At 48.2% G+C, this 1101960-nt stretch overlaps 16 protein-coding genes, 10 long non-coding RNA genes and 2 pseudogenes across 73 annotated transcripts; 16 read left to right on the top strand and 12 right to left on the bottom strand.

Annotated features, from left to right (window-relative positions):
* Window positions 1–873: 873 nt before the first annotated feature.
* On the bottom strand, window positions 874–26457 carry USP40 (ubiquitin specific peptidase 40). Of its 2 annotated transcripts, none has more exons than XM_069021662.1 (32): window positions 26377–26457; window positions 24501–24717; window positions 24201–24268; window positions 23320–23433; window positions 22371–22535; window positions 21793–21939; window positions 20261–20404; window positions 19102–19230; window positions 18744–18845; window positions 18064–18171; window positions 17096–17417; window positions 16576–16657; window positions 15565–15736; window positions 15001–15085; window positions 14167–14237; window positions 12976–13295; window positions 12402–12528; window positions 12022–12079; window positions 11709–11762; window positions 10870–10958; window positions 10357–10443; window positions 9834–9870; window positions 9290–9354; window positions 9100–9174; window positions 8550–8676; window positions 7345–7439; window positions 6064–6182; window positions 5512–5577; window positions 5078–5288; window positions 4859–4954; window positions 4000–4094; window positions 874–2854 (listed from the first exon to the last, which is right to left on the bottom strand). In XM_069021662.1, exons 2-32 carry the CDS (start codon window positions 24697–24699, stop codon window positions 2749–2751), a joined length of 3735 nt encoding a protein of 1244 aa, XP_068877763.1. In that variant the 5' UTR covers window positions 24700–24717; window positions 26377–26457; the 3' UTR covers window positions 874–2748. The 2 variants fall into 2 exon arrangements, with proteins under 2 accessions (XP_068877763.1, XP_068877764.1); XM_069021663.1 differs by lacking the exon at window positions 26377–26457 and adding an exon at window positions 25170–25176.
* A 3355-nt stretch (window positions 26458–29812) lies between these two features.
* LOC138113454 (UDP-glucuronosyltransferase 1-6-like) lies at window positions 29813–34300 on the top strand. The gene has a single exon (XM_069021673.1). It carries the CDS (start codon window positions 29912–29914, stop codon window positions 30860–30862), a length of 951 nt encoding a protein of 316 aa, XP_068877774.1. The 5' UTR covers window positions 29813–29911; the 3' UTR covers window positions 30863–34300.
* Window positions 34301–37717: 3417 nt separating this feature from the next.
* LOC138113452 (UDP-glucuronosyltransferase 1A1-like) lies at window positions 37718–73021 on the top strand. Of its 8 annotated transcripts, XM_069021671.1 has the most exons (7): window positions 58870–59500; window positions 64652–64928; window positions 67088–67234; window positions 69602–69733; window positions 69840–69927; window positions 70652–70871; window positions 72006–73021. In XM_069021671.1, exons 1-7 carry the CDS (start codon window positions 58923–58925, stop codon window positions 72301–72303), a joined length of 1740 nt encoding a protein of 579 aa, XP_068877772.1. In that variant the 5' UTR covers window positions 58870–58922; the 3' UTR covers window positions 72304–73021. The 8 variants fall into 8 exon arrangements, with proteins under 8 accessions (XP_068877771.1, XP_068877766.1, XP_068877769.1 ...); XM_069021670.1 differs by lacking the exons at window positions 58870–59500; window positions 64652–64928; window positions 67088–67234 and adding an exon at window positions 37718–38664; XM_069021665.1 differs by lacking the exons at window positions 58870–59500; window positions 64652–64928; window positions 67088–67234 and adding an exon at window positions 43893–44793.
* LOC138113453 (UDP-glucuronosyltransferase 1A1 pseudogene) lies at window positions 44817–48154 on the top strand (annotated as a pseudogene).
* LOC138113455 (UDP-glucuronosyltransferase 1A1 pseudogene) lies at window positions 50086–51800 on the top strand (annotated as a pseudogene).
* On the top strand, window positions 52804–53808 carry LOC138113456 (UDP-glucuronosyltransferase 1A1-like). The gene has a single exon (XM_069021674.1). It carries the CDS (start codon window positions 52864–52866, stop codon window positions 53791–53793), a length of 930 nt encoding a protein of 309 aa, XP_068877775.1. The 5' UTR covers window positions 52804–52863; the 3' UTR covers window positions 53794–53808.
* Window positions 73022–79676: 6655 nt separating the features above from the next.
* SH3BP4 (SH3 domain binding protein 4) lies at window positions 79677–112579 on the bottom strand. 2 transcript variants are annotated; one of them, XM_069021676.1, is made up of 6 exons: window positions 112491–112579; window positions 92254–92335; window positions 90244–90422; window positions 86099–88461; window positions 80597–80785; window positions 79677–80243 (listed from the first exon to the last, which is right to left on the bottom strand). In XM_069021676.1, the coding sequence occupies exons 3-6, from the start codon at window positions 90359–90361 to the stop codon at window positions 80019–80021; spliced, it is 2895 nt and encodes a 964-aa protein (XP_068877777.1). In that variant the 5' UTR covers window positions 90362–90422; window positions 92254–92335; window positions 112491–112579; the 3' UTR covers window positions 79677–80018. The 2 variants fall into 2 exon arrangements, with proteins under 2 accessions (XP_068877777.1, XP_068877778.1); XM_069021677.1 differs by having other exon boundaries at window positions 92254–92332; window positions 112491–112573.
* A 44841-nt stretch (window positions 112580–157420) lies between these two features.
* Window positions 157421–158670, top strand: ARL4C (ARF like GTPase 4C). The gene is made up of 2 exons (XM_069021678.1): window positions 157421–158203; window positions 158357–158670. The coding sequence occupies exons 1-2, from the start codon at window positions 157629–157631 to the stop codon at window positions 158484–158486; spliced, it is 705 nt and encodes a 234-aa protein (XP_068877779.1). The 5' UTR covers window positions 157421–157628; the 3' UTR covers window positions 158487–158670.
* A 14355-nt stretch (window positions 158671–173025) lies between these two features.
* On the bottom strand, window positions 173026–252111 carry LOC138113459 (uncharacterized). 8 transcript variants are annotated; one of them, XR_011152177.1, is made up of 11 exons: window positions 251950–252111; window positions 209610–209745; window positions 209195–209395; window positions 208699–208853; window positions 208035–208146; window positions 194064–194195; window positions 193856–193935; window positions 193632–193775; window positions 179754–179886; window positions 173713–174096; window positions 173026–173626 (listed from the first exon to the last, which is right to left on the bottom strand). It is a non-coding gene; the product is annotated as an uncharacterized lncRNA (long non-coding RNA). The 8 variants fall into 8 exon arrangements; XR_011152178.1 differs by adding an exon at window positions 211485–211522 and having other exon boundaries at window positions 173026–174096; XR_011152173.1 differs by having other exon boundaries at window positions 173026–174096; window positions 208699–208813.
* A 7020-nt stretch (window positions 252112–259131) lies between these two features.
* LOC138113289 (uncharacterized) lies at window positions 259132–268516 on the bottom strand. The gene is made up of 3 exons (XR_011152089.1): window positions 268440–268516; window positions 260712–260973; window positions 259132–259376 (listed from the first exon to the last, which is right to left on the bottom strand). It is a non-coding gene; the product is annotated as an uncharacterized lncRNA (long non-coding RNA).
* Window positions 268517–271210: 2694 nt separating this feature from the next.
* On the bottom strand, window positions 271211–282226 carry SPP2 (secreted phosphoprotein 2). 2 transcript variants are annotated; one of them, XM_069021680.1, is made up of 7 exons: window positions 282087–282226; window positions 281866–281990; window positions 280766–280888; window positions 279537–279647; window positions 277810–277864; window positions 277191–277301; window positions 271211–271503 (listed from the first exon to the last, which is right to left on the bottom strand). In XM_069021680.1, exons 1-6 carry the CDS (start codon window positions 282133–282135, stop codon window positions 277201–277203), a joined length of 564 nt encoding a protein of 187 aa, XP_068877781.1. In that variant the 5' UTR covers window positions 282136–282226; the 3' UTR covers window positions 271211–271503; window positions 277191–277200. The 2 variants fall into 2 exon arrangements, with proteins under 2 accessions (XP_068877781.1, XP_068877780.1); XM_069021679.1 differs by having other exon boundaries at window positions 271211–271500; window positions 282087–282225.
* A 6064-nt stretch (window positions 282227–288290) lies between these two features.
* LOC138113290 (uncharacterized) lies at window positions 288291–292703 on the bottom strand. Its single transcript, XM_069021449.1, has 5 exons — window positions 292666–292703; window positions 291700–291754; window positions 289440–289869; window positions 289269–289325; window positions 288291–288985 (listed from the first exon to the last, which is right to left on the bottom strand). The coding sequence occupies exons 1-5, from the start codon at window positions 292701–292703 to the stop codon at window positions 288543–288545; spliced, it is 1023 nt and encodes a 340-aa protein (XP_068877550.1). The 3' UTR covers window positions 288291–288542.
* On the bottom strand, window positions 290917–328181 carry TRPM8 (transient receptor potential cation channel subfamily M member 8). Of its 11 annotated transcripts, none has more exons than XM_069021683.1 (26): window positions 327929–328180; window positions 324105–324209; window positions 322986–323059; window positions 320395–320551; window positions 317270–317447; window positions 316753–316925; window positions 315975–316149; window positions 314957–315024; window positions 311491–311688; window positions 310592–310694; window positions 309927–310045; window positions 308962–309252; window positions 308531–308626; window positions 307965–308094; window positions 306358–306503; window positions 305733–305845; window positions 304963–305170; window positions 302407–302498; window positions 301564–301702; window positions 300636–300807; window positions 300309–300486; window positions 297737–297927; window positions 295926–296025; window positions 294696–294729; window positions 293340–293426; window positions 290917–291754 (listed from the first exon to the last, which is right to left on the bottom strand). In XM_069021683.1, exons 1-25 carry the CDS (start codon window positions 327968–327970, stop codon window positions 293376–293378), a joined length of 3333 nt encoding a protein of 1110 aa, XP_068877784.1. In that variant the 5' UTR covers window positions 327971–328180; the 3' UTR covers window positions 290917–291754; window positions 293340–293375. The 11 variants fall into 11 exon arrangements, with proteins under 11 accessions (XP_068877784.1, XP_068877783.1, XP_068877786.1 ...); XM_069021682.1 differs by having other exon boundaries at window positions 304954–305170; XM_069021685.1 differs by lacking the exon at window positions 301564–301702 and having other exon boundaries at window positions 305151–305170.
* Window positions 328182–328825: 644 nt separating this feature from the next.
* LOC138113463 (uncharacterized) lies at window positions 328826–331762 on the bottom strand. Its single transcript, XR_011152181.1, has 3 exons — window positions 331612–331762; window positions 331267–331418; window positions 328826–328956 (listed from the first exon to the last, which is right to left on the bottom strand). It is a non-coding gene; the product is annotated as an uncharacterized lncRNA (long non-coding RNA).
* A 22666-nt stretch (window positions 331763–354428) lies between these two features.
* LOC138113462 (uncharacterized) lies at window positions 354429–378338 on the bottom strand. Its single transcript, XR_011152180.1, has 3 exons — window positions 377830–378338; window positions 371888–372009; window positions 354429–356275 (listed from the first exon to the last, which is right to left on the bottom strand). It is a non-coding gene; the product is annotated as an uncharacterized lncRNA (long non-coding RNA).
* A 35268-nt stretch (window positions 378339–413606) lies between these two features.
* On the top strand, window positions 413607–723192 carry AGAP1 (ArfGAP with GTPase domain, ankyrin repeat and PH domain 1). Of its 17 annotated transcripts, none has more exons than XM_069021702.1 (20): window positions 413607–414065; window positions 509401–509459; window positions 513999–514086; window positions 527898–527983; window positions 530888–530923; window positions 531659–531800; window positions 535669–535803; window positions 553065–553192; window positions 559794–559949; window positions 564817–564909; window positions 603317–603421; window positions 614797–614965; window positions 628013–628174; window positions 645508–645669; window positions 673203–673280; window positions 681781–681935; window positions 683835–683925; window positions 689330–689552; window positions 721126–721381; window positions 721837–723192. In XM_069021702.1, exons 1-20 carry the CDS (start codon window positions 413903–413905, stop codon window positions 722038–722040), a joined length of 2691 nt encoding a protein of 896 aa, XP_068877803.1. In that variant the 5' UTR covers window positions 413607–413902; the 3' UTR covers window positions 722041–723192. The 17 variants fall into 17 exon arrangements, with proteins under 17 accessions (XP_068877803.1, XP_068877804.1, XP_068877806.1 ...); XM_069021694.1 differs by lacking the exon at window positions 413607–414065 and adding an exon at window positions 479306–480320; XM_069021707.1 differs by lacking the exon at window positions 413607–414065 and adding an exon at window positions 494990–495073.
* Window positions 426064–440932, top strand: LOC138113466 (uncharacterized). Its single transcript, XR_011152182.1, has 3 exons — window positions 426064–426134; window positions 426307–426571; window positions 440613–440932. It is a non-coding gene; the product is annotated as an uncharacterized lncRNA (long non-coding RNA).
* A 19406-nt stretch (window positions 723193–742598) lies between the features above and the next one.
* Window positions 742599–743991, bottom strand: GBX2 (gastrulation brain homeobox 2). The gene is made up of 2 exons (XM_069021499.1): window positions 743481–743991; window positions 742599–743136 (listed from the first exon to the last, which is right to left on the bottom strand). Exons 1-2 carry the CDS (start codon window positions 743989–743991, stop codon window positions 742613–742615), a joined length of 1035 nt encoding a protein of 344 aa, XP_068877600.1. The 3' UTR covers window positions 742599–742612.
* An 8017-nt stretch (window positions 743992–752008) lies between these two features.
* On the bottom strand, window positions 752009–762244 carry ASB18 (ankyrin repeat and SOCS box containing 18). The gene is made up of 5 exons (XM_069021590.1): window positions 761779–762244; window positions 760637–760904; window positions 753834–754332; window positions 753146–753259; window positions 752009–752194 (listed from the first exon to the last, which is right to left on the bottom strand). The coding sequence occupies exons 1-5, from the start codon at window positions 762086–762088 to the stop codon at window positions 752009–752011; spliced, it is 1377 nt and encodes a 458-aa protein (XP_068877691.1). The 5' UTR covers window positions 762089–762244.
* Window positions 762245–773122: 10878 nt separating this feature from the next.
* Window positions 773123–875369, bottom strand: IQCA1 (IQ motif containing with AAA domain 1). Its single transcript, XM_069021450.1, is given in 23 exon segments — window positions 773123–773618; window positions 777772–778010; window positions 780715–780892; window positions 783186–783272; window positions 791751–791950; window positions 794870–794977; window positions 797361–797443; window positions 800373–800434; window positions 806750–806845; window positions 807060–807166; window positions 812476–812551; window positions 816291–816404; window positions 822402–822486; window positions 844423–844607; window positions 856423–856494; window positions 857184–857369; window positions 859277–859390; window positions 863569–863893; window positions 874564–874578; window positions 874702–874805; window positions 874807–875001; window positions 875004–875102; window positions 875364–875369. Coding segments are annotated over 23 exon segments (2832 nt in total). The 3' UTR covers window positions 773123–773522.
* LOC138113472 (uncharacterized) lies at window positions 848008–855487 on the top strand. The gene is made up of 3 exons (XR_011152189.1): window positions 848008–848888; window positions 849543–849609; window positions 855025–855487. It is a non-coding gene; the product is annotated as an uncharacterized lncRNA (long non-coding RNA).
* A 1198-nt stretch (window positions 875370–876567) lies between the features above and the next one.
* LOC138113469 (uncharacterized) lies at window positions 876568–894340 on the top strand. Of its 2 annotated transcripts, XR_011152185.1 has the most exons (6): window positions 876568–876610; window positions 876745–876895; window positions 877865–877994; window positions 887379–887459; window positions 892263–892322; window positions 892827–894340. It is a non-coding gene; the product is annotated as an uncharacterized lncRNA (long non-coding RNA). The 2 variants fall into 2 exon arrangements; XR_011152186.1 differs by lacking the exons at window positions 876568–876610; window positions 876745–876895; window positions 877865–877994; window positions 887379–887459 and adding an exon at window positions 888587–890832.
* Window positions 894341–897365: 3025 nt separating this feature from the next.
* On the top strand, window positions 897366–919568 carry ACKR3 (atypical chemokine receptor 3). Of its 2 annotated transcripts, XM_069021715.1 has the most exons (4): window positions 897366–897429; window positions 897777–898040; window positions 899494–899608; window positions 917613–919568. In XM_069021715.1, the coding sequence occupies exon 4, from the start codon at window positions 917640–917642 to the stop codon at window positions 918732–918734; it is 1095 nt and encodes a 364-aa protein (XP_068877816.1). In that variant the 5' UTR covers window positions 897366–897429; window positions 897777–898040; window positions 899494–899608; window positions 917613–917639; the 3' UTR covers window positions 918735–919568. The 2 variants fall into 2 exon arrangements, with proteins under 2 accessions (XP_068877816.1, XP_068877815.1); XM_069021714.1 differs by lacking the exons at window positions 897366–897429; window positions 897777–898040; window positions 899494–899608 and adding an exon at window positions 913727–913778.
* A 236-nt stretch (window positions 919569–919804) lies between these two features.
* Window positions 919805–922112, top strand: LOC138113470 (uncharacterized). Its single transcript, XR_011152187.1, has 3 exons — window positions 919805–920154; window positions 920851–920974; window positions 921429–922112. It is a non-coding gene; the product is annotated as an uncharacterized lncRNA (long non-coding RNA).
* Window positions 922113–937525: 15413 nt separating this feature from the next.
* LOC138113471 (uncharacterized) lies at window positions 937526–946801 on the top strand. The gene is made up of 3 exons (XR_011152188.1): window positions 937526–938109; window positions 940132–940271; window positions 943953–946801. It is a non-coding gene; the product is annotated as an uncharacterized lncRNA (long non-coding RNA).
* A 12280-nt stretch (window positions 946802–959081) lies between these two features.
* On the top strand, window positions 959082–998011 carry LOC138113473 (uncharacterized). Of its 3 annotated transcripts, XR_011152192.1 has the most exons (6): window positions 959082–959170; window positions 959356–959445; window positions 970112–970353; window positions 975441–975551; window positions 976326–976453; window positions 977673–979784. It is a non-coding gene; the product is annotated as an uncharacterized lncRNA (long non-coding RNA). The 3 variants fall into 3 exon arrangements; XR_011152191.1 differs by lacking the exons at window positions 970112–970353; window positions 977673–979784 and adding an exon at window positions 996841–998011; XR_011152190.1 differs by lacking the exon at window positions 970112–970353 and having other exon boundaries at window positions 977673–979781.
* A 30384-nt stretch (window positions 998012–1028395) lies between these two features.
* On the top strand, window positions 1028396–1035398 carry COPS8 (COP9 signalosome subunit 8). Its single transcript, XM_069021717.1, has 8 exons — window positions 1028396–1028534; window positions 1029605–1029675; window positions 1030415–1030463; window positions 1030620–1030752; window positions 1031574–1031681; window positions 1031919–1031981; window positions 1033149–1033190; window positions 1033830–1035398. Exons 1-8 carry the CDS (start codon window positions 1028457–1028459, stop codon window positions 1033907–1033909), a joined length of 624 nt encoding a protein of 207 aa, XP_068877818.1. The 5' UTR covers window positions 1028396–1028456; the 3' UTR covers window positions 1033910–1035398.
* A 4442-nt stretch (window positions 1035399–1039840) lies between these two features.
* Window positions 1039841–1045353, top strand: LOC138113292 (maestro heat-like repeat-containing protein family member 7). Its single transcript, XM_069021451.1, has 14 exons — window positions 1039841–1039961; window positions 1040225–1040553; window positions 1040743–1040891; window positions 1041211–1041358; window positions 1041603–1041790; window positions 1041880–1042014; window positions 1042291–1042405; window positions 1042553–1042690; window positions 1042898–1043074; window positions 1043208–1043351; window positions 1043511–1043612; window positions 1044018–1044120; window positions 1044235–1044291; window positions 1044575–1045353. Exons 1-14 carry the CDS (start codon window positions 1039841–1039843, stop codon window positions 1044805–1044807), a joined length of 2139 nt encoding a protein of 712 aa, XP_068877552.1. The 3' UTR covers window positions 1044808–1045353.
* Window positions 1045354–1101960: the final 56607 nt, after the last annotated feature.

Here is a 1101960-nt window from a genome sequence, read left to right on the forward strand (position 1 = left end):
AAAGGGAACTTTCATGAGGGCTGGATCTCTACAAAGAGCAGCTTACACCCCAGATTTTGCCCTTGCCAGGGCTTCACCACCCTCTCAGGGAAGAATTCCTTCCCAATATCCCATCTAATCCCTAAGGAAGCTGCATAAACCCCGGACAGATTGCTTCATAAATCAATATACCTTCTTTAAACCAAGGTTTAAACACCTGTAGTCCATGAGAACGGGGATAATTCCTAAGGGCTACTGGCTCTCCACTCCCCTCTCCTGGCTGCCCACTTTTATAACATTTAGAGGACTGCAAGGTCCTCTAAAATTTTTTTTTCCAAGGTCTGAGCAAGCTGGGATGAGCCAGATGACCAAGAGAAAGGAGAAAAAAAAAAAAACAAAACAACCACACCCTAAAAATAATTAATTTCCCAGAAAGTGGCTTAGTATTTTCTAGAAGCTAATTGCCAGTTTCACTCAAAATCTGTTGCTCAGAATAACCAGTCAAAATTACTCATTAAAACTGGGATAAAAAAAATTCCCAAGACTTTTTATGAGTCTGGGGCTCCAGACTGGCTTTAATTTGATTAATTTAATTTGATTCTTCCCGATGGGGGAATCTTCCCAGCCATCCTCAGTGTCTCCCAGTGCTTTCTCCACAGTGACTGGAAACATGAGACAAAGCAAAGCTGCTCCTGCACTCAGAGCCCTGAGCCAGGATGAAGCCAGGAGCCTCAGGAAAAGACAAGAGCCACAAGGGATGGGGAAACCTCACCCAGAGATGGGAATGTTGGTTCAGGAACACTGGAAAATTAAAGCTAATTAATAATGATGTCAGAAACCAGTTTGTGCCATGTCCAACCAGTGAGACATCCACAGACAAACCAACTAGGCAGATAGAAATGACATTTTATTTTGTGAAGAACACTTGAAAAATAAAGATGAAAGCTTTTCCACGCTTTGCAAGTAACCATCAGAACCCATGGAGTCACAACAACTCCGTTTTCCAAAGGTGTTTCCTCCCCCCAGCCCCGTTTTCCATGAAGTCTTTCACTGTGGAATGGCCCACACGAGTTTTAAGGAAAAAAAAAATGCATTTTGAGCCAACATTAGAAATAATCCAAGATTGGTTCAGTGCAGGTGCTGCTACATTACACTTGAACAAAGGCACAAAATTCCCACTTGGAATTTGCATTTCAGTTTCTCCAAACTTGGTGTTCTCAGGGAGAAACCAGAGGGAAGGCTGAGCTCAGTCCGGCTCTCCAGCAAGAACCAGAGGAACTGAAGTGACAGCAAATAAATCCACTGGGTTGGAACCATCCAGTGACACAAACCTTTGGAACCAGCACCTCTGATCCCTGCTGTAAACCCAGGCAACACAAATGGAGAAGGGAAAACATCAGCTGCCCTCCCACGGGGCAGAAAATGTGTCCATGAAACTGGGATTTTTCAGGATTCAAGTGAGTGAGGACATGGAACAGCCCCTTCAGCAGAGAATCAGCTCCAAAAAGCACAGGAGCACCTGCTGAATATTAAAGATATGCACAGAAATAAATAATAATCGTGTGTTTCGTGGTGCTTTTCACCTTCTTGCTGATAGCTGAGTGTCAGTTTTGACCTTTCTGTTGTCTGAAACACCAGAATATTGTTAACCTACAAAAGGTACATGAAAAATCTCACCTTTGCCAAAATTTGAGGAATCTGCTGAAGTGGCAGCTCCTACTACAAAATCTACACCAAATAGGTCAAATATCTCCTGCAGCCCCCAAAAGCAGCTTGTGTTTTGTCCTCTCATTATCACAGATTTAATTAAGGATAATCAGGCTCACTTAGGAGTTAATACTTCAGAACCTTTGAGCTGCTCACACCCCCTGCTCCCACAGAGGCTGGAGATCAGCTCAGGACACCAAGAGAAACCTGTTCTCCAATGTAACAGAGTATCAGAACAGCTGGAAAGAGGAGAAATGAGGGAAATTCCTCTGAAGAGGAGCACTGACAGTAAATACAGGCCTTCTTCCTGAGTACAGTAAAACCTACTGAAGATCAAACATCAGATCTGTCCATTTTTCCAACCGTTTTTGTCTGTTAATGAAGTTTAGGGCCAACAAAAATGCCCTAGAAATTGCAAAATGAAGTTTATGGGCAACAAAACCAGCCCTGGAAACTTCAAAAATGTAAGATTATCTCCCTGTTGTTCCATATCACAAAAGGTCTCCAGGTTCTACATCTTGACAGATCCTGGATTTGCTCTTTCTTGAGCCAATTTCCTTCACTTTGTTCAGAGATTTCCACATTTCCCTCATTCTCAGGTCTCACCAGCTCCTACAGACTTAGGTTTGTAGGTGAAGAGAGAAAAGCAAATTCTGGTATCAGCAGTAACTTCAGTGATCAGAGCTGGGAGAAAACTCTAAAAAGAGATGATTAGGACTGCATTAACTCTCAGTAGTGATGGTGCAAGGGGTCAGACCTGACCCAACAAAGCATTTAGGGTGATGACAAAAGAGTCACCGAGGGGTTATACGATGTATTAATCCTTTTCCTCCTACGTAAAGTGCATTTACTCAGCCTGAGAGTAAGTACCACACTGAGAAAGGGACCTTAAAGCACTTCCCCAAGAGAGAGCAGAAGAAAATCAGAGTTATCCCGAATCCTACACCCAGTTTTTCCTCAGGGATTCTTGAAGACACTTTGGGAAAGCCCCTCTTGCTGCTGGAGCTGAGGTCCTGCAGGCCAGGTTAGTACAGGGTGGTGTGGGCACAGCAGCTCCTGGTGCTATCTGAACACACCCACGTTGATGGAAAGAGCCACTTCTGGTTTCCGGGGCTTCGTGGGGAGCCTCTCCTCGGGGAAAAAGGGATCCTGGACACGCTCCTGGCGGCTGGAAAACAGAAATGATGGGGTTAATGTTTAGTGCTGAGCCTCAGCTGGTGAGCCTGGCCTGAACCCTGAGTTCCAGGGAGCTGTAAAACAACCTGTGCCAAGGAGTTCATTTTCATCTCCATGGTGTGCTCCAGGAGAAAAAACCACGAGGCTCAGTGTAGGAACACTGAGAGCCAGGAGTGTGAATTATCCAAGTGCTCCCTTCAGGATTACTGAAATTGTGTGCTCTGACAGCACCCAGCTACCACTGGCCTCAAAAATTATCCAATTAGTCTGAGCCATGGCATGGTTTGGGTTGGAAGGGACCTTAAGGACCATCCCATTCCACTCCCCACCATGGGCAGGGACACCTTCCACCATCCCAGGCTGCTCCAAGCCCTGTCCAACCTGGCCTTGGACACTGCCAGGGATCCAGGGGCAGCCCCAGCTGCTCTGAAAAGCAGCAAACACTTTGCATGTTTCTAAAGTGTAGGAACCCAGAGTGCCGAGAATATTTCTCCGGCTGTTTTTAAGGGTTCTTACCCCCCTGAACAACATTGTTTTGGCTTCAAACCTTGGAAAAAATTACCAACAGTCAGACAAGAACTAGAAAATACAGTGGTGGGAATTAGGTGATAGACTACGATGTAAGATTGTCACAGGGTTTTAGAGGTTTTGGGCTTCTCTTTGTAGTAAGTAGATAAGAGTAAAAAATATCAAAATGGAGGATTGTTGTTGTTCTCTAAACCTTCTTCTCCTTCTTCTACTACTCCATGTTCTCCAGTAAAAGTAGTTTGGAATGATTGGACAGAGAATTCCACAGTTCCTGCCCGTGCTACTGAACAATTGGTAGGAAAGTGAAAATAATGCACGTTATTAGTAACCATTGGTTAAATTATCTTTAAAAGGCTGTGTAAATCTTGATAGAGAGGCCTCACTCCTGCTTTTCTGTGCTCTATGCTGTACCTGGGTCACGCTGGTGGCTCTGTTCCTCTGATAAGACTTAATAAACAACTATCTGGAAGCATTGAAACTCCAGGAAAAGTCTCTGTTTCTCTTTGAAACTCCTTGCAAGGACTTTTAGAAAATTCTCTCCCATCCAGAGGGACTTGATTTACGGCACAGTTCAGTTTCACTAAAGAAAATGAACTAAAAACTCACTACCTTTTCTTCTTTTCCAGCGCCAGCTGCCTTTGTTTCTCTTTCCCAATGTCGTCCCTCACGGTGCTGAAGTCCTTGGTGTCATCAAGGAGAAGGTTCTGTTGTGAAAAAGGATTTGAGAGATCAAAGTCAGGAGGTCAGACTATTTCCTAGCTGTTCCTCAACGGACACAATACATTTTCAGATTGTTTCTTTTGACTAGTTTTGCACCAATTAATTTCAAGTTAATTAGAATTGCAATGGTTTGAGTTGGAAGGGATATTAAAGATGATCCAGTGCCACCCCTGCCATGGGCAGGGAACCCTTCCACTATCCCAGCTTTCTCCAAGCCCTATCCAGCCTGGCCTTGGACACTGCCAGGGATGGATTTTTTTCCCACAGGTTAAGCAGCAGGACAGGACATCACATTTTTCTCCTACTGCTCTAAAACCAGCCAGAATAGTCTTTCCTTCTAACTAAGCCTTACTGCTAGCTCAGAGCTCAGTGCTGGGTGATTCCTTTTTACACCATAAACCAGAACTGTCATAGTTCAGTAATCCATCATATGTAACAGGTTTGTATCTATAATGGGATTTTTAAAGGGCATTTCCTTGGGTTTTACTCAGAACTTCAAAGAAGAAACAAACAAACAAAAAAAAACAAGTCAACAAAATGAAGTCAAGAAAAAAGATCCAGGAGAAAAACAAAAAGCAGCAAGAGCAGCAAGAAACATCCTATCAACACAATGCAATGTCCAAAGCCACATCCCAGTACCCTCAGAAATGCAGCAGCATGAGAGAAAACCAGGAAGAAATGAAGATACTGCAAGGGGGACAGTGTCTGAACCTAATCCTCGTGAACAATTAAATCCAAGGTAATTTACCTTCACCCCAATGATGTCTCCATCCTTCAGGTGATAAGGTGCTGACTGCAAACTCTCCTGCTTTCTCCTCCTTTTCCTCTTGGAGATTTGCTGTGTCTGAATAAAACCAAAGCAGAAGAGTTTGGAATTCTCCTTCAATACAATCCCTAAGGAACTGCAGCCCAAACCAACATGTGCTCCTCTCCAACAACTGTTGGGTTCTGTCATTCCAGATCTTACCCAGCTAGATATTGGCAGCCACTCAAATCTCTCAGGGAAGTATTTGGCTATTTCAATTTTATCTACAGGGAGACAATAGTGAGAAGCCACTCTTTGCCTCAGAGCCCAGGTCGTGCATTCCTTGGAGATATCCCACACCAAATCCCGGGAGTCGGAGTAGTCCCTCTCTCCTGGTATTCCCATCTGGACTCGCAGCAGCAGCTCGTGGGGGCTGGCAGCAGGATGAGAGAACAGACATTCTTTGAGCCATGCTTTCAGAATTCCCAGCTTTCACTCCCTCCTGCCCTCCCCTCACTTTGTTTGTGGAAAACAATAAACAATTTCCAAGGTTTTCCCACATCCTGAGAGCCCTGAAGTTCAAAGCTGCTCAGTCAAGGCTCCCCTCAAATGCAGAGCTGAAAGAAATAAGAGAAACAAGGATCTTGAGCTCTTACCCCAAATTCTCTTCTTCTTGCAAGGGTTCTATGCAGATTTCCACTCTGGCACCCAGCCTGTAGTCACTGCCAACAGAACAGAGATCGTCTATGTGGCTCTGGAAATGGGCTGGGAGAGCTGGGGGTGCTCACCTGGAGAGGAGAAGGCTCCAGGGAGAGCTCAGAGCCCCTTGCAGGGCCTAAAGGGGCTCCAGGAGAGCTGCAGAGGGACTGGGGACAAGGCATGGAGGGACAGGACACAGGGAATGGCTTCCCAGTGCCAGAGAGCAGGGCTGGATGGGATATTGGGAAGGAATTCCTCCCTGTGAGGGTGGGCAGGCCCTGGCACAGGGTGCCCAGAGCAGCTGTGGCTGCCCCTGGATCCCTGGCAGTGCCCAAGGCCAGGCTGGACATTGGGGCTTGGAGCAGCCTGGGACAGTGGGAGGTGTCCCTGCCCATGGCAGGGGTGGGATGGGATGGACTTTGAGGTCCCTTCCAACCCAAACTGAGCTAATGAATCTCCCCACAATGCATCCCACATCCAGCCTGCTGCACATTCCCCAGGAATCCCACCTGAGTCTCTGCTTGTTGTCCCGGAGGAGCTTCCCGGGGCGTCTGCTGTCCACTGTCCAAGCTCTGAGGAACGAGGGCAGGGGCACAACCTGCTCCTGGCAGCAGGGTAAGGTCAGAGCCTGAAAACCAGAAATACTTTGTCAATGATTTTAGCAGCCAAGTCTCCTTGGGAAAACAGAAAACCACTGGACTAACTCTCAAAAAAGAGGGCAAGGTATTGAGATTTATTCCACACCAGCTGTTGCTTGTGGCTGTGACCAAAATATTCACTTTTCAACCTCAGAGGGAGTTGGATTTCCCTCCCTCTCAACAATTCTCAACACAACTTCCATTTCCAAAGTACCCAATTTCTTTTTTTTAACCAAAATTTGAACAACTGGGAGGGAATGAGGCTGTTGGAATCGTTGCCCCAGTCTCTGGCCAAGTGCTGAGCTCCTCTAAGCCCTTCCCAAGACACAACACTTCCCATGCTCAGCCAGTTCTCCTTGCTCAAGCTGCAAACAGTTTTCCACAGCAGTAGCCTGGCAGAGCGCCCAAAACTGAAGTCCCACCCAAAAAATGAGTGTTGGTATGGAGCAGAACCAGGTGAGAGATCCTTCCCCATGCAGTTCAAGTAGAACAATCAACTGGTTAAACCATACAGAGCCCTTTGACAGGACTGGGTTATGTATTTTTGCAGGTTTGGGGTGGTTTTGGGGTTTAGTTTTTTCATTTGGGGTGTTTTGTTGGGTGTTTGTTTGTTTGTTTCGGTTTGGTTTTTAGTGTATTAAAACCATACAAAGATGTTTTTGTTTCTGGCTAAAGAAACTTGAGCCAGACCTTCCTGGCAGACAAACCTGTGCACCCCAAAGCAATTCTTTATTCATCAGCTTCCACATACAGAAATAAAAATTTAAAAAAAAAAAGATGCAGAAAACTGATACAGGAACAATGTGGAAATGGCAAAGTGGCTTTTGAGGAGGTGCTTGTTATGTGTGTGCTTCCCATGGAGAGCTCTGACACTGTGAAAGAAAGAGAAAGGCTGCAAGGCAGAGTTTCAGCTGAGTGCAACGAGGCTCCCGCAGGCCAGGACACAGGACAGGGAGGATGGGGACTGCAGGGACACTAAGGAAGTGTCTGAGCTACATGCTCCAGCTGCTCTTGGTACTTACCAGTGGCCATGGCATAAGTGCCATGGCACAACAGACTGGAGACAAGGGAAAAGGAAATAAAGAATAGCTGTTAATAGAGCTCAAGTGATCACAGCGCTGCTGCACAGTCCAACACAGGAGAGCATCTAACCTGCATCTTCAGATCTTCCAGAGAGGCTTCTCCTGCTATCTCTATCCTGCCAGCATAACAAAGATCCAGGCCTGGGTGGGTGGGTTCTGGTGAAGCTTTGAAGGGGGGAGGGGGAGAGGGAGGAGGAAGAAACAAATAACAGAAGAATGAACACGATTTGTATAGTCCTGAGAGGTAACAGTCACTTCATGCTCACATTTCACTTAGAGAAGGGGCCTGACCCCCAACTTGGAATCCACTTAAAAAACCACAATATCAAGGAATCCCACACTGTTTTGGGTTGTAAAGGACCTTAAAGGTCACCTCATTCCAACCTCCTGCCATGGGCATACACAGCAGGTGAAACACACCCTGACAGTTTCCAAACAGTTCCTATAGAGATCCTATACTGCAAATTTCAGAGCTAGGAGCAGCTACTCCCGTTGATAAATCCTGTTAGTTATTGGTTAAAACTGCTGCAAGCAAAGTTAAACTGCTCTTAGCTCCACTACTGAAATCATCAGGGGAGAAAGTGAAACTCAGTAAAGCTTTGAGACAGAAGGTGAAAAATGCAAAGAAAACTTCTGCAAGGAGAGGGGTCCTGCCCTGCAGCACAACTCAGCACCAGAGGAATATTACTTGTAATACAAAATGAAAAATCAATTTGTTCTCCATTTTCCAATTCTGTTATTTCCACTTCATTTTCTTCTACCTTCTCAACCCTCACTTGATTTTCCTGCCCTGCCTGGTTTTTGATTTGGATTTGACCTTTAGGAGAGCAAACAGTTAAAACACCGCATTTAAGGTCTTTTATTCTATGCAGGCCTTACCCATCCCTCCTTTTACAGCTTCCCAAAAAGCAGCACAGCCTGAAGGGAATTAAATGTGCCCTCAGCAATCTGGCACTTGAAGCCAATCACCTCTGTGCTCATGAAGGAAATGCTTTCCAATGCTGCCACTGCCTTCACTACAGAGACTGACAAATAAAGAGCCCCTGCTACCAAATTTAGTGGGGTTTTGAGCAAATCCAGCTGAGGAACATCCCTACAACAGGATTATCCAGCATTTATGTCCAAAACTGCATCTGGCTCCTTTCACCGTAACCTTGATGCAACTCATGCAGCTCCTCCTAGGTTTCAGAAGGATTTGAAGGCTTTGGATTAAAATTTGGGTTTGACTCCAAGAGCAACCACAGATGATTCCTTTCAAAGCCTGGCCGAGCTCACCTGCTGCAGCAGACACCTGCAAAGCATCCATCTTCCAGGTCACCCCATTCACCTGGTCCTGTGCATTCTCTCCATGCTTCTTATGGCTTGAAGGCCTCAGCCACCAGATGGGGATCTTCAGGAAACCCTGCAACAGAAAATACAGAGGTGGCTCAAGTGTTCTGTGCAGACAAGGAGAAGTTGCACCTTCAGCACAGGAAGAGAGGAAAGATTTGTTTAAACCTAAGCTTTGGGAACAGGCTGCCTGTTTTAGAAATGCCCAGGGAAGTGGAGGAGTCACCGTCCCTGGAAGTGTCCAAAGAATGTGTGGATGTGGCACCTGGGGATGGGATTTAGTGGGGAGCACGGTGGTGGTGCAAAAATAACGATGCTACAATTCTGCAAGGGAGAAGCTGTCCCAGGCCAGGTTGGACAGGGCTTGGAGCAGCCTGGGACAGTGGAAGGTGTTCCTGCCCATGGCAGGGGTGGCACTGGATGGGCTTTGAGGTCCCTCCCAAGCCAAATCAGTCTGGGATCCCAAGTATCCAGCCACTGCCCGCTCTTCTTTTACCTTTTCTGGAAGCTTTCCTTCAGTTACAACCAAAGTGTCTCCTCTGCAAACGTTGAGCTCCTTCAGGGTGGCATTCTGCAGGAAGACAAAGCACAGGGTCTGTGTCAGTCCACACCTGCCTTTCTCCTCAGGGAAAGTCTCCACAGGACATGGAGCAAAGAACCTATGGACTGAAACAGGATCCTCTTACTTCCTGACTTAATGCTTCCCCTGCTTCGTAGCACCAGTCAAGCCTTCTCAAATGCCAATTGTCACCTACCAAAACCCAAAAAGACACACACAGAAAATTAATTAGTCACTAATGCCAGTTTGGGAAAATATTACAGAACTCTTATGAAGTGTCAAGGGTCCTTTTTCTTTTTTTTTAATCTGCTTTTTAAACACAGCTCTGACTAAATGAATTATCACTTTCACCTCTTTCCCCAGATCTTTTGCTATATGAAAATGATCTTGTATTTGCATCGATTTTTCTTCCTCACCTACCTAATTATTTTCCCTGGTTTCAGAGGAAAAAGAAGCGATTCTCATGTGTCAAATTATCATTTGAATTTACAACAAGCTCTTTAAAGTAAAAACTATATTATGAAGATCTCATGTTTAGAATTCTTTCCCCTCCTCACATTACAACAACACACAGACCATTGAAAAACTTACAAAGGTCTAGAGGTAGGAAGAGCTGTCCTAAAAATGATAAAATTTCTTTGTAAAAATATGTAAATAACAACACAACCAACCTGATAATCCAGATTTCTCCAGCATTAAATTGAGACACTGAAAAAATAAACACGGAGGAGAGTTGTGTCAACGCTGAGGCTGGGAAATAAATTTTTTAGCAAATCTATGTTAGGATTTTCTGACATAAAGAGAAATGGTCAATTCTTAAAACAATGAGATAGACAAGATGTATTTGGGCCATATATTAAACCCTTCATGGAAGAGATGGTTTTCAGGCAAGAAATTCACCACATCAGCTGAGGCAGCTTTCCCAAACTGGTAAAAAATTAAACCTGTGCTGTCAAGTTTGTTCCTTTACCTGAACAAATTCTGCCCCAGAGTTTGCAGATGCACCTTTTAAAAAAAACCAAAGCTGCAAATTCAACATTTTCCAGCCATTATTGGCCACCACTGCTGGGCTGGCTGCAGCCAGAGCTTCCTTCACTCCGTGCATGGCTCTTCCCAACTCCTCTGCCTCCAGTTCTGTGCAAGGCAAAGGGTGTAAGGAATGTTGTCCAGGTGCTTGGGAGCAGCCAGCCTCACCTCTCTGACAGAGGCAGTCTCCTCCACAACTATCTCCATCTCAGGGCTGCAGTTTTGGTCACTCCCAACCATGAAGTACAGGAAGAGCTGAAAATCCAAATGCAAACTGTCAGAATAAATATGGGAGTGTAGAAGTACAGTGCAAAAACAATTCCTGTGGCAAGAATGTCATTAAGCAGCATTAAACTGGCACAAAAAGCCAAGAGAGTTGAGTTATGGCCATCAGCAGATCCTCATTAGCCACCCCTGGTCTCTAGAAATGCACAACTACTCCTTCTCCTGCACATCAAGGCCAGGCTGGACGGGGCTTGGAGCAGCCTGGGATAGCAGAAGGTGTCCCTGCCCGTGGCAGGGGTGGGATGAATGAGCTTTAAGGTCCCTTCCCACCCAAACCATTCTGGGATTCTGGGGTATTTACAACTTGCACATTCCAAGAGCAATATCCCCCTTTTTCCCCTTATTCTCTTTAGGGAAACCCCTGCACCAGGCTCCTCCCATCCCACACTGCTGTACCTGAGTGGAAGCTGGAGCTTTCCCACGGCACAGCCCGAGCAAGCTTCCCATCTTCAGCTCTGCCTCCTTGACTGTGTAATCCTCAGGCACTTCGGGGAGGACAAAAACAGGGAGAACATCAGCAGCTGCTGCTTATAAAAACATCCATTTTATCATCTTTAGAACAAGCTGAAACCCTTCGGTGCCCTTTGGAGAGCTTCACTTGCACAACTCTGAGAGCACATCAGTGAGTGTCCTAGGAGGAGAGCAAAGACATGGACATCTCTCCAGGGCTCCCTGTCCATGGTTTCACCATTCCCACCATGAATCCCCTTCCCCACCACAAGACCAGCTGGAATGTCCCTCGCTGGAACTCATGTCTGATCCTTTCCTCTGGGAAGAATCTGTCCCTGCCTTCTCTATGCTTGCATGCTAAGGAGTTCAAGATGGTAATCACCCCTCCTCCCTCCAAGCCTTTTCCTCTTCAGGAAGCTGGAAGAACCCAGCTTCCCTCCTCTTTCACACATTCCAGCTCCCAAACTATCCTGGGTGCTCTCCTCTGGAGACAAAGGAACAAAGCTGGGGGTCCTTTCCCACTGAGCTCTGCCCATCAGGAGCACAGGTGGATTAGGGATGTAAGGAATAAAACCAAGCTCAACATTTAAGTTTAATCTCTACCTTTGTATTGGCAATGTTAATTAACCTTAAAACTGGAAAACTCCCCCACACAACTGGTTCAGTTAAGACTAGAAATCAGCGGAGTTAAGTGTGGGTACTTCTCTCCCAGGAAAGGACAAACAGAGGCTTAAAATCTCCCCAGTGAGTTTCTTACAGAACAGCGATGAGATAAATCAATTTACCTGGAGACAGAAGTTTCCCATTGCCACTAACAGGTCTAAGACAGCTCTCGTTTGCTGCAGCAAAAAGGGCAGGAAAGAGAGAAGTATTAAGAAATTCAAATAGGAAAAAATTTGGCTCAGAATTTCAGACAGGTAACACCTTTAAGATTAATTACAGCAGGTTTATCTCAGAGGCCACTGTGACGTCTCCTAGAGCCTCCATCAACAGTCTCAGCTTTTATTCTTTCACTGAAAGGAAAACCCTACCACTAAACCCACTAAAAAGCCAGTACATTGTAGCATTACCAGAGTGATAAAGCAGCTGAACACTCACCCAGCTCCTCCTCCAGCTGAAGCTCCCGGATCGCTTTCATTTTGATATCCAACATCACCTAGACAGGGACATTAAAAGGGACATTAACACCTCCAGCCAGGAATGCCACCAACACTCCTGCCTGTCCTAGCGCCAGTGCACAAAGAGCACCAAACCATCCTTCCCTCCTCTTTTAGCTTTGGATAGTGACACCACCTCAAACTTCCACTTACAGGGTGGTCCAAAGATCATTCCGTGTTCTAGTGTTTGACACTAGAACACTGCACTGGTTCAAGCTACCTGCACACAGCCCAGGGACTGTAGCTCTGAGCTGAGCACTATTTTCAGCAGGGAAAAACTTAACCCCTGGGCCAAGCTGCCCAGGAAAGCAGAGTCCTTACTGTTTCAATAGTGGCAGTGATTTTAACGAGTTTCTCCTCCTCTTCCACCCCACAGAAGTTTTTCACTTGGAGCCAGCTGATGTCATAGGTGAAGGCAGTCAAATTCCCACTTGCCACGTTGACAAAGCTGTGGGAATCAGCGGTGCAAGGACAGTCAGAGACAGGGAAACTGCACACTGGCAGGGCTGCACCACTCACCAGCACAGCTCCCACATAAGTGCATGATGTTAAAGTTGATGGCATCACACAGAGCAGAGGCTTCAGGGAGCACAGAGTGTCATGAGACCACAAATTTGCCTCTGGCAGCTTTGGATTCACTGAGTGTGAGTTGTTGTCACGGTGTTTTTCCCCTTTACAAGTGTAAATCAAAGGATGTGACTGTTGCTGCACTTTGAGGGCAAGAAAAATCCACTAGCTGATAAATACCTGGTCTCCAAATCTTAAGATGAAAATACTCGTATTTGTAAGCTCCAAGGGATAATTAGTTACAAGGATCTATCCTGTTAGCATGATTTGAACTAAAAGGTTTTGTCAAAATTGCTTTTTTTGTTGAATTACAATCAGAAAAGGTTACCTCTGGTCATGGCTGTCTAAGATCAGCACTGAGCACCCATCCCTGAGGCCAACACTTCGGACTGTTTCCTTCATGTCTTCCTCACGGAAAACTTCCCAGTTCTTGGCTTCTCCCTCTGCTCCCGAGCCATTCTTGAGGATGATGCCTCCGGCTGGAGCCAAGGCTGAGTGCAGCTGGCCCAGGCTGGTGCTGCAGGAGAACACGTGCTGGGCCTCGCTGAAGTGCTGCCCCTTCCCGCCCTCGTTGTGCTCGGCCAAGCGAAGGACGTTGAGCACCACGGGCTCGTGGTCAGGGCCCGTCAGCACCTTTGTGCCCCCAACCTGAGGGAGGGAAGGAAAGAAGGAAGGAAGGAATGCCAGCTTTGTGTGGGGCTGGCCCATAAAATACAGGGGAGACTGGGCAGCGAGAAAACTGGGGCAAAAAATGGACGCTCTCCCCTCACAAACAAACCACCTCTGACCAAAGCCTTACTGAACAACCAACCAGAGGAATCCACAGGCGCTGGGAAGAGAAAGCACAAAGTTATCCAGAGCAGCTGGGGCTGCCCCTGGATCCCTGGCAGTGTCCAAGGCCAGGCTGGACAGGGCTTGGAGCAGCCTGGGACAGTGGAAGGGGTCCCTGCCCATGGCAGGGGGTGAAACGAGATCCTTAAGTCCCTTCCCAAACCACTCCATGGTGACAGCAGCTGGAAAACCAGTGGACACTTGGCAAACCATAAGAATTTAGCCCCTCAGGACATTAAAGAATTACCCAAATGTGACTGAACATTGTGACTTTACATTTTAAAACTTGGTCTTCCTGATATTCAACCCAAGCAGTAAATACAGTTCCTTGCTGAAAGAAATTTAATGACACCAAAGCTGGAATAGAAAAAACTGTATCAAAAACCAAACCAAGACAAAAACAACTGATACTACATGTTTGGCTGGTTTTGTTTGGTTTGGGGTCTTTTTGTTTTTGAGAAAGCTGAAACAAAATGGATATTTTTACAGTAAAAAATGTTTAAATGTAGCATTTTATTCCATTACAGAGACAGAATAAAATGCTGTTTCATAACCACTTCCAGGTTAAGCAAAAAAACTTAATATTAAAACAAAGATGGAAAACTACAAGAGGAGCACAGGATTTCAAGACCACACACAGTCCTTTCTCTTCAGAGCTGACAAGGAAGGAGTTGTTTGGTTCCTTTACCTCTTTGCCATTCCACACGAAGATGTCTGCTCCATCAGCCAGCCCAATGCCATCCAGGGTCAGCTCATCTCCTAAAGAATAGGAGCAAATCCTCAAGTTCTTGCACCCCACAAAACACACAGACAGGGTCAGCAAGTTTTCAAAAGTCACTACACTTAAAGAACTGCACAAGCATGGGGAGGAATGTTTAGAGCAGCTCTGAGTGTCTCTGTATTTTGACGTCAGCTTCCTGGAGAGTTGGGTTATGTTCTGGTTCAACACTCATTTTCTGAAGCTGACCACAGAGAACATAAAATTTTAAAGTTACTGAACAGGTTTTTAAAGACTGACACTTAGAATTGCCTAACAAAGCAAAGCTGGAGACAAAAATGATGATTTAAAAATCTGATGTACCCTTAATAAATTAATGAACTCTTTATGCAAGCATTTCCCTTTACTAAATTCCTACTTCACTAAAGTCTAACCTACATTTTCCTTTGATGTCACCCGTGCTCCTCTCTTCTATCCTCTCCTCCAATCCTATGAAAGCAAGCATCCACAAGCCAATCAAGGGCAAAATACAGACTGAAATGTTCTTGTCAGCAAATGTGCTTAACTTGCTTAAGATCTGCAGTCTTACTGCATTTCACACCAAAGATTCCACAGCAAAGTCTCCAAATCATTCATTTCCACTAATAAGAGTGAAATCAATAATTTAAATAACTCAACATGAGTCTGATCTAGAAGAGTGTTCAGTACTACACATCTCCAAGATGGTTTACAGATGAGATCCTTGATGTCTGCAGGAATTAAAATACAGCAATAGCATGGAAGCCTTGCATGCAGTGCTCTTACCATCAAGCACCTGGTACAGATGTAATCCTGCTGGCAAAGGCTTGGCCATACTGAGAACCATGTCCCCTTCCCAAGATTCCAACATCTAGTTGGGAAAAGTAACCAGAAAGATTATATAAAATAACAGTGAGCAGTAATTCAGCATTCCAAATGACAATCTGCTGAAAGCTGTCACAGCCTGCCTCCCAAGCTCACTTGGTGACAACTTAATTGGTGACTCCTTGAAAAGACAAAGACAAATCTGCCACAAAATGAAATATCAAGAGTAAGCCTGGAGTTCTGCAGAGTGTCAATCCATGGCCATGCACATGCTGCCCAAATTAATTCACTAGCTTGTGTGAATTTTGAAGTCTCCGTAGTCAAAATTCCAGCAATTTCATGGCTTCAAAACCAGATCCCACACCACTCTTTCCTCCTGGGTAAACCCACATTAAATATTTAGCCTCCTAAACCCCATTTACTGTTGAAAATACCTCCTTGACACAAAGATTGCAGCATAAATGCACTTGTAAATGTTGCAATGGCTCAATTAAAATGACGCCTGAGTTGATGTAGTGCAGGTACCTGGAACACTGCCTGTCGAAGGTCTCCCAGTGTTCTCCTCCTGTCAATAGTCAAATCCACCACGCTCTCTTTCCAAGAAAGTGAAGGATGCAAAGCCCCGTTGTGGAATTTATAGCAGGAGCTCAGGTGGAGATGTAAATCAATGCCATTGCTTGCTGAGTCACATTCAGCTCTTTGGGAGAACAACAGGACAAACTGGTGAACTTAACACCAAACAGATGTTTCTGTGTAGCTGTCCTGGAGCTGATCCCCCCAGGGCTAAATTCCCTGTCACATCCCCTCCCCTCCTTTATACCCACACCTGGTTCTACCAGCTCAGTGTAGCAGCAAACATTTAAAAAAATAAAGCAGTGGAGTTCACTCAGACAGAATCCCCAGATGGTTTGAGTTGGAAGGGCTTGAAAGCTCATCCAGTTCCCCCCTGCCATGACCAGGGACACCATCCACTAGCCCAGGTTGCTCCAAGCCCTGTGCAGCCTGGCCTGGGACACTGTCAGGGATGGGACAGCTACAATCTCGTGTGAAATTCTCCATAAAACCTGTCACTCTTGTGTCTGTAGTTTGGTATCTTAACTGTGATTCAGGAGTTATCAGCACTCGTGTCCCTCAGCACAAGGGACAGTTTTATCCAACCTGAATACCACAAGCTCTTCCCTCCACTTTTCTGGCAAAGAACAAAATTCATCTGTTCATTCACAGTAAACCAAGTCCTTCCCCCTTCTCCCAGTGGAGAACTCCCTCTGTAAACACAAGTAAGATAATGCATTCCACTCTCTCCCCAGAACTGCAGGGATTTGCACCAGAAAATGGTACAATTTGAAACTCTAAGTATGTTTCCCTTGAAATTCTGTGGGATGCTTGCTAACAGGGAAACCAGCAGAAGGTGGATATAGAAATTCTGTTCTTCAATTAACCCCTACGACTCTGCTCAATGAGTTTCTTTCCTTTTGAATCCCTTGGGAGTCCTGCAGATGAAAGCTGCTTCAGATGGGTACAGTGACACCAAAATACCTCTTTTTTTGCAGCTCTGTGTTAGCAGCATTCATTTCATTCAGCAGGTGCTCAGGAATTTGGTACCTTGGATTTCCTCGTGCTGCAACAAAAAAAATACAGGCTCAAAATGTGATTTGGCAAACAAGAAAAGTGATCAAGATGAGACATTACAGTACAATAATCACTGGAAACCCAGAGAAATTATGTTCATAATAGAGGAAACTCAACTGCAAGGTGATATAAAGAACAAACAAATGCTTTTACTCCTTCCAATCAATCTTTCTTTAAGGGAAATTAACACATAAATGCCATTAACAGCAACTTGTATTTGTTTCAGCTGATGCTCTGCTGTTATTTGTGGAGCATGCTAAAATAAATTAGTCAACTGAAGCCAATTAACAGGTCACCACCTCCTTGTATCTTCATTTAAATCTTTTTTCAAATGATCATGACAAGGAAAACTGGTGGAAAAAAGCTCGGAAAGGACAAAAAAGCCCAAGAGCCCCCCCCCCAGAATGTCCAGATGAGCTTTGTGTACCTTCAGGAGGCCTTTTCAGCTGAGCTTTTCTGTAGAACAGCATGTAGGCACTCTCTTTACCCTGGAATTGTTTCTCAAGATCCTTCTCCTTGATGGGCTGGACTTTGGAATCATTCAGGTCAAACCAGTGGCACCCAGCAGAAGTGGCCCTTGGCCTCGGGGGGGTTTTCTCACAGTTCCACTGCACATCATTCTTCTGGGGAGGGCTCTGGAGATCTCGTCCACCAGAATCCAGCTTGAACAGGAGCTTGTGGGTTTCCTTCAGGCCTACCTTATTTCCATCAGGGCTCAGCTGGAATATCTGAGGATGATTCTGCAAATACTGAAAGGAAATAAAGGACAGGATGAAGAAGATGCCAAGTTTTGAATGCAGCAGCCTGCATTAGGCTGCTTCACCTGATTCTCCTCAAAGTGAAACACACACCCCAGTATTACTTCAACCCTCATTTTATGGTGCTTCCTCGTGTATTTTCTCAGTTTATCTCTGCAAAAGCCTCACATCCACACTTCACACCTACATTTAAACAGTTGTTGTGGAAACTGCAGGTAGCTCCCTTCAAAAAACAGGCAAACATCAGTTTTCCACCTACCTACACCACAAATGCTGAAGTATTTTTCTTAAAACATCATAAAATACAGTTGGAAAACAAGGTTTTACTGGAGTATTAATTTCATGGACATGCTCTAACCAAACAAAAAGTGGGATACATTTTCAAAACCTCATTTCTGTAGCTCAGGTTAATTTTTCATAGGCAAATCATGGAGTTGGAAAAAAAATACAAACTCTCAGGCAGACAATTCCTTGGGAATCTTGTGTTTCCCAGCCTGCTAGTTCACCTTACAGACCTCTCCCTGCACATGCTAATCCAAGGGTCCATATTCTCAATTGTCATCCTACTGACTATTCAACAGGAATAGAAATGATTATAAAAGTTACCTAAAACCAAAACCAACAAACCTGTGATTACCTTTCGTAATGCTCCATATTGTTTTCTGTATTTCTTATTCCAGGACACCCCTTTCTTCTCCAGTAATTTCTGCCCTAACTGATCCACGGGGATTTGTTTAGCTTCTTCCTACAGAGAAATGAAAACCTGAGGTAGCAAAGGCTACAGAAGTCAAGGGATCAACACAAAGAAGCCAGTTTTGAAGTGCTTTAATCATTCCTGGTTTTTAATAAGCTGCTGTAGCATCATCTGGAGCTGTGTCAGGGCAGGGTTAGGTTGGATCTCAGGGAAAGGCTCTGCCCCCAGAGGGTGCTGGGCACTGCCCAGGCTCCCCAGGGAATGGGCAAAGCCCCGAGGCTGCCAGAGCTCCAGGAATTCCGGGACAACATTCTCAGGAAAGCACAGGGTGGGATTGTTGGGGTGTCTGTGCAGGGCCAGGGGTTGGATCAGTGATCCTTGTGGGTCCCTTCCTGCTCAGGATATTCTGGGATTCCTTTTGCAACAGCTTTGGCGAGCAACTTTAGAAATATTCCAAGGAGCTTTTTCTCTATGAATAGCCACTATTAAAGTCAGGTTTTAAATGTTTCACAGCAGGTTCAGAAGAGCTCTGGACACTTAAACCTGCCCACTCTCACCAACACCAACCCCTCGAAGGTTCCCTAGTTCCACAGCCAAAGCAATGAACTCCTTACATACCATACCTCTGATAAAATCCCTTTTAAGACTGCCAATGGATTTTCTGTTTCTTTGCTGTTCTCAGTGTCTCTTAAAGCCTTATCTTCAATCAGCCCATCCTCTTCTTCCTGGGGAAGAAAGACACTCACAAATATTGTTGTTTCACACACCATTAGAGGGTTGGATTATTCCGTGCTGACATCATCATGCACAACTGAGGAGTGTGAAGGGCATTCTGATAAACTGCCCTTCTCCATGAGGCAAGACACACAAAGCCTCATTAAGATATTAATTAAGTTTGGATGCACATTCATCCACTAGCTCTTAACACTTTTCTGCAAAATACAACCTCTAAAGCAAGGAAGAAAATCCTTCAGGACTTACTTGGAGTTGCCAGTTTCCTAATTGATCCACATCTCTGATATAAACATGATAGTGTCCTCCATAGCAGCCACCTTTGTGTATAATAACAGAGAAGAGCTCATACATGTACTCTGAATCATCCATTTCAGTCTTTAAAAAGAAAAACAATAATTGTCACAATAGCAGAGGTCAGTCTCTCACTCAAGGACAGCTTTACACCTTCAGCATCACTTCAGACATTTCTCAGTGTGTGTTTTGCACGTGCAGAGATTGAAGAGGCTTCTCAGGGCTGGGGACACAAGGAAGGACTGACACAGGCCATGGAGCAGGCACAGGCTGACAAATCATAAAATCATGGAATGGTTTGGGTTGCAAGGGACCTTAAAACTCATCTGGTTCCCTGCCCTGGGCAAGGACAACTTCCACTGGACCAGGGTGCTCCAAGCCCCGTCCAAGCTGGCCTTGGACACTGCCAGGGATGAGGCAGCCACAGCTGCTCTGGGCAGCCTGTGTTATTAAACAAGCAGGATGCTGAACAACACTGGAAATCCAAAATATTTTCAATTTCAATGTTTGCTCACAACCAGGCTTGTTTTGCTTAAAAGAGAAGAGCAAAAAGAAGCAACACTTAGAAACACAAAAACTGAGGGGGAAAAAAAAGCTTCATCAAATGCAAACACTGAGAAATTTCCAAGCTTGCATTGCAACACTTCAAGAAGAAAAATGTCTGTTCCATAACAGTGCCTCTATTATGTTGTTTAAGGGCCAAAATTTGTCATCAAGCAATGGCACAGCTCAGTTTATAACCAGAATCATACTTAGGAATGCAAACAGAGATTCCTGAGAAAAATGGAATAACCACAGGCACGTAAAGCACATATAGCTCAATTTATACAGGATGTTATCAGAGAATAACAGCACAAAAATACATTTCAATTTCCATTTCCAGATAATACTCTCCCTGTCAAGGAAAGGTTAGATAACTTCTGGATATTTATTATACCCTCCCCCCCTGTAGCTATAAGGTACTTCCCACTCAGCTCAAAAGTGGAGGAGGACACCACAAAGTTCCACAAACACCTTGCCCTGACAAAATGCAAAATAAAAGACAACCTCTCCTTGAGATGTGGGCTCTCTGCTGAGCATACAGCAACTTTTAGCCAATGTAAACAGTACCCACCTGCTCACAGAAAGGCCTCAGGTTGATCTGGATGGGGAATGTGTAGCAGCTCGTTTCCTTGTACCTCTCACACTTCTCAAAGTCAAAGTTGAACCTCAGCAGGGAAATGGTGAGGAAGGGAGGCAGCTTGCGTAGCTTAGCAGACTGGGAAGGCATTTAAAGGACATTTGAAGCACAGGGTTAGAACAAAACTGTGCTTCCACACTGCTGTGGGCAAATCCTTTTCCAAAAAGCTTTGTAATCACCAGGCAGACCAGATCGGTGCCCTCATCTTTAAAATGTCTTCATTAATTTTCAATTTCTCTTCCAACCACACAACCTAAAAGCAACCCAGATCTTTCCCCCTGCTAAGCCCCACATCCTCCTTGATTGGTGATCACCAGCCCCATACTTGGTCCTGCCACAGCAAATAAAGGACATTGGTGACATTCTAGTCAGTTATGACATTTCCATAGCCCACATTTCTACTCAGGCAGTCACAGAACAACCAGGAGCTGAAGTCTCCCTCATTGGTACAGGGGAGCACCTTTGAGGCAGGAGAGCCAGGATAATCCATTTCAGTGAGGAAGGATATCAATCCAGGTCCAACCACTTGATGTGTGAGCACAGCAAGAACCCTTGTGAGAAGTAAAACCAGCCATGCTGTAGCACCTCTGACTGCAGGTGTGGATTCCATGGCCACGTTTCTGAGCCTTTCCAATGTCTCCACCCTCTCCTTCACCAGCAGAGCCTTAACAGGGAGGCCCCAGGAACCCACACAGGGTTTAAAGAAACCTCCTGAATCAAAGATTCCATTTGCACCCACAGCCTGGCAACCCCCAGCTACGTGATTTCCTACCAAAATTCAGAGTTCCCACTCTCCTCCTGCATGGATGAGCACTTCTGATACACAACTTACCCTGGCCTGTCCTTGGCTTCCCTTTGGACTACTCCCTGCACACCCAGAGGGCTGCAGGGTTTGGCCTTCACTCCTCCTGCAGGAGGCCAAGGAGCTCTGGTGCTGGGACGAGGGCAGAGTGCACCAACAGCCTGAGTCTGCTTCCCTCCCCCAAAAACAAAGCAACAGCTGCTCATTGTTTTTTCTCTCTCATTTGGGTTCTCCAGAAGTCAGTTCCCATGATTTTTCTCTCATTGCATGGATCTGTTTGTTTTTATTTTATGCTCTAACTTATCTTTTAGCCAATCCTCCACAATGCCCAGAGCCGGGGTGCAGCAGACATAAAAACCTGCAGCAATAGCTGGAAAATAAGCCACAGGAGCTTTTCCTGACATCTCTGCTGAGGTTTCACAGAATCCCAACAGGGTTTGGGCTGGAAGGGACCTTAAAGCCCATCCCATTCCACTCCCTGCCATGGGCAGGGACACCTCCCACTATCCCAGGTTGCTCCAAGCCAGCTTTGGACACTGCCAGGGATCCAGGGGCAGCCACAGCTTCTCTGGGCACGCTGTGCCAGGGCCTGCCCACCCTCCCAGGGAGGAATTTTTTCCTAATATCCCATCTAACCCTGCATCATCACACCCCAAGGTGTTACCTTTGAAGCTTCAACAAGTTTATCACAGGCTCCACATCGATACAAGTTGTCATTCTCAAAGTATTCTTCTTCCACGTACATGTTCCACAGGGCCTCCTCCAAGCCAGCCACACCTTTCACTGCCACGGTGAGGTCTAAGAAATCTTCCTGTGCAGAAAGGACAACAAGAAATGAGGTTCTGAGGGCTGTAAGTTTGTGGTGATTAGAAAGATACTCATCCTATTCATCACAGCTGAGGGGGAAAACCCCTCACACATTCACAGAAGAGAAATTGATTTTAAAAACTGGGGGTTTTTTAACTACAAAGAGCATTAAAGAGCAAAGATATGTTTTGCTGTTGTTACCTCAGCTCCCTGCTAACTACAACCACCAAAGGCACTGCTTGTGAACTCAGAAGATGCAAAACATTTGGGTTTTTACCCCAGATGGAGATGGTTTAGAAAATGCAGACAAAACTTAAAGTCCAACACTCACTACCTGCATCCAACAAAGATGACATTATTTCTGGACTTTGAAAACAAGAACGTTTGAAGCCAACAGAGTGAAGAGAAGCCACCATGGAAGATCCCTGGCTCTACCTGTCTCTCACTGACGTTCTTGCACTCCTTACAGACAATCTGGTTGACAACAATGCCATGGTACAGGCGGTTGATGAGGTCGTGGCCCGACGTCCCCACGAGGGAAGTCTCCAAAGCACTGAACAGGATCCTGTTCAGCTCCTGCACATCGTGCTGCCTCATCTCCTGCAGGAGGAAAACCCAACAGGAAGGAATCAAACAGTGCTGCGCTTGGTTTATGGCTTAAAACCAACATATACGGAGTGTCACAGAGTCTCACTGACTGCTCACACATTTCCTCCTTGAGTAATGAACTACTGCCTTTATTATTGTTATTTTTAATCTGGTTATGCTACAACCCACCTAAGACACTTTCACTTGGGTAGAACCACAGAATTCCAGAGTGGTTAGGTTGGAAGGGACTTTAAAGCTCATTTTGCTTCATCCCTGCCATGGGCAGGGACACCTCCCACTGTCCCAGGCTGCTCCAAGCCCCAATGTCCAGCCTGGCCTTGGACACTGCCAGGGATCCAGGGGCAGCCACAGCTGCTCTGGGCACCCTGTGCCAGGGCCTGCCCACCCTCACAGGGAGGAATTCCTTCCAAAAACTCCATTTAAACCAACTTGCTCTCCATTTGAAGCCATTCCCTAGGTTTAGATTAATCTCTGACTAACACAGTTAACTTGGGTCAGAATCTAAGTATCTAAGGACAAGAAGCCTGTTGGAAAAACACTCCTGCAAAAACGAAGGAAAAGGAACTGGGATTGTATCTAAGAGAACAATCATCTTCTGCTCCTTCCTGTGAACAAATGCCACGGACCCCATGTGGAAATCCAACAGGATACAGCAAGAGCTGACCCTATCCAAGTCATCTCCACAGCTTGAGGGATTTTAAGGTATTTCCTAAATGTCAGACTTCCAAAACCCATCTCCATTCAGGGAGAAGTGTGTTGGGACAGAGATTGGCACCTCATGGCTGCTCCAGCCGAAGCTCTCGGTGAGGTCTGTGGTGGATGCAGCCTGCTGGTCCAGGAGCAGGAGCTGAGCAAACAAGCGCTGCAGCTGCAGCGGGATTATCCGAACCTGGAAACAGCAACGGGAGGACACAGCCAGCACATCAGACACAGCCTTCCAACCAGGCATTTCAACAAAACCAGAAGCAATTTACTACAAAGTTGGTGATAACCTACCCTTGTCTATCACTTGCAGACCACAGGCTAGTCAACTCACACCAAGTCAGACTTTGTTCCCAAAAACCTGCAGTGTCTCACCTTACACAGCCAAGCAGAATCTTGGGATGGCTTGGGTTGGGAGGGACCTTAAAGCCCAGCCCATTCCAACCCCTGCCATGGCAGGGACACCTCCCACTGTCCCAGGCTGCTCCAAGCCCCAATGTCCAGCCTGGCCTTGGGCACTGCCAGGGATCCAGGGGCAGCTCCAGCTGCTCTGGGCACCCTGTGCCAGGGCCTGCCCACCCTCCCAGGGAAGGATTCCTTCCCAATCTCCCATCCAGCCCTGCCCTCTGGCAGTGGGAAGCCATTCCCTGTGTCCTGTCCCTCCAGCCCCTGTCCCAAGTCCCTCTGCAGCTCTCCTGAAGGGCTTAGTGGTGGGGTGGAATGAGACAGGAGGGAGAACATCTCAGCAGCAACAGATTCAATATCTGATTGCTGAAGCAAAACCTCCTGGCAATGAAAGCTTAGAACTGTGTGAAAAGTCCAGCATCAGCCAGCCCAAACTGCCTCTCAGTATCAAATTTAGCTTTTCACCCATTTTCATAACTTTCACACCAATTGGAACCATATTCCTCCACATCAACATCGGACAGGGGCAGACAAGGAAATTCCCAACACCTTTGCATCTGGTTTCCTGCTGTCATCCAGAGTCCCGAGTTCTTCAGGTCCCAGGGAGAACAGAGCCTCTACAATTGGAAAAAAAATAAATCATTATTTAAAAGACCACATCCCCTCTTTAAAAATTTAATGTATTTTAACGTGAGGCATTACGATGTTGTTCTGCAATAATTTATTTGAAGTGAAATGTACCCCAAAATTACCTCAGTTCATTCTGTTTCTTTAACAAGTCACCAGAAATGCGACTCTCACTAAAATATCAACCCCAGCATTATCTTATGAAGGTTTTGAGCCCCTCACCTCGAAATTCAGGTGTGAAAAGCAGAGTTTGCAGAAGGGAATTGAGGTAGCAGGTCCCACCCTGGTTTTTGATGCCACTGAGGTTGGTGGAATCCCTGGGAGCTGGAGGCTCAGACTCTCTGGGCTTTGATTTCTTCCCTTTCCCACAATGATTGTTCGAAATAAAGGAAAAATCCTCTTCAAATAAGTCCCCAAACATCGTGAAGGCAGAAGAGTCCTTTAAAAAGATAAAACAAGCACCAAAAAAATGCAGCTGAACCCGCCCACCTCAAATCCTCCAAGGTGAACCTGGGAGCCCTGACTGAAGAAATTGTTTATTTTTTTTCCCCCTCTTTTCCTGGTTATTTTAAAAAATTAGTGCCAGCTCCACGTAGAAGTGTAAATTAATGTAACAAAAAAGCCTGATTTAAAAGCATTTCTGCTACCACAGGTCTGAACAAACCAGAACCAAACCCACCACAGTTCCATTTTGCACAAAGTTCTTATTTATTCCTACACGTGAACTGGCCCCTTCCTTGGATTATCCTTATCCACCTCCTCCAAACCCCTTGAACTTCTTCACCTGAGACATTAAAGCAGAAAGACTTTAAAGTTTCGCTTTCCCAATGAACATAAATAGAAAATAAATCACTTTGCATCGGCTTTTCCTCCTCTGAATGCAGCTCTTACCCCTCGACTGCCTTAAAAACTCTGTACAGGCCCCTCCTCCCAAGCTGCTGGATGTAATTCCTGGCCTTGGCACTCATTCCTAGCTGTCTCCCAGCCTTCATTCCTGGTTCCAGTCAGGCCTGTTGCACTTCAGCATGCAGATTATTCTCCTCCCTGAATGCCCAGCAGCTCCTGAGTGGATTGTTTATCCCAAAAAAGGGCCGTATATCCAGGAGACACCACCCACCCACCGCTCCAGAGAGGCACTCGAGTGCCAAATCCTCCCTCGCTCCTTATTTCTGGATCCTCCGAGCGCTGCTTCCCTTAAAAACCACACAGGAATGTCGCCTGCAAGGAATTCTGGATGGCCCGGTGCTTTCACAGAGCAGGGACACCTCAGAGCACAGGGCCTCCTCCGCCTGCCAAGGCTGCAATAAATCCACGGCAGGACATCCCCAAATCTCTCCAATAAACCCACAGCCAGAGATCCCAACCCCCCCTCTAACAAAGCCATGGCAGGAGAAGCCAAAACCCTCTACTAAACACATGGCAAGAGATCCCAAATCCCGCAGCAAATCCACGGCAAGAGATGCAAAATCCTGTAGTAAATCCGTGACAGGAGACCCCAAAACCCATCCAGTAAATCCAGGCAGAAATCTCCAAACCCCTCTAATAAACCCATGGAAGAGGCCCCAACGGGGTCTAGTAAAGCCAGAGAATTCCCAAACCCCTCTAGTAAATCCATGGCAAGAGATCCCAACCCCCTCTAAGAAATCCATGACAGGAGACCCAAAAATCCTCTAAGAAATCCATGGCAAGAAACCCAAAAATCCTCTAAGAAATCCATGGCAGGAGACCCAAAAATCCTCTAAGAAATCCATGGCAGGAGACCCAAAAATCCTCTAAGAAATCCATGGCAGGAGATCCCCAGACCCCTTTAAGTTATCAATGACAAACGATCCCAAAACCCCTCTCATAAACCCATGACAGGAGACCCAAAACCCCTCTCATAAACCCACGGCAGGAGATCTCCAAACCCCTCTACGAAATACATGCCGAGAGACCCCAGAACCCGCTAATAAAGCCAGGCAGAGACCTCCAAACCTCTCTAGCAAACCCATGACAGGAGGCTCCCAAGCCCCTCTAATGAACCTATGCCAGGAGCCCCCCAAGCCCGGCAGTCTCCCCCGGGCCGGCGATCCCCAGCCCCTCCGAGCCCCTCACTCACCGGGCCCGGCCCGGCCCTACGGCCACGGCCCCGCGGCCGCCGCCATGTTTGTTGTGTGGCGCCGCGCAAAGCACGCCGGGACGGGCGGCCCGCGGGGAGGGCGGGAGGCGCGCGGGGCATGCTGGGAGTTGTAGTTTCCCCTGCGTGAGGGCAGGGGGCGTCCTGGGAAGCTGTGGGACCTCCAGCCCTGGGAGTGCCCCAGGACACGCTGGATGAGGGCTTGGAGCGATCTGGGATAGTGGAAAGTGTCCCTGCCCATGGCACGGGGTGGAACAGGATGAGCTTTAGGGTCCCTTCCAGCCCAAATCATCCTGGGATTCTGTAAAGACCAGCTCCTTCTTTCAAACAAACAGTCGTTTTGTGGCGTGGATTTATTACAGTCATTTGGGATCTCCTCTCATGAATTTATTACAGGGGTTTTGGGACGTCCTGCCACGGGTTTATTAAAGCATTTTGGGATCTCCTCTTGTGGATTCATTAGAGGGGCTTGGGGATCGCCTTTCATGGATTTACCAGAGGAGCTTGGGGATTCTATTGTCATAGATTTATTAGAGGGGTTTGAGGACCTCCTGCCATGGATTTACTAGAGGGATTTGAGGCTCTCTTTTCATGGATTTATTAGAGGGGTTTGGGACCTCACGCCATGGGTTTATTAGAGAGGTTTGGGATCTCCTGCCATGGGTTTATTAGAGGGGTTTGGGGATCTCCTGCCATGGGTTTATTAGAGGGGTTTGGGATCTCCTGCCATGGATTTATTAGAGAGGTTTGGGATCTCCTGCCATGTGCTTATTAGAGGAGTTTGGGGATCTCCTGCCATGAATTTATTAGAGTGGTTTGAGGCTTTCTTTTCATGGATTTATTAGAGAGGTTTGGGACCTCCCACCATGGGTTTTTTAGAGGGATTTGGGATCTCCTGCCATGGGTTTATTAGAGAGGTTTGGGATCTCCTGCCATGGGTTTATTAGAGGGATTTGGGGATCTCCTGCCATGGATTTATTTGAGAGGTTTGGCATCTCCTGCCATGGGTTTATTAGAGAGGTCTGAGGCTTTCTTTCCATGGATTTATTAGAGGGATTTGAGGCTCTCTTTTCATGGATTTATTAGAGGGGTTTGGGACCTCCCACCATGGGTTTATTAGAGGAATTTGGGATCTCCTGCCATGGGTTTATTAGAGGAATTTGGGATCTCCTGCCATGGTTTTATTAGAGAGGTTTGGGATCTCCTGCCATGGATTTATTAGAGAGGTTTGGGATCTCCTGCCATGGGTCTACTAGAGGGATTTGGGGATCTCCTGCCATGGATTTATTAGAGGGGTTTGGGATCTACTGCCATGGATTTATTGGAGGGGTTTGAGGCTTTCTTTTCATGGATTTATTAGAGGGATTTGGGGATCTCCTGCCATGGGTTTATTAGAGGGGTTTGAGGCTTTCTTTTAATGGATTTATTGGAGGGGTTTGGGACCTCCTGTCATGGATTTATTCCAGCCTTGGCCAGTGTGTTGTAGCTACCCTAACAACTCCCTCCTGAGCCTGGAATGGCCCAGCCTGCACCTGACAGGATCATCAAGCTTGGAAAAGACCTCCAGGATGACCCTGTCCCACCCTCACCCCAGCACTGCCATCATCACCCCTGAACCACGTCCCCAAGTGCCACATCCAGGCTCCTCATGGACACTTCCAGAGACGGTGACTCCGCCATCACCCTGAGCAAATTCTTCCAGTGCTTAACCACTCTTCCAGGGAATTCTTTTTTCTAATACCCACTCCGGGGCACCTTGAGGCCATTTCCTCTCGTCCTTTCCCTTGGGACATGGCAGAAGAGCCCAATCCCAACCCACCTCCTGTCAAGAGAATTGTAGAGAGCGACAGGGTCCCCCCGAGCCTCCTTTTCTCCATAAACACCCCCAGTTCCCTCAGCTCAGGAGATTTTTTAGCCCCTTCCCCAGCTCTGTTGCACCTCTCTGGACAGGGCTGCCTCCAAATTTGTGACTTTTGCCCCAAATCCAGCATTCCCACTGTCCCCTTGCTCACGTGTAAGCAGGGAGTGACTTTTACCTCGCCCTGCCTTGAACCCAGCAAAGTCCAGCTACTCCAAAATTCCTGGCTGAGATAACCTGGGATAACCAGGCCCACTGAGGGAGCCTTTGGCAAGTTCACAAACAAACTGAGGTACTGATTAACTTCACCCATCCCGGGATTGCCTTTGCACCCACTCCTCAGGCTGAAGCTTTGGATGGAAAATTCATCCTGCAGCAGGAGGGAGGGGAGGGCAGGACATTTCCCCACCAGCCCTCTCCTCACCCCACTTCAGCAAACAGCTGGGGTGCCATCACAGAATACATCAATTAACCTATTTCTGTGAGAAATGCTGCTTGCTAAACTGGTCTGCTCCCCAACAACCAGCTCTAAGTGTGCTTTATAAAAATCTCAACATATTTAGTAGTTATTATTATTATTATTATTATTATTACTATTATTATTATTCTTTTTCTTTACAGTTTATAATGAAAGGTTCAGAGAGAATTTTAGTCACTTTTACCTCAGAGCTTCTCCCCCCTACTCTAAAGCTCAAATATTTTATTTTCTGAAAGAAAACTGCTCTCTGCCACTTTTCCAGTAGTTTCTCCACGTGAAGAAATAATTAAAGACATTGGTAAAAGGGAAAAAATAAAAAAGGCTGATATGAGGAAAACAATGCAGTTCATTTTGGTGCACGGACTGTGGCACGAAGGGAGATGAGAGAAGTCGTGTGCCTGAGGGATGGAAGCTGCATGGCTCTGAATATCCTGGGGTGCATTATTTTTAGTTTTGGCATCAATGGCAATGCTGTGAGGCTGATGGATCTTGGGAAATCTCACCTGTGCTGGACCTGCTCCTTTGCTGAGCCAGGTCTCAAATCTGGGGCTCCGCTGGTTGCTAAAACACATTTAGTGCTTGTCTTAGTCCTGTGGGGAGGAGTTTTCAGCTACCTGAGGGCCACCTCCCAGGCTGGGAAACAGCTCTGGAAAGGGAGAACCTGGGCTTCAGCTGCCAGGCCAGCCTCTCTCAGCACCTCTTCCTGCTGTCCCTGGCACCGAGGAGATTCCTGCCGGCTCACAAGAGCCTTAAGGGTCTCCTGCTCCATCCCTGGAGGAATCATCTGAGGATCTGTGTCTCCAGCACAGAGAGGCTGTTTTCATTTGTTACTGCTGTGCTGGGAGTTGCTCACACCCAGTTTGCCTCCCTGGCTCCTGGCCAAGGTGAAACATGAGATACAACAAAGACAAGGAGTCCTGAGGGATCCAAGTAGCAGGTCCAGGAGCTCATCGAACACCAGTGACTCAGCACTGAGAGGGTCACCCAATCTGGCTTTCCAAGGAAGGAGGGAAAAGGCAAAACAGCAAACCACCCACAATTCAAAGCAGTGAATCATTAACTACAGGATTATCACAAAGCACAACGCAACGAATCCACCCATCAGTTGCTTTCCAAAGCATCTTCAGGCTACAACCTGCAGGAGAACTCTCTTCCACAGCCCCTACTGCGGCCGCAGCAACATGGCTTTGAGGCTTTGCTGTGCCTGGATTTCCATCCTCCTCCTCCTGCCCGGCCTCTCGGACGGAGGGAAGCTCCTGGTGGTGCCCATGGTGGGAAGCCACTGGCTGAGCATGCAGGAAGTGGTGGAGAAGCTGAGCGAGAGAGGACACGAGGTGGTGGTGCTGGTTCCCGAGGTGAGCTGGCAGATGGAGACGACGCAGGCCTACAAGGTGGTCACGTTCCCAGTGACACAGACCCTGGAAGAGCTGGATAACTCCTTTCAGGAATACGTGGCCATGCACCTGACAGAGAAGCCTTTCCCCCTGAACGCCCTGGCACTGTACAAGGCCTCGGTGCACGTTTTCAGCACCTTCTTTGGGCAGTGCAAGGACATGTTCCGCAGCCAGGAGACCCTGAGGTTCCTCAACCAAAGCGGCTTTGACGCCCTCCTGACAGACCCGGCCTTCATGTGCGGGCCCATCCTGGCCCATCATCTCTCCCTGCCCTTCGTGTTCTTCATGAGGGGATTCCCGTGCAACCTGCACTTTGCAGCCCCGCAGTGCCCGAGCCCTCTGCCCTACATCCCGAGACTGTTCACCTTCAACTCAGACCGCATGACTTTTTTCCAGAGGGTGGAAAACGCCCTGGTTTCCCTCCTGGAGCTTGAGTACTGCAACGGTTTCTATGGAGAAGTACTCAAGCTTTCCTCGGAAGTTCTTCAGAGGGACATGTCCCTCATGGACATCGTGAGCTCCGCTGCCATTTGGATCCTGAGGTTTGACTTTGTGTTCGAGTACGTCAGGCCAGTGATGCCCAACATGGTCTTCGTTGGGGGGATCAACTGTGCCAAGAAGAAACCACTGCCTAAGGTAATGTTCCTTCTCCTCCAAACTGTACATTTTCCAGTGAAAAGTCACTGTGTTGTTTCAGGAAGTTTATCGCTATTGATTTGTTTTATAAATTTCTGGTAATGATTTAATTCAGACAGGTTTGGGCAGTTGTTTTCCACAGGCCGAAATCAAAGTACCTCGAGACTTATTTGAATTGATGAGGGTTTTCTAACAAAACCAACAAAAAGGGATTTCATCTACGTCACGGGTTCAGTTTGTAACCGGGCAGAAACACCAATTTAGTGTAGTGGTTTGGTCTAAAATACTCATTCCTGTTTATCTTCTGTGAGATAAGAATTAGGAGAAATGCAAAGCAGGCACCAAACTTGAGAGAATATAAAGAAGTTTATTTAACAGACCTAAAAGAAGGAAAAAAAATTATACCACACCTTCAGAACTCTCCTCCTCCCCCCACCTTCCTCCCCTCTCCCACTGACAATGTAAAAAGACAACCCTTGAGATGTTCAGTCTGTTTACCACTTCCATAATAACCTTGTTCAGTCCATTTAGAAAGAGAAGTCTCTTTTTGCTCGTGCTATGAAAACAGTATCACACCGAGACAGCCACCCACTTCCAAATATTGTTCAGTCCATTTAGGAAGAGGAGTCTCTCTGCTCGCAATGTGAGTCCCTTCCCCCGACCTGCAGCTTTTCCTGCAACTGCTTTCGAGGGTCCACTCTTGAAAGTTTTCTGGGGTACAATTTTAAGGTTGAGCCATTCAGAAACAAAAAAACAGAGGCCCTTCTCCTTCCCTGGGAGCAAAGGGTCTTCCTCATCTTCATCTTTAAGACTATCTCTGGGAGCATCTCTAGGAACTGAGGTTTTCTCCTTTCCCGTTTGGAGCAAAAGTCCTCATCTGGTTCATCTCTCCCTGTCCAAACTTGTCATGAAATTACAGCTGCGTCAGCATCTGCCTATTGCTTACGAGTTGAACACTCCACCCCCCATATCTTCATGAAATTACAACGGGATACTCTGACATATCATAGCTTCACAACAGAATTTCAGCTTTAAGCACCTCCTCTCTCTCTTCCCGCAGGTTTTCAGCTCTTCACAGCAATAAAAGGGTTAATCTCACCTCGGCCTTGCAGCTTTGCAGCTGGAATGTTGAATTTTTATCGCAGTGGAGAGAGGGGGAGAGCCAAGCTGCTCTGGCTGCCCACGGCAAGGCAGTGGGGGGGGTTCCACGGCTGGAACAGGCCCATGGCTCCAGAATGGCCGTGGCCCACTGGCCCCTGCACGGGGCCTGCAGCCACCTGTCCCAGCACCGGAAACGAGAGAGAGCTTGGGGGGGAGTTTGTCTATTCTTAAGTGTGGATCACAGAGGCAGTCACAACTTTAAGTGGCTTAAAGAATTGTCCATATTCAAACTGGCCAGCTGATAGGTTCTGTCAGGTCCCAGAGGAAGCTGTAAGCACCCCTTAGCAAGGATATCCCTTCCGGGACTATGCTTGCTAACCTATGACAATCTACCGGATGGAAATTACTGTCCTCAGTGAGTGTGTGTTATCCACCAACCAGATCCAGTTTTGATTTCATTTTAATGGAACCTGACATCTATTTCTTTCATCTGACCAAAAACCCAAGAGTCACCTTTTGTTTTTAACTCCAGGCTCATCAGCGTCAGTTTATTCACTTTAGTTGTATTTTCATGACAGATTCTTTCCAAACAGGCTGTCTGTGCTAAGTTACTCCTGTTTGTGGGGGTGAAACATAAATGTCACGCTGACATCGCAACAAATAACCTTACAGTCGTGGATTTGGTGAAAGACACGTGAATGCAGAACTCAGATAAATTTTCATAACTATTCCTTGACATTTGCTTTTACCAGAATTCTTTTGCAGGGTTTTTAAAGCTAATCTAGAAATCTCAATCTATTTGGATAGTCACCGTGTAATCTCTACAATGGTAACACCGGGCATTTCTCTCCAGGCACAAAGCAGGACACAAATCTCTTTCCTAGGAAATTGCTCCCTCGCTTCTGAATTGTGGCCACGCAATATCTCTGCACTATATCTTTGAGCTGAAGGGGTGGGCTTTTTCTTTCTTGTTTCAGATTTCTTTTGTGCTCTTTGACAGCCATCTGAACCTGATAAATAAGGCAAAGAATAATATTATAAAGTAGAATATTAGAATGATATTATATCTAAGGCATCCTCTCACGTCAGGCTCCTACACATGAACTGGCCCCTTCCTTTGATTATCCTTATCCACCTCCTCCAAACCCCTGGAACTTCTTCACCTGAGACATTAAAGTAGAAAGACTTTAAAGTTTCACTTTCCCAATGAACATAAATAGAAAATAAATCACTTTGCATCGGCTTTTCCTCCTCTGAATGCAGCTCTTACCCCTCGACTGCCTTAAAAACTCTGTACAGGCCCCTCCTCCCAAGCTGCTGGATGTAATTCCTGGCCTTGGCACTCATTCCTAGCTGTCTCCCAGCCTTCATTCCTGGTTCCAGCCAGGCCTGTTGCACTTCAGCATGCAGATTATTCTCCTCCCTGAATGCCCAGCAGCTCCTGAGTGGATTGTTTATCCCAAAAAAGGGCCGTATATCCAGGAGACACCACCCACCCACCGCTCCAGAGAGGCACTCGAGTGCCAAATCCTCCCTCGCTCCTTATTTCTGGATCCTCCGAGCGCTGCTTCCCTTAAAAACCACACAGGAATGTCGCCTGCAAGGAATTCTGGATGGCCCGGTGCTTTCACAGAGCAGGGACACCTCAGAGCACAGGGCCTCCTCCGCCTGCCAAGGCTGCAATAAATCCACGGCAGGACATCCCCAAATCTCTCCAATAAACCCACAGCCAGAGATCCCAACCCCCCCTCTAACAAAGCCATGGCAGGAGAAGCCAAAACCCTCTACTAAACACATGGCAAGAGATCCCAAATCCCGCAGCAAATCCACGGCAAGAGATGCAAAATCCTGTAGTAAATCCGTGACAGGAGACCCCAAAACCCATCCAGTAAATCCAGGCAGAAATCTCCAAACCCCTCTAATAAACCCATGGAAGAGGTCCCAAAGTGGTCTAGTAAAGCCAGAGGATTCCCAAACCCCTCTAGTAAATCCATGGCAAGAGATCCCAACCCCCTCTAAGAAATCCATGACAGGAGACCCAAAAATCCTCTAAGAAATCCATGGCAAGAAACCCAAAAATCCTCTAAGAAATCCATGGCAGGAGACCCAAAAATCCTCTAAGAAATCCATGGCAGGAGATCCCCAGACCCCTTTAAGTTATCAATGACAAACGATCCCAAAACCCCTCTAATAACGCCATGACAGGAGACCCAAAACCCCTCTCATAAACCCATGACAGGAGACCCAAAACCCCTCTCATAAACCCACGGCAGGAGATCTCAAAACCCCTCTAAGAAACACATGCCAAGAGACCCCAGAACCCGCTAATAAACCCAGGCAGAGACCTCCAAACCTCTCTAGCAAACCCATGACAGGAGGCTCCCAAGCCCCTCTAATGAACCTATGCCAGGAGCCCCCCAAGCCCGGCAGTCTCCCCCGGGCCGGCGATCCCCAGCCCCTCCGAGCCCCTCACTCACCGGGCCCGGCCCGGCCCTACGGCCACGGCCCCGCGGCCGCCGCCATGTTTGTTGTGTGGCGCCGCGCAAAGCACGCCGGGACCGGCGGCCCGCGGGGAGGGCGGGAGGCGCGCGGGGCATGCTGGGAGTTGTAGTTTCCCCTGCGTGAGGGCAGGGGGCGTCCTGGGAAGCTGTGGGACCTCCAGCCCTGGGAGTGCCCCAGGACACGCTGGATGAGGGCTTGGAGCGATCTGGGATAGTGGAAAGTGTCCCTGCCCATGGCACGGGGTGGAACAGGATGAGCTTTAGGGTCCCTTCCAGCCCAAATCATCCTGGGATTCTGTAAAGACCAGCTCCTTCTTTCAAACAAACAGTCGTTTTGTGGCGTGGATTTATTACAGTCATTTGGGATCTCCTCTCATGAATTTATTACAGGGGTTTTGGGACGTCCTGCCACGGGTTTATTAAAGCATTTTGGGATCTCCTCTTGTGGATTTATTAGAGGGGCTTGGGGATCACCTTTCATGGATTTACCAGAGGAGCTTGGGGATTCTATTGTCATAGATTTATTAGAGGGGTTTGAGGACCTCCTGCCATGGATTTACTAGAGGGATTTGAGGCTCTCTTTTCATGGATTTATTAGAGGGGTTTGAGGCTTTCTTTTCATGGATTTATTAGAGAGGTTTGGGACCTCCCACCATGGGTTTTTTAGAGGGATTTGGGATCTCCTGCCATGGGTTTATTAGAGAGGTTTGGCATCTCCTGCCATGGGTTTATTAGAGGGGTTTGGGATCTCCTGCCATGGATTTATTAGAGAGGTTTGGGATCTCCTGCCATGTGTTTATTAGAGGAGTTTGGGGATCTCCTGCCATGAATTTATTAGAGGGGTTTGAGGCTTTCTTTTCATGGATTTATTAGAGAGGTTTGGGACCTCCCACCATGGGTTTTTTAGAGGGATTTGGGATCTCCTGCCATGGGTTTATTAGAGAGGTTTGGCATCTCCTGCCATGGGTTTATTAGAGGGATTTGGGGATCTCCTGCCATGGATTTATTTGAGAGGTTTGGCATCTCCTGCCATGGGTTTATTAGAGAGGTCTGAGGCTTTCTTTCCATGGATTTATTAGAGGGATTTGAGGCTCTCTTTTCATGGATTTATTAGAGGGGTTTGGGACCTCCCACCATGGGTTTATTAGAGGAATTTGGGATCTCCTGCCATGGGTTTATTAGAGGAATTTGGGATCTCCTGCCATGGTTTTATTAGAGAGGTTTGGGATCTCCTGCCATGGATTTATTAGAGAGGTTTGGGATCTCCTGCCATGGGTCTACTAGAGGGATTTGGGGATCTCCTGTTATGAATTTATTAGAGGGGTTTGAGGCTTTCTTTTAATGGATTTATTGGAGGGGTTTGGGACCTCCTGTCATGGATTTATTCCAGCCTTGGCCAGTGTGTTGTAGCTACCCTAACAACTCCCTCCTGAGCCTGGAATGGCCCAGCCTGCACCCGACAGGATCATCAAGCTTGGAAAAGACCTCCAGGATGACCCTGTCCCACCCTCACCCCAGCACTGCCATCATCACCCCTGAACCACGTCCCCAAGTGCCACATCCAGGCTCCTCATGGACACTTCCAGAGACGGCGACTCCGCCACCACCACCCTGAGCAAATTCTTCCAGTGCTTAACCACTCTTCCAGGGAATTCTTTTTTCTAATACCCACTCCGGGGCACCTTGAGGCCATTTCCTCTTGTCCATTCCCTTGGGACATGGCAGAAGAGCCCAATCCCAACCCACCTCCTGTCAAGAGAATTGTAGAGAGCGACAGGGTCCCCCCAAGCCTCCTTTTCTCCATAAACACCCCCAGTTCCCTCAGCTCAGGAGATTTTTTAGCCCCTTCCCCAGCTCTGTTGCACCTCTCTGGACAGGGCTGCCTCCAAATTTGTGACTTTTGCCCCAAATCCAGCGTTCCCAGTGTCCCCTTGCTCACGTGTAAGCAGGGAGTGACTTTTACCTCGCCCTGCCTTGAACCCAGCAAAGTCCAGCTCCTCCAAAATTCCTGGCTGAGATAACCTGGGATAACCAGGCCCACTGAGGGAGCCTTTGGCAAGTTCACAAACAAACTGAGGTACTGATTAACTTCACCCATCCCGGGATTGCCTTTGCACCCACTCCTCAGGCTGAAGCTTTGGATGGAAAATTCATCCTGCAGCAGGAGAGAGGGGAGGGCAGGACATTTCCCCACCAGCCCTCTCCTCACCCCACTTCAGCAAACAGCTGGGGTGCCATCACAGAATACATCAATTAACCTATTTCTGTGAGAAATGCTGCTTGCTAAACTGGTCTGCTCCCCAACAACCAGCTCTAAGTGTGCTTTATAAAAATCTCAACATATTTAGTAGTTATTATTATTATTATTATTATTATTATTATTATTATTATTATTATTATTCTTTTTCTTTACAGTTTATAATGAAAGGTTCAGAGAGAATTTTAGTCACTTTTACCTCAGAGCTTCTCCCCCCTACTCTAAAGCTCAAATATTTTATTTTCTGAAAGAAAACTGCTCTCTGCCACTTTTCCAGTAGTTTCTCCACGTGAAGAAATAATTAAAGACATTGGTAAAAGGGAAAAAATAAAAAAGGCTGATATGAGGAAAACAATGCAGTTCATTTTGGTGCACGGACTGTGGCACGAAGGGAGATGAGAGAAGTCGTGTGCCTGAGGGATGGAAGCTGCATGGCTCTGAATATCCAGGGGTGCATTATTTTTAGTTTTGGCATCAATGGCAATGCTGTGAGGCTGATGGATCTTGGGAAATCTCACCTGTGCTGGACCTGCTCCTTTGCTGAGTCAGGTCTCAAATCTGGGGCTCCGCTGGTTGCTAAAACACATTTAGTGCTTGTCTTAGTCCTGTGGCGAGGAGTTTTCAGCTACCTGAGGGCCACCTCCCAGGCTGGGAAACAGCTCTGGAAAGGGAGAACCTGGGCTTCAGCTGCCAGGCCAGCCTCTCTCAGCACCTCTTCCTGCTGTCCCTGGCACCGAGGAGATTCCTGCCGGCTCACAAGAGCCTTAAGGGTCTCCTGCTCCATCCCTGGAGGAATCATCTGAGGATCTGTGTCTCCAGCACAGAGAGGCTGTTTTCATTTGTTACTGCTGTGCTGGGAGTTGCTCACACCCAGTTTGCCTCCCTGGCTCCTGGCCAAGGTGAAACATGAGATACAACAAAGACAAGGAGTCCTGAGGGATCCAAGTAGCAGGTCCAGGAGCTCATCGAACACCAGTGACTCAGCACTGAGAGGGTCACCCAATCTGGCTTTCCAAGGAAGGAGGGAAAAGGCAAAACAGCAAACCACCCACAATTCAAAGCAGTGAATCATTAACTACAGGATTATCATAAAGCACAACGCAACAAATCCACCCATCAGTTGCTTTCCAAAGCATCTTCGGGCTACAACCTGCAGGAGAACTCTCTTCCACAGCCCCTACTGCGGCCGCAGCAACATGGCTTTGAGGCTTTGCTGTGCCTGGATTTCCATCCTCCTCCTCCTGCCCGGCCTCTCGGACGGAGGGAAGCTCCTGGTGGTGCCCATGGTGGGAAGCCACTGGCTGAGCATGCAGGAAGTGGTGGAGAAGCTGAGCGAGAGAGGACACGAGGTGGTGGTGCTGGTTCCCGAGGTGAGCTGGCAGATGGAGACGACGCAGGCCTACAAGGTGGTCACGTTCCCAGTGACACAGACCCTGGAAGAGCTGGATAACTCCTTTAAGGAATACGTGGCCATGCACCTGACAGAGAAGCCTTTCCCCCTGAACGCCCTGGCACTGCACAAGGCCTCGGAGCACCTTTTCAGCACCTTCTTTGGGCAGTGCAAGGACATGTTCCGCAGCCAGGAGACCCTGAGGTTCCTCAACCAAAGCGGCTTTGACGCCCTCCTGACAGACCCGTTCTTCATGTGCGGGCCCATCCTGGCCCATCATCTCTCCCTGCCCTTCGTGTTCTTCATGAGGGGATTCCCGTGCAACCTGCACTTTGCAGCCCCGCAGTGCCCGAGCCCTCTGCCCTACATCCCGAGACTGTTCACCTTCAACTCAGACCGCATGACTTTTTTCCAGAGGGTGGAAAACGCCCTGGTTTCCCTCCTGGAGCTTGAGTACTGCAACAGTTTGTATGGAGAAGCACTCAAGTTTTCCTCTGAAGTTCTTCAGAGGGACATGTCCCTCACAGACATTGTGAGCTCCGCTGCCATTTGGATCCTGAGGTTTGACTTTGTGTTCGAGTACGTCAGGCCAGTGATGCCCAACATGGTCTTCGTTGGGGGGATCAACTGTGCCAAGAAGAAACCACTGCCTAAGGTAATGTTCCTTCTCCTCCAAACTGTACATTTTCCAGTGAAAAGTCACTGTGTTGTTTCAGGAAGTTTATCGCTATTGATTTGTTTTATAAATTTCTGGTAATGATTTAATTCAGACAGGTTTGGGCAGTTGTTTTCCACAGGCCGAAATCAAAGTACCTTGAGACTTATTTGAATTGATGAGGGTTTTCTAACAAAACCAACAAAAAGGGATTTCATCTACCAGATGGAAATTACTGTCCTCAGTGAGTGTGTGTTATCCACCAACCAGATCCAGTTTTGATTTCATTTTAATGGAACCTGACATCTATTTCTTTCATCTGACCAAAAACCCAAGAGTCACCTTTTGTTTTTAACTCCAGGCTCATCAGCGTCAATTTATTCACTTTAGTTGTATTTTCATGACAGATTCTTTCCAAACAGGCTGTCTGTGCTAAGTTACTCCTGTTTGTGGGGGTGAAACATAAATGTCACGCTGAAATCGCAACAAATAACCTTACAGTCGTGGATTTGGTGAAAGACACGTGAATGCAGAACTCAGATAAATTTTCATATCTATTCCTTGACATTTGCTTTTACCAGAATTCTTTTGCAGGGTTTTTAAAGCTAATCTAGAAATCTCAATCTATTTGGATAGTCACCGTGTAATCTCTACAATGGTAACACCGGGCATTTCTCTCCAGGCACAAAGCAGGACACAAATCTCTTTCCTAGGAAATTGCTCCCTCGCTTCTGAATTGTGGCCACGCAATATCTCTGCACTATATCTTTGAGCTGAAGGGGTGGGCTTTTTCTTTCTTGTTTCAGATTTCTTTTGTGCTCTTTGACAGCCATCTGAACCTGATAAATAAGGCAAAGTATAATATTATAAAGTAGAATATTAGAATGATATTATATCTAAGGCACCCTCTCACGTCAGGCTGTTGAGAGTGGCACTTGTTTGAGATTTAAGATGCAAATCCCTGCTGGTTGCACAACGTAGCTCTTTGCTTTTATATCCTGAAGATCTCAGAGCTGCAAAGAGTTTGTAACTTTGCCACAAGGGCAGAGACATCTCGCCCTCGTTTTATCCCTGCCGGATCCTGTCTTCACACTCCCATTAGGTGAAAATCACATGTTCCACACCTGGAAAAATCTTCTGCATTTCTCCTTTCTTCGGTCTCCTTTCCTAGCTACACTTTCTACAGACAGCAGAGGAGTTTCCCCTATTTCACTTTGAATAGTGCCCAGCAGCAGAGTGCAAACAGGAGTAAAAGTGAGTCACAGGGAGAAATGAAATCTGCCTATTCACACACACTGGTAAAGCCCTGGGTTGCTCATTACTGTTCAGAAACATAATTCTAGGAGAACAAATAGTTCCCCAAAGCCTATTGAACCGTTGCTCAACTGGTAAGAAAAGAAAAAGGATTACTGGGAGAGGGAGAGAGAAGAAGAGATTCAAAATGCAGATTCTTTCTCAGACAAGGAAGCCACACTCCTTTCTGTTACACCACTTCCAGAGTTTTCCACAGGCAGGGGAATGGGGCACTGTGGTCTCATTCCAGGTAAGAGCTCCTCTCCACTGTATCAGCGTGCTCCTGTGGAGGAGCTGCTCTGAGCTGAAGGAGCTCAGGCTTGTGCAGAACTGGCCCTACGTGTCTTATCCAGCTGGGAATTCAATCCTAAATTCTCTAAGGATCATCGCAGAGGTTGTGGGGGAACAGGAGACCACAGGGCTGGGCCTGGGGGAACACAAACTGCATTTACACCTTGGCTAAGCTGCCTCAGGCTGATTTCCTCCTGTCCTGCACTTTGCATGGGTGTCTGTCTGGGCAGCAATTACACCTTCATTAACAGGCAGAGAAATCCCAAGTTGCCAACTCTTCAAGTGAACGGAAGTTTACTACAAGGTTGGCAGGAATCAGAGCCAGTAAAATGACTCCAGAAGTACCTGAAGGCTGGTGGTGACATTGCAAATAAACTCAAACTGTGAGCTCTGAGACACGCTGGTGACAACCTCATCTTTAGCCAGGGTCAATGCAAAGTTGCTTTCTTGGCCAGTTCAGCAAAGCAAAGTTAGCATGATTCGATCAAAGCAAAGTTCAGTTCGGGAATTTAAGCTGCAGCCACCTTCCAAAGTTCTCCCTGGTTCTTCTAACCCAAACCTCCCAGTACTTACTGAAACAACTGCTGAACTGAAAACATTGAACTAACCCCGGGTTTAAATAGGTAGCTCCTCAAGTAATGAAAAGTGCTACTGAATAAACAACTTTTTCCCTCCAGCACAAGGCTTAAGAGTACAGGTCCTGTTTTAAAACCCTCCAGCCAGAGCCAGCAGCACCTGGGAAGCTCTGATAAGGAGACATTTCTACCTGGTCCTTCCAAAGATGCAATTAAACTGAATCAGCCTGAAAGTGCTGCTCTAGCCAAGCAGCTCATCCCACTGTCGCCTCCAGTTTCCTCTCGTTCCCTGAATCTCCCATGTTTTACAGAAGAGATGTTGAAGGAAGCTGTAAAACACAGTTCATTCAACAAAAATCCCCTCCTATCAGAGGGAGCTGCTGCCTCAGTTTCCCTTTCTGCAAGAACTGTCTTCTGGTTGAATTAGAACACCTTCTCCAAAGTGTGTACAATATTTGAGAGAGCTCTGTGCACAAAAACCTAGAAAGGCTGTCAGAGTATCAGATTTACAAATATCAAATAAATTGGTATTTTCCCTACAGAAGTCAGGGCTAGGAAATGTTCCAATGAAAGTTACCCGAGCAGCCTTCAGTGTCACCCTTCCGTGAGGATGCAGCCATTAATTTCAGGATCACATCCTCTCTTTTTGGAAGAGGAAACAGCTTTTTGGCCTAGGAAACAGCTGCCCTGGAAATGATCTGTGTTCTGTGATTTGCTTATTGCTCTCACAAAAATTTCGATTCCTTTCCGACTCCTAGAATTGCTTTTACGGTTTGCTTTTCCCCTGAAGTTAGTGCATCTCCACACTGCAAAAAACCTGAGGGGGGATCAGGCAGGTTCCCGTCAGCAGCCACCAACCTGCATTTGCCACACACTGCTTAGCACCAAGAAAAGGGTCTGGGTTCAATTACACGAGGATTCCTCCATGGATGAGCCTGGAGAGGCTGCTCCATCCCTCCCTGCCAGCTCCAAGAGGCTCCCTAGAATAACCCTCACAAGCTTTATCACTTCTGAGAGGAAAGCAAACCTGCAGTCCCGGCCCACCCAAGCCTTGGTGTCCTTTAGTATCCAGTGGGGAAAGCTTTCCTCCATGCAGACACCTGGCCTTCACCTTCAGAGTCCTCAGTTCCTCACCTCCTTGTTTACACATAAACCGGGAGCTCTTAATGAGCTCCACACCCTTCCGAGCTGAGAGGGGTCCAGGTGTCCTTTGCTACTCATAATGAAAAACAAACACGTATAAACTTACCTGTTGCCTTGAAAAATGAGCCTGGCTGTTAATTTTCTCAATAATAATTACCCAGCTTAGATCTGCCCTCGGGTATAAGAACTTCCTCCTTTCTTTGTCTGTCCTCCCTTTATCTCTAATTTCTCCTGCCCTTTCTTTTGCTGCCTCACTTTTCCCACGGTTTTTGCTCTGATGGTCTGGTGCAAAAAGTAGGGAATCTGTGGAGTCCATAAGAAAGTGTGGCCATCCTATCACGAGACTGTTTCTGTTATAGTCAAGAGGAATGAACTTGTTTCGGCTGTTTTCAGCCAACTGGTTTTGCTACCGAAAATCAGATTGAGTCCAGAGTAAAAAATGCACCAAGCAGCAGCTTCCAAGTTCATTTGGTCAGCTCTTGTCACAGCAGTTGCAATAAACCCTTTGCATCCAGATTTCCTGCATTTATTGAGAAATTTTTGTAAATCTCTTCAGTCTCCTGCTTTCATTCTGTGCCCTCTCCCACCTCTCCTGTGTTGGGCCTCTCCAGAAATTGGTTTTCCCTGTCCAGTATGACAGAGAAGCTACTCAGGGCAGTCCCAGCACCCTCTGGGTGTCATGAGAAAAATCCCTTTGCCTAAGGCTGTAAGGATTTGTTTCTCCAGACTGAGGATGCTGGGAATTCCACCACCACTTACAAAAAGAACAGGAAAAACTTTGTGCTGATGATAGTTTTTCATCACAAGGACTTCTTCCTTGATACCCCCCAAAAGACTTTGCTCTGGCATTGCTTTTACTCGCTCAAAGACAAAATATTCCTGCAGCAAAGCCCTGAGGGCCTCGGTTCACTGCAGGGTTCCAGGGAATTGCAGCGAATGGCAGCAAACAAGGGGTCACACCACCCTAATCAAACCCAAGCAGGGCTGTTAGCACCTAATTTTATTCTTAACTCCTCAGCAATCAGTTTCTCCCTCAGGAAATGTGAACTTTAGGGACTGTTTGTGCCTCCTTGTGAGTGGATTCAAAACCACAGGTCCAACAGACTTGCTGGCTAATTTAATCTGGAAAGGATCTCTCCTCATCTAAGTTGGGCTGCTCAGAAGGGAATGTGGGAGAGGGAAGGAGCTCATGGCTGAAGAGGTCCCGGAGGATGTGGTTGTTTGCTTCACCTGTGTCTTCGAGAGGAGGAGAGCTCAGCAGCCTGGTTTGCTTGTGGGGGATTTCCGTGTGTGTGCTATCAGTGGGATTAGTATAAAGTATCACACCTCCTCCTAGATTTTGTCTTGCTCACAATACATGAAAAGGGTTTTCAAAAGACCAAGACTACTTCTTTTGTGTCCCTGTGCCAGCCTCCTTTCCCTTTGTTCGCCCTGAATCCATCAATTGGTTCATTGTTTTGGTGTGGTACCAGGAGGAAGAAAGCCAATCAGGAATGTTCTCCTCAGATTTGGGATTGCGTGGTGCATCCTGGTGGCTGTGACATATTCGTAAGAGGTGCAGGTTTGGCTGCTTCCAGTGGGTGGGAGTTTAACATCAGCCTCGTGTCCTCAGGAATGGAGTTGCAGCCATTCTGCTGGGTGTGTTTTTATTATTTTCTCGCCCACTATTTACCAGATCAATGGTTTTAACCACAATTGTTTTTACAACATGACACTCCTGCTCTTAGTGTCATGTACTAACAGACTTCCAAGCTTACACACTAACAGAAAGTACAAATGTTTTACAAAGGACGTGGCTTCCTTTCCCTTCCACAAACATCTGCAATGTCACAGGCTAACCACAACTGTACTGGGAAGTTAAATATTAATTTCTGTAGCAAATAAATTCCCTGCTTAGTTGCATGGACTGTCATATAAAGGACTGTGTGGATCTGTCCGGAGCAGAGCTCTCTGATTCACTGCCACCGAAATGGCTCTTTGTTACCGTGGTACATGGATATTTCTCCTCCTGACATCGTCTTTAATCCTGGCTGAAGGTGGAAAGATCCTGGTGGTACCTCAGGATGGGAGTCACTGGCTCAGCATGCGCCCAGTAGTGGAGAAACTGCAGCAAAAGGGGCACGAAGTTGTTGTGCTTGTACCCTCAACCAGTCTGTACATGAAGTCAAAGGAGCCTCAGAACTACACAGTGAAAGTGTATCCAATACCTTACACAGACGAGTACTTGGATGAAGTGCTCAAGACCTATGTTAATGCTCATTTTATTGAGCAATCTGTTCTGAATGTTGTTCTCACCTCGTATCAAAGCACGATAGAAATCTCCTCGATCTTTTTCACCAACTGTAAGAGCCTTCTGCAGAACGAGGAGCTGATGCAGTACTTGAAAGAGAGCAAATTTGACGTGATTTTCACGGATCCCATCCTGATGTGTGGGCCCCTGGTGGCTGAGTATCTTTCCATTCCTTCAGTCTACTTCCTGCGGGGCTTTCCCTGTGGGATGGATTCTGTTGCTACGCAGTGTCCAAGCCCTCCTTCCTATGTCCCCAGATTATTCCTGGATAATTCAGACAGCATGACGTTTTCCCAAAGGGTGAAGAACATGCTGGTCCATCTGCTGGAGCTCTTTTACTGTAAGCCTATCTATGATAACTTTGAAGAACTTGCATATGAGGTTTTCAAAAAGAAAGTGACAGCGACAGAACTCCTGAGCCGTGGATCTTTCTGGCTGATGAGATACGATTTTGTGTTTGAGTTCCCGAGACCAGTGATGCCAAACATGGCATTTATCGGAGGCATTAACTGTGCTCAGAAGAAAAAACTGTCTCAGGTACAAACTTTAATTCCGTTTTTATACTGAAAAGGCAAAGATGTAAATGTATCATAGAATGGCAGAACGGTTTGGGTTGGAAGGGACCTTCAGGATTATCTCGTTCTAACCCCCTGCCATCCTGGGCAGGGGATGTCACTCACATCCTTACATCAAATCCTGACTGACAACAGCTTAGTGCTTAAAGAGAGAAATCCTGCATGATGCAGAAATGTTATTTCCTAGTATCCAGCATCCAGATTATATCACATCCTGGCAAACCTAAAGCCTTTTCAGGCTTAATTAGGACAATTTAGGTGATGTGTAGCTTTTATGGAAATGATAAGATCCTTTGTTGAACCGAAGAATTTTGGCGTCCTCCTTTCCCAGCTGCCTCATGGACTGTCTGTCCATACTTCCATATATCCCTTCTCCTTTCATCCACAGTGGAGGTTATAGGACTGAAGACTTTACCCATTTCCTATCACAGCCATCAACCAGATCGATTCCTTTCCATCTGCCTTTTTCGTCAAGGTGTCAATATCTAATCCCAAAAAGAAACTATCTTCAGTTCCATCCTCCCCTACTTTTGTAGGCTATTGAATTAGGTTTTAAGCTTTTCTGGGTATGGATATCTTCTCTAAATTTCTCTTGGGGCTTTTGTGTACCAACATTCCAGTGTTCATTTGGCAGCTTTGTCTGAGGTCATGGCCGATCTTCTGTGCATCTCCTTCCTCTGAGCTGCTTGAAAATTCCCATTAAGTTAATCCATGTTGGGATCAGTGTGGGTGATGGAGCTGCTGTTCCTTTTGGAGGGCAGCTTCTCAGCAAAGTCCAAGGTTTCCCACTAGGCTTGGGAAGGAACATGCAGAAACTGCATGGGAAAGAAAGCTCCAGCAAGAATGAAGAGCCTGGAATACCCTGGAGAAGGAAATTGTTTCCCATATTGACCTGCTTATAAACTTTTATGAGCAGTAATGACCAGCATTAAACCCCCAGCAATTTATAACCAAGAAGGATCTGGACACACAGGGTTGGGATCATGAACTGACCCCAGCACTGGTCATGAACTGACCCTTCATTGGCCATGAACGACTCATGACTTTGTGGAAGGTGGTGTTGGTTTTTGTTATCTGGGGTACAAGGGTGAACTGCTCTTTTGCAACTTCATTTTATACTTGATAGGATAAGGGGTTAGGTGAAAGGTATATAGAGAGATGAGGAAAGATTTTCTGTTGGCTGCTTATCTTTGAAAAAATGCACGTTTGCATAAAGAAAAACTGATTTCTCTCAAGGGTGCCAGCTGGTTTTGGCTACTGAAAAAAACCCCAAACAAAACCAAAATCCAGGTATTGCAACACTGATTTCTCTTATCTTTACTATAAGTTATGCTTCACTGTACAACTTTCATCAGTTTCATTAGAAAAGAAAATGCCTTCAAAAATGCTAAATTACCTCAGTCTGTGACAACTCTGTCAGCCTTCAGTGGCACTGATGGAAAAGGGTCATTTCAGGGCTCTCTTTATAGGCCCAATCCTCCCATGTGTGGTCAGCAGTGTTTCTGCCCACCCACTCCGTGGGTGCATTTTTTTCCATGGATTTTCCCTGCATTTTGTCATCAGACCTTGGGGGTGATGGGCTGGTGGTGATGCCTTGAGAGAAACAGAGACTAGACAGGAGTAAGGGAATAAAAGAGGTATTTATTGGAAAGGCCTTCAAAGGTACCCCTGGGGGCCAGAGGCTACTGCCAAGAGGGACCCCAAGATGGACCCCAGGTCACGAGCTTTTCACACTTTTTAAGTTTGGTTCATTTGCATAGCAGGGTTAATTCTCCAATTAAAGCTTCAGTTAATGATGTAATTTTCCCTCCGCTGGCCCCCCTTTAGAAGATTTTGATTTATGCTTTTTGGGCCTAGGACAGTCTGGGTGTCCTTGGAGAGCAGGCCTGGAGAGGCTTTGTTATGTCTGCCTGGCATGAGAGAGCAGAAGTGAACAGGCTACAGGAAACTTCAGTGTCACACACCAGGCAGTACAGGATTTGAAAAATAGAAAAGTTAAAACCTAAGGCATCAGTGGCAAGAAGTGCCCCAAACCTTCTTCCCTTCCTGCTGAGGGAAGAAGGTGGCATTGACCCAATAACCTTAGCCTGGCGTGTGTGAAGGTGACACACCTTTCCTGGCTCACGCAAAGCCACCTTTGAAGTCCAGACCTGCTCTGAACCTTTCATAATCATTTATTACTTACCGCGACCTTGTTGCGTGCAAAGGTGTGCGGACCTGAAATGGGAGGTGAGTCAAAAGGGCAGAGGTGGAGGACGGCTACAAAAGCTGGCAAAGCACCCCGGCCTCTCCCGTGCCAAGGTTCCTCTCTGCACAGCCCACACCATGCTGGTGGCACTGCTTCTCCCCTTCCTGTGCCTCCTGAGCCCGGCCAGCACCAGGAAGCTGCTGGTGATCCCCATGGAGGGCAGCCACTGGCTCAGCATGAGGAAAGTGCTGGTCGAGCTGAGCAAGAGAGGGCATGAAATCGTGGTTGTCGCACCGGACAGCACGCTCCTGATTGATTCCTCGGATTTCTACAAGACAAAAACCTACCCTGTGCCGTTCAAGAAGGAGGATATGGAAGAACACATACATTCCACTGCTGCAAGATGTTTCAGCCAAGAGCCTTTCCTGGTGAGATTCTGGAAGGTTTTGGGAGATTACCGGAAGAGCGGGGCCATGTTTCAAGCTTCCTGCAAGTCCTTGCTGTACAACCAGGAGCTGATGAAGTACATTGGGGACAGTCACTTCGATGTCATATTCACAGATCCTGTGTCACCTTGTGGGCAGATCATTGCCCTGCACTTCTCCATCCCCAGTGTTTTCTTCCTGCGGATGGTTCCGTGTGCCATAGACGTTCATGCTGCTCAGAGCCCGGACCCGCCATCCTACATCCCACGCATGTTCTCGGTCTACACAGACCACATGACGTTCTCCGAGAGGGTGAAGAACTTCCTGATTGCCCTTTCCGAGTCTTTCAGCTGCAGTATTGCCTATGCTCCGTTCGAAGAGCTGGCCTCGGAGTTCCTCCAAAAGCCGGTGACAATGATGGAGCTTTTAAGTCATGGATCCGTCTGGCTGAAGAGAATCGACTTTGTCTTTGAGTATCCCATGCCTGTCATGCCCAACATGGTTTTCATTGGAGGCATCCACTGTGGACAGAAGAAGCCCTTATCTCAGGTCAGTGGCTGGCTGGGAAGGGTTGTGGCAGTCACACACCTGCATGATCCAATGAGGTATTTGATAGGGATGTATCTCATCTCTCTCTTGGAGAGAGACTATTTACAAGAGCCTGGAGTGATGGGACAAGGGGAATAGATTCCCACTGCCAGAGGACAGGATTGAATGGGATATTGGGAAAAAATTCTTCCCTGTAAGGGCAGCGAGGCCCTGGCACAGGGTGCCCAGAGCAGCTGTGGCTGCCCCTGGATCCCTGGCAGTGTCCAAGGCCAGGTTGGACATTGGGGCTTGGAGCAGCCTGGGATAGTGGAAGGTGTCCCTGCCCACGGCAGGGGGTGGAATGGGATGGTTTTTAAGGTCTCTTCCAACCCAAACCATTCCAAGAGTCTACCTAAGGATATAATTTAGCTTAAGACTTTCTGTACAGCCAATCCACATAAAAACCAGGCCAGCAGCACAAGATGTCATTCCACCTCCTTTCTTTGGGTTTGCTCAACATGAGGATTTTGTTTGGTGAGGCCATCATGTGCTGTGTTGTGTTTAATTCCCGCTGAAATCAGGCACACAAATCCTCAGGCAAGAAAAAAGGGCTGGTGAGTTATAACAGCTCTTCCAATAATTCTTTGCCTCACGTAAAAGGCAGGAGAATATTTCTTCAAGACCATTACCTGCTTATCTAGTCAGAAAAGTAACTCACTGGTTGAGCATCACGTTCTCTTTTATGCACCAGCAGCTTTGGAGTCAAAGGCTCATATTTTGTGTGAAGGTTTTGGTCTAACAGCTTCCATGACAAACAGCTGAAGTCTCAGCTGCAATTTTAAGAGGCGTCCAGTTTGGATGGGGAAACGTTGATGGGTGGTTGCTGGGGAATCTGTGGTATGAAAAGCCCCTGAGTAGCTCAGTGGTGCTCAGGATGTACATTAGCTGCCTGCGATGAGTGTTTGTGCTTGCTTGTGCTGTCAGTAGAAATCTCACGTGAAGCCAGGGATTAGGTGGAAGAGGAGATAAAGGAGTAAGGAACTCTCCTCAGCAATGATGGATCTGTAGTTAGTGTCATCCTGCTGTCTCAGCAATAAATCACTTGGTTTCCTAAAAAGGATGAAGTTTTATCTTTGTGAACATTACTTGAAAATCAACAAACTCTCCTCTCATCTTCCCTCGAACATTTTTCCCTTGCCAGCCTTCCCAGAGCCCTCGGGAATGGATTCCTCCTGCTATCACCACTCTTCTCTTACTCTTCCCTCAAATTCTTAGGCTTTTGTGAACATGAATGAGCGAAGCTTCACAAGAAAAGAGATTTGCTTTCTCCACCCTCCCCAGAGCCAACCTGCCCCACCCTCGGGCTTTGCTTCACTCCTGCACTTCCCTGATGCCAGCACTGAGTTGTTTGTTTCTGTTGCTCTGCTTTCTCACAGAAGTCTCTTTCAAGTTGTTCCCGAGCCCCGCTTATCAGGGCAGTGCTTTTCCCAGTCTGTTCTGGCCATCAGAGCTGCTTAACAGCTCCTCAGGGACAATGCCAGGCAGATCCTCTGGGAAAGCAGCAGGACGTCCTGCCTGTGGGCAAAGCCATGGAGCAGCTCCAGCTTGGAACCAAACTCTTCTCCGCAGGCAAGGCTCTATTTTTTTTTTTTTTTTTTTTTCCCCAGGGGGTAAAGATCATAGTCCAGCAGCAATATTTATTGCGGAAATACTGATTGTTCACTCCTGATTTCTTCCTTTTGCTCCTGGAAGGAGAAAATTCTGGAGAGAGAGAGGTCAGGGTGAGAACAAGGAGTGTTGTGCGTGACAGCATCAGCTCAGTGGTTTTCCTTCACTGATGCAAGCCCGTCTGCTCCTCCAGTGGATTCAGTTCATGCCTGGTGGTGTTCCTGGCTCCAGTGCTGAGCCGTGTGTAAATCCCAGAGCCTCCTCCTGAGGGTTTACACAGATACTGTGCTGTAGAGTGGCACAATTGTATAATTTTAAACATAAACTCGCCAAGCATTTCAGAGCAGTAAAATGCTTCTCAAAAAGAAGGAAAGAAAGCATTTTATACCTATTTTCAGCAAGCCTGGTTACTTTCAAGTGCCAGCATCATTCTTGGGGTTTTATTTTGGCAAAGCCAAAATTTTATTTTACTTTCAATCTAACATCAATCAGCACAGATTGAAGCGGAAGGGAGCCTCACATACTCAGCCCAGTTCTGCCCAACCCAAATTCACTTATCACTTCAATGGTTCATCAATGCCTTGAATGGTTACCAGTGAATGGTTCTGCTGGAGCAGCCGGGTCGTTAAGGGGGAATGTGGGAATCTGGCAGGGAGCTGTGGCTGTATTTAAAAGCTGCTAGGTCGGGGCGGATGCGCAGTTTGGATTCCTAGGAACATGGCTCCTGTGGGTAAATACAGCTCCTCAGCCTCCGTTCTGCTTTTCCTGTCCCTGTTGTGCTCGGCCGGCGGTGGGAAGCTGCTGGTGGTGCCCATGGATGAGAGTCACTGGCTCAGCCTGCGCTCGCTGCTGGTGGCCCTCAGCCAGAAAGGCCACCAAATTGTCACCGTGGCACCAGAAGTGAACTCAAGCGTGGAGGCATCCGAATATCACACCCTCAAAAGGTACCCAGTGCCCTTAGGTAGGGAAGAGATGAGAGCACGCGTGCACTCCCTCGGGAATGATCTGTTTGAGAGAAAACCTTTTTGTGAAAGAATTACTGCTCTCCTTGAGAAAGTCCCGCTCATCTCCAATCTCTACACCTCGTCCTGCGGCAGTTTGCTGCACAGCAGGGATCTGATGCAGCATCTCCAAAGCAGTGAATTCGACGCTGTTCTCACGGATCCTCTTGTACCATGCGGACAAATCCTGGCTCTGCAGCTCTCTGTCCCGTCTGTTTTCTCTCTGCAGGGATTTCCATGCAGTTCAGATTTGCAGGTTGCTCAGTGCCCAGACCTGCCTTCCTACGTCCCAAGAACGTTTACGGACAGCTCAGACCACATGACGTTTATCCAGCATGTGGAAAACTCAGTGCTCAAGTCCATAGATTCCTTTCTTTGCAGTTTTGCCTATTTGCCATTTGAACTTCTGGCCTCCAGTGTTCTTCACAAACGAGTAACACTGAAGGAGGTCTTATGCCATGGATCCATTTGGCTTGGAAGAATGGATTTTGTGTTTGAGTATCCCATGCCATTGATGCCCAGCATAGTTTTTACTGAAGGTCTAAACTGTGGAAAGAAAGAGCCATTATCTCAGGTCAGTGATTGCCGTGGTAAACTACAGGAATGTTTAATGCTTTGTGCGTCTGTAATTCTGCACATGAATTGGTTTTGCTTTCACAATTGATTTTTAAAAGCAAGGAATCTCTTTGCTTAATAGACCCACCCGTTCATAATTTAGAAATGAAGCACCATAATGTACCAAGTGGTAGATAATGCACTGGTTGCTCTGGCAGCAGCTGCATCTGCAACAGCTTTATGCTGCCTTCCCAAATGTTTCCCTACAAAGGGTGTGCCTAGAGCTGCAGTAGTTTGATAAATGTCCTTAAAAATATTCTGGTGTAGGCTATTGATCTCCATATTAAATGATTCTATTGTCAAAATTGCTTCTGTGCAATAATTTCCATTATTAGGGCTTGTCTGCAAATCCTGCCTGTTCATTAATGTTGTTTGCTTTCATGGCTCAGGGGCAAACTCTTCCCAGACTGATCTAAAATGGTATTTCTGAGTTGCTAATTCAGTTTTAGCAACAGCTGGCCAAAGCCATGCCCATGTCCTTCCTCCTTCCAGCCCCTACTTCATCCTTCCAAAATGAGGCCTTGCAGGGAAATGAACTTTGATAGCCAATTTTTCATTTTCCTCAGTGTCATGATATAAAACTGATGAAGAATCCAGACTGTTTCCCATGTGAAGCTTTAATATTTTTTCTAATCTTTTGTAAATAGAAAATTATATGGACTGGCAGGAGGGGAGGGGTTATCTTATACTGAAAATTCTTGTTTGGAAAATCTGTTAATTAGCTGTTTTGAGCAGACAATTTGTTGAAGGATCTCTCATTTCCTTAGAAGCTTTTAGGAGGGTCTGTTCCATGATCTTCCCAGGTACAAAGTTGAGGCTGACAGGTTGGTAGTTCCCAGGGGATTCCTTTCTGTCCTTTTTAAAGGTGGGTGCAATGTTTCCCTTTTCCCGGTTACCCAGGACTTCACCTGACTGCCAGGACTTCTCAAATATCATGGAGAGTGCCTTGCAATTCCATCAACCCATTCCCTCAGGACTCTGGGATGCATCTCATGGGGTCCCATGTGTTTGGGTCATCAGGTGCCCTTATGTTTGGGTTCCTCAAGTCGTCACCAACGTGATCTTCTCTTACAGTGGGGGAATTTTGCTCCCCCAGCCCCATCTTGCTGTCTATCTACTTGAGAGGTGTGGGAAGAGAGGTTGCCAGTGAAAATAGAGGCAAGAAAGTTTTTGAGTCCCTCTGCCTTCACCTTGTCCATTGTTACCAGTTTCCCAGTCTTACTTTTCAGGGGGGATACACTTCTTTTGACCTTCCTGTTCTGGCTGACAGACCCGTAGCAGCCCTTCTTGTTGTTTTCACCCCTTGCCATGTTCAGCTGCAGCTGCACCTTGGACTTCCTGACCTCCTCCCGATGTAACCAGGCAGTGTTCCTCCTAACCTGGTATTCCTCCAATACAAAGAGGAGGGTGTTTCCCAGGGCACATCCTGCCCTGATTTGTGTCTGAACTTTAAAAGATTTTCTGCCATCTTTGCCATGTCCATGATTATACATTTACCAAATGCAAATAAGTCTAAAGATCATCCATAAAAACCAGCGACCAGATCGCTTAAAATCACTAAGCTGGGAATCTTCCTCTGTGGTAGCACTTGCCCAATCCCTGCAGGAATGGCCCCGGGGCTCAGAGCTTCTCCAGGAGCTGTGGTTCTGCTCCTGTCCCTGCTGGGTCTGGCTGCTGCTGGGAAGCTCCTGGTGGTGCCAGTGGATGGGAGCCACTGGCTCAGCATGCGGGAAGTGGTGGAAATGATCCAGCAGAAGGGACACGAGGTGGTGGTGGTGGCACCTGAAGTCTCCTTGCACATCAAACCATCGGAGAACTTTGTGATGAAAAGGTACTCGGTCCCCTACACACAGGAAGACATGAAGCAAGAATTCCAGGCTTTTTTTCATTTTTCGTTTGAACAAGGATCTTTTCTGGAAAGATTTGTTAAAGCGTACAAAGGTATTAAAAGAATCACTAACTTTGGGGTCACCAGCTGTGGACATCTCCTGCAAAACAAAGAACTCATCAGGTACCTTGAGGAGAGCAAGTTTGATGCCCTCCTTACAGACCCTGTCGTACTCTGTGGGGCGATCCTGGCGCAGCATCTTTCACTTCCTTCTGTGTATTTCCTCCGAGGAATCCCGTGTGGTTTGGATTTTGAAGCCACTCAGTGTCCCAGACCCCCTTCCTATGTCCCCAGGGGATTTACACAACTTACAGACCACATGAGCTTTCTCCAGCGGGTGAAGAATCTGCTCCATGACATCCCAGATCTTTTTCTCTGTGATTTTGCCTTTGAACCCTACTCAAAACTGGCTTCGGAGTTCCTGCAGCGGGAGGTGACTGTGCAGGATCTCTTACGCCAGGCTTCAGTTTGGCTCCTGAGGTCAGAATTTGTCTTAGAGTATCCAAGGCCTTTGATGCCCAACATCATTCCAATTGGAGGAGTAAACTGTGCTCACAAGGAGCTGCCTCAGGTGGGTGTGTTTTTCATTTGTGCCTTGATTGGTTTCTGTGTTCAGGAGGGTGGAATTTTTGGATGCAATAGGAAGTGAGTTCCCATTTTAGATTAGTGGGGTGAATCCTCATGAAAGGAACAGTTTTTCTCCCACTTGCTTCCTGACTTTCCACCTCCTTTGTAGGCAGCTGTTCCTTCTGGCTTTAAAGGGCGCTCAGTTGAAGGGAATCACCAGGGTCAGCTGGTGAAAGTCTGTGGTAGGACGTTGATTCCACCAGCAGTGTGACCAGCTCCTGCCCGGAGCAGGACGGATTTGACACATTCAGCACAGCCTGACTGGCACTGAGGGTTTGGGTGCAGCCTTGGTGATGATGCCAAGCTTTGTGTCCCTCCCATGCTGGCAGGAGCCCTGTGCAGTGTTTGTCCTGGAGAGCCTCCTCTGCTGCTTCGGGTGTGAGCCCAGAGAGCTGTGTGAGTTCTTTTGTTGCCATGGTTTTCTCTTCACTCCTGTTCTTTAGGATCAGTGTGGTGTAGGCTGGATCATGAAGCCATGTGGCTATTCCACCAATCCCCAAGTGCAGAGGTGCCTGTGACATCTGACAGACATCCTCCTCTACACTCTGGCATTGGCCACCTGAGCTTTCCCACAACTCCAGCACTGCTGGACACCACTGGCGCTTCGTCAGTGACAAAAACAAAGCCAGAATTAGGCCCTGAATTGTTGTGTGGAAAGTCCCCCTCAAAGAGTGCTCATAAACCTCTGCTCAGAAACCTGGCACCATCCTCCAATCTCTTCTGTCTTCCCAGTCTAGAAACCATCCTAAAGAGCTGTCCCACAGCTGCCGTGGGGTCTGGGTCTCCTGGACTTGAGTTTTCCAAGGGACAGGGAGAGGGGACAGGCCTTGCCTGGGGTGATGGAGAAGTCTCTGCTGGGCTGAATGGTGATGTCCATGTGTCATCTCCTGCATGTGACACGTGCAGAAGGTCCAGCCAGGGGGAAGGAATCTGAAGTGCAGTCCCAGAGCTACCTCTGCCTCCTTTTTAGGGCACTCTGGACTGACCCTCTGATAGAGAGATATGGGAGTTACCTGGTGATTCTGTGGACTTGGCAGGAGTTCCATGCTTGTTCTGCAGCCTTTTATCATATCAGGGATTACACATTAACCACCCAGCACATTAAATAAGGATCCACAGCTGGGCTGTGGCACAGATTGCTTGAAAGTGCCGAGTGGGCAGAGGAGCTTTGGTCCTGCTGGGGTTTCCTTGCTTGGAGACACTCACCTGATCCCTGCAGGAATGGCCCCGAGGCTCAGAGCTTCTCCAGGAGCTGTGGTTCTGCTCCTGTCCCTGCTGGGTCTGGCTGCTGCTGGGAAGCTCCTGGTGGTGCCAGTGGATGGGAGCCACTGGCTCAGCATGCAGGAAGTGCTGGACCTCCTGAGGCAGAAAGGACACGAGGTGGTGGTGGTGGCACCTGAAGTCTCCTTGCACATCAAGCCATCGAAGAACTTTGTGATGAAAATGTACTCGGTCCCCTACACACAGGAAGAGATGGAGAAGGATTTCAAGGTGTTTTTACAGACTTCATTTGAAGAAGGATCTTTTCTGGAAAGATTTCTTAAAGTGTATGAAGGTATGAAAAGGCTCAGTAATATGGCAGCTGCCAGCTGTGAACATCTCCTACAAAACAAGGAGCTCATGAGGTTCCTTGAGGAGAGCAAGTTTGATGCCCTCCTTACAGACCCTGTAATACCTTGTGGGTTGATCCTGGCAGAGCATCTTTCACTTCCTTCCGTGTATTTCCTCCGAGGAGTCCCGTGTGGTTTGGATTTTGAAGCCACTCAGTGTCCCAATCCGCCGTCCTATGTGCCCAGGGCATTTTCACAACTTACAGACCGCATGAGCTTTCTCCAGCGGGTGAAGAATCTGCTCTTTGACACCCTAAACATTTTTCTCTGTGATTTTGCCGTTGAGCCCTACTCAAAACTGGCTTCGGAGTTCCTGCAGCGGGAGGTGACTATGCTGGATCTCTTACGGAAGGGCTCTGTTTGGCTCCTGAGGTTGGAATTTGTGTTAGACTATCCTAGACCCTTGATGCCCAACATCATTCCAATTGGAGGAGTAAACTGTGCTCACAAGGAGCTGCCTCAGGTGGGTCTGTTTTTAATATGTGCCTTGATTGGTTTCTGTGTTCAGGAGGCTCGAATTTATCTTGCAATAGGAATGGGGTTCCTGTTTGGGTGCATGAGGTGAATCCTCATGAAAGGAACTGTTGTTCACTCTCTTTCTTCCTGACTTTCCCCTTCCTGTGTAGGCAGCTGTTCCTTCTGGCTTTTAAAGGGTGTTCAGTTGAAGGGAAACACCAGGGTCTTCTGGTAGGGTCTGTGATGGGACATTGATTCCACCAGGAAAAGGGATCCTCTGAATTTGTGGACAGTAGGACAAAGTTTTGGATTGATGTAATGAGCAGTTCCAATGGGAAGTCCCTGAAAAACATTTTGCTGGCCCCAAAGCCCAGCCCTGATGCCTGGAGCAGGTCTGGTATGGTACATCCAGCTCTGCTTGTGTGGCACTGAGGGTTTGGGTGCAGCCTTGGTGATGATGCCGAGCTTTGGGTCCCACTGATGCTGAAACAATCATTTGCACAGTTGCTCCTGGAGAGCCTCCTCTGCTGCTCCAGTGGTGATCCTGGAGAGCTGTGTGAGTTCTTTTGTTGCCATGGTTTTCTCTTCACTCGTGTTCCTTAGGATTGGTGTGCTGCAGGGTGGGATCACAAGGCTGCTGTGCCAATTCCACCAATCCCCGAGTGTGGAGGCAGCTGTGACATCTGACAGACATCCTCCTCTACACTCTGGCATTGGCCACCTGAGCTTTCCCACAACTCCAGCACTGCTGGACACCACTGGCGCTTCGTCAGTGACAAAAACAAAGCCAGAATTAGGCCCTGAATTGTTGTGTGGAAAGTCCCCCTCAAAGAGTGCTCATAAACCTCTGCTCAGAAACCTGGCACCATCCTCCAATCTCCTCTGTCTTCCCAGTCTAGAAACCATCCTAAAGAGCTGTCCCACAGCTGCCGTGGGGTCTGGGTCTCCTGGACTTGAGTTTTCCAAGGGACAGGGAGAGGGGACAGGCCTTGCCTGGGGTGATGGAGAAGTCTCTGCTGGGCTAAATGGTGATGTCCATGTGTCATCTCCTGCATGTGACATGTGCAGAAGGTCCAGCCAGGGGGAAGGAATCTGAAGTGCTGTCCCAGAGCCACCTCTGCCTCCTTTTTAGGGCACTCTGGACTGACCCTCTGATAGAGAGATATGGGAGTTACCTGGTGATTCTGTGGACTTGGCAGGAGTTCCATGCTTGTTCTGCGGCCTTTTATCATATCAGGGATTACACATTTACCACCCAGCACATTAAATAAGGATCCACAGCTGGGCTGTGGCACAGATTGCTTGAAAGTGCCGAGTGGGCAGAGGAGCTTTGGTCCTGCTGGGGTTTCCTTGCTTGGAGACACTCACCTGATCCCTGCAGGAATGGCCCCGGGGCTCAGAGCTTCTCCAGGAGCTGTGGTTCTGCTCCTGTCCCTGCTGGGTCTGGCTGCTGCTGGGAAGCTCCTGGTGGTGCCAGTGGATGGGAGCCCCTGGCTCAGCATGCGGGAAGTGGTGGAAATGATCCAGCAGAAGGGACACGAGGTGGTGGTGGTGGCACCTGAAGTCTCCTTGCACATCAAACCGTCAAAGAACTTAGTGATGAAAATGTACTCGGTCCCCTACACAAAAAAAGAGATGGAAAAAGATTTCAAGGTGTTTTTACAGACTTCATTTGAAGAAGGATCTTTTTTGGAAAGATTTCTTAAAGTGTATGAAGGTATGAAAAGGGTCAGTAATATGGTAGCTGCCAGCTGTGAACATCTCCTACAAAACAAGGAGCTCATGAGGTTCCTTGAGGAGAGCAAGTTCGATGCCCTCCTTACAGACCCTGTAATACCTTGTGGGTTGATCCTGGCAGAGCATCTTTCACTTCCTTCCGTGTATTTCCTCCGAGGAGTCCCGTGTGGTTTGGATTTTGAAGCCACTCAGTGTCCCAATCCGCCGTCCTATGTGCCCAGGGCACTTTCACAACTTACAGACCGCATGAGCTTTCTCCAGCGGGTGAAGAATCTGCTCTTTGACACCCTAAACATTTTTCTCTGTGATTTTGCCTTTGAACCCTACTCAAAACTGGCTTCGGAGTTCCTGCAGCGGGAGGTGACTGTGCTGGATCTCTTACGGAAGGGCTCTGTTTGGCTCCTGAGGTTGGAATTTGTGTTAGACTATCCTAGACCCTTGATGCCCAACATCATTCCAGTTGGAGGAGTAAACTGTGCTCACAAGGAGCTGCCTCAGGTGGGTCTGTTTTTAATAGGTGCCTTGATTGGTTTCTGTGTTCAGGAGGCTCGAATTTATCTTGCAATAGGAATGGGGTTCCTGTTTCAGGTGGGTTGAGTGAATGCTCATGAATTTTTCTCTCCCTTTCTATTTGCAGGCAGCTGTGCTGCACCTCTTCATCTCTAAATAGGGCTCTGTTTATGCTGCTTTCACTACACATATAAAGAGCCATTTTGTGTAAGTTTGCATAACTTGGTACTCTCTTAGTGAGTGAAGAACGAGTCTGTGGGGCTGTCAAAGCCTTGCAGTCAGGTGTAATCCCTAATTAGCAAATTGTTGTAGTCAGCTCTGGTGTTCACTGAGAAATGCACCTCAGGCTCGCCACTTCTTTGTTTGCCAGTGGCTGTTTCCGCTTCCTCACAGGAGTATTTCCAAAGCTGGAATCCTGAGGAATGTGGCAGGTTGGGGGCTCTCAGGCTGAGAAGCAGTGTCTCTGTTTGCAGGCAAGTCTAGGAAAATTTTGGCTTGGTGATGGCTGAGTGAGGACTAACAGCAAATTCCAGGAGTCTCAAGGGGCTAAGTTGGCTTGACAAGTCCTGCTCAAAGGTGACAGAAGTGCCAAAGGTTTTATTAGAGAAACACCAGGTGTATCTGGTGCATCCCCCACATTTATCAGCAGCCTGAACTCTGCTGCTTGTTCTGTAGCCTTTTATCATACCACTGATTACACATTCACCACACAGCAAATAAAGCAAGGATCAGAAGTTAATCGGTAGCAGAGATTCCTTAAAAGCGCGGAGCGGTCTCGGGTGCTCCAGTGCTGCCGCAGATTTCCTTGCTTGGAGGCACTCACCCGATCCCTGCAGGAATGGCCCCGGGGCTCAGAGCTTCTCCGCAAGCTGTGGTTCTGCTCCTGTCCCTGCTGGGTCTGGCTGCTGCTGGGAAGCTCCTGGTGGTGCCAGTGGATGGGAGCCACTGGCTCAGCATGCGGGAAGTGCTGGACATTCTCGGGCAGAAGGGACACGAGGTGGTGGTGGTGGCACCTGAAGTCTCCTTGCACATCAAGCCATCGAAGAACTTTGTGATGAAAACGTACCCAGTGCCTTTCACACAGGAAGAGTTGGACGAAGTTCCCCAAGGATTAATAAAGGAGGTATTTGAAGGAGGATCTTTTCTGGAAAGAGTTATTAGACTTTATCAGCAGGCAAAAAAAAACTCTGTTATGTTCCTGGCCATGTGCTCGCACTTACTCCACAACAAGGAGCTCATCAGATACCTTGAGGAGAGCAAGTTTGATGCTGTCTTCACAGATCCCTTTCTCCCCTGTGGGCAGATAGTGGCGGAGCACCTTTCCCTGCCATCCGTGTATTTCCTGCATCAAATTCCATGCGGTTTGGAATATCCGGCCACCCAGTGCCCCAACCCCCCTTCCTATATCCCCAGAATATTTACAGGCCTTACAGACCACATGACCTTCCTCCAGCGCGTGAAGAATCTGCTCTACGACATCCCAAACCTTTTCCTCTGCGATGTTGTCTTCCAACCTTACGCAGAACTGGCTTCGGAATTCCTCAAGCGGGAGGTGACCGTGCTGGATCTCCTCCGCCAGGGTTCCATTTGGCTCATGAAGCTGGACTTTGTCTTTCACTTCCCAAAACCCTTGATGCCCAACATGGTTTTGATTAGTGGAGTAAATTGTGCTTACAAGAAGCTGAATCAGGTGGGTCACGCTCTGTTTTTTCCTGTTGCTCTTGCAGGCTTTGAAATCCTCTGGGAAGCTGAAGCACAGATTTTGTTAGGAAGGTGGATTTCAAACTGCTCTTGCTTTGCACAGAGGGGCTGGTTCTGGTATCCGTGAAGGATTATCAGAGTCTAAAGGTGGAGAAAGTGTTGTATACGGAATTAGCTCTGGGAGACTCCCCATTGGTCCTGTGCCTCTGCTCCAAGCCAGTTTTGGATTGGAGTAGGCTGTCAGTGACACACTTTGATTTGAGGAGGTCTTCCTTTACCCTCTGGCTGATTTCCTCTACCATTCTTTTTTTTTTTTTTCTTTTTTCTTTTTTTTCCTTAAAGAATGATTCTCTGTGCTTTGAATTGTCATAGACTCATCACACATTGTCATCTGGAAGGTCATTAGAGGTCTCTCTGAGAACCTCCCGTCAGAACATGTCCAGGTCAGGTTGTTCCTTTCTCTGTCTTGTCAAATTTTAAGTATCTCCCATAGTGAACACACCTTATTATATCCAAAAATCCCTGCATTCAGTCCAAATTTTCCATGTTGCAGCTTGTGTTTGTTGTCTCTTGTCCTGCCACTGTCAATCTCATATTTTTGTTCAACTTTTCATCATCTCCTGCAGTCCAGCTGTAGTGCAGCCTGTCCTGTGGCACGGGATTATCCCACTTCAGAGGCAGAACTTTGCCTTTGCTGGCCTTCATGATGCTGCCATTGGCTCATTTTTCCAGCTTGTATATCCCAGGCTAGTGATGCTCCTGAGTTCAAGTTTCATCCAGCACTGAAAAACAAAGTGCAAGTTACTTTATTCTTCTAAAATGAATGCTGGATTCATGTCAGCCTTTTTTTAATGTGTTTTCAAATAGATTTTTGCAGAGTATCATCATAGATTCTACTTTTAATAATAACTATTCCTGTTGGGTTTTTCAGCTATTTGCTTTGCAAAGTGGTGAGATAAGGCTGATTTCTCAGAAAAAGCTCAATCTCACACAGTAAAAACAGAGCGTTTCTAAGAGGATTCAAACTTGGCACTCAGGCTGGAAAAGCAGAGATGGAATAAAGTGCAGCTAAACCTATGAAAAGAATTATGACAGAGGTCTATAAAATCTGGAAAATCAGAGCTAAAGGTGCAAGGGGAACTGATATTTTCTCCCAATATTTGTCCTGTGACTAGCACTGAAATGCAGCAAGCTTAGAGCAAACAAAGGGGAATATTTTTTCACACCATGCCCAAAAAAACCCCAAATCAGCCTCTCAAGAGCCGCAGATTTTCTTTTTTGTAGACAAACCCTTGGAATTCAGAAGGGATTTAGGGGGTCAATAAGAGGTACAGGCTGCCTGCCAGGATTTGTAGGCTTAGAGGAGAGATAATCATGGATTCCCTTAGCTCGGATATTTGCTGTACCGTTTCCAGCTTACAACTTTGGCACTCAGCTCTGTACTTTAGCTTGACTTTCTCCTGCAATCTCACCTTTGGAATGGGCTGGACTTGTGGACTTCAGTCTCTGCACTCGTAAACACATGCAAAGGGTGTTTGTGTGCTGCTCAAAATCCAGTGGCACAACTTTTATGAACTTCTGCTGAACTTTCCTGAACTTTGTTTTTTTAAAAAAACCTTTCTGAACTTGGCCTCGAGGGTTTGGCTTGAGGGGTTTTTTTTACCTCTTTAGTGTCGTTTTATAAGGTTTTGTCGTAGTGTCTCACACATGATACACGTTTGGCTGAAATGTTAGCAGAACTTAACTAGGTGGGAGTGATTATGTATCAAATAGGAGATTTGAGAGGCCTTTATGCAGGGTAAGAGTGTGTTTGCAACTCTGACTTTGCTACCTGAGCGTGTACTGCCACCTTACGGCTTGTTTAATGCTGCTTCACCTTCCCTCTCACTACCTGAGATCTTTTTACCACACGAATGTGGAAATGGAGTCCTGGCAGGTAAGAATCCCTTCCCTCCACCTCCTGTAGTTTTTGGTCTTTCAATGCTACCCCACTGCCAGCTACAGGCAGAGTTTTGCTTCACCAGCTGCAGAATGGGACTGCATCAAATCATGGAATTGTTAAGGTTGGAAAAGCCCTCTAAGATCAGCATCCAACCATTCCTCCAGCACTGCCAGGTCCACCACTAAACCGTGTCCCCAAGTGCCACATCCACACGGTTTTTGAACGCTTCCAGGGATGGTGACTCCAGCACTACCCTGGACAGCCCCTTCCAGTGCTTGACAACCTTTTCCATGAAGAAATTTTTCCTAATATCCAATCTAAACCTCCCCACTGATGTCTGAAATTCCTTCCTTTTTAGTGCATTTTCTGTAAACATTACAGTCCTTCTTGCTGGCTTATAAGAATCCCTTTTCTTTCATAGGCCCCGTGGAGAACCTCCTCTCCAAATAAACATTTTAGGACACATTTAGTCTTAATCTTGGAATAACACTTAGGATTAGGATTGGAGTATCCTTACCACACTCAGGTGCCTTTGGCAAAGGTAGCCATTTCATGGATCAGCTCTCCCATCATTCCTACCCGCTCCAAGAGAAGTCTTCCAAGCCTGGAGAAACTGCTCAGAGTTCACTCTGTTAAGGCATGCTTGCTTGGGGGGTCTAAAAGAATCTCTCTTCTCCAGCCAGCTCCTGTTCAGGTTCCGTTCCTGTGTCTTGTATTGCTTTTGTAAACTTGCAAACATTTGGCATCTGGTTTTTCCATGTCCATGTGGAATATGCCTTCATATCAGGTGAGATCTGCTTGGCCAGGCCCTTCTCTTAGGCACAAACTGCAGATATCAGCTTTTCTGGGTTTATCTTGAAAGTTGTCCCGTGCCTTTGCATGTGCTCCCTATCCAAGAACTTCATGCTGTTACAGGGACCCTTTGCCTAAACCTTGGGTTCCCATCGCATCCCTTGCTGCAGCTTCAACCCAGGCTCTCAGGAATACTTGGGCACTTAAATGCCATTCCAATCAACCTGACTGGGATATCTAAAGAAGTCCTTGGAGTGGGACTGTCTTCCACATCAGATCGACCGTGTCAGACAGGCAAACCTGCAAAACTTCAGGGGTAAAAGGCTTTTTCCAAATTTTCAGTCCAGGTCTCTCAAACTGCTGTTTGTTGCCCTGATTTATTTAGTGCTACCCAGAAGAGCTTGGCTCAGTCATCTGGAGGAATTTCCTCACGGAAAGGGTTGTGAGGCCTTGGAAGGGGCTGCCCAGGGCAGTTTGGAGTCCCCATCCCTGGAGATGTCCAAAGGACGTGGACGTGGCACTCAGTGCTCTGGGCTGGGTGATAAGGTGGGGGTTGGTCCCAAGTTGGACTTGATGGTCTTGGAGGGCTTTTCCAGCCTCAATGTTCTGTGGTTCTGTGATCAAGTAGCTGTAGCCTGTGGTCAAGGTCAAGACTCTAATGTGGGTTTGGTGGGTTTTTGTCTTAAAAATCTCATAGCACTGGCAGAAGCACCTCAGGAACTGTTTCCCCTTCTTCTGGTGAGCACAGGAGAGGAGCTTGGACTTTCCTTGGCTCATACCACAGCCAAACCTTCCGAACTTTGGGAAAGGGACTGTAATTAAGAACTTTGAAACCCATTTCAGTCCTGTAGCCTCTCACCCCTGAACTCCCATGGCCCCTCTTGAGCAAGAACCACATCCTCTGCCGCACCATTGCTTTTCAGAAAGATGTTTGGCCTCGAGCCACTCACCTTTGAAGTCTGATGGCCCCTCTTGAGCACAAACTGTTTTCTGCTGTATCACTATTTTGCTAAAAAAGGTGAAAGGTGGTTGGTTAATGTGTTACCCAAACTTTGGTGACTCCGCTGCTCCACGTGCCAGCTCCTGCTTGCTGTGGAGAGCATTCTCTGTGAACCTTCCTGAGCAAAGGTTGGAGGTTTAGGTCTTCCATGTCAACAGTGCAACACAATTCTTGTAGCATAAGCTCTGTGGAGAAGTTCAGTGGCCATAAATTTTGATTCCGGACTTTAATCTTGCCCGGGACAATCAAGTGCACAGTGAGCCACTTGAAGCAACCCTGACACAGCAAAACCCCTCCACAAACAGCTGCTACCTCTGCTAATCAATGGCCCTGCTGGTTGTTCTGACTCATTCGAGATAAATGCATGGAAAAGCTTCTTTAGGTGCCTTGATAGCACTTTGATCAAGTCTTTTATCAGCAACGTGGTTTTCGAACTCCAATAACCTGTCTCAGTAAACATTTTGTAGAGATAAAGTCCAGCACGATATAAGTGAGGTGCAAGGAGACTTTGCTTCATATGCTTCTGAATAAAGCAAGGAGGAACAGCTCCTTTCTCTTCCTGCCCCATGACAGTTATGTGGAGGCACCAGGTACACGCTGGGCTTGTGCTCTTCCTTGCTTTCTGGAGTCTGGCCAATGGTGGGAAGGTCTTGGTGGTGCCTCAGGATGGAAGTCACTGGCTGAGCATGCGCATGGTCCTGGAGAAACTCTGGGAGAAGGGGCATGAAATCGTGGCCGTGGTTCCTGATGCCGCCTTGCTGTTGAAAAGCCCCCAATCCTTCACCATCAAAACATACTCGGTGCCTTACACCCAGGAGTTTGTGGACCAACAGTACCAGGAGCTGGGAGCAAAGAGCTTTGAGTTAACATTCTCAGTTTTACTCAGCAACATCTCAAAGATGACCGACATGTTCTCTTCCGCTTGTCGGCATCTCTTGTACAACAAAGAACTCATGAGCTACCTCCAGGACAGCAAATTCGATGCCATCATGATGGACCCTGTGCTTCCCTGTGGGCCAATTCTGGCTGAGTATCTCTCTCTCCCCTCCGTGTACTTCATGCGTGGCCTTCCGTGTACCTTAGACTACAAAGCCACACAGTGTCCCAGCCCTGTATCCTACGTGCCCAGGACTTTCTCATCCAGTTCTGACCACATGACGTTCCCGGAGCGCGTGAAGAACTTCCTGATCGGGCTCTCAGAGCCTTTGCTTTGCCACCTGTTCTATCTGAACTACGAGAGCTTGGCCTCCGAGTTCCTGCAGAGGGAGGTAACAGTGCAGGAGCTGTTCAGCCGAGCATCGGTTTGGCTAATGAGATACGACTTTGTTTTTGAATATCCACGCCCCATCATGCCCAACATGGTCTATATTGGAGGCATCAACTGTCTGCAAAAGAAGCCCCTCTCAAAGGTTTGTTGTTGCTTACCCTGAGGGTGGTGTTGGTGCTTGTCCAAGATGGGCTTTTCTTAAGTGCTTCCTGCAGGGATATTCGTGCTTGAGTGTGATCGAATCCCAGGATGGCACGGGAGTGGGAATCTTAGGCTTTGAGAGATGAGCACAAGGATTGCTGAAGGGTTTCTCTCCAGGACAGCTTAGGTCGAGTTGTCCCCATCATGTTAGACACACGTGGCATGCTCTGTGTCCAGGTAAATGACAAAATACTTCCAGGTCACAGGATTTAATATTCCTAAGGGATGTGGAATGCCAGTTAATCGCAGGAGACTTGACTGGGCAAAAATTGGGAATGTGGAATTAACTCTGTGAATATACCTGGGCACTTCTGCTGTGCCACAGAACATGAAGCTAGGGGAAGCACAGAACATCAGGGCGGGGTTAGGTTGGATCTCAGGGAAAGGTTCTGCCCCCAGAGGGTGCTGGGCACTGCCCAGGCTCCCCAGGGAATGGGCACGGCCCCGAGGCTGCCAGAGCTGCAGGAGCGTTTGGACAGCGCTGCCAGGGATGCCCAGGGTGGGATTGGTGGGGTGTCTGTGCAGGGACAGGGGTTGGACAGGATGATCCTTGAGGGCCAGGATATTCCAAGTGAGGATATTCCATGATTCCATGTGCGCCAACAACCCTAAACTAGGGGTGTGCAAAGACGGCAGAGGGAGCTCTGTTGCCTCTGGATTTGCACAAGCAGCGGTGCAAGATAGCAGATAAGAGGATGGTTGGGAAAGGAAGCCTTCAGGACTGTAACTACTCTGCCTCCTTCAGATCTGCCTCGTGCTGTGCAAACAATGCAGATGTTCCTGGTTCGTTCTGCTTTCAAACCATTGTGGTGTGGAACAGCAGGAGTTATTGCTGAGTTTACAGCATATTTACTACTGTAAACTCAGGGCTTTCACTTGGATAACTGCCGTGATAGAGCAACAAATCTGGAGATAAACCTTTCCAACCCAGTCTATATCAAACTTCTGCCAATCTTTGCTTCTTGGTCACGCTCCAGGGGCACAGAGCAATCCAAAGGTCCGATTTGTGCCGAGTTCCGTGCCCAATCAGTGCAGTGGACTCAAGGCAGGGGGTTGAGCATTAACTAGATGCCAATGATGTAGTGATTGCTGGCTCAGTCCCATTCATGGCTCTCATTCAGCCTCTCAGCCCCACCGGCTGTTGGTCACTCCTCCCTCCTGGCTCAGTCCAAACGTTCAGCTTCACCTCACAGCACCCACTCACTGAGAGCCTTCCCTGTGCACAGATGATAAACCCAGTATTTACCCACAGTTAAAAATTACCCCAATTTCTGCCTGTTAAAAATTAAACCCCTACCTTAGTTAAAATTCAAGTGGGAAGCTCCCTGCAATTCATTCCTCATGCCCGGCCGCGGTTTCACCGCCGTTTAAACCTTCGCTGGTGGCACCAGGGAAATGGTTTCTCCAAAGCCAGCATTTCTTTCTCCTGCCCCTTGGGCTGTGGTTTTCCTGCTGCTGTGGACCTCTTGTGAAGGTGGGAAGCTCTTGGTCATACCCATCGATGGCAGCCACTGGCTCAGCATGCGCCCGGTCGTGGAGAAGCTCAGGGACAAGGGACACGAAATCGTGGTGGTTGCGCCGGAGATAAATTTGCGGATCCATTCATCCCCTCTTTACACCTTGAAAACCTACCCCGTGTCCTACACCAGGGAGTTTGTGGAGGCAGAGTTTAAGCAGATGGGCCACAGGAGTTTCACACCTCAGCCCTTCTTGGAAAAACTCTCCAAAATAGCCAATTTTACAAGCATGTTCTTGGATTCCTGCAAACGCCTCCTGTCCGACAAAGAGCTGATCCGGTACCTCGAGGGAAGCAAATTTGATGCCATCTTCATGGATCCCTTCTTCCCCTGTGGGCAGATACTGGCGGAACATCTGTCCCTGCCCTCCGTGTACTTCCTGCGGGGGCTGCCATGCAGCCTGGAATTCCAGGCCACTCTGTGTCCCAGCCCTCCTTCCTACGTCCCGCGGTTCTTCACACGCTCCACGGACCGCATGTCCTTCCTGCGGCGCCTGGCCAACCTCCTGGCCACCCTGGGCAGCTCCCTGGCCTGCTCTGTCCTTTATTCCCCCTACGATCCCTTGATCCGGGAATTCCTGCAGCGGGAGGCGACCGTGCCCGAGCTGTTCGGCCACGCCGCTGTTTGGCTCATGAAATACGACTTTGTCTTTGAGTACCCCAGGCCCCTCATGCCCAACATGATCTTGGTCGGAGGCATAGGCTGCACTCGGGAAAACAAATTATCCCAGGTCAGTTCCCGTTTTTTTCCCCCGGCCCGAGTTTAGCTGTGGGTGCGCTGTGAGCTCTGTCCAGGAGATGGAGCTCCCAGGCGGGAATAAATAATGCCGGGTGAAAGTGGCTGGGAATGCGTTTTGCTCCTCTGCATCCCTTGAGCAATGAGGAAAAGTTACTTTGTGCTACACCTCTGCATTCCCAGACAAACCTGCGCCAAAAAAAAAAAAAAAAAAAAAAAAAAAGGGCTTTTTCTCTTCCATTCTTTCCTGTCTGTTTCCATTCCCTTTTCCTTTTTCCTATCTACAGCTTCCTTAAGAGGGACAGTGGAGGGACAGCTCCCATCTCTGCTCTCTGAGGCCAGAGACAGCACCCAGGGAACAGCTGGAGCTGTGCCAGGGCAGGGTTAGGTTGGATCTCAGGGAAAGGCTCTGCCCCCAGAGGGTGCTGGGCACTGCCCAGGCTCCCCAGGGAATGGGCACGGCCCCGAGGCTGCCAGAGCTCCAGGAGCGTTTGGACAGCGCTGCCAGGGATGCCCAGGGTGGGAGTGGTGGGGGGTCTGTGCAGGGACAGGGGTTGGACAGGATGATCCTTGTGGGTCCCTCCCAGCTCAGGATATTCCATGGACTTCAGAGAGTTCAGGCAGGCCCGAATGAAATCCCCACCACCCGCAGAGCAGCACTTCTACTTTTGTGGAAAATACTGTGCACTGCAACTGTATTTTGCTTCAGCTGTGCCAGACTTCCTCATATTAAGGGATGTCTCCCTCTTTCCATTAAGAAATCCTCCTAATTCTCTTATCTTTTCATGAGTGTCCACTGCAGATATTTCCTAAAGGTATGAGCAGGTGCTGATTAAAACCACTGCTAAAATAACCTGCATATCCCCAAAGCAGGGCTGCAAAAAGTTTCCTCATAGGAGGAGTGCTTCTGAGCAGAAAGTCAGACCTTGGAACTCAAAAACATCTTAAAAAACAAAGCAAAACTTCTGTGACTAGTCCCACAGAATATAAATAGGGCTAAATATGCCTCTAGACAGCCACAGAAATATGGAAAAGAGCATACACTGACAGAGTCAGTCTCTGTTGTCCCTGCCCATGGCAGGGGGTTGGAATGAGAGGATCTTTAAAGTCCCTTCCAACCCAAAGCATTCCATGGTTCTCTGGTTATCCCCTCAGATCCCAGAGATAACACAGCGATTGCCAGACTTACAGGGACATTTAGTTCATTGTATTGCACTTATTTAACTCTGATGCCTGCAACAGTTTCCTCCAGTTTTGCCTTTCCTTCCTTGGCTTGACCAAACATTTTTCTATTTCAAAGAATTTTTGCTCCAGCCTTGGGCTGTTTTTTCTGCTTCATCGGAATCCTTTTGTTCCTGGCTTCCAGTGCTACATCTCCTTCTATTATTTAAATCACTCAAACAAAATAGAGACAAAACTGGCAGCAGTTCAGTGTTATCACACCCAAAGCAGATACAATCACTCCAGATATTAGAAATGTGAGTTACCTGCCATCAGAAGCCTTCACCAGGATTTTAATTCTCTCTTGTAGATGTGAGGCCTGAAAAGAAGAACATCAAGGGAAAAAAAAAAAAAGAAAACAAGCTCTAAATCCAGACTTGGGTTAAATGTGCCCATTTTTATTTCCCCAGGACTTATTCTTCTGTAGGATCATAGAATGGGTTAGGTTGGAAAGGATCTTAAAGCCCATCCAGTTCCACCCCATGCCATGGGTAGGGACACCTTCCACTGTCCCAGGATGCTCCAACCTGGCCTTGGGCACTGCCAGGGATCCAGGGGCAGCCCCAGCTGCTCTGGGCACCCTGTGCCAGGGCCTGCCCACCCTCCCAGGGAACAATTCCTTCCCAATATCTAATGCAAATTTCCCCACTTTAAGTTTGAACCCATTACTCCCTGTCCCATCACTGCAGTTCCTCATGAAGAGTCCTTCTCCAGCTTCCTTCTGGGCCTCTTCAGGCACTGGAAAGGGGCTCTGAGGTCTCCACACAACCTTCTCTGCTCCAGGCTGAACAGCCCCAATGTCCCAGCCTGTCCCCACAGGGGAGGTGCTCCTGTCTCCGTGTCGACTCCATGGTTCTCCTCTGGACTTGCTCCAACAGTTCCATGTCCTTCCCACGTTGACAACCTCGGAGCTGGATGCAGGATTGCAGGTGTGGTCTCACAAGAGGGGGAGAATCCCCTCCCTGGACCTGCTGGCTGTGCTGCTTTGGATGCAGATCTGTCACTAACAACTCATTTTCCTGATCCTCATTTTGTTGTGCTCACTGCTTCTTTTGTTGCCTTTCCAGAGAGTTTTGCAGCAGCAATTCCAGTCTCTGACAAGAGAAGGGACTTTGACTAAAGGCTTGCTTTGCCTCGGCAGGAATTTGAAGCCATGGTGAACGCCTCTGGAGAACACGGCGTCGTCGTCTTCTCGCTGGGCTCCATGGTCTCCGAGATTCCCATGAAGAAAGCCATGGAAATCGCCGAGGCCTTGGGAACAGTCCCTCAGACGGTACCATCTCCCTCTTCCCCTTCCAGCAGAGCGGCTCCCCGCTGTTCTCAGGTCTGCCCTCCCTTCTCCTGCTGGTGTCTGACGTGGGCTGTGCTCCCCTTGCCAGGTCCTGTGGCGGTACACGGGCAAGGCCCCCCCCAACCTGCCCAAGAACGTGAAGCTCGTCAAGTGGCTGCCTCAGAACGACCTCCTGGGTAGGTCTGGCACACCTGGGCTGTGTGGTGCTGGTACTCCAGGGCTGCTGCTGTGAGGCCCCAAGGGCATCGTCTGTGGGTCAGGTGTGAGTTACCACCCCCCGACCCATCACTGTGGGTCACAAACCTTCCTTGCAGCCTTTGCTGTTGGGGCCAGGGCTTGTCCTTTAGGAACTGAGCTGGAAAGTGCTGAATTATGAGACAGCTCTGTTTGGAAAGGTTTTCCAACACTTGAGTACCAGTCAGAAATGGGAGTCTTATGTTTGACTAAGCAGTCTCAACACCTGGCTGTGTTTTTGTCCTGTCTTCTGGCCTGAAAAGGAAATTTATGGTCCTCAAGTGAGCACTTCCAGACAGGTCTTTGGGCTTTTAAAGTGGTGGAATTGGTGCCAGGAGAGCACTTGTTGGTTAGAGACCAGGCTGGGCTGTGAGAGAGATTCACAGCCGTGGAAGAGATGGTAAAAAAATAATCGATGGTAACGTCCTTTTTAGCCTCTCCTGGCTCTGGTTTAATCCTAAAGTCAGAGAAGCCTTGGAGGATTACCCAAAACCGAGACAGAGGTCTACAACCTTCCAATCCCTACCTCTGGCCACACTCACAACAGCCCCAAATCCTTGACTGACCCCAGCCACGGCCCTCTTTTGTGCAGGTTTTTCCCCCGGGGATGTGTTGCTGGGAGCCACTAATTCCAGGAGCTAAGCAAGCCTGCGTTTCCCTCCACAGCCCACCCCAAGACTCGTGCCTTTATCACCCACGGAGGCTCCCACGGGGTCTATGAGGGCATTTGCAACGCGGTGCCCATGGTGCTGATGCCTCTGTTCGGGGACCAGATGGACAACGCCAAGCGAGTGGAGTCCCGCGGCGCAGGGCTGACCCTCAACATCCTGGAGATGACTTCCAGCGACATTTCCACCGCCCTGAAAGCTGTGATCAACGACAAAAAGTCAGTACCAGAGGCACAGCCTTCCTCCCTCTTGCTGTGTGGCCCCAGCACATTCACTCCCAGCTTACCACGAGGTTTCTCTGTTCCTAAATGGCTTCTTTTATCAAAATTAGGGATTTGATAGCAGCTTCTTCCATGGAGGAGCTGATGCTCGCCCTGGGTTAACTTCAGGCTGTCCCCTTTAGGGGACAAGGAGTGGCTGAGAGGGGAGGATGCAGGGATCAGGGGGAGATGGGCTACGAATGCCATGAAAGAAATCAGTTTGCCAAAAAACCGTGCCACCTTCTTGAAGCCAAGGCAGTGACACACAGGGCTTTGACACAAGTGGCAAACAGCTTTTGTTCCCAAACCTGTGCTGGCACAGGTCAGTGGGGAGCCTGAAAGGGCTTATCAAATGTATTCATCACTCATTTATCTCACAGGTGAGTTTTCTTAGGCATCCCTCCCCCCAGTGCTCATAAGGAGTTCTGTGAGCACAGGGAGCAAGGCTGGACAATCCCAGCACAGAGCAGGAGGAACGTGCAGGGATAAACTGAGGAGGAATTTCAGGGAACATCACAGCGCTGCAGTCAGCACACCCAAGGGCTTTAAAGGCAGCACAGAGATTTCCTTCAGACATAAGGAGCTCTTCCCTGCTCCCTTTCCAGGATGCCAAGGACTAAGAAACTCCATCACATTCCTGAGAAACAGCAGCTTATTGACATTGTTTCCTAAGCAGTTTTTATGGCAATAATAGCACTAATAGCAGTAATACTACTACAATTACTACTAAAAGCACTAATAATAATGCAGCTGGAAAAGCTGGCCAGCCTTTCTACCCCCAGTCTCCCATTTCAGCCAGAGACCTTCACCCCAGAGGTTTTGCTGAGAGCTCAAACTAAGCTTTCCCTCTTTTTTTTTTTTCTGTCACTGGAAACAGCACTTCCTGGGCCTGTAACTTTGTCATTGTCCTTCCCAAGGGACTCAGTAGCACAAGAGCCCAGAGAAGCTGCTGGAAGTGTCCTGCATGGGGTTTGGAGCAACCTGGTCTGGTGGAAGGAGTCCCTGCCCATGAGGGATGAGCTTTAAGGTCCTTCCACCCCACCCCACCCCGTGATTCCGTGTTTGACCCCCCCCACCCCCTTCTCTCGGCAGGTACAAAGAGAACATCCAGCGCCTCTCCGACCTGCACCTGGACAGGCCCATCCACCCCCTGGACCTGGCTGTGCACTGGGTGGAGTTTGTGATGAGGCACAAGGGGGCCCCTCACCTGCGCCCCGCTGCCCACGACCTCAACTGGGTGCAGTACCACTCGCTGGACGTCATCGCCTTCCTGGCGGCCGTGGTGCTCCTCGCCCTCTTCATCTCCTTCAAGTGCTGCCTCTGCTGCTGCCGCAGGTGCTTCTGCAAGAAGGGCAGGACGAGGAAGGCGGCCAAAGCCAAGTCCCACTAACACCTGGAAGCAGCAGTAGGTGCCAAAGCTCCTGCTCCCGAGCAGCAGCGGGCTCGGAGAACAGCTCAAATTTCACTGCGATAAATGAAACACTACGATTGTCAGGCGAGGAACGATAGGGATCCTTTGAAACAGCACCACGAGAAGGGTTGTTCCACTGATCTAATTTTGGCCTTTTAATTAAGAATGGGTTGTTAAAAATGCCTTGGCTAGGAGTGCTGCAGTCACTTGGGAAGGTCTGAGTGTGAAATCCAAGGCTCCTGGCTTCCACCTCTCAGTGTGCAGAGGACTCTCAGTGACTTTTCCTTTTAACCTTGACATGTAGCAGAGACACAGAAGGATTCTGGATGACTTTAGGAGAACCATCTGGTGAGATTTCTGTTTGAAATCTCTGTGTGGCTGCTGTTGTAGGAGAGTCAAACATAGCACACTCACAGTTGCTGTCAGGCAAACCAAGCTCGATGCACTTCTTTGTGTGCGTTTACAAGACCCTGAACAAAACCAAGGTTTCTGGCTGGGAAGCTGCTGGAAAACCACTGATGTTTCCCCCAAATTCCCCATCAGGCAGATGTGCCATACCTGGAGCTCACCTGCTGGTGAGGAGACCTTTGTAGGCATTGCTTATAAACCCCAACTGATTTGCTCTTTGGAAGTGATTCTCAGGGAAAGGCCCCAAACCCCCCAGCCCTATAAATAAACCCCAAATGCTGAAAATAAAGGCTCCTGTGTTGTTTATCTTAAGAGAAATGGGGGAAATGCTTGTTTGTTCATGGAAAAAGAGCTGGAAAAGGGACAGGTTCAATCTCCCATGGTGTGAAAGCCACCTTGAGACACAAAACCCCTTCCCAGTGTTCCTGCCCCGCTGCCTGGTGCCTTGGTCCATGCTGAGAGGTGACATCCTGAGGCTGCCAGAGCTCCCAGTGAATATTCTGGGCTCAGAACTGGGGTATCCCAGTAGCTCAGAGCAGCACAGGTGTCCTGCTGAGTCCCTGCTGCTGCTGCTCTTTTCTCTGGTTGTTTGGAAAAGCAGGAATTTCAGAGGAAGCTGTGAAGTTCGAGGCGGTCTCTGTCCTCAGCCTGTCCCCAGATCTCCTGGACACCCACCCCACCCAGCACTGTGGCTTTGCTGCCCCTGCTCCTGCCCACCACAAACAGAAGGAGACCTTTCTTTGGGGTGTGCAGGCCCCCCATGGTGTGTGAGGGCTGCCCTGCTTTGAAAACGCAGCTCCTGCAGCTCCACGTGTTCCTGAGGTGACAGCTCTGGCTGTGCCCGTGGTTCTGGTGACAGCAGTGCAGCTGGAAAGGAGACCCTGCCAGACCTCTCAGTGCTGTCACAGCACAGCCACGGTGCCTTCAGTCCCCTCTGAGCATCCCTGGCTCCCAGCAGCATCCAGTGCCCAAACAAAAACCACTTTAAAATGCTCTTGAGGAGAAGTTCTCTGAGTGCCCTGCTGCAAACTGGCTCTGCATCAACCCAGTGACTTTCTCTGCGTGGGCAAGGAGAAAACTCTTTGATTTCAGACCAGAGCAGCACAAATAAGAAAACAAAAATCCATTAAAATACCCCAATTGCAGCTCCAACCCCCTTGTGCAGGGCAAGTAAAACTAAAAGGAAGCAAGTAGCAAAATGCCCATCCCACGACTTACTTCGTTTTTTAACACAGCCGAAGGAAATCAAGCAGAAACCAGGTGTCCTCCTCTCCCTCCCTTCGCTCTCCTCACCCTCGCTGCTTTATCCTGCTCTTTATTTTCCCTGGGAGAAAGGACGTGCGGGGCCAGGGCTGGAGAAGCACCGCTGTGCCCAGCAGAGGACACTCTGGGATCATCCACAGGCAGGAGCAGGGAAAAGGCCACACTTCCCTCCAAGCCAGCCCAGGAGGGTGGCTGGAACTCCCCAGGAGCTCGTTTATCCCCCTGTGCTCCCGGAATATGGACGCTGCTGCCAGGAGAGGATTTCCAGAGCCAGTTGGGAGCCAAAGCACTTGAGACAAGTGGCTCTGGTGGAGAGGAGGGAGCTGGATCATCAGCACAGCTCGGTGCCCCCATTCCCAGGGGAAGGGTTAATCAGGGGATGATGTCCCCTCTTATTGCCCCTTAATTGGGGCCATACAGAGCCAAAAACCAGGGCAAGAGCCTCCAGCCCAGCTTCCCTTGCTGGGAGTTGGAGAAATCCACATCCGCCCATCTGAGACTGGGGCACCTCCCCAAAAGGGGAAACTGAGGCAGGGCCAACCACTGCTCCTCTCCCCAAGCTTCCCAGAGCCCCAGCACTGCAGGCTGAGCTTTTCCAGCAAATCCTTCTAATCTCTGGGAAAAGGCAGCAGCAGCCAAAGGCCCTCGCTGCCCTTGGAGAACAGGGGTACAAACACCTCCCACCTCAGCACCACCGAGCTCTCAGGTAAACCCTCCCTGGAGCTTGGTGATTTCTGCTCCCACCCAGGCACCTTTTGAGTGTTTATCCTTTTTTTCCCTGGATTTTAACATCCTGTAAGTCTGGGAAAGAGACAGTGCTGCTTCCCAGCTCTTCTGGACTGCTCAGACCCACCCCAGCTGCAAAACACGGCCACGAGGCTCTTTGGGTTTGGGATGGGGCACAGCAGCCCTGGCTCCAGCGGGAGGATGCAGCCGGCATCTCTCCCTGCTTCCCACCAGCCACACCACGGGAAATGACAGGAATTGCTGGCATTTTTCTGCAGCCACAGCGTTCCTCAGCCTCACCCCAGCCCTCAAGGGCCACAGCGAGGTTTTTCCACTGCCATGGGAGCTCTGGGCAGATCTCCTCCACCTCACCACTCGTGAGGTGCTCGGCTGAACCCGGAGAGGAGCGAAGTGCTCCGGCTCCAGGAGTGCAGCTCCGTGAGCCAGGGAATGCTTCAGCTTGGAAAAGAGCTCCAAGGGCATCGAGTCCAACCCTTAACCCAGCTAAACCACGTGTGTCCCCACAGCCACATCCCCGTGTTCCTGGGACACCTCCAGGGATGGGGACTCCACACCACCCTGGGCAGTTCCAAGGCCTGACCACCCTTTCCATGCAGAAATTCCTGCTGATGTCCATCCTGCCCCTCCCCTGGCCCAGCCTGAGGCCGTTCCCTCTCCTCCTGTCCCTGTTCCTGGGAGCAGAGCCCGATTTCCCCCCCGGCTGCCCCCTCCTGTCAGGGAGCTGTGCAGAGCCAGGAGGTCACAGCTCACACACAAAGCCACTGTCACACAACTCTGCTGTGACACACCGAGGGCTCCCAGCACCAATTCCCTTTCTTTTAAGGAAGGGTGAAAGGTCTCAGATCTGATTGCTTAGGATGATAAAAGCGAGTCATCAAGCAAATCCCAAATCCCCCCAGCCAGCTCCTGCCTGGATTACTTAATATCCTCAAAAACCAGCCTGAATAAAAGGAGCAGATTTCTTCCCAGGAATGCCACCAGCCTGGATTATCTCAGGGGAGGGGGAGGCATAGTCCCTGCTTCCCTGGGGCAGATCCAAGCGTCCCTCTGTGGTTCATTGTCCTGGTGAGGTACTGAGGAGCATCCCAGTGACTCGATTTGTGCTGGAGGATGCCACAGAGCTGGAAGCTTTAATTAATGTTCAGTGGGGGGGGGGGGGGGGGGGATCAAAGCAGGGCAGGAACCCACAGTTATATTCCAGAGGCTGCTGAAGGGGGCCTGGGTTGATCCCAACCCCTTTGGAGATGATTTCAGCAGAGCAGGAGGGAGGCAGCCGGGTGATTCGGGGAGGGGCAGGGGGAGGAAGGGGAAACCACAACCAGCGTGTCACTCCCACCATCCCAACACCGAGTGAGGCTGTGAAACGGGGGAAAAAATAATCACACCTTCCTTCCCCCAGCCAGAGAGAGCCCTGTTCCTTTCCACTCGGACATCAGGGTCCTTCCACCCCAAGCCCAGCAAGCAGCCACCCCTTGGGAAAAACACCCCTTTACATCCTTCTTCCCCCTCCCCATTATAACAAAACTAAAAAGCCCAAAGGTGCCATTTGTTGCTCAGAAGCCCCTGGATTCCCCCAGTGGATGAAACCTGCTGAGCTGTGAAGAGGGGAGCCCCAGGGGATGCTTGAACGCGGAATGGGAGCTGCATTTCCTGGGATGATCATCATCTCCCTTTGTTTCCAGCCTTGCTTTGGGAGGGGTCAGGCCGGATGAAGTCACCCCGGGCTATTAAGGTAAAAAAAACGAAGGATCCAGCAAACAAGGAAACCCAAACCTGCAACAGGACTGCTGAACTTGGGAGTACCAGCAAATCCCAGGGCAGGATTCCAAGGGATCCATTGTGATCCTGGAGGTGCTCCTACCACGGTTTTCCACAAAACCGTCCATCAAGCCTCCAGCTGGCACGGGGATATGGCCCTCAGAGGAGGTTGGGTGCAGGGGACGGCCCTGGGAAAGGGGGGATTTGGTGGCCAAAGAAACCTGAGGAAGAGTTGGGAGCAACCCTTGGAGCAACCCTGCTCCTCCAGGCACTCACAAGCAGCTCCTCACGTGGTGTCCTGATAATCCACCAGAGGCTTTCCACGAAGAGCTGGGAAGGCAGCAAATCCATTGATTTGTAGCAGGGATTTCCAGGGATGAAAACGAACACCCGGAGACTGCCAGGGTTCTTCATCCCCGGCTCCCGATCTCCCTGCAAGCCACGCTTTGTGTGGAGACCCTGATAACCCAGGGGCCACTTTCCTCTCCCTTCCCCTCCTGACACCTCTCCCTGAACCTTTTGGCGCTGGATGAGCCCACAGAAGATGATCCCTCACTTGTGAGGGCTGAAGCAGAGGAGAAAATGCTGTGAGGATGCACTTGCAGGGTGACCCCTGCTGAAGCGCTTGGCTCCCTCAGGAATAAAAAGCCGAATCCTTCCCTTGAAGTGGAAATATTCCAGGGAGCCAGGCAGCAGGGAAGCAGCCAAGGGGGAACTCCCCAAATCACCTGGCTGGTGTCCCTATTTCCCAGAGCAGGGAAAGGAGGCACAAGGCAGGGTGTCCATGGTGGGGCATCACCTGTGTCCATCCCACAGAGCTGGGGCTGGCCAGGGCTGAGAACCCCAGGGAAAACCAGACTTCTGTGCAAATAATTCAGGAGTAATTCAGAGAAAGCTCCAGGGAGCCTCATCTGGGATCCCAGATCCATCCTGTCACTCCTCCACCCTTGAGAGCCCTGAAGCCACAGCCAGACACCTGAATATTTCCTTTTCCTGGCTTGGCATCTGACCTCCACTGGGACTGGGAGCACCACAACGGCCTTGGCTAAACGCAGGGATGTTTTCTCCGGCCAGAAAACAACCAGGGAAACTCCCCCGTGCCAAAACAAACCCTGCAACCCCACCTTCAGGAAGTCCCTTAGCTGCAGCTTGAGCCTAAGCAGCAGTTTGGGCAGCGAGACTATTCCCAGCCACTTCTCCCTGGAGAAAGTGGGATGGGAAGACTGAGGGGAGGAAATGGGATTGAGGACCACTGGCTCTGGGTGCTGGCACAGTGGAAACCCCACTAAATGAATCCCACTCGTCCAAGCTGCTTTGGGGATGGAGAGACAACAGCAGATGAGATCTAACCGGGAGCACTGGAGAGTTAATAGCTTTAACTGGATTTTTTGGGGCTTTCCCCTGAAAAACTCCTTTTTCTTTAAAAAAAAGGCCCATCCCCAATAACAAAACCCAGTTCCTGCACAAGGGTGGCAATGCAGAGGCCCAGACAGATTTTTAGGAGAAGGCCTTGACATTTAGTCCAGAAGGCATCTGGGGGACACATTCCCAGTCCCAGCACAGGAGGAAGAACTGGATTTGGGACCAAATTACCACAGCCTCACCCCGCGTGGTGCTGGCCGTGGTCCCAGGGGGCTGGGGAGGGCACAGGGTGCTGAGGAGCCGAGCCCAGCGGGTCTGAGGCAGCTGCTGGAATGCCAGGGCAGGTATTCAGAGTACCTGAGGGAGATAAAAAAACCAAGGGGGAGCAGGGGGGGTTAAAAATAAAAGCTGGGATTATTCATGGCTCACGGGAAGCTCGGACTCCTGCCCTCACTGCTGCTGCCACTCTCCCAGCACAGCCTTCTGCAGAGCTCTGGAGCCTGCCAGGCAAAGGGGGAGAGCCCAGGGTAAAACCCCAGGGAAAAGGCATCCTGCTGCCTGCACGTGGAGGTCACCCTCACTGCAGCAGGGATTTCAGCTCCTGCATGGAAAAATGGGCTCCTGAGGTGCCTCAGGGAGAGGGAAAGGGGCTGGGTGCTCACAGACCCTCTGTGCTACGGGGAGTTGCACAGGAAAGCCCCGAGGAGAAATTTAAGGTGCTGTTGTGGGGTCTGTGGAGAGCGATCACTTCTAGGGATGGGATTTTGGGAAGAGGGAAATACACCATTCCCTCCACAGGATGCCCTTTCTACTCTTTTTCTTCCATTTTTTTTTCCCCTTCCATTATTTTTTTTAATTAACCTGAAAAGAAAAAAAACCCCATCCCTTAACAACCCTTACACATTCTCACTACAAAGAGCCTCTGCATTTAAAATAACCTTTCTGTGCAAAAATATTCCCCTCCCAGGTGAAATACCTGAACGCTGGGGAGCAGAAGGAAGAAAGGAAGTTGTTCCAAAAACTCGGATTTAAAAGGAACAGGGGGGGAAAAACATACGGGCACAGGGTGCTACAAATATTGAGGCTGTTGGCAGCAGTTTTATAGCAAAGATTATTGGCAGGTTAAACTGGATTTGGGGAGCCCTGAAGAATTAGAAATCAATGGCAAAGAGCACCTGGAACATCCCCAATGAGCTCGGATTTCAAACTAGGAGGAAGAGTCTCTCTTTTCCCTCTTCTTCCTTTTTTTTTTTTGGCCTGTAGAGGGATTCTGTGGATGGCAACAATTCCCTCTCATCATCCTCCTGATCCATCTCCTGAGGTCTCTGGCAAGCCCCAAACCTCCAGCTTCTTCCAGAGATGTCCTGCACCACATCTGGGGGGGGGATGAAGCTCCTCCTGGTTAAAGAAACAGGAACAGGCAACAAGCATCTCCCCGCCCACAAACAAGAAAATCCACGTCTGCAGAGACATGAAAACAACCCCAAAAACAACCCAAAGGCTCACAGGGCCTGTGAATAAAATAAAACAATTTTTTAAAAAAAAGTATTTTTTGGTGCAAGGTGCTGCTTGGGCTGAGCACACCCCAAATTTGGGGACATCCCAAGTTCTTACGGTGCTCCAGTCACATCTGGTAGCCAAGATCCTGCCCACGGTAGGGGGAAAGGGCATTTCCTGTGCTTCCTCTTAAAATATGTGTTTACAGGACCCATATTTGTCTCAAACCCCATCATTTAAAAGCAGTTTCTACGACCTAAAACCAGCCACAGCTTCACCCACCCCTCCCCCAAAGCCGTTACAACTTTTACTGCTCGTTACAAAAATTAGACTTTTATTTGTAAATGCCTAAAAAACCACGTGATCTCTTTTGGGACCTCTCCCCACCCCTTCTTCCTACCCTCTTGAAAGTCTGGGGTTTCTTTAGTAAGAAAGAGTTTAACTGGATGAAAAGCCATCCCCTTCCCAATGAATTCCCATCGAGGTGGGATGTCTCCCGCTGCCTTCCAGTCCTGGTGGAGAACTTGCAAACTTTGGCCTCTTCCAACCCACGCAGAGCAACCTCCACTTCTTCTCTTTAAAGTCAGCTCAAGAAAGAGGAGAGGGGGGAAAAAGCACAGGACAAACTTCCCAGCCAGGGAGAAGTGGACAGACGCGGGCTAGATGGCAAAATCCTCGTGGTCCTGGGGGCTGAAGGCAGCTGCCCGCAGCATGTCCAAGGAGTTGACGAGGATCAGGGTGCCCGTGAGGTGCTTCCAGCGCTTGGTGATGGGGTTCTTCATCTTGTCCAGCCCCGTGTGCAGCTCCTGGATGACGTCCCGGTAGCTGTCCCCCATCTGGCTGCTCCACGTGAGCAGGAAGTCGTACGCCGGCTTCCACATGGCCTGGGGCAGAGGGGGGACAGGTGGGAGGGGATCAGAGCTCAGCCAGCAGCCCAGAGCAAGCACCTTCCCAGGAGAACACCCCCCAGCTCCCTCTGATCCTCCAAGAAGAGTGTGCTCCGGAGGAATCTCCAGAGAAACGTGGAATCGTTTGCGTTGGAAAGGCCTTTAAGAGCGCTGGGCCCACACTGGTGGGGCTTGGCAGTGCTGGGTGAGCTCCAACACCTTGAAGGTCTTTTCCAGCCAAAAGAATTCCAAGATCTGCAACCCACAGGGCCCCAGGGAGACCCAGATCTCCACAGAGGGCCTGTGCAGGCCCAGATCTCCATGGAGGGCCCATGGAGGCTCACTCTCACCTCGCTGTCCACCGTGCCCGTCTTGTCGCGGTGCGGGGCCTCGTAGGCGTCCATCTGCTGCTTGGACACCTTGGCCAGCTTCTCGGCCAGCTCCCGCCAGCGCTGGGCCACCTCCACGGCTGTGGTCAGCAGCACAAAGTCCTGGATCAGCCGCACCACCAGCCCCTGGCAGTCCATCTTCAGCAGGGCCTGGAGGACAGGGGGCAAAAGCAGCAGGGAGTCAAGGCCGGGGGCGGGTGGCAGGGGAATTCCCTCCGGGAGCATCCCAAAAATCCTCCTGCCTCCTTGCTAGTGACAGCTGGGGAAATCAGGCCACCAGGCCTGGGCAGGAGAGTAATCCCATCAATTGAACAAAGCACTTGACCCCTCGGGGATGGGCTTTGCAGCCTGGGCTGGCCAAGGCAGCCTCATTCTCCAGGCAACCCCTCCCGGGATGTCCAGGCCCCACCTTAAGCAGTTTAAAGCATCCTGGGGGCTGAGGACAACAGATGCTTTTAATCAAGAGAACTAATCCAGACTCCATCCCAGAGCTGCACTATCCTTCAGAGCAGCGGGTAAGGCACAACCAGAACATTTTGGGATGGCACCTGGACATCAGCCCTGTGAGGGGATGGGCTGGGGTGAGACCCAGGTGAAGACTCCGACAGTACAAGCATTACTCAGCTCGGGATGTTCTTCCTCCTCTCCTCCTCCTTCTGCATCATTTATTGTCCTAAAAGCCAAGATTTTCCACAAATGGTTTTGAAGTGGAAAGAGCAACTGCATCAGTCTGGGTTTTCTAGGTAGAAGTGACTTAGCCAGGAAAAAAAGGATGGAGTAGGGTTAGCTCCTGCCTTGAAGCATCAAATCCCATTAAAATCCCCTCACAGTGGGATGAAGCTGCAGTTAAGGGAAAACCCCCCAGTGCAGCCCAGGAAGGGAAGGGTTTAATGGCAGTGTTCAGTCTCAGAGGATGGGATCTGACTGCCAGGATTGTCACCCCACTCCCCAGGGCTCCCCCAGCCTCTGCCAGAGCCTCTGGATCACAAGAGTCCCAGCAGCAGCAACCCCAGTCCTTGGGCAAATCCCACCCTGGGCCTCAGGAAGGGGTTTGATGTTATTAAACACGGAAATCAAGTAAACAGACCCCACCCACTCCTTCACAGCAGCACGGGGATGGTTCTCCTGGAAATGTGGCCAGAATCCACCTTTCTGCCTCCGTGGGCCCTGACACCCTCTCCCAACACAGGGGGCTGGGCAAATCCAGGTCTGGCTGTGGGGCAAAGAAGGGTTAAATCTGCCCAGTGGAGGTTTCACTTGGAGGAGGGAAGATGGGAACATCTGAAACCACTCCAGCGATTTGCAAAGCAAAAGCAAAAGCACCGTGGATTTTCCCCCCTTATCTGCTCCCAGCTTAGAGCTGAGCTGGGTTCTAATCACAGCTGCAGCCCAGCACGTGGCTGCTCCTCCAAAGTGCTGACAGCGGCTTCCTGTGGGAGCCAGGGCGGCCATAAACCCCCTCGTTAAACAAGCAAGGAAAATCCATGGGAAAGAGCCCTCATTTGGTGGTGCAGAAGACATGAGGAAGCATTTAGATGTCACACACCTGTGCCAGAACCGCCTCCTCTGCTAGAGCCCCACGGATCCACCACCCTCTCTGCAGGGGAAGGATCTGGAGGGTCCTAAGGAAGGGGGCAGATTGAACATCCCCAAACCTGCCTTTCCAGGCAGCTGGATCCCAATCCCGGGCAGAACCTGGCATTTAGGAAAGCAGGCTGAAGGAGCTGCTCTCACCTCCCGCCCGAGGTCAGAGGCAGCGGAAGAGGCCGCCCGGAGCCAGGAGCGCTGCAGGGTTAAGAGGGATGGAGCTGCAGGAGATGGATTCTCCTGCTCCTCCTGCTGCTCCAGGTGAACAACAAAACAGCAGCAAAGGAAAGCAGCCGGGAGGCCACCTCAGCAAGAGCCGTAAAATCACCCAAAACGACGAGTCCGGGAGAGACTGGGAGCGCCGCGCGTTAGCTCCCAAACCTACTGCTGGCCACGGCACCACCAGCTGTGCCCTGGCAGCTCCAAGCACACGGGCAGAGGTGACAGGAGACAGGGACAGCACCAGAGCCACGTGGGGAAGGGGTGTGAGGCATCCCAGACACCGAGGTGGCAGCCAGAGGGGGAATATTACTGGGAATGGTGACACACTGGGATTAGCTCAGCAGACTTAATCCTCCAGTGGGATTATGCCCCAATTTTTTCCATCCTCCTCCCTTGCCCTGGACAAGCGTCCTGGGATAGCTGGGTGCACCCACTGCGTCTCCATCCCTCGGCACCCAGGTGTGACCTGGGCTGTGCTTTGCCAGAGCCCTCCAAAATATTTATTATTTATTATTTACTCCCCTGGTAGCAGCTGGGAACCGGCTCCGCCAGCCCAGCAAAGAGCAGAGAGGGTGTTTGATATTCAAATCCCGGTTCAAAGCAGAAACACCTCCACTTAAAAGGCATCCAGGGGAGGCTGAATTTACATCCCAGCTTTGAAATGCAGAATCCCATTTCCTAACGAAGGAAAGCAGCTAGTGGAGGACAACAGCTCCCACCTGGGACTTCCTCAAACATATAAACATGGGATAAAGGCCCAAGGAGACCGTGAGACCCACAGGGTGAGAGGATCCTCGTGCACAGGCTCCTGTCTCGTCTTCCTCTTTGGGATATAGGTCAGGTTTTGACCCAAAAAAGTTGCCTCTGTACAAGTGTTCCCCAAAACAACCCTTATTTAGGCATCAAACGTCTCTTCCACTCGTTTTTTGTCTGTCACCACCTCCAAAATCATCTCACACATTTAAAATACACACTGTCAGCCTTAAATACTGATTTTTTTTTTTTTTTTTTTTTTGCCTCATACTGGCTCCATGGGGTAATTTCCTTGGACATGACGCCCAGCTGGATCTCAGCATGCTGAGGTTGGGCAGGCCCTGGCACAGGGTGCCCAGAGAAGCTGGGGCTGCCCCTGGATCCCTGGCAGTGTCCCAGGCCAGGCTGGACATTGGGGCTTGGAGCAGCCTGGGACAGTGGAAGGTGTCCCTGCCATGGCAAGGGGTGGAAAGGGATGGGCTTTAAGGTCCCTTCCAACCAAAAGCCATGAACACACTGACCTCCAGGACTTTAGGACAGCTCCAGCCCCCCCAGCAGCTCTTTGAGGCCTGCACACACCAGGGACAAGGAAAAACTCTTGGCAGGAGACAGGCAGCACATGGATACCTGGATACCGGGAGTCAGAGCAAACAAAACAATGGGAGGGGAAAAAAAAAACCACCATCCTAACCTCATCTCGTGTGTGACCTTTACAAGCAGCCTGGAGAAGAACAAGCTCAGAGTTTCCTTTGCATGGCTCCCTGCTGCCATGCCAGGAGCATTCCCAGCAGAGCCGTGCTTTTCCCAACAGCAGTGTGTGTTGGAGGGATGACAAACCAGAGTGTCTCTAACAGCCAGAGAGGGAGAAATGTTGTGTCTCAGGGCATGTCCATCCCCACGGGCCAGGCACCAGGGGCAACGAAATCTGCTCGAATCCACACCCAGTTTTTTTACTTTTTTATCCATGTGCTGCCTGCCTCTGATGGACAGAGAGGAGGGAGGGAGAGCTTTCCCTCCCTCTCTGCTGTGCTGAGTAACTCCTGAGCCACATCCCCCTCCCCCCGAGTTACCGTCACACTCCAATGCTAGTGCCTGATTAGAAAAATAGTAATTAGAGGCAGATTACTGATTAACCAGTCATCATGGCCAGGCTTTGCCTTGCTTGGCTGCTGGTGCACGACTCTGCCACTGGCATTTTGTGTGCTCGACGCTGACCTCTGATAAACCTGCTTCTGCTTCTCCCTTCCCAGCGCTTCTGAGGGGAGACAACCAATTTTCAGATGAAATGGCCACACTGGAGCTTAGTGCACCTGGTTCCCCTCGCCAGAAAGCCAGTCCATTTGTTACAAATAAAATCAGATTTAAACACAATAAAACCCATTACTGCTCCATTGCCATGCCCTGAAACATCATTATTTCCTTCTTTCAACAGGCTCAATCTAATTTCTCCATAGGCTAAGGAGGATTTGACGGCAGCGAGGGGTTTGGAAGCGGCATCGTGTTCCACCAAGAAGGGAGCTCATCCTTTATCCACGGGCTCAGCCTCCCAGAGAGCAGGATTAGAGAGACAAGGAGAATAAAACCTGCCCTGGGACTCTGCTCTCCAGGCAGCCACAGGGGAGCAGGATGTTTTCCTGCAGCTCCTTGAGCCTTATCTTTCCCTTTGTCTCCCCACTGAGGGTTCTCCATGACCTACAGACCGCCTGGGATCCCTGAAAACAATGGGAATAGATAAAAGCAACACCTACGGGGTTTGCAAACAGGGAAAGCAAACAGTGCAAAGCTCCTGGAAAGATGCAGCAAGAGCAGCATGGATTTCATCCCAATGTTCACTGAGCCTGATGACTGAAGGGGCAAACCCTCCCTCAGGGGGGGAAAGGGCAGATTTTCCAGTCCTGGATGAGGAAATGGGCCACTGATGGCCAGGAGAACCCTGCAACAGAAGCAGCGTTGGCAGCACGACCTGAAAGCTGAAAGGCAAAGCTAAACCATGGCCCCCCAGGCCCCAAAGTGGCACCCGGGCACAGGGAACTCTTCGGACAACACTTCCATAAATAACAACGGATTCCATACTCTTCCTGACACCTTCTACTCAGTCCTTACATTTCCCTTTCTCCCTAAAAGGAGTGTGGGAACTGAACTCTTTCGTTCAGCTCCAGTCCCCTTTGCCATAATTTCATTTTGCCAAGCTATTCCTTAATCCAATTGCCATTTTAAACCACGCTGTTCCCCCTAACTCAGTTATCCTGCTCCTGTGGGAGGGCAGGGAACAGGAGAGAGCTGCAAATCTCTTCCAGACCTTTTGCCCTGTGTTTTCTTTGGCTCGCTTCCTGAGAAATGCTAGAAACGATCACGGAGATGATGTTTCGTACGGGATTGACTTGCTAATGGCATCCTAGAAGTACCGGCAGGCAGCGCTCTCCCAAATTCCTTTCAGGACAAGGAGCAAGCCACCCATTTCCATTTGCAATGTATAAAACGTCCCAGCTCAGAGGTGTCCTTGGTTTAGCTGCCACTCAGAAAAAAAAGAATCCCCATCCCTGGCAGAGTTCCAGGCCAGGCTGGACGGGGCTTGGAGCAGCCTGGGCTAGTGGAAGGTGTCCCTGCCCGTGGCACGGGGTGGGACGGGATGAGCTGTGAGGTTTCTTTCAACCCAAACCATTGCATGACTGCGGAATTCCGAGTGCCTCAGCGCCTCCCTCATTATTGCCGTGATCCCCCTAAAGCCCCCACCAACCCCAGGGCTGGACTCCCACCTGGCTGTGCCCAGCAGTCTTCACAGACCTGAAAGATGGACTTCACTCTCTACAGACCAAATTCAGAAACCTGCAACTCCCGTTCATCCTGATCCCTCTGCAGAGCCAGGAACGGAGCCCCCCTTTCACCAGGCCTCAGACTCACCGTCATCAGCTCCTTCTGGAAGGATTTCCTCTCCTTGTTCTCCATACTGTTACAGTCTTCCTTCAGCTTCTCCAGGACGGAGGCCACTCGCTCGGGTTCGCTGTCCAGCTCCGCCCGGCAGAAAAACGTGAGCGGCAAGTTCAGGTAGCCCAGGGCGTCGGCGAAGGAGCGCCAGCTGCTGAGGTTCTCCATCAGCAGAGTCCTCACCGAGGCGTAGATGTAGGTCAGGAACTTGCAGGGCCTCAGGATCTGCTCCAGCAGCAGGCTGGTGGTGAGATCTGGCCCAGAGAAGTAGCTGGGTTTGACCTTCCCGACCACCAGCACGTTTTTGGTGTGCACGAGGCCGATCTTCCCCTGATAGTAGCCAATATACCACTCCTTGGTCCACAGCTGGCCTTTCAACCTGATCTTCTCCTCACTGAGGAGGGCTATGACGTCTCCCTTCTTGTACTCCAGCAAATAGTGGTTCTTGCTCTGCCTCACCACCGTCTTCAGCAGCTTCCCGTACTTCAGGCTCAGCACCGGCCGGTCCTGAAAAACAGGATACTTGGCGGTAGCAGCCAGAGGGGAGAGGATGATCTTCCCCACCTCGTTCTTCTTGAGGAACCGCCTCTGCCCCGTCGGTTTGATGGCACTTTTCGGAGGCGGCTGCGGCGTCTGGACGCAGAACTGGGTCAGAATGGCATCCTGGTCATCCTTGACTTGTATCCTCAGCGTGAAGTCCGAGAGCTCGTTGGGGTCGTGGGACGCGATCGGGAAGATGAGGCGGCTGACCTTGCCCAGCTTCATCTGGAAGCCCCGGACGATCTTGGCTTGCTCACTGGCCTTCACCTCGTAGTTGGTCATGTTGGAGAACATGCAGAGCTTGAGGTCCTGGGGCCGGGACAGGGCAAACTGGTGCTTCCCCCAGAGCTGGAGGGCGACGGGAGCCGGGCTGTGGGACTGCCTGGTGACCTCGTTGACCAGCAGGGTCTTGGGCGCGCACTCGTGGCCGAACATGGCCACCACGGTCTTGAAGGAAGGGTGGATGTGCTTGGGGCCGTAGACGCCCACCGTGATCCTCTTGCTGATGTAATCCCACACGGTGTACGGGTAGAGGATGTTCTGGCCCTGCGCCACGGCCGCGATGTACATGCAGGGCTCCAGGTTCTCCAGCTGCACCTGGATGGTGTCCCCGTAGGAATAGCTCAGCTGCATCGGCGTGTAGGGCCCCTCCTTCATGTCACTGCGCAGGCACTGCAGCCCCACCAGGCTCTTGCTCATGATGTCGTTCTTGACCTCCGCTGACACCTTCATCTCCAGGATGATGAAGGTCTTCACCTCCATGTTGCTGAGTTTGATCTGCAGGACGGGGCTGATGGTGCTGCACTTGTCGCTGTTCAGCTCCAGCGGCGGGTCCAGCATGGCCTTCATGGAGATCTGCTGCGTCTCCCCAGGGCACACGTGGCCCTCGGGCACGTGGATGCTGATGTTGGTGTCCGGCAGCTGGACGGCCCCACCGGAGCTGTCCAGCTTGCACACAATGTTGGTCTCCACCGGCTGCGTCTGACCCCAGCCAGGATTTTGGCCAAGCAAATCCAAGTCATGGCAAGACCGAGCCAGCTTCCTGTGGTTCAGCCACGCTGTCCTAAAATCCTCCCGGCTCTGGAACTGCTCAGGGGTGGGAGACTTCAAACTGCTGAAGAAACCCGACGATGCCGGTGCGTCCGACTTGGCCTGGAGGACGGACAGCTCGGACAAGCTGTAGGAGCGCTTACTTCGGAAGAAGGGGTTGTCCCTTCTCACGGGCTGTTCCACATCCAGCCTGTTCGTGGAGGGAAACTCATCAAAAAGGTTCCCCAGGCTGCTGTTGGCGGCCGAGCTGGGAAGAGCCGACGTGGGAGCCCCGGTGTCGAAGAGCAACAAATCCACGGCGACGCTGGAGTCAGATTCTTTATCCGAGCCGGGCGCTGCTTGCAAGTTCCCATTCAGGAACGGGTTGGTCTGCACTCCATTCAGGAAGGGGTTGTTCTGGTAGGATTTGGCAGAGTTCCTCTTCACATCAGCCCACTCCCCGAGCAGGTCCAACTCCTTGACGCCCTCGTCGGGACTCTCCAGCAGATTGTCGATCATGCCGCTGTCCGTGAGGGCGGAGTTGCGGTAGTTGACGGGCTGCACGTAGGAGGATGGGATGTATCCCATCTCCGTGGTGTTGTGGGCGTACCACCACTCCCCTCCCGACGTGTCCAGCACGTACAGGTGGTCCCCCTTGGAGAACTTCAAGGTGGTGAAATTCGTGGGACAGTAATCCTTGATTGCTACGACTTCCTTCGCGTTCCCGAAGGACGTGGGATTGTTCACCAGCAAGGCACTGGGAGAAGGCACTGCAGAGGCAAGGAGGAGACAGCACTGTGAGAGATGCACAGCAGAGCCACCACAGATGTGCAATCATTTATTCCTGGTCACCATTCCACGCTGTTTTAAGTGATGAAGGTAAGTTTTGGAATCACTGAATCACTAAAGCTGGAAAAACCCTCTGACATCATCAAGTCCAACCATTAACCCAGCACTGACACGTCCACCACTAAGCCATGTCCCCAAGTGCCACATCTCTGTGTTTTCTGGACACTTCCAGGTCCACTAATTCCCTGGGCAACCTCTCAAGGAAGAAGGTTTTAAAGAAATCTCCACCATTTCTGCTACATTCACACCTTTCTTCCTTAAAGGGTTCATCAAGGGAAGAGAGATAACTCTTCCTACAGGTGACAAACCCTCTTGTCCTGCTGTAACCCCTCTCCTGCACAGATCAAACATGGCCAGAGAAGCTGTGGCTGCCCCTGGATCCCTGGAAGTGTTCCAGGCCAGGTTGGATGGGGCTTGGAGCAACCTGGGATAGTGGAACGTGTCCCTGCTTTCAGGTCCCTCCCAAATCAAACCATTCTGTGTTTCTAAAGGTCACCCAGTTTGAACCCTTACAGAATCCCAGCACCTCCCTCCCACAGTGCTGCCGTGGTCCTGGCAGCATCTCCAACCTCCCTTGCAACAGTGCCAGCAGAAAGTTGTTTTGCCAGGGGACCCCAATTTACATCCAGGCAGGGTTTAGCCTACACTGTCACCCTATTTATTGGCTTTGCTCTCATTTTCTGGACGTGTTTCTGTAAAAAGCACCAAATCCGAGCTGCAGATGACATTCCATCAATGGTTAATTGTGTGCTGTCTCCCTCGGCAGACTGAAGAAAACAAGGAAAGCTGGATTTTCACCAACAGGGAGCTGCAAGGGAACTGGGACAGCACCTGCTTCAACGGGCTCGAGAGCTCTCTGGGAGGAAAAGGGAGTTTAGAAAACACAGGAAGCCCTTAAAATCCCAGAGACAAAGGGAGCTCAGACTGCACATCCCTGCAGCCACTACTTCTCACCATGGAAATAACAAGGCGAGGAAAGATACAGCTGAGCAAAGAGAAGCCTTTAAATATAGCCTGGGGATCAAATATTCAGAGGAGAAGAGTTTTGTACACATCCCGAACGACTCATCCGCCAGCAGGCAAAGGCATGGGGACATTTATCCAGTGGAAAACTACACAGAACCTCCAAATTGGAATTATTTTGGCAGCCTGGCAGGTTGGAAGCCACTGCTAACTCGGTCATCCTGCAGGACGGAGCATTTTTGGTGTCAGATCAGACAAGTGGCTGCTCCCGTGTCCCTCCAGCTGGGCACGCGGAGGGTTAACAGGGATGTGCTGAAACCCCTTGGAGAAGAGGAGACATTCCTATTTCTGCATTAAAACCCATCCAATTTGCAGCAAGCGTTTGATGTTCAGGTGCTACACCTGCAAAAACAATCACGTTTGCGCGTGTTTTGTTTGTTTCGAGGCCCTCGGCGCGCTCCAGCTTCCACCTGGAGTTTTTCCTTGGGATGCTCTCCTGCCAGGGGAGCAGCAATTCCCCTCCCACCTGACCACAGCTTTTATGCTGGGTAAGGAAAACACAGCAGGGGGAAAAAAAAAGCAACAAAAGGTGGGGGAAAAAAAAGGGATGATTGGAGCAACCTGCAGGATCCCAGCGCTGGGGAGAGGGAACACCTTTGTCACCGCCTTGTTGGTGTCACCGAGCCCTCCCAGGAGGGGAGGATGGGCCTGAAATGAGGAGAAGGATCAGCCCCACGCACCTTTGACGTCGCAGAGCGCGGTTTCAGCAAAGCCCTCGCCCAGGTCGATGAGCGTCCCCTCGGACTTGCACCGCGGGAGCCCTCCCGAGTTGGCCGCCCGGATCCTCTGCGCTGCCATCTCCACTCCCAGCAGGCACTACATGGCCATGGGGACCCCACTGTCACCTCGGGGAACCAGCCTGGGGGACAGAGACAAAGGCCAGGGTGTTAGAAAGGCTCTGGGCTCCCCCATGCCACCCGCACGCTGATCCCGTGGTGCCGATACAGGAGAGCGTCCTCCTGTTCTCCTTAAACCATCACGGAATATAACCTGGATGCTCCCAGGAACCACCAATCCCTGGAGGGCAAGGACAGCTTGGCCTTGCACGATGCTGAGCACACCCCCACATGAAGCAGCCCTCTGGCCTTACAGAGTTTTTTTGGGAATACGCTGCTCCCAGGATCATAAATTGCTCCTTCTCCCCGTTTCCCAAGCATTTGCTCGGTGCTGTCACACAATTATGAAACCACCGAGCACTGGGCTGCTGTGGGAGCATGGAAGACCCACGGGACTGGGCTTTTTTCCGTGTTCAAATGGGTCATCCCTGTCTCCCAGCCGCAGCACTGGGATCTCCCGGGAAGGAGCCTGGCTCCTCCCGCTTGCTCCCCGCATCTCTCTCCACACCCAGCCAACCAGGCAGGGCAACATCCCTTCCTGCACTGAACAGGATAAAAATAAAGGGGTTTTTCCTCCTTTTTTTTTTCCAGCAGTGCTTGCAAAAACACTCCCAGAACCCCTGTGGAAGAGCAGCTGCATCAGCGTGCTGGAGCCGAGAGGGAAAGGAGCCCGTTCCCACAGGACACTCCGACCACCAACGTCGCGGCTGATGCAAGCGTGGGCAAGAGCTGCCCTGACATCACCCGTGTCCTCTGCAGCTGGGACAGTGGCCAGATGGGCCAGGACAAGCAGGGAAGGCTGAAGCACGGCTGGAGCACAGCCTGAGCCGTGAGTTGCTACGCCAGGTTTGCACCAGGGAGCAGGAACGCTGTCGGGCGTACCCGGGATCATGCTGGGAATTCTGGATCCATCCCCTGCCTCCTGCTCCCTCAGACCTGCCACAAAACTCCAGCCTGGCTGCAAAACACCAACAGGTCTTAAACATCCAAGTTTTAATTAGAAGTTATGTCCGAATCCCTTGTTTTACAAAGGGATTTTCATCCACTCCTCATGCTGTTCTTCCTTTCTCCCTCTCCCATGCAATCTTTTTTCTTTTCCTCCCTCAGCTGGAAAATGAAATCAAGCAGAAAATAACAGCCAGACCCAAATTCCTGAGGTGGGAATACAGAGCTGATGCCTCCTCCGGCACTGTGAGGGGGAACAGCAAGTCCTGAAGGATTTGGTGCCCTTTTCTGGAATGCAGCAAGAGGAAATGTGCAGGGGAGAGCCTGAGCAGGAGATACTCCAGCCTGCTTGAAATGCTTCCCAAGCTATCCCCGGGGCTGGTATGCCGGGAATGTGGCTGGCTGGAAGGGATGCACCAGGCTCCAGCCAGAAAAGGGAAGGGAGAACTTGTGTGCAAACATTTCCCCTTCCAGGAGAGCCTCCTGCCGAGAGCAATCCAAAGGGAGAGGGTTTGGCAGGGAATAAACACAGGGCAACCGGGCTTTGAGTCAAGGCTGAGCTTATCAGGGCTGGGACAGGTAAGACAGGAGACCTGGAGCTGCTGCCAGAGGGCAAGACAGAGGAAAAATCAGTGGGAAGCTCCAGCAGGAAGCAAGGAAGGGAGGAAGGATGGATGCTCCCCTCGGCTGGCACCATTCACCATCCACCCAGCTCCAAGCCCCGCTGTGGTGTTTCCCATTAATGCCATTTGGGATTGCAGATTTTCCAGGTGGCATGGAAACACCCCAAACACACGGTGCCTCCCCTCCAGAGACCCCACAGACACTTTGTGAGCTTTTATAGGGTTCTTTCTTCCCTGGCTGGGAAGACAACTCCCCCCCCCACCTTCACAGAGGCAAAAAACAAACCTCCACAATGGCATCACCAGCACAGAAAGAGCTCAAGTGGCAAAGTTTTCACCAATTCTGGCAATTCTTGCACACGATCCTGCTGGGAAAAATAAATAAATAAATAAAATCAAACCACTGTGGCATCCCAAAACTCCCCCCTGCACAAAGTAGGAGAAAACCGAGTGTAAGCCACAGATATGTTTTGAAACACCGGCCTGCTGGTCCAGCATGGCATGAATTTTACATGAATCATGGCAGCTACAGCCCTGACAGCTCTCACTGACATATCCTCAAGCCTGGAATTCGCAGGGATGCTCCCCCTTCCTTTATTTATGTAAAGAGATGGGAAGCCTGGTGCTAAAGGTCTCTGACAGACGTGGCTGTGTGGAGAAACAGCTGGAAAAACCCCCCTCTGCATCCAGCCCTGAGGCCTCAAAAGGCAGCAAGAATCTACACACAAAGGAGAGATAATGGAAAGGGATTTCCTCTCCTGGCAGGAGCATCCTGGATCTGTCTGTCTGTCCCTCCTGGATCTAGGGATGCACACACACATTTTAAAGGATGGAGATCCAGGCCTCCCACGGCTGGATTCGGGATGGGAGCCCTGTTTTGGAGCTGGGGACGGACCCAAAATGTTCCTGAGCGCAGAGATAACCAGCAAACCCCCAAATTCAGGCTGTGCGAGGATAAAAGGGATAATGGGAGCGGCGTGGGGGGAAACAAAGGGTGGAAGGGGCAAGATTTGTTTAGAAACCACTGAGACAATGGTCTGCAAACTCCTCTGAAAGCGCTTTAAATTTAGCCTGGGGTTAAATATAGCCCAGGGAAAAACCCGGCCCCAAAGCCACAAACAGCATCCGAAATGAACGGCGGGGGGGGGGGAAGGAAACCAGTGGGTGACCAGAGCTCGCCCTGACAGCGCCAGCAGCTCGTCCTGCAGCCTCTCAAAGGCACCCACACCTGCTTTTCACAGCGGTTTTCCTGCTCCCATTAGGAAAAGGGAATGCTGCAGGGTCAAATCCAAGCCTGCGAGCCAGGGGGACCTGCTGCCTGCTCCCCCCGTCCCAACAGAGAGCGGCTGCCTGCATCAGGGCCCCACGGTGGTTGCACTATTCTGGCCAAAATCCTAAGCAGGCTTTGCTGGGAGTTGGAGAAAGCTCTAGGGAGGCCCTGGTGAGCACATTTCCATGGGTGCATCCTCACAGCTTCCTGGGATGGACGGGGCTGCCCTCGGATTTAAGGATAAGGGGTTGGGGATGGGATTGCGGGCTGAGGACACTGTGGAGAGCCTGGCTGCTTCTCAAGGGGTAGAGAGGAGACAGCAGGGAGCATCTCCAGGCTCTTGAATCAGTGCTCCTGGATCTCCTCTTATAGAAGTCATGGAATATCCTGAGCTGGGAGGGACCCACAAGGATCGTCAATCCAAATCCTGTCCCTGCACAGACCCCCCACCACTCCCACCCTGGGCATCCCTGGCAGTGCTGTCCAAACGCTCCTGGAGCTCTGGCACCCTCGGGGCCGTGCCCATTCCATGGGGAGCCTGGGCAGTGCCCAGCACCCTCTGGAGGAACCACCTTTTCCTAAAATCCATCCTAACTCTGCCCTGGCACAGCTCCAGCTGCTCCCTCAGGTCCCACCAGCAGGTCTGGGGCTGGTGGCAGGGTCACATCTATTAAAAAACTACCTATTAAAACATACTAAAAACAAAACCCAAAGGTCACTTTTCCTGCAGCACTCGAACACACAGCATTCAGCATCCCAGCTGCAGCATTTCCCGGCATGGAAAAGGTTAAAAATAACTTCTGCAAACTGTCTGCTGCAACTTATCCCAGAAATCCAACTGCAAGCCCAGGGGAGCCACCTAAAACCTCCTGGCACAGGCAGAGCCCTGTCCTCGCCAGCGCTCCCAGCTCCACCCATCGTTCCAAGCTCATCCTGATGGGATTACGGGATGGACACACCTCTGTCCGGACACTGAGCTATCAATCAAAGACACACCACGGGCACCCAGCCATGCTGGACAGGGCTGGCAGGGAAAAGCAATCCTGGGAAAAATCCCAAACCCACATCCTGGAGCAAAGAAATGCAATCAAAACCATGGGAACACCCCAAAGTGTGCAGCCCCAAGGCGGGAAGCAGGATCTGCTGCTGGCCAAGGGAAGGTCTCTCCAACAAGCCCAGCGTAGGTGGGAGAGGACCCCTCCAGGAGCCTCAGTGCTGGAAAATCCCAGAATGCCAAGAATTTGGGCTGATAAGACCCAGGAGGGCTGGCAGGTACCAAGCACCATCAGGGCTGGAGATGGAGCCAGGTCCTTCCAGGTGCAGCCACGGACCTGCCACCAGCAAAGGGAGCAATCCCTGCCCATCCCATGCTTCCCAGCCCTCCCTGGAGCTCCAGGGTCCATCCCATCACAGCACGTCCATGGGAAGCACAAGGAACAGGAGCCACCGTGACACAAGACTGGTCAACTCTGCCGTGACTACCACCCCACAACCTTGTTTTCCCTGGAAAATCCATAAAAAGCCTCTCAAGACCATGGTGCAAGCTCAGGGGAAATCTCCCACCCTGCCCCTGGCCACAAACTGAAAATTGGGAAGAAAGGAAAGAGATTCCAATCAATCACTCATCATCCTCTCCCCATGCCAGAGCCAAGATCAACTCCAGGCACTCGTTGCTTATGGCTTTTAATTTGCTTTTTCGTTCCCCAAAGTCGAGCTCCTCCGGCTCTCCTACAAACATGGAAGTGTTTTCGGAGGTTTCTTCTAAAAACAGTTGCTTGGATATGAGCAAATTTAAACATTTTCTAGGTAGGAACTCATGTCCCAGGGCCACAGTGCTCTTGTGCCACAACACTTGTCCCATACAATGAATTTACTGAAAATGTTACTTTCATCAGTCACAAAACCTCAGGTAACTCAAATCCATGGAAGCAGATGCAGAAAAAGCCCCTCCAAACCCCAGGGACACCCCAGCCCTGAGGGAGCTGCTCAGGGAGTGCCTGGTGACACCAACACACTGCAGTCTGCAATGGCCTTCAAAAGAAGCTGAGAAAAGGCCCAAAGTGGCCAAAACTGCCAAATTTTAGCAAGCAATCTGATTTAGGAACTTGATTTTGCCCCATGAATTCTCCACCTTCAAGATCTCCTGCGTGGCTATGACACAACACAACGCTGGCCCTTGCTCAACACGCTTCCCCCCAGTGGAAGATGATCCCACTACCTCGAGAATTCCCTCCTTTCTCCGTGCTCTTACTGACAGATCTTCAGGCACACCTTCAAAACTGGCAACACCAGCACAGCCCCACCCAGCTCCTCGGCAGCCCCCTACAAGGCTGGGATGGCTTTGGAAGCTGCTGGTGGCAAGGAACAGACTCAGATGACCTTGTAGCTTATCTCCCAGTGATCCAGGTCTCTTCCATGCTGGTGGGGATGGGTGGGGGAGAGCTGGCTGCTGTTGAGTTTTTCCCCTCAGAAGCCTGGCCCGAGCATTCTCCAAGTCTGACACCAGCCGTGCTGCGGATCCCGGTGATTCCTGACCCCGTTGCCTCTCTCTTATCTCCTCCTCCTCTTCCTTCACCGCCTGCGCTTGCCAAGCCAACGCTTTCATCTTCCAAAAAAAAAAAAAAAAAAAGAAAACCCACCCAAGCCAAGCAAAGATAAACCACCCCTTAAGACAACACCAAACACCAGCTCTTTGTGCCAGAGAGAACAGCCTGGTGTGAACTCACACGTCCGTCCCAGCACGAGCCTCGCGGGAGCTGCCAGGAGCACAACACACGGCGCTTCAGTCCCTTTCCCAGCAAACAAGAAGGGACTTGTGGAAGTATCGGGACCTCCCATCCCTCCTGCAGCGCCCTCACGTCCCAGGGGTTTGCTTTGGAGCCCATTCCCACCATGTGATGTGGGAATGACTGCACCCAGCACGGCGGCAGCGGAGCCCGGCCCCGCGCTGTGCCCTCTGCTCTCTGCCAAGCCCCAAGGAAAAACCCTGCCCTCGAGCTCCAGCTTGGCTCAGCTCCTGCTGCCAGGCAAGGGCAAGCCAAGCACGGCCAGGGTGATGGAGAAGGGAAGGGAATGAAGGCAATTTTGGCCGAGTGCGTGCTGCCAGTGTCTGCCGGTGCCTGGAGTCCGTCACAGCCTCCCTGCTGGGGATGTCATCCTTCACAGGCAGAGCGGGAAGGACGGGAAAGCTTCCTTTTATAGCACGAGTCCCGCTGGATATCCATCACCAGCTGCTCAGAGACTCAAATATAGATCAGTCTTGAAGGTGGGAAAAGGGAGTTTTCCCTGCAGGACCTCCTGCTGCTGCCCAGCACTGATGCCATGGCAGAGGAGCGTCCTGGAGATGCAGGCACCGCCCTCGAGCACCCACAGCAACCCCAAAACCCACCCCAAATCCCTGAAAGCGGTGCTGGTGTGGCAGAGGTTTAAAAAACCTGGATGTGCAGGAAAGTGCTGGAGGTGCTGCACGGGGCAGGAACCTTTGTGAGGTTTAGAGGGCCACAGGAAAGGTTTTCCTGGGACAACAGCCCAGGTCCTCCCACTCCACAGCAACAAAACCATGACATGCACGCCCGTCCTGATAACACAGGGAAGGAAATAAAGCCGGACTTGCTTCCATGGTTTCAAGACTGCAAGACCAGCCACTCGCCCTGGCATCCCCCAAAAAAGCAAGGCAGAGGGATGTCTCCAGTGGGATGGTCCTTGGTGCAAGGGATGCTGCTGGAATGCCAGCACGGAGAGCGAGGCACTCCCCAAGAACAGATTCCTCCACTCCACAGAGCCAATTAAAAATTGGTGGTGATTGGTGTCTTTGGTGACACCAATTGGTGTCTTAATTGACACCAATTAAGAGGCGGTGTCTGCCCAAACGTCTCTTGGTGAGGCAGTGGGATCAAAGCAGACCTCAACAGGGACCATTGTGGACCTCTTGCCCAGGGGAGGGCTTGGTTCCCTGAACCCACAGACATTTTTGCCTCCAGAAAGTCCTGCAGCAAGGAACTCCACGGATGGGCTGGAAGGCAATGGAAAACTCATCTCCTCCAAGAACAGGCTCTCATCTGATGTCCACTAGCCCTTGGATCAGAAGAGGCAGACTTCAGTCCTGGTCCACTGTGCCCCTGATGTCTGCTCAATGTTCTTCCAAGGGAAAAAAACACTTCCTAATCCAGGTAGGACACTCCCAAAGGTGTCCTGGCTTTTCAACAGGGACCTGTGGATGGATGCTCCTCTGGCAGGGCAAGGAGTTTGATCCAGACAAGTCCCATGGGGACCAAAACCCCACTAAAACCCCAAGTCATATCTACTGCTGCAGGCCCAGAGGAGTTAAACATAAAAGCCACGAACTCAAGCTTTAAAACCCTTGGATGGAGCAGGAGTCCAGGAGAGAACCATCTTCCTCCAAGCCCTCACAGCTCCTCCAAAGTCCTTCAGAAGCCCAAGAGTTCGGTCAACAGCCAAAGCAAGACTGTTCCTGAAGGATGTTTAGGGCCAAAAGCATGGACCAAACATCTCTCAAACTGGGGAAACTCAGATTTCAGCTGGATCAGGCAACAGCTCAAGCTCACACAGGCAGTCGGAGATGGAGGAGCAATGAAACCCAAATTTCCATAGCCACAATAAGACACTTTTAAAGAAAAAGTGGTCTTGATCCTGCCAGAATCACCAGGAAAATGCATACAGACACCATGGTCACCCAGGAGATGTCGGGCCAACACCCACAAAGAGCAGAGTAAGGGAAACCGTGGAAGTCAAACGGAGGAGAAACAATTTCCCACCTCGGTGGGTGCTGCAAGAACCATCTCATAATCACCCAAGGGGGGGCCACTCAACCCCTCCTCCCCATCTCAAATCAACCAGATCCATGGAAGCTTGAAGGCTAAAGGCACCAACTGAGAAAATCCTGGAGCAACTCGCTATCTTTCCACTCTCCAGCCGCAATCCCTGCAGCGTCTCCTTCCTCAGATAATTTGGATGCTAATTTGGCCTTCAAGAGCTGTCAAAACCCGAAGTCCCTGAGCTGCTGAGCTTCCCCCAAGAGGAGATGATGACAGAGCTTTAACTGCATCAACACTTCAGAGCCCTGTCCCCATCACCCTTCAGCGATTCCGCCCTTGTCTGACAGAGGAGCTGCTGCAATGCCACGTGTTCTCCTTGTTGCTGGCTGGAAAACCAGTCCCACCAGCGTGTCCAGAGAAGGGCAGGCACAAGAAACTCACTCCTGCTGCTGGCTGGACAGGCTGCCACCACAACTGGTGCAGAGAGGACAACACAAAGCTCCAGAGATGAGCTGCAGACCACCAGAGACGAGGCAGCTCCAAGCAGATCATCACACAGACAACTCCATGCAGCTCTCCCAGCCCAAGTACTCCACCAAGACTGATCTGTCTCCAGGTATCCTCAGTCAGGAGGCCCATTTTTGGGAAAAACAAGGGGTTTTGTCCCCAGCTCACCGCCTGAGCAAGCCCATGGACACCAAGCAATGACGGATGAAATCTCTCTGGATTCCAAGAACTCATTCGAGCTGGGACAAAACCACTCCCTCAGTTCAATGTTCTTGCACACCTTCCTGATTGGTCCAGCACTGATCTGCTGCTGGACTACAGGACACCCTCCTCTATGCTGAAAATGCTGACGGGAGCCAAAAACCTCCTTTCCTCTCTCTCTTTAGGTAGAAACAAACAAGAATCAGCACATTGCAAAGAATTCCCTCAAAACAGCAGGGGTTTTTTAAGCTCCTCTTTGGTAAACATTCCCAAAGCAGATTGCCCAGGACACCTGGGTGTGAGCAGCTTAACCCTTTGCTGGAGTTGATGGTCTTTCATAGGAAGGCAAGATGGGGGTCGGTCACATCATGGGATGCTCCATGTTTGACCCCATCCCACAAACCAGGGATTTCCATGGTAGAAAGAGGGCAAGTTTGTCGGGAGCAGATGCCTGGAGAGCAAACTCCCAGGTGATGATGCAAGTAGGAAGTGGATGTGAGGGCAGATCAGAGAATCATGGAATGGTTTGTGTTGGAAAGGACCTCAAAGCTTGTCTCATGGGCAGGGACACCTTCCACTGTCCCAGGCTGCTCCAAGCCCTGTCCAGCCTGGCCTGGGACACTTCCAGGGATGCAGGGACAGCCACAGCTGCTCTGGGCACCCTGTGCCAGAGCCTCAGCACCCTCACAGAGAACAATTTCTTCTTAATATCTGACCGAAACTACCCCAAACAGAGCCGGGAATAGGACGTGGGGCTTGATCCCACCTGCAAATCCAGCCAGCTGCAGACCCATCCCAGAAAGTGTTCCTGCTCCAATCCAGAGCATGCTTTGAACACCACACTCACTACACAGACACAAAAGACCACATGCCTCATTCCAGGTGGTTTTCAGCAGCACAAGTCCTCGCCTTAATTTCGCTTAGAGCTTTTCCAGCGGTGGGAATGAGTTTTCCAGGTGCAGACACCTACCCCTGCCAGCCAGGAGGGTGCCTGAGATACACCAAAACCGGCTGCTGTTTATGCAACACAAGAGCAAACACCACGCCTGCTTGTTTAATTAATTACCCTGAAATTAAAGCCCATCAGACTGCACAGAGACTCCGCACAACCTGCAAATTAACTCAACCTGGGGGTGAGGGAGGTCAGACATCATCCAAGCAGTGGCTCCAAGCGTTTTCCACAGCATCAGGAGTGCCATGAAGGGGAAAAACCCCCAATAAAATAACACCACCCACCTCCATCTGTCACAGCTTCAGGGTTTTGTTGTTTCGGTCTCGGAGCTGCTTCGGGGTTTTGTTGTTTCGGTCTCGCCAGGTTAAAAGCTGCTCAGTCCCATCACCGTGGGTCAGATGGCTGATAAGGAACCAATTTCATCACTTTAAGCCCCAAATGTTTATGGGAAGGCTCAATCTGCAAGCAAAGCCACGCACTTTGAACTGCAGCTTTAGGTCAGTTTGAGAACACACGAGGTCCGTGACGGGATTTAGGGGGTGTGAGGCGAGAGCCAAAGTCCTCTCTCTGCAGCCTCCACCGTGTGTGATGGCAAAGCTGCTGCTCTGGGCCAAGGACATAACCCTCAGCAAAAACTTTAGCCCTTTTGGGGGAAAATGCCCCTTATTTAGCAGGATTTTTGGGCACAGAAATAGTAATTTATGCAAATTCGGCAAAATCTTTGCTCAGTCTTGTTGGACAGAGCGGGGTTGAATCTCAAACACATTTTTTGCAGCTTTAGTCACCAGGGGAAATTAAAATGACACCTGAAAGTCATCCTAAAGCCACAGCAGGTTGCTCCCTGCTCAAGGCAGAGCTTTATTGGTTGAGTGGAGTCATTTCTACAACTCTCTGCACTTCACTTGTAAGCACAAAACACCCTCCCACGCGGGCACCACACACAGAGCATTCCCTAAAAAAGGGACAACTCCGAGCCACCACACAGGGAACATTTCCAAAGGACAAGTTATTCCCTCTCTGCTGGCTCCAAGAAGCCGGCCCCAGGCAAGGCTGGAAGGAGACAGACCTGCCCTGGCTTCTCATGCCCGACAGGAGCCTCAGAGCCTCCCCGTTAGAGCCCCAGAGCCACGTGCTCCGCTCATTCCCGCTGAGATTTCACAGAACCCCGGAAGGGTTTGGGTTGGAAGGGACCTGAAAGCCTTTGCCCATCCATGGGCAAACCTTCCACTAGACCAGGTTGCTCAGCTCCCATCTGTAAGACACCACAGAGCCAAATTCTGGATTTCTGCAGCTTCAATTAGGGGTGAAGCGTTATCAGCTGTGACAAGGGGCGGTTTTGGGCCTACACACAAGTGCCCAAATTAGAGGAAACAAGACAAAGCCACTGAGAGCCACACAGGGGGGACAGAAGAGCCCAAAGCCTGTCCTCTGTCTCTACAAGAACACCTCTTTTCAGAAAGTAAGGACCAAACTGAGGTTAAAAAGCCCCACACGCTCAGGGACAGATTCCCTACGCCAGCAGGCCGCGAGCAGCACAGAACCTGCTGTTTCTGGATTTCTGTGGGAAAACCACCTCAACCCCACCACCAGCTCTGCTTGGAGGCTGCTTTGACAACCACAGGGATGTCTTTTAATTTCCAGACCCAAAACACGGGGCTGCAAGCAGCAGGCTCTCAGCTAGAGAAGACAAATCCATGGCACTTTCACTGACCTGCCCAGACAACACCTCCTGTTCTCAGCATCTTCCACAGCCTGATCCCAGATTTTTTTCCCCCCCTGTTAGGATCGAGCTCTTCCATACCTCAGTGTTGGTCACATCCAGCAGATGTTGGTGCCAGTGATGGGACAGCTCTGCCAGGAGAAGCAGCCCTGAGGAAAAGACCTGGACCTCAAGGGGATGGGAGATGTTTTACAAGGGCCTGGAGGGACAGGACAAGGGGGAATGGCTTTAAACTGACAGAGATGGGATATTGGGAAGAAATTCCTGGCTGGGAGGGTGGGGAGGCCCTGGAACAGGGTGCCCAGAGCAGCTGTGGCTGCCCCCGGATTCCTGGAAGTGTCCAAGGCCAGGTTGGACGGGGCTTGGAGCAACCTGGGACAGTGGAAGGTGTCCCTGCCCTGGAATGAGATGAACTTCAAGGTCCTTTCCAACCCAGACCATTCCATGATTCCAAGCAGGACATGGCAAGAACTTTCCAGGAGCTGAGGACGCTCTCCAGCCCAACCAGCTGACGGCCACATGCAGCCTTCAGGACTTTGAGGGGTCAGGCTGGAATTAGACACGCTCTTGATGAGGAGAAAAAAAAACCCTAAATATCAAACCAATGCAGATGGAACTTTCTTTTTTTTAATTAAAACTTGCTTGAAGTGCCACATAAAAGAAGTGAAATCCCAGGCACAGCTGACGCATCAGGAGAGATTTATATTTAGAAGAACGACTTAAAGTACTCGATCAACAGGGGGGAAAAAAAATGGGAACTTTTTCAGCAGGGTCCAGAAGGGGGAAAGAAAACCAAAAGGGAGACAGATACCACCACCCATTATTCCTTAGGGCAACATCCCCTGGCATTTTAGCCTCCCAACAATCCACTTTTACAGTGAATTCAGCTTTTTTTTTTTTTTGCATGATCCCAGCAAACAACATTTACAGCAGGAACACATGATGTGCATCACAAGACAACTGGCACCAGTATTATTTTTAAATACCATCAGCTTCTGCTTTTAACAGGACAACGGGAAATGTGTTATTGCTTGAGCATAAAACAAATATACTGAGGTGATTAAAAAAAAAAAAAAAAGAAGCCATTCCTAAGCTTTGCAGGGTGAAGATTTAAAGAGAAATAAAGCAGAGCACCACCAGAAAAATAGAATCCTTCGAAATCTGCCATTCCTCCTGCTGCATTATTCATTTGGGAGCTCTCAGTCCAGAAGTCAGAGCCCTGCTTAGCCGGATATCCGATTGCTCGCTGGGCCTCATCCCAAATTTCTCCAGCATTACTCACACTTTTTTTGTGCGGGAAGGGGGATGATGATTTTCTGGTGAAAGGCAAAAGGGAGGCAGAAGTGTCTGCAGCACTGTGGAGTGTGGGATTTCCATGGACAGGCTCAGACCTCTGCTTCCAAATGGTTCCCATCCCCAGAAGGAGAAAGAAATCGGGGAGACTCTCGGACTCTGTGCTGCTTTGGAGCTGAGGATGAGCTGGGAGCTCTCCAGGCAGGAAGGAGCACTGGGGAAGGGATGCTCATCCCAAAGGAAGATGCTCTGCATCCCGGTGGTGCCCAGCAGCCTCACCTTCCCTGCCAGCATTCCCACTGGGAATTACCTTCTGTCCCCCTTTCACGAGCTCTATTGCCTCAAAGCAGCCATAAACCAGGAATCACCTCCCCTTTCCCAAAGCAAAACACCTCCCCTTCCCTCTCCGAGGCAGGGGAGCATGTGATGCAGCATCACCACTTTTAAGGGTCACGATCCCTTAAAAATTAGGCCCAACAGCAAACATTCCCATGCCATTTATCCTGCCCGACCACAGGGCAACCTGGACACACTGATTTCTCTTCCCACCTCCAACAAAAGCCCTTCTGGAGTGATTTCAGAGCCCATTTTTGGAGACACGGGCACCACGACTGCAGAGACCACGGTTTAACCTTCCAACACTGACGCTCCGTGCCTCAGTTTCCCCGCGGTATCCAAACCCTTCAGGACACGCGTTCCTCCCTTGTGCCTAAAGGACACATCTCCACCTGCCTGTGCTCAGGTTCCCCGTCACAGCCAGGAGAACCAGCTTCCCTTGGAATGTCTGTAAGGCCAGGCTTTAAAACAGAGCCCAACACATGGAGCTAAAGCTGGGATGGAATGGTCACAGTGCAGACAGGGGGTTAAACACTCACCCTTCCCAAATCCCTGCTCCAGGGCCCTGCATTCCTCTGCTCAGACAGCATGCAGGGCTTTTTCCTGCTCACTCTTTCCATGCCTGGCCGTGTCCTGCACCCTGGATGTGGTGGATGTTCTAAGAGCTCCTGTTCATGGGCAGAGCAGGGCCGGGAGAGGCACCAGCTGCTCTGACCAGTCCCACCTGGAGGAGCCTCAGGGATGTCCAGTGCAAGGTGCACAATCATGGAATTCCTTGGGTTGGAAACACCTTAAAGCTCATCTCATTCCCATGGGCAGGGGACACCTCCCACTATCCCAGGCTGCTCCAAGCCCCAATGTCCAACCTGGCCTGGGAGAATTCCAGGGATCCAGGGGCAGCCCCAGCTGTGCCAGGGAGCCTGCCCACCCTCACAGCCAGGAATTCCTTCCCAATATCCCATCCAACCCTGCCCTCCAAACCTGGGAGTTTAAAGCCCTTCCCCCTTGTCCTGTGACTCCGTGCCCTCGTCAAACATCTCCCACAGCAGGTCCAGGAGCAGGGATGCTCTGGAGAGCACAGCACATCCCGTGGGGATTCGGATGAGTCCCCGTGTCCTCCCCGTCACCGGGCTGGAGCTGCGACCTCATTCCAGGGATCTCATCGGGCTCTGCAGGAGCCCAGATGGACCGTCTGGCTAATTGAGTTAATTAAAGCATTTTTCAGCAGCGATTAACTTTCAGGCAGCCTCTCCCTGGGGAGCAGGGGCCACAGCTCGGGAAAGACGGGAAAAATTACTTGGAAGCACCGACAGCACTGAGCTGTTCCTCTGCAGCGTTTGCTGACTCCAACAACTCGCAGTGAAAAAACCAACCCTGAGTCCCCAAAACTTCACCTGTTTTCCAGGCTGAGCAGGATGTGAAGAGCCAGGCAGCGGAGGGGAGCTGCCACACTGGTGTCCCGATCCCAGAGCATCCTTCCCAACCTTGGAATGATGAGCTGGTCAAGGCCAGTGGCTCTGTTTTGCTGACAAGGTAACTGCCACCCCCCCAGGGACAGCAAATGTCCATGGCCCATTCCCAGAAAACCAAGGAAAACTTTTCCAAAGACCCCAGCAAAGCCTTGTTTTGCAGTCTCACTCCCCGACAAGGTTGGCTGCTGGAAAGGAGACGCTTCCTGGGAAGTTGGTATCAAAAAAAAGGCACAAAACACCCCCAAAATAACCCACCCCGGTGCTGGGGATGCCAACTTTTCCTCCCCTTTCCCCAAAAATCCCACCTGTCCCATCCCAGCAATCATGGGATGCATCCCTGCAGAGCTACCATTTGTGGGGAGGTTGCTCCAGGAAACCTGGAGCCAACAGCATGCACAGGGAAGGAGGAGCTGGAGCTCGGGAAGACAAGCTGTGGGATGCATTCCTCCCTTCTCCTCCTCCCTTTTTGTGGAATGCATCCCCCATCTCCTGCTGTCTTTTTTGTGGGATGCACTTGGGCATCTCCTCTTTCTTTTTCTGGGATGCACCCCCATCTCCTCCTCCTTTCTCTCTTGTGGGATTTCCTCACATCTCCTCCTTTTGAGGGATACCCCCACCTCCTCATCCTTTTTCTTTTTTTTTACAGGATACACTCGGCCAACTCCTCTTTTTTCCAGGAGGCACCCACGCATCCCCTTCTCCTTTTGTGGGATGCACTTGCACATCTCTTTTTATCCAGGATCTCCCCACGCATCCGCTCCTCCTGCTTTCTCTTTTTTTCTGGGATGCACTCACACATCTCCTCCTTTTCTGCAGGATGTATTCCCCACCTCCTCCTTTTTCTGGGATGCACCCCTACCTCCTCCTCCTTTTCTTGCAGGATACACTCAAAAGCATCTCCTGCTTTTGTGGGATGAACCCACGGATCTCCTCTTCTTTTTCACGATGCACTCAAGCACCTCCTCTTTTTCCCACCCCAAACCTTATCCATTGCAAGGACCAGTTGCTCCCAGGCCCATTGGGAACTATTCCTTGCGCCTCCTTACGGATCCCAACAGCTCCACCTGCCCCAAAGGCGCAGCCACACGCACCTGAAAAAACCCACTGAGGGTGTTTTTGGCAAAAGAAGCACGGAGGGGACTTGGGGGAGGGAGCAGAGCGATTCCCAAGGCTGCCTTTCCATGCAGCCTTCCCAGAGCAACCCCACCCTGGGAGCCCTAATCTGATGGCAGCTTTTCTATGGAGCAGCCAGGATAGGGAGGGAGAGAGGCTGGAGAAGGGGGGGGAAAGAAAGCAAGGAAATGCCTCAGAGGTGAGGAGGTTTTTTTCTGGCCGGGGCCGCCTTGTTTTGTTCGCCTGCCTCCAGCGCGCTGCCATTTTCCGGAAGCTGGAGCGCTCACCAAAAAAAAAATGGGAAGTTTCTCTTTGTTTAATTTTAGCCATGGCAGCCTCTGCAGAGAGGGACCCAGCAGCCCCCCACCCTGGGCTGCTCTGGGAACGGATGTGAGCCAAGAGGACGGAGCTGCAGCAGGGAATGAGGCAGGAATTAAGGGTTTCACATCTCCCACAGCCACACGAGCCGGGTTGAAATGCTCTCAGTCCCAGAGGTGGGTGAGACTTGGGAGACTTTGCTCTGAACTCCCTGCGTGACCACCACATCCGTTATTCCAATTCCTGCTCCTTTTTGGCTCCCTCTCTCCACCCTTTACCTGTGGAGGTGTTTTTAGATGGATAACTTCAGCATCTTCCCCCGCCACACCAAGCAAAACGATGGATGCTGCGCCCAGCCCCGGACACACCGAGAATCCAACCAAACCCACTCTCGGACTTATCCCAGAGTCACAATTTAGGGTGTAAAAGACCTTTAGGATCACTGCTTCCAGCAGCAGTGCCCATTAAAACACCTCCTGCCCCGCTCCTCTGCGCTGACCCGGCCGGCACCACACCGTTGATTGTTCCATTCCCAAAACGCCTTTTCTCCCTGTTCCTAAGGAAACAGCCGGCGGCTGTTCAAACAAGGCCACACACCACGCCAACCCTGCCCCCCAAAAACGACCTGAAACGCTTTGTAGGGATGACCTAAAGCACTTTACCCGGGTGGAGTGGCCAGGCACGGCAGGAGAAGGGCGGCAGCTGGATTTAGCCCCGGAGAGAGGGAAGCACGGAGCCGTGCCCGGAGCTCGTGCAGCACAGGATGAGCAGGGCAGCCTCCCAACCCCACACCACAGCCAGGAGTCCTTGCTGGGTCAAAATTTTCTGGAGTCAGCTGGAAAACATCTGGTTTGGCTCCGTGGCAGCGATTTCCCTCTTGGAAATGATGGGATGGTCCCCAGGGCAACCCTCCCGTGGGGCAGGAGAGGAAGCAACACCAGAGAACACAGAGAACAGTGAGAAGGAAAGGCTTTCACAATATTATTATTATTTATTATATTAATATTATTGTTGTTATTGTTATTATTAAAGCTTTCCCCATATTTAACAAGACTGCAAACCAGATGTGCATCACCATCCCTCCAACTTACACAAACAGCACCCAGATGATGCAAAAATCACCCAATCCCAACATGGTTTGGGTTGGAAGAGACCTCAAAGCTCATCCCATTCCACCCCCTGCCATGGGCAGGGACACCTTCCACTATCCCAGGATGCTCCAAGCCCCATCCAACCTGGCCTTGGGCACTGCCAGGGATCCAGGGACAGCCACAGCTGCTCTGGGCACCCTGTGCCAGGGCCTGCCCACCCTCCCAGGGGAGAATTCCTTCCCAATATCCCATCTAAACCAACTCTCTTTCTTTTTGAAGCCATTTCACTTGGAAGAAACACAGGAGTGATTACAAAATAAGTGGCTGGGCCACCTTCCACCTTTGTACTTTAATATTCAGAGGTTTGAGGCTACAAAGCTTTTCTCCCAAACTGAAAGAAACTGGATATTGGGAAGGAATTGTTCCCTGGGAGGGTGGGCAGGCCCTGGCACAGGGTGCCCAGAGCAGCTGGGGCTGCCCCTGGATCCCTGGCAGTGCCCAAGGCCAGGCTGGACATTGGGGCTTGGAGCAGCCTGGGACAGTGGGAGGTGTCCCTGCCTATGGCAGGGGCTGAGATGGGATGGGATGGGCTTTAAGGTCCCTCCAGCCCAAACCAATCTGGGATTCTGTGATAGTCCTATAAAGAGAATTTGGGATGTGACACTACCTCTCTCCAGGGCAGAGCGGGAACACCCACTTATGTAGGGAAAAGCAGGAACACTTCTTTAGCCCCAGGAGCTGGGGAATGAGAGCACTGCTCTCTCACTGCTATGCCAGCTGGGAATGGGAATGGTGCCTCCCAGCACTGAAAATAACCCCTCACACAAATCCACACAGAATCAGTGGGTTAAAAATAGAAACATCCCATGGGACTGGGGGCACCGTTCAAGGGGTTCCCACTGGAGGGGCAGCAGCTTGGCCACCAAAAAAAATGGGATTAAAGCTAGGGAATGCTGCTTGTGGCACACCGAGTGATCCCTCCCAAAAACGTGTGACCCACCCAAAATGCCACCTTCCCCAGCAGAGGGGGAAAAAAGAGAATCCAGGGCCAGGAGGAAAGAGTTGGAAGTTTTACAGCCCGCTCTCTGATCCGTGAAAAGCTGCCTTCACCCTGGGAAACACCTGGACCCACAGGCCCCCCCCCCGAGGCAGCAGAGGGGTTCCATGTGCTCCTGCATTCCCTGGCGCTGGGAGCCATCCACACACATCCCTGTCCACACTCCCACGCTTTTCCTTAGGAGCCCACGGGAGCAGAAATACACGGAAATCACTCCCAGCACCACCGGGAGAAATTAAGGCCCCCGGGCTGCAAGGAGGACCACGGGAGGGGGGAGATGCCATAGGTATCCTGAGAAATGATCCTTCAGCGCGGTGTTAATGGAACTGGGACATCACTTGGGCACTAAAAACCAGCTCTGAGCCGCTGGGAGCGAGTCCTTCCGCCTTGTCTGGGAAGCAGAGGGACTTGTCAGGGCACGCGCGTGCCAAAGCTGCAGGTCCTGCAAGAGCCTTCTCCCTTCTCCCCTTCCTAAAATCCCAGACATTATTGATGTGTGCTCACAAAGCCAGCTGGGGCTGCAAATCCTTCTGAATTTACAAAAACCCTGCAGCCCCGTAAGCACTGCCCTGGTGTCCCCACAGCTCGGTGATGCCAACCCTTCAGCTCCTTTAGGGACAGGACTCAGCCCCACTGCCTCCACCAGGAGCAGCCCAGGCTTTCTCCTGCCCCTTTCCAAGTCCAAGAGGGATTTTCCCCGTGCCAGCGCCGGCGGAGCCACGTGCTCCCTGCCCCAGCCAAGGCTGGCACGGCGCTGCCGAGGCCCCTGGACAATGCCAGCCCTGTGCCCAAGGACCGGCCCATCCAGGGATTGTTTGCCCAGAGGGAGCCACGGGAAGGGAAGCATCCCCCACTCAGCTCCAGGACACACTCTGTGCTTTTAAATCTCACCCTGCAAATTTTGGGAGCAGCTTGGAAGGGTCCTGAGCTGGTGCTGACACTGGAGATGCCTCCCCCATCCCAGAGGGCAGGGAACCCCAGCAGCACCCACACCTTGCTCTCCATGAACACCTCACTGCAGCCACCAGGGAATCCCAGATGGGTTTGGGTTGGAAGGACCTTAAAGCCCATCCCTTTCCACCCCTTCCACAGGCAGGGATACCCTCCACTATCCCAGGCTGCTCCAAGCCCCAGTGTCCAGCCTGGCCTTGGACACTGCCAGGGATCCAGGGGCAGCCACAGCTGCTCTGGGCACCCTGTGCCAGGGCCTGCCCACCCTCCCAGGGAACAATTCCTTCCCAATATCCCATCCAACCCTGCCCTCTGGCAGTGGGAAGCCATTCCCTGTGTCCTGTCCCTCCATGCCTTGTCCCCAGTCCCTCTGCAGCTCTCCTGGAGCCCCTTTAGGCCCTGCAAGGGGCTCTGAGCTCTCCCTGGAGCCTTCTCTCCTCCAGGTGAGCACCCCCAGCTCTCCCAGCGGGTTCCCATTAAGATATCCCAGTTAAGAAGCAGAAATCAATTTTCCAGAGGCTTGATCCCCTCATTTTGAAGCTGCCTCATCCCTGGTCACTGGGGAAGTCAACATTTGGCTACAAAACCTTCCTGGGTGTTGCCACCCCCTCTCTGTGACAGGGACAGGACCCCAGGAACGGCTGGAGCTGTGCCAGGAGAGGTTTAGGTTGGAGATCAGGGAAAGGTCCTTCCCCCAGAGGGTGCTGGGCACTGCCCAGGCTCCCCAGGGAATGGGCACGGCCCCGAGGCTGCCAGAGCTCCAGGAGCGTTTGGACAGCGCTGCCAGGGATGCCCAGGGTGGGATTGGTGGGGGGTCTGTGCGGGGACAGGGGTTGGACAGGATGATCCTTGGGGTCCCTTCCAACTCAGGAGATTCCATGATTCTATGAAAACCCATCCCAGCTCCTCACCAGCTCCTGGGCAGCCTCTGGGCAGTCTGCAAAGCTCAGGTGCTTTCAGGATGAATTTTGGGCAGGAACGAAAAGGCAGGTGCCAAACCCGAGGCCGAGAGGCTCCGAGGTGAGGTTATTTGCATTCGCTCCTGTGCCAGCTGCCGTCCGAAATCCACCCACGGAGCCAGGAGGCGACGCAGCTCCCAAACCACTTGGAAATGAGAAGACTGAGGAGGATGCAAATTCCCCTGCACGTCCCGACCTCTCCAGCTGCCAGCTCCCTCCTCACACACAACCCCGGCCATGAAAACGCCTCTTGCCATATTTAAATGATTTTCCCATTAAAAAAAACAAAAACAAACCAAAACCAACAAAACCCCACACAGCGTCTAAACCACCTCCTTACCATCCACACAAGCTCTTGAGAGAGCAACCCCACCAGGCTAAAAGGAATATTTTAGCTTGGCAAATAGTTCTCCTCTCATTAAAAGGAGAACGTAACGAGGATGCCGAGCAGCGGCTGCAATCGCTCCACGCTGCTCCGGCTTTAGTTGATTAAAAGTAACGAAGCTGCTATTTTTGAAAAGCACATTCCCTTCCATGGCCTGGACGGGGTTATTTTGGAAATACAAATCCATGGAAAGCTGGCATCTCTGCTTGCGAAATTCCCCAGCCAGGACGGGATGCGCTCAGAGGAGGCTGCGGGTCCGTGGGATGGGGGGGTCACGAGAAAAGTGGGAATTCTCTGGCTGTGAGCAACCAGCGGGGGTAAAGCTCACTGTGGGAAGAACATGGAGACCCTGGAAAGGCGAGGGAATCCTCATGGCATCGTGGGAGGTTTGGGCTGGAAAGGACCTTAAAGTTCACCTCATGGATAGGGACACCTTCCAGCAGACCAGGGTTGCTCCAAGCCCCATCCAAAACTTCCAGGGATGGGGCTTGGAGCAACCAAGCTTGTCAGGGCAAGAAAAAAGGAGGAAAGAAGGGAAAAGCAGAACAGGAGGGAAGAGCTGCCACCAGAGATGCTGTCCCCTCGGCAGGGTCTGCCGGGAGCAAGAGCCAGGAGGAGACACGACCGTTCCGAGGATCCCAGAATTACTCAGGTTGGAAAAGCTCTCTGAAGTCATCAAATCCAAGCATTAACCCAAGTGCCAAACCCACCTCTAACCCCTGTCCCCATCCCAGGAGGACTTCGCTCTCATTATCAAGGAATTTCTTACTTTAAGGCAAATGTAAGCATCCGCTGCTGCAGTCAGGCACGAGGAAATCAAGGATGAATCCTTATTCCAGAGTCTCGGCATCCAGACACAGCTGTCAACACAACACACCCCCCTCTCCCATCTCCTGCCCGAGCTGCTGCTCCGTTCAGCATAACTCAATTATCAACTTGTAATGTATATATTAATTAACAGCCAAAACTTAATCATTGCAAATCTCAGGGAAGGACAGGCTCGGGGAGGGGGAAGGCAGTGATGGGCATTCCAGAGCAGGGATGCTTCGCTAGGAATTTGCATCCGCCTGATCCCACATCCCACAGCTCCTCTGGGTTTTGGGGGCTCCGATGCAACGTGGTTTAATTTGGGCGGAGACACAAAATGACTCACGGTCACTGCTGTCCCCTCCTCGGCACCAAAGTTATGCTGAGCCTAAGTAACTCCTGAACAGCCAGGGATCCCAAAAAATGGGTATTCCTGGGAGCCCGAGGCTGCAGCACATCACACACCCGCACAACACTGTCCCGGGAGCAACAGCTGGGAAACCAAGCCCTGCGCAGCATCCCTCGCTTCCACAGCATCGCCCGCGGGCAGCCAGCAAGGAGCAACGGGGTCAGCGACCCCTCGGCGAGCCCCAGCTGGGAAAACCCTCCTGGAAAATGAACGCCAGGCACAGCCGCTGGAATGCTGCTCAAAACAGCCGCGAACTCCCTGCAGCGCCCCAGAAGAGGAGCCACCCCGGTCCCTCTGCAGGACACCGAGAAGCGCCCGGCGACACCGGCAGGCTGGCAGCGCTGCGAGCCGGTGCCCAGGGTCCCCATCCCCGGTGGCAGTGCCAGCGGGGGACGCGGGGCAGGAGCGCACCCGCACGGAGGGCACTGCACAGCCCCGGAGCGGGGGCTGGCACGGCCCCGGGGAACGGGGACACGGAGCCACGCGTGACACGGTCACGTCTGCAGCCTCACACAGCGGGGACAGCGGGACACGGACACCGAGGACAAGGCAGAGTCACGCACACGGGGGACACAACACACACACACACACGGGGGAGATGCGACACGCACAGCCACACGCGACACCCAGCCTGGCGCGCGCAGAGGACACACGACACAGCCACACTGACTGACACACACGCGCGGGACACTTACACGGAGCCCCACGCACACAAACACCCACGCTCTCCCTCTCCCCAGCCGCCTCCCCGCGCTCCGCCGCTGCCTCAGCCCCGACCCTCCACCACCGCCCGCCCGCCCGCCCGGCGCCGCCGCCGCTCCAAACTTTTCCCCGGCGGCCCCGGGAGCCCGCGGGGAGCCGCTGCCGCCCTCGGTAGCCCCGGGGTTCGCCCGCTCCCGCCTCTCACCTGCGCCCGCTCCGGCACCGGGACCACCGGGACCACCGGGACCCAGCCCCGCCGCGCTCCCGCGCGCGCCTCCGCCGGCACGGGCCGCGCGCGCCCGCCCGCGCTGACGTCACTGCGGGGCGTGGCCGGGGGGCGTGGCCCAGCGGAGGGGCGGGAGCGGGGGGTGCGGGGAGGGGAAGGGCAGGGAAGGGGAGGGAGGGGGAAGGGAAGGGAGATGGTGGTGTAAAACACGCGTGGAAGGGTGGGAGTGTGCTCGTGCAAGGGGCACCGAGCGGGCGTGCACCGGGGGAAGCTGTGCAAGGCGCGCGGGGTGTGGCTGTCCCCGCGCGAGGGGCAGCGCGGGTGCGGAGCGAGTGTCCGCGGAATGGGTGTCCTTGTGCAAAATACCGCGGGCGGAACGACCCTTCTGCGCCAAGGCACGGTGCTTGCGCGAAATGAATTGTCACGGAGCGGTGTCCTTGTGCAAAACATGGGAGGGGGTGTGGCTGCCCCCGTGCAAGGGGCAGTGCTTGTGGAAATCACGCCCGCCCAGCCCGGCGGTGGTGGTGGGCGAACTCAAACCCTTCCTTCCCTTGGACGCTGGGCAGCTGAGGGTTTATGTGCCCCCCATCCCCTTTTTTTTTTTTTTTTTTTTTTGGCCTTTTTTGTCACGGAAGCGAAGCCGTGAAATCCTGGTAAAGCAGAAATCCCACCCCTGTTCCTCTCCCAGGATGGGAAAGGCAGGAGAAACACGAGGGAAAACGCTGAAGTCTGATTTCTTGAGGTAACCAGAGTCAGAGAGCGGCTCCCAACGCCAGAAAAAGCTCCCAACGCCAGAAAAAGCTCCCAACGCCAGAAAAAGGAGGTTGTGTTCCCTAAAATCCCATGGATTGAGGCAGCATCCCACCCTGGGGTTGTGCTGCCTGGCTGGGATGCAGGGTTAGGAAAGTGGGGTACCAGGAGCAACATCACAACAGGACAGGGATGGACACGCAGAGCACCCAGAGATGGTGGCCACCAACACCACCACAGTGGCCATGTCCCGTTGGAACACCCCTTGGAAAAGCGGCTGAGTGAGAAATATCGGAGCAGATGGGTCCGGGCTACACGAGCTGCCACTCTTCCCACCCCCTCCTTGTTTTTTCCTGGGTTTAATCGGGATCTGATGATTAAATTTCCTCTTCCTGGTGCTGGCTCCTCCTGCGCCCAGCGCAGCAGAAGGAGACGGAGTTTTGACCGGGCTGTGACAAAAGTGGGGTGGCAACGGGGTGGCTGCGAATCCTTGAGTGGTGAGACCCCATCCTGGGGGGTCAGCTGGGACTTCCCGGCCTCATCCAACCTTTTTCCTGGCTTCCCAAAACGAGCCCCACAGAGCTGCTTCAAAGCACCCTTGGGAGCTCTTTTCTGCGGCGTTATTTTGGGAGCTTTGGGGTTCCTCTGAGGCGAGCTCCCTGCAGCTGGATAACTCGGTTCTCTGACTGCAGTGGGGCATTTCTATCCTCTTTTGCCAGTGGAAAACATTGGGATGGCACCTGGGATGCAGCTGGGCTGGGTGCTTCCCCCATCCACACCTTGGCACCAAGCCTGGGGTGCTCCTGTCCCTCTGCTCCTGCAAAACTCTCATTAAAATCAGTATTTGAGTTGCTGGTTTATTCCTCTTTTCTATCCCTGCTGTGATTCCCCGTCTTTTGGACACTGAAAAGTCCAAAATGACTCCTGCCTTGGGCTGGTTCATCCCAGGCTGGTGCCTCGAGCGGCTGTGGGGACAAAAATGTCTTTTCCGATGGGCTGGAGGAGGTGTACGAGAATCTGCAGTTCCAGCTCAGCATCCTCATGATCCCTTGGGAAAAACCACATCTCCAGGTGGGAAAACTCTGCTTGAACTCCATCAGTTTGTGCTCCGATCCCGGGAGCAGCTTTCACAGTACTCAGGGTACGCCTTGGGGACGGAGGGATGAGCATTCCATCCGCATCCATCCCTCTCTGTTTTCCCAGCAGTTTGCAAACGCCCAGGAGCAGCTCAGAGCGAGGAAGGGGATTTTGGTCGCAGGCTGGACCAAAATCCACGTCATGGAGCAGAATCCACGGCTAGAGGATGCTCCACCAGTGCCCTTCCAATGGGTGCTGGATTTCCCATGGCTCCTGCCTCCCATCCTCCCTGCCCTGCTCCCTCCTCCTGCTGCCACATTCCCTTTGCTCCTGCTGGGAAGGAGCCAGGCACAGCGGCGAAGGCGTCTATCCCACCTTTGGAATGGTGCCACTCCCGTTTCCCCTGCCAGGAAGCGATCCCAGGGAGCAATTAGACCTGGACAGAATGCCCTAACAAAGCCAGACTTTTCTGTGGTGCAGGAATTCCGTGGAAAGGTTCATTTCTCCGTGCATTCCCCCACGGTGTTTCTCAAGCACAAATCCAGGTAGAAATTGTTGGCCTGGGCAGTTCGGGATGCCGTTTCCGTGGCTCAGGTATGGGTGTAGCCAGATTTTTTTGGGAAGAGAAAAGCTCCTTTTTGCTCTGATGCTCCTTTGGAAGTTGCAGACAGGAGCTGGACCTCCGGACCGGGGTCTGTTGAGCCCCAAACCCACTGGCACTAATCCCCCTCACCAGGGCCGGAGCGTGGACCCTCCTCACCAGGAGCATCATGGAATCACAGAACCATGGAATGGCTGAGGTTGGAAGGCACCTTCAAGCCCACCTCATTCCAACCCCCGCCGGGGCAGGCATGCTCTTGCAGTGGCTCAACCATGAACCCCGAGCTCCTGGAACCTTCCAAAGGGAATGTTCCCAAACCTGAGCCTGACAGAACCCGCTTCCACGCGGAGGATCAGAACACCCCGGCCCTCGGCGGGCGCGCCCGAGCTCCGTGTTTGTTGCTACGCGCCGCAGGGAGCGCTTTTCCCGTGCTCCTGCAGCTCTGCCAGGAATGCAGCGAGTCCCCGTGGCCGGATCGTGCTGTGGATGGCTCTCCGGAGCCGGGGGAGCGCGAGCTCGGCTGCCAAGGTGCGTTTAACGACGCTTGGTTAGCGCAGCGCTCCCAGCAAACTCCCCGGGGCGAGCTCTTCCCGGGCCAATCCTCCCCTTGCCGCGAATTAATTGCAGCCCTGATGGTTAATGACGACAGATGGGGATAACCGGCGGGGTTTGATGTCCCTCTCCTCCTATGGAAGCTGAGTTATTGACTCCATCCGGGGAAGCAGCAGCTCTTTGTTTGCACCCCGAGGCAGGGATGGAGGCTCTGGAGCACTGCTGCCACGGGCAGCGCTTCCAGGTGTTTGAGCTCTGCTCGCTCAGAGGTGCTCAGGGCTTAGGAGCTGGAGAAAGCCAATAAATTCCAACAAGATTCATGTTGTAGGTACAACATTCCCACCTCTTGCCTCGTAAATGAGGCTCGCTGCCTTCAGAGCTGGCAAACAGAGCACCGCCGTCCCTCTGCCAAGCTCCCCACGTGGGTTGTTTCTGCTCCGTTTTTGGAATTCCGTTGCGCCGGGCTGGGATTAAAGCAGGGTGGATTTGCTCCTCCGACACCCATCTCCACAGGCATCCACCTGATTTCCTCCTGGAGCTGGAGTCTGGGGGATTTTTTCCCGTTCCGTCCGTTCCAATGGCTGAAGGCAGCAATTCCCTACGTGATATTGGCAAGCCTGGCCTGTGCTTCTGCTTTTCCTCAGAGTCCAGCAGAGCACTGCCAGCCATGCCCACCCACAGCAGGAATATCCCTGGGATGAGACAATTGGGATTGCTCAGCCTGGAGAAGAGAAGGCTCTGGGGTGACCTAATTGTGGCCTTCCAGGGGAAGGGGACTTGTAAGAAAGATGGAGAGAGGTTGTTTCCAAGGGATGGAGGAACAGGATAAGGGGGAATGGCTTCCCACTGCCAGAGGGCAGGGATGGGTGGGATATTGGGCAGGAATTGTTCCCTGTGAGGGTGGGCAGGCCCTGGCACAGGGTGCCCAGAGCAGCTGGGGCTGCCCCTGGATCCCTGGCAGTGTCCAAGGCCAGGCTGGACACTGGGGCTTGGAGCAGCCTGGGATAGTGGAAGGTCTCCCTGCCCATGGCTTTTTAAGCTTTAAGGTCCTTCCCAACCCAAACCATCCCATGATTCATAAAACTGTGGTCCTGCTGGTGCCACAGGGGAGGGAAAACTGTGGGAAGGGGGGCTGATATCACCTGTGATCACCCCTGGATGGGATTTGTAAGGTGACAGGAACACCCAGCCAGGCAGCAACCACTTCCCACTAATAACAGGGATTAGGTTTTTAAGCCTGAGGAGGAAGTGCACAGAGCAAAGAATGGAGCTTCCGGAGAGGCTTTTGATATCTTTGGCTGCCTGACATCAACTGAGAGACTGAATGAACAAAGGACAGCAGAGAGGTGCAGGGGAGAGCTGGGAGAGCCACAGGGACAGGTCCTGCACCTTCTCTGCTCCTCAGGGCAGATCCTACAGCGCCCTTCCACCGCTGCCCTCAGCTGTGCCCACAGATCCTGCCCCCAGCACACCCCTCATCCCTGCCAGGCTGCAAATCCCACCTGCTGCTCACTCTGTGCTGTGGCAAGGGGTGGATTTTGGAGAGCTTTGCACCAACCTCCCTCCTCCTGGGAGACTGCTCCATATGGCAAAGTCCTTTATTTATGGCCTAAATCCTAGGATTCTAGAATGGTTTGGGTGGGAAGGGACTTCAAAGCTCATCCCATTCCACCCCTGCCATGGGCAGAGACACCTCCCACAGTCCCAGGCTGCTCCAAGCCCCAGTGTCCAGCCTGGCCTTGGGCACTGCCAGGGATCCAGGGGCAGCCACAGCTGCTCTGGGCACCCTGTGCCAGGGCCTGCCCACCCTCCCAGGGAACAATTCCTGCCCAATATCCCATCCATCCCTGCTCTCTGGCAGTGGGAAGCCCTTCCCTGTGTCCTGTCACTCCAGGCCCTTGTTCAAAGCCCCTCTCCAGCTCTCCTTGGAGCCCCTTCAGGTGTTATTTTTCTGTAACCAAAATCCTTTCTTTTAAGCCACCGTTCCCTGTAAATTGCCTGCTTCATTTTTCCTCATCACCCTTTAGAAGCCAAGGAATCCCTGTCCTCACCTCCCACCCTGCCTGGCCGCTCACAGCAGCAAGACTCCACAACCCACGAGTTACTGCTGCCCTTCCCCTTTCCCCCTTCCCTCCCTGAGTCCCATCCCACAAAATAAACCAGCTTTTGTTCCCGCTGGAGATTCTCCTGGCAACAGAACCACGGAAGCTGCAGGAGGAAAAAAAAAACTAAAAATCCCCAGACTCAATGACAGCTCTATCTAAAACCAAGCACCAGGATGAGGCTGCTTCGCCATCCTTGTCAGGGCAGAGAGCGCCAGGGTAATGGGAGCAGGAGTGGGAATTGCTGGTTAGGATGGCTTCCCGGATGGATAAACATCCCTGCTGAGCAGAGGGGGGGATGCAAAGGGGGATGCAGCTGTTGGTGCATCCTTGTGAACCTTGACACGAGAGTGAGACGGCTCCGGCCTCCACCCTGCGTGTACCAAGAGATTCCAGACTGTGGGATTTCTGCGGTCGGTGAAGAGGCTCCAGCAGAGCTCTGTGGGTCTGGAAAAGGCCCAGGAGCACAAAGTCCTGTTTTTTTCAGCCAAGAATACTTTTGTCTTCAGCTGAACATCCTCCTGGGCTGCCTTTCCGTGCCCCTCAGAGGCTCAGAGCAGCCCTTTCCCCACCTCTTTCGGGCTGCTGACTCCCAAATTTCCCCTACACATCTAAAGACTCTCCGGGGCAAAGGTGTGGGCAGCGAGAGCCATTTCACGGTGCTGCCAAGGGATGCACCTTTATTTATTAGCATCATTTATTCCCTTCCCTCAGATCCCTGCCAGAGCCCTTCCAGCTTCCAGACAGCTCCGTGATAAAACGGGGGAGAGTTTCCTTCTTTCGGCAGTGTAAGGCACAATAATTCCCCGTGGCCAGTGACAAACAGCCTCGTTTGTGGCCACTGCTGAGCTCCTGCATTAATCAGTGGGGTTAATTGAACTGATGAGTGTGCTGGCTTGTGCTCAGAGCAGCTGCCTCACATCATTAGCCCCGTTTTAACGAGAGGATCTGCCCCTGCTCATTTCCACCTGTTGGACATCCTGGGTGTCCTCACTAGGCACCAGCATGGCTTGGGACAGGGACAGGCATTTGGAAGATCCCGGTACAAATCCAGGGCAAGCCCAAAACAAGCAGCATTTTCTGCAAGTTTATCCCAGGAATGCTGGGTGGAAGCTTCCCGGGATAAAAGCAGAGGATTAAAGTATCAGCACCCTCGGCTACGTGCTATCCACCTTGTAAGAGGGCTCAGGACTCGAAAGATAAAGGAGAAAATAAGAATTCCCTGGCTTTTAGAGGCAGAGGAAAGTGGGAGAGAGGAATTAGACCAGGTTGGGCAGGGATTGAGACAACCTGGTCTAGTGGAAGGTATCCCTGCCCCTGGCAGAGGGGGTGGAACAAGATGGGCTTTAAGATCCCTTCCCAAACCATCCTGGGATTCTCTGGTAAGCCCCATGTAGCACAGCAAGAGCACGGTGCTAAAACTTGCCAGCATGCCCATAATTCAGGGTATTTCCAGTGATTTCAGGCAATCTCAAGCCCAGCTTGAAGGGCTGACACCTCTTTCACCCCAAAACCATGCTGAGGTAAAAATGGGGACACTGATTGCCAGGACAAGGAGGGCAAAGCAGGGATGCTGATGCTCACATTCCCCTCGTTTCCCTGGCAGGGTTTGATATCCATAACCCCACAAACCTTTCCCTACTTCACCAGCAATCCTGGAGCAGCCCCCAAGGATGAGGCTGAGGATGTGGTTGGTGGCTGTTTTGCCACACAGGTGCCTGTCCTGAGGGGTTTCTCCACCCTGCCAAGGGCAGAGAGCATCCCAAGTGAGTTTTATCATTCTAAAACGATGTTAAACGTCAGCTGCCAGGTACAGCCCCACACGCTGTGGCTCTCCCAACAAAGCCTGGCTTGTCCGAAGCTCTGCCTGGCTGAGATTTAAGCCGTCAGAGATAACCACTTGGCTGTTCCTTCCCCCAGTGCCTCCTCTGGCCTGGTGGAACACGCTTCCTTTCTGTGCCGCCGGATTTGCTTTTCAATGGCCCATTATGTCCCAAGGTCACGGCGGATCGAGGAGCTCGCTCGGCTGCCCCGCGAAGAAACCGAGTCACGGGAATTTATTTCTCTTTTCCCCATTTAATGACTGCGTGTGCTGAGCCTGAATTGCCTTCTTGAAGGAGAGCAGCCAGCGCTCGGCTCCGCGTTTTTCTTGGCACTGCCTCTTTTCTAAGCCCATTATTCGCCCTCCTTTTCTCCGGCGAAGAAATGCCCAGTTCTCCTCTTTTCCAGCTGGCGAGTGCCGGGGCCTCATTTAGTTCCCAGGGCCATGGGATTATTAGCATGGATGTTGAGACCCTCCCTGCAAGAACAGTGACCACCAAGCCATAAGCTGAGCTTGCCACCAGCATGAATGGCACGATTCCCATTTTAAAAGTGAGAAAATTGGAACGAGGCCGTGTTTATCAGGCTGGTTCTCTTGTGGTGGACATCCTGTGGAAAAGATCTGGGATTGGTGTGGTCCATCCGTGCCAGGGACGGAGCAGCAGATGGGAGCAGCAGGGTTTTGGGGCGAAATGTTGGTCTCTTTGAAGGCAGCAGTGAAATTCCCGCTGGCTTTGCCCAGCAGCCATGGCACGGCCAGGGCTCTCTGCAGACCTGCTGACGGTCAGAGCCAGAGCTGGAGCCTGTCTGGTGACATCCCCTTGCCAGCTCCTTTGTACTATTAATTATGGCCATGAGTCTGCAGGGTTTCCAAGCTCTGTGGCTCCAGTTTGCCGGGCGGGAAGGAGCTGGGATGAGAACTGAATTCCCCCTGCAATGCTTCCGAACAGGTCCCATGTTATTTATGCCCCTGACAACGCTCACATCCATCCGGGGTGATGCTGGGTCTCTCACAAAGCATCCTCAGAGCAGCTTTTTTGTGGGACAGAGTGTTTCACGGGGTGCAGAAACCTTCTTCCCCCTGGACATGGCATTCCTATTCCTGCCAAGGCTTCGGCTGCAAAGCCAAGCAGCTGGGCTGCCCGGTTTTCCACCTGCGGATTTTTGGCAGATCTCCTGCCACAAAGCCGAGAGCGAGCAGTTCTTGGGCACTGGCAGCCCCCAGATATCCCTGGAAACCTCTCTGCAATCTCCCAAAGGTGAGGTTTGTGCAATGCCTTCTCCGTTACAAATCTCAGCTCCCTGGTTGTGAGTTTTCATCGCTTCTCTGTGCTGATGGTTGCACAAGGTCCAAGCCACCACAGTTTCTGAGGAGCCTTCAAGGTTGAACTTGAAGATCTTGGAGGCCTTGTGCAGCCTTCATGATCCTATGGTTCTATTTACAACCAAATCTGACACAAGGATAAATCCATCCTGGCAAAATTTTATGTGGAAAAACATCTGCAAACGCCTCGTCGAGGGAAAAAAACTGCACGAGGTGCTCATAACTTATTAAACACTCAAAAACGCACATCGAGGGAGATGTAAAAGTTACAAACATCCCCAAATCCGTTGCTGGATGAGTTTTTTGGAGACTTTGAGAAATGGAAGGAGCAAGTAAACACGCTGGGATTTTCCCCTGTGCATGCGGGAACGTCTCCAGCGCAGCGGAAAGCGCGATCAATAATTGAGTGAGAAGCCACGCTGCTCAGAGCTCTCACAAAGCACAGCCCGAGCATCCAATATTTATTTTCAGGCCTTAAATAATGCATTTGTGAATGCTCCTAACTGGATATTTTAAGGCAAACAAATTTATGTCATGAAAAGTTAATTGGCGAGAGCTTCTCCGAAGGAAAATCACCGGCAACCACGGGAAACACCCCTCAGCTCCTCATCACGTCAGTCCTGTTCTTCCTCGTAAATTAGGGGGCAGTTCTATAATTTCTAATTAAGGAACCATTTGCTATCAATTAGCCCATGTAAGTGGATTTCACTCGTTCCCCAAGCTAAATCACTTAAGCCCTGGCATTTCCTCCTCGCTGCTGCAGCGCCGGCCGCCAGCAGAGCGGTGCGGGAATGGGAGGCAAGGGGTGTTCTGACACCCCATTCCCATGGGAGCTGGGTGGGAGGGGTCCATCCCCATGGGTTAATTCACTCAGCAGACGTGTGGCAGCTGCTGTGGGTAAATAGGGGAAAAACCACCCATTGTCCAGGGAGGTGGAATGGGCTGGACTGTGGTGATCCAAGTGGTTCACTTCCAGCTCGGAATATTCTGCGGTTTTGTGGTGGGAGGTGGCGGGAGTTGCAAGGCGTGGAGGGGAGGAATATGTCCAGGCCAGTGGTCACAGGTGGCCCTCAGAGGGGTCCTGGGGCTTGGACAGGCAGAGGTATCACCATTAAGGACAGCTTGAGCTGGAGGTGAGGGCAATGAAGCTTCTGTACTGCCGGCTCCCAGGCACTGCTGCATCCCAAAACACCAGCGTGGGCAAAAGCTCTGGAGGAGCGACCTTGGCTGGGGCTGGCACCTTCCCACAGGTGTTTGCTTCCCCCTTGGCAGCAGATGAAGGGTTTGCTGTGAAAGCCACCATGGCTCTAACGCTGACATGTTCCCTCCCCACCTTGTCCTTTGCCCCCTCCGCTCCAGGGAATGAGTAAACACAGCCAGGGACACAAGGATTTTTCCAGTTTTCCTGCCCCATCCTCATCCCACATTACAAACGTGAGGAGCAGAGCTGGCTGTCCCCCTGCAGCACCCCCAGCCACGCCAGGCCCCAGCTGCCACGTCAGGCTTCTCCTCACAAAACCCGAAGAGATAAGGTGAGATAAGATAAGAAAGGTTCGTAACCTCTCATCACAGGACAAGATTTCTCATCTCCAGCCGGGCTCTCCTGCCTCTGATGTTTATTTGCCATTCGAGCCAGCATCCAGCAGGAGATGAATTGCCTCCACTGGGATTTCAGCTCAGTCTGATCAGAGGAAATTGGTTTTGACAGCTTTGTGATAGAAACACCTTGGGCCAAACTCACCCCTGGTTGAAGCTCCCTGGGGTCCCTGGGGCTGGATTTGGCTCTGTCTGGCTGGGAAAATTAAAACCAGGAATGAAAAGCCTGGAAGCAGAGTAACCTGGATCCAAAAACAAGTAACAAGGAATGGCTTAGCCCACACCAGCCTCGGGAGCTTAGAGGGTAATGGGGGGGAGAGCCAGAGGGGGGAGAGGCTGGCTGCAGCTGCATGGGCTGTGTGACGTTGGTGTTATCTCCTCCAGGGCTTAGGCTGGCACAAACACAGCCTGAAAAATCATAAACTAATCCCAAATGCTCCCGTGCAAACCGAGCTGACCTGGGAGAACCAGTGCTACCACTTCTCCAGGAGTTATTTCTTCCTGGGCCTTAGAGAGAACTGAGGTCATGCTGACACAGAGCCCTGGACATCCAAGTGTTGGCTCCTCGATTCCTTTCTCGTGGCAAAACGTTTGGGCTGAGGGAGGTTTCCCCACCCTGCAAGATTTGCAGGAGGTGGGAGGAGTGGGGAAGCACAAATGTGCTTTTCATGCCTCGCTGCCCTCAGTTCAAAAGGCTTTCGCCTCCCCGGGAGCACGTTCACCGCTCCTATCTAGTCCCAGCAGCTCTCGTGCTCGTCAGGAGCTGGGACAAACAGGAAAGCATGGAATTACTTTGATCCCAGCCTTCAATACCTCAAGGCTTCGTGTTACTCTTGGATTGTGGGAGCTGGATGCTGTCAACCCAAGCTCAAGGATTTTTCCTTGGAGCCTGGTTGAGGTATCAGGCCCCTTTGGATGCAGCTCCACCAACCCTCTTGATTTGGGTCCAAATCCCTTCTTTTATTCCTTGGAGGGTGGGGAATGGGTGACAGGTAAACGCTTCTATGACAAAAGTGCTCAGTTTTGCTTCATGGCTTTATCTTCAAGTAGGCCCACACAAGTGGCAGTAGAATCCTGTATCCCTGTATCCATCCCACATGGAGAACGGGGCTGTGGGAGTGGCAAAAGCAGCCTGGATGCTGGAGCAGCTGGAACAAGATAGGGTTGTCACAGATATTTGCAAACAACGCATCCATCCCAAATTTGGGATGGAAACACCACTTTTTAAAGGCCATCGGGAATTACGCCCGAGCATCGTAAAACTCGAGAAAAGCATAAATCTGGCAGGAATTTAAAGGTTACAAAAATACCCTCATCGTACTCTCCTTTTCATCCCTGTTTTTCTGACCATAATTCAGCCACTCAGGCTTCATTAAAGACTCCAGTAAATCATTCCCAGGATCGGAAGCTCGCCAGTTTGCCTACAGCTTAATGGCACCTCTCACTTGACTCTTGTTTTCCTCATTTGCTTCACACTGAGTGAAAATGATCAAGTCTGACTCACTCAAAATCAGTGGCAGGAGCATGGATAATGGGAACGGGAAGTTTAGCCCTGGTCCATTTTGTAATTACCACACTGAGGGCTCATGGACTTTTAGGATATGCTTATTAAAACATATATAAACTTATTTTTATATAGATATATATATATATTTGTATATATATTATGCCCAGAGAAGCTGTGGATGCTCCATGTGTGGAATTGTTCCAGGACAAGTTGGACAGGGTTTGGAGCAATGTGGTCAAGTGGAAGGTGTCCCTGCCCATGGCAGGGGGGTGGAACTGGATGAGCTTTGGGGTCCCTCCCAACCCAGACCACTCTGAGATGATTTTTATACACACTCACTTCAAAGCACGTTAAACCCTCCCTGTCCCCCACCAAACCCAACAACAGAGAACAGGACTTTTGCTCTTTGGGGTCACTGGTCACTCTCCAGATCTCAAACGACACCTTGGGGATCTCCTGGAGCACCAGTTCATCAAATACACGTCTCCTGGTGGATTTTCCCAGCCGTGGAAAGGAGCTGTGACCCTCATGGACAGGAGAGAATGAGACATCCCTTTGAGACCTGGCGAAGATCATGGTGGGCTTCCAGGTGCCTGGATCAGTCACTTTAAGGGTCTCCACTTTCACTGGGCCCTGAAAAAGCAATTCATCTCCCTGTTTCATGTCCCTACACACCACATCTTGCTCGAGTGGGATTTTCATTATCTCAGGGCTTTTTCGTGTCTCAGGAGAGACCCATCAGAGCTGTCAAACCCTTAGCGCTGCTCAGCCTCCCTCCCTCTGCAGGCTCCGCTGCAGCAGCCCCCGGGAGCACCAAATTCGGGTGATTCAGGGGCAGTCACAGACTTTGAGCAGAGTGTGATCACCTCTCCTGATTAGTGTCATGCTCCACTGGCCTCTCTGATTAATTCACCATTAGCATTCCCCGTCATTATCCCGAAAACTCCTGGCTCTTTGGTAAGGCAGAGCTGGTGTATCATTTACCGAGTGCATAAAACTCTCCAGGGTTTTTCCCACAAGTTTTTGGGACTGGGAGAAGGGCTGACTGTGCAACCATAAAGGAGATCGTGGTATCCTGTGATGGAGCAAGGGCTCACACAGAAACCAGGAACAGGAATGGCATCTCCACAGGATTAAAGGTGCCTTGGTGCAAAGGAGCAGCGGAGTGCTCTTCCTCCACTAGTTTAGGAGAATCTCCCAAGAAAATCAGGATTGCTCCCCTTCCCTCCATGGCAACGTGGCTCCAAAACTTTGTGGCCCAAAGGGGAGAAGTTGTGGCTGCACCTGGAGGCTGCTTCCTCTCTGCCCTTGTTCCAGGAGCCTGTGTAGCTCCTTATCCATGGATGAGGGCTGCCAGCCTTCATTTCTGCTCCCTCCGTTGCTTTGCAATGGCTCAAAGGGCAATTTCCAGTTTACAAACACTCACTCACCTCCCGATGGACCCTGAAATGGGGCACATTCATTGTTCCACGCACGTGGGCGGCCAGAGGAATGCAGAAGAAATCACAGCGTGGACCCAGGATCGTGAAAACTCATTAATTCTTGGCTCCTTTACAGTGCACAGTCCGGACGCTTTTTGGTTGGGTTTAATCTAATCTGGATTGGAAGAGCTGCCCCCAAGGAGGGGAGGATCATGAGCAACACATCATTTGGATCGTGATGTGATTTCCCACAGCAGTGGGGGGTGGGACGAGAAGCCTTCTCCAAAGTGCTGTTAAGAATGATCCAGGGCAGGTGTGAATTTGTGCCCAGCACCTCTGAGCCCTGAGGTGCTCAGGCGAATCTGCTCTGATGACAGTAAAATTCCTTTTCCCAGAAGGGGCAGGTACAAATGTTGCTTGACAAGCAGTAAAGTTTTACAACTTGCTGTAAAAGAAGGCACAGAGATTGGTGGTTTTTTTCCCCCAAAAAATCCCCATCCAGTAGTCAGAGTCCAAACTTTCTACAGGGGGAGATATCCCCCTGGGCTCTATCCACATTTGTGCCTTAAAAATTCCTGTCCTTGAGGTATAGATTCTCTATCCCTCCCTGAGTGTCCTGGACAATGGTCATGGGCTCATTAGGCTTAAATTCCTAGTGTGGATCAGAGCCAGGAGAGACACAAAGACTCATTTGGGATCCCTTCATCACGCCAGGAGAGGAAAGAAAGCATCAATCTGTTGTTTTGCCCTTGCCAGGAGCCCCTTTCCTGCAGGCTCCGGGTTGCACTCTGCCTGCAGAGAAAGGCCAAGGAGTTTTGGGATGCTGAATGGGATGTTATCCTGCCAGCTGTCCTCCTCAGGTGGTTTTGGGGTGCTCTGGATGTGAAAAGTGAGTAGGAATCAAATGATCCTCAGACGGTACGAACTGGAAAAGGGCAGAGCAGACCAAGACCCCCAGAGAGGGTGAACCGAGCCAGCAACAGCCGTATCTGAACCATCCCTGCTCAGCGACTCCCTTTCTAATGCTAATATCCTGCGGGGAAATCCTGCCAAGGAATTGCTCGCATTCCTCCCTGCAGCAACAAACCCACAAGAGCCAAAGCCCCGGCCCCCCACATTCACCCTGGGCCTGTGCTTGCTTCGGGCTCCGCGTTCTGCTGGCAGTGTTCCCTTTCCCTCCCAAAGTCACAGCCTGGCAGCCCAGCTCCTGGGGCAGTTTTTCCATGGAATTCAGGGCAGGCACTCCATGTGCGCACCCATCCTCCCTTCCCACCACGAATCCCAGCTCCCCTCCCACCTCCCCTCAGCCTCCCTTCCCCTCCACCTCGCCCGCAAAGCCTCAAGCTGATATTGCCTGGAATTCCCGAGAGGAAAAAGGATCTGAGGGGGTTTCAGAGGTCTGAAGCAGGAGGAGGTCTGTGCCCTCCATTCCCAACGAGGCTGGGCTGATCAGCAAGGGATGGGGAGCAGCCAAAGAGCAGCCTGGGAGCAGAGCAGACCCAGGCAAGCCAGAGCAGTGCAGGGTTGGAATCACAGAATATCCCACAGGGATCATCCAGTCCAACCCCTGGCCCTGCACAGACACCCCAACAATCCCACCCTGGGCATCCCTGAGAGCGGTGTCCAAACGCTCCTGGAGCTCTGGCAGGATTGGGGCTGTGGCCATTGGGTTCATCCAGGTGGCCAGAGGAGGAAGGTGCCAACATCACCCTCCACAGAGGACCTGCCTTGTGGGGCTCCTCCTTCAGCTATCACTGCTTTCCACAATCAGCTAGGAAGGCCTGGGTTCCCTCCTGGTGAGCAATTAAGTGTAATTAACACACAATTAGAGGGCTTCTATTCCATTATAGCCAACCAGTGGGATTGGAGCCACTAATCATGGCAAACCCCAGGAGATTGCAAGCCTGGGGTGAAGCTCTTTTTCGAGCCCTACCAAATTCCAGCTCCTGATCCACAATTCCCTTCTCTAATTAGGGTCCAGACACACAAAGAGACCAAACATTGAGTGGCTGCAGTGAAAGCTCCCTTTAAATATGCCTGCTTTTCCAAGGGGAGCCATTCCTTGGTGGGCTGGAGCGTGCTCTGGATTCAGATGAGCAAATTCCCACACGAGGGACAATTACAAGACGAGCCCATGAGGACAATGCCGTGGGCTGGGAGTGAGACACTGCACGTGGGCTTTCCATTGTAGCTTGATGGAAAAGCAGGAACAAAACCCAAGTCCTACTGAGCCCGTGTTCCTGTACAACTCCGAAAATAATTGTTCAGGAGGCAGATGAGAACATAAAGCAGAATGAAAACACTTTTATGTTGTTCAGGCACTTAATTCCAAGGAAGAGTCCTTTGACAGAGCATGGCAGGGTGCACGGTGCTTATCAGCCCCTTGATTTTCTTTGGCATCGGGGCCATAAACAAGAACAGAGCAGCACTGAGCCTCTGAAGTCCAGAAGAAGTCTCCTGGCTTTGGGAGGACTCTGTAAACATCAGGGCAGACGCTATCTTAAAAGGCTCGATGCCTTTGATTATGTTCCTGCGTTGAGTTTCCTCCATTTATTTTTGTCTCATCGTCTCTAATGTTGGACTGTGCTGCCTGTAGAGAAGGTTGTGAACCGAAACACCACTGCAAGTTTCTTCTGATGGAGCCTGAGCTCCAGCAGAGAAATTGGCACTTGTTTTGGATTTTGTCAGTATTCCCAGCCACAGGCTCAAAAGATGATTTTTTTCCTAATGGTAGAGCTGTTGTGGCTCTGATAGTCCAAGGTCATGGGTAAGGCAAGATCTGTGGGCAGAGCTAATATATTTTTTAACCCAGCAAAACCCTCAAGCCCCCAGAAATAAGTAAAAAGTTTAGACAGGCTGGGCTTTCACAGGATCTGTCTTACTGCGAGGGAGTAAAGTGTTCCCAGTACATGACAGCAATTTCCCAAAAAGACTTCTAGACTTTAAAAAATGAGAGTGGAGATTGTTCCCTGTTCACATGACTTCACAATCTGGGGCTTCCACTGAACTTCAGGTCGTGTTGGGCGCACAGCAAAGCCGTGTGAGGTGACAACACCTGCGTGACTCTGATGATGGCTGTGGAGCTTGTGGGCTGCATGGAGAAGGACCTGTAGGGTCGGATGGTGTTGGACGTGTGGGCTGCATGGAGAAGGACCTGTAGGCTGGGATGGTGTTGGACTTCTGGGTTGGATGGAGAAGGACCTGTAGGCTGGGATGGTGTTGGACTTCTGGGTTGGATGGAGGAGGACCTGTAGGTTGGGATGGTGTCGGACCTGTGGGTTGGATGGAGAAGGACCTGTAGGCTGGGATGGTGTTGGACCTGTGGGTTGGATGGAGAAGGACCTGTAGGCTGGGATGGTGTTGGACTTCTGGGTTGGATGGAGAAGGACCTGTAGGCTGGGATGGTGTCAGACCTGTGGGCTGCATGGAGGATCTGTAGGTTAGTAAGGTATAGGGTGTGTAGGTTGAGTGGTGTAGGACATGTGGGTTGGATGGAGAAGAACCTGTAGGTTGGGAGAGTGGTGGACCTGTGGGTTGGATGGAGGAGGATCTCTAGGTTGGGATGGCGTTGGACCTATAGGTTAGGAAGGTGTAGGACCTGTAGGCTGGAAGGTGTAGGATCTGTGGGTTGGATGGAGGAGGATCTCTAGGTTGGGATGGTGTAGGGTGTGTGGGTTGGGTGGTGTGGGATGTGTAGGTTGGATGGAGAAGAACCTGTAGGTTGGGACAACCTTGTTGCTGCAGCTCTGGCTCTGACCGGCTCGTTGACACCGGTCTGGGAGCTCCTGTGCTTTGCTGTGACCTCTCTGGGCCAGGTGACCTCTCTTGCACAGGCCACCACAGGGAGGCTGGGTTTGGCCGTGTGGCCCCAAGAGGAAATGCGTCCCCCACCCCAAGACTAAGAGGACTGTCGCAGGGCCCTGCTGGTCCGATCACGTTCTCTCCAAACCGTGGCAGAGTTCCCACTGCCTTCAGGGAGAATGGGGACCCAGCCATTGTCTGACACCTTTGATATTTTCTGTGACTGAGAGGAACTATTTTTGGGTCAGGAAGGTCAAAGTCAGAGCAGACCCAGGGGAGGAGGGTGGACAACTTCAAAGCCCAGCTCTGAAGTCTCTGTGGGCAGGAACCCACGTGGAGACATCCAAAGCACCGCTGAGCAGCCTCACTTTGAAGGATCCTGAGCTCTGTTTTTATGGTGGAAAGATCTTTCCAGAAGAAGATTTCATAACCCCCCAGAAGGCCTCAGCCACTTGGCTTGGTCCTTGTCTGCTGTAAATTCAGCCCCATCTCCTCACTCCAGGCTGAGCGTTGTCCCCTGCCTGCTCTGAGGGTATTTGGGATATCAAAGCCATTAAACTCTGAGGGTATTTGGGATATCAAAGCCATTAAACTCTTTCCCAAAGGAAGTCACAGCCTGTCCCGCTGCCTCAACCCTGGCACTCTCGATCTCTGGCGCTAATTGATGTTTGCCATTAACCACACACTCGATAAATTAATGGAGAGAGGAAAACGTCCCTCGCAGCCATCAGCTCCTCAGTTGGGATGTCTGCTTGGCAGAGCCCTCTTTACTCCATCCAAGGAACGAGTAGTAGGAACATAAATTTGCCTGGACCATCAAAAGCCACCCCTCACTCCCGTTTGCTATTGGCACCTGGATGAGTCTCGCCGACAGTGGGAGATTTCCAAAGGAGCCGGCAAGGAGGCAGGGAAGGGGGAAGGGAAGCTGCTGCTTTCCCGAATTTTTTTGTGCAAGGGAGATGTCAAAGAAAAGTTGTTTCACTGAGGAGCGTCTGTCAGCTGTGAAGTGTTGATGTTCGGGGCAGACGTGCCAAATACCTGCTAAAACACCAGGGCTCTGTTTTCGAGGGCTGATCTTGGTGGAAATGGAAAGAAAACAGGGAGGAGACTGAGCGTGTTTCTTGGGTGGCAAAATTCCATGAACCTGTCTGAGATTTACCAGCAGCAGACGACCTTTCTGCCTGGAAGATAAGTAGAAAGATGAGTAAGAGGTCCCGTTAAAAACTTACCAGTCACTTTAGAGCTGATGTGTTGAAGGTTTGGGCTCAAGAGCCAGGACATTTTTCACTTTGGGGCAGTGGCAAGTTGCTGGTTTGGCTCCCTTTCCCCTTCCATTAACACTTGTGCCACTTGCTAGGAGAACAAAAACCTCCCAGCTCAGTTTCAGCTCGGTTTAGCCGAGAGTTTTCCATATAAAATAAAACTTCCAAGCTCCTGATGGCCTCTGTAGGGGAGGAATTAAACCCTGCCTGGCTCCTGGCTGCTGGGAGAAGTATCCCAGGGCACATGCAGCAGTGGGGAGATGTCTGTGGGTGAGAACACCCAGAACACCACCCCTGCCCATCCTTTCTGTTGTTTCCACAGCTGACACACCCCTGTGCCTCTTCTCCCTCCAAAAATGTCCCTGTCCCTTTGGCATTACCGAAATAAATTCACACATTGCCACATGTATTTGCCCCTCCTTGACCAGTTACTGAGGCACAGCTCTGGGAAATACTAATTGCCAGAACTTTTCCCTTGGGAACTTAATTCCTAGGAAAATTAATTCTCCTGAAGCGGCTTTAAGCGCACCATTACCCTCACGAAGGCAGGTGCCAGCAAAGTCAAGGCAAAGACCACGCAGAGCTTCCTGCAGCTCTCCAGATCCCACCCGGAGCACCCAGCACCTGCATCTGCCCAGGGAATGCTGGCAGCAGTGTGCCAGGAGGAGTCTCTTGGACCCTGCCCCAGCAGTGAGCGTGGGGTGGGAAGCACATGTGGCCATTGAACAGGATGTGGGAGTGGGGTGAACAAGAGCTGGATTATCTGGAAGGAATGAATTCTATTAGAATGGAATAATAGAAACTTTGAATCATGGAATGGTCTGGGTTGGAAGGGAGCTTAAAGCTCATGTCGCTCCAGGGCAGGGACACCTCCCACTGTCCCAGGCTGCTCCAAGCCCCAATGTCCAGCCTGGCCTTGGGCACTGCCAGGGATCCAGGGGCAGCCCCAGCTGCTCTGGGCACCCTGTGCCAGGGCCTGCCCACCCTCCCAGCCAGGAATTCCTTCCCAATATCCCATCAAACTTTACCCTCCCTCAGTGGGAAGCCATTCCCCCTTGTCCTGTCACTCCACGCCCATGTCCAAAGTCCCTCTCCAGCTCTCTTGGAATACCTTTAGATGCTTATTTCAGTTTTTACCCTGGGGAAGACCGTCTGTCTCTCCTCACATCCATAAATCCTGTGAGCACAGCCTTGTCTGAAGGCAAGGCCCTCTTCCAAAACCTCTCTGAGATGCCTGGGGATGGGGAAGGTGAAACTCTCTCCAGCTTCAGTAAGACCGGGGCTGAACTTGGCCTGGTTTTGACCGCGCTCGTTCCTGCTGCTCAGTCGTCACTTCAAGAGGGTTTTTGCCTTGGTCTGGACACAGACATGAAGCCTTCCCTGAAAGATCTCTCCTGGGAGGCGTAAATTGGGATGTGGATGGTGAGTTAATGGTTGGACTGGATGATTTGAGAGGGCTTTTCCAACTGAAATGATTCCATGATTCTCTGGCTAGCGCTGAGGTTACTGCAGCCCGGGCCGCAGCATGGTTGGACCTCCAGGGACCAATCCACCCTTCGTGGGCATCCTGACTTTGTCCTGGCTTTGAAGCAAGCAAACAAAGAGCTTTTGGCCTCTATAAAATGAAAATTTGATAGGCACAACTTTTATTAGAAGATATGGAAAACTACTCAGTGCAGAAGTGGTAAAATGGGGTTCCCCACCCCGTATCTCAGCAGCCTTCCTGAGGGCTCTTTAATCCCATGGGACAACCCGCATTCCTCAGTGATTTGCTGTGGATTGGTTTCCTGAAGGATTCACATGCTTGGCAAGGGAGGTTTGGGAGCAGTTTCTTCTTTTATTGCATTTTTTCGCTTATTGTTCTTTACCCGGCTAATAAATAAGTGCATTCCAGGGGTTTGACATCACGTCAGGGAGAAGGAATGAAGGTAGGAAATGAAAACACAAAGGGGAGCAGAACCACAGCCAGAGGCTTTGCTCCCTGGCTTATTTCATGGCCAATTTCCCAAATTCCAGGCTCTTTCGGGATTATCTGTACCATGATTCATCTTTTCATTGTGTGGGTCTTGAGAAGGTAAAATATCTCGAGGTGGCAGCAAGCAAAGGTGAAAATATAATTGAATAAAATATTATTTCTATGATAAAAGGAATTAAATTGTCAAATATTTAATAACAAACAATGGAATTCCTTAGGAGACATCAGTGCTCCATTTCTGGCTTTGGTAAGAAGGGATGGAGAGCTGGCATCAGCTCTCAGTTCTAGCATCTCTGAGGTACAAACCTGGGTTTGGTTGTAACCCAAAAAAGGGGAAACTTTTAGAAGTCAAGGCTTTGAAATCCTAACGGGCTGTGGAATCGAGGGCAGGTGTATTCGAGCTTAAATTCAAAATTATTCTACGGCTTTTATCCACGGAAAAGTCCTTTACTAGCGTGAGGAGAAGAGAACCACCACCTTCCTAGAGGTTGGAGATTAAGCTCTAAATGAGTTTTTAAAACAAAGTAAACTCCCTTGCTCCAGGGCATGAACCAGTGAAGACCTGGAAGGAACCTCAGCACAGTCATTCCCTGCCTGTTTCCAAGATTTTTATCCCTTTTTTTTGCAGGCTGCCGATGCCAACAAGCTCCGGGGATTGAAGAGGTATCAAAACTATGGATTATTGTGTGTCTAATTTCGAAAGATTCCTCGGAAAGGCTCACGGAAAAGCACACTTCAGGGAGTTTTTTGTCTGCTGCTCCTCTCATGTGTCAGCTAATGAGCTGCCACAGCCCCAGAACAGGGCCAGGCACTGCTTTATCTCAGTTAAATGGGACGTGAGAGCAGCGTTCTGGCACCTCCACCTCCAAACCGACAGCAAGGCATTGATTACTGAAGGAAATCAATTACCTTTAGGCCTGCAATTGGCGGTGCATCTAAACCTGCAAGAGCAGCAGGGTTATTCCTAAACTGAAAAGGAGGTGAAGGCTTAATTACGTGGCTGAATCCGGGGCTGCCAGCGTGGAGAACTCGGGTGTTAAATGTCAGCGTGGAGGCAGATTCCTATGGGCGCTTACAAATCACTGGGATTTATGCTCACTTTATGTTCTAGGAATGCTGACAGCTTTAAATATAGCGCCGTGCCTGTGATAAATTGCTGGCATTTTTTTCTCGTTAGCCCTTTGTGACTAAATTTAAGGTATCCATTTCAGCGTGATCCAATTATGGAAGCGTAATCGGGAACGGCTCCCCATGCAAGAGGCCGCATCTATTTTTGTCTGCGGAGCTTAAGTCTGCATTTCTGAGCTCGTGATTTATGGCAGGCTTTAAATTAATAACGAGGCATCCATCCACTGGCAAATATTTGTATTTGGAGAGCCAGTCAGGCCCCAGCCAAGGCTTCCCGAGCAGCCGAGGATCAGTTACAACAATGCCCTCACAGATCCTATTTCAACCATCACCTGGCCTTGCACAATTAGCATCGCCTCCTCCTGGCTAGCGAGAGCCTGAAATTAATGGCGTGTCAGCCAAAACTGTGGAACCCCCAAAGATTCCTTCCTGAGACCAAGAAAAAGACCGCGTTCCAGCTGAATTTCTGCCGGGCCGCACCCTCGCCTCCGTTGCTGATGGATAAATTTCCATCGGTGTTTCCAGGCACACAACGCAGGTGTCCTGCAGGCCTGCAGGCACAGATGTGACCACACAGACAGAGCCCAGGGGGCTGCAAAGCTGAGAGGGAGAGGGATAAACCCTCCCCAGGCTGTTACCTAGCAAAGACACGAGTTTGGGGACGTTTTGAGCCGTCACTTCTCCTGCATTAATCCATGGAAAATACACTGATTGCCTCCGGAAAGTGCCTGGAGACCTGCTGGTGGCAGAAGCCCAGAGCCAAGTGCTGCTGCCATGGTCAGAGATCAAGAAACCTCCTGCAATTAGTCCTGACGAGAGCAGCTTGTCCTGGAGACAAGGATTTATTTATTTTTCAGCAGCTGGGGCTGTCGCAGCTTCAGGTTTCCTGTGGAAATTGCAGCTCCATTTTCTTTCTCTCCAGTCACCGTGGAATGGTTCGGGTTGGAAGGGACCTTCAAAGGAGTTGGAAGATGCCATGAGGAGTCACAGCAATATCCATGGATAACCTTCCCTGGTTGGCTTTATGAGTAGAGGGTTGTGTTGCCTACTCGGTGGTGAGATGTTAGGAAAAATTTCTTCCTGGGAAGAGTTGGCAATCTGGTGGAGTCATGATCCCTGGAGGGATTTGAAACACGCGTGGATGTGGCACTTGGGGACACAGGTTAGTGGTGGCCTTGGCAGTGCTGAGGGAATGGTTGGGCTTGATCTCCTCCAGCTGAGATGTCTGGAGCTGTCTGAGCTGGGCTCCCCCTATAGCTGAGGACAGGACAGGAGGCCTGAAGGTGCTCCCTGATCCATCTGTCCCAGAGGAGACACAGGACAAGTGCTTGCTGAGTGTCCCCGCCATGCTCAGTGGCAGCACAGGGTGTCCCACGCTGATCCCTGAGCCAACCTTCCTCTCAAAAAGTCCATTTACTCCATCTGGAGTAAAGCTCCTGCTGCTCACAGCACCCTGGGCAGCAGCTCTTATTATCCCTGCAATTAAGTTCAGCTTATTCCTCCTTAATCCAGGCCTCTAAATCCCAACGAATCCCAACCAAAGCGCAGAGCTCTTTGTGGACAGGGAAGGAGGGAGACATTGGACACAGCCCGAGCTGTGTTTGGAGTTGAGATGGGAAATTTCACCTGCCTGGGAGGTAATTGCTGCTTCCCAGCCTGGAATGTGTGCACAGATGGGCCCGGTGGGCTTGGCTGTGCCGCTGGCTGGGACCGTGGCATGGAGCCATGGCAGCCCCACGGCTCAGGCTGCGGGTCCAGCCCCATTCCGTGCCAGTCTGACCTCCAAACGCCTCATCAGCACCTCAGCTGTCAGTGCCCCCACGAGGAGTCACCTCACACAGCCCCGAAGCTCCTCCTGCAGCATCCCCAACCAGCCCTCAGAGGTTTGACCCCCTCTTTTTGCTGTCAGTGTCGCGCCCAGAATAAGGCTGGATGTGCCCAGAGCCACTGAAATGCCAGATTTAATTGCTGGGGACCCACTTGGGATGGGCACAGCTCTGTGTCAGTGCTGCTAGCCCCATCCCCCCCCTCACCGGTGGACATTCTTATTGGTAATTAATTTCATGATGCTTTGAATCACATCTGTGTGTTCCTCTCCATTGATTTGGGACCGTGGACGAGTTCATCCGCTTTATTCCTGGTTTTTCTCTGGGAATGACCAGCTTCCTTTAGGGATATTTTTCCATGTCTGCGTGGCAGGAGGTTCTTTGGGAAAAATGATGCAATCCATGGAGGGCCTGCCTTGTTTGCCTGGCAGCCCAGCAGGAATCTGAGCACCACACAGCCTCAGCTGCACCTCTCCAGGCTCTCTAGGCTGCAGCAGAGATTCATTAAGCTGAGCTTAGCAGAGAAGGACAGCGAGCTTGTGAGTGATTGGGATCATAGGGAATCACAGAATCCCACACTGGGTTGGGTTGGAAGGGACCTCAAAGCTCATCTCGTTCCACGCCCTGCCGTGGGCAGGGACACCTTCCACCCTCCCAGGTTGCTCCAAGCCCCGTCCAGCCTGGTCTAGATTGGATATTATGGAAAATTTCTTCTCTAAAAGGGCGATCAAGCACTGGCACAGCTGCCCAGGGCGGTGGTGGAGTCTCCATTCCTGCTGGGATTCAAAAGCCATGTGGATGTGGCACTTGGGGACAGGTTTGGCAGTGCTGGGGGAATGGTTGGACTCTGATCTCGGAGAGCTTCTGCAGCCTTAATGATCCTGTGATTCAATGGTTAAAGGTCCCTGCCCTGAGCTCATGACCCTCAGCACCCACCAGGGTGAGACAACAGCAGTGTTGAAAGCCCCCAGGAAGCTCCATGAGGAAGGGATTTCCAGCAGATCCCAGCCTGGTTGGTGACTGTGTCCCATCCTCTGTGGAGGAGCACATCCTTGGGGAACCAAGAAGCACAGTCCTGCCCTCCAGTGCTCAGCTCCTTCGCCTTACATCGCTCAAAGCCTGCTCTGAGGTGTCCTTGCACCTGGAAAACTCAGGAGAGCATTGTATTCCCAGAGATCCTGGGGCCAGCCCCTCTGGAGAGTGCTGCATTTCCTTCTCCCTGTGTTTCACCCTTGCAGGGAAGGGTAACAGCCACTTCAGCCTGGCAAGGAGTTTATCCAGAGTCTGGGAAAGACCTCCCTGCTCCAAAATGCAGCTGGGTGGTGAATTTGCCTAGAATTCCATTCCTGGGGTGTCCCCAGCTGACCCAAACCCGTTGGATATAATTCATTAATCACTCCTCACTGCTTATTAACATCATTAATGCAGCAGAGCCCGCTGGTCTTCACCACCTCACCCTCCATCTGCTCACGGATTGCTCCCTGCTTTTCACACTGCCTCATTCCCACAGCGCTGAACCGAATGTTCTTCCCTCCCCTCCTTCCTTGCCCTGTCTGGTGACAGCCTCAAAGCCCCAGTCTGGTCTGCATCAAGGTCAAAATTATCTGGCAGACTCGAAAAGATGGGTGAGCCTTTGCTACAAGACAGCCTGGCACTGCCGGGGGGGACAGATGACAGCAGCAATTCATTTCTTTCACGTAGAAAAACTGAAATATAGGAGTTTTTCCTAATTTTTTTTTTCCCTGAGATGTTCCAGAGGTGATGCCTTCCCTCCCCAGCTTGTTTGAGGGCTCAACCAGAAGCTCGTTTGGTGGCACTGTGCTGATTTCTAATGGACGAATCCCTAGTGAAAAGTCACATTAAACAAAGTGTGATGCTTTTCCTTCCCCTTAAGGATGATCCGAGGGCTTCTCACCTCTGCCCAGAGCCTAAACTCAGCAGCGCTGAAAGAACACGCCCAGACAAGCTGCAAACTTTGCAGGGCTGCTATTCAAGAGGAAAAAAAACCAAAGGCACCCGAAGGCAGGAGGGATCCCAGAGCTCCCTGACCCCGGGGCACAGGCAGCGGCTTGGAGCCGCAGTGCTGAGCCCCGCTGTGATTTTCAAATAGCTCATTTATTCTGTCCTCACCGACTGCTCGGCTCTGCAATTATTTGTCCTTGCTGCTGCCAGCTCAGGACACGCAGCCTGAGCGTTTCCCCTCTCGCAAATCTTGCTGTGCAAGGGGCAGAACGAGCCCTGGCAGCAGGGACGGCTGTTGCAAGAAATCCAAGGCTTCAGGGGGCATTTACAGAACTCTGCTTGCTTTCCAAATGGTCTTTTCCCTGACCCTTTGTGGCTCCTGGGTGGACAAACCACCCCATAAAAGCCAGGCAGTGGTCCAAGGCAGCACAGACCCAGACTGGGCTTAATTTTCAACTGGCCAAGCAAGGAAGGGGGAAAAAAAATCATGGAACCCGTTCCTTTGGGCAGGAGATTTCCCACAGACACGGCTCAGGCTCCTGCTGGAGCCCAAGTGAAGCCCTGCTAGGAGCATCCCAGCACAGGCAAGCAGGTTTGCAAGGACTGGGGAAGAGCAGGGATCCATCAGCGTTGCGTCTTCCCAGCCCAGGGATGCAAATCCTTCCCCGCTGTGCACTCGGAGCGTTGGATTTGGCCTGAGGAGTGTTTATGAGGCAGCCCCAGCTCTGTGATGAGATGATGCATGAATGGTGGTAACCCAGGCCAGCTCCAAGGAATGGGGCCAAAGGAGCCCTTCCAGGGGCTGCAGGAGAAGCTTGACCTTGAATATGGGCTGAGACAATGCCATGAGAGCTCACACTGCCCTCTCCTCATGATAAAAACACCTTTTCCCGATAAACAGCAGCTTCAAGGCAGAAAAAAACCCCACAGAACAATTTCTACCCCATAGTTCAGTAATTTCAGCATCAAGGAGGATTCGAGTGACATCTAATTTTGGAATAACATCTGGCCCTGGGGACCAAACCCTTTCAAACTACTACAGCAACTGCAGTAGTCCAGCAAACCTAACCCCGACAAAATCCCAGCTTCCCTGGCATCTGGACAGTTGGGATGGGGAGAAAAAAAGCCCAGCAGATGCAGAAAGCAAGCAATTGGAGCAGAGTTTATTTTAATAAACTCTTGTGACTGCAATAATCTCAGCTCTGATTAGCACTGGAGATTAAAAAATGTAAATATTTACCAGAACATCTTCAATATCCTCGTGGAGTCAAAAGGGCAGTTTCTGCGTGCAGCCTGTCAGAACTACTTGCTCTGGCAAACTCTCTCAGACAACTGTGGAATTATGCAAAGAGCTTCGACATAATTAATTATATTCATTACAAAGCCAAAATATTGGAGTTTTATTTGCTTTCTGTTCCAGCTCAGAGTTCTCCCTGCTTTCTGCCTCTTGTGTGAGACTCCGACGGCTCCTTGAACAAAAGCTGTGATTCCCACTTGGCTCGGGGAGCTGCATTTAATGAAAACTAACAAGTGGCGTGATGCCTGCAGTAAATTTGGGCTGCCAGACCTCCTCTGAGTCCCTTCAGGAGGGATGTCTTTGCTTCTCCTTCATTTCAGCAGCCCAGAGAAGCTGGGGCTGCCCCTGGATCCCTGGAAGTGTCCAAGGCCAGGTTGGACAGGTCTAGGGGAAGGTGTCCCTGCCCATGGCAGGGGTTTGGAACGGGATGAACTTTAAGGTCCCTTCCAACTGAAACCATTCCATGATTTCATGGTTTTGTAAGCCTTCATTCCCCCAGCACACAGCGTGGCTTGCTCTGCCATGGGGGAACATCTGCCCTGGGTTGCTGGTGACACTGGTTCCCAGTGAGCTCTGGATGCAGCACATCAAAAGCAAACCAGTGGCCTGGCTCCTTCCCCAGCTTGCCAAGCACCTTGTTTGAAGAGGCTTAGAGCTGGTCTTAATTACCAGAGGCGCTGTGAATGGGCTGGAGCCTGTCCTGCCCTCAGTAACAGGATTACATCCCAATGAACTCACGCCGGGCACGGAGCCTGCTGTCTGCCTTTGGGGTAGGCTGGGAATTTGAGGTGAGGCACAAGGAGCAGTGTCTCCCTGCTGGCACATTCCCATCCTCTGCTGTCTCCCCACCTTTGTGCTCTGTTCCCACCTTCCTTCTGTGATCCCAGCTTTCTGCTCCATTCCCATCTTTCTGCCAGGATCCCCCCTGTCTCTCCCTGCACAATTCCCAGCGTTGGTACTGAGCACAAGCAGGAGATAAAGATGCCACAGGTGCCAGCTGCCCTTTGGTGCAGGTCTCCAAACCCACCTTCCAGGGCTATTCACCCCCACCCAGGATGGAGGGCTCGGAGCTGCTGCCTTTGCTGCTGGGGTTGGGTCACTCTGGAGCCTGGATCCAGCCTGGGCACGCAGCACCTGTGGAACAAAAATCATCATCCCTCTGCCCTTAAACCTGAATTTTCTCTTCCTTGTCCCCCTTGTGCTCCCCTTGTGCTCAGTCCCACAATGCCAGGTTTAAAATCTCTGTGGGATTGGGTCTGTTGCTGATGGAGAAACCCCACTGCCGGACTAAGGAGGAATGGCAGCTGTACACTGAGGGAGTGACACGCAACAATAAATCCAAAGAGGCTTCTTATTACTTCAAAAAACCTGTCAGATGCCATGGGCCTGGGTGAGGGGAAGGAGAGAAACTTCCTTCCCTTCCAGAGGGTGAGAAATGCCAGCAAGGGCCTTTCCTGGATGCAGGGTCAATCCAACCTTGTAATTGTGGTTGTTAAATCATGCAGTGAGCAAAGATGTGGTGGTGAGTTTGGGCAGGAGAGGCCTCTTTGTTTTGCATGCCTCCAACAAAGGGAAAAAGGGCAGCAAAGTTGCAAAGGGGGCTCAGCAAGGTGCAGGTCTCGTGCCATGGCCTTGCTTTTAAAGACTGGGAGCAAAAACCAAGTCAGATGGGACACAATTCTCATTAAGGGAGGAAAAGCCACCAGCTTGCTGGGTTTAAGAGGCAGAAACCACAGCTGAGGGGCAGCCCCACAAAATCTTCCTGGCTGAAGATCCCACCACCTGCGAAGAGCGGGGTTGGCAGAGTTTCAGAGAAAGAGGAGGGAATCACCACCTCTTCCTGACACCCTTAATGCTTCAAAAAAGATCCTTGGAAAGAGAATTTTTCCAGGATACATAAAAATCTGGTTTGAGTTGAGCTCGTTTCAAGGCGAGCCGGACACGCGGCCCTCTCCAAAGAGGACGAGCACGATGAGTTCACAGAGTCACTGCTCAAAACAGGGGGTTTGCTGTCAGAAACCATGAAGCAAGAAGCCAAGTGGGATTTTTTTGACCTGCTGCGTCCCTGGATCTCTTCCCACTCCAAGCCTCGGGCCCAGCCTCACAGCAAGCCAACCATTTGCTTTGGCAGACGTGCTCGGGCCGGGCCTGCCTTTTAAGTAGTGCTGAGCTGCTACAAAGAAAATCCACAGCTCCACGAGAGGCGAGCAGCAGCTGCTCTTGAACAGCAGTCATGAGGGACAATGAGTCTCGTCCCGCCGGGAGGAACGAGCCAGCCTTTCCTTCCCACCCAGCCAGCCCAAGGAAGGGACAGGCCCGCCACAGGCCCTCCGAGTAAACAGAGGTGAGCTGCAAAGTCGTCTCAAACAATGGGGCCCAGAGGGAAATGGAAAAGCAAATATTGATGTTTGGCCGTTGCATGGGCCCGGAGAAAAGAGAACAATGCCTTCGGTCGGACACCACCTCGATGTCTTCCTCCTCCTCCTCCCCTCGTGCTCTAAAATGTCATCTCAGGAGCTGGGATTTCTTTGGATGGAGCAAGGGAGAGCTGAGGGCTGCCTGCATTTCCCGTGCCAGAGGGAAGGACTGCTTAATTATAAACCTATTTCCGTGCCCTCTCCCCAAAGCCAGGCTCCTCCTCATGAAGCAAAAACCAGCAGCACACGAGGACACCTCTGACCTTGGCTGCAGCACTGAATCCCGGCAGCTGGGTGAGAGCACCAGGAAATACAGACACCCAATTTCTCCTAAACCTGGCAGAAAGGGTGAGCAAAATCCCAGGGACCAACAAACAACAGGGAACATCTCCCCAGGGAGAGGCACAGAGGAGGGCCTGGATTGTTATCTACTCTCCTTATCTCTCCTGTAGGGACAAGCTGGGAAAGCTTGGGGTGTCTGGGAAGGCGCTGGGAAGACCTCAGAGCCCCTTCCAGGGCCTAAAGGGGCTCCAGGAGAGCTGCAGAGGGACTGGGGACAAGGGATGGAGGGACAGGACACAGGGAATGGCTTCCCCCTGCCAGAGGACAGGGATGGATGGGAGATTGGGAAGGAATTCCTCCCTGGGAGGGTGGGAGGCCCTGGCACAGGGTGCCCAGAGCAGCTGGGGCTGCCCCTGGATCCCTGGCAGTATCCAAGGCCAGGCTGGACATTGGGGCTTGGAGCAGCCTGGGACAGTGGGAGGTGTCCCTGCCCGTGGCACGGGTGCAACAAGATAAGCTTTAAGGTCCCTTCCAACCCAAACCATTCCAGGATTCCATGAGGAAAATGCCTCTCCTGGCTTCACCAAGAGCCCCTGGAAGGATCTCTGGGGCAGGCAGGTGACCAGAAATCTCAATGGAAATAGAGACCAGGCTCCTTGGGCCCTGGGGGAGGAAGGCTCCTGCTTTTCTGGGCCTGCCCAGAGCTGGGCAAGCCGCACCGAAACACAGCTGGGCTCTCATCCTGGCCTAATTGTTCCAGAGTCAAACGAGAGCAAGGAGAAGAGCAGAGAGCCCTTGTGCTCGGCCATTTGATAGGGGAGGTTGCCATGGAAACCTCTGCGTAATTAAAGCCTCCCTCTTCGCTCTTGGAGGCTTTGGCTGTGCAGGAGCTGGGCTGCAGCATTTGGGGCTTTTCAGCTCCTGCTGGTCCCAAAGCGAGGTGTCCCCTTGGAATGAGGCTGTTCCAGCAGCGTGGCCTCGCCTCGGGAGAGATGTGCCACAGATAAATGGTTGTTGTCTTCAAATAGGAGCAGTTTTTGTGGCTGAGCAGCGGCCGTGGGCTGTCCTGCCCTGTCCTTTAGTGCCTCTCCTCCAGAGCAGCAGGGACAGTGGCTGGTGGCCTCCCAGGACACATTATTCCATGGAATAATGGGATGGTTAATGCTGGGAAAGCCTCACAGATCATCAAGTCCAGCCTTTAACCAATGCCCTTAATCACGTGGCCATATCTGTTAATTTTTTGAACACTGCAGGGATGGGGACTCCACCACCGCCCCAAAGCCTGGCCGCTCCTTCAGTGAAGCAATTCTTCCTAATACAACCTGACCCTCCCCTGGTGCAGCTTGAGGCCATTTCCCCTCGTCCTGTTGGTAGTTTTTCTCGGGAGAAGAGGCCAAGGACATCAGGTGGAGAGGGGAGGGATGTGCACAGGTATCTCTGCTTCCTCACACCACGCTGGGTTTGAGCCTGGCAGGGAAGGAATCTCTTAAGACAGAATTGTTTTCTCCTTCCTTTTCCCAGACGTAGCCGAAAGCTCAGGGTTTTGCTGGGTTTTTTTTCTTAATAAACCTCCCAGCGTGGGATGAATCACTGTTTTATCATCCCGTCTCTCCCATTCTTCCCCCAAACGGCACAAGATAAGTTGTAACTTATTAAAATCAGAGGAATAGACTGAAAAGCCTCGCCAGCAGTGAGGCTTTTTGTTTTTTTTTCTCCCTGCATAGCAGCCAGTAAATTATGCTCTACACTGTAACGGAGCAGGTTCATTAAATTGGACCACTTTGATGTTATCTCTTGGGCTGAGCTTGGGGGGGAAGTCTGGGGAAACACGTGACACTTCTGGGGGAAAACACTTGTTTTGTTCATTAGTATGCATTAAAGCCTGGCTGCCTGGGAGCCAGGCATCGCCGAGTCAATAAAGCAGCTCTGATTTCAGGTGAAAGGCAATACCCACCCTAACGAGGCAGCTGTGAGCCACTCTCAAGCTCAGGGCTTTTTTTGCAGAGACCTCCAGCAATAACCCTCGTGGCCAAGTGCTGCAGCCCAGGGGCAAAAATTCATCCCACCAGCTCCTGACAGGGCTTTGTAGGACACAAAGAGCTGCTCAGGGAAGCCCTGGAGGGAGGAGGCTGCGGTGGGAATAATGTGGTGGCACACCAAGGGGAAGGGACTGGCCACCTCCTGAAAGGTCAGGCCAAGGCTGGATTGAGAAATGATGTCTTTGATGCAAAGACTTTGGAGGGAAACGCTGCAAACCAACTCCTTCCACTCCTTCGTGAGCTGTGGAAAGGAGCTCTCCCTCCTCTGGGGCAGGCAGGCACTAAAGAATCCTGTTTTCATCTGGGTGGGAGTGTTAGCATTTAAAAACCCAGCCTAAATCCCACAGTGGAGAAGTCTGATCTCACCTTGAAATAATGGAACTTGTCTCTTGATATCTCAATTCCAGAGCAGGGTGGGGAGAAAAGCTGGAGCTGTCTGTGATGAGCAGCTCCAGCCTTCCCTGCTCCTGAAAAACCCGAGGAGGGTTCCTTTTTAATGACACCGTGAAGGTAGACAAGATAATTTAGCTCAAACAGGGAAGCTGGTGAGGAAAGGAGAATGGAGGATCAGTATCTTGGATGAAATTCTCACCTGGGAAAGGTGAAGGGACAGGGGAAGGTCCTGTGGGAGAAACCAAGGAGGCACAACCAGCAGGAGAGGCAAATGGGGAATGATGAGACTCTGTCCCACTGCACATCCGGGCTGCGGGGTGAGGATGGGGCTGATATTCTCCTCCCCCCAAACACTGTGCTCAGCCTGCTGTGTCCCCAGAAAATGCAGATGTGCCTGTTCTCTGATGGATATCTCTCATCCCTGCAAAACACTGCAGACTGACTGCTTCAGTAACAAACATGGCAAAAAAAGGCAGCTGCATTCCCTTTCCCATTGTCCTCTCTTTAGATAATTTCTTTTGCAGCCTGATTGCCAGCAGCAGAGGCAATTTTGCCATCGGCTTTGCAGAGTTTCCTTGCTGGAAAAAATAATAAAAACAACGCCAAAAAACAACAGCAAAAAGAACATGACGGGGCTGCACGATCAAGTGCTCCGATATCAAATTGTGCTGAGGCAGAGCTCGCCTCCAGCAGCAGAATTCTGGGAGCTGTGCGTGGATCCTCAGCATCATTCCACAGGAGCAGAGACAGGAAGGTGGTGGCATCACTCCCAGCACACCCATCCCTCCCCAGGCTCCTTCCCAAGAGGGCTTTGCCCGTGCCCTGCCCAGCTCCTGATTCCTGCAGGACCCCAGAGGGTCGCTGCACCTTTGGGGCACGAGCCCTTCACACATCCCATGCAAAACGTGGGAAAGGCCCGTATCCGGAGCTGGAAAACTGCTGAAGCCTGGAAGGTTTGGAATCGATGTGGAGAGCAGCAGGTGGAGGCGATGTGGCTGATCCTCGTGGGACAAAGGTGATGGCTGCCCTCGGGCTGTACTCACTTCCCCAGGAAAAGCTGGGATGCAGGCACAGCTTCTCTTACTCTCCAAGTGTGCTATCCCAAAGGAATACAGCTCGTTTGATCAGGCTGTGCTGCTCCTCAGCAAAGCCACCCACAGCTCCTCTGGGGGCAGGTGATGGGGGAAGCCTGTCCCAGATTATCTCCTCCCATCCCACATCTTCCCCAAACCTCCAGCAAAGCCAGCTCTCCGTCTCCAAAGGGTTAAAATCAACAGACCTCAGAGCCCCTTCCAGGGCCTAAAGGGGCTCCAGGAGAGCTGCAGAGGGACTGGGGACAAGGGATGGAGGGACAGGACACAGGGAATGGCTTCCCAGTGCCAGAGGGCAGGGATGGATGGGATATTGGGAAGGAATTGTTCCCTGGGAGGGTGGGCAGGCCCTGGCACAGGGTGCCCAGAGCAGCTGTGGCTGCCCCTGGATCCCTGGCAGTGCCCAAGGCCAGGCTGGACATTGGGGCTTGGAGCAGCCTGGGACAGTGGGAGGTGTCCCTGCCCGTGATGGTTTTGAAGGTCCCTTCCAACCTAAACTCTTCTGGGATTCTGTGAGTCCCTTTCGGTGCAAAGACACCAGAGATCCACGCTTTTGGAAAGCTCCGCAGATTCCCAAATCCCAGCCAGAACAGCTGACAAGGTAATTTTTGTTTGAATGCTCTGGGAGCGAGGGAATGCAGCCCAGAGAGCTTGGCTGGGTAACAGACACTGGTGCAGGTCACAGCAAAAGTGTTTTTAAAGAGAAAAGCGATCCTTTGGGTATTTCCCCGCGGGTGTTCCTGCCATTCCCGGTTATTTCCGGATTGCAGCAGCTGAGTCACTGCTGGCTCTGCAGGGCTGACAAAGTTCAGGAGGAAAACGAACAGGTCCTGGTGTCCCTGGTGACCTCTGCAGAAAGTCAGAGCTGGAGTTGTGCACCTGGGACGAGCAGAGCGAATTTGCCAAAGACCTGAAAATGGTCCGAGATCGATGGGAATTCACAGCAGAAAGGCTCAGAGTGGGGTGGGAAGTGAAGGTGGAGTCAGGGAAAAGGGTGGAGTGTTTCCCTCTTGATAAAAAAGGTGTAAAAAATGAGGATTTTTGTGTTTTGCACAAAAACTTGAGGTGTCTGTCCTTATTTTTGCCTAGGCTTTAAAAATGGTGGGTGAATTCTGTGGGGAGAAGCAACAAGCTCAAAGCTCCAAGCCCTAAAGTCAAACCCTCAGGAAAGGTGGAGTTGCTCGGGTGGAGCAGCTTTGGGGTGAAGGGTGAAGCAGCAGTGCCTGACCCTGTTACCCGAACGGGAGCCAAAGGCAAATTCCAAAAAGCAAATTTTAAACCCAACAATCCCCCAAGTCATGGTTTTCCGTGACTTTTCCCACGGTTTTCCACCAGCTTGAGGTGGTGGAAGAGGTGAGACTGATGGGGGCATCTCAGGAAGAGGGAGCTGCCCCAAATCCTGCCGTGGCTCCACGCCCCAGACCCAGCCAACCCTTTCCCGTGTTATCCCATAAATCCTGTGCAATCCCAATCTGCCCAGCAGGCAGGGAGTCCCCAGGATCACCGACTCATTTGATGGGTGGCACATGAAAAGCTCTGGGAGGGTCCCAGGCGGGGCTTTGCTCACAAAACCTGAGGCAGATCCGTGTCTCCTTCAGAGGGAGGGCAGGGAAAGCAGCAGGAAGTGCAGGACGTCTCCGTATTATTTTCCTCCCCAGCCCAGGCTCGGTGCCAGCAGTGCTGCCGGTATAAATAACGGAGCGTGATGACAGGGACATTTTTAAAGGAGAACAAATCACCCGACTCCCTTTTCCCAGCTTCTTTGCTCCAGTCTCAAGCGATGTTAACGAGGGAGGTCAGGCCGTTTCCATCTCTCCCTGCTGCACAAAAGCTGCGACATTTATCTCTGCTGACAAACTAAAAAGAAAACCGAGCCCAAACTCCTCGAGCAGGCTTTGCATTTTTCAGTTTGCACGGCTGGCGTGTCCCTTTCCAGGGAGGAAAACTCCTCCAGGAGCCGGATTGACCCGGGGGGATGCCCCAATCTTCCCCCAGCCTGCAGGGGTCAGCTGGAATGTTGGATCCCGTGAGGTGCTGCCTCCGAGGTCACCTCGGGGGGTGCTGGGGACATCCCCGAGCTGGTGACAGGGCCAGCTGCCCTCAGGGAGGGCTTGGAGCTCAGCAGGACACGGAGGGGGAATGCTGGCAGTGCCTTCCTGCAGGGATAACTCGTTGTCAGAGAGGACGGCTTGGAGTGACAGCACCTTTCCAACCCTGACCTCACATCCCAGACATCCCGTTTTGCCGTGATCCACGCGGGAAACGCTCCCATTTCCAGAGCAGCAGATGCCAGACCACACACGCACCGGGCCCTGCTGAGTGTTTGGGTAAAAAAAAATGTATATTCACGTCCCTGGAATTTGGGAGACAACCCAAATTCCTGGGAGAGCGCAGCCTTTCCTGCCTGCTGTGGTAGCTGGAGGTGGCTCAGGAGAGTTCCCAGCTTCACGGGAGCAACCCTGGGCTCCCAGCTCCTCCTCTCCAGGCAATCGGGATGTGTCCAAAGGGCTGGGATTTGGGGTCTGTCCCTCAGGGGAAGGTGCTGCCTCCTCCAGACAGACTGGATGTTCTCAGGGAGGATTCCAGCAGAGCTGGCAGGGGCAAAGCATGGCTCAGGCAAGAGGAGGTGACTCCTCCAGGGTGCAGCTCCTCAGGGAAGTAGTTGGTGGATGTTGAGATGTTCCCTGGGCTCCAGGGGAGCTGAAAATGGTTGGAGAAGCAATTCTTGGGAGATCATAAATCCCAGAATGGTTTGGGTGGGAAGGGACCTGAAAGAACATCTGGTTCCACCCCTGCCATGGGCAGGGACACCTTCCCATGGTTACAGCCATGACCCACACTGGAATTTTTGCCTTATTTAACAGGAGACTGGTGATTTCGTTCCAGTCTAACAAAAAAAAAAAATCCCCGTGGACTGGTTTATATCCTCCTCCAGCACAAATTCCTCACCAAACCACCCTGAAAATGCCATCCTCCACCCTCTTACAGGGCCAGCAACCTCAAATAACCCCAGACCCCAGCTCAGTTCCTTAAAAATCATGGAGGATTATTCCCTATTTGTGCTTCTTACCTCTCAAATCTGCGAGTAGCTCTACCACCTTAATTTTTTTTATTTTTACGAGGAAAGCCAAAACGAACAATATAACCACCTCCCCCAGGGCTTCAACAGAATAATTTAAAATATCCCAAGGAATTCAGACAGAAATAGTGGTGGCACTGCCTGTCTCTCAGAAGACCTGGCTGCTCGCTTTATTCCTGCAGATTTCTGGCTGATAACAAACCTCTGAGAAATATTCATCTTTTCAAAGAGAGAGGCAGAAAAAAAAAAAAGCCTGAGACAAGTCTAAATTCCCCCGAGCCTTCCCATTTGGTGAATGGGCTCCGTGTGCTTGACACTAATTAATTAATTTCCTCAAATTAAATCGCTTCTGCTGCATCCCCAGTCTGCAGGAAAACTTCCACCACAGCTGAATGCATAAGAGGGGAAGCAGAGTTTATTTAAGGTATCCTTTAATAGCAGTGATTTTTTTTTTTCATCTTTGGGGTTTTTTTCTGTGTTTTGTCTCCCAGGTTGGGTTTGGTGTCTGGGGACGGAGCAGCCTGGGGAATGGTTCAGCTATTTTTGACTCACCTGGAGTCAGGGATGTGCTGGGGAATGGGTCTGGAGCTGTGGGAAGAGCCTGGGACACGGGGGTGCTGCTCCCTCTCCTGAACCCACGCTTGGGAATCACCGAATTCCAGCCCGGCTGAGGCGGGAAAGGACCTTAAAATCCATCCAGTTCACGGGCAGGGACGCCTTCCACTATCCCAGGGTGTTCCAAACCCTGTCCAGCCTGGCCTTGGACACTTCCAGGGATCATGGGGCAGCCAAATTCTGATATTTATACAGGTTTCGAAAGGGATCTGATCCAGCACTGACCCCTAAAACGAGCCTGGGAAGTGTATTTAGGGACTTTAGGGGCTGGCCATGCCCTGCGTGTCCCGGCCAGCCGGGGATGCCACCACCCGGGCGGGGACAGCGGGGACACTGCAGGCTCAGCTCCGTCCAACAGTGCAACGCTTCCCTCTAGCGACCACAGAACACGAGTCCCTCCGAGGCGGAATTCCAGCAGATGTAGGGAATCCCGTGCTTGCACACGGCACGGGAGTTTTTGCCCTCATCCTTTAAGAACCGGGCTCTGTAGATGGAAACTCCCCCCCGCACCTTGTGCCCCCCACAGCTGTGGGACACCCCGGTGCCTCCCTGCTCCACTTCCGAGGAGGATAATGTTGGGATTTCATCCCTTCCCCTTGCTGGGTTGATGTCTGCTCCCAGAGGGACAGCCAGCCCAAGGGACAGTGTCCTGCACATGGCACAGACCCCACAAAACGGGCTCAAAACCAGATTGCCCAGAGGAGCTGCGGCTGCTCCATCCCTGGAAGTGTCCAAGGCCAGGTTGGATGGGGCTCAGAGCAGCCTGGGACAGGGGAAGGTGTCTCCCCCTGCCCGTGGATGGGCTTTAAGGTCCTTTCCATCCCAAACCACTCTGATTCCAGGAAATCCTTCCTGATTTACACCCTGGTTGTGGCTACCAGGGAGCCCCACTGGCTATCCGGGTGAGCAAGCTGCTGCCTTTCTCAGCAGCCCAAAAAAACTCCCCGTGGGCCACCTCACCTCGCTCTCTGTTATTTATTCTATTTTTTCTGCACACCAGCTTTCTACTGACTAAAAATAGGAATAAAGGCACCCAGAACCCAAACTCCACATTAAATGGGAAGAGCATGGAAACACCCGGGGGTCCCATGCAATGATGTAAACTCGGATCAGGCTCTAATTTCAACGGGAAGAGAAGGGAACAGCGGGCAGTGCTCTGCCAGAGCTCAGAGCTGCCAGGTGTGAGGGGCTTTTCTGGGTGCCCGAAATCCCAAAGCAAGGCTTGTCCCTGGGCCATCACCAGGTGGCCCTAGAAAACAGCTTTTGCCTGCCTTGCTGAGCCTGCCGTGGCTGACTAAACCTGATTGCTCTCAGGTTTTTTGGCTCTGGTGTCCTGAAAAGCAGGAGCGAGGCCACCGTCATCCGCCAACACCTCTGCGAGCAAATTTCAGCCCTGACCCTCCCCCGCTTTGGGCTGCCAAGCACAGGGGGAGGTTTCTGTGCCACGGGGAATTGGTTTGGTATCGAAGTTCCCGATTTGTGGGCACGGGAGACACCCCTGGATGGGACAGCAGAATGCCAGCACCGCGACTGTCACACACGTGGCCACCGCTGCTGTCTGCCTGGCACGTGGGGAACATCCCAACGGAGAATTCCTTCGGGGCAGACACGGATTGCAAGGAGGGCAGGGGTGTGTTTCAAGCCTTTCCCTCGCCGGGAAGCACAAGCAGGGCCTGTCCCCTCCTTGGGAACATCCCAGGGGATAAACAACCTGCAGCTGTGCCCCTGGAGGAGTTTGCCCCCTTTTGGGGTGGGTTATCCATGGATTTCAGCTGACCTCGGGAAGGGACGGGCAGATAACCAGTGCCAGCCCGGGGACAGCGGGGGTTTGGGGTGATCCTGGTTAATCCCTGCCCCAAACACCTCCTGGCTGACGCATTGCACCCGTGGAGCTCAGGGAGGGGCAGAGGGTTTCCTTGCCCACCCGAGGGCAGCTCCTGTGCCTGTCCCTCGCCTGGCACGCCGGCTGGTGCAGGGTGCTTTAAGGAATTCCTGCCCCTGCTCTTCATCCGCTTCTCCAGCCTGCCAGAGAAACTTCCTGAGAACACAAAAGGCCGAAAGAGGGCAGCTTTTAGCTCCGATTCCTTCCCCTGGGCATCTTTTAGCTCCGATTCCTTCCCCTGGCCAGCAGACAGGGATGTGCAGCCAGGAGCAGCACCGGGACAAGGACATCCACACTCCTGCCTTCCTCCCCTTTGGGAGCATCCCCTTTGGGATCGATAAGCATCCTTCGGGCTGTAATTCCAACCTGCTGAGGTGAACACGCGGCTCCAGCCCCGGTTCTGCACGTAATCCCGTCACCTGGACCCCACTTGATTGAGTTACAGCTTCCCTGCATCCAGCTGCCTCTGGGATTGGCAGGCAGGATGCCAAATCCCATCGGTGGGGTGTCGGTGTCCCCACGCTGCTGTGCCTGGGAGATGCAAAGCAGAGCAGTGATTCCACAGATCCCAGAGGCTTGGGCACATTTGTACAGAATAAAAACAATCCCAGAATGGTTTGGGGTGGAAAGTACCTTAAGACTCATCCCATCCCACCCCCTGCCACGGGCAGGGACACCTCCCACTGTCCCAGGCTGCTCCAAGCCCCAATGTCCAGCCTGGCCTTGGGCACTGCCAGGGATCCAGGGGCAGCCACAGCTGCTCTGGACACCCTGTGCCAGGGCCTGCCCACCCTCACAGGGGAGAATTTCTTCCCTTCCCCCTTACCCTCGCACTCCCGACCCTTCTCACAAACCCAAGGTCCCTCTCCAGCTCTCCTGGAGCCTCTTTAGGCACTGGAATGTGCTCTGAGGTCTCTCTGTGCTGGAGCCAAAATTCGATGCTGCACTCACAGCTCTGCCTCTCCGAGGAAAGCAGGGATCAGGCAGCGCTTCCCTCCCACCTGGATGAGCCAGGATACCACATTCCCTCCGCCTGGACGGGAATAACCCTTCCCCTCTCCAGCTGGGTAAATAACTGCTCTGAAGAGCTTGAAACCGGGCTGTCCCCTCCCCCTCACTGCCCACAGCCCCCGGGGGACAGCAGGGATTCTCCCTGTCCCCAGCCAGCCCTGGACCAGCCTCATCCTTCCAGCTTCGAGGCTGTTGCTGCAGAGAGAATTTGGGCATGCCTCGGGGGTCAGGTGTGCGTTAGGAGCTGAGATCCGACCTTCTCCTTGATCCTGGGGCGCTTTTTTTCCCTAAATCAGGCTCCAGCTGAGTAGGTGCAAACAGCCCTGCACCTGCTGAAGAGCACAGAGCCGGATTTCCCCCTCCTGGCCACAGAGCAGCTCCTTTAAGGCAGAAAAAAAACCCCAACCCAGCAGCCAGGAAATAAAAAAAAAAAGGCCAGGCAGCAAATAAAGTGCTCTGACATTTTTCGGGGGCTAAGCAGAAATTTGTGGTGCAAATCACCTGAGGAGGCAATTTGAGATGCTGGCGAGCCCCGGGTGATTCATGAGCCCTAAATCTCCCCCAGCCCCGCGCTTTCCCTCTCTCCACGGCGCTTGCAGCTCGGAAGGCTCCAAGATTTACTGCCCTGGGAATGGGTGCTGGGAAATGGAGGGTTTTTCTAAGCCTCCTCTGCTTATCACTGGCAGCAGGGCTAATCCACTTTCATTTTTTCTTTGTTACTCTTTTTTTTTTTTTTTTTGGCTCGGGACAGAGTGTCACCGAAAAATTATAGGGTGAAATCTGCATGGCTGACTCCTTCCCCAGGCAAGGCCACTTCGGTCAGGAGTTTTGCCACAGGGGGAAGGGGCGATTATTATCCAGGATTATTCAGGACAGGAATGAAGGAGGCCAGATTGGACAGGACTTGGGAGCAACCTGGGACAATGGAAGGTTGTCCCTGCCCAGGGCAGGGGGTGGAACGAGATGATTTTAACAGGGACACCTTCCACTGTCCCAGGCTGCTCCAAGACCCATCCAGCCTCAGCTTGGACACTTTCAAGGATGGAGCAGCCACCGCTTCTCTGGGCACCCTGTGCCAGGGCCTGCCCACCCTCCCAGGGAAGAATTTCAGCCTGTCGTGGTTGAACTCAATGATTTTACAAACCTTTTCCAGCCTAAATGACTCTGTAATTCCTTGGTACCCTTCTGAGGGCAGCAGGGAATTTGGGGCCGTGGAGTCCCAGATGCAGCAGATAAACCCTAAAAGCTGCTGAAACCTCAACTCCTAAACCGATCACAGGAGGAAATCCTCCTTCCCTCGCTCTCCACACGACAGGATTTCGTTCCGAGCATCCAAGAAGCCACTTAGGACATCCAGACCTGAGCACGGATGTTTAGGGGAGAAAAACAGAACTAGAAATGCCATTCGGCTGGACCCGGAGCGTGAGGCAGCCCCGTGTCCCCTCCCGGTGCCCTCATCTCGGCAAATCCCGGGAACAAAGGCAGGGAGCTCGCCGCTTTTGTCCCTGCCTGCTCCAGTCACGCACATGGTTCGTTCCTCCTGCCCAATTTCATGGCTTGGCAGGGAAGAAGTGAGCAGAGCTCGGGCTGCAGTGAAAGCAAAGCACAAGAGGAGAGATTTTTGCTGAAAATCCTGGTGACAGTTTAACCGCGAGGCTGTGCTTGGGCTGCGGGAGTTTGCAGAGGACATTTCCAGGCAGTTTTCACACCTCTTTATCCAGAAAAGAATCCGTGAGCCACGGCATTCTGCCCCAGGATGCCGAGAAGGATAAAAGCTTGTGAAGCTTCGTCATGGGTGTGAATTCATGGAGTTAAAAAAAAAAAAAAAAACAAAACCAAATCCACAACACCACAAATTCTAATACACACCTGCCCTGGTCCTGTGCTCCTCCAGCTGCCTCCGCTCCCGGAGGATTTGGGGCTGCCTTGGAAGGGCTTTTTTGGCACCACTTCTTTTGGAGGAAGAGTTTGTTCCTCCCCGGTGTGTGGCTGTTTCGGTGTTTCCTGGGGCCGGGGCTGTAAAAGTCAGCTTTAAGCTGGTCCTTGGAGGACTTTGCTTGGCCTGAGGAGGCATCTGAGGTCATGAAAAGGAGCTGAGCCGCTGCCGTGCTGCAGATGAACGGATTATTCCTCACTCCTGCATTAGGAGCTCTGTGGATTTAGTCATTTCTCCTCTATGCTGCCGCTTTTATCACCCCTCCAGCCCTGCCTCCGCACATCCTTCCACCCTCCATCCACCCCTGGAGACACCTCTGAGCCACCAGAGCTTGGTGGTTGTCCCGGGAGCTCTGGGAAGGAGCGGGAGGGGATGGAGGGACCTGCTCCCAGAGCAGGGTTGAGGGCAGGAGGGTGAGACAAAGCCCAGGAAAATACCCACGGGAGGCCAGCTCCAGAAACCACTGGAGAAACTGCTGTGAATGGAGCATTCGGAGGGATAATCTGGTGTTAAATGTGCCGTGTCCGTCTGTCGGTCTCTCCTGAGTCACCCCGTGCCCGGCTGCCAGCCAGCCCCGCGGAGCCCAGCGCTGCCTTTCCCGGCAGGAAGGAGTCCCGTTAACCCCGCGGTGCTCTCTTCCCTCGGAGTTACCATCCCAAAGGGACTCGCGGGCCCCTCGGCCCTTCGTGATCCTGCAGCACCCGGCCTGGTTATCCAGCGAGTGGGCCGGGAAGTCCTTGGAAAGGAAGAGAGTGGATGAAGGGAAGAAGGAGAGGAAGCTGACCACGACAGGCGCTGGCCCCCAAAAGCCTCCCCAGGGTCTTTCCCTCTCCGTCAGGGCTCACAAACTGGGATGAGAGCTCCCAGCGAGGTGTTAGACATTGCTGCCTATCCCGGGAAAGAGCTGCTTGGACAGAGCCCATCCCCAAAACGCTGGGAGAAGAGGGGAGCAGCCCCCCTAAACCAGCTGGAGCCCCCATTCCCGTGCCTTGTCCCACCACCGGCTGCTCCAGAGGTGCCGCCGCAGCTCAGCGCTGCTCACGGGCATGCCATGAATTATCCCCGCGATCCCCAGGAATGGGGACAGCCCTAATTACAGCCCCGGCCCGTTCGCTTTGTTCGGGCTGCTGTCTCTGCCCTGAACGCAGAAACAAAAGGCGGCAGGCTGGGACATGAGCGATGCGACAAAGAAGGAAGGAGCAAGGCAGGGAGAGAGGATCCTGCGTGCTCCAAGAGTTGGGATGCTCCCTGCAGACCGATTTTCCCCCCTCTGCGGGTCACGAGATTTGGCAGAGCTGCTGCTCCAAGGTTTCGCTTTGCCCGGGTGATGAAGGGGCTAATTGGATGCGGATTAAAAGTCGCTATCAGGGATAATCCCTGCGCGGCCGCCGAAGCTCTGGATGTGTGTGGACTCCAGGGCCCTTTGTATTTGCCCCCCTAAAAAAAAAAAAAAAAAGATAAAGAATGAAAAAAAAAACAACCAATAAACAAAAAACACCAAAACAGATAGTTGGAAGCGCAAGACGAGCTGGGGGAAGGGAGGTGGGATGGGGGAAAGCTGGGAAGAAATAATTGCCATGTCTGAAAACAGTTACTATGGCAGCAACAGTCTTGGCGCTGCCTGAGCGAAGTGTTGGGGACCAGCCGCGGTCCCTTTGTCACATCCTCAGCCGCACATTTAGATGCTAATGCTGCCTTTAACCTTGGCTGCTTAACCTTGATGGGAGGGGAAGGGCGGGGATGGGGGAGGAAAAGCAGGGAGAGGCGGGGGGTTTGTGGAAAAGGTGGGTTTCCTCTCCCTAAATTTGCCACCGAATGGGCTTGGCAGACTCCTCTCGGCTGCGATTAACGCTGTTATTCCTGCGCTTAATATTCCGCGGAGCTCTTAGCAGCTTATTTATGGATAGCTGGCATTAGCTGCAGCAGAATTCACCGCTGCGACGCTCCCGTTTGTCTCCATCCCCTTGGGATTGTCTCACCTCAGGCCGGCTTGGAGAACATCCCCAGGTTTGATCAGCCCGGCTATCTAATCTCGCCTTTATTTAGAGCCGGCGTGAAAAAACGAGGGCTGCGCAGGAGGGAAGTCTCCCCTTTAGACTTTGGCTGGCGGGGAAAGGAATTTTGGTGGCCCGCGTGGCTTTTCTTGAGGCTCAAAGGTGTTTCCAGCAGCGGAATGAAGGAGGAGGGAGGGAAGGAGAGCGGCAATTCCCTGGGGAGCGCTACCTGGCACAACAGCGAGAGCTGAAACAGCGTCTCCTGCGCTCCCGGCCCCGAGCATGGGCTCCCAGCCCGAAGGTAAATTCCTAAATCCCAGCGCTACTGCACACAGATCAGCCACTAATTCTGGGAGCAGCTCGGGATGCCCTTGCTTTGGGATTATCCCCCACAGCAGCCTTTAAGGAAGCTTTGGCTGGAGCGATTCAGGCAGAGGAGATGAGAGCGGTGCCAGTGGCGGATCTGCCGCTCACAGATATGACCCTATTCTTCTATTTCTGGCATTTTTTTTTATTCTCCTTTAATGCTCCAAGTCCTGGAGTCAGGTGATCACTTACAGCTTTCTCCACGTGCTCTCGGAACCTCATTTCTTTGGCGTGGTGGCAGAGTAAAGCCTGAGCTCACCCCAGCTCAAGGATCAGCCTGGTGCACAAAATATTTCCATTTTCCAGCCCGTCCAGTGCCTGTGCCTCGATTTTGGATTGGCAATGCCACCTCACACGTGCCAAGGAGTATTTAAGGAGCATTTAAGGAGTATTTAAGGAGTATTTCTCCCACCTGCATGATGCCGGGCACGGAGTTCCCTGCGCTTTTCCCGCTGTCACCACATGGCGATTCCCACAAAACTGTGCCCGGCGTCACCTCTGAGGGCTGCAAAAGCAAGCTGCCTGTATTTTTAATGATGGCATGTGTTAATAGGTAGCCTTATCTCCACGCGAAGCCTCCACACGCATCCTCGGGATGAAATATGAATGTGAGAAGTGATCCCACTCCAGCCCAACAAATCCTCAGCGCACGCTGAGGGGTGAAAGCATCTTAAATTAAAAGCAGTATCTGTCTTCTGCAGTGCACTTCTTTCTCTAGGGCTTTCTGGCTTAGCTGTCACATAGAGTCGATATTTATTTCACAGACGCTGTGAAAGAGGGAATGGGTGATATTGTAGCAACCACCCTGGCTCGGGAGCAAGAGCAGAAATAAAAGCAACAGCTCTGACACAGGGTGCCCAGAGAAGCTGTGGCTGCCTGGAAGTACCCAAGGTCAGGTTGGACGGGGCTTGGAGCAGAGCCTGGGACAGTGGAAGGTGTCCCTGCCCATGGCAGCGGGGTGGAATTGGATCTTTAATTGGAAATGGGTCTTTAAGGTCCTTTCTATGAGTAACTGGGACAGAAGTTCCATGGCTCAGGGCCCTGGGGGGCTGTCCAGCCGTGGAGACCTCAGGAGCTTTAACAGGGGTCGAGGGCACTCCCAACCTTTACAAAACATGAGAAGCAAAAGGCATTCAGAGCGGCGATGAACACCAGTGCCAGCCCAGCCCGGGATCCAGCACAGGCGAGGTTTTCCCCTGGTGCCGTCTCTCCGCTTTGGGACACTGTGCCAGCTGCAGGGGACGCAGATGCTCCGCATTGCTCCCTGCTTGCCGGCTCGGATCGTCGCTGGTGCCAGGTGTCCCTGGAGAGCTGTGCCTGAGCAGCTTCTGGTGCAGTGGGAAGCCCCTCCTGGTGTCTCACGTGCAATGAATAATCCCAGAGAATGGTTTGGGTTGGAAAGGGCTTTAAAGCTCATCTCATTCCACCCCCTCCACGGGCAGGGACACCTTCCACTAGCCCAGGTTGCTCCAAGCCCCGTTCAGTCTGGCCTTGGGCGCTTCCAGGCATGGGCCAGCCACATCTTGGCTTGGTTACTATTTTTAAGGGGTTTTTTACTGCTTTCTTTGGTCGGTCACGATGACAAACGTGAGGCTAACCAAGCTTCCAGCACGGGGGGGGTCCCCGAGGAGCAGCAGCGCAGGCAGGGGCAGGTGAAGCTCAGACAGGAGCAGGTGAAGCTCAGAGCTCAGGCAGGGGCGGTGCAGGGTCGGGCGATGCGGGCAGGACGCGGGGCGGAGCGGGAGGAAGGCGGCGGCGCGGCCCCTCCTCCTCCTCCTCCTCTCCTCCTCTTTCTCTTCCTCCTCCTCCTTTCCCTCCTCCTCCTCCTGCCGGGCGGGGCGGGGGTCGGCAGTCCCGCCGCGTGGAGCCGAGCTGCGTGTTCCCGATCCCTTATCCCCGCTCCCCGACCCCTGTTCCCGGCTCCCTCCGCCGCCCCGAGCCGTGCCCCCGCTGCGGGCCGGCGGCGCGGGGATGGGCGCGGGGCTGTGAGCGCGGCCGTGAGCCGTGGCCATGGGGAACATCTCGTCCAACATCTCCGCTTTCCAGTCCCTGCACATCGTCATGCTGGGCCTGGATTCGGCGGGCAAGACCACGGTGCTCTACCGCCTCAAGTTCAACGAGTTCGTCAACACCGTGCCCACCATCGGCTTCAACACGGAGAAGATCCGGCTCAGCAACGGGACGGCCAAGGGCATCAGCTGCCACTTCTGGGACGTGGGCGGCCAGGAGAAGCTGCGCCCGCTCTGGAAGTCCTACAGCCGCTGCACCGATGGCATCATCTACGTGGTGGACTCAGTGGACGTGGACCGGCTGGAGGAAGCCAAAACGGAGCTGCACAAGGTGACCAAGTTCGCGGAGAACCAGGGCACCCCGCTGCTGGTCATCGCCAACAAGCAGGACCTGCCCAAATCGCTGCCGGTGGCCGAGATCGAGAAGCAGCTGGCCCTCCACGAGCTGACCCCTTCCACCACCTACCACATCCAGCCCGCCTGCGCCATCATCGGCGAGGGGCTGACGGAGGGCATGGACAAGCTCTACGAGATGATCCTCAAGCGCAGGAAGTCCCTCAAGCAGAAGAAGAAGCGGTAGAAGCCCCGCCGAGGCGGGGAGGGATGGGGGAGCAGACAAAGGAACCGAGGGGGAGACGGAACCAAAGCGATTCTTTTGGGTTTCATCGTTCTTTTTCTGTTTCTGTTTTGTTTTTCCCTCTTCATTTTTTCCCCCCTCCTTCCCCAAAGGACAGACAATAGTGGTGATAACAAAGCGGCTCCCGCCAGCCGAGCCCGGATCCCGGAGCTCCCCTCTCCCACCGCTCCTGAGGGTCTGATGCGGACTCCCTTGGGCTGGAAACATGGAAAAACGGGGTGAATCCCCCCCTCTGCATCCTCCGGGACCACCGAGCCTTTGTGTGCCGGGGAACCAACAGGGCAGGACCCTGTTGAAGTGCGTTCGAGCGGAGCCCAGCGTGCTTTTGGATCTCTAACGTGGGCATTTTGGGGCGGGGGGGTGTCGATGCCAGCCCCCCCCATACATTTTGGGGCGGGGGGTTGATGCTGCCGGGGGGGTGCGGATGCACCGTGGCTCGGCAAGGTCAGCGGGGAGGGGGCTCGCAGCCCGCATCCCTGGATCCCTCCCCCGCGGGTGGCGGTGGGAAGGGGCGTCGAAAGCTTGGAGGGGGGGGCTGGACCAGCAGGAAACGTCTTGGGGGGGCTGCGTGTGATGGGTAAGGGGACACCCTCCCACCCTGGCTGGTGTTTTAGGGTGCGGAGCAAGGACGGGCAGCCTTTGGGGTGGGAGTGGGTGGGGGGGATGCGACACCGGGGTGCTGAGCGGCTGCTGAATGGTGCAGAGATCGGAGCTCTTTGCTTCAAAAAAAGGGTGGAAAAAGGGAGAAAAAAAAACCCACCCAAGGGTTTGGAGTGAACGCTGCTGGAAGCGCTGGGGGGGTTGTGCAGGACCCCCATCTCTCAAAGGAAGGCTCGCTGGTGTCACCTCCTGCAGCAAAGCCCCCCGCAGGTGAGCGTTGTCCCCGCGCACAGGCTGCTCCCAGGTGCGGCTTTGGAGGCCATCCAAACCAGGGCTTACTCAGTAAAACCCCCCCCCAAAAAAAGCAGAGTTTGGGGTTCTGGCCACTGCGCTGCTCTGCAGTGGGGCAGGAGGCCAAGTCGGGGGGAGGGGGGGGGTCACGGCAGGGCAGGACGGACGGACGGATGGACGGACAGACAGAGATGGTGAGAGCCTGCAAAAAATCTCTGCTGGAAAGGGAAGCTGGCGGGGGTGAAGAGACAAGGGGGGGGCTGTGGTAGGTTTTTAATAAAGATTTAAACCCGATTAAAAGCCCCTCGCTTCGCCCAGTAGCCACATGGGCAAGCTCTGCCTGCAGAGCAGCCCGGGCAGGGTCAGGCCTGGCCGCCTCCTCCTGCGGGTGAACATTTTAGTACCTGCATGGGGCTGGGCACCAAAATCCACTTGCTGTCTGTGTTTCAGCCTGGGATCCAGCTCTCCGGGGTCCTGGCTTCCCACAGGGCTGAAGCAGGCAGCCCTCAGGGGCCAAATATGTTGAATTTGGAGCCAGGCAGGATTTTCTGGTGATTTTACACCAGCAAACCCCTTCCCGGAGCAGCCAAGGGGAAAGCACCGAGCAGACAAAAGCAAAATGCCCTTGGGGTTTCGGGGAGTTGATCCTCCCCTTGCAGCGACGAGCACCTTCCAAACAGCGGGGTTTGGGTTTTTTTGGGGGGGGGGCGGGGGGTGGGGAGGGGTTTGTTAGGAAACAAACGCTGCAGCCGAGTTGTGTTTCTTCTCCTCCTCTTGCGGGGTTTGAGCTCCCGGCGCGAGTCCCGACTTGTGTGGGCTGGTCCCACCCGTTCAGGTGGCTCTCTTCCCGCCTCCTCGGGTTTCCCTGCTTTGTCTTCACCTCCAACACTTTGGTACTTGCTGTCAAGTGAGAGAGAGAGAGAGAAAAGAATTATTTATTTTTGATGCCACAGAAGCCACATGTATGAACCCTGTTTTGGGAGAGCGCTGTGTTGAGCTCCAGAGGGGTCAGCTTTTAGGAATGACACGTGCAGGCTGTTCCTGGTGGGTTTTACCTCCTGGCTGGCCTTGGTTTAGCGAATGCTGGCATGGAAAGGCTGTTTTGATGGAGCTGGGTCCTTCCTGGGAGTCTGTCCCATCCCCTTGGAGAGATGGCCGAGCCCTGGAAGGTTCAGCTGAGCCGGGTGGGACGCGCTGCCCGCGCCCTCGCCGGCCACTCTGCTTTCTGCAATAATTAAAGAGACTTTTCCAACGAGTAGCTCCTGGCTCCCGTGGTATTTCCGTGACGTTCCAGCACCCGCTTTCCCCCCGCCTCCCCCGTGTGAAGACGAGCGTCGCCCTCGGTGGGCTGCAAGAAGAGGGGCCTCAGCAGAGCAGCTCCTGTCTGGGCTCTTTGCAAGGTTGAGCATCTTCCCAAGTGATGAACGGCCTGGGGGTTTTTTGGCGGGTCTCATTCCCTCAGGTCCCTTTGCCGTGTCCCCATCCGCGATATCCTGCTGCCCGTGTCCTGCCCTCGCCGTTGTCCGTCGGTCTCTGTTCCTCCTGTCTCCTTTTTTCCTTTGCTTTTTCTTTCTTTTTTTTTTTTTTTTTTTTTTTTAAGATGCAGACATAATGCTGTGAACTGAAATAAATTATTTATACAATGAAAGGGCCTGATAAAAAAAAAAAAAGAAAAAAAAAACCAAACGAAAAACCAAACAAAAACCAAAACCCCAGTGTTCTGCTTATTTCTCAACATCAGTGCTGCGTTTTGGGTGGTTGGAAGGAGGTTCCTGCTGGAAGAGAGGAGCCAAGGGGACAGAGGAGTGACCTGCCGAGGATCCAGTGTCACGGCTCTGTCACGTAGCAGCCCGCTAGGGCATGGGGGACATCCATAATTTGCTGCTTCATGAAATCGGAGCCCTTTTGCAGGTCACTTGACGTCTCAGCATCTCTGCTGCCGTCTGTGAGAGGAAGACGCTTTTTGGGGGGAGACGGGGTTTGTTCCACCACCTCCTCTGATTTCCAATCCACGTTCCGGGGGCGATCACGCAGGGAGAAAGTTCCCATTTTTGCTCAGCGTGGCTTTTTTTTTTTTTTTTTTTTTTTTTTAAACGGGCGGCCTCGGGCGAGCGGCAGCGGCGGCAGAGAGCCAGGTCTGCAGGGGTTAAAGCACCACCGGGGAACGAACGGGATGCTGCAGACAGAGCTCGAGGCTGCCTCTGCTCCTGGGTGGCTGCTGACACAGGAAACCCAGGGTGACATTTCGGAGGGGAGCGGTGGAGCTGGGTGGTAAACGACTTTTTCTCTCTGGTTTGTTTTGTTTTTTTAATGATGACAAGGCAGCCAGAGGGGAAATGATGGGCCCGACTTGCGAAAGTGAGACTTGGAAGGGCTCGGGGAGTTCTCACCCTGCCCGAGGTTTGTGGGGTGTGCAGTGTCTGGGTGAGGGGATGTGGTGTGGGATCTGCCGCGTGGGATCAGGGTTTGGGGGCTCTGAAGGGTGACAGGACCCAGGGAATGGCTGGAGCTGTGCCAGGGCAGGGTTAGGTTGGATCTCAGGGAAAGGTTCTTCCCCCAGAGGGTGCTGGGCACTGCCCAGGCTCCCCAGGGAATGGGCACGGCCCCGAGGCTGCCAGAGCTCCAGGAGTGTTTGGACAGCGCTGCCAGGGATGCCCAGGGTGGGAGTGGTGGGCTGTCTGTGCAGGGACAGGGGCTGGACTGGATCTGTGTGGATCCTTCCAACTCAGGAGATTCCATGATTCTCTGAACCTCAAGGCTTACCCAGCGCTGCAGCTGCTGCGCTGCCATCAAGGCTCACAACTCCCTGCACCGCGGCATTCCGGGACTGAGTTGTGGATTGCTCAGCTGCCCCCTGGCCCTGCGGGGAGCCTCTGGAAGGTGCAGCTCCTTCCTCACATAGAGCATCACCGACGGGCTCCTGTCCCTCTGCCACACGCTCCGGTGCTCCTGAAGATGCTCCTGACCATGCTCTGGCCCCATTTTCCATGGGACACCGCGAGCTCCTCCTGCTTCCATGGATCTGAAAGCCCAGCAGTGGATGCTGCAGTGCCCGCGCCTTCCTCAGCCCGAAGGCACTTGTCCTCACCGACCCCAGCCGGCAGCAGCTGATTTTTGGGGATTTTCTGGCATGGAGGTGTGCACGCTGACATCGTGTCCCTGGGCTTATCTGGGCGCCAGGGCAGCTGGACTTTGGGCACCACATGGAGCTGGGGGGGGGTTCCTCCTGGTTGAAAGGGGGAACCATCCCTTTCCCCGCGGTGGGGGAACAGAAACAGCTGCCAGGGTTTGGGCTGCGCGTTTGAGAGGCTGCGAGCGGGTGTGTGTGTGACCCTGCAGCTGGATCTACCCGCTCCCACAGAGCCGTGGAGCTGGGATTTCTCCCAAGGTGCGGGGAAGGGGCGGGAAGGGCCGTGCCCTGTGGCCAGCGAAGCTCCCAGCGGCAAGGACGGGCATCCTCCTGGGAGCAGCCTGTGCTGCTGGCCGGAGAGCGCTTCTGTCAGCGGGGAGGAGGCGGCGTTTGGGCCGGTTGTCATGAGAACGTCGCGCAAGGGGCTGCTGCTGACCTTGCGGCGGCCCGAGGCAGCGCTGGCCCTGATGGATGGGGCTGTGCCACCTCCCCGGGCGGGCAGAGAGGCCAAACAGTCCCCAGCAAGACGTTTGGGGGACCCTGGTGGCACCTGGGGCCGCCGGGCAGTGCCCAGGGATGCTGCCCCTGCACGGGAGGAAGAGCAGTGAGGGAGCAGTTGGGGGGCTGCATCAGCTGAGAAGGAGCTGGAACATTCCAAAGGGCAGGAGAGGATGGATCAGGGCTGGGAGCAGCGGGAGACGGGGTCAGGACAGGAATAAGCAGAGATGTGCCACCAGTGTGTGTGTGTGCCCTGTTGCTCCTCTGCTGGTCCCTGGCAGACCCCCCCATCTCCGAAGGCCACCAAGGAGGGCTGCTGAGTGATCTCCAAGTGATCCCATGGACAAGGCAGCCTCGCCAGCTTGGTGTATCCTGCTTTTCCATGCACACAGCTTCCCGACGTCTCCTCCAGCCTGGGAGCCGCTCAGCTGCAGGTTCTGCCTCGCCTCGTGCTGCGTCAGCCACACAGCTCCTTCTCCCTCTCTTCCCTGGCTTTGCCTCGTTAAGCTAAATCCCTCTGCTTTATTTCAAACGGGATTTGCTTCCCCAGCAAGGATCTTTAAAAGGATCATCCCGGTTAATGCAATCCGCAGGGTGCTGGTTCCTTGGAGCATGGCGGCTCCTGCACGGCACCAGGTGCTTCTGGCCCAATTTTGGGTGGCCTGAGGATGACCATCACCAAGAAACAGCCTAGAAACCACTGCCAGAAGAAGGAAAAAAAAACCTCCCCAGTGGTTCAAACGTTGTTTGCTTTGCTTCAGGCAGCTCCATCCTGGAGCTTCTTCTTGGGGGGAATTACCCCAAGTCATTTGTGTGAGCAGCACAAGGCCACTGCTGGGAGGCACTTTCAGCACTTTGCACACACTCCGTGCCAAAAAAAATCAAAAAAGGCTCGTGCTGGACTGGCAGAGCAAAATTGAGACATTTCAGCATGAGGATGGTGGGATATGGAGAGCTCAGCCTGGGAATATTTGCTCGAATAAACCATTCTGTTTATTTCAGCTTAGCCTGTGTTTGCTTCCCTCAGACGCTGGTGTGAGATTCCAGGGAGGAAAGCTCACCAAGCCCATCAGACTCTCCAGCAGTGACATTAAACCACTGCTGGAAGGTGAGCTCTGGTGCCTGGACACCCCCTAGGTGACCAGAATGACCCCCTGTCCTCCCTCCCTGACTGATGGCATCCCACAGCTTCTCGAAATGCTGGAAGCACGGCGGGAATTTGTGAGGAGGGCAGAGAGTGTCTCAGCCAGCTCTTCATCGGCCCTCAGATTAGATTCCTCTCATTTATTATTAGTCATCCTTATTGATTGTTGGGAATAATACAATAGATGGGAATTCGGATTAGTATCCATATTAACAATCTTATAATATGTGTCTTTATTAATAAATAGTGATAAAATCTGTAAATAAATAATAAAAGCATGGGGAGGCACAGCGTGCCCAGAGAAGCTGGGGCTGCCCCTGGATCCCTGGAAATGTTCCTGGCCAGGTTGGACAGGGCTTGGAGCAACCTGGGATAGTGGGAGGTGTCCCTGCCCATGGCAGGGGTGGGATGGGATGGGCTTTAAGGTCTTTTCCAACCTGAACCTTTCTGGGATTCTGGGATTATTTTTATTGCTCAGCCCATCCGTACCCAGATTTTGCAGCTGCTCGCAGCTGACAGAGGTTCTCGTGATCCCATGGTGCTGGAGCATTCCCAAAAGATGGGGGACTGGGGAAACAAGCTCCTGATCCCACCTGGCCTTGCATCCAAATCTGTATTTTGCTGCCAGGAAGAGAGCAGGACGCAAAGCTGGGCCTAAATGCAGGATTTTTAGACTCCTGCCTAACCTTGGTCACATCACCCAACTTGCCCCAGACTTCTTTTCCACAGGGATATCAGGAAATTGCCAGCATTCTTCTTACTCCCTCAGCTTCAAAAATCACTTGGGACTGGTGTGATTCTCAGGTCCCCTTGGTAAAGATGCTAAACCTGCAGGACTGTCCCTGAAAAAAAAAAAAAGGCCTTTGGGGAAAGGTGGGGAAAAGGGGTTGGAGGTTGAGGGTTGTGGGGAGATTCCTGCAGATCCAGGTCCTCCTGCTGTGCCATGGTTGCATCAGGGCTGCCTGAGAGCCTCGCTTCAGCTCCCAGCAGCTCCAGGCTTCATTTCTGAGCTCTCTGAACCCCTCCAGCCATGTCCTCTGAGTTATGGCTGCAAGAGGGAAGTTAACAACCCGTCCCAACCCCCTGACCCCACACCTGTGGGCTGCCTGCGGGCAGAGGGCTGGCACAGAGGCTCCTGTGGCCACCAGAACGCTGTGCCAGGCCACGTCTCCAGGGCTGGGAGCAGCTCAGGACTCTGCAATGCCCACACACACAGAGGTGGGGGCCCAGCGTGGCAGTGGGAACTGGGAACACAGGGCGAGTGTTGTGCTGGTTAATGGTTAAATAGCCCCTAACAAAGGCCCTCCCTAACAAAGGGGGCCCTCTCAGCTCCTTGGCAGCTTCCCCACCCTTCTGCTGCCTGCTGGAAATGTCCAGAGGCTGGGGAGGGGATGGCAGTGCTGCAGGTTTCCATCCTCTTCCCAGTAATCCTTGGAAAACACCTGGTCACTTAGGAAGAGGACAATGGGTGCTGGGGAGAAATAATCCCCAAAAGTAACAACCCACGATCCACACACCATTCCTCACAGAATTCCAAAATAGTTTGGGTTGGAAGGGCCTTATAGCTCATCCCATTGCCATGGGCAGGGACACCTCCCACTATCCCAGGGTGCTCCAACCTTGCCTTGGACCCTGCCAGGGATCCAGGGGCAGCCCCAGCTGCTCTGGGCACCCTGTGCCAGGGCCTGCCCACCCTCACAGCCAAGAGTTTCTTCCTAAATTCCTCCTTGGAGCCTGTGCTTGGCTGTTCCCCATCCACCGCCACATTTCCAGAAGAAATGGCCTTCGTCCTTCCTTGTGTGTCTGGACAGGCCCTTCTCTCCCAGGAATGGCCTCTCTGGCAGTCCCAGAGAGGTGGGGAGACTTCTGCTGCCTCAGCCCAGCCCTGGGACCTGCTGCAGTCCTTCTGGCACTTCCAGCAGCTCCAGAGGGGCTCAGACTGGGAATGAGGTGGCAAGCACGGCTTAAAATCATCCCCTGCCAGCTTTCCCTGCAGATCCTGGCACCAAACATCTTCCCAGCCAGCCAGCCCAGCCTCTCTGGAGGTGCTGCCCGTTCTTCATCACGGGGCTGTGATGCAAAGAGTCCAAAGAGCTGAGAATTTGTCCCTCATCAGCTGCAGAACCTCCTGCAGGAACAAAGAACCCCGTCCTTCTTCCCCCTGTGGGAGCAGAGCAGGTGTGGAGGCCTAGAACTATTTATCACACCTGAGCATCAGCATTTTCCGTGTCCCAGGGAGCTGCTGGGGGGCAGTGGGGGAAATCCAAGCATTACTGCTGGCGAGGAAGTCCTGCTGTGACCATGGGGAGAATTTGGGGGCCATAAACCCATCGGGAGGTTGGGGGGCAGGGGGAAGAAATGAGTCCTGCTGGAGTTTTCTCACTGTGGCCTGAGGGTTTTTAACCTCTGAGGACTGGCTTAGCTCTGGACAAGGGGAAGCCCAGGAGAGGAGGATTTGGGGTCCGTAGGCAACGCCCTCATCCCGTGGATGCCTCTGGATGCAGAGGGACACAGGCTGGTGCTCCCAGCCCTGGGGATGGGTCACTGACACCAAGGCTTGATATTTATCATCCAGTGGCCCAAGGGAGACTGGGGTGCCCAAGCCTCCTTTATTTTTAGCTGGATAAGGGAGAGAGGGAGGAGGGAGGAGGGGAGGGAGAAGGTGGGGCTGTGTCTGCTGAGACCACGGAGATGTTTGGGTTCTTTATCTGGAATTACTCCCAAAGGAGTTGTGGATGTGTGGGGGTTTTATAAAGATATGTGAATTTTATATATGTATATAAAATTATAATTATATTATATTTCTATATAATAAATATAACACATAACATTTTATATTAAATATATAATCTATAATCTATATAATTATAATGTTATGTTACTACTATATATAATATATAATTATATATATTATATATTAAACATTACATATTATATATTATTATATATTATATATAATATTATATATTAAATTATATAATACATAATATATAATATATAATATATTATATATTATATATTATATATAATAAATAATAATATATATAATATATAATATTATATATTAATATATATAATATTAATATTATGTTTTATATATTATATATTATATATTATATATCACATATCATATATCATATTATATCTTATATCTTATATCTTATATATTATATCTTATAAATTAATATCTTATATATTAATATATGTTGTACATTCGTTATATATTCATTATATATTAATTATATATTAAGTATCTATTAATTATATATTAATATATAATTAACATCTTATATAACATATATAAGATGTATAATATATAATCTATAAAATAGATCTATTTCTGTGTATTTATATATGTGTGCTTACATGCCATCCATGTTCTGGTTTATAGATATAAAATACGTATAAACCAGACATAAATTATCATTAGAAAATAGAATTATAAACGATGTTTTATCATTTCTAAAATGATAATCATAAAATGATACCATTTTACTATTATAAAATGTTACCACATCATCCTAAAATGATAACATTTATATAATTATATTTATCTATCGTTTTATGCAGGTATAAAATTGCAGACAGGGAAGGATATATTGGAAATATTCCCTTTGCTCCTCCTGCCCCTCTTGAAGAGGAGCTTTAAGGTGTGGATGTGGCACTTGGGGACACGGTTTAGCAGTGACCTTGGCAGTTCTGGGGGGAGCCTTTGGACTCTGTGATTTCAGAGGCCTTTTCCAACTCTACAGTTCTGTGTTTCTCCTGGTGTGATTGGCATTTCCAGCCCACAGCTTTCCCCATCCTAGGTTATCCATTAACTCCAGCAGCTTTCCCCCACTCCCCATGGATGTGTTCATGGAGGCAATCACAGATCTCTGTGACTTATCCATGCCCCCATTAAATTATCCCGTTTCTGCTCTGGGATAAGAAACTCAGACTCTCAGCTGGAGGTGGCAGGGATGCTTTTTTGGGGGGGGTTAGAATGAAGTGTTTTGAGGGGTCTGTTTGCCTGGGCACCCCAAATTCCCAGCAAGCCCTGAAGTGGGAATGTTGCCCGTGGAGTGGGTGTTTATCCAGCCCCTGTTCCCAGCAGACTCAGCCAGGTCATGTCTTGGTGATCCATTAACCAGGGCATGGGGGGAGAGAGGCCCCTGTGCAAACCTTGGAGCTGCTTGGAAAGCAGCCAGTGCTGCTCTTCCCTGGCCATCCCAAAAAACAAAAAACCACCCGAGGATTCATCAAAAAAGGAGCCATTCCATGGGAATGCTGGTGGCAAAGTGCCACGGCGAGGGGGTGGAAAGAAGGAGCTGCAGTGACCTTGAGTGTTTGGGTAATGCTGAGGCAATGTTGCTGAAATGGAGCACGTTCCCTCTTTACTGGGAATTTTTAGAGGAATTCTGCGTTATTAAAGGTGTGTCATGAAATCTGCCTCGAAATGTGGCCAAGGCACAGGGGGTATTCTCCATGCTGGGGCTGTTGTCTCACTGGGCATCCAGAAATTCCAGCAGTGACAGCCCAGGAATCCCAGGAAACTCTCAGAAAGGGCAGCAGGAGATACCCTATCCCATTCCCCCCCTGCTCCCAACCTCCTGCCTGCTTGGAGCTTCTTTGATCAGGAAACGTGCAGGAAAACTGTTGTATTTGTGATGATCTGAGCTCCTTGAGTGGAGGCAAGACCCGGCTTGCAAAGAATGTGAGGGATTTCTGTGTGGAAAATAAGGAGAGGGAGAGCAGCAGGCAAAAGGAGTTTGTCTTTCATTCCCCTCAGCCTTGCTCCTGAGGCTTTGCCCTACCCAGCAGAGCTATTCCTGATTATCCCAGGTGGATTAATCCACGTGGGGACCTTCCCGAGTCCTCCCTTGTGCTTTATGGATGCAACTGCTGAACAGGGAAAAAAAAAAAAAAATTTACTTTTCCCCCCAAATCCCCCCTAAACCTGGATTCCTTTGCAGATTCTAGCCCGGCTTTTCCCTGCAGGCTGGTCCTTGGGAGCACAGCAGAAATCCAGCTCCAACTTCCAGTAGTGACTCCTCTCCAAAACCCTCCTGGTGCTGGCACAAACCAGAAGCCCTGACACATTTATTTGGGTTTGTTTTTTTTTTCCACAGAAAAGCCCTAGCAAGGGCAAACACAGAACTTGTGAGAGGTGTCATGGCAGAAGAAAAGCTCCAATACACAGATTTATTACCTGAAACACCAGGGGATCTCTGACTGCAGGAAAAGGCCTGGGAGCTTTGTGCTGTGTGGCACAACTCTGACAAGGAAAACCCTTAAAAATTTGCCCTTTTTGGGTGAGAGGAACCTTGGCAGCTTCAGGTGTGGTTGGGGAAATATCGCAGGGGAATTTCTACAAGGCTCAGATATTTTCTTCTCCCCCCTCTCTCCATCTCAAAAGGGACTGATTTGTGTCTTTTCAAAGCAGGGAGAGCTTAAGCCTAGCCCTGAATTCCTCACTCCATCCCCAACAACACATCCACGGATAACGTGCCTTTAATTACTATTAATTACTCTGCTGAAGACACTGCCTTAATTGCTCCCAAACAAGCTCTGGACATGCACAAGCTGTAGTGGAGACAGCAAGTCCCTCAAATCCCATTCCCTGCAGGTTTGGCCCCTCCTTTCCCAGAAAATCTAATTCCCAGTGGTTTGCTTCAGGTTTTCCATGTCAGTTTTCCAGGTGATTTTCAGGCTGCCCTGATGACACGGGGCCTTGCTTCAGGGTGCTCTCACCTCCCTGGGGATTAGCAAGGCATGGGAGATCTTTTCTAGCAGCTCCAGGGGGACATCCCAAGCAGGAGGGATGGGAGAGTCCCTTTTCCTGCAGCAGGAGAAACGGGAAGGAAGAAGAGGGAATGAACCCCCAGCCCTGGCCGGGCTGGATGCAGCGAGTTCTGTGAGCCAGGACAGCGTGAAAAATTCAGTTTTAAGCCCAGACTGCTCAGGCCAAGCCTAATGTCTTAGAGGGAAAGCTCTTGCTCACTGTGGAAGAATTACAAGGAGATCGACTTCTAAAACAAAACAGTGGCAGAATCTCCAACCAGCAGCGGCTGCAGGCAACAAAATCAATCCCAATCCCATTTTCCCAGCCAGGCTGCTTGTCAGACACGATCTTAGCGCAGCCTGGGAGGAGGAGGGAGAAACACAAACTCGGATTCCTGAGGGCAGGACTGAGGAAATCCATGGATACAGCAACAAGCACCACATCAGCCAAAACACAGGGAAGCCCCATGGCAACCATTCCCAGGAGGAGAATATCAGAATCACAAAATCATGGAAAGATTTGGGTTGGAAGGACCTTAGAGCCCATCCCACCCCTGCCATGGGCAGGGACACCTCCCACTGTCCCAGGCTGCTCCAAGCCCCAATGTCCAGCCTGGCCTTGGACACTGCCAGGGATCCAGGGGCAGCCCCAGCTGCTCTGGGCACCCTGTGCCAGGGCCTCAGCACCCTCCCAGGGAACAATTCCTGCCCAATGTCCCATCCATCCCTGCCCTCTGGCAGTGGGAAGCCATTCCCTGTGTCCTGTCCCTCCATGCCTTGTCCCCAGTCCCTCTGCAGCTCTCCTGGAGCCCCTTTAGGCCCTGCAAGGGGCTCTGAGCTCTCCATGGATTGTTCTCTTCTCCAGGTGAGCACCCCCAGCTCTCCCAGCCTGGCTCCAGAGGGGCTCCATCCCTTGGAGCATCATTTCCCCAGACACCTGTGCCCCCCTGCTGCAGGTGTGCTTACACCCCCTCAGCTCCTCTCCCTGCTGCTGGAGGCTGTGCCAGGACCTGTTGTCCATCTTGGGGTCCCTCTTGGCAGTAGCCTCTGGCCCCCAGGGGGTACCTTTGAAGGCCTTTCAAATAAATACCTCTTTTATTCCCTTACTCCTGTCCAGTCTCTGTGTCTAGGAGGCCCCTCAAGGCATCACAGGTTGCTATCACTCATCACCACGAACCACTCACGTAGGCCAGGGCACCTCCTAGCCTGGCCATGGTTCCAAATGCTCGTGTTCCAGGTGAAATCCAAACCCTCCGAGCTCGGCTCCAGCATTCCAAGTGTTCCAGGTCACATTCCTGTGCCAAACACCTCTGACAAGATCCCCTCCTGCCCAGCTGCACAGGGGATTAATGCAGGGACAATCATGAGGGCTCTGCCTCTTGCCTTCCCTTAAGTGCCAGCTCCTCCATGTGATGCCAGCTGCCAGGAATTTTATCCAAAGTTTTGTGGTATTTTGTGGTTTAGCACGAGTTCCACGTCCTGGGGGGTGACTTTTCATGCCCACCTTCCTTCTCAGATGTCAGAAGGGGAACTTTGCAGCCTCCTGGTGATGCAGCAGATTTGAAAGAAGCCAGGACTTAGCATTTTAAAAAAACAAAAACAAAAACCAAGCAGACTAAAAATGAACTCCTGAGTTTTATTCCTGTTTTGGGATTTTGCAACAGCTTGCTGGAAGTTGTTTTGCCCCTTCTAACAGCAGAAGTTGCATCAAAAGTTGTCCTAACAAGTAATGCAGGGCAGTCAGAGGAAACAGAGGGTGACTGCAGTGACCAAGCCCCAGCAGGCTGAGGTTTCCCACCCACGAGGCCCCATCAGAGCTGGAGACAAAACCCCATTCTCCCAGAAGTTTCAGCCTGTCCCTGCCCTGAAGCTCCCCACTTGGGAAGCTGCACCCCACCACCGTGTCTATAATGAGTAACTCCAATCACTGTCCTGAGAGCCTCGAAATTCCCAAAGTGCTGAGTGAAAAATCACACATTCTCCTGCTCCTTTCCCGAGGAAAAATGGAGGCTTTAAACACCAGCAAGTGTGGGAAACCCCTGTTGGCAGAGGGTGTGGTGAGACCCATCCTAAATAACCCAAACACTGCCTTGCTCTCATTCTTGGCACCAGAGACATCCAGTGCAGATCCAGCCCTAAACCTTTGTCCTGGTGACAAAGCCGAGGTGCATTTCCCAGATGGAAAAAGCCTCGGATCCCTGCACCCTCATGTCATGTCCCTGGTTGCAGTGGGGGTGTTCTTGCCACTGTTTGCAGACTAAATAAATTAAACTCCATTTCGCTCTCTTCTGGGAGACTTTAACTCCCGGGGAAGCGCGATTCCCACAGACCAGAGGGATGAGCTTCCCCACTCTTGCTCACCCTCGGGCTCGTCGGAGGGAAGGGCAATCAGGGATGGAGGGTGATGATTAATTAATTAATCTGTGTCCCAACGTCAGCCTGAGCCCTGGCTGATCCATCCCCAGGAGCCGGACAGAGAGACGCCAGGAGGGACAATCCCGGCTGCTGCCCAAGTCCCCAGGGAAGAGGAGCATTCCCCAAGGGAGCTGCAGCTGCTGCACCTCCAAAATGGTTCTTTTTGTAACATGGGGGGTGACTTGAAGCTGAAGGGAATGTGGCAGAGTGGGGCTCGTTCATCCTGACCCCTTGGGCAGGGTGGAGGATGGATCCTGCCCACGGGAAAGCTGCCAGCACGGACAAGCAGGAGCACCCTCAGGAATTTGGGGTATTCTCCAGCCCTCATTGTCTGAGTAGCCCTGGCTCTACCAGGCGTGTCCCCATGTACCTGAGAGATCCTGCACAGGGGCTGGGAAGGGAAAAGGAAGAACTGGAAAACCAAGATCCCTATCCCAGTGTCACTGACCTCTCCCTGACCCCATCACACCCTATGCCAGGGGAAGTCCAGCACATCTCCCCAGCTCCAGAAAGGGAGACAGACGAGATTTGGGGGTGGGCTGGGGGGAGCAGCACATTCCCAGGGCAGGGGAAGACCCCATTGTTGCTTTCTCTGCCACGAGCTCAAGGACAGGGAGACCCCCCCTCATTCCCCAGCCACATGGGCAGAGGATGGAGGTGGCTGAAGGGACCCCTTGGTGGCATCCAGGGTGACCCAGGGAAGGAGAAAGCCCTTCCCGGTGGCCCACACCCCTCCCTGAGGAATCCAAGCTATGCAGGGAGCAGAGGTCACGGCAATCAGGTGCGGTGTAAAAGGGGAAGATAAACCCCATAAATCAGGCTGTGGGAAGAGGAGGAGGGCACAAGTGCACAGAGATGCAGGAGGATGGTACCAGGAACCCCCCCCCCACCGCGGGCAGAGGGAGGGGGGAGCTGAGGGATAACCTGGGCTCTGGAGCAGCCTGGAGAGGGGGGATGGCCAGGGAAAGGGGAGCTGAAAGTATCCTCAGTGGGGGGAGTCACTTGCTTTTCCTCTGTGTAAAAAAACCCCAACAAAGCAACAACAAAAAAGGAAAATGTGGGGGAAAAAACCAGAAGCAGTGGGTTAGGTATAGAAAAAAAGCCCTCAAAATACCATTTTGCTCCAGTTTTAGTCTATTTTGTTTTAATATTGTTCCTTCGTGGAAGATGGAGGAGATGCAAAACTCTCCTTGCAAAGGAAGGATTTTAAAACCTGTCATCATTTTTCTGCTTCGACAGGAGACCCCCTCCCTAAGGCTGGAAGCTCCGTTGTGCAAGCGTTCATCCCTGTGGCTCCAGCTTTCCACATGACCCTGCATGTCCATCTGTCCTGCTCCTGGCTCAGGGAGATGATGGATGGATGGATGGATGGATGGATGGATGGATGGATGGATGGATGGATGGATGGATGGACGGACATCCTGGCGACAGAGCTGGTGACCTGCTCCTCTTTCCTGAGCCCTCCAGGTGAAAACAAGTATCCAGACACATTTTTTGGGACACGGGAGTAGGAATAAGCTCCTGGTGAAAATCCATATTAATCCACGTCATGTGGGACCATGAGGGTGGTAACAAACCCACACCAGACGCTCTGGATCTCATCTCACCTGGTCTGGTCAGAGCTGGTGCACCCTGGGAGAGATGATCCCAATAGAGGTGATCCCAATCAAGGTGATCCCAATAGAATCCCAGTGAATCCACAACAGGATACCAAGAGCCAGCTCCCGTGCAAAGTGAGGAGGAAAACGTGAGCCTGCCCCGTCTGGGGAGGAGAAGATGGGAAACGTGACCCTTGGAGCCACGGAAAATAAAGAGGGAACTGCGGGGTCTCGTGGCTTTCAGCTTGATTTCACACACAGGGGGATCTTAAAATGCACCTTCCCAGTCCTGAGAAGCTCAGGAGCCTCTGGCCAGTCTCACCCAGCCTTGGTGAGGAGCGGGAGCCTCGCTGACACGGAACACCCACGAGCCGTGCGAAAATAGGTGACTCGCTGGAGGAGCAAGAGAAAAAGCTATAAATATCCTGAGTGAGGGAAGAATTCATCACTCACTCAGCACTTATTTTACATCCCAGAGAGCTGTTACACAAACCCCTGCCACGGAGAAAGGCCCAGGCATGAATCACTCCCCGTGAGATATCCAAGAATCCAGCCACAGAGGCAAAACCCAAAGGGACCCGGGCAGCCTTGGAGCCTCTGTTCCGACCACGTGCTCCTGTTCATATTCATCCAGGAGACACCCTTGTCCTTTTGGGAAAGATATCCAGGGGTAGAGAGGAAAGAACATCTCCTTTTGAAGGGCTTCTAATTTGAAAAGGCTGAAAGGGAGCAGTGACCAGAGCCCAGGTACCATCCCCAGCCTAAAGGATCAGAGGAAAGGTATTTTTAGGAGAAAATAGAAGAGAGAGGGATCAGCATCACAAGACCATCTCCCTTCCTCCATGGGCTCCCACTGTGCCTTGCCTGACTTTTCCAGCCTGCAGGGATAACTTCAACTCCCTGTTCAAAGCCCAATTAGTGGGTTCGGGGAATCACAGAATGGTTTGGGGTGGAAGGAACCTTAGAGATCATCTCGTTCCACCCCCCCTGCCATGGACAGGGACATCTTACTTCCCCTTCTTACCTCCATGATGGAGAAGAGAAAAGGAGCAGCTAAAAGTTAAAGTGTGAAGGCTGTGGGGATGAAACCTGTTCTCCCCAATCCAGGATCCCAGATAAGGTAGATGCCTGGAATAACCCAAATAGCTGAGATAACCTCTGGGCTGGGGCCTGGCATGTGCATCCATCACTGACCCGGGGCCAGGAGCCTGCTCTGACCTGACCCAAGCCCCCACACACCGCAGCCACTCCGCCTTGCAGATCCCAGCGTTGCTCCAGGCAGGGTCAAGGTCTCAGAATCCTGAATCCGTGTAGGGGAGGGTCATGGGGGCTGAGCCTGGTGACTCTGAGCTGTGCTGGAGAGCTCTGCTGGAGCAGCCAAGCCCACCCTGAAGGCGGTGGGGTGAGATGGGTTCTGACCAGCCTGGCACACAGGGGAAGGGTTGGCAGTGCCCAAGGTGGGACACCAGCTGTGCTGTGGAGATTCTCCAGTGTCTTTGCTTATGGGACACCCCTGAGCTGGTGGAATGCTGCTCTCCAAAAGGTCAGGAATGGGCTGTGGAGGGGGCTCTGGATGAATTTTTTCCCCCTGGTGAGCTCATGTCTTGGCAGGACAAAGCTGCAGATGAAGCTGAGCGGTTTCTCATCGGTCTCATCCATGCCTCAAGCAATGCTGCCTGCTCCTTTGCTCCAGGTGGAGATAGTGAGGGTCTGTTTTCCAGCTCCTCCTCATTTTCTTATCTCTTTTCCCACTTCCCCAAAGCCTACGAGGGCTGCAGCCAAGTCACCTCTGAAGTATGAGCCCGTGTTCACCACCAGGTCAAACTATTCCCCAGAATAATCGTGGTTAAAGCCAAAGCTGAAGCCCCACAGCTTCCCTCCCCTGGAATTCCAAGGGGGGAGAGCCCTGGGAAGGGAGGGCAGCTCTGCTGACACCACGGAGGGGATGGATGGGATGGGAAAAATGGATCAGAGGTGTATTTGCTCATTGTGGGCTCTTCGGTGCCTCTTGCAAGGAGAGGCTCAGAGCGCAGGGCAGGCGCCCACAGGAGGCTGCAGGAGCCAGCAAGCTCTGCTCCTGTCATCATTCCTCCCGGGAAAAACAGCTTCCAGCAGCCTTAATTGGGCTTCCCTCATAAATCACCTTGATGTCACCCAGGTGCAAGCACTTCCCAGGTTGGCAGGTAAAGGCATTCCCTGTTTTCATCCCGCTCCATTCTTCACCTGACCCCTCAGAGGCCCTGTCCCCAAAGTCCCTGGGAGATCCCAGGAGCCCTGCTCCTCCAGGAATGTCGACTATCCTGGGATGTTGTGCCCTGCCCTACACCCATATTGATGCTTTGAGAGGCGCTTGCCGTGCTAGCAGCCAGCCACAGCACCTAGTTTCCTCTCCTAGCTTAGTCATTCTTCCCAAATTTCCTTCTTTTGTGTAGGGATTCCCTCTGTTTCCTGCTACAGGCTTCATTTTCCCTGTGCTAGAAGCACTCGGCATTATTTGTGCTGCCAGGGAGGCCGGTTCGTGTGTTCAGCTATTTTTATTCCTCCTGCCGTAGCATCTAAAGAATTGTTTTTCCAGAATAATCTCTGCGGGTCAGGAAGGGAAAAAAATCATCTTGGATACAGCTGAATGGATTGAAAGTGGTTTCCTACACAACAGGACCCCATCATCCTGCTGAGGTCTTTAATATTGATGCTCCATGACTCGATAATCCTTGTGGGTCCCCTTCCAGCTGAGGATATTCCATGGGTTCACTGGCAGAAATTCAAAGCACAGCCATGTTCTTTAAGACTTCAGGTCCAGGTGTCAGAGGTGCCAATCCTGGGGGAACTGTGGGGGATCCACTGCACCTCTGAGGACTGAAGGGTTTTGGTTTCTTTCCAGACCTATTAAACCTCAACTGAGCATCCCACAAAATTGCTCTCACTCTCAGCATGTCCAGGCCTGGCACCAGGAAACAAGCCCTGCCCCTGGCAGGGAAGTTGGAATGAGGCGATCTCTAAAATCCCTCCCAGCCCAAACCATCTTGTGATTCTGTGATCATGCCTCTGCAAACATGGATTCCTTTGGGAAAGGATAATCAAAATATTTCTGGGCTCAGCTCATTCTCCGTGGCTGCATCAGCGTTTGGGGAGTCAGGCTCCCTTTTGCTGCTCCTTGGAGGCAGCATGGCCGTGCTGCAGCAAACCCAGCCTTGCCCACCAGCGTGGGATGTGTGGAGCATCCCTCATGCTCTACCTGCAGGGACACGCCTGGAATTCCTGCTCCAAGCCAGGGACTGGCTGCTTCTGGCAAAGCTGTGTCAAGGAGATGAAGCTTTGCCAGGTCCTGTTCCCTGGCTCCTTCCTCTGGGGTCGTTCTGGTCCCATTGAGCCCCAATACCTCCCCTGTGCCAGCCATCCCTGCTCCAGGAGGGATCCCTACCCAGCTCCACAGGGATCAGCCTCCAGCTGGTGGGTAATGACACAGGGGGTGAGTCAAAACTGCAGCACCCTTCTCAGTTGCCCCTGTGGGTGCTCGTAAGGCCAGGCTGTGCTAAGCCCAAGTGCCAAAACGCATTCTCCTCACTGCATTCAACCAAAAAATCCCCACGCTTGTTCCTGAGGGAGGACATTCCCCTTAGCCTTGAAGTGCACATCTGGATCAGGAGGAGAAGCAGCAAATGTGTGGAGTTTTTCTGGAGAAGAACAGCCTTTTCTGGGTATTGATGCTGTCTCATTTGTGGGACACATCTGAAGGTCTGAGTGTGCCTTAAACACTCCAAGCTTTCAAAACGCTTTTTCCTCATAGTAGCTTTCAAAACACTGTCTTTTTCCTCCTAGTTGGTGTTTGGAAGATGGCACATTCCAAAGCTTCTTTCAGCACCAGACAGGTTTAAAACTGAGCCTTTTGCCCTCAAGAGTGTGAGCAGCCTGGAGCTGTTGGTTGAGAGGAATCCCTCCAGCAGTCCCTGGTCGGTGACCCTTGGTGTTCCCCTCAGTCTGGCAGTGCTGGGGAAGTGCTGTTTTCCAGCTGCAGCTCCTTCTTGGATCACATCCTCACTCCCCAGCTGCTCCCTGGCCAAGGGTCTGGTCAGCTTTGAAGGCGACCCTGACTCTCCCTCCTCATGCCCACAGTCAGATCTAGCCTTGGACCAGCCTCGGTTTTGCCCTTTCCCTCCTGTTGTCACCATGAGGGCTCCCTGCTGGACATCTTATTCCCATCAGGATTCATCCCAAACCTTCTGGGCCCATGGCCCAGCTCAGCTCTGGGCCCGGGGTGTGTGGCAAACCCAAACGAGCTGTCTGGCCACAGTTCTCTCTCTTAATCCTCCTCTGGCCTCTTCTTCCCTGTCCAGGCATCATCTAAACCCTGACCCAGCCCTGCTTTGATCATTTATTCACAGGCTGGACAGATTCTCTCCGTTAGGAGCTACAGGCCTCTAATTGGATTGAGGGCCGAGCCTGCACCTTCCCCTGTAATTTAGCTTTAATTAATGCCCATTTATTATTAACTGTTTTCAGCTGGGCTTAGGCTTAATATCAGCTGGTTATTACCCAGAGGCCAGCACGGATTGTTTTCATCTCCTTTATTACCCATTTCAGTAATTTTCCCCCCTCCCCTGCTGACAGATGCCCACAGAATGTGCACGATCAGCATAAAGGATCCCTGTGAAGGAACAACGGGGCTTTCAAAGCCACCAGAGCCCGAGGAAATCCTCCCCACGTCCCCAAGTCAGTGCCCAAGGCACGTGGACAAAGGAAAATCCCCCTGTGTTCCACAGGAGATACACAGTTTATATTTTTTTTACTGGTGCACCAAATCTGTAAATGAGGGTGGAAATTACCCGGGAGCAATCTTGAAAGAATTGGGGCATTTTTGTGTTCTTTTATATTTTCCCTTTTCTCATTTCTGGCTTTAAGAAAAAAAAAAAATTTAAAAAAAAAAAGGAAGAACAGAAAAAGAAACCTTTCCTTCTACTTCCTTTTATCACATTTCCCTCCCCACCCCTCAAAAAAAACCAAACCAGCAGCAGTGAAAGTACTGCACCACAAATCCAAAAAAGCAGCAATATTTAGGAGAGGCCTTCAGAGCATGGATTAAAAAATAGGGAGCTGAAGAAGGGAGAGGAAAGGTTGAAAAAGCCCTCTAGCTCCAACCATGAACCTAAACACTGCCAGCTCCACCAAAGCCATGTCCCCACGTGCCACAAGCCACACTCCGAACACTTCCAGGGATGGGCATTCCGCCATTGCCCTGGCCACGCTATCCAGGAGGAAATTTTTCCTGATACCCCATCTAAACTGTCCCTCCTCCAGCTTGGCCAGGAGCATCGAGTGTGCAGGGCACTGATAAAACTCCTCAGAGCTCGTGGTGGGCTCTGGTGCCAACACCAGGCACCAGATCAAGCAGAAGTCTCTACCACAAATGGTGACAGCGACAATTTTTGAGGGAAAGCAGCAGTGGCGAAGGTGAGACGAAGAATTGAGGCATGGGGAGGCCCCTTGCTCCCCTGTTGGGGGTCGAAGGACATTTTGAGAAAGGTCAGGAAGCGTTAGAGGAGCAGAAACATCCCCAACAGGGGATGCAATGTGTGGCTTGCAGGTAAAAAACCAGTGACAACTGCTTGGGCTTGACATTTCCCCCACCCTCAGGGGATATTTCAGTTCAAGGGGATGTTTCAGTTCACTGTTTCTCGACAATTGTTGGGAAATTGGCAGTTCTTGCCCCATTTAGTGTTCTCTTCTCCCTGCTTTGCGCTGAGGTTGCAAAATTGGCCTCTGGTTCTTGGTGGGGAAAGAAATCGACACTCCAGAATTTCCAGGACTCCAAATCCCACCTTGCTCCCAACCTCCCTTTGCCCCAGGGGCCTGGGGGACACTGAATCTCCTTAAAACCTTGGCAGCAGCGGGGTGAGAGCAGGCAGAAGTCACTTCAAGCGGGTCAGGATGCCAGGGGACACCCCAGGCACGTGGCCTCGTGGAAGTGGGAAAACGGGAAGGAGGGAGAAGTCTGTGGAGTGTTAAACCATCCCATCCCCACCGCAGCGTGAGAGCTGCCCTGGGACAATTACCTTGAGCCGAGAGCATCATCCAGCCGGGAGCTCTCTTCCCTGCGAAGGCCTCATTTGCTTTAATTACTCTCATTTGGAAGTCAATGCACAGCGGCTTTCCTGGAGACGCCTGCCTGGAGCAGCCCTGGAGGAACTGGAAAACAACGGGAAATGTTTTCAGTTGCTTATCAGCCCCCTCAGGCTCGACGAAAAAACTGGGGAAATGCATCAACAAAACACTCGGAAAGATGTTTTCTAAAGATGTTTCGCTCTTACCCAGGCTTTCAGCACAGTCAACTTCCCAGCCCTCAAGGCTGGAAAAAATCAGAGACCCATCATCATCATCATCATCATCATCAAAGGATTTGGGTTGGGAGGCACCTTCAGAACCATCCAGTCCCTCCCCCTGCCATGGGCAGGGACACCTTCCACTACCCCAGGGTGCTCCAAGCCTGGCCTTGGGCACTGCCAGGGATCCAGGGGCAGCCACAGCTGCTCTGGGCACCCTGTGCCAGGGCCTCACCTCCCTCCCAGGGAACAATTCTTTCCCAAAATCCCATCCATCCCTGCCCTCTGGCAATGGGAAGCCATTCCCTGTGTCCCGTCACTCCAGGCCAGGACAGAAACCATAAATACTGGACGCTGCCAGTCCCGAGGGCTTTTTGGTAGCCAGGAGCAGCCTGGCTGATGGTCCAGCGTGTTTGCATCCACAGCAGCTTGGGCTACCAAAGCAGTGGCTGCCTGTGGCCACAGCAGTTTATTTTGGGAGATCTGGAAGGCACGAGATTTGGAAAGGAACAGCACACTGGCAAGGAAGGATTTCTGAAATATTTTCTAGCCCTCTAAAAACAAATTAAAACTATTAAAACAAAAAGCTGATGTTGCAGCAAAATGTCACTACACGGGGAAAGAAAAATCAAGAGCAAGCCAGACCTGTCCCCTCTCTGTTGTCCACTTTGTCCTCCCTGAATTCCTTCAGAGCTGGAGCAGTGACTGCCACGATCTCTGGCTCTCCTGGGTATGAATTCACCAGGTTTCAGCCACTTCCAAGCCAGACTCTGAAAATAAGCTCTGCGTGGCCTTGCAGGTGACCCAGAACAAGCAGCAGAGCAGGGTTTGGATCACAGCTTTTAAATCCTGGCTCTGCAGCTGCCAGCAGCCCTTGTCACCAGCTGATAACCAGAAGGGCTCGATGTGGCACTGTTTGCCAGTGCCCTGGAACGATGCCCTGTCCTGCGGGGAGCAGATGGCCAGCGCAGATCTGGGCATCCCCTCGGCTTGTTCGAAGCACTCTGCATCCAAGGCCTCTCCTGGCATGACCCGACACATCCCGACAGTCCTCCTGCACGGCAGGAGCTCTGCAGCAGCTTCCCGTGGTCCCTTTTCCCCGTTTAGGCCAAACCTGGGAGCGGTGGAGCTGCGGTGTGCGTTTCCTGACGCCTCGTGCCACAGGCACACGCGGCCCCGCGCTCCCTGCGACGGCAAGGATGGAGCCTGGAGAGCGGCGTCGCTGGGAAGCGGATTTTGGGGAGCTGGAAACGTGCCTGGGGGCACAGCCTTGCTGTCTGCAAGCCTTCTCCCACGCTGCTCCTCCTCGGGGAAACAGCCTGCCCGAGGCACATTTCTCACCTCGCCAGCCCTGGGAGGGGAGAGGCACAGACGGCAGCCAGGGATGGAGGAGAGGAGCTCCGAGGTTGCTGCGGTGCCCGCTCCGTGCTGGGCCAGCGGCTCCATCCCGTTCCCTGCCAGGACCTGCTGCTCCTGGCAGCCAGGCGGCTCTGGCGCCTGGCACCGCGCCCGTCTCAGAGCAGAGAAATGGTCCAGTGGCTCCTCCTCACTCCAGTCTCTGCCAGGGTTAACAAGGAAAGCTGAAGCTGCTTGGAAAACTGGGCATGCTGGCATCTTGCAGGGCTGCAGGGCAGCCCAGGCACCTGATAAAGCCAGTGCCGGTCCTCCAGTGCTGGGAGCATCCTCCCGTGAGGCTGGAATTCCTGCTGGCCTTTTGTCCCCGCTTCATTTGCCATTAATTGCTCCTGGCGACCAGCAGGAAGATTTTCAAAGCCTTGGCAGGTGGCTGGGAGAGCCTGGAGTGGGCACAGGCAGCTTGGAACCCACCCTTGCTCTGCAAACAGAGGTGTTTCCCTTTCTCAGAGCTCCCAGCCCTTCCCAGAGTAATTTCCAGGGTCAGAGTGGCTGGGTTTGGGATCTGGGGACAGCACACTGTCCCTGTCAGAGACAGGGCAAAAAAAGCAAGAAAAGCAACAAATGAAAAGGGTGGTGAGCCCTGGCACAGGGTGCCCAAGGAAGGTGTGGCAGCCCCTGGATCCCTGGAAGTGTCCAAGGCCAGGCTGGACATTGGGGCTTGGAGCAGCCTGGGACACAGGAAGGGGGTGGAACATGATGGGCTTTAAGGTCCATTCCAACCCAAGCCATTGTGGGATTCCATGGAAAACAAAGCCTGGTCATTCTGACACAAAGGCAAGCAGGCATGGAAACGTGCCCTCCAACCTTCTGGATCACTTCTCCTCTCCAAGGCGGGTGTCGTTCTGTATTCTGCTCCCTCCACCTCCCCACTCCTGCCCCAGCACAGGGAGAGCTCCCAAAATAGCTGCTCCTGAGCAGCTTTAGTTTGGATGCCAATCACTGGTATTCTACAAGAAGAGCTCTCGCTTGGAGAGCTATCCTGCCAGACCTGTTCCAGCTCATTTCCTCACAGAGCTGAAGCCCTTCCCACAAAAACCTCCGGCTGCAAACCAGGGTTCGCCTCCTTTCTTTCTCCATCGCTCCAAACCCATGCCCCTCCTCATTTGCCTCCTTTTATTTCCCTTCCCTCACATCAGCACTTACTGAGGAGTGCTGTTAATAAGATTTATGGCTGAATATCCTCTGGCATTCAGGTCATTCCGTAGGCACTTGCTGGTCCGGTTTGAAAAGCAAACAGCTCCCCTCACCATTCCCCTTCTGGCCCTGCTACCTGAATTCCCTAAGACAAACCCTGTGGAAGGTAAATATTTGGTCCTGGCTCCGAAGCTTTCAGGCTCCCCTCTCCATGGGGGGGATCTGGACAAGGTTAGGGATGCCTTTTTTCCCATGCCAGGGGTTCACTGGGGCACTGCTGAGGACCATCAGAGCAGGGCAAGAGGGAGAAATGGGAGCACCGTGGCTCTGCAGGAGCCTGGAATCACCAAACCAGAGTAATTCTGTCTGAAAGGATCCCTCCTCTAAACTCCTACCCAAAGGTAGGGCCAGCTGGATCCAGTTGCTGCGTCCAGCTGCACTCGGACCATCTCCAGGGAGAAACTGGATTTGTAGGAAGATGTTGCTTCTCGGGGAGGATTTTCTCAGGGTCTCACACTCTGCACGAGCAGGAGACATTGAGAGCTTGTCCAGGAGTAAATTAAAATAAGACATCCCCTGCCTGCAGCCAGGAAAGCAGAAAATGGGGGGGAAATAGCTTCTCCAAGAGTAATTACGCAGCAAAGTGACGGAATGGGGGAGACAGGCGAGGTTAAATCCATGCCAGGGATCCTGTGGCAGCAGCGCCGCCAGGAAAAACCTTCATGGGCTTTCACACCGAACAGCAAGCAGGGGAAATCCGAGTTTCATCTGCTCCAGTGACTGGGGAGTGGGAATTTGCAGATAGCAGAGCAGGGGTGTTTCAAAGAGCCATGTTCGTGGAATGGTGGAATGGTGTGGGTCGGGAGGGACCTTAAATCTCAGCCAGTGCCACCCCCTGCCATGGGCAGGGACACCTCCCACTGTCCCAGGCTGCTCCAAGCCCTGTCTCCAGCCTGGCCTTGGACATTTCCAGGGATCCAGGGGCAGCCCCAGCTTCTCTGGGCAACCTGTGCCAGGGCCTGCCCACCCTCCCAGGGAAGGATTCCTTCCCAATATCCCATCCAACCTTCATCCTTCTCTGGCAGTGGGAAGCCCTTCCCCCTCGTCCTGTCATTCCAGGCCCTTATCCAAAGTCCCTCTGCAGCTCTCTCACGGTGTTTTTCTGCACATGGGCCACATCAAAGGGACCTTTTATCACTAAACCAGGGTACCCAGCTCCCCAAAGAGTGGTGATAACTCACAGGACCACGATGGAAGGACGGGGGCCTTTCCCTCAGCTCCAGGTCTTCCTGGAAACTTCTCTGTGAAGCAACAGAAGGAAAACCAGTGCCAAAATGTAAGCTGAGAAAGCACCCAAATCTCTCCCTAATCCATGGGCACAGCCCAGGGCACAGCCATGGGATGGGAAAATTGTATCATCTGCCAGCAAAAAGCAAATTGAAGGGAACCCCGTTTTGCACCTTGCAGAATGTCCTGCTGGCTGCTGGGATATATTTTTGTTTTAAGGTTTGTTAAAGTGTTTCCTAGAGGGTGAAGCCCTCGTTCCCTGCTCCCCTGTCCAGGGATTCCCATGCACTTTCCCCTCCTTTTCTTTCAGTGGCAGGCTTTGTGATCCTTTCAGGGCACCTTGGGGACATGGTTTAATGGTTGGACTCGAGCTTCGAGGGCTTTTCCAGCCTTAGTGATGATTCCATGATCTTGGTCCTCTTAGAAAATCCTGTGGATTTTATGCTCTGCCCCTTTGCAGGGCTCGCCCAGAGCAGCAAGCAGGGGGATCCTCCATCCTGGAATCATCCTGCCAGGCCTGTGGGGCCGGGGATCAGAGGCAGGCAGAGGAGGCCAGCGGGAATGGCACGCTCCAGACGCCCATCCGCAATGCAGAGCAATCAGGGAGTGACTCCGTGGCTCTGCTGATGAGCACTCCACGGGCAGTTTTCCCTTTCACCGAGGGCACTCCCTTGGAACGAGCACTTGGCAGCGGATGAGGGAGGAATGAGATGGCTCTAATCCCGTAATTTAATTAGAGCTGTGTGGAACTGCCTAACGAAAAGCCCATTTCCTGAGCAGGCTACAGGGCTGGCAGCCGGGACCCTCCTGCTCCTGCTCCTGCTCTTCCACCCTGCAGTGCTTTCCCACCCCTGCCCTATCTCCTGCTTTCCCTTCCCATGGGTTTTAGCGTGGGCTGGGACCCCCTCAGCTGTTCACCCTCACTGGACTAACTGGAGCAGTCTGGTGGGCAAGGGAAGGGCAGGAGCTCTGGGTTCATCCCACAGAGGCGGGAGGTGGCAGTGGAAATCTAAGCTCCAGGTCTCCTTCTGTGTGGGAGAAGTTCCAGGTCTCCTATTTTGCAACCGAGCAAAAAATGTTGGCCAAGATAAGACAAAGATCTACTGAAGGAGGGTGCTGGGGGGGGGTCAGATCCCATCCTTCCCTGACTGAGGGGTCCTGGCAACCCCTCTCAAACCATCCCAGGAGCAAGAATCTCCTTCAGGATCTCTGAATAGCCCTCCCTGACTATCACATGGAGTAGCTCCCATATAAACCACAGAACAAGCTGGGATGGCATGGTCTGGGCATCACTTTGGAGCACAGTCAGACCTTCTTCCAGCTGGCATCAGTGCCCAGCTTCACCTTCGTGGCCTGTGCATGTCCATGAGGGTGGGGAGGCCCTGGAAAAGGTTGGCCAAAGAAGCTGCCCCATCCCTAGAAGTGTCCAAGGCCAAGTTAGAAGGAGCTTGGAGCAACCTGGGATAGTGGAAGGTGTCCCTGCCCATGGCAGGGGGTGGAACATGATGAGCTTTAAGGTTCCTTCCAACCCAAACAATGGTAAGGGCAGGAATGCATAATCCCATCCCTCCAAAGATGGGAGCAGCCTGTTGATTCCTCCTCCCTGTCTCAGGGAAAAGCTCATCCTGACCTAAAATCCGCAGTTCAGCAGGAGGTTTTGGTTGGATTCTGGCTTGACCCTGCCCCACACATTCCTGGGCCACGGCTCCCAGCAGCCTCCCGGGGGCTCATCCAGACACAAAGCCCCCCTGGTGCAAACAAATTCCTGCACAGCAGCAAAATCCCAGCAGCAATATGCCTGATTAACAATCACTGGCTCCTCTCCACCCATCCACCAGGCCCGAGCTTGCAGCGGTAATTGCTGCCCCATTATGTTTTCCGGATGCTCCAAGGTGAAAGGGAGCTTTGTCCCAGAGCCCTGGGCCAGCCAGGGATGCCTCAAGCTGGCAAGCAGCTCCTCCTGCACAAAGTCCTGATGCTGGGACAAAGGCAGGGCTGGGCATCCCATCCTGCTCCTCAAAGCCTTGGCAAGAGCTCCCAGCTCCAAGGGGAAGGGGGGAATTCTGGTGTCTCGCTAAATGTCCTGAGCAGCATCCCTGGAGATGCACTGGAGACACCCTCTGGAAACACACCCAGGGGATAACGTTATCCCAGTGCCACAGAAATGCCCTTGGGAGATGTCACCATCCCAGTGCCACAGAAGCATCCCAGGAAATGTCACCAATCCCAGTCCCACAGAAGCGTCCTCAGGCAACGTCTCTCTCCCAGTCCTACAGAAACACCCCTGCAAGATGACACTCTCCCAGTCTCCCAGAGGTATCTTCAGGAGATGTCACCACCCCAGTGCCACAGAAATGCCCCCAGGAGGTGTCACTATGCCAGTGACACCAACAAATGCAGGTGCAACCCCCCTCCCCTGGCCAGGGAAGAGCCCCAGGAGGGCAGTGAAGGTGTTCCACAGCTGTGGCTCGGGGCCAGGCTGCTGGAGGTCCCCCAGCTGGTTGTTACCCCAGCTCTGGGGAAGGTCCTCTGCAGGCAGCTTCCGACAGAAGCCAAAGGAAATCCCCAGCACTACCTCTCCTTCCAAGCTGAAGGCTGCTAGGAAGCTGCACCAAGACCAAAGACTTTGCTGCTGGACTCCCAAGCTTTTCCTGATGCTGTTGCCTGGTGAGATCTGTGGCCCCAGCCTGGAGGGAGCGTCTCTTTGTGGCTCCCTGAGGAATCGCACACACAGCGCTGCCTGGATGTGGTTGAACAGGGATTCCCCTGCTGCAGAGCCCACCTTTGGCTCACCTGCAGCTGCGGGAGGGATCGGAGCCACTGCAGCATCTGAGATCTTCAGAGGAAGCAGAACAGGCAGGAAAAGATGCTGAAGGCCAGAGGGAGTTGGGAAAACTTGGCTGTGAGAACTGCTCCTGGTTTGCAACCAAAAACAGGAATGAAGGTCCATGAATCCTTTGGCTCAGGTGGGGTGATGCTCTTGGGCTGTACATGAACCACCCTGTCTCCCACAGCCCAGCCCTGCCCCAGCCTGTCCCCACAGCTCCAGGCGGGGGAAAATCAGCAGCAGGCACAGCCAGGCCCCGCTCTTCCAGGGAAAAACCTGGGAAAGAGCTGCTCTCATGCCATCTCCCTGAATTTCTGGGTCCTCCTGAAGGACCATTATTGCTTGTAATGCATTTTCCCGAAGGATTGCCTTCCTTCCTTTCTCAAATTATTTAGGCAAAGAGTAAAGCATGGTTTGCTAACCCAGGCAGGAGGAAATTGCTCTTCTTTAGCTGAGGCTCTGAACCTCAATGAATTCAGTGTTGTGATCTCAGCCAGCGCAGCTGTAGGAAACAACCTCGACATGTTTTGATCCCACTGCTGGTTCCCAAGAGACTCCTGGGTGAGGAGAGGCTCTAAGGATGCACCAGCTGCTCCAGCCAAACCCAAACCTCACCCAGCTGCTCTGCAAAGCACCAGGCAGGGCTCTTCCCACCAGCTTCCTCTTCTACAGAGAACTTGCGTGTGCAGCTACGCCCAGCAGACACAGAGCAGCTCCAAGTTCCCTGTTCCAAAATCACCCCCCCCCCAATTTGCTCTGCAAGCAAGTTTCAGTCCCATAAAATCACAGAATGGTGTGGGTTGGAAAGGACCTTAAAGATCATCCAGTGCCTCCCCCTGCCACAGGCAGGGACACCTCCCACTGTCCCAGGCTGTTCCAAGCCCCAATGTCCAGCCTGGCCTTGGGCACTGCCAGGGATCCAGGGGCAGCCACAGCTGCTCTGGGCACCCTGTGCCAGGGCCTTACTTCCCTCCCAGGGAACAATTCTTTCCCAAAATCCCATCCATCCCTGCCCTCTGGCAGTGGGAAGCCATTCCCTGTGTCCTGGCCCTCCATGCCTTGTCCCCAAGTTCCTCTCCTGGAGCCCTTTAGGCCCTGCAAGGGGCTCTGAGCTCTCCCTGGATTGTTCTCTTCTCTTTTCCAGGTGAACACCCCCAGCTCTCCCAGCCTGGCTCCAGAGGGGCTCCAGCCCTTGGAGCATCTCTGTGGCCTCCTCTAGACTCTCTCCAGCTGCTCCACATCCTTCTGCTTTGACCTCAGGGCTGGACACAGCTCTGCAGGTGGGGTCCCACCTGAGCAGGGCAGAGGGGTAGAATTCCCCCCTTTCCCTGCTGCCCATGCTGTGGGATCAGCCCAGCACACGGGGGTTTTCTGGGCTGCCAATGCCCGTGGCTGGGTCCTGCTGAGCTTCTCACCAAGTCCTTCTCCTCAGGGCTGCTCTCCATCCATTCCCAGCCCAGCCTGTATTTCTGCTTCTCACTGAGCCGTGCAGCACCAGGCTGTAAATTCCTTCTTCCTGCCACGAAACAAGCAGCAGGAGTGAGAGATGCAGGATTCCCAGCCAAATCCCCTGCATTCTGTCCCTTCTTTTCGGTCAAAATGCCAGCCAGGTGGAGAAGCACTGGTGGTGTTGGGATGGCCCTTTCCTGGAGACATCTCAGTGTGGAGCATTCCTCCACGTGCATTCCTCTCTCCAGGGAATGCAAGGTGAGGAGGGGTTCAGGAGAGGTCACAGCACCAGCTGGGGATGGAGAAGATGAGATTTATTCCCCTGCTCTGCTTCAGGCTTTGGATGAATCACGAGTGACTCAGCTGCTTTGAAACCGAGGGCAGTTGGGTCTCCGAACTGCTGAGGTGACTTTGGCACTTTGTGGCCCTCAGTGTTCCCTCCTGAGCGTTGTCCCCTGATAGTAACGGGGATGGAGCTGGGGTGGGAATTCAGGTGCATTTCCCAAGGGAAGAAATCCCTCTGGGAACCCACAGCAGCCATGAGATGGGCTTGAGCTCATGGTCATCCCAGAATCCATGCCTGGGAAAGGCAATCCTGTGAGCAAGCAATGCCTTTGGAGCCTGCAGCACCTAATTAGAAGGGAAGCTGAGGAGAACGAGGGGGGAAGAAAAAAAAAAACCCACCAGGAAAACAAAGGACATTTCTGAGCAATGATTGGTTTACCACAACTGCATTGCCATCCAGCCTCCGAAAATCCCAGCACAATCCCACTCCTATGTCATCTTGTGTAGTTTCTGGAGCTAAACAGCTGCTTTTGGGAGGGATACTGCAGTGTCCTGCTCCATCAGGAAACCAAAACAGTGGATTTATCCTGTCCTCTCCTGCAGGAGGGACAGTCCAGTGGGCTCTGGCAGCAACGAGGAGGTGTTTATGCACATCTGCAAAGCCCTTGCAGGCCCAGGGAGCAGCCAAAGCCACAGGCTGGCAGGGAGGCCGGCCAGGAAAGGAACTCACAATCCTCTGGGATGCAGTAGGGGGTTGAAAAGGGAAAATGGGAGATCCAAGGAGAGAGAGATGCAGCTGTGGGTGGACTAGAAAAACATGGAGAAGGAGGAGGAAGGGAGCATGTCAGAACGAAGTAAATGAGGCAGTGACGTGGTAATTAGCCTGTCCTTCCCAATGGAAAGGTGTTTCCATCAGGAAGGTTTCCTTCTGGCATCAGTCAGGGACAGGACAACGTGTCCATCCAGGCCCAGTGCTCCTAACCGGTGCTCCCAGTACAAGATGGGCCACTGAGGAAGGTGCTTGGGCAACTGAGCTCCAGCTCTCTGCCCTGCCAGAGCTTTCCTGCAGGAAGCTTTGTGCCCCTGAGGGAGGGGACAAGGGTGGGCAGCCAGGTGCCAGGGGGAGAAACAACAATCCTGCTGGAACAGGAACCATCCGAGGCCTTCCAAGCTTGCCTGAAAGATTTGGGAGGGTGGGCAGGGATGTTATCACATTCCAGACTGCAGCAGCACGGCTAACCCGATATCCATCTTCCTCCTTCACTGGCTCTGACCTCGGGAGAGGCTGTGCTGCTCACTTGGGATGACTAAAGCAAGCTTTGATCCAGCTTTTCCCAGCTCAGGATTGTACACACACCACGCTCCTTCTCCAAAGAAAGGCTGGGGGGGTTGGATTTTGCTGGCTCCTCTTTCCCCAAATCAAGGGCAGTGATACCCATGTGAAAAATCACCTTGTTTTGTAGCTATACAGAGAGGCTGATGTTTCCATCCAGAGTTTGGCCATCCCATGGCAGGAAATTACACCACAGGCCTTCAAATAAAGACTGGGAAGATGAAACTGCATCAACATTTAATGGGGTAGAGAGGGACAGGGATAGCCTGAAATTGGGTGCAAGGAAAGAGAGCCCTTGATTTTCAATGTTCCTCTCATCTAAAAGTCCCTCCTTGAGCAACTGAAAATGCTCTTTTTGTGGGATAACACCAGAAAGTCACTTCCTGCAGCAATGGGATGCTCGGAAGATGGGAAAGGTTTTTGAGCGCTGGGTTTTCACAGCTGCCACCTTCACAAGTCACATCTTAAATACAAACCAGCCAAGGCTAGGGAGCACTGCGCTGTTGGGTGACCTCCAGTACCTCTGAGCTGGACTGGTCCCTGTGGGGAACTGCTGGAGATGACTAAGGGAGGAAAAGGGTCTGGGTACATCTGGTCTGGGCAGTGTGGTAACAGGCAGTAAATTCCCATTCCTGAGCCCGCTTGGGAAAAGGAACTCGGGATGAGCTTACATCAGACTGGGCCAGAAGAGTCTCCATGCGTGACCAAAGGAAGAGCTCCTGGCTTGTGACAGGAGGCCGAGTGACTCAGCTGTGGTGGGTGGGGGCAAGGAGAGAAGGGGATGTGGTCAGGGAGCAGGGCGTGAGTCACCAAGGAAGGGCATCTGCTGATAAGGAGCTGGATAAACGAGCGGCAGAGACATCAGGTCTGCTCAGGACAACATCCCAGCTGGAACCCAAAAGCTTTAAACAGCAATCCTCACAGCCAGACCAACAGTGAGCTGTGAGAGCCTGGCACGGGCTTTTCCTGCCTGGCAGCTCGGCAAAGATTCAGGATGAACATTTTCCAACAGGTGACACCACGGCCTTGTGCCTCACGTTCCATAATTTCACCATTCATCTGGGTTAGGAGGCAGCCTTGTTCCCTGTTATATTCCTGCAGCCTCACATCACCACGAGGGACAGACAATTCCCTCCCTTCCCACAGGGCCCAGCCCTGCAGACTCCTCTTTGGAGCAGTTTCCTACAGGAATGCTCTTGGGCAAGAGGCAGGAGCACAGCTGAGACGTGGGACAGCACAAATCAGTTTTGCACCCTGATACTGCCTCCTCTCCTCCATCACCCCCAAAACCCCAGCTTTGAGATCCCACTGGAGAAAATGAGGGAAAAGGGAAGGCACAAAGGAACCGCCCTCACCTGGTGTGAATGGCACAGAGGGTGCAACCTACAGGGCTCAAAAACTCCCGTGGCCTCCATCCTGCAGCAGGTGAGGAACCTCAGGCCAACGTGTCCACCAAGGCACCCTGGATGAGAATTCCTTGCCAAGGCCCTGGGACATCAAGGGCATTGTGGTGCTTTGTGGTGCCCACAAGCCTGGCAGGCCATGGAGAAGCACACACTGGGGGCAGGATTCCTGCTGGATCCTTAGTCAGCACCGTGGAGAACACGTGGGATCACGTCTCCAGCTCCTAATCCCTGCTTCCCACCGGCATCCAGCTCCCAGCTGCCCCTGCCCATGGCTAAAATCCTCCGGCAAACCTATCCTCCCCTCCCTGGGAGCTGACTAACGAGATGTGTCATGGTCACAAGGCTCCTCTGCATCGTCACTGCTGTGGCACTTCCCCTTCGGCTGGGAAATCGGAGAAGCAGTGTCCACGTGGCACAGCAGCAGGGGGGAAGAGGTGCCTGACTGCAGACAGCAGCTCTGTCCCTCCGTGTCCTTGGGGACTCATCCAGATGATCCTGGAGCTGTCCCACAGCTCTGCCATGTGCTGGACCCTTCACTGAGAGGGCAGCTTATCCAAGGGAGGTGCTCTTCTCTGTTGCTCACAGTGCCAGGGAGAGGGATCTTCACGGGAAAGGGTGAGGATGAGGCCGTGGAGACCATCTTTGGCACAGGAATTGGGGGAGACCAAAATTCCTGAGTGTGGGGAAGTCACAAACCCCCCCAGCTCAGGCAGCAATGCATGGGGACATGGGTCAGCTTCCCTGCAGGGAAATGTTATCCCCCCACGAGGAGAAAGGTATCCATTGCCAGGAGATGGGCTTAAAAGCAAGCATGGTCTAGGAAGACCTCAGGAAACTCAGCTTTCCCCTAATTCCCGTGCCTTGGCGTGCAGTCTGACCACGTCTGTGCAGCTGTGGCATCCCAAGCACAGAACCCAGACGCTTCCTTTACCAGGAGGTTTCTTTCCCCTCCTGTGTCTCTGGAGGCCGGGACCTGAAGGGATAAGCATGAGAGCTCCTAAAACTCATGACCTGCTGACTGTACAGGCGCTTTATCCATCCAGGGCACATTCCAACTCTTTTTTTCTACCTGGATGTGTCCACTGGCCACACAGCTACATCCTCATCCTTCCATCTCCAACTGAATCATGGAATCACAGCACGGTTTGGGCTGGAAGGAACCTTAAAAATCACCCACTTCCACCCCCTGCCATGGGCAGGGACACCTTCCATTGTCCCAGGCTACTCCAAGCCCTGTCCAGCCTGGCCTTGGGCACTGCCAGGGATCCAGGGGCAGCCACACCAATCAGGGCAAAGGAGGCTCAGTTACTCGGAAGAGTAATCCCATTAAACACTACACGCCAGGGGTGAATTCCTTTATGTCAAGCCTGTATTTGCCAGCATGAGCTGTAAATAAATATTTGATTAAGGTAATAACCCTGGTGCAAAGAAAAAAAAAAGAGCTTTACATTCCCACCTTTGAGCTGCACACAATATCTGGTGCCTGCACAGTGCAAAAATGAGACCCTCCCTCCAACCACTCAGAAGCAACAGGAATCACCATCACGCTTTGTGGGAAAGCCCACGGGGCAGAGGGAACTGCCAAGCACGGGTACACCATTCCCAAGCACTGCTGAGGGTGCACTTCTCACCCCAAAGGCAAAGGGTGAGCGGTCCTGATCCTAAACCTCCTGCAGAGAGCAATCCCACCAGTGCAGGGATGCTCCAGCGTTACTCCTGGCACTGGGAGCACTGAGTTACACAAATTAATTACTCCAGTACCACCCCAACCCCACAAAAACCAGTAGGACAGCTTCAATGATGCTCCTGTGTGGCAGGCTGGGAAGGGAGCAAGAAGGGAGATTCCAGGTTTGGAGAGGCTGGAGACGGAGCCAGCTGAGATGGTTGGAGGGGATGCCTGTGCACGCAGGCACAGGTGTCAGGATGGCAAAGTGAAACCAGCAGGGCGCAATCACCTCCTCCTTGCCAGCCTCCAGCCTGCCCCAGGCATGCCCTTACACCGAGGCAGTGGTTTTCCTGGCTGGGAATGGCAGTGCTTCCACGGCATCGCCGATGGAATGATGGATTCCCATCCTGCTCCACGCCCAGCCCACGTTCCCATCCTGTGGCACACGCTGACCTCTGCAAGGCGGGGCACAGCTGTACCCACAGGCAGCTTTCTAACCCTGCATCCCACTGTTTGGCACCTCTCTGTGCTCCTCCACACCTCTTCCACTGGCAGCTCGCTCTCCCCGAGCTATTTGCTGGACGAGCTCTAACCAAACCCTCGGAGGGAGGCAGCAGAACTTCCCTCTCTGCTAAATCCATCTCCCAGGACTGCACTAGCAACATCCCCCCGTGCCTACAGCCATCCTGCGATTCGTTTCTACCCCACTTCCCCTTCCTGTGGCAGTTCACGTGGATAAGAGTCCAGAGAACGGGCCAAGTTAGATTAAAGAGATGTTGTTAACAGATAAAAGACACAGGTGCACTACCTGCATTCCATCATCTCACACTGCCTCTTCCAACGGGCCCCAAGGTCGCTCCATCCTCCCTGGGGGACGTCCAGGTCCTCTCCCCCATGCTCTCCACCGTCTCAGCTGCAGCAGTGATCCATACGCTCCTCCATGAGAGCCCAGCTGGTTAGGAAAGGTATTAATGGAGTCAGTTCCATGAGTGAAGTCCATCCCAAAAGGAATCCCTGAGCACTTCTGTTCACCTCTGGACACATCCTGTTGTTCATCCTGTTTCCCACCCACTCGAAATTTCGGTAGCAACGCTCAGGTTTGCTCCCTTCCTCTGAAACAAAAAAAAAAAAAAAAATCCCTTACCAATAAAAGGCATTTTGGCTGCACCTATTCAAGCTTGTGATATCAATTAGATGTTTCTCGAGCTTTTCACTCACTCAGAACAGTGTCATAACTCACCTTGACTAAAATTGTGTCTAAGGAAGAGGTCAGAGGAGCGAAATCCGAGGGGTAGAGGCTCAAGCTGGACATCAGGCCATGGTTTAGGCTGTGGGTGGCAGCACCTCTGTGTAGGAGTCAGCGTAGCTGCTGCTGCATTTGGGCAAGAAAATTCCCTGTTAATGAGCCTTTTGCTTTTTAAAGATGAGCATGAAACTGGGTCTGTAAATGGAAAATAAATTAACGGGCCCCATTCAGGCAGAAGGGCCTGAAGATGCGTTCTTGTGTGAAGATCATCTCTGGCAGAGCCAACGTCACCCCATCCAAATTAGAACAGGTCCAAAACTCAGCCAAAAGTCAAACCAAACCTGCCTCGGGCTGCTGGTGATGAGCAATAACATGGATTTCTGTTCCCAAGAGAAAACTAGCCCTGTCCTGCAGGGAGAGGAGAATCACGTGTTTCAGGGAGCAAAAAGCAGGATCTTGGACTGTCTGGAAGTCAGCAGCTTTGCTGATTGGGGTCCAAAAAGTGTGTGGGTGTGGCACTTGGGGACATGGTTGAGTGGTGGGTTGGGCAGTGCTGGGTTAAGGGTGGGACTTTGTGGTCCTAGAGAGCTTTTCCAACCTTAATGATTCCCACAGAACAAGAATTCCTCACCCCGAACCCTCCAAGACCAAACAGCAACATCAAATTGGGTGTATTTAACCACGGGTACATTGATTAAAGCCCACAGGCATCATCCAGAGCACAGCCAAGGAAGCTGCCAGGGACAAATCCGTGTGAGCCCACTGCAGCCATCCCTCGGGAAAGGGCAGGGATAGAAGCGTGGCTGGGCATCACAGGGCTGGAGGTTTCACTCAAGAGCAAGCAGATACAGGACATCCTGCGAGAGAATTTCCCAGGAATGCATGGCGGGAAAGGGACGCTGCCACCCCAACAGCGTCTCAGAGGGGTCACGGCCGGGTCCTTCCTCAGGCACCGCTTCCTGACCGCCCACAGCTCTCAGCAGGAACCCCCACTGGATGGAGGGACGCTAACTCAGCACCTCGGAGGCCAAAGAGAGCTGATGACCCTTTAAAAAACGCCTTGCAGGAGCTGCCCGGGGTGCGAGCGGCTGCCGTGCTCCTCGTGAGGCGCCGCAGATGAAGGACCAGGAGCGCTCGGTGCCTCGCACATCCCACGGACAAACAGCACATCCCACTGCTGTGATTCACTCACACTCGCCAACCTGGGAAGGTGCGAGCGCTTGGGTGGCTTCCAACTCTGCCTATCTGTGCCTCGGCATCAGACCAGACTGGAAATAATTCCTGGAGACGGGGAAGGAGTTGCTCCGGGCAAGTTCTGGTGCATTAAATGGCAGGTGAAGCCTCATGAGAGACAGAAGCTGAATCAATTAGAAGTCGAGGCTTGATGCCCTTCTTTAGCTTTGTGGGAATTTCCACCAACCTGCACTAGGAAAAGACCCTGTCTTCTTAGGAGGGGATACAAGAGTTGGGATGGAGGAGAGAAGCCCTGAATATTTGAGGTGCCTCAGCGAGGAAGCAGCTTGTCCTGCTTTGTTTGATGGTTTTGAAGATGAGCAGAGATCACTCCAGCCTAAAGCAACGCCCAGAGCAGGAGACACCATGTTGGGGTTTTCAAACCAAGACACACCATCCTGTAAAGATAAGACCCAGGAGGGCAATTCCAGCAGCACAACGCCAACCTTGGCAGCCTTTCCTGGGGTTTGATCCAGAGGCCATTTGAGTTCAGCACACAGAGACTGCAGGGCTGATGTATTACAAAGCACCCATCTCGTTTGGGTAAGTGCTGAAACACTCATCCCTTTGAAACACTGATCCCTTCTAGCACAAAATTCCAGCACGGAAGGGAACCCACAGGCTCGGCCTCTTTGACTGCCAAAGGCCAACATCCGAAAGGCACAACCCAACTTTCCCTACATATTTCCATGTGAGCAGTCTCCACAGACTGCTTGGGATTGATCCAGCCATCTCAACCATCTGCCAGCTGCAGGCTCTGGAAGCAGGTGAGGCTTGCAGCAGCCTGGGTCTGCTGCCAGCACTTTGCTGCGTTCCCGCTTGACTCTGCAGCTTCAGGAGGTTGGACAGGTTCCCCCTGCCGTGATGGGAATGCTGAACAAGGGAACTGCAGTGTCTCATCCCAAGCACAGTGTGGAGGGTGGGAATCCCTTCACCAGCACTCTGCCCCTGCATGCAGAGAACTGGAAACTGGGGGATCTGGTCCCTGCAAGCGACCAAGGGACAGGTGACAGCAGCGAGGATGCAGCCCCACACTCCGTGTGCCACGAGAAAATTCGGTCTTGGTTGCCCATCTGGAGAGCTCCTTTGGCTGCAGATTGGGCTGACATGAAACCCCAGCCCAGGACAGCAGGAGCCTGAGGGATCTCGGAGTTCCAGAATAGTTTGGGTTGGGAGGGACCTTAAAGCCTCATTCCAGCCCCTGCCATGGGCAGGGACACCTTCCACTAGGCCAGGCTGCTCAGAGCCAGAGAGAAATATCCCAAGCTGTTCCCCTTGGGAATCACCGAGGCCTGGCAGCAGGATTCCAGCAGCCAGGGACATGGGACAGCTGATGCCTTAGGTTTTAACTTTTCTATTTTTCAAATCCTGTACTGCCTGGTGTGTAACTCTGAAGTTCCTTGTAGCCTGTTCACTTCTGCTCTCTCATGCCAGGCAGACATAACAAAGCCTCTCCAGGCCTGCTCTCCAAGGACACCCAGATTGTCCTAGGCCCAAAGTATAAACCAAAAGCTTCTAAAGGGGGGGCAAGTGGAGGGGAAAACTGAAACTTTAATTAGAGAATTAACCCTGCTATGCAAATGAACCAAACCTATAAAAGTGTGAAGAACTCGTGACCTGTTGTCCATCTTGGGGTCCCTCTTGGCAGTAGCCTCTGGCCCCCAGGGGGTGCCTTTGAAGGCCTTTCAAATAAATACCTCTTTTATTACCTTACTCCTGTCTAGTCTGTGTCTAGGAAGCCTCTCAAGGCATCCCAGCACCCACCACCTCTCAGAAAGAACATCTCTGACCTCCCAGGAGCCACATTTTATCCCCATTTCCAGAAGAGCGGTTGCTACGGCAACAAAAATGGTTTGCATTTTTAAATGCTCAAGGACATCCATTAAGGAGGCCGAGGATTGGGAGAGAGGAGGGATGGACTCAGCACGTGGTCCCAGCCTTGGATGAGCAGGTTTGGAGCAAGCCCAGGTTTCCATCCATGTAATAATGCATGGATATTCTGGAATGCAAGAGCCTCCTCTTCACACTCCCCCCTGCATGATAGAAGAGAAAATCCAGGCAGGAAAACTGCTACTGGCAGCTGGACACAAACAGGGAAAAACAAAAGCCTCACAAAAAAAAGGAGGGGGAAAAAAAAGAAGAAAAAAAGACATTTTCTCCAGAAGGTACTAAAATTGACTCCGCTGTTCTCATTGAAATGGACAAGGACGTTCAGGCAGCACTCGCCAAGTTTCCTTCTCAAAAAAGACTTATAGAGAAAGTCCTCTGAGGGATAATTAGCTGGCTGACAGACAGGAAACGAGGATAAAAATAAGCTGAATATTTCCGCCGTGGAAGGAGATTATCTGCGGGATCTCCTCCCGTGATGGCACAGCGGCTCGCAGATCCCAGAGCTGCTCCCAGCCAGCCACTGGAGCACGGGTTTGGATGCCACCACTGCGGAAGGGAGAGCTCCCAAGTCATGGAATCATCACTGAATGTTTGGGTTGGAAGGCACCTTAAAGGCCATCCACTTCCACCCCCTGAAACCTTCCACTCTCCCAGGTTGCTCCAAGCCCTGTCCAGCCTCCAAGGTGGAGCATCCCCTCTTGGAGCAGAGGCTGGGAGCAGGAGAGCGCTTTGGGAAGCAGCTGTGGGATGGGATGAGGGGAAGCACTGGCTGCCAGCAGCCAGGCAGAGAGCAGGGAGCCAGCCTGGGGGTGACAAGGACCACAATTCATGTGTGGGCAGAGCCCTTGCGAGATCCCAGCTTCAGGCCAGGATGAAAGACTTTTCAAAAATTACTAACGGGACCCTGTGATGGATGGGGGGGAGAAAAAAAAGTAACAAGCAGCAGATTTAAACCCAACATTTACGCTGCTGATTGCTTTTAAATTCCCACAGCGTCCTGAGCATGTTTTGCTCGGGTGAGAATCACTTCCACATGCACAGGATGAACCCAAACAGTGCAGATTTGTCCGTGTGCCCATCCACGTAAATTCCAGCTGGAGTTCCGGCCTGCATCCCACCTGCCTGCCTCCCTCCAGTGTTCACGGGTGCTTCCTGCCCTGGCAGCTTTGGAATTTTCTCCCGGCTCTCAAACCAAGCTGAGCTGGTGCAGAGTGGAACCACACCCTGCCCATGTGGAGACCATGCAGTCCTGCCAAGGGCTCGGTGGCTTTGTGTGCCGCTGGCTGAGCCAGTGCTGGCTACCATAATTACAGGGGAGTCCGGGAACCTCGGGGGAGGCAGAGGGAAAAGACAGACTCGGTGGAAGAGGAGCTACGTGGTGTGGGAACTAATAATGCAAGGAAAGGCACGTGGGACAGCTGGACATGCAGCAGCAAAAGCACAGCTCAGACACCAGGATTTGCTTGGAGGGAGCACAAGTCCAACATAGGAAGGACATGGAGAGAGTCCAGAGGGAGCCATGGAGATGCTCCAAGGGCTGGAGCCCCTCTGGAGCCAGGCTGGGAGAGCTGGGGGTGTTCACCTGGAAAAAAGAAGCTCCAGGGAGAGCTCAGAACCCCTTGCAGGGCCTAAAGGGGCTCCAGGAGAGCTGGAGAGGGACTGGGGACAAGGCATGGAGGGACAGGACACGGGGAATAGCTTCCCAGTGCCAGAGAGCAGGGATGGATGGGATATTGGGAAGGAATTGTTCCCTGGGAGGGTGGGCAGGCCCAGAGCTGTGGCTGCCCCTGGATCCCTGGCAGTGTCCAAGGCCAGGCTGGACATTGGGGCTTGGAGCAGCCTGGGACAGTGGAAGGTGTCCCTGCCCATGGCAGGGAGTGGGATGGGATGGGCTTTGAGGTCCCTTCTGACCCCAAACTGTTCTGGGACTCTGTGATCCCTGAGCCCGACTGTGGAAGAGACTGTGGTGGGAGCTGTGGTTGGGAGTTTTGATCCTGCCAGCCACGTGCATTGAAGCGTTGGGAATGTCCCCAAAAAACTGGTGGCTTGCTGGAGATGTTTTAATTGTTCACAGTTATTTGTTTCCTTCTGTTTTCTGGGCTTCCATGGTTTGAAAGCTTCCTGCTCAACCAGCAGCCCTGGTGACAAACCTTTTCCAGAAAAGACCCTTTTGAAAGGGCTAAAGCAGATATTCTCTGCACCAATGTGATTTCAGAGCTGAGATTTAAAAGCCAGGCATACAATGAGCTCTTGCTACGGACTGGGAGCTCTGGGCTTCGGTTCTGGAATGGGGGAGAAGAAATCTTCCTCTACCAGTGAAACCTCGGGTGCTGCAAGTAAGCAAATCCCATCCCCAAGATCCCCAGCCCCCAAACACACGTGTTCCTTGCTGCCCTGCTGCAAAGCTCCACATCTTCCCTCCTCCCACCCACCGGCTGTCTCTGCTACAGCTCCCAGCCTTTCCCCAGAGCCTGCTCAGCAAAGGATGCTCTTCCCCAAAAGAGCTTCCCACAAACGTTCTCCTCTCTGCTGAGGAATGCTCTGACACCAAAGCTGCTGTTTTCCCAACCTCTTCAAATCACAAAAGTTGGAAAAGCCCTCTAAGATCATCGAGTCCAGCCTTGCACTGCCAAATCCATGACTAAGCCTTGCTACCCAGGCTCTGATTTTTGCCCATTTTTTGCTTTTCACTCTCCATCTGCAGAGAAGCACTGAAGCAAAAATTCTGCCAGCAGATCAGTTTTCCACCTGTACTGGTAACCCCACACCAGAGATGTTAGTGGAGGTGAAAGGGTTAAGGCAGACTAGGGACAAAAGCAATGGATTTACTAAATGAAGCAGAAAATCCTACTGTTTTCTTGCTGGAAAACATTTGCCTACTCCCCTCCCGACTTCTATCAAGAGCCCTGCAGGAAATCAAACTGTTCAAATCTGCTTTTCTGGTTCCAATGGTTCCTAACAGGTCAAGGCACTCTTTGGCCAGCAGCAACCTCTTCTTCTCCCTCCCTCCCCATCTGGCACAGCAGGGGTTTACCACCCATCCTTGATAAAGATCTTTTCCTCCCCGATGTTCTCCACCCTTAGAAACGCCCTCGAGTGCAGTTGGGGCAGAGCAAAGGAGCAGAGAACATCCACGAGGAATTCCTGCATTCCCCACGGCGCTCTGAAATCGCCGACTCCTGAGACCACCGAGCTTTTCCAGCGCTGGCAGGAGAAGGGGGAAGCTCATTTTCAAGGAGAAGCAGTGGGATGCCTCGCTCCCTGCGCGCTTCCTCCTCTGCAGAAGGAGCCGTATGGCAGCGCTTAACTGTACTCACTGTGCTGGAATGACTCGGCCTTCTGCCTCTCTCCTCCAAGGCTGCCCAACTGTGCAATTGCCACCAAGCTGCCACCTGCCTGCCTGGCACACGCTGTCCGCCTCCCCGAGGCTCCAAACTTCTGCAGGCAGTCCTTTCCAACCTCGGATTTAGGGTGGTCTAGCTTGGTGTGGCCACCCACGGCACCGTGGTGTAGGCAGGGGTGTTCCTGCTGGCTCTCTCCAGGTCACTGCCCCCCCCAGCACGCTCTGTAAACCAGCATTTGGAGCCAGCTCATCCTCCTCTTCCTCCTTTCCAGATCCCATCATGTGAATTCTTGTTGTCTCCTTTGGGTCAGGAGGCTCGGGAATGATTTTCCCCCTGCGTGGCATCTACCGCCTCCAAACTGAGTGAAATCCCAGGCAGGAAAATCCAAAAAAACCTGATAATGAGTTTAGGGGAACGTCAACGTCCAGCAGGTCCGTGTCATGTTGTGTCACACCTGATCCCACATCCCAGCTCAAACCATGGGAGGCACACCCTGCTCTCCTCTGCACATCAAAGTGGCCACAGGGTTCCTGGCAGCCCTGGGTAGCAGCTGCTGAATCAGAAGCTGCTCCTCTCCTTTGGGTCACCTCCTGGAGTCGGGTGTGTCGAGAGGAGAGTGGTGGAGGACCAGCTTTGGCACCTCTCACAACGGGATCCTTGGGGTGTCCTGTGCAGGATCAGGAACTGGACTTGATGATCCTTGTGGGTCCCTTCCAGCTCTGGATATCCTGTGATCCTATTCCCACCATGTGTGGAGCAGATAGATCCAACAGGGATGGTCATAGACCTCAGTAGCTGGAAACAGTGGGAAAAGGGAGCCTGAAGTGCTCTGAAAATAAATTCAACTCCAGGAAACACTGTAAGGGAAGCCAGGCAGGTGTTAAATCACAGCAGCAGGTATCTGCCTTAAGATCTTGTACACAACAGTGTCAACGATAAAATCCAGGTTTCTGCTTTCCTATGAGAGAAAATAAATATTGGAGCCACTCATCATTACAACCCAAGCAGGACCTGGGTGGGCTGCCAGGTGAAAGCTAAGATTTTACATGGGTGAGTTAAAAACCAGTAAGATCTCATATTAAAGAAAAAGCCCTGTTTGGTGTTAAACTCGGTGCGGTTGGATGGCGAGGCTCGCTTCGCTCTCCGGAAAGCAGATCCCCAGTGGGTTTATCTGCAGCTTAAGCAGATCCCTTTACAAGTTAATCCAGTTCCACTCTCCTGGGGTACCTGGGATTGCTGCTCAGCAGCTGTGTCAGTCCAGGCTCTGCCTTGGTGTCTGGCACATCCTCCCTGACTTAGGGGAGCTCAGATCGATCCAGCTCCACGCAGGGACCAGAAATGTGCCCTAGGCAGCTCCAGCACAACCAACCCCCTTTTCCCTGGGCTCAGCTTGCCCAGCTGCAGCATCAGAGTTAATCACTGCTGCCCCAAACCTGCAGAGTTTGTGGGCACACGATCGGACCACCCAAAGGGAACGGAGGAACCTCTCCCACGCGGGTGAGAGCCACGCTCATCCCTCCGGAGAGGTGGAGGCTCAGCAGAGCTCTGCAGGATCCCTACCAAGCGCTGAGTGTGCCACAGGGTCAGGGGCTGCTGCACAGACAATGCAAGGAGAGCGCCCATTAATTCGGCTCGCTTTGCACAAAGTCTTATTTTTAGTGCTCGCGAGCGGTGCCAGATTGGCAGCGTTATAAATAGAAGGCTTCTATTTATCCTACAGTCTCGGCACCGCCGTGCTAAGTCAGTCTGACGACCTCAATAAATCCAGATTAGGTGCTCTCGAGGCTGTGCCACCACAGGAAGAACATCTCCTCTGTGCTCAGGCACGGCTGGGCGGGCTGCTGCCCCCGTGCACCAGCCCGGGGCCTTCTGGTGTGTCTTCATGTGACACCAGCTGCCGTTCAAGGGAGACAGGGGATCCCCCCTCAGTCCTGTTGAAAAGGTGATTATGTACCTTATATTTTGGGGGTTTGAGGTTTTGGTTTGCCTCCCAGGACAGGGAGCATCCCACTCCACACCCTGTCCCTGAATGATGGCCAGGTGCTGCTCCAGGCAGGGTTCAGCCAGCTGAGGAAACCATGGTGTCCTTGACACCACATCAGCTGCACCCACGAGGACAAAACACCAGGGCTGGGAGAGAGAGCAGCTTGCTGTTCTGGAAAGGTGGGGGGAAAAAGGGGTAGAGCAGCAAAAACAGTGTGGTTTGAATGAATAACTCCCAGCCAATAGTAAGATGTTGTTTTTCTAACAAGCTGACTGTCAGTAACAATTAAAACACCAAATCAGAATCCCAGAATGGTTTGGGGTTGGAAGGGACCATAAAGATCATCTCATTCCACTGTCCCAGGCTGCTCCAAGCCCCAGTGTCCAGCCTGGCCTTGGGCACTGCCAGGGATCCAGGGGCAGCCCCAGCTGCTCTGGGCACCCTGTGCCAGGGCCTGCCCACCCTCCCAGGGAACAATTCCTTCCCAATATCCCATCCAGCCCTGTCCTCTGGCAGTGGGAAGCCATTCCCTGTGTCCTGTCACTCCAGAACCTTGTCCAAAGTCCCTTTTCAGCTCTCTTAGAATCTCTTTGGGCACTGGAGAGGGCTCTAAGATCCCCGGACTCCTAACAATTCTTCCCCTCTTAAAACCCCACCCTCTCCAATTCCTTTCCACTTGTTTTCTTTCCTTTCAGTGAGTGGTTGGTTCATTCAATCTGTGGCATCATGACAATTCCCAGCACAACAAGCATCTCCTAGTGGTCACACACCTCCCTTTGAACTGGTCGTGCTGGTCCCAGAGGCAGGGCATGCTCCTACTGCAATGCCCGGCTTTTCAGGATGCCTGCTCCCAAAAATGCCACCTAATTCCTTATGCATCCACCCAAGCCCATGCCCTCCTCCAAACCCCAGGCACACTGCATGCCTGGAGACTGACTGGTCTTCCTCTAGGCTCTCAGCCAGGGAAGGGCAAGAGGAAAAGGTTTGGAAGCTCCAGTTACCTCCCACTATCCCAGGCTGCTCCAAGCCCCAATGTCCAGCCTGGCCTTGGACACTGCCACGATCCAGGGGCAGCCACAGCTTCTCTGGGCACCCTGTGCCAGGGCCTGCCCACCCTCCCAGGGAACAATTCCTTTCAAATATCCCACCTAAACCTACCCTCTGTCAATTGGAAGCCATTCCCCCCTCAATCATTCCCCTGGATCTGGAACAGCTGCTGGAGAGTCTGGAAGTTTGGACTGTATTTTGTAGGCAGGGAAATGGAAGCAAAATGTAAAGTGAGACAGGTTGGCAAGGAGAAGGAAATAAAAATAAATAAAAAATAAAAAGTAATGTGTAATAAAATAGGTAAAAGATGTAATAAAAGAAATAAAATCTATAATAAAATTTGAAATAAATAAATAAATAAAAAGTTTAAAAAATGAGAAAAAGCGAGCCAGGCCTTGTGGTTATTTGCCAGGCATTGCTGCCTGGGCTTAGAGTCACAACCCTGAGCCCTGAAAACCATCACAGAGCTGCCTGTGCTGCTAAACAGGGATTTCAGCCGACTTCCCAGTGTTCAGGAGTGGCACTGCATCATCATCCCGTGCCAGGATGGGATGAGAATCTGGGATTCTGGGATGAGGGCTGCTGGAAGGCACACGGGCACCGGAGCTCCCCGGCGGGCGACGCTCCCGTTTCACGGCAGCTCCGGAGGTTTCGGGATGAGTTCCCTGTGCCTGAAATGAAAGCAGCAGCTCTCAAAAGCTTTCAAAAAATTAGAAAAAAAAAAAAAAAAGTGATTTTGTTGAAATGCCTATTTTGGGATTAAAATCTCCAGTCTCTTCAGGACAGAGGCGATATTGTGCTGCATAGGGCAGTGGCTGGGAGGGTGAGGCTCCCATCCAAGCCACCCCAGCTCTCATCCTCCCCTTCCTGGAGGCATGGAAGCACTTTGGTACCCCAGCCACCGAGCCAGAGAGACAGCACAGGCTGTGACCCGTAGCTCCTCCGTGCTTCCCGCTTGGAAAAGGGAAGCGGAATAAAGAGCTGAAGGCACCCAAACAAAGCTGTTAATGCCTTGGCAGGAGGGTGGGGTGTCCTGTGGCTTGTTAGCACCCCCACCTGGTCTGTCAGCACCGGCTGCCCTTCCAACACACATCCAGCTCCCGGGACACGCTGGCTCCTGCCAGGACAACAGCTTGTGCCTTGGACATCGCAGCCCTGGCACGCTCTGCCTGCAGACAGGTCTCCTCCTCTTTGCTCCCCATGTGAGGAACCTCTCACCAGAGCACGTGGAGGTGACACTTTAGCTCGTTTTCCACTAATTTCCGCCTGAGTGGAAGCGACTTGAGCCTGGAGAGATCTCCTGGCTCCCAGCTCCTGATGGCACACCCCACTCTGCGGGGGTCTGGTCCATATTGTGCCCATCCAAGGCCAAGCAGGGCACTCGGCAGCAGTGCCTGTCCCTCTGGTTCCTGCCACAGAGCCGAGCTCCCAGACGCATGCCAGGGTGCTCCAGAGGAGGAGCAAAGAGGTTGGAAAGCTGACAGTGAGGTTGGCTTCCCTTGGATCCATTCCTGAGCTGCCAGCTCAGCCAGACAGAAGGCTGCTTCCTTCTTTATTTCATAATTAAAGTGAAAGGCATCTTCTGGGAAGCCCATTCTCCTCATTTACCAAACCATTATTTACAATAATCACTGGTTTGCCCAAAGATTTATGCCTTCGGGACCCTTGAGAGGGTTTTCTGCTCCACCAGTCCTTCATCACTGGGGCCGAGGATGGCAATCCTGAGGGATGGAGCACACAAGCCCTGGCAGCAGCTGGAAAACACACTTTTTCTTTGCTGGAACTCATTTCCAGCCCAGCTGTCCCACTGCAGTGACCATAAACGAGCTGCAAAGCAATTCCTCCTGCTCTGAGTTGTCATACTCCAAAAAAAAAAAAATCCATGGAGCAAATCCTACTCTCAACCAGAGCCAAAGGAGACCTGCTCCAGCACCAGCCCAGCTGGGGTAAGTCAGTGTTCCATCAATATGAAGCAATTTAATCTATTTATGCCTTGTTCAGTGGGAAGACAATCCCCTCCCAGACCTCTGTTTCCTGCACGACCACCAGGCACGGGCAGAAAAGATTGGAAGAGGATCTTGTCCCACCTCATCCCACAGAGCCCTGATGGCAATCCCAGGACTGTCCCCCACTCCAGAGCTGAGGCAAGTCCTGCCAACCGTGAGGTGCAACACGACAGCGCTGAGTTCAGTGCAGAAGGAACACGGGATCTAACTTGGCTTTCTCGTTTCAAATCCTTGGAGATGGGCTCAAGCGATCCCTCAAGCTGAGCACAGGGTATTTTCTTCCTCGTGCCTCAGCTTCCTGCCACAATTAGGGGAAGAAATCCTTCCCTGGGAGGGTGGGCAGGCCCTGGCACAGGGTGCCCAGAGAAGCTGGGGCTGCCCCTGGATCCCTGGCAGTGTCCCAGGCCAGGCTGGACATTGGGGCTTGGAGCAGCCTGGGATAGGGGAAGGTGTTTCATGGCACCGGGGGGGGGGAATGGGATGAGCTTCAAGGTCCCTTCCAACCCAAACAACTCCAGGATTCCATCCTGACTGTGCCCAGAGGAAAGCGTTATCTGGATGGGCTGCCTTTGACCCCCCAGCTCCATTCTGGTCTCTGTCAGGAGCAACAATTTGGTGTCACTAAATCAAAGCGGCCCCTGAGCGTGCAGTTTATGTATTTCTAGATCATTAAGCCTTCTCCTAGTGACAGTGTTTAAAAGCCATGATGACGTTTCATTCCTTTCCCCCCCCCGCCGCTGTTTGGCTCTTGAAAATTAAAAGATGAGCTTTGTAAATCTCACCGAGAAGAGGGAACTGTCACTTCAGCTTTAGGAAAAAAGCCAGCGAAGAAACAAAATTCCTCTTTTGGCAGAGGAGGAAAAAAATTCCATTATTAAAGGCTTAGAGACAAAGGCTCTCAACACAATTAAAGGCAAACCTAAGCCTTTGAAAGCAGAGGGCATGACACTGGAATACACACAAGAGGTGGAGATGAAAGCCTCCATTGTGGGGCTGCTGCAAAAGTTAAAAAGAAAAGGAGAGGAGAGTTTCAATGGATGCATTTGCCTAAACCAAACTGGATGAGAAGCTTCCTAGAGAAGGGCTGGAGCCTTCCCATGTGTTTACACAATGCCAAGAGCCGCTGGGCTCGGTCTTAATTAGGATCCTGGGGCATTACTGGAATAACTTGGGGAGCGAGGGTCACAAGGTTCATTAAGCGGAAAGAAAACAGGGCTCCGATGTTTTCTGTGGGAAATTTTCCACCTGGGAAACCTAATCTTCCTTTCCAGCCTGCTAAGCTGAAGCAGAGAATGTTTTTGGTTTGGCATTGTCGAGGCGTTTGTCGCTCAGGAGAGATGGCTGGGGACACGGTGCTGCTCTCCAGGCACACGGGTGACTCTCAGCCCAGCAGCGCTGGCAAGATGTGGCCACCTCTGGAAAACACTGAGTTATCCTGGCCTCTTGCAGCCTCTAAATTAAGAGCACCAGATCCAAGGAAAACCCATGTCCAGGGTGACAACGTTGTTGCTTTGCTCCAAAACCCGCCCCTTGCTCTCGACCCCTCCACATCCAACCAGCAGCACCACGAGCCAAACGCTCACCGTGAGATGCTCCCAACCACCATGGAAAGGTCCAAGACCCCTCACTGCCAGCTGTCAAACCCTGTGCTGTAAGAGACCACCAGCAGCACCCCATAAAATCATGGATTTGCCATCCACCCTCTGCTGGCGCTGCCCGAAGCCAGGCGTGGCCTGGCCCTACGTGGCTGCACCACGCTGGGGAGAGGACGTTTCTGCTGTCCTAAACTCTGACTCCTCCCTGAGAGGCTCAGATGGCTTTAAAGGAGAGCAGCTGCCTCTTTGCTGTGGATCACATGGGCTACAGCAGCTCGTGTGTCTCTGGAAGGGGATTCTCCAGTGGTGGCTGGTTTTCCCCACCTTTGTGTTAATACAGGCAGTTTAACTTTTGTTAATGCTGGGTTTAATCCAGCCCTCTGCAGGAAGGGCAAGAGTTACTTTATACCCAAGCTCAGCACCATTACTGGGAGGTTGGAGGGGGAGACTGTGTGGTAAGGACAGTGCACAGGGCCCCCAGGAAGGTCTATCATTACAGACACCTGGCTTTTTAATCCTAATTCTCCTCTCCACAGAAGCTCTTGGATAGCTGAGCCTGTTTTGGGATGGCTTGGGTGAAGGCCAGAGCCATGCCAGGCACGCTCACATCCTGCTCGTAGCCACAGGACAGGCTAATTTGCTCTCCTCCGCTCTGAAAATAAAGCAAGGCCCAAGGACGGGTTTAGATTCCTCTTTTTTGTGTGTTTTCCATTGGTTGGTTTCGTCACCAAGGAGACCGAATTCCTACACTTGCTGTTTTAGACATTTCCCCGGAACATAAATCCCGGCTCCTGTGCCAATGGCCGTCACAGCACCATTACATAAGGAGCGTGGTGTGTGCTGAGCTGCAGCTTTGCTCACTCTACCTGTGATCTGCTGGGTTTTTATGGCCAGCCAAAGGGGAAAATGACATCCTCTGGGTCTGCTCCCAGCCCAGCATCGCCTTGAATCACTCGCCTCATATCCACGTAGAAAACCCTGCAGAAAACACAACAGGGCAAGGAAAATAATTCCTGGTGTGCTCCTGCAACAGCAGCTGAGGCACGAATTCAGAAAATACCACAGTTACCAGGCCCTTTCCTGACCCCAGTGAGCAGCAATGCCTCTCTCTGTGCCCTAATCCTGACTGGTCTTTGTCCCTCCCCCCTATCAACCCCACTCCTAAGTGGGAGATCAGTTTTCAAAGCACCACACAGCAGCACCATGGGATGGTGTTGATGGGAATTCTGTGCCCGGGATGCCTTTCAGAGCACAGGCCTTGCCAAGTTTATCCGAGAGTCCCGCAGGACACAGACTGTCTCATGTTGTTTGCCTGATGCCTGTCACACTGGCCTCCATCTCCATGGCAATCCCGAAAATCGAGCATCTGACCAAAAAACGGGAGGCAAAGCTCCTGCGAGGGGAGCAAGGCGATGCCCGCTGCAGGATGTCGGACCAGGAGACAAGCGGGATGTTTGCCACGGGTCAGGGATGCCATCAGGGCTCTCAGAGCTGTGAAACCTCACCAGGAGCCCACAGTGGGTCACTTACATAAATGGTTACCTAATGCCGTGTCTTCCCGGATCTGCGTCCCAGGGAACTGATCTGCCGGAGAGGCCGCTCTGGGAACGCATCGGGGAAGATGTGTCGGGAGGAATTTGCCATCCTGAGTGCCGGAGGTTTCAGAGGTGAAGGGCGTTGCCTCTCTGAGCCCCACCAAGCACCCCAAAAAGAGAAAGCCAGCGAGCTGTCGTGCTGTGCAGCGGAGAGATCCCCCCCCTACACCGCTCAGTGTCTCTGCATTTGACCTCCTAACCTCCCAAAATGCAGCCCAGCCACACCTCAGGGCTGGCTTTTTACATCAGCCCCTATTCCACCCTTTTCTAGAATCAGCAGCAGAACCCTTTCTCGAAGCAACAGCTGGTTTCCATGATCTTATTTTCAAGCCAGCTCCTTAACAGATATTCCCTCCCCCTCCTCCCCCCACCCAGTTTTAGCTGTGTTTCTCCCCCATCTGGTCCCTCCGTGCTTGGAGGAATGCCAGTACCTCCTAGGACAGAAAAAAAAGCTCCTCTTCAGTTTGGGATTGCTGGGAAAACGTGAGCAGGCAGCTGCAGTGTCTGTGGCCGTTCTCAACTCCAACCTTGGACCATGCCAGGAGGCTTCCAGCAGCTCTGAGCCTGTGCCTGCTGCTGGGTGAAGGTGATCTCCAGCCTCCTGGGCATCTCCATGTACCCCTTGGGCCAGTCTGAGGTACAGAAAGAGAAGCTGAGTAGGTGACACTGCATGGAAAACCATCCCAGGGGCGGTTTAACCTGTTTGCTGACCTCAGGCATTCCTTTCCTTCTTCTCTTCTCCCCCCCAAAAATGAAACACAGCAACTTCTAAAGATGCTGGTGAGGGTAGAGGAAAGTCCTGAAAGATTTCTCCATAATTCACGAGGTTGTGGCACCATTTCTCACCTGTTGAACACTGCACCAGCTCTGCTTGCCTGCTCCATCCTGCTCCTGAGCCAAGCAGCAGCACCACTTCTTTTAGGATTGGTGAAAGGGAATACGTAGTTTGCCGTTTCTGGCTGAACCAGACCAGACAAGCATCCTGGAAAACATCAGGAAACCCAGTCCAGGATGAAGTAAAGGCTCTGGGGCACTTCCCATTGTTGCTGCTGCATGTGAGGAAAAGTTCCTTTGTTTTTAGGACAATAGCTTCCTTGCCTCCAGGGATCCTGGTTGGAGCTCCCCTTTCTTGCCTGTGTTACAGCTCAGGAATGAAAAACAAAGAAGGAATTGAGGAAGGCCAGTCCAAGCAACCCCAGGAAAGGGCGGGTTTGTGCTCCCCTGAGCACAGGCTTTGTTAGGGCAGCCAGGGAGGTGTGAGATTATGGCAAAGGGGATTCTCCCTGTTGGTAGCAGCCACCCCTTCCCCTGTCAGGCAGGAAGCCCGTGGCAAACCCCTCTGGGTCCCTTACGGTGGCCACGGCTGGGTTTGTCACAGGCTCTAGGCTAACGAGACCCGCAAGGGACAGCGATATAAAATCTCCAGGGCTCGGGGCCATCCCGGGAAGCCGCAGGCTCAAAAAGCAGGGTGAGCCAGCTCAGGCTGCCTCTCTGCCAGCGGGCTGTCTGCATCCAGCTCCTGTCCTCGGCTGCCTAATCCGAGGAGACAGCAAAGACACTCACACTGACAGGCACACACCCTCCTGGGAGCGTGGCCGTGCCTGCCAGGGAAGTGTCTCCACAGCGGCTGAGCATTCCGAGCTGGGAAGGGGGGGATGCCCAGGCAGGTGAGGAGGCAGCTGGTTCATGCCACGCTGACTTGGCAGGAGAGCGAGTTGCCCATTGAAATCAGCACAGCCCAGAGAGGTCTCAGGTGGACAAGGGAGCCCAGGTTACTTCCCAGGAGCAGCAGAAAGGATTATCCTGTGCTTAGAAACACGTTGTGACACGAGTTATGCTCTTCTTTCAAACCAAGAAAGAACCACGGAATTGTTAAGGTTGGAGAAGGCCTCCAAGGCCAAATCCAACCATTCCCCCAGCACTGCCAAGGCCACCACAAAACCATGTCCCCATGGGAACTTTTAAACACCTCCAGGGATGGAGACTCCACTACCTCGGGCAGTCCCTCACAAGGCCTGACCACCCTTTCCATGGAGAAATTCCTCCTGCTGCCCAGCCTAAACTTCCCCTGGCACAACTTGAGACTGTTTCCTCTCAACCTGTCCCTTGTTCCCTGGGAGCAGAGCCCAACCACTCCACTCCTGTCAGGGAGTTGTGCAGAGCCACAAGGTCCCCCCTGAGCCTCCTTTTCTCTAGGCTGAGCCCCTTTCCCAGCTCCCTCAGCCACTCCACAACCTCCTAACCCTGCCCCATAACGCACGCAGGCACATTTTTAGATCCAGTTTAAAGGGATTCTGGATCAATCCCAGCCACCAGTAGGGCCTCACACCCCTAGTGCCTCCCCACCCTGGCAGTGAGGAGATTCCCAGAACTCCAGGTCTGGCTTTGCTCTTTCAGCCTCTGGACACAAAACCAAGTTTTAGAAGGAGATTCAAAACCTTTCTCCTATTAGGAAAGATTAACAGTCCAGAAAAAGCTTTTTTAGGGTGACATCCATCCCAGTTTTGTAAAGTGAGGGGGACAAATCCTTAAACAGAGCCAACAGTAAGGAAGCCATGGCTTGGAAAGGACCTAGCAGGCTCCTTGGATCCACTCTGCACTACAAACTGCCCCCAGACCCCCAGCCTTTGCTCACCTCCCGTGTGTCCACGCAAACAGGAAAGTGAAAGATGCCTCTCTGCTCCCTCATGCATGCCCAGCATCCCCAGGAACAGGATTTACCTGGATTTTCAGGAGCTGGACAAAACCCCCTCAATTTTCTGAAAAAAAAATCCCCAACAATTAATTGAGGTTTTTTCCTCACTGTCTGAAGCTGGGCTGCAGGGAAGGTTTTAGTGCAGGGACATAAGAGAAGGATTTCAGACCTGCAGTGAGTCTCGCTACGAGGGGCAGATGAAAGCAAACTCCCAGCATGGAGGGATAGAACTCCTGATGCAACCAAACAGAGGGATAATCTATTCCTTTTTGAAGCACCTCTGGAAGCAGGAATGGGGAGAGCAGCAGGGTGAACCACGACAGAGTGAGGTGAACAGGTGTATTTTGAAAACCGAGTTGCGTGGTGAGGAGATCCATGGCTCCAGATGCTAAATCCATGCTCCACTCCTGATGTCCTGCTGAAAGGAGCAGAGAGGCTCCTACTCATTGCTTATTCCCTGCTCCAAGGCTTAACAGCCCTCTGCACCACCGATAATTATTTGTGGGGAAGCAGTGATAATTAATTAGATGTTAGGAAGCTTCAGTTAGGCTGCTTTTCTCCAAGGAAGAGGAAAAATTTAGGACTCCCACTTCCTTCAGTGGCACCAGCCCAGCTTCGCTGAGCTGAAGGCAGAATTAAGCCTGACCAACCACAGCAATCCTGACCTGGAAGGGACCAACAAGGATCGAGACCAGCCCAACAATCCCACCCTGTGCATCCCTGAGAGCATTGTCCAAATGCCCCTGGAGCTCTGGCAGCCTCGGGACTGGGACCATTCCCCAGGGAGCCTGTTCTAGGTGCAGAAAAGCAGCCCCAGGCCTTGCTTTCAAGAATTCCAAGCAGCAACCTCAGCCAGGGAAAGCCTTGCTGTGCCTTCTGCCACTCAGCTGTGCAAGGCAGAGCCTCCCTTCCCCTCTGAACCACCTCTGAGCATCCCTCTGCTCCACAGACAGATGGATTGGCCTGGATGTGTCACAGAGCAAGGCAAGAGGCAGACCCCAGCAAGTGGAGCAGGGAAGGAATCCTTCCTCTCCAGAAGAGCTGCACCTGGATTTCATTGAGCTCGTAGCAGGCCATTCCCAGAAAGGCTGGGAGTGGAGCAAGCTCCGAGCAGATTAACAACCAGGGTCTTGAGGGATTGATTTTCATGGGGGGATTCATGGGGTTCAACCAGCCTTGCTCAGCCAAGTCATGATTAAAGGAGATAACAGCCTGGAAATACCAGGGGGGAGAAGGGGGGCTAAAAAAATCCAATGGCACATCACTGTGGGGCTGCCCAGAGGCCAACCTGCAAGTCTGGAGATGAGGCAATGGAGACAAAAAGCACGAGGCTTGGCCTCACTGAGGCTGTTGCAGCAGCAGAGGGTGACACAGGGGGATGGCCAAGAAGGAGGACCCACCGTACAGTCCCAGAGCGGCTCCATAAAGCCATCAGGAAGGCTTGCAAAGGTTGCCTTTCCCACAGGAGAGCAAGAAAGGGCTGTCCACCCAGCTGCGGGTCAGACCCCAGGCCGGGGGCTTTCCTCCCAGCGTGGTGGCCCCAGAACAGCTGGCCAGCTGCAGATGGGCACGGCCAGCAGCTGCACGGGGCTGCCTCTCCCCGGCAGCCGATGCCATTTGCGGGGTGAGGCAGCAGGGCATCGATTCAGCTCTCGCCACACAAACGACCTCTCTCTGGGCCGCGCTCTTTAGCACAGGGCTTCGATCTTCTGTGTTAGTATTTTAACAGATTTACAGCGGAGTCGCTCAGCAGGGAGGTGAGGGCAGGGATGCAGAGAAGCAGGAGGGAGAGCACAGGCTGGGAGGTTCGGGGTTTCTGCAAGCAGGCCGTGGAATGAAGGTTTTCAATATGAAGAGGTTCCCACTGCTCTTAGTTCCCGTTAGTGCTGCACCAAGAGCAACACGCTGGGCTGGACTCTCCGGCCTGCAGCTCAAAGGAGGGATCAATCATGGCATCATTTAGGATGAGGGATCAATCATGGCATCATTTAGGATGAGGGATCAATCATGGCATCATTTAGGTTGGAAAAGCCCTCCAAAGTCATCGAGTCCAACCGTTCCGCCAGCACTGCCAAGCCCACCACTAATCCACATCCCCAAGTGCCACATCCACATGGCTTTTAAATCCCAGCAGGGATGGGGACTCCACCATTGCCCTGGAAAGCTGTGCCAGGGCCAGATAACTTCTTTCCACGAATAAATTTTTCCTAAAATCCAATCTAAACCTAAACCAAGATGAGCTGGGCTGTGTGGGAAGCACAGCCACCAGCATCCTATGGCTTGGGTGAGGCGTGCACCTCACCCAAAAGTCCTCTGCTCTCATTCAGCAGCACAAAAAATCCTGGCACAGAGGTTTCTCCATGGTTGCAGAGCACATTCTCCCTCCAAAGTTTTTTTTTCCCGTTTTTCCCTGTACAAAGCAAGCAGCACACAAACCACAAGCCAGGAGCTAAGCTGTTCTCAGCCATCAGGGCCTTGGAGGAATCCAGGCTGATTTACCCCAGCTGGGAGAAGGCATCTCCATACTGGAGACATTTCATCACCACGTGGCTGCTGTAACAGCTTGAATGGGAATCCTGCAGCACAAGGGATCATCTGTACTCCAAATCCCAACATCCTGTGCTGTCCCCTGCATCAGAAACCAAGTGCTTTTGGTGAGTTCATTCTCAAGACAAAAAGTTTGGGGTTTCCAGTTTGTTCTTGAGCAGCCTTTATCTCCTCTGCACGGTGGAAGGAAATGCACGCTGCTCCTTTTTCCCACAAAATGGGAATCTGCTACCGAATCCAATATAATAAACCTTGTTTTTCAACACAGCTGCTGCAAATCCTCTGCAGACCTGGCCATCAAGTGAGTGAGCTTTGATGGAAAAGTCAGGCAGGAATTCCACAGCTGCAGAGGCTCCAGTCACCTTTGAAGGATGTTCTTCCATTGAACTGAAAATATTTTCTTGCATCCAGGACAAAACTACAGCGTCCCACCTCTATCCCACTCTCCTAAACAAACCTCAGAGGCCATCAGAGAGCTTTGATAACGAATAAAAAAACCAAACCTACCCCAAAACCCAAAGGGAGAGTTACAAACAGCACCTATTTCTCCTTGGAATGACCCAGACAGATTTGAGCACCAGCATTTTCAACCCCTTTGTCAAGGCTGGTAATGAAGAACATCTCCTACCCCACCAAATGCAGGTAAAACACAACTCCACCACACAACAGTCCCGAACCCACAGCGCCAGGAAGGCTGCAGTTACTCCTGAGATTTCCAGGAAATGACTCAATCAGCAGAGGAGAAACACTGTATTGAAAAAAGGGAATGGGAATTTAAAGGGATCCTTTTCAAGTTAACCAACAGAGCCGTCTGAGATGCAGAAGCCGCTGAATTTGCCCTTGGGCTGTGGGGAATGAGTCATTTTCTTTTCTCTCTCAGTATAAATGTCATCCCTTAGTGACTTCACCTTTTTCCCTGCATTGCTGGGAGAAGGGTGTCGGGCACTGCTTAAGGGTTTTTAATTCAGGGAGAGGGCTGGTTGCCCAGCTGGGTGTTTATGATGGGATTTTTCTCTCCTGTGCCTGGGGCTGGAAGCAGAGGGCCACCGAGGAGGGTCTTCTCTGCTGCTTTGGCTGGCTCAGGCAGGGACGGGAGGAATGTGGGGGGACCTTGGAATGTGGTCTGCAGGGCAGATGGCTCCAGCTCTCCACTGAAGTGCTGCCTGTATCTAAGCACAACTTAATCCCTGCCCACAACTCCATGCTTTTGAGAAATGAGTAACAGAAGGGCACGTTTTCTACCCAAAGATCTCAAAGGGAGCCTGAAACCCTCGGAAATGAATCAGCCAGGAAAGGGAGCTGAGCCACAGCAGCACAGGAGACCCTAACCCTGACACATCCACGTCCCACACAACAACCCAGGACTCAGCAAGCCCCAAGATGGTTTAGATCTCTACATGTCCCATTTAGCCCAAGGACTGACGCAGTAACCTAGGAGGCTTTTTCCAGCCAAGCTCAAGGGTCTGAGTGGAGCCTGCCTCCAGCAGGAAGATGAGAGATGCTCCAAGGGCTGAAGGCCCTCTGCTCTGGAGCCAGGCTGAGACTGGATGTGTTCACCTGAAGAAGGGATGGCTCCAGGGAGACCTCAGAGCCCCTTTCCAGTGCCTAAAGGGGCTCCAGGAGAGCTGGAGAGGGATTTTGGGCAATGGCCTGAAGTGACAGGACACAGGGAATGGCTTCCCACTGCTAGAGGGCAGAGAGAGATAGGATATTGGGAAGAAATTCTTCCCTGTGAGGGTGCTGAGGCCCTGGCACAGGGTGCCCAGAGAAGCCATGAATTCCTCACCCCTGGAAGTGTCCCAGGCCAGGCTAGTGGAAGGTGTCCCTACCCATGGAATGAGATGGTGTTTTGGGTTCCTTCCAACCCAAGTGTCTCACTCGTGGAAGGAAAGCACAGCACAAACCAGTGCAGGATGGCACCTCTGCTCTCAACTCTGCTGCTGGAGCTGGAATAAAGAATGGGGACATAAAACTTAACAGGAATCTAAAGAGGTAGAGAAAATTGGTCCATGAGATCTCCTGCCAGCCTGTGTCACCAATCTCCTGCTGCTGAATGTGCACATCCCAGCAGGAGAGTGGAAGAGAAGGTTTTGCAGCAATGAGTGAAACAAGAACTCCCCTCTCTATTTGAAGCCTGCCTTGCTTGATCTGCACTGATGGCAGCCTTTGCATTCAGGCCACTATCTGAAGCTTTGTCCTGCTGTCTTCCCACTGTGGCACCACAGGAACAAGACACAGTGGCACAGGGAGGCAACCCTGCCCTCCCCGCCTCCCTCATGCCCAGGAGCACAGGCCTCACCCCTTTCCTGGAAACCATTTTTAGGGAAGCTGTTAAACCAGGCTTCTTGCTGGCTCCTGCCCTTCCACCATCCCAAATAATTTCTAATGAGGGTCAAGGATGGAGTTGATCAGCCTCCAAGGAGCTCTGAGGTGTGCACAGAGACGCAGAACCCAGCTCTGGATACCTTCACAGGATCATCTCTTCCTTCCGTGGCTGAAGGAAATCTTTGCCTGTGCTTTGGCTTCCAGCAGGCTGAGCAACACAAGAAGCTGCTCTGCAAAATGTGTGCCTAATCCTGGAGAGCTTTTTTTCCAGCTGACTTTTAATGAGATGTGGTCTCCCTCCCCACCAAGCTCCCCTTTAGATCAACTTTGTTCCCTGCCTGGCGGGTTGAATCCCCACCAAAACACATCTCAGAAGCTGCAAAGGAAAGCATAAAACACACTTTCCCCTCTGGAGCAGCAGCACAGCAGAAAGGCAGCTGCACCCTGTGCTGCAGGGACGTGCTGGGCACCTAATTGCACACACACATCCCCACTAATTCATCCCCTAATTCATCCCACGTGCGCCCGACTGCAGAGCCGGCCCAGCCCGGGCTTCGAAGCAGAGCAGATGTGTCCCAGCACTGGGAAGTTATCAGCTCCACGAGGCCTCCAGGCAGCCAGGGGACACAGTTGCCTTTGGCTGAGGATGAAGGCACCTTTTCTGCTTTGGACAAGGGCAGCTGGACTCAGCTCCTGCTCCCTGAAAACCCCCTGGGCCATCGGTGCTCTCTGTACTCAGCAGGGTCGGACCTGCATTGCAGCCACAGGCCCTCAGATTGCCCCCTCAGCAGCCAGGGCTTCCAAAATTGTTGGTTTCTGTGTGTCTCCATACACAGCTGCACTCCCAGATTTCCACCTGGCACACTCAGTCCCTTCTCAGAAGGTGCCTCAGGGTGGTCACGAGCCCCTGGCCTGCTCCAGGCTCCGCGTGTGCAGTGTTACCGATGGAGAGCAGAACACAGAGTGACATTTTTTGGACACTCCCAGGGATGCTGACTCCATGCTGGGCAGCCTGTTCCAAGGCCTGGCCACCTTTTCAGCAAAGACATTTTTCCAGTTATCCAGTCTAAACCTGCCCTGGAGCAGATGAAAGAAACACTTTCACTGCCTAAGCTACGGCAAACTCTGCCCCTCCCCATCAGGGAGGGCTCTTCCATGACATGCAGAGGGTGGGATGCTCCCAAATCTGGCAGAAAGGGTAAATACAGGACTGACATGCTCAGGTGAGGAATCAATTATGGCTGCAATGGTGCAGAAATGTTTTCAGCATCAATGAATCCCAGAATGGTTTGGGTGGGAAGGGATCTTAAAACCCATCAGATCCCATGGGCAGGGACACCTTCCACTATCCCAGGTTGCTCCAAGCCCCATCCAACCCGGCCTGGAACACTTCCAGGGGTGGGGCAAGACTGCTCCTGTCCCATGGGAATACTCTGAGAATAAAGGGCTGGAAGGAAAGCAGGAAAAAGATACAAAGCTCCCCATAAAGATATGACTTAATTGCAGCCTGCCTCTCTTTGAGGTGCAAAATTCACAGCTGTCCTTCACACATAAACGTGGTGGACACCTCTAAAAGCATCTTTTGTCCTGTCTTTTGAAAGAGAAGCTTTAGTTACAGCAGAAACTTCACCAGAGTTTTCAGGGGGGTGGAGAAAGTGCCTTGGTAACCTCCAGAGTAATTACAGTGTTCAGTTTACCCTGAAGCTCCTGAAGGCCGAGGAAATTGCTATGGGCAATAAATAGAAATGGGTGGTCTGGGAGCCTGGCCTCCAGCACAAAGTCCATAATTTCAGACTGGCAAGGAGATGTTAATCTGTCTTTCTCTCTCTTTTTCTTTTTTACGCACCATTTGAAGTGGTTTTACCTAAAAAAAGCCCACGTCAAACCTAGCCCACTCTTTACTCCAGCACAAGATTTTTTTTGGCTTGATGTGTCCTGGAGCTGCTGTTCCAGCCCAGGAGGATGGTGGCTCACTGGCTGCCTCAAGATAAAAAAAAGAAATGTCTAAGTCTGAGCTCTCCTTGGACCACCTAAAATTCACACTACCATAATAATTTCATTAGATTTGCATTACCACAATAATACCATAAAATTCCCACTAACCATACATGTGCAGGAGCATCCATGGACAGGACATGGACACAGGAGCACAGGACAGCAGCCCAGAAAACCTCACAGCTCCAAAGCCCAGTCACCTGTAAGTTCCCAGATGCTGCTGATCATGAACCACCTCAGTGCAGAGGTGGATCCCAATTTCACAAAGGCTGGGAAGAGCCAAGGGGAGTTTCTCAAACTTTATCCCACTCCTCCAGCTTCCAGCAGCAAATCTATCCACGACATGACACTGGCTCCTCAGGGAGAGCTAGGAAGCATCAGAGCAGAGATTTTGCCAGCCATAAAATGCTCTTTTTCCCCTCCTCTATTATGTCCTGGGGTTCCCAAGCAGGGAGATGTGGAAGAGCTGAGGAGCCCACATGGGGTTTTTCCCAGAACCAGCCTAAATTTCAGGCTCTTTCCCCAAGACACACAAACTTGCAGCTGGGTCAGAGAGCCCAGGCAGCCCTTCCAGTCGATACCTTTCAGGATGGAAATGCCTCTTCTGCTTTCATCAAGCAGGAGCCACTTGTCTTCTCTTCACATGGCAACTCCTCCCTGCCAATGGGGATGACCTGGGACAACGTGCCTGGAGTTGGGAAGGATTATCCATCCACCTGAAGGAAGCAGAGCAGCTCCACAATTACTGAGCAGGTTGTGCTGCCTGGCACAGGAGAAATAAAAGGGATTAGTGAAGGCATTGGCAGCACAAAGAAAGCACAGACAAGTGCCAAGCCAAAATACAGGATCCCAGGGATTTAACTTCCCTTCTGAAGCACCCCTTGCCTTTCACCAGGCTGCTCTGCCACCTTTAGCTTCTCCTGCTTGAAGATGTGGTGGGCCACTCAGCCTGGTTGTGCCTCCAGCCACCTGCTGAACTTTTTCCAACCTCACTCGCCCAGTCCTGATCCCACTGAACTCCACAGGCATCTTCCCCTCTTTGTTAGATCAGGCTGACAACACTTTTCTTTCTTACAGTGCATTCCCCCCCTCCCTCTATTCCTGACTTTTCCTCCTCTATTGATCCAATTCCAGCATCCCTCACTGATGCCAGAGCCCACAAATATGGGATGTAACAGCACTTTACGGCTCAATATTTGATGTAAAAGTTTAAATGAGCTGCTGTTACATCAGATCACCCACATTTCATCTTCCTTGGGAGGTTTATCCCAGGAAACACCTAGGAGCGAATCACCTAATCCTACTGAAGCACTGACAGGAGATCGAAACCCACAAGGAAAAAGCCTAAAACATCCTCTGGTCCAGGCTGGTTCCAGGTGTTTTGAAAGCAGGTCCATGCAGAAAATCCTGGTGACATGGTTTAATGCTGGGCTTGCCAGTGCTGGGTCAGTGGTCGGACTCTGTGATCTCAGAGGGTTTTTCCAGCCTTAATGGTTCTGTGATTTTACCTTCAAGCTTCCCCAAAGGCAGCTGCACTGTGACTCTGCCTGGCTTTAAAAACCAGCTCAGCTGAATTGATTTTCAGCCAGACAAAAAGCCTCACAAAAGTAAACATGATTTTTAGTGTGAAAAATATGACCCTGTTACTCGTCATCTGAGGATTTCGCTGTCTCCGAGCACCTCAGAAGCCACAAAACTTCCAAGTCCACTCAGCTTTTGCTCCAATTTCCTAGGAATTCTTGCTGATGCTCAGCTAGGAGTTGGCTTACCAGGGTCACTCTTAATAAGAACGGGCTTGATTAGACCATGCACCACGCCCGTGAGGGCAATCAGACCCGATCATTAATCTCAAGCAGCAGCACAGAGAAAAAGCCCTGCCGAGGGAGGCACAGCCCCGTCTCATTAGCAAGAGCCACGTTTAGGCCCAGCAGTGCCACTGCTGCGAGCACTTAAGGCTTGTGAGCACTACTGGGAATGCTTCCTGTCCCCTCAGCTGACTCCCTGGACCTGCAGGAGGGGAAGCCTCCTCCAGAGATGCTCTCTGGCACGTTAAGCATTTACCAGCCTCGGTTTATTTATTGCACTCCAACATGGTGCGGGAGGGACGGCCTGGCCCATTTGCTCTTCTTGTGCTCGTTCTTCCCTCCTCCCCTGACTGCAGCAGGGGCAAAGCAGGCTTTTGGTAAAAATAAGACATGAGACAAACACAGAGGGCTTTTTGTCAGAAGCTGCTGGAGCAGAAAGGCAGCGAGGGTCTTCCCCCGCTGGGCAGCACCACTGCGGCAGAGGGCCTGGCTGGTGAGAGCTGCGGGCACAGCGGGAAGAAAGAGGGATTTGGGCTTGGCCAAGAGATGCCCAGCCTGGCTTAGTCCCACAGAAGTCAGCCAGCAGTCAGGGAGAAGAGGAGATGCTCTCAAGGTACCCCACTGCAGCAGGTTGCTCTCAGTTTGGGTCCCTCACAGCACCTGTGTGAAGAGCTGAGGACCTGTACCCAAGACCAGCCCTCTGCCAGCAGACAACAATTATACAGATGTTCAATTAAGAAGTGCACATCTTTACCTTCAAAAAAGCTGCATTTTACACAGTGCTGCTTACAGGTGCGGCCCACAGCGTCTCCTGACAAAAACACACAGAAAAACCCACGCAGCAAGGTGCAACACTCCCTGGAATTGTACCCAAATGAACTCATGGAAGCCAAACTCAGGCACAGAAAGTAAACCAGGGCTGAGGTTGGCCAGGACAACCCAAAATGTTGGCTGGAGCTGCAGCTCTGTCGTTTCCTTGGCCGAGGAGGTGGCAGTGAGGGGTGCTGGTGCCCAGCTCTTCCGTCCACCAGCAGGGTCAGGAATTGCACACACAGATGTTCACGTCTTCCTCCCAGTTTTCCACATCAGCTCCACCACCTGCATTCATCCACCTTTCCCCTCAAGAACCACACCTGCTTCTACACCAGGCAGTCTTAGAACCCACTCACCTCCATGATTCCTCCTCTTGACTTAAAACCCAGAAATAAAACTCCTGATACCTTAAGGCTGCCCTGCCTGTGGGTCAGAGTTCACTTTTGCTATATTTGGCTATAAAAATGACCCTTTTTTTTTTTCCACTGGAGAAACAATTCAGCTGTCAGATATGATGACCAAAGACAAGTACTGGTTTTTGTAAACACAAAAGCTTTTAAAACCTGGCCTGTGGTTTAGGCTCCTGAGTCAGTGTTAACTCCTGGGACAATGGGGGAATTGCAAATATTTCATGAACTTTAGTGAACTCACACTGCACATTCCTTATTCATTCCTCTCTACAAAGTACTGCTCAAAACTTCTGAAAAGGTACATTTGGCTTACCTGAAACTCCCAACTCTTACAAAGAAACAAGAATGGGGCAGATTTCAAGAGCTCAGCTTGGAGGACGTTGACTCTGATGAGCAGTCAAAAGGCCTGCTGGCCAATCTGGACCTTGAGCAAGGAGAGTGGCAGTGCCAGAGGACAGGGATGGATGGGAGATTGGGAAGGAATTCCTGGCTGGGAGGGTGGGCAGGCCCTGGCACAGGGTGCCCAGAGCAGCTGGGGCTGCCCCTGGATCCCTGGCAGTGCCCAAGGCCAGGCTGGACATTGGGGCTTGGAGCAACCTGGGACAGTGGAAGGTGTCCCTGCCCATGGCAGGGGGTGGAATGGGATGGGCTTTAAGGTCCCTTCCAACCCAAAATATCCTAGGATTCCATGCACTGAGACCCACAGACCACCAGAAATTCAGCCCTTGGTGCTCCTTCTGTCGAGGCCACGTCAGTTTATGGGCAAATTGTCATCAATGCCCTTGGAGAGCCTCGGTGCTGAAATATGATCCAGTCCCTGAGGAAAACACTGCTCTGCAGAACGAGAGGGAAGGGACACTTGCCCCTGGCCGGTGGCAAAGGGAACACAGAGCCAGTGTCACTCAGTCCTGCAATAACCACAGCCCAGCCACCACGCTGGCACGGAATCCTCATGCACAAAAGGCAACTCCTTCATGCCAATTCCATTTAGGATTAGATTTTTTTCTCCTCCTCTCTATTTTTCTTTTCTCCCCAATCTCTTGAGGCTTCAAAGGCACCTTCTGCATCACACCAGGATGTTTCCTCATTACAGGGAGCAAGCTTATCAAACAAGTGCTGCTTAATCCCACCCTTCAGCCCAGGAGCAGTGACCCAGATTCCCGATCTCCATCAGGAGAAGTTGGCCCCTGAGAATTTCAGGCTGGACAGCCAGACAGGGAGACTGCCAAAACAAGGACATGATGCAAGGAGAGGCAGAATGAGCCAAAGGAGTCTGGGAGTTTGGCCTCCACAGTGGTCACAGCCAGGTCAGGTGCTCAGGGATGGGCTCATTCCCTGAACTCCAAGCCCAAGGAAGGGATATCCCACCCTCATAGGCTGCTGCAAGCTCAGACCTGGCTGAAGGGCTGCAGTAGAAGTGTAGCAGAATATTCAAAATGACCCAGGAATGGCACCAATCGACTCTGGTTGGTCAAGCCCTCTCAGAGTCTTGTTTCCAGACTGCCAGGCTCGACAGGGGAAGGTGGAATGTGAAATAAAACATGGAGAAGTTACAGAGAAACCCAGGAGATGAGTACATACAGAGGCAGCCAAATGCTGCAGTCACACTGGGCTGTGCAGCTTCATCATAAATCACAAGTCCTCTTCCAAATGTGTACAAAGCTTGGTGCAAGGATAGGCAAGGCACATCAAAGCTTTGTTGGTGGTGGTTTTTGGGCTTTTTTATAAGCCCAGTCAGCTGCCTAATGCCTCAATATCCCTCCTGAGGCACAGGCAGGAAAACCCACCTCTCCAGGGCCAGCAGGTACAATCCTCTCCATCCCACAGCCCTGTCAACTCCTTGCACTTGTAGGCACAATCAGGAGAGAAAAATCATGTTCCTTTCTAAGATCAGGCCAAAATTTGGGGTAGGAAGTTGGAACAGCATGGAAAACAGAGAGGCAGCTCTCCACTTGGCATCAGCAGCTCCAACTGGATGCATCCAGGTGCATTTCTACCAAAAAAGCCTTGGAGCCCTGCTTCAAGGAGAGCTTCCAACGTACCCCCAGCCACTTCAGAAAGGCACAAATGCCAGCTTTGGACACCTCATGGCTGATTTTATAGGAAAACTTGATTTCCCTGTGGAAGAGGCTACATGGGATCAGGAATTGCGGGGCTGGTCCCTTCACAACTATCTGAGCCCCAGAGTATTTCATCTGCTTCCCTAATGGCTTGTCTACAGCGACATTTTCTTTGAAGACTGCTCACTGAAAGAAGATAATTGCCTTAGAGCAGCCGGAATTATTCATTTTGAACACTCCAGTGCATAAACAGCCTGTAAAATTCAGAAGAAAAACCACCACCCTGCTTGTGACTGGCTGGCAGAACGCACACGGCAGCGAGCGATCACCTCGAGAGCTGCAATCCCTGGGGATCTAAAACATGGATGGCTGGAAATCTGTTATCCCAGGAGAACACAGAGCTGCTTCTGGGGGAGGAACAGACCAGCTCTGGAGGACCTGGCTAAGGATCCATGCCTTGGTTGATGCCTGTCCCACTGCTCTTCTCCAGACTGCAGGGACACCATCGTCCTCCCTGCCAAGTCCTGTAGCCAAGATTCCCTTTGGTGTCTTCTCAATAAGGCCCTCGAGAAGCAGCAAGTCGGACACAACTCAGAGCAGCAACTAAATTGAGCAATTCCCACAATTCCCAGTGGTGCAAGACAAGTTTCTCGAGGAATCCATAGAAATTCCAGCATGGGTTGGGTTGGAAGGGACCTTAAAGTCCATCTAGTCCCAACTCCCTGGAATTACACAAAGGCAGGGTCACCTTCCACTATCCCAGGTTGCCTCAAGCCCCATCTAATTCAACCCTGAATATTTCCAGGGGTGGGGCAGCCACAGCTTCTCTGGGAAACCTGTGCCACACCGTGCCCGCCAGAAACAAAACAGCCATGCCAGGTCCATGGAGTTGTCCTTCCAGGTAAGTGTCCCAGAGCAGGGCAGGGTTTGGAGCAAGAAGGATACATCCTTGATGGAAGGGGATCAGATCAAGGAACACTTAAACCAGATGCACAGTTGTCCATTGCCACCAACAGAGAGACTAAATATTCAAAGCAGAGGTGACATTCCGTGCCTGAAGTCAGCCAGGACATCAGAATTCTCCTCAGCAGCTGATTTCCCACATTTCCAATGGTTGTGCTAAATCATTAACAGAGGTCAGTGCTGAGCTCATCCCAGGAATGCTGAGCTGAGTCAGTGCTGTTCTCCCACTCCAGTTTATCCTTGCAAATCAACTCGGGACGAACGGCTCCCCCTGATTCTGCACCCAAAAATAAAACACGTGTCAAGGCTCATTCCGGGAGCTTGTGGAGCAGCTGCTGATCTGTGGGATCGAGCCCATTCAAATTGATCTGATGCCTTCAGCCCTTCTCAGGCAAAACACTCACCAGAACCAAGGCTTCCCAAGCAGCAGGGGAGACTTCTCGCTGGGAATCTATTCCAGCCTCCAGGATTGGCCTAGTGAGTCATGCAGCTCCCTCCCATCCCACTGGTGTCCAGGAAAGAATGAGTCCTTCTTCAAGGGACTCTCCAGAGAGTTTGGCATTACCCATCTACACTTCATGGGTGATGAAGGGGCCCCCTTCTAAGGCAAATCCACTCCAGAGCATGAAAAAACGGGATGTGTCCCATCAGCCATTATTGGTGGTCACGTTAAGCATGTGTGTGGGGACAGGAAAGCTGACCTGGAGAAATCAGCCTGAGATAGGAAAGGAGATACCAGCTGAGGCACTATAAAGCCAAAAACTGCTGCTGCACAGGCTCTGCCTCCCATTTACACCTCTCTCCCTGCCCCAAAGTGACAATGCAACACCCCAAAAGAAAAAAAAATTATAGTAACTTGCCCAGTGATGACTTTACAGTCCTGTCCAAGGGCAGTGGATTTCTTTGGAAACAAATGCAACTTCTTGGTTCTGCAGCTGGAAAAGGTGTCTCACCGTAGATTAAAGATTAGGAAGAAATTCTCCCCTGGGAGGGTGGGCAGGCCCTGGCACAGGGTGCCCAGAGCAGCTGGGGCTGCCCCTGGATCCCTGGCAGTGCCCAAGGCCAGGCTGGACACTGGGGCTTGGAGCAGCCTGGGACAGTGGGAGGTGTCCCTGCCCATGGCAGGAGGTGGCCCTGGATGAGCTTTAAGGTCCTTCCCAACCCATTCCGTGATTCCACAATTTGCCCCAGAAATAAATATGGTTACACGGATCATGTTACAACAGCATCATTTTCATGGAGCCTTTAGGAGAAAAAAAAAAAAAAAAAAAAAGTCTTAATAGCCCCCAGAAGGATATCTGCTGTGAAATCATTCCCTGTGAGGATGATATTATAGGATAAGTGATCATCAGCCAAAATTACTGCATGGAAATCATCGATTACAGAAATACCCTGACATTCTCAGCAGTCGCTGCACAGACTTTACACCAGAGCTGCTCCACAGGCTCCTCTCCGAAGGAAAGCTCTGCGGGTGTCATGGTTGCTTGGGGTGACTATTGGAGCAAAAGTCACAAGATGTGACTTCTAAACGCTTGTAAGAGCAGGAGAGAGCCCAGCACTGGGGCAGATTCGGGTGGCTGATAAGCAAACAATGCTGCAGATTGCTCACACTGCCAGGCTGACTCACGCTTCTGTGTAAGCACGGCTTATTTTTCACTCCTCTAACAAAAAAAACCCAAAAAAACAACCAAACCAAACAAAACACAACAAAACAAACCCAAACAAGCGAGCTCCAAGTAATTTCTTCCCCCAGGCAAAGTGTCTTGGGACACAGAAGGAGTTGCCAGGACAGAGCTGGTGGCTCTGTGAGAGATTCCTGCACCTGGAAGGACGCGCAGAGGACCATCCCCCGAAGAGATGGAGCTCAACTCCAGCCCCATCACTACACTCCAGGCAAAGAGGCAGTGCTGGAGGGACAGGACAAAGGGGTTTCCTGCCTCTCCACATCCCGGTTAGTGCATGTTCAGCACCATCTGCTGGCATTCTCTCCAGGAGCCAGCTCCTCACAGAGTGGGCAGCTGTCACCCAGAGTCAGGGAGTTGGGCTGGGGACAACCCACTGTGACACGCAGCCCTGGTGCAGCACAGCTCCAGGATTTCCCAGGAAAAAGCTCATTCCAAAGCAGCTGAGCTGCTTTCCAGAAGTTGAGGCTCACCTGCTGTGGGTCCAAGTCCAGATGTCCAGCCAGATCTTTGTAGGAGCCCATGGGGCTGGGACAGCCCCATGGCACAGAGCATCCAACAGCAGACAGGAGCAGGGCCACAGGGAAATCCCAGCAGGTTAACAACATCCCATGTAGGCATCCCAAATCCCTGTGACTTTGGCTCAGCTTGTTCACCAGGCTCTGTGAGACACCAATTTCCTTCATTTGGGAACCAGCCCATCATTAATTGGAAAGAGGAAGAGCAGCAGGATGTAATGGCTGCTTTGGAAGGCACGAGTCTGATCCCTCCAGAGAATCCCAGAATGGTTTGGGTTGGGAGAGACCTTAAATCCCATCTCATTCCACCCCCTGCCATGGGCAGGGACACCTTCCACTATCCCAGGTTGCTCCAAGCCCAACCTGGCCTTGAACACTTTCAGGAATGGGACATCCAGCACCTCTCTAGTGGCTGCTGGATGGTTGCAGGAGCAAAGGACAGAAAAAAAAAAATCTCCCTGTGCTCAGCCAGAAGCAGCCTGAGAGTGAAGTGGAATTATTATTGATCCAGTGCTCTGCACAGGGAGGGAGTTAAATCACGACCTGGCACTTCCCTGTGCAGCCAAAGCTGCTTTCCACCCAATGTAACTGCATTTATTTGTATTTTATTTGGGAGCGACACTCAGAATTTAGTGCAGAGTCCAGATAAAGAACCTTCTACACCATTACATGGGAGGGTCTCAACCAGCCAGAAATCCTGGGATAGCCATCCTCTGCACTTAACCAAAACAGCCTGGAAGAACACCAAAAAACACACACATTCCCTTTGGGAACAAGTGTTTCAGGAACAAAACACCTTTGAAATGTTGCACTGAAAGGAAGAGGAGGAAAAAACTCTTTCCTGGTTATCCTGAATATTTTAACTGTGATCCCACAGAGATAATTCCAAACATCCAAATTAGGATATTCCAGGACTGTGACTTGCACAAGGGCTGGGGTTTTTAGTGACTTTTTGGATGGGACTGGTTGATGGCTGCCCTTAGTGGTGGTCACTCTCCACATCCAGCCTCTTCCTTTTACACACCCACCACACAAGGTTTTTGTTGGAAGAGGAGAAGAGAAGCTCACAGCCTGCAGGATTCCCTCTGTGGGGATTATTTTGGAACAAGCCAAGCATCGCTGATGAGCTTTTAGGTCCCTCCTAATCCAAAATACTCTACATATTGAAAAGAAAGACAAATGTGCTATCTTGAGGAAGAACCACAACAAATCCCAGATCCTGTATTTTTTCCTGCCATTATTCTAATTCTCCAGGCATTTACTATGCTATCCATGGCCAACATGGTTTTGCATTCCAGTTCTTGTCAACTCTTGGCGTTGACTGAAGGCAAACCCACGTGTGAATGGATGTAAACTGAAATTCACTGCTCTCCCTGGCAAGGATTTCCATCAGACACCTCTGAACTCCCATAAAAAAATGATAAACGAGTTTAAAATTGCAGCCATTCAAATGGAAAATCCTGCCGAAGGCCTGGTACACATCACAGGAATAAAGACAGCAGAATTACAGCTGCAGAGCAGAAAACCCTGCAAAAGAGAGCTCTGGAGGCATTAAAGCAACCCTAGAAACAAAAATAAAATAAAAATTGTGGTGCAAATGGTTACACCGATCAAACCTGAGCCACATTTACTGGGTGCTTGTCCTTCTGCTGAGCCAAAACCACGTGGGAAAACCACATCCAGCTGTCAGGGAGTGACAAAGCTGGGAAGGGACCCTGGGAAGAGCTCCCTGATTAAACAGCGGCCCTGAGCAAAGAGCCCTGGCCTCTCCTGCTCAGTGATACATCTTGTTCTCCAAATGGGAAGAGGACAGGAGAGAAAATACTGCTTCCAGCTCCTTATTTCCAGGTTCTTTTGGCCATCAAAACACTGTATGAGATCCCTGTCACCTGAGAAGGGCTGGAGAGTTCAGGTCCAAGGGCCAGGTCGCTGTAACCACGCAGAGCTGGAGCCCAGGATATTGGGATATCCCATCTCCTGTGCCTCCATAGTTAACAGGGATGGGCATTCCCACATCCACTGAAGCTCTGGGAATGCTTCTTCAGTGGGATGCCTGATTTCCTGCCCCTGAGGTCACCGCTCCAACATCTCCCAGGCTCTCAGCAGAAACAATTCCCAACAAGGAAAAAAAAAAAAAAGCCAGCACAAAAAAACCTGAGATAAAAAGACATGAAAAGATGCTTCACCAACACAGGATTTTCCACAGATCCTCCAGGCTATTTTTAGTCTCTCTTTTGTGGGGAGAACACAACACCCAGTTTCACTGCCCCGTGTCCTCCACCTCCTCTGGGAACAGACCTGCAACGGGGCAAGGTAAGGGCACGTAAAAGTTCTGTGAACTGAGAGCTAAAAATGAAATTTGGGCTCTGATAGATGGGTTTTCATGGATGATTACAGCTCCACGGGGAGGGGGTGCTCCTGACCTCTTCTCTGCATGGACTTGCAGGGAAAGTGGAGTCAGTAGGAAGTCAGAGAAAGGTTTATTCAAGTGTGGCTAAGATGAGCAGCACATTTAGAGTGAGCTGGTTTATTCTAACTCTTTTAGGTTTGAAATGCTCTGGACTGGTGTTCAGGAATCAGGATAGGCACAGGATGAGGCCCGCAGCCTTCCCAGTCCTGCAGGCACACTGTGGGAATTCTTGGGGGTGTCCTGGGCAGGGCCTGGAGCTGGATTTCAATCCTTCTAACTCAGGATATTCCATGTGGTGCTGTCCCTGGAGCAGCTCCCTGCCTTGGGCAGGAGCTTCTCCATCCTCCCCTGCAGCAAAACACCAAGGTGGGCATGAACCTGACTCAAGGGCAGATGCTCTTCCCAATTCCCAGCACTCCTGGAAAACACCTGGAGCCCCACGTGGATCTGCTCTGCTTCTCCTGCTTCCTGGTGGATGGCACATCCTCTGGGATCAACACCGAGCACATCTCTTCCCAAAAAGCTGCAGGTGTGAATCATCTCTCCATTATCATGGTCTGAGGGAAGTAAATGTGCCCGTCTGGCATTCACGTCCCCAGATCCCTGTGCCAGAAAGGCTCCGGCTGCCAGAGCACAAGCTGGGAGAAAACAGACTTTAAAGCTACAGAAGGGGTTGTGTCAGACCAGTTGGCTCTTCTCCAGTGGCAGCAAGGTTGGGAAAGGACCAGGGATATCTCTAGGGAAGCTGCAATGCAGCAGGATGCTGACTCCAGCCTCCTGATGGACACGAGGCCACAAAAGAAGAAATTGCAGACACTGACTTTTTCCCACTGGTGAAAAGGACAACCAAAGGTGGAATATCTGGAGAGAGACATTTGAAATTCGTGTTTCTAGCTCAGAAGAAACCAGTTCAGGAGGTATCTAGACTTATTCACTGTCTGTGCCTGACATTTACACCCAGATGTTGAAACCCCAGGGCAGCTGACAAGCCTTGTATTAACTTAAGACTAATCTGCACCATCTGTCAAAGTCTGAGGGGAAAAGAGCAATTTTCCACTTTGGGGTTGGACTGTCTTACTGCTGCTCTGGCTGGATTAATTTGCAGAAGAGAAAAATCTTGGTTTTTATCAAGTCTTCCATCAAAAAGTATTCCTGATGCTTACACTGAAGGAGCCACTCCGCACTTTGAGCGGCCTTCAAAGGCTCCATCTCTTGCATGTGGCTACTTTAGAAGGAAAGAACAGAGCACAAATCCCCTTGACACAGCAGCATTTGCAGATTCCCAGTCTCAGGTTCTTGGGAGGGACAGGAGCAGCTTTACCGGCCTTTCTATGGTGTAAAAGGACAGCTCTGCCCACTGAGGTGGAGGACCAGAATTCCAAACTCAAGGGTGCAAGCTCTTCACCTGCATCTTAAGGATGCCTAAAAGGACTTTTTTTTTAGGGCTGGACAGAAGTTTGTTCAGCCCACAGGACCTACATGACCATCCCAGGCTCACCTCATTTGGTTTTCTGCCAGAGACACTGAACTCTCTAAGTCTTCCATCTCCCAGAGAGGAAAACAAGCAGCAGAAAAGGTCAGGTATCAGCAAAATATGGTCCTTCTCTCCTGACAAGCATTCTTGGCACGGGAAAAACGGCAAAACTGATTTGTCCCCTCTGGATCCTGAGATATTCTCCCCTTCCTGAGGGCTCTGGACCCAGGATCTCCTTATCTGTCAGTGTTTTTCATCTCCTCCAGGCAGTACCCAGACACATCCATGCATTAAAAGGAGCTATTTTGGGCTCTTTCACCTTGGATTCAAATGCTTCCACCTCCCTTCTCTCACAAATCTGTCCTTCCCTGAACAGGGAACACTTCAGGTCGTCATCCTGAAATGGAAACCACCAGACCAAGGCATCTGCATCCCCCTGCCCATCACTGATCTGCACTCACCACGGGGGACCAGAAACGTCCTTCAGGCATCACTCAGCAGGTTTCTCATCTCTGCACTCACACCTGCCCAGCATCCAAAGCAAGGCAGCATCCAACTGGGCTCTGCATTCCCTGGCTGGAGCCAAAGCTCCTATTTCCATGCCTGCCCTAGTTTCTGGTCATAATTCGGTGGTGCATTAAGATCAAGGCTGCTCTGACTACCTGTGTGCATTTAGAGAGAGAGAGGGAGAGAGGATTTCTCCACGGGGAGCTTTTAAAAGCAGAAATTCACCTGGGTCAGGAGCCAGCTCAGGTATTAGAATTTTAAAACAAAAAAACCTCCACTGTTAAGTTACAAAGAGCAAAATAAAAATTAAAAAAAAAAAAAAATCAGAGGAAGTTGTAAAGAGCAACAAGCAACAGTGAGAATTCTAATATTGGTTGAGTGGAAGGTGTCCCTGCTCATGGATGGGTTGGATATAGGATCCTTAAATGTCCCTTGCATCCCAAACCATTCCATGGTTCCATGATAATCACCACGGGCTACCACATCCCACGTGGAGCATCCCGGAAAGCGAAAAAAAAAAAAAAAGGAGGAAGTTTCAGGCAGGCAACCTGCTACAGAAAGGGGCTGTGGGGGACAGGCTGGGTTTGTGGGCTCCTCTGGGAGCCTGTGAGAGGGAAAAGGGAAGATTTTCAGCAGGAGAAGCAAAAATGAAAGGAGAAAGAGGGGAGGGGAAGGAAGAGGAAGGGAAGAGACAACAAATGACTATTCATTTAGCACAAAGAAACCAAGATGTCAAGAACAACATTAATCAAGTCACGGAGGGACGAGACAAAATTCTGTAATTGCCTCTACCCTGATGCGAGAAACCTGGGTAATAAACAAGAGAAATGGGAATTGCTCATTTACAGAGCATAAATTTGACCTAGTTGGTATGGCTGAAACCTTCTGGGAGGCATTTGCATGATTGGAATCTATAAGCAAGAGTCAGTGCTCATAACCTGTGTGGGAAGGGGGGGTGCCCAGCGTGCCTTGATCCCGCAGTCACGGGTGGGCTGGAAGGGGAATATCTCCAGCCAGTCCTTCTGCTCCTGGAGCTTTGGGACAGTCATTAAGCTCCTTCCCCACTAAACCCTCACCAGGGGAGCAGTGCCAGACATCCATCCTGATATTTTCAAAGCTTCCCCAGCAAAGTCTTATCTAATTTTTTTTTTTCTATTTTTGGGCAGAATTTACCAAAAATGGCTCTAAAGCTGCTTCTTCCCTCTTCCCCGTGCGTGGACCTTTGTCTGGGCAGAGAAATCGGGAGCGACAGCTGAACTGGAAGGCAGCCTTTGCTTCAGAGCAAGCAATCCCACTAATCTTTTAATGCACAGACAAAGCAAATGCCAAACTAATGAAATACCGGCTTATGCCTTCAAAGGGGAAAAATTTCAGACCCGGCAGAGCCAAGGGAACAAAGTTATGAGAAGTTAACAAAAGTCAAAGCGAGGATATTTCCCCTCAAAAAAAAAAAATAATAAGTGCTAGACAACCACAAATACCACGATTCAAGGGAGGCTCTTTGGAAAGGCCTGGGGATGAAAGCCCAGAGTGAGTGATGTGAGACACGTAATCTTCATGGAGGGGAGAAGGAAAAGCAAGGAGGGATTTGATGCAAAGCAGTTCTATCATTCCTAGCTTATATTCATTGGGAAAGGGGGAGGGCTCCAATAATTCAACATCCAGACAACTTTGCGAGAGCTTAAGGAATATCTTTGCAATAGCGAGGCTATTTCTGGTATGCCAAGAATAAGCCAGAGATTAATTATTTCTCCTGGGTTTAGGCAGGCACAGGCACTGCCTTCTACCTCACCTCCTCGGGGCTGGCGTCCCTGGGAATAACCTCGGTGTTCCTTTGCACCTCCAAAGAAACAGTCATGGGATTTTCCACTTGTTTTGGGGCCGTTCATTTCAAATAACACGCAGGATTCCTCTTGGCAATCGAACTGTTTCAGCAGCAGGTACATCACATAAACCCTTCCCAGTTCTTGCACCCCCAGCAGCCATTTCAATGAATTCCACAGGGAAACACCCCACTGTTGACAGGGCTGTGTCTCAAGCCTCTATCAAAGTCCTATTTCCCAACATTTTGTTGCTCTCTCCATCACAAGCTCCCAAAGGTGACTTTCCCGGCCACAGCAGCTCCAGTTTCTTTGAATTTATTTTTCCCCCCCTCATCTATTTCATGAGGAAAAAAAAACAGCTGGAAGGGTCTCCCAACAATATCTTATCTCAGTCTACATTGTGGCTTAGGAACCATTAAGGTAAAAACTATAAAAATCATGTTATTTCTGAGTTGGGTTGAGAGATCTTGCATTGTTCTGAGCACCAGAGCTCTGGGAAGAAACAGAGTCAGGTACCAACCATTTCAGCTGATATTACATTATAATCACATTAACATAAGCCATAAAACAAACTCAAATTGGTTAATTAGCAGGTCTCAAAGTTTAATTATCAACAGGAAATCAGCATTTGAAGGGGATATGTCCAGGGAATCACAGAATCATGGAAGGGTTTGGGTTGGAAGGGACCTTAAAGCTCATCTCGTTCCACTATCCCAGGTTGCTCCAAGCCCCCTCCAACCCAGCCTTGAACACTTCCAGGGATGGGGACACCTGGGGGTTATTTATCCCAATTGTACACCCCAATATTTTGGGATTAACCTGTTTCATGATAACCACAACTAAGCTACGATTAAATGTGCAGATAACAGAAACTACTGGGAAAAGCTAAGTAGGGAAAATTTTAAGGAGATCGGGGTGCTAGACAGAGGCATATCCAAATAGAGCCAAATAAGGTCACATCCAGGAATTAGGAAAGCAGGTCATTCCCCCAAAATGAGACTGTCCAAGCCACTCTAACAAAGGAACAAAGATATAAATTGTCAGCTAAAAGCACGTTCTAGCTAAGAAAATTTGTCAGTCGTTTCATGCATAACCTCAGGACAATAAGGGGACAGCCATCTTTTTTTAATCCTGACTCGTGACTTGTCCCAAAAGCGGGGGGAGATCCACCAAAAACCCAGTTCACTGAAGGAAGGACTCGTGCATTCACCACTCGAATGTGAAGCTTCCCAGCCTTTCACTAAATCCAGGGTGACAGATGGGGGAAACCCATCACAGTCAGGGGGTTCAGCCTTTGAGCTCGTCACGTGCAGCATCAACTTTTCAACTACCACTCTGAAGCTTCCCTCTGAAGTTTGAGAGCAATCCCAGCAAGATAACACAGTGCCATGCTTCAATAATCCCAGCGATCAGGAATCCTTTGATGCTTAACGCTCAAGTAGGAATATTTTTAGAAAAATGCTGGCTCTAGCTAAAAAAAAGAGCCCACTCCACACACTATCAGTCAACTGATCAGCAGATAGTATCTAATCTCTAAATAATGCTGATCTGGAGAGAGGCTCCAGCTTTATGAAAAGACACTTGCCAGCTGATTTAAAGGTGCAGAAGTGAGCACAAGCAGCAGGAGCTTAAGGATAGATGACTACAGCAGCTCAAAGAATCGACATCTTGAAAAGAAAGCAAAAGTCCTGGATGGCAGAGAATTAAAAGTTCAAAAAAGAAATATTAAGCCTCATAAATGCACCAAGCTTGTGTAGTGCAGTAGAGAAGGTTAAGGTTTTACAGTGGTGTCTGTGGCTCCCTCAGGGTTTATAGTCCCTGCCTTGCAGGTGAGTTTTGAAGGCCAGGTAGCCACAGGTTCCCAAAAGAAGCCACGGGAAAGAGCATCCCCATGAAAACTGAGCCCAGGTGTTGGTAAGGATCCCATAGCTGCAAAGGAGTAATTGAATTCTAGAATGGTTTGGGGTAGAAGGGACCTTTAAAGATCACTGAGTCCAACCACACTGCAATGAGCAGGGACTTCTTCAACGCCAGGCTCTGGAGAAGCACCGGGAATGACAAAGGAATGCTTAAAAACATTCACCCCATGCACAGCACAACTGAGATCAAGCCTGCAGCAGCTGGAATCAGATGTTGTCCTGGGTTGCAGTGTATTCTATTACCATCCTCATGAGCTGTTGAAATCAGGTGGGGCAGTGTTTCCTTGCCTCCTCCCCCCAGACTATCTTGCTGTTAATGGCCCATCATTGTTCTGCCGCATGACTCAGAGATAACTCCCTCCGGACTATCTTCTGTTAATGAGCCTAATCAACACTTGGCCTCATGACTCATTACCCCATTGTGAGATGCTCCGCCCAGGGGGAGGAACCGAGCATCCATCGTGGATATAACTGGGACTCTGAACACCAGAGACAACCCTTTCCACTGGATTTCCAGAGGACAGGAGCTACACAGCCACCACTGGACTTTCTGAGGAAGAGCAGCCCCTTTTTTTCTACATGATCACCACTTCAGAGGACTGCAGCCACCATTCCACCAGACTGCTACCACCACCCTGCCTAACAGGAACTCAGGCTGTATCTTGACTCTGTCAGTTTGAACCAGTGTTTTCTTTTAGTTTTTTCCCTTTTCTTTAATTTCCCCATTAAATTGTTATTCTGACTTGGTGCCTCCCACTGGTTTGTTTTCAAACTAGTACAGATGTCCAGCTGATCAGCAGGATGACACCCACAGGGACATTTGGGTGATCTCTCTGGAAGACACTGGTTCCCAAAGTTTGTCCACTTGTTTGTTCCTGTGAACTGTGCACGAAGGCCATTCCTAAAAAGCATGCCCTGAGCTGGTCACACTGGTCTCTCTTGCTTTGGAAGCCTATTGGAATGCTGCCCAGCCACTGACTTGTTGCAAAAACATGAACTCTAAGCCCTCTCCATATGGGAAAGTGCCACAGAACATCAATCATCCCCAAATCTCCTGTCTCACAACCAAGCACTTCCAGCAGGCATGTCCATATTATCCATGCCATCCTGGAATAGGGTTTGCCAGAGGAGCAGAGGAAAACTTATTTGCCCTCCAAGAACAGCAGATTTTGGAGGCTTCTTGAAGTCTCTCTCAGCCTCAACACTCCTGAGGATCCCTCACTGTGTCCCAAGCTCACTGCAGACTTTGCTCGGTGACAGCAGTTCTGCTCCTCCTGTTGTCTAGGGGATCCCACCAGGTAACTCCCCACCTTCAGAGCTGCACCCTAAACATCCTCCTGACCTGGGAATAACTTTAAAGAAAAAGGAGAAGACAGAAGAGTCTCTCTTTTAAAATCAGTTGTCCCTCACGATCCCATGAACACAGCTCCAGGGCTCAGTGCTGCATTGTTCACCTCCAGAAACGCTACCTGCTGTCTCTTCACATAAAGAGCTGGTGACAGGAGGAGGCTTATTACCCTAATCACTTGCAGAAAATGTTACTGCACACGCACTTGACTGCTCAATTTGCTTTATGCAAGTCGGCCACGAACGTGATCATTTCTTTCAGCTGTAAGATTGTTTAAAGTGCTCTTATCTCTTCCTCTCAATTTTTTAAAATTCTGTTTCAGTAACATTGAGAAGCTGGGGCTGCCCCACCCCTGGAAGGCAGCGTCCAAGGCCAGGCTGGACAAGGCTTGGAGCCACATGGGATAGTGGAAGGTGTCCCAGCCCAGGGTAGGGGGTGACAACTGGATGATCTTTAAGGTCCCTTCCCACCCAAACCATCCTGGGATTCTGTGATCAGCCCTGGGCAGGAGGCTGCAGGGCAGCCAGAGGATGACACAGGATTTCAAGTGGAAACACGGAGTCACTGGGAGCTGACTTGTGGCATGGAAACCCCGAAGCTTGAGGCAGCTGATTCAGTGCACTGAGCTTGTCAAGGCTGTAACAGCTCTGATTAAAGATGTCAGCAATGCCAGATCATGAGCAAGTGCCTCATGAGCAGCAGCAACAGGGCAGCCAGGAGAAAATAATAAATATGTGCTGCTCATGAAGTGCAATTAAGGCTACCACTGACTAACTAAATGTTCAAAAAAACCGCCAAAACCAACCAAAACAAAAAGCAAACCATGGCAGGGAGGTGAAGAGAGGGGACAGAAAAACAAAAAAACACTCGAGGTACAGAGTAGCTTTAGGTGGAAGGCCCAGAGAACCATAAAAGGATGAGCATGGATATCTGTACAGCTGTATTCACTGCAATCCTCCCAGGGAAAGGCCTGCTCCTTCATAATGGCTTTAAGGTGAAGGAGGGTAGATTTCCACTGGATATTGGGAAGGAATTCCTCCCTGGGAGGGTGGGCAGGCCCTGGCACAGGGTGCCCAGAGCAGCTGGGGCTGCCCCTGGATCCCTGGCAGTGCCCAAGGCCAGGCTGGACATTGGGGCTTGGCACAGCCTGGGACAGTGGGAGGTGTCCCTGCCCGTGGCAGGGGGTGGAACAGGATGAGCTTTAAGGTTCCCACCAACCCAGATAATTTCAGGATTCTTGTGATTCCCTAAAGAATTGTTTTCAGGAGTGCTTTGCAAAGACAAAGCTCAAGCACCTCTGGCAGGAGGAACACAAACATGCTCACCCCAAGCTTGACTTTTATTTAGACACAAGTCCAGCTGTAAGGAAACAGCAGAGCAGGGTTTCCTCTGACCACTGCTTGGAGCCAGCACCTAATCTTATCTCTGGGAGGCAGGTTCCAGCTGTCCTGGAGCCGGCAGCACATCCCACATGCCTCAGGAAGGGGCACCTGTCAGGAAGGATTCAGCCAATGGCTTTGAGGGCCTTGCTGTAATTATCTCATCACAGTGACGCTCACCACGAGATGCAATCGGCTTCCAGCTAATTGCACAACATCCCCAGTGCACTCAGTAACAACACAGGAGCCACATCAGCCCAAGGAACTCCATAAAACCCCCGGGAAGCACAGGCCCACCCACCGGAGGGAAGGGAGGGAAGGGAGGGAAGGGAGGGAAGGGAGGGAAGGGAGGGGCAGAGGTCGGAAAGGTCCCAGTGGGAAGGACAGAGCCTTGGGAAAGCCCAACAGGTGTTTCAAGAGGGAGGTTTTGAGGCATGCACACTCCCTCAGTGGGGTTTTTTTTGGGGATGGGGGAGCACCAGCTCTTCCCATCCTTGCTCCCAGTCAACTCCATCCTTTGTTATGGCAGCACCCTCAAGACAAAGAGCGGCAATTCCAAGACAGCAGCAGCTTTGTATGGAGACTTTACCAGAAAGACAGCAAAGAGAATGAAAGCTGAACAACTGTCCCTGCTGCCCTGCTCATCCTGGGAGTGCTTTACAATCCCAGCAGACAGATCCCGGAGCCTTGCAGTTTATCATCAGCATCCTGGCTGCTCAGGCCCTGACAGGTAAAAACACAGCTCCACTGATGCCTCCTGCCAGGAACACAGAAAAGCCACGGGGACAAGGCAAGTTTTTATTACAGTCTTTAGACAGCAAGTCAAATTCATTCCCTGAGAGCCCTGAACCCTCCTCCCCTCCACAAAATGTGTATTCCCATCTCCATCGAGGCATCTTTAAACATCACTATCCCATGCTGTATTGAAGGTGTGTTAAAGTTCCTCTCTGAAATTCACTGCTCTCCATTCCCCACCACTGTGGGGCACTTGCTTTGAGATACAGCAGCATAGAACCCCCAGAAGTTTCCCAAGCACAGCAAAGGTTTAGAAAGAATTAAAAAATAAAAAGTCTCAACAAGAAAGCTCCTTAGAGGAATGCAATTGATTTTCCAAGTCTTTCAGACCACATATTTTAATTAATATTTATCCTACTGACTTAAACGCCATAATCTGTGCCGTGCTAGAACTGCAGCATTCAACAATTGACGCTATTAATTCTGCCCACCACGGCATCTCCCTCTTCCAGATGCAAAGGGAAGCACTCAGCAGAGAGCAGAAGGATCCTTGCAGCTTTCCACGTGTGCTGGAAAAGCAACAGCAGCTGCAATAATGTGCTCAAGCAGATAAACATTCCCACAACGGGGAAGCTTCCCACATACAACAAGGCTTCTTAAAGCATCAATTTTGTCTTCCCCTCGTTTGCAAGAAGTGCCTGTTGTCAGCTTAACTCGACAGCTATTTCCAAGTAGCAAACAGCTAATGGGCCACTGAGAAAAGCTCTTAAAAATTCAGCTTGTGCTGCTCCAGAGCTGAGCTGAAGCTGTAGAAACCCCTGGAAATAAGGGGCTGGAATGATGGGCCACACCAGGTGTCGGAGCACTGGCACAGGAAAAAAAAAATACAGAAAAAAAGAAATTCTTCTGCCACAGGAGAAGCTTCAGTGGAGAATCAGCTCATCTGGGAGCTGTTAAAGACCAAAAACACTGACTCTGCTTTTGGGGAAGGAGGCAGCTTTCCACACAGACAGGCAGATGTGGGAGGCAGGAGAGCATCCCTACACTTAGTGCATCCAGGGAAACCTGTGAGAGCTGACAGGAGACATCAGAACTGCCATTCCTGGCAGAAACCCTCATCCCTGAGCTCAGAGCACCGGAGGACAACCCTTAAATCTGATATGAAATGGAAACCAGCCTTAATTCCTTTCAATTCCTTGGGGAAGGAGGAGAGAAGCTGCAGAGGGCAGAGCCCTTTGGAGCAGACTCCCAGGACACGAGCACTGGCTCCAGGAGCTCCTACCTCCTCACATGCCACAAACTCCAAGGATACAGCTCTGGGATGCAGCACCTTGGGGGCTGCTGGTTAAGGACAGGAGGAATTTTGCTCCTCCATAACATTTCATACAGCCTTCCACCTCAGCCAGCTCACCAAACTAGGCACAGCTCAGACCCACAGCATCTCCACCACTGGTTCCTCTCTGGTACAGATCTGAGGAGAATGAAGGGTGAAACTCCTCCAGTGCTGCACAGCTTTCAATATCACCACAATTTGTACAGCAAACCCATCTTGAAGAAAGCCCAGTTTGTCTCAAATTCAATTGCCCTACACCAAAATGTAGTCACAGCACTTTGGTGAGGGGGGGAAATTAAAATAAACCCCAAAACCCAAACACCTTCGAGTTTCAAACTACGGAGCATCAGAAGTGGAAGATTCCTGATACGTATCAGGGGGTCCTGTTAAGATCATAATTTGCTGTCAGAGTCTTTAAGCAGCGTGCAGCCTGCTCTAAATATAGACCCATTTAAAGCTTTTCTAGAGGGGGGAAAAAAAAAACTTAGTAAAACCTGAGTGACTTAGAATCAAGAGTGACACCAAGACAGAGCCACAGCAGTGCAGACAGACCGCTCCAAGGTGAGTTTTAAAGGCAAACCCATGCACCTGCTCTCCCCGGGGAGATTTCCCATGGAGAGCTGCATCTTCAATGCTCTGCTGCATCCATTCCTCCTCCTCCTCTCCATTCTGGGAGTTACCTGTCAAATCCATTCCCAGGAGGGAAGCTGCCTTTGTTAGGGGTTTTACAGGTGATGTACACCTTGGCCAAAAGCTGTTTGCCCCTCCCAAGACCCCAGATCAAAAGCACGAGCAGTTAAAGCTGGCAGAGCCCCAGACAAGAAGGTTTATCTCCTTTCCAAAACTCCACTTCACTTTTATGTACTCCAGGGAATGCCATCGTTTGTGCACATAATCCCCTTGGGAATCCCGAAGCCTTAGTGATAAATCCCTGGAGCTGTTTTAAAACACAGAAGTGCTTTTGATCACAGGGCAAGTGCCAGCGTGAGGTGGTGTTTTGTTCCCTCCTTGTTCTCCTGGCAGAAGGGAACACAACCACAGGGTTCTCTTTCCCTTCTCCCTGGTGGGGCTGTAGCCTTTTCCCTCACTCTTCCAACCTCTCCTGTGGGGTGCTGGGAACAACTCCCGCACTCTCAATAACCAGCTGCAGGGCAAGGTGTGACCCACACCTCTCACCTCCTAGAGCATCCTGGCTGAGGGCCAGCCTGTGGGGCAGTTCTCTCCACTTCCACGGCATAATATGGCCAACAGAACTGCCCCATTCCCAGGAAAAACCCAAAGCACAGAGGGAAGGGCTTGCTGGGAGCACACGCTTCCACAGACAGCGTGGGTACGAGCATCCTTCAGAGAGCTCTTCATAAGCCAATTAAACCAAATCGAACACAAAGGCTCCCCAGATTCCGAGGGAGCGACTTTAATCGTGTTTATTCTCTTTTTTAATCCAGATTAAGTTCTGCTGCATACATAAAATACAGTATTCTTACGTCAGTGCACTGCCCCAGCTGAGGATCTTTATTACCGTGGCATTCTTTTTCCTGCAGCCACGTCACTTTTAAACCTTTCCTGCCTTGCAGACAGCCTGTAAGGTGACTCCAACCCCTTCCCTGCCAGCCACCCACCCAGTTTCCCAAGCAGACCAAGCAGCAGGAGAGACTCGCAGCAGGATTAGGATGCTCCATAGGGATGCAGGAAAACAGCTCCTGTTTCTTCTGAGAGAAACAAACAATTCTAATTTGGAAGCTGCTTTCTAATGCAGTTGGGGTCGGGTTGTTTTTCTTTCTCCTCCTGCTTTTTAGAAGGCTGTTTTGAGCATAAATGGGAGGCTTGAAGCAGCACTGAATCTTAATGGGCCTCTCACGTGCACAGGCAGCTGCTCGCTGCCAGACTGGAGCTGCTTTGGGGAGCTGCTCAGAAGCATGTACCAACCCTCCTCGACAAAAGAAAGGGGAAGCAGCCTTAAATGCTTCTCTTTTTTTGTTGTATCTGAAACAACTGACTCCACCAGTCAAAGAACACCCCCTCCACCGCAGTCCATCTCCCTAAAGGGGAATAAAAGCACGGGATGAAAGGGACAGGCCAGTGACGCTGGCAGAGGAAACGCAGGAGGCTTTGTGGCAGAGACAAAAGCAGTGGTACAAAAGCTTAGCCCTGTTCCCTCCCTCCAGAAGAGTCATAACCAACGGGATCTCTTCACCAGAGAAATGTTAAAGCTGTGTCCTGAACCCAGAGCCAAGGAACAGCCTCTCTTAGATGGGAGTCACTGTGAAGGGAAGAACATGCAGGTAGCAAAGCCCCTGGTCTGGATCTGCCAGCAGCAGCAGGGGAGAGGTGGAGCAAAGCTCCCAGGAGAGCAATCAAAGCTTCCAAGCAAATCATGAAACTTATTTCCTCCTCATGAGCTGCTCCATTCCCAGGAGCTGTCACACTTTCCCCTGCACGAGCTGCGCTGACTAAAAATCAGCTCCCAGGGGGAACCGGGGTTTTTCCAGAGCACAGGCATGGCAGAGGAGCTTGGATGGGTCACCACACCTGCAAAGGTCACCTTGTCTCCATCCCATCCTGCATGAGCTCAGCCTCCTGAATTCACACAATCCTAGAATGGTTTGTGTTGGAAAGGACCTTAAAGCCCATCCAGTGCCACCCCTGCCATGGGCAGGGACACCTTCCACTGTCCCAGGCTGCTCCAAGCCCCAGTATCCAGCCTGGCCTTGGGCACTGCCAGGGATCCAGGGGCAGCCCCAGCTGCTCTGGGCACCCTGTGCCAGGGCCTGCCCACCCTCCCAGGGAACAATTCCTTCCCAATATCCCATCCATCCCTGTCCTCTGGCAGTGGGAAGCCATTCCCTGTGTCCTGTCTCCCCATCCCTTGTCCCCAGTCCCTCTCCACCTCCCCCTGGAGCCTTCTCTTCCCCAGGCTGAATTAATATGTTAAAAGTTAACATACCAAAGCCTTCCACACACCTTTCTGGGCACTCAGTGGCAGTAAGGGACCCTCCCAGCACACCCCTTCCTCCCCAGACCCCCTTTCCTCCAAACAACCCTGGGAAATCAAGTTTGCTGAGATGAAGGATTTGCCTCCTTTGGGAGCAATATCCTGAGTTTCGTGCTGACAGTTCACAAGAGGGAAATGTGTTGACACAGAGGCTGTGACACTGCACGTGCTCTTCTGCACAGCAGCCGTTCAAGGGCAGCACTCAGAGTGCAGGGATCGCCCCAGAGCTCCACAGAGGATGAAAACACCGAGGGAGATGATGCCATGAAGATTTTTTGCCTTTTCTTTTATACCCCTGTTATACCTTTCTACAACTTCTGTATTCTCAGTGCTTTTTGCCTACATTCTTGCACTTGCTTGTTCAGCCAGGAGATTGAACATTCTAGAAGCTTCATAGCGTGGGATCAGTGTGCCCCAGGCCCCAAGGTCCTCTCCAGAACACATTCTGTAAACCAAGATAGAACCATCCAGGAGAAGGCTCCTTGGGGAGGGGGCTCACTTGAGCCTCTCATTGGGGAATCTTTGATAGATGTGCTAATTAGTAACACCTATAATGTTATACCCAATCTTTCGGGGGGTGCACTGCCGTGTGCATTTCGGTGCATTAGACCTGGATGTGTGCACCTAAGGATCCTTAAATACCAAGGTAAAATCCCTTTTTCCCTTCTAACTGTGTTTGACTCTTGATTTTAAGACCAGGAAAAGGCATCAGAGAGTCCTTGAACAGCCCCAAGAAACAGAGAACATCAGCAGGAAGACTGCTGGGACACTTGATGCTACTCTGTGCCTGTCAGAGACCACTGGCTCCTTCCACTTTACAAAAAAAAAAAAAAATAGACATTTCAGTCTCAAGCAGAGATATTTGATGAAAGAGCAGATATGGGTTAGCAGCTATCAGCTGGAGTGGAGGAAGGGAGCCAAGCCAGGGCTCTGAGCCCAAACAGACTGCAAAGGGAAGAGAAACTGCTCTGACACACAGCCCAGGACAGAGAGGATTTCTCCTCACAGCTGTGAGAAAGCCCAGCCCGCAGTCCTCTGCCTTTCCCTTTCCTCCTGCTAAGCACATCCCACTGCTCACCCAGCCAAAGCACTTCCAGGAAGGCTCTGGAGAGTCAGCATTCCCGGTAGCCCAGCGTCGCCACGGAGGTGAGTGAAGGGATGGCACCGCAGGCTTGGGGCTCTGCAGGAGAGAGCAGAGCAGCTTCAGCAGTGCCCAGAGGGATGGAAAAGGAAGGTCTGCCCTCTCTGCACCTCAGCCAAGCCCGGCAGCTTTAAAGCAAAGAAGGAAAGCACATTTGTGTTTTTGGCTCATGACATCAAGGTCTGGAAAGGACCACGAGGTGCTGCCCAGCCCCTCCCTGCCCCACAGCAGGATATTTTAGGCCAGTGTTTTAATGTGAGCAGAGCCCCTCTGCCCTGGAGCCAGGCTGGGACAGCTGGGGGTGCTCACCTGGAGAAGGGAAGGCTCCAGGAAGACCTCAGAGCCCCTTGCAGGGCCTAAAGGGGCTCCAGGAGAGCTGCAGAGGGACTGGGGACAAGGCATGGAGGGACAGGACACAGGGAATGGCTTCCCACTGCCAGAGGGCAGGGATGGATGGGATATTGGGAAGGAATTCCTCCCTGGGAGGGTGATGAGGCCCTGGCACAGGGTGCCCAGAGCAGCTGGGGCTGCCCCTGGATCCCTGGCAGTGCCCAAGGCCAGGCTGGACATTGGGGCTTGGAGCAGCCTGGGACAGTGGGAGGTGTCCCTGCCCATGGAATGAAATGATCTTTAAGGTCCCTTCCCACCCAAGCCATTCTGGGATGCTTTATCAAGGCCATCATACAGGTCCATGGGACACACACGGACCAGCCCCTTTCCACTGGGATATCCTGAACTGAACAAGCTCACAGACACATAAAGCAGTTCAAGGTACGTCTTGGTTTCATGCAAAATGCTCTCTAAGAGGAGAGGCAGAGGTCCAAGAAGCCATTAAGCAAACTCCTCGTGCTGAACACGAGTGTCAAGGTTTTGAGGAGCTCAAGTTCAAAGCCCCCTGCGACTCAAGCGTAAACCATACCAAGCCAAGTCCCAGAGCTGGCACTGATGGCATCCAATCCACCCATAGATCAAGAGTTTAACACCACACTTTAAACCCCCCAAAACATGAGAGGAGCTGAGCATTTCCTTGTACTCATACACAATGGAATTTATGAAACAGATAGCAAAAGCCATCCATCTTCATTTATAAGTCATGGCTTTTGCCTTTGTTAAATTTAATTGCTTCCCCTGTGGCTTCAAATCAAGGGCAGATTCTATTAAAAGTAATTACTTTGCTGTGCAGCTGGCATAGCAAAGTTGCTTGATAAAGGTTAATCTACTAAGTGATGGCAGCTCCTAAATGAGGGTGATGATTTTCATTAATAACTTCGCGGGGAGGATGATGCTGGAATTCACGCGTGCATCGACATGATAGCCACAACAGCTCCAGAGGGTCCTGTGTCCCCACCCAGGAACCAGGAGCCAGGACAAACATGACACTGGGACCTTGGGGTCTTGGCTGCCTGCTGGGGACACGGGCCAAGCACTGGCAGCTTGCTCCATGTTGTCACCCACAGGGTTTCCATTCACACTGATCCTCAGGGATGTGCAGACAGGGGTCTGCCCCATCCCTGGCAGTGTCCAAGGCCAGGCTGGACAGGGCTTGGAGCAACCTGGGATAGTGGAAGGTGTCCCTGCCCATGGCAGGGGCTGGCACTGCATGGTTCTGAAGGTCCTTCCCAACCCAAACCCTTCAGGGCCAGTGCAGAGGCAGCACTCCCAGGTGATGAGCTCACACCAAGCCATTTGCTTTGGGGGATTCCTTTTGTTTTCCATACTTTCAGCAGAAGGGAAAGCAGGGGCAGGAGGCTCTTAATGATCATCAGACAAAATGGAACCAAACTCAGGAGGAAGACTTCAGACAAACCCCTCGTTTTTGTTTCTTTCCTTCCTCCCTGGAGAGCAGCACCCCCAAAGTGCTTCCAAATGGGCTGCAGGATTCTGTGCAAAAGGCCACTTGTGTCACACAAATAACAGGAGAAATACTAGAAGACATTAAAAAAAAAAATCTCCACTTTTCCCTCCCCACTGATGCCATCTTTCAGCTGCACTGGAGGATTTTACTTCTCCCACTCACAACCAGAACGTTCAGTTCCACAGTAACAGCACTGCTGCTCACTCCAGACTAACTAAAGCTGGACTCAATGATCCTTGTGGATCCCTTCCAACTCAAGATGTTCTATGAATCCTGTGGGTTTAGGCACCAGGACACGGCAATCCAGTGCCTACTGTGGCAGATTGACAAAAAAAAAAAAAACCACCCAAGCATTTTCATGTTTTTAACCATCAGAACCCAGTTTTATGAGCAAGTTGTAGATATTTCATGGAAAATTAAACCAGCTCTCTCAACCACAGGGAAGTTTTACAGCATAAATCACAAATGCCTCTGAAATCAGGAGCTTGAGCAAAAAAAAAAGGTTAAGAATTAGAAGCTTAGCACCAGCTATTTTTAACATAATACTGAGAGTAACACCCTGCGAGCAACACGCACACACGCTCTATGAATAAAGCAAAAATTCAGCCTTCTGCACATGCCTGCCCCTCCGTGAAGGGAGCTGCCATCTGCATGTTGAAAGGATTATTTTCCACGTGGGAGGCCAGAGAAAGGGGGGGGGTGGAAAAAAAATTCCCAGAAAACTGCTAGGAAGTGCAGTCAAAAGGGCAGGTTGTCTCCTGTTTCAGCAAGCGGAGGCGGTCCACATGGAATGGCTCAGGCAGAGGGGATTGCTGCCTTTCCAGCCTTACACCATTAATTGCCCTCCAGGGAATTAATTAGGGAATTTGGTGCCTTCAGGGAAAGGGATGGGGCTGCACAGACTGGAAGTTCTGAAAGGGGTGACTTGCTGGATCCCCAACTCTTGAGCATTTAAACTTTGAACCATCTTCCTGCAGGACGGAAACACATTTTGGCACCTCTCTTCCAACCCAACTGCTCTGTTTTTTACCTCATTAACCACAGTCACATAAAGTTCCAGCTACCAGGGCCCAGCCCCTGTCTCAGGCAAGTCCCAGACAGGACATCCAAGCTCCAGTTTCTCTCCCATTGATGAACAGCCCCCATGAGCACATCTGTTCCTGCTCCTCCAGCACGACAAAGCCCTTTGAGAGCAGCAGGTTGCTGCTCCTTCCTTGCCTGCTGTACTTCATAAAGCCACTCGTGGCCATTCCCATCTCCCAAATCCTCGGTTTCCCTGTGGAAGCCAAGCTCTGCCTTGCATCCATGGCACTGAGGGTTTCAATTTCCCCTCGGTAGTTATCACTCCAGAGCAATAAAAATCTCCTCGGGTCAGATGCAAGCAACACGTGGCTCCAACTCCCTCTAAATCAACTTTTACTGGAAAGTCACGGGAAGCTCAACTATTCCCAAGACTAGAAAGAGAAAGGAGCTATTTATTCTTCCAGTTACACCAAGCGAGAGCTGAAAAGGTGTTACATTGCTGCCAGCTTAGCTACACATTCAAAAATAAATGTGCTTTCTTGGTGATGGTGAGAGTGCAAATCTCCAGGGAAAGCAAAATCAGAATGGAAAGGCGGAGAGACAAAGTTCTTTATTCAGACTACGGCTGTCAGAAGGGCCTGTTCTGATCAAAGGCTGCCCAGGGGGAAAGGTGAGCAGCCCAACCTGCACCTGGCAGGTGAGAAAAGCAAAGAATTCCTCACCATGAGCAGGTGAAGCAGCCCAGCAGGGACATGTGGGACAGCCAAGGGATGAGCACCAAGTACCACTTGTGTGACCCAGCAAGGCAGGGCAGCAGCTGTGGCAAGGCCAGGGCTGTGTCAGGCTCTCCACGAGCAGTTTTTGCTTGCAATTATGTGAGGGAACAGGCAGCAATTTCACCAGAGCCCTCTCGAGTTTAATCAAGCCTTCAGGAGATAAATGGAGCAGTCACAACAGTCCTGCCGTGGTGTCAGTGCTCTCATGCTGCTGGCTCCAGAGGAGAGGATGAATCCCTCAGAGACATGAGCAATCCCTCAGGGACAGGACAGGAGGGTGATTCGAGGGGGAAAGGATCAGGCCTCATGGCACTGGTCAGCAACTGCAGCAACCTAGGTTAATACAAGTCAAGATGGATTTTCATTCTGCATCAAACTGCACTCTCAAAAAGAAAAAAAGATTTTAGGCCAGTGGTTTAACATGAGCAGAGCCCCTCTGCTCTGGAGCCAGGCTGGGACAGCTGGGGGTGCTCACCTGGAGGAGAGAAGCTCCAGGAAGAGCTCAGAGCCCCTTGCAGGGCCTAAAGGGGCTCCAGGAGAGCTGCAGAGGGACTGGGGACAAAGCATGGAGGGAGAGGACACAGGGAATGGCTTCCCACTGCCAGAGGGCAGGGATGGATGGGAGATTGGGCAGGAATTGTTCCCTGGGAGGGTGGGAGGCCCTGGCACAGGGTGCCCAGAGCAGCTGGGGCTGCCCCTGGATCCCTGGCAGTGCCCAAGGCCAGGCTGGACATTGGGGCTTGGAGCAGCCTGGCACAGTGGGAGGTGTCCCTGCCCATGGAATGAAATGAGCTTTAAGGTCCTTCCAAACCATCCAGGTGTGAGCTGGAATTACTTGGAAATAGGATGCGTGCTCCCAAATGATGCCAGCTCAGCCCCACAGCTCCAAGTACTTTTGGCTGGCACGTGGCAGAAATGTAAAATGCAGCCCTAGGCCTTGGGTATGGCTCAGTAAAACCCAGCCATGAACACGCTGAGGAGCATGTGACCCTCTCTGGGTATTTTTGGTAATTTTGGGGTAACAATATGTACATTACACTGCAAGTCACACGGGTGGAGTGCTGCCAAATCCAAGGCAGGAACTATTCCTAGTGCCTCAAAGCTGAGGAGATATTACATTTCCAGAGCAATCTGATATTAAGAGCTTTAACATAAAAGGAGAAAAGAGGAGCTAAAAGTGAATTATATTCTTTCAGTATTTACCACGGAGGGGGGGGGGGGAAAGAAGGAAGAAAAAAAAGCACACCAACACCCTAAAAACACTACCACCCTTCAGATTTTCAGCTAAAAATAGGCTATTGGATGCCACAGAGCTCCCTCTTCATCATTCTCTGTATAAATCAGACTGAGAAAGAGCACAGTCACCTGCAGAGTGGGATGCTCGTGCACACAAAGCCAAGATTTAGAGCTAACCCAAAGGCAGAGCCTCTAATTCATTGCAGTTTTAATTGGTTTCAGTCCCAAAAGAAATACTTTGGTAGACGTGAACTGAACCTGGCAGCCACGCAGGGATGGGAAAGAGGCACACAGCAATTCTAGAGAGAGATCTTTAAACCACAAGACCGAGCCTCGGACACTCAAATTGGTTTCTGTGGAAAAGCTGTAATGAAATTTTATGGCTGCTTCAGAGCCACAATAGAACTGGCTGAGTTTGAGCCACCTCCAGTGAGAAACATACATAAAACAAACCTTTTCTTCCCCCCTTTTTAAAAGGAAAAAACCTTTCTGCTTTAAAAAATGAGGCAGGAAGGAGAAGCTAAAGAGAAACTGGATAAAAAATGCCCCCTTTCCCCCCCCTTTAAAATCAAAGGTATTTTACCTCCCCTAAGGCACCTGAAAGTAAAGATAATCATGAAAAAGCTGAATGAAGCAAAAGTTTTGTGGAGGTTCATGTGTGGATTTGACCTAGATACAGTGAACATTCTTGTGATTAATACAGAGGTTATAATTTTATACCAGAGTGCTCCAACTCCAGCTCTAAAACAAATTGGACAGAGTGTCTCATTACTCCCTCATTCCCCTTGATAGATCACTAAATATCTGCGTGCTTTAATTATTTGAAACAGACCACGATTTGTTATTCCCCCTTTGAATTCTGCTACAGAGCTGGATTTTCTTTCATGCCCTGCAAGCTGCATTAGGCTATAAAGGGACTGGGATACTAAAGGAAATATTAAACCCTTTGCCCACAAGCCAAAAAAATCTGTGGGAGGTACTGAGTGCTCATACCCACGCTGCACACTCCACCTGAGAGACTGCTTAAAGCTCTTGCAGTTAAAAAAAAAAAAAAACCACAAACAAAAAAAAACCAGGTGAAAAGGAAAATTTGAAAAGCAAAATAAAAGCAGGTGAATTTAAAGAAAAAAAAAAACAAAACCCAAAAGCATCTTTCTTCTTAGGTTTCAGAGCAATGAGGTTTGTTTGCCATCCCAAAGCAGGATGTTATGGAATGGTTTAGGCTGCAAGCAACCTTAAAGATAACCTAGTTCCAGCACCTAGAAGTTTAAAAAGTCTTTAAAAACTCCAAACCAGCATCACTTTTCCACTTCTGCTCCCACATAGAGCTGGGTTTCTTACTGCCAACAGGGCTTGTAGCCAGCCACCCCTTCCCTGTTCCACATGGGATGCCCCAGGACCTCCCAGCCATGAGAACACAGCTGCCTGGCCTGGCCTGACCCCACTTTGGCTCAGTTACAGCAATTAAGTGACCGTGGATGCCTTCACAGCATCAGCTGATACCTGCACCCACCCAGCACCCGGATTTAGGGGCAGCTACACAAAATTCACAGCCAGCTTCTCTTAAACCAACAGCAGGTCAAGCATTTGCAGGAAACACAGTAGGGGGAAAAACTGAGGGGGGGTTTATTAGAAAAGTTAAGCCTCCTTAGACATGTATTAAATTTCCTACGAGACAGTGTCCTGGGTCTGGGAAGAGGGAAAACACTCTGGCCTCCCTGACAGGACACATCCCCGGGGGATGCATTCTCACCCCATCTCACTCAATTAGGTGAAAAATCATAAATTACAGCCTCTCTGCCCGGGCAGAGCTAATCTAAGGCTGGCTTGATGATTATAACCCCTGGCTCTGGCTTGTCAGGTGTGAGCATCAAATCACACCTCCATTCTTAACCTACTTCAGCTGGCTGCTGAGGCTTCCTTCTTTTTCACCAATTAAGCTTCCCCAAATCACCTTTTCTCAGCTTTAATTGTTTCGTGAGCATTCTCCTGGTTACCTGAGTAGCCAGGGCTGATTAATAATGCTCTGCAGGTAATTAATCCACGGATGCCAGCCTGAACAATCACAGAACACGCCGGGCTGGAAGAGACCAACACATTAAACACTGTATCTCATTCCAACTCCCTCTATCCCAGCCCAGCTTTCTCCATTTGTGGGGACAAATGGAGACAAATTGTGGGGACAAAAAGAAGAATAAAGGTTGCTTTGGGGAGAAAGAGGCAACACGGGTACATTGATATCTCCATAAATATCTATAATAGCTGCCAGGAGCTTTGCAGCACCGGCTTGAAGAAGCACAACCACCACCCCCAATGGCTCCTTTCTCACCCTCCAAGCCCATCACTTGCACTGTAATCTGGCCAAGAGATGTCCCCAGGCAAGCCACGGAACAAGTCTTGGGATGTTTCCTCCAGGGGAAGAGGAGAACAACGAGGGGGAAGCAGGGATATCAGAGAGCACAGCCAGCTCACTCAGCCATCTCCATCCATTTCACACTCCCAGCGTTCATCCCATACAAATTCATCTTCCCTACAGACAGCGTTCTGAAGAGAACGGAGGAGAAAGTTTTTCTGTCTTCCTACTTTTCACCCAGAAGGCCAAAATCAACACACCCCTGCAAACAGACTGGGACAGGTACTAAACAGCTGAGGAATGTACTGCCTCCCCTAGGCTACACACGTCTGAATGACATTTGATTCCACTAGCGGCAGATGCATTTGGAAAAGCAAGCATGGAATGCGAGCTTATTTTTGAACGGAATCAGCGTTGTGGTAGCCAAAGCTCATTAATTATGAATTTTATCAACTGTTCACTGAAATTTGTTCTGCTAGCACAGTGTAATTGCCTGCAAAAGCAGCGCTTTCAAACGAGAAAACGCCGTGCTATTAAATAACCCACATCCTTTTCCAGGAGCTATCCCTCCCCTGCTCCGGAACAATTACAAAGCTGGGAGAATCCTTAAGGTTCTCCAAGCATCTTAGCAGAGCATTCACCGCACCAAGAAGTGCTGAAGGGCATAATCGGGTGAAACATGAATCTGGAGCACAGGAAGGAGCTCTGCTGGGGTCCTGGCAGGGTACTGGGCTTGTTACACAGCGCTCCACTAAGAAATTTGTCACTGAATTTCCCCATCTTTTAAGCAGGAGGGATATTTTCTGCTGCTCAGCCGGACTGTGAAACAAGGACTAAAAGCAACACCGCGCCACAGCCCCAGGGTTCAGACAGTGAGTCAGCCCCGCTCAAGCACAGGGTTACACTCGCCCCCAAGAACCCCATTAAGTGCTGAACTCAGGGAAAACATCACCCGGCAGCTCCGCAGGGCACAGGCAGCATTTAACACCGCAATTATTGAGAGACACTGATTTTAATCAGCAAGCAGAGCCTCTCGACTTAATTTCATTTCGCATGCACACAGACCTACCTCGGCAAAGGCAGAGCAGCACTTTGGAGGTGATGAAGAGGATCATCCTCCACAGAACAGCGCTCCCAATCACCCCTGCTCCTGGAGGAACTGGCTTTAAACCGAGCCTTCCAGCCCAACCAGCACCCACAAACTCTTTCACCGACAGCAGCTTTTTCTCCAGCAGCCCCTACTGCTGCCTTTGCCCTTCCTTAAATACCATTTCTGCAGAGCTGCCCCACCTGTGGCTGATGGGCCCAGCTGTGCCTCGTGGAGAATCCATTGGAAACACCTGGGACCTTCACCGGGACCTTCAGGAGAGCCCCTGCACGGGCACACCTGCCCCAGTATCCATCACTTAGCACACAGGCATCAGCAAGTTATTTGTCTGCGTTCGTCGGAGCTAGATGCTCTCTAAGGTCCCTTCCAAGCCAAACCGGCCTGGGATTCCACGCTTCTGCGTGTTCAAAGAGCAGCCTTTGGGCTAAAACCACGCTGCTTCCACCTGGGAAGCGATAAAGGACAGGAGATGTTCTCTCCCAACAGCTGAAATAAACCTGGGGACCAAAGGTGTGGGAGTTCTGCGGGAACTGAGGTCTTCACAGTCCGCTTTGGGTCCCAGCAGCAGGGGGGCTCTAAGTGAGAGCAACATCCCCACAGCTGCGGGGTGACCTTCAGGGCTGCATTTCTGTCACCGGAGCGGCTGGAAATGAGGTCTGACTTGTCCCCCTTGTCACCCCGATGGAAATGAGGTCTGACTTGTCCCCCTTGTCACCCCGATGGAAGCATTAACTCGGCTGATAATTAGCGAGGCCTCAGCCAGGTATGTTAATGACCGTGTAAAGAGTTTCTGTTAATCAGCTGTCGGTGAACAATGGCGTTTCCCGGATGGTTTCCAGATGCAAAGCTCTTACAGGGTATTTTCATCAATGATCTGCATCACATTTCCTCCTAATCAAGTTCCCAGTGATCTTCTGATTGGGATGAAAGGAGATACAGAAGTACTACTCAAGCCTAGAGTGATCTGTTTCTCTTGTTAACCCCTTCAGGTGAAAGCCGTTTAAACAGCAGGAGATGCTGGCCACCAGCTGAACCAAATTTTTGGTGACACCAAGAAACAAATCCTGGCCCAGCATGGCAGGAAGTGCAGTGGGGGACTCAAACCTGAGCAGCCAGCTCGGTGTCACCGCAGAGGAAAACTCCAGCAGCCTTGCCTGGTGCGAGCACAAGCCACGAAATGTGCTAAGACGAGATAGATTCACAAAATACCAGCGAGCTACAACGGCTTGAAGGCAGCGGGTGCAGAACAGGGAGCCATCTGTGCCTGGCTCCCAACAGCCAGCCTGCCAGAGACTGTGATTAGCACTGTCCAGACAGATCTTCTCCTGCCTGCTGTCAGCAGCACTGTCTGTTCCAGAGCCTGCCCATGGCACTAACAGATGTCCCGAGCAGTTCAAACGCTTGCACAGAGCTCTGAGTTTTGCATTTCAATTCCCAACCCCCCCCACCCCACGGTGTGAGCTCTGGTGCTGGAAGACACGGGAAAGGTGCAAATAAAAATACAAATGGAAAAAATAAATAAAGAAAGAAATCCTCTTCCTAGGGGGTTCAGTGAATAAGCTAAAACCGCCCATTTGGCATCTTCTTGACGCTCGAGGGAAGCTCAGCAGAGGTACCAGCACAGAACGACAGGCAGGGCCAGAGCTGAGCTGACAACCTGAAGCAAGGATCTGCCGTGCGTTGGACCCTCCCTCCTTGACAACCCTCAGCAAACACTCCCAGCTGCTATTTTGGTAACATAACAAAGCTTTTACCTCTTATTTTCAGTCTAGGGTGTCTTGCAGTTATTCCTACAAGGTGCATTGCTGTTAAAATACAGGAAAAGATCCTGAAAAGTCTCCCAGGGTATGTTTTTCTAACTACAGAGGTCTCAATTAGTGCTTTTCAATCTGTTGACACAGCCTCGAGCCCAGCCAGGTTAGATCACCCAAGCCAGAATTGAAATTCAGCTCCGCTCTCCACTTGCACTTTCCCAATGAGAATTTCTCTCCGAATGAAACAAAAACCCTCCAAATAAATTTTAAAAAATAAAGAGAACAAAGGAAAAAAAAAAATCCATCACAAACCAGACAGCCAAGTAGGAAATAAATAGTCCAGAAGCACAGCAACAGCTTATGCATATTTGAAACACCCCACAGCTACGGGGTGTGAGCTGCGTGAAAAGGTCTGAGCAAAGCCTTTGGGGAGTGCTCTGAGTCGTGGTAGCTCGGAGGAGCAACTCCTGGGAGCAGTGTGACAGCAACCCTTCCCAGGAAAAGCCTCTCCGAAGCCACCCAGGGCTGTCAGCTTTGAAAGGAAGCAGCAGGAAAGCCAGGGGCAAGCTCGAGCCACTGGAAAAAGCGGACACTTCCTGGCAAGTGTTTTGTTATTAGGCAAAATAATTCGTTTACAAGGCAGTGGTTATTGTTGCTAATTAAAAAGCAGTGTGCTTAATATAAAGCTCTAATTCGAGTAGCAAGGCAGAGCATTAAAGAGGGATTTGGCAAGTGGAAAAGCACCTCCAGCTCCATGGGTTAGAGGGGGTCACTCTCTAGGGTGGTGGCCACATCAGTCTCATCCCAAGTCATGGAATCATATCCCAGAACCCCAGAATGGTTTGGGTTGGAAAGGACCTTAAAGCTCTTCTTGTTCCACGGGCAGGGACACCTTCCACTAGACCAGGCTGCTCCAAACCTTGTCCAACCTGGCCTTGAGGTCCCCAGGAGACAACAAAATTTTGGTGCTAAATCATTTAAAAGGACACCACGAGTGCCAGTGTCACTGAAATTCAGGAGGAAAATCAAAACCCTCTGACACTATATTTGAAATGATAGAGAATCAGGTTTTCTGCAGATTTATACACCAAAAAAAACCAAACCTCAAAGCAGTTCCTGCTTCATTGGTCCCAAATTACACAGTTTTTCTAATATTTGGTTTCTTACTGGCCACGGATTCCTTCGCTAATTCGGTCCTCACTCCTTGATCTCCTTATCAGTCTTTTTGGAACCAGGTGTCTCCAGTCACGCCAGGGGGCAACACCTGGGGGTGATGTGGGGTGATGTTGGTTGATGGCTGTTATCTTTTGTCTATCTTTTGGTGTCCCCTGAAAAAAACTCAAAATTCCTCTCCCCAGGGCAAAGGCGAACCAAGCCTGACTAGGGAAATAAAACCAAAACCTTTAAAAGTTACGTTATTTCCAACACCAGGGATGCTCGGTTTTGCTCCTTCCTTCACGACATCCCTCAGAAACCTGCTGCAAACCACAGCAAACGTGATTTCCAGACTCATTTCAGGCTGCTCAGAATCTGCAGAATCCAGGTTCCCTCAATTACCGCTGCAAAGAAAGCTTTTGAAATCCTCCTCGTCCGAGGGCATTTTATCACCTTGGCTGAGAAGTGACAGGCAGCAAAGCTGGCCCTGAATTGGGAACTCCTAGTCAAGTTTAACATGTAAAATTTCAGGGTAGTTTTGTCCCACTTTTTTTTGTTGTGAGTTACTGGAAAACCAGCAGGGATGACACCACCCAAAACAGAGAGTTTACATGTGACAACAAGCTGTCTGCCCATGGGAGCTAACATCAAACACTCCCTGGTTGGAACCAGATGGTCTTTAAGGTCCCTTCCAACCCAAACCACTCTGGGACTCGATCTCTACCACCACAACAGCATCACTGACTTGTATTTCAAAGTCATAGCATTTCTTGCGTGGTGCCAAGGATGGACTCAATGATCTTGGAGGTCTTTTCCAACCTAAACTATCCTGTGATTCTGTGCCATACAGGGAACCAAGTCTGGGGATTGCAGAGGTCCATTTTAACTGGTGCAATAACTGGGTGGCAAAAACACTCCTGGAAACCAAGCTCATTAAAGGGTGAAATGGGAATTGCCAGCAGCTTATGTATGCATGGACACGCTCTAAATGATCTCAACACCTCACAGAAAACGCTCCTGCCAGGAAGGCAGGAAGCCCTGGCTAGGGGCAGTATCCCCTCCTTCCCAGCTGGAGTGTAAAGAGGGACTGGTAGATCCAAGCAATGTTTTGCCCCAAACTTGTGTTGGCCTTACCAGGATTTGCCTGAAGGCAAAGAGCAATGACTCGGATTTTGTGGCTTTGTTTGCTTTTTTTAAGGACACAGCTGATTCACGCTACAAGATAAAAATTAATCTGGGGGCAGAAGAAATAACCCTGAAGGTTGCTGAGGACAGACAACCTGACTACTTGATAGCTCCAGTGGCATCCTTGCATCGAGCCCTACTCTGTCCCAGCTCTTTACTGAAGTCACACCATTTACAGGTGGGCTTCCCCATGTTAAAGGTCTTTTCCAAGCTGAACAATTCTGTGATCTACAGCAGCATCACCATCCGCCCCCAAAAATCTGAGGCACAAACACCATTTAAACCGACTGTGGATGCTATGAAGGATCAGCTGCTGCAGGAAACTGCCCCAAGATCACCCACTGCTGCCCACGCTTGGCATGAGAGGGACAGGAATAGGAAGAGCTGTCACCGTGAGGCTGGAGAGCAGCAACCGATGCTCCGTGCCATCTGCCACTCTCACCACGTGGCACTTTTCCAACCACAGGACTTCCAGAGCTTCTCTGGAGCCACATCCCACCCCCACGTGCGACCAAGGCCGGCCGCTCCCGCTGGAGGGTAGAGACCCCCTCCCTCCGCATGGCCCAGCTCCTCCTGCCAGCACAGCACAGCCTTTCTCCTCTCACATGTCACACAAGAACTAAATGCTGGAAAATGTGGCTCCCAGCAGCCCTGGTGGAAGATGCCAACATTCACACTGTGACACTTACAGTCTGTCATTGACGGCTGCAGAAGGGTGAGGGGGAGAGAGGTTCTTCTCCTCCACTTCTGACTCCAGCAATCAACAAAATTTCCGCTCCCATGCAGAGAACGTTCGGCTTTTCACCCTGATGAGCGCAGGGAAGGTTAAAATACACACGTTTAAGCTCACTCACTTCTCAAGTTTCTGAGCCGTGGGGTGAATTTTAGTGTCTGCTTAAGTCATTCTCAGGGTGAGGAGACAGGAGCCCTTTCTGGACATGCAGCGGGGTTGTTCCTGCTGTGGAAGAGCAAAGACGTGGCCAGACTTGGAGTTCCACCTTTCCACCCTGTCTTCACATCAAGGTTAGGAACAAAGCTAATTTGAGGAGTACCCACAGCTCCACCAGCCCTCTCCCTCTGCCTCTTCCACGCACAGATCCCACTCTCTAACAGGCTCCTTGTTCAACAAGCTGCTATCCGGTTCCTCCTGAATAATTTAAAATCCAGGAACACAAGCAGCAGCAAACAGGTTCATGCAGGACAGGACACACACCCCAAGCCCCTCGAATCCAGCAATGGCTTTGTGCCCGTGCTCAAAAGCTTAGGGAGGAGATGCTTCTGGAATGCCACCTCACTTCAGCTTCCCAGCCCTGCTCAGGGAGCCGCCCAGCATCCACGGCATTCCTGCAGGCCGCACTAATTCCAGCATCTCATTAGCTCACTCCGTCCCGCTCTTTAGCTGGATGCCAGTGACACGGAGTGCTCACATTCTCCTTTGGCACAGCTGAAGGCCATGACTGAAGGGTGTTCTGAGCTTGATCCCCGTTCTCCACCAGCTGCTGGCTTCACCTTCTCTTGTCTCGCTCTGCCCTTGCTCTCTGAACTCCGGGAGCCTCCAGGGGCACTGCCAATTGGCAGCAGCTGTTCCCACCCTCCTAACACATTAGCAGGGAGCATTTTCCTTCAGGAGTCGTAAGAAATCTCCTTCCTCACAGCTCCTGCGAAGTGGAAGCATCAGCTTTCCTCGTGGCAAGGAACGATCCCCCGCCCGAAACTTGTCGAGTATTGGAGCTGGTATGGGCTCAACAGTCGGATATTTCGAGGTCAATACCCGACCAAAGGGTCTCCAAAAATAAAAGGAGCCATTTCAAAAGAGCTCTCAGAAAGATTTTTACAAAGGTGGGGGAATTTTCAGAGGACAAGACTGCAGCTGGGCTCTACCAATGATGGACGTCTTCTGCTTCCTAGAAATAAGCCAGGAACTGGAAGAGTTGGAGGACTCTCCCTTACAGAAGGAAAATACCTATATATATTCACATTGCTAGACCAAATAAAAGTGTTTAATGTGGGTCTTAGAACAACCTAGATGAGGCCTGATACATCACTAGCAATGCAGGCTAGGAAGAGAGAACAGGGACAAGGGGAAACAGAGCATTATTTACACTTGTAAAGATCACAGCCAGTTAGTCAGGGGCTCGGGGAAGAAGTTCTCCTCTAAGATTCAGAAGCTGGATTACAGAGCCCATTTCAGGGCAGTTCCAGGTGATAAAATCCATACACACAGGAGCTCAACACCCATTTCGTCATCTTTCAGCTGGCAGAAAGCACCTGGAGCTCTGTGAGCTACTCCTGCCGCACCATTTGGAGTTCAGCTGCTTCTGGAGCCCAGCTACACCACTGTGGTTACCCTGCTTATTTACAGGTCTCTTGGAAAAGGAGCCTCATCCAGTTCTGAGTGGTGCAGCCAAAAACACTCCTTCTGAACAAAAAGCTGGGTCCACATCCGACGCATCGCAGGCTGGGTACTCAAAACACATTTTCCTGAGAAAAAGTGGTGGCTCACAGGGGAAAGCAAAGCCAGGAGAAGGGTAGGAAGGTTCTTTACTCCAGATATCCTGCTGGAGTCCTGGCAGCTTCCAGGGATTTGGGGGTTTTGCTCAGCTCGGCGCCCAGCTCGGCTTGCCGTGCCGTGAAATGGGGGCATTTAACAGGGATGGTGGCTTGGGCCCAGGTTGCTCTGCTCTGGAAGAAGAGCTCAGCTGCCTGGGCTGAAGAAGCAGCTGTTGCTGCTGGAGTAGCTGCCAGAGAAGAAGAGAAGTGGGAGGACCACAGACTTCAGATGCTCTAGCCTGGCTCAACTGGGAGCTGCCTATTTTTGCCCGAACTTTCCTGCCCACCCCACAGGAAACCCAACCCTTGTGGATCTACCCCCAGCCCCGCTTCCTGTTGCTGGGCGAGCCAAGGAGCTCGGACTTCTGTGGTGGCTTGGAGTGCCAAAACCATGAATGCACTCATGCAAATGCTGCAGTAACACAAACCTGAAGTGACAAGCCATTAAGCAGCCTTTAATTCTCAGCGTTGTAAAGCATTTATTAAACTGCTACGCTTGCAAGGCCAGGACAAACAGGGAAGTGGGAATTTGAAATAACTTGGCCATCTCATGACACCCTCAAGTAGCAAGGTCATCAACTGAACCCCAAATATTTCTCAAGGCAAGGTCAGCGTTGTGTCCTGCACTGGACTTGGAAAGGGAAGCCCTAAGGATAAATCCATTTGCCCGCAGCCCACATTTCGGATGTCTCGGCCCACGTCCTCCACTGCTGGAGCTGCTCTGCTGCCTCTGCCCGGTACTTCCTGGGGAAAAGTGGGAAGAGGGAGGAATGGCAGAGGAGAGATGTTATGGGCTGTCTGCAAGTGTTCCCAGTCCCTCAGGAGACAGGGATAGAAGAGCTGGGAATGAAGGAGCGAAGATGAGCTTGGGCAAAGAGGGTTGGAGAGGAAGTGTTGTTTTAATTTTTGTCTTTGTTTTTCGCTATCCACATCTATTTTACTCATAAAATCATGGGGCTTGGAAGGGACCCACCAGGATCATGGATCCAACCCCTGGCCCTGCACAGACACCCCACCAATCCCACCCTGGGCATCCCTGGCAGTGCTGTCCAAATGCTCCTGGAGCTCTGGCAGCCTCGGGGCTGTGCCCATTCCGTGGGGAGCCTGGGCAGTGCCTCTGGGGCAAGAACCTTTCCTAAAATCCAGCCTAACCCTCCCCTGGTCACAGAGAGCAGAGATTGGAGATGCCCCTCAGGAGGAAGCTGCATTCTGCTCTCAGGTCTCCCTTCAGCCTCCTCTTCTCCAGGCTGCACAAATTTTAGCAATAAATTAAATTAATTCCTCCCTAAGGCAAGTCAGTTTTGCCCATGACAGTAACTGATGAATGATCTCCCTGCCTTTATCCTGATCCAGGAGATTTTCCACCTTATTTTTTCCCTCTGTCCTGCCAAGGAGGAGTAGTGAGAGAGCAGCCAGGAGGGCACCTGGCAGCTGCCCAAGGCCAGCTCACCCCATGTGGAGAGAAAGGGACCTCTGGAACAGAAAACTGCTCTCAGAGGCAGGCCTAATTTGGCTTGGAGTTCGGTTTTTTGGCTGTCCTATCCTCTCCCCACCCCTGGGATCTCATTTCAGGTTAAGGTGAAAGCAATGACAGCTGATTTTTCAAGGCTGGAGACACTCCCTTGACATTTGCACAATGCTTTCACCTGGGAAAGTGCCGGCAGCAAACTGGCTGCCACTTGCAGAGGAGCATCCAGCACTGCCTTCCGCTCACACCACGAGCAGAGAGGGTGCAGCATGAAGACACTTGCTCATAAAAGTGTCTTTTTTTTTTTGGATAAAAAATGAGATGCTGTGAGAGCCAGCAGCTGCTGAAACCACCCTGTCAATCTCTTTCAGCCTTCCATTTTGTTCTGCCCTGTTTTCTTCTTATAGCCCATCTTTTTTATAAAAAAAACGATTTGGTTTTTTTCTCCCCCACTTTACTCAAAGAAACCTCAAATCACAAGTACAGCCTGGCTTCTGGAACAGACTCCAGCAACTGTCAGGATTCCCAACACCCTGAGAAGCATGTGTCACACCCAGCAGAAGGGAAGGAGGACAGGTGGGAAGAGAGCATGACAAGCAGCTGAGCATTACCCTCTGTGTTCCCAGCATCCCAGGGAGCCTGCAAGAGGTGCCCTCACAGGTTGCAGAGGAGTCTGGGAGCAAGGAATGGGGCTGTGACGTTTCTCCTGAGGCTTCTCAGCTCCCAAGACCTTACAGGAAAGCGGTGAGACCTCACCTCGAGTGTTGCCTCCAGCTCTGGGGTTCCCAGCATGTTGGAGTGAGTCCAGAGCGTGATCTGAGGGATGGAGCAGCTCTGCCCTGGAGCCAGGCTGGGACAGCTGGGGGTGCTCACCTGGAGAAGGGAAGAGAACAATCCAGGGAGAGCTCAGAGCCCCTTGCAGGGCCTAAAGGGGCTCCAGGAGAGCTGGAGAGGGACTGGGGATAAGGCATGGAGGGACAGAACACAGGGAATGGCTTCCCACTGTCAGAGGGCAGCATCAGATGGGATATTGGGAAGGAATTCTCCCCTGGGAGGGTGGGCAGGCCCTGGCACAGGATGCCCAGAGCAGCTGTGGCTGCCCCTGGATCCCTGGCAGTGTCCAAGGCCAGGCTGGACACTGGGGCCTGGAGCAGCCTGGGACAATGGAAGGTGTCCCTGCCATGGCAGGCGGTGGAACAGGAGCAGCTTTAAGGTCCCTCTCAACCCAAGCCATTCTATGACCTTATGACAACAAGAAAAATTAATTCCTTGTGCCACAAAATCTTAACCAGTACCATCCCAGAAGTGACCAGCGCACTTGGCTCTTGTACAGCTCTTTTTTCTCCATCTCATGAGGATGAGATCTTAGAGATCTTTGGTTTCAAAGGCTTCCCATCCAACTCAGCTGCAGTCCAGTATTAGGGGCTGGTCTTGCCAACATGACCCTTGATAGTGTTCCATGCCCTGGAGGCTTCAGCTGGAGGCAAATCTTTGGTTATTTCAGCAAGAGACACCTTTGCAGCAAAGGAAAGGCTGCAAGGTCTGGTTTTCCTGGGGTCCCACAACTCTGCAGCCTCAAGGAGAGCACAGATCACACGCAGATCTCGGTTCTGCCTCCTTGTTTTAATCCCCTCCATTTAGAAAAGATTTAGATGGCATAGAAAGGAAGAAAAAAAACCCCAAACCCTGACATTTGGATGCCTGCCTCTTGATGTTCAGCCAAAAAGAGGCACAGCTCCAGTGCCACGCTGGCATTTAACCCTCACAGAGCCCAGGCACGCGGAAAAGCCAAATTACGATGGGTGATGGTTCACAGGAGTCCCAAGGAGGAGCCACCCAACAGCAGGAGTGAGGCAAAGGATGGCTCCTGTGCTTTCCTAAGAGCTCCTTATCTCCTGATGTCAAGGCCTCCTTGCAGGAGGCTGGCCAAACCCACTGGCTCATGGCTTTGTGCTCACCGAACTGCCAAGCACCTGAAAGCCACCTCAGCGTGTCAAGGGTGGTGGCACCCAGCCCAAGGGTGCCACCCAAGCCTTCCAGAGAGCACAGGCTCCCCAAAGCACGGTTTTAGTGCTGCTAAGAAGAAGAAAAGAATGAGAAAAAGGACAGACACGCTGAAATACATCGGGTTTTTTTCCCCTCGACCTTTCTCCAAGTCATTCCAGAGCTTGCATCCAGCCCAGCGAGTAACCAGCAGAGTTACAGGGCTAAATTCAGGCCGGCTTCAAAACCCAGCTTTCAGTCCTCTGACAATCAGTTTTGTGGAAGTTTATTGCCCTTGGGGAAATGAACGACCTTGATACAGAGCTGGTTTTCCCTGTGCAGCTCCCTGCAAAGCCAGCTGACTCTATTTAGCAGGAAAAGCAGGAACAGAGCCCGGACTGGTGTTACTCAGAATATCAGCTCGCCTTCCCGGATTCTCGGAGCAGTCACTTGGGGAAAGGGAGAGGTGAAGAAATATGGCATTTCTGTATTGTATGGCTTCTATACATCAATGTCCTCCTAATCAACAACAGCTGAAGGACTGCAGAGAGCAGGGGGAGAAGAAAATCCTGTAGCTGTTAAAGAAATTTTTAGATCTCTGTATACGCACGCATGGATCCGTGCACATCCATACTTAGTCTCCAGCCACCCCAGCCAGCTGGCATTAAGTAACCAGGAGATGCTGTAAATCCTGGGAGAGACAGCATCTCCTGGGTGCAGCTTTTGTTCTAATCTTGGTGTTTTATTTCGGAGGGCGTAGCCACGCCAAAAAGGCGTTAGGTGGCCACGCCAGCCACGGGAAGCCAACACCTGTGTCTGCACTCTGGAGAGAAGAAAGTTCACCTGATGGCTCCAAAGAGGCAGGTTCTTCAAGCTACCTCCCGATGGACAGGCTGGATTGGCACTGTTGTGTGCTGCAAACATTTGGGTCTGAGCAGCAGGGGTCTGGCGGAATCACAGAACGATGCGTTTGTCTTTTAAACTGGCAAAGAACCCCCAGCCCTCGAGGGCACGGTTATGTCATTCTAAAGGCTGACTCTATTAATCTAACAGCAGATGCAACCAGTTCCCACAAGCACTCCTCTCATTCCAAAACCTTCCAAGGAGTTGGGGTGGGGGGGGTGTAAACACAGATCGAGCTCTTATTTAGACTCCGCTGACACAACTATCAGCATGACAGATTAGCTGTTATTTGAACATCCTGCTTTCCTGAAAGAAGTAGCTGCCAGGAAAAAGCAGAATGAGACCTGAACACCCCCCACAACTCCCCCAGGTCACTACTGTCCCCATACAAACAGCCCCTGGAAGCCCAGGAGACCCAAAATTCCTGATCCGCCAAAAAAACGTGGGCACAGCCCAGGTGTTCAGTGGATGGCAGCAAAGGTAAGAGCAAAACCGGTGTGTAAAATGAGATTCAAATTAAATTCTTTCTATTTGAGCTGCCTGAACAGAGAGAGAGAGCTGTGCAGATGGCAAATCCTGTACCAAATGATGAGTCAACCCTCCAAACAGGGGGGCATATTTTAGACCCTGGGCTGGGGTGGGGGGACAAGAAAGCCGACGTGAGCTTGACTTGAGTGATCTCCTTGCCTCGTGGGAGATGCTGCCCTTGCCCTTGTTCCTCTGCATCACTCACACCCACCCAGCTCCTCTGGGTTTGTGTCTTTGGGATCCAAACGGGAACGCAGCCCCGCGCGGGGCTAATCACACCATTTCATTAATCATTTATCTCATCAATCATTTCGAGCCGTTTCCCTTGGGCCACCCAGCCTTGCCTGCAGCTGCCAAATTTCAGGCTCGTTTCATCTCTAACCTAGTTTCAGAGCTGCCTTGTCTCCCTGCCTTTCATGTCCTCAGCTCGTGTTTCCCTTGCACACTTGAACTGGCTGTCCCTGATCAGCGAAGAGCAGGACGGGGGCTGGGGGGAGAGGGAAACGAGGGGAAGACAGACTTTTTGTGATGCTTGTTTGCTAAAATCAGTGTCTTGGAACCCAGATGGTGGCTGGCTGGTTTAATTCTCCGCTAGAAGTGGACTCAAAAGAGCAAGTAACCTCCAAGTGGGCAGCACTCCACGCTAGCAAGTACCTACAGGTCCCTTAACCATGGCAAAACCTTTGTGCTCTGTGCCCCCGTGCAGCAGCGTGTCCTGTGGTTACGTTAATTGGGATTAGTGCAAGGGAACCTGGCGTGCAGTTCTGGCCCACGCTGGGCTCAGCCATTCAGAACATCCTTTACCAGCTCTAGAACAAAGCTGTTGCCATATCTGTTAACACCTTAGGGGCTGGGGAGGTGTGTTGTCAGGACAGCAGTGCCATCCCTGTCTGCTCTCCCAGCAGGGAAGTGGTGAGATGTCCGAGGAAGGCAAAGGCAAAGTGCTCACAAGACTTTCAGCTGAGCCTCTCCTGAGCTCTGCCCACATGTCCTGGGCTGCTAAGGAGTGGATTTACCACTCTTGGGAAATTGCACATATGGGCAAAAATGCATCCCCTTGGGTGAGAGCTGAAAAGCATCTCTTCCATGTCAACACAGATCTCTTCTGTTTCTCCTTCTCTCTAGGAGCAAAGGGGAGGCACAAGCACGAGAAGCCTTTGGCCAGCTGGCCCTTGGCTCTGGCAGCTTTGAGGTGAAACCAGCCCCGTTCCTTCCACCACTGCACACACCGAGGCTGTGCAAAGGGTGGCAGGTCTGGGAATGCTTAGGGTTGGAAGGAAAAACCACTCCCACCAGGTCCCATGGAAGCCTCATCCCTAAATGAACAGCCCTGGCATCAAGTAAAGAAAAAGAGACAGTTTTAAACCCCAGACTGCATCCTTGCAGTTCCTCTGGTTGCTCAGAGGGGCAGATTCCAAAGATCCCGCTCAGCTCCTGGTTCCTGGGCTTTGGAATCCCTCGCGAGGCCAAGGGCCCTGCAGTATCAGAGCACGGCTGGGAATACAAAACACGGGGAGTCTCCTGCACCAGCAGCATTCACATTCAACCCGTGGCAGGCTCCAGCCTCCCAGCACATCCCCGTGGAATTCCAGCCCTCTGCTCTGAGCTGCTCGTCTCCAGCAGAGCCAACACCGCAAATGTCAATCGATGGCAGGCACGAGCACCACGCTGAGGATCTCTGCTCTTGCTCACCGTGGGAGCGGGCAGTGTTTGCAAGAAATAGTAAGTTCTCTTAAAAAACAGGGTTTTTTAAGGGAGCTGGATTGCTGACAACTTTCTGCAGGGTTGTTTCAGCCAGGGAGGGACGAGAAATGCAGAAGTGTCAGGAGACGGCCTGTTGCCCAAGAGCAGATAGCAACCAAAGAGTCATTTCATGATGAAATAGTCATAATGAGCAGTCATTTTAAAGACAGATACACAGTCATAGGATGGTGGCAGAAAACCAAGGCCTGTTATTTCAGCTCCAGGCTTTGGTTCCATCAGATTTCAGTGAAGGAACTGAAATCTGTGCCACTCTCCAAAGAGCACCCAACCACTCCCGTTTGGTCTTTCCTCAGACACCTCCACTTCAACAGGTGTATTTTCAAACTTTGGCACATAAGCTTTTAGGACAAAAAGCTGTGTTTTGGTTCACTGAACACATTGCAGATGCACAGACCCACTGCTCCAACCCTTTAAAAGGGTGGGTGTGTCTTTCTTGATGCATAAACCTCACGTGTTTGAGTCCCTTTCTCTCTGCTAGGAAAGGTGGTGTGGGGTCTGTTCCAGAAAATTCACCAGCAGGACCAGTGAATGCTTTAAAAGAGCTCAAGAAGCCAGAAAAAAATTTGCATGGACATGTGATTTTTTTTCCAAGAGGATAAGAAGTTGGAAATTAATAAAACACCAGCTTAGAAAACCAAACGACTCAAAGGCTTTTGCAATCAGTTCTAGCATTACCTGTAGTCAATGCTTCTTCCCCTCAAAACACCCTGGAAGACCATTCCACTAAGCAGGAAAGGTATAAAAACATGCCTTAGCAGCCCCTGCATCAGAGACCATCCCAGGGTTTTCTGGTTTGTCTTTTTTATCCACTCTACCTGCTCCCAAAGCCCCTGGCAAGCCTGCCTAATGGAGAGTTCTCACTGTTGAACAAGGCTGCCTCCAGCATTCAAACACAAAAGGAAATGAAAGACCTTGAAAGCATGCACAGAAAAAGTTATTGGGGTTTTGCCCCATCTTTAGGCTGGCAGTTGGACTCGATGATTTCAAAGGCCTTTTCCAACCTGAAAGATTCAACAAGTCTATCCCAGTAACCCACAGGTGTCATGGAGCCCTAGGTGTAAATGTTTCTGATCCCCATTCTTCTGCACAGGACCTCTTCTTGACGAGATTATGGGGTTTCATTTTCTCTTTAAATCCACAGCCTTCCATTTGGGATGCTGGGGTTTTTTTTTCCCCTCTCCATTATTTATTCCACATCAGGAGGTTCAGCCAGCAGCATCACCTTCCCACTGCTCAGAAAAAAATATTCCTTCTCCAAAAGCACATAAGATTCTTTTTAAACTCTCGTTAATCAAGGCCTGTAATCCCTGGGATCCTGCCAGGCTTTGTGGTTTTCCTGGTGGTCTCCTCCTTCAAGGCTCACAGATAAATAATACCCTAAACCAGTTTGGTCTCTGGAGGCCAACATGAAATCCCAATTTCCTTCTTGGGCTACATTTCTCCCAGCTTAATCTCCCCCTGATTTAATCTCCAACGAACATCTAGATCACTTCCAGGAGCTTTACTTCCTTGGAAGAGTTAAGACTCATGTTTTAAGCTCCCCTTGCCAGGTTTAACACTGGTTTTCCAGCCCGGCCAGGATCCTTGTTTGTCACAGAGGACAAGCAGTGCCCACAGACACGTCACCAGCACCCTCTCAGAAGCCTTCACCACGGGATGATTGCCAAGTGCTGGCACTCCATTTCCTTCAGAGAATCCCCACTGTGCCATGAGACAGAGGCAACAATTTGTCCTGGGAGAAAGAGCGGGGGGAGAAAACATCGGGATTTTAAAGCCAGCGGGAGGTTTGAAAGGAGCAAACACTGTGGCAGCTGGGAATGTCAGACAGCAGCGAATTTCCTCCTGGTTGTGAAAGCATTAATTAGCACACCTAATCTTTAGAGCCATCAGGATGCTCTTGCTAAAGTTAAGCAGCTGCAGTGAATGAGCTGAGCTCCTGAGGAAGAGGAGAGGTGGGAGCTGGGAGCAGGTAGAAGACTTCAACTCTAAAATCAAGCCCTCTCCACAAGCAGCATTTATTTCCTTTAGCTTTCCTCTTACCAAAGGCACTGCACAGCCAAGGCAAGGGGTGGCTGGGAATTTTGATTTAAAGCCGTTTTATCAGAAAGGATAAGTCTGTCATGCAGGAGAAAGAAAATTCCACTGTCCCACGGAGTAAAAAGCAAAACCGTCTTTGTGCCTGGAGCAGAATTTAAGCTCTGGGCTGCCACAGGCAAAACAAGCACTCTAACCCAGCCAGGATTTTTTGTCTCAGTCACTTCTCCTCTACATCCCCTGTTCTCTTCACCATTTAAACACACCGAGCCTCCTTGCACAAAGGTCGTTTTATCACGCAGCTGGCCAGAAATCAGAAGGGGAAAAAGAAAAAAAGGGGAATAATTTGAGACCAGAGATGCTGCCTCCCCTTGCATTTATTCAATTCTGACATCTAGTGGGCATCAGCACCACTGGGAAGCAGGAGCAGGAGCGGCCAGCCACGCTCACTGACAGCCCTGGAATGAGCTACTGACCTTTTGTGCCACAGAGGATGTTCTCCACCCTCAGCACGGCTGTGTCGCCCCAGAACCCTCCCAAGGGTCCCTGCTGAACTCGCAGAGGCGCTGCCAACCCCGCGCTCCACGGCAGAGCCGATGGGAAAACGCTCAGCTCCCGCTCCCAGCAGCTCCCCACTCCGAATCAGGACACGGCTTTGGCAAGAAAGGCCTCTCCTTCATTTCAGGGAGATCATCCAGGGGTCAGTCTGGATGAGCAACCCGAGCTGAGGTTGCTGACAGCAGACCGTATGCCCGGAAATCTCCACATTCCTCCAGGATGAGCAACAGCCTTCTCTCTAACATGGGCTAGGCTCCGTCCAGCTGATCATCTCTGCTCCTTGGGAACTCTTTTAGGCTAGTTCCAGGCAGGACTGAACCCCTCCTGACTGCTGGTAGCTCCACCCACTCCCAGCTAGTCCATGTGAACAGAATTTGCCGTAGGGCTACCAACGCACCAGTACCAGTCCCATGGTGGCACAAACCACACCAGTGCCTGGTGATGATCACAGAATCACAAACTGGGCTGGAAGGGATTGTAAAGACCACCTCAGGGCACCTTCCACTAGCCCAGGTTGCTCCAAGCGCTGTCCAACCTGGCCTGGAACGCTTTGAGGGGTGGGGTATTACCGCAGGCCTGGCTCCTACGGTACAGCACCGTGTCCCGCAGCCATAGGGAGGAGGAGGAGAGAAGATCCAGCAGGCAGGAGTTGTGCAGCAAGACTGATTGATTTAATTATTTTACAAACTCTTTTATAGACTTTTTTCTTCATAGCCTAATTGGACAAAGGGCCAGCCACCCCTTGGGGGTGATTGGCTAAAATCCTAAAACATCCATTGTCAAAATATTTTTCTACTATACCATAAACAAGACTTTTCAAGGTTGCAGGTGTTTGGTTGTTTACATTCCCTGCTACATCTTCTGTGAGAGAGAAAAGTCTCTCACGGACTTAGAAAATAACAAGAAAATCCTCGCTAGCAGCATTTTTGTATCTACAATGGGGTGTCCATCACTGAGCATCTGTGCCATGATGCCAAAAAGAGGGTCTGGGAAATGAGATGCTGTGGCACCCTGGAGCCCAAATTCCACAAGTGCTGACTGAAGGCAGAGAAGGGAACTGAGCCCAGTTTTTCCGCATCGTCACTGTGTGGTGGTGTCCTTCATCCATCCCACACCACGGGAATTCCTGCCCAGACACTGTCAGCATAAAAAGTGTTGGGGCGTACAAAAAAACCCGGAGAAAATGAATGTGAAAGGAGTGATTCTGCCATGGATGCAGGTTTTACTGCTTTTCTCCAAGAGCAAGAAGTCAGCAGTTTCCACCCTTCCCTGGGGACAGACTGCAGTGCTGGAGGTCAGTGCTGGGGCCGGGTGTCCCGACACTGCCCCCACCGCTGCGGGCAGCTGCAGTTGCTGCTGCTCATTCCCCAAATTACCACACAAATCCAAACCCTCCCTTCTTGCCTCATCCTACGACTGCTTTGCATTGGAAGAGTGACAACGTTTCACCTTCTGGTGAGGCAACAATGCTCGAACAAAATCCCTGCATGCAGCAAGCCCCGGTCTCATCCGTGATGGCTTTGCTGTCTCCCTTCCTTTTTTTGCTGCCTCAGAGTTTCTGAAGAGCCTCAAAGTCTGCAAGAGGAGAATTTCTACTCTGCACATTCTTTCCAGGGCAAGTAGTGTCTCTAAGGGTGTGGGGAAAGCTCCCTCCCTGTCCCTGCTGCTGCATAAATCTTCACTCCCCAAGCAAAATCCACCAACAAAACTCATGGTTTGCTTACACAGACCAAACTCTCAGCCAGGGGAGTTGGAAGGGAGCATCCCTAGCAAGGATCATTGGTATGTTGGAGCATCAAGTGCTTGAGTCAGCGATTTGAGACCGGGAAAAGCTCAGGGAAGTAATGTGGACAAAGGAAATATTGCTCCCTGCTGCCAGATAAACATCTGCACAGCAGATGCCACATCAGCTCCTAGGTGTGAAGGCATTTGCATGCGTGCAGCAAGGAGCTTAAAGCAATCGTTTTGGCTGAGGGGGGGACCAAAAAAAGTGGTTTTTTTTCCTTTGTGTGTGTGTGTGTGTGTGTGTAGAGAAGAGCACATTTAATTATCACATATCAGCAAAATACAGAGTCATAGAATATCGTGAGTTGGAGGGGCCCACAAGGATTGTTGAGTCCAACTCCTGGCCCTGAGAACTGTCTGTTGGGAACTGGGAAAAGCAAGAGTGAAACAGGGAAGGGCACAAGCCCAGCTGAAGCTGGTTCCTGTGTCAATCCACCTCATCCCTTCCAGGAAACAAAGCCAGGTCTGGGAGGAACAGGCCAGGAAGGTCTTTGCTCACCTGGGCCAGTAAGACCTACATGAGAAGGCCTAAGCCACCATCACTTGAGCTCAGGGGTTTCAGAAAGCACCTGAGTTGTTCCTGTCTGATGAAGAGTCATGGTTCTACCTAAAACCAGCACAGAGATGTGAAATCAGCCCTACTGGGAAAGAAGATGCTCAGCAAAAATTGCTCAGCTGCAGCAGAGAGACGGATGATGAAGGACTCCGGCACTGTGCATTCAGAGCAAAGGAATTGTGGAATCCCAGACTGGTTTGGGTTAGAAAGGACCTTAAAGCCCAGCCCATCCCACCCCCTGCCATGGGCAGGGACACCTTCCACTGTCCCAGGTTGCTCCAAGCTCTGTCCAACCTGGCCTTGAAGGGATGATGTTCCCAGTCCTGTTCATCCAAGCAAAGCAAAACCAGCATGGAAAACATCCCTTTCTCCCTTAGACCTCCAAACCTTATCAGCACCTTCTGCTCCCTGCTACCGGTGAGCATCGAGGGCTCTGACTACATTTTCTCAAGCTCTTGAGATGGAAATTCCTACAAATCAGGCTACCTCGCTGCAATCAGGAGGGAAAATAAAGTGAGAGTCAAACTGGGTGGGAGAGTGGCTTTAGAGAGAAAAATCAGTTGATTTTGACTGACAAAGCCAAAAAAAAAAAAACCCAACAAGAACCCCCCAAGCTGCACAGTAATCTTTCATTTCCCAAAGAGCCAAAGGGTGGGTTCTGTGCAGGGAGTGGAGAGAACAGGACAACACTGCTAAGACCTTCTTTCCCAGGTGAGGAACACATCAGAGCTCTGCTCTAACCCAGCCTTCTCCCAGAAGCCACCAGTACCTGACAAGCACGGTCATTAGCAGCCCTCAGCTCTCCACATTAGCACCCAAGTACCCATTAAAGCCACATTCCTGGTGGGCTACAACTCTGGATTTGGAGCAGCAGGCTTCTCTGTCCGCAGCCCGGAGAGAAAGGAATTAAGTGTGGGTGGATCACTCTGAATAATGAGTAATTAGCCACGAGCATCACAGAAAATTACCAGCAAGCAGGGAGCAACCAGAACAAACAGATGGAATAACGAGCTTTTAATAGCATCATTATGGGATGGTGGAAATATCCTGGACACAGATAAATTCCAGTCCTCCCGAGGAGACCTAACACATCAGAAGGGCTATGGATGGACAAGGGTGTATTTAGCATCTCATGAGCTCCTCCGATTGCCATCAGAGCAGAAAGTGAGTTTGGGGGAAGACTCTCGCTCCACTGCAGAACAGTTTTTCACCAAAAAGGAAAGGCCAAGGCACCAGGTTCTTTCTTCCCATGCTGGATCTTTGAATCTTGATTCTTCTCATTCTCCAATCTGCTTTAAAAACAGGGAGGAAGGAGGAATGTCAGAGCTGGGAGTTTGTCTCATACATCACAGAACCAACCAAACATCCTGGGGAAAAGTGTATTCAGCTCCAACAAGCTGCTTATTAATTTGCTTCCCACCATGTGGAATCTGCAAAAAGAAACCTGCGTATGCAAAACATTTCATATGTGCTCAAATGTCATGGCAATGGCTAATTAGGGTTAAAAAAAAAGGGAATGAAAAGAAGCAGACTGTTAGAAAAATTAACAAGAGTGAAATAAGTCCCACGGGACACAAATCACCACACATGGTCACGTCTCAGAAGCAGAGGTGGTTGAGGCTAGAAGCTGATGTATGGTCTGCTCTGAAATGGATCTGAATTGAGAGTACACTACTCAGAAGAAGTCGGGGATGTGTTTTTCGGAGGGAGCGTGTGACAGTTTCCCCAGCACTCCGTAGCCTACACTGTGTCTTCAGCAAGTTGGTCACCATGGCAACCTGAAATTTTTCCGTGAGACAATTTTGTTAGTAAAATTTTAGACACAGATTTGGGCAAGAAAGGAGAGTCCACACACGTGTGGAAGGGATTCCATGTAGTGACTCTCTAAGAACAGCTTGTCCAGGAGCCCCTGAATCCTGCCCAGCCCTGGAGAAGGGGGATGCCAGGCCCAGCCCCTGCAGTCGTTGCTGGGGACCAAGGGGCAAGAGAAGAAACGGGGAACCAGTGAGAACACAGGAAATTCCATCTCAGTTTAAGGAGAAAGTCTTCCCCCAGGAGGGTTCCTGTCTGGAGCCCAAAGAGGATGAGGGATCTCTATCCCATGGCATTCCAACCTCAGCCACAGAGCCCTGCTTTGAGAGGTCCTTCCCAACTGCCCGCTTCTTTGACAAGCTCATTTCCAAAATCCAGCACTGAGCAATAGGCTGAGGGCAGTGGAGAGCCCTTTCCATTCCTCCAGTGGAGGAAGCCCTGTTGGTTTTACCCTGGAATTAGATGAAGGGGCTTGTGCAGTGTAAGGGATCATCCAAGCTCTGCATCCTCCTTAAGCAGGAACAATTTCCTCCATGCAGCTGTGGGTCTGATCCTTCAAAACAGATGGAGAAGAGGGCGACAAAGGCCAAGGAAAAATAAAATTGCTGCTGTTTCACAGCACCAGGAGCCTGTCACAGGGATTCTCCTCTCTGCTGCAACACCTCTGCCCCTTCCCTGTGCCACGCTCTGACCTCAGCAGCGGGAAAGGTCCTGCCTGGCTCTGCTTCACTCCCAGCCCTTTGCCTCTGAGCAGATGAAAGCGTGCTGTCCCCTGCCACAGCACATGCCAGCTGCCAGGTGACACCAAGGACTCGGCCCTCCCAGCCAGCCTCGGTGGCAGGAGCGATCAAACAGCAGCCTGTCATTTCCCCAAGGCACGAGCTGCTCCAGCTCTCGCTCCCAAAGCCCATCCGACACGGAGCTCACGCACTCTGCAACAGATCCCACTCTGCAGGGATTTTCCTTCCCTCTGGTGCTTCACTTGGGGTTTTTTTTCTCCACAGAAAGCAATAAGCTGCTTTACAAGCGCTGTAGAAAGTGGGAGGGTGAACGGGAGAGGCAAAAACAAAGACATGAGGATATAAAACCACAACTAAAATCCAGCAGCTCCTTAATGAGGACTCTGGGGATTAAAGCTCGTTTTTCCATGCCCCAGGAGAGCCATGAACCCTGCTCTGTTATTATAGTTACAGGAGACAGATGAATAGGCTTCCATGCCACTCTGAAGGTCTGATCCTGGATTTCTTAGGTATGAAAAGAGGCCCAATACTGCCTGTTACTCTTCCACTGAAAGAAGAAACCCCACCCTAAGATTTAAGGATGCCAGTCTATCCACTTCTGCACGTGCAGTGCTGCTCATCAGCTCCTCAGAACTGCCACTGCCACCCTCCTGCCAGCAGCAAGCTGTGCCAGGTGACAGAGACCTCAGTCAGAGAGCAATTGTGAGGAAAATACGGAAAACTCGAGGAGGAAATCACAGCTCCTTGGCTTGATGCTGAAGGAGGTTGATTTCCTGTTTAAAAACACTTCCCTTGCGTGATTAATGAGCAAGAGACAATCAGCATTCACCATCTACACGTATTTTGCAAAGGCAGGAACTTGCTCCTTGATCTTCCTGTTCAAGGACATGAAGCATTGCTGGGGAGACTCCAGATATAATTCACGGGTCAGGCTTCACCCTGCACAAGAAAAAACTGCCTTAGGCAGGTGATTGTGGAAGAGCAAAGCATCAGGGCCCTTTTGCTTCCTGAGGATCAAGGTGGTTGGGAAGTTCGAGCCATTTTTTGGCTCCTCGTTGCAATTCAGAGCCATGAGCACCATTAAGCAGATTCCAGCTCGTTGAGGGCTCGGGTTGTTAACAGGTGATCAGCTCTTGTACAGCAGCTTTCCCCCTTCCTGGCACTCCTCAAGGGCCCTGAGCTGTTCCTGGGAAAGACCCGGCCCCAGAGCATGCCTCGGGAATTTCACAATCTCCCCAGTTCTGGAGATGGACTAGGAAATAATCCAGAAAATCTGATTAGGACTTGTCACTGAAGTAAGCTCATTAATCATTGATGGGGTTTTTCATATGCAATTTCTAATTCCTGCAGGCACCAGCAGACTGGTGGGTCTGAAGACTGCCGACTTGAAAATGTTCTTTATATAACAATGGCACTGATTTTTTTCCCTCTTGAATATTCTAATAAACAAAAAGAGCTACAGAGCACCAGCGAGTTGGTTTAGCCTGCTTCTTGCACAAAGTCAGGCACAGAATTCTCCTGAAATAATTCCTGTAGCCAAAAAGATAAGAAGGCCTCGCTCAGAAAAATGTAAAATCCAGCATGAAAAACTGTCAGCCACTTGCCTGAGCAATTTTTGCAGCAGTCAGTTACCCATTCTGGTGTGTAAAAGAAAAAAAAAAAATCACATTTCATTTCTTACCTGAACCTGCCTAGCTTTGCCTGTCAGCACCAGGTTCTTTCAGGAAGAGATGAAAGCCTTCTGTTATTAAATTGCTACTTCCCCAGCCTCCCCCGAAATATTCTCAGCTAAGCCAGTTGAGCTATTGCCATTTCAAAACTCAGCACTCGCTCCCCATGCCCCACCAAACACTGCATGGCTTGCAATAATGCCAGCCAGGATCACACACATGCCAAAACCCAGGGAAAACAGCCGGGAATAACTTTTCCTGGCCTCAGACCCATGAAATCTGTTTAATTTTTGGCTTCAAATGAAACCCTCTAATTCTGGATACAAGTGAAATCAGGAAGATTCCTCTCCAGACTTTGCAACTGATAAGTCAAATTGATAAAAGCAAGAGAAACACGGGGCTTTGGGGGTGGGGTTGATATTCTCTTTAAATCTCCTGATGTATCTGCCTCTGAGATGTCCAAATCCCAGGAAACTGGTAGGAAACACAGCTCTATAAATGACACTTACATGAAATACAGCTCCATAAAATGACACTTGCAACCCAGCTTCAAGAGCAAGCAGAAAGTATTAAAGTTTGAACTGCTCTGGGTTTCGAGAACCATAAATTTCTCCCCGTTTGTTTCACGGGGTTTTGGGGTTTTTTCAGGAATATTTTCAGTCTTGCTTCTGGTTTGGAGATTTGTTGGATGTTAGATACAAGAACACAAAGAGTTTCTGAGCGCTGCCTGAAGGGGATAGCTCTTCTTGAGAGCCGGAAAATGAAAGATACCTGGCACTTCCCAAATGCAAGGAAAAGTTAGGGATTCCTCTAAGAAGACAGGCAGGGATTAAAAAGGCCTGTTAAAAAGGCTTTAGTGGCTCGGGGATAAACTAAAACAGCATATGGATTTAATGAAATAACTCTTACTAACAGAGCAGGGTGCCTGGGTTTTCCTTTGATATCTCCTTTCCAGGAGAGCAGGAGGCTTGTCTCCTTCAGCACATCGAGGTTTACCACGGCTGTGCTTATGAGTAACATGTGTTAGCTTTTGGTGAGTCACCGGTGCTAAATTCCATCTAAAACTGTCTCGTTTCCAACGCAGCAGGCTGGAGCTGAGCTCCTCACACAGGGAGCACTCAGTTCTGGCACTCCACAGGGACAGAGACCTGCTAATGATATGTACCCAAGAGCTCGAAGCCTTTTTAATCACAAAGACAGAGCACTAAGTAATTTCCCCTTCCTTTCCCAACTACTTTAAACCTGTTCAGCATGCCAAAGAATGAGCTCATTCCGTGTTGCTGAAACTCTTTCTAACCACTTCCCTTTAGATTAACTCCTTAAGATGGCTGGTAAAGCAGCAGCAGCAATTAGAGCTGCTCCCACACAGAGCCGCAGAGGCAGGTCAGCAAAGGTGCTTCGTGTAGGATAGGCCCTGCCAGCTCCAATAAATCACGGGTGTCTTTCATTATCATTCCCATTAATTGGGCTCTGAATATCTCCTTCACAGATTCCCCAAGTGCTTTTCCAGGGAAAACTACACCGTGGCTCTCCCAGATCCCTTCAGTTTTTTGTTGGAGGAGCTACGTGGCCCTGGGGCATCTGATTGGGCACAAAGACACGGCCATTCCTCCAAGAATCTGCAGGATACACACACCAAGCCACGGGTGGGAGGGTGCTCACCCACCAGCACAGGGATGGTGGGTGACTTCCTGAAGCACTGGGACACCCAACAACTCATCTGTCTCTGCCAGAGCGTGCTCCAGATCCCACAGCCTAGCAATACACCTCTGCTGAGGGAAACTGCTTTGGAGGAGGCCCAGAGAATCCACAGAGCATCAGACAGAAACATGGCTCTGCTGGCCAAGAGAGAAAGAATCACAGAGTTGCTAAGGTTGGAAGAGACCTTTAAGATCACCAAGTCCGGCCATCAAGCCAGCACCACTAAACCAAGTCCTCAGGTGCCACATCCACATCGTTTTTGAAAGCTTCTGGGGATGGTGACTCCATCACCTCCCTGGGCAGCCTGTTCCAAAGCTTTAGAATCATTTCTGTGGAAAAAAAATTCCTAATATCTGATCTAAACCTCCCCTGGCCCAGCCTGAGGCCGTTCCCTCTCCTCCTGTCCCTGATCCCTGGCAGCAGAGCCCGATTTCCCCCCCGGCTGCCCCCTCCTGTCAGGGACTTGTGCAGAGCCACAAGGTCCCCCCTGAGCCTCCTTTGCTCCAGGCTGAGCCCCTTTCCCAGCTCCCTCAGCCACTCCTGGGGCTCCAGCCCCTCCCCAGCTCCGTTCCCTGCCCTGGACACGCTCCAGCCTCTCAGTCCCTCTTGTCATGACGAAAATTGAGGCCAAAAGGCTAGAACCCTACACCAAACTCAAACTCTGAGTCTACAGATGGGTTTTTCTTGCACACTTTTCACACTACCTGTACCCCAGGACACTGGTGTACATTGGAGGATAGGCATGGACCACTCAAAAGTCAGTGACAGCCACGAGCTCTGTGGCTGGGGATGTCTTCTGAGGAGTGAAGAAGCTTGAAGTTTTTCATCCTGAGCAGTCACTTCCCCACCCTGCCACAAAACCTGCAGGCCCAGGGTGTATAAAAGCTAACCCTAAGCCTACCCTAACCCAAACCCCATCACTATGGGTGGTCCAGATCAGGAAGATGGAGGAGCAGCAAAGACGTAGGCCCTGCTGGGATGGCCTTTTCCAGGCCCCATGTTCCTGGAGCTGTAGGCTCTTTGATTCTCTCAACCCTAACCCTAACCCATACTCACCCAAACCAGGTTATTCCATCTTGTCAGTGCCCAAGTAGCTGGGTTTGTTCCAGTCTCCAGGGCTGCTGCCTCTTCCCCTTGAAGGGAGGGCTTCAGGAGCAAAGGCATCATCTAAAAAAAGAACACAGAGACATCTATGAGCACGAGGTGCTTTCAAGCATGTGTTGACTGCTGCCCAGAGAAGCTGTGGCTGCCCCTGGATCCCTGGAAGTGTCCAGGTCCAGGTGGACAGGGCCTGGAACAACCTGGGATAGTGGCAGGTGTCCCTGCCCACAGCAGGGAGGTGGAACAAGATGATCTTTCACATCCCTTCCAACACAAACCACTCTGTGATTCCAGAATAGAAAATATTCAGCGTTCTGCACACAAGTATGGGTTATGAGAGCACAAATCTGGCAACCCAGAAAATGCATAAACCTCAGCATGGCCTGGCTTGGCAGGACAGTGCCCTCCCTGCACCCTCAACTGGACACCCCTCTGCAAGGGAAAAGCCACTTGTCCAGTGCAAGGAGCAAACAGCTGATTTTTCACGTTGTCTTCTCCCTCAGACAGATGACCTTGAGATGTCCCAAAAGGAAAGCACAGGTCAGGGCATTCCAGCATGGCAGAACTGACTTACCTACTCTGCGAGCGCCGCCTCGCCTGTTAGGGCTCGTTATCCGCACATGAATCATCTGGAAATTAAAGACATTTCTTTAAAAACCTCGCCTGGCAAGAAGTCCCACCTCTCCATTTCCTCTGGCACTAGGTGATCACTAAAGTAATTCCAAACCTCATTCTTAATTTTGCTGAAAACAAGGTTCTGGCTGATACTCCTGCAGTCCAGGGCTTGGACTCCATGATCCCGTCAGACTCAGGATATTCTGTGATGCCAGCCTCAGCCAATCACACTTCCTTCTCCCATCCAAATACCACCACAGGTACACCAACACCACCTCAGCCAAGCTGAGCTGCCCTGAGCCGAGTCACAGCTCCACAGCAAGAGCTAACAGTGCACTTGCTGCAGCCCTCTGCAGAGGGCAACGCTTCCCTTTCCAAGTGCAGTAATTCCCTTTGGCATTTAGTCCTTATTAACATTGCAGGAAATATATTCCCCACCAGGAATATTGGCAGCAGTGCTGAATTTTAAGTGATGGTTAAGGAAGGCTTGGGGGAAGATGTCTGCTTGTAAAAGCAAGTGTTGGTGCTGAGTGCCCTGTTAAACAACAGTTATGTCAACCCACAGAGGACTGACGGAGCATCCCAGACTGTGTTACACATCCCAGTGCTTCACACACGCTCTGCGAAGCCAGGCTTCCTGGGGTGCCCTCACTAGCTAGTTCTGAATGGAGATTTTGAGGAGAAAAAAAGAAAAACAAAGAATAAATGAAGAGCTAATTTGGCAATTCAAGGCAAGGGAAAGTAACAAAGAATCCTATTTGCTTACAAGGTGGCTGGAGAGGGACTTTTCACAAGGGCTTGTAGTGACTGGACAAGAAGAATGGCCTTAAGCTGAAGGAGAGCAGGGTTAGGTGGGATAGTGGGAAGAAATTCACCCCTGTGAGGGTGGGCAGGCCCTGGCACAGGGTGCCCAGAGAAGCTGTGGTCGCCCCTGGATCCCTGGAAGCGTCCAAGGCCAGGTTGGAGCCACCTGGGATAGTGGAAAGTGTCCCTGCCCATGGCAAGGGGTGGAACAAGATGGGCTTTAAGGACCCTTCCAACCCAAACCATTCAGTGATTCTACAATTCAACTTCTTCATTTAGTTCCCAGAATTTTCCAAAAACAAAAGCTGTCCATATCTCTGCTCGTGAAACTTTGCTCCCTCAAGCACAACACCCACTGTAGAGCTGTGTTCTGAGTGCAGACACACAAGTTCAAGAGTCAGTTCACGGATAAAGCGGACACTGGCACGATTTGGAAACAGCCAGCAGGAATTTCCAGGTTAGGTCAGCATTGAATAACACCCTAAAAACCAAGAAAGAGCTCAGCAAGGGAGCACAGATCTCTAGCAGACCAAATGTCCTTGGGCTGCGCTGTGAGGACACGCTCAGCTGAGAGCTGGGTTTGGTGACAGAGCCAGAGCCACAGGGATCTGTGTGTGTCCAAGAAGTGTCAATCACTGTTCTCCAGGCACACCCTCAGCGAAGGAAGTGTTGGAGCTGATGGATGTGCCAGACTGCCACAGAGAGTCACACTCTCCCAGGCAAGGTCAGAGCCCTCAGGTGGATTTCAAACTGAAGCCACTTTCCTGATCCAGACCTCCAGCTACAACAGGAGCACACACAGACACCTGACTTCTCTTTAAAAGAGGATAAGCAGAATTTTCCCTCCTCCAGGCAGCAAAAATCAGCTTTGCCCTTCCTTACCTCCTCGCTGCTCATCGATTCAGAGCTGAATGTGCTGTGATGGCACCGCACGGTGATGCTGGAAATCAGCTCCCCGGAGACTTCCACAACACTCCTGCAGGAAGCAGTGGGCTGCAACAGAACAAAATAGAGCCAATCTCACAGAGCAAACACCCAATACAAACCCTCTTGTGGGCGTTTCATTGGGGCTGAGAACCTGCAGAAGGATTTAAAAAACAAATTCCGAGGGAAAGAAACCCAAGGAAGATTATACACGACTACACACAGGCTCTTGCTCCACAACTCCGTGTTTGTTGTACAAACCTCTGAGCCTGCTCGAAGTAGGAGCAAACCTCTACATCCTTTTCACAGCTCTGGCATCACCAAGCACAAAGAGAAGGACTGTGCAGGGCTATGCCAATGGCAGCTCCATGTCTGGAAGTTTAAACTACCCTTAAAGATGTTGTCTCTGCAATTTGACAAAAAACTGCAGCAAAACCTGCACTCAGGTTTGAAAAACACATCCTCCCACTACCCTATTGCCCAGAGAAGAAGAGAGGGATGGTGTCAGTTTAGGATACAAAGGATAACACCAACATTTGTGTTTTTAAAGAAAAATAGCAAAGCAATAACCAACAATTCTGTGTGGTGCCATCTACACACACACGTGAGCTGCTCAGCTCCAGAGCAGAGATGTCATTTGGCCCAAGTAACTCCGCACAGAGAAGTCCAGACTCAAAGACAATGTGTTTCCACCAAAGCTGGTGATTTAAGACTCAGAGCAGGGCAAGAGCTGTATCAAGAGCCTTTTTATTTCAGGCTGGGAGTTAAAAATCTGAAAGAGATCAGCACTGTCAGCACAGAGGGGGGGGTCTGCACTACACAGGAAGATAATGCTTCATATGGCACCCAGATAGGCAAAAGCAAGAGAAACATCAGCTCTTCTACCCTCTTATCCTACAGAACAAGCCACTCCTTCTAGGATTTGGCCCCAAAAGCACATGTGCCTTCACTACACACTGCTCCAAGACACAAATCCTCTTTCCAGCTCCCGGCCCTCCCCGCTGACCAGGCAGAAGAGTTTCCCACCACTGACCCTTCCCACCTAACACCCCCTCCATGCTGCAGGTTGCTCCAGAAAGCCAGCCAGCCAGCCATTCCTCATTTTTCAGCACCAGCAGCATTCCAACCCATCCTGAGAAGATCCTGCATGGGCAGGGAGGGTTCCCATTCCCACCAGGGGCACCTACCACGAAAGGCCCAGTTTTGAAGTCACAGGTGAAGGGGTCTCTCCCCGAAGCTTTGGTGCAGACGGTCTCACGGATGCTGAACTGCAGATCTAACCTGTAGGCATCGCTGTCCCACATGTCCACCTGGTGAAAGGAGGGTCAACACAACACATCATCAGTCCTTGTCACTCTTCTGTTGCCCTCACTCCCTGGCAATCTCGCTCCTTTGTCAGGCAGAAGATGGCACAAGGGCATTAGGGGTCAGTGCCCAGTTTAGAGCAGACTGATGTGTGTGAGAAAAGCTGCCTCGATGGGCTTTGCCCCAAGTTTAGACAGTTTTGTTGCTTTTTGATTATTATTCTCTCTTTCTCGTAGTCTAGTCAATGCTTTAGCTCGAGATGGGAGACTCAAGAAAGAAGAAAAAAAAACAATGCCCCCAAAAAACCCCAACAAGCAACAAATTCCCACTACTTTCAAATATTTTGGGGGTTTTAATCCAAACTATATAAATCCATACATCATCTTGACATTCATCCTTGCAGAAGACTTGATACAGGCCACCTATAGAAACAGAAAGGTTCTGAGGGTGTTCAGGAGCACGGGCATGATAATTTTGGATTAAGAAGCTTTAACTCCTTAGCAGCACAAATTAAAACAGATAGGGGTTTGCTTGCACTTAGACTCTAGCAGATCTAAACCAGAATTGGTGCGTAGAGACAGATGACATAAATAAAGATCAGAGAAAAATCCTTAATTGTGGGAGCATTTAATCAGCAAAGAGCATCAGATGAACCATGTTGCTCAATGCCCAAAGCAAAGCAGTTAGCTGGAGGTATTCAAAAACATCACTTTTGAAAGAAATCCTGCGAGACAACCCTCAAGGACTTCTGCTCTAGGCTTGAAAAATCTGAATTCCTAAAGTATTTTAATTAGAAACTTACATACAAAAGATATTTAGGTTCCTAAAGCCACAACTTCAGACGATGGCTCAAACCCACCCTCTTCCAAGCAGCATCAGCAAACTCCAACTACATCTGGGTTCCCAGGACTGGGTGGAAAAGAGTTTTCCATCCTAGCAAAGCACATTTCAGGTAAAGGATCTCCCTTCTCTGTGCACTTACTCCCATGACTCTGCTCCTGACAACACTGTACAGGTTTCTGCTCCACGACTGGGAATTGATCCGTGCAATGGAAGCATTGAGAGCCTCTTCTGTGACTGGGAGTTCATAGTCATACGCTGGAAACCCTGAGAGGGAGGCACAGTTCCATCACAAGTTCATCATAGGCTCGTACTTTTCACCCCCAAAACCACCCTAAGAAGGGGGACGTGGCTCCAACTCACCTGAACAGGAGAAAATGCTCAGTGTGAGGACAAAAATTAAGATCTTCATAGCGTGTCTTTCAAAATCCTCCAGTCTTTTCCCTTTCCAAGCAAGGATTCCCAGAGCATATCCCTCTGTCTTTATATAAATGCAGCCTTGATCCTACACCTGACCTCCCCACGTCCAAGCCCTGCTCCAAACATTGCACTTTAAACAGAATTGATCCCAGGGTAAATATTTGTTGTCTGCTTTTCTCCATCTAGCAGTAGCTCTCTGATAAGCAATGGGCTGCAGTGCCTTTTTCCCAGGACTGAATTCCCCACTGGAGAGTTCAGGGAGCACTGGATTCCTGGTATCTCCATAGCCAAAGGCAGAATCTAGTTATTTTGCTCACTTTTAGCCACTTATTTTCCATGGGGTGAGTCAACTCTTCCCTTAGCACTGGACCCAGGACCTTCACATCTTGGCAGCAACTGGAAGCACTTACAAGCTGGCATTCCCTGAGGATTCCCCAGCACCAGAGGGGAATTCACCCATGTGGAACTGCCACCGTTACCCTGCAGACCAAAGCACCCATGAGGAGCCTCCTAGACTTGAGACACATGGCAGATCACCAGGACTCCCAGTTTCAGCCCAAAAGTTAATGGGATTTTTGGAAAACGATGTTGGAAACTGCTGCCTTCAAGCAAGCTCACCTGTTGCTACCTGTTCACAAGGCAGAGATGGGTGTAACCATGTCCGTTCTGAAGATCCCATGAGTGACGTTCCTCCATTAGCCTTCAAATTGCAGCTCCACTTGAATTCCGTGGCACGGGCTCATTTTAAGAACTTCCCAAATCACAAGAACTTGGGGGAGGCTCAAATTTAATAAGAAAAAGCATAAAGTTCCCCCTGCTTGTAAGCTGTCGGATTGCAGCATGGCAGCCGGTCACAAGGCTGGACACCGGGAGAATCCAACTCCTCGAGCGACAGAAGGAATTGGGTGCCACTCAACACTACAGGTGTTCTAGGGCAAAGACCCCTAAAGGCCAACAGACTTGATGGTCACTGGATTCGTGCCCTGTTGTTGCTGTGGGATCCTGGAAAAGGAACATGGGCATGGTAGCTGGTAGAGCTACGAGCATGGAAACTGTGCTAGGAACCACGGGGGGACAAGCAGAGGCGGTGCCAAACAGGAACCTCACCACATGTGTGCCATCCCGCCCAGGCACTGCCTTGGGAGAGGTGGCTGCAGGTCCATAAGCCAAAAAAGAGAAAGGGGTGGGCACTTTTTAGCAGCCAGCCTGGATTTCAGCATTGGGAACGGGGTCCAGTCCGCTGATTGAAATTCTTCCCAATCAAAAGACAGAGCCTCTCTCTACATCCATTCTCCTTGCTCCATGCAGCTGCAGGTGCTCTCTCCCAGCTCTTGGACAGCCTCACCTGTAGCCAGGAATGTTCTGCTGTGGTTGCAGCCATGCCAGAGCACCACAATGCAAAGGATTTAAACAGAGCTGGAGGCTCTCAGGAGTCATGCCCAGCTTCCCTGCTGCCAGAGCCAAGACCAGGCTGCCTCAGATCAAGGCAAAACCTTCAGGTGAGCTCTTTGACCAGCTTCTGCCGTGGTTTCTCTGCAGTCAGTCAGAGAGAGGTGGTGATGAAACACGTGGAATGAGACCGCTCAGACCATTTGAACAGGAAGAACTTGGCATTCAGAGTCCCAAGATCTTTGCTGTTTTTCACCTTGCTGCAGTGGTCTGGACAACATTTAGCCTTCCACTTCATCCCTAAAAAGGGAACCATTTGCCTCTTGTATGCTGGGACCAGTTAATATTCCACTGGAAGCTGAATATATAAAATTCCTTCCCAACCACAGTGTTGTAGCCAGTCCAAGAGTAATTTTAAATATTGAGCCAACTGCAGAGTTTAAAGACCATCCTCTTCAAGTAGCTCCTAGGAAATGCTGCCAGCAGGATTGTAGTAATGCTGAGTGGGACTTGGGAATTGTTTAATGAAACCAACGTTCCTCTGCAGAGCCCTGGCTTTACAGCATCTGGACAACGGCAATGTTTGCTATTCCAGCTCCCTGAATCTCTGCCTTCAGTAGACTTAAGCAGTGGAACCAATTTTACATTTTCAGACTCAGAGTGCCCCAAGTTCTGGGTTTACAGCGAGGTCTGAGATTTTCACCACGTTCTCTTTGTGCCCAGCTTCCAGCATGTGCTGATCAGGACTCTGCTAAGAAGCACCAGGTGGTGAGTGGTGCCATGGCACACGGAGAAGCAATGAAGGGTGAGATGGAGAATTGACAGTTTAAGGACTTAACTTGGAGCCTACCACCAGGAAGATCCAGATGCCAAGGCAGCTTGGGGCAGAGGGAGGGAGCTGTATCCGATTTAATCTACACAGCAAACAGGTGTTAATTAAGAAATGAAGAAATTAAAGCACCTCTCTTAGATGACTATTTTCAGACCACTTTCACTCCCAGCAGTCAAGTCAGCTCTGTTCCCAGACAACTGGAACAATAATTCCTCTTTGTGAGTGAAATTTTGGTAATTACAGGACGCATTTTCCTTTAAAATGTAAACCATCCAGCATCACCACGTGCCAGTATGCTGAAGACAGTTTCAACAGCATTCCAGGCACTGAGGAGCTATTCCTGATCCCTTGTTTCCTGGACACTCAGATGACAGATGAAAGTTAATGATGTCCCTTCTGACAAAAGAAAAGTAAATTCACAGCAGTACATTCCTCTGTTTTCCCATAGCTTTTGTGGTGTGCCATTAGCAAAATCAAAAGCTTCCTGACAAGTTCTTTACCATGGGCACGATGTGACAGAACAAGGGGGAATGGCTTCCCACTGCCAGAGGGCAGCATTAGATGGGATATTGGGAAGAAATCCTTCCCTGTGAGGGTGGGCAGGCCCTGGCACAGGCTGCCCAGAGAAGCTGGGGCTGCCCCTGGATCCCTGGAAGAGTTCCAGGCCAGGTTGGACAGAGCTTGGAGCAACCTGGGCTAGTGGAAGGTGTCCCTGCCCATGGAAGGGGGGATCAGAATGAGATGGGCTTTCAGATCCCTTCCAACCCAAAGTGGTCTAGGATTCTCTGAGTAACTTTACCACACCTGTGGAAGGCTTACATTGACATCAGCTGACAGAGGAAGGAAAAAGGCTTCTAAATTTTGCTCAGATTAACAGAGGGTTTGAAACCTGATCCGTAATTCACAGACACAACAGACTCAGCTTTGATTCTCTTCATAACTCATCTGCTGTGTCCCTTGAGATAGGGGCAGAAAATCATACAGCCCATGCCTGTGGGCTGCTGAATGTTCTCCAGCCATTGATGCCCTGGGAAGGAGAAGAAGCTTTTGAGATTCCAATTTCTCTAATTGCTCACGCACTGTCCTAAGCTGGTACCCTCTGCCACACATTTAAGTCTTATAAGGAGAGGCTAAGGGAGCTGGGAGGGCTCAGCCTGGAGAACAGGAGGCTCAGAGGGGACCTTCTCACTTCTACAACTCCCTGGCAGGAGGGTGCAGCCGGGGGGGGGTCAAGCTCTGCTCCCAGGGAACAGGGAGAAGATGACGGGAAATGGCCTCAGGCTGTGCCAGGGAAGGGTCAGGCTGGACATCAGGAAGAATTTCTTCAGTGAAACGGTGGTCAGGCCTTGGAACTGCCCAGGGTGGAGTGGAGTCCCCATCCCTGGAGGTGTTCCAGGAACACCTGGAGGTGGCACTCAATGCTCTGGGCTGGTGACAAGGCGGGGATCAGTCACAGGTTGGACTCGATGGTCCTGGAGATCTTCTCCAGCCAAAATGATTCTGTGATTCTGTGCAGTGTCTGATCCCTTTGGCACTGCGGGTCCGATGGACACAACCTCACCCTCTGCAGCTCCTACGGGTGCTGCTGGAAGTGGACTTTTGCAGTGAAGCAACAAAAAGCACAGGTTACAGCAACCAAAACCACAGTAACACAGACCAGACGGGTGCTGCGAAACATCACAGCCTGCAGCAGAATCTCAGAGGCCTCACTTCATTACTTTGACCCTTTGAAACTCCAAATATTTGAAGTTTCAGAGGCCTTCCTGTGCCTGCCGGGTAAGCAGGAACAGTTCTTACAGGGTCATTGCACAACTTTGTAGCTGATGCAAAGCAAACATTACCTCCAGACCCAAAGAGTCATGCCTGAAAAGTCACAGAGCTAGATCTATTTTAATTTTCTTTTTTTATTTTTAAGTTTTCCAGACCCTGCTGATCATTCTCAAAGTTTTCTCCCTATCCCTAGGGCACATTCTCCAAAAGTTCTGCTGCTACATCCTTTTGCATTTAGTGGAAGTTACCTGCAGTGACCAGTCAAACAAAGCCCTAGGAAAACATGAACTCCTGGATGAAACCGGGCAAAACATTAACCTCCCACATCTGAAGCCATTAACTGCCAAGTACTGTCTGTCCCCAGTGTCATACCCTGTCCCCTGTAAGTTTACTGATGCCATTTAAAAGGCATTGCCCATGAAAACAAGTTTTAATATTTTTGTCATTTCCGCATTGGCGTTAAAATCCTTGAGCAGAAAATTCAGATGTGAAAATTTCTAGGATTCTTAAATACCAAAGCTATCATTTTCACCTCTGCATTTTAGAGTCTCTGAACAGTCACACAAGGTTTTAGACACTACATAAAAAGTCACTGGTTCTCAGCTGGACCTTTACATCAGCATATACGCTTGATCATGACTTTAGTCAGGAGCAGCAAACCCAAGAATGAGCCAAACAGGCTGTTCCAAGCACTGTGTTCTCATGTCCTGCACAGCAGTAACTGGGAATTCAAGAATGGATTCACAAGTCTCGGGGTGCACAGGAAGCACAAAGACTTGGGGATGCTGAAAGGGACCAACCTGGAGCCTGTGCCTGGCTCCAACCGTGTGATATCACAACGGTTGAAGGGACATACCAGGTCCCATTGGAGACTCCTGTTCCTAGTTCCATCAGCTCCAAAATTCAGCTTTAAGCAGCTGATCTTTCCATCTTAGCTTGAAATCCAGGATGGGGAAAGGTAAACATGGATAAGTGTTCTTCCAGTTCTAGTGACAGGTGTGCCTGCACCCCACCCATGCCCATGGCAGGGTGGTTAGAACTGGATGATAAGATACTTTCCAACACAAAGGATTCTGTGATTACCCAAGTGGAGAGCAAAACTGAGCCACAGAAGTCCCTGCTTTTCTTCAGCACCTGCTGCTTCTTCCTTTGTTGCAAGCAAGTCCAGGATTTAGTTTGGAAGCTCATGCACGTGTGTTTAAGAGGCCTGTATGGAGGAGAGGGACAGCAGCTACAGCACAGGGCTTGTGTCCCATTAGAGTGTCTCTCTCATGATGGCATCGATGCCGCTGCCTCGGGACGCCTGACTGTGGAAGGCGATTCTGCCCTCAAGCACGGCCACTGAAGTCAGTAGGGGCACAGGCTGCAGCTGAAGCTGCCAAGCGTCGCTGTGAGGCTGGCAAGGCAAGAGGAAGCCATTGTGGCCAATTCTGCTGGAGCCTTTTGCCCAGCCACGTGCAGCTGTGCCCACAGTACCCCCCCGTTTGGCGTCCCGGCTGGTGCGGATGCCTTGTTGAGCTGGTGCCGGCATTGGGGCTCCTGCTGTTCCTGTGCACGCTCTGCTGCCGTTTCTGTGGTGTCCAGAGCCACTTTGGCAGCACTGACTCGGCAGCCCTGCTCGAGGAGACATCGCCGCCCTCCCCACGGTGGCAGCAGCTGTGCGGGCCCAGAGCTCTGTGTTGAGGGGCCTCGGTCACAGCCCCGTGGCCTGGGCAGCCGCGGGGGCCCGGGCTGGCCGCCAGCCCTGCCTCTGCCCACTGCCCCTTCCTGGCAGCAGCCAGGGGCCGTGCCCCAGCAGAGCCCCCCCGCCCTCCTTGTCCCCAGCCAGCCCAGCCTCGGCACCTCGGGGCTGCCCCCACCCTCCTGCCGAGGCCCGGCCTCCAGGGCTTCTGCCACAGGCAGCGTGGGAGACGCTGCGGGAAAGCGCCAGAGCAGCCGGGCGGCAGGAACGAGGCGGCTGCCTGGGGGCCTCTGACCCCCAATTCCTCAGGCCTTCCCACCACCCCGGCCTCCTGTCCCCTCGGAGCCTCCTGCCACCCACTCCCTCAACATCCCCCTCGTGCCTTCCCACGGCCTTGTCCCGTCAGGGACTCCGCAGCACCTCATCCCTTCACGGCCTCCCACCGCCCTGGCCCCTCAGGCTCTCCCCCAGCCCGGCCAAGCTGCCCGGCAGCGGCGCAGCCCCGACGGAGCTCCAGAGGAGCCGGATCAAGAGGCACCTCGGAGCCCTCAGCAATCCAGGCAGCAACACACGGGCAGGAGGACACAGATGGCGGCTCCTGCCCGGGACAGGGCTTGGGGCCCTCTCCAGGCACCAGCCTCGCAGGGATCCCCGCAGCTCCGGCCCCTGCCCACCCGCTCTGTCGGCAGCGTTAAGGCTTCAGCACAACCACCAAAGGCCAAGGGGCTTATGGCCATTTTCCCTTCTGCGCTGCACTCCCGGGGGACGTGCTGAGCACAAGCACCCTTCTTCCCCTCTTCCCCTGTGCCCTGCAGACACTGGGCACCAAAAGAAAGCTCCTGGGAGTCTGTGTATCATAACACATCCTATATTTACATACTAAAGAAAAATGAAAAGAAAAGAGCAGTCCTAAAGTAAAGGAAAATCCTTGCTGGCTCAGGTGGCCCCAGCAGACAAAGCCCCCCAGATCACCTCCACACAGAGCTCCAGAAGTGCAGGCAACCAAGGCCCGGCAGACAAGGCCATGTCTCTCCCATGCCCTGCGGAGCTGATCCTGCAGCCTCTGGACTACGGGGTATGGACTGGTGTCCTCTGTACCAAGGGCAAACAGTGCTTGCAGAGCCAGGCTTCTGATGGCAGGGCTCACGTCCCTCCTCATATGTTCGAGGGCTGGGACAGAGAGGAACAGAGCCACAGTCAGATCCCGGATCTGCAGGGACCCGAGGAGAGCCCCCTGCCAGGGCCATCCCAGCCCGCTCTTGCCATGGCCAGGAGGGACCAAAGGGATCAGCCCGAAGGTGCTGGCCACGAATCCCGCACGTGGCCCTGAAAGCTCTCTGTGCTCTGTGCACACCGCCCCTCGCCTGCACAGGGAGCAGAGCCCTCCGCAGCCGGGGCAGGGATTGCGGCTCCTCCCGCCAGCCCCCGCTGACAGCCCGCTGCCCTCACTCACCTTGACAGATGAGCCCGAACGCTCCCTGCTGTCTTGTCAAGCTCTGCCCGGCGATCACTGGGAACACAGAGGTGGTCACGGCCCCGGGCCCGGATCCCGCAGCCGGGCCAGCAGCCGGGGCCGGGGCCGAGCTGCGGCGGGGCGGGGAGGGGCCCCGGGCTCGTGGCTCACCCATGAACCTGGCGGCCGCCTCTCGCAGCGACTCCTGCGGGCTGTACAGGTACGGCAGGGCCCGGCGCACGCACTCGGCCGCTCGGCTCCTGTCCTCTGCCAGCTGCAGAGAGCGCCAGGAGGGAAGGGTTGGCGCGGGCTCAGCCCCTTGGCCGGGCGCTCCCTGCGCCCAGCCCTGGCCTCCCCTGCCCGCACGGCCCCGAGGCCCGGCCAGCAGCCGCTGGCGCCGGGCTCTGGAGGGGGCCGAGGGCCGGCTGCTGCCCGGGGAGCCGCGGTGCCGCCCCGCGCCACGGCCCAGCGGGGCCGGGGCTCCATGGGCACCCGGCTCGGGGCCAGAGGAGCCTGGAGAAGAGCCTGTGCGGCCCCGGGAAGGGAGCAGCGTGTGGGGCGCAGGCTGGCAGCCCTGGGTGCAGCAGTGGACACGGACTGACTCCAGAATTTAGTCCTTACAGAACATTGTTGCACAGTTACATTCACACATTTACAAGAGAACAGATCTCTAGAGCTATGGGCAATCACACAGCAGGTTTTATATAGGGAAGGAGTGAACTAAAAGCACAATTTTCACATCCAAGACGTATGCGTAATATGGGAAAATAACTTCTGTAAAGGAAACTTATCTCAAGAATTTATGATGCAAGGTAACTGCCATGTGAATCAATGAAAGCCCAGCTCCTTTCCTTCAACTTTTCAGCAGGAAAACACAAATACTTCCACCTGTAAACTATTACCACTGCTATTGGTAGTGCTGGATCCCCCAGGATCATGTCATGCACAGCATACAGTACAGTTGGGTCATGACATGCAGTGAGAAAAGAGCAGCAACCTCTCTGATATTATCATAAGGATTTAAAGCTAGCAGAGAGTATCCAAAGAAGAGCATGAAAATGACAAGGGACAAGAGGGGAAGCTGTATGAGGAACAGCTGAGGTCAGTGTGCTTGTTCAGCTTGGAGAGGAGGAGGAGGATTAGACAGAGAGGAGACCTGATCATGGCCTGCATTTTCCTCCCGAGGGACAGCTCCGATCTCTGCTCTCTGAGGCCAGGGAGCAGGACCCAGGGAACGGCTGGAGCTGTGCCAGGGCAGGGTTAGGTTGGATCTCAGGGAAAGGCTCTGCCCCCAGAGGGTGCTGGGCACTGCCCAGGCTCCCCAGGGAATGGGCACGGCCCCGAGGCTGCCAGAGCTGCAGGAGCGTTTGGACAGAGCTGCCAGGGATGCCCAGGGTGGGATTGGTGGGGTGTCTGGGCAGGGACAGGGGTTGGATTCCATGATCCTTGTGTGGGTCCTTTCAGCTCTGGAGAGTATTGATTCCATGATTCCTAGACACTGGGAACAAAGACTGATACAATGCTTTACCATGTAAATAAATGACATCTGTAGTGCCTTCAGTTGGCTGTGCCCTCAAGTTATACCACACACAAAGTGTGACAAAATTCAGCTGCTACCTTAGATAGCACAAAGAGTCACCTCACCATATCAAGCACTGTACTATTTAAAGCTTCCAGCAATATCTTCTCCATTTCCAAATGCAAACACATCAGCAGACACATGTTGGGAAAGTCAAATGAATTTCAGCATTCCCAGGATACAAATTATCACTAAAGAAACCAGCAAGGATTGCACACGAGACCTTTGGCAACACTTCCTAGATGAATTCAAGTCTCTCCCATGCAGGGCTGTTAATAGTTGAGCTGCTGCAAGGTTCCAGGTAGAGTGGCAACAAGTCCACAGTGGTCATGTAGAGTCTGAAATAAGGATGCAGGGTTGGACCAAGGGCTTTCCTTGGAGGGATGATTCCGAAATCCACGGCATTCTGGCACGGCAGCATTCCAGACCTCAGCAGGTCTGACAGACAGCCTGCGCAAGGAACAAGCGAGATCTGGCTACTACAGGACGGAATGGGAAGGGAGATGGATTCACTCAGACAAGCAATTAGTGCCTGAAGGAAACCCATGCACGGGCCCCTTTGAGTGAAATGGAAAAGCAAAGGGATTTTGGCAACAGCAGCAGAACTCTTGGAAATAGGAGTGCTTTGCAACAGCAGCTTACAGGGACTAATTGCTGCCACCGGACATTAGGGCAGATGAAAAGAAGAAGAGTTTGGGTAACGTGGGAATCCTGCTGGAGATAAGCAGTCATCTCCTGTTTCACCACCACCTTGCAACAAGCAGAAAGGGCTGTTTGATCAACAAAAATCAAAGTAGCAAGAAAATCCTGCTGATTCCTGCTGAGACACTGACACACTGGTGCCTCCGTTACCGTCTGCTTGGGGATTACTGCCAGCTCCAAGCAATTATTCTTCATGAACTGGTACCTGTGTGAGCAACAGAAAGAATTGGAGAGTAGAGAGCTCCCAGCCCACCTCAAGGCTTTGCTTTCATCCTCACAACATCAGCTCAGGTGACTGGATGCCTTGTTGCAACTCTTGGGCTCCAGGAGCTCTTTGCAGCACTGGTCCAGCACACAGTGTTTTGCTGGAGGAGCAGAGACACCGTCAGAAGCGAAAGCCAAAGAAACACCTGCATGAAAAGCACCTCTAAGGGCCATATTCCCTGAGAGGGTGCTGAGGCCCTGGCACAGGCTGCCCAGAGCAGCTGTGGCTGCCCCTGGATCCCTGGAAGTGTCCAGGGGCAGACTGGATGGGGCTTGGAGCAACCTGGTCCAGTGGAAGGTGGAACTAGGTGAGCTTTAAGGTCCCTTCCAACCCAAACCATTCAGGGATTTTAGGATTCTTTTGATGGCACTATTATCTATATATAATGAGAGGTCTTTTCCACAAGCTCCATCATAAACCACTGTCCCCTTTCCCAGGCTACCCCACTGTATCTAACTAATTACAACCACTCCCAGCCCCACTGCAGCTCCCTTTGACCTGAGCTGGCACTCTTAGAGCAGCATTGGACTAAATGGCCTCCAGAATTCCACTATTCTACAGTCTACTCTTTAGGCAACTTGGAGTGCAGGGCATCCTAGAACCAGCCCAGGAAATGGTGATCCTTGTAGATTTTATTAGGTGGTTGCAAGTCATTCATGACTAAATGGAACTCAGGTCAAGTGAATACTCAATTCTCCCAGGGAAATGGTGAGACAGCTGACTGGGGAATGCTTGGCACACGTTTAAGTTCTGTTGGACAAAACCTCTTTGTGGAAGAAGGAGCCAGGCCCTAATGTCCAGGCTGACCAAGCTGTTCCAGGTTATCTTGTTCAACAGTTACACTTCTTAACCTGCTGTCTCTAAGGGTGACTGTGTTCTCTGCATCCATCTGTATTCTGTTTGCCTTTCACATCCCACCGGTACCTTTGGCTCCAAGCCAATTCTTCCACACAACTGGAGGCAAAAGGACACAAAGCTCATGACCAGACACTCAACTGGACCAGAAACTTTGGATCAGCTCTTCACACTGCAGCTTATTGTACAGGACATGGGAAGGCTACAGCAATCCAGCCTAATGCCCCACTTGGATAGTGGGAAAATAAACCTTATTCTTGCCCTCGCTTCTGTCTTTTCTATTTGGGTTGCCTGTTCTTTAGTGCTAAAAAGGTACCAAGGGCAAAAGATCCAGCACAGCAGTTCCTCATTTTGTAGAGGGCCTCCAGCACAAAGACAACTAAAATAACCTTGGGTTAGTCACAGTTTTTGAAAGGCAAAGGAGCAAAACAAGGTATTTTAAACCATGCCAAAAACTGATAGAAACCCCAAATGGAAAGTGGTATTTTTCAGGAAGAGAAAAAACACAAACGAGGAATAGACTTTGGGTCTCCTTGTTTCCCAATATCAGACAATACAAATACAAGCATCAACAATTAATACTAACTCTTCCTCCAAAGCCACACCAATTTAACACCACAAATGCTGGTAACTTTTTTCAGGGCTGAGAAGGGATTTAAAGAGGGCTTACCCTGCTCTGGTAGCTGCTCTTGGATTTCAGCTGCACTCATTTAATTTTACTGGAAATCTCTTTCAGAAGGCCTTTCAAATCAGAGAGCTTAAAAAAAAGAAGAAGGAGGTTATTATTTTTGTGAAGTCCATCTAGCTAAAGGAAAGCAATGCTAATGAGTAATGTAAGTAAAGAGTAATTGCCTCTCCAAATATCACACCAAATACAAGAGTGCTCAAAAGGACACTCCCAATTAGCATGTTCATCAGGGTAATTAATGCAGCAAGCCCTGATGCCTCTGTATTTTAGTGAGTTAACCAGCAGTTACCAGAAGAGAGAAGCAAGAGATGGGTATTTATTTTCAGGAGAGAAGCAAGGTTAGCAGATCTCCTTTCAGTTTCAAGAGCCACAGACTCACTCGCCATTTCCCTTTCAGTCTGGGAAGCAAGCTGTATTTTGCAATCTAAATTATTTGACAGCAATCAAAATACTTGGAAGTATGTGTGGGTCTTTTCACCTGTGAGCTTCTCAAAAGTCTGTTCTTCATATCAAAGCCTCTCCCCACTTCAGAGGCCAAATATGTATGATCCAATCAAGCCTCAGGAAACACCCATTGTGAGTGTCTTTTCTGCATCACAGTCATAAAAAGAGTATTTGTATGACAATTCTGATAACATACTCTGGTAGATTGGTAGCTTTATATTGCCTAATTACCCCATGCCCACAGCACCAGAAGCTAAACTTGACAGACACCTTTGGGAAGGGGACCTTTCCAGTGTGTGACACCTCTTCTTCCCATCGGTGTTTTCATGGGCCTGTTACACAGCCGAATGATGCAGTTTACCTCCAAGATGGAAACTGCTTTTATTCTGTTCCATTCCACAACCAATACTGAGAAACACTCCTCCAGTGCTAAGCAAGTGTCTTTCTGCTTCATTTTCCAACACAGCGTGAAGCTCTCATGGCTTGGAAGGGATCTTACAGCTCACTGTGTCCCACTCCTGCTGTGGGCAGGCTGCTCCAAGCCCTGTCCAGCCTGGCCTTGGACACTTCCAAGAATCCAAGGGCAGCCACAGCTTTCCCTGGGCAACCTGTGCCAGGGCCTCACCACCCTCAAAGCCAAGAATTTCTTCCCAATATCCCATCTAAACCTACTCTCAAAATTCAAAACCATTCCCTCTTGTCCTAATCACCACACGCCCTACACATTCCTACCACGGAATCGAAGCAGCACGATAAAAAATCCCAATTAAATTGGGTCCTCGTGACAGTAACAAAGACTGCACATGGCTCTGGGAGGCTCATTTTCCTTGCCATGGCACACCCCCTGCTTTAGCAGAGAATCACATTCCCCAAAGCAATCTGAGACAGAAGTACCTTTGCATCCAGTTGTCTAAATCGATGCACCATCCTAAAAGCAGAAGGAGAACATGGAGCAAAGGGATCAGTCTGGATACCAAGGAAAACTTGGCTAACTACCGTGCCCCAACTCCCCCCACTGTCCCATCCTCCCCGAGAGGCAGGGCTGCACGTGACTGGCATCATTTTTATTACAAGTAAGTGAAATAACACATTAATTACTAATAGTAGGATGCTCTTCCATTTTTCTTCTCAAGATACTTTTGCTTCCAGTACCAAAGAGACATTTTTGGTATTTGTTTGGCTTCTTAGCCAATGCTACATGTCTCTGGATAGTCTTAACCTCAGCACTTATTTGTGGACAGCAATGTTCATGCCCACAGACATGGAAGGGCCTGGTTTTTCTTGCCCATTCCTATCAGCTCTCTCTCTTTGATTAAGGGAAATACTCAAGGTGCTGGAAGTTAGCAAACTTAAGGAATCATATAGAGCAGGTTCTGTAGCAGTGTTCTGTTTTCTTTCTTTCTATTTCTTTTTTCTCTTCTATTATTACTCTGAAAACACTGAGACAGATCCCAAAGATACTGTTTTCATGAGCTGGCAGTCGAAGAAACATCAAAGTCTAAGTCTCCCAGCTTCAAATACCAAGATTCCAAAGAGCCTTCTCCCCTCCTCAGAGGTTTTCCCTACTCATGCTACTAAGTTCAGATCTCCATCTGGATTACTGCTGTGGGAATGTCTGATATTCCAGGCCTAATGGCAAACATTCTCTGCTAGCTGTAAAATCACAGAATTCTTTTAGGCTGGAAAAGATTGGGTCCAACCATTCCCCCAGCACTGCCAATTCCACCACTAACTTGTGTCCCCAGGTGTCACATCCACACAGCTTTTAAACCCCCACCCCGAGATGGGGGTTCCACCACTGCCTTGGGCAGCCTATTCCAGGGCTGGACAACCCTTTCCATAAAGAACTTTTTCCTGATATCCAGCCTTAACTAATGCTACAGAAGAGTCAGCTGTAGCAGTGCTTCCCAGGATGAGATCTCAAAACACCACGGGAAGACATTTTCTTCTCTGCAGCAGACATAAAAGCACCATCGTGTTGCTTCAGAACTAAAAAGCATATTTCTGCTGAGTTTATTTACTTACTCCTTAGTTTGTAAACACTTAGAGCTGCTGAAAACTCGCCTTCACTAGAAGTGTTCATGAGAAAATGAAGAAGATGAAGACAAAGAAGGGCAGACTTACTCTTCTGATGAATCATTTGCTTTTGTATTGATTTTGACAAGGTAATTTTCCTTCATGACAGCTTCCCATGCCAGGATTTCATTGTCCTCATTTCTTGAGCCTGGGAAATATATTTGAAGAAAAAAATAGTTAATTTGTCTTTCCAAAGCCAAGATGCAAAAAGGCTGGGTCATTGTGTGCATTCAGAGGTTAATGATTCCCTTCTCCACACCCTGAGCACTCGCAGCCCCACTGCCCACCCAGGACACAGCTCTGACAGAGGTGACACCAATGCCTTTCACCGAATACTCCTGGCAACCAGAGGCACTTAAAAATACAAACTATGAGCAAACATAAAACCCAAAAACCCCCAAACAAACAAACAAACAACCACCTTAAAAACCCCCAACCTTACAAGCTCCCAGAATCTTTCTGGATTTTTCTGAGTCTTGGTTAACACAGGTGCCTCTGCTTCAACAAGTACAGGATATTCCAGCAACTTCCCATCTGGTTTTGAGCTTTCCATTTGTTTCTACATTATCCCCTACTGGACCATTAAGAGTAACACATGTTAAGAACCATGATTTTTCATTGAATTGAAACACTCCAGAATGATGAAGAATTGTCTTCTCTAAAAAGCATTTTGTAGTGATGCTGTAAATTCAGGAGTGATACAGAGCAGCCCACTCTGAGGCATGAAAGTCCTCCAGGGTAATACTTCAGCATTTTATCCTGTTCCAAGAGGACAGCATACATCACACGGGTTTAAATAAAAAAATAACTGAGACAAAAGAAGCCCAGAGCTGGCAAATGGCAGAGGATCTGTTTCTTCCACCCAGAGCTCCTCTGACCTCTCACAGCCCCTCAACTGTTCTCCCACATTCCATTTAAGCACCCAAATCCCAACCATTTCCAGAGGAGTTAAATGGGGAAGGCAGGATTTTACAACAGTTAATACAAGTGTGCTTCCTCCATGCAGTTCTCAGTTCCTATCATCAGCAAAACCACAATCATTTTCTGGCTCTAATTAATTTTCCCGTTCTTTCAGAGCTGCAACATCAACTCTGCATCATTTGAGCAGGAATATCTGCCATCAAACAGCTTCCCCAGCAAGGAATCCACATGGCCAGATCTGGACAGCCAAAATGATTTAGTGCTAAGCAATTTTATACCTCAAAGCAGGCTCTTCCTCCTAAACTAGTACCAAATCCAGCCTGTGCTGCAGGGCAACAGGCAGGTTGCTGATGGATGGGAACGAGCCTGTCAATTAACTCAACTTATCCTCTCCCAGCTGAGAAAACACTACATTTGTTGGGGGACAAAGCTTGTTAAAACAATTCCTATCTGTGTCCTCTGACAGAGAAATCAAAGGAGAAACAGCTAGAGAACTGACTTGCCACGTTTTTGAGGTGGTTTGCTCATTTAGCTGCATCCAGAGGGCCAGGAAACTGTTTATTCTCTTTCAGTCTCTCCCTAGCAAGCAGAATGAATTACAAAGAAGCAAAACCACAACCTTGCAAAGCTGGGAAACAGCACAGGCAGCCCTTAAGAGTTAGGATTAATTTGAAGTCTTAATTGATTTACATACACGAGGCAATTCTACCTGGAAATGGCTCGGACAAGAAAGCGTTGCATAAATCTCACTTGAAAACTTGAATCTTACTGAAGAGATTTCCAGCAGCACAGAGAATTTGAATGACAGAGGTCTACACTGCCCTTGGAAGTGCAGGCACAAAATGCTTGGAATGAGCACAGGGTGCCAGGGAGGAACTGCAATGCACCTGCTGCAGAGCTGACTTTGGGGCACCAAGGAAAAAAAACATCCAACTCACAACAGATCGATGGCTCTTTGCTCTCCTTATTACAGCAGCACTTGAAGCATTTCCTCAGCACCATGAAGATATAGGCAAAGATGACAAAGGGGAAGGGGATGGTCAAGCGGCTGCAGTACTCCTGGACCAGGAAGTAACGCTGGAACTTCCACACCTGGTCATTGTTCTCCTGCACAGATCCAACAGTGTAACTAGGGGGAGGAGAGAACACACCCAGGGTTAGCTGTTCACCCAAGAGCTGCACCAGAGCCAAGGAACAGAGAGAGCATTCCCCCACTGTACCAGGGCATGGTTGTATAGTCACAGGATCCCACAGCGGTTTGGGTTGGGAGCGACCTTAAAGCCCATCCCATCCCACTCCTTCCATGGGCAGGGACCTAGCCCAGGTTGCTCCAAGCCCCATCCAGCCTGGCCTTGGACACTGCCAGGGATCCAGGGGCAGCCACAGCTGCTCTGGGCACCCTGTGCCAGGGCCTCCCACCCTCCCAGGGAACAATTCCTTCCCAATATCCCATCCAGCCCTGCCCTCTGGTAGTGGGAAGCCATTCCCTGTGTCCTGTCCCTCCATGCCTTGTCCCCAGTCCCTCTGCAGCTCTCCTGGAGCCCCTTTAGGCCCTGCAAGGGGCTCTGAGATCTCCCTGGAGCCTTCTCTCCTCCAGGTGAGCACCCCCAGCTCTCCCAGCCTGGCTCCAAAGGGGCTCCAGCCCTTGGAGCATCCCTGCTGGACTCGCTCCAGCAGCTCCACAGCCTTCTGATGTTAGGGGCCCCAGTCATTCTGAAGGTGGTAATTTTTATTGAGTAGGAGGTTATTTGGTTTGTTCTCCTTCTTAGAGGGTAATGTGCAAACGGGAGGAACTAAGCAGGAAAAAAAACCCCGTGAAGTTACAAATAAACCAGAAAAAAATCTGAATAGGGAGAAAATACTCCGTGTACTTTTACTACCTCAGTCCTAGGCAATCTTCTTCTAGCCTAGACACACGAAAACAGGATGCCTCTTCACAAGATACTGTATCTTTTTAATTCACCAAATAACTTCTTTCTTAGGAAAAAAACCCAAACCTAAAACTAAAACACAACTTGAAAAGCTCCTGAGATTTTCAGTAGAGGTATTTAGGACACTCCAGGCACGGATCAAACCCACAGGCCCTAAGCAGTGTATGAACCCAGCAAAGCAACAACCCACAGGAGTGAACAGTGAAAGGCTGCCTGGCCTTTAAATGGCAGATGGATGCTCCCAAAATGCCTCTGCTGGGAGCCTAATGGGCCTTTACATGAGAAATGAAAACCTTCACCTGGTGGAAACTGTCTTTTTGTTTAAAAGATTAAATACAACTGGTTAAAACTAGGGCTTTTTTTACTGGCAAAACAGCATAAATTAGAGCATTTACCATTAGGTGCTGTATAAGTGAGTGTTCTAGCAAATATTAAAGGCTTTCAGGGTAGATCTGGCTTATTGCTACACCTTCCTTCATTATTGTGAGGTACTCGCACCCTTCCTAGGGAGTATGAGCATGGTTGTCTGTCCCCAGGTCCTTGCAGGTCAGGAAAACACAGATGTGCTGTACCAGTCCTGGCTGCCTTGCCAAAAATCACATTTCTGATTGTCTTTAGAGTCCAGGTCAGCCTGGGGACAGAGGTTCAGAGCTGAGGGGAGAGCAGATCCTATATCTGAGGCATTCTCAACCTATCACATGCAAACATCTCAGGCCAGGAAACACTGGCAGTGTCCTTCAGATGGGAGATCCTCTTGAGGAACACCAAGAGTCCTGTCAATACTCCTGTTGCCAAAGCAAACACCTGCCAAGGTACCATCAAAACACAAAAATAAACCTAGTGTTCCTCAGGAAGGGTGGCCAGAGGTTTTGAGTACTCTTGTTATGTTCTGAGGGAGTGTAAAGCAGAAAAGGAGCAGGGCTAGGAATGGGAACAGAGCCACAGCACTGATGCAACTGCATTCCCAAGTGAGACAGGAGGGCAACACCCCAAAGTCTGGTATGAAGGACTTCCCATGATTAACTCAACTCTCTGCCAGAGCCTGCAGTGGAAACAACAAAGATTTCTGAAAGAAGCTGAGGAAGATTTTCCCTGCTCTTGCTGGTCTAGAGATGATGGGACTTTGCAAGACAAAGTCCTTTTCTGTGTCCCAAGGGGATGTGGCCCATTGCCCGTGGTGCAAGACAGAACAATAAATGGCAGGTCCATCAAAGCAGTAACAGACCCATCCTCAGCACAGGGCAGTTCAGGTTAATAAAACCACAACGCCCTGAAGAGATATTGATAATAACTCATTTATTCACTCCAGCAAGGTCACTTGGGCAGCAACTCACACTTGGAAAGGCCCTGACCCAGTGTGACCCATGGGGGGTCACACCAAGCCCACCGTGCAGAGGATGCTTAGAGATGGAGTCAAAGGACAGGCAGCAATCCCTCCCCAGGACCCTGCAGCAGCTTCCACCAAGCTGCTGCCAGAGATGCAGAGGCAAGGGCTGGATTCCTGCTGTTTCCCAGGACTCTGCTCCCTTTCCCAGAGAGGTGTCAGTAGAGAGATGGCCAGGCAGCCACCGTTACGTACCCGAACATGGCCACGAGCAGGTTGACAAGGAGGATGTTGGTGGAGAGCATGTAAATGCACACGAGGGGAATGGTGATCCACTCCGGGAAGCGGGGCTGGTTGTTGGCATCCAGCTCCACGCACAAGGGCTTGGACTCGTTCCCAGAAAAAGTGCAGTGGTCAAAGTTGTAGGTGGTACCTCAGAGGGCGAGAGGGGAGAGCAAACAGTGAACTCCTCATTCTCCTGGTCCTGCCCTCATCCCTGTGGCCTCCCCATCAGACCTGGAGGCACAGGGCTGGACAACCTCTAGAAGGACAGAGCCTTCCACCCTCCCAGAAGATAAATACCATCAATATCATCAGGGTACTGGCCAAACATGGCCAGGTAGGGCTCGTAGATGACCGACCGGAAGATCCACTCCCAGCGGTGCTCGTTCTTCCTCAGGATGCCTTGCCTGGCCACACCAAAGGCCACCATCCACACAGCAAAGAGGAAGAGGAAGAAGAAGACATCTATCATCTGAAAAAGGACAACAGGCATCAGTGCCCCCCTGCAGGTCTATTGTGAGCCACGTGTGGCTTTTTGCTCCCGCTTTCACCAACGCACACGGTGGTAACTGATCGCTCCCATGTGGGGAACTTCAGCAGTGTTTATGCAACCATAAAAGCCAGGCATGCTCTGGAACACAGGATACCCCCCCTGGCATCAGACAGGCTCCACAAAAGCCAGAACCACGTACAAGGACTGTGGCTGCAGCCCCTGCAGCCAGCTATGAGGTGAAAGCTTCTGGAAATGCCACTCTGGATGGCTTCCAACCAGCATTTACAGCCCAGACACTCTAGCCAAGAGTTTCATGAATTTCTAGCACTGTATGAGAGGCTCCTCAGCACCCTCCTCCTCAGGTACTTGTGTGAGGGATGCAGTGGAGGACCAAAATCCTTCTCTTGTACCATCTATCATCACTGTCTTGTTAGGGGAACACTCATGTGAGCAACAGAAATACCACTGAAACGTTTGAGACATGGAAGACAAAAGCTACGAGGAAGCAATTTTCCTCTTCTGTTCTTCAGCCTGACCCTTATCCTTTCCCTTGGCACAGAAAAATGCCCTGCTCTTAATCAGCTCCCATTTAAATCTTAATTCATCCTGTTTAGCAGATTTAACTTGCTGCCATCATCAGAATGTGCTGATTTCACTCTTAAGGAAAGAGGGGAAAAAAAAAAAAAGTGTCACATCATTTATTTAGACACTCTTGAATAGCTGCCAGAATCTTACCATCCTCTGCAGCATAATAATTTTGGGTCCTAGATTCCTGCTAACTGTGAAAATATGGATGAGCCTCAGGGTAAAAACTATGTAGTCCAAACAGAAAATGACTCTCCCAGAATACCAAGAGCTTTCATCAGAGTGAAGCCTGATGGAGACAGTAAAAGAAAACAAAGAGAAGCCTTGGGTGAATCATGCAGAAATCAGAAGAAAACACACTGAAACATTGAAATGGGGAGGGGAAAGTGAGTAACTGGAAAGCAGAGCACAGCTATCCCGGGCCCCCTGCCCTCCCCCATCTAATGACAGGTGACAGAAATGGTTAACGCACACCTTGCTTACACCCTTTCCTCCTTACATGCATCATCCCTGCATTTTCTCTCACCCTTAAAGCTATTAACAGCAAAGGAATTTGTACCTGGAGCTACTGCCATGGTCCCCCACAAGCACCACACTGCACTGAGGCAACAAGGACCAAGTTACAGCTGACTGAACAACTGCTTCGGACAATGTGTTTCCATCATTTCACTGCCATGGTTTTAACTCACCCCATCATGTAAGACAGCTTCTGGGAGATAATGACACTGTTAGGCTGCTGCAGGGGCAATCACAATCCCCTTAAATACAACACAGAGCCCAGATGGTCGTACTAAATAGTAACAGGAGCCAGAGAAAATCCTAAAAGATCTCCTGACCTTTTCATAAGTCAACACTTGGCAATACTTGGGGCCTTCAGAAAGAACAGGGAATTTCATGAACACATTGCTTCCCCAAAATTTCATTACAGGTTGTAGTCCAAACCCAGCAAGGAAGCAAAGCCATACCATGGACACAAGAAAAGGCATGACTCACCTGAACACAATCCCTGCTATGAAGTAGAAGATTGCAAGGGTATCCATAACATTCCACAGGTCTGAGAAATACTTGCTGCCGTTCATGTACCACTGGGAAGGAAAGAGAACAGAAAGTAACCCCCATACAGCACAGTTTCCTTGCCCAATTCACTTTTTGTCACACAACAGGCACACCAGAGCTCAGATGGCTTTCAATTTCCCCACAAAGAGGGGTTTAATGTATCCAGCAATGGCACAAGTTACTGGTAACCTCTCTTCTGGGGTCTTGGTGTGACCCATGAAGCACTGTGGGGAAATAGGGGTCATGGTCTAAGGGTAGCTGATGTATCCTGGTTTCTCTTCCTTCACACAGCTCATTCCCTAACCTGCCCCCAGCTACAGGCACATGCTTTGGATCCAAGATGCAGATTTAATTTATTCTTTTAATTATGCAGCTCCCCATTTCTGAATTGCAAGCCTAGTGAGAATCTCTGCTCATTCCCAGATTGACTGGCACAGAAGCCTGGATCCAAAGCCTGTGCAAGAACCAACTTCTGGAGTCAATTCAGAGGTGACTCGTAAGAACAAGAAGCTTAATCAGGAGAAACCTCTGCCAGGCCTGGAGAAGTAAACTGTGTCCCCAGTCATTATTGTTTTTAATTTCAATTTTCATTGGAATAATCAAAGCTGCAGGGAGTACTGCCCAGTGAATCTCTTAACTGGCACATCTAAGGAAGGCAATTCTGCCCTTAGTATTTCTACAGGAAACAGAAATCAAGGGGAGTTTTCTCCTAGGTGCTGTCTCTACCCAGTAGCTCCCTAAATCAAACACTCAGGGTTAAAGTGCACAGAGGTTGTGCCCAGATTCCTTCTCCACTGGAGAGAACAGGGCTTTCCTTCACACCCCACCAGTCTACCCACTCACCTGGCTGGAGGCTACCTCCATGTGGCTAAGGAGACAGCAGGGAAAAGGCCTCTCCGATTTCACTATGGCCACGACAGCTCTAAATGAGACTGAGAGCAGCTCCAGCTACTTACAACTCCCTGGGACCATCAGAGCTGATATCAGGGCTGAGCCCATGGCTTACAGGTCAGAGATTGCCCCAGACCAAGGGCTGCTTTCTCCCCAAAACTGGTTATTCAACTGCAGCAGCTACAGTGGGACCCCAGGCAAGCTACTCTTACTTGGCCTTGGATGGGAAAAGAAAACCTGAGATACCCCTCTCTTTTTTTTTCCTTTAAATATAAAGGACACAGATACAATTTTGATGCAGAGTTAGACCAATGCATATATGGTCTATCTCAGGGGATGCCAGGGAGGAAATTCCCTGAGAAGTTTAGAGGATTGGGATGCTGCTCTGCATTCTGCTCCGCTTCTCCTCCCCAGGACAACAGCTTTGCAGCCAGAACACTGGCTACAGAACTTTAAATCTTCAATGAAGTCTCTGTTTTAGCTGCCTCCACTGTCAAACTGGTAGAGTCTGGCTACCAGTTACTAATGGGAATTGCAGCAGCTCTATCTGCTCAGGGTAGTGAGAGAAAGGGACACTGTGAGCAAAATAAGGTTTCTATCCCTAAGGCTTTCCCCCAGGACTTTTGCTGAGTATACACAGGATGTGCAAGGACAGGTCCAGAGACACCAGAACCTAAATCAGCAGAAACAAACACTCCATTAGTGTTTTCATTGCAAAGAAATCTTTTACTTTCCCCCCATTTTCTTAGCAAGTAAAGTTGCCATAAACAGGGTTCCACCTTGACTATTAGAAGGGGAAAAGACCACAGGAACATCAACATCACAAACGTCATCTGAGCTCACGTAAAAAACATTACTGCAGGGTGGGATGATCCCACAGATCACCCACAAACACTTGTGAGGCAACTCAGGCCTTACAGGAGAGCCAGAAAGCAGCACTGCACCAAACCCACACACCCACTGCTCTTCTGACTCCCCCAGCATCCTCCCACTGCTCTGACCACAGCCTGGCAGAGACCAGCTTGCCCAAAACCCAACAGATTCCACGTGAAGTGAGGAGAAGATACCAGCTACATGGCTGGCCATAAAGGCACTCCCACATGCTGTTCCCACACCACAAGTAATCCAAAGCTGGTCCCTGAGTCCACGCTAAACCAGCGGAAACTGTACAGATGATTAAAAGCTAACAGAAATGCATAAAGACATGTGGCTTATCAGCAAAATAAAAAAATAAAGGGGGTGGGATGTAGAGAAGAGAAGCAGGAATGACCTAATCTGAAGGTATGCACCCAGACAAATGTGCTAAATCTGACCCTTTATTATCAACTGCTTTGGCAAGCCCAGCCTTCCTGGGAAATAGCTGCACTGGCATCAGCTTATCCTCTTGGTGCACAGACACTGCAGCTACAGGGCCACAAGCAGGAATTAAACATCAGAGGAAAAAATCCCTCGTTGAGCCCTGAGCTGCCTGAACATCTCTCCCAGGAAGTGGTTCCCCTGTCCCTGAGCACCACCCTGCACTGCCTTAGAAGGGAAAACCCACCAGGCTTTGGCTCTAACACTAAACTTTTTGGGGTTGCAAGCGCTGCCTACTTGTCTCACTTCATCACAAAGCAGAATGAAGACCAGCACGTAAAGGATGATCTCCAGGGCCGTGGGTTCCTTCTGGAAATCCATAAGCAACACGTAGGCGAAGAGCAACAGGAAAGCAATGTAGAAGATGACGTTCCAGGAGAAGACCACAAAGGGAGAAGTGAAGAAAGAGACATAATACAAGAAGAGTTTCTTACTCTTCTCCACAGGCTTTTTCCTGAGGAATTAAAAGAGGGAAAAAGTCTCAAAGCATAGCTTTTATGCCTGGAAACATTTGTGTTCTTCAAGGTCAAAGTGAAAGGTGCAAAGTCTAGCTCAGGGTGTTAATTCAGAGGTAAGGACATCCTGCCTCCACTGCCCTCAGGCACTCTCCAGTGAACTGGTACATCCTCAGGCTTGGAGAGACCTGGACTAGTGGAAGGTGTCCCTGCTCATGGCAGGGGCTGAAACAAGATAAGCTTCAAGGTCCCTTCCAACCCAAACCATCCTGTGATTCTATGATCTCAAATCCAAGATCAGAGTGAAACACTGTCAGAAGCTCGTTCAGCTTTTTACTACCTTTATTTAAGACTGACTGAACACTAGGACAGGTCCCCCAGAGTGGCTGTGGAGTCTCCACCCTTGGAGATATCCAAAACTGGACACAGTCATGGGCAACCTGCTCCAGCTGATCCTGTTAGCTGGATGATCACCCAGCCCGACTTACCCTAAGATTCTACAACTAACTGACTTCCTTTCCCTCTGAAAAAATTTCCCACTAATGAAAAACCAGTTATTACCTGAAGGAGATGAAACCACAGCCTATTAAAGGGAAAAAGAACAGGCACAGTATGATCTTCCAGTTCTTAGTGTCTCTTGAAATCTCTCCATACCACTGCTTAGAAAGGAAATTCTGCAAGGAAGAAGGAAACACCCTCATTTGTTCTAACAGCAACAAAACAACCTAGGAATGCTATTAGAGAACGTTTGATTTGGGAAAAATAAACCCTAAAGTTTCAGATTTCAATCAAAATACTTGAGACTCCTGTTTCAACAACACAGAAAGCTTTCTGCATCAGTAACAGCATGCTGGCTCCTTAGTGCAGCCATCCTCCATCTACATGATGAGGCTGAGCAGGACCTGACCTGATTGATGAAACATTTATAAACCATTGCAATATATGCAATGCTCATCCATGCCAGCTGTTACACCCACACTGTGCACATCCAGAGCTGTGCCAGAGCAGAAATCACTTCAGGCAGCCTTTATTACCCAGTTCATTACGATTAATAGCCTGAAGTAAAGGTTTTTCCCTCCTGATTTACATCTGTGGGTAAATCAGCCACCCCCTGTTTCCAGAGGAGGAGCCACACCCCCTGTTAGATCACAAGAGGTACAGTACACCTTTTCTACACTGCCATTACCTGCACACCTGGCTGGGCAATAAACTGCTGGTCTTTGGCTTCCACGGCTAGCTCCAGACAGTTGCTCACTCCCCAGGCTTCACAGGAGTAAGTCAGCAGCTGCTCAGCCAGGTCTTCATCGTTGCTGTAGCACTCAGTGAACAGCTCTGGAAGAAAGAAGCAGCTCCACACTGAGCTCCAACTTCAATTTCCCACCAGCTCGGGTGCAAACATCTTCAGGGTAATATTTGTAACATCAAAGCATCGTGTTCTCAGCACTGCAGAACGACTGTGCATCGCTTTACAACCCCACTGCACATCTTAAACTTCCATACAGAACTCATGTCTGGATGGAAACCAGAACACTAAATGGACACAGACAGCACTTAGCTCTGCACGAAAAGATTGAGTAAAAACCATTAATTTCTCCTTAAATGACTCAGTAAATCTACTTATTTTGCCCTCTTTTCTTAAATTCCACCTGGCACTGACCTAATCAATTACAGTCAGTCCCATATTAACAGCTGGGTTGGAAAAGTCCGAATCTGATGCCTTTTCACTGGGAAATGCACTGTTCACTCCTTTGTGACTTGCTAAATCATCAGGCCTGAGGGATGTAGATACCTTTTAAAAAGTCTATCTAAGCAGTTTTTGCTTTGTGGAGTAGGAGATACTCTCTGGAAACAAGCAAGGTATTTCCAGCATGGCCTTGTATTGCTCCTTATAAAGTCACAGAATCATTTAGGTTGGAAAAGACCCCTAAGGTCAAGTCCAACCATCAAGTCAGCACTGTCAGGTCCACCACCAAAAGCATTCCCCAAGTGCCAAAAACCAAGGCCTATCCATGGGGATTTTCCAGACATGGCTAAATGAGGCCAGGACAGAACTGGTTTGGTCCTGTGGTGACATCACCTCAGTGTGAAGATTGGGCTGGAGACTTCCAGAAGCCCTTTCCAGCAGCACTCCTGTGGTTTCCTATTCAGCTGTTTCCAATTACCCTTTACCTGTCACCTGCTCTGACTTGGGGAGGTTTTCTGCACAGGGAAGACATAACCCCTGAAAAAGTCCCCAAGGTACCACTGTGTTGCATCTCCCTCCAAATTAAGAAGCCATGATCCTGCACCACAGGATCTTGTCATCTTATTGTAAGTAAGGCCTATGATTTTGCTGTTCAAAACTCAAGAATTCAATCTACTTTTTACCTGCAACTTGTTCTCAATTCCCCAAAAGTACACCCACAAATCTGAAGGGTGGCTTTTCCCAACCTGTATATTACAAGTACTCAATATGGAAAATTTCCCTTTTTCCATATTCTCCTTCCTGTTTGCTGGCACGCTTCTTCAGCCCTGTCAGTAGAGCTTTTCTTCAGCAGCTTTTCTTCCCCATGAAAGAAATTCTCTACCCCAAAATAAACACCTCAGAACACCCATCTTTTGAAGCCAAGCTTTTAAGACAGGACACAAAATTACTACTGGGAACAAATGGTGTGGAAGAAATTTCCAAGCAGTAAAAATGCATGCTGGCATTAAAGAAAATTTTATTTCATGTTACATATCTATAGTTTTTAATTCCCTGGTCTCTGGCCCTTCCTACTGAATTCCTAAAGGACTCACAGAACAGGCACTTACCTACTGCTCTTGTCTCGTACTCGTTAGCGAGTTCCTCAGACTCACCAGCAGCATTTATATCGTTCTTCACCTTGGCCATGCTTTTCAGGAGCTTACTGGCCCCCAGGGCTGCCAAAGTGCAGCCTCTGGTCTGTGGGGAGAGAGTGAAGTCATGCAAATCCCTCTGTGAAGGGAACATGATCAGAGAATCCTAAAATCACAATGATTTGGGTTGGAAAGGACTTTAAAGACCATCTCATCCCAACCCCCTGCCATGCAGGGACACCTTCCACTATGCCAGGTGGAATCCTTTAAAAATTATTCTCCATTTTGCAGCTTCTTGGTTCCCGGTCCAGAATCATCTATTTGATTCTACAATCATTAAATGACTGTCTAATCCAAATTAGAAATTGGATTTCAGTCAAACACTTGGAACCAGAACCATCCAACCAGAGACATCCAGCAATCACCTCCTCTTGTGGGGCTGTGTTTGAAGTTGGCTGTGGAGCCTTCAAACACCTACGAACCAAAGACACAGAACCCCACTGCACTGCCTGCAAGGAGGAATAAAGGAGAACTCAACTTACTTGCTCCCAAATGACTTTGGACAGCTCTTTCTTGTTCTGAAGAACTGACCAAATAAACAGAGCTTGCAACGGGTGCCTCGTGATAGGACACTCCTCCTGAAAAAGAGAGCAGGAACTCAGACCTAAGCTCACCAAATGTTTTCCAACTGGAACAAATCTGAGCCTGGACTCTCCTGCTTTTGAATTTTCTTCCTTTCACAGCCACCCCACCAATCCCTTCTCTCAGCTCTCTGCCAGTTGTCACACAGTACCATGAGTGAAGTTGTATTTGATATTGATATGAAAACTTTGTATCTGACAAGGAAGAATCAGCCTCCCTGTTTCTCCTGAAGCTGGCATTAAAGGATATTTGGGTCAAAGGCATTTCCTGCTTTAACCACTGCAGTCCACATCACCTCCCTGACAGCAGGATCAAACTGCTCAGCACTCACAGAAAGCTCTATCTCCATCTCATCCTTGCTGTTTTTGTAGTCTCTCTTGAGACCTCTCCGGAAGTCCTCCACCATCTTCCACACGAAGGTGAGGAGGGCGTCGTTGTAGGAGTTCTTGGCAATCTGCAGGTTCTTGAACACCAGGCTGCTGAAGTTGTTGGTGTACAGCTCCCTCAGGACCTCTGTGGTGAGGAACTTCCGCAGATTCAAGCCGTTTTCCAGGAAGAGTCGGACAAATTTGGGCCTGTCTTTCACCAAGGCTGTGAACATCACGTCCTGTAGGTCAGCAGACTAGAAGAAAGAAATGGAAAAGCAAGTGTTAGGAAGCACCTAATTTTACCTAAGGCCTGACACATGGTACCTGTCACACTTTCATCAGAATCAGGTTTTTTCTGCAAGCAATTGCCTTTGCTGGATGGCCCAGAGCATTTCTGGCATGGGCAGATCAGCTTTGCCACCAGTGATCCTAGAATAGATCATCATGGAACGACGAATCATGGCTTCATGGAATAACCTGAGCTGGAAGGGATCCCACAGGGATCACAGAGTCCAGCTCCTGGCCCTGCACAGACACCCCAGCAATCCCACCCTGGGCATCCCTGAGAGAGTTGTCCCAGTGCTCCTTGGACTCTGGCAGCCTCGGGGCCGTGCCCATTCCCTGGGGAGCCTGGGCAGTGCCCAGCACCCTCTGGGGGCAGAGCCTTTCCCTGAGATCCAACCTAACCCCGCCCTGACAGAGCTCCAGCAGGTCCCTGGGGTGCTGTCCCTGGCCACAGCAGAGACGAGAAGAGGAAGCAGCAGCTCCCAAAGAGGAATGACCTGCTCTTCTCCAGGTTGAATGGAATGTGACAGCGCAGGAGGAACAGACACTCTCTCTTACAGAGCCTGAGGTGCTGAGACAGTGGTTCCTGCTGGGATGTGTCCCTCCCCACAGCTCCCTGCACTCACACAGACGGGGGCTGTACCTCCCAGTTTCGGTCATTGGTGAAGATCTCATCGCTGGCCAGGTCCAGCTGGTTCCACTCCAGCAGCAGCTTCAGCTGCCCATTCCAGTTATCCCTGTCATGCTCATTGGTGCTGAAAGCTGCAGAGGAGGAACAACCTCTGGTAAAGACCAGACACATTTATCATCTCTGCCTCTCACACTACCAGGACAAGACTCCTTCTAAGTGTCTTTCCCCAAACTCATGCATATCCTCCTGACTGGGGGTTGGAGGATGCTGGAGGCTCAGGGACATATTTATGGTCCAAGACAGGCCACAAAGGAGCTGCTAGGAGCACCTCATAACCAAGATCAGCACAGTGCTTCCTCCAGGCTCCTCAGTGTCCTGCACCCTCTACACTGAAGAGATTCTGCAGGATTCCCATTGGGGCCCTACCAGCATCCCCAAGGCTCTCCAAAATGCCTTCCCAATCACGTGGTTTGGTTCTTGCCCACACTGAGGGATCCCATACTGCTGCTGCAGCCTGCCCACACCCCTTCAGAGAAAGACAAGCTCCACACTGTGGCAGGAGCTTAGCTCTAGAGAGATGGCACTACTCTAAGGAAAGCTGTTCTAGAAAACAAACAGCCATCCTTTTTCTACTTACTCTTAAATCCCCAAACGAACCCAGAAAAACAATTACTTGCCTTTGTACAGGGCAAAGGAAATGGCATTGCTCACAATTTCATCTCCTGCTTCTTCTATTTTGATCACTGTCAGTAAATGAGGGCTCTCAAGGACTTCTTTGATCTACAAAAAGGAAAAGTTCCATTTCAAAGCAATCAAGGCTGTTTAGCAGCACTTCTCCTAGAGCCTTTTAAAAAGAAGTTTGCCACCACATCGTAGCAAAGCTGCTTCTCATCAGTCCTGGTTTTTAACAAATTTAAACAAGTCCAAATAGAAGCAGATAATGAGCTTGATTTTAAAGTCACCAAAGGACAATATTAATTATCCTCTGAACATACAGCAAATAACTGTGATTCCCCTATGTAGATCATCATTAACAAAAAGATATAATCTCAGTAATTAGAAGCTACTCCTAAAGTAGAAAAGATTGTGACAGCACAAGTCTCAACTTATGCCAAGCAGTTTGTTAGAGAACAGTCTCTGTCTCCTTGTGCTTTATCAAAAATAGAGCTAATTCCTCACATTATGAAGTTTGATAAAGTTAGTTTCATTGTAGCACATAGAAGACAAATAATCTTAGCCATTTCTGATGCAGGAGGGAGGTACAGTCCAAAGCATGGCCAGACAGGGAACACTGCCTTCAGCAGCTCCACACAGAAAAGATCTTTCTGGAACCTTGTTTGCTTTCCTGTGACCAGCCATGGGCTGACTTGATTGCAGCCTCCCCCACTGCTTTTGTTCCAATCCCTGTAGATTCAGAACTTCCCTTCTTTCAATCTGCACAGGTCTAACATGGCAAGGAGCCCTGCACACCCCGCAGGTATCACCAGATAGCAGCAACAGCCCTGACTTGGAAGTCACCAGCTGCTCCCTCCCCACCCCCCTCCCACTTTCAGCTCCCACAGCACCCCACACTCACCCACTTGATCCAGCTCTCAGTCTCCTCTTCTGAGAGCCTGGAAATGGTGCGAGGCAGGAACCTGAGGAGGCTCTCCTTGACACAGGATGAGGCAAGAGTGCCTTCTGCCTCCATCAGGCTTGCAATGACATCAGCAATGCGGCCAGAGCCTTCCACCACCACACAGGGAATCTTGCTCTTGATGGCCACGTTGATGGACTAGGGAGGCAGAGAGGGAGAGGAGATCACTTGAAGCATGACTCTTATTAGAGCCTGTTATTGAGTAAGGAAGCCTAGAGAACAACAGAAACCCACGGTCCTATTATCCACTGATCCATTACCAGTGACAACCCTTTAAAGCATCATCCACCTAGTGAGAGAGGGCTGTGGAGAGCCCCACAGAGACTGAGGGTCAGAAATCACCATCTGCCAAATTTGCATGGAATCACACAACAGCTTGTGTCGGGAGGGACCTTGAAGCTCATCCTGTCCCACCCCCTGCCACAGGCAGGGACACCTTCCACCAGACCAGGCTGCTCAGTGTTAGAGTGGATCAGCAGATCAGGACAACTGCCAAGTGGAAATGGCATTCGGGTCACACAGCAGTGCTACAGTCACTGCTGGTTTATGGCACAGCACTGCTCAGCCGAGACCAAGGGCTCTGGATTTATTTGCTGGAGGCAGAAGCAGCAGTGTTTTACAGAGAGATCACTGCTGTAGCATCACAAGAACATCAAACTCGAAGGTTACTGAAAGCCTCCAAGTAGCCACTTACATGATTTCTCACACAGCAACATCAGTACACCGATTAACAGCAAGACAAAAAGCCGCTGAAATCATGCTGGAAGGACCATCAGCCCTCCTGGTGCAAAGACCACAACAGGAAACAGTGATTTCATTTGCATCACTATACTGAGAACAGAGTCACAGGAACATCAACTGCCAGCAAATTGTACAAAGGGAGTCGATGCAAGTTATCATCAAGCACTGGAAAGACAGAACATCTCTTAGTTAAGAGAGTTTCTGGAGAACAAACAAACAAAAAAAAATCAACTTGGAGTCATCAAAACCGTGTGCAGATTCCTTCTGTCAGCTGGAGAGCAGGTCTGTGACAAAAGCAAGGAGGTTTTTCTTATCAGCTAGATGAAAGTGGTCTTCTAAAGAAGGGTTCAGCTAAAGTGCATGTTTTACACCACAGGGAATTTAAAACAGAAGCTTGGAACAGTTTTACTTCTCCTCTGCTAAAGCTGATTCTTGTCATCACACACCACTCACAGAGGCTGAGAAAGAGGGAGCCTTTCTGGCCAGCACTGCTACGACCAAGGCATGGCTAGGACAGACATGCACAACATGGAGTCTGCTGTGTCATTTGGGCTGGTCAGGGACTCAATTTACTCCTTGCAAAAACGGCTTCATCTACAAAGGAGCAAGAGGGCAGGCACAAGTATCTCAGTGCACTTATAACACTGAGAAATAAAAACTCAGCACAAGAGGAAACAGCCTCAAGTTGCACCAGGGGAGGTTTAGGCTGGAGATCACTGAAAATTCTCCACAGAAAGGGTTGCCAAGGACTGGAACAAGATGCTTAAGGAAGTCACCATCCCTGAAGTGTTCAAAAAAATGTGTGGACGTAGCACCTGAGGACATGGCTCAGCGGTGACATGATGATGGTGCTACACTGACTATGGGACCTTGTGATCTTAGAGGTCTTTTCCAACCTCAGTGTTAACTGTGATGCTACAAAACAGCCAAGAGAGCAGCATGAACCCTTAATTGAACCATCATCCAGGTACTTCCCAGAGGAACCTCTTGCCAGCAATTAGGCATTTGATTTAACAAGGCTTTTACTCATTCTGATTAGGCGGCCACTAAATCTGTGTTATGTATCACTGCTTAACAGTGGGTTTGAGGTCTCTCCAAAAAATGTGTAATCCTAAGTCTGCCCAGCTACAGCACTTGGCAGAAGTCAGCTCCTTCGTGCTGGCCAAATCCTTTCTCAAACGTCAGCAATTTGGAGCTAAAAGGAGATGGACATAGTCAATACAACCCTCTGAGCACAGCTTTACCCCAAAAGCTGAATGGATGCTTCATTTCATCTCAGGATCTCTGGTTAACACTGCACCTGTATTCACCTACAATTTACCTACAGGCAAAGATAAAATGGAACATAAATGGAACAAAACTCCCAGGAAACTCCCAGGGAGGCTGGGACTGTGATCTGGAATTTCACACAGTGGTTCAGACCCATGGATTAACACTAGCAATGAAGTGGTAGCAGTGACCCTGCTTTGAATTCACATTGTTCATCCTCCTGACAAGCAAAACAGTTTGATTAACCTTGACAGGAACAGCACAGCTCCGGTCAGAACAGGAAGTACCAAGGTAACAGCCACAAACAAAATAACCATGAATATCACGCTGTTTTCAACTTTATTTTTGCTGCATCCTACTCTCTTGCAAAATCCAGCCCTTTCCCCAAGCCTTTAGTACCGGCTAAAATAAATCAGCTCTTCCTTGAGCTGGTCAGAGCTCATCCTCACTGTTACTGTTCCCTCCCCACCACAGCCTGACTCCACATCCCCTCAACTTTGAAATCCCTGGAGTGAGGTCCCTTTGCTCCCTCAGGCCACTCATCTTCACTCTGGCAAGGTGGATAGAGAAGTAGCAACCCTGGTTTTTAACACTGAGACAGATTTAGAAGCCATCTCCCTTTCCCCCTTCCCTAAGTGTCCCTTAGACATCCTGTTTCAAGAAACCTCTTTATTCTGCTCATCCTCCTCCTACCTGTCATCTGTTTGAAGATGATGCCTGCTCCTTCCCCAAATAGGCTTGGAAGGGTCAGAGTCAGCAGAGCCCTCCTGCCCTGCTCAGCTGCCAACATTTCAACTAAGTCCACATCTAAACTAGATTTAAAATGGGGCCTTTCAGTACCTAAAAGATTGGGAGAGCAGCCTTTCACATGGGCAGACAGTGATGGGCAAAGAGGGGAGGGTTTTAAATCACAAGAGGAGAGATCTGTATTCACATTAGGAAGAAATGATTGACTATGAGGGTGGGCAGGCCCTGGCACAGGGTGCCCAGAGCAGCTGGGGCTGCCCCTGGATCCCTGGCAGTGCCCAAGTGGATGGAGCTTGGAGCAGCCTGGGACAGTGGAAGGTGTCCCTGCCCATGGCAGGGGTGGAACTGGGTGGTCTTCAAGGTCCCTTCACGTTCTGGGATGTGCAAGAACTGAGACAGCTGAACTGTCCTAGCCAACCGTTTTCCAGGATGTCAGCCCAAGGCAGAAACTCTGCACAGTAATTTTAACTGAAACAAACTTCATCAGCTTAAACTGCAAATAAGGTCCTTCTGTACCAAGTGCTGGTCAAGTTTCAGCAAATAATAGCACTGTCAACTTCATTAAGTTTCTTGCTGAGTAATCAGCCTTCAGTATTAGAGCAATGTCCCTACAATCATTCCTGGAAATAAATAAGAGAAATAAACTTACTTTCAAAGTCTCTTTCCCTCCACCTTGGGCAAAACACACAATTGGGATCTTCCCACCATAATTAGATTCTGTGAAATATGCAAAAAAAAAAAAAAAAACAAACCCAGAAGGAAGAAGATTAAATCAATTAATGCAGTTTGAACAACTTATTTTTCCTGAGTACAATGAAGGAATTTCCAAGCCATTCATGCAGATACTAGTTTGCTGGGTTTTTTGCCAGTTACTAATAGCTGTTTTTAATGAAAACTCAGTTTTGCTCAACATTTTGCACAGCTGACTTCAGACAGCCTTCTCCAACAGAAGCTTTTCCCCCCTAGAAATCCTAATTTTTGCTATCTCTAAAGTCCTTACAGTGTAATTCTATTGCATTTATCCACTGCTGTGACCATTTGAAGTCTCAGTAAAAAGTTCTTACCACAATTTCAAGATACAGAACCTCTGAGCTCACACCTTCAATTGTAAAAGAAAGGTAAGAATTCTGTAATTCTAGGAACTAGTGTTTCAGAGACATTCCAAAAAAAACCCCTAGCACAAACAACACCACCCCCTAAAGCTTTTTAAGAATTTCCTGCTAAGGCCTTTAAATTTGGTTTGTTTGGGGTTTTTTTCCCACTTTGGTAAATAAGTAGGTGAAAGAGAAATTATTTAGCAGCAGGTTGGCAGATTGCTCAATGACCCTCACAAATACTTTGGGAAAAGCCTAATTTCAGCTCCTGCATAGCTGTGCTTCAGCTACCTGGAATTCAGGGCCAGGCAGGATGTATATAGAGGGTCAGCTTCCAAGAGGAAGGGAGGGAAGGGCTGTGTGGCTGAAGTGAAGCATTTGCTGGGACACAAAGGATGTACAGAAAGGAAGACGAGGGGAGGTGCTGCTCCTGAAAGAGCTCCAGCTGCAATGCAGTAAACACACAGACCCCCTCCAGCTCAGCAGCCACGGGATGCTGCATCTACTTTTTTATTCCAAGAAAATCCGTGTGGATCAGCCCCAAAGCAGGCAGAGACAGGAGGAGGAGGATACCTGGGATAACCCGCTCCGAGATGTACTTCTCCAGCTGGGTCCGCACTTTGGCCTCTATCGTGGGGTGCCCGTGGGTGCCGTTATCAACCAGCAGGAGATGGGTGTGGTTGTTATCCAGGCAGTACAGGGGGTCTCTCTTCAGGTCATCCATGATGTAGTGGGCCAAGTAGTTCCCCTAGGAGCACGAGCACAGCCTTTGACAGAGATTCAAGGACACACCCACATCATTTACGTGGTGGGACCATTTTTTAGACATATTCTATCATGTTTAGGGGACAAGAGACAAGGGGAGCTACCCCAGTGTATCTGACAGGTAGGATGGCAGGATCAGTGCTCCACAGCATGTCTTAGCTCATGGGAATCCCTACTGTGGGGAAGCGCGTGGGGATTTCAGAGCTAGAACAACCATGGGAGCAGTGGTTATTCCCTAAAGTAATGCCAGACACGGGTTTAGGGCAGCTGAACTCCCACAAAGACACCCCAAAGTCTGTCACAGCTGAAATCCTCCTCACCAGGCCTGATGTGTGACTACCTTGGGCGTGAGAACATTTTACTTTCCTCCTGTTCTGGGAAGAGCTCCTGATGTTTTGAAGCCGAGCCTCCTCTTCCTTTCCCCACCAACCCATCCACGTGGCACTTGAAGACATGGTTTAATGGTGAATGTGCTGGTAGTGCTGGGCTGACAGCTGGACTTGATGATCCCAGAGGTCCAAGTTTTTCAGCCTTACCGTTAACCTCATTAACGTTCTCCCAACCCTAACGATCCCATGATCCTTACGTCGCTGTCGGCCGTGCGGACGAGCGTTTCCCGGTTGGAGATCATGCCCCAGGCCGCGATGCCAATGGCCACCACGTTCTCCTCGGAGCTGCGACTGATGGTGTTGTCTCTGACCACCTCCCCAATGTACTTCATCAGCCCGTAGTGCGTGCCCCCGGTGAAAATCCAGGCTCCTGGAACAACACCCAATCACCTGGGGGAACACAGCCAAACACCCACCCTCCCAAGGCTCTGAACACATAAGCCACACCCCTTCTGTGACCTTGGAAGAGGAGTTTATTCTTCAATTAAACACAAAAGAGATGCTACACAACTCACCTTATGTTACACCACGTGCATCCCTGACTAACTCTCAATCCCGTTACCTCCAAACCATTCATGCCACACGCGTCCTAAGCACGGCAGTCAAGCAGAAGCAAACTGACCACTCTGCTTCCTCACTGACCCTTTGAGCTGCTACCTCTGCACCCCTGTTCTGCAGCAGTAAAGAAAGAGAGGCACAGAAGCAGCTGGTTACCCTTGGATTGGGCGATGTAGATCAGCCTACTGAATATCTTGCGCATGCGGGGCTTGAGCGCGAAGTTCTTGGCGCCGCCGGTGACGGAGATGACGAGGTTTGGGGTTTTCAGGTGCCAGTGCTGGGTCATGAGATCGTAGAGCGTTTCTGAGTCTGTGTCACACGACAGGCGGATGTACTTGGGGGAGAGAAAACGGGAGAACAAATACAGCAGGAGATAAATGGAGGTGGCTGGGAACAACGCAGGGATTGCATTTTCTTCTCTGCTGCACACACTCCTTTCAAGAGCCAGCAGGTGAAAGGCAAGGTGATGATGAAATTCTTGTCTCTTCCTCTGAAGCACCTTCATCCTTCCCCTACACCAGGTACCCAACCCACCTTCCTCTAAAGAAGGCAAGAGCAGTGACCTTGGGCTTCAGAGGAACTCTGCGAGGATGAACACACCACCACTGTAACAACTTAAACTCTAACAGTGCTACTTAAAGCTTAGATTATGAATCAGTGGCAGCATCATTGCAGTGAACTACTAATAATGACAGCTGTATTTTGATTATACTATTCAAACAAACCGTAGGCTCCACGTGCGTGGTGTCCCCGTTTCACAACACACATCCACTCCAGGGCTTCATCCACTCCAGGGCTTCAAGTGTAACACAAAACAAATACATCAAATATGTAGTAAAGCTTACTCATGTGCCAGAAAGCACATGAGAGAGATAATCTGGCTTCAGGTGGACCCAATGGGTCTCCATTTACATGAAAGACTCTCTGGCCTTGTCTTGCTTTGCCATTCAAAAACCTCTTCGCAGTTTCGTCACTGGCGTGAGGTACTTTAGGATGGCTGCACAACCCAAATGAGGGGATGAAAAGGAGTAGCTTGAACCTGAGTCACAGAGGATTTTGTTGTCCAGTATTTGCAGGAGAGCAAAATCAAAGGATTGGTTTAAAGAACAATCATCCCCATCTTGAGAGACACAGAACTTGAATGAAAACCTTCGCTGTGTTCCAGGACAGGCTCCCAGGAGGAGCTAAGGCATTTAGGGCATCACAGAGGATGCTGAGCAGGCTCCAGCAGCTATGCAGAAGAGCTAAGGGACTCCCACAGCTTCTGCCCTAAGAAGCTTCCGTTTTTCAGGAAAGGATCCCATATGAGAAGGAGGCTACCAGGAAAATTACCTGGTGAGCCCTGCCCACAGCAAACCGCGCCAGCTCCACTCCAGCGGGTGAACGCCTCGGCTCAGCCGCCTCCCTCCTCCGAAGTACAACGGTGCCATCTCCTGGTGCAGCTGGATGCTGCTCCCACACCATGGCTGTGATTCAGAGACGCCCTTTTGGGGTTTGGGCTCACAGAACATAAAACACAGCGACTGTGATGCTCGTGGGTGTTACAGGGTCTGAGCAGCATAGCAGAAACACAGAGCTCCAAAGCTGGACTTACAGAGGGTGAGATTTTATAGAATCCCAGAGCAGTTCGGGTTGGAAGGGACCCTGAAGCTCATCCCATTCCAACCCTGCCGTGGGCAGGGACACCTTCCACTGTCCCAGGCTGCTCCAAGCCCCATCCAGCCTGGCCTGGGACACTGCCAGGGGCAGCCCCAGCTGCTCTGGGCACCCTGTGCCAGGGCCTGCCCACCCTCCCAGGGAGCAATTCCTTCCCAATATCCCATCCAGCCCTGCCCTCTGGCACTGGGAAGCCACTTCCCCTTGTCCTGTCACTCCAGACCCTGGCCCCAAATCCCTCTGCAGCTCTCCTGGAGTCCTTTCAGGCCCTGCAAGGGGCTCTGAGCTCTCCCTGGAGCCATCTCTTCTCCAGGCTTAAGCACCACCAGCTCTCCCTGCCAGTCCCTCAAACCTCTTTATGGGTCTGTTCACATCTCATTTCTGCTCAGAACTTTTTAAAACTCATCTGTCCTAAAAAGCACAAGGTATAAAACTTCCCATCCCTCACTGGTAATTGACAGCAATTCTTAGGTCACCCTGAGTTTGAAGCCCTCCATGCTGCACATGAATCAACAGAAAACACTTGGCAATCTTCAAGGAGCAGCAGGTGCCTTGCTGTGTAGGGAATGAGAACAGGGAATAGAGGTGTGATTCCAGCCAATGTGCTCATGGGATGGACGGGGAGACCTCTATGCAGGGTTTGAACAAGCATATATGCTCTGAAATATGCACAGTGGCCTTGAGAGTCCTCATGAAACAACTGTGGGCACGTGAACTGATTTCCAAAGCTGGAAGTGGGGAAGACACAGCCTAAGGAAAGAACACTGAACCTTTGAGAAGTCTGAAATATTACAACAGAGCAAAGCACTTCTCGTTCCCGTGAAGTCACACAGCAGCTTACAACAAAGGAGTACAAAGCTAAACTGGGCATATCAAGAAATATGTGAAGTACGTGGATCTGTTTAAGAGTGATTTGAAACTTTCAGTCTCATTTCCCACTGAAATGCCTTGTTTCTGCTACTTTGCATAAAACAAACCAAATTAATTTACATAGCAGGCTCTGATTTTCCTCATTTATTTTGCTTGTCTCAAGCAACCTGCACTGGTGTTAAATATCAGCCATTTAGAGGAGGCAGATGAGCTCAGCCACATGTGACTCCTCACAAGCATCAGTATACATCATCAAAAACACCAACAGCAGCTATTTTCTTATTCCCACACCTCCGCTGTCCCCACTCCAAGCAAAAGCACGAGGAAAAAAAAACCCAACAAATGGACCAAAACTTTGGAAGTTCCACAGCTATCTCACATCCCTCCAGAACTTGTCATTGTCTCATCTGCACCCTGGGAAATACTCAATATTCAACTGGTTATAGGCCTGAGCAAGCTGGTCCATGTGGATCTAAAATACTACTTGAATATCACCCTCATTCACCCATTCTCCTGCCATGCCTGGAAACACAACAACCTCTTCTCACTCCCATCACCAGCCTAACCAGCAAATAACACAAGAAGAAATTAACCTTTGTTACCCATCTTCAGAGCTTGAGAAACAAGCTCATGTCCCTTGTAGCTCAGCTCAGGCCTGCCATTAGAATAAAATACCTTTTGCCTTCCTTGCTTTTGAGGAGTTCCCACTGGTACCCAACAGGGGCCTCATGAATTTCCTTAATATATCCACTTACCTTTCCTCTTTTTCCCAGGTTTTCAAACTGAATGTCCCCAAAGGCATCGGTAGGAAGCTCCCTCGTGTGCTTCTTGTAGTTCCATTTTTCAGTGGTGTTAACCTGAGTGCCCTCTATGTGCTGATTTTCAGGGTATCCACATTTACATAAGTTGCCCCTGAAAGAAGAGTGAATAGACATGAGACCCCTGAGGAATCCTGAGCATGGGAAAGTGAGCTCTGACAGCAAGGAAAGCAGCAGGTGGAGCTGTAGAAGCAGTTGTGCCTGGGACTCTACTGGGATTTGCCACCTGACAAAGCAGAGCAGCACCTAATCCTGCTTCCTCCCCCATAACCTGCTTCTGCCCAGCAGTGGGAAGTGGAATGCAGCTCGGGAAGCAGGCTGTACTGAGGGATGAGCTGGCACTGCTGGATGGGCCTTACCTAAGTGCCAAACCAAGGGTTGTAGATACAAAAATGCTGCTAGCAAGGATTTTCTTGTTATTTTCTAAGTCCGTGAGAGACTTTTCTCTCTCACAGAAGAGGTAGCAGGGAATGTGAACAACCAAACACCTGCAACCTTGAAAAGTCTTGTTTATGGTATAGTAGAAAAATATTTTGACAATGGATGTTTTAGGATTTTAGCCAATCATCCCCAAGGAGTGGCTGATCCTTTGTCCAATTAGACTATGAAGAAAAAAGTCTATGAAAGAGTTTGTAAAATAATTAAATCAATCAATCTTGCTGCACAACTCCTGCCTGCTGGATCTTCTCTCCTCCTCCTCCTCCCTATGGCTGCGGGACACGGTGCTGTACCGTAGGAACCAGGCCTGCGGTAATAAAGGGTCACCAGCGGTGTAATGCTACTCTCTACAACTCAGCACTGAAATGAAGAAATCAAACCAGAACGTGGCACCAGGGACCTCACCTGCTGCTAACCCGAGGTGCATGAGGGGTTTCTTTCCCTTTCTGTGCTCTTAACCACACAGGATGAGTTCACTGCATCTCCTCTCCCAGGTAAGAAGTGACAGGACAAGAGGAAAAGGCCTCAAGTTGTGGGTGGGGAGGTTCAGATTGGATAGCAGGAAAAAAGAAAATTTCATGGAAAGGGTTGTCAGGTATTGGTACAGCCTGCCCAGGGTTGTGGTGGAGTCACCATCCCAGGAAATGTTCCAAAATCACGTGGATGTGGTACTTGAGGACAGGGTTTAGTGACGGTGCTGGGCTGACTTGATTTCAAATGTCCTCTCCAACATTAACAAATCTCTGATCCTCTAATTGCTAAGTGCAATTGTTTTCCCTCAAACTCGGGGGATGGCTGGTGTCTAAGCACACCCAGGACACTCATCCACATCAAGAAGGAAGGGGCCTCATGTCTCTGAGGAGGTTTTCCAGGCAGTTTGCTCTGTTTCCAGCACTCTTCCCAGCCCAGCACACACTGGTGCATGGCAAGGTGTGCAGGCACTGCCAGTGCTCTCCTCACCAACACAAACTGCAGCAGGGCAGGAACAATCTGCACTTGGGTTGTGCAGCACGAGTAGTTGGGAAGGTTAGGAGAATTCTTTCCCTAGGAAAAGCTGCAGCACCATCCATGAAGTGTTTTCCATAGTTCATGTTCCTGCTTCCTCCAAGGAACAAGGAGGAGGGGTAATTGCTTGTCTCCTTTACAGAGGTTTTTCCTACTCTGCTGTAACTTGTAAATCAAGCCAGCTCACCTTAAAAATATCTAGACAAAAATAACCCAGCAAGTTCTGCAATCCTTTCCCAGTGGGCCTGCAGGAAGAGAAGCTGATGAGAACCAGCTGCTCCATCCTTTGTTGGTGCTTTGCCAGACATCCCATTTTTGGTGGCAGAGGAGGACCCTAAGGGAGACTTTCTGAAATGAGACTAATTTCCCTCCCTCTCTCTGAGGCATTTTTCCTCCCAGCTTCAGAGAAGAGTGGGGTCAGAGAGCTCAATATTAGGATTTCTGCAGCTCTGTTAGTTTGATCACTTTTCTCCTGAGACCAAAAAAAAAAAAAAAAAAACCCAAAAACCCAAAGCAATGTTATGGTCTTCAAACAAGCACTGTACAGGTACCCGTGCCTGAAAATGGATTTTCCTCCTTTACTTTGACTGCCTCAAGCAACCTGCAGTGGTGTTAAGTATCAGCCATTTAGAGGAGGCAGATGAGCACCCTCAGGAAGCTGCATCCTTCTGAGACCATCAGCCTGAGCTAAACCTAGTGTCTGTGTAAAGGCTTGTACATGAAGTTTGTGATTTGGGTTTAAAAGGAAAATTTAAATCATGCAAACCTCTGATACTTACACACCTTGTCGTACACCAACACCAAAGCTGCATCCTTTAAAGCACCTATCTATTGCAACAGTTATGCTTCAAATAGGGGAACTGGTATTAAACCCTGTGACAAGAGCTGCTGCAAGATCAGATCCCTTGTTTTGCATCAAGTTACTTGTGGAGTAACTCAAACAAGGGGACCGAGGTGAGATTGCACTGCTAGATCCAGGCTCTGAACAAAAAACCCCAGAACTTTACTCCTTGCCTTTGCAGACAGAAAGAGCCTTATCTTCCAGCCCCCCAATCTTGAGAAACAAGAGAAAAGTATCTCCTTACATTGACTTGGTGTCCTTTGTGAAAAAAACACATTCTCTCTTCTTAAAGTTTTCTTGGATGAAGTTGACCAAATCCTGGAAAATAATTTTTTTAAGTTTATTTCTGATAAGTCACAAAACAGAAGAGACCTCAGTAACAGCACAGTCAGTTTGAACACAAAGACACTGCTTAAAACACAGTCTTCCCAATGGTAAAAAAAAAAAATAAAGATGAAACAAGAGAAGACAGCAACGTGCTTCAGGGTAGGGGCTGTTTTAATTCAACACACAAAGACCCCAGAACAACTTCAAGTCCTCCTTTATGGGAGCTCAGTGGAACGGGAAGTCTCTCCAGCTTGTTTAACCATTAACTCTCAAATTAACCTTGAAACTCCCCGGAGAAGCTTTCACACCGGGGGAATGCAAATTCATCCCTAATCTGCCTCTTGGAGCTAAGAAAGCAAAGAGAAATTCTCACTTGCTGATAAAGGGTTGGGAAGTTTTTTGTTTGCTTTTGAGCACAGCTTGGATTTGCAGGGCTTCACTCAGGACACAAAGGGAAGACAAGTAGCTACAGTTTAGCTTACCCTTTGGTAGAAGAAGTTATTCCAAGTAGGAAAAACATAACAAGCATTATATCCAAAACAAGGAAAATTGAAAGGAACGCATTCAAAAAAAAAAAAAAATAAAAGGAGGTTGAAGCACTTGCTGAAGCCCTAAAATCAGCCATCAGGCCTTCTGCAAGCCCATGAGGAGCAGGGAATCTGCCAGGCAATTGCTGGGATCAGCAAATCCTTCAGGCATGGAAGGATGTTTAACACAACTATATGCTGTCTGCCTTGGCCATCAAGCTGCGAGAAGAGCTTGGGGTGGTTCTTTATGCAGACAAATCTGTCTCTTGACACGAAAAAGGATTTAAAACCAGAAGTGACAAAGAAAGCACAATAAAGAGCTACAGGGTGCAAAATGAACGCAACACACCCCTGAAGTTTCACCATGTCAGCTGCTGCTTGAGGGTCACTGGCTATGAAAACTTCTCCATCAAGGGAAAAGTGACAAACCCATCATCCTGCTCCCGATTTGACCGAATTCGCCACCACTGCGGCACCTCCCGAGGCACCAGCATGTACCAGGTACTCACAGCATCGCTGCAAGCCACGTCTATGCTGCGAGACATGCTGGAATACAGGAGCCTGGAACTCTCAAAATTGCCATTTCTTCGGTGTCTCATGCTGCCCATGGAAACCTGGAAAAGCATGGCAGAGGGAGAGATGGAGGAGCACTAGGAAACAGCAAGGACACACTGCGTCCTAGGAAGGCAAGGAAGAGGTTATTTGAATCCAACATAAAGAATTAGGAAGGGTATTAGTCCTAAAATGTGAAACAAAAATTCAGAAAAAAAAACAAAACACTTTTCTGTTATTTCATACCACAAAGAGACTTTTCTTTTTTTTTTCCCCTCTCCAAAAGAACTCCAAGTCAACATGCTTTGAGAAAGGAGCAGACCTTTTATGCCATCCCATCCCATTCAATTCATTCCTGTATCTTAACTCTTTTGTCTCTGATGAGCAAGCTCAGGATGTGACTATTCTGTGCTTATATACATGAACAGTCCTTAATCCAATGTATTTACAAATTAAAGGGGATACTAAGAAGAAACATTTCGGGCACAGAGGAAAAACTGCAGTGCTAAAGCAGTTGACCCAGCAGGACCCCAGGAGCCTAGAGGAACAGCACCCATCACTGATTCCACTCCTGGAACAAGCACAGCCAACATGGGCAAGCTGAACAGTGAGTGGATTTAAAGGATATTGGATACAAAAGCTAGGAAGTGACCTGTGGAAGCAAACACATTTCAACCACCCTCTAAAGCAGATCCCAGTGTTGAAATCACTGTCTTTGAAGGAGCATTACTGCACTTGCAGCAAAGCACAGAACAAAATCATATTTATTCCAATAAAAATACTCCAACTCCCTTCGTGTTACTCTGTAAATACTGGAAAAGGCCTTTTCCTGAAAGAAAAGCTGTCAGCCAGCTAAGACGGGGAGCTCAGAGCCTACTTGTGTTTCCACCACTGTTTTCTCTCCTGCCTCTTCCCTGGCTGTGTGTTCTGGGTTTGCCTGCGGGGTGACACTGCCACTGCATGGCACACAGAACATCCCTCCTGGGCACAGCAACACTGAAGCATCACCCTGTAAACACAGAACTCCTGAGAGCCAAGAACCAGCAAGTGTGAACATTTCCTTGGGGCACTCAACACAGTAGGAATGGCACAAGCAGTGGGAAGCAGCAGCTGTAAACAGAATGATGGAATGTGATGTGAGCAAGCCCCCAAAGCAGTATGAAAAGCCAAGTCTCCACAAAATAATGTGTATTTATGTGTTATCGTTATTGCAAAAATCCTTCTTAAAACATTTTGTGTTGAGGGGATGCATGATTGACTCGGTGTTGTCTACTGTGCATGGCAGAAGCCCTCAGCTACTTCCCCCAAATTCTGCAGCATGCCCAGGATCTGTGTCACTCTATCACTGCTAAGTGATGGAAGAGCACAGGAAAAGCCCTCTTCCTCCTTCCCAGCTTCTGCACAGAACAAGAGTAATTTCAACCTAAGGAAAGACAAAAATACCAGGTTGGAATGTAAACGGCTAGAAGGCTGGGCCCAGAGAAGGGGGAACAGAATTAAATCCAGAATTAAATCCAGACACCAGTGCCATTCCCCAGGGCCCAGTACTGGACCTAGTCCTGTTTTGTATTATCTTTATCAGTGATGTGGGTGAGGGGATCGAGGGCACCCTGGGGAAGCTGCAGACCCCAGGCTGCTGGGCTGTGGATCTGCTGCAGGGATCTGCGCAGCCGGGATCCGTGGGCTGAGGCTCAGCGAGGCCAAGGGCCCGCTCCTGTCCTTGGCTCACAACAGCCCCGTGGAACGCTCCAGGCTGGGGCAAGAGCAGCTGGAAAAGGCCCTGGGAGTGCTGGGGACAGGGCTGAACACGAGCCCAGATGGCCAAGAAGGCCGATGGCCCCTGGGCTGTGCCAGCCACGGTGTGGCCACAGCCCCAGGGCAGGGCCCATCCCCTGCGCCGGCCCTGCTGAGGCCCCTCGGGGCCGTGTCCAGCTCTGGGCACTCACAGCCAGAGGGACCCTGAGGGGCTGGAGCGTGGCCAGGGCAGGGAACGGAGCTGGGGAGGGGCTGGAGCCCCAGGAGCGGCTGAGGGAGCTGGGAAAGGGGCTCAGCCTGGAGCAAAGGAGGCTCAGGGGGGACCTTGTGGCTCTGCACAAGTCCCTGACAGGAGGGGGCAGCCGGGGGGGAAATCGGGCTCTGCTCCCAGGGAACAGGGACAGGAGAGGGAACAGCTTCAAGTTATGCTAGGGAAGGCTTAAATAGGTTATTAGGGAAAATTTAATCACTGAAAGGGTTGTCAGGCATCAGAATGAAGGGGCTCCCCAGGGCAGTGGTGGAGTCACCTTCCACAGAGCCCCACCACAGGTACTCGGAATTCTCAGCCCAGAGGAACAACAACCACCACCCCCCCTTTCCTCTGAACCCCTCTGTTGTGTGATCTCTTCAGCAGTGATCCAAAAGTGACTGAGGAGGAAAACCTGACTGACAGAGAATAAGGGACCCAAACCTGGTCAGTGCCAGTAATTGATAAGGGTACAAGGAATGCAGGAATGCTTATTCCAAAAAGGTTGTCTCTGACAGGGCAGGCTTGTCAAATAGGATTCTAAGGAAAAGAGGGAAGCTGTACACAAAATAACAGAGAAGCTCAAAACTGGCAAACATCACAGAGACATGAAAAAACACCTTGACAGTCACAGGCAGCAAGAAACTCCATGAAACTGGAACTTGGCAGTTGTTACAGGTGGAAACCTGAGGTTTAAGGACACTGGCAACTCTGCACTGGGAGATTTCCTAATAGATAAGATTATAGATTTCCACTGAGATAATTTCCTAATAACCCAGAAAGCAATTCTTAATGTTTCATATAATAATTTTCAGTATAAAGATGGTTTTAGAGCTGTAATTCAAGATAAAAGCCCCATGGAGGGAAATTATGTTTAGGTCTGGATCGACGCAACTTATTTATCGACCGTTTTACTTGCATTGTTGATTTGTTTAATAAAGTTTAACACCAGAAAAGTGACTATGGACATAACTGTACAGAGAGAAGATTAAAAGGAAACAAGGGCATTAAATTATTAATTCCAAACACTACAGGATTTCAAGTTTGCCTTGCTGCCTTTGTAAATAATTGATAAGAGCAAACATGCAGCAAACAAACTAAAACAGTTAGTAAGAGTGCAAAGAAACCCCCTGAAAACCTGGGATTTTAATTTCAAATTCTGAAAAGCCTCATTGATAGCAGTGTTTAGCTGATACCAGTGAGTGACGCCGTGAGTGTTGGAGATAACACAGCAATTATACAGATTTTAAAAGATGTGACACAGCTGCAGTCCAAGAAACAGGCAAACAGTTCTTTTTCTATCACATTTCCAACCCATTAAATTAAATAAAGAAGATCTTTAAGGCACTGAAGCATAACTTTCTTAAAACAGCACAAACTGGGGAAAATAACCATTAGATAAACTTCAAAATAACCCTCTAAAGTGTAAGACTATAACTTCCACGGCAATTCAAGGAGCATATGCCAAGGAAAACTTCGGCTTGAGATGACTTTAAAAAAAAAATTAAAATCTAGTTCTAAAGAGACAAATGAAGAGGCTTTTAAAAACTTGCCTGCAACTGGAAAAGCAACACCAGCTTAATTCTCAGGAGATTTCCAGATAAACATAACCACTATTTGCATTAACAATTCCCAAAATTGGCTTTATAAGAAACCTCTCCAACAGCAGAGGATGTCGCCGAACTTCAGCTGCAGCCGCTGCCACAATTTCAGCAAAACCAAAGTATTTTCTCTTAAGGACAGAAAAAAATCAACATTAGATCAGTAGCACAGACTTACCAAAGTCTCCAGAATATGCCCCAGGACTCCTTCTGCAATCATGACTCCAAGAGGAAGGCTTTGAAATACTCGAGCTGGCAAAGCCCCACCTTTATCTGTGTCATGCCTTCCTTTTAAGGGAGGGAGGGATCACGGCCAGGAGCAAGGAACAGCGCAGTTATTCACCAGTTACTAATGAAGGCTTAATTGCAGCAGGGTGCAGGGAATAGCAGCTGCAGGTTATTTGTGGGAGATGCTGTCCCACCTGCTGCCCACGGACTGCAGGAACAGATAACACCGCAGCTCGTGTGTGTCACCAACAGCACCAGTAAAAAGCCAGAAGTAAAAGAAAACAATTGTGGGAATAAATAATTAGATTTTAATGTAGCAGAAGATAATGAGACGAAGTTGTAAAATCAACACCTATTAATCTAATTTGCTACAAGGTTGTTGAAGCACTGTTGAGTGCAATAGAGGATTTTACAAGTGTTTTTACTCAATAAAAATCAGACTGTTCCTTAATTTTTTGTTTTCCTATTTTTCTCCAGCCTTTAACTTAAAGCTTCTCGCTCGGGTAAAAGCAATTTCTATTGCTGTGATGTTCAGTGACTCCTTGGAGAGATGGATTGTCCCCAGGCCACCTTCCTTGCAGAAAGCAGTGCTATCCCCATTTGCTGCTGGAGAACCTTCTGCAGCCTCTTCATCACCCAATTTAGGCCCACTTTAGGCCAGGCTGGATGGGGCTTGGAGCAACCTAGTCTAGTGGAAGGGTCCCTGCCCATGGAAGCCATGGAAGGGGGTGGAAAAGTTGAGCTTTGAGGTCACTTCAAATCGAAATCATTCTAGGATTTTAAGTCTCAGATTCATCTTTCCTTCTGTGATGGAAGGCAGGTTTATTGTTTTAAATCTCTCATTACCTTGGCATATACACATCTGCATTTTCATGAACCATCACTTGGGGGCTTCACCCCACTGGCAGCATCTAACAGCTCCCTGAAACACGTGTGGGCTCAGCACAAAGGCAGAACACATCCAGTGATCCGCTGCTCCTAAGGAACACAAAGAAAACAGGTCTCAAGGACGTGCAGCTAAACCTGAGAAGGAGCTAAAGGGCTCCTGAGCATTTTCTGTCACCCCATTTCCCTAAACCACAGTTTTCATGGACAGCAGCACTACGGTCATGCAGCAACAACATTCCTGAAGTACTGAACATGAATCTTCAGTGTGGTTTAGACCTGCAGATAGTCCCTTAACCACTGCCCTGTGAAACGTGCCTGGCTGGTAACTCTCAAGGAAAATAACTACTCAGTACATAAATGGGGAGCTCAACTATTCCTTTTAAAAATTCAGCTGCAGAGTTGGGGAACAAACCCTTCTGCCTGATCCTCTTAAGTAGAGCAAACTTGGAAAAGAGACAGATTTTTGGAGCCACTTCATGGTTCTCAAGAAAGAAATTTGGCATCACAAATGTAAGTCAAAGATGCTCTCTGAAAGTTTTTAGGGTAAGGATGATCAGTATTTTCCAAAGACAAGAGCACCTCCACGGGCAATAATTCACACTTCCCAGCATTCCTGCATTCTTGGTCTGAGAATACACATACAGGTATTCTAAATCTACAGGAATATGTTAATATTTACTGTATTCCAGCAAAATCAGGGCTGACTCCAGCAGAGAGATTTCACTAAACACTTGCCAAACTGCACAGCATGTCCTGTCTCTCCTAATTCACAGAAGGTATGTAACTCTGCTTTTGGACTAGACAGAGCTATTTGTGAACAATCAAAAAGGTGTTGTTATGGATCCTGGCCAAAGAGCTCCTCCCTGTCTTTCTGGTAAATGAAGTAAAAGCTGACATCCTCGGGATCCAAATCTTTCTTATCTATGCAGGAATCAAAATGCAGCAAGCACCTGTATTGCTAAGAAGCAGAATTTCACATAGATACAAAAATATTTTCCTTTGTATTGAGAGCAGTGGAGAGACTGTAAAGAAAAAAGATTCTTTGGCATCTGAAAAAGCCTTATGATTGTTTTAAAAGAAGCATAAAGCCAGAGAGCAGATGATTTAAGGAAAGTGGTGCCTTTTAAGGCACCTTTTAAGGAAAGAGCTACAGGGATTTGAGCCCTGCAGCCCCCACTGTGCAAAAGAACAGGTACAATGGGATTTAATGCAGTGGCTGGCAGAAAATCACTTTCTATCCCAGAACCTGTGAAAGCTTGAGAGGGGCTTCTTAAGGGTGAAGGAGAATTGACAATGCACCTGTGACATCAAGCAGTATCACAGAATTCCAGAATGGTTTGGGTTCAGAAGGGAACTAAAAGCCCATCTCATTCCACCCCCTGCCAAGGGCAGGAACACCTCCCACTGTCCCAGGCTGCTCCAAGCCCCAATGTCCAGCCTGGCCTTGGGCGCTGCCAGGGATCCAGGGGCAGCCACAGCTGCTCTGGGCACCCTGTGCCAGGGCCTGCCCACCCTCCCAGGGAATAATTCCTTCCCAATATCCCATCTAAATTTTTCTTGTTTCAGTTTAAAACCACTCCACCTTGTCCTATCACTATCTCCCTGTGTAATATATATTAACTTTCCTGTAGAGTTTATTTTGTGGGGGGTGGTTTGTGTGCCTTTTTAAAACTAAGCTAGTCTCAGCTCACCACACCAAGCAACATTTTTAATGCCAAGGAGACTGTCATGGGCTGGCAGCATTGAGATCACCATTACAAGGGATGAAACCCTTTTCAGGAGCAAGGTTACTTTGCTAAGCTTTGAGCAAACATTGGAACAACCTGGGATAGTGGAAGGTGTCCCTGCCCATGGCAGAGGGTGGAACAAGATGAACTCTAAGGTCCCTTCCAACTCAAACCATTCTGGGATTCTATCATTATTATCCCACTGTTTCAAGGCAATGTCTTGCTGGAGATTTGAACGTGGGGTTTCAAAGCTTAGGCTTCACTGAATCCCATAGTTAAAAGTATGATGGATCAAATAGGCAAAAAACCTTAAATACTTACCCTGTTGAGTGCTAATCACCACCATTCCCTCCTGTCAACTCTCCCCATGGATTGCCAGAGAGAACAAAATGTCAAACACTGTCGCAGAACAGACAGGGCACTTACTAATTACAGCAGCTCCAGCAGAGAGTTACATGGAGATTCAAGAACATTTCTGTCCCCAAAATCCCTCTGGATTTCTCTTGCTTTGGCTGCAAGCTGTTAACACTGCTCCTGTTTCTGAGCAGGAAACAGGCACTGATGCAGTTGCACACCGAATTTCATCTGCTGTGCATGAGCTGCCTTCTGTACCCCTTTACTGCCTGTATAAAAGCCCACTTCTCCCCTTTTTATCCAAGCTGCAGAAACCCACCTTGAACAGGGGTAACAGCTTCTGTGTGGCTCCTCACCCTTTCTGTGCTGGGATTTTGGATTCAAAACCTCAACAGGAGCTGCAAGGTAACGCTTGAGCACTTCTCATCCTCAGAAGCACCTCGAACATAAACGAGCACGAGCACAACAAACCTGGGGAGGAACACAGAGAATTATCTGCCATAGTAATACAGGCAACTTGTTGGCTTAATTTTGGGTTGTATCAAGGCACAGTAAAATGAGGAGCCACAGGTGCTCTTCTTCAGTGCGAGAAGGGTCAATGGAACTACTCCAATTACACCCGAGCCCTCCCTGAAGCACGGGTGGGGTAAGTCCTGTTACATACAAGTTTGGCAACAAAAGCACAGACAGCACAACTTCTTTGGGGTTTGGGTCTTCAGAAATCTTGGGAAAGCCTGAAGAGCACTTTTCTGGGGTGACAACTGCTCAGGTTCTGTGTGCAGGCAACACTTTCTGGTTCCTTGTTTCTTCCTGCATTCAGCAAGGCCTGCTGGAGACAAACAAAGTTTCATAGAAGCTCCAGCGATTCTTACTCATTTTGAATGGAAGATGTTGTAGAATGGCAGATTTCCACCTGGCTGCACGAGTCCCAGGGATTTTTAATTTAATATTAATTACTGAAAGCAGTTTTTAGCCATTTACCTAAGGATGTAAGAGACTATTCCATCAAGCCTACAATGATGCACTAAAGGACACACCGAAGAGAAGACAACCTGGTGCAAAATGGCAATATTTTGGCAATTACTGGTGTTGGAACTGTCCAAAAAGGGAATTTTTTAATGGAATTTAAATCTGTTAGAAGCACTTCTGACTAGTCTGAGTGTCAAACTAGCCTCACTGAAAGAGAAAAGTCTGGAAAATTTAAGTGTGACCCTGCAGAGACAAAGACCTAATGCTTGAAAAGCTGGGATACAGCAAAGCAGGGAGCTGTGGTCCTACCCTCCCTCATCACCCATCCTGCTGTCCACAAGCATTTAAAACCCTTTTTAACAATTTACATTCCTAAATGCAGACACTTGTATTTCCTTTCAGTGTGAGAGTGCATCGCATTTGAAGAACAATGAAATCATTCCGATGTGCATGTCAGCCCAGAAAGCTTTAAAAGTGCATTTTGGTGTGAAATATTAATAGGTAGGAACAGAACACTGGCAGATTCTTTCTGTAAAAGCCCTAAAAATTAAAAAAAAAAACCAAAAAATTATGTAATTTTCAGTTTATCAGCGTTGAGTGACTAGAAAACTGCACCTCAGGTTTTTATGCACTTAATTTGATGGAAATGTTCTGAGAAAGTGTTCATCAAGCTTTAAAAATGAGGAGAGGTGAGGAGATGAATGCTTGAGATTAGCTAAAAAAAACCCCCAAACCCAAACAAAAAGGAACAAGAAGGCTGTAATCAACACAGTAGTCAACTGGAGACTCACTCCCACCCGTTTCAATGCAGTGGGCTCACATCTTAGCTACAGCTCCATGGATTTCTTGGAATTTAGCTAGGATCAAAATAAAAATGTGCATTAATCCAGACTAACCCAACTGAGGACAATCACAGGGCAGGCTACAACATTAACACTTGTTCAAGATATGGGTTTGGTAATCAAAACTTTCAAAACTAAAAAAATCCCTTAGCATTTAAGGTAATGAATAAATTCTTTTCGCTTTTCCATCAGAACCTCATGAAAAGCACCTTCAGGAAAAGGAAGGACACGTTTCAATAATCAAGTATATCTGAATATAGCTGGAACATTTAAGGAAAATATCAACTTCATTACTTTTTGAAGGCTCATGGTAATACTGTTACAAGATGCAGAGTATTATCCTTAGTGATAACTGGTACACTCACTGTTGTGAAGTTCAGCACTCAGCCAAACAATGTCATTTTTCTGTTTGAAGCATTTATGCATAATTTCCTGTGCCTATCTTGCACGAACTGAGATCATAAACACAAATCAAAGCCATACAGCACCAAGACAAGTGGCAACACCAAAGGAAAAGCTCTCAAATGTTCATTTAATCCAAAGAAACTCCTCCAGTGAGGAAGTACATCTGTTTCCACAGAGCCATATGACTAAAACACGCTCTCATATTCATCTAATATTCAGTGAAAATTAACATATGCTTGGGACTATTTTCGTCTCCATTCTCTGGGAGCTGGGTGTAACATGCAGACCTTGCACATCTATTCCAATCTCACACCACTCTCTGGATAATGGTGTGTGTCAGCAGCAGGCAGTTGATTATCCCCCCCAAAAAGCTACATTTAATCAGAGATCCAAATATATCTCGGATAAAAAGCCTTTAATCCACGGAAACCAGAGTCATGTAAGCAGCAAGGTACCTCTAGAGGTCCAAGTAAGTCAGAACTAAACTACACATGACTCAAGAGCTCAAAGAACATAATGAACAGTCTCAGGTGCATTTTTTCCCCCACTGTCAGAAAATCCCAGAATGGTTTGGGTTGGGAGAGACCCCAAAGCCCATCTCAGCCCATAGGCAGCAACACCACCTTCCACTAGACCAGGCTGCTCTCCTACTCACTCCTTTGTTCCAGCTGGTGTCCAGTGCCCCGTTCCTGCACACCTCTGACAAGCCTGGATCCATTTTCTCTCCACGTTCCCACGTCAGGAAGTCGCAGATACCGCAAAGATCCCACAGCACATTTCCATCTCAAGCTCTCCTTGTGCACTGGGGTTGGAACTAGATGATATTTAAGGTTCTTTTCCAACAAGGAAGATCCCAGGACATTTTTACTAACCTAGGACAGGATTTATCTGGGAGGGGACCAAAAACATGCAGTCAGGCAATTACGAACTGCTAGCTAAGGTATGGAAAAACCCACCAGCTTTTAGGAATATGCTGCCTATTCCCAGTCCCTGACCAGGCTGACAGATAACTGATCCAAGTCCTGTTGCTTTCTGCTTTCCTGCTGCCACAGAAGAAATAGGGACAGAAAACATGAATCATCAATCCCATGGAGATAATATTAAGACAGTGCCAGGAGAAATGTTCAGCTGAAAAGTGTGGTTGGGAATCAAATGAGCTGTGACATTTACCCCAGATCACTCTGAACAATTTGCTTTCTAAAAACAACACAGTGATGGGAGGCCAAGGACACCTTGGAGTTTTGAAATGAAAAAGCTGGATTCAGTTGAACTTGCTGCAATAGGAAGCAACAAAAAAGTAACTGTCAGGGAATTCAGAGATGACAAACAGAACACAAGAACCCTTGCCAAATGCACAAGGCAAAAAATAAAACAGCCACGCTCCAGAGTTTGAGGTAGGAAAACCCAGCTGAATTACCCATTTTGAATGGTGCTCACACAGAAGACCCAACTCCTTGAAGGTTCTAAAATGCTTTGCATTACTTAATAATTTGTTCTCAGCACTGCTGCTGCTGGAAAATCAGTTTGAGAAAAGTAGGAGGATGGGAGGAAACCACTTCCAAGAAACTTACCTCGGGTCAGAGTCAGCAAGAACTGGCTGTCATCCCACCCCCACCCCAAGATGGGAATGTTCAGAAAAAGTTTTGGCTAAAAAGAGTCTCAAAAATGGAAGCACTAAAGGCAACAGAGTTAGCAGCTCTGACAAGAATTTCAGCACACAGGGAGAGGCGAGGAGGAAGAGGTAGAGTCAATGGAAAAAAATCCCCTGGAGGCTGAGGTCAGACTGATTAAGATACTGTTTCAGTCAATATCCGCTGAAAACCATAACTGAAAGCAAACAAACACTAAATATACTTTTTCAGAGCCTTACAAGGAAAAGACTCTCATGGAAAATGTATGAAGAAGCTTCCAAGTAATTATAGATTGGCAAAGGTATATTTCTTCCCCTGACCATTATTTTAATTAATTATTAATCAGCTGCTGCTGTCAAGCCTATGTGCTGAAAAACACCGAGCAGTGCGTTCTTTCTAAGGGGTAGTTTATCAGCTTGATTTTATGTCCATCACACAGCAGTATAATGAAAGAGAAGTGATTTAGAGTAAACCATGAATTTGATCCACTCACTTATACATTTCATTGCTTTGCCGAGCCCACGAGGAGCTTGGTGTCTGGGGAGGTGGGTGGCTTTGAGAGTAAGGACAGCACAAGCCCAAGGTCAGGCACGAAGGGGAAGTGCCTGATTTGTCTGGAGTTTCACTTCTGGAGAGCTTCTGCTGCTTCTGAGACATCCCCCAGGCTCCAGATGCAGAAGTGGAGGATACAGAGCATCGCTTTCACCCAAACCAGAGAGTCTCTCCCTGGAGTCACAGCCAGCTGCACAAAGGGGACCACAAACACCTGCCTCACTCTCCCTGCCCAAACAGGTACCAGTGGCTCAGTTAATGAATGTCTCTAGAACCTTTAGTACTGCTTCCAGAATATCCATTTCTGTAAGGCTTGGACTTTCTCCAGAGAAAGTCTGTCATGTTTTGATCCTCTGCTTGCCTTTTTCCCAGAACATTCTTAGCACAGGAGCAATGCAAAGCATACACTCATTCTTTCCCCAAGATATTTTGTTCACAAAGTTAAAGACCACTCGAAATCCCAGGAGCAGAAGTTTCCTCCTAAGGACAGCAAGGATGTTGGAGTGTACTTTATTTATTCTGTGCTCTAGCTGGTCCATCCTGGTCCATCAGTGGAACAGCTCCCTGGGTTCTGTGCTGCCACCAGCCTTGGTCCCAGCTGGAAGCACAGCCTGAAAAAAGCAGTGGCAAAAGGTATCAGCTGGGAAATGTGACCAAGATGGGGGCTGAAAAAAATGCAAATATCTTCATCCCCACAGTCACATCAATTGATAAGAGCAGGTTAGAGTGTGAGAGCATTTACTCCAGCAACGTTATCTGATTGGGGACTCTGTCAGTTGGGAATTCCGAGGGAAAAAAGGGAGAAACCAGGAAAAAATATAGTCACAGACCTGACAAAACCACCATGGAGACACTGACAGGGAACAAACCTCGCCAGTCCCACTAATGGATGGGCTGCTCAGAAACCACAGGCACCACTTCCAGCAGCATCAGCATGAGGCAGGAATGGTATGTGTCCCAAAAAAACAGCTACTGGGGGAGACTAATGGGAATGAGGAGCCTTGGAAAAGTGGTGGAGAGGAACAGACTATAAATAAACCCTACAAAACCGGCAGAATTTTGCCAGGATTAACTTCCCTACTTGAAATACCAAGCATTAAGGCCTTTAGGCTTGGCCTAGATCTGCCCGATGGCAGACTTGGCCTATCCATAAATAAAGATTTAAAGTTACCTTCCAGGATGTCAAACCCTACATCAAGTTTGTGAACTCAAAAACGCTTTAAAATGTAGATAAGGCAAGGCTGAAGCTGTCTGGGCTTTTTAAGCCAGAGAGAGATTTTAAATGGGGTTTAAATGGTGTTTGCTGAGATTGAAAAAACCCTCTAAAAATACCAAGTCCAACCATTAACCCAGCACTAAACGGTGCCTTTAAGCACCAAGACTCCACTGTTTTGAACAATGCTGCTGGGGATGGTGACTCCACCACTTCCCTAAGCAGCCTGTTCCAATGCTTGACCATCCTTTCAGGAAGAAATCTTTGCTAATATCCAACCTGAACCTTCCCTGGGGCAACCTGAGGCCATTTTCTCTGGTCCTGCCACTTGTCACCTGGGAGAGGAGAGACAATTACCAGTTCTAGACTCATTTTAGACAACTATGTCTGAATTAGAGTAATGGTAACACAACGAGCCTTTCTTTACAACAGCAAATCTTTCAAAGATGGCCAAATTTTCCAAGGTTTCTCCCTTGCTTCCCTGTGGACATCTGAAGCCAAACCTCCTCTTTGATGTTTCGCTGCACTTCCCCCCGAACACCCAGATTTGGGATTCTCACCATCACTACACAGGTTTGGTACATCCAGTTCTATGTTGATTAGAGTTTGAGGACCTCAAAGAGGTTGTGGGATCTTTAGTTTATGGCAAGAGCTATGTGCTGAGAAGACTTTAAAGAAAATAATTGCTTATAGATTATTTGGGAAAGCCTAGATCAGGCAGCCATTCCAGGCAGATCCTACAGCAAGCAAAGCTTCATAGCCACTCTCCACAAAATGCTGAATTAAGGACAAAGCACCATGATACACTGCAGGAAATCCTGCCCAGTCTCAGAAAGAGCCTCCAAAGGAGTGAAGAACCACCCCCAGCTGCAGCAGCAGATGTCTGGGACCTCTTTATATCCTCCATTTATCTCCCTGCTTGCCACTGAAGCTGTGGGCTCCACAGGGAGTGGAGTAATTGTGCCAGCTCCTTGTTCCTCCCCGTTGCAGAGTGGAAGGTGCAGTAGATGTCGAGATGAAGAGAAGTCAAACATGCCCCTGAACCGAAGTCTTGTACCTCTCAGGGCAGGGCTCAGTCTTGGAGAGAGCAACAGCAGCAATAACTCCCCAAAGATTTCCAAGCCTGCAAGTTATGGATGGCACTGGGAATGTTTTTTGGTCTCAGGCTCTCACCAGAACACACACCCCACAAAGACATGGCCCTGAACTTGATGAATGACTGCAATTATTGCTAATTAACAGGCCTTCAAGAGCCAAAACAAGAAAGGCTGTGAGTACACTGACAGAGGAGGACCAGAGACATTCCACACAGAGCTGTAGAAGGAAACAGGAAGGGTATGGAATACTGCTAAAATATGAGAAGGATATTAAAGCCAGCTTCAATTACCTAGATTATAAATGCATATGCCATCTGCTAGCAATCTTTTGCATCTCAAAAGGAGTCTCAATCGAGTCAGCACCATTCAGCTTTTCACACTCCAAGTGGCAGTATTAGAAAGATCCGTTCTGAACTTCCCCATCATCCCCAACTCCCCAGCTTCTCCAGCCCACCAGATGGCTGAAACCACAAAAGTAAAGAATGTGTTTGAAACCGCCGCTCCCTAATTTAGGAGGGAACACATTCTTGATCAATTGAAAAAATAATGAAAACATTTATGACTTCCAGCTTCTCTGAAGCTGCAGAGAAAGGTTTTCACTCTGACAACTTGTATTAGCTGGCCTGGAATCTGCAGGCAGCAACATTTAAGAAGTAATTTGAAACTAGAAGAGTACTTTTGGGGAAAGTGTCTCAAATGTCAGACAGATCTATTAAGACAGCTCTTGACAGACTAATCTATAAGCCTTTCTTTTTTAGTGTGAGATTTGTATCGATTTTTAAAATAGCAATCCCATTACTACACATTAACAGCATGGATAAACATCTCTCCAAATATTTAGGATTACAACAGGACAAAGAGAGAATGTGAGGGCAGTAATTTTCCATCACACAGGAGGTGAGTTTAACTCGGTATCTGCAAATCAAGTCCATCTCTAAAGCGAATTTTCGGCACAGCAGGAGCTCTGAGGACCTTTTGTTACCCAAATCCACACTGTACTTGTGACTCTGCTCCCTTCCCAGCAGTCAGCTGAACATCCTCTTACTCACCTTACTGCCCTACCCACTGCCAGACCTGGAAATTCCCTTTCTGATGTGTCCCATTGTCACAACTTTTGGGGTAACGAAAGAAAACCAGGAGCGGGTGTACCTATGCATGTGGCTCAATCGGCAGGAATGCAGGAAATGGACTCCATCTCTTCTCCAGCCTCAATGATTCTGTGGAAAGAAACACCCCAAGCAGAAGAAAAATGGGAGAGGCAGGCATTTCACTTCACAGCAGTTTGGATTTCCAGGGCCAGAAAGAGCAGACCCTCCCCTCCCTGAGCCCAAAGGCTGCTCATGACTTGTGCCATCATCAGACCTGTAAGACTGACCAGACTCCCAGCAGCAGCAGTGCCACACCAAAACAAACAAATGCTGTTGCAGTAAATCCTGCCATTCCCTATCCCAGAGATTCCTTGTGCCCAGCAGGCTGGTGCATGCATCAGCCTCAGAGTCGATCACAGAATCCCAGAGTGGTTTGGGTTGGAAGGGAGCTAAAAGCTCATCTCATTCCCACCCCCTGCCATGGGCAGGGACACCTTCCACTATCCCAGGCTGCTCCAAGCCCCATCCAGCCTGGCTTTGGACACTGCCAGGGATCCAGGGGGAGCCCCAGCTTCTCTGGGCACCCTGTGCCAGGGCATCACATCCCCTCACAATGAGGAATTTCTTCCCAATATCCCATCTAACCTGTCCTGTGGCAGTGGGAAGCCATTCCCCCCTGTCCTGTCACTCCAGCCCCTTGTCTCTCGTCTCTCTCCATCTTTCCTGTAGGCTCCCTTCAGGACCTGGATGGGTCAGTTTTGTCACCCTGGAGCCTTCTCTTCTCCAGGTTGAACAATCCCAATTCTCTCAGCCTTTCCTTTTGTCTCCACCAGCTGCCAGAGTTGTGTAAAAACAACGTACCTTATTCACCACCCTTGATTCCAGGTATGGAATAAGCTACTGGAATTCCAAGATTTCTCTCAAAATTCAGTGTTTATGCCACACACAGGCTGGAGCCCAAGAATGCTCGGCTGTGTAAAACGTGTGACAGCGTGGCTGAACCTGGGTCAGGTCAGGGGCCCTAACCTTGGATGTGAAAGAATTAAGCTAGAGATCCATGCTGGCACTCCCTGCACTGTTCTTTGGTTTAAAAATGGAATTAATCCAAAACATCCGAAGAGATTTTCAGAGAGAAAACTTAGATCTTATCCAAGTGTGATCTCCAAGTGCTACCTGATCAATGAGGGAGGCAGGGAAAATGGGAATAGAGTTTGCAGAGAAGTCTCTCCTGACTCGCAGTGGAGGGTCCCACCTCTCCAACTGTGGCATTCCTAGTGATAACAGATTCCACAGAGTTCTGAGTCTCTCCAAAATGTCTTGTAGTGTTGGAGGCCTAGATGGGTGCCTTTAAAGCCACCGGACTTCACTCCTGAAGCCTTCCTGCCCCGTGTATGCCTGCTCTGGGAGCTCCTCGGGTGACGCTATCCCGGAGAGCCACACCCCTCTCCAGGGGCTGGGAGAGGACAGCCTGCTCCCTGGGGTCCCAAGGCAGCACAGGACACAGCCACCAACCATGCAGGAAACATGCAAACACACTCGGTGACTCCATCACAGATGGAGAGCTGGGAATACACCCTGGAGGCAGCAGGAGATGAGCTGGGAAGGGAAACACCAGCTCACACACCCACACACTTAAGCAACCCGAAGCAACTGCATCCAAGACGAGTTGCCTGGCTCTTTAGTATGTACCACCAAAAATGCAGGACACCAGGAAAGCCCAGAGCTGCTAAATGAAACAATTCCTATCAGCAGGAAACATACCTTGGTTCCACTTTCACATGACAAATACGATTTGGAGTCCAGCTGTTCTGGGAGGGGACTGCAAAGGTTCAAAACAACACCCCAAAAAATCCCCTGCTCCTTCACCTCTCAAGGGTGGTCTGTAGGACCTCAGACCCTGTGGAAATAACAGCAGCTGATTCCTAGGATGCACCACCATAGTTTGGAGCTTCTATTTCAACCTCCCAGCAGCCAGGCTGGGAGCAAACAGTTCTGCTGCACCAGAGGCAAAAATGTCACAGCCACACCTTCCCACCACCACCACTCACAGCGACTGCAAGGCAACGTTTTCCCACCACGATGAAAAAAGCTGCCATTCCTGATGTACTTTCCCAGCTGAGCACAGAGCAAACTCTGCAGGCACCAGGGAGACACCTGAGGAGGTGGTGGCACCCACTCCTGCTCCTCCAAGCCTGCTGCCTGCAGGCACATCTCTTTTCCAAGTGCCATTCCCTCTCTTCCACCTCAGACAACTTCTGCTCATGTCCTGCAATTGCTTTTTCAGCATCCCCTCTTACAGAACTGGAAAAGAGTCACAAGAATTGACTTAATTGTTGCTCCAGCTTCTTTTGGGAGGCAAATAGCCTGGAATATCAGTGGAGACGGCTCCACACACAGACAGCCCGCCTGGCACAGCTCCACCTTGTTCCTGCATACTTTAGCAACCAGTGCAAGTAGTGGGCCTTGGATCACCTCCACCTGGAGTGGCTGGATCACCTCAGAACCAGTACAGCTGACCAAAGGGATAGCCCACACCATGTAGCACCCGTGCTCAGCCAAGAAAAAGAAAGGGAAACTTTGGGTCTTTATTTTGTTCCCCATTCTGCTGAGGGGGACAGGGAGCAAGTGTGGGGCTGTGCCATGAGAGAGCATCACTGGGCTCCCAGGTGTTCCACCCCTCTCTGAAGACTTCACCCAACCTCCAAAAGCTCAGATGTTACCTGGCTGACTGCAAAGGGCAGAGCCATCATCTTCTTCAGACTGTCAAGTGCAGAAATGTACTGACAGAGCTCAGAAAGTTTGGCTAATACTTCCATTAGGGCCCTGCTACACACACTCCCAAAAGCAAGGGTCAGAGGAGTTATCAATTTGCTTTCTGAGTGGATTCTGTGCCCTTAATGCTACAGATAGTAATGGGAAAAAAACCAAAAAACCCTCAAACAGGTCAAGTACTAGAAAGGTGATAAACCCCACACCATTAAAGCAGAGATTTAAAGGCAGGTACATATTCTACCTGATCTGATTCTGCTATGAAATGTCCAAGGCTGTTACAGAAGTTCACAATAGTTCTTCCAGCTCCATCCAGAAAGAATGTTTGCATGGGCTTTGCCAAGAAGAGTGGAAAGTTCAAAGAAAAAATAAAAGAGAAAAAGGAAGAACACTCCACTGTTTCCACAATTATTCTTGCAGAGCCAGTGGAGTGGGACAGCAGAACAATGCCCAGGAAACCTCCTGCTGTGCAAGCTCACTGCCACCCTGAGCCCAGGGCTGCTGCCTGTTAGAAAACTCCTCTTGCATCCATTATTTGGACTGTGCTGCACCTCTCCCTGGCCTAGAAAGAGGAACACAGAAGGGGAAAAGGGAGTTGTCCCATCCCAGGCCATACCCATTAAAAGCCTGAGCATCTTTCTGCAAAATATTTCTAGCAGAATACATTGAATAGCAAGGTTTGAGCACGACACTTTTATTTTCCTGCCACCCATCTCACTACTCACCTGTTCTTTACAAATTCCCACAGCCTGGCTGAGCCCTGCTCCATCTGCTGAGGAACCCCACACCTGGCCTGAGAAGCTCAGGGCCAACAGTAGGATATACCAGACAGAGAAACCATCAAGGGGAAATAAAATGTAAACAGCCTGTCAAAGGAGCAGTTGGGTGTCATAAATGACACTCAGGGAGGCTGGAACAGCCATCAGTCTTGACCAGGGAAAACTTCTCTTGTAGCTATTTCTCAACAGAGCAGCACTAAGAAAAGCAAGTTGCAGTTTGTCCCTGCTGCTCCCACACAAACTGCTTTTGTTGACTAAAAGCCAAAGCTGTTTTCAAATATCGATATTAAAAACCCACACAATTCTTTCAGCCTCCAGCCATCACGAAGAAAAAGGTTTCAGTGTCCTTTTCGAAAGGAAGAATCCCATTTTTAAATACCATCTTATCTCCCAAGATCCAGTCTCCTTTCTGCCACTAGATGTCCCACAAGTAAGAGGAGAATCCAGATGGGAGCACTGTGAGGTAATTGTAATTTGGATTTTCATGTGAGCTGCTTTGAACTCAGCCTATTACTCAACTCAGCAAAAGCTTTCTCAAATGTGTAAATACAACTAAAGACTCTTGCTGGATTGAGATATTCATTAAACAGTCATTTTGATGGTATAATATTAGATGTTAATCCCATATTCAGGTTGTTTCTATGCCTTAGTTCTCTAAGTTTTAAATATAAAGCAATTCTAGCAGGGAAGCATTGCAGTGAAGGCACCACCCCATGGGAACAGGTTTTTTTGATGTTTATTTCAGCATTAAAATAAACATCAGAGCAAAAAAATATCATTGAAAAAACTACATATTAGAGCTAACACTCTTAGGAGAAAATAGTATAGATAATTTGATGTCCCTTCAGATGCTGGGAACTGCAGGTGGTGGAGCATCAAACCAAGCCATGTGCTCAATGCTGAGTAGACCCCATCCATACAAGATACTGTTCCATTCGAGTCATTTGAGGTAAAGTAAGATTTTCTTATAAGGAAACAACTATTCCTTGTTTCTACAGTCAGCCAGAAGAAAATAGTCATGAGAACTTCTTGCTGCACTGTGAATGGGAAGGAGAAACCCTGCAAAGGGCAACCCTGCACTGCTGCTTATCCTGCACCTCATTCCCTGCAAGGTACCAGCCCCTTTTCACTTTCCTCAAAAATCTGGGGAGAAGGAAGAGACATTTTGAATGTTTTATCTTTTAAAACACTGCCTGCATCAGGGTTGCTTCTGACCATATGAGATGGTTCTGTGCCTAATTTTGTCACTCCGAAGGAGGTGGAGCCTCCTTCTCCCAGTAACACTTTAGGTGTTACACTCATCAAATACATGAAAGAGCAAAAGGAACAAGAAAATCGAGATCAGAGCACTGGGAACCCCTCCTGTACAGTTAGTAGGAGGTTTGTGGAGAGACACAAAGGGTCCATGCAGTTGTAGAATTACAGAATCATTACAGTTTGAAAAGACCTCCCAGGCCATCGAGTCCAAGCTGTGCCTGATCCCCACCCTGTCACCAGCCCAGAGCACTGAGTGCCACCTCCAGGTGTTCCTGGGACACCTCCAGGGATGGGGACTCCACTCCAATGCCTGACCACCCTTTCCATGCAGAAATTCCTGCTGATGTCCACCCTGCCCCTCCCCTGGCCCAGCCTGAGGCCGTTCCCTCTCCTCCTGTCCCTGTTCCCTGGGAGCAGAGCCCGATTTCCCCCCCGGCTGCCCCCTCCTGTCAGGGACTTGTGCAGAGCCACAAGGTCCCCCCTGAGCCTCCTTTGCTCCAGGCTGAGCCCCTTTCCCAGCTCCTTTACCCTCCTCATGCCTTACTCTAACTCTTCATCAGTCCTTCACTTTTGTTGCCTTTGTTGCCCCTCCAAGTCCCAGCTCCACCCATCAGCCCCAGCCACAGCGAGCTCTCATGTACCCCAGACCCCTCCATGTGCCTTTGAGTGCTTCCTAACAACCCCATCACCCCTGGGCTCCCTCAGTGCCTCCCCAGTTCTGGTGTGCAGCACAGAGGGTCTGGGTCACTTTAAGGGCAGCTGAGGGATCCCCAATTCCCCTTGCCCTGAGGTGCTGGCAACACCACCAAGGGCAACCCCATCCTTGGGTGTGTGCAGGGCCAGGTTGGATGAGGCTCTGAACAATCTGGTCTGGTGGAAGGTGTCCCTGCCCATGGCAGGGGGTGGGAAGAGATGGGCTTTCAGGTCCCTTCCAACCCAAACCAGTCTGTGACCCTAGGGGGACAATATGCTGTGTGCCATCAGCCAGGTAATTAATGACAATTGATATAATCAATCCTCAGGGCACCTTAACAGCAACTACTCTGCAGCTGGGCTTTGTGCCACTGTTCAGCACCCTCTGGTCGTTTGGCCAGCATTCAGTATGCCCCACTGGCCACTTCCTTGACCTGCCCTTTATCAGCCCCTGTGTAAGGATGTGTGGGAGACAGTATCAAAGGCTTTCCTAAAAGCTGAGGTGGACACTCCCCACTGCTCCTCCCCCATACCCCACGCAGCCATGGCATCATGGAAAACTGCCAAGTTGGTTGAACACAATTCTGCCTCCCTAAACACAGGCAGACTGTCATTAATCACTCTGCTGTTCTTCTCGTGCCTGGAAATGGTTTGCAGAATTCATTTCATCACCTTCCCAATGACTGAAGTGAAGCTGATCAGCCTGTAGTGATCCAGATCCTCCTCCCTGAAGCCAGGACTGATGATTATCCTCTTCCAGTCCTTGGGAACCCCTCCAAGTCACCACGACCTCCCAAAAGGTGGCCTTGCAATGACACCAGCCAGCTCCCACAGCACTCCTGGCTGCATCCCATCCCATCAAGTCACAAAGATCTATGTATTCCCAGTTTAAGTGCTCCCTAACCCAATTCCCCTCCAGTGAGGGTGGTTTCCTTAGGGGGGAGTGGTGATGTCCCTATCCATGCAAGAATCTTCTCACCCCTGCCTGGCTGTAATATCCCAGGGGCTTCTGTGTGTTTTCCTGGAGGCAAGAAAGGACAGAAAAGACAACTCCAGTGGCAGCAGAAAACTCAAGCCCAGTGAGACTGGAAACCTCTGAAGCTTGACTTGTACTGGTCAAGATATAAGGCAACAGGATTTCATCCCACAGCTGGCAGAGCCCCGTGTGCAACAGAGATTTTCTGCTACAAGGGGTGCATCGTTTCAGCCCAGCGTGGATACCAAACATCTGACAGCCACATAAATAAACCCTATTTTTATTTCACCTAACAGCTTCCTGATTTTTTGTCACCACTCATGTGTCAGCACACAAAACCCCTAAGTAACCCAAGGAGGGAGATATTTTATTCATGAGCACAAAGCCCAGCTGAGTTCTGAGAAAGCTTACGGCTGCTTTTGAGGTGTCTCATCTCCAGGCATGGAGCTGTGCAGTGCAGCACAGGGAGAAGTGTCCCGAGTCCCCAGCCTAACAAAGCTGGCAGAAGATGCACAGGGAATGACCAGTGTGTGAGAAGAGGCTCCTGTGATCCATCATCAGGCTGGAATCTGGTCCCAGCTCTATTTTGTGTATTCTAGCTGCTTAATCCAGTTACGAGACCAGCTAAGGATGTGAGAAGGAAGCCAAGGAAGTGACTTTGGCCCAGGACTCAGCTGACAGATGCCAAGTTCCACAGTACAATTCCCTTGGTAAACCTGGATTTATTTCTGTAACAGTTCTCTTCAGCAGATAAACAACTCGGCAGCGTCTTCAGCTCAGGAGTTTTGCCCTCAAGACTGTCAAAACACAGCTCATCTCAGACTCATCTCCTGCTTCATTAAACTGGGGTGCTGACTTACGTAAGCCACAGAAAAAGCTGCTGCTGTGTTTGTCCTTGCTTTTCCCAGTGATACTGGGAACACTGCTTGAATGTGGGAAGCCAGAAATGCGGATTCACTGCCTGTTCAATATCTATCTGTGAAAACACTCCCCCATTCTTACAAGCACGGGGGGAGCAGCAAACATTCCAGTAGTATCAGCACATGGAAAAGTCAGTGAAGATGGAGCTGGAAGCAGGAGGCTGGCTGAGTGCAGAGCCACAAGAACCAGCACCCCGATGGCACCTGCCTGTCCTGAGCAGTCTCTATCTGCAGTCCTGTCCAGAGGGTCCCTTCCAGCTCCATGCCTGGCACCCAGTCCTGGCCTGGCCTAGAAAGAGGTGACCCCTTGGACCCATCTGCAACCTTGCCTACAGCCCCAATTCCTGCTGCTCCTGTCTGGAGCCCTGGGTGGATCCTGGTCCCTCCCCTCACAGGGGCTGGGACTTTCCCTAGCCCCTTTTACCTGCACCCAGCTCTGTTGCTGCATTCCCACGGGCCTGAGGGAAAAGTTTCAAATGGCAAAGCCCAGCCCTGGCAGTGGTTCTGGTGGTGTTGGTGGAGGCATTTTGTGGCTGTCCCAGTGGACTGCAGGGGACTCTGGCAGCTGTGTTTACCAGCCTGAAGTGCCCTGAACTGCTCAGAAGCTTCACAGACACAGCTCACAGGCACACCACCAGTGGAGACAACCCTCAAGGAAGTCAGGCTTCCAAAAGACAGGAAAGAGGTTTCACTTTGCTATCAGCACTAGGAAGCCCCTGTTAAGCACTTCTGAGCCCCTCAAGCTTTAATTTATTGTACAATCCCTCTATCAGCTTTTGGTGCCCCACTACCTCCTTTTCATGATCCTCCTGGCTCTTTGGAGAGCCACAACATTCCTCTCACTGGGATTCAGCTGGATGCAGGATTTGGCCACATTTCACACACACCCACCCCTGCCAGCTCCCACAGGCACCATGCAGGTGAGTGCAGCAGCTTCCTGCCGAGATGCAAACCTGTTCCCAGCCCAGCAGCCAAACATCCCTGCAGAGGGCCTGCACAGGTGTCACCAGCCACTGCCCCTGCAAACACCCTGGCTCCTGGTCTCAAAGGCCACTGGGTATCTGCTATCCCAAAGCCCATGGACCTGGGGCAGCTACACACAAACCCAACCCTGGGAACAGCCTGTGGATCCAAGTTTCCCTTGTGACCGTGGCAGAGCAAGTGACAGGGGACTGGCCAACACCTGGAGCTGCAACAGCAGGCTGCAGGAGAGCTCCTTGGAAACTGGGTTTGTCTGAACTGCACTGGAACTGTTTGTAAGTACTAGACCAATGCCCCGCAGGCAGAATAAACCCACTGTGCTTGGGAATGAGGAGACTACGTATTTCAGTCTCTTGCCGAGATAGATGCCACCTCTGCAAGCTGGAAGGAGAAGCAGGCAGTGAGTATTTTGAATTTTAAAGGTTGTACCAACACAAGCTGATGGAACACACAAATGGGAAGAACCCCACACACTTTGCATTATTACTTCCTTATCAATTAGTCCAAGAGGCCCACGGATTGCTAGCTGAACTCTTCTTTGGAAGAGTGTTACTTAAATTAAGTGCTCTAGTCCCAGTTCTGGTTTACATATTTACATTACATTTTTAACTCTCCCTTCCCACACAAGCTCTCTTTTTAACAAATAACTCATTTCTTCAGTGGGTTATTCTGCCTTTAAGGATAGCACTGTCGGGGAAGGTCACTGGGTTTGGCAATCTTTAAGCTTAATTCCATTTAACCCACCAGCCCCCAACCTTATTTTTCTGATTTGGCTGAAGGTGGAGCTGTCTGGGTGCCTGTGCTGACTCGCCTGAGAAAGCAGATGGCATATTCCTTCCCCAGCTGAGACAAAGGCATTCCCAGAGCAATTCAAACCCTTCCACACTGCCATCCTCTGGCAAGATATGCATTTACAATATTAATGACAGTTATTTTTGTCCTGTGGCACGTTCAGTCCTAGAAGAACAGCAGGAATCTTTTCCTAGTTACTGAAGAATCCTTACTGGAAAAGATCCTGTAAGTCTGATCAAAACAGAAAGTAGAAGGGTGTTTCCCCACCCCCCCATCCAAATGCATCTTTCTTGTATTACTTCTGTGAAGATGAATATATAGTTATCCATAAAGGTATCACATTTATAACAGGATAACTAAGGGCAGTATTATTAGAGTGCATGTTTTTCAAGCTCAGAAGCTGCAGGATAAAAAAAAAAGTCCAAGCAGACTTAATACAGAAAGGAGTTTGCTTTTGAGATGTCTGACCTGAGCCAGATCCTGGATGACTGATCCTGTCTGGGGGCCTGTCCTGTACAAGGATGACAAACAACCCAGTCAGGACCTGGCTGAATTTGCAATAAACTTTGTGTGGTTACCTAAAGTACCTGGACTCAAATAAGATCCTGGCATTGCTGCCTGAAGTTCCACCTCTAATCCAGGTTGCCAGCAGGAAAACTACCAGGCATCACCTGTGGCAAACAAGGAGAACAATTCCTCAATCACAGACAACACAGTACCAGGGTTTTCTGTCCATCCAGCTACAGCAAACTTACTTGAACTCTTCCAGGGATGGGATAGCCACAGCTTCTCTGGGCAACCTGTGCCAGGGCCTCACCACCCTCACAGTCAATAATTTTTCCCTAATACAAATCTAAACCTGATGTAAATATCACTGCAGAGCTCTCATGTTAAGAAATCCCAGAAGGCTCTTCTGTAATGAAGATGCATTTATCCCAGGACTATGTCCAGGCAATTCTCTCTGCTGTGGACCTCAGCAATAAAATGAAAACAGAGCCTACAACAGCAAAGAAAATAAAACTGACCAGTGCCACGACTGCGTGCAGGGAGAATTGCAGAAGTGGCTCCCTTAGTGCCATTAGGCAAATAATCCTTGACAGAAAACAGCAAGCACTGAGACATCACCTAGAATTAAAAGCTGCAACACCTGCTGGGCTTTAAGTATCACACAGAAGGTGCCAACCCAGGTGTTAGAGAACAACAGTGCCTGAACTGGAGAGGATGTGGCCCAGAAGGCTGCTGCAGAGGCGCTGTGCAGTGATGGCTTTCTCCTTAACTCCGGGCTTTGAGTGCCAGAATTCAGGAGCAGACTGACACCTCCAGGCTGTGAGGCTCAGTAAGCTGCACCCACAGGCTGACAAAGAGCTACCCCAGGAGCCTGGAGCAGGCTGAAGCCACGAGATGGGTAATTTACAACACCAGAGTCACAGTGACAGCAGTGTCACCCACTTCTGTGCAGGAGGAGCCATTCACCTTCCTCAGAAGGGTTCCACCAGATCTCAGGGCACACCCTGGTGATTCCCCCGGCTTCCAGCTCACATGTGAACCCACTTGCAAACACGGTTCCAATCCTGGGATGCATGCACTGGATAAAGCCTGGGAACCACTCAGGGAAGCACGGACCCCCACACTTACAGTGTACAGCATCCACTTGCAAATTTAGCTGCATTCATTTAGCTGAGACCTTAATTTGGCATTTCAGACTGCTGCATTTGCTTTGGTAGTTTTCCTATTACTGTTGTGAATAGTGTCTGGGCTCCTACATAATTAACAGCAGCATAATGCCTACCAAGTGCTTCTAATTTGCTAGGCTGCCTTTTCATGCAAGGGAAAAAAATTTAAGCAGACATTAGCAAGCAAGAGGCAGAACCCCAAACATGCTGCTGGTGGAGGAATCTTGAGTTCCTGCTCAGAGTAGAAACCTGAAACGATGAAACTATCCACCAAAAAATCTGAACAGAAAAACCCAACAGATACCAGGTGATTCCTTTGCACTGAAAGGGGGAGTCCATCCTACTACGGGGTATGAGACCATGAGTGTGCTCCAGCCTTCAGTTTTGAGACTGAGAAACAGAGATGTGTCATTTCTAACAGATGTCCTGTCATTTTCTGCCCCACACAGGTCTCCCTGGTACTCTCCAGCGTCTAATATTGATCCAGGCACTGCAGCAATTCCTGTTTCCCCAAATTCAAGAAAAAGCCTAAGAGATTCAACCTCCCAGCCCTGGAGCAGCTCTCTCCCTCAAGTACTCCATACAAAATCTCCCATGAGACAATCTCTCCTTACTCTCCTTCCTCCTGAATCTCTTTAATAAGCCATTCACTTTTATCAGAATCCTTTCTATCTTCGCTTTTTTTGGACCATCTCTTCTCCCTCCCCCCCTCCCCTTTTTTTTTTTTTTACTGCCAGAAAAAGAAGTTCTCACAGAGTGCAGCTGCATTTAACTAAGGATTTGGAATTCTGCAAGATGCCCTGGGTTGCTGTGGACAGCATACCAACCAAGCCTTTAAAAGGCTAGAGGAAGAACCACACACAGCCCCTACATCTCAAGTGATTCCCACGTTCCTGTCAACGTAGCTGATGTTTTGGTGCTGCAGTGATTTTCCCTGAGCCTCGGAATGGGAAGCAGGCACGGCTGGGTGTTTATCTTTTGGCAAGTGCTCGTTCCCTTCGGTATCCAACAAGCCTCTTCTTAACTTCTCTGATGACAAGTACACTGTTTACAGCAAACATTCTCACAGAAGAATGTAGCCTGTACCCGAGGTCAGACTCGGGGAGATGTTTATTAGCACAGCTGAAAGGATGTGCAGCAGGTAATTCTGCCTCTGTTTTTCTCTAGTATCAAAGAAGCTATGTGGAACTATGTAGATTTACAGATGCAAAGTTTCCTGTTGTTCCCTATGAAATGAAGTTTTACCTGAACACCCCTCCCCTCCTATTTTCCATTAGCTCCTAATGCCAAGGACAACACAGAATCCCAGAATGGTTTGGGCTGGAAGGGACCTAAAAGCTCATCTCATTCCACCCCTGCCATGGGCAGGGACACCTTCCACTATCCCAGGGTGCTCCAACCTGGCCTTTGACACTGCCAGGGATCCAGGGGCAGCCACAGCTGCTCTGGGCAATGTGTCCTCATGCAGCATGGAATATCCCTGTGGTTGGTTCAGGTCAGGTATCCTGGTTTTGTTCTCTCCCTGTTCCTCACTCAACCCCAGCACAGCTCAGCAGCAACAGCCAAAACATCCCAGTCTTATCAATCACAAATCCAAAACTGCACCCTACAGGCTGCTGTCAAGAAAATTGACTCCATCCCATCCATACTAGAACAGCAAGACAGGCATCATTACCTTCCTGTTACATCCCTTGAAGACACACTGGCTGGTCCCACTATTGTTTTCATATTTAAACCCTGAGCTTTCTGAATGAATATTGGTACAACAATCTGAAAAAAATTCCAGTTCAGAATAATTTTTTTTTTTAAATCACTAATATATTTTTGCATTGATTTTTCAAGCTTGTTGCAGCTGCAACAGGGATTCAATCCCTGCATGTCAGTGTTCTGTGCTGCCCCTTTGGGAATGAGACTGTTCCTGAAGAACTGACACAGCAGCAGGGACCAGTGACAGCCCCTTCCCAACCTGTGGGAGGTCAGTAACCAGAAAGAACGAGCATGTAGCTCCCAGAGCAGCTCCACCTGGGACCTGCATCCGCAGACCAGGATCTCCACTCCAACCAGGCCAGTTCTGGCCTGAGTCACAGCAAAGGAGTGTGCCAGGAGTGTCTCCAGCACATTTCTTGCATGGACCTCCCGGACTCACGTTGCCTTTTCACCTCCAGCCCTATCTCTGACCCCATCTTGTGACTGGGAGGTCAGTGTAGAGGAATTCCCTTGGACCATCCCTGAATGAAGCCCTTCCATTTGCCAAAGGCACTGATGCCTGGACGACAGCACCATTTCCATCCAGTAAACACTGCCACCCATCTCCACCCATTGTTCAGAGGCTGATGGGGCCAAAAGCTCAGGATTGCTCCTTAAGGGTTGTAAAAGCACTGAAACAGGCTGCCCAGGGCAGTGGCAGAGTCACCATCCCCTGGAAGTGTTCAAATAATGTGGCACTTGATGACAAGATCAGTGCTCAACATGCTGGTGCTGCTGGGTTGACTGCTGCACTTGATGATCTTAGAGGGGTTTTCCAACCTTAAGGATTCCAAGATACTCTTCTGGGAAGTGTTTTAGCTCCTGAAGGGAACAGAGAGAGGCTGTATTCACCTGCCTTCAGGGGATGATCTCGCTGATGAACTGCTGAACTCCCCAGCTAAGTGATGGATGTCCCCTGACACTCCCGTGCAGCAAGCCAACTAAATCCCTAGAGCAGTGCTCCTTCTGCCTGGGATCAGCTGGCAGGCGACCTGCCAGCCTAGCAGCAACTTTTACCTCAGTGTCTTCCCATCCCACTAATGGAAGGGCTGTGAAGTGAAAGGGGCTGTGCCAGGAATGCCCCCAACAGGTTCAGCACGAAGCTTCTCAAAGGACTCTGGCAGCAGGCAACAAAGGAAGGGCTTTCAATCACTACAGGGACGCAGAGCCCACTTCAATGGGACTCCTTCACCTCCTAGTCTAGTCATACGACCTCTTTAACTGTACACCCTTCCTTCTGCAGCAGGTTGGATACTCCTCTGCACTACAGACCAAACCTAACCCAAATTAAATTCTGTTACACGTGGCCACAAACCTATCCTCCTTCAAACAGCATCACTATTCAGCGTGTTCATCCATGCTCCTCAGCAGCTTTGAGTGAATACCCATTTCTGTGTTCCTCTTGGCTTTAACATAGGAGACTGTGCACGTTTGAAGCAAGGCCACTGCTCAGCACTCGCTCCTGGGAAGAGGATGAAAGGACGAACAGCACGTGTCAGATATTCTCAGTCACCTCACACACTGCCGGGATGGTGCTGGGATACTGCAGCAGCAGCAGCACAGCCCAGGAATGCATGGAACAAGCAGCTTTGCTGCTCGTTTCCTTTCCAAGCTGCAGAACAGACTTTGGGATCTCCAAGACGTCAATATGTCCCCGCAGCAAAACCTGTGGCACGAAGGACAAGCAATTACAGTGAGCCCCCAAAAGTGAGGATGTATCTTCAGCCACTGCATTCATCGTGCACAACATCAAATGCTCAAGCAGATAATTAGGTCAGAATCTTGGACATTACAGGGAAAACAATCCCCCTCCCCAGCCAAGTTTACAGGCTTCATCAGCCAAACGCTCCAGAACTCTTAATTACAGTTTCAAAGTGCTGAGGGCACAGGTTTAGCTACTCCCCCCCAGGCTGGGAAGTGCTGGCATACCTTTTTTCACCATTAAGCGTCTACATTTGCAAACAAATCCCGGGCAGAGCTCCGGCGCCTGCTGTTTGATGGCTTTCACCAGAGCCAGGCAGATGAACCGAAGGGAATTAGCGGCTGGGTTTAACAAAGCCCAGCTACAGCGCCTGGGTTCAACAAAGCCCAGCTATAAAGCAGCTGAGCGGGGCTGTCAGCACGCTCGTCAGACTTCAGAGGGAGGAAGCAAGGTTGTTCCTGCACAATAGAGAAACGTGCTACGGACAGACTGGAGCGAGGACTGAAGATAAAAAGAGGATTACAGCTTAAGGGAAGCTGGCACTCCAGCTATGGAGCAGCCTGGGCCTTCCAGCCATGCTTCATCACAACAGCACAGCTCAGCATCTCAGAGCTGCTAGATTCGTGTGTGTCCATGGTCTTGTGCCTGTAGAATCCCAGAATGGTTTGAGTTGGACGGGACTTTAAAGCTCATCTTGTTCCAGCCCCTGCCATGGGAAGGGACACTTTCTATGAGAGCAGGTTGCTCGAAACCCTGTTCTGTCCAGACTGCCCATGTACATTCCCAGGGATGGGGCAGCCACAGTTTCTCTGGGCAACCCGTGCCAGGGCCACCCCTCCCTCACAGGGAAGAATTTCTTCCTAACATCTGATCTAACCCTGCCCTCTATCAGTTCTAAAACCATTGCCCCTTGTGCTGTCATTGTCTGCCCACCTCCTTTGCAAACACTAAGAAGTTGAAACCTCTTGTTTACATTCCAAGCTTGCAAAGCAGATGATGTTTCATGCCCAGATTCAGTGCCTTTGTGCATCTGTAGAAATGGGAATTTAAAACCCGTACTGTTCTGCCATCCATCCAGAGAGCTTCCTCCTCAGAGCAGGACACTGCCCACTGATGTGTCCTCCAAGCCCCTCCAGGTGCAACAGATGTGCTCTTTCCTTTTCTGCCACTCGAGTCTGTGCTCACTTTCTACTACCTGACAGGTCCCTGGCAACCTAGAAGGGCCTAAGACTGTCAACTACTTGTGAGCATCAAGCTTCCAATGTCATTTACCCCACCCAAGCTGAGAAGCAGAGGACATTCCCAGACAAAGGGGGTGTCTCAGTCTGCAAAGAAGAGCTCTCTCTCTCTCTGGCTGTAAGAGAGCCCAGCACATTCTGGGCAGTTGTTTGCTCACACACCATCCCATCCCAGAGCCAGCCTGAATTCCTTGTCCAGATCAGTCTGTGCTTGTTCTTTCCTTGTTTGCTTCACGGTTGCCATTGTTTGTTCTCCTTCTCTGAGTCCCTGCTGTTTCAGCCAGTCTTTTCAAGGCTTTCCCTAAATGCTGTCACAGAATCTTTTAATCACTAAGGCTGGAAAAGAGCCCCAAGATTATCGAGTCCATGCCTTGAGGAGCTGCAAGTCATCAACCTAAGCCAAGGTGCTTACTGCTTGAATTCAGAAGCATTGCCAGAAGCCACTTTACCAAGTTCTTCACTTGACAAAGATATTTTCTTCTCCACTGAGATCAGCCTAAGTTTTCTGACCCAGAACATAACACCCACCTAGAAGGAGGTTTACTTTCCAGGTACCAAATCCCAAGTCAGGGCTGTCTAGCCCTGAAAGAGAACCAACCCATTTGTGTCTCCAGCTGCCTGCCTCCAGTGCCCCCCCTTGTAACACCACAGTAGATTCTCCCCAGCAGGCCTCCTTCACTTCCCTCATCCTCTGCCTTCCCTGGAAACCCAACTGCATTTTTCTTTGCACATCCCAGGAACCCCAAACGAAAGCCACAACAAATCTGTATGAGCAGCCCTCTGGATTTCTTTCTAGTCCTTTGTTTTGTTCTCAGCCTTTCAGAGGACACGCCCATAGATGTGCCACCAGATTCGTACCACTGGCCAAACAGCTTATCCAGCTGGCTTATACAGCTCCCCAAGAGCAGGAGGGAAGGGCAAAAACATTTCAAATTCCTTCCACTACAGCACTAACTGCTCTGCTAAGCTTTTACACCCAGTAAGAGATGGGAATCCTCCTCAAATGCAGAGCAGGGAGCTCCCCAGCACTTCACCTGTGAGCTCAAGCAGCAGTTCACATGGAGGAGCAAGAGGCAGAGCCTGAACTGGAGGCAAATTGTCACTTTGTTGTTGTCATAGCCACTAAAAACTAAACCTGGTGGAGGACAGCACAGCAGAGCAGTGCCCCAGCTCCTCCAGAATGCCACTGACTCGAGTTACTCCATCAAAAGCACTTACTTGTGCTTAGCTACACTTAGGCACGTTACTAGAGAGTGCCAAAACACACAAAAATTTTGGTCGAGTTGTTATATCCACATGCTCTGTAGAAACTCAGTGCGTTTTTCTACAGGACAAGAGACTGACAGTTCCTTCCTACTTACAGAAAAGGGATCCAGCTTAAATCCTAGGAGCTGAGTTAACTGACAGAGGTTACAAGAGATCCAGCTATTGCCTCTGCTGAAGCACAAACTCCACTGGGTCTGATCACTGCTGAGCACAGGATGGCCAGGCAGTGCTAAACAGAGCTCGGTTTCCCCTTCCCCCTTTCTACCTTTTTGTTTTCCTTTAGCCACATTTCAGAGCCCCACTGAACACTCATCTGCAGGCTGAGGGATTGTGCCAGGGAAAGGCCTTCATGTCTTAAGAGCAGGTCTCTTCTCTCTGGTTCAGGCACAGCACTGCTCAGAGCTCCCTCTCCCTGCCTCCTTTATTGCCCATTAGTGAATGTAAAACAAATGTCCACTTTGGCCACCATTATTTGTAACAGTCTGGGCCCATAAAAGTCAAAAAAGAGGATTTATGCTTGCCTGGGTACAGAGGTTAAGTGATACAGTACTGAGCCCCACTCAAAATACATCTGACACAAGGGTTTAAATTATTTTAGTAATGAACTCCAAATCTGAGCTGTGCCAGTGCTGTCCAAATCCTCCTAAGCCAGTTAGAAGTCAGTTTCTGTGTTTAGTAATGGGTTGGGATGGGTTCACAAAATAGTGGCTGTAAGTTCGACAGAACAACACATACGGACCTAAAAAAAAATAGGGGGCACAAAATCAGGTAATTACATCCCAACAGGGAGAGCTGATAGAGTTTAATACTGTTCGTGCTGTTAAAAAGTGAAAGCCTCATCCTTTTTTGTTGATCTGATGGTTCTGATTTAAAACCCACTTAACGAACACAACAAATGAGACTGCTGGGCAGACTGGACATGGTTTGGTCAATACTTGCAAACTTGTATTTCAATGAAGTGCTCCCAGCGAGTTCTACAAACAGCTTGTTTGAGCCCACTGGAGGTCACACCTGTTAGCACACTGTCAGCTTAGGAAAGACAGTCAGCATTTAAACAAAAAACCTATGAGCTGGCAGTAGGCTGGGGTGTAATGCAGTGGAGCAGCTTCTCTTGCTGGGTTCATCTGCTCAGAGCCCAAGGAACCACACCCATGAAGTGTGTCTGCTTCAGGAGGGCTCTCCTCAAATCCCTGGGCCAGAACCTGGTCCAACACCACAGACCACGAGAGCTGGGGGTGTCCACCTGGAGAACAATCCAGGGAGAGCTCAGAGCCCCTTGCAGGGCCTAAAGGGGCTCCAGGAGAGCTGCAGAGGGACTGGGGACAAGGCATGGAGGGACAGGACACAGGGAATGGCTTCCCACTGCCAGAGGGCAGGGCTGGATGGGAGATTGGGAAGGAATTGTTCCCTGGGAGGGTGGGCAGGCCCTGGCACAGGGTGCCCAGAGCAGCTGGGGCTGCCCCTGGATCCCTGGCAGGGTCCAAGGCCAGGCTGGACATTGGGGCTTGGAGCAGCCTGGGACAGTGGAAAGTGTGGAAATGCTCATGGCAGGGGGTGGAATGGGATGAGCTTTAAGGTCCCTTTCAACCCAAACCACTCTGGGATTCTGTATGCATGGCACATAGTTACTGTACTATCTGCTTGAAGTGCAGCTACTTTTGCTGACAAATCCTGTACACCAGCTCATAAATTCTGTGTATTTCTTATTTTTATAAATCTCTTGTCTATATATATAGCTTAAGGATAATGCTTTTTGTGAAGGGATTTATTTTGAGCTCATCTTTCCCATTCTCAGTTAAAGAAACAGTATTTCCATAATTCTAATTGAGCTGTATTAACCCAAATTTTAAACAGCTTCAGATCACTATTCTTCCACAGGCATCTCATTGACACAGTTATCATCAGACTTCTCTGCAGGATCACAGAATGGTTTGGATTGGAAGGGACCTTATAAACCATTTAGTTCCAACCCCTGCATGGGAGGGACACCTTCCCCTTTTGTTTTCTGCCAGCCTGAAAAAAAATCCCTCCTTAGTTAAAATTATACTGTTAATGTTTCCCCAAAAGGTTTTAACTAATTATTTTCAAGGGCAAGAGGAAACAAATAACAAAACTACTCCATTTTAGTGTCAAATACACACACACCTCCTGCTTGGAAACCAACTCACCTCCAGGGAGCAAATCCCTGGGAATGGAATGAGACCTAGTTTTCAAATTCATTCCATCAGCAGCTTGTGTTCTGAGCTCATGAAACAGAAACGGTTTGGGGGCAAAACAGATACTCAAGCTCTTTTTTAATGTTTCAATGATTTCCAAGTAACACTTGCAGACTCATCACCCGGGTGCCACATGAATTGCAAATGACTGGAGGAAGGTGAGGGGGGAGTATATAAATCCTAACTGTTTCAAAGGTGCTCAGCCTCAATTCCTGCTGAAGGGTTATAAGAATCTTTTGCTTCAGCTGCACATGACCTGTTTAGCATATTTTGATATTTGGGAGCAGAATGGAGGCGGCAGCACAGCCTGAAGAGGCACCTTTATCCCAATTATGAAAGGGGTCAAGCACTACAGATATAAACAGGCCTGGGATGTGCAGAAGAATCAGGCCACACAGGTTCTCTCCCTGCTGATAAAAGCCCATTTGGAATCTTCTCTTCCCAATTATTCCACTGTAAAGAAGCAATCACACTTGGTTTCCAAGGTTTAGATAGTTAAGTCGTGCCAACACAGATTATACTGGACCACCAACACCTGAAAGAACACTGCGGGAACTTTGAGATACTAAGCAAGCAATCAAGCCAAGCACTGTAACTCTGGGGAGATACAAGTGCATCACTCCCATGTGGAAGGCATCCAGGAATGATTTCCCAAGGTCAGAGAGGCGCAAACCTGCAGCTGCACACTGTCACACTGACATAAACTACTGCAACGTACAATTAAGAGGAGTAGAGGTTAAAAAAAAGCTCTTAGTGGGTTTACACCAGCATTATTTACAAACTAAGTGGAAGGTTTCTAGACATAACCTGTCTAAGAGAACTTGGGAAGGTTTGATCCTTGCACTGGAGGCAGGAGGTGGAACCAAACAGCACGATGCAAGGATCAGAATGAGCAGGACTGCAAAGCCAACAGCTGTTTCTTGCTTGCTCCTCTCCTCTTTTTCTTCCCAGGGCCGAAGACTGAGCTCACACTGTAAACAGAAGATGCTGACTGCCAACAAGGAGCACTGCAGGCTGAAGCCTTGTTCAAGGACAGCTGATCAGAACAGCCAGGTGCCTGCAATCACTCCAGCACTCCCCAGCCTCTCTGAAGGCGCTGCTTGCCATAGTGCAGCACTTACTACAGCAAATATGTAGTGGGAGGGCTGCTGTTGAAATGAAGCCTTCGGTTTCTAGAGAGAACAGACAAACGATTGTTTGGGAAAAGCTATCTACCCCCCTTCCTCCCACCAGTTTCATCCCTGGGTGAAAACTCCCTTTTTCCACCAGCTTGAGCCCACCCCTAAGACTTCTTGACACCGCAGCTGAACTGGTTAAATAGAAAAATCTGTTAAATAGATGCTGGTTTTTGCCACTCCTACACAAACTGACATAATCACAGCACAGAAACCAGTCAGTGGAGGATCAGTGACCATCCCGCCACTGGCAGAACATCCAGTCCACAAAGAGATGAACAGGGATGAGATGATCCTTTCTCAGATAAAAGGACATAGAGCTACAGGTGCAAGGGGCTCCTGCGGGCTCAAAGTGCTCTTCACCTGAAAAATGCCATTTTAAAGTCACTTCTGGTAACAGCTCTAATTAATTGTTGCCGATACAACCCCAGTGAGTGTAAATGAGCCCTCTTTAGCAGCATTTCACACTTCTCATTTCTAGCTTAGCAACAGGAGTAGAAGAGGAGTGAAAGATTGAAGATTATTGGTTTATTCAGGTGTTGGAGAAGAGGCTCATGTGTCCTGGTTGTTACTAAGGAAAAAACAGAAAGGCAATAAACCTTACCCCCATAGCTTCTGAATGGGGAGTAGGGGCAAAAATTTACTTCTAGTTTGTTACTAGGCTGCTCTATTTTACTTAGCAATAAATTAATCTTCCCCAAGTCAAGCCTGTTTTGTCCATGACTGACTGGTGAGGGATCTCCCTGCCCTCATCTGAGGGCACAAGATTTTTCACCTCGTTTTCTCCCCTGTCCTGCTGAGGAAGGGGGACTGAGTGGCTTGGTGGTCACCTGGTGACTCTCCAAGGTTCATCCCTGCCAAGTAAAAAGGAAGCTCGAGCAGATCAGTATCAGAAATCAGGTACTTTGCTTGATGACGAACTTGGAGAAAGCTGGCTGGCCACTGGCTTATCAGTGAAGATCCTACATCTGTAAGGGATTAACCTGCTCATCCTCAGAGGGCAGCACATTGCAAAAGAGAAGAGTTTGGCTCAATATAAAAAAGCAGCTGCTCCCCCAGCCTTGGGGGAAGTCCTTGGCTGTGCTGGCAGCTCAGCATCCTATAAGGATCAGCTCATGTCTCCTGCAAGCCTTGTACCAGAGATGCTGGGTTAGCAAACTGCAGGGGCTGTGCCAATGGCAACAGACCAGGCCTGTGTGTGTGTATGCTGGGGCAGCATCCCACAGACCAGGAAACACACAAGCCTGGAGGGGGAAAAAAGGATTAAAAGGAAAGGATAGAATTACTTAAGCACTGCTGACATTTCCAGCAAATTCAGGGCGGAGGGGAAGATGCAAAACAACGAGTAACCAGCCTGCCAAGGGTAAGGGGCAGGAAAATAGTGACCCTGGTTGTCATCTACCCTGCTCCAAACACGACTCTGTGCAGCCACCAGGACACCGAGCATGGGACTTGCACAGCATTCTCTGCCCCGTGCCTGAGCTGGGGCTACAAACATACTGAGCCTGCTCCTGCAGGTCTGCAGCAAAGCCAGCCTCAGCAAAGCCAGGCTGCAGCGTGTCGGAGCAATTCCGTGTGCTCGTGATGAGCTCTTTGTCCTCTTCACAGCCAGTTTCACCCTTTGTGCAGAGCAGTGAGCCAAAGCCCACAGACAAATTTAATTCAGGATAAAAATGCGTTTGCCAGCACGGTTTAGTCACACTTCACTGCCTCATGCTCAGTTCCACTGCGAACAGACAGATGCAGCTGAGTTCTGTCCAGTCACTTTGGTTTTGCTTAATTTGGGAATATAACACAAGAGTAGCATTTGTGCTTTAGCACAAGCACAAAACTGGAGATTTATTTTCCTGACACAACTTTCATTTGTACGATATGTGCCACAGAAATCCAGGGTGAAAATGTTAATTCCAGGAACCACAGTGTGCTCAGAAAGCCTTTCCCAGGCAACTTACAACCACCCATCATAAAGTTCTTGCTGTACAAGGTCTTGCCAAGTGGGTGCCTCTGCACTTTTTTTTTCCACCAGCCAGGAATCTCTGGGACTGTTTTCCTCTGCTATCACCAGGACAGCAAGGGTTTCACTACTGTTTCAGGGACTAGCACTTAAACATAGCCTACAGTTTTTGTTGTCCCTTCAGCGCAGCCCAAAACTTCTGAAAACACCTTAAAAAGAAATGCAAATCCTGTGATAAACCAGAAGTTCCATCACAAAGCACACTGCAGCAGGGGAGTCATGTAGGAAGTTATGAATAAAGAGCCTGGGACAAAAAAAAAAACACAAAACCAACCAACCACAAGCACCTTTAAATTGTGAATGAAGGTTAATGATACACGAATTACTGTGCTCCCAAATTTCCATCTGCAAGCAACTGGATGCTACAGTGCTCAGCACATTCAGCCATCAATAACTTCATTCACATCAGCTCTGGGCTCAGGTTTCCAGTGCTACAGCCCCTCGTGGAGTTTTTTTGGAGTAAAGGATTCAAAACCTCTTCTGTCACCTCTCTGGGGTCATGACCTGTTTATGAAAGTAATTAATACAAAGGTAAACTCCAGAGATCCTGTGTCCTTTCAGAGCAAATCTGATCTTCAGAGGTGCCCTGGCAAAGCTGTCAGGTAAGTTAGCAGAAGGAGAGGATTGCAAAGTCACTGCTCCTGTGTGCACAGGTGAGGTGCTAACACCGAACTCAACCTCCATCCTTTTAACAACGGGATTAAAACCAGCCCTTTGTTCAACCAGCACACACTGGGCACCTTGAAGCACATACTGGTACCAAAACACTCCCTGTAGCATCACAGAACCATGGAATGGTTCGGGTTGGAAAGGACCTTCAAGCTCACCTCATTCCACCCCCTGCCATGGGCAGGGACACCTCCCACTAGCCCAGGCTGCTCCAAGCCCCATCCAACCTGGCCTTGGACACTTCCAGGGATCCAGGGGCAGCCACAGCTGCTCTGGGCACCTTGTGCCAGGGCCTGCCCACCCTCACAGGGAAGAGCTTCTTCCCAATATCCCATCTAAATCTACTCTTTCAACTTAAAGCCATTCCCCCTTGCCCTATCACGATGCCCAATTTATTTCTGCACTAGCAAATTTTGCAATCATGATGAGGATTATTAAATACCTCACCACAAGCAACCAATGTAATTCCCAAAGTATTGACTGGATGATGAAGTAGCATTATTACAGGAGACCTTAAACACTGGGAAATTAAAACACTGGATGGCTGTGAGTGACTCCTGTCATTAAAGGGCTTAGCAATCCTGTGTGGAGAACATCTGTAACACTTTTAAAATATGCTTACATGCCATAAATCACTGCCCCACAATAATACATGCACTTTATATTTGTAACAGCATAATTACATGACAATTACCATACAGCAGTAATTAAAGGCAAACCCTGTGTGCCATCCAAGGCAGCTTCTTTGAAACAGACTAAGTATACAAGGAAAATATAATTAAGCAACAGAAGGTGAGCTGTTTCCTGATGATAATTACATTACTGGCTGTATTTTCAATTAGGTCACTTCTAAAACATCAGACTAGTTCAGGGGAGGCTGAACTCGTTCAGGATTTTGATGTCCACAGGAATCCTGCTGCACAGGAGCCCAGGTGGTCATGGACTTACCTACCAATCTCATTTGTTAAAAGCTTTCATGGCAAGTAGGTTTTGCCCCTTGGCAGACTTTTGGGCAGCTGCCTAATTTCTATAATGGCCTGACACAGACTTCAGCCAAAAGCAGAGCCACTCCATGTTGCTGAAGAAAACATTCAGCTCGGGAAAGCTGAATAAATGGGATTTTTTTCAGCTGAAGAAAGACCTTGCAGAGGTGAGAAGGAGCTCCATGTCTATGCATTTTAGTAAAGCTCTGCCCAATGAAAGTGCCTGAGGAGTAAGCCAGATGAGAGGGGAAGGCACAGGAAAGAATGTGCAGTGCTCACAGTGGGGTTTACACAGAGCTCAGGCTGTGAGGGTCTGCTCGCAGGGGACACACAACCGGCCCGGGGAGCACAGCTGAGCTCTCCCCACTGGCATCAGAGGCACTGAAGAATTTAAGGACTCCATTTGGACAACCCATTTAAATGCCTCAGACTCCAAGCAGCAGCCTAGAGGTGGGGGAATGCAATAATGAATGCCAGTGCTCAGGTCACTTCCATTACAGAGGCATTTTAACCTCTTTGGAGAAGCTGCAGCAACTGGTGAACTTCAAAGCTGAGCCTACAGACATGTGCTCTGTGGCTAGAGAGGGCTGACTGCTATTTTTATATGTGCTTTCCTGGGAAAAGCCAGCATTTCACAAACAAGTTCAGCTAGAGAAATCATTGTATATTCATTCCTTGCTCCCTCAAAGGATACCACTTCCAGGATCCTCCCCAAGAGCAGCTCCAGCAAAGCACAGATGGATGACTCTGGATTTACCCTTCCCCAGGTTGTCTGAGGCACTGAGTTATTAAACTCTAGTTGTTCTCATCATTATCATAATCTAATAGGTCACAGATGGCACAAAACATTATGGCATCCTGAATTTCATGCCCATTCATGCTGTTGTTTGTTCAAAAAAAATTAATCTCAAAAGCTGCCAACCCTGGTCCTGCTCAGAATCACCTTTTTACCTTCTCACCATCTGCTCTGAGACCTTGGGGGCAAACCAGTGTGAGTCCAGTCTCAGCTACAGCTCATTTGGTTGCATCAAATTTGAAATCCTCCAGCACAAAATGTACCCAACTGCTACTGATCCCCTCCAGGAGAGGCAGCACTTCACTGCCCTATCCAGCATGACCAGGACCACTGCAGAGAAAACACATTTTGGAGGTGTGTACCCTCAGTCTGAGTCCACCTACAGCACAGCCTCAACCATCAAAACCCTTCTTTAAAATCAGCCAAGCCTGACAATGGGTAACACCCAAATCCAGACTCACCTGGTCCACTGTCTCCTGAAACCTCATCAGACATGAATTATTCCCCATTTCTCATCTGGTACCTCTTTGCTAGCATGGATACTCTTGTCTTAAAAAAAATCCACCTCATTGATTTTAGGCCTTTGCTACTTGAAGAGTCACTTCAAGTTCTCCTCTGGCCTCCAATACTTATTTCCATGCCAGTTAGGCCAAAAGGAGATGTTTTTTGCAGGCTAAATAAACAGAGAAAAGGATGAAAGAGGAGGTCACAGTCCAGATTTCAGCACTGAACATGTCATACACGGCCTTTTCTGTACAAAAAGCCTAGATAAACCCCAAAATCTGATTATGTAGATTATTCTCTCACGTCACACTTTGATACTCTTATGCATTTTAAGGCTTCTAACATGCCTTTCAGAGAGAAGGGCTTGCATGAGTCCCTCAACAGAGAGCTAGGAAGGAGGGGGAGGGAAAAAGTGGATTTATCCTATCATTCAGCAAGCCACCACAACCCCAGCAGGAAGGTGGGGGAGCCTGGCATTCTGCCACAAGAGAAAGGCCAAAGCAAGCTGTTCTCTTTTAAGGCAGCCGTATGGAAATGCAGCTTTCAGCTGCAGCCTGGTGAAAGCTGCTCCTACAGCAGTGCTGCTCTGCTCATAGAGCAGACCTGCTACACACAGGCAAGACGAGAGTGGAGTGGTGGGCTCACCAAGCCTGCAGAGAAACCAGGATCAACAGCAAGTTCCTCTGAAAATAGAGCTGGTGATCCAAGGAAAGATATAAAGCTGCAGATAAACCATGCAAGAGCATCAGCTCCTCTGGAGCGTGCAGAGCTCACCCAGAGGAGTGGCAGTGACACCCCTGAAGGATGGGCTCAGCCAGAGGGACCCGGACAAGCTCGAGCACTGGGCCCCTGGGAATCTCATGAGGCTTAACAAGACCAGGTGCTGCTGCTGCACCGGGGTCTGGGCAACCCCCAGAATTAATCCAGGCTGGGGATAAGCAGATGGAGCAGCCCTGGGAGAAGGACTTGGGAGTGCTGGTGGGTGAGAGCTAGACCTGTCCCAGCCCTGAACCCCGCTGTGCCCTGGGCTGATCCCACAGTGTGGGCAGCAGGAGGGGGGAATTCCGCCCCTCTGCCCTGCTCAGGTGAGACCCCACCTGCAGAGCTGCTGCCAGCCCTGGGGCCAACAGCAGAAGATGTGGAGCTGCTGGAGAGAGTCCAGAGGAGGCCACAGAAATTATCAGAGGTCTGGAGCACCTCTGCTATAGGGAAAGGCTGGGAAAATTGGGATAGTTCAGTCTGGAAAAGGCTTTGGGGTAACCTTATTGTGGCCTTCCAGTAGCTGAAGGGAGCCTACAAGGAAGATTTAGCATTCTAGCAGTACTCAGCCAGCAGAATGAAGTTCAGAGTCAAATTAAATTCTGAAAATCTTTGGAAGAAAGTTTTGTGTCTTTTCTAGTGAGTCACTGGTCTGTTACCATTGCCAAAGGAAAGAAAGGGTAAGCAAAGCACTGCTGTTACCCAGGACTACCTAAATAGTTGTGGGTTTGGTAACCAAGGGGAGATACAGCTGTACTGGGGAGGGGGGGGGGCTGCACTGCAGCACAGCAAAAAACCAGCCCTGTCCCACTGGCCACCCTGTTTGCACAACCACTCAAGCCCAACCCTACTGCCAGCCTCATAAATCTCAGATAAGAGAGATGTCTCTGTGGTCAGATGCTGGCTGGGGCACAGGGCCCCACACTGAGGGGCCTGCTTCAAGCCCCATGGAAAAGCTGAGCCAGCCACTTCTGAGCTCCACCTCCTTCTAGTTCAAAGGAAGCAAGAAATGCACCCTCAGTGAAAGGTGAGAGCCATTAGCAACCGCAGGGACTAATTGCACCCACAGTGGTCTGACAAAATGGGACTGCAGAGTAGGTACTGCACTACTCTAAAAGATACCAGCAAGTATTACCCCAAAATTTGTTTCCTTTTGCACATACTTTCAACTCCTTCCAAGCCTTCAAAGTTGCAGTCAAGTCATTTTTAACAGTTCAAAGTGAGCCGAGCCTGATACTTTTACTCAGTGCATTTAAAACTGATTTAGTTACCAAAAGCTGCCTAAAATATGTGGAGTTCAACTTGAATGTGTTAGACTTGGCTAAAAGCCACCCTATTCTCTACTGAAGGCAGGAGTGCTGTAGAAGGTAAATACCATCCTACTGTCTCCAGGTTTCTGTTAATCTCTTAGAAAAAAAAAATAGTTAAATTAAAAAAAAAAAAAGTATTTGACAGTTACTTTCAAACCATGGAATACAGTAACACTTGAGCTGCACTAAGGATTAAAACATGTATTGCCAGGGCCAGCTTAGAGCAGTTACACAACCAAAGTAAGAATATAATGAAATAGGAGTATCATGCCTACAGCATTCTCACAACCCTGTTTAGTATTCTTTGCTTCCTGCATTACACCAAAGACATTTCCAAGTGTCCTGCAGCTTTCATAGCCCCTTGTTTATTAAAGGCTCGTATTTTAAGCTGAATTTGGCACCGATTTCACTTGCTTCCTCCTTGTCCCCCTTACCTTTTTCCTTTGATTGTTACTCCAGAAAGAACCAGGAGTACAATCCCTGCCTTTCCACTGAGTGTGCTCACTCTTTAAACTCCTTGGTCCTCCCCTCTATTCAGCCCTTGCTCCGCAGAGCTCCCCCGCACAGAGCTTGAACCATCAGTGCCTTTGCTGCTGCTTTCTCATCTTCCCACGCTGCGGGCTGCTATTGCATTTCCCCGGCTGACTCCACCTCTCCTCTTCCCACTCTCTTTCCTCTTTAGATTCACTTCAAGGCCAACTTCCCTTCCTTGCTGCTGGGCTCACACAGCTGGGAGTGTAGTAAAGCAGGGGGAGGGGAGCAGAGCAGGGAGCTTTTATTCAGCAATGCTTCCTTAAGCAAGCAGCTGCTTTGAAGCCCCAAGGTCCAATTTCAACTGCTGAAGTTGCCAGTAATAAAAAAAAACAGCTAAATATAACACTGCTTTCAAAAGGCAGGTTGGAGATGGGGGACTCCACTGTTAAAGCTCTCCAGCTGAAACACGATCAGAATCTGTAAATACACAGCTTAGATGTAATAGCCAATAAACACTTGCTGGAATGAGTATTTGAAAGAGGAATGCCAGACCCACAGGGTCTCACCACACCTCTCCTGCTCTACTCCAAGCCCTGTGCCAGGTGCTCCTGCTCAGACCTGCTACCCACACACAGCTCCTCACTCACGGATGGAGCACAGGTGAGAGCAGGGAGAGGGACACGGCAGGGAGCACCCACAGCTCCGCTCCCAAATCTGTGCTGGGTGTTCTGCAGGCACACCCCCCCTCGTCAAGGCAAACGTGATTCATGGAATCACAGAAGGGGGCTGGGAGGGACCTTCAAGCTCATCTTGTCCCACCCCCTGCCATGGGGTTGCTCCAAGCCCCAGCCAACCTGGAGAGCTTCTTTATATTCTTTGCATATAAAAGGAATATTCCATTGATCCTGGCAGTCTGTTTGGACACCTGCAGCAAAGCCTGAAAGGTGCTGGTAAGAAAGCTGCTAAGGAATAGGCTGAGTGGCACAGAAAAATCACACCAGCAGTACTGTCACTGCAAAGACCAGACTCCGCAAAGAAAGTTTGACTGCCATGTCTTAGACATCTACAAAAATCACACCTCCAGGTCACTAGAGCCAAAATAACCCACTGAGGAAAAAAAACCAAACAGGAATAACAAGTCTAAAAATAGCAGTATTTGAGTTTACAGTTTTGGACAATGGTATTTTCCACCCAATTCATTTAGCCAGTACAAATTCTCACCTTCTCCATTGTCTGAATTTGAAATTCCTGGTGGCCATTTATTCCTGCAGCACTCCTCTTCCCCTGCTGCCCTTTCCCTAGCTATTTCCTCATAAAACAAATGCATTTTGCCCCCATACAGCCCATCACTGCAATGCACACCACTCACAAAACCTATATTCAGTAGTTTCCACTCTCTCCCTCTCTTGACATGTATTTTTCTGATATAAGAAGTCTATGCATGAAAATATTCTTAAAATTATATCCAAGCTGCATTGGAAATAATACTTTTTACACAACTGGGTTTGGGATTTTGTTGTTGCCATTCCTAATGATGACTGTGGTTGTAAATGAAAGGCACAATTTCCTTCCCTTTCTGAAGAGACTGAAGGATGGGGAGGGAGGTGATCAGTGAGGCTACACCTGGAGGAGTGTTGTTACATTTGGGCTCCCCTGTACAAGATATGGATTTACAGGAGAAAATCCAGCAAAGGACCATAAGAGGATGAAGGGGCTGGAGCATTTCATGCAAGAATAGGTTGAGAGAGCTCTGACTGCTCAGGGATGATCATATCAATGTGCCCAAGTACCTGATGGGCAGGAACCAGGCACAAACACACCCATGAAAATTCCATCTGAGCACAAGAAAACCCTTTCTGACCATGAGAGTGGTCACACACTGGAACGGGTTGCCCAGAGAGGTTGTGCCATCTCCAGCCATGGGGATATTCAGACCCCAATTGGACAGTCCTGGACAGGCTGCTCTCAGTGACCCCACTGCAGCAGGAGGTTTGGGCTGATCCCTTTCAGCTTAAACATGAGTTCAAAGTGAGGATGTCTGGGAAATTAGGCAAAACCCTATCATGACACTGCCCCACCAGTTACCACCACAGCTCTGAAATCAAGCTCATGCAGGAAACAGTTCTGCAACCTCCTTCCTTCCCTGACCAAGGAACAGCTGGCAAACCTCACCCAGCCCTCTCTGGGACTGGAAATGCCAATAACATGGAGTTTATCTTCTCCTCACTGGAGGGGAATGGTTGATTATCTGCAGCTTTTGATGTGTGTTTCTCAGAGCTCAAACACATCCCTCCCCAAAGAAATTGGTAAGTCAGCTTGCCTTGAGCAGCAGCTGGATCAGCTTTGGACACGTGTGTGGGCAAGAGATGATGTTGCACACTGGCTCAATTCATAAAAAACGTGATTAAATGCCCAGAAAAGCTGCTGGCCACTTACACACCCTTGTTTGAAGAGTGAAGATTTGATGCATCTGGAGGACAAATCCTTTTTCATCCCTATTTGTTTCCAAAAGCTGCCTGTGGCTGGCTCAGTTCTCCAGCTAAGCAACCATGGATCTATGCCAGGTGTCACAGCAAGTAAGATCAGCACCTGATTTAACTGCAGCTTCCTTAATGCAGGGGATGCCTTCTGATACTTCCAGAGGGTCTATTTTTATTTCACAAGTCTTATCTTAGATGTCCTGACCAGTAGCTTTGACCACAGCTGCATTCTCACGCCAGTCACTGCACACCTTGAGTCAGGAGAGCTCACTTAGCTCCTTTTTTAAAGCTGAACAGAGACAGCACAAAAATCATTCCCTTTTAGTCAGAGTTGAAATTAAGGCCTTTGTATGCAGTCGACTGACTCACAGCTGAGTGAAAAAATAAAACCAATTTGGTTTTAAAGCACACTTTAAACCCACTTTTTCCCTAGGAAGGGTTTAAGAACAAAAACTGGATTAATAATACATCAGAAAACCTCAAGGTAAACAGGAGCTTAATTGCAAAGAACAGAACAAAAGTGGGGTTTGCTGCTGCCAGATGCCTCCTCTCCTAGAGTGTGACTAAGCCAAAGGCCTGGCAACACTGAACTGCCAACAAAGATACCTCCTCTTGACAGCTCTTACGTAAGCATCATAAATCCAAACTATTCATTGCATCCAGAAGATAACACCGAGGTTTGTAAAGCCCTGGAACGGGCTGCCCAGGGCAGGGATGGAGTCACCATCCCTGGAAGTGCTCAAAAACCACGTGGATGTGGCACTTGAAGACGTGGTTTAGGGGTGAGCACGGTGCTGGGTTAGTGATCTTAAAGGTCTTTTCCAACCTTCAGAATTCTGTGATTCTGTGCCCATCGGGCAGAGCAGAGGAACCTGCAGAGAAGCGCTCGTGCTTCTCATCTCTTCACAATCTTCAATGCACCGGCCAAGAGCCCACAAGCACAGACACCTTTGGGCTCAAAGCCCTTGAAGATGTGATTGCATAAAAACACAGCCCTTTTTAGGGAGGGGATGATGAGTGGTTGTGGAGCAACCCCAGCCAGAGGCTTGGCTTTGTATAAAGCTTCTGCAGGAAACCCTGGCAAGAGGGAAAGTAAAGGGAGTTCTATTACAGAGAATCATGGGATCCCAGACTGGGTTGGGTTGGAAGGAACCTAAAACTCATCTCATTCCACCCCCTACCATGGGCAGGGACACCTTCCACTAGACCAGAGTGCTCCAAGCCCTGTCCAACCTTGACCACTTCAAGGGATGGCGAGTCCACAACCTCTCTGGGCAACAGCGAAATGGGTTAAGTGTCAAGTGAATGCCCCAAGAAAGAGGTATTATTCAGCAAAAACCAAGTTAAACCTCAAGTCACAGACTCCCACTCAAATACTTTAGAGCTACAGCAGTCCCCCTTAGGGACAGGACAATGTCACCTTGCTGGGAAAGGCTGGAAGGAGCACCTTTCCCCACACTGCAAGCAGCAGCAGCCAGTCTTAATGCCTTGATCTGTTGCTGAGCCTAGAAATTGGAGAGTGAGCTTGTCTTCTGTTCTGCCCATTTCTGTGCAGGGCTTGGAAGATTTATTCTGTGCAATAATGAGCACAACTACAGCCCTTACTTCTTTCTTGGCAGCTTTATTAAAACATTGCATTGCTTGATTAGGTTAAACCATTTCATGTCAAGATTTACACCAACCCTAAAATAAGTAATTTTGCCATGTATGACTTTTTCTTTACTAAGCTCGGGGGAAACATTCCCTAAGCTCTAAACAAAACTGCAGTTAAGAGCTCAGTGCTCACAGGCTCTGAAAAACAGAAGCTTGGCATCCCCAAGAGATGGCTCTATCTAGAGGTCTGGAAGAGCCACGTCGTAACAGATTTATTTCTGAAACGATTATCTGACAAACACTGACAGCTTCTCAACTTGGCTGTCCAGCTGAGCCCTGTTTCCCTGCTCAGTCCTGCTCACCTCTACTACAGGCAGCAGGAAGAGCAGGGCAGTACCACAGTTCCACTCCACAGTCTTGCCTCCAACGTGCCCATTCTTAGTCACAGAAATCCAAATCCAACCAAGTTTTTGGCCTCAGCATGATCCTGGAATTCTTGGCTAGACAAACTTAAGCCTAGTTCCCGAGGCAGGTGCTAATGGGACATTCCAGGTGCCCGAAAGTCCAGCGTTGCCAGCTGGCACTTGCCTCTTCTCTGCATCAAAGGGACCAGCAAAGTAAAACCCTGATGGCCAAGGCAAAGACAACTTGTCATTGGAACTTGTTGGATTATTGCACTGCCAATCCCTTGAGTTCCCATGTGATTATTTTACAAGCTAAAACACCCAGGCAGCAGTAATTCTCCAAAAACAAACAGAGGCCTAGACTCAGCATGAGGAAGTAAGTGACTTGTTTTCTTGGGCAGTTTTTAAAGATACAGCCTACCTCTTGCAGGGATCTTTTCTCCACCCCCCTCATCGTGTACAACTCCCTGCAGTTCAGAAGCTCAAGCTGTACTTGGGGTTATCTCTACTCAAGACTTTACAGGATACTTTACACTGGCAAGACTTTGCTCCTGCCACAGCCAAAGAAACAAAGCTTTGAAGTCACAGCTGAAAGATCCAGTTTAAAGACACACCGAAAGTTGTACTGAGCAAAGAAACCTCCAATAAGGAAAGGAATAACCACAAATATTGGTCAATCATTAACTTAGTCAAAAGACAAAGGAACCTTGTTTGTGTGTGGAGTGTCCTCCAGAGCAAGAAACGTAATGAGATCATGTTGGTCCATTCTCACTGCAGAATTCACACAATTGAGGCCAAAGCACCTCTCACCATCACTTCTAAATTACAAAGCCATGGATAATTATTTAACTCACTTTCAGAAATAGGAAGTCCACTATAGCACCTATATCCAACTCTTTCCCCTAGTGCACTGATTAAATAGATGAGAGTTGTTTGCATCAGGTGTTTTATCATTCCAGCAATGCCATACTCACGGCACACGGAGAGGTGGAACAGCTGGAGGATCACTGGAGAAGGAAATCAACAGCTCCTGGTGGCCAATTTCCTCAGGTTCCAACGCTGCAGGAGGTGCAGTGCCTCTCCCAGGAGTGCATTCCTGAGGAAAGCAGGCAAAAACAAACCACAGACTTCAATAAAACAGCCTAAACCCCTACAAGGTATTTTGTAATCTTACAGCACTCAGGCTTAGAGCAGGCTGTGTACCTGCCTTCCTGTCTGCACATTAAAGGCAGAATCAGAAACATTAAAGCATCTTCCAGCAGGCTCAGTGGATCATGACAAAACCCTGCAGCACAGAACCACAGGGAGAGCCTGGCACGTGGCCGGGGGGGCCTCCAGCAGCATCCAAGGACAGCAGGCACACAAAGCCCATCCTCATATTTTTGTGTAGCACTGGAGATAACTCAAGACTCTGGAAAGGCAGAGCAAGATTTGAGGACTTACAGCTTCCCTCTCTTCTTATCCCTACCCCAGTTACAGCCCCACACTGCATTTCAGCCTCGTGAGGGACGAGGCACAGCAGGGGCAGAGCCTGTGCCCTCACAGCTGCCTTCACCCAACCAGCTGCACCTGGAGGATCTCTCCAGTAGCACAAAGAGCCATCCTGCTCGCTGTGGCTCCAGCAGGGAAGTGCCAAGAGATAATGGGAGAGTGATAAACACAGCACCCACCACAACCACGGCAAGGGGACCTAGGGCAACCTTGGGGGGGTTATTTTGTTGGAGCCTCTACTCCACTGCTGTAGAACATCCTAGCAGCAGTCTAGGACCTGAGGGAGCGGCTGGAGCTGTGCCAGGGCAGGGTCAGGCTGGATATCAGGGAAAGGCTCTTCCCCCAGAGGGTGCTGGGCACTGCCCAGGCTCCCCAGGGAATGGGCACAGCCCCGAGGCTGCCAGAGCTCCAGGAGCGTTTGGACAGCGCTGCCAGGGATGCCCAGGGTGGGAGTGGTGGGGGGTCTGTGCAGGGACAGGGGTTGGACTCGATGATGCTTGTCCCTCCCAGCTCAGGATATTCTGGGATTCTATGATTTGTTGACATAGGAGGCTTGTGAGCACAAAACTGATGAGTGCTCAGCACCCAAACTCCACCACATAAAAAGAGAATTCGGCCTTGCAGACCTACTCTGCTCTTGACAACCACCTTCTATCTTAAGGTTTTGATAGCTTGGATTCCATGAAGAGCTCTCCTTGGGATTACACTGAGCTATGATATTAACTTTTATTTATTAAATTCCCAACGAGCAGCCCTACTGCAAGTTTCTTTTTACAGCTGCTCAAATTAAACACGTATGACCTGTCACCCCACAGTCAGTCTCAGTGTTATCTCTTTCCTGGGAAACACAACAGAGAACAACAACATTCTCTCTTCCACAGCCAAATAATTTTTAATCACCTTAGCCACAGGATCCCTATTGGTAATGAGTCCTCTGGGCCCTCCTCATTCTCAAAGCAGAAGCTGACAGAGAATTCAATTAACGTGTCCCCTAAGGATAACAGGTTCAATCACACTAAGAGAGGAAAAGCATGCTCAGATGGAAAAGGAACTCCAGCTCCAAACTTCCAGTGGCACGTCTGTGTCCCAGCAGGCAGAGTACCATCAGTCTCATGAAGCAAGGAAAGGCTTTGGGTTTTCACCTTGGCAACAAAAAGCTTTGTTGCTGCTGAATTTTCCCCCTTTTAGGATGATCTGCCACCTTAATCCAGGGAAGCCCAAAGGAGTTCTCGGGGTCAAACCTTCAGAAGATCAGTGGTGGGTCTGTTGCGCTGATTTGGTTTTCCCCATCTGTTGAAGAGTATGTAAATCCTATATGCCACCACTTCCACTGCTCAGGTCCCTAAAACATTATCCAGTTAGCAGAGAAAAAAGCATGAATTAAATTCCAACCCTTTTTGAAGGGCAAAACTCTCAAAGGAAAACTGCAGTCTGTCTAAGGCTTTGCCTAGTTGGAATTTCCTGCTGTAGTAAGGTATTTATCATTGAGTCACATAATCACAGAACATCCTGAGCTGGAAGGGACCCACAAGGATCACTGAATCCAACTTCTGGCCCTGTACAGGACACCCCACAACCCCACCCTGTTGCCTGAGAGCGTTGTCCAAATGCTCCTTGGGCTCTGACACACTTGGGACCATGACCACTGCCTAACCATCAGGCCAGAACATCATCTGGGGAAAGAACCTTTTCCTAATATCCTGCCTAAACCTGCCCTGACACAGCTCCAGCCATTTAGCTCAGCTTCATCCCATCATCTTCAAACAGAATACTGTGTCCCAGTCCCACAGACCTTGAACAAAACCAACCACTGGCTTGCTCAAGCAGAGTAAAGTGTGAAGAATTTCAAGCTTACCACACACGGTAAAAATGGTCAAAACCAACTCAACCACAGAACAAACCTGCAGTTCTTAATGGACTTGCTCTCTGTGTCACATGTTACCATGGGTCCGAACTAGATGATCTTTAAGGTCCCTTCCAGCCCAAACCACTCCATGATTCTACGATCATTTCCATTGGACCTGAAGGCATTCTTCAACTCCAGAGGAGTAAAGCTTAAAAACACACATTTAAAATAAATTTTCCACACATCCTGTCACACCAACCTAAAATATGCAGGTGCTGGGTAGAAACCCAGCTTCCCAAAGCATCCTGTGGTCAGCAGCTTCAATGCTGCATAAACATACCCAGGGACAACTGCTGAGTCACAGCAGCAGCACGAGATTATCCAAGGTTTGAAAAGTCTGGATTTCAGAACAGAAACCGCTGTGTTGCTGTCAGTTAGCGGCGAAACAAAACACAGCATGGGGGGCAGGGGGAGGGGAAGAGAAAACAAAGCCAAACTGTTGGCTATGTTGGGTAACTTTTCCAGTCTTCCCAGCTTGTGATAGTGGCAGATGGCCCAGTCTGTAAATTAGCAGTTACCAGATGGGCCCCCTAAGTAGCTTTACTGCAGTAAATTGATTTGTTCGTGGATTTGGTATTAAAATGTCCTTCACTGTCTGGGTAGTGTTTGGCCACAGAGCTGAAAATTCCACTTGATTGCAGGGAAGACCAAAACCCCAAACATTCCTACTGGGAAGCTACCCCTACATGTGGTGGTTACTGGTGAGTCCCAGTCACCAGTCAGGTAGGGACACTGGAGGTACCTGGCTCTGCCAGAGGCCAGAGCAGACTCAGGAGTTGAATGATCCTCGTGAACCCCTTCCAACTCAGGATGTTCTAGGACTCCATCATTTAATTCTGGCCATGGATGACAAATACAGACAACACTGCAGTGAGGAGCTGGGAAAGGACACCCTGACCCGGTCTAATTGGGTCGACAAAACCATTTCAGGACAAAATTCTCATCATTGTGGCTGAAAATGGGGAAGGAATTCAGTTTATCAGATAACTTCAGTGCCACCTGTCTCTCTCCTTCTTCCCTCTATACCCTCTGCCCCTCCTCCAACCATTTTCACAGAATCACAAAACTCCTCTGGAAATCATCCAGCCCAACCCCCTGGGTCACCTAGAGCAGGTGACACAGGAGTGCACCCAGGTGGGTTTGGAATGCCTCCAGAGAGGGAGGCTCCACGCCCTCCCTCGGCAGCCTGTTCCAGCACTCTGCCACCCTCCATGGGCAGAAGTTCTCTCTCACGTTGAGGTGGAACTTCTTGTGGTTTTGTTTATGGCCATTGCTCCTTGTCCTGTCGCTAGGCACCGCTGAGAGGAGTCTGGCACCACCCTCTCGTTATCCAGGGGGAACTCTGGGTGCTGAAAGGCACCTTTATTTTGTACTACTAACCAGGATTTCTACTCCTGTGTCAGCATCTCGAAGAGAATGGAATTAGGGGAAAGAAAAGAAGGTCAATATGTTATTTTCCTTCATTTCATGGCAGAGGCTGATAGCCAACATTCTCTAGCTTGGTTGTTATCCTTCCAGACCTCTGCTCAAATAAGAGGAAATTGTCTCAGCAGCAGTGAGCCGGAAGCCAGAGATTGACATTTATTGAAGTGAAATACTCCACATTCCTTAGATTTCTTAATAAACCCGCAAGTGTTTCCATCTTCCTAGAGCTCCTCTGGCATGTCCTGGTATGATATCCCATAAGACTCGGTCCCAAAAGCCTTTGCCTACATTTTAGTTCATGTCAAAGGCTGGCAAACCATGACTTAATCCTCCCAGTGGTCCTCTGCAGCTGCAAGGGCTATAAAGTCACCAGGGAAGAGTGACAAACAAAAAGAAATTACTCAAATTTCTCCAAGAGTACTGTCACATGATGGTTTATAGTACTAATATCTGGATATTAGATATATCCAAACAAAACAAACCAGTTTTCCCCCTCAAGCCTGGAGAATTAAATCATTTGTCAGCCTGAAAGCTCATATTTCCTCAAGTTATGTTGCTGACAACAAACAAATGGGCAGTGGAGGATTCTTCCATCTCCCTTTTTTCCTCTATCTCCATGTCTCCCATTGTTTCAAAAGAGCTTCGAGTTAGATCTCCTACCACAGGTGCAAGTACACATTATTGTTCCTAATTATTACTAACTTCACTCAAACATCTTCACAGGCCGACTTGGTCCTTAGTCCAACACGTAATGATCAAAACTGAACCCTGAAAACACATGGAAGGAGCACCAATGGCTGGACATCAGTGGCTACGACTAAGGTACTTTCTGCTTCAGTACTTAGTGCATGTATCCAGCACTGAGACAGGCAGCATGCAAAGCCAAACTGCCGTGCTACAAATCATTACTGCTGAATTTTGTGATTTTTGGCTGGAAGAGAGGCAACAAGGCCATTTTCTAAACCAACTTTTTACAGGGGAATGTGCGGTTTCAAGGGCTTCACGCTCCAGCTGATGAGACTGTTCAAATTCAGTGAGCTGTAACTATTACACACAAGCTAACACACAACTATTATTCTCCAAAAAAGCCTGGTTTACAACAGTGTCAGTCCAAGGAAACCATGGGGTGCAAAGCCTGCTGCAGCAAGAGCTGGAGGAAGTAAACCCTGGGCTCAAGGGAGTGCTGGGAATGACAAGCAGCTCTCTCCCTCTTCTCCTCCAGCACTTCACCCAGTGTCTGGATATCTGGCACGTCACATTTTCCCCAGAGAACTACTTGTTTTCTTTACTATCCCACCAAGCAGCATCCTACCCTGAGAACCAAGGCACATATTCCTACTGGAATGCAAAACAATCTGGCATTTTTCAGGATAAGGTTTACTGTTGGAGCTTCATTTCCTGTTGGTCATTCTTCCTTCTCCAACTCTCCTCTGCTAAACCTCAGTTTGTCTTCAGATTTTACCCATGACCTGGGCTGACCTGCCTTTTAACCTCTGTCTCTCGAGCTGCTTGGTAAGCCCATGTTCACAAAAAACCTCAGGTCTCTGGGCAGTGAAGCACAGGGATTTGCATTTAACAATTTAAATAGCAGGAACGGAAGTCCATGTTCCAGGAAATCGGTCTCTGATGCTTGGGGCTCTGTCCCCATCCTCACACAGAAAAGACTCTGCCTGCACTCCTCCTCCAGCTACACCTCAGCTTTCTGCTGCCTTCCAGACCGTCAGCGTCTTTTCCATGGAAGCCTGAGCTTATTCTTCTAGATTCTTTTGCCAGTCAAGTGGCTTATTTGTGGACTTTTATCAACCTGCCCTGGAGCTAGGGAAGGCAAGCAGCAAGGGGACACGTTCCAGTCCCTGCTCATTGAAACCAAGCCCTGTTTCTCAATAAACAACTGATATGCAATGAAAACATCCAATTATCGTTCAAAAAGGAAAGGCCACCCTTTAGAACTCATTTACTGCAGGTTTATCCCACCCCACTTTTCCTTCCTCCCTCTTCCCAGACACCAAACCCAGTACGCCCCTTCCAGCTGTTTGCAGTCACCAATCCCTCCCAGTTCGAACCCTTCCTGAGGGGACTGAAGCAAAAACTCACCGGTAGGTTCGCAGCCGGGATTCCTCGTCGGGGAATCGCTCGCCCCGTTTTCGCAGCCGGGATTCCTCGTCGGGGAATCGCTCGCCCCGTTTTCGCAGCCGGGATTCCTCGTCGGGGAATCGCTCGCCCCGTTTTCGCAGCCGGGATTCCTCGTCGGGGAATCGCTCGCCACGTTTTCGCAGCCGGGATTCCTCGTCGGGGAATCGCTCGCCCCGTTTTCGCAGCCGGGATTCCTCGTCGGGAAATCGCTCGCCACGTTTTCGCAGCCGGGATTCCTCGTCGGGGAATCACTCGCCACGTTTTCGCCACCAGCCACGTGGCTCCCGCCGCCGGGGCGCGGGCGGAGCCGGCTCCATCGAGCGCCGCTCTTCGTGAGGGCCACGGCAAGGAGAAGCCACCGCCGCCCTTCTGCTCGCGGCACGGCTGGCTAAAAGCGGCCAGGCGGGCGAAGGTCACTGCGAGCCCTGCCGAGACGGCTCGCAAAGCCGGGACGGCCCTAGCCCCAGCACCACATCACCCCCGGGAAGAAAATGTACACGCCTTTTTTTTCTTCTTCTTAAATAAGTCATCACAGGGGCGTTACCAACTTCTCTAATTGGGCCAGCAGCGTGTCCGTCTTCAGAGCACTCAGAGATTGGCTCTGCCGGACGTACTAGAAACTTCCAGCAGCTTCTCACAGGAGCCATCGCTGTGGCTTCCCCCGCCGCCCCCCAAAACCAGGCTGTGTTAACCTCCGGGTGTGGGGACTCCACGCTGCCCTGGGCAGCCACTTCCAAGGCCTGACCACCCTTCCTTGTGAAGAAGTCTTCTGGTGTCCACCCTGAGCCTCCCCTGGCACAGCTCGAGGCCATTTCCCTTCATCCTGTCCCTGTTCCCTGGGAGCAGAGCCCGATTTCCCCCCCCGGCTGCCCCCTCCTGTCAGGGACTTGTGCAGAGCCACAAGGTCCCCCCTGAGCCTCCTTTGCTCCAGCCTGAGCCTCCTTTGCTCCAGGCTTCCTGTCCCCCTGGCTGAAGCCAGCAATGCCTGCGAGGCTGGAAGCTCTCCAGCCACAGGCAGTCACACTGCACACCATGTCCCGACCTTTGGCACAGCTTTGTCTTGCATGGCATCAGTGTCACTTGCACTAGTGACAACGCTGGAGCTTATGCAAATTACCCACAAGCTAATGGAGAGTTGATGCCATTTAAATATTCATCGACTCATAGTATTTAGGAGTACCGAAAAAAAAAGAAGTAAAACAACTTACTCTTCTCCTGCACAGCCTACAAAGGGCTTGATTCTTTTCTGTTAATGACAAAAAAAAAAAGAGGAAATGTAAATCAGTGCATTTCATCTCTGTGGAGGGAAGGGACAAAACATGAGTTATGAAAGTTTTTATGAAGTCTGTAGTGTACTAAGAACTCCAGCTAAATAGCTCAACTGTTCAGAGTTGCATTTCAGCCCATTTAAGTGCACTTTTTTCCCTTTTTTTTTTTTTTTTTTTTTTTTTTTTTTTTTTTTTTTTTTTTTTTTAAGAATGAAGCAATAATAGCCAGAATAAGGCCTGGTCCAGTGCTGAACTGATTCCCAGAGCCAAAGGATTGACTTCACTCTTAGGTCAGGCATCGATTTGGCTCTGTGCTGTGATATGGCAGTGGGAGCTGTGTCTCAGCCCCCAGATGCAGATGTTTAAGCACTCTCCACCAGTGGTATACTCACACCAGTGCAGAAAGAGGTCTTTCCAGGGAAAAGAAAAGGAAGCTGCTGAGGAAGAACAAGGAAAGAGCAAGGACAAGCCCACACAGAGAGGTGGTGGTCATGAATCATCATATAAGCAGAACAAAATGTGGTTCTGTCGTGTTGGAAAACTGATTCTCGTTACATTTTCCAGCTGCAGATCACTTGGAGACCTTTGAGTACAGAAGCCTTAGTCATTCAGCTTTGCACTTCAAAGCTTACTACTGATAACTGAGAAACACTTACTTAAAACTCTTATTCTATTCACCAAAGTGACATTTGCATGTCAGCTTTCCCTTTGGAGAATGAAGTTTTCCACACTGACCTTCCCTCAGACTGCAAATCTGCGGCTAAGAGTTGAAATGTTGAGTTGAGTGGAGCAAGTGCTAATCCTTAGCCATGAACACACGGCAAGTCCTGTTCAAGGAAAAGGGTTCACATCATATTTATTTACAAGTTTCCCATTTTTTCAAGGAACCCCACCAACTCAGCCACATAGGGCAAAGCTGCACAGCCAGGATTACACAGAGCCACTAAAAGTTTGCTCTGCTAAGTCCAAGTGGGGTAAGCTTGCTGCACCAGCTCACGTGTTCTGGGAAAAGTGCTGCAAAACTCCCACTGGCTTCAACCAGCAACCTCTGCCACAGAGGCGGAGGAAAGGTCTTGACTCTGATGTTTTGGCTGGAATCAAACAAGGAGACTTTAGTTAGTGACTAGTTTTGTTGGCAGGCATTAAGCAGCTTTTATTCTTATTCTTTATCCAGTGTAACTTCTGTGCATACTTAAACAAAAGCTTAGATTGGAACCCTGATCCCGTCCCCTTCTAGTAAAAAAATATTCTTTCCATATTGTTTTCTTACAGCCTACAAATAGTTAAGAGCCTATTTTATTAGGTTGCCCTTATCACCTGAAGTGCTGCTTTGGCTTCTGGAGAGCCCAGCTCCATTGTCAGCAAAGCAAACAATTACCTCTCTCCCTCAGACTACTGGGGCAGGCTTCAGGCAGTGCTCTGCTGCAGTGCACACCATCTTTTTCCATAGCATTTAAAAGCTGAACAACTTCTGCAGGGAAAAAAAAGTATAAACATCTGACTAAACTTCCAGTTCCAACTAAAAAAAGGAGCCAGAGCACATACAAATGTGGAATTGTAGAGAAGAATCAAAAAGAAGCATCAAAAGCAGCATGGGCAGCAGGGGAGGGGGGATTCTGTCCCTCTGCCCCTGTGCTCAGGTGAGACCCCACCTGCAGAGCTGCCTCCAGCCCTGGGGCCTAGCACAGGAAGGACCTGGAAGCTGCTGGAGAGAGTCCAGAGGAGACACAGAGATGAAGAGAGGGATGGAGCAGCTCTGCTGGGAGGAAAGATTGAGACAATTGGAATTGTTGAGCCTGGAGAAGAGAAGGCTTCAGGGTGACCTAACTGTGGCCTTGCAGTGCCACAGAAGGGAACCTGCAGGAAAGACAGAGGGAGACTTTTCACCAGGGCATGGAGTGACAGGACACAGGGAATGGCTTCCCAGTGCCAGAGGGCAGGGTTAGGTGGGATATTGGAAAGGAATTGCTCCCTGTGAGGGTGGGCAGGCCCTGGCACAGGGTGCCCACAGCAGCTGTGGCTGCCCCTGGATCCCTGGAAGTGTCCAAGGCCAGGTTGGACATTGGGGCTTGGAGCAGCCTGGGACAGTGGGAGGTGTCCCTGCCCATGCTGGGGTTCAGAATGAGATGGGCTTGAAGGTCCCTTCCAACCCAAACCAGTCTAGGATTCTAGGATTTCTGGAGGCACAGGATTGTCTGTAATATCAAACATGACTCAGTATCATATAAAGCCAACAAGTTACTTAAGCTCCCAGGCTTTTTTCCCCAGATTTTTCATCCCTGCTGGGTACTGGTTACAAACCATCAGCTGTCACTACAAGCCCGCTCCTTCGATTGACTGATAACCGAGCAGTTGCCCTTCAGCCATCTCGATATTCCTCTGCTGACAAGTTGCAGCAGGCAAGAGAGGAGCACTTGACGTTTGTGCCCTGACTCTTCCTGCTTTGCATGAAGCTGTGCATCACACAGATGAGAGGGGCAGCACCCCAGGAGCTCTGACAGGACAGATCTCGGAACATGCTGTACATCCACATCCACATCCACTTAAAGCTTCAACTTCTCAGGGCAAATAATGGTAACTCTGGAGGTTACACTGAGATGTTTCTCCCCTGCAGAAGACAGCTAAAGTATGGATTTATATTTAGTCACACTCTGTTTTTCATTAAAACTCAAATGAGTCTTAGTTTTCTTCTGTCAGATTGAGTAAGAAATACTCCCTGCTTCTTCCAGGCAAAGTAGTCATGCTGCCAGATTTAAGCTTTTCTTAATCTTCTCTGAGAATGAATTATACTGAGGAACCACTTGAACTCCTCTGAAACTACAATTTCCTTGAGTGGCAAGCAGCCCAATTCTATAAAAAGTATCAATATGAAGACAAATGTATTTGATGAAGGCTCCTGCTGATGTCAACACGAGACACCAGCAAGGATGACGGGTAAAAACCTGCCTGTGCAAAAGAAATAAACCCAGTTCTGTGTGGGATGAGTGTAAAAAACCATGAAATACTGCCAGCTCCCAAGTGCTGTTTGCATCAGTTTAGTTTTCCACATAAGGCATTGACATGCTTCATTTCAAAGTGATTTATAGCAGCGTTAAAAACTCTTTCACTGCTTTGTTTTGTTTGGAGCTTTTCTGTATCAGGGTTGGCAGAACATGCTTTTTGGGGGCTGATAGACATCTCCCTGCATTTAGGAGCTGGAGATGTTTGGGAACACCTGGTAGCAAGTTTCCTCAAGTCTTGGAAGAAAAGAAGGATCATTGGGAGTGATACTAAGCAGATAAATGAAGCTTTGGAGTGTTATTTCTCAGGCTGACCATCAGAGCATGTTCTGTGTGGAGCTGGGGAGCCATCAGCGCAGGAATCACATCAGGGTCTGCCTGTGACAAGGGTTGGTGGTGGCAGTCTGTGCTTCCAGCTGCCCTTTCAGCTGGAAAAGCATCTGCAACTCCAGCTCTTCCTCTCTGTAACACAAGACTGATGCTCTGTTCATGCTCACACACACTGGAGGTAGCACATAGTCTCCAGTCTGCATCAAAACCAAAATAAATCTGTTAAAAATGAATGCTTTACAGCCCAGAAATCTGGGGTTTCAGACTTTGGTCAACATTCCAGCGAGTCCCATTGCAAATGGATATATCTCAGGTTCCTGAACCACATTTTGAGAGGTTTGCTGGCTTAAAACTCAGGCACTGCAGGGCAGGGTTTAGCTGAACTGCTGTGGTTTCATGAATCACGGTGCTGCCTCATCAACCAAGAGCTCAAGCCAACCTCAGCTTCCCAAAAGGTTGCTAAAATGCTGTTTAGCATATTTAATAAAGGAAAAACACACCCTCAAGGGTCCTGAGCAACCATTAGTAACAGCCAGTGACAATAAATGAGTAGCATTAGAGAGTTTTTGGTAAAGGAACTCAACTAATGGCTTTAACCACAGTAGAGAGAGCCTGCTGGGAGCTGGATTTGATGGGAGCCTGGTATTGGAATCTTCAGTGATTCTGCAAGTGCTAAGGCAGCCTAAGCACTGAGTGATAAACTCTGTGAACTGAGTCAGCATTTATAGCTCCCTGTATGAGAGGAAAAAGGACACACAGTAAGTGTGTTTTTAAGTTCAGTGTGTTTCTTCACTTCAGCTTCAGGCAGGAGAGGTTTGGTACCTGAGGGTACCAGTACATTTAAAATCACTCTCCTTTGAAACCCTCTTGGCCATGACCTCCAGTGACCATCCAGCAACAAATGGTGATGTTGCACCTCGTGAAAAGAGGAAATAACTTGTTCCATTCAATAAAACAACAATTAATATTACTCAAAATGAAAGCTCAACTTTTTTCATATACTGGCACTGAAAGCTGCTCTAGAAGGGCAGCATGTCACAGAGGCAGTGCTTGATCTTGAGGCCTTTCTCAAAGTCACACCTCACTGAGAAACCTAAAAACAGCCTGCAGGAGGCACAGACACATATACACACGTACAAGCAGAGTGCTGAAACCAGAATTCACGTGAAAGAGTCGAGTTTTGCTTATTCACAAACACTGCCCAGGCTCGATCCTCCCTTTTCCTCATTTCTCACTGTCTCTCCTCTCTCTCCCTTTGCCATTCCCTGAAGGGCATTATCAGCCTCAGAATAGCAGGAACCATCACATCATCCGAGCTGCAGCTGCCGCTCAGGGCTGCGTGGGAGCATTCCAGCAGCAGCAACGCGGCCGCATCCACGCCAAGGGCTCCAACTGCGGGAGAGGATTCCAGCTTCTTGGCACACAACTCTCTGCAGAGAGATCCTTGCTACGACAGCCTGAAGATTCCCATCCCAGCCCCGTGGCAGTGGCAGAGAGCAGGGAGACTCTGCTTGGCCATAAACCAAATAAAATCCATCTGGGCATAAGTTCATATTTATTAGCATTTCCAGTGCACAGTGCTGCTTTAATTCCCCGATGGCTCGCAGGCTGCTGCATCTCACCGATGCATAAGCAGGCTTTCTGCTGCTATTATAAAACAAATTACCTCATGCATGAGTGGCCTTAATATCAGTTCATGCTCCAAGCTGTTCTTCTGTGCTGACATATGTACCCCCCGTTCACCCTGTGCTGCTGAAGGCAGATTGGCTTCCGAAACCGCCCATCAGATAGAGCAGGAAATGGATGATAAAACAGTGTGTACAGCATTAGCTCCGATGCATTCCCCATACTCTGCTCCCTTTGCCATCGTTTGCTGCTCAGTGAAAAAGGGGTTACTGGGTGAGCAATAGGGCTCCAACCCGTCTCTTTCTCCTTTGCCATCCCCGCCTCACATGGCACGTGTTCCTCTGCCTGTCATGGCTGCAGAGCTCTCTCCACTAAGACAGTGGTGTCTGTCGAGATAAATTTTGACCTGAGCAGCACTGGACACCTCAATGAGTAAATAACCATGTCATGGAAGCACCAGTCACTGAAATGAGAATATTATAAATAGAAATATTCCCTATAAGCGGCTTGTGACTAAGCTCACTTTTGAGCTAATAACTTCCCATGGAGATGAACTCTGCAGGAAAGCTCACAGAGCTATAAATACTCAGAATTCATTAACAGATCTTTTTTGTTGCAAACATTCTTTTCCGGCTGTGCATCATGACACTGGTGCTCCCAACCCATTCTCCTTTCAAAAGCTGCAATTGTTTAACCCCCAGATCCGGCTACTCTCAGAAATCCACAGGAAGAAAACATTGGGACAGTTTTGAATATTAAGACCTTATTCCAGTGCCAAAGAAATAAAATAAAAAAGAAAAAGAAAAATCTTACAAGGAACAGATGCTATGCTATGTCATGAGCAAGTCTAGATTTTCATACTCTTGATAAGTTTTAACATTTTGCTAATCTGTGAAGGAAAAAATTATATTTTAAGGGCCTATGATTGTATTCTATGGGTTCTGAGGTAATGAGAATCGTGGATTTGTACTCAGTGCCTATACTGACTGCCTGCCCGGATCCATTTCCCAGCCCTGCTCTCATGAGGAGTATGAATGCTGACGCCCGGGATCACTGGAGCGGCAGATCCTACACGGAGATATTTTTGTTTCCGTGTGGTTACCCAGCATCAGGGCTGCACATCGGCATTGGACTTTAGAAAAGGCACTGGTGAATTGCAGCATTATTTGCATCAAAATAGGCTCTCAGTTGCAGATGTTCTCTTGCAACCACGAAGTGATGCTCCCTTGAGCAAGAGTTTAGTTTATGCTAGGCTGGCTTAAATCCTTTTAATTTCATTGCATAGGCACAACCCAAAAGAGCCTAAGATTTATTTTCTTATGTTGCAAGCTAAAAGCAGAGCAGGCCAGTGTCTTTTCACCTGGCTGTCTAACCACTGTTCAAAGCCACAGAGCAGTACTTTTTATCTCCTGCTTATTTCTTTAATTCACTTACTGCAGGCTGGCACTGAGACTCAGCCCTGCTGCTCCTGTTGCCACGTAGGTGTTTGGCAACAGCCTCCACGCAGGGATTGTGCTATAATATTAATGAGCTCTTTATCACTGAACTATTAAATCAGGAGATTCATGGTTGCTTGACAGCAGGGCAAATTCAGAGAATCATAGAATCCCAGAATGGTTTGGGAAAGGGTCTTAAAGCCCATCTCATTCCCCCTGCCATGGGCAGGGACACCTTCCGCTGGACCAGGTTGCTCCAAGTCCCAGATCCTGCTCTTGCTTCAGCCCCTAAGAATAATTCTGGGACAAAGGGAGGGCAGGAGTTCAGCTATGCAGGCCAAACTGTACATGAGTCTCATGGCATCCTAATATTGGCCCTTTTGCTGCACAGCAGAATGTTTTCTACAGCTGTCTGCTCCAGACAAGACCAGCAGCTGTGGCTTAGCCATTTTCTCAGCTCAGGGAAACAACCTCGACTCTGTCTTGTCCCGGACTCTGTTTCTAGTCAGCTGGGCTTTTCCCAGCCAGCTCCATTTCTGGCTTCTAAGTTTTAGCTCAGAAAGGCCAGTGCCACAGAATTTTAATTTGCTCACTTCAGTTTGATCAGGCAGCGTGCTGGCGCCTAAAGATAAGGACAAACTTCCAGAGATCAGGCTGATTTTCAGGCATCTGCACTCCAATTAAACAGGACACGTGCTGTAAAAGGATCTTTAAGACCCGAATTCCCGGGATGTAAATGCATCAGCCAGTCCCAAGGCTGACAACCAGGAGCATCTTGGTCTGCTGCAGGAGGGTAAATCACAGCGAGGAGAGAGAGCAGCACGCTCCAAGCTGCTGCTTTGTTGAGCTATCACTCACCAAGGAAAGAGCATAGTTATTTTTTCATGCTTTCATGAAGCAAAGAAGGGATTCTTCAGCCTTATCTAATGGCTCATGCCTACAGTGAGCTCAAACACAGGGACTGCCAGGCCTCTGTTCCCTGTAAGACCTCTCCCTTTCATACAGGCAAGTTATTTCAGGCTTGTAGGTGTTGAGTGCTGCCCATGTTTGCTTGTCACTGTGTTTGTGAGCACAGCAGGGAACTCACCAGGTAGCACTTGTCCTGTACTCTCACTTTGCTTTGCAGAGGACTATCTACTCATTTAATATCCAATTTAATTTAATTTCAAACTCCTGGCATTGTTTGCACTCTCATGCCACTGCCCAAGCTTGCAGCACTTGGGCACAGGGCAGGTACCTTGGCAGATGTGTCGCTGCAATTGGCCACAGCTTCTCCTCCAGCCTCTAACTTGCCCTGTCATTCATCTTTGAATTCAACCAGTTTTTCCTCCTCCTGGAAAGAAAAAAAAAAAGGTCTGTGCAAACAATCTGCTGTTGGAACAGATAATTTTCAACACTAGTCCAGATAGGCTCTACAAAATTACCTCAGGCTCATGTGCCTCTTTGTGCCATCTACAATTATGTTGATACTTCTTTTATATCCTCCCCTCACCAGCAGCTGATGGGTGGTACAACACACGTGATTATCCTGATGTTTTCTGGTGATTCTTTCAGCAAATGCGTCTAAAGTAAACTCTGTGAGTTTGGAGGTGCTGTGATTTGATTTGGACTGCACAATCACTCCTTACATGAGGTAGTGTTTTGTTTGCATTATCCTACCTGCTCAGCACACAAACTGCAGTTCAAAACCACTTGGGGATGAAAAAGAGTTGATTGTTTCAGCTTCTAAAGATGGGGTTTTTCCCTAAAATTTGACTGCTGTTGGCTTTGGTTAAAGCTCCTGGCTAAATTCCTGCTCAGTGGTTCAGAGCTCCAAGGGTGGTGAGTTAGGCCAGCTCACTTGTACTTAACTTACATCAACCCACTTTTATTCCCTATTCTTTTTGGCCCTTGGCTGAAGTTATTAAAGTGTCATTACCTGAATACTGGTTTTACTAAAAATTACTCCCAGTTTCAATAGCTCTTCAGCTCGCAGCCAGCGCCTCACTGCAGCTATTGGCAACCTCTCTGTGCTAAATTCAATTTGTCTATGCCTTTCAGATGCTCAAGATTTCATTTCTTAAATTCCTGCTCGGCACCAAGGAGAAGAGGATGCTACAGACATTTCTCACTGAAGGTTTAGCTTCAACAAAAGCCCCAATTCTGTGCGTCCCTAATCAGGTTTTTGGAAACTATCTCTCAGAAGCGAGGAGCAGCTCTTTGAATTCTCTCTTTTTTACAGTGTGGAGTTAATGAAAGTCCAAAATGTTCCCGCTCATTTCATTAGAGGAGCCTTCATTTACATTCCATTGAGCTGGATCATAACTAAGCCTTACCCCTACACCGGGCATGCAGTCTGCATAGTTTACTTGTGTGTTGGTAAAAGGTGAAAAAAGCTTTGCCAGACAAATTTCCCAACCCATTTCTCATAGTGTCCAGCTTGTACTGTGCCAGGCTAAAGGTAAAGGCTAATTTAGAACTACAGCTCACAGAGACTTAGGTTCAATGCAGTCAAACCTGGCTTTTAAAATTATTATTAGGTTTTTATGGGAAAATAAGCATAATTACCCACTACAATTTTTCAACTAAGTGTGGAAACACTTTGCAAAAGTGGATGTCTAACTCTGCATGATTTATAAATTTAATTTTCCTCCAGTAACAATCACAGAATTCTAGTCACAGACTGGTTTGGGTTGGACGGGACCTTAAATCCCATCTTGTCCATGGGCAGGGACACCTTCCACTAGCCCAGGCTGCTCCAAGCCCCATCCAACCTGGCCTGGAATGCTTCCAGGGATCCAGGGGCAGCCACAGCTTCTCTGGGCACCCTGTGTCAGGGCCTGCCCACCCTCCCAGGGAAGAATTTCTTCCCAATATCCCATCTAAACCTGCCCCGCTTCATCTTAAGCCTATTCCCACAGGGCAAGGATTGCTCAGCTCCAGGTCTCCTATCCAATGTGAGGACCTGAAATGGTTTGCTGGGATTCCCAGCTCTGCACAAAATGTCTCAGCCTCAATACTAAAGAGACAATCATTGTCCCCAAATCCTCTGCCTCGTGTAAATATCCATGGAGAGCAGCCAACTGGATTGTTACATGAACAGACAGTAATCAAGGTGAGGCAGTTTTGAGATGTACCAGTCCCTGTAGAGTCCAAGAGAAATCTTTAAGGATCCCTCTGGAGCTGTTACTCGTATTGATGCATCACAGAAATAGCAATTCCAATTTGTACAGCTGGAGCATCCCCTACTTGGTTTGGAAAATGACACTTCTCGAAAATATGTATCAGGGAAGGACTTCAATCTTTCGATTTTGAGCTCAGCCAAGCAAAGTAGGCATATGGAGAAATTTTTCAGGAAACAAGATGGATTTGTATGGACTCTCAAGGATGTATGGATCTGGATCAGAAACAGGTGCTTGTTACACCCAATACTTAAATCTCAACAGGTCAAAGCTCCCTCCTTCCTTACAAGTTTAACAATGTTCCCCAAGGAAACAGAAGCATGGCCCACACACCAAGGGCAGGATATCTCTGTGTCACACCAAATGAGAAAATGAAGCAACCTATGCTTTATGGCTCCTGGAAGTATTCCCTATCATCCCAAGTTAACCACCACTGCACTAAATGGCTGCAAGAGTCAGCTCTCAACTATGGTTTAAAACTGAAAAAGAATTTCTCTTCTGTGGTGGCTTTCACTCTTTATTGTTAATTATCAGCCTTTTTTATCCTTTTCCCCCCCCAGTAATAACATCTTCCCCCTCAGCCATGCACAAGGCTTCCCACACCCAGGTCTGGAGAGCCCTTCCAGTCAGGGCTGGCTCCCTGGACCACTTATTATTTACAAGCTGCCGATGCCTTGTGGAGAGGTTACTAAAGGCCATCTGCCTAAAGAATTCCTGTTTATATTCCTCTTGCTTCATCCTTAGGAAAAACAGTTGCATACAGGCAGAGGTATTTAAAGCTTGACCCATCCTCCCTCGTCCTGCTGGGAGCTATAATCTGTCTGTGCTATCTCGACTGATACTTGTGTAGCTGATTATGTCGTCCAAACAAGGGATTAGGATCCTGATTTGGGGAGGGAGCAGCACGAACAGAGGGTGTCTGAAGGGACAAGCTTTTTTTTGTTCCCAGTCAGATTCCCTGAACAAAAGGGAGAGAGAAGAAATGCATCTTGTATAAAGGGCAATTGTTTCCCAATGGAACATTTAATGTTTTTCCATTAAGCATGAGCTGCTCTGGTTGTTATGGAATATTTTATGAACAGGTCCGCTAATGCGATGCCCAGCTCCAGCACTGTCTGCACCAGGAAAACAAAGCCAGCACAGGCCATCCTTTTGTGTTTTGATTTTCTCCTTTCATACACACAGGGGATGAATCAGAATATTATCTTTGAGTTTTTATGGCTGCTGGATGAATATTCCCATGTCTCTTGCCTAAACAACAATTCCTCATATTAAACTTCTTCATGCAGATAAAGGCTGGGATGTGCCAGGCTTGGCTTCCTGGGCACTGACCCAAGGAATACACTTTGGTCTAGGACACAACCTTTGTCACACAACTTTAAATTAGTCTTTGGAAGACCAGACAGATTCAGGGAAACAATTATCTGCCCCTATGGAGTAGGAAGAACAGGGAACATCTACAAAATCCCATGTGACATTTATTTTGTTTTACAGCACGGGAGGCAGAAGGCACCCCAGGAAACAAGCAGCTTCTATGAAAACTGAAGGTGGCAGCTGGCAGCACAGACAAGCTGCAGAACATTTTGCTCCAAAATGGTGGGTAGCAGGAGTTTTTATGTTTAAAGAAACCCATGGACGAATTCATAGAAGGGAATTAAGACCTGAAGGGCTACTGAATACAGCCCTGTACATCTTGTTCAGGAAGCCCCACCTGCCACTGGGAACTGGAGGTTCGGAATGGGACAGGTTCCTGTAGGGCAGGAGGGACCTTTGGAGGTCCCTCACTCCCTCCCAAGTCTAATTTCAATGGTTGATAGGATTGCTCAGGACTTTATCTGGTTTGAATTCTGAGCATCTCCAAGGATGGAAATGTCACAGCCTCTCTCAGAAACCTCTTTGAGGCTTTCATTGCTCTCTCTAGGGAGAACTTGTTTCTTCTTCCTATCCTGATGCTCTTTATAATCTGCAGCTGGCCCATGTCCTATGGAACTGTACCTCTCTTGATTTAGCCAGCAGGACATCCTAATGTCCCTAACTATGGGAATTTCTAAGGAATGCCACCATTTTAGTCAGGCAGGTCTGTTTCCTCCAAGGATGGAGATCGTATGGGATGTGGTTAATTCAGACTTGTCTTATGTAATAATGCCAGAAGATTTCAGGCTGGAGTCCTTTAATAACCTGTATATACCAGCAAATTATCCCAAATACTTGCTACAGGAATCAGTGAGACAAGAGATTTTTGACTCTAAATGTGTTTGGTAAGTTCAGTGGTGCAAGTCTGCCTGACAAGTTGAAGTGGAATTCTTACTTACAAAGCATTTCTCTCGAGGTTCACATTACATGATAGCTGATACCAGAAGTATTAGAGAATAAAAGCTGGGCTTCAGAAGTAATGATTTTTCGCCTTGAATGCTAATTAGTGCTATTGTAGACACTGTAGCTCCAAGCTAGCAGCAGTCTGTCTCCAACAGAATCCAATGCAAATTCAGAATTCCTCTCTGGAGTCAGCTGCTGGAATTGCTACCCCAGTGCTTGGGGCACTATCACAACCCCCAAAGTATCAGCTATGACTACAAAACTTATTTTTCATGGCTTTTCAATTTATCACTCTGGGTCAGAAGGGAGAGAAGCCAAGAAGACCATTTCTCAGCCCTGCAAATGGACTAATTTAGGTCTATTTAAAAGCCTTCTCTGATTTTAAGAGGGACCAAACCCACTTTGTGTTTAACTTTACTGAAGGTAAAGTACTTTTGGTCCAGAGTAGAGCTACTAAGGGGGATTATGCCTCATTTCTCTGAGAACTCAGACTAGCACATATCATGGGACATCGTGCTGGTGACTGATTCTGTCCATGCATGACCTGAGGGGTTCACAGACTGCAGGACAGAAGTGCCCATTTGGCTTATCCCATGTGAGAGGGAAAGAAACTTTGCAATGAGGGACATTTTGAAGTGTGAAAGAAGCATAACCACTACAGGAAACTAATCAAACTGCCCTGCTGAAGAGATAAGAAGGAAAATTAACAAAGATCTTTGGTTAGATATATTTTAATCCCTTCCTAGTCCAAAGCTACACAGCAGAAATGCAAGAAAATCATTTGAAAGAATGAAAAATTCAAGGCTAGGCTGGATGAGGCTTGGAGCAGCCTGGTCTAGTGGGAAGTGTCCCTGCCCATGGCAGGGGGGTGGAATTGGATGGGCTTTAAGGTCCCTTCTAACCCAAACCATTCTCTGATCCTATGGTTCTAATGTTTGATCTCAGCTTTAGATGGCAACAGCCTGCTGAGAGAGGTTGGATTCCTTCTATTTTTTCTGGCATGAGGATCCCATACTCTTTTGCTCAGGATGGAGGTGTTATTTAACAGGCCCATGCCCTGCTGCTCTTACCAAGGACAAAAGCAGAACACGAGTAATGCAGCACAAGGCGAGTGAGGTGTTATCAACGGAGTAAATCTTTATACAGTCTGCAGATATTAAAACATCTACTTTCCACCAAGGAATTATAAAGTTCTTTTTTACAATACTGGGCTGCAACCAATGTAAGGCTCACCATAACAAGGTTGAATAATTAATTTCTTGTATGCATTGCTAATAGGATGTTTCTAGTCTCAGACACACTGCATTACATCCCAGTTAGAAGGACAAACCATGAAAGTCATGGCAGGCTCTTGCCCAAATCTGTTGCATTAGTCACTCCTGATACCTAAATTTATGTAATCGGAGTGGAACCAGTGATGCCGGTACCGTCAGCCCCCTCTGGCTTGATCTGCTCTTGTGTTTTTTTCCTGGTTTTTAATCAATCAGTAGCAGAACAATCTCAAAGAAGCTGCACAATTTTGTGTTGCCTTGAGCTGGATACTCAATTCATGAGCTGTGTATCCTCAGAGCTGAGCTGACAGTGTCTCTGCTTCTGAGAAACCACTTGCAATCCTGAGCTTCCTGTGCTAATGCAGCAGGCATAGTCCTGTAATTAAAAGGACATGCTGTCCCCAAACCAAATTACAGTATGTTTGAACTATTAGAAAACCGAGCAAGTCATTTGCACTGGAGATTAAAAACACTGCAGCTGTGGGGGAAAAAAAATCATCCCAGAGTGTATATTTGCCTGGAGATCTGAGATTCTGCCTCGTGCAGAATACCCAGCATCAGCATAATCCACATAAACACAGTTAAGTGGTTGAGCTCACCGCTGGAAGTATCAACTCTCCACCACATGGTATTAACCCAGTGCCTGAAAATCTTATCAAATGAATTGCGAATCCACTGCTCCACCACTGCATTTCCTCTTTCCTTAGACTTTCCTATGTTCTTGATTTCACAGGATTTGTCTAATACTCTTGTGTCGTGCTTCAGTCTCACAGAATTGCAACAGAATGAATTCCTTCTCAGCCAGAGCCAACCTTCCAGCTACAGTCAATGCCAAGGAAACATAAAGGTTTCTTTAGCAAACAGTTTCTGGTGAAGGGTCTTGGCTCAAATCAAGGCTCAGATCATTTGTCCTTGCTTTTTAAGAGCAAATTCACTTCAGTCTAGAACAAATGCTTCCTTCTTCACCTTTGAGCTCCAACAGCCACATGACAGAGAGGAACCTGAGGAGCAGAGAGCAGTGCTAGCACTTGTGAAGATAATTCGTCCAGCACAGTTGATCGTATTATTAAAAACACAGTAATAGGTTCAACAAAGTGCAGTGAAATGAAAGGCATCCACCCATTTAATGCAGGCATTAAGCTGCCCCCGTGGCTGCTGGGCCATGACTTCCGAGCACGTTTGCTGAAGCCCATTTCATAGGGAAAAGCAATGCCTTAACATCTAATTAGCTGGGAAAGAGGCATGCAAAACTTTTTCCTGCCAAGGTGGGAGAGAAGACTGCAGGGAACATTGAGAGACAGGCTGGCAAAGCACAGGCAGAGACTTGTTTGGCCTTGTGCTGCACCATATGCTCATCCTCCCAGAATAACAAAAAATCAGCTGCTCCTTTTTAGCCAGCAGTGTTCCCTCAGGTCACATTTCAGACGTCACCTCAACCACCTTTCCTACAGGAAAAAAGAGGCTGTCATGTAACTGCAGATACCAGGCTCTGTGCAGCAGCCTGGCATTGTGCAACTTTATTAGAAATCTCAAGGGCTGGCTACAATAAATCAAGCACTTAAGTTATCACAAGATTCAATTTAGCAGTTACATGAGATGCAGCTGAAAAGATGTGAGCAAGTGTGATTGCTCTTTTTAACTCCCAATATCACAGTCAGGAATGCAGGGGAAGCCTTTAGTGAATGCTCAGCACCGAAGAGTTCTAGTTCTGTTCCCAAGGCAAACCTGCTCCAGCTCCATGGGCTTGAAATTGGAATATGAAGCTACGACTAAATTTTCAGAAGCATAATCATCCCAAATAGCAGAAAATTAGAAAACAAGTTGTTTATACTGATTAGCAGAATGTAACAACAGACATCTTATAAAAATGAGCAGCCTTTTCAGCAACAGAAATAGTCACTAATTTGTTGCTGAGCTGGCCTTGATGCATCACTAACACATATGTGCCAGCTATATATTTAACAGCTACTATAGAAGGGATAGGAAAAGAGTTATGGCTTTCTTGCAGTCTAGTGAAAGCTTTACTCACTAAAGAGATGCCAAACTCGTACTGAAGCGATTCTTGTCCTTCAAACACATTTCAGTCAAAGTTAGACATTAAAGCCTCTTTTTTTATTTCATTGCAATTCCATCCCATCTGCCCTTAGCTTTATCAGCTTATTTACCTTCATTACTCTAAGGCCACAGAGGGTTCAAACTCCTTGGTTACATGAAAGTCGTGGTACAGACTTGTCAGGCATAAAAAGTTTGCAGTCTGCACAGCCACAGCAGGACAGCAGGAGAGAGAGAAGCATCCTGCCTGTGTCCCAGCCAGGGCTGAGGCTCAGCCCCATGGCTGGTGAAGTCACTCCCTTTTGCACCAAGCTGCCTCCCTCACTTCCCCAGTCCTCACATGTTCTGCTCTGGATGCTTTATTCTATATTAAATCATGTTTTCTCCCTCACTTAATTCTCCTGCTTGTTGCTCCCTTAATTTTGACACACATAATTCCTGCATCTTTACAATGCACACTTGGGCCTTCTTGAAGGTTGCCCAGAGAAGCTGTGGCTCCCCCATCCCTGGAAGTGTCCAAGGCCAGGTTGGATGGGGCTTGGAGCAACCTGGGCTAGTGGAAGGTGTCCCTGCCCATGGCAGGGGGTTCAGAAACAAGATGGGATTTAAGTCTCTCCCAACCCAACTCAAACCATTCTATGATTCTATAAGTCCCAAGTTTTAAGAAGGATCTCTGTGCAGACAGCATGCTGCATCCTGGCACCACTTCCATGATTGGGTAGTCCTGAGGATCAAGGGAAGAGGGATGGCAAAGCTCACATCCTCCTTCCTAAGACAAGCTTTGCAAAGACAGCAGCATCTTCACCTTGGAGGGAAATTTCCACCTGGGCCACAACTTTGTTATTTTGCTTGGTGCCATGATGTGTGTTTGTGATTGTACCATAGCAGGAGCACAGGGGGAGGGGGAAACCTCAGCGCTGCCATGAGGAGCTCACAGCAGCATCCCACAAACTCACAGGATCATCTCCCATCCAGAAGGCAACGGGAAGGAGTGGGCAGAGGAATTTCTTTGGGATGACTGAACTTGTTTCAGGTATGTTGTCTTTGCCAGCCTGCACACCAAGGCTGCAGCTTCCAGGGCCAGAATGCTGGCATTCAGGAGCTACCAGAAAGCAGCAGTATTTATGATAATCAGTCAGATTACATAAAAATATGGCACCTGGGTCCATCTGCTCTTTAAGCACCAGTCACTAAGATCAAAGCGAACGGATGTTTCTAGAATGCCAGTATTTCCATATGGAGATGGACAGTGTATTCCTTTTAATTAAGCCTCAGGAGAAGAGCTGGTAGGCAGCTCTAAGCACAGCTGAAGAGCAGCACTGCTATTTCGCTTCTAAAAATCATCATCCATCACACTGCTACTCCCTGTAAAAGCATTATGCATAGCCATAGCTAAACTCATAAAATCCTTAATGGAATCAGCACAAAATGCCTTGTGCCTCTGAGAGAATTCCTTTTCCAGGCTGGTTTGCTTATCCTTTCATTCAAATTTCACCAGCACATTTATGCTATTTTGCTTTATGTGTTTGAATCTAGCTGCTAAATGTCACGCTCAGAAGTTTGTGAGGCTCAATGGCATCAAGCAGTGAGTAAACCTTATTATACAGAAACAAATTAGTGTTGCTTTTCCCTTAGCAATGCCAGCTTGGGGGGAGTAGCTGCTGGTAACAGTTCAGTCCCCTATTTACAGAGCTCGACGAAGACATTGAAGGTACAACACACCTACTATGAAATGTATTCTTAGAAACCTCCTGCTGCCACCCCAGCTACCACTCTGTGAAAATATTCCTTTCATGTACATGCAGCACATAACACTGACAGTCTGAGCCTGACCTGAAAACTTGCACACAAAGATGAACATTAAGGGGAGTTGGCGTGAAGCACTAAATGGAAATATGGGCTGAGTCAACTTAAAAAATTCACTGAGCTTTGGCATAATGGCACTTCCCTTCCCCACATCAGCTCTAAACTCATCAGTCAAGGTGGGATAATGCAAATTTGGAAGAAGGGCTCTCCCAGTCTAAGGGTCTCGTAACAAGCATATGCCTGATGAGATAAAAATATTAAGTGACTTATCTCTGCCTCAAGCCTCTGAGAGGATGGCTACAGAGCCCAGAGCAGTGTTATGGTACAGCCTTTTAAAAATGAGATGCAGCCAGAAGAAACTAAGCAGCAATGGACCCAGGGAACTATGATGCATTTCACTTCCTACATTTGGACCTTCATTACCAAAATTATGTGGTAGTTACCACAGACAGGAATCTCCCTGGTTGTGCCAGGGGCTCATTTCAGCTTTCTTCTTCCTCATGTTCTATCCTTTCAGTCACTGGATTTCTCAGAAAGGAGCTGGCATCTTTTCTGATGGTGTTATAAATCCGTGTTGGTTGTACTTTCGGGGAAAGCACAGGGCAGCTTCTCAGCTGCTTGTGGAAGTGAAAGCCCCTCTGAGAATAGAGGTTAAATCCTCATGACAACCATATGGTTGTGGGAAATGACTTACAAGTATCTGAAGAGCAGGGAAGAGATTTCACAGGCAGGTCTGTCAGCTGTGACCATCCCATTCACAGAGGAGTCACTGATTCCCAGACAATTAAAAAGACAGCACTCAGGATTTCAGGGGAAAATGGACCAAAAAGACACAATTTTGTGCTTCAATTCCTCACTCCACCAAAACTCAGTCCATTTCATTCAAGAGGTGTCTTCTTACTGTGTTCAAAAGTGTCTGAGGTAAGTTGTGACTACATAACTGACTGCTAAGAATGGTTGTGCTGGTGCACAGCTAGACTGAAGCTGGCAGGCCCCCTCCCAGCTAAGTTTGTTAGAAATGGGTATGGCCAACATCCAGAATGAAAAGGCAACTGCAGTCGGAAAGACAGGCTCATCAATGTGGATAACAGATGTGCTCTGGAAACAGGATCATTTCTCAGAAAGTTGAGAGCCTTTGAATACAGTCTGAGTAGTTTTACTTGCTAATCTGTTATAAAAAGGGAAAGAAAGTAGTTCTGGTTAGGACAGGCCTGCCAGCCAGGTTTAAGCTACACTGACCACCACCACAGCATTCCCATACAGTAGATCAGACTCTCTGCTCACACCTCTCCAGTATCTTTACAGAAGATAACACTTTTTTCTGACTCCCAAGAGCAAATATTCCTTCACTTAAAGGAATAAATTCCTGGCTCCTGTTGAAGCCAGGGCAGGCTTCTACTTGGGACATTTCCTATTGAGCATTGATTGCTCAGAAATTAATTTCTGGGGTCCCCCCAAGTCTCTCTTGATGAAAAAGCCCAGCTGCACTACACGTCAGCTCTTCCAGGGAACACAACAGCACTCAAAACTCAAGCTAAAATCCAAATTTGGAAGAGAATGGAAGCAAGGAACAGGGTCAGAGGCTGAAGGAAAAGGTTTTCTTCTCGTGTAAGGACAGTGGAATGGTTTTGCTTGAACAGTGAAAACAAATTTCAAGTGCAGCATGAAAGCCCATCAGCTAATTACTTTTAGCTCCCAGTATCCTGTCCTGTCTTCCAATCTGATGCTTTAACAAACCATAACTGCTGCTCTCTCTCGTACCAAACCTGGCTGCTCTTTGTCTGAGCCTGACATTTCTGCTTCTAAATGTGTAGAGGTTTGTGCTCTACTGCATCCCTACATTGATGATCCACGCAAGGGGACAATCTTCTGGTGCCAGTCAGAAATCTAATGTTTAAGATGCAGGAATGCAGCAGGCCTGGGTTTTCCTCATGAATTCTGCAAAGGGCACAGGCACAGAACGGTTTGGGGCACATGGGAGCATCCCTGCCCATGGCAGGGGATTGGAGCAAGATGATCTTTAGGGTCCCTTCACATCCAAACCATTCTCTGATGATTCCATGACCTTTCCTGCATCTGCAGTAGGCCGTGAAGCAGTTTCAGCTGTGACACCCCAAGCTGGGCACAACAAACCCCTGGCAGAGCACATTTAAATTTTCCTTTGTGGACTCAGTGGGGGTAACAATCCCAGCTACATCAAAGGAATGTCACACCCAGGTTTCCACCGGCTGCCCTGCAGGCCATGCCCTATGTTAGGGATCAGGATGCAGCTCCATTGTGCTCCCTCAGTGTGGCAGATTGCTTCTTATGAAGGGCTGGGCAGCAAGTTCTCTGTGAGAGCCATCATTACAGACCATTATCAGCTTTCCTTCCCTCTTTGTGAACAGCTTTTTGAGATTCTGCTTCATAGCAAGTGTTAAATCACACGCTATGAATTTCCATAGGTCTGATGTGAGCAACTGCTCTGAGCCACAAGCTTGTTATCCATCATATGTCTGCAGTGCCACTGCCTCCTGCTCCATCATCTTGTGCCAAATGCCAGTGCTCAGTCCAAACACAACACTTTTCAAGCAGAACAGTGTGAATTACACTGGGTTTTTGTCCTGGAAAGGCTTTCCCCAGAAGCTACCTTTTGAATTTCGAATACTACGACTCCAGTCGGGGCTTGGTGGAGTCTGTCAGAAGCAGAAACTAAGCCCCGAGCAAGACTGCAACAGACACACGGCACAGAGAAACATATTGGGGAAGTCTGGTGTTTGCTCTCACACCTAAAAAACACTTCTTCATGCACCAGATTGGCGAAGATTGACATCGACAGCAGGAGTGGGGGGGAGAAGGGTGATAAAGAGAGCTGCACAGCTCTGAGGATATTCCCATTTCTCCATACTCTCATTTCCAGTGCAGTATGAGCACTGAGTAAAGGTGAGCCTTACATTTTTCTGAACTCTCCGTCTGTTTTGCTTCCAAGTCCAAGAGCTTGTCTATCAGTACAAGGAGACCTGGGCTTACAGCTGGCATTCACACTAATCTGTTCCAGTGTTTCATCGCTCCAATACTATTTTCACAACCTCAGCCACCTTTATATTTCGTTCATCAACTTAGAAACACACCAAACTCACTATCATTGTGGACAGGGGTACTTTTTACTTTTTTCAAGGGATTGACAAACCGCCAAGTCTGTTGGCTATACGATCAATAGCTACCAGACAATCTGGGCAGATTGCACTCAAGATAAAGGATGAGATGTTAAAATATCTTCCAGTCAGGGTCTTGAGAAATGAACCTGGCATTTGTCTAGCTGTCTAGACAGCTGGGACAAAAAGAAAAAAAAAAGGCAAAGATTATCCCTCTGCATACGGTAAATCCTCTGGCTCCTTCTTTTGCATTTAACGGTTCTATGTGAGCTGATAATGGCCAAAGTGCTGGATAAATTGTACTTTATTACTGCCCTCTTTCTCACTTTGGGGGTTCAGCTTTCATAGCTGTGAGCATAATGAGGCCTCTCACACCACTGGAGTGCAGTTAAAGTTGCTGAGAGGCTGCACTAAGGGCTCAGAGGCTCAATCCGGGCTGCGTATCCGAGACAGTGCGGTGACAGGGACATGCAACTGTATCTATCAACTACTGATTAGGTTTCTGCTCACTTGATGTCATACTCATTTAGAAATCACTTACAGCTTCAGCTGGACCATGGAGGACCTATATCCTCTTCCAAGGTAGAGCTGACTCGATTAATTTCCAGGCAAACTTGTGCAAACATTTTACAGTTTATATTCCCATTTCTCTCTTGCAAGGCTCAGTTATTACATTATCATACCTTTTGTCAGAGCAATGGGTGGCTGATTGCCTTTAAGAACATCACTGCATTCATCCACCCAGCCTGCATCATAATTATTTAGCTGTCCCAGTCAAAAGAACAAGATAATTAGGAACCAGAGGCCCGGTTCTAAAAGTCTTGAGGAAAAAAGTGCATTTCTCAAAGGACAGCACCTAATTAAACTCCTGTGGAGATCTTCATGTACAGTGCACCGTTTCCTCAGGGACCTGTTTTTAGAAGCAGGTTACTAAGCTGAGGCACCTCTCAGTGAGGCAGGGAGAGCTGAGTGCTGCTTCTTCTCAGAGTTTGCTGGTACCTGGGCAGCACCAGCCCCGTGCTGAGCCCGCTGCCTTCTTCAAGCCAGGCAGTCTCGTTAAATGACGTGCAGGGTTTGGTTCAGCACAAAAACCACAGGGGGCTTGCCATGCTCAGGGCAGTGGTACTTGGATCAGGAGCAAGTTAGGGAAGAACCTTCTAGGAGCAGCTCCTTGATCTGGATGGCAGGATCCAGGCTGGTGCCCTCTGAAGCTGCAGTGGCCCACAGCATGTTAAGGAATGCAGTCAGCCCTTGGCCTCGTGGCATGGGGGAATCCTGGCTTCAATACTGACACTAAATCACATTTAGAGGGGTGGCAGCATTACAGAACCTGGGTATCAGTTTGGAAAAGGCACTTGTGGAGGATTCAAGTACCACGAAGCATTAACATCTCTGGAAAGGATTCGACAGAAGCACAGATTTTTCTCTGCAAATCCCAGGCCATGCAGCAAATGGAAAGGATGAGTCATACTGACCTCCTACCCAGCATATTAAATATGTTCAGCCAGAGACTGAAAGCTCATTTCTTTTATCCATTCACCCCTCCAGCTGACAAGGTCAGTCAAATGTCACTGTATGCTTCATCAGACAGAATTAGTTTAGCAGAGTGCTGGAGTCTAAGTGTATACTTTTCAAACAGTATGCTTTTCTCTTTGGATGTGGTTAGAGTTGTGTTTCCAGCAAATTAACACATCCTCCTAATTAGTGATGGCAAGCTGCACGTTGTGAAGTTTTAAACAGGCATGGCTGTCCGTTCCCTTGACCAACCCAAGTTAATCAGCCCCCAGCTTAACACTGTGACTGAGATACTGTCGTTGTGTTATAACCCCTTAGAAGTGCTCAGCGGTATTTCACTGCAGCACGAACCACCCGGCCAGTTCACAGAACAGGTAAGTTCAGTCTGGCAGCCCAGTTTGGCATGGCCAAAAGAAGCTGTCTAGCTAAGGACACAGAAAGACTCGCACCATGACACCCCCCGGCACAACCAGCTTCAGCTTACCTACAGTTTGTGGTATTTAGTAACTTACCTAAAAAATCTCTGCTCGAAACAACAACAAAAATAGAAGCAGGTCTCCAGCTTTGCTTATCCTTCTGAGCTCTTCCCCTTCCTGCCATTGGATAGGCACACAATATTCAAATGCACATGGACTATTGACTTAGGAAAAGCAGCATAATGTTCTGATCAATTCCCTGCTTGTGTTTGGTTGTTAAAGAGTTCATGTCTCCACAGAACTACCCAACAGCTCATTTCAGAATGCAAAATTGTCTGAAGAGAGCTTGTTACATGTGAAAATTAAGAGCAGGTAAACACAGGAGGTGACCACACTGGCAGATTGATCATCACTAGTGTAGGTTCCTATTTCCTCAGCCTAGTGCCCACATGAACCAACTGCACCTTGTAATTTCTAACAAAAAAAAAAAAAAATTGGGGTTTCTTCAGTTGCTTTGCTGGGCTGCAGCGGTGGGGCTGCCAGTGCTAAGCAGAGGAAATGTGACACCTGGTTAAAACCAACAAGAGCTTTCACTAAATTTAGGTGTATTCACAGAAAACTTTCTCCGGCAAAGTTTCAGCAGTCTCCAAATTGATTGCTTTCAGGCTTAAAATTGTGTTCTCCTGACAGACTTCCTTGCAAGAAAATCTACCCGTAAAAAAGCACCTAAGAATGCCAAACTCTCAAATAGCTTCTCCTGTTATTTTATTTCCCTTTTTTATTTTTGCAAGGATATTGTACAACCTGCAAGCAATTTTCATGAGATGAGAAACTATTTGTCCCAGAGCAAGACCTCATGAAATACTGGGATGTTTTCTTCCTTTCAGCTGAGAGAGTTGAAGTCTAAAGTCTAATTCGCAGAGAAAAGTATTTGCTTGTAAGAGTTCATCATTAGCTTGGTTAGACCTGATCCAGTCAACTTTTAACATGTTTTTATTGTTTATTCTGAGCAGACAAATGGTGAATATCACCCCCAGGACTCTTCAGAAGGCAGCCTGATGAAAGACACTGGACTGGGCATATCCACTGCCACTAAGAATTCCAGTCTTCTTACTTCAAACAGCAGGTTAAAATGATGGAAAGAGGCTGGCAGGACACAAAAGCTGCTCTTCCATCATAGCCATTATGCCAGGTTATTACAATGGATCAGATGATTAATAAAGCCTGAGATCCAGGACAAACTCATAATTCTGCTACATCTTATTGCATCATGGATAAAACCAGGACTAAAAGTGGACCATTGCTTTATGCCAGTGTCAGTCACAAACCCCCACAATATCTCTGTTAACCTCAGATGCCAAATGACCTCTTCTTGGAGAATTAAGCTCTTTGGGGCAAAAAGTCCCATTGAACCACGTGCATAGTGAATTATTCTCCACCTTGTACCTCTTTGGCACCTTCTTTTATGTTAAACTTCTTGCAGAGCACACTTTGCCCATTGCTGGGATGATTTTTTTGTAGCAATGCCCTGTTTCTGTCACTGTTACCCAGGTACTTCGGGGCAGCTCAGGGAAGCTTAGAGCACTTTTAGCAGGTTCAGCACAGTTCAGCAACAAGACAGATGCACTTCTATCTGATAGACATCTCAAATTGGGCTCTGCTTACATGTTTGGAACACTTTACAGTGTTTGCCCTTTTTGCACAGAAAGAACCCTGGTGTCACCCAGCTGTCCAGCAAAAGAAGGCAACTCCTCTCCCAACAGCAAATGCTTGCCCAGTGCTCTGTGCCAGTGGCCACAACAGGCCAGACTCCTTTCCCAGTGCATTCGTGTGCCAGGTGATCCATGAGGTGTGCAGCGTAGGATCAGAACTATCGGAACGCTGCAAGTATGCCGTGGTTTGTCCTTACAAGCTCCAAACTGACCAATTTATGGCATAGCTTTCACACCTGTTTTGCTCTGAACACTTCCTAGAAATATCTGAAATCCCTTTGAAAGGTTTCTATGCACATTGTTTAGAGGAACCAACAACTTTACTACATGTTAGTTTCGGTTACCTCAATAAGGGAAGCTCCAAGTCACTCTAGGAATACTCACTCTTTCCATAGTAAAAGAATTGACTGTTTCAGAGGGAAATTTTTCTGGGAAGTGACTCTTCACTTCTCTGTATTTCTTTGCAATGCTGTAATGCTGTCTTGGTTATGGAGTTACTTCACTCAGTCTGTCCACGTTTTTTCCCCATTTTCACTTAGAGGCTCACTTCCTCTTGGCATTGTTTTCCCAAGATTCAAGATGCAGAGTTACCACATGACACCTTCTGTTTCAGAAGAACCTAAAAAAGAACAGGCTGCCATGAGAACTGTAACATCCAAGGGACCCCAGCCACAATCCTAGAGGAAAGATTGGATTCTTCCCTCTGCTTGGAACAGCCAGTTTACTCCCAGAATGCAGAACTCAATGCAACTGTTACCTACTGAGGCCACTGATCCTGATACGTGCACCCAGCCCAGGTAGAACTTTGACCCCTGTCCCCCAAAGATGGGGTCTGGGGCCATGAAATCAATTCCTTCCATCCATGTAAGCTATTCAGAATGGCATCAGATAGCCAAGTTTCCAGGCAGGACTGGTACATCCTTGGAGTACGTTCTTAACTGAACTCACAAGTTTATTGGGACGTGAGAGCCATGAAGCAAAGTTCTTATTATGTGCAATTTAGCTTGGCATTGATAACCAGCATCCTGAAGCCCTTTTGCTTGAGATTTTTACCTCTGTTAATTCCAACTGACCATGGCCTGCACCCACAGGATTTATACCATTCCTAAAAACCAGTAATATTTATATCCTAAAACCAGTAATATTTATATCCTCTAGAGTATGAGACTTCTAACAAAAGTACTAGCTTCCAATTAAATCTGTTTCCCTTAAAGAACAAAGCATAAAGATGAAATTAGCTCTTGAGACTTGTGCCAAGTATTTCATGTTAGATAACTATTCGCCATCCAGGTTTCATGTTCTGCAAGGCAACAGCAATTCCAGGTCTGTTTGGCATGCATAGCTCCAGCAGATGTGCACATGTGCTTGTCAGCTGTACAAGGAATGATATTTCTTTCCTGTTTTCCAGGCTGAGACACAGAACCACTGCTGCAATAGTTTATCTCAGCTTTCAGAGCACTCTACCCCAGGCTGCAGGTATCCCTCCCCCCAAATTCTTCAGGGACTATTTAAAAGTCTGCTACACCTTTTTTAAATCAAGTAGTGAAGAGATAAAACACAAATAAACATTTATAGTTCTCAAGACAGTACACCTGCAGTGCTGCTACCGGAGACCACAGCAGAATTTTTTCCAGTGGCTTTATTAAATTTTACGATGGTTGATTTGACTTGAAACATTGCTGGTGCAACCAAGACTCTGCAGCCTTGTCTGGAGCACTGAGGAGACTGCAGTGGTAGCTCTAAACACTTCCCACACAGGTCATCAAAATTCAGCTGAGGGCCCAAGGATAGTGAGGCAGTCGAACTTGTGACAGCTCAGGTGATTGAACAGGAGCAAGTAGGAATCCATGCCATACTTTCATCTTCCTTCATCCAGCCTACTCTTGGGAAAACTAGAGCCAAACTCCCCTGTTTTTTGACCCTTGAGACCTGGGTCAGTAGCAGGCTCTTGCATTCTGTATTGAACTGAGGCCAAAGGGCAGGGACATGCCTCCATCCCAGTTCCCTGCCTGCAAAATGCAGCTCCATCATGCCTGTACTTTCCTCAAGTCGGTGGAGTTCAAGGAGACCTAAGTCTACATTTTATCTTGCATTTCAAAGTAGTGACACAAGTTGAAGCTGTAGACAAAGCTGAGGCTAAGCTTTGAGGCGTTTCAGCTTCGCAGGCTTTGAAAGCAAAGCATTCCGCACTGCAGATCCGAGGCGCTTCCGCTGCCTCAGGAACGCTTTCAGGGACACTGGAGCTGTCCTAAAAGTAAGAACTTCGCTTTCTTTGAAGAGTGTTGCAACTCGGTCTTTTGACTTTAAATGAAGTGTTGTGCTTAAAATACCCAAGGCCTCTTTTGAAAGCTACTGAACCACACTTGACCTCTCTTTTCAACACTGTCCACCTTCAGATGTGGGCCAAGGGACCAGCTTGTCCCGCTCCAGGTGTCAGGAAAGCTATAACAAATAACTCAAGGGCAGCAGAAGGGATGTGAGCAGCCTCTACAAAGCAGAGGAAATGTTTTTCCATCAGACAAAATACATCTGAGCCCATACATCTCCGTCCTGGCACCGGTCTGCAGCTGATTATTTTGGGGGAAAAAAAAATCTGTATTAATCTTTGGTAACAGAAGGCTTGAAAATCTCATCCTCCAGCTTGCTTCAATATTGCACATGAGCTAATGAGCCTTAAGAATGCTGCTGGGGGGCTAGAACTGGATGTAAAAGAAATTATGTGATGAGTATTGAAGAGGGGGATATAAATGATGCAGGGGAGGATTCACTGTAACTTCCAGTCACTTCCAGACATGTGAAGAAGAGCTCTTCACACAGGATTCCTGGCCTTTTCTGGAAATTATGTGGATTGAATTGGTCTGCAGTGATGTCAGGTTTATACCTCAGGCTGAGCACCTTGAGTAGGAGCAAGTACTCTCCCCAAACTGCAGCATTTCAGAAAACTCTTCCCCACTGACCAGGGCAGGTAGCCAGCAGCTCCCAGGCTGAGCCCTGTACCAGCTCCTGGCCTTAGCTCCACATTTCTCAGGGAGCTGGAAGCAAGTGCAGCTGACACAGTTCAGGTCCAGGAAATCCCAAAGGAATCATCACAGGAACTGCAATGCCAAAACGAGGTTCCTCTACAATTCACACAGCCAGTAGCTAAGCACATGAATATTTGTTCAAACCTCTTTTTTTTTAATAAAGCAGTGACATCAATAGGTTTTACAGCAGTCTCCTGCTCTCTCTGCTGAAGATGTCTGATTTAGATACCCTTAGTTCCACCAAAAGTTGTCTCTTTGTCAGGCAGTTAGTGCTAAAAACTCTCCCTGTCTCTAATAATTGCTGAACACTCTCCAGGAGCCTCATGGTGTTCAAATTATCATTGGGCATCAAGTTTCAATTCATTATACTTGTTCTCAAATTCTTTTTTTTTTCTTATTTTTTGCAAGTGGATGGAAAGTTACACCGCAATGAAATATCACACCCAGCTTAATAAAAACAATCCCAAGCCTCATTTTGTACTGTGATAACGGGTCTGCAAGTACACAGGAAAGAGATTTTCCAGTTCAGTCTGTACTTAGAAGCAAGCAATTGATGAGCAGGGTCCCATGGTGCTCTGGTGCTATGGAATATAAGTCTGGGCACCATAAGAAGATTGTTCAAAGCTTAGAATCCCAGAGAACATGTTTTTTTATGTTAATGTTATGATACATAGCTGGTGAAGGGCTTTTGAACTGCAATTAATTACTGCAGAGGGAATAGCCTGGCTTTAGCAGCTGGGAACGTTTCCAGACTTCACCATTAAGCCCAGTTTATGAACAGAACTAGGTCAGACAAACCTGGTCAAACCATAAGCAAAATGGGATGGTGGAAGTGTGCCAGGAGCCCTTCCTTGTCTCCAGACAAAGAGCCCATGGGGTTTTATTACATTTTTATGAGGAAGCTGCAGCTACAGGAAGGGGGCATACAAGGTGATGCATACAAGCAGCGAGTAGGAGAGCCTTTCCAGGGAATTCTTGCCGGGATCTGTGCACAGCCCGCCCTGCAGCGCAGCCCCGTCTCTGCCACGCTCCTTGAGCTGTGTGAGTGTGAGTTGTTATCAGCGAGCTGTTAAGCAGCTCAAAGGACTGACACGGACACAGAGTAAATCCCCCCAGTTTCTATGGTGACCGTGTCCTAGATGCCAGCTCTTTGGAGACCCCCTTCTGACAGCACTGCTCAGGAATACTGTGCACTGGGGCAAGGGGCTGGCTGGGCTGCAAGTCAGCCTTGGGGGGAATTCCTTACATGGGAAAGCTGAAAGGCTGGAGTTACTACACCAGGTAAATCTCACTGATTTTGAAGTTAGAAGCTGCAAAGAAAGGCAAATTCAGGTGATGCTGGTGTCAAATACACACTCAAATAAACACACTCAGTAGAAAACTCAGACCTGTGTGTAACAAGCAGCAGGGCTGTACTCCAGGTGTTGCCGCAGGGAGCCCATAACCATCCTGAGAGGCACTGAAGTGAACAATTCTACACAGCCACCATATCTTCCCACAGAATCTGGTGTTGGTGACAGCACTCTTCTTCTTGGGCAAGGCGACCTGTTGCACAGCTGTAGCAGAGTGCTTGTTATTCTCTTCCCCGTGCTCAGCAGGAGCAGGGCAGGGCCCGTCCCCTGCGCCGGCCCTGCTGAGGCCCCTCGGGGCCGTGTCCAGCTCTGGGCACTCACAGCCAGAGGGACCCTGAGGGGCTGGAGCGTGGCCAGGGCAGGGAACGGAGCTGGGGAGGGGCTGGAGCTCCAGGAGCGGCTGAGGGAGCTGGGAAAGGGGCTCAGCCTGGAGCAAAGGAGGCTCAGGGGGGACCTTGTGGCTCTGCACAAGTCCCTGACAGGAGGGGGCAGCCGGGGGGGAAATCGGGCTCTGCTCCCAGGGAACAGGGACAGGAGGAGAGGGAACGGCCTCAGGCTGGGCCAGGGGAGGGGCAGGGTGGACATCAGTGGGAATTTCTGCATGGAAAGGGTGGTCAGGCATTGGAAGAAGCTGCCCAGGGAGGTTTGGAGTCCCCATCACTGGATGTGGCACTCAGTGCTCTGGGCTGGGTGACAGTCAAAGGTTGGACTCCATGATCTTGGAGGTCTTTTCCAGCCTCAATGATTCTGTGATTCTAAGAAGCTACAGTCTACTGCTGGCTGTTTTTGTAATGTCTGCACTCATATGCACAAGTGTCAAGGGCAAAAAAAATAGGATTTCTCATCTAAAATGTAGGGAAGTACCACGACCATCCTCAGCTTTGTTTTCATGCTCTTTTGCATCCCTGCACTCATCAGTGACGGCTCACACTCCTCTTAACACCGAAGAAGATGTTTTGTTTTCTTACCAGACAAATGATTTCAAGTTGCTATTTAAACTGTGCGATCTGTCACCACAAATCCACCAGTTGCACAATGTCTTGCTCTTAAAATAAGTCACGTGGGACATTCACCAGCAAGACCTCGTTGTTTTGACTTCATTGTATCAATTTCTCATCCTGTTTCTTCATTCCTTATCGCTGGATGCCACAGCATTATGCACAGAACATGTTATTAAACCTTAAGGTAATTGCTCTAAAAGATGAGTTCGAACTAATCTAGAGTGACCTCTCCCATGGTTTTCCTGCATTAAATCAATAGCCTGTGTCTGAAAGTTCCAAGGTATCAACTGAGCCCACAGTATTCCATAACTTTTCAAGCCCTGTCAGCATGCCACAGCTGAAGTGAGACCTAAGCTTAACATGGAATTATGTGGTGAATGAAATATTGATTCTCCGTCAAGAAAGTGACAACAGCAACAAGCTTAGAGACACTTTCAGTGTAATCATATTTAGCCATGATAAGAGCTCAATAAAGTGCTGAGCATCTTGGACCTGGCATATGAAGCTGTCACTGGATTTGCTCTGCTATAAAATTCAGGATGTGAGCTGAACCCTGACTCAGGGGTACCAACTGAACAATTTTTTAATGCTGTGTATGATTTGAGTCTTTGCTGCAATGAAGCTGTCTAAGCTTTGGGTAGCTCAGGTAGAATTTAGGACCTAAAACCTGCTTTGTGTGAAGAAGCCATTTCTTTTCACTGAAAACGCTTTAAAGCTAGAGCACAGACAATCATCGGCCTTATCAAAGCCACAGCACAACTCCAGATCTGAACGACGACTCTGGTTTTATGAAGATAGTAGTTCTGCAAATCTGAAAATGTTGTAAGTGGTTTTACAGTGAAACTTAGATCAACAAGGAGCCAAAACTCGGGCAGTTTAAAAGATGGCTCATTTTAACATTTCAGAAAGTTTCAGGTTAGTGGAAATCCAAGTCCCCGGGGCTAGAGTTGAGAAGTGACTCTCAGATTCCTTTCCCCATATGGTGAACACACAGAGTTATTGCTGGCTCATTGTTCTGCAGCTCCATGCTGGTATGCAGCTCACTTCTGATCAGAAGACCCTTTCAGCAGGATAATTTGACCTTGCAGCAGAGATTTAATCTGTGCTCCCACCTCCAGAAAAGCGGGTTGCTTTTGCCATCCCACCTTTTTTCAGGCAGGTTGGGGACAGAACAGCATTTTCCCAGTGATGACAGGAGCACTGGGGAATGAGCTGCAGCTCCGACAGCCGCTTGTTGTTGCTACTCCATAATTAGTATTGTTTGAACTAGTTGGCATTTCTCCTGGAACAGATTTCACACTCGCTGAATGAGGTTAATTCATTAGTTACATTTGTTTCAAAGCCTCTTGAGCAATCTAATCACTCTGTAATAGTAACTGACTGACCCAAATATTTACCCAGTAAAATAACAGAATTTCATCCCAATTTGAAGCTTAACCTATTTAAGGTTTTATATTCACTGAAAAGTACGGTGAAGATAATTCAGGAAAACTTGATGTTTCCATATCTGTTTTTCATATGGGCTTGATTTCAGTCTTTATAGCAATATCAGTATTAGTAGGGACAAAGAGGCATCTCTAACACTCCATCCCCTGTGTTTTTCCAGACACTCCCTGCCTATTAAACAAAACACTGCTCACACCAACAGTAATCCCAGGAACAGCCAGGCTTTAAGATTGTGAACAGACACAGAAACAGTCCCAGTTAAGAGAAATGTTGCTGACAAGCATCAGCTAGGATTTCTCTCATGACTTCTCCTGGATGATGCAGGAGTCCTCATGTTCTCAGTTTTCTTAGCTAATCCCTTTCCTGTTAGGTCCACAAATGAGTCTGTGTCAAGCTGTCTGTGATGCTTAATTTATGTTAAATTCAGGCACAGGTCAGGATACGATGCTTGAATACTTTTAAAACATTTTTTTCCCCTCCAATCAACATTTCAGCTACTGGATTAGCAACTAAAAGCTAGTGCTGCCTAATTCCCATTTCAGCAGCCAGGAAAGCTCCTCCACATCTCAACAAAGCATTAGGGGAAGGTGCAGTCAGCATTTAAATGAAATTCCACGAGAGTTCTCCATTTCTGAGATCTCTGCTTAAACATCACCTTAATGGCTCGTGAACTCTGCCTGCAACATCTGTGTGGAACTTTGGTACGGTGGTATTTCCACTAAGGTGGACACGTCCAGGCTCAGTTCCAAAAGCAAAATGTCATTGTCCCTATGCCTCAGGTCCAAGTGCATCAGTTGTGACTCCTCAAAATTCGTTCCTACACTTTCTGTAGGGTTTGGTGGACAGACTGGGAGCAGCACAAAGTGGATAAGCCCTGTCATGTGACAGGAGATAGAACTGTTGGAGATGTTGAGTCAGTGCTGCTTTCCAGCTACTGATACCTCCAGGAACAAGGCACCAAAAGCAGAAGGAAACCATCCAGACTGGCTTTCTGTAGGCAGGGGAATGAGTGGATTTGCCAGATGGGGAGGAGGAGGAGGAAGCCAGCACAGATGGAACTTTGTTAGAGACCTAAGCACGGAACCAGCTGCGTGGGAGAGCGGTGGGAAGCTTCACCCCTGGCAAGCTTTCACCCTCAGAAAGGAAAACCAGTTCCAGAAGGCTGGAACCCACACTGGGACCACTCTGCCTGCTTTACTTACAGCCCATCAGCCCCTCCATACTTGTAAAATTGTCTGGGACTCATGACCTCCCCAGATGAGCATGTTCATCTTGCCTTCGACAAAACCAGACCCAAAAAAGCTGTGAAGTGCCCGAGTTACCCCTGCTCCCAGACCAAAGAAAAACAAACCGAAATTCCTTACTGCTCGCAGCAGCCGTGCCCAAGTCATTCCCTGCCAGTTCACTTTAAAGGTTTGGTGGAATGCTTCAGGTGCCAGACCCTCCAGAACAGAGCTGGAGAGCAAAGAGAGGTATCCAGTATCTCTCTGTGCACTAGCAGCATTTCAGGCTAATCTCAGCTGCAAGCACAAGCAAAATACCAGTTATTGTTAAGGACTTCTTACAAGAGGAATCTACATAAGCTGCAACAGTAGCTGATATTTTGCTGTTATTTTACAAAGCTTACACGAAAGGTATTATGTAGTAAAAAAATCAGGGCAGCAAAAGCTTCACAGGAGGACTATAGATGAAAATATTACGAAAAGGCTTTATATTAACACAGGGTTTTAATGCTTCAGCTATTTGTGTGCAGTAGTTGCATTCATTTACAGCTGAGACTACTCTGGGAGTTGTTTTCCATGAATTTTAGGGCTGGGAGAACACAAAGCATATGGCAGCAGTGGAAACAATCAGCCCCACATACAGCAGAGGCTGTTGCCTGACTCTTGGCTCTGCTGCTTGTTTTGGCATTTTCTGAAAGACAAGAAATGTGAGGTAGTGCCTCTGCTCCAGATCAGGACACAGGGAGGAAAAGGGGAGAATTACAGCTTGCATCCCGATTTCTACACACATGTAGCTTATTCAAACAGTTTAAGGTAAATGAAAGCAAAAATCCTCTTATGTTTCACAAATTCTTATCAGCATCATTAATACCCTGAGTGGCAATCACTAGTGGAAACAGGGACTATATTTTTCCTGGCTTCTTTAATTTTTTCTTTATCCACTCAAGACTCTCCTACTAGGATTAGAAAATAAAAACAAGAAAGCTGACAAAAATGATACCAATATCTGTTGAGAAGGAAGAGGGGAGAAGACACAGGTATCTATGACCGTATGCCCCTGAACTATTCAAATGAGCAGAAGACAACTCTTGCAGCAGACAGCAACCAATCCAAAAACTCAATCTCATATCACAGCTTGATTTGTCACCTCTATAGTTCTTTTTTTTTTTGGGGGGGGTGGGGGGGTATGAACCATCACATCAAGAGTGGTTTGGGTTGGAAGGGACCTTAAAGCTCATCCCATCCCACCCCCTGCCACGGGCAGGGACATCTTCCACTGTCCCAGGTTGCTCCAAGCCCCATCCAGCCTGGCCTTGGGCACTGCCAGGGATCCAGGGGCAGCCCCAGCTGCTCTGGGCACCCTGTGCCAGGGCCTGCCCACCCTCCCAGGGAAGAATTCCTCCCCAGTATCCCATCTAAATCTACCCTTTTTCAGCTTAACACCATTTCCCCTTGTCCTATCCCAATGCCCAAATGCATTAAGTTCTTGAAAACCTTTACCTCTTCTGTGCTTCCCATCATTCCAAGTAGCCAACACTCAAGGAAAAGATTACCCCAGATGATAAAATATTTTTAAAACACAAAAATGCAGTTGCAGGTAAGATGAAATAAACAACTGCACAGGGAAAGGAGCATGGCTGCTTCTCAGCCCTGCCAGGCCAGAGCTCTATACCCAAATAAAGACATTTTGGGGGGGGGGAATTATCGAAATTACTCTCTTCCTTGCCGTGGTATATGTCAGTAGAATGAATGGATACGGTTTTCCTGAGGATACCCTATACCAAGTTGTCCTTATGCTGTTTCGTGTGTCAAAGTTTGCTCCACAGTTTCACAGCTTTGGAGCTTAAATCCATAGAATATCGATCCTAAAAATGGATTAATCGAGGTCAATGCCTGACAGTGCACAGCTGGCTTGCAAACGGGGTTGCTAATAACCCTTGTTTATGCAGTGACAACAGTGCTTCATTACTCCCTGAGATAAATGGTTCTGACAAGTCATTGAATTATAGGATGGTTTGAGCTAGAAGGAACCTTAAGGATCAGCCAATTCCACCCTCTCCCATGGGCAGGGACACCTTTCACTGGACCAGGGCGCTCCAAGCGACACTTCCAGGGATGGGGCTGCCATTCCAGGCGTGAACGGCGCACTTTGGGCACAGATCTCCTACTTTCATCACTTTCAGGGCTCCAGCGGCTGCGAGGACCGGATTTACGGCGAGGGGCTCCATCCTTCCCTGCGGGGGGAGCGCTGTAGGGTGCTCATGGAGGCGGGCCCCGCGTCCCCGGTGCGGGGCAGGGTCCGGGGCGGCTCCGGGGAGGCCCCGGTGTCCCTGAGGGGACGCGGAGCGGCCCGACCCCGACTCTCCCTCAGCGCCTCCCTCCAGGACTACATTTCCCAGCGTGCCCCGGGGGGAGGGCGGGGGGCAGCGCGGGGCCTGCGCGGTGACCTCACCCGGGGGGCGTGGCCTGCGCCAGCGTGAAGCGGGGCAAGCGGAGAAGGACGCGGGGCGAGCGCGCGGGAGGGCGCGAGGCCGCGGCGGGGCCCGACCATTGGCTGCCGCGGGGGCGCGCGCGTGCGGGGGGGGGGGCCGGCCATTGGCTGGGGGGCGTGCGCGCGCCGGGGGGGGTGGGGAGGGACGGGACGGGACGGCAGGAGCGGGACCGGGAGCCGTGAGCGGCTGAGGAGGCGGCGGGAGTGGGACCGGGAGCAGGACCGCGACCAGGAGCGGGTCCTTCCTCCCGCCCTCCATGGGGCCGGGGGCGGCCCTGCCCCGCCCCGCCGCCGCCGTTGTGAAGTGACAGCGCGCTGCGAGGCCAAGGCGCTGTTGCCGGCCCGGCACGGGGCGGGGGGGTGTCCGGTGAGTGAGGCGGCGGCGGCGGCCCGGGCTCGCCCCCGCCGCCGCCCGGGGGTCTCTGCGTGAAGGGGTCGGAGCGGAGCGGCTGCGCCATGAACTACCAGCAGCAGCTGGCGAACTCGGCAGCCATCCGGGCCGAGATCCAGCGCTTCGAGTCGGTGCACCCCAACATCTACTCCATCTACGAGCTGCTGGAGCGGGTGGAAGAGCCCGTGCTGCAGAACCAGATCCGCGAGCATGTCATCGCCATCGAAGGTGAGACGGCGGCCCCGGCACGGCGGGGACAGGGAGCGAGCGGCGGGGGGGTGCCCCAAAACCTCCTCCAGCCCATGGCCCTGCGCCCCCCAAAACCTCCTCCAGCCTGTGGCCCCCTCCAAAGCTTCCCCACCCCATTGCCTTGCGCCCCCCAGACCTCCTCCAAGCCTCGGCTGTGCTCCCCCGCACCTATGTCCGACAGCCCTGTTCCCCGTCTCAAGCCTCCCCCAGCCCATGGCTCTGTTTATTTTCCCTCCTCCCAAACCTCCCCCAGCCCATGGCTCTGTTTATTTCCCCCCTCCCAAACCTCCCCCAGCCCATGGCTCTGTTTCCTACCCCTCCCTCCCTGGTCCCCTGCTTTCCCCCACCCCGTAAATAGCCCTGTCCCCGCCGCCCCCCCCTCCTTCATGGCCCTACTCGCCCTCATCTCCCCCAGCCCACGGTCCTGCTCCCCCCCGGCCCCTTCTCTCCGTCTCCCCCTTGCACTGCACCCCTCGTTCCCCCCAGCCCATGGCCCGCGGGTCCTCGGGAGCAGCCGTCTCCCTACTCCGGGCTGCCTGCCCTTCCTCCACCCCTCGTGGCAGGCGTTTTCAGGGAGCGGGGGGTGTTTCGGCTTGGTCCCCGTCGTTTCCTCTGTTGGGATTTGTGGGGTTTAGAAGTGGTTTTGCTACTCGTCCGCTGCTGCTGCTGTGCGGGAGAGCAGCGGGCTCCTTCGGACTGGGGTACGGTGGGGAGGATGATGCTCGTTTTTGCCTGCAGAAGGGTTCGGGAAAATGAAATTTTCCTCGGTGCTCCCTGCAGTATGTGATGGAGACGGTGTGGGTTGTGGTTTAGCGGTGTGAAGTGGGTAAACAAGACGTGCAGCTGGGTTATGGAGCGGTATCGGTCTGTGCAGTAGTGTAAAAACAGGTCGGGAGGCAAGATGGAGATAACAGCCCTCTAAGCTTAGATTTATGTGTATCTATCCCCGCAGGAGCACTTCAGAGACTTGAACTGCTTAGGATTCACAAAATAAGGAAAGAAATCATCAGCGTAGGGAAGTCTGCAGATATTTTTTCTTAACTGTTGGTGGAGTTAAAAAGAGCAAACAGTATTGGCTTAGAATATGTTATTTTGTGGAGAAATGTATTACTTATTTTGCATGATAACTTGCTAAGCTTCACGTTGTGTGCTTTTTCAGCTGGAGTATCCTGTTGCTGTTTTGGAAGGGATTTAGGGTAGTAGAGTGTGGTGTACAGCAGCTGAAATAGAGCTGCCTAAAACCATCTTGTGTTGGTGGCCTAGCTGGTCTTCAAATGATATGTAGTCAAAAAGTCCCGATGGAAAAGCTGCTATTGAGATTGTTGTCTGAAAGATTTATTTGTGTGCCTCTTGAGCAGTGAAGCTTGAATAGACAGACAGCATAGATCATGGTTCTCGCTGTTAACATTTTGGGGTTAGTGTGGCGAGTCAGGGAGGCTGGCAGTGCCTGTCACTTATTACAGAGCAGTCCCTAACTAAGTATCTACATCTAACCAAGTGTGTGGTAGAGATTTGTGCATGTTCTCTGTTTTACTAGTCACTACTGAGATGATGGTGTGGGGCTGTCCCCTCCTGAGAGTCCATAGCCTTCTCTTTCCCCTTCTGAGGAGTTGAAAATTTATTAATACATCTGGTGGGAAGACTACAGCACAAGCTTGGTACCTTTCTTTGTGCTGCTGGTGTTTGGGTTTCTGCAGGATAGATGATGCCTTCAGCAGAACATTTTTTCAAGTGGTAATTAATACATGTTTACGTGGTATAAATATGCTTCTTGAATAAGATGCTTGGGCTATAGTGATGTGCCAAGCTTGTGTGGAAGTGGGAGGAGGATGTGAAGCACTGTATGTAGTTACCTCCTTAGCATGTGACTTGTGTTAGTCTTTTCCTGTATTAATGATTTCTGTTACCTAACTGTGGCTCTGCTCATTTGTCAATCACAAAGACTTGAAAACCAAAATAGCAGCCTAAAAAATCATGTTTCAAGAGCTGAGAGGATGAGTAGAACCTTCACAGATAATTTGCTGTCTAACTTTTATTGGACATGAGAGCAGTAGCTCTGATTGATGGGAACAATTTATCTAGAAAAGGAGTGTATTTTATGTCTTCTGAGGGCTCTTCAACCAGCTCTTAAATATTTAAAAATCGAATAGTGAAAGAGCTAGAGGTAAAACAAACAACTCCTCACTCCTTTAGATTACAACTCCACCAGGCTGTATTTTTGGTAAACCTCCTTTAGCTAACTCTTTCTCACTGATAGCAGCTTTTAAATCCGTGTGGTAGTGCCATGTGTTGCATTTAGGAAAAACAGACATTTGAGTTGTGGCGGTTGCCTTCCAATTTTGCTGCAAATAGTTTAGTGTTGTTCTGATACTCCCCAAATCACAAAATCTTTAAACTTCAGGTTTAAAGAATGTGAACCTTGAGGTTCACTGACAGGAATCGTGGTGTGGTTGGCGTGTGGCTGCTGTGAGAAGATGTGAAGTAACTTTCTGCTGAAGGAGTTCTTCCAGTGCAAGGAGAACTGTACCCCATAAAGAGAAGAGTATAGACTTGTTAGTTCAGGCTGCTTTAAACTGAAACTCCAACCAAAGTGTGCTCCTTGAACAGCTCGTTTAATACTCTTCTGCTCAAGAGAGGCTTGACAGCTCTGGTGAAGAACATGCTTGGAATCTTAAGCAATTTGGGACTTCCAGTGAAGTAGAGATGCTGTTACTGATTCCCAGAATGTTCTTTTCTACATAGAGTGGCACTGTCTTTCCAGCACCCTCTTTCTTTTTACATTTGGAGTTCTACTATAGGAATGTCTAGACACACTTGCTGGACCAAAGACTGTTGAAATAATCTGAAATGAAAACTCCCCTTTCAGCAGCAGTTGTTTATATTCAAGTACAAGAGTTCTATCTAATATGAAGAGAGCAGCTGCTAAACTGGGTCCTGAATTCACTTGTGCATACTTCTTGCACAGAGATTTCTTGCCTTGTATTATTCTGAGTTACATGTGATACTGGATAAAACAGTTCTAGGTGATAGTACTTCATTAGTTTTCCTAAGTGGATAAAGGTGCTAAAAAAGAAGTGGGCTACTCCCAGTTTCTTGCGTGTCTCAGAGTTGAAAAGTCAGTAGTTTAAAAGCATACACTTCTGTTCTGTATCTTTTGTAGGAAGTTCATGCTAAGTAGCCAATCAGTTTTAGATGCTGTTACTTAGACTGTTATATTAGTTTAATAACAGTGTAATTAATATTATTAGTCTATTACACAGACTTTACTGTAGTAAAATCTGCCTTCCCATCTGCAGTTCACAGCATCACTGCTCGATCAACATTAAATGTTTCTTGTATCAGGTATGTTGTGTGCTTATAAGTGGGGAGAGGAAAATGTCAATTGCCTTCAGTGGTCTTTAAGTTGCTGAAAATATCTTGAGGTTTCACGGTGTGATGTTCTGCAAGGGTAGGTAATAGCTGAATGTGTCAGTTCCAGTTTCTCATCATCCAGGCTGAGACTAGCACTACATGGTTATAAACTTGAGCATGATGGAAAACCAAGGAAAGATGGTGAAAAACTTAATTTTTAATCCTTCATGGAAAGACTTTAAAACACTTTAGCCAAGATGGTGTAGACATTATTAATAGTCTATAAAAAACCTCACTAATATACTTAGTGCTAACATGCTGATGCAGCAGGTGTTGAGCATCTGAACTAGTTTTTCTTTATTCATTTAAGGGGAAATTGTTGCGTTAATTGGTAAGAATGCCATACCAGACATTACATAGTTATGAATTGCTGTGTTCCAGAGCACTCTGTGATTTTTTTCTAGTTTTTCTGTTAAAAATAAATTTTAAAAAGGCATGTTGTAGATGCTAGTTTGAATTTTGAAATGATGATGATTAAGTGATTATCAAGAAATAATCTAAGTCTTAGGGAAAATATGAGATTGTATATTTGGAAATAACTTGCTCAGAGTGGTGCAAAGATGCACTGGGAAGTGTGTGGGTGGGAGAAAATGGGAGAAGGTACAAACCTTGCTTTATTTTTTTTCTTCTGGTCACTTTTGAAAGTACTGTTTCTTGTGAATAAAGTAATTTAGGGTGGAGCTAGAACTCTTGAAGTACACGTGCCCTAGCTCTCCAACTTTGCAACCCCTTGAATGCTGGTATTGAGTACCATATATGAACATTGAGAACAATGTTACAGTAGTTTTACTCACTTCTGCAGTTGAGGCAGCAATACTATCTTAACGCTTCTGTTGCTATTTATCTGAAACAAATTACTTGAAAAATGCATGTGCTGCAAAAGTATTGTTTTCTCTAGGGAAATACAAGACTACAGCTGTTCAAGGCCATCTTAGACAGGGCTTGGAGCAACCTGGTCTAGTGGAAGTTGTCCCTGCCTCTGGCAGGGGCTGGAATGGGATGGGCTTTAAGGTCCCTTCTGACCCAGACCATTCTGGGATTCTCTGACTTTGGGTACTTGTTATGTTATTTCAATACATCAAAAGAATGATGACATAGAATGATGATCAGATATTTAGGCATCACTGACCAAAAGTGAAACCCCATCCCCCAGGGATCACATGAGACAGTTGCATCTTGAATCTTGAAACCATGATAGCAATTGGTCTCTTGAAGCTTTTGTTATGGTTATGCCTGTTGGAACTGTGGCTCAAACTATGTGATTTGACATGATCAAACTGATTCTCCAAACAGCCATCTCGTTTGAGATTTCTGGGTGAGCACAATAGAGCATGGGAATGTGCTATTTTTGTTGGTTTGCTGTGGGATTAAATTGGGGTGATTCAGGCGTAGGGAATCTGAGCACATAGCTGGTGAGTAAGTGTATCCAGGTAAGCTCTGAGCTTGCAGACACACAGTAAGCATTGGCTTGGGTGAGGACTGTTTCCCGTAACAGCCAGGGCAACGTGTTCGGGACACGTCTCTTAAAGTCTTAAAGCCCTTTTCTGCTGATTGTGCACATGCAACTTTGTGCCCTGAGCTGTTAACCTGGCTCAAAGGTAACCTTCAGAGGGTGCTTTGCACTGAGGGTGCAAAGCACAGGGTGCCCAGAGCAGCTGTGGCTGCCCCTGGATCCCTGCAAGTGTCCCAGGCCAGGTTGGAGGGGGCTTGGAGCAACCTGGGACAGTGGGAGGTGTCCCTGCCCATGACAGAAGGTGGGACTAGATGAGCTTTAAGGTCCCTTCCAACCCAAATCATTCAGTGATCCAGGCTTGCTGTTTGTAGACCTCCAACGTGAACAGGTTGGTGAAATGCAGTGCATGTTCTGCTGTTTGTGTGGCTCATGTGCAAAAGGAAGCATATTTCTTTTTAATGTGGAAGATGGCAGACTCCAGCATATGGGTAAACAGGAAGATTCAAATGCTTTATATTAGCTGTGTTTGCACGGTAAACTGAAAACTAGGTTTGATAGTTGTGCCCGAAGTTCCTGGAATGTCTTATTCTGGCTTTAAATTATATGCTTCGTTGCTGTTCTCTGCAAAATCTGCATGATTAAATATCAGAGGCTTTTGAGCAAGCGCAGAAGAGTTACAGATCAAGAGGAAAGCCTTAAACCATTGACTTGTGAGGATAACTTCTTTGCCCGGGGCACAAAAGGAGACCTGCTGTGGATCAGCTGATGTTGATGGAACAAATGTGTTGTGAGGCTTTAGGGTTTTCAGGGAGTGTGCCGGCCTTCCCCTACCGTTTGCTTTGGGGGATTAGTTGAAAGCAGCAGGCAATAATGCTGATACAAGAGTTCATGCTGCTGTGTATACATACCACTGTTTTTATTTCTATTTAAATTGGCAAATGAGTCTTACTCCCTAAGAGGGGGCAGTGCCACAGATAGGACATTGGATTTGCTTTTGCTCAGCTCAGGCACTTGGGAAAAGGAAACACTTTGGAAGCTGGGTTGTTGTGTTTGCTTTTTGCATTGTACTGAGTAGTAACAAAATGGCAATTGTGGTTTCCGAAAGGTGACATCAGTGCTCAAAGCTAAGTGTCTTCACAAGACTTATTTTCCCACTAGGAAAAGTGCTTATTTTCCAGCACTTGAAGTAGCCGTGGTCTTAGCCTTAACTTGGCCACTTGAAGGAATAGGTTTGTATCTTTGATCGTGCTGTGAAAACTGAGGTGGAAATATGAGGTATGTCATTAATTGCTAATATTTAAGGGATAGGCTTATAACTGTCAGGCTGCAGTATGTTTGTAAGTGAAATTAAAAAATCCAGCACTGTTTTTGGCTAATGAAGGAGGCTTGGAGTAATGCCAGGCATTTGAACAACTTCTCCCCAGACTTCAGGAATACTCTGTTCTCTACTGCGTCACCACTGGGATTGGTTTTGTCCTTACCAATAAGCAAGGTGAATGGTAGTGTTGGTATTTTTGGCAAATCTTTGAAGAAAAGGTAATGGAAGCTCCAAAAAAATCTCAGGACTCGGTTGTATCTCAGCTGTGTGACCTTTTGCTGACAGTGCATTTCAAACATCCCTTTCTGCAATTGTTAGTTTTTATGTGAAGGGTTTTCTGTGTGACCTTCATACAGCAGTTGTGGAACAAATCCAAAATGATTGCTTAGTAATCTACAGTGGATAAAGTTTTCTGTTCTGAGAAAGCAAGTAGTGTATTCAATAGTTTTGATAATCCTAATGTCTGTGGGAGAAAGGGATTTGTCTTGTTTTATTAGTTTTTGTCCTTGACTGCCTTCAAGCAGTTTGTACTTTGTGTCACCTGTACTGAGGGAGAGCTGTGGCTCAGCTTCTCTTTTGTGTTCTTACCTGTCCTCACACCATGAAATAGAGCAAGGACAGTGCCAGATGTGGACAAGTTGAGATGCTGCTGATTTTTGAGGTGAAAACTTTTTTGATTTCTGTACCAATGGAGACTGAAAAGGAGGGTGATTTTAACTTAGGATTTCCCTGTAAGGAAAGACTTTTCAACTACTTAGCAGTTTTTGATCTGAAGTTGCTTGCAGTTAATTTGTGCTTCTGTTGTAATTGTGCTAAGGTTTATAAATGCAGCATAAATCTTGTGACCCGTGTTAGAAATAAGGTAGCATCTCAGATGTGTTTTGGCTACCAGGAATCTACAATTTCTTAGAAAGTTTGTTTTAAATTTTGATTCCAAGGTGGAAACAGAGAGGTTGTCAGGTTTCCTTGGTGGTGGTGAGTCCATTGTGGGCAGCTGGCAATTCCAAAGCCCTCTGGAAGTCTTTAATATATTTTTTTTAAGTGGATGGAAGCAGATGTGTTACTGATTAGTATGTGCACATTCAGCCTCATTAATGCAATTTCAGGATTCTGACTAATGTATTTGGAGCCTGCACAGTGGTACAGATGAAAGGGTGTTAAGATAGTGGTACATTTCTAACCCAGTGAATGACTTGTTCTTTCACTTTTCTTTCTTACTGCTTAAATAAGCTTCACTTAACCACTTCAGGAAACCAGTATTAAAACCACAGGGTTGATCTGTGTGAAAGATGTAATTTCAGTGTCTCCTTTGTAGCTTTACTAGTTTACATAGCTGGATAATGAATGTAAACCTAATGATGAGACAGTTACTTTGTTTGGTAATTTTCCCTTTTATAGTGAAGAAAGATACAGGCAAGCAAAGGCACTCTGAGGAACACTGGAATTGAGTCTATAGCTTTAGCTTTACTGCTTTGTATTTGTGTTTGTCTGTGAGAAGCTTAAATTTTTCAATTTTTTTTCATTATTTTTAAAGGGATTGAGGAACTGTTTATAGCCTAGACCAAATGAGTGCTTAACACGACTTAACTCAAAACCTTGACTTGAGCTTGGTAGTGCTTACATTTTATTTAAAACTGCCGATGTTGTTCCTTTTAGGAAATTTTCTATTAATTTTACCACTGTCTCTATAATTTGCAACTGCCTTTTTCAGTACCATAACCAGAAGGAGGACTGACACAGCAAGTCAGTCACTGTTGCAGGATTTTGTAGCATCAGTACTGGGTTATACAGATACAGTAGGTTTGAATGTGAGAGATCCATTATCTTTATTTGAGCTTCTCATGCTCAGGAGAGCAGCCAGGAAGCCTGTCTTTTAGGTATCACAGCAACTGTGCTCTCCAGAGGAAATATGCTAAAAGCATGGCACTGGGATGCCCAGACAGCAATCAGTTAAATGGATCCCATTTAACCTGGCAAACGCTGGTGTGTCTGAGTTAACGCCTTGTGTGCCAGGAGCTTTTTGCATCACTTGGGCAACATCACAACTCAGATGCCTGGCATGTGAATTTGGAGATGGCCAGTGTGTGCACAAATGAGGCATTTTGTGCCTGGTTAGAATAATCTTGGACTTGAAAGTTTTAGTGTATGTGTTAAAGACATGTTACTTCTATTTTTATTTTTTTTTCTAAATTTCCCCCTAGTATCTGTGGGACCCTTTGTTATAGCATCTCTAAGATGCTATACACAAAGCTGTGTTGGGGATGTTTAGGTTGGATATTAAGAAAAGGTTCTTGCCCCAGAAGGTGCTGGGCACTGCCCAGGCTCCCCAGGGAATGGGCACAGTCCCAAGGGTGCCACAGCCCAAGAAGAGTTTGGACAACGCTCTCAGGGATGCACAGGGTGGGACTGGGGGGGTGTCAGGGATGCACAGGGCCAGGGGTTGGACTTGATGATCCTTGTGGACCAGGATCCTTCCAGCTCAGGAGATTTAGTGGTTCAGGAGGGTGACCTTGCTGTGCAAGATCAGACAGTGTTTTGATAGCTGCTGTTTTTTGTCCAGCAGTAAATTTCCTCAAAGATACACCAGCCAAACTCAGGAAAACCCTCTGTAACTAGGGAAGCGGGGAAGGAGATTGAAATGTCCAAGCCTGTGAATGGATTGTTAAACATGAAGTTGAAATACATGTCCAGGTCCAGGAAACAAATCTTAAGTAGGCTTGCCCAGAAACTCAGGGAGGGTAGTTTTAGGGCTATGTAAATGCATTATAGAAAGGATCTAGGAGTGTTCTCAAAGCATAAAAACGATTGTGGCTTTGCAGCTTAAATCTGTTGCTTTGAGCTAGGTTAGCAGGTGCAAATTGATGGAATGGTCCTTTTTCCGCCTGCTTTTTACACTGCTATAGCCAGAATTACTCATTCAGTGAAATTCCTTGAGGTGGCTTGAAGCTTGCTAGTAATTTTCATGTCTCAAAGGCAAGAATCAGGTCATCCTTCAGCCTTCCTGTGGCAGCTATAGCACACTAATGCAGCCAAGAAAACCATAAAGCCAACTTATAGCAGCAGGAACCGATGGCACTTCTTGTTGTAGACTTGGCCTAGCAAATTAGCTGTGCTGCTTTCAAAAAGTTGAGCTGACTGCAGAATGCAAAGGATCTCTTGGAAACTTATTTCATTCATTTAGTAATGCTGGAATAGTAAGAAGGAGTAATTGAGCTGCCGTTGGATTCTTAGGTTTGAATACTGATGTCTTTTCTTTTGTAAACTTTATGTCATGGTAGGAGTTAGACTTCAGTGACTGAGTTCTTCCTGATGTAGAAAGATATTAACTAATATTAGGTCATAGTAAACTGTTACAGCCATTGTACAGCTCATGGATAGCCGTGGTAGGTGTTTATATTTAGGTAAGGTGGCATGACATGACAAATTTGGCCTGATAAGAAATAAAAAAAAGTCAGAGATAGGAGCTTACTATCACTGAAGTGACATACAGCTTAATATCTGCTGCTGTAGCTGCTGTGGGAGGCAGGTTGTGAAGCAGGTATGGAGAGACTGAAAGATGGGCTGTATATCTCTGATATACACTTTTTAACACTAAAACTAGAATGATAGCTTGGAAAGTCTTAACGAATGTGGGTATTTGATTGAGAGGATTCTGATAATAAAAATCACTCTGTTATGAATTGCACCATCTCTGTTTCTGGCCAGAAGGTGTTATTGGTTATACTGCCAAGGGTACAATTGTCAACTATCAACGCTAATAAATAATGACAATGAAGGAAAATAATGCTCCATTGCTGTCATGAACATAAAATCAATGATGTAACAGAGTTTAAGAGTGCTTTTGTAGTAAAGCTTTGTTCGTATTTTCAATACATGCTAAAGAATTAATAGGATTATTTTCTTTCTACTGTGAATAAAGCCGAATAATAGTTTTCCTTCATAAAATTAGTTTTGGATTGCTGCTGAGGCTTGGGGTTGAAAGATATCTGTGGGTCCCTGGGCCAGCTTCTGAGCCCCTGCACAGGGTGGTGACATGAATGATGGATGATGAAACTGTAAGAATTGACAATTCTACTGGTATGTTCTGAATCCAACAGAAATCTATAGCTGCAGCCTGAGTGCAGGTGGGACCTTGCTGTAGTGGTTTATCACTTTTCTATGGCAGTTCTGCTACTTGAATGGCAATCTGTAGTTCCACCCTTGGAGACGAGTAAATGAAAGCAGGGAGGAGCAGAAACAAGCTGGGGAAAACGATTCCTATACCCTGAGGCAACTCATCCATTTAGTCCCATTTCATTATTTTTCTCATGCAAAATAAGAGTCTAATTTTAGCCTGCATTAATTAAGCTTCAAAAATGCCTCGATGCTATGAGGTTGTGGCATTTAATAGCGTTTGGATGTACAACAATGCATGAGTTTGTGGGTGGAAGGATCTGGCTATTGATTTATCTTGAAAAAGAAATTGAAGTAGGGTGGGGCACAACTTGCTGGAGGCGAAAGCTGGGCTGAATACCCAGCTGTGTGACCTGTGAGCCGGAGGGAGGGTTGTGTGCTGGTATCTGGGTACCAGGTGATCAATATTTACAGCAGACACCTGCCTTGAGAGCTGCTTAGTACCTGTTAAAAGTAGTATTCTAGCTGAGGTCGGGAGCCCTCCGTGACTTCCAGATAGACATTACTTTTCCGGGAATATTTTCCTTGCTGGAACATCTTGCTTCCCGCATAATGGGATTCAGTCAGAGGGTTGCTGGTTTGATTTATGATGCTAATTGGTGTGATAGTTGATGTGAACTGCACGTACTAATCGCTCATTTGCTAATCCTCTCCAAATTATCTGACAAAAGGTTTTAAGATGGAGCATTACATGTGTTTTAAAATTGGTCTGCAGACAAACAAACAATTGGGGGCCCCTGTTTTGTTCTAAATGCCGAATTCAAGTGCTGGTCCATTTTAGTCACTGTAATGTTAAAGGAGAAATTCAGTGGCTTTCATTGTTGTTCTTTGTGGGATTTAAACAACAGCTGAAAAAATATTCCAGAGCATGCTTCCACCCCCCATACCCCCGTTAAGGTGGAAAATTACCATCATCTATATGGTAATAATTTTTTACGTTGTTATCTATGTGGTGAAGGTAGAATATGTATGGTAGTTGTCTGTGCAGTTTTAGGTAATGGAAAACACGCTGTGCCGTTTGAATTGGTGGTGATGTCAGTGCAGCAGAAACTGCAGTGGGAAAACAAGGAAAATAAAATAGGGATATTCGTGCGGTGGTGGGATAATGAAGGTATTTTGGCTGTGATTCTGGTAGGGGATATGCATTTTGAGTATTTTACTGTGCAAACCAATGAACTTTAATGTAAGCCAGAGAGCTTTTGTATTTCTAGGCTGATAGGGAAAATCCTAATGTTAGATTATGGAATGCAGTAGTCTAAAGAGGTGACTTTCCCCTTTCCTTAAATAAGGCAAGAGCTGTTTTGGGAGGGACCTGATTCTTAAGTATTAAAAGTGGTGTACAGACTGCTCTCTGTGTTAATGGGGAGGATTGCTTTGCTTCTGTAACATATTGGATTAAAGTGGGTGTTTGACAAAATGAATATTAATCTATCTCAAACTTAATATTTCAAGGTGATTTAGACACTTTAATCATATCAGGTTTTCTAATTTGAGTCTGACTGGCTTGCTCTCACAGCAAGCACTGAAATGAGATTATAGACAGCTGAAAGAAATTAGTCAATTTGGAAGCAAAAAGCATTTAAATACAGGTGTTTGGCTGTGATTTGAATATAGCCTGTCAACAGCAAGAGGCAAAATACCTCAGTGACCTAAAAAGCGCAAATATCTCCCTTTAGGGATTACTTGTTGTTAGGTAATGACATGTTATTAAAATTAAAGCTCACATTTATATCCCTTGATTTGCTAAGTAGGCCAATAGCTTTTTAAAAACTCGGTTGATAAATGGGGAAAATTAATTTTGTCAGAATTTGTAGGGACTCAGGTAGTTACTGGTGGTGTTTCAGATGATTATTTTTTTCAATTAGTATGTAAATAAGGTGGTGTACTCGGGCTGAACCAGCTACCTGCTAGAAGCTTGAATACAAATACCATCATCTTGGAAGAAAGCAACACTGGAGTGTTTTAGAAGTTGTCTGGTATTCCTGAATTCCAGTGAAAGGTGCTGTCAGAGGAACCTGTGTTACCATGCAACGTGGAGACACTTGTCCTCCTTGTCTGACATTCTGCAGCTGGTTTTCTATAGTTCTCATACTGTTTCTCTACTCAGCAGATGGAAATATTGCCTACTGGGTAAGTGGTGATGTTTGATAAAAGCTGGTGAGTGATGCCACATTAGGGAAATGAAATATGGATAAATACATCTAATTACAAATGGGATTAGATCTTTTTCAAACAAGATCATTGAAGCTGTAATTAAAAAAAACAATCCAGAACAACAACCTGCTACGAACAGGGATGAACACAGTTGTATAAATCTATGTTCTTCCTGGATATGAACTGTGTCTGTTGTCTCCAGCATCTGTCTCATTTACCTCTGTGAACTTGATGACATCAATAAAAAGGCTGTTCCTAGCGAGGTATGTCAGCAGAGACAGGACATTTATTGTCCTCAGGGTAATATATTCCCTGGATAGTGATTAAGATACAGGTTTCACTGGGAATAGTGTGTGTGGAGAACACTACAGGGTGCTGGAAAAACCCTCTGCTGCCCTGTGACTCTTTGTCTGTTTGGGTTGGCTTCTTCTAGTCACCCTCGGGTCCTTGGGCTGTGTGATGGGTCTGCTGTGAGGATCACATCTGGAGAGAGGAAAACTGTGTTCTGTGGGCATGAACAGGCACTTCTTACATGTTAAAGTGTTAACAACTAAAATCAAGTATGAGTGCAGTGGGCTTGAACTTGAAGATACCTGGCTGAAATTTTCATAAAGCTCTAGAAAAGCAGCAGTGATGGCAACAGGATAATACTGACTATAAACTGTCTTCCAGATTTTGTATTCCCAAATTATTGTTGTATTACCATCCCACAGAGACTCAAATAAAAAAGCAAAAAATTAGGCAAGTCTAATTTTAGTCCAGTTTTTAAAGCAGAACATAAAACCCGAGTCCTAGGAGATGGTACAGTAAGCATCTTGAAAATGTTGCCTCTGTAATAGCGACAGTAGCTCATCTGTTGGCATCCGTAGTGTGTTTTGTGTTTTGGATGCTATGGCCAAACTACTGCAGGAGCAGTTCCACATCCACCAGAGGGAACTGAAAGCCCCTGTGGCTGTTTCTGGTCCTGCAGCTTGAATCTGTTGCTAAAAATTTCCATCCAGATGTGTCTGTCTGCAACCCAAAAAACCTGAGTGAAAACAAATGGACTTAGAAAACCCAGGAGCTGTGTATGAGAGAAGAATATTAGGTTTGATTTCCTTGGCAATGTGGACAAGTAGAAGCTTTGATGATGATGAGGGATGTGACATGGAAAATCACCACTTGGGGAGACAGCATGGGTTTTGTTTTCTAGCCATAATAGCTTGTAAGTAATTCCTATGGAGCTGTAAAAATGGATTTTAATGGCCAAGATAGCTATATACACTTGAGGTATGGGATAGTGAGTGGTTTCCTTACTTGCAAGAAGCATTTTTTGATTGGTGTTTGCCTCCAAGCAGGACAAACAGGCCATTGAAACATAGGTGATGGCTGGAATGCAGCAGCTTTGGTGTACATTGCTTTTACTCTCCCAAACTTCTTGAGTGGTTGCAGGCTGTTGGCTTTTGGAAATAAAAAGAAGCCAAATTCTTGTAATACTCAAGGACAAGCAGCTGTTCTGGGAGGCTTTGAGATAGGAATGAAAATGACATAACTTGAGAGAATTTTGAAGGCTTCTAGATTATGACTTTCATCTGCTTGGATGTTGTGAAGGGATTTGCTGGATCTGCTTCTGGTCTCTGTGGTTGCCAACTTGCAGAGTAATTTCTGTATTTAGACATTTATATGTGCTATGTAATAATAAGCAGCTGATGTAAAAGCAAATATTTTTAACTGCTTGGCACTTGTTTAATTTGCATCTTCCATCCCCTTGTCAGGAAATGTATGAATTTGCAGTTAACTTTTACCTGTTTAAAATAAACCTCATGTATTAATTCTCTGAAAAGAACAGTAAATTGAGGTACTTGTATTTATGTTGCATTCATGTGAGAGGTGACAAGGGAGTACTCATAAGAAGGAATAGATAAAGGCCCCTACTAATGACAAATTGTGATATAAGGTAGAAATAACTGAGATTGAAAATCAAATCTGTTTTCTGTAACATGGTGTTTTTCATCCAGGGGCTGACTTGCATAAAGACAACAAACTATTTTAGCTTCTGCTCTTTGTTTACTCTTGAGGAGGTGGAAGCTTCATGTTGAGAAAAGGACACAGGATTTGTTGCCTTCTCGTAACATGTGGCTGATTGCTAATCTTATGGAAATGATGTATTGAGCAGATGAGACCTGATTAATAATAAATAAAGATGCTGAGAGTGATTTGGGGGGAAAAAAATTAAGCTTTTATTTTAGTTATTTTTAAACCCCCACAGAGTAAAGCATCTTTAAGCTTGTCAGGTAAGCAAAGTCTGTAACCTGAGGATTATATTACTCTGCTCCTTTGTGCCTCAGAATTACTACAGCCTCCATTCAACTTGAATGCAAAATGAGGTGATGTGCTGCTTGATTCCCAGGTTGGATTTAGCTGAAAATAATAGTAGAAACGTGAAAGACTTGTGGTAAAGTTGAGCAGCAGAATATAAACTTGCTAAGAACAGATGTGGATCTTCACGCTCTTCTGAGAGCGTAGTTTGAGAGTGGGTGAGCCTGTGATATTTAATTTGCTGTTGCAAAGCTGATAGGTGTTGGAGGGCTCTTGGCTCTGTTGAGTGAATTGCTGTCTTACACCTAAACTTCCTCAAGGAACAGGAGCAGGGTAGGATGCTGCACAGAACTCTTGCTGCTGAATGGCTCAGTAGGCTGTAAAATAACTTCCAGCCCCTAACAAACTTGAACCTGTTTCTCTGGGAGAACAGGTCCTTCCGACCCAAACCATACTAAGGAAAGGAAATCTAGTCTTCCTTCTAACTTTTGATTGACCTTGATTGACTATCCAGAGTTGTTCTTTTTTGGAGGATGGTCAGGTTGTCTGTTAGAGACTTGTGAGTGAAAGAGACTGTTTATTACAATCTCGACACCCACTGTAGGGGAGAACAAAGGATTTCTGTAACTTGGAAAATCTGCACTGTGTCCTAGGCTTAAGTGAAATCAGCAGCATGTTCCTGAAGTCAAGTTGTTGTCTTATGCTAATGATGCTCGGTGTTGGCTACTTTGTATGGTATAATCTAAGTAATTTTGTAATTAAGGGGTGACTGTGGTAATCCCTTAATGTTGAGATAATTGCAGCACTCGAAGCAACTGTTGGCCAAAACACACGATTAAGATTTGCATTGGGCAACCTGCATTTCGTGGAAAATGATTATTTATCCCTAAGCTCGAGTGCTTGAGTCCTGAGTACATTTGACTGGGTCTCCTTCACTCAATCCCTCTTCCCCTGTCTGTCTGCACTACAAAACCAGAGGGCTCTGTAGCTGATCCCTTCTGTCAGTGAGTCTGGAAAACCACAGTGTGCTGTAGAGATGAGAATTCTGCCAACCTAAACTTTCCATGGAAACATTTATCAGGAAATTTCATTGAATGAAACAATAAGCTAACAGGCCAGCATAGATCAGCCTTCTCATGTTGTCTTAATACTTCCTTTTCCCTAGCTAACCTGATACTGAGGTGTTTGAGTAGTCTGATAAGGGCTGACTGCAGATACAGCCCAGTTAGAGCAGTAACCCTGCTCAGAACATACATCTTCAGCTTTTCAGAAATGTGACCTTGTATTTCAGTGAAAAACACAGGGTTTATGTTTTCACGTTTTTAGTACAAGTTAAATTTGCATCACAAGCTGCAAAGCTTTGGTGAAAGATTCTCAGCATTGCTGAACAATCACCCATGTAATTTTCATCTTTTATTTTTAAGATGTGATACCAGGTGTTAGGAACCTGAAGCATTAAGTGCTTGTGAGCAAAATACACAGTTCACAGGATTTTAGGATAAATCAGTGAGTTTTCTTTGCTGTTGTACTTGCAGTAAAACTAGGAGTGCTGGAAGTTTCATTTACCTTATTTTCTAAATATTCAGGGTTCAGATCATGTGTTGAGAATTTTTTTTTTAATTGTAGAAGTGCTCAGTGGAGATAAATGATGTAACAAATACTGGGCTGCATTTCTGTGAAGTTTCTTTCTATCTGCTTGTTCTGGCTGTAGCCTTCCTAAAACCTGTGGTTCTCATGTCGATGCTCTCAAATTCTAAAAATCTAAATTTGCAGAAAAATGTTGCAATAATGGAAGAGTTGCAAATTTTGGACAGTGTTGCCAAATCCGAGGCAATCTGATCTCTAACGTGATACTGTTGAATATTTGGAGTATGCAAACTGGAGGAAGTTTTCTCTTACAAAATTGGTGTCCTTTGGGGAGTGAGAGACATCTGAGACAAATCTGTTGATATAATGTTACTGAATTTCTTCCAGATAGCTATTAATTAAGCTGTATAATTTTTTTTATGAAGACCACTCTGGTTTAAAAACAGATTTCAAGTTGTTCATTCAGGTTTTTTTACCTTATACTGTTTTTTTTTGCCTGGAGGTGGAAAAATTTCTTGGAGGTGTGAGTAAAACACCGCATCTGCTGCTTTGACAGTGTCAGGGAGATCTCACTGAAGGAGTAACTTTGTCAGTCAGTGTGAATCTACTGATGAGCATTTGTTAGACACCAGTATCACTCCTCAGCAGTTCAGTAAAAAGTGCTCATCCCTATTAAATTCAAGCACCTTCCAGATAACTTGGATCTTAGTTTCTAGGCGAGGTTTAATGAAAACATTCTGGCTTACTGCTAGGAGCGTTGGCCTTTTTAAAATGCGTGCTGCTAGCAGCTTCTGCTAATTTTAGATGGTGTGTTCTTGAAATGCCAGTAGTAGCTACATACTTAATAAAACTCAAAATAAAGGGGCTTTTCACCCCCTGGAAGATAAAAAAACCATGCTGGTATGCAGAAGTTTTGTGTTGAATTCCATCATGGTTGAGGCTCAGGAGTTCTTGACTGGCTTGCCCTCAGGTTTCTGTTCAGTTTCAAGTAATTGCCCAGGCTGTGCAAACTTCAAGCAGTGTAGCTATGTCTGAATGTGTATGAAATGCAAGTCCTAATCCTGTGGGACAAGGGTCAGCATGTTGGAAGTGACCTCTGTGTTGGCATCCAGATGAAAATGTAGTGGGAATTAATCTAACAAGTGCATATGTCCTGGAAGCTGAAACACTTCACTGAAAGATTATTTCAGTTTGCAATAATTCACTGTTTGCCTAAAAGAATTAGGGCTTTCATTTGTCATGAACCAGAGTGAAGAATTATATAGCCAGTTGCTACTGGATTATGTCTGAAAATAATTTTGAATAATTTGTGTTTGGGTTCTGGCACTGTTAGTGTGAAACCTGGCTGAAATAACCATTGCCTGTGTTACTGCAGTTGCAGAACTTCACAGCTTTGTGGGGGGAGCATTTACAAACACCTGGTGATAATCCTTCCTTGTCCTAGACTGAGAGGAATAAAAGCTTTGGAAATGACGTCCTTTTCCTAATGGCAAGAGCTGAAGTGGCAATGTTTCTCCTGGTTTAAATGTGATCTGGGTGAGGAGAGGGCTGGGTGCTGCTCCTCAGAGCCAGGGCTGCAGCTGGGACCAGGGCCTTTGATAACATCAATTATTTGTTGTGTAATTGAAGGTATCTTTTCCCTCAAGTTGCCTAGAAGCACTCACTGTTCAGAACTGGTTTTTATTCCTCTCTGTCTAGGATTATCACCAGGTGTTTGTAAATAGACAGACAGTGTGTATTGAATGCTTAAATCTGATCAAGTGCTTGATCCTGTAATCGCTTGCAGTGATTATCGTTACAAAAAAAATAAAATCTGCAAAATACAAATACTATTTTATTTCCTAGAAATACATAGCAAGCAAGGCTGATGCTTGTTTGTCAACAGGAAGTGTTTTCTGGTGGAAATATTTCATTTGGCACTGGAAGTGTGGCTCGGTTTGGTTTGTGTGAGCGTAGCCCGATGGACAGGGCAGAGCATTGAGCAGTAAGAGTTGTTTATTTTCTGGCTGAGCCCTGACACTGCAGAAGTCCCCAGTCTTTGTCGTTTCAGGCCATAACCGAGTTGGACACCTTCATTTTGCTCAGAAAGCAGAGCTGTGATCTGTGTGCTGATCAGGGGCAACAATCGATTTTCCTTGGCTGCTGGCTGCTACTCAGAGCTAATTTTTATTTCCCCAGGTTTTGTGGATCTGCAAAATTCCTGCACTCTTGAGTCATGTCTCAGATCGATTGTGACTGAGGTATTTGGAGAAGGTTTTAAGCAAAACAGTGGTACTTTTTAGGACTTGGTCAGATGCTTACTTGGCTGTAACTGTTGCAAGATGATAACTGCAATAATAAATATTGCAAAGAAATTGGATCTTACTGTGTTCTCTGAGCAGTTATGAGAAGGACTTAATTAGATTTCTGGGAAAGAGATGAAGATCAGTCTATTGTGGCCGAACTGGGAGAAAAGCATTTTGACTTTGGCCTAGTAACTGTGCAGTGAAAAGAATTTATATTGACTTTGAGCAACTGAAGTGAAATACAGAAATTCACAATACCAGGAGAGTCCTGTACTACTGTAACTAACTGGGGCTTGGCTGGGTTTATTTGGTTGGTTGGTTTTTTTCAGAAATGACAGAATCAGGCTAATAATTATTAAACCTTTGCCTAGGAGCAGTGGCAATTGCTATGGGAGGATCTCAGATGCTTCTTTTTAAACAGTGGTAAATACAATATAAGAAGCAAGCCAAGGGGCTGATACTCAACTCTGAATTAGTTTTTTCAGCTTATGCTTATAATTGAAGAAAGAGTACACCAGCATGTTAAAAGGTCATTTTAACATTAAAAGGTAAGAATTTGATTTCTTTGCATGCTTTAAGACTTAGCTGTAAGAACTTTTTACCTTTTGCTTTGTTGCAAATATTAAGTTGTTGATGTTGGAGACAGTTGCATGAAAAATAACTTTGCTTATTGGTTTACAGTTCAGCTGTGCTTGATTTTTGATCTGAAATTCAGGCAGTGGCTGAGATGAAAACATGTGAAGGGTCCCCAGCTTGCTGCCCATGTGATAGAGCAGGGAGAATCCCAGACAGGAAAGGAAAGAGACTGTAAGTGTTAAATAACTTGAGTGCCACTGCCTTAATGATGACCCTCTTCTTCTTGGAAGAACCTTCTAAGGAGTATCCCTGTAAGATGCCTCCTTTGCACTAAAGCCCATGATGGAGATGGGCTGTGGTTCTCCACGAGATCTTGAGGTGGTTTCAGGCTTTTATGAGTGTTTATTTGCATGGAGAGGCAGATGATAAGCAGAGAACTGAAAAGGGAGGTGGGCAGCTGTCCAAGCTAATAAACACACTCAGAAAAGTAATTAGGGTTTGTATGGAAGGGGAAAAGTGAGGTGCATCTGCAGCCACTGTCTCAGGAGTTTATTAGTGTGAGAGATGAATTATTGAAGGCAGATGTTCTCAGAGCATTCTCTAGCTCTGTGCTAATGGAAAAGGTGATGATTGGCACGAGTTGGTTGATGGCTGAGGAGAAAATGCAAAAACCATCTTCAACTAACAGGAATTGCTGCTCTTTAGAGTAGATTCCAGTGAGGGGTGACTTCAGTTCAACCTTAGCTTAGCTTAAACTGAACAACCTGGCTGAATTCAGGCTTTGCTTGAATTCTTGTCCCTTTCATGTTTTTGGGGTTTTTTTACTGGTGAATTTGTCATTCCAAATTAAAGCTGCCATGAAATTAATCTGATGTCCCCTCCATAAATGAATTCTGTTACAGGGGAATTCCCCACTTCGGGATAAAGTAAGGATTATGGGGCATGGGCTGGGAGTTGGCTGTGCCAAATGTAATATGGACCAATTAATAATTTAATTAATTTCAGTACAATTTTTCTGGAAAATTCCCAAATTTTGGATTTCAGTAGGCTTTGGAAATAGCATCATTTATTATGGTTTGTAACAATCTAGATCTGTCTCACTGACTTGTTCTCATATTTAAAAAGAAATAAAATGACATCAACTACTTTTTCAGTACCTCTTTGTTCATGTTGGGGGTGAATTTCTTTGACAGGCTGCTTTGAGTGAGACGTGCTCTGGCAGACAACTTCAAAAATAGAGCTCTGCTAACACCTAGGTTTTAGCATAACAATGGCTGATGGATGAAAACTGTTGAAATATTGATGTGAAGTGTAAGCCAGGATGGTGAGAAAAGGATCTATAGTATGCATAGATACAAACCAAACGTATGTAAAATGTAAAGCAAAATCATACCGTTTTGGAATAACACACAGGGAAATATCTTCTTGCCACTCCTGTTAAGTAGAATATCAGAAGCTTTTAAAAGGTCAGATTGGAGCTTTGTAATAAAAAGATAAATACATAGAATGGATGGTGCTGACCATTTGCCCAAGAGTTGTTGCTCCTAGGGGCTTATTTTTGCCCATGTAGTTGATTTAGGTCACTGTGAAAGCCTGCAGTATTTTGAGGAAAAGCTGCTCAGTTCATGACTGCCTGTTTTGTGGTTTGCCTCACATCCAAGGCATCTGTGGGAAGTGAGGGTTGGATATGGTGGCTACAAATGCACTTGGAAAGCAGATCTCCAAACAAACCCGTGGTTTAATTCCAGCTGACCTTTGGGGCTAAAGCAGCCAAGTGCATCTGCCTGTTCTCTGGAAACGTGTGTTGAGTAGCAGGAGCACAGCTGATGTGTAGAAGCAAGATAATTTAAAACTTGAAATAGCTGGTCCAAAATTGTTCCCTGTCAGGGTGCTGAGGCCCTGGCACAGGGTGCCCAGAGAAGCTGTGGTTGCCCCTGAATCCCTGGCAGTGTCCCAGGCCAGGTTGGAGGGGGCTTGGAGCAACATGGGCTAGTGGGAGGTGTCCCTGGCCATGGCAGGGGTGGAACAAGGTGGACTCAAATGTCCCTTCCAGCCCAAACCATTCCATGATAAATTGTTTCTCATGCCTTGTGTATGGAAAACAGAAAAGAAAGCTTTGCTGTGAGGATGGGAGCGTGTGCAAGAGCTGATGTTGTTGCTCAATGATTAGCCCTGCAGGTGTTTTCCTGTAGCTTAAACCAAGCCTCTGCTGCATTAACAAACACCAGCAAAGAGCCAAAGCAGTGAATAAACCATGCTGAGTAATAGCTGAATTCCAGTTACCAGATTATAATAACGGGAAAGCCTTTTAAAGAACGATGGGGACTTACTTAATTCCGTTGGGTTGGCTAATGCCGCAATGTTCTAACGATCAGCTATAAAATAATTCCAGCAAGTAGGAATCAACTTCCTTAACTGATAACTCACAACTACTGCTAGAGGAAATCACTACTTTCTACTTGGAAATATTTACAAATGGTTTACTGAAGTAACAGATGTAACTGAAAGAAATGTGTCGAGTTTAGACCTAGATAATTAGAGATAATTATAAAACTGAATAAAATCTTCCGTGGTTGATCCTGACTGCTTTAAAGGCAACACTCCCATGATGTAACACTTGCTAAAGGGTTCAAAATTAACCAAATGGTGATAATTAAAGAGTGAAAAGGCAGCATTTTGAACACATTTTCAGCTAGAAATAAGTGGTAGCTCTGAGTCAATAAACCTCCTGACATGGCTCCTATACTACAGAAACTAAAAAGCCAGACTTGAACCATTAACACCTGGATAAGTAAAAACTGAACAGAGGAACAAGACTGAAGAACTGATTGAAGTCACTTTTCTCTGTAAGTTGGTGTATTAAATTTCATCTAATTTAATTTAACAAATGTAAAGCTATTACAGGTGTTTTGTACAAAGGATGGAGGATAACGAGTATTTGTTGGCATGTATATTTTTAAATAATACTGTAAATGCAGATTGCAATCACACATAGAGTGCTATTGAATGTTACTTTGGAAAGAACCTGTGGGGCGTTTGTAATCTGAGGAGTGAACAGGCAGAAGGCAAAGTTCTGTGGGATCTTTGTATTCATTTTTCTGACTGAAACAGGTAGATAACTTACTGCCTATGGGCTATTATAAGTAACTGAGGTCCAATTTTACTTTCTTGCTATGTACTACAGAGCTAGTTCTTAAGGTACAATGCATACACTTTAAAATTGAGCTGAAATTTGCATGAGCATCGTTCTGAGAATAGAGGGAGAAGGGAATAAAAGAAGGGACCTACACAGGGGATTTTTGTAAGAAATAAGAGAATATGGTTTCTGCTTTAGGTTATGTTGTGCCTCTCCAATGTGTTCCAGTTTGTGTTTCTGATCCCCTCTGCTCTGCTTTAAACCACCTGAGGTGTGCATTGGTTAAAACCAGAAAAGATGGAAGTTGTGATCTTTCAAGGAAAGACAAAGTACGGGGTGGTACAAGTGGAGAAACTTGTGACTCATGACAAGACTTAGTTTGGTCTGCATTTTATAGCCATGCCAATTAGTGGTGAATGTTAATGAAATATCCCTGTTGCAGTTAGTATGGACTGGCTGATCCATAGCAGGCCTCAGTGATCCTGACTCCACATCCCTGCTTCAATTTGCTGTTCATAAAACTGGAAGTCCCAGGCTTGGCTTGCCCTTCAGTGCTTAGGAAATTTGAGACTTTGCAAATAGCAGTAGCTGTTTCCTGTAAGAAAGAGGCTGTAATTACTTGAACGAAACTTGACTGACATATGAACAAGACGTATCTGTAGAGGGCTTACTGCCAAGCCTGGATTTGTACTTAAGCAGATGTAATTGCATGGACTTTGTACTGGATTGTTTGACAGATTAAATTTCTGTGATAGTGTGAGATAACAGGAGGTCACAGTCCAAGAATAAGGTTCTGAAGAGTATGTATTCACAGCTGGGGTGCTAATCTGATTAATTGAAAGCTGATTCAATTCATAATAAATTCATGTTGTTGGATCCAAGAGTGTCAGTGCCAATTGTCAATGCCAGTTATGTGTGAGGTCTGTGCACTGAGAATGGTCTTTTGCACTGGTACTGGGAAAATCTGAGTAGGGTCTCCACTTTGTAGCTGCTTCTCAAAGCCTGAAGCAGCCTCCTTCCTTCTAAAGCCTGAAGTAACCACGGCTGGCACGCAAGGTTATGCTAAAAAAAGGTTTGTTTGGGTTTTTTTTTACCTTGGTTATCAGGCTAAGAACTAAATTGATATCAGGCAGCCTTTCACTGTCAGATACTGAGTGCAATATAAATCTGTCTGTCTGTGGCATTAAGGAAATAGGAGGTCTTAGCTGTGGCACTTGGTCAGTGGTGCTGGGTATCAGCACATGGACTCTGATAGCAGCTGGTGTTCTATTTTTAGAAGCCCTGAGGAGCAATGATCCCAAAGTGTTGATCTGCTGCCTCTTGGGTCAGCGCATGGGAGAGCCCAGCGTGAGCACGGGACAACTGCAGCCTCTTCCTGCACTGCCAGCACCGTGCTGGAAACGGGGGCACCTGGGAGTTCTGCCTCTTATGTAAGAGGAGGAAAGTATTGCCTGGGATCATGTAAAAGGAGCTGCATAGCTCTGGGTGGCTGAAGTTGGCACCTCAGGGAGCTCCGTTCTTCTCTGACCGAAGCCTTGATGGTGTGTTCGAATTGGCACAGGTGCATATGAGCAGTGCCCAAGCTGATTCCTGCACCTTGCTTCTTTGGAAAGGATGTTATTTGCTGCAAAGGAGCTGGAAGAAGATGGCATTTCAAATATAGGTATGATGTTTTTCAGCTTTCAGTTCAGTTTCTGTTCTGGAATAATGTCTTTCAGCAGGTTTCCTATTTAGAAACAGGCGTCTTATGACTGGTTTTTGAGTAAGCACTAATGAAGGATTGGTTGGAGCACAAACAAGTTGATCTTGTCAGAATTATTCAGGCAGGTACCTTGCAGCTGTATCTGATTCAGTCCTCTCTGTAGGTATTCAGCTCGTGTCATGTGACAGGGCGATGTGTTTGGTGGAGAGAAATTTAATTTAAGAAACCCCATTAAGTGTATTGTGGGGTAGATGCAGTAATTCAGTAAGCTGGAGTGATTCATATGCATTCCTGATAATTTTCAAGAGGCTCTTTTTGCAGTGCAGGTAATTTCATATTTGTACTTAAGGTTTTTGCTTGTGCAAGTGATAACCTGGAGATGTGGCTGATGTTAGAGGCTTTCTGAAAATCACTGAGATGTAACTATTGCTTCAGATTGTGCAGAAAGCAATAAGGTTCTGTGAGGTCTTCTGAAAGCCTGGATAAACAAACATTGTTACAGTTAGAGAGCAGCTCTGGAATGAAAACCCTGGAGGAAGAGACTAATTTTCTATTAAAAACATCTGAAGAAAGGTAATGATCTGTAGAAGTGGAATGTTTGGAAGCAGTTAATTTAATTAATTAATGTGTCCTCCTTGCTCGTCTGAAAAAAAGCTTTTAGAAAGGACTGCAGACATCTGCAGTGCTTTTTAATATTTGATGGGCTTCTACAATTCTCCTTACAGAAAATTCATGACCTGCTCTATTTCTGTGAGGCTGCTTCGGTGAGAGCATGATGGAGATAAGTCAGATGGATTCCTTATCTTCCTATTGAGACACCAAATCTCCTGCTGCCAACTTAGTGTTTTCTTCTCATGTTTGTGAGCTCTGCACCGATAGGTAATTATTTAGGGATCTGAAACTGAATGGCTTGCCCAGGATGCTGCTTCTGCTGGTGTCTGGAGTGAATGCACCAGTCAGGCAGAGCTTCACTGCCTGCTGCTGTTAGGATTCTTATTGCAAAGAAGATATTGGGAAGCTTCAGCAAAAACCTGAGTAGCAGCTCAGCACAACTTGTGTGTACAGAAAATGCAATGCAAGTAGCTGCAACAAAATGGATGCTGAATGTAACAGGCTTGAAAACATGATGCTTTCAGTTTGAGAAAGTCATGGAGACCTGAACTCCTGTCAGTCTGTGGGTCCTGTACTCCTCCTCGTTGATGTGCTTCCCTTGCCTTTCCTTACCCTCTGGCAAAGGAAACTTCATTGACATTTCATTTTTCTTCCTCCCATTGAAAACTTCTACAGAAGCCCCCAAAGGCATTTTTTGTGATAATGTTTGGTAAAAGGAAAAGATACACTACTTTTGAAATGTTTGAAAAGAACTGCTTATTCATAGAATTTTTTTTTTTCTGAGTGAAATAGGAAGTTTACATAGTAAAACCCCCACTTCTCAAAGCTGTTTACTTTTGTTGCAACCCTACTTAGGGGTGTCTTGTGTATACTGTAGTGACAAGATGCAATCAAGTTTTAGTTGTGGGGAATGTGAATTTTTGGCATTTCACATGACCGTGATATTCACAATTTAGACTACCCAAAATCTTGCTAGCCTTAATTCTGTAGCTGATGAAGTCACTTTTCCAATGTTTAATTATAATCTGTTATGGAGAAGATTGAAAATCAGTTGTTTCTCATCAGGCTAAGGTTTGGAAATGTCAGTTGAGTGTTACTGGAGTGGTTCAGGTAAAGGTAGTTGTGGGATCCTTGCAGAATCCTCGACTGGTTTGGGATAGAAGGGGCCTTTGAACGTCGTCATCTGGTTCCACCCTGTGCCACAGGCAGGGACACCTTCCACTATCCCAGGCTGCTCCAAGCTCCATCCAGCCTGGCCTTGGGCACTGCCAGGGATCCAGGGGCAGCCACAGCTGCTCTGGTCACCCTGTGCCGGGGCCTGCCCACCTTCATAGGGAACAATTCCTTCCCAATCTCCCATCCATCCCTGCCCTCTGGCAGTGGGAAGCCCTTCCCTGTGTCCTGTCACTCCAGGCCCTTTGTCTCCAGTCCTTCTGCAGCTCTCTTAGAGCCCCTTTAGGCCCTGGGAGGAGCTCTAAGTTCTCCCTGGATTGTTCTCTTCCCCAGGCTTAAGACACCCATTCTGCAAGAAATCCTTGGAACCTACATGTATGGATTCATGGCACAGCTGTAATGGTAGCAGCTTCTTCCCCTGGTAGAGCCAAAATGAACACATGGAGTATATCACAATCTGGGAAATGTTACTTTTTTTTAGGGGGGGTGAGGGTTTAGCAGGTTAAATAATTGTTAAATAAAAATTGTTAAATAATTGTTTATAGCAGAGTCTCAGTATTTGCAGTGAAGGAGTTCCAGTGCCTGATGTTACTTGTGTGCTGTAAGCAACTCTTGAGTTACTTTAATATCCTTATATTTTGTCTTCAGGTAGTTAAAAGATAGCAAAATGAAACATTTGGCTGGCAGAGCTCTGAGTGCTGTGGTTTCACTGTTCCCTCATCATGGAGTCATTAAGGTTGGAAAAGGCCTCCAAGATCCTCGGGTCCAGCCTTTGACCAGTCCCCACCTTGTCAAGCAGACCAGAGCACTGAGTGCCCCATCCAGAGACAATCCTGCAGTGATGTTAGGTGGAGCTTCTTTTCAGAAGTATTTTATGTGGAGAAAATCTGAAAATACAGTGGCAATAATTTAAACTCAGTTAATGTCTGAAGATGTGTCTGAATGTTAAATTGGGATAACAATGAAGATGTGATGTGACAGAAAGCTTGTCATTAATGATGAATAAACTTCATATGTATAAAATGAAAATTGATTTTCTTTTAAGGATCTTAAGTTCATTTTTTTTTTCCTTTAGGGAGTATCCAGATTAAGACATGCCTTATTTTAGGAGTTCAGATGTGTTGTAAGCCTCAGGCATATTGTTATCCCAGGAGCAACAGGTACAAGTAAATGCAAAGGTAGTGATAATGAACTGAGGGAGCTGATTATACACAGAATTCATGACTTTGCTTCAAGCACTCTCTTTGTGAAGACAAAAATGTGGATACCTCTTAAAAAACCCCAATATAGTAGCAGCAACAGCAACAAAAACCCACCCTACATAAATCCCACCCCCAAACTGTTCCATTTTCTGCTTTTGGAATTAAGCACTAATTAACTCCTGCCCAATATGAACTCATCTGAGCTTGGTACCAGTCAAAACAACATGTTAGTTGTGTAATGTTAACAACACAAGAAAAAAAATTGGGCTCTTGGTAAATATAAATACATGCTGGTAGTATTTACTGCAATTTGGAATTGCAACTAATTGATCCAGTGTCAGCTTTTATTAAAATATGAGATATGGGCTTGTAGGATTTTCCTCATGCTCATCAGCTTCTTGTCAACTGAACTCTTGGCAGCATCAGTGCCTGCTTGGATCTTGCATCCTGGAGATCCTGATGGTGACCAAGTGCAACCACGTGGTTTGAAAGATGAATAGCAAGGAATTTTCTAACTTTTAGGATTTTAGATGCCAGGAACTGAAATAACAGTTGTTTAGAGTGGGTTTGTTTTAAATTTGTTCTCTCATATGTAGGTGATAAATCCTTTTCAAGCCAGGATCTAACAGAGGCAGCCTTAACATGAGGTCAGAAAGTGTGGCTGCCCCATCCTTGGAAGTGTTCCAGGCCAGGTTGGATGGAGCTCGGAGCAACCTGGGATAGTGGAAGGAGGTGGAACTGGATGAACTTTATGGTCCCTTCCAACCCAAACCAGTCTGAGATTCTGTAAGTAGCAGTTACAAATGAATTGAGGTTCTTACGAAGTCTTCTGTACCAAAGTAACATTGTCAAGCTGCTAAAAGCATCCTGGCTCTGGAAATGGAAAAGAGAAATTTGGGTAAGTTTCTGAAGGCCCAGGCTATTTGGAATAAATGGAGCATTTCAGTTTTGCAGGGACTTCAGTGATTAATTGAAAGGTTCTGGGAAGTGTGCAGTGAGCCAAAGAAAGAGGAGGGGCTCTGTAATCAGGGAAAGAACCTTCCAGTTCATCAAGGTGTTTTTAATAAGTGTGCTTAATCTCTAAAAAGAAAGAAATTCTCATTGTTTGTGTGACTATAGATGAAACTTGGCACTTAGGGACAGAGCAGGATTGTTTGTACTGTGATTAGCAATATTCATAACATTCTTAAGAGATTGGCAAGTGAATGATGGATTGATGGCTACTTTTCTTTAACCAGACAATATTTATGTGAGCACTGTCTATTGGCAGAGCAGAGTAGCAAGATAAATACTGTGCTGCAGGCAGACCATTCTTGATTAGCTGGTTGTACCTGGGCAGAGGAGAAGATGCAGATGTTGCTCGTGATCTCTGAAAGTGAAATATTGATTCCCATTGTGAATCATCTCTTACATGAGGGAGAACTGTGTTAGTTTGAGTAGCTTTGCCTAAATGGTATTTTCTACTGCCTCTATCAGGATCTGTTCTAATAACCTGGTAAAAAAGGGAACACTTGGGCTTCTTCTGTGGGTTTTTTCAGTTGATTTTGTGGAGTTTTACCCTTCCAGTATCTTCAGCTACGACCTTCTATAAACAGGGATATGGCAAATTAGTTCACATTCATAATTGGTATATTAATAAAAGCAGAACTGGTTGGTACATGAGGAACTCTGATACCAATAATTCTGGTGGCTTTTGGAAGCAGAAGGATGTAGAGGTGAGAGTTTGCTGTGGTGTCCGTGCAGTGAAATTCCAAAAATTATTGGCAAGTGAGGCTAAAATCTTCTTCCAGGAACCTGGTATTGAAGACTCTCATTTGCTAATGAGTATCCAGGAGGTTGGAATCCCATCAACCTTTAATACTGGCTCTAGGCCTTGAAGGTCTTAGTTTGATGGGAAATACAATAGTGTATTTTAAATGTAGTCAGTTTTCTCTAGTTGGAAGAGGGGGTATAATATACCAAAAGGAAACAGTGTAAAAAAGGTATGTGCTATGTATATGGGAAGAAACAAAAATCTGAATTATGATCATGAGCTTACAGCATGTTAAGAGTGCTTTTTTGGGGGAAAATGGCAATGTTGGTACTTCAGTAGATGGATAAATAAATAACAACATGCAATCCTGGCAGAGGAGTAAGAATACAAAACGATTTTCAACTTAATAAAAGCCTCTATCAATATTGGTATCTGACTCAGTATTTCTAGAACTGGTTATTTGATTATTGACAGGGATGAGTGCAGGAGAAGCCTGAAGGAGGCTCAGGATGGTGTATGCTCTGTTTTCATTAAATATATGATTGTAGAACTAATTACATATTTAATCTTTTCAGAATAAGATAAATTAAAAGCTTTTTTATTAATAAACACTTGTCCCACCTTCTCAGTTTTAAGTCTGTGTGAATGTTTTGCTTAAAGCAGCTTCTGCACAGGAAGTACAGTTCTGGGAAAACATCTGAGTAGGATCATACACAAAACTGAGCTGTTTGATCTTGGCTTGGGAGCTTTTTGGTTCATGATCTTTCATTCCCTAAAAAAGCTGCCTAATTAGTCAGCCTTAAGGGCTGGTTTATCTGGACATACTGGAAAAAATGTGACACTTCTTGTCCCGAACTCTTGGTGATCAGGAGTTGGTACAAAAGGGCAGTTTGGGTTCAGTTTCCTACTAGATTAGTGGGGAAAGATCAGCCTGGGACTGACTATTTAAACCAGTATTAGTAAATCAGTGTGGCCTTTCCACTTCCTCTGTGACTTTAATTTGTACTCCTTTTTTTTTTTGCTTCCTTTCCCATTATAAAATTTTCACTTTTTGTTTTTAATTGAGTGAAGCTTAGTTATGAAGTGAAATTTGATTTTTAAAAAATTTCTTTATGTCATACCTTAAATATTTTATTGTATTTTAAACCTCAACCCATCTATAAAACCGTGGGGAATTTTAAATACATCCGCCTGACTTACACAGTAAGGACTTAGTTCTCATGGAAACTGGGCTAAAATCTTCCAGGTTTCTGATACAGAGTGCCAAGCATCTTCATCCTCACCCCCCAAATCAATCCAAGTTGGAAATATTCTATTATCAGGCAAGGATTAGTCCTGGATGCCTTCAGATGCTAGTTCCTCGTGTGGTTCCTCAGAGGCAGCACCACCCTGGACCAGGTAAAGTTAGAGCAGGTTTGAACAAACTGACAGGAACAGGTTTGTTCTCAGGTATGAACAGTGCCAGGCAGTGAGGAACAGCTAAAAATCAGATTTAACAGCAATATGCTTTGTAAAGATTAAATTAATGCAGCCTGTTGGCATCCATGTAAGGAAAAACAAACCTCTGTGGTGAATCCCAGATTTACCTTTGATCCAGGGCATTCACATTCTTCCTTGAAACTATTTTTCCATGGTGACATCTCCCCAAATTGAAATTTACTGTTTAAAACCCAAAGGAGTTTTTTGCCGTGTTTGTGCACGGCGTTTCTGTGGATGTTGCTCGCTCTTGAAGAAGCATCACCATAGCAGCAGTCTCTTAGAGAATTTTGTGGCTCTGCTTGTGGATCAGTGAGCAGCTCTGTCTTGGATGGATCAGAGCATGTTTTGCTTGCTGAGTTTCAAAGAGCAACTGAATCTGTGCTATTTATCATGAGATGGAAAGGTTTTGCATTTCCCTTAAGTGGATCGTCATTTTGACTTTAATGTGAAAGTTATGTATGTTGCATGAAAAAGTGAGCTTATTCTGGGGCAGCTGTGCAAACTGAGGCTATTTCAGGAACTCAGCATGGTAAATAAAGAGCCTGAAATGCTTCAGAAAAGGTCTTATTTTTTAAATTCAGTGCATGAAATAATGCAAGTTAACAGTAGTGTATCTACAGAACTGTTGTGTTTGGACCGAAGCATCATGACACTGCACTGCTGATGGGAAAATACTTAATTCACTGCTCACAAAATTTTTCTGATCAAATAATTCAGAGATCTTGGATCTGTAGAAAAAGGAAATGGAAATTCTCCTTGTTACATGATAGGAGCTTTGAGACAACCTGGTGATTTTTGGTAAGACTAAGCCTGTCCCAGTGCTCTGCAGCTGATGACATTGGTGGTGGTTTTACATACTATTTAAAATGTTGCCCTCTTCTGGTTGCTGACAACTCTGAGAGTTGGGGATGGGGAGCAGTACAATAAACAACATAAGAAGATCTGGGAAAACGGAAAGCATGCATTTTATTTTGCATTAGAACAAATAGTTTTGATGTCCTAAAATAATCTAATACCTTACAAAGAGCCGCTGAATATAAGGAAAGTTTCCAGGCACATCTGAAGATCCCATCTAATCAGAATTAATGTAGGGGAAGCATAATGTCAGAGAACACCAGCCTTTAGTATTAAAAATGTTTTGATGTGCCTGACTTGTAGTGGGTTATTTATTTTGTTGTTCACTTGTTTTAAAGAATTGGTTTGCAGCAGAGCTATGGCTGTGTGCAGGAATAGAGGCTGAGTGTGATTGCCTTGGGATGTTTGTGCTAGTCCAGGAATTGTTTTAAATAATAGCTGTTGTTGCTTCTATTACTCTTCTGCCTCACCCCTGGAAGTGTTCAAGGCTGGGTTGGACAGGGCTTGGAGCAGCCTGGGATGGTGGAAGGTGTCCCTGCCCATGGCAGGGAGTGGAATGAGTTGGGCTTTAAGGTCCCTCCCAACCCAAACCATTCCAGGATTTTCTGATTTTATGTGTAATATGTTACCAATAAAGGCTGTGAAGCTTAATGGGAAATCAAATTAATATTTTAAATTGACTCTTAGTTTCCTGCTGTTGATTTTTCAATCCAAAGATAAATTTCATTCACTGGTAGGGAGGAATAAATTCTAGACATAGAAGAATAGTGGTGTGAGGCCTCTAACTTGGCTTGTACCTTCAGGTGTTTTGGAGTTGGATTGTTTGTGTTCTTCTCTCTCACTTAATTATCAAGATTTCTGAAATTAGCTTTTTTTTTTTTTTTTTTTTTTTTAATGATAAAGTATGAAATGGGTCTGGAGGGGGTTTATAAACCAGGAGGAGCTCTTGCCAGTAGGTGGAGGTAATGAGATACAGAAGTCAAACTGGATTCTCTAGTCCTTTGAAGATGGGATAAAAGCCAAGTGATATGAAGGAAAAAGGAGAACTTGGACTTGCAGAAGAAATTTAGAAAGCCTGTTTATAACAGGACTCAGACTCAAAAAGCTGCTGTACAAGTATTCCTGCATCGGGGATTTTCCTGGTTTTTTCTCCATTTTCTGCATGGTTTATGCACGTAATTAGTATTCTTTCTGTAAGTGTTCTGGGGCTTTGCTAACAGTATGAGTCACAATGAGAATTGATTCTCTCACAGCAGCTTTCTAGTTTGCCTTTTGGTTTATAACATTTCATCCTGGTTTTTAAAATTAGATAAAGGAAGGAAGCTGGTTTAGCTGAATCCTGGCTCTGAGGGTGCATGTCTGAGTTTTGTGAGGGTTGATCTTGTGCAGCAAGACTTGTTTGCAGTATGAAATCCTCCTGTTAAGCTCAGAACCTACGAATTAAATCCCTTTGGTGATAGTTACACATTAGTAATCTAGCAAATGATGGTAGTTGCAGCAATGTAGTGCTGCTTTTGCCTAAAGAGAAGCAAGACAGTTTTTAAAGTCATTTTTGAGGATGCTCCTATAAATGAAGTTTGCACGTTGCCATTCCCACCTGCTTTATATCTACAGAAATACTTGCAGTCAGTCCTCTAAGTGAAGAATTTTAAGTTGCATCATTTTGAGAGGGCCTTCAGAGGTCAGTACAACAATTTGATGCACAGTAACTCTTCCATGTGCTGCCTTTGGGTTGGAAACCCTGAGATTATTCCACACTCACTTTATCCTTACTTCGCAGGATGAAACTGAAGAGTCTGAGCCTCTCAGCTACTCACTTTAATTAGAAAATTACCCAGAGGTGTCAGGAGTAATGGTATTAAATAAGTACCTGTTGTGGGACTTGTGCCTCATGCTCAGCTCTCACTGTGGAGAGAGAGTTCAGATCCCTGTGCTCCAACTTCTAAATCTCTTTCCACGGGAAGAGTTATGGGAGGTGTGGCTGACACTTAGAGCTTACAGGCCAAGGTTAAACAAAACCAAAACAGAAACCCAGAGCTGAGAGATTTCAGACAGCATGAGAGCAGTTTGAACATTCCCAGCATGTTTTTACTTAGTGAGATATGTATGAGTGTGAGTTCAGAGATTTTTTTTTTTTAAAGGAAAAGTGCCTAAGGAAACGTCATTTTTCTTAGCACTGTCACAAATTTCATAGATGTTGGCACTAACTCTTTTTTCCTCATATGCAAAAGTAGAACTTGCCATAAATTGAGTGTCACAGCTTTGTGGAAAGTTACTGCTCATGGTAAACTGTTTTATGACAATTATGCACTGTCCATGGAATAAATGAGCTTAATATAAGCAGTTATGGGTGTGTATTTCTCCTTTCCTCCTGTTTTACAGCAGTGAAAATAACTGTGAGCTTTCTAGAAGCTTGTTTGTGCAGGACCATGTGGAAAACAGTGCCCTGGAAGGAGTGCTTGCTGATATGGAAATAGCGTCTGGAGTCATTAGTTTGTGTGAGTAACCTTCACAAAAGAGGTAACTCTGACTTTAGGATGCTGCACTTCCGTGTGTGTCAGGGTGCTGGTAATGCACGTGTGCCCTGGGTGTCTGGGGATGCTGTACCAAAGATTTTTACAGCAAGTAAATGTGCTGGGAGTTGAGAATGAGAATGTCTTCTGGGCTGGGTTAATGTGAAAGGAGCATGAGAATGTCCAGGGCTCCCACCTAGGGATAGCAGAGAAAGAATGTCAAAGAAGGGATTAAGGACTGGGTATGTGGAATTTTGATTGTGGCTGTCTCAAGAATCTTCCCTGCTTAAAGGTTTGTGAGTTGGCATTAAGGAAGCTGAACAACACAAGGCTGAAGGGTGCTGGGCACTGCCCAGGCTCCCCAGGGAATGGGCACGGCCCCGAGGCTGCCAGAGCTCCAGGAGCGTTTGGACAGCGCTGCCAGGGATGCCCAGGGTGGGAGTGGTGGGGGGTCTGTGCAGGGCCAGGGGTTGAATTGATGATCCCTTGGGGTCCCTTCCCTCGTACGATATTCTGTGATTCTGTGAAATAACAGAACTAAATTCACAAAACACAGTGCCAACTTTCTCCTCTTTTAGTGTTATATCAGCCTGTGCACACAGGAACAGAGCTCAGTCCACAGAAGTTCCCTAAATCCCCATATTCAGTGTTAGTGTGTAAGGCATGGCATAAAAATTCTGATTGCAAGCTACCAGTGTTTTGATTAGGGCAGCTTTTTCTGTGTTTTGTCAGTTCAGGTCTTACGTGTAGGAAGGTGGGTTTACTGCTGCTAGGAAAAAAAGTGGTTCCTATCTATGGCAAAGGGAGACCTTGGATTTTGGGTAACTCTAATAACTGACATTTTGGGGTACCTTTAGTGACCATACCTATTTCTGAGGCTCCTGCTGCCAGCTCAGCTCGAGGGGTGTGAATTACTGTCCAGCTTGCCTCTTTCCTGAGGTGGCTGAAATCTATGATCAAAATAACATCAGCTTTTATATTTTGTGCTTGCTCCAGGTTAAAATGGGCTAAGACCAGTAATTTATCTATTGCACTTCAGTGTTTATAGTACTTACTGAATTTACTTGTAAATTTGCAGTGATAAATTAGAAATGTGGGATGTGTTGGCCATTAATCTGAGGCCGACTGGGCTTGGTAGCAAATTGTATTTCTCAGTGCTGCTAAATAATGCTGAGGAGCACATTGAAATGGTCACTTGAATTTTAAAACCCCACTCTTTGATTCAGACAAGGCCAGCAGTGAACTGTAAAGATGCAGCTCTGTACAGATGCAGGAGCTGAGCTCAATAGTCCCCTTCTCCTGCCTGCGGAGCTGGGAGAGGGACAGGCAGTGTGTGACATGGGAACAGTTGTGCCAATGAACCTTCCAAATCCGGGCATTCCAAAGCCTGGTGTATGCAAGGATTGTTCATTGGATGTGCAGGGTCCTTTCTCCTTTGATTTGGGAGAGGAAGCTTGGGGAAGACAACTGGGGACTGTTGCAAGAGAGGATGTAATATGAAAATCTCAAGGGAAAGGTCTTTGGCACTGTGCTGTCGGAGGAAAGCTGGGTTTGGGGAGGGGCTGGAGGATGTCAGTGGTGGGAATGAGAAGATCTGGAAGGCAGAATCAAAAGGAGGAAAGATTTGGGTCACTAGCATTGGTCTCGAGTGCACTACTGGTTTTAGATGTATTTTGGCAGCAGAGCAGGGACCTCAGCTTATTTTGCCTTTGTGCCAACAGATATAAAATGTTAATTTTCTTATGTTTGCAAACTCATGTTCTTTGTATTTCTCTGGCATGTGAACGTAGATTTGTGTGGTTTAGGGGAAAAGAAATCTTTAACCCTGAAAATGTAGGAAGCGATGTGGCAGGGGTCAGTGCTGGTTTGCTTTCAGGTGCTAATGCTGTTCCCCTGCCCTCCTCACAGCCAGGAGGTGTTATTCCCTGGCTATATCCTTTTTCTTCCTGGCTGATACTCTCAGCCTGTGGGTAGCTTTTCAGAAGGGCTTGTGGACATCAAATCTCACTGCTTTTAAATGTTCTCCTTTGAGATGTCTGGTTTGGTGGTTAAAATTAACAATGTAGGATGCTTACAGATCCCTTGAGGACGCGTTCTGTGCCTTGTTGGCTTGGTAATTGCTCTGTGCTGTGTTCTGGTTGTCAATATCTCCATGTTGATAAGGGAGGGATGCTGTAAACAGATGTTCCTCCTTAACCAGGGTTAAACTGCAGCAAGACCACTCCCCTTTTCTCTCTTAAAAAAGTCCATGTATTTGCTGTAAAGAGCAGTGGGAACAAATTTAAATGAATACTGAATATATCTAAACCTTCATGGGGTGGAGTTGTGCTTTACAATAGGTGTTGGGAGCTGAGTGGTGCCATGAAGATTTTTTGCCTTTTCTTTTATACCCCTGTTATACCTTTCTACAACTTCTGTATTCTCAGTGCTTTTTGCCTACATTCTTGCACTTGCTTGTTCAGCCAGGAGATTGAACATTCTAGAAGCTTCATAGCGTGGGATCAGTGTGCCCCAGGCCCCAAGGTCCTCTCCAGAACACATTCTGTAAACCAAGATAGAACCATCCAGGGGAAGGCTCCTTGGGGAGGGGGCTCACTTGAGCCTCTCATTGGGGAATCTTTGATAGATGTGCTAATTAGTAACACCTAGAATGTTATACCCAATCTTTTGGGGGGTGCACTGCCGTGTGCATTTCGGTGCATTAGACCTGGATGTGTGCACCTAAGGATCCTTAAATACCAAGGTAAAGTCCCTTTTTCCCTTCTAACCGTGTTTGACTCTTGATTTTAAGGCCAGTAAAAGGCATCATGAGTTGTTCTTTATATATACTACACCTGTAGGTGATTTCTGCCTTCAGGTCAGTGCCTTCTTGATTAAACAAGAGGAATAAGGACTTGGAGCACAAGGAAGAAGAGCTCCCTGTATAGGAGCAAGGGGTTAATGTTCTACATATGAAAGCTGTCTTAAATCAGCCTAATGAAGTGCTGGGAATGAGCACCCCAATATTGATGTGATAATTGCTGTCTGTTTTTCATCAGGAATGCCTGTTATATTCATACACACTTGGGGTTTTTTTCAGACTAGTGTTACAAATATTCTAAATTCTGTTACATGAAAATAATGACCTATATAAAGGCCAGACTGCATTTAATACTAAAATGGAAGATACCATCTTCCTGCTCTGCAGGCACCTTCGTGGCTGTCAGAGGCATCAGTGTGAAAACACCTGTTGAGTTTGATGTTAGTGAAATGGAAGTATGAAATTAATGTGTTATGGTGTGGTCCTAAAAAAGAAGCAAGTGAGGCTTCACTTGGTTTTGATGAAACTGTGGTCAGACAGCCCACTTAGGGCTGCTTTCTGAGAGGCAAAGAAGGAGAAGAGACGGGAAGAACCCCATGGTCAGGGTTTGGATGCTGCAATCCACAAGCTGTTGGTTTCTGGGCTGAGTAATAGATTTCCTTCTGAAATTGCACTGTAGAGGATAGAAGCAGGCTTAAAACAGATGAGGGAGATGGGAAGGAGTGTGTTCTGATGTGTCTGTGTCTCCCTGTGTGCTGTCACTCAGATAACTGAAATGGATTACCTTGTGCTTTGGGTACAGGTGATTAAGACCAAGAATCTTCTTTTCTGTCAGGGTGTCAGAAAGAAAAGGAAGGAAAATGCCTGTATTCTCCAGGTGCTTATCATTTACCTTTGGGTTGTATTGCAAACATCTGTGTACTATCACGTGTGATGGGTAAACTTAACAGCCAAGAGCATCATCTTGTGCTGTGGAATCAATGTTAGATTTTAGCTCCGTTTCTGGCCTTGTCTCCACACAGTGGTTTTAAAACTGGGGCACAGATGCACCTTCAGCATATAATGCATATGCATCATCAAAAGCATTGGTTTGCAGTAAATAATTCATGTCATCTGGGGCACTTGGTTCTGATAATGAGATCTCAGGGGCTTGGCTCTTTCCAGATGATGTATGAAATATTTGCTGTTAGTCATTCACACTGACAACTACTTAGTTGCTAATAGGATTTGTGTGTTGAGGGGAAGGAAATTCCTGAAGTTTTTTGGTTGTTTCTATACATTCTTGATATCTCTTTTCCCTGTCTGCCTGGGCTTTGAGCAGCTCTGACTGATAAGATTTGGAAGGACAAATGACTACCACCCCTGAGTGAAAACCTCTAGGAATTCACATAGGTAGGGATATAAATCTGTATTATGCTGTTATTGACAAGCTGCTCCGTACAAAATCCATATGGAAATTGTCTTTGAAAGGGTGGAAAGTTGATAGGCAGAGAGGTGTTGGTATTTTGATACTTTGAGGGTCAGGAAAATGTTGATGGGAAAAAAAAAGCATCTATTTCCATTCCCATTAAACTTTTTGGGAACATGCAGATGCGGTTTGCTTTGTCCCTCCTTTTAGGCAAACATTACCAGGATGAAGTCATTTGTGTTCTGTCCCACACCTGATGGGATGCTGAAGTAAGAAATTGAGAAGTAAGCTTTTGTTTTCAGCTGCTGGCATTTTTCTTACCAGCTTGTGTGCGAGAGAAGTGGTGAGTGACAGCGTTTGCTCAAAACCTGGTGATGCTCTTGAGCTTTCAAGTCAGCAGTTCAAAACTTGGGTAAAGTGACTGTTATAGGGAACAATTATTTAGGAGCAGGATGCAGTAAATGTCCCCCCATGGCAATGGGGGATGGAATGAGATGTTCTTTGAGGTCCCTTCCAACCCAAACTAGTCTGGGATTCTGCCCTAAACCAGTAAGGACTGGGTTTAGCACTGGTGCTGCTGCCTTGCACATGGAATGTCATAGTAGCAAACACAATGACTGTAGGTTCCTCAACCTTTGGTCACTAAAAATGCTATATTTTTATCAGAAACTTTATTAGTCAAAAATCTTCCTTAATGGCTGTGTTTTCTGGTGCCCTTCCTTAGTGCACAGCACTGCAGTAATCCTGACAGCTTCTGTAATTAATAGCAAATTAGCATATGACGGTGGTTCCTGCTAAACCTTCGACCATCTGCTCATGGCACTTGGCTTGTCAGTCTTCTGTGCAGGGATCTGGTGAGGGTATCAAAGATGAGTTCTGTGCTTTTTCCAGATTATTTAAAATCCACACCTTCTACCTGGGCAAAGAAGAGGTGGGGTTTTTTTAACTCTTAAATGATTATCACCTGCTTTGTGCACTTATTTTTTGATAACAGAAAGGGGAAAAGGGATCTGCTTGGAAATCTTGTGCTTCTCCTCTGCTATTAGTCCTGCTGATGTCTGTCAGCCTTTTGTTTAATGCCATCATACCCATCCCTGTTGGAACAGAGAACTGGAGCGTATGTGGAAGTCCAGTCACCAGGTTGGAAGAGACCTCCAAGATCACCGAGTCCAACCCATGCCCTAACCCCACCTCTACTAAACCATGGCACCGAGTGCCACACCCAGCCTTTTTTTAAACACAACCAGGGGGTGCCACTGGATGAGCTTTAAGTTCCCTTCCAACCCAAACCATTCTATTTGAGGGCACTCTTCTCAGTGTCTGTAACTTGAAGGAGAAAAATAAAAAATATACTTGTTATGACCAATTCACCTGTGCTGTAAAAAGATTCATTGCTCTTTTTGAATCTGGAAATAGTTTTTGAGCAACTCTGCTTGTATGCAGGTATCTGTTGGGTATTGCTCTTATAATGCTGAAAAATCAGCTGGAAGATGGGTTGCTTTAAGAATAAAGACAAAGCTGGATGTGAAGGGATAGCTCAATATATGTAAATAACTCGCCTTTATTCTCGTAATTCTGTTATCCTGATGAGCTTCCGTAGTCTCCAAAGCCATTATCAGTGTTCCATATGTATGCTGATGATTATTCACTGTAAGTGTTGCTTTTGCAGCAGAGTAAGCCTGGTGGGAATGGTACAGGCACTGCTGCTATGGTGAGGATTTTATCTAAGCTTCTTGCTTGAAAAACTCCTGTTTTCAATTTTTTTTAAAAATTCCACTTCCTTCCAGTAAGACTGTGCTTTCGTACCTGTTTGAAAATTATAATACTTTAAAAGAAATGTAATTTTTTTTTTTTCCCAGGGTGAACTCTGGTGAGTGTGTATGGCAAGTGAAGCGAGTTAAAAATCCCTTTGGTTCAGCTGTTTTCTGCAGAGAATAAATTAACAGAACAGGAGCGTGTTCTGTGCTCATGTGAGCTTAACACAGAGTGGTCATATGGGTTCCTGCAGAAGTGGGTCAAAGCTATTTTTGCTCTTTGCCTCCAGCCATTAAGAGGAAAAATTGGACACCTGGCTCTCCACTACGCCAGGCATTTTATGTCTATTTTACCATGCCTTCACCACAAGCAAATAAAAGCCCTTTCAGCTACTGCTCTCTCCCTTGGAAGAACTGTAGCTTTAAAAATGGATGGACACGTGCTCGGCTAATGATGAAAATAAGTTTTGCTCCTAAGAGATAAGTGATAATTGAATACATGAGTATTTTAGCTAAGGCTAGAAAGGCGTTCTAGGGATTTGGAAGTGGTATTTAAATGTCACATACAGCTGTGCTTACAGAGCAGGCACCCTATGGAATATACACACAACCCGAAAGCAGAACTAGGCAAAATCATATCAAGACTGAGATAAGGGCTGGCTTGAATTTTGCTAAGGTGACTTAAAATACAGCACAAGATGTTTGACTTCTGGCCATTCAGACTGATTGAAGATAAATTCATCACCACTGTGGTCAGCCTGTGGCATGAGGGGTAACAGCACTTCAGAAGAAAAGGAAAATGAATGAATATCCTAAAAGAATCAACTAGATTTTATTCTGTTTCCCTCTGCTTTTGGAATGATCTCACAGCTTTGTATGGTTACATAGTTCATGTGCTGCAGCAATGTAGACTCATGGAATCATTAATGCTGGAAAAGACCTCTAAGATTGAGTCCAAGGATTCCCCAGCACTGCCAAGCCCAGCTCTGACCTTGGGCTCTGGCAGCCTCGCGGCCGTGCCCATTCCCTGGGGAGCCTGGGCAGTGCCCAGCACCCTCTGGGGGAAGAACCTTTCCCTGAGATCCAACGTAACCCTGCCCTGACACAGCTCCAGCTGTTCCCTGGGTGCTGTCCCTGGGCACAGGGAGCAGAGATGGGAGCTGTCCTTCGGGAGGTAGCTGCAGACCCCAATGAGGTCTGACCTCAATTTCCTTTTCTCCAGGAGAACAAGCCAATTGACCTCAGCTGTTCCTCATTTAGCATCCTCTCTGGGCCCTTCAGCATCTTTGTGTCCCTCCTTTGGATGTTCTCCAGCAGCTTTAGATCCTTCTGATACTGTGGTGCCCAAAACTGTCCCCAGTGCAGAGCAGAGAGGGACAATCTCCTCCCTGGCCTGGCTGCAGCCTCAATGAATCTGCTACTCTGCCTTCATAGGAAAAGGACTTGGATTTGCCAGGTCTGGTTTATCAGTTGATGTTTATCTCCCTTGAAAGTCTTTTTCCTTTTGATAAGGTCATATACAGGGGATAATTGCAAAGAAAAAGTATTTCTGTGGTGGTTCAGGTCTCCTGTTCTATTTGTGAGGTACTTGTAGTTGGCCTCACTGACCTTCCAGACCACAAGGTACTTTTGACTTCTTTTCTGTGTCAAGTAGTAAGACCTGTAGCAAACAGACTGGGAGTTCTTGGCTTTGAGAGAAAGCTTTTGACCTTTGCAAGGTTGTGGTGATTTTTATTCAACTGAACAGACAGGACTGCAGTTCTGGAAGGTCCCTGAAGTCTCCCTGGTTTGCAGCTGGTGAGAGCCAACTGCTCAGACCAAGCCAGGCAAAGTTCCTCTGTGTTCAGATCCCCTGCATGCCTGTGGGGAGATGCTCATTTTAAATAACAAGTGTGTTGGTGCTACCTGTGCAGTTTTGATTCCACATTTTATCACTGTTTGTATCATGATGGGATTTTTGTTTTCGCTGTTTTTCATGGAGCGACTCTATCATATGTTGTTTTCTGCATGACCATTTCAAATCATTTCCGGAAGGAATTGGTCTGAACCACATTTCCTTTGTTGTGTAGCAGGTACTAATTCCTGCATTTTCCACAGCGGGAAATGCTTTAGTAGTATTAGGATGGGGGGAATGTGTATTTAAATCCCATCTGGTGCTGAGCTGAGCGTGGTGAGGAAGGTCATCCTAGGTAACCCAACACATACATCCTATGTAGGATAAATGGTGCTGGTGACATGTTTTTTCCCTGTTGATGTTTCAGTATCCTGGAAAGATGAGGGTCATTTTTATCTGGAAAGTGAAAGCACGTAAATGGCTGAGCTCCAAGGACAATTACAACTGCAGAGACATCTTGGTTTGCCAGCAGAGTGAAATATTAGGAAGTCACTTTTCTTTTGTGATTTGACCTCAGTTTGTTGGTTTTTAAGGAGTCTCTGCTCCAAGTGTGCTCTGGCGTGAAGGCTGGGAGGGGGAGTGGGACTCCAAGCCGAGCCGTGTCGCACTGCGGAATTATTGCAGGTATAAAGATAAGGTTTGACGGGCTGGCTTTTATAATTTATGGGGTTTTAGCTCTTCAGGGTAGGATGGCTGGCTGTAAACAGTGATTTGCCACAGTGCTGGGAGAAAATTGAGAGCAATGTGTGAAGGCTGGGTCCTTCACATGCTGTTGGTGTCCCAGAAGAGTTAGTGGGTATCATCTGAAGCTAATGAGGGGCTGGCAAAATGTCTTGGGCCACTACAAAGCAGAGGTTTGGAAGTAATTGGCTTTTTCTTGCCTAGAAAACAGTGAAAAGTATCAAATACAACCTTTTCATGAGGTGAAATATACGCTTTCCAAAGCAGGAGGCCAAATTCTTGTGGAACACACGTGGATGTTTTGTGTCACACCCTTTGGACAGTCATACCTCACTGAACCAAGGCTTTGCCTAAACTTCAGATGAACTGCTGTTGTTCTAGTGCAAGGCAAGTGGCTTTTTGGAGTCATTGCCTATTGTTTGAGGTAATAATAATATTTGAGAGTATCTATTATTTGACAGTGCCTGCTGAAGTGCAGCAGTGTTTGATTTCCCCTCTCTGAGTGCACGTGCTTGGTTTGCCCATAATGCCGCCGACGTTAATGCTGGCTGTGTTTACAATGGGTTGTTTGGGGATTGTAAATAATTTTGAAGCAGCAGGAGTGACCTACTTCTTAGAAGCATTTGCCTTCTGGCTGTTTTGCGGGTTCTGTGGATTCCTGGATCCCTTCCATGGAAGGGCAGTCTTCTTTCAGGTTTAGTGCTGTACAAATGTAAAGAGAAAAGCATAATTTTGAATATTATGCAACTAGGATACTGCTTGTTTGTACAGTTATTGTTGTATTTCCTGAAAGGTGCTCAGCATTCGGCATAGAAGCAAGTGTAGCATAGGTAACAACTGTGTGAATGCTTTTTGGAGTACAGGGAATAATCACAAGCAAAGTATTTGTTTATTAAGATTTTTTTTTTACTGATGTTTTAGGTGACTCCCTGTTTAAGAATAGTGGGCTTCTGTTTTTTGCTTATTTGATTTTAATTTTGCCAGCACCAAATTTCATAAGGCAGATTTATGACTTACCTGGGCTGGGTTGTCATAAAATACAGTTTTGAGTGGAGGTAATGTGTGATTCCCAGTTCTGTCCTAGTTCTGTTCCTCTCCCCCTCCATTGGCTCTTCCTTGCTTATCACTTCTTCCTGAGTTCATGCCATTATTTCTGGGGACACTTTGCTCTGCGTCATGTTTTAATTTGAATTTAGATGCATTGTTCCTAGTGGATTTAAGGGTGTAGCAAATTCCTGGCAGGGTCACCTTCTCTTCCACAACATTTTTGTCTGATAATGTGGATATTTGTTGAGTTGGAGAAGCTTGCATTTTAAGAAGAACAACATTTTTTGCTAAGAATGTCATTTACCAGGTTAAACTAAAGTAAGGAATGGAATGGGGACAGAGTGAAGTGTGTTGTCAAATGTAAAGCAGTGGGGTTGAGGTAGAAATTCGTGGCATACTAGAGGTTTAATTATATAGTAAGGAAATGGAAAATGTTCAGTAGCCCTCAGGGTACTGAGGTACATGCTGAAATTGTGAAGTTACCCTAAAGAGGTCTCAAAGGGATGATTGTTTTTACTTAAGGATTGCTGCAAAATGTTGGATTAAACCTCAAACCATCAACTGAAAGCAGAAGATAAGGGAAGAGACCTGGCTTTGTTATCAAAACAGCTAAATCAGGAGCAAGTCTGTGGCTTGGTTGTGGTTAGAATGATTTTCCAAACTGTTGGGCGTTAGAAAACACCAACTTCCAGAATGTAATGGGAACGATGCCTTTGTTCCAATGTCTTGGAAGAGCTGTGGATGTCTTTAGGAGAGGGAAGGCCCTTATTCTGTGTTTGCTGCAGCCATCATGCCATCTCCTTGGTTTGCTGGCACTGCTGGCCTTGCTGTTTTGCACAGCCCTGTGACACTCCCACTGCTCCAGCGAGGGATGGGCTCCTCTCCCAGGTCATTAGAGGAGCAGTAGCAGCTCTCCATGCAGGAGTCATATCCTTTTACTACATCTCCCAGGAGGATGAAATCCTTTGAGACAGGGAAGCTCCCTGGATTACGATGATGGTTTTGATTTTTGAAATCTTGTGTTGCTGTACTTCTCAATAACTTCAATTGGTTTGAAGTGGGTTTATTTACTCAGATTGCTTCTGAAAAATGACTCCTAATCGTACCTTGTCCCCCTTGGCAGGGGAATAAGCACATGAATTTCCACTCCTTTCAGGAGTGGAGTTTGAGGCTGGTTTTGTAGTGTGGCCTCTGGGCTCGCCCTCTCCCTGCGCTTGGGCTCTCTCTGTAGATTGTCCAGTCTTGGTTTTAAAGATGTTCTTTATTAGGCTGAGAGCTGGAGTCACTTCAGATTCGTGGGGGCAGGAGGCTGATCTTATCAGGCCTGTTTTGCTTCCTTCCCTCCCGGCCCTCCCTCCCATCCCGCCTCGCCCCCCCCGGGGCCGGCTGACCCAAGGCCTTCCAGCAGCAGCTCCTCCTTGTTTTCCCAGACTGGTGTGTTTGTAATTAAATGTCTGGGGCAGAACTTTGTGCTGCTCTGCTTTGCAATTGCTCCAGTATCATCTTCCTCTTGTCCCTCACCAGGGTGGCATTTTCTCCAGTCAACAGGATGAAAATCCCCTTTTCCAGTTTCTGGTGGTAGCTGTCAGCTGCTGGCTCAAAACTGCCCTTGGAACTGAGCTGGTTTGTGTTTTGTCACGTAATTTTAACACTGTGATCTTTGCTATGCAGAACATCTCGAATCCTGGAATGTAACCTGACCTAAGAAAAGGTTCCCTCACTGGTGTAGGAGTATCTGGGGCTCCTTTCCATTGTTCAGCACCTGATCTTGGCGTGTGTGTGGCCATGGGCACGTGCTAATCTTTATTTTGGCCTACAGATCCTCAGATTTGCCTTCCAGCAAGTGCATGGCTCCTGCAAGCTTTTTATTCCTGTTCAGTGTTTATCAACAGACATCAAATTCAATTGTGTTGCCTGTAGACAATGGAAATGTCACTTTTGTCCCTTGTGACTGGAAGAAGAGCCTTTTATGGGGTACTGGAGTAAATAAAAAAAACCCACACAATATTTTTGGTTTTGGTTTTTTTTTCTGTTGGAACATTTTGAGGTTTTTCTGTCTCTAAAAAGGAATGATTGAGAAAGGTATTTTTCCTGCACTTTGTTTTCTTCCTCTGAAAATACTTTGGAAAAGTTGGGAAAGCACGGATGTAGGCCTTGGAAAAAACCTAATGGTTGTGTTAGGTGACCATTTCTCTCCTGTCAGGGTATTGTGAACAAAATGGGAAGCCATTCCATTGAGCTTCACTAAGATAGTTGAATTAATTTAGTTATAAGGAGGGGAATGTTCCCTGCAGAAATTCACTGTAGCAGAAGAGGCTTCTGAAGAGCTGGCAGGAAGGACAGCAAAAAAAAAAACCAAACAAAAGTGAATTTATCAGAAAATTCTTAAAATACCTGAAAATGAAATGAATGCTCCTGGATGTGGAAGCAGATGAGGAAGTGAGGAATTGGTTTCTGTTTGAACGATGGACATGAAACCGAGAAAGTAATTTTAGGTAGCTGATACATCCACCTGAACTGTGGAATAATCACAAAATAGACAGGTAAAGTACCTTTAGATGGGAAGGTCACACCACTCCTTGGTATTCCAGCAGGCACGTCAGGGCCATCTTTCCTGTCCCTCTTGTTGGAACTGAAGGAGAATCTCAATTACCTGCAGTGTTCTTGTATTGCTGAAACCTGCCTTGAAGGGCTGATGGTAAAAAAATAAAATAGAAATCACTTTTCCTGCCTGGTTTTAAAAAAAAATCATGTAAGAGTGGAAATATTCCAGGGTACGTGGAATAAAGTGTATGCACTTGAACAGAGTCCTCAGCATGCTGGGTAAAATCATGTAACATTGCAAAAGAAATGAGGGTCAGGTGGCAGCACGTGGCTGTAACAACCTTAGGAGAAGTGGCTGAAGTGGGGTAATACCGTGGTGAACAGAGGAAAATACAGGTGTGGGTGTTGCTGTGATGAGGCAGGTTGAGAGTCAGCTGGGAAATGGACTTTGCTTTAACCAAATGGTCATATTTTGTCCTAGAGAATGCCTGGGAAAGCAGGCAAGCAGTCATTGTACCACTCAGATCAATTGCTCCCAGTGATAACAATCCTTGCTGCTATGGAGCTCCTGATGTCTACTTTGGAAAATAGAAAATAGAGGAATTTTTGCCTTGGCAGGTGTACCTCCAATTGGAAGGAAATTGATGCTTGGGTTGAAGCAGATTCTTACTAAGAGGCTTTTCTGTCTGTATCAAATACTGGAAACAGATTTCCTGCAATGGATTTGCTGGTAGATGAGCACAGTTTGATGTTGCTGTGCTTGTAGTACCTGCAGTATTTGTAGATACTCAGATCTGCAGTGGTGCTGGGTTAATGGTTGGACTCAGTCTTGGAGCTCTTTTCCAGTCATAACGATTCACTAAGTATCTCATGTACAGCTTGGAAAGGGCTGTGGATTCTCACCTTTTCCACAGAAGTATAAAATACATTCTTGTGCTTTTCCAAATGAAATATTTGTCAGTTTTATTTCGCTGTGGTTGGAGCATTTCAGAAAGGTCAAGGCATAAGATTTATATTCCAAATTGTGGCTTGGTTGGTATGCTTTCCTGTCTTAATCAATAATTGTATTATTAGCAACCTTAAACTACTCACTAGGTTATTGAAACATGAAAGAAAGGTGTTACAAAAGCCTGATACCATTTGTCAGGTGAGTAAGGCCCTAACTCCCTAGCATGATCATACAGCTTCCCAATATCTTATTTATTAGGTGTTTGTTGAAATGTTCAAGCCAAGACATGTCCTGCCCTGGTGGATTTATACAGCTGAAAACAGTTCAGAAAAAACCAAAATGCAGCTGAAGCTTTTGGGTAGATTTCTCCTGATGATCATAATGCCATTGGCAGTGTTAATAATGTGTGTTCAAAGCCTCTGTAAGGCTGGTGGTTGTCCCCGAAATGCAGTGTGTGAGCAGAAAAGTCTTATCAAGATTTGGTCAAATAAAGCTGTCATGGGAGTAATGTGGGACCCAGGGTTGGTTTCTTTAGCCACTAAAATGATATTTTCTTCCTATGAGATGTTAGGGTGTGTTTTCTGTTTCCTTGACCTATCATTTTTATGTTTAATGCTGCAGCCTCAGTTATGAATCCTTTAATATCCAAAGTCAGTATCTTTTTAACAAACGATATCAGGCTTTTTGACACCTTTATTTTCTATTTTAAATTAATCTGCAAATAATTTCTGCTTTTAAGGAACTTTGCAATGGGATCCTGGCTAGTGGAAGGGCAGGAGTTAAGCACAGATAGTGTAATTAGCCCTAAACTTTGCTTTGTGCTGTTTGTGTTTTGCCCTCTTCACTCACAGTGGCTTGGGGAAGGGCTTTTCTGCCCTGCTGGCTCACAGAAGAGCTTAAAGATATCTTAGACAGGACATGTTGGGGCCACAGGGGGATTTAGGATTGGTTTAGAGGGCATCCCATCGTTAGCGGGATCTGGATTTAATATGAAAACCCCTAAATGAATATCTAATCCTCTTCTTTCTGGGGATAGATGTTTTATCCTCATTTTGAAGCATGGCCTTCCACTGTTGCAAGGAACTGAAAATCAGTTTGCATCTGCAGCTGGCTGCTTGCCAGGCGAGGTACACGGATATACATTTCATTTTGGCCATTGGGAAACGCTGAGCTGGAGCCAGAGGGAACTTTGTGGTGTTTGTGAGTGAGCAGTGTGTGCTGTGATAATGGGCTGTTTTTGTGGCTTTACCTAAGTGGGGCTTTTATTTTATTTCTCGTGCTGAGGGAAACAAGATCTGCCAAGTACAAGAGGTTAAATTCAGCATACACTAAAATTCTCCTGGATACAAGAATTGTATGTGGGAGCCCATGCTAAGCCTGTCCTTAGCCTCACCTCAGCCTTAGGTTGCTTATTCCTAGTGATTCCCATGGCTTTAAGAAGTGAAAGGCACAATTTTGTTGCTGTCTGAGGACAGGGCTGGATGGGATATTGGGAAGGAATTGTTCCCTGGGAGGGTGGGCAGGCCCTGGCACAGGGTGCCCAGAGCAGCTGTGGCTGCCCCTGGATCCCTGGCAGTGCCCAAGGCCAGGCTGGACATTGGGACAGTGGGAGGTGTCCCTGCCCATGGCAGGGCTGGAATGGGATGGGCTGTAAGGTCCCTTTCAACGCAAACCAGTCTGTGATATGATTCCTTTTCTGAAGGAAGACTGGAGGAGGCAGAGGGAGCTGATTCCTTCCTCTCCACTCATTACCAGTGGAGCCCCATCTGGACTCCTACTGCTGATTATGGGCTGCTTTGTAAAAGAAAGATACGGATTTAGTGGAGCAAATGTGGTGCAGGACCAAAAGATGATGAAGGGACTGGAGCATCTTTCAAGTGAGGAGAGGCTGAGAGAGCTGGGACTGCTCATCCTGGAGAAGAGAAGGCTTAGCAAGCTTATCCACGTACCTGTGAAATGTTCTGCTGGTTAGAATCAGAGTGAGTGCTCTGTTTATCATTTAGGCTGAAACAACTCAGTGGCTTAGATGTGAAAAAGTTAAAAGGTCATTCTGAGGCTTGTAACAAGAACCACGTTGTTGACAGGAGCTGTGTGTGCTTGGTGGGATGCTCACCTGAGTGCTTTAGAATGTTATGAGTGCTCCACGTGCTTTTCAGTGTTCTGTACTGAAGCCCTCAGAGTTGGTATTTCTGCTCCCTACATGGTTAAGTTTGGAAGCTGATTCAGAGTTTTTCCCAGTTGGATAAGTGTGGTGGGAAATTCCGTGGGCTGGAGCAGATTGGAAAGACAGACTTCCTGGGTATCTCCTCTTGAGAAAAATTTCCTTCTGACTGAACATCTGGTCCCAGTCTCAAGATTAACCTTTAGCATTAGATTTGCTGAACAGTTCAATCATGAATACATGCAAAACTGCATGATTTTTTTTTCCCTTTCCATTGTGAATATAAATACTTAAAGCAGTGAAAGAGCAAGGTTATAATTTGCTGTAAAGTAGGAATATACATATTCAATAACATTTGGAGCCCAAACTGTATGTATTGGAAAAGACAGGAGCTCTTGAAATGAGTAATGAACACTTCATTAGGTGCTTTTAAGCACCTGCATAAAATCCTTCATGAATGAAGCTTTTCATATGCATGAATCAGCATTTTCAATACCTGAAAACACGAGTTGTGAGCAGCCCCTTTTACTCTGTCAGTGGCTCACTGAGGCCTGTGTGAAGAACAAACTCTTTGTGTTAAACAGAAAATTAAATTTTTAGGAGTAACTCTGAGTTTCTCCTAGAAGTTCTCTTTGAGTCTTGTTCTGATTGGACCAAGTGCTAGAAAATCCTTACCTCACCTGTTTCTTTAAAATGAAAATGTCTTGTGGCATCCTTACAAAATAATGGTGTACAGGGGGAAGTGCTGGTGGTTGTATGAAGATGATTTTTATTCTATCACTCTGACTGAACTGTGATTCACAATTTGTGTTTTACTTGGGAAGTACTTGAAATTTCAGCTCTTATGGGGAAGCTGTTACAGAACTTGTTGCAGAGATAAAAACTTGGCAGTCCCTGAAGTGGGAGTTTTGGTGATCCATACGTTAAGCTTACTAATTTTGCTGATGGATGAGTTCTGCCTTGGAATTTCATCTTGTGTGATACAACTGAAACTGCTTTTTAGGGAAGGATGAATCTTTTACGTGGTCCTGTTACCTGGTGTTCAAACAAGCCAGGACATCATGTGGGAGTGTTCAAAAGTTTTCACAGAAAATGGTGCAGCTCAGTAATTAGGCTTTTTTATAGGCAAATAAAAAGGAGGGATTAGAAGAGGGAGGCTGCTTTGAAGCATGAAGGGATGGATACCTGTGTTCCATGTTAAATCAAACCCAGGCATTGGTGTCCCTGCTCCAGAGCTGCTGGTTTAACACTTGTGGATGGAAAAGGAGAGAGATCAGTGCCTGAAGTGATAGGAAGAGAGAAGTACTGGAAGCTGCAAAGGTTTTTGGGGTGAAGTGTTCCCTACAGCCAAAGCACTCAGCGCTTTTTCCAAAGGTGAGGACACACAAGTTCTCCCTTCCTCAGCACTTCTCTCACTGGGAGGTACTGGGAACTCAACCCAGGAGCCTTTCACATGGGGAGCACATGATGGAGTGACCTCTGCTTCCACACACTAATATCTGGTGTTTGATGTAAAGCCCTCTTCGTTCTGCTACCCAGCAGTTGTTTGTTTTTGCTTTTAAAATATTTAAATAAGACAGTTCAGTATCTTTAAAGAATGTTATTTTGGACACGATCCTTCTCTTCTGTAAGTGATATTCCAGTATAAAATATGATCTAGGCTTATTAATATATGATTACTTGTATCAGGAGGCATTGTTGCAATATCACTATGGCTTTAATGAGATTTTTTTTTTCATGTAACATTAATATGTTATGATTAGGGGTTCTTTTTTGTTGTTGTTTTCTTAAGCTTGAACCTTCATCAGTTGTGTGTGCTTGTTATGAGGGGGAAAATTCCTCCAATTGCTTTATTCTCTCACTTTGTTATACCCCACAGAATGTTAAGAAGGGGGTAGATACGAGTTTGCTTTCCTTAGAGAAATACTCAGTTTTTTGAGGTGTTTTCATTTGATATGAAACTTAATATAGCAAAATCATATTTGAGCAGCTTTAAAACCTTTACCTGTACAGGAAAATTCAGGCTGGGGAGACCACAGGAGGTCATCTAGTCTAGGCTCCTGCACGAGGCAAGGTCAGGCCAAAACCTGTGTAAAACCTGTCTGGTTTGTGACCTACAGCTGGAAAAAACCACCCAAACCCATTACTCAGGTTTGACACAACTTTCTGGAAGTATTTTCCATTCTCTGCCTCTCCTCTGCTCTCCCCCCAGCCCAGGTGTTTTGCAAGTCTGTTTCAGGTAGGTTTCCTGTCCTATGTAGACAAGGATATCCATGAAAACTGAGGCTGCAGGAGGAATGAAACCCACATTAGGTGCAGCTGGCCCAGGAAGGAAGTTCCTGGGAACTGAGCTGCAGGCTTGACACTAAAGGATTGCCAAGGTACCTGTCTCTGTGTGTTTCCCTGACTCCTTTGAATGTGATCCTAATCCCCTGTGAGAGGAGCTGGAGGCAAGCAAAGAAAGACTGCTGGTGGTTGCCCAGCCTTTTCTGCTACAGTGACCAGGTGCTGCTGCCCAGTTGCTCCAGGTTCCCAGTTGCTCCAGGTTCCCAGTTGCTCCAGGTTCCCAGCTGCTCCAGGAAAAGCTGTGTCTGCCTGCTGGTGGTGAAGGGTGGCAGCTACAGGGTGACAGCAGAGCCTCAGTGCTCCACCTGTGGCTCTAACCCAGCACATCTATTGAGATTGTTCACAACTGAGACCTGCCAAATTCAGTGAAATACTGTGTAGAAGCTGCAGCCTGTTTTCCCAGTATTCCCTAGCACTGGCTGGCTGAAGGGCCAGACATTTGTTCCTGTCTGATTTCTGAGGGCCAGTCTTTTCCAACCTGATATTTTGGCCTCTGCCTGACAGATGATTATTGTTGCTGAGCAGAAAATCTGCCTTGCAGCACAGAGTTGCTTTTGTTCTGCTGGTCCTGTGGCAGTGAATTATCTGGCCTTAGTTACTGTAGACCCTACACTCCACATCCCTGCCACCTCACCTGCTCCAGGTGACTTTGTGCCTTAAGTGTCATCTCCATCCTCAGCTTTCAACCAAATTCCTGGTGGAGGTGGCAGATGCACTGTGTGCTTTGGCTAATCTCAGCAGTAGTTTACTGAATCCTGATTAATCAGTCCCAGGTTTTGTGTCCTTTAGTCCTTTGAGGCCCTTTAGAGGTTCAGGTGGTCTCCAGTCAGAAGAACTGCAGTCACCAACCTGGGGGTAAAATCCAAATTTCAGATAAGCCAGTTCCTCTTGGCGTTTTCACCCTCCTGTGATCACGTAATGATTTATTTTTATATTAATTGCAAAGACAGGTTTGCTTCACTTTCTGGATGTTGAGCACATTGTGCCTGGTGAAGAAATACCAGGGAAAGGATAAGGTGGGTGAAGAATTCTGCACTAAAGTGCTTCTTAGCAAGGTGCAGTTGGCAGCCATCTGTATTCTCACTCCTTCCTTTTGGACAGAAGGACATCATTCAGTTAGGTTTCTTATTACTGCATAAAACCTGAATTGTTTTCACTTGTGAAAAATCCCAGCTACAGTTGGAACTCCTCACCTGGCAGTTTTCTCCTTGAGGTGCTTGTTTGGTGGGATAACAATTGCAGTCTTTCTCTCCTGAGAATGTTCCTCGTGTTATGAGCATCCCAATTTCGGTGAACGAGGAAAAGGGATGGGTCAGAATTATTTCTGCTAATTGTTCAGCAAGCTGTATGTTCTGGAATTCAGTATTTCTTCAGAAGATCTGTGCCTTCTACTTTAATAATGATTCCCCCAGTTCACTGAATTTCAAATAACTTCACAGCTTGAATCAAGATGAGCTTTTCCCAGGTAAAGCATGGTTTTAAATACACCTCTGATAACCTTTGTTATGACATTTGGGTTTTAATTAAACATTATTCAAGCATGTTCTGATTGTACAATTCATAACTTTGCAAATTAATTGAAATTAACAAACACCTTAAAAGTGCCCAAATGTAAGAAACTGATAAATCTTCAAATGAATTTACTCAATTAATCTACTTTCTTTTTTAATGAAGTAAGGTTTAATTCTGGGAACTTGAGCTATATAATAAAAAATGGGAATCATGGTGCAAGCAATCGTGTGTGATTTAGCATTTCTACAAAATTGCTGTTAGAATCAATTGGTGTGAATCATCCAATTGAGAATTTCCTTTTACAGTCAATAGCTGTCAGTATTTAGTTTCACATATGCCAAGAGCAAACTGTTTGACTTGGACATAAAAGCCACAATAAAAGTTGAAGGAGCATACTTGAAAATCCTTTCCTGATAAGAAGGGAAGGGAAAATAAAGCCATTCATTGTTCTTCAAGGTGGACAAGACTTGAATTTTTGAATGAAATTTTGACACAGCGCATTCTCTCTGCTCAGGAAGGCAAATACATTATCTGCTCAGCTTTCATCTGTTATAACTAATCTTAATTTTAAAGCAGCCTTTAAATCTCCAGCTTCAAAACCTGTGTTCTCTTGATTTTCCTGTGTTTGCCAGGATCTTCAGGACTCTTGTTCACAAAGCTTGTTCCACGCTGAGGTCATTAATTCGAGAGACTTTAAGACAAAACTTAATTTCTGCTAAGTAATCCAGGCCATTAGCAAATGCTGTGGCTTCAGACTGAAAGAACAGTTCAAATTAGGAGCAGCAGAGGGCTTAAGTTTTCTTTAATTATTTGCTTGTATAAGAAATTCACTCAACCCCCCTGTCTGGGGTATAAATGGAAGGATTCAAAGCATCATCCTCATGCAACAATTTCTATGAGCCAGGCTTCAAATATGCATTGGGGGCAGTGTTTTGGGATGCCAGAAATGGATAACAGTGGTCATTAACGTGTTTTTCTATTCATGGTGGAATTATGAAGGTTGTATCTTCTTTGTATCTTCTGGATGTTGGGGTGAGGAGGGAAAAGAGGAGGTGCTTGAGGGTATTTTTCTGTTTTATATACACTGTACCCTCAGGGTTAGTTGTTCATTTTCCATGATTTTTTTCATGATTTTTCATTTTCTTTTTCCTGTTGAGGTACAGAGTTTTTGAATGAAGTGGCCCCTTTTCTGGGAGCATTTCACTAACTAAAGGCATGTGACAGCAGATATTAAAGGAATGAAAAACTTCAGATACTGTCAAATGGAATTATCCAGAGCTAAATTCCATGAGGAGATAATGCATTATGATCAACACAGTTGAGAGAAAAAGAAGAAACAAAAAACCCATCAAAAATTGGTTATTTCAGCTCAGGAATATAGAATTTGCAAGAACAACCTCAGTTCGCAGCATCCTCCTCTGTGCTGCAAGATCAGATCATGGAGGCCACCAAAAGGTCTGTTAGGGGAAATAAGTAAGAATCCAAATGATTTGCTTGGAAAAGGAGCTGAAGAGGCAGTTACATTCCATCTGTTGATGCAAGGAAGAACAGACTTGCTACAGATAATTTACTTCAGAGTGGCACAGCATTATGAAAATGCAGGAAAACCATAAACAAACCAATCTGTTGCATCAGGACACGTGAAACCTGCTGTAAAATCCCAGAATGGTTTGGGTTAGAAGGGACTTTAAAGCTCATCCACTTGCACTCCTTGCCATGAGCAGGGACACCTTCCACTATCCCAGGTTGCTCCAAGGCCTGAAATTTCCTCATCATGGCTGTAGAAGAGCCCTGAGCAACTCTGGAATGGTCAAATTGTTCATCACTGTCAGCTGACTAAGAGAAACCTCTGTGGTGTTCAAGTATTTACAGCAAAATAGGCTGAAGTTGCCCTTTAAAACAGCCAGTGTCCTTTGTGTGTTGTCAGCAAATGTGTCAGTAAAAAGAATCCAGGATGAAATCAGTCACAAAATGAGTAGGCTTTGCTATTTGGAAAGAAGTGATCTTTAGCTACAGCTTTTTTTTTTTCACCCCCCTCTTCATTTGGTCTGGAATAAATGCAACACCTAGAGAACAGTCATGTTATGTCAGGTGTTAATAACAAAAAATAGCTCCTGGCTTCCTAGTGAAATTACTCTAATTCAGTTCTTTTCTCTGTGATTTTTTTTTTTCTTTTCTTTTTATTTTTTTTTTGAAGTAATTTTGATCATGTGCCCGAGTTTTGAAAGATGAAGTTGTTCAACATGGCTGAGGAGAAGTATTTCGTAAGAGCCCTTTGATTGCTGGCCTGCTTGCAGCATGTGAAATTTTTGACAGCAATCTCGATTGATTCTTCCATGTTCAATAATGTGTTCATTCCAATGGTATTTCCTGAGCAGCTGGGCTTGCTTAGCTTTGGAGCTAAAACAGCAAAAGCAAGGAAGCGAATTTTCCAGCCCCCTCCCCACCCCCCCCACCTTTGTTTTTTTTTTTTTTTTTGGGCATGTTAGAAAATTATGTGTAATTTTTTTTTTATCCTGTTAATGAAATGGCATGGAAACCATTGGAATAATAAGGGGGGGGAGAGCAGGAGCAGAAGTGGAGGACCGGGAGGAAATGGCACATTTTATAGTCCTGTGCATGGTGAAAGGGCTGGCTTCAGGAATTGGCTTCTCCTTTCAGAGCCAGCCTAATCAAAATTCATATAGAGCTGTGTTTCCTGCTGGTGTCTGAGTTAATGAGTGCTTCTGTTTCAGGCACATCTTCTGAAGTGGTAAAGGATGAGTTTTCTGCATTAAAACTAATGGTAGGTCTTCAGATAACAGACAGATTGTCCATTGAACTGCTGCTTTACAGGGATAGGGTGTAAAAAGTGGGATGTGAGATGGTGAGGGGAGAATTTGAGTGCTGTCTTAGTGCATTGAGACAAATCTGTATATTGTAAAAGTTACTGTTAAGAAATGTCTTCCCTCAATGGAAAATGCTGCTGTTCAGATTTTAATCTTTTGTTCAGGCAGGATCTTTGTCTATTGATTAGAGACAGGCTGAACATACAGAAATTTGGGATACAGATGGAATTGTTCCCTGTGAGGGTGGTGAGGCCCTGGCACAGGGTACCCAGAGCAGCTGTGGCTGCCCCTGGATCCCTGGGAGTGTCCCAGGCCAGGTGGGATGGAGCTTGGAACAGCCTGGGACAGTGGGAGGTGTCCCTGCCCATGGCAGGGTTCAGAAAGGGATGAGCTTTCAGGTCCCTTCCAGCCCAAAGCAGTCTGTGATTTTATGATTCTAAATCTGTTGAAAGCACTGCAGTGCTGGTGTTTAACAGCATTTCCCAGCTGATCCAAACTGGTGTTTTGGATCTCTGCCCCCTGCCACTGTTTAACATTCCTGCAAATCTGGAGGGAAACAGCCGAGCCCCTTCAGCTTCCCTGACTGTTCTCTCACGCTGCACTTTGTTAGTTTGCTTGTACATCCCAACAACTGTAATCCTTCACTGGGTGGGTTTCTTAGGGATAATTTCTGGTCTAAATGGAGACTCCCCTTCTCTTTCCTTCTTCCAACATTCCCAAGGTGTGATGCAGGTGTGGCTGCTGGGTTAGGACAGGCTTGAGCCAGCTGTATAGGAACTGAACCTGTTTGGGTTTGCTGCTTTGCCTGGTTTGTTTTACCACCCTGTTTATGTCCTTCAATGCCCCTTGGGTCAGTAGATGGCTTGCAGAAAAGTGCCTACCCAAAGCCATTCTCTTTGTGTCTGTTAAAACCTTTTTGGCTTCTTAGCTCGAGGATGACTTGAAAACTCTGCTACTCAAACTGATTTCATGTCACATTTTCTTTACTACTGTACTTCATTTTTAAAGAGGGAAGCTTTTAAAAAAGTTTGGGTGATTGTTAAAAGCCTTCACAGACATCATGGTTTGTTCAGTCGCAGGAAGGCATCGAGCACGAGCAGACTTTTAATGCAAGGCTTGCATAACACAGGGGTGGCTTATTGAGTGCAGCACCTGGAGGGTCAGAGCTGGGAGCAGTTCCCATCTGCTTTGTCCTCGATCAGGGGGCACGCTTGTGTAATCCCATGCAAAGCCTGGCATGCAGATGACCTTGATGTATACCCACAAAATACCCTATAGAGGTGGGTTATGCAGCTGGAGAGACAGACAGAAGTAGTGCTGTAGAACCACAGAGGGGTTTGGGTTGGAAGGGACTTTAAAGGCCATGGGCAGGGACACCTTCCACTAGCCCAGGGTGCTCCAAGCCCCAATGTCCAACCTGGCCTGGGACACTGCCAGGGATCCAGGGGCAGCTCCAGCTTCTCTGGGCACCCTGTGCCAGGGCCTGCCCACCCTCATAGGGAACAATTCCTTCCCAATATCCCATCTCACCCTGTCCTCCTTTTGTTTAAAGCCGTTCCCCCTTGTCCTGTCCCCTGCAAGCCCTTGTGAAATGTCCCTCTCCAGCCTTCTTTTCAGCCCCCTTTAGGTGCTGGCAGGCTGCCATAATGTCTCCCTGAAGCCTTCTCTTTTTACATTTGAGTGAAAAGCAACACTCGGAAGTTTCTGAAGTTGTAAGAGGGAGTGTAAAGTTGTAACTGCACCCCAAGCCTCTGCTCCCTGAGGCAGGTCCAGTCTGAGCCTCTGGAATGGCTGTGTCCAGAATGGAACACCAGAGCTGAGAGTCCTTCTGTCATCTCTGTGGAGATGAGACCAGACTATCCTCCCCATTCCATTCCTGTTCCATGCTTCCTTCATTTTCCTGTCTCCAGTCAAAAAAATCCAGAGTCGAGCCTGTGATAGGTGTTGTGACACTTGACTTTGCAGGGAAATGCAGAGCAGTGGCAGCAGTTTACTCAGGTTCCCAGCAGAGTAATGCTGCTCAGCTCATAGATGGCTGTGGCAGGACCAGGTGTCATGGCACATCCTCCCTCTTTCTTACCCTGATGGATCCGAGTCCATGCTTTTAGAGCAGCCCTTTTCCATCAGCACACAACCCTCGGGATTCATGGCCCTTCAGAGCCTGCCTAGGCTTCATGCAGGTCATACTGTTACACTGAGTACTCATCTAGATCCTTGTTAATGACAAATTCATGTGCTTCCAATATTTGTGAGCTGGAAGTTTAGCCAAAAGTGCTTTCTTGAGTTCTCTTTGCCTCGCTGCAGTGCAGTCTCTTTGAGTGTTTAGGTGATTTGAGGTGAAAAACAACCTGCCTGAAAATGAGGAGCACTGGATAGCTGGCAGGCATCTGGAAATCTTCCTGCTTGTGAGGTACTGAAACACCACAAGTAATAAGCAAGAGGTGCAGTCCTGAGTTAGAATTGATGCTGCCTGTCAGAATATTTTACTGTGCCAAAAAGGGGATTAAAGGAAATGCATGATAGCCTGAGTTAAAAAGCATTTAGCTTCCAAAAAAAAGGCCATAGTATCCAAAATGAGGTAAGGATTTATTGAAATTTGTACTGTTTCTTATTGAAACAAACATATATATTTATTTTAATGTATTATCTATTAATAAATACCTGTATTTGAAATGAGATTCTGAAGCAGCATCGTGTACAAACTCGGATAGTTAACAGCCCCCTCAGGGAACGCTGGGTGTGTAGGAAGACGAGTTTTCTTGTAGTTTATTCTTGGAAGCTTTGCCTGCCAGCAGCTGAGAGGGCAGGCAGGTGACAGGAGCAGCCTTTTGGAGCTGGTGCTTTTCTGAGCATCCCTCAGATGGCCGAGGTGCCCTGCTGCTGGTTGTCGGTGTCTGGGGTGTTCTGTCTCGGGAGATGAAAAGAACAGCAAGCAGGGCTCCAAGGTTACACAGGCAGCCTGCTTAGAAGCAAATTAAAGTCACAGAATTCACATTTCTACAGTGATCCTGGTGAATAAATGCAATATGTGGACAGATCTATGTTGGCAGCTTGGACTGGAGTGGAAGCAGAGACCTGGGATCACCTGGTGAGTTGTCTGTGGGAATGGCTTTAGCATTGACTGTTCCATCCCCAGGACCCTGGGAGAATGGCAGAATGATAAACCGAGTTTATAGAAGTACAAACCAAGTTTTATATCTATAATTCATCAGTGTAGCTCTCAGGACAACAAGCTTTAATGTCTTAGCTTAAAGTGTTAATATGTAGTTTCTGTGATCTATTTTCTTTTTCCCATGTTTTATTTTATTTTTGCCTGTTCTGTTGCTTCAACTAATTTCTGTAGCAGCAGCAGCAGGATACAACTCCTCTGTCAGATGATGTGATGTAAAAAATCCTTTACCTAAAATGGGAAGATGAATCTCACACTTAATTCTCTGGATGCCTCTTTGTTTAGTGAGAAGATAACTGAGGACCACCCTGGTTTATTCAGTAGAAATCCAGCTGCAGTCAGGTGTGTTGTTATGTTTTTAAGCTGAGGAGAAAAGCACAAGGATGGACACAATATATTAATTTTAACGGCTCCATCAGCTTGGGGGCAGAAATCAAAAGGATGATCTTAGTCATGCAGAAGAATTCAAGAGGTTTTGTGCCCTTTCCCTTTAAAAAGGGGTTTTGTTCTGTTCTTTTAAGTAAAATGCAGGGATCAAACCTGCTACGCCTGGACATCAGAGATTTTATGGAATTTGGAATTTGCTTGAAGGTAATTTAAAAAAAATAATACCACTAGCATGTGTCACAGTTTAAAAAAAAATCATAACTGATCAAACTTAGTTTTTTTCCATTTCACATAAAGATGGGTGATCCCTTTACTCATCTTTAACGAGTGGATATGAGTCAAAGGTATTTCATTATGCTGTTTATAAAATAAGGCAGTCTTACGAAGCAAGAGCCTTTTAGGCTTTGAAGTACATAACAGGCATAACTGATGTGAAGGAAGTACCATAATCCATGCTTAGAAATGAAAATGATGGTGACTTTTATTATCCCATGTGGTAGAATATCCCTGGCAATAGGACATGGCCTTCCTGGAGAAGCAGTGCCAGCCTTTGGGAGCTTGAAAGCACCTGGAATGTTCGTGAGGCTGCACTGTTGCCTAAGGACAGCTGGGGCTTCCCAGGATGTGCTGCTGGAACACCCTTGCCCTCTGTATTGCCTCTTCTTGAAGTGGATTAGCAGGAGAAGCAGCTTCCTGGTATCCCGTGACCCTCCTTGGAGGTATCCCAAATGGATGGGAGGCACAGAGGAGCTCTGGCTGCCCTTGGATCCCTGGATCTGTTCCAGGCCAGGTTGGACATTGGGGCTTGGAGCAACCTGGGACAGTGGAAGGTGTCCCTGCCCATGGCAGGGGGTGGGACTGGATGAGCTCTCAGGTCCCTTCCAACCCAAACCATTTTGTGGTTCTGTGATGATACTTCAGTGTTGGGGGCTTTAAATGGCTTTGCTGCACCCTCATTTTCCCCTGAATACAGGCATACAAGCCTTCTGCCTCTCTCCTGGTGAGAGAAAGACAAATGATTGAGTTGCATCTTTACTGTGCATCCCATCACCCTTACTCCCTTCCTGCTCAGCATCCAGTGTTTTTAGGACAGGAGTGTGGTTTCCTTGTGCTGACAGCAAGATCATTATTGCTGCCAAACGCTGACTTCTTGCTGGTAGCCCCCATTCTCTGCTTCGTTGTGAGATGTCTCTGTTCGTCATCTGAGTAAAGAATTGCCTACAGTGAATTCAGGCCTGTTTAATGGACAAGTGCAGAGTGACAGGAGAACACAGATCAGTGCCTTAATGCAAACCCTGTGGCTCGAGAGAGCCCTTGAGTTTGGGCTCTGTGTTGCTGGTCCCCTGCAGCACAATGTTGTTCTGGTCCAGATGCCTTCTCTTGTTTGCTGGCTGAACACTGATCTGTGATGACAAACAGCGGATGGAGCGCGGCCTCTCCAGGAGACAAAAGTTGAAATCACATCCAAATTACTCCAAGAATTGCTCAGGTGACCTAATTTTGCCTTCCACAATCAATTTGTCAAAGGAACCACTACTTGGAGTGATACTGTGTGTCTAGAGTTTAACCTGCAGTCTGCAAAAATGGTAATATTTAGGTCTGCTTTTCTCACCAAAAAAAAAAAAAAGAAAAAAAAAGACAATGAGGGCGGTGAAGTGTCCAATAAAATCCAAAACACGGGCATGTAAACAAGCAGCAGCACAGGAATTGTGTACCTGAAAGGTTTTGGCAAACCTCTTCAGGCTGTCTCAGCATGGAAATGTTAATTCTGAGATGCTGCTGATGTACAGGAGGCATTTCATAGAATCCTAGAATTGTTCAGGTTGGGAAATACCCGTGAGATCATCCAAGTCCAACTGTTCTTTCTCCTTGTCTGGGCTTTTACATTTGAGTGGTGATTGTGTTGGATCTGCTGGCAGAATATGAAACACCTGTAAGGAATTAAGAACAAGGAAGTAAAGAATTATGATTATAATTATTTTTGCGAAGAGTTCTTGGGAAGAGAGAAAATGCAGCGCCTATTTTACATCTCTTGGAATGACACAAGGAGTCTTTGCTTTGTAAAGTCAGTACCAGTAGTACTTGCTGCTCACAGCGACCTTGCTTTGCAGCTGTTGGAGAGCAGGAATGCTTCTCCTGCCAGCAGGGTCATCTCTGCAGTTGTTCATGGTGAGCAGTGAGTGCTGTGTGCTGGGGATGTGTCAGCAGCGGTGTGAAACTCCGCTCCAGAACATCAGCCAGGGTGGGCACCAATGAATGTTGTGTTCAGAGAGCTCCCTCTGCACTTACTCTGATCACACGAGTTTTGCTTGCAGCTTTTTAAAGATGTCTTTGAGAAACCTGTGTTTCACTGACTGAAATAAATTACTGAGGTCATTGCTGAGAATTGTGAAACTCTAAATTTTAGCAGAGACCTTCTCCTACGTGGGAAATGGCAAATGTGACCTTTTACTCGCTACATGGGATGGAGGATTTCCATGGTTCTACTTTCCAGTGTGACTGCATTGGAGGGACAGCAGGACTTTGTCAAGCAAAATCCTTTTGAGGGGTGTTTCGTGCTCTTGGCAGGAGGTCACAGAGCAGTTGGCAGTGTTGGAATGAGGTGGGATGAATGGAGGGTGTAACCCCCTGTGTCACCAGCCCCTGGAGTGGGGCCGACACCTTTCAGAGCCCGGTATTTATGGTGCCTGCGCGTCCTGCTCTGCTTCCAAGTGCCTGTGGAATGAAAGGTGAGCGAGAGCCGCTGCCGAGGGCCCTTCAGGACACGCGGCGTAGGCTGGGAGCCAAATGACTTGTTTGGGTTGGCTGCCGTGGCTTCTGGCTGCTCTTGTCCCGGGGCCTGAGGGACTTCTGCTGCTCTGGGAGCGGAGCTGTGCTAATTGCGGGCCAGGAGGAGCGGCAGGAGCCGGGCTGCGCTCGCTGCTTGGCTCGCAGCCCGGCCGGGATAGGCACAGGCAGCCGAGCGATGCTGCCCCGGGCTCCGGGCAGGATCCCCGCAGTTTAGGTATTGCCTCCGCGGGCATTTTGGAGCTCTTCCGGAATATTAAACATGACATGCCTTGCGCTGTGAATTAGGTCCCTGCTCTGAGATAACCCGGTGTTAGATGAGCAATTAAGGCAGATTTCTGTAGTTCCTCCGGCCGGGAGTGAAGGGGGATTGCAGGACCACCAGATGATGGGCTTTGCACCACCAGCACAGGCGGCTGCAAAACAACCTGTCCTATTTACAGGAAGCCTTACAAGAAGTTGCGGGGTGGTAGGGTGTGATGAGTAGCAGCAGAGCAACCTCCGAGTACCACTTACTCCCCGCAGAAGAGCTGCTGCAGCATCCCGAACCGATGATGGATGTCCGCGTTTCCACCCCGGTGCGAGCGGAGCACAGCCCCGAGCGGGGCGGGATGCGGGGAGAGAGGGGCGTGTGGGATGCTCCGGAGAGGGCTGCAGGAATGTGCCGGCTATTTGTCTGCGCTTAAAAGTGGTTCCTCTGGAGGGGTCTGTCATCCCGGGAGGATGAAAAATGGTTGATCCCGCTCCGGGTGAGGAGGCTGCGCTCCCCGCGCGGCGCGCTGGAAAGCGCGGCCTGGATCGCGTGGCGGGATGCGGGCGGGATGAATCCTGGCAGCCCCGCGCACTCGGAGTCTGGTGGATTTACAGATTTGGATCTTGAGAAAAACATATGCAATCGTTTTTTACTCTTAGACTCCTATTTAATAACAGGTCTTTTCTCCCCCTCCTTCTCCACGTTCAGGCTTTTTTCTTTGGAAATACATACTGGAAATGGCCTTTTGGGTGTCAGAGAAATGGAAAAATGTGCCATCGTTCTATGGCAGCAAACAAGCATTTAGAAGGAACTGGAAATTGTTTTCAGGCTGGTCCAGGGAGACCCCTTAGAATCCCAGGGACGTTAAATATCATCTTGTTCCAGCTCTCTGCCACGGGCAGGGACACCTTCCACTAGACCAGGTTGCTCCAAGCCCCTGGTCTTGACCAGGTGTGTGCTGAAGATACACGTGCAGATCTATTCCACGGTGAATAGAGCCGAGAAGAATAATCAGTGTTAATTAGTGCTAAGGACAATGTATTCTGTGAGTTAAATATAAGTGAGTTAAACCAGGAATTCTCTGTGGTGATGGAACAGCCGCGTGTGTTGTGGGGTTGCAGTGTCACCAAGGGACTGATCTGTGTAGAGGCTGGGACCCAGAGCATCCCTTGTTCCTGGTGTGAGAGCCCAGCCTCCCACCTGGAACTGCTCCTGGGGGTGTGCCCTACCCAGCTCACTCCAGGAGCTGCTCCTCGCTGAAAGCGAGACCCGGCCCTGGCACAGCTGCCCGGGGCAGTGGTGGAGTCCCCATCCCTGGAGGGATTTAAAACACCTGTACATGTGGCACTTGGGGACGTGGCTTAGTGGTGGAAGTGGCAGTGCTTTCCTTCCTTTTTACACCTGGTTTTTTATTGCTTTTGTCCCTCACTGGCATTGGTGAGGGATGTTTTGACTGTTGACGTGGGAGGGAGGTGCAAGGCAGCTGGAGGTGGTTTTTCAAGCTTGACTTTTTACGGGATGTGAGGCACGGAGCCTAGAAACCTCATTTCTAATATTGCTTAACTTCGTTTTCTCTGCCATCCTGGTTTGTGAGTGACTAATAGTGGGCATTTATTGGTGCTTAATTACCTCAGCATCCCTGCAAAAGCATTGGCAAGCTGGGTGTGAAAGGAGGTGTGTGTCACGCCCTCTTCCAGCTGTGTACAAGAGCCAGGTTCTGATGAAACCGCTGCTTGTGAAGGGTTTTTACATGACTAACCAATCTAGTAATGAGGCTTGTTAATTGTGCACAGTGTTGCAGTGAACAAATATTTATTAAGGAGAGTCACAGATAAAAAAATAAATCGGTTCTGGGTAATTGTGACTATTTTTAAGGAGGAAGCGTTGCTTCAGTTCATTCTGCATCCGAGATCTGAGCCCAGGTCGTGGTCCAAGCTGATGGGCACCGCATGCCTTGTGCTTTCGTGGGCCTGGATCAATCCTGGCTCCCGTTAATACATATCGTTACCTCAAAGGCAGGTGCCAGGAGGGTGATGCCAGACTCTTCAGTGGCGTCCAGTACCAGGATGAGGAGCAATGGCCATAACCTAAACCACAAGAAGCTTCACTTCAACACGAGAAAGAACTTCTGTACGTTGAGGGTGGGAACAGGCTGCTCAGGGAGCCTGTGGAGTCCCCCTCCCTGGAGCCCTTCCACCCCCACCTCGATGTGTTCCTGTGTCACCTGCTCTAGGTAGTGCTGCCTGGGCACGGGCTTGGACTGGGTGATCTCCAGAGGGCAATCCCGTGCTTCTGGACTGCTGATGCCGCTGGCAGGGAAGCGTGAGGTGTATCCCTTTCCCGGGCAGAGGTGGCAGAGGGAAATCCGGGAGGCGCTCTGCTGCCGCTCCCGGGCGGGCGGGACTCCAGTCCGGCGCTTGTGCGCTGCCGGCTGGCGCGGCCGGGCCCCGCCGCTCCGCTCCGCGCTGCCCGCCCCGGGGCGTGCGCCGGGCGCTCCGGCACCGCCGGCACCGCTCCCGCGCGGACCTTCCCGCGCCCGCCGCTCCGCCGGGCCCGCCGCGGATGCTAATCGGATTTACCCGGTGGAGAGGGCAGGAAGAAACCCGGCCAGATCCGCAGCCGTGCGGCCGCGCTGTAAACAATGAGCTTGGAGGCGGCTGCTGCAGCTCCCATGCCGTGAAGACCGGACCCGGGCTCCGCGGGAGGAGGATGCGTGCCTGGATGTGAGCCGTCCCTCGGCGCCTCTCCGGGATGGCGCTGCCATGGACGCCGGCCGCCGGCGAGGAGCGCAGCCGGAGCCCAGCCTGACCCCGCCGCAGAGCGGGGTGTGACACCGGAGCTTTTTTAAAAAATTATTATTTATTTATTTCATTATTTTTTAACCGGGTTGCAGTGGTTTGTGACTCTGCGTTTCCAGCCACCCCTCGTCTCTCCATCCATCCGTTCATCCATCCATCCATCCATCCATCTCGGCGCCGATGCCCGCGGTGGCCGCCGCTGCCTGAAGGGCAGAGCCATCATGTACCTCCTGGACAGCAGCGAGCCGCCGGCCGCCGCCGCCTCCTCCCCCGAGAGGATGCAGCGGGGGACCCCGCAGAGGAAGACCGTGTACCGCATCTCCGTGACCATGGTGAAGAAGGAGCTGCTGGGGCCGGAGAGCGGCCGCGCCGGCCCCGAGCTGCCCCGGCGCGGGCGGAGCCGCCCGCCGGGCTCCTCCAGCCTCACCAGGGCCGGGCTGCTGCTGCTGGAGGAGGAGGAGGGCGAGGAGGAAGGCGAGGAGCGGGACAGGGTCCCCAGCCCCTGCGGCTTCCGCACCTTCAGGACGCTGAGCACGGGGCAGCTGGAGCTGGGCCGCCTCAAGGTGCCGAGGAGAGCGGGGCCGCCCATGCCCGGGGCGCCGCGGGGCAGCGCCGGACCCGGAGAAGCCGCGGCGGCCGCTGCCGCATCCCCGCCCGGGGAGGAGGGCGACAAGGACGGGGGGCCCGGGGAGCAGGCCCCGGGGGAGCGGGGCCACAGCCCGTGGCGGCAGCCGGGGCTGCTGCGGAGGAGCTTCAGCTTCAGGCACTGGAGCGGCGGCGGCGGGGAGCCGGCCCGGGTGCGGCGGCACAGCAGCTCCGGCTGCCTGCCCGGGCCGCCGCCGCCCTCGCCGCCCGCCGCGCTCCCCGCAGAGCCCCCCGAGAAGCGCAACACGCTGGACGTGGGCGAGGTGCTGAGCCAGGCGGACCCGCTGTCCCGGCTGGAGCGCTGGGAGCGCAGCAAGAGCAAGAACCGGACCCTGGATAACAGCGACCTGCAGCGGCTCTCAGAGCGGCTGGGCCGGGAGGGCCCCGCCGCCGGCACCGAGCACCGGCTCCTGCGCTTCTTCAGCGGCATCTTCGCCCGCAGGGACGGCCCCGCCGCCCTCTTCGGCAGCCCCCACGGACGCTCCCCCCGCAGCAGCTTCTCCAGGTCCAGGGCTTATTTTAGCAGCCTCAGGAGAGCCGCCGTGGACATGCAGTCCAGCTCCGAGAGCATCAACGGGTCCCCCCATAAAGGTGCCCGTCCTCGTTTCATCTGGGCGGCTCGGCATCGGTGCTGGGGGATGGATGGTGGGGTCAAGGGGCTGTTCGGTGTGAGGAGAGGGAGATGATACTCTGGGGTACATCAGAGTGGAGAAGCTCTGGCACAGGTTGCCCAGAGAAGCTGTGGCTGCCCCTGGATCCCTGGAAGTGTCCAAAGCCAGGTTGGATGGGGCTTGGGGCAAGCTGGGCTAGTGGAAGGTGTCCCTGCCCAAGGCAGGGGGTGGAACGAGATGGTGTTTAAGGTCCCTTCCAACCCAAACCATTCCATGATTCTGTGGGTACAGTGTGTTTTGAAAAGCACATGGTAGCACAGCTCTGCAGAGCGCAGGTCAGGCTGTGTGTCCTCCTGAACCAAAACTCCCTCTCTGGAGTAATTGATTGTGCATTCTAGGACAGCTGAGAGAGGCAAGTGTAGCTCATTTAATTATGGAATAGAAGCTGAACTCGAGTGCTGCTGTATATAGGTCACTGGGTGGCCCAGTGCTGCACAGCACTGGGACTTTCTCCTTTTGGAAAGGCTTCTGTAATCCAAAAGATGGGTTATATTGGTCAGAAATGTACACTGCTGGAGAAGTGAGTGAATACTGGTGTAAATGTGTGGTAAATCCTAAACCTTCACTGTAATAAAAGAGTTTGGACTGAGTTAGATATTTTTGAAAAACACTGCACAGACTCAGAAGCCCTGTTCTGTGAATTATTTTATTATTTTAGTTATTTTATATAGCTGTGTACAAATTAGCCAGAGCATTTCTAGTCCAGGTGGAAATCACATAGGGAATTCTGGGGCTTGTGAATCCCTCAAATACAAGAAAAACTTGAACAAGAACCTTCCTGTGGGATGGAGGTACCTTACTGTGGGATGGCAGGGAAGAGCTGACGAGCTGCTTTCTGTGAGGCTCTGGAAGGATCCCGGTATCGTTGGCTGGGACGTGTCAAACCAGAAATGCTGGTTGTGGAGCTTCATTGTGAGACGCTGCTTTCTTCTGGCTGTGCTTTCAGATCTTTAATAAGTATCCGTGATGAAACATTTAGCTAGCAATTAGAGTCGCCTTTGAGCACTAAGTGCTTATCAGGTGGCAAATGATCTCTAAGTTGCTGCTTTTCTAAAAATACAATTCTCAATTAGATTCAGCTTTCATAAAGGCCCAGGTACAGCAGGGAATGGTGTGGAGTTGGGCCCAGGTGGTTTATTGGGGAAAGCAACCAGCTGCCAGCTCCTTTCGGATCCAGAGCTCCTGCTGCGAGTGGAGTGTGCCCAGAGTTTGAGGCACGAGGAGGAGAGCCAAATATTTAGACCTAGTTACTGAGGACTGTAAGGTTTTATTGATGTAGAGGCATTCATGTGGGCTTATAATAATCTTGACGGAAATTGTGGTCTGACCTTGGTTAAAGTTCAAGGTAACCACAACAGAGAATTACTTCATGGGACTCTTTCTGCCTGTCCTGTGCCAGCACACTCAAACTCTTGCTCTCTTCTAACTGCACACGGTCATATACTGGGAGCACAGTCCTCCCAGCCTGGGAGGAGGCTTCAGTTAATCAATAACTGTTGGTACACAGCACTAAGATGTTCCAGAGAGGTTCCTCCTGTGCGTGCCACTACTAAATTTATCTGGTGCAATTAAGCCTTGAGGCTTGTTCTCCAGAAAACGTGTCCTGGGACCAGCGATGTGGCTGCAGTAGGTAGCAGTGTTGCAGGCTCGTGTTATGGGTTAGCAGGCCTGGTGTGCTCTGCTTCCTTCCTTTTCTCCATAAAACTGCAGCTTGGGAGAAAAGCTGGTGCACAGGTCCAGCTGTTGCTCGTTGGTGACTGTTAGAAAGCTGAACTTGAAACGAATTTGTCTTTAATTTCTCCTACTGTATGTTAAGAAAAATGTTTAATTAGATATCACGATTAGCCTGCCAAATGTATTTTATTATTTTAAGGTTGGAACAAGCTGCTGTTCAGCCAGAACTTGTCTTTTGCTTCTTTGAGTTGATGTGGAGTTGGTGTGCTCAGATTCTGGAGTAATTGCAGACACACAGATGGAGCCTTAATTTCAATGTGGGTTTTATTCCCTGGAAACTTGAAGAAATTCTTGGCTGTGAGTGTGGGCAGGCCCTGGCATGGGGTGCCCAGAGAAGCTGTGGCTGCTCCTGGATCCCTCCTGATTCCAGGCCAGGTTGGACGGGGCTTGGAGCAGCCTGGGATAGTGGAAGGGTGTCCCTGCCCATGGCAGGGGGTGGAATGAGATGGGCTTGAGGGTCCCTTCCAACCCACACCATTCCATGATTCTGCACTTGTTTCCCTCATGCCCTTGGTATTCTCTGTGTTTGGTGCTGTGCATGAGTTATTTGATTTTGTACTTGCAGCATAAAGCCTGCACAAGGTCTGCAGAGAAAGGAGAAGTTTTAAAAAATATAGCTTGTTGGCATTTCAGCTTGAAATACCTACCCAGGTACTGCAATATCTGCTTGGATGATATTTCCTGAAAAGAAATACCTTACTTTACCTACCATAGTCAGGTGCAATATAGTTTTGTACAAGTTTTTCAGCAGAAGAGTCAAGACTTTTTTAAATCTACGTGGTTTTGATGTTGTTGAGTTTGACTTAGGCAGTGCAGTGGGTAAAGGTTGATTTCTGGCTGGGATCAGTCTATAAACTCTCCGTAGTTATTCACACTGTCACTAAGCAGTCCTTGAGCATCAAGCCTTTTCCTTTTCTACCCGCAAGTCCCATTTGCTGTGATATTGTTGGCCTTAAATCCAATGCAAGCAACAATTCCCAAAACGTTGGCAAGGGGAAAGAAATTCATTTATTTGAAGGAAAAAAGTTTTTCTGTGTGCATGACCACTATCCCCAAAGGCAAAAAGAGGAACTTCCATAAACTTCAACCCAGAGAAGTTATTTTTGCCTGAAACTATTTAGAAGAAGTCTTTAAGGGAAATGTCATTCCTCATCTAAACTTTTTTCTCCTTGAAGTCTTCATGATTCATTCCTGATGAGAGGAACTCTTGCTGCTCTGGAGGAAGAGGAGGAGGATGGCTCTGAGGCTGAGGGCGCGGGGGGTGGTGTTAAAATAATTTCTTTTTCAGTGGTTCTCACTTGTTCCTTTCGTTTTGAGATAAGTTTGTTTGAATAACCCCTCTGTAGGATATATTAAGCAGCTTTGGGTATCAGAATTGTTGACTATCAAAAAGAGTATCATTATAATATGATAAACTGCTCTTTTGAGGTTTTTTCCCCCCGAGGTTTTAGAGGAGTTAGTTTTAAGCTCTTATCTCAAATTCTCTGCAGCTTAGAGTCGTGGGAAGCAGGGGGAAGCTGCTGAGTGATCTCTGTTGGAGGCCTCCAGCCTTTCCTTGCAAAGCTTCACTTGAGATAATTCTTGTTAGTTCTGTGTCATCTCCTTGCTGCCCCGGTCTCTGCTCTGCTGTGCTGCTGGCATTCCCGGTGCAGCCCAGTACGCCTGATGTGCGCTCTTATGGATGAGCGGGCAGAGATTTGGAGCACATGGAGTTTGAGCAGTAAGATGGAAATGCCCTGGAACTGATCCTGTGTGGCTCCCTGGTTCGTAGCTGCAGGTTTTTGGTGCTGTGCTGGCCCAAGCACAATCTTTTTCAATGCTGGAGAGCCCCCGTTTTCATGAGCTAAAAACCTTCTAGGACTCTTTCAGCCGTTTCAGTTATTGTGGGTGTTGTCTAGAGGTTGTTATGAAAATAAAACCCAGCAGATAAATAGATTGCAGTTGGGGTCAAGCATTTTCAAGCATTGTCTAAGAGGGTTTTTTATTATTATTTATTGGGTAGGTCTTCTTGTGTCAAGCAAAATGAATGCCAGCTGCACTGATAGAGCGAGATGATTAAGAACTGAACTGGTATTAAGGTCACTGGCTGAATTAGAGAATGAGATGGATTAATGTTTGCACAATATTGAAGTGTGTGCCAGCTGCGAGCAGCCGTGGTCTTTGTTTTTCTCTTAAAATTGAAAAGAAATGTAGAATTTTAGTGCCTCTCTGCTATAGACTTGACAGTTAAATGCCTCATGGCAGTAAAGGGTAGCTTTGTTGGGACAGATCTCTGAATACTTCTGTGAAGTGTTGTGCAGGCATTAATCTCCATTCCCTTTCAGACCAAGCTCTGTAAATTGAATTAGCGTTCTGTTGTTTTACCAGACGTCTGCCTGTTGCTTGGTTTACTTGGTTTATTCCAGGTAACGTCGTGTTCATCTAATGGAGCTCATGCAGGTGACCAAAGCACCATTTGCACAAGGAAAAGAAACATTCAGAACATGATATTCCTTTTCCTTTCCTTCTAATTCCTCAACTTGAATTTGAGGTTGCTCGGTGTGATGGGAAGCCAAGTGCCAGCTCCTGCCCTTGGGTCACAACAGCAGCACTACAGGCTGAGGGAAGAGTGGCTGGAAAGGATCCATAAGGAGAGGACCTGGAGGTGCTGGTCAACAGCAGCTGAAAATGGGCCCAGATGTGCCCAGATGGCCAAGGAGGCCGATGGCCCCTGGGCTGTGCCAGCCACGGTGTGGCCACAGCCCCAGGGCAGGGCCCGTCCCCTGCGCCGGCCCTGCTGAGGCCCCTCGGGGCCGTGTCCAGCTCGGGGCCCTCCCGGCCAGAGGGACCCTGAGGGGCTGGAGCGTGGCCAGGGCAGGGAACGGAGCTGGGGAGGGGCTGGAGCCCCAGGAGCGGCTGAGGGAGCTGGGAAAGGGGCTCAGCCTGGAGCAAAGGAGGCTCAGGGGGGACCTTGTGGCTCTGCACAAGTCCCTGACAGGAGGGGGCAGCCGGGGGGGGAAATCGGGCTCTGCTCCCAGGGAACAGGGACAGGAGGAGAGGGAACGGCCTCAGGCTGGGCCAGGGGAGGGGCAGAGTGGACATCAGCAGGAACTCCTTCATGGAAAGGGTGGTCAGGCCTTGGAGTGGAGTCCCCATCCCTGGAGGTGTCCCAGGAAGGCCTGGAGGTGGCACTCAGTGCTCTGGTGGGGATCAGGCACAGCTTGGACTTGATGGCCTGGGAGGTCTTTTCCAGCCTCAGTGATTCTGCCATTCTGAGGAGCATAGGGTTCCTCTGGAGCTCTTTGCTCATCCTGGTGAGTCTACAGTTACTGGTGGAGCATCTGGTTTTTCAGAGGTGGAGTCTGTATGTGAGGTGGCAGATGAGCTTTTTCCTGAGACCAGAGGAGGGTTTTAAGTTGCTCATAGTTGCTGCATGACTTTACTGCAGTTCTTTGCTGGACATAATGGTCATTTTGCCCTGCAGAATGAAATCACTGGTACCAGATGCTGAACCCTTACTCTCGCTAGTGAAGCAGCCAGAACCTGCCATCACTCCTATTTCACACAATACAATTTCAAAGCAGCCTAAGTTCATTAGCAGGGCTGCATCCAGGTCTTGGATTCCTAGATGACCACTGAAGAACCGCTTGGGTGTATTTGAATGAACAGTTTGGCTCTCTGCTGCAGAGCAGAGCTAATTTTGATACTACAGAGCTGATGGCCAGCAGTAGTTGAGCACTGATTGCCCAACTACAACTCTCCAGTTACCAAATAATGAGTGTAAAATGATGGCGTGTACTGGGGTTTTCTTTGGCATGGCCATAACCTCATTTGGAAAGCAGAGAGCAAATGCTTTAAATGCCTGAATATTCCTTTTCACTTCGGGCTGCATAGGATTTAACAAGGAATCATTAATGCAGACTGTTAATGTGCTGGTGTTACTTTTGATAAGTGGTGTTGGGATTTCCCCATGGCAACTGCAGTAAACACACAGCGAAAGGCACTTTCTGCCAAAAACCACAGAATGGCTTTTTTCATGTGCGAGGAAAACGAAATGTCAGTATATTGAACCCGTGAAACTATCATCTATTTTGTTCATGAAAAGCATCCAGCATAAAGCTATAATCTTGATGGGAGTTGAAAACGGGGCGTTTGATGATTTTGATGGTTCAGGCTGGTACATAATGACAGTGTGTGACAAATACTTGTGCTTTATTGACAAAATAGTACCAAATGTTTCCTTAAAGCAAAGCAGGCGGCAAATGCCAGCAAGAGAATAAGCAAACAGTGCATTGCAGCTTTCTACAATCTTTTTTTGATCATCACAGATGACATTAATGGTGGGCCTTGTTATTTATTGAGGTTTCCTTTGGGAATAAGAAGGGAAGCAAGGCAGAGAGACCTGCAGTGCAGCTGTCGGGCTGCAGGAACAGCTGTAAGGGTTCGGAACAGGCAGGGACTCAAGGGCAGCGTGTTTGTCATGAGGGTCACTTGGTCAACAGGTCTCACTTGGAGGGATATTTGTGGAGTGGGTTCACTTAAGTCATCATTTAACCCCATGGTCGGTTGTTGTTCTCCTGTTTTGGGTTCCATTGAGGCTGCCCAGATGAAGATGTAAAGAAAGGTCACTTGTCTGCAGTGATAACCCAGAGTAAATCTCCCCATGCATTGAGATGTTACAGCAAGGGCTTTACGAGGAGCCCTGTAGGATCTGGCTGTAATGTCAGTACAGTCCCTGGGATTTACGAGGTAGGCACGTCTGTATTTCCCAGCTGTAAATGTTCCATGTGGGTGGTACTCAAAGTCTGTCTCCTTGCTTTGAGAAATGTTCCCTCTATATTGCCTGACACCCATCATGTGTACCTTTATTTTCTCTAGCTTAGAGAGAGCTATTGAATTAAAGATTGAGCAATGTCAGTTCTGGTTATATGAAGCAACTTTGATTTTTAGATGAATTGATGATGTCTCTCAACTCCTGAGCTTGGGGAAGTTCATTTCAGCCTTGAAGGAACTTAATAAGAAATAAACTCAGAGTTTCTTGGGAAGATCTCAGTGTTAGTAAAGGGTTCTTATTCTTCACAGCTCCCATTTTGTGAATGAAACCTCCCAGCAGATCTTTCCTACTTGGAAGGATTAGATGCTGGTGTTCTGCTACTTAGATATGAAGGGGAGCTCAAACACTGTGCTGAGTGCTGCCAGCTCCTGGTGCTTCCAAAGTGATTTATAATCCCTCTTTGTTTGCATGTATTTGTCAGTCAGCTTGTCTGGCTCCTTTGACAGAGAATCTGGATTCCTAAAAATGCTGGTTTAGGACTTGGTGTGTATATACATATACATATACATGTGTGGGGTTTGAGAAGAGGGTTCTGCATCACTGATGCAAGTTTTTTCCCTCTTTATTCCCATGCAAACAGTTGTTTAACAGCAGTGCCAATGTATTAAACATAAGGGAAAACTCTTCTAAAAAGTGGGTGCTGAACCACTCAGTGCAGCTGGATTTGATTTGATTTGATTTGTAGGGATATGTAAGGCATTTATTGAGCTGCTTCCCTCCTTAGTTTCTCTGCCGCTTCTGTGGGTGCAGATGTTGTTTGGGTGTTAAGAGCACAGTATTTCCCCTTAACGAGGTACTGTTTATTCTCACTACTAAGTGGCACTTGTTGTTTTTAGGTTGAACCCTGAAAAATCAGTAAGTGGCCCTTAACCCTACTGGCGTTGTTGTGAGGAGCATTCCTGCAGAGGTGATGCTCTCCCTCCTCCCAAAACCAAGGGCTCCCAAACCCCAAAGCTTTTTTGGGATGAGTGTCAGAATGACAGAGTGCCTGAGACCTCTCCTGCTCTTCCAGGGCTCGTGTTGCGTTCTTATCCGGGGTAGACTGCCTGGGAAACTGGGATGTTGACCCAACTGTTCCTTATGCAACATCCTAGTTCAGAAGCTCCTCTGTTTGGCGATACAGAAATATTTATGTTGGCAAGGCAACAGCTTTTATGCCTCAACCTCAGTGTCCTGCGGGGAAAAATCCGATTTTGTGCTCATGGAGGATACAAGATTTAACTTTTCTCCAGTTTTAATTATTAAAGCTGTTAAAATTGATCATGCATTGCTCTTCACAGCTTTCAGGGGATTGTGCTCAGGCCTTGGAGAGAAATTAAAATTTTGTCTTCTCTAAACCTGACTTGAATTGAAAAATCACCTGTTTTGCCACATCCTTGGCTGCAGATTGTTGGTTTCCTTGCTCAGGTTGCTCTTCCTCACAGTCCACGGTGGCAGATCCTCACTGGCTGTCACTGGTACCCCTCTCACTGTGTGTGTCCTCTTGTCCCCTCCTTATCAGAGGCCATGGGCAGGGACACCTCCCACTATCCCAGGGTGCTCCAAGCCCCGTCCAGCCTGGCCTTGGACACTTCCAGGGATCCAGGGACAGCCCCAGCTTCTCTGGGCACCCTGTGCCAGGGCCTGCCCACCCTCTGAGTAAAGAATTTCTTCCTGATATCTAATCTAAATCTCTCTTGTTTTACTTTAATACAGTTCCCCCTTATCCTGTCACTATCTGCCCGTGTAAAAAGCCCCTTTAGGTACTGAAAGTCCATAGTGAGACTCTCCAGAGCCTTCTTACATCCTCACTTGTTAAATTTGTCAATGAAGAGTTTGTTTTAATAAAAAGAGGCTAATTTCTGCCCTCAGGAGAAGGTGTTATCTTTGATTTTGTGCTGTTGGCCAGCAATTCCCTCAGGTTTCCAGCATGGCGTTGGGCAGGCTTGTGCTATTCAAGAGTTAACTAGAGATGTTTTCAATTCCATGTAGAGCTGTGCATGGCAGGATTGTTTCCCAAGGGTCAGAGGAAGAAGAAGGCAACACTAAAGGACTCTTGCTGAAGAAGATGTTTTAAAAGCACTGTTTGAAAGTCCCTGGGAGTGAAGGGCCTCTTTCAGCTCCTGTTGGCAGTGCACTGTCTCTGTGGGGTGACCTGGGTGTTGGTGAAATGCCTTTGAATGCAAGCAGTTCTGGCCAAAATATGCTATTTTTGTATCTGATTTTAATCTCTCAGAAATATCTTAGCATGTTTTAAGTCTTCAAAATTCCTGGCTATTTCTGAGTTAGCTGAGAAGTCACTGCTTAGGGCAGATGATGGTATTTGAGATTAGAACATTGCTGTGAACGGAGAGCTGAACTGCATCTTCTGGGTGAGGTGGGGATGGGGCCTTCAAGGAGGGGAACTGAAGTTCTCAGAAAAAAATTCTTTATTTTCAGTTTGGGTATCTGCAGAGCTTCCAGGGTGACTCAGGGTGAGGTTATTTGAGAATGACAGACTCTGAAAAGAGCAGGTTGAGATCAGATAAGGGAGATGTATGTTCGACTGTGTATAAAGATGTGTAAACAGCTTGATTATTTCTGTATGTATGCACCAGAGGCATGGAAATGCTGCGAGTCTGTTTAGCTGCCTTGAAAACTTGTGGGAATCCTTCCCTTTTGCCCCTTCTTATCTCTTGGTCTTGTGAACATAAAGGGTGGGGAGTGAAAAGCAAAATCGAGCACTTGGTTTGCCTTAGTTCAGACTTAAACATTCCTGAGATTATTGCCACATTTTACTACTGCCACCTGCTTTACCTCCTCACTCCCGGGTTTGGGGAGGCCCTGCAGAGCCTCAGGTGTGTCTTCTGACTGCTGTCTGCCAGTGAATCACCTGCTAATGCAGTTGACCTCCAGCCCTTTGAACTGACTCTATTTTTAACCTAAGGCAGGGAGGAGAATTCATGCTAAGCAGAGGCTGATCAGACAGCGCTGCAGTCATCTAAAGACTTGTTGTTGCTCCAACTGCCCTCTTCCTTCAGGAAACAGAGCTGATAGCATGGAAGAACTTGTTCTGAAAAGCACTTGGAGAGATTCCTAAATTTAAACAAATAAATATGCATATGCAATGTGTGTATATATATATATGTATATGTATAGCTGTGGAATCTGAAAGTTTTTCAGTTCAGTTGTGCCTGTAAAGTAGAAACACAATAGCTGCTGTTTCATAACAAGGCTGTAAAACTTTGTTTTCTAGTTTGGCAGGTGGTTTCATTCATTTAAACTCCAATTAAGATGCCACAGTCCTGGACAGATGTGCTGTTTCTGTCCTGAGGTGGTCGTGCAGTGTTGCCTTGCCCTCAGTCTCTGTATTTCTGCCACAATGGCCAAGTTGTGCTTCAGCGGTGAAGCTCAAAATCGGGAGGAGACCTTTCCATGAGTTCTCCCAGTCTGTGTCAGACCAGTTCATAACCACAGATGCCCTCCCCAGTCTCGCAGCTTACTGGCAGAAACAAATAATCTTCCCTTGAAGGACGGTGGGGATTAAAGTGCAGGTCAGTGTTTGTCCTTTGGCCATAGCACATCTCTCAGCACCGGTCACCCACATGGTGCTTGATGATCAGTCAGGCTCCTTGCACTTGCAGCATTCCTGATCCAGCTCCTCCTGGGTAGATGAGCAGGATGTCAGTACCACTAATCACTTTTCCCCAGATTCTCCTACCTAAATCTGAGCCGGAGTAGCACCAGGATTTGTATTATCCCTTGTTCAAGGAGGGTGCCTTTCTCCTGGGTGGCTTTTACTGGCAGTTTCCATCTGATCCATTTGGAACCCATCCTCACCTGGGGTGGTGAAATAGCAGTGCTTGATTTTGAGGAGCCTTTGTGTCCCTTCTGAATCAAATCTGAGGGTCTGCAAGGAAGCATCTTGGAAGCAGGACTTTCTTGAGATTACTTTGGTGGGGGGAATGGAAAACTGCATTTAAAATAAGAGATTCCAGAACAAAGTGGGATTTAGTTGCTGTGGTAATTACAGTTTTGTTCTAGATAACTGTGAAGTGATGCTGTATTAACTCCCTCCTGTGACTAGATGCCTTTTCCCATGGAAATGGAAGCTCTGATTTCCTTGTAGGTTATGAACTGCAGTCCCAGATGTCGTATTTCATACTGTACCATTGAAACTGTGGTATGAAATCCCTGCAGGCCCTCAGTGTGCGTGTGGGCACCTTGTGGGCTTTCACCGGGGAATCCTTTGATGCAGGTGGCTTGGAAAAGAAACGAGCCCACTGAAGGAAATTGTTCCTGGAGTCCCTCCTGGAGGTTTCTTTGGCAGGAGCACAGGCCACGCCTGTCGAGGTTGGAAGAGGTGTTAAGGTGAAGCTCCTCTTCTTTATACTTACAGGGCATGTTCCTGTCACAGCTTGCCTTAACCTCTACCCTCACAAAGTATGTCAGGAATTGACTGATAACAAATCCCTTTCCATCCCCAAATAAAGAAGAAATCGAGTGTGATCCGAGCGTGCCTGCACTGGTTTGTATTTTTAGGGGCCCCAGGCTGTGAATCAGCAGTATCAGTGTGATGTTGCCCATAAATAGTGTGGATAAAGTATGGACACAGGTTGTTCTTGTGTGGAGGAACTGGTGGAAAACCAGTTCAATGTTGGGGGTTTGACAGCATTTTGTGGGTGATGGAGCTGGTTATTATGGAGTAATGATTTATAAAATGTGTGTGACCCTGGTTCCACAAGCACAAGACTTTAGACAGCTTTCCTTTAGTCGTAGTTGGCTTCCCAGGTCAGTGTCCTGTCCCCAGATACCCCACTGCAGGTGTCTGCTGGTGGTTTCTGGGGTGGCTCTGAGTGCCTCTCAGTCCACGTTGGCTTTTCCAGCTCTATCTGTGTCCAGCCTCCTTCCCCAGCCCACTCACAGCTGCCACCGCTGCCCTTGGGGAATAAACAAGAGGAATTTAACTGTTCCTTCCCTCCTGCAGGAGGGAGCTGTGTTACCCAGCCAAGCTCCAGTGAGCTCTGCAAATTTGGGACAGAGAATTCCCGCTCCTGCTCTTTCTGTGCATTTCCCTGTTACAGCAGGGTTACATGGTTCAAACCCTAAGGAAGAAGCTAATTTCTTTCTGGACCCGGTCTGAGCTCCTTTCCTGCAGAATAATCCGAGGAAAGTGTCACTGCAGTCATCACAAACGCTGCTGGCCTTTGCTGTTTACATGTGCTGTCCCCTGTCCCCCAGTGCTGGCAGTGCCATCGGTCCTCAGGGGAGGAGGGTGGAAGGGTTTTGTGCAGTAAAAGTGGAACAAAAGTCACAGCAAAAACATAAAGCATTTTTTTCCCTGCTAAGATTAATAAAAATGGATTCCTGTGTGTTTTTTCAGCCATTCAGAGGATGAGCTTTGATAAATACTTGACCAACAAGCAGTGGGTGCTGGATGAGAGCTCAAGGAACCTCATGTAACCTGCACAAAGGGCTTCCCAGATAAACCAAGGCTAAATTTGGGCTCACACCACTGCAGTTTAGCTTATCTTGTCAGCTCTTGTACCCTTTTCAGCCAATCTCAGAGGATTTATTTTTTTTTTCTTAATTCCCTCTTTTCAATGAATTCCCTTTTTTCAATGGTGTGGGATTTTGGGGGGATTTCATGTGATTTATTTACATATATATTAGGACATAATTTTTATATAGTGGATAAATACATGTCAAATGAAGTCTGCTTGCAGTGCCTTTATTTGAGAACACATTCCTATGCATATTTAATGATTTTATGGCTGTGGTGAGCTGTGTGATAGGAGTCAGGCTGTGTCCTCGCTCTCTGGGCTGGGAATTTTTGAGTAATAAAGGCAGTTGTGTTTAACTCCAACTCATGAAATCACTTAAAGTGAATTTTACCACCTTTATTTCTTCGTGTTTGTTTAGTGGAATATGCACCCAGCAGGCCAGACCTAGGAAAAAGTGATTGCAGAACCAATAAAATCAGCTGGGTGTTGAAATAAGCACTCTCGCAGCATTCTTGCATGTATTTTTTTCCTTCATTTCAATGTCTTGTTTTTTCCAGTGGATGACTTGTGCTTCAAACCTTGGGCCTCAAAGCGGTTGTAAGGCTTTTTGTTGTTTTCTTGGGGGTTTTAAGGGCATTTTTAATGTTTGTGTCACAGATTTTGGCAGCATTTTTGAGGCGCATTTCCAGGACGCTGTAATTGGTACATGAGGTGGGAGCCAGTTTGTGTAAATGCAGCTTGAATTACAGCACAGCTTTTGAAGTCTCGAGTCTTTGAGGTTCTGGTCACCTGAATTTTCAGGAAGGAGTGTGGCATTTAATTCCTGTAGCAGATTTTTGAGCTGGAAACTCTGTGGCTGTTTCTATTAAAGTGAGATTTAAGTATAGGATTTTCTTGGAAAATACCAATAAAGGCTGGGGGATCAATGCAAAACCCCAAAGGTCAAGTTTTCGGTAGACTCTTGTGCTGTTCGTAGCTTTTGTCCCTGGGCATGTTATAAATCACTTCTGGAAATAATTTGGGAGTTATTGAGAAGAACTTCAACAGCCTTGAAATCGCTGTAAGGAGAAAACATCCTGTGCTGAAGCAGCCTTGAAAGAATGGCATCACATTTCTCCTTTATTGTTGTTGGGGGCAGGCAGGGGATTTCTGTGGTTTGGGGCTCCTCAGCTCAGGTTTAGGTATTGCTCTCTTGATAAAGGATCTGCTTTTAACTCCAGGGGCTCTCCCTCCCCAGCATTTTTTTTTTTTTTTTGGCCTGGGTAGTGAGACTTATTTACTGCAGTGTTGTGGTGTGTTTAATGTGGATGTTTGTCCATAATGCCAGTGGATGTTCATGTTTTGGGATAGATCGTTGACTTTCTGAGGGTTTAGTTGACAAATGCTTCATTATAACTTCAAAATGCTTAATGCTTACTGTATGTCTGTGTTGGGGAGACACTGAGGCTGTCAAATACAGTGTCTGTATCAAAGTATTGGAAATTTAAGTGCTTATTCTTTGGTTTATGCAGAAAAATCTCATCATTCCTCATCTGATTCATCTTGGACATTTTATTCCCCACGTATCGGTTGGGTAGTGTCAGCTTTCCATTTCTTGCACTGTGATTTCCAGCAGTTCCTGTTCAAAATTCAGCGTGTTTCCCTTCTTTCTTTAAAACAATAAGGATTGTGGTGACATTTCTGTTTAATGTAAAAGATAAATGCCTGACTCTGGGGAGTTTAGCTGTCTGAAAGCACCTTTAAAGTTACATGAGGGTTTTTTTTTCCTCCAGCTGAAAACGCTCCCTTCCTTTGTTGAAAGTGGGAATGAGTGAGGTAGGTGGTGAATTCTTGGGAAGGATGGCTTTGTGATCCAGGGTATCTGCAGGGGTGGGCACACCTGGGATCACTCGAGTGGCAGAGCAATACCTTGTGAACAGGCAGCTCATGGGTATTTTAAGGTGCAGTGGTGCAGCACTTGAGAGCGGCCAGAGGTTTTCGGTTCTCGGTGTCAGATGCAATCCCGAGCAAGGATTTAATTCAGAGGAACAATTTTCAGCCTGAAATCCATAGTGGGTTCTTTACTGTATTTATTTCAGGCTTTCCCTTCCTATGGAGACTGGTCTGGAGAGAGATTTCCTCATGCAGTAATTCTTTGGGAGCCCTCTGTGACTGCCTGCCAGCTTTCTTAATGGGGAAAAACTCATGTAATGCTTCCCTAGATAATTTTGTTCATTCTGCTTGTGTGTTACAGTGCCTAAAGCCATTTAATAGGTAACATAGTTTGAGATTTTTTTTCTTTTCTGCTCTAGCCTTGGTATAATTAGCCATGATAATTGCTTTAGAGGGTTACAGATGACAAACAGGAATGGTTGTAAGTACACACCTGGCATAGTTACTTCGAATAAGGTTGGACTTGATCTTGGAGGTCTTTTCCATCCTGAATTTTCTGTGATTTTAACGGGGGTGCAAACATTTTCTGATGTGTATCCACGGTTCTTGGGTAGAGCAGGGTACGTTGATCATGCTCAGCTGTAATGCTGGGCAGGGTTAATGAAAATCAACTCACAAGAAGCACCTGGGCAGCATTTCCTCCAATGAGGCAGCATTTAAGAGGCCTGGAGGCAGCTCTGGAAGCAGGAGTGCAAGGGTTTCATGGAGGAGGGCAGTTTGATCCCATGCAAGGTAATGGTTTCAGTTTGTATTGTCTGCTGTCCAGCTTTTTTGTGTAAACAGTTGTTTTCTTCTGCAAAAGCAGCAGCCTTGTGTTCAGCCTTTAATTTTGTGATGCAGTCTGGCAAGGTGATCCTGCTTAAAACTGCTGGGAGCCTTTTTGTAGCCTCCTATGGATCCTGTAGGTACTGCCAGAGGGAAGGGCAGCAGGATGTGATTCGCCTACTCCTTGAGGCTCCTGATAAACTGTGGTCCCAGTCAAGTGGCCAGTCCCAAATGATATGTAAATATTCTGCCTTTGCCCCAGAGGCTGGCACCGAGGCAGATAAGGGGAGCAAATTGTCCTGAGATATTCATCTTATGGTCTGAATGGGAGGAAAGTGAGTTGGACAATAGGAATTATCTGAAATCTGTATTCTGGACCTTTTTCTTTGAAGCACAGGATGAGTGGAGCTCAGAGCAAGCTGGCCTGGTGTCCCTGCCCATGGCAGGGGTTTGGCAATGGATGATCTTTTCAGGTTCTTTCCAACCCAGACTATTCTATGGTTTTAATAACTGGAAGTTACCCAACTGGAACTGTGTTTTTACATAAATAAGCAGGAGCTGCTAGAACTGTTCATCTTTTATTTAATGGTGGATATTGTATATCCAGGTGTATCTTGTCAGATCCCTAACTGTGGTCTCCTCGTCTCCCCGAGTTGGTTGTAATTTGCATAACGTGGTGGAGCAGCACCTTTTAAAGGCTGATTAATATTTGTGTGAGTCGGCAGGGACATGAGTGGTGGGTGGCTCTCAGCCCACGAGGAAGTACTTCCACAGCTGATAAAGGTGAGGTGTGAATTGGAGCCAGCTGGTACAGATAGCATTACCTTTGCCTTAAATTAAATAGTCTGGAGACCTGGATTTCAGGTGTTGGGGATCACCCAAACCACCTGTTATAAAATGAGTTGGCTTTTCTTGACTGCCTCTTGTTGGTATTTAGGATAAAAGCTGTTTTATTTACCCATGAACATGGGAAAACCTTAGAGTTTTGTGGAATGGAGAGATTTCACTGCTGGGACTATTTTACCACCATACAGAAAGGTCTGTCCCCTTATTCTGTTGCACATATCTGCTTAATCTGAAGAATTCTCTATTAAACCAGCTTTGGATTTCCCTAAACAGAACAGATTTATTAAAATACCTATTGAAATTGCCCCATTCCTTGAAGTATTCCAGGCCAGGTTGGACAGGGCTTGGAGCACCCTGGGCTGGTGGAAGATGTCCCTGCCCATGGCAGGGGGTGAAATGAGATGGTTTTGCAGGTCCCTTCCAACCCAAACCAGTCTGGGATTCTGTGGTGGCTGTCAAAATTCACTGGCTCCTCAAATGAAAACCTTGGTGCTGGAGAAGAGCTTCCAGTATTGTTGGGATTTATCTTATGCAAATCTCCTGTGGCATTTCAAATAAATTTAAGGAAAAAAGCCCCTTCCCTAGACAGAGGTTTTGATGATGCTACAGGGGTAGTCAAGCTCTGGTTTTCTTGCAGAGCCTCTGTAAAAATGCTGGAAGGACTTGAGTGCTAAAAATGCATCCTTAACCCCACAGCAGTGGTTTGTGTTGGCCTTCCTGGAGGAACGAATCCCTTTAATTAGTAAGACAGCGAAGTTTATTTTGGGGTTTGCTTTGTTTTCATTCTGGGATGTGAACTCTTATGCACTGCAGCTTAAAAAAATACAAAATGCTGTAGCTGTGCCGAGGTCTGCTCCAGCTGCTGGCAGCAGCTGCAGCCTGCACTGCGCTCGTCCCGCTGCCCGCCTTTGCCTGGGAAAAAATAAATCCATTTAAACGGGGAGGAGGAGCCAGGAATTGTTTTGATCTGCCCCAGTAGCTGCCTTGATGTGCTAACCACATGTTGTCTGTGTGTATGTGATCCTGAGGACAGCTCCCCTGGCTTCGTCAGGGAGCAGCTTGTGGGAGCAGCGTGGAAGGGGCAGAGCTGGTCCCTCTGGGTTCTGGAAGGGTGCATTCAGTGTCACACGTTCTGCTGCTGCTTTTGCGGTGGTTTTTTGAGATTTGGAGGCCGTGGCTTTTTGCTTTCCCCATTGTACTGCTTCCAAGTGGCTGTGTTTTATTAGGGATTTAAGGCTGCACTTGATTGTGTTAATTATTTTCTTAAGAGCGTGTGCTGGTGGTGTTGCTCGAGTAGAGGCTCTGACACCCTTCTTGTTGGCTTTGAACTGCATTTTAGATCTTGATGTGGGTTTTTTGGCATTCTTTTTGTTTTCTAAACATGAAAAGAATTTTTTATAATCAATTTCAGTGGCTGATGGGGTCGAGTTTACCTGAGGAAGTGGCACAGGGGTGACAAAGAATATAAAGTGGCCCCCAGCTTTCTTTTCTCAGCTCATATAAAGGCAGTAGGAGGTTATAGGATTAGTAGGGAACAGAATTTGAAGGGAGGCTAATTCTTTAAGTGTTTGGGTGTAGGGGTTTAGCAAGGACTCAGTTTACAGCATGGTTTGCTAGAGCACATTATAGGTCAAGATGCAGCAAGAGGGCTTGTGCAAAACCAGCTCATTTTTCCCAAAATATCCTTTAATAGGGCTCATTTGCATGTTGTAAAATAGCAAGTGTGAAGATCATCAGAGGCCAGGACTGTAAGGACAGAAGCGTTTGGTCTCTTAGATGAACAAAATTGGTTTTTGGTTACTGAGCTCTGCATGGGCTCTTTTAAAGATAGCACTTCTAGTTCTTTGAGTTTAAAGTACGTGCCTGAGGTGATGGGAGCCTGCTGAAGCTTGGAAAACACACTGGAGTTTCTTGGCTTCACCCAGGAAACACAAATAAGAATGTAGCCAGAGGGCAGGATTTTTGCAAAGACCCACAACAGCCTGATTCCTGGATGAGTGGGTTTTTTAAAAAAATGCCATATTACAAGTTCTAGCAAAGTAAAGATTCAGCTTTGTAAGCCTCGACTGGAGAAGGATTAGTAAATGGATATTTGCAGTGGTTCTGTGTTGATGGAGATCTCAGGCCCTGCAGTAGTTCTTCAGGTGCTGAGGATGGAGGGTGAGGTGCGAGGGGAGGAGAAGCCAAAGGAGTGATAGGGAACGGACCTTGGCATTCCGGTGGTTTTCCCTTACTTCTGGCTTCCTCCAAACCTGCAGCTTTATCTGCGAGGGAGAGCTGAAAGAGGCTTTGTGTTACAGTCATCAAGTCTAAAGTTCATGTGAGCAATGTTTTGAGTTTCCAAAATAAATACTTTGTACTTGCTCGGGTCCTGTATTTTCCGAAATGCCTGCTGGTAGCAGGTGCTTTTTAAATAGGAAGCTGTGGAAGGAAACGCTTTCCTCGTGAAGCATTTGGTCACACATTATCTTTTCTAGCTGTTTTTAAGCAGTTTACAGGCAAAAAGTGCTGGCAGACCTGAGCCCTCCCCTACTTGCTTGGCTTTCTGTTGGCTTCAAGATGCGTCCCTGGCTCAGCTGTGCCGTGCTAAGTTCCAGGTTTTTAGTGCTGCTCTGACAGCCCTGTGCTGGTTTAGTGTTTTGGTGGCTTTACAGGCTCTTAGGCAGCAGGGTAATGAAAGGGAGTAAGTGGTATTGGCCTTATTGCAGAAAGATAAAAACTAATTGGGCAGCTGAAGCACCTGAGGTGAGTCTGTGCTGCCAGAGCAGAGTTCCCAAGGGGAGCGAGACAGGACAGGGAGAGCATCCAAGGCACCTGCCCATCCTGGGGAGCTTTATGGGACCATGTCCTTGCCCCATGAGGTCAGGGAGATGCTCTCATCCACACAGACCACGTGCTCCCTACCCCAGGTTCCTGCTTCAGGTTCTCTGTGTCGGCTCTTAGGAAATCAGCCTTTTTCTCCTAGTGGATCTCTGTGCAACTGAAAGAAAATGGGCCCCTTCTGCACTGTTTCCTTGTTGCTGTAACCAGGGCTTTTGCACTGGTTCCAGCTCAGCATTAATTCCCTTTGAGACCGTGCCTTGGATTGCATTAACTTTTTTTTTTTTGACATTTGACAAAAGCTTTGTTTAAACAAGTTAGATGTGCATCAGGCTAATAAATATAAGCCCCATCAGATTATTCCTGCTGTGCCGTTCTCTGGAGAACAGTGTCTCATTTGTGTATTTTCCACTAATCATCTCCAAATCTTGCATGGGTGATATCAAGTGAGGGAAAGTGGATTTAGGATTACATATGGTACAGTCAGGGAAAAAGAGGCTCTGTTTTGACAACCAGCATAGCAATCTGGGAGACATGACTCCAGCTCTAAAAAATGTTTTCAGAAATGTGTTGCATAAACAAGTCATCATTTCCCTGGTGGAGAGGGGAAATGTTTTTCTAGATGTACTTCTGTGCAAACCCGCTGGACCCGTTTTCCGTAGCCTCAGTTAAAAGCGCTGAAAAAGGTCAATCTGAATGGTCAGATGATGTCAGAGCACAGATTTGGGTTGACAAGCAAGGAAATTGGGCCATGAGCTGATTCATAAGTGATTGAACTTGTGTACTGCAGGTTTTGGCACGGGGGTGCTGTGACTGCCCCAGGTAGTGCAGGGCAGCAGCAGAAGAAAGAATCCTCCATGGCACCATCGCTCCTTTGCAGGTTCCTCGAGAGGGGAGGAGCCTTTTGGGGGTGGGAAGAGAGTGTAGGTTGGGCTGAGTTATAGGATCACACCCATTAAACCACGTTGACTTCATCGTGGCTGCCTGGGTGTGACGAGGGGTAGAGTTTGCCTCTGCCTGTGTTAATCACACTCAGTGTGCAGCCACCGAGCTGGAGCTGAGAGTAAGGTCTGTAGGTGGATGGATAAATGAGGTATTGGGGAAGGGCAGACTTGGCTTCTGTGGGGAAAATCACAGCTCACATTTACTCGAGTTCTGTAGGGGAGGACAAAGGAAATCTTTTCATCTTGAGAGCTCTCGCTAAAGACCTGAGCTGAGCTGCCATCAGATGAGAGGGAGGATCCTCTTGTGCAAAAAACTTTTTTTAAAAGTAGGAAATCATGTCTAGGAATAAATAATTTATTCCCCCCCCTCCTCTTGAAAAGACCCAGCAGCAAATCCTGGAGGAATCTGCTGCAGCCTCTTCAGGTTAAGATCCTGATGAATGCTCAGGGAAAGCAAAAACCAGGAGCTGGTTGTGCAGAGCTACGGAAAAACTTTGTGGTGGTTAGTGGTGGACATCATCCTGGTGGGTTGAACTTGCTGTGGGTCAGCGTGGAGGGTGGTGTGGGGAGAGTAAAAGGGTTCAGGCAAGGGCAACCCCCCCGAGCAGTGGGGCAGCCAAGAGAGATCAGCTTGAGAGAGGAGGGGGAGGCAAAGATGGAGTCACTCTTGTTTATCCCTTCTTACTTAAGGATTAAGAAGCATGTTGTGAAACTGGTAAGAGGCAGATTAAAACTCAGCCCAATAGTTTTCCCTTTTGTTATAATCCCAAAGACAATTGAGCTGTGAGTCCCTGTAGGACCTTGGCAGTGTCCTTAGCAGAGATGCACAACTCTGAGTACAACACTTCAGTGGTTTTGTTTATGGGGAGTGGCTGCTTCTGTCTGAACTGCTTGTTCACAGAATTCCAGGATGGTTTGTGTTGGAAGGGAGCTTAAAGCCCATCTTGTCCCACCCCCTGCCATGGGCAGGGACACCTTCCACTATCCCAGGTTACTCCAAGCCCCAATGTCCAACCTGGCCTTGGGCACTGCCAGGGATCCAGGGGCAGCCACAGCTGCTCTGGGCACCCTGTGCCAGGGCCTGCCCACCCTCCCAGGGAACAATTCCTGCCCAATATCCCATCCAGCCCTGCCCTCTGACAGTGGGAAGCCATTCCCTGTGTCCTGGCACTCCATGCCCCTGAATATTTTTAGTCTGGGATTTGGTGTCTGCCGCTCTCATGTGCTTGTACTTTTGTCACCAATTTTAAAGCATGACTTTATACTCCTTTTGTCTATCTTTCCCCCTGAGGTTGCTGTGGTTGGCTCATTTACTGCCCTCTGCTTCATGTTCTGCTGCTTAAATTTTGGTGATGCTCAGGTGTTACCCCAGAACAGTCTCCTCTGTGGTGGGAATCCTGCACAGGCTGACTTACTGTGTACTTGGCTTTTATTTAGTGCTGCTTCTAGAGGTGTGTCAGAGGTGTTTAGGCTGGACATCAGGGAAAGGTTCTTCCCCCAGAGGGTGCTTGGGCACTGCCCAGGCTCCCCAGGGAATGGGCACGGCCCCGAGGCTACCAGAGTTTGGACAACACTCTCAGGAAAGCACAGGGTGGGATTGCTGGGCTGTCTGTGCAGGGCCAGGGGTTGGATTTGATGATCCTTGTGGGTCCCTTCCAACTTAGAACATTCCATGATTCTCTTTTCTTCTCTACCAAGCAGTCACCAAGTTCCCTTTGCTTATTTTTTGTCATCTTTTTGAGTTGCAGCCATTCTTACCTATCTGAAAAGCTAAAAGTCTTTTCAGCCTGCCCAGCAAAGCCTCTCAGTCGTCTTCTTTTTTTTTTTTTTTTTTTTTTTTGCATCTCTGTTGTGACTTTCTTCTTGCCAGATAAATCTGTTCCTATATTCTTTCAAAATGCTCTTTTCCCCCCACTTCATATTTTTTAATTTATCCTTTGACGTTGATTCTTCTTGTGCCAACTGGAGAAGCTGTCCCTTTTCATCTTTGATGCTTCTCAGGGAGGTTCCTCATTAATATTCAGATTAGAATAAGAAAGGCTAATTCCTCGTTTGTGTCTGTAGGCAGGAAAGGCAGCCCAGACTATGATTTTTGAAGTGCCTCATTTTGGGTACTTTGGACATCCTTGCTGGGACCTGGGTTTAGTTGTGGATTTTCCCTTCTGCTGTCTCGAGTGTGACTTGAACAGCTCCAGATTTTCACAGAGTTCCGTGTGGGATCATCTTTCGTGTGCTGCACTGCCCTTGCCTTGAGACAGGAAACTGGAGAAAACAGACCTCACCCCTGACCCTGACCTGCTTTTAGACAGACCCAACAAAAAAAGGCATTTACCAACCATTGCATCTCCAATGCCTTCTTTTTCTTCCTGGAGTCCGCTGCTGCTGTGGTTCTGCGTTTAGCTGAATTTCTATGGGGATTTGGCACTTAGGAAATATCGTTTATTGCCTGAACAAAAAGATGTTACTCCACTGCACTGCAGAGATGATCATTTCCTTTCCCTGTTTTATTGGAGTAGGGAGCAGTTTTATTACAGTGATGCTTTCATTTTCTCTTTGTCTGCTTTTTATATTCCTTTTATCCTTTCGGTGGGGTTGTCATTGCCCTGTTGGAGAAGGGGCTGGCCCAGACTTCCATTCCTCTGAGGGATGTGTTAGGAAATGTGCATTTGATTGGAATGGAGTTGTATTCCTGACAGTCCTCACTCAGAACATCCCTTGTTGACGTGCTCTGTGCTTCTCCCACGGCAGAGTTGTTTCAGGAGAAAACTGTGGTTTCATCTGTGGGATTTTAATTTCCCTTACACTAACTGTGTGTGCCGGCTCCAGAACCCAACCCACTGGGAAAATACAGGGAATGGGAAGTTTTCCTTGTTAAGTATGTAATTTATTTTTCCTTATAAACAGCTTAGAGCCAAAATATCTGCTCAGTTTGGTTTTAGGATTTTGTTTTGTGGGGTGGGGAGGGCTAGGATGAGTAGTCAGGGCTGGAGCTACATTATATTTAAGGGCAGAATGAATTATTTGGTGATGTTGGATGTAAAACTTTGAGCGTGAGACTGGGTTTGGGAATATACTCGGATACATTATCCATGGTTCCTTTTGTAGGAAGCACAGGGTTATCCCTAAGGAGGTAACATCTCTGCACCCACCTGAAAGCTGTGTTGAGTGGCTGCAGGTGGGGGAGAGAGGGGGAAATATTAACAGCAGCAAAAAAATCTTTGGATTTCAACAATTTGAAAATCGAAGACAAAACCCCAACACTGAGGTGAGAGCCAAATGCTCTCAAATTCCCAGGTCCAGGAGCATATTTTGGGGAAAGCTGGCTGGCTGGGGAGCTTGTGTAGCTCTCTGCATCCCTGGTCCTCCTTTTGTTTCCATGGCAGCACAAAGGATAATGCTGCTGCTGCAGCTGCCAGATGCTGCTGGAAGAGAGATTACAGCTTTGACCTAAATATCTCTTTAATACAGTTCTCAGTTACAGGGAGAGGTTTTTCAGATGTTGGAGATACAGGAGGCTCTGATGAGCGTGGGCTCAGATTCCTGGTGCTTTAACTGCTCGAAGCTCAGCCTCTTTTTTTCCTGTTTATCATTAGGAATTGGGTATGGCCAGCGATAAATCTGTCCAATATCAAACATTTACGTTGGAACTGGAAGAGCTTGTGGGATTTTTATCTGTCCTGACAGCACTGGCAGGGATGGGTGGAGTCTTAAACTGACAGCTCGTGAAATCCCTCTGGTTTTAGGGCTGTAATTGAACTGCTCTGTGGCAGTTTGGTGGCTTCTTCTGCAGCGTGTGTATTAATGCTGTTAGTGAAGTGTAAATACAGCGTTGTGCAGGGAGGGCATGTGATTCCCAGAGCCTGGCTGGAGTTCCCACCCGGAGGAGGACAGGGATTGCAGGAGCTGCAATGCTGCTTTTTGCTTAAACTGCCTGAGAATCATAAATCTCACATCTGCAGTTCAGGAAGGAAGGCAGGCACTATTTGGAGCTGGGTGGCTGCAGCAGTAATTCCTAAGTGGCATACAGTGGAAAGCTGTAGAAGCCATGATTCTATCACACTGAGTAGGGAGGAAATAAAGCTTTAAATCATTCTGGTACTGCTGTGGGTGGTTTCCTAAAGATTTTACTTGTTATTGCTTTGTAGTTATTGTTTGGTGTAATGAAACAGAGTGAATAAGCAGAGAGGACCCATATAAAAAAACCTGCTTTTTAAAAAACCAAGCACAACAGGTATAAAAATTCATAGAATTTCAGGGTTATTTGTGTTGGAAGGGGCCTTAAACCCGAGCAGTTCCACCCCCTGCCATGGGCAGGGACACCTTCCACTAGACCAGGTTGCTCAGAGCCCCATAAAATATGTAAGAAGAGCCTTTTGAACCATGACACGATCTTCCAGATAATATTTAATGCAAACCTTAGAAATCAACATGTCAGGATGGTTTTCTGCTATTTTCTGTTGGAACTGAGTCAATGCTTTGACTTAAAGGGCTGAGGGCTGGGTTGGAGAGGATGTTCTGTGAGATTACCCCTCTTGAAAAATGCGTGTTTTAGGAGAATTACAAGTCTCAACCCAAAAAGCTGCACGTTTCCCTCTTTGCTAAGAAAACCAGCACGCGAGCTTCGGGAAATACATCCTGAGAGCGCTGCTTTGATACAGCTCCAAGAGAGAGATGTGTGGCCTTATCTGCATCCTTGTGGGCAAGTGGGAGCTTGTAGGAATATTTTCTGTACCTGTTCACTCTGAGGTTTTTATTTCAAAGCGGAAGAAACTCTAAATATTGCTTGTAATGCAGAAATTCTTGAAGGGGAGAGCAGGGTGTGATGTGGCTGTTGGTACTTTTAACTTCATTCCCCTGTTTCTGAGGGCTCCTGTTCTTAGCAAAAAGGATCTTTAGCTGAGAGTTTCCAGAGAAATCCCTCGGCTTTTCAATAGTTTATTTATTTACAGCTTTTCCTCATTTAAAAGGACAGCAAAGTAACGTTGGGATTGCCTGAGGGAAGCTCTTGCTAAGAAGCTTTCCAAGAATCGTGAAAGATTTAAGTCTTTTCATGTCATCCTGGAGAGATACGTGCTCACCCTTCCCTCACCATTCCTTTTGCTCAGGTTGCCATTGAGTTTCCATGTGGATCAGGAGAAGAGGAAGCTCTGAGCTTCTCAGCTTTTTGTAGTCAAGGGTGAGAGATTTGGGTGAAAAAAAAAAAAAGGGGCAAAACAAGGTTAGTGGATCAAGGGCTGGTGATGGGGAGGCTGCTGTGCTGGCAGCCCAGGGCTGCTCAGCCCCTCCTAAAATATTAATGGACAGACAGACTGTATTGGCTGGTGGGAGTTTTTTCCTCAGGATGGACCCAAAGGATGGGAGAGGGTGGTGTAAATCTAAGTGGCCCCAGTTAGAGCCATTTCCTCAGAGGTCCTGTTAGCTGCCTTGCTGCTGTTGCCCATGGCAGGAAATGAGTTGGTTTAGGGGAGAGGGTCTCCAATGTAAAAACTCAAGGATGGGAGGAGCCAGACTGCTGGACACTGAACACACAGGCCCTTGCTGTGGTTCTTGCTGTCAGGGCTGTGAAACATCTCTGGTTTGCATGACTTCCCTCCCCTCCTCTGAATCATGGGTGGTGGGCTTGGCCTCAGCCCTGTGTTCTCTCATTAACGTTATTCTGCTAATATTTATTTAGATTTTAGTGGTCATTCCTGGATTTGAGGAAGTAGATTTTTCTGTTGGAAAGTTTTAAGCAGGGCTTTTATATACAGGGTGTTGAAACAATCAGAGCTCCTTGGAATCAGCTGCTGTCCTGTGCCATGGACTGCATAGACCTGGGCAAGAATGGCCATCAAAGCCCAGGATTTCACCTCAACGCGTGTTGCCCCTGGATCCCTGGAACTGTTCCAGGCCAGGTTGGACAGGGCTTGAAGGAGCCTGGGATAGTGGAAGGTGTCCCTGCCCATGGCATTGGGGTGGAATGAGATGAGCTTTAATGCCTTTCCAAACCATTCTGGGATTCATGTGGTGGAACTGAAGTCTACATCTCATTCCTAATACTGGAACTAAGACAGAAAGTTCCTCTGGGTGGGGCTGAGTTTACTAAACTGAGGCTTTAAAATAGCCAAGGGTCCTTGTTGGAGTGTGTGCTTTAGTGTAGTGGTAGAAATAAAACCAGAAGAAAGGAGAAAAATAAATGGAGACTTCTGTTGTGGCCAAGCAAACTTTGTGAAGGAAATGATGCAGCTTAGGGGATCTTCTTGGTGCACATCTTAAGAAGACACGAGTGACACCGTGAATATTTGCAGCTTTTGATCAGTGCTGCAGAAACGAAGCGAGCAGCACGTACAACTGTGATTAATTACTGACAAAAGTCGTTCCTTGCATGTGTGGAGCCTGTAGTGGGACGTGAAGGTTGAGTTCACTGGAATTCCAGAGCCGGGCAGTAATGCAAACAAGACCCCAGTTGATCAACTTCATACATGTGGTTTTATTTATTATGCAAATCTCTTCCAGTGTGTTTAAATCACCATGTGGTGCTGGGGGGGTTGCAGCTTCAGCAGAGGATTTGTGTGCACTGCACAATTTGGGTTCTGCATGCTCCAGTCTGACGGATCCAAAGTTTCATGCTTTAGCTGTGAGTTTTCTCTACTTAGGAAAATAAGGCAAATCCCCAAACCTGTTTGTGATGTTCTGTCTGCAAGTATTTGACCTTCTCACCTTAACTTCTGTGGATCTTGGGATTAACTTGGAATAAATAACTCCTTCCTGAGGCATTCCTAGAAAACGAAATTGGGTAGGAGGTGCTTCCACGTCCATCCCAGTGATGGCACACACAGCTCATGTTGCTGCAGCCACCAGGTGCTGTTTCATGCCATGTTCTGTGTTTAGCTGTTGCTATTCCTTGTAAATGTGCCAGTGTAAGGGATGCTGAGGAGGAATCTCCTTGATCTCCTACGTGCAATTTGTTGGCTTTATTTTTTTTAAAGGGCACTGGAAGACTTTATGTAAATTCATTGCAAATTTAGGATAATAGAAGTGGGAAATTTGACTTTAAATTAGTTGGGTTAAGGTCAAGCTTTTTTTTTTTTTAATTTTTTCATTTTAACAGGTGTATTTTGGCAATAAAACAGAATTTCAACTGTTCTCAACTATTTTGGGCACTCAAAACCTGTGTGTGGGGCAGGAACCAAGGGCTTAGCAAAAAGGGGAAGGTAGCTTTGTCAAGAAATCTAGCACCTTTTCAGGTCAATTTTATTTTATTTCTTACGTTGTTAATCAGGATTAAAATGCATATATTGCCCACATTGAGGGTCCTTGAGATGTGAGGCAGTTTTGGAAGGTCCTGGTGTGGGATGTCAGTGCATTTTGAGGGATAAATCCATATCCTTGGGCTGGATCACTCTTCCTCTCTGCAGCTGCCCTCCTTCAGCTTTGTCTTTTGGCCTCTGTGCTTTCTGCAATTTTAGCTTTCATTGCCTCCTTGATTTATCCTTTCAGGATGCACAGGTCTTCCAAAAATAATATTTTAAGGGATTTATTGTAAAGAAAAGGAACAGGATTTGTGATGTTCCTGGTACCCACGTGCAGCTACCCTGTGGCTTGGCAGATTTTTTTGCAGTTCTCTGAGTCAGTAGCAGTGATTTGCTCACTCATCTTTTTTTTTAAATCTCCCATGGTGATAAAATCCAGTGCTTCTCTTTTATGGAAGCTTGTTGACATTAATAGGGAGCCCTCCCAATTTGCTACCCACACATAAACCTCCACGAGTCAGGGATAATACCTGCCTGAGACTGATGGTTTTCCTTGACTCCTGAGAGTCTGCAGATGAGCTGAAACCTCCTTGTGTTGTTCAACCTTGGCTGCTCCTTCCCAAATCCACAGCAGCTCAAAGCAAACCATGAGAATCGGCAGTTTCCTGTTAGGGCAGTGAAATTTTTCCTAATACTCAATCTAAAGCTCCCCATTCCCTTGCTGCCTGTCTGGGAGAATATTCCTTCCCACAGGAAGGTAGGAGAACATCCTAGACTGAGCTGTGGTCCCTTTGGAATGCCTTAATCATGAGCAAGTCTCGCATGCAGTGTTCCCAAATGGAAATTTGCTGCTTGTTTTGTCTGCAGCTCAAGGTGGTGTCACTTGGGTGTGGTACAGAAAGGTTTTCCTGGGGGTTTTGATCCAGTGGGACTTCAGGTCATGGAAAACAGGGGCTGAGTGACTACAGTGTCTTCTTTTTCACCTGGAATGCCAAAGGTTAAGCCAAGTCTTCAGAGCATTTCACTCTGAGCCTTTGGTTTCCCTGCTGCCAGTGAGTGTGCACAGCTCAAATCTGTACCAAAATACTGATTATTTGCCATGTGTTTTCGTGTAGATACACACAGGATTTATTCCCAGCTGAACTACAAAGCAATGCATTAAATAAAGCTGGAGAAGGTTTCCAAATTCACAGCTAATAGGTCGTTTTGTGCTTTTGAGGCAAAAGCAATATATTTACTAGAGATACGCTGGGCAATACAAGTTTGCTCTGTGATTGTTTTTAGGTGGGTGCTGGGAAAGTTTGGATGGTTTCTGAAGTTAGTGAGGGTTGCATCTGGAGTAGGAAATTGCCTCCAATTTCTTTGCAGATCAAAAGATCAAATGAGACGGCTTTTTCCTCCTGCTGCTGAGTGTATTGGAGGGGAGGCAGTGGCTTGCAGGACCTTGGCTTGTTTAAAAACAGCGTGGTCAGGTGTAACCTTCCACCTGTTAGTTCCTCTGTGGCATCAGGAGCTGATTGGAATACTGGGAATCTTGGTGCTGCTTCATTTCTGTGGAGCTGGAGTTGATCTGCTTGGTAGGAGCATCCTGTGCAGTGCAGGTTTGCACAGTCCTGGAGGGGTTAAATCAGGAGCCACACTGGATTTGTAACAGAAACATTCACTGTGTGTTTGCTTACAGCTGACTAGACCTTTATGGAAGGAGCAAAACAATAAATGTTTTTAAAGAGAGAAAAACAGAGCTTTATTTCTGTGCTTTAGTGTGGAATTGTCAGTGAGCCTGGAGCCAGGTGTAGCCCAAAGGACTTAATCTGTTGGGAGCAGTGATGAACTTGCCTTTCTTCCAGAAATCAACCCTTGCCCCCAGTAGTTTTTATTTGATTTTATAATGGTTTCTTGCTGCCTAGATTATGCTACTGAAAAATGGCATGTTGGAGGAATAAAGAGATTTTCCCCTACCCGGGCAGGGATGCTCCCACTGGCTCTGGCTGCTGCAGTTGCTGACATTAGGTGTAGTAGGAAATAACATGTTTCAGAAGCAGCAAATTTTCTTATTTACCTGGGTGGAGAAGTAACTGCAGATAGTGGCAGCTGCAGTTGGTGACATTTAACGTGACAAATCCAAGGCTCTTCCTGCAAAGAAGGAGCATGGTGGTGTGGCTGGGAAATGGTTTAACCAGGTACATACTGGAAGAGCCTTTGCATGACCCCAAGGGCCGGGAGTTAGTTTGAGCTTGCTGGTGACCCAGGTGCACTTGCTGCTGAGAGCAGATCCGTGCAGAATGGGAATTTCTGGAATTGCTTTGTATCGTTTCCCCAAAGCCCTGGTCTCTGTCACGTTGGACTGTCGGCCCCCCAGGACCAGGTGTGACCTTTGGTGTGGTGTGGGATGGCGTGTGGCAGAGCCTTAAATGTCATCATCTGACATTGTCAATGTGTTCCTCTTCCACAGATGCCTTTGTAAATAGCCAGGAATGGACGCTGAGCCGATCCGTGCCAGAGCTGAAAGTGGTGAGTTCGTGTTCACTCCTGTCCTGGGAAACATCCTGGCACTGTCCCCCACGAGTGTGGATCTTCCATGCTTCATTCAAGCTGCTCTTGGGGGGAAAAATATAGAAAGGAATTTTAATAAGTAAAGAATTTCTCCTCTACTTACCTATTACAGACTCACAGAATGGTTTGGGTTGGGAGGGACCTTAAAGCCCATCCAGTGCCACCCCTGCTATGGGCAGGGACACCTTCCATGCTATGCCAGGTTGCTCCAAGCCCCATCCAACCTGAACACTTCTAGGCTTGAGGCTATCTTTATGAAGATGATATATATTCAATATTTATAATCATACTTCAAAGATCTCTCAGTATTTGATTGCTGTTTAAATTTGTTCTGCTCCAAGAACCAGCTTCCAAGGGGGATCTTCTCAGCAGGGAAGTCTTATGAGGGCAGTGGAAGTTAGCAGCTGACATGTAAAGCTCATTTTATCTCCCCATATTAAGTTTTAATGATTTCTTCAAGGACCAAATGTCTTTTCTCCCTCTCTTTAAAGAATTCAACTGAATTGATACTGAATTAAAAAAAAGTATATTTTTAAAGTTCATTTAGTGAATCAAACCTGCATTTTACTGTAACAGTGAACTGTGATTTAATAGCTGCTTACAGCAGCTTTTCCTTTGGCTGAGTTTTTTTCCATACAGCTGGAAGAAAAAGCAAAAATAAGAGGTAAGTCAGGAGAATTTCCCAGATTTTCCCTTTTAAGAGGTGAGAACAGGGAGGCTGAGATGAGGAAGGAAACCTCTGGGTAGTGGGTACCAAACCAGCAGCACAGAGCTCCTGAGAACAGATCACTGCAGAGTTTGGAAATCCAGATTTAGTTGTGCACATTGAACTCCTCAAACCCTGCAGAAGGACAGAGGTGCAGAATTCAGAAGTTCCTGTGGCAGGTGGCTCTGCTCCCATTTTCCAGCTGGAACAGGACCACTGCTCCAATCCTGGCTCCCTTTGCCACTCAGAACTGGGCAAATCCATCTCTACTGAAGAGCAGTCAGCTGGGCCAGGCTTTACCAGCCCTTCTCAGGTGGCAAACAACTTTTCCCAGATCTGAGTTGATAATAGTGGGTTATGGAAGTGAGAGAATCAGCAAGGTCACACTTAATAGGATAAATGCACTTGGACAGGCATTTTAGTGGGAGCAGCATTCTCACAACTGCAGTTCTGTGGCTGCTTTGATTTTAGCAGTGCTTAAGGTGAGTACAAGAAAAATCTGGCAGTCAGTGGATGTAACTGTCTAACACAGGAAGGGTCACCAGGTTTTGTTAAACAGGTGGTGTCATTTGGAAGAGCCCAAAACCTCACACAGTGAAACACCAGGAATTCAGGACTGGAAGGTGTTGGTTGCACAGGAGTCCAACACTCTTAGCTGCCTTATCCTGGGTTTCCTTGCACCTCCCTTCCCCTTCTCTGAGCCCTGCCAATTCACAGCACCCACCAAGAAAACTGGGAATTGCAGGTACTACATGTAATTCAGAACAGAAGTGATTCACAAGCACCAGGTGATGGGCTCAGGGTACATTTCTTGTTGTCTTGTGATAGCCTGGCTGCATCGTGTGAGCTTCTTTTGGGTATCTTGCCCCTGTGTTGTGTGAACCAGGGGTAGGAAAACAAATCTCAGCTGCGTGGCTGCTGCAGAGAATTGATTTGCAGTGGTCAGTGTGCCACGAGACAGCTGTCCAAGGGTAAAAGCAGAACTTCTGCTGTTACAAAAATAATAATTGGATTATAGCACTGCAAATGGTGGAAGCCAGCAGCACCAGCTGTGCCTGTGAACTTGTGCTCCAGCAGCAAGGGCAATTCAGGAAGCCCAGCTGAAATCTCTGCCTTCCCTGCACATCTGCCTGTGAGTCGCCTCTCTGTCCTTCCCTCACTCCCGGCTTCATCCTCAGGGCTCCTCATGGCTGAGGAACATAAGGGCCATAATGAAGGGAGAGGTTGTTCTCCTGTACAGGCTTGGGAGGTCCTTACATCGAGGTGGTTGCTGGATATTCTGATTTATTTCTAGAGCAGCTGCTGTTGTACCCTTTGGGCTCTGCAGGATTGTAAAGGGAACAGAAACTGGCTCTGGGAGAGCAGAGAAAGCCCTCAGGGCTGCAATAAAGGAAGGAGGTGTTTTTTGGTTTTTTTTTTCCCCAGTGTGCCTTTGAGGAAAGAACACGAGTCTTTGCCTCCTTTTTTTAGCAACGTGAGGCTTGGTTTCTCTCCAGTGTTCAGAAGGATATTCAAGGCCACCTTGGAGGGGGTTTGGAGCAACCTGAGATAGTGGAAGGTGTCCCTGCCCATGGCAGAAGGTGGGACTAGATGAGCTTTAAGGTCCCTTCCAACCCAAACCAGGCTGGGATTCTATGATTGGTTCCTGCTGATGCAGTATTTCAGTTTTACTTATGGATTTTGATGCTTTTATTGTGGTCAGGAGTGTGGTGAGACCAGCACCTTCGGTATTCCTGGCTCCTGTTTCTTCTAATGTTGAATAAGGATGTGTTAGGCAGAATAAACATGAGATATTGCTGGATAAAATCACTGAATTTCTTGCAGAAAATACGCAAAGTGCAGTTAGGCTCCTGTCCTGGATGGCTTTAAAATGCCAAGTGCCATCAATACTGGTTCTGATTATTCCCAGCAGGCTTTAGGAGGAGTGGGCAAAGTGGCTTGGGTTTGTTTTACAGCATGTCTGGCACATGCAAATAAATGATTCAGTGTTGCACAAGTCATAACTGAAAAGAGCAGTGAGTTGTAGCTGAATTTTCTCCTTCCTGAACTGGGTTAGGGTGGTATTTTTGTTCCCTAACATGCTTGTCATAACTTGGTGTATTTCAGACATATCCATAAATAAATGGAGATGACTCGGATTGTTTGTGTATAAAACAGGGGAGAGAGGAATATGACTGCTGTGAAAACAGGCTGGCATTTTTGCCATACTGTGGGGGATCAGCCTTAAAGCAAATATTAATGCTGATGAAGAGAGAAATTGTATCAGAAGCCAGATTTTTTTTTTTCCAGTGCAGAATTTATTGCTCCTAGTTTGTAGGAATGTATCAGAGAACCTGAAGTGCTGTCAAATGGTGTATCCTGATCTGACCTTTGGGATATTTTAAAAAAAAAAACCAAACAAAACCACAACTCTATCCTGGAATCATTTGATGTCTTTCAAATATTGGGGGTCTCTAGAATAAGACATCCCAGCCATGGGATGTTGCCTCACACTGGACCCCCAAGCTGATGCTTTTCTGTTGTCCCTGGCAGTTAGTTTTGGCACAAGTGTAATAAAAAAGAACATTAATTTCCATGCACATGGGGCTAACCACTTGTAAGTGAAGGTTTCACTGGAAAACTGTGTCTTGGCCAAAGGCACTGACCATTAAAAACACAGTTCAGCTTTCACACACTGAATTAACCTTTTCTGAGTGGTGGTGAATCCTGGACAGGGAGGAATTTGTACATTGTTGTGGGCAAAGGAAAAAAAAAAAGTGGGAAGGAACTTCTCATTGGGAAGCTTTGTATGGAAAGGGAGATGGTGCCAGTTTGGGGACAAGAAGAGGTGCAAAGGCCAAGCTGTTTCCTCACAGGGTTCCCATAGGTATTAATGGCTTTGTGGTGTGAGTAGGAGCAGACAAATTTACTGCAGTTCATGGGTATCTAATGGAGGGAAAAGTCATTAGTTGGAGAGGTTGCTTCATGTTCTGGGGGTAGGGGACACATGTTTAGAGATGATGTTTTCTTCCTGTGCCTCACCCCAGAATCCCTCCCTCCCCTGCTGCCCACGCTGTGGGATCAGCCCAAGGCCCAGGGAAATTTGGGCTGTTTGGGGTGCCAGCACGCATGGCTGGCTCCTATCAAGCCATTTTTGATAAGGAGGGTGGTTTCTTGCTGATTAGGATTAAGAAGATGGGGTAGAGAATGTGCAGTGATGTGCAGCTCGTTTGGCAATCTCGGGCAGATGAGCAGAGTTCCTCTTGTCCCCAGGGACCTTCTGTTCTGAACCTCTGGTGAGGGTCAAGTAAACAGGAGAGAACAGAGCAGGCTGGGCTGGTTTGAAAGGGGAAAAGAAGTTTCCATGGCCTCCCCCAAGAAAGGGAGCACGATGTCCTCAGCTCGGCGTGCCCCTGTAAAGCCACAAACCCCAAATATCCTCAAGTCTTTGGTATTTGAGCACCTCCAGGAAGAAAACTCCTGTGGTGTTGGGCTGAAATTCCTCCCTGTGAGGGTTGGCAGGCCCTGGCACAGGGTGCCCAGAGCAGCTGTGGCTGCCCCTGGATCCCTGGAAGTGTCCAAGGCCAGGTTGGACGGGGCTTGGAGCAGCCTGGGACAGTGGGAGGTGGTGGAACAAGATGATCTTTAATGTCCTTCTCACCCCAAACCACTCTGCTGTTCGCTTTATCTCTTGGCACATTTTGCACCATGTCTCGTTGTTTGGGATGGTCCTTCTGTGTGAAGCTTTTGCTTGAATCCACTGCTCTTTCCAGTTGAATTCTTTGTTCCTTTTGTTTTATTCTGAATTCCAGGGCATCGTGGGTAACCTGGCGAGCGGGAAGTCTGCGCTGGTGCACCGGTACCTGACCGGCACCTATGTCCAGGAGGAGTCACCTGAAGGTATGTGCACACACAAATCCCACTCTTTTCATTTTTTCCCCCCACAAACTACATCCTTACTCATTTTTGATCATGCAGAAATGAATTAGCAAAAAAAAACAACGACAAAACAAACCCATTTGCTGCTTCAAAATTCATGGAGATTTTTTGCTTTAGCGTTCTCCAGGCTGAGCTAAGTACATACAACGAGTAGAATTGTAGATTTTCCATAACTGCTTTAAATATTTTGGCCCCCAGTGTGTGTCCATATGGGAATTAGTCCTGATGGAGAGGATTTGACTGCTCTCAGTAGTGCTTAGCTGTTGAAAGCCACAATTACTGTCTGTAGGGGTGGATTTCTGTACAATCAGGATGTTGGGAGAATAAAAAAATCTTCACCAGCCTAAACTTAAAGGTGTAACTTGTCTATTGTTTAATATATTTAATATTTGGTCTTTTTTTAAATGTTCTTATGGCATAGAAAATTAATTTGTACGTTGTAGTGTTTAACATTAATCCAAATTAATAGCTTGAAATCAAAAATATCACAGTACCATATCAAGGTGTATCTTACAGTAACTACTTTTTTGATTATTTTTCTTTATCTGTTCTCCATATGAACTTTTAAATTCAACTCTGAGACACTGAATTTCTGGTTCCTTCTTTTCCTTACTGGCTGTTCCCTTCTTTGCAGATATGGATGCAGGTAACTATACATTGTCTTCATGGCAGCTCTTGTTTTGAAGGGACAGATGGTGGTTCCTGTACTAGAGTGTATTTCCCCCCCTTGTTCTGTGTATCATTTTGAGTTGTTTCCTTTTGATTTCAAGTCTTTAGTGCATCTCACTGTTTTTTGTCTCTTGCTGTAGTTGTCTCTCCAGCAGTAGTTTGTAGTTTCATGCATCTCTGATAACATTTGTTTCTAATTAACTCTTACCAAAGGAAGCTGTTTTAGTTCAGTAGTTGACATTTTAACAGCCTGGAATTGTAGTTAAAATGGGAGGAGGGAGGGAGGGAGGATCAGACAAGGCTTTTTCTGTGGGATTGCACTAACACTGAGGTGTTGCTGTTGGTAAGTTTGCCTGAAATGTTTTTGCTGCTTTGTAGCTAGAACTGACAATAATAACTGGTGATAGTAATTGAGCCTGTGCACAGCAGTGTGTGTGGATGTAGCTTCTGGATGCTGATGCTGAGAAATGCTGATGGAGGGTGTAGTGTCACTGAGTACAGCAAACCTTCAGCAAAAATCACTGTCTTGACAGATCTCTCCCCTCACTTCAGGAACAGAAGATACTTGTGTGGTTTTGTTGGTTTTTTTTTTTTCCCCTTGGAAGATGAAAATCTGTTGACAGGGCTAACCCTCCTCTCCTCCTAAAGGGTGCATATTTTAGGTGGTATTCCTTGGGAGTGTTGCCATCTGTCCTCTTTGTCTTGAAGGATTTTTATTTACTTTTTATTTTGCTTGAGTGACGTTGTGACTGTTTTTCCTGAAAGGATTAGATGACAAAAGCAGTGTCAAATCATTTCCCTGCACATAAGTGTGGCTGACAAGCCTCACTAATGGCACTTGCATTTCATTAACAGGAGGAAAACTGGAATAATTAAGAGCTCTAATTGGCCTTGTAAGGAATAAGGTCAAGGTTTCCAATCAAGTCAGCATTAGAGGAAGTTCAACCCATATAAACTACCCTCAGTAAACATTTCTAGTGGTGATTTGGTAGTGTTTCAGTTCTTTGTCAGAGAATCACAGAACCACAGGATGGTTTGGGGTGGAAGGGCCTTTAAAGCTCACCCTGTTCCACCCCTGCCATGGGCAGGGGCATCTTCCAGTAGCCCAGGTTGCTCCAAGCCCCTGTCCAAGGTGACCTTGAGCACTTTTAGGTCCTTCAAACAACATCCCTAGAAAAGACAGTGTAATCCTTCATGTGTGAGACCCTCGTTGATCCTCCCCTCTTCCTTTTCTGAGGGAGTGTAAACGTGCCAGATTGTTAAATTGGATAAAGAGGAGGATGTATATCGGATGTTAAGGTGTCAGCTGCTCGATCAGCTAAGAAAAAGCTGAGTTTACTGGCTTGGAATGGCTCCCTAACAGCTAAATTTATCAGGCATCATAAAATCAGTGCCTAATGGGTGAAGTGATGGATATTTGCTTCACGTGAAAGTGGTGATTAGGGCCAGGGACTGCTATTTCTACTCTCCTTTGCCTTCTAAAGTGCTATATTACCACGAAACCTGCCCTGCATCAGACAAGAGTCACATCTCCTGGAGGCCTTGAAGGCTTCAGCATTGCAGTAAATGAATTTGAGCTGTGTAAAGATGGCTTCATGTTTCCTTCAGCTCTCCAAGTGAGAGATTTCTCTTGCTGCCTGTCACCACCTCCCCACCGTGAGGAGGAATCCTACACTTCACAGTGTAAAGGAGTTTTCTCTCACTGCCTGCCCCAGTTTTTATTCCTGTTCAGAACTTTTCGGTCCCTAGTGTGTTTGTAACTTGGCAAACCTTTGTTTTCTCAAAGAATAAGTTTTTATTAGGAAGGAAAATGGCCTTGAGACTCTTCCTTTGCATATTTAATGTACGCTCAGCTGTGCTCCTGAGTGACACATTTTAAATCAGGTGTGAGAAAAGCACCAATGTGTTACCCTGTAGTAAGTGGGAATTTCAGTAGTCTGAGACCTCCAGTTTTTTTCTGTGATGGTACAACAAGGAAATGATGGGAAATAAGGAATCCTAGGGATTTGTGATCTTCTAAGGACTTTCTAAGTGATTGGAAGAAAAAGTACTATTGCTGGATGCTTTACCTGCTGAAACAAGCAAGATGTGGGAAACCTGGTATCTTTATTTCCCCCTCATCTAAAATTTAATTCTGCCTGTAGGAGCAAAGTGAAATGTGTGGGGTGTGTGGAATTTGAGACTGAGTTCTTTGCAGACCAAGGTGAACTGAAGTTTACAGGAGTAGTGAGTGTCAGGAGGATTCTGTTACTGTTTGGGTTTTGTTTCCAAAAAGCCACGGCGGTGTGAAACTTGACTTAAAGGTTTTTCCACATCTCTGGCCATGTCTGTGAATATTTTAAGTCATGTCATGATTATTTCAGTACTTTTTTTTTTTTTTCTTCCTCCAATGAGTCTAATAAAACAAAAAACCAAAAGAGAAATTGTGGTCCGGGTGTCTCAGCTGGGATGACAAAAAAGGAGGTTTTTTTCTCTACATACTCTGGGATACATTTAAGAGTTATTTATTCATTTCATGAGGAGTAATTATTTTTAGTGTTTTTAAAAAAGCATAAAAGCCATCCAGCATCGTGACTTGAGGCAGCATGTTGTTGTTGCAGTCAGTGGAGGTTTCATCTCTCTTTGTGGAGGAACTTAGAACAAAAATGAAATTTTCCCCCAGTAAAAGGTACAGAATAAAGCCTTTAATGTGTTTTTCAGAAAGCTGTGATCATTTGCTCTCTTTCCAAACTCGACCTAAAAATAATTTTACACTATTGCAGCGTTTACCACAGAACTTTTTTCAGTACCACAGTGAGCAGTGTATCCCTTGAATGGCAGGAATGGTCATGTTTATTATTAAAATACTAAATGAAGTGTCACCCTCAGCCTTCCCTTTGAAGCATGTCGTGAAAATAAGCTGTCAGCCTGTAACAAAAACATCCATTGATGATCTTCAAGCTCTTTCCAACCTAAAGGATTCTGGTTCTGTGTAGAAATTACATCTTGAGGGATGGATATCTGTGGTTTTCAGTTTATCTCGAGGAACTATTTCTGTCTGATGCTTCCTCAGCAAAGGGTAATTATGCAAGGAGGATTGAGGAAGAGTGCTTTAAAATTTCAGCTGCTTTTCTTCACATCCTCTTAAGAGATTTTCTCCTGGTCACAGACCCTTACACAATGTGTATGCAGAAAGTTCATGCATAATCTATTAACTGGGATGACCTTCCAGGTGTCTTCATTCAGGTCTGATCCTAGGCTGAATCCAAGAGTCTGAGCCTGATTCAGTTGGGAGAAAAAAGCAAAGGGATGAGCAAAGACTCCCTGTCCCTGGAAGTGTTCAGGGCCAGGCTTGGAGCAACCTGGTGGCGTGGAAGGTAGCTCTTCCCCTGACAAGGGGTGGAATGGGATGGGCTTTAAAGTCCCTTCCAACCCAAACCACTCTGGGATTCTTCTTTGCTTGTATCTGGTTGTGCTGAGAGATTTAACATGGGGTGGGGTCACAGTTTGGTGGTGTGGGCTGATCAGAACATGGAAGCTGCAGCAGAATTGGACAATTTCTCCCCTCTGCAGCACTGATATCCTTGTCCCCTTCTCCACATGGTTCCTGTAACTCTGCCTGCTGTGAACAATTAGGTTCCTGAGGCTGCCACTCTCTTCACAGAAGCCACTTGCTATTTTTACCCAGTTAATATTTCTCAAATACGTAGGAAGGCCATATTTACTAAACAGCCAAATTTGATCTTTGATGCATAAAAGGAGGATGTGTCCCAGACTAATCTGTGTGCTCTGTCCTCGGCGAGCAGCTGGCTGAAATGTAAATGAAGAGCAGAGCAGTGTGTCCTGTGAGGATGTACTCGGGTGCTCTCCTTGGAAACATCCCTGCCTTTTAGGTCAGGATTTTTGGAATTCCAGAAAATTATCATCATACATGTAAAGATTTACACAGAGCTTACACAAGGAGGTTTGGCAAGGATCCCAATATGGGTTCAAAAAAACCACATTAACCTTAAAGTAGCATTTTGTGGTTCTTGGGCTACAAAATGTGAGGAGCTGAAATTCTCTGTGTGGGTTTCAAATCCTTGGTGCAGTTCTCACAAGCCCCTGCAGCACTTTGGGGCAGCTGAAGGTTTTTTTGCTGTGTAAACCCACAGGCAGATGCTGTCTCATGTTCAGAAGACAGCGATGACTTGGGACATGTGTTTCAAAATTACCTCTTTTCAGTTCTTTGTCTGCCTTTTTGCTATAATAGTACCAAGTGATTATTTTTATTTGGCATTTCATGCTGACACCCAGATATAAAACAACACTTGTCTCTTTTTGATCCTTTTAAAGCGCTGCTGCAGTGGGTTCTCTTGGGCTTTTGGAGCCTTTCAGGCTCAGCATAAAAGAGTGTGTTTATGTATTCTGCCCTCTCCCCTCTGGAGCCCTTCCCTCTCCTCACCCTCCCGGGACTGCCTGTGTGGGTTAGAGAATCCTTTGAAAACCTCCCTGCTCCAGCTGTCGGGTTGGGGGCTGTTTAAAGTGTCACACAAATAAGGAGCTCTGTTAATTAAAGGAAAAACTGAAGTATTTGCTCTTCAGAAGGTGCCGAGGAAGCAGATTGCCAGAAAGGGCTTCCCTTGTAGGTTGTGTGCCTAAAAGGTACTTAAGGTGTTCTCCTGAACACCTTGAATGCCCAAAGAATTTTTTGGGAAATAATGTCTGTAGCATTTGTGTCCTTCTCCTAAGGGGCTCCTCTGAAGGTTGTGTCTCAGGTAAAAACTGTAAAGCAGCAGGTTTATGACTTCTGTTCCAACTTTAGGCTCTTAACAGGAATAAAAGTGGCTTCTCCCAAGTAACAAGTGGTGCTGCAAGAAGAAATGGCCTCGAGTTGTGCCAGGAGAGGTTCAGGTTGGATATTAAGGGAAATTTTTTCACCAGAAGGGTGGAACGGGGCTGTTCAGGGCAGTGGTGGAATCACTGTCCTTGGAAGTGTTCAAAACACCACATGGATGTGGCACTTGGGGATGTGGGTTAGTGGTGGCCTTGGCAGTGCTGGGTTGGTGATGTAAGAGGGCTTTTCCAGCCTGAACAGTTCTGTGATTCCATGATTTTAAGTCACCAGGACTCCCTGCTTGCTGCTGCTGCTGCTCTCGAAGCCAGTTTGGAGTGGCTCCTGCTGGACCTGCCTTCTGCTTTGTTTCTCAAATACTACTTCTGGATGTATTTTGAAATCAGAGCCCACTCTCTTACTCCTGATCTCAAAGCCAGATTTTCGTATTTTTCTTTGAATGTGTTCCTTGTTCAGCTTGTATTTGATTTCCTATTGTGAGCTTTTTTTGTTTTCCCCCCTCCCCTTCCACTGAGTCTGTTGCTGTTTTGGGAACTCGTATCAGAAAGCAGGGGCGTAGTAGGTACCTGATTTTATTCAGTGTGTTGAATTCTCACCAGTCCTCTCAATTTGCTGCTACAGCAGGCTGTCACCAGGTGTCTGTACCCATTTTAGGGAGGGCAGATTACGGTGTAATCACTGCTAAGTCCAGTTTTAGCTTCAGGGTTGCTATTTGTGATGTGAAACTGTAATGAAAGGACAGCTATTACAGGAGCTGGCTAGGTATAAAAAGCAAAGGGATGCTTAAAAAGGCAAGAGGGGTAAGAAAAGGCCTGAGATCTGCGTCAGTGCTTAGAGGAGGTAATTTTTGGGCTTATCTTTGTGAGCTGTTGAGGGTTTGTTAGTACATGTTAAGATTTTGCAATTACGTTGGAAGCTTGTGAAGTCGAGCAGAAATTTTGAGCAGATGAATTTTGGGTTAGATTGAAAGCTGGGATGGGTTTGTCTGGAAGATGAAATGCCTGAGAAGCCAACTTAGAAGGAGCTGCAGCAAAAAAAAGAGCAATGATATTTTAAGTCACGGGGCTGACTTTATAAGGAACTTTATTTGGAAAGTGGTGTTTTGGGCTGTAAATGTTTAAAACTGGAAAAGACTGGAGATGGAAAAAGGTAGGAGGGTGCTAAAGTGCTATCACATCCTGCCTGAAGAAACTGACTCACTGGGGTTTTGTCTCCTGCTGCTTTGATAAAAATAAGCTTTTAAAATTAGATTTGTGTATATACAGTTAGTGGGTGTGAGGTGTAAGCAACTCTCTGCACCTGCTGTCAGTAAAAAAAAAAAAAACCAAAACAAAAAAACAACAAGAAAAGACAAAAAAAAAAGATGAAAAAGTGAGCTATTAGTAGAAATGGGAGCAGTGATTGAATTGTAGGTCCTTGGCAGCTTGTGTGGCTGCAAGAGGCTCCTGAGCCTCGGGAGGCTGGGTGGGTGTGAGGGCTCTGGGTGAGTGTCAGAGGAGGGGGTTCCCCATGGGTTCCTGGGGGTTGTTTTTCCTCCCTTTTCACCTGTCAGAAACGCTTCTGAACTGTGAGGACACGCAGCGTGTTCGGCTCTTATTTGCTCAGTGCCACAGCTTTTGTGTGTTGATGTGAGGTGGGTGTCTGATAAAGCTGTGTTACTACTTCATGGTGGACTGAGGGGTGTCTGAACCTAAGGTTTATCCCTGGAATTGGGGTGTAGAGCTTTGTATGTCTGCTCCTACTTGATATTCTGGCCTGTTTACCTGGAACCATAATAATTAATAACTGGGAAAATGGGAAAAGTATTACTCTTGCCCTAAAAAGGGATCAGCAGTTTATTTCTTAGTAAGATCCTGCACCTCTTCTCTCTTCCTCATCTTAACTAACCATAGTTCATGTGCTTATTTTTCTGACTGGGTATTTGCTAGGCAGATTTAGGTCCTTATCTTCCATGGGATGCCCTGTCCAGATCCATACAGGCTGAGGCTGGCATGGTGACACAGGCTAGGACAAGCTGTCCCCTTGTCTGCACTCTGCAGGAATTCCCAGCTGCTCTCCTCTGTTGTGCCAGAGGTTTTTGCCATCCTGCCCCATCTTCCCACAGATGGTTTGTCCCTACTTTTGTCCTCGTGATGCTGCTTTTGTTTTTCCCCTCTATTTCTCCAACTCGTTAACGGTCACGTTGAAGTACAATCCAATTTCCTACCATAATTGCAGTCCCTCCTGCTTCATTATCTAGAAACTAAATAGCCTGTTACTTCCATCTTCTGGGTTATTAATAAACTGGGTGCATGAGAGTTGAAACTGCTGCAGAAGCTTGGATTAGTGTCGTTGTGGCTCTTTCAGATGAGCCATTTGATGGGGACAGAGTGTGCTTTACCTCTCGCTCTGCACTCACGTTACAGTGATTTATTTATTTTTTTTTTTAAGACTGGCCCTCTCTAATTGGCTTAGCACAGTCTGCACTGGCTGTCAGGAGCTTTGCAGTGAAAGTAGAGCATGCACTGCTCTGCTCCTGAGTCCTGTCTCTGGGTAATGAGGGGAACTTAATTGCTCAGAGGCCGGCTCTGGTGTGTTCCCATTTATCTTGGTGGTTAATCAATCACCTTCCTCCCCTTCTGCCTGAGATAAAACACTGGATCTAGCTCAGCCTGTTTATCATGGAATTCCTAGCATGGTTTGGCTTGGGAGGGACCTTAAAGCTCATCCCATCCCACCCCCTGCTATAGGCAGGGACACCTCCCACTGTCCCAGGTTGCTCCAAGCCCCATCCAACCTGGCCTGGGACACTTCCAGGGATCCAGGGGCAGCCACAGCTGCTCTGGGCACCCTGTGCCAGGGCCTCAGCACCCTGCCAGGGAGGAATTCCTTCCCAATATCCCATCCAACCCTGGAGAGTCTATGCAGCTTGAGGTAATTTTTATATATATTTTAAAGTGTAATATGTTTTCCTGACTGCTGAAAAACTTAAAATTCCACTGATTTCCCTTCAAATCACTGCCAGGTTTTGGGGACCCATCACATCTGTCCTTCTGGACAGACACTGCAAATACATCAGTGGATGCATCTCAGAATTAAGTTATTAAGTGTCATTGCAGCTGCTGCTAAAATTCCAGCAGTAAACCCTCTTTCCATGGAGTTGCAAGATCATATATTAGTGCTTCCTTGCCAGTTTTTAAGTAAAGATCAGATTATATGATGCAATATTGCATTTATATATGGTGCCTGTGGCAGGGTACCTTGCTTTAATTGGACTTCCAGAAGACCTCTCCACGTATTTCCTAAACTATGTCCTAAACCTATTGAGAGAAGCAGATGGTGGGGGTTGAAAAGCTCAGTCTAGGCTGCTTTTGTTGGCTTTTGGGGTTTGTTTTACCCAGGTACTTTGTTGGGAAGGTGGTCCAGGGATCCCTTTGCAGCTTTAGTCTTTTGTGGTCTTTGATCCTCAGCCCAGCTCAGCCACTCACAGTTCCTGAATTATTGTTTAGCACAACAGTGGTTGTGTTAAGGAAATACCCAAAATCAGAGAATCATGGAATATCCTGAGTCAGAAGGATCATTGATCCAACACAGACACCCCACCAGTCCCACCCTGGGCATCCCTGGGAGCGCTGTCCAAACGCTCCTGGGGCTCTGGCAGCCTCGGGGCCGTGCCCATTCCCTGGGGAGCCTGGGCAGTGCCCAGCACCCTCTGGGGGAAGAACCTTTTCCTTTTTTAAATTTTTTTTTTTGTGGAAATGCTGCAAAAACCATTTTAAAATCAGTTTGTTTAAATAAAAAATGTGAGTAGGAAACCAGAAGACCGATATCTGACCATCTGTTTGAACGGAGAATTTTTGAACGTGTTTCCCTGAAGAGGAGCCAGGTTCTTGGCACTATTTTCTATCTTCTGAGGGGGGGGTAAAAAAAAAAAAAAGAGAGAACGTGCATGTGTGAGACAACTGGCTGCTGTTGTCAAAATGCACATGTCACTGGGAATATAAAATCCAGGCTTTTAGAGCTGCCTCAGTCCTACCTTCTGTCTCGCCCTGCCACAGTAGGCGTTCAGCTGCTGCCTGCGCTTGTCGTGTGGCCAGCCCCCCGAATTTATCTTTCTCATATGGCTAAATAACTTCATCCCCGTGGCGATTTGCTTGAATAAAGAGCCTGGTGAGTGCAGTGGAGCCCGGGGATACAGTAGGAAAATCAGCGGCTGCTCCGGTGAGCAATTACGCGGTGGAACAGCTCTCGGCGAGAGGAGGGGGTGGCCGGGCTGTGAGAGCCCGGATTAAAGCCTTCATCCCCGGAATTCCCTGTGTAACATCCACCTTCTGTAACAGAGAGCACCTCTGATTACAAACGTGTGCAGTGTTTGTAATTAATACCGATTTTCGCTGGATGGTTCCTGCGCCGCCGCTGGTTCTGCGCGCTCACCTCTGGAGCATCGTGCATGAAAACGAGATCAGGAAGCTGTTGTTGATTCCCCCCCATCCCGATTTGTGCCGGCTCTTTAGCCAGGGTTTGTAAATCGCTGGTGCACAGAATTTATTTGGCTTTATATTGATCAAAGCTGGGTATTTACGTGGGCATTTTGCAGCAGGAGCGTGGCCAGATCACACCTGAGGGAGCGGGGTGCTTTATGGGCTGCTTAGCAAGTCCTGCTCTATGGCAGGTGGGTTTGGGCACAGGAGCAATGTTTGTCACCTGTAACAATTCTGTGCACATCTGTGGGAATGGATAGTGTCCTAGCCCTGGAAAACTGGGAATAGCTGCCTTCAAGTGCCTGTGCTGCCCTGTCCTTCAGCTGCCAGTCCTCCTCTCCCCGTGGCCTCCTGGGGCAGGTACATCTGGGAGCTGAGGAACTCCCTCATTAAAAAGCTGCGTGTGTCATAATCCTGATGGGACCAGAGCAAAGGCAGCCACCTCCCCTGGGAGCGGTGCTGTGGGTTTTGAGCTCGTTCTTTACATTCAGAAGGTCATTTCTTTGTTCTCAGTGCCATTGGTTCAGACAGCAATTCCTGGCTCCGTCACCTACGCAGATATTTAGGAAAATGTGGGGTATTTTGTAGCCCTGGGAGACTGTTTGGCTTCCTCATGGGTTGCTGTAGTCCAGTATTTGAACTGGCTGATCTCTCTAATTCCTCTTTGCCTGTGGTACTGTACAAACTCCAAGATGTATTTAAAAAAAAAAAATTAATGTAGTGCTGTCCAAGCTGAACCATCCCAAAATCACTGCCCTTGCCCTGCTTTTGCTTGCCCAAACTGCTCATGGCTCTCATCAAGGCTCATCAAATCAAAGGCAGAAGCAGTTTATTGTTTGCCTTAATCCTACAGCCACAGATACCTGCAGGGTACAGCCTTGGACTGTATATTCTGCACTGTTTATGCTTTTGTTTGTGGAAATTCTTGATATTGAGGTAGGTTTTCTTAATCTGTCCTGTGCAGCACCTAATTTTGTGGTGTGCTCGTGATGAGGGCTTCTTAATGGTGTAGGAACACAAGTTATTAGGGATGAGTCCTGCTGTGAGCTGAGATTTGCATGGAATAATTCTTACTCGAGGGATGAGTGGGGAGTTTGCTGATCTGTTTCTGAGCCTTCAGATTTGTTTTGAAATATTTAGTGCAGCTTGGAAACGCAGGGCATTCTTTGCAATGGTTTGGTTGGAGGAGTATGAAATTTAAACTATTTGTCATGAAATACTTAAATCCAAACAAAACTCAAGGAATGTGTGAGGATGTGCCTATTCCAGCTAATGAGCACATCCTGCTTTTAAGGGTGAAGAAGCCCCCTGAGCAGATGGGAGCTGACTGTGCCTGTTGGCTGCAGCAGGGTGTGGCAGCCCTTGGTGAAGTGGGACAGCATGTCAGGATCTGAATTTAATACTGGAAATAACAATGATTGCACTGAGCTCCAGGCACTGTGTTTTTGGGGAAGGCAAGGAGCACGCCCCCAAGCTGATCATGTAGTGTGGATTCACCTAGGAAAAGAGCTGCTGGATAACTTATACTGCATTTATTGCATTTAGTATCCTTTTCCAAGCTGCTCTCAGCAGCCAAATCATGAAGAGTAAACCTCTTAGTGCTCACATTTGTGAGCTGGGTATGTACACTCAAATACTTTTTTATTTTTCGATTCTCTGCTTATTTTATTCCACCCTGTCTGTACCTTCTTTGTGCTTCTGAGGACTGTTTGAAGGTACAGTGAGCCTGGCAAGGCGTCCTGTTGACCAGAGGAATAATGAGTTGGCTCTTAAACGCATTCGGTGTGTGGTATTTTATAATTAGCTGGGGGAACTTCCAGTGTTTAGAAAAAAAAGGAAATAGGAAATGGCAATTAGGCAGAACTTTCCCTCTCTGATCATGCATGCACTGCATTTCCATTGTTACTTACAGCTTTAAAACCCCTCTCTGGAGGGCTCTGTATTAAGTAATTCATCTTCGTTAACGCTTCATTGGGAAGCGCGTGCAATTAATCGGCAACGTATAGAAATAATGGCCTGATTAATAGAAATCCAGTTCCTGAGAGCTGAGACTGGTTTTCTTTACAAGTTTTACACTTGCTTGTGATTGTTCTCTTCAGGTTCAGTAATGATATATATATTTATCTGCCTCTTGATCTGTGAAGGCAGGGTTGAAATCTGCTTTGTGAGCGAGATAATGAAAATCCATACGTAGCTCTTCTGCTCCTTCTGTGCCCTTAAATAACCAGAAATGTGATAGTCTTAATTGTTGCATGTTTAATACTGCTTATAGGGTAAGTTCATAAAGAAAAGATTTTAAAAACCCCAAACAAAAATCCCCCCAGCACAAACCCACAAAACCTCATGTTCTCACATCTTTTATTAAACACAAAATGTGTTTAAACACGTTTAAATATCGCACAGAGCTGAGCTGTGGAGTGATCTTGGTCTGAAAGCTGCTGCTGTGGTTGGGCTGGGGGGAGTGGTTGGGTCTAAGCCAGTGTGGGGTTCCCCTAAGGCAGCAATTTTTGTGCAGATTGTTGTGTTTTGAGGATCAGCATTAGCTTGGGTGTGCTGATTTATTTGCTTGGAGAGCAACTTGGAGGTGTTGGCTCTCAGCACGTGTTTCAATGCATTGGTTTTGGTACAATGGCAATTCTTGAAGCTGGGAAACAGGGATTAAATTGGAACTAATTCCAGTTTGAAAAAATAGGGGTGAAGAGAGAAGTTTAGGGTGTGTTAAAGGATGTGTTTTATCTCAGTGTTGTAAGCTCAGCTGTGAGGTGTGTGATGCTAAGCTGGAAGCCTTGGGGGCTTTGGGGCTTAGGTGGGGAGATAAGAGTTGGTTTGCTCCAGGAGAGGAGCCCAAATGCCTCCCCAGTGCTTAGGCCAAGCTCGCTAATCCTGGCTTAGGCTCCGTCACACCCGGGGCCCTAAATGGGATTTGTCATTTTCGAGAGAGGTAGCAGAGTGCCCAAAACATGCTTTTAGCCCCAAAAGAAGCAATCCCAACCCTGCCCTGGGGTTGTGGCTGAGTCTCTGTGAGCCAGTGGACAGGAGGGGACAGAGCAGCTGCTCCAGCTGCTGGGGTTGGAGCCTCCTTGGTTGTTCACAGGCAGCCCTTGTTCCGCATTCCTTGGAAAGACAGGATCAGGAATAGGACGTGGCTGGAGGCTACAACTCCTCTCGTTTTATCCAGGTGTCCAAAGCAGGTGTGGGGTTCATCCCAAGTCAGCAGCACAGCGTTCCCTGTTAGTTTAGCCCATCTCTGCAGAGGCCCCACCATTGTAGCTGTTTTGTCTAACATGTGTCTGGTATCTTCCCCTAACTGTGGTGTGTGAGTACAGAACTCTCCTTCCCCTAACATCCCACGTGTGCTCTGAGAACTGGGCTTCCCTTGAGGAAATGCTGATTGACACAAGAAACCGATTTTTGGGACGGGACACGACCTTGTTTGCATGCAGCTGTCCCACTTTGCCTTTCTTAGGGACAGTTTTCTCACCATTATTTAAAATAAAGGTGGTACATACGGGGTTTTAACTGTGTGTATCAACCCCAGGATGCCTCACGTGGGAGTTAGTGTTTGTAATGCAATTGCTGGCTTTTTCCCACAATATCCTTACTCTTTATATATATATGTAAAATATATATATATAAAAATAAGGCAAGTACATGCCTTAACTTTAAGTAATTCCTATGTGTCTGCATATAAACTTCAGTTTATTCCAGTCGTTGGTTAATTTGCAAAAGACCTTAAGGACACGTTTGGGTTTTTTTCCACAAGCGAAGCCTTTTTCTGTTTTGCATTTTGTACCTTTGCTGCCTGTAATGAGCTGCTTTGTGTGTGGCAGGTGGGAGATTCAAGAAGGAGATAGTAGTTGATGGACAAAGCTACCTGCTGCTGATAAGAGATGAAGGAGGCCCTCCGGAGGCACAGGTGAGCCCAAAGCCTCGCTTTCCTTGCTTTTTAAAACTTCCTTTGAAAGAAGTGGCTCTGCTTTGTTCTGTCCTGGGTCCTTCTCATGCTCCTGCTGGGAGAACTCCAGCATCACCCTCAGGTGAAAAAGATTTTGTCCAGCAAATGGGTGGGATTTCAGTCACAATGCATGGGTGAGTGTGGGTAGCAAATATTTGGGATTCTGACAGAGACCATGCAAGTAAGGATATAGAGTTCATTTATACTGAATTCCCAAGCAGTGTGCTTCCCCTGGTGACACATCAGGATTTCATGGAAGCACAGAGTGGTTTGGGGTTAGAAGGGAGCTTAAAGCTCATCCCATCCTACCCCCTGCCATGGGCAGGGACACCTTCCACTGTCCCAGGCTGCTCCAAGCCCCATCCAGCCTGGCTTTGGGCATTTGCAGGGATCCAGGGCACATCCAGCTGTCACCACAGCTGCTCTGGGCACCCTGTGCCAGGGCCTGCCCACCATCACAGCCAGGAATTCCTTCCCAATATCCCATCCAACCCTGCCCTCTGGCAGTGGGAAGCCATTCCATTCCCCCTTGTCCTGTCACTCCAGGCCCTTGTCCCCAGTCCCTCTCCAGGAGCTCTCTCTGGAGCCTTCTGTTTTCCAGGTGAGCACCCCCAGCTCTCCCAGCCTGTCCAAGCCATCAGCCTTGGAGAAGACGCTTGTGGGTTTGTGTGCCTTGACCCTTAACTCTGTTTTGAGTAAGAGTTTACTCATGTGCTGCTTAAATCACCTCAGACCCAGCCACCCTTTCTGCAGGCTTGGGCATCCTCCTCCTCTTCTACCTCTCCTCACCTGGCCGCTGGCAGGATTTCCTGAGTGTTGGCTGCTGCTGGCCTTGCTAAGCTCGGCTTTTCCAGGAGGGATCAGCTCCCAAACAAGCAATAATTTAGCATCAGGAACTGCGCTGTTGCCAAACAGCTGAGGGGGAGCGGTGCCAGCAGCAGCAGCTTGGGTTTCAATGCACCACCACAGCTCCAGGAGGGTGAGAGCGTGAGGGGAAGGTGCCAGGACAAAGGGGAAGAGAAAGGACGTGGAGGAAATGGAGGCTGAGAGAGACATCCTGGAAGGAAGTTCCAGGACAAAATGAAACGAGTGTCGCTGGCACATCTGCAGCCATGTCAGCAGCAGCAACAAGGAAAGCTCTGTCTGGGGCTGGCAGGGATTTGGCTGAAGCACCCCCTAGTTTCCAGCCTGTGATGCTCAGAGAACGTTCACTCATCTGAAAATGTAAATAGTGGAGGTGTAAAGGTACATGGAGCAACCTGAGATGGTTTGGTGCCTGAAGAACTGGGTTTGCAGAGCTCACAGGAGCTGGCTGCAGACTGATGAACAACAGCATGGGCTGTGCTTCTGGTACATGCCAGGAAAATTTGGGGCCTTAATTGCTCTTGTCCAGTGGAAGCTGTCCCTATCCACGGCAGGGGGTTGGAATTGAGATGAGCTTTAAGGTCCCTTCCAACCCAAACCATTCTGGGATTCTGTGGTGGCTGAGATTTGTTCTCCCTCCACATGATTTGCTGAAGAGGTTTGAGGTGTCAGTGCTGTCTCACCTTTCAGTACGAGGGTTTCCTGTAAATTCCCTTTGGAGTTTTTGGGTGTAATTTCAAGTTACATGTCTATGAAAAATCTTTAACCTGTTCATTAATTCCTGCAATGAAAAGTTTGCTTGTGGGTTCAGGAATAACTGGGATTGAATTCCAACTGCAGTAAGGAAGGAGCTCACATGTGGAGTTCCTGGCACTGGGTCGTGGGTGTTCCCCAGGTTACTGTCCCCTTCTTTTTGGCAGGAAGGGACAAAAACCAAACTTCCCTGAAGACTCTTTTTGTAGGTCTCTGATCTCTCCTTTCTTTGCCTAAGATAAAATGGTTCAGAGATGAAAATAACTCAATTTCCTTTTGTAAAACCAAATTAACCTAGTGACTGACCTACAATGAGCTGCTGCATGCAATTTTTTTAAATTTAAAACTTTTTTTTTTATAATTTGGTTTTGGGCTTGCCTTGATTTAACAGCTCTGCTCATTCCCAGTAATAAGTCTGAGAATGGATTTTTATACCAGCAGCTGATTTATCCTTGTTTCAAGCCATTCCCTGCACAGCACTGTGGGTAAGATATCCAGGGTTTCCAGACCTTGTGTGTGTTTCCCGAAATTCCTTTGGTTTTCCATACCACAGGTCTGATACCCACAAAGATTAAGCTGCATTTCAATATGAAAAGAGAAGTAAGAAATTACTGGAAATGTTTTTTGTCTGGAGGAACTGTGTTGTATAAACCTGTGGAGTGCTTTAAAATGATCTTTATTAGAAGGCTGCTGTACACACTGCTCAGACACTGAGGGTTTAGAGAGACTGTTGCCTTCCAAATGGATGCCTTAAGGATATTGCAGTTGTTGGGAAGAGTCCTTGGCATGATGCTGCTGAATCTAGTCAACAAAAACCATTTTATAATGAGATCCAAGCCCACATTACCCAATTAATGAAGCTGTCTCCAGTTCCTCTGGCTGCATATTCTGGTTTGAACATTTAACAGTGTTGAACATTTAACAGTTCACATTTAACAGTGTGGTGGTTGACCTTATTCTGGCAGAGACTCTGCTGTGTGTAACCAGTCCTGTCCTTCCCCTCTGGAAGATTGTTCTCCTGTCTGTCTTGAAAACCTCAAAACATTTTTATCTATTTTTACTCCAAAACAGCCCAGGCAGTGTTTGGTTTCAATACAATCTTCATGAATATGCAGAGCCTTTCCCCAGTGAACCTCCCTGCAGCCCTCTCTGTTCAGTGTGTCCCCTGGCACGTTGTAGTAATAACATAACAAAGAGCATGAAAATCCCCTGGCTGAAGCTTGTTTCCATTGCTCTAAATTTGGGTAGGAATGGAGTCACTTAGGGAAAAATAAAGGCAACGAGGTAAGCTGGAGGTCTTTTTTCTTGACACTCTGTTTATGTTTAGTGTCTTTAAACAGTCTTACTTCACTTGTGAGCTAAAAGCTTCTCACTTGCATGGTGACTGGGGAGCACCTTGGCTTGGCCTGTGCACCTGCATGTCTCGTGGCAGGTTCCTGATGCCGAGAGGGAGCAGTTTGCTCTTACACTGAAAGCAGAACGAGGCACTTGGTGCTGTTGGCTCAATTGAGAGTGTCTGTATGGTGAAGAATCGGGAGTCTCAAATGAACAAACATGGATTAAGATGTGAGAATTCCTAGCAATGCCTGTCCTGGCCTTACCAGCAGCATCACCATGCATCCATGCACGCAAATCCCAGCATGGGGACTCAGTCAGCACTGGAGATGAGCGTTGCTCATTTCAGATGCACAGACCCAGCAATCTCGGCCTGCCTGCTGTGTTTTCTGTGAACCAAACTCGGTGTGCGCTGGCAGTTTGGTGACACACCCCAGTGAAGAGGAGATGCTCTTGTGGGGGAAGGAAATCCCTTGTGTATCCCAGATGCCCATGGCTTGCAGGGTGATGAGATTCATCATTTTAGCAGCTTATCCCCCTTTTGAGGCCTTGGTTGTTGTCTGTGAGTTTTTCTGACGTGCTTCTCCCTCACAGGAAGGTAAGAACGTTTCTCTCGTGGTTTTTCTTCTTTCCCCCTCCTTGCTGCTCTTCTCACAGTTGGCCTTTTCCTTTTTTATCCTGCAGTTTGCCATGTGGGTGGATGCTGTTATCTTTGTGTTCAGCTTGGAGGATGAAGTCAGCTTCCAGACTGTTTACCACTACTACAGCCGCATGGCCAACTATCGCAACACTAGTGAAATCCCCATGGTACTGGTGGGCACCCAGGGTAAGTGCAGCCCTCATTTCCAGCTGGGTTTTTGAGACCATACTGACTCTTCCAAGCTGGCAAAGTCATGTCCTGTCCTCTCCCCTTTGCTACAGGGCCATGGCATTGCAAGGACTGGTTTGAGGTGGGAGACAAGTGTCCTGGCAGTGCTCTTGGAGGAGGAGTGTAGGACTTCAGCAGTGAAGAAAGAGGGGGATTTTAGGTTAGATATGTACAAGAAATTCTCTCCTGTGAGGGTGCTGAGGCCCTGGCACAGGTTGCCCAGAGAAGCAGTGTCCCTGGCAGTGTCCAGGGCCAGGTTGGACAGGGCTTGGAGCAACCTGGGCTAGTGGAAGGTGTCCCTTCCCATGGCAGCACAATGCGTTTTAAAGTCCCTTCCAATCAAAGGCTATTCCAGGATTCTGTGACTTGCAAGGAAATTTTAAATACTATTTTCAGTGCTTGCTGGTTGTGGTGGTTTTCTTGCTCAGCAGGGAGATGCCCTTGTTGAATTTGGGCAGGTGAATCAGTTGTGTAGGGAATTTCTGAAGTCAGACCAGTTTCTATGTTCTTGGCAGTCTGGAAGGGTTCAACATCCTGGCATTGCTGAGAGGCAAAAGGATGAGAGGTGGAAAACCTCCAGCAGCACGGTAGGAAGCAGAACTGAACCCTGGCCTCAGGCTGTGCCTCTGGGAGACCTCTGTAAATCAAGCAGAAATGCAGCTTTTTGCCACCTGAGCCAACCTCTTCCCCCCTTGTCTGAAATAGCAGCTGTCCTACAGGGAAATATGGCAAGGGAAAAGTACCCGAAATACTTCAGCTTCTTTGGCATTTGAGTGGTCTCTTGAATATTCTCTGCCCCGTTGTGCCAGTGTATCCCGTTAGTATTTCACCACTTTCCCATACTGTGGTTGGTTTGGAATGGACTTGGAATAGAACACAAGAGTTGGAGCTGTTCTGTTCCTGACCACATAAATCACAGAACTATGGAATCATTAAGGTAAAAAAAAAAAACCTTTAAAATCATCAAATCCAACTCTTTCCTCAGCACTGCCAATGCCACCAACTAAACCACGTCCCCAAGTGCCACATCCACACGACTTTTAGATCTTTCCAGGGATGGTGACTCCAGCACTGCCCTGGGCAGCCTGTGCCAGGGTTGGGCAACCCTTTTGGCACTATTGGCTGTTTCTTCTCATCCTGTCCCTTGTTCCTTGGGTGCAGAGTCCCCCCGGCTGCCCCCTCCTGTCAGGGACTTGTGCAGAGCCACAAGGTCCCCCCTGAGCCTCCTTTGCTCCAGGCTGAGCCCCTTTCCCAGCTCCCTCAGCTGCTCCTTGCTCCTTTTAAGTTCCTTCCCACTGGAATGTCTTTTTGAGTGTATCACCAGGTCACTGTTCCGTGTTAGAGGCAGAACACAGGTGGTGTGAGTTGTTCTGTCATTTCAGTTTTGGCCCTCCTCTCCTCCTTTGTAGTGTGTCCCAGTGGTTTTGGTGGTGTTGAAGCTTTTTGCTGTTTCTTCAGCCATGTGGTCAGGGAGCAGTTGGCCTTCCCCTGCCTCCTGCCAAGGGGTGACAGCGCAGAGGGGCTGTGTGGGCATGTGGGCAGCAGGGAAGGAGGAATCACAGCCCAGCTGGGGGGAGGAAACAGATGATAAGAAGGAAAAAGGGAAGTAGGAACAGAAAAAGTCTTAGGACAGCAGAAGCTCCACCAAAAAGCAGAAGGGAGCTGCTTTGAAGGGGCCACGTTTTGGGCTTGAAGCTGGATTTGAAAAAGTGAACGGGAAATATTTCTCCAACTTCTTTTTTTTTTTTTTTTTTTTTCCTTTGTGCCCTTCTGATGCTGGGTATGGTTTTGGGATATGGTTTTTCATCTCCTTCCTGTTCTTTCCAGGAAAAGAAAAGTTCCTTTTCTGTCACAGCACTGATGCAAAGGGGATTTTTTGAAAAGATGGAAATAATGCTAGTTCTAGAAATAAGCATCAGGAAAAAACACAGCTTTTTGTCTGTGTTTGACAGCGAAATAAAATATATGAAATACATAAAGACACTTGTTAAAATGCATATTTGAAATATACCTTTTTGATATCAGAGAATCCCAGAATGGTTTGGGATGGAGGGCACCTTAAAGCTCATCCAATTCCAGCCCTGTGCCATGGGCAGGGACACCTTCCACTAAGGCCATGTTGCTCCAAGCCCTGTCCAACCTGGACTTGGTTTTATCAGGTATTTTTGAAATGAGGTGTGAAATGAAGTCTTTCCCAAAATATTAACGCTGGCCCAATGCTTCCTGGTGTTCTCCCCTGACTTGCAAAGCCAACTCAGTGCCCCGGCCTGACCCACCTCGGAACAAGGAGGCAAATTTCAGGAAGCTGTGGTGTTCTGGAACTGAACCCTTATCAGTTCCTTTCTGGTTAAATGTTACCAGCGCCCTCTGCTGATTAAAAACATCAGGCTCCTACTTTTCCCAATTCCCCCTTTATTTTTGTTAATTGGATCTGGTGAGAAGGTAATGGCAGCGTCAGGTTGAGGTCTGGTCCTGTCATGCCCAGGGCAGAGCTTCAAATACGGCTTTGCAAGAGCCATTGACTCCATATTTAGGTTGAGGTGATGCTTTTTTCCCAAACAACAAAGATAATTTTGCTGCTGTGGGCAGTTTTGCAGATTTTAGGGAAGACTTGCTGGGCAGCTGTAAATGCTGAAATTGGTGCCTGTTGTAAGATCTCAATGATCTGGGTTGGATAGGGCCTTGAAAATCACCCAGTGCCACCCCCCTGCCATGGGCAGGGACACCTTCCACTATCCCAGGTGGTCCAAGCCCCATCCAACCTGGCCTGGGACACTTGCAGGGATTCAGGGGCAGAAGAGTAGCATGGTAATCCTGGGGGGAATAAACCCAAAGATTTGTTCATAAGATTACCACTTCAAATAGTATCACCTTTGTATACAGAGTTCATCACTGTGAGGGAGTAGCAAGGAAGAAGCTTCTTCATCTGTTCTGGTGTAAGGTTTTTTCAGCTCCTCTGGATAAGCTCTAGAAAATGAAATTTCTAATCTTCAGCTTTCATGGAAAGAAGATCTTGGAGAGAATTACCAAGCATGACTGTTTAGAAATTTAGAGATTGTTTATATAATTTTGAGCAGCTTTGCAGTATGTTCCCACAAAATCTCATGGTTTGCCTTTACCACAGGGTTTGAGAAAGTAATTTACAATAAATTCTGTTTCTTAAAAATAGTCGTGTTTTGTACTTCACACTCCAGTTACTTGTAAGTCACTGATATTTAGAGGCCTAAAAATCATTTGGCATGTTTGTAGTGCTCACCCACTTGTTTCCCTAAATATGATTTACATCAGAACTTGTGTTCTTTCGTGTGATTGTGGGTTTTTTCTTTTTTTTTGTTTGTTTTTTGGTTTTTTTTGGTTTTTTTTGCAACAACTGAGCTAAATGTGTATATTTAAGGAAAGCAAAAAGCATTTGGAGGGTTTTTCCCCTGAATTTTAGAATCAGTGTACTGGTAATTTTAGTAAGGAAATGTAGAATTAGTGATGTGCACCCTGTTTCATGGTTTGTGTTTAAACTCCCTTCTCTTGGCTATTGGTCATTAGAAAAGGAGGTGGCCTCAGGTTGCACCAGGGGACGTTCAGGTTGGATAATTGGGAAAATTCCTTCACAGAAAGGGGTTGTGAGGCATTGGAACCATCCCTAGAAATGCTCAAAATCCACGTGGATGTGGCACTGACACGGGTTGGTGGTGACTGTGGGTTGATATTACACTCAGTGGTGATCTCAGGGCTCTTTTCCAACCTCCACGACCCTCCTGTGACTCTGTGAATCCCAAGGTGGTGTTCCCAGGTGACCTTTAACGAGTGTTTTCCCCCTGTCCTTGCGCAGATGCCATCAGCTCCACCAACCCCCGCGTCATCGACGATGCCAGAGCCAGGAAGTTGTCGAATGACCTCAAGAGATGCACTTACTACGAGACCTGTGCGACCTACGGCCTCAACGTGGAGAGAGTCTTCCATGACGGTACAGCTGCCTTTCTTCATCCAGCACATCACTCCATGCTCTAGCTGTTCCTTCCCAATAATGGCCCATCTGGGATAGCTCAGATATTTGCCTGCTTAGTTGAAGACAATGCTGATTTTTAGGCTTTTTTTGTTGTACCTTCTTAACTTGAACACACTGTGCTGATGTGTTCTCCACCAGCACCTTCAGTCTTAACCTTATCTTTAGCTGGTTTTAGTCCTTATTTAATTTTCAGTTTTCTTTGGCGTTTGCTTTATTTTAGCAAAGTTTTCTTTGGTTTGGTTTAGTGCTCGTGGAGAGGCCGAGGGGCTGTTCGTGCAGAGTAGCTGAAAATGGCGTGTTCAAGTACCATGGTGTTCACGGGGTGTTAGGAATTGAGAGAGGGGTTGGATATTGGGAAGAAATCTTTCCCTGTGAGGGTGGGCAGGCCCTGGCACAGGGTGCCCAGAGCAGCTGTGGCTGCCCCTGGATCCCTGACAGTGTCCCAGGCCAGGCTGGACATTGGGGCTTGGAGCAGCCTGGGATAGTGGGAGGTGTCCCTGGCCATGGCAGGGGGTGGAATGAGATGAGCTTTAAGGTCCTTCCCAACCCAAACCTTTCTGGGACTCTGTAAGAGTGTTGTGTTGTAGGGTTTTGATCCTTGTGGGTCCCTCCCAGCTCGGGATAGTCTATGATTCCATGATCCTGGAGTTCTGTGTGAGATGGACTCTGTGCCCCCTCTAGTGGAATTTCAACCAAGTGTCCCGGGGCTTGGCTGGCTTCTCACCAGTCTCCTTTCATGGCTGAACGTGTGTCAGCCCCTCAAAACAGCAGTTTTCTGTGTCTAAAAAACTTCTTGATTAAGTTTTAGTACTTCTCAGAGCTCCTCAGTTCTGGGGGTTTTTGTTGCCAGCTTCTCATTGCAAAGGTCCTGCTCTGTCTGTGCCTATGTGAGGCAGTGTCACATCAGCACCTTGCAATGGGGTGTAAAAAGACACTTAAAATTAAAAAAAAAAAAAGGCAAAAATTTCAAAATTTTACACGGAATAAAACGACAAAACATTATAATGTTTACATGGAGGAAAAAGAAAACCATTGTAAATTTTACGTGGAAAAAAAAGAGGCCAAACATTTTAAGTTTTACATGGAAAATCTTGATGTGCACCCTTTTTTTTACCCATGCTGTTGGTCAGATTTCAGAGAAAAGCATTTGAAGCTGCATCTTCTTGCTTTGCTCCCTGTTTTCTCTTGAATTAGTTGCAAAAATTACTGTTTTGACTGCTTAGATTTTCTATATTGATTAGGAGTTTCAAAGAGCCATTAGGGGGTTTTGTTAGCACATTTATCTTTGAGTGCTAGCTACAGTTAGACTGTTGATTATATATTCCAAGTCGTGGCATTTGTGCCTCTGTCTACAGTCTCCTTCTTGGTTTGTTGGGTTTTTTTTTGGTTTTTTTTTCCTTTCTCAGAGCTTTTGAGAGAAGTTTCTTGGCACAAAGCTAGTGTGAGAAACTTGCAGGCTTTCAGGAGGCTCATTTGTCTCTCTGCTCCATTTTGGTCATAAGAAAGAATTGACAAGGATCATGTGTTTTAAGAAATATTAGGGTGTGTTGGTTTACCCCTGTGGCAGCCAACCAACTCTTTAATATTTGCCAGCTAATAGGATTAGAAATGCTTCTGTGTGAATGGGTTACACTTGCCAGACACGTCTGGGAGCGAATCCAATTCCTGATAGTTTTTGCTGTTTATTTCAGCAGGAAACAAAGCAACTTCTTAACCCCATTAAGTGAGGGGGTGTGAATGAGCAGTGCAAGCTGTTAATAGGGAGCACTTGATTGAATGTCCCTTGGTTTGTGCTGCTCTGGGGCGTTCAGGTTCAGTGTAGCTTTAATGATTTTTAGTGGCTTCTTCAGAGGGTTCACATTAGTTGGGCAACCTGGGATAGTGGAAGGTGTTCTTGCCCTGTCAGGGGGTGGAATGAGATGAGCTTTAAGGTCCCTTCCAATCCAAACCAGTTCTGGGATTCTCTGATAAGTAGGTGGGGGGCAGAAAAAAAATCCATCTGAGGATGTTCCAGCCCACAGACTTTTCTTTAGCACACAGTTAGTGGGTTTTGACACCAATTCCTAGTTTGGGCTGCTTTGTCTGCAAGCTTTTCTAAAATCTATTTCCTTGTTTCTGTGTTGTGCCTTGCTGTGATGTAGACCTACCTTTTGGAGGAGGAAATTGGAAATGGCATTGAAGAGCCTTTTACTCCTTCGTTGCACACACATTAGAAATTAAATTTCTAATTTGTCCCCTGCAAGCAGCTACTGAACTTAGTGGTCATCTGTTACGATTCTTCTGTGATAACTCATTTCCCATTTTCTCCGCAGCTGAGTGGTAAAATAATTTAACTTGCATGATTATTGTTATTGTGAAAATACTACTTTATTCTTGAGTTAAATCCAAATACCTCATTTCCACCGCTTCATTACAGCTGATAAGCTCACTATTGATTATAACAGAGATGGAATCAGAATCACTTGGGCTGGAAAAGAGCCCTTAAGATCATCAAGTCTGTTGGTTCATATTTTGCAAGAGGAATGCTGAGTGAAGTCAAAGCTCAAATCCTTCTTCACATTCTGCTGGTTTAGAGGCTTTTTTTAAACTTTCAGCCATGTCCCACTGAGGTGTAATCTCAGATACTGTTGGGAGTTAAAACCTGAATTTCAGGCTGAAATAAAAAAGAAAAGTTCCATGTTTCAGGGGCTTAGCTTAATAATGTGCCCCACAGTGGAGGATTACAAATCCTTTCTTAGTTTTTGGTATTCTGAATAGTTGAACAGGGGAATTGCATTTTAAAGATGAGATAAATGTTAATAAGATCCATTTTGCTTCATATTTCCCAATTAGGAATTAGAGATTTTTTTTTCCCCTGCTTATCAGAACAGATTCTATCAATGACACTGGAAATGATTATTTTAATATTTCTTGTCAGCACAGTATTGTAATGACTGTGTACTGCCCCAGGATGCCTTTTTAATGATTTTAGCCTTCTTGAATTAGCTTGATGTACCATTAATGCATGAGAATTGCTTTTATTTCTGTTCACAGTGTATTCATAACTGCACATCTTGCCCTGCTTTACGTTCAGGTTTTCTCTGACCCATTTAACTGTGGGCCAGGCACTTCTCTGACATCACAAAGGAGAAAATGTTCAAATATTTAGAGGATAAAATTCTACCATCAGCATCACGGGGTGTGAAACAAAAGGGTTTGAGTCTAACTTGGATTCAGAGTTGAATATTTCTCTGTAGCTTAACAGTTCAACCAAGGAGGTTTTACCTCATCTGTATGGCTGTAACACCCAGATTTTGAGCAAAACTCGCCCAAAATAGTAGTAAACCTGTGAATATTGAGGCAGGAGTTGCAGTATGTGATGGCAGAGACCACTGCTGCCTCACAATTTGCACTTTGCTCTGGTGCCGTGCTGCTGCCATTATTTTTGGTTGCTTTATTTGCAAATTAACTAGGCTTTTATTAAAGATTGTGTAAAAAAATTTACCAGAAGTATTCTATTTCCAGATACAAATAATATTTCCGATGTGGTGTTGAAAAAAGGTGTCTGAACTTCAAAGCACCATTTCTCTATTAAGGGATGGAAGATGACAAATTAATCCTGGTGACGCCAGCTTGAGGGGAAGGGCTGTCACTTGCCATCAGCATTATCAAGTCAGCTTTTATAGATGTGTTTTCATTAGGAAATGTTAATCAGCCTAATGGGAAGTAAATAAAGTCTCGGTGCCATCCCGACAGCTGTTTTGGGAAGAGCCGACGTTCACTCGGGCACTGGATGTGGCCTGAGGGAGTCTGTGCTTGGGGAGCAGGGGGCTGGGCTAGGGGGGACCCCAGTGCGGGGCAGAACGAGGCAGCAGCAGTTCCTTTGGCTCCGGGAATTCCCAGTGCGGGGCAGAACGAGGCAGCAGCAGTTCCTTTGGCTCTGGGAATTCCCAGTGCGGGGCAGAACGAGGCAGCAGCAGTTCCTTTGGCTCTGGGAATTCCCAGTGCGGGGCAGAGCGAGGCAGCAGCAGTTCCTTTGGCTCTGGGAATTCCCAGTGCGGGGCAGAACCAGGCAGCAGCAGTTCCTTTGGCTCTGGGAATTCCCAGTGCGGGGCAGAACGAGGCAGCAGCAGTTCCTTTGGCTCTGGGAATTCCCAGTGCGGGGCAGAACGAGGCAGCAGCAGTTCCTTTGGCTCCGGGAATTCCCAGTGCGGGGCAGAACGAGGCAGCAGCAGTTCCTTTGGCTCTGGGAATTCCTTGGATGGCGGCTGGGACCTCCAGGAATGGGGCGTCTGCAGGGATGAGCTGCTCTGAGCGCTCAGGCTGATCACAGTGGGGCTGGATCAGCCTGCAAACTCTTTGGCAGGCCCCCCTAGGCTTCAAAACCTCTGGGAAATCAATATTTTTGCTGGTTTGGTCCAGATAGTTGTATTTTCCTCGTTTGTTTTGTTGGTTTTGTTTTTTAAATGAGGAAGAGTCATGAGGTAGTCAATTTCTTTTCCTCGATATTATGGCTTCGTCTGGAGCAACAAATGCTCGAGTCGCGTTTGTTTTAAGCCCCCGTGTTCATTTAAAGTCGTTTCAATTTTAAGTTCGTTTTAAGGCGTTGATTTTAAGGTAAATTTAACGTTTTGATCTTTAATCCACGTCCCGTTTCCCTGGGAATAACGGAGCGCGGCGGGAGCGGCCGCCAGGGGGCGCCGGAGCCGCGGCGTGAGGGGCCCGCGATGGCGGCGGCCCCGGGGAGCCGCTCGGGGCTTTGTGTCCCCGCGCCGGGACGTTCAAACGCTTCGGCCGCCAAAGTCGGCTGGAAATAAAAGATATATAAATACACAAGTCTGGTCACCCTTGTCTTGTGAAGTCTTTCTCTGTGTGTTTTGTTCTGAACTTACTTCAGCTTTGCCCTTGCTCATGCTTTGCCCTTAGATTTACTTTACCCTTCTTGCCTGCCTGCCTGTAACTCTTATGGGCCATTAATAAATTACAAGGTTTCGTTTGGAAATAAACATTCCACGCCACCATTCTTTTCTGGTGGCCCTTTTTGTTTGCACAGTCGTTTCTTCTGGTTTCCAGGTAATCTCTCGGCCCCATTCCCATAGATGGCAAGTTCTGGTGTCATAAATCAGACTTCACACTGTTGTAGGAAGGGCCCCGTGTTAATTAGTAGGAGAAAAATAATCCAATATCTGACGTCTGTATAACGTAGAAAGGCTTGAAATGAGCTGTATGACTTGGTGAAAGAGGGTATGAAGAAGGCTTCATCCTGGGAAGCAGTTGGCATCAGTAGGATTGGGCTGGAAATGGATCCAAATACTTGGATTTATGTTTTCAGACTGATTAATTGAATTTCACACTTTACATGTTACAGTTCAAGATTTTTTTTTTTCCGGTGTCCCTGAGGACTTACGAGGTCTTTGTGCAGTTCCCCTCATGCTTGGTGCTGTCCAGTGTCACTGCCACGCTGTTTGGTGGGCACACACCTCACCAGTTTTTTGTGAAAAGCACACCAGTTTTGTGGACTTTGGGGACTTTGAGACTGGTGTTGCTCCATCAGGTTTCTTCAACCTGGATTGACAAATGTGTGAAGAAAACCGATTTTCCAGTGACTTGTCTGCATCCATTTTTCCTCATTCTTGGAATCAAATGATGGGATGTGGAGCTGTAGTCCAGGGTACGGCATTTGAGAAGCGCTGTCATTAGCGCAGAGGAGTCCAATGATGTAATGCCAGTAAAAGTTCCAGGGAGGTTTTGATTTTAGCTGTGGTGTGTCATTCAGTAGGTGACTTGTAGAAAACCATAATCTCTTGCAGAACTTTTTGTGTGACTTTTAATTTTATAGCGGTTATTTTATGGCACTTCCTCTAAGTCTTCATTTGAAGTGTATGCAGTAAGGCAGGTTACTTAAAACCTAGAGCAGAACTGCTGATTTTATGCAATAGGTGACAGCTGTTAAATTTTTTGGAGAGTACAATAAATGCAAGACCAAGTTCAATATAGAGAAATTCTTCATCACATGGCAACAGGAACATTGATACATCTCATCAAAACGTAAAAGAATTCAGGTTTTCAGTACTGATGATTCAGAATTAGTCCAGTAATGTAATATTCTTTAATTCAAACTCTGATTGAAATCCTGGTGCAGGAAACAAGCTGGTGGTTTGGGGGTAAATTGTTTTTTTTTTTGCAGTAGAACTGCGAGTAAGAGGCAGAATTGGTCTGTTTGATAGACTTGTGTGTGTTGTGCTTGGGAGACAAAGTGTTATAAACACATTTGTGGAGTGTCTAGCAAGCAAGTAGGAATTGTTTTCCCTTAAAAACAGAAACAGAAGTGAAAAATTCTGGAAGGAGAAAGCTTTGAAAATTCCTTATTTTTCAAATCTCTGCCCTTCTCAGTAGAGATACCAGGAAAAGCAGAACAGAAATAAGTCATAAAGAAATGTTGTTGTGCTGCAGCTCCTGGCGGAGCTGGTGGCAGAAGCTGAAAAGAGCAGTGACAATTTCTGTGATTCTTTTTGAGCCAAGCGACCTGAACAGCAGACTGACAGCTGCTAGCAGGGCTCAGTCACGGGCTGTGTCCAGAGGGGGAGGGTTTAACAACGAATAAAGTGAAATACTGCTTGGTGATACCTGTTAGAGTGAGGATTCTTTAGCAGCTGCAAAATGATGCTGCAGAGGAGCTGGCCACAAGGTTAGGCAAGGGCCAGGAGGGGCTTCAGCAGAGCATGGCCTCCACAAAGTGGCAGTTTATATTTGCTTTATTGCAGCAACACCCTTGCTTCCTTGTGTCTGTTTTGTTTCTGAGTGTTCTGTCTAAAGTGTGCCTCGTTTGCTGCGTTTTGGGGGATGCTCTGCCTTGCCCCATGTATCTTTGTCTCTCTTCCTACTGCTATGCTTTTTGTTATGCTTCTGTGATTACGGTTTGGTCATTTACTCTCTGTTTTTCTTCTTAATTTTTTATTAACAAATCTCAAAGCCCTCGTCTTCTGCTTTATGCCATGTTCTGTACAGCTTCTCCAGCAAGCCCTCACATACAGAGGGCAACATGAAATGTCTAAAGCTCAATTTAATTTTTTTTTTTTTCAGTTATCCTCAATACGTCTTCCCTTGGTCATTGGTTTTAACAGTCCTTTGTGGATTTCTCTTAAAATTTGCTAGCAAAAAAATGGCTTTGCTGGCTTAATATTGATGAATGGGAGATTAAGAGCTAGCCCAGGAGATGTGTTGTCTGAAGTCAGAAAGGGAAGGGAAAATGCCCTTTCTGTAACTTCATTCTGTTCTGGGTGTGTTTAGGAACATTTATTAAAGCGAAGAGCCGGCTTTGCTCCCCTATAATGAAGAGATGCTTTTGTCTGAGCTATCAAACGTTTAAAACTGGTGTAATAAACATAATCCTTTTGTAACCTTCTCTGTTGTGTAACAAACACGTTTTCAACATCAAAGTTGATTATTAGCATAGCTGGTTCTTCAAAAGCTATTTCCGAAATGCATTGCAAATCGTTGCCTTTCAGCTAATCCGTATGCATATGCAAATCCCATTGAGCTGTTTGCTTCGCTGGGATTAGCATTGTGTATTCAGCCTTTAAAAGCCTCCCTGGATGCTGTGGGGGTGGTGTGTGGAGTGAGGCACAGTGGTGGCATTCGCCTCGGAATTCCTACACCAGCAAACTTCCAGTGCTGCTGTAGAGTTTATAAAGATGTGTTTTTTCTTTGTCATTCTCTATAAAGTAGAGAGTCTTTAATTGTATATAATTAATTTTGCAATTGAGGTTTGGTCTGATGAGGTGGTGAGTGCCCACAAGGCAACTTGTGCCCACCAAAGCTGTAACTTCTGCCTCTTCCCTCCTAGAAGAAAAGTGTTTGCACCGATCATGTTGTGTGTTTTTCATCAAACGTCAGTGCAAAGTGAATTTTATCTGTAAACTCCTCATTTCATTTCATTTTCAGAGAGGATGGTGTTGGGCTGGTTGTTGGCCAGGCTCAAACATCGAGTTGCCTCTGTGAGCACCTTTATTTGTTGTCAGTCATTGAGGCTGCTGGTGGCTGAGTAGCCCCAAGTCAGGGTATTGGGCCAGTATAGCTGTGGGCATCAGGGCATCCCAAGTCCTTTGCCAAGGATAAAAGTATCCCTTGAAGCTTGTTGTCCTGTTTATATGGTTACATTGTTGATGCCTCAATTCCTGGGGTAGTGTGGTCTTTAGTACAGACTGTTGTTCTCTGCATCAAACTTCCCTTTGTTTTCCTTAGTTGGTGGAGTTGTGTGTGAGCCAGAAGCAGCAAGGCCAGGTCCTGCCTGCTGCAGGATCTGGCCAATATTTTGTGGAAAAGGGCAAATCCAGCACAACGAGATGAGTCTGTAGAACATACAGCCACTTCTTGAATAGCTTCTCTTTGTATATTCTTGTGTATTTCTTTAGTTTGGTCTTTCCAGGGGTTACCAGTCTGGGATCCACGTGGACTTGTTTCAGCAATGCATCCTGCATTTTGGTTAGGAAATAAGCTAAAATCAGGAAGGAAAATTAGCTGGCAGATGGATGGAACTGCATGGGCTGCCTCAGTTACCAAAATTATCCCGAATGTTAAATGTGACTCTTGCACACAGGGGCTCAACAGGTTTTGTTAAGGGGTTTGGGAGACTGGGGGACTCTTCCACTTCTAGATGTGGCACCTGGGGACGTGGTTTGTGGTGGCCTTGGCAGTGCTGGGGTGATGGTTGGATGTGATGATTTTAGAGGGCTTTTCCAACCTAAATGATTCCTGATGGGTCCCCTAACAGTCTCCATGTGTGACTTCACTTCATTATCTGCTGATAATTGCTCACAGTTTGCTGTTTTTTGGCTTTGATTTTTCTCCTCATTTTTGTTTTGGTTGCTGATTTATAGCCCTTGACTGAAAGTTTCCTGCAACTTCCAAAACTTCAAATTAAATTTTTGAATAAATTGTAACTCTGATAGAAGACATTTTTTGGAGCATTATTTGGAACATACATCATCTGTGACAAGTGCATTCCCTCAGGAACCTCTTTGGAGTGCTGGCTTATCACCTTTAGTTCAGGAATTATTCTAAAGCTGGTACATGACTAAAAATTGAATGGTTTTGTTAATAAATGTTGTGAATGCGTGTTCCTTGTGGTTTCAGCACAAGATCCTGCTGTGTCAGGCACCTTCTGCAGTGTCTCACCTTTGAAAAGGCTGAAGGTGGCTTTCAGAGTCACAAAACCAATTTTAAATTAAGGCAGAGGTTTGTTTTTCTTCAAGCTCTATCTGCACTTAATGAAGGAACGTTATTGGCAGATGCTGAAGAAATAATTTTTTCCATAGAAAATTGGATTTCGGGCATAAAACTTGTTAATGTTAATAAAGACAGGTCATTACTGGTCTCAAGTCAGATATGCAAACTCCAGGAGATGGAGTGCTGCTGGTGGCACTTCTGCTGGTGCTACTTTTGTGTGACAAAAGCCCTCGTGGGGAGTAAATCAGCCGGAGTTGAGCGCACGTACAATCGTCTCGCTCCCATCATTTATGCCCCTCCTGATGGCTGATGCACTCGCTTGTGTCTTAGGGCTGGTAATTTACAGTCTCCCAGAAAGGTATGTTTAGATTTAAGCTGTGCAATAGTGTAACTAATGAGAAACAGAGGGAATTTATAGCACTTGGTGACTGATTGGCCGAGTACCTCGACATTAATTGAAATCTGAGGACTCCCAGCTGTCCTTCAGTTAAAAAAAAAAAAATTAAAAAGAAAAAAACACCTCTTTTTGGACAAGTGTAACTATTGCTTTGTAGCATTTTGGCAGTAGTTTTTGTGTTTGTGGAGAACGTGGTTGGGGTGAAGAGGTGGGATCCCTCAATGAATGCAAGGTGTATTCCCTAACCCCCTGCAGGCACTGGTTGATCTGCACCCATGGCAGTATCACTCAGCTCCTGCTTTGACAGTCTCAGTGTGACTTCAGTTGTCTTTCCCTAGGATTTTGGCTCCAGTTCCATGTGGAAGCTCGGCTGTAGAGTCAGCACTTTGTGCTGCTCTCCACTGTTTGGCTGAGAGGCACTCAGGCCTAACTGTTGTGTGACAAATTATCTGGATAAATACTTGGCATTAATCTCTCGCTTAATAACGCTGTTTAACCGGTCATCTCCACGGAGAGCACGCAGCTTTCTCCTCTGCTGTCATCCTGTAAATGCACCATTCTTGCTGGAGCTTAGTCTTGTGAAAATGTCTAAATTTTCCCATTAAGTGCTTAAAAAGTAATAAAACTAAAGCCATTAGCCTTCACTCGTCAGATCCGTATCAAGAGAAATATTCTTGGGCGCCATAAATCTGATCAAGTGTTCGACATTTATATCATTCGACTTCATTCTCTGGAAATGGACCTTTGAAGGTAAATTGCATTAAGTAGGGCAGTTTAAATTTTTAATACAATCTTATTGTAACTGTTAGCAAATGATTAAAGTGCAAAGGGGGGGCTTATATGTTTTGGGAGATTTATGTGAAATGCTCTATGATGCTTCTGCTCGGGCAGGGAACTGCTTTTGTGACAGCTGAATGTGCATAAACCCACAAACCCAAAGGAATTTTAGCCTGTAGTGGTGGAGGAGAAGACTTCCTATCTGCTGCTGGATTTGAGGAGGATGTTTTGGGAGCAGGAGTTATTCCACCTGCACTGAAGCAGTGATGTTGGTAACACAAAGTTTAACTCTTTTTCCAACAGGCATCTGTGTGCCTGAGAGGTGGATTTTGATGGCTCAGTGGACAATGGAGCTCATGGGCTGAGGTGGTTTATTTAATTTAGATCCTTGGTGCTTTGTTTTGAGGGAGGTTTTTCTTTAAAGTACAAGAACATTCTCTGGCTTGATTTTGGTGAGCAGCATAGATAAGTAGTGATGTGTTTGTGCACTTTGTGTGTTGCTGTAATAAACCTGATGTCTCTCTGGGTTTTTTTCTGAGGAGAATACTCACATATTGAGGAATAATACCCGTATTTAACGTGGAAAAAGTGCCATTTGTTCAAAGTATTAGGTGGATATAACCTTTTTCTTAGACATCCCAAGAATCATGGCCCTTGTTTTGGAACCAGCTGTGCCCTGTCTGGATGTAGCTGTGTCATCTCAAGGTGTGGTTGCTGCTCTGACTTCAGACTTTGAGTTGTTAGGTAACAATTTTAAGTCGTTTTGACAGCTTAAAAAAGAAAACCATTGATTATTGTGGCTTTTTGGTGAGCTTTTTCTTCAAGTTGAGTTAATAGAACCATCTGGATGAGGCACGAGTTGAATTTGATTCACTAAATGTGCATAAGTTTCTTTCTTTCTAGAGGGATGGATGCGTCTGAGATGCACTAACATAACCAGCAGCTTTCTAGCACTTTGTGTCCTTTTTTGTGCTCCTTTAGTGAGCTCATTGGATGTGCATGAATCTTCAGAAAGCAGAAGTGTTCTCATTTGATGCCCCAGAATGGGCTTTCCATGGAGCTGCTTCAAAATGGGAGTGTGAAATTTGTCGCTAAGGTGGTAAAATCCTTAAGTATCATATCATTTTCTGTTATTTAATCTGTCTTGATATGGTTAAAAGGTGATTCTGTGTTGTGACACAGAATTAAATATATACAATTATGTTATCCTTAAGAATGTTATTCTTAAAGGGTAATTAACAACTCAGTTACTTCCTTGATGGACATTTTACAAAGCACATCAATTTGACTACGTTCTCTTTGAATCTTTTCAGTTTGACTTCTTTTCTTGTTTGAACATTTTTTAACCTTTGCATCTAAAATCATACCTCTGTGTGGGATGTAACAGGATTTATTACTTGATTCTGTCCTTATGGAGAGATCAGCAGAGTTCCACGAAGTACTGGTGAGGTAAATCCATGTGCAGAAGACTTTACCTGTGTGTCTGGCACAATGTTTGCCTTAAATCCTCAAGCCACCTGCTTCTACTTGCAACACAGTTCAAGTAGTGAAGAAAACACAGGTTTATTTTTTAAATTCCTTCAGATGCCAGATTGTTTCCAGTGGATTTATTGGTATATTTGCTTGCCTAGTCTTGGAAGGCAGTGATTTGCATGGAAGTTGGGAATAAGTGATGTGCAGTGTTAATTATAGTTACCTGTGGAGGAAAAAAATATATGTTGGCATTGATTAAAGATATTTAATGCTGAGCCTGATTTGCAGCTGTATTTTCATATCTTGTAAGACAAGGTGTAAGAAGCAAAGATTTGTTAACCAAGCACTTTGTCCTGTAAAACTTCCTAATGCTTTTGGTCCCTTGCAGTACAGATTTATACTTTTTTGGTCGGTTTGACTTTTGTTTTTTGGTCATGCTGAGAGTGAAATTGAAGTTTCTCCCAGCAAGTTCCACCACAGGCTGTCAGAGCATGGAGTGGGTTTGTGCTCAGTGCAGAGCAAGAACTCCTCTCTGCAGGTGAGGCTTTACAGTGGCACTGCTTCTTCAGGGTAAAGTAACTTAAGACATTTCTGGCTGCGTGTGGCCAGGAATTAGCTGGATAAATTGCCATTTCCAAGCCCCAGCATTACAGTTGTCCAGCACTCGTTTCTCTATTACACCTGACACATGCGATGCCGAGCTCTCCTTTTAAACAGAGCAGTGTAAAGGTTGTTAAGCCTAGAAAATGGATTGAATTTAAAATAACAGGCACAATGGCCTTAATAGTGGCTACTTACATTAATGTTTCCCATTTGGAAGCGTTTGTGGTTAGGGCTTGCTCTGATAGTTATTACTGCCTCTCCTGCAATATGTAATTGTGGAATAAATTTACTTTTATTGAACTCTTACTTATACTGTAAACATGGAATATTAAGCTAAAAGGCAGCTGCTGTAAAAATGGGAGCTGCTGTATATCTTAACTTCTTCCACTTGTATTCTTTAAGGTAAAAGCAAATACTGTGTAACTCCCAGTTTTGCATTTCTTTTTCCCCCCCAGTAGCTAAAACAGGTATTCACAAGTGTTTATCCCTGCTGTTGTTTTTCACCCAGCCATGAGCGTTCCAGCTTCAACTGAAAGCCATTTTCTGTCAGTCCATAAGTGGAGGGAAATTTCCTGCGCTCCCATCTTCTGCACAAAGCAGCAGGTTTTAACTGAACCCGGCGCTTACTCGTACTCGGACACACAGTGGGGATAAATGCTCTTGAACAGGTTTTTATGAGAAACCAGTTGTGATTGAAATTAGTGGTAATTGGAGAAGAGAGTTGGCATCTCCTAAATATGCAGCACTCCTGTACTGTGATCACTGAGAAGAGAAATAGCACCAGATGTTAAGGATCTTGTATGCTTGGAGTCTTCCCTTTTAATAATCCAGGCTTTCCTTGGTTGAAGCAAAGAGCACAGGAAAATCTTCTGGGATTCTTTTGGGAATGAAAAGCGATCAGATTGTTGATACCTTTGGATGTTTTCCAGGATCCATCTTAGGACCAGGGAGAGATCAGGTCTCAGCATAGATGAGATTTGCCTCAACTCATCTCTTGGGCGCTGCAGGGTGTTTCCAGTTTTCCAAGATGCGGAGCAGATAAGACTCTCACCTTGTGCCTTGAACTTCTCCTAGGAAGTATTTTCCCCCCAGGACTCTGCCTTTCTTGTCCTTGTCCTTGGATGGAGCTGTGCTAATGAGGTCGAGGAGGAGCTGACATGTGAACAGCCCTTTGAACCAGGGCAAGACAACTCTGTCAGTGCAGTTCCTCTGGCAACAGCATTCCTAATGGGGACGAGCTCCCAAACGGAGCACAAAGAGGAGGGGGTTCATTATGGAGGCACAGCTCTGGGTGTCGGGGAGAGGAGGTGCCCTGCTCGTCCTCTCATGAGGGAATTCAGTCCTCTGCTCGTCAGCCCCGAGAGCAGAACGGGAGGGCTTTGCTCGGGGAAAATGAGCGCGGGGTCCCTTTTTCCATGTGCAGATGGAAAACGCGGTGGTTTGCGCGGAGATCCGCAGAGCTGGAGCCTGGAAACATCGATGTGCAGCTCCGAGGCTGCCGGAGCGCCGAGCTCTCCTGCTCAGGGCTCCCTGCAAGCCATCCGGGCAGGGAGGGAGCGGGAGATGCTGAGGAATGAGTGGGTTTTGACTAACAAAAAGTAGCGTTGGAGATGAAAGTGGCAGGGGGTGGGAAGGTTAATTTTGTTGTGGTGCGCTAGGTCAGGCATGGAAGAAGAGGCATTCAAGCCAAGAGCTTTCCCTCCCAACTTGGAGCGGGAATTTCACATGCTTTTAATTATCAATGCCTTAAAGCAAAACACAACTCCCAGTCATTCTGGCTCGTGGAATTAAATTTAAATGTATAAAAAATGAGCGTCAGTCTCCCCCCAAGACCAAATATTTGCTAAATATCAGTTCTCCTTCTTTACAGCTCTAAATATCCATGGCATATCCCTGTTTATTTGCAGAAGAGGTCTTGACTTTGCACATAAATTTTGTTTAGCTTTTCATACTACTGATACATTGCAATAAAAATCTGTCCCAAATTGATAGCTTAATGGAATCTGTAAAAGTACAGACAATTCAATTGATTTTTAAAAATAGTTGAAATGCTTCTCACTCTCTGGATTATTTTTGATATCTGCTATAGATTAAGTCAGTGTTCATCTGTTTTAGAAATATTTTTCAGCAAGTATTAAATTCAAATATCACGTTCAGAAGCAGCTTTGGAATGAGACAGAACCTGAAGGCTTGGGGCAGAAATATTTCTGCTTTCTTGAAATTTTTATTCTCTTTATAGAATGTCATTGTTCTGATGGAGTGAGGAGCTAAGACATTTGAGGTGAAGAATGGTCTATTTTGACCCTACCTGTGTCCAGTTTGGGACCCCCCTCCCCCAGCATAAGAAGGATGTGGAGTTGCTGGAATGAGTCCAGAGGAGGTCATGGAGATGTTTCTGAGACTGGAGCCCCTCTGCTCTGGAGCCAGGCTGGGAGAGCTGGGGGTGTTCACTTGGAGAGGAGAAGGCTCCAGGGAGAGCTCAGAGCCCCTTGCAGGGCCTAAAGGGGCTCCAGGAGAGCTGGAGAGGGACTGGGGACAAGGCATGGAGGGACAGGACACAGGGAATGGCTTCCCAGTGCCAGAGGGCAGGGCTGGATGGGATATTGGGCAGGAATTGTTCCCTGGGAGGGTGAGCAGGCCCTGGCACAGGGTGCCCAGAGCAGCTGGGGCTGCCCCTGGATCCCTGGCAGTGCCCAAGGCCAGGTTGGACATTGGGGCTTGGAGCAGCCTGGTTCTTTGCTCGTGTTCAGGTTGTGCATTTGAGTCGGTGAGTTCAGACTGTCTTGAGTTTCTTTCCCCTGTTCCTTCCCATTCCTTGCCCAGCCTGTGCTGTGAGTGTTGATGTGATGCTACCAACACCCCTGTGTTCACACTGAAGGGAAGAGGTAAATATTTTCCTTGGCTAATTATCTCTCCCGTGTGAGAGCAGGAGCCTTTGCAGACGAGGTAGTTTTCATTCATGTGTGGTTTTTGTTCAGTTTTGGTCTTAATTTAGGTCTTTTCCACATACGATGAAGACAAATCCATGTGCATATGTTAAAATCTGACCTTTGGTTTGCTCTCTTCACTCACTAATGTGTTTTAAAATATTTTAATATATGGCTTCCCAGGCTCCAGATCAATAACCCAATGGGTCTGAAATGACAGAGTGCTACGATATTCCCCTTTAATTTAAACATGATTAGCTGATGAAGGTTATGATCAATATGCTAGGGGAAGATAAATTAATTGATACCATCCTTTCAGGATGATAAGAGGCCTATTGGAGGTGGGATGTAACTAATGAAGCTGCTTCTTCATATATATGAGCTATTCTTTATACAATGTATTCTCACTAAATCATGGTTATGCCATCATTCATTTGCATGAAAAACATAAGCCACAGACCAGTTTGTTATTAAAATTGCATTCATCTGAGAAGAAACTATGCTTACACCATCCCTGCCTGTGCTATAAGGTGGTGAGGGAAAATAATCTTGGAATTTACATAATTATCTTTTTACGTTTTCTGAGCAAGACAGCCTGGATTCTGTTGGCTGAATTCCATCAAGTTTCTGGGGTACTTCTTAAGGAGATGCCAGTAATTGTCACTGGTTTTGGTGGAGGCTTTGCAGGTGACTGCAGGCTCCTTGGCACAAGTTTCATGAGGTGCTTCCCTTCAGGAAGAAAACTGCATGCAAGACAGCTAAATTTAGTTAGTGGTATTTTTGATTAGCACTACGCAGATAATCTGTTTCTAAAGACTGAAATTTTGATTAGTTTTTAATTTGTGACTCAAAAGGTAGCAACAAATTTTATTTTTGTGTATTTATGACATATAAAAAGAGCACTTTCCAAAGGCTTTAGCTGAATTAGCAGCAGGAACTCAATTTCCAGTGTGTGATGGGATGAATTCCTGAAATAGTTTGACTTGTTTAAATTGAAAAATTGTAGAAGAGGTTTGGAAGTTGCTGCATTTCACATCAGTTCTGTTTGATTTTTTTTTTCTATTATGGGTCTGCCAAGCTGTGTCTGGAGATGTTAATGACTCTGATCCCTGTATCCATTTGATAAATGCTGCTTTTCCTTCTATGCTGAAGAAAATGTCTTAATAAATTGCAAAACAAATAAGGCATTTTTCCAGCTGTGCTGCTGCTGCTAAGGAATAAAAGCTGAAACTAGAAATCATGATACAGCTTTTTTCCATAAATAATTTCTCTGGGATGTGGTGTGTGGCACCACCAATCCAGGTATTCATTCTATGTCGGGAACCCTTTATCAGTTCCAATATTCCAATTATCTTTGGTTTGGGTTCCAAAATGGATATCCCTGGTGCGATGGCTGGTAATTAAGGCCAGTCCATCTTATTCCTTGGCAGCAGAGACTGGGTGTCTTCTGCCTGCCAGGAGAACATCCCAAAGAAGAACGGAAAATGTTTCCTACCATGAGCTTTGTTAGTGTGGTGTTGTAAGCACAGAGGGGACTTGGTGCAGAATTCCTGCTATTGCTTTTTGTAACTTTTTCCCCGAGTCCTCTGGTGCTCACCTGGTGGAGTGAGAGTTCTGGAGTCACATCCTCCATGTGGAGAACCGAGCTGGAGTCTCACATGGAGCATCATGGAAAACCAGCATCATTTGTCTTCCGTGTAATACACTCAACTTTTGGAGCAGGCTTTGGTGGTGGAGCTCTCTGTTTGTGTCTTGTTCATTCTGTGTTTTCCTGCCATGCCCTGCTTTCCACATGTGCTCTGCCTTACCTGCCTGGATGTTTTGTTTCCCTTTAGTTGCCCAGAAGATCGTTTCCACCAAGAAGAAACAGCAGCTCTCAATTGGACCCTGCAAATCTCTGCCCAACTCTCCGAGCCACTCCTCCGTGTGTTCTGCCCAGGTTTCTGCAGTACATATCAGCCAGGTACAGATGAAATAAATGCTTGAAAGAGGAACTGATAAGCTGTTTTTCATCTGATGTATTTCATGCCATTTCAAGTGCTCTCTTTGCTGCTTGAGAGGTAGTTGCCATTTTCTTAATGCTGTCGGTGATCTGTCGTTTGAAGCAATATCTGAATTTTTGTTTTTCTAGATTGGCTTGACTTCATTTCAGGAAACAAAATAGTAAAGCAGAATAATTTGGCTTTAAAGCCTGCTTGGATTGATAAGCCTGCTTTGATCATTCTCACTGATACCCAGCAGCCTGCAGGTCTGAGTAGCCCAGTCATGAGAGTTGCAGGGTTTGCTGTGCTGTGGTTTAACATCCCCTTGCTGTGTTTCTGGTGGTTACTGTCCCTCAGCTGTGCTGAGCTGGTGTATCCCAGTGGTTAGAGTGCTGGAATTTTCACTTGATGGTATTTTTAGAAGCATATGGTGTCCATCAACTCAGGTTCAACCCACTACACATGATTAATACCAAAATTTTCTGACTAGCACAAGTTTTACCTGCGTGTGTTGCACGCTCCCCTGTGTCTCCCTTGCGATGCCCTTCCTCAGTGTCTTTGTTTTCTAGTGTCAAGTGATAATCTGTGGGCATACCCCCACTTGGGATGGATGTAAACTAAATGATACCAAATACCCACAGCCACTCTGGTGTGATTTTCACTCTAAACTCAATAATGTGCCAGTGTCTTCTGAGGTTATTTTGCAGTCTTGAGCCACCCACGCAAGGATCTGTTTTAACTCTGGACCTCTATCCCACACCGAGTGCCTGGTTTTTGGCAGAAAGGAGTAACTTCTACCACTGGGTTACAACCCTAGAGATGCAGGTGCCAGTTCAGTCTTAAAAGTTCTTTGCTGTGAGTTACTCTGCTTCAAGCTGAGTCCCAATACATCCTCAGACTGTGGCTGTGGTTTTTGCTGATGAGCCTAAAGAGAATGCTGGAGCTCAGACCCCCCTTTCTAAAGCAGGTGCTGAGTGAGGTGCATTGCTCTTCAGAAGAACCCTGGCACCTTCTGGTGAAGTACAAGTTCTCACATGGGAGAGGTTCTCCTCTTTCTTGCCATGTGACATTGGCCACTTTTCCTCAGCTGCTCTGTCTCTGACCAGTTCGTGCCCATTACACCTTGGAACTTGCCCTCTCTGAGGGCATTTCTTGTTAATGAAGCTTCTTTTGATGAAGGACAACAAATATCTGGGGGCTCACTGGTTTCCCACCCAAGCCTAGTTGGAAGGTCAACAGCAAACACCAAATTGTAGACCAGTACATCACCTATGTGGCAAACTTCTTGCCAGTGATAAGAACTGTTTGGGAAAATCAAGGCAGGGTAGCTTTTGTGATAAGGCTCCCTAGATTCTGTTTCAATAAAAGTGAAATAATGTTCTTTACTGCCTTTGCCAGGTGTCATAATTACCTAAAAGGGCAGTTGCATCACCAGGCAAAGATGTCTCTCTTCTGAGACTGATGTCATGCCTAAAAGTAGAGGCCAGAAATCTGTTTCATGTCGTATCTCCTTTGTGCTGCACTTGAAGGCAGTATGACCTTGTTTAAGGGAAGGAAGCTGAATCCTTATCCCAGACTTAAAAGAACTTTGTAACTGCAATTCCAAGTTTAAGATGATCTGGGGCAAGATTTGCCATCTCTGATCTTGGCTGGAAGACTGGCTGGTGTCTTGCCCTTTGGAACATCTCTCTTGGCGTAATGATGTTTCTCTGAAGATTTCCTCCATGAATTGAACCCGTTATCGGTGCAGTGCCCTGCCACTTGCATTCTCCACAGGAGCAGAGGCCTTCAGAGGCAGTGGTTACACACAGCACTTCAGATGAAGCTGGATATTGTTCCATCTCTGGTTGGATCATCCTGGGGATCGAACTCCTGCAAACTCTCCAGATGACTCTGCAGTCGAAAGCTTAGGCTTTAGAGAAAGGAAAAAAAGAAGTATCAAGTGTCACCTTACCCATCCTAGTCCTTAGCATACCTTAGGGGGAATTCTAAGGCTTAGCACCATCCAGGGCTTCTGTGGTTTCAGTTTGCCAGGTTGGACAGAGCTTGGAGCAGTCTGGTCTAGTGGAAGGTGCCCATGGCAGGGAGTTGGAATGAGATCAGCCTTAAGGTCTTTTCCAATCCAAACCATTTTGGGATTCTGTGAAAGACTGGTCTGTGTGTTTGGGTGCTTCTCTACCCTCATGTCCAGGAGTCTGAGGTGGTAAATGCCTCAGTAAGATTCTCTTCCAGAAAACGCTCTCAGGAGTATCTATAGTTACGTATTTCCAGAGAGCTGTTCCACACAATAAGAAAAGCTTCCTATTCCAAAGACAAAATCCACTTGTCTTTGTAGTAGATGCTGCTTAGTTTTCCTACTTAGTTTTTAATGTGTATGTCAGTCAAGGTGAGGGTTTTCCTTGAAAACCCTTGGTACCCAGAGTCAACAACCCTTGCAACTACTTCAGGTACCTCTGTTGGTGTTCAGGGCAGCACAGAAGGCATGGAAAGAATTTTATTCTCAAATCCAAGGATTATCATTCATGACCATGATGGACAGAACTGTTGTGTGCTCTGTCAACAGGAGGGATGGTGCAACATCACTTACATTCTGTCTGATGCATTCAGGTATTCCAGTCACAGCTCACTGGCTTTTTTGAACACTTCAAGAGGTAGACTGAGTTGTTTAGAGGAGAAGAAGTGTTGTTCAGTGGATTGAAGGCCTCTTATTGGCCACAGGGCATCTTGGAATAGTCTTTACCTTTTACAAGTACAAGAGCAGTCACTTCTGTATCTGTGTGCTCTGCATGTCTATCCCACCTTTCATTCCCCCCTTCCCCCATCCCTTGACAGTTTTCCTTGGCATGATATGCTTGTAGACCATGCTAAGTCTTATTTCAAAGTAGCGTGAGTTCCTTTTTCCCCTCACAAAACCCCATAGGCATTGCTTTTCCCTAAATCCATCCCTGTGCTAGAGGAGTTGCTTGTCCTTCACACCTGATATATCAGGAAGGCATTTTTAAGATACTATCTCAGAAGAATAGTGCCAATAAAAAGAGTTCCAAAGGGCTCTTTCCTCTGCCCAGCCCCTGAAAGTGGAGATCATCTGGTTCCAAAACCCACGAGGCTGCTCAGGTGGGCCCCACCTTTGGTCCTCAGTGCCTTCTGTGTGGGGGCTGCATTACCTACGGAGTGGTAACCTGCAGCTGGGCCTGGGTGTGAGTTTGCACTGTTGTAAAAACAGCTGGAAAAGCCCTTGGCACAACAGAACAGCTGTCATTGCTGTCTGTGTGGAAGACTCCAGGCCCCTCTCCAGACAAACTGATGATGTGGAAATTCCAGCCAGGAATCCCCAGCAGTATGAGCTTGCTGGTGAACTCCAGTTTTGAAGGTAAAGATGGAAAGAATTGTTTTACCAGTGACTGTAATTCCTTGCAATCTGTGTGTTTTCACACTAGCTGGCTTTCCTGGAATTCAGCTGTGAGAGGAGATTGAAATGGTGCCATGTTTCCATGTCTGCGTGGTCTACATGAATTCCACTGGGACAGAGGGACCTTAGACACCCTTTCAGTGAAGAAATTTTCCTTCATATCCAATCTAAACCTCCCCTGGCCCAGCCTGAGGCCGTTCCCTCTCCTCCTGTCCCTGTTCCCTGGGAGCAGAGCCCGATTTCCCCCCCGGCTGCCCCCTCCTGTCAGGGACTTGTGCAGAGCCACAAGGTCCCCCCTGAGCCTCCTTTGCTCCAGGCTGAGCCCCTTTCCCAGCTCCCTCAGCCGCTCCTGGGGCTCCAGCCCCTCCCCAGCTCCGTTCCCTGCCCTGGCCACGCTCCAGCCCCTCAGGGTCCATCCATGTGGACAGAATTGTGTTTCCTGGTCAGCAGTGTCATTCTCCGAGGAGATTTGCATTATTCTTTGGAAAGGTGTGGAGCTGAACACCCACTACGAAGCTGCAGCTCAGCTGTGGCTACCACACAAGCTCACTCCTTACTACTTGTTGCAAATCAGTAGTGATGCACTATTTATGTTTGCACAGTGCCTCCAAGCAGTTTTTACTACGACATGATTGTCTAAACACGTAAATTGAACTGCCAAAAGCAAAGGGCATTCGACTTAGTCATCCATTATTTAATTGTATGTGAGACCTGATTCTGGATAAGCACTAAATAGTAGGATACAATGATCTTATTTATCACTGGGGCTATTTGGGGTATGACAATCTATTGTGATATTTTGGACACTTGACTAGAGAAGAGACTACATTGCTTAACTAGCTGCTCCTTCTGCTTTTTGGGGATTTTCTAGAATGCCAGAACTAAAAGAGAAATGATACAACATTTGCCACATGTATCACAATCCTTTTGGATTTACAGGGTTGTTTCTAAGCAATCTAATATTTATCTAAAACAAGCATTGTAGATGCCTCCCTGTGAGGGTGGGCAGGCCCTGGCACAGGGTGCCTAGAGCAGCTGTGGCTGCCCCTGGATCCCTGCAAGTGTCCAAGGCCAGGCTGGACAGGGCTTGGAGCAGCCTGGGATAGTGGAAGGTGTCCCTGCTCATGGTAAGGAGTTGGAATTTGATGATCCTTGGGGTCTCTTCCAACCCAAACCAGTCTGTGATTCTATGAATATGGTTTCCAAGTGTTTCTCTGGTTGTGTTTTTCATTGTTCCAGCCAGTGGCTTATTTTGAAATCACCTCAGAGTTTTATTTACAAAGTTGGAAATCCACTGGGCTTGGTGTGTGAGAAGATAAATGTTGCCTGCAGGACTTTTTTTACAGAAACTCTCTGTGTGTCTTTGGAGAGCAGAATATCCAACAGGTTTGTGTTTTTCTTCAGGAGTTACTCACTCCTGGAAAATAAATCATTTAGAAATCCAGGAGACGGCTGCAAAAAGTGTAAAATGCTGCTATAAAATGATGAAGGATTTAAAAGGTAAAATTTTAGGGAATCCTTCATGTTCTCCATCTGGGAAGTAGGCTCTTAGGGTATAAATCTGTTCATTTCAGTTTAAAATAGGATTTCCATGCCACCCTTCTCATCTCCAACACATCCAGTGGTTTGGGAACAAGGTGCCACAGAGACAGGGAAAGCCCAGTGTGGTGTACTGAGGCCATTTCTTCCCAGGTTGTCCTGCTCTGCTCTCCAGTGTTACCATTCTCCCTTAGGACACTCAAAATGATCGTTTCAATTATGTTATTTCATCTCTTTTGTTTACATCTCCCAGTCCTGCTGCTGCTTCTTCTGGCACTTGAGAACATTGTAGGAAATCTCTCTCCAGCCCCTCTGTTGCTTTCCATGCCTTCACCTCTGCTCCCTGGTTCGGAAAAGCTGCAAGAATCAGAAGAGAACTTGGAACACCGAGAGACTTCAGCTGGGGGGTGTAAGGGATTGTCTCCTGCTTTTTCGTCCTGACTGGTTGCAGCTTGAGATCTTGATCCCCAAGGAGCGTGGGGGAAGTCCCATCGGGCATCTTTCTCCTCAGGAATTCTGGAAATGCCCTCTTATCACCTTTCCTCACTTCCTCTAGGAAACTCGACTGCTTTAAAGATGGACTTTTCCCCTTCTCTGTGCATCCCACATGGGGTTTTTGCCCCAAAAGCTACGTGTGAGTTGTTGCCCGGCTCCTTCATCCACTGCTGCTCCTCTGCTGAGTTTTCCATCTCCAACAGGCAGAATTTTCCCTGTTGTCCTTCCCCGGTCCCCCATCAGCACATAGAGCATCTCCTCCTTTAATGATGTTTTTAGTACTCATTTATGTCATGTGTAAGAAGTCCTTCTAAAGGAAAAATAAGACTTTTTTCTTAATCACCTTTTGGTCCTTTCCTTTGTGTCCAGTTTCCTCACCTTTCTGCTTTTAGGAATTTGTTCCTTCTGTTCATGTATTGTTCTATAGGCTCAATGCTTTAATTCTTTCAGGACTAGGATGTAACATCGCAGTTTTGGTTGCCTTGAGTAAATTGGCATATCTTACTTACAAGTTTTGTATCTTTGTACCAGTGGCTTCAGCAAATCCTGTGCAGGGCCAGGAGTTGGACTCGATTATCCTTGTGGGTCCCTTGCAGCTCAGGAGATTCTGTGATTCTTGGAAAATGTTGGGATTTATCCAACCCCACAGTAGCCATTTTACAATGCTGAATTATTTTCATTTTCTTGATCAGCTCTCAGTGATCTGGTGTCTCCAGACTAGGCGTAGCTCCAGCTCCATGGCACGGGTTATATTCTCTTAGGTTAGAATTTAGTTCAGTAGTTTTGAAGTAGAAATCCAGATTTGAAAGGTTTTCCCCAATGTTTTGCTTGTTCTTACACTAGAAAACAAATGAAACTGTCGCTATCCAGTTAAGGTTATGCTGCGTAGAATGAAAATGTGCCTGCTGTATGAACAGAGCTATCTAAGTGTTCAAAAAGTAATGGCAGGGGAGATGTTTAAAGGCTTGGAATAGAAATGTGTGGAAAAGTGGCAGTAGGACAGCCCTGCTGAGTCCCTGAGCCCTGGCTGCTCTTTTGCATAAATATGGAGTAAATCAGGAGTAAATAAGATACAGCTGTGGATTGTCATTTCTTGAAAGCAGTGTACCACTGTTTAAAACTCACTTTAATCCTTGCAGACCAGTAATGGAGGAGGGAGTTTAAGTGATTATTCCTCCTCTGTCCCATCAACTCCAAGCACCAGCCAGAAGGAGCTGCGGATTGATGTTCCTCCCACTGCCAACACACCAACTCCTGTCCGTAAACAGTCCAAGCGCCGATCCAACCTCTTCACGGTGAGTGAGCCAGGGGACCCTCTGCTGCTGTGGTGTGCGTGGTGCTGGGGGGTCAGCCTGAGCTTCAGCCCTCTGCAGCTGGGCTGCTCTGACCCACACAGGAGTGGTGGCACGGAGCTGTGGACTCGAAAACGAGAACATCTTGGAATTATCAGTGGGTGGTTCTGTTGGAGACTTAAACAGGAGCACTTTTCCTAGGAAGACAGGCTGAGAGACTTGAGGTTGTTCAGCCTGGAGATGAGAAGGCTCCAGGGAGACCTTAGAGCCCTTTTCAGTGCCTAAAGGGCCTCCAGGAGAGCTGGAGAGGGACTTGGGACAAGGGCCTGGAGTGATGGGACTTCCACTGACAGGGCAGGGTTAGATGGGATACCGGGAAGGAATTGTTCCCTGGGAGGGTGGGCAGGCTCTGGCACAGGGTGCCCAGAGCAGCTGTGGCTGCCCCTGGATCCCTGGAAGTGTCCCAGGCCAGGTTGGACAGGGCTTCGAGGAAGCTGGAATAGTGGAAGGTGTCCCTGCCCATGGCAGGGGGTGGAGTGGGATGAGCTTTAAGCTCCTTCCCAAACCCAGCTATTCTATAGCTACCCCATGCTACTTTCGTTACTATTTAGAATCACATCACTTTTTTCTTCTCCATGGTTAAAGATGATGGAGTTTAAAATAACTTTTTTTTCTTCCCAAACCACCTGGTTTTTGCTTCATTGAGGGGCCAAAAAGCCCCAAACCAACCAACCAACCAACCAAAAACAGCAAATAGAAGGCTGCTTGGTGCAATATGTCTCATCTTTGTTATGGAAAAGGAGTCTGGGGAATGCTAGTGAAGACTTGAGTGAAGATTGCCTTGGTTTATCCCTCTTGCTGAAAGCTCTGGGATGGTGTTGCAGGTGTAATTGTGGTTTGTAAGCAGGTTTTTGACAGTTCACACAGATCATAGCAAACTCAGAATCCCTGTGGGCTCTTGCATAACTCCCTTGGGGGTTGTAGCTACATGTTAGTGGTGTTGAGCCCACAGCTTCCCTGTCAGCATGGGAATGTATATATTTTATTCTAAAGGTGATGTCACGCTTGCTTGCCACATACAAACCCTATAAAACCATTTCCTCATGCTCTGAGGGAAATCTGAGCCCTCCACCTTCCACAAGTGGAAAGTTTTGTCACTGTTTTGGAGTGCTGAGTGTGACAGCACAGAGCCCCAGGGATCCTGTGTCCATCCCAACAGGGGTATTTTGATTAAACCCGGGTTTCCCACTCCTGCAAAGGAAAGGAAGTGACACATTTGTGTTTGGGTGCAAATGTGGAGGTGGAAAACAATAAAATGAGTGGCCTGGCAAGAAGCGTCCCCACTTTGACGCTGATATTAGATAACAGTTGTGCAGATTTCTTCCCAGTGGTGGGAACACTCTGGAGTTTGGTGGGAAAATTCCAGAGTTCCCAGCCCCACTAGATGTCAGTGTCAGCCCAGAAACAGCCAGCAATCAGAGCTCTGGAAGCAGAGCTGGGATGCCACTGCATCCCTGGAAACATCGCCGACCATCCACGTCCGGGCTGAAGGATGCGTGAGGTGCTGCAAGGGCTCTGTTGGGTGGTGTTGGCATTTGGGGAATTGGGGGTGTTTCAGTTTGGAGCAACTATAAACCTGAGAAAGGGAGGAGAGGAAAATAGGCCCATCTGCAGTCACAGAGAAGGTTTGAGAAGAATGTTAAGTCAGCTATAAACAAATAGACTCAAGCTCTGGTTTGGGATAATTAGTGAGAGCCATATTTACTAATATGTGAGGCTGTTGATACTTGTCTTAATGTCTGGTAGCTGGGAAAAATAATAATAATTTGGCTTTGCAGAATTAGTTGTGTCTTTTAAAGTGGGTGTAGTGAGATTGTTTAATGAGTTGCCCTGCAATCCATGTGCTGAAGTACTTAACACCTACTCTGCTGTAGCCCAGGTTTTGTGCCATATCAGCCAAATTAAATAGATGACCAGTATTTTCTGTGTAGCTACGAACAGAGTGTGTAATTTAAATATTTTACTGTTTAGCTCTGGGTTTCTTGCTGTGCTTCTCTTCCCAGTCATTTATGCATTTATCTCTTACAGAATCAGATATGTTTCTGTTTAATAATTGCAAGTTACGTCTCGTTATCTAGCACAGGTTATCTGTTTAGTGATCTTTAGGCCTTCTGTTGTTGGAAGAAAACCGGGCTAAGTAGAAAACATTTGATTCTTTACTTAATTAGAGCTTTCGAGTTGGAATAGGGTTGAGAATTTTAAACATGTTCATGTTTAGTGCATTAAATGCAGCATCTGATCTTTTTGACTTGGAGTATTAATGTTTGTTGTGACACTATCGTTGCAGCAGCTCATTTTCCAGTTAGGTGATAAAACAGATGAAATGTTAGTAGAAGGGTTAAAATCTTTTGTTTTGGGCAGTGTGATAACAGGGACCACCAAATAATAATGTATAGGGCAGGTGAGGATTTAAAATGCATATAAAATGTGAGGTCCACTGGGCAAGGAGCTGATTCTAACCATATCTGATCCCACACAGGGTGAGGGAATTTCTAGCATAGAAAGGCACATCTCCTTTCCCACATTTAGTAATTACCTGTCTTATATATTTACAGAGCTCCAAGAGAGTTTTTCAAACTTAAAATGAGCTCTCTCTGTCTCAGTATCTCCTGTTAGAGATGAGTACTTTTACTTTTGGGGTGCTCTGCAATGCAGGTATGGGTCTGGTTGTGCCCAAACTCAGATGTGACAGCTTGGGGCAAGTTTTACATGGATTAAGTCTGTGAGTGACTTCCAGTGCAAAGGGGAAATCACTCAAATTGTATTTGTGCAGGTGTTTTAAATAGTTCTGGATGGAACCATTGAATGTGTGGATGTGCCATCAGAAAAAGTCCTGTGAAGTGTTACTCTTCCACTGGTTTGGAGTGGGGGGTTTTTTTTCTGCTGTAGGGATGTAAGATACATTGTGTGTGTCCTAGGTACGAAAGCATAGAAGATCAGATCTCTGTTTCACTGCACAATTTATCTTTATAAATAGCAGAGCGTGCTAAGATTCTCCCCTGGAAAACGTTAGGGATTCTGTGATTACGAGCAGCTGGAAGGGAATTTGCCTACCAGAAATCCCTACATTTCTGTACTTTTGGCACTTAGCAATGTTTTGCACGTAGATATTTCCCTTCCACGTGCAGCGTGTGATTTCCAGCTGCGATTACTTTTAGGGAATGGTGATGATGTGAAACTAGAAATGAAAAGCAGCACGCAGATATTCAGCCTGCATTTCAGAGGCAGGGTCCTTTCTCTAAAAAAAGTCAGATAAAAAAGAAACATTCAAGTTGACAACTCCCCTCCCAAGGATTTGGGCACCTTCACTGAGTTTCTTTACAATGTCACTTACGGGCGCTTTGCGCCATTGAAGCTTTGTTTTGCCTTGTATTCTTGGGAAGTGGCACTTTCAGAGGCAGAAATCTGTCTTGAAGGACGAGGAACAATAGTTATCCTGCACACTGGATTTCATCCCTCCCACTTGTTTTGCTTGCTTTCATTTGTTCTTTGTTTAATTCCCCGGCACGTCATTCCATTGCCCCGAACCATAGTAACTGGTGATAGGAGCCCGTTCCCGGCGGAGCGGGGCCGGCAGCACGGGATCCCCGCTGGGTGAATGTGTTGCTTAGAATGCTGTTACTTGAAGTCTTCCTCGCTGGCTTCCCTCCCTCCCCTTCCCTCCTCTCATACCCGAGGGCAGCTGCTCCGGGGGTTTATTCTTCCTTCCGCCCCTTTGTGGAATGGGGGAAGCGGGCATTAGCGATCCACAGTCCTGACTGTCCTCCGGATTTCGGTGTTCCGAACGTCTCTTCCCGCTGGAAACGCGGAGCGGGCTCTGACGTCGCCCCGGGTTTCGTTAGCTCCCCATCGTGGTGCCGGACACCACAAATGGGCTCCTTTCATACATCAGCGCCGAGTTGAAAAGCACGTGAAAATGTTTTCCCATTTCCCATATTGTGTGAGTAATGTTCCCATTGGAAAGTAATGGAGTGAAGTTGTCACTTGTCAGTGCAGTTATTAAGGAGGATGACTCTCAGGTCTTCTTTTTGTAATAAAATAAATCTGTCAAAACCATTGCGCTCGTGCGTTCTGTCGCAGGAAAGGGCTGCGGCCTGAATAACTTCTTCCAATTCCCATATAACTTGCTAAAGTCAAGAAGTGAGCGCTGTGACCTTACTCCTGCAGCAGTTCCAGCCTTAGAGAAAGCCAGGATAAAGCAATTCAGGCTTTAGACATCGGTTAAATTCTCCTCATGCTAATTTTTCCACATTGTGTTGAGATAACTTTTTCCAGCATCAGTCACCAGCTATTCTTGCAGTTCCAACTTTCTAACCATCCCGAAGCAGAAAAAAATAATAAGTTAAAGTCCATCTGGTCAAAACCAGCATTATAAAATCGTATTTCTAAATAGTTGCTGACGTTTCTAAGAACCACACAGGTGTGAATTAAATGTATGCATGGGTATATTAAACTTTTTAATGAGGAGATGGCACCTTCATTCCGCTTTGGAGCTACTGTTGGAAACTTCAGAAACGTGTCCTCTGATGTTCTGGATCTTCAGACTCTGTAGCTGTAACTCTTTAAACCCAAATGCATTTCAAACTAGTGGATGGTTTAAATTGATGGGTGGTGGATGGGAAATTTATTCGGATTTTAGGATGGTTGCATACTTGTGTAGATCCAACCCGCAGCTTTTGAGCCTAGATTTACCTGCCAAATTATTTTTTAATTGCCTACCCCCTCCCCCCCCCCCCCAAAAAAAAAGGGCAACTAAAAGCATCCTCCGTGTGCATTTAATGGAGCACAAACTTTTCTTTTCGCTCTGCAGTCTCGGAAAGGGAGCGACCCAGACAAAGAGAAGAAGGTCCTGGAGAGCAGAACAGACAGCATTGGAAGCGGCCGAGCAATCCCAATTAAACAGGTAATGCTGAAATAGTTGCATTTTTTTTCCTCCCCTGCTTTCCATAGTTGGGAGACACACCTCGGGTCCGCGGCACTGCGGTGGCGGGGCCGAGCGCCGAGCGGCGTTTGATGTGCGCCGGTGATGAATGTGGAAGTCACTCACTTGACATCAATTAGGAGAGGTTCCTATGTGTATTAAAATAGGATCATTAGAATAAGAAGAGGGAAAATGTGACAACAGGCCTAATGAAGTGCAGTCTGCCGGCCTGCATATGGAGCGGGTTTCTAGGCTGTGCTGGCTTCAAAGCTGCCTTTGTAGAGGGGGCTTTGATTGGGCCGAGTGCTGCCAGGCGCAGGGTAAATCAGATCGCTCGACAAGAGCCCCTTGTGATCGCAGGAATAGCCTGATGTGGCCCTAATTTGCTACCACAGACGGACATCTGAACACAGTTTCAGGCTGCTCCGTAACAACGAGGCAATTAGTTGTGATAATCATGGCCGGTGTGTCAGCTGCGCGCTCTTGTTTGTAATTTGCTAATGAAGGAATTGTAACTTTGATTAGGTTCAGTTTCATTTAGACCTTATTATATAAGAGAACGTTTACAGCTGTAATGTGTGGCCTTAATTAAACTTTCTCATTACACAACAGGACTTGAAGCCGAGGATTTGTTTTGGTCTGTTTTACTGGCCTAGATGCGCTTTCATTAGCCTGGAAACTCGATGCTAAATTGTAGCTGGGAACACTCCTCTGCAAGGCAAAAGCAAGTGCCAGTGTTGGATGGAAAGTATTTGGGGAATGAGATGATTGACTTTCTCAAATGAAATGGCACTGACTCCATGTGGTTGAGATCTCCACGTTCCCATGGAATGCTTCTCACACAGTTTCTGTACTAGTGTTTGCACGTGTTTACTCATGTGTGAGTCGCCTTGCTAGAGATAAGCTCCCATTCTTTTCTGCTTATTTTCTTCCCACACATTTCTTTCCAGTTGTTTTGGTACCTTTCCTGCCCTCCAGAGGCTTACTTGCCTCTCCTAATCTTCCCTCAGTCCATGCCTTACCTTGCCAGGTAGCCCTGGATGTCCCATGTGGAGCTGGGTTTACATATTTTGGGGTGTTTTGTGTTTTTTCCTCTATTTCTGGATGTGAGGAGGAGCTGATTTTGTACCCTTAACTATCAGCTGTGATTTTTCTTCTTAAAGTCATTCTAAAAGACCTTTTGGGACCATCAAGCAGCAAAAATGCTGTCGTGTGTGAATCTCTAGTAGGCAAATTTTAATCAAGCACACTGCAATCCAGAAGAGCAGTTTGAAAGCACAGGAGCTCAGTATTTGGCTCTGCATTCAGGGGAGGAGATTCCAGGCATTTGAAGCAAGCTACAATTTTATTTTCCTCCAGCTTTTGTATGGTACAGGATGGGTTAGACCGGCTGCAATCCTTCTGGGTAATGCTAATTAAACAAAAGTGCAGCTGAGAATGTAAAACTGAGGAGTGGATGTGCCAATATTTATTCCAGGCATACGTACTGTTCTTTCCTAAAATGCTGTGGTACGGAATTAATTTGATTAAAAATGCGCTCGTAGGGAGAGTATTGTAAGATAAATATCGTAAGTGTGATTGTGCCACAACGTGTTGTACCAAAATATCCCCTACAATAGCTGGAATTTTTGGGTGGAAGAATTCTCCTTGCAACCCTGCTCGTGTACCAAATGTGAGCAATCTTTTGGGAACGTGTCCTTCTTGTTACTAATCCCAATTATGGTAATTTCATTTTGTCACGTACAAGCCATTACCTACAAATCCTTGATGTGTGTCCTCAGCAGATCCAACCTGTTCATTGGGGTTTGGGGATGGGAGGTTGGGAGGTGTGCAGTGCTGTAGGGTGGCTGCTCCCAGTGGGATTTCACATCACACTGAGATGTCAAGAGGAGGGATTTTGGAGGTCTGGTCAGTAGAGGTGGCTCCAGGATCAGCTGTTGATACAGCCACATTCTCAGGGGGCTCGACAGGTGCCTTGGACCTGTCTCTGAGGCAGCAGAAATTCCTGCTAGGAAAATTGATGTCTTATTTCATACCTTAATTGGGAGTAAGACAGAGGGATGTGAAAGGGAACTTCTCAACCTAAAAGTCTTAGTGCTGCTGTTCTTCTTAAGATGAGAAGCCTCTTCCATCACGATGTTTTCTGTGGCAAATGGAATCAGAGAGTCAGGTTGGAAAAGCCCTCTGAGATCACCAAGTCCAATGTTTAAACAAGCACTGTCAAGGCCACCACTAACCCATATCCCCAGGTGCCACATCCTCATGGATTTTAAATCCCTCCAGGGATGGAGACTCCACCACTGCCCTGGGCAGCTGTGCCAGGGACTGACCACCTTTTCAGTGAAGAAATTTTTTCTGATATCCAGCCTGAACCTTCCCTGGTGCAACTTGAGCCTTGTTTCTTCTTGTTTTGTCTCTTATTGCTTGGGATGCTTGGGAATAGAAAGAGAAATCTGGTTTCAGGCTGGAGCATTCCCAGGATTGCTGTGGGAGAATAAAGCTAAACAACAACGACAACAACAAGAGCTCCACCAAAAAAAACCCCAAACAAGCAAGAAAATCAAACCCAACAACGCCCCACAAACAAATGATAAAACTTCCAGCCAAAACAAGTTCTTTGGAGGCTGGAAATGTTGTGGTTTTGAGGAAAAATGGAATCTCTCCCAGCACTATGAAAGAGTTGCTGATCATTCTGGATCCAGGTACGGACCTGCACAGCTGCCAGTGGGTTTTAATCAAAAGAAGCCAGGAGTTGAAACCTGCTCCTGCATTCCTGGTCTTGGTCCCTGAATCCCTGTGAGTTTAAAGGAAATCCCTGGGAGTTTGGGAGAGTTTGGATGGAGCCCTGAGCAACCTGGTCTTGGGGAAGGTGTCCCTGCCCATGGCAGGGTGCTGGATTGAGATGGAATATAAGGTCCCTTCCAACCCAAACCATTCCAGGATTCCATGGAAGAGGTAAAATTATGAGTAGCCTCTTTCCTTCCAAGGAAACACCTCATTCCTTCAGGGCTTTATCCTTAACTCAGAGCAGCCTGGTCAAAAAGAGTTAATGTTCATATTCTCTGTGTCCTTTCTACATGGTAAAGCTGATTTTTCACTGCAGTGCTAAATGTGATTTTATTGGGCTAAGCCATATAAAGCTGTCCTGACAACCCTTCCTGCTCCCAGCAGAAACCCCAAATGCAGGCAATGAAAAGCAGGCTTGTTTTTAAAGGGTGGCTGCTCACTCCTGCCAAAATACTCTTAAGGTGAGTGAAATTTTGGGAAGGCCCATTTCCTGGGGAGGTACCAATACCTTGTGCATGCACAGCCATATCAGCATGCCTTAAATCCCAGACTTTTAGCACCTGCTGAGAACTGGGAATGGCAGAATTTTTAAAAAAGGATACAAAATTTCACTTGTGTGCTATTTAAATATCTTGTGCAACTCAAATGGAGTCCGAAAAAGTCTTGAACAATATTGGCTCCAAGTTAAAATCCGTAGAAAGTTCTGGACTTCTGGGAAAGAGGTGCTTAAACTAAGAATATTTAAGCTATTTTCTGTAGCACTGCTAATAATACTCTTACAGCAAGTGGCTTCCTCTGGTTGGAGAATCCTCCCTTCAAACCCATTTATTCTGGAAAAGAAGACTTGTTCCTGGTAAGCCTGAGTGAATATTTTGAAGCACACGTTGGGCTGTACAGTTTTGGGGACTTGGCTTTCTAGGATGGGAGGTTTCGTAGCGTTTTGGGAAAATTACTTCGGTTTTCGTGGGTTTGGGAAATCTTTATCAGTAGGGCATATTCAAATTTGAAAAAAAAACTGCACACAACAAGAAAAATAAAAGCAAGAAGCTCAGCTCAGCGGTGAGGGGGCTTGTCATGTATTAATTTTTCATTGCTGTGGAGAATTGTACATACATAATCACTTGATTGCAGTGGGAGTTAGCGAGCTCCTATGGTGTCATTTGCATAAATCTTGTTAAGTCAATGGCAGTTAATGAAGTACAAATGAGCCTGGAGAAGGTGACATGCAAATCGTGGGTGGCAGATGGGAGGTCTGTTTTTGGGATGGCAGCTGTGTGCTCTTTCTTTTTTTTTTTTTATTTTTACTATTTTTTTTCCTCTGTCCTGCCCCCATCCCCCCCCAGCCTGGAGTATAAATAAATACGTAAGGGCTGGCCTTGACTTTCTGCTCCCAGCCCTTCTTTTCTTTGCCCTTTGCACTTAATCACAGATGCTCACATCATTATAGACTCCAGCTATATAACCTTGACTGTTCTTTTACCAAAAACTGGCCAAAACTGATGTTGGACAGGTTGTCTCCACCCTTGGCTTACCCTGGGAGGTGCTGCACCTCTCCTGCTGCCCAAATTCCTGCATCACTCGGGGATGACAAACTTGAAGCCTGGATTGGAAATAAATGTTCTAATGGTTAATGCTGTATTGATGACACAGTGAAAAATTTGCCATCCATGACTTGGAAAGGTGAACTTCAGAATCCATTCCCTTCCCACAGTTTGCAAATGGCTGGATTAATGGAGAAAGTGGAATATCTTATTCAGGCTTTACTTTTAGGTGATATTTCAAATGACCTTCTTTGCCTGCCAGCTTGGCACATTTAAGTACATTAAAGTAATCTTAATGAAATTAGGTATTTTGTCTTTTTTCTTTTCCCTTTACTCTGACCTAAAAATGGCAAATATTTTTTATGTCGAGGCAGTGGGGTGGCATCACTGATCTGCTGTTCATGAAGAAGGGTTTGGCTCCTGGATGCACAAGTTGCAGTTTTTCCTTAAGATGGGTATAAACTAAACTGGCACTTCCCAATGTACATCTGAATTTTATAAAAAATCATTAAACTCAGCAGAGGTAACTTTGAAGAGGCTCTCATCAAATGTCTAACTTGGATTAAAAAACCTGTCACCACTTCTCAGCTCCCCACAGGTGTAGGTCAGTCTTGCCTCTGCTTCACTAGAGATTTCCTACTCCCTAAACTTGGTTTTGTTCATTTCTAACCCTAGTTGGGACGTTTAAGCACCAGTTACACAGTTACAGTTCTTGCATGGAATAACACACAACGCTGGTACCTTGGTGCTTCCATTGGAGCTGTGAGATCATCCTGCTTGAAATGTGTTTTCCCTTAAAATACCCGTAGCTGTCTGTCCAGCTGCTGGAGCATTTCAGCAGGCACGGCAGTGTCATGGCAATAGGTTTGGAAAAGGGATCATCTGCCATGTCTGGTCAGTCAAAGTGATGTCCTTAGTCATCCTCACTCCCACAAGAGCACTGCAGTGCTCCGGGCAAGTGTCACATCCGAGACTCGCCGTCCTCACAAACAGTAAATGCTCTTTGCAGCAGCTTTCCTGGCTGCAGATGTTTACTTGGAGTCTACCAGAAGAGAGAACAAATAAGCAGTGATCTTAGCAGCTCTTCCTGCTTAATTCATTGGACTTGACAGGGTGAAAAAAACAATCTAGAGGAGCACGACAGACAGATGATGCTACAGCCAGGAGTGCCCGGGCTTATCTGATGGCTTCTCTCTTCTGCCTGAGTTCAACATCAGGTTGTGTTTTGAAATGAAAGTGGCTAATGCAGGTAGGGGCCAAAAGCAGTTCAGAAGGATGGCAGCAAACATGTGGAGGGTGCACAGAACCCGGGATTTACTTCCCTTCCTTACAGCTGTGTGTTTCTGCACTGAAGCCCCTGTTTCACCAACACACAGACCCAGCCCACTGTGCTGCTGCTTCTGCTCCTAAACAGAGAATCCCAGAGTGGTTTGGGTTGGGAAGGACCTTAAAGTTCATCTTGTTCCAGCCCCTGCCATGGGCAGGGACACCTTCCACTGTCCCAGGCTGCTCCAAGCCCCATCCAAGCCTTGGACACTTCCAGGGATGGGGAAGCTTCTCTGGGCACCCTGTGCCAGGGCCTGCCCACCCTCACAGGGAGGAATTTCTTCTCCTTATCCCATCCAACCCTGCCCTCTTTGAAGCCATATCCCCTTGTCCTGACACTCCAGGCTCTTGTGAAAAGTCTCTCTCCTTCTTCCTCTTAGGCTCCCCTCAGGTCCTGGAAGGAGCATTGACCAAAACTCCCTCTGCTTTGTATTTTTCCTTACCGATGCTCAGGTAGGTTTGTAGACTGTTGTTTGCAAGGCAGCGCTGGGTGTCTCCAAGGAGCAGCTTTCCCAAAGTCAGGACTGACGTGATTTACAAGGAACTGGCAGATGACATGGTTTGATTTATTTATCTCCAGCGTGAGGTGTAATTTCCTCTGTCACACGTCTGTCTAATCACAGTAATCAGTCTCCAGATCAGCTTGTACAAACACCAGGGTATGGTTTGGAGCCAAATACTCTTAGTGCTGAAATCTTCTGTGTAATTCCTCCGCAATTGTTTATAATCAGAACATACACATTTTGCTGGGGTTTTTTTTAATTAGCTGATTACCAGTTATAAAATGTTTTGTGCTCGCTGTGGTTCTGTAAATTGTTAACTGGTCGCTACCAGTATAATTAAATATTTCAGAGCACTTGGCTATGGTTGCATTGAACTGTGAAGAAATAATGTTATATAGCCAATCAAAAAGAGATACTTGTAAACTCATTTAAAGCGTCAGAGTGTGTTAGGACTATCATGGTGATGCTTATTGCAGGAGAAATTAAAGATACAGTTTTGTGCTAAGAGGCAATACAGAAATTAGTTCCTGAATTAGTTGTTAATTGATTTGGTAATTCCCTGGGGTCTGCATGCTCTTTTTTCCTTTTTCGTTGTTGCATTCAGTTAACAGTGACTATTCCCAGTGCACTTGAAATATTTTTTCCAATTAGATCAAATGTGCCCTTACATCAGAAGAATGGCTTCAGCTCCATGTACCTGCCTGGAATAATGTTTAATTTGACTGTGGAAGCCTGGTTTGTGGGTTTTTCCACTTGATGAGTTTCAGATGCCATCCCAAGAAAAGCTGTAGTCCTTAGAATTTGAAATAAAGTAGCATTGAAAAAGCTTTCTTGGATATCTAGAGCTGGGAGCTCCGGGTGTTAAACCCTTCCCTTGCCCAGGGATCAGGCTTCACTCCAAGGGCACGGCCTCTTCTGCCTCTTGGCCACAGCCTGCAGAGCTGGGCACGAGCCTCAGCCTCTCTGATGGAGACAATTCCTCTTTTTCCTCATGCATCCATCAGTTTGTCCCACTGGGTCCTCCCATCTGCTTCCTCCTGCTTTCTGGAGTCTGCTGGATTCCCTTCCTGGGATGTCTGAGGGTTGCAGGAAGAAGGTGGAAATTTGGGTCTTTGGCTTATAAAGATTAAATGTCTAATATGTTTCTTTTAATTAGTCTCTTTTCATAGTCCCTAAAATACGAGTTTTCTGTTTCACATCTTATAAAATGTTGTTATTTCACCTCTAAATACTTTGAATACCCAGGCCTGTCATACAGTGATAATGCCAAGCATTCTTAGACCAAGGTGAGCTCCCTACAGCTGTTCCACAGGTGCACTTAAGGATCCATAAATGAAATATTATCAATACACTTTTCAGAGAAATTGACTTTCCATTTCTTTTTTTTGACTTCCCATGGCTGTGACTTGGAGCTAAGGGTGTATTTAATAGTTTATTAGTGTTGATTTGGGCAGGGGGCACACAATTTCAAACATAATATTCCATTTATTCATGTGGCCTAGCCTTCAGAGTGAGCAAAGGAGACCAGTGCCTTGTAGGGTAATGATAGAGAGTAGCAGGATCACCAGCTTTAAAAACATAGGGAAATTTTATGTTTCCTGAATGTTTTATAAATGTGTTTCCTAAATGTTTTATGTGTTAATGCCATAAGAGGTTGTAGATTGCTTATGACTGCCAGTAAGAAGTGTTCAACTCCATCTTCCTTATCTATTTATTCATTTATTTTAAATCCCATCCAAATGTAGTTCTCTTGATGTTTCTTGAAAGAGACAGGGACAAACTTGTGGGTTGGAGTAGCAGCTGATGATTTCCTAGCTGACACATCAGGTGTGATTGTAGCTCTTGCTCATCCTTAAGATTCAAAAGGAGAAGATTCAAGAGGAGACATTCCAGCTTTTGTTTGGAAGAGTGTTGATCAGGTTAAGCATCCTTGGAGAGACTGTGGAAAGAGAATGGAAGCAGGGAGGAGCAGAGTGCCAGGAGATTATCAGCCTCTGCAGAAATAATAGGGAAAGAGCTTTTCTTATCTAAAATCCCAATTTTGCAAAAAAGTTGGGGAAAAAATGCCTATTGTATAAAAGGAGCCAGGTGCTGCTCGTTAGGATAAACCAGTCAAGTTGGTAAGAGAAGGCACAGAGCATTTGTATTTACCTGAGGCTCCTCTTGTGCCTGGTGCTGAGAACAGGCTCCCCCAACTTCCAGGATTTTGGGTCCAGTAACAATGGAGTGAGTAGGGCTGGAGCCTACAGGAAGCAAGCCAAGCAGTCCCTCTGGTGAGACTATGGAGGATTTAATACACTTGGGATGTTCTCATCCTGTTCTGTGTGCTGGATATTGCAAATGCTGGAGTGTCCACAGGACAGAACGTGGAGAAGAACTGTCAGAGTGCTTTGGTGGAGAGGAGGAGGCAATGAGCAAAAGCAATGGAGGTGTAAAAGGGAACATCAATAAAGCAAGCCATAATACGACTTTAAAAAATTTATTAGAATTTTCCATTGCTGGAATGGTGTAATATATCAGGGTGGCATGTCAGTGTGACATGCAGAGAGTGACAGCAGCGAGGGCACTGTGGGATCTTCACTGTTGCCCTAAGGCTCTGAGCTGGCCCCTGGCCAAAAGCCTCTGACTCGAGGTGATGCTTCAATAGTTGCATCTAGAAAATGCTTTACAAGATGCAGTCTCTTTATCTGAGCCACCTTCATCTGTCCAGGTAATCAAAACACCCCCACAAAACGATGGTATCAGTCAGTGGCTGAGTGCATGAGTTTATAGCCACAGAGTCAGAATATCCTGAGTTGCAAAGGACCCACAAGGATCACTGATCCAACCCCTGGCCCTGCACAGACCCCCCACCACTCCCACCCTGGGCATCCCTGGCAGCGCTGTCCAAACCCTCCTGGAGCTCTGGCAGCCTCGGGGCTGTGCCCATTCCCTGGGGAGCCTGGGCAGTGCCCAGCACCCTCTGGGGGAAGGACCTTTCCTGATATCCAACCTAAACCCCTTCTGAGCTCACAAAACTCCCTGCAATCCCTTGTGTCGGCAGCTGCTCAGCGCTGGCTTGGGGGGACACCTCCAAATCAGCCAGCAGAGCAGGCAGAATTGGCCTTTACTTCTTTTCAGTAGACGAGATCTGGAATCAGAATGATTTGGGTTAGAAAGGACCTACAAGGGATCAGCTAGACCAAATCCCCAGATGAACAGGGACATCTTCTACTGGGCCAGGTTGCATCCAGCATGATGGGGACGCTTGCTCAGGGAAGCAGTGGGAAAGTGCCTTTGTTCCGAGGAGCCGCCGTGTGTCGGAGGTGAATCCATGCGCATCTGGGCTGCCTTTGGTGGCTGCAGCTCTTCTCCCAGGGCATGAGGAATTAGTCTGGAGAAGTGACATAAGAAGATTAAGTAGGAAGCTTGTGACAGTTAGCAAGTGAGGCTGCCTGGTAGACTTGGGTTGACACAATGATTATTAATATGTTGTAAAGATGTTTTGGGGATTCCACCATATTTGTGTGGTTGCCAGCAAAACGTTGACAGTTGCATTGTGGTTAATAAATTCATTTAGATTTATAAGCATTGTTTACAGAACCTGTTCGCCTGCTGAAACTCTAACAGCATCTGTTCCTTCGTACTAATTAACTGCTAATTACGAATGAGCTTTGTGTGTTTGTCAGTATAACTGGCTCATGCATTTTGTAAGGAACATTAACAAATTGATTTACATAGTGGCAAAGCAATCAAAAGAGTAAACTGAACAGCACGCAGTTAAAGCCCTTTAGCCTAATATTTTGAACAAAGCAAACTTTGGGCATTCTGAATGTTTTCATCATTCTTTTGCTCCCATTTAATTGTGTGGTAATTGTGTGTGAATCTGGATCGGGGGTGTTGGCCCAGCATCCCTCGTTTCCTGTCTTATTTTGTGTGGGTTTGTGTTTTGTTGTTTTATTTTAAAGCCTTGGCGCTTCAGTGTATAACACGTGAGGAGGTATTTTCCCAGAGTATAGCTAACAATGGCAAATTAAAAACAATAAATGGCATGAAAAAGGAATATTGCTTTGGGGGGGAAGCAGGGGGTGTTTGAAGCATTGGTGCTCTGACTATAACTGGTTTGGATATTTGAAATATGTGCTATGGAAGTCCTTACTCTTTGGTTTAAATACTGTTTTCTCTAATCTTGCTTTTACTCCAAAAGTCCTCTGACTGCAGTAATTATCAGCACATCTTTAGAGCAGTCTTCGCAGCCAGGCCAGATGTTGGTACTTAAATATTTTGAATTTAAAGGGAATAATAGGCACAGGTTGCCCAGAGAAGCTGTGGCTGCCCCATCTCTGGAAGTGTTCCAAGGCCAGGTTGGACGGGGCTTGGAGCAACCTGGGCTAGTGGAAGGTGTCCCTGCCCATGGCAGGAAGGTGGAATTGTATGGTCTTTACAGTCCTTTCCAACCCAAACCACTCGAGTATTCTATAATTAAAGTGCAATTCTTACAAATGAAATCTCAGTTTCTTTTGTATGAGTTAAAACAGGGAGAAAAGTCGTATAGCTGAGCGTTTTGTTTATTGTAAAGGATCCTTCACGTTGTGATGAGTGTCATGATCAGATGACCTGGATGCATTTCACTTACAGATGTCCTAAAGCTGTAAAGCTTGAAATGAACTTTGTAACTGCTGCTAGGGAGAAGACAAAAGCAATGTGAACACACACTTGGGGGTTTAGTTTTCCCGAGCAGAAACTATTCCAGTGAGGAGCAGACAGAGTGGTTTATACAGACTAAAACCTGCCAGGAGAACTCAATTGCTTTTTTGATAGAATTTCCAACTAAATGCATGAAGCGAACGTAACAGATGTAAAGTATTTTGATACAGCCCCGCTCCATCTTAACTGAGAGTTTATCCAAATGTGTTTGGCTAAAAACTGCCATGTGGATTGGATCTGGTCTGTGGGGGTGTAAAGAGGCCCTAAAGCCAGAGCGTGGTCTGAGCTGGCTGGAAGGGGACTGAGCTTTGTTCAGCTCTGGGGACAGTGCCATGTGTCTGCTTGAAATGTGTACCTTCATCCTTGTGTGAAAGAACCAGCAAAACAAGGGCAGTGTGGGAGAATGAACTGGAATGGGACTAAAACCCACCCACTCCAACTTCTGCTGCTTTAACCCAAGTTTGGAAGGCCTTTTGCTTTTATGTGCTTCTGGTACCTCACCAAGACACTTCTCCAACGACCCCCAGGGACAGGCTCCTGTGCCTGGAATCAAAGCCAGGATCTGACATGAGGCCTCAAACACGTTGTGGCTGCCCCTGGATCTCTGGAAGTGTCCAAGGCCAGGTTGGACAGGGCTTGGAGCAACCTGGGCTAGTGGAAGATGTCCCTGGCCATGGCAGGGGGTGGGACTGGATGGGCTTTAAGGTCCCTTCCAATCCAGACCACTCTGGGATTCTGTGATTTCAGGATTAATACTGTAGGAGAAAGCTGCTGGACTCTGGGGGCTGTCAGACCACAGAATGTTCTCTCTCAGGAAAAATAAAAGCTTAGCAGTTTTGGCTTTCTTTGAAGAAGAGGGGGTGGATTTCCTTTTAAAAAAGGGGGGAGACTGTTGAGCAGTGAGATTCTGTAGGAAGGTCTGAGCACTGAGTCCATTTCTTTCCCCTTTAGAACTAATCTGAGTCTTTGTCACAAAAGAAAAATACCAAGACGTACCATTTGCGAAAGGGTTTATAGTACAGTATATCACCCTATTATGAATGACAGTGTTTAAATGGTTGGGTAGAGAACTGCAGAACTGCTACAAATCAAGGAGCTAGATTAACATCTAATGCTCCCTTCTCTGTGAATATTTCAGGGGGGGAATTAAGAAATCTTCAAGTGCAGGAGGTATTAGAAAGAAAAATCAATTGAAATTACCTAAGTGGTTGAATTGTTTAGGAATTCTGGTGTCTGAAGTGAGCAATACATTGGTAGGGAGGAGAATTGAAGAGCAGGGATTGTTTAAGGTGGCAGGTATCATCACTTTAGGAATCAGAATTGTACAGGCTATTTCATGGCCAAATTAAAAACAAAGCAACTTTTTCAATGGGGGGAGAGATGCGCTGGAAGTCCTTGACTGAAAGCTGAGCTCTGAGCAAACTGGGTGAAAACTCTTGTTTAGGATGCAAACTGAGTAAACAGGGATACGTATGGCTGGAGTGCTTCATGTTAAGTAATACCCAAGTCTGATTCTGAAAATCTGGAATTATATGTGTATATTGACTTTTTGTGTGAGCTACATCTCCTGAACGATACAGATTTTCAGGTTTGCAGAGCTGTGTCAGGCAGGTGGGCTGCACAACCCCTTCCTGCTGTGGAGAGAGTGCTGAAGTGTGCCCAGTGTTCTGAGAATTGGCATTTTGTGTTCATTTAAGCTCATGCAAGGCAAGGAACTCCTTGGGAACGTTTTCTCAATTTGCCCTTTGCACAGCAAACGTTGCTGTGAGTTGGGAGTTGGTGGCAATACCGTGTTTGTAGCTGAGAAATAGCAGGTGCACGATCAGTGTTGTTGGTGCTTTAATCTTGCAGCATGGTGATTGCTCTAAGTAGTTCCCATACAGGTTAAGTCACACTAAGTTCCAGTTAAGTGACACTTGTTAATGTTGGTGGGGTGTTCTGAAGCAGGAGGTTTCTCGCGTGTTTATGCAGCACAAGGAGTCCAAGCTCCCTGTTTCTGCAGCAGGTGAAGGCAGACAAAAGCAAGGGGCTTTGAAGGTAAGAGAAGAGGGGAAAGAATTGCCAATGTGATGGAAAAGAGAACTGGAGGGACAGAGCTCCAATGCAGAGTTGTGCTGCTACAGTAAGACAGGGGAGAAGCAAAATCTGTTTTAAATAGGTGAGAGGAAGGAGGGCAAATACTGAGCAAAGACTCTGAAGGAGATGGAAAGTGAGATTAAAAACAGGTGATAATAACATCAGGAATCTTGACAATCTCTCAGAAAGTGGCCCAGCAGTCCCCAGAGGTGTTGGTTCTGGAGGTGCTGGTGTCTCCAAGCAGGAAGCACCATGATTGATTCCTGGCTGGAAGCAACTCTTTGGTGCCTCTGGAGCTCCTTGTCAGTGCCTGGAGCTGGTTCCAGCTGAATACTCCCGGAGCCCTGGGTCTGTAGAGCTCAGGAACACCACTGGAGCTGATGCATGAATGCTGTCAGATTCTGAGCTTCCCACTGCTGGGGGCAAGGTATCAGTGTTGGTCCAGAGTAGGTCTGGGGGTCTTAAAATGTTTGCCTGAAATGCGATGGGAATTGAAGCCACGGAGAGTAAAGAAAGAGGAAATTAGGAGAGGCAACATCTCTCTGCATGGAGTGTGGAAGACCTTCATGGGCTGGAGATGACTTCAGGGCAAATCAGCTCCCAGACACACTTAGAGAAGGGGTTTGGTGAGAAACCTCATTCCGAACTCACAGCATGGATTGGAACTTCTAAAATCAGGTTTGGTTTAAGGTTTGCTCTTTTGCCAAAAATGCTTTTTTTGCACAGGTGATTTCTCCTCCAGCCTCTCCAAACAGGGCTGCTGTCCTGGTCCCAAAGAGCTCTGGAGTGGCATCAGCAGTGATGGCACAGGAGTTCCTCTCTTCTGAACACAGCAGTGTTCAGGTGCCTGGTTGCTTCCCTTGGCTCTTGCTCTCTCCTTTCCCCACTCCAGCATGGAGACAGATGGCTGAGGCTTGGAGCAACTTGGTCTAGTGGAAGGTGTTCACAAATTCTGCTGTGTAATTCTTCTTTTGTTTGCTTTTAGTTGCCCTAGGGTTTGTAGATTTACATGTAGAATTTTAAATGTAAATGGTTTTTTTGGAAGGTCAATGAGCATCTCAGGTTTTTCAAGTCAAACATAGAATCCCAGAATGGTTTGGGCTGGAAGGGACCTTAAAGCTCATCTCATTCCACCCCCTGCTGTGGGCTGAGATGCTTTCCATTAGAAGGATAAATTGCATAAGTTTATTCACCCTGCCTCTGTGGGGTAGGAACAGAGTGTGCTATACTGGTACCAAGTGCAGGTAGGCTCCTGCTCCATCCTCCAGCAGAATATTCCAGCTACACTCTGTTCTCTTAAGTCAGGGATTTTCAGTCTTGCAGGCACGTATGAAACTGGACAAAACCTGTCAGAACACCCCCTTGGTGTCCCTGCCCCTCCATCAAACTTGGTTGATGTTGAACTTAAAGCTCTAAAAGGCTGGCAAGGTGACTTGAGGTGTTGTCTCTTAGAAACCTGTTGAAAATGCAACCAGAAGCATCATTTTAAACTGCTTTTCGTTGGTGAAGGACTGATAACAATATGAAATGTTTGCTAAAATGAGGAAATGATCAGCCCTTTTAATAACAGGGGCTTTCTCTCACTGCACCTTTTCCTTGCTGATACCTCCTGTACCTTGACTCTGTCCCTGGAGATGGAGAGATGCTGCTGTAAGAAAAACAATCCTCATGTCAGAAAAATGGGCGCATTAATCTGACATGAAAGCTTTATTTACATTTCTTTTTGGGTTTATTGTTTGCTTTCACTGGCATTGTGAGGATTTTGGGACTCTTTCTGCTGTCCGTGCACTCAGGTATCTGCCTTCCTTTGTTTGAGTGGGGATAAGCACTTTGCTGTTCTTTTCCTCAGCCTCTGTTTCCACATAACAAGATTTCCACGTAAGTTTGAGAGAGAAGGGGTTTGTTCCTTGTACAACTAGGGTGAAATAAAATTCTAAAATAAAAATAATTAAAGAATTTTTTTTAAAGAGGGGAGTGGGACACCAGCCTACACAGAGCAAATCTCTCTCCTTAGCCCCAAAAATTTGTCTCTATGTATGTAACAGCCTGACAAACTTCGGGAGCGTGTTGGGAAGAGTCCTTGCTTGTGGAAGCTCCTGGTCAGAGCTTAGAGGGGCATCCATCCTGCCCTCCTGGCAGGCTCCAAAGAGCATTCCTCCTGCCCTCCTGGCAGGGAGGGGTGGCCTGGTGTGCTGTGCAGAGAGAAGGCACCTCCTGTGTCCTGTGTCAGGGGTTTGGAAGGACAGGAGTAGGAAATGGAAGTGGCTGGTTACACCTGCTTTCTGTTTCCTTTAATTATCTACCCACAGTGTGTCTGGCCCTCATTAATGGGGATTGTGTCTCGTGCTGCCTGGGAAGAGCTGGCCCCATTAAACCAGTTATAATAGCAACAAATTAATGCTCCTCTGCCCTTTTTCCTGGGCTGGCTAAAGGATAATACATCAGCACAAACTACTTGGACATACCACAATTTAAATATTTTAGCGATGCCTTTCTGTACGTATCTGACCAATTTTCTCCCAACTTCTTGGCTGTGTTGGTTTTTTTACACTGCTGCCCAAGAAACGTGGCTTTCCTGGTTGTTTAGATTTGAGGTTGGTTCCCTTTCAGCTGAAAGGGATCCCAGCAGTGGTGGCTCCAAGTAAAAATGACTTTGTTCTCTGCTATGTTAAATTGGCTGGTTAATTCTGGTGTTATTTACCCTGTAATTCATTAGTTTTACTCTACCATTGGCAGCTGACAGGCTGTAATTTCATGCCTTGCAATAAAAGATGTCTCATAATCTGCTTCATTTAGCAGCAAGAGAATTTAATGAAATTAACTGCAGTCCTAATTATGCCAGTGAATACTAAAGACTGCTATCAAGTTTCCTCAGAAAAGGACAAGGTCCACCTTATGAAGGATTTAGAATATAATTTCCTGGGAAAAGTTGCAAATGTCTCCTTCTATTGGCCAACAAGGGCCAATTACAAGTGCTGATACGACTTTAATGAACTAGTTTGTTCTGAGGATATCTCTCAAGGAATAATAATTTTTTATTTTTGAGCAAGTTTTTAGAGGTTTCTCTCCTTAGAACAGCTGATCTCTGAGAATTTGGTGTTTTGCTTTTGTTTTGAAGCCTTTCCCCGTGTCTTTTGTGGTGCCTTACGCTGAGGGTTAGGAAGTGAGGAGGAAGCAGCTCAGGTGTGGGGTGAGGAGAGTGGGATTTGGAGATGCCAACCTGGAGGACATCGGGGAATTTATCCTCACGTGCTGTAATTCATAGCTCAGTTACACAGACACCACGGTTTTCTGGAATGAGAAAACTCAGGAAGGAACACAATGGCTGGGCTGGAGGGGGCTTGGAGCAGCCTGGGCTAGTGGAAGCTGTCCCTGCCCACGGCACGGAAGTGGAACAAGATGGACTTCAAGGTCCTTTCCAATCCAGACCATTCCAGGAGTTGTGACATTGTGTGAAAGGAGAAGGATTGATCCTGAGGAGCATTCCAAGGGCTGAGGTAGCTCTTTGTGATTTTTTTTCTCTAGGATTTCTACTGATCCACCCTTTTTTTTTTTTTTTTTTTCCATATTCCTGACTCTGCACTGAAAAAGTCTTTCTCTATTAGCTGGCAGGGTTTCCTTGCTTCCCATTCCAAAGTATTGGGTGATGTATTTGCCAAATGTGCTCTGCCTGCCTCCTGAGCACCGCCACACTCCGACAACAATGATGGGAAATGTAACCGCCAGTTTATGGCTTAAATGATGTTAAATGTAGTTAATTGGAAAAACTTTTAACTGCAGAGAATTTCCCTGCGAATAGCCTTGATAATAACCATCTCACTATAAAACGCAAAATGCTTTGCTCACAAGGACAACGGGACTATAAAGGTGAAGTGTATTGATCAAATTACCTGAGATAATAAACTTCGGATGAATAACTCCTCTATTGATGAATGGGACAAGTCTTCCCTTTTTTCTCCCTAATCCTCTTGGTGTGATGGGAAGGCAGTTGAGAGAACAGTGTTGCAGAGTGTGGGGTTGTTTCAAGCAGAGTTTATATTTTTAAGTTAAAGAGCTGCGTGAAATTGTTGATGGAAAATGGCATTGGGTTTTTTTACTGTTTCTTTCTTTTAAGTTGTAATTTGTTGGAAGCACAATCATCTTCCTTTAGATAAAAAGTTATAGGAGTACATAAAAGTGAATATGTATGAGGGAAGAGACTCGAAATGATCATTATTTGCAAAGCTGGGTGAAGAGGGAGCAGCGAACTCCTCCGTACGGGTTGCTGAAGAGGGAGGTCAGAACACAGCTGGATTCGTGCTCGTGTCAAAACAGGGGAGAGTTACAGCCCCAGAGAAGAGGGAGAAGTGTGGTGGAAGGGAGCCTGGAAATAAATGAGATGGTTTTGTTGCTTGGTGCATCCTCATCCCTTTGCTGTAGGGATTTCATGGGTTTGTTGCAATTCTGGGAAACAAAGGGAAGGTGATGGGTGTGTATCTGCCCTTCCCAGCATCTTGAGTTTGGGATTTGACCAGAGGTGTCAGCTACCTTGGCAGCTTGAGATAAATAACTCCAAGTAAACCTAATGCAGACCTTCTTCTTAATAGTTCAGAATACAAGCAGGAAACTCTTGTGTTTTTATTCAAGGTGTATTAATCACCTGTAATTGCATTTCTTGGGTGAAGGATTAAGTGGTGAGAGCTGAAGGGAATGGGATTGATTTAAAAATTTATTAATGGAACAGGAGAGTTGGAAGGAGATGATCTTTAAGATCCCTTCCAACCCAAACCATGCTGTGATTTTGGAATATCTTCAGAACTGTTGTCGAAGTGGGTAGAGACAATACAGGGTGATTCAGACTTGGGTGATTTTGCAGTCTGGTTTGTGCTGCCAAGTAAAAAGGCTGGAAGTTCAAAAGAAGTTCAGAAGATCACAGGGATCTGATCAGCAAATTTCAGTGGGAAGAACTCAACCATGAAAGCATAGCATAAGCCTTCCAACTTCATGGAGAAGGAGAGCAAGGAAGTCAATATTAATTGGATATGAAATTGATTGTGGTGAGGGAAGGTATGGAGTTGATATTCAGAACAGCACAGAAGCTCGGGGTGGGTGATACTATTATTTGTCATGTTACTCAGAAGATAAACAGAGTTGAGTTGGCTGCTACATGGGGTTGTGGTGTTTAGAATTTTATTTTCATATTTTGAAAGGCTCCATCAAAGCAGACAGCCTTTAGTTATAGCTGAACTGGCCTGTGTGCTGCGCTTTAAAATCATGAGACAACAGTTTGAATTGAAGTTGTTAAATTATGGAGTGAAAAAGTCTCTGAAGTTTGTATAACAACAGATTTTTGGCTTCTTTGGGAAGTCTTGGAAGACGGAGCTGAGCAAGGTGGGATGTAAGGAAGGCCCTGGGTGTCAGCAGGACAAACGAGGAAGGGAACCAAATGCAGGAACGTGTTTCAGAAAAGCACTGCCACATGTAAGCAACACAGGAGTGAAAACCACTGGACTACATCATTCAAGTCCCAAACCATAAGTATTAGTAGAATAAATCCTCTTTAATAAGGTGCTCATCAACACTAAATAATAAGATTGAATAATAATAATAATAATGGTCAAAATTTTAAATATTATAATAATCATGTCTCTGCAGTGAAGAGCTTCAATAACGTGTGTTGCCCAGCCTGATTATTTGGCTGCATTGTTCTTACTTCATTTGGTGCATGTAGATTATGGAAAAGTGACCTAAAAGGCCATGCACCATGAATGAACCAAAATCTTGTGTTGTTAATACACTTTACAGGGATTTGAAATAGGAACTTAATGTGAGAAACAGACCCAGAGCTGGGATCCCTCGTTCTCTATGGAGTGGAAGAAATTATTCTTTTAAAAGTTCTGATGGGAAACATCACGTGAGTGTGGTCACCTTGTTGTTTCATATCAGTATGGATAATTATGGATATGCACACAGACGTATAGATGAGACCTCTCTATAAAATATGTAAGTAAAGAACATTATCCTGTAGAAAGGGAAGAGCCAGAGCAAAGGGCAGCCGAAGCGAAACGTGGATTTGAGAATATCCGTGGATTCAAAAGGTGGGAGTGAGACAGGTCTGCAGCTTTGGAAGGAGATTAAGAGGAGCCTTCTTTTAATGGGCAGGATTGATTCCGCAGGGATGTTTGAGCCTGTGTCAAACACAAGGCATGGGGGCAAGAACTGGAGCTGGAGGAGAGGCCAAGCACCGCAGGAACACGGCTGGCATCTGAACAGTGATAAAACAGACATTTTTATTACGTTCCATGCAAAATTCAGCGTACGTTATTAGCAAGCCTTAGCTTGGCCGAGGGCTTTTAGAGTTCATTGTTTTCATGTCCGTGGCTACCTTCAAACTTTGGGAGAATAACGTTCAGCTGACACCGCTGAGCTGCACCACCAAACTTTTCGCACCCAAAATTAAAGGCTCAGCTGGAAATGTGAAGCAGATCAGAAGCCCGGGGAGGCAGCGAGTTGGCTGTGAAAGGGGGCTTTGATGTCCCTAATGCCCATTGTTTAATGCCGGGGCTTTGCTTTTAAATGCCAATGCACAGCATGGAGGCCTGGCCCTCCCATGGTGCCACACAGGGTGCGCTGGGTGGCAGGGGGGAAAGAAAGGAGGAATCTTCCATCCTGCCAGCGCAAAGTTGACAGGGATATGAGGGCTTTTGGAGATCTTCTTTGAGAAATGGTGTGGCAAAGTGTGCAAACCCGAAGCCGGCGTGCTGTGCGTGCGGGTGTGCAAGGGAAAGTTAGCAGTCAGTCAGGTTTTATCTCTTAATGAATAGAGACTGCTGAAGTAAGGGTTAGGTAATTGAGTTTATAATTAATTAGCCATAACCCTCATCAGATAAAGCAGTTGTCGAGATTTTTTTTTATCTCCTTTCTCTCCCCAGGGCCTGCCCTTCTTTGTCCTTGCGCTGACAGCCAGCACTTATCTCAGGCCTTCTCCATCCCATGCCCGTCAGCCCCTCCTCCCTTGGGCTGGGGTTTGGTGGTCAGCCGGGCCCCGTATTGTCCTGCCAGGATCCCAATCAGGCCGGCTGTCGTGGCGGGATGATGAATTAGCTGTAGGAGTTAACGTGTAGGTGAGCTCCAGATCGGAGTCCCGATAGCTCCCGGCCGGCTTCTGTGTGTTCGTCACTCTGCCCGCCGCTGATCCGCCACTGACACTTTGCAACAAAGAGGTTAAAAAGGTAGATTTAGTAAAAGAAACAGGGCATTTCTCCAGAAAGTTGGGATGCTGACAAAGGACCCTTAATTTCTTCTGCGGTGCAATTCACCTCGATAATACCGGGAAAATAAATTAGATTTTTCTCTGTTTGCTTTTGGTGGCCTTATCTCCCTTATGTTGTGGGTTGAACTGGTTTGCTTGCAGGAGGGGAGAAACTTTAGCCACGTATCTTGAAAGCATCGGGATTGTAAAAGGGGTCGAGGCGGATGAAGGGGACTCGGATGTCAAATTTATCCTCCATCAAAGGCGCATCCTTTTACGGATGCATCAGGGGAGAGGAGCTTTCTTGCTGTGTTTACAGCAGGCTCGTGGCACTGAGCTGGGTTTGTAGACAGGTTTACCTGCTGGAGGAGAACAAGGTTCAGGAGCAAGTCTGTGTGTTTTCCCTTCATCTGGAGGTTTTGAATTGGAGATGAAGACTCCAGTGTCTCACAGTATCATCTCCAGGCTTAGGACAAGCACCGCTTCTCCTTGATGTGAGCGTCAGCACGAGGAAATGTTACTCAAGTCTCTGAGTACAAGAAAGGCTTATTTCTTTTTGAAAGTACATAAGGCATTATTCCTCTGTGGTCTCTTTAACAGACTGGTAAAGTTTTCCTCTTTCTTTGGCATTTCAGCAGCAATGTATATTTTTAGTTTGGTGTAAATTCTTTTAGGATTCATGCTTCCATGGGCACGCCTACCTCTTTCTAGGATCTTCCTGAAAGTTAAATTAGTAACATAGGAGTTAAACTCCGTTTCCAATGGCACAGTGTAACTGCAGAAAAGACATTGCTGATGGCAGGAAGGAGCCTGTTCCATTTTGGAATAGCAGCTTGGTTGTCCTAGTGGGTTGTAGAGCCCAGCAGCTGCTGTGCTTTGATGGTTGTGCTTGTGGTGTGTGAAGCCCCTCACTTGTGCAGGATGTGCACCTCATCCAAATTCTCATGTACCTCACTGCTAATTGAAAGGTAGGGTGGAGGAAGTGAGTCTGTGACACGTTTGAGGCAGGAGAAATTCCAACTAGAGATGCAGAAACATATTTTATTTCCCACCAGGTTCAAATATTGGAGCAAGTATCTAAAGGGGCTGTGAAATCTCCACCTTTGGAGGTGGCTCCAAGGGGACATGGAGCTCCTCGGAGTTTAGGCTTTGCATCTTGCCGCTGGAGATGAATCAGAGGGAGCAAAGAGCCTTCTCATGCCCAGAAGAGACACTCAGTTGTGTGTTTTGTAAGTGAGAGAAACCAAGCATGAACACAGTGGAAGGAAAGAACATAATTATCATCCCTGATGTAAGAACCGCGCCAAAATGTTTTCCAGGTTGGGGATTTATATTGCAAATGAACATCAGCCTTGGATGGTGTTACCTCATGCAGAAGGGTAACTAAATGCACATTATTTTTAATTCTAGGAAACAGTGGAGGGAAAAAGCGTTTGCTCTGAATTTGCCTCTGAAACGCAAGAGATTGGGCAATTCTATCCCTGAACAGGTTTTTTTGAAGCAAAGCTGGCAGTGTCTTCTGGAAAACGTGTGTGGATTAATAGGATGGATTCAGCTGGGTTGGTCTAGTGTTTACATGTTTGGTTTTATGATAGAAGAAAATTCTTCTCGTTGTTGTCACTGGATTTTTTTTAAATCAACAGTATTTTGTAAATAGAGGTATAAAAACCAATCATTTATATAGAGACTAATAAATATATGTCAATGTAGTTGTAGTTTCAAGTTTCTCTTTTGAAAATGCACTTTTTTTTTCTTAATACCCGTTTTGCTGTAGGTATTAGAGAAAACTGTGTCTAGTAGATGAACTCAGTTTCAGGCTTTTTAGCTGCTCTTGGTAAAGGAAATGATGTGCTTTGTACCTAAAGGAATGTTGAAATGAGGATTTAGCTGTGATCTTCAAGTGTTCAGATCTTCAGAAGCAAGTGGAGTATGTTATAGGAGAAGTGAAAGAATATCCATATTTAAATCAATACTAAGATTTACTGATGCTAAATATGGAATTAAGGAGGAGAGAGATAAATAGTATTTTGTAGCCTTTGAAAACTTAGGAAATAGGCTCATAGATTGGGATAAGGTTAGGGAGAGATCCTTCACCATCTGGGCAAAACAGGCTCAACTTGGGGAAAAATTAATGTAATCTTTTACCAAACAAATCAGAGCAGGGTAATGAAAAATAAAATCAAATCTGAAAAACCCCCCACGTTCACTCCACCCCTCCCTTCTTCCCAGGCTCAACTTCACTCATGATCCCTCTCCTCCCTGGATCAAGGAGGGAGGTGGGGAATGGGGCTGTGGTCAGTTCATCTCACGCCTCTGCTGCTCCTTCCTTCTCAGGGGAGGACTCCTCACTCCCTTCCCTGCTCCAGCCCCTCATGGGGTCAGTCCTGCAGGAACTGCCCCAGTGTGGGTCCCTTTATCCATGGGGTCAGTCCTGCAGGAACTGCTCCAGTGTGGGTCCCTTTATCCATGGGGTCAGTCCTGCAGGAACTGCTCCAGTGTGGGGCCCTTTATCCATGGGGTCAGTCCTTCAGGAACTGCTCCAGTGTGGGTCCCTTTATCCATGGGGTCAGTCCTGCAGGAACTCCACCAGTGTGGGTCCCTTTATCCATGGGGTCAGTCCTGCAGGAACTGCTCCAGTGTGGGGCCCTTTATCCATGGGGTCAGTCCTGCAGGAACTGCTCCAGTGTGGGCTCCATGGGGCCACACATCCTGCCAGGACCCTGCTCCAGTACAAGCTTCCCATGGGGCCAGAGCTTCCTTTGGGCATCTCCCAGCTCTGGTGTGGGATCTTCTGTGGGATTCAGCTGGATCTCAGCCCCGCCACGGACCCCCATGGGCCGCAGGGTGCAGCTGCCTCACCATGGGCTCCACCATGGCTGGTGGAAGCAGAAAACAAGGCTCGAGATGGGTGGTGTAACCTCATTTTCCTTGCTGTTTTAATACTGGGATTTTCCTGGGATGTTTTGTATCACTGTTTGAAGTCTGTGAAGATGGAAAGTAGGAGAACATTTCTGAAAGGCTGGGCAAGAGTTATCAATGCCAATAAAGTTGGAATTAAAGAGCTGGACTGCGCGGTCCTTGTGGGAGACTAAAGACTCCCTTGCATTTAGGAACTTGAGGGCTTGCAGAGAAGCAGTTTAAGGGCAGCGATAAGAGAGTAAAACCTTCCCTTTCAGACAGCCTGGATAAATTTGCAGGGTTAATTTCAATCATGACATATTTGAAAATCTGTCCTGCTTGTAGGAAACAAAGAGATTGGGCTTTTTCCCTGGAAGGTGTCCTGGAAAGCTGCGATTCCCTAAGCCGCACCAGTGCTTTTTCTCCCCAGTCCGGTGATTTCAGAGCAGGGATTGATGGGGCCCCTCTTCCTTAACGAGTTTGCTAAATTGATTTTATCATTGCTTTTTGTCACTTTTCTAGAGCTAACATGGAAATGACAAAAAAAAAAAGGGTCTAACTGACAACACCCAAGCGCGGGGTGTTAAAGTTGGTAGGACCCGGGATCATCAGCAGCCATAATTGACAAATAATACCCCTCATAAATACTGCCAGTCTTTTCAATTAGTTTTCATCTCAAATTCGGGATGCAAAATGATGGCCTGTCAAGTGACAATGGATGACAAAAATTAATAAATTGTCTTCTAAATAGTATGGACACTTAAGAAAAATTGGGCAGCCAATTTAGCACAGCATGAACCGGGGGGAACCTTTTGTACCGTTGCCGTGCCACTAATGTTGTCTGGGTCTTTATTAATGGTGCTTGGCTGCTGCTGACAGTTTTGTTGCTACTGGCAACTTTCTTCATTAAAATTAAAGCCAGCGTCAAATCCCATTAGCCGCACTCTGGGTACCTTGCATTTTTATTTATATATATATATATATATTTTTTTTTTTTTTTAACTTATTAATTTATTTTTTGTCTTTACAAACATGTTCTTTATCTGTAGAAAGTTGGGAAAGGTGGTTAAAAATTAGCCTTTCATCTTGTCTGTGGCTGATCACTTAATAAATAATGGATTATATTGGGAGGTTTTTTTTGAGGGAGATTGTCTCCAACATTTTACAGCGTGCCTAGTCTATAGCCAAGGAACTGCACAGAGAAATCCATAAATGAGCTTTATAAATTACCTTTTCTGAACATGGTGTTCTTCTGTGTTGCCTGCAAGCCACTTGGTTCTGGGATACTCTCTCGTAAAACAATCGTAGCCTCTGGAGGAGAGCAGCTTCTGTTCTTGTTGTCTCTCCCTCTGAAATATTAATGAGGCTAAAACTGAGGGATCAACACGTGTGCAAGACCACTCTTAAAAGGAGAATAAAGTGTGCATCTTTACATGATTTTGGGAAGGAACGAAGACCTTTGTTTGTGGAAATATCTTTTTGAGTTTCTGCTTTAACAACTTATGGATTGACTCCTTAAGTTGAAGGAGGGCAGGGCTGGATGGGATATCGGGAAGGAATTGTTCCCTGGGAGGGTGGGCAGGCCCTGGCACAGGGTGCCCAGAGCAGCTGGGGCTGCCCCTGGATCCCTGGCCGTGTCCAAGGCCAGGCTGGACATTGGGGCTTGGAGCAGCCTGGGATAGTGGGAGGTGTCCCTGCCCATGGCAGGGGGTGGGATGGGATGAGCTTTAATGTCCCTTCCAACCCAAACCATTCCATGATTCTGTAACTCCTTATTAAATAGTCTTAATAATTAGAGAAATAAGTCTTCATAAACAGCACAGGACAACAGCCTTTGCTATATCTGCTGTCACTGCTGAGTCTTCTGAAACATTAAAAAGCTGAGTGACCTGGGCAATCTGTATTCTGCCTTACAGATCACACAGGAAGAGTTTGACCCCAACTTTAAGGCTTTACATGGAAAAATGTGGGGAAATCAGGGAAAAATTTCTTCCAGAAACATCTCTCAGATGTGCTACCAGGAATGCTCAGAGTGGAACGTGCTCTTTCATTCTTGGTGGTGCATCGCACTTTGCTCACTGCATTGTATCCCAGCTATTTCTAGGAGCAGGTATTTCCAAGAGGATTTAGTCACTGCTACCTTCGTTACAGCATCTTGTTAATTGTGCTGCCCTGGGCTTGGGGGCCAGACCTCCCTGGCTGGTGTCACATCACGTCCCTTTGCTGGCCCCATTTGGGTACGAGCCAGTGATCCAAAAATGTGTCATCTGCCTTCTGATTCTTGAGGCTTCTGATTGATGGAAATGCCTCATGAAGTGCAAAATATGGCTTGGGTTTACATCTCCTGGATGGGCTGGGTGTCCCTGTCCATCCTGGGAGGTTGGAACTAGATGGCATCTAAGGTCCCTTCTGACCCAAAGCATTCCGGGGTTCTGCATCTCTCTGACGGGGATTGGACAGAGAGAGGTAGGACCAGGTTTTCTGAGGACACCTTAGTTTTGCTGTTGTGACCATAGAAATGCCTTTTGATGCAGGAATTGGGATGCTTGGGCTTGTGTCCCAGGGGTAGCACCATGAAACTGCAGATAAAGCCAGGCTGAGGGCAGTGCCAGGGGGAGTTCCTTGCAGAAAACCGGGCGTGCTGAATGCCAAACTCCATTTAAACATTCTCTGTGGTGGCTGTGTTTGGGCATGTTCTCGTATGGTAAGTGACAAACAATTAACAGTTCAAATGGTCTTTTAAGCTGGTGCACTTTGGCATCAATTTTTGGGCTGAAAGATGTGCTGCGTGGCTCAAATCTGGATTTTGGTTCGGCTGAAATGTGGGTTGAGTGACCCTCTCGTTCACAAGAATGGATACTTGACAGAAATGAAATCAACTGGTGATGTCAAATTAGCATCCAGCTAATAAATCCAAGCTGTGCTTTTTATCCCTTCTGCTAAATCTTCGTAGTTCTAAATAAATAAATAAATAAAGGTGTCAGTAGTTAATTGTTGACTGACGCTTAATATCTGTCGAAGCAAATGAGCCATGAAATACACTACACAGGAAGTATTGTATCTGGAGTGATTTTAGCATTAAAACAGTATTACAATTTTTAACTTGCTGACACAATATGCAGAATCCTTTATTTGGAACTTGCCCTGATTAATGCTGAGCTCGGAAAGTGGGGGAGAGGAGGAGTGAGTGCTGTACATAAAGCAAAGCAGGCCTGGACAAAACCAGCCTTTTTTTCTCAGAAGTGCTGGTTTAAGGCACAATGAAGAAATTTTGGGGTTTCTCAGGTTATTACTTCAGGAACCCTACTGATAACCCTGTCAAAAGCATTGATTTATAATTTCTCAGGAAAGTTCTTTCAGATGACTGGCACTGGCAGTGTCTCATGTTTTGTTAACTGTGATTCCTGTAGCAACTACTGTAGCAAAAACAGGTGAGTTCTGGTTCTGAGAGCAGTAACTCTGCCTTTTTGCTGTGACAATTTAAGAACATGGGGTGAAAAACCTGTACTTGAAAGCTGTGTTTAAGTCATACCCTTAAATCCTGGGAAATGGCCTTGGATAGATTTTTCCCTGGGTTTCAGGGAGGTGGTGGAGATATGGAGATACCTCAGTGTAAAGGAACCTCCAAATCATCAAATCACAGGATATTCTGAGCTGAAGGGGACCCATGAGGATCATTCAGTCCAAATCCTGGCCCTGCACAGACACCCCAACAAGCTGATGTGGTGTGGGGGGTGGTTGCTGAGCAAAATTTTACACCCCATAAAAAGTCTTCTCCCAGTGTGACTCAAGTCTGTTACAGCGGGGATACTGCAACACGCATATATCAAACCAGGAGTCCCGTGAAAAAGAAATAAATATATACGGACGGATTCTTGCTAGATGTTTCAGAGATGTTTATTTCCCCAGCCGCATGGCCGGGCTCTGCTGAGGGACTCTTACAGTCGGGGCCCGAGCTGCTTTGCCCGCGCAGGGGAACACAAACCAACCAATGGGGAACGAGGCTGAGCAGGGGCAGGGAAACCCCGTGCCTCCCTCAGGGCTACAGGGCGGGGGAGGGACCCCAACATCTCACCCGTTTTATTTTAATAAAAGGAGAATGAAGACAATTGGATAAACATAACAAGAACTGTTTCAAAACAAAACAAGCCACCCTCCTGAGTCTTTAAATGTCCAAACAGATTCTGTGGAACATCTTAGGGCTGACAGAAGGGAGACAGAACTCTCTGGACATGCCTGTGGGGAAACTGAGGCAGGAGAGGGTTTAATTTCTTTCCTCCCCCTTTTCATCCCCCCATCGGCATCGGAAAGGGATTTTTGGGGAAACAATTGGCAAAGGCAGGGGTTTGTGAGGGAAACCATGGATGAAAAAACGGATTGGGAATAAACTGGGGATAGGGTAAACTTAGGAAAGGGTTCATATTGGGTATAGGGTAAAAGGGGAAATTAGGCTGTGGGTAGGGAAATTGCTGGAATGGATATTGTTTATAATTTTGTGCATAACGGCTGCCTTTGACGGGAATACCTCCAGGCCCAGTAACATTCGCTGCTTGTAAACCCTTCTTTCCTTGCACTATATCAAATTGAACAACTTCCCCATCTCCTACACTTTGTAGGTAATTTTTAGGGTTATTCCTTTTAATGGCAGTTCTATGGATGAATAAATCTTCCCCTGTATCATCTCGTGTTATAAATCCATAGTTGTTTTTCACATTGTACCATTTCACAGTTCCTGTGACTTTCGTTGCTAGAACGTCTCCTATCACGTGCTTGCGTGTCTGTCGTGGCTGCTGGTCCCGCGTGGCCGCCGCCTCGCCGACTCCGACGTCTCGGTCAGGCCCCCGCGCCGCGGCCGCTCTGCGCTCTCTGCACGGCCCCGCTCCAGCGCCTGTCTGGGCTCTGCACGGCTCCGCTCCGCAAACTCCACGCTGCTTTGAGAGCGGCCTCGTTTCGGCTCGGCGCTGCACTGCACAGCTTCTCGTGTCGCTGTGGAAACCGCCGCTTCTCCCTGCATAGGGCTCTCTGAGCCGTATGCACAGAGCGGGCTTCCACGCTGACCTCCGCTTCCTGGCTGCTCGTGGCCCACGGCACCCATGGCGCCTGCGGCATCGCTCCCTCACTCGCGGCCGCGTAGCCGGGGACCCCGAGACAGGGATGGGGTCCGCAGTAAGGCGCGCGCTCCCGAGGGGGCCGGGCGCATCCAGCGCAGGCACCTCCGCTGGCACAGCTGCAGTCATACACTCCTGGGGTGGCCGCCACGCGGTCTCGGCCACGGGAGAAGTATGATCTTCTGCTTTAGGGGTAATGGGATCATACAGATGCTCCTGAAGAGCGTCACTGATTATAAAGGATCCACGGAGAGCTTCTATCGCTAGTCCATCCCTTAGCTTATCACAGATCTCGTTCCAGAAACACTCCTGAGAATATCCAGGAGGTTTGATATCAAAAAGTAAGTCTCGAGAAATATAGGGGAACTCTTTGAAAAGCCAGATAAAAAAGTGTTCAAGATCTCCCGGTTCCAATACTTTTTTGTTTTGTTGTTCAAGGATCCCTTTTACTTCTAGATACATTTTTTTCTGTGGCTCAGAGAGCCCCATTTCCCACGATTCTTCCATAGTCCAGATATGCAATAGCAAAACAAAACCAAGAAGAGGAATCCAAAGTTTCCAGGGTTTACTCACACAAATCAGTCACGGGGATCGTTCTGCTCGCAATCTTCCACCATATGTTGCAGTGGGGATACTGCAACACGCCTATATGAAACCAGGAGTCCCGTGGAAAAGAAACAAATATATACGGACGGATTCTTGCTAGATGTTTCAGAGATGTTTATTTCCCCAGCCGCATGGCCGGGCTCTGCTGAGGGACTCTTACAGTCGGGGCCCGAGCTGCTTTGCCCGCGCAGGGGAACACAAACCAACCAATGGGGAACGAGGCTGAGCAGGGGCAGGGAAACCCCGTGCCTCCCTCAGGGCTACAGGGCGGGGGAGGGACCCCAACACAAGTCATGGTGCTTGGCCGAGACCAGAAGGTTTTCAAGTGAATTAGCTGCACATTTTTATATATCCCCAGCTGTAGCTAAAATGATTTTGTTTTCAGATGGTAAAGTACAGATTGATTCATTAAGGAGAAAGAGCAGACAGTCGTGCATGTTCTGAAAAAGGGGCCTTTAAAAAGATGTGTCTCTGCTGCCCCTAGTAGACAAATCATCATTTTTATAAGCTGATTAACTCCATGACTACTCATGTACTAAGTAGCAAAGGGATGTGGTCGTAGCTGTCTCTTTATGCAGTTGTCCTGTGTGTCTTGGCATGTTCTGCATTTCTGTGTTGTCCTCGTGTTGAAGATGGAATTTGCATTTTTTTGCAGCTCTTTTTAAAGAATGTGCAGCATGATTTTATGAACTCTAGGAAACAGCATCCTGTAGGGAAGGAATTTTTCCTCATTAGGTTCATTATTAGTTTTCTGCTATAATGATGAGAGGACAGTGCCCAACATACAATTAAGTGCATCTCTGAAGGACCATCATCACCTTCACTGCCGTTCCTCTGAGCGAACTGGACACCTCAGGAACATAACCAGTGGTGCCTATTTCATCTATTTTCCTTTTCTTCTCTTGGTCTTGGGAGAGATTTGAGGAAAGGGAATGGGGCGTGGGGATGGGAGAGTGCTGGAACATCCTGATAGGCCCTGATCACCCACCCTGGGACAGTGGAAGGTGTCCCTGCGTGTGGCAGGCACAAGATGAGATTTAAGGTCCCTTCCAACCCAAACCATCCTGGGATTCTGTGATCTTGGCAGTGTTGAACCAGTTCAGTGTGTCCTGGCAGGCCCTTCTGTAGTGGGGTTGTTGATGCTGATGGTTCTTGGCCAGAGCACAAGGTGTAAAAGCAGAAAAATGGAGCAATCAGGAAATATTGCTAATTAGAATAATGAAGAAGGTGTCCTCCTACTGCAGAATTTTTTTAAAGAAGGATATTTATTCTCCTACCCCTACAAAACTTTGAGGATCAGAGGTTTAACTGTTCAGCAGAATTTATTTTTCGTGGAGGACACTCCTTTTGATTAAAAAAAATTGAAAATAAATTTTAAAATCCCATTATGGAGCTGAGTTTCTGAGGTTGGTTGGCAAAGGCCTTTCTGGTCCCAGAATTTCCTGACGTGAAGTGTGAATCCTTTCTGTACAATCACACGGAACACAGTTTAAGGAAAAAAAAGGAACACACACGCACACACTTTTTTTTTTTTTTTTTTTTTTTTTCCCCTGCCAGCATTCTTGGGTTTGTTATTCAGCCGATGCTGTATTAAATTGGATTTTGTGTCCATCATTATTAAAATGTGAAGTGTGTCGGTCACAAAGCATACATTTCAGGGCAGTTAGCTGAATAATTCTTTTCTTTATTATCCCAAATTACTGCTGAGCTCTGGAGAGGTGAGCAGTTTAGCCAATTATTGCCATTTGAGCTGGATTTGTGGGTGATTAGCTCCTGGTCGAATTCAGTCCTGGCAAGGGCTTTGAAGCCTTTCCTTGTGTGATTTTCACAGCGGTGAGGTAGGAATAGACGAGGCTAATGACAGGAAGGTCGCCTGGGTGAGGTGACCTGTGGGGGGGGGGCCCGGGTTTAGCAAATAGGGCATCCACAATAACAAGTGTGTCACTAACCCCGCCGTGCATAATCGGAGTTTTATAGGATTGTTGGAGATGCTGACAGCTCAATTAAAGTGTAACCCTTTGTACCATATACCCTGGCAGAATGACAGAAATATTACCAACAAAAAAGGGAGGGGACCACAAGGGAACTGGTTAAAGATCCAGGGTTCTTTTTCTTTCCCCCCTTCATCGGAGCCTGCACAGAGCAGGCTGCAGAAAGCATCCATTTGTGAAATAATAGGTTGTCCAGGGGAGGGGTATGGTGCCAAACATGGCTACAAAAAAAAAAAGCTGCTCTTAAGTGGTCTTCCTGATGTTTCTATGGAAACACTATAGTGTCAGGAGAGAAAGTTAAAATTGGGTTTTAAGCTTTTCATGGCTTTTCTCCCCTTCCGCTCCCCCCCGTCCCCATCCCTGTCCCTACTTTATATAAAATATGATAAAGAGAATTTCAGGGGTCAGGGAACGGAGCGCTCCTGTAAGGAAAAGCGGCTCATCTGCCTAGAAGCAGCACTGCCTGCACGGTGATCCCTTGTTTTCCATCAGCCACCCAGCACTCAGTTTGTTTCTCGAGACAAGTCAACGTTCTGTTGCTTCCTTTTCATGCCTGCCCCTTCAGCCGTTCCCGAACATTCCCGCTCTCGGAGCCTCTCCCAAATTCAGCGCGGCACGCAGCCGTGTTTGCTCGCACCGGATCCGCCGCCCAGCGCTGCTTTTCCTTCCACCACGGTAATGATTTGCATCGAAGTGCATTTCACTGGTGTCAGGGAAACCACAACTGCCAGTGCCAAGGGGTTAATAAACCAACTACTGGAGATTATTAAGGGCTGGGATTCTTTTTGTCCTGTTTTTTTTTAGCAGTCCAGAGTAAGCAGAACAAGTCTTGGAAGGCAACAGAGGCAGAAACTACTGCAAGGCAGGAGAATAATGTGATTTGCTGGGTGCTGTGTCCTGTTCAGAGAGGTAAACCAGGGTTAGAGTGAAAGATGTGCCAGTCCCTTAAATACCTGATTGCATTTCGTAACACACTGGAACATTCGACTCCACAGGAAGGATGTGTGGTGGCTGTAACTGTAGAGTTTGCAAAGTGCTGATGATTTTATAAAGTCTCGTTTCAGAAACAGTCATAAAGTAGGGCTAAGGGAAGAGTGGCCCTGTCCCAGAGCTGTCAGCTGAAGGAGAACTCAGCAAGAGTTGGAGGAACTTGTGTATTATCTGTGTTGGCAAAATCTAGAGGCTGAAATACTGGAGCAGTCAGTAATCAAGGCCAGGTTGGACGGAGCTTGGAGCAACCTGGGCTAGTGGAAGGTGTCCCTGCCCATGGCAGGGGGTGCAGTGAGATGGTCTTTAAGCTCCTTTCCATCCCAAACCATTCTGGGATTAAAAATAAAGATGCAGTAACAGCGAACACTAAGTTTGTTCTCCCCATCAACTTTGTCCATAGTGCTGCTGTTCCTTGCAGGAATTTGGTGGCTGTCCTTTGTTGGAGGTGGCAATCCTCGTTGCTGGTACTGTGATGAACCCTAAGAGTTGCTTAATCAGCGTTGGAGTTTTTTTTCAGTACATCTCTCTAATTTTCTTTAGTAGCTTGTGTGCAGAGAGCTTGGAAATTAACGAGTTGCAGGTTGATTTTCCTTCAAGTTTAAGCACAGCCATTATCTTTTGCTCCAAGTCAGGTGTTAGATCCTCTCCGTTCTTTGTCTTCAAATGGAAATCGTGGCTGATCAGCCCCAGCATTAGGTAACCATTCATGGAGTAATTACCTGCTGCACAGTCACTGCCTTGTGTTTAGGGAATGTTAGAGGAGAATTGGGTGCAATGTTCTGATTTCATTTTCTCATAAAGGTGCAGAACATAAATTTGAATGGTTTCTTCAAGGTGGGAGCATCTTTGTAGCAAAACTCTGCTGCTGCTGTGCCAGTTTTTAAGGGAGGTGGGAGGGGTTTTCCATGTGCACAACTGTAGTAAGAACATCCAGGGGTTTTGGGGTTTTTTTTGCAATGTTGCTGTTAGATACTGAAGTTGGAGAGTGTTTGAGCTTTCCTGTTTTCAGAACTCTTCAGAGCCACTCCAGGTTCTTGTAGCCTTTTATATTTTTTTTGTGGTTCAGTTGGTCCTCAGTTGTGCACTGCTACTGTAAGAGATCACAGAATCCCAGGATGGTTTGGGTTGGAAGGGACATTAAAGCTCATCCCATTCCACCCCTGCCATGGGCAGGGACACCTCCCACTGTCCCAGGGTGCTCCAAGCCCCGATGTCCAGCCTGGCCTTGGACACTGCCAGGGATCCAGGGGCAGCCCCAGCTGCTCTGGGCACCCTGTGCCAGGGCCTGCCCACCCTGCCAGGGAACAATTCCTTCCCAATCTCCCATCCATCCCTGCCCTCTTTCAATTTGAATCCACTCCCCCTTGTCCTGTCCCTCCAGAGCCTTGTCCAAAGTCCCTCTCTCTCTTTTGTGTAAGCCCCCTTTAGGTATCAGAAGGGAGAGGGAAGTTTGCTATGGGTTTCCAAGTGTGAAAACTTAAACCAGCTTCATATCTCATTGACCAGGAGACCAAGCAGCATTCCCTTAAATTCCTGGGGGAAAAAAGACTAAAGTCTAGGAAACTGAGAAAACAAGTTCTATTTTTATGGAAGGATTCCCAATCCAGTGGGAATCTTCAAGAGTTTATTCCCTAGAGGCTTTAAAGAGAGAGCAACCTCATCCAGTGGAAGGTGTCCCTGCCCATGATAGGGGATGGAATGAGATGAGCTTTAAGGTCATTCCAGCCCAAACCATTCTGGGATTCCATGGCTCTCTATGGAGCAGTGATTCAGCAATTACCAGAAGCTTCCTTTGGCACACAGATGTTGTTTGAAGGTGAAACAGTCTGAGCTGGTGTCTGCCATGTGCTGGAAGAATGGACTTGAACACTAGAAACCTGTTAGAATTAAATCTTCTGCAGGCAAAAAATATCTCTTAAGGATTAACCTCTTGTTTGTTACCAGGTGATACCAGTGCTGTTGGACAGGCTGTGCAGAGTTGGCTGGTCATGGAATCCTGGAGGATTCACCAGCATTTGTTCTCCAAGTTAATAGATTTACAGGAAGTGGGTGTTTTATTGACCAGAATTTGTATGTAACAATTAATTTGGGATCCTGACTGAGTGGCTGCCTTTGGAGTTGTTTGAGGGATGATGTTTTTCATGAGTGAGAGCTTTTCTTTTCTGAACAGGATGCACAGGAGCTGTAGGAAATTCCTAGCAGTGCTAGCTGCTAATCATGGCTGTGGGAACTACAGACCTGAGCGGAAAATTAGGAATTTGTGCTGTTAATGATGAAGTGTGAGATTACCTATTTCATTCTGTCAGAACAGCATCAGGGAAACAATATGGGGGGTCAGCTAAAAATCAGGGAAGGGGAAGAAACAGAAGCCATGGCAGATCCTTTTCTGACAGAAAACAGAAACCAAAGTGGAATCATGGAAATAGTTTGGGTTGGATGGGATCCTAAATTCATTTAGTTCCAACCCCTGCCTTGTAGGTACCTTATTTCCTTTTCCAGAAGGTCCACTCTTGGCTCTGCTGACTTCAAAGACTATTTTTAAGGCTTCTCACCTGCCAGTATCTTCAATGCAGCATTAAGCAACTTCAGGAGGTCACTTTTAAAAATGCCGATAATTTGCTGTTTAAACCCTGAAATATTTCTGCAGAACAAATTGATCATTGTTTCGCCATTGAGTTGTTATTTCAGCAGGCAAGCTTTGGAGCTCACAGAAGGCACCCAGAGCAGCCAGATCTTGCTGGTTGCTGTGTATTCAGATGAACTGGGTGTATGACATGCCCTGGTGCCTTGACCAGTGCTGGGTGTGTTGTTTTTTTTCCACCTTAGCTCCAATCAATCCGAGGCTGGCGGCTTTTCATTAGCCGCTCTTGCTCCCACGGTAATGTTGGGATTGCAGAGCCTGCTGGCAGTCTGTAACTTCCCCAGGTGCCCTGGAGCTCAGCAGCCTAAGCTGATTGACTCAGTTAGGGCCCCAGTCCCTAACAGCAAATGCAATCAATAAATCTTTGTTGGTAAATAATTGCTATCGAACAGAGTTTTAATATAAATTTATGAGTGGTGTTTTATCACAGCTTGAGGCTACAGCAAGCCACTGAGTGATGGATTTCAGATCACACTTGCATTCATTACATTAACTTTGTAAGTTATTTAAAGCTTGTACACTTAACATTGCTTTTGGCTTGCAATGACCTCCTGGGAGTAGACGTAGCACACACATTACTGATGGAGAGCCCGAGGTACCTACGGGCGGCCGCTCCCTTCACCCCGTGGATCCTCCAGCAGAACCCAGGGACTGCGGTCCGTGTGCTCCACTTGGAGCCTTTTTCCTCCAGCTCCTTAAAACCACAGGCTGGAGGAGTCTGCTTGGAGAAACCATTCCTCCCTTAAACACAGAACTGCAGTTTGGGAGGGAAGGTGGTAAAAAAAAAAAAAAAAGTGATTTGAGGTGTGAAGCTCTTCTGTGTGTGGAAATCGGAGGTGTTAAATTCTCAGTGTTGAGTCTGGAGGCTTTGAGTCAGCTGCAGCCAACTGCTGATGGAGGCCTGTAAGAAATGAAAGATTTCATACAAATTAGGGAAAATAGCATTGTCCAGTTAATAATAATTTGAGGCAGGGATTATTTAGACCAAAATATTGGTCTAAATTGGTATTTGGAGTCGAAGATTGACTTAGTCTCTTACTATGTAGCTTGGGGACTCAGTGGGATTTTTCCAGTGTGCTGTGTGTACGTGGGGACCTGTTGGGCAGTGGCTAGGGACGTGCCCAAGCTGCCTCTGAGTTGCCTTGGAGGTACCAGGGGTCAGCAGGACCCCCTGGATGTCATTTCCTCAGCACAGGATCTGATGTGACTCCAATGTAGCCATAATCTGGCTGAAGGAAAAGTGGTGGTTTTTTTTTTTTCCTGTTAAATAACATTTCTTGTCATATGTGGGCCATTTATTTTTTTTTAAGTGTGGCTAATGTTAAAGTGCGTTTATAACTGATCTAAACTCTGATTCTAAGACCATTTTACCAGACCATTCTATAAAATTACCACAAAGTGGTGGCCTTGGGGATAAAAACTGTGCTTTATATGGGCTGCTTTGCTTTATTGCACTTTAAGTTAGCTCCTTGTATTCAGAGCAGTTTCCTCTGCAGGTACTTCAAGATAGTTTTAATTATCGCATAATGTGAAAATGATTCTGTTTGCCAAAGGAATGCCTGAAGAAAATGGATTGGGAAGTCTGGTTTGTTAGTTGGGCACAAATAGGTCCATCATTCGTATTCAGATCTGAGCTGGGAGGGTTGGTTTTTGTTCGGTTTTTTTTAACATCAAAGCACAGAGTTCTGCTTTAAAAGCATGGCAAAACCTCATTTTGAATAATTTTCTTCATTTAGATCCCAAACTAGACTGTCATAATTCATACTTAGATAGTAGCAAAACTTGAAGTAGTAAAAACCACGACCGTGGTAGATTTTTACTATTTATTGAGATTACAATTGGCATGAATTGAAAATTACATAAGTAATTACATGTTTTCTGTATAGCAAAGGGGGGCAGTTAAAAGGTTATGAAATATATACATTTTACTGGCTTCAAAACTTGAAAAAAAAAAGGCAGAGGGAAAAAAAAAAATCCCCATTGTGATCCTTACTGCCTTTTCCCCATTAGAAGGTCTGAAGAACAAACCAGTGCAGGGAAACAGTAATTTTTGATCCCCACGGCGCAGCACTAACTAGAATTGGGTCCCCCTAAACGCCAGCGCCGTGCTGCAGGTGAGGTATGAAAGATGGGAAAGGTGAAGAGACAGATCACCTCCTATAGACAAACAGGAGAGTCAAAGGCAGAAATAAGCTTTCATTTTTTAATAGAAGAAAACAACGTCTCCAAGCGCTGGCAGGCGGTAATTGGGATGAGCCGCTCGCGGGAGCTTTGCTGAGGAGGCGTTTCAGAAACCCCGTTCTCCTTGAAAAAGTTTTGAGTTCTAGCAAGGAGCAGCACACAAAAAAAAAAAAAATATACAGACACGTGACCCCCCCAGATAGGCAGAAAGTTGGGAGTTTGGATTGCTGTGTAATTCAGGTGTCCAACACGAGCTTTTCTTCACGGTCCCATCCTTGGATTGCCTTGAATTTGGGAAGGGCTCTTCTCTGAGGTTCTATTCCAGCTGTGTGGCCAGGAGCAGGACTTTTACTTGAGTAGAGCTGGCCTGTGTCCCCTCCTGGCTTTGGGATTGGTTCTGCAGAGGGATCACTTCATAAAGCTGCAGGTTTAATGGAAAAACAAACAGTGGAACTTGTTTCCAAGGTTTAAACCACCTTCAACAAGAACAACTCCATGGGAGTTGGAAGCACCGTGCTTGGCAGGGCATCTTTCTGTGCTCTGTTTTCCCTTTGTTTTACTTGCCTTGTACAATGAGAAGGGAAAAACTAGTTTTATAGGGATTAGGGAACTGAAGCCTGTGTTGGATGGATTCCTGGTTTTGATTTAATGAGATTGATATTAGTGTCTGCTTTGTTCAGAGGTTGATCTGTGACACCAGTGCGTCCCTGTGGTGTGGGTACTGACCACAGGGTCTCCACTGGACATTCCAGGAAGGCTTTGCACAACTGCAGTACTGTCTGGATTCATTAGGAGCTGCCTTCTGGCTTGTGTTTGGAAATTAAAATTTCCTCAGGAAGTGCATTCTTGATACACCTACCACCTTGAGTGCTCTACAGCATGTGGGATTTTATTTTTCAAAGTGAATTTCTGGTTTTCAGCTGAGAACAGCTGAATGTACAGCAGCAGTTCCTGTCTGTTTGTCTGTTGGAACACAATGATGACTTCTAATCTTTGCTGTTGATGAGAAGTTATGGCTGCCCCATCCCTGCAAGTGTTCCAGGACAGGTTGGACAGGGCTTAGAGCAAGCTGGGATGGTGGAAGGCGTCCCTGCCCATGGCAGGGGGCTGGAACTGGATGCATTTTAATGTCCCTTCCATCCTGAGCCGTTCTGGGATTCTGTGGTTGTTGGTATTCATCCCTGATGTTTAGACTGGATATGGTGTGTGGAAAGGTGATTCACTTTGCCCACCTCCTTTTCCCTCCTATCACACCTCTGTCATTAAATTATCCAGGATTTACTGGAAAAGCTTTGTATTTGCTCTGATTCTGTCTTGCTGTTCTTGCCTGGGGTTGGGGTCTCTTCTGCTGGAATGAGTAGCCAGGAGGGGTTTCCATGGTGGTGTCGCCTTTCTGCAGAGGAAATGAGAACATTCATGTGTTCTCTTTTGTGGGCAAGGAATCCCCAGGAACATGCTGAAGGGAGGCCACACAGCAGGATCCTCCCTCAGCCTTGGGCTCATCATTTATTTTGGAGGGTAAGGAAATGCAGAGCAGGGTGTCTCCATCAGCTGGGAATCCACGTGGGTCACCTTACTCTGTGTCATCACACCGAAGTGTGCTTTCCTGAGGCATGGAATTCAGTGCAAAAGGGGCTTTTTCTACCCACTGGATGAAGCCAATGGAGGGAATGTGCACCGTGGGAGAGGCAGAGCAAAGAGAGTAACTTGCAGGAGAAAGCCTCTCCAAAAACGCTCGCAATTACCCTTCTCTCTGTGTCTTGGGCAGTTGTGTGTTGTCTGGAGGGTGTTTAACCTTTTCTCTCTCTCTCTCCCCCCTCCCAGGGGATGCTGCTAAAGCGGAGTGGCAAGTCCCTGAATAAGGAGTGGAAGAAGAAGTACGTGACGCTGTGTGACAACGGCGTGCTGACCTACCACCCCAGCCTGCACGTAAGTACTCCCTGCTCCCGCAGCGTTCAGCAGCCCTGCCCAGCAGCGTCACACGTGGCTTTGGTGAGACCACTTCAGTGGAGGAGCTTCTTCCTCTCTCTTCGTTCCCCTCCCTCTCCAAGAGTCATCTTCTGAAATGAACCTCCCTGCTGCAAGTCTGAGTGCAGACTCCCTTTGAATCCCCTGGGATTGGGGCTTCCTTGCATCCCAGGAGGCTGCTGGAACTGTTTGAGCCTTTATTTTCTCCTAACTCTTTTATGGGCTAGTTGTTGATCCCAGGGTTAAAAAAACAGCAGTGTTTTACAAGGAAAAGTTTCCTAGAGGTAGTAAAGAGTGAGGAGAGGTTGTTGTCAGTGTGCAGTGCTTGTGGTTTATTCAGCAGTAATTCTGAGCAGCTTTTTGGAAATGGCCTAGCCATTAAAATACGTTCCATACAACTTTTCCATGTTGGGGCATTTGTCATTGTCCAAGGATGTTTCCTGTCCCCCAGAGTGTGTGACACAATCCCAGGTATGGACTTGGAGATAGAAGGAACACAGAGATCCCATTCATGACCAGCCCACCCCAAAAATCATGGTGTGACCCTCACCAAGGTTAAATAATAAATACGAGATAGATAGATAGATAGATATAGATACATAGATACATAGATATGTGGTTTTATACACTATCTGATCTTGTATTTTATCATCATCCCACGTATGAAAATCAGAGGGTTGCCACTTGCAATGCTTTCAGGGCCAGTTGTTGGTGGCATTTTGGGCTCCCAAGCACTTTTTCATAAGGAGTGAAAATCGAGGTTTTGATGCATTTTCTATAAACTCTGAGGTCTATGGACCTGCACCTGGAACTGGCAGGAAACTTCTGCTTTAGATGGGTGGTATCTGAGGAGCATGGAACCCTAGAATCATTAAGGTTGGAAAGCCCTCTGAGATCATCAAGCCCAGCTGTAAGCCCAGCACTAAACCACGTCCCCAAGTGCCACATCCACGTCTGGCCACACTGATGCTGTGCTTGCCCCGACTGGCTGTTCCCTGTCTGTGGAATATGAGCACTTTTTCTCTGCCTTGACACAAGATTTTAGAGTCTTAGGTCCTGCCATAGTGATGCTTTGCTCTAGCTTCTGATGTGATGTCCATGTCTCTTAAAAATTACGTAGTAAATTAGATGACAAGTAGCTTCAAGGCATTGCTGCTTCCCATCAGGAAGCTTGTCCCTCAGCCCTTGTGTTCTGGAGCAGGGTTTTCACTGCTCCTTTGTGTGATGTAGTTCATGTCTTTCTGCCCAATTTGGTCGCTTTCAGTGCCTCTAAATTTGAGTAATTCTGCTGTGAAGTAGCCCTGAAATACCCAAATTTGTGTATTGGTATGGCTCCCAGAAGGGGAGCACGGATACTGTGTGGCCCCATGGAGCTGCTTCAGATTGTGCTGGTCATCAGCAAGGAGGAGGCTGTTGTGTGTGCCCTGGCCCCTTCCTGGCTGCTGGAAGGGCTCTATTGTTCCTGGCAGGGCCGTGCACGTGTTAGTTTTTCATTGCTCTGGCAGACAATAGAGAAACTTCTTCTCTGCGGGCTCCCCCGGAGCTGCGGCGGCTCCCCCAGAGTAAGAATCCATTGAGGTTACACGTAATTACTTTGAGATTAGAGGTAAATCCATTGGAGATTAGAGAGAATCCATTTAAAGAAGAAGTAATTACCAGCCTGTAATTGTTTCCCTCTGTCCCCCACCGTGCCCCCCACCCCAGGAAGAAGGTGCTCGGCTCGGTGTTGCCGTTTGCTCCCTGTGTGGATCGGAGGGGTTTGTGAGGGAACCACAGAGATTTTAAGTCTCTGTCACACTCCCAGTACACTTTGTACTAAACTTTGTTAGCAGGAATGTCACAATTTCTTCTTGTGGATTGCCAGGTGAGAGGTTCTTCCCCCGAACAGGACTCTGATGCTGTTTTGCTTTTGCTGTTTTTTGTTTATCAGTAATGTTTTGTTCCTTTTTTTCACAATGAAGCCAAAGCGATGAATTTTTAATGCTGTGCTTGCATTGCTGTCTGGGATAATTTCTTACATTGTTTTGAAAAAGCAGGGCCTTATTCCTACCAAGTTTCCCATAAAGCAGCAGTGAAGAAAAGAGCTTCTGTTAGCCATCTAAAGTCAGTTTCCTAAACTTGTGTAAAGCCTGGCTCTAATCTGACCAGTTCGATTTGGGTTGTTTCAAATGTGCAGGTCGTTTTAGTTAATCAAAGTGTTGCCCTCTTAATTCTGGAGTGAATTTTCAATTGCAGCTAAAGGTGGGCTGGCCTCTAGTGGTGGCAGAAAAAGTAAATTCAGGAGATCATTTGGTCTGTCCAGCCTGTGGTTTGAGTCAGAGCATAACACCTTGTGTTGCAAAGACCAATTACTATGTTCAGTGGCTGATGGTGAGCACTGTGTTAACTATTGCTCGAGGTTTGGCCACAAGTGGATCAGTTGTCTCTGCCAGATGTGGCTCAGGCACAAAGCAGAGGTTTTAACGTAGAAAATATGTATTGCAGAAACCAGCCCTGACATCCTCCTTGAAAGCATTGCCTACAGAATGAAAGCTTTTGGGGTGGGGAGGGAAAAATCAAATTAGGCCCTTTCTTGCAGAGGAGGTGTCCCTGGGAGGGTCAGGCCTGTTTGGCAGGGCAGCGTGTTGAAATGAGTGCGGCATTGTGCCAGCTAAATGAGTGACTCCTGATGCCACCAGGTTGATGTTTGACACAATAGCGAAATCCCTCTCCTTTCTTTTCAAGGAAGTGGGGGGAGAGGAAAATGGGGGAAGAAAAATATATGTACATAAGCACCCTACTGTTTCCTGACTTGGTCATGTCAGGTTTTTTCAAGAGCCTCAAACCTTCCCGTCCCTTGGGATGCCGAGGAGCTCCGCCGATAGAAAATGGTTGGGGATAATGAGAGAGAACTTTGACCCGCAGGCTTCAAAGTTCACCAGAGCTCCCTATTCATCTTGGGCTTCTGGAGCAGAGCCGTGGAGTGGATCACTAAAATTCTGGCCGGCATATTCCATGTCAGCCTCCCCAAAGGGCCCCGGGGGAATTTGTCGAGGCATCTCCCGGCTTTTTAATGGCGGGATGCCCTGCGCGAGGGCTCCCGGAATGCATTCACCGGGATACCTGCTGGGCAGCACTGCTTTATCTGAGCCTTCTCCCGATGAATAGCTGATGATGTCTCACCACTGGCTGCCTGCCACAGGGCTGCCAGCGTGCCACAGGTCAGCACATGACAAAGCTTTAGCTGTGCATGTCCATTTTCTGCTCTTGTATCTTCACCAGCGCTGCACCTCGTTTATGAAGAGGAGAAAAGGAGGGGGAAAGGGCTGAAAACAGCTTGGGTTTTGGTAAGGGCAGTTTTCCCCTTTTATGTTTAGTCTGGTCTAGATTTGATTTGAAATAAAAGCACAGTGCTGGGGCACCTTATGGAGGACGAAGAGCTTCTTAAATACGTGAGAAGGAAGGGGTGATGCCCATCTAGAACGCGCCTGGTGCACAAACCCCATGTATCTACACAGCAAGGTTGGTGTTTGCTTGCTGCAACCTTTAACCTTCATCCTCACTGCTCTGGTTTAATGACCTGGGGATTGTAACTGTCCTCAAGGCGGGGGATATCTGGCTTTATCTCCATGAGAGATGTGTGGATTCACCTGGTTTGCTCAATTCATCCCGCAGCAGCCACAGTTCTAAATTCTCTCTTAAATACAGCGCTGGCTGGGTGAGCAGCTCATGTGAGCATTAGCAGTGCTGTTCTGCTATAATAAATTGGATTATTGTTCTCAAATAATTTTTTTAAAAGGCAGCATTTCAGCCTGGTAAGGAGTCAGACCCAACACCAGGCTAAACTTGGCACAAGAGCTTCAGCAATGCATTATACAGACACATTCTCTCTGGGAATACCCTGCAAACCCCAGACACTGTAAAATTCCTTAAGACTTGAGGTGTCATTTGAGCTTTCTCTGCTTGGCCATTTCCTCCAGAAAAAGCAGATGGTGAGAAGCAGGAGGCTTTTGAGAACCTCTTCTGTGTTGGTATCTGGAAGTGTTGTAGCTCCGTGCGCTTTTCTCGGGTCCCAGCGTTTTTCTCAGAGCTGCAGTTGAAATTGTTGTTACCAGCTCGTGTGATTTTCCTGAACTATTTGGAGACAGAAAGCCTGCTTGCAAATGCAGGATCCCATCTCCCCTCATACTAGAGAGCAGTGTGATGTCCTGTGTGACCAGTCAGCACCCGGAGCCTGGTGCTGCTCCAGCTGAGGGAACCGCGCTCCCCTTCCCATTAGGAATATCCCCCACAGCCATCGTTGCAGCTCAGCCTTGTTTCCAGGCTTGTGGTACCTCAGGCAGTTCAATAGCTCTGAAGTGTGTTGTTTGTGTTGCTTTAATAGAAATATTCATGCTCATACATTTCTAAAATACCACTCTGTGTGTCCTTTTCACCCCCCGTTTTTGCTCTGAAGGAATGTAAAGCTGGATATTGGCTGGCTCTGAAGGGCCTTTTAACTGGCATTTCCTATCAACAACTGATCCTAAATCAGCCTTTGGTAAATACAGACTTGGACTGACAAAAGGACTCTGGAAGTGCTCAAGGCCAGGTTGGACAGGGCTTGGAACAACCTGGGATGGTGGAAAGGTCTGTGCCCATGGCAGGGGGTGGAACAGGGTGAGCTTTAAGGTGCCTTCCAACCCCAACCGTTCTGGGATTCTGTGTTACTTGCCACATGTGATGTAGCTCTCCCTCCTGAGAGAGCAGTGACCAGAACGAACCCTACAGAGCTACAGTTTGAGTATTGATGGAGATAAATCTGAAGCTTGTGTAAGCTTTTATTGTAGTTACTATTTCATGCATTAACATACCTAAAACATTGGTTAGGATAGGAAAAAATGAATGATAGAACAGTTAAATATGAGCCTAGTAATTTCTGATTATTTTATAAAGTGCTGTAGCTGTACAGATCACTCAGACACTTTGGAGCTCCCTGGAAAACTTCTTTATTATCTTAACCTGAAAGATGTAACAGAGTGAAGATAAAATGGGGGGACAAACATAAAACTGAGGAAGATCATAGAACCACAGAATATCCTGAGTGGGAAGGGACCCACAAGGATCTGTCCAGGCCTCAGTGCCCTCAAGGGAGTCGACACTCAGTCGTGTGGCAAACAAAACTGTGCTGTGGCAGAGCTGCACAGGCTGGAGCAAACACACGTTTCAGTGTCCTGTCTGCCTGCTCTCTCTTCAGAAAGTCAAGGAAAATTCTTAGGATCAGAATGAGTTGCAATTTAAAAGGCAAAAGCCAAGCTATTAATTAATCAGGGGGGTTTATAAAATTAGAGCTTCCTGTCCAGCCGAGCTAACTGCTGTGGGTATAAATGCTTCATAAATTACTCAGGGTGGTAAAACTCTGGTTTGTCTTTTACAGCAGCTCTCATTACAAAGGCTGAATGAGAAGTGAAGTGCAAGGGGAAGAGTTTCCTTAAACTTTTATGCAAATAAGCAATCCATTTACAAAAAGACCAACATTTTGTTGCTGTTGTGTTCCAAGTGTTGCCCTGGCTTCCTCCCCTGCCCCTGCAACACTGATGGAGCTGATTAACAACACCACGGTAGAGGTATAGCCAGTGCTTTTTATTGCTGAAATTTAATGTTCTTGATTCCCAATGTGAAGCAAACAGATTCATGATGACCTTTTTGTCAGGACAGAGCGTTTTAGGGTGAGCAGTGTTTTCCAGAATGCGTTTCCATCCCTCTGTTCTCCTCAGAAAATAACATTTCATGGCTTTCCTTAAGACTAACTATGCATTTTGAAGCTGAATGATATTATGGCCATGTTTATATGCTAGAGGGGGGTAGGAACAGCTAATTTCCCAGGACCATTTGATGAATATATTCCACTGTGGCTCGTATCCCGACCGTCCATCCGCAGCTTAGGCCCTTCCTGGGAAAAGCAGCGAGGGCGAGGAGTTGGGGAGACTTTTTTTTGTGTGTGTGTGTGTGTGTGTGTGTTGTGTGTGTTGTGTTGTTTCTTCTTAGGTGTGCCTGTGGCCCCACACGGAAACCAATCAAGGAGCGATTTATGTTCATTAAGGGCTTGTCAAAACTGAAAAATTTTCTAATCAACGGCGATGTGGCGGCGGCCCCTCCATGGCTGGGAGTGTCGCCTCGGCGGCAGCGGCTCCATGCCTGTTACAACTCTAGGCTAGGAATCTGCTGATGATTACATTAGGCTAAGCTGCGAAGTAAATGAACCATGGCTTATTTAGGTGCAACTAGCTCCAGTGTAGTCCTGCCCCGCAGGGCACTTTATAGCGTTTTATGGCTTTAAAATTAGTGTAGCTTCCCATTTGCTGCAGGGTGCTGCATGTTATGCCTTTGAACTCAATAAGCAAAGGGAAGGGGGCCTTTTGTTTTTTTTCTTCTCCCTCCCCAGCCCCCCCCCCTTCCTTTTCTTCTTTTTTTGCAGTTTAGCAATTTTGTTTTGCATCTTTTCCAGACGGCGTTTTGCAATAAAAATGTCTGACTGCCACAGAGAGGCACAAAAGTCAGGGCTCCATCCAATTTCCTGGGCTGCTCTGGTTTGGGGGGAAGAGAATTTGGTTGTTGCTGAGGGTGAACAATAGGTTTTGTGGGTCCAATAGGTCAGCTCACAAAATTGGAATTGTCTTTCAAAAAATACGCTGCACGCAGTCTTTAAAATGTCATCCAGAGGTGCAACCATAAACTTCCTTTTCCATAATAATTTTTATTACGCCTCAGATCAGGAAACACTATTTCAACCTCAGTAAGTGGAGCCTTAGGAGTGTTATGTCCCACTGAACACTGGGGGGAAACTGCCACAAAATGAAGGGGTTTTTTGTAGAATCACAGAATGGTTTGGGTTGGAAGGGACCTTAAAGCTCATCTTGTTCCATCTCCCTGCCATGGGCAGGGACACCTTCCACTAGACCAGGTTGTTCACATCCCCATCCAGCCTGGCCTTGGACACTTCCAGGGATGGGGAAGAAGCTCATTAGGAGCTGTGTGGAAACCAGGCACAGATCTGGGGAGGATTCTTAGCCTGGACCTGTTCCTAGTGATGGAAAAACAGGCTTCTGAGAGATTGGAATAGCTGAAAAGGAAGAAAAAAGTGTGATACTCATACCTGTGTACCATTACAGCCATGGAAAGTCACTGCTCTCAGAGAGTCTCTCATTCCATATGTGGTGCATTGGAAAAGGGTGGCAGTGGGACAGATGGAAGAAACACGGGGAGACCTCTAGGAAGGAGCAGATAATTTTTTACATTTTAGTGTTGTGACATATGTTGTATCCCGAGGTGAGTGGTTTCAGTGTGAGCTTGGAAACCCCTTTACCCAGTGTAAAGCTACAACCCCAGTGAGGGGCTTTCTCTCTATCCACCATCTCTTGTAGTATTTGAAAACCCTCAAACTCCGTAATGTTTTTTATATCCATGTTTTTGGTAACTAACTTTAGCCATGGCTTTAACTTAAGGATGGCTCTAGGGAGGAGCCATGCATAGGACAAGAGGGAATGGCTTTAAGCTGAAGGAGAGTGGATTCAGATTGGATATTGGGAAGGAACTGTTCCCTGTGAGGGTGGGGAGGCCCCAGCCCACAGGAGCTGTGGCTGCCCCTGGATCCCTGGAAGTGTCCAAGGCCAGGTTGGACATAGGCATCAAGCTGGAACCACCCCATAGCCTTGGTTCAGCTCATGGTCTTTGGTGGAGTGTTTTCTCCAGCTTTGAGGACCATCAGAAATCATTACAAATTTAACAGCTGCTGGCATTGGAAGTCCAAAGAGTCCCCCAAAAATAGCAGTGTCTCTTTTTGGTAGGCCTGCTTAGAAAACATGATCATACCCATTTGCTCAATTTGCATGTCTGAAAGGCTTCTGCTCAGTTAATTGGTTAAATTAATTTCTGCTGTTGTAAACAGAGAGCTGCTGTATTAAGAGCAGAACTAAAGTAATTTTACTTTACATTATTCTGTGTCATGGCACATCGTTCCTTTCTTACTCAAGGCAATTCATTTTGTGGGGCTGTCAAGTAATATTTGGTGTCATCTTCAGTCAATGCAGCTTTTCTTGATTTTCCCCTGATATTTTAACAGTTTATTTAGTCCTGTAGATAATGGTCAATGGCCTTGAGTAGTCAAATTACCACCTCGGCGGCGCCGCATCGGAGCGGTAACCCGGGGACGCAGAGGGATGAGAATCGACGCGGGGAGCGCGTTTTGGGGGATTATGGATTGATGGATGCGGAGGCAGCATCGCCCCGCTCTGACTAAGATGGAGCTGCCAGTTCGTGCTGACTGCAGGCCATCACCTGCGTGGTGCCTCAGCAGCTGGGAGCCGGGGTGGAGACCTCGGGATAGCCCTCAGTTCCCGGGACCAGCGGAACGTTCCGCCGCGCTCCGGCTCCCGCCAGAACCAGGGGGACGGCGCCGACGGGGTCTGGCACCCGCCCGTGGTTCCTGTAGGGAGCTCTTTGGGACAGCACAGGCACTAATGGCTGGTGTCCCCCTGCCCTGGGAGGAGGGGGAGCCGTGTTAAGCCGTGCTGCTGCCAGCGAGCTGCGAGCCCCGGGTCCCCCCGCCACAACTCTCAGTTGCTAGCAGGTTTCTCTCACTGCACCTCATTTGCATCTGGGACATCAATTAGCATGTTTGTTGAGGCTAATTGAATGAAACTCAATCATAGCTCTTAATTGCTTGACTATGTGAAAAGAAATCACATTAATGCAGCTAATTAAGTGTATGGCAATAGATGCAACATAATTAGGAGCGAAATGTAGAAAACAAGCGACGGCGGAGGTGTGAGCGCGGGGTGTGGGGGATCGGGGCGCCCGCGTCTCCTCTGCGCCACATGTTTGGGGAGGGGTCCCTCTGCTTTGCTGCTGGCTTTAATTTTTTTTTGATTTTTTTTTTCCCCCTGCCTTGCTGAATGATGAACACGGACGAGTTGAGAAGAAAAATGCAAATGGATTCGCAATTACTACTTTTTCAAGCTGTTGAGGGGCAGAAGATGGCACGTCTGGGGTGGCCCACTGTTGAGTGGGCTCTAGGGACTTGTTAAGTGCTGTTTAAAAGTACTTGGCTTTGAATTACCCTCATGCCTTGTTAAAGGGTTTTTTCCCCTTTTTTCTCGGATCAGCATTTTCTACAACTAACATCTCGGGGAGTTATCCCTGTACCATTTGCATATCAAAATCCAGCTTGCTGTCTTCTCTTTAACACAGCATATTCCAGATGACAGCAAGACCCTCATCTGTTCTAATCTGATCAAACCCTCCATTGCGCTTCAGAAGCCCTGGCATCATTTTGTAGTTTGAACTTTCATTCCCCAAGCGGGGATCTGACGGGGCTGGGAACCTGGTCCCTGCCCTCCTCTCCTCGGGGAGACCCGCAGATTATCGCTGTGCATCCTGCACACGATGAAAGGGCCTTTATTATTTACATTTGATATATCCCCATAAATATTTAAGCTGACATTAATACCTACCCTGCATCTGTTGTTGTTCGGGCGCATGGGTCTGACGGCGGCTGCAGCACGTTGGTTTTGTTTGCCCACACTCCCTCGCTTCCTCAAGTGGTTTTGTGCCTCACCTCCGCCTGGTTTACACCCAGTTGAAAGGGCTTTAATGACGCCCTGCCACATCTCCAAAGTTGTGAAGTCACACCCCCCCTTCACCTGAAGACTTTGGATCCAAAACTCCCTTCTCCAGTTGAAGTTGGTTGTACAGTAAATAAAACTATTGGAAAAGAGCATGTGCCAAGGTTTAGTCACTCTCTGATTAAACCTCACTTCAGAGCCCATAAGCAATAAATGCTCAATTATCTTCTGCTTATTGTATTTTAATATGTGAAGAAGTGACACCCGAGCTAGAAAGTTCTGCCAAGTTGATGATTTACGGATGAGGCGCGTTTGTTCGTCTCCAGCACCTAGCGAAGGAATTTTCCTGAGTGGATTGCCTTTGTTTCTCTTGGCAGCAGAGCTCTGCGTCCTCTCCCCACGAATCGATCAGACTCCACCTTTTGCTGGTAATAATTCCCAGACAGCTTGGAAAAATAAGCTGCTGTGATGGCTTAGTTTGAGGGTTTTATCACCGATTTCTATTAATGATGAAGAAATTCTTGCTTGTCGAGATTTTTGATGGGTTTTGAGCAGAATATATAATTTGTATTGTAAAAACTACCAAAGGTGAAAGGGTCTTGATGAGGGAGCTGGTTGCTCCCTGGATTGTGGCAGCAGTGAGACAGATTTTGGGTGAATTCAGAAAACTCCTTGTGAAGTGGGTGTTCTGGTGGTGTCCAGGTCTGTGTGCTGCGGCTTGGGAACCAGCCTAGTCAGTGCTGGTAGTCTTTGGTCTTACACTTGTTATCTGGCTAAATCTTGCCTTCATCACCTGGACAACAGGGAGTTACATTTTTCCTCGTGGAGATGCCCACAGCATCAGCCAGGTCTCTGTGAGGTGATCGAGTTCTGTCTGAAAAGCAGCTCAGACTTTTGGCCTCCACACAGAAGATGCTCAGGAATGCCATTCATTCCTTGGTCCCCAGCTTAACTCAAGAGCTTCAGCCCAGATCTTCTCCCAGCCACGCCAAATTGCTGGTTTTCTCTTGGGGTCCTTAATCCACAGAGTCCTGGAGTGGTTTGGGTTGGAAGGGACCCTAAAGCTCATCTCATTCCAGGGACACCTTCCACTATCCCAAGTTGCTCCAAGCCCCGTCCAAGCTGGCCTTGGACACTTCCAGGGATCCAGGGGCATCCACAGCTTCTTTGGGCAACACAGATGTCTTTCCCACTTCTGGCTCCTAGTTTTTAACGTGCTTGCTCTCATCAATTAGATGCAATTTGCACGATTTTTCCCCTTTGGTGATATTTTGTGTGGGTGCAGGAAGGGTCATATTCTAAGGAAACAGAGTTGGAATTGCTGAAACCTTCCTGCTGGTGCCCTTTTGTAATTTTGGTGCCTGCTGACCCATTCCAGCCAAATTTGAGGGAGCAAAGATAAAGGCATAAAACACTGGCAGCGAGGAGACACAAATAAACATGCTCAGGAGGGACATTCAGCCTTGCTTCCTCCTGTTTGGGACCTTTAGCTGGTGAATTCCCACACATGGCCCTGTTGTGAATCACCTCTTACCCAGCTGGAGGATCCACGAGAAAGCTCCAGACTTTTGGGGTTAGTTGTTGAGAGATGTGTGGAAGGGATTATCAAGAACGTGGAAGGAAGGGGAAAACCATATGGTGGGTGCTGGCAGAGGATGTAGGGCCAAAACCTTGTGAAACCAGGTTTATTCATTCTGCTGCTTACAGAACTCCCCGTTTGATGTTGGCTTTTGGGGTTTTTTCCTCTCTTCCCAGGACTACATGCAGAACGTTCACGGGAAGGAGATCGACTTGCTGAGAACCACCGTGAAGGTCCCCGGGAAGAGGCCGCCCCGAGCCACGTCAGCCTGTGCCCCCATCTCCAGCCCCAAAACCAACGGCCTCTCCAAAGACATGAGCAGTTTACACATCTCGCCAAATTCAGGTAAGAGAAGACCCTGCTAGGGGGAAAAAGAAAGGGGGTAAAAGCTGCATTTCCAGTGAATTATCATGGACAACTGGGATAGGGATGGATATCTCTTAATAATTGGAAGTGTCCCAGGCCAGGCTGATTGGTGCTCAAAGCAACCTGATCTCATGGAAGGTGTCCCTGCCCATGGTAAGGGGTGGAATTAGATGAACTTTAGGACCCCTTCCAACCCAAAGCCTTCTGGGATTTACAAACCCACTGATGTGGAAGTTTTTAGGCCCTCGCTGCTGATGTGTCCCGCAGGAGAGATTCTGAGTTTCTGAGTAGCCTTCGGTGTCTGTGTATTTGTTAACTTGTGCTTGCCAAAGCCCTACATAATTTCACAGTAATTAACATATGGGGGGAATTTATGATCTCTTATCTAATACTTATGAAAAGCAAATGCTGTATGATCTGAAAGGGCTTTTTATGGCTTCCTGGTGAGAGCCACAGCCCTTCTTTCTGCTTTTAGAAAGTTCAATATTACGCATTCTTCTAACAGCAAGATTCTTCTGTGGAAAGCTGTTTTAATTTATTGATGGAAGTGGTTTATAGCTCCTCCTGAGCTCTAAACAAAGAAGTTTATTGTTTGCTGAAGTACTTGTCCATACAGCTAAGTGGATTTTAAAAAATTGCATTAAGGGAAAACATTTGAGACAATTCATCTTGTAAAATGCACAGCTTGTACAAAACTCATAATGGTCTAGTGGAAGTTCTGTCAGCATGTTTGGGATGACATCCATAAAGCACCAAGTGCCTTTTGCATTTATGGTTAACGTAGACACCTCCTGCGTGCGCTGGCAAAACCATCCCTGCACATTCCTGCCCCTGTGCAAAGCCCACTGGGATGAGCAGCCCTGGGATTCCTGGATATTCGGGTGTCTTCTCTTGGATGTTGATAGGTACCTATCTCATGTTCCATAGAATCAGGCTGGTTTGGGTTGGAAGGGCCTTAAAAATCATCTAATTCCAAGCCCGGTCCTTCAAGCTGAGGTGTAATTCCCTGTTTTTTTGAGACATTCCCTTTTATTAGGGGAAAACAGAAGTGTTCTTCCTTCCAACTCTGAATGGTACTGGCCAAGATGGATTTTTAAAGCTGTGCCACTGAGCAGACACCCCTGGAGATCTTGGCCTGGGAACTGAGGTGTCTGAAGCTGTGATTTCATCAGACCCTTTTTCAAGTTGTGCCTTGGCACTGGAAGAATTCATAGGAGAAAATTATTCATGGTTGGGTTTTTCTGAGTTTACTATTTAATTTAGATGACTAGGTGTGGGGAGTGCTTCTGCTTTTCAATACACTTCCTAATTTAGGGAAGAAAAGTGCTGGACTAAGTCAATAAACCACGGGTGAAATGTTCAAAATAAGAGATTTTGGCTTTTAAGACATTTGAACAGAGGCAAAAATTACTTGATTGCTTCAGAGAAGCAAGTTTCTGGAAACATATTTAGAGATACATAATAATTTAAGGTTTAGAGCATGGAATTTACATGTTTTGGGATATACTTGGTTTGCCAGGTCAGGGGGGAAACTTCCCACAACAGTTTACAGCAGGCAACTCTCCCTGGCAAGGGTGGGAGCACTGTGTGTGTGTGCATCCTGGCCAGGCTGAGGTTTGATCACAGAGAAAGAAGTTAATTATGCCAGGAATTCCAAATTTAGATAGGGTATTTCAAATAACACTGTGGGAACGCTTGGAGCTTCTCTCCTTCCTCTTGGCTTCTTCATCCTCTCGCTCAGAAACACTGAAGGACTCTGCTGTTGTTGGTGTCTGGTCAGCACCTGCTGCTTGCTACTGGATTAAAGGCAAGCATAGAAAGGAGCTGCTTGTCAGTGAAGAATGAGAAAGCAAGAAAGAGAAAGAGAGAGAGAAAGAAAAAGAGAAAGGAAGAGAGAGAAAAAGAGAGAAAGAAACTAAATGGAAATTAAAAAGTAGCAGGACAGACTGGATCTGGGAAATCTCTGCCAGCAGCTCAGCTCTGCATCAGCCCATGTGTCACTGCCAGTGCTCTGGTGTTCAGGTGAGGCTGGAGGGCTGCACTGCAGAGAGGGAGTTGAAAATATGAGGGGAATGTGAAAGACACTGTCCCAAGCTGTGCCTGCTGTGTTCATCTGAACTCTGATGTGCTCAGTGATGTGCTCAGTGATGGTGGTCACAGCTCCCAATGGGTGGCAGACCCGTAGGTAGCCAGAGCTCGGTTCTGGAGTGCCAGGAGGACATCTGGAATATCTGCAGCTACCTGCCACGCAGCTCAGAACACCTGCAAATGATCCCTTGCAGGCTGTGCTGCTGTCCCAGGGCTTTCCCTCACTTGTTAGTGCTGGGAAGAGTGTCTGGAGCCCGTGTGATGCTTTAAAATTGATCACAGGGCTGAACTTGTCACTCCCTGGTTTGTGGCTGGGAGGTTTCTGTACGTGGGTCGGCCACGTGGAGGAGGTTTGGACAAACAGAAAGAATCAGCACTTGCTATTTTGATTTTTAGGCCTGTAAATTCACTACGTTTTTGCTGTTTCACGTCACCTCTCCCCAAAACAGCCAAGTGCTGCTTATCTTGGATGATGCCTTTGTTTGACACACAAACACTGCTTGGAAGCTGCCCCTTAAGGATGGATTGCAGTGCCAGTTTTGCCAAGAAATGCCTGTTTGATTGGCTATAACTGATGTTTTAAGTCCATTTTTCAGCAAATAGTTTTCTCTGAGTGTAATTTCTTGTGATTCAGCCACTCTTCTGATCCCACCACGGTCTGTGAGGCAGCAAAGCAGCTTGAGCTCCTCCTTCTTCTCATGCCCTTCCCTCTCTAACGCCTTTTTGGACCTCAGTGGTTGATCAGACACCTTTAATTTCCTCCCACATGGGGAGGGTGTTTCCCAAGGTGCTTCCCATGACAGTGCTTGTGAGCAGAACAGAAGGAGCAAGGCTGATCAGGGCAATGCTGTGAATTCAGGAGGGGCAAACTCAGTTATTGGGCACTGCAAGTTACAGCAGCCAAGCAGCAAGCACGGGGTTTTCTGTTGGGTTTCACTGACGCAGAATGGGAAGAGTTCAGGAGTGTGTCATTCCTATCACATGGAATTCTGTCATGCTTTGGGGCACTTCTGAGCTGAACAAGATTGCTTTTCTGGTTTTAAAGACATGGACAGCCAGGCATGTAATAATCATCTCTCCATGGCAGCTGTCCCAATCCATAAATATGCTTACATCCCAAACTTCTGGAAGCAGGCATCTCTGGGAAGTAATCATCTTCACAGCAAAAGCCAAGTTCCAGTCCTTGAGAGTCTCTGTTTCAGAGATGTAAAAAAAAAAAAAAATAAAGGCCTTTATGGGAATATACGAATTTAAAAACCTCAGGGTGGCTCTTTCCTGCTGGGTTCCCACTGGCACAAGGTTTGGGAAAAATACTTTTCCCTTGACGTGAGGTCATAGTCGTGGTAGGTGGACATTGTCACGGTCATGGTGTGACAGTGAACAAACTGGAAGTGCAACAGCAGTAGGAAAAAGGAATATTTTCTGTGCTCCTCAGAAAGCAGAGGAAGGAGTAGAAGGTTGGGCTGCTCCTGCTGTTGCAAAGCCAGGCACCTTGCCTGGAAAAAGGTTGACTTTGATTTGAAAACTGGTCTCTTCTTGGGTTCTTGGAGGTGCAGTTTGGGGTTTGTTGTGTAAAAACTGGGATTCTGTGTGGCAGCTTCTCCCAGAAAATACAGAGGGACCCGGGGGATGGGGGGGGGGGGAGGGGGTGTTGTGTTATTTATGTTCTACAGAGACTTCAAATAACAAAGATTATTATCAGTGACTTTATGGAAGGTGCTCCCACTTGTAAGCTAACTTGGTAGGAATCTCTGAGCTGGGGGAAATAGATGTTTACTCCCTTTAATCTAAAATTATGTCACTTCTGTGGTATCTTCAATCCAAGCTGACCAATGATGCTTAGGTAACTGAAATTCAAATTAAATTTACATGGCACTGAGCGTCATTCTGTTGGTGCATCTTGGGCTTGCTCAGTTCCAGCTTTCTGTAATAGCTGGGAGCAGGGCCAGAGTCCATCCATCCCACAGAGTCCTGTCCATCCCTCTGGCCAGTCTCTCTGCCCTTTAGGGGCTGGCTCAGCCTGACTTTGGAGCCAGGAGTGGGTCCAGGTTTCATTCACTCCTGAATTGGGTTGCATTTGAGCTGCTTGACCTGAAGGTGAACTTACCCCGGAAATCTCTCCCAGGAGTCATTTATTTCTTCTCCTCTCCAAACAACCCAAAGCCTGAGCTGTAGCAAGAGCCACTGATGTAGAAAGTTCACATCTAAAAATAGCTTATGGTGTAGAGATAAATTGTTTCCTGATTAGCACTTCATTTAAATAATTTGGTGCTATTAAATTTCCTTAAAATGGTGACTGTACAGTATGTGAAGTATCCCAAAATGTGTGAGTTCCAGGGCCATCATTAAGTGTGCTGAAGGTTGTTATCTGCTAACTGCTTGTGACATTTCAGATGCTGCAGGAACGGCAGCTCCGCGTTCTTATCAGTGCGAGCTTCCTGCCTGTTATTAATTGTGATCATCTATCAAACCCTCAGTGGTTTTTGCAGATCATGCAATAATCTTTTTTAATTGGAGGTCACTGTGAGGATTCAGATGTTACGATCAGGCTGATGATGAGTAAAAATGTTTATCAAGCCAAGAGCTCACAAGCGTGGGCAATTGCTCCAAAGCCTGCGGATCTTGGGCGCCTTTGCGAATAAATGCTGAACCGAGTCCTGAATTCTGGAATCTCCTCTGAATTCCCTGCTGGGAGGTGACTGAGGGTGATCTGGTGTGGTTCCCACATGGCCAAGAGGTTGGTTTTTGGGGAGTTACTTGTCGCCAGTCCTGCGGTGGGGCGAGGGACGTGAGGTGACTTCACGCCAAACGTTCCCCGCGCTTCGACTCGAGCGCGAGTTTTGAGCACAGCTGCAAGTCTGTGACTTACTTTTGTCATTGCTCACCTGAGTCAGTTTTCCATTTGGGTGGCTTTGCTGTTGGCTCAGTGATACACAGCTGCAGCAACGGGAGGGAGAAGTTGGCAGTTTGCTCGCAAAGGAAAAAAGCCCAATTTCAAGCGCATCCGGGATTTCCCTTTCATCCCACTAGAGGGGGATCCCTCAAGGTCGTTTTCCCCAGTTCCTTTGGACTAGGATTTGCCCTTTCCAGAACTAGAGAAAAAGAAACTTTCACTGTTAGTACCCTATATTCCTTACCAGTGGGGGGAAGGGAGCAGAGCATGTATTAACCCTTATGAAACAAATATTAGATAAAATAACTGCATTTGTTAAATACTGAGAAAAGTGAGTTTGCTGAGATTTTTCTCTTCAGGGGAAAAAAGGAAGAACAAGATGTCTGAGGATCCTTTCTCAGGGTGGGCAAATCCCTAATGATGATGAGGTAGGAATTTGTCGTGGAGCTTCAGGCAGGTGACTGGAACCCACGGTCAGTGCCTGTTTCCCTCTGGATGATTTTCATGCCTCCGTGGCGCCGTATCCTGGATAAAATCCCACATCTGCCTTGTCCACCCGATGCAATCCCTGTGTCTTGACGGTCACACGCTGCAGCACGAACTGGTTGGATGTTCAGACCTTTGCAGGATCGTTTGTGCTTTCCCCCCCCAGTGATTTTAAGATATTAAAGCCATCGGGAGGGTTGAAGCTGATTTACCAAACGGGGGAGAAAAAAAAAAAAATTCATAAATGTGTTTGGAGTATTGAACTGCCGTTGACATCTAAAGTCCCAACCATGCTGTTTTCCTCCACACTCCAGCAATCAGGACATCCAGCAAACCCATAAAAAACCAAACTAATAGCATGAATATTCAGTGACCTAGAATACTAATTATTGTCATGAATATTAATGTGATCGGACTTGCTTTTTCCTCTTCTCTTTCTCTCTGGCTCGGGTTTTTGTTGGTTCCCCCCCCCCCCTCTATTTTTTTTTTTTTTTTTTTTTTTTCCACTCAGCCAGCTCTAAAGATGGACCATAATGAGAGCATTTAAGAGAGAGAGCGCTCTCCGCCGTGACAGGGACCGGGGTAATAAGGAGAGCTTGATTAACGTGGTGCACTTGGGGGAGAGATGAGAAGATTCACGTGGGCCTGTTGTGGGGGAGGCAATGAGGCACCGGCGGCTGTGTTGCTGCTCCCTCAGATTAATGAGGCCTAAGAGTGCATTAGGAACAGTGACAAAGGTTTGATCTAATGGGCTCAGTCATTTTTCCTTTGAGTGACAGACGCACAGAAGTAATTGGCTGTGCAGAATGGCAGCTCATTGGCAGTACTTAAGGATACATTATCCCCGTTGTGTGGCCCGCAGAGGCTGTTTATCAAAACTGCTCACACTGCAGACATGCATTCACTTAGCTGCTGTTACAGTGGCAATAGCTATTTAAAAAAAAAAAAAAAAGAGTCATCTCACATTCGTATCTATTGTCTCTTTTGCGAAAATAAAGTTTCTTTGTTCCGGTTCCTGAAGAGGCGGTGAATGCCTGCAGTGGTCCCTCCCCACCCCGAGGAGGGCTCTGGCTGCAGCTCGCAGGGTTTGGGGAGGGTTGGAGCTCGTGGGAAGCTCCCAAAGTTAGCCCAGTTCATCTCAGTGCGCAGGTAGGACCCACCACCCCTCTCCAATTCCATTATTGACAGTTTCCACAGGCAGGCGAAGGGATTGGGAAGCGTTTCACATCCGTTGCCTCAGGGCCCTGCACATGCTCCGCTGTACCTCCCTCGGAATGATTTGGATCTCTGCTGTTGTTTTTTGCAGAGTTAAATCCGTGGTTCCTGTCGGGATTCACAACCAAATTAGAGCAACACGAAGCAGAGTTTTTGCCAGTGCAAAACGCTCACCTCTGGGTCTTAAAGCTGCAGTCCCCGAACAAGCAGATAACCTCAATCAGGACTTGCCCAGAAAGCCAGGCATATCTAATTTATTGCTGTTATTTGTTAAAACTACAGAAAAAGTAATCATATGCCTGCCAGGAAAGGAAAGCAGACTTTGATCCCAGCAGAATAAATAGTCGGGGATCTCGAGCAGAAGCCCGCGGTGAAGATGTTGGGTTTAACTTTCTTTTAGAAGAGATGTCTCCTCTGATGACTTAATTTTCCTCCACACTTGCTGTGTTGCTTTGGCATGCTCTGAGAATAATGGCTTTCCTCGTTATACTCCCAGCACCACGTCCTTCACTGCCAGGATATTTCTTGGCACTGCCTTGTTTGTTCATTAGTACTGACCCCGCTCGGTTTGTGCGCTGCTAATCGAGCCCAGTTCGTTGGGGATGGAGGTGGAAGGGCTTCCTCTAGGAATAGCTGCTTGTCCTCAGGAATTTTGTTCAGTAAATAAATGCTTCTGGGGAAAAAAGAAGTCTTAAAACTAAGTAAAACTCACAAGCAAGTTTGCTGCTGCAGTGTTGGAAATGATTGTCAGCGTGTTGAGGGGAGAGGTTCAGCACTGGAACCAGTGTGGTTTGGAAAGATTTTTGTCACAGAGTCGCAGTGGTTTGGGTTGGAAGGGACCTGAGAGATCCCCTGTTTCCAATCCTCCCTCTCACTCGTTCTTGTTTCACATATGAGTTACCTCAAGTAATTTTAGGTGCCTGATAAACCCAGGGCAGAGACCATGTGCTGTTTGCACGCTGCTGTCGGGATGAAGCAGAATCCATGGCAATACTTGAGGGAATTTCACCCCACTCAAGAACCTGGCTATGAAATTTGGAGCTCTCCAGGTCCCCCAGTCTCCTCAGAACGTGGCCAGACACCTGGGCAGTCCCTCCCTTCCCAGTGCAGACTGACTCCTTAGTGGGAGAGGCAGGAAGCTTGAAGTTGCTGTTTTCCCAGATTTCGGTGCAGCACACGATCTCCAGAGTGGGCACAGAAAGGAGGATGCACCTGGAAAAGATGGATGCTGAGGCAGCAAACGGATGGAACCCTGAAGAGCCATCCCCACGTGTTCCTGGTGCCAAGGGTTCCTATCTGTAGGTGCAGGAGAGGCAGGAAGTCCAGCTGGGATGGTCAGACACTTCTCAGGGAAGGTTTGTCCCTTGGAAAGGTTTCTGCACAACTCTGGGAGTTAATTCCCGAGTGTGACGCAGAACTGAGGATGGGAAGGGAATGCTTCCCATCCTTTTGCAGACAGCAGTGGGGACATCTCCCTTTCCCTCTCCACCCTGATGCCTGAAGAGACTCGAGGGAGCCGTGCTGGGTGTGGGTTTGGAGCGGGCAGCCAGCAGCCAGGCTAACCTACTTGACAGTGCCTGGTGCTGAATTAGAGGGCATTTCAAGAATAGGCAGAATTCCTGCAACACAAATTGACCCAACACGATTTGAAACAATTAACCCTCTGATATCAAGAGTCAGGATTTCCTGACCCACAACTCTAATGTATTTTTCATTAGTTCTAACAGCTGGTGAGCGCAGCCCTCTGGCCTTAAGAGGTTTATTTCTTTCTCTTCTCTTGTCTTTTCTTTTGGTTTTTTTTTTTTTGGAAGAGAAGCTCATCGGGAACACGAGGAGCTTGGCACAAATAAAACATGGTGAAAGCAGAGCAGTAGGGCTGCAGTTTATCTGATTCACTCTTTCTGTGCAGCCCCTCTGCGAGTCTCATATGCTGCTGCTTCACAGAAAAATACAGTTCTGCTTCACAACTCCTGCACTGACTGCTCGTCTCATAAATCCAGGAGTATATTAGTTGCACTTGAGGATGTAACTTCTGGTAGCTGATTTGTTTGGGGGAAATCACAGATGTGTCTGCAGCAGGGAATGGAAATCATTGGTGCCCTGTATCGTTCGTGTCACTCGTATCTCGCTTTTCAGGGTCTGCTTGTGAATTACATTCGTTCTGCATTTGTAATTAGTGGGTGGTGTAGTTGGTGAAGGCTTGAAATGATGTGTCTGTTACACTAACCTGTGATGATTCACTGGATTACTAAGTTAAAAACCAGCAAAAGAGGGATTGCTGACGTGCTGTCCCTCGCACTGTTCCATTACAGGAACAACCATGACCAAAACCATGAGTGGTTTCTTTTTTGATGGACAAGTCACTGCATATATGTAAGACAGCATTTGTATTAACCTTCATTGCATATTTTATTACAATTTTTACAATAGACCCTTTACCTTTTGGCTTTTACCAACACACTGTTCACCTCTTGTCTGGTCCTGTGTTTGTGCAAATCCTGGTTATTTCCATATCATTTCCGAGTGTTGCATTCCTGCTCTGTTGTTTTGGAAATCCAAAAGGGCTGCGTGTGAAGAGCCAGAGTGACTCCCTTGTTCTCGTTCTGCCCCCAGTGTCTGTTTCCCTCAGCTCCTCCACACACAGGCACTGCTCAGCTTAATTCCTCTTGTTCTCCACCTGCTCTTTGCAGCGATTTATACTGAATAAATGGGGATATCAATGGGATTTTGTGTGAGCACGCTCACTTTTCTTGTGGGCTCTTCTGCTGAGCAGTGGCCAAACCTGGAAATTACCTTGAATCTTAATTTGGATGGGTTTTGTGGGGCTTAATTGTTTGAACGTTTTGTAAGCGCGGTCGTAACGGGGTGTTTTATAACATCAGAAAAGATAGTTTTAATAAAGCTGTCTAGAGCTAGAAAGAGGAACTCTTCCTTTGATGCTCCTTTGGTAGATGAAAACATTTCTGTTCAATAGGAGACCAGCATCTTTTTTTTTGCTCATTTGAGACAAGTTCTGGCAACATACTGATATTCATTCAAATATAAATGCCATATTCCCTTTGAAATGCAAATTGTTTAAAGAAAAATAGCATATGGTAGAGGTAAGTACCTTTTCAAATCAGCTCCCACACTTTAGGGATGTGAGTACAGCTAAAATTATTCTTTGGAAAGAATCTGGAGCCTTTGACACATTGAAGCTTGAACTAATCAAGGCTTCCCAGTAAGCATATACACATATCCATATCAAGGAAACAGTGCTGAGAATACATGGATTAGCATAGTAATTTAACTGCCCCCTGCTAATCAACTTGAGCAACCAGCTGATGCATATAGGATGCATTTGAAGAGGCAACTCTTTCACAGCTCCAGCGTGGGCCAGGTAGCAGGCCAGGAGCTCGGGGTTAATGTGGAGATGGGTGTCTGTCTGTGGGTGGGGGACAAGAGGTGCAGGGTGTGCAGGCTTCACGTGCCTAACCCAACATACAGACTTTCCTTTTCGTACATCAGACAGCCACGGAATGGTTTGGGTTGGGAGGTCCCTTAAATCTCATCTGGTCCAACCCTCCTGCCAGGGGTGGGGAGATCTTCAGCATTTTCACTGAGTGCTGCTGGCCTCCTCTTTTTCACTCTCTCCCACTTGTCTGCTGAAAGACTGAGCTGGTGTCTGCTGTCGAGGCTTTATCCCTGAGGAAAATTAAAGGACTTCTGCCAGGCGTGGATTGGGGTTTGCCCACTGTAGATGGGGCTGTGTTGGAGAAGCTCTGTGTGGCACACGCAGCTGCGTGGCACAGAGCAGCAGGCCTTGTTTTGCATCAGCGCCTAGTGTGGGATGCATGTCCTGCAGTTAGACTGGAAAGTGGAAGAGTTAGTGATGGATTGGGAAATGATGATTTTTAAATAAGGTTCTGAGTAACAAGTTTGTGCTAGAGTTAAACAGATCGAGGAGGGAGACAGGAGAAGGCACACTATTTTCTGTAGTCTGGCCCTTCTGATACCTACTCGTGGATTCTGGCTTGATGGTCTGATACATCATGAAAATACACCTGGACAGAGTGGAACTTAATCCTGAACAAATGCTATCATGAAGGTTGCAGGATGAAGGTTACCAGGCTATGGTAGTAGGAAAAAGGGGAGCTGGGCTGGGTTCATCACTGAGCAGTGACGTGTCACATGAATGCCCTTGGCACCTATTCCGTGCTAGCAGCCCATACCTTTGAGAGAGGTGCAGTGGAAGAAGAATTCTTCTTTGGTTCCCAGAATAAGTCACTTCTCAACAGGTTCATGCCAAAATGTAGGGTTGGAGTTTCCTCAGATGGCTTTAAGGTGAGAGTAAAGCTTCTGGTGCTGACATGACGACGCAGAAATCTTGATATTCTCTTTTCAAGGTTTTGTTTCTGCATCATGGTTCGAAGGTGAATGGACACTGGTGTTCAAAAACTTGTGGACTAGGTGGAAGATGTCAGCATAAAAATGTCACTGCTTCTGTTGTGTCTATGTTGGCCTAAATCTCAAGTTTGTAGAATCTACTCTGTCTCAAACTCTAGTCAATCACATCAGCCACTCCCTTTAATTTGGTGGATCATCAAAATAATTTATTAATGTTCATAGTTTTTTCTGGATGGTGAAAACCAGAAGAAAAGGAGATTTCAAAGTGAGCATCAGCAGCATCACAGAAGCTGATTTGGAGGGAGATTTCCTTTAAGACAGCACAAAACACAGCTTCTGTCAGCTCATGTTTTCATCTTCTATTGTGGTTTTAAAATACTGAATTACAATTTAGTCCTCTGCTCTGTAGTCTCATGCCTTGGGAGGTCCCAACATGGTTCCAAAAGCCACCTTAGACTTTGCATAATTAAAGAAATGAGTTTTTCTGTCCGTATTTCATGCCTGCAAAGCAGGGATTGCCATGCAGAAGTTCTTGAGGGCTGAGTAAGTGCAGTGAAGACACTTTGTGCATTGAAGATACTGTGATGGATCTGTGTTAAGGACTAAAGAGGAGATTTTTGTCTTGGGAAAGGGGAGGAGAGAAAGGGACAATTATGCCAACTCTAATAAACACAAAGTAGTTCACTGAGCTCTGCTGTCTTCCCAAAGGCTGCTCTGGGAAAAGACATAATGATAGAACTGGGAGTCAGGAGATCTGGGTTTTATTTTCAAGCCTGCCACAATCTTCCTTTGTGGCCCTGGGTCATTTAACCTCTGAAAAATGGGGGAAATGATAGCAGATAATTAACAACCTCACAGGAGCATTGAAAATTAATTCATTAATTTTTCTGAACTCATCAGGAGAAGGTGCAATGGAAATGCAAAGTGTGAGGGTACGTTATAATATTGCGTCTGTTCCTTTCCCTTTGCATGTGTTTTTTAAGAGTGTTCTTCAATCCATAGAGGACCTGTGGGGCACCTTTAGAGAGCCTGCCATGAGCAATGAAACTGGCACTGTAAATTCTTCGTGGCTTTTGATATGCAAGACCCGTGCTAGGAACGGAGTAAAGTGTGCTCAGAACCCAAAACCGTGGAGCAGGTTTTGGCCCATAGCAGGTTGTAAGTAAGACCATCAAAAACCCGAGTTTCTGGAAAGGTTTTAATTGTTCCTGCTCTAAAATGAGTTCAACCAGATCCCACTTCTCCTGTTTTATGGTGAGAAACCTGTCCCTGTCACACCCCCTCGCACACAGCTCCCAGCATTTTAATGTCCTGGGCTTCAATGATCATGAAAATACAGAAGTGTTTACTGGGTAAAGGCTGTTTGTCCTGTGTCCCATTCCTGGGATGAGACCCAGGAATGATCCTTGCAGTCAGTCTAATGTGTGCTTTGTGTCACGAGGTTGTTTGAAGATTAAATGTCCAAGAAAGTTTTTTTTCCCCTTGATCTCTCAGTGCTGGCTGTCATTTGCTCCCCATCACTGTGTTCTTGGGGCACATACCTGCCTCAGGTATTATTTGGAGGCGGATTGCTTTAAACTCTTGGAGTTGGCTCAGTTGTCTCAGCTCAGTTGTACAAACAGTGGCTTTCAGGAACAGATTGATTTTCTGTGTGCAGTCTTAACAAGCTACAGAGAAGCTACAGAGTGAGTGCCTGCTAGCAGGGTGGTAGAAGATGGTGTTTCCCAGAAGGTGAACGAACAGAACGAGGTGACACTGTGCAAATTTTGGCTTTTTTTGTCCTCTTAGCTGGATTTGAGCTGCTGGAAGCTCTGGTCTCAGGCCCGCCAGCTCCAGCGCTTCAGCGAGGGTCGTTGCGTGGCTGTCTCTGCTCTTGTTAAGATACCCCCCCGTCCACCCTGATGCAAAATCCCTTTTGTCCTCTCTATTGACACGATTTGTTTTCCGTTTGTGCCTAGGGAACGTGACTACTAGCACATCTGTGTCTCAGATGGCCAGTGGGATCAGTCTGGTGTCCTTCAACAGCCGCCCGGACGGTATGCACCAGCGCTCCTACTCGGTCTCCAGTGCAGATCAGTGGAGCGAGGCCACAGTCATTGCCAACTCTGGCATTAGCAGTGGTAAGAAACCTGGAGCTGGGGGGGGTCACGTGCTGTGGGGTGAAGGGGCAGTTTGGTGCTCTTGCTTTTTTTCAAAAGGAAAAAAAAATAAAATAAAAAATGAAGCTCTGTGGCCCCGTTGTGCTGCTGGGTGCCGAACTTGAAGCGCCTGAGGGAAGAATCGGGATTAGGTAAAAGGGAATGGATCGGTAGAATAATTTTTTTACGAGGGCATGGAGTGACAGGACAAGGGGGAATGGCTTTAAACTGAAAGAGAGGAGGTTTGGATTGCAAATTAGGGAGAAATCCTTCCCTGTGAGGGTGGGCAGGCCCTGGCACAGGGTGCCCAGAGCAGCTGTGGCTGCCCCTGGATCCCTGGCGGTGCCCAAGGCCAGGTTGGACATTGGGGCTTGGAGCAGCCTGAAAGAATTCTGTGATTCTTTTTTCAACATGAAGAGCTAATGTAGTTACAATACTGCTTAATTTTCATTTCAGGTGCATAATCAGAGGATCCCAGAATGGTTTGGGTTTGAAGGGACCTTAAAAACCCTCTGCCATGGGCAGGGATGCCTTCCACTATCCCAGGGTGCTCCAAGCCCCATCTAACCTGGCCTTGAGCATTCCCAGGGATGGGGCAGCCACATAATGTAGGTTGTTTGCTTGATACTCAGATTCCTTGCCCCATGTGATGGGTATTAGCAGTCAATGACCCTCCAGATCTTCTCTTCAGCGTGTCCTTTCTCTGCTGTGCTCTTGCTCTACTGCCTGCACACTCCTGGCACAGTCTTAGTGTTTCCTCTGTGGAGCACTTAACAGCATTAAAAGGAGCAGACACTATTCCTGATGGTGTTTAGGAATTATTAGATTGTAGCAGTGAGACAATGGGTGGTTGTTTTTAAAGGGTAGATGTGATATTTGCTACCAGGCCAGGGTGAATAGGTCAGAAACAAGGGGAGGAATGCTGTTTCTGGTGGCTGCCCCTAAAATGGGGACAGTTAGGGGGATATGGGAACTATTTCACCTGTCCCATGTTTATCTCTGTGGCTGTATAAGGTCTGAATCTGAGCATAGCCCTGAGAGCATCTCTGGGTTTTCCAGCAGCTCTGGACAGGTTTTTGGTGCCACCTTAGGAGAATAGAGAGTCTAAAATCCGTGCTCACCTTGTTTCTGAGTGGCATCAGCTATCAAACTCATGGTTACCAAAGCACAGACATTTCTGGAGCTGTGAATGTGGGGGCAGCACCTTCAGGAGAATTTGGATTTAAATGGCCCAGGTTTTGACTAAGAGCTTTGTGTTGGAGCCTTGCAGGAAGGCAGGGATGTTGTGAAGCAGCACAGTGAAATAAAGGCTTCAGCCCTGTTCTCTTCTGTGCCCACCCGGCTCACCCACTCCTGGTTAAGCTTTTAGGGGAGGCAGCATTGCCCTGCATGGATGCTGAGCTGGTTTCCCACTTAAAACCATGTATTTTCTGCCTCTTTTTTCCAGAGCTGCTTTATCTTTTTAATCTACCCCAACTCTATCTCCCTTCTAAAAATCTTAGACCAAAGTTTGGGCTTTTTTGTGCCTTTTATCCTGTAGCTTTTCTAAGGCAAGATGGCTCCAGGAGGAAAGCAAGAGCTGTAGGCTGCAGTCCTGTGCACCTTGACACACCTGCTGGCAGGTGAACAGGTGCCATCCCTGTGCCAGATGCAACAACTGAGGCTGCAGGGGAGAAAAACCTTCAAAATCCAGTGAATTCTTACAAGTGGCATGGAAATAGAATTTTAAAAAGTAGGAATAGCACCTGAATTCCTTCTTTTTGCCATCCCCTTGACTTCAAAATGCTGTATTTTTGCTGGACTCACTGCTCCTGCTGCTGAGCTGGTTTGCAATTCCTTCCCTGGTGAAGGGAGCCTTTTCTCCCACCCCAGCTCTCTGCACTCCCCCATATGTGCAGTACCTTTTTCTGACTTGACATTCGTATGGGATTACTTCTGCCTCAAGAGAGATGACAGCCAGAATTATCTATGAAATATTTATTTTGAAATTGCAGGTGACTGGTGGGTTCTTGTGAATAAGCCTACCTCGAATAATTTCTTGCAGAGGTTCTAGTATTAAAAAAAAAAAAAATTAAAGGTTTTTTTTTTTATAAATATGTGGGGAAAATTGGATTAAGGATGAGTTTTAGGCAACTCAGGGTCAGCAGACTCAGAAGTATCGCACCAAAACTCCTACAAAACCTCAAGAATAATTGATTGCCCTGAGTGTATCATCTTTGGGCAAGCTCAGAAATGTGTCCTTTATGTTGGCAAGTTGACGCATGAAAAACCCTTTTTAATTTCAGGGGGCTTTTTCTCCATTAAAAGATTTTTGAATTTTAGTCATAAAAAGCTAATACTGTGAAAGCAGCAGGTATGGCAAGAAGCTAAGCATCTTTTGGAATTCAAATGCCAATGTACTGGAGAATATGCCTGCTTATTGTCACATGGTTTTATTGTAGACAAAATAACATATTGGGATTCAATTTTTCTCTGCACCTTTTTTTCACATTAAATTAATACTTTGTGTGGCTCCAGAGAACTTTTCAAAGTCTTCCAAACCAGACCTTTGGTTTCCTGGGGCTTCTGTCTTTCAAGCAGCTGTGAACATCTCCTAATTAGATAAATTACTTTGTAGTGGGCAGAGCCACAAAACAGGAGGTGCTGGTTAAATTAAAGGGGAAAAATAGAAAAATCCATTCTCTGAAATGGAATGCCCCACTGCTTTATGACTATTACTGTTGTAAGGTTTTACATTTAAGTACCTGAGGTTTAAAATTAAATGTCTAATATAATTTGGCGCTGGTAACATGAAGCCCGCGACTGCCCTGGGAGAAAATCTCGACAGCTTAGTTTGGTGTTTCAAATTGCTGCGTGCTGGATAGTGAGCAGCTCGTGCTGCTGGCTCACTATTTAGCTCAGTCCCACCTGCTGTTCAGCATCATTTCCAAAGCAGGAACATATTTGCCTTAAAAACTCCCGAATTTTCAAAAGGCTGTTCCAGCAGCACATGAAAAATTAATTCTTTTTGCCTTTTTTCCTCCCTTTCCCCCTGCCCCCCCCCCCCCTTTCTCCTCCATACTCTTGTAAGTGCTTGACAGAAGTAATTTTAGCAGCGAGAGGGAATAAAAACTGGGGGCAGTAAATCCCTGTCCAGGAACCTCTTGTGTAGATTCTTTATGGACCCAGAATTGATCTGCGTGTCAGATCCTGATGTAGTTTCAACTGTTTATCACCCTAATGGTGGTAGAGAGACCATGAACATCAACTTATAATCCTCCATGAAAGAAATTGGTGTTTGCAGTCAATGAAGGAGCAGCTCAGCTTTATTGATAGATTTGGAACAATTACTGCTGCTCCAGCTATTGGCCGAGAGGTTTTCCTGGATCCTGCTGGAAGCCTGTGAGGTTTTTTCCTCTGATAAATCTTCTCCTTGATGGATTTTTTTTTCTTTTTATCACCCAGAATTACCTGTAGTTGCTCGTTGCTGGGGAACAAGAGGGTTTCTGGTCTCAGGGGAGCCATTCGCAGCCTCTTCGGGTGTGCAAGTTCGGTTCTAGACTGTGCATCCCACAATTCCTCCCCTGCAAATCCAGCTCTTGTTTTCATAAAATCACAACATTTTTACAGCTAGAAAAGCCCTCTAATATCATCAAGTTCGACCTTTAACCCAGCACTGCCAACCTCACCGCTAATCCCTACGTGTGCCACATCCACGTGTTTTCTGAACACTTCCAGGGATGGAGACTCCACCACTTCCCTGGGCAGCCTGTGCCAGTTCCTGACCACCCTTTCAGTGAGGAAATTTTCCTAGTATCCAGTCTGAACCTCCCCTGGCACAACTTGAGGCCACTTTTCCTGCTAATTTTCTTAACAGGACTGTTCTGAGGCTTCAGTGAAAAGCTGCCCAGGAGGACTCCCCTGAGGCATCTCCGATTTCAGTCCAAAGTACAATTTTTTCATGATGGTTAATAATTTGTTTAGAGAAGGACAGTGGATCTGGGGAGGGGCTGGAGCCCCAGGAGAGGCTGAGGGAGCTGGGAAAGGGGCTCAGCCTGGAGCAAAGGAGGCTCAGGGGGGACCTTGTGGCTCTGCACAAGTCCCTGACAGGAGGGGGCAGCCAGGGGGGGAAATCGGGCTCTGCTCCCAGGGAACAGGGACAGGAGGAGAGGGAACGGCCTCAGGCTGGGCCAGGGGAGGCTCAGGGTGGACATCAGCAGGAACTCCTTCATGGAAAGGGTGGCCAGGCATTGGCAGGGGCTGCCCAGGGAGGTTTGGGGTCCCCATGCCTGGAGGTGCCCCAGGGAACAACTGGATGTGGCACTCAGTGCTCTGGGCTGGATGACAGTCACAGGCTGGACTCGATGGCCTTGGAGGACTTTTCCAACCTTTCCAGTTCTGTGACTTCAGTGGTGCTGATGCCACTACAGAGATGGGTCTGTCTCTTCTCCAGTCGTCACAATCCGTGCACCTCTGAAGAGCCTGACTGACAAACCCTCAAATTTGCCATCAGAGGTTTTTGTGGTGCCAGGAACCACAGGCAGCTGCCTTGCAAATGTGAGATTTGTCAGACTTCACTCTGAGAAGACCAAGGATGTAATTTCCTACCTGGGGATGAAGCAGCAGCTTGGTTCATTCTCTTTTTAAATGTCCTGTTTTATCATTTGGCTTCTGTGCCCCGAGACCGTCAGAGGGAAGGATTCCTTCCTGAAGGATTCAGCATTCAGCTCTTCTGACAGAGCACTGCAAACAGCAGTTTGCATGGGACAGGGATTTCTCGTCTCTGGGCTTGTAAATTGTCATTTGAATTCCAGCACGATGTAAAATTCTGCCATAAATCAAATATCTGTTTAAATATCATCCACTTAGGCTTTATCACTGTACAATTGCTTGTACGGGCCATTTGAGCTCGGCTGTAATTTATGGAAGTTGTAATACCTGGTGTCTTCTGAGTTTCTAACAGTTTGGTGTTAGGGTTTATTAATGTAAAATTGAGTTCTCACTGTGCCATGGGGTGTGAGAGGTTGCTGGAGTGTTGATATTAATGCAGACCTTGCAACTTGCCTTACTTGTCTGATCCTAAGTGCTGGGAATGATTAAGTGATGGAACCTTCTGCTCTGCCTTGGAAAAGGAAATGGTTCAGCTTGCATCTGACATCAGAAAATGCCACTGAGAGCTGTTGGAATTCCATAGGCAAGCTCTTGACCAGGATCTATGATATAATTTCACATAGATTTGTAGAATTTCGGAATTATTCGTGCTCAGTATATACAGATGGTTTAGGTAGGAAGAGCTTTTTCCTCCTTTTTAAATATGGAAATTGTGACTGAAAAGCAAATGTAAATTTGTTTTCTCCATTTTTTTTTCCTAGCTGCTTTAGAGCTGCTCTGGGGTTTTCTGTAGTTCTTACTTCTTAATATAATAAAATTCACCATGTGTAATATGTGCACATAGTTTGCATCACCTTGCACGGGAAGGGAAAGGGAACATTCTTCTACTTTTCATACCTTTTTGTGATCCACAGATTGCTTTTGGCAAAACATTTCCAGAGGGAAATGATGTCAGTTCAGCAGGGTAAACTCTGCTAACAACAACTTATGACTGCCTTTGCTTTCTCTACATACCTTGAGGAAACTGGGGTTATAAAGCACTGCTTCTTAGCAATTTCTGGAAAACCATCCCCTTTCAGCGTGAGCTTGTGTACTGAGAAACTTCCAGTATTCAAATTTACTTGACATTCTTGACAAGCTCTTACCTGAAACAGCCCAGTCAACCAGAAATGTTCAAAAATTCTATGTAACAATGAAGATGTAATAGGAAACTGGGCGTTTTTTGGACTTGCTGATCCTGCAGGACTTGAGATTTCAAACTGATTTTAATTCAGGCAGGGGATGATGGGGTTCTGCAACCTGTGGTTCCCCAAAGTGGTGTAAGGCCTGGAGGGCAGTGGTGATAAATAAGTGCTCTGAAAAGGGGTTCAGAGCATTAATCCCACTGATGCTCTCTGCCTGGGGTTTTTAGGAATGTGTTAGCCTCTGGAAGCAGTAGGACCCAGTGCTCACCCTTTCTGTTCTGTAGACCACAGGAATCTCAACTTAATGGGAAACTTTGGAGTCACCATCCCTGGAAGTGTTAAAAAATGTGTGTGGCACTTAGGAACATATTTCAGAGGTGGGTTGGGGGTTGGACCCGAGGCTCTCAGAGGGCTTTTCCAACCTAAATTCCTCTGTGGATCTGTGCCTTTCTCCTGCCCATCCAGGCCACAGGTGGCAGCTCAGCAAACACCAAACTGGGACGAAATCAACTTTTTGTCTGAACTATAAAGCTCTGGGTTTTCCCAGCATTTACTGATGGATGCTTAAAAACACATTTTGCATTTAGTTTGGCTTGGGATTTACACCGAAGTAAAAATGCAAGTGGCACATTCTTTCTCATAGGGGAAAAAGGTGGGGTTTTTTTTGCCTGGTTACTGATGTTGATTAATCTGATTTGATTGTCTGGCAGTGTTCAGTAAATCAGTGCTTTTTCTGCCTGTAGCTGGGCTTGGTTGTCACACCTTCTCTGTTATCCCCACTCAGGAGAAAAAAGAGGAAGAAAACCCTCAAGCCAATGCACTTTATGTTTATTCTTGGAGTTTAAGCTTTAACCTGACAGAGCAGTGAGGAGAGGGAATGTTATCTTCGTCAGCTCTTTAAGTTCTGTCCAGGAAACACTTTCCAGAAGTCAGGACTTCTCAAGGAAGGAAGCTCAATACCCATCGTGGTTCTGTGTAGCTCAGACATTTGACATTTGACAGATACAGCTCTTAGAAGTCTGCAAAATGTCTTCCCTTCTCTGGTTCTGTATTAGAACCATTATTTTGAATCATTACATGGAAACCTTTTAATGTAAGGCTTAATATTGAAGATGCTCACACCCCTGGACAAGTGGGATTCTTCATCAGGGAGCCCATCCTGTACTCTCATTTGTTTGTAGAAGAGCTTAATTTTTAAAGGTTTTTGTTTTGGATGTTTGCAGTTTAAGGTTGCTTTAATCTGAAATGTTTGCAGTAAATGCAAGAGCTGGGTTCACACAATATCCTGCAGGAGTTTATGGACTTTGAAAATCACATTGTGTTTGCAGAGAACATTATAAATGGAGAGAGACACTCTCAGGTAAACACAGAGTGAAGCCACAGCACTGCGGGAGCAGAACGCAACATTTTATAAACTCCTTGATTCGAGTAGTGTGGCTTACAAATTTCATAAGCCCAGTGCATTCCATGTTTAAGCACTTTATAAGGAAGACTTAAGGAGGGAAATAAATAAGCTTCCCAAATCAGTACATGCCTTTATTTTTTCTTAATCTTTTAATCTCAATTGAAATAATCTAAGTTTATCTAATAACGTAAATTCGAAATTTATTTAAAGTTTAGTAAAGGTTTAAACGTGAAGTTGAGGAAGCAAAATGTTAATGTACAGCTACCACGGGGGCAATTCCTGATTTGAGGACTTTGCACATCCACACTTCAGAACTTCCACTAGATGCCTGTAATAGTCACATTCTTGTTGAATGCATGGCTGAGAGTGCCGTGCTTTGTCTCTTAGAGTCTGGAGGAAGAGCGTGCAAGCCACACACACCCGGTGCTTTTATTCCTTCTGGGCCTTAATGAAGTTTCTGTTGCAATTAAGAGCAGAGCAGCTGCCCCACCAAGCGTGGCTGTTGGCGGGCTCGGTTTCCCCCGGCGCAGGGCCCGGAGCGTGGGCTGCTCCGGGGATGTTGTGTATTCCTTACCTGTGCAATCCAACCCTTCAAAGCTGCCTCACAGCACACATGGCTCAGGGGGTGAAAGGAGCCTCTGTGCCGGGCCCTGGGCACAACCTGGGCATTGTTGGGGGCCAGCTGGAGCGCGGAGCCCCAGCCTTCCCTTCCTGCAGGTGGGAGAGCTTCTCCTTTCAAGTGCCTTCATTTGTCACAGTTGATGTCATCCCTTCACTCAGCCCTGGCTGTGCCACCCACGGGCCGGGGCGATGAGGAGTATCCAGTGCACCAGGGGTGGGGTACATCACCATGTGCCACAGCCATAGGGAGGAGGAGGAGGAGAGAAGATCCAGCAGGCAGGAATTGTGCAGCAAGATTGATTGATTTAATTATTTTACAAACTCTTTTATAGACTTTTTTCTTCTTAGTCTAATTGGACAAAGGGCCAGCCACCCCTTGGGGGTGATTGGCTAAAATCCTAAAACATCCATTGTCAAAATATTTTTCTACTGTGCCATAAACAAGACTTTTCAAGGTTGCAGGTGTTTGGTTGTTTACATTCCCTGCCACCTCTTCTGTGAGAGAGAAAAGTCTCTCACGGACTTAGAAAATAACAAGAAAATCCTTGCTAGCAGCATTTTTATACCTACACCAGGGGCTTCTCTGATGAGCACCAGAAGGGCCCCGACTTATTTATCCAACAGCTAGAAGAAGGGCTGGATTAAACTGAAAAATTAAAAAAAAAAAGTTTGTCTATGGCAGTTACACCACCTGACACCTCTGAAAGACAGAGCTTTGTGTTTTAAGAGCTTTGCTTTGCAGCTCTGGGTCTCTGCGATGGGAAAATGTTTGATTTTGCCTTTGATTAAGAGTAGTCTTGGTGTTGCTTCCATTATTTCTTTTCCTTTCTGACACCGCTGCTCGTGGCATACATTACCAGGAAAGCCTTAGCTTTTTCCTGCCTAGCATGATGCAATTAACAGCCAATTTGCTGTACAGCAATTATTCAGCTTTAATTGGAAAATGTTAATAGTGAAAGTCTCTTGGTTTGGGTTTTTTTTTTTTTTTCCTTCCTCCAAAACACCAATATTAGGGCTTGTCACTGAAGTCTCATGGACTGACAGTGGAGAGTTTCCTAACCTCTTCTCAATTACCACAGAGTGGGTTTGAAGCTTGAAGTTATCCACAGGTTATACAGACGGAAGGTTAAAGTACAGGAGTAGAGACGAGACATCTTTCTGGCTCTGAGCATCTCTTTGAAGAGAGTCAGTTCTTCCTCTCTGTCTTACTTTGCCTATCTTGAAACACAAGGTAAATATTTTAGTAGGAAGTGATTCAGTAAGCCATGGATTCATTATTTTCCAAGTACCTGGTGACCTGCAGGCTCTATTTCAAAGCAAAATGTTGTTAAATGAGGATTTTTTAATGCAATGAGAACACAATGCTGATGGTTAGATCAGGGTAGAGCTCTCTGTGTAATTAAGGTGAATTTATTATGCATCTCATTTGGATCTAAAATAGGATTTGCCACATATTTGTATGTACCTGACTGTGATGGAGCTCACTCACCCAGGCAGGATGTGTTCTTTAAGTGTGCTCCAAGTGGCTGTTTGTTCCCACATCACCATTCCTTGGGATGGTGCTGGTGGGTTTGCCAGATTCATGGTGCTGCGGTTGGCAGCTGTTCTTGAGGTGTCTGATCATCTACCTGGCTTCAAAAGGGGGAGATAGAAACCAGTCACAGCATGAATCACAGGAGGGTTTGGGTTGGAAGGGCCTTAAACACCATCCTGTTCCAGCCTCCCACTAGGCCAGGCTGCTCCCCAAACTGGCCCAGGGAGCCCAGCACGTGACCTGGAATTGAACCAGGAGGTTCTGCCCTGAGGTTTGTCTTCAAAAGGACCATCCATCTCCTTTCTCCCTCCTGGGGAGGGAGCAAATTCCCTGAAATGAACAAGTTACCTGCAATAAATCCCCGTCATTTCTGCCTTTTGTACTGCCTTTCACCTCTCTGTTGCACATCCCAGTTGATGGCCAGGGGAAACGACAACGCCCACAGCATCGTACACCCAGCTGGGAGCAATTCAGGGTGACACCACGTAGGGCTCACAGGGCTGCTGCTGCCCAGTGAAAACGTCCTGCCAGAAGAATTAGAGAATTCCCTCTATGTCTCGACTGTAGGTCTGTGCTGCAGGAGCCACAAAGTTAGTTTGCCTTGGGATGTGGTGGCATCCTGCAGCATCCCAGACTTGCAGCTCTTTCCTGGTTTGTTGTCCTTCCGTGTTCAAACAACTTGTCAGGCTTGATCTTTCCACGGGGCACGTTCACATCCAGTGAGAGGCGGGGAGCTCAGAGATGCGTCTGTAGCGGGGGATGAGATAAATTAACAAGCCCTGCTCGCTCAGGGAGTAGTTTATATCATCCCTGCCCCTGACCCAAACCTGCTGCAAGGCAAGATGTGTGGAGGAAGATTAGGATCTCAGGTTGCAGGTCATCTGAAACACAGCCTTTGCTTTGCTTGTCACCATCCTGGCAACATGGGAGAGAGTCCTGGAGGAAATGGCTGTGTCCTCTCCTTGTGTCAGCTGGTGAATTCCTTATGGGTATGAGGAGCTTCTTTTGAAAGGGAGCTTCTTTTCTTCCTAGCAATCCTTCAAGTTCCAGGGAGCGGGATGCTGTTTCGCCAGCACTGTAATGTGTTCTCCTTAGGAGGGAAAATGGACTTTAGTGGGGTTTTTTAAGAGCTGTTGTTGCATTTCTGCTCTCACGCTTCCTTCAGGACAGCCCAGCGTTGTAGGGAATGAGCTGGAGGTGGCGTGGCTTCCCTTTAGATAAGGGAGATGGTAATGAGGGTCTTTCCAAAATTACTGAAGCCTTCCAATATCTGTGCCTGGCCATCTTGAGACTGATCTTCTCTCCCAAGGCTGTGGGTGATGTCCCTCCCTTGCCACAAAGTGCAAGTGATGCTCTCAGGCCAAACGTTCCCGGAGGTCTGGTCACTTGAGGTGCTGCCACACAGCAAGAGCTGGACCCTCCAAAAGCAGGGAGATCCCTCTTTTTTTGTCAAGAAGGAAGCTTTGTTTTCCTTATTTACTTGAAATTGCTCTTAGAGGAAAGGAGTTATTCCTGAGGGGGGCTTCCTGAGGATGACAGGACAGCTTTGAGAACTGCAGGCTCTGGGCACAAAGCTGCAAAAATGGGAGATGCCGTGGAAAGGAAAGACTCCTGAGGCTCTTTGATCTCCATCCCCCAGTTCTGCTCAGAGCTTCCTTTGATTTCCTTCAGTGCAGCAGGTTAATTTAAGCCCTCCATAGCTTGAGTGTCCGAGCTGAGCTCAGCTCAGCGACGACCACATGCACCTAATTCCTCCCGAAGGTGTGAGCTCTCTGTACTTGACAAATATTTGCTGCTTTTTTTCATCCTGGAAGCTGTAATCTCATGCCACCCCTTCTCCCCCACTCCCAAGTGTTTATTACATCCCCAGACTCGTGCCAAGCTGCAGTTCTGACAGGATTTTAATGTCAGTCCTATACATCTGTGCCTGACTCCGTCCTTCCGCAGTCGCTGTGCGATTGCAGCATCCCTTTAACTTCGGTCTGAGGCAGAGGAGGAAGATAAAGAACTTGATAGAACATTTATGGTAATAGCTGTAAAGGGAAGCTGGAGAGCAGTGGATTTCACAGCCAGAAAAATCTCAGCTCGGGGAAATGGGTCTGAAATACAAACTACAGATAGTTATAGTCTCTTGCTTCTCCTGTTTAAATAAAAGGATTGCTTTTCTCACCTTTATTTAAAACACACGTGTGGAAGATGAAAGTGTCCAGCTATTTTTTTATTATTCAGTCCACCAGCTACCGACATCTTTGCCTTATTTCATTTCTAATGGCATAGTGAAAGTTCTGAAACACCCTCTTTGGATTCAGCCTTCCTTGGGTCGCAGCAAAGATTCCTGCTGCAGGCAGAGCTGTTGCTGTTGTTTTCGTCATCAGCGCTTTCTTTCTCCTCTTGAACCTGGTGCTATTAATTGTGTTGCTGCTTCTGCTCTTTAATTGATCCCATTCACCGCTCCCGCTTTTGTAATGTCTGACTTCTTGTCACTTCGGCAAATCAAAAACCCAAATTAATCAATCTCCAGCCACTTGAGAATAAGGCCGTGTTGGGGAGCTGGGCTTGACAAAAAAGTCTAATTTCACTTTGAAAGCCTGTTGGAAAATTTTAACAAGAAGATGCAAGAAAAATGTAAACCAGATCAAGCTCGACTTTGGTCTGCGGAGAATAGTGTCACCTGTTGAGTTTGTTTCAAGTTTTTGTAAATAGGTGATTTGACAAAAATATGAAATAAATCAAAAGACACGAAGATAGAAGGGGTCAGAATATCCTTGGTTCCGCTGCAGATGGTTACAGAGGAGAGAGAGTTGTGTGTGTGACAGAGAGAATAGGAGCCGTGGGCCAACGACGAAGCTCCGCTCTTGGACTTTTGTGTCCCAGCTTTTGTGCTGTGCTATTCCCGTACCTCACATGTTGTCTCTTTTCCTGCTTTTTCCACCCCCAGCTCCTTTACCCTGGCCTGGGGTGCTCACAGTGGCTTATTTTCCCTCATTTCCTTGGCCTCCTTGGTTCTTGTGCTGGCATCTCCTGCAGCTCTGCTCTGTCGGGTGCCGCAGGTGCTGAAGGAGTTGTATCTCGGACAGGTTTGGTGCAGGGGCTTGGGAATTTGGGATGTGAGGTGGTTGTTTTTCTGTTCTAGGGGCACCAGGAAGCACAGTCTGGGTTTGGATTGAGTTTCAGACAGTTGAGGGTTGGGGATGTTCACCTGGAGAAGGGAAGGCTCTGGGGATACCTCAAAGCCCCTTCCAGTGCCTAAAGGGACTCCAAGAGAGCTGGAGAGGGACTGGGGACAAGGGATGGAAGGACAGGACACAGGGAATGGCTTCCCCCTGCCAGAGGGCAGGGATAGATGGGATATTGGGAAGGAATCCTTCCCTGGCAGGGTGAGCAGGCCCTGGCACAGGGTGCCCAGAGCAGCTGTGGCTGCCCCTGGATCCCTGGCAGTGTCCAAGGCCAGGCTGGATGGGGCTTGGAGCAGCCTGGGATAGTGGAAGGTGACCCTGCCCATGGCAGGGGGTGGGATGGAATGATCTGTTGGGTCAGTTCCAATTCTGTGGTTCAGTGATGATTCTGTTAACTTCCTACCCTTTTCAGATCCAGGTGGACCCTCACAAAGTTCTTAGGGGACACAAATGGAGTTGTCTCTGAGATCCATTTGATGAGCACAGGCAGCTTCCAAACAACAAAACAATAAAAAGATAGGAAGTGGGAACTGGCTGGAAAGTTACCTTGTACAAAACACGTGTAACACTGGGAGAGGATATCAAATTGTATCAAACAGCAAATAAAGCCCAGTACAACAGCACAGCCCTTGAGACTCTTCTGAGGATTGGCTTTCATTTCATGTTCTGTCTCTTAACTCTGGGTTGTAGTTGTAGACAAAGTGCTTCTCCTGTTCCACCCCTCCTTTCTTCTACCACAGTTTGTTGTGCTTGGAAGGAATTTCTCTCATGACCATAATTGCAAAATGGATCTTGGAGAGAGGCAGACGTGGGACTTCTTTGTGGAGTAAAAGCTGCATCGGCTTTTTTGTTTGGTTTGGTAAATTCTAGCAAAAGAGGGTTGGGCCTGCACAAGCAGAAGGATCTGTGTCTTATTCCACGTGTCCTGCACCTGTAGAGAAAAATGACCTTGCGAAGAGCAGAGTGGTGGGGTTTTTATGTCCCATCCCTTCATAACTTGAAGGGTGTTTGGTCACCAAGTGTCACTTGTTGCTTTTGGGCGTGGGCTGAGATACTGCACATACTTGTACAGGGATGGCCACGACCCTGGAAGTGTTCCAAGCCAGGCTGGACAGGGCTTGGAGCAACCTGGGATAGTGGAAGGTGTTCCATGGCAGGAGTTGGGGTTTAAGGTCCCTTCCAAGCCAAATGACTCTGCGATGTGGCTGTGTCAGCTCTCCCTTCCAGCTGAAGGAGTTAATAATTGCAGTGGGGAGGGATGGAGGGCAGGGAGGAAAGCTCCTGGCTGCTGGGAGAGGCCATGGGCATCTCTGGCTCACTGCTGTAGGTCACAGGCAGCAGCAGGCGTGGGCTGAAACACGAGGATGCTCTGTTTGGGGGGAGGAGACATTTTTCAGCAGCGTTTTGCTGCACATCACTTGGAAACGGTTGCAAAAACGAGGATGTGCCGGTCAGGACAACCCCAGCTACGTGGCAAGGGGAGAGTTTTGTCCTTAGTGTCGTGTAATGGAGCCATGACCATCATCAAGGGAAGCTGTGCCCGTTCAGTCCATCAAGAGCCGCAGAGCTAATGATGGGCTGGGCAGATAATCGGGGGAGAGTTAATTGTAAGGTTCGATATGGCATCTTGTCAGCAGAGATAAGTTGTCACGTTTTCCACTTGAGCTGAAACTAAATGATTGTAAAATAAGTTATGAGTGTCCTTGGGCCTGTCTGCCAGAATGATGGCTAAGAATACATTCCTGGCCCATCAGTCTCAAGCAGCCCGCTTGATATTTATGCGAACTGAATGTTATTTTATTCCCCCTCTAGTCATGCTTGTCAGCTTCCCGAGTGAAAAGTGAAACTGCTGCTTTGACTCATACTTCAAGTATTGAAGCTCGGAGAGGCTGCAGATTGTTATTATTATTACCAGTATTATATATTTTTTTGGGTGTGTGTTGAACATTGATGCCCGATTGGGAAGAACTAATGGCTGACATTGAACGTGCGGGATGGCTGGAAAACAGCCCATCCCAGCCCAGTGGAACGCAGCTTATGAGTTCCAGTGCCTCTGTCAAAGCTGGTTGAGATGGGGAGTAATGAGGCGCTTGCTTTTTTAATTTGCCGTGCCTTTTTCCTTGCCTTTTTTTCCCTCCTTTTTTTCCTCTTTTTTTTTTTTTAATGTATTTAACAGTGCCGGCAGTGGTCGTCTGTTCTCAGGCGTGGTAATTGATACCAAATAAAATGCATTATTTGTATTCAGTCGGGAGGATGAAATTGCATTCAGCGGGCTGAAGCCTGAACTCATTTACAGTTTCCCGAAGCCCGGGCTTTCAGGAGCCCTCTTTTCAATTTGAAGAATACCTTGTCAGGCAAGAGAAGGAGTGGGAAATGGGAGAGCACAGCGTGGAAGCCCAGCGCCTTTTGATTGCTCATATTTTAAACCAGGGGAATGTTAAATAACTCCCATCTTCAAAGGGTGGGCTCGGAATCCGGGGAATCCGGGGCAGCAACGCACCGACAATATCGGCTCGGCTCCCTTTACGAGGGATCGACGTTGCCTCGCTGGTTGAGGGGGAGGGAAAGCTCCAGGCTCCCACTCCAGAGCAGTTTGACCCAAGGACAGCAGGTTATTACCTGCAAGGGGCTGTGGACAGCGAGGATTTACCACGGGAGGTTAATTCTTCAGCTCTCCCGACGCCAGGCATCAAACCCCGTACGTCCCTCGTTTGTCAGAGCTCACGAGCAGGTTTTGTTGGGGGGATTTACAGCCTCGAAATGAGACAGAGCTGCCACCAGTGTGTGGATCTGCCCTGAGGGTTTTTAACAGGATGTGTTCCGTGGCGTTGCCTCAGGATTGTGTGGTTCCTTCACCGTTGGATGGGCCCAGGGCGTGGTGGTTGATGCTGCAGGTGCATGAGGTGGTGAACACGGATGGGTTGTTGTTTCTAAAGTGCAAGCTGGGAATGAGCGGGGAAAAGCGGAGCATTTGGAATCACAGGATCCCAGAAAGGTTTGGATTGGAAGGGACATTAAACATCATCTAGTTCTGACACCTCAGAGGGGGACACCTTCCACTAGCCCAGGTTGCTCCAAGCCCCATCCAGCCTGGCCTTGGGCACTTCCAGGGATCCAGGGGCAGCCACAGCTTCTCTGGGCACACCCTGGGTTTTTTCCCTTCTTTTTAAGTCTCAACATAGGAAACCTCCAGAATCAAGCTGGAGGTCAATATTTGGGACTGGCAGTGACCCCACTGCATCTGTGCTCATGCCTTTGTGTTTCTGGCACCCTCTTCTGCATCTTCTTCCTGTGTCATGGATCCAAAGGGATCTGTGTCCCCTTGACCAAGAGGATTCCCACCAGGATTCTCACCTGGGTTTGCCTTCCTCCTCCCCTTGAGAGACAGCAAACTCAGCCAGGAGAGCCACTTGCACCAGTTGCGGGGCAAATCCTTAAAATCTCCTACACTGATACAGAGTAAACACATCCCCATGATTCCCTTTGGGGTTAAATTCTTGGGAGCTGGTTTCAAGCTAGTGGATGTAGGGAAAAGAGCAGAAATCCTTAATATAAAGATTAATGTTTGATTTGGTCTCTCTTGCCAGGCAATTAGCTACATAATTTATCCCCCACTAATAACTTAGAGCACAACTGTGCTTAGGGGGTAATTAGTAAATAAACTTTATTAGGAAGGAAAAGAAACCAAAATAGGTTGGGTTTTGTCAGATAGGCAGTTCTGTGGGAATTTAACTATGCAAAAAAAAATCAAAAGGTGTTTTTAAAATATTTTTAAGATTCTCATATTAGTTAAACTGATACGTGTTCCTGTTACTACACTTAAGCTTTATATTAAGGATTTTTATTCTTTTCCTTGTGTCTGCTATTCTGAAACCAATCACCAAGTATTTAACCCCAAAAGGCAGTCGTGGGAATGTATTTGCTGAATATCTGTCTAGGAGATTTTAAGGATATGGCACATAAGTGCAGTCCTGATATTGCACTGAAGTGCAATATGGTATTTAAGTAGGGTTCTGGAAATGGCTTCACTTTCCATAATAGCAAGCACTTTCCTTTTAAAGTGTAGGTTTTATGCTGAATTTTATAATTAAAATCCAAACCAGGCCAGTAATTAAACAAAAATCATATTACCAACCTTGGGGGGAAAATCCTGGATTAAGGTTACTTGAGTATTTACTCTGTAGAAGGATCCAGTTCTTAAAATTGTTGGAGTTAATAAAGCAGGAAACTGAACGGAGTAACGTGGGATTATTTCTTTTCCTTGGCAGCAGGTAGGAAGTGACTCTTTATCACACAATTACCACCTGTACCAGGTGTACATTACCTTATTTTCCCACCTTGGTTGCCATCACCTCCTTTTCAGCATGTGTCTGTCTGATATTAATGACAGCAGAGAACATCCAGAGGATGCAGGGTTATCTCTGTTCCATTATCTGTTAAAACATCCCAAGTGTTACACGAGTTGATGTGAGGCATGGGAAGATCTTTGGAGGAAAGAAGAATTGGAAGCAATAACATGTTTTCCCATTGGTTTCGTGCATTCCAGCTGGCCTGCTCCTAAAATTGATGCTGAGTCCTGTTACTCTTAACAGGATTTACATCAGCACTTCAGCCAAGCTGGGCTTTTTTGGTACCTTTTTGAACAAAATAATGGATATTGTTTGGAGCATCTCCCGAATGAGCTCAAGAACGTATCTGCGAGGTTGTACAGCCAGGGGTTGTAGCTTGGGTTCCAACCATCACCCATTTCAATCTCGCAGCATTTTTATGTTTCTTCCCTTTTTTCCCCCCCCACCCAACTGCAGACACCGGCCTGGGAGATTCAGTGTGTTCCAGCCCCAGTATATCCAGTACCACCAGCCCCAAACTGGACCCCCCTCCTTCCCCCCACGCCAACAGAAAGAAGCACCGCCGGAAGAAAAGCACAAGCAACTTCAAAGCTGATGGGATCTCGGGCACAGCTGAAGGTAGGTTTCAAAAAAATGCAAGCCTGAATTTTGAAAAATGCCATTCCAAAGAGTGTTGTTAGCTCAGCCACAGCCTCGGCTCTGAATGCACGAGGGAAAGGGAATGGTGAGAAATTAAAGACTGAGCTTTTAATGATGGAGCTGAATCGTCTGAGGCATCACGGCGCTGAATTCAGCTGCCTGAAATGTGTTCAGAACCTTTCCTTTTTTTTTTTTAAATCAATCAGAATCCCCAAGTTAATGTGGAGCATCATTAGGTGTTGAGGTAAGGAAGAGGCACACTTGGAATGTGAGCAAGGAGGAAAAATTGATGTTCACTCCGTAGCCCCCAGATCACGTCAGAACTTGTGTGGTTTTTTCAGTATTATTAAATCTTGTGTTACCACATCTCCTTAGGCACATCCTGAGCTCTAGAATGGCCAACACTTCTGATGCCTCTCGTTGTTTGAATATTCAGCTGCTCGTGGAAAGCTTGTGTTATTTGAGGATAAAAGGGAAAAGGGGAGAGTTTAAATGTTTGGGTTCTTTTTTTTACGAGCCAGAAAGCAAAAGCCAAAAAGAACTTCTTTTTCTCCCTTAGTTTAGCTTACTATTTCCACACTGCTGTAGCTGTTCAATGCCCTTCTGAAGGGGTAACAATGTGTACAGGAGCCAGATATGATATAAAACATGCTTGCAGCTTTAGAAGAGAAGAAAAGAAACATGCTAGGATTCAGCCAAAAGAGCTCCAGAAAAAAAAAGATGAACAAGGGTGGTTGGAAGGCTCAGAAACTGGGGAGTCAACACATAAGGAGAGATGAAAAAGGGAGACAATGGAATAACATTGTGGGAAAAGGGGAGTGTTGAGTAAGAAAGAGATGTGGTTGTAAGCATGGGAGAGTAAAAAACAGCTAATTCTGTTTCAAAGAGTGTTGGAACAAGTTCTGAAAAGAGGATGACAATTGCAGACAGCTGAAGAGACATTAAAAATAGATGTAATAATAGTATACAACCGAGAAGGGGCATGTTAACTACTACTTAGTCATCCTTATTTTCCATTTATTTAATTTCTCAATTGCACTTCTATCACATCCGGAATTTATTTCCCCAGCTATCTATACAAATCCTTTTTTAAAAAGCCATCAGCTTTTTTTTCATAACAGCTCCTGTTGTGTTCTCTTTCCAGTCATTTAACTATCTTTGCTGTTAGTTTCCCCCTAGTTTATGGCCCGAAGCCAAATTTTAGTTCAACCTTTCATTTTTAATTTGTCCTTTTTCCTTTTTTTCTTCCTTTTAAAGAAGCCCTTTTACACCACTTATTTTCATACCTCAATGGCAAATTACAGAGGGGATTTTTCAGAGCGTTCACCATTGGCCCAAGAATATTTTGTTGAAGTCACTATGAATCAAGACCAGCTGGATATCGAGAGCCTTTGAAAAATCTCTTTCTGAGCAGTTAATAGGTGTATGTTTTCCTTCTCCTGGGGAGATTATTTTCACAAGGCACTGGAGCTGGAGCCTGTGTGGTCCTGGGCCGCAGGAGGGAGCACTGGGGGGTTTGCAGTTGGGTCTCTTTTCCCTGATGTCCCTGTTCTGATTGCAGAGTCCATCCTTCAGTCCTCCTCTGTTTTTCTCTTCCCCTTCTCCTCGGCTTCCAGCATCGCACCGTGTTACCTGAAATCCTCTTGCAGTAACTCAGCAAAATTGTCCCCTCTCCTAGAAATGGGATCAGTGTGCTCCCAGAAAGGCAAGAAGTTGTTGGCAACTCAGTAACACACAGGGAGCCTTAAAGGGAGTAGAATCATTTGGGGTGGAAAAGCCCTCTGAGATCATGGAGCCAAGCCATGCCCCCAGCACTGCCAAGGCCATCACTAATCCATGTCCCCAAGTGCCACATCTACACATCTTCTGAATCCCTCCAGGGATGGGGACGCCACCACTGCCCTGGGCAGCTGGGCCAGGGCTGGACAGCCCTTTCTGTGAAGACAATTTCCCCAATATCCAATTCAAACCTCCCCTGGCCCAGCCTGAGGCCGTTCCCTCTCCTCCTGTCCCTGTTCCCTGGGAGCAGAGCCCGATTTCCCCCCCGGCTGCCCCCTCCTGTCAGGGACTTGTGCAGAGCCACAAGGTCCCCCCTGAGCCTCCTTTGCTCCAGGCTCAGCCCCTTTCCAGCTCCCTCAGCCACTCCTGGGGCTCCAGCCCCTTCCCCAGCTCCAGCCCCAGCTCCCCAGCTCCATTCCCTCCTCTGGCCACCCTCCAACAGCAGCAACGCCTCCTTTTACAGTGTTTGTACCTCTGCATGAGCCCATCCTTTGACCTGCCTCTTCCCACATATCTTCTAGGGTGAGCACTCTGTTCTGTTTGGGACTTGCAGTTGTGTCTTGGGAGGGCCCCAGTGGTCATTAAACTCTTTAATTTTACAACATCTCTTTCGAAGCACAGCCCGGTGAAAAGCAGCGGTTTGGCCACAAGGGCAGAATCAGGAGTTTCCACGCAGGGCTCTGGGCATCCCAGAGCTCTGGGCATCCTTCAGCAGACAGCTAATCTGGCTGGTCCTTGAATCCCTAGCAGGGCTGGGAGGGGATGGCTGACAGCGAGGACAGGCAGCCTCGTCTGTCAGCGGGAGCTGAAGGAGAAGGCAATGAGGCGTGCTCCAGCTCCCTGTCCTTTCAGGAGAAGGGCGTCTCACAAAGAGTAATAGTGGTTGTAGATTCCCATTAAGGACGTCCTAGCAAGACTCACAAAGGCTGGGGGGGTTGCTCTTTCCAAATCCTGGCGTGTGGGCCCTTGCAGCCTTTGGATTTTCTGCTACTTGTGTTGGTGCAAGGCAGAATCACCGAATCATTGAGGTTGGAAAAGGCCTCGAAGATCCTTGAGTCCAACCAGGTTCAGGCTGTTCTGGGTACTTTCTCCAAATAGTTGAATGTCAGAGGAGTTTGGGTTGGATTTCAGGGAAAGGTCCTTCCCCCAGAGGGTGCTGGGCACTGCCCAGGCTCCCCAGGGAATGGGCACGGCCCCGAGGCTGCCAGAGCTCCAGGAGGGTTTGGACAGCGCTGCCAGGGATGCCCAGGGTGGGATTGGTGGGCTGTCTGTGCAGGGCCAGGGGTTGGATCAGTGATCCTTGTGGGTCCTTTGCAACTCAGGATATTCTGATTCTGTAATTTTCACATCTGTCTTGCACTTCAAAGCCGTTTTCAGTTCCAGTTATTTCCTTGTTCTCCAGCGCTTGGCTACAAATCTGTCCAGTGACCTAAAAGATTTGTCTTCCCCCACCATCACGTAGATTTAAACCCTCAGAGGATTACTGCACTTTTGAAGACCACAAATCCAAATCAGACAGTCAGAGAAGATGTTCTGGGAGATGCAGCTTTGATCAAAGTGTTTAAGATGCAGCAGGTGACTTGCTGCAAATGGGCTCCAGAAGCCTGTGGTGACAATTGTGGGAGAACCACGTCTTCCTTCCTTCCTTCCTTCTGGAAATCCTGAGCTCCACGTGCAAAGGAGGAGGATCCTCCTGCAGTCGCTGTTCAGGCAGGTACAATGGATCAGAGTTAAATGGCGTGGGTAATTCTGGATTTTGTGTCGCCTTCCTTTGGCTCCAGGCACGTTTCAAGTGTCAGCTTTCAAACGGGAATTCTGGGTTCCTTCATTTCCGTCTGCACCAAAGCTGAGGTGTTCAATGAGGTTTAAATCTGGTCTTCAGCAAACTCGAGCATTTTCACTGCACTTTGCAGGGCTTTTTTTCCCTCCTTGAACGTGCCTGCTTTGATCATTGACCTCTGCCCAAGTACTCAGATATCACGATGATGGACACTGAGCTCAGGGTGATTCACCAATTCCAAGGACTGATGCTCATCCCTTTTATGCCCTTCCATAAAGGTCATGCTGATTCTTCTCTCTCCACACTATCTGCACATGCACAGCCCTCTCTTTCTGGGATGGGTCCTTTCATCTCCCTTGGTTGATCTTTCTGCAGCTTTTCTGAGACAATGCTCACGGCAACAAAAATACTAAAGCACCTGTGTTGCACTTGGACAGAAATTAAAATTCAATTCCTATTTTGGAAAATCAGATTCTTGTAAATTCTCTCTTTTTTTTTTTTTTTTTTTCCCCAGTGCAGTGAAACCCAGGGAGAAGTTTTTTAGTTCTCTGTGCAGAACTTGTCACTGAAAAAAATCCCTCGGTGTTTTTGAGGGTAGCAGCAGGAATGCTTACATTAGGCAAGGTGCCAGCAACCAGCAGGTTTTTTTCCCACCATGCTGCCTGAAGTTGCTCGGAGCAGGATTAGACAGAGCTGTGTTTCAAAGAGGAATGGCTGCTTGGAGCCTCATCTGTTTGGGTCCTCTTGTGCTGCTGCACTTATGGGAACAGCCAGGGATGATAGGAAGGCTTTTCAGCTGCAAAACGAGCAGAAAAATTAAAAGGCTTTCTTGGAAATACTCCTCACAGAAAGATCTTTCCCAGTGTTTATTTTTCTGACTCTTGTTGGTTTTAAAGCCTCATGGCTATGCCAGCTTGAGCCTGCCTCCCCTCCATCCATCACTGGGATTTTAGGAAAGCCCCAGGCTGCCTTTCAGCACTGGGATCATCCCTGCTCTCCAAGTTTTACATTTACAGGAGATCCAGCCAGTGGGGCCAGCACTGCTGTCTGATGTAGGGCCAGCCCAGCCACATCCCAGTGGGATGGGAAAATCCACTCCTTTCCTCAGGGAGACCACGGGATCATGGAATGGTTTGGGTTGGAAGGGAACTTAAAGCCCATCCCATTCCCACCCCCTGCCATGGGCAGGGACATCTTCCACTAGCCCAGGGTGCTCCAAGCCCTGTCCAACCTGGCCTTGGACACTTGCAGGGATCCAGGGGCAGCCACAGCTTCTCTGGGCACCCTGTGCCAGGGCCTTGCCCACCCTCACAGGGAAGAGAATTTATCTCCCTTCTCAGCATCCTGGGGCAAAACCCCCCCAGCTCTGCATTCCGCTGGGAAATGGTGCTTGAGGAGCAGGAAATGTGAGCAGCAACTTGGTAGACTTTTCCAAACTCTCAGAAATCCATGTTCTTCTTCATCATTTGTTTCTAAAGAAGTTTTGAAGGACAAAGGAGGACCTTTTATGTTTCTTCTCAGAACTGTTTTCTTAACACAAAGGTATTTGTTCTCTGCCCCTTGTGCAGTAATTGCTTTTCCTGGTGCTTTGCTGCTCTGTGCAGTCTGGACCCAACTCCAGGTTTACACTTCCTGGCTTTTAGCTAAAGGAGAAACCCCAGTTTACTGAGAAATCCTATTTTTTTTTGGCTTTTCCTGGGGTAAACTGGTAAAGGTATTTAAAAGACTCTTGTTTTTTAAAGCACACGTGTTTTGTATCACTGAGCGTTGAAAATGAGCCCTAGTTAAGTGGGAAATTAAAATAGATTGGTCAGTTTTCCTTGGATGGAAGAACAAGGTTTAGTGAGGCTTCTCAGTTGTTCTTTCAGCAATAAGCAAAACCATCACTGCTTTCATCTGGTTTCTCCGTTGTCCCTTTCAGCCACCCCACAACCAGGAGGACGACGTGAGCTAGGGAAATGCAAGTTCTCTGTAGAACACCTGAAATTTTGCTCTTTTAAATGAATAGCTCAGAAGCAATACAGAGGCTCACTGAAATGCATGGAAACACCTGTGTGCATTTTCCCTGCAGCCTCCCACCCTAAGCTTTCCTGAGCACGCTGGTGATGATCCATTTACCTGCTGGCATCATCCCCTGAAGTGATCTAAACATTCTTGGCTCCACATCGTGGTGTCCTCCACCCGATTTTAACGTGCATTTCCTTGGGTGCAGAGTTTAGGAAGCGTGCTGGCCCCACCAAACTAATGAAATTCCATTTCTCTAAAATGTCATTTGGGATTTTTGGAAATTAGTGGAAACACCTCAAGGAGCAAAATCAGGAGCAGATTCTTCCTTTGACAGATGGACTTGACATTGTTAATGCTAATATTTATTTATAATACACTGGATTAAGCACCATGATGAAGGAGGGTATTTTTACCTGCTGCTTATATATATATATATATTTTTTTTTTGTTTGTTTGTTTTTGTTTTTTTTTTTTTTGGCTTTTTATGGTCTGGAAGAAATCTTCTGACAGTGTCAGAGGACAGCATGTTCACAAACCTTTCCAGCACAAAGAGCCACAGCGTTGTTGCTGCCTTTTCTCTGCAAGGAAGATGTGAAATGTAATATCTTGACCTGCAGCTGCAGCAAGGGCAGAACCACTCACCTACTAAAGAGTTTGTAACCTTTGGAATCGAATCCATTGGATGTCGAGGTCCTTGGATGGATTGTGTTGCTTGAAGTAATGACCAGACCTAAGCTGGCACCAAAACTTCTTCAAGTAAAAGCTGTTTGCAGTCCATTAGAGGATAATTAAGTGTACAGCAAACAGGTGTTGCCCATGTAGGAACCTCACAGAAGTTATTGCTGATGATCTTGCCATCCTGATTGTTTTAGCTGATCCCTTTAAATCAGCTCTCAATAATTCCAGCCTGCTGTGTAGTGGTATTGGGGTACAGCAGCAACACAAACTGTGGAGATAAATCAGAAGGGGAAAACAGTAATTCCTTAATAATTTCCTGCTCTTTTTTTTTTTTTTTTTCTTTTTTTTTTTTCAGTTATACTCTCCTTACAATGATAAGGGATATCTTAAGCTTTTCCCCTCTAAAAAAATAAATACATAAATATAAAATTCAAAATCCCAAATGCAGACCCAAGTCATACAGAAGAGGAGTGTGTTCCCATCCTGTCGGGTACTATTTCTGTGCCTCTTGTGATGGAGGGTTTAGAGAGAGCAGGTTTTGTTTCTATTTCTGGTCTCTTTAAGTGCCTGAAGTTTTAGAAAGTTCATCGTTTTAAAAAATATTCCGTGCTTAAAGAGAGAGGGATACAAAAGTGGCATTTTGACTACAATGCTGAATGAAGAAACGAAGCATTTATTTGGAACTGGAGGGGTTGGCAGGATGAGCAGATTACTAGGAAGGCTGGGAGGTTTCAAATAGGTTTGTAATTCATTTAGGGCTGCTGCTGAATTCTCTTCGTCTCCGATTCGTTGGTCGTCGTGTCATTTGTGTGGTCCTCCTGTACATGAAACATTTCAGGAATTGCAGCAAATACCATTTTGCTGAATTTCACTGGACACACAAAACCCAACTTCCTAAACCTGGAGTTTAATGAGTTTGCTTTCAGTGAGATTTTAGGAGTGTGTTTAGTTAAGTATTTGCATCCTCATTTTGTAGATTATCTCGGAAGAGTCGCGAGCGTTTCCTGATCCACTATTCTCTACTCTAGCTGCCTTTTGGGAAACAATTTATTTAGATACCTCCCAAATAAAGCAGGTCTTAGGGTTTAGTAGGCATTAAAAATGAGCAGAATACAGAGCTGTGTTCTTCCTGCCTGCAAGAGAACTTTAAAAAGAAAACCCAGCAGTGTGTGCCCGTATTTGTTGTCCATAATGCCAGGTGCTTGTTTGAGCATCTGGGAGTTTATCCCCTATCCCTGTAAGAACACTCCCGGGCTCTAATTCCACTGCTCAGCTGTGACTTCATCCACAAGAAACTCAGTCCTGGCCAAGGGCTGTGCACCCAGGAAGCAGGAGGGCAGAAATTAATAAAACCAGCCCGAATCTTCAGAGCCTGACTTTCAACCGAGGCAGAAAGGTCACTTGTTGGGAATCCTCGAGCCTCGGCTGCCGCAGCCTCCCTGACATGAAAGGGTTGCTGCTGAAAGACACTTATGTTGATGCTGAGGAGTGAAAGACAAGGGAGGTGAAGCTCATCTATTGTTTTAACCTACTTCATTGCAGGCTAAACAAGTTGAAAGGTTCCTGCTTCCCTTCAGAAGCGCCGTCAGCCCGGGGTCGGGAGAGGCGGCCGGTTCCGCCTACCTGGTTGAAAGGAAAAGTGTCGCAGTGGTGGTCAGCAGGAAAAGGGGATTCTGGAAAGGTTGAGGCTTGGGATGAATTGGTGGTGGTTGCACACACTGGCACATCTGGAGAGTGAGAGAAAGACAGCACTTCCCTTTATTTTATTTTCTGCATTTCCTGAAAAATTAGTCCCGCTTTGAGCGCTGCGACAGCAGAAGGGCTCGCTGTGTATCCAGTGCCACGCTGGGATTTGGCCTGGTTTTTTGGGGGGAAGGAAGAAGTTTTAAGTAGCTTTGTAATTGAGTGAAGACAAGTGGCACCTTAGCATTTCACTGGCTTTGGGTAATTAGTGTCCTCAGCAGCGTGCTGTGAGCTTGACACAGAGACCTCGGTTATGAAAACAGCTCCTCATGTCCACGAGGTGATGGTTGCAAGGTAGCAAGAAGTGTTTGTAAGCTGTTATTCCTGCTAGAGAAGTTGGTAGTTCTGTTCCTTAAATAAAAATGTCTATTCTACAAGTGCCTTCCAATTTTTCCAGAGTGTAGGGCAATTGCATTTCATTATGAACCTATATACCTAAATTAAAATATCATAAAATTAGGTGATTATGTATTATAAAGCTACAGCCAGTGAAAAGGCTAAAATCAGGTAATTGTGCTCAGTATAACTTTGTCCTCCTGTTCACCACATAACTGACCTCTTGAGGCAAAGTGTCACAAGTTCAATAATCAGGGTATTTTGGTGTAGAGGGAAGATCTGGTTTTTGAAGGATGCCTGTGCACTTGGACTCATCAATCAGCTTGTTGGAACTGAGCTACAGAGCTGCAGTGGGAAGCAGCTTCCTTTAAAGAGTGGCAGTCCTAAGTAATTCCCTTCAGAAGCCCTGGTTGTGGAGGTTTGCCATGGATAGCTCAGGCCTGGAATTCAAGGGAATGTGTCAGGTATGATCTACCCAGGGGTTATTAAATGTGATCTTGGCTGATGAGGACTCATAATCAAGAGGTACACACAGAGCAGAATGTAGAAATAACAACTTGGTAATTCCTTTTTAGTTGTAAACCCCTACATTTTCGTCAATTATGGATTTAATAACAACCTGTAGATCAAGAAGTATTTGTGCCCCTTATTGTTTTGATTCTTTGTCACGGTGTTTGTGACATCTTTTAAAAAACACATCCAAAACTGAGGAGAGTGGTGATATACATGAGCAATTTTACTAAATATATGGCTGAAAATGCATATATTGGCTGCAGACCAAAAGAGTGAGTTTAGGTGAGATGTTGGGATGGAATTCTCCCCTGTGAGGGTGCTGAGGCCCTGGCACAGGGTGCCCAGAGAAGCTGTGGCTGCCCCTGGATCCCTGCAAGTGCCCAAGGCCAGGCTGGACATTGGGGCTTGGAGCAGCCTGGGACAGTGGAAGGTGTCCCTGCCCATGGCAGGGGGTGGGAATGGGATGGGCTTTAAGTTCCCTTCCAACCCAAGCCATTCTGGGATGCTGTGGAAATTAAGTCTTTTCATGCAATGAAGATGTTCAAAGGGTGGGTTTGAGGAGGAGTCTCCCAGTGGAAGGTGTTTGAAAGGGAGCTAATCCGAGAGGATGGGGTTCTCCTTGGGGAACTCCAGGTGGGAGTGCTGTGGTACAGGGTTTAATCTGCTGTAGTGGAGTTCTGGAGGTGATGGGAGGTGCTGGGCCTGGAGGAGGTGATGGAGGTGCTGTAGGTGGGAGTTGCTGGAGATGTGGGCAAGGTGGACTTCCCTTCCCCTTAAGCAATTGTGCCACCACTGGAGCCTTCTCCAGCTGAAAACCACAACTGGAGCCATTCCAGGTCCCGTGCTCTGTGCTGTTGATGTCATCCCTGTAACAGTACTGCAGAGCCCTTTTTATTTCCAGCTCCTGGCCAGTCAGTCACTCCAAACCCATCTTGTTTTGTCAAGTTTTAAACCTTAAATCAGCCGAAGTCCCCGCTGCACATCCACGTGCCCTGTGTGAGGTTTCAGTGCTGAGCTTGCTGTTATGTTTATTTTTATACCCTGTGCTTTAATCTCCTGTTTTCTGTCCCTCCACCTTTCTCTTTACAGACCAGTTACTTGTGATAGATGTTATGCATCGTATGTGGTGTGCAACTCCAGGAAGCAGTAGGTAAAAAGGGAAACTTGAACAGGCCTCATCATTGACATTTTCCACCAATTCCCCCCCGACTCTGAAAAAGAAAAAAAAAAAAAATTTAATAAAGGTTTCTTTTGTGAGCGTGAGCTGGAGAAAATTGGCCATTTGTCTGTGAGGTAATAGGCTTTGGGATAATATGAAAATCTATCAAATGATTAAATTCAATGACATTAAATCACAATTCATGAAAGGAGAACACTGCACAGTTTAATTCTATTTAATTTTTGAGGGGGGAAAAAAAAAAGCCCTTTAAAAAAAAAAAAATTTTTTTGTTTGAGTTTCTCTTAAGCTGATTTCTCTGTGCTCTTTCTTAAAAGTGCCTTTCTAGTTGCCACACAGTGATGTGATCATTATCTGTCACCTCGTCGCCTTGCTGCCTCAACACGCAGTAAAATACAAAAAAAAAAAAAAAAAAAAGAGGGAGAGAGGGGGGGTGGGAAAAAAAAAAAAAAAAAAAAAAGGAAGACCAGAGGAGCTTGTGAAGTATGACTTCCTATCCCAAGACTCATTGCCTGCGATTCGTAGCGCTTGACAGTAATGATCTTATTACAGTACTCTGGACCTTGAAGAGATTTCATGAGGAGAGCGGGAGGACGAGGCTCCGTGTAATCAAGTGGCGCTGAATATTCCACGCGGTTTTGATCACACACTGATTGGGCACAGTTTTAGCCCATCTTCCAGTCAATTATGCATGGCCCCTCGTGCTCCTGTGATAGTCAGAAACATTGATGGCTGTTGTCTGGGGGGGGGGGTGGGGGGGGGGGGTAGGGGCTGGCAGCCAGCCAGGGGTTTGAAGTGCAGTCATTCCGGGAGAAGTGCTTTTTAGTTGGAATTGATTACCTTTCTTTAGGTTTTTGCTTAATGGCAAAACTGTATTGGAGAGGGCTTCAGGTGAAAAATGGCCGTATTAGCCATTTAGAGTAGCTGAACTCCTAGTCAATTTTTAGCTTTCCCCTGTTTCCATCTAATTTATATTTAATGATGTACCGTTTGATAATATTTAAGATATTTCATTTCCAGTTGCTGCTGAGCACACATGTTGAGCTCATGTTAAATGACAGCAGATCAGCATTCAGGTTTTAGGAATTAATCCAGTTTCACCTCCAGGCTGCCAGAACATGTCTATTTTGGCACCTGTGCCAGGAAACATCGGGTTTGTCTGCGAGAGGCACGAGGCTGACGTTCCCAGGCAGAGCCAGGGCTGTTTTTAGCCCGTAATGAGGATAAATCCATGTGCTTTAAAAGAGGCAAAGGGTCGGTAGCTGGGTCCTTCATTTAGATTGTTGTGTCTCAGAGGCTGATTAGGCTGCTGTTTATTTCTCCCCTATAAAAACGTCACATCTTCCTTCATCCAGACCCCTTCAATTGAAAATAAAATCATTAAAGCCGTGCCTATCGAACTCCAGGCACCAGAGAAGGAAATACTTAATTGTAGGTGATGCTTCTTGTTCAGTGCCACCACTCTGGTTTCTCACATTTGAATATCCTGCAATTCCTAATTTTGCAGTCCTGCAGGCTCCCAGGCTTTCCTGAAGGTGTTTCTGCTACTAAATGCCTCCCTCATGGTACTGCCTCTCTTCTACTGCTTCCCTTTTATTTGAATTGTGGGTGGTTTTTTCCCTAAAACTGAGCCCAAATTGACCAGTCCCACCCCTAAAAAAGCAGCTTTAATTTTTTTTTTAATTTTTTGTCTTCTTTAAGTCAGTTCTCACCTTCCACATAGGAGCCAGACCAGAATTCAGAGCAAAAAAATGTCATCCTGGTGGGTTTTTGCTCTTCGAAACAAAGCTCTTGGGTTTTGTTCCAATGAATTGGGGTTCAGCTATTGTCTGAAATTTCAGATCCTAGTTTTGGGGAGGTGTTGTATCTATTTTGCAGTAACATTATACTACTTCCAGGCAGCCCACAAGAGCTATGAGGATCTTTTTTCATCTTCCTTTGGAAGAGAAACTCCTGTGGGTCTGTGTGTGCTGTGTGTGCTCATCCCTGTGCCGGCATCCAGGGTTGCTGGGTGCTCCTCAGCCTTTGCCCACCCTGAGAGGGAAAGGTTTGAGTCTGGAGCCTCTTGGTGCATCTTTGGGAGCTTTTGAACCAAGCCTTTGGTGCCCAAGTCGTAAAAAACCTGAAGGGCCGCTCTAAATTTTCCATATTGGTCTCCATCAGGGAGGAAAGGTGAAGTTTTAAAGGGGAGAAATTCTCCCTCATTGCTTCTGTTGACTTTCTTCGAGTGTGGACTCTGTTGTTTGAGCCTGCTGCCTGTGGGAATACATGCTTTTCCCAAAGGATTCCTCACCTGAGGGCTGGGAAGGGGCAGTCATGGAACAGATTCCGTAGTAACACCCCTGTTGAAGAGCTTTGTGTGTGCGGGGACACCGCGAGCTCCGTGAGGCTCCGTGAATCACAGCAGAGCTCCCACTGGAGTGAGATGCCGGCATGTGGGAGACATCTGTGGGCTTTTTAAAAAACCAATGGTTTTTAGAGTCTGATTGTCACCTCTGGGGTGTGATTGGCTCCTGGGAGGCTGCAGGGTGCAGGGTTCATCCGAGGAGAGGTGCTGTGGCCTTGCTGGCCCCGCGTCCTGCTCGGGCCGTCCAGGCCGGCGCGGCATTGACGTGACTTTGGCTCCCGTCCCCGCTGCTCTGAATCCGTCTCTGTAATGCAGGGAGGACGAGCTGCACTCTCTGGTGATGGATGACAAAGTGAGGCTGGAGTGTTTCTGCCTCTGCTTCATTTGACAAGGAATTGGCAGCTCCAAGACTGTTTCAGCTCCCTCTTATTTCTGCTTCCCCCGGCTCTTCCCTTTGGCACTTCGGTGATGTGCAGCGGTCCTGCAAGCTTTTTGAGGGAAAAATATCTTTTAAAAAAGGGTATTTTACTATTTAAATCCTCATTTGAAAATTGTTAGCGGTGGTTTGCAATGGTCATAAACACAGGGGCTTTGCAGCCAAGGCGATGCTTTTGTAGTGGCAAACAAAACACCAAAGGGATCCAGCCCTGTTTCCAGACAACTTGAATGCTTTAACCAACATATTTATACATAAAAGGGCAGTTCATGGTTTACTTAACCTTAAAATTGGAAGCAATATTATTACTTTGGGCTCAGCATCAGCATTGTCACACACATAATCACTTTTTGGTTGGGTGGCCACCATTCAGAGCATGGCTTTGAATGGTCAGTCAGAAATAACTGCTTGCTTTTTTTTATTGTAAATAAACACAGTTTTGTGGTGAGATCTGGTGTTTATCACACAGGAATGACCCAGCAATCTGAGCCTGCAAATGTGAATGTAGGGAAGGAAGTCTGGCAATACTTACCCAGTGACTAATGTACATTTTCATCCTAAAACTAAGCTCTCATCCATGGTAATAGTTCCCATTCGGAGATCTCTAAAATATCACAGAGGATTCCTGAAAAATTATTTTCAGAAAGTCCCCACTTGCCAGGCAACATACCTGAGTTTCACAGAATACTTAAGAGGCCTCGGTGTTTAATTAAATTAGAACAAACCTAATTGTAATAAATCATAGATTAATATGTGCTTAATGTTTTTAATAATAAGGTAAAATGTAAGTTAATGCTCGCCAGATTACCTAAGACTCTGGTGTGAGGATCCATAGTGATTATAAGGAGAATGTGAAAATTGATTAATTTTTAGTGATTTGTCAACTGCAATCTTTATCTCCCAGTCTCTCTGTGTACAATTAGACTCCAGTTTGTCCAGGCAAACTCATTAATAATTAGGTCACCACTGCTTATGGTTAAACTTTGGATCCCAGGTGTGAAGTGAGAAGCTGAGCTTTGGTCTGTTAGTTCCCCATGGAGGAATGGGATGTACTGGAATGATGGGGAGGTTTTCCTGTGTGGAAGAGGAAATTGGACTTTGACTCATGGTGTGATCTTTTTTCTCTCTTTTCTCTTTTCTCTCCTTTCCTTTCCTTTCCTTTCCTTTCCTCTCCTTTCCTTTCCTTTCCTTTCCTTTCCTTTCCTTTCCTTTCCTTTCCTTTCCTTTCCTTTCCTTTCCTTTCCTTTCCTTTCCTTTCCTTTCCTTTCCTTTCCTTTCCTTTCCTTTCCTTTCCTTTCCTTTCCTTTCCTTTCCTTTCCTTTCCTTTCCTTTCCTTTCCTTTCCTTTCCTTTCCTTTCCTTTCCTTTCCTTTCCTTTCCTTTCCTTTCCTTTCCTTTCCTTTCCTTTCCTTTCCTTTCCTTTCCTTTCCTTTCCTTTCCTTTCCTTTCCTTCAGAGCAGGTTTACATAGAATCCCAGAGTCACAGAACATCAGGATCTGCTTCTACAAAATTCCATATACACAAGGTTTTAAGTGCAGTGATGTCATTTTTTACCAACTAAGGAGTACAAAATAAGCCCAGAGCTGTTTTGATATGAAAAAATAACTGTGGAGGAGGCTGGAAATAGGTCTTTGCTTTTCTCTTGAACATATTGATGATTACCTGCTGCCTTTAGTAATAAAAATATCAATAGAGCTCATCATTCTTTCTTTGAGTTGTGGATATTATTGAAAAGCTATTCCCAGGGGAACAGCTGACAACGCTTAGGAAATACTTGTAAATAATCCATTAATAATGAACTCCTGAATTGTGAATAATCTATCCATAGTGAACCTTGCTGCTTCCCCACATGCCTCTTTTCTTTCTTTTTTTTTTGGCCAGGAATATTTCTTTCAGTCTTTTTATTTCCTCCACAGCCTCTGAGTGGAGGAGATGTTCCTGTTACATATCATCAGGCCCCATAATTTGTCATAATGCTACTCAATGGCTCATCTAAAAAATGTGCAGGGACGCTGTCAGGGTTGTTAGGCACAAAGTTTAACCTGCAACACTTGTGAGGAAAAAAAAGAAGAAAAGATTGACATAAACTGTCCCCCAGAGCCAGAATGAAACCCAAAATGGTTTTCTGAGCAGCAAAGGAGCCAGCACATTGAATCTCTTTGAGTTTCTGCTTGTCAGAATTGTGCTGGGCTTTGGTCCTGCTTGGAGGAGGATGTTGAATTTACAAGAAACATTAAGAGGATTCTTGTTCGTTCCAGTTATCCTTCTTGAGAGAAGTAGATCACGGAGACCCTGTGAAATACAAAGAGTTTTTGTCATTTCAAGGCAATGCCACATTCATACATGTAGGAATTGTCACCTCCTAGCTCTTAGTCCTTACTGGGTGCTCATTTTTTTCTGGGTCTGTCCTAACGCATCAACTCCAGTTTGAGGGACTCTACAGTTTGATGGACAAATTCAAAATGAATTTTTTTTTTTTTATCATCTCCTTTTTTTTCCCTCCTAAAAAGCTTTGTGGAAAGAGGTGATGGAGATTTTTATCTGCAAGTAAAAGGTACTGCCAGACACCTCCATAATGGTAATTTTAGTCAGAAGTCCAGCCACTTTTGCAAGGGGGTGGGAGGGATGGACTAGGCTGAAATGAGAACTGTGAGAATGCTGAGAGATGAAGTAGAAGAAATTCCCTCCAAGTGCCTGTTTCTATCCCAGCTGTACATCTCTGGGGACAGGTTCCATGATTTCCCCTCCATTTTTTGGGTGAATCTGCTTCCCTGTGCTGCACCTATCAGTAAGGTGAGGTTCTCCTCTTTACCACTTACAGGAACCTGAGAGCATAAACCCATTACTCATCATTTTTTAGCACATTTTTTAGCTTATTCCCATTCCAAGCAGGAAAAGCTGACTGTATTTGGCACAGCATTTTTAAGGGGTTTGTATCCTCTCCGTGACATTACAGCTCACCTGAGGACAAAGTTCTGTGTCTCTGGGGGAGCCCAGGAGTGCAGTGTCTGGCTGATAGCTCTGATTTTCTCACAAGCTTTTGATTGCACCTTGTTCTGCCTGTTTTTTCATGCTTAGTTTCTTTACCAAACCCATTTGTTCTTGCCCACCAAGCAAGTCCAGGTACACCCATTAAAGGAGATAATCTGTACCAATCTTTTTTTCATTTGATTGCACAGTGTTTTGGCAGTAGTTTTGTGTTGGTGTGTTGTGGGCTTTTTTGGTGCCATTTCTGTACCTGTGAGTTCACTCCATGTGGAAAGGTCATATAATTTTGAAGGGATTTTGTAGCAGTGGGAATGTTGCAGAGAACTGGAAAAATCAAAAAAGGGTATTTTGCTTGTAGCTGAAAAGAGGGAAGAGATCCTGAAGAATCTGTGTATTATTTACCCTCATGTGGATCTGGTGTGAAATCCCAGGAAGGCTGATATATGATATGGTTAGAAAGTGATTTCCATTGGCAAAGGAACAGAGTTGTCCAAGTCTCTCACAGGAGATTGTCAGGGGATAAAAAGCTGAGCAATTTTTAATGCCACATTATCACAAGTATATTTCAAGAGCAAATTCACTGAGTTAGACCTGAGACCACAAAAAGAAGTTGTGAGGGGGGATTTTTTTCCTTGCTTCCCGTGATATCAGTCATCTTCTTACTCCATCTGCATTTCTCCTGCTACTGGGAGTGCAGCCTGTAAGATTTTTACCACTCCAGAGATCTTTTAGGCCTTCTGAAGAAAATTCTTCTTGCTGCTTGTGCTTTGTCAGGTCCTCCTATCTTCCTCTCCTCTGAATGTTCTCCTGTGTGCAAACTGAGCTCTTTCTGTGGCCAACCCAGAGATTCATCTGCTGGGGCTTTGTGTTCTCTATCCAGATTTAGATCAGATATTGGGAAGAAATCAGGGAGTGTGGGAGGCCCTGGCACAGGGTGCCCAGAGCAGCTGTGGCTGCCCCTGGATCCCTGGAGGTGTCCAAGGCCAGGCTGGACATTGGGGCTTGGAGCAACCTGGGCTAGTGGAAGGTGTCCCTGCCCACGGCAGGGGGTTGCATGATATTTATAGAAGTGGAAATGATTTTTTTGAATAAGAAAAACAGCAGATTTTGGGTGTAAAGCTGGAAGGTAACGCAAGAGAATAATGCAGACTCGTGGAAGCTCAGCACTCCGAGGGGTTTGCTGCTTTTAAAAGACTGGCTTGATAAAATGGGTTTGACTTCTGCAGGGAGCAGGATGCTGCTGGTACAACTAATGGGATAAAGCTGCTGTTGATGTGCTGCTTGTAAATTTAACACTCCGTTCATTTCTCAAGGGGGGGGAAATCCTGGCTCATCCTGCCTCAGAAGCAGCCCCGTCCCTCTCTCCCAGCTGAGGGGAAGCTGGGATTTGCAGTGCACAGTGATATTACACTGCAACATAACAGTCTGACAGCTGTGGATGATGCTGCAGTTCGGCTTTGGCCATCAGGAAAAATCCATAAAGGGTCTGGAGCTTTCTGAAATCATTGATGCCTCACGGGTATTGGTGATTTCATCTCCACGCTGGAGGAGCGGGGCCGGTCTCCCAAGCTGCGCCTTCCCACTTTTATCAAGATACTCCTCTTCCTAGCCATGCTCTCCCTGCCCCCCACCACCACCAAAAAATAAAATCCATGGGGTAAATTGATTTGGGGCTCAGCCTTGATGAAATGCCAGCATTCAGCCCCTCACACCACTGTGGCTGTGTTGTTAGCAGGGCCTGATTATTTGGATGCTCCGGCAGGAGCTGCCACATCCGAGTTGGAGGTGTGTGGAGATTAACTGGTGCCTGTCCAACCATTTGTCATACAAATAACAGTGCCAGTAGAGTGAAATACTATAAATCATTTTTTGCCAGGATTGAAACCTTTTATCAGTTGTGTCACTTCCATTATTCAATAAGCGATTAGTAGCAGGCGTTGTGGTTGAGCCAGTTAGTAGTTAACAACTGGGAGCTGTGGCTTGTAAGGGAGCCTGTGACACCAGCAGCTGATGTAAATTCAGGATTTAGTATTTATCTTCACAGGCCAGATGCAGTTGTTACTCAGGCTTTTGCTGGAAGGTGAAAGGCAGCACGACTTTGGTGCGAGTCTCTTAATTCATGGCTTGGTCTCTCAGCCATGTGGTGTTTGTGTGGGCCCTCCCTAAAACACACCACGTTCAAAATATGCAAGTAGCAAATCTCTTCTGCAAATCCCATCCTCATTTTCCTGACTTCATTCCAGAGCTAACCACGGCAGCTCCCCAGGGATTTCCAGCAACCGCAGCTTTTGAAAAAAAAAAGTCAAATTACAGAAGTTGAATTACAGGGATGACAACCTTCGTGTAAGAGCAGCCACAACCCTGAGCTGGTTGGATCTGTGCAAAGGTCTGGCCAGATGCTGGGTAATAGCAAATCACAAGCATCTTCAACTTAATGATTTTTACATTTTTCACTAGTACTGTGCAAATTAACATCAAATCTGAGGAGCCCCACCCAACACAGCCATAGGTGATAGCAGCTTCCTGTGTGTGAAGCCCTTGGAAAGGCAGTCTGTGGAGAGGAGACAAAATGTTGAATCTGCCATTAGAAAGAATTTTTCTGTTCTCACTGGATGTCTTGGTACTGAATTTCTCCCAGGGAAGAGAGCTGGGATAAGAATCCCTCCCCAAAGAGATTGAGACCTGTGCAGTAACCACTGCTTGAGCAATGAGTTTGGGAAGATAAGTTGGCAAGTTTGTAAACTCCTTGTGAAAATTCCGTGCTGCTTGTCCCATTGCTGGCTTTGAGGTGGCTGTTTAATTGTGCAGGCCCTGAGGAGTTCTAGAATGCAAATTAATAGATTTATCCTAAAATGGTTTGGTTTGGAAGGGACCTTAAAGCCTATCCAGTGCCACCCCCTGCCATGGGCAGGGACACCTTCCACTAGCCCAGGCTGCTCCAAGCCCCGTCCAACCTGGCCTTGGACACTTGCAGGGATCCAGGGGCAGCCACAGCTTCTCTGGGCAACCTGTGCCAGGGCCTCAGCACCCTCCCAGGGAGCAATTCCTTCCCAAAATCCCAGTTTCCCTCTGGCAGTTTCAAACCATTCCATGTGTCCTGTGCTAGTTCCTGCTAGCACAGCGATGTGCAGGTGTTGTGGGTGCACTCCTGGGTGGGAACTTCTACCAAACTCAGAGTTCCAGTGGATCCTCCATGCTCAGGTTGTCCTTGTCCTGTAGGACCCAACATCTGCAGGTCTGTGTTTTCCAGTTTAGCCAAGGGAAGGAACTGGCAGTCTCCTTCTCTGTCAGTGCAGGGTGATGCTGAAGCTCAGGCAAAAAGATGGTCAGAAAGGTCTTTTCCAGCCTAAATGATTTTGTGGTGACCTTCCTGTCTTAGCATGAGCATTCAGGTTTGTAGGGAAATAATCATCACAGGTGGCTGAGTACTTTGTAGGGAAAAGCCTTGACACAATAAATCTCTCCAACCAGAATTTTTCAAGTGAGGAATCCCTACTCTTAACATGGGAAGTTGCACCACAAGCAGAGCAACATGCAGAACTATTAACACCTGACACTGGCAGGTTGGCTCCTGCTTATTTTCACAAGTGATGAAAATTCACAAAGAATTCATGTTTATGTGTTTATGTACATATGTGTATATTTATATACACACACATTTGGGGTTTGTACGTTGTTGTGTGCCTCAGTTTTTATTTACCTAGTGTGAACTTACCTTTTGCAGTAGGGTGGATGGTGTGGGTGAAATAGCTGAGCAAGATGGGAGATGATAAAGATGCCTTTTCCTGGTCTTAAAATCAAGAGTCAAACACGGTTAGAAGGGAGAAAGGGCTTTTACCTCTGTATTTATTATAAGGATCCTTAGGTGCACCACGCCCAGGTGGAATGGGCCAGAATGCGCCCTGCAATGCACACACACGATAGATCGAGTATAACATTATAGATCTTACTAATTAGCAGATCTATCAAAGATTCCCCAATGAGAGCCTCAAGTGAGCCCCCTCCCCAAGGATCCTTCCCCCTGGATAGTCCAATCTTAGTTTACAAAATGTGTTCTGGAGAGGACCTTGGTGTCTGGTGTTCCTAAGATGTTTAGTCTCCTAGCTTAACAAAATACGCCCAAGATTGTAGGCTAGAAAATACTAAGAATACAAAAAGCTATAAAAAGGTATATAAAAGGGGTATGAAAAAAAAGGCAAAAAATCATCATGGCATCAATAACAGTAATTCTGATTTCTGTTTGGCAGTTTACGTTTCAGAGTAAGCCAAAGCTGGAATATCAAAGTGAAACTGATGCGTAACCTGGGCATTGGGAAAAAGAAAATCTTCATTATCTGTATCTACAAGAAATCTCAAGGACATGAGAGCTTTAAGAATTACATAAATATTGATACTCCCTATGTCCTGGCTCAGTCTTGTTTCCTGTAAGATACCTTGGCAGAAACTCCCTGCATTCTTCCCCCAAATTCTCCTTCCTCTTCAGCCACCCCACACGATGCTTTTTTGCTGATCTCCTCCCCAAATGCAAGGAGTGGGGTTTAGTGGAGGTGCATTTTATGTTCTGTAATTGTTCTTGCAGGGAGGTTGGACGGGATGACCTCCAAAAGGCCCCTTCCAACCCGAGCTATTCCGTGACAACAGCAGCTTTGCCAGGAAGGTGGTTTTGATGTCCCATCAAGCAGGGTTTGTTGTCACAGGTGCCACTCCCGCCAGGTGTAGTGTCCCTGGGTGTCCCCTTTGATCCTGGAGTCACCTTTGGCTGCAAGGTGCAGGGCTGGCAGGGGCAGCTCCCTCACCGTGTCTGGTTTCCAGTGCTACCCCAGGTGCTGGTGTCACCTGAGCTCCCATGATCCTGATGACAAGCATGAGACCGATCCCAGCATCAAGATAATTGGATAGAAATGTGATTATCTTTGAAATTGCAGAGGGTCCAATGTCTTGGATCAGATGGAACAGGCTGCCCAGGGAAGTGGTGGAGTCACCATCCCTGGAAGTGTTCAAAAAAGGAGTGTTTGTGGCACTTTGCTGTAGGGGCTTTGTGGCATTTGGTCAAATGTTGGACTTGATAATCTTGGGAGGTCTTTTCCAACCTTAATGGTTCTGTGATTCTGTGAAATCTAATTGTGTAGCCAAAAAAAAAAAGGAATAAAAGGAATTCAGTACAAGAGGAGAAGCATAATAGAAGTTCATATTTAGGGTTTGAGGCTCAGATGCAATGACACAAACTGCTCTGTTATAAACCGAAAATAAGCCAAGGTGCACTGTACGCTCCTGGGTAGCTCTGGTAATTAATGCCTGATGATTCCAGGTTATTCCTGTCCTATTTCTGGTTGTAAAAGACATGAGAAAAGCCTTGGAATGGAGGTAGAAGCTCTGCTTGCTCAGTGCTTCACTCACCTGCAGTAAATGAATAAAGGTTTATTTTAACAGAAATATTAAAAGGCATTTAAGACAAATATGTAATTTTCAATGAGCACATTTTGGGGGAGGTGTTTCACATTTGGATTACTAGAGTGGGACAGCTGGGGTTTACAGAAAACTGTCATGAAGCATTAAAAGTGAACAAAATCAATGATGGTCTTGACAAATCCCATTTTGTCTCGGAAATATTTTTGTTTCCTCTGCAGGAAAACCTCTTACGGTTATTTTGTGGGTTTTTTTTTAGTCCAGATGTGTACAAAAAAAGCGGTGGCAGGGTGGCAAACTGATTCCCTTAGTTCCATAATAGCTCAGATGGCCTGCTGAAGTCAACCAAAATTGGAGGAACTAACCCTAGGAATGGGTGGATGGAATGCTCCTGGCCAAGGGCTTGTTTTGCAGAGCTGGAGCTGGGGGTCTGCTGATCACAGCCGAGCCATTCCAGCCCTGTTAGATAGCAGGAGTCAGAGTCATTAAATAATTATACCTTTGATTAGCTGCTTTAACTGTTCGTTGCCTTTGAAATATGATAGTATAATTTAAAGCTTTTATTAAAAGATAATTTTTCTAGGTGGTTGAAAAGGATTTTGTGTGTGTGTGTGTGTGTGTGTGTAGAAAAGAGCCATAATTTTCTGCTTCAGATAATGAAAAACTGAGAAAAATGTTTCCAATTACCATTTCCTTTTTGTTGATTGGGATCTTGTACGTTTATCGCTTATTGGAAAGGCACTGAAATCGTTTAGTGGGTCCTTTCCCTGCTGCAGAAGTTCTGAGGGAGAAATATTGCAAGGGGAAAAAAAAAAAAGAACTAAAAACATTTTTAGCAATGTTTAATTAAAGTAACTTTTTTCCCCTGTCACGAGCAGAAGTATGAATGTGTTTTCATTTTTTCTCCCCTTCATCTGAAACGTTCAAAGCTGAAGAGAAGCCAAACGTAATTAACTATTAATATGATTTGAAGTATTACTTTCTGAGTGTTTTGTGGGTTTAAAAGAGAGCATGGGAAAGGATTTCAGTTGCAGAGGAAAGGATTTTTGGTTGGGTTTGTTTTTTGTGCCAGACATACAGTTTTAGTTGTGTTTGGGGAAATTTCTGTAACTCAGCACTTTTATTAATTTCCTTTACATCAGCTTGTTTTTTCTGAGTGTTCTGCAGTCCAAAAAGGGCATATTGAGGACTGTTTCCACATGAAATATCTTCTGTCTCCCATTTTTTTGGGATATAGATGTCCTGATAATCCCTCCTGCTCCAAACAGAACTGTTTGGAAACTTTAGAATCACATTCAGGTGTTTAAAGATGGTTTATTGTGTGGTTAAATAAATAGAAAAGTAGTGGACATATTTATCATCCCTTCCCATGGCAGGGGTTGGAACCAGAAGGTCTTTAAGGCCCCTTCCAACCCAAACCATTTTATGAGTCTGTGTTTTGTAAAGATCCATGCACTTGGTGGTATTTTTTATTTTAAAATTTAGTGTTGGACAGATCTTGAAATGCAATGTGTCCAGTTCATTTTACTTCGATAGATACAGATACAGATACATACAGATACAGATATTTTAGATATTCCTAGGGTTTGGTTTTTGGGTTTTTTAACCCTTTTGGAGGAATTTTTGTCATTGCTGCTTTCACATAGGGTAAGACAACGTCAAGCCCCTTCACAGTGGCAGAGACAAATTTGCATGATCTGAGAATCTCCCGAGGTGCATCTAAATGAAATCTTTTCAATCTTCTGACCAAAGAGTGGGGTCTTGTTGGACAAGCTGCTGACCAGGTAAAAAGAAAACTTCCCCAGCCTGACCCTGATGTAACCACACGTGCTGCAGGAAAATTCAAGGCAGAGCAGGCGGAGGGTTGAAGTTTATCCTTAAATACTCAGCTTTGCCTTCCCTCCGCATCTCCTAAATCAGTTTTCCTGGGTAGATGTTCCAGGTGTTACCTGGAAAAGCTCCCCTGGCCTGTGCTGTGGGAGGAGGTTTTTCCTCAGCACCTCCTCAGTGTTTAATTGCTGCACACCCAGAACAGAGCGGCGTTGCTGGGGTGCCTGGCCGCTGTTATTTATGTCACACGGGCGCTGGGAAGATGTTCTGGGAAGCACATGACACGCCAGCCCCAGCCCCCTTCCCCCAGCCTAGGTGCAGAGATCCTATTATTTCTGATAATTGATGCTGAGGGCTGTGGCGTGCCTCATTTAATCAGCGCTGCTCAGCACACTCCAGGGATGTAATTCATGCACACTTCCACCTCCAACATGGCTGGCGAGGCTCGGACACACAACCGAGCGGCCACAGCATTTTTTAATCAGCTGTCTGAGCACTGTTTGTCTAATCAGCAAAGAACTCTGTCACAGCGAGACCAGAGGTGGCGTTAGCACATCTGGAATTCCTCAGTGCAGCGCTGGAGGGAGATTTTCAGGGTGAGACTGTAGATCTGGACGCTCTCCCAGGAATAAAAGCATATTTCCGCTTATCACAGTGTGAAAAGAACTGAATTGGAGCAGGTTGGAAAGGGTTAATGTGGTGTTTTGTTGAGCATAATATCCTGAGCATCCTTAGAGACCTTCCCAGGTACCAAACAGACATGTCCTCAGATCACACGTGGGTTTAAATCCTTTCCACAAACACCTCCTGCTTTTGGAAATCCTGGTACGTTATCATGGTGGTGGTGAACATATTTACTACAGAGCCTGACTAATCAGAATTAGGCAGGACAAGCAGATTCATTAAGAGAGAATAAATAGCAGCCCTGTTAAAGAAAGCAAACACAGAAATTCTGTCTGTGAGGGGCTGGTCACAGCTGTAAAGTTATTGCCTGAGCAAATACAAAGAGAGGTGGTAATTGGGAGTGATTAAGTTTAATTGATTCCCAGTTCCTCCAGAACTTAACAAAGGGCTGTCCTGGAGCCTTGCTTCCTCCTTCCTATACCAGCATACCTCTTCTCACTCTGAGATGTGCAGGTGTGAAAGCTTATTTTACACAAATGGGGATAGCTCAGCTGCCGGGGAGCCCTCAAAAGCACCAGCAAAGGGATGATCCGTGTCCCCAGGTGCAGCTGCATGTCCTGCCAGGGCTCCCTTGTCAGGGACACAGACCCACCATGTCATCGTGGACACCGAAAAGCTGCAGATCAGGACCTTGGAAGCTGGAATCACAGAGTGGAATTGCCTCTGGAAAAGCACAGTGAGCCCAGTCAGGGCTTAACCAAGTCACAGGAAAAACCTTCATTCTTGACTGCCAGGCTCTGTGCTCTGCAGCAGCTGCTCTGCAGCATTTCTTCACCTCACCAGTGTCCTGTCCTGATTGATTTAAGCAGTTGAAGGTTCTTCACAGGAGAAAAACTGCAGCAGTAAACACTTCTGAGCCTTGCAGATTTTGATGGTCTGTTTCAGTTTAGATGGCAGGGAAAATTTCTCCACTGAAGAGGTGGTCAGGCATCAGAACAGGCTGCCCAGGGCAGTGCTGGAGTCACCATCCCTGGAGCTGTTCGAAATCCGAGTAAATGTGGCACTTTCTGGTGTGGCTTAGTGGCCCTGGTGGTATTTTTTCAGGTGTTGGGCTTGATCTTGGTGGGGCAGCCACAGCTCCCCTGGATCCTCAATATATCCAGGACCAATCTTGTTTGCCCCTTCAGTAAAAGTTAAATTACGTACTGGGAAACAGTTAACTTCATTCCAGATGTTTGAGAAGGTTTGTCATATTTTTTTTCCTGGAATCCTTAGTTGGAGACACCTCTTGGTGGCATTTTTGGAAGAAAACACACTTGCAGAAATTGCTTCAAAATCAATCTGCTTTAAAGATCTTTGTTATTAGGGAGTTTTGCTGTTAGATAATGAAATATTTCTTACAGCATTTTATTGGGAACCAGTTGGGGTTGGTTTGATTAAGTGTATATGTGATATGAAAAATAGATTAGATAGTAGAGATATGGGTATAGAGATAGGGATGTAGATATAGATAATGGGTATAGAGATAGGGATATAGATATAGATATAGATATAGATATAGATATAGATATAGATATAGATATAGATATAGATATCTCTGGAGCTGGCAACAAGAGCTTTTGTTGCATTAACTTTGGGACCAGCAAGTGAAGCCAGCCCAGACAAACTGAATATCCTGGGAAATTAGTCAAAGACAAAGCAGGCAAACGATGACCTGCAGTGCCTATTCCAGCCTGGTTGTAGGTAACAGCAGTGTGTGACTCCAGAGGCAGGCAGGGTGGGGTGGCTCTGCTGGGCCCTGGTACATCAATCACCCTGCCAAGGCTTTGCTTGGCAGTGTCCAGACCCTTATTGAATCCTCAAAGGCAGGAGAGCACCTGGAGGAGGCTGGTGGGAGCCTAATCGATGCCAAAGGACACACGTGGATGTATCAGGACCTCGGCATCTCTGTCAAAGAAGTCCATTTGTTTAAAGGGAAGGGAGAGGCCTGACAGTTAACACATTAAAATGGATTATTTCATCAATAGGTTAATAGAAAAGCAGGCTGCAGGTTCACTCCTGCTCGCACAAACGTGCCATTAGGGTGTGAAAAATGGGAAAGGCACTGGGAAAGGGTCTCTGTGCACTGGAGACCATCTTCCCTTGCAGAGGGGTGCCAAACCTCGATTTTGCCTATTTATATGTAAATGTTTCAGAGGAAAAACAAGTTTTCTGCCAGGCAATTGTGCCTCTCTAGTGCAGAGACTTCTTAACCAGGTCTTGAAATGAAAGGGGTTTTTTCAGCTTGAAGGATGCACCCAATGAAAATACTTTTAGATTTGATGATGTCACTCAGAATCCAGTCCTCCTTTTCAGCGTGGAGCATTAAAGCCTGCAGATGGCTTTATTAAAATCATACCTAGCTTAACAGTCAGGGGGGGTTCAGGCAGGGCTCTTCCAGCTTTAATTCTTCGGCTGAAAATGGAGCTTTTTGTTAAAGCCTGCAATGACTTCACGTCACTGTTCCTTTTGGCTGGAAGCAGCTGTTTGGTGTGAGTTCTGTGGGGCACTACAGAAGTTCCCTCATAAATATTGAAAGAAATCTTTGAAATTATTGTGTCCCGGTGCTGGCTGTGTTGTGGGGTGTTGATGTCGTCCTGAAGAGTGAGGGACGAGCTGTGGTGGGAGGGAGAAGGCTCTGAGGTCCCTTAGAAGACTTCTAAGATTGTCTCCAACCATCAACTCAGCACCACCACGCTCACCACTGAGCCCTGTCCCACATCCACGTGCCATTTCCACGCTCCCAGACATGGTAATTCCCCCGGTTCCCTGGTGCTCCAGTCGCTGTCAGGTGTCCTGGTGTACTCGGATGTTTCATCAGCTGACGAAAGCCAGCCTAAAGAAAGTGTTTGAAAGATTCTAAAGAAGGTGAAGATGTGCTCTCCCCTAATGAGCCCGGGAACAGAGTGCTTTTGAGCCATATTTTCTGCTAATTGTGAAGCAGCACCTCAGAGGATCTCAAAGTTTGGGTCAGTTCTAACGAAATGAGGGTGTTGCTATTCTGTGTAAAGAACTGACTTTTTTTTTTTTTCCCCCCTTTTCCAATAAACACTTTGATTTTGCAGTGGCAGGGGGGGGGAATTTTGGAGCAGCCTGGTCTGGTGGAAGGTGTCCTTGCCCATGGCAGGGGGTGGAATAAGATGGGCTTTAAGGTCCCTTCTAACCCAAACCATTCTGGGATTTTACAATTCTACTTCCTCAGTGCTACAAAGAACATCTGTTGGTACGAGGATTTAAGGTCGTTACATCATCACCTCAGTTTCTAAAGGTGGTGATGTAAAAAGGAGGTTTAAGGGTGAACTCCAGGCACCAAGTGTTCCCCACAGGCTTCTGGAGGAAAAGGAGCTCTTGTCTGGCTGTGTTTTGTCATGAATTAAATCGCATTTTACAGTAGCTGTTTCGTCCAGTCCTGTACCTTTTGCACAAATACTTCCTGCCTTTTTTTTTATTATTATTATTATATTTTTTTTTTATTTCTGCTGGTCTGTTTTTGTCTGTTCCAATAGCAGATCCATTTAATCTTGTCAAACCGTGTCATGTTGTGGTGACTGAAGGAAAAAAACCTCTGAACACGAGGTTTTCCACATCGGCCGTGGATTGCAGGGGCTCAGTGGTCCTGTGTGCATTTTCTGTGTGTAGCTCTTCACGTGTGAACAGGCTCGTGCTTGTATTTTACTTCACGTGCTTTTTGATGTTTCTTTTCTCCCCTTTTTCATTAAAAAAAAAAACAAACCAACCAACCAATTTTTTTTTCTTCCTCCCCCTTTCTTTTTTCTTTATTTTTATTCTCTTTTTTTTTTTCTCTTCCCCTCCTGCTCTCTGGACGCAGCCAAACGCAAAGCTTGGAAACTAAACCGTGTTGGTAGCCTGCGAAATATTTACAGCAGCAGCAGCACCAACACTGAAGGTAACAAACCCACCTGTCCCAGACAACACCTCCTCTCTCTCTCCCCCCCCCTTTTTTTAACCCACTTCTCCAAAATTTCGCCCTCCTCGCTTCTCTCCCTTTCCCCCTGGAAATGAGATTTGCCCCAAGCATGCGTGTTTGTTTCCACCCCGTGTTTGCAGAGTCATTCCACTTGGTCTTTTCATCTTTCTGTTTGTGCCTTTTATTTTGCCATTCATGTTCCTTTCAGCTTACTTAAATTTTGACCTTTCCCTCTAGTCGTGGAGTGGTGATGTTTAAATTACTTCAGGAACCCATTTTCTCCATTTTTTTTTTTTTTTTTTTTTTTTTAAGAGATACATATATATTTTCCCTTTCTCCATGTGGGCACTCAATGTAATATTTCCCAAGTTATTACGGTTTTTAAAAGTGTTAGTATCAGGTGTAATGATCTGTAGCCAAATACAATAGTGTGCCGTGACATTTAAGTAACAATCTTAATTTGTTTTGTGCAAGCCTTCTCCATAATGCTCTTTGCAGCTCTAATCCAGAGGCGAGACAGTGCCGGGTCATTTGCATGTGCTACTCTTGCTTGTAAATTCTGGATATTGTTGTATTTCTAAAGGTCACCCGGTGCCAAAGTTCACAAATTGACTTACATTGCCTTTCCCTCCCCCCCCCCCCCACCCAAGACAGCCGTCATGCCTTTTGTATAACAGCACATGGAATTTTATGTATTTATTTCCCCCCCCACACCTCCCCTCTCCACCTTCATTTGAACAACACAATTATAAACTTTTTCTGCTGTTGTTTTTTAATATATATATATATATATATATATATATTTTTATTATTATTACTACAAATGTCAAAGGTCAGAATGACTCCGAAACCAAGCAAGGAGGAGGATGGGGGTGGAAAAAAAAAACCTCCACCACCTCCAGCAGCACGGAAGAGGGATGGTGTAAGGAATAGGGAATGCAAAATAGGTCACAACTCAGTAATCTCGCTACGAGGGAGGGGGATTTTTTTTTTTTCTCTTCACTTAAGTGCGAACCAAATGGGTCAAGTAATCGCGAGCGCATGCCCTAACACTAATTGACTTATTTTGGAATGATTATAACTGTAATATTTTTCTTAATGTCACTGTTTTCTGGGCTGTTGATTTTAGTGATTGCCAAGCAGTGGCATTAAATCTCTTGTAAATTTTAAATTGCATGCTATTTCTGTAAACAAGTCCCTCTGTTCACATCCTGATCATTAACCTTTGGTGATTTATATCACCGTCCTTTTTTTTGCACAATTACAGCCCAGGCTGCTGGCGGGGGCCTGGCTCTCCCTGCCAAACAAAGTGTGCACAGGAAACAAAAGTGGGGTTTTATTCCAGCTTGTTAATGCAGCTTTTTTTTTTTTTTTTTTTTTGGAAGTGTAATTTTATTTCATTTCTCAGCCTCAGTGTAAAATTAATGCCTTTCAGAGCTGCTAAACCAGCTGGTTTGATCCTTTTGTTGTCTTTTCAAATATGAAGTGCAAAATACAAAAAGACAGAGAGTGACTGTGAGATATTCATAAGTTTTGGGGTTGTCTTTTTGCACAAAGACACTTTAGTAACTTTTTAATTTTCTATTTGCTGTTTATGCCTCCCAGCCCAATTTTTCCTCTGATCAGGTATGTTTGTTGGTACAGGTTTAGTGCTCGAGAAGCTTGTGATTTTATACCTACCTGTTAACAAATTGCAGCAGGGGAGCAAATATATGGAATTCCCTTGTGTTTCACAGATCAGCATTTTTTTAGGGCCTGTCAAATTTGAGGAATCTTTGATCTTTCTGCTCAAACTAAGTACTGAGGGCACCTTGGTATGGGAACATGGTCCTGCTGGCCATGGCCCAAAAAGTTTTGAGACACAGCATCAAGATGAAATTCTAAAATCAGGCAAATATATCATTTTTTGGATGTTTTATCCCCCCCCCCTCCAAAGGCAGAAGGTTCAATGCTCTCCGTAGCTTTGAGCTGGTACCTTTGTGAGCCTTTGTGTGAGAGCTGCAGTGGTGAGACACGCAAATGGGGAGTTAATGAGCATTGTAAGTATTAAAAACCACATGTTTAGATAATTATGCCTTCAAAAAAGAGAACGATGATGGGAAATGACGGTCCAGAATAACAAATGTGCTTTGGTCCTTGGCACATGCTTGCTCAGTTGCACTTACACCTATTTACACACCACAAACATTTCTGTCAGGTTCAGCCCCGCCCTGAAAAGCTCTCCAGTCATTTTTATTAAATTAAATTAAATTAAATTAAATTTAAAAACCCCCCTCCTGTTGGTTTTAGGTGTTCTGTGCATGCTCCCAGGCGGGCAGAGCTCAGCTGGAGCTGCAGGAAGGTGCAGCCCAGGTGCTGCAGTTGTGCTGTGGGTGGGTGATGGTCCCCAGGGTGGGGGGGACTCTGTGCTTGAGTGTCCCCATCAGAGGGGCTGCTCTGTCCTGGCTGTTTGACAGCAAAAATAATGTGGGATTTTCGCCAGGTGTGAGATCCCAGCTGAAGGACTCGGCCTTCTGAGGGTGTTACAGAATCATTGAGGTTGGAAAAACTCTCCCAGGCCATCAAGTCCAAGCTGTGCCCGATGCCCACCCTGTCACCCAGCCCAGAGCACTGAGTGCCACCTCCAGGCCTGCCTTGGACACCTCCAGGGATGGAGACTCCCCTACAATGCCTGAGCACCCTTTCCATGCAGAAGTTCCTCCTGATGTCCACCCTGCCCCTCCCCTGGGACAGCTTGAGGCTGTTTCCTTTTGTCCTGTCCCTGTTCCCTGGGAGCAGAGCCTGACCCCCACCTTGCCACAAAATTGCAGAGTTGTCTCCTCCATCAGTTCTGTCTCATTACAAGAAACCTTGCTTTGATTGATTTTAGAGTTTGCCTAAACTCTTTCATTTTCAGATTTTGGGGCTTTTCCACAGGGAGCCACTGACAAATGAGGAAGTCCCACATGTTCCCCCTATTGCAGGCAGCCAGGCTTTAAGCCATCCTTTGGTTCTTTAGGGGGGAAAAATACGTAGTAGCAGTGAGATATGCTTAAAACAAACCCCACCCTGGTTTTAAGAGTCACTTGTACCTGTTATCATAGCAGTGTTATTAAAACACACTCTTCTTTCTCCTATACCAGCAGATTTAAGGCCTGGTCGGATGGGGCTTGGAGCAGCCTGGGATAGTGGAAGGTATCCCATGGCAGGGGGTGGGACTGGATGATCTTTAAGATCCCTTCCAACCCAAACCATTCTGTGATTTTATGATTTTGCAGCACAGCAGGATTATATTTAAGGAATTAAATGCCTGTGCTCTGCATGCTTAAAGATAACTAAATCCTGATTTTTCCCCTCCTCACGGTTGCATGTGAGATTTTAAACAGTGCTGGGCTGGATTTGCTGGGCATTGAGGGAAAACTTTTTGGTTTGGATACTCAAGAAGCCCCAAGCTACCTCTGGTTTCAAGGTGATGCTGTTGCTGCCATGGTGCTGTGCCCGTGCAGGAAGTTACACCCTGTGTGTCTAAACTGAATTTTTAGAAAATGTTTCAACTTGTGTTGTCTTGGCACCCAAATAAAACATCAACTCCATGTGGCAGAGGGGTTCAGTGCCTTCAGCTTTCTACCACCACTCAGATAAATGGGATATAAAACTCTTCCAGTGGAACACAGCCTTTACCAAGAGCTGTGGGCAAGCGATAGCAGAGCTCCGTTGTCCTGATAGGGTTGATTTTCAGAACTAATTAGATTTAGACACTGGGTTTGGAAAGGGGAGAGAAGTATTAGCATAGCCATGCCCAGTGGGACGTGGCACAAATATTTCCTTAATTGAGGCTGCTAATAAACATCCTCATCTGCCGAGTGACGGGGGTGGTTCACACCGAGCAGCGAAAGGTGACGAGACCTAACGTTGTGTGGGACGTAAATAACACGTTGTAAACAAATTGTGTGTTGTCAACATCTCCTGTCGCTTCCCAGGGCACCCCAGCAGCTCTCCCTTCTCCTCCTTTGGAAAGGATGAAGGGTTATGGTGCTTGAGCAGAAGAGATTTTCAGGAGAGGGAGGAGGAGGCAATGAAAAAGGAGCTTAAATAGGTCTCGGTGTTACTTGAGGCAGGCTTGGCTGGGATTCAGGCTGTAACCTCAGCTCTTGAAGGTGCTTCAGGAGCGTTTGAAACGCGCCCTCGAGGGTGTTTTTGGTGCTGCACTTGACTCCTTATTTCTGGGAAGTGTTTCCTGTGTGAGTGGCACCACCCACCAGGTGTGCATGATGAGTTACTGTTAATTAGCAGCAGCACCAGCATCCTCTGCTATCAGACAAATACAGATGCACAGCCTGCTTGGCTTGGGAGCCAGAAGATCCAGTCTTATTCCTGGTTCTGGTAAAATATTCATGAATGCCTGTGAGAAATGCCTTAATATTTATATTTGTTTAAAAGCCATCTTTTAGGATGGGTGGGATTTCTGCATGGCAAGAAGGAGCCCTTGCCTCCCACTGACTTTCCGTGCTGAAAAGTTGGACCAGGTGATCCTTGAGGTCCCTTCCAACCTGATCTTTTAGGATTTTATGACTTTGAACTGTGCCCATCACTGGTGCAAAGTGTCCCTGGTTATTTATGCAGTTCTTAATATTGGGAGTAAAATAGGTGAGGAGTGGAAATTGGGACCGAGCTGATTTGTGCACATTATTTCAAACCACTCTGAGGGATACCAAGGGGTGTGACTGCTTCTGGACATGTGTTTTCCCTACATTTCAGTGGACTGAACTGAGTTCTCTGGAACAAGTTATGGCCTAATTGTATCCTGTGGTAATTTTCAGGCTGGTTTTCTAAAGCAGATCTCAGTCCCACATCACAAACACGTTGGGTAGGGGAAGGCAGTGAGGCCATGCCTGAATGTTTGTTTTTTCTTCCCCAACCCATTGCTCCTCAGGGACACCTTCCACTGTCCCAGGCTGCTCCAGCCCCAATGTCCAGCCTGGCCTTGGACACTGCCAGGGATCCAGGGGCAGCCACAGCTTCCCTGGGCACCCTAAAATTCACTGATTCCATGCCTGCTTCCACTAAAAGAAAAAGTCTCTTGTGCTTTGCCTTCCATATCATCACAATCTCACAGTTTGGGCTCATTTCCCATCCCAGCCACCCCTTCCCTCTTAAAAAAAAAAAAAAAAATAAAAGAAAAAAGGCAAAACAAACAACAACATTTTTAGACATCTCCTGTTGATAATAACTTCCAAATGGAAGTCGCTGGCAGCTGGTTCTTCACACTTTAACCCTTCCTCTGCTGCCTCTCCAGGAAATAATTGATGACTGATTGGCCCATTAACCTTTTTTTCTTAAAAAAAAAAAAGTTTGACAGCCTGGACTTGTGTAATGAGGAGGGATTCCTGGTGAAATCAGGCTGATGGCTGAGTTGCTTGCCCCTGAGGATGCAAAATTAGCCCCATGGGACCTCGTCTGCATAGAAACTGGACACAATTAGTGTAATATCCGGTGTTATTAATGTAGTTTGGAGTAATTGGGCAGGTTGATTTCGACAGGTTGATGGTGCTAAAATACTATTATAGTGGACCTTTCCATGAATAACTGTTAAACATGGAAAACTGTTTAATAAAATTTTGTGATTGGGCTCACAGGGATTTAAATAGCACAACCTATAATTTGACTGAAGAGTGAAAGTGAACAATTTCATCCTCCTGCCTGGATTTTCCTGTTCCCGTTTTTGCTGTGCTTAAGGACGTACAGGAATGGGTTTGTTCCTTGTCTTCTGAAGGAATTGCCCTGGGGGGTGACATGGAGCAGGCACTGCTGCTTTGTTTCACAGCTGAGCTTGGGGCAAAAAAAGTCTTGGTGTGTTTAAGCAGAAAAAATTAGGGAAGATGATGTCTTCAACCAGCACAGCTTTTTGGGGACTACATCTGAAGCTTCAGTGGATATAGAATCATGGAATTATTAAAGTTGGAAAAGACCTCCAAGATCATCGAGTCCAGCAGTTAATCCAGCGCTGCCACGTTCCCCACTAACCCACGTCCTCAAGTGCCACATCCACATGGCTTTGAATTCCCTCCAGGGATGGGCACTCCACCACTCCCTGGGCAGCCCCTTCCAATGCCTGACCACCCTTTCCATGCAGAAATTCCCACTGATGTCCACCCTGCCCCTCCCCTGGCCCAGCCTGAGGCCGTTCCCTCTCCTCCTGTCCCTGTTCCCTGGCAGCAGAGCCCGATTTCCCCCCCGGCTGCCCCCTCCTGTCAGGGACTTGTGCAGAGCCACAAGGTCCCCCCTGAGCCTCCTTTGCTCCAGGCTGAGCCTCTTTCCCAGCTCCCTCAGCCTCTCCTGGGGCTCCAGACCCTTCCCCAGCTCGGTTTTCTTCTTTGGACCTCAAAATGTCCTTCCAGCCCAGCCTGAAAACGTGCTGTAGCTCTCCTGGACTCATTTCTCCTGGGCAAACCAGCTCCATGTGTGTGTGATCAGCATTATTAAAGAGGAGATCAGAGGGTTCAGTGGTGCTGCAGAGACCTTACCAGTGTTGTCCTACAGTGCACAGGGCTGAATGTAACTTCATTTATTGTGGAGTAGTTCCTCTTAGATTTTCCTCATAAACCCCTGAAAGCTCTGCTTGATAAACGAGGCTTTTTCCATGATTTATTCATGGCATTTTGGGTAATGCCTCTACCTGTTTGTTTGGAACACGGTGTTGCTAAAATGGAACAGTTGTAGCTGTGCTGTTGCATCGTTCATCTTTGACCCGAGGGAATGCCATGGAGCTGTGTCAGGGGAGTTTGGGTTGGGTATCAGGGAAAGGTTCTTCCCCCAGAGGCTGCTGGGCACTGCCCAGGCTCCCCAGGGAATGATCACATTCCTAAGGCTGCCACAGCTCCAGGAGCCTTTGAACAGTGCTGCCAGGGATGTACAGGGTGGGACTGGTGGAGGGCCAGTGGTTGGACTCCATGATTCCTGTGGGCCCCCTTCCACCTCTGGATATTCCATGATTTCTTCTCCCACTTAGCCCATGCACTGTTTTTCAGTAAAACTGCTGCCTCAGCTGCCTTCCTGCACCTGAAAATAACCTTCAGCTCCGTGTTTATCCCCACCTCAAGGTGCCAAGTCACCTCCTGATATTTTTGAGGCATCCTTACAGCACTGGCCTTGCTGACATGGAGCTTCTCCAAGAAAACCCCTTGTTCCACAGCTTGGGAGCACAACTGCCAGTGGGCAGCAGTGCTGTCTTTAAATCCGGTGCTGGATTTGTCCCTGCTCTCTGCATGTTTATGGATGATGAGGGAACACAGCAGTGTCATGGCTCTGAATATATAATAAGTCATTATGGGACAAAATGCTCTTTCTGAAGCTCATTATGGCTGATGTTCACCAGAATTTTGTGCTCTATTATTCTTTTTCTTTCATGCTCCGTGCCATCCCTTCCCAATTGCACTTTCTCTGTTTCAGCTTCCTTGATTTTTTTAATTTGGCATTGGTGTCCCATGTGTAGGTGGGCTGTGTGTCCATTTATTTCAGTTCTGCTGGTATTTCCATGTGCTGCTCCTCTGGCCTGAATACTTGTCCTTATCCTCCAGTAGCCCTCAGGATATTTCACTGACCCTCTCTCCTGGCTTCTCAGATCATTTTCTCATCTCCCATGTCGGACGTGGATGTTGAATAGGTTAAACTGATTTTAATCCTGTATTATAGCCCAGTAATTATTATTATTATTATTATTATTATTATTATTATTATTATCATCCCAGTATTCATGCTGCAGAGGAGAAAATGTACACATCTGCTTTAATATATCTGTGCTTGTAAAAACTGCTTGAAAGAAGAGGGTAAATTGTTACACTTTCTGTATTGTCAGCTCTTTATGGTCCATTCATCTTTTATTTTGTGGCACCCTTTGATTTTTACATTATGTAGCTTTTAGCTGCTCAGGTTTAAATCTAAATGATGCTTGCTGGCCATTTTATGTTTGATTAAGGTACAGACTCGATTCCAAACTCACAAACACAGGGACTGAGCATTTACCCAAACCAGTGCTTTGTCTGGATAGCATTTAGAGAGAAAAAGCAGTGGATCCTGGTTGTTTCCTGCTGCACTGTGCAGGGCAGGATCCAGCCTCAAACCTCATGTTCAGACCTGCATTTACAGGATTTGCACAATCCCAGAATTGTTTGGGTTGGAAGGGACCTTCAAGATTATCCAATTCCACCCCCTGCCATGGGCAGGGACAGCTTCCACTGTCCCAGGTTGCTCCAAACCCCATCCAACCTGGCCTTGGACACTCCCAGGGATCCAGGGGCAGCCACAGCTGCTCTGGGCACCCTGTGCCAGGGCCTCCCCACCCTCACAGGGAAGAATTTTTCCCTAATATTCCATCTAAATCTACCCTCCTTCAGCTTAAACCCGTCATGTAGCAGAAGTTCTCATCAACCAAGGTTGTTTCAGCTACTTTTCACTATCCTTAATCTTTTCTTCCAATTTCTCTTTGTTTTTTTTTTTCCAGAACAAGAAGAAAACTTCGAGTTTATCATCGTCTCTCTCACGGGCCAGACTTGGCACTTCGAAGCAACCACCTACGAAGAGAGGGACGCCTGGGTCCAAGCCATAGAGAGCCAGATCCTGGCCAGTTTACAGTCCTGTGAGAGCAGCAAGAACAAGGTATGGTGCACAGGGCAATACTGACAATTAGCCATGGGTTAGCTCATCGTTAAGATGACAGCAAATTCTGAATTTCAAGCCCGTACTCCTCGAGGTGTGGGGGGGTGTGTGTGTTACCCCCACAGCTGAGCAGGCTTGGAGCTTTCTGAGGGGAGAACACGGCCTAGGAGGAGCAGCTTTCCCCCCCTTGGAGTGCTTTCCTTTGATGACAGAAGGAATTTGCTCGCCCTTCCTATCAAAATAAGTGTTTAAAGTCTGAGATGCCTTCAGCCAATGCTCGTTTTTGGGAGAACTTCTGCGTCTTGAGTGCAGCACTTCACAGGAGAGAGCAAGGTGTTCTGTGGTGATTGAGGGAGAAGAATGGCCACTAGTTGTCCAGAACTGTAGATCCCATAATATTACCCATCTAACAGTTGTCTTTCATGATTTTATATGGCAAGGAAGAGACTTCTAGTTTTAAATGAATGCCCGCTTTCGTTGCCGTGAGGTGCCAGGGTAGATCAAACACCACTAATTACCATCATCATACTGCAATTTACTTCCCATTTGGTGTTAAAAAATGGGTTTATTTCCAGGATATATTCCTGAGGTGGAGGAAAATCCCAGTTTACATGTTTCTTGCTCTGCATGGGTTCACACATCCTGATGGGTGTGTGTTATCAGAGCACAGAAGGGGAAGTTTGTGCATGAGCACCTACATAAAAATATCAATGCAGAGGGATAAAGTGATGCCTTAAGAGGCCTCCTAGACACAGAGACTAGACAGGAGTAAGGGAATAAAAGAGGTATTTATTTGAAAGGCCTTCAAAGGTACCCCCTGGGGGCCAGAGGCTACTGCCAAGAGGGACCCCAAGATGGACAACAGGTCACGAGTTCTTCACACTTTTATAGGTTTGGTTCATTTGCATATCAGGGTTAATTCTCCAATTAAAGCTTCAGTTAATGATGTCATTTCCCCAAGCTTGCCCCCCCCTTTAGAGGCTTTTTGGTTTATACTTTGGGCCTAGGATAGTCTGGGTGTCCTTGGAGAGCAGGCCTGGAGAGGCTTTGTTACGTCTGCCTGGCATGAGAGAGCAGAAGTGAACAGGCTACAAGGAACTTCAGAGTTACACACCAGGCAGTACAGGATGTGAAAAATGGAAAAGTTAAAACCTAAGGCATCATTTCGCTCCCTCTGACTCTTCCAGAGTGGCTGGGCAAGGGCTTAGGGAGGTTTTTCACTCCAGGTTCCCAAAGCATGTTAGAAGAACTGGCTGGAACAGCAAAGGGCAGCTGGTTGGACAGGTGTCCCATGGAAGTTGTGTCTCCACGTGGATATCCACAAGTCCTGCTTAAATCCCTTCTCCATCCCTTGGTGCAGGCAACAGTTTGCTCTTCAGGGAGCCCTCAAGGCAGTTTAGGGTAGAGCTGAAGTGCTGGTGCATCAGGAGAGTCTCCCCGAGCAGAGGTCATGGGCAGGTCACCATGGAGAGCATTTAAATGGGAGCCACCGGGTGAAACCTGACCTTTGCATGATAAAAAGGTTCCAGCCACTTTTGCAAAGCGTCCCTTAGTCTTCATTAGCACAAGCAGACACGTCGATAAAAGAAATTGATCTTGCAAAATGATATTCTTATTTCATTTATCTCAAGAAGCAAACCTGCAGTGTGGCTGCTGCTCTTGGGGAGAGCAGGGTTCATCCTCAAGCTTGATTCCCCTCTGTTAGAATCCGGGCTGGAGACCCCACAAGTCTTGGGGAGGGTCTTCCTTGAGAGGCAAATCAAGACTTGAGGTTCCTTGACCGTATTTGTTTGACCTTGGTCTGAGCTTTGGGCTTTGCTGTTCATTCAGCTGACAGTTGTGTCATTTAGGTTTTTTGGGTTCTTCCTCGTGGCTCATTCGTGTCTTTAAATCCCCCAGTCCCGCCTGACGAGTCAGAACGAGGCCATGGCCCTGCAGTCCATCAGGAACATCAGAGGCAATTCCCACTGCGTGGACTGTGAGGCTCAGAGTAAGTACAGCCACCTGACTTCGGCTCTGACCTCTTCTCCTTGGCCAGGGCTTGGGGGAACACCCAGCTCTGGCCTCCCTGGTGTTACATCCTCTGTTGCTGGCACATTTCTGCTCCATTAAGGAGTTTGCTTAACCAAATCTTAATTTATGCTCAGTATCTGCCACATCAAGTGCATCCTCATTTTTTCCCCTCGTTGTTTCACGTTGAATGTCAGCATTTCTGTGCTGAAGGAAAGAAGTTTGCTGTTTGACATCAGTTCCTTCCATTTCCCGCCTGTTTTGCGAGGTGAGGGCACACGTGCCATGGTAATGTTTTCAAAGAAGTAGAGCTTCATTGCTGGTTTTTCCTTTGGGTTTTTTAGGCTTGCTTGGCAAAAGAAACCAAAGTCATTGCTCATTATATCTGGATGCTAGAAAACTGATTTTGGATTTTTTTTTTTTTCCTTCCCCTTTGTGTTTCTTTCCCTTTTTTTTTATTTTTTTATTTTTTATATTTTTTAAAACATATACTTAGTGTTCAGAAGAGTGTTCTCGGGAATACTTTGAGCTGTGCTTCACCTCACTAACCCCGACTGAGGCCATTATTCTGGCGCTCTTTAGTTCCAGGGGTTTGCAACAAAGCCACAAAAAGGAAGTTCTCTTGCTCTAAAGCAATTAGTTGGAGGAGCTGAAGGACCGAGAACTTGTGCATTTTTATTTCTTTGATATTTGGAAGTCAGAACTTTCCTTGCGATTTTTGCACATGCTTAAAATGGAAAAAAATATTCACTTCGTTTTCTTCAGGTGTGATTTTTACTTTTGAAGATTGGCCACTTAGGATTTTGACTCCTGGTCTAAGCCATTCTGACACCCCAGGGTAAAAAGAACATCTGTACACAAGTGCAGGTGCTTTTGCACCCTCAGTTTGGTCTCTGTGTTCCTCTCCATGTGATTCAGCACATGCTAAACACGGGAAGAGGTTGGTTTGGGTGGTATTTTAGCACCTGGAGCCCAAAGCGAGTCTTATTTGTTAGTGTGTTTTCATAGTGACCTGGCAGTCATTGAGATTTCCCCCAGAGCTTTGATGTGGCTCAGGAGAAAGGCAGATGGGGTGGTGTGCTGTGTGTGAGGAGGAGGGGCTCTGGGAGTGACCTGCATGGATATTCAGCTCATTTGAAGTGCTCACTGCTGCCTCTGAGCAGCCCATGGTGGGAGTGGTGCCAAGTCCTGCTCTGCTCTGTGTGCAGCTGTGGGTGGCATTTTCCCAGCCTTGCTAACTAGATATATATAAATTTATAAAATACACAAATACATATTATACTTTCATAAATATATATGTATTTATGGGAGGTTATATTCTATATCTATAAGGTGCAATCCCTTCAGTGCAGACAACTTCCACACCCAGCGTCCCTCTGATCCACCTCAGCTCTACCCAGACTCCACACTATCCCCAAGGCTTGTGTTTCTCTCCCCAGCCATGCACATATCCCAGGATTTATGCAGCCAGGCGAGGTGTTTAATCAGGAAAATGGTTGTGCAAGAAAGCAGCACTTTTTTGGGCGGTTTTTTTTTCTTTTTTGGGTTTTTTCCACCCCCCCCCAACCAATCTGGTTTTCAGCCAGATTGTTCATGGGTCAAGCTGGCCCCTTGTGTGTGGTGCCAGCAGCAGGGATGTGCCAGGAGCATGTTGCTGGGAGAGGGCAGAGTGGGACAGCCCACTTTGGCAACACTCTGTCGTGTAGCTTTTGCAGGGGGATGATTTTGGAATCTCAGCTGGACTTGTTTGTGTTCTCCAGAGATGATTTATGCCCTCTTTGACTCCTCTCGCTGTTTGACCTTTGTGATTTTAAGGCCACTGTCATTCCTTTGGAAAAACCTGAGATATTTCCAAAGCAATGGATCTTAAAATGTAAACACACACACACGAGGTGAACCTCAGCCTGCTGCTTTTTCTGCAGGGCTTTGCTTTATTCCCTTGCCTCCCTTCCTGCCTTGCCTGGGCAGGTCCTTACCCCCAGAGCACTTAACATCACAAACCCCAGCACCCCGTAGAGCTCTCACGTCGTTTGCATCTCCAGAGAGGCAGATGTTTGGGAGCACAGGAGTACGAGATGTTGCCATCCCTCAGCTCTGTTCAAGAGCCATCGATCTTCCACTTCAGAAGTCTCGTTCTTCCTCTTTCTGGAGCTCTTTGCCTTTTGAGCACTTGGAGCAGCACTTTGTTTCACGGGGGAATTCTGCCTTGTTGGATGTTAACCCAGCAGCTGTGGGCTGCCAGCATCCCGGCCTTTTGGCAGCTTCCAACTGAAGTTGTTCAGTATTCTCCTTTTAACATTCCCATCCCAGAGCAAGAGATGAGGCAAAGTGCTCCTTAGGAGCTGGAGTTTGTGCCCAAGATCTGATTTTGTGTTTCAGAAGGAAACTCGAGTTGCCTTTTCCCAAAGCAGCGGAGTCCCGGGGCTGATTTTGTCTGGAGAGGCCACCCAAGGTGATCCAATTGCATAGGCAAACCCAGCTGAATTCCCGGATTTTGGCTCTACCAGAGGATAAATATGAGTCACCTCTTCCAAGATATCCAGAGACCATGGAAAAGCAGGTCTTTGCTGTTGCAGAAGAAAACAGAGGGAGGGTTTTAAAACATGGATTCTCATCATGAGTTTTCTAATCCAGGAGTCTGATCACTTAACCCTGGTGTATTTTGTATTTGAGAACCAAACACTGAGGTAATAATTTGGGCAATCTTGTCCTACCCATCACAAATTCAATTTTTCATGCAGAATAGAGTAAAAACCCTCTCAAAGAATAAGAAAGTTGCAAACTTTTCTCTCTCTTCTGCTGCAGCTTGAGATGCCTTCACCCCTGCCTCTTCTTTCCCTGGCTCTTCTGCTCCTCCTTCCAGCAGTTCCCTCTGCTCAGCCCAGGGATATCTTACACCTGCTGACCTCAGGAGGGTTTAGCCTTTCATCAGCCTCCTCAGATCCAAAGGGATGAAGGAGACAGTGGGGAGGGGTTATTCTCCGAGGAGAGTTCTCATCTCCAAATGGTGAAGCTGATTGAGGTGCAAGTCAGAGTGGGGAAGAGGTTTTCAGGGAAGGAGTGAGCCAGGCATTTTTGAGAATATGGACAGCTGAAAAGTGTGATCTGGATAGATTCAGTGGTGCTAAAAAGCTCATTTTTTGTTTGACCAGTTTTAAGTAAAGCACCTTTAGCTGCACTGAGTGGGCTTTTTCTTCCTTTTACCATCAAACCTTGATATCCATGCCTGCCACGTGCCTTGTGAGCGTCCTGCAGTTCAGAATTGCTCTCACCATCAGCAGGAAAAGGGGGCTGGGTTTGTATTATCTCCTTAAAAGGAAAACAAAACCCAACCTTGAATAGTTACAGCTTTCTAACCACGTGTGGTACGAATTGGTGATAATAATTTTCATTTCTATAACGAGTTCAGCCCTTGCCTTCCCTCGTTTGCCACCTTCCCACTCAGCTGCGTGCTGTCAGATTGTTGAGATTGACAATAATATCCTGGTAAAATTCCATGGAACTTCCTGGTTGTTGTTTTGGGGGACTCTTTCAGTGCTGGCAACTGGAAGGACCCTTCCAACCCAAACAATTCTGTGATGCTCTGAAGAGGGTGAATGTTTAAAGAATTTATTCAGTGCCAGATGCACTACATGTAGACTTCAAGTAGAGAGGTGTTTGGGAGGGAGGTCATGTCTTTAACACCAGTTCTGTCAGAATAATTGGAATAATGTAAGTTGGTATTTCATTCTCTTGCTTCATTGTGAGTTCATGCCTCTTAGAACTCATTGCACTTTGGATTTTTGTGAGGATAACCCTGGCCTTTGCAGGTCAGGGGTTTCATTCCGAGTCACAGTTTGCAAATTTCAAATTATTACTTGCTGTGTTTCAAGTTTATACCAACAAATTGCTGTTTTGCTGTGTTTCAGATACACCACTGGCAAAACAACAGTGGAGGTTGTATAATAATAATAATAATAATAATAATAATAATAATAATAATAATAATAATAATAATAATAATAATCTGAAGAATTGTGGAATTAAAGGAGTTTGTTGTAGTTGTTGTACCAAAAGCTTGGAAAGCATGGCAGGAGTTTTGTCTCACCTTGTTTTTTTGGAGGTCTGAAATGCTGTATATGTATAATGTAGGTGTTACACTGGGTGTGATATAAGAATATGTACGGACAGGAACTTCTAAACAACAGCTGTGGTTTTCTGCTCAAGTGGAATAAGATGGGGGATTTTTGTTCTGGGGGACATTTTTAGATTTCTAAGGATTGACTGAAAAATGTCAGTCAGTGCCTTCAGTGAAACGTGGGGCTTCACCATTAATATTGTCAGCTTTCCTCTCCTATTTTTTGTCCAAACGTGGCATGGCAAAGAACTAGGAAATGTTTTGTTTCCACATATTTTTTCCACATATTTTTTTTCCCACAGCTTTTCAGATGTGGGTTACAAGACAAGTCTTTGGATGAAATTTTCCACAACAGAAGGAAACACTGGAAATTCATTTTCTGTCAACTCCAAATTTTATTTAGACAGGAGTAAGAATTGCCTGCCCTCCTAATTAATCCCCGTTTTCCTGCTTGGCATTTGGGGTAGTTCTTTGGGATGCACAGACTAAGGCATGAAGAAAAGATCTGACAGCAGGGGGGGAGAAAAAAACCAACAACAATTCCTCTCATGTGTCTTCAGTTGCATTTGTTAAGGTGAATGTTTGTTGGAGAGAGGGCAGTCCATACAAATCGAGATTTAAATTACACAGGAGCGTGGCAAAAGAGTTCTGAACCACGCTGGGAAATGGAATTCCTCATCTTGTGTCAGGTTTGCCCCAGTTCTTACCCTTTGTGGGGTTGTTTTGGGTGGGTGGAATCCTCCTGGCTCGTGCCCTGGAACTGAGGCTGTTCCAGGTGGGACAGTTCCATCTTGGTGTTTATCCCTCTGATTCTGGAGATGGAAGAAGAGTCAGATGTAAGAGCCACACGTAGCTGGTGGTGTAAGGTGGCTGTTGAGGGAGTAGATGTAGTTAGCAGGAGATCATTGTTTCTGGTCTCTGTATTTTTTTCTCCCTTTCAAGCGGCTGCGAGCAGCTCTGGATTCCCAAGGAGGGGCCTTCTCCACTGCATCATCCTTTACCCATCACTGTGGTTACATTTCCTTGGTTTCTCCTTTCCCCTCTGATTCATAGGGGTTTTTTGGCTGGAGGTGGGGTGATACACCTTCTGAGACACCACCTTTGATTTTTTTTTACCCCTGAGGATATCTCCATTGACCCTGGGAGACCTCCCAGCTGCGCTTTAGGACAAGACACCCCCAGAGCCAAAACCTTCAAGCACAACCACCAGCAGGAAAGTTCCCTTGGGTGTTGCCTTGTCCTAATTGCTGTGTCCCTTGTCCTGCAGACCCCGACTGGGCCAGCCTGAACCTGGGAGCCCTCATCTGCATCGAATGCTCAGGGATCCACCGCAACCTCGGCACGCACCTGTCCCGGGTGCGCTCGCTGGACCTGGACGATTGGCCCATAGAGCTCATCAAGGTGATGTCAGCCATTGGCAACGAGCTGGCCAACAGTGTGTGGGAGGAGAACAGCCAAGGCCACGTGAAGCCTTCCTCAGACTCCACCAGGTGCGTCTGCTCACTCTGTCTGTGACAGTGCCGCTTTTAACTCCTCCCTCTCGCCGTGCCTTGTGGGAAAATCATTATTTATATCCTCTCTGCATGCCCAGGAAGAACATGTGTCAAAGTGGGGGGGGGCAAAAGTTGAGTGACCTCGTTACTTTCTGGCTCTTGTGAAGGTTTCCTCAGCAGCTCTGCAGTTTTTCTGTTCAGTGGGAGATGGAAACCTCCCGCCTGCTTCTTCCTCCATCTAAATTATCCTGTCATGTGCTCCTTTGTCTCGGTGGGCCACAAAGTTCCTGCCTCTTGGACTAACAGTTTGTCATTAATAATGTTCCTTCAGAGGTTCAGGCTCGCTTGGGAATTGGTACCTGGCTGTCAGGTCTTTGGTTCTGCTCGGGGATGTTCAAAGTCCCGCTCGCCGTGGGCTTGATTACTTTTTGTGTGTGTGATTTATGTGAAACCATGAGCTGCTGGGGGGGGGGGGGGTGTTTCCTTTGAGAACAGCATTCTGCCTGCCTCTCATAGCTCCACACAGTGAAAATCTTCCTGTGATGTGCTGTCCTACCTAAAACTAAGGGGGTTTTTTATGCTTAATTAATCTGATCCGTGTCAAAGACAGACGTTTTGAGAATACTTTTTCCAGTTAGGGATCAGGTGGAAAGATCACTACACCTGGGCCACCTCCTGCAGTGGAGGGGTGGGTTTGTGCTGTTGTGTGTAATAAAGTCAACTGTTTCTCCTTGCATTATTTCGTTAGCCCTGAAAAATGAATTTGTGGTGCCACCTTTGGTTCATCTTCGAGAATGAAGCCACGACATTAATCAGGCTACTTAGATGAATGGCTGTGCATTTAAAAGTGCTCAGGGAGACCCAAAGAAAGGTTTTCTTCAGGCAGAAATGGGATGTCTGCTCTGTGTGTTTGTATTATTAGACAGGCAGCACGATGATTTCATCAGGCAGATTGAAATGAGCTCTCTGTCATCAGTATTGCTTTAATCCAGAGATTTTCTGTTCTTGCACCTCACAAATCTATGTTGCTGCTTACTGCTGAGGTGAGATGGAGCAATACCTCAGTCCTAAACACCTGAGAGGAAAAGGCTTGTACTCAAATGGAATTCTATTTTAAAAAAGAAAAATCACATTATTCTAGTAGTCAGATAATAAACACCATGAAAAATCTAAAATCCACATGACTGTGATGAAAAGAGCACCATCCATTTCAATTAAATCATTCATTTGGGATTGAATTTTTACTTCTAGAAAATCAACTTTGTTCTCTTAGTATTTCATGCTCAGGGCTTATTTTAATTCTTCCCCTCTGTTTCAATGCATCTTCATGGTTATCTTCAGCTGATTCTGATTGTCACTGATACCACTGCACTTTTCTTTCCTGCGCTGCAACATTTTTGGACAAAAGGATTCATTTTATAAATAGGATTTTCTAGCTCTGTGTCCAGGTTCACGCTTACCTGATCGAAGAGGTGCTAGAAAAAGTAGAATTAGGATGATGTGAAAATTTTCCCACAAAGCAATTGCAATCTTGCTTTGCTGCTCCCATTCCTCTGCTGTTTGCAGCAGGGACTGAAATGTGATTTTTCACATAAATACCAGAAAGTTCTGCTTTTCCAAAGTGTGTGCCTCCTTTTGTGCTTCACTTTGGTATCTGCCAGCATCACAATCCTTCTGTCCAAGATGTGGTGAGAAAATAGATTCAAGTTCTTCAGGTAGAGGCTCTGCTTTCCACGTTCTCACTGCTGTTTGGAGTTTTGCATGAGGAATTCTATTGGATGAAACTAAACTGGACCTGAAAGGAGGGTTAAACAAACCTCCCTTTTGTTGTTGTTGAGGGACTGAAGGGGGAAGAGGCAACTCCCAGAGAGCTGGAGAGGAGCTTTGGACAAGGGCATGGAGTGCCAGGACAAGGGGAATGGCTTCCCACTGCCAGAGGGCAGGGATAGATGGGATATTGGGAAGGAATCCTTCCCTGGGAGGGAGGTGAGGCCCTGGCACAGGGTGCCCAGAGCAGCTGTGGCTGCCCCTGGATCCCTGGCAGTGTTCCAGGCCAGGTTGGATGGGGCTTGGAGCAGCCTGGGACAGTGGAAGGTGTCCCTGCTTGTGGTGGAACTGGATGGGCTTTAAGGTCTCTTCCAACCCAAACAATTCTGGGAATCTGATTCTGTGATGGGACCGTAATAGACGCTTTTAGAGGGGATCAGGTGGGTTTCGCCTCTTCATGTTGTGTCTCTCTACTGGAGATGAAGCCATCAGTGGAGGCCCAGAGATTTCTAGGGACACAAAAAAACCCAGGTATGAGCTGCTCCACTAATACTGAATTGTTGGGCTGGGAGGCTCAAGGAGTGTTCACAGGCTGGGCTAAAAGGAACCTGAAAGTCTTGATGGGGCTTTCAAAGCAGTCCCTTCACCTTGGGAGAGGTTGGCACTGATCACTGTGTGGTTGCAGTGGCATCCCGTGTGTTTCTGTGGAGTAGAGGGAAGGGTGGAGGGATCCATGGAGATGCTGTTTTGCATGAGGAATTGCCAAAAGGCTGCTCTAGGTCGTGGCATAATTAAGGAGTCTTACCCAGGAAAATGTCACCAGTATTTCTGAGAACAGAGCTGTGCCAGGCTGTGAGTACAGCTTCCATTCAGTAATTTTGCACACTCAAAAACAAGTTATTACCAAATTCAAGACCTTATCATGTCCTGCAGCTACCTCCTGAGGGACAACTCCCATCTCTGCTCTCTGTGGCCAGGAGCAGGACCCAGGGAGCGGCTGGAGCTGTGCCAGGGCAGGGTTAGGTTGGATCTCAGGGAAAGGCTCTGCCCCCAGAGGGTGCTGGGCACTGCCCAGGCTCCCCAGGGAATGGGCACGGCCCCGAGGCTGCCAGAGCCCAAGGAACATTTGAACAAGGCTCTCAGGGATGCCCAGGCTGGGAGTGGTGGGGGGTCTGTGCAGGGCCAGGAGCTGGACTCTGTGATCCCTGTGGGATCCCTTCCAGCTCAGGATGTTCTGTGATTAAACCACATTAAATACTTCTGTCCATTTCTAGTCCGCTCCAATGCACTTCAAACTCCTCATCCAAGCAAATCATGGGGAAACATAAACCTGGACACTTATCTGGAAGGCCATAAAGGTTCTAAGATCGGAGGGTGTGTAAAATTCAAAGCCTGGCAGCTTTTTAGCAAAGGGCATTGTCCTTCCTGCATTGATCAGGGATATATTGCCCAGGTATATCCTCTCTTATTAACACATTCCAGGTCATGTCAAGCAGCCTGGTCTACTGGAAGGTGTCCCATGGCATGGGGTGGAATGAGGATGGGCTTTAAGGCCCCTTCCAACCCAAACCATCCTGGGACGCTTCAGGCAGATCTCCAGGTCATTCCGTGCCCCTGTAAATCAAAAGCAACACTCAGGACGGCCTCTGGCACTGAGCTGGAAGGTTTTGGGAGCACAGGTGTGGTGGGATCCCCAAGGAAGCAGCACAAGGCAAGGCTGAGGGTGTTGCTGTGATTTCAGGGAGGAAGGAGGAATAAACACCAGCTCCGGTGAGCGCAAGAAGTTGGGGAAGCGGCGGAAAACCCAAGCACAGGCAAACACTTGAGTGGAAAGGGAACAGGGACCAGCTGGCCCTGAGCTGTGGTGTCCGTGGGTCCCTGATTAGGTCAGCTCTGGAAAGCTGGTAATTGGTTCCAGCAATTACCAGCAGCCCCGAGAACGCCGCTCAAACTTCGGGAGGCCTGTGACAAATTGAAGCTGACTGCTGGTGAAGGAGTATCGACTTCCCATTCCTAAACAGGGGGATCATTAGTCAAGAAAAGCATCTTTTAATTACTCGCAGGAAGGAAAAAAAAGAAGAGGGGAAAAAAGGAAAAAGATCTTTCGGTATGGATCCTGCAACAACCGCCAGGTTTTTGTTCCAAGTGTATTCAATATTAAATTTATTGTCCTGGAGGGGAGGGGGCGGCCGGGGGGAGCTTGCCTACAGTCCCTCCTTGGGTAATGCGGGTTTAATTTGGAGTGAGAAGTCAAATTAGAGTAAATCAATGTTGCGACAATTAACTGGGGCTGGGGATGGGATCAGGATTTTCCCTCTAATTGCTATTGATACTGTTTAAGCACGCTCTCACAACGCTGCTTTGGAGTGCTGCGGCCCTGGAGGAGCCCTGTGGGGCTGAGCTGCTCCATGGAGGAATGTTGGGGATGTGGGGAAGCCAGCTTGGGAATTCTTTGCCTTTTGCACTGGTTTGTCCATCCCCTACCAGACAATGAGCTTTTTTCTGCACACACCTCACACGTTTTGCTTTGTCCTCACGCCCACGTGGCTTCTGGTTTGCAGACTTGTTTGCCACCGTCGACTTCCCAAGGTGGTGTTGGCCTTTTCCAAAGGAGACAAGCTACCCCATCCCTCTGCCCACTCCAGGAGATGGTTATCTGCTCCCTCACCCACTTTCCCTGAGCTGCCAAGGTCTCTATCCCTGTCTCCCTGGGAGTGCTGGGATGGATGTGCCACCTCCACTGGCTGGAGGTTGCAGGCCAAGCTGAGGGAAGGCAGGGTCATATCCAGGCACCATCCCAGCCACGATATTTGTTCTGCTACTCCAGCCATGCCAAATATCTGCATTAGCCACAGACAGACAGGGCTCCACCATTTCAGCATCCTTTTGAGAACATTCCTGATCACGTGGAATGTCCAACTCCATTAAAACTGGTTTTGAAGTGAGGGATGAGTGGGTTGCAGAAGCTCAGGCACAGCTTTAAGCTCTTTTACTGGGGCTTGGAGAGTGAGCAGCAGTTGTGCTCAGGTCTGTGTGCTCAGCAGTCTCCCTGTTCCTTCTGGCTACCAGAGGTTACAGGAAAATCCAACACTGGCTGAGTGGCCTCGAGCTGGGAGCCAGCAGTGGGAACTGACTCTCACCTTTTGAGGGAACACCCAGTTGGATCCTTGCTCTCTAATGAACTCAATTTAATGGTGTCAGGGACAACATGATGCAGCTCCACTGGAGTGAGCTGAGTTTTACAGTCCTGCACCAAAGCCTGGCTTGTGCTGTTCCGAGGAGAGCGGCCGTGACGCCGAGCTGGTCACTGGGGAGTGACTCGGATGAAAAATATTACACCATGCCTTCCATGAAAATATTCATCCATGCCTCCTTCTCTCTGTAAAAATAATTAATCCTTCATCACAGATAAAAGGCGAGCCCAGGGAAGCAGAGTACTTCAGATCCCGCTCTTGCATGCTGGATCTGCTGGGGCTGCTGTGTTCCACGTCTCCCTCATGCCTTGCTCCTTTTGGCCATCAGTTTGCTGTTGTGGTGCTGCTGGTGCCGGATTGCTGGCACAAGGAGCAGCGTTAGGAATGGGGCCTGGGGGAGCACGGGTACCTCTCTAGCCACCATGATCAGCTCCGGTTCCGTAGCGGATCTTGGCCTGATGAGGTCAGTGTTTTGTGCCTTTTCAGTGCTCCTCCACGCCTGACACCTTTCCCATTCCAGGGCTGGGGGAAGGGGGTTTTGAAAAATAAATGAAAAAAAAAAAAAAGGAAAGAAAGAAAGAAAAAAAAATTTTTATTGTGAAGGGCTGACCAGAACCCATCTGCAGTTGGGTGGCATCTGCTCCCCACATGTCACTTCCCTCATTAACAAGCAATTGAATTAATTAAATGCTACTCAGAACACGCATAACAAGCTACCGGCAGTGTCCAAATTAGCACTGATAATCAAGGATGATTTCCTTTATTATCCTGCTAAGTGGTGTGCAGGCTCTGATCTCCCTGTCTGCCCTCATCTATTTACATACCCCCAGCTTCTGCCTTTAGAAGCTGAGGTTATCTTACCTAGTTAATTTGCCACGATCACCAAGCATGGCGGATTGATATTCCTGCCTCTGCTGAAGCAAACCCCCTCCTTTCTCCCCCTTTTCCTTCCTCCCCAAGCCTGGTCCTTTGTATCTCAAGCTCACTGATAAATTAAAAGCCACCCCTGTGGTCTCTCAAGTGAGTAATAGAGGCAGAAATTTCATTTTGCAACTGGCTGATTTAATGATCCAAAGGGTAATTAATGGCCTGATTATCTTAATGTTAAATATGTCCGGCAGCAATTACTGTGACCTCCCGCTTGTCAAGGTCCAGGCTATGCTCTTCTTTCAATTAAGTTCTCTGGGGCTTAATGGTATGAATAAACTCCTCTGATTCTATCATTCCGGACTCTGAGATTTAAGCGAGCTGGGGGCTCGTTTGGAGTTTTAATCAGCCCGTCTTCTACTTGAGCGATCAGAGTTAACAATTATAACAAGGACAGTTTAACTTTCTTTCTTTCTTTCCCCCCCACCTCCCCTTTCCACTTCTTTATATGTATTTTTTTTTATTATTATTGTTTTTTTTTTTCCTGAAGCGCTCGGAGGGCATTTTGTTGGCGGCAGCGGCGGCTTTGCCGGGCCAGTCTCTCCCGATATAAATTATCATGTGAATGCCGCTGTTTTTCCATTTGACAGGCTTAATTAATTGGCAGGAGCGGCCGAAAATGACAGTGCCACTAATTGCAACTCCAAGCCCATCTCTGTCACGGCGGCACGCTTGTCAGCGGGCATGCCCCGCTCCTCGCCGCGGCCGGACTCTGTTGACGTTTCCCATTCCGGTTTTCACATCTCGTCGGGGAACGTGATGGGATGTGATAGCCCAAGATGTGCCTTTGGCTTCTGCAGGCAGGCAGTCCGTGTGCAAGAATGACATTCGCTGCCAATGAAGTTTAGACAGCTGGGCTGCTGCCGGCCCAGCAGCTGCTCGGGGACCGCAGGTTTGACTTAAGGTTTGGCTTAAGGTTTCCAGCTTGGACTTTGGGAAGGGATCAGTGAAGACTCGCTCCTGCTCTTCCTGGTGGCTGAAGTGCACCGAGCAGCACGGCTCCCAGCGAGCTGGAGTTCTATTAGCTCAGTTTTGGACAGCAGATATTTCATGAAGATAATGAGGAAAATGGATAAATTATTAGTTACGGCGGCATCGCGTTCTCAAACGCAGACATAAATAAAGAGACTGATTCGCTGCTGCCAGTAAACTCCAGGAGACAGCTGTAGGAGTGAACCCTTCGTGTGCCTCCACGTTGGGTTGGTTTGCAGTTAAATTCAAACAAAAAAATAAAATTTCCACTCGCCAGTAGCTTCCAGGAAGTGCATCTGGCAGGAACAGCTACCTGAGGCAAGTGGAACGTCAGCTCGGGTGGCTGCTGGTCAGACTTCAGCCTTTTGGATTCCTTGGAAGCTCACTTGGAAGCTCAGATATACTCCAGAGATGAAAGGTAGCAGTAGTAGTAGCAGTAATATTGTGTTTCATTGTCCTTGCAGCTGCTTGGCAGCCCTTGTCACCCAGGAGCTGATCCGGTAAAGCACCGGTGCCTGTACGGCAGCCCGGGAGATGCCTGCATGATTAAAAATCAAAACAAAACAACCACAACACCCTCGACCCCGCTTGTCCAAGTTAATGAGTGCTTTAGATGAAATGCTCCCCGGCTCAGCTGCACCTTTCTTGTGTGCAAAGCTGCCTCTGATAAAAGCTCAAACACTCGGCAAACAGGAGCCTGGTTGGCAATAATTATTACAATTGTTATTTTCCTCGTCGGTGGTGAAAGAGAAACCTGCAAAGGAAGTGCTTCTGTCTCCTTCTGCAGATTATTAAATTGTTTATTAAAAAGCAGAGGTGTAAAAGCTGCAGTGCTGTTCTTCTCAATCTAAACAGCATCAGTGCCACTTCGCTGAATCCCTGGAAGTGTCCAAGGCCAGGCTGGACATTGGGGCTTGGAGCAACCTGGAATGGTAGAAGGTGTCCCTGGCCATGGCAGGGGGTGGAATGGGATGAGCTTTAAGGTCACACACAAACCCAGAGCATTCCATGATTCTGTGATTCTCTCATGAGCAGTGGGCCAGAGGCAATGGCCAAGCTCTGAACACTGGAGCTGAGTAGAAGGGAAGGGCCTTGAAGGAGCTTTGTTTTCCAACAAGAGCAAGAGAAAGGCAACAGTCCCTATTTTAGCAGCTTTTTTGCCATTTTCTTACAAGTCCAGAGACGTTTGGTGGATTCCTTCCATAACGTGCCATCCCCAGGAGCCATGGAAAGCAATGACCCCGTGCTTGTGAAGGAGTTTTCAATGTCAATGAAACAAAATGAGAAACCCACTCTGAATTACCCCCCCAAGACTCCAAGGAAGACATCCTTGGGTGTGTCCAGCTCACAAATCAGAGCTGTGTGAGGACATCCTGCCCCTGGAGGGTTCTGCAGCAGGGCAGGTGATGGAGACTGAAATGTTTTACCTGGAAGGTACAGGCAGCTCCAGGTACCTTTATTCTGGTGAGATTCCTGACAAATTTGGGTTCTCCTTCTGTGAGTTTGGCTGAAAAGTACCAAGTTAAGCAGAAATTCCATTGATGAACTGTTGAACTTGGAGAAATCTAGGATTTGAGCTCAGGACTCAAACAAGGGGGATTTTTTGGGGAAAAGAGTGTTCATAAATTGACAATCAGCAGCAGAAAAAGTCTTTTATTTCTTTGTTTGTTTGTTTGTTTGTTTTCTAGAACAAGAACCAGTCTAGTGGGTGAGTGTCTGTCCTGAAGGTCTCAAAACCGTGTAGGATCTGGACTGCAAACTTAACTTTTGGTTTAGATATGGACTGATCATTTCTCTTTTTGAATTAGTTCCCTCCCAAGCACCTACCAGAGCTAGAGAGATTGGAAGACCAGTGTGTTTTCACACCTGCTTGGCCAAAAGCTCCTTGAAAAGGGCAACTCAGAGCTCACCAACAGAGAGAAAACCATCACTGTGTTTATTAGAAACTGCTTGGGCCAGTGTGCAACTTCAGCAGAGGAATGGAAGGGCTAGTTAGAACAAAATTTTAATTTCAGGTGGGAGAAAATGGGATGGTGAATTTATAACTTGAGGGGAAACGTGGCTTACATCAGGCCAAAGGCCAGGATCACTGAAAAGGAGTCAGATGGAAACCACTGAGGGTCGGTTTTTCCTCAGAAAATTCCTTGGTATCATTACCACTGGCATTAAATTGCATGCCACATGTGTGGATGCACATCTCTGCTACTCCACAGCACCTGAATAATAAATATGGAGAGTTTAATCTTAAGTATGGCAAGCTAAAAGCAACTGGGAAATGATGTGTGCTGTCTGTAAAGCCTTGGGCAGCCTTACCAAGGTGTTCTCTCACCAGTTATTCATCAAAGGAGAAGCATTGGCCTCTTGTTTGTTCTTGAAAGTCAGCTGTTTGCAAGGCTGAAACTTGTAGTAGTAGTAGTAGTAGTAATAATAATAATAATAATAATAATAATAATAATAATAATAATAGGCCAAAATAAAGCCATTGAGTTTGAAAATGCCCAGTGCCAAGCATCAGCTGTTATGAGGTGCCCAGGTCAGATCCAAAGGCTTCTCTGTGAGTATTTTAGGAAGTGCTGTGAGTCAAGCACTTGGGGAAACATCCAGCAGATTGAAAGATACCTATCCTGTTAGAAAGAGATCTCATGCAAAATATTTTCTTGTTATTTGCAGCTTTTCTGTGTAGTTGATGTTTAACCTGTTCCTTTCATTCCTCCTGCCCTGAGGTCACATCTGCCTCTCTGCGTGCCAGGTCTCCCCCAGGCAGTTGAACCAAACATAATTCAAATTGCTTTCTGGACGTGGCTGCAAAGCCAGCTCATTCCTGGTTTGTGCTAAATTTTGTTCCAATTAGCCCTTCCATTCCTCTGCTGAAGTTGCACACTGGCCCAAGCAGTTTCTAATAAACACAGTGATGGTTTTCTCTCTGTTGGTGAGCTCTGAGTTGCCCTTTTCAAGGAGCTTTTGGCCAAGCAGGTGTGAAAACACACTGGTCTTCCAATCTCTCTAGCTCTGGTAGGTGCTTGGGAGGGAACTAATTCAAAAAGAGAAATGATCAGTCCATATCTAAACCAAAAGTTAAGTTTGCAGTCCAGATCCTACACGGTTTTGAGACCTTCAGGACAGACACTCACCCACCAGACTGGTTCTTATTCCAGCAAACAAACAAACAAATAAACAAACATTTTTTCTGCTGCTGCTTATCAATTTATGAACACTCTTTTCCCCAAAAAATCCTCCTTGTTTGAGTCCTGAGCTAAAATCTTAGATTTCTCAGAGCTTTGTTGTACGAATTCCTTTTGCTGTTTCTGCCTTTTTTGCATAAACTGATTGTGGTTAAATACGAGGATGGGCTGAGAGGCTGGGAGGTGTTCCCCAGGATTCCCTTTTCCCTGGGTGGGATGTCAGATTCCCTTTTCCCTGGGTGGGATGTCACAGGAAGGTTGTGTCCGTGGGCCACAAGCTCTTGGCGGTTGTCACCAGTGCTGCTGGTTGCGATCCCTCCTCCTCTCGTGGTTCTTTTTGCCCATTCCAGCTGTTTGGATGGATCTGTTTCAGCTCCTGGGACAGCAGAGCGTGGCTGAAGGCAGTGGTGGGGATGCTTTGAAGGCAGGCAGTGCCTCTCTGTGCTCCTGGTGGCTTTGCTGGCCAGTGACACGAGGCACAGAAGCAGCAGCATCCCCTCGCTTTGGTCCTGGCTACAGAACCCGCAGGGCTCCCTAACAGTAACTGTGACCAACTTTCTTTTGTGCTTTTTTCCCTTTTTTCCCCCCTTTGTTTAAGACTGAGCTTTGTTTCTGGCTCTGCAGGAAGCTGGTAGCCTATGGCAAGGGACTGGGGAGATAAGACTTCAGTAAGATAACTAAATGAAAAGGGCAGCAGTGAAAAGATGGTGCTGGCTTTTGACTGGACTGAAACTTGATCTACACAGCAGCCCAAATGCAGGTTCCCCACAGCTCTCAAATGTTCTCTTTTCGTCAGGGATAATGCTCTTCCAGCTGGATTTTTCCATGTGTGGGTGCTGGAGTGGGGGACAGCAGCAAACCCTGGCGGAGAGGAGCGGCCGGAGGGAATCAGAGCAGCACTCGAGTAATTAAACAGCAGGTGAAAATGTGCTGAGGGGAGCACAGGTGAGGGGTGGGAGGCAGGAATTAGAGGGAGATGAAATCCTTCCAGTGCCTATTAACTGGATTGTGCAGACAGAGCACAGTCCTGTCGCTGAGGCATTTTCTGTGTGAGAATCTGGGGAGCGAGAAGAAGCCGTGGCTTGGTAATTGGTGAGCCTCAGAAGGTGTGCATGGGCCGAGCTTCAAAAAGTCTTCATGCTGAACAGATGATTACCTCATGGCCTAGAAATCTTCCAGCTAACTTTGCCTTTCCTCCAAAAAATTCACATTTCCCCGGTTTCATCCAGGTCAGAATTTCCAAAGGGATGTTTTTATTGCATTTTCACTTGTCTACAGCACCAGCCTGTCGTCAGGCTTGGGAGTCTGAGGTGCACACACAGTTAAAGCACCACCCCAGGGATGCACATGAGACTCCTCTGCAAGTGGGAAGAACAGGATTGTGTCACTGTGTGCTGAAACTGAAGGATTTCTTATGAAAAATTATGTCCAGAAGGTGACTTTTTTTTTACTTTTTCATCTCAGGAAGCCAAAATTTGCAGCTCTAATCCTTTGCTAGTGACGTGTGTGTGCTTATGTGAGCCTTTCCAGATCAGATCTGCTTTGGTCACTTGTCCTCCCACAGCTCAGACCAGTCCTAAACAGATGCTGAGTTTGCTTGGATTCACCTCTTGCATTCAGGCAAAAAGGAGGAAAAGAAAAAAACAGCTACAAAAATTAATTGGGATTACTTGTTCAGACTTCCAGTCAAGGAGAAAAGTTAAAATATTCTTATTTAAAACAATAGTCTTATTTAAAATAGTGTTTAAAATAGATGTTACTATTTGAAATACTGCTGCAATTGCAGTTTTGAGTGGTGGAACTCCAGTTTGGGTTGGTGTAGGCGCTCCCAGCTCTGGTTTCAGCTGTGGACACCGTTTGGTGTAGGTCAGCATTTGCTTTGTGTGCCATCCCTTGGGAAAAGGCCAGGATTTCCTGTGGAATCTGCACCCTGCAGTGATCCACATCCACACAGGGATGGGGAATGTGGGAAAAGTTCAGCCCTCAGCCCGTGCACAGGTGCTGTGCAGGCACTACTTGCTTCCTACTCACAGGAGTTCACCAGCCTCATTGCTGGGCTGCTTGAAGGGCAAGTTCACTAAAGCCAAGAGAGAATTTAAAATTGGGCAAGGGGAACATTTCTTCATTGTTCTGTGGGATTTCTAAGCCACATCCTTTCAAAGCCCAGGCTTTGTGGAGCCCCTTGCCTGTGGCACATCAGCCCCGAGACCAATTCAACAGGGTGGAGCTTGCACAAAATTCCTCCACAAAATTCATTTGGAGGCTGGATAAACTCAGCAGCCGAAGGACCCTTTGAAATGCAGCGTTTTGCTTGTGAAAAATCAGTCACCAACATCTTGAGTGTGTTTTACAAGGGGTCTTGGGGTGTTTGGAAGGGAGGTGTGAAGGAGCGGGCAAGGTTTAGGGATGGGCTGGATGTGTGGTGGGAATGAGAGATGAGAATGGCTCTTCCAACAGAGTTTTGGGACTCCTGAAATTTAAATATGTCTAGAGCTGATTTTTAGCTGGTGTTTTTTGCCACATCTGCATTTTTGTGCAGTCAGGCAGCTCGTTGGGTACCAGTGTGAGTGGTTAAGATGTGGAATAAGAGGCAGAGGAGAACATGGGATGTCTCAGAAGTAGAAGGAAAATAGCCTCCAACATCAAATGTGGTTATTTTATAAGAGGAAAGTGCATTTGACATTCTGGGGGAGAGAGGCTTGGTTTGCATTTTTTACAGCCAGACCATCTCACTGCCATAATGGGACATGCAGGAAGCAACCCACCTTAGAGGGAAGGCTTTCAGGGCACCCCAAAAAGTCGTGCTGTCAGCCAGGAGTAATAAAGTAGCATAAAAAAGGGGCTGCTTTTGTGATTCCCCAGCTTTCCAGAAGGAAATGGCAAAGCACAGCAGAACTTGTGTGTTCACAATCAATACTGTGCTGCTGGTTTTTTTTGTGGAATTGTAATTTTTTTTTGTACCAGGGGTGCCCTGGTGAGAAGGGTTTGATGGCCAAGGAGGTGCCAATACCCACAGGAGTGTTTTGGTCTGAAGCAGGAGAAGGCACAAATTTGGTTCATGGGATGCTCGTGCTCCACACAAAGTGGATTCCCTTTGGAGAAACATTTTTATCAAGCAAATATAATATGGTCAGGCATATATTTTATCAAGCATATATATATAATACCCTTGATAAATTCAAGATAATGTATGAAAATAGAAATAAAATACACAAAAGATGAAAAATTATCGCATATGTGCACTTTTACTACTCAACACTCAGGAAAACTGGTTTCACTGCTCTAAAAACACAAGAATGAAATATTTGCTGGATTATGCAGTTTTTATCACAGAGTACACTGGATAGCAGTTTGAGAAGCATGGAAATAGACCTTGGTTCACTTGGGGATTTGAGGGGTTGCATTTCAGGCCACAGTTGAAAAATCTGAGCTTTCTTTAAGCCAGACCTACACCAGCAGTGGAAGAGGGATAAAATTCACAGTAATCCAACGTGATGCTGGATGGAAGTGGGTACATATCATGACCATAACTTGCCAAAATAGAGAATTTTGGAGAAGAATTATAAGAAATGTTTCGAGTCTTCAGTGAGTAGCAGGAGATGCTTAAGGGGGTTAATGAAATGATAATGGTTTAGTGGGGAATGGAGGGGTTTGCAGGCATTTGGAGGAGATCTCCTTGGAAAAATGGGTTCTTGTAGTTGAAAAAAGTGCTCCTGGGAGTAGAGTAGGGGATGGAGGATGGAGGAACAGGGAGGAGGTGTTTGGACTGGGTATTTCTTCAGCTGTGCAGTGCTTTCCCAAGGAAAGCAGGGATTCCCACTGCTTAGGAGACACAGGCTGTGGAGCAAGGCGAGGGATGGAATGATCTCCGTGGCCTTTGCTTTCCAGATTCACCAAAGCTCTGATAAGGAAACTCACAGCATTCAGGTTTTAAAATATTTCTTCCTGTTTCACATTGAATCCTCTTAGCACTGCAGAAAACTGCAGAAATCAGCTGAGATCAAGATCTAATTCCAGTGCTCTTTCCTCCCTGTCCCCTGCTCCCCTCTTGCATCCGCTGGATGTCCATTTCTGTAAGTTTTCCCTTCAGAACAAACCTATCATTTTTCACCACAGGATATTTACAGCTTCAATCAGTGCCAAATTCAATTGGCTTCTGATCTCATCGCTGGAAGTTATAGATGCAGATATTATTTGCACTGTGGTTAATTATGGAGCAATCAAACTTTGGCTTTTCCACTGTAATTTCCTCTGCCAGCTAATTTAATTAATCACCCCCAGCTCAGCTCTTCCAGCTGCGACCGGCAGGGTCATTAATTAGACATGTGGTGGTAGCTCATAGACCAGTTCCTGTTAAGGGGCTGCTGCCCACTTGATCTCTGAGGGAGCAGTAGCTTTTTTTCCAAGCATCCAGGCAGGATTGGAGGTGGCTTTAGGTTATTGTATCCCTCGGAAGCCATTCCCAAAAGACAGACCAAAGCAAACAGCAGGATTGCTGGGAATGCTGGCGCTCAGCTCTCAGGGACTGGGATCAGATGCCCACCAAGATGCCATCTGGGATCTCACCCAGCAGTTCTCAGTGCTCCATCCACTCTGGTCTGAGCCAGGAGCTAAAAAAGAAATGCTCAGGAATTCGATAGAGCTCCTTCTGACTGTTGGTGGGAGCTGCTTGGTGTGCGTCAGATGGAAAATATGTTCATTGCCAGATCACATCAATAACAGCAATTTCTTTTTTCACTATAAAAGCTGTGCAAGATACCCAGCTAAGTCTTGTCACGTTGGCCAGATCTCAGAAGAATCACTAATTCCTATTTCTTCAGGGTGGAAGAATATTTTACAGTAAACAAAACGGGTTGATACAACTTAAGAGTCTCATCCTAAGCATTATCAGCAGAGGGCAAGTGGTTTGGGATATGTGATGGCCCTGGAAAGTCCAAGCATTTTGCAGGGAAGGCGGCAGATCCTTGGTCTGTGCTCTTGCACAGTCTGTTTTGATAGCTGGGAATGCACACCCTGCCTTTGGGTTATGCTTTGCATCTAAAATATCATGGATTCATGGAATGGTTAAAGTTGGAAAAGCCCTCCAAGATCATTGAGTGCAACCCTTGACCCAGCACTTCCAGATCCCTAAATACCACATCAAAGAATCCTCCAAATCCATCATGTTCTCAGACTGAGAGTTTGAAGCATCCTTTGTTTTACTACCAGGATCTTCTTTATCCTCCTTGGAGTGCCACCAAAGCCACTGGTGTTGCCATGCTGGCTCTTGGAGTCGGAAAAGCTGAACATCTCCAGGATCCTTGTAGCTCCTGGCTGCTTTTCCAAACCCAGACAGACAGCCAGGCTAGTTCTGTTGCACTTTGATTTCAAACCTGTTGCAAAGCTGTCGTGTCTAATCAGTGCCTGCGTCTGCCGGCGGTGGATTGCTGATGGATTGGTTGGAGTCTCTCCCACTTCTTTTCACAACAGACAAACTCAGCTCAAGACAACTGTTTTAATCATCCTGGCTCACAAAGCCTCCTTTCATCTCCTTCTGTCCAAAACATCCATCAACCCCACCCAGAAATAGTAAACTGGAAATAAAAAAATCAGTTCTCTTCACCGCTTAACCGCAAGTGCCTTTTTTAATAGCAAAACAGTGCTGTGGGCTCAAGTGAGGTCCCTTCTCTGAAGGAGAAGGTGCTTCTGATGCAACCCTCCCTTCCAATGCATCATGCTCTTCACTGGTGGCTTTTTTCCTCCCTTGCCTCTCCTCTCTCAGAAGGTTCCCCCAGTCTGAACTGTTTTGGGGAAGATGCTTTTAAGACAAAGTCCCATCACGCTCAGGGAGAGCCTTAGGGATTTTCACGAAGACACAGCAACTGTTCCAGAGTGGAGGGGTCACATCTGCCTCTGTGTCTTGGGGTGACTTCATGATGTGTATCCCATATCGCTGCCCTATGCCCAGAAATTAACTTTGTGCCTTTCTATGCCTCTAAACTCTGGCAGCACAGGGAAATTGTTGATGTGTTAGTGCCGTGGAAGGCCCGAACGAGAGAGGTTTGTAATTGAGGAGAGAGCGGTTCATCCTTTCAGAGGAGCTCTCCCTACACCTTGCTGTGGAGCAAAATGCAGTGCCTGCACCATGCTAGGGATGCTCCTTTGGGAAACCCTCTCAGTCTCACAGCTGGGAAAGCTGCTGCTGGAAGGGAGTGGGGCCCTGGGGATGTGTGTTTATGGATAGAGAGAGAATCATAGGATCGTGAAGGTTGGGAAAGACGTCCAAGATTATCAAGTCCGACCTTATATATAATACATATATTATAGCTTTATGGGATGGATGGATGGATGGATGGATAGATAGACAGACAGACAGACATACAGACATATAAAAATATATATATATATTATAGTTTTGTCTTTAAAAGGTATTGCTCATTTGCCCACCCAAAAGTAGAACAACTGCCAGCATTAACTAGAAGAACCACCATAAAGACCTGACTCCAGAACAATCCCATTCCTCGCTGAAGAAAGCCAGCATCCGGAATTACCAAAATAACCAGCAGTGTTCCATAGGCAAGCTGGAGAATTAGTTTGGCTTTTTGCTCTGGAAAAAAATGGGAATTGCACTTGGTCTTGATCAGCAGATTGTAATCACCCGGTGCTACCTCACCCACCCGTGTCACTTGGTTTTGTTTTATTTGAGCAATAAATACCTTAAATCTCCTCAGAGTTATTGCATGTCTTCTGTGGGGACTCATCACAGTCCTGCCAGGCATTCATCAAGGCTCCCAGCGAGCCACCACATGAAGTATTCCTCTGCTCCTTATCAATCAGTTTGCTCATAACTTTACTTTTTCCTCCTGAAGTAATCAAAACTTGATATTCCGCAGATTGCAGAAAATTGTCACTGCTGTATTCTGTGCTAATCCATCACGGCAAACAGGCATAATTTGGGCATCAGAAGAGCATTAAGTGTTTAAATAAGCAAGAGAGACCATTTACCGCTCCAGATGACAGGGCAGAAAAATGTTTGGATCACAGGTACGCTGGGAATCGCAGCACAGACCTTATGGAGCAGTGGGGCATCCACATCTGCAGCAGGCACCAGCTTTGCTCTGTTCTTCCTGATACCACTCAAATAGTCAAAAAAAAGGCTGAAGCCCAGAGAGTGAATTGAATTTTTTAAGGTTAAGCTTCCTTGTGAAGCTCATTCAGCTCTTTGTGGAAGATATTCCACATGGTTAAAGTATTCATCCCTTTCTTGTAGCCTTGTTTTTCTCTGTACAGGCAAGTAACTTCTACTAACGATGAGAGAGGAGAAAAAAACATCACTTTTGTGCTGTAGACTTGAGCAGAACGTGCACCTTTGCCATCTTCAGGTCTTGAAATAACTGCTCTGATGGTCAATGGGATGAGCAGGCCCTGTGTGTGTGTGTGTGTGTGTGTGTGAGATGTTCCACAAGGCTCTGAGCAACCTGGGATGGTGGAAGGAGTCCCTGCCCATGGCAGAGGGGTTGGAATGAGATGGTCTTGAAGGTCTCTCCCAACCCAAACCATTCTGTTACTCAAAATGCAGAGGGTGGCTGCTCTTGTTTCTTTATGAATCAGCAATTCCAGTGGACTGGGGAGAAAATTCTCCACAGAGAGGCAGTGGATGTGGGATTTCTTGTGCCTTTATTCTATAGCAAGGAGCCAATCCTGAAGTCTCCTTGGTGGAGGAATGATGGTTTTCTGGCAGGCTTCATGATCCTCTCAGGGTTTGACAGAGCATCAGCAGAGCAGATGTTGAGTCAGGTTTGTGTACTGGATCACGGTTTGTGTACTCACAGCCCCCAGTTTTGTCCCCTCCTTTTTGAGTCGTGTTTTAACCTATTTCCCCCTCTGGTAGTAGTTCTGTGTGTCCCATTGCTCTTTGCATGGTGCCATAAAGCAATCTCTTGGTTTTCCAAGAGGAACAAATGCCACATGTCATCCATGGAACTGTGCTGTGCACCAACCCAAGGGCACATCTTCCCTTCCCAGTAACAAATTGTCATCAGAGCATCAGCCTTCCTTTGAAAGGGTGACTGGCGAGGGGAAATCACCAGGACTTGAGACAGTCATCGTCAGCCAGCGCAAAGAGCAGATCAAGCTGTCCACACCAATATGCCAGGGGAAGGTGCCCCAGGAGCCAGCCCAGCTCCAGCCCTCAGAGCCACACAAGGTGCTGATTGTGGTTGTCAGTTTTTCTGCTGTTTTAAGCTCTCCTGCCACAAACACAGCCCAGCCACCCTCGTCTTAAAAGGATCCTTAAGCCTTCCTTTTCTCCTCTTCCACCGCTTGGAAAACACAGCGGCTGACAGTCCAAATGTTTGAAATAATTGGATTCTGCATTCTTATTCATCTGTAAAGTATTCGTTGATTAAATTAGCCTAATAGATATTATTTCTTACATGACTGCATAATTTCATCCTGATTGGATCACTATGGCACTAACGAGTCCCCCCATTTACTATGGACTCGAGAATCACAGAAGGCTGGAGATAACTATCATCTTGTTTCCTTTTTTTTTTCCCCCCCCTTTCCCAGGCTAAAAGTTAAACTGATTTATACTAAAAAGGCACACAGCCAATGCCCAGGTACATCTGTAGTTCAGTCTTCAAGACCAGTGTTGGAATGGGAAAAAATGTTGGTTTATATAATCTTGAGCCCTCTTATTTACTCGGTGGGTTGTTTCTGAAGCAGAAAGATTAACTGACCATTTAAATTCCTTTGCTGGGGGGGGCAGAAATGGAGATATTTTTAAATAAAATGCATTTTATTATCTCATCAAAACAGAGAGACTCATTGCAAATGAACCTCGTAAGGACTGCACACACTCAGGGAAATGAAAATTCTCCTCTCGAGATAATGTTCCAACCAAAGTGGTTTTAGCCTCTATTAGTAAGATTTTTACTTCGAGCTGCAATTTGAGTTGTAACCAAGAGAGAGGAAGAGGAAAACAAAATTGCCTTTAGTTCCATGCTAAATGAGAGCAGATCCTGCTTTCCTAAGGAAGAGGGAGCTACTGTGGAGTCGCGCTCCTCTGCCCCGGGGATGATGGGCTCCAGCTCTCCGGGGTTTTGTTGGGAAGGGGTTAACAGCAGGATTGGCTTCTCCCCCTGCCCCAGTGGCTGGAAACAGCTGGTGGGTTTTGTGTTGCGCCGGTGAACTGAGCAGCCCAAAGAAGTTTTTGGCAAACACTCGGCCTGGCCGGGACAAGGAGAGGTGGGTCAGCTCAGGAAGCCGTTTCCATGAGCCAACGGGGGGAACAATGCCCCGCTCAGCAGGGACAGAAGGGACACCCGCTCCCGCTGAATAGCTCCCCAAAAAAACCCGCCTCAAAAGGAGCAAGGCCCATTCGCTTCTGGGAATCCAATAAATTGTTTCAGGAAGTGAAAGTCTGTCCCGGCTAATGGAGCCGTGATTGACAGGAGGTTCTCATTACGGCGCCCATCAGGGGACAAAGTGAATTCCAATGTTATTTAAGAGGTTAAGTAGAAATAAGATGCAGGTGACAGCCCAAGGCTTGAGGCATCAGGCACTGCTCTTCCTAAGTTGTGTTTTTTTTGTGAAGAGACTCCATAAAATTTAAAAGCAGTGGGGGCAGGGGCAGTTTAGGAAGTAAAATTTGGTCCCATGGTGACTCGAAAGGAGCTTACCTGGCTGGGAAGCAGGGAAGCGAAGGTTGCTTTGGGAATTCTTGGCATTGAGAGGTCCCTGTTCCTTAAGTCCACCTGACATGGATGTTAGATTTGTAACCCCACCTAGGGTTGGGTCAGGTTGGGTTGGTCACAGCCCCAAGGCTGCCAGAGCTCCAGGAACGTTTGGACAACGCTCTCAGGGATGCACAGGGTGGGATTGTTGGGGTGTCTGTGCAGGTCCAGGGGTTGGACTGATGATCCCTGTGGGTCCCTTCCAGCTCGGGATGTTCTCTGACAGGTTTCTAGGTGGGCTTTTCCAAGGTCTGTACCTGGCTTGAGAAGGAAACGAAAAGGAAAATGCATCCCTGGTGGCTCAGGTTGCCCTGTGTTCCTGACCAGGAGGCATCTCCGTGCTTCCATAAGTGTTATTAAGGGCTGTTTCTGGCCTCGTTCAGCAAAAAATGAAGCAGAGCATCCAAAATGCAATGTTGCTTGCACAGACTAAGAGCTGTGATTTAAGCTGTGACCAGAGGTTTAAAGCAGATGCTAAACCGTACAGAGTAGTTATTGCTGTATTTTTCCCTTTTTCTGAATTCCCAAACGAGCGGCGTCGGGTGTCTTGGCACTTGTGGATGTCACGGGGTGTGAAGCTGAGGGAGCTGCTGACTCCTGGTATTGACAGAGCCTTGCATGGTGCATGGTGCATGGTCAGGTGCAAGGATGTAATTTAAGCACGGGGTTCACGGCTGGCTTGCGAGTGACGGCGAAACTCCCGCGTGTGACGCGTGTAATAAATCTGGTCCGATGCAGGATTAATGTGGTATTCAAAATGATTATTTACCATTTGAAGTCGAGACGTGGCTGTGCACGAGGAGGAGCAAATAGCTGTGCACAGGGCATCAGGGCAGGGTGCTTGGAGGGGAGAAGGAAAATACCTGCCTGCATTGTTTCACCAGTGCAGTCCCGGGCAACGCTAATGAAAATTGCACTTGAAATGCAGGATTGATTTGTGATGAGCTCAGCCCTAAAGAGTACATTTGTGGAATGATGACCTGATTGGTGGTGCTGCCTCTTGAAGGGCTGAGGGGGTCTAATTGGCATATAACGCACTATAAATTTATTAGCAGCCTCTGCTTCCCCATTGGTGGGCCTTCTCCTGCTAACCACCAGGAAATTACCAATTTTCAGGAGTTACTCACTCAAGTCGTGCTGCGTCTGGGTTTTACAAAGAAGTCTCCCTTGCTGCTCTCATAAATCCTGGCTTAGAGCTCGTCCAGCTGGAAGGGGTCACTTGTGCCAGTGGGATACCTTGGACACCTTGTGTTTGCCACTCACCTTGGGCCTCCTTGGCTCGTCCCTCCTCACCACAAACCCAAGTTGCACAAAGGCCATTAGGAGGCAACGAATCCCTTTGGCAACCCCTGGGCTGCAGCTGCCAGGGAGCAGAAATTACAGTTTTTTGGCAGCCCACGTCCAGGGCTTTGATGGTTCTTATTGATACATTCAGCCCCAGGGCATCTCGGGCAGGAGAGGACATACCCACTGTTCATTTTTTTTTTTTTTTTTCAGGAGCACAATAGGAATATTCAGGAGGCAATGTAATTATTTCAGTGAGTTCGCTTTCAAGATTGAGTCACAAATTAGAAAATAATATTCACATGTTCCTTCTAATTGGTAACAGATTAGGGATATTTTATCTTTTTTAAATAATTTCCAAATGTGGCCTGAAGAGGGATTTGTAGGGAAGTAGCTGGGAGAGAGAGAGAGAGAGAGAGCACTTAGGCACCAAGAACACTTGGGCAAGAGGCTTTAATTCCTCAATTCTGGCTTTAATTCAGCTTTTAAATCCCTGCACAGCTCTCTCTGAGTTGCTCTGGAAGTGGAATTTGCTGTCACTTTTGGCAGGTGTCCCCGATGCAGATTTTCTTTGCTGTCAGGTTTTCTGTGGGTTTCCCACTGACAAACATCCACCTTATGGCTTGTAAATCATAAAAGCTTAAAGCTTTGGAAGTGATTACCAGGCAGAGGTGCACCATTGGAAAAGCCTCAGCAGGACCTGAGCACTTCCATGTCTTCTGAAAGCCACATCCATCTCTAATCCCACGGTTTTGGGGCACATTTGGGCAACCCCAGTGTTGCACATCCCATTGTTGGAAACACACAAACAAACCAAAACAAAAATAGCTTTGAGATTTCAGTTTTTAGGCAAAGAAACCTCGTGGACTTCTCTGGGTGTTAACTACTGAGGATTCTCAATTCTTCATCTCTTTTTTACTCTAAGGAAATTCTTCATCCACTTTGCTTTTCCAGAAGCAGGTCTACCAACAGTCTTTTTTAAACTAATTATGATTTATGGTTTGAGAAGGGCATCAAACACCTGCAGCCCACTGAAACAGAGGTGGAGGGAAGTCCCATCGCTTGCTGAATGGAAGGAATACTTTGGGAGGTCTGACTTGCCAAAAAAAGACATCATTTTTCCTAAATAAAAATAGCCATTAATAAATGAGGCTAATGGAAGAGTCCAATGACATCAGCAATCCCTTCAGAGTCCTTGGCATCAGTGAGATGGTTCAGGTCGGATATTAGGGAAATTCCTTCACTGAAAGAGTGCTTCAGCATTGGAGGGGGCTGGCCAGGGAGGTGGAGCAGTCACCATCCCTGGAAGTGTTCGTGGAATGAGTGGGCACAGTACTTAGTGCCTTGGGCACGATGGTGTTTGGTTGAAGGTTGGACTTGGTCTTGGAGGTCTTTTCCAAACGTAAGGCTTCTGTGGTATTTGAATTGCAAAGGAGGAGACATCAGAAGGCAAGGGGAGCAGAAGGGAGAGCTCCAAGTCACTTGGGAAGAGTTGGACAGCAGAGAGGTCCCTGCAGCATCTTTAGAAGGTGGATCCCAGAAATGCTGCCCACGGGGATGGTCCGGCTGCTTCCCAGCCCTTGGACCTTGCCCTGCAAACTCGCCTGCCTCCCACTGCTGACTCGTGCAGAGCAAGCAGTTGGTTTTATTTTCTTGCTGCTCCAAATGTGTTTTTCTTCAGAGTCTGTGCTCAAATACAACGTTTATTACTTGTATTTTCTCTTTTATGTCTTACATAAATTCAGTGTAATGGTTGGAGGGTGCTTTTTCCCCAAATACTCCAAAGAGCATCATCTTCACTGCTTCTACTGGAATTAAGATACAATTAAAGCCCCCTGAAAGGACTTTTGTTTTTCCTTGCAAACCAAACTGTAGGAGCTGCTGTTAATAAAGGATCAAGAAACATTTCTGAAGGTCTTTTTGGGGCGTTGCAATTAGACCGTCCTCTTCCGGTTTTTGATCCTCAGGTAAAGATTGGGCTCTCCTGGAGCCCACAACGTGTTTTTTCCATTTTGCATCAGTTGCACTTGATGGTCTCCGAGGTCTTTTCCCACCTTATTGATTCTATGATGGAAGCCTCAAGCAAGCTCTCACTTGAGATGTCGTTCTACTCTGGAAGTTTGCCAGCCCTGTGGGAGGGGGTTGGTTTCTTTTCCCCCCCCACTCATTATAAGGCACTCACAGTTGTGCTGCTCCTCCACTTTCCAGCAGGGAGAGCAGCAGGAAGGCTCCATTTCTCTCCCCTCGTGTGTTTGCAGTGGGATCTGTTCCACAGCAGCTCACATCAGCGACTGTTCCAGTATCCCTGATGGGCAGTTAGCCCTGCTCCACACCACATCCCTCAGGGATGGGCCACCTCACCCAGCCCCCGAGCTCCTGGCACAGATTATTGAGATTTAGGCGTTGCAATATTTGTGTGTCGCTCCCCCTCCCCTCTGCCACCTTTGAGAAGGGAATTTTCATATTTCCCCCCCTCCTTTTAAAGAAAAAACAAAGATTTCCTGAGCTCTACCTCAAACAGCACAGCGTTGCTGCAGGAGAAAATCAGTGGTAACAAGTTGGGAATTAATGGGATCTTCTAGGCTGGGTGAGTGTATATCAAATGGCAAATTGAAATTTCCAGTCTGTTTTTAGGTCCTGGCACAACACAGTTTGATTTGTACACTTAAAGACATTGGGTTAAGTATGGTTACACACGAGTAATGAAATGCATTAGGTGCATGTTTCCAATTACTGTTCCCTGCATATATATATTTATTTATTTATTCCTGAAAACAGGCAAGAAGCAAATATACTCCTTGGTTTTAGCATTTCCATGCAACTGTTGTATCTTCTGGCTTTTTTTAGGTAATATTTGTGGGGTGAGGTTGACCACCCAGGAAGTGGAAGCAGTTCACTTGTGTGTCTAGAACCACGCAGCGATAACTCATTTATCAGCCTTTTCTTTCTGGTGCTCAGCACAGTGATATGTTTGGGGTTAAATTTTGCTTGGGTGTTTACCTAGATACTGATGTGCCAGCACATAAAAGGAATCAGATCCTGAACTCAGGAGCTTTCCTGTTGGTCAGCAGAGGGTGGGTGCAAGGGAGCTGTTTGTTGTTCGTGGCTTTTGCATTTCAGACTCTCATGAAGTCTCTCCTTACAAACCTTAGAAGAAAATCCATCTTCCTCCACTCTTCATGGTGTTTTTAAAATTATTTTCACTGAGCTACGTGTTTAAAATCACAGAATCACAGAATGGTTTGGAATGGAAAAGATCTTAAAGCTCATCCAGTCTCACTCCCTGCCATGGGCAGGGACACCTCCCACTATCCCAGCCCTGTCCAGCCTGGCCTTGGACACTTCCAGGGATCCAGGGGCAGCCCCAGCTGCTCTGGGCACCCTGCACCAGAGCCTCACCCCCTCACAGGGAGGAATTTCTTCCCAGTATCCATCTAACCCTGCCCTCTGGCAGTTTAAACCCACTCCCCCTTGTCCTGGCACTCCAGACCCTTGTAAATAGCTGTCCCCATTTTTGTTGTTGACTCCCTTCAGGTACTGAAAGGCCACAACTGGGTCTCTCCCGTGGGCCTTCTCTTCTCCAGGCTGAACATTCCCGATCCTGTCGTCCTTTCCTCATAGCAGAGGTGCTCCAGCCCTCTGATTGTCTTTGTGGTCTCCTCAGGGCAGTGGTGAGTTCTACATCCTTGGGGTTCGTTCTTCCCTCTGAAATATCTCTGACAATGCTGTTTCAAAAAATTCTGGTGCTTTTGGGGTTAGAAGAAAAGAGTAGCGTGTGGCATTCTTCAAGCTTTTTTGTTAAATCTCTAGGGACTGTTTCCATTTCACACAGTTGTACGGAACAAATTAAAATCCCGGATTTTTATTGAGAAAAGACTTAACCAGCTTGCAGGGCTTAGAGTTGTCACCCTTAGGATCTTTATTCTCAACTTAATAAGCCTTATCTTAGTACCCACGGTATCCCCTGCTGTTGTATGTCACACGGTTTTTGCTTAACTTTACATGGAGTAAACCTCAGGTGTGCTATATTTTATCGAGTAAACCTTAAAAAATTATTAGATGGAGTGTCGTGCAATGAAAACAGAAGTTGGCTGCAATTTTCTGTGATAAATCAGAGCCCACAATTGCAGGGTATTTATCTGAAAAGCCTGAAGTCACTAAACCTTGATGTCTCGGCCGGGCTGGTCGTTAACGTTGGGCAGTGATAAATCCTGTGGGTGTATTAACACTTAAAGGAGAGGTGCTGGTTGCTCCATGGAGGGGTAACCTCCAAATGCAGAAGTAGCAGCTCTTTTGGAGCCCTGTGTAGGGGAATGCTGTCAGGAGAGAGGGGAAAAAGGTGGAGAAGCTCCACCGAATCCGAGTAACGATGGTACAGGTTGGTGTCATGCAAGACGTGATTAATTTGAGAAGCACATGGAGCTCTGCACAAATGAGTGATCTCTGTCCCTCACGCACAGCAGGGCTTTTTTTTTTTTTCCCCCTGAAACACACAGCTATGAAAGGAAAACTGGAAAATGGAATAGGAGAGCTAATGGTGGAGACGGTCCAGAGCTGGGGGCTTCGGGAAACGAGTCCCTGGCAGTGCGAGGTGCTGCCGCTGGGAAACCGCCTTAATTTCACAGACTCCTGGGATGGTGTGGGTTGGAAAGGACCATAAGGACCATCTTGTTCCAACCTCCTGCCATGGGAAGGGACACCTTCCACTAGACCAGGTTGCTCAGAGCCTGGCCTTGAACACTTCCAGGAATTTGTGCCGTTTGGTTTGGTTTGGTTTGGTTTGGTTTGGTTTGGTTTGGTTTGGTTTGGTTTGGTTGAAAAGGACTGAGAGTAGGAGAATAACCTGAATATTCGGCATGGTTTAGCAGCAGTGAATTGTCCATCTCCCGGACAAGAGTTTGAAGAGTGGCTTGGACACAGCCCTCAGGCAGATAAGTTGCCCATCAGAGAGTAACTAAATCATTTCCAGGCTGAGTTACCACACTGCTCACTGGAGACAGCCCTGGACCAGAGTCCAAGGCAAGATGCGGGCTGGCTGCTCCGCGGCTTTCCTGTGGGGCTGCCCTTGGTCCGTCAGGGGTGTTTAACTTGTAAGAAGTAATAAGCTTAATAGGTTGACTTTATTTAATTATTAATGATCCCTTTCTGTCCTTACAGCTCATAAAACACCCTGTAGGTTGGCAAAACACTCATAATATTGATCAGGAGCCAGCGAGATATTTATTTCCTCTTTGCCCCGGCGCGCATAAATCGCGGTCTGTTCCCTCGGCAGGCGGGATTTACAGTGGGCCTGTTTCTTCAAAGCTTTCTGTAATTAAGGAATAAATACCCATCGGTCTTTGTTTGCTGTCTGGAGCCCTCTTGTTTGCCAGGGACCTGGCTATTCCCGGTGGGCTTGTGCCTTCCCCCTTAGCAACGCGGCCGGGCGGAGCAGGCATGCGGGCGCGGAGCCGCTCAGCTGCTCAGCGCTGCCTTTGCAATGCAGCAGAGGGGTCTTCTCCTGCAGAGAGAGAGGAAGCCCCTGTGTTTTCTCAGCATATTGTTCCCAGCTCCTCTTCCATGCCTCTCCTCCCAGTTCCTGCTTTGCTCGGGGCAGGAAGGCACTTTGGAAATTCCTTGCTGCTAGCCCCTTTCTTCTCGCCCTCTCTTCTTCTCCCCCCTTTTCGCTGTTGCAATTAAAAGGATCATGAACCTTTCCCCAACGTTTTAATCTCCCCCCCCTTCCTGATGTTTTCCTTTTACTCATCTCAACACTGCATCACCAGCTCTATCCAGAGCAGTGCCATTTATTGGGATCATCACAGAGGGGGTTGTTTAACCGGGAAGCCCCGGCACATCCAGCTGCCCAGCACCAGTCATTAGGTGATGTGTGCTCCTTGCATGCTGGACCACAAAGCTAATGACACATCCTGGGGCTCTTCCAGGAGTTTGGGAGGTGCAGTGGGTTAGATTTACTTCATTTTCTTGGACGAGACACATTAACCTTGTCAGCTGGCCAACAGGAGAGGAAATTTGGCAGAGCTCTTGCTGAGCTGGCCAGGTTGCCACTGCGTTAAAGGGTTGTACTTCAGTGAGCAACCAGAAATGGCAACACACGGGCACAGCACCTGCACAGCGACCATGGAGACACCACTGAGAGGCCTCCTCTCTTACAGAATTAGTTCCTTTAGCAAGAGAGAAGAAAAGATAAAAAAAGCTCAGGAGCTTTTCAGTGTTGTCAGAGGTGTGGAGAATAAAACTTCACTTCAAAATGCCTGTGAGAAGCCTGCTCGGTATTTCTGGTGGTGGGAAATCAATGCTGTGCCATGGTAAATACCTGCTGTCCACTGTCTTTCTAATTCAACCTTCAGGATGTGATCCAGCTTTTTAACAAGTGGTGAGTAACTCTGATAATGAGCGAGCGACACGACGTTTTAGTCATCCTTTTAGTCATGCTTTGGTGAGAGCAAGGCTGCTCTTGCTCTGGAGCTGTGGAATTCTGATGGCAAGTTCCCAGGCTCTCCAGCCACATGCTGTTGCCTACTCAGGCAGTTCTGGGTCACTGTATGAACACGACAGTTTTTTCCCCACCCTGCACATCCTCTTCGTGTTTGCCTCCTGATGTCACTTCACCAAATATGTGTGAGGGACAAGTGGAGGTGAAGGCAGAGGTGAACGGGAGCGAGGAGGAGTCGGGATGGAGAGTGGATGCCAACAGGATGAGGCTTCTGATGGGATTTGTAGGGTGGAAAAGCCAATGCACCACACGATGGGGCTGAGCTGTGTAGGGTGTGGGCTCCTCAAGGAGCATCTCCAGTGCAAATCCACAGCTGGGGAACGCAGTGCAGCTCCTGGAGCGAGGCTGTGCTCAAAGCAAATCTGCTTCTTCTCTTCTCTGATGCTCCCTGCTTACCCTCCCCCCTTCCAGTGCCCAGTATTTATGTTTCCACATAATAATGATGTGATGTGGCTGGCAGAGTAATTTAAATAATTGGACATTATCTTGAGAAGCAAGCACCTAATTAGATCAAAATAAACCGAGAACTGAAATTTTCATCTGTTTCTAATAACCTTTTACCTATGTACAGTATTGCTGCTGCAGCAGGGATTTCCTTACACCACTGTGTGTTCTTGGGCTTCACCACTGATGGAGACTCCTGCAAGAGCAGAGAGCTTGGTGGCACTTTTTGGACAAGATCAGTGACTCATTCCTGGTTCTGCAGAGTGTTTTGCAGTGATCCTCTGCTGGATTTGCCCCTTGTGTAACCAGTGAGGTTGGGAGTCTGTACCAGCACATAGAAATCAGGGTTTGAATGCAGATATTTAAGAGAGAAAAGGCTCAAAGAAAGTCTGACCTTAGAGCTCTGTTGTTCCTTTCTCTAAGTTTATTTAGGAGCTTGTAATCTACTGATTTTAGTGCATATGAGGAAGAGGCAGCTCAGACCTTCTCCAGTGTTTGGTGTCATTGGGACCATCTGAGCACAGGAAGATCTTGCTTTAATTTGGTCTTGAGACTTCCACTGTTGAAAGTTCACTGAAAGAGTCTTGGTTTGGCTTTGACAGCTACAGCTGGAAGTGTCTGGTATGGAGAGGGTCATTTAGAATTGCCAGGATTACAATTAAGGGAGGAAAAGAGGGAAATATTTACCAGCCTTTATTTTAGGGACTGGTTCAGTGTCTTTCTCCTGATGAGTTGCTCTTCCTCACACTTCCTTGTACTCTTGTTCAGTTGATTTATTTAAAGGTATGTCAGTGCTGGCTGAAATGAAACACTGTGCCTCCTCTTCCTGCTTATTGCTGACCGCTCCAATAATTCATTTTTTAACTCATTAACTAAGAGGGGATGTGAGCAGTGGTCCTCCGGGGAACTGCAATGAGGTTAAGTGATCTACTGCTGACAACTCTGCTCTTGGACTGGCCTTCCTTGGGGGAAATGAAACCTCAACCAAGACAAGCTGTGGATCCCAGAAGTGAAATTGGGGCATCAGAGCAACAATTGCAGTATTTATGTCTTGTTGTCAGGGCTTCTGAGATGAATGCGAGCGGCGGAGCTGCAGCTGTCTCGCAGGAAAGTCCCCAGGACTTCCCGTCCAAATTAAATGGTTTGTGCCAGAGATGTAGGGAGGGTGTTTGTGGGCATTGGCTTTCTAGATGCTCATTGAAAGGCAGTCCCTGTCTGTTGTGGCTGTCCATGAGGTGTAGTCCAGTGTGCTTTTCCTCCTACCTCTGACGAGGTTCTGTTTTCTGCCCTAAAACCCAAATCTTTCTTATGCCCAGTTTGTACTGTTGAAAAAGACCTAAATCTCGCTCAATACTGATGTCAGTGACGTGCTGCCCCAAATGTCTGAGGCCTCTGAAACACTTTTAGTTTCACCACAACCCATGATGTGACTCCAGAGGTGGAGGAACTGGACCTTAGTGAGTGAAGTCATTTGGTGCCCAGCACTGAGGCAGCACATTTCCCCTTTGTGTGACATTGATGTTTAAAGAGTCTCCTGTTCTTCCCCCAGCCTGTTGAGGCAGTAGGATAAACCTGAGCAGGACTGGGACATCCCCATCCCTCTTTCTTTCTTGCATCCTTCCAGGAGCATCAGGATTGCCCACGCGACGCACGGCAAACGTGAAATTCGTGCTGGTGGATTTGTGAACCAGCAGCCTCAAGCTCTGAAAGCCTCTGCCTGAACTCAGCAGTTATTGTCTGTATTTAGCATCACTGTTACAGTTTAGGCTGAATGGTGATTGGAAATGGGAAACTTGTGTCAAACAGCTTTTTTTTCTAAATAGAAAGGGACTTCTTTGAGCCACGGTAATCACAGCAACCAGTGCTCTGATAGGAGCCAAAAGTTTCTCTCACTCAGAGGATGGTCTGGGGGAGAGGGGGATTCATTTGCAGGCCCTTGACTAAGGTAAAAAAAAAATATTACTGACATATCTGAGGAATATTTTGCCTTTAGGATGTGTGGACATACAAAAAACAAATCCCCAGAGCTCTGGTGTGTGTTACTGTGGGTGAGCAGCACAGGTTGAATCACTTCATTTTCCAGTCTGGCACGTTTTAAACATGCAATGGATGTGTTGGTTATACTCTCAATACCTCACTGCGTGTTTAAAAATCATGTGAGATCTTTGCTAAACATCCTTGAAGATAATCTAGATGGATACTGGAAGTGGAACTATTGCAAGAATGCCCATTTTATTGTAGGTAATTGCGTGTTACTTTATCCCTTCCGTGGCACTGGTTCGAGTTTGGCTTTTTACCTTAAAAAGATATAATTAGAAAAACCGTGAATTAAAGGTTCTGATAACAGAACTCCTTTTCTTCCTCCTCTCCATCAGGAATACCTGCAGCGATACTCCCTTTATCAGATCCTGCCATCAAAGGTTAATTTGCAACTGCCCAGATGGGTTGTGGAGGGTTTTTTTTGGTGTGTCTTTTAGCTTGCAGGAGTCATTCAGAGGTTTGGGGTAAAAGAAGCACTCTCTGTGTTAATTTTCTGTTTGCACTTTTGCTCTGAAGAAAAGCCCTGGCCCTGTTTGTGGGGTAAACTGTGGCCAGGGCAGGGAAGCAGTGCCTGCTTTGGGAAGCTGTGCCTGAAAGCATCCAGGCAGGTCAAAGCAAGGTCACTCCACATGTCCCAGGAAATGATGCAAAACTAATCCAGATTTGCTGGTGGAAGGAGATGTTTACATAAGTATTTAAAAACAGATTAGGGCTAACCTGACACTAGATTACTGGGAGCAGTGTAAACACGGCTGAAAGGCATAAACAGAGCTCGGCCTTTTGTACTCCAGAGGAGAGAATCTGTCACCTGCACCCAGTTGCCTGGCTCAGGTGATGTATGTGGCTTTCACAGGCTGAGCAGATTACCTGAGGGACCTCTAAATGGGACTTTGTCTGGGGCTGGTGCTCTCAGATCATGTAATTGTATGGTAATTTTTTAAATGGTGAGTGGAGGGCCTTGTTTGTAGTCCTTGTTCTGCTGTAACCTGATAGCACCAGAAAGCTTCTGACGGTTCTTTGATACATCGGGAGGAAAAGGTGCTTCAAAGCATTGGTTTGCATTTTGGAAAAACAGAGGGACCATCCCTACGCCTTTGGGAACATTACCCCAACGTGGAGCGGGACAAAGCACCCCTGTTTGGTTACTTCTGGTCTGGGATACAGAAATTGGGTGCATTTTTTTGCAGTGCATTTTCCAGCCTTAAGGTGGAACCTGGCTGCCAGGTGTGTCTTTGGTCTTTGTGACAGTGAGGGCTCTTGCACTGACCTCTTGCTGCCCAGGGTTTTTTAAGACCTCCTGGCTGTTGTGATCCTACAACCCCATGGGCACAGCACGCACCAAGGAGGACCTCGGGCCTTGGCTCAGGAACAGTAAGGTGGGCAACACAAATACTTGCTAAAAATACAAGGTTTGGGTGAACTGCTCCTAAGGTTTGGGTGAACTGTTCCTGTGAGGGCTTTCTTGACATAAATTTGGAAGAGGGGAGATAAGCTCCTTGTTGGCTGCAACACCAGGTGAGAGTGACCTGTCCCCTCTGGCTTCCCTAGGGAAGAAAAAGAGCTCTGGATACGCGCAAAGTACGAGCAGAAGCTCTTCCTCGCCCCGCTGCAGTGCCTGGAGCTCTCTCTGGGCCAGCATCTCCTGAGGGCCACAGCCGAGGAGGACTTGCGGACGGTGATCCTGCTCCTGGCCCACGGCACGCGGGAGGAGGTGAACGAGACCTGCGGGGACGGGGACGGGCGCACCGCCCTGCACCTGGCCTGCCGGAAAGGCAACGTGGTGCTGGTGCAGCTCCTCATCTGGGTAAGGACCTGGCGCCAGGAGAGGGCTTGGCTGGGGGGGCTGGGCTGTGTCCCTCAGCAGGACATCCCCAACCTGCTCCTGGAGGGCTTCACGAGGACGATGTCCTGAGGCTGGGTGTTCCTCAGCGCGCGCTCTCAAAAGGTGGCATCGTGGTAGAAAAGCATGTTTCTGCCTCTCTGCTTGATGGAAAGTGAAGGAGAGCGTAGGAAACGAGGAAGGAGACGTTCCCTTAGCTTGAACTCCCACTCGGGCAGATTTTGTCCCACACATGAGACTCCCTCCCTCGAGAAACATTTCTGCCGTACGTGGTGGCTCAGCGCTGCCGTGCTCGTGTTGCCAGGCTGGTCTCCTGCCCTCTCCTTCTTCTCCCTTAAATCCAACCCTCTCCATCCCGAACCCACTCCCTCTATTTTAACACCCCAGCTTCCAACAGCACCCTTCTTCTTCCCCCGCAGTACGGCGTGGACGTGATGGCGCGCGACGCCCACGGCAACACGGCGCTGGCCTACGCCCGCCAGGCTTCCAGCCAGGAATGCATCGACGTCCTGCTGCAGTACGGCTGCCCCGACGAGCGCTTCGCCCTCATGGCCACCCCCAACCTGTCCAGGAAGAACAACAACCGCAACAACAGCGGCGGGAGGATGCCCACCATCATCTGAGGGGAGCTCAGCTCGCGTAGTCGCTGACCCGAGTCACATCCGCAGCCTCACATTCCTCCATCCCCATCACAGCTCCGCTCTGTGAGTCTGGTAACTCTCCTTCTCCCTTTTCCCTTCGGTACATCCCCGAGTCCCACCCGGAATCTGGAGAGCGCGAGGGGACGAGGAGGAGCGCGGGGGGCTGCCGAGCAGGCCGTTGTTTCAGTGCCCGCCGCCGGGCCGGGAGGGCGCGGGGGCCGCGCCGGACACGGAGGGGACACGCGGAGGGGACACGCGGCACCCCCGGAGCGCGGAGGGACGGGCGGGGGGAGAGGCGAGCCGCAGGAGAAGGAAGGAGAGCCGGTGACTTTCCCCAGCTGACAGTGAAGCACATCAGAACATTTCACCTCTACCGAACGCGGCGACGCCTGGATTTCCATTCTCTTCTCCTGAAGAGCTTGACGGCATAAATCAGAAGCAAGCACAGAGTTTGTCAGGTTTGAAGCTCCTATGATGGTATGTGTCAAATCAGTTGTAGCTAATCTGTCCGGGGAGAATACTGGCTTCATTACACTTGTATAGTTGAGTTCTTCCAGCATTACTGCTGTTTAATAGAACATGATTAGTCATCACGGAGAAAAAAGCATATTAGCTGAGGAGGTAGTTACATGGCACGCTTCGGTGATTGCTTGGATGTGATTGCAATATTCTTAGAAGCATCATATTATCTCAGACATGTTCTTTCGAGCCCTTGGAGCCCTCCTTTCTAAATTCACTGTCATAATTTAGTATCTGTTTAATTTTTCAGTCCAAAGAGAGGAAATGAGTTGCTGAGTGTTATTTGACTGCAGTCTCCTTGGTGTAAAAACAAAATGGAAAAAATAAATAAGAGTAAGCCTGAAACACAAAAAGGAATAATGAATACTGCTACGGAAAACAGCATTTCAAGTACGTTTGGTGAAATTAATAAATGCATTAAAGGCTAATTTTTTTTTTTTTTTATGTTGTTTTCAGCCAGCAGAAATAGGGTCTGTCATTTTGCCAAGGTAAATTGTGTTGAGTTTTTGGTCACTCCTGTGATGCATTGCCTAACTTATACAGATTTTTGTATTGTGTCTCTAGATTCTATGTATTTAAAATCTATTTGAATAAAAAAAAAAGACCGTAAATATACATTGATTTTTTTTTTTTTTTTGTACAGAAAATGACATCTCTGTTAATTTATAAACTGTAATGGATGTGAACTGAATAATGTGCAACTAGTTAGTTACAGATCATTGTACATTGATAATGTTCCCAGCAGTGAACTCTTCTTCCCAAAGCCTGGGTGGAACAACATATCAGAAGGAGATCAGGGCACAGGGAAGGGGAAAAAAAGTGCGTGAGACCTTTTAGAAAGGAGAAAAGAGGTTGTTTCTCAGCGCTGTAAATATATTTTACTCCAGAAGTCAGGAAGCTTTCACAAGCCAAGACAAAAAGCCCCATTCTGGCTGGGGGAAGATCAGATTTGATTAAGTTCAGAATTGATAGCCTTCACCACGGCGGGCAGGGCACCGCTCCCAGCCCGGCTGCTTTCGGCAAGAAAAATGGCTTGTGCAAGGAGCCTGGACAGTTCATTTGAATTCCGAGTTTGAATACTTGATTGGATTATTTTGGTCTTACCAGGCACATCCCAGCTTCTCCTGCTTCCCACTAGCAGGATTCTGGCGTGGGGAAGCGAGGTTTTGGCAGGCAGAAAAGTGAGCTTTACCTTTATTTACCTTTACATGGCATGTGGCAGTGTGGGGATGGGGGGAGGGTTTATCACAGAGAAAGTTGGAAACTCAACCGAATTCGATGGCAAAGGAGCAATTATGTGAAGGCAGCGAGGTGCACACAGCACAGTAATTTGCAAATCTACCTGCTGCTGGGTGTTTCCCAAGCCTCTGCTCTTCCTTGGGGCTCTGGGTTTCATTCAGCACACAAATGGGAGGAGCAGTTGCTAAATAAACTCAGTGGGGACAAAATGCAAAGGAAAAATGTGCTGTGGTTATCCTAAGGAAAACCAAAAAAAAGGAAAAATGATGGATTTGAGGTAAAATTGTGGCAGAAAAACAAGCCTCAAGGTGGAAGCACAGGAATATTGACCAGCTTTTCCTCTTTGGTGGTGGTGTCCTTTTGTACTTTGTTGTTATCTAGACCTTTGAGTATTTGGGGGGAGGGAATCTTTCTCCAGCCAGCCTGGGCTGACTGCACCAGGCACAGCTGATTCCCTTCCTACTGGGATACTTCTAAATAGTTTTAAATATTTTTTTTTTTAATTCAGAAGAGGTGTGTGTTTCAGCTGCCATTTCTCCACCATTCCCACACAGCTCCCTGCTCTTTGGTACTTCCAGGTGGTCCCTCAAGGACGGGACAGCCCAGCTGACGTGCAGCTGCAGGGGGATGCTGTGAAACCCGCTGTGTGCCGGTGCTCACGAGCTTTGACACAGCAGGGATTCAGGGATGGCAATCCCAGAGGTGCTAGAGCTGCCTGCTGTTCCCCCACCAGGAGCATCCAGGGCGTTTGTATCCCAAAATCCAAGTCCAGTGTTTCAAACCCACAGCGGGCAGAGTTCTCAGTGCACGTTCCGTTTCAGAGCTGGGGATTTTTCCCCCCAGTTGAGATTATTTTCTGTGCATCATTTAAGGCTCTCTTTGGGCCACCTTCCTCTCACAAGGCTGAGGGTGATGTTGGAGCAACAAGGGCAGCCAGGCAGATTTCAGGAGAGGAAATTCCAGCGTAATACAGGAATTGCAGGATCCGTCCCCTCCTTGCACGGTGGAGGAGAGGGGGGAAACCCCTCCCACCAAGGCAGGGATGGAGGAAGCTCTGCTTGGCTGGATCCTGGTGGGGCTTGGCTTTGAGAGCTCCACGTGCCCTCCAGGGGATGTGTTTGCACTTTGCAGAGGCTGCTCTTGGAGCCATCCAGGTGCGGAATCCGGCAGTGTCTCCTGGCAGGAATCGTCGTTCTCGTTGCTTTCGCTCCGTTCTCCCACCCCTCTCCTGCTCCTTGTTTCATGTTTAGCCCCTCTCTGTTGCTTTTTTGGAACCCTCTCACCAGGCCATTCACAGCCTTTGGGCTGCTGGGAACAAAACAATTCCTAACTGTGATCCAGTCCACAAGAAATCCCAGCAGAAACCCGGCAGCCAAAGCTGTTTCCTCTGGAAACAGACTCTGTGGCAATGGTTGTCTTTGCACCCCCCTCTTAACCCTTCCCCTCATCCCAGATACCTTGAAATCTCCCTTCCTCTGCACTTTATCCATGACTAAAACACCAGAAGCGAGTCAGCCGTCGCTGTTTCCGTATTTCCTCCTGTCTTTGGCTAATTGCTGTGGAATTCAGTCGGATGTGTCACATCTGAACCTGGACTTTGCTGGGGAGGCTTCGCTTCTCCTTGCTCTTCATGGAGAAAAAAGACCCAAGCTTGGGAAAAGTCAGGGTCCTGCCAATGCAGAGATTCAGCCAAGGGCTCCCATTACCAGGTTTCCAACTTTGGTGGTAAAAAAGGAGCAGAGGAGAAAAAAAAAAAAAAGCTTGGAGAACCTTGGTGCTGCTCGGAAAGCCGGGTGAGCTCCTGGAAGGTGGAGAGGATTTTGAGGCAATTGGGTGCAGTGTAAAATAACCATGTAAACATTGATATTGTTTTAATTTGCTATCTTGTCCCCCTTCCCTTAAATTATGTGTGTTAGTGCAAAAATAAAAAGAAGCTTTAGCTGCACTTGGAGATTTCCCTGGGCCAGAGGAGGCCGAGTCATGTAGGGAGAGGAGTCGAGGTGGGAATGCAGATCCGGGCTTGGAAGTGATCTCCCCGGCACTGTAATGTAGAATAATTAGATTATATTAGGGGTTGGAATAGCTTCAGCTTTTATATTTGTATGGAGATCGGGAGAAATGAAGTAATTTGTAGTTTCTAGAATAAAGTAGTGGTAGTGGAGACAAGCACAGATTTCACAAGGGGGTCCCCAAGGGGGTCCCCCTTCCCAAACGTCTCGGGGAGCCGCCTTTGCACCTTAACAGGGATGGTTTTTGGGGGTTATTGTTGATGAAATGGTCGTTTCGTGTTTGGTTAAGTGGTTGTTGCCCACGGGGGGGACTCGAGGGAAAGGAGGAGAGCGTTGGGGACCAAACCTGGGGCAGCTTGGCTGGGGAGGAGACAACTTCCCCATCCTTGTCTCATTGCCAGGCATCTTCCTTCCCCCTCCAGAGGCTGCTACACTGATCCTTAGGGTGGGATCTCTGCCTGTTGGGCCTGGATCCTCAGCTGCACGCCTTCCATTCTTTTGATGGTTTGTGGGTATCACTTATGGCGTAGAAAATGCAGTTTTGGACCTTCTTGTGTTTGCTGCATCACGGGAAAAAGATAAAAACGCTCTGGAGCAAAGTTCTTTTCAAGGTAGAACAGAAACACTGAACTACCCCAGATGAAGAGGTTCTGCGATGAGTTTTGAGTTCTAAGCTACCAAAAAAGAAGGTTGGCTGGAATGGTTTTATTGGAAGATAATCTCCTGTTTGAGAAAAAAAATAGTAGAGGTCATAGAGCAAAACATCCAAAGCTGTAGATGGGTGATTTTGTTGGTTTAGGATATTTGTTGGTTTTGCTTTGTTGTTTAGCATGGGCCAGTTTTTAAAGTAAATATTGGGACAGTTTACCTTGATTTGACTGAATCTGTCCCACGTTTTAAAGGGAAGTTTGAGGGGTTTTGGCCAGGATCTTCAGGAGCTGTGAATAGTTCATGTTTTGAGAGGGGAATTGCATGATTCCTGAAAAGTAAAAGGTCTGTTTGGGGGTTTTTTTTAGGGCCATCTTCAGCCCCAGATCACCAGGCATGTTTCTAGCCCCATGTTTCGTTTCAGGGTGACAGCAAGATGTGGGGGAACGAACTCCCCATCGTTTGCTACCGTTCCCAGAACGTTCAGGGGGGAGAATTTCACTTGTGGATGGATAAAATAAAGATGTCTTTGTGCATTTCAGCAGTTCTAAGCTCTTCATCTCCCCGTGCCTGCCTGTATCCCAAATCCCTGCAGCACATTTGGGCAGCAGCGCTCAGTTCTGTTGGATGCAGAGCCCCAGCTTTCCCTCAGCCATGGATTTTCTGGATGTGGGGTTTTTTTTTTGCTTCCAGTGCTAAGGACTGGCTGTTTTGCAGTGCTTCAGAGCTACTCATCTTCACCTGTGTGTTCTGTACAGGATGTGAAGGGGGGGTGGGTGGGGACGCTTCGGAGGTCTCATGGCATGCCTTGGGGACAGTGGCCACGTTGCTTGCTGGCAGTGAATGCACCCTCAGCGCCTTTGTGTGCACTCCCCGCTTTCCAGAACTGATCCATGTGGGTTTTTTGTTGTTCCTGAAAGCTTAAATAGCTGAAAACACTTCCCTGGTCCCCAAGAATTGCAGGGTACGAGGAGGAGAACCCCTCACAGAGACGGCTCGGTCGCGTCTCCTCTGTGCTGGAGGCAAACCCCGAACTCCTGCAGGACCAAAGAAGGGTTTTGGTGCTGAGTGTGGGGTTTTATTTGGCATCTGCATCCCAAGCATAGGGGTTGAGCTGAGTTGAACCAGTGGATGAAGTGCAGTCAGGGTGTCCTGAGCCCTCAGGTGTCACCTGGAGGTCACTCTGCACTTGCTGTGTGTGTGTGCTGGTGCCTGCTCCTCACCCTGCTCCCAGTGGTTGTGGGAATCCCCTTAATCACCATCAGGAGCTGGAGCCAGGGTTTGGTTGGATGCTTCCTAACAGGCAAGTTTCCCAGCTGGAGTCAGCCCAGCCACTTCCAAGGAGGCAGGATGGGGGACACTGGCTTGAGGGATGGAGAGATGCAGGGAGATGACATCCAGGCTTGCTGCAGCCTCAGAGGTTTTCCAAAAATCCAACTCCTTCAGACAGCAACATTCAGCTTGAGAGAACCTTGAACTTGGCCTCCAGGACTGGGGAGGAGAAATCTCTCCCTTGCTGCAGAGGAGAAATCCCAGCTCTCCAGCCCTGGGGGTAGGAAACACCAGGGAAGGAGATTGTGAAGGTGGAAAGGACAGAGTCTTGCATTTCAGAGGCCCTTTTCCATATAAATTTGCTTGAAACCTTCCTGGCTGAGTCTGAGCGTGGGACCAGTGAGCTGTAGGGGATTCGGCGACACTTCGGGTCCCGCTGCCTTTTGGGGCTGCTGAGGATAACAGGGAGATGTTCCTAAGTGAGGTGTTCCTAAGAGCTCTCTCCAGGTGGGTTCTTCCCCCAGGGCAGATCCTCATCCCTCCCTCCACGTGTTCTTGGCCATGACCGGCTCCAAAATTTGGGAGCCCTAAACCTCAGCTGTAGTGGGCTCAGGTGCTGCAGGCTGGGACCACCTGACCCAGCATTGTTCACACCATTTCTGCCCTGGCTTTGGTTCTTTGTCCTGCCAGGGACAATCCACAGGGAGAGGGCAGGAAGGAGCTGTGGTGAGGGAATGTCTGGGCGTGCAGAAAGGAGGGGAGGATCTTCCATTTCCCGCTCCTTCTATTCCTTTGGAACTCTGTTGAAAACCCCTCCAGGTGTTTTTTCCTGAGGTAACCAGGGACTCAGCTGGATTCTCCATGGAATCTACTGGGGAGAAGAGGGTGTGCCCATCCTCTGGAAGCACACAGCTCCGTGGAAGTCCCAAGTTTCCAGGGAACTGTATGCGTTCAGTCCAGCTCCCTTTACTGTGTCACTGGCAAGAGCGCCTTTCACTTGTAGACTGCACGTGGGTGCACCAGCTGAGGGGAATTTGGGAGAGCAGCATCTCCTAAAACACCAGGGACTTGTTCTGGGCTGGTTTGACTCAGCCTGGAATGGCCAGGAGCTTGGATCTGCAGCTCCTGCTGCCTCAAAACCCCCCAGCTTCGGCAGGATTTGAGCGCATCCCAAACGCTTTCCCACCCGAGCAGCTCCAAGGTGGCAGAGTTGGGCTGTGTCCCGACCTCTCTGAAGGCAGAGCTTGGCCCTGCTTCCTGCCAGCTTGTGGCTGGAGGCTCAATCCCAGCTTTGGGAAGTGCTGTGGGGAAGCAGAGGCGGGCGCTGTCCTCCTTCCCTCCAAAGGCTGCATTTTGTGTTCAGCCCCCCCCCCCCCCCCCCCCCCCGTCTTTTAGGTCTTCGTGGTGTTTGTCTTTCCAGTTGGGATGGGGAGGAAGGGAGCCCAGGTGAGTAGGGATACCTGCAGAGATACCTAGCACATGGCAGGCTTTACAGCAAGTTTTGGGTTGTCGGGGTTTGGGTTTTTTGTTTTGTTTTCTGTTTCTGTACATAGTAATGTACAAATGATGACGAGACCGTGTGGAAATTCTAAAAAACAAAAAAGAAAAAAAAAAAAAAGGTCTTTTGTTGTTGTTTTTATATTACCTCATTCAGCAAGTTTGTTTTACAATGACTCGATGATGCTTTATTTATATTGTTTGTACTGTAATTAAACCGATTGACAAACATTTCACTTTGCTCGTTGGTTCCTATGATTTGGGTTTGATTAAGTATGCCAGTTTGTATTATGTTCCCCTTTCCTCTCTCTCTCTCTCTCTCTCTCTCCATGTCGAGATTTTTTGTGTCAGCTGTACAGTATTCTGAATAATGAAAAATAAAAATTAAAAATGAAAAAAAAAGGAACAAAAAAAGCTGTAAAGTACTGCAGAGAGAGGCTGCTATATTGAATAGGTCTCTTTCTAATAAAGACAACAAAACCTGTTGGGCGCAGCTTGTTCTTTGCTTGAGTCTTCGTGGTTTTATTGAGCCCCACCTGCTTCCTCCTCCTGTGACTGCTCAGATCCTGTCCCCCCTTGCCAGCCGTAAAGATGAAGGATTATCCCAGACCTGGGACATCAGAAGAGCCAGTAAATGGTGCAAATTGATAAATTAAGAAGCAATAAGTCAGCCGGGCCATAATGGGTGTGTATCCAAGAGTTCTGGAAGTGCCTGTGGAGTGAGTGACAGGTCTTCCAGCCAAAAATATGGGAGCTTTCATTAAAAACAGTTACTCTCCCCGAGGAAGGCAGCAGTAAATGTTGCACCTTGGCTTTAAGACTCTCTGGAGGTGATCCAAGGAATTAGGCCGCTAACGGTCACATCTGTATCTGCTAAATTGGTTGGAATGATCACTTAAAGTAAGAATAATAAAACATCTTTAAGGTCAGGATGTGGTATGGCCTAATCACTTCTTTGGAGGGAAAAGCCGTGGCTCTCCACGAGGCTTCTCTGAAGGAGCCATTTCAAAGCCCTGAACGAGGGGCAGCTGACTGACATTCATTTACAGTTCTGAGGTCTTGTCCCGAGGAGAAGCCAGGAATCAGAGCAGGCTCATGGAGAAGACCAACAGGAGGTGGTGGAGGGCTGGGATGGAGAGGGAAGCAGGAGGTGCTGGGTTTTCACCAGGGCAGACTGGGAACTCACTGCAAGGGTCCCTGCAGGAAGAAATAATGTAAGGTTGGGAGATCCGTGTGGGTCCGTGGAGAAGAGCAGCTAAAATTCCGTAAGTGTGCGATTGAAGGGGGGGAAATGATGATTTAAAGGGGATTTCAGTAACCTGCCCTGGTGTGAAGAATGAAACAAAAGATTTAAGATCTGCAAGGCCACCATGGAGAGAGACACCAGTGCTGTGGTTTGGCCGTCTCTGCTTGTCCCACCTCACACACCACAGAGAAATTAGGGGTGCTCAGAGATGAGGAAAGGTGGGAAAAGTGGGGGATTTCCCTGGAAAAGAGGGAGAAGCAGCACATTGGGGTTGTCTCTTTCCCTGGCCTCGCACCTGACACTGATGACCCCAAAGAGCAGCACAGGCAAAGCCACCCAGGAGGGACAAGATGTCCCACAGGGCACCAGTGCAGAGCTTGCTCCGGAGAAAACCAGGGCAGGGGTGGAACGGTGAAGCTGTATCCTCGTGGTCTGAGTGGGGCTGCCACAGCGTGGGATTTGGGGGGTTGGGATTTATCTCCTAGGCCTGCTGTGCCTTGGCCTGAATTTGTTCCTTCCTTGGGTTATTGCCCATCCAGTCTCCCACCTGTCCTGTCACATGGGGATTGGGGGAGCTTTCCTGTTTCTTTCCCTGCTCTTCATTTCCAAGTGCTCCAGGGAGGCTCCAGCAGCACCGTGGGGGATGAAAAGCCACAGGACTGCTTGTGGGTTTTCTTTTTCCCCCCTTTTTCGGGGGTCACGTGGCTGGTTTGTCACGCAGCAGCTGCACCCCTTTGTTCCTGAAAGGTTTCCCCACCCTGTCCAACCCCACCAGCACCAAGGCAGGAGCTGGGGGCTTTGTGTTCTCCTCTTCTGGATTTGAAATGTGAACTTCCAGCGTGGGAGAACTTGGTTTGGATTCCCCCTGGGTGTAAAGCTGTAGTAGTGCTCCTTTTTTTAGGAACCATCCGTCCCTCCCCTCCTTTGCTCTCCTGAAGGGATGTGGGTTTTGATTCTGTGATGGGCACGGCTGGCTGCTCTCTCTCTCTAACAACCCTCCTAAGATCTGGCTTCTCCTGGAAGATCCTGGTGCTCAGGGATGGTGGAGCAGATTTGAGGATGCCTTTCATGCCCACGTTCCTCACCTTACCCCAAGCCCACCCCTGTGTACCCCCGAAACGCTCCCAGCTGGTGGCATCCACTGATGCCTTGGGAAAAAAGAAAGAATCCTACAGCAAAGCAACAGGGGTCAGGAAGGGGTTTGGAAGGAAAACTCTTGATTCCCGTAATGGGAGTGGGGGAAACATCCCACTTTTTTTTCCTCCTTTTTTTTTCCCTTTTTTTTAAAGAGGAAAAGTAATTCCTAAAAAGCCCAAAGTGCAGCTCTGCTGTAAGGCCTTGCTGTGCATTCCCAGCCCTGCCTCCAAAGGATTTGCTCTGAGGGATGCTGGGAGCACCAGCTCCAGAGCCCACAAGATTCTCACTCCATAGGCACCCCCTGCTTTTAGTCCTCGTCCAGGATATTCCCTGGGCAGTTCTGCTGGCTTTTATTTGTTCTTTTAACACAAATGCAGACTGGTGTGAAGGGAGTGATGGGTCAAGGACAGGAAGCTCAGAGGTGGTGGGATGGGGCTGACTCTTCCTGATAAACAGCTTTGTTTTCCAGAAGGGACCCAGATCCAACTGTTTTCTAAACAAAAGAAAACATTTATGCTTCGTGGAGATCAGGTAAGAGTAACCTCAAAGAGCCAGGTCTTTATTTCCCCACCTGTGGCCAAAAGTCAGAGCTGGAGGTGTCTGAAATCTGATTTTATGGGGTTTTTGCCATGGATTTCCCCAGCCTGGAACGTGAAAATTCAGGGACTGCCGAGTCACCTGCTTTCAGTGAGTTTAGTGATCCTCAGTGGATTTCTCTTCCATCAATTTGGCCGATCCCCTGAATCCCTGGAAAGCTCTGAGCACCCAGAGCATCCCGCACGAAGGCCACGGAATGGTTTGGGTTGGAAGGGACCTGGAAGCTCCTCCTGTTCCCACCTCCTGCCACGGGCACCCAACGCCTCCCACTGGAACGTGGTGTGACCCTGGCTGGGAAAAACCCCGCCGAAATTCGGGCACGTCCCACACCCACCCAGCCTTTGAGCTCGTCCGTTCCCTTTTCCCTTCTGTTTCTGGGCTGGATCTCAGGCAGGTGACGCTCGCAGGAATTGTGATTTTTCCCTGGAGAAGCCCCGCAATTCCGGCCTGAGCAACGCCCAGAACGTGACTTGGGAGAACCATTCCGGCTGGGAAAGGCCTTTCAGGTCATCAAACCCAACCATAAAGGGAGAGCGGAGCCTGCGGGAGTGACCGGGAGGGAAACGTGGCTCTTCCTGGTGAAACCACTGGAAGCTCAGTGGGAAAACCACCATCCCAGGCAGGCTGGGAATCCCACCAGGCACTCCTTGATCTCTCCTAATGCCCAGTAAAGCCCTTAATTGCCCAATAAATGCGCTCGTGGTCACCGTTTGACGCCCAGCGCCAGCAATTAGCACTTATTTATTTGCGTTCTGCCCTCTCCGCTCCCCGACTCCCAGACCTGTTTGTTTGGAAGCCGGGGAGACTCCCAAAGGGAGGATGAGGAGCGCTGAAGTGGTGGGAGAGGAGAGGTGATGCTGTGCCGCGGGCCAGGAAGGATGCGGAGCTTTCCCGGCGCTCAGGGATTGAGCCGGGGCTTTCAGGGAAGACACAAAAATCCCTGGAGTTTGCTGCAGCCTTTCAGGAATTGCTGACACCGAGGGCTGCTCGTCGCTCGGTGGAAGAGAAGCTCCTGATGGCTTCTTGCGGTAAAACAAATTGGCATTTTGGTGCAGGAGCAAACGATCCGCGCCATCTGGGAGGAATAGCGGGAATCAAAGGCCAGGAATTTCGGTCTAATGAAGCAAAGGCTGGGCTCTGAAGCAGCCTCAAGCTACCAGAGCCAGAGGAAGGATGAGATGGAGAGAAAAGCATCCAGCCCCATGCCCGCTGGCAGCAGGAGGGAGCAGGGGGGTTCCCAAATGCCCCAACACCTCATCCTGCAACGCTGCCAGCACCGGCTGGACCCTGGCTTGGAAATCCCACCTCTGCTTTGGGCCACACCGAGGATGTTGGATGACCCTTGCGGGCGAAATGCAATCCTGGTGCTGGGACGAAGACGTTCCTCGGTATCCTGGTGAGGGTCTGCAGGCGCTGCCTGCGAAGAGCTGGGAGCCAGCGGGAGGGGTCAGAGCTGCAAATTGCCCCGGGAGAAGGGCTGAGCAGCCTGTAGCAGCCAAAAAAAGGAGCTGCGCCCTCCCAGGCCTGCTTTCACCCCTTCCGAACGCGCTGTCTTTGGAAGAGTCTCTGAATCCTGCAGGTTTTGGGGAGCTGGTGGACTGGATAGGGATTGTGCTGCCGGGTGAGTGACAGAGAGCGGGACAACCCCCCCGACAGGAGCGGGGGCTGTGGGGCATCCCCCCGGCTGGATGAACCTCTCGGACCGCTGCTGAGGAAAGCGGCTGCGCCACCACCTTCCTCCCCACCCCCAGCTCGCTCCCCTCCTTATCCTCCTTCCCAGCAGAGGTGCAGCATTCCCAGCTCCCGCTCTGCAGATCCAACTGGTAATGGCCGGGCTGATTGACTGCAGATTTCCCCGTAACTGAGCTTAATTAGCAAGCTAATCAGGTCTGGAGATGGTTCCAATTTATTTATTGGCTGATGGCTGCCACTAATCGGCCCGGCCAGTTAATGCTGGCAGCGCCGAGCTCTGTGCCAGGTGAACAAATAATTCGGGATTTCATCCTCTCCAGCGCTCTCCGGAGCCGGCATCCAGAGCTGGGATGCTGCATCCCCTCCCTGCGAGCTGAGGGAAGGTCTGAGCGCCGTGGCCGGCTCAGAGCAGTTCTGGCTCACCAGGGGGACGGTGTTTGCGGGCAGCCAGAGGAAAGGAGCGAGTTCTTTGCACTCGGGCAGTGGAGCAGAGCTCAAACACCCAAAATAGTCCTTGGAGCAGGGACGAGGCATCCAAAGGCAGTGTCGTGCGTGGGTCACCTCTTCTGAAGGTGACCCAGAGCAAGGCTCTTACAACTTGTGCTTCTTAGTTCCCTCCAGCAGCGCAGAAGGGATTTGAAAGAGAAATTTATTTTGCTTAAAAAAAAAAAAAAAAAAAAAAAAAAAGAAGAAAAAAAAAATAAGGTGAATTTTCCTGGATTTTTCTTTTTCCCTGGAACTACTGGAAAGGTGGCATTAGTGTTCCCTGGATGCTGGGGCATCTCTGAGCTGATGCAGGATGTAGTTTGAGTGGAGGCGAAGGAGAAGGGGCAGCACAGGTGATGTGCCAGAGAGGGCCTCTCTCCCAAGTGTTTGGGGAGCCAGGGAAGCAGGAATGAAAGCATGGAAAAAAATTCCCATCCTTGGCTCCTGGCCCTCCAGATGTCCCACCAACCTCTGGCTGTTGGGACAGAGATGTGGGATGACAACAAGGAAAGGAGGGAAGGGAATGGGATTTCCACACCTTCGTTCCCTGCTGTGGAGAGGAAGCAAAGGGAAGGGAGGCAGGATGAAAAGGGAGGAAAACAGCTGGAGCAGGCAAAAACCCACTCTTGGCTAAAGCATCAATTCCCTGAAGGAATCCAGTCTCCAGCTGAAGACCTGGAGAAGAAGGAGACACCCCCACACCTCGTTAGTTGGCTCTGATCTGTAATGGATCCATATTTTAAGCAAAAAAAAAAAAAAAAAAGTCAGGAAAAAAGGCCTTGCTTCTCCTTAGAGCCTGCCTGGCTCGAGCTGCCGGATCGATGCCCGAGCTGCCACCCTCCTGTTGATTCAAGGGCCCTTCAGTGCCGGTGTTTTCTCCTGTGAAGGCACTTTGGGCAATAATTGAGTGGTTTCCCAGTCACCCCTCTCTCTGACAAGCCAGGAGGTGGGCAGGGGTTGGAGCACCAGGTGCTGTGACCTCTCTGGACCTGGCACCCTGGTGACAAGGGGTGACAACGCCAGCGTGGCACTTCCCCACCCTTCTCTATCCATTGGGATGCCAAGCTGTTAATGCCCCTGGTTCCCTGGAAGTGTCCAAGGCCAGGCTGGACGGGGCCTGGAGCAATCTGGGCTAGTGGAAGGTGGTCCCTGCCTGTGGCATAGGAGGTGGAATGAGATGAGCTCCGAGGTCCCTCCCAGCCCAACCCCTCCTGTGATTCCATGATCCTGCAGGGCCTGCTGGTGATGGAGCTGATCCACAGCAGGCAGGGAGGTGGGGGATTGTGAGCTGGATGGATCCAGAAAGCCCTGGAAGCAGGGGATGCTCCTGGCACCAGGGGAGCAGAGGATTCATGGCTGCGGCTCTGAAATCTCTTCTGGAGAGGGTTATTAGAGGGAGTAATTGGGATCACCTTACTTTACAAATGTTACTTTGCAGAACGAGGCAGGAAGACAGATCGATCTCAACTATTATTCATTAAGGAAAGTCCTTTATAAATCCCAAATTAACAATTTCTCTCGGAGAGAGCCTTCCCATTACCCTCCTTTCGCAGGGACTTATTGCCGCTCTGGAAACGGGGAAATAGGAAAATAATTGGGGAGGGGGAAGAAATAGCAGCCGTGGGCTTCGGAGCCCAGCATCTGGTTAAGAAAAAAACACAGACGTGTGCCTTAAAAATGACCACGAGCCTGATTCAGGGGGACAATGTTTCTGACAGATCCTGTGAGCCCAGGGCCGTGACGAGGCTCAGGAAAGCCCGAGTGGCTTCTGAGCGATGGGGAGATTATTTGTGAATGTTTGGGGCTCGGTGGCACAGCTGCAGGTTAGCAGAAGGTCTCTGCTGTCATCCATCCCCTCCGTGCAGAGCGGGAATGGGGACAGGAAGCTGCCGGCGCTGGCGGGGCTGGGGAGCTCTGCCCTGGTCCTTGCCATTGGCGCTGGGCAGAGATTAAATTATTTGGGGTGTGTTGCTGCAATCTGAGGGGCTGGCTTGGTGTTTGGGGTGGGGAGAGAGAATTTCAACCCAAATCCTTTTGGTGTTTTGGGTGAAAAGCACTAAGACCAAAAAAAAAAATATATTTTTTTTTTTCAAGCAGCGTGGAGGGAAACCAAGCTCCTTAAAAACTCCGAGGTGCCTTCCTGCATGGAATTCAGGCAGGAGGCTGACCTGGTGGTTTTCATCTAGGAATTGTGGGGGAACCTTGCATCTGATAAGGTGTATCACCCCCAGCTGCCACATTTGGGGTGATGGGGCACGCCCCGAGGATGCCTCAGGGATGTGTGCAGGAGGATTTGGGGTCAAGAGATGTTGCTGGTGCCCAAAGAAGCCGACTGGGCTGCTTTGAGTTAAAGCTGCCAGCAAAAAAATAAAAAGAGCAATTCCTTCATTTGTATAACCATGCCCATGGCTTCTTTTGGCTGTTCTGGGAATGCCAGCAAGGGAGGCAGATACTTCTCAAAGGGGTTTTGGGGCCAAACCCACCTTTTCCCACAATCTCTCCGAGTCTGGATGCTTTCGCAGCAAAAATAGACATCTTGAAGAGGATCACAACAGGGAGGAAAACAGCAAGGATCTCTGTTTATACCCAGGAATTTGCAGTTTTTATCACTTCGGACAGTATCAAGACATGTTAACTTTAAAAAAAAAAAAAAATTAAATCACTGCTAATGGCCCTTTTGGGGAGGCCATTTTGGCACCTTTTGGAGAAGATTGGGAGCTCCAGGCACTTGGCACCACAGAGTCAGCTCCTCGCTGCTGGTAACACTCTCCCGGAAAATTATAAACGGGAGTCCCCGGGTTGTCTTTTGCTCCGTTAATTAATAGGATCTGAGCATTAAAAGCGCTCCCCCGGAGTCGGCGATGGGCCCTTTGCCACTCATTCCGGCCCCTCGCCGCTAATTCAGTCATCCTGGCAGGTCAGCGTAAACACCCCATATTTTACTGCCATTTTCAGACCGTTCCCCTGCCTCGTAATTATTTTCCCGGGGGAGGACGGATGGGGATTAATTCCAGGCTCCCGTTGCCCCCGCAGATGCTGGCGCGGAGGAGGCGGCGCGGAGCCTCCGCGCCCCCGGCAGCATCGCCGCCGCTCCCAGCGCCCGCTGAGCAGGAAAACCTGGAGCTGCGGCCGCGCTCCTCTCGCTCCGCTCCTGTGGCACAGAAAAGGGACGAGGGACTCGCTGCTGGCCGTGCCGGGGGCGCTCGGGGCGCAGAGCGGGCTCGGGGAGATGCTCAGGGCGCTGTCCCGGCTCCGGGCGCACCCCGCAGGCTCGGGGCTCTCCCTGTGGGACGGAGGGGTGGAGGGTGTTGATTCCCAGGGTTTTCCCCCACGATGGGTTGGCTGTAAAAGGCGGAAGGCGGCCCGAGGTGCCCCGCGGCCGGCAGGGCTGCACTCAGCGGAGGGTTTTGCTCGTAGCTAAAATCTGTGCGAATTTCTACAGAATTCTGTGGGCATTCCATTTTGCTTTTTGCTAAAATACCCCCTTTCCGTCTGATTTTTATGGGTTCGACTCCATCTCCTGCCAGAGCTGGCAGTCACGCCGCCTTTTAATTTGGAGATGCTGGGAGATGAAGCAGAGGTTTAAAATCCACGGGGCTGCATTAAAAAAAAAAAAAAAAAAAGGAAACAAACCAACAAACCAAAAGTAGCCTCCATCCCTCCATCCTTCCTTCCTTCCTCCATCGGGCCTGCTCGGAAAGGCGGCCTTTGGCTTCTCCCTCTTCCCAGGCTGAGCCCCGGGGAAAGTTGGGCGAGTAAGTTTGCGGAGCCGGAGGGAGGGCGGCACAGATCGATTGGCGAGTTTAATAGGATCAGGTCAGTGTAATCCTGTTTCAGCCATTGTCATTCAGGCAGCCAAGGAGACCTCAAACTATAGGGGAAGGGGCTTTTAAAACCTCAGCGGTCCTGCCACAAAGCCAGAGGCTGGGGCCAGGACAAAAGCGGCAGAGAGGATGAAGTGGCTTGAAATAAATAGATTAAGGCTCTCTATGGTCCAGGCGTAGCGGGAGGGAGAAAAGAGCAAGCAAGGGGCGGGCGAGCATCCCGCGGCGGCGGGAGGGGACGGAAGGGACCCGGCACCCTCGGGGGACACGGGGTGGCCGGGCACAGCGTCCCCTCCCGGTGCCGGGGGGGTGCTCCTGCCCCCTCCGCACCGCCCGCGTTTCCGAAGGGTTGGGATAGGCAATCAATTTTTACGATGCAATTTATAATTCATACAGGTTGTCTTGGTACATATGGTGTTGCTTTTGTGTGTCAGGGTGCCGGGTGCTTTATGACGGTGACGGCGGGGATTTGCATCGGCGGCCGCTTCCCGGCCCCATCGCTCTCCCCAGCGCCGATGGAGATGGATACGGCCCCATGGAAGCGCGACACAATCCCGTGGGACAGCGAGTCCTGAGGGGTGCGGGCCTCTTCCAAAGGGCAACTTCCACCCGTGGGGGAACGAGGAGGATGCTCAGTCCTTTGGCAGGGTATCCCCAAGGGAGTGCAGACCCCCTCGCCCCTCTCTCCAGGTATTGGGGTCAGCCCCGCTTCGGGGGATGCTCGCCGGGGATGACCCCACCTGCGGGAGGGTCCAGCACCCCCGGCCGGGCACAAAAGTGTCCTTGTCGCCGGGGCAGCCGCGTCCCCGGGGGCAGCAGGGGCAGGTAAAGAGGCACAAAGCCCCAGGCCGGCCGGTCCCAGCTGAAATAATTAAACCAATTAAGTCAATACAAACAGAGCCAGGGCGGGAGGCAGCGCTGCCCTCTCCGAGGAAGCGCCGCGCTCCCAGGGCCGCCCCCCCCGGGCCGAGCTGCGCTGAGTTTGCCGGGTCTCTGCGGCAGCCCTGGCATGCGGTGAGTTTGCCGGGTCAATGCGGCGAGAGGGTGACGGAGGAGGGGGGGATTTAAAAGCGGTGATGTCTTACTTAGGAGCGAGGCAGCGCCATCCCGGCCCCACTGCTCAGGGGTCGCCTCCTCCGGCCGCCGCATCCCGGTGCTGCCGAGCGGCAGCGCCTTCAAAATATAAATTTGTAGATAAATCTAAAGCGGGGGTTTTGCCGAGGCTGGCTGGAGGTGAGGAGCAGAGGAGCGGGCGGCTCTGCTTCCCCTCCGACTTTGGGTGTGCGGAGCTGCCGCGCTCCCCGAGCACCGCAATTATTTGATCTGCAGATGTAAGAGGAATTTATTGTAACAACAAATATAGTGATGTCAAAACCCAACCTTGGATTAAAGCCGGCAGCCAAAGGGGAAGTGTATTAATTTCAAACAGCATCAGAGGCCAGTGCCTATTAGGACGAGCTATTCTTCAGACCCCCCCATCAGAATTAATCATTGGGAGTTAATTTGAAGCTCAGACAAGTTGCTGTTAATTTAGTGCAGGGAGGACGGGATGGAATAAAAAGCTGAGGTGCTGGCCGGGCCTCCTGGGTCTCATTAATCAGCGAGCTGAGACGGCCTGGCTTGATTACAATTTGCAAAAAAATTCATTAGAGCCTGGGCGATTGACAATTTTTCTCTCTGCCTGTGATCTGACTCATTAGGCAGCCAAATGAAAGCCATGATGATGGTGATGATGACAGCTATCAACCCCCTCGCTTGTTTATCTCCTTCTCCTCCGGCCCCCGGCCCGGGGCTTCCCCCTCCAGCCCCGCTCCCCACTCCTGGGATAAAGGGGGGGGGCAACGGGGGACCCCAACCCGCCGAGTAAATAACTTCCCACTGCCTGGGGCTTGGAGAGGGAGGGATGCCCCGGGGGGGGACGGGGCTGAGGAGCAGCTGCTCCTCCCTAAAATACAGCACTCACCCCCCCCACCCGGGAGGGGGCACGGCCAGCGGGGGGCTGCACCCCGTTTTGGGGGGGGCACAGCCGCGCTGCCGCTCGACCGAGCCGGCTGCAGGGCGCTGTGCTGGCCGGGCAGCATCCTCCGCGCACCAGAAGCCACCCGAAATAAATCCAAGCAGTTCCAGAGATCATTTTTTGGTTTTTTTTCAGAAGCGCTCCGAAGAGGAGCAGCGAGCGCCGGGGCAGCCGAGGCCAGGGGGTGGCACGGCTGCGTTTGTCCCACGCGTGTCCCGCGGCTCCCGGCCTCTCCCCGCGCACGAACGAAACCAAAAATTATTATTATTATTATTGTTATTATGACGATGATGAATAATCCGTTTTTTTTAAAGGAGCGGGCAGTGGCGGCGGCTGCGGAAAAAGCTGGAATTGCGCGTGTTTTCCCGCTGATCCCCGCGTGTCCGCGGCTGCCCGTGGGGCCGGCGGCGATCCTGACCGCGGGCGTGCTTTTTTGGGGAGCGGCTGATGGGGACGGGGAACCCCCCCCCTACTCCGCTGCACCCCCGGAGCCGCCGCCAACCCCCTCCAACCTCAGCAAAATAATACTAACAATATTAATTACTATCATTATAATAAATAAATGACGAAGCGCGAGGTCAGCAAGCGATGTGACCCGGCCAAGCCTGGGAGCCTGGCCCGGGACCGAATGATCCCCCCGGTTTAATTTTAATAACTCCCCCACCCCCCCGCACTGCACTCCGTTTTCCTCGGGAAAATTGCTTTTTTAATTCCAAATCGCCGCCGCCAATGTCACGGTGGCACCGGCACGGATGGAGCCGGGATGCGGATAATGGGGAGAGGAAAAAAAAAAAAGGGATGAAAAGGATGCGGGAAGGGAAGGGGGGGACGCGGGACCCTTCAGCCCCGACCCCTCCCACCCCTCCGATCCGGCCCCGGCGCAACGAAAACGGGCGCGGGGCTGGGGGGGGAGCGGCCGCACCCCCAAAAACGGGGCTGGGGGAGCGACCGGACCCCCAAACACGGGGCTGGGGGGTGGGAGAGGCGGCCCCCCCCCCCCCCCCCCGCGAAACACGGGGCTGGGAGGCAGCGGCTGGACCCCCTAAATGGGGAGCCGGGGACCCGCCGGCTGCCGGGGGAGGATGCAGGGGTGCTCCTACCCCCCCACCCCCGCGGCCATCCCCGTTTAGTCACACAAACAGCTTTTTCCCAGCTTTCTCATCCTTCAAAAAAGAAAAGGGAAAAAAAGAAGAAAGTTTTCCACCCGGCTTCCCCCCCCCCCACCCGCTCCCCGGCAATAAATGTGACTTCGCAAAAAAAAAAAAAAAAAGAAGAAAAAAAAGAAAAAAAAAATTTACAGGCGAGAGCAGCATCGCTCTGCTCCGGCAGCGCAGGAGGGGAGAAGAAAATCAGCTCCACGCCAAATCCTGGACAGAACAGCCGGGGGCTGCAGGGCTTTTTTTTTTTAGTCTTTTTTTTTGTAAGTCTTTTTTGTTTCTTTGTCGGTTTTTATTCACAAGACTTAGTTTGCTTTTAAATTTCATAACTTATAAGGAAATAAGCTACATTGAAATAAATTAAACACAATAGTGAGGATCGTGCTGCTTTTTTTTTTTTTTTCTTTTTTTGCCTTTCCCCCCTCCCTCCCTCTCCTTCTCTCCTTTAAACATGGCTTGGTAAGAATAGGCAAACCAAATCGACAGAAAGCCAGGCAAAAAAAAAAAAAAAAAAGATTTAAAAACTCATCCCCCAGTGCCTGCCACTCAGCCATCGGCAATAAAACCAAACAATAAAAAAGGCATGAAATGAAACTCTGAGTTTTCTTTCGGGTTTTTTTTTTGTTTGTTTGTTCGCTCGTCTTTTTGTTTCTGTTTGGTTTTTTTTTTTTACCTTTCGCCCCCGAATAAGAAAGAAAACCCCAAAGATGGCTAAAGGCGCCGCGGGTTTCGCTGGGGATGCTCCGGTGAGGGGGATCCAGCGCCGGCACCGCTCTGCATCCGCCGTGCCCATCGCAGCCAAGGCAGCACAAGGGTGTCCAAAGCGGGGCAGCCGCGTAATAAATATCTGTGTGTGTGTGTGTGTTTGTGTGTCTCTTCCAGCGTGTGATATTCCCTGCTCCGAACCCAAACAGTTCCCAAGCCTCTTCCCCTCGCAGGCTCTCGGTGAGTGGAAAGTTTCGCTTCAAAGTTCGATTTGCCACGCGCTCGCGCGGGGTTTGGTTTGGGGTGTTTTTTTGTGTTGTTTGTTTTAGTTTTTTTTCCTGGTGGGGTTTTTTGTTGTTGTTGGTTTGGTGGTGGGGTTTTTTGGGTTGGTTTTTTTTTTTTTTTTTTGCTTCTCTCAGCTTTGTTTTTATTCAGGCGGGTTGCTTTGAAACCCCGGGTTGGAAACTTTTCCCTTAAAAACTTGTGGCTCTGAGCGTAGGAGGGAGAGATCAGGGTCGGGCTTGCTCCAGCTGCTGGTGCTGACTCCTGATCGCAAACCTGCTGACGTGCACCGGGATGGGGACCACGATCTTAGGGTTTCGGGAAGGTTCCCCTGTCTTGGAGTTGGCGTTGCCCGCCTTGACCCGTTTCCATTTCGCCCGTCTGTTCTGGAACCAGATTTTCACCTGCACCTCGCTGAGTTTGAGGGCATGGGCGATCTGGGACCTCTCCGTCAGGGACAGGTACTTTTTGCAGTGAAACTCCTTCTCCAGCTCCAGCAGCTGCTCGCTGGTGAAGGCTGTTCGCCTCCGCCGGTTTTTGCCCGTGGATGTGGTGTTGGTGGAATTGGGGGGGTTTTGGGGGTTTTCCTCGAGCGCGTTGCCAGAGTCCTCTTCCTTGTGAGCCGCCTGGCCGGGGATGTTGTCGTCCGAGCTATAATCTAGATCGCTGTCCATGGAGAAACTTTCCTCCTTGCCTTTCGCGTCCTCTTCTGCTTTGGCGTCCTCCTTGCCCTGGCCCCGGAGAGCCCCGGCTGGGAACGAAGCAGAGGCCTCTCGTTAGCATCCCGCACCCTCCGTGCCGCGGCGCCCCCCGCCCTGCAGCTCCATCACCCCAAAATTGATGGCTTGGGGATTCTTCCCCCCCCCCCGTTTTTTGCCGGCGCATCTTTCGGTCGGATTGATTTTATCGATAGTTTTTCGAGCGGCGGCGGGAGCTCAACCCTCCCTTCTCCTCGGCCCGGCGGCCCCCCGGGGCCGGCCCCGTCTCCTCCCGGGGGTCCCCCCCGTCCCCCCGAGCATCCCGCGCAACCGGGGCAATGCGCGGAGCGGGCAGCGGCCCCCGGTCCCCCCCCCGGCGGCCCCGGCGCTCACTCACCGAGGGAAGCCTGGACGGCGTCGGCGGCGGGGAAAGGCAGGAGGGCTCCGTCCTTGCCCAGGAAGGCTTTGCCATCGTCGCCGCCGCCGTCCGGGGGTATCCCCTCGGCTTTCTCGAAGTTCCCCGGGGGCGCGAACTTCCTGGCGGCCTCCTGGTGCTGCGGAGAGGCGGGGAAGGTGCCGGGCAGCGTGGCCATGAGCGTGGAGGTGAGAGCCATGCCCTGGGCCAGGCTGGAGCAGAAGCCGGAGGGCAGGCTGGGCAGCTGGTGGTGGTGCGGGTGCGCGGGGGGCAGCGCGGGCTGCAGCGCGCCCTGCGGCAGCGCCGGCGGCGGCGGCGGCGGCGGCGGCAGCACCACGGGCCGGTACGGCATGAACATGGGGTAGCCGGTGTACACGAAGGGCCCGGGGGCGGGCGGCGGGGGGCTGCCGATCAGCGAGTCGATGCTGAAGGCCGTGCTGCTTCCCAGCGGGCGCTGCATCATCATCAGCGAGGGCTGGAAAGCCGCGCTCATGCCGGAGCGGCGGCGGGAGCGAGCGAGCGACCACCTTCCTCCTCCTCCTCCTCCTCCTCCTCCTCCTCCTCCTGATGCTGCTCGGCGGCGGCGGCGGCGGCGTCCTCGCTGCCCTCAGCGCGGCGCAGCGCCCACGCGCGGGGCAGAGCCGGGGCGGAGCGGGGCCGCGGCCCGACAGCTCGGCGGCCGCCCGCACATCGGGGCCGCCCCGCCCGCGCCCTGCGCCCCCGCGGAGCCGCCGCCGCCGCTCTGCCCGCCCGCGCTCCCCCGCGCCCATTCACATTTTGGCCGCCTGGGAACCCGGCCCGCCCCACGTGGCCGCCGCCGCGGCCGCCCATTGGCTGAGAGGGAGAGGGGGCGGGGTTTGGAGCCGAGGCCCCGCCCCGCGCCCCCGCCCCGCTCACGGCGCCCCGGACGGGGCGGCCCACGCGTGACCGGCCCGCGGGCACCTCCGCGGTGCGCAGGGCGGTGACACAGCCCCCGGACACACCGATGCGCTGCCTCCAAGCCACTGAAACACCCCTGCTTGTATTTTTTCCCCAACTTTTTTTTTTTAAATTTTTAAAAATTCTCTCTCTCCCCCTTCTTCCCTCCCCCTTTTTTTCTTTTTTTTTTTCTTTTTTTTTTCTTTTTTTTTCTTTTTCTTTTTCTTTTTTTTTTTCTGAAAAGCCCCCAAATAGGCTCCATGTGGTTCTGGGTAAAGTCAGCCCCTGGCTTGGCTTTGAAATTGCTTCTGCAATTATGTAAAAGAGCCATTCAGCAACACGGCGGAATTAAAAGCGATGGAGGGCTGCTCCCTTTTCTCCGGCGAGCTTCTCATGTTGGCCGGCTCAAAGCCTTTTCCAACACGATGTCTTTGGCGAGGACAAAAGCTGGAACAAAAAAAAAAAAAAAAAAAAAAAAAGGGGGAAAAAGGGAAAAAAAAAAGCCCCCAAACTTGTAAATTGAACGTCAAGGGAACTTTGCACAATTTCAAAGGCCATAAATAATGATAAAGGGACCAGGCGAAGAGGCAAACCCAGGCAATTAATGGAGGTTCCCAAGCAAAGATCAAGTGGTTTGGAAAATAAAATTAAATGCAAAAAAAAAAAAAAAAGAGGGAGGGGGGGAAAAAAAAAGAGAAAGGAGGGGAGTTGGCTGGGGGTGGGATCCCTCCTGCCTTTGGGAAGTTGAAGTCTTCCCGGGACAATGGTGCTGGCTGTGCCCCTGGGCTTGGCTTTGGGGGGGAGTTCTGCCGACAAACCCTGGCTCAAAGTGGCTTTTGGCTAGGGGGAGGGTCCCCCAAAACCTAAGGATCAGCAGGAGATCCCGCTCCTGCCTGGCCTGTCGGCTTGGGAAGCTCTTAATGACCCGCCGCTAATTGATGCCCGTGTTTTCCAGGAGAGGATGGCAGATGTCGTGCCGGGGGCCTGCACATCCCGGCAGGAAGGTGCCACCCCGGTGGCAGCTGGGCTGCTAGGTGCCAAGGGTGGGGACAACCATGCTCTGTCCCCCAAAGCCTACCCCTCTTGGCCAGGCACCCTCCAGACCCCCTAAAACACATCCCAAAGCTGCACATCCCAAAGGAGCTCCCTCTCAAAGCTTTTGCCGCCCCAAAATGAGCCCTGTGGGATTTGGGTCCCAGCCCTCAGCGAGTGACATCTGCAAAAAATACCCCAAAAATACCCTTTCCCTGCTAACTCCCGCCCCCAAATCTTGTTGTCTTCCCCAAACGCAGGGCTGGGAGCTGCCCCCCGCCCCGTGCCCGGATATCTGGGTCAGTTTATCCCTCAGCCACCATCTGAAAACGTTCTTTTCTCGGCAGAAACAATTAGGGGGGAGGTTTATTACTTTTGGGCCTCGGCTCAGTTTTTGCCCAGTCCCGCATCTGGCTCCCCATCCCTGCCTGGATGCAGCTTTTGGGGTGCCGAGCCCTGCTGGTCGCCCACAGCACGGATTTTGGCATTTCCCTCTTCCCCGGTGCTGCCTTTCTGCCGGAGGAGCAGCTTTTCCCGGAGGTGTGGGACAGGGTGGGCACGGCCATGGAAGCAGCTGCCGCTGGGGATGGGGAGGGGGGGGTTGTGTGATGTGTGTGCACAAACACTTTTGGGGCCCATCTCCGACTTCAAGGGACTGGGAAAAGTTTACTTATCCAGCTCATTTCCATATGTCCTGGCTCCGTCTTGCGGAGGCCACCATATGTGCAGCAGCGCGGCGCTCGGGATTTTTCCCAGCGCCGGAGAGGGTGGGATTTTCCCCGTGGATGCTTCGTGGCCGCTGTTCCTCTCCCATTTTTTCCCCATTCCCGTGCTTCACCCGGCGATTGCAGCCCTCTCCTGCCTCCCTCTCCTTCCAGGCATCGCGGACGGAGCCGAGCTAAACCCCAAAACGCTCCAGCGTCCTTCCCAAACCAAGCGGAGCGGGCTGGGAATCCTCGCGGAGCAGAGCAAAGCTTTCGTTTAAACAGCAAAGTGAGCGAAGAGGGGCGAAAAAATTCCCTCTCTTTTTCAGGAAAACCCCGCTGGATTGCGGGAAGGGCAGAGATAATTAGGCACGGTAATCCGGCGGGGCATGGAAATGTGTACCAACACCCAGCTCCTGCAGCTGTTTTTATTGTCAGCCCCCTTCAAAATTTGCCCACAAACAAGTGCCTTTGCAGGACGGGAGTATTATTTCGGGCAAGAATGGGCTTTTTGTTCGGCACATAATTAGCTGATTTTTTTCTCCCGGAGACAAAAAAAAAAAAAAAAGGAAAAAAAAAATCAGGCAATCCCCTGATTGTGGCAGCAGCAAGCGGAGCGTGATTGTGCCTGGGAAGTGGAGCAGGCGTGAGGGGAGCCCCACGGAGGGACCCCCACAGCCGCTGGGACACCGCAAGAGCCGTTCCCAGGGGGGCTAAACCGAAAGATGTCGTGGAAATCAATGCTCCAAAGGGTCAGGCTTGGTTAGGGGAGCACCTTTCCCCCCTGGCTGGGCCGTGGTGCGGGTACAGACCTGGTCCCACGTGGCCCCGGCTTGAAATGTGGCACCAAAATGCTGCTCCCGTGTCACCCGGAGTGGGGATTGGTGAGGAGCAGGTGGCTTTCCGGCAGGTTTTGTCCCCAAAAACCTTGCGAGGGGAGGAGCAGCAGGGATGTGGAGGCATCTTTAAAGCGGGCAGGTTTTGTGGGGTGGGTGTGACTCCCTCCAGGGTGCGGAGTGTGGGCTCAACAATCCCCCAAATCCAGGCAGGGAGCAGACGCAGCTTTTTGGAGCGAGAAAGTGAAAGAAGGGAGCCGGGAAGGAAGGCTGGGATGTGCTCGAGCCCTTCCAGGTGGGAATCCACAGGGCAGAGCATCCCTCCAGCCGGGCCTGGGAGCTGCCGGCTGCTCCCGGCCCTTTGGGCACCTCCAGGCTGGATTTCCATGGGACACACGGGATTGGTGCCCATCCTCCCAGTGGGCACCACAGAGAGGGGACAGCTCTGTTTTCCAGCAGCTCATAAATCCCGTGCCTTTATTCAAAGCAAAAGTCGGGCTCGCAGAGGCTCGAGCTAATTCTTGCATTCGCCGGGGACATTTTAATTGCGTGGGAAACGTCACCCTACTGTGCTTTTAAAGTCTTTTTTTTTTTTTTTTTTCCTCTAGGAAAGGCAGGTGAGCAAGAGAAGAGGCCCTGAGCAGAACTACCCCCCAAAAATCAGTGACTTCTTAATGAGGCAGGCATCAGGTGCGAGCCAAAATCAGGGATGCAGCCGCGGCTCCCACTCCTCCAACCCGCGGGGAAGGGGGAGGCAGTTCCGTGCGTGGCTCTGGGTTTATTCCAGCGTTTTGGGAGCTGAGAGGGCAGGATTTGCCCGCTGGCTGTGCACGGAGGGATGCGCCCCCCGCGCCACGCGTGCCCGCGGGGAACTCCCTCCCTCCTTCCCCCTCCCTTCACAGGGGGGAAAAAAGAGCAAAGCAAACCAAGAAACAACCCCCCAACCCCTCATTCGCCGCTTAATCCCATTAACTCCTTCGCGTGTTCCCGTCTGAACCCCTTCCAGCCCCCCCCGCGGCTCAGGCTGCCCTCCCGGGGGGGATCCCCCCAACTTCCACCCCATGCTTATTTTTTCTGTGTTTTTTTTTTTTTTCCCCCCCGTCCCGCCTCCCTTCTTCCCCCTTTCTCCTCCTTTTTCCCCCTCCTTCTCCCCCTTTTCTAACAAACTTGAAGGCGCTTGGGATTTTCGGGTAAAGGAAAAAAAGAGGCTAAAATGGTAAAAATAACACCGTGCAGGTTAACAAAACTAACCAAACAAAAAAACCCAAAAGCAAAAAAAAAAAAAAAAAAAAAAAAAAAGAAAAAAAAGAAATTTGGCTTCCAGAATCCCGGCTCTTATCCTGAAATTCGTTCGGAGAAGGGGAAATGGGCTATTTTAGAAATGATTTTAAATGGACACATATTTAAACCACCGGAGTCCGAGTATTTTAAGAGCCTTACAGGAGACCTTAATCAAACGCGCCGCTACGGAGAGTTTAGTGGGGGGCAAACCCCACGCACTCTCTCATTCCCGGCTTTTCGTGGAACCGAGTGGAGAAATCCGCTGGTTTAAAAAAAAAAAATTAAAAAAAAAAAAAATCCCGACTAAAAGTCTAAAATATTCCCAGGTCAGAGGGGCACCGTCTCATTAAAACCAGCGCGGTCCTGAAACTGCACTGCAGACATTAAAGTGCAGTATTTTTCAATTAGAGCTGACGAATTCAATCAAAATTCCATAGATTAGGATGAAATGAGGCATGGGTCATTTACAGGGGAATTTAATTGCAGAGCCATTAGACAAATAGTATATTTGCCATTCTCACATTATCCATCATTTCAGACATCAATAGAAGGAGCAGCATCTTTACTAATACAGCAGCACTTCCCAATCTCTGCCTGTAAACACTCCCTTTCCCCATAGCTCCTGATTATATCTGATTTCATTTAAAGCCATGGGGGATTATAAATGTTCCTGCAATCAGGTTCATTAGGACTTCAAAAAAAAAAAAAAAAAATCTCATTTCTGATTCGTATCGCTTTGCGGATCACCCAGCGCAGCCCGCGCTTTAAAAAAAAAAAAAAAAAAAAAAAAAAGGGGGGGGGGATAAAATAAATAAATAAATAAATAATAAAAATCAAACGCTCTTTCATTACCGGGGCCACTTCGGGGTTTGATTATCACCCTGACGAGCCCCTGTTCAGATTGTGAGAGGCAAACCCGGCTTCCCACTGGGATCACCACCCCCCTCCCCCCCCCATTCCCATCCCTGGGGGGGGCTCGATCCTTCTCCAGAGGGTCCCCGAGTAAGGAAAAAACACCAGACGGGACGGCAAAACCTTTTTATTTTTGCTGTGGGAGGGGTGCGCATCACTCCTTAATTGTCCCCAGCTCCTTGCAATCAGAGAGGTGTGTGCAGCAGGGCGGGGAATTCCCATTATTTGGAAATTGTTTTGCAGCTGGACCATCGGTGGTTTAATACCGCAGGGTGGGAAAACGAGCAGGAGCAGCCTAACCACACACACACACACACACACACACACAAAAAAAAAAATCCTCGAGGAGAGAGAAGGTCTCTGACATTTTTTTCCTTAATAGCAGCTTAATATTAAACGTCTTTCATAAAACACGCACATCCAGATCTACTTTAAAAAAAAAAGAAAAAGAGGGCGAAAAAAGAGAAGAAACACAGAGAGCCTTCATTTCCCCCAAATGTATGACGGGCGCAGCGCTGTGTTAGCTGCCTCAGTAATTTAATTGGAATGAAACGTGAAAAATGTGTCATTTTTTGAAGAATTTATGCATCGCTTCCTGGAAATCTCATTGTCTTAACTAGCAGCCTACTGTGTTCTGTTTAGCAGGCATAATCGCATTTTTATGTGTCTCCGTATTAGAAGTTAATGTGACCTCCCGTCTTTAGCTGCTGGAAAATAATAATAATAACAACAACAAAAATAATAATAAAAACGAGCCTTTCCCCAGAACATCTGCATCAAAACAAGGCGCCGCCAGGAAGGGGAAAAATCTATATTTGGGGTGTATATATAGATATATATTTAAATATAATAGTCAAACGCGTCTTTAACCGCCCGCCAAACTTAACCCCAGCCCGGAGCATCATCCCACTCGAAGCATCATCATCATCATCATCAGCATCATCCCGCCCGGAGCATCATCAGCATCATCCCACACGGAGCATCATCATCATCATCAGCATCAGCACCATCACCACCATCCCGCCCGGAGCATCATCCCGCCGCCGCGCTCCCCCCGCCGCCGGCAGAACGGCGCAAACCGAGGGGAGAACAACTCCCCCACCCACCCCCCCCCCCGAAACGGCTTTTTCGGGAACATTTTTTCCCTTGAAATCTCGTTTTTCGGGTGTTTTTGGGGCTCCCCAGTGGGGTCCCGGCTGCCCCCGACGGCCGAGCGCAGCGCGCCCCCTGCCGGCCGCGGGGCGCCGCGCACACCCCCAACCCCACCACCACCCCACGCGTGTCCCCATCCCACGGACACCCCTTGTCCCCTCTGTCACCCCCCAGACCCACTTATTCTGTCCCCTCTGATGTGCATTCCCCCCCTCCGCCCCCGGGGATTTGGGATTTTGGGATGAGGATGCGGTCAGCCGGTGGGATTCGCTCTCTGGGGACCCAGAGGTAAAACGCGACATTCTCGCCGCTCCCCAGGCCACACAAAAGATGAAAGGAGCGCCAAAATTTAGGCTGGGTTGCTTCAAACGAACGGGATGGCCCAGCCAGGTTGCGTTTTCCCTAAATCCCCTTCAATTCCCACCAAAACAAACCGTGGAGTCAAACAGCCACGAAAGGCACGAGGGGCCAGGTCTCAAGCGGCCACGGACATTTGGGGTGGGGCATTTCCCTGAGAGGCACAAAAGATTGGGAACGTTGGGAAGGTTTGGTGATGCTCTTTCTCATCCATGTAGGGTGAGGGAAGTTGTGGAAGCAGCAGGTGGAAGCTGGGAGAAGGGAAGAATTCTTTTTCCTCCCCGTTTCCATGCTCCACGGGCAGCAGCTCTGAGAGCCAGGGATGCTGCCTGCTTTCCAAGCAAAGTCCAGCCAAACATGAAAAATGAGTTTATATATATATAGATATACAATAATATATCATAGATATATATAAATGTAATAATACAATTTTTTGGTGTTTTTTTTTAAAGGAAACAACCAAAACTGAGCGTAATTCAGCACTGGAAGAATTTTGGGGAGCACTGTGGCATGAAGACAGCTGTTCTCCCAAGGGATACATGTGTGCACATCCTTTGGTTCAGCAGGAATTAATCTGGGGAACCTGAGAGAAACAAATCCTCGCTCCTCCTGCTACCTTTGGTCAGGTCACTGTGGGAAATGAAAGCCCCACCTCCACCACCATTTTGGGTTTTCCAGCACCTTCATGCACCAGCCTGGGAACTGTGCTAGGTACCAGGGATATGGGAAGTGCTGGTGCATCCCATGGACTGCAGGGAGCTGGAATATCATCCTCCTGTGTGGAATAACCACAACATTCTTGGCAGCTCCTAAATAAAAAAAAAAAATTAAAAATTTATTTTAGGGTCTATATTAATGCCACTGGACTTTGCATCCTGTTAAAGGCTTCTACACAGCACCCCTGCTTGTGCCACTCCCAGGTGAGATTTATCCCAGGGGATTTGATGCCCAGGTGGGCTGGTTTGGGTCACCTGGGCTGGTTTGAGCCACCCACCCTGTCCTTCCTTTCTCACCCCGCTGCTTTGCAGGGATCCCCCGTAACGAGCACTATTCCCACCTGCAGCCAGCTCCTTCCAGCCACCAATCATTTTATTCCTCTTGACGATCTATGTAAAGCACGATTAGAAGACAAAAAAAACCAAAACCAAACTAAAACAAAGAAAGGAAATCTATACAAATTCCAGAACAGCTTAGTTCTGTTGTGAATCCCTGGAAAACAGCCATCCATCATGGAAAGCGGCGCTCCTTGGCTCCCCCGGCACAAATGGATGCTGCTGTGCCCCATGGAAGGGCTGGATTTGGACCTGGATCTGCTCCTTCACAGCACGACTCCTTCGGGCTCCAGCAGCAGGAAGTCACGGAGAGCCTTGGGCACGGGCAGCAGAGGGATGAGGGAATGGCATTTGCTCCCAAAATTTGTCCGGATGGCGGAGCGGCACAAGTGCTGCAGGCACCGGGCCGTGCCCGCCAGCCCAAAAAGGGACTCGTAGAAAGGCTGGTGCTGCTGCAAAGAGAGAGCAACACCAGCATCACCCACCTGGGCTTGGTCTTTTCCTGATTCACAAAGAAGCTGGGGTGTTTTGGGCTGAAGATCTAAGGGAAGGAGGGAAGGAGCCCATGTGTGACTGTGGGTTAGGGGTCTGTGCATCGACACAGCTCCACAGGCAAAGGGTGGCTGAGGAATTCTGGAATTCTCCTGGAGGAAACCAGCCTTGGGGAGGGTGCAGCAGCATCCCACAGAAAGCTGGCGTAGAAGAGACCCCGTTCCTGAGACAGGGAAGCAAAGCAGGATTGGGCTATGCAGCCTCGGCCTTTCCTTAATTTGGGGGAAAAAAAAATCCTTTCTCCCATTCCCCAGAACAAGCTGAAGGCTTTGTTTGCATTCCAGAAGCCATTCCTCACCCTGTGGGGCCAGGAGCTATCCCAAACCATCCCAGAGAGGGCTGGCTGTACCTGTTGCACATCTGAGAAGGAGATTTTTCCAAGCCAAAATGAGTGATGCGGGCTCCTGCTGGGAAGTGCTCTGGCTCCAGGGTCACTTCCAGAGGCTGAGAGTGGATTTTATGGCAGGTTGGGGTAGGGATGTGGAGTCTGAGGATGGTGGAGCCAAAGGGATACAAACTTGGAGGGATCAGGTGTGTGGTGGTGCTCTAGGGAATATTCCTTTTGGTTTTTCTCTGTCCAAGTGAAGTCTGGGTGGGGGGGGGGAAATCTCCACTCTGTGGGGAAAATAAACCCCCTGCTCTGTGGGGAAAAGAAATCCCCTGTTCTGTGAGGAAAATAAATCTGTGTTCTGTGGGGAAAAGAAATCCCCTGTTCTGCGGGGAAAAGAAATCCCCTGCTCTGTGGGGAAAATAAATCCCCTATTCTGTGGGGAAAAGAAATCCCTGTTCTGTGGGGAAATCCCCCTCCTTGGGTCTCAGCCACCCCTGCCAAACCAGCAGCGCTGTCTCACCTGGAACACCTCCTCTGGCACAGCCTTGACCCACTCCTGGGAGACTGGGATTTGTGAGTAGGAATTGAAGAGGACTTCAATGACCTCCGGCACGCCAGCGCAGGATTTCAGCACCTGTCCAGGGACAGTGTGGGGCCTCAGACAGAGACAGGCAGGGCCAGAGGGGGACAACATCCACCTGCTGCAGCCAGGGTTTGTCCCAGCCCAGCATGCTCCAGGCTGGGGATGGCCACAGGCCGGGATCAGGCAGCTGGGGGGTTTCTCCTGGCACGTTTTGGAGCTCTTGCTCCATCTGTGGAGCAGTTGGAAGACCCCGCCCTGCTGAGGCACTTCATCCTCGGGATGCAGCCCTTGCTTCTTATTTACATTTTTGGCTTGTGCCTGACAAGGCAGGATAATATTTTCTTTATGGTTTGGTGTAAAATCAATGGAACGCAGAGCCGTGAGGCGGCTGCACCGGCGGCTCCTGTGCCAAGCCTGTCTCTGACATTCCCGAGGCAGGGGAAATCCCTCTAAGCCACGCTGGCTCCATCCTGCCCTTCTGCTGGGCTTTCATTTCCATCACTCCCCAACGCCACCGTCCCCTCTCCCAAATTCTCCCACCCCGCCACCTTTACACTTCCCAAAGCTCCCAACCGCAAGGCCCCCGGTGTGAGGGGATCTCCGGGCGCCATTTTGGGGCGGGTACCTTGACGAAGGCAGGGGGCCATATCTTTTGGGAGCCGTGGTTGAGCAGCAGCTGGATGGTGAGGTGGGGACGCAGATCCCTGTGGGAGGCAGCGCCCTGCAGGGCCCAGCCCAGCGGGGACACTCCGTCGTAGTCGACGGCGTTGGGGTCGGCCCCGCGCCGCAGCAGGAGCCGCACCAGCTCGGCGTTGGCCGCCCCACACGCCCGGTGCAAGGGGCTCCTCCAGCTCTCATCCCGGGCATCCATGCTGGCGCCGTGGGCAGACAGCAGCCGGAAAAGCTGCAGGGAATCCTCGCCCATGCCCGGGGCCTGCCCGCAGAGGATGCCCAGGGCCGTCTCCTCCCGCGCGTTGCGGGTGTCGACGCGCGCCTGGCGCCGCAGGTAGAGGTGAGCGTGGTCGCAGAGGCCGTGCCTGGCGGCCACGTGCAGGGCTGTGTCCCCTGCGGCCTCGCTCGGCAGATCCACGGCGGCCCCGTGTCTCAGCAGGAGCCTGGCACACCTGCAGGAAGGTGGGAAGGCTGGGGATGAAGCTCCAGGACAGGGTTTGAGGGGCGGTGTGGGCTGGAGCCATGAGGGATGATGGGGCGGGAGGTGGTGTGGGGGGAGGATGGAAGTCATGCTGGAGCTGGGGTTGTGGTGCTCAGGGGTTTTGAGAGGGAGCAGCAGAGGCTGGGCAGGGTGGCACTGTGACCTGGTGCCCTCCACTGCCAGGGCAACGGTGGTTTGGGCAATGACTCCCTCCTGCCCTTGACCAGCGCCATTCACGGATGGTCATCCTTGACTGTCCTTGACCATCTCAACCATCCTTGAGTGTCTTCAACCATCCTTGACTGTTCCTGACCATCCTTGACCACCCTGACCATCTTTGACTGTCCTCAACCATCCTTGATCATCCCTTGACTGCCCTGAGTGTCCTCGACAATCTGGACAACCTTGACTGTCCCTGACCATCCTTGACCATTCCTGAACACCTTGACCATCCTAGGCTCACTTGCTTGGATATAAAAATGGATTTTCCTTCTCCCTTTGAGGGACCCAAACACCTGTGTTGTGCTCTTGGTCCAGAGGACACTAAAGGATTGTGTTTTCCTAGAATCATGGAATATCCTGAGCTGGGAGGGACCCACAAGGATCATGGAGTCTAAGGGAGGAGCACCAATCTTTAACCCCCTCTGCCTTTTCAATCTTCCTCTAAAGGCACTTTTCTCTCAGCTCAGGCGTCACCAGAGCCCTGTGGGAGGGTCTGGGCTGACACAGAAGCACCATGACGGGGAGAGAAGTCCCAGCCTGTTCCTTCCAGCAGCAGGGATGGGGAAGAAGAGGAGCCCCAAGGAGAAAGGACAGCGCCAGGATATTGCTTGGTTTTCCTGGCCCAGGGGAAGGCTAACATATGTGGGGAAAATAACAATAATAAAAGAATGAAAGAATGAAAGAATGATGATGATGATGATGATGATGATGATGATGATGATAATAATAATAATAATAATAATATACTTGACTCTTTGTGGACCTGCCTCATCACCTCCCCCAGGATTTGATGGGAGGTGGGAAGATTTTCACTGTCCTTGGCAGTGCAGAATCTACAAATTCCTCCCTGGGCTGCTTTTCCCACGGATATCGAGCCTGAGTTTGCCAGGAAAAAAATCCTGCAGGATCTTTTCCTGCAGCCTGGGAGGGTGTAATGCTCCCAGAGGTGCCAGCCCTCACCAGAGGCATCCACCACGGGTGCTCTGCTTGGGGTGTGGTTGCGTGTGAGTGGGTTTAGGTGGGGTTGTGCCATTCCCAAAACCCTCAGATCCTTCCTTTCCAATTTGTTTTTTTTTGTTCTAGGATGCAGAATCCCTTTCTCAAGGAATGTTTTATCTCCCTGAGGCTTTTCTTGGGGCTTGCTGGCTGCTGTTGGAGGGGATCACTCAGACACTCAGTCTCTTTCATTGGTCTTGTCCACCCTTGTCAGCAGGGAATTTGTAATTATTATTATAAAGATTACAAAGATTATAAAGATTCTCTTGGGACCTCTCCAGATTAACTTAATCCTGATGTCACAGGCAGCTCTGGCACCCTAAAATAACATACTCAGGGCAAACCAAGGGATGGTTCTGCAGGGGAAAGTGGGGGAAAAAAATTGCTGACTTGGCTGCAAAAATGCAGCAGCCCAGCCTGTGAGAAAAATCCCCTTTTGTTCTGTTTTTCTTCCTTTTTTTTTCGGGGGAAGATCATGCTTAAAGCGTTCCCAGGCAAGGATGCAGCTGTGCCCGGAGACCTTGGGCACAAACATTGCCCTGGTTTGGGAGAGAGTGCCCAGGCTGAAGCTTTCCACCCACACAGGCAGCACAGAGGGAACATTCCCCTGCCCTTAATTTCCAGGTAAAGAATGGATCATCCAGCCCAGCATCCTTTCTGTGCCGTGGGGATTTTTCCCTCACAGAGAATTCCTTACTGGGAGCTCAGCTCCTCTTGATCTCCTGCTAGATATCCCAAATATTCTCCTGTGGAAATGCCATCCTTCCCAGAGACTGCATCACTGGAGGGTTATTCTTTCTGGCTGTCAGGTTCAAAGGCTCACTTGTTGGAAGAAACCCAAGCTGGTTTATATTGAATTTTCCCCCTGGGTGCTCCTCCCTTGGCAAAGAGGGAATGTTGGCAAGGAGCTATGAATAAGGGGTGATCTCTTCCAGTGAATGGGAAAGGTGGGAGCCTGGGAGGAGCATGTGCCTCCTGTTTGGATGTCTGGGCATCAGCAGGTTCTGGGTAGATGCCCTTGTTAACCTTTAAAATCTCTCCTCGCGAATTCACGCGCTCCAACACTTCACCAGCGCTTCTGGCTTCCTGCATTTTCATTCCCACCCTGCTTGTTGCCATCAGATTAGACTAAAATCCCATTGAACAAGGCCCAGTGCTGGCTTGCTGCTTTTTTAAGGGCTCCTCTCCAATTTTCTGGGAATACTGAAAGAGCACGCTGCATTCAGTTTTCTGTTTAGCTCAGCAGCCATTCGGTGGCACAACAAACAGGTTTATTTTCCATCCAGCCTGGTACCTAATTTTGACTAATTTAAACTCACTTCCAAGCCATTGCCAACTCATTTGCAGGTGATGGGTGATGTCTCCTTGTTTGGGCAAGTCACCTCTTAAGGTAAAGGAAATTTGGGGTGAGTGGTGTTAGTGCTCCACCCCTACCCTGCCCTGGGCTCGTGGATCCAATGAAATGGGAGAAAATTATTTGGGGTTGATTTTTTTATTATTATTGTTTCTTCACCCATCAGAGAGTCAGGGCAGGATGTGCCCGTTGCCCTCCTGGATGCCAGGATGGCTCCCACTGGCTGGGATGAAAAATCCCCAGGCTGGGAAAGTGGGATTTCGTTAGAAATGGGATGCGATGAACAACCAGCAGGAGGAGCAGGAGATTGGGGCAGCGGAGGCTGGAGGAAAATTCCCGTCCCGAAAACCCACTCAGGCCCCGGTTTCCTGAAGGAAAAACCTCCTGTTTGTTTTTACCTCCCGTCCCTGGGGTCGGAGCGAGGTTTATCAGTAAAAGCCCTCATTTTGTCACATGTCAGAGAGCAGGGCCAGGCCTTGGGCTGTGCCCTGGGGCTGCCTTTGGCCTCTTTTATTTCTCGCTCAGGACCCCTCAAGGAGCTGCTCTTCCCCAGCTTCCCAAACCGATGGCTCCAAACGCTCCGAGTGTTGCATTTAGCGAGGCTGAACAGAGCAGAGGATGAGGTTTAGCACTAGATGATGCTAAATGCTGGCTTTTCAATACCCTGGGCTTTTTTTTTTTTTTTTCCCTATGCAGTGCTGCTTATTTCCCACAGCCACGAGGGCAGAGCGCCCCGGACGATGCTGGAATAGCTGGGGGGTGCCTGGGGCCGGGTCCACTGGGTCAGTACCCGCCTCCCTGGCATTTGGGAGCCTTGTCTCGACCGCGGTGCCTTTTTAGGCACCTGCCTTCCTGCCCAGCTCCCGTTTCCTGCTAATTCCTCCCACCCTGTCCCTGGCAGCTCTGGTGCTCGCTCCCCATCCCACTGCTCCTTGCATGCAGCCCCTTGGACGCTGCCTGAGCTCCTGCACTGACTCATCCCACCTTTCACCCCCCATCCCTCAGCTCTGGGGGCTCGGAGCAGGTGGTGCTTCCAGCTCCCAGGGTGGAGGGGAAGGCTTGGAGAAGGGAATTGCACAGCCGAGTTGTGTGGAAGTGGGGGTGACACCTCCTTGCCCCATCCCTTGGCTTCCCAGAGCCCTCTTCCCTACGCGCAAGGCTGGAGAAGGGAAATTCCTCTCCAGGCAGGCTCTCCCTGGTCGCCTGGGATGTTCAGGGAGATCTGAAGGAGGACTCTACAGACGTTCAGCATCCCTTCCTCCGTGGGCACCGCGCTGGGAGGCGGGAGCCGTGTCCTGCATCCCTGCCAGGCGCCTTCCCGCCGCCCCACGCCCGCTCTCCCCTCCCCGCCGCCGCCGCCGAGACTCTTCCTCTCCCCCTCAATTATTTTTATTTTATTTTTTTTCGGGGTGCCAATAAAGGCAGGCTCCTTTAATCATCCCGGCTTTAAGAGGGAAAAGGGAGAGCGCCAGGGAGAGAGTGCAGTGAATTTAGAGACTCATCTTACCCCACCATGTTAATTATCTCGGCTGTAAAAAAGAGGTCAAGGAGAGGAACTCTACTAAATAGGCCGACGTTGGCATGAACAGCTCCTAAAGTGAAGAAGGTAAGACTGAACTTTACTGGAACTTTTTTTTTTCCATCTCTTCAAAAAGCCCCTAGATTAAAGCTCTGATATCCTTTTTGTTGAAATCTCATGGATTCTGAAGCTCAAATGGCTGGAAGGAAGCCCAGATAATTTTTTTTTATCCCAGTCACTGAGAGGCTCAAAGGTTTTAAGTCCTGCCCCCATGGTGAATTGCCGAGTATATGGGAATACAGAAGAACCTGGCACATAGGTGTTCTGGCCATTGTTATCGAGAGGGAGAAAAATAAAATAGCTCTCTATGTAGGTCAATGACCTGCTCTTTGTTGTCAGTAAAAAATTAAGGATGACCTAAAATCTACTACTCAACGAAAAAAATAATAAAATAAAAAAAAAGGAGGCGAGGTAAAGTAGTCTCCCCCTAATCAAAGGGGAAATGTTTGTGTTACCCAAAGCTTGACCTCCTCAGTCTCTAACTTTAGCAAAGTCTTTGCGATTGAAAAAGCAGTGGTCGAAACCTCAAACCCTGTCTGAAATGTCTATTAATTTTTGATCTTTCAAGGGAGTTGGCTTAGTTATTGTAGAAGCCCCCGTAGCGCCGGGCGCCGTAGTTAAGGGGCTCTCAGCATTTCCATTATAAAGCCCCAATATTCCAGGGCTTTACAACTCAGCTGTTCCCACGTTGGGGCTGTCTGATCCCCTTGGTGGCTGTGCTGCCATCCCCCTCTGCCTTCCAAGGGAATGGGACATGCAGATCGGTGAGAACAGCTCTGTTTTTACACGTATATACACATATATACACATATATAAAATCGTATTTTTTTCCAAGCTTGGAAGCAAAACCAGGGCACCTGGACCTCTGGGGTCCAGGAGATCCTCTGCACCCCCTGGGCTGGTTTGGTCACCCCATCTCTTCAGGGAATCAAGGAATCGCAGGGATTTTAGGATGGGGCTGGAGGCTGAAGCTTTAAGGTCAAAGGAGAGCTCAGGTGAAGGAATTAAAGCCAGCTCCTTGTCAATGGTAGGGCTGCTTGCAGCATCCTCCCTTTCCCATCCTGCCCCTTCCAGCCCCCATGGCACCAAGGATGTGTTGGATTCATCCCTAGATTTTTGGCTGAACCAGAATGCCATTAATACTTGATTTTTGGACATCTTGCAGAGACTAATTTCTAAGATGGGATCAAGTCTTTCCCTCTCTGGCTGCTTCCCTTCTCCAGAACACTCTCCCTGTGTCCATGATATGTTGGAACCTTGCTTTCACCACCTACTTCCAGTGAATCTTTCCTGCCTGGAGGGCAGAGGATGGAAGCCAGGCTGGCTTTTCATGCAAGCTGGGAGGTGATGGAATTCACTGTGGCCCTAAGCAGTTTCATCAGGATATCAAGTGGCTGAGCTCTTTATTAAAAAAAAAGGAAAATATCCTGATACCATGTGTCTGATGATCCAGGCACCTAAAGTCCTAGAGAAACATATTTTTCCATATTTCTCCAGGCAATTTTTTATGCTCATCTGTGTGATGCTGATCCAGGGAGAGATGTGGATGCACATGGATGAGCCTCAGCCCTGACTACGAACCAAGGTGGATCTTGTGTGGGGTCAGGGGGTGGGACGATTGCTCCACATCCCATAGACCTATCCTGAGCATCTCCTGGGGGAAATGAGCTGGATCTGGGATTCAGGAGACACTGATTTTAGGAGAAGCAGTCAGGAAAGAGGAGGAAGGAAAAGCTGGGACTGGGTTGCTCCTGTCCATGGGAAGAAGATTTAGGCTGTGCAACGTGCCTGGCTCCAAAATGTGCTTTTGTTTTTGTTTCTCCTGTGGCAGCTGGGAGATGTGGGAGCATGTGGGAAGCCTTGCCATGGATCATGGCATCTTTTTTTGCTTCCCACAGGCAAAACTCCTGGGCTCTGTGCACAGAGGATGCACAGTGAGGTTATCATGGAATCCCACACTGCTCAAAGCTCATCCCATTCCACCCCCCGCCACGGGGCAGGGACACCTCCCACTATCCCAGGTTGCTCCAAAGCCCATCCAACCCGGCCTTGAGCACTTCCAGGGACGGCCCCAGCAGTGGGATGCTGATGGGACCCCGTCCTTACCCCTTACCCCGTCCTTACCCCAGGGAGTCCGGGGTGGTGCAGAGGTGCAGCGGGGCCGTGCCCTCGTTGCTCCGCAGGTTGGGCTCGGCCCTGTACTCCAGCAGCAGCCCCACGCAGTCGCTGTGCCCAGCCCGGCAGGCCTCGTGCAGGGGTCCCTGTCCCCCCGGGGCCAGGTTGGGGTCGGCCCCGTGGCGCAGGAGGTGGTGCAGGCAGTCGGGGTGGCCGTGGCGGGCGGCGAGGCACAGCGGGGTGCTCAGCTCCCGCCTCTCCTCCAGCGCCCACAGCCCTGCAGGACATGGGAATGGGATGAGCCCCTGGATCACCATCCCCTGCCCACCGGCCTTGTGGCTGGACCAGCTCCAGACACTGCTTTTCCCGTTTTCTCTGGCAGATTTAGGTGTTCCAAAGGGGCTGGTTGCACTTGGTTGGCAAGAGGGGAAACAAAACTCCCTCAAAACTCCCTCGGTGTGTGCTCACCCAGGAGCAGGATTTCATGTGGGATGAGGTGGGCAAGCCAATGCCCTGCCTGCCACCAGGGCACGCAATCCTGTGGGCAAGAGGCTGGCAGGAGCTAAAAGGCAGCTCACGAATTCCCCAGGGAGGGAAAGGCTGTCTTTGCTGGGAATGAAGGCACCCAAGCCAGGTGGGAGCATGTTGGGAGGGGGATGGAGGGCTGGGCATGGGATGTGCTGGGTTTGGGATCAGCCAGAGTGAGGAATTGCATTTCCCAGCAGCTCCAGGACCTCCTGGACCATCTCCTGAGCATGATGCTCCATGAGCACCTGGGACCATGGGGAGCATCACCTCAGGAGGAGGCACCAGCTACCACTCTCCTGGGAGCCTCTTATCTCTCCCAGATAGGACCATGAGGAATTTGGGCTGTGAGCCCTCCTGCAAGCATTCCCAAACTACAGTGTCTAAATCCTGACCTGAAAAAATCATGTGGATGCACAGATTTTACACTTCCACTGGGTTACTACATGCAGAAGAGAAGAAAATATGAAAAGTGATGAATATCTGTGGCCAGACCTGTGGGCTAACCAGACACCATCCACCTTGGGAACACTTAAGGCACCTAAATGCACTGCACCTCTCCTGTTTAGGGTTAGTAAACACCCTTTTATTTCATTTTCCTCGCCTGGCCCTTAAAGGAAAGGTACCTGAGAGTCCAATAGAGGCTTGGCTTTTCACCTGCCACTGCAGCTCGTTTTTACTGATCTCAAAGACCAGGTTGACATCGTGGTGGTATCGCTCAGTCAGCACCTGGAGGCTCCTCAGGTCTCCCGTGACCAGGGCTGTGTAAAACCTGGCGGTGGGAGCACGAGCTGCTAAGGGATGCTCCGGATCCAATTTGGAGGAAATCCTCAGCTTTCCTGTCCCAGCTCCTGGTAACTCACTCATTCCAGTGCTTCCTGGTGTGCACGTCCTGGCTGGGGGGACAGCCAAGCTTTTACAGTTCATTGTTTCCATCCTCTTGGCTCATTGTCTAATTATAATCCAGTCCAGGCTCTGTTGTGGCGTATTTATAACTCCAGAGGGGATGGATCACGAGGGACACGGGGTACAGTGAGGGTCAGGCGGTCACCAGGCTGTGCTGCAGCAGCACCTCTTGGATTAAACTGCTGGATTATTTGCAGGCTCCAATTTGCTGTTTAGGCTGGGAGGAAAACAGTGCCTAGTATTTAGGAAAGTTTAAAAAAATAAAGAAATTTAGTCACCTGCTGTCTGTCCATCCCCAATAACCTTATCTGTGTCCTCTGAGCTCTGGGAGGTTTTTCTTCCCTCTACTTTCTTTTTTTTTTTTTCATTGAGGTGCTCCTATGAGATTCCGGTCTTGTGGTTGCTCTCTGGAAGAATCTGGGCTACGTGTTACTGGCCCAGCCTGGAATGTTGGGATGTCCCTGCAGGGATGCAAAGGCCAGCGAGGTACAAATCCTCCTGGGGCTTTGGCAGGGGAAGCTGCTCTCCCTGACAGTGCCTTGTATAGGAGAGAGAAAGCACCCAGACCCTGCTGCCATCGGATGCCAGCACAGCTTTCCCTGTTCCCACTGCCCCGAGGCTCCTTTCCTCAAGGTCACCGGAGAAATCCGTGGTGGGGACAAGAATAGAGCCTGGCATCTCGTGACTTGGAGGCTCAGGGTGACAAACCCTCCCCTTCCCAGATTTCCCACCCACCTCTTTGGGGAATAAACCTGGTCAAAGCAGATTTTGGGATGTTAAACCAGAGCTGGAATGCTGTGTGGTTCCCTCTGTGTGGAGTCCATCTGAGCCTGGGAAAAAGGTTTGGGACCTTGCTGGGGACTCTGGGCATCCCTGGGCCAACCCCCCCTGTGCTGCCAGAGCCACCTGAGGTTCCTCTGAGTGTGTCCTCAGCCTGGCTGTGGTGACATCCATCTCTGGCCCTGGAGACTGTGGGAAGGGCATGGAGCCCCAAAACCTCCACGCTGTGTCCATGCAGGATGGGGTTTGCTGAGCCACCCTGAGCCAGGGTGAAGGACCCCCCTTTTAAGGTCCCTATTCATGGGAAGCAGCATTGGGAGCTAATTTGAGTCCATCCTAGGTGGTCTTCCCTGTTTTCTCCTCTTTTCCCCTGTATCTCGAGGCTGGCATTCCCACCTGGCTGTCCACAACCTCTCGGTTGGTTTGGAGCCTCCAAACCCCCTCATTTTTCTCTTCTTTTGCCCCTTGCTGCTGTTCTGCTCCACCCAGCCCTTCTGTGCCCATTCCCCTCTCTGGTATGAACTGAACCACCTCCTCCAAGCACTGCTCTGGTATGAAAATCATCCTAGTTATCCCCTGGGGTCCTTCAGCCAGCACAGGAGAAGGTCTGGAGATCCAGGGAGCGGCACAGACAGGGATCATTTACCTCAGGAACTTGTCCTGGGTCACGTTTCCAGAGCCTGCCTTGCTTTTCCTCTCCTCACATTAGCAACCCTGTAATATTTTTGTGGTGACGTGGAGGAATCCTGCCTTCACATGTCCCTGCTCACGCCAAAGGGATCACCTTCCCCAGGCAGGGATTACCTCTCTGGGTAAATTTAGCAGCGAGTCCAGACCTTCTGGGTCAGACCTGGGCTAGTTTCGTTAGGGGGGGTGTGTACGTGTGTGTCTGGCACTAAATTGCCCTTGAAATACCCCGTGACCCTTCCCAATCAGCATCTATTTGCATATAAACACTCGAGTCTTGGGCCAGGATTAACTCATGGCTGAGGGAGGGGGTTAAAACCAGCCTGGGACAGCAAGGGTAGAGAGAAAAGGTCCCCTTGGCACACAGAACCCCAGGGTCTGAGCTCCTGCCAGCCCAGTCAAGTGCTCTTTCCACTCGGGAGTGGAGAGTGATGTCGGGATGAAGCGATGTTGCTGTGGATTTAAGGGGAATGCGGCTGCGCAGGCGGGTGGGATTCACTGCAGAGAGGAGCCAGGACAACTGTGGAACATCCTGGGGATGGCCAGGAGCCCAGGGGAGAACCTCCTGCTGGGGTTTAGAAGAAAAATGCAGGTGTTTCAACTGCTTGTAAAGCACTTGTTGCCTTCAGGCAGCGTTTGGGTGGTGGAGGAAACTCCAGGAGCCTCCCCTCTGCCACTGCTGGGCTGCAGGGCCTTGGGCACACCACCTGTCATCAGAGCTTTGAGATCCCTGAGGATCTGAGGGTCTGAGCCTGCAAAAAATCAGCCTGGGATCATCCTGCTGTGTCCTTACTTCAGCAAGGATGCCCCTGCACAGACCAGGGCCCCAAAAAGGGGTGCGGGTGAGCACTTGTAGCCTCGTGCTCTCAATCTCCAACGCGGGGGGAGCATCTTCACCTTCTCCCCGTGCCCGACTGTTTGCAGAGCACACCTCATTGACCACAGCATTAAGCATTTCCCTTCCTCAGATCAAGTCTATCTATTAATAATGGCTTAAATTGCCTGCTCCAGCTTCTCATTACTGGGAAAACTCATTCCTGGCACAGGCAGCAGCACAACACACAGCAGCAAAAGGGTTTGGAGAGAGCTTGTCCCCCAAGTTCAGCTGCCACGTAACTCAGTCCTCATTCCAGGGGGAATCTCAGCCCTTGACCTGCTGGCTCCAAAAGCCCCACAAGACTGCCTTAAAACATCCAGATGTGCAGGTGTGCAGAGCTCCTGGCATCACCACCCTGATTTACAGCTGCCCTCTGGCAGCAGGGAATGGCATTATTATCATTATCATTTTTCCAGGGAAATTTCCAGCACAGTGCAGGAGCCCCAGGGCCGGCAGCCTGCAGCACTGCCTCCTCCAACGTGGCTGATTTAAATCTTGCACCCCCTCCTAGCCCCCCCCCAAATAACTCAGATGGGGTTCCTGTGATGGCAGTGTCCCCCCAGCACCCCGAGGGGTGAGCAGGCAGGATGGCAATGCCACCACTGCCCCAACCTACCTTGGAGCAATGTGAGGGCAGCTCTCCTGAGTGATGGTCACTCATCCCCCCTGGATCACCATCCCTGTCCGGGCAGAGCGAGGTGTGAGGTTCAATAATTCCCTCTCTGGGAGCCAGGTGCCACCTTGCTAAGAGCCACCCTGCCCCCAGCACGTCCCCACGTTTATATTTGCAGCTCTCCATGTGACAGCACTGCCCAGTTATGTGGCTGGGTCGGACTGTGGGATGAGCCCCTGCCAACACACACCTCCTTGTCCCTGTGCCTGGGGAGGGGGTCATGCCTTGAACCCCCCCAGAAATACTTTTGCAGATGCTGCTACTGCTCAGCTCTTCTTTAAAAGCTGCTGCCTGGTGAAATATAAACTCATCCCGAGGCTGCATTGATTTTGTCCAGTTTTTATTGGAAATTAGATCATATTTAAGCATTTCCCTTTAACAGCTCTATATAATATGGAAAGGTCCTGTGCTGCAGTTAGTTTATAGTGGCCCATCTTTGACAGATGTAAATAATTCAATTAAAAAGCCCCCCCAAGCTCTTTCCAGTTATAACTGCACTATTTTCCTTTTTTCCCCCCTTTCCCCATCAATTATAGGAATTAAAAAAAAAAACAACAGAAAAAAAGCTCTTAGCTTAAGTAAAAATCCAAGGCTTCCCTCCTCCCCACCTCCCTGCTGAAGAGCTGCAGCTCTGTTAATTATCCCCTGGGAATTCAGTCCTGGGGCACATCCTCTTCTAAAGGTGAAGGGGAGCCCTCCCAGTTATTTATGCCCTGAGTTATGGGCTCATGGAATGTCAACCCGTGTGCCAGGCTGGAAAACCAGCTCGGACTGACCCTCCATCACGTGTCTCCTGCACAGTCTCAGGATTAGAGGCTCCTTGTAGGCTCCGTAGTGCAGGATTCCCTCCTGGGATGGGACACACCAATCTGTGATTTGCCTCGTGTCACCATCACCACTCACAGACTGCCTAAAAAGGGTTTTATAAAGGATTATAGGGCGAGGACCCAGCACTGGGCACGCCAGGAGTCAGATCCCAGTCGTTTTCCCCCCCACTCTTGGAATCTGAAGCAGATTCACTCCATTCCCTAGCTGGAATTCCACCACTCTCTTCGCCATGGGAGGTGGAAACAGAGGAGCTGCATGGCACCACGAGCTCCATCCAAGCCCTAGACTTGGTTTCATGTCATCCCGAGCTGTTTTGCTCCTGAGCACAATTAGTTTTCAACACCTGAAAGCGCCAGGCAGTTGTGGAAGTTATTTATGGATTGGAGGATGTGTTTCCCAAGCACACCCTAACCAGAAAGTTGCGGAGATAATTGCGTGCCCTCTGGGATGCAGAAGAACAAACCCAACTATCCCTTGTTGCCCACACCCCTTTCTGGGGGATTGATTTATCCCTTTCCACTGGACACATCAGAACTTGGCTTGTCAGCTTAAATTAGCGGGGCCTTGGCCCGGTTCATTACGGCTCCCACCTCTCCTTGGAGCAGCTGCACTTCCAGCAGGGAACCACCTGGTTTGCCTGCCCCCATCCCTGCCCCCTCTTCCCATCACCTGTGGGGTAGGGGCTGCAAATTACAGGTTGTTGTGGGGTGGGAAGAGCAGCCGGTTCTGGGATCATCCGTCACGGCAGGGCCCTGTCAGCACAATGTCCCCACTGCCACCCCCTGCCCTCCCCGAGCTGAGCCCCACTCGGGATGTGGAGGAGCGAGGGGGGGCAGGACTTTGGGATGTCCCTGACATTGCTGACGGGTGAAATGCGCTGTCACCAGCAGGCCAGGGACATCCCAGGAGACGGAGAGATTTGTGGGAGCAGGGATGGGTTTGTAAATAGAAAATGGAACGGTGGCTCAGGGCAGGACCACCACCTCTGGGTGGGTCAGAAAAGAGGATTGGGCAGGTTTTGGGACCATGTGTGACCACACCAGTGACCCTCCAACCCACCCTGATGGGAGGGGAAGGGGCTGCTCCCCACGGGGGTGGTGTGGGGGCTACCACCACAGCAGCACAGCCTTCCATCGGGCTTGGAAACTACACCAAACCCCCAAATTTCAGGCGGGCATGGTGGATTTTAGCGTGTGTCCCTGCCCAGCACCCCCTCCCTCCCTGAGAGGCTTTTTGGGAGCTGAGTGGTGGCATTTGGGATGGAGCCATGGGAGTAATTAGAGTAATTATGGGTGTGACTTCCCAAACTTCGTGCTAAGCGGTGCTAATGGCTCGTTTGCGTGATTCCCATCTCCCTGATCTCCCTGCCCATTCACTGTCCCAATTATCCCTAAGAGAGGACAAGATTGCACCCAGGCCTTAATTTCTGCTCCAGCTTTCACTGGGGCTTAGAGCCCACCACGCCCTGTCCAGGCTGATGATTTTCTTCGCTCTCCAAATAGTCTTTCTTGGCATGTTTTCTCCCCTCATTTCACCCCATTCACTTTTCCCCCTCTCTCTATATATATATTTTTGATTCCTAGAGCTCGATCTTGAGTTATTTTTACTCAGAAAGCCAAACCCCCCCCTCCATTGGTGGGAAGGCACGGTGGCTTTTCCTTGCTACAGCACAGTCCCAGGGGCTGGGACAAACAATGAGGTGGGAATGCCCGTCCTTGTCCCATCAGCCGAGGAGTTTGGGTTTCCCATTTGCACCTGATCCACTGGGCGGATAAAAGCCTTGGACCTAGAATTCCATGCTTTTTGGTAGCCGGCTGAAGGACTGAGGTGGCTTCTGGTGGCCGAAGCAGCCCTGGGAACCCTTTTCATTGCTGCTAAGCACACACCGGCTATATCCATGCAGAAGCTGCGGCCTTTCAGGGATAAGAAGGTGAGTTCCTTGAGTTTGTTTTTCCATGTTGCTGGGACCTGGCTCTCTTCTCCAGTCTCTCCTGGGTCCAGTTCCTTGGTTGCTGGTGCTTATTTTGTGCCCTTGCCTGTGCCGTGGGTCCCTTCGCCCTTTGCCGTGTTTGCATTAATCCTGGCTGCCTTTTCCCGGTGGGAAGACTGAAGCAGGGTAAATCCTAAAGCAAAGAAGCTGGAAAAGGGCGTTAGGAAATGCTGGTTTGGAGCTGCCCTCCTGGGAAGGGAACAGCCTTATTCTGGGCTTCTCTGCCCCTTTGCTTCTGCGTGCCTTTAGTGGCGTGGTTAATGATGGTTTTCTTGCTAAATTGAGCCACTTGAAGCATCAAAACTTGTCAGGAGATGAGAGCCCAACCAGTAGGAAGCTGCGTGGTTTTGTTCGGAGACGTGCAGAGGAGTTTAGGGATGGGATAAGTCGTTTTCTAGAGAATTAGGAAAGTTGGGAAGGGTGTGGAGTTGGCATTTCCAGCCTTTGGCTTTAAGGCTGGTGGGCAGGTGGGAGCAGAGCCTGGCAGTGCCCTGCCCCAGGGTGGCACCGGGTTTGGGGGGTTTGGGGTGGGATGTGACCCTCCCCCTGCTCCATGCTGGCACATCCCTGCTGTGCCAAAAAACCCCAGGGATTCCAGCCAGGAGCTGTAACAGCCGAGGCTCGTTCGGTGCTTTTTGCAGGAGGCAGTGCCAGCCGGAAAGGGGCTGGTGCTGGTGCTGGTTTGCTCAGCAAAAGACTGGCTCCACTTCCACGGTGTCCTTTTGTCGTGGAGCTTGGGAATTATCCAGAGCCATGTGGGCACCATGCCTTTGGTTGTACCAAGGTTTGGTGGTGGTCCTTGAAAGCCGTCGCTGGCTGGAGACATCCCAGGAGGGACGGAGAAAGTCCCTCTCCCTGTGGGGAACATCCCTATGGGCACTGCCCAAACCCTAACAAGAGCCCCAAACGATTTGGGGATTTTATGTAGCTTGTTATCTTAGGTGTAGGGTATTTTTTTAATTTTTTTTTTTATTTGAAATCCCAGCACGAAATAATCCTCTTTTTCTGGTCGGAATAGAAATGGCTTGATGCCACGAGGCAAAAAAAAAAAAAAAATAAAAGGCAGCTCTACCCAGTGCTGCGCTGATTTGCAAGGCTAGTGAGAGACTACAGAAGGCGTTTTCAAATAGACTCCGATATTTTCAGTGCTTGAAGAGGGCCCGACTACATGACACCTTTTTTGAAGCCCTGATTTACAATGGCCCCAGGCTGAGTGCATTATAATTTGCTGCGAGAAGTTCCAAAGTCGCAGTACTTTCAATAATGAGGAGAGAAACCCTAATACGAGAAGACTTTTCCTTTTTTTTTTCTTTTTTTTTTTTTTGGTATTGTGTTTAATGAAAAGCTAAAAATGTGCTAATTTGTAAGTCCTGTTGTGGTAGTGGCATCAGAGGCTTTTGAAATGCGTTACTGACTTGGGGAGTATTAAGGAAAAATGACATTTTGCTACTAGCAGAAAAGTCAATTATAATGTTTCCACACTTTAGAAAATTGCTGATGCAGGATGGGAGTTAATAGAACAGTCAGCTTCACTTTGTGTTACCGGATTTGGGGGGTTTTGCTGAGAAACGTCGGCTTGTTTTTTAATTCTGATGGCAACTTCACTAACGGGCTGCCACAGGTGCTGTGTGCTTGGGAGTCGTCTCGGTGAGGGTGTGATGTATTCCCTTGGGTTGTTCCCACCTGGAGCTGGTCCCTGTTGCCAGCCTGGCGTGCTGCAGACTGCACAGGGGCAGGGAGAATCAGCATCGAGAAAGATGTAGCGTTTTTGCTGTGATCCCTCCCTGGTGGTGCAGGAGCACTGAGCCTGCTGCAGTCTGTTCCCAGAGCCCTGTTCAGTTATTTAAAAACATTTAAAGCAAGAAACAGGAGGAAAGGGCTGTCCTTCCCCACTGTGCTCTCGATGGAGTTTTTTCCCCATCTCTTGGAGAAGAAAACAGCAAAAAACTGTTCCTAAGCTCTTGGGGAAAAGAGGGTGGGAGTTCTCACTGTGGTTGCCAGAGAGTTTTAGTGCTGCTGCTGAAAACCCCGGTGCTGGAGCAGTCGGCTTGCAGGCAGGCAGGGACAATCCCAGGAATCCCATCTCGGGACTGGTACAGGTGAGGAGGTTGGACAGCTCATGCTCATCTATTTCCACCCCCCTGCCATGGGCAGGGACACCTTCCACTAGCCCAGGGTGCTCCAAGCCCTGTCCAGCCTGGCCTTGGACACTTGCAGGGATCCAGGGGCAGCCACAGCTTCTCTGGGCACCCTGTGCCAGGCGCTCCCCACCCTCCCAGGGAACAATTCCTTCCCAATATCCCGTGTAACCCTGCCCTCTGGCAGTGGGAAGCCATTCCCTGTGTCCTGTCCTGCTCCATGCGTAGCTTCGAGGGTTGTATTTAAAGCACATTAAAATCCACAGGGAGGGAAATGCCAGGGCTTTATTTCTCCCAGGTGTTCCAAAGAGGGATTCCTACTTGGTGTGGCTAAAAGTGGAGGATGGGGGAGTGAGCATGAAGACTTTTGTAAAAGTCATGTCATATGTATTTCTCCTGGGTTTGCAGGAAGCAATTAAGCCAATTAATTTATTGGTAAATTATCTGATGATGAAGTACAAAATAACTGCAATGAAACGCTGACATTCACATTAATACCGAATTAGTTACTGTATTATGACTGTTCTTACAATGAATGCCCAGTAATTTAATAGTAATGGGACATTTAAATAATTTAGCTGATAATTCTCTGGATCACTTACATATATAAATGAGCATGACAGCTTCTTCTCTCAACTTTGCTGCTGCTGGATTGCTCCCACCTCCACACCAGGAGGCAAAGCAGCCTGGCCTCCCTCTTTGCTGTCCCTCAGAGCTCACCTTTGGCTGGGTGGAGGAGGCAGGATTTTCCCCCTCCATCAGATTGTGGGAACGCTGTGGCTGGAGAGCAGAGTGCAGTTGTGCTGGGCTTAGCAAAGCCACAACCTTTTTATCTCTTTCCGTGAAAGATCTCTGGGCAGAGATGTTGGAGGAACATCCCTAGAGGGGTTCCTCTGAGAGCCTCCCAGTGGGAAGGGTGTTGGAGATCCAGCCAGGGCCACTTCATTGAGTAATTCAGACACTGAGATTACGCCATGTGTTGGCTCTGCTTGATGCAACTGCTTCATTCATTTTTCAAGTAGCTGCACTCTAATAATAATTACAAACAGCATTAAAATAGCTCCTCATTCTTCCCTCCCCATGAGGAGCCTCTCCTGAGGAGAGCAGGGGCTTGGCAGCCACACAGGGCAGAGCTTTTCTGCTTTATGGGATGGTTTGGGCTGGAAGGACCTTAAAGGTCATCCCATTCCACCCCTGCCGTGGGCAGGGACACCTTCCACTGCCCCAGCCTGTTCCAAGCCCTGTCCAACCTGCCTTGAATGCTTGACCACCTCTTTGTCACCTCCTGCACCTGCAGAGCTGTTTGTAGTTAAACTGGCTGTGGCTTCTAAATCCCCACAGAAAGAAAGAAATGCGAGCAGCCACCAGTGCAAGCTACACCTAAAGGAAAAATTCCCCAGTGTTTTTTTCCCCATGAACTGGTGGATAGTGGGGAAAACCTGCAGGTTTTCCCCCTGGTGAAAGGTTCTGCATCTTCCCTGCACGGGGTCGGCGTTGTGCCCTGGAGATGGATGTTGCCAGTCAGCTGCTTTTACTTTGCTATTGAGATTGCACTGAAGCTGCTGAAATATGAGTTAATGGGCTTGCTTACATTCTCCCGAAATGTGGTCCTTTCATCACATCACGCTGTGCTGTCAAACCTGTTGTGGAGAGGAGGGTTCCACTGTCGGCAAGATTGAGGGCAGAATTATCCAAATTAGTTTCCCTGCGGATGAGAGCAGAGATGAGGGGTTTTAAACACAAACCCTGTCACCTCTGTGGAGAGCCTGGCTTTTCTCCCCAGGAATGAAGTTAAGAGCACCTTGTTTGATAAAACTGAGGTGTGCTGCCGAATTTGGGGAGCCAGCAGCCTGCTCCAAAGAATAAGGGAAGGAAAGCCAACGTTTGTAGCTGCACTGTTGAAATGGATTGAACCCAGGGGCTGGCAGCTCATGGGGGTCTCTTGTGTGGGTCATGTGGAGATTCAGCAGCTGGATTACTGCTGGGAGAGCTGGGGGAAGGACTGGTGTCCCTCAGAAATGTCCTGAGGGGTCGCACAGGGGAGATGTAACAATTTCCTCTCTTACTGCTTGGCTCTCCTTGGCAGGGCTGGAGGTGCAGCCTCGAGGTTGGAAGGGTGAAACCATGGGGAGCCTTGTACCAGACAGCAAAAATACAGCCAGAAAGGACCACAAAAATCCCAAACTGGGGTAGCTCTGTCCTGTGTGCTGCAATAAGCCCAGAGGGAGAAAATTCAGATCATTAACCAGATCCATCCAGTTCTCTCCACTGTGCACAACGATACGGCTGCTTGAATAATTTTCTGTGCAGTTAGTTATGTGCAGGAATCCTCCCAGACCTTTTTTCTCAGGCATTCCTCTTCTCAGGAATGTCTTTTTCCTTTTGGGTTCCTCTTAGGAGCAGGAGGGGCTCAATACCATCCCCTTCCCAGCAGGGCTTCCTACAGCAGTGCTGCCCAACGTGTACCTCCCAGCCTGTTGATACAGGCACAGAGTGGTCCCTCAGCTCCCTGGGGATGGTGGGCCTTGTGTTTCCAGGGATTTCCAGTTACCTGTTGTCAAGGCCACACAGGAATTCTGTGATCAGAAGGAAGAGCAGATGTTTGTGGCTCTTACTTATGGAAGACCATGGTGAATGTGATCCTGTGCCTGACATGAAGGTGGTGCTGGCTCCATCAGTGTCCTGTAGGATGTCCCAAAGCTTTAGGGTGTTCTGAGCACTCCTTGTAAATACTTTGCCCTCAGAATTGCTGATTTGTGAGCAAAGTGCATTAAGCAACAAATGCATTGCTATTTGTGCAAATAGGTTAATTAGTTATTATTTTCTATGGCAAAATAGATTAAAACCAGATTTTGGTGTTCATCTGCCCAAATTAGCGCCTGGCTGCTTTGCTTTTCTCTGCTGACACCCACATTTATGAATGTGTTCATGCTAAGGCCTCAAAAGGTGCAAGTGCTGTTCCTCGTGCAGCTGGGTAAATATTCAGCTTGTGGTGGATTGCACAAAGTGCCTCTTGATCCATCCCAATTAAAAAGCAGTCTTTATAGCTGTAATCGTTTTATTGAGGACTGTAACGCTTTAGACCCACAGATACATAAAGCAGTTAGTTTTATAAAGCATACAGGATATTAAAGTAATGAAAGGCATGAAAGTGACATCAATTTTTAAGGAGAGTTACTTGCCGAAATAAATGAGTATGGCCTAAAAGTTGATGGCATGTTACAGGCCTGAGTAATGAACCCTTCTGCCCCCTAAAATCTCCTGGAATAAATAATGCTTGAGCAAGTCAGTGGTCGTTAACTCTTTATCCTCTGAGAGCTACATGTTACATGTCATCTGATGGTTTTTTTTTTTTTTAACTTGTAAAAATCCATTCAGAGAGGAATTCTCTTCCCTGGAATACCTATAACTTGAGGAGCATTAATCTGCCATGCCTTCACAGTGAAGTAGAGCCGTGACTGCTATGGCCAGGTGAAAAATCCTTGAGGAAGTTACTTTTTCCCTTTTCCTTTCTTTCCTTTTTCTGCTTCCTTTGCTGCCAGTGCTGCGCTCCACGCTTTCCCCAAAGGGGTCTTGGCATACCAGGCCTGGAGAATCAAAAAGCATTTGTATGCTTTAATAAAATTTAAAAAAACATTTAAAAAGGCAAGACAGACCACTTAAACATTTTACTGCTATAATGGAGCATTCCTTAAAAAACCCAAACCTCTTAAAACCCAAGCTGGCTGGTGGAGAAGCCAAAATGAAACCCTCAGATCTCTTGAGAACATTATTACACCAAGAAGTGCAGCAATTGATCGAGCTGAGTCTCATTAACAGCAATACTTAGCTGGGCCATTTGTGTTGCTATAGTTATGGAAATGTTAAATTCCATGATCAACCCTATTTCCAGAGAATATAGCTCTTGTCAGAGCTCCCTCTGCTCCAGACTTGGCAGCAGACAAATCATCCCCTTCTCGTGCCTCTGCAAATCGATCCAGACAGTTTTGATTTCAATGAGGGGGCTTAGGAAGCAAAACAAACCCTGAACATTAAGAACCTGTTTATTGCTTTCAGATGCCTGTTCACAGGCCTGTGACTTGTAAATGATTTTGGTGGAGTTGCTCTGCAGACTCGCCCGGCTCCTGGGCTGTGGTGTCAGGGAGGCAGCTCTAGGCTGTGTGAGAATAATGTGAAGTGAAGGAGAAGGGAAGGCTTTAAAGTCAGCACTGGGTAGGAATCACTCCTTCTCTGTATGTACAAGAACCTTTCTCAACAAAGTCCTGCCTAAACCAGAGATTAAAATGCCCTGTGGTTGATAAAATGCCTTCCTTCTTGAGACCACTGGCTGCTATTTAACACCACAGCTCTGCCTCCTCTGCCCGTGTCATCTTCAGCCTCCCTCCCAGTGTGGCATCCTGCAAAGGCTTGTCCATCTGATCCATCCCAAATGCTGCCTCCAGCTTGAGCCTGGTCAGGCATCCTCTAGGAAATTGCCTTGTCCAGTTGCCCAGTGTGTGTTAGAGGAAGAGAAGTTGGGAGAAGAGGGATGGGAAGGGTATAGGGAAGAAAAACTCCACATGTTCCTCTCCTGGTGCCAGGTGCTGCTTGGTGTCAGCTTTTCAAGAGCTTCTTCTGGCGTCTGGGAAGGGCTGATGATGACAGGCACCCTGCAGATAAATATTCTCAGCAGGTGGCTGACAGGGGTCAAACATCCATCTGGCTGCTGGACCCTGCAATTCTACTCTAATTACCCAAATTAGCTGAGCACCTCTCCTCCAAAAACCCTGTCCTCACTGATAAAAACATCCTCCAGCCTCCTGTGTGCCCACATCTAGGCAGGACATGGGTGGTGGTGAGGAGGAACCCTGAGCTCTGGGTGCAGCTGAATTTTGCTGCCTTAGTCCCAGACCAAACTATTCCTGTTTTTGGGAGAAAGCAGAGCTGGGTCAGGGTGTGTTGCTGTTTGTGGCCCTTCCCATGAGTGGGATGAGAGGGGTGAGGTGGGGATGGTAAGTTTGGGCTCCAGCAGGAATTGCCTTTCCCCAGCAGCAGCTGTGGGAAGCCACGAGAACCCGGTGATGTGTCTGGCCCTGGGTGAGACTCCACGAGGCCACAGCGATTTTATTTCCCCTCCAGTTTTGTGTCCGGGCTGTAACACCCTCCAGACCTTAAGTGGGAGGTGGAGAGAGTAGGAAAATCTTGCCCAGAGCTTTCTGGGAGCTTGGTGGGGTCGAAAGAGCTGTTTGGTGGGGTGATCATCTTCCTCCCAGCTCTGGGTCACTGGCAAAGGACTCCGAAGCATTTGGCAGGAGAAGCCAAGAGGCTTGGGATGTGTTCTCTTGTTCTTTTTCCCACTTCTTTGTGCAAATATTTCAATGCACAACAGTAACTTTTTGCCTCTTTAACTGGTGTAACTGTTCCATGAGGTAAGTGAAGTCAGCTCCTCAGACATGCCTAAAATAAAAGTCCCTTTATCACCAGCATCTGAACTGGGGGTGTGAGTTACTGGCAGCAGTGACTGATCAGAGTTAAAATGTTTGGTTTTTGGAGGAATGATGCCCACAGGCTTTGGAATGGGTTTTCCTATGTATTTCTGTGGCTGTCCCATCCCTGGAAGTGTCCAGCTTGGATGAGGCTTGGAGCAATCTGGGCTAGTGGAAGGTGTCTCTGCCTATGGAATGGGGTGGAACAAGATGAGATTTAAGGTCCCTTCCAAGCCAAACCATTCCATGATTTTGGCCCAGTCACTACCAGGCAGAAGTGGTGAGTTAGCTGGCTTTGCCTCTCTAGAAATCCTTTCTGTGTAAGGATTTGTACCAACCACCCTGGTGCACTAATTTATAATTTCAAAAAATGTGGATGTGTAATTGGGGCAGAAATTTGAGTGAATGGAATGGAGAAATCACATTGTCACAAATTTTGCATTATTTATATTCATTTTGGAACACTGGCAGAATATAAATGTCAGACTGGGAGATTCATGCTTTCAGGGAAGAAAAATCAAAGATTCATCACAGGGCTAATCTTCACTTTGAGTGCAGTGTTCTAGCTGCCCCACTTCCACAAGGGACAAAGCAAAGCAAGGGGAAAGGCTCAGAAATGGCAATGATTAGAAGCTTGGGAAGAGGGGCTTCTGTGTGAGGAGAGGTGGGGATTACTGGAGTTAATTAATGCACAAGGCCATTTTGACAATCCTCTTCCCCTGTGCCATATTACAGGTGCTGCAGCAAGGCTCCATGACATTTAAGGGAAACAAAATTCCAACAGATAAAAGGAAATACTTTCTTAAGGGCTGTAATTAATGCAAGGAGAGATGATTGCTGTGGGATGCTGAGGATGGGATCATTTGAGCCGTGTTCCAGATGAAGTGCTGCCCAGGCACTTGGTGCTGTACAAAACAGGCACGTTTAGAGTGACTGGGATAATATTTTCAAGTTAAACTCGCACTAAATACTTGCTCTCATGTTGCAGGGTACAAATGGATTACTACTTGGAGCTGGGAAGGATGGAGTATTTTTTTTTTCCCTTTGCTGTAACACTGAGCCATTAGCCTTTCCCTGAGGAGAGATATTGGTTTAGTGAGGAAGCATGTGGGGGGAAAGAGTAATTTGCCAAATATCACAAATGCTGCCTGTGTTGAGCGAGCCAAATGGCTCTAAATGGAAATTGGGAAGTACTCAGCAGGGCTGGGAGAAATATGCACTATCATTAGGTCAGCAGTGGAAGAAGCCTCGGAGAAAGCTGTGAGAATCTACATCCTGTCTGTGATGGGAGGTGCTGGGGGATTCAAGGAGCAGGACGACAAGGAAACCTTTCAGCCAGGAAAACTGGAGGGTTCATAAGCAGTAGAAAGCTCTTTTGGGGTCTCCTAGAGCAATACAGAGGTCTTAACTCATTTGGAGCCCCTGGTGTGGGCTGCTTGCAGCTCCTTGGGGCACAGCAGGGCTCTCTGCCTGGTGGCCAAGGATTTTGTAGCATTTATTAGGCTTGAAGGTGATCCATGGATATTTGAGGCACATGTAGAATCACAGAACCACAGTCTGGTTTGGGTTGGAAGGGACCTTAAAGCTCATCCCACTCCACCCTCTGCCATGGGCAGGGATACCTTCCTATATCCCAGGTTGCTCCAAATTCCATCCTTGGACACTTCCAGGGATCCAGGGGCAGTCAAAGTTGCTCTGGGCACACTGAGTGAATAAAGTACCCCTCAAATGCTCTCAGTTTTGCCCTCAGGATTTTATAGCCCTGAGGGCAGGGATAGAAGAGCAATGGAGCTTGAGGCAGAAGCTCATTTATTTTAAAGCCTGAAATGAAAACTTTAAGGGAAATTCTTGTTTGAAATGATTTAAGAGAAGGTCTCAGATCTTGATCTCTGCGTGGACATTGAATGCCCAGGTTTTTTGCCTTCTCAAGGTGACATATCCAGGCTTGCTGAACAGCTCTGGAAGGAAAAGAACAAATGCATGGAATTAATGGCCCATGTGTGTTTTATCCATGCACGTGGAGGTCACTCTGTCCATGTGAGCTGGGTGCCAGCAGCTGGGTCACCAAAGCACTCTGCCAGCCATGTTGCCAGAATAATGACTGGCTTGGCACATCCCCAGATGGGAGAGATGGGTTTTGGTGCTGTTGAGCCCTAAATCATCATTCAAATAGTGAGGTGCCAACCCACCAGCACAGTGAGCAGGTCCCTACATCAAGTGTGGCTGGACATGGCAGGGAATGATAAAAGACAGGCAACAGAGCTCTGGAAGTCACCTGGAATGTTTCTTCCTCCTCTTTGTACACCGGGTCGTGTCTGGCCAGAGAAGTGACAAACTCAGCAGTCCTCAGTGGCTTCCTGGGCATCTGCAGCAGCCTCAGCTCGCTCAGGACAGTCTGCACTGTGTCCACGATGTGTCCCTGGGTGAAGCCATCCGACACGTGGGCCAGGCAGTTCAGGTTCACCAGCTTGGTGAGGGCCCCACCACTCTGCAGGATGGAGTGCTTCCATAGTGCTGAGCATCAGGACATGGCAGAGACAGGAGTTCAAGGAAAGCAGGAAAGATACATTATTATTATTATTATTATTATTATTATTATTATTATTATTATTATTATTATTAATTTTGAAACTGGAACAAGAAAATAAGGACTATCAATCAGGAAAGCCAAGATTCAAATTTTTTTTGGTTTGCTTTCTTTTATCTTCAGATTTGCAGCATAGGGGCCTAAATAGGCACATGTGTTTTTAAACTCTTACTGATCATTTTTGGCTACCAGTCAGTACTTTTCAGCAAGTCATTAAGGGCACATTAAGTGGGGTGGACATGTGTGTGAAAAAGGAAAGAAACTCTGTGCACACAGAACGCGTCCAGCGTTCCCATTTGGATGTGCAGAGTTAAGTACCTTTACCAACAGCCTGTTTTTATTTCTGTGACCCTCACCACAGCTTATTCCTGCTGAACTCAGGGCTGCTCTGAGGACTCCATGTCCCAAAGGCTTCCAGCCATGCAGGCACGTGTTGCAAGGTGCAAATTTTCTGCGATTGGGGTTTTGCTTGTTACTTGAAAAGTAAATCTGGTTGTATCTTTTAGCTGTGAACTTCTGTGATGTGATTATTTTCTTTGGGGTTGTGAAGTGGCTGAGATTTTGCTTTCAAAAAAAAATAGGGATCATACCAATCCTTTGATTTATGTTAAGTAAGGAGCTGTTTCAGAGAAATTTAGGAAAACTTCGATGCTGTCTCGTCAGGCTTGGCTTTAAAGCATTATATAGAAATATTTGGAAAAAAGTAGAAGGATTAGGGATAAGAGGTTAAAAAGTTTCTTGAATGAGACATATTTGAGTCTGGTGTGCTTGAATGCTCAGATTTGGCATGAAGATACTGGGGAGAGGTTGATGCTGCTGGCAAAGCTGCCTCGTTCTTCCTTGGGTTGCGACGTCGATACCGTGGGCTCGAGCCCGTAACTATTGACAGCTCTGCACTGCAAATTGTGGTCTCCCACTTGAATCACACTTGTGCTCAATAAATATTGGCTGAATCACCAATTCATAAAAGAGGAATTGATGCACACAAGAGCAAGCACAGTAATATATTGTGTGCTGCAGCTCCGGGTGCAGGTGTGTAACACAAGGCACTGCCTCGCTGGGTGATTAATGGCAAGAAGTCAGTATGGGATTGTGAATCTTCCAGTTTAATGATTTCCATTGTATATTTACTGTTCCCACTGAGCACAGATTGGAATACTCTGGTCTGTAACCAGAGGGAGGGCTGCAGCAGACAGGTAGCTGTGCACTGTGGCTTGCAAGAATTTGTTATGTCATTATTTTTCTGTCGAAACAAGTTTCTTTCTCAAATGGGGTGTCAGGCACTGAAAACTGACAGGATTGGGAGGTGAAGATCCTGTTTCCATAGAACTTCAGGGAAGGTTGGAGCTGAAGAACAAGCCAGGCACTGTCTCAAATGGGGGCAACGTCAAAGAATTAAAGCTACAAGTTTAATCTGCTTTAAAATGCCATGAGTTAACTTTTTGGGGTGTTCTTAAGTGTGCAGTTGAAATCCCTTGAGCTGGCCCTTTCTTTTTGGACTCCAAGTTAGTGGTGAGACTCCCAGAATGTGGCAGTTCAACCCCCAGAAGTGAGCACAGCTAAATTCAGCTGCTATCACCTCCTTTCTCTAGGTTTTACTCATGTCCCCTTATCTCTCAGCAATTTATCAGAGCTGTAACCTAACATGAAACACATGTTCCCTTGCTTGGTGACCATTTCCCATCCACACCAGGAAAGTTACGGAACGTGGGAGAGATTTACAACGTGCTAGGCAGCCAAAATCTGTCTTGGGCTTGCCCAAATTTGCATCACCTCGGTGCCTTGGCTGCCTCTGAGGGATGCAGGATGGAACTGGACTGCACAGTGTTTGTAAGAGTTTTGTAACAAGGTGACAGTGTGGACAGAGCAAAGAGAACCTGTGTGGCAAGGTCCCTGAGCCAAATGTGTTTTCTTTTCTTTTCTTGCTGTTTTTTGCAGACTTCAGGGTGCTTAAAATCGCAACACATTGGAAGTTTGTCTTATTAGACCAATTTACATGGCTAGAAGAAAAAGGCACTGATTTCCTTACACGCTTTGAGTCTCAGTACATGGAATATTCCATGGTTTTTTTCAGAATTTGGGAACTGTCTATCACTGTAAATATTTGACAGACCAGACGTGCAAATTCTTGGCTGCCTCTACAATTTCTCTCACGTTCTGTAAGTGCAAAATGTGGAATTTGGCAGTGAGAACATTTAGTCCTCCAGACATGGTTTGGTTTTGGAGAGGCCTGGAAGTTGTGTTGTTTAGAGTTTGGAGACTGGAAATTCAGAATTGCAAGCTGGAACCAGAAATTCAGAATCACCGTGTTTAAAAAAAAAAAAAAAGAAAAAGCTTCAAATAGAAAATGTGTGCTGAAGTAGGATCTTGTGCTTCAGACAGGGGGGAAAACCAGCTCAGTCTGAGCTTGATGCACACTAAACTCATGGAAAAATGGGAATAGCTGCTGAAGAGTAACTCTTCTCCCAACTTCCACTTCTATTATTTGATCTTGGGATAGCCTGTATTGATTTAACCTTGAGGTGCACCAAGGGCATGACTTGAGTTGAAGATCAGTTCTGAGGGTAACTAGACAATAAACACGGACTTTAAACAGTAGGAATAACCACGGGGACTACGTGAAATACTTGCCACATCTTGTCAGGTAGTCAGGCTTAGGAACGAGAATGATTTTCTGGAAGACTTTGCAGAAAGGTCCCGGATTGGCATCGAAGGGCCTGGCAGTGGTCCCCACGAGCAGCACCCTGTCCTTGGGTTTCAGAGCCCTCAGGAACGGGGGCAGCATCCTTGCCAGGCGTTTGGCGTTCATCTGCAGCACGTGGAAATTCGAGGAGGAAAGAGTTGTTAACGATGCTGACAGCTCCGAGTTAATGAGCTGGAGCTGTACCTGCTGCCTGCAACAGGATTTTGGGAGGGTTTTTAGTGGCCTGGTTGTATGTGGTATGAGCAGAGGAGATACCAGCACAAGGAGGAAGATTCTGCCTCCTCAAAATCAGGTTAAACACTTGATTTCTGCTTCTGTTTTTGTGGGTTTGTGCCGGTGCCTTTCACTATTGAGTTTGCTGCTCAAGTTATTCAAAGGTGGAAGGAAACAACTCACTTAAAGAAGGAAATCCTTATTTCCAGCTCAAGGAGAAATACTGCAGGGACCTGCAAACCTGATGAACCTCAGCAGGTAGAAGATTGTAACCTCGTTTGGAACCCTCCCAGCTCTTGGAGATTATGATTTTCTGACTTCTAAGTGTGAAAAATACACTTCCTGTTTTTTGCTGTGGTTTCTAACTTGCTGAGGTTCTGTGAACAAAGGTTTGGGGAGCTCAGGATTCATGTCTTTGCAATAATTTACTACTTGACTTTGTAACACATATTTGACTACTTACAGAACAGATGAGTATTGAGCAAAACCTGTTATTGGAGGGTTATGTTTGATAACGTTCAAAGGAATATTGGCTGGAGAAGCCTAATCCGATTGCTATGGTGTCACTACTGTTAATCAATAAGCTTTCCCATAAGTTTTGGGGGGTAGAGTAGCATTTTTTTCCCTAAATATGCTTAACACTATATATCTGGTGGATCATTCCTTTTCTTCTCATAGTCATGCTGTGCATTTTTCCAGGTGTGCCAATTACTTCATCAAGATGAGTTGAGCGTGTCTTAGCCCCAGGGCTGGGCATGGGCCTGCTCCTGGCAGGGGTGACACTGCCAGCTCATAGTTTTGCTCCTGGATGAAGTATCCCTCGGTCCTGGTGGCAGGAATGTCACCCTGGGGTGAGCTTCAGAAGCTTTGGCTTCTGAAGGCTGAGCTTAGCTCATCTTGGAGCAGCCTGCTCTAGTGGAAGCTGTCCCTGGCCATGGGGTTGGAACAAGGTGACTTTTGAGGTCCCTTCCAGCCCAAACCACTCCATGACTCTCCAGAATTCCAGCACTCCTAAGGAAGGTTCCCCAGACTGCCACTGACCTCTGTCTGTCCCTCCAGTTTCATGCTTTCCCCTCCAAATGCTGCATGTCCTGTGAACAACTTGGGATGTGTGGGATTCCAAACCTGGAGCCAATAGACTCCCACCCAGGGAAGAGACCTTCTGTTAAAATGCCTGCAGGTCTTGGGATGAGTAAAAGGGGCAGAGGTGATACCTTGGATTCTGAAGTGGGCAGGACAAGAAATCCATCCCCACTGATGGCTAAACAGACCAGGATCCTGAGCAATCCAGGCCATCTTTGGTCCCTAATCTTAATTTTAATCCCCATCTGCATTTCCTGCCAAGATTTGAGCCCAAGAGAAAGGTTCCCCCTCGCTGTGGGGACCACTGAGGACATCGATCACTGCACACCCATCTCCTCACGCAGCCCTTGCAGAAGGAACAGCCCCATCCAAGGTTGGGTTGCCTCATGTTGCCTTTCCAAAATGCAGGCTTGTGACCACCCCACAGACAACCTAAGAAAAAAGGTTTAATTTTTCACATAAAGCTCTAAAAGCAAAATATGTTGCAGGCAGCAGGAATTGGGGTGAATTGCCCTCTGCTGTGGTTTTGTTGCTGTGACTGTTGGGCAGTGTTTTAAAAAAATTTTTTTCCAGTGGAGAAGCTCCACAGGAGAGGGAAGAATGGAAGCAGTGGCATTAGGACTCCTGGGAACCCAAAGAAAATAATCTGTAATTGTAACTATTTAACACAGGCTCTTTGTTTTTGCAGTGGAAATTTATCCTCGTTACTTTATTGTTCACTTTGGCTCCATCCAATTTCACAAATTAATAGAGCTGAACAATTTAAGCTCATCTCAACTTGGAGCTTCTTGCCTCATATTTTGAAATTCTCCATTATTCCCTTTTACTTTCCAGTGCACTGATGAGCAGTGACTGGACTATTTTTAAATAAAGCAAGGATAGGTGGAAGAGAGAAATGTGACCTCTTGGGGGCTCTTAAGAAGTCACAAGACTCTCTTAAAAGCTAAAAAAAAAAAATGTTAGTGAGACAAGCTATTATCAAGCAAGCTTTGGCAGGTCTGGTCATAGTGGTATGTGCTCAGCTGAGGAATGCACTTGTTCCTTTGTGTGGGATGTCGTGCAACAGGAGGAATTACCTGCACTGAAATAAAGAAGAACTCACCTCTTCCTCTCCCTTCGGTGTCCCTTTGGAATATAATCTCTCTGTGCCTCCAATCCACACGACTGAAGGCTGCAATTCCTTGCCCACCTACGAGAAAACGGGGGAGAAAAGGCCAGGAGTTAAAACGGCTACACTTTCATACCTGGGAGCCTGGCACTGTGCTTTTGAATCCAGATTTCAGCAGCTCAATTATCCTGGCTTATTTTTTATGCCCAGGAATGTTCAGCACTCATGGATGGCACTGCTCAGCAGCCTTGGCAAATCCAACTCTTTCCAGTTAGGAATTGAGCATTAAGAGCCCACCCCAGACTGGAGCATTTGGTCTGCTTAGCTTTAATTCCTCAGCACAGATTCAGTTGTGTTCCTGCAAAAGGAAGCCCAGATTTGGTATTCAGTGGAAAATTATAGTCCAAAGGCAGCTTTAGGTTGAGGCTGGGATCCCACCCTGGTTTTTTGGATGGGGAGACAGGCAGGACATGGCTGTTGCATGAGAGGGGAGGGCACTAATCTTTAAGCAACAGCTTGTCAGTCTTCTGGTTGAAACCCCAGCATTGAATTTGCAGTGAGCCCAAGAATTAAATTTGAAGGGGGGAGGGGGGGAGGGGTGTGAGTCCAAAAATGGGTTTTCCTGCTCCAAAGTTGGAGGCACGATACCTCTGGTTCACAGCAGGATGGCAGCAATGCTACAGGCTTTTTCCACATCCTGCACTCTTCCCCATTGCTATAGAAACGCCAGAGGTTGAGCCATTCCAGAGGTTTAGACATTCTGCTGCCAAATTTTAATCACTTTCCAGTGGCTCTCAGAGTTCGCTCAGCAACAAAAGTGATGGCTCGAGGAGTCAGCAGTAACGAGAGAGAGAGAGGCACAGCATCCTTCTATCCTGCCTGGTTTTTTTTTTTTTCCCCCCTTTAATTCCCCCTAGTTGAAACTGCTGCTTTCAGGAAGGCAGCTTACAAAATCCGTGGGCTGTGTACATCACAAGCTCCTGTCTGATTGACAGCCAGGCAGGAAGAATGAAGTTGTGAGCATCATTGCTCGCAGCACCGCAGTTGATTTTTGTGGCTGTGTTTCAAAGAGGGAGCGTGGCTGTAGAGGAGGGATGGGGATGGGGAAGGGGACAGGAAATGAGGGCTGTTCAGTTTGTTTGCTGTGCTGGTGGTGGGCTGAAGTGGGAGCAATGCCACCTTGAGTGTGTGACACTTTTATTGATGGCAGCTGGTCAGTCCTAGAATATGTCAAGTGATACCTCCAAATCCAGAACAGCTGGATTGTAGAATCCTGGAATGGTTTGGGTTGGGAGGGACCTTAAAGCTCATCCCATTCCACCCCCTGCTGTGGGCAGGGACACCTTCCACTATCCCAGGCTGCTCCAAGCTCTGTCCAGCCTGGCCTTGGACACTTGCAGGGATCCAGGGGCAGCCACAGCTTCTCTTGGCACCCTGTGCCAGGGCCTGCCCACCCTCACAGGGAAGGATTTCTTCCCAATCACATCCATCCCTGCCCTCTGGCATTGGGAAGCCATTCCCTGTGTCCTGTCCCTCCAGGCCCTTATAAAGAGTCTCTCTGCATCTTTCTTGTAGCTCTTTCAGGCACTGGAAGGGGCTCTGAGGTCACCCCAAAGCCTTCTCTTTTCTAGGCCAAACAAGCCAAATTCTCTCAGCCTTTCCTTGTAGGAGAGGTGCTCCATCCCTCTAATCTACTTGGTGGCCTCCTCTGGACTCACTCCAACAGGTCCACGTCCTTCCTGAGCTTTTTCTTTGTTGGAAGGCAGGGAACTCAAATATTTAGTGTTAATAGTGAAGATTAAAAAAAATTGAAAACAACACATCAGAAGAGATAATACAAAAATCTTGCAGGAACTGCTGTGTGGGCTCAGCAGTTACGGGGATCTTTTCCTGCACGTACAGCTTGAGGGGTACCACTTATTCCAGGAGTGTGTGGAGCACAAGCTGGAATGCAGTGACAGATGAAAACTGTACAGCAACAATCCCTGCCTTTTAAGGCCGGGTGCTGTCCCATCTATCCCCTATCTGTCCATTTCCAGAGGTACTTTTGGCACATTCCGAAACCTCCACACATCCCCCTACACCTGCAGAGCACAAGGGACATTTGAGATGGTGACTTGTGGCTTTCCTTGAGTTGTGCAGCAGCCTGACACTCTGGGAATTTCTGCTGGATATCCTGCTGGCCAAGGGCTGGGACACCTGTGGGAAATGCAGGCCAGTCCTACAGATTTGCACTTGCATTTGTGTACATCCCTAAAAAACCTGTTCAGTGCCTGATGCTGCAGTGGGGTGTGAGAGGGAAATAAGGGTGAGGGGAAGGTTACAGAGGCTACAAAAGCAAAGGTTGGACTCTGCTTGTGTCCTTGTTGTCCTTTCGGTGGGGTCACCACAGGCTGGGAGGTGCAGATATTCCTTGTTTGGCTTGGAGATGTTTTCTGGCGTGAGCAGCACCCCTCAAATGCAGCCTGAAGTCTGAAATTGGGTTATACCTTCATTTTAACTCTTACAGAAGAACTGCTCGCTGTTGTCACACCTTCCATCTTCTTTGCCCCCTTTATTTCCATGCTAAGTGGAAATATAATGAATAACCTCAATTTTGGCACTTCGAGAGAGAATTCTCTGTGTTTTCTGTTTTGAGGCAAAGAGCTGAATGTAGAAAATGGCCTGCATGTATTTGTTGCCCAGAAAAGCTGTGGCTGTTCCATCCTGGGAAGTGTTCAAGGCCAGGCTGGATGGTGTTTGGACCAACCTGGGATAGTGGAAGGTGTCCCTGCCCCATGGCAGGGGGGAAACTGGGTGAGCTTTAAGGTCCCTTCCAACCCAAACTGTTCCATCATTCCATGATTTTTCAGGTGTTAAGAGACATTAATACAGCCTAATTCAACATGCTCTGTTTGGGCCTGGCTGTTTCTTCTTGTAAATCCAGCTCAGACACCCAGAATCCATTGGCATCTAATTTAAATGGTTGGCAGATCCGTAGCAGACTGTGTATCCCCCCGTGCAAGGGCACCATTTGAATTATCCACGGACAGTTTGAATCCATGGATAATTAAATGCACTGTACATAATTAATTTGTAATTGAAATTTTATTAGCCTTGCTGCAATCCCACAATTTGTTGGAGCTGCCAGCAGATGGCCCCTTAACCCTTCTAATACCACACTGAGATTTGCTCTTCAGAAAAATCATTATGGAAAATATAAAAACCCCTCTCTCATCCTGTTCTCAGCAGTCATCAAAGATCAGACAGTACTTTTGAGAGCCTTGGGTTCAACTTTCCAAACCTGAGAGCCAGAGTTTAACAGTTAAATTGTTACACTTGAAAATGCAGAAATTTGATTCTTTGCATGTGCACAAGGCTCCTCCAAACTTAAAGGATTTGATGGGATTTTTTATTAAAAGGCCCAAGATTTTCTGGAAGCTCAAGCTATTGCTGAAAACTGCTCAGGGCTCTGTAGTTTATACACCCAGAAATGCTGCACTGAAACCTGTGATTAGACCTTATCAGTGGGAGCATCACCAGGTAAATATTCCAGGGCTCCAGTGATGATGCCACTGTATTCTGGTTTGTGAGGCAGCAAATGACTTGGAACAGGATAAATTTAATTTTTAACGTTAGAGTAACACAAGTTAAAGCTGCTTTCTCACAGAAATAACTGCAGATTTGAACACTGGTGATAAATTTAACACTTCAAGGTTCTAAGGATTCCAGCTGGCCGAGCTGCACCGAGAAAAGAATTATTTTGGATGTTGGAAGAAAGACTCATTGTACTGTTCCCAAATTTTAGCTGTAGTGGAAGAGTCTGGTGTGGCATGGAAATGCTAAACACACAAAGAATTCTGCCAGTGTACCAGGACAAGCTGTACCTGGCTCTTCAGCCTGTCTGAAGGGACAATACAGCAGTGGTCATGAACAAATGAACATTGAAACAGTGGGGAAAAAAAAAAATTAACGACAGAATTCAAAATTCTGTTGCCTCTAAATGCTGGGGTTGTATCATTTAATCTTAAATAAACTCCATCACATCCCTTTTTTTTGGTGTAACACTTGTACAGTCAGCTCTGACTTGCTAAAGAGCAGACCCAAAGAGCCTGATAAGAGTCCCCCAGCACTGATGGTGTTGAAATATTTCTGGAGCTCGCTGCGCTGCGAAACTCCTGCACAGCACACGCACACAACTTCCCTGCTGGTGTTGCCTCCTGGCCACCTCTCTCCCAACCTTTTTCAGCCTTTCAGTGTTGCACTAATAAGGTTTCCCCCACGCACTTTGGGCACAATGTGCTCTCTGTGTGCTGCTGTGGCCGTGGCAGAGGGGATGAAGCCGCTGAGAGGGGCTGTGTCCCTCTGGTAGTGATTAACCCCCCGGCTGCCTCGTTTTGCTTGTCGTTTTTATTGCCCTGCAGTTAAACCTCATGAACTACCTGCATTTTTGTGTCACTGAGTTGTGCATTCTCTCCTCTCTCCTCGATCCTTTCTGGATCTGATTTTGTTTCCGTGCATCCTTCGCTGCCCTTCCTTGCGTCTTTTCCGTGAGCTGTTGTGCCTCTGTGGTGTTTTGTGGGGACATAGGAGAGCCAAACGACTGCTTGGCACAAGCTGGTAGCCCAGGCTGGGAAATGGGGCTTAATTGAAATATTCCAGCATGTTCTGGTTCATGCTTGAAAGGGTGAGTTTTGTTTTGGGGGGGATTTCTGGGAAGTGCTTCTCTATTGGAGACAGATCCTCCCCTTTTGCTCCGAAGCAGAGCTGACCTGGCAGAATTTGCAATGGCTTTATGGAGAACACAAGTACTCAGGCTTGGTGTTTGCAGCCTCTTTCAATAGTTTTCCTATTCAATATCAATCCCCCTTACATCTCCTCTGAATAGGCAGATTGAAATGTTGGTGTTTCCCTGCTCTGGTATGAGAAGTCATTTCCTCTGTGTGACATTAAAATGCCTGCCTGGACTAACACTCCAGCCTCTCTGGGATCAGGGCTGCTGTGTCTCCTCTGCAAGTCTCCTCCCTGAAAAAGGGAGGGCAGGGGGGAAAAAAGAATATGGCTTTTGCATCTGAAACAAATTAAAGTTTCATTTTTTCCCCAATCCTATTCACTTGTTTAGGGCGTCTCCCATGGAACAACTGCCAGCAGCCAACGCTCAGTCATGGAAGGAAAGTTTCCTAACGGTCATTTTCTGCTCTCCAGAGTTTCCTTTCATTACAGAAACTCTTTTGTTTGCACATAAGATAGGTAATCAAAAGTGTGAGGTGACTTCACCTTTATCACGGAGCACCATTAATCCTTATTTACTAAATCCTGGTGTTTAACAGTGGTTGTGTGGATCCTAAGATAAGAGGGAAAGAACTGTCATGTTTCCTGTCATTCACTCACAGCTTGGAGTGGAAGGTCTGTATTTTGCTTGACTAACTCTCCACAAAGGCATTTCTGGGAAGCTGGAGTACAAAGCTCACTTGACAACAGTTGCTGTTTCCAAAAAACCTGCCCAGAAGTGTCTGATTATGGAGATGGGGGGAATTTGTAGTGATCTCTGCACACAGGGCCCTCTAACGAGGGGTACTGTGGTGGGTCAGAGAAGACTTGAGAGCTGGGAATATTAATTACAAAATGTCAGCTGCAAGATACCAACTTCCATGTGACTTCCATGGTTCGTGTGCCACTGTCCAGTGTAGTCTTACAACAATAATCCAAAAAAACCCAGGCTTTTCCCACCGTTCGCCTTTCTCTTGTCAAGGAATTTGTTTTGAATGTGTGTTGCCCCTGTGCTTTCTTCAGCTTGGGTAACAGAAAAATCCTGCAAATCAGGATATAGGAGATTCCTTGTCCTTTGATTCCTTGTAGAACTTTTTCCTTAATACTTAAACTATTTTCCTTGCTGCCACTTGTGCCCATCTCTGTTTGTCCCATCGCTGTGCACCTCTGGGCAGAGTCTGACTCTCTTCTCTGTATTATCCCATGAAGTCCCTGAAGACAGCAGTTAAACTCCCTCTCACTCCAGCTTTGTTTTAGCCTGAAACAACTGGATCTGTCCAGATGTGTCTCACACCCCCCTTATCTCTGTGGCTCTCCTCTGGACCTGCTTGTCAAGGCCTGTGTCTAACAGGGCAGGCCAATACTGGACACAGGGTCCCGCTGTGGTCTCATAAATGCCCAATAGCAGGGACTAATTAATTATTTTAAAGTGTTTGCTATATTCTTGCAGATACAGGCCAGGTTTTGGCTGAGTTAGTGCTGCATGGAGTTGAGGAGCAGAGAGAGGGGAAATGAGGCACATGTGTCATTGTCAGGAATAAAAGAGGTGGATTGTAACTGCACAGGTGAGAGCCTGTGTGGGGGCAGGATTGCTTCCAGCCTGGCTCTGAGAACCTACAGGGTCTGAGCTGAAATCCTCAGCAGATGGGGATGTATTGGTGACTCAGCCATGGGGACAGAATGTGGTGGGAGAGGTGAAACAACCTCTGGGAAAGGAACTGGGAAAGAAAATTGAACACAGTGGGTTTGAATGATGCTAGGACAGGCTAGGGTTGTGTCATGGGGTCATAGAATGGTTTGGCTGGGAAGGGACCTTAAAGCCCATCCAGTTCCATCCCCTGCCATGGGCAGGGACACCTTCCACTATCTCAGGGTGCTCCAAGCCCCATCCAACCCGGCCTGGGACACTGCCAGGGATCCAGGGGCAGCCCCAGCTGCTCTGGGCACCCTGTGCCAGGGTCTGCCCACCCTCCCAGGGAAGGATTGAACATCCAGGAAAGAAAAACTCTGTGCTCTGCCATTGGCTCTGCTGTTAAAGCAGCACAGTTTGAAGCAGAGCTGCTGTTGCAGTTGGAATGAGTCACCTTTTGATAAGCAAGTGCCTGGACAGCCCCAATTCCATGGGATTGAGTGACTCCATCCCCGTAACTCTCAGAGGTTCACTGAAATGTCACTGTCTTTTGCAAGAGCTTAAGTAGAGAAATAATCTTGGACTGCTCCCCATGGTTTTGAGGAAGGGTTTGGAGAGTGTTTCCATTTGTTTTTAAGTCATGTGGGGAAATGTAAGGGTTTGTATGTACCTGTAGGCACACAGATACATGGGGGGTGTGTGTGTATATTTACTTATCAATGTGTATAAATACACATTTTATGCATGCTCCTCTTATTGTACATATTATTTTCGAGTATGCAAAAATCCCCCTTGCTATCTTCAGCTGGAACCTTGTCCAGGGGTAAAAAGTCTTCCCTCATTTCTCCTATGCTCAAAGTCCTTGTGCTCTAGCAGGGACTCTGTGAGGGCAAGGACGGCGCGTGCTGTGCCTGCAGCCAGACCTGAGCTCTGCCACTGCTGAGGGCAGAGAAATGAAGTGGAGAAAGGTGAAATGTGCAGAGGAGAGGGACTGCTAGCTCAGGATAATGGCTCTAAATTGTGTCAGGGAGTGCTAGGCCCAGTGTCAGTGCCACAGCATCAAAGGTGTGTGATCTGTGTGATCACAGAGCTGTCACCCTTCCCTTGGCTTTGCTCTAGACTGTGAAACGTGGCTTTTCTGGGCATGGAGGCACCTGTCCCAAAACCTTCTGTAAGACTGGATTCCATAAAATACAGCTGATAAATCCCCAGCAAACCAATTCTAGTAGACCACTGGCACTGGAAAACTATTATTGTTTGGCTTTTTCCTACTATTTTTTGGTCTGGAAATGTTTACCAGCTCCCATCCAGAGCAGAAATGCTGAGGACTTAGAATGTGGAAGAAATCCTGCCAGGATAGTGTCTTTTAAAATTTTTTTCTTGTTTTTTTTTTTTTTTTTTTAGGAGGGTTTGGGCTATGTCCTTCACAGTTCATATGCCTGCTTTCATTTCCAGACTTCTCATACATTTCTGTTCCTGTAATCCTGAACCAGGATTCCTCCTTTTGAAGAGCTTGCTGATAGGTAAACAGAGAGCAATATAGGGGAGAGAGCTCTTGTCCAGCAGCAGTCCCAGAGAGGAAATTTCTGACCACCCCCAGCCTAGCATTTGATTAAATGCTGCATGGCAAGCATTCCTGGCTGATGTGCACATAAACAGAGAACAGAATTTCTTTATCTGTGCTGCTTTTCATATTCAAGGTAACACAAAGCTCCCATAAATCCTAACGTGAAAAATATGGCTGCTTCCAGTGATTTCTCCAGGGGCATTAAATCCTCTGCAGAGCTGCACACACTGGCTGTCAACAAGTGGTTTCACAGAGTCACAGAACCATTTTGGTTGGAAAAGACCTCTATGATCAAGTCCAGCCTTTGGCTTATCACCACCTTTCACCAGAGCAGAGCACTGAGTGCCACGTCCAGTTGTTCCTGGACACCTCCAGCCATGATGGGGACTCCACCTCTCCCTGGGCAGCTCCTTCCAAAGGCTGACAGCCCTTTCCATGAAGAAATTCCTCCTGATGTTTTGAATACTTGAAGGCAGGGAAGGAATTTCAGTTGGGTTGAACAGCTTTGTCCAAGGTGTGGATGCTCCTTGTTACGGAGAAACTACAATTCCCTGTTTGTCCTACAAAAGAACCGGGCCACCTTTGTAAGAGAATTCCCCAAGACACACCATACCTTGAGGATCATGTGAAACATCATCAGCAGACCATCCCTGCCTGGATATTTCCCAACAATGTTGGAAGGCGTGAGGTTGAAGAGGTTGGCTCCTGTTTCTGTGCAGATGGCATGGACCAACATTTTCTTTCCAACACCAGCGGGTCCCGCCAGCAGCAGGGATTTCACCAAAGGAGCATTCTCATGGACGGTTTGGGAACCTGTAAAAAGTCATAAGGCACTATTATTGCTTTCATTTAAATCTGCCATAAAGGTAATGGAATGATTCCTCCTTTTTTATTCACCATAAATAATTGATAACGTGAATTAATTCTTTCCTTGCTATGGCATGAGTGCTCTTGAGCTCAATTCTGTATAACCAGAGCTGTGAGCCCAGCAGATTTAACATCCCTGTTTGGAACAAGGCTCATCCACTCTTATTTGTACCTTCTGATGGGAAAACTTCAGTTTTAAACTGATGTGAGCTAAAAGAATGATTGGGAGACCAGAGAAAATGTGAGTGCCAGGGTTGCTGCGCTTCCCTTGTGTGCTTGCAGCAATCACTGCTCAGCATTTCCAGCTCTGTTTCCATGGCTGCTCCAGGTGAATTCATCCTGGGCTGTGACAAATATGATCCATCACCTGGAAAAGCCTAGCATTGGGAAAACACAAGCACAGACAGATTTAGGTGGTTGATGAGGATGGAACTTGTCTTCCCTGCAGCTGTCACCACATGAACTGGGGATGGGTGAATCTCCGGAGGTGGAAGTAGCAGGAAATGTCAGATGCTTTTCTGTGCCCACTGGGAGTCCAAGCTCACTTTGCTTGGATGCCTGAAGATGTCCTGTGTCAATAGTGGTGGTGCTTACACGTATTTGAAAATCTGTGTGAGCATCCACTACATCTGGAGGTGTCTCAGACTGGTGTCCATCAGATTGTGAGGGGGAAACTGGCCCCAAACGTGATGGGCTGCAGAGGGAGCCTTTGCCTTAGCCTGGAGAAGCCTTCTGGGTTAATGGAGACTGCTGGCATTTAGAACAAATCCAATCAGGGTGGTTATCTGATGGTTTAACATCCCAAATAAATGACAGTGAACCGAGCACAGAGACGAATGCCATTATTCCAGCACGGTGCGGGCTGTAGGAAGTTGTCAGCCACCCAGGCTTTATTAATATTTGGTCATTCCATACCAATCCATTACTATTCCACAAAGATTTATTGGGAGGGGAGCAGCAGACTCCTCTGTGTTAAGGATGAAGTATAGCTTCTACTATTCTTTCTCCTTTCAGCTGCTTATAATTTTCTTAATGCCATTTAAGCTGCGGCTTTCCTTGCCATCAGGTGGCTATTTTGAGAAAAACCTCCACTTCTATGATACACAATTATCTCATGATGAACTAGTTTGGAGACCAATTAAGTGAAATGTCATCCATAACGTATCACCCCAAAGGTGAAACCATTCCTGTGCCCTTTTTTTTGGCTCATGTAATATCTATTGTTACTCAAAGGCATTTTCCAAACTGCTCTTGCGAATACCTTTTGTTTGTTTAACTAGTCCAGGGTCTCCTCTCCCTAGAATTTTTGGGTTCTCTTGATTACAGGTTGTCTCAGGGCTTGATTTCCCTAGATTACATGGTGTTAAAACACAGCTTTGGAGCAGTTTTGGGATATGTGAATTACATTGTGCAGACAGGGATAACTGCTGAGCCCTCTCAGCTGATTGCAGTCAGACCTTCAGTCAGCCCTTGAGGGCTCACCCCAAACCAGCTGAGGGTGTTCCAGGTGGGAAGAGCCCCATCCTGGTGATGCCTGAAGAGGCCACCTAAAAACAGAGACTAGACCAGAATAAGGGAATAAAGGCAGGTATTTATTTGAAAGGCCTTCAAAGGCACACCCTGGGGGCCAGAGGCTACTGCCAAGAGGGACCCCAAGATGGGCAACAGGTCATGAGTTCTTCACACTTCTGTAAGTTTGATTCATTTGCATAGCAGGGTTAATTCTCCAATTAAAGCTTCAGTTAATGATGTCATTCCCCCAAGCTTGCCCCCCACTTTAGAAGCTTTTGGTTTATACTTTTGGGCCTAGGACAGTCTGGGTGTCCTTGGAGAGCAGGCCTGGAGAGGCTTTGTTATGTCTGCCTGGCATGAGAGAGCAGAAGTCAACAGGCTACAAGGAACTTCAGAGTCACACACCAGGCAGTACAGGATGTGAAAAATGGAAAAGTTAAAACCTAAGGCATCACAGGTTGAAGAGAGAATAACCTGAGCACTGGCCTTTGGAAGGAGGGCAAAGCAGAAGTTCTGTGTCAGCTTTGCTCTGTTTTCCAGGATGGGAGGCAGGCCGATGTTGGTGATTTTGCCCTCTAAAGGGGATGAGCAGACACTGACACAGGCTGGGGGAGGACATGCCTAGTTAAAATCTCCCTGAGATCCAGTCAGGAATGAAAAAGGATGCAAGTGAAGTATCGAGGCTGAAAAACGCAATCAGGAGTGGAAAGGGACACAAACGAGGTTTTGAGTGAAGGCCCCTGAGACAGGCACTTCTTGCAATCACTGGAGTTTGGCATAATGCCATTTGCAAGTAAAATATGGGATAGATTTTCCATTAAAAGCAAACAACCTGACCCAGCAAAGCCTTGCTAGATATTGGCTAAGCCTGGCATTAAAACTGCAAGGGCATTTCCAAGTGTTTTCTGCGACGTACAAAATGTATCCAGACAAATTCCTTCAACGATTGCGTTGTGCTGCGCTGAGGAACATCAGCCAGCTTGTAAAAGGTAAATTGCAACCTTAGCCCTTCCCTTAACTTGATTAATTCTGATCACTGGAGCTTGTTTCAGCTATTATCTTTCCCCAGTGGTTCCCTTGCTGTGCTGCCAGTCACAAGCTGTTGCCATGCAAACAGAGATGGGCTGGCGAGGCGAGACCTGCCTGTGGCACGATCTTTCCTGCGCTCTTAAAATGATCCAGCCTTCACTCCGAAGGCTTCATTGACAAACAACTAGACTGCAAAATGCTTCGGATTACGACTATTCAGGCCCTGTCAAAGCCAGGAAAATGCATGTTTCTGACAGCAAGCAAAGCCCCCCCACCCCCACCCCGATGTGTTTTGCCCTCTGGGAATTGCTGGTGTGCTCTTACCCAAGGGCAGTATTCCATAGAGTGCCACGAGCTGTCTCACTTCTGGGATCGAGGGCATGGGCTGGGCACCTGCCTGGCGAGGGATGTTCCTCAGACAGTCGTAGTAGCCTGTGAGGAGGAAGCAGGAGCTCAATAAATGTGACACTGCTGTTGTAAAGAGCACAAGTCAGGGAATGAGGAGCTGCCACAGAACAGGGATGTAACACATAACCCAGCAAAGCCAGGCTCAGGGACTCAAGCTGGGCAATATTCTGGTGGAATGTGGCCCTGAGAAAGGTGAACTGCAAAGGAAAATTTAAGCTGAACAGGCTGTGGAAGTTGTTCAGCAGAGAGCAGTCGGTTTCGAGTAACCTTTTAAAGAAACTTTGTGGAGAAGAATCATTAGCAGCACCATAAATCACGCTGCTAGCAAAGGATTCCTGGATTTGGGATTTTGCAGGGCTAGAATCCCAGTGAACCATGCACTCTCAGAAGGATTTCAAAAAGGGGGAAAAGCTGTTTTAACAAGCTTTTCCCTGGCTGGGCCCTATCTCAGCTCCTTACTGGCCGTGTTAGACGTGTAAGCGTGTCACCTCATTTGGTGGGGCTCTCTGCTTTGCAGTTCACCTCTTTTTTTCCTCCCTTTTGTTCAAAAAAACCTCCACAAAACAACCCAAGAAAACTAAAAAAAATCCCTGATGTGAACTGAAACGATTTAATCTTGCCTTGGCTCTGGTTACAGAGCTGTAATCACATTGCTTGCCCTGTCAAAGTCCATATCCAAGACATGCTGGAGAACAAAGATCCAGGAGGATGGGCCACAAGCAGGAAAGCCAGTTGTGATGTAGTCAGGGATTATTTTTAGCATAAATTACACGTCATCATGGTGATTATTATTGAAAAATAATAATATATTATGTTTTACTGGAGATAAAAAGGCAGAGGGCAAGAGGCCTCTGGAGCAGAGGTAAATTAGCAGTGGTTAAGAAAGTGGAGGTGTAATTTGGGGGCAAAAAGGCAGACAAGCCCTGGTGCAACTGCCCCCTCCTCTCTGAAGAATAAAATTCATTTCAGGTTTTATCTTTTATTTAAGGAGAAATCAAAAGAACGGGATAGGAATTAATCTTCACAGATTTAATTAGAAGGCATCAAAGGGTTTAATTGCAACTGCACATAAATCACAGTGGATATTCTCTGACTAATTTAGATAAGGTCACCAAGAAAATTAGTTCAGTGATGTCAGTTTGTCATAGAGGGGGGACATTTCAGTGCCTTTACTGGCTGTGTAGCACAGTTCCACTCTTTGTCCTTTCCCCAGGAACTGGAATTGACCTTCCTTAGGCTTCAGCCCTGGAAGGCTGAGCAGATGAGGACTTCTTTCTCTGCAGGCTTTGGACCCTTCAAGAGAGGCTTTTCTGGGTTTAAAAAAATGGTTGGAGATGTGCTGTTTTAAAAGCATTTTTGGTGGGGGAATGTTTGTTGGACAAAAGTGACCTTGATGGGCTGGGAGAACAAAGGAAGAATGGAAATCTTCCTTTACTTCATGTCTTAAAGAGCATGAAATGGATGGGATACTTGTTAATTCAGAGAATTAACAACTCTTCAGAGGAATGGGCAGAGGCTCTGGAGGCTGAACTGGTACTTCTAAGAGTTGATAAATATATGGCATTTGGAGGTGGTAGAAGAGAATCTGGCTTTTCTGTCATGGACTTGTACTATCAGCCTGTGGCACTGCTGCTTCTGGATGGCTGCAAATTCAAACCATGGCCTTTGAAACTACTGAATCTTGGGGGTTTTTTTGGCTGTTAAGCTGCTGTGATTTCACTGTGTGCCATCAAATATTCCTGGAGATGGTGTCAGACCCCTCTGCAGTCTGAAAATGTGGGGTTTGGGGTTTTTTACCCTTCTTTCTGTGTAGAGCATAGATAAGCAGGTCTGGCTGCAGTTGCCGGTAACGGAAACCAGACAAGAGGAGTGTGAAATGCAGAACTAGGCAGAGACACATCTCACCCAAATGAAGGGCCAGATATGCCTCAAAGCACTGCTCAGAGTTCATGGGCAGTCAGGGAGGTGCAGGGGAGGGGTTGAGCCTTCTCTGCTCAAGGAACAAAAGGTGGAGGCACAATTTTTGCTGTTCTGCATGGATTATGACCCCTGCTCTGTTAGACTTGCACTGTCTTGCCACTGCCTGGCAAGGGCTCCTTAAAGGTTGTTCTGGTTCCACCTCAGAGTGCTTGTGACACCCAGAACCATTCAAGGCTTCCAGGTGTTGGTGCCTGGAGTTAAACACCAGCTCTGCAAACAGGTCCTGGGTTCAGGAGCAGAAGTGAAAGGCCCTGAGCGCCCTGCAGAAACAGACTTGATTTGCATACCTGGCTTTAGATATTCAAATTCCTGAAAGTGCAGCGACTCTTGAACTCAGTCTTGACTGGAAGCAGGGGTCAGTGAAGGTGGAATGGCTGCAGGTTTGGTTAAATCAAGCACCACATTAGCTGTAAAAGGGGTACTTTACCAATGTAGTCAGAGAGATTCACATTCTTGACTTTGATGAGCAATCCTGCTTCTGCAAGTTCCTGGTACAGGGAATCAATGGTCCTGCAGGCAAGAGAGATCACTCAGAAATTTGTCAGGAAAAGCTCAGTCCTCTCAGAACTGAGCCAGCCTGAGAGTTATTTATGTTTGCCCAGCTTTATAAATGCACTTCGGGGCTCGGAGGTAGCGGTGACTAGTGCCATCAGTGGGAAATCAATAAGCCCAGTTTTCTGTGTTGTGGTGAGGAATCTCTTTCACTCCCTCCCACGCTGTGTCCCCCTCTCCTGCTGACTCCATTTACCCATTTCCAGGTGATGCCAGATCAGTTATGACTTGTGTAATGGACTTGTTCATTAATATCAATTACTGGGAAATTATTTTTAAATTACACAATAATGGCAATCCTAACACTACTATACCTATTCACTTAGCTCTCCAATTAGTACTAATTCATTAATTCTTCTTGGAATTTATTGTGTTGGCAGTAGACAGCCTCATCTCCCTGGGAACGCACTGGGAATGCCTCACTCAGATCCACCACCTGCAGTGTTGTGGTCACACTGGCCAAAGTGGGGTCGGGGCAAAAACATTCTGTGGAAGTGTTGTCCCATCCCTGGAAGTGCCCAAGGCCAGGCTGGACAGGGCTTGGAGCAGCCTGGGGTAGTGGGAGGTGTCCCTGCCCACGGCAGGGGGTGGCATTGGATGAGCTTTAAGGGTGTCCCTTCCAACCCAAACCATTCTGGGATTCCATGAAATGGGCAAAACTACCCCAGAGGAAGTCTCTCCCTGTCTCCATTAGTGGCTGGAAGGAGCTGCCAATAATGAAGGAGTTAAAACGCTTAAATTTGTGTGTGCTTTTCCATTGGTGTGGATCTTCTCCACACTCTCCTTTGGAGTTCTAAGTATTAATTTCAGTGACACTTTTGGCACTTGGTTCTATAGATTGACACTGCTTCAAGGATGACATAAACAGAATAAACCTTTCAGAAATTCTTGGTGTACTGACAGCATAAACAATATTGATTTTAATCTTTTCTGATCTCTCAGTGGTTTTGTACACTTTTCTCATTCTTTCCCCTCAATTATTCTTTCTCACCTATCTTAATTAGGATGTCCTGGTCTCGCTACAATAAACCTGCAGGTATAATTTGAGGTTTGCAGCCTTTTTTCCATTTCAGCTGAGGAGTTTTATGTTTATGCAGTCTTAGTGGCACGATTAATGTAGGAGTAGCAATAAGCAAATCCAAAATTTAATGCACCTTCAACAAGGTTGATTTTGCTGCTCTGACTCTTGCTTTCATCCTCAGTGGTTTTATGTTGAGAATGCATCATTAGACAGGCAGAAGATGGAATGGGACTAACCTGGCAGCTCTGCTGGGAGCAGGACTTCTACTTTTCCTGGTTTATTATTTTTACTGTGCCAGTTAAATGATGCATGTCCTGAGCCTCCTCCAAGGGAGTGTGATGTGACCGGTCTTTGTTGACTGGAGCTCCCTGTGCCCCCTTCACTGGGCCAAAATGGAGATGAAATCTGAGTTATTCATCCCTTCTCTGGGTTATTCCTGAAATGCTCAGCAGGGAAGAGCAAAGCATGGAGCCAGAGTGCCAGATAAAAAGTCAGCTACTAAAAAGCTTGTGTTTTCAGCTGGCTGAATGTAAAGTTTATATATAAAGAAGCAGGTATGTGTAAGAGTAGTTTTAAAAGCAGGGAAATATGTGCATCTTTATTAGACTTTGGCACTGTTCTTTAGGAGAGGTTATGCTCTGTTATAATCCATGAGACATAGATTTTAAATATTTGCTTGGAGGGGGGAGGAGGGTTTTTTATATTTTAAAGCAGGTAAGGAGACCTTTGGCTGATTGTGTGGTGCCAGTGATGCCTTAGGTTTTAACTTTTCTATTTTTCAAATTCTGTACTGCCTGGTGTGTAACTCTGAAGTTCCTTGTAGCCTGTTCACTTCTGCTCTCTCATGCCAGGCAGACATAACAAAGCCTCTCCAGGCCTGCTCTCCAAGGACACTCAGACTGTCCTAGGTCCAAAAGTATAAACCAAAAGCTTCTAAAGTGGGGGGCAAGCTTGAGGGAATGACATCATTAACTGAAGCTTTAATTGGAGAATTAACCCTGCTATGCAAATGAACCAAACCTATAAAAGTGTGAAGAACTTGTGACCTGTTGTCCATCTTGGGGTCCCTCTTGGCAGTAGCCTCTGGCCCCGAGGGGGTACCTTTGAAGGCCTTTCAAATAAATACCTCTTTTATTCCCTTACTCCTGTCTAGTCTCTGTGTCTAGGAGGCCTCTTAAGGCATCACCAGCACCCAAATGATCGAGTCCAGGTCTTGCTGTTCTTGCACAAAAGGGTTTTTGGTGTGAATCCCACTGGTGGTGTTTGTGCTGTTCTCCAGCCCTGCTCCTGGATCAGCTGGTCCCTGTGGTGACATCTCTGTGCAGGTGTCTGTGTTGTGTGCACAGGTGAAAAATGGCCAGATTATCAGGGAACACCTCACTCCCATTGAAGATGGCAGCTCAGGAGGAGAAATCCTCTCTGATCCTCCAAATAAAATAAGGGTGCTTCAAAGAGCAAGGGTCTACCAGAAATGGCCAGGTCTGCCAGGACTCTTACTGATCCATCAGACTGATTTATGACATGTACACTACAGCTCAGCCAGGAAGGGGGATTTATAGAGTGCAGGGGCCTGTCTGCAGCATCCCTTATCAGGCTCCAGCTGGGATGGAAAATCTGACAGTAAACAAACCAGCCAGGTGCTTCTGCACCTGCAGAGAAGGGGAAAGAGGTGCACGGGGCCAATATCCTGCTGAAATGCTGCGTGTGCTTAGCTCTGCAAACTGGAATTAACCTGCCTGGAGGTGATGGGGCTGGTCCTGGGGGTGTGTGGTAGCACAACAGGGATTTTAATTTGTGTTTGTTGGTGAGGATGAGGTGAACTGAGGTTGATGTTGGAGATCTGATGCAGAGAGGTTCTCTCTTTACCTGTCAGGAGTCTGATCTCTCTCCAGCTCGGGTATCCTTCTCTTCCCAGGTGCCTTGCTTCCCTGAGGACCACAAAACCAGGCAGTAATTAGTGACTTTAGCACAGATAAATATTTTTGAATGTATTGAAGCAAAGTGAGGGCCAGAACAGCCAATGTTTCAGTGTTTGAATGTAGCCCAAAGGAAAAAACCAGATCCTTAACCAGCAGTCCCCCTGCTTCCAGTGAGGCTACATAGGAAAGCATCCCAGGGCCATTTTGCTCCAAAGGGAAAAAGCCCCTCTCCTTCCTTTTGGTTGCATATTAGACAATTATTTTTTACTGGCACAAGCTTCCCTGGGCAGTGGTGAGTCCCCAACCCTGGAGGGATTTAAAAGCTGTGTGGCTGTGGCACTTGGGGACATGGTTTAGTGGTGGCCTTGGCAGTGCAGGTTTAAGGGTTGGACTCGATGATCCCAGAGACCTTTTCCAATTGTGTGATTCTTACTCTCTGATTTTTCTGGAGCACAATTCTGTGGGTGAGGGGGGATATGGCCCTTGCCCAAGAAGGAAGTAGGAAGGAAAAGGGTGTGGGGTCCAAGTAGCTACTCAAGAGACTGTTCATGCTTTTTTATTTTTAATATCTATATATTGCAGTAAAATATATAAGCAGCTTCCCTGAGGGGAAAAGCTCCTGAGACTGGCTATTCTCCTAACCACTGGACATCCTTCTCCTTCCTAATGCATCAGGGAAGAAGCTGGGAGAGGTCAGAAAAACACAACCTGCTCTTTTCATATTTTCACCACACTTTCACCACGGAAAGATTTCAACTCGTGCGCCTCGTTTCTTTACGTATTGCAAAAAAACTCATGGCAAACATAAATAAGGAAGATGTGACTCGGGCTTGTCAAGCCCCTCCATTAATTACAGCTCAGGAGCCATAAATATAGTCAGGGATAATTAGTAGTGTGGAGAGGGCATCATTAATCCACGTTAGTGCCCACCACTGGTGTCTGAGCTCCGGTCCTGCAAAGCATTTCAGGATTGCTTCAGTGGAACTGTTTACTCAGAAACCTTGGTGCACCAGGGGATTTCTCCAACAGCTTAAATTTAAGCACGTGCTTAAATGCTTAGTTGAACAAGACAGCTTATTCTTTCCAAAAGTTTATGTTCACTTTCCTGGGAATACAGTCATTTACTTTGCTTTTTTTGCAATAGTGAATACTTCTGCAGAGCTCTGGAAGCTGTGTTGTTGAGTTAAAAAATCCTATTCAGTTATCTGGAAAATGCTGGGCATTTTCACAGAAGTAGATCAGCAGCCTTCAGGAATACATCAATTTTAGGTTTTCAAGGACAGGCACAACATAAATAACCTGTGGTGCAATCACCTGATGCCACAAAGATAATCCAGATGAAAATGCAGCCTAAACTCAGCACTATATGGATCAGCTAAGTGGGAAAAGGGGATGTTCTTAAGTCTTGGGTTAGGGTAATGCAAACAACGCTGTATCTGCAGAGCTACGCTTCGGGTTTTGTTACATAAATAAGTTTGGCAGCAAATATTCATCAGAATGTGCCAGTGGGACTTTGTTTTGAAGAAAAGGAATGGGAAGAAGAAAGCATCTGCCATGCTGTTTTAACAACTGAGGAAATATTGAGGCTGTCACTGGTTTATTTTTGCTGTTCCTCCTGTTTTGTCTTTTTAACCTCTCTTCCAACAAGCCAGAAATTACATATATTGGGGTCCAGCTGGGAAGAAAAGCTTGTTTCAACCTATGTAAAGACATTAAGCATATGTTGAATTTATTGGCCAACTGGTAGTGTCCTCAAGGCAGCTTCACCAATAAAGTAACTCCAGAGCAAAACAAAAATGAACTGTGCAGAGGAAAAATGTGTTTTCCTAATTAACAACAGCATTTGTGGGGAATTTGGCACAGGCTGAGATGCGATAAGGGCAAATAGGAATTGTAGACAATGGCTTGTCTCCAAAATGTCTTACTGGGAATGGCTTTATTTAGCAAATGATAATGTTTAATGAATGTGAACACGCTCGGTGTTTATAATGGAAATCTCCTTGCTCCTCTCTCGGAGATCTCAGTTGAGCTTCTGTGTAGCCATCCTTTGGTGATTTTGTGCTTTGAGAACTCCCATGGAGTGAGCTGGGACACAGGGCTGTCTCCTGTGCCCAGCGGGGTGCCTTCTCTTGCTGTGTGGGCTCAGCAAAATGTTTTGGGTAGCTCAGAGGTTGGAGCAGACCAAGAACCTGATTTCAGACCAAATTCCAGAGCACTGTGTGCTGCTGGAATGGCACCAGGAGGGAGAGGGTATCCAAATGTCTCACTGAGGGAAATTGTTGAAACTGGAGGATCTGTGTCACCCTTTGGCTGTGATCTCACAAATCCTGGCTGCAGCTACAGCCACCAAGGGTCATGGAATCATGGAATGGCCAGTTTGGAAGTTTATCCAGTTCCAGCTCCTTGCCATGGGCAGGGACACCTTCCACTATCCCAGGCTCTGCTCCAAGCCCCATCCAGCCTGGCCTTGGACACTCGCAGGGATGGGGCAGCCACAGCTTCTCTTGGAAATCCACTCCAGGCCCTCCCCACCTTCACAGGGAACAATTCCTTCCCAAATCCCATCTAAACCTCCTCTCAGTTGGAAGCTGTTCCCCCTTGTCCCTGCATTCTGTTCCTCTCTGTGATTCTTGTTGGCTCCCCTGGGGAAAATCAACAAGAGGAAAGTGCTCCCATGGTTTAAGGGAAACCAGCAGTGGCTGATGCAGTGTTTTACTGGATTCCTTGGATCATATGGGATGCTGAAGATAGGAGGCTGAGCAAGGGCAGATTTGGGCATGGCTTGAGGAGTCTTTTCTGGCAGTGCTGAGATAAAACAAGCAGCTTCTGGCACTTGTACTGAAAAAGTCCTTAGACAAAGATGTTCCTAGTGATGAATAAACTCTTGGTGAGTGAGGGGCTCTGATCTGCAATCCCTGTTGGATTTAGGCACAGCATCCAAAGAGGTTACAGCTCCCACAGCTGGCTCAGAGCTCTGGGTGCTAATCTGGAGCAGGTACAGGAAATCCAACAGGGCCTGGCAATCACAGCCCTCAAACCCAGCCTCTCCTCTGTTCTCACCCAGCTTCTCTTCTGGTCTCATTCTCGATGGCTTTGTGCTTTTCAGTAGTTTTGTCAGAGCCATTTGTGGTTTTTCTTTGCTTCTGCCCGGCTTCACCAAAAAGGCATCTCCAAAGCTTTGTTGAGGCCTATTCCAGAAGCAAGTTTTACACACCTAGGTTCTCATGCCCCCTTTCCTGGGTTTTCTATATCTCTTTTTTTTCTTTTTTTTTTCCCCCCTGAATTCTGGCCGTGCCTTTGTGTCTGTGTGGGTGTGTTCATTCCCAAAGCATTGCTTTACCTGCAGTGAGCATCAGAAAGAAATCCTTGGGGGAGCAGAGCAGGAAAAGCAGCACAATGGGCTTCACAGAAAGCACCCTGATAAGCTCTTAAATGTAACTTCCAGGTCAGTGACTGCCACGTTCCTCACTCAGAGGCCATCTCCTTTCCAGCCTGTCCTTTCACAGTGCTCCCAGTCCCAGCTTGGTGCTCCCCAGCTGGGCAGGGGATGAGCTGCCACTGTGCAAAGAGAAGGGAAATGCACTTTGCAGCAGAGCTGACCCCCATTCCTCTGTTTCTGTCGTATCCTCATCCCCTCTCCTGTGACAGTCACCAGACCAGGAGCTATCTGGGGGAATGGGAGATTCCAGGAATCCAGCAAAGTGTGCTTCTTAAACAGGACACTCTGCTCTGTCCCCTGACAGTGCTGGGCCATCAAGGTGGGACAGTCTGTGCCACCAGAGTGGGAAGCTTCCAGCTTGGAAAGAGGCACAGGATCTGTGACTCCAGTAACAGCAGTGTGGTTTATTGAGTATTGGGTGCAATCTAATTAGTTTGGGTATTTCCAGACCAGTCTGCTGCTCTGGAGACCCACTTGGCATGAGAAGAACAGTTTTTTCACCCAGGTTCATTCTTCCACAAAGCTGGCAAATGGGATTCTTATCTGAAGGAGTTCTAAGAGCAGCTCTTAGTAGGGTTAAGTGTCAGCTTTTAGCAGTAAGTGGTATTTGAAGGTTTGGGAATCAGTGATAAAGTCTTTATGGAAGTAAAGGAGTGGCTCTGGGTATGCCTGGAGCTGTTACATGTTGGCTTTTTTTTTTTTTTTAATCTAAGAGCGGAGATGTCTGGAACACTGACTGGAAGGGAGAAATTTTCCTTTAGAGTTCAATTCCAAAATGTCCTCGCTGTATTCCCCACAAAAGGGACTTTCAAACTCAGATTGTTTCCTGTGGGTCAAACAGATTTTGGGTTTTAATATGGATTTGACAGAAACTTCCTGAGTTGTGAACTACTCATCTTAAGGCTTGGAAGGGCAAGAACACCCACCTCTGGTAGGGACTATACCCTGACAAAGAGAGCACAAGAAACCCCTCCTTAAAACAGAGGGAGTGGTCAAACGTGATGACATCAGGAATTTGGGATGACAGTCCCTGGACACAAAATTCCACCTGTAACACTTCTCTTAAAGAAATTACCCTTTCAGTGCCCACTGCCAGAGTGCAGGAAAATGTGTGATTTCTCTGAAGAATGCAGAATATCCCAATTTTTTTTTTGGGCAGGGGGGTATTTCACACTGTACTCCAGACATGCTCCTGGCTACAACAAGGACCTGAAACAACCACCTGTTATTTCATGCTGCACAGCTGAGGGGGAGACATATGGGACTTAGGCTTGAAAAACAAGAGATTTCTTTGCTGAATAAATAAATTAACGAGCTATTTCCAAACCTTTCCAGCTCACATTATTCTTATTATCTAGAGCAGGTTATCCTAAAGCAGATCTGCAGTCTGTGTGCACAGGTATGTGCTGGCTTGGTTTATGACTGAGATATTTATGCAAATACTAATTGGAAAAGGCCTTTGCCAATGCTGAATGGACAATTTAAGTGGCTTTGCACAGGGAGGATGTGTTTTGGCTAACACTGCATCTTTCCTTCCATTCCCCACTCCTCAGATAGAACTGTTTTGGCTTGGGTGGGGTGTTTTGAGATGAAATCTGTAAGGAATTTGTTTTATCTAATTAGTTCTTCTTTCCCTGCCTCATTCTCTCAGGCTACTGGCACAACTTGGGAAAATAAAAGTTAAATAACCTCCTTCCACCCTAAGCTATTCCAACCCTACATTGAAGGGAAAAAACCCCAAGTCAGCCCCTAACATAAAGCTCTGTAATTCCAGTGGGACATTTTGCAGCAGGGCCCTGTCCAGCTGATCTAAATGTGTCTGCCCATGAAAACTTGGGAAGATTGTTGCAATATTTTGTCTGTATATCTTAAGCCCCCCCCTATTTTTGAAACAGATTTAAGAATCCATTTGGGATCAGCTTTCAGAGCTGCCCCAGTCTTTTCTTATTTGAGTGTCCCTGCACGTTTGTCAGGTGAAAGAGCATTTTTAAAGATAATTTGAGTAGAAGTAGAGCAACAGCAAGTATTTGCTTGCTAAAAAGGTATTAGAGAAATGAAATACAGCATGAGATTAGGGTTGGCTATTTGCCCTGAGGGTTTTAAGTGGATCTGCTGATTGAGTGGTGGGGTGTAAGCTTTGAGTTATTTTGCACTGACATGATCTCTAATTTAAATGCTTGGGCAAGGAGTTTAGAGAACCACAAGCTGTGGAATTCTTCATACGATAATGCTGTAAAACGAGATGTGAACATGACATGTGCTGTGTTGGGGGGGGGGGGGGTGTTAAACCTATTTTTTATGCCTAAATAAACTTGGCTTAATTGCACATTCCCAAAGCCTTCAATAGGATGTAGTAACCTAATGAGTACCTGGCTGTGTGTGATCTATGTGGTGTTACAGACAAATGAAAGGTTACATCAAAACCTTCCAAGGGAATTTTTTTTGGTGTACAGTCTTGAAACATAATAACCAGCCTTTATTTGGGAGGAGAACAGTCAGCAGCTGGAAAACTTAGTGGCCTCCAGATCCCTGTTTTCCTTGGAAAACTATTAATCTGAACTGGTCACCTTAAAGAGAGGGATTGCTTCCATTTTGCTGTTTGACTGCATCCAGGGATTTCAGGAGGGTGAAAATCTGAAATACCTCATAGTGATTTATCTCTGGAATAGCTCAACTTGTCCTAAGCAATATTTATAAAAAGTTAAAGGGAGTTAAGGGAGAAGGCCGTGAAAATAGCCACAGGTGAAGAGATTTTTCACATGTTTCTGACTTGAGATTCAGAAAATGTTTAGGGTTGATATTTGTACTTGAGGTTTGCACTGACCTGCCATCCCTGGGCAGGGAATTGAGACTGCCCCTCCCTTCTGCCACCTTGCTGCTCTTACCTTTTCACCTTTCCCAGCTTTACTCTGTCTGGCACCTGTCTCTCCATCCACAGCCTGTTTGAGTTTCAGCAGTTTCTCTTGCATCACTTCATCGACCTGCTCAAGACAAACACAGCTGAATCTTCCTCAGTTTTCTCTTCTGTCACTTCACCCCAGACAATTGTTCAGCTGAACGAGTGTGAAAGCAAAGAACAGGTAGCAGGGACTCTGGAAGGAGGGAAGGTCTGTGCCAGGGCCAGTTCTTACAGCTGGAGAAAAATATACACAGGTAATGCACATGATTAGTGTCCTCTTGCTATTGTATGCACACCTGCACTCTGATCTCGTCCTCCACTTCTTCCCGTTCCCCTTCTTTGATCAGCTCTGGGTCGTGATCCTGGAGAAAATCCGATCTGTTATCTCTGTTCTCCCAAAAGACTGTTATCCAAAAGAAAGAAAAAAGGGGAAAAAGTTACAGAAGCCATTGGTTTCTCCAACTGCTTCTGGAGGCAAAAGAAAGGGTAGTTGTAGGCAGGTTTTATTAAATTATGAGCTGTATGAAAGTAGCAGGCTCTGGGGACCCCTTACCACGTTCAGAGCCCTGTTGCATTAGGATCTGTAGATCTTGAGGTTAAGGGATTTCTTCTTTTGCCTCGGGTTGCAAAATGGTATCAGAATTCAGGAGGATAATGGGATAGGGAGGTTGTCATTTGGAGGCTGTAAAGCTGAAAGCCTGGAGTGTTCTCAATCTCCAAGAGCCCTGTCCCGTGCCCGATGCTGGCATCATTTTATTCTGTTCAACAGCACAGTGCTTAAATCTTTTCCGTGAAGAAGGCACAGGGATGGCTCCTGCCCTGAAGGATGTGCTCTCCATGAGTGTCACTTGGCTGGCATGACACAGGCTTGGGGACCAAAGGAAGGGGGTTAATTCACACCACAGAGTTCCCTGCTCTCCCCGTGACTCACTTAAAGCTTGGTAGTCATTCCCAGGAGGCTGAAATACAGGCAATAGGGGCACTGGAATAGGAATAAAACCAGCACTGAGCAGGGGAAGTGGGAGAGAGGGAGGGGACAGCGGGTGTGACAGAGCAGTAGCCTGCAGCTGGCCCACAAGGGATGCACGGCCACACAGAGGCTTCGCTTTGGGGCATTTTAAGCTCGATGCAGAAATTGGAAGGCAGTTAAGCCCAAAAGAGACAAGACCCACCTGATCCAGCCCCTCTGTTTCGAAGTACAGTGCAAAGGAGAAGTAATAAAAAGACCTAACACCCAGCCACAGCAAATTTGTGAAATTGGTGATGAAAAAAAAGCTCCTTATGATAAAGTACCTAATGATCCTGAGGTGTGCAGCTCGTTATTTTTGTTGAGGCAAACTGCAATTTGCTCTTTAGAAAGAAAACTAAATGAAGTCTGACGAGCTCGGTGCATATCTGAGCTCTCTGCTATTAGCAAAGTGCCTCATTTTAATGGAAACACCTCCTTTTTTCCTACATTTCTCGAGCTAATTTGAAGGAAGACAATTCATATCTCGCATTTCAAGCCCCGATAGTATCTTCCAAAATGACAGCTAATCTCCAGCTGGATGTGCTAATTCAATTTCCAGAGGATGTGAAATGACAGTTTTCCACTTTAAGATGTTGGCTCTTCTATGAAGCTGTTTTGTACCAGATATTCTCCCCTGTATCCCTGGCCTGCTGAAGGCACCGTACAAATTCAGAAAGGTTTTAGCATCTAAGTTTTTGTTAATCCAAGACTGGCTGCTCTTTCCATCCACAACAATTTTTCAGGGCCCAATTCCATGCAGAAGATTTGTAGTTTTACCCAAGAGGGAATAGTTCTTGCAGGTGAGTGGTCGTAATTTCACCACTGAAAATGGTGGGGACGGAGGAGGACGGGGATGTTTTGGTAATGGAAGAAACTCCAAAGTCCAGACATTTAATTTCTTTAAATTACTTGTGGGTCATCAGAGGCCATGACAGATGTCACGTAATATTTCAGGAGGAGAAACTGATTTGCCCAAGGTAGCTCCTCCAGCCTGGAATTCCAGCCTTGGGGAAAGGGGACGTTGCATAGGAGTTATGTGAATTTTTAAACACTTTCCTGACTGGGTCAACAGGTTGCAAGTGCTGTGTTTTCACAGGAGTACAAGGCTTTAGATATTTATTTTTCATAGAGGGATCCATAGACTTTTCTGTTCTGTTTTGTTCATAATTGTTTGTTGTCATTGTGTAGATTGATTAGTGGTTAATACCCACTGCAGGCAAACCAGGGAGAGTCCCCCCAGACTCTGATATTACCTGGCAGTGAGTTATCTGAGTGTTATATTAACCACTGGGTTAGAGGTGCCTCATTTTAGTGGAGAGATCAATAACTCATAGGTGTTAGATGCTCTGTTATTCTTATATAGATCAACAAAATGTTTCAAAGTTAATTTTAAAGGGGGGTCAGGAGGCTAAGGATGTTATGTTTTCACTGGCTGGTCAGGGGAGCCTGGTATTTTGTTACAGGCAGGGTCAGGCAGCTCCAGGAGCTATTTCTGTGCCTGTGTGTATGCAGTGAAATTTATGTCACCTTTTCTAAAATAGTGTGTGCTTATTTTGGGATTACTTTATATGCACAGCTAGCTCAGGGCTCAAAGGCAGCCCAGAGCACTCCTGAATCAGCATCCCAGCTCTGCAGACCATAGGGAACTCCAGTATCCCTGAATTTCAGAGAACAGCTTGTGACTAATAATTGCAATATATTTATTTGAAGCATGAAGCTTCTCTTGAAATGGCCACTTTGAACCTCCTGGCACAAGGATTTGAATCTTTGGAAGGTTGATTAAAAATATGCAATATCCCCACACCTTAAAAGGAGTATTTGGACACACCACGGAGCGTTTGAACACAAATATCCTCTGTGACACTGAGCAAGTCATAAATACCAACTGGTCCTCTGTGGAATGGGGGAAACAGCACATTGCTGCCTCACACTGCAAAAATACACCCCAGGAAGGGGGAGGTAAAGCTCAGCCTTGCATCTGCCCCACATAAACTCTGGCTATTCCAGTGTGAGAGGAGATGTCACACAGAGTGGCTGCTTCCAACCACATCATTTAAAAGAAGTGTTTTGGAGCTCGGCAAGTGTGGTTTAGGAACTAGAAAAACTACCAGGTATGGTTCTGGGAGGAGAAAAGGCTTCATGAATTCCAGTGAAGTTTAGGCAGCAGCTCTAGCTTGGTAGAGGGGTTAAAACCACAGAGTGAAAAGTTTGTGACTGAAATGTTTAGATTTTTGTCAAAACGGATCTATATTTAAAAAAAAAATTTAAGTAAACTAGGAGTAAAGCACCAGTTTCAGGGGATGGGATCATTTTCTTAGCATTAAGTGTTGGGGGGTGTGACAAAACAAAGATGTTTGTGTTTTGGGGCAGCTGTCATTTAAGTAAACTTTGGACACAGTTATAAAAGGGGCTTTGAATTCCTCCTGATACAAGCATTTCTTAATCAAGCTCTGTTATTTCAGTCATCTTTTCAAGATTTCTGCACTAATAAATCTGAACTTCTGTGCAAATGCTGATAGCAAGTGACCTATTTCTACCTAAGAATAGGAAAAAAGTTCTCAGTGTGGAAAGAGCAAACTCAAACCTATTTCTTCCTGCATAATTCTGCTACTGAGATGAAAGCAGCCTAAAATTAAAAATACGAGAGACTGCTTGCACTGTTCTGGTCAGCTGTTGTTGTGGATTTGATTCTGATGGCCAAATAGTTAGACTAAAAATAAAATAATTTTGGACAACCCCTGGTAGTTTTGTGTTAGTGCCCTGCAATAAAAAGCCCAAAGTGCTTGTGAATGAGGCAGGGGATTGTGCTGCAAGGAGGAATTAACAGCTGTTTGTTAAAAATAAGTGTGGTGTCAAACAGACCTGGTTCACCAGGAAAAAAAAACCCACCTGAAGTTTAACTGCACAGCTCTAGACTCTTGCTGTGCCTAAGACAGAACTCCAGGTATTCTTTGAAGCCTGCAAGAGAGCTTTTCCACTCCGAGGGTTTCTGGTTGTGCTCTGTGCAGAAAAGGGCTCCTTCTCATGTTCCTTTAGAGCTGGGGAGCACCTGTCAGCTCTGGCAGGATGGGCTGGAGATGTGTGGGTGTTTAAGTGGGAAATGGGAATCCCAGGGGCACTCATGCTGTGTGAATAACCCCAAAAAGTTCTGTATTTGCAGGGCTCAGAGCAGGGATCGTGCTGGGAATGGCGGTGCTGGTGTTCAGGTACAGTTTGGGTGACAAATCCCCCATCCCCTCCTAAACCCCCTGCCTTATTACACGAGGTGGTTGTGAAATTTGGGAGTCTCTATGGCTATCAAAGTAACCTGTTGACCCCTGTGGTGTTTTTACTCCTCACTCTGGTATCCACTGCTGTGCTGAGGTTACAGCCAGGCACGTTTCCTCCAAGGCAAACCCCTCCTGCCTCCCTTTTGCTGCTTCCACGCTGTTCCTTCCCAGCTCTGGGGACTTGCTAGGTGGGAACCCCATTCTTGCCATGGCTGGTTTTGAGTTCCAGGTGCCATTTCATCCTTGGCCAGCTATGGAAAGAAGTATGGATGGATTTGATCCTTATCTAAAGCTCCTGCTGCCTTCAGTGGGGTTCTGACGTGGTATTTGACACTAGGTGGGATGAAAAGCTCCTTTTCTAGCCAGAAAGCTGCTCTATGATTTATAATGTGTAAGAAAATCCTAATTGTTACAAGTCAGAGGTCAGGCCAAACTACTGATGCACATTTAGCAAGTTGTTCACTTCTTTCTCTCCAGCCAGCTCAAATCAGGCAGAAAACTTGACGCCAGTAATTTGTCAGCAGGAGGGAATAATGGAGACTTTTCATACGAGGAATTTCAGCAAGGCACTCACTCTGAAGAGTGGAGAGCAGAAAAGATATTTTTCCACATTGTATTAGAACAGAATCTGCAGAGATCCAGCAAAAATAACCCCCTTTCCACTTCAGACAAGGGTGGGACTTTTATGCCAGCTTCCAGGTGATTGCTAAGTCACTTGTGAATCAGGCTGAGCACTGAAGACAAGTGTTGAAGAGATAAACAGAAGTATCAAGAGCAGGGGAGAGGATAGAGGAGATCTGGAAAAGAACAAAATATCCCTTCATGGTTTTTATTAAGAAATCCCTGCTTTTGGGTGCTGTCTCCAGGTGGAAAACCAGCCAGGCCCCTTGCTGAAAGTCCCAGTTATGTTTTAGTTTCACACACTTGGCATGAAGCAAGTACATTCAAACATATAATCAAAAATAATTTGAGTGGCTGTGGATGCTGTGAAGGAATCCATGGACTCTTTCCACGAGTTCTCCCTCTTGGAGGAGACAGGGCAGGTAGAGTTACAGGAGTATGGAAACATTAGTGCTGAAACTGGATGTACAGTATCATGCCTTTGAATTATTGGCTATTCTGATGCCATTTTTGTTGCCCTCAGAAAATCAAAAAATGCCTTTTTTATATGTATTGAAGCACTTTACTTTGAGTTTGTTCACTTTCACCCACAGCAGTGTCCCTTCCTGCATGATTAATCAGCTCAATGGTTTTGACAGATCCCTCGGAATCTGAGAGGCTCCCTTCCTAAATACCATCTTTTAATCTAACATCCTCATTTTTATAATGTTCCACACTTTGGGCAGCTGCCCACTTGACCTTAGAGGAATGACATTCAGATAAAGCTGATCTGGGAGAACATTCCAGCTGGAATTGTTATCTTTTTCTACTGACCTTTGTACTGAGAGCTTCCTTCCTCCAGTATCGAAAGGAAATTGCTTGGACCCATTTTCCAGCTTTCATCCACTATCTAGAATGGGGGGGGAAGTGAAAAGAGCAATTGTTGACAGCATTGTTTCACAGAATTATGGAATGGGTTGGAAAAGGCCTGAAAGATCTAATTCCACCTCCTGCCATGGGCAGGGCCACCTTCCACTAGCCCAGGTTGCTCCATGAGTGAAGGGGTGGTATTTTATCAACTGAAGTCACAAAACTGAACAAGAATTAAACCTCAGCTTGTTTGAAAATGTAATCTAGGGAGGAGAGTTGCAATATTTAAATGGAATCCCCTTTTCAGTGATTTATCAGGGATTTTTCAATTCCATTCCATTTCACTGCCATTTTCTCAGTTCCTTTTGCTGCTACTGCCATGTTCCTGAAACAGTTTCATTTCATTGAATGGTATTTCTGAGGGAAGAACTTCCCAGAAAATGATCAAAGTTTCTTCATCTCGTATCAGTCATAAATCTGAAAATGTGGGTAAGGTAATAGCTGCTAAAGGGAGATGAGATCACTGGTTTGGGGAGGAGGTGAATGTGGATTTACGTGAGACAGCACAAGGTGGATCAGGATTTTGCTGAATAACCTGCAAACCACTTGTTATCAGCGAGATATAAAGTGCAGCTCCTGGGATAATTAAAACTAAACACCCCCCTAAATAAGCCCTGTAATTAGGGGCATATCTGCTACCTGCAGGCACAGTTGCAACCCCATTATGTGAGTTATCAAATATCTTTTTAATTAAAGTATTATTACAGTAATTACAGTTGGAGCCCAGCAGGATAGGCAAAATCTAAATACATTTATCACTTCCATGCTATAGATGCATTTGAAAGAGACTCAGGAGTTTCTTGACTGAACATCAAGAAATGTTTTGGTAAAGTATAAGGAAAAGTTTGAGGATTTGAGCTCGAATCCCCAGTTCTCAAATGTATTCGCAGTTTTACAGGGTGTGGCACTTTGAGGTTCATCCTTGGCTCATTTGCAGTAGGCAGAATCCTTCTTTTACCATTTTTCCACGGTATTGTATAGAAAATGATTAAACCATGATATTCTGAGAGGAAATGTGTCAACTATTAAAAATCCCAACAAACAAATTGCCCCCAAACCAGCCTAAAAATGGTTTCTTCATTTTTAGCCTCTTAATGGAACAGGACACATCAACATTTTATTGTTATAAATAAGCCAATGAATCATTTTAGTTATTTGCTTCAGTGATTTTATACACTGACATAAATAATACTGTTGTGTTAATTTAGTTGTTTTTAATCAGACCCACTCTCTTGTGTCTAAGGGACACTTGCAGGATGCTGTTCTGTTTTCCCTCTTGGCTCAATTTAACAGCCTAAGAGTAAATATAATAAAAAGAACTTTTCCTTCTAAGCCAGTTCATGTATTTTTTGATTTTCAGTTGATTGGTTCCATGCTTGTTCTGTCTGAAATGTGTTAAGGCACCTTGAACCAGCAATATATGTTTGAATTTAAGCAGAAACGTGGGAGTAAGAGTTTCAATCTGTTCCTGAGGCTTTCCAAAGCCAGCTCTGCACCAGGTGATTCCCATTTGACAGCAGGGGAAACTGAATGCACTCCACTGTGCACCTTTCCTAGGGACATCTTCCTGACAGGTTTCACTGAGGACAGGAATGTGCCTCCCTGTCAGACCGTTCTGGGTGAAATTCAGGGATGCACAGCCGTGCTCATGTTCAGGGAGACAAGCTCCAGCAGGTTACTGGGTGAGGCTGGTTCTGCTTTTGGAAAGAGGGATTATGTGGGGGTGAAGCCGTGGTTGTTTTTTTTCCTTAGGTGCCTAATGGGAAATCAAATCAGCACCTTGCAGAGAAAAGAAAGGGGAGTTGCTTTGATATCAAATACTCTTTGTAAAGATTGCTATCAGGCTTTTCAGAAATACTTAGATTTCCTTCTGGGATCAAACTTTTGTTTTCTTTAAGAGCTGAAATTGGGAGCACAGCTTTTTTTCTGCCTGCATCCCTATGACTTATAGCCTATACTTATTTTAATAAGAGTCCTGCTGTTAGAACTTCTCCAAATACTTCTCAACTGGTTTAAGATACTCTTTTTTTTCCCCCCTGTCAATGCTATAACCTTGGAGAGAATGTTCCCTTTGTTCTTTCTCAATGAACCATAGAGAACTTGATATAATGGCTCAGAATTTTACTTGACAGGACTTGTGTGATGGCTGAGGAGATGGGAATGACATGAAGTTATAAAACCCCAGAGCTCTCTGCTGTTATTTCACCCCATTTCAAAACAGCCTTGCAGAGGCTGCCAGGAGATCGAGACACATTTTTGCTGTTGTTGGTTCTAACCTACTAAAATGTGCAAAACCAAGAAGGAATCAAATTTTACCCTGGGAAAGTCAGGTTTTTGAGCAGATGGGGGAGGTGCCATCCAGTTTCAGGAGCTTCACCAGTGCTGTGACAGTGTCGCCCAACAAACTGGTCAAAGTAACAAGTGACTGACTGGAGTGTGCCCAGAGCTTGAAAACATCTCCTGTTTGCACAGAAGCAGCCACAACCCTTCCTTAGTTAGCAAATTTAGGCAGTCAGGCTTAAAGAGCTTGAAAAACATTTATGTATTTGCTCCTTCAGCCTGCTGTGTATTTTCATTTACAAAGGGGGGGGGAAAACCCCACTCCAAACCCCCAAATAGTGTTTTCAAGGTGCTCATTTACAAGTTAACATTTAGTTATCTACCTTGTGATTAAATTGACTGATGTTTCCTAAATTCATGTAATTTAGGTTCCTGGCTAGATGTTCTGAGAGCTTTGGCCAGATTAATGGATGTTGTCCAAGAAAAGCATCTTTTTTTTTTTTTTTTGATATATATTTGTTCTAGGGTTAGGCCTTCAAATTAATTTGTGTAAAACTTGCAGTGAAGAGTAAGCTTTGCCCTAGAAAACTCCCCCTTCTCCTCCACATATTTAGTGAGAGATTAATGACCCTTATTAAAAATATATCTATTGTTTCAACTTTTGTTTATTCTACAGAGTAAATGAGAAACAAAAGCTGCTGCTTCAGCAAAAGCCTACATTTTTTGTTGCACAGCTTGTTTTTGAAGATGCCCTTTTTGGTCACTGTTCTGTTTCACAGGTGTTCTGCTCTGTGAAGTTGCTCCTGAAATAATTTGGAAGCGTGTCTTCTGTGAAGGCAGCCCTTTATCTCAAAGATTTCAGGGGGTATATTGTACATTAAGTGGTGGCTACTGACATTTGAAACAGAAATAGTTCCTACCCTGAGAATGGGCTGAAAATGCATGGCTTATTTACAGGTTTATGAAATGCTGGCTAATGTGGTTTAAAAATCAGTTTGAAATCCACACAAGCTCTGAGGTGGGATCTGGGTGAGACTAAGGCTTTACTTCCTAATTCTGCAAGGGGTGGCAGTAATGAACTTCTCTGTACCCACATTACAAGTGGGAATGCTTGGTTACCTCTTGGTTACCTGTCTGACTGTCCTGGCAATGATCTCAAAGTCCTAAAGTGTATTTTTCCCTCATTTATGTCCCTGACAGTCTGCACCTCCATCAGCTCTTCCCACTGAGCTCAGTCGTGGCCATTCCTAAAATATGAGAGGTAAAAAGTTCCCCAGAATCATCGAGGTCATGGAAAGGCTGAGAGAGACCAAGCTCAGCCACTTCTTGTCCCCTGAACCCAAGCCTGGAGCTTTGGTGACCAGTTCAGTGTCACTGAACAGCCTCTGCCCACACCTGAGTTTTGTCTCTGGCTTCACAACCTGCTTTTATTGCCTTACTTGCTTTCCAACTTTTGGTGGCTTTTTCACTGCTGGCCTTTCCTTTTCTTCTTTTCCATTCTTCTCCTTTTCTTTTTTCTCTGCCTCCCTTTTGGCAGCCAGTTCTTCAGCCACCTGAAAGACACAGGGAGGAATGTGGTTGGGAAAACACAATATCCAACAGGCTGCACTCTCTGAATTCCAGACCATTAAAAGAAGCCTTTTTGTGCTGAGGGCACCTGCAAACTCCAGCAGAGGTGCTGACTATCCCAATATATCATTAGGAAAGGGCTGATTCCTCTGTCCCACACCATGAGGGCTTTTATGGAGCAGGACCAGTTCCTGAAGCCATCCAGAAGCAGAATATTCTCATGACACACAACTCAGAGTTCCCTCTGGACTCGGAGCCAGATTATGAATTTGTCCTGGTGTTTGCAAGGCAGATTGATTTTTATAGGCATGGATTTTGAGAGACTGCCCCGAGGTGTGTCTAAAGACTGAATTGTTCTAGTGGGTGAGGGAGGTTGGATAGAGAGATTGTGACAAACTCTGACAGATCCACATGGATAGCTCAGCATCTTTATCCCTGCAAGCAAGCAGCAGCTGATAACTGGGTACAGCTCCATCAATTCTCTTCTTTTTAGTTCCTGGCCATTTATACTTTATTATCTGAAAAAGGCAGAGGGTGAAAATTTGCTGCTTCTACCATTCTCTTGTTTCTAGGCATCTTTCTTGTCCCTGAGAGGAATTCTAAGATCATTTACTAATGAGTCTAAATCAGAAAACCCATTGAAGTTTATTAATGGACCACTAATATTGGCAGTACCACGAAAGAGTAGCAAAGCAAACATTTCCAACTGTAAGGTGTGTTTCCTGCAACAGTGAAAATACTTGTTTGCTCAAGTTATACCTTTGAATGTACTGGGTGCTGGAAGGGGACAATGACAAGGGCTGTGCTTTGCAGCCAGGGCAGTTCCATTAGTGGCTCTCCCCAAGCATTTCAGTGCCTTACATTTAATTAAATATGGTAATTCAAACCCCAAGCACCGCTCTGTCACATCTCGCTGTGATAAGCAGCGAAGCGTTTCATTCCCTGGGATAGATTAACAGATTGACTGGAGTTCCAAACAGGTTTTTAGTGTCCCAATGGGCCTGGTGCATCCAAAACCAACAGAGCTACTCTGTGGATACAAAAATGCTGCTACCAAGGATTTTCTTGCTATTTTCTAAGTCTGTGAGAGACTCTTCTCTCTCACAGAAGAGGTAGCAGGGAATGTAAACAACCAAACACCTGCAGCCTTGAAAGGTCTTGTTTGTGGTATAGTAGAAAATATTTTGACAATGGATGTTTTAGGATTTTAGCCAATCACCCCCAAGGGATGGCTGGTCCTTTGTCCAATTAGACTATGAAGAAAAAAGTCTATAAAAGAGTTTGTAAAATAATTAATCAATCTTGCTGCACAGTTCCTGCCTGCTGGATCTTCTCTCCTCCTCCTCCTCCCTACAGCTGTGGGACACGGTGATGTACCCTAGGACTGCAGTAATACTACTCCAAGTGTATCCTTTACTGTAGTGTTCCTACCCAGCCAGAAATCCAACTTTGCCGCCTCCACCTCTGCTCTGCCTGCAGAGGGTAACCAGAACCACTCCCAGCATCTCAGGGGTGGCTTTATCCAGCAGGGTACCTGTAAACACACACGGGATTGACAAAAGGTTTCAATTTGCAGCAGTGCCTCTGTGTTCTACGGGCAGCATCTTAAGTGCAGCCAGACTCCAAGTGGAAGGATCTGCTGTCATGGTTTTGCACAGATGAACGATACTGGAAGGGGTTAGACAGAGTTTCTGTTCTCATGAACCTGCTGTGGTGGCACTGAAGTGTCCTTGTCCTTCTGCCTGGCCTTGCTGCAGCTTCTCCAGCTCTGCTCCCACCTCTGCTCCAAGCAGCTCCATGGTTGCAGAGGGCTGGGAGCTGGGGGAAGTATGGGTGTATCTAACCTTGAGTGCCTTCTGCTCTGTCCTACAGAACCACTTCCCCTCCAGCTGCAAGGAGGTGCCTGAACAATCTGACAGAAGAGGAGGAAAGAAAGGCAATGGCAAGCAAAGGTTAGTGTGAGATGAGTAGGCAATTCACCCACATTTGAGTATGGGGTTTTTTTCCTTCATAGTAGAAAGAGAAGCAGATGTCTTCCTAAATTGTTTTGGACTCCCCTTTTCTTTGCTAGGTTGCCTATTTTTGAAATGATGCAGAAAGCAGTTGGCAAACTCTTAATACTGAGGAAGACACTGTCATTCAGTGGGAGCAGATGAATTTTAGCCTCTTTGTATTTTTTCCCAGTCTTTCCTAGGACTTCTACTGTGCCAGTGATGATTCTTCTCCAGTAACATTTTCTTCAGAGGCTGAAAAGACATTTTCCTTTAAGCTGATACCCCATAAAAGTTGAATTGACTTTTCTACATCAGTTCAACCATGTTTTCTAAAACCTTGCAGTGCAAAATCTCCTTTTCTTTTTTTTTTTTTTTGGAAAGAGCTGGGCACTAAACCAGAGTGCAGCCTATGAATGAAAAGTCTGATGCTGCTTTATATGAGCCAAGTATAAGAAAACTTCCAGCTGCCAGCGGGGACTCACTTGTTCTGCTGTCCTCAGCCACAGGAAGTTTGGTGTTGGCTCAGGTAAGGTAATATTTGAGGTAAATGCTCTTCTTCAGGAAGAAACCCTTCCCTTATTCCTTGAAAGAAGACCTTAGTTGAACTTCTTGCCTTATAGAGTTGTGGGTATAAAAGAAAAGCAGGGGTAGAGAGTGAGTTTGGGAATGCTGGATCTCCAGCTGTGTAGTGAGAGTGATGCCTTGAGAGGCCACCTAAAAACAGAGGCTAGACCAGAATAAGGGAATAAAGGCAGGTATTTATTTGAAAGCCTTCAGAGGTACACCCTGGGGAGCCAGAGGCTACTGCCAGGATGGACCCTGGGTCACCAGTTCTTCACCCTTTTATAAGTTTGGTCCATTTGCATATCAGGGTTAATTCTCCAATTACAGCCTCAGTTAATGATGTAATTACCCCAAGCTTGCCCCTCCTCTTTAAAGGCTTTTAGTTTACACATTTTGGGGCCTGGTGTCCTTGAAGAGCAAACCTAGAGAAGTTTGTTATGTCTAACCAGCATGAGAGAGCAGCAGCTGACAGGCCACAGGAAACTTCAGGGTTACACACTGGGCAGTGCAGGATTTGAAAAATAGAAAAGTTAAAAGCTAAGGCATCAAGAGGCAGCCTCAGAGCCTGGCTCTAACACCAGTTTGAACACAAACACTTTACAGGGGCACAGCCCAGTGTTCCTGGAGGGAAAAGTTTCTCTCTTGGGATATTAACTCTACAGAAAGAAGTTTGTTGGAACCTAGGAAATGTCGCTTCTTTATGGAGGAGTTTTGGTGTGGGTTTTTAGGGAAGATGCATTGCTGTCTGGAGGTGATATTTTAAGTGTTGTGCAGTTTAATAGAGGCCAAGTACAGTCTCCCTCCTCCTGCGTGGTTAACTTGAAATAATCAGAGTATTTAAAGGTTTTGAGTCCTTCTCTGACACTTTCTCTTTTTTTTTTTTTGAATGTTATTTAATACTAGAAATGAGGGGGAGCTGGGAGAGGGGGAAGTGCCTGCTAAATGGCAACTCTCTTGGCTTATTTTCATGGTGATGAGACTTAATGAACTACAGGAAAAGATCATAATTTTGTTGGCAGCAGGATAAGGGCAAAGCTAAAAATTGTCACATCTGATGATTATCTGTGGAGCAAAACATAAAAAACCATTAGGGATAGAAATCTGGAACAGATGCAGGGAGATTACACCGATGTCCTGGAATGTTGAATTTCTCTAGAAGAGTAAGTAAAGTAGAGAAAAGCTTCTTTTCAGTCAAGGGACAGCACTTACTTTGCTGACTGAAGCACCAAGTACTCAGCTTCAGGATGTCTTTGGCAACATCTTTTGGAAAGGTATTTGGAAAATGTCATGGAAAAGCAGTTTGTGCAGAAGGACAGCTACATTCCAAAGTCAAGTAAGGTCAGGGTTGTCAAAGGATCAAGAAATATAGAATGTATAATAATGCAGCAATGGTTCGTGAAGTGATTAATTTGTATTTTATTTTCCCCAAAGTGTCTTTACCCAAGTCTTATAAAATGCTCACTTTTTAAATACAGTTCAGTCTGGATTTTTCATGGAGTTTGACTTGGGACTAACCAACCCCTGCACAGGAGCTAAAACAGACTCAAGAGATGAACTCCTGTCCCCCCTGGAGTCAAGGACAAAACTCCCATCAGCTTCAGTGGGGCCAGGATTTCCCTTCCTATGCTGCCCAGTAGACCAGTATGGAACAAACCCAGGGATTTTTAATATGCAGCTGACTGCAGGCCATTAAAACATTAAAAAAAAAAAAAGTTTTACTTGTCTGACATTCAGGTAAAATCATGATTGCACTGAACTTTCTCTGGCCAGCTGCACTGTGGAGACCTCTGTGGAGGCTGTGACACACATTCTGCTGGCTAAAAAGGGAGAGAAAACAGGCTCCAAAACTGGTGAAAATCAGATAATCGCTAGTGAAAATTTGTTAGGAAAATAGAGGAAGGGGTTTTTTTTCCCAGGGTGCAGGGAAAACAAGCACTGAAAGAACCTCTCCAGACTTCTGGCTTTCATTTTTTTCATGCAAAGAAAAAGCAGATGCTCAGGCAAGGCAACAAAACAGCTGAAGGTGGGAATTGAAAGCTGGGAGCAGGACAGGAAGGTTAAATCCATTTCTCCAGAATCCACCTCCAATATCCAGTGTTGCTCAGAACAATTCCTTGTAGTATTTTCTTCCTGAGTTGTGTTTATCCTTGGTGGTAGCAGGTCTCATTAGCATCCCACTCCCCAAACCCCTCTCCAGCATTAAGCCCCACTTGCTGGGTGGCTCCTGGCTGCTCCCAGCAGCCACTGAAGCCTTCTTGACTCTGGCACGTGTTTCTGCTTTAGGGGCTGAACCGAGGATCTCCTTCCCTGGCTGCAGACTCAGCAGCCCCTGAACTTGGCTAAAACCAGGAGCATGCCCCAAACTCAGTTTAAGTGAGGCACAGGGAGCTGTTTGCAGCAGTTTGCCTGCATTTTTAGCACAGTAGCTGATGGTTAGGGCTGTGCTCTGTGCTGTGCCTGTCTTTACACCCTCCCCAAACCACACAGAGACTGCTGGGTGCCCCAGGCTCTCCTTCCTGTGATCCCAGGGAGGGCTGAATCCAAAATTCCTCATCCGTGGAAGCATTCCAGGCTGGATGGGGCTCTGAGTAACCTGGGCTAGTGGAAGGTGTCAGGGTGGTTGCAAAGAGATGATTTTTAGGTCTCTTCCAACCCAAACCATTCTGAGATTCTATAAAAATCCTCTTTTACCACACTTGTGTTAGAGAACCAGTTGCAGAAAAATCATGCAACAGTCTTAGAAGTGGAGCTTTCACAACCACAGAATTCAGGTTTTGACCTCTTAGTTTTCTAGCCCGGCACACTGGTTCACTCAAGGGCCAAATCCTGCTTCCTGTTTTCCCCCAATAGACTCATTATCCTGCTTGGCTCATCGGGATGGGTGGAAATGGCTCCAAGTGCCGACTACTGCCTTCAGCTGGGCTTAATCACTTTCCCTGCATGACACCCAGATGATCAGAGGAAGAGATTATCAGCCACTTCCATTAGCCAGAGAGATCAGGAGAGGGATTTACCAGGAAAAACAACCGAGATCACCACAACACACAAGATAAACTAAGATACTTCCTTCACTGGGATGTTAAATTTGCTTAATGAGCCTTGGCAGTAAATCAAGGCTGAGGCCTGCCTGCATAAGAAACTCTTCTCTGCTGTTGTTCTCTACTTCTTGTCCATCACCTGAGCACCTTCAGTCGTGATAAGGTGGCTACACAGCCTGAAAGGGAACAGATTTTGGTACTTGATTGGAAATACCCTGGAGAAAAAAAACCATCCTTTCACTTGCAACAAAAAGCTTTGAACCATAAGGTTCTTGGAGAACTAGAGCCACAGTTAGGAAGAATTGCTGCTTAAATAAACACACATGTTTTGTGGCAGTTCCTTCTCCAACCTCATGAAATTTTTTCATGAAAAGAAGGACAGTACCTGCTCTGGATGCTTTTCGATAAAAATAGCCTTGGAACCGCCTGTGTTCTCAGGGGGATAGTCAGGGAACCTGCCCGTGATATGCCTGTGGGAGAAACAAAAGTGGAAAGGGAATTAAAATCCATCATTTTTCACCTGGTTGACAAAGATTTTAAATAGTGGGGAAGCTTCTTACGGCAGTGGCTTTTTGTCCTGTAAATGAATTAAAACAGTCATCAATCCATGTCTGTTATCCCATGGGCCAGCAAAACCTGCAAATCCTTAGGGCTGCACATTACTTCCTGGCTGACAGATGTAGATTAAAGTGTTTATACCTGGAAGTGTCCAAGGCCAGATTGGACAGGGCTTGGAGCAGCCTGGGACAGTAGAAAGTGTCCCTGCCATGGCAGGGCGTGGCACTGGATGAGCTTTAAGGTCCCTCCCAACCCAAACCATTCTGGGATTCCATTATTTTATGTTCATAGCCCAACTCTCTGCTTTCAACATCCAGCTTTTTTTTTTTTGCTTTTTTTTTTTTTTTTTTTTTTTTTGGGAAGAATTATTTTGCTTAAATCAGGTCTTAATCTGCAAGTTCCAGATTGTATTTCCATGTGAGGATTATCACTCCTAAATTTCCGACTTGCACAACTGGATGGTTATGGAAGCTGTGAAGGGGCAATGAGTGACTTTATGGGAAGGGTTCATGGATAACACAGGGAGCTTCCAGGCCTTTCAGAAAGAGATTAAACAATACAGATAATAATTTCAGCCCCAAAGGCCTTTTACACTGATAAGACCCTTTAACTTCCTTCCCTTTTGCTGCTTGTTGGAACGTATCTGTAAGATTTTCTGTTTCTTTGGTAACATCAGGAAGGTTTTTCTGTTCCAAAGAAAATCCTGACAGTGCAGAAAACCCCTCGTGCTACTTTCAAACAGCACGGTAATGTTTCCGCTAAATGAAATTAAATTTCCCTGGAGAAGAAAAGAGCTCAGAAAGGTCAACACGATTCCTAAAAATTGCTTTCATTTTTTTTTAAAAACAACTGGGACCTTAAGGGACTTTCCTAGGCTGCTGTTAAGATGCAGGCTCAGTTTTAAGCTGAGATCCTTGGAACAGAGCATCTGTTCTGTTTCTGCAGCACCACGTGCAGGGTTGGGATCTCTTGCTGCTATTAATGCAGCAGCAGTTAGGGCAGAATCAACAAAAATTCATCCATGCTTGGGAGCTCTGACTTGTTCAACAATTACATATTCTATATGCAAACAGATGCAAATCCTTGGCCACTGCATTCCCAGAAACCAGCCTGCATCAACAGAGGGCTGTCATTGTTAGTGTGCTTTAAAAAAAATCCATTAAGAATGGGAATTTGGCCTCAAAACCCTGCATGATCTATTATTTAATGTTAGCTTGTGTTCCATTTTTTACAAACCGCCAGAAAATAGCTCAGTTCTCTGTTAAATGCAGCCTTAAACGCTGCTACAAGTCTGGTTTACAGTAAAAAACTTCCCAAAATCTGTTATTGAGGCTGTTGCTACTTCAGTGCCAGCTGGGAGGAAGGAAAGGCAAATGCACTGTGGGTGAAAAATCAGCTGGGAGCCCACTGAAAATGATATCAGGGCCAGCTTTCAATATTTATTGATGTTACATTTGGTATTTGTACTCCCTTTTCCACTTTTAAATCATTTACAGCTCTTGGAGATGGGGGGGGGGGTTGGAATTAGATTATTTTTATGGTTCCCTCCAACCCAGACCATTCTGTGACATTTACCTTTGGGTATGTATGATGAGTACATCTGAGTGCTGTAGAAATTCAACCATATCCTGAATTTTGGGAAGGGGACTCTGGTTTATAATCTGTATTTTCTGTGTGATTCTTCTCCTCCCAGCTGCTGCAGCTGTTTGTGGTGATGTGGCTCCTCTCACCTTTTTATTTTTGTAGCAGCTACAGCAGGTGCTTGTGTGAAAAAATGAGGTGAGGAGAAGGCAATGCCCATCTTTTCGTGGAAAGAGGGTCAGGTATTTATTAACCAGTCAGGGATCAGTGGGGTTTTTGATTGAGGGCAATGCAGGATGTGCTTTTCCATGGTCACCAGTGACCTGAGAGCAGGCAGTACCAAATATTTTGGTGTTCTAATTCTTCCAGGGCATCTGCTTTTTTCTTGTGCATATCCACTGCTGTCTGATGGCCTGGAAGCAGAGCTCTTAAATCTTATTTCCCTACCCACCCTCTTGTGGGTTTTCTTCTTTCTCTTCTAGGTTGACATGACCACAGCTTCAATCTTGTGATGCCTGGGAATTCCCATGCGTGACCCCAGTAGGCAAATTCCTCCCTTTATGAAACCCTCAGAGTTCAGAGGTTAAACCAGGGATTCGTTTGGCCTGTAAATCTGCCCAGAAAAATGCAGCCATTCATCTTCCTGGTCAAAAGTCCACTTTAAACGTAATGAATCTCAATTTTCATTCCCCCTTCGCTTTCTGGCAGCGTTCTGCTCAGAGCCATCACAATGGGTTGTCTCATGCCTTTGCCTTAGGATGTAAATTTGGACTCAACTGGACCTAAGTTCTTTGGTTTGCAGTTGGAAAAACACCAGGATAAAATGAGCAGCCAGAGAAGCTGTGGCTGCCCCATCCCTGGAAGTGTCCAAGGCCAGGCTGGATGGGGCTTGGAGCAACCTGGGACAGTGGAAGGTGTGGGCTGGGACTAAATGATCTTTAAAGTTCCTTCTAACCCAAACCACTCTATAATTTTAAATTCCTGTATCTTTGTGCCATCAGATAAGCTACACATCACCTGTGGCTCAAGGGGGTCCCACCAGACATTTCCCATGAACAGCTCCTGAATTAGGAGGAGGTCCCAGACATTGTGGAGTGATTCTGAGCTTTCCTCACAATAATATTTGTCCAAATAATTTTTAACCACCTTCCCCTTTTGAAACTTCCTATAAACACTGAAATATTCATGGGTAGAGGCAATAATAGGGTAAGAAAATGAACCCAGATGATGCAAGAAGTTGCAAGAAGAAGCCCCAGCAGGCTGCTTTGTTTTGTGGGAAGTGCAGAGGGGAGCTGTGTGATGGGAATCCTGCCTGGTTCCACTGTTGATGGGGAGAAGAGAACATAAAAAGCTCAAGCTCTTGATAACAGGAGCATTAGAGTGTGTAATATATTTGAAAGACATGGTGCATGTCAGAGACACCTAGATCCGAGTCAGAACTCTGTGAATCTGGTACTTATTACTGTCTCAGTGTTTGCAGAGGGGAAAAAAATATCCAATTGTACTTTTCCAGTGTCTCATAAAAACGTGTAAATGCCAGAACTGGAAGAAACAACTCTTATTTTCAGTGTGATTGCTTCAGTGGGAGTGCTGACAGCGCGTTAAGCAGAAGCAAATTGTCCTGGATTTCTTAGGGAGGATGCAGTTCTAGTAAAACCAATTGCCTGAAGGAACAAATAAAGTTTAAAAAATCTCGTGGCAGGACTGGACTCAGGGGCTGAACAGAAGTAAATAAGGTGAGGAGGAAGGACAGGGCTAAGAAGAAACCTCCTGTGTGTGAGCCAAAGCCCAGCAGCAGCCTGGGAAGGCCCTTAGAGCCTCAGGAGCCCAAAGCCTGCAGGCAGGGAGCTGAGGATGGCTCCTGTGGGTGACCTGCTCCCTGTTGTGTGTTCCCAGGCACTGAACAGCAAGCTGGGTTTGGGAGCTGTGCTCTGCTTGCTTGTGCCGGAGTTCAGAGCGGGCAAAAAGATCCTTCTCTGGGTCAGAGCCACTATTTAGCAGCACTGCTAAAGTTCCTGTGCTGAGGAAGATGCTGTAGAAGAAGGGACCTTTAGAAGCTGGTGTGTGAGAAATCCATTACTTTTCTGGAAAGCAGTGAAATCCTGTCAACGGAAGCAGAGCAGGGGCTTGGAAAACAGCTTTACAGAAAAGCCTTCTAACTGGGATGAATGGGGGCCCTAAATCTGAATCAGAGCAGCTCAAGTGGAAGAGTAAAGGGATGGACAAGGATGGAGGGGTAAAAAGATGTGATCTTGCACTCCCAGCTGAAAAAGAAAAGGATGTGATGAGGTTTCTGTGCTGTTTCTCAAATTACATTATGTTCTCTGGTTCACTGTTACTGCTCCAAACCTATTCCTCTTACAATAACTCAGTCCTGTCAAGTGTAATTGAAAAAGAATGATCTTTTATGGTCTGCAGTGCAAATCCTTTAGTCTCTGATCTGTAGCAAAGAGTTCTGGCTCTTCTGGGCTCAGTATTTGTTACAGCACAAAACCCCACATAAATGTCCAAGTTTTAACTAGGTTCAAATGGTTCTCTCATGTCTCCAAATCACCACCAGACTGGGACAAGTCAGTGTGATTGGCAAGCTCTGAATGCTGTGGCACCTCCACTCTCACCTGTAAAATAAATTCTCTACCTGGGAGATGACCCTACATTGTGCTTGTCTCATCTGCTGCTTCCTCCCTTCCTCGTTTTAGGAGCTTCAAAAAAATTTTTAAGTGTTTTCTCAATTCCACATTGCTCAGGGATGGTTATAGTTAGGGCTAAATCTGGCTTTTGATTTATGAGAACACACCATTGATTTAAACATTTTGTCTGGTAATAGACTCAACAAGTTCCTACCTACTCTGTTCTCTGGCGTGGTTTTACATGTGTTATTCTTTCTTTTTGGCTGTGGCTTCTCCAGTTAATTGCATAAAAGGCCTTGTCAGGAAAAATAAATTGTTCTTTGGAGGAACAAGAGTGCTTAACTCTTCTCAGGGGAAGAGAGGATGTGGGCTGTGTGCAGAAGAGGAGGCATGACTGATGGTGTACGCGCTGAGTGGAGGGACAGGGGTGTTCCGCGCAGAAAAGGGACACAGACGAAGAGGGGGGAGCTCTTTAAAGAAATAAAACCCTCATCAGTTTTGTAGTTCTTGCCTGTTTCTGTAACCCCACCTGATATGGATTCTCTCAGGCTGCTTAAATAGCAGTGCTGGTTTATTTTAGGTGTCTTTGCTGCGTTGTTTTGGTTTTTTTTTTTTCCCTTTTTGTGTGTGTGCTTTCTTTAGCTCTTTGAAAACCACTTCCAGGAAAAATAACCTGGGCAAATACAGTATTACTTATAAAGCAAGATTGATTTCCACAGGCTTCTTATCATCTTTAATGAGTTTGGACACAGACACATTGCAGCTGATGTTTTATCTCAGGTCCTGATCCTCCCAGTGTTTGCTTGTACGCGTGGTTGTTATCCATGGAAGCGTTTCAGTGGAGGGTAATTGGAGGATCAGAAACTTTATTGTTCTGGATAAATATTCAGCTTTGAAAATCAAAGATCGAATGTTGTGAGGCCAACAATGTGCAAGGAAAAGCATTCCCATGGAGGAACGAGGACGCTTTTTGGGTTTTTTGTGGGGAAAGGTGATATCCTTTATTAGAGTAACTATCGTAATTAGAATGGTCTTCGGGGTCCCTGGTGCCTGCCTTAGATCTGAAATGGGAGAAGGCAACTTCAAAGCCAAGTAATAGCTGGGAACAGTTGTTGGAGGGGACAGACCTAAATGAGGAATGTGGTAATTCTCCCTGATAGTTTTATTCCATGTGGTGTTACTGGCCAGGAGAGGTAGACCTTTGGCTGACCCAGTGCAGTTGTTCATAAGCTGCTTGAGTTCTTACAGCGAAAGAGTCTGTTCTGCTTTGTCATAAAGTTATTACCTTTCCAAGGATCCTTCTGGTCTTTTAGGGATAGCAATAGGTAATTAGCAGAATGGAAAAATGGGAATCTCTGTTCCCCTTCAGGTAGGCTGGGGTATGAGCTTTCTCTGCCAGGACTCCTGGTTATCCCAATTCCTGCTGTAAAAAACCACTAGGGAAAAGGATTGTTAAAAATTTTCTTCCCTTCAAAATTCTGACAAATCATTCCTGGTTTAAAATAGCAAGAGATTTTTCTCCTTGAGATAATTGGAGACATGGATGGTAGCACTGCAAATTACTCCTGGATTTCTGAATGGAAATCAAAGGCAGCTTGGGCATGAATAATGCCAAGGAAAACCAACAAGACTTATTCTTCCAATATCAGCTTAAGTTAAAAGAAAACCTGCTACAATCAGAAGAAATATTTTGTAATATTGATACTCATGAAACATTCTGGTGCTCTGATTTTGCATGTCCCTCCCTCCACACACTCAAAAAATGTTGCCCAAAGTTTTCTCAGAGCTCAAATTTGAATTAACTGAGGATTGGGAAAAATCACGTCCTGACTGATACAACTGACTTGCTTTGCAAGAGCTGATACCAGCTAAGCTGTGCTGAAGGCTCAGACAAACCTAGAGGACATTAAATACACCCACCACAGCATGGAAATGGGAAGAAGATTAAAGGGACTGGAAAGCAGGTCCCTGGAAGGTTATTTAGGGTTTTTGGCTTGACTCCTGCAGCGCAGAACAGCCTTGGGCAGAGCTGCTGGTAAACCTGATGTGAGGTAACACTGAAAGATCCTGATGGATCTAAGGACACCTGGATGTCCCATCCCTGCCCCTGGAGGGAAAACTGACATCCAGCACTGCCCCAGTGCTTGGTTTGAAGATCCTTGAGTGTGTTTCCTTCTCGTTGGGAGTTGCTGATCGTGCTGTGTTTACCAGAGCTGTATTCCTCGAGGGGCTGTCTCCAAGGATGGAGGGCTGCTCCCCCTCTTTCCCAGTCAGGCTGTCCCCAGGCTGGTTTCCAGTGTCAGCTTCCTGTTGCCTGTCCCCAGCCTTTGGAGGAATGCGCTCCTGTCGAGCCAGCAGCGAGGAGAGAAGTGGGGTGAGCAGCCCTTTGTGAGGAGGCCCTCAGGGACTGCTCCAGGACTCTGGGGGCCTTGGCTGATGGAATGACGAGCACTCTGAAGCACACAGCTCCCATTAAACTCTCATCTGGTTTGATTTTGTCCCATCTTTCCATTCTCTTCAGAGCAAGGTCAGAAATACAGAAGCTGGCTCAAAGAAACGCTGGGTCAAATTCCCCCTGCGTTTACTGAATTCCTTACCTTTGGTCAGCTTCTCCTGCCAGCGTAGAACGCCCGGTCCTGACTCAAATTGGGCAGAATTTCCAGTGCTCAGCATTAAACTTAAGAGACTGAAACAATTATGGGCAGTTTTAAGCAAGATTACTTTAACCCAGACTAGAAGCTTTGTGAGAATAGTTTTCCTGCAGAGTCAGCCAGAGGGAATCAACAGTACTTTATTAACACAATATGAATCCTGTAAAGAGGAAAATAAAGCATGCCATTTTTTCTGGCAAGGCCAGCCAAAAGAAATAACTTGCCCTCCAACATCACAGGTTTCTTTGGGATTTGGAGTGAAATGGAGAATAAGAGAGCATTTTGTTTTATGGGATTTGTTTATGAGAAATTCGAGCAATTGTTTTTGCTTCTTAGAAGTCAAGGTGGACCAGAATGCATCTCTACAGGAGGGGAAGAAGGCTCTAACCTGGCTGCTTTACACTCCTTCACCATGGCCCATCACTTAAAACTGAAGATAATGCTTCTGGAGAGGGTTCAGAAATGGTGTCCTGGACAGGTCACCCACCTAGAAAAGCATCCCCGGCTCTGTGTGGGCTCTCGCAGGACTTTGCTCTCCTCCTTGTTCCGAAATGGTTTTACATCTGCTGCATTTCTTCTGCCACACCTGCCTGTGAAAGGTGGCTGAGGTATTTCAAGGGTATTGGCTGATTAAAAACGCCCTGGAAGGTCTGTGCTCTCCCTCTTGCTCACGTGCTGGATGGAGAGTTGTGTGCATGGATAATGAATTCAGTGCTCTTGGGGCATGTCAGCCTCCCTGCGTGTGCTGTGCAGCATGGACAGCCTTTATATCTGCCTGGAAAACTGGGAATGAGGGCCTGGAATGAGCAGAGAAGCTCTGTGCTTTGACCCACCCTTTTTTTCAATGCTGGAATAGACAGTAGAGCATAGAAGAGCAATATGGTGATTAGACAGCCCTGGTTATGAGTAAATGATGAGATTTTCATTGGGATTCTCAGTGATGTAATTTCCTCAGTGTGATGAAGACAGATGGATCCGAGGTGGCATCAAAGGTGGCATCAGACACGTTTCAGTAGCTCTGTCTCTGCCTTACACCTGTGCTATCAGTGCAGAAATACAGCCCAGGCTGGCATAACTCATTTTTTGCCTCCCTGAGTTAAAATGCTCTTCAGCCACTGTCATGGCTGTCCCACCCATGGATCACTGTGCCCCTGACCTGCTGCCTGCCCATGATTTAACCTGAGGAGTTTCTAAAGGACAGAGTGTGAGCAGCTTCATCAGGCATTGCATCACTGCTTGGGAGAGTGGCTTGATAATCCATTTAAAACTGGAATCACTATTTGCAGCTAAGGCTGAACTGCCTTGAAGAGCACTTGTGATGCAGCAGGAAGATGTCAGTGGGGAAGGAGAAGCTGAAAATGGTGCATTGCAAAGTTTTTAGGAATGTAACCAGACACTGCTTTCCCTTTCAGTGCTCAGAATCCCAGAATGGGTCAGGTTGGAAGGAACCACAGTGAGGTCATCTGGTCCCACCTCCCTGCTGGGATGAGCAGGGTCATCCCCAGAGCACAGGGCACAGGATTGTGTCTGGACAGCTCTGGAATATCCCCAGAGAGGGAGACTCCACACCCTCTCTGGACACTGTTCACTGCTGGGTCACTGCACAGGGAAGAAGTTCTGCCTGCTGTCCAGGTGGAACCATCAGTTTCTGCCTGTTCTTGTGTCCCACTGCTGGGCCCCGTGGAGCAGAGCCTGGTCCATGCTCTGGCATCCCCACTTTGGATAATTACACACATTACAGAGGTCTCCTCTCAGCTGTGTCTCCTCTTGAGGAGCCCCAGCTCCCTCAGCCTTTCCTCATCAGAGGTGCTCCAGTCCCTTCACCTCTACAGCCTCTGCTGGACCCCCTCCAGGAGCTTCTTGTCCTGAGGAGCCCAGAGCTGGACACAGCACTCCAGATGTGCCTCTCAGGGCTGAGGAGAGGGGCAGGATCACCCCCTGACCTGCTGGGAGTGGTCTTCTTGATGCACCCCAGGATCCCACTGGCCTTCTTGTCCCCCAGGGAACACTCATGGCTCAGGGACAGCTTCTTGTCCACTTCAGGAGATTTGTGGGTCTATAAACTCCCTCTGTGGTTTATGTGAAAGCATAAATGACATCTTTAATGATAAATCTGAGGCAGTTTCATCCAGATGAAAGCAGTCACAGTGCTTGATTTTTCCACGTTCATCCCAGTTGGCTTGTGCAGCCTCATTGGAATAAATCCCCATCAGGTGTATACAGAGTGTAAAACCAGGGAAAAAGTGAGAATGTCACAGAATCCATCTGTTAAATTAGAGATGTTTGCACTCCTGGCCAATGCTAATAACCAGAGAGCTCACTAGAAAGAAAAATAATTCAGAACCTCTACTTTGGCATTTAAAAAGCGTAGGAAAGGACAAGGAGAAACATTCCAGATGAGCTCAGCTCTAAGCCAGGCATGGTATTAGGAGCAGCCATTTACCAGGAGTTTTAGCTCAAAACCCCAGTCATGTCTGCAATCCAGGAAACATAGTGTAATGCCTGGAGATGCCAAGTTCCTTAACTCCCACCGTTTTAGTTTTGGGAGAGAAAAATTGGAGTGGTCTAGTCCTGTAACTGGTGTGGCTCTGGTGCATGACCTGTAGTCTCCCGAAATTGGCTGGAGTTGTGCAGACTGACAGAGTTGAATACTTTTTGCAGGACTCTGGCATTGCCTCTCCAAATGACTGAATCCTTCTGCATGTTACTCAGCGGCATACACTCAGATTTAATCAAAAATAAGCACAAAGTGCAGCTTTTTTATTATTGCTAATTTAAACGATGGCTTCATAATGTGCTTTTAATAATTCCTTTGGTAGACAGGGTCGGTGCTGCAGAGAATTGCTGGCAAAGGGGCTGGAGAGTCGGGGATATAAGGGATATTCTGAGGGAATTTGGAGCTGGAACCTGCTCTTGGAAGAAGCAGAGAGCCCAAGCACAGGTAATTTCCCCACAGTGGTGAAACAGGCAAGGTGGGGTGGGAAGTGCAGTTTGGAGACAAGCCCTGCAGGGCAGCTTTGCTCCATCCTAGGGTTCTTTTGTGTTGTTTTCCAGGCCTGGAGATGTGGCCGTGTTGCTTCACAGGCCTCTCGAGAGGATCAGTTGTCTGGAACAGCCTTATTGCAGGATAGCAGAGCTCCCTGAGGCAAAGAATGGGAAGGTGAGGCTTGGGCAGGAAGGGAATGCAGCACACGCGTGGGAGAGGCCCCCGTCAGCCGCTCCCACCTTCGCTCCCGCTCGTTCCCAGGCTTCCCAAACTGCCAACCTTGCAACACACAGGAACAAACCCACGTGTTAGGTGTGGTTTCCCTGGAGAGCATGAAGGTGGAAGGATACTTTGGGCATAGAGTTACCAGCTCTGAGAGCTGAGGCCGTGATGGGAAGCACATGTAAGCACATGGCACAACTCCGGCTCTGGAATTCGCTCCCTTGGAGCAATTGTGTTTTGACTTGGAATACTTGGAGGACTCCTGGAGCTACACAGACTGCAGCCTTTAACTCACAGCTGTGCTTTAAACCTGCATCTTCAGAATTGGTTGCTGGATTGGAGATGCTTTCCAGAAAAAAAGAAAAAAATCTGGGAAGAGTTGTTTTCCCTGTGTGACGGGGAAGACAAAGCAAGAGAGTGAACTTCCTTTCCAAGCCACCAAAGGATTACTGAGTCAGTAAGGGGCTCTGGAACTGATTTCGGGGCCAGGCAGTTTCCTGCTATTCCATAAATGTCTCAGTAAATACTGAACCAGCTCTTTTATGGTTCTACGCCCTTTGCTCGAGTCATGGAATCATGGGATGGTTTGGGTTAGAGGGACCTTAAATTTCATCTCATTCCATGCCCTGGGCAGGGACACCTTCCATTAGAGCAGGCTGCCCCAAGCCCTGGCCTTGAACACTTCCAGGGGTGGGGAAGTTAAAACAAGTTTGTATTTGGCACAAGATCTTACGGGTATAGTTATAATTATTGTTGATACAGTTATTTTGTACAAGTAGGGCCTAAGAAGACCCACTAAACTCCCTTATATGCTATTAAATGTCTTTTATTCAGCCTAGGATGATCCTAAGTCTGCCTGGCACAGCACATAAACTATAATAGCTGGGTGTTTTTAGAGTAAATTACTGTAAATAATTAGACTTTCTGTTGTCTCTGCACAGGACTGAAATGCAGCATGACTGAAAAGCCCTGGACTCTGACCTGGATAATAAAAACAACCTGCTTGATGGAGTCTGACTCATCTCCCCCACGCTGAAATTCCCAGTAAAACTGAAACACATTGGCTCTGGAAGGAATGGATGCGACTCAGGTTTCAGGCAAGTTCTTGCTCTGCCCACAGAAATACCATCTCCCAACCTTTTCAGCTGTGAGCTGAGATTTCAGTCTGAGTGTAGGACATATAGGATTTGGATAGAGCAGCTTTAATGTGAGTTTTGCCCTGGGGAGAGCTTCCCTAGGTACTCACCAACCCCACGCTGCCCACCTAACAAAGGAGCAAGGGAAATAATTAAATCAAATTAAAAAAAGAAAAGCTTTGTCTCATGTGCCCTTGCTGTATTTCCCAGCCCTGGGATTGCAGTCAGTGTTCTGCTGTCACCTAGAGCCTGTTCCAGCTATTTCACCATGGAGGTCTTGAGGTTTATGGGATAACCTGCTCCTGTAGCCTGTGTCCTTCTCCCCTCTCAGCTCCTCCTCGTTCCATTTGCAGTGTAAGACTGGAATTTTCTCTGCTAGACGATGCAAGCCTCCTGGGTGTGGAATCCACTTGGAATTCAGCACTTCAGGAACTTGTCAGCAGCCTGTTAAATTATCTTGTTGGCACACTGGAGCCATAGTGCCCCAAGTCAGCCTTATATTCCATCAGACATTCCACTGCTGTGCTCCCCAGGGTCGGGAAAACCCACTGCCAGTGGAAACAGGGAAACAACTGGACTGTGGAATTAAACATATCCCTCTTCACTTGGGAGAAAGAATAACAGGCTGCCACATTCCCAGCCACAACATGAGTCCTTCATCTTCTCCGTAGTCAAATCTGGCCCCTTGGCAATCGAGTCTTTTTTTTATATATTCACCTGAACTTGCTGCCACAGATATGTGGGAACTGCTCTTTTGTCTTTGCCTTGGAAACACTTCATATTTTCTGTCAGTCTTTGGTCCTAACTGTGCCTATTTATCAAAATGGTAACTCATAGGGGTTTTTTTCCCCCAGTTTTATGCCTCTTTCATCCCTCCTCTTCTGATTCTGCCTCTCCAGATCCTCATGACTGTTTCTGCTATCCCTTTGCTCTGCTTGTGTCAGTGCATGCCACGGTTCTTTTTTACCCCACTTACCTCCTTTCTTCTTTGCATTCTACAGAGCCAAGGCTGAAAATGCCTTTTGCACCTCCTCTGCTTGCTTCTCCAAAGAGATCCATCTGTGGAGCAAGGGCTGTAGCTTGGGAGCCACTGCTCTGTGCCTCGTGCTCATTTTTATTCCTCTTAGTTCTAAGCTTTTCCTTAGTCTTTCTCTTCCTAGAATATCCATTAAACACCTCTCCTCTGCCAGCCACTGGCTCTTCAGTGCTTCTACCAGGCACCAGTGGGACTCCTGGCTCTTTTTTCTTTGCCTGTTTCTTGTTTCTGTATCCCAGCAGATCTTTGCTTGTTGGAAATGGGGAAGTGGGGAAAATTGGTTCTTCCTCCTGCTCTGTATTAACTTGCTGGAGAAGACACCTCTCCCTGTCACAGTGGAGTGAAATAATAGCTGGGCTGGGCCTCTTCCCCTTCCTCTTGGGATTCATTCCCTTCTTTCTTTCTCCTTGATTAGGACCACGGTCTGCTGGTTAAGCCAAGGATAGATCAGATGGCAGAGCAGGCTCCCCTGGGCCAAGCCTAGTAGGTATCTAGCTGGATTCCTGAAAGAGGAACCAGCTCCAAGGTGAACATCAGGCCCCAGTTAGCAGTTTTAAACACCCCACTGCTCTGTTCCTGCCTTCAGAAATGCAGCCTGCTGTGTCAGGACTCTGCTTGAGAAAGGAACAGAGGAGGACAGCAACTTAATGCACCCACTGAACGGGCACAGCCTGCAGGATTTTCCAGGGAAAAAAGGCCAATCCTGCCTTTCAAACATGTGGAGCTGTATTATAACAAGCTGCTGGCTAGTAGGAGTCCCTTGGTGCCACTGATGTTTGTGTCTGTGTGGGTATCTATGACAACAAATAATCCTAATGTTTGGGAAGTGTCCTTGGGAATCTCAGTGGGGGGCTGGGGGGGGGTGCTGCATTAGGTCAGGAACACTTTGCATTTTCAGACTTATAATTCCTAAGTATCATGGAGATGGGTATGAAGTGCTTTAAGAAAATGAACTAATTAGTTACCAGATTTTATTTTTCTTGTGTGCAAATGGGCCAGCTCAGACTAATGCTGTTTACTTTAGCTGATTCCAGACTTTCAGATGTATAAAGGAGTGAATATTTTTAGGAGCTTTAATTCTAAGCAGGAGGCTTAGCCTCAAGGTCAGTGGGCTGTGGATATCTGTGGGTCACTTGCAGCCATTTGAAGAAGGTAGAAAATGGAATCTAACCTCAATTTGTTGTAATGGTCAGTTTTACTTCTATAGTGCTACAAATCAAAAATTGGGAAGCCCGGAGTTATCCTACAGAGCAGTGATCAGGATGGGCAGGTCTGTAAGAATGGATCAATGTAGTTAAAGACATAATAATTATGCTAAATAAATGGAGATGTCTAATTGCACCCATCTTTCTGCTCACAGGATTTTGAACAAGGAGTTTTATCTTTCTCGTTGGTCCTCGTGCCTTTTGGAACGGAAATGTCTCTGCTATCCCTGTAAAAATCCACAGGCTGAGGGCAATCTTGCCTTTGGTCTACAGTCACCAGTGTTTGGAGCTTTGCAGGTGAAAACTACAGAGACAGAAACTGGGGCAGGAATGGGATGGGGAAAAGGTTAAGCCTTTTTGGGCAAAGTGATTTGGGAGCAAGCAGGTTGAGGAGGAAGGTGGAGGAAGAGAGCCTGGGCTGTAGAAGAACCATGCTTGTTGTGGCTTTGCTGATGTGTGGCTGTTGAGATCCAAATGAGCTTTTGGTGTTACTACTGCTTAATTTATGTGCAAGCATGGCAAGAGGTATGCAGTGCAAATCCTGCCTGATGGAGAGGTGGAAATGAGCTCAGAAATGCTTGAAGTTCTGAGCATTCCTGCAAAAGATGCTGAGGAAAAGACCCCATCACAGGCAGAAAGCCCAAAATGCCACGACACTGAAATCCTTTTCCTTGATTTTGCATTGGTGAACTGCTTGGAAAACAAGACTCTGTGATTCTACCTGGCTGTGACACCCTTGAAAAGGGCTCAAAACCAACAATGTCTTATTCTTTGAATCCCCTTGGAAGTCAGTGGGAGTCTGCTTAGAATGAAGGCAACTAAATAACGTTAGAATCTGACCCTCTTTTCAGTGTAAGCAAAACATCTCAGGGAAGGGAGAGATCAGCCAGGGAAGATCCCTAAGAACTTTGTGATTTGAGATACCTGAGTGTGTACCTGGAAGGGAATCACAGTGTTTGGAAAGCTCAAGATGTGCTTACGTGCAGCATTGGTGCACTTGGTGATTAAATAAGAGTTCATGAGGACGACTTGTGATGTTGAAAACCCCTGGGGGAGCTTGATTTGCACCTGTGACGTTTTAAGAGAATCTTCATTCCTTAGAAATTTGGATAGTTGAATGAGCAAAATCCAGGATTGCAAAGAGCCCTTTGCATGTGCTTTCAATCACTGCACAGAGGTGGCAATCATAAATTGAAGTGTCAAACTGCAAAGGCGACGTATCTCGGAGTTCATGGTGATTTAGAAAGCAGAACCAGCGATCTTATCAATGCCTCTCTGGAGGTGTGACACCAGGGTTCAAGTGGTCTTCCTGCTTCAGATCCCTGCCACCAAGATTTATCTGTGTATGGGAAATAGATGAATCCAGGGGCTTCCGGCTGGTCCCCCCCAAAGCCACTGAGCCGCCTCCATTAATGTCAGCACGCTCGTAAATTCTGAGCTTGCACTGAAGGAGGCAACTTGTGCTGCTGCACAGAAGCTTCCACAGGTGTCCCCTGCCTCCTGTAAATCCATGGACACCCAGTAAAGTAGATTAACTGCAGATGGACTTCGTAACAGCTGTCCCTCCTTTGGAATTAGAGGGTTCACACTTTGTTTTAAAAGAGGACAGTGCGGTGCTCCTATAAACCAGAAGGGCCCAAAGGGGTTTTTTTGTCGTTGTTTTGTTTTAAATGGCTTTCAGGTTAGGTAGTTGATTCCAATCGATAGGAAAACAGGTTGCAGAGCTGTTGGCTCCACTCTCCCCCGTCATAAACAAACAATCCTCTTGTTTCTGATAACTTATTTTCCCTCTATTAAAGGAACCCGGTGGGTTATTTGCTTTGGTTCACTCCTCCCGTGAGCCAGTGGTGCATTTGCATTCCATTCCCTTGCTCCCTCCAGCCCTAAAGATGCCTGCCAAAATTAGTCAACAGATAACTACTCAGAGGAAGCTTTTAAGAACGTGTTAGGAAAGGCTTGAACATTACCCATTAATGTTTACAGCTCCTAATTATGTTAATTAATCAGTCTCCGAGGTTGTCTCAGCCGGGAGCCCAAAGGCAGGATTTCAGTTCCCACAGATGTAGTTTAAGTCTCTGCCACAGCTGCTTGCAGTGAGGAGCTCAGCACGTTCTGCCTGCCAGGATATTTATGCTGGGTCCTGGACAGGTTTTTCTGGGTTTTTCCTGCTGAATTTTGAAACTCCCAGCATCCGGGAGCAGGCTGAGCCGTGTTCAGGGAGAGGGATGTTAAGTGGAAGCTGTCCCTGCAGAAGGGCCTTTTGGCAGAGGAGAAAGGCACTTAGAGAGCACTCTGCACCAGCACTGATGGTTGAGATACAGAGATTACTGCCTTGGCAAAACCTGTAATTGCTGGCTCTGTCAGAAAACAGAGGTGAAACTACTGATAGAAAAGCCCCCAGACATTGCCTCTTCTAATAATGTTTCTTTACTTTTGCAGGAAGACCAAGTGTTTGGGCAGAGTACACCCACAGTTCTGCCCTCCTCTGTCAGAGCTTCATTTCCATAATTCAGAGCTTGTCTTTGTTCTCTTGAGGAAAACCAGAAGATTTGGATAAGAGACACAACCCTGCAGAGGGATTCAGAAGGAGAATCTCCTTGTTTTGTGCTATTCCCCGAAGAATTTGGTATGTGTAAACGGCACAAAGTACAAGAGGGCAGGAGAAGATATATTCATCTCCAGGTGAGGACAGGAGAAAATATGGTGCAGACACAGATCTCTTTCAGATTTAGTCCAGCTCATCCTCATCTGGTGGAATTAGCAGGCAACCACTCATTTATCCCCATATCCTGATTTTTACCACGAGCTCACAGCTGCTCCTGGCTGGTAAGTTCTGCCTCTGAGTGGAGTGTCACGTTCAAGTGGTTCATGAGCATGTGACAATCCTGTAATGGTGACAGGGAAAACAAGTAATGACAACTTTCAGTAGATTAAAAGAGAATGGTTCTTCATCCATCTACAAATGGCTCTTGTGGGCAGCAACTCCTCTCTGTGCTGAATACCAAGTGCCAGATACCAAAGAGGCATTTTTTTGGGTAGGTTCCTACAGCAGGAATGCCCCTCCAGGAGTGGCAGAGAAGAAGGGAATGGTTTTTCCAGACTAACAGGGTATGGAAAGAGGCCTGTGCTCAAGGGGCTGGTGATGCCTTTGGTTGTGTTTCAAGGATCTTCAGGCTGGAGCTTGCTCTTGGACAACTGTCTGCTGGAGTGGCTCATGGCACCAAACCTGGTTTTTAAGCAATTTTCCCATCAGCTGTTCCATGAGTGGCTGCCATATTGTGTGGAGGCTGCAATCCATGCTCCTGGCTCCTTGGAAAGCACTGCTGGCAGGTCGAGGTGAGCCAGATGGGACTGGAAAGCAACGCGCGCCTCGATGGATTCGGAGCCGCGATTCCTCGGAAGCAGAGCGGAGGGGGTGCTGCTGTTGGCACTGCTGAGGTGCCATCCCTCTCTGTCCTGTTGGCTGGGCTTCACTGCTGATGGATTGCCTGGCACCTTTGCCACTGACTCCATAAAAAGCAGAGCGGACAGAGTGGGAAATGCGATACGGGCAGTGCCTGACACGAATGAACACTTTCCCTGTTCTGTGGAGTTCCAGTGCAGAAACCTGTCTCTCCATTCATCTCCCTCCTGCCTCCCCCTTCCCCGCCCCCTGCTGCCCAGGGAGCCCTGGGAACAGGAGTTTTGGCAGTAAACTCAGCTCCACAAAACAGGCTGGGGAAAAAAGGGAAATACAACACCATCACTTCCTATTCCTTTCTCTTTCCCTCTGCATCCAAGCCCGGGCTGGCTGTCAGGAATGTTCAAAATGAATAAATAAAGCACAGGAACCCCCCTGCTTCGGGAGGAGTCTCATTCACTCACCATGAAGCTTGGCCAATTCCTTTTCTGACAGTACTCGAGTCAGCAGGCAGAGCAAGAAGATCATTCAAAGCTAATCAGTAAAGTGTAAACCTATTATGAAAGCACATTTACCCCTCGCCGCCTCCTCCCTCCCAAAAACCAATCCCCAGATCTGTGGGAATAACACATAGCCTCCATAAAAGTTGCTATTACTTAGATCCCCTGTTATTAGGTCAGCGATGCCACTGATGAAATGCTCCCCAGAGCTCCGAGCGGTGGCGGATAAATCCTCCAAGAAATTCATGGAGTAATTTGTTACAGCTCGAGGGCATGAGGCACATCACAGCAGAGCCCCGTGCATGAGGCTCTCCCCTGTGATTCTGGAGGCCATCTCTGGTAATAAAAACCTCATCTTGATTTCTCATCCTTTGTATTGATTTCTGTCAGGAAAGACTTGTCTTAGACAAAGGTACTGCTGTATTTCTCTGGATAATAAAGGGATCCTTCTCCCCTTTTATGCCCAGCCCTTTTTGAAATTCAGTTTAGGGATGACTCTAAGAAGACTCGTAATTTGGGAACTGGTTTATGCACAGTGGGTAAAGAGTTGAGAAGATGATGACTGGCTTTGCATATTCAGTGCACAACCCTAAATGTGAAATTACAGAAAAAATGGGTTTGGTTTGGTATGTTGGTACAGGAAATTGAAGCTAAAACCCCAGCTCTGCTATCTCTTAATATGAAACTCTGTTATTAATTGAATGGATGGAATGTGTGGGAATCAAGTGATTACCATCCAGACTCAGATGTATATAATCATAGCAGCTGCTGATTTTGGATCCTGTGTACTCCTGCACTATGAGCCATACCTTGGGGAAAAGAAAAAACAAAAGAAAGGCAGGTCTGTAGGTAAACTGCATGATGCTTCCTCAAAAAGCTTTCAAACCCAATTCTCTTTCTTTTCTAGTATGGCTGGACAAGGCCACGTGGCAATCTGGAAAGCTTTATGTGAATAATTTGCAAGCCAAAAAAGAGCAGCTCCACAGAAGTCAACCCGGGTAAACAGAAGCACGGATGGTAAGGCTGGAAAATGCAGTGTTACATCAAAATTATTTTGTCTCCTCTGCAGTAGGATTGATATAAGCAACTGGAACAATTTCATTTAGTCTCATCCTTTGGGTTTTGCTTTCCTTGGCTTTTTTTATAACCTCTCTTCATAAGAAGCTGGTTCAGGTGTTGAAATGACTGAAGCTGTTCCCTTGTGTAATGAAAGCGATAAATATTTACAGCAGTTCTTACAAGCTGAGAAATTTAATATGTGCTCATTGCTTTTGTAATCTAAGAGTAACTGTGCTGAAAGACAATACCTGCTAATTGTATTTTCTGTCACAGTCTTTTCAGAGTGAAGGATAAAATATGGAAGTTTGGCTTTATTTTCTACTCCACACAGCAACATTTATTCAAAAGAATCTTTGTTCCCCTTTATCTGTTTATTTAGTAGACTATGGAAAATGGTAAACTCTGTCAAAAAGCCTAGGTGAAGAATAATTTATAAGCTGCTTAGCTGTTGATCTCGCAGACTGGCTTAGGGGAGAGCCAAAACATATCCTGGCAGGTAATAATTAATGCAAACCTTGACACTTCAGGCCTGGCCCTCTGTTGAGCAGGACACAGCTCCCAGTTCTGCAGCATCTCTGGCAGGAAAGCCTGGCTCTGCAGGACACACACACTCCCCTTGTGGAGAAATCTGCTGATCTTTTTTGGTTGTTTTTAAAGCTATTTTGGATGCCAGCAAATGTGTCTGTGGGGAAAGCGATTCTGGTCACTTAGACAGAGGCCTGCTGTGAAGAGCAGGACTGCAGGCAGCTCGCTCTGATTCCTCTCAGCTCCGTAAATCACCGCCTCACTCAGCCAGATTCAAATGAACTCCGGTGTTGGGCGGTGTCCAGCCTGTGCTGAAGCTGATGGCAGCTCTCCCACTGCCTTCACTGGGGGCACAGTTTCATCTGCCACACTGCTAAATCACCAGAAGAGCTTTTATCAATGAGAGCTGGCTGGTCTTGGCTGAACTGTGCACTACTGATTTTCAGGCATCACAACAGACAGTGAATCTGAGAGAAAAGAGTAACAGAGAGTGTGATGGGGCTTGGAGCACCCTGGGATAGTGGAGGTGCCCCTGCCCATGACAGGGTGGAATGAGATGAGCTTTAAGGTCCCTTCCAACCCAAACCATTCTGGGCTTCTCTGATCAAACACTGACTGCAACAAGTGTGTCGATGCCCCTCTGCCACCAGCGGTTCTATTTTGATAGCAAATGGTTAATTTAAAAAATATGCTGTTGTTTCAGATGGATGGGTTCTTGTACAAGGTTGGAAGGGAGCTGTTTTCTCACTCTGTCTTGGCTGCAGCAGAACAAGCCTGACTCGAGGCTTATCTCCAAGCACCCTGTGTGTGGGTGTATCTTAGTCCCATCTAATATAATCCCTTGCTCGGGATTATCCATAAAGCTGTCCGAGATCAGTTCATGTGGTGCTTATCTGCAACATCTGCTTTAATCTCTGTTAATTTTCAAATCTAGGTGAGATTCAAGACTACTGAACCTGACTAGCCAGGCCAGAAAAGGAGAGCTAAGGAAGCTTTACAGCTTGTTTAATCAGGTATTCATATGCTAGGCTACGGATTGTGTGCCTCTAGCCTTGAATCTCACCTAAAGATGAGATACAAGTGTAGCAAGGAAGTCCCATTCCACTTTAAGGGCTACAGAAAGAAAGCTCAGCATTTTACATTCCACCCTAGACAGGTACATGAGACTGAGGGCCCTCCTGCAGCAGGCAGCAGGAGTTTTGATGAACTGCCCTCTCAGCCATCCCTCTCCACCTCCCTCCACTGAACCATGGCTTCAGCTTCCTCAAATGGTCCTCTGGATGGCTTAGGCTGCTGGTTGGCTCTGGTCTTAAGTGTCTCTGTGGAACAGATTTAACTTTTAATAGTGTCTCATAATACCTTTGAAGAGGTTTATGGCTCAGCCTGGTTCTCTGGGAGATTGCCTGTTCCCTGCTAATCTGCTACAGAAACACTGCCATTGGTTCCTGGAGTATTTCAGGGAGTTCTCCCCCAGCTCCAGAGCCAAGTTAATTGGACACCATTGACCTGTGGTAGAGAATGACTATTAGGTGAGGAATACTAAGCAAAGGGAATAAGATCTTTCTGTACCTCAGAACATGCTGGGAGCTGTGGGGAATGGCAGGAAATGGCAGCTCAAGGAGTGTGCAGAGCAGGCCCTGGGAGAGGGTTGATTTAGGGAATGGGAAAGTGCTTTGCAATAACTGAGGTTTGTAAAACCAGCAGCACTTTCTAAAGGAGAGTAAAAATACGCTGGAGTCTTGAGAGTCTGTAAGAGGCAAAGGTGCAAGAAAGAAGAGAAATAGACTGTGGCAGACCTGTGAGAGTGCTGCTTTTGATCATTCTTCCTTTTTTAACAAACACTTCACAGTAGCACAGCTGCCCAAACCTGATTGAAGGAGTCAAGGAACAAACAGAGCAGGATTTCATCAGAATGCATTAGTGTTTCCAACTGGAAACTGCATGCTGAAGGCAAGTCCAGTACCCTGAGCAAACACTGGATGATTAATGGACATGACACTGGTCCACAAGATAAATACGAGCCCTGTAACATCACAGAGCAGCTCAAGACACAAAACCAGTTTGCAGAGCAGCTTTATGCAGAGCAAATGAAACCTTGCTGCTAAATCCCGGAAGTTTTGGGTGCTGCTTCCCAATTTACCAACCCACTGGATGGGGTAAATCCCAGAAAATGATAAAACCAGCCTGTATTCCTTAGGACAAGGGTTTTCAGTGTCAGAATTGCCAGTCTCAAAACTTCTTTGGCTGAAGTAAACTTCCTGAGAGACACAGAGGTGTCAGAACCGGGTTTAAGACTGTGTAAGTATGTGCTTAACTCTACTGAGACGTGAAGTTTCCCTGAGATCAGCAGCACTGCTCGAGGAAAGCTACATTTGGAGGAGTGGCTCCAAGGTCAGGCCTCAAGTACAAAAGTGCTTCAGATTCATGTGGGCTGCTGGATGATACCAGCAGCAGGCACCTGGATGGCAGTCCCAGTGACGTGATGTGATTTGCTATGGCAAATAATGGAGCTTCCATCTCATGGAAGAGTGAGTTCCCTCTCTTAAACCTGATGTGTTCAGACAGGGAGAAAAGTCACTGTTCCTGAAGTTTAGAGTGTGCTGCCTGTAATTCCAAAGACTGAGCCCAAGGTAATGTGCAAAGTGAAGGTGTCCCACTCCAATGTTTGTGGACCTGATCCACAGCCAGTGACTGAAGGAGCACTTCTGACCCCTGCCAGCAGCGATGCCTGCTCTGGTCTCCCCAGTCAGGAATCCTCCAGCTCAGGATTTTGGCTTTGCAGCTGGTGCAGAACTAACTCCTCCTCTGGGACTGGCATCACTACCTTAAAGATGGATTCTGCAGTTTGTAGGAACTCAAAATCAGGCTCTTTGGGGAAAATGGACTTTTTAAGGGGTAAGTGTTTCTCTTTGCTCACCGGCACTCGATGAAGCACTGGCTGATCTGGTCCTGGAGGGTTTCCTTGATGTGAGACCCCTCTGTTTGTCTCAGCTCTTGCCTGAAGGATGGCTCCTCTCTCTCCTGGACTTCACCTTGAAGGAGATTTGCCTTCCCAACACCTATCTGCAAACTGCTCATTGCCTCCAAGTCAGGAGGCAGGCTCTGAAAACAAGAGGAGAAAATAAAAGGTATGAATGAAAAAAAACTTAATATTTACTGGAATGCCAGGGTGACAGTGAATCCGAGCTTAAGCCTTAATTTACTTGCAGGAAGCCAGGAAAAAAAAAAACCAACCCTGTGCTCATAAAAAGTGCCTGGATGCACACAATGGTCTATTGTTGGTATTTCAGCATTAATTAACAACATTGCAATGTACAAAAACAACCTTTGCAGCGTGGGATCCCGGCATCTCAATGAGACAGGTGAGAAAGCTGCTGTTCTGCAAATGCCAGCTTTATCCATGTCAGAAGGGTGCCAGAGAAATTTTTAATTGAATTTTCAAATGTCTGGACTTCCCATTGGTGCTTTTTAATTAGCCAGTATTGTTTTTAATTTGTGCACTGAAATTTTTATATGCACTGCTTGCTCAGTGGTTTCCTGGTATTTTGTTGCAGCTGGTCAGACTCCTGTAGGAAATCAACTTCCCTTGAGAAACAACAACAACAAAAGAGGAATAAACAACCCCCCCCAAACACTATAATAAAAATCACAGCTCCCCATGTTTCCCATGATTTGATAACCTTGGCAAGAAGTGCTTCTCAGTCAGTTTCAAGTCTTAGAATGATTTCTGCTCGGTGATTGATTTTGCATGTGTAGTTTGAGGGAGAAAAATGAAAGTCTTTCTGGTATTCAAATACAGAAGCATGAAAAAACCCATCTGTGTGGGTGGGCTGAAACTTTGAATTTTTCAGCTTGCAATCATTGATAAAGTTAAGATGTTCCCAGTGTTTTGTGAGCTACTGCTACCTTGTAAGTGTAGAGAAAAATCTGATTTTAAAAATTAACCTGTGAACTAGATTTGTGGTTTTAGGTTTGGGTTTTTTTAAATTCTAGAACAAATTGGTTTTTTCACATACTTGGGAATTATTAATCACATTGTCTGATGGCATATGGCAAATTTAAGAAGGGAAAAGAAGAGAAAACATGTCAATCTGGTTTTGTAGTATGATTTTATTACTTTTCAAAGTTAGTGACTGACATATAGGTGGCAGCATATGTGAACAGAAGCTGTTGGTTGGCATGGAAAAAAACCAACATAATTTTGCTCTGGCCTTTCGACTTCAGAGCATACAGAAATTGTCCTTAATTGGCCCATCTCAGACTAATTCAGTAATGATTCTTTTTGCTCTTGTGATGTATTTTCTGCTGTGCTCCAAGCCCCAGTTCCAGAGGCCTCCCACAAAGACAAAAAGCTCTGTCAAAGCTTTGGCCAGCTCATATTTAAGATCTGTTATTCCCTGTTTTTCCATGCTTCCACCAGGTTCCAAAAATCACTGACAAGTGCCAAGCAAATTTGGTTTCAGTGAGTACCCAGAGGGATCCCACAGCGTCCAAAGCAAGCACAGAAGCCCCGTTCAGGAAAGCAATTTACTGCCTCCCCTGCATCTGGGATGTGTGACTCGCACTGTGCTACAGGAATCGGTCAAGGCCACCAGGGAGAAAATATTCAGGAGGAAATAAGAGCAGCAGTGTGGTTTTGAAAGGTGCCTGCACATGTTCCCTTCCTGAGTGTGTGACCCAAGTGCTGCCTCTTACCCTGAGATGTTACCTTTGCTCAATTCCCAGTTTCCAGGGGAGTCAAGTGTTTCCAGTCTTCCCCCTCACCAGCACCTATTTGTAAGTACAACACTGCTACTGTTGTCAGTGTTTATTTGTATTTCACCATTGTCTGCCTTGCTGATGTTAAATGAAGCCCAGGACAGAGCCAGATGTGATGCTGCTCTCTCGGGGGCTGGTTTGGAAAGTGAAGGTCCAGAAACAATGCCTCTCTTTGTCTCCCTACAGCAATCCTCAGGGGACTGCTTTCCTGAGAAATTCCCATCAGATGGGCATGGGGATACCTGCAGCTTTAGGGAGGCTGGTCTGGGGCTGATGGAGAGAGACAGGCTGAACATTTAAAGGTGAAATGTCACCAGGTGAGCAGTTTATTGGGGCTGGGAAGGGTCAGCTCCCACTCCACCTGAACTGCTGGATGCATGATCCCTCCCTTCTCCTACTCAGCCTCTGGCACTCACCTGACCCTGCAGTGAACCAGTTCAGCTCCCTAAAAAGCAGAAAATAATCCCTTTTGTCTTTTCCTCCCCTCCCCCCTCTTCAAGTTACTCATTTCCCACTGTAACAAGGTGAATCAGCCAGCCCAGGAGCAGCTGAGGGCCAGTGCCGCAGCCAGGGAAGTGCTGGACAATGGGACCAGAGCAGCATGGGGAGCAGCAGCACAGGCAGCAGAGCTCCTCCTTGCCCTCCCAGAACCTTTCCAGCTCCTCTGAGCTGCTCTCCACTGCATCTTGAGGGAGCCTTGGATGACCAGCTTCTCTCAGTGCCTCCCTTTCACCAGTCCCAAAGCCAGATGAGGTAAGAGCTGTTCGAACTGGTAAGAAGGTGCCAGTGTGAGTTCAGCAATAGGAAATTTGTATCTCAAAAAGTGATCTGCTACAGCCCATATCTGCACCTGAGCCCAGAGTCATGGAGCTGCTGTGGACGCAGTCCAGGGAGCTCTGAACCAGCTGGCTCAGATGCTGATAACAACAAGGCCATGGGACATGTTCTGGCTGGCAAAACCCAGCCGAGCCCTGAGTAAATATTTGTGCAGCTCCCTGTCTGAGCACCATTCAGTTATCAATACATCTGCTGATAGGAGTTTATGAGCTGTATGCAGCACTGAGGCTGAAGTACAGACAGAAACCTGCAGAACAGCTTATGAGAAGAAGCTCTGTTGTATTTACCCTTTGGGTTTTTTTGGTGGTTTTTTTTTTTTTTAATTTTCTTTTCCAGAGTCTGTTTTACTACAAGAAAAATGAGAATTAATTCTAGAACAAGACTTCAGCCATTCCCCTTCAATATTTCCCCAAAGAAAAGCATGAAAGAGAACAGGGCAAGTTGCTAAGGCTGTATTCTCCACTTTTCCCCCAATCCTCCTGGTTTCTTGTTTGGCAATAACACGCTCCAGCTGCGATGGGCGAGGGGAGCATGAAATGGAGAGCACAGCTGGCTGTGATAAATGAGGCCTGAAGGACTCAGGGCTGGCTAATGTGGAACATACACAGCGTGCCCTGTTTATGAGGGGAGAGCAGGAGGCCAGCACGTGTCAGGAACGTAAGGCTGGCTCCTGTTCTGGGAGAGGAGGAGGAGAAAAGCACTGACTGGCAGCGAGGGCATCGTGCCACAGTCATTTGATTTTTAAATAAAACAGCACAGGTGAATGTACAGCTGGCTTGACTTTCCATTCTGTGACTTTGAAATCGATGCAGTTATGTCAACAAAAAATGAGTGGACTTGAGAAAAACAAGGATGAGGAGACATGAGAAGAACTTAGATGTGCGTGGGCTAAAAGTGAAATGGGACTGTCTTAAAAGCAGCATCCTTGGACTATAAGAACCAATCCAAGGGTGTGGATGCTCAAGGAAGTGAATCAATGGATAAAGTACGGAGGGAATAAGAAGATGAACTAGACAAAACTAAGCATGGAAGGGAATTCAGCAACATAACCTCAAAGTAGACACTGGGGCAGCGGGAGCTGCTGAAGGAGATGTAAAAAGATGTCCAGAGGATGGAATTGTACCACTGTTTTAGCTGTCAGCTCTCTACCATTTGTCAAGGATTTTCATAGAAAATGCCTATCTTCTGTCGAGTAAATGATGATATAAAATGTTCTAGATTATTAAAACACTTGAAAAAAAGAAAGTAAGTGATGAATAGCATGGGTGATACCTTCCTGCTTTGCAGCTGAAGAAAGCCACTCTGTTAAACTTGTTTTATTTTGTCCACAGTGTTCTTGGCCTAATTGCAGAAGTGTGTGTCCCCCTAAACCTCACCAGCTTCCAAGTTTAACACATTCCTGACCCGGTCTCAGGAATGAGGAGCCAACTGCACAACCTGGGGCCGTGTGTTCACCTTCAGGTGCTCTTGGGCCTTCAGAAGGAGACAGAATTCTCTCCAACAGCCCTGCTAGAGGTTCTGTTCTCTTGTCAACGAGCAGAACTCAGAAGAAAAGAGGTCTAAAAAAGCTTTGGCCATCTGAAGATGCAAGAGGGAATAGGAAGTGAAATGGCAGGAGAGTGCCAAGAGAGAGGATGAATTCCAACAGCTCCAGCAGGAATGCTTCCCTGCTGGCCAGTCTTGGACCTGTGCCTTGCAGTATCATGGGAGAGCTTTCCATGTGTCCACATGGCTGCTGTGGAGCTCTGAAGTTATCCTAGTGTGCTTCCATAGCCCTCTAATGTGCATGTAAGGAAGACAAAAGGCAATTTATTTCTAACATCCCTTCTCTCGGCGCCTCTAATGTTCCTGCTTCTGAATCAAAGGGAGGCATTCTCCAGGAAGATGCTAATAAATAGCTTTTCCTTGGGGGAAGAAGCATTTTCCCATCTTTAAGAAATTTCTCTGTCCATGTGAAATTCAAATTTGTTAACTCGCCCTACAAACAGCAACTCATTTAGAAACAAATTACAAATATTAGATGGAGACAGTGAACTTGATAATGCAGTGCTGCCACATCAGTTGTAGAATAATGCATCTTAATGAAGGCTTCCCATGTGAATAAACCATTATATTTACAAGCTTTTCACAGTTAATGACCCAGAACTGGATAACGAAACTCACATTTTTAGTGTGGTCCTCTGTCAGCAAAAGTATACATATTAATAATTGATGTTGCTGTAAAAATAGGACATAATATGAAGATTCCTGAGTTTGTGGGAAAATAGGACTACATGGTCCATTAACTTAAAAGGCTTATCTAATGTTTGATGGGCTTTGTCTTTAAAATCCTTGTTTAAATTAATAAGGCAAAATGGACATTTGTCTAAAAGAGAATTTTATTCCAACTCATCAGTCATGAGTGTGCTGAGATTCTTCTGCTCTTCTCTCGTTCCCCAAAAGAATTTAGGTTTTAGAGAAGGGGAAGATGCACCAGTAGAAGGGAGAAGACATTCCCTACACCTCCCAGGTAAGTCAGTGGGCTGAGGGACCGTGTGGGTGATAAGGGGACTGGAGACAGGGTGAGGGAGTTGGGGATGTTCAGCCTGGAGAAGAGAAGGTTGTGTGGAAACCTCAGGGCCCCTTCCAGTGTCTGAAGGGAATACAAGCAAGCTGGAGAGGGCCTGGAGTGACAGGACAAGGGGGAATGGCTTCAAACTGAAAGAGGGGAAATTTAGTTTAGATACCAGGAAGGAATTCTTCCCTGTGAGGGTGGGCAGGCCCTGGCACAGGGTGCCCAGAGCAGCTGTGGCTGCCCCTGGATCCCTGGCAGTGTCCAAGGCCAGGCTGGACAGAGCTTGGAGCAACCTGGGCTAGTGGAAGGTGTCCCACCCATGGCAGGAGTGGAATTGGATGAGCTTTAAGCCTATTTAAACCCAAAGCACTCCATGATTCCACAAAACTGTCTCCGTTTTCCCTTCCCAGCCCGGGACTTTGATTGCTCGGATCCCTCTCCTGGCTGGAAAGCCCTGCCTCGGTGCTGAGTCAGCTCCCCAGCCTTTGTTGTTCATTATAAGGCACTTGGAGGTGTGCAGGCTGGCTGAGCACACTCAGGGCTGCTCTTCCTCACAGAGGAGGAGGAGGAGGAGGCCCTGCTGTGGAACTAACTGCTCCTCAATTGTTCCATTACAGCTGCGCTTACGAGGGAAAGAGCCTTCGTGGCAGTGAAATAAATACATTTCATTTCACTCCACGTCGCAAGGCTAACGTCCCTATTATGTCTGAGAGGTAGATTTACTGCAGCTTTTATTACTGGGTACTTAATTTAGGACAGCTTCTTGTCGTAGGCCTGGAACAGCAGAGCTGTAGCACATGCTCCGTGGTTTTATGGGGCTCCAGGAAATGTTCTGCCACAGCCAGGATTGCCCGTAATTGTAGGATTTCAAAAGATGGACCCGTTGTGTGGCATTTTTTTCAGTACATTTGCAGTTTGCTTCTCTGGGGGAGAAGCTTTCTTTCCAAATATTTTTAAAGTAAATAGTTGTACTAGTCACTTATTTTCGCCAGTGGTGAAAATGAAATGGTTTTTTTATACATTTGGATTACACAGGCATGTAGATGAAAAGAATTTACTGTCAGAGCAACTGGGGTCCTGTTCTTCACTTACAACTATTATTCTTCAGGTGGAAGGTGTCCCTGCCCATGGCAGGGGGTGGAATGAGATAATCTTTAAGGTCTCTTCCAACCCAAATAATTCTGTGATTTTATGATACGATTCTATTGAATTTTAAACCATGATCCAGACTACATATAAAAGTTTGCTGTAGGATTGAGCTGCAGCCTTGCTTTATTTCCTCAGTATAATTTGTCAGGCTGAGGGAAGAACAGATTTTAAAGAGGTCTCTTATCTTGTGAATCATAAAGTCATGGAATGGTTTGGGTTGGAAGCACCTTAAAGCCCATCCAGTTCCAACCCCCCAAATGAAAATTGTATTAATAGAGGTTCCACCATTAAATGGTGATAGCCACATCAATTATATGGCTGAATTCCTAAATTAGGCACAAAAAAAAATAAAAAGGAACAAGTAAGCAAAATATATTGCATTCATTAAAGCTTCCCTACTCTCTGACTCACTCCAATGGCTTTGCCAATTAAAATAATTGTCATATGCATTCCAACAAAGCATTTGTAGCAGGAGGCCTTGTTCAAGAAATACTGAAAATGGTTGGTTTAGAGATTTATATCTTTAGAAATACATTTACATGCAACACCTTTTAGGAAGATAGAAGAAAATTTGAAGTGGACAGAAGGTTTACATTCAGGGCCAGATGAGTTGATGTAATTTTGGTTATGTTTATTTCTGATACGATACCTGGGCATGCTGTTAAACTTGTACTAAACATGGCAAGCATGTTTTGGGCTCTGAAAGGCAGTGATTTCATTGTTAGTATGACTGCAGCCAACAAAAGCCACATTATTTAGCATGCTTCTTGCTTCCCAGAGTCCTTCTGTTTCAAAAATAAGCAGGCTTAAAATTTCTGTTGAAAACAGGACAGATTAGTTATCGCTGCTGAGATGTGAAATAACAGAGAACTCTGTGCTGACATCCAGGCAAGCAAAAGTCATTTTAATCTTAAGCTTGGCAAAACCAGGCCTGATCTGCAGCATTGCTATAGCTGCCCACTTTCAAGAGCTAATGAAATATTTTAAATTTCACTTGATGGAGTTTGTAGTTCGTTAAACCCTGTATAATATTTATTTAGCCATAGTCCATAATGTTTACACAGAAAGCTATTCTGGGTAATGCTGATTTTTATTTATTTTTTTTTTCTGACTGGGTGAAATGAATTATATTTATCAGGAATTCAGAGAAGGAGGAATGTTTGGCAGGCTGTTTTCCCAGATATAAATAAAGCATTAACCAAGACAACATGCCTAAATTAGGCTGTGTTTAAAAGAGGTAAGAAGGAGAGAATAGCTTTTTATTTTAACACCACACAGATCCTTTCACGTGAAAAGGATCGTGGAACCAAGGAATGGTTTGGGTTGGAAGTGTCCATAAAGCTCATCTCATTCCTGCCAGGGGGTGGAATCTTCCACTATCCCAGGTTGTTCCAAACCCCATCCAAGGTGGCCTTGGATATAGAGGAAGGAAGGATGGTGGAAATACAATGTAAGAGAATCATAGAACAGCAGGTATTGCACCACTAACTCTTGGGGAAGGGCTGGAATTTCAGGATAGAGCTGTGTAAGTGTAAATCCACAGCTGTACCTGTGAGACCCTAAACTTGTTCTTGCAATATATTGGAAGTCTGATATTCTGGGAGATGTGTTTTTCTGAGCACCTTTAGGAGAAGCTGAATCTGGTGTGGTGATGTGTGAGGAGGAAAAGCTGATGCTCCAGTGGGAACCACAGTGGCTCCACAGGGCTCGTGCATCCTGCTGAACTGTATCCATTTGGAAAAAAAGACATAAAAGAACCATGAGGCTTTGTCCTACTAAAAGGAGAATTTCTTAAGCTATGGAATGTTTACTTTTCTGAAGGGATGGGTTTCTGGATGTGGAACTGCTGGAATTGCAGTTCTTCTGATGAAAATTGGAAGGAGGGGCTTTTCTGAGTCAGCCCAGCCCAGGGAGAGGAGGCTTGGGGAAAAATGTATCAGAGCAGTGCAGGTGGAGAGAGGGACTTGCCTTTCTGTATTCTTTTTTCCTGGACCCCTCTAATTCCTGCTCAGCAGGTTTAGGGAAGGTGGTTTGATTTACTCTGGGTGGTGCAGAAACAACAAAATCCTCAGGAGGTTCAATAACAACTTTTCCTTGCCAACTTTGGAACGTTCTGACAAAATAAGGCACTTGGCAAACTTGAACTTCTCCAGACACAACAGAGCACTTAGCAAGGCATTGACTGGAATTTCTTGGTCTGGCTTCCAGAATATTTTAAGAAGGTCGAACTGGACACAGCACTTGGTGCAGCCTCACCAGTGCCCAGCACAGGGGAGAAATCACCTCTCTGGTCCTGCTGGCCACACTATCCCTGTGACAGGCCAGGTGCCCTTGGCCTGGGGCTTCATGTTCTTCCCACCTAAATGCTTTAAGCCAACTGTTCCTCCAGTCCCCTACATCCTCCTACTCTGATAAATCAGTCTGATGGCAAACTGTTTATCCTAATGTTTGGTGTTAAACACAGCCTTTCCTCTTTCCAGTAGCCTGTGCTCTGAGATTGTAAGTACAGCTTCCTGCAGGAGAGTCTGTGAGGGAGAGTGCTGAGGGTGGATCCAGGACCAGGCTCAGGCTGTTCTGCACTCCCCTGAGACAAAGCAGTTGCCAAAATCCAGGTCACACACCCAGCTACACCGAGCTCTGCAGCAAAATTCAACAATCAGAACCTCCAGGTGAGATTTTTAGTGACAGGGAATCTATAAATGCCAGAAGAACAGAGCAGTTTACAAACCTGGCGTGTTAAATGGAGCTGAGGTGGTAAAAGAGAGCAGGAAATGCAGGTTGGCTCAGACACATCAGGTGTGTGTTTAACTCAGTGTGTTTTCTTGCCACATCAGTGTGGTTTGAACACAACCTTGTGCCTGGAGCAGTGGTTCTGGTGGTCGTGCTGGAGCTGGCAGCAAACAGCCCTGTGGCAGGGATGTGAGGAAGATCAGGAAGCAGCTCAGGATACAGTTATCAAGATATATGTGCTCTTAGGAGGATTGCTTCTCTTCACAAATTAAACTGGGACTGTAAAGTGTGATTTATCGGGGCTTTGGAGAACGTGTGCTGAGGGAATCATGCTGTTTCTGCAATTAGGCTTTAATAAATAATAATAAATAATAATAACAAAAAACTAAATAATATTAATAATGAGGCTTTACTTTTGAGCCAAGAAAAATCTCTGGAACACAGGCTTGTTCTCCATCACCAAGCAAAAGATGAAATAGAATTGAATTCCAGAAAAGATACATAAATTTTTTCTGAAGTAAGTGGAGAGTAAAGAAAATAATGCTGAATTAAGCAAAAGACTGGATAATTCTTGGGTTTGACACCTATTTTCCTATTTTTTAGGCCAACACAATTGAATTTTTCCAGAAATCTTCTACACAGAACTTTGAATGGATCAGCTCTTTGTGCAAAGCAGTCTTTGTCTGAAAGTAACACAGATACTTTTTTTTTAAAAAGCCCTAATTATAAGAGAAATTATATTTATTGCAACAAAAGTCGAGTCTCCTTTGGGATGGACTTGGAGTAATGGATGGTTGGGTCTTCTAATTTATCTAAGTCTTGCAGCATTAGAAAAGCAAATTCAACATATTTACACATGAAGATCTGTGGTCATTTTTTAGAGGGCTGACGTGATCATACATCAAAGGGACTTGACCTTTGGAGCTCCCTGCCTATCTATCAGTGGGAACCAATGTCTGCTTCCTTTGGAGACCAGGGAAGGGAATGCAGCATGGAAAGGGAAAGGGAATATAAAAACCCTGGAAAGATGAACAGATTTAAAATTTTAGAGTTACCAATTTTTTCCCCCACATGCTTTGATTATAAACTTGATAAAGAGCAGTGAGTCAGAGTGCAGAGGAGCAAACATCAATTCTCTTGCTTTTAAATAGGGGTCAGGAACTGAATGCACTCGATGTGTTTGGTTTTAATTCCCTTCATCCCTCTGATCACATAGATTACATTATGCTCCCCATAAACCAGGATGTTCACATCCTAGTTCCCAGTTCCTCCCACACTGGGCCACCATGAAATGAGGGCTTGGCTGTGAACCCTCAAATAACTGACGCCAGATTTGGATTTCCTTCCTGAGGACTCGACAGAAACGTCATGGGATTTGACAGGAAACAATCCCTTGTTTTGCAAAAGGTGGCATTTCTAACTCATTTTCAGTACCTCCCAAGTATTTAGGTCTGCACTAATTAAAATCTCTGGGAATTCTGTCTTAAACAGGGGCAGAACTGGCACCCCAGGCTCTGTTCAGCTGTTACAGACCAGCAAATACTAAAGGCAGTAATCCATAAGGTGTTACCTGGATTTAACAAGGCAGAGCTTAGGTAAATGTACATTTTCCTTCTTAAAGGTGAAGTATGAATGTTATTTTTAACTAATGTGAGATGTATTCTCTAGGCACAATCAGTTTTCAGAACCCTATAAAATAGCAAAGGGCAATTCCATTGCTGGGCAAGAAAATCACCCAAACTGCCTGGGAAAAGCAGAAAGCCTCCTTTAAATCAAAATTAAATTATTGGTTTATAAATTAATCACTTAAGAACTGTAGAACATGGAAGCAGAAATAAACTTAACAAAGGCAGAGCAGTGCTGAATGTTTCTGTGATGTGCTGCTGCTTTACCAGAACTTTACTAAGGCTTGGTACAAGGGCTGTGCTGCTGGAGCTGCGTGAGGCTTGACACCTGTTAGTGCCTCCAAAGACTTGGAGGAGGGCAAAAAAAAAATGTCAACAGTAAAGAAGTTACTATTTTTTGGGTATTTGCTGTGAGGAAGGGGGTGGGAGGAACAGATTCCTTCTGGAAAGGGTGCTTTAGTTTCTTCCTTTCACCCCCGTGCAATTGAACTGACCATGGGCAGCTGTTCACTTCCCTGTGCCTCTGCAGCATGGTGTGAGGAAGATTTTGATTATTTTTAGATGGACTTAAGGAAATATTGATGGATTATTATGCCAGTTCTTAGATTTCTCTTCCCTGCTCTTGACATGCACAGGCAGTGGTTTGCAAAGGGGTGGGAGAAGAGGATTTTGCTTCTTTAATTGAATTGAATATTAGGAAAAATGACTTATTTTAGCCCACTGGAAGGGCTGTCAAGCATTCAAACAAACTGCCCAGGGAAGTGGTGGACTCACCATCCCTGGAAGTTTACAGAAAATGTGTGGATGTGGCACCTGGGGACATGGGTTAGGGGTGGGCTTGACATTGCTGCGTTGATGGTTGGACTTGGTGATTTTAGAGGGCTTTTCCAACCTCCATGAATTCTACTCCAGACACAAGGTAACTCCCCAGTCTCGAAATCATGACTGAAAAGCTGATTAATAAAACTTGCTGATCACACCTAGGTCAAATTCCCTGGGACCCAGGGCAAATTCTCCACAGCCAGTTTCCACATCTGCCACACACATTGGAGAGTGTACAGACAGCACAAACCCATTCAGCAGAAGACAAATTGTGCTACTCCCGGGCCATTTATCATTTCAGCTGAGTTCTGTGTTCCTTGGAGACTCCTTTTAAGATAGGAGGAATCATAGAAATTATTTTCTCCTCTTGGGTTGAATTCTAAAAGTCTGAAGAACAAACAGAGTGTGGCATTTTGTGTTCTCTAGGCCCAGCCCCACTTACCATGCCCAGAAACACCATTTCCTCCTCTCTCAGTTTCTCTGTTCCCTTGCGCTGGCGGTACCCACGCCAAACCTGGATTGTAAACAAAACTGTAATGAGATAAATGGGCCCTGGTACAGCTTCCTTTGCTGGGGCAGACACAGGAAAAAACAAATAGAGGAAGGAAAGGCACAATATACCATTGAAACTATTGCTTTTTAACAGCTTGCCATCTGCTTTTTTAAAAATTTTTTTTTGTTTTTAAACAAATTCTGAGGTTTGTTATCCCCTCACACTGCTCTGGGTGGCTTCTAAAAACTGTCACTGCTTCATGAAGTTTAGACATATGATTTAGGAATTATTCATATGTAAGGACTTCTTGTGGAATTTAGCACTGACCTCTGTCCTTTTTTCTAGATATGGAATGAACTCTTCCCCTGGAGATCACAGAAAAAGGCATGAATTCAGAGATGCACTGAATTCCAAGGGGATGCCAGAAAGAGCAACTGAGGTCGTAAAAACCAGAATGGGAAAACAACACGTAAGTTATAAAGTCATCCTGCATTGCCAGTGCAGGACTGGTTCCATTGATCTCACATCTAGGGTCCTGTCTCATTTTTTAAGTGGTTTAAATGATGTATTTCACCTTGCTGGACACCCTAAAAAGGATAATTTCAGAATGCTTCCCATCCTGTGAGCTGTCTTTCTGTCTGCAGCTGCTCTCCTGACACAAAACATTGTCATTTGGCTTTGCCAGAATTGTTGCCACATCAAAAACTCACCTTTTGAATGCAAGTGGCAGCATCATCTGGATTTTTACCCATCTCTTGAGCCTCTTTCTGACTTTGTCTTTTCTCTTCAAGGTAAATTCTCTTCATGAATGCTGCTCGAGCACGGCCTTGGCGAGCCCGTTCTGCCACCTGGACCACTTTAATGCCTTCTTCAAGTGTCATGGCCGTGACAGGTTCCTTCAACAGCACAGCCAAAAAAAAGGGATGAACAAAGGAAAGTTAGTGTTTGGTTAACTGCCTGCCTCAGTTAGAAAATGAAACAATGAATCAGCTCGTAGAAAGGTCCTAAGATGAAAATAGTGTAGGAAACAAACAGCAGAGACTCCTGTTGATGTGTGATGAGGAAAACCTGCTTTGCTGGCAAGTCACAGGGGCTCACAGAGTCCTGCTGAACTTGATCCATTTGAGCAAAAAGACACAACCATGAGGCTTTGTCCTACTAAAAGGAGAATTTCTTAAGCTGTGGAATGTTTTCCTTTCCTTTTCTGAAGGGAGGGTTTCTGGATGTGCTGCTGGAATCGCAGTTCTTTTGATGAAAATGGAAGGAGGGGCTGTTCTGAGTGAGAGGGGGAAAATGGATGAGAACAGTGCAAGTGGAGGAAGGGACTCCCCCCATCTCACTCCTGAGAACCCTCATGCTCCCCTTGGAAAAGCTGAATTAGCGTCCTTTCTTGATGTTCAACTCCCAGCTGGAGGCAGCTCATATTTAATTATTTTATTTATATTGTGTGGCACTTAACTTCAGCAGGGCTTTCTAGGACAGAATGACATAGATTTCCTGAACAGAATTACACAAATGATGTGCAGAGCAGATTCCTGACAAAAACTCCACTGGTTTTGATTTATGTTGGACTGCTCCTAACAGCACTGCCACGGACACTGGAGAACTCCAGTTGGTTACCCAGAAGCCAGGATTTCCTGAGAGGACAAGGTGCAGAAGTGCTGACAACCCTGCAGCAATCCCAGGGGTGAGTGAGCTGGAAGTGCAGCACAGGACATTGGATTTACACTGGGTGAGGTGATTTTATTGCTATTTATTGAATCTCTGGCTCCCTGTGGCAGCCTGGTGCTCTGGCTGAGCTGGCTGCTCACTAGACAACCTCATGGATGCCATGCTGGAAAGCAGCAAGAGCAGAACTCTGGGAAGCAAAAAGGCTCCAGGATAAATTGTGCTGAAACAGGATCTCCCAGAGCAAGGTCAGGCGAGTGGAAGAGCAGAGAACTCACCCAGAGCTGTCCTGTGGAGGAACAGGGAGGACTGCAGCTGCCCAGCAAAGCATCTAGCAGTGCTCTGTCTCTGCACTCTGCCTGGGGCTGTTTCCATCCCTGGGGACTTTCCCTCTGTTATTTTGTGGGATCAACAGGCACAATCACTGCTGGAGAATTCAGGGCAGCACTGTGGGCCATCAGGACTGTCTCTTATGGCTACAACATCTATGAATCCAAGTTACCCAGACATGCAGGCACAGTTGTTTGCTTCCAGGGGTCAGCAGTGCCTGCTTGGAGGCAACATGCCACTCCCAAAAGGTCAGAAGTATATCAAATCCAGAGCAGCCTTCACTGGGGCTCTTGTGTATGTGTCTGTAATGACTTTTGCTCTGCCAAAACTCAGTTTTCTGCTCCTCCCAGCAGCTGCAGCTCTGTAGCTGCACGAGAGAAACTGCACTCATTGTTCAGAGGTTATAAACAAGTGAATGCCAACAGTGCTGCTGACCTGAACTCTTGAGTTCTGGCCGCTCCAGTGAGGAATCCTGGGCCAGGAGAGCTTGGTTTCAGTAGGACTAATTACATGGTGAGGGTTAGTTAGACAAATAAAGCATTAACTTGGCCAGAGTGCTGCTCTTTCTGACACTCACAGAAAGCAGAGTAGAACCATTTCAGTCTTACCCAGACCTGAGATGTGACTGGATATTGTTTGACAGGGAAATCTAAGGTTACTTTCTGCCTGTGCCTTATCTGTAAGCACACTTCTACTTCCTTGCTGCTGTAGAAGTGCTTCTCACTTCAGTGGCTCATGTGTTCAGACACATGGGGCAGTAAATAGAACGAATCAAACATAGCACGTAGGTGTGGGGTACATTTACCTGTTCTAGCAAACCAGCATTCAGCAAAATCTCATCCAGGAATTTCTCCCTGTCCTGCAGGATGCTCAGGTTTTCTTTAATGAAATACTTTGGGATGGGTATGTCTATGTCTTCCTAGAGGAAGAAAGGGATGAGATGCTTTTTAGGATTGCATTTAAGTCACATTACTGGTTAACTGAATACCTTTACAAAGCAATAAAATAAGGACAGAGGTTGTTGAAAAATTTTTGAGTATTGGGGAATTTGACCTTTGTAACAGCTGCTGTTACTTTTCAATTACTTTAGGCCTAATTCAACAAAAACAAATAAATCAACCCAGTTTGTGAACCATGTGAGCCCAGAAATCTTTCTTCCTATAATGGCTCAATTATATTATCAAATTGCTGAAATATTTGGCAGGGTTGCCAGAAATTTAAACATGATTTCCACTGAGCTGAATACCTTTGGTTGTGTGATCATCCCACTTCTTGTTTTAATCAACATGAAAAATAGATCTGTTCTCTTGCCATTTTTTAACCATTATAAGGAACCAAAGCACAGTTCTAAGGTTTTTAATAGGTATTTTGAGCTGTAGACAAACTGCCTGCCTTTGACTGTGGCATCTCAGACACTTCTTACAATCAGGCATGACTGGAAGTGCCTGTCTTTACTCATTTCTGTAATTAAAAAGATGTAACTGATTTACATTTCTCCCAGTTATTCCCCTATAGGATTTCAATCCACAACAAAAAGACACAGAGAGGAAGGCAAAAAAACCCTCCCCAAGGGGTGACACAACCTGTTCCTTGTACTGAAGACTGCAGATAACTCTTCAAGAACAGTTACTGGCAATTTGAGTATGTGCATGTGGGGAATGTGTCTTCTGGTCCATGTTCCCTAAAATTCTGTTTTCACTACTCCCTGATCTGTCTGCTGTGGAAATTGCTGTGCTTTCACCTGCTCAGGGAGACCTTCTGATCCTTGAGCCTCAGTGCCAGCTCTGGAGTGGACAGGGAGGAGGAGAACAGCACTGGCTGGAAGGAACAAGCTCCATTTCTGCCCTGCCTCAGGCACATGGTAAATGTGCTGCTCGGGACCTTCCAGTTCCTGGAGCAAGAATCTGCAGGGCTGTGGCCAAGGAGAACAGCCCCTGTGAACTGCCAGCTCACTGATTTCATTCCCCATTCCCTCAGCTGCATGCTGAGGGACATCCCTACCATGGCAGCGCCAGAAAGCTTCCACGATGATTTTATCAGTGCAGAGGTCTGGTCTGATAAAAGTTTCTGAGTATTTGTCATGCTAAGCTCCCTGTTTGCACCTTCCAGCACCCTTGGTAGTTGATGGAAATGATTCTGTGCTGTACTCTTGAGTGCAAATCACTCTGGGTGGATTAAAATCTTGAATTATAAAAATTCAAGGGTTTGGATACCCTCCTGTAGGATTGAGAGGATTTTTAGGCTGCCAGGGAGCAAAATGAGTCAGTGTGGGAGTATCTCTGATGTCTCACCTGGCCTTTAATTCCAAGTGATTCTGGATTCTGATTTTTACTGACTGGAAAAAAGAGATCAAAGCCCCAGTGCCAGGGCTGGAAGGGGTGAGGAGCCTGCTTCTCTTCCTAATCTCTTTTTGGGGCCCAGCATTGGAAACTCAGGCTTGGAATATTTAACCTTGAGTCAAATTTGCAGCTTTTTAGCTACTCCCAGCTCCCCATGGGATTTATGGATCCAAATAACCTTCACAATTACCCCAGGAAATGTAGTGGCTGGATGTTGGAAGGCAACTGCACAAAACCACGAGGTGCAGAACTGGAGAAACAGGAAAGCTTGGCCTTGCAGTGACATAGTACAAAACAGGCAATATCATCACATAAGATACAAAATGTTGTGTCCTCTGCCTTCAGTCCTGCAGGATTTTAGCCCCTGATAATACAGAGAAAGGAATGACTGGAGGTATCCTTTCAGGGCAGATTCTTTGAGAAACGGGAGTTACTTGTCCACTAATTCTGTTCCGTTACCAAGAATATGTCAATATTTTATTTAAAAGAACACCCCATAAATCTGTATTCTTATCTAGTATGGAAAATGTTTTCTTTGAAAAAACCTGACATCTCTTCAGTGATTGATTTCTTTTGTGGTAGGTAGGTATGTAATGCCTTCTTAAAATCAAGGTGTGGTGCAGGAATTTGAATTTATGCTTGTTTTTGAGGAGGTGTCAGGCATGGCTTCTCAGACTTTCCAGCTTTTTGCTGCAGATGGATTTGCTGCTGAGTCATGAAAACGGCAGTGCTAAGGATTTCAAGATAGGATTTGAAGGATTACTTTCCCCGGAGATGTGTTTATACTCTCTCAGTTTAAAATAGTTTTAAATAGTGCTTAATGTTGAAAGTAAAGGGCTGGTGAAGAATCCTGGCAATTCTTATCTGAAATTTGTAGATGTGCAGTGGCAAACAGAAACAGAGTTTGCACATCTCACAATAATGCTACAATGATATCAGGCAATTTATCTCGGAGCTGGGATCCTGGAAAAAAGCAGGGATTTCAGCTGGTTTTAGCAAAGCAGCGGTACCTGAATGTGACAATAGATGGAGCTGTCTGCGAGAGAAGTAACCAGCTTTGCCAGCTCATTTTTCCTTCGCCTTCTAAAGCACAGCTTCCCTGCTTGGCCTCATTGTCATCTTCACGGTGCTGATTTCACCGTGCCACCGAGGGCAGGCTGCAGTGGTCTGTACTTCACGTAGCAGCGGCCCATTTTCTGTCTCACCCCACACTAAAATCTGGCAGAGTCAAGCTCCTGACACTTAACAGCAAAGCTGTCCGAGTTACTACTGATAGAGAGTAGGTTTAGATTGGATATTGGGAAGGAATTCCTTCCTGTGAGGATGGGCAGGCCCTGGCACAGGGTGCCCAGTGAAGCTGGGGCTGCCCCTGGATCCCTGGAAGTGTCCCAGGCCAGGGCTTGGAGCAACCTGGGATAGTGGAAGGTGTCCCTGCCCGTGGCAGGGGGGTGGAATGGGATGGGCTTTAAGGTCCTTTCCACCCCAAACTATCCTGGGATTCTATGAATACAAATTCACGTTGTAATATGGAATCATGGAATGGGTCAAATTGAAAGGGACCACAGTGAGGTCATCTGGTCCCACCTCCCTGCCCCAGCAGGGTCATCCCAAAGCACAGGATTGTGTCTGGACAGCTCTGGAATATCCCCAGAGAGGGAGACTCCACACCCTCTCTGGACATTGTTCACTGCTGGGTCACTGCACAGGGAAGAAGTTCTGCCTGCTGTCCAGGTGGAACCATCAGTTTCTGCCTGTTCTTGTGTCCCACTGCTGGGCCCCGTGGAGCAGAGCCTGGTCCATGCTCTGGCACCCCCACTTTGGATAATTACACACATTACAGAGGTCCCCTCTCAGCTGTGTCTCCTCTTGAGGAGCCCCAGCTCCCTCAGCCTTTCCTCATCAGAGGTGCTCCAGTCCCTTCATCACCTCTGCAGCCTCCACTGGACCCTCTCCAGGAGCTTCTTGTCCTGAGGAGCCCAGAGCTGGACACAGCACTCCAGATGTGCCTCTCAGGGCTGAGGAGAGGAGCAGGATCACCCCATCCTGTCCATTTTGCTACAAGGGCGTATCTCCGATGTTTTCCTGTTGCTTTCTGTTATCTCAGGAGCCCCTGGCTTATCTCTGTAAGACTGCAGGTGTGCTCCAGTGTGGCTGAGTCAGAGACACCTGCACAGAGCCCTCACAAGTATCCTGTCCCTCTCATTTTTCCTACTATCCCACAGCTTGCCAAGGACAAGCCTGATACCGTTCCCCTCCCCATCATATCTAGTTTAAAGCCCTGCCAGTGAACCCCACTAGTTCCCAGGCAAAGACTCCCTTCCCTGGCTGAGAAAGGTGAGTGCCATCTGATGCCAGCACTCCTGGCACTCCACACGCCATTCCATTTTCAAAACCCCCAAAATTATGGTGGTGACACCAGCTGGGGAGCCATCTGTTTCTTTCAATATTGCTGCTTTCAACTGGAAATGTCAGGAGAAAACAACTTGTACCCCAGTATCCCTTATTAAATGTCCCAAAGCCCTGAAATCTTTTGTGATCACCCTCAGACTACGAGTTACCCTCTCCTTGTCCGCTGCATGGAAGATCACGTCCGTGGCCTGTGAAAACTCTGGAAGTTTCCTGGTGACATCTTTGAGCCAGACCCCAGAGAGGCACCAGACTCTCCCTAAGGGCTGGGTTTGTTTGGCATGTCAGGCCTACAAATAAAACACCTGCAAACAAAACCCTATGAATTAACTCATCATCGAGGCCGCCCTACCGGGACACGCTGTAGATCCATCAGGATGTCATCCATGTGGTGACACTCGGACTTCTCCAGGGCCACCATCTCTTTCTTGATCTCCAGGATGCGGCCAATGACCCCATCCAGCACTTGCCGAACCGCTGCCCGCTTCTGCTGGTGGATGAGGTGGTCGTGGGCCTCCTCCAGCTTACGGAAGATTTCCAGGTATTGGATGTAGGCAGTGGCCAACATCTTCATCACCTTCTCACGGTCCTCCACTGGCTGGAGGAACTCCTCTCTTTCTCTCTGGAGCATGATGTCCAGCTCCCTCTGCGTGTCTGCCCACAGCTTGACGTAAGTGCTGGTTGGAAAGAGGAGACTGTGTCAACCTGACATGAAAGCAAGAGTTGGCACACGGCGACGCCAGGGCTCTGTGGGTGTGGATTTCTCACACAGCAAGTGTGAGCCATTACATTTATAAGGAGATTTTTAACTACAAAGTATTCTGAAAACCATTAGCAGAAGGTTCTGGGTTTGTTTTAAAAATAGGAATCTTCAAATGCTGTTTTATTAAAACAAGCTTAAAAGCTTTTCAGCTCCATTCTAAAACGCTTGAAGCATCCTTCAAATGCTTGAAGTTACAACCCCCAACGGTGCCAGGAGTTCTATTCAGTTGTTGCTAATTGAGAAGATGGTTTAATAGGAAAGGTGCCTCCCCCCAATGCCCTTCATTGGAGGAAGGACTCCCCCAGTTTTTGAGGCTCTGCATGTTTGGGATAAGGACCAATTTGTGTTTCTAAAGCTGGTGGTGCTGTTCTGCCTTTCTGAAGTGGTTGCTTGGAGTTAACTGCAGGTTAAGGGTGAGGTTGGTGCCCATGCTGGAGTGAAGCTGTGGGCTCTATTTCAAATGTGAAGTGAGGAAAATAATTTGATTTATTTCTATGGTAGCACCTGTTGCACTCCAAGCAATTGCTAAATATCTGGTCTGGTGGCTATGGGATTATGTGGCATGGAACATGTCACATGTCACCTCAGGCCATCTTCATTTCCAGGATAATCCTGCTCACTTGATAGTTTTGGTAGGAATAGGTGGAGTTCTGATATGAGCATAGACTGGCTGTCAGTGGCTTTTCATGGGAAAAGCAGATCAGAATATCCTGGGAAATCAACCTAAAGGAGCAAGAAATGAGCAATGAGGTTTTTATTCAGAGAAGGGCTCAAACAGCAGGTTTGTCATGGGAAGGTGTTAATAACACCTGTGGCAGTGAAGACACTTCTAGGTCCTGTTCTCCTTTGCCAGATGGAACCTCTTGGCAGTGATAAGTGTTAAAAATCTTTGAAAATGCCTCTCTAGGAACAGAGCTAAGAAATTCCTTCTGCACTGAGACTTGGTTGAGTTGGGAGAAAATCAGTTCATTCATGTTGTCATTCTGAGGGGAAAACAGTGGCTATGGGAACAGGGACAGCTGACTTGTTCCTTAATCCTAGGAATAAAGGCCATTGGCCTCGATGGGGCAATCTAGACCCATCCATGTGCTTCACCCAGTTGCTGTTCCTAGAGCTTGCCAAAGAGGGATGAGAACAGCAAAAGGCCCTGCCTGGTGTTAGATGAGCTTTCAGAGCAGACCTCACGTTGAGGGAGTGTTGGTGTATTTATCCTGACCAGAAAGCTGGACAGATGTTAGCATTGTTTGTGCATGATAATAAATGTTGGAGCTCTGTGAGCTGATCTTATCGTTCCCGGTCCTGGAGGACAGAGTGATCCAAGGCTTGTGCTGCAAGAGGGACGAGTGGGGTGGGACAGGACAAACTCCAGCCCACGAGTGCCCCGAGTGTGGAGTGTCCTGTATGTCCTGGATGGTGACAAGGCTGTGGGACTCCCCCATGCAGCCAGCAAAACCACCACCAACCCAAACCCTGCTATTGAATTTGCACCATTAACGTTTTAAAGGGCGTATTACACTCCTCAGCTGACCTGGCTTGCTGCAGGATGCAGCTGGCCTTGCTTTTCCTAATGCTTCTGCAGCCCACCCAGGTCTTTCCCTTTCCTTCTTTTTTTTTCCTACTGCATTTACATCCCATTGCACCACCCCTATCAGTCAATTGCAGCAATTAACCCAGGTGCAGGAGATAAACAGAACAAACCCGGCAGAGGGGAGGAGATGGGGACAACCAAGGCCAGCATTAGCTGGAGCCAGGACACGGAAGGATGTGAGGCACGCGGGTTTTCCAGCGCAGGAGGAAACGGCGCGGTGCTGTACGTACTTTGTATGATTTCTCACAGATAGTGGGGAGGTTGTCAACCTCTGAGGAAGCCCAGCCCTGTGGGGTGTCCCTGCAGCCATCCAGCTGATTTATGAGCCGTGGGGATGCTCGGGCTGGAGTTTTCCCGTGCAGGTTACTGCTGGAGACACCGGATTGCGCCGCGCTGAGAAGCGACCGTCGGCTCCAATTGACAATAATCTCCCTCTCTGCCTCCTCTGACTGAGGAATGTCAAGTGGTTCCTCCTGCTGAGCCAGCTAATATCCAGTTTCTTTTTATATTGTGAGCGGCTTGTGGAGGGAGGAGGGGGCTGGAGCGCTGCAGCCCTTCGGAGGACGTTACCACGAGGCATTGCAGATAGGATGTAATTGCTTCCATAAAGCATTAGTTTATCAGATAAGCACCGAGATGATTGCAAGCACAGTTGCTGTGGGTCAGATGTTAAGACTACGGATATTATGGGATGATTGTAGCTTTTGCAACAGCGGTGTTTCGGGTAAATGAGGGCAAAAGGACGGACAGGCCCGCTGGAAAATGAAGTGTTGAAGGAAAAGGTTGATGTGAAAGTGATAAAATTTTAGCTGATAGCCCTATGTACCTGCTGTGTTCAGGGTGACTGACACCCCAAGTTTGTTAGGTGTGGCATGCAGACATCAGATACTGGGTAACAGGACAGGGCGAGCAGAAATCTGATTTGAGTGTTGCATCACTTCACCCTGATTATAAACTAGAGGATACATCCCCAGAACAGGATTAAAATAGTTATTTCAGGTTTTACTGGTGCCCAAATGGGAGCCCTTGTGGACTAGTCTGAAGGATGAGATGTGCTTGGTGTTTATAGCTTCTTTTGGGGGACTTGGCAGAGCTGCTGTGAACCAGAGGAGCCCTTCAGCTTTAGAGACAAACATGTTCAGGAGGAGTAACTTCAAGGTTATGCCTTAAAAGCAAAGGAGAGCACTGCCTCTCCTTGCCTGTGAATCAGACAGCGAGTGATCCCTGAGTCCCTATTGGAATTTTTGCCTGTTTGCTCAGTGTCCCTTTACATGAAGTTGTGAACTCCCTCAGAATTGCTTCCACACGCTGAAGGGGGAGGACAATGTAGCCTTGAATGCACTGGGGTTTTATTTACTGTTATTGGTCCATCTTGTAGGCTCATTTCTGTTCTGTACTGAGCGGTGTCTGTGCCTAAGGATATTACATCAGATTTAGGTTGGATTAGAGCCTCTAATTCACCTGTTAGTGCAGGTAACCGGCGGGACTGAGCCTAACTTTCCTATTCAAGGTTTAAGATTATCAAATCCTGGAAAAGAAAGTTGCCTCTTGATCTCTCTGGGCATATAGCACTGCAAGTAATGCTACAAATTGTCATAGCAACTCCCAAATAGGGGTGTTATGGGGAAAAAAAGCAATGCTGTAATGGGGATGAGGAAAGAAACACATCAAGTGGCTAAACTCCAGAGTCCCCAGAGGGACTTCTGGCAGCTCACAGCTTGGAGGGAAGGTCAGAGCTTTAACTCCTCACTGATGTCCCTTCTCTTCACTCCCACAAAGTAGAAACACAGTCTAAAACATGAGCTTAAGAAGTTCCTTTTGCCCATAGCCTGATTGCCAGTTCAAATCTCACTTTTATTGCTCAAAAGAAAGCCTGCTCTCCTTATTTAGAGTGAAGCTTAGCAATATGGTTTGTTTTTTTTTTTTTCCTGCTCAAGTTATAAAGAGATGTTTAAAATCCTGCCAAATTGTTCATGCCTTGTTTTAGTGTTGTAGGGCCCTCTAACTCTGCATGTTTGCTTGACCCATCTCTCCTGACACTTGGAAAAGCTCGCTGGTTTTGAGTCCAGCTGAGGTGAGCCTGCTCACTGGAGTTGGACTGGTTTTAAGGCTTAAGCATGCCCTTCCTGGAAGGGTTTGTGCTGAGCATGCAAACTGTCCCTCAGGCCACTTGAGCCAGGAGAAGAATCTGGCATCAGTGGGGTTACCTTTGTGTGGCTTTTCTTTCTCCCCCCAGAGTGTCTCTGTGTTTTGCTCACTGCCAAAGGGAACACTGTCCCTGTTATTGCAGGACGTGGCACAGTTTGTCTCTGGGTTTGTGCATGGGCTGAACCCCGGCTTCTTTGATGCCTGGTTTTTCTGGGCTGCCCTCAGGAATATCTCGTGCTTTCCCATGCTGAAGCTGTACTAGTGCAGTGCTGTGTGGGTCTCACTGGTTTATCCTGATGGATGGAAGGAGGTGGAAGGGAAAACATTTGACTCTGACTCCAGCTTTCCTCACCTCATTTGGAAACTCCTGTGTGATTAAACGAGCTAAATCGTGTGTGTTAAAGCATCACTGAAGGAACCTCTGCTGCCACTGCAAACCCACCTTGTATTTCTTTCTCAGAAATGAGACTGGGCCGTGCTGGGGCCTGGAGAAAGTGCCACAGGGTTAGTGTGAGAGCAAGGGGATGTGGAGCAGGGCTCAAGGAGCCTGGCACCTCTTCACCACGGCCCAGAACACAAGGGCAGCGGTCACAGGGCAGAGGGGACCGCGATGTGGGGCTGGTGACACGGAAGTGCAGGCAGGGGCCACTCCTCAGGGTCCCCTCGCCACACTCGGGGCCTGACAGGTCAGGCATTGTGCTAAGCCCTGGGCAAACACGGGGGAGGGAAACCCTGCCCTGCAGCCTCTGGAAAATAAAGAAACAAGAGACAAAGGTTGGGAGGGGAAAGTGAGGCCCTGAGAGGAAAAAGGGTTTTTAATGCTGCTGCTTTTGCTTTTTTTTTCTTCTCTCTTTCTAAAAATCACCAGGCTTAGGATGACTGCTGGCTGATTCAGGTCAGCAGTTACCTGTTCCTCACAGGTATTGCATGGTGATTACCTTGTAGGAGTAGCCCCCTCTTTTTTCTTTTGTCTTATTACAGACAAACACTTTTCAGGTTGGAGAGGTGCAGGGAGAATCAGCGATCAGTGTGGCCTTATGACACAACCTGTCTGAGTTCAAGAAGTGTTTGGACAATGCTCTCAGGCACAGGGTGGGGTTCTCGGGGGGTCCTGTGCAGGGCCAGGAGTCGGATCGATGGTCCTGGTGGCTCCCTTCCACCTCAGCGTTGATTCTATGAGCCCAATTGACTGAAATGTTGTCGGAATTAATTCCTGATTTCAAAGCCTTTAGCCTGCAGTCTGGAGCATTTCAGACTCATGAGCCTGTTTAAGCCTGCCTTGCTCCTAAAATAAGATTAGTCTCACAATTATGCCAAACTTCTCAGCTGGTGGTGAATGTGACTCTGCCAGATGACTTTTTAAGCATGCTTGCTCCAGCCACGATGTTTTACAGAGTTGGAAGCATTTGGGGGAAATAAAGGATAAACCTCAGTAGGCTTTGGTTGTGACAAGAGAAGAAAACACACAGCCTGCTGGCATTGTTAACGTGAACAGCTCTGTGCTTCTGTCATCTCCAATTTCAGTCCTGGGTACTATGACAGAAAGTGAAGGGGGGATAAAAGATTTGTGTGGCAGAAATGTAATGGGAAACCGCAGGGAAGGCGAGGAAGCAGCTTCATGGAGCAGCAGCAGCAGCAACACACCTCAGCAGGTCTCAAGCACCTGCTCCAGCCAAACTCACAAGGCTGGCAGGAAAAAGAACTGTTTTCTTACAGTTTTCTGACAAAACCCCCCATGTATCCTACATGGCAAAGCAGTTAAAGTGTGGGAGGTGCTATTTTGGGCTGTCCAATGCTCCAAAGCCTGTCCTTCAGGCTGCAGCTCCTGCCTGGGCTGGAGACTGCCCTTCCCTCTGGGGTCAGCAGGAGAATTGTGCCCTGGGCTGATCCCATGGCATGGGCAGCAGGAGAAGGGGGAATTCTGTCCCTCTGCCCCTGTGCTCAGGTGAGACCCCACCTCCAGAGCTGCCTTCAGCCCTGGGGCCCAGCACAGGAAGGACCTGGAGCTGCTGGAGAGAGTCCAGAGAAGGCACCAGAATGATCAGAGGGATGGAGCAGCTCCATGGGGAAAGGCTGAGAGAATTGGGAATGTTCAGCCTGGAGAAGATTTGGGGTCACCTAATTGTGGCCTTCCAGTACCTGAAGGGAGCCTGCAAGAAAGATGGAGAGACTATTTACAAGGGATTGGAGTGACAGGACACAGGGAATGGCTTCCCACTGCCAGAGGGCAGGGTTAGATGGGATATTGGGAAGAAATTTGTCTCTATGAGGATGGGCAGGCCCTGGCACAGCGTGCCTAGAGAAGCTGGGCCTGCCCCTGCATCCCTGCAAGTGTCCAAGGCCAGGCTGGATGGGGCTTGGAACAACCTGGGATAGTGGAAAGTGTCCCTGCCCATGGCAGGGGGGTGGAATGGGATGAGCTTTAAGGACCTTTCCAACCCAAAGCATTCTGTGCCATATGAACAGCAGCCTCCTCTCCTCTGCAAGCAGAATTCTTCCTTCCAAGCAGTATTTGCCTGTAACACACTCTACTGCTTGTGGCAGCAAAGTTTATTTCAGCTTTAACCATCCTATGTGTGCCATTTTTTTCTTTTTTACCTCACTCTTTCTTAGAAGAGGAAGGGGCAGTTACCCATCCAGCTGCCTCCCAATTCCATGCACAGAGGGCTGTGTCTGGGTGCTGCTCTACTCCTGCCAGGAGCAGGAGGCTTTAAGCTCAAAGCTTAAAGACACAATCTGCTCAGTTTCTTGAAAACTGGGGCCTTTTCTTTCCCTGCTTTCTAGCACAAGTGCTGCTGGGATATTCCCACAGACAATGCTTTTCCCCAGAGGAGACACTGAACGAGTAGTACACAAGATCTTTCCCTACCTGCTCATTAAGGATGAAGGGAGGCACAGGAGGGAGTTGCAGCTTTGAGTCTTAGCTGTGATCAATTCGATCCTGTCTCTGATTTCCTGCTTTAACATAAGCAAGATGATGTGCTAATGCTCACCAGGGGTGGAAAGAGGGGCAAAGATGAATCTGTGACTGCTTGGGAGATGTATGAGAGAGAACATGCAAGGAATGCCCAGGAGAAAGCTAATAATTGTGGCGTTTGGATGGAATTTGAAGAATATGGCCTGGGGCCAGACGCTGAATGAGGGGATAAAAAGAAATATTCAACAACGGCCCAATGGCTGAATGAGGCTGGGGCCCCGTGGGAAGAAAATAGGATGTGATCACAACATCAGAAACTGCATCGAAAAGTGGGGGAGAGGAGAGGGGATTAGAAGTTGCACCGACATTCTTTCACATGTGGGTTTTGCAACCTGAATTTTCTTCAGCTGAGCCTCGGGGATGTGATATAAAACAGAGAGCTCTGCTTTGGTTGTTGCTGTTGGAAGCAGGAGGGGAGATGCTCAGGATCTTGTCTTAGATCAATATTTAAGCAGTGAATTAATACAAATTCTATTTGTGACACGAGATTAAATTTTAAAGCGCTTTGATTGTTTAAAGCTCCTTGGTGGCAGTGGCAAATGTCTTGTAGCTGATTAAAACCTGGCAGGAGTGGTAGCAGTGCCAAGACTCGGCTTTGGACGTGTCTGGACTAGGGCTGTCAGGGGCGAAGTAAGAAATCACTGGTCAGGATCCCACGGGTCAAGGAGATGGTAAACAAATCCATAAAAGAGGAGGAAACACAGCAGGAAAACATAAATGCAGCAGCATCTCTGTGAATCTCCAGTGCCTGGAACGGAAGGTACGTCTGCATGCAAATGCTGGGGCTGAGTGCTTTGGGAAGTGAGATACTCCAGCACTTTTTAATCACCCTACTCTTAATGGCTCTGCTCCCTCCGGAGTGCTGGGACTGTCCCTAGAAAATGCCAGGCATGTCTGGACATGCTGACTTTTCCCTTGGCTGCCTGCTGGACTTACTGACCCTGAGAGAACATTGCTGCTTTCTGAGCATCCTCTCTGCCCTGACACAGCTTCCTGAGGCAGTGGGATTACATTTTGTGCTTTAGCCCCACACCTCTTAGAACCAGAGGGCCTTGAGGAGGGCGAACATGCCTCGGAGCTCAAGGTTTACCTCAAGCTCAAGGAAAGCTGTGTAGCATTTCCATTTCTGAAGAACCAAAGTTCTTTCCCGTGACCCCCTTTCATCGTTAGCTCTTTGCTTCCCTGCCTTCAGGTAAGGCAAGTTGTTGTAAGACATTTTTGTCACGTGGCATTTAAAATACGTTGGGAAGGGCCTCAAGTTGCACCAGGGAAGGCTTATGGAATCATGGAATGGTTTGGGTTGGAAAGGACCTTAAAGCCCATCCCATTCCACCCCTGCCATGGGCAGGGACACCTTCCACTGTCCCAGGCTGCTCCAACCTGGCCTTGGACACTTGCAGGGATCCAGGGGCAGCCACAGCTTCTCTGGGCACCCTGTGCCAGGGCCTGCCCACCCTCACAGGGAAGAATTTCTTCCCCAGATCCAATCCAAACCCATCCTCCTGCTGAAAGCCATTCCTTCTTGTCCTATCACTTCATACCTGTGTGAAAAGTCCCTCTCCAGCCTTCCTGTAAGCCCCCTTTAGCTACTTGAAGGATATAGGATAGATTGGATGTTAGCAAAAATTTCTTCATGGAAAGGGTTGTCCAGCCCTGGCACAGCTGCCCAGGGCAGTGGGGGAGTCCCCATCCCTGGATGGATTTAAAATCCATTTGGATGTGACACTTTGGGACATGGGTTAATGGTGGCCTTGGCAATGCTGGGTTAAGGCTTGGACTCGATGATCTGAGAGGGCTTTTCCAACCTAAACAACTCTGATTTATGGTACACAGCCAGCATAACCTCCCTACAACCATCCACATTAACAGTAGCCTCGGTATCTTGAGATCCAGCTCTGACTGGTGTTTAGGAAGGGCTGGATTAGCCCAGCCATAAATCCTGTGCTCTGCACAGCTACAATGTCATTACAGCAACCTGAACCAAGGAGTTTCAACACCAAACTGGAGTTCCTCACCAGCACCTTGCTCAGAACCAGGACTGGATATGTGTTTTTGTCATGTGGGGTGCACATATGATCATGTTTATATGGACTTGCTGTTCAGTGCTGGCAGTGCCATAGGAAGTGCTAAAAAGCCCTGTCTCTATTAAAATTAAACTCAGCTCAAAGCAGTTGAGGCACAAGCATTTTTCCAGCTCTGCTCAGCTTAATTCCTTTAGAGTTAATCTGGCTCAAATAACAGCAGCCATGATTCAGAGACTGGGTAGCAATGCGATTCCGAGATAACTCTGAGGAAGAGGTCAGACACTACTTTTGTGGGTTTTTTTCCCTTCCTTTATCTCTTTTATTTTTTTCTTTTAAAGAGCACAATTCAGGTAACTCCCCACTGCACTGTGATCTTCCCTTATGTGATTCCATGAGAGTGTTAGGCATGATTTATACAAGCCCTGCATTGGCTCCACCAGGGATCTAACCAAGCTTTCCTCAAACTTATGCCTGCTGGAGGCTGTGCTGGATCTGTCCTTGGACACAGCCCCAGCCAGTCTCTGCCGTGCCTTGGGGATGTTCTTTATTCCTCTCACCCCACCTTTCTCTCCTGAACCAAGGAGCTGCCTGGCTGGAAAGCAGTGGAGTTTTCAGTGGTGTATGGCTGGGGCTGCCAATGTGTGGAGGCAGGAGGGGAGAAAAGAAAGCTGGAGAAAACAATCTCGGGAAACCTGATTGCTCTCTGCAGCTGCCTGAAAGGAGGCCGTGGTGAGCTGGGGCTCAGCCTCTTTTCCCAGGCAACTGGTGCTAGGATAAGAGGAAACAGCCTTAAGTTAAGCCAGGAAGGGTTTAGATTGGATAACAGGAAAAATTTCTTCACTGAAAGAGTGGTTAAGCATTGGAACAGGCTGCCCAGGGAAATGGTGGAGTCACCATCCCTGGAAGTAGATGTGGCACCTAATGATATGTTTTGGTGGTGTTTGGTTGAAGCTTGGGCTTGGAAATCTTGCAGGTCTTGTCCAACCTTAATAGTTCTATGAAACCCAAGCTGTTGGTGACGAGGAGAGCTGCTCTGGTTCTGAACTTGGAAGGATGTTTTAGAATCTGAGGGGGTTTTACCTGACAGAAAGCTGGGAGTTTGGAAAGAGGATACTGAGCAAAAGAAACAGGGGGCTTTGAGGTTGGTAGCGCTGATGCCAGAGGAAGGAGGCCATGGCAAAGATGCCAGGAAAGGCTTTGCTCACAACCTGCTGGGGCAGCAGTTTGGATATGGTCAGATTTGAGTGTGAAGGAGAGGAGCAGAAGGAGGTAGCAAATACCCAGGAGGTGTTAAATTTTTTTTTTTCCTCTAATCTACTATTATTTATTGAACAAGCCATATCCAGCTCAGAACTGGGAAAAAAAGCCTCCCCAAACTGGGCTGTGCTGCCGGTGCTGGAAGCAGCAAACAGCACAACACTGATGGATAACATCATGCAAGATGCTCACAGTTCGGCTCCCAGCACTGTAGCACAGCAACAATAATAATCGTAATACTTGCTTAATATGTGGGCTTGGAGTGATGTTTCTGGGGGAACGAGCACAGCTCCTTGCAGGCACTTTGATCCAATGCCGTCATCGCTGTCTGGTTATTGCAGACGAACTTGTAAAGCTTTGCGCTGTGCTGAAATTACTGGGGGGAAACAAGACATGACGCGCGAACTGTGGGCTGTAAGAGAGGAACTTCCTGCAAAAAAAGGGCCTGAGTGGATGATATTAATATTTGCCTGGTTTTCCTGAGATGACGCCGTCGCTTTGTGGGAGTGAACCCGCCTCCCCCCCGGGCTGTGTTTTACTCTCTCTGAGGGGATTTTCCCCCCTCAGCCCCCGCGCCCCGAGGTACTCACGCCTGTGACATGCTGAGGGCTGGGTCGGCACCGAGAGGGAGCCCACGACGAGGGGCACCGGCACCGGCAGGGCCCCGGAGCGAGGGGAACCGAACCCGAGTCCCCCCGGGCCGGCACCGGCAGGGCCCCGGAGCGAGGGGCACCGAGCCCGAGTCCCGCTGGACCGGCACCGGCACCGGCAGGGCCCCGGAGCGAGGGGCACCGAGCCCGAGTCCCGCTGGACCGGCACCGGCACCGGCAGGGCCCCGGAGCGAGGGGCACCGAGCCCGAGTCCCGCTGGACCGGCACCGGCAGGGCCCCGAGCCCGGCCCGAGCCGCCCGCGGCCGTCTGGGGAAGCGGCGGTCGCGGCGTTACCGTGGACACGGCCCGGGGGGGCCGAGCTCTGCCCGCGGCTTCTCCTCGGAGAAAAGGGAGCTTCAAGCTTTGACCCCCTTTTTTTTCCACCTTCCCCCCCCCTCAGAATCACGGGATGGTTTGGGTTGGAAGGGACTTTAAAGCTCATCCCATTCCACCCTGCCACGGGCAGGGACACCTTCCACTGTCCCAGGCTGCTCCAAGCCCCAGTGTCCAGCCTGGCCTTGGACACTGCCAGGGATCCAGGGGCAGCCACAGCTGCTCTGGGCACCCTGTGCCAGGGCCTGCCCACCCTCACAGGGAAGGATTTCTTCCGTGTACCTAATCTAAGTATTTTCTTGTTTTTTTAGTTTAAAAGCGTCCACGGTCATTCTCAGTGTCGTGTCACTCCCCCCCCCCCTTAGTTTCACTGTGCCCCATTAGTTTCTTTTTTTTGCCCTGTTACTTTCATCCCTCCCCCGTTAGTTTCCCTCCCCCCCTCCCTTATTTCCCACCCTTTATTTTCCTTTTTTCCCCTTTCCTGTATTTTCCTTTCCCCTGCTTTTCTCCCCTTTCCTATATTTTATTTCCCCCCCTTTTCATCCCTTTCCCCATAATTTCTTTTTTCTCCTTATTTTCCTTCCCCCCTCCCTGTTACTTCACCCCCCAAAGGCTTGTCCCCATTTCTTTCCTTCCTTCCTTCCTTCCTTCCTTCCTTCCTTCCTTCCTTCCTTCCTTCCTTCCTTCCTTCCTTCCTTCCTTCCTTCCTTCCTTCCTTCCTTCCTTCCTTCCTTCCTTCCTTCCTTCCTTCCTTCCTTCCTTCCTTCCTTCCTTCCTTCCTTCCTTCCTTCCTTCCTTCCTTCCTTCCTTCCTTCCTTCCTTCCTTCCTTCCTTCCTTCCTTCCTTCCTTCCTTCCTTCCTTCCTTCCTTCCTTCCTTCCTTCCCTCCTTCCTTCCTTCCTTCCCTCCTTCCCTCCTTCCCTCCTTCCCTCCTTCCCTCCTTCTCTCCCTCCCTCCTTCCTTCCCTCCTTCCTTCCCTCCTTCCTTCCCTCCCTCTCTTTTCCCCTTCCCTTTCTTTTCCCTTTTTCTTTCTCCACACACCTATCAAGGCAACTTTCTAGTGGTCTTCCATTCCCTTACCACTTAAAAACCAGTTCAGAGGACAGGATCACAGCACAGATTTTTTGGGGAAAATGCACTCCTCCACAGAGCCAGAGAGAAGGGAAAAAGCAAGAAGTTTGGGAGAATGAGTCTTTTGCCAGTGATCATATTTTTTGCCACATATCTCTGTGTGTCTGCATTCCTTTTATTTCCCCCCCCCCTTGAAGCCCCAGTTCACATGATTAGGTGAGACTCTTGGCTATCAAGTTTTTGAAATAAAGTTCCTAGGCCCCCCCTGGTTTTGGAGGAAAAGCTTGAAAACATGAATCTTGAAGACAATAATAAAAGCATCTAAGGATATTATTTTTCAAGTCACATGATGACTATGCCCAGTATATCATTTCTTTAAGTGTATTGGATCAGTGGGGTTTTTTTAGGAGAACCTGTTGCATTTTCTTCGTGCTGGGGCTGAAAAATGCTGTAAAATCCGCTTGTAATTTGCTGTGTGGTATCAAAGTGGTTCTTCACGCTGAAATTTCACATGAGAAATTTGTCTGCTTCCTTCCAGTGCTTGGTCCTCATCCATGTGCGGGTCAGGAGGGTCTCACATGCAGTAAGTACCTTGTGTTTTGTTCTATTTTAATAACATATTCCAGTCTTTGCTGCCCGGATAGGAACCTTGCATATTTATTTCCATGAATGCTGGCACTCATATGCCACTTTTTATGCCAAACTCTGTTTTTTCAGCCAGAAGTTTTACCTGCAGAGTCCCAGCAGTGCTGTCTCCATCAGCGTGTGTGGTTTTAAGGACTGACTGACCTATTGCATGTGTTTGCAGTAAAAAAGTAGGAACATTTCTGAAGCAACTGAAATGAGAGCACCGAGATGGCTTGATAAGGTGTGGATGTTAATTATTAATCTGAATGTATTGCCCTCTGTTAGCACCTCGTTGTCACAGTGCACAAGATCGTCTTTATTGTGCTGGAAGCTGTATTAATGATAAAATAATGCTTGTTGCTCACTTCCCCACCTGTCTTCTCCATTCCCCCCCGCCAAAAAAAAGCTGGAGGAAAGCAAATGTCTTCCTTTTAAAAATGGGAAATTAAGCTACAAAGAAGTGATGTACATGAGAGCGTGCAGGGAGGGCTGAGGGGATTTTCATTTTCATCAGTTTGTAGAGAAGTTGGGAAAAAAAAATGAGTTGTGTTGCTGGGAAAAGTCATGCAGTAAAATTAATTATGAAATGAATAGAGTTGATTTTTTTTTTTTCCATGGGAAAGGAGCCTGGTTTTGAGTTGAAATGGGAGCTGTGTATGACTGAGAATAAGTAATTGGTTTAGCCTCAGAAAATAGACGTTTATAAATGGAGAAAGCAGGGAGTGGGAGATGTTCTGGTTTGCTGTAGGTTTCCAGTTGAGTCCTTGAGCTTTTCAGTAATTTGAAGTGAGAGGACACAGGTCTGCCTGGGCTGTGCTGTCTTCAAAGCTCAGCCTGGAGCAAAGGAGGCTCAGGGGGGACCTTGTGGCTCTGCACAAGTCCCTGACAGGAGGGGGCAGCCGGGGGGGACGTGGGGCTCCGGTCCCAGGGAACTGGGACAGGATGAAGGGAAATGGCCTCGAGCTGTGCCAGGAGAGGGTCAGGTTGGACATCAGGAGGAATTTCTTCATGGAAAGGGTGGTCAGGCATTGGAAGGGGCTGCCCAGGGAGGTTTGGAGTCCCCATGCCTGGAGGTGTCCAAGGATCTCCTGGACATGGCACTCAGTGCTCTGGGCTGGGTGACAAGGCGGGTGTTGGTCACAGGTTGGATTTGATGATCTTGGAGGTCTTTTCCAACCAAAATGATTCTGGCATTGTGTGGTCACTGCAGGCTGAATTGCAGCTGAGGTCCAGCAGGCCACTGATGGCCAGTGAACACCATGAAGCATCTCCCTCTTTCCATTCAGGAATCACACGTCTCCGATAATCCCTGCAGGCACCAAACAGTCTGAGACGTCGAGGTAAGACCAGAGATTAAAGGGATTTGTAGTTGTTATCCCACTCGTTGTACATTTTTTGTACAGCATCACTGGCCACTTCCTCGTTCCGCTCGTGTTGCATTAAAAACTCCGACTGTGTTATTTGATCTGTCCAGCAGGAATAGGGGACGGGTTTTATACAGCCTGTGCCTTTTGGCATCTCTCATTCCTTAGGCTCTTGCAAACACAGGCTTAAAAGTCCTGCTGCCTTGGAAACTGGGCGCCATCATTTTTCAAAAAAGGCTTTTATTACGAGCTTAAGAGGTGACTGGTGAGCTTACAAAGGGGGTAAAATGTAAAACTGGAGGGTCTTGTTCCTCTCGACGTGGGTCCCTGGCAAGGAGCTTAGTGCACCTGTCTGTTACTGAGCAGGGCTTAAGGAAAGCAAGCAACGTAATGGGAATAACGTCCTGCCTTTGCAACTTGTACTTGAAAGCACTTCCAGAGGTCTGGACTGCTCCTCGAGGTACAGGGTGGAAGGTGGGGTGGGTTTTTCGTGAGTGTTGCTGGCCCAGAGAGATGCAAAGGGAGAGGATGTGGGTCAGGGCTTTCTCTGTCCATGGTGAGCTGAGGCTTTGGGCCACCTCTTGGGAGTCAAGGATTGTGTTTGCTGTGTGGGGACAGAATGGATGTGAGAGCCTGGGATGTAGGGTGGGATGTGCTCTGTGAGGCTGGGCAATCACCAGCTGTGTGAAGCTTAACAAAGACAAGTGCTGCATTCTGCACCTGGGATGGGGCAGCCTTGGATGCACGGGCACAGTGGGGAATGAGAGGCTGGAGAGCAGCAGGGATGTGGGGATCCTGGTCAGTGGCCAGTTGGATCTGAGTCAGCCGTGCCCCGGAGCCAGGAGGGACATCCCTGTCCTGGGGGATCAGGCCCAGCATGGCCAGCCAGGCCCGGGAGGGGATTGTCCTGCTCTGCTCTGGGCTGGGCCGGCCTCACCTCAAGTGCTGGGGCAGTTTTAGATAAGAAAGATCTAAAGCTGTCAGAGAGCATCCAAAGGAGGGACAGAAGATGGTGAAGGGGCTGTACAAGGAGCAGCTGAGGGTACTTGGCTTGTTCAGCCTGGAGGACACTGAGGTCAGACCTCACCAGGGTCTGCAGCTTCCTCTGAAGGGGCTCTGGGGCACAGGGTGGGATTGTTGGGGTGTCCTGTGCAGGGCCAGGAGCTGGGCCTGATGATCCTTGTGGGTTCCTCTCATCCTGAAGGGCTCAACAGAGGAGCTCTCCCACAGGGGCCCGTGGCTGTGACAGCACTTACAGCAGGAGAGCTGTCCCCAAATGGGGACCTGGTTGACACTGAGTTGCACAGCAAACCTCTGAGGCCTGATAGTGAGAAGCAGGACCTTGTGGTGGGCAAGCCTGGGGATTTGTTGCTCAGGGCTTCACAGAATCCCTTCACAGAATGGTTTGGGTTGGAAGGGAGCTTAAATATCATCCCATTCCACCCACTATCCCAGGTTGCTCCAAGCTGCATCCAGCCTGATCTTGGACACTTCCAGGGATGGGGCAGCCACAGCTTCCCTGGGCACCCTGTGCCAGGGCCTTCCCACCCTAATTCCTTCCCAATATCCCATCTAACCCTGCCCTCTTTCAGTTTAAAACCATTCCCCCTTGTCCTGGCACTCCAGGCCCTTGTCCAAAGTCCCTCTCTAGATCTCTTGGAGCCTCTTTAGGGCTCTGAGGTCTCCCTGGAACTTTATCTTCTCCATATAAACACCCCCAGCTCTTGCAGCGCACCTTAGTAGGAGAGGTGCTCCTTCCCTCTGACCATGACTTCCTTGCAGATGGGTCTTTGGTTTTCCTTCAGGCTTGGATAGAAGTGAGTAAAGGAGCTCTGGATTGCTCTTTGCAAACCTCAGGGACTGGGGTCAGCCATGTGGCCTCTGTGCTGGCTTCCAGCTCACGGTGACACCCAGGAGGGGTGCACTGACCACTTCATTTAGCCTTGTGACCAGTGGTGGGGCTATTTTTTTCCAGTTAACACTGACTCCTGGATCTCCAGGAGGTTTGCTGCTGACTTCCAGGCTAAGTGAAGGGGATTTGTCAGCACTCAGGTCTGTTAGGCTTTGATATAACAGTGTGTTCATCAGGCCCGAGCGTGGTACATGGCAGAGGAGGATTGCAGCAGAATTAGAAGGTATAAAGTTCAAATCTAATTTGAAGAATTTTCCCTCTATCACTTAAATGTGGGAAATGTTCCTGTGGCTTTAGGGATAAAATGTCACACTTCATAAGGAGCATGCGTTTTAAATCTCAGCCAGATATTAAGTGCCGTGTGCCGCACTCCACTTCCCTCTTTGTTAAAAAGCAAAACCCCAAATCATCTCTCCTGAAAGAGTGTTGTTTGATAAAATTAAAGCTTTCCAAAGAAGCTGGTTCAAATAGTGCCAGCTCTGTATCATTATGGCACAACAGGGAGCATATTGATTTTATTCTGCATTGACAACAGTTTGTCAGCGCTCAGCTATTTAATTCTAGAGGATGCTGTTCCTAGAGATGCCTACAGCACCAAGGGAGCAGTCAATACAGACTGGCAACACACGCCAGATGTTTTTTGGGTGAGAAAGAAACAGAAAAAGGCATCAGACTCGGGCTTCTGGCAATTATCCAAGTAATTTGTAAGCAGACTTTGGTTGGCTTGAACATTTGGCTTCAGCTCGGGATTTTTTAATAAATTCACACAAACCCTCTGTCAAGCTTTAGTCACTTACAGGGGCAAAGTTCGCTTCTATATCATCCTGCAACCCAAATATTGGAAACAAGTAGCATTTCTTGTGAAGATATATTCAGTATGGCCTGTGGAATGGCACTTCTAGACAGACCATTTTCAGTTCTGCTAAGATACACAGATCCTCTGACCACTTCCTCACTTTACAGGCTCACCATCAGCAATCTGAAGTGTTTTATGTGCTTTTCTCATGATTTTGATGGCAAAATGACAAAGTTTGGCTGTTAATACCGGTTCTGTGTGCACATGAATCACTGAAAGCTTCAAGAAATTCTCATGCAAACACTACACAGCCTCAGCTGCTGTCCTCTCCCTCCAGCTGCAGTGGGATTTTAGCTGACCCAAGTCCCCTTGTCTCATGCTGTGGCCAATAGGAGCTTTGGTGGGACCAGCTGGAGAGCCCCGGGTTGATGAGAAATCAGACCAGCAACTCATAACTTGCCTTCCATGGCCCAAAGGGGAGGAAGATGCTGGTCTCTGTTTATTCCTGTGCTGTCTAATGGTCTTTCTGCTGATGAAAAAAAGAGCTGTGAGGTGTTACCATGAATTTACAGGGCAGCAGTCAGGGCTTCAGCCATCCTACTCAATGCACAAGGCACGGAGGCTGCTGGAAAGTCCTTTGCACTCCAGCTGGTGTCTCTGAGCATGACCAGGGTGCAGAAGACCACGAGTCAGGGGCAGTGGAAGCAGCTCAACCCTTCAGAAGTCAAGTCTGCATCAGGAAGATCCCCTTCTAGACCTGACCGAAGGGAAGCATTTGAGCTCTGGGACTTGAAGTGTTTAAAGCCAGAACTGAGAGTGACTCAGGGCTGGAGGAGAAGGGGATGTTTGCCATCTGCTTTAGCAGTTCATTCCCCAGAAAAGGAGGAGGAATTCATCTGCCATTCGTGCACGTAGGCAGTTGTTTCATTGTGTTTTGTTCTGTTTTCCCTCCCACTCTCCAGTAAAACACCTGTTGAGTTAATCCTCTTTGACTCAGCTCAAAAGCAAGGAAGTCAAACTCCATGAGAGCCTGGGCAGCTCACTCAGCTCTCATTTCCCCAGCTTTCTGAGGGGGGGCTCTAACTGGGGTGTTCTGAAGGCTTCCAGAAGTGAAACTATTAAAGCAGGGAAGGGAGGTCACGAGGCGAAGGAATACTTACTTTTCCTGGACATAAAGATGACTTGAGTCATAAAATGTTTGTCTGGAAGGCAGAGATACCTTGGAGCTTCCTGAGTTGCTCTTAAGGATGGTGAGAAACATTTTGGAGGTTTCATTGTGGTGCATCTTCAATGAATTTGAATGAATTTGATTAAAAAAAAAAAAATCTTGTTACTAAATGGGATGTGTCCTGCTTTGTTTAAAACTTAAAAGTTGAAAGCAAGAAGAGCAAAATGTCATGAGAAAGAACCCCCAAAATACAGTGATTCTGTAGGGGGCCACAAGCCATCAGCAGCTGAAATTTGGTGGCAACCTTTGGTTTCTGCAGGTGTGTTTGGGGCACTGTGCAAAGGAAGAAGCTCCTTCAGAGGGGCTCCTCTATGTCTTCTCTAAGTTCTAGAAGAGCCTCTTGCTCTGCTGGCCCTAAGGATCCAACCTAAAATGCTGAGGATGAGGAATTTCCCTGATCCCCCCTCCCCATAATCTCTGTGAGTTTAGGTTCTGGGAACATTATTTCCAGCGTGTGGTGACTCAGTTTCCCTTTGGGGTGTCCCAGAATGAGTCAGGTTTAACTGACACGGTGGCATCGATGAAGCAAACCCAGCAGGCAGTGCCCTGATCATTAATTAACTGCAGGCAGAGCCGAGGGGTTAATGAGCTCCCACCCAGAGCTGAAGGGACAATACGAGCACAGCGCCTGCCACGTTGCACGTGCGTCACTCCTGCGTGGAAATGAGTGAGAAACCTCTCACTTCTTTTTTTCCTCCTCCCGGTTCAACTTCTCGTGCTATAAATAAACAGCCCAGTGTGAGAAAAAAAAAAAAAAGAAAAAAAAAAAAAAGAATGACAAGGGGCTGCAGCTTTTTAGGTGCCTGTGGCAGGATGTTTTCCTGCTTATCCTGTTTCTTGTAAACACAGCGATGACTTTTGTGGCCCAGATGTAGAGGCAGCCCTGCTTCATTGTTCGAACACCTGCCAGCTTTTCAAATGGACCCAGCGCAGCCCATTGATAAAAATTCAGACTCAGAAACCTGCAGCACCAGGCTGAGCTCCTGTAGATAGCTCCCCCAAAAAAAATCCTTGAGGATCCAACATCCGCCCTGTTGAGGTTTTTTTTTTTTTCCTCTATTATATTTGATTGGGAGGGGAAGGGAAGCTTAAGATTATTTTTTTCCCTTGCTCTTGTTCTCAGAATAGCAATAAAAACAATACTCCTTGGCTTGGAGGTGGTAAACTGTGAGAAATAACAACAATAGCTCACTTTGTGGTCGTGCAGCCAAATTTATGAATGGAACTGGTGGGTGCAATTTAATTTCCAGGCCTGGCTCTGCTTTTGGTGTGATGGAATGAAATAAAAAGGCCAGAGAAGGAACAGCTCATAACTGCTGCAGGGTTGTCACTGGGAATGAGCACAGGGAAAGGTTTGGTCTGAGTTGGAGACGGGCTTTTTTCTGCTTCCTGCATCACAAAGTATGAAACAGGTGAATTTGCTCAGTTAAACAGTGGCTTTGCAGCATTTTCTTTATTTGACACCAGTGTGTGGTGGTGGGACACCTTTGAGGCAGCAGTTCCAGCTCTTCCCAGGTTGGCTACATGGGGTAAGTGAAGCAGGTGGGCCCTTGCTGGGATAGGCCTGCTTCGTGAGGTGCACAACAATGCCACCAGGTCTGGGAGGAGGAAGGGGGTAAAGTTTAGAGAAGGAAAAGCGCTGAGGACACTTGTTTTTGCAGATAAAGCACAGATCTTTGCCTGAGTGTTTCTTTGGATGGGATTTGAGGGCTAAAACCTGCTTTTTGGGGAGGGCTCTTTGTGTCTGGAGAGGGAGGTTAGAGTGGAGGTGTTTGGGCAGGACTATTTGTGTTTTAGCAGCCTCTTCTCACCCAGGAGATCTGTTCTGCACAGTGCTCAGAGCAGGATTTTTCTTGTGTTGAGGTCTCTTGCATCCTTCCCCGCTCCTCACGTGCCCTGCACCTGTGCCTTTGGCTACACAAGCAGAGGGGACGTGCTGGGTTTGTTTCCTGCTGCTTGGAGCAGGGATTTGGAGCAGATGGGCCTGTGAGGATCCCTTCCAGCCTAAATGACTGTACACTCATCCTGCCAGGAGAGGCAGATGCCAACAGTGAGTCCTCCCAAAGGCCCGCGACGGGTCAAAGGCTTTCTCCCCCTCCCACCTCTGAAAATGAGATGGGGACTCTGAAGGAAGCAGTCCAGCCCCAAAATAATCCTTCTGCCTGAGACAGGTGAAACCAGGTGGCCAGGCCTGTGTGTGCTATGGCCAGATGTGGCCAGCCCCAGATGCTGTGCAGAGAGGAGGGCAGGGTTTGAAGGATTCCTTGCTCGGAGTGTCCCTGAGGTGTCCCAGGAGAGGGATGAAGCCGTGGAGAGACCCCTCTCCTCAGCAGCCCGTTCTCTGGCTCTCCCTCCTTGGTGGGGACCTGCAGAGGGAAGCACCTAAGGATAAACATTCCTACAAACCTCCCTCTGCATCTGCCTTTCATTAAGGCCCCCCCAAAGCTGCAGAGCAGCGCGTGGATGTTGGCGTGTGAGCGGAGCGCATCCCAAGGCTGCGGAGCTGCCGTGTGCCAGGATCTGGCTGCCACCCCATAGGCACTGTGGGCACGAGCCAGCTCCTGCTGGATCATGGGACACAGGAGAACCTCCCAGCAGCCAGTGCCCGGGAGAAATTTGGCTCTTAAATCCAATTATATTTGCAGACTGAGCTCTTTTGTCCTCACTGCTGTCAATGCATGTGCAGCCTTTGCTTTTTACCCCTGTTTTTTTGGTCGCTTTGGACTTGTTAATGGCCGTGTTTAAAAGCAGGAGAGCAAGGAGTTGGAAGGTGCTTCACGTCCTCAGCCATGCTCTTTGCGAGGGGAATGCCTGCTTGCTGATGTCATCTCGTGTGGCTCAATGTCAGAACTCTGCTAGAAAAGCTGTGCTAACCACACGAAATGCTCACATGATTTTTCTAGCGTGCACGGGGAGGTGTCCTTGATGGCCTTTCACGGTAATTACAGCAGTTAGGAGATGTTTGCCCCAGGCAAACTTGTCTCTAAGGTCCTCACCGTTGTGCTCTTAGTTGTTTTGGATTTCCCCTTCCACGTTCTTCTGGAAAATAGCAGCGTGGCCTCTAATGTCTTACTTTTCCCCTACAATTTCTCAGTCACTGTTGGGAGGCAGTGAAAGCTGCTGGGGATTTTCACAAACAACCCGAATATGGGTGTAAGGAAGCATTTCAATTTCCTATTTATGGTTTGCTTTTAAACTCTGACTTCCAGAAACCCTTCTTTTCCCAAGAAAAACCCAGACAATCAGACTAATGTTTCTTTTAAAACGCGTGAAAGATGAAGGATGAGGCGTCGAGTTTCCTTTCAAGCAACTCTGAGCGAAACCGAAGCCTTTTTGAAGTGGTTTACTGCAATTGTAGTTTGCTTTGCTTCCTGCTCCTGCTTTGGGCACACCTCCCGGCTCGTTGTGTGTGGCTACAGGCGCTGGGGGGAAGTTGGAAGGCCAACAAAAGGCAAGGGGGCTCTAAAATCTTATTTCTTTTTCTATTTAGAGTGCTGCCAACGAGACGTTGCGTTTTATTCTTTCCTACCATGGAGGCACAATATCTCCCCCAGCATCGGGCCTGATGGAGGCAGGGAGGGGTAGGGATGGAATGGGAATAGATTTCATGCTGGATGAGTCTCCAGTTAGGAGTCCAGACTGTGGGCAGGGTAAAAAAAGCTTTGTTTAGTCTGCAGTCAGTAGTTTTAACAGGAGCCCCGGGCCCAGAGCTGGGAAGTTGGGTGTCCTCTGCTCAGGCTGATGTGATTTACAGTGTTGGGATCTGACTATGGGATTGACAGAGCCAAAGCAGAGGGAGAAGTGTGCTGGAGAGCTTGTCTCAGTGCCAAAGGGTGGGAAGCAAGGGTAGAGTTGCTCCTTCCCTGCGCCACATTTCTCCTCCTGGCCAGGTCCATCTTTCCTGCCGCCCTCTGCAATATCTGGACTGTTTGCCACCCCGGAATTGTGCTGGCAGAGCTGTCTGAGGGACCTTGGGATGCACTGGGTGAGGATGAAGGAAGATTAAGATGGCTTTGATGCTGCTGGATGGTTGGGATGCCGTGAGCAATGAAGGTTAAGGACGTTCCTGCCCAGGTCCGGCTGCCTCCACGAGAGTGGGAAGCACCTCCTGAGCCCCTCCTGGCCTAATTCCTTCAGTAAATAGGACATTGTCAGAGCAGGACTCCACCAGCTTGGTGAAAAGCTGGAACTTGCAGCCAGGCTGTGGCTTTGTACCACCATGGTCTTGCCAGTTCCTCCAGCAGTGTAAAAACCTTGTTGCTTTTGGTGCCTGCTGTACTCCATCAATTTACACCACTGAAGGAGCTGAATGCCTGAATTTTCTTGGCACTGTTTCAGAGCAATATCTGTTCTCCTTGCTTGATCAACATACCTGTTAATTACATTAAGGTAATCTGAGCCTGGGCTCTTGCAAAAACCTCCTCCTGCTGCTGAAGGTGGTGGAAACCCTCCCTGAAGTGAGCAACAAAGCAGCATATGTGGGATCAGAGGGTGGCTGGGGGATCTGGGCACATCCAAGCCCTGGATGGTGAAGATGTGTCAGCTCTCTGATATCCTGGTGGTTTTGGTCTCACATCCCTGTGTGGCTCCAAATCCAGAGGCTGGCAAAGAGCATGCAGTCTCTAGGAGATGCAGCTGGCATTGCTGAAAAAGCCTGGAAAACTGGATAGCAGCCTTTCCCTTTTACTCGTGCCTGGCCCGGGGACGAGCAGGAAGTAAGCGTGTACTTAAATTTCAGCATGTGCTTAAGTGCTGTCCTGAACGGGGACCCTCTTGAGCTTTAGCTGAAGTGCTGTTCTGAACCAGGGCCAGCAGACTGTGGCAGTCACCTCTTGTTGCCTCTAGCCCACTGTGTTTGTGCTCAGTGCAGCTCTCTGGCTGTTTACTACAAGGAGAAAATCACTTTATTTACTTGCAGCTCGCTCAGTAACTGAGAGCAGGCAGGTTGGGAGAGTCTCACATCAGCTGGGAGCGAGACATCTGACCTTGTCTCTTGTCTGTCTTGTTTCTATGATCCTAATTCTGCTCTAAATTAATTCTTTTGTTTAGCTGCTGGGGTTTTTTTTTCCTCCTTTTTGTTTTCGCATGAATGCTTGTCTCTATATTTAGGTCTGCCGGGGCGGGATGTTATGAATAATTGTTGATTGATATTATTAAACACTAACACGCTTGGCTGTGTTGCACTAATGATGGGGCTTTGGGGATATGCAAATCAATTAATTGCAGTAATTGCTGTAATAGCTGTTTTGGAGGAGGCTGTTGAAGACCCCTTGGGAGAGCGGACAAAGACGGAGACGTTTGGAAGCACAGAGGAGAAGGGGTGCTCGAGTGTCATTGGACAGGGCTCCTTCGAGTTGCCAACTTGTGAAGTTGGGTTTGTTTTGCTCTCCAAAACCCACTCACACCAAATCCTCTCTTGCTTAGTTTCAGAGTTACCCCTGTGTGGCTTCTTCTGGACTTTGCTGCTGCTGCTGAAGCTCATGACTGAGACAGAGCCTTTCCCAGGTAATCTCTTGCCTTAGAAATTTAGGAGACCTCCCTGGAAAACACCCGAGGGGGGAAAAAAACATCATCAAGGCTAAACCTCCTTGTCACCTCGCACTCAACAGCTTTGGTTTGTCAGCTGATTCTCATTCACGTCAAAGCTCTTTCTCCCCTTCTGTGGCAGCATCACGGGGCCTCACAGTGGGCACAAAGGGACGTGAGGTGCCTCAGGAGCCACGGTGGGAAGGCTGTGAAGGGAATGAGATTTTGGGTATTGTGAGGATGGGGAGGAAAAAGTCTCTTCTGGCTTCTTCCCCATACTATATGTGCTCTCCCTGCCTTTGTGTATTATTGTATATTCTTTTGTCTGGCTTTCCGTATGCAACGTGCCTCAGTCTCCGTGCTCCGGGGCGGGCGTTCAATGTGGTGCACAGATGGTGCTCCCAGAAATCCCGTTATTTGCTAATGGGATTTTGTGCTAAGCGTTTCCACTGTTCTTTTCAAAAGTCTGCGTGTTTGTGTCAATATGCCCAGACCCCCATCTTGCCAAGACCTCCTCTCCCATGCAGCTGAGAACACGACTTCATTTTTTTATTTGCCTGGTTTTTTAATCCCTGGGAAGGATGTCAGGACAGCTTCTGTGGGAGGCAATGGTTGCAGGACCCAGGCAGCTCTGAGATCACCTTGCACAGTGAAGGAGGATAATTGGGGTTGGAAGGGACCTCTGGACATCCTCCAGTCCACCGCCCTGGGTCACCTGGAGCAGGTTACACAGGAACGCATCCAGGTGTGTTTGGATGTCTCCAGAGAACTCCACCACCACCCTGGGCAGCTCTGCCAGATGTCACAACCCTGCCAGGTGGCCTGGCCAGGCCCATTGGGGCACTCCAACGTGCCCTGGTCACCTTGCTGGTGGCCCTGCCCTCACATTTTGCACTGAGAGGTACTTACCTATTCAGCAGCTTCCCCCGGGGTCCTGCAACATTTCAGTAATGCAGTGTTCAGCTATTATGCAGCTATTCCCAGCTATTATGCAGCAATTCCCCTCTGTGCCCTCCATTCTCCAAGCAGTGCTCAAAATCAGGATATAAATAGCAAAAGCCTGGAATATGTTGCTTTTATTACCAGAGGCCTTTCAGAATAGGTTAGATGCGTGCCTGACAGGGATAATACAGTGCTGACTCTTCCAACGGGGCACAGAGCTGGACTAGGTGACCTCCTGAGGTCTCTTCCAACCCTCATTTTTCCATCCCTGCATGACATTCCCTGCTAGTGGGTAAGTGGAGCTTTGTTTTGCGTCACGCTGGCTGGAGCGGGGTCAGGGGTGTGTGTCAGGAAGTTCCCCGTCTGTCTGCAGGCGTCATCCTGCGAAATGCTCTTCTCTTGGATGCTTCTCAGGCTCCTCTGCCACGGGAAGGTGAGTCAGAGCAAGGCAGAGGTTCTCCTGGAGCTGGCCAAGGGCTCCAGGTGGTTCCTCTGAAGCCTCATCACATGCATGGTTCCCAAAGTCCAGGCAGCCCAAGGCAGGAAAACTGCCAAGGACTGTTCCTGTTGTGGTACAGGGCCACTGAGATGGTGAACTGGGGATCAGGAGCCGGCAATGAGACCAGGCAGAGAGAACCAGCTGTGGGATATTGCTATGTGCAGACAGAGGATTGACCCTTAGAGCCCCACTGTGCTTCTCTAAAAGGGGGTCTGAGACTCAGGAAACCCTCATCTTCAGCTCTGTGTCTGTGCCAGATTCCAGCTCTGGGCTGGGGAGCTGTGCTGACAAAGTAACACTTGTGGTCACCTCCACAGCACCTGGATCTGTCTCCGAGTTTTGTTTGGACCATTGCTGCACCTCTTGAGCATCTGGCTGGCATGGTGTCAGTCCATCTGCAGTGATTGAGACTGCTTTGTCCCAAATTTACGAGCTATGGGGGATTGTGGAATACCGCCCTCTGTGTCTCAGAGCCCTCCTCAGCAGCAGAGGTCGGGAAATAACATTCCTTAGGTCTGCAAAAGATGGCAGAGAACCCGCACAGACACCTCTCTTCAGCAGTGCCCCGCTGTGATCCCACGTCTCTGCAGGGAAAACAGCTCTTCGGAGGTGTTGGCTTTCCGTGCCCATCAAGAAATACCTCTTTGCCTCTCAGCTGTTTTTGCAGCCTCTCAGCTTTGCTGATTTTATCACCCTTCTGATAAGGGCGATTAGATCTGATTTGTTTGAATTGCAGCCCGGCTGCTTTCAGCTTTCACAGACACAACACGGTGCTGCGCTGGGTTGGAGCAGGGAAGTGAGGAGGGAGAGCCTTTCTCCCCCTCTGATAATAGTTAGCAGATGTGATACCATTAGCAGGTCAAGGATCTGAAATCGCCCAGCAGCAGGAAAAACGCTGTGCTCGGCTGGCACTCGAAAGCTGTGCAGGGAAGGATGTGGCAAAGGCTGAATCATCCCGTGCTCAGCAGCAGCTCAGAGCGCTGCTCTGCGAGGTTTCACAAGCTGTGGCGTATTTAAGCAGTCCTGGTTTGGTGGTTTGGCCCCAGGAGCTGTTCTTTAGGCTTGGAATCCACCATTAGTGATGTCTTGTTAAAAATCAAGGCTGCCCATGGCTCGTTTACTGCTTGGAAGCCGTATGCAGTCAGTTTGTCAGTGTGTCTTGTGTTTCTGGAGGTGTGATGTCCCATTTTTTCCCCTTTTTAGAGGCTCCTGGACTACCAGAAAGACTTTTCCCTCTGAACCAGGTTTTGTGCCCTGCTGTGAGCCACACCATGATGCACACAATATTAAAACCTGGCTTTCTGTGTTATCAGGAGCATTTTTTTCCCCCCCTAAAGCCCTTGCAGTAGCTTTCCAGGGTAGTTCAAAAAATCTGGGACAGGTCAGACAGATGACTGTGCCCTTGTGGCTTTGTCCTTTGATGTAGGGGCTGAAAATCTGAAAGAAGACACGATTCAGCTGTGGGTTTGGTGCTACTTTGGGCACTGGGAGGAGCCTGAGTTCTGCCTGCAGGTGCATCTTTTCTGCAGAGCTCGGCCAGGAGCATCCTGGGTCTTGCCCTCCTCACCCCTCTGCCCTCCAATCTCCTCTCCCCAGTGATTTAAATCATAGTAGCAGATTCTTGTGGGATTGCTCTTCAGAAAAAGGCTGTGCCTTAACTTTGGTGGGTGGTCTCAGTGAGAGCAGTATGTTTTAAAAGCCATTCCTGGACTCCAAACAGCCCTTGGAAAAGGAGTGTCCCAGGTTTCTGGCTGAAGTTGGTCATCAGATAGTAAATGGTCACTTCTAGCATGAGGGCAGAGAGCTGCAGGAGTTGTAAGGAGAGGAATGGGTGTGCTTACAGCATGCCAACAAAAACCAAAATATCTGGAAATACTGGGATGAGTCTTGAGGAGTTGCTCTGGGAGAAAGGTGAGTGAGTTGCATCTCTAAAGGTTTCCATGGGGAGGATGTGGCAGCTTCAACTTAATGTGGAAGTGTGTGTTGGGAAGGAAGAGCTCAGCCTGGGCTTTGCTACAGTGGATGGTGGTTATGTGATCCACTGGTGCCTCATGGCAAAAATCCTGTCCATTTCTCTTTCCTCTGCTTTTTTATTCCTTTTCCCTGTTCCCCTCACCTCTAGCAAGGTGTCCTCTAGGTTAGGTTTAGGGTGAGAGAAGGGAAGTCCATGTATTCAACTTAATGAGTGGTTTCAGTGCATGCAGTGTGAATGCAAAGTGGGGGGGCACATGAGCGTGCATAGGTGTGTCCGGAGAGACTATAAATAAATACCTTATATTGCACTCTGGTTTGCTTTTCTCTTATGCTGGTGGCACACTTTCTAGCCCCACAGGTGGCAAACCCTTCCAGGTGATATTTGCCCATATTGAGAGCACCTGTGAACTCTTCTGCCACTGTTCTTTGCTGCCCAATGGCCATGAGAAGAAAACCGCAACGCTCGCAGTGCGCCTGCTCTCTCCCACCTCCCCCCTACATCTCCTTCCCCAGCTGATTTGACCAGGTCACTCCCCAGCTTTGATTCTTTCCTCTTATTGAAAGACCTCCCGTGGCTGCATTGTCTGGAGAGCTCTGGTGGAGGCTTCAGAGCTGTACTTCCACCTCAGTAGAGAACAGGCTCTCATTAACAACCCTCGGCGAGGGTGAATATTGCTGCTGCCTTCAAAGGAGGCACGGAGGTGCCGGGCCAACTCCTGGCCCCCAGTTGGATGGAGCTCTGCCAAAGGCATCAGTAAGATCAAAACATCAGCTGGGGAGAACAGAAGGGATGCAGGTATTGCTCCACGAGGCAGGAGCTGCCGTGGCTGTGTGGTTCCTGGAGACACGAGGTGTGAGTGGCGATGGTACCGATGCAAGTGCAGCAGGCCCAACTCTTGGGAGGGTTTCCATGCACGTGCTGCTGTCAGCACTGACTGCTGGTCATCCTGAAGTTCTCCTAGGACTGCCCATGCCAGTGGTAGCTACACCATCTGCACAAGGAATGTACCCTCAGTTGCTGCCAAGTGGAACCACGCTGAGGCTCAGGAGTCAAAGCCTTCGTCCCCCTCCTGATTTCTTCCTCTCTGAGCACCTCTGCCAGGCCCTCTGTCTCTTCCCTCAGAGTTGCACCTCGGTGGATGAGCTCCAGATGGTTGGGTGGAACCCTGCCAAGCACGGGGGGCTATCAGCCGTGCTAGGGATGACTGTAGGCTTCCTGCTGGGAAGTGTGTAGAGATCTGCTGGCTTCTTATTTTAGGCCCCTAAAAAAGCACTCTCCGAACTACTTTTGGCTTTCCCTTTAGCCTAATGAGTTCCTCTCCCTTTTCCAAAAAGTCTGAGGCCAGTCAATCTTAAACTCTCCACAGCATCTCTTCGTCTGATTCCCCCTGTCTGGAAGCGTATCCGAGGAGTGTGGTGGCGTGGAGGTAGGTTGGATCAGGGCCATCCTTTGGCTCCTGCCACGAGTGCATAAACTTCTATCTTTTCAATGTTACCATTAAGGAAAGTTCAAAAACAAAAAAAAAGGAAAGGAAACTAAACCACAAACAACTGCATTAAAATAATAATCAGAGCCTCATGAAAGCGCACAAAACCCCAGCAAACCCTCGGTGCTTTGAAACTTGAATCTTATCTCCCCCTGTCAAGGTTAATTGTCGCTGGGTTCAAACCATGGACAAGCTTTCATTAAGGCTGGAGATGGGAGCCATGGCTGGGCTGGGTGCGTTGGAGCAGAGTTGAATTTGGTCCAGTGTGTTAAGGAGGGAGTCACATCTGTAGCTACACATTTTCCTTAAAGTCATCGGGTTTAAATCTGCTCTTTAATGTTTCTGGAATGTCTTCTCCCAGGGTTATAACCTGTGGAGCTGTTTTAAAGGTGATCACTTAATTTCTTTCCATATAACTTTATTTCTTTCCCTATCACGTTGAAGACTGGACTATTGCAGTGTGATCAGATCTGGAGAGCTCAGGAAGAACTGATAAAAGTTCCCCTATATAAAGACCCTTCTGGTTTATGTGGTGGGGAGCAAATAGTCTGTCCTGGGAAGCAAATCCTCCTCATTTCTCAGTTAATCAACCTACCAAGAGCCAAACACTGCTGGTTTTCTCTTTTTTTGGACTGCTGCAGAGTTGCTGTTGCAGCCCAACCTGCATGTTCAGGATCCCAGCTCTTCTAAGTTGTGGTTTTTGCTCCTGCAGCTCATGTTTTTCTAAAGGGATGCTTGGAGGAGGTGGGCATCAAGAGCATTAACAATGAAAAAAACACTTCACAGCACTAAAAATACATCAATGAAAAAGACAGAACGAGTACTGGAAATAGTTTTGTACCTCATTGAACTAGAAAATATAAATATACACCTAATAAAGGACAGTCTCCCCCTACCCCCCACAGAGTCATGGCTAGATTAATTTGGGAGACAGACTTTCAAATGCAAATATGTTGGGATTATGGTTCTGCTTGGATAAATCACAGAAACTGTTCAATGCCTCAATCTGCTCAACCTTGAGAGGGTTGTCTTCACCTCTGCTCTGTTTCCTGGGATGCTGAAGCAAAGAAGAGGCTGAGGAGACATTGGATGAAAAGAAAATGAATTTAGTTTCTCACTTTCAGCCATTTTTATGAGGTGGGTGAGAGAGTTGCTTGTGCCAGTGCTGGGATCTTTCCTGGTGTTTGTGTTTGAACAAGCAATAGGGAAAACAAACTTGTTTTGGAAATAACAGTGGTGGTTTGTTAGGGCTTTTTTTCTCAATTTTCATGACTTTTATCAGAACTTTTCAAGTTTCTAATACCAAGCAAAACTCATTAATTCCTCTCCAAACTCCTTTCTCCCAACTTTGTAAAGCATCTCTGAAAGTGGTGATTTTGTAGGGCTAAGCCCCAGGTGGCTTCTGGGTTCTCCTGGTATAAAGCAGGGGAGCTGTGGAGCTCTGGGAAGTGCAGCCACTGACTGCCAATGCCTTGAAGGAGCCTGTGTCCCAGAAAAAGAGTCCAAGTGCTGCAGGATTGGCTGGGCAGGATTCCTCCTTGGCTGTTTTGACACAAGGACCCCTCAGACACGGCTAACGGGATGTGGCCAGCCGTGACTTGACATGATTGCTTAGCATTCCATCCCCACCTTTCCCCCAGCCTGCTTCTTTCCTGTGGCTTGTTTTCATTTCCTTGCTAATTCAAGCATGTCTGATGTTAGCAGGAGGAATTTTTGTGTGGTGCATAGGTCAGGGAGAGCTGACTGGGACTGGATTTTACAGGTGACGTTCATGTGTAAGAGGTGGGGGAGCAGGACAACAGAAAGGTCACGGAGATGGGAGCTGTGAGAATTGCTGCTGTGCTTGGTGGGGAAGCCTGGGAAGGGCAATGCAGTGGTGGAAATGAGGTTAAAACCCTTGTAAATGGGTTCAGTCCGTGGGGATTTGTGCTGCTTTCTGCTGTTGGAGACACAGGAGCGTCCGCTCCCTCTCCATGGTCACCAGCCCCTGGCCAGCACAGAAATGCTGGTGATAAGCAGGTGTCCCTTGCTGGCATGTGGAAAGAAGAGTCTGCTTTCCTTGGGGATGCTTTCCCCAAAAACTGCTGCAGCCCTTTAGTGGGGCTCAGCCCATTCCCTCTTTGCTGTGACTGACAGAAACCAGACCTCTCACTTTTGTGTGGACTTTATCCACCAGCTGGTGCTGGTATTTGATATCAGCTGGGAAAGCCATCAGGAAGCTTTGATTGTTCTTTTTTCCTTTATTTTTTTAAAAATTTCCATCACCTTCTCAGGCTCACTCCCCACTCTCTGCTTGGTCTGTGGGGTTCACCCACTTCCACGTGCCCCAGCAGGGACCCACACGGTGCCAAGCTGTAGGAACATGCCTGATGTTCCTTACCTTGGGCAATCTGAACTTGGCAGCATTTCTATCAAACTGGAGAAAAAAGCTCTGGAATAGGCAATTTTTTCCCCATTCTAATGCATTTCCATGCCTGAAAGTGGCTACATGTACAGTTTATTAAAAGCAAATCTTAGAAAGCTACAAGCTGTAGCTTTTAAATTTCTTGTGTGTTTGTTTTCATGAAAAAGAAAAAACAAATCCCATGTTTTCTTCATTAATGGATGGCATTTACTTTAAGTACAGCAGAAATCTGATGTTGAGCTTCAAACTAAGTAAATCTCCATTTATTAAAACCCTAAGTGCCTGCATTTCCAGGTTTTTTCACGGTACATTTAGGCTCCGTGTCGGGGACTCAAGGCTGAGCAGCCTGAGCTCTGATCCAGCAGGAAGGGATCTAACAGTGGGTCTGACTTTGGGGCTGCATTAAAGGCTGGTGCCATGGAGGGGTGTAAAAAGCCTTTCATGTGGCCACAGGAGGACTCTTCAGAGGCCAGCCTGTGTGGAGGAAAATCTGGGAGCGAGGCAAAGACAGGGATCCAGCCTGTTAGAGGCACCAGATAAGGTTTCACTTCTGGGGGCTGGTTCCTGTGCTCTAAAGCAAACAAAGCCTCGGGTTTGACTTTGCTCGTTTGGTTTTGCCTTTTCTGGAAATGTGTTGCTTTATCAAGCAGTGCTGGGAGCCTCCAAAATCTTGCTTTGCAAGGGGACACTTGAGCAAGTTTTGAGAGATTTCTGTGTCAAATGCAGTCAGCTGAGGAAGGACCCTCTTACCACCAGTGTCTCCAGTTTACTACTGGTCTGAGTGATGGAGTTTGAAGGAGAGGTGGCACTTACCACCAGTTGTGCTTCCTAAGCTTTGTATCCAGCTCAGTGTGACCATGAGCCTCGCAGGCACCATCACTAGCAGGTAACTGTCCCCTCCTGGAATCAGGTGAAGCCTTTGGACTTGCCTTTGATTTTGTCAAGTGAGTACTGAAAAGCTTTCCCTCCTCTCCAGAGGTGTTTAATTCCCAAGGATCTCACACTGAGATGGGTTAATAGCAACCGTGAAAATTACAGCACCTGTGAAAATCTGTGCCCTTAGCACCTGGTGCTGGATTAAGGTGGGTGCCCCATTTTTAGAAGAGAGGAAAGCAATTGCAAAAGCTGGCAGAGGCTCTGTCACACCCTTTTGCAGTATTCTAATGCTGGTCTCATATTAACTAGAACTGGAAATAAGAGAGCCAAGAGTTAGTCCAGCAAGGGATGAAACCACCCCAGCCAAAAGTTCCAGAAGGCACTGACACCTTCCTGCCACTCCCAGTGTTCAAAATGTCCACAAAACTTCTGTGGGCTTTGGAAAAGCATGTTAGGAAATGAGGGGATGCTGCAGGTGATGGTCCTGAGGAGCTCTGCCCTCAGCTTTCCTCCCCACAGCCATCTTTCCCTCCTGGAGTAATGAGTATTTTAGACCAAACCACTACAGGCCTGTTCCTAAATAAATCACATTCAATTCCATACCTTCTTCCCAGGCAAAACCACCCTGGAGTGATAGGCATTAGCATAAGCAAAGCTAATTCCCTAACTTATCTCCAGCGTGCCGTATAATTGATTTCATCAAATAAAATCTGCCTAATAAAGCTCTGGAAGTGAAGGGAAAGCTACAACTTAATTGTAGTTCAGCCAAGAATCAATTCCTCATCTTCTGACCATTCCTGTGTGTTGGTGAGGGCCAGAAAAAAATGGAAAATTTACAAATATTTCTATCCTCTGGATCACTGACATTTCATATCCAGACTGAAAATGAAAGGAAGGTTTGCAGATTGGATCAGCCACAGTAAGGAAATGTCTGGGTCAAAATGTCCAGTAATGAAGAGCTTCACCCCTCCAAAAAGCAAAATATGAATTTTATGTGTAAATTTGTGCTTTAGTTCATCCTGTTGCTTCCCCTGAACACAGAGTTAAGAAAAAAAGGGATTAAGGCTAACTTATTTTGTATTATCTTCATTTCAGAGACACAAAAAAAATGTAAAGCACAATAAGAAGTTACAAGCTCAGTCCTTGTTTGCTGAGTGAAGGTGTTTAGGAAATATTTTGGGTAAAACCTCTGCAGTGAAATCCTGCAATGATTCACGCTGAAAGATATTCAGCTTTTCTTTGTTTTCAGTTTGGAATGAGTGTCATATCCAGGAGGGAAAAAAGGAAGGATTGGACCACATTTATCCCACATTTTCTGGGATGCCTGTGTAGCTGGAGGAGTGGTGGATGATCTGGGTGAGCAGGTGCTGCAAATGCATAAATTGCCTGTGAAAATAAATGTTTTAGGATTCCAGCCCAGCCAAGATGCAAGATGTAGGGTTTGGTTTTTTTTCCTCAAGATGGAACTGTTTCTCTTTTGGGTGCTCATTTTAGGAATGGCTTGGATCTCTCCAGTGAGAATGTCAGCTGCAACTTTTGAAAGCTTCAGTTCTTCACCTTGTCTCAATTTGTTGCTGCTTTTCATAAGCTGAGAAAACACAGGAGACGTTTTGGCCACGTAAGAAGCCTTAAGCTCTTCAGAGGAAGATGCTGAGGGGAGTGGTGAAGTGACAACTCCTGTCTCCTCTCCTTAATCTTGTCAGCCTTGGGATTTCAACATGGGCTGCTGGAATGGGAGCATCATCTTGATTTAGAGTTCTTATCCAGGTGGGTTGAACGTGCCAGAGGCAGCAGCCTGGCTTCAGCAGGGATTATTTAAAGCAGTCATAACATGGCAGGCTTTTTATTTTGAAGAGGCCCCATGTTTGTCTTCCAGCTGAGAGGCTGCAGAGATCAGGGAGGGTCAGGAATGGATGGAGGAGGAAAAAGGAGCATGCTATCCAGAGCCTTGCATTTCCCTCATCCACCATCCATGCAGAGCTGGGCTTCACCAGAGATACCTCTCCTTGCTTTCTGTGTTTGCACAGCTGGGTTTGAAGCACGCTCTTGTAGCACATACATTCAGAACAAATATAATCCCTCTCCATCCTCCCCCTGGTATTCCTTGTGTGCAGGATCAGCTTGCAGCCCGTGCCTCGAATCCCGTGAGACGCTGGAGCCACCCTGAGAAACACTGCCTTGAAACACACCCTTCCCCATGCCAGCCACCAGGACACTGGGAATGGCAACTGGAAGGTACCTTCAGCCAGGCTGTGGATCCTGAGAGAGGTTTCAGTCTGTGGGGAGGAACAGCGAGGTGTGACAGGGCTGGCTTTGTGCAGCTCATTATGCTCCCGTCGCCGATTTCTAAACGGAGTCCTGGCGCTGAGACAGACCAGGTTTGCTTTTACTAAAAACAGAGGGGTGGGTTTTTTATTTTTCTTGTACCAAAGTATGTAACTTTAGATGGCCATCTCTGTGCCTGGTCACCTCTGAGATTATTTTTTTTTTCCCCCCACTGACATTCACCTTGATAAGCTACAAAGAGGCAAAAACTACAGCGGCTTGCTGTGTCTTGACTAGTATCTTGCTTTGATAGAAATCCTCAGGGTAAAAAAAAACCACCTTGTGCAGCGAAAGCAAAGGCTGAAGTGGCTTTCATGAGGCAGGCTTAGTTCCCCTGGAGGACTGACATCCCCATTTTTGAGGCCTAATTGCATGAAGTCTCCTGTGATAATTTCTTAGACAGCGATGAAAAGCAGCTGGAGCCAGCCTCTGGCATTGAGGGGTACGAGCCCAGCGGGTCGGAGCAGTGTCTTGATAGGGCAACAAAGAGATCCAAAGCCTTGGACAACAGTGATCTTGTCGGATGTGGTTAAAGCCTTTGTTCATCCATTGCTAACACAGATCCCTGGGGGGGATCAATATTAAAATGCTTCCCTGGAAGGTGTGTTTCCTGTGCAACTTGGGACGATACTGTGATGATAAAGGAGTGCTTTTGTATGAAGCGATTGTTGGTTTGGAGCGGAGGCAGTGTTTGTAAGAGTCCTCAGTCTGACACGGGGCTGGTGACAGCAGCCTGGCCACACAGGGCAATGGCAAGGACCCATCAGCAGCACCTGCCTTTGTGTGGAGGGACCACAAACCAGGCTCCCTGCAGCAGCACCCTGAGGGTTTTGTGTTCCTGGCTCCCCTTTTTCACTCTATATTGCAGGATCAGGTGAGGTTGTGCTTGCTCCCTGCGTGTTACCCCACTTCCAGCATTCCCCTTCCTTGCTTTCCCAGCCAAACAATGTCCCAGCCCCCGGGCTCAGCTCATAGCATGTGTGGGGTATTGATTTCTGTTCCACTGAACGATAGCCTTCAAAGGATGGCTGGGCATAATGAGCTGGGCAGCTGCCAATAGCTCCGTGTCACCAGCAGCTTGTGACTCTCCGTGTGTCAAAGCTCTGCTGCCCCTCAGTACTTCAGATGGCTTTTGTGTCTGTAAGAGCAGACACAATGTCTCAGCTTCTTGGGGTGCGCCTACATCTTCTGAACCCTTTTTGAAGCTATTTCTGCATTTGATTTGGCAGCCTAAAGCCCACAGAAGGAAAGAACATAGGTTTGGAGGCATGCAACCCCTACGTTTAACTTGGACATCACAGCCCCCTCATAAACCCTAAGGAACAAGCAGTTTTGAAAGCCCTCTGCAGTATTGATTTATCATTTTCTGCAGCATCAGCATCACTTTGGAGAACAAGGGGCCTTGTAATGTAACTGTATGTTGTTTCTGTAGGTATCTGAAGTGCCTCATGGGAGTGCAGGGTTGCTCAAGATGCTTCATAATTTACTCCTTCTCATGTTTTTCAGCTGCGCAATAAAACATTTGTGAATATCCAGGAATGAGGGTCCCTACAGATGGCATTGACGTACACCAGGCTCACATGAAAACCCTTGCATCACCTGCAGGAAGGAGAAAAGGAAGGTAGGAATGAGGCTCAGAATTTCCCGAACCTATGTGGCAGGTTTGAAGCTCTTGAAAAGGTTTTAAACACGGTAATTTTGCTTCTTGAATCCTCTTCCTGGGATGTCCCACTCTGACTCTCAGTAGTGTTGTTTCTGTTGAAGTACCTGATGGGCTGGTTGATGTTGAGCTGGTAGCATCAGGTCCTAAAGGATTCCAAAAGCAGCTGTCCCAAAGTGTGAAGTTTCACTTGTAACTCAGAGAAGACCTCAATGACCAATTGTATGCAAGGGATTACAAGCCTCACCTGCCTCTTGCTGGTGAGAGCAGGCTTATGTCATCCCAGATATTTTTTGAGAGTAAATAAATGGCTTTGTTTTACACTATTTGAGAGAAGCCTAACAGGAAATTTGCTCTGTTGACTTCAGTGACCTCGAAAACACTCGTAGCCATTTAATCTGGCTCATTCGAGTTCTGTGTGGATTTCTCATGGGGATGTAAACGCTGGTTGAAATCTTACAAAGATAAGTTTTTTCTTGAGTGGGAAGGCCAAGAGACTGCAGTTCATTGAGTAAACATAGAGAAATAGTCTTTATTTCTGGCTCCATGTTGGGATTTCTAGCTCACTGCTCCTCCAGGCTGAATGCCAGCAAAGCCTTGAAGGTAAGGCAGGGGGAGGTGATCCTTTGACAAAACAAGTCTTGAGGGGTTGAGATACCATCAGCATATCCCTGTCTGCTTAAATTAGCTGATGCAGAACTAACAGTGGTCATATGAGTCAGGGTATAAATACCAGTCCCTGCTGAATGCTGATCTCTGGAGCACAGGAATTGTTCATGGCGTGTCGACCTGCCCTGAACTCCAGGGCAATCCCAAGAGTTATTGATAGTTGCAGCCCAAACACAGTGAGCAGCACCTTTTGCTCTGTGCAAACACACTGTGAAGACCAATTCTGAGTCCCAGAACAGCCCTCCATCCATCCTTGGTTTGCTCTGACTTCCCAGCATGTCCAAGGCACAAGGAGTTGTTCTGGAGCGACCGGTCATGGGCACCAGATGTTGGCCGTACCATGGCTGGCTATCCCTGCTACCCAAACACCTGTCTGTGTTAATCAGTGAAGGATGTTAATCCTGAAGGATGAACCAAAATGTCTTCATGGACTGGGAAAGCCCCGAAAGTGTGTGTAATGTCTGTTTTGCAAGACCAATCATCATGTGTGGGCCTCTTGCTCAACAGTGAACTGCTTGGTGAAGGTCTTGCAGAGCGACTGGAAGTGCCTTTTGCCCTCTCCTTCATCCATCTGGCCATTCACAGCTTGTTGGGGGATCCAGAGGATGTAGAGGACTGGCAGAAGTGGCAGCTGGCCTGGTGGCAATCCTGCTGTCTCCTGGTTCCCTGTAATAATCCATAAATTACCCTCCCTCGCTTCTGGAGCCAGCGGTGGGTGTGTGCTGATTACAGCGCTGTGCTTGACTCATCATTGCAGCTTGGCTTCAAAACCAAATGTATCCTTTTCTTTTCGTGTCAAGAACATGATTAAGTCCTCCTGTTTCTGTGCAAGAGCCTGGAGCAGCTGCCTCCGTTCTCCTCTGGCTGGACTGTGTTTCTCAGGATACAGGAGGGATGCCAAGGAAGCAATGTCTCTCCTGGGAGAGGGTTGGATGAATCATGTTAAGGGAGCTCCAGCAGAAAGTTTCACCCACAAAGGGTGGGGAACAGCAGCTGATCTAGACCAAATGATGACTTAACCTTGAAAATTAAGACGTCGTTCCTTCAATTTTTGTCCCGCTGGAAACCTGAAAATATTTCCATGACAATATTTCCATGAAACCCAACTTTTTTTTCAGCAGACAACCTTTCTTCTGCCCAAAGCCTGCCTGTTGGAATGCTCCCCACCAGCTCTACTGGTGGGCTGGGAATTTTCCAGGACTAGCCTGAAGTTTCAATCAAGGCGTTGTTTGGGGTTTTTTGGTTTGTTTATTTGTTTGCTTTTAAGGCAGCCAAGCAAAACAGCTGCTGGCAAGAACTTTAGTACCTGATTCATCCTTATAAAATTCTCTGTGAAGTGAGAAGGCATGTGCTGTTTAAACTGCATTTCCACTGCTACTCCCAAGGAAGAGTTAACAAAGGACTTAGAGGTGTTTGTTTCATTTTGGGTGCCTAATCGGTTCTCAATTTGTTTCAGATGAGCCATGTTAAATTTATCCCATGACCCTGTAATTACAATCTGTCTTTCAATCCCTTAAATAGCCACTCTTGTCTTTTCAAGCATTATTTTGGTTCACCTTCCTGGCATCCAGTTTTAAGTAAATATTTTAAGCTCAGAGGAGCGTGGTTCTCTGCTTTCTGCTCTCCGGGCTTCCTTGAGGACAGCAAGGACTCCACTGATTTCTACTGATGGACTTCAGATCAGTTCCACATTTCTTTCTGGCCTTTCATTCTGGTGGAGAGCAACTTTTTTGGTTGTTTAGGGAGTGGAAAGGAGCCTCAGGGACTCTCCTTTTTCTCTCTGACAGTGGAAAGCAGGCACTTTCTTCATCTTTTGTGCCTTGGTGCAGCTGAAAGGTGCTGGAGCAGACCCTGGAAAGGGAAGGTCCTGCAGAAGGAGGAGAGGATGGGCCCGTCCTTCCTGGAAAGGGTGGAGCAGGGTGGCCTCTGGCTCTTCAGGACATCATGGAACACCACCCAGCTGATCCTGGGGATGATTTCAGACTGGCTTGAGGATGGAACACCACCAAGGAATGACATTTTAACTTGGATTTTTAAAGTTCTAGGCAGAGTGTCTGCTCCAGGTCTAGTTGGTAACAAGTTCCTAACTTTGGCTTTCACTGCTTGGCCACGGGTTTCTTTGTGTGCTTTGAAATGCGACTATCCATGAGGGAGTAGTGGAGTTTTTCCCACCTCCTTCTCCTTAGTGACCTCTCTTTCCTGCATTTCTTGTGCTCCTTCAGGCTTTATTGCACTGGTGAGGAAAGATGGAGTTAAAATAGTCACAGCTTTTCATTGAAGACTTTGCTGCGTTAAAAAGAGCTGACTAACTCCCTTTCCCATCAAGCTTTTGATATTAAAATCAACATATCTCCCTCTTTTCCAACTGGTTTTATTGGTGTGAGCTGTGCAGAAAGGACTGTGACTGCAATGCACTTGGCCCTATGAGCAGAGAAGGGGCAGGTCATGGATAAAGACTGGGCAGAATCTTCTCCTCACTGGGACCTCTCCTGAGGCTGGAAAATCTCCAGGGTTGGTTTTCCTCATGTTTTTGCTGTTCTAAGTGGAACTGACTTTTAAAAAGGAGTGTTAAGATGGTCCTGCAAACACCGAGGGGTTGAGAAGTTCAGCTACTGTGATGATGAGTATTTTTGGGGAAGGAAAGATGTGTCTGTTAAAAAATACTTGGGTTTCCACGTGTATAATCCCTAGACCTGCCTCAGCAGAGCAAATTCTCACAGGCTAGGTGAGAAGTGATTTTACAAGGACATGTAGGACAGGACAAGGGGGAATGGCTTCCCACTGCCAGAGGGCAAGGTTAGATGGGATATTGGGAAGAAATTCTTCCCTGTGAGGATGGGCAGGCCCTGGCACAGGGTGCCCAGAGAAGCTGTGGCTGCCCCATCCCTGGGAGTGCCCCAGGCCAGGTTGGATGGGGCTTGGAGCAGCCTGGGCTAGTGTGTGTCCCTGCCCATGGCAGGGGGTGGAACTGGATGGGCTTTAACCATTCCATGATTGTCCCAGAGCTCTCCAAGATGAGCAGTGGCAACTACCTGCAAAGCCCCTGTGGAGAGACTGATCTGTGCCTTTCTTCTGTCTGGAGGAGAGACAGGCAAAGCCCTTCCCAGCACTGGTTTCTGTGAGATGGCATTGCCTGGCTGTGAATATTCATGTGCAGCTTGTTTCTGCAGCAAAAGTGTGAGCAGGGCTGTGGTGCTGCTAATTGCAAGTGAAAGTGTTAATTTTCACACGGTTGTAAAAGAAATCCCAATTCGTGAAGATTTCGCTTGAGTCAGGGGTGAAGTTCCTGTCACTTTTAAAGGGCGCAGATGGGAAATGCTGAGTTGGAATATTCAGCCCCTCTTAAAATACTTTATTCCATCAGAAAGATTCGCAGGCTCTCTCAGCATGTTACTTTGTCAAACTCACCTTTTTTTTTCCTGAGAGAGGTTGGAGTCTCAACTTATTATTCATCTTTCTATTGCAGCTTTGTTTAGTGGAGTTTATACATTCTTAGATCAAACATTATACAATCTGACCAGGAATCCTGCAATCACAGTGGGAGATGGGAAGAAACAGCATAATTTATTCTATAAACAAAGGCATCATCCACATTAAAGTACAAGTTGGTTAATAAAATGGGTTTTAATGCAATAAAAAAAATAAATATGCAGCTTTCCCTGAGCTGTGTTTAGAAATAGTTGCACTCAAAAGAGGAATGTGGCACTCATGTCTTCCCACAGAGGCTGCCTTCACCTCCTGGAAGCAGCTACCCTTCCTGGTTTTGTCTGGGAAGACTGGAGGGATTTGAGCAGCTCCTTATTGTAAAATGGAGTGGATAATGAATGCCAGCAGAAGGACTGAACTCCATTTAATATTTATCCTGAGGTGAACCAGCTGCTCTAGGTTGGAAACACGCACAAGCTTGCACTGAGTTTCTGAGGAGGCTTAGCAGGGGCAGAAAAAGGTGATGTCCAAGCATCACTGGGTGTTGGCATTACCCACAGCGTGTTCTGGAGGATGCAGCTGTTAGATCCTTGTGGGACAGCTTTGCTGTTAAAGTTGGAACTTTGGCCAAATGGCCAAATTACTGTGCTTTGGGCTGCTGGGTGGGCAAAGGATCCTCCTGAGCGCCTGCTGGACAATCAGCCTCGTTGAGGAGCTGGAAAATTTAGTGAGTGGGCTTTGTGCTGTGGGAAAAGAGCTGGTGGATCAAGCTGCTGCTTCTGCATCTGAGCTCTGGGAACGAGGAGAGTTGGGGGGGATATCCACTTTTTTCTGAGGATGTGTTGGAATGTGGGCAGGGAGCAGCTCTCGGGCTCCCTGCAGCACCAAGCTGGGAATTACCAGCTGGATCAAAACGTGCTTTATCCACCAAACATTATAAAAGCACCTGGAAGGGGGAGAAAGGCTAACTTCAGTGAAGGCAGTGGTACAGTGAGCCAGGAGAAGATTTCATCCTGGAGCTGCAGTGAGTACCACCTGGACTGCAAACCAAAAGCTGCTGAGAGTTATTACACACACGTGCACACAATAGAGCTCAGAGCCTGGCCACTGAGACCTTTCCTTGGGGATCCATATAAAATACCTCTCACAAAAGCTGCCCTGTGTGCAAGCAGAGGAACTCCTGCTAGTGACGTTAAAAATGGTGAAAAAAACCCTCACAACCCCTTTTCCACACACATCCAAGTGGTGTAACTCTTATCTTGCTGCCAGTCTGTTGGAGATAGCAGCACAGCTAAATAGCACACACCATATGGGGCACTAAAAATGCTGCCTGGGAAGCGCTTTTCAGTGGCTGCTCTGAATTGTGCCAATGTAAAAAATGTCCCCTTTGTCGTGGTGGTGAATGAATCTTCTTGTTCCCCTTTCTCCCTGGATTTATGTTAACCCTGGCTTTCAGCCGAGTTTGATCTGCTCACTTTATTGTATTGCAAACAGTAGTCAATGGCTCTTCAGCTCGAGATCGCCTGGATTTATTTTCAGGTCAAGTCAACTCTCCTTGACCCAAGTCTGAACCAAAATACATTCCCAGAAGATTCCCCCACAGGATATGGGATCCAAAGACAGAGTGACATTGTAATGAGTTCAAGGTTTCGGCTCAGTACAACGGAGCCCCTGTTGGTGCAGGGAAGGCACTGAGCAATCCTTATTTCAGCGAGTTTTGTCACCCATCACTCACTTCTCTTCACTGAGCAGTGTCCCACCACGGAATCCCAGGATGGTTTGGAGTGGAAGGAACCTTAAAGCTCACCTTGTTCCACACCCCCACCATAAGCAGAGACATCTTCTACTAGGCCAGGTTGCTCCAAGCCCCAACACCCTGCTGGTGTTTGTGGTGTGCAGGGAAGCCAGTCCTTATGGATGTGTTTGCATGGCTCTAACAGTGTGGAATTTGCTGTGCAGGCTTTAAGCGACTGATGAGATGGTCTGCATTCTTTTATTATTTTTTACAAGGAAAATGGGATGTCTTTTGGGGACTGCCTGGCACAGAGGCAGAACCAAGTGATACTGTGACATGAAGTGTAAAACACTGCTTTGAAAATTTGGGGCAAAACCGGAATGAACTCATGGATTTAGCCTGGGTGATAAATCTTCCTTCAAAATAAGGCAGCCTTATGTTTGGTACAAAAGAGTGTTTATTTCTTCTATGGAAAAAAAAAAGAAAAGAAATGGTGTAATCAGCTTGGATTAACTTTCCAGGGGCCCTGGACAGAAGCTAAAGCCCAGACTGCCTCCTTCTTGTGCTCACACTGGATAATTTGAGTAGTCTAAAACCTCTCTGGCTTCCTATGGTTTTAGGCTGTGAGCTGCTGCCAGCGTGCCTTGTGAACCTAAAGCCATTGCTAAGGACCTCAGCAACAGAAATTAAACGTCCAAGTGTTTGGCTGGTATCAACTGCCTGTTTCAACTGGGAGCCTGGCCCAGGTGTGGAAAAAAATAGGGCCTTATTCCTGTTTCTCATCTCGAGGAGGTATTGAATCCACATGGCAAATACACAAGTAAGGTCCAGCTGACTTAACATTGCATTAAGAGTCTTTGTGGTTCGGGTGCGCTGCCTTTGTTGTTCTGCCTGCTCGTGGTTAATGTTTCCTCAGCCCCTTTTTTATTTTATCTGCTCGTGTAATTACCTGGGAACAGCCCCGTGTGCAGTTTGGTGATGCTTCAAATTTCACACCTCATTGGGATGGATGCTGGGGAAGCTGTCAGGGAGATAGGTGGGCAAAGGGCAGGAGGAGAGCGGGAAGTCCAGCAGGAGCTTGTACGTGTGAGCTCTCTTGGGCAGAGTGGTCTGTGCTGTCTGAGTGATAAGCAAATCCCATCTTTGCTGATGGGTCAGGTTGGGTTATCTGTGCCTGAGCTGGCTGAGAGTGTGACGGGGTCAAACAGGCATCGATTGTTTTGTGGCACAAGAGCCGCTCAGCAGTCCCTGTTATCTTGTGAGGTGAGCTCAAGCTGTGCTCTCCCCTTGTTCCTCTGGAATAAACTCCTTTGGATGGTGGGTCAGCACAGGGGAAGGCCATGGGCACGAGCAGTTACCGTACGCTGAGTTGTGTGTCTGCTGAAAACCATCCTGCAGCTATTCTGTGAGGTTGTTTTCTGCAATCCACAGGTCTCTCCTGAGGGAAGATTCACTCCAGGAGACAGGTAGGGAGGAAAAAAGGGAGCAGGGATGTTCCTCTTTCAAAGGAACACAAGATTTGTGTGGTCAGGAGACAGGTGGGTAGCCAAAGGTGGAGTGTGACCACACCTGTGGAAGGGGGCCTGAGGCCAGTCCCACCCCACGCTGTGGAAGCTGCCTTTGTGAGGAGGGAGACCTTGCTGTGTGCAAGGTGTCTGCCAGGAAGGGTCTCTCAAAGGAGGCAGGGGTTTATCTGCCTCCATGTGATGCAATTTAGGTAGGAAATGGGGCTGGATCTGCTGCAGGAGCATCTGGCACGTGCCACTGGAGCCTCCTGAAGAATGGAGACCAGGCATGTAGGGAGCCTAGGCTGGGAAGCAGCTGGAGCAGGGCTTTGGAGAACCCATGTTTTGCACCTGGCTGTTGAGTTGTCCCCAAATCCTGAGTGTCTGGCTGGGCTGAGAGCCAGGAGGGCTCGGCCATTTCCACTGCTGAGCCAGAAGCAATCCAGAAGGACACGGCCAGACAGTTCCCAACCACCAAGCATCAAATGGAAGCAGCTGTAATGTCTTTGTCTTCTCACCTGTTTGCTGGTGGGCAAACAGTGACTGTTCACAGTAAAAAATTACCCTCTGTGTTCCCTTACTTAACATTTTCAAGGAGTTGTGGCTAAACAGAGGTGACCTTCACTCTCAGCTCCCATGCATGGGCTTAGCTCCAAGAACTGCAGTCAAACTACGCTGACTTTCAGCAGCTGGGACTTGGGCCCTGCGTTTAATGTCCCTTCCTCAGTGCTCATGCACTCAGTTTTCCTAGCCAAGGTTATATTTGCTTTCCTTCCTCAAGGACTGCTCTAAATATCAGACTTTAAAACAATATGTCTTTTTTCCCCCTGCAGAGAACAATATGATATGCCACTGTTGAATTAATATGTCCATGAAAAGTGAATATAATCTCCCCAGCAGATCCCCTTTCCAAAAGATTTATGATTGAATGAATTTTTTATTTCTTACTGGCCTGTAACATTTAGTTGTTTTACACCTAGCAGGACTCTTTCCCATGGAAGCAAGCGAAGGTGGGGGGGATCCCATCATCCTAATTCCAGCTCCTTGCTTTCCTCTCTCTGTCCCCAGCCTGCCACTTGCTGCTGATGCAGATTTCCATAGCATGGCTCCTGTCAAAACCCACCCTTGCCACGTTCATGTCTCACTGCTAATCTGAGAGTGTGCTGTGAGGACAGGAGAAGTTTATGAATAATGTTTATGTGAAAATCAATGCCTCTGAAAAATCTTCCCTGCTCCAGGCAGGATTTCTGGCTCAGGGTTTGATTTTATCCTCCTCATGGTCACATTCTGGCATGCTCTCAAATAAATGGCAAGAATGCCTCTGCAGCAGATTATGAAGCAGCAAATAGCAGTCATTGGTAACACCTTTATTTAGTGGAAAGGGTAAGATGGAAATGAACTGTGAAGGAGAGACCCGTCTTCTACAGTTATTGCCTACACAGGTCATATTCCTAATTCCACCACCAATTGATTTCTCCTCAAAGCTCTCATCACATTGAAAATAGCAAATAGATTGCTCTGCCAGCCCTCTCCTCACTGGATCCTGCCGGGATGCACACCATATTATTGCTTGGCTTTGGGAAAGCTCACTGGGATTGACAGAAAATGCCCTGCCATGCAGGTGGACAAGACCTTAAAGCTTTCTCCTGCTGTGTCTCTCTCTCCTTCATCCCTGGGGGTATCCAGTGAACACCTGGACGTGGCACTCCATGCTCTGGGCTGGGTGACAAGGTGGGGATCGGCTACAGCTTGGACTCGATGATCTCGGAAGCCTTTTCCAGCCTGAACAATTCTGTGGTTCTGTCTTTGGGTGGACAAAGCCAGAGAATGGTTAAAACCCTGGGTGGCCCAGCTGAAGGAGGCCACGTGAAGCACTGTGTGCTTTGAGTTGTCTCTCTGAATCAGAGCTGTTCAGCGTCACTTGTCAGGAGGCGAGAGCTGACGGCAGCGTCCCTGGGCCGGACAGGGCCTGGAAAACACAGATCTCTCCCGGCAGCTTCTCACAAGGCTTTCAGCGTGTGCTGCCTCACAGATGCTGGAGGAGGCCTGTGACAGCCTAAGGAGCTCAGCTTTATGCTTGAAAATCTCCCTCTTCAATTTGGTCCTTCTTGTTGTGGTGCTGAAGCTCATAGTGCAGCCTTAGAGCTGCAGCAGAGATGGAAAGCGGCCCCCGAGGGGCTTTGTGCAATAAAAATATAATATCTCATGAACCTTTGAACTAACAGGTGGGTGGCGTGCAGGAGGAAGGGAAGTCCTGAGCTGTGATTTCTCTTTTATTGCTTGGTTTAGTGGTTTAGGCTCAGCTAGGGGAAACAGGAGCCTTGCCCTAGGATGGGTTGTGGTTGCCCTGGCAGCTTCTCCATGTACTTCTCTTCCTTTTTTCTCCACTTTTAAGAGGTCAGCTTCTTTCTGCCACCGTTTCCCTAGCGTTGCTTTCCCACCCCCTGAACAGCTTCTTCAGCTTGGGGCACCTCTGGCTCACTCCATCCTTGTGCAGAGGAGGACTCTGGTTTCCTGGCGCTGCCTCTGAGCACAAGAACCATTCCTGTCCTGCAGCGGGAGGATGCTTCTCCCTGCTCTCTTCCCCTCGCTTTCCTCATCGTGCGTCTGTTCCAGACCGGACAGGACGGGGCTGGACAGGAGACCAGCCCTGGGGCTTCCCTGAGGCTGCTGACGCTGCTGGGACACGGTCTGGCATTAAATGACCCGATTGTTCCCTGCTGGTCGGGGCAGCGCCGCCGTCGCTGCCTGCTGGAAATGCGCCGCTCATTTCCTTTCTGCTGCCGTCTCAGAGGTGACTCCTGATGCAGTAATCTATTTATTCCTTTTGCTAGCGCAGGGCCTTGTTCCTCCATCCATCATCCCAGCGATGCAGTGAGGAACGTGACCAGGAGGGGACAGAGGACTGGTTGTCTTGGCACAGGGCGCTGCGTGTTCATCCCGCAGGAAGCTCGGCTTCACCTTCGGACACTTCACGGATCACAGCCTGGCTTCCTCCAGGGCTGTCCCAGGCTTTGTCGTGGCCGGGTGGGTGTTTGCACTCCTGGCACTGTTCTCTGTCTGTGCGTGAGGCTGCTCCCACCTCGCTCCTGCTGCGCGCAAATCCTCTCTTGTGCAATTGGAGAAATGTTTCCCTTTGTCCCATTCTGATACTGCGCAATCAAAATGCTCCCCCACCCAATAAAATCTGCACTTTGCCTTCTTGGCCTTCCCTCTCACCCCCAAACCCATGTCTTTCTAGCACTCGAAGCTGCCGACTTGAGCTTTTTATTTTTTATTTTTAATTTCTCTGTTGATTTGGGTAGGCAGGGCTGGGTGTCAGCTTCCATCTGCCTCCCAGCTGGAAAGGGAAGCCTTAAGAGAAAGGGAGGGTGCTTTCAGCCTGTGTTCCCAAAGGCAATAGGGAAAGGCTGTGAGAACTGGGAGAAATTCAGGATTTTTTTCTCTCCCCTACCCCCATTAGTAAAAACTTGTGCTTTTGGAGAAAAAAAAAAAAAAAAAAGAACATATTGCTGTAGTTCAGGCAGTTAAACAAAATACAAATGCACACCAAAGCAGTTAAATAACAATCTGGCTTTCAGTGCTGCATTTTGCCCAACTCTGACATGTTGCCACAGACTCCCCCATAACAGGGTGAAAGCTGCAGAGCTTTGCTTTCCTAAATCATAACATGGTTTGGATTGGAAGAGACCTTTCTGCCCATCCAGTGCCACCCCCTGCCATGGGCAGGGACACCTCCCACTGTCCCAGGCTGCTCCCAGCCCCAATGTCCAGCCTGGCCTTGGGCACTCCCAGGGATGGGGCAGCCACAGCTTCTCTGGGCACCCTGTGCCAGGGCCTGCCCACCCTGACAGGGAAGGATTTCTTCCCAATATCCCATCTAACCTTGCCCTCTGGCAGTGGGAAGCCATTCCCCCTTATCCAAAGTCCGTCTTCAGCTCTCTTGGAACCCCTTCAGGCACTGGAAGGTGCTTTAAGGTCTCCCCAGAACATTCTGTTTTCCAGGCTGAACAATCCCAGTTCTCCCAGCCTGTCTTGTTTCCGTGAATGATGGATCACCTGGACAGCTGCATCTCCAAGGAGTTGCTGGCCACAGCAACTGCAATCTGCAATCACATCTCTTGGATCACCTGCTTGCATTGGTGGCAGATACCAATTAATCATGGCAAGCAGGCAGCACCTCGACCTTCTGCCGATCCTGTCTGAGGTTCCCAGCTCTGCTTGCTCTGTTCTAGGGAGGTGGTTTTGTATCGTGCAGGTTTTTAATGCCTGAACACCAAGCAAAATCTAGTTTTTGTAACAAAAGGGGAACTGGCCCTGGCACTCCTGTGAGGAATGTGCTCCCTGTAAGAAGACACTTGAAGGGAGGAACCCGGGGAGAGCAGTGAGGCCTCTGCCCTTGCCAAAATGCAGGAGAGAGGAGGTTGTCCTCAGCTCCTGGACACCCAGCAGCTCTGTGGTTCCAGGTGCTGGCTGGTATTTTTGGAGAGCTGTGGAAGACTTTGCACTTTTTGGTGTTATTTTCTGGCACACCAAGTAAGGAAAAACCACTCCACTTGTTTGTTTGGCCAAGTGACCGGAGTGCTGCTAGAGTGCCTTTATTTTTGGTTTGTTTTTTTTTTCCCCTAGGATTTTCAGAGCCTGATTTAGCCAAGTGCTTCAGTCCATGCTTATTTTTAAACCTAATCCTGTCGCTGTCTGACACCACCGTGCTTCAATCCCACCAACACCCATGGACTTGGGCAAGCACTTGGAATTCAAGCGGATGCCGAAACACTTTGCTCACAGACTGCTGTGAAGTTGGGAGGACCTCATCCAGGGAGAGCAGGGGTCAGGAAGGGAGATGAGGCAACTTACATCCCACCCTTTCCATCCATGGGATGGTGGGAGACTCATCCCTCTGTTCTTCTTGTTCCCTGGCATCCAAATCAGAAAGGACCCTAAAGACAGTTCCATGGGCAGGGACACCTTCTGCTATCCCAGGGTGCTCCAAGCCCTGTCCAACCTGGTCTGGAACACTTCCAGGGATCCAGGGGCAGCCACAGCTTCTCTGTGCCAGGGCCTCATCACCCTCACAGGGAAGATTTTTTTTCCTAATATCCCATCTAAATCTACTCTCTTTCAGTTTGAAGCCATTGCCCCTTGTCCCGTTAATTTCCCAAGGAAACAGGATTAAACATTTTCTGGGAAACAAAAGACATGCTTTCTGGGGGCAGGTCCAAGGGCTAAACTTCCAAAACGTCATGGTTCAAAGATGCCAGCTAAGCTGTATGTCCTGGCTGGGCTTCAGCAATGCTGAAGTGATTTAGGAACCAGAGGTTGATGTGGCCTCAGGAGCAGGGTTTGGGGGCCAAGCCCTGCTCTGGTGTTTTGGGAGCAGCCTGGTGGGTGTGCCTCAGATCCCTGGGAGCTGTCAGTGCCGCTGTCAGGGTGCAGCAGCTGGGCAGGTGGATCCCAGCAGCTTCCCTGGGACAGACAGCCTGACCAACCCCCTTTCCCTCTCCTTCCCTGTGCTCGGGAACCGTGCAAGGAAGGGGATGTTCACTTTGAGTCAGTGACTCCCTGCCTTCTTGTCACTTTTCCTTGGTGTTTTTCTTACCCTTGGGGAGGGAGCAGAGGTGACGATCTGCTGCCTCCCCTTGCCTTGTCTTCTCCATACTTTATTGTGGCAGGGAAAAAATAAATCAAAATAGAAAACAGTTGGAGACACGCTGTTTAATTCCCCCCCCCCCAATGTCTGTTTTCTGCTTTTTCACTTTTTAAAATCTTTTTTCTCTCCCCTTTTCCTCTATTTTCTCTTCCTCCCCTTCTCTTTCATAGTCTTTTCCCCTCCCCTTTTTTCTTCCGTATTTTTTCTCTTTTTCTCTCCTTTTCTTTCTTCTCTTCTCCCTCTTTTTTCCACTTTTTCTCTTTTCCCTCTTTTTCTTCTTGCACTTTTTCTTTCTCCCTCTTTTTCTGCTTTCTCTTTTCTCTACTTTTTTCCCTTCTTTTTTCCTCTCCTTTTTTCCTTTTTCTCTTCTTTTTCCACTTTTCTCTTTCCTCTCCTTTTCTCTTTTTCTTTCCTCTCCTTTTTTCCCTTTTTCTCTTCTTTTTCTCTCCTCTTTTTCCACTTTTCTCTTTTTCTTTCCTCTCCTTTTCTCTTTTTCTTTCCTCTCCTTTTTTCCTTTTTCTCTTCTTTTTCTCTCCTCTTTTTCTACTTTTCTTTCCTCTCCTTTTCTCTTTCTCTCTTTTTTTCCTTTTTCTTTTTCCTGTTTTTTTCTGCTTTTTATCCCTTTTTTCCTCTCCTTTCCTCTCCTTTTTTCCTCCATTTCTCTTTTTCTCCCCTTCTCTCCTTTCTCTCATTTTATCCTCTCTCCTTCTCTATTTCTCTCTTTTTTTCTCTCCTCTTTTTCTCTCTTTCCCCCGCTTTTCCCTCTCTCTTTCCCTTCCCCTTCCCTTTTCCCCCCTCTTCTCCCCTCCTTCTCTCTCCCTCGTCCCGGTATCACCCCCTCTCCTACCGCAGCTGCCCGCACCCCTCGCTGCCGTTCCCGGAGACCCGGCGGGGCCGGGGCTGGGCCGAGCCGAGCCGGGGCCGTACCGGGGCTGGGCCGATCCGAGCCGGGGCTGGGCCGAGCCGATTTGGGGCCGTACCGGGGCTGCGCTGAGCCGCTCCGGGGCCGCACCGGGGCTGGGCCGGTGCGAGCCGGGGCCGCGGGAGCCGCCCCCGGGAGGCGGGCTCCCCTCACGGCCGATATAAGGCGGCGGCGGCGCGGGGCCGCGCTCAGTCGCTCGGGCAGCGCTGCCGCCAGGCCCCGAGGTAAGGGCGGCCCCGGGGGAGCCCCTCGGGGCTGCGGGAGCCGTAGCGGGAGGGGGTCACACCGCGGCCAGCCCGCTCCCCCTGAGCTCTCGCAGCCTCCCCCGGCTCCGTCGCGTCCCTCTGGGCTCCCACTGGGAGGGGGGGAGCCTCTTCTTCTTGCCCCCACCTGGATTTCCCGTGGCGGGAGGGTCTGGGGGACTTTGGAGTGGCCACTGCACCGAGCCCCGCTCCCCTGTGGGTGCCCCTGCATGCCCAGGTGCGAGCCCCGGCTCCGTTCCTTCCCCTGCGGTTGTTTGTTTCTTGGGCTCGGAACTGAGGGAGAGTTTAAATGTGCCGGGCTCGGTCTCGCGAAGCCCCTTGCGGACATGGCTGTCCTCTTGTGGTGGCCACCTCCTCATGCTGGAGAGCCAGGCTGGCCCTGGGACACGGGAGAGGTGAAGGTGTGCGGCTGACAACCCGCCCAGCAATCCTGACTTTCCTGGCACGGCTCGTGCCCTTCCCCGCTCGGGACGGGCAAAGCCCAGCTTGCCTACACCCCTGGGCAGTCGGCAGGTCTGAGTGCAGGCAGGAGCGGGCTGTGGGATGCTCTGGGAAGCTCCCCAAATTGTTGAGGACTTGGACAGTGCCATGCCGTGCTGGGCTGCCCTCCCAGGCGGGGATGCTGGTGCCTGTTCACTTTGTCACAGCCTGCGGCGGGTGCTGGGCAGGAGGTGGGATGGGGAAGCTGCAATCCTGAAGGCTGCATCAGCTCCAGGGACAGCTCTGGGTGTCTGGAACAGGGTTTTGGGTGCGTCTCCTTTCCTTCATGTCCTAACTCGTATAAACTAGCAGCGACTGGACACAGCACATGTGCCTGCCAGGTGAAGGGGTGATGGCCTGCAAGTGTCGTGGCCAGAAATTACAGTCCCAGCTTCTTTCACGAGTGTTTGGGATGCTGTGCTGTCTGCAGAGAGCGCTGAAGGTGTTTTTTTAGGAGCAGAGTGGCTTTATTGAGTTTGTCTGGTGGGTTCCCCCCCCCCGTACCTCCCAGCTAATCTGGGTGGGAGTCGGAGCTCAGGTTACAGCAGCTAATCCCAGACTACAGCCTGGTTTTTAGGGCTGTAATCTGTGAGTCCAGCCCTCCTCCCCGGCGGGACCTGGAGCCTGGGAGGCCGGCTCGGTTTCGGATTTTTATTGCCGCGCTGGGGATGCGAAAGGCGCAGGCAGCTGGATGCACGTGTGTGCAGCAGCCCTGCTCTCGGAGTGCAGGCAGGCTGGGATCGGGCTGAGCATCCCTCGTGCTCCCTAACATCCCCAGGGTGGCTCTGAGCCAGCAGCTGTGATTGTGGTGGCCGCGGTGTCCCCAGCATTGGTGTGAGCGAGCCTCAGCTTCAAGGGCTCTCTGCTGCCCTGTTGCTGCCTCTCTGTTGGAATCTGACACCCCTCAGCCAGGTCGGAGTTTCTTCTCCATGAGGTATGTGCTGGAGGCTTGGTGGTGGTGGGTGGTCACAGTCCTGTCCTGAACTGGGGTCTTGAGATGTGGAGTGAGCCTGTTCTTGTTTTAGACCATGTGCCTCTCCAGGAGAAGCCCAGGCCCAACCAAGCTACTTCTGTGGGGTGTCAAGGTGGTAGCCGGGTGTTCGTCCTTTTCTGCTCCCCTTGCTGCCCCTAAATACCAGCAGGAGCCAGTGGCCTGTGCCATGGGGCTGGAAGTTTTGTGGCTTTTAGGGAGTTTGCTTTAGTTGCTGTGGGGTTTTGAGATACAGGGACTTCAGGATGGCGCTGCTTCTCCCTGTGTGTGAGAGATTTGGGAAGTGTTTGTGCTGGGGACGCAGTGGGACCCTGGGTGAGGTCTGGCAGTAGCCCCATCCCTCTGTCCCACTTGCAGCCCTGGGATGAAGTGAACATCCAGGGGATGCATCCATCCCTGCTGCCTCCAGCACCTGGGTAGTACTGGCAGCTTGAGGGGAGCCTGTGCCTCTCAGGGGGAGGATCAGCCCTTCTGCCCTGCATAGTGTGGGTTAAATCATTCTCTGCTTTCCTGAGATGAAGGCAGGATCAGCTGTCCCAGGACAGAGAGCTGCCACTGTCTCAGCTCCCTCTTTAGCCAGTGTTTTAGCAAAATCCGTGCTTAATTTGGTTTGAATCTCGGCTCCGTCTTTCATCAGGCCAGCAGGATGAAAGCCACAGGCCAGATCTCTTCACGGGGCCAATTTGGGCCTGTTTGTGGAGAGATTTGATCTCCCCTGAATGTGTGCACGGCCCCCTTCATTGTTAGTGCCACCAGCTTCCCCTCTGCTGGGACAATAGTGCCTTGAGTCCTCTCGGGTAATCTCCCCCCTTATCTCCCTTCTCTTCCGTAGCCTCTATCCCTGACAGGCAGGAGGGTGGGAGGTTTGGGAAGAGCCAATTATGCAGGTGGAGAAGGAGAGGTGCTGTGTTGACTGACGTCCCTTTTTGGGGGAGAGGGGGTGAGAAGAGGATATTCAACACATCTGAGCTCTTCCCTGCTTGCCTCCCCTGCGTGCTCCTGGGAACCCCACCAAGAGATCCTGTGGTGGGGTCAAGGATATTCGGAGATCCCCTGTTGCTCTCTGGTCACTTGGCCGCACTGACGTTGCCCCAGTCTGGTCACTCTCCTTCTGGGGCTGTGGTCATGGGGAGGAGCAAGGTGGCCATTGCTGGGGATGCTGGATGTGTCCATGAGTGGGCTGGCTGACCTGATGGTCCAGCTTAAGTGAAGCTATGAGGGAACAAGGATCCATCCCTTGGAAACCCACCTCACCTGCTTTATTTTGGCATGTCCCAAGCTGGATCTTGTGCTCCAAAATGGGCCTGGCTGAAGCGTGGTGGTCACAGGCCTGTGGCTGTGGGTGCTACCTTGGGTCCTGTGAGAGTCCAAGGGAGGGGAACAGCATTTTTATGTTCCCTCAAAAGTACAAGGGCAATTAGCATCACCACTTTAGGCTTTGTATGAACCACAAAGGTCTGATGGGCCTTTTCTTTCTGCTGGGTGAGGAAGTTAACAAGTTGCTTTGTCCACTGCCTGCAGTTAGAAGAAAGCACCGAAGAGGCAGCAAAAGTAGATGTAGAAAAGCAAAAGGGTGGGAAGGAGGCAGCTGTGGAGCCAGCCATGATGGGGGGAGTGTTTTGAAATCAAAGCACTCTCCTAAAAAGAAAACTTAAGCCCAGCAGATCTACTCAGCAGTCAGGCTCTGAGTTTTCTTTCCTTTTCTCAAAGCTATGTAATGATTGTTAAGGGCAGGGGATACTTTGTAAAACAGAATTTGAGGGAAGGGAGGACAGAGCAGAATTTCAATTTAAGTTTAGATAGGGGTACAAAGCCCCTTAGCTCCCCACTTCTACTTAATGCAGCTGTAGCTGGGCTTGACAAGATGCTGACCAGAGCCTGTGGTAAATGTTTTTTACGGTACCGTGTATCAGCCAGATCAATTCTACTGCACTTGAGGGAGTGCAGATAAAATGGCTCAAAGATTCCCGTGCTGAAAGCGATAGGCCCATCATTTACGCCGGAGGAGACAGATTTAGTCGCCTGACATTTATTTGGCCACGGTGTACTTTGCAGATTTCACACCCGGGGACGATAGCCAACCTGATGATGTCACATGTGAGCTGGAAGAGAAAGAAAAATCACACAGAAAGCTGGTGCTGCTCCTCTTTTGTCAAGCAGATGAGTTTTGCTGAGTGCCTTGGTTGTTTTGCTCCACGGAGCTCTTTAATGGAAGGTGCCGGGGAAGAGCAGGATGTTCCTAAAGCGGCGCGTCCTGGTATGACACGGCAGCAGAAATAGCTCCGTAATTTACGTCATTTCTTTCAATCCTGTTTTGCCTTTAGGTCACTTGAACTCCAATCTGAGCGACCATGAGCGCGCTTGACTTGACTTCCATCCTGGATTTCCTGGAGACGGCCAACTTGACGGAGATCAACTGGACGTGCAACAACGGCGAGTGCATCACGGTGGACGCGACGACATGCTCCGGCACACTCAACAAGAGCGCCCTGCTCTACACCCTGTCCTTCTTCTACATCTTCATCTTCGTCATAGGCCTGGTGGCCAACTCGGTGGTGGTGTGGGTCAACCTCCAGGCCAAAATGACTGGCTATGAAACCCACCTGTACATCTTCAACCTGGCCATCGCCGACCTGTGCGTCGTGATCACCCTTCCCGTGTGGGTCGTCTCCCTGGTCCAGCACAACCAGTGGCACATGGGGGAAATCACGTGCAAGATAACTCACCTGATATTTTCCATCAACTTGTACAGCAGCATCTTCTTCCTGGCATGCATGAGCGTGGACCGCTACCTCTCGGTCGCCTATTTCACCAACTCCAGCAGCCGCAAGAAGAAGATCATCCGCCGCTGCATCTGTGTCCTGGTGTGGCTCCTGGCCTTCTGCGCCTCCCTCCCGGACACCTATTACCTCAAGACGGTCTCTTCCAACAACGAGACCTATTGCAGGCCCATTTACCCCGAAGAGAGCTTCAAGGAGTGGTTGATTGGCATGGAGCTCATCTCCGTGGTGCTGGGCTTCCTCATCCCCTTTCCCGTCATCGCTGTGTTTTATTTCCTCCTTGCCAAGAGCATCTCCTCCTCCAGCGACCAGGAGCGGAAGAGCAACGGGAAGATCATCTTCTCCTACGTCGTGGTGTTCCTGGTGTGCTGGCTGCCCTACCACGTGGCCGTCCTGCTGGACATCTTCTACAGCCTTCATTTCATCCCCTTCAGCTGCCAGATGGAGAACTTCCTCTACGCCACCCTGCACATCACTCAGTGTTTCTCCCTAGTCCACTGCTGCGTCAACCCCATCCTGTACAGCTTCATCAACCGCAACTACAGATACGAGCTCATGAAAGCCTTTATTTTCAAGTACTCTGCCAAAACTGGCCTCACTAAACTCATCGACGCCTCCAGAGTGTCAGAAGCAGAATACTCAGCTCTGGAGCAAAATGCCAAATGACTGCAACCCCAGAAAGAACCCTCCCTGACTCTCTGACCCCGATGTGGTTTTTTTGTGTGTTACGGTTTGTTGTTTATTTTTTGTTTTTACCCCTTCCTTTCAATGTTGTTGTTGCGAACGGGGCGTGAATTGCAGCCTACAAAAGAGAGAGGACAAAGTGTAATTTAAGAGTAGGATCAGTTGGAAAGTGGAAGTGGTACCAAAATGAAAACCTTTTCTCCTCCTAGCCCAGTGTGGACTCCTCAACAACGCTATGCAAAAGGAAATGACTTCCTAGCAGACAAAGCCATTGTGTACCATAGATAACATGGATAAGCTTCTCCTTCCACGTCTTGATTCCCTCTTGTCTCCTTGTATATGTTTATATATATAGTGTGTTGTATTTAAAAGCTTGAGACTTTATTTTCTGCCTCTTGGTGTACCTTATATAAGTGTATTTGAAAGTTAAATATATTTTTATCATGTATTTGAAGCATATTGCTGATGAGTGTATCCAGAGTGCTGCAGTCTGAGTGTTAGGTTGCCATTTGGTTCCAAGAGGATGCCGATAAATAGGATGGAAATTATCTCTTTGGAGCATCCTCCCTGGCTGGCACACTTTATGGACCATGGCTTTATGTGGTGTCACACCCACGTGCTGGAGCACGAAATGTATGTAGTGTAATATAGCTGCCAACATGTTAAAATTAACAGTATTGTCAGAGTCGTTAACTCCCACACCCCTGCTTCACCAGGCTGTATCCTCCTGCACAGAGTGAGTGATCTTACTGCTGAGAGTTGTCTCTATTTGTAAGTTATTTTTGTAAAATAAAGATCTGGGAAAAAAAAAATAAATATCTGTGCCTACCAGTGGTTTGACTTGCCAGCCTTCTCCTCAGGACAAAAAAAAAAGCCAAAAAGGAGCCTCAAGGCCACCCTCTGTCCTTTGGTGCAGGAGCAGACAGGTCAATCAGAGTTTTCCTGGTGTTTGGTGGCCAGAAAGAACTGATGGAGGAATGGGAGATGGCACTGGAGCGTGGTGAGCAGGGAAGGGGTGGGAGGAGTGGGTCTGTGCTGCTGGGGAAGGTAAAACCTGATGGATTTATAAGGTAAAAGCTGTTGGGAACGATGAAAAGCTGTGTTTGTAACTTAGAAAGAAACACGGGGAAGGAAAATACGGAAGTGTGCAGATGGAGCGGATATTTGGACTAATCCAGGTTCAGCCCTCTGTGGTTTTTGCTGGCAGTGGAATTGGGGGGTTAGAGGTCCTGACAGCACTAAATCCCTTTTTATCTCTTCTTCTCTTTGTTATGGTTTGCAGTGGATTTGCAGTGCCGTGGTGTCCGAGTGTGGGGCAGGATCCAGGTGTTGGGGGATGCAGGAAGGGGAGCTTTAAGCCAGCAAAGGACTTGAATCGTGGTCGTCTTCACCTCAGGACAAGGTATTTAATGTCAAATCAGTGATGTCTCCCAGCTGTGTTTGCTGCTCCAGCACAGTGCTGCACTTAAATTCCTATTCAATCCAAGTGTGCCCTCATCCCTCTACGATCCCAACAGCCAAACTATTTGGGAATGACTTATTTTGTTTCTTTCTACACATTCCACTACTGCCTCCTCAGAGGTCATCCTGTAAAAACAGATGTTAAGTCTGCCATCCCCTCCTCATACTGGTGTTGCCAAAAGAGCACCAATCCATTCCCAAATGGGGAGAAATCCCAAAAGAAAAGGGATTTCTGGTTGCACGGAAGCTGTCGGGATGGAATGCAGGCGTAGCTTTTTGTGCTGATGCTTCTTGTACACAATGGATATTTTGAGCTTCCTGTAAACCTCCAGGTGCTGCTGAACTGCACAGAAAGTGCTCCCTCGTGCTGATACTTGAAATTGGTTAATGCTGAGAAATTAATACCCTGCTTTAGCTGGGCATTGCTTCCCTTCCCTCAGCATCCCTGTGTGCATCCCGGTGTCCCCAAAGGTGCTGGCTATGGCTCTGGCATCCTACTCCTGTCCACCTCATTTTAGAGCAGCAGAACCATTTCAGTTCAGGTTCCCTCTCAGGCAGTGGGTTGTTCTCACGTGGTGCTGTGGCTTTACACGGGCAGAAACTCACAGATATATTTCTGTTTTCTTTCCCTCTGCAGTTTGGTATTCACAGAGCGGCGTCAGCCCTGCATATGCCCCGGGTGGTGCTGAGTGCTGGGGAGATCCTGCAGACCTGCTGCTTAAACCACACTGATAAAGTCTCCAGGCCTCTTCCTTGGGGAGGTGAATTGTGGTGTGATGGTGCCTTTTCCAAAGGCAGGGTCAGACAGGGAGCAGGGAAAGGTCAGGACTGTGACCCTCGCTGTCAGTACTGTGAACACATGGATCCTTTCCAGCTCCTTGATGGGAAAACCTGGAGCTGAGCACCCACCTTGTCCTTTGAAAGGACAAGTGGAGCTGGGAGGCAGCATCCCCTTACACCAGCAGTTTGGGAAGTGGGAATGCTGTCCTCTCCAGGGATCAGCACTGGTGGGTGGCCCTGAGGTGGCCATGACTCTGTGAGAAGAGGTCTGGTGGGCAGAGGATGGGAAATGGTTGGAGGGCAGAACAATGCAGGGGGACAGGAGGATGGAGTTTGTCATTGTTGCAGATTTCTCATTAGGACTTTGGTTTCATGATAAAAATTCCCAAAAACTCTGGCAGGGGTGTAATAGGAAAAAACTTGTCTGTGTTGTAGGAAGGTTTTCTCCTGTGGGACACAATACCCCCGCTGGTGTTTGCACTGAGACCAAGATGTGGATCTGGACTCCTTGGAGACTAATATGAGGGAATTTATCAGCAGATAGCAGGTGAGTGAAACTAGGTGTTTTCTGGTAGATGTGACTGTGACTTAGAGTGATTGATGTGATGGCTGCTGTCACTTTGTTTAGCCAAATGTCCCAAGCCTGGAACTTGGGGCGTTCAGGAAGAATTTCTTCATGGAAAAGGTTGTTAAGCACTGGAAGGGGCTGCCCAGGGAAGTGATGGAGTCCCCGTCCCTGGAGGTGTTCAAGGAAAAACTGGATGTGGCACTCGGTGCTCTGGGCTGGGTGACACGGTGGGGATTAATCATGAGTTGGACTTGGCTGGAAAAGACTTCCAAGCCCATCAAAATGATTCAGTTTTATGAAGGGTCCCTGCTTCTTCCTGCTCTGGCTTTGATGCCTGCTGTGGCTGGGGATCTCCCTTGTTCCTCTGACAGCTACAGGTGGCTGTGGGGATTCAAGTCTTGGCTTTTCCAGGAGGTCAAATTCACTGTGTTAAGGCTTGGCTGGAAAAATGAGTACAAATCAACTATAAGCCATAATCTGGAGTGAGTCCTCCTGCTTAACTCTTGGGCTTTCTGGTGAAAGCATCTCCACGTGCCTCGGAGGCAGGCACTGAGCAAATAAAAATACATCTGCTCTGTGAGAAAGGCTTTATTTCTCTTCTTCCATTGAAAGTGCAGTGCTGCTTTATTGTTCCTCAAACACAGCTTTCCTTTTATGAGTCATAAATGACGTTCAGGTGTAGCACAGTGACTTTAAATCAGCTCCTCTGGCATTATGGAGATAATGTACTGTAAGAAACACCCAACTGGCCCCTTTCTCCTTGTGCTAATTCATGGTTTCAGTGCTGCTGACTTTAGGTACTCTCCTCTCTCGAGTTCACTGAGCATAAAAGCCAGTTAAAATTCCTAAGAAGCAAGAAATAACTCAGCTGTGAGCAATACTGAAGCCCGTGGGGGTGGGGGCAGTGCTGCCAAAGCCCAGCTCTTAATTCTGTTTCTGAGAGTTTCTCCATGAGAAGAGTGGAGCTGGTACTTCCAAAAGTGAAGGGGTGTGGGGCTGAGCAGGGCATGATGTGATTGGGATGGGGTTTGGGGGGAACTGGTGTGTGCAGAGCCCAGGGTTTGCTTTTAGCCTCCCTGCTCCATTAGGATGTGTGGCTGAAGAGCATCTGAGCCAGACTCTGCTCCGACTTACACCCTGGATTCACAGTAGGATAATGCTGCTGATTTAAAAGGAGCTCTCTGGGATTTATAGGGCTTTTTATAAGTAGGATCAGGAAATTCAGCCATAATCCTGTGCAGATGTAGGGGTGTGAGTGGTGACGTGTGCATCTGCATGGCCAATGCAGTAATACCCACGCCTGGCCAAAATGTAGAGATGAAATCACAGCAGCATGGTGCAGGATGACCATGGCAGTTTGCTCCCACAGAAGTATTTGTGTTACAGGGTTATAATGGGATTCAAACCAGGCTCCCAGAGATCCTGGGATGGATAAGCCAGCTGGAACTCTAAAACATGTGGCTGGCTTTCCAACACCCACTGTCACGAGAAAAATCAGCTTCCTTCCATTCTGGTAGTTGCTGTTTGAAAGCAATTCTTTCTTTTTTCTTCATGGAAGTCTTGATTTTATTGTGTGAAATAAGTGCAAGGCCTTAGCTAAGGGAAATGCTCTAACTTCATAGTGCCAAGGAGATACCAACATCCCAGTGATGTGAATCCAGGGAGACTCCTCAATCCTCAAATATTGAGCAGGATGGTGCTGAAGTGAGCATCAGAGTAATGCTTTCTGGGGTTTTTACCTTACCAAACAGGTACAAGAAAGCACTGGGAAACCAACCAGACCCTCAGCACATGATGCTTCTTGTCATCTTCTGGTTTGAAGCCAATTCTGATGATGGATGGTGCCTCTTGCCTTTAGGTTACGGGGGGAAAATAAACCCCGAGCCCCTCTCGTGTTTGCTGTCTGTACAGTGCTATTTCCAGACTAAAGAAAAAGAGTTAAATTACATTTTAACAGAACAATACTGACAACAGCAAAGGTCGGGAAACTTTTACGTAAGGTCACCCTATCGATTGCAGCAGTGAAAGGAGACACATCAAATACTCGGCCATGAAAGGCTGAAAAGAAGTAAATTCAGCATGAGATATTGAAACCCAAGCCTCTTTCATATGTGGCAGAGCCTCTGACATAGCAGGTTTACTGTTCAAGCTGAGATATGTTGCCTTGCCAACATATATTCTGAGTTACCCAAGCAGATTTAATGTTTTTGCAGTGGTGACTTTTCCCTTTTTTTTTTTTTAATGAAGGGGGGGGACGATGCTTTTCTTTTTCTTTTCAAAAAAGAAAAAAATTGTTGCAGAAGATTTCAAACCTACCTTGGAAATGACCTTAATCAATTTAGTTCCACCGATGAGTATGAAAACTCAGATCTTTCTTTTTGCTTTCTCTGAACATTGTCTTGCCCACATTGAGCGGGGTGACCGAGTCACAGCTTGAGAGAAAAGTGTGTTTTGTTTGTTGTTTTGTTGTGGAGGTTTTTTTTTTTATCCATCCAAGTGGCAGCTCTGTTTTGTCCAAAAGGATTGACGTGACTGACAAGTGTTTTGAATTTCTAAGCTCCGAGGTCTCCGAATGCATGAAAAGCGAATGACACACACATAAAAATGTAAATCTTTGGAAAACAAGCACCAACTACACACAAAAAACGTAACAATTCTGCAAAAGGGTGACAGACGCTGCATTCATTCTGGTTGGTTTTTTTGTTTCTCCCCTCCTTTTTCCTTTTTAATAAGCCAGTGTTTCTGGGCCACCTACAGGCACATTTGTGTCTCCTGCAGTGGGGAATCGGGATGCACAATAAGGCAAAGTCGTGGCTGTGCCTCAGGGTGGGTCTTGCTGCAGCTCCCATCATCACCAGCTCGCCAGGATCTGTTCCCATCAGTTCCATGTCCATCGGGGTGACTCCCTGGATCTTGATCCAATGGGCACATGACACTCCAATGTCCTCATTATTTGGGGCTTGGGCTCTGGGAGTTCCAGGGGAGTGAAGCCACTGGGCAGGACTGTGCCTCAGCCTCCCAGCCCTGCTGAAGGTGGCTGAGGAAGGCTGTGAGATGGGCCTGCTGGCCCCAGGACTTCCCACAGGCTGATGGTGGGGCACGGACAGGGATTGAGGTGTCTCCTGGGGTGTTCCCAAGTGTGCTTTGGGATAGGTCTGTGGGATGCTGTGTCCAGAGAGCAGAATCACAGAATATCCTGAGCTGGAAGGGACTCACAAGGACCATCGAGTCCAACCCCTGGCCCTGCACAGACACCCCACCAATCCCACCCTGGGCATCCCTGGCAGCGCTGTCCAAACGCTCCTGGAGCTCTGGCAGCCTCGGGACTGTGCCCATTCCATGGGGAGCCTGGGCAGTGCCCAGCACCCTCTGGGGGAAGAACCTTTCCATGATATCCAACCTCACCCTCCCCTGGCACAGCTCCATGGCATTCCCTCCTGTTACTGGTCACCACAGCGTGACCAGAAGGTGTGAGAGGGAAGGAAAGGCACATTTCTGGTCTCCCAAGCAGCAAGCTGCCTTCTGCCTTTGTCCAGGCATCCCATCATAACCTTGTTGTCACTCACTGTCCTGGACAAAGGCTGTTCAGCCCAGGATTGCCCATGACTACCATATGGAGTTGCTCCAGAGAGTATTTTAATCGTTTTTGCCTCCTGGTAACATATCTGAGACCAGACCACCTGAATGCAGGATGTGACTCCACAGAGCAGCCCAGGAGCCCTCTGTGGCATGGCCCTGCTCCCTCCTGGCTCTCTTTTTCCTTGTAGCAGGATCAAAGATTTGGGAATGCTGCACTGTGAGGAGGAGGCTGAGCCCTCGATGACACGATCTGGAGCTCTTGTCCCAACCGCGGCCACCCTGTTCTGGGGGCTGGCTGGAATCTCAAGGTCATGCCTTTGGTGGGTGGCAGTTTTATAAAGAGGAGTGGTGGTGAGGAGAGAGGTTTTCTTCCCATTTCCCATCCTGTCTGGCCTGGTGAATGCCATGTTTTGGTTGAGGGGTTTGAGAGAGCGAGGGGAGCAGTCAGCTGGAAAGGCTGATCCCGCAGCTTCCCCTCAGTTCGGCTCCAGTGCTTCCTCACGGCTCCTTCATAGGAAGTTGCCTGGCGGAGGGGAATCCATACCTTCCCTTTGCACTCCAGCAATAAAACACCCAGAGTGTTTTGGATTCCTCCTTCCAGGAGAGAATAGCTCTCATTGTACTCCTGGGGAATAAAACAGGAGAGGGAGAGGGAGACTTCCCCATGCCCGCTGTGGCTCCCTTGGCTGAGAGGCAGCTTCGCTCACCCACGTTTGATTTTTGGCGTTGTCTGAGGCTTTCTAAACCTTGCCTGAGTTGTGTCTGTCTGTGGAGTGAATGCCAGGCATTCTTTGCTCAATCTAATTATGGGATGAGAGTGATGGAGCCTAGGAGATCACTGGGAAAGGATGGAAAGAGGATTTTTCCATCAGCAGCCCTGGTAGTTAGCTGTCACGAGTTCTTCCCTGGCCACCATCTCTGCTCCTTTGCATCTGGTGAGCTCTTGGCCCTGCTTCTGCCAAAGATACTTCAAAGCCTGGATTTCAAGCTGGAAACTCCCAGACAGGTGAACACCCTGAGTGTCTGAGAGGGGCGACTGCTTGGCTCAGCCCCTGAAAGTCTGGATGTAAACCTGAAGTGCATTAAACCTTCTTCAAGAGCAGGGAGGGGGGGATGTTCATACTTTGAAAAGCTTTCTGAGCTTTCCAGTGTTTGCTGCTTCCAGTCAGGCTGGAATCCAGAAGTGCAAAGGCCCGTGAAAGTGATTAATAAGGAACAAAAACCAGACCCTGAGACAGGTTGAGCTCCACGACAGCTCTGAAGTCGTGGGCTTGTAGTAGTCTCACGCTTTCCTCAGGTAGGCTTGCTCTTGGAGAGCTGGAAATGCATTTTTCACGCTGCATTCACCCCCAGGTGTTGTTTATATAAGAGTTAAGAATGTCTCCAGGTGTAAAATTTCCAGTGTCTGCTGGCATCAGTGTCTTACACTCCTTTATATGTCTGGAAAGTCTGGTCCAGGCAGTTTGGGGAAGTGAAGGGGATTGACTTGCAGCATGGGTGAGAGCTCCTGTGCTCTCCCTGAATTTCTCATAGATCTTGGGATTTGGATCTCTTCCCCTATAGGTCTTGGGAGAGACTCTCTTCCCTCAAGTCAGCGAGAAATTCCCAGCCACCTCTCAGCCTGGATTTCTTCCTAGGAAGTTTCTTGATTCCCCTCTGCCCAGTGAGACCACAGCTTGTTGTCTGTTGGACCTGGGAGCTGTCTGTGGGAATGGGAGGCTGTTTCCCATTTGATCCAAGGGAATTCTATGCAGGAAATGATGCCTTTGGAAATGGTAGGGCCCCAAAGATGAGTTGTTGTCACGCAGGCTGTGAAAGGAAGCAGTGTACAGCACCAGCAATATTACTTGGGATCTCACAAATCCCTTCTCCTTTCCTCTAGTAAGTGACCAACCCTTCCCACTTTCCAAGCAGTTGGAATACATCCACGTCGCTGGGGAGCTAAAGCTGTCTCGGCTCGCAGGGTGATGGAAAAGGGAACTTGGAATGAACTGCAGCTTTGTGTTACACGTGTTGCACACACTGTACCTTCCTGCAGGGAGTCATCCTTAGCTGATTTAATCACCTTTCCCCTTCCACTGACAGCAGGAGTTGTGCATTAGAGGAAGATTATAAAGGAGAACAGTTCAAAACAAGGCTCTGAGGTAACCCATCATCCTATTCCTCGTAGGAGAGGGATGGAGACAACTGCTGGGGGAAGAGCAAAGCTGTTGACTGTTTCCAGGACCTGTGGTTCACAGCTAAGGAAGGGTTTTTTTCTCCTTTGCTGCTCTAAGATATAAATTAAGCTGCCATCTTAACCAGAAACACATTCAGTTCGGATCTTGAGTCAGCTGAGGTGTTGTTTGAGCTTTATCATAGTGTGCAGCCTCTCTGGGCGCTCCTGTTGTTCATTTGTGAGGAATGAAGATGAGAGCTTGAATTTGGGAGAGCCAAGAAGCCCAGATCGAAGTGGAAGGCTGTTTTTAGCAGCAGCATCTGCTTGGTAGCCAGCACTGCATTCATCAGGATGGATGAAACTGATAAGGTGTTTCTCTGGATTGACTTCACTGTTCTCTGCCTCCTGTGCTATTCTTGCCCTCCTCCTGCAAACAGGAGGCTGAGAAAACTCTTTTTCCTCCAGTTCCAGGAGCCTTATCTCTGCCTTACAGCCAGGAGCAGGGCCCTGTCCTATCTGGTGCTGCAGGCTCCGGGCGGGCCAGCTCCTGAAATCCAGCCAGGCTGGAATGACCACCAAGCTCTCTGCTCATCTTTTCCAGGTCCTTTCCTGCTGAGGGACATTTCTCTGGGCCCCTCAATGCACGTGGCAAGGGGTGATGCTTTGTAAAAGCCATTTTGTAGCTGATAAGTGCCTCAGGCCTCCCTGGAGCACTGGTGGTCCCGCTGCCGGCAGCGCAGGAAGTGATATCTCCTGTTAGATTATCCAATAGATTTGGGGAAAAACCAGCCAAGCCACTCTTCAGGCTACAAGCAGCTCTGTTTTTCCCCAGTTGTGTCCATGCTGGTTTTTTCCAGTGGTGTCTGTGCCTCACATGCTGATAAAAGCCATGTGCTCCCCGTGCTAGCAAACATTCCCAGAGGGATGTGCCTGCTTTGGCAGCAAGCCCCGAGCTGCTGGAGTCCAGTTCCTACTCCCTCTGTGTGAAAGCCCCATGGCAGGTGATTCCAGCCCAGATGGGGGCTTCCCATCCCTACCCAGCTGCTCACCAAGATGTGGAGGTCTCTCCTCTTGGCTGTCACCCCTGGAAGTGCCTTTTCCTTGTGGCTCCTGAGGGAGGGGTTGCCCACAGCCCCTTGCAATCCACGTTTGACAGACTGAACCAGCTTCTTGTGAAACCCCTCTGAGATATTTGAAGTCTCTTTTGGTTTACAGTGCAATCCACTGAATTTTTATCCCCTGCCCACCAGCAGCCAGTTGTTTCTGTGCAAGTCTAATACCGGTTAGTAATACATCATGGGGATAAAGTTACAGGTTTTTCTCCAGTGCCAGACACTTGGAAGCATCTGGAAGATAGAGAAGTACCCAGTGTGGATAAATCATGTTTAAAAAGCTTGTAATTGTTGTTTAACTGCTTTGCTTTTATTTTTTTCTTGTGTGTGTGGGTTCTTCCACCTTGAGGGCATCACCCCAGCTGGCTGGCAGTGAAAGCCCAGCCCAGAGGATGCTCTGCTGGAAAGGCAAGAAAATAGTGGGAATGCTCTGAATTCAGTTTTATACCTCATTTACTAGGGATTGCCTTTAAAAGCTGCTTCTTCAGAAAAAAAAAATGGGTTTCCTTTGCTCACTTGGCAAAGGAAATATTTTGCACAGGGTTCTTGTCAGAGCATCTGTTCCCAGTATTTAAAACCCAGCTTTTTGAGCTGTGCCCTGTGAATGTTTAGTGCAGCATATTACTGATCTTGTAATTCCCTGCTCCTTCTAAAAATAGGATAGGATGTCCTCTCAGCTCCAAATACCTCGGCCTGTTGGGGTCAGAGTTTTCCAGCTGAGGTGTCTGCCTTGGACCAAGCTCTTCTGGAGAAACACCAGCTCAGGGTGCAACAGCCACTCCTGAGAATAAAATTGTGGAAAACCAAATAATTTTCCATTATATTGAAGCAAGCCTGGCTCTTGGGGAAAAGGCAAAGGGGAAAAAAGAGAGGCTGTATTAGAGCTTTCCAGTTAATTCCCTGAATAACTGGACCATGTTTGATCTTTCCAGTGCCTTCCTCTGAGCTGTCCTTAGTTTGTGCAAGCCTGAGGGCTTTGGCCACAGAGAGATGGGTGGCTTGTCCTTGGGGGAACCTTATCTCCATTTGGTGCCTTTGGGATGAAAAGGGGCACTGAACTGGCTGGAAACATGAGGAGTTTGCAGTTCATGCTTTTATCAAGTTTAAGACCATTTTTAATATAATTTCTTTTAATATAATTTCTTTTCTTTTTAAAGACAGGCCATATCTCAAAATGGAAAAAGTTGTATGGTTTCCAGGACATGTTCAAATCTGGATGAATTAATCACACTGGGGTATCCTAAAATCATCATCAAGTTTTGTCTCCAGTTCTGGGCCCCTCACAAGGAGGACATTGAGGGGCTGGAGTGTGTCCAGGGAAAGGAACAGAGCTGGGGAAGGGGCTGGAGCCCCAGGAGCAGCTGAGGGAGCTGGGAAAGGGGCTCAGCCTGGAGCAAAGGAGGCTCAGGGGGGACCTTGTGGCTCTGCACAAGTCCCTGACAGGAGGGGGCAGCCGGGGGGGGAAATCGGGCTCTGCTCCCAGGGAACAGGGACAGGAGGAGAGGGAACGGCCTCAGGCTGGGCCAGGGGAGGGGCAGGGTGGACATCAGTGGGAATTTCTTCATGGAAAGGGTGGTCAGGCCTTGGAGCGGAGTCCCCATCCCTGGAGGTGTTCCAGGAATGCCTGGAGGTGGCACTCGGTGCTCTGGGCTGGGTGACAGCCAAAGGTTGGACTCCATGATCTTGGAGATCTTTTCCAACCTAAATGATTCTGTGATCATAAAACCACTAGGACATGGAGTTGCCCACCAGAAGGACAGAGCTGACTTCCTTGAGGACTTGCACTGGTCCAGCTGGAAGCCTGGCAAGGAGCAGCACCAGCGGGCAGCTGGCGTGGGTGCTGGGAAAGGAGCATCCCAGTTCTGCAGGTGATGGGCAGCTTGGACTTTTGGGCCACCTCCAGCCTGGGGCCTGCAGAATGTGCCAAAGGGACTGTGGCTGTGGGAATATCCTGCTGAGGAGCCGTGTCACCCTGTCACGTTGCAGGCTGGAATTGTGTGTTGTTGCCCAGGCTCTGGTAGCAGTGACATGGGGGACAAACAGCCTGGGGTGCAGGGAGCTGGCTGGCTGCTCTCCCAGAAAGGAGTCCATGGTGGTTTTCTCGCCAGGGTAGTGCTGAAAGTGAAGATATTCAAAGCTAAACAAAAAACAATGATCACGTTTACATAAGTTAGACCCCTGGCCTGCTGTTTTCCAGCTGAAATCTCCCACCAGGTTTTCTGCCCAGACCTGATAAGACAGGAGGGTGTGGGTGGGGTGTTGTGGATAATTTCTGGATGCATCATGTCCCGGGGATTTACTCGGGGGAAGGATGCAAGGGGACATCTCCCCTGGAACACCCTTTATGTTCGATTCACGAGCGATTTGCTGCGAACAAATGAGGACGGGTGTGATCTGCATGAGAAAAGCTCCGAGAGAGCTCCAGCTGCAGGATCCCACTCCGTTCCCTGCGTGCTGGAGGGTGGCTGGGTGGGCTCGGGAAGGCCACCTTGGTGGCAGCCCAGCTTCCAGGGAGAGCAGCAGAGGCAGCTGAGTGGCTCCCAGAGCAGGTTAGGGAGCTGAGGGTGGAAAACCCACAGGATTAACTGGTCCAGCCAGCCCTGCTCAGCAAAATATGAGCTGATTCTGCAGGACTTGGCCTCAGCATTTACGTTTTGGAGCAAAGAACGACCAAAGCCTGTGCAAGGCATCTTTATCACTCACCATGCACAGCAAAAAGGAGCTTCTGCAGTGCTGCCCTTCCAGGAACAGAGGCAGGGGTGCTGTTTGGGCAATGCTGGGAGTGCCAGGACCGCGACCAAATTCCCGAGGATTTAGGCAAAGGTGTAGAAAGGCAGAGAAAATTCCTGTGGAGTGAGAGGTGATTTTGACTGCTGCCTTTCCGAGGAGATGGCCAGAGGTTGGGGGGTCTGGCCACTCTTCCCAGTTTTGCTGTTTCATCCCTTCCCATCCCAGCACTGGCCAGGAGAGGTTGGTACCCCAGCTGCCGTTGCCTCTGGCAACCTGTTGCCCTTGGCAACTCTCCTGCCCCGATGCTTGTGCCTTTCTAACCAGTGCAGAGGGTAGGGCTTCTGCTGGGATTACTTCTCTTGGAGCTGACATTTCTCTCCTCTCTTAATTGCTCCATCCCCTGCTTCTTTTCAATCCTGCTGGAAATCTTTAGGTGCAAGGGCATTGCTCAGCAGAGTATTCAGCCCAAGCAGATTAGGGGGAAGGCAGGAAGGGCTTCTGATTGTGCTCTATCTGTAGCATAGGTGTTAAAGATGTATTTGTGAGCCAGTCAGAGAAGAATGCTGAGGAAATCCTGTTTGGGTTAATCTTGTTTAATTTTGTAATAAAAACCAGATGGCCGGCCATCTGGTGCTTCTTGCAATCAAATATCTCACAATTAACAGTAATTTACTTGCCCTGAGACTTCCATGATCTTCGTGTGCTTTTTTTTCCCCTCCAACCTGAGCCTGTGTGGTCCCTTCCCAGCAGAAGGCTGAGAGTGAGCCTGCCTGTGGAAAGCTGGGATGGAGGGGCTCCTGGGAGGCATCTGCTTTCCTCCTGGATTTTTTACCCCCAAAACAGAGGTTAGGCAGCACATCTTGAGCTTTTCTGACCCTGCAGGACCCATGTTCAGGATAAGCAAAGTGAAGGACTGTGTAAATCTCTGGATGGGTCATTGCAAGGTATATAAGGGAGCACTTAAGGGGAATGCATAAATTAAATCTACATTTTTCACCAGGCTGGGGGATTTCTTCAGAGCTCAAAATGGTTATACCTAAAGTGGCTTTGCTTCAGCAGTTGAAGTTGCTGGATGTAATTAAAGGAGATGCAGGCCATCCTCAGCACCCAGGAGAGCTTTCTGAGGGAATTAGCAGCAAAATGGGATGCAGAATAAAACCCATGGGGCAAATATAGAATCATAAACTGATTTGGGTTGGAAGGGACCTTAAAGCCCATCCAGTGCCACCCCCTGCCATGGCCAGGGACATCTACCACTATCCCAGGTTGCTCCAAGCCCTGTCCAGCCTGGACTTGGACACTTGCAGGGATCCAGGGGCAGCCACAGCTGCTCTGGGCCCCCTGTGCCAGGGCCTGCCCACCCTCACAGGGGAGAATTTTTTCCTAATATATGCTAATTTTCTGTGCAGTCTTTCCTTCATGAGTTTGAGAGACCCCCAGGATTCATTATTCCCAGAGCTGACACAGGCCTCTTCAGGAACTTCAGGGCTCTTGATGTTTCCTTCCCCAACCTCCTCTGTAGCTGAGCAGCATCAATAGTGAAGGGGAATAAATGAATTCCAGATGAGAGCCCTGCATGCCAGTAGGTAGGAGCTCTCCAGGCATTCCTGGGTGATTGCTGCCTGTTTACTATCCCAATATTTTTTTGCTAGCAGATTAAGGAAAAAAATAAAATTGAGCTTTTCCCTTCCTTCTCCTCCACAAAATCAGCTCAGTGTGCACTCAGGGAATCAGGCCACGGAGCTAAGGGATATATTCAGATACCGGGGTACATTTCTGCTGCTGTGCTCCACCTCCAAGTTGTTTGTTTAAATACAGAGGAGCCTTCTGAAGGGCAAGAGCTCATTTCTCCAGGGTTCCCCAAGGGGGTGTCAGGGCAGCAGTGGGGTTGATGGAGCCAGCAGGGATTGGGTTTCACACTGCCCCAGCTGCCAAATGATCCCATCTCAGAGGTGCAGCCCGGGAGTGGATCCCCCATCCAGCCTGAGCTCCTCAGCTTCCAGTCCAGACAGGGGCAGCTGGGGAAACAGAGTGATGAGTGGGATGGCACGAACACACAGGTCAGTTAAATGGTTTTTGTTCTTGATGGTGATTGTTAGGGCAGCGGGAAGAGGCCACATGTGATGATCCAGGAACTGGGTAGGTGGAATCATGCATGAGCATTTCTAGGCAAGTGCTGCTCAGCTCACAGTGTATTTTGGACCTGTTTCCTCCTTTTCTTTCTCCTTTTTTCCTGGTGGGACCAGGGCAGACTCTTTGGCTCTTTGATGCTGCTTTCCCCTCACCTAATGCAGTTGTTTTTTTTTTTTAATACAGTGTCTTTTTCTGAAGAAGGAGAAGAATGGATGGGGCTTGGAGCAACCTGGAAGTGGAAGGTGTTCCTGCCCATGGCAGGGGGTGGAACGAGGTCTTTCAGGTCCCTTCCAGCCCAAACCATTCTGTGATTCTATGATCCAGTGAGGACAGGTAACTCCACAGGGAGCACTCTTTTTCCCAGATGTGCTGCTTGGGATGTCACTAAGGATGTGTTTCCAAGCTTTGCCCCGAACTCTGCTCCAAGTCCAGTTTTCCCACCCACCCAGTGATTTATGTGGAGTAGAGGGAGGCTGTAGGGCTCTCCAGGTGGGATTGCTCCCACGTGAACCTCCCCCATCCTTGTTCCTGCAGCTGGCATGGCACAAGCAGCCACCACAGGTGATGTTTGCTGTGTGTTCTGCCCGAGGGTGTGTGGAACAGGAGGCTTGCTCAGTCCTGCTCTTCTCCCTGCCACTTGGACACTTGAAAGGATTGACCCTGCAGGTTTCACCACCCCATTCCTGCCTCTTCCCAGGCTGGAGAAAGCCTGGATGCCCAGCACACCTCTGGCACTGCTTGGAAGGGTCCGTGCTATCGGGGGGAAAGCCAAGAAGCACTGGGGACAAATAAATGCTGCTGAATCAGCCATGCCAGGAAGTGAACCTTGTTCTTGAGGAGAGCTGGATCTGGCCAGCACAATAGCTGGATTACAAAGCCATTTCCTCCAATTACCTTCTCTGTCAAACCTCTGCGTTGTCTGGCACTAGGAGAGCTCGGATTCAAATTCATTGTGAATCGGGGCGACGACACCAGAGATTTCTAAATTAATATCCTGCCAAGAGGAATTGAGCTTGTTTTTTCCAATCATGTCAGTTCTGATTCCTTTGCTTGTCAGGGAAAACTTGGGCCTGCCATCTGTTTTCAAGGGCATGGGGTAGAGGGGAGTCATGACTTGCTCAGCCCAGCACGCTGAATTGCAGGGAGCTTTGGGGGAAAAAAGGGAAAAACAAAGTAAAAGGGCTTAGTGGGCCATTCCTGGCACCTGGCAAAGAGCAAAGGGGGAGACCAGAGGCACAGGGTGCTGGTGAGAAGGAAAAAGAGGGCGTGACCTCTTCATTGGAACAGTGGGAATGTGCACAGCAGAGTGGACTGGGATGAATTCCTGCCCTCTTCACGTCTGCCCAGTAGAGTCGTCAGCCATTCTGGATGCATTAACCATGGTCTGTTTGCTCCACAGGCTGGATTAAACACATTCAACTGAGTGCCAAAGGACTCCTTTGCACTGCAAAACCCATGGACCTTAACATTTCCAGGAAAGGAGCAGCTCCTATGGCGCTGAGCTGGGCTCTGCCTCACCCTAAACGCATGGGTTTATAAATTGGGGTGGCCCTGGCGTAGAGATCTCCACAGCTGGTGATGGGAATGCTGTGGGAAGGTAGGATGTGGAGAGGCTGGGGGTATTGGGGCCGTCTGCATGTCCCTGTCCTCTTGCAGACAGACAGGGACAGTTTTCAGAAGAGGGGGGATGCAGGGTGTGGGGCAGGGCAGGGAACAGCTCCATGCCTGGCATGCCTCCTTCTGTAGGAGTAGATTTGGGGCAATGCTTTGTGTCGCTCCTTTTGGCTCCCAGTGGCTGGAGGAGTCTGATGGGGTGGCCCAGAGCTGAGTCCCTGCAGCCGGTGCCGCTGGGGCTGCACAGCTCCTTTGTCACATCAAACGCTGTCCCTGGGCACCCAGCCAGGGGGTCACCCCTCTGCAAAGGCCCCGTCAGCCCTGGGTGCCAGCATTCCCACCCAGCCCTTGGGAAGGGACACCTGCTTCCCCCGGGCATCCCTGCCATCAGCTGCAGCTGCCAGCCTGGGGACTGTCCCCGCGCCTGGGGCCGTGTCCCTTCCCTCCCAGCCCCGTCCAGCTGCAGGCAAAGGGGCTGGGGGCAGGCAGTGCTGTCGGTGCCAGCTGCCAGCTGGGAAGGGGGAGGCTGCTGCTGTGCCAGCAGGGAATTTGGGGAGGTTTCCAGACCTCTCCCCCGTGAGCTGTTTGTACAAACCATCTGCCTGCCCTGGGCACCGCACTGGGGTGCGTGGGGAGCGTGGTGGAGCTGGAAAGACACAGCCATGGGTGACATCCTTCTCCCTCAACACTGTCCCCACGTCCTGCCTGCGGCTGGCTGCACTGCTCGGCTCCTCACAGAAGGCTGGGAAGATGGGCAGCTCTCCGGAGGTGTTGGTGGTCAGCGCCGGGGGCTGCGTGGCCACCCCATTTATCACCCCCTGCACACCCAGCAGCCGCTCCTTATCTCTCTTCCCAGTGCTGGCGTGCTCCCTGCCAGAGTGTGGAGCTGGAGGAACCCATCTGTGTCACCCTTGCCTGCTCTGTCCTCCCTCCTGTGCCCGGCTGGGCGCTGGGGACATTGCGGGTGCTGCGCTGGGAAATGCCGCTCACGGCTCCCGGGGGCTCCCTCAGCCGGGGCTTTGTAAATCCGAACAGATGTGGTTTAGAAAAACTTCAGCTTTGAGGCACGCTCGCTCTTCAGATGGCTTCCGAGGAAATTTGCACTTCAGTGGATGCGCGGAAAAATGGTGTTTTCAAAGTGAAAATGAAATGGAAACCAGCCTTCCCCCTCCCTCCCCCGGTGAAGCAGCGTTTGCAAAGTGGGGCCTCTGTTTTGAGATATTTGAAGCACACAGACGTCCTTCTTTTTGCTTCTTCCGCTTTGCCGTTCTTTTCTTTGCTCCTATTTCCCCTATTTTCTTTATGTCTCCAGTCCATTCCCAGGCAGCTCTCAGCTCTCCTACACCACTTGTAGGGTGTAAGGTGTCAGGAGAGGGCTGCTGAAGGTGTTACATCCCGTTATTTCCCATTTTCCTGGGGGTGAAATGTGCTCAGAACTGAAACTCTCTACAGAAACTTTCTGCTTTTTGCATACATCAGGCTTTATAATTTATGCCTGCTTCCCTGAGGCTGTGCCTGAGCCTTGGGTCCTGCCTGTGCATGGGAAGGAAAAGGGATGACTTCCCAGGAGCTGCTGGCTTACCTGTGGATGGAGAGCCTGCTTGCACTGGCAGCTCCATAAAATCCTCACATCCTGCTGCATCTCCTTCCTTCTCTGGCTGGGGAGATGATGGGGGGCCTTTTGGCAAGTGGATGTTCAGGACCAGGGGCGGTGGATTCAAACTGACAGAGGGCAGGTTTAGATGGGATATCGGGAAAAATGAGGCACAGGGTACCCCAGAGCAGCTGTGGCTGCCCCTGCGTCCCTGGAAGTGTTCCAGGCCAGGCTGGACGGGGCTTGGAGCCACCTGGGCTAGTGGAAGGTGTCCCTGGCCATGGCAGGGGGTGGGACTGGACAATCTTCAAGGTCCCTTCCAACCCAAACCATTCCATGCTGCAGCGTGCAGCATTCCTGTGCCCACACAATGGATTTAAGGGAAGGAGGTTGTGCTGTGTGAACCTGTGTGTGTGAGCAAGCTTGGACACGACGTCCTGAGCACGGCGACCTCGGAAGCGGGGATGCAGAGGGATACCCCCGTGTTGGAATAGACAGTGAGGAGCAGAGGCCGTGCCGGATGCCGGCTGCACATCCCAGATCCTGAATCCCGAGGCTGAGCCCTCAGGGATGGTGTGAGGGAGGCCGGACCCGGCTCTGCGGATCGGTGGCGACGAGACCCCCGCGTCCGTGCTTTGTACGAGGAGCTGCTCACGCGGCCTCGGCCGAGCCAGCATCTCCTTTCAGCGGGAGAAGGGAGCAGATGTCTCATTCTTGCGGCTCACAATGCGGCCCTCCCGGCACAGCGATCCATCAGGGGGCTCGGCACGGCCCCACAGAAAAGTCCCTGACACGTTTTTACAGCAGGGCCAGGTTCTCACCACTTGTGTGCATTGGTGCCCCTTGACAAATAGCTCTTGGCTGTGGTTTTGTTCGGAGTCACGGTGGTGTCAAGCATGGGGCTCCCATTCAAGTGCCCACCAACAGTGGCCCACAACTCGCCATTTCCTTCCCTTTTCTTGCTTTGTTTCCTTGTGACAGTTACTCAGGAACGTTTTTTTTATCCCATTGGGTATTTTTAAAGACAATTTTCAAGGAGCAGAGCAGCGCCTCTGTAATATGGGCTATAAAATGCCTTGGGAGTACGTGAGGTGAGGAATTCCTGTTTGCATGGTTGTGTTGCTGACACGACGTTTAATTGCTTTTTTTCCCCCCCCTTTTTTTAGGCAATTTTTCCAACAAGCTGATTTATGGAGCTGGCTGGCAAAGCCTTGAATGCATTGAGAAATACAACTCCTACAACGGACCAGTGCCTCATTAATGAATGGTTCCTCTTTAAACTGGGAGCTGTGCTCCTGACTGCTCTGAGCACCCTGGGCATGGAGGAGAAGTAGGACCAGGCAGTGTGAGCTCCCAGGGTGCTGGTAAAACCCATGGAATTCAGCCATGTAGAGTGCCACCGGGATGTTCTGTGGAGAGCTTCTGGTGGTTAAAAGTTTAGGTTTATAACTGAGGAGTTCTTTGTGTCCCCCAGACTGCGACTTTCTGCCGTACCTCTCCAGCTGCAGCTCCCCTCTGATTCAGCGAGCAGGTTGTCTGCTCTGAGAGCGTTTTCCATCACTTGAGCCTGGAAGGGAAGAGGGTTTATGGAACAGGGAGCACGAGGCACCGGCTCAGCACATACCAGAGTGAGTATGTAAGCACTCGCAGGTCAGAGATGGAAGTGCACGAGTGGTCTTGAGCATCTTAAGCCACTCCATGTTCCCAGGTCCAAGGGCCGAGCTGAAAATGTGCAGCACAGTTTGCACAGGGACATTTTCAGCTCATCTAAGGAGAGCTCTCCCTCTGCCCTGGTCTTGCATCTCCTTCCAATTAGTCTCAGCCTGTTAACGGGCTTAGAGCTGCTCAGCTGAACTTGTGGTGTCAATGCTGCAGGTTCATTATCTCCTTATGGTCTTAGCCTCCATTCCCTTCCATTCTGGCAAGTCCATTATGATGTCTGTGACCTTTCTCTCTCCTGACCTGTCCATGTTCCCTCTACTGCCAACATTGTGGAGGTTTTTTGGTGGCCCTTCCTAGGTCTTACCCTTTGTCTAGAGATCAGCTTCCACTCCAGCCTTTAAAGTCATCTCCTGCTTCTTTCCAGCCAGGTAAAGCCTGCAGGGATCCTGTGGCAGATAATGCGAGAGGCTCGCCTAGTAATTAAAAAGTCAGGATCTGTAATTAAATTTTCTATAAAGCTCTCAACCCCAAGGTGTGCCTTTATCCCTCTATTAATTAGCACAGGGAAGGGACGCTCCTGTCTAGAGGCAGAGGACAAAAATAGGAGCAGGGACGAAACAGAATTGGCTCCTTTGAATGATAAATATTGTTCCCTTCATGCCTTAAATTAAATGAGAGCTTGGCTAAAACCAGTGGGGTTTTAACTCTTGGAAGCACTGACTTAAAAAAGAATTGGAGGAAATAGTCCTGGACTAGGCACCAGAGACCTCTTCCAGCAGATTCCTGTCATTCCAAGGCGAGCTCAGCAATACCTGTGTGGTTCTTGGGAAATGTTGGTTTGACCTGTTTCTGGGACTGCTGAAACGTGCTTTTTTTTGCAGGCTGGAGGCTCGGGAGCTCACACAGTTCCTTGGGCTCGCGTGTTAGCCCTCGTGAGCTGTGGCTTTGGGAAGACACCAAGTATTGGAAGCGCTGTTAGCACGTCATTACTTGGGTTCTGAAAAATTTTTTTTTGATTAGCAGCTTGGAAGCAGTTGAAAAATTCTTCCCTGAGAGGGACTGTCTGAGAATGTTTTTTTTCCCAAACCTTCATTCGGAATTGATTATCCAGTCCTATTTACTGGAAGGAGAACTTGATGTACCTCCATATAAATCTACAGGCAGCAGGGCTTGTGCTGCCAGATTCAAAGGGAAGAGGAGATTCCCCTTTGGCTGAGGGCAATATCCAGCAAAAGCAGATATTGTCTGACAAATCTTGTTAGTATTGAGGGTTCAAAGGTGGCTGGGCTGGAGAGCACAGCAACTGGATATCTGTAGGATACCAGCTTGGGGACCATGCAGCTGTGCCAAAAAAATGAGGGTTCCAGGAGGTCAGAGTAGACAGTTGAAGTGTTTGTTGGTTGGCTGGAGTAACTTAGGAATAAAAATGAAAAAAAGAAATCAAAAAGCTATGTCAGTTGATCCTATTGAAGAATTTGGGGGACAACTGGGAGAAACACTGTCCAAGTGATGGCAGCTGGACTTCTTCCCCTTGATGCGGGCTGATGGCCACCTTTGGAAGGGCTGCTCTGTGGTTCCATTCCCAAGCCTCTGAGACTCATGAATCCTACTGGGAAGCCAACAGGAGAGCACTGTGAGCTGCTTTGGAGGTGTGGAGGTGAAAGTGTGTTAAGATGTGACTTTAACTCACCACAGAGCCTTGGAGTTTTTTCCGGGAGGTCCAAGCGTGCTCGGATGTCTTGGCTCTGCAGTTGCAGGGATGCTGAGAGACAGCTGAGCTGTCAGGGGCAGTTCTGACTCGTGGGGTTCCTCGAGACAGGCAGCTTCCCTGGTGGGTGTGACTTCTTTTGGTTTGGGTTTGTTTTCCTCATTGCACAATTCCTTGGAATAATGCCCTTCGCCTTTTCCTCTGCGTCCTGCTCCGTGACTCAGGTCGAAGGCATCTGACTCAGGGAGGTTGTTTCATGGGGTGTTTTGTGCTTTTCCAGATGTGCAGGAGCTCTGGGACCATAACTGGGATGGAGATGAGTGTTATGAGTGGTGCTGGTGCTCAACTCTGGTTCTGCCAGAAAGGGAAAGGGGACGATGGTCTTCGATGTAGCCCAGAGGATCCTCACATTCCATCCAGGTACAGCTGATGGCACCCCTTTGGAGCTGGGACAGGTGACAGGTAACCACTGAGCTGTGGTTCAGGTGAAACCACCACCAAAGTGGTGTTCCCAGGTGGCCAAGAAGGCCGATGGCCCCTGGGCTGTGCCAGCCACGGTGTGGCCACAGCCCCAGGGCAGGGCCCGTCCCCTGCGCCGGCCCTGCTGAGGCCCCTCGGGGCCGTGTCCAGCTCGGGGCCCTCCCGGCCAGAGGGACCCTGAGGGGCTGGAGCGTGGCCAGGGCAGGGAACGGAGCTGGGGAGGGGCTGGAGCCCCAGGAGCGGCTGAGGGAGCTGGGAAAGGGGCTCAGCCTGGAGCAAAGGAGGCTCAGGGGGGACCTTGTGGCTCTGCACAAGTCCCTGACAGGAGGGGGCAGCCGGGGGGGAAATCGGGCTCTGCTCCCAGGGAACAGGGACAGGAGGAGAGGGAACGGCCTCAGGCTGGGCGAGGGGAGGTTTAAATTGGACATTGGGTAAAATTTCTTCACTGAAAGTGTTCCAACAGGCCTTGCCCAGCTGCCCAGGGCAGTGGTGGAGTCCCCATCCCTGGAGGGATTTAAAAGCCATGTGGATGTGGCATTTGGAGACAAAGGCTGGTGCTGGCCTTGGCAGTGCTGGGTTGGACTCCATGATCTCAGCGGGCTTTTCCAACCTTAAGAATTCTACGATTCCATGAAAGTCAAGGAACTCGCTGCAAAATGCATTGGTTCAGCACAGATCCTCCCTGGAGACACCTCACAAATTGAGGATCCAAAGTCCAACACTGGAAACTGTCCAGGCCTCCCTGCTTACCTCCCACATCTACTGAACCTGCTTGATCCTGGAGCCATTAAAGTGGCCTAAGGTTCTCCCTCTTCATCACCCAGCACCATCCCTCTCTCCCTACAAGGAGTGTCCAGGATCAAGCCACACAGGTTTCCAGCTTGGACTCTCCAGAGCCAAAGCAAAACAAACTCTTAAATACTTCTGAACTCTTGAAAGGCCCCTCAGATACTGTGATATTGAGCCCAGAAATGCTGGGGTTATTAACTGCTAATGACCCTGGAGGGCTGCCAGCACTGGGAACGGCTAGTGCTGTCATCACAGTGTGGGGAAAAGCTGGCTGAGCACCGAAGGCCTTCAGGTAGGTGTTTCTGAGCAGCCTGAGCTCAAACTGGGGGTTTTAGCACCAGGAGGGACCTTAAACTCCATCCAGTGCCACCCCCTGCCACGGGCAGGGACACCTTCCACTGTCCCAGGTTGCTCCAAGCGCTGTCCAGCCTGGTCTGGGACACTTCCAGGGATCCAGGGGCAGCCACAGCTTCTCTGGGCACCCTGTGCCAGGGCCTCCCCACCCTCCCAGGGAGGAATTTCTTGCCTCCTGGGATATATGTTTCACTTTGCAGTGAAAAATACACAATGGCAGTTTGAACAGTTGTGCCTTCCACCCTGCAACAAGCCATGTGCTTTACCCCTTTTCCCCAATTTTCCTCCCCAAGCAGAAGTTTTTTCACTAAATTCCTACTGGTAGATCTTCCTCCTTTTCATGCTGTGCAAAGACCTGGCAGTGGGGTCAGGACTTGCAATCCACAGCTGGCCTGAAGTCTCATGATCCAAAATATTATGGAAAAGGTACTGGAAAAGGGCAGGGGGAATTTCGGAGTGTTTCAGAGGGAGCAGTGTCCAATGTGAAAGCACATGTGCTGAGCTCCATGGAGCCAAGCCCATTTGTCTTGGAATTATAATGTTAATTAGACCTGACCAGGCATTCTCCAATGTTGATACGTGATGATTTTTGCAGGTTGAATCCTCCAGAGGAAAGTGTGTTGAAAGAATTTTAATTTTTGCCAAAAGTGACCTTAAAATAAAAGAAAACACCACAACAAAAAACCTCCAAACCTTTTCAAACCCCTTTTGGCACACACCTAACCTGCCTTTGCCACATTCCCCCCTAAATGACATTCCCAAAGTCCCACTAGATATTTTGGAAGGCCGAGGAGCAGGAGTGCTGCTTTACTTTTCCTTGGACACACATCTGGTGTTATAGGATTGCTTGTTCCAGCTGGGATTGACCTCAGCCAGAGCTTGGCTTCATGAAAGCAGGGTCAGTGTTTTCGGTGCCCTCACCAGCATAAATGGAACTGGGGGGAAGTGGAGCTGGGACCATGCAAAGTGATCAGCACAGGAAAATGAGGCTGGAACCACATCCATTCCTGTCTCCTGTCTGTGATTTTTCAGCTGAGTGGCTGATGGGAATAGTGGGAATCCAGCTGTCCTCTCTGCTGTTCTGTGTCACAACAAGAGAGCTCTGAAGGAAATCACAAATGTGTTTTTTTCATCTTGTTGTCCTAAAAGCTTCTCTCAGTTCCTCCTCTGCGCTGACTCCTGGCTGTCGGTGAGGTGGTTGCTCTCTTGCTGGAATTTCATGGAATCAGAGAATCATTAAGGTTGGAAAAGCCCGCTGAGATCATGGAGTCCAACCATTCCCCCCAGCACTGCCAAGGCCACCACCAGCTTGTGTCCCCAAGTGCCACATCCATGTGGATTTCAAATGCCTTCAGGGATTGCAGCTCCACCGCTGTCCCGGGCAGCTGTGCCAGGGCTGGACAGCCCTTTCAAGTTATTTTTCCTACTCTCCAACTAAACTGCCTGGTGATGCCATCTTGGCAGGACCTTGCTTTTCTTAGCACTTTGGATGCCATCAAGTTACAGGGCATCCCAGGAAAGTGTTAATTTATTCTGACTTCGAGAATATTCTTAGGCTCTTCTGCTAATCACCCCTCCAAAGGATGGGCATGAACCCTCATCCCCTGCTCCCACTGCCTCTAGCCCTTGGCTTGGTGAAGGATGCTTGTCCTGAGCCTTGAGCTGAATCCATGTTCCTTATCTTCCTGTGGGTGATGATAATGAGTTTGCAGCCCATGTATTCCTAATGTTTCTCTGGAGAGAGTCTCCTGAATGTTGCTATTTATAAGCCCTGGGGAGATCATTACTTCCTGAAACGATCCCAGCTCCAGCCTGTGTTTTCCTTGTCAGTCTTGGGCTGGAAGAGACCTTAAATCTCATCTTGTTCCACCCCATTCCATGGGCAAGGACACCTTCCCCTGTCCCAGGTTGCTCCAAGCCCCTTCCAACCTGGCCTTGGACACTTCCAGGGATGCAGCAGCCACAGCTTCTCTGGGCACCCTGCTCCAACTTGAGTTAGGACAAGATCTTAGGCTTAAAGGAGGCTTAAATTTGAATGTGTTCCCAGTCTGAGTTAGAGGGTTTCCTGTGTAGCAGAGAATCTGGGGGAACTAAAGGCAAGATCCTGATTGTTTCATGTATAATGTATAAATTTATTCTGGATAAAGTAGTGCTTGAAATCATCTGACGAGGTTATCGGGACAGGTCACCAACGAAAGGGTCATTCAGACTCCCTTTTGTCTCAGCCCACAGTCTCCAGGGCTTAAGCAAAGCCTTTCAGATGAGGTCAAGGACAAAGATGTGAGGACTTTCCTGTGGAGGGTCACACTTTGGTTGCTATCTTGATTAAATTAAGCCTTGTACACGATGAACTCACATAAATTCATGCTCTCCACTTCCCTCCACGCTTTATTAGGTGCTTTAATTGTTTTACACCCTTTTCTGCACTTTGCCTTAGATTGCTGAACATCAGGAACTTTGTTTTCCTTTCTACAACAGTTGGTGACTGGCTTTTGACTGGAGTAATCTTGGCACCAGTCCTCTCTTTTGGGAAATGCCCCTGTGAATGGGCCAGAAGGAGTTGATGACATTGCTCTGCCCGGAGGCTGCTGCAGCAGGGGAAGTCTGTGATTAGACTTCAACAGGCTTTGGACCAAGTCTGTTCTAAGGAGACGGTGTCAACTTGCTGCTATTTCCTGAAAATCAGCCTGGCCTGGAGCAGGGATCACATCCAGAGGGCTCTAATTAGCCCTTCTGGCCTGTCAGTGGGACCCAACCCATGAGCTCTGTGATTACAGGGGATACCACAGGCCCACGTAAGGCCTGGATAACTCCTTCTATTTATTTTAAGCATTGCTTCGAGTATGAGCCTGGTCAAAGCAGCGCCAGTGGTGGAAGAACGAAGAACCTGAGCCTCTCCACATGGAATGTGACTTCATTTTCCAGCTCCTTCCTGCTCAAGGAAATATTGTTAGCAGATGGTGCAGTCACAAAACCTTCATGTACCACTCCGTTATTATCCGGATGGATTTACTGCTGCAGGGAAACCTTCCTGCTGCCTCGAGCAACACGTGGAATTGTTCTGCTCAAGATCCACCCAGTGCCAAGATGTAAAAACTCCACATCCATTACCCTGACAGACTGGTTTGCTGTTGTTCCCTTGAAATCCCAGCAGGATGGACAGAAAGGCCTGGAGATCTCGAGTCCTTTTGGGGTCAGAGAAGGAGAGACTCCGTTCCTTGCAGGAAAAGCAGTTGCCATGGTGCATAGCAGCCTCGGTGTGAGGTTGTGTCCTCTGTCCCATCTCACCTCTCAGAGGAGATGGAAAAATGCTCAGCATTCCAGAAGGAAGGGGACTTCCTGCAGGTGCCTCTGGCTTCTTTGCTCACCTGCTGGCCTGAGTTGTTTCATCCACTTGCCAAGAAACTTGGAAGAAATAATAAAGGATGTAATGCCACGAGGCAGACCAGAGCTACATGGAAATCCTGGGAAAGGGCCTCTCCATCCCACAGTGTCAATGATGCCATCCTCTGGCTTTGACTTTCCTTGAAGACATCCATTTTCAGGCTCCCATCAGCCTGCCCTGAAAGCTGGGCAGGTCCAAAACACCATTCCATGCTGAAACCAGCTGGGAAAAGTCTCACAGGTGAGAGGAGTTTCTTCTTGGAGGAGAACCCCAAATTATCCCAGAGAGCCATGACTCCAAACGAGCAATCATCTCCTTTCAAATCCACTCAAATCAGAGATGGAGAAGCATCAGGGTTGGAGCTCCAGGCTGGCTCCTGCATCTCCAGCAGGTTATTCTCCCTGCCCAGGTTAAATTTCCCAACTTTCTTGGCTGGCAGCAGCGTTTTTGAAACAGCATCCACGGAAATTATGGTCTTGCTTCACTGCCCTCACTTGGATGACAGCTGCCTCTGGCTGGAGCTCTTTAAATCTAGTGGCCTGCATTTAAATAAGTCTCATTTATTAAAATTAGATGAAACGTAACTCTTCCCATAAAAAATATTTGGTTTTTTCAAGACCCGCTCAGAAATTTCATCTTTTCCTTTAATTCAGCCTTTTGATTCATTTTGTGTTTTTTCTCACCAATTATTTATGTGTGTACAGCCCATATTTGTGTGGGTTTGGTGCTGATCAGCTGCGTGTGTGTTTATAATAGCCCTTGTGTTATCCCAGCCGGCAGCCTAAAAACACTTCCAAATTATTCCACATCAGAAGCAATGAGGGTTTGGATAGACTCCTAGGGGAAAGTCTTGAAATGGTGCCCAAACCTCAGTCCCAGTGCTGTAAGTCAGGCACGTGGCTGATATTTTATCCACCCCAGCTTGGACTTTTGCAGGCTGTTTTGTTTGTGGAGGAAACGGGAACTTGGGAGCAATTCTAATCAGATTTCTTGGAGATGAGCTTCCTCCATTCCTTCATCCTCTTTTCCTCTCCTCACACACGTGCCTGCGCTCCGTCCTTGGTTTCTAAGGAATGATGGAAAATAAGTGTACAGGAGCACAGTGGGCAGGCTGGACTGGGACAAATGCCTCGGTGGAGAGTAGCTGACCTGGCTTGTGCCTTTGGAATGATGCTGATTTTATGCATAAAATATTAAAAAAATACATTTTATGTGTAAAACTTGGATGACTGTAGGTGGGCGAGCACCAAGGATTTCAAGTCCAGCGCTATCACTAAAGTTTGGGGTTCAGACCTAAATAGTGCTGTAAAAAAACCTGGAAATGCTCCAGGAAATCCTAGAGTGGTTTGGGTTAGAAGGCACCATAAAAACTGTCTTGTTCCACCCACTGCCAAGGGCAGGGACACTTTCCACCAGACCAGGTTGCTCAGTGTGGAAAAAAAGCAGTATTGTCTCGAAACCAAATTCCTACATGAGAGTTCAGTGCTGGAATTCTTTGCTTTCTAGCTGGACTAAATAAGACATTGTTTTCCAAAAATGTTGGCATTACTGTGGCTTGAAGACTCAACACCTGAGCCAGCTCTGGTCTTGGGCCCTCAGTTACTCATAAATAACCCACCGTACTCTTGGAGTAAAGATCACTTTAAAAAAAATGTAATTTAAAACCTGCACACACATTGATTTAGGAATGCAAAATGATTTTGTTACTATCTCATCTCAAAACCTTTTCCTTGGCCGTCTGCGATTCTGAATCGCAAAATGTGTTCCAGAAACGCCCTTGTCGTGTCCTATAACGTGAGGTAAGACATTCCATGGGGGTTGTTTGTCTCAAAAGCATTAAAACATCACGGACAATGTGGACTCCCCATCCCTGGAAGTGTCCGAGGCCAGGTTGGACGGGGCTTGGAGCAACCTGGGACAGTGGGAGGTGTCCCTGCCCATGGCAGAGGGTGGAATGGGATGGGCTTTAAGGTCCATCCCAGCACAAACCAGTCTGAAATTCTCTGATTAAGAGATCTCTCTCTTTCTCTCTCTCTCTCTCAGAGTTTGGTAACACCTTGAACACCTCACAGAGGTTCTGCTCTGAGGCTAACAGAGGGACCTTAATTTCTTCTTCTTCTTCTTAGGGTGGTGCAGAAGTTCAGAAAACTGATCCAGGTCCTCTTGGATCACCTTGTCCTTTCCTCTGCAACTTTCTAGAAGAAACCCAGGCATCTGGTGGCACTGAGTGACTCTTCAGAGAAGGGCAATCACTCCTCTGGAACCCCGGCCAGTCCATTCCCTCATCAGGACAATGAAGCTTTTACCTCTCCTGCAGCAAGGAGGCATTTTTAAAGTGCTTCACACCTACTTTAAATCTCAGTGAAGCCCACAAAACTTCTCTGGCCGTGGCCATGTGGTATCTATTGTTAAGCAGACTGTTAAAATTAATCAACCCAGATTAAGCAGCCAAAATTATCACTCTGCTGAATCCGCTCCCTCGGAGACAACCCCTTAAAGAGGCTGAGCGCTGATTAAACGTCCAAAAAACCCTGGCAGGAATTGCCTGTGGAAAGCATAGAAAAATAAATGTATGGGATGTGAAAGGCTCAGTGCATTGATCTGCTTGAATCCAAACGGATTGAATCCAAATCTCCTCTGCCTAAGGAGAGCTTCTGTATCCCAAATTCTCGTGCTCTCTCCCCAGGGGTGTTATCCTGCGAGTTCATTATTGCTGCTGGCTCTAAGTCCCACCCCAGTACACAGAGCTATCAGCAAAAGAGATTAAAAAATAAAAAAAGTTGGTAAATATCCATGGTTTGCCTCAGAGTTTAGGCTGGAGGCTTAAGCTCATCCTTGGAGGAAGTCCTGCTGCATCCAGGGTGGGAGATTGGGAAGGAAACTCAAGCCCATGTGCCTCCACGTGCACCTGTTGGAAGTGGAGGGCAGGAGGATGAGGAACAATTCACTTGTGAATTTTCCCACTGGGCTGCTGGAACTGAAGCATCTGGATCACTTCTGGAAGGTCTGTTGGACCCCTGGGCAGGCTGGATCCCTGAGAGAAAGGGTGCTGCCTTGTGCTAGCTGAGCATTGGGCGGGTTAGACTGGATATTAGGGGAATTTTCCTCATGGAAAGGGTGGTCAGGCATTGGAACGGGCTGGCCAGGGAAGTGGTGGGGTCACCATCCTTGAAAGTGTTCCAAAATCATGTGGATGTGGCAATTTGAGAATGTGGTGGCAGTGCTGGGTTGATGGCTGCACTTGATGATCTTAAAGGTCTCTCCCAACCTTAACAATTCCATGTTTCTGCATCTGCAGAGCCTCCTTCCTCCTCTCCTTTCCCTGGTCTTCCCTCTCCCTGTCTCTGAGAGCACCTCAGCAAGTCTGCAGGCAGCAATCACCCTCATCCACAGCAGAATTTAATCTCCTGGTAATTAGAGCTGCAAAATCACATCAGGAATGTTTCCACTTAAACAGAGGGGCATTCCTGCTGAGACTTGGATTGTCTTGGAGTAAGCAGAGTGCTGTCAGGGTCACACACAGGATGCTGGGCTGGAAATTTGGGTGGGAGGAGGAGGGCAGATCCTGTGGTTGAAGAGAGTGGCTGCAGTGCCTCTGGAATTGTGCTGGGATCGTGCTGGGTGGAGACTTGACTTTCAAAACTCAGCAGATGATGCCTGAAACCCAGGAATCTGTTCAATATCATTTACAGTTCCACCCCAGCTCTGGGTAGTGTGGCCCTCCAGCCCAAAGGACATCTGGTGCCAATAGTTGGTTTTGGACTATTTTGTGGTTTTCTGAAAGGCAAATAGTTTCCATGCAGGGCTAATGGAGGAGCTGCTGGATGTGTCACACAGCCCAAAGCTGAAGAAATAAAGTGAAACACAAAAGTGGTCACAGATCTGTACTTCTTACAAGACCTGGAATTTTGCATCTCTTGTAATTTTGTCTTTTTGATTTCTTCCCCACAGTAAAAACTTGTCCAGGAGCTGCTCAGCAAATTTTGACAAAGGCCTGGAGTGCCAGGACAAGGGTGAATGGTTTCAAACTGCTGGAGGGCAGGGTCAGAATGGGATATTGAGAAGGAATTCCTGGCTGGGAAGGTGGGGAGACCCTGGCACAGGGTACCCAGAGCAGCTGTGGCTGCCCCTGGATCCCTGGCAGTGTCCAAGGCCAGGCTGGACACTGGGGTTTGGAACAGCCTGGGACAGTGGAAGGTGTCCCTGCCCGTGGCAGGGGGTGGGACTGGATCAGCTTTAAGGTCCCTTCCAGCCCAACCCATTGTGTGATTCTAAATTCCCTGAGAGCCTGTCCGAGCTTTTTGTCTGATCTGTTTGATCTGAGGCCATCTGAAGGCTCCCTTTTTCCCTGCCATCATCTTTTGGCAGGAAGAAGCAGTGATGGAGCCGCAGGGAATCAGCTCCACAGTGGGGCCAGCAGCAGGTCCTGCAGCTGGAAGCCAGGGCAGCCCTTGGGTCTGTGCCCACTTGGCAACCCCCTCCCTGAACCCAGGGCTCATTGTGGGCTGGGCAGGGGCTGGGGGCTCCCAGAGCCTATCCAGAGGGCCTGGCCAGCAATTCCTGGCAGTCCCCAGGGCTGATTTGCATCTCCTTTGGTCCCACCAGCCCACCTTAATGAACAGCTCTGCCTTGCCTTTGACTCCTTTCCAGGACACCAGATTTGGGAGGCTGCAAAGAGACAGAAAGTCTGCACAGTTTGTTGAGGAGGAAAACATCGAATAAATCTCTAAACCAGAGCATTTTCCATGGTGCTCTGGGAATGCTCCTGGCGTTCCCTGGTGTGAACAGGCGAGGATGGGAGGGCAAACCCTGCGGCACCTGCCAGATGCTGGATTCCCTTCCCACTCCTGATTTTACTCACACAGCTTCACTCCAGGCTGAATATCCCAGCAGAGCTTGTCAAGAGGGAGGGAATTCATACGTTCCTGCTCTCTGCAGCTGAGATGAGGGAATTTCTCCATGGTGACTCTGCTCTACAGTCCCATGGCACAGCAGTGACCTGAACTTGGGGAACTCCTCAGAGTTACGGACACAAAACAGGTGCTTGGTAACAGAAATCCTGATTTTCCAGATAAATGCCAGTTCTCTTTCTATGTCTTCTGAGCTCTGCCTCGCTATTTTATATCCTTCAGAACTCACTTTGCTGGTTGCATGTCGTGACACCTATTTTATAGTGTTGTTTTCATCTGTTAAAAACAGTCTTTTTTAAAAGCAAATTTTTCTTTGTCTGAGCTTCACCTTATAAAAGACTCGTTTGAAACTCTGGTTGCAATCGCTCTGGTGTCAATCACCAGTATTTTCTACATAGCAAAAAGAGATGGATTTGAATTCAAATGTGGCTTCAGAACATAGAGTTTGGAGGTTTTTCCCCAAGGTAAAATAGGTGTGATTTTAAAAATGTTTTTTGTCTCTATTAATGTCAAAGTAAATTTTAACTGCCTTTATTTTTTAAAGCAGATAGTTGGCATTACTGATAATGAGACTTTTGGACAACTTGGCTTGAAAAACTGATGCCTTGAAAGCTGTGAAACATCTGAGAAAGGCTGGTGACTTTTTTCTAGGCTCTTGATGAAAAATAATCATGGCTCTGGGAAGGGGCTTATTTATCCTGACTTCTTGTTGGTTCTCCCCAACCTGTCTTGTCACTGGTGATGGAAACCTGTCTCTGGTGATGGAAAACCTGTCACTGGTGATGGAAACTCATCCCAGAGCTCTTCTCCTGGACCTGACTCAGTACAGGATTTGCTTCTGGAAGTGCTGTCACACGTAACCAAAGCTTGTGGCTCTTATAACTCACTTGGCATGAGCCAGCCTGGCACTTTCCTCAGTAGGGCTTATCCCAGACTGGTTTAAAAGCTGCAAGGCAAACAAAAAAGAGGATTAGACCAAACCAGCTTCAGAGCACACGTTGTACATACTGATGCTTTGTTGGAACAGGAGAAGGCTGGAAAAAACACTGCCCGTGTTTAATGAGGATGCAGGCTTGCTTCCTGAATCCCTGCCTGCTTTGCCAAGCAGATACTCTGCATCACTGAAGGAGCCAAGCTAATGAGATGATGGGTTATCACTTCAAGAAATAAAAGCCTACCACTGGAAGAACGAGATTTCTGTGGGAATTGTGCTAAAGCCTCGGTTTGATCGCTGGATTCTCCTCCTGGGGCTGTTCAGGGGAAAGCACTGAGCCTTGCAAGTGTTTCCACATAGATGGCTCTGCATCTCCAAGCAAAAAAACCCAACCCTGGAGTCACTTTATATCGTGGGTTTTACCTCAGCTAAGCCAAGGGCTGAGCAATGTTGAGGCAATTTCAAAATGTGGCACATCACAGATCTGGTTTTGCCCCAGCTGCCTGCGCTGTGCCTGCTGCGCCACCGAAAATGTACAGTCCTTGGCATTTCTCCCACATGCTGCTGCCTAAGTGCACAGCCAGATGTGGGGCAGCAGGAGCAGACTGCAGGCAGGGGAGGAAAACCTCCACAGCAGTGATGTTCAGGAAGGAAACCTCTCCAGGTTTTTCATCCTGACTGATGCTGGGCATATCTGTAGGGACAGCTGTAGCATCCACTCCTGTTTCCCCACCTCTGGACCTCTGGCATCTCCCACACTCTGGGCACTGGAATTCAAGGAAGGTTAAGGCATGGGAAGTGCTTTTCCAGCTCTGTGCCTGCTTCTGGTGGGTTTTAAGAGAAGTTTTGCAGTTGCCTTTCTTTACCTTTGTTCCCTATAAAATCCCCTGCTTGCAGGGCAAACAGTGATGCTGTGGAGAGACATATCATAGATCATGGAATATCCTGAGCTGGAAGGGACCCACAAGGATCATGGATCCAACCCCTGGCTCTGCACAGACACCCCACCAATCCCACCCTGGGCATCCCTGGCAGTGCTGTCCAAACGCTCCTGGAGCTCTGGCAGCCTCGGGGCCATGCCCATTCCCTGGGGAGCCTGGGCAGTGCCCAGCAGCCTCTGGGGGAAGAATCTTTCCGTGATATCCAACCTCACCCTGCTCTGACACAGCTCCAGCTGTTCCCTGGGTCCTGTCTCTGTCGCAGAGGGCAGAGATGGGAGCTGCCCCTCCAGTTCCCCTCGTGAGGCAGCACAACAGCCTAAACCTACTCTCAGTGGGGAGCAGCGTTTGTCAGCGCAAGGAACCTCCATGGGGGTTTGATGGGTGAGGATTTATCCCTCTCCACCTGTTTTCCCTGTTGGCATGCTCAAGGCCTGGCTGATGGGGTCAGGGGATACACCAGCAAGCTGAACTTAACCTTTAGTGCCTTTCAAACCTTCTCTCTCCCTTGGTTTGCTTGTCAGCAGCAGGACAAATATTTACAGGAGGGCATCAGGTAAAGGACAGATTGCCTGGGCTGTGACACAGGCCATGCTCCTTGGGGATGGCTCCCAGGGCCACCAGCGTCAGGGACACGAATCCCACCATCACTCCAGGCTCTGCTGCACTGGCTCCTTGCTGGGTTGGAGGACATGGAGTGAAATTCCTGATGTTTAGGGACTTTTGACTCAGTTATTTTTTGGAAACACCGCTATGGATTGGCACCCTGCCTAATCACCGCTCCCGGAGCATCAGTACCTTGATCTGATTGGGGAATTTGAGTTTTGACCCCTCCTGTGTCCAGTTTTTCCATGCAGAACCCCGTACCAATCTTGGTGCCGGTTTCCCATCAGGAAGCTCACGGTAATCCGCCCTTCTTGCTTTACCCAAACAACCCTGGTGTGCCACATTCCTCCTGCCTGCTGCTCCGGGGGAGAAGCAGTCCCAGGAAAGCCAAAGTGTGAGGTGAGGAGAAGCAAGATGGGAGAGAGGGGAAAAAATGGAGGATCTTCTGCCTGGGGAAGAGCTGGTGTTGTGGGACAAATCCTGGTGATGTCAGTCCTGCCGCTCCCTTGGGTGGCACTTGGAGTGCAAATGCTCCAGCGGACCTCTTGGAAATTCCCTTTGGGGGTCAGCATCATTTCAAATATTTTTATTTTATATTATGCTCAAGCTGAGCCATGAAGCCTCAGGAATCAACTTCCCCTTGGAGCACTATCCCTTAGCGCAGGAGCAGTGCTTAAAATCCCAGAATTTTAAACATAAATGTGTTTGAGTTCTTCCTTTTCAGTTCCCAGCTTTTAAAGAGGCAGGTTAGAAAGATTTATTCCCCCTCCTTTACGAGAGGAAACCAGGCTTGTCACCTACAAGGACAGAGGATTTTAAGACACAGGTGCCAAAGCAGAGTTTGAATTAAAGGCCTCGGTGCTCTGCTCTCAGCTCTCCTCCTCCTCCTCTCCCTCATCCCATAGGATGCTCAGATGTGGCATTTGGGATTTCTCAGCTCTCTGTGTTTTATCCTCCCCATCCTTACTGCGAGCACCACCATCCTGCTGGAGCTCTGCTGGCTTTTAAATCCCTGGGATGTACGGGATGGGAATGGGATTTGAGGTGATTAAATAGCAGGGAGCTGCTAAATCCAAATGTCAGCCAGTGGGAAGGGGATCAGGCTGGGCCATCTCCCCGTCTGATCCTCAGGCACCCAGATCATTGACCCGTCCCTGAATCCCACATCCCGAGGCTGACGTTGCCTACACCCCTTCCATCCCTCCCTGCTGAGGAAGGGGAGGTGTCAGGTGTCTGTCAGGGCTGGGTTTGCCCTTCAGCCTCAAAACCCCTCCGATGGCCTATTTCCACTTCCCTCTCCCAGCTGCTCCTGCTGATTTACGGGATCTGAGCGGCGCCGCAGCTGCAGGGAGGAGGAGATGAGAACCAGGAACCCCGCAGGCTTCCTCGGAGAACTCTTCTTCACTAATAAATCCGGGATGGATGAAAACCTGCCCTGATCCCCGCGAACACCCACATGATGCTCTCCAAAAGGAGATTTGTTTTCCCCCCTGTTTTTGGGGGGGATGCTGGAGCCTCACGCTCCAGTTCTGGCTGGAGGATGCCGCTGACTCGGAGATCCTGAGCACATTCAGCTGTCAGCAGCTCTCCCCAGACCCCATTCCCCCTCCGTCACGCTTGAGCACTCGCTTGTGGAGCTCCCCAGGCACGGGCTGGAGCCGGCGGGGATTACAAAAGGAGCAGGGATTACAGGGAAAGGCGGGATGTGCCAAAGCGGGCCCCACGTGGCTCTGATCGGCGATTAGGGCCGCACAAATTGCTCCCGATGGAGATGTTCCCTGCCCTGTGGGTGCCATGGTGAACCTCTCTGTGGGGGCTCTGGGCAGTCCCTGCCACCGCTGGTGGGAATGGGGGCAGGATGAATCCAGGGTGGACCAGCCGGTGCTTCCCGATGCGGATCCCTACGGATGCTAAAAAAGCTAGCAGAGAAATTTTCCTGCTTGCCTGCTGTGAAAGTCTCCGTTCTCACACAAACTAGCTGAGAAACAGCTCGCTATTTTGTAAACCAAGACTTTATCTCACAGGTGCAAACTTTTTATGAACAGTCTGGTGTTCCACACTGAAGAAAATATTTTGACAGAGGCGTGGTAGCATTCAGCCAATCACTCTGGGAGGTGCGTGGTCAAGCACCCAATAATGTCATTTCTCTATGGCAAACCAAGTTATATAAACGAGGTGATAATTCATTAAATATTCCCATTCTATCCTGGAGTCCCGTGTCTTTCTTCGCGCCGTCCCTGCAGACAACAGCGACAGATCCCAATAGAGCTGTGCTGTTGTCACCGAGGTGGATCGGCAAGGAGATGGAGACCACCTCTCCCTCTCCTCCTGCGGCATGGAAAGGGATGGAGGTGCCTCTGACAGGGCCCTGGGAACTCATCTGTTCTCGTTATGCAAACGAAGGAGGACGGCAATAATGGCCTTTGTTATCTGAGACCCACACAGAGCACGGCAAAGCGAATCCCAAACAAACCAAGAGTCCCTGGGACTGTCCCCATTCCCTTTTATCTGAAATACCTATCAAGCACCCCCTAAATTCTCCCGCCCGCTGAAGTAGCCAAGTCATGAACCTCGTTTTGAAGGAAACGCTTTTGTTTTTCCTCCAATTTGGAAAGCCTTCTCCTGTTTGTGGCTTTCTCCATCAGATTACCAATTTCCTCTCCCTAAGGAATTGCAAACTGTGTAGCAAAATCTCTACTTAGGGCAGCAGATAAATGAAATATGTAAGTTATTCGAATTTGCAATGGGTTATACTGAAGTAAAAAATAAAAGGAATTTTTTTAAGGGTTTATTCGGTTTGGGGTTTTTTGGGGGGGAGTGTTTAAACTTTTACTGAGGGTGCAATCTGTTTTCTGGCATCTAAACTGTAATGTAGAAGTCTTGTTTTCCCTCCTTTCCGCTGCCAAAGGTCTTTATTCGTCCGGGGTGAGAGACTCAGCTCCTCACCCTATTTCCTGACACTTCCTCATGGTCTTCTCCAGTTCTTTTGTAGAAGAGTTGAGTTTTTTGTTGGTTTTTTTTTTTTTTTGAGTGGAAAAGCACTTTTGCCCAAGTACCAGGTAGATATTTCAAGCAGGACCCCTCTGCTGAGGTTCATGGGGAGGGTTCATCTCTTCCAGCATGGAAGTGTGATGGTGTTGGTGAGAAGGGGTTTGGTTTCACCTGGAACCAGCTGGTGACATGTGCTGGAATTGGAGTGTGGGGTTCGTAGGGCCCAAGACTGTGCTTGGCAGTTTTGGTGAGGGGCTTGAGCCAGGCAGGGGGTCTGTATGGATGATTTCTGTGAGTTCCTGAATGCCCACAGTCCATTAATTGCTGGGGAAGAAGAAAAGAGAGGAGAAGTGGAACGAAGGGCGCTGGCGCGATCCTGCGCGAGCCCCGCGCCTGGGGAGCCGTGTCCCGTCTCTCTGTGTGGTGCCACGAGGCAGCCACGGCTCATCCATCACTCTGAGGGATGTGTCCAAGCCCTCTAATTAGGGAATATAACCGCAGGCCGGGAGCTTCAACTGGTTCTGACCTGTATTTTTTAATTAAGGCATTTTTTAATACAACCCTTGCTTCGGGTCATCTGGTAATACTAATCTGGACATAAAGCCTAACCTTGTTAACCCTCGATTGTTCCTGCTGCACTTTAAAGCCAGTCTTAAGGAAAATTGTCCCAAACATTAAGCACCAGGCACTCACAGAATCCCAGAGTGGTTTGGGATGGAAGGGACCTAAAGATTGTCTCATTCCACCTCCTGCCATGCACAGGGACACCTTCCCCCAGACCAGATTGCTCCCAGCCCTGTCCAACCTGGCCTTGTAATATCTGCAGACACTCGGTGGGATTCACTGTTTGCAGCTGGTCAGTGGCCCCTGACTCCCCTTGGATCTTGCAGAGCAGAGGTTTTTGACAAAGGGCTCTGTGGAGGAGAGCCTTGTTCCCATCAGCAGATGGAACAAGTGATGAACTCAGGGGATTAGTGGAAGAAAACCAAGCGCTGTGCAGTTTTAGAAGAGCTTTTGGTACGGGTTTGTGCTTATCCTGCAGTGTCCTGCACGTAGCAATATTGCACCAACACAGAAATGCTAATTCAGTGTTTTTATACAGGGGGAAACAGCATTCTAAGTGCATTCCTTTGCTCAGCCCAGAAGCCAAATCCATGAAAAACATGTGTAATGTGCCCTGTCAGGCTTGGCTCTTTCATCTGGGATCGTTACAATATTTTCACTAAGGGGAAGCAAAATTGCTGGGTGCTTTGTTTTTTTCCTCATTTCTGGATAAAGATCTTCCCAAGGTGGGAAAACGCCCACCTTCCATGGGACAGGCAGAAAGGTGCTCTGTAGAGTGACCCTTGGGAATGGTTTGGGCTGGGATTCCCTGGAGTGGAGCCATCCTGGAGCCAGAGACCGTAAATAAATACACAGCCACAGGTTTTTCCTTGCTTACCCCTCCTGGGGTACAGCAGGAGAGTCAGGCAGAGGAACAACTCCCTCGTCATCTCAAATACAATAAAAAGAAATTGAGGAGTGGGAAGAACAAAAATTTGGCTGGAAGAGGCTCAACACCCCCCAGAAATTCCCATCAGTTCTCCCAAGTCCAGTGTTTCAAACAGTCAGGGCTCAACTTACCACCTCTTTGGGGGGTGGGGGGGAGTGTTTACGACACATTCCCTGCATTCCTTTTCCAGAAATGCTGTAAAATTGGGCTATTTTTTTTTCCTTCCCCTTGTATGTGATGCAGACAGTGACTCACATCTGGAAAATTCACCTTACCCTGAGCTCTTCTCAGAGCAACTTACCTAAAGGAGACATCAAACGTGACCCTGAGTGTGCTGCCCCACAAGAGGGAAGGATGTGCCGATGCACTTTTGTGTATTTGGGGTTAGTTTGGGTCATGATAACAACAGGAATGGAGAGAGGTGGGCTTAGGTGGAGGATTTGTATGTTCTAGTGGAGGAGAACTGAGGAAATCTACATCAGGTTGTGCCCAAGGGTGTGTTTTCCATGGCCGTGGTCATCACTCAGCGTGGGAGGAGTGGGAAGGAAAAGCTCGATGTAGAGGTGTCCTCAACCTGTGCCCATCCCTGGAAGTGTTCCAGGCCAGGTTGGATGAGGCTTGGAGCAACCTGGGCTAGTGGAAGGTGTCCCTGGCCATGGCAGGGGGTGGAATGAGCTTCAATCTTTAAGGTTTCCTCGAAACCAAACCGTTCTGGGATTCTGGGATTCTAAGAACTGAGCAGGAGAAGGCCCAGCCAGGCACTGAAGTCAGGAAATGGGCATCAAATTACAGCTTTCCAGAGATAAGAAGGGTTTAACCATTGGAAGAGGTGTCTCCAAAGGGTCCTGTGCATTTTCCTCAGCTCTGTCCTGGGTTTATATTCATCCTGCAGTGGCAGATCCTTCCCCAGCCCTGGCTTGTTGGCCTTGGTGGAGGAATTTCTACCCCAACACAAGAGGCCAGGCTGGGTGTTTGTAATGATTTCTTCCTGCTTGCAAAGCTTCTGCTTCAATCTGTGTCTCTTCCCACAAGCTGGGAGCCGAGCCCAGAGGGTGAAATTCCATATGATTCCCAGATTAACTCCACCTTCATTCCTGCAATCTGCCTGATTGCAAAACTTTAATTGGCTCGGGAAGGGGAATCTCATCTCTCCCAAATTTGAGACAGTAGCCCCAGCTTCCCATCAAACCTGCAGCACAATTCCTGCTCTTCCCTCATCGTGTGGAGTTGCTGCCGTCTCTCCTGGTGATATATGAGGGTGTCAAGGCTCGTTATGTCACGTCAGGGGATGCAGTGTGATAAGAAGAGCTAATGGGATGAGGCAGGAGTCGTTTGGAAATGGAAGAGGAGAGAAAGGTTCTCCATGCACCAGAGCACACATCTGTTTTGTGGCATAATTCAAATTAACTCGGCGGAATTCGCTGCATCTCGTGTGTCTTCTGTGGTGACACACAACACAGAAATGAAGGCTTGGAGAGCTTTTATGAAAGCTCAGCAGCCACGGTGGGTTTAAATTGCTTTTTTCTTTTTTATTTATTTAAAAAAGAAAAAGAAAAAGAGAGAAATTCTGACGGCAATTTCCTACTCTTGACTGATCCTCCATAATTTGTGCTGGCACTGATTGCAGTTTTATAAACAGGAATTCCAGGGCTCTGTATCTCTCTGTCAAGGGAGGAGATGTTTAGCTCTTCACTTTTCTCCTGGGTGAAGTGTGAATTGCTGGCATTTCATCCCTAGGGATGCAGCAGGGAGATTATTTCCAGGGTGAGGAAGCGTGACCTGGCTGCTCTTGGGGTTCAGTGAGATTTTCCAGCCTGGTCCAGGTGGCAGCCCACACTGGCAGCATCTTCCTCTGCAGGACAAAGGGGGATGGAACAACGATCTGGGGGATCTGTGCTGGGAATTTGGGATCTTCTAGGAATAAGAAGAACCTGTACAGTCGTAAAACCCCCAAGAAAAGGTCCCTTTGGGCATTGGGTGCTGGTGGTGTCCAAGATCTACCTCAGGTGGGGCTGGTCCAAGAGGTGCTCAGTAGTAGCACAAGAAGTGGGACCTCAGGTCCTGTTACCAGGTGCTTTAAGACCTGTGATGGAACCTGGGGTGAGAATTCCTTTTGCCAATAAATAAAACTTTGGTCTTGTCTAAGACCTCTTAAGCACTGAGGGCTCTTCTCACCTCTGCTTCTGAGGAGGAGTGTGGTGGAGGTAGGTACAGGTAGAAGGGTCAAAGGCACACAGTTAGGGACTGGGAATGTTGGATTTTCTTGGTCTGGAGAAAGGAGAAGAGATTTTGTAAAGTGAAGGCAGCTGTGGGCCTGTCCTTCCCCAGCCCCCTGTGAGTGATGAGTGGATGCAGCTGGTGAAGCCAGAGGGAGTCAAGGGGGAGATACCAATTCCTTAGTCTGCTCCCAGAATTATTCTTTTCTGCTTTATTTCTGAAGGTATTTCACCATTTCTCAATCATTTTTATTTTGCCTCTCCCTTGTTCATCCCACCCCAAATGGCACCGCTGCTGCTTTGAGTCCAGCTGAGCAATTCTGTCCGTGGGAGGAAGCACTTCAGGAGAGCTTCTTGTCTCCAGCCCCTTGGAGAAGACTAATTTCACTCTTATCTGTCTCACATGCAGGTGCCAGAACCTAGAAGAGGGAGAACTGTTGGATTCTGTGCTCCCTTTTTCCTCCAGGAGCCTGTGCAAGGCCATGTCCATCACGATCAGGTATCAGCTCCCTGTCATGTGAGGAGGTGTCTGGGGATGTTTCAAGAGGGGAGTTTTTGGGTTTCCCAGGTTGTGTTTCTGAGGGTCAACCTGTAAGATGTGAGGAGCCTTCCACCCTCTGCTTTTGGCCAGCTGCTTTCTTCCTCCCACGGAGGAGAGTTTGGGGCTGGAATTTGGATTTTGAGGACAAATGCAACAGTTCCAGACAGCCCCTTTTTGCACTGTGAATGGGTTATCTCTTCTAGCTGGTTTTATCAAGCTCCCAGGCTGCCCAGCCCAGAGTTTGATCCTCGGGCAGGTTGTGTTTGGCTCTGATTCTTTTCTTTCTTAATCTTTGCATTTCCTGGCTGGTGGCTTTGGTAGCTGTTTCTTGCCATCCTGGCTCCCAGGGTTTGGGAAGGCAGCTGGAACCAATCTAACAATGCAATGCCTTTAAAAAAAGGTGGAGATTTCCCTTCTTTATCATCCTTGCCCTAATCCTGCTCTCCCTGTTTATCTAGTGCTGGCTTCAGCACTTGTCAGCCCCTGATTTAACTCACTAACCTGGCAAAAAAGGGAGCCAACAAAAACACCAAATGATTTTATTTCTTTTATTCCTTTTTCCTGCTGTGTCTGTGAGTTAAAACAGGCCCGTGTGGTTGGGTGAGGAGCCTGTCTCTGGAGTTTGCTGCTGCTGGTGGTGCTGGTAAAAGTCCTGCTGGCTTCCCAAGGGAGGGGACCCAGGGTGTGAGTCCTTCAGCTGTCCCAAATTTACAAACATTGTCCAGGCTGAGTCCTGCTCCATTTGCTGAGTAGGAGCTTTGGTGGGGAAAATCCTTCTGGGTTCATGGTGGTTCCTGCTCCTGTGCCTTGCTCTGCTGCCTCCCTTCCCATGGCACCCACTGCTCTGCTCCTGGTTTTTGGGGATGAAGGCATGAGGGGTTTTTCTGCTCTGGAAACAGATTTAGCCTTGGGGTGTTTGTGATGTGCAGATGAGGGATTTGTGTGGTGCTCAGCTTCACAAAAATGCAGGTTCTTCTCCAACATCCTCTGTTTTCACTGGGAGAGGAACATCTCCAGCTCCACCTCGAGCTGGTCTGAAAGGATTCTATTTCTTTATTTACTCACAGCTGACTTTTTTGGGTGGTGCAGTTCATTTTCCCCTGTGGAAAAATATCCCTGAACCTTGCATCTGGTTCTCAAAATGTGAGCATGTCTCTGGCATCTGCATACCTGGATGCTCGGCTTTCTTTTGGGATGAGGGAGTTCATCACATTGTTCTGGCTCTCTTCCCCTTTCTCCTGCGTGGCCAGCGGGTTTGAAGGAGGAGGGTTGTGTTCCTTGAGCTGGGAAAGGTTGGTTTGCTGTGCTTGGGGTCTCTGTTGGCTGCCTTTTCCAGGGAAAAGGTGTCTGGGACACAAACAGAGCTGGATGGTGCAGCTCCCAAGTCGGCAGGGAAAGGGTGGCTGAACTGGAGGCAGGTGGAGCTGTGTAGGAAAAGGCCCTGCTCCCCACGTGGATGGTTGCAGCAGGAGGGTCCCCTCCTCCCGAGGCCCCCCCCAAAAAAAAAAAGAGCAGGAAAATGGGCAGGGAACAAATAGGTTTTGTTTTCTTTTCCTGGATGGAGTATTTCAGCTTCACCTTCCTCCCGATGGCTGTGGAAAGTGAGTTCAGCAGGCTCCCAGGGCTCGGCTATTCAAGTTTTCCAACAGAAAAACTTTGCTTTTTCAGGACTACTTTCCTCCTTAAACAAAAGGGATATTGTCCAGGGAAGGATTTTGATTTTGTGCTTCTTAAGTCGGGAAACTTCTTCCTGCAGAAGCTTTCTAGTGGCTTTCACAGCACGTTTGCTCCTGCCACATCTCTGGAGGTGCTTGGCACTGTCCCCAAGCTCAGATCACTGCAGGGAGCTGCACCCCTGGTCCCTCACATTAGCCTGGCTCTCTTAGGAAAGCAAAAAAAAATGTGGAATAACCCTCAGACTGCACCTCCACCCTGTCCCTGGTGCATGGATTGGATGTCAGGGACTCATGGCGCATCCCAGAGTCCTGTGGGATCATTTATCTGGCCTTTCCCTTGTGAAGATCTACCCAAAGGTGCTGGGTAACAGCCAGCCCAGCAGACAGAGTGGCTGTGGCAGCAGCTGCTGTGATTGTCCAGCTCATCTTCAGGTCTGTGGTGTCATTGGGCATCCAATGTGAATTCCTTGTGATGGTTGGGAAGACGGACTTGGGTTGGGAGCAAGAGTCAGCTGCACAAAAAGGACTATCATAAACAGATATACTGTCGTGGTTTGGGGTTTTTATCCTCACATCTTTGTCCCATCTTCGCTTCCAGCCGGTCTGGAACAGCAGGAGAAACCCAAACTCCCCTCAAAGGGAGGATGGAGGGAAGGAGGGCTCTCGTGCTCTGTTCCTAGGGAAATGGCAGGCATTTGTCATTCTGCAGGAGCCCGGTGGAAGTCAGGCTGCCAGACGTTTATGACAGGAACTTGTGTGATTCACGGCTGGGATTGCTGCTCAAACCCAGCAGGGATTTCGGAGCAGCCGTGCTGGAGGCTGGCCTGAAGGAAGGCTTAGCGTGCAGGAGGGCTGTGCTTCCATGTGGCTTGGCACTACCTTCCCAAAGGAATATTCCAGAGCAAGGGAGGATGGTCGATATCAATCTTTTCCTGCTGCTGGCAGATCCTAATCTCCCAAAGGAGTGCTGGGGCTTGAAGTGGAGCTGTCACAGCTTTCCCTTCCTGGGGCACCTCTCCTAATCTCTGCTTGTCCTGAAGGCACCAGATGTTGAGTTGTTCCAGGCTGTTGGTGGCCCTGGATGAATCACCCACAAGGGTGCACATGAGGGATGTGGTGGCAGCACTGTTTGCCAGGAAGAGGCTTAGTCTGGGCCATGGAGACCCCCTCTCCATGTTCTTCCCCCAGGAGCCATTTCAGTCTGGTTTTGTTGTTAAAACTGTTGGGTTTTTCTGCCTGTTCCTGGAGGGATGCTCTCCTGGCACTCTGTTGCTTGGGATTGCCATGTGTTGGTTTTCTCCTGCTCCCAGCAATGTCTGTTTTGTGCTTCCTCCCCCTTCTGGGATTTTATTGTGTGTGTATTTATCCTTTTTCTGCCCTCCTCTGCTTTTCTAAACATGTTGAGCTTCGTTAAGCTCGATGATCCCAGATTCCCTCCATAAGAGTATTAAAAAAATGAGTTAAAGGAGTGAGGCATCTCCACCCAAATCCAGACACAGCTGTGAAATGGTGAGGAAGGAGGGAGAGAGATTCAGCACCACTGATTAACCTTATTTCTGGCCAGTTGTCATCCCCAACTCTTTAAATCAAAGTGGCAAAGGAGCAGCACCCTGGCAGACCTTTGCAGCCCCATCAGGCAGGGGATGAGCTCAGTTAGAGCTCCTCATCCATCTGAAATGAGGTGAATTCCCTGCCGAAGGGTGACCTCTCTGTGCAGGGTTTTGTGCTCAAAGCACCCTTTGGCTTCACTGGAAGGCGACAGGGGACAGATGTTGGAGATCTCGTCCTGGAGGGACAAAGGGGGAAATCCCACTCTAAACAAAGTCCTCCCTCGTGTCCTGGAGCTTCCTAAAACTGCTCAGCTGTGACCTGCAGATATTTATTTCTCCCCTCCTCTCTGTGTTTGTGCATTTCTAAATGTGTACATACAAATGTATGTGGAGAGCTTTTTAATCTGTTCCCAGTGCATTTGTGTTATTTCAACAATAACAGCGGGACTGGGGCCAGAAAATTCATCATTGTGAGAGCTCAGCCCTAAAATTCGTCATTAGGAGAGCTCAGCCTTACAAATACCATAATCTTCTGGATGTCAAAACATTGGTGGCTTCCCTGATGTCCTGTAAAGATGCTTGATGCAAACCATCCTTATTGCCTCATCTGTATGAGGGCCAATTATCAAATTAATGCACATGACCAGAAGCCACGTGCCTGATTCTGTTGGAATTACAGGGGGATTTTGGCAGGTGCTGAAAGCTTGGGCAGCAGCTGGGTGGCAGAAAGTAGGCTCAGCCTAGCAAATCTGCCTTTGGTGACTCTTGGGACCAGCCCTGTGGGGCAGAGGAAGACCCAGGAGTGAGGCAGGAGAAACAGCAAGGAAAGGGAACTGGGAGTTACAGATCCCAGCACGGTCTGGGTTGGAAAGGACCTTCAAGACCATCTCATTCCACACCCTGCCATGGGCAGGGACAACTCCCACTACACCAGGTTGCTCCAAGAGAAAATTTTGAGGGCTGGCTCAGGGATGTCAGGGCAGCTGCCAAAGGAAGGTGTTGCCAAGGGAATTTCCCAGGTCTGAGCAGCCTCGCTTCCCTCTGGGGAACACAAATGTATTTTTCCCTGACTTCCCCTCTGGATGTCAGGTTTGCCCTCGTGGGTGTTGAGGCAAGTTTGTTTATTGCAAGCAATCTAAATATTGTGGTGCAGGTGTATTCCAATCCACATGCAAATGGGAACGGCCTAATCCATTTTTGTTTTCTCCTGCAAACAATTTCCCCTCTTCCTTCCGTGTAAATCAGGAGTATGTTCTCCAACACTGATAAATTCTGGGCTCATCTAAGCCTGGTGGGGGAAGAGCTGGACTCTCTGTGTTTATAAACAGAGAGAGAAAATATATATCTCTCCACACTGAGTTTACATTCCACGTGGGTTCTCTGGCCGGGGTGGCCAATGAAAGAAAAAGATGTATTTTTTGTCAAAAGGTGCTGGAAACATCTGGCTGGGTGGCACCATCCCCGAATTGCGTGAGCGGGATCCAAAGGAGGCCAAGCACGACGCAATTTGGGGTGCTTGCTAGGGACTGATGAGTTTTGTGATTAAAATCAATCAAAAGCAGGAAGACTGGGCCCTGGAGCTCTTAGGAGAAGGCTTGGTGATGTCTGAATGTGTTAATTAATTTCCAAAGTGTTCTGATGCCTTTTTTCTCGTGGTTATCCGTGCACAGTTGTCATCCCAGGCAGTTCTAAACTCACTTGGAAGAGTTTTTGGCAGGTTTCTAAGAGTCTGAGGTGTGGAGAAATTATTTTAATCATTAATTATTGCTGTTGCCTGCTCTCCTGTCCCACCACTTTACTGCTCTTTTACCAGGTGTCGAGGCAGCTTCTTAGCAGGGATTAGAAACAGGCTGGAGATGAGGAAAGGGAACTTTAACATCTGTGGATAGGAGAAAACAAAAAAAAAATATTTAGTGGTTGATGCATCAATCAGCTTCTACATCTTGGGCCAGCAGTTGTGCAAGCCCTTGCTGTGATTCTGATGTGACAAATCTTTTTTTGTTGTGTCCACACTGTAAAATGATCTGGGTAACCTCTGATTAGACTCCGAGGGCGAAATACAGCCAGAAAAATCCAATTCTGTGCATGAAGCTCAAAGTTCTCTCTGGTCCAGCATTGAAGTGCTCTTCCAGCAAAAACAGGTATAAAAGCAGAGGTTTTCCTGGGTTACTTTGAGGGCAAATATCAGGAAAGTTTGGAGGATGGACACAGCATTTAAGCCCCACCAGGCATTCTGAACACTTGACAGTTGTGTAGGGACAAGTCTGGAGCTTCTTTTTTCCTTTCTTTACATTTCTGCAAGGTGAAAACACTTGAAGGGGGATGGGTGTCAGTGTTTGTCTTTCACATCCGTGGAATATTTTCCTCTGTGATCCATAGTTTGGCTCATGGCTCTTCATAATCCACCGAACTCTTCACTTGGCGCGTACGGCCCCATCCTCGGAGATCCCTGGTGGAAATCTGTTTGACAAACAAATGAGGTGATTTTCTTCCTTCCCTAATATCCTCAGGTTGGTTTGTTTTTAAGAACAAGTGGGCTGGAGGGAGAGAAGATTCTCCAGTTGGTGCATCCTTGATAAATGGTCCTGGGCACCGGCCATTCCACCAGGGTCACTGACCGGATCACCCTCTCCCTTTGAGGAATGAGGACAAAAGCAGGATTTAAGGGAAGTCCCCAGCCTCATCATTCTTCCCCCGTTTCCCCCACAGCTGTTAAGTGTGCGTGGGGCATCTTGTTGGTCATGAACCCTGAGGGGCCGATCCTTGGCTGCAGAACTCCCTAAAGGAGGAATTTTCCCACTGCTAATCTTCCTGGCAAGGAGCACAGGCTCACTTAATGCAATTGTTGTTTTTATCAGTCACTGAATGCTCTGCAGCTCAAGCTGGGTGGTCTCTGAGAGGTTGCACACGACTCACGTGGGCTGAGTTGGGGAGGGGAGAGGTTTTTATGGTCAGGGAGGAGTGTATGGGTGTGGGACAGGCCAAATTCCTCGTGGAATCTGGGGAGCTGAAGCCCCTCCTCACGTGGTTCAGCAGAGGTGAACTAGAATGGGCTGCCTTGCTCAGGGTTCTGCTGTCCATCTCTTGGAGGAGTAGCCACAGAGAGCTGTCATTCCTGGCAGGATGGGGTCAGAAAATCTCACTGGAATGGTCTCTCCAGGAACGGGGCTGATGAGCTCCGAAAAAGCCACCCGAGGAGTGTTGACTAAATTCACTTATTGTGGGCAGAGCTGACCTGAGAGGACTTCTAGACCTGGAGCCAAGGGAGGCCTAGGGGGATCCTCTTCAGGTCTCTGATTCAAATGACCACATCTTGCTGAGATCTCACCACAGGCAAAGCCCCAGGGAGATCTCCTGGCCCCTAAGGGCGGCTCTTTTATCCTCCAGTTGGGTTGAGGGTGGTCAGTAAAGTGACCAGTGGGAATGACCAACAGCACTGGCGTTGCTGGAAGGAGTTTGGGAGCCTTCTCCAGCAGAGAGCTTAAAGCTGGACACACTTGGAGGGCTTCCACTTCCCCAGGCATTTATTTAAAAGCAAATCAAGAGGGTGATGGGGTGGAAATTATCTTCAGCAAGGGATTGCTCTTTTCCCAGCCTTTTCTCCCTGCTACTGGAAGCATTTCACAAACAACTGATGGAGTTTTGCATCAGCCCGTGTCAGCTGGAAGTGGCAGTAGATCATTGCTTTATTTCCCTCTTCAGCTGGGAAATCTCAGCCAGTCTTCAGCAAATCAGGAGGTGCAGGTGGTTAAGGGGGCACGTAATTGAAAAAGAAGGGGAAAATAAAGTCTCCATATGCACGGAGAGTCATGGAAAACCCTGAGAAAGGGATTGGCGACAGGCAGGAAAATCCCTCTGGTTTTCCAGGGATGGATACAGCAGCTATCACTGGCTTGGCCCCAGAGCCTTGGGCAGCAGAATTCCATCTGCTGGTGGTGTCACCTTGTCTGAGGAGGGACACCCCACCCCACCCCACCCCACCCCACCCCACCCCACCCCACCCCATGGATGTCCTGGAGTTTGACCGGATTGAGTTGCACATCCCAGCTTGGGATGCAGGCCACTTGGATGCTGCGTTAGAATTTAAGTTGGACTGGTTGGATCCTGCCTGGGCTTGGACTCCACCCTTAATTTTTTTTTGTGTGGTCTTCTCTTGGGAAGCTTTAGAGAAAACCAGCAGTTTGTTACGGGAACGTCTGGATCTCATCCAGGGATCATCATCATCGTGCTGTGGGCTACTGTGCACTGCCAAAATAGCCCTGGCCACCTCTTGCCCTTCCTCAGGCACGTGCTTGTGTCCCATTACTGGGTGTCCCATCCCTGGGTGTTCTCCCTGGCTGGAGCACGTTCAGCAGCTGCCGGCGTTCGGGAATGGAGGGTCTCCAAGTTGGATGCTCGCCCACCCTTGGATGGAGACCACCAGAGCTCGTCTGCTGTGGAGCAATGAGCTGCGAGAGGCTCTCAGGCATCCGAGTTTCCACAAGGCAGGAGCTCTCTTCAGAGGGATCCAATTCCCTCTTCCCTCCCGTTCTTCCGTCTGCAACCTCTGCCTTTTGGGTTTAAATCGTGGAGCTGCGGGAAAGCCCAAATATCCGGATCACTGCAGGGCAGGAGGCTTAGAGGATGAGGTGACCCCAGGAGAGGCATGGAAATTCAGCTCTTTTGGATTAAGCTGTGCTATTTTTTCCAGGTTTTCATGAGGAATAATTATTATTCTAAATAATACTTTTTCCTCCCACCTCCCGTGTAATTTTCCATCTCCCCACTAGAGAAAGGGGAAAGAGGATTTGTGAGGGAAGCAAAATGGTTTTGCTTTTGGTTTCATTTCATTTCATTCCTTAAAAACTGGTTTGTTTTCTGAGTGGAAAATCAGATAAAATTAGTGTGGAAGTGGAAAATATTCTCCCTAGCTGTAGGGATGCTGCGTGGCAAAACACTTTTGATGGAGAGTAATCCAATCACTCTTGATTTGACAACCCTGAAGGGCTGCCAAACCCATCCTTTTCCTGAAACTGAGGTCCCTGAATGTCCTCATGTTCCAGAAATGCCAGGACCTCGTGGGTGCTGCCAATTGCATTGGCGCTGTGTTGTTGCCCATCCAGAGGTATTATTTTCAATTTCAGCTGTAGGGCTGCCATAAAAACCATCCTAAAGAAACCCAAAATGGGAGAAACTGGGGTATTTGCTATCTCTGGCAGAGGATGTAGGGGAGATGGTCATTCCCCCACCACCCTTTAAACCCCAAAAAGGACCGTCCCACCAGCAGGTTTGACTCTTTCACTTCTTCCTGCCACGGCAGGCATTTCCAGCTTCACGCTTCCCTGAAGTGATTTCCTCCTTCAGCTCTGGCAGTGGTTATTCCCAGATGCTCCATCTCCCATCCCAGGAGGTGTCTGACTGCTTCAAGGATTGGAGAACAACCCTGAGGGCATCTGAGTGACATCCTACAACTTGACAGGAGCACTGTCATCTTGGGGAGCATTCCTACAGGCTGGAGCAGGGCCAGCAAAGGGAGGCAGGAAGGATGAGGAGCTTGGAAGGTCTTCCACAGGGGGTTAAACAGATTAGGGATGTTTAATTTACTGAGGAGAAGAGTAAGGGATGCCTCGGTGGGTTTTTGAAAGAGTGAGCGATGCAGAGAAGGTCGGGAAACCACTGCTGTCTGCCAGCTCCTGTATTTTATAGGATACCTGAAAGGAGGGGTGGAATACAAAAAAGTATTAAATCAAATGTTTAAAATAGGGAAAAAAAGAGGGTTTCCAAGTCAGTGCTCCAGCTGTCCCTGAGTGATGATGTTAGGACAGATGGTGTCCAGGTTTTGTGAGCAACGTTTCTCCGTGGTCCACAAAGGATTTTGGAACAATCTTTGGCCTGCCCCAAGAGTCAGCTGAAATAATTCCCAATGGATGTGGAAATTCAGCTGGGGTTTTTTAGGATTTAAGGCTGAAACCCTTAAAAGATGGTTTAGGAGTGTTGCCTGCCTGGCAGAGTCGGGATGTGGTGAATAACCCATTGGAAAAAGGATGCAGATGAAGAGCCATGGCTTGCTCTCCAGGAGCTGTGTGAGGCTGGTGCTCCAAAGAGACAAATGGGGTTGGCACAAGCTGTGTCACCAGTTCAGTGTGACCCTGGGGTTCCACTGTCACTTAAAGTCACACTGATTTACCATGGCAAAAGTCTTTGCTGGGTTGGGATGCCTGATGAGAGGGATTTGCTTTGCTGGGATGTTGCAGCAGAGGGGTGATGTGGTTGTGCCGAATCCTGGTCTGGCGAGGGTCCTGCAGCTCTGGGATGGAGCTGCAGCTCCCGCAGGCTCCTCTCGGAGGCGATGGAGGGAGCGAGAGAGGCTTTCCGGGCTGGGTCACCCGGCTTTGGGTGCGGGAGCCGGCGTGTGGTACCTTGCTCTGCTAATGATGCTGCTTTTGACCCCTTCCCGTTTCCCTGCTGTCGCTGGGGACCTTCTGCCGTGCTCCTGGCTTTGTTTTAATCTTCAGTAATAGCAAAAGAAAACAAACTGATGCTCTGCTTCCACCTCAGTCCGGGGATGCTCCTCAGATCGGGGATAAGGGACGGATTTTCTCCAGCCCGTCTCAAACGCCCACGGGCCAAAGCTCACAGAGGCTTTGGTGGGTGTTGCTCTAAGATTCCTATCTCAGGAGCACTCCCAGGGGATGGATGTGTAAAATGAGCAATCAGGAGCTTGTCTGGGCAGTGGGTTGCAGCAGCAGGGCTGGGAGAGGAGCAGGGGAGGAAGGCTGGGAGCTGTGTGGGGACATCAGGCTGCTGCGCTGTGCCATCGCTGTCTGTCACAGCACCAAAGTGCAAAACATTTCTAACAAAAGAGCTGCGAAAATCCCCTCTCCAGCTCTCTTGCATCCCCTTTAGGCATTTGGAGGGGCTCTAAGGTCTCTGGAGTTTTCTCTTGTTCAGGTGAACAGCCCCAGCTGTCCCAGCCTGTCTCACCCCAGCACCCCAGGCCACCTAGCAAAGCCCAGCCCTTAATTCGATGATAAATCACACAGCTGGGAGTGTTTCTTTGACAGGGAAACACTCCAGGAGCATTACTAAAGCCACAGCCAGTGGGATTGCCTACAGGTTTCAGAGAAGCTGTGAGATGGGGCATCCCTCTTCCGTGGGGCTGGGGTGCTCAGACCACATTCCTCTCCTTGGAAAGTGCAAGGCAGCAGCAGCAGCATGAAAGGGTTTGTGTGACTGTTTTTCAAGTGCAGGACAGCTGTGAAAGGTTAAGGAAAGTTGATCAGAAAGTTGGGGGCTGCTCCCTCCTGATCTGCTGCTCTGTGTCAGCTCTCTGTGTGTGTTTGCTAAAATACAAGTGGGTGCAGCACACCCTGACTTGCTTTGTGCTGCAGAAAAATCCTATTTCTGTGTAAACTGCAGGGCATCATCTATGCTGAGACCATCCAGGTGGAGTTAAGCTGAGCCTGGTACAGCCTGTCAGAGAAATCTCCTTACAAAAGCCAGACGTGAATCATTTCGATGAACGAGTTTTACCCACCTGGTCCCATCGTTCCATGGCGTGGTTAACCTAACACTGAGAGAAAATAATTCAGCTTTCAGCTTCATCCAGCAAAAATCTTGGCTCTCTCCCTCTTCCCCACCAAGTTTTGTCAGGAGCAGAGGTAAGACAGCGGGATTGTCCATGCTGGCTGACCAACAAATGATTGTAGAATCGTGGATTCCGTGTTTAGGCACGATGTGTTTCACGGCGTTTCATCTTTTTCCTGCCTTGTTACCTAGAAAAGGTGGCTTTGGCTCAGAGGATGCTCAAAGCAAAGGATGGGGCTTGGAGCAACCTGGGATAGTGGAAATTGTCCCAGTCCACGGCAGGGGGTGGGACTGGATGGGCTTTAAGGTCCCTTCCCACCCAAACCATTCCACGATGGTTTTATACACAGAGCCAAGTTACTGCTCTCAGCAGTGCTCGGGATTTATCACGGGGCAGGTGCTGGCTTTTGGTTTCTCTGTCAGTATCCACCCAACTTTAATACTAAAATATTAAACTGGTTGAAAATATTCCTCCTTCTCATAGTGGCCCATGTTTGGTTTAAAAACAAGGAGCGTGTGCAAAGTGGAATTTGTCATGGTAAGACATGAAAAAAACCCAAACGTAACCAAGCCTTTGAAACCTCAAAGAAGTTGTGGGATTGGTCTTGGCAGGAAATGAAAAAATTTCCTTTTCCTTGATATTCTTCTCTTTCCTTTTTAAATTTTTTTATTAGTATTATTTTTCCTAAGACGATGTAATTTCCTGAGTCTCCCCGATCTGAGCTGTATAATCAAAAGGAAGGGAAGACAAACTGGGATAGCTCCTTCCTGTAAGGAAATGATTTCCAGTCTTTATTTGAATGCCCCGTTGCTTTGTAGGCCTTATCCTTCAAATATGACTGGAAGTATTCTTTGGCAAAGGTCCTGCTTGCAGAGAGAGAGGCTGGGGATGGAGGGAGGAGAGGAAAGTCCCAAGATGGAGAAAAGGCTCCCAAGTAAATTTTCCTGTGTTTCACAGCACATTCCTACAATCCAAACAGTGCTTTAGGTTTGTTTTTTGACATCATCCCCTGGCTTGTGTATTTGGGTACCTCAAGCTATTACTTTTCTTATCTGATTAATATGAATCCTGGAATGGTTTGGGTCGGAAAGCACCTCAAAACTCATCCAGTCCCACCCCCTGCCATGGGCAGGGACATCTTCCACTAGCCCAGGCTGCTCCAAACCTCATCCAACCTGGCCTTGGACAGTGCCAGGGATCCAGGGGCAGCCACAGCTTCTCTGGGCACCCTGTGCCAGGGCCTCCCCACCCTCACAGGGAAGAATTTCTTCCCAATATTTTATCTAAATCTGCTCTCTTTCAGTTTAGCTCTTCCTTTCCAGGCCCCATTCTGGGAGTAATTAAAACTTGCTCCGTTTGCAAATGGGAATATTTTGCATCTTTCAAACCAGCCTGGGACATTAACAGCAGTTACTGGAAGGGGAGCCAAGCAAATGCAGAAAACTCACCCCAAACCAGATTTTCCAAAAGGATGCAAAGCTTTGTGCTTCAAGTACCCTCCAAAGAAGCTATGGAAAAGTGCCATGGTGCAGTTTGGTTGGGAATGGGCTTTCAGAAAGGCTCGTGACTGCGTTGAAAAATGGTCCTAGACTTGATGCTGACAGATTTTGCCAGCAGGACTCATGATCCTTGCTTCCAACCACGACTTGCAGCCATTTTGGAAGCAGGAAAACATTGGAAAATCTGTCACTTGCAGCAGTTTTCCAGCCACATCTGAAGCAGTGTTATGAAATGGGTCTGGGTTGGCTTCCCACATCAAATCGGGAGGCCACAGCTCCAGATTTGGGGTGTCTCATCCAAACTGCAGCCTGGTTTTCAAAAGGGTTGGATTTGCAGCTCTATTTTCAGCCCCCTTGTAATGGGAAAACTGATTTTATTTTGGATGATCCCCAGGAGTTCCTCTATCTTGCAAGCTGCTGATGCCCAGATTTGTGCAGAAAACCTGGTAATTTTTTTCAGCTCTTGCATTCTTCCTGCATAATCCAATTGCTTCTGCTTTTGCCTGGCTCAAATTTCCTGCTAGGAAAATAAAAAGGGGACAAAAGTTGCATGGTCTTTGAAAATGCAAAGAAATTTGCATATGAACAAAGCCTTGCATCCCTGGAAATGTCCAAGGTCGGGTTGGATGGGGCTTGGAGCAACCTGGGATAGTGGAAGGAGTCCCTGTCCATGGCAGGGGGTGGGATAAGATGAGCTTTAGGATCCCTCCCAAACCCTGGTCCTTATTTTCATTTTCATCCAAAGACATTTTCCCCCTGCTTCAAGAGTTATGGCCTGATCCAAGGAAAAGAAAATGTAATTCCTATGGAACTTCTTAACAACAAGTTGTCTTTGCCATTTACTGGGTGTTTTGTAGTGTAAACCCCCCCTCAAATACTTGGGAAATGTCCCCTTTAATGCCCTTATGGAGCCACGCTCCTGCCCTTGGAGAAGGCCAGCAGGAAATCATGCATGGAATTGATGATCTTAGAGGGCTTTTCTTAATGATTTCATGTTTTTCACCATTTGAACTGCATGTTCAGTGTCAGTAGATGCTGCAGAAATATGGTACTTTAGGCTAAAATGATTTGACTTGTAAAACTTTAAGAGAACATTTGAAAACCATTCTGGGGCTTGCTAGGGGAAAAAAGAGGATTTGAGCTTGTATTGGGATTTTTTCCCTGCTTGTTTCCACAACAAATGGCAGCTTTTGATGCACATATTTGAGGCTCCTTGGTATTTACCATGGCCTTATTGAGGGGTCGTTTTTGGGTTCTTTGAAAAAGTGGCGGGAAAAGGTTTAAATCATTAAAAATCTATTTAAATAATTTAAATCTATATAAACCACAGAATTGTTCAGGTGGGAAAAGCCCTCTAAGACCATCAAGTCCAACCATTCCCCCAGCACTGCCAAGGCCTCTCCTCATCTGTGTCTCAAAGTGCCACATCCACATGGCTTTTAAATCCCTCCAGGGATGGGATGGACAGCCCCTTCCGAGGCCTCACAACCCTTTCCATGAAGAGTTTTTTCCTAATCTCCACCCTGTCCCTCCCCTGGCCCAGCCTGAGGCCGTTCCCTCTCCTCCTGTCCCTGTTCCCTGAGAGCAGAGCCCGATTTCCCCCCCGGCTGCCCCCTCCTGTCAGGGACTTGTGCAGAGCCACAAGGTCCCCCCTGAGCCTCCTTTGCTCCAGGCTGAGCCCCTTTCCCAGCTCCCTCAGCCGCTCCTGGAGCTCCAGACGCTTCCCCACCTCTGTTCCCTTCCCTGGACGTGCTCCAGCCCCTCAATGTCTTTATTGAAACGAGAGGCCCAGAGCTGGGCACAGGCTGTGGAAGGAGCTGGGTGCTGTTGTGTAATCTTTTCCACCCATTCCACTATTTAAATTTTTTTTTCCACTATTTTCCAGCTTCCTTTATTCTCTGTTCAGCCTCTTTCCCATGTGAGTGTCTGTAGACACCATTTGATCAGCGGTAACATCCCAAAAGCTTTATTTGTTCTGTCCCTGGAGAATGAGTCAGTGGGAGCTCTAGAGTTGAGGAAGAAGGTGCATAAAGGCTGATGGTGGGTTTGAAATTAAGGGGAGGCATCTCCCAGCATCTCCTTTCTATGGGAGCAGAGCAGGACAGGCTTTGCTGGCCAGAGAACAACACCAACTCTGTGTTTTGGGCATCAGGGAACGGCCTGGTGCATCTGCCTGGATGGCAAAGTGTTGGTCTCACCCTCCACCAGAACCTGTGCTCTGTGTGAAACGTTGGAAAAATTGGCATAAGAAAAAATATTCACATAAATGTATCCATCACTTCACATCCGTCATTTTTTCCAGCCTGGAGAAGAGAAGGCTTTGGGGGTTTTCCAGTGCCTGAAGGAAACCCACAAGAAAGATGGAGAGAGACTATTTACAAGGGGTGGAGTGACAGGACAGCGGGAATGGCTTCCCACTGACACAGAGAAGGTTTAGGTGGGATACTGGGAAGGAATTCCTCCCTGTGAGGGTGGGCAGGCCCTGGCACAGGGTGCCCAGAGCAGCTGTGGCTGCCCCTGGATCCCTGGCAGTGTCCAAGGCCAGGCTGGACATTGGGGCTTGGAGCAACCTGGGACAGTGGAAGGTGTCCCTGCCCATGGCAGGGGTGGAATGGGATGAGTTTTGAGGTCCCTTCCAACCTGGGCCATTCTGATTCTGCTTTCAGGACCTTCCCTGATAAACTCAGGGGTTTTTGGAGCTCCTCTCTGCTCTGCAGTAGCACACAAGGAGGAGCATCCCTGCTCCACGATAAATCAGTGCTGCCTGGGGGTCTGCAAGCTTCAGAAAAGAAAATATTGGAAGCTCTTTCTTGCCTGAGATGAATCTCTGTATATTTACACACAAACATAAAATGGATGTGTCTATATATCCTTAATACATCGGTGAAAGGAGCTTGTCTAGAACCACAGCACTCAGCTTCTCCCTGTCAGCAGCCTTCCCCTCAGGCTGGGCTTCCACGTGGGGACCAGATGTGTCCATCCCAAAAGTTTTGCTCGCTTCTGTACACTCTCTTTTAGGGTTTTTTTTGTTGTTTTTTTTTTTTTTCCCACCCCACTGAAGTACAGCACGAGCCATATGGGCCAACCCTCCAGCTGAGGCTGAGCAGGAACCAGGAGCGATTGCTCAGAATGCCATAAATAGCTAAAGAGCTGTTTCCACCAGTAAAGAGGGATATGTGAATTAGGAATAAACTCTCCCACCGGTTTGTAGACATTCCAGTTGCTTGTTTTAATATCTTCATGTGGCTCTTTCCCCTCCCTCTCCTTCGCTTTTCTTGGTGGGAGGTGACGCAGAGAACAATGAGCAAGGGGCCCACTCTGGTTATCTGAAGCAGAATGGAAAACAAGGGGAGGGGGGAAAAAAAGGGCTGGGATTCTTCAAAAGGAGCCTAGGAGAATTAGAGACCTCAGGCATTTTGGGAACTGCAATATTCAGTTGTTTGAGGGGGACCCTGAAGGATCCCATCCTCACGATGCTGGCAGAGGATGCAAGGATTTGGGGACGCACTGCCAGCTTGGAGCCTTTGGATGAACTTCCAAAGCTTTCGTGAGCTGTCTCAGCCAGCCTCCCCTTCTTCTTGACAGCAACCAAAAGCTGTCCAAAAAGTAGAATTCCATGGAATGGAATGTCCTGATGGTTTTCTATTTGCTTTTGTTCCAGATGAGGGAGAAAAGTCCAAGTTTTTTTTCCACTGATTGGAAGTCTTTGTGCAATAGAGTCAGAAACGCAGGAGTGACCTGATTGAAGTGGAACATTTAGTGCAAACACCAGGTAAAAGTGATACAAATCATGGATATCCAGAATGGAAGGAAAGGGTGGAATAATCAACACAGAAAAGGAAGAAACGAAGCTTTTGGGTCTGAACTTAATGATTTTGCTGTCCAACTCCTTCAAAATCAAAATTCTCCCACAAACTCAAATGAATTTGAATGAATGGGAATTTACTGCAGAAAAACTGCTGTGGGAATGTTTGTGGTTTGCCCCAAACACAGCCTGCTCTCACATCTGTGCCCGTCATAACACAGAGCTCGTAAGCACATCCAAAATTTGGGATCCAGCTCTGAGTGTGGCCCTGCTTTGAGCTGGAGGTTGGATTAGAGGCCTCCTGAGGTCCCTTTGGACTTTGGTGATGCCCACAGTCTGTGGAAAAGAGTAATTTTGCTAAGAGATCGAGGAGGGAGGGAAAAAGCAAGAGAGGAGAATTAAAATGGGGTAGAGGAACGTGTTTATCAAAGCCATGCCTAGAAGGGAAAAAGCAGGAATAGAGCTTGCACTTCTCCACCCTTTCCAGGCTGCAAATTCAAAATTCCTTCCATCTTTTCCCCCAAAATATGGGTTGAAAGAGGACTTTAAAGTCATCTAGTCCAACCTCAGAGTGATGTCCTCCAGCCACCCTACAGACCTCAGTTTTGTGGTGGAGATGGGATTTTCCAGGTGCGGTGTCTTTGGGAGGGTGACGTCTCTGACTGTGGGGTGCACCCATTAATGGGGAAGGCACAGCTCGTTAAGCAATAGGCCATTAATTTTACCCCCTTTGCTCTATAGAGAGGGCAGGAAAAGGCGGCCAGAATTCCCAAATCGTATGGAGGAGCCACTGCGTGAACCCAGAGGGAGGAGTAGGCTCAGCACCCCGTGGCAGAGGGAGCCCTGAGCAGATCGAGAGGTTTAGTGAGGTGAGAAGCAGCATTTTGATCACCCAGCACTGCTTTTCCCTGGAAATCTTGGAGCTGCACAAAGCCACTTGGTGATTCTTGCTGGTTGGTCTTCAGAGAATCAATAACAGGGCGGTTTGGGATGGAAGGGACCTAAGAGAGCGTCTCATTCCATGGGCAGGGCGCCTTCCACTAGACCGGGTTGCTCCAAGCCCTGTCCAGCCTGGCCTTGCTCTGAGAAGGAAATCAGAGCTTAAAGCCACCCAGCTTGATGGGACAGTGGTGTGACTTTGGTGCTGACGTGGTGTGAGGTCGAGGGAGAGCTGCCTGCAGCCTCCCGACGTTCGGTGCGGTGATTCCAGGAGTGCTCGGCACTGGCTCAGCCCGGCTTTATTCCGAGCCAGTGGGAAGCGCTGACAAGGAGCCAGCACGGCTCTTACAATCCCTTTCCCTCCCTAATTACTTCTGGCTGCCGTGGAAGCCCCAAGGACTTCAAAGGGATGACGCTGGATTTGCGCAGGGCTGTCTCCCCACGTCTCCCAGGCCGGGTTCTCAGCCCATGGTGGTCCATCAAGGTTTCAGAAAGGGACCCGCTTAAACAACTGCAGAAAACATTAAAATATATTACAAATGCACATTCCCACACAGACAAAGGCAAGGAAAATGGAGAGAAATCAAAGGGCTAAGGGAACAATGGAAATTTAACTTTTTTTCCCCCCTCTTTTTTTGGCTGTAAATGGAAAAGCATGTCTGGGAGATGGAGCTGGCTTCTCCAGAAGGAGAAATGGCACTTCTCAGGGTAGGGTTAGATGGGATATTGGGAAGAAATTCTTCCCTGTGAGGGTGGGGAGGCCCTGGTACAGGAGGCCCAGAGAAGCTTTGGCTGCCCCATCCCTGGCAGTGGCAGTGTCCAAAGCCAGGCTGGAGCAACCTTGGATAGAGGAAGGTGTCCCTGCCCATGGCAGGGGGTGCAACGTGCTGAACCTTAAGGTCCCTCCAACCCAAACCATTCTGGGGTGATAGAGGAGAGATCCTGGTCCAGGCTAAGCAGAAAAAGCAGTTTTTGATCTTGGTGGAGGTTTCAAGGAGGTGCTTGTGCCAGGGAGAGTGATGCCAGCTCAGGTGGGATAAGGGAAGGTGGGCTGGGAATTGATGCTCTCCATATCCCATGGATGGGCGGCAAAACAGGGCTCTGAAACCAGAGCAACGAATGTTCATGGGGCTTTTTTCTCTTTCCCAGAGCACTGCCCACCTTCCTGGGCCCTTTTGGCTTGGAAAAGTGATACAAACAAGGGGTTTCTCTTATGAAGGCTGTTGGAAATGCTCCAGCACCACCGCACATCCTAAAAGACAAGGAAAGATGGATTTTATCCCATTAGACATAATCAACCCATGGCTCTTCTGGGCAGTGGGGACCAAGGAGAGTGGGGACTCTTTATCCCCAGAGCTTCCATCAGCTCCACTCCCAGGGGATCATCCCATTTGTCCAGCCCTTGGGCCACAGTGGTGGTACTTTTTTCCCTGTCAAGGGAAAAAACCCAGAGGATTTTCCAGGCATGACACTTCAAAAACACATCCCAGAGCTGGACTAACCCTAGCTGGTGTGGAGATGCTTTATAAGGAATTATATAATTAGTCAATGAGCTGACAGGACAGCTCTGGATGGAGCAAACAAATGGCATCATCACACAAATTTAAGGGATTTTGGCAAAACTGCTCCGGGCAAAAGGAAGTCGCCTTTGTTTGCTGCACTCCTGATTTTCTCCCATTTCAACCCCGAAGAAAACGGTGATTTCCACCCAGCCAGGCAGCTCTGCCCATGCTCATTCGAACAGGCTTTTAGTAACCTTCTGAGACTGGCAATTGGGGTGGTAAACCTGCTTTATGGGCTGTTATTAACTGAGCTCTGCTCAGAGGCAGCAGAACTCATTATGTGCTGCGGTGCTCCCGTGTACCCACGGAGGGAACCTTTAATGCTCTCCCTTTTCCGGCTTCCCAGCGATAAAAATACATTATTGGGGGGGAAAAACAACCCCACAAAAGCCTCAGAGTGAGCTGCTGGTTCTCTCAGCACTCAGGCTCCTGTGCTGGAGGTGTTATTTGGCTGCTGACGTCCTGGGGATGGCTGCAGAACAGGCACTTGGATTTTAGGAAGTCGGCCGGCGTGGTGCGCTCTCTGTTTTTTATTTAAGCGTGCATTAAATGTTCCCCTTTGCCCCAAGTTTTATTAAGGAGAAATTAAAGAGAGCCTTGTTAAGCTGGGGACATGAAAGGAGAACAGGCCGTCCTGCTGGGCCGAAGAAACAACCTTAGGATCAACACCACAATTAGCCCAGTTCTCCAGGCCTGATATAATTATGGGCATCACAGTCTGCAGAGGGCATGGGAGCTGCAGGAATTCCTCTCAGAGAAAACTGGGGAGAAATAAAGGCTGAGAGGGACTTTGGAGTTCATCCAAACTCACAGCTGGCCCATGTCGGTGCAGGCTGGGTTTGTTGGGTGATGGAGATCCCTGTGTGACCTCTCCCTCTTATTCCAACATTTGCCTGTAAAACAGGGCACATTTTGTACCTCTGGCAAGCAGAAACACCAAAGCCCACCAATGTCCCAGCCAGCTCTCGTGGCTGTGAGTGACCACACCAGAAAATCTCCAAAAAGTGGCCCTGTGGAGGAGGCCTTTGTCACGAAGCATCTGAGGTTTTCCAAAGAGCTCACTGGCACAAGGAATGATGTCCTGAGTGCTGAGCTCATGTTCCCCCCTGCCTTGGCTCCTCCCATCTCTCCCACTGCTGTGACTGAACCCCTGGTACCACTATTAGGACTTTATTAGGGCTCGCTGATGTTTTTTTCTCCACACCCAACCCCGTGCTGGAGTTTCTCAGTGGGAGGAAAAGGCCCAAATTAAGTCAGTATTAACTAATACTGAGAGCACCATCTGGTGGGCTGAGGGGCTGGGGAATGTGGCCATCAGAGCCAGGGATGGGCTGCTGAAAGCACCCCTGGTTGGGGTGCTCCCGGTCTGCCTTCCCACAGCTGCCTCAAGGAGAAGGTGGAAATAATGGCCAAACATCCCCAAATTCTGCCTGCTTTTGGATGGACGGAGCTTGGGGTGCTCCCTGAAGTGTGCAAAAAACCCTAAGTGAGAGGACAAAACTCCTACCATAAATATCCATCTGTTCTTTCTTCTTTGGACTGGATCATCCTTGTGGGGCCCTTCCAGCTCAGGATATTCTGTGATTCTTTGGAAATGGATAATGCCTTAAAATCAGTTTTATTGTGGCCATGGGTTCCACGGATCTGTGTGTATTTATATCTATTTCTCTCATATAAAAATATATATAAAAATATATAAAAATACATATCCATTTTCAGCTGGCTGATACTCAATGTTCCCATCTGTAGCCTTCCTCTGTGAGAGAGGGATTTAGCTGTGCCTGAGTTCCTTGGACCATCCACGCTTTCCCTGTTCCTCGTGGATTTCTCCAGAGCCCTGTGAGGTCCTATCAGCCCTTACCCAGACTCTCCATGTGCTGTGCTGACAGAACCTGGGGATGGTGACCTCCAAAAAGCAGATGAATCACATGAAAGTTATGCAGCATTTTTAAAACCTCAATCTTTTCCTTGACCTTTCAGCACAGCCCTGGATCTCTGTGTGTGCTTTGGGGTGGGAAACATTCTCCCAGAATGTTCCTTGGCTTCTTCCAGGCAGCTGATCCTCCTTTTATCTGCAGGAAAACAGGTCAAAGATGCTCCTTAGGACTGGAGCTCCTTCCCCTGTCCTGTTTGCTGCTGGCCATGGGTCTGTCCCTCCTTTGGTGCACAAGGAGGGATAAACAATCCCAGGAATTTTTAAATGCAGTTATCATATAAATGTTGATCTATCAAAGCATTTTCAGTAAGGGAACATGTCTTTCTCTGTGCTTGAGCACAAAGATTTTTGCTGTGGTCTGCTCTGCACTAGCAGGAGGTGAAGGAGATGTTGACAGGAGATAGAAGTGAGCTATAAGTGATTTTAACCCACAGACTTGTCATATCTCAACTGGCTGGCATTGCTGAGTGTGTGTCGTGACTGTCTGGGGCTCTGCAGAACAAGCTGGGTGATGTTCCATGCAGGGCTTATAGGGAATTTTATTGTCATTCCTTGCTGTGTTTCCACACAGCCATCAGATATTTCATAGAGCCTTAATGTGTGTGAATTCTTTAAAAACAGGGGCAGCTCGTGGAATTTTATCCTCGGCATCAGAGCTGGGGTTTGATGCAATCAGCTCAGATGGAGCTTAAGGAGAAAAATTAGTGCCAGGGGAATTTGGAGCCGTGCCTCTCTGGGATGCTTTCCCCTGGGCTCTCCGTGCTGGTCAGTTCCCAGGGCTTGCTGTTCCATCCTGCATTTGTGTCCTCGCTCTGCACACTCTTCTTGAGGCTGAGGCACTTGTGGGGCCGGTTCCCACGTCTCCTCAGAAGGAAAAATCCCAGAAGAAAACACATGGCATTTTTCTCATAGTTTTCAGAGCGTAGCAGGTGGAAACGTGCAGGCAGGGTGGAAAAGAAGCCAGCTGGGTGCACCCAGCTCTGCTGTCAGTGTCAGAAGCTGCTCCTGAGCAAACACTCCCGAGGGCTCTGCTGCCAACAGCAAACAAGCCACGCTCCAGAAACACTTGTTAGCAGCAGCCTTGGGCAGGTTTCCTGACCTGGAGGCAGACGGGGCTCTCCCCCTTGGGCTGAGAGTGCTGGGAAGTGCCACGAGTGCCTTGTGGAGGTTTTCACACCTCTTGCACAAGACAACCTAGTGGGGTCCAACCCCTCGCCCAACCCACTGCTCGGTTTGCTTCTGCAACTGTGCAAACTTTGCCTTGGAGGGGAACCAAGGCACTCGAGGAGGCCTTCAGTGTTTGCCTCTCTCCCTTTTCCCAGCCCCGTGCTGGTGGGATTGGGCTGCTGTCATTGCCACTCCGTCCTTGAGGGATGTGGAAAAGCTCCCCATCCATCAGGTGCCAGCCCCATCTTTTCCCAGCTGAGGTGAGCCATCCCATCGCAGCCGTGCTGCTCCCAGGCATTCAGGTGTGTTGGATGCTGACCCTGCTGTGTTTTGGGATCAACGGGAGAACCCAGAGTTGTGCTGCACACCAGGATCTCTGCCACAACCCCTTGCCAACAGCTTGGCATCCTCAGGGATCACAGAAGGAGGTAGATAATGGAATATCCTGAGCTGGAAGGGACCCACAAGGATCCAAGTCCCGCTCCTGGCCCTGCAGAGACACCCTGACAATCCCACCCTGTGCATCCCTGAGAGCGCTGTCCAAACTCCTGGAGCTCTGGCAGCCTCGGGGCAGTGCCCATCCCCTGGGAGATACTTGGGAAATGGATGCTTTGATTAAAATGGTTGGGTATTGATGCCAGCCTGGTGCAGCTGAAGCAGGCTCTGACTTCTGGTGGGTGCCCATGGGATGCTTCTCCAGCAGCTTCTTGCAACCCTCCCCGAAGAGCCAACACCGCTGTGCTGCAATTCAAGAAGCCAAAATCCTAAAAATCCCTCATGCAGATGAGTTTTCCCCTGTGATGTCTCCCTCCCACCCCCCTTTTTCACGCGCTCTGAATCGCAGCACCTGCTTGCTTCAGCTGCTCTGATTAAAAGTGGAGAAGAAAATGATCAGTGAGGCTTGCTTTCTTCTCCCCAAACAATGCCCCAGAACCTCCCCAAACTGGCATGTCCTGTACAAAAAACCTCTGCATTAATAAGCCAGCCTTTGGACCCTCAGAAGTGTCTTTTGTGTGGGGTTCTCCCTGCATTTTAATAAGCCTGGCTTTGACAAAGACCCCCCCAAAAAAGAGAGAAACAGACACATGCACAAAGACAAATTTCATTAAGGCTCTAATCTCCTCTCTGACAAATACACTCCTGCAGATCTCCAAGCCCTTTCAGCCCAGCAAAGCTTTTTATTTTACACATAATCTTGTTGTTGTTTTGTTCCCCACCAAAATAAAACTTGTTCCTGGTGCAAAACGCCGGCTCCCAGCATGGATAACATCTTTTTTCCCCCCTCCTTTCTTAGAGGTGTGAAGTTGTTAATGAGGTGTCCCACACGGTAGAAAACCCGGCAAATCCTTTGATTAAAACCAGTCCAAGTGGCAGGGGCTGGATTATTTGTGCTTGGATGCCTTTGAGGGATGGTGGTGGCAGTGGTTGGGGAGAGAGGAGGGAAAGATGAGGAATAACACACGCTGGGGGCAGCAGGATTGCTTGGTTTGGCAGGGCAGCTTAAGGGAACGTCAGGAAAAGGGAAGGGGGTGTTAAATGGCATCAGCACCCGATATTGTGTAAACAGAGATGCTGGCGGCAGGATTTGCTCCGAAATGCAGCGTTTGGGGAGGAGGGGAACTTTCAGTGGGAGATCTTGGGGTCAGCATTGCGGGTGCTGCTCTAGGGCCGGCCAGAGGAAGAGCGGGGTGTGGATCCCCACATCTGTACATCCCCGGGAGTGGCGTCTCCTCCCTCCCCGCGGGATGCGAGGGGCAGCCGGGACTGGGACAGACGCGGTGCCGAGTGGGGCTGCTGTGAACTCCACCCGGGAATAGCTCCCGATGACACTCAGGGTGTCACCTCTGAGCTCGGATCAGGGTTTGTCTTGCCGTCGTCGTCTCCCGTTTCAGGTAGGACCCCAAATCCCGTGTTTTCCCGAAGATTTTGGCTGTCCGTTTATGTCTGACACACCCATAAGCCACATCAAGGAGTTCAGGAGGGCTTAGCTTTTCCTTGCTCTCTGCTTTGCATCTCCCCCCCCTTCACAACCCAAGCTCTTTAACTCTGCTTTATTCTCCCTTGGATCACTGGGAATATCCAGCCATCACATCCCTATTGGAACTGCAAAGACAGGATGAGCGCACTTGAGACCTCCAAGGTGCAGAACTGAGGCAAAACCAGCAGGAAAAAACAGAAATTGCAGTCAAAGGAGCCAACCCCCCAGTCCGAATTACCTATCATGGCACTGCTGGAGGAGTTCACATTTTTGGCTGGTAGCCCACTGGAGCATTCCTGGCATAGCTGCTTTGGATCCAGGCATTTTGGGTGGGTTCGGGGTGCGCCAAGAAGCCAGGCTGTAGGTGCCTCCCATTTTGGCTGGATGGGAGATGCTGTGGCTTTGGGACCGTGAAGGCTTGAAGGAAATGCCACCCTGGCACCGTAGAGCAGGCACAGGCCACGTCCCCTGCCGCATCTGCCAGCCTGAGGCCATCCAGAGGCATGGAGCCAGGGGAATGCAATAAACATCTGTCCGAGAGGGGCAGCCTGGGATGAAAAGCAGCCCCGTTTCTTCTCAGGTTTGGCTGCTGAGACTCCAACACACTTAGCAAGTTTCCGAGCCTCAGCAGAGCCCTGGAAGGTGCCAGCAGCTGCCTGCACTTGCCTGTTCCCCCTTCCTGCTGCGCATCAGGCTGACAAAAGCTTTCCAGGGAGCAGCAGGCGGAGGGCTGGCAGGCAGCGGCTCATCCGGCACTTGGATGCGGCTCCAGGGTGCCTTTGGCTCCGGCCCCGGTGGCTCAGCTCCATGTGGATGGATGGATGGCACAGCAAGGCTGTCACATCAGCCCTCTCTGGAGCCCAGCCATCCCAAAAAGCAGCCCCCCGGCCTGGGGAGGACAGGAAACAGCTGCAGCCCCCAAGAGGGGCTGGTGTTGGTGGTTCTGGGCCTGTGGTGGAAAATGGTTTTCATGCCCTGTAGAAATGGTGATGGTGAGCCTGCAGTGCCTTCACCCTGGAGGGTAAAGCACATCTGGAGCTCCTTGGGCAATTTGTAGCCCCTTCAAATGGAGCCAGAGGTGGCTGCTGGGCACTCCCTGCTCTGATGGAGTTGCTCTCCTGAGCAGAAGGGCAGAAAGGCACCTGGCTTTTTGCAGTGCTTGGGAAAACAACCCTCATGGATTCACCGGCTGGAAAGGAAGCCCCTGCATGAGGGAGCAGGGTGGCCAAGCTGCCAGCACCTCACCAGATGCTTTACACTCCCTCCAGCCCTGGTGGAAAGGTGCAGCCGAGCTCTATCCCACCCTGAATTCCTTCTGGCACTGGATTGTATCCATTGAAAGAAAAAGCCAGCCAGGACTGTGAGATTCCCTGGTCCTTGGGGGACAGGTTTGGGGCAGAAGTTTGGGGGTTTGTGCCCCTTTTTGCCTCCCAGATGCTCCTGGGCATTTGGCAGAAGGAGAACACAACTGTGAAAGCTCTTCCCAGAGGGAACTTTTCAGCTCCCTACACAGGGAAAAACTGGGGAAAAGTCTGATAATTTCAAGTATTTTAGAGGGGAAATATTTGGAGGGAGAAGTTTCATGGGCACAGCAAATGTTTGGTTGCCTCAGAGATTTCCTGCACATCATTTGTCTTCTGATTAAATACTCTGGCTTCGTTCTGGAGCTTGGTGCACGCAGCCAGTTCTCTCTTCTGGGTCAGAAAGATGTAAAACCAGTCATGTACTTCAGTATTTTTATATGCCACCTTAGAGGTGGGTTTCTCATGACTGAAATAAATCAGGGGGGTGCAGCGAGCGAGATCTTAAAATCTTCCACACTCTCTGCAGCAGAGACTCCTTCGAGTGTGAGAACCAGCAAAAATCCTGGCTGAAATCACTCCATGTAAAGCTTGAAGGGGAAAAAGGAAGCCCCGACCACAGAAGAGCTTTGGGTGAGCAGTCAGACACAGGACTTGCAGCAGGATTTTTGTGTTTGAAAGCTCCTCTGCTTATTTTGCCTGGTGACATCGTTTGGGGCGATGGGAGATGTAAACACTCAGCACTTCAGGCTGAAGTAACACGGCTTTAAATGTGGAAGGGAGCAAAGGAGATCACAGTGAACGTGTTTGAGCATTTCCCCACTGCTTAAAACTCTCTCGAGTCATCTTTAAAAAGAGGCAGAAAGCTGTCGGATTCCTTCTTCCCCTCCCCACATCCCAACAACGTTCTCCTCTTCCCATTGCACAGGATGACAGCAAAATGCAAATTAAACATCAGAGCTATGTGGGGAGAAAAATCCCAGCCCCAAACATCTGTTCCTGGCTTTCTCGTGGCCAGAAGGGATAGGTCAGGCTTAGCTGGAGTCCAAGTGCCTTTTGCATCCGGCAGCTCTGCACAAGCTCAGCCTTGAGGCAGGCAGATCGTCCGTGCTCTTGGAATTAAACACATGCAGGAGCCCTGCCAGCATCCCTTTGAGCTTAAGGAAGTGATGGGTTCTGGACCAGACGTGCAAAAATGAACAAATAAGCTTCTCATCTGAGGTTTGCCTTTGTTTTGGAGGTGAAGACAACGTGCAAAGATGGCACATTACACTGCTGCAAGGAGGAAATAACTACCTGTCCCTCCCCAGCCACCAGGCTCGGTGGTAGGGAAAGGATTCCCTGTTGGAGAGATTGTTGTGGGATAAATTGGAGCAGCACCAAGCCAGCAGGTTTTTTTTTTTACATTAGCCAGGGCACAGAAGAGATGGGGTACCAGGGGCTCCATCCTGCCTCACCTGAGAGGGAGGGTGAAGGCAGAGCACACCAAAATGTGTGTGTGTGGAGAACTGTAGTGGGAACAGAGTTAAAAAAAATAAATAAATAGGGGATTTCAGCTAGGTGGAAGGGAATGAGTTACCGGAAAATGGGCACTGGATGTAAACTTCTCTCCCACTCACGCTGTCTGTAAATTGACTTACCACATGCTCATCTTCCAGCAAGCTTTTAGGAGAGTCTATCACAGCTTGGGGTTTTCTCCCAAGTGTTTTGTGGCAGGGACAACCAGCATCCCTCCCTCCCTAAGAAACTGGGCGGGGAAAAGAGGAACAAAAATTCCTCTGGTCTGTGGAGAAGGCAGGGTGGTGCCACAGCTTGGCCCCAGCCCTGTTGCAGCACCCCTTGGGACCCCCTTTTTGGGGAGGGCAAGGTCAGACTGGGGGGATCCTGCACCAAGCACCATCCTCTAGTGGATAAATACCTTTATCTTGGGGTGAATTACCGGCTTGAAAGGGTCATTTGGGCTGTGATTCAGCATTTCTCCATCTCTGCCTGCCTGAGAGCTGCCAATAAAACTTCTGTGAGGATGCACCTTGCTTTAGGCAGGGCTGAGGTGACCTGGGAGCCACAAAACCAGTGGCCACTACTGAGAGGTGCTGGTTTCCCTGGGAAACATGGGGCTGTGCTGTGGTCCTTGGGAAACGTGACCTAAATTGGAAGAGGAATAAACTGGAAGAACAATAAAAGCCAGGGAATGGAGTGAAGGGTAAACAGAGCAAGAATCGTGTGTAATGTTTCCCTGACTCTGGGGCTGAAAGACATCTAAATATAACAAATACTGAAAGCTTTCATCCCATCCAGTATAAACAACAACAAAGTACTGCGGGGTTGTTTTTATCCCCTGCCTGGCAGAGAAATAGGAAAAAATTCCTTTTGGATGCCACAGGCAAATTGAGGACAGGACGGAGTCCTGCCCCAAGTGGCAGCACGGCCCTTCTTAACCTCTCAGGCTGCTGCCCTGTTGAGCCCAGCTTCCCAGTCCATGCTGGTTCATCTGGGAACATCTGCAACTGGGAATATCCAGGAATCTGCAGGGCTGCCCTTGCCAGGAAGGAGCACGAACCCAACCCCACCCTACATCTTCAGCAGCCCCTTCTGTGGCCGAGGCTCCAGGCAGAGCTTTCCCCGTGAGGAAGGAGCGCGGGGCCGAGGAAATTGGAAGCAATAACATCTGGCTGCTCCAAGCAGCTGCAAGGGGTTAAAGTGTGTGTGGTTTTCCCTGAGAACTGGAGGGACCCTGCCCCAAGCTGTGTCAGCGTGGAGTTGTAACGAGGTGGCTTTTTCATTCCTTGTTAGGACAATGGGAGGTAGAACAGGTATCCGGGAGGGCAACTGAAAGCATGGAGGGGACAGAGCCCTTCCAGGACAGGCTGGAAATATTAATTCCCCTGGAAAAAGCCTTGCATATCCCCACCGACCTGGCCCAGTGATTTTAGTAGCTCGTTGCCTGGCAAAATATCCCTCAGCCTTCATCCTCTTCCTCATCCTACCACCCCCAAGCTGTGGAGAAGGGGCTCCTTACCCGGCAAAAACAGGGTGGAATAATAAGTGTTTACACCCAAAATCATTTTCAGCTCAAACATTTGAGTTTTGCAGTCGTCTTCCTCCTCTAAGGCCAAGGGTATGTGAAAGAAGGAGCTCTGTGACCTGCTGTGCACTCAGCTGGGTGAAGAAATCCCTCAAACACGCAGGAATTCGGGGTCTTTCCATGTCATCTATTTCTGACATCCCAGAGCCGACAGTGGGAACACCACCTTGATGTTTCCAGCGCTTCTGGGGTGGGGAGGGAAGTCTTCAGGAGCAGAGGAACTGCAAAATACAGACCATTGGGGATGAATCAGTTTTGGGGTAGTGCAGCCATTGGAGCGTCAGTAACACTGGAGTTGATAACGCCTGTAAAACTCCTCATTCCAGTGGGATGGATTCAGGCTTGGATCAAACCTCCAGGTAGAGATAAAGAGCTGACAGCCAAATGTAGGCTGGTCTTGGCTGTGCCATGCCCAGTTAAGCTGGAGATTTGTCCTGAGTTTCAGCAGGTCGGGCGCTTGAAATAGATCTGGCTCCTTTGTAGGAGAGGAATTCTGGCCTGCAGGCCAAAACTAACAGCAAGATTCTTGGTGGAAATCTTTCTGGAGGAGGGGAGGAAGTGTGTTTGCACCTCAAAAAGTGCACATCTCTTAGGTCTGGGTCAGAAGGAGCTGCTGGTGATGGTTAGAGGCAGGGAATTAGCAGTGGCACACTTTAGGGGGACAGAGGAGCAGTGGATGGGTGGCAGAGTGGGAATTGTTCCGTGGATGTGGCCAAGGATAAACGGGGTTAACAAAGCAGTGAATAAACAGAGGATGTCAATATGCCCTGATTTCTATCAGTGTTTGCCAGTGTGGAGGCAGCTCCCTGCCATGTGGCTGTGGTTTCCTGTTTATCCAGAAGGGAGAGTCACAACAAAAGCTGGAGCACTCGGTGCCTGTAATTTGATTTCTAGAGCTCAAACCAGCCCTCACTTCTGCTGGAGCAGAGGAGCTCCTGCTGCCTGCTGTGACTGAGCATGGGTGACCAGGCATCTGTCCTGATCCCAGCTCCTGCCATCCAACCACGGCTTGTTAGGCTCTGAAATCATCCACTTCATCTGAACAAGGGAGAAAGCACCACATGCTTGCAAGAAAAAAAGACGAGGAATTCACTCCCCGTGATTTCTGCTGCTTCTTGTTTGACACCCGATGATAGGCGTCTCTGGAGCCAATCCTAGGAACACATGTAGCTGTTAGAGGGGAAATTCTGCCTTATCATCTGTCCTAATTTATGCTCCCAGGGCTGCTTATCTTGTGCTGCCTGGTGGGACCCCTGTGTGCAAGCTGAGCTTCTGTAATTCACCTTCTTCCACACTTTCGGTGCCTCCTTTGGCGCTCCCTGTGGAAGAGACCCAAACGGATCAGTCATCGCTCCCCTCTCCAGGGAATCTGTGCAGGTCTTCCAACCTCCCTGCTGAAAGGAAGGGAGATTGGAATCTCATGTAATTTTGGCAGTGGAGACCTAAAAGAAAGAGAGAGGAGAGTGTTTGTGGGGTTATGATGATGTGAGGTCTCTGCTGATGTTGGCAGGACCTTAAAGCCCATCCAGTTCCATGGGCAGGGACACCTTCCACTAGCCCAGGTTGCTCCAACCTGGCCTTGGACACTTGCAGGGATCCAGGGGCAGCCACAGCTTCTCTGGGCAACCTGTGCCAGGGCATTTTTCTGCTGCTGCTGTCTGGAAACTGAAGGACACAGGGGATGAACCAAAAGTGTTGTGGAAAGGGAGAGGTCACAAAAACTTGCTTTAAAAAAGAAAAAAATAAGGAGATTGTCTACGAGTCCTTTTCTAGGAAACGAGAGCTGCCCCAAAGTTTGGCAAAGCTTTCCTTGGAACAATGGAGGGAAAAATTAGGAGAGATGAATCAATTTTACTTCAAAAGAATGAGTTATTTGGTGAGATCTACAGTAGTTTTGATTGTTTTTACATAGTCCATCTTTATTTACCTTTGTGTCAGCCTAGCAAGGATTTTGCCTCTATTTTAGTGGCACATAAGGAATTTCCTGTTTGCTCGTATTTTAGGGAACTTGATGAGTATTTCCATATAAAGAAATAGGTCTGAAAGAGAAGGTTTATCTCAGGAAGGAGAAGAGTCTCCATTTTCCAGGATGCCCTAAGATGATGCCGCAGAGTCCCTGGCTTGTGGATGGGGCTTGGAGCAACCTGGCATAGTGGAAGGTGTCCCTGCTCATGGGAGAAGGTGGAAAGACATGAATTTTAAGGTCCCTTCTGGCCCAAACTGGGATTCTGTGGTGGCCAGGTATGAATGCATGTGTTCACCTGCCCACTACAAGGTCAAACCTCGTCCCTGCCAAGCGGTGTCATCAATCCACACCACAAACAATCAGCCTTGTGGCACCGTGGGGCAGAGCTTTGACAGCTTTGATTTATGAAGGTCTGAATCCAGGGAGAAGAAAGCACCAGAGCTGTCAAGCCACCCCAGTTCCTGTTTATGCCACAAGAGCCCCGAGGTTAGGGCGTGAACAATGGATTAACTAATATGTTACAGGCACAGAAAGGCCTGGAAAAAAGGAAGGAGGAAGAGGTTTCCCTCCCGCCTTTGGAATATGTGACACGGGGCTGCTGGGCAAGCAAGCGACAGGCTGAAGTCACCTTTGCCAAGGGAGGCGTTAAAAAATTGAGGAGAGCTTGTAGGAAGGCTCAAGGAGAGAAAAGAAGAGCTGGAGGGATCCTCAGCTGCTTTGGGAGTCACGGGTCCGTGCAGGCAGGAGGTCACAGCAAGTTCAGCAGTTAAAGCCGGAACTCTCCCTGGAGCAGCTCCTTGTTCTGGAGCACACGCTGGCTGATGAGGATCATTTCAGTTCGTTTTCATTCAGCATAATCACATCACTCTGAGGAAACCACAGTGCTGGAGTGAAGGCGTTGCTGGAGCCAGAGCTCCTGAGTCATCCCGATAATCCCGGAATCCCACGAGATGCGTGCGGAGTTTTGGGAGGCTCGCTCTGCTTTTGGCCCTGGGCAAGGATAACTCTCACATCCATCCCTGCTCCTGGCCTCTCAGCCAGCATCTCTGCTGTGTTTCACCCCACCCAGACCAGGTGCAATGGTGAGGACCAGCCCAAAAAACCAGAGCACTGCTGTGGGTGAAGCTTGGGCTCAGCATCCACACAGCCACAAGGAAGTTCAAAGTTCTCTCCCTTTGTTTGCTGTTAATTTGTCAAGTTTTATCTGTTTCTGCTACCCCTGGCAGCTGCACCGTGTGTAAAATCCTCCTTGTATCACATACAAAATGCTCTGCCAGCCTTGGACTGGAAAAGCAACAAAAGCAGAGGTCCATTTTTATGTAAATGTTTGGTTGGGACATAATTGTCTCCCAAATCCGACTGAAGGCACTTAAATTGCTTTAAAGCCTTGCAGCTCCATGCTTTTGACAGATCCAGCCACAACCAGCTTGTTCTGGCATCCATGGGCTTGTCACAGGAATTTTTCCTCTCAAATTAAGCTTTTATTTTATCGCTTAACATCAGTTAATAGGCACTTAAGATGAAGTAATTTCCTTTTTATTTTCTTACTTGGTCTCTGCTGATCAATGCGGGATGAGATCACCTGAATTTTATTTTGGGGGGGTGGGTCAAAGGGAAAATTGGCAACATCCACCTAGGGCTTATTTTGGTTTTATTTCCCCCTTCTCCTTTGAACAGGGTGGGATTTCTGTGGAACAATTAACATTCATTCGCTAAGTGCTTTTGCAAGCATGTTTACAAGAAATGCAAATACTGCAGGACTGTGGTGGGCTTGTTTTTCCACCTCAATTCAGCCCCAGATCCTGTGGGGTTTTGTGTGTACATTGAAGTCTCATGCTACGGCACTTGGAAGTTTGCATGCCTGGAGCTGAGCGTGTCTGCAAACCTCTCTGAGGTGGAGGGGCTAAGACAGGAGAGGTCTTGAGCTGTTGTAGCACAGCTTAGAAATTAAGGCTGTTTAGGCCTCTCCAGGTGTCCTGGAAGGGAATTTCAGAGCCTGGAAACCGCCATCCCATAAAGAGGGTCCCTGGTGTTCCCCGTGCCCCAAGATAACCCACGGAGGCTGACGCCTCCAGGACTGTGTTTTTTCACCTCAGACCGTCTGCTGGCAGAGCAGAGGCGATAGCGGGGCTGCTGATTTATGGGGTGGTGGCTGAGTTCCCAACCAGGAGCAGGAGAGAGGTTTTCCATCGCAAATGTGACGGCTCCGAGGCTTGGGATCTGCCAGGGGTCCCCACCAGTGTTGGGTTTCTCCAGCGTGGTGAAAGTCACCCCCAGGTTTGGGGTTTTTCATGTAAATTGTAGGCACAGAGAGGCAACACGGCCTCTCTCCTTCTGTTTGGGCTCTCCAAGGAATTGGCCAATCCATTCAGGGATGAAGGGAGGACGGGCAAATGCCCCTATCCTTTCCCTAGGAAATGAAGCTAAAAGTGGAATTCCTTCTTCCCAACCAATTAATGGACATCAAAGAACAAACGGACCAAGGGCTGTGGAAAAGATTGGCAAAGGACAGCGAGAAGGGATAAATTTAGCAGGATGGGACAAGGCAACCTGGATACCCTCTCCCACATCACAAATATGGTCCCTTGAGGGTGTTCACTGGGAAAGTCTCTGCTTAATTACAGCCTAATTGCTGCTCTGGGGGCAGTTCTCATGCCTTTGGAAGATGGCTTGAGACTGGCTGGTGGAAAACTGCTCCCAGACGTGTTTTTATAAGATATCAGGCCAAGCCAAAGGAAATATGCCAGGGAACTGTGGGTGTGGTTGGAGCAGGGATGAGAAGAGCCATATCTTGTTCCCTCAAGTGGGAAGAATGAAGTGCATGTGAACACGGGGATTGGGAGTCCTGGAAATAGTCCTGGGACAGCAGCAGCAAACACAGAGATCATTTAACCCTACTTCTCTTTTTATCCTTCAAACTTCATAAAAAAGAGACTTCTGCTGCAGGAGGCAGAGGGGTAACACCAGGCTGGGTAAGGAATGGCCTTTATAACACTAAAGCCCAGTTGTCTGGAAGTTAAATACTAGAAGGTGACGCAGAAACTTGGATTTAAAGCAGGGTTTTAAACCTGATAGGAATTAAAACCTCATCCTGGAAGAAATAATAGCTGATAAGGATTATGGTGGATAACTGCTCCAGGAAATCAGTGTGGTCAGGGGAGGTGAGTGAAAGCTTCTTTGCTTCTTCTCCACCCCTGAAAAGTGTCCAAGGAAGGCCTGGACGTGGCACTCAGTGCTCTGGGCTGGGTGACAAGGTGAGGATCCATCACAGGTCAGTTGGAGGTCTTCTCCAACCAAACTGATTCTGGGATTCTGTGACCCCCCCACAGCACCACGTGGCCCCAGCCAGGCCTGAGGATGCTGCATTTGCCACCTTCAAGGTGCCACCTTGGGCTCCAGACTTGGAGCATTAATAAAATCACCCTTGTTCAAGGTTACGGCGCGAGTTGATTGCTCCTGATTAGGGATTTGTATTCAGTTGTGACATCCTGCAATTTTTATTACCTTTATGGCAATAATTGCAAATAATAAAATGACAAACTATCGTAATTAAATTTTAATTAATTACAAATCCATTACTTTTAAGTTTATTCATGGTAAGGACAATGATACCGAAAACAATTCATTAAAGCACTTGATATGTAAATTATGAAGCCAGACATTAATCTCAGGCAGCTCATGTATTCTCCACAGCAGCAGGGAATTTGTTTAAGGAAAGGCAGCTCTGGATGATTTTAGCTGCTTACTTGAGGGAGCAGGGAAATACTGGAAACTCTTGAGCTGAAAGGATTCCCAAAGTCAGGTTCTGTATCCTCTAAAGGAAAATGTTAAGGAAGCAAAAAGAGATATCTGGCTGGCCTTGCTGCTGTGGGTGGATAATCTCTGTAACACCACAGGGAGATGTGGCAATCCCGCAGGGAGCTGGGCACAAGGGCAATGCCTGGCTCTCAGTCCAGGTATTTTCCTCCTGATGGGTAACTCTGTGCAGGCGGTGCTCAGGGAGAGGGTCTTGGAACAGCAGGCAAGCAGTGTTTCCTGAGCTTCGGCTGTAAACACCCACCCACCTCCCCAAATCCATGGAATTCTATCCTTATGCTTCTCCGTCAGGGCAGCAAACCTCTCATCCCAGCTCTCCACACTGAAATAATCCCATTTGTGATGGTCTATTTGCCATCAGCTTTTGCTGACTTCATTTAGCGTACCAAGCCATGCTGGACTCTGCTTTCCCTGGATAACCTGAGCGCAGATCCCTTCACATCCCACAGGGAAAATGGTCTGTGTTAGGTACAGGATGAGGACTATTCCTGGTCAGAAAGCCTCATCCTTGGCCCTGGGCTAGCAGTAAAGGTCACGTTGGACGGGGCTTGGAGCAACCTGGGACAGTGGAAGGCGTCCCTGCCCATGGCAGGAGTGGAATGGGATGAGCTTTAAGGATGTTCCAACCAAAACCACACTGGGATTCCGTGATCTCTCCGTTCCTTCTCCCCCAGGCAGTGGGAACGAGTCACTGCTGTTTGACCACCTCCTTTTGACAACCTGGGGCACTCTGGCCCGAAGGAGGTCAGCACCAAGTTTTTTAATGTTATTTTTCCCTCTAACACTGTTTTATATCGGGAAGCACAAGATTATATTTGCCTTTTGCCACAGCGAGCTGGCATTTTGCTGCAGCACCCTTTGTGCTCCCGATTGTCTGTGATCCAAGTGTAATCCTATCCATCTTGGGAGCTTTCCTGTCCAAGGGGAAGGCACGAATGGAGGGGAGACGTGATCAGACAGAAAGGCACCTCCAGCTCGGACACGGAGAGCCCAAAGCAGGGAGGCACACCCAAGGTTAATAACATGTTGCTCCACCAGCTTCTATCTAATCTTGGAAAACGTCCTCTGCTGCGAAGAAAAATGGGAAAGTGATTATGTGACTTGAAATAAGGTCTTGCTCCACTGTCTAGACAGCTTTAAAAAACATCAAGCTGGGGTGTTCCTATTTATGAAAAATGCAGCTGCACTGCTGCCTTCCGCGGGCGAGGGAAGCGAGAGGTGCACTTGAGGTCATTTGGCTGCTCGCTGAGCCTGTCCATGGGAATTTATTCCTCTCTCCTTCTTGCTTTATTTGTTTTATTCCTTCTGCTTCCAGCCTGCCATCCCCAGCTCTCTGGGGCGCTGGGCTCTGTCCTTGGGGGCTGCTGGCAGCGGGACAGCCCGTCGGACACGGATCCCTGTGAGGGTCCGTGAGCCAGGATGGCTGCTGGGTGCTAATCCAGGATTTTTCCTTCCCAGATTATTGCCGTAGGGATGACTGCCCGGAGCAAAACTGCACACAGCCTCTGGATCCTTAATAGAGTCTCTTATAACCTCTCTTTTAAACTGGAAGAATTTCATTTGCCCTAATTGCAACCTCAGCAATTCCCCTCTGCCTTTTTTTCCCCCCCAGTGTGTAGGGTTGGACCTTTTTTCCTGGTGGGATCCAAGCAGGTGGAATCTGATGTTGAAACGGACTGGGCAGGATTTTCACCAGGAGCCACACGGCTTCAGCATCCTCTGCTGATGGGACCCAGCACCACATTCCTGCTAAGGCTCGACCTTGAGTGGTCTGGGGAAAGAAAAAAGGAAGAGAAACAACCCTACTGATCGTGGGGCTGTGTCCTACAAAAGGGGGAAATGGGTCAGCAGATCTGTTAATCCCAGCTTGATCTAAAGTCTCCGGGACAGGTGGCAACCTTCATTTAATGGAACGATGAGATCATTAGGAATTGGTAATGAACTGTAGTGCAGCCATGAAAGTAGGTCACCCTTACCCCAGGAACACTTCAGTCTGTCCCCATTCATGTGCAGCAGCAGAGATGGCCGGGGGCAGGGTGACAGCTCCGTCCTGGGATTTGCTAAACCAGATGATTTTGGGAACAGAGCCGGGCAAACGCTGCAGACACAAAATGGGTTAGATTATCTCAAGTAATAAAACGACTTAAAAATGGGCTGGTTCAGGTTTAGGTGTTGAGTCCCACGGGCCTCAGGTTGCCCACGACTTGTGGAGAGGGTGGGTTTGGAAGAACTGGTCTCAGGTCAGGGACAGTGATCACCCGGGAGGAAAAGAGGAGAGATCCTTCCCTAATCCCCGAGGGAGGCTTTGTCCACCCCTGAGCATCACACGGATCCCTATTTCCACATCCTGAGGGCCTCCCAGAAGGTCTCTCCTCCCAGCAGCACTCCCAGCAGGAGGTGTACTGTCATCCCCGAGCTTTTCCTTTCAGATGCATTCCCTGCTGCCTTCAGGGCTGAACTCTGGGTGCTTCTGGGTTGAAGTGATTCTGGACACCTTTAGTCTTGCCCAGGGTCCCAAGCCTTGCACATCAGATAATGATCCACATCTATGAATTATTTCCTTCTCCCACTGACCCCTTGTAGATGAAACCCAAGTGCTCGTGGTAAGACTACAGATTTGAAAAGCTTCTATTTTCCTCTCCTTTGTTTGCTCCCAAATCCTGATGTTGCTGCAGCCCTCTGTAACTTTGTGAACCATCAGGCAGGCAGCCTGCTGCCCTGCAGGAGGAGAGAGGTTTGCTCAGGCAGTGAAAGCCCCAAGGGCTGAAGATAGGAAAGGTTAAGAAAATATTTTGCTCAAGATGCAATAAGCAGTAGTGGGGCTTGGAAAGTTATTTCATTTTACTCTTTTTTTTTTTAAAGGGGGATTCAAGCAAGCATTTTATAAATATTTTTAGACAAGGAACTGTGCTAAAATAACACTTGAGGGCTGGTTTGAGCTCCTCCAGGAAACTGAGGTGGTGCATGGTCCCCATGTGGCTCTCGTGTGTTGTTAGTGAGGATCCTCCTGCTCTGCATTTCCAGGAACAGGCTTCAGCTGCTGTCCATATTAACTGCAGCTTTTGCCAGTGTATCCCCACGGATATGTGATGCCAGGTGGTGCTGGGGGAGTGACCGGTCTCCCCCAGCTCTGCCTGCCATGTCCTGAGGTGTCAGTCCCATAAATTCAGCAGAAGGCCCCATAGTCCTGACTCTCAACCCCACATAAGTGTTTTTAAACCCAACCCTTCCCACTGATGAGCACATCAGGGGACCAGGAATGCCATCACTGGCCACCAAGCCAAAGGAACAGGTCTCTTTTTGTCACCCTTCACTGGGTAAAGCTCCACAAACCCTCCCTTCCCTCCACAGCTGGAGCTGGCTGTCCATGTCCTCTCCTTCTGGGCACAGGTGCTGTAGTTTTCACCAACACTTAAAAACTTCAGGAGGGGAGGGCTTCTTCCTCTCCCTTCCTAGTTTCTCTCTTCTTGTTTATATTTTCTGTGCTTCTCTTCATCTGCCAACAGCTCCAGGCTTTCTTTCCATCCACGCTCCTGTGGTGTCTGAGCTGCTTCATGAGGAATTTCTGTCCGCGTCCTGCCAGATGGAATCGAGACATCATTTGCTGGAGGAATGGGAAAGAAAGTAGAAAATACTTCAGGTCATCTCCCCCACCACCAGTTCCCAGCCAGAAACAGCTCTAGAGGATGATCTTGGGGAGGAACATGAAGATCCTGGTGGAGCTTGGTGAGGAGAAGGACTGGAACACCGGTGACACCTTTGGTGCAGCCAGCTGGGTTCTCCCATCCCAAGGGAGCTGGCTCTGGGGGCAAAAGGGACAGTGGCTTGGGGGGACATATGGAAAACCTTGGGAGCTGTTAAAGGGAGAGGGATGCAATTCCCCTCATAATAAGGGCTGATTTCTTTGTATTACACAGAGAAGGGCAGCCTAGATGGGTGCCCGTGTGTGGCTGAGCTGCTGAAAAACAAGTTTTTCACCTTTTGGGGCAGACTGGAGAGGGTCCTGTGCGTGTTTGCGATTGGCTGTGAACAGGAAGGCTGCCCTGTGGCAATGCTGTCCCTTGGCACCAGTCCTTCCCCTCAGCTCTCCCAGTTTTGAGGATTAAATAGAGTGCAATATCCATCTTGCTCCATACTGCAAACATTGCAGCGGGCCAGGCAGCTGATAAGGAATCCCTTCTTGGTTTAATGAGGAGACTTGACATAAACTCAAGAGTGTGCAGGAAAAAAGGAAAACATTTCAGAGGGTGCCTGCAATGGAACATTTCTGGCACGTGAAAAAGCACAAAGTGAGTATGGGTCACGTCAGTAAACATTTTCAGCTTCCTTTCAATAAAAATGTAATAACAATTAAATTTAAACCAAACAACAAAACCTTTCTGTAAGTGTACCGTGAGCAGTTTGGTCTAGGAAATTTTTCACCCCCTCTACCAGCAAAGCAGCCCCATCCAGGGGAGTTTTGGGGTTTGGTTTTTATTTTCCCCTCGTGGCTCAGCTTTAAATGAGTGATTAAAAGCAGTGAGAAGCCAAAAGTGTTTCACTTGGTCCAGTGACATTGCAGTGGTTCTTCAAGGTCCAGCCAAAAATTCAGGTTTGCTGGACTTGAGCTGGACACTGGCCATGCTTCCAGGCAAATGTTGAATTCTTGGATTCTTTCCCACTGCTCTCAGCCAACTGTGTGCCCAGATGGAAGGATGGTGGCATTGGATTCCTTAGGGATCTCCATTTCAGGCTCTGATGTCTAAATGGAGGATAAATGCAAATACAGAGAGGGACCATGTAGTAACAGGACAAGGGGGGATGGCTTCAAACTGACAGAGAGCAGGGTTTGGTTGAATATTAGGAGAAAATTCCTGGCTGTGAGGGTGGAACAAGTTGCCCAAAGAAGTTGTGACTGCCCCATCCCTGGAAATGCTCAAGGCTGGGTTGGATGGAGCTCTGAGACACCTGGTTGAGTGGAAGGTGTCCCTGTTCCTGGGCAGGAACTGGGTGATCTTTAAGGTGCCTTTCAACCCAAACCGTTCTGGGATTCCATGGTTTTTATGGAGGGGAGAGGATTAAAACACCAGCTGGGGCATTGGAGCACTGTGGCTCCATGGGAGCTCTCCAGGGTCAGCCTGGAGCAGGGGTGACCAACCCTTGGCCAGAAGGCCTGAGATCCTCCTCAGAGGCTCTTGAGTGCATGAAGAGCTTGTAGCTAAAAGCAGCAGAACGATGCCAGGGTGCTGATCTTGGCTTGAAAAGAGTTTGTTTGGAGAGGATATAAAACCAGAGGATATTTTTACAACTATGATGAATATCCAGTGTTGATTCTGCTTCCAGAGCACACATCCAGGAGGGCAACTCTAATTATTTATCTCAGGAAATTGGCAGGTTCTCGATATTGGTGCTGAAGTGTTTCCTCTTCACGTGCACACAGAGACTCTGAGAGATGATGTTGTCCCTTCTTTGGGGCCCTGGCAGTCCCACTGCTCACTCAGCCCCTTTAGAAAGAGAAAGTTTGGCAGCTTGTCCAATGCTGTGCTCGGCATGGTGGTTCAGGGATGCGTTCTCTTATCTCTGCCTCAAAGTTTAGCCTGTAATCACTTAAACTCCCCTCTGAGCTGAGAGGGTGTTGGGTTGTGCCTGTGTTCCTTAAGTGTTTTTTTTTTTTTTTTATAATTCATCATTTAGTTTAATATTAATTATGAGTAAAAGCCCCTCTGGATGGGGAAAACTGTAGGAGGTGCTGGCAGAGGTGCTGTTCACTGGAGAGATGGATGGGGTGGGATACCTGCCTAGGTGGCCAAGCCCGACTGGAATTTCCTCAGTGTCCTTGCAGGAAAAGGAGAAAGACAAAAACCTTTCCTTGCAAAAAGTGGTTGAACTTTCTGTGCCACCTGGAATACAGGATTCCCTTTTGATATCATTTAGTACTATTTAGTCCTCCGGAGCTTTATTTAGATAATACATCAGTTTGGGAAGGAAAAGGCCTTTTGGAGAAAAAACCCAACTCCAACCCTGTGTTTCTGCTCCCTCAGGAATGTCTTTCCCTTCGTAACAAGTAACTGGTTGACAATTTCAGCTCAAATGCACACATAGCTTCCACCTCCCAAGCAGAATTTTCCAACAATTTTTCTGGAAATAGGCTGCCTTACGCTTGATTTTTCTACAAATGCCTCAGGTTTCAGAACCCAGCTTCTCCAAGTCTCGATTTCACCAGATGTTGAGCAGTAGAATCCAGTTATATTTCCACACAGATAGCAGTGAAATTCAATATAAATTTAAAATTTATAGGACAAACATGGGACATTTTTGTGGTTTATCACATTTGACGTCTATGGGAATTCTTTCTCTGCGGGCATTCTCAAGGAAAACCTTAAAACACTGGGGGGAGAAAAAAAAAGTATTTTTAAATGTTTACACATGTAGTCAAATGTTGCAGAGAAGCTTTTTTATCAACCAGATGGTAACTTCTTATTTACACTTCCCATATAAAACCATCTGTGCTTGAAGTGGGGAGATGCTCCAGTTGGGAGTTTGGCTGCAGGGGGTGGATTTGTTACATCCAATTTTCTCCTCTCATCAGAGCTGAATATGTAACACTTGTTTTATTTAACCTTGCTTTAATTAGAGGGTTACAAAAGTGCACTTGGCTCTCCCATGCAGTAGCTGGCACTCTGGATTTTGCTGCTTTTAGACAAAACTGAGATTTCTTGCCTTGTCTCCCCTTGACGTTGAACTTGCTTCCTCTGTTTCCATCCCATGGTTCCCTCACTCAGCCTTCTCCTCCACTAAATCCCCCATTCTCAGTGTGAAATCCTGGCCCTGCTGAAGTCAGTGGAAGTCTTGACATCAGCTCCAGCGAGGTCAGGGTTTCTCCCTGGGTGTTTATTTTCTTTAAGCACTCCCAGCCTGTCGTTCTGTCCAACTTTTCCCGGAGCCAAGTTCAACACTTCCCTCTCCACTATCTCTGTCACTCTTCTATGAACTCCCTCCAAATTAAAACCTTGGGTGCCCAGAATGCTCAGTGCTGTTTCAGGTGTTGTCTAAGCAGTAACCTCATGGAAATACTATTTTTTTTTTTTTTTTTTTTTGGCTGCCAGCTTTGCTGGGTTGTTTGCTTTTCTCTTTCTTCTCCCTCGTTTTATTGGCATATTACATCGCATTTTCATCTCATTAATAAAGAAGATGGACAAAAATACCAGCCCTAACACTGACCCCCCAATGGAATCCACCAGCTCTGCCAACTCTGTACTCTGTTGGTCGCCTTTTTGCTTTTCCACCCATCCAGCTCTTATCCTTCATGGGCCATTTCCATCCAGGCCAATTCGAATTTGACCTGTGTGATCTGAGGAGACACCAAACTGGAGGCTTCATCCTGGTAAGAATCCCATCCATGTGGGAACCAGATGTTGTCATCCGTGAAATTTTTCATAACTCAAAAAGGAATTTAAAGGAAAATTTGTTTCCCTTACATGTCAAAAATGAAATTTGACCAAAAAGTGGTATTTTTTAAAAAAAACCTTCACTGATAAAAATTGTCTGAATGACAGTTTTGATGTTAATTTGAGTTACCTAAGCTTGTGCAAAACTTAAGTGAAAAAGACAGACTAGTTGGACAAAATCAAGCCTGTAAACTCTGATAAAATCAAGCTCGTCTGACACAATGCTCTCAAAAATTAAGGTGACTCCCCAGAACATCATTTCCCAGTAGAAATCTTCCTGATGAGACCAGTTGTGACTAAGAGCAGTAGCCTAAATATGTGATTTCTTCCCCCAGCCCCACAAATGCCTCTCATTTCCTGGGAAAAAAAAACCCCAAACCATATTTTCAGGGTTGTGTAGCATTTCTCATCTTACGGGGTTTATTCTTTTCAAATCTGCTGCAGAAAATAAGAGTATACTCAGGAAGGAGGGGTTACAAACAGGGCTGCAACTGTCTAACACTCAGCATGGAGCATCCTTTCCTGGGGCTTTCCCATCTCCTGGACTTTATTGGTATTTGGGGATCATTTGAGATGGGCTGTGGCTTGCTTGAGGAGGGTTGTGCTGGGAATCTCAGCCAGGGTCAAAGCTTCCCGTTTGCTTTGGCACGTGTGGTCTGAGTGTAGTGGGATGAGCCACTGACCACCACTTTCACTCCTTGTCCTGGCCATTTTCCTTGGGTGCTGGCCAGTAGTTCCTGCTGGACTCGTGTTCCAGGGCTGTGTTTGAACTCCCCTCCGTCATCCCGAGCATCCAGATGTGACAGATCCATAGCACTGTGCTGCAGATGCTGGATATTGGCTGCAGCTGGGGTAAATATTATTCCTGTATCCCAACGAGGATGAAATAACAATAATAATAATCCTCTCCAGAGGATTTGGAGGAGAGACAGAGGAGACTCAGTTTGTCATGGGCTGCCCTTGGGCTCCTTTTCTTTTCTCCTCCCCTTTTCAGGAAGGGAAAAACCCGGCCTGCTAGGAAGAGGATTTCAGCTCTCCCTTGGATGCTGGTCAGGAAAACAGAGCACTCTGTTTGTGATGGCAGCCTCCACCAGAACGGCTCAGGGGCCAAATTAAGGCTGAGGAGGAAATTCATCCTCTCCAAAGATGAAAGGTCTGCTTGATTTCTTCCCTAGCCTCTGCTGGTTCCCATGCATGCCTCCCTCTGCTTGATGGATGAAGAATGAGAATCATGGAATTATAGAATGTCCTGAGCTGGAAGGGACCCACAAGGGTCATGGAGTCCAACTCCTGGCCCTGCACAGACACCCCACCAATCCCACCTTGGGCATCCCTGGGAGTGTTGTCCAAATGCTCCTGGAGCTCTGGCAGCCTCGGGGCTGTGCCCATTCCCTGGGGAGCCTGGGCAGTGCCCAGCACCCTCTGGGGGAAGAGCCTTTCCCTGATATTCCAAAGTCCCCTGACACAGCTCCAGCCATTCCCGGTCCTGTTCTGGCACCTCAGGAGCTTCTGGGATTCCTTGGGAGGATACGGGACCACAGACACCCCTTAAAGGAAAGGCCGTTGGCTACTTGTGTGCTGAACCTCCTTGCCTCCTACTCAGCTGCCAACCCCATAGCTCCAAACTGGGATAACATTTCCCTTCTCTCACTCTTTCCTCGCCTTCTCTCTCAGGGTGCTTCCAGTCTCCCTCCCCACCTCCCAGCCTGACACCAGCCTGGAAGGGAGAGCAGGAAAGTATGGACTAATTGAATTGGTAAAAAACCTTTGCATGAATTAAAGCTTCAGGGAAGGTATGGGAAGGCTTTTTCATACCATTTTCCTGGAGTGGCAGCTTTGGGAAGGAAGCATTTATTTGGAGGTTTTCTCTTCCGTCCAGATTAAGGTTTTGTGACGAGCTGTAAGTGCTGTGCACTCACACAGGTGGGACCCTCTCCCACCCTCTCTTGTTTGGTGACCTGATGTTCCTATTTTATTTGAAAATATTCTGGTTTGGATAAGTTTTCAATTCTATTGTTTTTTAGTTGGAATACTTGCACGAGTTTTGAAATAGCTCAAAAAGCAGACTCAAAGCTGGGCTGGAAAACCCCATTTTGGGCAGATCTGGTTCCCAGTTTGTTTACTACAGTTAATAACATATTCCTGAAATCTCAGGCAGTTTGAGACACTGTGTTCCAGCATGAACCCAAACTGGAAATGGAAGTAGCTGGGCACTTCTCCTTGAAATGATTGTTGGTGGAATTGTTTCACTGCTGTCATTTCCAGCCTGTAAATGTTTGTTTTACCCTCTTTGGGGTCCCATTCCCTTTCTGTTTCTACAGGAGCTGGTATTACACCCTGTCATCCTTGAAGTGATCCTCCCAAGGGCTGGAAGGCTTAAAATCTCTTCCCTGAGCTGTGAGGGGCATCCTGTGCAGCTTGGATATCGCTCCCAGGCAAAACCATTTTCACTTTCCATCAGAGAGCACAGGCTCTCTGCCTAAAAATCCTGTCCTAAAATCCAGCCCCCTCCAGTCTGTGTTTGATCCTGTGCCTCCCAGGCCCTTGTGACTGTGGGTTTTATGTCCCTGGAGGGCTGGCCCCACCTCCAGCCCCGTGGAACCAGCAGAGCCACCCCCCAGCTCTGAGATCATGTGTTTTGCTGCCATCCAGCACCGACTCCGTGCTGACACGTGCAGCTTCTGGGCCTTATTTATGGCCAGGACACGACATCCAAAGTAAACAACGCCTGGGCTCCTTCTCCCCCTTCCCCTGCACTGGGTTCCAGATGGGGAGAACCTGTACTCCCAGGGGTCCCAGATGATGATGGATCACCTGGAGGGGTGATGGCTGTCAGCCAAGCCCTAACCTGTTTAGTCTGATGGGCAAAGCGAGCTCAAACAATTGGCAGCTTGGCTTTGAACGCTGGGACCGAGGCGTCCCCCACCCTCCTCTGCAAATAAATCACAGTTCAAAGCAGCTGGGGTTGTGGCAGAGGAGATATCTGACCAGGGGACAGTGTGTTTCCAACTCTCACCCCTCAAAAAAACTCAGGGGAGGAGCAGAGAAGCCATGAAAAGTGGGTATTAGTTGGGGTGGGTGTAGGGCTGGGCTAACCTGGCACCTGTGGGTGCAGGGAAGGTGAGAATGGGAAAAATGACGGGATCCCAACTCCAGTTTGCTGTTCTTTAAGTGGGAAATCTATCCCAAAAGGCCACTTTATGGATTTCATTTATGGTTGTTCGTGCCCTACATCATCTCTGAGCAGAGAAGTGCCACTTTGGGTTTGTGTATCTTTCGCTGACATGTATATTTAGCACTCGTTAACCACTTACCTTAGGCTAATAATTCAACTTGTGTTCCAAATGTTATCTTTTCCATGAGTTTTGGAGCCAAGGAGACCACTCCTGACAGATCCATTTCAGCCTTGTCTGCTATAGCCTTTTAGCTGATTTGAGCAATATTTGCCACGTTGTTTTTAAAAATGGTTAGTCAGAGTGAAACCATCTCATTGCTTTAAACCTCCAAAAGATTCTTGCCCATTTCAGCTAAAAGCAAATTCAGAACATTTGTTGCTTTTTACAGGGAAAAGAAAATTAATTAATTCACTTCATCTTGGTGTTTTAGCCAAGCTGGTTGCAATTAACTTTGTGGTTCCTGTCCAAATTTTTTCCTGCTCTCGTTTCTGGGTGTTTTCATTGTTTTGTTCCATCTTCAATGGGCCTGATGGTTTGTTTTCCATCCATTTGACCTTTGTCAGCACATAAACTCCCAGGACTGACAGGGCCTGGAGTGTGTAGTCCTGGCACAGCATCTTTTTTGTTGGTGTTTTAACTCAAATGCACTTAAACCCATGCTTAAACCTGACTTCAGCATGATCTAAGCCTGTGTCAAATAAATTTAGGTAGGACTGGGGCTGTTTCCTACAAAAGCACCCGAGGCAGGAGGGGTTGTGAGCCTGGCGTAGTTGTGGTGGGAAATACCCAGCTCTGCTTCTCTGTGATTTCCTGTCCACATAAAACTGAAATTGCTGCAATGAGTCAAATCAAATATAGACTGAACCACTGGGTTTTTCCCCCTTAAACAAAAATTGAACTCTCAGAGGATCAGGTTGGCAGCTGAACCCAAACCAGAATCAAATTTGAGGCACAGTATTTCAGAAAAAATAAAGAAGAGTTCAAATTTCTTCGCAGTGCCCAGATCTGGGGCAGTCCCTCCTTGGATGAGTTTGACACATGTGGGGTTCCCAGAAGGGGGAGTTTGGCATCTCCCCTCCTTGGCTGCTGGGCAGGAACCTGCCTGGGCTGTCAAAGTTTCCTCATGCCACCTTGGGGAGTGTTTTGATTTCAGCAGATCAGCAAATGTTCTCCACGAAGTGCTCTGCTGTTGGGTTTAGTGGTCGGAGGGGTTTCTTATCCTTGTTATTTCCGCTGCTCCGCTGTGGGATGAGGGATGTTGCACATGCACAAGGAATCCTCCACGGGCTGCAGGAAAGCAATAAACAGCCCAGGCTGAGGAGGAAGTGGATGGAAACCCAACCCAGGAAAATGAGAAGTGAAGGATTCAGCCTTGGCTTGACTCTGTGCCCAGAGACGCTGAGAGCTGTGCTGTCACTGACTGCAGCAGGTTTAAGCCAGTCCTGGGGGCTTTGGAGAAACCCGGCCCTAGAGCAATGCAGGGTTTATTCAAGCCCATTCCCATTTGTTTTCCCATTAACCCTGGTTTTTTCCAGGTGATTTTCACTCATATGTCACAAAACTCTTATTTTATATAGCTGTGCCAGTGCCTTCAACCAACCACTTCATTTCCCATGAGCTCTGTAGCAGGCAAGGACATCCAAAAGGCAACTTCAGATTCAATAAAAATAAAAGAAATTCTGGGGTTTGGGGTTTTTTTCCTTGTCTATTCAGCAGTGGAACAAAACCCAGTAAAGGAGGAGGGACAATTTCTGGTTTTGGTTATTTCCTTGGGCAGAGCTGCCACAAGGGTGGAGAAAAGCTGGAAGCAAAAGTCCCCAAGCTCTGGGAGTGGAGAAATCAGCCCTGCTGGGTTGCTCTGCTCCAGATCCTGCTGCAAAGCTCCCCTCCAGGCTGCAGGAATATCTCTGCCACCAGGATCCATCTGTGGAGCCTGTTTTCAAGTCTTGTTGTGCTAATTTGTGGTTTTCAGGAGAAAGTGTTGGAAAAGAGAGTAGTGTTGTGAATCTGAGCCAGACCTGCTAGTTTTGGCTGCTTGTCCTTTTTCTATATTCCAGTTGCTGTTGGATTTTTGGTATTTTTACTTTAAATTGAGGAAATAAGAGAAAAATGAACTATATTAGGAAGACTTCCATTCACTTCTCTGACTCAATAGAAGTCAGCTTTGCATAACTCTGTGAGGATCCCCCTGCTCCTTGTTTTGCTGATTCTAAAATGCATTTCATAGTGATACTGAATTCTAAAAATCATACCTGAATCTAAGATACCTCCACATTTGAGTTAGGTCAAATTAAGCCTAAGAGTAGTTCCACATTTTGCAGCCTTCCAGTACCTAAAAGGGCTCCAGAGAGCTGGAGAGGAATTTTGGATATGGGAATGGAGTGACAGCACAAGGGGGAATGGCTTCCCACTGCCAGAGGGCAGGGTTAGATGGGATTAGATGGGATATTGGGAAGGAATTCCTCCCTGTGAGGGTGGGGAGGCCCTGGCACAGGGTGCCCAGAGAAGCTGTGGCTTCCCCTGGATCCCTGGAAGCGTCCAAGGCCAGGCTGGACGAAGTTTGGAGCATCCTGGGCTAGTGGAAGGTATCCCTGCCCATGGCAGGTGGGTGGCACTGGGTGACCTTTAAGGTCCCTTCCAGCCCCAACCAATCTGTGATTCTCTGATTATTTTTGATTTTTGGTGCTGATACAGCCCCTGTTCAGCACAATAACAACAATTCCTACAAGCTTTGACATGTTTATGCGAGCGGGGGAGCTCAACCCATCTTACTTTTGTGCACAAATTACTGATTTTGGTGCAGACTCAGATGCAAAGTTCCCCTTGCCTGGAGCAAGGGCTGAGGGAAGGATGTCCCAGGCATTGGGTGCCTCGGCTGGGTGGAGGTGCCTGAGACACGAAGGTGCTGCACCACCCCAGCAGCTGAGCCTGGCTGAGTCTGTTGGGCTCCAGGTCGAGGCTCGTGGAGAGCAGATTTAAGGAGCAGATGGAGAATGCAGGAATATCGAACCTGTTTGCTCAGGGAAAGGCCATTTTCCACAACGCCTGCTCGTCGTCGTCCTCTGCTCAGCGTGGAGTCCTCTTCCAACTTTGTGTTGAGGGAGCTTGGCTGGGCTGCCAAGAAAAGCAGAGGGAACCACTCTTTCATGAGCCATCCCTTCCTCCCTTTCATGTTGTTAGGAATTTCCCTGTGTGTCTCTCCCTCATGAATTCCTTTTAATTACGTTGCGTCCAAGCGAAAGGAATCCACCCCAGTTTGGCTTCTCCAACGCTGGGAAATGCAGCGCTCGCTCTGCTCCTCCTCTGCCGTGTCCTCTTTCTAGGGTTTCCAGGACATCAGTCCAACAGCCTGAAGAAGAAAAATGATCTCAGGTGAGGGCCAATTATCACCACTGCCTGTCTGGCTGGGAGGAAAGGTTCGCCTGGAATTCCAGGGAGCTGTGGGGTTTGGATGGGGAAAGAGCAGCACGTCTGCTGAGCACACCAGGAAAAGGTGGGGGATGGGTTTCTGACCCTCTTCATGGCTGTAACTATGAGAGATAAGGGGTGAGATAAGGGGTCACCACACCAGTGATTTGGAATGATAATCCTTGGAATTATAACACTGTGTTCCTGCTGCCGCTGAGATTGCAGTAAACATAAATCTGAGGGAAACAAGAAGTGCTCAAATGTTCTCCTTGTTTTCCAAGGGAACGATTATTGCCTCTTTTTTTTTTTTTAACCCCTGTGGTAAATTCCCTTTTGTCCAAATGAAAACTTTCCAGAAGGGGAAAAAAAAAAAAAACAACAAAAAAACAAACCATAAAAAATCCCCTTACAAAGATTGTGGTCGAGCCTTTCATTTGTTTGTTTCCAAATGTCGTTTTAATGAAGCCGAGGAGCTGCGTCACGTTTTGTCAAAGCCAGAATGAAAACAAGATGTATCCATTAAAAACAGAGCTGGAAAGGGAGATCAGACAATTCCCCTGCCCTAAAACGGGATTGAGTATTTTCAGGATACAGATAAAATGCCAAAAATTGTTGACGTTACTTCGGCTTTGCTTTCATCCCCTTCCCCAAAATGCAACCTCCCTTTTCCCGTGGCTTTGCTACCACACCTTGAGCACTCCCTGCTCCCTCTGGCTGCCCTCAATTAGGAATGCCCAATTAGAAATCCTCATTAGAGTATCCCATTGCAGAGCAGCCCCTTGCACAGCACGCACGGGTGGTGCTCCCCTGTTCCCTGCCCTGGTCCTCATCCCAGATAAAATCCTGCCACGGCCTTTCTGTGGTATCTTTGTCACCTCTTTCCTATCCAGGGTTTTAGCAGTTTTCCTAGGAATTAATTTAACACCAGTGCTGGAGAAACTCCTCCATGTTTACAAGGTCCTTAAACCAAATGCACACTGCTGCTGCTACTGGATCCATTTAACGAATCCAGACACTTTGGGAGAATGTAATCACTTTCACCTGCAGTTTCAACAGGAAATTATGGAAACATTTCCATCCCACAGAGCCCAATTTTTCCCTGCCTCACCTGTTTTTTCTACCACAACTCTAACACGCAGAACAGTCGATGTTCAGATTTCTATCTTGACTCATTTTAGCCCAAAAGTCAAACCAACCCAAACATTTCAGCTTCATTGGCAATTTGCTTCCATTTGTATTTGGAAGAAACAGAAAATCACATATTCATATGCTCCCTTCCCTCCAGACAAATGCTTCAGAGAGTGCTTTTCCCTGACTTTTGTGCTCAAAAGTGTCAAGGAAATCTGAGTCACTTGTCTGCTTTGAATTGTAAAGAATAAATGGGCTTCTCAAGCCCTTGGGCTGTGTTGGAATCTCAGCTAGAGGCCTCTATTAATAACCCAGTGAGTTCTTGTATGACACTTTCTTATCCTCATCTCACAGATGGGAGTGGCTGTCCAAGGTCACCCAACTTTGGAGTCACAGTTGGAGCCCAGGCCTCTCCTGCTGCCCACTGACCTACTTGAACCAGAGAAAATGCATCACCCTCTTACACAACAGCTCTTCCAGCAGTGCACACCAGAAAACTAGGGATGTTTTCATGGAAATTTCCATGGAAAACACTCCTTTTCCTGGTCAGAAATGTCTGTCTTGGGGAAATTATGCTTTTCCTGTAGGCAAGATTCAGAATGCTGGGAAGCAGGGGCTGCCTTTTGCCTTCCCTTCCAGTTCTCCTCTTCCCATACATCTCCCATTTGGAGAGGAAATCTGTGCAAGCAGAGCCAAGCACGCAGCTGCAGTGGTTTGGTTCCTGAAAATACATGAATTGAGATTTATCCTCACACAAGTCTCCTGGTGGCCATGGAAAGACTTTGTTCCGTGGTGCAGAACACCAAAAAGCACCAAAAAGCATCAAAAAAGACACGAGTCCAGAGAAGGCCATGGAGATGCTCTGAGGGCTGGAGCTCGTCTGCTCTGGAACCAGGCTGGGTGTTCACCTGGAGAAGAGAAGGCTCCAGGGAAACCTTAGAGCCCCTTCCAGAGCCCAAAGGGGCTCCAAGAGAACTGGAGAGGGATTTAGAATGAGAGCATGCAGGGTTTCTGTCTCCTGCATTTGGGATATAAACCGGGAGGGAGAGCACTTTCCCTGTGCTTTAGAGTTAGACCTGAGTGCGATAGGGAAACCAGCAGCCATCAGAATATCCTGAGGTGGAATATTCCCTTATTTTGGTGCTGGGCACCCAGGGCTGCTCCCTGGGCTATGAAACGTGTTTTCCTCCCCCAAAAGTAGTCATCTCTTCTCTGTTCTGCTGTAGCCAACCCAGACCACTCCTGCGAGTGGAGTCCCAGGGGGGAAAGCTCATTCCAGCATGGAAATAGAGATTTATTTTCGGCTCCTACAAACTGAGATCATCTGCATGAAAATAGGGGTTTGTAAACCAGGATAAAATTGTCCTTGTGGGAAGTTACCCCAGTACATCCAGATGAGCAGGAATTTGTGTCCTGCATTCATTGACCTCATCCATGCAGACAGGGACGGAAGTGGGGTGGAACTTCAAGGACACCTTCCACCATCCCAGGTTGCTCCAAGCCCCATCCAACCTGGGCTTGGACACTTCCAGGGATCCAGGGGCAGCCACAGTTTCTTTATATCCTTCCATATCATTTAGCAATTATGGAATTGGTTGCCTAAGGTTGTTGTAGAAGACAAGGGGGTGCAAATCTGACTAAATACCCCTATTCCTCAAATTCCTGGGGTATGTTATGTTTGTCCTGGTTCTCAAGGACCCCAGGTAAACAAAGCTGTGGAATTTATCCAGGGAAATGAATGCAGCTCATGAATGGCACCACAGCAACGTTTTTGCAGATTCTGGTGAATGCTGAATGGATCTCAGCTCCACTTCCCAAACTGCAGGGTTTTTATCCCAAAGAAACTGAACTGAAATTATTGTTTGGCTTTTCAGGGGCTTTTTGCTGTTTGGTCCCAAGGGAAAATGGAGACTCCAAAATGGTTGCCTGCAGAAAACACTGAGTTTTCAGGGATTGCATTTGCCAAACTAAGATAACTCCCAATTTTAAGCTCAGTTATTTAGGGATGAGCCTATGTGGAGATGTCAGGGATGCAGCTCAGTTAAGTCAACTGCAGAACTTGATCTCTTGAATATTTATCTGTAATAGAAACAGAGCCACGAACAGACTCAGTGGATATTTATGTTTTGGACAACTCCCTGCTCTTGTTTTGGGGACACCATCATTATTCCTGTATGCCCAGGGACTGATTTCTTTAGTGCGGGAGTCTCTCCATCTGATAGCTACCGTGAAATAACAAGTTCAGGCAGCAGAATCACACAGAATCACAGAATCTTTTACCTTGGAAAAACTCTCCCAGGCCATGAAGTCCAAGCTGTGCCCGATGCCCACCTTGTCACCCAGCCCAGAGCACTGAGTGCCACATCCAGGCATTCCTCGGACACCTCCAGGGATGGGTACTCCACCACAGCCTGACCATCCCTTCCATGAAGGAATTTTACCCAATGTCCAATTTAAACCTCCCCTGGCCCAGCCTGAGGCCGTTCCCTCTCCTCCTGTCCCTGTTCCCTGGGAGCAGAGCCCGATTTCCCCCCCAGGCTGCCCCCTCCTGTCAGGGACTTGTGCAGAGCCACAAGGTCCCCCCTGAGCCTCCTTTGCTCCAGGCTGAGCCCCTTTCCCAGCTCCCTCAGCCGCTCCTGGGGCTCCAGCCCCTCCCCAGCTCTGTTCCCTTCCTTGGACACACTCCATGTCTTTCTTGTAGTCAGGAGCCAAAACTGAACCCAGGATTCGAGGTGTGGCCTCAGCAGTGCCCAGCACAGAGGGACAGTCACTGCTGTGGTCCTTTAGCCACACTATTGCTGATACAAGCCAGGTGCCATTGGCCTTCTTGGCCACCTGGGCCCGCCTGGCTCATGTTCAGCCTGCAGGAGCCATATCCATGCCTTACAAGCCCTCTCCTCACTGCTGGGGCACAGGGTGGGGGGCAGCACACGGACACCCTCCAGTGTGGTCCAGGCTGCTCTCCTGCCTCCCTCCTCACCTCTCCCCAAATTCCCCTGCCATGACCTTCCTGCAGCTATTTCCACTCCTGTAAATCACGCCAGCCCTGCGAGGCGATGCTGTTAATTATGTCACGCAGAGACAAATTTACAGTGTGGAGCAACAGTAAAAAATAATCCTGCCTGAAATGATGGGAGATCTACATTCCATGGGCTCTCCGTAAATCACAGCCAGCTCTGTGTGCCGGGCTGATGGGTTCTTCCCACCCACTGGCAGAGCTGGTGGATATTGGTGCTGACAGCCCCAAAGAAGGGAGTGCTGAAAAAAACCTGCATCACTCCAAGTGGGTGAAAAAAAGCCTATTTTAGGTGTCCAAGTGTTGAGCACCTGATTTTCTGTGTGGTGGCACCATAGTTTCTAGTGAAGAAAAATTATGTTCTCCTAGCACCTGAAAACCTGACTTTTCCAGGAGGAAATCTGCCCAAAATATGTCAGCTGCCCAAAATGTGAACTTGTGCAGCTCAGGTAGGAGAAAAGCCAGAGCACAATTTCCAGATGCCCAATAGTTGGGCTACCCTTGTCTCCAAAGAAGGAAATCCAAGTTCAGCTGTCCAGGAGCTTCAAGACACGCAGTGGGGGCTCCCACGTGGAAATGTGGGAACATCTGCAGCCCTTTTGTGACAATGTTCTGCAATAAGTCTGAGCTGGGTGCCAGGGAAGGAAAGCCAACACCTCATCAATCATCGGTTTAAGCAGCCAATTAGTGAAATGCCCACCTTGGCACACAGTCGATTTCCCACTTCCTGGCTTCCAAGGCTGTTCCTGTGTAAATCCACGGAGCAAACATCTCACACGGCCACCCACTTGCTCACTGCATGGTGTCCCTGTGTCTGGACATCCATCCAGGTGCCTCCATCTCCCCTTCAGGTCCGAAAATTTATGGCAGTTCACCTCCTGGCTCTATTCAGTGTAGTCCAATGTTTTTCTTGGAAGAGGGAAGCCCATCTGTGACACCTGCAGGCAGCACACACCGGTGGATTAAAGACATCAGCGATCAGTCAAGGGGAAACGGTTTCAAACCGCACCGTGGAGGTTCAGGTTGGATATTAGGAAACATTTCTTCCCTGAAAGAGTGGCTGAGCATTGGAACTACCCAGGGAAGTGGTGAAGTCACCCTTCCTGGAAGTGTTCGAGGAACTGAGTAGACATAGCCCTTAGTGGGATGGTTTAGTGGGAATGCTGGTGTTCGGCCAAAGGCTGGACTTGATGTCTTGGAGGTCTTTTCCAACCTTAATGATTCACTGGGACATTTTGTAGGTGAAAACCGCTGGCACAGGGGATCTCCCATGGCTTCCCCAAGTTTGGGGAGTGGTCACAGACCTTGTCCAATGATAAATCTTGCCCTGACTACCCCAGGGCAGCCAGGGAAATGCCTGGAGCTGTGGTGGGAGGACCTGGCATGTCCCAAGTCCTCATGTATGCCCCATCTCTCTGCTTGGCCATGGCGTGGCATCCCCAAAACTGGAGCTGCCTGACATCAGGGTGGCCATGGTGGGCTCCTGTGACTGTCCCCTTTCTCGTGCTCCTGATGAGACAGCCCCAGCTAAAATCTCCCTGCTTTAATGCCTTGGGGCTTTTTCGATTTTGACGCTGCATGTGGAAGGCGGCTGTCAATTAGCAGCTGAGAAAACAGCCTGCGGTGCTTATGAGAGTGAATCTGAGACCTCTTCCAAATCGTTTCCATCCATTTTCCAGGGCTTTTAATTGCTGTCATATTAGGAGGAGGACGGCAGAAGGAAAACACAGGGGGGAAAGCCCCATCCGGGGGTAGATTCCTCCCTGCCAGGGCCGACTCAGTGGCAGCCTTCTTCCCAAGATTTTATTTACAGGAGTTTCTCAAGTTGTTTCTGAAGTCACAGGGCCCAGCCAGTTGCTGCAACCCCTTTTCCTCCAGGACTGGGATGTTCTGTCAGCTGCCACAGCTGGATCGAGGGCCCCACCCATCCTCAGTGCTTGATTCTGACTTTTTAAGGAATGTAGTCAAAAAGAAAATATTATGTACTGAAACAGCAGTGGTGAAATGCTTAATATTTCTAAATTCTTACCAAAGAAAAGGCTTCCTAATTATTGTGTTGGTAAGGGCAGTGCTGGAGCCTCATCACATGAAGCAGCAGGAAAACAAGGGAATGAATGAGCAGGTTGGACAGGACTTGGAGCAACCTGGGATAGTGGAAGGTGTCCCTGTCCATGGCACAGGGTGGGAAGGAGAAGGTATTTAAGGTCCTTTCAAACGCCAACCATTCTGGGGTTTTGTGAGATACAATAAAATCTTGAAGCCAAAGGGTAGGTTTTGTGAGAGGGTTAAGGGTGAGCCAGTCCAGCATTCCCCAAAGCACATTAAAAATGACCTGGAAGGGTTGGGATGGCAGCCCTGGCACCGGGAGCTTCCTGCTGCCTGCGGCAGATAAGGAAGCCCCAAGCAAACAAATCGCTGTCCTTGCCGGTGTCAGGAGTGCAGGGACCCTGCGAGGTCTCAGCCGCGAGCTCCGGGGGCTGCTGCAGCCACCAAAGGGCTGTCCCGGGGTGGGGCGTGTTTTGCTCGCTGTGAATCATTCGTGGGGAAGGGAGGGGATGCTGCTTCCCGATGCGCCGGGATCAAGTTACACTAATTAAATCCCGATGCGTGATTTTAACCCGCGGGCTGGCGCCAGGGGCTGAAATCCCACGCGGGAAGCTGCTGCCGCGAGTGTCCCCTTAGCAGGGAGCTGGGGTGAATCCATGGCTGGCTGTGCGGGTGATGAGTGTGATGAGTGTGATGAGTGAGGGTGATGCAGCAGCCCTCGGGGCAAAGGGGCAGCGCATTTTTTGAGCCTCACTAACCCAAAAAAAAAGCATTTCCTCCTGGATTTGCTGGGGTTCTCGGCCCATCCTGAGTTCCACCAGGACGGCTTAAAGAGGGGCTAATATACCAAGTGCACCTTCCTTAACCTTGGGACAGTAGCAGCTTAGCAAAGTAAATCTTCCCCAGCTGCACTGGTCTGGAAACAATCCTGCTCAGCTGCTTCCTGGGCCTGCCTCGGGAATCTGGGCCAGACTGGGACAAACTGGGGATGGCTCTGACCCAGGGAACATGCTGTTCAGGGAATGTCAGCTCTCACCTCCCGGGGCCTGAGGGTGGGCTACAGGGCTTTAAAGCATAGGTCAGTGGTTTTGTTCCAGCACACCTGCCCTGGAGCCAGCTTGGAGAGGGTCAGGCTGGGAAGCCCTGGACATGTGGTCTGAGGATGGAGCTGTGCCTGGCTGCAGTGGGATTGCTACAGGAGAACGAGCTCACCAGTGAAGGGAGAACAAAGGAGAAAACCGGAGGAAGTCCCCATCCATGAACCTGATGCCTTCTGGGACCACCACAAGTACCTTCACCTCCTGCTCTGCCATTTCTGGAGACACTTCCAGTGCTTGGATGCTGGTGACACTTTCAGTGCAGGTGCAGAACATCCTGTCTGAAGCTCTTGCCTTCACATAAAATAAAGCTGCAGCTTCACCTGGTAACATGAAACACTTTTTCCCCCTCAGATTCACAGATTTCCAAGTGCTTGGTCACCACACGTGAGGCCTTTACTGCATTCATGCCTCCATATATCCATCCCTCCATCCCTCCCTCCTGTTTTCCCCAGACCATGTTTACCCAGACCATCTGCGAGGTCGTGAACCACAAGCCCACGTGCTGGGGGGACAGTGGGGACAGAGTGGTCGGAGCTCAGGGCCAGCCATCTGTTTCATGGAATGCCACGTGTGCTCCCTGTTTGGAGAAGGGAACGAGGCAAAACAACCCCTTGTGAGACAACGGCTTGCAAAGTCCTGTGGAGTCAGATCCTTCTCTTCTGCCTGTCTGGTTGGGGCTGGAGGTCAGCTCTGCGTGGAAAAGGAGAGCTGGGCAGACAAAAAGGGGCTCTGTTTGCCTTTCCAGTACAGGATGAGAAGGGAAACAGCAAGAGGGAACTCCAGGCTTTATTTATGCTCATTAAGTGCCGAGGAGAAGCAGGGAAAAGAAACCCGGGGATGGGGTTGGTTCAGGTAGGCAGCGCTCAGGGACAGGGAGGGGAGACTCAGAGGAACCTCAGGAGGCAGCTTGGGGTGGAGGAAGGTTTTGGGGTTTTATTTGCATATGGTTGTGAAGATTTTTATCCAGCTGTTTCAGCCATTTGCTTTGTGGTGTTTTTTACCTGTGTGGGGTCAGAGTTTAAGGTGGAATTGGGGTACCAATGAGGTAGAGAAGGGGGGGGCATTGTCCCTTGGTGTCAGTATGGAACAGGACAGATTTGGGGACAGCAGGACCACACCGTGGTGCAAAGAGGATGCCAGGGACATGTCATCCCAAAGGACACTCCTCACTGGGACTCAAGTACTGCGTGGATATGCCCCCATTTGCATGGAGATCCAAGGAGGATTTGAGTCTGTCCCTCCATCTTCCAAAGGAGCTGGTGTGTCAGCCCTGTTAAGGACTACATTTCCTCCCTCTCTCCTGATGGAGAAGGTGCTGGATTTAGGGATGAGGTGAGGGCTCCCTCACTCCTATGAACGCTTGAGTCTAAATCCCTTGATTTCTCAAACTGGGATGGAACATTTTCTTCTGCAGAGATCTTGGCAGCTTTCCTGGGGGCAGCTGGTCAGAGGCATCAGTGTCAGCCCTGTCTTTACACCAGGGACTGACATCAGGGTCAAAACATCCCGTGGTTGGTGCAATCCGGGACATTCCTGCAATGCTCAGAGCCTGACGCAGCCTGGCGGGAAGGGAGAGGCAGCACCATCGGGGATTTTTCATTGATACCTAAACAAATCCCCATCTTTTCCCTTTCCCTCTCCCTCCTGGGGATTCCTGACCTGTGTCTAAATCAGCCTTGGGCTTGGACTGAGCCTAACCAAGCCCTCGTCTGCAGGCTGAGCTCCTGAGGGCTTTATAAACCTGGATAAACTTTGGTGGTAAACACAGGGGAATGGGCAACTTCCTCCTGGCAGAGTCAACTGAGGCACTGCTGGTCCTCTGCAGAATCAAGGACCTTCTTTGAGGCAAATGAGGTTTTGGGGTGTGAGGTACCCCAGCTGGGTGAGTTGTCCCTCAGAATTGTACCTGGGCTGTTGCTGGTCCCACTGGAGCAGCCCCATTGTCATCACAGCCATCACCTGGGTGTCCCTGCACATTGCAGGGGGTTGGAAGTGGATGAGCTTGAAGGTCCCTTCCAAACCAAACTGTTCCAGGATTCTGTTATTTCAGGAGACATGTGGGACTGATCTCTCCTTTCCTGCTGGGAAGAAATGTAAAAGTTTGGAAATGTTAATTTTAAGCTCAGTTTATTCCACCTCCTCACCTCCCCTTGAAGTTTTGTTTAAAGAATTTATCTGGAAATTATTTTCAAGGTCACAGTGCCTGTGAGTAATCCACCCTGGCTGGCTGGAGAACTTTGAGTGTCATTTATCATTTTATTTCTTTTCTTAAACTACAGAACAGATTATGGCAGTGCATCCAGAGCCAAGGGCTCCCTCAAAAATCAATGAGCTTGTGCCAGTTTACACCTGCAGAGGAGGCGAGGGAGATAATGATAATAAGGGAAAGTTTAGGCTAAATATTAAGAAGAAATTCTTCCCTGTGAGGGTGGGCAGGCCCTGGTACAGGGTGCCCAGAGAAGCTGTGGCTGCCCCTGGATCCCTGAAAGTGCCCAAGGCCAGGCTGGGTGGGGCTTGGAGCATCCTGGACTAGTGGAAGGTGTCCCTGCCCATGGCAGGGGATAGAACTGGATGAGTTTTAAGGTCCCTTCAACCCAAACCATTCTGGGATTCTGTGATCTCCCATCATCTGAGGCTTTAAAGGTTATTCTCCAAAGAGCTCTGCTCCATGTCAGCCTCAGGTAGTTTCAGAGGTGAGGGAGAAGATGGTAAAAAGACCTGCCCATGCCTTAAGCCCGTGGCTGAAATTACGATGTGCTGGAGAGACGCCTGCGCAGGGAGCAGGACTTGTTGGGAGATGGCTGTGCCGGGATCTCAGGCACACTCCATCCTCCCTCCGCCTGGGAATGGCACAAGGTGTCCATGCCCCCACCCGGCCTCCAGGCTGAAGCCTCTGCAGGTGTTAAAGACATCAACTGACCACTCTCCTCCTGGTGTTTTTCCATCTGCCTGCGTTTAGCAGCTCATATTTTTCGAGGTGTAGGACGAGTGTGAAGAGTAATGGGGCATTGCTGGGGCACCCAGGGACCTCAGTAACCCAGCACTGGGATGGAGCTGGCTCTGGGGCTGTGCAGTGCTGGAATCTTCCGAGGCACGGGCTTGGAAGTGACAACTCCAATGAAATTCAGTGGGGGAAAATACGCAGCAAACCCTCCAGGCTTATGTCAGTGGAGCAGCAGGAGAAACAGTGATTTCTTCCAAGAAACCTTCAGTCCAAAATACTTTCTGTGCTTTTTTGCTCAAGTGCAGGCTGGCATTCTCCAGAGAAAATGGTTTTCTTCCCAAAACACACAGAGGTTTCACAGCAAAAGGGAGGGGTGGGTGACAGCCAAGTTTTCGGGGTGTTTGTAAAGGGGCAAACATCCCTTTGTGCTTCATTAAAGGCTGGGCATGTGCTTAAATCCAGGTGATTTCCATCTCCTGCCGTGTCCCTTCCCTGAAGGTTAAGGCTCATTGTGCCAGTGAATCCTCTGGAAAACCTGTTGGGATTATGTAATAAAATCCCAGATTTGGGATGGAAGGGACCTGAAAGCTCATCGTGTTTCATGGGCAGGGACACCTTCCACTAGACCAGGTTGCTCCAAGCCCTGTCCAACCTGGCCTGGAACACTTCCAGAAGTGAGAAAAAGAGCAGGATGCAATGGCATTAATCAATATATGTATTCCCTGTGAGGGCTTCCAAAAGCCATCAGTGCACTCCAGCCTTCCAAGGGTGTTTTCCAGTCCTTTGGAGGGAAGCTGGAGCAGACATAAGGGCTGTGAAACCCCAGCTCTAGAAAAGTGCTGCATCCAGATGAAGCAAAACTTAATTAGGGCCGGCTGGAAGAGCTTTTTTCTCTGCAAAAGTTCCTCTCGTGCAAAACAGATCTTTCATCAGAATGGGAAGATCATCAGGAATTTTAGAAACGAGGTGGATGCTGTCATCTGAAATGTGTTCTTCAAAAAAAAAAATGCTCCTTTGGGGGCTTTGAAGTGATGCGGTCATTTATTCATTCGGATGTCAACAGAACATTTTTTTCCAGGGAGCTGCTCTAGGAATGGAGCTTTTCCAGGCGTGGTGGGGTGATGGATGAATGTTTTGTATGAAAATCACTGAAAATTTGGAGATAAATTTAAATTGGAGACCTCAACTGCTGGCACAGCAGTTGATAATTCACCCTCGTGCTTTCAACCCAACAACCTCCAGTAACCTAATCAAGATAAATTTTAAACATACATTGGATACGTTTTAAATATATATTGCTGGTTCTATGTAATTTAACAAATATATTCCTCCTGCTCCTTTGCCTTCCTTCCCACAGACGACGTTTTAACAGCTTGAGTGATGTTGCTTTTATGATGCACAAGTCATTTTCCTAAACAGCAGGATAAAAGTTTGTTCAGGCAGGAATTTCATTAACTTTGGGGTGCTTGTTGCACTTAGCGGCATCGGGCTTGGCATGTGGGAATAATGGATTCCAGGGCCTGGAATTTCCATTATTTTCCATCCAGTTTATTTAAAAATCATTGGATGGATTATAAAAGGCCCCAAAACAATGAAAGTACTGTTGTTTCTTATTGTTCATTGCTGCATCCATATGTTTGGTGTTGCAGGGTTCCCTAGGAGACCTTTGGGGTGTCACAGAGGAAAACGCATCTTGTAAAACAATTCCTAAATCTTGCTTCGTCCTCATAAAAGAAAATTACGAGTCTTTGTGGATGGGATGAAACAGTAGGAAGTTTCTGATGGAGCTGATGGTATGGGTGAGGATTTTTGTCTACAGAGCTCTGTGTAAAGCAGGAGCATTTGCAGAGGGGGAAACTGAGGCCCAGTAAGGAAACCTGGTGTTCTGCAGTGCCAAGCCAACCCAAACATGGGATCAACCCCTTTTTTCCAACCCCCAAGCCAACGTTTTCCACGTGCCTTCACCCAGATCCCTGAGAGATACCTGCACCCTTTTGCCCCCAGCTCTCACACCTCATAGGAAGAAGCTGATGGGGACTATGGTTGGCTCTGTGCCTCCCAGCTGGCTGCCACCCATGGGATGTTCCTTAAAAAAGACCCCCCCTAGATCAGGTTTGCTCCCAGCCCATGTTCACAGGGAGGGAAGCACAGCACCTTACAAAGGCTGCGCTGTCAGAGAGCACAGGCTGGCTCTGCTCTGCTCCCCAGCCTTTTTAGGGATCCCTGCTCCATGGTTAGTGTAAATTGGACCAGGCTCCAAAAGAAATAGCCTTGTCCTATGGTCTCCAGCATTCCTGAGGTGGGGAATGCCTCGTACTGTAAATAACTGGCTAATAAAAGCACAGTGTTCTTACAGAATAAACAGCTCTGCTGCTTAAATTAAATAGGATTGTGAAATGTGGAGGTGCTGGGTGCATCCCAAAATATCCCCCCGGAGAGGAGCTCTGAGAGGGGACCCTGTAAGCAGTGAGGCTGCTGTGTTCCCCTCCCCCAGCCCCCTGGGAAGGATGGAAGCGCTTGCAGGGCAGTTTCAGCTCAGTTTTTGATTTAAAAAAATCCCTGTTCAGAGCATTAAAGTGCCGGGAACTGCGAAGGAAAGGGTGTGAAGAGGGAGGAGAGCAGGGTGGGGATTCATCTTTAAATGTGGACAGTGTGTACGAGCGATCCTAATTTTGCCTGGCAAGCTTTTATTCAGTGTTCCAGGGATTCTTTTCCAGCTGGCTCTGTCCAGTGTTATCCTTTCTGAGGCACAGGCAGATGTGCAAGGGGAATTACTCACAGTGCCCCTTGCCCAGCTGTCTGCAAACAGCTCCTGCGAGGTGTCCTGCACCCACAGCAGGCTCACATCTGTCTAATGATGAGAAACCCTCCCTTGGACTTCTACTTAATCTCCTAAATCCCTTTGCTCCTCACCCTCATTCCGTGGAGGCATCTGATGATGCTCAATCTATGTATGAACTGGGCAGAATGGGTGGGCTCTGGAGATTATTAAACTGATGATTGATGATTACATTTATGGCACATTCAAAGCCACAAAATCCTGCAAAAACACCAAGATCTGGAGAAATGTCAGAAGGAAGTGGAGGGGTGGCTGTGCATTGTCAGCATCAAGGATGCTCCTGCATCCAGGGGTGTTCCCACTGTTCCAGCAACTTCATAGAATCCCAGACCGGTTTAGATTGGAAGGGACCTTAATGACCACCCAGTTCCACCCCTGCCATGGGCAGGGACGCCTTCCACTAGACCAGGGTGCTCCAAGCCCCGTCCAGCCTGGCCTTGGACACTTCCAGGGATCCAGGGGAAGCCACAGCTTCTCTGGGAATTCCATTCCAGGGCCTCCACACCCTCAGAGGGAGCAATTCATTCCCAATATCCCACCTAACCCTGCTTTCAGGCAGTGGGAAGCCATTTCCCCTTGCCCTGGCATTCCATGCTCATAGAACCACATCCTGGTTCTGCCAGAGGGTCTGGAGAGCTCATGGACTCTGTGTCTGTACCTTTTCCTTTTGCTCTCCTTCATCATTTCTTTCCTGAGAAAACATCATTTTACATACAATCATGGTCTCACCCAGGGCCAACGGGCTATCCCGTCCTTCCCAGGAAAAATTAATAAAGAATGAAACCTGATTCTGCCAGAGACAAAGGTACATCCACGATCTTTCTAGCTTCGTGGGGCAGATTTGGACTTGCCTGAGATATTGTAAAAGATATTGCAGAAATCAAGGAAAAATTCCCAGCTCAGCACATAAAACACAGCCCCAAAGAGCTGAAGATTTTTGTCTCATACCCCATGCCTCTTAACAGGCAAAGATCTGCTGTGGTTGATGGAAAAGTTGCTTTTCAGCTAAACAAAACCTCTTCCAGAGTGAGTCTTTCCTCTCTGAGATACAAAATACTTATAAAAATGTATGAAGCTTGTTATGAATCCGAAACTTCTCTAATGAAAAACGTTTGCTCTCCTCCCACAGCCAGAGAGGAGCATGGCCCCAGGCAAGGGAGGATGGCTGGAATGTGTCAGGAAGAGATCCCACCTTTCTGCACCCAGGAGCCCACTGAAAATCCTGTTGGATCATGGTGAAAAACATGTTTTTTCCCCTTAGTGGAAGGTGTCTTTGCCTTTCTTTCTGGGATTTCCTTTCTTTTGGGTTTCTCCATGGAAATAAAAGGGAAGAAAAAGAGAATGGATTTGGGGTTTTTACCTGGGAAATGTTGCCTGGAGGAAACTTTGAGGACCAGACTGTGAGCCGTGAGAGAGAGTAGGGGGGGAGCTACTAGATCCTGGTGGCCACAACCCTTCCCCAGCCACTTGTTTGATCCCCATCTCAACCTTTCCCTGGAGCTGACAGTCCCCCACCAGCAAGGAAACAGGGCAAGATCCTCTCCTGATCAGCATAGTCTGGAATAGCAGGAATAGGACCTCACACCATGAACAGCTAGGCTGGAAGAAAAGACTCTACGAAATTATGGTCCTCGAGGGGTGTGGGCTCTTTGGGACATTGCCTTGGGGAGTGGGGCACTGGGAACATCCTCTCCTCCCAACTTAGGAAGGCACCAAGCAATGGGAAGCGACCTCTCCATCCCAAGGGCTTGGATAGCCGGGGGTGTGCCTGCCTGTGCCATGAAATATTCATTCTGTGTGGCATCCTCGATTGCTTTTCCTACTTGGTTTTCTCTCCCCTTCTTGTTTTATATCCACCTCTCTTCCTTTCCAGACCCACCTTGTTCCGGGAATTATGGGAAAAGAGAGTAAAAATCCGGAAGGGGTTTTTAACTTTGTTTTAAGAAGTACTTCCCCCCCTTGCCATCCTGCTGACAAAGACCCTTTTAGGATTCTGTGATTCTATGAGCATTTACAGCAAACTGCAGGGGTGCAGCATCTCACGGGCTCCTTCCACACCCGGAGAGATCCAGGGGCTGGTGTAACCATTCTTACAGCCCCTGGAAGTTATTCTGGAATTTTCTGGCTTATACCAAGCAGATCTGAGCTGATCCTTGCAAATCAAAGAGCAAACAAGCAACACATTTCCTCTTCCAGTCTCACCAAAGTATCTCCTCAGAAGGAGCTTCACAGAATCATTTAGGCTGGAAAAGTCCAAGCTGTGCCCGATGCCCACCTTGTCACCCAGCCCAGAGCACTGAGTGCCACATCCAGGCCTTCCTTGGACACCTCCAGGGACAGGCACTCCAACACCTCCCTGGGCAGCCCCTTCCAGAGCCTGACCACCCTTTCCACGAAGAAATTCTTCCTGATGTCCAACCTTAACCTCCTCTGGAACAGCTCGAGGCCATTTCCTCTTGTCACTGGTTACCTGGAGAAGAGGCCAACCCCCCCTGGCTACAATCCTCAGCCTCTTCTGGGCCAGGATCTTTGTGTGGGATGCAGATAGGATGGAGCAGGGATTCCTCACCCCACACAGAGCTGGAAGTGTCCCCTCTTTGGAGACCTCAGGGCCGCGCACAGGGGGTCCCGTGCTGCATCCCGCCTCCCTTGCCCGCATCCCGGCACAGCTGGATGGAGGGCCCAGCTGTTGGCAGCCAGGGCTGGCGGAACAAAGAGGCCTTTGCGACGGGGACTTTGAGTGATGGAGAGCAAAGCCCGGCAGCTCCCCGCAAGCGTCGGGGCCGTGAAATCCGATTCGTGCCCCTCGCCGGCAGCGCTGGGGAAGGGACCGGGAAGGGACCCCGGCGGCAGCGACGGGACCGCGCTGGGGCGGCGGGGAGGGACAGGTGGCCGCGGGCTGGGAAGAAGGACCGTAACGAGGCGCCGCGGACACAAGATCCTCTTTGTTCGGATGCTACTGAAGTAGAAGAGTGGCTGCGGGAGAGGTCTCGGCACAGCTGCCTGAACTCCTTCCCTCCCGGAGATCAAAGCCCGCCTTTCTAATTGCGGCTTTTATTGCACTCGCCCGAACACTCGCCCGCTGTCCCGGTGGCTTTGGCGGGGGACAGGTGTTTTTTAACACGCGTGCCATCACGGGAGATTAGCGGATTTAAAAGCGTGCCCCGAGAGACACGGCGGTGCATCACGCTCCTGTTAAAAGGAGGGATGCTGAGCCGCGCACGGAGGTTTCTGCAGGAGCGTCTCCCTGCCTGGCACGGGAGAGGCGTTCCCCCCGCCAGCCCCAGCACAAACTGGGAGGCCAAAGGAGGTTCACAACGTGAGCCCCGTGCATCCCATCCTGCTGAAAAGGGCGATGGCTGGAGAGGGGTTCCTGCACAGGGATGCTCCATCCTGCAAACGCCCCAGCTGAACCAAGGATCCTTCGCTCCATCCCCCAAATGCTCCCTACTGCACTAGGGACCCTCCCCAATTCATACCCTCCAACATCCCTGTTGGACCAGGGGCCCACCTGCTCCATTCCTCAAATGCCTCAGCTGGAGCAGGGACCCTCCATCCCCCAGTCACCCCATGCTTGACCTGGGATTGTCCCACTCCATATCCAAAAATATCCCACGCTGGATGCTTGATTCCCCCAAACACCCTACAAGGGACCTGGAATCCCCACCCTCTCTTTATCCCCTGGAATTCGGGGGCTTTCAGAGATTTCCAAGTGAGGGAACAGCATGGTAGGGGAACAGCCAAGAGAAGAGATGTTACATTGCTCAAAGGTACCGAAGCTCTTTGCCACAGAGGATTAAAATATGTGGAGAGCAAGAACTGCTGGCCCAGGAGCCAGGGAGGGGACAGAAACTTGGCTGAGGATCCCGGAGAACAAAGCAAAAACAGGAAAATGCACAGACAAGCCTAGAAAGTCATAAAAACAAAGTTTAGGTTAAATACACAGAAGGTCTCTTATCCCCTTGTCAGGTTAAGAAAGGGCAACTTTTGCATCCAGAGCCTCTGGCAGAAGCCATCACTCCTGGTTACTCACAGGGAAGACAAGAGGAGGGGGATGGAGGTGTCCAGGATGGACCGAAAGGAGCTCAGCCATCCCCAAATCTCAGCTTCAAGGGGGGATTTGCTCCGGAGCAGTGGCAGAAGGACACAGAGCCCCATGGGCAAGGACAGCTGGGTGGACAACCCTTGGCATCTCCTGCCACTCTGGTCCCTTTGTGGTCTCCTACACATCCTCCAAGCTCCTCAGCCTCTCTGATTTAGGATTTTTTTACCTTTACTTCATAGAATCCCAGAATTATAGAATGGTTTGGAAGGGACCTTAAAAATCATCCAGTGCCACCCCCTGCCATGGGCAGGGACACCTTCCACTAGCCCAGGTGGCTCCAAGCCCTGTCCAGCTTGCAGGAATGGGGAAGCCACAGCTTCTCTGGGCACCCTGTGCCAGATATTTATGCCACCGTGCTGGAGTATCAACCTGTAGAAGTGAGACCTCAGGTTTGAGCTGAAAAATCAAGGATGAGGACAGCAAAAAAAAAAAAAAAAGGAAAAAGTAATATCCCAAATATCCCAGATAGCTCCTTGTTTACTGGAGTTTAAACCAACGCCCCTATGGAAATGCAACGGATCAGAAAGCTTGTTTGGGGAAAAAAGCAACGATAATTTCCCATCGGCTGCTCGCCGCTTCCTTTTGTGGGCGCAGCTCCTCGAAACGAGGCATTTTCCCCTTTGATGTCATGGAAGGAAATAACGTGTTTGGATCCAGATTTTCCTCAGATCAGCCCAGCTAATGCCAATCAGGCTGTTGAGGGAATGGGAAGGGTGTGGAGAGGTTCAGCTTGACCCTTTAGCACCATCCTCTTTAACTTTCACATTAAATTACTGTCCTATTGTTCCGTACCGCGTCTTAATTTCCCCATCATGAGTCTTTTGTTCCCCTACAAAGCTTTGGAAGCAGATGAGAAAGGGAAACCACTTGCAACACATCTTTCCAGAGGGTACCTCCAGATCAGAGGCAGCAGCACATGGAAACGACTGGGAAAATGAAGCGCTGTCACGAAATCTCTGCTAATTTTTCTTGCAAATGCCTTGGTATTGCTTTGAAAGCTACATGGGACCGTCCAGGACGGCAGAACTGGGATCCATTTCCCCTTCCTGCATTGAAATTCATGCGAGGCACAAAGGTTGCTGAGATTTTCCTGCCATCATCACCAGGAGCTGAACAAAAATCACATTAAATTTACTTTACACTTCTGCAGCAGCTGGCAGCCACGTCTTTAAGTGCTTTTCAAGCCTGTGGGCCAAAGAAAAATCAGGATGCTGTCAAGTTAAGGAGCCTTCCCGTTAATTTAACGTGGTTAGCTTTGCCAGTGGGATAGATTTTCCAACGTGCTCAGCTGTTTTATGAGTCTGGCCTCTGCTTTTGGTGTCTGTATTGAGGAGAACCTTCTGAGTGAAATAAATGACCCTGTGTTTTTCTGGGATGCTGGCTCAGGCAGACCCCACCACTGTCCAGAGGTCCTGGATGATGCCACCGTACTGAGGTCAAGCTCCAAACAACCCCAGGAACATCCTCCAGACCTCCCAGATTTACAACAACCCTGCAAATACAACAAATTTGCTGTATTTTACCTTGGTCACTTAAAAAGAAGTGTCTTCCCTTATGGCATGTTGGAAAAGGAGGGTAAAGAGAGAGGGAGGATGTATCACATGCTAAGGAATTGCTTTCCAGAGAGGGGCTGGTGGATTTGGGAGGCTCAGCTCAGCACACCGGGAAGCAACACTTCCTCTGTTGTTCCAAAAGCAAAATGAAAATCAAAATGAAACAACCAAAAAAAGGCCGAATTTCCCCCAAATAGAAAGAGTCTCTCGGGTGGAAAGGGCAGCGGCATGTTTGGACGTCCAGTTTCCTTGGGTTTTTCGGCAGTTTCTCTTGCAGCTAGTGCCCTCTTGAGGAAACCTCTCGTCTATTCCATTTTTACAGGGTTTTTTTCCGCCCCCCCACAAATGAAATGATCTCCCGGCAGGGAGCAAAGTCAGGGGCCGCGATTCTCCCCAGGCCAAACACAGCCAGCGGTGCCAGGGACCGGCTCACGCCTTCCCAGCTGGACTCAGCAGGAAGGAGGATGGCATCGGGATGAGGGATTGTAGCGCCGTGACACTCCCCCTCCCTCCCCAGGAGACGAACCCTTCCCAAATCAGCGTGTTCCCGGTGGCAATCCAGGATGCTGTGACCCCAGCCCTGGGGGAAGGTCTCCCACCGGCATCATCACAAGCTGCCGCCCGCTTTGCTCCCCTCCTCGCCTCCCGAAAACACGGGATAATTGGGAACGGGAGCAAAAGGTGAGGACAGTGCTCCTCTCAGATGTCCGAATGTCAAAGCGACGCTGGCACAGAGCTGGCGGCAACAAAGGGCCGTCGGGATCGATGCGGCTGGCGGGGACGGGAGAGGGATGAGAGATTGTTTCCCGGGAAAAGTGATGCCTGAGCCGGCGGAGCAGCAGTGCCATCGCCTGGAGCCCACCTCCAAGCTGCTGTGCCTTGGGCAAATCCCAAAGCGAGCACAAACACGCGTTCGTTGTGTTTTTTCCAGAGCCAAGACCTCTCCCGGAGCACGGGGACTCCACGGCAAAGGGATCAGGATTTACACCGCTCTTCACTTTTTCACCCCTCAAACGTGTGGAGAACACGCGAATTTCGCATCGAGGTGGTGCAGCTCTTGAGCACGGCTTGGGAAAACTCCCGACACGAAGAATTAATGGTTTGGGGAATGATTTTTAGGGCAGTGCTGGGGATGGAAGATGGTGGGAAGCGCTAGGGTCAGGCTTCGTTCAAGGAATATGGGGCAGAGGATGACAGTGGAAAGCAAATTCGTTGTATTGGAAAGCAAAGTTTAGCAGAAAATGAGCCCCTCAGGTTAATTTTACCCTAAAACTATGAATTTACATCTGTGGCCCTGGTAATTACACAGATTTGGAGACAATCCTGCCATTTCCCATCACTTCTTTTGCCTCAAGTTGGGCTGCAAACGCATCCAACCCCACTCCAAGCCATAAACACGGCTCCTGAACCTTATTCTGGGGAAAGACGGGCAGGGCCGGGGGTCCTGGTGCTGGATGGGACCTCACCGGGGATGAGGAGCCATGGAAAGGCCATGGACGAGGGGTGGTTCCACCTCCAAAATAGCACCTGTGCTGTTAAATGCCATTTTTGCATCTTGTGGGCTCTTTTACAGGATAGAAGCGCAGATACAGATGCTTCGCTGTACATATGTCGAATATTTATTTCATATATATATACTGCAGGTGTGTCAGGGAAGGTTTAGGCTGGGCATTGGGAAAAGGGTGAGCTCTGAACAGGCTCCCCAGGGAATGGGCACATTCCCAAGGCTGCCAGAGCTCCAGGAATGATCGGACAATGCTCTCAGGGGTGCAGAGGGTGGGATTGCTGGGCTGTCTGTGCAGGTCCAGGGGTTGGATTTGATGATCCTTGTGGGTCCTTTCCAGCTCAGGATATTCCATGACCTGTCTCCAGCAGCGCTGTTTGCTCTGCAAGCGGGGGACTTTATAGGGAACAAACATAAAGAAACCCAACTGTAAAACTACTTTTAAAACCCACCAGAAACAGGCATAGAGCTGGAAAAACACTTCCTATCCCTTAAGAATATCCCTTATGTACACGCAACGTGCAATAAGGGACGGAGTGTTCCCGTCTCACGCATCCCGTAATATGCGACAAATACAGAGAGAAAACTGAACGCGGATCTCCGTCTTGCACGCCAAACACACGCAGCTCTTTTTAACGACACGGGAATTCTGCTTATTACACAGAAAGGACGGGATTTAAAAGGGCTTTGATCGTCGCGACCCTCGCACACCGCGCGCCGCCCTCAGCCCCTCACGGCCCTCGGCCACGCCCCCGCCCGTGGCCGCGCCCCCCGCGGTCCTCCAGGAGCACAGAGAGGCGGCCGGAAGGTGCTGGCGACGGAAGTGACGTCAGAGAGCTGGCGCCTGATGCGGGCGGGCGGCGCCGTGAGGGGAAGATGCCGGTGGCGGTGATGGCCGAGAGCTCCGTGAGCTTCAGGCGGCTCCTGGAGCAGTGCGAGACGCAGGAGCTGGAGGTGCCGCGGGGCGGGGGAGGCCTGCGTGTGCGCGTGTGCGGTGGGGAGGGTTGAGTGTTTGAACTTGCCCCTTGGGCTCGCCAGAGAGCCCGTCAGAAACTCGCAGCCTGCAGATAAATGAGTATTTCCGTATAACTATTCACGTCGTTTCAGAGGGAGTGTGAGGGGGTAGTTTGTGTGTTTCCGTCTTTCTCGTGGTTGAGAAAAGGAAAATACTGATACGGGAAGTGGCGCTCTGAGCCAGGCTTAGGGAATTACGCTTAGGTGGAGTTTTATTGTGGCAGCTCTCACCGGAAGCTTCCTCCGTGCTGTTTTACATTCTGTTGTTCGCTGGGTGTCCAAGCCTGGCTGTGGGCACTGTCAGGGAAATACGTGGCACCTCCGTGACGGTAAAAGCCCTGCCCAGGTGATATCCACTCATTTCCAGCGCTTTTCTAAACGTGGAGCTCGTGCATCCCACTGCAGTGATGCAAAAGCGGGGCAAACTGTGACTTTTCCTCTTCAGGCACTCCTGTGACCCTGATTTTAGGTATTGCTGCCTTAATTGGCTTCCTGTGAGTGCTTGCTGCCCCGCCCCTTGATAAAAGGCCTGAAGCCTTATCGGAAATCTCTCTAGCTTTTAAATTATTATGGACTTTCAAAGCGTTACAGCTTTTCTATCACTCGTTTGTTTCCTCCTTGTGCGATTTGTGAGCTCTGCTGGGAGTGTGGCAGGGGCTGAAGCTTAGCTTGGGGTTTTTTGGAGTGGCAGAGAAGCTTTACTGTGGTGCAGCGGCCTGAGCTGAAGGTAAATGAAGTCAGGGGTGATTTAATTTCATTTTCAAACCAGCTGCTTGTGAGGAGCTGCAAAGCCAGCAGCTGCTGCTCTCGTGAGCATAAGGAAAGAGTAATGGAAGATGTAGCCTCGCTTTATTTAATTAAAAATTGCTCAGGCCTCTTCTGTGGTGTGAAAAAAAAGAAGAAATCAGCCCTCTTGGAGGCTTCAGTTTACACAAAAGTTGGCTTCCTGCTGTGTTTTGTAGCGCACCCCTCTTAAAATCCATAACCCGAGAATCTGCGCTCGTTTCCAGGCCCCCGGAGGAATCGCCACGCCCCTCGTGTACGGGCAGCTTCTGGCTTTGTACCTGTTGCACAATGACATGTGAGTGGCCTGTCCCAATCTGTGACACTGGCTTTGTCACCAGCACGGTAGGAGTGGGTCGTGTGGTTAACAGAATGTGTGTTTACAGAGAAATAATAATAATAACAACAGCATTCCCGGGATTAAGTCTCTTTCACCCCTTGATCTGACAGGAAAACTATTCTCCTTCGCTCGCTCTTCTGTTGAACTGTGGGGAAATTTAGGAATAAAGTTCCTTAAGTAGTGGAACTGGCTCCACTGGGAGGTGTTAAACATTTCAGTGTTTTGTTTTGTAGCTGTTCAGGGCTGCATTGGTTTTGGGTTGGATTTGAGGCTGCTCCCTGTGTTTAAATTCCAGCAGGGTAACTCTGGACTGTCCGTGTTAAAAATGAGGGACACTGTTGGCTTGAAGGAGCTAAATCTGCAGGATTGCTGGGAATTTGGTCTGGGGGGTTATTCCATGTCCCTGTGTGAACTTGGTGCACTAAATTTGGGGTTTTAGTGAGAAATTGCTTTCCCAATCTGGTGTTAATTAATTAACAATTAATGAACTGTTTGTCGTGTTCTGCCAGTCCAGTGTTGTCTGCTGGAGAGCAGCTCCTGTTTTTCTACTTCAGTATCAAGTATTCCTTCCTAGAAGGAACATTTTAAAGCACTGACAGTGTTCATTACAGCATCTGAACAAGCCTTGTGGTGTCTCTTTGCAGCCTTTGGTGACTGAGAAGTATTTTTAACTTAAATTTTTTCTTCATTTTTTTAGGAATAACGCACGTTATCTCTGGAAAAGAATCCCTCCTGCTATCAAATCTGTAAGTACTGGGCCAAATTCAACTCAGAAACCTGCTGTGTTTGTTGCACAGCAATGTTGTCTGAAAATCTGGGGGTGGAAATGGGTTGATACATATGGTCAGTGTAGAGAATATTCTTCTGGATTAACACTTTGGGAGTTTTTTTGGTCACAACAGGCAAATGCCGAACTTGGTGCAGTTTGGTCAGTGGGCCAAAGGATCTGGCAGAGGGACTTCCCAGGAATCTACACAGCAATCAGTGCACATCAGTGGTCTGAGACTATCCAGCCAATCATGGAAGCACTCAGAGGTACAAACTGAGCTTGGGTGGGGAGCAGGGAATTGCCTGGAATTATTTCTGTCTGCTCCAACACAAATAGACAAATGGTTAATTGTGAAAAATTGTGAAAAATTTTCTGAAGTGGTCAGGAAAACTGTTGCCAAGTCTTTGTATCAGGTGTAAATAAAAAGCTCATTACAAAACCTTGTAGAAACAAATAAATTGGTTTTAGTAGGATTTTGTTTCTGTATATTCTTTGGCACTGGAATTTCATAAACCGCGTGGTTTGTAAGAGCAAAACAGATCATTAATTACCACCTTTTATCAGACTTCTAACCAGTGATTCAGGAAACTTGGCTTGGCATTTCAAAACCTTGCAGCACTTACAAGAAGGTTTTTCTGTGAAATGTGACTTCAGGCAAATGTTCTCTGTCCTGTGTAATGGTAACATGCAAATTCTTGCTACTAGAGGGCAGTGCAGACTGCTAAAAAGGTCTCCTGCAATAACAAATTCTCTGTAGCTTTAGAAACAACCACTTTTTAGATGCCATTAGTTATTTACTAATCAGATGCAGAGCTTCCTAACGTGTTTTATGTACTGGTGGTAGAGCCCAGGATGCTGCCAGCTGCATTTGGAGGTTCAGTGTGGGCTCTGAGGGGTTTTGTCCTGGCAGAGAACAAGTTGTCGTCTCTTGCTGCTGACTGTGAACTGTGGGAAGGGAGGGGGAACTTCTGAAGTGCCCACTGAAGGCTGGTGGTGATTTTCCAAAGGTGATAGAATTGAGGAAATGTTCTCTGATTTCCCAGCCATGGAGATGAGTCTCTTGTGTCCTGTGTTTCTCTTTCCCTAGATGCAACCAGGAGACGAGCCTTTGGACTGGTTTCCCAGGCTTACACATCCATAGTTGCAGATGATTTTGCAGCCTTTGTTGGCCTTCCTGTAGAAGAAGCTGTGAAAGGTACTTGGCATTATTCCCTGAGTAATTTTTATACTGATGATGAGATCAGAGAGCTCTGAGTGATGATCACTAAAAATGTATCTACACATTCTGAAGCTGGTGAGTGATTGGGCAGGGATTAGAGAAAAAAATCTTGGTTCTGGATAGCGCTTTGATTTTTTTTAAGTTACTTGCCACTAATTATCACTTGCTTATTCTCTCCTTGTGTATCTTACAAATGCCCAAATGCCTTTCCAGGTGTGCTAGAACAGGGCTGGCAAGCAGACTTTGCAACTCGCATGGTGATGCCCAAAAAGCCAGGTAGGTGGAGCTGTTACTTCATCAAACATTCAGCATTTTCTAGGAATTTGGTGTTAAGTTTTTAATTACAGCTTGGCACAGGATCCTATTAGATATTTTTTGGACACTCATGCTGCTTATAAATGCAGGGCCATGTATAAAACGTGAAGAAGTACAAAGTCTTGGGTTTGGTTTGGACTTAGAAGTAGTTTGGATTAAGATACATCCTCACATACACTTGATTAAACAAAAGCAGACAGGATATGCTCTGATTGCTCCCTCTCTTCCTCCTCTGCTGCTGGCTCTGCCTCAGTGGAACATAAACTGGATGACCTCAAATGACATGGCTCAATATAATAAAGATGAGTAAAAAATAGATCATCTTGAACCTGAGTTGTTTTTTTTTCCTTCAGGAGAATTAGAACTTCTTTTTAGGCAGGGATTTAGTGAATCTTTGTGTTCTGATGAGCTCTAGTTGTTGGTATAATTTCCTTTGCTTTTAAAGTTTAAATCTTCTGGATCTTTTCTTCACTTTCATGGTGTTGATAACAGAATATCTCTTCCTGCAGAGCTTGGTCTGCAGAAATACTTGTTGCTTTTTTTTTTTCTTTTTTCTAAAGCTGTATCTGTGGCTGGCTGAGGCAAAAATAAATATTAAGCTATAAAAGCAGGGTGAAACAACTGCTCTTAAACTGCTCTGTGCAGCTCTGGCAGAAGGAGCCAAATTACAGCACATCCAAAGGGGCAAGATCTGCTAGACTCAGAAATGACACTGTTTGTATGGGCAGAGTTTTAGGGTGTCCAGAGCCTGTAATAAACAGGTGCCAGGTGTTGAAATTTACCCCTAAGGGCACAAAGCCAACCAGAGCCCTGAGATTTTATATATGATCAGGTGGGGTGTTTGTGGACTGGTTGCAAAATATGCAGAGCTTAAAAAAACTGGGAATTACTTACAATGTGGGTTTTTTCCCAAAGTGAGTGTGGAAACTACTGTGCAGGCAAAAGAAAGAGGCAGGAGGCTCTTTTGAAGCAACTACACCTTGGGTATTCTGCTTTTCAGTTATAAAGCAAGGTGTGATGAATAAACAGGTTCAATTTAATTACCTTTTGATCTGTAGTTTGCTGCATAGAACTGTTTAAAACTGTTCCACTGGCCTAATTTCTTACGTTGTTTTTTTTTTTTTCCAGGTGTGCTGGAAGCTTCCTTTAACAGATTTATTCCTTCATCAGGTATTTTTGTTTATATATGTAATGGATTTAGCTAAACTTGCATTAACAATGTCACCAGCACCAGGAATTGAGTCCTAGAGGAGTGAATGTTCTCACTGGCCTCTCCAAATTTAAAAACAACAGCCCACCCCAATCAGGTGCTATGTAAACTTGCTTCTGCCTCTGTCTTCTCACTCCCTCATGGTTTAAGAAGTGCCTGAGATTCCCGAGGTTCCTACTTCTGTAGCTGAAGTCCTGTGTTCTGGTGGTCAAATCACCCACTAGATTTGTTTGGGGTCTTCAGAATGGCAGCTTGCAAGGAAAGGAGAAACTAGAGAGCTCCAGGAGCTTTTTTCTCAAGTCAGAATACTGTCAGCCTTCATTATTCAGACTCCAGTGTGTGCAGAGAAATTCTGGAGGCTGCTGGCAAGTGCAACTTGTTGCAGCAGTTTTTGTGTAACTCTTGGACTACTGAATGGTGCAGATAACAGAAGAATTATGTCAACTGGAGCTGGAGGAGATGCAGTTAAGATCTGCCCTCAGAAGGCTGTTGAAAGTCAGAAGCATTTAAATTTTTTCCCTTACTGTTGTGATGGATGGTATTGCTGATGGATTTGCAGTTTGAATTTCATTAATGATCCATTCGTTTTATCTTTATAGAATCTGCTCCGGTGCCACCAATTCCCAATGAACAGCAGCTGGCCAGATTGACTGACTATGTGGCTTTCCTGGAAAACTGATCACCCTGCTCCCGTGTTCAGAACAACTTGGGAATCCTGTGTACTGACAGTTTTAGATCTAAGGTTCATTTTATTCCGTATCTGTTAAACGTTGCAGCGTCCCCCACTCAAAAGTGTGAAGTATCCAGTGTATGTCAGCCCCGCTCCTGTTTTGCCAAAGCCCAGCTAGCAGTGAAACAATCCCTTAACTCCTGCAATATTTATTCAGTAGGCACACAGCATACACAGCAGTATTACGTAATACTTTTTTTTTTGTTTTTTGACTCAAAGCAGAACCTTTTTCAGGTGTGTTAGAAATGGAGAAGGAACAATTCTCTGGTGAGTAGTGCAGTGCTTATCACAGACCTATTGCATGTTGAACTAGAGGACAGAGAGTGGAAGACTGCCATGCCTGTATCTACAGAGAGAAAATATTTTGATGAAAGTGAAAGAAAAGAATTTTGCAGTAACTCTCTTGCAAGTATTTTTGTGGCATATTTATCATTGATTTTTTTTTTTTTCTTGTTCTTTCTGGATTGTTAAATCTTCTTGTTCTGATACGAGAAATTTCACATTGGGTATTTTTATAGTAGAATAATTGTTTAACAAAGACAAATCGACACTTTGAGGAAGTATTTCGACTTTTGGAAGGTTTTATTTGAGTGACATAGGACACCAGATGTTTTCCTGGGTAACCCTACACCTTGAGACCTGTCATGTCTTGCTCTCTTTCAGTACACTGGGCCAGAATCAACAAAAAATAACAATTCTTACCTGTCTTTAAGCTTTCTGGGTTACTTTTGCAGTGATTGGAGAGGAATTTCAAGGTTGGAGTAGGAGCAGAGCCCAGCTGGGAGGAGGGTGATGCATTGTGCTGCAGTGTCAGTTTGAGGAATAATTCTCTCTGTCAGAGCGCTGCTCTGTTAATCTTTGAGCTGAGAGTGGATTTTGGAAGCAAACATGAATTCTATAGCCATTTGTGTTCCGTTGGTAAAAAGGCTGTGGAGAAGAGTGGTGCTTTGAAGGGCAGTGCACGTCTCCATTTACTTCTCCCCCGTCTCTGAAATCCTGTCCAGAGGCTCCACGGAAGCTGGCGAGTGTGCCCTTGTGCTGTGATTGTTATTCCAGTGTGCACTGCCTACTGTACATTCTCTTGGTGAGGGGCTGTCAGCAGGGAGGAATTACAAACTGTGCTCTGCTGCCTTGAGAGCTCCCTTGATATGTAAACACTTTCTCAAAATTATTATTTATTTGAAACCCACCTAAGACTTGGATTGCTAAATTTGTCTGCAGTGATATTAAAGAACATGTTTACACTGACCTTCTGCACTTGACTTTTTAAATTTTCTGCAGAATGCCGGTCTGGTTTGGTGAGTTTTTTTAATGAATTCTTACTGGCCTAATTTGGATAGGGCTAGTTAAGGATTACTGCAATATATTGTGCCTCGACAGCTTTGTGTGCAGCAATTGTATGGGGTTGTATTAAAAAAAAAAACACTGGTACCCTCCAGATGTCTTGAAATGTTCCTTGGTGTAAGGTATTTGAAGAGCTGAATGAAAATTTCCCTTCTGTGTTTGTATTGTGCATCTCTGCATCTGTTGGTAGCACAGAACCCTGCTTGGAGAAATGAAAATTAGACATGATTAAAGGATTATTATGTACCCAGTGAATGGTAATAGGAGAGGAGCAATGTGGACACTGGTAATCTGTGTCTGTCTCAAATCAAATCTGTGTCAAATACAGTAAGTTTGACTGCCCTGTTCTAACAAGTTGATAACTTTGGGATTTCTGGTCTGCTGTAAAATTGAAGCTGGCTTTTAGTTTTGGGTGAGGCATTAACTCATACCTTGCCTTGAGTACTGTGTTCCCAGCCACACTTCTTGCCTTGTGCAGCTTTGGAATCCAAGCTGTTTCCATGTGGATTTCACTCTCATTGCCCTTATCCTGGTTTTTGGTTCACAAATACCTGTCTTCAGATGAGCAGCTTTGTGCTTCCCTATACAGAGCCCTACCTTGGGAAACACTGTGTGAATTATATCCTAAAGTGACATCCTCAGGCATTTGAATCCTTACCTGGCCTGCACTAACCCTGTGCTTTCAGCTCAACAAAGAGGAAGTATTTCTTTTTGTGCTTGTATTTGCTGTTTTAATTGAAGCAATTGGTGTGGGGTTTGGAGTTCTTCCCAGTGCTGAGTGGGAGGACCTTTGAGTTAAGAAACCATTAGGAATTCAGTTGGGAACAGAGGTTCGTGAAGGATTTGGAAAAAAGGAAATTTCAGTTTCAGTTTTCCATTTCATCTGCATCCCACATGTAATGGAACATTGTTTCTTGGCATTTTATTATCTTCTCCTATATGGGTCAGCAATGCTCATTCACCCACAGTTCCAGTCTCTGCAGGGAAAGCTACTCGAGCTCCAAGGTGGTTAAAACAGGAGAAGCTGGGCGGGGAAGCAGGACAGTTGAGTATCCCTGTTGAAGATCCACATGGAAACCTTCTGTGGGCTTAAATAACAAATCCTGACAGACTTTCCAGTATCTCATCAGAGGTGCCAGTAATACAGTAAAGAAAATGAAAGCAGAATGCACATGTAGAAAAGTCTCAGCAGGCATTGCAGAACAGTTCAGATGTTGCTGTAAGTCCGTGCTTCAGCCTGGGGTATGTGCAAGAAAACCTGTGTAAGGCAGTAGGGGACTTCTGGAAGAAGTTCTTGGGTGAGTGGTTGGTTCTCCCTGTGTCCTACCCTGCAGCAGTTGGCTGGACCATCACCCAGACAGCTCGCTGGTGTATTCTTCTCCTAGGAGGGACTATCTGGGCTGGATGGTTTGGCAAAAAGCCAAACAATCCCCAAAAAAACCCAAAAGACAACAAGCTTTTGCCTCTGTTTAGTGTCAGTTTTTTGTGATTGATTCTTAACGGACCATGTGAAGGCAAATGAGTTGCTGGTTTGAGACGGGAAGCAGACTTCCAAATTATTTATGTTCTTGGGTCATGCTAATTAACTTGGGAAGTTTGTAACTTTATTTTTAACTACTTGTGTTGAGCAATGGGAAGTAATGTGCATTCCTGGTTTCCTGAATTTAGGATGCTTCTGTGCCTTCACAGCAAAGAACCTCAGCTTTGAGATGCCCAGGCAGTGTGGCACAACTGGGTGTAAACAAAGTCAGAGAACAGGTTAAGCTTTAGGAATCAAGATACTCCCAATCAATTCCAAAGCAGGAAATGTGGATACATCTCTCTTGAATGTGTTCTTATGTAATCAAAGTACAAGACTGGGAAGGAAGGGAGGTTTTTAGCAGTAGGAGCCCAATTTTGGTATGCCATGTGAGCCTTTTGTTACACAAGGATAAATGACAGAAACAAACAGTGCTGAATCATGACCAGCATCTACTTAGTGTTGTGTTGTGTTGTAACCTCAAAGCTGAGGCTAGTGTAAAAGTATGCAATGAGAATCCACATGACATGACAAGACTGGTAGATCAGTGACTGCACCAAGACCTGGATCTGGCCTCTGATCCACAAGGGAGGACACACTCATGTAGGTGTTTAAGATCTGATGGATATTTGAGGTATGAAACACACTTTATTGCTTTGTCTTTTTAAGCGGTGTTCAGCCTGTGTGTGGCAGAACATACCAGCTCTGAGAGCGGTCCTCAGCTTTGCAAACTCAGAGTAGGATGATGATGACGACACACTCTGCTTTCCTATGCTAATTGTGATCTGTGTTTAGACTGAGTTTATGAATAAACATCTGGGACTTAAGTACCACATACAAGGAAAGTCTCACTCCATAACTCAAACCTGCAGCAAACAAAGGGAACAGTATTTAGTTCAAGTATTTTACTGAGTTCTCACTTGTGTGTTGCCCTTTAATCCTGGCACTGCAGCTGATACAGGGTAAATGAAGTACTCAGCCTGCCTTGCTCTTAAAAGAGTTAACATTTGGAATCAACTGTAACTTTTAGTATTTCTATTTTCAAAAATTAGTTGGCTGCATAAATATTAATTGCTCCCAGGTAGTTAATACTTCATGCTGCTTCTGTGGTAAATCACTACAGCAAATGGGTTCAGCCTTGATCTCATGGATCAGCAGAACTGAAGAAGTAGCAGATGCTGAGTAAAAGAAGGGACTCCTGTGGCTGAGGTTCAAGGGCGGAGGGAAGCGCTTTGTTGTGTGCAGAGGACATGGCCCGGTTCACAAGCTCAGGCTTTGCTGCCAGAGGATCCTGCTTTGCCTGGAGGCCATTCCCTACCAGTGCATGGCCCTCCATTGTTCCTGCATCGCGTCTGCTGGACCTGTGGCAACAAGTGTGTCCCGAGTCCATGTGACAGCAGAAAAGGGCGGGACATGCCTGCTTCCAGCGCCTCTCTTGGCTGCTCCTTCAGGGTGCTGGCACCATCATCAGAGACACAGAACACCTTCTCCTCCCCAGATAGGGATAGCTCCTCCCACAGCTATCCCTATCCTCTGCGCTTCCGCAGGTGTCTCCCTTGGAGTTCCCTGGGGAACCTCCCTGTTTGTGGCCCTCCACTGCCCTGCTCAGCAGGGAGGCAGTTGTGTTTGGACGTGAGCTGCCACAGCCAGACACGCAGCAACTGCAATGTTGAATATCAGAGGCTGGGCCGATTCTTTCGTTTCCAGAATGCAAGAAAGACAGAAAAGCACAAGGAAACGTCACAGGGTCTCTGTAGAATCTCTTTGTCATGTGCAACTCAGCAGCTGAAGCTCTTCTGGTGCTGCTGCTAATCCCTTCCATGATAAAATTCATTCCAGGAAGGAGCAACATCTCGTGTCAGATACCAAGTGCTGCCCCCAGTCACTCCAGCTGCTCCTGCCAACAGCCCCCTGCAGGAAGGAGCACAGACCCCAGTGCACCTTGGCTTTGGCTGCCCTCTGGCACAGAAGCCCCCCGGGGCACAGGTCTCTGGGGCAGGAGACGGGCACCAGCGCTGCCAGGGCTCGGGGGGTGGCAGGTCTGCTTCGGAGGGGACTCTGCCACACCTGCTGATTTCAGCACTCCCCCAGCCCCAGGGGTCAGAGCAGCATTCGTGCCCTGGCCCACACGTTCCTTGTCTGTGTCCCAGCCCCGGCTCCAGGATGGCCACCGGCCGGGACGTGTCCCAAGGAGGCCGTGCCAGCTTCTGTGGGAGACCCCGAGCCCTTCCCGCGGCGGCTGCGGCGGCAGCCGTGGGGGCTCCTGGTGCTGCCCTGAGCCCGCAGAGCAGGGCAGCGCTTGCTTATGGCTGGAGCCGATGCTAAAGTTCCTGTCGGGCTGCCTTAGACACTTGGGGCAAGGGATTCCTTCCAAGCTGGGCCACTTGGGCTGGGCTGGGGGCGGCCCCAGGGCAGGTGGCAGCGTGTGCAAGGGCCCTTTGTGACACGGTGCAGCACGGTCACCGTGGGGTGGAACGGGACAGGGTGTCCCAGGGCCCTTTGTGACACGTGCTGACATTGGGGCTGGCGGTGACCCAGCCACGCCACAGTGCTCGGAGCACGCGACGGGACAGGACGGGACAGAGCGGTGCCGTGAGGAGCCCCCACACAGCGCACGCTTTCCTTGCCGACCCGGAGCTTTTCCGAGGCATTATCCCTGCAGGTGACCTCGAGGCCAGACCACAGGACTTGGTGACCTGTGGCCTTCCCGAGGCTTCTCTTCTGCAGGTGCCCTCAAGGGCAGACTGTGGGATTTGGTGCCCCGGAGCTTTTCTGAGGCACCCTCCCATTCCTGCGGCCATTGACCTCCAGGCAAGACCGTGGGACTTGGTGACCACAATCCTTGACGAGGAGTCTCCTGTCCTTGTGGCAGGAGCCCTCGAGACCAGAGAGGCAGGACTTGCTGTCCTGTGGCCTTCTCTGTTGCTGGTGCCTTGAAGGAACAACTTCAGGACTTGCTGACTTGGAGCTTTTCCAAGGCATCTCTCCTGCAAGTAGCCTTAAATCCAATCAGGGTCATGGAGCAGAGACCCCCACGTGTGCCCAAGCTGGCCTGGGTGGAGGAGAAGGAAGAAGGCCCTGGAGCTGCCCCAGAAGAGCAGCCTACAGAGGTGGAGCAGTTCCAGCTGCCGCAGGAGGGTGGGTGACAGAGCTGGGCACCAGGGCTGCTGCCTGCAGACAGCTTGGCCCAATCCCGTCTCATGCCATCCCGTGCCATCCCATCCCCTGGCACCATGCCCATGGATAGAACGGAAGAGGAGCCAGGCCAGGCCCCCCGCAGCAGCCGTGCTCCATTCCCTGGGCATCCCGGGGCTGTCCCTGCCTGGGGAGCGCAGGGCTGGGCTGCGTTCTCCGGCCTCTCCCGCAGCCCCTCAGCTCTGGCCGTGCTCGCTCTTTGCCAGGTGCAGCCCTGGACCGGAGACAAGAGCAGGACCGTGCCCACGGCCGCTTCTGCAGAACAGCGCAGGTACCTGCAGCCATCCCCACCCGGGCTGGGCCTGCTGTTGCTGCTCAGCCGAGCACCGCCCTTGGAGCACCCCATGGAACATCCCTCTCCTCCCTGTCCTTTGTTCTCCTGCTGGTGACTTGCAAATTCATCGAGTGCATTTGGCAGGAGGAGACCAGCATCATGGGCACTGGGTCCATGGAAAACTGTGACGTCTACAGCACCGACACCAGTGCTGCCATGCTGGATTTGCTTGTGGGAGAGAGTGTTTCCAGTCCAGAGCAAGTAAGCAGCCTTTGCGGCCAGGGTTCAATTCCCCCAGGAGTCAGGTGGCTTCCCAAGCTGCGCCCGCCGGTCACTCACTTTGAGCCTTTGCGGCCATCGCGGTGTAGTGGGAAGGGCAGCACTTCTCTGGGGAAGCCGGCGACATTACTCCCTCTGGCAGCTTTCCAACTCTCCCCGTGCCTTCTCCAGGTGCCCGCCATGGTCAGGGACATCCACCAGTGGCTCGTGGCCAATGAGTCCGATGAGCACAGTCTGGACAGGACCCTGCTGGAGCTGGCCGAGGCACACCCAGCCGATGTGGGGATAACTCTGCTGCGTGTGGCCCCATCATGTGACAGGTATGGGGCCCACCTGCCCACAGGGCTCACCAGCCCATCACCCTGTGGAGCCTGTCCCAGGTGTCTGACAAACAGAGAGCTCAGGGCCCTCTGGCTCCTCCATTTCCCAGCCCTGGCATGTCAGCCCCCGAGCCTGCTTCCATGCTCCCTCCCTCAGGCTCCCTCAGGGGCCAGTTCCTACAGGGGTGGGCTGCCTGGGTGCAGCTGGCGAGGGGCGGTGGGCAGAGGCAGGGCTGGCAGCCAGCTCAGGTCCCCGCTGCTGCCCAGGCCACGGTGCTGTGGCCGAGACCGCCCCTGAGACAGAGCTCTGACCCCACAGAGCTGCTACGACCATGTGGAGGACCATCATGTCCTCGCCCACGACTGCGGAGCTGGTGCTGCTGCTGCTCCTCGATGTGCTGGGGAGCTGGCCAGAGCACAGCACGCGCACCTCCGACGGGGACGACACAGATGTCTTTGCCCTGGCTGTGAGTTTCTGGAACCGGCCTTTGCTCGCCCCCAGGGCGCCGCTCCAGCAGCTCCAAATCCTCCTTCGCCCACTGCATCTCCCTGCCTCAGGCGCTGGGCTGAAACCCGGGCTAGGGGCAGGTTCAGGGGCACCAGGCCCGGTGCTCCCCCTGCGTCTCCCCTGGCCTCCCCGTCCACGCTCGGGCCCTGCCACATGGACGCCTCAGCAGTGAGCGCTGTCTCGAGGTGGTTTGTCCTTTGCAGGCAACTGTGGTGATGGGGGAGATCCTCCAGGTGCCCTGTGTCCCACAGGCAGTCTCAGTGTATTTGCCCCGCCTCTTTGTGCATCTGCTCTTCCAAGCGTTCTTCAGCACAGGGGAGATGCCAGAGGAGGTCGATAACTTGTGGAGAGTATGCAGGAATGAACATGGCCTTGCCACCAACCCCAGCAGGTGCTCCATGCCAGTCCTCCTGTCCCTCCCATGTTCCCAGGGCAGGAGCCAGTGCCCACAACATGACCTGGGCTTTGCTCTGCACACAGGTTTGCCGTGCAGACCCTGAGGGCCCTGCTCTGCCTGGAGTATGAGGATACGGTGACAGCAATGGATCGCAAGCGTGGCTGGGATGCGCTGCTCTGTGCTGACACCCAGCACGATGCAGTGGCTCTGCTGGCCAGGTGAGACCCCCTACTCCCCGCTGCCCTTGGCATTTGTGCCCTGTGCCCGGGGTGCTCCTCCCAGTCCCCGTGGTCAAGGGCCAGAGGGCCTCATCACTGGGGGATGGCTGAGCTGACCCGGAAAGGCCGGGAGGGGAGGGTGCCCAGGAGCAGCCGCCTCCAAAAGGGCCCAGGTCCCCTTGCGAGGTGGTAGAGAAAGACCAGACCTGTGTGAGTCTGTCCTGGGAGAGGTTTGCCCCCCTGGGTCAGGGTCTTGGTTCATTTTTGCCCTGCCAGGGAACTGTCCTGTGTCTCCATACCCTTGTGTTCTGGGATCGCACTCCACCTGCTCAGGCTGCTCCGCGCAGAAGAGCCACGCTGGGATCTGCCTGCCCTGGTGTTCCTTGTGGAGGTGAGCCTGACGGCCAGCGCTGCCTCGCGGAGCTGCCTCCCAGCTCTCTGCCCTCTCGCAGCTGCAGCTGCCTGGGCCTGGGCCCAGCCCTGGGCGCTTCCGGGCTCCTGCCGGCCGGCTCCCCTGTCACTGCCCTGTGCCTTTCAGGTCCTCGAGTGCCTGGACTTGAGGGAATGTGGTGACAGTGTTTTGGAGGTCTCATCAAAGTACCTGCAGAGCGAGTGCAGACAGACGCGTCACCTGGCACTCAGGGCCCTCCTCGTGCTCAGGGACGATCCCTCGATGGTGAGAAGGGGCAGCGGCTGAAGCTGCGCTGGCAGCGTGGGGCTGGGGAGTGCAGTCCCTTGGGCCTGGCTGGGCTTTGGGCGCTGAGGCAGATGCTCCCAGCTCTCCTGCCTCCCGGCTCAGCTGCCCGAGCGCTTCGGGACAGGCCTTTGGCCACTGGGCCCTGCGGCAACAGGGTGAGGCTGCACAGCCTTGTGTTCCGCACAGGCCGAAAGAACGTGGAGCCTGACTGAAAGCCTTGTGAAGCTCCTGTGGGACACAGATGGAGAGATAGTTGGGATGACGCTCGTTGTACTCGGCTTTTTATTCTTGGACAAAGACATCCCGGTATCAAGCCCCATCGCCCTGCAGCTGGCTGAGGCGCTCCTGCCACTCTTTGACAACGTAAGGCTCGGTGCCCTCAGCCACGGCCACTGGGTGCCTCCCGGACACTTTGTGCCCTGGGGATTTTCAGGCCTGTGCCCTGGTGGGCCCGGAGCAGCTGATGCTGAGGTCTTCTTTTCTTCTTTTCTCACAGGATGATAACCAGGTGCAGCGGCTCTCCATGATTCTCTTCCGAGAAATGATGGATTGTTTAGCGGAAGAGGGAAAAAAGCCTGTGCAATGGAGCCTGCTCCCGCTCTTCTTCCACTGCCATGATGAGAACCGGCATGTGGCGCAGGTGAGGACTCGTGGGCTGCCGGGGTCCCCCTGGGAGGGGGCTCGGCTGCCTCCTGCCCTGGCGCCACACGGGCTGCAGCCTCCTCCTGGCCTTGGCACAGGGACGCGGGTCCTGTGCCCTGGGCTGTGGTGCCATCTCTGGGTCTCTGCTGCTCTCCAGGCCTCTTGGGTAACGCTGCTTCGTGCGACTGAGTTCCTGAGGAGGAGAGATCTCACAAAGCGCGTGGAGAAAGAGAAACTGTGGATGTTCGCCAAGTGCCTGGTAAGGATGGCCTGGAAGCCCAAGTCACAGCCTGGAGAAGCCCCCTGCTCGTCGTGCTCAGTGTGTGGGGCTGGCAGCTGTGCCCCGGCCCACTGCTGCACCCAGGGCTGCCAGCCTGCGCCCCACACGCTGCTCCCTTCCCGGGGCCGCACAGGCTCTTCTCCAGGCTCCTCTGGCCCCGAGCCGGGTGCCCATGGAGCCCCGGCCCCGCTGGGCCGTGGCGCGGGGCGGCACCGCGGCTCCCCGGGCAGCAGCCGGCCCTCGGCCCCCTCCAGAGCCCGGCGCCAGCGGCTGCTGGCCGGGCCTCGGGGCCGTGCGGGCAGGGGAGGCCAGGGCTGGGCGCAGGGAGCGCCCGGCCAAGGGGCTGAGCTCGCGCCAACCCTTCCCTCCTGGCGCTCTCTGCAGCTGGCAGAGGACAGGAGCCGAGCGGCCGAGTGCGTGCGCCGGGCCCTGCCGTACCTGTACAGCCCGCAGGAGTCGCTGCGAGAGGCGGCCGCCAGGTTCATGGGTGAGCCACGAGCCCGGGGCCCCTCCCCGCCCCGCCGCAGCTCGGCCCCGGCCCCGGCTGCTGGCCCGGCTGCGGGATCCGGGCCCGGGGCCGTGACCACCTCTGTGTTCCCAGTGATCGCCGGGCAGAGCTTGACAAGACAGCAGGGAGCGTTCGGGCTCATCTGTCAAGGTGAGTGAGGGCAGCGGGCTGTCAGCGGGGGCTGGCGGGAGGAGCCGCAATCCCTGCCCCGGCTGCGGAGGGCTCTGCTCCCTGTGCAGGCGAGGGGCGGTGTGCACAGAGCACAGAGAGCTTTCAGGGCCACGTGCGGGATTCGTGGCCAGCACCTTCGGGCTGATCCCTTTGGTCCCTCCTGGCCATGGCAAGAGCGGGCTGGGATGGCCCTGGCAGGGGGCTCTCCTCGGGTCCCTGCAGATCCGGGATCTGACTGTGGCTCTGTTCCTCTCTGTCCCAGCCCTCGAAGATACGGCAGAGGACATCAGCCTCGCCATTGGAAGCCTGGCACAGGAAACATCGCAGTTTCTCAGGGCGCTAGAGAGGGCTCCAGTCTCCATCTCCCGGAAGCTGCGAAATCAGCTCCGCAGCTCATGGAAGGCACGGCGTCATCTGCGGGGGGCCGTGGCTGGCTGTGCTGCTGCGCTCTGGAGAGAGCTGAGCTGTCTGCTCTTCTCTTCTGGGGCCACCTGAGCCAGCGGGGATTTTTCTGTTCTTTAGGATTGTTCTTTTCTTCTTTTCATGTTTCTTTACTATGTAAATATAGGATGTGTTATGATACACAGACTCCCAGGAGCTTTCTTTTGGTGCCCAGTGTCTGCAGGGCACAGGGGAAGAGGGGAAGAAGGGTGCTTGTGCTCAGCACGTCCCCCGGGAGTGCAGCGCAGAAGGGAAAATGGCCATAAGCCCCTTGGCCTTTGGTGGTTGTGCTGAAGCCTTAACGCTGCCGACAGAGCGGGTGGGCAGGGGCCGGAGCTGCGGGGATCCCTGCGAGGCTGGTGCCTGGAGAGGGCCCCAAGCCCTGTCCCGGGCAGGAGCCGCCATCTGTGTCCTCCTGCCCGTGTGTTGCTGCCTGGATTGCTGAGGGCTCCGAGGTGCCTCTTGATCCGGCTCCTCTGGAGCTCCGTCGGGGCTGCGCCGCTGCCGGGCAGCTTGGCCGGGCTGGGGGAGAGCCTGAGGGGCCGGGGCGGTGGGAGGCCGTGAAGGGATGAGGTGCTGCGGAGTCCCTGACGGGACAAGGCCGTGGGAAGGCACGAGGGGGATGTTGAGGGAGTGGGTGGCAGGAGGCACTGCCCTGTGCCTTTCAGGTCCTCGAGTGCCTGGACTTGAGGGAATGTGGTGACAGTGTTTTGGAGGTCTCATCAAAGTACCTGCAGAGCGAGTGCAGACAGACGCGTCACCTGGCACTCAGGGCCCTCCTCGTGCTCAGGGACGATCCCTCGATGGTGAGAAGGGGCAGCGGCTGAAGCTGCGCTGGCAGCGTGGGGCTGGGGAGTGCAGTCCCTTGGGCCTGGCTGGGCTTTGGGCGCTGAGGCAGATGCTCCCAGCTCTCCTGCCTCCCGGCTCAGCTGCCCGAGCGCTTCGGGACAGGCCTTTGGCCACTGGGCCCTGCGGCAACAGGGTGAGGCTGCACAGCCTTGTGTTCCGCACAGGCCGAAAGAACGTGGAGCCTGACTGAAAGCCTTGTGAAGCTCCTGTGGGACACAGATGGAGAGATAGTTGGGATGACGCTCGTTGTACTCGGCTTTTTATTCTTGGACAAAGACATCCTGGTGTCTACGTGGGTCTGGGCTCTGACCATCGTAGGTCTCTGTTCCAGCTCTACAGTCCATGAGCAAAGATGACAGCCCATCCTCCACTAACCTGGAAATTGAAGCCAGTTTTGGACAAAGATCTGAAGAACTAAGGTCATCTTCTGGATTCAGAGGACCTGTGTCTCAAGAACACTGCCAGGAGACAGTGAAGACGACACCACCACTCAGTGTCACTGGAGCTCCAGGCACAGCTGATGCTGGGCACTGCTGAGCCTGTGGGAAGCTCCAGTAGCTCCTGCCTTCTCCCCCCCTGTTGACAGCTCCATCCTTCCAGCCCTCAGACCCTGCCCATCCCCTTTTTTTTGCCCCTGTCTTATCCCTTTGCTAACCCTTCCATTAATAAACAATTTGGTTTCTCCCCTTTACGTGAAGCTCTGTGGTGCTGAAGCGGCGCAAAACCTGAGCCCTGGGACACACAGGCCCCTCCTGCCGCTCTCTTCCATGCTGTGTTTTGTGCAGAGACACAGAGGAACGAGGGCAGCTCAGGCTAGAAAGGTCCCTGTCCTGAAGGTCCAGTTGCACAACACTGTGGAGTCAGAGGTCTTGCTGAGCACCCTGAAGGCCCTGGATTTTAGAACAGCCAACAGGAGTATGCTCTGGAGGCAGCTGTGAGGGATTCCTTGGCAAGCCTCCATGGAGGGCAAAGCAGCTTGGAATGCTGGAAGTTTTCAGGAACAGCTTCCTGAAAGCACAGCAGTGCTCCATCCCTGCACGGGATCAGGAAGAGGGCAGAACCAGAGAGCATCCGGGCTTAGCACTGGGCTCTGTGTGTGCCTAAGAGCAAATAAAGCAGCAGCACAGCGGTCGAGACTCGGACACGCGACCATCCCGGTGTCCGGAGCGCTGTCAGGCAGTGTTGGGATCCTGGGGGCCGTTCTGGTCCCCACAACTGAGGAATCGCAGGCCCTGCCTCAGAGCCAGTCAGAAACCCAACAAAGTGAGACCAGAGGGAGGGCACCCTTCCAGTCTCTCTTGGGCATGGCTGCAAAAGAGCCCCTGCTTCTTCTTCTTCCTGCGCCTGTGCTTGGGGTCTCAGAGCGGGCTTGAAAAGTGCTTCCCTAGAAGCTCCCACTTAGGTAGGTGCAGCAGTCTCCCTTTGGCTCTCTGTGCTCCTTTCAGTCCTTGAGGCCCGGTGCACTTGGCAGAGGGGCAGGGGAAGGGAGAAGGCTGTGAAGAGCAGGTTTGGCATCTGCCTGCACCTGCAGAGATTGAATCATCATAGAATCATGGAATAGCTTCTGTTTGATGGCACCTTAAGGACCATCTGCTTCCACCACCAGCCATAGGCAGGGACACCTTCCACTAGATAACATTGCTTCCAGCCTGGTCTTGAACACTTCCAGGGATGGGGCAGCCACAGGTTTTCTGGCCAACCTGTGTTAGGGCACCATCACCCTCACAGGGAAGAATTTCTTCCTAATATCCAATATAAACCTACTCTCTTACTTTAAAGCCATTCTCCCTTGCCCTGGCAATATACGCTCAATATAGAAATTCAAACTTGAGTCTCAATTTGTGAATCTGAAAGATGGACCATCTTCAGAACTTTCTGCAAAAGAATGAAGAAGCTGAAGTTTTTCTTGACTGACAAAGAAACCCAATAGGGTAGCACTAAATGGTATCCTTCAAATTGTCTTGCGGGAGAGGTGATGCCTGTGACTGCAAAATGTGAGGAGAGGAAAACAATTTGCTCTTGCAAAGTTCATTCATTACCACCTGCTTCCTTTTCAAAGCAATAAGAGGTGAAGGTTGGGGAAAGGAGAAGTGGAGTGAATTTAGTTTCTCTGGTGCAGATCCTCATAATGGGGCAGAGATCTGAGCATCACAGAGATTGCTATTACGTGTTCTTCCTGGCAAGCAACAGAATAAAGGAAGGGGAGCTTGGGGAGTAGCTCTATTTCTGTTGGAAGGCTTCTGGGAACCTGAAGATGTGAGATCTGCAGCCTCGCTAAGTTTGGCGTACTTCAGGGATTAATGACTAATTTGGCTTTTAAAACAAAAGCCCAGACTATGGGGTTTGAGTATTTATCTGAGGAGGAGATCAGTGAATGCTTTTGGCTTTGGCTTTGGCTTTGGCAGGTAGGGAAGGGAACAACCAGATCTAATCAATGGAAGCAGGCTAGAGATTTAATGTAATTGGCTGTTGTTCCAGTATCAAGAAAAGTATCTTTGGGTGATAATGTGAACACATGCCTCTATCACTAAAATTGTTGTTCCTAAGATCCACTCTAACTTTGATTTCCTCAACTACTCGCTTATACTGGATGTTTCCAAGTGTAGTCTCAGCAGATGTTTATCCGTGTGTGTGGAAGTGAGAATGTACATTCCCTACTCAATTTCCTCTTCCTGGTAATGATTCAAGGTTTTTTTGATTGTTGCAGTCAGTAGTTTTATAGTTAAGACTCTGCTTATGGTTTGTTTCATCTACAAGTAGGAGAAGGTTCTGTGGTGGCTCTTTGTCCCACAGGCAGTGATTTTTGGGTGGACTCAGAGGATTGTAGCAGTCTCTCTTGCTAAGTATCTCTGTAGACAAGCTATCAGGGACTACTGCTCTTCTTTCTTGATTCCTCCTTTCCTGTGAACATGCTGAGTGATCATGTAAAAAAGCCAAGATAGCAAGATTAGAATCAGAAGAAGAAATTTAATGGTGGAAGAGAGTTAATAGTTTCCATCTGGATGTTGCTGAAGGAAAAAAGTCACGGTGCAGCTTGTGAACCTGAAAAGGACCAACAAGAGAGTCTGTGCTCCTATGGAAGGAGGGAATTTCATCTGTCCCGTTCAAAATCCTGCCTGTTCCCTCAAGCAGCCCCATTTTGCAGTACTTATGTTTAGCTCCATGGAGAACAGGTACTCAGGTATTTGTCTGCAGATGAGTTTGCAACAAGGACCTGACTTCCTCTTTCTTTTCCTGTGAAGCATCTTAGGGGCAGGCAGATCTTTGAGTCCTCATCTGTCCTTCAGCCTGGGCATCCCCACCACAACAAGAGATGTTGACTGAAAAGAAAACCACGCCCAGCTTGGGGAAGCAAAGGGAGATCTGGGCTCAAATGAGAACTGAAAATATGCTGTGGCACAGAAAAAGACTGAACAGAAAATCAGGAGATTGTAGTGTGGCTCTGGGAATGCAGTTAATTTATAGAAACAAGACCTAGGCTTGGTTCCCTGGCATAGAGAATGTCATTTGCTCAGATTCTCCCTGTTCCTGTGCAGACAGGAAGGCAGGGTCCTGTGAGAATTTTTTATTATGCTTTGTGAGATTCATGTTAGCAGAATGGATATTCAGTACTTCTGGACTTCTTCGGAGAGCAGCTTCACAGCTTGTCTTGTCCAGAGTTAGTGTGTTGAACACTTGTTTTTCTTGAGACATGGGAAATATTTGTGCTGTCAAATCTGCATGTCTTTAGCTTCTGTTTTCAGAGAACCCTTAACATTTACTTGGAGATTTTATTGTCCCTGTGTTGGTGGAAACCCTCCCTTTTTTGTTCTCATGAACTTAGAAGTCTTTCTATTTTTCTGAAGATAATTCAATGCACTGCAAGAGCCAAAACGATGTTTGAGAGGTCTGAAACTTTTTTCTTGTGAATAACTGATTCACATCGAGCATCAGGGATTTAATTTCCAGACAAGCTGCAAAATGCAAGTTTTCATTTCTTCTGTGCTATTAGCTGAAGCTGGAAATACTCTGCAGTGATAACAAAAAGTCAGTAGGATATTGTGACTGTCTGGGGGAGGAATGGAAGTCTTTTGCCTTTGCTGTTTTAGAACCATGTTTGCTTTAAATCTTTTGGCCTTAGCAAAAAGGCTGAACAACAACGTGTTTCTCTAGTCTCCTAGGATTGTCTTGCCTTGGAAGCAAGAGGTCTGTCAAGAATGAGACCACTCTTGATATTAATTAAAAAGTAGCATCTGTTTTATTAAAAGTATAATTAAAAAAAAATTAATTAAAGTTAAAATAATCCACTCCAGGAAAATCCCCAAGTAAAAATCCCAAGTAAAAATCTTAAAACCCGGGTCTGCAGCATTAGAGACCTTTAGGCCTAACTGGCCCAAGGCCCCAGTGCAGGACGCCTGCAACACCGGGTTAACTTTGGCTACTCCCAAATCAGGTAATTAAAATGGTCCCTCTGGGGAACAGAGGCCTGAGCCACCAGCGTTGAGCTTCGCCCACACCTAATCCCAGGCAAATGCCAGCTCCAGAGCTGTGCCCTGCATTTCATTATGTCCATGCTCCGCCCAGGACCGCCCACAATCCGGCCCCCACGGTCTGGTGCGATTGGGGGACTCTTGAAGTGAAGTCATTGGATCCAGCCAATGGATAACTTCTTGTCCAGGGGGCTTGAAAGGTGGGAAAATGTCCTCATTGACATTCACGTTGCCATGGAGCTGAGCTGCAGGTTAACGGACGGGGACTAAAAATAGCCCTTGCCACTTAAAAGTCTGCTCTTGGAGCTGGGCTTAGGAGCTTGTAGAACTTAAGGACAACTAACAAAAGCATTGAACTGCACTACAAACGCTTCAAGGAACTTTTAAAACAGAACAATCAACAGTCATTTTAAGGAACTTTTAAAACTGAACCATAAACACTTTAAGAATCTTTTCCAAACATACTAATTGACTTGGATAACTTGGGTATGTGCAGGAAACAAGACATTTGGAAGTTTAAGGCTTAAGGAAGGGATTAAATTTGGGAATATTTTATCAACAAGGATTTTTAACTAGGAACTGTGTGCTTGAATGGTTCTGAGAATTAACATGATATCTTTAACTAGTTTGATGGGCATTCTAAGTATGTAAAGGCTAATTTGGCAATTGAAACACTTAATATGCAAAATGCAAAACTAGGACATTTAACATCTTATCATGCAAAATCAGGGCACTTAACATGCAAACGCCAATTTGGTGGATTTCATATATACCACAGTCTCTCTTTAAAACCCATTTCTGTTCAGTTTATCTCTTCAGAGCTCCATCCAGTTCCCACTTTAGTCAGTCACAAGTCTTTTGACTGCACAGCAAGTTGATTTGAGTCAAGATCCATGATTTTAACAGTGGAGGAGGCTAGGAGAACTGGCTAACACTTCCAAACAAGGCCCTGTAGCAGGTAACATGGATTTTTTTCCTCCATCTCCTGCAAAGATGAGCAGGAATATTGACTCTGAAATGATAAGTTTTGATGTTGGCGTTTTTTTGTCATGAGAAGTGATAGATGAGGGGTTTTTTTTTTCCATAGAAGGGCATAAATTGTTACAATATTTTTTTTTTTTTAAGTAAGCAACTTCACTGCTTAACTTTCATTACGAAAAATAAGATTCCAGGGTGAGTGGGATGTCCCCCTTATGAGACACTGCTGGGAAGGATGTGGGACTTTGGTCAAGCTGAGGAAGAACTTCTTTCCCCTTTTAGAAAACTATTACTGTAACTTGCACTTATCCAATTTTCAGGTCTTTTTTGGTATCTGAAGAGCTTTTACTAAAGCATTCTTCCTAGAACATGACTCTTTCTGGCATTTGCAAAAATGTCCTTAGAGTCTCAAGAAAAAGCTATTTAGAAAGAATTTCACAGGAATCCTGGAATGGTTTGGGTTGGAAGGAACCTTACAGCTCATCTTGTTCCACCCCCTGCCATGGGCAGGGACACCTTCCACTATCCCAGATTGCTTCAAGCCCCGTCCAACGTGGCCTTGGGCACTTCCAGGGATCCAGGGGCACCCACAGCCAGGGCCTGCCCACCCTCACAGGGAAGGATTTCTTCCCAATATCCCACCTAACCCTGCACTCTGTCAGTGGGAAGCCATTCCCTGTGTCCTGTCCCTCCATGCTTTTGGAAACAGTCTAAAGAGGAGGCCTGAGAGTGGCCCCAGTCCTTGCTATGTGTCTGCAGACAGAGCAACACTTCTGTGTGTGTTGAGGCCTTCAGAAAGTGAGGCAGAGCAGATGGGAATCTACAAAAGAGTGGGAAGTACATTAATTAGTCTTTGCTTCCCAGTTTCTTCTAACATCTTTGCAAAATAGTGATGATGAGTCATCCTGAAGCCTTGTCATTTTTCCTGTGGTTTAGAGTTCTCAGACTTTTGTAGGATATGTCCTGTTGGAAGAATGGATTTACTCCAGACTCTTTTACAGGGATGTAGGCTATCATAAATAAAAGTCAGGAAACCTTAGCTAAAAGCCTTTAAAAATAAAAAAAATTAAAACAGTCAAGGTAAGTATAAGGGGCCGTGTCCTGATTCATGTATGGATATAAACCAAATCCTATTTCTTGTAGGCAGGAATTAAGGCATATGGATGCAGTGCTGCTCCCACAAAAGCCCATGGAAAACTTTCTAGGGACTTCAGAGAAGACAAGGATCCCATCTCAGTTCTAGCACAACCTCAAGAGAACACATCTGGCCAGTGGGAAGAGGACAACTGTGATAAGGAATTTTGCAGGCTCTGTTAGGAAGCCATTGAGAACAAGACTGCCTAAAGCATAGAAAACAGCAGAAGAGGAAGGAAAAATAAACAAATACGGAACCTGTTTAATCTTAAGTTCAAATTTATTTCTGTTTTTCACTGTCTTTTACATGAGGGAGAAGGCAGTGCTGCTTTCCCCTCCACCTCTAAGCTTTGTGCTGTCTCTAGGCACCTAGTACAGAACTTAGATTCTAGTAAATGAATAAATTTACCACTTATGGCACCCAAATTATTCAGTGAGGGAGGCTGAACTCCAGAAATATCAGCATATCTGGTCTGATCAACTTAACAGCACACCACAGGAGCACTTTCTTCTGGTTGTGTTGTATCCCACACAATGGCAAATGATGCTTTTCCCAGCAATAGCTGCCTTGGACAACAGTCATGCAGTGGGAGGCTAGACTCAAAAACCAAAGTTTTGACTCCAAAAGAGGTCTTACTCAGAGTCACTGGAGGACTTTTCTTGTATATCATAGATGCAGCTGGGAAACTCGAAACAACTCTTAGCTTCTTGCCCCTGTAGAATTTGTAACAGAATTTGACATCCTTCAACATTCGTGTTTGAAACCTATCGGGTTTTTAGCTGTTTGTGTTCTGTCTTTGTTGGTGGAGCTGGTATCAGCCCTTGCCTCCACAGTGTGTGTGTTGTCACGTGTGAGTGGTCAGCCTACAGCAGCAAAACCAGTCAGCAGGAGGAATAATTTGGGGAAATTCAAGTTACTGCACTGAAAACATTTTCATTTTAATATTTTGGCCTGCCAAATTGCTTATTCAGGCAGTCCAAATTAACTAAAAGTCATAAAATGTAATAATAGTTGCAGACAAAGGCAAAGAGATTGGGACTTTGAGGATGAGCTATGAAATTTAGCAGTGTATTCACAACATGAGTGTGATTGGGGGAAAGAGGCAGAAAAGGAAATTATAAGAATTCCCATAATTTGGAGCACTTCTCCCACATGTGATATGTGATGTTTTTGTGTGCCTAAGCACTCTGGACCGTCTGAGATGATTGGCAAGATGGATTTAGCCAAAAGATCCTGGGGAAGGAGCTTAGAATTAGAAAGAAGATGAGACTCAGAGATCTCTTGGCAAGTTTATTAACTCACCAAAGGCTTGTCTTAGGTTTGAGACTGGGTTTAGAGCTGGATCCTTTGATTCTAGTTTTTTTATCTTTTAATTAGGTCTTGAGCACCTCGGCAGTTTTGTAGCCATCCCTTTGTGTCCAAAAGAGAAACCCTCAGGGTCTGGCAGTGCAGGGATCTCTCAAACACTTCCAAAGGATCTCTCAAACACTTTGTTGTGTTTGTGACACTGAAGGACCATGACAGACAACGTCTTGTTGAAACCCCCCTGTCCTGCATGATCACCTGTGACATCCCTGTGTCTGTCAGCCCAGTGGCATACTGGGGAGTGAATCAGTGGGGAAAAAAGCTGTCAGAGGTTCTGCTGGACAATTTGTCCCTATGGCAAGCCAGAACAGCTCCTTGAACTGTTTTGGAGCTTGACTCACGCCAGGAGGGGACCTTTCTCTCAGCAGTTTCCCGACTCCTTCTGGGCTCATTTGTTTTTCTTACAGGGGTGGTTTGTGCTGCAGGGACTGCAAGGAGAGGGCATTCATCCTTCCTCTGACACATCCCTGCCTTGCCCCCCTCCTGCTCCTGGAGAGCACCGCTGGCACAAACCCCTCCTTGAAGAGGTTAACCAAACGGATCGTATTCATCGCGGGATGGGGCTGGTAGGAAATGCAGTGCTGTGCAGTGCCAAACCCATGATGTGTGTGCTCTTTCCATTGGGAACACTGACTCATAAAATGGAATAAAAAGCTGTTACATTTCTGCATGATGAAAAAAACGGGCCTCAGTCTAGTCCCTCTTATGCACTCACACAGTCTCTGTCCAGTGAACGCTTTCCCTGTTAGAGCTTGTGAAACCTGGCTCCTGTTGGTAGGAATGAAATTTATTTCAGCTGAAAAGAATTGGGTGTCACCTTGGAAGGGCCTTCTCCTCACCCCTTGCCAGGGCCAAGCATTGGTCTTGTGACTTTCTAAATACAATCCAGATTATTTATTTGCTGTTACTTTAATTCAGCTGAGAGCAGCTTGGCCATGTCTCCCTTGGGTTGTGCTGTCAGCTGGTTGCTGATCAGTTATCCAAGGTATGCTTGGTAGAAAAGAGAGAAAGAAGCCCTTGCCATAGCCGTGGTTCTCACCTCTAATTCCTGTTACAAGTGCAGAGTGTGAGAGACCAGCAGGAGAAGTAGATCAGATAAAGAGAGACAAGGAAGCTTTGGAGAGGGTGGGAATATTCTCACTGTGTCTAGCACAAGGTGCAAGTTAAATACTGGATTTTATTGCATGATGTGTTACAAAGTGATTGTGATGTGATGTTAGACCTTGTGCAGTCTTCTTCATAAGTGAAGTTTAGGCAAAAACCCCCTTGAACCTCTAATTATTGCATCCAGGAATTGAGATACACAGCTAAGTTGCAGTTTGTATTACTGTGACTATTGAGCCGTGGTCTCAAACTATCTGAGATTTCTGCAAATGCCTCTTTATGTTGCCTAAAATAGGAACAAACACAATATGATTCAAATTATGTGACAGGTCACATAAATTATAAGACAGATGGCTTTTGGTAGCAGCAGCATAGTAAATGTAGAAGGTAAACAGACTCTGTCAAGAAGTCTGGAGTTGGATCAATGATCCTTGTGGGTCCCTTCCAACTCAAGATATTCTATGATTAAGAAAGAAAAAGAAGCATTTTGCTTTACACTGAGTTCAGGCACAGCTCAAGGAATCACTGCTGCTTGTGCACACCCTCACAGTTGATAATTGTGTGAGTTGTGCCTTAGCCAAAACCTGTTCCTTGTTTTTTGTGCAGCCTGAGCTTGGATGCTCAGCTCCTGTGGTTTTGCTGGCAGGGCGAGGTCAGTTGTTGGGAGAGTGTAACCTGCCCTGTGTCAGGTTGAAGCCATTCCCCCTTGCCCTGTCACTCCAAGCCTTTGGAAATAGTCTCTCTCCTTTCCTGTATCTTCCTTCAGGTACTGGAAGGCCACAATTGTGTGTCTAATTGAGTGTCTAATCTAGGTGGTGTAAAGAGATGGCACTGTTGTTGTGACAAGCCTTGTCCTTTCAAGCAATACCTTCCATGATTTATTTTTTTAGGGGGAATCCAGAGGGATGTGTAAGCAAGATTACAGTTACATGGTGACTGCTGAGTCTCTCTCAGTGTCCTGCTTGGGCCACTAAATTCAATTGTAGTGAGCTGAGGGCATCCTAGTGAAAAAATTCTTGTTGCTTGGATTGGACTTGGCTTTCTTTAACCAGTGGGTTTTTCATATGCTCTGGGAATGCATCCTTGCCTTTCAGTTTAGTGTTCTGGCTAGATGAAGTTATCAGTGCGTGTGAATTTCTGGAGGCAGGGTGGTTTCCTGCTCACTGTGGGAACAAAGTTAAAAGCCGGGAACTCTGCTTAAATCTTTTTGTTATCTGCAGAATGTACTGTGGCCTTTGGCATCCCCTAATTCTGCTTCTCTGCAAACTGATAGATGATTGTGGTGATTATGGTAATTATGGTAATTAGGGTAATTAGGGTACCTGCCATTTGTGGAAATGGGGAGGATCCTGGAGAAGAATGCAGCCTTTTTAAAATTGCAAAGCAATGCATCTGTTGAGTATTAATGGTTTGTTAAATTTATTGAGTGCTTTGGGACTGCTGAATGAAAAACCTTATATAAATGGCACTTAATTATTGTTATTGCTAGAGAAGGCTTGCACAAAAGCAGCAGTTATCTGGGAATCTGGGAAACAAAGGTCTGGAGCACGCTGCCAACATCTGCTACCGCTTAAAACTTACAACATGAGGCACTAATTTGGAGAGACAGATTCTGCAGCCCCTGAGTGTGGCAATCCTGTGGTCAGGCTCTTCATGTCCTGAAATGTTCTGCCCACCTTACTCCATGGGAAGGGACTCTGCCCTGGATTGTCACAGGGATCTTGGGACACTCTGGTCACAAATCTGCTTTAAACACTGTTTCCTTCCTCATAGAATTGAGCAGAAACTGCACTGACATTTTTCACTCACGACCTCAGGTGTCCTCACAAACATGGGCAGGACTGTGCTGTAGAGCACTAAGCAAAGTTTTCCAAGGCAGGTAAGGAAGCTTTCTATTTCTAGGAGCTCCTTCAAGCTCTTGGGTCTCAGCATGTGGAAAAATCCATTAGTGTGTGGTGTTTGGCTCTGGCTGCTTTGCTTCTGGAGCAGTGGGAAGCTCCACCCCGCCATCTGAAGAGAAACTGGGAACCTTGCAACACCAATCTGCTGTGAGTCATCTACCCAGTGGCTTCAGAGGAGAGAGAAAGAAAAGCTTCTGCCCTCCCACAAGCTGATTTGCCAGGGCGTGCTGCCATGTCCTAGCAATTTCATGGGTACCATGATGAATTCACTGACAAGCTGCTTGGAGCTTTTCTGTGCTGCAACAACAGCAGAGGGAACAGGGCAGGGCAAAGACATTTATTTAATACTTCTATTTCTGTTCCTGTTCTGGACCAATAAACTGTGAACTGGCTTTTGACCAGCAGGTTTGCTCACAGTCATGAGGAGCAGGTAGTGGTGACTGGTGAAGTTTTGTGTGTTGACTGAACTGAACTAAATTCTTCCCATAACAGCTAAAATGGATCACTTAGACATTTTGGGAGCATATTCAGCTAAAAACAAAGCCCATGATTCAGTAAAACACTGCTTTCTGTATCCTGTTTGTTAAATATAATCCAGGGAGCTCCCAAATCTTGTTTCGATGGCTATTTTTAGCTTTTTATATTGTCTACGACCAGAAGCTGTAGAAAGAGGCCCAGAACAGCATCTCAGATGTGTGAGCAGCCCTTCTAAAGGCACACAAGAACCAACCTGAGGCTTAGTTTTATGTCAGGTTGAGGAGGAGTTTGCTTTTTGGAGGTCTCCCATGTCACATAGACTTCCTCACCACAAGGGGAAGAGAAGGGAGGGCTCCACCTCCATCCCCTCTCTCGTCTTTCAACCGGCCTCAAGTTCCATCTACTGCATTTGTGCCACCGATGGCCATAATGGTATTTTAACTCCATTTTATACATAAATACTTTATTATTCAGCAAACCCTTTTGATAGTGGCTGGGAGGAAAGAAAAGGTTTTTTTTCTGAGATTTTTTTTTCTTTAGCAGCTCAACTACAACTGGAGGCAAAAAAGATAAGCAGTGAATGAGTACTTTTACTCCTCTTTGATCTTCTCGGCTCTTAGGACACTTTTGTTGCTCTTTCCACCCCACAGAGATGAATGTTTCCTCTGCATCCTCAGCATCTGCTGTCCCATTAATCCATCCCCACAAAGGCCTGTGGTTGCTCAGCACACTTGCATTGATAATAATTTGGCTGAGAGCAGTGCCCTGTGCTCAGGACAGCTGGGATTGCTCTTGCACTTGCTTTCCCAGAGTGCTAGGAAGGAAGATTGCATGACTCAGGAGAGAGTGGAGAATGGAATGCCAAAGAGCAGTTGGTTCCCAGATAATTTCATGGTGGCAGGATCCACAGGTGAATCTGTGGGTTCTGGTTTTGACCATGAATGCATGGCCTTCCCGCTTGCGTGCTGGACTGGGAGAGTGGAAATGTTCATTTGAGCCTGGAAGCTTTGTCCCTTTGCCAGTGGCTCAGGAGAAAGGAGAACTGGTGTTTGTGCATGGATGTGAACTCTGGTTTTGCAAGGATCTTGTTTCTTTATAAGGCAACAGATGCATATTTCCTTCCAAAGGCAGGCAAGAACTTTACACTTAGGATTTGTCTGTGTTTCCCTAGCCTTTGAGATCTGACTCCATCTCAGATCATGCTCAGTAGTTTATATTCACAATCCAAACTCTTTGGTTTCACTGCTTTGTGTTCTGCTTTCACTGCTTTGTGTTCTGCTCTGCAAAGTTATTGATGCTTAATGGGTTAACTCCCTTAGTTAATAAGGAAACTGTTTTTTTCTTCCTAGTCTTGAAGTTTCCCCTTAGGGACAATTCAAGCTGACTCCCTCATACTTTTGACAGTGCCTTTGATACTTTCCTAACAAGGTCTTAAGTAAGTATTGTTGGTCCCTAGTGGTTTACAAACAGTAAGTCAGAACCTCAAAGATGAAAAATAAAACCAAGACTCCTTTTTTCCACATCTTCTTTTTCTAAATCTTTTAGGGCTTGTTACTTCCTATTCCCCAGGCATTCCTGAACTGTAGCTGCTGAAGTGCTTTTTCTCACAGAATTACCCCCAGAGCAGCATTTTGAACAAGATATTGGGTAATCCAAAAGTGACAGCATTGACTGTACAGAGCGTTATTGGTTTGTTCCCTGTGCCAATTTTAAACATTTCAGTGGTGTTGGATGTTGCTGAGAGTCTGATTAAAATTTTGATGTGCTCATCCTCAGGTTGTCTGTGCAAGAGGGAAATACCTGGGCTGGATTTGAAGCAGATGGATTAAAATCTAGGCTCTACATGGAGCACATGCATCTTCCTTGCTTATGCATTCCCTAGGAGTGGAACCAAGGTCAGGACAAGCCCAGTGTGCTTGGAAAAAATCATTCCCAGTGTTAGACTGAGGGCACGTACAGATACAAGAGCCCCTGATGTTAGGGAGAGAGAGATCCTGTGCTGCTGCTGCTCAGTTTGCACTCCAGTTTTTTACTGGTTGTGATCTCTCAGGCACAGCTACTGCTGAACTTGCTCCTTGGGACCATTCAACATATCCATATTGGGGATTTTATTTGGAACTGGAGAGAAAATATGATCCTTGTGCATTTTACGCCCTCTTGGATCAAGAGCTGGATGAATTTTCTATCTTCCCCTGCAGTAGTTTCAGGAAATGTTGTTTTGTTCCTGGTGATGCTCCATCAGAGCTGCTCTGAGGAGATGCTCTGGCTGACATGCAGCTCCAGCCGTGGAGCCTGCTCCAGAAACATTCCTGCCAAATGGCTGGCCACTGAGTCCCTGCTTCCCAGCACCAACAACTGGCTCCTTGCAAGGTGGGGAACCGCTGGGGGAGGGAAGCATTTCATGAATCACAACGCCCACGCCTTTGCATACCCACGAAATCCCAGCCAAAATACTTCCACCCTTATTCACATCAGATCCCACCTTTACTCCAGAATCTTTTCCATCTGTCCTGCAGGCTGCTGTGCAAAAGGGAGATGAGAGAATCCAGGGCTTCTCTGAAAAGACAGAGTTGACCTGAAGCAATAAACGTGTGCCTGCATCCAGTGACTCCTGTTCTCCTCTGTTCCTGCTGTCACTGCCATCACCAACATGGGGACAGCAGGAAGAGGATGGATTTACCAATCCATCTGCTGTAAGAATATCTTGCAGCTGGACAAGGAGCAGTCTCAGTTTCTCAGTGGGTGCCTTGAGAAGCTTTCTCAGCTCTGAGAGCTTCCAGAGGGACTCTGCTCATTTTTCATGGGATGTGTATTTGATAGTAAGCCAAGGAGGATACTTCCTCTCGGTCTTTAGCTAGTGGCAGGGATTTCCTGCAGTGTGGACTGTTTTAAGCACCTAAAAGCATGTGCTGACTCGTGTAGGACACTCTAAAATGGCTCAGTTTGAAGGACCTGGGGGGGGTGTCAGGCAACATCCAAAGCTTTTGTGATCTTGGGTTATTAGCAGGGCCTGGAAAGGAAAATATAGCAATTTTCTTGCTGGTGTGGTGAAAACAAACCACCCTATTGCTGGACCATTAATCATGAAGGTACAGGCATTGATTGGCCTTTCTACCATATGTTGGGGTGGTTAGAGTGGAGTTCTTCTCCTCTTTCTTTTCCCATATCCATGACATAAGGATGGTCTCTTGGCTGTTTATCTTCCTAGATGTAATGCAAGGATAGTTACCCCATACTCTTGAGTTGGCGTTTGGATTCCCAGTGAAATGAATAGGCATTCAGTGGCCAAATCCCACTAGGCTTATCTTGTCCTCAAATAGATTCCCAGGGCTGGATCTGTTCCCTAAAATAAGTATTTCTACATGAACAGAGCCCCTTGAGCTGGTTGAGGACACTGAAGGTTGGCAGGAGTGGCTGCAGCTGGCTCATGGCATGAAATGCCAGGCAGGAGTTTGTCACTGTGTAACTGATATTCCTAGCTCCACCCTGCTCCCCTTCTACCAGCTAAAGCTTTCCATGGAAAATTTAGCTGCCGTTGGATCTATCTGGTTGAGGCTCCAGGCATTGAGACAGCTTTCATTTGTGCTGTTCAGGTCTTTAAAAAAACACAGCAGGGACTAAACCCCCAGTGAGGTCACAGTCTGGGTAGTGACTGATGGATGAAAAGTTGGCCTTGTCCCCCAAAATGGTGATTATTACTCTCTTTATAGTCATGTCTGGGGTGTTCAGGTTACAGAGAGGGGGTGACTCAGCTCTATCAACATCTGAGCTGCCTTACAACATTGTCTGTGTCTTCATTAACCACCTAAGGACCTTGGGCAGGCTGGGAGCAGAGCTTAGTGCCTCCCATCAGCTGGGCTGCATCTTGGCCAGGGTGGGAGGCAGCTTCTCCCTAACTCAGTGATAAACCACTCTCAAGTGAGGCTGGCACAAAGGGTTGGGAACATTTGTTTTGGAAAGAAATTTGGCATGAGACAACAAAGAGTCAAGATGCTTATTTTGTTCACAACTGAGCTGCATAGAATTTCAGGATGTAGTTCTGACTTTTTTTTAAGCATTTTGCTTTCCTCACAGCTTTATCTAATGTGATAAGATTTTTAAGCGTTCGTTCAGCCAGAGAGAGGTCTTCAAGAGTCTGCAGGTTCACACCAGGTATCTGTGTCAGATCTAGAAATAAACCCCATGTCTCCAAAGACTTGATCTCATCACTGCAAGGGAGCTAGAGGTGCTTTTTCCTTGTGTTATATGAAAAGAAGGTTAGGCTGGAGCGTCTGCCTTGGCAGACACTGTTTTTCCTTTTCCAGGGAATGAGGGGAAGGGATTCACTCCTTCCAGTGGCAGTGAGAATTGCCTTTGTGTTCAAGTCCATAAACTGCAAGAGATGAAGCTGAACATTATGTACAGATTAGAAATGTAGTTTTGCCCAGGAACTAAAGGTGCAGGAAAAAGAGTCAGGGCCTTGGCAGCAGCCTGGAACATACACCAAGTTCTTATGTTGGGTGTGGGATTAAAGCCACTTCTTACAGACATTGCAGGGAAGTCTTTGAGACTGTCTTCCAGTGATTGGTGGAGGTTTCCTGGGAAATGGGGAATGGGTGCCATGGGGGAATGCTGCAGCATTTCTGTAAACCAAACCAGCTGCTTATTAGCCTTAAATCTCTGCTCCCCAAGCTGAACGTGCTCCACTGCTCCAGGAAAAGTCATGCACTTGAATTAGCCTGAGGCACTCTGTTGTTTTTTTAAAACCTGAGGCACTCCCAGGTTTTTTTAAATCTGGGAGAAAGAGGCACAATTTTTTTTTTTTTTTCTCTTCACTGTGTTAGGGTGGGGAAGAGGTTTTTTATCAGGAATGAAAAAAAGATGAGCTGTCACTTTTTCTGTTTGGAATCTGAGGGGGTAAAGATCACACCTCTGAAAACAAAAAGAGAGAAGAATTTTATTGGACCTGTTGAGGACACAAAAAATGTCTTCTCTTTCAGGTCAGCTTCAACAGCTGAGCTTGGAAAAGAAAATTAGTAGAAGAAAGAAAGATTGTTTTAAATGAAACCACTTCAAGTTCTAAACTTGGAACTTTTCCCTTGAAAAATGTTACAGCAAAACATTTTGTGAAATTTGAAACTTAAAACTCATATGGAGTCAGTCTTTCCTATGAATCTTTTCATTTTCAACGAGGTCTCTGTTTGCTCCAGTGCTCCACTAAAATATTCCTAAATAACTTATGCCCCTAAAAAAGTGTCTCTTCCCTGCATTCAAACCAACTGTTGTTCAAAGAACTTCTTCTATGAAAGGAGAAGATGTGTCAAGGTATATTTGCAGTAGGGAGAACCTGAAGCTCAAAGATACATTGAGTCATTCTGATCAGCTGGGTGATGCTGGAAAATGGAGAGAGAACTTTTGAAAGGCATGGAGTGATAGAAAATGAGGGAATGGTTTAAAACTCAAAGAGACAATGTTTAGATCTGATGTTGGGAAGAAATTCTTCCCTGTGAGGGTGGGGAGACCCTGGCACAGGATGCCCAGAGAAGCTGTGGCTGCCCCTGGATCCCTGGAAGTGTTCCAGGCCAGGTTGAATGAGGCTTGGAGCAGCCTGGGCTAGTGGAAGGTGTCCCTGCCCATGGCAGGGGGTGGAATGAGACGGGCTTTGAGGTCCCTTCCAACCCAAACCATTCTGGGGTCCTGTGACACCCATGCACCCAGGGCTTCACCTGCAGTGGCTGCAGGTGGCATTTTGAGGCCATGAAGTTGTTTTGGTGTCTGTGTCTGCTGGAAGCACAGCCACAAGGAGGACGTGTGGCACTGGGCCTCCTGCGTGACATCGTGGGCTGCGATTCCAGGACGGCTGCTACACGCACAGGGAAGAATTTGATCCTGTACAAACAGGACAGCCACGTGCAGTTATAGGCAATTCCATGTTCCCTTTCCTAGGGAATATATGCTGCTCAGATGACATACATCCCTCTTGGTTGTGCTTGCCAGCACTTTCCAGCTGACATCATGTTTGCACGAAGGCTGCACCGAGTAGGAACTGTATTAACCATTTAGGTTTTCCCCCTACTCTGATACTCTTATTTTATCCTTTTCTGTTCCTGTCTACTATTTTATCTAAAACACTTTGAGCAAAAGTGGGAAGGGGGCTTGTTTTCACTTGCCATAAGTTGAGGATAGTGTAAAGCTATAAAAATGCAGGCAGAGAGAAAGACGCTCTGAAAGGGAGTGATGGGAATAGTGGGACTGTGATTCTTAAAGTTTTAGACCAACCAGGCTGCTGTCAGCTGTCTGACTTCCCCCAGGAATATGTGGGGAAAGTCAGACATGGATTCCTGGTGAGCTGGTAGCAGTCCTGTCTGGTACCAGCAGTGGGATATCTGCAGATCTCAGCTTGGGCAGGGCCAGATTAGTTTGCCCAGGCTGTGAATTGTGTTGGTCAGGTTCAAAAATCAGGCAAAGCAAAACCAGTGTGAACCAAAACCAGGAAAAAGCAGAAACTCTTCTACATTTAAGAATGTAAGAATGGTTCTGCTGGGTCAGAGCTGAGGTCTGCCTGACTGGGCATCTTGTTCAGGGGTAGAGATCTGGAAAGAGCATAAAGATAGAGCACGTGTAGTCACACTTCTCCAAATCTCCAGCAATTTTGGCTGGGAGGCGTCCTGAGCCAGCAAAGTTTGTGTTTATTAATTCTCCTTTGGAGTTCAGAAAATATTTCTGCTCCCTTCTAGGGAATGGCAGAGGGCCCTGGGTTATGGAAGCTGGGATGTAACCAGCCTTCCTGGACGCAGCATGACCTCCTGGGTAGGACTGCTGAGCATGGGGTTGCAGGTTGTGTTCCCTGGGAGGTTGTCACTTGCCAGGCAACCTGGCTCTGAGGACAGCTTGTGATCAGGGGTGCAGGAGGTTCCTGCCTGTGGTGCCAGAGCAGTTCTGCAGGGTCGGTGAGGGAGGTGGGGATGCTTCAGCCTTGTTCAGGAGTAGCAGGCAGGAAGAGGGCAGTGCTCCCAGTTCCTACGCTGTTCAGTGAGGTAGCTGTGTCTGTGACTGGAATTGAAAATTCTGCAGGGGCTGAATGAGCTCGTGAGTTAGGAAATCCAGTTTGCTGCCACGAACAGCCATGTGTGTGCCGTCTCTCCATGAATTCACCTTGGATGCCCTGGCTTTCCGTGTCTGTAAGATGGAACATGACAAGGCTTTTGCTTCCGCCAGGGCAGCCACATCCCCGTCACTTTCACAGGCACTTTGCAGCTCAGACCAAGCCTAATTTGCATGAGGCAGCACAGGCTGATGCACTCAAACACATGCAGGGATAATGCCAAGCGATAACTCTTGCCATATCCCTGGACTGCACTAGAAGTCACTCTTGTTCTGTGTTGAGGCTCTTCCAGTAACTAACTGGCAGTTCCTAAAGAAATATGTCCCAAGTACAGATGCCATTAAACCTAGCCCATTTGTCTCCTGATGGAGACATTCCTTGTCTGACTTCCTCATGAATCATGGGGAGAGGGAAAAGTTGCTTGCCAGGCCTCCTACTCATTTTTATCCTGAGAATATTAATCCATGGTTCTTCTCCAAAAGCCTCCACATAACCAAGCCAAGAGAGAACAGGAGGGACAGCAGGAGATGGCCCAAAGGCCTACAGCTTCCATCCTTGTTTCCTCCATAAACTTTCCATGGTGGCTTTGGAAGACCAGAGTCACACCAGCAAACTGAGCAGTGTGTAAGATGCAGTTCATGAGTTTCAGTGCATCAAACTGAAAAAGAGTGGGTTTAGATCAGATATTGGGGGAAAAATCCTTCCTTGTGGGGGTGGTGAGGCCCTGGCACAGGTTGCCCAGGGAATCTGTGGCTGGCCCATCCCTGGGAGTGTCCAAGGCCAGGTTGGACCGGGCCAGAGTTTGAATCCAGTTCTTGGGAGGATGATAAAAGTTTGCAGGATTTTTCTGTGTCTCGGGCTGACATGCTAGTAGCAGCACTGTTACTTTAAAGGCTGATGCCTTCCTCTCCTTTTAGTGCGCTAGAGCCTCAACCACAAGCCTTGCTTTAATTTAAATTTTAAACAGCAGACAGACACACATGCAATGAAGAATTATGGGCTGTCACTGCCAAGGATGCCATCAAATGGCTGAGCGAAAGGGAACATTTACAAACTAATAAAAGCTGTTATTAAGGGGATTATTAATGAAAGGCCTTTGAGCAAAATAACTCCCTCCCTCTCCAAATGCTTGAGGTTATTTTTTTGTAGCCTCCTCTTTATTTTTCTTTTTAGTAAGTCTCTTGGGAAACTAAATACCAGAAGTAATGATTGAAGAAGCTGTCACCATCATATGGGTCATTTTTTTGGGACCTGGTTTCACAAGAGTTTGTGTCACATATCTGTCCACCCTTGATCTTCTGCACAGATGTAGTGAACTTCACAGCCTGTTCTAATTAACACCAGGCCTAATGAGGAGTCATGAGTGGGAATTCAGGAGTGGGGGGTGGGGGTGGTGAGAAAAAGAATTCATACTGTTGTTACTTTGTTTTGGTTAGTTAGGGGAAAATGGTTGTAGGGCTGGAAAAGATGACTTGGCACTTAAGGTTTCCTTTGGCAAATGGGATGAAGAGCTGGGATTCAGGGGAACTGGGTGTTTTCCTGGGTTTTGAATCATGTAGGTAGGGGTTTGCCTGTCATGTCATGGTAGGTGTTAAGGCCTTGCTATACTGGGCACTGACCTGACAAGGTGACAGCAGTGGTTGCTTTGCTTTGCTGCTGGGAGGTCGCTGATTCCTGGCATTGTATCCCTCCCCAGCAGCTCCAGCTCCTAATCCAAAGTAAGTAGTGCTGTTCCCTGGTGAGTGTAACATCAGCAGGTTGGGAACACCTGGGCTGTGCCAGAGCAGGCTCTCCATGAGCTGGGCTGGATATATCAGTGCCTCAGGAGCAGATTTCTCTCTCCTGTGCCACCTTTCCGTGGAAAGAGGTGGGAGGACAGCGCTCCTAAGTCTCTGGATGTCTGCATCCCCAGCAGTGTGGGCAGCAGGCACAGGGAGGAGATTCTCCTGATCTTCTCTGCTCTCCTGCGACCCCACCTGGAATACAGTGTCCAGTTCTGGTGCCTCCAATGCGTGAAGAACATGGGACAACTGTTGCAGCAAGCCCAGAGCAGGCCACAGAGTTGATAAGGGGACTGGAGCACCTCCCCTATGGAGACAGGCTGAGGATGTTGGGGCTGTTTAGCCCAGAGAAGGTTGATATATGGAAGAAATTCTTCCCTGTGAGGGCCTGGCACAGATTGCCCAGAGAAACTGTGGCTGCCCCCTTCCTGGAAGTGTCTAAGGCCAGGTTGGATGGGGCTTGGAGCAACCAGGTCTGGTGGAAGCTGTCTTGCCCATGGCAGGGCGGAACGAGATGAGCTGTTATGAGATGAGGTTCCCTCATGATGTGGTCTGAGGGAAGTGCATTTCTGAGCTGGATACAGGCTTTTCAAGGAAACCAGGGCTTTTCTGGGAAGCTCAGAGCAGTTTGGCAGATGTTTGTGGATGGAGGTACCTGCAAGAGAAAGGCAGGGATTGATCAGTGTGGAGAAAACAGAGGGCAAGGCCACAGTGCCTGGGATGGCCAAGGCAGCCTGTGCTCCATCCCTGGAAGGGACCAGGCTTGCTCCTGTGGCTCTGGTCTGACTTGGGCCATGAGCTCAGACAGCTGGTAGAAAATGGATGATGCAGAAGAAGCATCTTTGGAGTTGGAAGGAGTAAAAGGCTTGGCTTCTTCCACAGCAAATATTTCCGTGAATCAGGATGGAAAAAAACTTCAGCTGGATTAGTTGTGTGCAGCTGGGAGAGGGGACTCTGCCAGTTTCTCCCGCCTTGCTGTCACTGCGAAGGAAAATTGGGAATGTCTTTAAAGGGATTCTGTGTGATGCAAGTGCATCTTTCCTGAGGTTTGGGAGGCAGAGGCCTTGCTGGTGTCTGTCTTGCGTGCATCCGATGCGGATTGTCCCCAAGGGCCACATGCCCCTTGCTCTCAGCCTTTGCCATCCAGCTGCAGTTAAAGTCCTCTGGCCTAAGGAAATCAAGGAGCTGAGCTGCTGCTCTGCTGAATGAAGCACCTATCTCCTCTGTGGCACTGGACAGCTCAGTGGGAGCCTGGGAAAGGGAATAAATGGGATTTGCTCTCTGTTAGTGCTCTCCATCACCTAAGATGTGCAGCTCCCACAAATCCCAGGAAAATATGCCTTCAAGTGTGGAGGAGTTGGCATTCACAGGAGCACAGTGTTCCCTAGTGAGCAGCCAGCAGTGGCTGAATACAAAACTGAGATCCCCATCAAGTCCTCCTGTTCAGGAGCTACCTCACCTCAGGAGTAGAACTTTCCATGCCATTATAACTCCTGCATCTGGAGGAGCTGGGAGGCAGCCTCAAGGCTGCTTCTAGGGAGGGAGGCCAGTGTTAAAGGATTTGGATGCAACTGCGGCAGAACAAGATGGGCTTTAAGGTCCTTCCCAACCCCAACCAGTCCATTATGATCTTCACCTCATGAAGCTTTTGACTGGCACAGGGAGCAGGGCCCAGGCATACCAGGGGTTTGACACAGAGCAAGATGTGGACACAGAGATCTGTGTGTAGCTGGCATGACATGAGTACCACTTGGGAATGGTTTCCTGGTTGCTTGCTCTTGGGAAGACTCTGTTGGCTTAACTGGAGAGATTGCTGCCTTGTGGTCGCTGAGCAGGAGGGGAGGATCATCCATGCAGCCTGCATCCTCTGGGCAGTGGGAAGGAGCAATATTCCCAACAGACATCTCTCCCTTCTCTCTTAACAGTGTAAGATGATCAGGGCAGCTGTGCTTTACAGTTGCTGGTCTAAGCCCAAACCACGTTTATTTCAAAAACTTTCCTATGTCAGGTGCTTGTGGTCCTGCCTGTAAAATGGTGCTTCCTGAGAGCCTTCCTGACAGTCCTCTCTGGTTCCTTACCTAGGAGGCTGGTACTCTGCAGTTCTGCTTCTAGATTTGCCTTTGCTCCCTTCCCCTGCTTCCTGAACACCCTCTGTGGTAGCCTGAGGTGTGCTCGAGTCTCTCCCAGCTGTTGGTGTGACTGATGTCCCTCAGACATATTGAATTCAGTGCACAGAAGATCTGTGGGTTCCCCTCGCATCTGGGCCTGTTCTGCCACCTCAGGTGACACCATGGTGGGTACATGGCCAGGCAGTATCCGTGGATTTACTCTTTGTAAGGACAGCAATATCACAGAATCCCAGAATGATTTGGGTTGGAAGGGACCTTAACGCTCATCTCAATCCACCCCCTGCCATGGGCAGGGACACCTTCCACTAGACCAGGTTGCTCCAAGCCCCATCCAACCTGGCCGTGAACACTTTGGGGAAAAATTAGTCTTAATGTGAAAATCTCTGTTTTGGTCAGAATACACACTTTCCACTGGAGTCAAGACAGATGGAAGGCTTTGCCCACTCGTGCAGCAGTGTCTCACTCCTGACTGCATGCAGTTGGTTTGGAAGAAAAAGCTTATTTAGGGTTCAGGTTATTAAAAACATCTGCTTTCCCATGTATCCTGAAATGCTGCAGGATTTGAAAATGGAGAACATGTATCATGCTTGTCCCAGCCACCATAAAACATCGTCTCCATAGTTTAAATTGTGGGATTTTAATCATGATGTATCTGTATTATTCAGTCCTGTGTAATGCACTTTTGGTTGTGGTGCTGTGATCTCTTTTCCTGTGTTGGACCTGGGCCACCTGACCATATTTGCAGTGTGTGGTTAAACATCAAATGCATCAGAATAAGCAAAATAATCACTTCCAGACTAAACACATTTCAAATTTGTTTAGAATATTGAACAAGCTTCATCACTGGGAGATGTCTCTTCTGTGACATCAAACTACATCAGTGTGTCTTTGCTGATGGCAATTTCTTTTTCCTGTGTTTTTGGACTAGAAGCATAAAATTCTCTGAAAATCCTCCTTTGACTGTGGTAACTTTTGGCTGAGGGTCAGTCTGGGCATCTCTGAGCATTAATATCTATGCCTTCCATGGCCCCTGTGGAGCAAAAAGTTATAGACAGTTATCCTCCTCTTTCATGTGGGAAAACTGGATCGTGAACAGACAATTATCCTCATCTGTTTAGCTTGGAATGAGTTGGGAGAAGCTGGTGACAGTGCTGGAGGAAAGCAGAGTTTTGGCATTGGTTGAGTTTGCTACGAGACCCTTACTTTTTTTAGCAAAACTGTTTCCTGGTGCTCAGGGCACTACAGCCCTCCTGCTTGCATCTATCCTTTACTTTTTTGGGCTGATTTGTCTGTCTCCTTGCTGGCTACACTTGTGCAGTTGTGGAAAGAGTTTGTAATGCATCTGTGCTCCTCAAGGATTCTCTGGCTCCCTGTTTCTCTGGAGGGAAGGGTGTATTTAGAGTTTCCCACCGAATTCCAGTGGGTAATCACACACGGACCATTGTCCCAAACCAGCCCTGACCCTCTGGGCACCAGTGCAGGAAGAGCCAGCAGGCTCCTTCCTGGCCTTGCAAAATAGCAGGAACGGTGAGTAAGAGCAGGACAAATAAAAGGCTGGGTCCTGAGTTAAAAAAAAAATAAAGGTGCCTGCAGTCAGTCGGTGTTGTCCAAAGTTAATGCTGAGCTTTCACGTGGCCACAATGAACCGTGGATGCTCTGGAACAGTCGGCTTCCCATTGGGAAGCTTTCCTTTGAGTTTAACAAAGCACTTAAGCACAAGCCTCAGGGCAGAGAAGAGATTTTGGCTCCGGTAACAGTAAGATCAGACATAAATCTGAGCATCCGACTGGAGTCAGCTTGAGACATGGTTTAAATAATGAGTTCCTAATCGAGCTCTTCCCCACCCAGAGACAGTTTTTATCTTGGAGTTCTGAAGTTCTTTACAAATGAACCCTGGCTTCCCCTTATAAAATATTTCATCTTGGATAGCAATGCAGTCAATCATTTCAACCTGTTCTTGGAATGTTTCTGCTTGCAGCAATTATTTTTGCACACTCATATTGTCTTTTTTTTTTTTTCTCTTGTACCTAAATAGTAAAGGACATGTTACCATGGATAGCACACAGGGGTTTTTTTTTTCCAAATCATTGGAGTACAAGAGTGAGGATGGAGAGTTTGTGACAAATTGTTGTGTTGATAAACAAATGGGCTCAAAGGAATTAGTTTCCCAAAGTAACTGCAGCCATTAAAAAGTCCTTCTGCATGTTTTTGGCTTTTCTGAACACCTTCTTATCAGTATGTTTAGTTAGAAAAATACTTTTTTATCTACCGAGAAATGTCTCTTGTGGGTTTTTTTTTCAGAACGTGAAGTTTTGAAACTTTAAAAAAAAAAAGCCTCCAGGAGCAATCAAGAATTTAATTCAGATGCTGCTTTCTTCAGAGTTTTCATGTTGTTAGGAACAGGGCATTCAGAGATGAGGCTGGATAAGGTCTGTCATCTTTATGAAGTCATGGAAGCATCTGGATAACAGTATGGAAATCCTCAACCAAAAACTTTTTGAAGTCTCTTTTTAATGTAATCATCCAGGCTTACTCTACTAAACCGTGTATTTATTGGATTTGGGTGGAAGATGAGGCAAGAATCAAACTGATATTGTGGAATATAAGTTAAGATTACAACCCCTAGGGAAACATCCCTAAATTGTGAATGTTAATTGTATGCACTTTTCAATATGTAATTGATTCACGACCGTCGTGAGCATCAAACAAATCAGCAGCAGAGGGGTATCTGTTCAATGTGCAACACTGAATCAACACTGTGTCATGGCCTTTTGCTTTCTGAAATACCAAGGAGCAAAGAAGCAAAGTAAACTGTGTGCACAGCTTGGCTTCCTTGGCCTCAGTTCCTTAATTACCAAGTGGGAGTAAATAATAAATAACAATAAAGAATAAAACCTGAGGCACCACTTGGAATGTGTTGTCCCAGGATGAAAAGCTTCACCCTGGTTCTCTTTCTGTGTGTCCCTGTTGCTGCTAAACCCCAGCAGACAGAATAATCCAGCATGTGGTGTATCAATGACCTGTCCTAATTATAATTTACCTCTCCACAGTTTAATTAAGCTCCTGATTAATGTGGCTTTCCGTTTTCCCGCATAGCAGGGTCACAGTTTGTCTGTAACGGGATTTACCCCTCTCTAAGTATTTCCAAAAGAAGTCCCTGAAGTGATTCAAGTAGTCACTTGAAAGGATTCCATGAGAAGAGAATGAGGTAGCTATAATATTTATTTCTTCCTGTTTGCCAGGCCAAAAGGAGCTGGAAAAGAAAGGAGCAATGCAAACAGATATTCAGGATTGTTGTTCTTCATGTCAGGATCTTTTCTGCCACCAGCCCACCAGAATAGCTGGTGACACCTCACTGGGGATATTCCAGAGCTATCTGGATGCAGTCCTGTGCTCTGGGATGACCCTGCTGGAACAGGGAAGTTGGACCATTGACCCACTGTGGTCCCTTCCAACCTGACCCATCCCGGGATTCTGTGAAACCGAAGCCAGCCAAGAACTGGAGGAGAGTTCCCATTCCCTTGATCTTAGTCCAGGCTTGGGAGATTGCTGGACTGTAACAGGTAAGGGTGATCAGAGCTACCTGCAAAGCTGCTGTGGGATAATGGCTTTTATCTGAGCTGGAAACTGTTGGATCTGTTCCCAGCAGCAGCAGCCATGAGAATGGCCTGGAGGAAGCAGCTGAAAGCAAACAAACACTGGGTTTTTACTGTTTCTGAGAACTGTCTGGGTCACCTCCTTATCTGTGATTTGTGTTTCTCAAGAATAGGCTGCTCAGCTCTCGGGATGAGAGGACTCACCACCTTGGAATTAGAGCTGGGAAATGCTTTTGGAAAATCAGAAGATGTGCTGGAGGAAGATAGTGTTGTCCTTCTGGCCTGGCAGGTTTGTAAAGGTTTGGGGCTTTTTTTCCATTAAGATGAGAAATTGATTATATTATTTGGAGAGAGGTATTCCTTGGAAAACTCATGATTTACTCACACACCATGTCCGTGATGTTCTGTTGCTATGACCTCAAAAGAAACAAACAGCTTCCTTGTCAAAAAGCCTGCAACTCTCTTGAGTGGGCTGTGCTCCAAGGAGTCTGACTGTCTCCCTCTTCCTACAGGCATCTCCCGCTTCTTCCTTCAGGATTTCTCCTTAGGTGTTTGTTGCCTTTCCTTTATAAAGCCTGTGATTGCCTGTGGATCTCAGAGTCAGTCCACAGCTTCCAAAGCAATCATGTGTTTACAATATTCTGGAAGGAAAAAGACTTTTTAGCTTGGGAGTAAAACAAGATGATATTTCTACTGACTTGTATTGTGTTTGACTTTGGACTGTGCGCTGCATTTCACTTTTCACCATGTGTTATTCCTCACCCCTTGTGGACTATGGAATAAAATGGAAAGAGAGGTGTAATGGAGGGTAACTGGATTAAACCCAGTCTGTGATTGTGGTCGTGTAATGCTTCTTTCTGGCCTTAGTCTCTGAATTTATAACCAAGGGCCAAGCAGTGCCCACTGTCAGGGCAGAGTGTGGAGGATAGTGCTGAATCCCAGGAGAGGCAATATCCTACAGCAGGGTGGGATAATCTGCTCCAGGTGGGAGCACAGTGTCTCAGAGCACTGTTGTTCCACCAATGATGTTACGTTAGAGCATTGCATGAGTGCATTCTGCTCATTCATTTCAGCTCTGAGGGCTGACAGTAGGGAGGAATTCCGTGCCAACCACATCTCCCTGAGGATTTCTTGGCTCTGTAATTCCTTACGTGCTGGAGCAGATGATCTCCAGCAACGTGGGGCTTCCCCTTCTTGGGTGGCTACTGTTTGCTCTGGGATTTTACAGCACATTCAGGCAGAAATTAATTTGCTTCTTGCATGGAAGGCCCAGATCTACTCTGGATGCACAAACAATGTGTGCACAACCCTCTGAGCGCTGGATTTCCCATTCCTCATTGTGCAGGTCTCTCAGACACTTGCTGAAATCTTTGACTAATGCAGAAAATCCTTATTGCTTTTCAAAGTCACCCTGTGGGCAGGAAAAAAAGCACAAATGGAGAGAAATATGACCCTATCTGACAGGCTCTAAACTGTGACTGATTTATGTTCTGTAGTGCAACATGACCCAGCCCTGAGCTGCAGCAGAAGGAAATTTGCCTTGCAATCAGAGAGTTGTTAAAAATGTGTCTGTTTCTGTCAACCCACGTGGGGAAACCTTTGGATCCCATTCAACAGGTTGGGATGACTCAACTCCCAGCTGAGTTGGTCACCCTGCCCCAGTACATACAGTATGTGACACAAGGATTGATTCTTCTTGGCTCGCTTACTGGGAATTTTCTGTGGCATGTTGCAAAATCCTATCCTGTTAACCCTCTGGCAGCCTCGTGGTACAAGCTGGACCTTCACTACCCTCAACACAGGATGAGGAATGAGGAATGAGGAATGGGAAGTTTCTGACCTAATTTTGTGGTCTCAGTCTCCTCCTTACCATCGTTCCCAGGTTCTGTGGGACATTTCTTCCAACATTTCATCTCTTATGAGCTGATCTCTTAGGGCCTGCAACAGGGAACAAGATTTTCATAACCCTTTAGCAGCTGTGAGATGGAAGATGGGATTTTTCCAAAGCACTCACCCTATGAACTGCCCTTCTGTGGAAGTAAGTGATGAGTGATCTCGATTTCTGTGGAACTAAGGTCAGAGCAACAATAGGATTTTTGTAGAGTCCCACAGATGAAGCCAAGTTTCGAGCACTCACCATCCTGAATTCTCTTCAAGGACGAGAAGGGAAATGCCAGCAGGAGACCCCAAAGGAATAGAAAATCTTCCCTGCTCATTTCAGCACACAGTGTGGGAGCAGAGACCTCCTGTGAACTTCCCCGAATGCTCCTACCTCTGTTAATCCTGTAAAATGGATGTAAGAGAAGTAATCTGAACAAAAGATGGGGTTTTTCAGATATGTCCACGTGTGATGAGCCTTGGTTAAATGCTAAATGAGCCTTGGTCTTGAGCTATCAGGACATTTTGTAAATGGCTTCTGTTCTAGAGTGCAGACAGTGACATTGGTCTTAGAGGGAACAGGTTTCTCCTAGAATTATCAACAACAATCACATTGGAAGGGACCTCAAAGCTCATCTATTTCCACCCCCTGCCATGGGCAGGGACACCTTCCACTAGCCCAGGGTGCTCCAAACCCCATCCAACCTGGCCTTGGACACTTCCAGGGATCCAGGGGCAGCCACAGCTTCTCTGGGCACCCTGTGCCAGGGCCTCCCCACCCTCACAGGGAACAATTCTTTCTTCTTCTGGCCCTGAAATCAATGTCATTAGGCTGCAGAGTTTAAAAAAAAAAAGGGAAAGAAAGGAAAAAAAGAGCTGGGTAGGTTGTATTTCTCTTACTTATTTTAATCAAGAGGTTGGGAATTTCAGCCTCTGTTCAATGACACGGTGTGAGACTGAGACTTGCAGATAAAGGGAGTGAGTGACTCCTGCCCAAAATATCTGTGATGTAAATAGATCAAGATGGTGCTGAGGGAGTGGGGCATAAAATGATGTGGTTCTTTGAACAATAAGGCCCCAAGTGGATTAGAATTCCCACCAGAATTCAGCCCAGGTTGATTCATCTGCCTATGGTTGTGTTCTCCATTGGCTCGAGGAATGCTGTTTCACTTCCTTGCTGCTGGCTAGCCCAGAGGGCCACAAGCCGTGTGTGACTGAGTCCAGTTCTTGGAGAAAGGCTGAACTTCAATTCCACTCCTCCTGGGGTCTCTTCTTGAGTCCCAACTAGAAAATGTTTTATCCTCTCAAAAGGAGTTGATACAGCTTTTTCCTGTAGCTGATTAAAATAAAGCAGTATCCTCAATATCACCTGGCTTGGCAAAAACCCACTGAAATCTGAGTGAAAAGCCAACTTTTGTTGAAGTTCTCCCTGTCCCAGAAAGATTCAGCTGTGTCAGCAGCAGATCAGAGCTGCCTCTCCCAGTCTGTGCAGCTCCTGGCTCTGCATGTCAGTGTGGTAAAAATAACCCTGTTTGAAATCTAGTGGAAACATTAAGGGCTTAATTATATCATCTGCTTTGGAGCTTTTCTTTTCAGCCCAGACTGAGGAGATAGGAAGAATTTGGCTGCTGTTCTCTGCTCCTGCACCACCCAGCCACACTGAGAGCTAAAGCAACGTGGTGGCTCCTGTATTTTTAGAGGCTCCTCTGGCAGGAAGGGATTAGAGGGAATTGCAGCTACTTCAATACCCCCTTGTTCCAGGCGAGTGTGTGTGCCTGTCCCCAGCAGACCCCTTGGCTGTGTGTAGCTTTATGTGAAAGAGGGAAAGTAAAATCTATTTTTAGGCAGTCTGAGTGGCCTGTTACTGGAGGCAAGGTTGTTGACTCATGCCCATCTGATATCATTTAAAGGGTTAGATATTGCCAACTAACAAAAATAAGTGCTGTTACTCCCTGCTAGTCAATAGAATTAGCTGTTCTTAAGCTGACATTTGCTTTTATGGCAGAGGCAGTGCATCCCCAGGGCCCTGTTAATAATGTATACATGGCTGAGAAGGTGCAAATCTGGATTTTCTTGGGATTGTGGTGATGGAAACAGAAATATGAAGGTAGCAGAGTTGCCAGGGAGCCTTCAGCTCTGTGTCTGTCACTTCAGTTCATCTCTATTCAAAGAACCTGCAGCAGTTATAAGGGAAGGAGACAAAAGGCTGCTCTGTTAACACCGAGGGCTCTTCCCTTTCCATGGTAGTCTCAGAAAGGCCCTTCCCTCCTCCTCCTCCTCACCCGAGCCTGCCTCAGGAGCATTCTCTTTGTTAAACAGAAACTCTTCTGTTTCCTGTCTGTTGGTTTTTGGCGTCAGTTTTGAAGCCCTGAATCGCTCCCTGGGGACGTGCACTAGAAAACTGATGGGAACTGGTTTCCTATCAGCAGCTGAGATGCAATTCCTGGCTCCACTTTTCCAGGGAATCACAGTCTGCAGACCTGGACAGCATCATGTGCACAGTGTAAGAGACCAAGCACCTCTTGTGGGCTGAGTGTGTGAAATCCTGAGGCAAATACTTCTTGCAAACTCAGGGCACAAGGGAGGTGGGAGGGGAAAATATCAGCTCATAAAGCTTTGCCTGCTGGCTCAGAAGCAGGGAAAGAAATGCATAAAAAGTGAATATAGTTCTGTTTCTTTTTTAGGTCACAGCTGGAATTAACCATGAGGTATTTAACACTGAAGTGGAATGGAGGGATGAAACACCAGGGAGAGGAGCTGCTTGAAACCTGGTGAGCCCAATGTTTCATTTGAACAAGAAAGATGAAGGATTTGCTTGATGTAAGGTCACACTTACTACAAGATCCTTGTCTTTCCTTCCCTCAGCTGGGGTAAGGAAAGCCAGGCCTCCAGGTATCCCACTTGAAATGTAATATAAAGGGGAGATGCAACAGGCAGGTGGCTGTGAGTGAAACAGGCCTCCCAAATACACCTTCCACTGCTTCCACTGCACCTGGCTCTGGCCAGGCTGACTCTGTGAAACCAGACCAGCAGCCAGAGAATCCCAGAAAGAATCCCAGGATGCTTTTTGTTGGGAGAGACCTTAAAGCCCATCTCGTTCCACCCCCTGCCACGGGCAGGAACACCTTCCACTAGACCTGGTTGCTCCAAGCCCCAATGTCCAACTTGGCCTTGGACACTTCCAGGGATCCAGGGGCAGCCACAGCTTCTTCTCAGCCTCACCACCCTCACAAGGAAGGATTTCTTCCTAATACCTAACCTTAACCTGCCCTCTGTGAGTTTAAAGAGTCATGGAATCACCAAATTATTGAGGCTGGAAAAGACTTCCAAGGTCATCGAGTCCAACCTGTGCCCGATGCCCACCTTGTCACCCAGCCCAGAGCACTGAGTGCCATGTCCAGGCCTTCCTTGGACATCTCCAGGGATGGGGGCACTCCATCACCTCCCTGGGCAGCCCCTTCCAGTGCCTGACCACCCTTTCCATGAAGAAATTCCTCCTGAACCTCCCCTGGAACAGCTTGAGGCCGTTTCCTCTCGTCCTGTCACTTGTTGCCTGGGAAAAGTTGTTGATCCCTACCTGGCTCCTGTTTTAGAGTGAGAAGGTTTCCCCTGAGCCTCCTTTTCTCAAGAGACAGAGCTGAACTCCTCCCCACAGCTGCTCTAATCCCTGCAGCAGCCCAATTCCCAGCATGATGGCCATTTCTCCCATTGAAGGAATGCTGATAGCTGCTCTCTGGGTGCACCCTTTGGCTCACCATAGTGGCCATGGTGCCTTGATTGGCCTGTTAGGATTCAGGCTAATCAACACCAAATGGGGTCTTGCTTTTAGAACAGATTTTTTTGTACCATGGTAATAGGACTCATTTCAGAAGTGTTCCTGGAAAGGGCTTGTTTTTCTCCCAGATGAAAATGGGGGCAGAGAATGGCACTCCAGAGACAATATCTGTGTCAATCCCAATGCTTTGTGGGGTTTGGAAAGACTTCCTTAAAGTGCTGCTCATTGTCACTGGATGGACAAAACAAAATTTAGGCTGCTCCCCAGGTTAGCACTGCACATGCTGGGCTGTGCTCCCTTTTCCCTACCCAGAAAATTTATTCCAGACCTGAAAAAAACCTCTTCCCTGATGTAGGTAAATTCCTTTCTAATAAAAGCACATTTTATTTTCCTGACAAAACAAGGTTTTTCATGAGGGGAGTGGGGGAAAACTGCATTTGAAAACACACAGCAAGAAAGCACATCACAAGAATATAGGCCAAGTAGTCATCAACAATTAGTATAGTTTCTGGGAGAGGGTGCCAAAAGAGCAAAAAAAGCTTCTTTATTTGTGATATGTTGATAAATGATACGCTAATAGCTGAGGCATGTCTTTAATAATTATTTGGTTTTAAAAAACCTAAGCAGAGCCAGGATCCTGTTTGAGCTGAAGGGGCATTTGCAATTTCCCAGTGAGGCAGACATTGGGATCATACCCAGCAGCTGTTGGGAACCACAGCCATGGTCCAACAACGCCCTGAAAGCACATGCCTAACTTTACCCTTCCTCCATAAAACTTGTGGTACACAGTGACAAGGCACAGCAAAAGAAATGCTGGATAAAGGGGGAAAAGATGGACTTGGCCAAGTCAGGCAGGAGGCCCGTGTCAGAGCCAGGAGCTGAAATCACCTCTCCTGAGGACGCTCTTTACCATCACTGCCAGAGGCAGAGCTGACCTTCCTGTGGCTCCCTGTGCAAGATTTCAGGCTCCACAGGACCTGACACTTGGATCCGGCTTCTTACTTTTATCTTTTTCTTCTCCTTGGCCCTCAGGCTGCTTTCCGAGTGGGCCATGAGCATCACGGTGAATTGCTGTCAGAGGGCTTTTCCAATTGGAAAAAAAACAAACAAAACCCAAAACAAAACCAACCAAAAACCCTAAGTATGACCAAAACCCTTCCCTAAGGGTTTTTTTTTAACCAAAATTCCCAAAGAAATTTAATGCTCTGGTAGAGGACTGTGTTTTGCAGTGTGGTCTGAAAGGTGGGGAGGAGAAAGGAGGCATGTGGTGAGCAAGATGTTCACCTTGCAGACAGATGCTTTTCAGCAGTTAGTGGGGATGCAGTCCCTGCCTAATTGTATTTAGCCGATCCCTGACCTTTTAGATCAGTGGGAAGAGTCCCAGGCAGTCAGCAGACTTGAGAAAAAGCCCCAAATGACAGAGAAAATTAGAGTTTGGGAGTTTTGAGCTGTTATTGTTTGACTCATGGCTGTGGGTATTTTCCTCTCTGCGCAGCTGTTGGGAGAACTGGGGGTGGCTACTGGGAGATGATTGAATCCATGTGACATCCCTGAGGTAAAAGAACTCTGTGGTGAGGCCTTAAAATGTTACGGCAATCCCAGCAACCAACAATCCCGACTAGCAGGACTGAGTCTGGGAGAGCTCTGCTGTGAAATTCCTGGAGTTATTTGGGCAGTGATAGCACCCACTGCCCCCAGGGTTAAGTGGGCGAGGTCAAAGGGATGGGTTGTTGCCCCCAAGAAACTGCTTACAAAAGAAATGAGAAACAGAAATAAAGGGGCTGTTGCAAATGTGAAACAAGAAACAAGAGGGTTGGTCAGATGTGGGGGCTGAAGGCCCCTCTGGCTGCTTTTAGGTGCCTTCTCGGATGAGCTGACTTTCTAAGAAGGGTTTTAATGAGGTGAAAAGGAGCTCAGCTCCTCCAGAAGTTAGGACGAAGGATGCTGTGTCCCTGTAAATCCTGTCTCAGTTGTAGAGAGGAAGAGAGGCTCAGGAAGCTGCACGGCTGTGCTGTTCACAGCTGCTGATTCCTCTCTCTTCCCAACTCTGCTTCCAAGAGGGGTCAGAGCCAGGGCAACAGTCAAAGTGCCAGGGAGAAGTTTCAGTGCTGATAGCCATAGTTTGTCCTCCATCTGCAAAGCTGAAAATGGAGAGCGACCAAAAAAAAGTCTGGATGATAATAGTCTATGATGATAATAATGATAATAATAATCCCCAATTCCCTCGTAGTCGGTCTCATCTCACCCCACCCTTTATTTCTTCTCCAAAAATCCTGTTTCCCCAGGATTGCTGGCACCCTGAGGAGGACAGATCCAGCACAGGAGTCGTGCTGGAGGTCAGAGAGATAGCATGGGATGGGATGGGATGGGATGGGATGGGATTGGATGTGAGTTTCTTTCAGGACAGCGAGTTCACATCACGGTCTGCCAGAGGTTTTTCCATGGATCCGTAAGCCTACCTTTTAAACTCCTCTCTGCCTCAATTTCCCAGCAATTAAATGGGGATGGGACTTTTCTCTTTAGCTGTTTGCATTGTCAGCCGTCTAAAACAGAGGCAGATCCATCTCCTAGCATGCCTGCTCCTGGCTGTAGCTGCTGCCACGATATCCTTTGTAATGAGGGAATGAGCACGACTTCCTCTCTCTGCTCAGGACCTCTCTGCTCAAACCCTTTAGGTTTCCTGTCACAGCACCAGGGACAAGGAGACAGGATTTGACTCTGAATTGCCAGATCCCAGCACGGATTAGCCAGGCACATTTACAAAAAGCCACAGGACAGTCTCTGCTCGGAGAGGGATCTCCTGAAGGTTGTGTCCCAGCCCACACTGTCCCCAGAGCAGCTGGGTCCCTCTGGACTGCTGGGCTCTCACGAGCAGGGCTGGCCCGAGGGCTCTGAGCAGGTGGTGCAAATTTTCCTCCTTTTGTGTTTTTTTCTCAAGCAGGATAAGACCATCTGTTACACTCTGAGGTCATTAATGGTTTCCAGGATTGCCAGGAAATAGAAAATACTTGTGCAGCCTGCGATGTGTAGGGCAAGCAGATATTATGCTCACATATGCAAGAGCACAGAGCAGGGTGTAGGGGTTTGTGAAATATTCCAGTGGGGTGGCTTCCAGCGGTTTTGCCTTTAGGAAGCTGCACAGCTGTTCCAAGCTGTTGAGCACTCGGGGAGATGAGCTCTATTTGCATGACAAAGGCAAAAACAATGTCGTTGTCTAAGTCACCTTCTCCTCCGTGTGCCAAGCAGGGGTCCCTTCCAGCCCCTTGCTGGGACCGCTTCCACCTGCAGCCAAGGATCTCCGAGGCATTCCTTAGCACTCAAACCCACCTGGAGAACGTGGTGTTTTGGGCTGTAGGCCAAAAATCCAAATGAAAGCCTGCTGGAGCCACTGGGAGTCTTTCCATGAAATGCTCAAGGGTTTGCTTTGGATTTCATTTGCTCTCTGCAAAGCTGAGCTGCGGCCAGTGGAATGAGTCTGCTTTGGGACACTCACGCTATCCCTTGAAGGGGTGTTTCAGAGGTTAGGAAGAGTCTCCAGGCAGGAAGCAAATCCTACCAGGAGCACCAGGGCCTCCTGGATCTAATCACCCCTGAAGCCTTAATGAAGCTCTTTTATGGGGCAAGGCCACTTGGTGCTGCTGTCACTTGAGCACAAATCCTTTGTGGCCTGTAAGGAGCCGTGGGTGCCCGCAGGAGAGCTGGGATGTGCTTGTGTAGTTTTGCAACTGCACATCAACATCTGTCTCAGGATCAGTATTCATGGATCACTTATCAGGAATCTGGCTCAAGTGGGAGGAATTGTGATAAAAATGTCTGCATGTTTCATTTGCAGCCAGGAAAGGGGGCTGAGTTTTTCTAGGCTGGCGTGGGTTTCCTAGGCTTTGACAGAACAGTTTTTGTTTTGACACTGTCAAAACATTTTTCTTTTTTTTTTTTTTTCTTTTTTTTTTTTTTTTTTTTTTGTGGTGCTTTGCCCTTTTCAATGGAGATGCTTTCATTGGAATCTGACTTCAGTATGCTATAGACTGTGTGATTTTTATAATATATTAATAATCTGCTCTACTGTTTTGCTATTAGTTCACCTAACTATTTTCTACACCTTTGAGAAGACGAGTTTTTATGCTATCAGAAAAAAAGTCAGCTTTAGTAAAGCAAACTGTACTGATATTTCTGAGTGTTTTTTAAAGCAATTCACTCAATAGTTTCCACAATTTTAATTTAATTTGCCTTTCTAGGAGCTTATAGAAAAATACTGGGGCTCTCCAGAGAACAAAAATTACACCTCCCTGCCCACATGAGCGCGGTTCTTTTTGCAGAGATAAGGATGCATTTATTTCACTTTATAAATCTATTTCATGATCCAAGTGGTCTGGCAATAAGAACCTGCAGTAATTTAATGTTACTGATTTTATATCTGTTATTACATGTACCTGACTTCACCCAGGGGGATTTCACTGACTCTGAGGCTGGCTGCCATACAGAGTCACAGGGATATTTGGGAATGGAGACAGCCATTATTTTCCAGAGGTGGTGCAGGGAATCGAAGGGAGGTGAAACCATGAACACTGGTCCCAGAACTACCACACAGCATCAGGACCCCCAGCGAGTCCAGCAGGTGCTGCCTGTGTTTTCCATTTTGTCTTGCCAGTGTTTTTCCCAGATCCCGACCGTCTGTAGGGAGAGGCCTTGTAAATGTCTTTCAGGAGCATCCACTCTGTCCTATTTAAAACTTTGCTCTGTCCTTGAGGAAACAGAATTTTTCCTCCTTCTCTTGAAACTTGTGCTATCTTCAGCTGTAGCATCACAGGAAATTAATTGATATGATCCAGCATAAAACTGTTTTCTCAACAGCTTCACCCCATCCAAAATTCTTACTTTCTGAAGATGAGAGTGATTCACAGTACATGCATATTTTGGAATTTGCTCACAGTTAGCAGCTTACCAGGACTCTTCCAAACTTACAAGCCCAGCTTGGGAGTAGTAAAGGCCTCAAACCAGCTTATTTTGGTCCAATGCAGGTAAATAAGTGCATCTTTGCACCACATGCATGGCCTCTACCCCAGTTCAGCCAGAAGAAAGCCTGATTTCACTGCCAGCAGAGTTTTGACTCCATCTGGGTGAAACTGGACGGAATGGCAAGGACTGGGCAGCCGGATTGCAACAGGAGTTTAGGGGTTGGAATAGCTGTGGAATGCCCAAGCAGGAATCTGGTGCAGTGGAGCCTGGCTGGAAGTGGAGACTGCAAGCCCTGCTTGCCCTGGAGACGTCCTGCAGTCCCCTGTGAGGAATTCGAGGGAGTTACTCAGTGATTGGAGACAGACAACCCTGCAGCAGCGTTTTTTCGGGTTTGCAGCTTTCAAAGTGCTCCAATTGCCTTTTAAACAGCTACTCCTTTACTCAAGGAGACCCGGCCTGGGGCTTCCCCAGGGTAAATTCCAGATTCCCATGGAAATCCAAGAGTCTGGGGACATTTCAGGCTGGCCTTTGTGCTTTGTGATGTCTTGCCTTTTTCAGGAGCGTTAGATGTTACATGCAAAGCAGATCCCGAAGTGAAAGATCTCAGGAAAGGGTTTGCCCTTTCCTTGTATTGAGAAATGCAGTCCATCCTCCAGCTTTTGCCCATATTGCAGCTACCCAGGCTTAGGATAATCTGCTTTAAGATAGCATGATAACATTCAGCTTGCCAGGGGCTGCTTCCTTCAAGTATCACCTACCAAACATTTGGGCCAAGCCAGTTGCATTCTTTGTGTTGTTTGGTTTTAGGGTTTTTTTCACCATTCCCTGAGCTTTCTAGGAAAAACAGTTTCCTCTGCAACCAAATATAGTTCTAACTCCTCCACTAAGAGCACTTTTGATGTGCTGTTCAAAGGAAATCCATCGGAGCAGGGTTCTGTTAATAAAACTCTGGAGAAACAGGAGGTCAAATGACATGAGTAAATAGACCTCTCCGTCTCTTTGGAGCTCCCATTCAAAGCCAAGAGGAATTTATCCTGACAAAAACACCAGTTTTAACTTTGGAGATTGCTCTTTGAGCCACAAAGAACTAATTCCTTCTAGTGGATTGCACAAAGGCACTTATCCACATCTTTCCAGTGCTCCCAGATGTATCCGGGGACAACTATTTTACTTTTTAAAATACACTTTTCCATCAAAAGAATTAAACCCCCAAACCCTAAGTCCTAGATTTTTTTTTGGTGTTTCTTGGATTCAAACATAATTTCTGTCTGGAGCCAGAGGTATTTAATCTGAGGAGGAGGCAAGGGTTTGCACAGGATATCAGCTGGCCAGGGCTGTCTTTACCCAAGGAACCTCTGTTCCTAGATCTGCTGGGTTTTGTTAGAGTTTTCTTTCTCCCCAGAGAGAAATCAATGCTCCTGCTTTCTTCTGCACATGGTCCAGTGCTTTTAGCTGACTTTCCACCCTCCTCTTCACATAACTGAGGTGCTGCCAGCATGCAAAATACCACATCTTGCAGAAAACTTGTGCCCCAGACACTTTATTCGTGAGTCACACACACATCCCTGGGCATGGGAATCCTTTCCTGGTGCTGTCACACCCTTGTTTTCACCAGGATGAGGAACCAGAGGATGGCTGAAAATCTCATTTGGGATGGCCCACCCAGCCCTGTGGTTTGTCTCTCCACCTCTTGTCATTCAATAGCCTTGGGCTGCTTGTCAGGGTGGGGACCACCAGCAGTGATGGAGAGATGTGTTCATCTCTTGGAAAATATCGTTTTCATGTAGCCACAAACCCAGGGCTGTCACTGCTCCCTGCCACTTCCTTCTCCCAGTGTCCAGAAGTGACCTCACAGAGGCCATTTGCAGGTTTTTCAGGCCTCCAGAAATGCAAGAACTTCAGCCAAAAAATCTGGCTCTCTCTCCCAAATCTTGTATGTAACTGAAATACCTTGGCACAGGCACGGTGGGTCCTCAGCCTGGCAGAATCTGTATTGTGTGCAAGATTCTGGGTGCCCTGCAACCTCAGTCCCACTGTTCCCATGTAACCTGAACTTATGATTTCTGTCAGGAAAGCTTGAATTAAGGGAAAACCTGTGGTATTCTTTAAGGGATGAAAAGGAGTAGGTTGGAGAACCCAAGCTGGCCCACAGCCCATTAAATGTCCACTTGCTGATGGGAAGGGAGTCCGTGGGATAGACTCTGTGGGGAGTTTCTCCCTTCTTTCCACTCCTTTGGCTCTGTGCCTTTTGCCAGCAATTTCCGTGGCTGTCATTCTGGTGACATTCCTGTCAAATTCCCCCCTTGGCTCGCAGACATGGTCATCAGACTCACTGGGCAAAAATCTTGCCCTGGTTTGGCTCAGGACCTAACTGGTCACTGTTCCCAGCCCCTGCATGGATTTCCATGCCCACAGCTGCCTACAGCTTTTCCAGATTTCCAAGCAGCCCTGTGAACCAGTTACATCCCCAAGTCCAAGGGGTTCCCTTTCCTCCAAATGACTCATGGCCTACGTGGATAAGAGGCCCTTTCTTCCAGAAGTTTCCCAAAGACATTACAGATGTTGCAAAAAAGGGCAAAAGCTTCCTGGAAATTACTGTATTGTTGGGATAAAATGTAAAATATTGCAAAGTGGGATTTGTCTTCCCAAGAGAATGGCAGGCTGGCTAAAGTATGCATTCCTCCCACCTATCTTTAGAAAGACTGACTCACTCTGTGGGGCTGCTTCTTTCTCTTTCCATCAGTTGCAGAGTCCTGCATGTGCAGCTTAGATGGGCATTTAACTTCTAGGGTCTTTGAAGGACTCTGTGATATCTTAGTTTCTCTTTTCAGGTTGGTAGTGGTCAGCCCAGCTCCTGGGCAGCTGATTTGTGCTTTAATCATAAAATGAATCCCAAAATTATATATAGTTTGGGTAGGAAGGGACCTTAAATCCTGTCTCATCCTGCCCCCTCCCATGGGGAGGGACACCTTCCATTATCCCAGGTTGCTCCCAGCCTGTCCAACCTGGCCTTGGACACTTCCAGGGATGGGCAGCCACAGCTTCTCTGGGCAGCCTGTGCCAGGGCCTCACCACCCTCACAGGGAAGGATTTCTTTGGTAATGCAGTAAATAGAGTAAAACATGTGAAACTTCTTGTTTTAAGCTGGGCACAATTATCTGGACACATACAAATGGTGTTTGCAAATTTGGGGTTAATGTATCTGAAGTCAGAGTTTGGATTTAAAGATCTGTTCTTCGTGCTGAGTGAGAGTAGGCTGATTTTATTAAAGATACTTTTTGCATGATTTTTCACATTTCTCTGACTGCACATCCCCATTGAGTTAAAGAACAGCCCTCACCACAAGCTATTACATCATGAACTTGATATCTCTCCCTGGGAAAAGAAACACTTTTTAGGAAAAAAAGCAAATGGAGGCGGGGGGGGGGGGGGGGGGGAAGAAGGAAGTGTTCAGAGGAGTTCAGAAAGCCTGAGATTCCTCCAGGGTCCCCAGCTGTGCTGTATGTTGTCCCAGCTGACCACCAGATATTTCCGCTCTGCACATTAATGCATTCACAGAGAGATCAAAGCGCCTGCCCTGGGCGTGCTCCGGGCCAAGTGTGGATGTCCTACCTCCAAACAGCCTGATCCCAGAGCTTCCAGCCCTTTATCCCTCCCTCCTGATATGCCTGGGGCAGAGCACGGGCTCTCTGGAGCTTATTATGGGCAGTGTGTTAAGTGATGGACAAATCTTCCCAAGCCCTGTGGTCCCGGTGGCCTGGAAGCCACATCCGCTGCTGGAGTATTTCGGGTGATGGAAGCAATTTTCCTTTCATGTTGAGGGGAAGAAGAGCAGCACTTCTCTGATGGTCCCATCACTCCACAGGTCCTGTGCTGCCACTCTTCAGAGGTGCCTCTTGGAGACAAGTGCTGGTGGGTGGCCTTGGGACAGCCCAACTCATCCAGTGTTAGGAGGTTGGAGGAATCCAGTTCGGACGGCCCTGCCAGCTCTGTGCCACACAGGGTTGGTTTGTGATGCAGCCCAGAGCAAAGCCACATCCTTTACCAGTCAGGAAATGCTTCTAGGCAGTATTTTACATCTCCACAATATTTTTTCAGAGGATGGTTCTGAAATTACAGAGTCACGGCATGGTTTGGGTTGGAAGGGACCTTAAAAATCATCTTGTTCCAAGGCCTGGACAGGGACACTTTCCACTAGAATCAGTCCTTGGATCCTGCCTTTCTAAGTGCCCTAAGCAACCATCACTGAGAACAAAGGGACAGGGAGATCTGCTGAGAATTGAAAGTGCTGGAGACAGTGGAGAGTGTTGTGCAAGGGCTCTGTCCCTCATCAGTGTCAAATTGCACAAACCAGAGTTGGCCAGAAGAAGTGAAGTAACAGCTCACTTCCTAAAATGGGAATATCCCCATATGCTCTTCCTGGCTGAGGACCAGGGGCAAGAGCAGCAAGGGATGGCAGTGACTGCTGAGTGTCCCTTGCCCCCACAGTGCCCAAGGGAAGGAGAACAGCCCTGTTCAACAAGCACTGGGACACTTTGCACCCTATAAAATCCCTCTGATATGACTTTAAACCTAAATAATGTAACTTCCTTGAAAAGAAGCTGCTGTTCTCTGGGATCCAACCTCTGCTGGTTAGATTCCCTGGGGCTTGAATGTTTCAGGCATGTTGCTAGCACAACAAGTTAAAATGGGAACTTGTAAACTCCTGTATTTGGGGTTTATTTGCACAGTTAAGCAGTAAAGCTGTTCTTCGAAAGGAGAAGAAGGTCCATCTGTGCAGTGTGGGGAAGATGACTGGTAGGTGCCAGTGGAGGAAACCCAAATATACCATGGGACTTGTCACCCTGGGAATGATCCATCATTCCATCCATCTGCTTGGGATTCTAAGGTTGCAGGTTTATTTTGATTTTAGTTTCAACTACGCTCACCACTTAGCCCTGCCCCAAGGCTTTGGGCAGCGTGACCTTCCTGAGACCTGAGGTGCTGCTCATCTTCTGCTACCACCATTTTTGCCTCCATTTTTTTTCCCCCCCTTAAATGGCCACAGCAGGATTGTATCCTGAAGGTTTTTCCAGAGGAGTCATTTAGCCAGATGGCATGTTTGTTTAGCAGTACCTCTGGACACCAGTGCCTTCCAGATGTCCTTGAAAGAGCAGAGTGTCTTGCCCACAACTCATCAATCGTGCAGTCTCTGCCTGGCCAGAGCTTGTGGACAGCATCTGTCCTGATGTTGCTTCCAATGTATGCAAGCATTTTTATCCATTTAAGGGCTAGGGATTTGGATTGCTTCTCCTTCCATGTGAGTCTCCCCATGATTTTGACCAATGCAAGCTCTTACTTCGCAGCTTCTCTCCACATTCATTTGTTCTCTCCAATCATGACTTGCCCTCTTATCACTCCAGCATTTTATCTCTCACTCATTTTCTTCCTGAAAGATCCTTGATGGTCTCTGTGAACCTCTTGTTGGAGCACAACTCCTCTCTTTTGTGATGCATCATGTGGAGTTTCACTGCTTGCCCCTGCAGTCTAGCTCAGCTTGGCATTTCATGTCCCCCCAGCTCTCACTCATCTCTTACATCTCCTACAGTCTGACCCTCCATGTGGCTCACTGGAGATTTTCAAGACCTTCAAAGGTATTCAAAAAGCAGTGGTTTTTAACAGAATTGATGAAAATCAGATCCAGTCCACAGCTGTCCATGCAGTGGACATTTGCAGCCTTGCCTTCCAGCACAATGACCTGGGCACGGAGCTGGAGGGATGGGGAAGGTGTTGGGAAGCCTGAATTTTGCCTGCCCTTGCTCCATGGCAAGACTTCATTCCAGCCCCCTCTGAGCCTTACCTGCAGCAGAGACTAGTTCAGGTGTGTCAAACTAGGAATTTCTGCTTTAAAAACAAGGCAGAAATATTTTGTGGGTTTTTCTCAAGCTCTGTTTCTTCTTTCAGAAATAAGAAAAACGAGAGCGAAAGCCGCAGCCGTCACTGGGATTGTGAAGCTGCCCACTTTTCCCACACAGCTCTGAGATCTGCCCTGAAATCCCAGCCTGTGGGGAGTTTCCAGTCCTCCTGGGGAAGGATTCACAGGTGAGTTTCAGCATGAAACCCCTAACACCCACAGGAATAAATGGAACAAAGATTATACCAATTTTTCTTAAACCCCCCTATTTTTAAGGCAGTATCAGGATTTCCCTGAGGTTTGACTCATTTTATTTTTTAAGAGCTGAGGCAGAGGTGGAAGCACAGCTTCCCAGGGGCAGTGGCAAGGCTGGAGCATCAGCTGCTGCAGGGAGGGAGGATCATTGCCATTTCCTTGAGGCAGAGCTCAAGGAAATTGGAAGAACTGGGAAATAATAACACAAACTTCTTTTGAAAGTCCTCAACTTGTGCAGTTTTCTGATTTGATCACTGGCCTGAAACTTCAGGATTTTGGAACTGGAGATTCCTTTTATTTAACTGAGAGGGTGGCTGTGTGGCTAATGGGATTCCTGGGCTAAATGTGCCCCTAGCTTGTTAGCCCTGGGCTGGGATTCAGTCCCTCTACTGGCTTTGAACGGGGTTGTTTTCATTTCTGTCCTCCTTGGCACAGGGTGGACAGAGGCCGTGACTAAACTTTTCTGGTTTCTGTGCCAGTGCAAGCATGTGAGAGGTTCAGGGGCTGAAGGAAATGCTGAGGCCTCTCATATGAAACAGGAGGGGGTTTTTGCACATCGGAGGAAAACGAGCAGCCTCAGGCAAAATTCGGGAGACAAAAGCCATCCAGACCTTCCCTGTACTGGTCAGAGGTTGCAGCAAGAGAAAGGGTAAATGCAAAGGGAGAAAAGCTGGATCCAGTGGAAACTGCTGGTCCAAGATCTCCCATCTAGGTATTTGGCACAGTGCAGGTGTGGGAGACTTCAGCAGCAACCTGAAAATTAAGAAAATTAGGAAAAAAAATAAGAAAAGGCTGATATTGACAGTGAAGTGATGGACATAACAAAGTAGGTACCTCACTTCTGCATTGTTTACTAGTGACTCTAGAGAGTCCCTGCTCCAAAAACCTGCAGTCAGTGCTTATTAAAAACATCCCTCTGTCCTTTCTCCCTGGTGATGCTGGGGAATGCCAAGACACTGAGACAAACCTGACCTTGCTTGTAAGTACCACATGCTGGCCTTCCTGGGGCTGAGCTCCCCTGAGCTCTTCCAGAGACCTCTTGAAGTAGCTGGAGGAATGTGCCAGTATCCCTTGACACTGGCCCAGGACCTGCCTCTTGTCCCTGTTTCCCTAAAAACCAGTGGAAGGCTTCTAAAAACACCACCCTGGCACTTCCATGTTAAACTAAGTCCCACCTCTGCTTCTTCCAGCGGCTTGGCTCCAGCTGCACTCAGCTCAGGCCACAGCAAACACTGCAGAAAGCTCTGGGATTTGCTGAAAGAAAAGGCAAAACAAGCCAGAAAGATGCCAAGCATCACCTCTTCTTAGGTTAGTAATGTGGTCCCAAATAGGGACCCAGAAAATCTGTGTCACCCCACTCCCTGGACAGCTTTCTGCCTGCTGCCAATCCCTTAGATGAGGAGGCTGAACTGAGGGATGGTTTCTTGCCATGCTTAGACGGTCACTGTCACTGCACCATCAGCAGCACCATCCGTGCCTCTCACCATCCATCTCCTACCCCTTGGGTTTCCCTTTTGGAATGCACCCAGCTGCCCTTCATTTGAAGGAGTTGTGTCCCTCACCACGATCAAGCTGTGCCATCTGTTCCTCCTTGCTGGCAGAGATTTGTTGGTCCTGTAGCCCTGCCAGCCCCTGGGCAGGGTGTCCCTGTGTGCACTCGGGGCTGCACAAACCTCTAACAGCAAACAGACCCCACCAAAGGTGTCCAAAACTGTTATTTTGGAAGCATGTGGCCAAAAAGTAAATATAGAAATAGAAAAACTAGTTTTGGCTTGCTTTGGTTTTTTCTTTGTGTGAGTATTTTGTGCCAGGCAAATAAACCACTTAATAACATAATCTCAGCAGAAAAATAAGTGAGAAAAGCAGTTGAGCAGTGAAGTGCTATAAGAGCATCTTGTACAGAAGGAAGTGGTGCTCTGTAGCAAGGATGTGGCATTGCTGCACGGCACTGGGATGGTGGAGGGCTGCAAAGACAAGGCAGGGATTTTTGCACCTCTGAACAGGCTCCCCAAGGCTGGCAGAGCTCCAGGAGTGTTTGGACACTGCTCCCAGGGATGCACAGGGTGGAACTGTTGGGCTGTCTGTGCAGGTCCAGGGGTTGGACTCGGTGATCCTGGTGGGTCCCTTCCAGCTCAGGATATTTCATGATTCTCTCTTTTTTTGTCCTCTCTCTGAGCACAAGAGACTGATGCTCCACCACCAGCATGAGCAAGGGTTGTGATGTCCTGTGGCAGGAGGAAGGCAAAGGGAAACACAAAAGCCCTGACACTGAGCACTGTCATTGTTATCTCCACTGGAGAAAAACCGGTAAAAGCCAGTGAAAGGCATCCCTAGGGAGAAGCATTCAGCCAGCACAGAAATCAAAAGGCTCACCTAACTTTGTCCCTCTCATTTGCATCCATGTTTTAATTCCATTCCATTCAGCAGCCCACGCTCATTTCCAGAATATTAAAGAACTGAATTGAATAATTAAATCTTTTCCTTTGCAAACTTCACTCCAGGCTGGTACCAGGATGGGGAGCAGCAACAAAAACACACAGATCCCTTTGTGCCTTGTTCAAGGGCTCCTCTTTTACGGTGGGTGGCTGCCCTGTGTGACATCACTGTCCCCTCTAGTGGCCTGGGGACATCGTGCCCGTGTCCACCCCCTGCTCTGGCAGTGCACTCAGTCTGCTCCAGCCAGCGACCTCCTTGGCCACCACCCTTCCCTGGGGGCTTTCTGTTTTACCCTGATGATTGCCAGAACAGGATCAGGCTCCCATGGAAATCCATTTCTTCTTATCCTTGCTGCTGTTTGATGATAGTGAAAGTGAAGAGGCAGCTGCTGGATATACGGGAAAGTGGAATGATAAGGAGTCAGGAGAGAGACTTTGGCTCTCACACAGGATTTTGTCAGCCCTGCTTTAGTTGTCAGCCCACAGAGCATGGAACTGAGCAGCACCCACATGGCTCCGGTCAGGAGCAGGATTTTAATGAATTTTAAATTAATGAACGTTAAATTAATGAATTTTAAAGACCTTTGCAGGACTGTTGTGCTGCTACACACCTGGCAACATTAAAGCTGAGCTGAGTCAGTCTGCTCCAGCCACCAGAGAACGCAAACTCAATTTTGCAGAGGTGTGAAACAGGATCTTTTGCAAGGGTGGGGAGAGAGGTCTGTATCAGGGTGACATTTACACCTACAGTGACAGTTTCCAAGACGTGCCATCCCGTGAGTCATGTTTGGCTCCTTCACTCATCAGTCCGGCCTTGGTAATACATCCCTGGGGATTACCTGATTCTTATCTGTGGCCATGATGGCGAAGGAACCGGGAAACCTTGCTGCCAGCTCGGCATCTCCCCCCTCTCCTCATGGTTTGGGAATTTTCCTGCCCCCGTGAGAAGCGTGGCAGTCAGACTGTCACTGATTTGCTTGCTTTTAAGCTGTTTCATGGAAAAACCTGGTTTTTCCTGTCTGCTAGGGGAGGGCTGATCCTGGTTTTCAGCTCTGGGTGGGATCAGAAGTGGGACAGGGGTGTTTCATCCAGCACAGCCCAGCAGAGTGCAGTTACCTGCCAGCTTCACACCCCAAGCGGCTGCCAGGAAAGTTGGGCTCTCATGCCTGGCTTTGATTTGCTGCAAAATATTGTTTCATCTGAAAAAATGACAGGGAAAGCAGCCAAAGAGCAAAGCATTTGAGGACATGCTTTGAGCCAGCCCCGTGCCGCTGGGAGACGGAGGAGGAATTCCGGACAAGCAGTTTTCTCCTACGGTAAAGGCCGCAGGGAATCAGAGGGTGCAAAGTTAAATTAAAGCCTGAAGTTTTTCCCACATTAAGGTATTATTAGATTAAGTATTACTAGAAAGTGCTGAGTTTCTTTAAGCCCAGCTTGGGCTGTTTCAAGAAGGTGTTTGGCCGTCCCTGTAAAACATGAGACACCACATGCTGCAGAAAAGCTCTCTGCAGAAAATTGTGTCAGTGAAGTAAAGGAAAAAGATACTAATTGGAGGAAATTACTCAAATTTCTGCCTTGGATCAGCTGGTACCAACCCCTGAGTTTCTGGAAAACAGCAGAGCCAAGGGCTCAGAGTGCTGGAGGAGTTACTGGCTTGTTTCCTGAGGATTAGCCACGTTGGTAGGGTTGCAAGGGAATCAAAGCTCGTTTAGCAGCTTGGGTAAGGACTGGGATGGTGTGGGAACACTGTGAGTTTAAAAAGTGTGGGGAGAAAGCTGCAAAGTCAAGGCAAGAAGGATGGAAAAGCCCCATCCCAATGCCAGTCTCCCACTTTAGGGTCGATCACATCCCCGTGGGGGATGCATGGAGAAGCGGCCCCCTGCTCCATCCCAAGCTCCCCACAGCACATCTCTGATTCCCACTCCAATGGGAACGAGCTCCACACATGCTTGAGCCTCACTCCTCTCACGTTTTTCAAGATATTAGCAGGGCCTCAGGAAGAAGGTCTCCTTATCCACCTTGCCTCGCTCATAAAATCATTCCAGAAAAATCCCAGCACGGCTGGGCTGTAGCTACCCAAGGGTTGGGTTTTTCTCAGTCCCCCTGAGTTGGCATCACCAGTTTTGTTTGCTGGCTCTGGGTGTACAACCCCCCTCCATGGGTGTCCTCTGAGTTGGCTCCCACAGGGAGAGTATGGATAAAATCCTGTCTTGCAGGTGCTTTCACAATTCCCAGAGGATGGTTGAGGTTTATCCTGAGGTGGGATGAGGAGTACTGGAGTACCAAGGTAGGGTCGGTGGGGTTTTGGAATTGAGCTCATCTGAAGCACGTTTCTGCTGAATTTGTAGAATTTTTGTGGAAAATGTAATGGTGTTTTTCCCTGGATGGCCTGGCTGTGATGTGGAGAGGTAGGGGATGAACTGTCTCCTAGGCTTTCCCCTGGAATCCTGCTCCATGATGCCATCCCTACTGTACAGGAACCAGAGCAGACAATGGTGATCTCAGGGGGATTAAACTTGTTGGGGCTGTTGACAAAAGTCTCTTTTTTTTTCCCCCAGAGCAGGGACAGCAGCCGTAACGTCAACAAGGGACCTCTTCCAAATCTCACGCAGGGATTCATGGCCACAAATCATCCCCTTGTCTTCACCAGCCCAGAGGGAAGCCCAGCCACGAAGGGTCTCTAAAAACACTTGGCTCTCCACTGATGGGTTATTTCCTTGCATCCCTCATTGCCTGAGCTGGTGCTGCTCTTGTTGCAGAGATCCCTGAAATCCAGAAACTCTCCTTCCTGCTCCCTGGCTCCGGAGATTTCCCTGCTCATCCATGTGTTCCATACACACAGGGCTCAAAGCATTTCATAGGGGCTCAAAAGGCATGGAGTTTAAATGATTTTCCCCCCGATTTGTGGGGTTGGCAAGGGAACTGTTTTCAGCAGAGAACAGGCTCCTTTTGCCTTGCCCTGGTCCCCATCCCTCTCCTTGTCCCCTCTGGGAGTTGCTGTTGATCCGTGTGGACTTGGCCTCAAAGTATTTCTTTCTTTTTTTCTTTTAAATTTTATTTCTATTTATCTTGCTCCTTTTTCCTGTTGTCTTTTTCCTTTTCTTCCCTCCCTTTTTTCTTTTTTCCTTTTTCTTTTTCATTTTTCCTTTTCCCTTTTCCGTTTTCTTTCTCTTTTTCCTTCTCCCTTTTCCCTTTCTCTTTTCTCTTTCCCTTTTCCTTTTCCTTTTTTCCTTTCTCTTTTCCATTTTATTTATTTTTCTATCCATATACATTTCCCATTTCCCCTTTTTTAATGTTTTTTCTTTCCTTTTCCCCTTTCCCTTTATACACCTTATTTAAATACATATACATTTCCTTTTTTTCCTTTTCTCACTCTTTTTTTCCTCCCTTTTTTTTTTCTCTCCAATCTTCCTCTTTCTCCTGCTGCTTTCCCTCTCTGTCCCTTCCCTCCCGGGCCGGGCTGGCATCACCCCAGCCATGAGCTCATGCAGCTCCCGGCTGGATCCCGGATCTGCGTGGGAGGCAGGGAGACGCTGCTCAGCCCAGAGCTGGCCACATTTGGGATCTGTGGGGGCTGATCCCGGCATCCAAGTGCTGTTTGTGCCGGTGGCTCTGGGAAGGGATGGCAAAAGCCGGCTGCAGTCTGAGCTTGGGGTCAGTCCCAGCTCCTGGATGGAGGAGTGCAAGGGAAAAGCAAAGGGATTGTGGTGTCTCGTTTGGGATAACCATCCCAATCCATTTCCAAGTGGCTTTCCAGCATATCCATAAACTTCCAGCGATGCTCCGTGGAGTAAGTGTGCGCCTGTTCCAAAAATGCAAATATTTATCTCCTCAAACATGCCCTGCTTGAAATTCAGAGGTGCCAGTTGTGTCTGGGAGCAGAAGTTCCCACGGGGGCTCTCTGCTGAGGCCAGAGGGGGTGAAACTGCAGTGAAGGCACCTGTTGGACCTTCAGGGCAAATCCATGACCTGTGCAAAATATTTGTGGTTTGTGCTTCCCAGTTCTGAGCGTGCCAAACAATGGGAAGCTCATTCCCAGCCTGCAAATCCCCGGCAGGAGGGTGGAGCCAGGTGAGGGTTGGCCTCTTCTCCCAGGGAACCAGGGACAGGACAAGAGGAAACGGCCTCAAGCTGTGCCAGGGAGGGTCGGGTTGGACATCAGGAGGAATTTCTCCATGGATAGGGTGGTCAGGCATTGGAAGGGGCTGCCCAGGGAGGTGGTGGAGTCTCCATCCCTGGAGGTGTCCAAGGAATGCCTGGACGTGGCACAAGGAATGCCTGGACGTGGAGGTGGGGATCAAGGTTGGACTTGATGATCTTGGAGTTCTTTTCCAACCTTCATGACTTTTTCCAACCTTACTGATTCTATGATTTGCAGCTTGTCTTTCCAACTCTTCCAAAGGGCTGCTAGCAACATTCCCAGGGCTTTACAGCTGGGAAATAGCAGCGACCCCCTGAGAGAGCCTGATATCACAAGACTTTTCGGCCTCATTTCCAGAGCGGTGGTCTGGATGTGCTTCAAACTTCTGACTGCTTTTTCCAAGCAGAGTTGTTGTTCAGGATTTTTGTTTCTTTTTTTCTAGACTCAACCTTCCCCAGCTCTCAGACCTTTCTTGTGCAATCGATGTCCCATCGTAGACAATGTCTGGGAGAAATGGAGAGATTTCCTGAGAGCGCTGCCGTGGAAATTCCTGAGATTTCTGGTGTGGATGGACATGTAGGGAAGGAGGAGGCAGCCATTTAGGAAGTGCATTTTCCACAGAAATAAATCCTTTCTGCTCACCCTCCATACTCTGCACCTGCCTGGGGGTTTTTCAGCCTGTGGTACCCCGGAACTGAGGGAAGGCTCAAACATTCACAGCTGTGCCAACTTTTTGTAGCTACTTTGTGCCTCTGGCAGGTTGAGAGCTTGGAAATGTGGCTTGGAGCTCTCCCTGCCTGCTGGAAATGCCAAGGGAGTGAAGGCATGATGAAAACTCCTGGGGAGGTGGTGGATTTTGGCAGTGGGCTCCTCCCAAGCTGCTGCTGAGGCTGGGAAATTCATCACATCCTCCTCTGGCATGCCCAGAGGAGTTTGGTGGGATGCACAGTTGTGGGGCATGTAGCAAGGGAAATTAGGATGGAATTAGATGATCTTTAAGGTCCCTTCCACCCCAAACCCTGCTGTGATCCTGTGAGTCAGGATGAGCTGCCCCTGCATAGGGAAACCCATCTGGGAAAAGGTTTGAGCCCACGTTGCCTCATGGGCATCCAGGGATCAGCACAGCTCCCTTGGGAAAGCATTCCCTGCCACAGGCTGTCAAAGAAAATGTGCAAGTGGGATGTTCTCCTCCCCATCCTTACGTGACCACCAGCATCAGATGTTCCCGGGATGGGACACAGCTGTAGGGACAATGCACGGGGCTGACCAGAGTACAGCCTGCTCTTTTGCAAGGAGCTTGGCTCCAGACTGCAAGCAAAACTGCCTTTTTATTCCCAAAAATAAGATTAAAAAAGGGAGGCAGGGTTCCAGCTGCTGCCTCTTGCAGCGGCAGGAGAGGAGGGGTGGAAAGGACGAGCAGTTTTCAGTCTTCCCAATTCAGCGATGCTCAAACGCCTGGGGCAGAACTGGGGCTTTGAATGGACAGGGATCGAATGGAGGGGTTAAAAAAGCTATGGAAAAGTGGAAAAAGACCTTCTGGGGTGTTAAGTGCAGGTGTGCAGGTGATGGTTGCTGGTTCCCAAGGAGATGGGGAGCTGCAAGCCCTGGCTGAAAGGGTCACCATCCCATTCCCTATGCCCACACCGCAAGGCAGCTGGGGCAGGAAAATGGGGCAGATGGGGCTTTGGTCAGATTGGGGGGGAAAATGCTGAAATTGGGAGGTAACCCTCAAGTCAGAATCATCAAATCACAGAATATCCAGAGTTGAAAGGACCCACAGGGATCATGGAGTCCAACCCCTGGCCCTGCACAGACACCGCACCAATCCCACCCTGGGCACCCCTGAGAGTGTTGTCCAAATGCTCCTGGAGCTCTGGCAGCCTCGGGGCCGTGCCCATTCCCTGGGGAGCCTGGGCAGTGCCCAGCACCCTCTGGGGAAGAGCCTTTTCCTGATCTCCAGCCTGACCCTCCCCTGACACAGCTCCAGCTGTTCCCTGGGTCCCTTCCCTGTTAGAGGGAACAGAGATCGGAGCTGTCCCTCAGGAGGAGCTGCAGCCCCCGGTGAGGTCTGGCCTCAATCTCTGCATCAGGCTGTTTAATCTGGGATTAGCCCCATCCCTGCAGGCCCATGCCCTGCACAGCCATCACACCTGGCTTCCTTTCTTGCCTCCCCCTTCCAGGATGGAGCTGGCTTTACTCCCAAATGCTCCGGATCTCGTGAAGCACTTCCAAACTGCCGGTATTTTTCTAGCACTTAACAAGGCTTTTGCACTTGGGTGTTAAACCTGGCTCACCTGCCCTGTCCTGCTGGGAAGGGGGGCAAAAAGGGGCTCTTTGGGCTGCATTGGGAGGATGCTCTGACTTGGCCAACTTCAAGAAGAAGTCCCCAAATGGGCAGAGAATTCTAATTCTCCTTGCTTAGTCTGTGTCATGGCCCTGTGTGGCGAGCTGTGGCTGTTCTCAGACACCTGGTGGGTTTGTCCACTGTGGTTTTTCAAGGTAACATTTCCATTTTAGGTTTCCCATTGCCCATCTTGCTGCTTTTAATCCCAGATTGACACCTACAACCTGCAGGCTTTGAAGGTAGGAAGAGGGGGTGCAGCTTCCAGGCTGCTCTGGAGGTGCCCTTCTGCCTTCCTCCCATGGCTGCTTCCATCCTGGGGGAGAAATAGCATTAAATGTCATGCCCCTGACAGTCTGCGACCACCTGCATCCATTGCAGAGCTGAGCTGCTTTTTAAACTCAGGGAAAAGGGATGGAAGATGAGATAGCACGGAGAAAAGAAGATTTACAGTGCAGGTGGGGATTTTGAGTGGTTGTTTTGGAAAAGGCTGCTGGATCTCCAACTTTTTGCTGTGTGTCAAACTGTCAGGTGTTTAATCCAAAATCCACCCCTGCTTAACTCCAAACACTGGGAATCCAGGGATCTGGATGTTTCACCCAGAATGCTGTGCAGGGACCCCAGCACCCAGGGCAGGATTTTGGCTTTTCCAAAATAATTTCTCATTTCTAGCAGCTTTAAAAAACTGGGGCAAAATCCGATGCCATGAGATCTGTGGAGCTGTGGGGAAGGCCAGGCTCGCTGTATGTAACCCTCCTGCTGCAAAACTCCTCTTTTAAAACTTCTTACTTGGAAAACCATTCCTGCCCCCAAAATCACCAGAATCCCAGGGATAAAGGTGTGAGCAGTGAGTGAGGGTATTGAATTTTCCTTTCCAAATGGCACTAGTTTAAACTTTCAGCTGCTGGACAGTGAGTGGTAATCCTGCCGCCCCAGACTTACCATCAGTAAATGGAAGGATGTCCTAAGGGCTGGAGCAGGGAAGCAGCAGGGGAGCCTGGAATCCAAACACTAGAGAGGAGCAGCCACAGTGCTCCACTTATTTCCAGAGGCCATGTTACGGCCTCTGCAATATTCCAGTCAATCGAATGCAATGCTCATTTATTTCATTAACCTCCAACGCAACCTCCCCGTCTGCCGAATTAATCACTGCTGGAAAGCCAGAGGAGTATTTTAGAAATAACAAACTACTGATTCTGTCCCTAGCAACCTTTTTTTCTTTTTTTCAGGCCTTTCAGTTCCACTTCAGTTCATTGAGCACGCTCTTGCAGAGCCCATTTGTAAGCTATAAATATAAAATATATATATTAACTCACACACACTCAAGTAATTTCTGCCTTTTCTCAAGAGTGATGGCTTATTTGGCCTTTGCCCACTACGACACTCCCATCTCAGAGATCCCCAGCAACACATTGAGGTGCTTTCATCCCAGGTTTGGGAGCTAATTTTTGGTGAGTGAGGCTGGATGTTATTCCTAGAGTGCTTCCCTGGCTGTAAGGCATGGAGCTACGAGTTTGGAAATCACAGAATCACAGAATCCCAGAATGGTTTGGGTTGGAAGGGACCCTAAAGCTCATCCCATTCCACCCCGTGCCATGGGCAGGGACACCTTCCACTATTCCAGGTTGCTCCAAGCCCCATCCAGCCTGGCCTTGGACACTTCCAGGGATCCAGGGGCAGCCACAGCTTCTCTGGGCAACCTGTGCCAGGGCCTCACCACCCTCACAGGGAAGCATTTCTTCCTAATATCTAATCTAAATCTAATCTCTTTCAGTTTGAATTCATTCATGTCAATTTGAAGCCATTCCCCCTTGTCCTGTCACTCCACACCCTTGTAAACAGTCTCTCCTTATTTCTTGTAGGCTCCCTTCAGGCACTGCAAGGCCACAATTAGGTCACTCCAAAGCCTTCTCCAGGCTGAGCAATCCCAATTCTCCCAGCCTTTCCTCAGAGCAGAGTTGCTCCATCCCTCTGATCATCTCTGTGGTCTCCTCTGGACTGGCTCCAACAGCTCCGTGTCCTTCCTGTCCTGGGGACCCCAGAGCTGGACACAGCACTCCCCATTTCATGGTTTTCCCTCAGCAGAGCCTTCCCAAAAACTTTTCCTCACAGGTGGCTCCGGGATCACCAGGCAGCACTCTTCACTCTCCCACATCCCTCCCCCTTGCATCTTGCTGCATCCCAAAAGATGGGTGTCTGAACCTGCTGCCCTCCCAGCCCCGGGGAGCACAGGAAAAGGCTCATCCTCAACCCCCTGCCCGGGTTATATCTTTGTAATATCAGGTTTTATGGAGCAGCACGCTGAGGTCATCGCAGCCGGCCGCGCTTTTGCTTCGGCGTGGTCGCCGTGGCAACGCAGGGAGAAACAAAACACGGAGTTCAGCACAGCGAAGTTTCCTGGCTGCCGGGGCTCATTTTTCTTCATGGGCTGGCTTTGGAGGGAGGCAGCGGAGCGGCCGCTCATGGAAACTCAAACGTCTTTCCCTCTCCCCTGTCTGCTCCCCCGTCTCTCTCCGCAGCAATGGAGATAAAGGTTACACATCTGGTTCGGATCTACTCTGTTTGACAAAAAAAAAAAAAAAAAAAAAAAAAGCCGTGCTCCTGCTGTCCCATAAATCATCCCGCAGCTGGAGCGCACTCCCGGCTCTCGCTGGGGCTGTTTATCCCGCCACGTCCCACTGAGCCCTGGGGTTTGCTTTTGGGAAGGCTGCGCTTCCAGAGAGCTGCCTGCTGCCATTTTGAGTGATCCCCAGCCTCTGGGCAAGGCCTGGGAAGTTTAAAGTTATCATGGATTAGAGTTTTGGGATTTAAATCCACCCAGGATGCTCAGCTCAGCTCAGCTCGCGGGAATGGCGCTTGCTTGCAGTGAGCTCCCTGTCAGGTGCTGCTCCCCAGGAGCAACCACCCTGCCCCGAGGAGCTTATGGGGCTATAAAACATAGGCAGAAAGCAACTGAACACCTAGAAAATCTAGGATCTTCCAGATCCCCTTATTTTACCTTATCATCTCCATCTTACTCCAAGGTTTAATGATTTTGGGATTGGGAGTTGCAGTATTTCCATCCCGCAAGCAGAAGACTGCTGGCCAAGGAAATGCCCACTCTTCTGTCCCCTTTATCTGAAGATCCTTTGCTGCAGGCTCAGCTGTTCCAAGTTTATCTGTATCTCTGTGTGGATACAGTCCTAATTTCCAGGGATACCAGGCATGGAAGACATCATTTTCCTTGAACTCCTGACCTTGCAATGTCAACACTGGCTGTGTAGGGCATTGCTGGAAAACCTAGGAAGGGTCTGGGCAGGTACCTGTGAGCATCTATAGGCTTCTAGACTGGCTGCTTTTACTGGTGTAATAAATTTAATACTGGCTAATAAAATGTGTCAGAGCCACTTTGCCTCTCCTTGTAAAGGTCTCCCAAGAAGGCTGTGATTAAATGCAAAGCTGCAGCATTGATGGAGCCTAACCAAGCATTAAATGCTGATGCTGTCCTAAATTTAAGGGCCTGGCTTCAACGTTTAAGTCTAGGACACATCCTGCTCTTCATTTTATGACCCCATAAGAGGTTCTGCCTGTGCTCTGGTTTTGAAGCCTGGAGCTCTCACCCGCAGGGTTGTAGCTCCCTGGCCTCCAAGGGCAGCAGGGTCATCCAAACCTCTCTGGATTTCAACTGGAGAAAGTGAGATTTGAGAGTGACTATTCGTAATAGTTTCTCCCAGGGACTCCACTATCACTCTTTAAGGAGGAGGTGCGGGTGCAGGAGTGGGTGTAGGATTTTGTGGCTCCTTCTAGGCAGCCCTACTGTGGAATACTCCATCAGGAAGGTCCCTGGTAAAATAAGGGCTGGTGGCTCTGCTGATTGTAGCTCACCCATCTCTCTTCAGGTCCTGGAAGGAGAATATGAGAAAGATGTAGTGACAGGACAAGGGGGATGAATTTAAATTGAGAGTTGGTTTAGATTGGATATTAAGAAGAAACTTTTCCCTGTGAGGATGGGGAGGCCCTGGCACAGGCTGCCCAGAGAAGCTGTGGCTGCCCCTGGATCCCTGGCAGTGTCCAAGGCCAGGCTGGATGGGGCTTGGAGCAGCCACATTGGGATAGTGGAAGGTGTCCCTGCCCATGGCAGGGGGTGGGACGAGATGAGCTTTAAGGTCCCTTCCAACCCAGATCATTCTGTGGTTCTTTGACTGGGACAGAATGAGCACTCAGATTCGAAGTCAAAGCATTAAATTCAAGGTTCACTTGGACTTTATGCAGGTCTCTGAGGCAGGGTCACCTCAACCTACATCAGCCCTGTGAAGGTTTCCCTGACCCGATCCTGGAAAACTCCAGAGATTTAGAGCAATTCCAGTGACACTCTTTTACTTCACAGTGTGCCCTCAGCTTGAGGGGAAATTCTAGGCTGGAGTCTGGTTTTCATGGAGTTGCTGTCCCCCCCCCAAGGCAGGGGTGTAAGACTGAGGCGGTACCTTTTGAAGCCAGGCCAGCGGCATTTTTGATGCAGGAGGTGATGTCTACAGAAGAAATCCTGCTTAAAGGGGGGGTCTGAAGTCACCCCAAAAGCACCAGGGCGTGGATCTCGGGGCTCCCCACTGGCAGCCGGGAGCGGAGCGCGTGGCTCGGGCCAGGCTGGGCTATTTTTACTCCGGGTCTGGTCCCGCAGCCACGCTG

Source organism: Aphelocoma coerulescens, chromosome 7, assembly GCF_041296385.1.
Source record: "Aphelocoma coerulescens isolate FSJ_1873_10779 chromosome 7, UR_Acoe_1.0, whole genome shotgun sequence".
NCBI classification, from domain to species: domain Eukaryota; kingdom Metazoa; phylum Chordata; class Aves; order Passeriformes; family Corvidae; genus Aphelocoma; species Aphelocoma coerulescens.

What these genes read in the sequence shown, in the direction of transcription:
- USP40 (XM_069021662.1), bottom strand. Translation starts at nt 24,699, where the DNA reads ATGTTTGGGGACTTATTTGAAGAGGATTTTTCCTTTATTTCGAACAAT. An exon ending in AACTTGTTGAAGCTTCAAAG is followed by an intron (nt 20,405 to 21,792) that starts GTAACACCTTGG and finishes ATGCCTTCCCAG; the next exon opens with TCTGCTAAGCTACGCAAGCT. An exon ending in GGAGAAATCTGGATTATCAG is followed by an intron (nt 9,355 to 9,833) that starts GTTGGTTGTGTT and finishes GGGTTTTGGTAG; the next exon opens with GTGACAATTGGCATTTGAGA.
- LOC138113454 (XM_069021673.1), top strand. Translation starts at nt 29,912, where the DNA reads ATGGCTTTGAGGCTTTGCTGTGCCTGGATTTCCATCCTCCTCCTCCTG.
- LOC138113456 (XM_069021674.1), top strand. Translation starts at nt 52,864, where the DNA reads ATGGCCCCGGGGCTCAGAGCTTCTCCAGGAGCTGTGGTTCTGCTCCTG.
- LOC138113452 (XM_069021671.1), top strand. Translation starts at nt 58,923, where the DNA reads ATGGCCCCGGGGCTCAGAGCTTCTCCGCAAGCTGTGGTTCTGCTCCTG. An exon ending in GCCTCAGAACGACCTCCTGG is followed by an intron (nt 69,928 to 70,651) that starts GTAGGTCTGGCA and finishes TTCCCTCCACAG; the next exon opens with CCCACCCCAAGACTCGTGCC. An exon ending in GCTGTGATCAACGACAAAAA is followed by an intron (nt 70,872 to 72,005) that starts GTCAGTACCAGA and finishes TTCTCTCGGCAG; the next exon opens with GTACAAAGAGAACATCCAGC.
- SH3BP4 (XM_069021676.1), bottom strand. Translation starts at nt 90,361, where the DNA reads ATGGCAGCGCAGAGGATCCGGGCGGCCAACTCGGGAGGGCTCCCGCGG. An exon ending in CGCGCTCTGCGACGTCAAAG is followed by an intron (nt 88,462 to 90,243) that starts GTGCGTGGGGCT and finishes TTGCCTCTGCAG; the next exon opens with TGCCTTCTCCCAGTGCCTTG. An exon ending in CGGGCACGGTGGACAGCGAG is followed by an intron (nt 80,244 to 80,596) that starts GTGAGAGTGAGC and finishes CCTCTGCCCCAG; the next exon opens with GCCATGTGGAAGCCGGCGTA.
- ARL4C (XM_069021678.1), top strand. Translation starts at nt 157,629, where the DNA reads ATGGGGAACATCTCGTCCAACATCTCCGCTTTCCAGTCCCTGCACATC. An exon ending in CTCAAGCAGAAGAAGAAGCG is followed by an intron (nt 158,204 to 158,356) that starts GTAGAAGCCCCG and finishes CCTTCCCCAAAG; the next exon opens with GACAGACAATAGTGGTGATA.
- SPP2 (XM_069021680.1), bottom strand. Translation starts at nt 282,135, where the DNA reads ATGAAGATCTTAATTTTTGTCCTCACACTGAGCATTTTCTCCTGTTCA. An exon ending in TCAGGAGCAGAGTCATGGGA is followed by an intron (nt 280,889 to 281,865) that starts GTAAGTGCACAG and finishes TCCTTTCACCAG; the next exon opens with GTGGACATGTGGGACAGCGA. An exon ending in TCAAAACTGGGCCTTTCGTG is followed by an intron (nt 279,648 to 280,765) that starts GTAGGTGCCCCT and finishes GTTCTGTTGCAG; the next exon opens with CCCACTGCTTCCTGCAGGAG.
- LOC138113290 (XM_069021449.1), bottom strand. Translation starts at nt 292,703, where the DNA reads ATGGATGCAGAGAACACAGTCACCCTTAGAGACAGCAG. An exon ending in GTCACCCTTAGAGACAGCAG is followed by an intron (nt 291,755 to 292,665) that starts GTTAAGAAGTGT and finishes TTGCTCACACAG; the next exon opens with GTACCAGTTCATGAAGAATA. An exon ending in GTTCGGGCTCATCTGTCAAG is followed by an intron (nt 288,986 to 289,268) that starts GTGAGTGAGGGC and finishes TCTCTGTCCCAG; the next exon opens with CCCTCGAACATATGAGGAGG.
- TRPM8 (XM_069021682.1), bottom strand. Translation starts at nt 327,970, where the DNA reads ATGATTGCAGAAGGAGTCCTGGGGCATATTCTGGAGACTTTG. An exon ending in TTCCTTTGCCCTGTACAAAG is followed by an intron (nt 310,046 to 310,591) that starts GCAAGTAATTGT and finishes CCTCCTCTGCAG; the next exon opens with CTTTCAGCACCAATGAGCAT. An exon ending in AGATGGAGATAGAGCTTTCT is followed by an intron (nt 308,627 to 308,961) that starts GTGAGTGCTGAG and finishes TCTCTTTTTCAG; the next exon opens with GAGGAGTGTCCTATCACGAG.
- AGAP1 (XM_069021694.1), top strand. Translation starts at nt 479,306, where the DNA reads ATGTACCTCCTGGACAGCAGCGAGCCGCCGGCCGCCGCCGCCTCCTCC. An exon ending in CAACTCTGGCATTAGCAGTG is followed by an intron (nt 628,175 to 645,507) that starts GTAAGAAACCTG and finishes ACCCAACTGCAG; the next exon opens with ACACCGGCCTGGGAGATTCA. An exon ending in CGTGGACTGTGAGGCTCAGA is followed by an intron (nt 683,926 to 689,329) that starts GTAAGTACAGCC and finishes CTTGTCCTGCAG; the next exon opens with ACCCCGACTGGGCCAGCCTG.
- GBX2 (XM_069021499.1), bottom strand. Translation starts at nt 743,991, where the DNA reads ATGAGCGCGGCTTTCCAGCCCTCGCTGATGATGATGCAGCGCCCGCTG. An exon ending in CGCCGTCCAGGCTTCCCTCG is followed by an intron (nt 743,137 to 743,480) that starts GTGAGTGAGCGC and finishes CTTCGTTCCCAG; the next exon opens with CCGGGGCTCTCCGGGGCCAG.
- ASB18 (XM_069021590.1), bottom strand. Translation starts at nt 762,088, where the DNA reads ATGGAAACAATGAACTGTAAAAGCTTGGCTGTCCCCCCAGCCAGGACG. An exon ending in AGCCTCTATTGGACTCTCAG is followed by an intron (nt 760,905 to 761,778) that starts GTACCTTTCCTT and finishes CATGTCCTGCAG; the next exon opens with GGCTGTGGGCGCTGGAGGAG. An exon ending in TGCCAGAGGAGGTGTTCCAG is followed by an intron (nt 752,195 to 753,145) that starts GTGAGACAGCGC and finishes CTCTCTTTGCAG; the next exon opens with CAGCACCAGCCTTTCTACGA.
- ACKR3 (XM_069021715.1), top strand. Translation starts at nt 917,640, where the DNA reads ATGAGCGCGCTTGACTTGACTTCCATCCTGGATTTCCTGGAGACGGCC.
- COPS8 (XM_069021717.1), top strand. Translation starts at nt 1,028,457, where the DNA reads ATGCCGGTGGCGGTGATGGCCGAGAGCTCCGTGAGCTTCAGGCGGCTC. An exon ending in TGTAGAAGAAGCTGTGAAAG is followed by an intron (nt 1,031,682 to 1,031,918) that starts GTACTTGGCATT and finishes ATGCCTTTCCAG; the next exon opens with GTGTGCTAGAACAGGGCTGG. An exon ending in CAGATTTATTCCTTCATCAG is followed by an intron (nt 1,033,191 to 1,033,829) that starts GTATTTTTGTTT and finishes TTATCTTTATAG; the next exon opens with AATCTGCTCCGGTGCCACCA.
- LOC138113292 (XM_069021451.1), top strand. Translation starts at nt 1,039,841, where the DNA reads ATGGAGCAGAGACCCCCACGTGTGCCCAAGCTGGCCTGGGTGGAGGAG. An exon ending in CAGATGTCTTTGCCCTGGCT is followed by an intron (nt 1,041,359 to 1,041,602) that starts GTGAGTTTCTGG and finishes TGTCCTTTGCAG; the next exon opens with GCAACTGTGGTGATGGGGGA. An exon ending in CCCTGGTGTTCCTTGTGGAG is followed by an intron (nt 1,042,406 to 1,042,552) that starts GTGAGCCTGACG and finishes TGTGCCTTTCAG; the next exon opens with GTCCTCGAGTGCCTGGACTT.